Here is a 1,111,994-nt window from a genome sequence, read left to right on the forward strand (position 1 = left end):
GGCATTCCAGGGATCCTCTCTTCACTATGTCTTCTCTGTATCTGCCCTTCTCAGTGTACCCTTCTCTTCTGTGTCTCTGCCGCCTCGTCCTTATTTGTAGCCAAGGCCTCTTCTTCTGTACCCATTCTCTTCTGTGCCTTACCCCTCTATATATTCTCTGCGTCTTTCCTTCTCCGTGTACCCATTCTCTTCTGTGCCTTACCGCCTCTCTGTATTCTCTGTATCTTTCCTTCTCAGTGTACCTGTTCTCTGCTGTGCCTTACCCCTCTATGTATTCTCTGCGTCTTTCCTTCTCTGTGTACCCATTCTCTTCTGTGCCTTACCGCCTCTCTGTATTCTCTGTATCTTTCCTTCTCAGTGTACCTGTTCTCTGCTGTGCCTTACCCCTCTATGAATTCTCTGTATCTTTCCTTCTCCGTGTACCCATTCTCTTCTGTGCCTTACCGCCTCTATGTATTCTCTTTACCTGTCCTTCCCTGTGTACTCGTTCTCTTCTGTGCCTTGCCCCTCTCTGTGTTGTATGCAGTCATGCTCTCTTCCATCTGCACCCATTCTCTTCCATACCTCTGACCTTTCTTGTTTTCCCAGGGTCTGTCCTCTTCTGTGTACCCGTTGCCTTCTTTGTCTTCCCCTCTGTCTTCTGAGCCTCTGTCCTTTTTACACTCCATATCTGCCTTCTTCTGTGGACCTTCTGCCTATTACCAGAGCAAATCACACCTGGCATACCCTTGCTGTTACTTAGTGGGAAAGGCTGCGTTCGACTAACTCAGGGTGGGCCCAATCTAGAAGTGTGATTTCAGAGGAGAAGAGGTTCAAATATATATAATCTATTTGATTGTGGCCAAAACTATAGTCACTTATTTTAATTTTCCCGAAGAAGAAAGCATTGTGAAATGTTCTAGTATTGTACAGCAAACAGTGAGGCTACTACATTTGAAGTTTACCAGAAGGGCCAGGGTTTATTGTGCAACATATGACCCAAGCGATGTCATGGGAAGTGGCATCACGATGAGTGGCATGAAGAGGTGTCATGTGAAGTGGCATCAAGTGATGTTGTGGGAAGTGGCATCACAGTGAGTGGCATCAAGCGATGTCGTGGGAAGTGTCATCACGTTGAGTGTCATCAAGAGATGTTGTGGGAACTGGCATCATGGTGAGTGGCATCAAGCAATGTCATGGGAGGTGGTATCATGTTGAGTGGCGTCAAGTGATGTCGTGGGAAGTGGCATCACGGTGAGTGGTATCAACTGATGTAGGAAGTGGCATCACAGTGAGTGGCGTCAAGTGATGTCGTGGGAAGTGGCATCACGGTGAGTGGCATCAAGTGATATAGGAAGTGGCATCACAGTGAGTGGCGTCAAGTGATGTAGGAAGTGGCATCACAGTGAGTGGCATCAAGTGATGTAGTAAGTGGCATCACAGTGAGTGGTGTCAAGTGATGTCGTGGGAAGTGGCATCACGGTGAGTGGTATCAACTGATGTAGGAAGTGGCATCACAGTGAGTGGAGTCAAGTGATGTCGTGGGAAGTGGCATCACGGTGAGTGGCATCAAGTGATATAGGAAGTGGCATCACAGTGAGTGGCATCAAGTGATGTAGGAAGTGGCATCACAGTGAGTGGCATCAAGTGATGTAGTAAGTGGCATCACAGTGAGTGGTGTCAAGTGATGTCGTGGGAAGTGGCATCACGGTGAGTGGTATCAACTGATGTAGGAAGTGGCATCACAGTGAGTGGAGTCAAGTGATGTCGTGGGAAGTGGCATCACGGTGAGTGGCATCAAGTGATATAGGAAGTGGCATCACAGTGAGTGGCATCAACTGATGTAGGAAGTGGCATCACAGTGAGTGGCGTCAAGTGATGTCGTGGGAAGTGGCATCACGGTGAGTGGCATCAAGTGATATAGGAAGTGGCATCACAGTGAGTGGCATTAAGTGATGTAGGAAGTGGCATCACAGTGTGTGGCGTCAAGTGATGTAGGAATCGGCATCATGGTGAGTGGCATCAAGTGATGTAGCAAGGAGTAGGGATAGAGAGAGAAAATCAGATTTAGAGTAAAGCCCACCACCCCCCAGATGGGAAGTCAGCAAAGAAAGTGAAAAACCGTTTTTGGAGCAAAATGGCAGAATGGGATTTTGATTATTACTCACAACTGCTATGGGACAGAATTAAAGGAAATTCGTGTTGCTACACTGAAGGAGATAGGGAAGCTTTGAGACTACTATTCAGCACACCAGGGCAAGAATAGAAATAAAGTAGGAAAATTGTTTTTTGGAATTAAGCAAATGCAAAAGGAAAACCACAATGGCGAATGGAAATTCATTTTACACAGGATTCCAATGACAAGCAGGGAAGGGGTATAGGTCAGAATAGGAAAATCGGTTTCCATTGACATGGACAGAGACAGATAACAGATAGACTTGTAGGCAAAAGGGATTGCTCTCAATGGGACTACAGTTTGGGGTTTTAATAGGACAGATGCAAATAGGAATTTGTGGGGTAATGTACACAATACATGGGCAAATTCGGTTTTCAGTTACAAGGAGACTAATTCTTTTGAAGCAACACTTGAATGACTATAATTATTAAAGAAAGACACCAGGGACATGGTGGTTCATTTCGAATTAACCAACTTACACCGTGAATTTCAATGGGGGAATTCATTGATTTACTTAATAATATGCTAAGGATTTACACAGACACCGAGAGGTTTAACAAATGGAATATGCGAACATACACAGGCTAAACACAAATTCCTTTATGGGAAGGTGACTGAATTACACTAGCAACGTGGGATTTTCAATTGAGATTTCAATTAGGTTTTCAATGGGTGCAATGCTACATAAATTAACGGGCATATGCAATTTAGGGCTGTGGTTATTTGCTACTTAAAAAGTAAGCCTTGGTTTGGGATTCTGGACATCTAGGCATCTCAAAGATGTTATGGTTCAGCCTCCTCCTCTCCGTCCTCCTTCTCCTGTCTCCTCGGATGTCTTGTGTGTCCTCTGACTTAGTACTGTCCCCCTTATATAGCACACATGACATCACTCACTTTACAATCTAGGGGGTATAATCTATAATAACCCCTACCTCTCAGATAGGGCAGTCTACCATTCCTCTCTCCGCCCCCTTGCATGATTGGTTCAAGGGAAGAGAGAACCATCTGTCTATTTGCATTTATTACCCTTCTTTGTTCTCTTGGCCACTTTTTTGACAAAAAACAGTTATGTCTCATAACTTAATAATTCTACAAGCCCCTGACATATGCATTAGATGTGCGGTTTGAGGGGGTCATAGGAAATTAGGGAAGCCGATCACCAATTCTGTATGAGGTAGCTTGGCTCTTTGGCACAATTTTGTCATTTTCAGAAAATGTATAACAGTTATGACTAAGCAAATGATCAATCATTTTCCTAATTTCAACTTCCATTTATCCATAAAATCTCATAGTTGACACAGGTTCCGAGCAGGCAGAAACTAGTCTTAACTGGCCATTTCAGTCCACAAAGTCCTAGGAAAATGCACTTTAGTTCTTAAAAACGGCCTGGCAATTACATAAAGACATAGCATAAAATGAAATTATTTCCCATCCTTATTGCTGCGAAAATGCCTAAAAATGGAATCAGTCATTTAATGTCAATTGGGGGATCTGTCCTCCTCTGTGGGAGGGGTGCTTCATCCCCCACAGCCTGTGACCAGAAATGTACATTACCCCCTTTGAAGTTGTCAGTTTGTTCTTGGTAGTGGGTGCAGGAAGGAGCTCACAACTCCCAGTCAGATTTTAGCCACACTTGCTTTCCTTGAAATCCCTGAGTCCTGCCTGCAAGTCTGGCAGAGCAGGGAATTATAACTGCTTTAGTACATCACATGTCATTGCAGAATGATTCACTAGTAGGTGCGACTTCCAGTGGGAAGCAAGGCTTTCAATTGAGAAGTTTCCTGCCTGAGCCAAAAACTGTTTTTTCTGGTATTATGAGCCTCTTCCAAGGTGATTGAAAAGGCTTGTGGGTGGAAACATAATGTAAATTCTTAGTCAACACCCCCCCAGCATATTTACCCGACATTTTTGTGCAAGCTCAACTTTCCTTTCACGGTGGCTTTTTAAAGTCATTTTTCTTTTTCACATGTGTGCAAGACATTTTCCTTCCATTTGCAGTGTTTCAAGGGCTGCTGTTCAAATGAAATGGAAAGCAATTCACATGGCATGCCCCTCATGTGAATTAAAAGTAAAACAAGGCCATTTTTGGATGTAGTGCATAACTTTTTGTCATTCAGATGAAACACAAGCAACGCAGGGCCATTTTTGGGATGCAGTGCATAACTTCTTGTCATTCGGATCAAATAAAAGCACGCAGGGCATGTGTTTGGATGCAGTGTTCAATTCCATGTCATTCAGATGAAATAAAACAATGCAGGGACATTTTTTTTTGGGTTGCAGTATTCAAATGCTTGCTACTCATGTGACAGGGAAAGCAAAGCAGGGCCGTTTTTAAGGCATGCATAACTTTATGTCATTCAGATGAAACAAAAGCAATGCAGGGATGTTTTTGGGATGCAGTGCATAACTTCTTGCCAGTCATGTGAGCGGGAAAGCAAGGCACGGCCGTTTTTGGTGACAGGGATTTCTTTTTAGGGCCTGAAATGCACCCCACAGATCTCCTCCCACCTGCTCTTCCATGACATGTTGTTGGGGAAGAGTGGGGTTTCCTTCGGCAGAATTTTCCTTCCTCAGGAAGTGGGCACTCCAGTATGCTCTTCCATCTCTGGGTTGGGGGTGTGGGATGGCACCCCCTTTCCTTCCTTCTTTTGGGAGTGGGCAATCCTGTTTCCCCTTCTGTCTTTGGGTTGGAGAGTGTGGCACAGCACCCCCTTTCTTCCTTCCCTTCCAGGTCCCCAGGGTTTTCCTCTCCAGGCTGGAATTTAAGGATGTTAGTTCTCTAATGGAAGATTAAAAAAAACAACTAGTAAGAAGGTGGTTACTTTGTATCACTCATGCGCCAGTTAAGAAATATAAAGACACACTTAGTCAAGGTCTGGTTTTTGAAACTGAAAATTTATAGTAAGCAAGTGCCCTTTATGATGACATGTGTTTCAATGGACTCTGCCGTCTTTTTCAAATCAGGGCTAGTTAGTGAAAAATCATATATTCAAAACATAAACATTGGCATTCATTTGGTAATTAACAATTAGTGCAAAAAAAAAGAGTGTCATATGTATCACAGACATCAAGTGAGGGGTATTAGGGGATGATTGATATGGATAAACAGTGTTACATTTGAACCAAAGAGAGAATGAGAGTCATAAAAATCAAATCAAAACAATAACAATTGGAGAAAACAAGTTTCAGTACTTTTTATAGACATTTTTCCTGGAAGATTTACAAAGAATTTACAACGACAACAACTTGCAATTTTTATACGACATCAACTTTTCTTTTTATTTTTTTATTTTTATAATAACACCAAGTAAATTACTCCCTGTTTATATATATATATATATATATATATATATATATATATATATATATATATATATATATATATATATATATATTACACGGCCACTGTAGTTTCCATAGGAAGAACACTTTTTGGGCAGCTGGGCAGCTATAACTATGCTCTCCCTGGACGAATCCTCGCCAAACTTTGCAAAAAAAGTATATGGGCCATTCTGCAAAGTTTGGTGATGTTTGGTGCAGGGGGGGAAAAGTTATAGGGGGGGTCCCAAAACGTCTTTTTTTCCCATAGACTGAATAGGGGAAACATTTTGCGCATGCCTACAGGCGAAACCGCTGGATGGATTTTCACCAAATTTGCGGCAGGGTCTTGGTCCCGAAAGCGTGCTTTTGTAAATTTGGTGACAATCCTTCCAGTAGTTTCATTTAAAATGACCAAAAAGTATGTCTCAAAAAATTAGTGATATATATGTCCGCTCTGCGGTCACGCTTCCCTGTTCGCTCCGCAGACAAGAAATTGATTGGCTAATACGTAGCGTCATGTCCGCGGACCTGTGGCACTTTCACTGATTGGTTGTGGAACAGCGTGAAGTGCGTCAGATTTCTTTGGTGCCCCCGCCATCTTTTGTTCATGTTTTGGTGTACGCGGACATCGCTGGTAACACATACAAAACAAGACACCAATGCACTTGTTATACTTATGAAATACTGTTTCCGAAGATGAGCTTTAATTAGGCTGGGATGGGATGTCGCAGCACAAACTCAAAAAGTGGTGTTTTCTTGTCACCAAAGTCATACTGTCAAGGAGTTCCCCCCTTCTCACCTGAGTTCGATCTTTGCTGGATTTCTTGATCGATGCCTTCTTGCGTACTGATCGAGTCTTGAATAAGGCTGCACGAGTCTCTTCCGACTCCAGCGTACGTTCAAGTACTGGGATGCAGGGATCCAGGAATTCAGGAAATAACAGGGTGCGCAACTAGCACACGAGTCCAGGAATCAAGAAAGGAAGGAAAGGGTCTAGAATTGGGTTAGAGTGAAAGAAGCAAGGGAAACAATACAGCGAGCTATGGAGCACATGTCTGGTCGCTACTTCACAATAGCATTGAGACGCGCGGGGCCGCGGGGGCGTGGCATATTTATGGAACATACTACATCCGCCGTGAAGGCTGGTGCGAGGTGTGTCACGTGATATGGCCATGTTGGGAGAAACAATGAATGCAAGCCCCGCCGTGACAAGGACCAGGAAGTCCAGAAGGGGCGCGTTCTGCGGGTCATGACAGCATGCCTCCTCCGAAAACCTGTTCCACCAGGTTTGCCCGGGTGTATAAGGTGAAATCTTCTGAGTAGTCAAGGGGCCTTGAGATTAGGAAGTGGTTCCCAGGTTCTTTCACTAGGAGGATATCCTTTCCATTCAACCAGGTATTGAAGCTGACCCCGTTTATACCTAGAGTCACATATTCGAGATACTTCATATTCCAATTGGTTGTCGACCAGTAGAGGAGGAGGTCGGTAGGATTTCCGGGAGGATTGGTGGTAGGGTTTTAATAAGGATGTGTGGAATACTGGGTGAATTTTCTTACAAGACTCTGGTAGACTAATCTGGTATGAACTGGATTGATAATTTCCTTGATGGGAAATGGACCATAGTACCGAGGGGCCAACTTGTTTGGCCGTAGATGCCGGGGTAGTAATTTCGAGGACAACCAGACTTGATCACCGATTGCATAAGAAGGACCCGGTCTCCTTTTTAAATCTGCATACCTCTTAGTCTATGTTCTGGCCTTCTCTAAATTTTCTTTGGCCTCTTGGTGTACGTTGATGAGGGTTTCAATCCAGGAGTCGACAGTAGGCACTGGTGTAGGATGAGGGAGAACAGAGGGTAGAACTGATGGATGGAAACCTTGGCTACAATAGAAGGGGCTGGTCTTAATTGCTGAATGGTCAGAGTTGTTGTAGGCGAATTCAGCCACGGGTATCAGGAGCGACCAGTCATCCTGAACCTTGGTGGCGAAACATCGAAGATACTGTTCCAGGGTCTGATTAGCACGTTCTGTGGCCCCATTGGTCTGGGGATGATAACCAGATGAGAGGGTGCGTTGGATTCCCAAAATGCGACAGAGATGTTTCCAGAATTAAGAGACGTACTGAGGTCCTCGATCAGATATGATCTTGGAAGGGAGTCCATGTAAACTAAATATGTGTTCCAGGAAGATTCCAGCAAGTTCGGACGAGGATGGTAACTTACACAGGGGTGTAAAATGAGCCATATGAGTGAACAAATCTATGGTAACCCTGATGGTCGTGTACCCTCGGGCAGGTGGTAATTCCACAATGAAGTCTGTAGCAATGAATTCCCATGGCCTTGTTGGCAGCGATGGTTGCATTAGAAGACCCGCCGGTCTCTTGATATCATGTTTGTTTTGACTGCAGGCAGCCCAAGCTTTGATGTACTGCTGTACGTCGATCTTCATTCCAGGCCACCAAAACTGTCTTTGTATAAGACGGAGGGTGTTGGTTATGCCACGATGTCAGGAGTGAAGGGTATCATGACAGAGGTTTATCATTCTTTTTTGTAATTTCTGTGTAGGAATGACCAGTGCATTGTCCTTGAATAAGTATCCTTCCATAAGTCTTAGGTTCCATGGATTCTTCCTTGAAATATCCTTCCAGAGGTCAGAGGATTGGGTTTGCACTCAAATTTCTTCCAGGAGGTTGACTGCTTGAGCTACACAGATTGTGTGGGGAAACATCTTAGGATAGGCCTTGTCTTCAGTAGTTACACAGTCAGGACATCGAGATAAGGCGTCAGCAATCATGTTTTGTGATCCGGGAACATGAGTGATTTGGAATTGGTACTGGGCAAAGAAGTAGGCCCAATGCACCTGACGACTGTTCCTGCACTCCAATCATTGTAGAATTTGAAGATTCCGATGGTCCGTGCGGACCTGAACTGGATATCTAGCACCCAGAAGTAGATGTTGCCATTCAGTGAAGGCCTGGCGGATGGCTAACAGTTCCTTTTCCAGGACGGAATAGTGTGTCTCACTGGGAGTCAGGGTTCGTGAGAGGTAGGCAATGGGGTGTTCCAGTTTATCCTCAAGTTCCTGTTTCAAGACCGCTCCTATGGAGTAGTTAGAGGCATCCGTTTCCACTAGGAATGGGCGATTTATGTCTGGTTGGGCCAGGATGGGGGCTTGCGTGAACTCTGTCTTCAATCGTTGGAATGCTTTGTCTTGCGGTGTAGACCAGATAAAGGGAGTGTCTTTCTTCAAGAGAGCAACGAACGGCTGGACGATCTCGGAAAAGGTAGAAATGAACTTCCGGTAGAAGTTGGCAAGCCCCAGGAAGGATTGAACTTGTTTCACGGACATGGGAGCAGGCCATGCCAGTATGGCCTTTACCATTGAAGGGTCCATACCAATTCATTCTGGGCTAAGGATGAATCCAAGGTAGTGAACAGAAGTAAAGTGAAACAAGCATTTTTCGGGTTTGGCTAAAAGTTTGTGTTCACGGAGTCATTACAATACTGCCTTTACATGCTCTTCATGCTTTAAAGGATCCTTGGAAAAGATAAATATGTCATCCAGATAGACAATGGCCCTCATTACGACCCAGGCGGTAGGTATCGAACATTACCGCCATGGCGTAATTTACGTTTACGCCCTGGCCCCATGTCGTAAAGTGCGGCACATTCCGACCCATCGCGCACGAGCATTACGCCATGGCGGTAATGTCAAGTACGCAATGCCGTAAATTACCCAAAAACGGTCCCTACCGGCATTGTACGCCGCGCAAGGTGCACTTCCGCCACCCATCATAGCGGTCACCGCAATTAGCGGTGACCGTAAATAAGCGGAACCGGAAGTAGCGTCATCGCGGCGGAACGGGAAAGAGCACGGCGGCCATCTTTAAAAACACAATCCATTGCCATCCTCCCCAACCACTCCACATCCGACCCTGAGACCTGTCATAACCCATTACCCACCCATTTACCAACTTGAAAATGCCAAAAGCAGTCAAAAAAGCCTGCGATCGGCAGCGCCAGGACCGCTTCTCCCGTGAGGAACTCACCATACTTGCGGAGACCCTCCAGGACAATGCTGTGGTGGTCTTCTCCACGCAAATGACCAGGCCGGAAATTGCCAAGAAGAAGGCCATATGGGCCCTGGTGGCAGAGCGTGTCAGTGCGGTGGGAACTGTACCCCGCAACACACAGCAGTGTAGAAAGCGGTGGGACGACCTGAGGCTTCGCGTCAGGAGCATCCTCTCGGCAAATAGGAACCTGGCCACGGCAACCGGGGGAGGATCTGATTCACCCATCAAATTGCAAGCATGGGAGGAAATCTGTGCCTCCACTATTGGAATGGAGAGCATAGAGGGAGTAGGAGGGATGGAGAGAGGAGCCCCGACATCAGGAGATGCAGGTAGGTGGCTCAAATCAAGCCATGCAAAATTCACCAAAGTCCAATCATGTGAAGTACAATGTTGCCCCATAGTGCAAATGCAAAGCAGCAGCAGGAGACTGCCCACAGACACATCCGATCTCCACCCTGTACACATGCAGCATGCACACCCTAACTGCCGGCACCCACATACCTCCATGCTACTTCCACACAAAAGGCAGACAACCTGTATGCCCCTGCCTCAAATGTGCTGCATGTACTAACTGATAAGATGCCATTTGTCACAATGCAGGCCCAATGTCCGCTGACCCATCAATAACACTATCCCTCCTTTGCTCCACCACAGGCTCAGATTCAGACCCTCAGGATGAGGACACCACTGCCTCCACAGCCACCAAGAGGGCCAGGACAACTGGGCCGCAAGCCTCCACCTCTGCCGTCCCGATGAAAACACCACAGCAGCCACAATCCCTGCCAGGGAAAGAGGACAGGGCACTGACAGCCACCACAACTGTCACCACAGAATCAGCAGCAGCAGCGCACATTACACAAATCATGCCCACCGAAGGCTGCAAGCAGCAATCTTGGCGAAATCGCAGCCATTGCAGCCTCCTCCGATAGTGAAGCTGAGATCATTGAGGAGATTGAGGATGCAAGCCCCACTGCCCACCTACATTCCCCCTACATATCCCCAAGCAGCCTGCATGCGGATGCCACACAGGTGCAGTTAGGGGACGAGGATTGGCCAGCCACCCCATCCCCGCTGCCGGAGGTGAGCAGCCCAATGGGTATGCCAATGCCATCATCAGTCATGAGCCAGAGGAATGAACAGACCCTGGATGAGATAGTCACCCGGCAGCAGCAACTATCCTCGCTCCTCAATGAGCATGTTGCAGGAGCACGTTGCAGAGTGTGGGGGGGCAAAGGATGCAATGGAGAGATGTGCAGACAGAGTCACGGCTGCCATTGAGTCCTCCACGAAGGACATCTGCACAGAACTCGCCGCTGTGCGGCACGTAATCTCAGAACTGGTGCAGACCATTCGGGACATGCGTCCAAATGTGCATGCAGGAACCTCCTCGTCAACCAGCTCGGCACAGAGCAGCCCCATCCGACGATCAGGGAGGAACCTGCGCAGCACGGGCAGGGGTGCCCCGGGGGCCAGGGGAGGGGCCTGTAATTAGTGGCTGGACAGTGGAGAATTATTGCATCACACACTGCTGCACAGACTCACTCACACCTTCGTAGGGATTCCAGGGGGGAGGGGGGAGTGGGTGTGTTTGGGTGTTCAGGGGGGAGTGGGGAGGGGGAGTGGGTGTGTTGGGGTGTTCAGGGGGAGGGGAAGGGGGAGTGGGTGTGTAGGGGTGTTCAGGTGGGAGGGGGGAGGGGGGAGTGGGTGTGTCATACCTTTTCACAATCATAATACACTTTTTCGTTTAGCACAAATCAAATGTGTGGACATTGCTCATTGCGTATGTGTGCTTTATTGTTGTACAGTCCACAGTGTGCATGTCCCAGACACACACAGTGCCCTAAGTGCCGTCTCCATGTTACACGCACACGCTGTGTGTGCTAGAAGCATTGGTCAATGAGATTCTGACGCATTTCACACCCCTCCTGTGCATCGCTGCCTCCTTGAGTTGCTGCCCCATCCCCACCCTCATCATCCTCATTGTCAGGTGGTTGCAGTTCGGCGTCAGGGGGCAGGGGCACATTTCGTCTGACGCACATATTGTGTAGCATGACACATGCCATGACGATCTTTGCAACCTTCTCATGGCGGTACAGGAGTGCCCCGCCAGACCTGCTGAGGCAGCGGAAACGTGCCTTCAGTAGGCCGAATGCCTGCTCAATCACCACACGGGTACGTGCATGGGCACGGTTGAAGTCCTCCTCATGCTGGTTCTGTGGGTTCCGGACTGGTGTAAGGAGCCTCCTCTTCAGGGGATAGCCTGCATCACCTGTAAGTGGGCAACAATGTATGTGTCAGGGATGAGATTGATTTCTGTACATGACGTGCCACCATGCCTTGCATTCAACTGTTACTTTGCACCACTTTTAGTTGCGCTAATGGATTCACACTATGCAACCGGTATATGTTCATGGCTCTCGTGTACAGCTTTGCATGCCAAGACACAATGCAGGGGGGACAAGTGCCTTGTGAGTGCCCATCCACTGTGTCTGTTCAGGCCGTTTCTTTAGGTGACCTGGCACGTGTCCTGTGAGGTCAACGCTCACATGATTGCAACATTGCTGTCTGCCTCATTATGACCCCAGTGAACAATACTGATGTCAATAGGGACAGTTTGTGGGCCTTGCTGTCTGTGTTGTGGTGTATTGATGTTCCTGTCCGTCATGTGCCTCCTTTGTGCGCAGTTATGGGGGACAGGCCTTTCAGTTGATGGTGTTTGGTGACGTGCATGTAGGTGCTTTTCGTTGGAGTCACAGTGGTCACATTTTGTACAATGCACTTGCAGATGGTTGTGTCATGGTTGGGAGACACCTTCATTCCCATGTTAGGGCTGCTTAGGTCAGGCATCATGTATACAGTTGTCAGATGACGTAAGTGCTGCCTCAGGGTATGATATAGTCGCAGCCAGGTGAAGTATGCATCATCCCCCCCCCCTTTCTGCCAGGTGAAGTATGCATCATCCCCCCCCCTCTTTCTGCCAGGTGAAGTATGCATCACCCCCCCTTTCTGCCAGGTGAAGTATGCATCACCCCCCCCTTTCTGCCAGGTAAAGTATGCATCACCCAACCCCTTTCTGCCAGGTGAAGTATACATTGGTACGTCGATCACCTACCCACTTCACATTTCCATGCTCATGACATTAGACTCACCGAGTAACCAGGATCTTGGGCCTGCATGTCGCACCATGTAGCGTGGTATTGTGGAGTTCCTCAGGACCATTGAATCATGGGTTGATCCGGGGAATCGGGCACAACAATGTGTGAAGATCCTGTTGGAGTCACAGACCATTTGCACATTGATTGAGTGAAATAGTTTACGGATGCGGTACGCTACCTCCATGGCATGTGGGACCACCAATTCCAAATGGGTGCAGTCGATGGCACCAATGCAACCAGGTATGCCAGCTAGTGCATGGAAACCCACTTTGGTGTTAGCAATCTCCTGGGCAGACCGTGGCAATGAGATGTGGTCGTCTGCGTGCTTGAGGAGGGCATCGAGCACTTGGATCAGTGTACGTGAGAATAATGGTTGTGATATGCCATGCAACTGCCCCACTGTGTACTGGTAGGTGCCTGTGGCCAGGAAGTGGAGCACGGACACTACCTTCAGTAGGGGGGGGGGTGGCAGTGGGTGTTTCAATCATGCTGACGATGTCGTTGTGTATCATGTCCACAATGGTGGTGATGGTGTCCCGGTCCAGTCGGTACAGGGTGTGGATCTGCTCAGCGGTGAGGTTGAATGGACTGGCTCTGATGCGTGGGATTGGCGGCTGCCTGCGTGGTGCCACTGGCTGTGCTGGTGGGGCTTGCTAGCCCTGCCTTGCACTCCTTCTCCTCCTGCATCTCCTCTGTGCAGCCTGTTGTTGTTGTTGTTGTTGTTGTTGTTGTTGTTGTTGAAGTTGTTGTTGTTGTTGAAGTTGTAGCACTTGCATTGCTATCAGGCCCAACATTGCTAGTCCTATTGATATCATTGTGGAGTGTGACTGGGTCTGGGAAGGGGTAGGGTGTGCTCTTTTTCTACTTCCTGAGTCTGTATTTCCTACACCTGTGCTGATTCTGTGCACCTGTGGCAGCTGGATTCACTGCACAAGGCCCTTTACGGTTGGTTCGCGATGGCCTAATTAGCACCATGGCGGTAAGGTACTTAACGGGCTGGGTGATGGTGTTAGGTGCATGTCCGCTTGGGTCGGCATTCGCGTACCTTTGCGCCATGCCGGTAATTACGGTGTGGGAGGGTGCGTGCGCACGTCCTTGGTGCAGTTAGCGGCAGCGTTAACTACGATGCCGCTAATGGCATCGTAGTTAACGGTCACGGGTCAGGATCGGACCTAGCGGAAAACGATGGCGGTAACAATTTACCGCCATTGTTTTTCACTTAGCGCCAGGGTCGTAATGAGGGCCAATGACAAAAAGGAATAACATGCAAGAAAACACCCTATCCATAAAACATTGAAAAACTGTGGGGCATTAGCTAGTCCAAAGGGCATGACTAGATATTCATAGTGACCAAAGGGTGCTCTAAAGGCTGTTTTCCATTCGTCTCCTTCCCGGACACGGATCAAATGATAGGCACCCCGGAGATCCAACTTCGTGAATACTACGGCGCCTCTCACAGCTTCCAGGATATCCGAGATCTGGGGTAGTGGGTACCGATCTTTGAGGGTGCATTGATTTAAGCCACGATAGTCGAGGCAAGGTCTGAGTTCCTCAGTGTCCTTCTTGGGAACAAAGAACAATGAAGCACCCGCTGGAGATTTTTTTGAGGGTCTTATGGTGCCGTTTTCAAGGTTGGTATCCAGGTATTCTCTGAGGGCCTTTTTCTCAGGTTCGGAAAGAATGAACATTCTGCCAAAAGGAATCACTGCTGAGGGATCTGTATCTATGGCACAGTCTTCAGGTCTGTGAGGGGGTAAGGCCTGGACTATGGCAGTTGAAAATACATCAGCATATCCCTGATAGGCCTCTGGGACTTGTATGATATTAGAAACCATAAGTGGTGTTTTCAGGTCTCTTGGTGGTTCTTTAGGGGGTGTCGAGGAGGGATCCAGGATTAGACAGTGGGACATACAAAACTCTGAGCCTAGGAATAGTGATCCTGCTGTCCAATTGATATACAGATTGTGCTTCTGTAACCAGGGCATACCCAATAGCATGGGGTAATGGGCTGACTTAATGATGTCGAATGTAATCCGCTCTTGGTGATGGTTTATGGAAAGTTGGATCTCTTTTGTCTGCAGGGTTATGGGTCCTGAAGAGAAGGGTCTTCCGTCGATTGCTTCCACCGGCTGCATGGTGCTTCGTGTCTCGTATGGAATATGATGACTAACAACCCAGTCTTGATCAATGAAAATTCCCATAGCTCTGCAGTCCACCAAGGCCAGAATGGGATAGGTCTTATTCTTGGAGGGCAACAGGAAGGCTTGTAGTATCACCAAATTGTTTTGTCCAGGAGAGTTCAAGGATAGAACTGATGTGGAGCAAACATCTCTCTCCCGAAGCTCTGCTCCATCTAGGATCGGGAGCTGGTGTTTCCCGAACGCCGAGGAGGGGCCAGAGGACACTCCCTAACCAGGTGTTTGTCTGAGGCACAATACATGCACAACCCCGTGTGAATCCTTCTCATTCTTTCTTGCGGCGATATAGGTCCACGGAAGGCTCCTATCTGCATGGGTTCTGGTTCAGAGATTGAGCCTTGGTTTGTGTCCGCCTGGGTGGTACTCTCAAGGGACGGCTTCGGAGGATTAGCTTTGGATTTCTTCTTCTCTGCCTTCCTTTCCTGGATATGAAAATCTATTTGCATGGCAAGGTCCATTAGTGCCTGGAATGAGTTTGGGCAAGCCACTCTGGCCAACTCATCCTTAATCTCCTCATTCAGTCCTCTCCTGAAAAGGGTAAAACTCGCCTCTGGGGACCAATCAGCTTCCTTGACTAACTGCTTGAATCGGGTAACATAAGTGAGCATATCCTGGGATCCTTGCTGAAAGTCTAACAGGCAGTGTGTTCCTGGGCACTATAGACCTGTTCTCGGTGGTCAAACATGGTCTTAAGGGCTTGTATGAAGCCATCATAGTCATCTAGAAGAACATCGCCGGAATTAACGAGGGGCATGGCCCAGGTTAAGGCGTTTCCTGAAAAGTGGGAAATTATGAAGCCCACTTTAGCCCTGGGAGTTGAAAAGTAGTTGGGCTTAAAAGTATAGTGAACCAGACATGAATCCATGGATTTCTCAAAGGGTTTTTGGTGAGCAATCGTATTTGTCCACTATACCACCCAGCAATACACTTTCTTTTGTGGCCAAATCGCGGGATAGAACTAGTTGATTGAGAGCGGCATTTTCCACCTTTAGATTCTGCACCTCAGTTGATAGCTCTTGCATGCCACGCATCAAGTCCCGGATGGCCGCTTCCATGTCCATATCGGGTTTGGCCGGTTGGCATCTCAAACTGTCAAGGAGTTCCCCCTTTCTCACCTGAGTTCGATCTTTGCTGGATTTCTTGATCAATGCCTTCTTGCGTACTGATCGAGTCTTGAATAAGGCTGCACGAGTCTCTTCCGACTCCAGCGTGCATTCAAGTACCGGGATGCAGGGAACCAGGAATCCAGGAAATAACAGGGTGTTCAACTAGCACACGAGTCCAGGAATCAAGAAAGGAAGGAAAGGGACTAGAATTGGGTTAGAGTGGAACAAGCAAGGGAAACAATACTGCGAGCTACGGAGCACACGTCTGGTCGCTACTTCGCAATAGCATTGAGACGTGCGGGGCCGCGGGGCGTGGCATATTTATGGAACGTACTACATCTGCCGTGAAGGCTGGTACGAGGCGTGTCACGTGATACAGCCATGTTGGAAGAAACAATGAATGCAAGCCCCGCCGTGACAAGGACCAGGAAGTCCAGAAGGGGGCGCGTTCTGTGGGTCATGACACATACGGTAAAGTGGAAGTTGGTGCTCAATGTACGGCGAACAATTACTGCGTCTGTGTTACAATGTATTAAGATTAATATTGTAGTCAGACTGGCGTCCTACGTTTTGAAATCTGAGGCCACCACCTGGACTGTTTGATGGAAACAGCGGTTCTGGAGGCGTCTGGGAGTAGTGGTTCTCATGATTGGATTCTCATATGTTGTTGCAAAGTGAGAATGTGTTTGCCTTCTGAGTGAAGGACACTTGATTTGCTTTTTTGGTTGCGAGCTCAGTAGGCCCACGTATCCGAGTGAATACATAAGGGGCGATTGTTTATTGACTTTGAGTGAAAGGGAAACTTCAAAAGGAATTAAAGGAATGACTGGTTGGAAAAAATACCATTTGATAAGGTTATGTTTTTAAAACATTTGTACGAAACATGAAATATCAGTTCACGAAAAATTCATTGCTGGCGAACACATTGCTGTGTCACTTGGCCAAAAACAATGGAGCCAGTAAACATCATGTAAGTTTAACTTTGACGACTCTACACCAAACCGCATTTTAATTTTATATTACTGAAACACTAATTGTAACAATATAACTGAAGTATTATGTTTCTGCGCAGTTGTAATTTTCCTGCAATAACAGAGAGTGCAGATTCTCCGCATTTTCTGGGTATGACTAGAGTCACCCTTGTTGACCGTTAATATTTCCTCTTTGAAATGTTATGCTTGCCCACATAGCTTTGTGTATCACTTTGCATATTCTTTTGCTCTTGTTTAAAATCATGAGATGTAATTTTTTTCTTGCTTGTCCATTCATTTTGGCTCCATAACTGAATTACCATCACACTGTTGTTGACCATTAATATTTCCTCTTTGACATGTTATGCTTTCCCACATAGCTTTGTATATCACTTTGCATATTCTTTTGCTCTTGTTTAAAATCACGAGATGTAATTTTTTCTTGCTTGTCCATTCATTTTGGCTCCATAACTGAATTACCATCTCACTGTGTATTTTCTCTTACGTTTCCGCCTAGTTACATCTTGCCGTACTGTGCGTGCCATGGATTCCAGATGCAGAGTGACGGCTTCTTTGGATGCCAAATGCAACTGTTCGTGACCGGCTGCCTGTCCATTACAATGTTGTGGGATGACCGGCCAGGCCCCCTTTGTCCCTACGCTGAACTAGCTATAAGAAGTAACATAACATCATTTATGGTGGTGTAGGGCAAGGGTCATGGCGCCGTCTTAGAAATCACTGTGCAAACAAAGCGGGTGTTTTAACAAAAACGCATACTGTGCGTATGGGAAAATAATTATGTCTGCCTCACCATGAAAATTTTCAATGACGCCCTTAGAACCATTGTTACAATGTAATTGCAAATGGAATTAGTGTGATGGTCTCTGACTGTTGTTTGTTAAATAAAACTACTTTACAAATTCTAAAATGTTAACGTTTTCTTTTAAAATCCAGTATATCATTTAAAAATGTAAGGTACTACGTTGTACGTCGCTGTATGTTTATTTACAGGTTCTGCGTCACGGCACGTACTTTTGCTTTTTGCCGGCTGCCATGGAAAGCGAAGAGGGGCCATGTATGGAACAACCGCCTTCCCTTTCTATGGTGGCCATCTTGAAAAAGGATTTTGATTTGTAATCCGGCCCGCCGCATCTGGCCAGATTATAACTAGAAATCCTACTTTTCCCTAACACACGTTACTGCTTTGCAAATCTAGATTGTTAATGGCAAATCTTATTGCATCTATGTTCTTTACTGAGAAATATAAAGTAGATGGAGTGTATGCAACTTTTTTTAAAAAATATGTTTACACTGTGAAAGGTGGTTCTTAAAGGAACAATTACTTTTTTTACAGATGGCTTTTTTTTGGAAGGACAGCTAATAAGGAAATTTGCAAACGAAAATGAGGAAAGAGGCACCAAACAGTAATATGGGGGGTAGGTGGACGGGGGAAAATGTTGTGCGTTTGTTATTTGTAAGGTAGGGGCAGTGTTTTTCATGCTCCTTCATTACAGCAGTGGTGCTGTTTCTTGGGGAGGAGGCCTTAGCTCATGTCGTTTTCAGATAACTAGAACTTTTGCTAAAAGTATGTAATGGGTACTACATTGCTAATGGCTGACTACGAATAACTGTTGGAGCTGTGCAACGGAAATGTTGAAGGTGGACATTCTTACATCAATATACAATGTATTTCACACTGTCCACGGGGCATACATCTTATTGTTAAGTGTGTACGGATTCTCGGACACGTCACCGTGCTGTACGCCAGCATATGGGCATGAGGCATTCTCCGCAAAGTGTGCAATTAAGTCAGAAGTTACTTTACATTATGGTTACGTGCCACTACTACAAACCGATGACCTTTAGCAAAAAAACTTTGTTAAAGGGACGGTATGGTTAAGTTGCCCTACTAAAAACCTGTGAAATTCAGTAAAAAAACTTTGTTAAAGGGATGTTATGGTTAAATTGCACTACTAAAAACCTATGAAATTCACTAAAAAAACATTAACGGGATGTTATGGTTCGAAGTAAAACCGAAAACCCCCTGAAATTTGCCAGTTATGGTAAGCTAAGCAACCATAACTCGCGCCACCACCGTGCACTGCTAAGACTAACACCCAGGACATCAAAGATGACATCACAAATGTCATTGATGACATCACTGATGACATCACATGTGCATTTAGTTTTCATGGACAGCCTCCACAAGGGATTGTCATTATAATATTGGCAGAAAAGTGTATTCCAAATAGTTAATTAAGCAATGCATTGCTATAAATACCATTGCATTACTGAGTTCTTTCAGTACGTGAACGAACACATGAAGAAACGTAGGCATCGTCTGCTGCATACGCCATAGAGGTGTAATATTCGAAATCTTCCCATGTTGAACAGTAAAATGATAAATGCTTCCATTACATATTTTTGCATACTGTGCAACATAAGTTCCTATGAATGCTTCCCTTACTGCACAATTGTACTATTACACACAAAACATAAAGAGACCACAATGCATACAAATAGAAGCATATACAGGGAACGTAAAGTAAGCAAAGAAAACTGCAGAATTACCAGAAAGTGTTCATAACCAAACTATTTTACTTAATGCACAGAAATGATTCTTGTGTTTCAAGATTTCTTCTTCTCCTATGTATATGTGTCATATGATGTAACTGTACCCGAAGGATGTGTAGAAGTGTGAGGTCTACAAATATAGTACTTTTTATTTTTTTAATTCCTGATTGGCAGTGAAGAAAGCCACCTGGCTTAGATATGTCAGTAAAGGCAAAAAGAGAGAGCTACACATGTGATGTCATCAGTGGCAAATTTCAGGGGTTTTTCGGTTTTACTTCGAACCATAACGTCCCGTTAACACATTTTGTTTTAGTGGATTTCATAGGTTTTTAGTAGTGCAACTTAACCATAACGTCCCTTTAACAAAGTTTTTTTTACTATATATATATATGAATCTAAATGCTTCTGTCCGATTTTTTCTTCCTTCTTTTCCTTTCTCAGATGGTTCCTCTGCTCAACTTTCATGTGGCTCATCAATCAGTCGCAAAGCATGTCCAGGATGATAGCTTTTCAACTGATTGATGTGGACCCATTTTTCTTCTGTCTGTTCTCCTTTGGGGATGCAGACTTTATAGGCGACAGGTGAGATTGTGTCTACAATTTCAAAGAGGCCGCACCAGGAAGGTAGGAACTTCAGCTCCTTGGTCTGGCTGCTCTGAAAATTGTACAAGTAGACCCTGTCTCCTCCTTAATATTCTTTTTTAGTAGTCTTTGAATCGTAGTGGGTTCTCATCCCCTTTGCCGATTTTTCCAGATTCCGCTGAGCATACACAAAAGCATGCTGCAGGTGTTTTCTCAGATTCTCAATATATTTGTGTTTCCTGGATGCATTAAATAGTGTCCTTTCTTGTGTTCTGTAGAGCAGATGCTGGGGAAGCACTATTTTTCGTCCAGTTATTAGCTCGAATGGAGACAGTTTGGTTATCAGGACAAGTGGTAGTTGGATGTCCAAACTAGGCCCAGTTCCGCCACAAACTTCTTAAGAATGCGTACAATGGTTTTATTGTACCTCTCAACTCCCCCGCTAGAGGCTGGGTGGTAAGCAGTATTGAGTTTTCTCTTTACGCCAAGTATCGCCCACATCTTTGTCATCACCTCGCTGGTCAAGTGACTTCCTCGGTCCGACTCAATCCGTTGGGGAAGACCGAAATACAAGAAAATGTGGTTGATCATCAGGGCAGCTGCTGTTTCTGCCTTGCAATTTGGGGCCGGGAGACATTCCACCCATTTGGTAAACAAGCATGTTACTGTTAACATGTTCTTGTTTTCTTTACAGGAGCGAATAACGGACCCGATGAAATCTACTTGTAAATCTGACCAAGGCAGTGTCATCCCCCTTTTCTGGAGGGGAGCTCGGTTTGTGAGTGAACTTGGCTGAAATTGCGCACACACAAGACACCCCTTCCAATATTGGTCGAGGTCCTGACCCATGTGTGGCCAGTATGCAACCTGTCGCAAGATTTCCAAAGTAGTATGAAACCCCCAATGACCAGCTGTGGCCGCATTATGGGCATGACTTAGCATCAGGCTCCGGAATGAGGTAGGTACCACCCACTGGTCACATCCAGAGATGGAACCGTCTTGTATTCGGAACCTTTTGGGAAACTTCATCAACATCCGGAGATCCTCTTTCCGATGTAATCAGTTTCGCTCGGAGGAAAATTCACGGGGTCTTCAATGTGTTGATCAAATTTACCAATAATCAGATACCCTCTTTGTGCTATAATCAGATCAGCACCTGGGGTCTCCTTACTCCACTGGGCAGTTGGGAGTTCATTTTGGGCAAGTGTTTGGGACCCGGTGACAGCAGCGATCTGGATTTCCCCCAAGAGGGACTCAATCTCAATGAGATCCCGATGGATGGCTCCCGTTTTGGCCAACTGATCAGTCAGGTAATTCCCAGTTTTGTCTGGTCCCTCTATTCTGGAATGACAATTGATCTTCTTCCAGTAGATGGTCATCTCATTAGAGGTGACCGGATCATTAATGGATTTTATTAGTTTGCCATGCTTGAGTGGTTTATTGTTTGCACACAGCATGCGTCTGGTTTTCCAATTAATCAGGTGCTCCACAAACCCATTCTGGACATAATCTGAATCAATGATTATAACCAGCTCATGGAGTCGGTGTTGCACGGCAGTGAGGATGGCCTGATGAACCGCCATCAACTCCACCACCTGACTACTTTGAGGAATGATTTTATACCTGGCGGGGGGCTCCAGAGCATCATTCACCCAGGCATTCCCAACGCCGCCACCAGTTCCTTTTCCCTGTTGTTATCAACATGGTAGGAGCACCCAACCACATAAACTGTGGGCATCCCCTGGCACGTGTCCGCTTCATAGAACTTGTGTGAGGAATTTAGGTACGCCTCCATGTTGTCTTGTGTTTTGAGTCTTTCGTCCTCGAGACAGTTTTCTTGAGCACAAGCATGCAAGTCAGCCAAACCATGCGCGATGGGACTCTTCTTGTTTTGGCCATATCTGACCTCCACAGGAAAGCCTTGCATGGACAGAATCCAGGAAGTAATTCTAGAATTACTCACATTCCCTGCCCATATTCTGTCACTTTGGAGGTATTGCAAAGGCTAGTGAGTCTCAACACTGATGTGCTCCCCCTGGATGAATGAGCAGTCATTTTTCAATGCCCACACCGTTACCAGGAGTGCCTTCTCACAATCGTTGAATTTTTCCTCCACAGAGGATAAAGTCTTATTCGCATAGGAGATTACTTTATTGACCTTGTCATGCTTCTGGCAGCACCTATTGGAGAACCCTGTCTCCAAGAAGAATTCCTTGTTTTTGAAGGGGTAAGCTTGACAAAGTGCTTGTGAGAGTTGTTTCGCTGCCTCAGCTTGCTCTGGGCCCCACTCCCACTTGACTCTGGCCTTTCATAAATGGACCAGGGGTCTTGTGACCTCTACGTAATCCTCTATGAACTTTCTACTGTAATTAGTCAGTCGAAGAAGGCTCCTTAGTTCACGCAGAGTTGTGGGGTCTTTCAGTTTTAGCAGTGCTTCCACCTTTTTTACCTGGGCACAGGGACCCTGAGGGGTGATTTCCTGCCCTAAGATTTTCACGCTGGTCCTACACCACTGCACCTTTTGGAAGGACAGTTTCACTCCAGCTTCCTTCAACTGGGTCAGAACATAGCAGATTTCCGCTATGTGTTCCTCCACAGTTGAGCTTTTAATTAGGACATCATCCACATAGGCCAGGTTACCCTTTTCACCCAAGTTGGGCATGGCCTTGTGCAGAAAGATGTTAAATTCATTGCCAGAGTTTATATATCCAAAGGGAGTTTGGGTCCATGTCTACTGCTGCCCCCGAAGGTAAAGGCCATCTTATACTGGTCTTCCCTACTCACAGGTACTGTCCAGTATCCATTGGTCAGGTCAATGGCGGTATACACCTTTGACCCTTGGATCTGGGCCAGTCCATGGTAAATCTAGGGAAGAGGTTATCGGGACATGTGGACCCATTTGTTCAACTCCCTAAGGTCTGTGCTTAGTCTCCATTGGTCATTAGGTGTTAGTATCCCCAGCACCGGATTATTAAAGGTACTGTGGACTGGACAAATGATTCCATGGAACTCTAGATTCTTCATGATTTCTATGAGTGACTTCATAGACGCGAGAGGCAACCGATATTGCTTCATGAATACGAGAGTCATCCCAGGGCCCGTGGGTATGGATGCAGAATATATCTCAGTGCGAGTCCACCGAAAAGATCTCTTGAAAATCTAAAAACACCTGCTTCAGCTTTTGCTTTTGCTCCATGGTCTCACAGGCATCAGCAAGGTTGACGTATTCCTCAACCATCTGCCTGAAGCCTGGAAAGACCTTGGGATTTACAATCTCTGCTGTATCCTCATGCTGCATGGAGAGATCTCTGGTTACGATGTTTACCTGGACAGGAGGTTTCAGGGAGGAGAGGAAGTCACTGTGGACCTGGAATATCACTTCCTCCTTCCTGATGTCACAGGTCACCTCTTCCTCCCCGGAAGAGCAGGGAGAGTACACCAAGAAATTCCCTCCTTGGCAGGTAAAGATCTTTTCTGGCGGTATGCTATTGTCACAGTCGTAGCAGTCATTGTGGATCTGTCCCATGATTTAATTCCCTAAGTCAATGGAGAAATGTTGGTCATCTACCACCAGTCCAATAAAGGTGTCTATGCCCAAAGTGATACTCCTAGGGTCCCCGTTATCCACCAATATTGGAATGGTGTTGTGTTCAATGATTTAAATTTACATAAACATCTGGGTTTTGGAGTTTCTGTCCTCTCTTAATTTTTAGGGGGATTGGGAATTGTTGGATCTGCCCTGGGATGGTGACCTCCTCTCCAATTTGAATTTGAACTGCATACGGTAGCAATTGAGCTGACCGAAATGCCTTTTCAGGTTTGTCAAAGCCCACAGGGTTACCCCCCAGTTGGGACCAGGCTTTGTAATTAATGAGGTCCAAATTAATTGCGAACCGATTGAGAATGTCACAGACTAAGCAGAAGGCAGAGGGGACATATTGCACGATCCAACAATTATACTCTATACTTTTATCACCAATGGACATTTTTAGCATACGCCTGCTAGGCAGGAGATATTTGGAATTGGGAGTTTCCAGGCCCATTTCCCACTTATCCATCAATTTAAATGTGCGAATGGTCTGATCTTTTCGGGAGTTTCCTGAATAAAGCTTCGCTAATGAAGTTTTTTTAATAAATCAGGCAGACTCTGGCGAGAACAGCTCCCCCCCTCTTTTACTAGAATGGGGAGAAACAGCTATTAACGCTTTTTCTGAATATCGGCCAAGCTTTGAGCTGGTTTTTCATCATTTTCTATCATGGGATTTGGGTTTTCAAATTGTGGATCAGTATAACATTTCAGGGTATTTCCTTCCAGTGTGGAATGCCACCTAGAACTGAAAGTAAGGTTGATTTTCAGGAATGGAGAAGGGTTCACATCACCAGTGTGTTGTACTACAGCAATGACAGTGAGGTCAGGGACTTAACTGTTCCTAAACTGGATTTCAATTTTGTAAGACCGCTGCTCAACCATGTGGCATGTGCCATTTAGGCTTACATGGTTGGTGCTCTATTTTAATTTTATTGGCCAGTTAGTCTGGGTCCAGAGGACCTTGTTCACACAGTCTATTAGTGGTGAAAGCCTCTGAAGGAAGTCATTGCCTAAGGGACAGGGTGTTCCCTCTGGAGTAACGACTATAATCAGGTGTTTCACCTTGTGTCGCCCAATTTTGATCTCCAGATCCTCAGTCCCCTCAAAGGGAATGTCATTCTTGTTGAAGTTCTGGAGTTGTGCAGGAAGAGGGGTGACGGGAATTTGGTGACTCTCCCACCTCCCTGAATTGATTTGCTCAATTGCCTTTTTAGACAGGAAGGTGGCTTGGGATCCGGTATCCACCAGTGCCGGAAATGCACACTGCCCTTGCACCCGGACGGGGGCATAAAACCTACCTTTTTTCTCCTCCAAGGGGCAAAGGAAATGGCCATTTTGGGCCAGATGGGCAGTTAATTTCTTTATTTTGAAACCGACACCGTGGGATCTTGGGCACTTTTCTGTGTCGGAGTTGAGGAACCTGTAAATAAAATTTGGCATCCTGATATTTGGGGAATTTGTGAATACCCTTTTCCCCTTGATGCTGTGTTGTGCCCCTTCTCCCGAAGGCAGTCACTTGAACCGGTTTGGGGGGAGCATCCCTCATTCATTTCTGAATTCTCAGGATTACATTTCTGTGGTTCAGGGATAGGTGATTCTAGGTCTGTCCCCATACCTTGTCAGTCTGTTTTATGGTCTTTTCGGGCACATTTTTCTTTGGGAGGAATCCCTCCATCCTTGAAAGAGAAGACTTTCTTCCCAGAATCCTCCAGGGATTCTTCCCCTTCAAACTGGAGGATGCGTACTTCCTCCACAAAATGGGTCTTCTTTGTCCCTTGCTTTCTCCTACTTACCCCCTGTTTCCTAGGTTGCAGCTTTTCGGGGGTAGGAGATTTTGGTTCAGGTTCAGAGGTTTCTAGGGGCTTTTCACGGGGGAGGAAGGAAGCTTCCTCTAGGGCTTTGCAGCCCCCTTCCTCCCGAGCCTCCTCCTCTGGAACCTGTTGTCGGGGTTCTCCTCTTGTCATTGTTCTGGGGTGCCAGACCCTGGGTTTGAGCTGTTCTGAGTAGACATGTTCATCCGGGTGCTCGGCTGAGCCCTCAACATGCGACTCAGGTCTTGGGTCAAGCTCTGGACATGGCGTTCCAGTTGTGACACCCTCTCTGGCTGATATGGGGGTCTCGAGTCAAATCTTTGCTGCTCTCGGGAAGGGTAACTGTCCCTTCTCCCAGAGTAACTTTGATTCGGAAGGTTTCCCTGGTAGCCCTCCATTCTTGGTCTCCCTTCTCCCTGATTTGGTGGTCTAGACTCCTGAAAGCGGGGAGAAAAAGGAAGGTTGTTCTGTATGTTGAGGTTTGGAGGGTTTCTGGGGAAGAAACTTAAACTAGGGGTGGAAGATTACTGCCCTCCTGAGGGAAGTTTGGGAGGTAAGTTTCCTGGGATCATACTCACCTGATTGGATCCACCCCCTGAGCCGGGGGAGGCCATACGTGACCCAAGATGGGTCAGTTCCCCTTGTACCTCAGTTTTATGTATGTAGCAGAGTCAGGTGACACATTTGTTGGGTATCCTGTCTGATTACCACCTGCTTGGGACTGGTCAGAGGGTCTTCTTTGCCTCTGGTTTGGTTGGATTTATTTCTTCATATGAGTCTTCCTGGTCCGATACATTGGCCACAATACTTGTTAACCTAAACAGGGATGCACGCCCATCAATCTCTGATGGACGCTGGCCTGCTGGCTCAATCATGCTGGGCCTAATTGAGTCTGGCTGCCTCATGGTTCCCAGTTCTTGTGAACCTGTGGACATGAAGTTAGCAGCGCCTTGCACATATAGGGTGGTAAGTTGGCTTGAGGCCCTTGGTACAGATGGCATCACACTTAGATCAAGGTTTGCCCCGCCACTCTCTAACTGTTTGGGGTTCCTCAAGTCCTTATTAAATCTAGCACACTCTTTTTCTAACCTCTCAAATTTCTCTTTCTCAGACCCTATTTCTTGATAGTATGAAAAGGCCTGAGCTTTGTGCTCTGCTATAAGGGCTTGACTGACTTCTATGAACTTCCCTTGGGCTACTACTTGGCTCTGGAGTCCCCTGTTCTCATCACAAAGGTCCTCATTTTCTTTGTGTGCTTCTTGTATTGTATGTGGGAGGTGGCATCACAGTGAGTGGCATCAAGTGATGTCGTGGGAAGTGGCATCACATCAAGTGGCATCAAGCTATGTTGTGGGATGTGGCATCGCCGTGAGTGGCGTCAAGCGATGTTGTGGGAAGTGGCATCACGTCGAGGGGCATCAAGAGATGTTGTGGGAAGTGGCATCACAGTGAGTGGCATCACACGATGTCGGGGGAGGTGAGGCATCATGGTGAGTGGCATCAAACGATGTCGAGGGAAGTGGCATCACAGTGAGTGGCATCAAGTAATGTTGTGGGAAGGGGCATCACAGTGGGTGGCGTCAAGCGATATCATGGGAAGTGGCATCACAGTTAGTGGGATCAAGTGATGTCGTGGGGATTGGCATCACAGTGGGTGGCATCAAGCAATGTCATGGGAAGTGGCATCACGGTGGGTGGCATCAAGCAATGTCGTGGGACATGGCATCACGGTGAAAGGCATCAAGCAATGTCGTGGGAAGTGGCATCATGGTGGGTGGCATCAAGCAATGTCGTGGGACTTGACATCACGGTGAGTGGCATCAGGCAATGTCGTGGGAAGTGGCATCACAGCGAGTGGCATCACACGAAGGTCTAGCACAGGCACATACCTACGGAGACGCACTGGCTAAGCCTTGCTTTTTCACATGAGTCTCTGTCCGTCAAAACTAAAAAGTGGTGAAAGAAATTTTTAAATGAATCATAAAACTACTATTGCAGAGAGCAACCATGAATGCCATGTGTTGGTGGCATGTCCAAGACTTGTTTGCAATTGTCTGATCCCTTTCTGTAATGACAGGCTAAACATGATGGCACTGAAGGTTGCCCAGCACAATGTTTGTTTGCATCCATCACTTGTGTAGATCTAAGAGGCCACGCAAATGGCACAAGTAGCACAAACAAAACCCAGTAAAATTGCATTGCATTACTTTTAAATGTGACTCTGCTTTCACCTCCAGAAGCACATTTCTCATAAACCAACCATTATTTGTGCATTAAAACAGAACTTTTAGGAGTCCTAAGCCCTGGCGAGCATTCCAAAGTCCACCTGCCTCCTTAACCCACTAAGCATTGTAGTGCTTCATTGAATGCACTTTTCTATTAGGCGAGATGCATGGATCACACGTGGTGGCACTGTGAGCTAAGGAAGAATTCAGCCTGGGGTGAGCACTATGCTATTAATCATTATTATTATTCATTAATACCAAGCGAAGGTCAATGAGCTTATAAAAAGCAGGCTCATTGGCCCTCACCCAGGCCTTACCTGCCCGAGAAGGCTCCAAGCACCGCTGCGTCCCAGAGTCCTTTCCACGAAAGACCGTAATGGAAAGGGAGAAGGGACTATGTGTAGTCCCTATGTCCTTAGCATGGTGGCCATTTTGTTTGTTTACTTTTTTTTTAACAATCGTTTTAATGGTCACCATGGGGAGGGAGACGACTACGTGTTGTCCCTTCTCCCCAATCCCTGGTGTCTATTTCCTTTTGCTTTTTTTCTCAAGTCGAGAAACATTTGCAGTGCTGTTTCCCAACTTGAGAAAAATTGCTCTTAGTACCCCGTTACGACGTCCCGGGGTACTAATGGCAATATAACCATAGGAGGGGGGAATTACTGGTAGGCCCCGGGGACATGACCCTACCAGTAATGGCCCCCCTCCTCAGGTTATATTGCCTAAATATGGAGCAAACATTGTAGTATACTTAGCTGTGTGCAAGTGCAGCTTTTTGCATAGTTCACACTTTAAAAACTCACTTTTAGTTGATTCAAATTTAGGGAGCCAAAAAAAATAATAAGATCAATTTTGGTAGAGTGATATATTGCTCCATTTGGGAAGACTAGCTTTGACCCAGCTTTTCCGGTTGCACAGTACACATATGTGTATGTTCCACACATACGCATTTCTCCACTTGACTCTTTATCTGTGGGTTGAGATCTTGGGCAAGTTCTGACATTTTAGTTCATCTCATTCTGTAATTGTGCACAGTATTTGTATTTTCATGTTGTTTTTACATAAGACAAGACAACAAGAATCAAAATGCTATGTGATGAGAGGCAAACAGCCAGGGCTCGCTTACCATCTCACATTGGCTAATGGTGGTTTTAACACACATGTGTGATAACATCACCTGCTCTTAGACATTGTTTGAAATGGCAAGCATATTTTTGTTATGCATGATAGGCATACAAATTGCACCCCCCCACACCAAAAAAATAAAACACACAGTATGCTACAGAAATCAACTGGTGGTGTTCCGTTTTATTAATTGGTATTGCTTTGTAACAATCTGTTTTTAGAGAAGTTGGAATACTGTGTTATCAATTGAACAAATGCAGGTTGTTCTTTTTTCAGCAGAAAAGAACGCAGAATCTCCATAGAGGATACATTTGCATACACCTGTCAGCAGTGTGCTTAAGATAGCCGTGCGTGACAGCAGGTGGGAATTTCCCGCTGAAGTGTTAATGGGTCCATCACACCACTGGCGATCCTGCTGTGTCTGCTCCAGACAAAAGTAATCATTGCAAGCTATGGGCAGTGCAAAGATAGCAAAGGGGTGGGGGTATTCCCAGGTACTCATGCGTGTACTCCCTGGCTCATAGGTTGCTTAGCGGCGACAGATCCCTGGGCAGTGAAAGAGAAAATTTGGCACCCCGGCACACTCGACCCTGGTCAATAGGGGGGTGACACAGTATCTAACTCTCCGCTCCCGCGCTGGAGCAGGGAGGTAATCACATCAATCGGGTGCCAATGTGAAAGCATCAGCACCCTATTGTTATTAAATGCACCCCGCACGCACACTGGAAAGCCCGGTGCCAGCAGAAGAGTGGGGTGCATTTAATTTTCGCTAGGGCGTCTGCCGTGCTTTCTCCCACCCACCAGCTCCGGGGAGCCCTGGAAAGACCCTCCACACCCCCCGAGCTGGGTGTCTGCACCCTCCACCACTGGCCCACCCGTCTGCACCACTTAGATATCTGGCGTAAATCACGCTCCTAATGCTTAATAGTTGCTACCTAAGACATTATTTGAGTGTAAAGTATTATTATATCTGTAATAATAATTGAATGTAATGTTAGTGAAATGTAAATGTACTGAATTATGCCAAACTGTCTGTAACTACGCCGTGACACCCAAGGGTTTGGGCGTATAACAAATGCAATAAATAAATAAATAACTAGATATGGCGAGGGCTAATGGCTTTCCCGGGCGGTCGCGATCGCAGGGTTGTGGGGGTGAAAGGAGGGGGCTTAGTGTACTCTGATGCCCAGAGTGGATCTTTGAGCTCGTTTTTCGGTGGGTTCCGCGACACCAGGGCACCAGAGCACACTAATGCCTGTGGCAGGAAAAAAATAAAATATCAACAGTCCTATCAGACTGAGGGACTCGTGATGAGCAAATGCCTCCTGTTTTTAAAATGCGGCCTAATTCTGAGCTGGTATCACAGGGGATATTGACCAATTGTTTACACAGAACGTGCTTCCTATGTGTCAAGCGCAGTAAATATATACCCCGTGCAATCTCAACATATTATTCAGTGGTATTTTTGAAAAACAAGGTTTTTAAAATGCCACGTTTTTGCTGTTACCACCGTACTCAAAATGAGGTCCTAAAAGACAGTAGGAGTTAGTTGGGAGGGTAAAGCTGGACACTCTGCGGGCTCTCTATGGATGCAGCAGAAACACGCAGGCTAGATGGCGCTGGTGCTCCCTTTCTTGCCATCAATGTATTCAAATGCGTGTAAACAGAAGGCATATGAGTCAGGCCTATCTATCTGGTCTGCCTGCCCCCTCTTTGAAGCACGATTGCCACTCTACTTGCTGCACGATTGCCACTCTACTTGCTGCACGATCGCCACTCTGCTTACTGATTATGTCTGTCTTTTCTGAATTCCGCGGCCGTTTTTATAGTTCTGCGCACAGTGTCTCGGAGCGCTAGGAAGCATGCATAAAGCGACATGTTGGCACTATATCAACCAGATCAGGAAAAATACAAAAATATATAAAAACGTGCATTCAGACAATATTGAACAGAATCGAAAATTAAATTGAAATGGAAAATAGCAGACCTCTGGCAAAGAAGAAACACTGTTTGGTGGGATTAAATGTGTTTGTTAATTTCAGGCTTCAATTGGTGGCAAAGGATGTGTAGGCATCATATACAGAAAGAAAGGAAGTGAAGTGGCGGCTCTGGGTTACACGGACAGGACACTGGCTCTGCAAACAGGACCTCCAGCCTGGGTCCATATTTATTTATTTAATTGTTATTTCATAACGCCCCTAATACCGTACCTGAGTTCAGTTTCTAAACGCAGATCCGGGATTCGAACCACTGTTGCTTTCAAGACCAGAACATTGCCCTTGTGCTATCCTCTATTGACTTTGCGGTTAGGAAATTCTTAATGTGCTGCTCGTCGCCAAGGCATTTTATGGGCTGAAGTGCCCAACTCACCTGCACACCAACAGGAGGACTTGTATCATGTCCAGACCAATGCTTTGGATTCTGGGACTTGTACCTGCTTTAAGTGGGCCAGTCCTACCCGGTCCTTAGTACCTGCACTTCTTATTTTTGAGCATTTGAGTACCTGCACTTTTCATGGCCTGAAAGAGAGTACCTGTGCCCACCTATGTTGGGGGGGAGGGGTGGAATGAAAGCTTTTCATTTTACTTTATCGCAACTTAAAGGACTAATCTTCTGTAGCCTTTTTCTGGGGGCAGACACCTCCCGCAGTGCCCATAATGTCTCCTTCAGGCCCACCCTGCAGAGCAAAAGGAGGGACAAACATGCATCTACTGTGCTCTCAGCGCACTAGGAGCGGAAACACTGCTTCGTTAAGTGTGTTACGCCTGTTACCATTGGTGCCCTTTGATGGAGCAGGGATTGATTTGGAAAGCCTGAAAATTACTTTTTAAATATGTTTCTTTGTTATTACCAGTGCCTGTTATAATATGTAAATAATTGGAGTTGTATCGAACGTTTTCGACTGATAACTCGCACACTGATCCAGTTACCTGCCGAATTTCTTATTAGGCAATGAAAGCAAGCAATAATAAAACTTGCCTTCTAAGGTTTAGTTGACAGCTATGACATCTGCTAGTTTGATACGCAAAAAAGAAAGTCTCATTTAATATAGATATTCAAACTTTCTTAAAACAGTGCATAACAACAAACTGGAAGTTTGTGTGAAAGGATCTCAGTTACACTGCTTTGCCAAAGTGTGTGCTCCTTGGCACATAATTAAATTTCACTGGGAATGCCTGCAAACAACAAGGTGTGCCTAAAAGCGACCTGTGCCCAAGGTGCCGTGCCAAAACGGGAAGCGCTGAAAGCACTTGCGCCAAAATGTCCAGCTTGGTGAGTGCCTGCACTTCTTTTTTTCCATTTAAAGCACCGTTGTACCCAATATTGAGCAGCAGTGCAATGTCTGCATGCACGCTAGCCGTGCCAGTGTGCAACACTAATTGACAAGGTGAGCTGCAATTAATGCACATACGGTTACCAGGTCTAACCTGCAGAGCAGGCAGATCTGCACAACCCACTCTGCAGTTTTCTTTCTTAGACGTGCTTCTTGCACAACCACGCCCATGCTCTGGGCAAAAAAGGGAAAGCAGGTTGAGTCAGCATGCGCCCACGCAATGTAGAAGGAACAAAGCCTGTGGGCTTATACGTGTACATAGAAAAGACTGAAACTACAGGTACCAGAATGCAAAGTCCCATAGGCTGGAAAGCCTGTGCTGGATAAAGTGGATGCTGATGCTATGGGCCCAGTTGTCAATCACACAATGCGCACGTATATTGTGTACAATAAGGGCCTGATTCATGGAATTGTTTGCATGGTTCAAAATTACTTTGCACACTTCAGTGCACACTGCAGTGCAAAGTCAGTGCAAAGTTCATTTTGTACTGCAAAAATGACTTTGCACTGCAAAAATACACTTTGCAGAGTTCCATGAATCAGTCAGTGCAAAGTTCATTTTGAACTGCAAAAATGACTTTGCACTGCAAAAATACACTTTGCACAGTTGCATGAATCAGGGTTTGTGTCGACAGTGCAAAGTCACTTTGAACCGTGCAAAGACTTCCATGAATCGGGACCAGTGTCACAATACAATGGGTTCTGCGATCTCTGCAATTCTCAGTCAGTGTGTTTGTACCTCCTCTTTCTTTTTCTAGGAACCAATATATCCTTTATAGCTGAGCTAACATGAATGGCAGCTGCTGAGAGACATTGGCCGCGCTGCCCAAACAAGAAGTTGTATCAGTTTTCAGGTTGCGGTTTTGCGCTTGGTTATGGAGTAAGGATTTTTGACAGATGATATTAACCATACTTAGCACAGTCGCGTCAATGGAAAGGATTATTGTGCAGGGATGTTTATCTTGAGTATGAGTGCACTCATAGCCCGTGACAGCATGGGTTATTATGCGATAGTAGAAAAGAAAAGGTACGAGTAGTGCCGACATGTGTTTCGCCATAACATAATTCTTTATCAAGCGATTTTTTATAATAGGCATTAAACAAAAGCTAACTTTATGAAAGAAGACATTTGTCAATCAAAATAATATGAATTCTACTTAAAATTTGCCTCCATCAAGATTTCATGTTTTGGGGCTTAAATAAAGAGATGCAGCTTATTAGCTGATCGGATATTGCATCTCCAGGCAATATTGCATCTCCTTCTTCTTTAGTTTATACATTGGGCCTCATAACGAGTATGGCGGTAAGGCAACAACAGCGCCTGTATCGCTACCGGCACCGTTGCTACCGTACCGCCATAATAGGAGTTCCGCTGGTGGGTGGCCATGGAACCACCAGCTCTGACCTGGCACCCGCGAGAAACCGTACCGTTATTAACGGTACCGTTGTTACCACCCTACCCATTCCCATCGAGCCCTATGAAGCCACAAATGGGAATGCCGGTGAATGAGGCTCATTATCAACCAACCGGCATTGACTGAAGTCGAAGACATATGTGCTGCTCAAGGACACAGGAAGGTTGAGCATCAACGTGGCAGATGCATTCAATGCGTCTTTTCCTTGGTTGGCGCTATTTGGACACCTGAAACTGATTTTTAAAAGCTTCCTAAAATTTGGAAAATGGACCTGTTCCTTGATATGAGATTTTAAACAGCAGAAACCCAGTAGAACACTCACCCAATCAAGCATCAAGCTGAGGAGGTTTTTACTCGGATCCTGAAATCACAGAATGAAAATCTGGTACTTTGCCCTTACTTGCTCCAGCTAAGATGTGTGTTTTCAGTATCCAAGGGGGTTTGTTGGAGGGATCATTGTTCATTTGTGGAAGACTGTGTTGCAATTGCTAGTTTGGCTTTTTATTGTAATTGGTTATTTATAACGTGCTTACTACCCAGAGGTTTCTAAACGCGGACCCGGTGGATCGGACCTGTGTTGCTCTGTGTCATTTTGCTTCCAAGGCGAGCGCGTTGCCCCTGAGCTATCCTCCCAAGACACCATCACCACCGTGCACAATCCCTGCACTTCAACATCTCTTCCAGAGCGCTGAGCCTATACCAGCTTTCTTCAAACCTTTGCATCACAGGCTTTTCCAGGGAGTGGCCCCCAGGCGCCACCCCAGACATGTGTGTGTCCATGTGCACGCGCTCGTACTTCATGCCACCCCTGCGTAAATCAGTGCCCCACTTGGGCCACCCCAGTCAAAAGAGTCTGGACACGCCACTGATCTGCATCCCGAACCTCTTTGAAGCGAAAGACGATACAGCACTTGTGATCTTTTGAACTTTGTGGATTTGCTGCACGTGCCGACTCCCCTTGCAGAGTGTTGTCTATTCTCTCCACGCTGTATGACCTCAAACAGTCAAATGTTCTTTGCTAGCCTTTCACATGTGCTCAGTAAATGTAATACATTATTTTTAAATTGGATTCATCAGCCTAGAAATTAAATCTCATATCTTAAACTATATTTAAATTCAGAATAGAACAGGCTATTTTAATTAACAAGCAACACAGGCCACAGCCCCAATTAGTAGCCATTCCTGAAAGGGCACCTCCATTTCAGAGTCACACAGCCACACACTTTTGGTGTGCAGTCATTTAAAGAAATGCTAGCATGTTTGCTCCGTATGAGATGGATGATATTGGCTTATAGGCCAGTACTACATTGTACTTAGCTTTAGGAGCCCAAGTCTGTCACCACTACGAAAACAACACATATGTGTTGTGTACCCTCCATGGCGAGCATCAGTGCCAATTGGAGCCTTGGGGCATGTTGCCAAACAACATCAATATTGTGGTGGGTTTAAAATATGCAAGACAAAACCCTTCTAGCATATAATGTGAGAGTAAACTAAGCAATTTCAGATATGAAGCAGCACACATTACAGTGCCACCTTGTCACCATGTCCGGAAGTTTACCTCCACCTCAGAGCCGCCACGGAGCAAAGTACTGTGGGTATGAAGCTGTTTGAATAAATGCCTCCATTTTGCTCTATATAACATTAATGTTGTTGTCTTATGAGGCAGCAGAGTTTTATGACTAGCTTCTCAGTCCAAGGGCCTCATCACGAGTTAGGTGGTATCCTGGCGGTATTACCGCTGGGTCTAATAGCGTTACCGCCAAACCCCCGACGCTATTAGCATCGGATCACGGGTTTGGCAGAACAGGAATTCCCCATTGGCCATTGGGCCCAATGGGGAATTTTCAGCGCGGCTACCGTCGGCAGTATTATCACGCATTAATTGCGCCGAAAATCTGCAAATTCGCAGCAGATTTACCCCCAGCTCAGAGCTGGGAGGAAATCGTGCCAAACCCGTGATTTGGTGGACCCTTAAATACGGTGGTAATAGCCTTACCGCCACATTTGAGGGTTACCGCCGAACTCGTGATGGCTCTGCACGACTGACAGTACTCAAGAATGCAAAAACCACATACCCCTTTCACTCATTGGGGTTTTTCAGTGTGGTGTATGGACATCCTTGCAATTAAATGATGGTACAAGTTTACCAAATACAATACACGGTGGGTCTAATTAACGCAAGAAAATAACTTCTATCATACAGTGTCAGAGTAGAATACATGACTTCAGATAAGCAGCAGCAAGTGGTATAGCGCCACCTAGTAGCCACCACTGCACTGTGTAAAGCACTAAGGCCATGCAGCCATTGAAAGGCAGGCTTGGATTTCTGCTCCATGTGAGGTTTAGGTCACTATCCTATAGGGTAGAAATATTGCATACGTAACTTGTGTTTTACCCTCTTTGGGGGGCATAGTTGTGGCATATTGACACATGTGCAATTGGTGAAGGGGGGCATGTTTACCAAGACCATCAATATACTGAGGGGTTTGAAACATGCAAGATAAAAGCCCTTGTAGCATTTAATGTGAGAGTAGAATATACCATTTCAATTACGAAGCTACGCCTGCCGAAATGCCACCTAGTAGCCATCCCTGGAAGCCCACCTCCAGGTCACAGCCACAGAGAAAAACAACAGGGTGGGCAGTCAGTAAAAGAAATACTTGCACTTCTGCTCCCTGTGATATCAATGTAGCTTCCTGACGAGGATTTGGACCTCGCCAGATTTGGCTGTATATGAGATGCCTTGGTGCATGTGTTGTCTCTGGCAGGGTCCAAGTCTCTTGCATGGTTCCAATTTGTGAAAACAGAACTTTCTAAATGGAAACTCAATCAATACTGGAGAACACCTGAATTGTTGACTTGAGACTCGGGGCAACAGATCAAATGCGTGGGTGGTGCTCTCTCCCATTGTAGGGTTGAGGAGGAATGCACCACTCTTAGCACAGGCTTGCACTATCTATTGTACAAACCCAACTTGGATATGATCAGCCCGCGATATGTCCCGTCCTTATAGTGCAGTTTTGCCTTAACACCCTAAAAGTGGCATCTTTCACGCAGAATGGCCAAGGGTCAAGGGGCAACTTTTGCCGGGTTTGTGGGGCCAGCGAAGAATCCATTGTCCACTTCTTGCTTTTTTACGAGGGATACAAGGACCATTGTGTGAAATATCTGATCCCACTCCTTAGGACGGCTGAAATTCGCCACGTTCATGAGGCCGTATCTTGAGGACGGCTGAAATTCGCCACGTTCATGAGGCCGTATCTTGAGGACGGCTGAAATTCGCCACGTTCATGATGCCGTATCTTTAGGATGGCTGAAATTCGCCACGTTCATGAGGTTGTATCTTTAGGACGGCTGAAATTCGCCACGTTCATGATGCCGTTATCTTTAGGACGGCTGAAATTCGCCACGTTCATGAGGCCGTATCTTTAGGACGGCTGAAATTCGCCACGTTCATGAGGCCGTACCTTGAGGACGGCTGAAATTCGCCACGTTCATGAGGCCGTATCTTTAGGACGGCTGAAATTCGCCACGTTCATGATGCCGTTATCTTTAGGACGGCTGAAATTCGCCACGTTCATGATGCCGTATCTTTAGGACGGCTGAAATTCGCCACGTTCATGATGCCGTTATCTTTAGGACGGCTGAAATTCGCCACGTTCATGATGCCGTTATCTTTAGGACGGCTGAAATTCGCCACGTTCATGATGCCGTATCTTTAGGACGGCTGAAATTCGCCACGTTCATGATGCCGTTATCTTTAGGACGGCTGAAATTCGCCACGTTCATGATGCCGTTATCTTTAGGACGGCTGAAATTCGCCACGTTCATGATGCCGTATCTTTAGGACGGCTGAAATTCGCCACGTTCATGATGCCGTTATCTTTAGGACGGCTGAAATTCGCCACGTTCATGATGCCGTAGCTCATTGTAAGGATATCAGTAACTTGACAACTGTATACTTTGTATCCAAAAACAATCACAGGGCATGGCTAAGGAGAACCAAAATGGGTGATGCAATGATAGCGCCTTAATTAGATCTTGAGTCTGCATTGACTTGAATCCTGTTTAATGCCACTGCTACTTATTGCACATATTTTATTTGAATAATTGTATATTTGCTCGTTCTGTATTTTATTGATTTTATTCTTGAATGTGGAGTTTTTTTGAAATATTGCCGGTCATTTGACCTTTCTTGAATGTTAATATTCTATTTATTCGCTGCTATTCGGATAATGACATACATAATAAAGCTTGATGACTGGCTGATGCAACTTTCTTACAGAACTGCTATTTTATAAATATCTTCACAAAACCAAGATCCACATCTCTGAAGGGGTCAACAAATAAATGCACATGTTACCATCTTGGTGGAGCAGATATGTAGTGGAGTTGACATCCTTGCGATTGGAGCATTGGGGCATGTTTACCAGCCACCATCAACGTTATTGCCGATTTCAAAAATGCAAGAAAAAAACCTGTTCTGTGGGAGTAGAATTAGGTCATTGAGGATGAAACATGCAGGCAGTTTTTGCACCATTGGGAGCTTGAATGCCCTCAGAATTGCCCATAGGGAAAGGCTCATGGGAATCAGCCATTGCTCACTGAGACAGAGAGTATGTGTAATTTACCATGGTCTAGCCAAGACAAATAGATTAGATTAGATCACAGTCATAAATCCAAAGTAGGGAAATGTCTGGGGATGTAAGCCAAGATCTAAAGAACTGCAGGTCTTCACTGGCAAAACGTAAGAACTTTTGCGTATTGTTCTGATTGGACCAGGGATTTTCATGAAAGGTCTGCATGTAAGTTTACAATTATCTGCTGATAGTTACGTAAACGTACCTAAATCGGTATTACTCAATTTGATCGAATAATATTGATCAAATGGTACAATTTCGGCCAATACCATTCGATTGATAACATTCGATCAAATTAGGTAATAAATGCGGAACATGGCGAGCGTGGGGTTGCAGGGGTGTCCCCCGTTCCCCATGTTTGACATTTATGGCCTTAGGGGTTTGCAGGGGTGTCCCCCGCTTTATGAAGATTGGAGGCGGGAGACGATTAAAAAAAAAAGGAAAGGGGACCCTGTGGTGTCGGATCTGACCTGCGTTAGAGGGACGGAACTGACACCACAGGGTCAGGAGAGACAGTGAACCAGGAAAAGGAAGGTGGCGGGTGAAGGGGGTGTATTGAGGGATGAGGGGACAGAGATTTGCAGGGTTTGGCCGATGTAAAATTGCATTTACAAAAAAATTGACTACAGTCATTTCCACCGCAAACAATTTTGCCATGGCCAAACCATGTACTGTGCTCTCTTATGTGATATTTGCATAGCACATAACTGCCATTGTCATGGCCTTGAACTGCCAGAGAATACCTGGGAATTTGGTACACTGTAGTCTGAACATTGCATGATAAAGTGGACATTAGATTGCAGGCAAATAACAAGAGAAACTATGGTAACGTGTATTGTATTGAGGACTGTCGTAGATGGGGACAGGCGTACTGTCATGATTTACTTTTTAAAAAATCCTCCAATTATACACTCGCATGCACCTGTGGTCACCTATGTATTGCTTCTGTGTTATGTCTCAAGAGGTTTTCTTGAATATTATAGTAACTGTGAGGGTGGGGACACTATCTCAACTCTTGCTGGACGGGGAAGCAAAAGTGGCCCTGGACATGTTTTTCAAAATGGCCGCATATTCCTCCATGTGAGCAAGCACAAACCCTCCAAGTGGCGTTTGAGGGGCATTATCCTCCAAGACAATTTTGAAAAATTGGTCCAAATAGTGACTTTTGAATCACATTTGTCCCTATGTAGAGATTACATAACAGATAAACATAACTAAAACGGACATATTCATTTGTTAAGAGTCAGGATCAACATATTTGAAGCTTATAAACAATTCTTTACTTCGAAGGGTTGTGAGCGAGGAGGAGAGATTGAAAGAAGGTGGGCGCATCGGAGAGAGGGCAAAAGGATAAGAAAACCAGAGTGCCCACAAAAAAGACGCACGTTGTGCTGAGGCCCACCAGGAAATCTCCAGAGTTCCTTGTAGGCCTGTCCAGCACTGGGCTAGAGGGGGAGGGTCTGCATATGCACCCCACAGAGGAGACTGGCGATGGATACTGCAGATGAGAGCCTCCATGGTGGTGCAATGCAGACAGAAAGGGGGGAATTGTGTCTGTACAACCACTGCTCAATCAGGGCCCGCTTAAGTTGGGTTACATCTACCAGACCTGTAAGAAAAAAAGTAAAATAGAATACACAAACGCACAGCATTGTTCAATGATAGCTGAATGGGCGTACAATGTGTGAAAATGCTGGTGTTATGATTACTCAAGTGCTGGACTGTATATATAAGGGGAGACTCTGGAATATTGGTATAAGTAAGGGCACAATGGACGGGTCACCTCTGTAGTGACCAGGACAGTGGGGAAGCCTTATGCTGGGGTGAGGAAACAGAATGTGAGGGAAAGAAAAGTTAGGACAGTTGGGAGCAGGTGAGAGAGGAAGAGACGGGACACTGGATGATCAACTGGAGGTTGCAGCCTCAAGCAGCCCCCATTGCGCAAGGGGTCATGCAAGGAGAATTGGTGCCTGGCTTAGCAGGTGTCCTGGAGTGGCGATGTAGAGGAGGTTCCAGACATGGCCTGCACCCCTTCCTTCTCATTTCGAGGTACCAGGAGCGTACTCGCCAAGGTATGTGACGTAGGAAGAGCAAATGATCCTACAAAGAGCTGCACTGGGACTCTGCCCAGTATACATCAGAAGATCCATACCAGTTGAAGCACCCATAACCAGACAACCCTGGGCAGCACGGGTACCCTATCAGACAGCCAAACCAGCCGCTGATATGAAATGAGGAGTACCTACACACGGTCCACGAAGAGACCCCAAAAGCCTTAATGGAAGACCAGTGGAAATGACACAAGGGCCTGAAAAGACCCGTGAATGAACAAAAGCAGCTATCGAAGATAACACGCCAGTGCGAGTAACTACGAAAATGAATGGAATAGACACAGAGAGGAGACAATGTTACAACGTGAGGAAACAGTGCTACGAGACAAGATGGAAGCAACCGTCCTGTTAAACGTGTGTAAATAGGCTTGAAACGCAAGATGCTAAGAAATCGATACTGCTTGCAATGCTTAGTAGAAGATAGAGCGCCAAGCGACAACCATATATCTACCTCAATAAGGCACATTATACAAGTGCAACTCCATTTTGTAAAAGCAGAAATGTACCCAGGCGGCCAGAGGCCTGACAGGCCAAGTTTCGAAACCCAGCCAAAGGCAAGAGAAGGAGCGGAATCGAAATTCAACAAAGAGCGGCTCATTCCTAGGAAATCGAGGTCAACCAGAGAAGGGGAGGAGAGCGTCAACTCACAAGACTCCAACTTCAGAGCATACCAGCCTGCCTCATGAGGGTCAAGATAAAGGGGGTCCATGCAGGTGGCTAGGCTGACACAGAATTAAATGCACTAAAAGCTGGAAACTGAAGCAGATTCATGGTGAACTAACACGTGAGCAGCCAGGCGCGAAGAAGTACCATCACCTGATGTCATCCAGGACCAGAGGATGCCATAACTTTTCCCGATAAGAGACTACAGTTTCGAGGCCATCCTTAGCCAACTAATTGACACATTGCCCTAAAACACTGATTGATGGAAGGGAGGCAGGGTGAAACGTGGGACACCAGGCACATGGGTGTCCATTCTGCATGCTGCTAATTAAAAATGGAAATGTATGTCTAGTGGTGTAACCTGCCCAATCACAATGGACCGAGTTATCTGGAGTCCTATAGATAGTGTAACCAATAGGACGTCGTAGTTGTAGTGACGTCTATCACGCGTAATGTAGAGGGATGGGTGTAGACGCACACCCGATAAGAGTTATCCAATCTGCATGCCCTATCATCATATACAGATATAACACCTATACTTAAGTTACCTTTCCTAACCAATTATATTGCATGATGATTTTTTATAAAAATTAGACGTCAGTGATGACGATTTTTGCCTATAAGAATTGCTGTTCGACTGAAGTTCGAGGAAGTCGGAGCGAGACAGGTGATCACAATGCTGCTGATTTCCATTTGTTTCTCTGTTTGATGTAATTGTCATTAAATTCCCTTGCCAATTTACTGAGTCCTCATTATTGAGTCGTGTTGGAGTAAGGGAATCCTGGACCCCCTGTCCTCACATGGTGCAGCTATCTTGTCTTGCAAGTTCTGGAGGGTGAGCGCTGACCTATGGGCCCGTCAGTGATTTCCTCTTCCCCAGAACACTTGGTAGCAGAGGATGGTTTCGGCCATCGATTATTGATTATCGATTGATATAGTTATAAGACACCTTTAGACCGACGGCACGAAGTAACTCTAGGACTTTGGTAAGATCACAAGTCCTTCCGCCATTCCGGCTGAGTAGACTGAGAAGCTCCCTGTGGACAATGATAGAGTAAAACTTCAAAATTCTTCAGTGGGTCTGAACGAACCCGCCTTTCCAAGCATAACCCTTCTCATTCCCACGGGCAGCGGATCAGACGAAAACCTTAAAAGCAGGAAGAGGAAGGGGCGGTGATCCCGAAGTTCCAGAGAGGAAAAGATGCGATTGGTGAGTGAAACAACAATCTCGTTACTTTGGCAAATGTCTTGTAGGCATTAGAGTAAGTAAGGGAAAAGTAACGGAGGGTGGTGGAGAAAAAATAAAGTAGTTAGAAGTAGAGGAGACTATATATATATAAATATATATAGGGGGTAATGACTCGAGCATAAGAAATAAAGAGTGGATACCGGAGGGACACCCGACATAAAACGTAAGGATAACCAGGGGGGCACCAGAGACAAAACGTAAGGATTACCAGGGGGGCACCTGAGACAAAACGTAAGGATTCGCCTTATTCCTGCGCTTTAAAGAGTGGTCAGAAGGAACGTGAACCCATAGCCCACAGTGGGGGGACAATTTAGGCTACGGTGACGATTAAAGACGGCATCAAAGGGGTTCGTTCACATCCCATGATGGAGTATTGATTAGAAGGCAGGTATATGTATGACCAGCTGTTGTCGTCTAGTCTGTCAAATGTCTGTCATATATGTCCTGTTTATGTCAAATGTGAAATAACTGTATTGATGATTGATTGAAATGCATTATGGCTTTACGCGATTCTGTAACTAAGAGGGAATCGCCATTGAATTGATGGGTTTTGAGTAAATTGTTGGCACAAAATTTGGTGGGAAAAGATTGGATTGGAGCTTGTGTATGTGGTGCTCGCTCATACCATTGGAGGGTTAAAGAACTGTGTAAATACAGTTAGTGATGAAATTAAAAATGGAGGAAGTTACCCCGCTTGCGCATTTGTGCATCCAACTGCCCAAGCATGCACCCAAACTAAAGAAATAAAGCACGGAGTGGGTTAAGGGTACCGCCAATAAGATGTTTATGCCGTGGCCCCAGAACGGGTCACTCTCTAAGGCTGTTTTACAGCACATGACTACCTTCCTACACGCCACATATTCGAGCAAGAAGTTAGAGAAACGTCTTGCTGTTCTGGAGTTGTGGAAAATGTTTGAAGAAACGAAGGTGGAAGAACCACCCACAGACTGGATACTAAATGAATGTACAGAGGGGGGTGAGACGCCTACCGCGCCACCAGCCCCGCCTGAGCCAGTCATTGAAGGAAGCAAGTCAGAGGGTCTTTACCCACTAAGAGAACTTAAAGCAGCCACGGGGTATAGCAACCCTGCATATGAGTCGCCCACGTACAGTAGTGACGATAATAAGGGAAAGGAACAGGAAAACAATATCGCCTCCGCAGTCTCAAAGGACAAAGAGAGATGCGAAGATGAAGGGAAAGATTGGGCAAGGAGTTGTGCACCTCCAGATAAGGAGAAAGAGGGAAATAAACATAAAGGAAATGAAGGTAGAGGTGATGAGCTAGCAATTGCGAAAGACGAATGGATGGGAGGTCAAATATTACTGAAGTTAGATGGAAAAGGCAGTGATGATTTGAGGCCAAGGGAGAAGTCTGATGAGACGCAAAGGAGAGAGAAGGAGAAAGGGATGGAAGCAAGAGATGAAAGGACTAGAAAGAAAGATAGGCTAAGGCGAGAACAACTATATCGCAAAGAGCAAGGAATACCGCTCAGTCACACACAGTACGCAGCCTATTAAGGTTAGAGGAAGAAAGGAGAGTGCACGAAAGGAGAGTAAAAAAGCAGGAAGATGAGGAAAGTAGAAGGGCAAAAGAACGTAGAAATGAACGGATGAGGGAAGTAGATAAGGCTAGGGAAGAAGCAAAGAAGCAAAAGGAAATAGACGAGGAAATAGAACGCAAGCACAGACACAGGGCACGGGATCTTGAATATTTGGAGCGGGAAGTGATTAAACCCAATCCTACAGTAGAATGGGAAGACATAGAAGAATTATTTCCTGCAAGCGATGCGGTACCAGGTACAAGCGGGACAAATATTGAAGATGACTTCGACACCAGAAGCATCGGGGAAACGATCGATAAAATATATGATGAGATGGGGCTTCAGCAGATATCCGATGGGGGAAGGGAAGATGAGCGCTTAGAGAGCACCCAGCTATATGACACTGAGGATGTGACCCAAAGTAGTGGGAGCAGGGGACTGTCCCTAGACAGGCTGGAGATTGGGCAGAACGAAGAAGATGCTAGAAGTTGTGTAAACTGGGAGTATTCAGAATCTAACTTCGGCGGGGAAACGGAGGATGTGGCACATGAAGAAGGGAGTCGGTGCGAAAAACGGCTCCAAGGGGACCGAGGGGCACGATGGTCAGACGCTAGCGGGTCCACAAGTAGGGCACCGAAGTCTGCCGCGCAGTCCGGCCGACATGAAGGAACACCCCACTGTCAGAGGGGGGTGTCAGCACCTACTTATGCAGACAGATTAAGGGCATTGCCAGGTAGACGGCAAGGCGGGAATGCCACCCCGGCGACAGACCGGAGAGCTATGGTGAAAGAGAAGGAGGACTGTGCATTCCAATTCCCGTTGCTAGAAAAGGGGGAGCCAGACCACAGTATATTCCATGGCCACATATGGACCGAGAGAACCTTAAAAATAAGCTTCCAATGCTGACATCGGGAGCCGGAAAGTGGATACACGAGTTAGAGAAAATGACGGGGGTTGTCACCTTAGCTATAGGGGACAGTAAGGGCCTCCTAATTGTCATACTTAGTGAAAGAGCAGATGATGTCGGGAAACAGGCAGGCTATCCTAGGGTAACCCTAACTAACACCTCCCATGACGGAGCGCCATTTAATACCTGTAGGGCAGCAGTGTGGAAAGCGATGCAAACGCTATATCCAGACACTTCTGATATGGGGGCTATAATAAATCAGGGTAATGCAGGATTTTACCCAAGAGGAAGGGGTTTTGGAGGAAGAGGATGGCAGAGTAATCAAGGAGGGTTTGAGGTAACCAGGGAGGCTTTCAGAATAATCAAAATGGCTTTCAGAACGCACAGATGGGCGGTCCAGCTATGCCAGATGGACAGATGGCCCGACCACCGCCAGCGTGTTGGCTGTGTGGAATGACAGGACACGTGGCACCTATGTGCAGAAGCCAAGGCATGTGGCAAAACAGCCAAGGGATGGGGGCAGGCATGGTGAATCAGCCAGCCGTCCCGCAACAGGGCGGTGCACAACATTACACAGTGCAGCCGCAGGCGTCAGGCGTGCAGCAAGGTGCACAGCAAGTGGTTCAACCACCGAACATAGGGAACTTGCCACAGGGACAACCCCAGCAGGCACCGCCGCAAATGTCACAGGGCACTAGCTCCGGAGGGGGAGTTAACCCTGGGGATGGGGAAATCAACAAGTATACAGTAGGCCGAACTTATATATGAAATAGGACAGCTCACGGGGGACTCTGATGTGCTCTATCCTATCAGTGACACCAGACCCTAACAGGGAACCAAGGGTGAATGTCACCATAGGGGGGAAAGAATAGTCCTTCTTAGTTGACATGGATGCAACGCGCTCGTGCATACGAGAGGGTACATTTTCCTTGTCCGGCGAGGCTATAGATACTCAGAGTTTCACTGGAGCTCATAGTAGAGTTCCCTTTACAGACACACTCCCAGTCTCAGTGGGAGAGCACGATATGAATGTACCCCTATTGTATTCACGTCAGACCCCAGTAAATATTCTGGGCCGAGACCTGATGACTAAATTAAACATGACCATCTTGTTTACTGAGAATGGTATAGTGTGCTCCACTCCAGGAATGCATTATTCAAAAGTGTGCGAAATGATCAGACCACACTCAGGACTTACAGCCATGAGAGCTGTACCATTAGAGCCAGACGTCTTTGCATATGGTGTGCGGGTGCTTATGGCGGGACTGCCAGGCATCGCAGGCAAAACTATGAGAACCCCTGATGAGTTTCTGTTCAGACCAAGAATACCCATGCACGAAGAGGAGGGGCAAGTATTTCCCTTAATGATACAATCTGCTGCAGTGCGAGGGAAAGTGGTATTGGTCGAAGGATATGATGACGAAGGCAGACATCGAAGAAGGGTGTCGAGTGACTGACGTCACCGATGACGATCTGTTCGAAGAGCACCCTCACCTAGGGGAGACAAGAGTGGAAGTAAGTCTCACATTTTGGGTCAAAATGATCAGACGGGAATTGCCACAGAGAATGATGCTGGTGCTGGTACGTCCAGAATACTTTGAGGACGACATGGCCCAAGTGCCTGCCGTGGTATGGACTACAGGGCCCTATGATGTAGGCCTCCTGAAGGGGGCAGGTGAAGTGAAAATTAAACTGAAACCAGGAGCAATTTTACCACGAGCGCAACAATATCCCATGTCCAGAGAAGCAGATGAAGGGATCGCGAAGACAATTTCCACCATGATGGAGCAGGGCATCCTAGTGACGTCAGAATCACCTTGCAATACGGTGATTTACCCTGTCAAAAAATCAAAGGGAGGGTCCTGGCCTTTAATCCAAGATTTACGAGCATTAAACAAAATAGTTGAAGCCGAGTTCCCTCTAGTCCCCAATCAATCCACAATACTGTGTAATATACCCACTGAGGCAAAATATTTCACGGTGATTGATTTGAAAAACACATTTTTCTCAATTCTACTGCACCGTGACTCTCAGGACCTGCCGTCATTCACCTTCAGACAAATGCGCCTGAAAAGTATGAGGTTGCCACAGGGGTATTACGAGTCCCTGTCTATTTTCAACAGAGTCCTGCAAATGGACCTAGGCAATATTGTGGTGGACAGTGTTGTTGTGCAGTACATAGATGACATTCTGATCTGCAGCACCACTGAAGAGCAATGCAGGCGTGCCTCTGTCCATCTATTGACTATATTGGCTGAAAAGGTATACAAAGTTGATAAGGAAAAGCTGCAGTACTGTCAACAGGAGGTGTTGTACATAGGGCAACTAATCTCTCATGAGGGGAAAAAGGTAACCCCAGAAAGGGCTGAAGCTATCATGAACACAGCCAAACCGCGCACGATAAAACAAATGCAGAGCTTCCTAGGCCTGTGCAATTATGTCAGAGCATGGGTCTTCGACTACAGCTCGTATACCAAGCCCTTGCTTCAGGCTTTGAAGAAAGCCCAGGCAACAAAAGGAGAAACTGAATGGACTGAGGCAATGGTGAAAGGGTTTGCAGAACTCAAGGGGGTAATTTGTAAGGCCCCAGTTCTCGGGATTCCTAATTATGCAGAGGAATTCTACCTGATCTCACACTCTGATGGTGATTTTATGACGGCAGTGCACGCGCAGCGAACCTCGCTGGGGTACAAGCCCCTAGCATATTACAGCGGGAGTCTGGACCCGGTTATGAAGGGCCACTTTCATGTGCGAACAAAATCTAGCTGCTGCTGCATTCGCTATCGAAAAAGCATCAGCCATTGTGATGGGGTGCTCCATGACATTATATGTTGAACATTCGCTGTTCGCCATACTAGAGAAGCCAAAGGGCACACTGACATCTCAGAGAGCATCTGCCTATGAGGTGATTATCTCTAACCCATCGATCAAAATAGTTTGATGTAAAACTGTGAATCCTGCTACATTCATAGCTGAGCCAGTCACAAAGGGAGAACCTATACAGAACTGTGCAAACTATGAGGAATTCTATGATGAGATCCCCAGGGTAAAGGAAAATGCCCTGGCAAGTGGAGAGATCATCTTTATTGACGGTTCTTCGAGAATCGACCAAGAAGACGGACAAAGGTATACAGGCGTGGCCGTGATAAAACACCTAGCGAATGGAGAGTTTTGAGTACTCATCAGTGCGCAAATACCCTCTCATTATTCTGCGCAAGCTACAGAACTGCTGGCACTGATACTCGCCATTGAGAATCATGCAGACCAGGAAGTAACTGTGTACAGTGACTCAGCCTATGTGATGTCCACGGTACATGCAGGTCTAGCGTGCTGGAAAAGGAGGGGCTACCTCCGAGCAGACGGCACGCCAGTGCAACATGCAGCCTTATTGGACAGGCTGATAAAAGCACTACAGCTCCCAGTGGGCATAGCGGTCGTGAAATGCACCGCTCATACCAAGTGGACGGATTTCGTGTCACATGGAAATCATGAAGCGGACAAGGAAGCCAAGCGCATGGCATCCAAAACTGAAACAATCATGGACGTGGAGGTGGCACGTACCAATGAGAGGATGATGGTAGCGCGAGCCACACCAGAAGCCTATAGCAATGTGTGGCGGACTCAGCTAATGGAGCTCCAGGGGGAGGCACCTCAGGGGGAGAAAAATGTGTGGAAGCGTCGAGGGTGTTCTATAAACCCCTCTGATGGGTTGTGGAGGCAAGACAGCACTGGTAAACCAGCAATGCCTGTCACCCTTCTAAAAGTAGCGTTAGAGCAACTGCACTACCCCATCCATATGACAAAAGAAAATCTTGCTGCAACGCTCGCAGAAGACTGGTTCACGCCGAATTTAGCAGAGCATGTTGCATTTTTCATGGTGAACTGCATAATCTGCCAGCAATTCACTGCTGGGCACACATTAAAAGTAGTGAGAGGGATCATCCCCAGACCAAATGGACCATTCCAGCACTTGCATATCAACTATGCCGATATGATCCAAGTATGTAATGGGTACAGGTATTTAATAGTGGGGGTGTGTCCATTCTCTAGATGGATAGAAGCAGGGCCCTGCACACATCCCGACGCTACCTGTGCTGCCAAGTTCCTGGTGAGGGAAGTGTTCCCTAGATGGGGGGTGTGCGAGGTAATGAGATCAGACAACAGGGCTCACTTTGTTAACACAGTTTTTGAGCAGATCAGCTTGTTGCTTGGTATAAAGCACAAGTTCTCGTCGGCGTATCATCCTGAGGGGAACGGGATAGGTTAACAGATCAACGGCTTGCTTAAGGAAAGGATAGCCAAGTTGAAGCTCACACTAAAAAAGGGATGGTTGCACTGTCTACCACTGCCATTGTATGCACTTCGGAACCAACCAGGATCTGACCATCATCTCACGCCGTACGAAATAGTCACTGGCAGAAGGATGAGGACCCCTCTTACCCCCGATAGAGCTAGTTGTGATGCCCAGCCGACTAGAGAGGTTCTGGGAACAGAGATGCAAATGTACCTTGACTGTATACATCCAGCACCTCTGTCATTACAGGCCAGCTGCAGTGAGGGCGAAAAGGGGCGAGCACAGCACAAAACACAACAGGAAGTGCTGAAGCAGGCGCAGCTCAAATCCTTTGTGCGCCCCTCGTCTTCCCTGGTGATGCAGTATTGGTGAGAAACCACGCAAGAAAAAGGTGGGACGAGCCAAGATTTAATGGCCCCTTTATCGTAGAGGACTGCACCCCGTCCGCCGTTAAGCTCCAGGGCAGAAGAGCATGGATCTTTCTAAATTACATTAGACCCTATACAGGAGAGGGCCCTCCAGCTGCATCCAGCTGCGAAGAATCTACAGACAACGGGGAAGAACCTCAGCATGTGCAGACAAGATCCATGACGAGGAAGAAGGACACATGATCAGAAAAGACAAAACGAGAGAGCTCATTGTGTAAACTTGGCCTTACACTGAACATTCCATCTAAGCACTGAAAGCAATAAAAACCAATAAAACAAACACCTTGTGCAGGGTAAAGAAGATAATCGCACATCCAAAGCTGCAGTAACGCTATTCATATGAACGTTTAAAGCCACACAAAGCATTGGAAAAGCCCTACGACTTTGATAAGCAGAAAATAAGACATTTCTGAGAACCAAAACGATATCCTGAAGCAATCAGTATTGAGACTTTGTTCACAAAACTTTGTGAATGTGCTTTCCTGTTTTCGGCTAGTATTAGAGACATATCCATCACTTGTAGGGAGAGACACCAGCATCCCAGATTTTAATCAAAATCCAGCTAACAGGAAGATAATACGGCAACTACTGACGGTCCTCGCTGAGGCTTTTGCCGAAGTGCCAGGGTACTGGGAATAAAGATACAAATGCTTCCACCTCAAGTGATCATCGATGAACTGACATACACCTTGTTTTTCCGAATCATAGAGGAGTGCCCAGGACTTGTCGAGAGAACCACAGATACCCTAACCTTTATCAGAGATCCAAGAAAAAACTAATTCCTAAACCAAGTGTGGTCCAAACTGAATTACGTGGTCGCAATCCACGCAGCAGGAAAGTGTAAAAACTGTTCACGTCACAAGAAAGTCTTCTTCCACCTCATTGAGAACTTTCCAGAACTAGTGGGTAGACCCAACAATGTTGACGTACCCACATTCCTCAGAGACCCAGTGAAGACCGCACAATTAAACAAGCTCCTGAGAGCTATCATAACACAACTGAGAAGCAATTACAGACATCCACTGCTAAGGAGAGCCTTAGAAGGAGGCGATCCACAATAAAACTTTTCATCATCTTTCTGCCGTGGAGCAGATAGAGGAAAGAGACACTATTCTTCAACTTGTCACCGAGAGACCGAGTGAAGGGAGCGGACACAAGAACTTCACCATCTTATTTTCATTTTTCAGCATTTTTCTCATTTTTTCCTATTTTTTCATATGTTCACTTTTATTTTTACTTTTGTTTTTATTTTTACAACATTTTATTCTTGTGTGATTTTCAGAAGTTCCATCTTCTCCTTCTTTCGCATTGTGCAAGTTCCAGAATGTCCTCAGGATCAAGGCAAATTTGAGGCGTAATTGATACATATCATTGATACATATCATCGATATGTATAATGAATGTGATGTACCAAAGGTGGTAGCCTAACCCTTTTCCATAGTCTAGCACACGAACTGTACTGAGTACCCAGAGACTACCATCGTCACTCACGTGAGGGGGGACATTTGGAGAAGCACTCGTCCCTCTAATAGTAACGAACTCTCGAAATACGAGACCAGAGCAAATGAAGGAATAAATAATTGACTATGAACTCATTCGAAATGGTGGCCCAGAACAGTAACTTGGTTTTACCCCCAACAGAAGGGCTCCCCCACTTCCCTAGAATAAAATGCTGCAAATTGTTGTTCCGAACGATTGTGTGTATATGTATAGTTATTATTATTGTTTTTCTGTCATTAACAATCAGAACTGCTTGCTTTATTGGTGCGTGAAGTGCCCCAATCTCAGTGCACCCACCAGATAATGAACATCTGGGGCCTACGAAAGCACCCAGGCCCTATATAGTCATTCCAGTCCCAAGAAAACCTGATGATAAAAGTAACTCAATCTAAATGTAATGAGCAATGATTTAGACACATTTGAGGTAACACATGAAGAAAAAAGCTGGAGACAGGGTCAGCACGGAATTAATGAAAACGCTGCACTGACCAATGCACGCACCCACACACAGGATGCACACAGACAAGGGCAAGTGTCAATAGATGCAGGGCTTCCAACGAAAGCAGCAGAAAAGAGGAGACTGCATGCCGAACAATCTATTCCAGAAAACAGTGGAAGTACTCAAGAGGAGCCAAGTGAACCACTAGAGAGAGAGGGCATAGCAAAACCCCTCAAAAGAACAGAAGTAGACACAAAGGAATTCACAGAGAAAACACAAAACTGAAAGACTATTTGTTCCCATTCATAGTCAGAGCAAAGAAACTGCACGAGGAGCTGGAACATAGAACTGCAGAGACTATAACGACAAACACGCCAGCTTGAGCACTGCAAACAAGCACCAGATCTATAACTCAGCCTCATGCTGAGGAGATGATGAGCCAATGGCAGCCAGAGAACCACGATGAAAACCAACAAGAGGAGAGGAAGAGAAACACAAAACGTTCTCCTACCATAGCGAGGCAGCCTGCTCCACCGAGACACCCAGAGAGGAAAAGCAGCACAGACGAGCATTTAGAGACATAGGCCCTCATTACGACTTTGGTGGTAACCATGCCGCTATTTGCGACATGGCTGCCGGCAAAATCGCTTCGGGGTCCGGGTGCTCGGAATGAGGATTTACGGGCCATTCCGAGTTCGGAAGACCCGGTAAATCCTCCCTCCAAGGACTCGGACACAGTCCCGGACCCATTCCCATTTCAGCCCCCATAGGGCTGAATGGGAATGGGAGAGGGAGCAATCAACAGGCCATTACGAGATGGCCCGTTGTTTGCTCCCTCTTCCCCGCGCGGGACCCGGTAAGCACGCCTGGTTTTCCCAGGCGTTGCTTCCTGGGTCCTGCGAGGGGACCTCGTAATGCGGCGGTATGGAGTGAACGGCGCCGGCACCATTTACAGCGCTGTTCACTCTGTACCGCCAGGGTCGTAATGAGGCCCATAGTCATAGCAAACTACAGAAGAATGCTGAGAATCAAGAGAAGCCCACACAAAGACAACAATGAACGTAATGATTACCTGGACAGCAGAGCCCCTCTCGGAAACAACATATGGTACCAGCACATGAAGGAAGCAGGACGAAGGCAGTCGGAAGGAGAATGCTTCGTCTGTGCTCTCCTACCATACATCATGGGAAAATCCAAGATCTTTGTGGCTGTAGAAATTGATGTCTCTACAGCACACTGTATGTCACATGCAGCAATGTGCAACACCAGAGGAAACTTTATGGGAAGAAACGCCTCGTTGATATGGGCCAACGAAAAGGATTACCCGGATGAAGATGGCTACGTCCAGGACATTAAAACAAGAAACCGAGCGCACACCAGAAATCATGTGATCAGGTACGGGAACCCTGGCATCAAAGGATCAGGGATAAGATGGGACGTTAACCCGAGACTGAACGTTCAAGGGAAGACTGCAGAAGAGGCTCAAATCTGGAAGAACAGAGGCCAAATACAGCTCTGGGGGTCAGTGGTCTCCCCAGATGGATGGGAGGACGGAGTAGTAATCTGCCGAGCATGGATGGTCCTTGGAGCCTGCAAGGAAGCAATAGAGAATTTGCAGAGGTTATGCAAACCTCTGTGGCCAAAGCTAGTAGATTTACTAACAAGGGTCACAGATAGAGGGGGACCCCTGCAGATAGTGCCACTGGCGAGCCCGAAACTATGCTTCAGAAACAATGGCACAAGGAAGATGGGAGAGAATCAAAACTGCGGAAGAATCTTTGAAGCCCCAGGAATGACACAAGGAACCGCAGTTATTATGGACCATTACTGGGCGTGTGGATCCAAGGTATACATAAGGTTGCCGAAGAACTGGGGAGGCATATGCACACTAGTGAACGTCCACGTTCCCGCGTTAGTGATCCCTAAGAATGACCTAAAGTTGGACAGTTTCCCGAAAGCAGATGCTCATCTAAGAAGAAGGAGATCTGTGGAACTGGTATACAGGATGAAGAGGGAAAATTACTTTTCTCCCAAATCAGAAGAGGCATTCCATGCAATCCCGTACGAACACAGGCTGTTCAGCCTCACCTCAACAGTATTCACAACACTACTCCTGCCCCACATCCAAGTTGGAGTGAATACTAAATGGTTGCAGATAACCAGATGGGAGTTATTGCAGACCATCAATACCACTATAAAAGGATTCAACGGGATCAAAGAAGAGCTGAGAGCAATCAGACTGATGACCCTCCAAAACAGATATGTGCTTGACATGATCACTGCAATGGATGGAGGTGTTTGTGCAAAAATCAGAGAATCATGTTGCACATTTGTACCATCACACGATGAAGACAACGGAACCCTAACAGAGGCCATAAGCATGTTGACAAGCCTGAAAAACCAGATGATCGATGAAAGTGATGAACTGGACGATGACAACTGGTTTGGAGACCTATTCTCGTGGGTCCCACAATGGATGGCAGATATATTCAAGTTTCTGGGAGCTCTACTAGCAATGGTATTGCTAGGATTCTGTGTTATCAAGATAATCAGTACACAGTGCCAGCAAACTGCGAAGAAAACCATAGGAATGAAAATAATGGTTGATGTCGAGCCAGGATGGAAGCCCAGAGACCTGACTGATGAAGAAATAAGAGACTTTGTGAAAGCCAGCAAATTTGCGCGATAGGGAACAAAGTTCACATACCCTAAGAAACGAAGAAGGTATGAAGGAAAATGGATCTACTGCAGCCCAAATGGACAATGTCAGCTAATGACATGGAACAAAGACGAACATGTGAAAACAGCAGGGAGTTAGAAGGGAGTGATAAAAATATGGACTCCAAAGGCTCACACATTCACATCATCATGTGCCAACGCAGAGGACGATGAACATGACACCGAAGAATCAAAAGAAATGAATGCAAAGGAGGGTGCAGAAGTGGTCGATGAACCAACAAGGGGGGGGTGAGGAGGAGGTCCCAGACATGGCCTGCACCCCTTCCTCTCATTTCGAGGTACCAGGAGCGTACTCGCCAAGGTATGTGACGTATGAAGAGGAAATGAACCTACAAAGAGCTGCACTGGGACTCTGCCCAGTATATATCAGAAGATCCATACCGGTTGAAGCACCCATAACCAGACAACCCTGGGCAGCACAGTACCCTATCAGACCGCCAGACCAGCCGCTGATACGAAATGAGGAGTACCTACACACTGTCCACGAAGAGACCCCAAAAGCCTTAATGGAAGGCCAGTGGAAATGACACAAGGGCCTGAACAGACCCGTGAAGGAACAAAAGCAGCTATCGAAGATAACACGCCAGTGCGAGTAACTACGAAAATGAATGGAATAGACACAGAGAGGAGACAATGTTACAACGTGAGGAAACAGTGCGGCGAGACAAGATGGAAGCAATCGTCCTGTTAAACGTCTGTAAATAGGCTTGAAACGCAAGATGCTAAGAAATCGATACTGCTTGCAATGCTTAGTAGAAGATAGAGCGGCAAGCGCCAACCATATATCTACCTCAATAAGGCACATTATACAAGTGCGACTCCATTTTGTAAAAGCAGTAATGTACCCAGGCGGCCAGAGGCTGACAGGCCAAGTTTCGAAACACAGCCAAAGGCAAGAGAAGGAGCAGAATAAAAACTCAACAAAGAGCGGCTCATGCCTAGGAAATCGAGGTCAACCAGAGAAGGGGAGGAGAGCGTCAGCTTGCAAGACTCCAACTTCAGAGCATAGCATCCTGCCTCATGAAAGTCAAGATAAGGGGGGCCCATGCAGGTGGCTAGGCTGACACAGAATTAAATGCACTAAAAGCTTGAAACTGAAGCAGATTCATGGTGAACTAACATGTGACCAGCCAGGCGCGAAGAAGTACCATCGCCTGATGTCATCCAGGACCCGAGGATGCCCTAACTTGTCCCGATAAGAGACTACAGTTTCGAGGCCATCCTTAGCCAACTAACTGATACGTCGCCCTAAAACACTGATTAATGGAAGGGAGACAGGGTGAAACTTGGGACACCAGGCACAGGGGTGTCCATTCTGCATGCTGCTATTTAAAAGTGGACATTTATGTCTAGAGGTGTAACCTGCCCAATCACAACGGACCAAGTTATCTGGAGTCCTATAGATAGTGTAACCAATAGGATGTCGTAGTTGTAGTGACGTCTATCATGCGTAATGTAGATGGATGGGCGTAGATGGCCACCCGATAAGAGTTATCCAATCCGCATGCCCTATTATAATATACAGATATAACACCTATACTTAAGTTACCTTTCCTAACCAATTATATTGCATGATGATTTTTTATAGAAATTAGACGTCAGTGATGACGATTTTTGCCTATAAGAATTGCTGTTCGACCGAAGTACGAGGCAGTCAAAGCGAGACAGGTGATCGCAGTGCTGCTTATTTCCATTTGTTTCTCTGTTTGATGTAATTGTCATTAAACGGACTTCCCTTTGCCAACTTACTGAGTCCTCATTTTTGAGTCGTGTTGGAGTAAGTGAATCCTGCACCCCCTGTCCTCACATGGTGCAGCTACCTTGTTTTACAAGTTCTGGAGGCTGAGCGCTGACCTATGGGCCCGTCAGCGATTTCCTCTTCCCTAGAACAGCGAGATGAGGCACACATGTACATATATGCCTTATAAGATTCTTATAAGTAGCGTATAAGAACTTGAGAGAAACTAGTGGGATTTTTTCTGAACAATAATAAGAACGTATATGACACCTAGATACCTTTTGAATTCTTATAAATGTTTATACGTTTGAAGTAGAATTTATTTAAGATCTTATAAGATTCTGATAAGATCCTTATAAGAAATCAATATGAAATTGTTGTACGACAGTGATGCCCTGCAGCAGTGCCATATTCAGATCCTGGACCATGATGACACCAGAGAGGGCAGTGTGAGTGTATATGTGTATGTGTGTTAGGAAAGATTTGTCTTTACTGCACCGTTCCTTCCATTTCTATGGACCTCCAAGCTTTTTGCTTTTATTTTTGTATCTGCCCTGCTCTTTTTGCAGTGAAGCCTTAAGCTTGACTACACTGACTTTTTGCTCATCTGTCATGGGGAAACTGACATGTCCTTCAGGCTGTCAGTACTGAGAAACACTGTTTCCCTTAGTCCAGTTACTTTGTTACTACTTTTAGTAACTTGTTATAACGTGTACATTTTATCATTGTACAATGCATCTTACAACACAGTACAACGGGTTACACTATTTGTTTTGCCCTAGACTAACACTTGGGAGGATTTTTGGTTACTTTATGTGTGCTAAATGAACAAGCTCGTGGAAGCAGTTAGTTCTTGCTATTTTTTGGTACATTTTGTTTTAGCCTTACCGTGTTTACCGCATTTGGCTACTAACTGTGGCTAGTGGTCAAATATGGCCATGCCACTAGGTTTTTCTCTTGTCCTTGACCATCTTGTCTTTTAGCCTTCTGTCTGGCCTGTGAGCCCGGAGAAATCTGTATATGGACTTCATGCACCCGGGAAAGCAGAGGCTTTTGGTGGACTACTAGAGGGCTATGTGTGTTTGCTGCCAGGATGCGGGTGGGGACTGTCTGGTCCCAATCCACAAACTGGTTTCAGTGTGTCTGATGGTATGCATGAGGTTTGCCACTAGAGGGCCTGATTGGCGTGCTCTGGTGTGTGTGCCAGATCAGTCATTGGCTAGCGGGATTTTCTGCTCTTACCTGGCTTTTGGGATTAGAAGAGGACCCCTGCAACCACTCTAGAGAGGTCCTGGAATAAACTGAAGTAGCTAAGAATCCTATCCAGCTACAAGACTTCCGAGGAAAGCGTGGACCCGCCGGTATAAGTCCTGGCGACCAATTTCTGCTGCTACCCTGGTAGAGCCCTGACCTGTGGAAGATCTCCAGCAGTCCTGCGAAGGAACTGCGACCCATGGAGTGGAGTGAACATCCATTCTCGATGTCAGCTCAGAGTCCAGCAAAGAAGAGCCTTTGGAAGTGCCCCTGGACCGTCGAGTGGCTGACCAGCTCTGAGTTTAGGTGATTGTGCTGCAGACATTGCTGTTCTGAGTTGAGGCCTGGAACTTGGGGGATCTTTGGCATGTGCAACAAGGCTTACCCCTGCCTAATTTCGTGGCCCTAGCATTAAGGGGACCCGAGATAGGAGGTAAAGGTCTGACCGCAGCAAGTGAACCCCTTTGCGTGTCTGTGCATTGGTAGCCGTCATCCGAAACTGCTTACCTGTGTCCAGTCCTGTCCTGAAAGGGGTACTGCATCGAGTTCTGCTGCATTTTTCAACTAGAAGACCAGCATTAGACACTGACCGGAGAACTGCTTGAACCTGTAACCTCTGGGGATCAAGGGCTGAGGCTGATGGCGGGAAAAGAGACCTTGAACCCTCTTGAACAGACCTGCCAAGTCCTGTGAAGAATCGGAGTACAGGGGTGAGTTGTAGCGATACTTACCAGCACCCCTAACTCCCTTTTAAATGTTTTGGTAACTTTTAGAAACGTTTATATTACTTTGGTGTTGACATTGCTTGTTCACACAAGCACTCCAAAAGTTGGGAACACGTTTGTTAGTCAGATTAACGTGTTCCCTAACACTTGGAATTGTTCACTGGACCACAGAGACCCTATCTTCGTTTTTTTCCAGCTTCACAACGCTGTATGGAATTTTGCAGAACTTTTGGGCACAAGGCCCCATACATTTTATGGATGGATTTCTGAAGTTATGATTTAATTTATGTGGACCTGTAGTGCTAATACTAATCTGTACCTTCCTTTTCAGGGGTTTGATATGCATTTTTCCCTACCCTAGTTATTGTGTATATGTATCATATTATTAGTGTTGTGTGATATTATTACCTGTTTGTAGTCATGTTTCACTGTTATTTGGCCATAAGTAAAGAAGTATGTTTATTCCTGTTTGTCTAAGTGTGTTCCTTGACTGCTTCACTGTGTGTGCTCATTGTGGGCCTTTTACAAGCTCACCACCTCTCGAGACTTAGCCTAGACCGCTCACATTGCAACCTGGAACTGGTTTGTCTACAGCTCCCAGTGTTATCCCTGTCCCAATACTAGGTTGGCCTTATATACATCTGTTCACCAGGCCAGAGTATAGAAAATCAGTTTTAACAGTGTGTGTATGCGAGGCTGGGGCATGGGGAGGGGCATTGCAGCAGGACACATTTTTGAGAGGAGCATGACATGTTTTACTGCTGGTTTTGGGCAAAAGAAAACCACCTTGCGTGTTATTATGTGATGCTGGGGTTGGAGCGGGAGGAGGGGGTACTGGCCTGGATGGGTCTTACTGTGGCATGAAATGCACTTGCATTATGGGCAAAATCAACATGAGTGTGCTTACATGGGGAGGGCATGTTTCCTTAATTTGACTTTGCTTTCTTTTTTACTGGTGTTAGAAGGCAACATAAATGTTCTTACATGCTGGGGGGAATATAAAATGATGTGGGCAACATAAGTGTCCTTATTTTGGGGGATATGTGTAATGATAATATGCTATTTATATATCGCTTTCACCAAAGCGCTGTACCGAGAACATATTTACATTAAATGTATCACCTAACCGAAGTTTGCATTCCTTTATCGAGCTTTGAAGTATAAAAGGCTGGGTTGGCCTTGCCAGGATTTGAACCTGCGAATCACACACAGAATGCAATAGCAAGCGCTAAACCCACTGAGCTATCTTGCCGGCTAGTTAGCATGAGCATGTTTTCTTAATGTGGCATTGCAGTTTGTTAAGGCCAGAGGCAACCTAAGTGTTTTTACATTGGGGTGGGGGTATTTGTGCAGCTTGCAAGGCAATGATTTTTTACTGTGGCATGACATGTTTTACTGATGTTAGGGAGCAAATAAAACATGAGTGTTCTTATATAGGGAGTGGGGGGTTTGTGTAGCCAGCAAAGATATGTTTTCTTACTGTGGCATGGCTTTTTTACTGCCATTAAGGCAAAGCCAACAGGAGTATGTTCTTACATGGGGATACTGGGATGTGTTGGCAGAACCAGCATAAGCATGTTTTGTTCTAGTATCCTTGCTGGCATTATGGACAATGCAAACATGGGTATTTTACTATGTGGGAATAGTGGCATATCTAGGTGCACCAGAATGGACCTCTGTGGGCAAAATGGATATGGAAATGCTTTTAACACTTGCAGAGTACTGGCATATAGCGGTTGGTGATTTGGCATCTAGTAGACTTTCTCTGTATCACCCTACAAAACCGATTGTAAACTGTGTGGCTTTTTAACTAATTTATCGCCAAAAGTGTACTGTAAAATGCACCCTTTAACCCATTAGTTAACATCTTTTCTTAAGGGGGCAACCCCCCTTTTATTGGTTCGCCCTCCTCACTAGGCTCTGTCACTCCTGTGCATTTGGCTGGGGGCAGAACACGTCCCTACCTTCTTCAAGCTCTACTTAGTGCGGGCCCTGCTACATTAGATCCAGGCCCCACTTGTTACACAATCGTGGCTACGCCTCCGGTGAGTTGGGGTGAAAGATGCATCGAATGGGCCAAAGGAAGGCGTAATATCAACTCAGCCTCCTGGACTTGGGGAGTGGGGCAAGGCAGATGGATCCATAGCCCAATAGGTTTAATGCCCCATCTCACTAACAGTTTTCAATACTGCCATCCATCCCCCCAAAAATGTTGAGGCTGGCTCCGCCCCTGCGGCACCATCCCTTTCAACCTGACCCGCATCACCCCCTTACCCCCATTCCAAAGTATCTGCATACAGTTGCGCAGTTTTGTCGGTGGATGCAAGCACGTTAATAGCAAAGGAACTGTTGCTTGGTTTGACTTTACATGCCTTGCTACAGGAACTCTCAGCCGCTCTCTCTGGCACAAGCAGTAAATGCATTTGGGTGGTACATGGAAGGTGGGTGTTTCAATCGGTTTGAGTCTATTTGACCTAATCACATTTTGTCTAATTTATTTGACCTTTTATTGTTCTAAAATTCCCCCCGCACCTCCCCCCACTTCCCCTCAACCTAATCTATACCCTTACCCACCCCCATATATATATTTAATTAAATTTGACCGAAAAAAGATTTTAAATATTTTAGGTTAAATGTTTTTAGGTCAATTATGCCAATGTCGTGCAATCCCAACCTCAGGTTGAAAAATGGTGAAGATACTATGATAGCCGTTTAGTTAGCGATGCAGTTTTCGCCCTCCCTTTCCCTGCAAAACCAGGACACCTTGTCTCTCTAGCCGTGATAGAAGTCCTTAGCTATTCGGGTGGTCCATCAACCAGGGGATTCAAGTTGCATGTGCCCAATTCATTTTATTTACTTGCATTTTTAAAACGCTCACACAGCCCGGGGGCATTGAGGCGCTACTACAGGCATATGTCTTTGTTGCATATTTATAACGCACTTAATACCCAGAGGTTCCTACGTGCGAACCCGGGGATTGAACATGTTGTGTTGCTTCGTGTCGTCTTGTTTCCAAGGCGAGCACGTTGCCACTGAGCTATCCTCCCGGGACATTAGCAATGTGCAGTAAAGATGAAGGGTTATGCTCCGTATTGCGCCGCCCTGGTGTCCGCCCTAGGTGGTAGCATAATAAGCAGCACCCCAGGGCGCTGGTATGAATCCAAGCACCTGTACATTCGCACTTTCCATGGGGTGGGTGTGGGATGGTTCTGTAGGTGGTGCACTATGCCCCGTCCCGCCGCCCTGCCGCTATCAGAGGCCCCCTTTGCACGCGCTTTGAGAGGTGGGTGAAGAGTAGGACTGCAAGCGCCACGGCAGGTGGTGTGCTGTAATGCCAAGGCTGGGCAGTCGTTGTACTCTACTGTAGGGCCCACATCCCGAAGGGGCAGAAAACTCCTGCAGAGGCTTGGAGCCCAACTCCTGTTATTTACTTGAGTCTTTTATCGCAGGCTACCTAACATGATGTCCCTCCACTGCTGGCCTCAAGGAGGTGGGTTGTTACGGAATTCCCCATGCCCTAGCCACGTGGGCAAGGACTCGCACCAGCAGACCAGGTAGGGGTGTTGCTAGGTCTAGAAAAGACCCGGGGCTACGCTAATGTCAGAACTGTTGGGACTGGGGGCTAGCTAGCCTTTTGGTTGTAGCTCCTGAGATTCTATCCGGGGCTACAACCAAAAGACCAGGGGCTATAGCCCCCCCATAGCAACGCAACATTCACCTGGCCTACATTTGAACCTCACAGAAAGTGGGTGGGTGATCGTGGCAGTACCCAAGGGCGCAGAGTACGCGGGTGCTCCAGGGCCCGGGCACCCCCCGCAGAGGCATTGCTAGGTGGGGCTACAGCCCCGGGTCTTTTGGTTGTAGCCCCGGATAGAAGCTCAGGGAGTACAACGAAAAGGCTAGCTAGCCCCCAGTTCCGATAGCCTCGACATTAGCTTAGCCCCTGATCTTTTCCAGATCTAGCATCACCCCTGCCCCGGGAAACGCTATTTTCATTGAAAGTCCCTATTCTTAGAATGAGTCAGTGTCCCTGGCTGTACCCCACCGGCAGGGGGCATCAGAGTGGCAATGCTCACCTGTAAAAGGAGGCCACTAGCTAGAGCGCATAGGTAGAGGGTAGACCTGTGCATAGAGCATTGACAGAGGTGGGGGGAAGGGATGCAGGGGGAGCTGTAGTTCTATCGGTGCCCAGCAGCCGGGAAGTGGCACGGAGCGCAGACTGGGCGGATGACGCTCTTCCTGGAGTCTATACCCCTCACTGAGCAGGGGGTCCTGCTGCTGCTGCCCCGGACACAGAAGGGCTGGGGGTGGTTGTATAGCTGGGGAGCACAAGCCGTGTGGGACGGGGGGTTAGTGCTCTGCAGAAGCAGGTCGGGGCTGCCACTAGGTCCGAGTCTCTCAATGGGGTCTAAATGTCCGGCTAATCATGTTAAGAGGGGCGGGGGGAGGGGGATTCTTGAGGCTTTTCTTGCATAGCGGCATTGGCAGATGCTGGCTGTATGCCCGGTTCCTCTTAGCTCTGCATATGGTGGCCAGGGGGGCTGTAGGGAGGGGGGGGGGCGGACTGGATCCCAGACGGGCCACTCTTCCTTCCCCCGCCTCTGGAAGGACGCCGCCGCGTTCCCGGATCCTGCCTATGGATGAAAAAGGGGGCTGGCTGTGTACCCATATGCTTGACATGGGAGGGGGCGTGGAGGGGGGCGGTCCCACGGCAGGCGGAGTAAGAGGGCTGTCACTGTGTGCTCCACACAGGGGTGGTCTGAAGGCTCTCCTCCCCCCTGCCATGTCGAGTCAGGGGGCAGACTTGCTGCACACATGTGAGGGCGGGCTCCGTTGCTGCCCTACCTATGGAAGGAGGGGCGTGATGTTTAGGTGGCGTAATTGGAGGGGGGGTCTATACACGGGGGGGTATGGTGGGTCTGTGTCTCTAGTAGCGCAGGCTGTCTGTGGAAGCAAGCCCTGTTTCCGGGGGCGGCAAATCTCTCATGAATCCGTTCCCACATGGAGGGGAGGGGCTTTTCTCCGGCACCCCTCCACCCCCCATAGGAGGTGCTCTCGGCACAGGGGGCGTGCTGCTGAGCGCCAGGCGGTGTGCATATGTACACGCCCAGTAAATACACCCCTGGCTGAATCCGGCAGCGCGCGGGCCTCCTCAGACAGCTGGGAGAGCGCGTGCAACCAGAAGCTTCTCCTGGGCAGCAGAGCCAGCTGGGCACGGCCGGGAGAGGTTGGCAGCCCTGCCTGCTCCGTGTACAAGGGGATCGCGAGAGCAGAAAGGGCTAAGGGCTGGGGGGGCGTCTGCAGCAAGAGAACCTCGAGGATTGGGACCACCGCAGCAAGGAAGTGGCCATTGCAACAAGTGAAGAAAGTAACTTGTTCGGCAGGTGACCACTGGAGAAGAAGGCATCGCTGCACCAAGTGACCTTTGCAACATGTGACATTTGCGCCCACTGGCTATTCTGACAAGGCGCAGCTGCAGCATGTGAGCACCAGTGCAACACGTGACCAGTGCAACAAGTAGCGATTGATCAAAACAGATTGTTGCACCCAAAGGACATTGCAGCAAACGACCATTGCAGCAAGCGACACATTGCAGCAAGCGACACATTGCAGCACGTGCAGAGTGTCAAATGAGCTGAACAAGTCAACATTGCAGCAAGTGGACTTTTGGGCAAGGAATAGTTGCAGCCAGTGACAATTGGAATTGGGGCAATTAACTATTTCTGCGAGCCAACTTTGCTACAAGTGAAAATTGAGGCCAGGTGACTATTAGGAAATTGACAACTGCAGCAGGTGGTCATTGCAACAAGTGGCAATAGCAACCAGTTGCCATTGGGTGACTTTTGGACACAGTGGTCATCAGGGCAAGAGGTCATTGCAGCTGAGAGGGAGAAACAGCATTCAGCAGGCCCTCATTGCAGCTGTTGAACACTTGGCAAAGTGCCCATTGCAGCAGACGGCCTTTGTGTGAAACAAAAGGCGAAACTGGTTACTGAAGCAAGTGGTTACTGAGAAACTGGTTACTGCACAAAATGGATATTGCAGCCATTTCAGCACATGCCTAGAGGAGAAACAGGCCATTGTAGCAAGTGGTCGCCTGAAGCCCACAGCAGAAAGTGTTTACTATGAAACGTAGCCATAGCAGGAAGTGGACATTGGTGAAATAAACTACAACTACCGGGAGAAAACCCCCAAAGTTCAATTAGCTCCTCGTATGGGGGGCATAGACAATGACAGGATCAGGAAACTGTCTGCAGGAGAACCTGATTTCTGCCAATCAATTAAAATGAATGGTGGTAACCTAGGGTTCTGGAAACTGATCTACAATTGTGAGTGGTCTTGAGGAGGTCCACCCTCGGCATCCAGCACCACGTGCCTCGAAGGACCCCAGAAAGGGTCGCCCTTGTGTCCTGTCCTCATGTAAATGAACCCATTGGAATTTCTTCAAGTCCTTCCTTTTAGGAAATGTTCCAGGTGATTAAGAGATTATCGGTTCCTGAATTGCTCTGTTAGGTTGAGAAGCGATTGCTACAATGTTCGCGGTCAGTGTGCCAACTAATGCCCAGCAGGCCATGTCGCAGACTGAGGTGGACCTGGCTGGGTGCGGCATCTCCTTCAATCCTGTGCTTCAGCTGGAGGAGACCTCGGGCAGCATGTCTCCAAGCATGGCCGCCCTCAGGAAGCGGCGTCTCTCAGGGCCCAGGAGGAACTCCTATCAATTCAACCGCAGGAGCTCGGCCCAGCTTGAGCTGCTGGGCTACGACCCCCCAGGATCAATACCGCTGTGGTCACCGGAAGACCCCGCTAGCAGCCTGTTGGAGGCGGACGAGCAGCACTCCACTTCGCCTCTCCCTGTTCCCCCACTGCCCAGGGCGGAGGTGCAATGGGAAGGGGTGGCCTTGCCCACACCCTTGCCCAACATTGTGGACCTTAGCTCAGATTCAGAGGAGGAAAAGAGCCCCAAGACCCCGATCCTGCCACCCCCTCGATCGGCGCTAGTGGAGAGCAAGCGGGAACAGGAGGAGAATGAGGAGATCGAGACCAAAGCTGTGGCCACCTCGCCCGACGGGCGATACCTGAAGTTCAACATTGAGATCGGGAGAGGGTCCTTTAAAACCGTGTACAAGGGTCTGGACACAGAGACTACCGTGGAGGTGGCCTGGTGTGAGCTGCAGGTGAGTCCTTCAATCATTGCTAGCCTCTTGGCTTGACCAAAGGAGATTTGATCGACTGGCTAAACCGAAAACTTTGGTATCGGGAGAGCTGATTTCTAATCCCAGTTTCTTAATTTGGCACATTGTTTGAACCATACCTCTCTTTCTGAATACATTTCCATGTCTTCCCACATTCTGAGCACTTGCTCGTTCGCCCAAAGTGGATGTTTACATCAAGGGTGTACCGTTAGCAGGGTCTACGTTATAATACCGAAAATAAAACAACGAGCTTGAAAAAGCTGAATTTGTTTTAATCGAATTTCGATTTTTTCTTTCCATTTTGCTGCAATTGTTTTCGAGATTATATGTGGGGGGAGACCCCCTCAGCAACCCCTACCCCCTCACCTTAATTAATTTCCAAACTCAACCCCCCATTTATTTACTTTGACAAAATGTGCAAAACTACCGAAAAATTCGATTAAATAAATGCGGTGTTTTCAGCCTCGTTATTTTCCACTTCTTTGTTTGAGACGATACCCCATTAGCATATCTATTTAGAATCCCCCCTCCTTGTAGTCCTTTTACTGATGATTGTTCAAATCTCTCCTCTGCACTCTCAGGATCTTGTGAAGGTGTAACAGCTGCGTAAAGCGCTATGCAATCGGCCAACATAAAATGGTCCTGTTTACTTCTGTCTCCCTCGCACATGCTCGTGCTCGCCCTATTTCTCCGCCTACCCTCCTCTTTCTCCTCCACGCCACGAGCAGGTGGAAACAGTTTGCAGGGCTAAACCAGCAGCCAACATAACATTGCATTATGCTGTTTCCTTTCCTCTGTGCACAGTGCCCCCTTCTTCCACTCCATTCCGCCTCCAACTCCATTCCGTCTTCAACTTTGGCGCTTTGAGAGGTTCAGACAGCAGTAAACAACATGACAACATTATCATTTCTGCTTCTCCCTCCCACTCTTCCTCCTTCCACTTTCCTCTGCAGACTCAGTGCCTTGAGAAAGCTGTGACAAGGTGGAAAGCACTACACAATCAACCAACATAATATACCATTATGCTGTTTCCTTCTTCCTCCCCTCCTTCCTCTATCTCCTCCGGTTTCCCGCATAATATGCTTTCTCCTCTCTCCCTCTCCCCCCCCACAGCCAAAATAACATGGTTCCTCTTCCCTCCCTATCTCTTCCCACAGCCAACATTACATGCTTCCTCCTCTCTCCTTAAACCCTCCCACGGCCAGGTTCCACTTATCTCCCTATCCCCTCCCACAACCAACATAACATGCTTCCTCCTGCCTTGTTATTTTCCTCCCAGAACTAACATAATATGCTTCCTCCTCCCTTGTTTTTTCCTCCCACAGCCAACACAGCATGCTTTCTCTCCTCTCTCCTTCTCCCCTCCCACAGCCAAAATAACATGGTTCCTCTTCCCTCCCTTTCTCCTCCCACAGTCAACATAACATGCTTCCTCCTCTCTCCTTAAACCCTCCAACAGCCAGGTTCCTCTAATCTCCCTATCCCCTCCCACAGCCAACATAACATGCTTCCTCCTCTCTCCTTAAACCCTCCCACAGCCCGGTTGCACTTATATTCCTATCCCCTCCCACAGCCAACATAACATGTTTCCTCCTCTCTCCTCAAACCCTCCCACAGCCAGGTTCCTCTTATCTCCCTATCCCCTCCCATAGCCAACATAACATGATTCCTCCTCTCTCCTTAAATCCTCCCACAGCCAGGTTCCTCTTATCCCGATATCCCCTCCCACAGCCAACATAACATGCTTCCTCATCTCTCCTTAAACCCTCCCACAGCCATGTTGCACTTATATTCCTATCCCCTCCCACAGCCAACATAACATGCTTCCTCCTGCCTTGTTTTTCCCTGACACAACTAACATAATATGCTTCCTACTCCCTTGTTTTTTTTCCTCCCACAGCCAACACAGCATGCTTTCTCTCCTCTCTCCCTCTCCCCTCCCACAGCCAAAATAACATGGTTCCTCTTCCCTCCCTATCTCCTCCCACAGTCAACATAACATGTTTCCTCCTCTCTCCTTAAACCCTCCCACAGCCAGGTTCCTCTTATCTCCCTATCCCCTCCCATAGCCAACATAACATGATTCCTCATCTCTCCTTAAATCCTCCCACAGCCCTCTTATCTCGATATCCCCTCCCACAGCCAACATAACATTCTTCCTCCTGCCTTGTTTTTTTTTACTCCCACAACTAACACAATATGCTTCCTCCTCCCTTAATTTTTCGCTCCCACAGCCAACACAACATGCTTTCTCCTCTCTCCACATCTCCTCCCACTGTCAGTATGCCTTTTTCCCCCCTCCCTCCCTATCTCCTCCAGTGGCTCAAATAAAATGCTTCCTCCTCCACTCCTAACTCCTCCCACAGCCACATAGCATGCTTACTCCTCTCTCCCTATCTCCACCCATGGCCAACATAGCATGCTCCCTCCCCTCTCCTTTTCATCTTCCACAGCCAACATAACTTGCTTCCTCCTCCGTCCCTGTCTCCTCCCACATCCAGGACAACATGCTTACTCCTCTCTCCCTGGCCCCTCCCACAGCTAAAGCAGCATGCTTCCTTTTCTCTTCATGCTCCAACACCTAACATAACACGCTTCCTTCTCCCTTACTATCTTCCCCCAGGCCCATCGTAACATTGTTTCCCCACCCCCCTTCCATCCCGTTCACAGCCACATTAAGAGCAGGTTCCTCCCTTCCTACCTCCTCCCTTGGCCAACCTAGCATGCTTGCTGCGTTGTCCCTTCCTTCTCTCTCCCCTTCTCCCCCACAGCCAAAATAACATTCTTCCTCCTCTCTCCCTATCTCCTCCCACAGCCAACATAACATGTTTCCTCCTTTCTCCATATCTCCTCCAACAGCAACCAAAACATGCTACCTCCTCTCTCAGTGGCATCTCCTGCAGCCAATATAACATGCTTCTTCCCCTCTCCCTACCACCTGCTACAGCCAAAATAACATGCTTCCTCCCTATCTCCTCCCACAGCCAACACAACATGCTTCCTATCTCCTCCAACAGCCAACACAACATACTTCCTCCCTATCTCCTCCCACAGCCAACACAACATGCTTCCTCCCTATCTCCTCCCACAGCCAACACAACATGCTTTTCCCTCTCTTAGTATCTTCTCCCTCAGTCTCATAACATGCCTCCTCTCACTGTCTCCTCCCACAGCCAACATAACATGCGTCCTCCACTCTCTCTAGCTCCTTGTACAGCCAACATAAGATGCTGCCGCCTCCCTCCCTATCTCCTCCCGCAACCAATATAGCATGAATTCGCCCACCCTCTTCATCTTCTCTGACAGCCGACGTAACATGATTCCTCCTCGATCCCTATCTCCTCCCATAGCCAACATAATATTCTACCCTTCCCTCACCCTTTTTCTGCTCACACTCGCCCAAACACTATCATTGCTTTTAGACACCCTGACACTAAATCAAAGCTCCAGACATGCGAACAGTAAAACAAGTTATGTTTCAGGGGTAGGAATTAGGATTTGTTGACCAGGAACAAAAAGCAGTTCCTGGGTATCAGGCATCATCCTTTAGGCCAGAGGTAAGTCTGCGGACCCAGAGCTAGTACATCGTGCACAGCAAATCTAACTTGTGGGTAAAACAGGGGAGTTGCTAGGTCTGGAAAAGACCCGGGGCTACGCTGATGTCGGAACTGTTGGGACTGGGGGCTAGCTAGTCTTTTGGCTGTAGCTCCTGAGATTCTATATGGGGCTACAACCAAAAGATCAGGGGCTATAGCCCCCTTAGCCCCCCCTAGCAACACCCCTGGGGTAAAATGAACATTATAACTTGCTGTCCATTCTACATTATCCAATATGTTTAATGTCTCTTAGGTGTGTCCCTTATTCTCTTTTATACACATTCCCAAACCTACACAGTTAATATTACGTATCTATGTTTGTATGGCCCCACTTCACTGTGGAGTCACAAGTAGCTCCTAGAAGCAGCTCAGCTTTGCCTTCTCTATCGGTCCACGCTTCTCTACATCTGACGTGATTTGGGACTGCTTGACAAGCACTCTAAATTGCTATAGAAGTAGGCAACGTAACATGTAATCCAAGCATACGAAGCAGCCTGGAGTTAATACTCCTTGCGTTGCGGTGCTATATCTAAGCAGATCGTTCAATACTATCTGTGCACAGATAGGTCAGAAAAATTGTTAAAAAGCAGAATGCAGACCCCAACCCACTGGAAATCTATGGTGGAAATGTCATTAACACGTTTGAGCGCACTAGAGCACGGGTCTGCAACCTGTGGATCTCCAAATGTTTTGAAATACGACTCCCATGATTCCTCACCATTGACTATGCTGGCTACGGCGGATGAGAGTTGTACTCCAACACATCTGTAGTAGAGTATTCCACTTCATTCAGATGCTGATATGGTTTTATTTAGCACCATTTGGGGATTCATTGGAGAAATTGAAGTACATCTGAGTTGCAATTTGGAACTACTTGAGTCTATTTCACTTAGTGCCTTGGTTTTAACAAGTAGTTATTGTACCTGTTTTTTTTCCACTCGCCATAAAGTTATAGCGTTCTTTCATCGGCAGGTGTAATTTCGATATAAAGGTATAGCGTTCTTTCATCGGCGGGTGTAATTTCGATATAAAGGTATAGCGTTCTTTCATCGGCGGGTGTAATTTTGATATAAAGGTATAGCGTTCTTTCATCGGCGGGTGTAATTTCGATATAAAGGTATAGCGTTCTTTCATCGGCGGGTGTAATTTCGATATAAAGGTATAGCGTTCTTTCATCGGCGGGTGTAATTTCGATATAAAGGTATAGCGTTCCTTCATCGGCGGGTGGGGTTTCTTTCCTAGTACATTTTTCAGAAAAAAACGAATTGAAATATATGGGGGTTGGGGGGGTTGGAGAAAAGTATATATAAGGGGGGTCAGGAATAGGTAAAGAAAATGGGGGATGGGGGTCGGGGGGACCCCCAAAAATAAAAAATAAATCAATTTTGCTGAGTTTTTTCGGTAAAAAAATACTCGGGGGGGGGTGAGGGGGGACCATCGAAATGACACCCGTTGATGAAATGACATAGAACCGCCATAACTAGTCTAGTATTAAAAACCTATATGCTCAGCTGCACCTAGCAGTAACCACTTGCAGGTGGTGATGTGGGATTTCTATCCAGGCAGAGGCTTTAACACGCGTAACCAATTATTACTAACCTGCGGTGCCACTGTGCTGTTTGGCATGAACCTAGGAAAGCATGCTCCGTGAGCTGAATCGCCTCTAGGCGCTTGGGCTTTATTGCTCGTGAAAAGGGGCGGGTGGAGAGTCTCGTGATTGTCATGCTTCCATGACCTGATGGAATGGAAATCCGGGTTCCTGCCTGTTTCAGGTCACTTAGTCCTCAAGCTTTTCCATGATGCAGCACCTGTGCCTCGCGCCATGCCTCTCGGCACGTGCAGTCTGGAAGGCGCGGATGCTTGCGCACAGGTTGTGCCTGCATGCGCTTGCTAGTCAGTGACTGAGATTATAACTGTGTATTTTGCGATCTGCCCAGTTACAACTTCAGCCCCTTGACTGCGTTTACGCCTTCTCTGTGAACGGGGCCGTACCACCGATTACAAATTGGCTGCATAGTAGTGGGTGTACGGGTGCCCCCTGTCAAGACAGTAGACTACATGCCAACATGGCCGCTGCCATTTGGGGTTTGCTCACCCGGTCCTGATTTTTATCTGCATTCTGGGACTTGTCATTTTGCTTTCCTCATTATAAACCCAGACTACAAATCCCAGAATGCAAAGTTCCTAACAGGACTGGTTGAACATCTTCTGATTGTAGTGCAGGAAATGGAAAGACTGCACTCTAGGAAGCCACCTCCTGTGTGGTCTGAGCGATGGAGGCAGGGTAGTAGTGGCATCATAAGAGGCAAGAGATCGGCATGACAACATTATATATTTTTTTAAAGGGCTAAAACATGTCATTTTTATAGCGATGACTTGGAACGTGCACAAATCATACCATGAACGAATCTAACACTATATAAACCGTTACAGTAACATGTTACGCAAGGAGAGTATGCTCGTGGCATTATTTTCACCATCCTGAATGGGAGCCTACAATTCCCAGCATGCAAAGTAACGTAAGCCTAAAAAAATCCCCTCTGGGTTTTCAACTGAACTATCAAGATGGAAAGATTCCGAGTTAAAGAAAAGGCATGCTATGATCACCTGCTTGGTGTCAGCGTTTCCCACAGCATGCAATATTATGCAGCCATTGCAATGTAAATCAACTGGCATTTGCACCTCATCAGTGACATGACAAGCCATAGCCACTCCCCATTGCCCACGCACTGTTGTTTCTGCAGTCATCTAATATTAATTACACTTGTCGGCAGTGCGAAGTCTCTTTTCAGCAGTGCAAATTACCTTTGAACCGGGAAAACAGTCCATAAATCGGGCTCTTAATGTGCTTAAATGAAAAACCAAGAAATGCCTACTGTAGAAGCACTCTACCGAACTCAGAAGTTTGGCAACAGCTGATCACTGCTGGTGCAGCTTTGTGTGGTGGGCCAGGCATGGGATTATGATTTCTCTGTATTCTGTCTGAGATAATTTGTGCAGGATCGAGTATCCGGGGAATTCAGCACCAATTCATGCACTGCTTGAATGATGTGGGGGCATGTTGGCACGTATGCAGTAGCCCAAGAGAAGGTTGTTTGCCCTGTGCCCGCTCGGTTGAATGCGCCGTCTTCCAAATAGTGCTGGTGGCTTCTATACGACATTGGCCATAATGCCTGGCGCTGGCCTCAGAACTATTTTGGTGGTCATTTGGGAAACCTTACCCACCCCTCCCACACACAGCAGTCTTCGTTTCAGTGGTGCCCATGACCTTAAAAGAGCTTCATCCTTGACGAGTTACAACTGAAAACCACAAGGGCAAATCTACTGGTTACATAAAAACACCAACTCAAACCAGTAGAAACCACTAGACACCATCCACCAGTTCCAAAATGCAACTGAAATCAAAGGGAATGCTCTCAATAGCAGTCCATGAGCTCTGCAAAAAACATCTCGACGGGAATATTGGTGAATTGGGAGCTGGAATTTGCAACTGGATCAGGAGATCTCTCCTCATGGACCTGAAATTAGATGTCTGCAACCTGACGCTCTACGGTTGTTTTGGAGTTCGATTCTCTGTGAGGAATTCGACCATCCACCCGTTGTGTGTGCGCTCGCCTGGACTTTTAAAAATTTTTTTTAAATGAAATTGATTGATGATAGATGAGCCTCCACAAAATTTGTGGGGCTAATCCGCACACATTTTCCTATTCTCACTGCATGACATACACATAGACCCGTGCACTCTGGGTGGACACAGCTTACAGCCGCCGTCCCCCATGTCATATTAGTTGGGATATGACAGCCAAGAGTACCTCAAGGCATCTCAGAAGGGGGAGGGTAACATCTTCCTCGGCCATTGCCAACCTATTTAACTATCAAAGGCTCCATGGATCCGCCCTGTCCTTTTGTGTAAGCCTAGCTGCAGAGGTGAACAAAGAAGACATGAAACCCCAACAATCTTTGATATGCACTGTGTCAACCTGAAGCCAGCTCCCACTTCTCAGTATCAAGGGCAGTGACCTGTCATGTCTGGGACTATTTATTTACAGTAGTCATCCCCTCAGGGGGACCTCATTCAGAAGAGTATATGTTTTGGCGGTGACCAAAAGTCTGATTTGGCCAGAGCTTCAAGGGAGACCTATTACTTTAATCAGGAACCACAGAGAACACAATTAACTAGAGAGAACCTTTGATCTACAACAGGCAGGAAGATGGGTGGGACTTAGTTTTATATGCTTTCATCCATTTACCTTTTCTGTTGGAAAGCACTTTGGTTATGACCTCATGCATACAGGAGATTGTTGGTGGGGACCCAGGATTGGTTCATTAAGGTAGGCTTAGCCTACACCAATCACTGTGACTCATTTGGCTTTAAAAGAGGGCTGAGCCCCTCTTTTGGGCAGATCATCTGAAGACTTGTAAGGAGTAACAAGAAGGACTCATTTGGACACTGGCTGAAGGTACAGTCTGCCTTACAGCTTCCACCAGTGGAGGAAGGCCAGGATTTCCAAAGAGGGAAGCAAGATCCCACCCCTAAACATCTCCCAGGGAACAGTGGGAGATACCGAATCCAGAGGACCCTCCAGCAGTTGCAGAACCATTACCCAGCCAGCACACAGCATGCCCTGCTAGGCTCTGCAAGCAAGCTGCCTAGGTGGGAAGTGCCAGAGAGTCTCTGAACCAAACCCAGGACAAAGCCGGTGCCCGCAACACTCCTTGAGCTTTGGGCCGTCCAACCTAAAGGACGACACAAGCCCAGTGAAGAAGCTAGGAAGAGTGTCGACAAGCATCAACCAGCGCCCGCCTTACAGGACATTTTGAGCCAGTAGAGCCCCTCGAGCTGCAACTGACTGCACCACTGACTGTTGTCATGCCGCAGTCACTAATGTCATCTGAGATGCCTTGGCCAGTGCTTCAGACCCGCCAACCAGCCTCACTCACCGAACTGCCTGCCAGACAACAGTCCCTGACCCCGAGCCGCCGTGTAGGCCATGCTGCAGCCGTCCATCCAGCCTCACTCGCCGAACTGCCTGCCGCCTGATATCTGCAGTGTCTCCCGTAAGGAACTATGTCGCAGGAGCTGCAAAGCGCCCTGAAACCGACTCGGTCCTGTCGAGCACCAAGAACTTCAACAAGCACAAGGTACATTGTGGTTCTGCCCCATGGTCCTTCTCTGAAGAACCCTGGTGACATTTTACGATCCATTGCTCTCTTTGTGCGGAAACCAAGTATTCTTGAACTATTGCGATTCATTATTTTACTGACTACCCTACTGTCAGTATCCAGAGGTCATCCCTTTTCCTTCTTGAAACTGTCCTTTGCTTTCCTTTACAGGGTGGGTTGCATTTTGTAGTCTGCTAGAACTGTCTGTTGAATGTTGAATAATATTAAATTAGATATTTGTATATAACCTTGACTGGACACTCTCTTTTATCATTGGGTAATAATTGTACTTTTGCTGTGTTGCAACTAACCAACGATCCACGACCTTGCAGAGATAAGCCTGCCGTTCCGTCCACGTTACCAAAATTGGACAAGGAGGTATATAATTTGCTTGTATTTCCAACCCGTTTCGATCCTTTCTGGTGTACTAGAGGTGTGGGGCTGATTGGAAGGTTTAGAAACCGATATTCATCCCCCGACCATTGGTTCCCTGGAAGTTGATTCGTCACACTCCCATGACCCCGTTACCATTCACTAAACTGCGTGGGGTTGAAGGGAGTTGTAGTTCAAAAGATGTGGAGAGCCAAAGGTAGCCATCCCTGTGGATATTTTAACATATTTTTTCAGGAAATATGCATTGTAATTGTAAACTGTCGGGCTCTTTCTTTTCGATGTTGGACCTGTTAGACCTGATCGAACATGTCAATCGGCAACATCAAGAGCCAAGCAAAGTACTCATCTGAAGCACACATTGCCGTCACACTGGTACAGTCAATCATAATAATTTGTGATCTTATTAAGCTTTTCATGACAGCTCCCTCCCACCATTAAGCACTGTGATTACAGCTGTTATTAATACCGGATTTAATGGCATTCAATTAATCAATCTTGGGAGGAGGGAGTGTTGAGCTGGCGCTGCCACATGATTCGCAGCGGCAATGTTCACACGGATTCTTTGTTGTGTCTTGTCGATGTTGGGTCTTGGGTTGACCCCTCATTCTGTCTCTCTGGGACCTGTTTTTATCGCATATGCTCCTTCCAGGTTCTGACCCTTTGCGACTTCCGAATGAGCTGCTCTTGAGCGCGCCAATTCTTGGACTCTGCCGAACTCCAGTATTCCTAAAAGAGGCAGACCTGGTTCTTTGGGTATGTGTTTCCTCAACTGTGAGGCAAAACACATTCGTGTTATCTGGTCTCTTATGTCCCCTTCTTTTGCACTTGCACGATCTGAATGACACAAGGGCTAGTAAGATCGTTGTTTTGTCCTTCCTTTGTTTCCCCCTCCTTGTCTTGTCGCGCCTAGAAACACTTGTGTATAGGCGCGTTATAAATGCCATATCATATCATCCGTGAGCACACATGTACTCAGCCTTGTGTAGAAGGCAGCTAATGATTCTGTCGGGTTTTGCTGGGCTTGTCTTAGCTGAAAATGTCCATAATCCACATTGACCATTGGGGTCAAATAGTCGGCGGGGCTCCCATGCCCGCATAAGATCCATTTCCTTGCAGGAGTGTCTTGAATAACTTATGGTCTTTACTGCCAGGGTAGAAAAGGGGCATTGGGCACTTTGTGTCATAATCCCTCACACCAGCAGCAGCAAAGAAGATGTCCAACACCATAGCACCCACCAGGGGTTCCTGAGAAATCAAAATCAGGGCCTGGGCTGGCCAGCTATGCACAGTAGAATGCATCTGCGTGTCCGCTCACCTCTCTGGATTCCTAGAGGTGTGTTGCCCCTGTGTGGTGGATGAAGAGACTATATATTTCTCCTGTTCAGCACCAGCTTCGGCAATCCGGGGCCTGGACATGGTTACCTAGGGCCTTATGCACCTACCGCACGAGCCTCCCGATGGAGCGGAGTCGCCGACACTTGGCTAATGTCTCAATGCCACTCTCCCAGGCTAGGCATTTGCATGAGCAGTATTCAACTTTAGCTTTCCTTACCCTTGTTGTGTTGGGTGTGAATATCTCATATATATATATATATATTAGAGCGGGACACTCGTCACCCGTGCGAGCATGCCCCGAGTTTACGTGTGTGGCCCCACTCGGAGCACTCTGACAGGAGCGAGGATGTGGCAGCATAGACTCTCTTGTCTGGAAACTTCCCCCGCCATGGCTCACCGGCTGCCTAATCACTCACTGTGCACACCACACACCTCGTTGTGCCTGCTGCTTCCATTTCTGCGGCTTGCAGGCCATGCCACAGAGCTGGAGGAACACCACTTGCAGTGACGTCCTTTCATCAAAATGCCTGGGGTAGCGGGAAGTGACATAACACGACCCTTGACCTCTGATGACGTCACTTCCTGACCCCCAACACCGGAGTGATATCACGGAAGCTATGGAACACGACCTTTCATCCGTTAACAAAACAGGAAGTGGCATCACATAGCATTGTTACCAAGCACACTACGAAAATATGGTTACAATATCACTATAATGTTATATACATTTCATACAAGAATGGATCGCCATATCTATCATTAAGATCAGCGCGTATAGGCCCATATTGCCAAATTACTTTGAATGCAAGCAGACGTCCATGGCCAAATGATAATGATGTGTTATTATATAGCACTTACGCTTAAGCGCTTTAGATAGAACAAATATACCTACAATATCACCCAACCTGTGTTGGTACTCATTTATCAACCTCAGCAGGATGGAAGGCTGAGTTGAGGTGTTTTAGAACAGACTAAATCAGTGACTCACCCCCTGAAATGTGCCAAACCTTTAACGAGTCTAGCAATTATTGTAAAGAATTCTAGAAAGACAAATTATTTGTTATTCCCATTCTTTCTTATTTAGTGTCCCTGTTCAAAGTGTTAGACTTCTGGAACCCCTGTTCTTTTTTTTTTTTCTAAGAGGCCTGCACAAGAAAGCTAGCCACAGCAGACGCAAAGAGCCACATGGTGCCGGCCACAGCCCAGAACATTGCATTTAAAAAAAAAGTTTTTTTATGGGTGCAAGGGAGACCTCAGGGGTCACATTTGCGACCCCTTGTGAACCCCAAATGACTGCCGTAACCGCTAGAACTACTGACATGGCTGCTCAACTGGGATGCTGTGCACACCGCACATTCTGCTTGCCTAGGTGCCATGGCACAGTCCGTGGTGGCGGCATGACAGGGATGCTAGCCCTGTGGTAGTGGGCGCACCACCTTTGTCGCCAAATGTTGTAGTGCACAGCACGTTGGGCTGCACTAAATAATGAGACACACTCAGTGGTGTCCTGGGTGCAGGGACCCCACCTCTACATTCCTCTTTCTCGCTGCCAGAGATACCCGGGCACTATGTCTTTCGGAGGCCGAGGCTTTTGCCTCATTACTCCAATGCAGCAGGTTGAAGTTTTAAGTCGCGTTTAGGAATACATCTTGGTCTGCTTTACAACGCTACGCAGTGGGAACCCCACCTATGAGAAGGCAGGGGACTTTTATTGTACGGCCCATGCCACGTATGGCGCACGTTACATCACGTGACAGCTGGACGTAGCAACACTCAGGGGGTCATTACGACCCTGGCGGTAGGGGGTTAACGAGCCGGTAGAGGAGCCGGCCCTGTTAACCCCTTACAACCTCATTACGAGGTCCGCTCGTGGGACCCGCTAAGGACACCTGGTTTTACCAGACGTCCTTAGCGGGACCCGCGAGCGGCCCAGCATGCTAACAACGGGCCCGTCATTAATGGGCCGGTTGTTAGCATGCTCCCCCTTCCCATTGAGCCCTATGGGGGTACAAATGGGAATGGGGATGGTCCAGGTTCCCTGAATGGGGAAATACTGGGCCCTCCAAGGTCGGAATGGCCCGGTATTTCCCCATTCCGGGAATCCGGAATGGGGGTAGCCATGCCACAAAAAGCGTCATGGTTACCTCCTTCCTCGTAATGAGGCCCATAGAATATTTTTTTTTTCTGTTAGAACTTGATGTCTAAAGCTTTCTAACCTCCCGTGGCTCCTGTGACTTGTGATCTCTGGTGGACGCCGACTTGTTTTTGTTTGTATTTAGATACACGTGACGTGAATGGAATATTGCACCCCCAGGAAATACTGTCGCCTGCCCTGAAGCAGCAGGTTAACCCCAGGGCAACCCGTTTCCCCCTCAGGACTGGGCCTTCATTTCGTAACGCCGAGCGTTCTCGCTGCACCCCGTGTCTCTCTCTGCTGGTCTAATTTAAGACGCGTGTGTGTTTGGGATTTGCACAGCACACAATGGCCCTGCCGTGCTGAATCCCAGGCTCTGTCTCTAGAAACAAAATGGCTTTTTGAAATCATTCCATTTGTCGGGATTAGTGTTTTCTCAAGGGTTTGTCTTTTTTATCAAGTTATGGCCGCCCTGTGTTTAAAAACGCATGTCCTCTCTTGCAGAGGCGCCTGCCTAAGACCCCCTCCCCCTCCTGCAGAGGCTGTTTAAAGACATGCACACCAAGGGCACTGGAAGGAGGCGCCGTTCGCAGCTTGGGCCTGGGGGCAGACAGAGGGGGGAGGGGTGGGCCTGAGAGAGCCACCAAGCTCCCTGGCACTGGCCGTAGCGCAGGTGGGCAAATGGACTTTACTGGTGCGCAGTCAGGACTGTAAGTGGGCGGGCACTGGGCACCTGTATCCCCTCCTTCCAGACCCTTCTTACTGTGCCCTTAACAATCTCTCCTTCTACTTGTGCCCATATGAGTCTGCCCTGTTATAGGGCATTCAGTTGCTTCCAGATGCGGGTAGCTGGCAGGTTTCCCAGTTCCATGCGTGACCCCTTGAGCCAGTCCTGATTTTCCCCATAGCGGGGCCATCCCCTACTTTGCCCCCCCCTCCCTTTTCTCGACACAGTGGCAATGGTTACTTTTTCCAGTAATAACGACAGAGGCACTATATGCTTTTTGAAAACAAAGATCACATTTATTGGAGTCAAGCAAACAAATTGGGGGGCGGTCCGGTCTCCTTTAGCACAATGTCCTACAGCACCTTTTAAGGTAGCCCTTTTGATTTCCCAGGCTTGCAACAATATTTATTGTCCTCGGGTGACCTGTGTCACTTCCGGTTTGCAAAGTAGCGGACTTCCGTCTCTGAGGGTAACCCGTGTCGGATCTAAGTGATTTCTGCGACCACTTCACTGCGACCCCCGAAAATGTTGCCTTTTTTTTAGTTCATCCCCTTTTTCACCCCATGGATCTACAAGTCCCAGCATGCAATGGGAAAAACCAGGACTGGCTCAGGTGTCGTGCATGGAACTGGGAAACTTGAAAGCTGTGGATAGGTTTCGACTTTATTAAACCCAATACAGACATACATACCTGTTTGTCTGTTATTCAAGGTACACGCACTTCATTGGCCCCACACCACCCCCGATACTTTGCTTTTTATCTTAGTAGTACTGGCACTTCTCAGCATGAGTGCTAAAATGTCAGCGTGCCCCTGCCAGCACTTCTCTCCGGAACATATGGGCACTTCTGAGCAGGGCCCAATACATTTCATGAGACAGAGCTGCAGCACTTTTAAAGGGACGCTTTCTGCACTTCTGCGTAGGACAGCTGTGGTTTACTTTTAAAGAGATAGTGTGAGCACTACTTTACTTATATTAGGACAGTACCGACACTTCTTCATCAGTCTGTGGTGACATTTTTATTCATTGGTACTGGCACTTTTCGGGGGGAAGGGAGTTTGGGGGCCTTGCTCCAGAACAAAATGCCACAAAAAATGCAGCAAAATGGCCAATGTGACGAGGTGTCCCAGGTCCGGGGCAACCACACCCAGGGCTTTAAGTGTGCCGTGTCTAGCAGGGACAGAACCCCGGAAGGCTCAGAAATGTGTGCCCGAGGCGAGGCCCTGACGGGGCTCTCTAAGGTCCCCAGGTAACCACCGCACTCCAGGCTCATAGAAGCCAAATCTTTTTTTTTCTAAAGCCTGAAGCTCTCACGTGCAAGCGAGAGCTTCAGGCTTTAGAAAAAAAGCCTTTCCTTCTCATTGTGTCGCCGCACCAACCCCCTGCCAGACACTCCTTTCACTAGCGATGCAAGGGTGATGATCCTCTCCTCCCCGCCTCCCGGTACAGCTTTACCCCTCCTCTGACCCCTCTGTATCCTACCCCCGCTGTATATCTGATCTGTTGTACACCTCGGTAAAGCGCTCCCCTATGCATCTGTACTGGTGTATTCCTCTGTAAAGTGCTCGGCTGCTTCTCGAAGCTCGGTCCACGCTCAATGAATACCCTTATGATAATGATGGCAATGAAAAGCAGAGGCTTTTTAAAATAAAGTATGGGTCAGCACCGCAATTAAAAGATGAGGCAACAGTTACTTTACCTGTCTACTGCCTGCTCGGCCACGGCCGTGACCCTTTTGCAAAACCGTCCCTGGGCTTTGCTGGGGGCAGAGCCTACCAGGCAGCATTCAGCTAAGGTAATTGCTGCCTCATAATTGCGGCAGCGACCCCCTGCCAGGCCAGGCCCCCCAAGAGCTCCGGCTCGAATTTGAACGCCACTTGAACCACTGACTCCAGCCTTCTAGCTTCTGAGGTCAATAATTTAAATATCACTAAATTGTGCAATAATAATACCTATTATTACAGCGCTTAGAAGTCTGAAGAATTGGGCGTGAAGCACTAGATTAAGGCATGATGTTATGGCTCAAGGAGGTCTGACGCCACTGTCCAGGCCGTTTCCTGAGGAGAGACGATCTGCTGGGGACGGGAGGCTTTTAAATGAAATACCCAGTGCACTCAGCCAGCTGAGGACATCCGGTTTCCTCCCCGCAGCCAGCAGCCGGCCTGCTACCTCTACGCATTTAGCTTCCCCGGATATCTTGGCAGGTGGGAGCCGTCTCTGGCAGTCACTGGCTACAAGTAGCATCGAACCATATTGCCCCGCCACAAGTCCTTCGTCTATTTCTTAGCTCCTCGTCTCCCTTTCAGGCTAAAAGTCGTTGTCTGGGATGTGTCTTCAATTGCTTGGTAGAGAGGGTGCACTTCGGCGTTTACACTCGCAACTCTGCCATGCACCCCAAAAAGTGAGCTTCCAAGCATTGTGTACATCATCTACCAGATGCAGGACCAATAGTCAGGACCGCAGTGCGCCCAGCATTAGCGCTCTGAAGCGGCTGGCGGCTGCATGCGGCACTGTACAAAGCTCCCACACGAAAGGAATGAGCGCAGTTACGCCTTGGGAAACAGGGGTGCTCTCATTAGCAACCATGGGCGCATCGACAGTGCCTTGATGAGGACCTTCCAGAGCTGCACTTTCAGGGGACTAATGTGGAGCTTCCAACTTGAGATTTGATGCCACCATTGGCATTCCCAGTTAGCAAACAGTGTGATTTTGTTTGCAGAGCGTATGTGTGTGTGGACAGCCTTGTGTACGTACACCTTGTTGCTTTCCATAGAATCTGGGTTTGCTGATTTGTTTCTGTTGATTTGAACTTTCTAACACATTTGCTGATTGGCAAATTATCGCTTTTGCTACACACCTGTATTGTCCTTGCTCTTCTCCCACAGAGCACTGATTCCAGCTTTCTCTATGCACTATTGCTATTGTCAGTTCCCTTGCGCGCGACATCACTGCAGGGCATGTTCTCGTGTGGGAGCTCCACGAGGCGCCTCTCATTTCACATCATTATTGCCAGGTCCCTTCTCACGGCAGTCAGTTCATGATAACGATGCGTTATTTATATAGCGCCTCTATTCAAAGCGCTTTACAGAGCACATATTTACGTACAATATGACCTGCCCGAAATTGATACTCATGTATCGACCTCAGAAGGATGAAAGGCTGAGTTGGCCTTGCCGGGATTCGAACCTGCGACCTGCAGCAGCGAGCGCTCAACCCGCTGTGCTATCTTACCAGCTTAACACTGTGTGACACCACCATACCTGTCAAGGGACCCCATGTCGTGCGTTGTGATTTCAGGTAGTCCTGTTTTTTGCACATTGCATGCTGGTACATGTATTTGTATAACTCCCATTGAAAATAATGGCATACAAATGTCAGCATGCATTGTCCAAAAGAGGGCCTGTCTGAAGGTGCTACTCATGACAAGACCCTGGCCGTTGCTTCTGTGACATAACTTCCGGGTTATAACTCCAAGGACCAGCAGACTGGAGTGTATATGAATTACTGAAGTGAGTCCATGCCTTGGTAACAAATCATTCTTTTCGATTTACTATACTTTATTCCTTCATTGACTCAGAATTGCTTTTCAATTTCTCGTTTAATGTCAATTTCATGAAATGTCAATTTCATGAAAGCTTTTTACATGGTTCTATTCTCAACCAACACATGTTTCGCACCCGGGGAGCTTTCTCAAGGCTGCATTCATTTGATAAACATGACCGTTTCTCTGTTTGAGATGAGATGAGATGAGAGAATAATTTTGCTCTGGTCCCACGTGAAGAAAATAAAAGGCCAATGAGAATGATTAGGGCTTGAACCCCAAGCCAGGTATTGCCTGAGCTGTTTGTCTCTCGCTCAGCTTCTCGGAATGGAAACCCCGAAACTTGTTTTTGCGTATATATGTTCTGGTGTAGGAATTTTAAAACTCTTTGTTTGTATTGGAATGAGGTTCTGTGTTTTTATTATATTGTATTCTGATGAATGTACACTGTTGCACTTTATATAAGAATGTGTTTACACTGTTCTTATTGGATTTTTAATATTATCACAATGTATAGCGATGAAATAACTTTGGTCAATTTTAGATATGAATGTGTTTGTTATAATGTAGAAATTGATTGTATTTTTATTGCAAAGGTTGAATCTGTTAATTAAATAATTGGAAAAAAAACTTGCTTTTGTAGGCCTATGACACCATCAAACGTGGACGCAATCTTGCAGGACAGAGGGTTTAGGGGGATTTGCTCAAATACATTTCCTTGAAGGAGAGTTCATCTAATTTTTTTTGGAGAGGTTGTTTTTCCCCGCATGTATGGGGGGGGGGATTGCCGGCACCCCCACTCTTAAGGCTCATACATTGATTATTTTCATAAACCCACACCGCACATATATGTATGTGGCAAAAACCATTGTAAAAAACGCAACAAATTCTTCTTCGACGAAATGCATTGCGGCAAAAACTCGCATTCAGACGACAGAGACCAGTAGGCCCACAGCTGGCACTGGTCAGCTTGCATGACAAGGGCTCCACTCGCGCGCATCTCCATGCGCGCCCCAGTATTTACCCCGATCAAGCTCCAGAGAAGAGTCGCCCATCAGATGGCCACGCATCTGACGTAATCCCCAAAGCCAAGAACTTCAGGAATCAAGAATCAAGGAATGGGGGGGGTGTTTCTAAGTGCTCTCAAGTTTGCCCAGTCCATGTGTGAGAAGGGGTTCCTAGCTTGGTTTTCCTTTGCCTTCTGGGTCTTGTAGTCCTGGTTTTAGAATCAGAAAAGGGAAACGACACGTGCCAGATGGCAAAGGAGACTGAGCGAGGCAGGTGAAGCTACTAAACAGTGTTTTGGACTCCAGGTGGAACGGCTGCAAGAGGAACGAGCCATTCCGTTGTATGTTGGGGGCTGCAAACACACACTGGAACGAACACATGACCGATGGATGTTGCCAACTCTCTCATTTTAGGAAGGAAGTTACAGAAACAAGCAACACCATTCTAAGGACCGGCCTAGATTATACCTTCGAAACACTGATTCTGCTGATTCTAGAGGCGGAACTCACAAAAAGAGGCACGGGAAATGGTGGGTATTTAGAGCGCCCATGACAGCAAAACAAATGGATATTAGGGGGATGGAAGAGGGTAAAGCCCCAAAGAAGGCGGAGTGGGGGCCAGAAGCGCCCTGCATATGACTGGAAGAGAGGGCACTCTGCAGGAGAAGGGCACATTCACAGGTGTGAAGAGATTGGCTCGCGATTCCTCCAGAGGTTATTGTGGCCATTGGCATTTGTGCATGAGAATGAAGATTGCTTTGGGGGCGGGCGGGAGGGGGGGGGCGGAGAAGGGATTTGTACTTTGGGGGATCAGTACTGTATAATTGAATGCATTCGCCTGCCAACTTGTTTTATGTAAATAATATCATATATTTAAAAAAAAGTGGACCGGATGCCCTCCTCAGCCCTGACATGACATTTGTATCGCACTCATACACACGTGTTTCAGAGCACGGGGAGACTTGAGAGCTCTGGAGTGATAGGTCGCAGCAACCTGGTAATCTTTTTGGTTGGCACCTCATGGCTAGTCGCTAGGATCCCAATCCTCTCTGATTGCCCCATGCCAGGCTGGCAGGGGATGTGTGCCTTCCTTGCTTTCTGGTTACAATAGAACCCTCTAGTTCGGATGTCAGGAAAGCTCACCCAAGACCTGATTACATCTCAGAGGCTCACCCTCCACTCTGAGGAATTGCACGTGTAACCCCCCTTACGGAATCTTTGGTGCAGCAGAGTGCAGATTTTGCACCAGTGCAAAGAATGCATCCAAACCATACATATTGCTGTAGGTGCAGTTATTTTGCACTGGTGCAAAAATTGCACTGTGTCAGTAAAAAGTTGTATTACCGGCTTCTGACGGTTAATTTATATATATTTTTTATTGCATTTGATTAAAACACTGTAACCTTTACACAGTATTTATAAATCACACACGGTTCCAACAACAAAAGACAGCCTTTCTAAACACAACATGTACCCTAGTTTATTTATTTTTGCATTTATACAGCGCACACACGCTCCCTAGTTCGAGGCACTATTTACCTGCTATGTAAGGAAAATGGCCGTGCTCATGTTTGGTAGTATCCAGAATAGCAGGCCCCCATTGGGCATGTTTAAAGATATCACTACAGTCACCGGGTATTTCTTAGCCTTTGTGATGCAATCGTGTTCAGGTGCAGTTTGCCTTTTTTGCTTAGAGGCAGGTGAGTTCACCTTTCACAGAGGCTGGGATGACAAATAGCAGACCTGTGACCTTGAATGAAGCCGCAGGCCCTCTTCAGACTCTCTGCAACTTGCTCGACTGCTAACACCTGGCTAGTCCTGACCCCTGATCCATTACTTGCTCACAACTGGATTTTTTTCTCTTTGCAAAGGTCACTGTCTTTGACAGTCCACAGGAGTGAAACATCAGAGGGTTTGGGCCAAATGTTTGTGTTTTTACAGAAGATGATTGCCAGATGTGAGAATCTATTATTGCGGGTAAAAATAGCTCATTCAATTAAGCCCTTCTCTCGACATCTGTGTGTAACCTGCAGTCACGAGGTGCAATTCCAACAGGGCCATCGGATCCCCAAATCTTTCCGGGGCTCATTTTGGTGAGGGGCATAACGTACGGAAAGGCGTTAGACCCTGAATAAGGCACTTACTTCTAACATTAAAGTCACGCCCCACTTTTGTCTAGTTGTATGGCGGAGAGGAGGGGCAGAACGCAACTTGCAATTCTGCCACCTCCATTCTGAATTCACCAACCAAACGCCCCAGTATATGCGCCAGTGGGCATTTTCATGCTGGCGAAATGCTAGGGATCACTATGCATCCATTGTAAACGCTGCCTGTCATGGCAGGGAGCGTTTAATCCATTTGCACAGCGGTGCGCAAAGGCAATTTACATGCGTGTACGCCGCCGGTTACCCTACACATCTGCACTCCGCCGTGCAAATGAATTGAACTAAAGTGAATGAGGCTAGAAAACGGAATAGTGACCCAGACACCCATTGAGTGGGGCTTGATGTGTCTGAGTGCAAGAAGAAAGACTGAGCAGCAAGGGAACCAGACACCCAATGAGTGGGGCTTGATGTGTCTGAGTGCAAGAAGAAAGACTGAGCAGCAAGGGAACCAGACACCCAATGAGTGGGGCTTGATGTGTCTGAGTGCAAAAAGAAAGACTAAGCAGCAAGGGAACCAGACACCCAATGAGTAGGGCTTGATGTGTCTGAGTGCAGGAAGAAAGACTGAGCAGCAAGGGAACCAGACACCCAATGAGTGGGGCTTGATGTGTCTGAGTGCAAGAAGAAAGACTGAGCAGCAAGGGAACCAGACACCCAATGAGTGGGGCTTGATGTGTCTGAGTGCAAAAAGAAAGACTAAGCAGCAAGGGAACCAGACACCCAATGAGTGGGGCTTGATGTGTCTGAGTGCAAGAAGAAAGACTAAGCAGCAAGGGAACCAGACACCCAATGAGTAGGGCTTGATGTGTCTGAGTGCAGGAAGAAAGACTGAGCAGCAAGGGAACCAGACACCCAATGAGTGGGGCTTGATGTGTCTGAGTGCAAGAAGAAAGACTGAGCAGCAAGGGAACCAGACACCCAATGAGTGGGGCTTGATGTGTCTGAGTGCAAAAAGAAAGACTAAGCAGCAAGGGAACCAGACACCCAATGAGTGGGGCTTGATGTGTCTGAGTGCAAGAAGAAAGACTAAGCAGCAAGGGAACCAGACACCCAATGAGTGGGGCTTGATGTGTCTGAGTGCAAGAAGAAAGACTAAGCAGCAAGGGAACCAGACACCCAATGAGTAGGGCTTGATGTGTCTGAGTGCAGGAAGAAAGACTGAGCAGCAAGGGAATCTCGTTAGGCAGACCCTCAGGGGGACTCTGTTCGAAGGGAAGGAAAGCAGAGGAATGCAGAGCTTTTTCGAAGTAAGAGAACTGAAAGAAGGCGTTGGTAAATTCTTTTGTATAGCCTTGTGGACCTCTGGAGCCAGGCTCGGACTGGCCTATAAGGCAATACGGCAATGCGCGAACCAAAAACGCAAAATGCTAGTGCGGGACATTTTTTTTGGGTCAAATTGGACCACTTTTTTGGCCCAAGTGGGCCAGTTTAATAAATTACTTCACCATGCGACTAGCAGTTTTCACTAGTGTTACTGAATTCATATTCTTTAAAAGGCACAATTTGCATCACATTTGATCAAAAACCTCCCCTTTATGTACTACTAGAGCAGTCTGTCACAGAAGGAATGAATTGCCATTTGCAACTGTGGGCCACTTTTTCATTGGTGCTCCAGACAATTTTATGCCCCAGTCCGACCCTGCCAGGACAGGCAGCCAGTGGGGAGCTGAAACACTAAATGTCTGCTGAAAAGGTTTCAATTGCTCTTTGACAGTAGGGTGTTCATATCGGGGAAAGTGGTGTAAAAAGAAAGCAAGGTGAGAGGTGGCGGGCCCAAAGAGTGCTAGCATTTATTTATTTATTTATTATTACATTTGTATTGCACACCTAACCCTAAGGCATCTGGGCGTATAGGCAGCGAGATCATTTTATGCCCCAGTCGGAACCTGTTGGGGGTGGGTGGGACAAGTGTCATTACCGCAGGAAAATAACCTACCCCCAATTTATGGCCTGAGCCATGGCCGAGGGCCATAAGTTTGGAAGGGTCATTATCGCGAGGGATAATGACCCCTGCGGAGGGCCACAGGGCTGTTAGCACATAGTGGAAATAGCAATATAAGTCTTGCAGTTTTTTATTTTGTATTTATTTGCATTTGTATAGCGCACAGCGGCCCTGGGGCATTGTGGCACTGTTACAGAGTGCTTCACGCGGAACAGTAACAATAACATACCTGAATGTAAATCTTATATAGACAGTTCACAGAAGAGCATGCGTGTGTTGTGCTGATACTATGGTTACAGTTGAACAGCATGTTTACGCACATTGGCTAGGTATTCTAGTGGGGATGAAGTAAAAAAAGGTTGATTTAATAGAGTCAAGTGAATACTTGAGGGTAGTAAATTAAATGTGGTTTTACTTTGTAATAGGTCAATAACACCTGTGTTCATATAATGCAAGCATTTTAATTGCACGTCTGAATTGGAAGAGTTTTAGCGTGGGCATGCGGCCGTGTACGGTAAACGTGAACGTTCCTCTGTAGGAAGGAGAGTAAATGCACGCTTCCAGTTGGTTCTATGTCTCCTTCTCGAGCTAGAATGCTGGTGACGCAGTCAGTACTCGTTGTGATTGACTGTGTTCTGAGCATTCTGATTAGCTGAGGAGAGGTCAATAACGACCTGCGTGTGCTAGGGGGAGGAGTTACCTGGAGAGGGAAAGGAAGGAGGCTGTTTTAAAGTAAGGTTCGGACGACTTTGATGTCACTACTTAATAGCGCCTCGAAGAAGCCCTTCTGGGCACACGTGTGCCGTTCCCAGATACTGTTTTCACTCACCTTTCTGATTTGTAAGGATTGTCACTCAGGGGTTAGGTGCTTTGAAAAGTCATCAATGTGGTGTATTTTATAGGTTAAACAGTTTTTTTTTTTAACTAAAACAAATTTAGACCAATACACGTTCCAACAGACCCCTAATGTCTTTGTTTGCTGTACTTGTATAATGTGCGAAGAGCTGAAATAACTCGTGTTATTGACAAACCAACGGAGTTGAGCTCATTGTAATGACTTTGAATGACAAAAGCTGGAGTTGCCCAGCCAGCATTGAAACATGGAATCTACCCGGTACATGCATACGTTATAAGTGGATATTTTGCAGCAACTGTGAGAACCCATTACCCACTCTTGCTGTCTTTTTTTTGTTGGCCATTGGTTATTCGCATTGGGCTGCCGCCCCCGCTCCTAGGCTGGGGAGCACCCGGAGTTCCCGTAGCTGGTACCGGAAGTGGAGGACAGTAGTGCACCCCCTGCGTGCAGCCTCTTTGCTCCCAAGCATCCGCTTCTGCTTCGCGGGGCCTCCTCGTATTCCATCCTCCCGTTATACAGACAGAGAATAGAAGTAGAGGGGGTCCCGGCGGGGTACATAAAGAAAGGGGCGTGAGCAGGGCCAGCTAAAGCGGTGTAGGTGCTGGTGGGGGCCAATTTGAACATTATAATGGCCTCCTCCTTGATTTGGAGCTGAGATGCACCCGAAGGGTGCTTAAATTATAATGGAGTCAAAAGAATGCAGGAAGGTGTTTAGTAGCTGCAGATTTTCCTAGAGCACGGGCTCGGACTGGCCTGTAGGGCAAAGCCGAACCAACACACAATCCTAGAGTGGGCAGTTTTTTGGGTCAAAGTGAGCCACTTATTTGGCCCAAATAGGCCAATGTGATGTTACTTCACCCTGCGGGTAGTAGTGTTGACCAGTGTTACTGAATCTATATTCTTTAAAATACACAATTTGCATCACATTTTGTCAACCCCCCCCCCTTGGGTACTACTAAAACAGTCTGTCACAAAAGGAATGAAGGTGAGAAGAACCTTACGTGATACTGCAAGAGGGCGGTGGCGGGCCCACGAGTGCCAGCATAGGCCACCCGTAATGTGCCCACGAGTGCCAGCATAGGCCACCCGTAATGTGTCCGCGAGTGCCAGCATAGGCAGCCTGCAATGTCAAAGTGATGTTCACTTTCTGTATCATAAGACTGCCAACATCGGACGGCTCCTCGGGCCCCCGCAGGGCCTTAATCCATTTCAACCAAAAAACTTGAGACATCCTGACGCCATCCCTGAGCCATGGTTCTGCCTGAGGGCCAGGGCCTCTGGCCTGGCGACACTCACAGACATTACAGACATTGGTCTTGACCCTCTCGTGGGGCCTGGGGGATTTCGGGTCTGGCATCTGTCCTCCTCTTTGGTAATTGCAATTGGTTCATTATAACGCGCTTAATACCCATAGGTTTCTAAGTGCGAACCCAGGGATCGAACTTGTGTGGCTCTGCGTTGCCTTGCTTCCAAGCCGAGCGCATTGCCCCTGAGCTATCCTCCTGGGACGGGGAGGTGGGCAGCAGGCCCCACTCCATGTTATTGGCTGTCAGCCACTCCCAAACTCTAAAGGCAGAGAGGGTCACATGGTGGTTTTGGGTGATCTGTGTTTTTAAATAAGTATTTTGGGATTGTTAAAAATAAAACTGTCTGAAAGGCTTCTCAATGCTCAAGTGATTCACGGACCTCCTGATAGGAAAGTCCGCGGCGGCGGCCTGACCTTCGGGCGCCAGAGGCCGCAGAGGCTTTCAGTACTGGTGGAGCTTTCAATCAGGGCTCTACACATTCATCTGTGATCATTCCACGCCCCTATAGTTTAGACGTGTAATCATTAGCTCTGCTCGCCGTTCATTGTACACACACTTCCCATGGGGCTCTTTGTCCCAGTAACACGACCCCTCCCCACCACCGTAATAAACACGTGTATTCTTCGCAAAGGTTAGATGGGTTAAATTACCTGATCGAGCTCACATGCTCGTTATAAAATATATACGTTTAAAGCACGTGTTGTGCACTGATATGATATGAAATGAAATTGTAGGTTTTTTATAACGCGCTTAAGCACAGACCCGGGGATCGAACCGGTGTTGCTCCGTGTCATTTTGCTTCCAAGGCGAGCACGTTGCCACTGAGCTATCCTCCCAAGACACTGTTGAAATGTTTGCGGTTTCCCAGCCCTCTTTTATTGAAATAAGGAATAAGTTAATGATGGTATAAGTGCAGCACCTGATTGCAGTAGCAGTACCTCCAGGAGTCCAGGCACATCCAAGGGTGGACTGGGAACCAAAAGGGGGCCTGGGAATATGTTGCTTTGTGCAGGCAAGCGCAATGCATTTTTTTAGGTTTGGGGGTGGGGGGAGTATTTGTATTTTTTTATTTGTAAAGCGCAACCCAGCCCTGCGGCATCTGGGCGCTGACACTTACATGTTACACAAGCACAAGTGTGCAGACAATCTCAGGCAGTGACAATAAATGAGATAAATGGTACAGATAGCACAGGTGTAGATATACAAGCAATAAGAAATAATTGACGTATAAATGCAAGAATACAGGCGAAAAATACAGGCAGATATTATACAATTTTGAGACCTATATACATCCGGTAAAGACCCCAAAGTAGAGAGCAGCTGCATACCCTAAAGTAGCCAGCTTAGTGTTGTACAGATTATTTTATAAGTTGAGTTGCTTGTGGTCTTGCTAAATGAACCAATCTTGGACCTGGCTGCGGAATAGAGAGAAAGAGGGTTCCTCTCTTATGGATATGGGAAGAGCATTCAATTTTTTTGCGGCAAGGACTGGGAAGCTGACTCCACCAGCACGTTGTTGTTTAAATCGTGGGATGTCAATACAATGTGATTACTCCAAGTTCACTTGGAGTAAATGGGTCCAAATAGTCCATTTTAAAGCACCTGTGCCCCTATATATAGGCCAGAAAAGCAGTTAAGCGGTACATCAACTGGATATATAGCAGTTGATAAGAGTGGGCCTTAACAACCAATTAGTTGCATCAAAGGGATGCAGGGAATGAGAAGAGATGCAAGGGAAAGACTGGGTGCATGGGAGGGGGGTTAAGGGCTTTTATTGTTCCATGTGTATGTCATGGCTGGGGACCAGTTTTGGCTGCCAGGGCTCTTTCCTTGTACCCGGCCTTTCCAGTAGATTCCCAGTGCAGGACTTAGCACCTGTGCCGGGGTGTGAGTGGCGGCAGCCAATCTCTGCCTGCGGTTTTCTAGCATTCACTGTACATTCTGTAGGTATCAGGTAATAATGTCCCCAAACATAATGTCCCCATACATAATGTCGCCGGGAAAAGCCATTGGCAACATTATACACGGTGACATTATGTATGGGGACAGTTTGCAGGGATGTTCCCTGCTCCCATTTAAAAAAGAAAAAAAAACAGAGGTTGCGGGGGTGTCCACTGCATGTTCAATATAATAATGTCTGCAAAAAACTGACATTTTTTGTCAGGGGACATTTTTGCGGGGACATTATTACATGGAACCATTCTGTACTGTACATGGTGTGCTGTGGGCAAGGCCCTATGCTTGAGACATTCTCGCGTATATTTCACGCTGAGGAAGTTCAACTCTCCGTTCCAGGTCCTTTGAGTTCCACGTTCTTCCAATTGCCAGACGTTGGGCGGGTTCCCAGTGGGGAGCCAGAAAAAGCAATACAAAAGTGATCTGAGGAACCTCAGCAGGTCCTGTAAACAGAAGGAAAACCTTCAGCATTGCTCATGTGCTGAATGACTCATAGGGACGGGTTCAAAGGGAAGTCACTCTGACTTACTCCTGACATGCACAGAGTAAGTCAGGAGTAAGTTAGAGTGACTCAAAGTAAGCTCTTTCTGAATCTGCCACTGGTATCTACTAACAATCCTTGATTTGACAGCTTCCCTCTGGCTGCAGGGCCCATATTGGCATGGTCCGTATCTGCAGGGCCCATATCTGCAGGGCCCGTATCTACAGAGTACCGCGTTTCACAGAATTAGCATTTTAATATTGAAAATAACCTTTCCTACGACAGTGCTGGGACCTTTCAGGCTTCGGGGTCGTTCAAGCATGACCTCCAGTCTCACCCATTGTGCGTGAGTCTCACACCTCTCTGTACAGACTCACTCTTGGCCCAGCTCAATATCCCCTTTGCCTTTAAGGGTGTCTCTTCCCCCCACCCCCCATGAATCATCATAATCAATCTTTGAATAAAATCAGACCTTTTGGCTATTAACACCTCCTCCCCCCTTCACTCCTGCCAGCACCCAGGCAATGGGATTGCCAGACCTTGGGAAAGCCCTGGCCATAGCTAGACATTAGAGAGGCTGTGATGGAATCGGCGCTTGTAGCTACTGTTTGGTGGCCTCGTTTGCGCGTTATAAACAATAAAATATAATCTCATATAAGACAATCATTTCTCTGCAATTCCTGTACTCCACGGGCATTAGCATATTGACATATTTATTTATATAGATATACAAGGAGGAACAATGCTCTTTTGATCACAAAAGAATATACAATAGATAAGAAATCAGATTTGACAGGAAGCAGTGAGCTTCTTACAATGGGGTGAGTTTAAGGGACATTCTGAGCAGGTTTTGGGGAGGGGAAGTAAATGGACGAGTCACAGGGGACAATACCTAAGTGGACATACATAGATTATGGACAATGAACATTGGCTATGTTTACATTGGACCTATATTCTGAATTGACCTTGGATGGCCCTCCTAGTTGGCCTGGGTCCTCCGACTCCTTAGAACAGTGGTATTCAAACATTTAATGCTGAGGCCCCTCGAGTAAAGATATTGTTGCTGTGCCCCCACATTGAGCAACAATAATGTTGCAGTCACTGTGCTCAGTTTTTGAAGAGCCTCACCTCCCCCTGTGGACATCCTTCAGGCCCACAGAAGGGGGCCGGCCCCACAGTATGAAGACCACTGCCTTAGAACCCCCCTGAGCTTAAGGCCCAAGGAAAGAACAAAGCTCTCTTCAGCTACATGTGGAGGTCCTAGTTTGCGGATTAAATACCCCTAGACAATCCGTCTAGTTTCCTCACTTATTCAAAGGTTCCGCCGTCAATCTCGTGCCTAGGAACTCACTACCCCCCTTCAAAGATGCTTCTACCTCAGCCGTCCATACATGCCACAGCGAGCCACCCTACCAAGGATACCTCTGGCACGGGGCGACTATAGTGTCTGAGGGCAAATCTAGCCCTGGTTATGTGTCGGGTGCTGAATTCATCTCTGTGTTACCCCTTGTTGCTTTTTATGATACGAGTATTATAGGGGGAGATAACCCTTAGCGTGGATTTTGTAGGAAGTATCAATAGGTTTACTTTTAAGCCCAGAATAGCCTAATACAAAGTTTGTATTCCATCGTCAGTGTCATCTGAACGTCATGAAAGAGACTGCTCTCCAAATGTAGAGAAACTTCACCATGCTTGATGCAGCCTTACCGTACTCAGACGAGCAAGCGTCCATGGGAAGGCCTGCAGAGGTAGAAATAAAGAGTTGGCAAGCAGGATCTTCGAGTGTCCCTGGTGTATGAGACATCGCCGAGCCAGCAGGAGCTGCTTCTGGAGAACAAGAAAGCAGAAGTACAAACAGCCGAACTTCACCATGCTCGATGCAGCCATACTGTACTCAGACGAGCAAGCATCCACGGGGCGGCCTTCTGGGGCAGAAATAAAGAGTTGGCAAGCAGGATCTATGAGTGTCCCTGGTGTATGAGGCATCTCCCAACCAGCGGGAACTGCTTCTGGAGAACAAGAAAGCAGGAGTACAAACAGCGAGCAGCAAACCGAACTTCACCATGCTTGATGCAACCTTACCGTGCTCAGACGAGCAAGCGTCCATGGGAAGGCCTGCAGAGGCAGAAACAAAGAGTTGGCAAGCAGGATCTATCAGCACACCTGTTGTATGAGACATCTCCCAGGAAGCAGGAGCTGCTTCTGGAGAACAAGAAAGCTAGAGTACAAATAGCTGAACTTCACCGTGTTTGATGCAACCTTACCGTGCTCAGACAAGCAAGCATTCATGGGACGGCCTGCAGGGATAGAAATAAAGAGTTGGCAAGCAGGATCTACGAGTGTCCCTGGTGTATGAGACGTCTCCCGGCCAGCAGGAGCTGCTTCTGGAGAACAAGAAAGCAGGAGTACAAACAGCGAGCAGCAAATCGAACTTCACTGTGCTTGAGGCAGCCTTTCCATACTCAGACGAGCAAGCGTCCATGGGAAGGCCTGCAGAGGTAGAAATAAAGAGTTGGCAAGCAGGATCTACGAGTGTCCCTGGTGTATGAGACATCTCCCAGGCAGCAGGAGCTGCGTCTGGAGAACAAGAAAGCAGGAGTACAAACAGCCGAACTTCACCGTGCTCGATGCAGCCATACCATACTCAGACGAGCAAGTATCCATGGGACGGCCAGCAGGGGCGGAAATAAAGAGTTGGCAAGCAGGATCTAGGAGTGTCCCTGGTGTATGAGACATCTCCCAGCCAGCAGGTGCTGCTTCTGGAGAACAAGAAAGCTGGAATACAAACAGCTGAACTTCACCGTGCTTGATGCAACCTTACCGTGCTCAGACAAGCAAGCATTCATGGGACGGCCTGCAGGGATAGAAATAAAGAGTTGGCAAGCAGGATCTACGAGTGTCCCTGGTGTATGAGACGTCTCCCGGCCAGCAGGAGCTGCTTCTGGAGAACAAGAAAGCAGGAGTACAAACAGCGAGCAGCAAATCAAACTTCACTGTGCTTGAGGCAGCCTTTCCATACTCAGACGAGCAAGCGTCCATGGGAAGACCTGCAGAGGTAGAAATAAAGAGTTGGCAAGCAGGATCTACGAGTGTCCCTGGTGTATGAGACATCTCCCAGGCAGCAGGAGCTGCGTCTGGAGAACAAGAAAGCAGGAGTACAAACAGCCGAACTTCACCGTGCTCGATGCAGCCATACCATACTCAGACGAGCAAGTATCCATGGGACGGCCAGCAGGGGCGGAAATAAAGAGTTGGCAAGCAGGATCTAGGAGTGTCCCTGGTGTATGAGACATCTCCCAGCCAGCAGGAGCTGCTTCTGGAGAACAAGAAAGCTGGAGTACAAACAGCTGAACTTTACCGTGCTTGATGCAACCTTACCGTGCTCAGACAAGCAAGCATTCATGGGACGGCCTACAGGGATAGAAATAAAGAGTTGGCAAGCAGGATCTACAAGTGTCCCTGGTGTATGAGACGTCTCCCGGCCAGGAGGAGCTGCTTCTGGAGAACAAGAAAGCAGGAGTACAAACAGCGAGCAGCAAATCGAACTTCACTGTGCTTGAGGCAGCCTTTCCGTACTCAGACGAGCAAGCGTCCATGGGAAGGCCTGCAGAGGTAGAAATAAAGAGTTGGCAAGCAGGATCTACGAGTGTCCCTGGTGTATGAGACATCTCCCAGGCAGCAGGAGCTGCGTCTGGAGAAGAAGAAAGCAGGAGTACAAACAGCCGAACTTCACCGTGCTCGATGCAGCCATACCATACTCAGACGAGCAAGTATCCATGGGACGGCCAGAAGGGGCGGAAATAAAGAGTTGGCAAGCAGGATCTACGAGTGTCCCTGTTGTATGAGACATCTCCCAGCCAGCAGGAGCTGCTTCTGGAGAACAAGAAAGCTGGAGTACAAACAGCTGAACTTCACCGTGCTTGATGCAACCTTACCGTGCTCAGACAAGCAAGCATTCATGGGACGGCCTGCAGGGATAGAAATAAAGAGTTGGCAAGCAGGATCTACGAGTGTCCCTGGTGTATGAGACGTCTCCCGGCCAGCAGGAGCTGCTTCTGGAGAACAAGAAAGCAGGAGTACAAACAGCGAGCAGCAAATCGAACTTCACTGTGCTTGAGGCAGCCTTTCCGTACTCAGACGAGCAAGCGTCCATGGGAAGGCCTGCAGGGGCGGAAATAAAGAGTTGGCAAGCAGGATCTACGAGTGCCCGTGGTGTATGAGACATCGCCCAGCCAGCAGGAGCTGCTTCTGGAGAACAAGAAAGCAGGAATACAAACAGCCGAACTTCACTGTGCTTGAGGCAGCCTTTCTGTACTCAGACGAGCAAGCGTCCATGGGAAGGCCTGCAGGGGCGGAAATAAATAGTTGGCAAGCAGGATCTACGAGTGTCCGTGGTGTATGAGACATCGCCCACCCAGCAGGAGCTGCTTCTGGAGAACAAGAAAGCAGGAGTACAAACAGCGAGCAGCAAATCGAACTTCACTGTGCTTGAGGCAGCCTTTCCGTACTCAGACGAGCAAGCGTCCATGGGAAGGCCTGCAGAGGTAGAAATAAAGAGTTGGCAAGCAGGATCTACGAGTGTCCCTGGTGTATGAGACGTCTCCCGGCCAGCAGGAGCTGCTTCTGGAGAACAAGAAAGCAGAAGTACAAACAGCCGAACTTCACCGTGCTCGATGCAGCCATACCATACTCAGATGAGCAAGTATCCATGGGACGGCCAGCAGGGGCGGAAATAAAGAGTTGGCAAGCAGGATCTACGAGTGTCCCTGGTGTATGAGACATCTCCCACCCAGCCAGCAGGAGCTGCTTCTGGAGAACAAGAAAGCTGGAGTACAAACAGCTGAACTTCACCGTGCTTGATGCAACCTTACCGTGCTCAGACAAGCAAGCATTCATGGGACGGCCTGCAGGGATAGAAATAAAGAGTTGGCAAGCAGGATCTACGAGTGTCCCTGATGTATGAGACGTCTCCCGGCCAGCAGGAGCTGCTTCTGGAGAACAAGAAAGCAGGAGTACAAACAGCGAGCAGCAAATCGAACTTCACTGTGCTTGAGGCAGCCTTTTTGTACTCAGACGAGCAAGCGTCCATGGGAAGGCCTGCAGGGGCGGAAATAAATAGTTCGCAAGCAGGATCTACAAGTGTCCGTGGTGTATGAGACATCGCCCACCCAGCAGGAGCTGCTTCTGGAGAACAAGAAAGCAGGAGTACAAACAGCGAGCAGCAAATCGAACTTCACTGTGCTTGAGGCAGCCTTTCCGTACTCAGACAAGCAAGCGTCCATGGGAAGGCCTGCAGAGGTAAAAATAAAGAGTTGGCAAGCAGGATCTACGAGTGTCCCTGGTGTATGAGACGTCTCCCGGCCAGCAGGAGCTGCTTCTGGAGAACAAGAAAGCAGGAGTACAAACAGCCGAACTTCACCGTGCTCGATGCAGCCTTACCGTGCTCAGACAAGCAAGCATTCATGGGACGGCCAGCAGGGGCGGAAATAAAGAGTTGGCAAGCAGGATCTACGAGTGTCCCTGGTGTATGAGACGTCTCCCGGCCAGCAGGAGCTGCTTCTGGAGAACAAGAAAGCAGGAGTACAAACAGCGAGCAGCAAATCGAACTTCAGCATCAGATTCGAGCACGGTCTCCTTCTCCGTCTAGAATAATAAGAAAGTGATTGACGCCTTGAGTACAGTCCAGAGAATTCCAAAGGCAGGGGAAGCGCTCTATCGCCAAGCATGCTAAAACGAAGTGTATTGTTTTGCGTGTCTATATTTTAAAACAATTCGCAGAACTTTGAGTTGTGATACCTTTTGGTGGACTGACCCCCGATATTATTCTAAGATTGAATGAGTCAAGAGCTTTCGATGTCACACAGCCCTTTTTCCTCAGATGGTAAAAAGCAACGTGAGGGGACTGGATAATAATGAGAGGCTTAGCCCCCATCTACACCTGCAGAGCAGAACCGTCACCGCTGGGACACATGGCAGCTGGAGATGCGGCACTGCTTAAACATGCTCGCATTCAGAAAAACGATACTTATGAGACAGTTTGAATGTTTTTGTTTTTTCTGAATAAAATGTGTAAAAAGGTATGAAGACGTGATTTTTCATGATTATTGTATCCAGTTCTTAACATTGTGCAAAGTAGACAAATTGGTATCTGGCTCAGTACTGTTCCCAAGATCAACACAATGTAAATTCCAAAAAGTACACAAGGTGACTTGCTAATCATATTTAATCATTTAGCATAGTTTAGAGAAAAAAATCACAATTTGCTTGTGGCATCAGTTCCCGTGGAGGCAGAAGTGGTTCCAGGTAGTTGTAGTCTCTGTTAAGGTTACCAGGCTCTCCTAAATTACTGGCAAGTGTCAAATGGCTCCCAGTTATTTCCTCTCCGACCTGGATTGCAGCAATGCAAACCAGCAACAGTCAAATGGCTCCCAGTTATTTAATCTCTGACCTGGATTGCAGCAATGCAAACCGGCAAGAGTCAAATGGCTCCTCTCTGACCTGGATTGCAGCAATGCAAACCGGCAAGAGTCGAATGGCTCCCAGTTATTTAATCTCGGACCTGGGTTACAGCAAGGCAAACCGGCAAGAGTTGAATGGCTCCCAGTTATTTCATCTCCGACCTGGATTGCAGAAATGCAAACCGGCAAGAGTCAAATGGCTCCCATTTATTTAATCTCTGACCTGGTTACAGCAATGCAAACCAGCAAGAGTTGAATGGCTCCCAGTTAATTTATCACTGACCGGGGTTGCAGCAATGCAAACTGGCACAAGTCGAATGGCTCCCATTTATTTAAACTCTGACCTGGGTTACAGCAATTCAAACCGGCAAGAGTCGAATGGCTCCCAGTTATTTCATTTCCGACCTGGATTGCAGCAATGCAAACCGGCAAGAGTCGAATGGCTCCCAGTTATTTAAACTCCGACCTGGGATACAGCAATGCAAACCGGCAAGAGTCGAACGGCTCCCAGTTATTTCATCTCTGACCTGGATTGCAGCAATGCAAACCGGCAAGAGTCGAATGGCTCTCAGTTATTTAATGTCTGACCTGGTTACAGCAATGCAACCTGGCAAGAGTTGAATGGCTCCCAGTTAATTTATCACTGACCGGGGTTGCAGCAATGCAAACCGGCAAGAGTCAAATGGCTCCCAGCTATTTAATCTCTGACCTGGGTTACAGCAATACAAACCGGCAAGAGTCAAATGGCTCCCAGTTATTTAATCTCTGACCTGGTTACAGCAATGCAACCCGGCAAGAGTTGAATGGCTCCCAGTTAATTTATCACTGACTGGGGTTGCCGCAATGCAAACCGGCAACAGTCAAATTGTTCCCAGTTATTTAATCTCCGACCTGGGTTACAGCAATGCAAACCGGCAAGAGTCAAATGGCTCCCAGTTATTTCATCTCCGACCTGGATTGCAGCAATACTAACCAGCAAGAGTCAAATGGCTCCCAGTTTTTTAATCTCCGACCTGCTTTGCAACAATGCAAACAGGCAAGAGTCGAATGGCTCCCAGTTATTTCATCTCGGACCTGGATTGCAGCAATGCAAACTGGCAAGATTCGAATGGCTCCCAGTTTTTAAAACTTTGACCTGGGTTACAGCAATGCAAACCAGCAAGAGTCGAATGGCTCCCAGTTATTTAATCTCCGACCTGGGTTACAGCAATGCAAACCGGCAAGAGTCGAATGACTCCCAGTTATTTCATCTCCGACCTGGTTACAGAAATGCAAACCAGCAAGAGTCGAATGGCTACCAGTTAATTTATCACTGACCGGGGTTGCAGCAATGCAAACTGGCACAAGTCGAATGGCTCCCAGTCATTTAATCTCCGACCTGGGTTACAGCAATACAAACCAGAAAGAGTTGAATGGCTCCCAGTTATTTCATCTCCGACCTGGATTACAGCAATGCAAACCGGCAAGAGTCAAATGGCTCCCAGCTTTTTCATCTCCGACCTGGATTGCAGCAATGCAAACTGGCAAGAGTCGAATGGCTCCCAGTTATTTAATCTCCGACCTGGGTTACAGCAAGGCAAACCGGCAAGAGTTGAATGGCTCCCAGTTATTTCATCTCCGACCTGGATTGCAGAAATGCAAACCGGCAAGAGTCAAATGGCTCCCATTTATTTCATCTCTGACCTGGTTACAGCAATGCAAACCAGCAAGAGTTGAATGGCTCCCAGTTAATTTATCACTGACCGGGGTTGCAGCAATGCAAACTGGCACAAGTCGAATGGCTCACAGTTATTTAATCTCCTACCTGGGTTACAGCAATGCAAACCGGCAAGAGTCGAATGGCTCCCAGTTATTTAATCTGCAACCTGGATTGCAGCAATGCAAACTGGCAAGAGTCGAATGGCTCCCAGTTATTTAAACTCTGACCTGGGTTACAGCAATTCAAACCGGCAAGAGTCGAATGGCTCCCAGTTATTTCATTTCCGACCTGGATTGCAGCAATGCAAACCGGCAAGAGTCGAATGGCTCCCAGTTTTTTAAACTCCGACCTGGGATACAGCAATGCAAACCGGCAAGAGTCGAATGGCTCCCAGTTATTTCATCTCTGACCTGGATTGCAGCCATGCAAACCGACAAGAGTCGAATGGCTCTCAGTTATTTAATGTCTGACCTGTTTACAGCAATGCAACCTGGCAAGAGATGAATGGCTCCCAGTTAATTTATCACGGACCGGGGTTGCAGCAATGCAAACCGGCAAGAGTCAAATGGCTCCCAGTTATTTAATCTCTGACCTGGTTACAGCAATGCAACCCGGCAAGAGTTGAATGGCTCCCAGTTAATTTATCACTGACTGGGGTTGCCGCAATGCAAACCGGCAACAGTCAAATGGTTCCCAGTTATTTAATCTCCGACCTGGGTTACAGCAATGCAAACCGGCAAGAGTCAAATGGCTCCCAGTTATTTCATCTCCGACCTGGATTGCAGCAATACTAACCAGCAAGAGTCAAATGGCTCCCAGTTTTTTAATCTCCGACCTGCTTTGCAACAATGCAAACCGGCAAGAGTCGAATGGCTCCCAGTTATTTCATCTCCGACCTGGATTGCAGCAATGCAAACCGGCAAGAGTCGAATGGCTCCCAGTTATTTAATCTCCGACCTGGGTTACAGCAATGCAAACCGGCAAGAGTCGAATGGCTCCCAGTTATTTCATCTCTGACCGGTTTACAGCAATGCAAACCAGCAAGAGTTGAATGGCTCCCAGTTAATTTATCACTGACCGGGGTTGCAGCAATGCAAACTGGCACAAGTCGAATGGCTCACAGTTATTTAATCTCCGACCTGGGTTACAGCAATGCAAACCGACAAGAGTCAAATGGCTCATCTCTGACCTGTATTGCAGCAATGCAAACCGGCAAGAGTCAAATGGCTCCCAGTTATTTAATCTCCGACCTGGGTTACAGCAATGCAAACCAGCAAGAGTTGAATGGCTCCCAGTTATTTCATCTCCGACCTGGATTGCAGAAATGCAAACCGGCAAGAGTCGAATGGCTCCCATTTATTTCATCTCTGACCTGGTTACAGCAATGCAAACCAGCAAGAGTTGAATGGCTCCCAGTTAATTTATCACTGACCGGGGTTGCAGCAATGCAAACTGGCACAAGTCGAATGGCTCACAGTTATTTAATCTCCCACCTGGGTTACAGCAATGCAAACCGGCAAGAGTCGAATGGCTCCCAGTTATTTCATCTCCAACCTGGATTGCAGCAATGCAAACTGGCAAGAGTCAAATGGCTCCCAGTTATTTAAACTCTGACCTGGGTTACAGCAATGCAAACCGGCAAGAGTCGAATGGCTCCCAGTTATTTCATTTCGGAACTAGATTGCAGCAATGCAAACCGGCAAGAGTCGAATGGCTCCCAGTTATTTAAACTCCGACCTGGGTTATAGCAATGCAAACCGGGAAGAGTTGAATGGCTCCCAGTTATTTAATCTCTGACCTGGATTGCAGAAATGCAAACCGACAAGAGTCGAATGGCTCCCATTTATTTCATCTCTGACCTGGTTACAGCAATGCAAACCAGCAAGAGTTGAATCGCTCCCAGTTAATTTATCACTGACCGGGGTTGCAGCAATGCAAACCGGCAACAGTCAAATGGCTCCCAGTTATTTAATCTCCGACCTGGGTTACAGCAATGCAAACCAGCAAGAGTCAAATGGCTCCCAGTTATTTAATCTCTGACCTGGTTACAGCAATGCAACCCGGCAAGAGTTGAATGGCTCCCAGTTAATTTATCACTGACCGGGGTTGCAGCAATGCAAACTGGCAACAGTGAAATGGCTCCCAGTTATTTAATCTCCGACCTGGGTTACAGCAATGCAAACCGGCAAGAGTCAAATGGCTCCCAGTTATTTCATCTCCGACCTGGATTGCAGCAATACTAACCAGCAAGAGTCAAATGGCTCCCAGTTTTTTCATCTCTGACCTGGATTGCAACAATGCAAACCGGCAAGAGTCGAATGGCTCCCAGTTATTTCATCTCCCACCTGGATTGCAGCAATGCAAACCGGCAAGAGTCGAATGGCTCCCAGTTATTTAATCTCCGACCTGGGTTACAGCAATGCAAACCGGCAAGAGTCGAATGGCTCCCAGTTATTTCATCTCGGACCTGGTTACAGCAATGCAAACCAGCAAGAGTTGAATGGCTCCCAGTTAATTTATCACTGACCGGGGTTGCAGCAATGCAAACTGGCACAAGTCGAATGGCTCACAGTTATTTAATCTCCGACCTGGGTTACAGCAATGCAAACCAGCAAGAGTAGAATGGCTCCCAGTTATTTCATCTCCGACCTGGATTGCAGCAATGCAAACTGGCAAGATTCGAATGGCTCCCAGTTATTTAAACTTTGACCTGGGTTACAGCAATGCAAACTGGCAAGAGTCAAATGGCTCTCAGTTATTTCATTTCCGACCTGGATTGCAGCAATGCAAACCGGCAAGAGTCAAATGGCTCCCAGTTATTTAATCTCCGACCTGGGTTACAGCAATGCAAACCGGCAAGAGTTGAATGACTCCCAGTTATTTCATCTCCGACCTGGATTGCAGCAATGCAAACCGGCAAGAGTCGAATGGCTCCCAGTTATTTCATCTCTGACCTGGTTACAGCAATGCAAACCAGCAAGAGTTGAATGGCTCCCAGTTAATTTATCACTGGCCGTGGTTGCAGCAATGCAAACTGGCACAAGTCGAATGGCTCAAAGTTATTTAATCTCCGACCTGGGTTACAGCAATGAAAACCGGCAAGAGTTGAATGGCTCCCAGTTATTCCATCTCCGACCTGGATTGCAGCAATGCAAACTGGCAAGAGTTGAATGGCTCCCAGTTATATAAACTCTGACCTGGGTTACAGCAATGCAAACCGGCAAGAGTCGAATGGCTCCCAGTTATTTAATCTCCGACCTGGGTTACAACAATGCAAACTGGCAAGAGTCGAATGGCTCCCAGTTATTTCATCTCCGATCTGGATTGCAGCAATGCAAACCAGCAAGAGTCAAATGGCTCCCAGTTATTTCATCTCCGACTTGGATTGCAGCAATGCAAACCGGCAAGAGTCGAATGGCTCCCAGTTATTTAATCTCCGACCTGGTTACAGAAATGCAAACCAGCAAGTGTCGAATGGCTCCCAGTTAATTTATCACTGACCGGGGTTGCAGCAATGCAAACTGGCAAGAGTCAAATGGCTCCTCTCTGACCTGGATTGCAGCAATGCAAACCGGCAAGAGTCGAATGGCTCCCAGTTATTTAATCTCCGACCTGGGTTATAGCAATGCAAACCGGGAAGAGTTGAATGGCTCCCAGTTATTTCATCTCCGACCTGGATTGCAGAAATGCAAACCGACAAGAGTCGAATGGCTCCCATTTATTTCATCTCTGACCTGGTTACAGCAATGCAAACCAGCAAGAGTTGAATCGCTCCCAGTTAATTTATCACTGACCGGGGTTGCAGCAATGCAAACTGACACAAGTCGAATGGCTCACAGTTATTTAATCTCCGACATGGGTTAAAGCAATGCAAACCGGCAAGAGTCGAATGGCTCCCAGTTATTTAATCTCCGACCTGGATTGCAGCAATGCAAACTGGCAAAGTCGAATGGCTCCCAGTTATTTAAACTCTGACCTGGGTTACAGCAATGCAAACCGGCAAGAGTCGAATGGCTCCCAGTTATTTCATTTCCGACCTGGATTGCAGCAATGCAAACCGGCAAGAGTCGAATGGCTCCCAGTTATTTAAACTCCGACCTGGGATACAGCAATGCAAACCGGCAAGAGTCAAATGGCTCCCAGTTATTTCATCTCTGACCTGGATTGCAGCAATGCAAACCGGCAAGAGTTGAATGGCTCCCAGTTATTTAATCTTTGACCTGGTTACAGTAATGCAACCCGACAAGAGTCGAATGGCTCCCATTTATTTCATCTCTGACCTGGTTACAGCAATGCAAACCAGCAAGAGTTGAATCGCTCCCAGTTAATTTATCACTGACCGGGGTTGCAGCAATGCAAACCGGCAACAGTCAAATGGCTCCCAGTTATTTAATCTCCGACCTGGGTTACAGCAATGCAAACCAGCAAGAGTCAAATGGCTCCCAGTTATTTCATCTCCCACCTGGATTGCAGCAATGCAAACCGGCAAGAGTCGAATGGCTCCCAGTTATTTAATCTCCGACCTGGGTTACAGCAATGCAAACCGGCAAGAGTCGAATGGCTCCCAGTTATTTCATCTCGGACCTGGTTACAGCAATGCAAACCAGCAAGAGTTGAATGGCTCCCAGTTAATTTATCACTGACCGGGGTTGCAGCAATGCAAACTGGCACAAGTCGAATGGCTCACAGTTATTTAATCTCCGACCTGGGTTACAGCAATGCAAACCGGCAAGAGTAGAATGGCTCCCAGTTATTTCATCTCCGACCTGGATTGCAGCAATGCAAACTGGCAAGATTCGAATGGCTCCCAGTTATTTAAACTTTGACCTGGGTTACAGCAATGCAAACTGGCAAGAGTCAAATGGCTCTCAGTTATTTCATTTCCGACCTGGATTGCAGCAATGCAAACCGGCAAGAGTCAAATGGCTACCAGTTATTTAATCTCCGACCTGGGTTACAGCAATGCAAACCGGCAAGAGTTGAATGACTCCCAGTTATTTCATCTCCGACCTGGATTGCAGCAATGCAAACCGGCAAGAGTCGAATGGCTCCCAGTTATTTCATCTCTGACCTGGTTACAGCAATGCAAACCAGCAAGAGTTGAATGGCTCCCAGTTAATTTATCACTGGCCGTGGTTGCAGCAATGCAAACTGGCACAAGTCGAATGGCTCAAAGTTATTTAATCTCCGACCTGGGTTACAGCAATGAAAACCGGCAAGAGTTGAATGGCTCCCAGTTATTCCATCTCCGACCTGGATTGCAGCAATGCAAACTGGCAAGAGTTGAATGGCTCCCAGTTATATAAACTCTGACCTGGGTTACAGCAATGCAAACCGGCAAGAGTCGAATGGCTCCCAGTTATTTAATCTCCGACCTGGGTTACAACAATGCAAACTGGCAAGAGTCGAATGGCTCCCAGTTATTTCATCTCCGATCTGGATTGCAGCAATGCAAACCAGCAAGAGTCAAATGGCTCCCAGTTATTTCATCTCCGACTTGGATTGCAGCAATGCAAACCGGCAAGAGTCGAATGGCTCCCAGTTATTTAATCTCCGACCTGGTTACAGAAATGCAAACCAGCAAGTGTCGAATGGCTCCCAGTTAATTTATCACTGACCGGGGTTGCAGCAATGCAAACTGGCAAGAGTCAAATGGCTCCTCTCTGACCTGGATTGCAGCAATGCAAACCGGCAAGAGTCGAATGGCTCCCAGTTATTTAATCTCCGACCTGGGTTATAGCAATGCAAACCGGGAAGAGTTGAATGGCTCCCAGTTATTTCATCTCCGACCTGGATTGCAGAAATGCAAACCGACAAGAGTCGAATGGCTCCCATTTATTTCATCTCTGACCTGGTTACAGCAATGCAAACCAGCAAGAGTTGAATCGCTCCCAGTTAATTTATCACTGACCGGGGTTGCAGCAATGCAAACTGACACAAGTCGAATGGCTCACAGTTATTTAATCTCCGACATGGGTTAAAGCAATGCAAACCGGCAAGAGTCGAATGGCTCCCAGTTATTTAATCTCCGACCTGGATTGCAGCAATGCAAACTGGCAAAGTCGAATGGCTCCCAGTTATTTAAACTCTGACCTGGGTTACAGCAATGCAAACCGGCAAGAGTCGAATGGCTCCCAGTTATTTCATTTCCGACCTGGATTGCAGCAATGCAAACCGGCAAGAGTCGAATGGCTCCCAGTTATTTAAACTCCGACCTGGGATACAGCAATGCAAACCGGCAAGAGTCAAATGGCTCCCAGTTATTTCATCTCTGACCTGGATTGCAGCAATGCAAACCGGCAAGAGTTTAATGGCTCCCAGTTATTTAATCTTTGACCTGGTTACAGTAATGCAACCCGACAAGAGTCGAATGGCTCCCATTTATTTCATCTCTGACCTGGTTACAGCAATGCAAACCAGCAAGAGTTGAATCGCTCCCAGTTAATTTATCACTGACCGGGGTTGCAGCAATGCAAACCGGCAACAGTCAAATGGCTCCCAGTTATTTAATCTCCGACCTGGGTTACAGCAATGCAAACCAGCATGAGTCAAATGGCTCCCAGTTATTTAATCTCTGACCTGGTTACAGCAATGCAACCCGGCAAGAGTTGAATGGCTCCCAGCTAATTTATCACTGACCGGGGTTGCAGCAATGCAAACTGGCAACAGTGAAATGGCTCCCAGTTATTTAATCTCCGACCTGGGTTACAGCAATGCAAACCGGCAAGAGTCAAATGGCTCCCAGTTATTTCATCTCCGACCTGGATTGCAGCAATACTAACCAGCAAGAGTCAAATGGCTCCCAGTTTTTTCATCTCTGACCTGGATTGCAACAATGCAAACCGGCAAGAGTCGAATGGCTCCCAGTTATTTCATCTCCCACCTGGATTGCAGCAATGCAAACCGGCAAGAGTCGAATGGCTCCCAGTTATTTAATCTCCGACCTGGGTTACAGCAATGCAAACCGGCAAGAGTCGAATGGCTCCCAGTTATTTCATCTCGGACCTGGTTACAGCAATGCAAACCAGCAAGCGTTGAATGGCTCCCAGTTAATTTATCACTGACCGGGGTTGCAGCAATGCAAACTGGCACAAGTCGAATGGCTCACAGTTATTTAATCTCCGACCTGGGTTACAGCAATGCAAACCGGCAAGAGTAGAATGGCTCCCAGTTATTTCATCTCCGACCTGGATTGCAGCAATGCAAACTGGCAAGATTCGAATGGCTCCCAGTTATTTAAACTTTGACCTGGGTTACAGCAATGCAAACTGGCAAGAGTCAAATGGCTCTCAGTTATTTCATTTCCGACCTGGATTGCAGCAATGCAAACCGGCAAGAGTCAAATGGCTCCCAGTTATTTAATCTCCGACCTGGGTTACAGCAATGCAAACCGGCAAGAGTTGAATGACTCCCAGTTATTTCATCTCCGACCTGGATTGCAGCAATGCAAACCGGCAAGAGTCGAATGGCTCCCAGTTATTTCATCTCTGACCTGGTTACAGCAATGCAAACCAGCAAGAGTTGAATGGCTCCCAGTTAATTTATCACTGGCCGTGGTTGCAGCAATGCAAACTGGCACAAGTCGAATGGCTCAAAGTTATTTAATCTCCGACCTGGGTTACAGCAATGAAAACCGGCAAGAGTTGAATGGCTCCCAGTTATTCCATCTCCGACCTGGATTGCAGCAATGCAAACTGGCAAGAGTTGAATGGCTCCCAGTTATATAAACTCTGACCTGGGTTACAGCAATGCAAACCGGCAAGAGTCGAATGGCTCCCAGTTATTTAATCTCCGACCTGGGTTACAACAATGCAAACTGGCAAGAGTCGAATGGCTCCCAGTTATTTCATCTCCGATCTGGATTGCAGCAATGCAAACCAGCAAGAGTCAAATGGCTCCCAGTTATTTCATCTCCGACTTGGATTGCAGCAATGCAAACCGGCAAGAGTCGAATGGCTCCCAGTTATTTAATCTCCGACCTGGTTACAGAAATGCAAACCAGCAAGTGTCGAATGGCTCCCAGTTAATTTATCACTGACCGGGGTTGCAGCAATGCAAACTGGCAAGAGTCAAATGGCTCATCTCTGACCTGGATTGCAGCAATGCAAACCGGCAAGATTCGAATGGCTCCCAGTTATTTAATCTCCGACCTGGGTTATAGCAATGCAAACCGGGAAGAGTTGAATGGCTCCCAGTTATTTCATCTCCGACCTGGATTGCAGAAATGCAAACCGACAAGAGTCGAATGTCTCCCATTTATTTCATCTCTGACCTGGTTACAGCAATGCAAACCAGCAAGAGTTGAATCGCTCCCAGTTAATTTATCACTGACCGGGGTTGCAGCAAGGCAAACTGACACAAGTCGAATGGCTCACAGTTATTTAATCTCCGACATGGGTTAAAGCAATGCAAACCGGCAAGAGTCGAATGGCTCCCAGTTATTTAATCTCCGACCTGGATTGCAGCAATGCAAACTGGCAAAGTCGAATGGCTCCCAGTTATTTAAACTCTGACCTGGGTTACAGCAATGCAAACCGGCAAGAGTCGAATGGCTCCCAGTTATTTCATTTCCGACCTGGATTGCAGCAATGCAAACCGGCAAGAGTCGAATGGCTCCCAGTTATTTAAACTCCGACCTGGGATACAGCAATGCAAACCGGCAAGAGTCAAATGGCTCCCAGTTATTTCATCTCTGACCTGGATTGCAGCAATGCAAACCGGCAAGAGTTGAATGGCTCCCAGTTATTTAATCTTTGACCTGGTTACAGTAATGCAACCCGGCAAGAGTTGAATGGCTCCCAGTTAATTTATCACTGACCAGGGGTGCAGCAATGCAAACCGGCAACAGTCAAATGGCTCCCAGTTATTTAATTTCCGACCTGGGTTACAGCAATGCAAACCGGCAATAGTCAAATGGCTCCCAGTTATTTCATCTCCGATCTGGATTGCAGCAATGCAAACCGGCAAGAGTCGAATGGCTCCCAGTTATTTCATCTCCGACCTGGATTGCAGCAATGCAAACAGGCAAGAGTCGAATGGCTCCCAGTTATTTCATCTCCGACCTGGATTGCAGCAATGCAAACCGACAAGAGTCGAATGGCTCCCCGTTATTTAAACTCTGACCTGGATTACAGCAATGCAAACCGGCAAGCGTCGAATGGCTCCCAGTTATTTCATCTCCGACCTGGAACGCAGCAATGCAAACCGGCAAGAGTCGAATGGCTCCCAGTTATTTCATCTCCGACCTGGTTACAGCAACGCAAACCAGCAAGAGTCGAATGGCTCCCAGTTAATTTATCACTGACCGGGGTTGCAGCAATGCAAACTGGCAGGAGTCAAATGGCTCCCAGATCTCCGACCTGGGTTACAGCAATGCAAACCGGCAAGAGTCGAATGGCTCCCAGTTATTTCATCTCTGACCTGGATTGCAGCAATGCAAACCGGCAAGAGTCGAATGGCTCCCAGTTATTTAATCTCCGATATAGGTTACAGCAATGCAAACCAGCAATAGTCGAATGGCTCCCAGTTATTTCATTTCCGACCTGGATTGCAGCAATGCAAACCGGCAAGAGTCGAATGGCTCCCAGTTATTTATACTCCGAACTGGGAAACAGCAATGTAAACGGGCAAGAGTCAAATGGCTCCCAGTTATTTCATCTCTGACCTGGATTGCAGCAATGCAAACTGGCAAGATTCGAATGGCTCCCAGTTATTTAATCTCTGACCTGGTTACAGCAATGCACCCGGCAAGAGTTGAATGGCTCCCAGTTAATTTATCAGTGACCGGGGTTGCAGCAATGCAAACCAGCAGGAATCAAATGGCTCACAGTTATTTAATCTCCGACCTGGTTTACAGCAATAAAAAATGGCAAGAGTCGAATGGCTCCGAGTTATTTCATCTCCGACCTGGATTGCAGCAATACAAACCAGAAAGAGTCGAATGGCTCCCAGTTATTTCATCTCCGACCTGGATTACAGCAATGCAAACCGGCAAGAGTCAAATGGCTCCCAGTTATTTCATCTCCGACCTGGATTGCAGCAATGCAAACTGGCAAGAGTCGAATGGCTCCCAGTTATTTCATCTCCGACCTGGATTGCAGCAATGCAAACCGGCAAGAGTTGAATGGCTCCCAGTTATTTCATCTACGACCTGGATTGCAGCAATGCAAACTGGCAAGAGTTGAATGGCTCCCAGTTATATAAACTCTGACCTGGGTTACAGCAATGCAAACCGGCAAGAGTCGAATGGCTGCCAGTTATTTAATCTCCGACCTGGGTTACAGCAATGCAAACTGGCAAGAGTCGAATGGCTCCCAGTTATTTCATCTCCGATCTGGATTGCAGCAATGCAAACCAGCAAGAGTCAAATGGCTCCCAGTTATTTCATCTCCGACTTGGATTGCAGCAATGCAAACCGGCAAGAGTCGAATGGCTCCCAGTTATTTAATCTCCGACCTGGTTACAGAAATGCAAACCAGCAAGTGTCGAATGGCTCCCAGTTAATTTATCACTGACCGGGGTTGCAGCAATGCAAACTGGCACAAGTCGAATGGCTCCCAGTTATTTAATCTCCGACTTGGGTTACAGCAATGCAAACCGGCAAGAGTCAAATGGCTCCTCTCTGACCTGGATTGCAGCAATGCAAACCGGCAAGAGTCGAATGGCTCCCAGTTATTTAATCTCCGACCTGGGTTATAGCAATGCAAACCGGGAAGAGTTGAATGGCTCCCAGTTATTTCATCTCCGACCTGGATTGCAGAAATGCAAACCGACAAGAGTCGAATGGCTCCCATTTATTTCATCTCTGACCTGGTTACAGCAATGCAAACCAGCAAGAGTTGAATGGCTCCCAGTTAATTTATCACTGACCGGGGTTGCAGCAATGCAAACTGGCACAAGTCGAATGGCTCACAGTTATTTAATCTCCGACATGGGTTAAAGCAATGCAAACCGGCAAGAGTCGAATGGCTCCCAGTTATTTAATCTCCGACCTGGATTGCAGCAATGCAAACTGGCAAAGTAGAATGGCTCCCAGTTATTTAAACTCTGACCTGGGTTACAGCAATGCAAACCGGCAAGAGTCGAATGGCTCCCAGTTATTTAATTTCCGACCTGGATTGCAGCAATGCAAACCGGCAAGAGTCGAAAGGCTCCCAGTTATTTAAACTCCGACCTGGGATACAGCAATGCAAACCGGCAAGAGTCAAATGGCTCCCAGTTATTTCATTTCTGACCTGGATTGCAGCAATGCAAACCGGCAAGAGTCAAATGGCTCCCAGTTATTTAATCTCTGACCTGGTTACAGCAATGCAACACAGCAAGAGTTGAATGGCTCCCAGTTAATTTATCACTGACCGGGGTTGCAGCAATGCAAACCGGCAACAGTCAAATGGCTCCCAGTTATTTAATCTCCGACCTGGGTTACAGCAATGCAAACCGGCAAGAGTCAAATGGCTCCCAGTTATTTGATCTCCGACCTGGATTGCAGCAATACAAACCAGCAAGAGTCAAATGGCTCCCAGTTATTTAAACTCCGACCTGGGTTACAGCAATGCAAACCGGCAAGAGTCGAATGTCTCCCAGTTATTTCATCTCCAACCTGGATAGCAGCAATGCAAACCGGCAAGAGTCGAATGGCTCCCAGTTATTTCATCTCCGACCTGGTTACAGAATTGCAAAACAGCAAGAGTCGAATGGCTCCCAGTTAATTTATCACTGACTGGGGTTGCAGCAATGCAAACTGGCACAAATCGAATGGCTCCCAGTTATTTAATCTCCGACCTGGGTTACAGCAATGCAAACCGGCAAGAGTTGAATGGCTCCCAGTTATTTCATCTCCGACCTGGATTGCAGCAATGCAAACCGGCAAGAGTCGAATGGCTCCCAGTTATTTAAACTCTGACCTGGGTTACAGCAATGCAAACCAAGAGTCGAATGGCTCACAGTTATTTCATCTCTGACCTGGATTGCAGCAATGCAAACCGGCAAGAGTCGAATGGCTCCCAGTTATTTCATTTCCGACCTGAATTGCAGCAATGCAAACCGGCAAGAGTCGAATGGCTCCCAGTTATTTAAACTCCGACCTGGGATACAGCAATGCAAACCGGCAAGAGTCAAATGGCTCCCAGTTATTTCATCTCTGACCTGGATTGCAGCAATGCAAACCGGCAAGAGTCGAATGGCTCCCAGTTATTTAATCTCTGACATGGTTACAGCAATGCAACCCAGCAAGAGTTGAATGGCTCCCAGTCAATTTATCACTGACTGGGGTTGCAGCAATGCAAACCGGCAACAGTCAAATGGCTCTCAGTTGTTTCATCTCCGACCTGGATTGCCGCAATACAAACCAGCAAGAGTCAAATGGCTCCCAGTTTTTTCATCTCCGACCTGGATTGCAGCAATGCAAACCGGCAAGAGTCAAATAGCTCCAAGTTATTTCATCTCCGACCTGGATTGCAGCAATGCAAACCGGCAAGAGTCGAATGGCTCCTAGTTATTTAATCTCCGACCTGGGTTTCAGTAATGCAAACTGGCAAGAGTCGAATGTCTCCCAGATATTTCATCTCCAACCTGGATTGCAGAAATGCAACCCGGCAAGAGTCGAATGGCTCTCAGTTATTTCATCTCCGACCTTGTTACAGAATTGCAAACCAGCAAGAGTCGAATGGCTCCCAGTTAATTTATCACTGGCCGTGGTTGCAGCAATGCAAACTAGCAAGAGTCGAATGGCTCCCAGTTATTTCATCTCCAACCTGGATTGCAGCAATACAAACTAGCAAGAGTCAAATGGCTCCCAGTTTTTTCATCTCCGACCTGGATTGCAGCAATGCAAACCGGCAAGAGTCGAATGGCTCCCAGTTATTTCATCTCCGACCTGGATTGCAGCAATGCAAATCAGCAAGAGTCGAATGGCTCCCAGTTATTTAATCTCCGACCTGGGTTACAGCAACGCAAACCGGCAAGAGTCAAATGGCTCCCAGTTATTTCATCTCCAACCTGGATTGCAGCAATACAAACCAGCAAGAGTCAAATGGCTCCCAGTTTTTTCATCTCCGACCTGGATTGCAGCAATGCAAACCGGCAAGAGTCGAATGGCTCCCAGTTATTTCATCTCCGACCTGGATTGCAGCAATGCAAATCAGCAAGAGTCGAATGGCTCCCAGTTATTTAATCTCCGACCTGGGTTGCAGCAATGCAAACTGGCACAAGTCGAATGGCTCCCAGTTATTTCATCTCCGACCTCGATTGCAGCAATGCAAACCGGCAAGAGTCGAATGGCTCCCAGTTATTTTAACTCTGAACTGGGTTAAAGCAATGCAAACCGGCAACAGTCGAATGGCTCCCAGTTATTTCAGCTCCGACCTGGATTGCAGCAATGCAAACCAGCAAGAGTCGAATGGCTCCCAGTTATTTAATCTCCAACCTGGATTGCAGCAATGCAAACCGGCAAGAGTCGAATGGCTCCCAGTTATTTAATCTCCGATCTGGGTTACAGCAATGCAAACCGGCAAGAGTCGAATGGCTCCCAGTTATTTCATCTCCGACTTGGATTGCAGGAATGCAAACTGGCACAAATAGAATGGCTCACAGTTATTTAATCTCCGACCTGGGTTACAGCAATGCAAACCGGCAAGAGTCGAATGGCTCCCAGTTAATTTATCACTGACTGGGGTTGCAGCAATACAAACTGGCACAAGTCGAATGGCTCCCAGTTATTTAATCTCCGACCTGGGTTACAGCAATGCAAACTGGCAAGAGTCGAATGGCTCCCAGTTATTTAATCTCTGACCTGGATTGCAGCAATGCAAACCGGCAAGAGTCAAATGTCTCCTTTCTGACCTGGATTGCAGCAATGCAAACTGGCAAGAGTTGAATGGCACCCAGTTATTTCATCTCCGACCTGGATTGCAGCAATGTAAACCGACAAGAGTCGAATGGCTCCCAGTTATTTAAACTCTGACCTGGGTTACAGCAATGCAAACCGGCAAGAGTCAAATGGCTCCCAGTTATTTCATCTCCGACCTGGATTGCAGCAATGCAAACCAGCAAGAGTCGAATGGCTCCCAGTTATTTAATCTCCGACCTGAATTACAGCAATGCAAACCGGCAAGAGTCGAATGACTCCCAGTTAGTTCATCTCCGGCCTGGATTGCAGCAATGCAAACCGGCAAGAGTCGAATGGCTCCCAGTTATTTCATCTCCGACCTGGTTACAAAAATGCAAACCAGCAAGAGTCGAATGGCTCCCAGTTAATTTATCAGTGACCGGGTTTGCAGCAATGCCAACTCGCACAAATCGAATGGCTCCCAGTTATTTAATCTTCGACCTGGGTTACAGCAATGCAAACCGGCAAGAGTCAAATGGCTCCCAGTTATTTCATGTCCGACCTGGATTGCAGCAATGCAAACCGGCAAGAGTCGAATGGCTCCCAGTTATTTAAACTCTGACCTGGGTTACAGGAATGCAAACCGGCAAGAGTTGAATGGCTCCCAGTTATTTCATCTCCGACCTGGATTGCAGCAATGCAAACTGGCAAGAGTCGAATGGCTCCCAGTATTTCATCTCCGACCTGGTTACAGCAATACAAACCAGCAAGAGTCGAATGGCTCCCAGTTAATTTATCACTGACCGGGGTTGCAGCCATGCAAACCGGCAGGAGTCAAATGGCTCCCAGTTATTCAATCTCCGACCTGGGTTACAGCAATGTAAACCGGCAAGAGTCGAATGGCTCCCAGTTATTTCATCTCCGACATGGATTGCAGCAATGCAAACCGGCAAGAGTCGAGTGGCTCCCAGTTATCTCATCTCCGACCTGGATTGAAACAATGCAAACCGGCAAGAGTCAAATGGCTCCCAGTTATTTAATCTCCGACTTGGGTTACATCAATGCAAACCGGCAAGAGTCGAATGGCTCCCAGATATTTCATCTCCGACCTGGATTGCAGCAATGCAAACCGGCAAAAGTCGAATGGCTACCAGATATTTCATCTCCGACCTAGTTACAGCAATGCAAACCAGCAGGAGTCGAATGGCTCCCAGTTAATTTATCACTGACCGGAGTTGCAGCAATACAAACTGGCACAAGTCGAATGGCTCCCAGTTATTTAACCTCTGACCTGGGTTACAGCAATGCAAACCGGCAAGAGTCGAATGGCTCCCAGTTATTTATTCTCCGACCTGGATTGCAGCAATGCAAACCAGCAAGAGTCAAATGGCTCCTCTCTGACCTGGATTGCAGCAATGCAAACTGGCAAGAGTCGAATGGCTCCCAGTTATTTAATCTCCAACCTGGGTTACAGCAATGCAAACCGGCAAGAGTTGAATGGCTCCCAGTTATTTCATCTCTGACCTGGTTACAGCAATGGTACCAGCAAGAGTTGAATGGCTCCCAGTTAATTTATCACTGACTGGGGTTGCAGCAATGCAAACTGGCACAAGTCGAATGGCTCCCAGTTATTTAATCTCCGACCTGGGTTACAGCAATGCAAACCGGCAAGAGTCGAATGGCTCCCAGTTATTTCATCTCCGACCTGGATTGCAGCAATGCAAACTGGCAAGAGTCGAAAGGCTCCCAGTTATTTAAACTCTGACCTGTGTTACAGCAATGCAAACCGGCAAGAGTCGAATGGCTCCCAGTTATTTCATTTCCGACCTGGATTGCAGCAATGCAAACCGGCAAGAGTCAAATGGCTCCCAGTTATTTAAACTCCGACCTGGGTTACAGCAATGCAAACCGGCAAGAGTCGAATGGCTGCCAGTTATTTCATCTCTGACCTGGATTGCCTCAATGCAAACCGGCAAGAGTCAAATGGCTCCCAGTTATTTAATCTCTGACCTGGTTACAGCAATGCAACCCGGCAAGAGTCAAATGGCTCTCAATTAATTTATCACTGACTGGGGTTGCAGCGATGCAGCCGGCAAGAGTCGAATGGCTCCCAGTTATTTAATCTCCGACCTGGGTTACAGCAATGCAAACCGGCAAGAGTGGAATGGCCCCGAGTTATTTAATCTCCGACCTGAGTTACAGCAATGCAAACCGGCAAGAGTCGAATGGCTCCCGGTTATTTCATCTGTGACCTAGTTACAGCAATGCAAACCAGCAAGAGTTGAATGGCTCCCAGTTAATTTATCACTGACCAGGGTTGCAGCAATGCAAACTGGCACAAATCGAATGGCTACCAGTTATTTAATCTCCCACCTGGGTTACAGCAATGCAAACCGGCAAGAGTCGAATGGCTCCCAGTTATTTCATCTCCGACCTGAATTGCAGCAATGCAAACCGGCCATAGTCGAATGGCTCCCAGGTATTTAAACTCTGACCTGGGTTACAGCAATGCAAACCGGCAAGAGTCGAATGGCTCCCAGTTATTTCATTTCAGACCTGGATTGCAGCAATGCAAACTAGCAAGAGTCGAATGGCTCCCAGTTATTTAAACTCCGACCTGGGTTACAGCAATGCAAACCGGCAAGAGTCGAATGGCTCCCAGTTTTTTAGTCTCTGACCTGGATTGCAGCAATGCAAACCGGCAAGAGTCGAATGGCTTCCAGTTATTTAATCTCTGACCTGGTTACAGCAATGCAACCCGGCAAGAGTTGAATGGCTCCCAGTTAATTTATCACTGACCGGGGTTGCAGCAATGCAAACCGGCAGGAGTCAAATGGCTCCCAGTTATTTAATCTCCGACCTGTTTTACAGCAATGCAAACCGGCAAGAGTTGAATGGCTCCCAGTTATTTCATCTCCGACCTGGATTGCAACAATGCAAACTGGCAAGAGTCGAATGGCTCCCAGTTATTTAATCTCCGACTTGGGTTACAGCAATGCAAACCGGCCAGAGTCAAATGGCTCCCAGTTATTTCATCTCCGACATGGATTGCAGCAATGCAAACTGGCAAGAGTCGAATGGCTCCCAGTTATTTAATCTCCGACCTGGATTGCAGCAATGCAAACCGGCAAGAGTCAAATGGCTCCTCTCTGACCCGGATTGTAGCAATGCAAACTGGCACAAGTCGAATGGCTCCCAGTTATTTCATCTCCGACCTGGGTTACAGCAATGCAAACCGGCAAGAGTCGAATGGCTCCCAGTTATTTAAACTCCGACCTGGGTTACAGCAATGCAAACCGGCAAGAATCGAATGGCTCCCAGTTATTTCATCTCTGACCTGGATTGCAGCAATGCAAAACGGCAAGAGTCGAATGGCTCCCAGTTATTTAATCTCTGACCTGGTTACAGCAATGCAACCCGGCAAGAGTCAAATGGCTCCCAATTAATTTATCACTGACTGGGGTTGCATGTATGCAAGCCGGCAAGAGTCGAATGGCTCCCAATTATTTAATCTCCAACCTGGGTTGCAGCAATGCAAACCGGCAAGAGTTGAATGGCCCAGAGTTATTTAATCTCCGACCTGGGTTACAGCAATGCAAACCAGCAAGAGTCGAATGGCTACCAGTTATTTTATCACTGACCGGGTTGCGGCCATGCAAACCGGCAAGAGTCGAATGGCTCCCACTTTTTTCATCTCTGACTGGGTTGCAGCAATGCAACCCGGCAAGAGTCGAATGGCTCCCAGTTATTTTATCACTGACCGGGGTTGCAGCAATGCAACCCGGCAAGAGTCACATGGCTCCCAGTTATTTTATCACTGACTGGGGTTGCAGCAATGCAAACCGGCAAGAGTCGAATGGCTCCCAGTTATTTCATCTCTGACCTGGGACCAGCAGTGTAAGGCGAGAAAGTGAAAGCTGTAATACTAGAACTTTTGAGAGAATTGGTACCATGTGTATGGTGATCCATGATGGATGTCATACAAATGTTGGTTCTGGATGGTTTAAGGAGTGCAAATTGCTAATGCATAAAGTACCGGAAGTAACTCCATACCAGTTCACCTCTTCCGCAATGATAGAGTTGGTAATATGACTTGCTTCCATGTGTTTTTAAAAACCCTGCAGCAGAGACAGCAAAGAAACTAGTTATGACAAAGCCTTGAAGGCAAAGGGGCGAAACACATCAGCGGCCTTGCCGGCTTCTTCTCCGGGGCAAGACCCTATATTAATCTATTTACTAAGAAATAAAGAGCTTGATTTGTTAACTTGAGCACTGCCCCACCCATGTGCGGTCTAATTTCCTATACACTCTATTGTCCCTTACCGAGCACCATGGTTTCTGCTCCGATCGTAGAGTCAAAGGGGAGTATGTTATTTGGCACAATTCAGTTTATTCTCTGGCATGAGCATCAAACACAAAGAAGCTCCAGCTGTTTAGGTGGGGGAGTCCGGTATGTTTTAATAGTTTTTGTAATAATTATAAAATAACATTCCTGAAGGTTTGCTGAAGGGTGTGCGTACCATTCAGTTTTGTATGTTTATATCAAATTGGTTACAACAGACTGACACTTATACCAATCCCTCTCTTGTGTAGAGGAAGGAAAAAAATAAAGATGCACACTTTTATTCTTGCATTAATAAACCTGTTTGAGTAATAGTTTGTTGTTTATATTAAACACCAAACGTTTATTTTGAATGGCCAACACGTTTCAGCCTATGAAGCACTTCTTCAGGGCATTTAATGATATTGCTGATCAGGCAATCACATACATTGAACAAACACTCATTTGTACATTAAGCAGAAGGAAATGGAGTCTGTGCCCATAATGGCACAGGATACCTAGGCTGTAATTCTCAAAACACTATGAATTTTTGAAAAATGTGTTGAATTAGCAACATTATTATTTTGCTGTGAAGACATTTTCACAGTGTAAATGAATGTTGCTATTAAATACAGAATACAAAAATCATGTCTAGCCAGCACCAAAAAAGAATTGAAAAAAAAGTATAGGTCAATTAAATATAAACATTTGACATTGAATTTAAATATTTATGCATGCTCATCTCAGGAGAGGGTGTTGCAGAGCGTCATACTTTCGATACCCGGTAAGTTTAACTCACCCATTTTTTCTCCCGAGGATGATAAAATGAGTGCCACAAGATATCAATTATTACTGTGCGTGGAATCTGGAGGAATCCAGCATCAAGCTCTATACAATAAATCACAAAATTGTTTTTCAAAGAATCTGCATGCATGTCTTATTTCACTTATATACGCCAGTGAAGAGTTCATATGTGTGTGTGGGGATTTAAAGGGTGCATCGTGTAAAAACTATTCTCCGGCAGATTTGAGATTATTGTCTGGCACACACGCTAATTCTCTCTGGCACAGCTGGTCATGTTGTGTGACACAGTTCCTTTTTTTTGCCCGCCAAAACTGTCTGCATTTTCCCACAAAGTGTGACAAATTCATTGGCATAGTCGGGCATATTCTGCAAGGCAATTGGCAGGTTCTAGACAACACTGCAAAATAAATTCTATAGATTCACACCCACACGTGCTCTCATTTATGCACACACACCTATCCCTACCCATCACCTCCCAAGGCAAACCGTGTGCAATGCACATCTCTATGCTCACTCTCCACATGCACACATTGCCAGCCCCGTTTGCTTTATGCAGCCTAGAGTGCGCCCGCTGCACTGGAAGTACCAACGACGAGTATGCTCGTCCTTTTTGCATAGACTTGCACAATAGCCTGGCAGTTAAGGGGTTAAATAAACGATAGCCATCTCACTCGAGGGCGATCTCCATGCATTGCTGCCTTGCTGCATCCATAGGCAGGAATGTACACGCATATCGTCCGCATCACCAATGGGATACTTCCTATGACCCGCCACAGCCTCTTCACAGCATTAGGTATTTGTACCGATATTACCGACATCAGACGAGGGTTACCGGGTAGTTATGGTACCGGGAAGTTACCGGACAGTCATAGGCTTGCCATAGAACATTCCATGGATGTTTCCAAAACTTTCCAAAATGCTTTGTTTACAGACCTGCTCTCCACCATCTAGGTCAACGGTCTGCCACCCGCGGCTCTCCATTGGTTTTGGACTACAAATCCCATGATTATGCACTATAGAATATGCAGGTTAGAGCAGATGGTAGTTGCAGCCCAAAACATCGGGAAAGCCAAAGGTTGCAGACCCCTGATCTAGGTCAAGGCGGGTCTTACTGTCAGATGTAGCAGAGCGTCAATTCACTCAAGGAGTTTGCAGCAGACCGCCAGGACGCGCTCCTGCCACAATGAAACCAACCTCTAGGCCAGGCCCCTGCAACCTGTGACTCTCCAGGTGTTTTGGACTGCGACTCCCATGGTCCCTTGCGACTCATTATGCTTGCTAGGGGCTATGGGAGTTCTAGTCTGAAACATCTGGAAAGCCAAAGGTACAGCCCCCTGATGTAGCCAGTTGGCTGCATTATCTCTAGGCGGCTGGCTGCATTAAACCTAAGATAGTGGAATGCTGGATAGATGGGGCTTGAGATAGATGCAGGGTTCTGCAACCCATGGCTGTACAGATGGTTTGGACTAGGGATCCCCTGATCACTCACTGTTGACTATCCTGGCTATGGCTGATGAGAGTTGCAGTCCAAAGACAGCAGAACGCTGAGGTGCAGCCTGTTTTGGAGCATTGTTAACCCGTCCTAATGCCAAATTACATATAACCAAAGCCCCCACTCCCCAAATGGTCCCAATTCTCGTACATCCCTGATATTAGCTCACAGACACAATCTTGCAGCCGGTTGTCCGTTTCAGCTGGCCTTGCTAACGCACCTTGATATTCTTGAGCAAATTGCAGCCATGACCTCCCCACATTTTTAAAAGTAGCCCCCAAGCTTTCATTCTCCCTATCAAGAATAGCTGCAGCTTGTCCTTCACGAGCGTCAGTCCCAGCACTTGTCCAAAGTGCTGCCTTCAGAGTAGTAGCCATCTTGAGCGCTGGTCCCACATTAAGTCTATGGCCCTCCGTTTCCTCGACAACTTCCAAATTCAGGGCAAAGCAAGTCACACAACGTCTTCCGCAAAACCACCTGACCCCGCCCCTTAACAACAACATAACAATAGACACTACTTTAGTGCTGCATGTGGTCCCCAAATACAACACGACCTTTCTGGAGGATATCCTTTCTCTGATCACCCCCCCCCGAATGTCTGAAACGCTCTTGTCTTGCAGGTGGGGGCACCCATAACACCAGACTTGCAAAGCTTTTTTTCGCATGTGTAAATTACGCATGGCCAAAGTGTTACTTCTAGAGTGACCAGATTTTCTAAATAAAAAACGAGGAGAGACCACCTACATAGAAGTAGGACTACAGTTTCAGCGGCCATAAACAGCAAAAAAGTACTAAAAACACAAACAGGACTCCAATGAAACTCTAGTGCTGCTTCTATGTCAGTGGCCTGTCACAGCACAACTTGAAAACAAAGACTTCTGATTGGGCAGAGAGGGCATGGAGGAAGGGGGAGGGCATGTGCATACATGCCAACATTCCGACACTCCTGGGAGGGAGATTTCCCCAGCGAAATCGGGAGACGTGCATTTTCCCATAGGAATGCATTGGGGCTACTGTTATTTTAGGCGGGAGATCGTGAAAAATAGCTATATTTTTCTGTGAAAAATCAGGAGTCTCCCCCCTTAATCGCGAGGGTTGGCATGTATGCATGTGGATGATGGAAACTGAAGGAGGGGAGCAGTGGCGGGCTTGATGTCAGGATTTAAATATAGGATCTGTCAAAAAATGGAACATTGTCCAACCGTTCCTCAAATCCTCAACAGAGGTTTTTAGAGTGAAAACAGTTATGGGATGCCTGGACGGATGGGCAAATACCAGGACAGACCTGGCAGATACCACGATATCTGCTCAACCTAGTAACCTCGACTGGCTGCATTAATCCCAAGTAACCCCACCACTTTAAGGAGTATGTGTGCTTTCTTTGTGAGTAGGATCAATATCCTGGGCAGGTTCAGACCGGCGTAGGTTAAGCAGGTCTTCTGTAGGGTTCTTGTGACTAGCATGTACAGTCTTGAGTCACTGTTACAGGCTGGAGCCTGGACATTTTTTATAATGTACACATTTATCTGATGATATTTGAGAATCTGGCCCACAATTCTCTGCTGTCTATGGCTTTACACTGTATCTGGTCATTTCATCGATTGCAATACCATTAAATGCCTTTCCATCTAAAAAATTGCATTGAAAAAAAGCATTGAATGCATGTTTTCTGAAGGTAAATGGTTTAGTTTAATTTTAATGGGTTTTAAAGGGTAAAATAAGCGGGCTTGGCGGGACCCCCCCATTAAAAATTTTTTTTTAAAAAATGCATTTGATGCAATTCTTTTCGATGCATTTCTTTTCGATGGAATGGTCTGTCGATGGTAAGAATTTGATAGAATAACTATAAACCCTTTACACCAATCCCACAAACCACTAATCAGAAAACCCAGTCTTTAGTCATTTGGAGCTTGCCATAAAACTTGCGATTTTCAAATGTGCAGCAAAAATCCAGAAAGGCTGCACAAAAGGGTGCACAATTTGGAATTGTACTTGATTGGGACTACTGTCAAATCAGACATAAGCATTTGGGTCCCCGGAAAGCATCATTTTTTTAAGCAGCACCCTCAGAATCTATATGTTTTAATCGGCAGCACACAATCAAGACCTCTACAACAAGGGTATGGTAGTATCCCTTTAAACACATGGCGGCCAGCGGTGAACTCGGCCCTGGAAATGTAGCGGCAGTGCAACCCCTCTAAGTAAGGATCATGGGGGAGGAGAGGTTCTCCAAGCAAGAACACTTGGAAAATAGATCCAAATAGCAAGTTTTAAAACCAATTAGAGATTAACAAGTAGATACACGTGAGGGAAAAAATAGGCATAAAACATTTATTAGCATGTAATAACGTACTGTGATGAATCGCTGGATTACGTCACTTGTCCCAAGGGGGAGCCTTTCCCAGTGATGCTAGGCAGCTGAGCCTGCTATGCAATACCCTCCCTAGGGGTAGAGGAAAGCAGGACCTCACCGGCAGAGACTCCACCTCTGGGGACAAGGACTCCAGTTCTTATGAGGAACTCCCTAAGCAACACATAATTAAACCTCCTTCACCAACATCATGTGAAAAAAGAGATGAAGAACAAACTTGAATCTGTTATTGTCATGTAAATACACTATTGGTACCTGTGAAGGAAAACCTACATGGTACTGGGACGAAGAAAACCGCTGGAAGAATACAGAGTATGAGTCAGACAGAGAGGAAGGACTTTGACACTATTCTGTAGAAGTCCCACGGCAGCGTCATAAAACTTGGAGGGAAACCTTGAGAATGAGAGAGACTGGGAGTTTCAGATCACCTGGCCAAGGTATGTTGAGAGAAACTTGGACGCAGAGTGTCAGATGCTAGAAAGATATTTAATTGCCGCTCCCAGCGCATGGCGTGTGGAAAGAAAAGAGACGCAGGAGACTAAGGAGAATACCTGGTGTTTTGAGCCTGAACAGGAAACAAGTGGTGGCGTGACCACAGGCAGGGAGCGGTGGACCTGGAGGTCCATTAACAACTCTGATACCACTCCCATTGAGGTATCGCGGAACGAGCTGACTAAGGAAGGAACATAAAGACCTTTCTTAACGCTGCAGAAGAAACGAGAGGCCAACCTGTCAAGTGAAGGTCCCATCCTTATACATGTCCCGTGATGTTATCCCTGAATAAATGAGGTAACACGGAAAGCAGGAGACCAAGGAGGTGGACCAAAGATCTTTAATGGAACACTCATACTCGTCTCAGTCAGGACAAAGTGTTAAGAATACATGAAAAGAGCGAGAATCAGTACTGGACCGCTCATAGTCCTTCTAGTCAGGGCAAAGTGTTAGGAATACATAAAGAGAGTGAGAATCAGTTCTGGAACGTTCATACTCCTCCCAATCGAGACAAAGGGCCTCATTATAAGTATGTCAGTAAAGTAACAATAGTGCCAGTAGCGCTACCGGCACTGTTGCTACCATACCGCCATACTACGAGCTGTGCTCGCGGGTGCCTGTCAGCCCGCCAGGTCTGACCTGGTGGGCAGAGCAGCACCCGCGAGCACAGCAAGTGGGATGCACACCGGTGCATCCAATGTCCCAATTCCCATTGAGCCGTATGGGGCGCAAATGGGAATGGGGATGTACCGCTTACGGCATGCGCGAAAGGGCAATTACTGGATCCAACGGAATACCCCAGTAATTGCCCATTCGCGGGTACCAGTTCAGTTGCGAGTTTGGAGGTAGCCTTGCCGGTTTTACCGGCAAGGCTACCTCCAACCTCGTAATAAGGCCCAAGTGTCGAGACTACCTGAAGAGAGTGAAAATCATTACTGGAATGCTCTTACTTGTCCCAGTCGAGACAAATTCTCAAGCATACATAAAGAGAGTGAGAATCATTACTGGAACACTACTACTCGTCCCAGTCAAAACAAAGTACCAAGAGTATATGAGAAGAGTGAAAATCATTACTGGACCGCTCATACTCATGCTAGTCAAGACAAAGTATCTAGAATACCTGCAGAGAGTGGGAATCATTACTGGAATGATCATACTTGTCCTGGTCAAGACAAAGTATCTAGAATACCTGAAGATAGTGGGAATCATTACTGGAATGATCATACCTGTCCCGATGATCAAGACAAAGTATCTAGAATACCTGAAGATAGTGGGAATCATTACTGGAATGGTCATACTCATCCCAGTCAAGACAAAGCATCAAGAGTATATTAAAAGAGTGAAAATCTTTATTGGGAAGCTCATACTCATCCCAGTCAAGAGAAGGTGTCAAGAATACCTAAAAGAGTGAGAATCATTACTGGAACGATTATACTCGCCCAAACCGAGATAAGGTGTCAAGAATACAGGAAAAGAATGAGAACCAGCACTGGAACCCTCACATTTGTTCCCGTCAAGATAAAGAGTGGACATTAAAGAACGAAAGTGAAAAAACATACAAAAAAGCATATGTGACACCAAAAGAAATTTCTACAATGAGAAAATAAATGAAGACGGTAACTACACAAGCAAGTTGTTCGAAATACTAAAATCATTAGTAAAACCTAAGGCATTAGCTCCACCCTTTACTCCATGTAAGGTGGACTGTGGCAATGTACAATCAGCCTTCACTGCCAAAGTCAACAAAGCCAGGACCCTGCTTCAGGAGGCACAAAAACATCCATTATATCAAATAGATCACTCATTAGGAGCATCGATCACATGCCAGCAGGAACCTTTCCAATTTAAGAATCTAACCACAGAAGAAATACTGAGAACCCTAAATTCAATGTGACCTACCACATGAGCAGATAATGCCATTCCCCCAAAACTTATCTTGGAAAATGCCAACATCTTCTCTCCAGTCCTATCTAAAATGGTGAATGCATCCTTCCATGATGGACATGTCCCAGAAAGCATTGAATCTGTCACTGTCACACCTTTAGCAAAGAAACCGGACTCAGATCAAAGAGACCCCGGCAATCTGAGACTGATACAAAATTGCAATTTCTTGCTAAAAGTACTTGACAGGATAGCTACTATCCAACTTCAAGCGTACGTGGAATCCAATGATGTACTATATGGTCAACAATTCGGATTTCGCACAGCTCACAGTACTGAGACCGCAATGTTGGACCTGCAGTCAAACATGCTAAGCATCGTAGAAAAGGGGAACACTGGTCTCCTCATGCTGCTAGACATTAGCGCAGCTTTCGATCTCTTAGACCATAATCAACTCAAATTGGCTTTAGTGAAGGTCGCTAATTGCTCTCCTAAAGCAATTAGCTAGCTAGACTCCTTCCTGTCAAAGAGAAAATCCAGGGTTCATTGGGGTAACAACTTTTCATTCACAGAGACAATTGGCTGCAGCGTGCCTCACGGAGCCAGCCTGTCTCCACTACTCTTTAATCTGTACATAAGATTCTTATGTCTGGTCCTTGACAAATTGGGTGCCTTTTTCACCAACTACGCTGACACTCAGCTGGTGGTGGAACTGAGCAGGGACTACGAGCAGGATAGCACAAGAGTGGAAGAAGTCTACAAATCCATTGAGAACTGGATGAATAACAACTGGCTAAATGCAAATAAAACGGAGCTAATGGTCTTCGGCCCAAGCCATGCCAGAGCCAAACTTAACTGCTCATATCAATCCTTCTGCATAAACAACATCCAAATCAAGGAGTTAGGCAGAGTAAAAACATTAGGGATGTACATGGTTTAGTCCATGAGTGTCAAAGCCCATGTTCTTCAATTAAATAAGAACTGTGCATACCACCTTCGTCTCCTCAAGTCAATCTGCCCCTACCTAAGTGAAGACAATTGTTCAACAATAGCCAGAGCCACCATTCTATCAAGGCTAGATTACCGCAATGCCCTCATGCTCGGAACAAATAAGGGTCATATCGTCAAATGACAAACTATCCAAAATAATGCGATAAGGATTATAAAAGAGAAATCCAAATAGGAACACATAAGTGAGGATAGAAGGAATCTACACTGGTTAGCCGTTGAGGAAAGAATTGCATTTAAGGCTTTGACACTGACACACAGATGCATTCACGGGACTGCCCTGTCCTACCTGAAAAGCAAACAAACATTCCAAAACGGGCACTCAGATCGGACTCAAAAGGTCAAAGCGAAATTGCCAGATTCAAAAAGGCTAACAGACTCGGGAAAGCCTTCCATATTAAAGCAGCCATGATGTGGAACAACCTACCCATCTCTTTAAGACTAGAACAGAAATACACAGGTTTCCGGAGAAAGCTCAAGACACATTTATTCAAATGACAAACTGGTCCTAGGAAACTGATACCCCGAATGACTTACTGAGCGCCTTGTCCTGTGATTATATGTGTTTTTGTCCCTACGTCTTCATGTCAGCGCCCTGATGCTTGTGAGATGCTGGCGCTATATAAACAAATAAATAAATACAAATAAATAAACAAAAGGAAGATATTAAAGTAGAAGAAAGAGAAAGGAACACATTTATCATATGAAAGGAGAGGGGACACGTTAAGTAGAAAAGAACAAGAACATTATAAGAAGGAAACAAGGAATAATCAACTAAAAGAGTCACTTGAAACCTTGAAAAGGCCAGTATCCAAACTGTATGATTTGATGAAACGAGTTACTAAGGACTACCTACAGATACTTTATTGAACTGAACTTGGTGGAAATCACCTCACAGGAGAACAGAGTCATTCTCCTGTAATTTGTGTTGTTCACTTAGTGGTAGGGTTAAGATAGGTGAGTTTGGACAGTGGATTTATCTTGATTTGGACTCTCACTGACGACTGACGAGCACCTTAGCTTGATTAGGTAGGGAACACCCTCACTCTAGGGAAATATAGGAGTTCTCACCTTTCAGTTGATAAACAATAGCAGTGAGGTGAAAAGCCAGAGTCTGTGTTCTGCTTCTGACCCGCTGCAGCACTAACACTTGATATCAATTTCTTTGCTTCAGAGGGATGTGGGAATTAGGGAGAAATAGAAAGAAGGAGTTGGGGGTGACTGGGAGAAGGTACGAGAATCAGAAAACCAGGGTATCCAGAAAAATAGAAGCAATGGACCAGAGGCCCACCAGGAAATCTCCAGAGTTCCCTTTAGGCCGGTCCACCACCGATGGCAGCAAGAAAAAAAAAACACTGCAGATCAGAAATTGAAAGGTTTGTGGCAATTATGCTTAGATAAAATAGCATATTAAAGATTCTAATGTGCTGTTGGCTAAAGAGCTAAACATGGCAAAGTTGACTCCTGTGACAAGGGTCAAATTGGCAAGTCTTCCCCGATAAGCTTGACCATAGAGAAGTGTGATGCTTCCTGTGGATCCATCACTGATCCCCAGTTTAAGATCTCCTCCCATGTGTACAGAGGACGGCAGCCGCTACCTGATCCTGAACATGGGGGTGGTATTGTGAGGGAGGATCACATGAGAGGAGATGGCTGTCGGGGAGATGCAGTGACCCCAGCAGGAAAGACGCAGTATTCACTCCCTTCCAAATGAAGAAAACACTATAACATCTAAAATGCTAATGGCATGCTGTCAGTCTGAGCAGAATACCATTACACATAATGCTCACTTGACAGCTCCTGTCTCTGATGTTTGTGATTTAAACAACGTCCAAAACAATATAACTTTAAAAGATCTAAAATTCCTATGGACTCTGACTCCCATAAAGCCTCAAGTACTGCGACGAAGAAGAGGAAGAAGGAGTTAATGTGGATTGAAGGAAACACCAAGCTAAATGTGTGGACTAGTTGTCACAATGGAAATCAGCTGCGTGGGACATTTAAACCTGCTGACCACCTTCAATGGAGGAATGGAGAAGAGAGATGCAGAGCGGGCGGAGCAGGAAGCAGAAAGGAAGGCAGAAGCAGACGCATGGAGATGAACTCCGCTGTGAGAAACAGACGCTTAAAAGAAATCAGTTGTGAGCATACATTACCAGAAAGGCGTGAGATCGGGAGAAGTGCAGCGGTGCCCCAGAGGTAGAGAGACCGCTGAGAGACTGGCAGCAGCAAGCCTGTTGGCGATGCAGTCTTGTTAAGCAGACACAATTCAACTGGCAGATGAATGCGGAGCCGACGGGGAAACTGAATGAGCGTCTGCAAAGCAGGGGAAGCCTTCCCAGAGTTCAAACTTCACTGCAGCAATGTGCCACACTTCAGAAACGCCATACAACACTCGTGAGTCTGCCCATAGGTGTTGGGGAAGCTGGGGCAGGCCACAGGCATATGAACACTTGAAACACTTATTTGAAAACCGACCAAGCAAATTCGAAAGACAGAATTTAGACAAGTCCTCATATAAGAGAAGTTAATATGGGTAAAGTTGGAGTAAATATTATCACCAGCAGATGAACATTAATGAAGAAGTTGAAAGGCTAAATGTGTACACGTTTCCATATATGAGATGTCAATTTGGGGGAAATTGGAAGAAGTTTTGCCACAAGCAAATGAATATCAGTGAAGAAATTGACAGGCAGAACTTGAACAAGTCTCCATATATGAGATGTCGCTATCGAGGAGATTGTATCTAATGTATCTAAAGTCAATGAAGTATATACAGTGAACAAGTACAACTGTGTTATACTGGATAAGAGCATTGTAGGAAGTCATGGATAAAGAAGCACATCAGGCAGTGAGCCTTTTGGGAGAGAGATGCCTGGCCGGGGAGTATACCAGGGGATCTACAAAACCCAGAAAGGGATTGATGGAAGGGGATTATACCAGGTAATCCATTTAAAATAAGGTAAAGAGGACATTGTAAGAAGTACTGGTAAAAGAAGCACATCAGGAAGAGAACATTTGGGAGAAAGGACACCTGGCAAGAGAGTATTCCAGGGGTTCTACAAAGCTCGGAAGGATTCCTGGCAGGAGACCATCCTCAAAAAAGTGTTGGATGAAAGAGACATTAGTACAACCCTTGAGGAGTCATTATTTAAGAAAGTGTTATGTAAAAGAGGCATTTCTAATATTCTTAAGGAATCATTGTTTGAAAAAGACACTTTTGCCATCCTTAAAAATTTGTTGTGCAAAACAGACACTTTTGTTAGTCTTCAAAAATACCTCTTTTACCATCCTGCTCAAAGTGTTATGTGGAAGAGACATTTCTACCATTCTTGAGGAATCATTATTTGAAAAAAACAACTTTTGTCATCCTGAATAAAGTGTTATGTGGAAGAGAGATTTCTCCTACTCTTAAAGACTCCTTTTTTTTAAAAGGACCCTTTTGATATCCTACCTGAAATAGTCCAGGGGAAGGGAGCACCCTCTTGGATTCAAGGATTGTTTGTTAATTTTTCATATTTGTTTGTTTGTTTATTTTATTTATATCACGTACCTGACCCGGAGGTAATTGGGCGCTGGTAGGACAATAAAGGTTACTTGGCAAAGTATAGACAGTTGTATGCATGAAAGATGCAGTTTAAACAGTCAATGGTAGGATTACACTGGTGGATATATACATATTATACATAATATACAGTAAACATTAAGGTCATAGCAATAGTACAGGGCAATATATCTACAAATTAAGCAGTCCCACCAAAGACGGAGGTGTCTCAAACTGTGGCGTTTATGTTCTGTTGAGTAACTATGTGATAACATAGCTTCTGTATTTGTTGAATGCTTGAATCGTTTGAATGTTCTGAGGGAGGGTGTTCCATGGCTGGGCGGCTAATACAGGGAAGCTAGAGCCACCGACTCTTTTTAAATTGTATCTGGGCACCACCAGACATGGTATGTTGGATGATCTAGTGGTTCTGTTGGACACTTTCCATGTGAACTTATCTGTCAGATAGGGGGGTGCTTGGTGGTTTCGTGCTTTGGGAGTGAGGCAGATGGTTTTTAGGTCGATTTTATCATGTATAAAGAGCCACTTGTGTTGCTTTCTTGTTTCTGATATGTGCTCTCTTCTGGGAATATTTAACGCTGCTCTGAGCGCGTTATTTTGCATGATCTGCAGTTTAATTAGAATGGCTTTATTTGCACCTAGGTAGAGACTGTTACAGTAGTCCAATTTAGATTGTATGAGCGCTCTCGCCATTGTAAGACAGCTGGTGGGAGATAGTAAAGGTCTGCAGGCTCTAATCAACTTGCCAGTGTAGGCCGTGGTGGATGAGGTCATGTTTATCTGTTTAGTTAGGTTGGACTGGGCATCGAGGTAAAAACCTAAAGTTTTTACATGTTTGGCTACGGGTATATTATTTCCATCAATGAGGATGCTTGTATAGCGGGGGCTTAGCTTGAGCAGGTTTTTAGCTGAGCCAACTAGGAGTAACTCTGTCTTGTCATCATTCAGGCAGAGGCCATGTGTGGCCATCCATGCCTGAATGATAGTGTAGACTTCGTTGATCCGTGCGATCATCCGTGCGACATCTAAGTCATGAATTCCTGATAAGGGTAGGAGTATCTGGGTGTCATTTGTGTAGTTGACACCCAGACGGTCCAATTTGTCAAATAGTGGCTTTGTAAAAATGTTGTACAAAGTGGGCGAGACACATGATCCTTGGGGGACTCCGCAAGTGATGGGGATGGGATCAGCAGCTATTAGCGAGGAAAGATTGGATCCAGGATACTGCAGAGCTAGAGAAGTGAGCTGCTGATGATAGGTGGTCACAAAGTATAGAATGGTCTACCAGATCAAAAGCCGCTGAGAGGTCCAGAAGGAGTAGGATGGCCATCTTACCTTTGTCTTTCGATTCTTCGATCTGGCTCTTGAGGTCAACAAGGGCGGTTTCTGTGCCATGCTGAGGTCTGAAGCCAGATTGACGGATTCCGAGTAATTTGTGAGTTTCAAGTTAGTCTTGTATTTGCAAGTAGGCAATTCTGTCCAAGATTTTCAGTAAAAAGGGGACTGTCGTAATTGGTCTATAGTTAGTGGGTATAGCTGGGTCAAGGGTCTGTTTCTTTAGTAGCGGTAGAACCCAGGATTGTTTGAGGTTACTTGGGACGGTGTTGCTAGAGAAGGAAGAATTTATGATCTTAGTAATGAATGGGGCTAGGTCTCTAGCTGCATCTTTTATGATCTGGGCCGGGCAGCTGTCGCCCTTACAATAAGATGGTTTAAGAGATGCAATCATTTTTTGAACTACGGGTATGGTAACTTTTTTAAACATGAAACCTGAGTTAGTGTGTGAAGTGGAGGTTGGTACTGGAGTGTTGACAGTAAGTTGGGATCTTTTGTCGGCTATTTTGGTCTGAAGTCCTTTAATTTTATTGGAAAGGGCATTTTGTATACTGGTGCACCAGGCTTTATCCTTAGTGCAAGTGGCTGACAGGGGGTTGGGGTTCTCTAGTTCTCTTAGGATGTTAAATAGTTCTTGGAACTGGAACTAGCTTGGGCCATTCTGTCATTATAGGTTTCTTTTTGGACTGGATTATCTTATTTTTGTAAGTGGCAGTGATGATGGCGAGGTTAGTTTTGTTTTCAGGAGTGGGGGAGGATTTCCAACGTGATTCAATTTTTCTTTTTTCAGTACGGAGTATTTTTAGCTCTGGAGTGAACCACGAGTTGAGATGGGGTAAAGGTTTACTTTTGCACAATTTTAGCGGGGCAAAATCATCAATGGCTTTAGTCATGGTCTCATTATAGGTGGTAATGAAAGTGTTAGGATCATTGGTGTCTGGAAAGGCACTGAGTAGGGGAGCTACCAAAGGAACTGACAGGCCGATTCATGGAATAATTAGCGCGGCGCAAGTGGCCAAAAACGTGCAATTCGCAGTGGAATATCAAAAATCGCAGTGCAAGTGCGAAAATCGCACGAAAAGCAGCGCACATCGATTCATGGAAGGCCGTGCGCGAGAAAACCATCGGATGTGTGCTAAAAAAGTGCGCGGCGCACGTTGGCGCACAGGCCATCTAACGGCGTGCGCCAGGTCACAGCGAAAATCGCACAGGCCACAGCGAAAATCGCACATACGCGGCGCACACAACAAAAGTAGGCGTAACACGGGGCGTAACACTAGGAATGGGGAACAACTTGCCAAAATGTGGGCGTCACGGGGGAAGTACAGGGTGCAAGTGCGCGGAACGCCCACACGCTCGCCTACAACACGTATTCATGGAATCGAATAGGGCAAAAAAGCGCACGGTCAAACCAGCGCACAGGCACAAACACGACCGCCACAAGAAAGCAGGCGGTAGCGTCTCTGCGCCTGTAATAAATGTGCGACAAAAGGTGCGCCAACAAATAGCACCTTTATACAGCTATGATGAATGTCCTATACTGTGGCCCTCCAGGACAAATGACGTGCAAAGGGGTACCCACAAACACGGACACCCGCTGACTGAAAAATAAGGTGTGCGTGTATTGCGGGGTGCGCGGGAACTTTCACACGCGATTTGGCAGGGTACGTGGATTTCAGGGGTGCGTGGGAAGTTCCACACGCGATTTGGCCGGGTACGTGCGTGGGAATTTCCACACGCGACTTGGCTGGGTATGTGGATCTCAGGGGTGCGCGGGAAGTCTCACACGCGATTTGGCAGGGTACGTGGATTTCAGGGGTGCGCGGGAAGTTCCACACGCGATTTGGCCGTGTACGTGCATGGGAATTTCCACACGCGACTTGGCTGGGTACGTGGATCTCAGGGGTGCGCGGTAAGTCTCACACGCGATTTGGCAGGGTACGTGGATTTCAGGGGTGCGCGGGAAGTTCCACACGCGATTTGGCCGGGTACGTGCGCGGGAATTTCCACACGCGATTTGGCTGGGTACGTGGATCTCAGGGGTGCGCGGGAAGTCCCACACGCGATTTGGTAGGGTACGTGGATTTTAGGGGTGCGCGGGAAGTTGCACACGCGATTTGGCCGGGTACGTGCACGGGAATTTCCACACACGATTTGGCTGGGTATGTGGATCTCAGGGGTGCGCGGGAAGTCCCACACGCGATTTGGCAGGGTACGTGGATTTCAGGGGTGCGCGGGAAGTTGCACACGCGATTTGGCCGGGTACGTGCGCGGGAATTTCCACACGCAATTTGGCTGGGTACGTGGATCTCAGGGGTGCGCGGGAAGTCCCACACGCGATTTGGCAGGGTACGTGGATTTCAGGGGTGCGCGGGAAGTTGCACACGCGATTTGGCCGGGTACGTGCACGGGAATTTCCACACGCGATTTGGCTGGGTACGTGGATCTCAGGGGTGCGCGGGAAGTCTCACACGCGATTTGGCAGGGTACGTGGATTTCAGGGGTGCGCGGGAAGTTCCACACGCGATTTGGCCGGGTACGTGCGCGGGAATTTCCACACGCGACTTGGCTGGGTACGTGGATCTCAGCGGTGCGCGGGAAGTCCCACACGTGATTTGGCCGGGTACGTGCGCGGGAATTTCCACACGCGATTTGGCTGGGTACGTGTATTTCAGGGGTACGCGGGAAATTCTACACGCGATTTGGCTCTGTGCTCCCAGGTATTCCCTGTACACCCTCCACGGCCCCTGCAGGCAGCCGACACCACAGGGGACTATACTGCACACCTGCTCATGTCACCCAGCACCCCCACCCCCAGCAGTGTGGGGCACCCTCCACCAGGCCCCCACTCATGTCCCCTATCACCCCCACCCCCCAGCATCCAGGGGGCACCCTCCACCAGGCCCCCACTCATGGCCCCCTGCACCCCCACCCCCCAGCAGTGCAGGGCACCCTCCACCAGGCCCCCACTCATGTCCAACTCATGTCCCCCTGCACCCCCAGCCCCCAGCATCCAGGGCACCCTCCACCAGGCCCCCACTCATGTCCAACTCATGTCCCCCTGCACCCCCACCCCCCAGCATCCAGGGGCACCCTCCACCAGGCCCCCACTCATGTCTCCCACCCCCCCCACCCCCCAGCAGTGCAGGGCATCCTCCACCAGGCCCCCACTCATGTCCAACTCATGTCTCCCACCACCCCCACCCCTCAGCAGTGCAGGGGCACCCTCCACCAGGCCCCCACTCATGTCTCCCACCACCCCCACCCCCCAGCAGTGCAGGGCACCCTCCACCAGGCCCCCACTCATGTCCAACTCATGTCCCGCTGCACCCCCACCCCCCAGCATCCAGGGGCACCCTCCACCAGGCCCCCACTGATGTCTCCCACCACCCCCACCCCCCAGCAGTGCAGGGCACCCTCCACCAGGCCCCCACTCATGTCCAACTCACGTCTCCCACCACCCCCACCCCCCAGCATCCAGGGGCACCCTCCACCAGGCCCCCACTCATGTCTCCCACCACCCCCACCCCCCAGCAGTGCAGGGCACCCTCCACCAGGCCCCCACTCATGTCCAACTCATGTCCCCCTGCACCCCCACCCCCCAGCAGTGCAGGGCACCCTCCACCAGGCCCCCACTCATGTCCCCTATCACCCCCACCGCCCAGCATCCAGGGGCACCCTCCACCAGGCCCCCACTCATGTCCCCTATCACCCCCACCCCCCAGCATCCAGGGGCACCCTCCACCAGGCCCCCACTCATGTCCCCCTGCACCCCCACCCCCCAGCATCCAGGGGCACCCTCCACCAGGCCCCCACTCATGTCTCCCACCACCCCCACCCCCCAGCAGTGCAGGGCACCCTCCACCAGGCCCCCACTCATGTCCAACTCATGTCTCCCACCACCCCCACCCCCCAGCCACCATGGGCAGCCCCCACCAGGCCCCCACTCATGTCCCCCTGCACCCCCACCCCCCAGCATCTAGGGGCACCCTCCACCAGGCCCCCACTCATGTCTCCCACCACCCTCACCCCCCAGCAGTGCAGGACACCCTCCACCAGGCCCCCACTCATGTCCAACTCATGTCCCCCTGCACCCCCACCCCCCAGCATCCAGGGGCACCCTCCACCAGGCCCCCACTCATGTCTCCCACCACCCCCACCCCCCAGCATCCAGGGTCACCCTCCACCAGGCCCCCACTCATGTCTCCCACCACCCCCACCCCCCAGCATCCAGGGGCACCTTCCACCAGGCCCCCACTCATGTCCCCCTGCACCCTTGTCCTCACAATCCCCAATCATGTGCGTTATGGTCAGCCTCCACAGCCAAAAGGCCCTACCAAGTAACCCATTCACCCACATGGAAATGGAAATTACATGTTACACCCCCAATGTTCATAAAGCAAATGAACCCATGTCCGTCACACACAATGGTTGCAATTGAATGGGAAAACACCCAACATGACATGCATGAAACCAATGAGATGATACCACACAGTGAAGTATGAAAACAAAATTGTATTAAAAAAAATTGAATGCAAATGAAATGAAACAAACTACAGTGGCAATGAAAAAAAGATAAGCTGCATGTCCGTCCAAAAAAATCAAAACTACAAATCCAAATCCAAAAAAATGTTGTCCAAAGTCACATTAAAAATAAAATCAATCCGAGAGAGAAAAATAAATGCAAAGACCATTGCTCCATGGTGAATAAATAATAAAAAAAAAAAATAAAACAATCCAATGAAGAACTATGTACAAAACATCCAAGGGTCCATGAGCCCAACTGAACAAAGGAAACCTACAAAAAACCCTAACTAAAATGCAACTATATGCAAAAAGTGGAGCAGTGTCCGTCGACTCCAAATCATAAGAAGAAACAAAGGAAACCTAAAACTAAAGAACTATATACAAAGGCGGCGGGCAAGTCCAGCGGCTCACTCCGTGGTGTTCCGGGCCAGGGCATCATCAAACTCCTCGTGTATGTCCCGGAGGCGGTCCTGTTCCATGGCCCCGAGGGTCCGCAGGGACGACGCCATCTGCTCCTCCAACCCCCTGCGGATTGCCTCGAGGCACTCGGCTCGCCTCAGGGCCCTCCGCATGGAGTTCTCCGCCCTGACCATCGTGAGCCGCGCCTCTTCCGCCCGCCGCCGCTCCTCACCTATCTGCTGGCCCAACCGCAGCCACACGGAAGACACTTCCTGTCCTGGGCCCTCCTGCCCTCCGGCCGATGCCTGCCCCTCCGATGTTGATGGCCCCGAGCCATGATGCCTCCCACGTTGACTCTGCTGCTGCCTCCGACGCAACTGCCTCTGCCAGCACGACGGCATCCAGGCTGATGGAATCCACCGACGCCGTCGTGCACGTGCCCTGCCTGATGATGCCGGCACATCCTCCATCTGCTGGGGTACAGTTGCTGTGGTGTCCACCCCTGCTGGACCTCCGACTCCCGACGGTGGCAGGGATGGGATCCCCACCAAGTTGGGTGCATTGGTCAGGGCAGGTCCACAGGGGGCCCTGGTGGCATCTGGGCCGGAAGACGGCAAGGAGAATGACCGGCTTATAGCCTCCACAGAGGAGGAGAGGGCCGCCAGATTGGCCGACACGTGCAGGAAACCCCCCAACATGGAAGATCCCAATTGGGCCACGTCGGCACGGTGCTCTTCGTGGTGACATGCGTGCTCCTCCCAGGAAGCACGCACGTCATCACGAATTGCACCCGCGCGCATCGCAACCCCAATCAGGACCTTCTCCATACGGCCACGGGTCCCCTCGTCCACAGGTGGAGGGGAGTCAGGTGACATGGACATCCCCTCTACCTGCGGACGGGCCTGGGACGGGGCATCCCTGCTGGTGCATGGTGGTGCACTCACAGGGTCAGGGACAGCGACATGCACAGGCCCCTCCACGGTGACCTGTGCTGCCTCCTGCCCCTGCCCCTGGACTGCACCACTTGCACCAGCAGGGATGCCCCCACCAGGCCCCATGTGTGCCTCAGTGGCGGCCTCCTCCTCCTCTGTGGAAACCACCAACCTGGATGGCTCCTCACCGTCTTCCGCCGTAGCAGGCCCCTGTGGGGGCTCACCCACCCCTTCCGCTGCAGCCGTGGGGGCATCCCCGCCGCCTTGCTCCACAGCGCCGTCTCCGCCCTCTTCTAAACTAGCTGCTGCGTAGAGGGAGACATAGAACACAAGCATCAGGGTACTGTACAATGGTCCCCTAGACAGGAAGCAATAGCAGATGAGTACCACTGTCAAAGTACACTTCCATCATGTCCCTCCACAACACATGGGTCAGTCCAGGCAAAACACACACAGTAACAGGCATGGTGCATGCCATGGACATTTCCATACATGTTCAATGGACTCTTGAAACATACAATGATATGGAACTCACATGCATCATGGGTCATGCCTATCACATGCACACACTTCACCTCAGTCACATCCATCTGGCCTCATACACCCCAAACACAGCGGATACAAGGATAACTAGGCTGCATCAGTGAATCTGTGCATTGTCACACACATGTGTCATGCATCCATGGCATTCACAAGTCACAAACACGCAGGTCAGGCACAGAGACATGGCTACCATATATGTACCTGGCATCAGCACCCATCCCTCACCCCCACCCATGTCCAGGAACAGAGACTGGCATGCTCTCATGTGTAAAATCTGCATAGGGCTCCCCATGTCGCATTTAAACACATGCAACAACCATGTGGTTCACACATCACTGGTCGCACATGCATTACCATGATGTCCCTGCACACATACATGCATACATGGCCTATGTCACACATACAGGCAAGTATCAGACAACCAGCACACCGCAACATGCCCTGTCTCACACAGCAATGCTTGGCCACTTACTGCTCAACTCCAGACGGGTCTCCCTCTCAAGGATCTGGGCGTGGAGCACTGGGCGTACGCGTTCCAGGACCCTCATCTGGATGGAACTCATGTGGCCCCGGCCCCCCTCCACGAGGCGCCGGGCCTTCACGAGGGTCCTGGACCTCAAGTCCTCCCAGCGCTTCTTGATCTTCTGGACGTCGCGGGTTGCCACCCCCTCCGCGTTGATGGCAACCACACAGTCGGCCCAGATCCTCTCCCGTCCTTCCTTGCTGGCGCGGGACGATCCAAAGAGGGCATCATACTGCCCCAGGACATGCTCCACCAGGACACCAACATTGGTGGCAGTGAAGCTGGTGCCCCTCTGCCCCTCTGGCCTGGGGTTGCCACTGGTGCCAGATGTTGAAGTGCCCGACATGGCAACCCCAGAGGCAGGAGTGGGTGGGCAACTGGGTGCTGGTGCTGGGCTGTGGAGCGATGTTATCCCAGTCGGGAGTCTTCTGTTCCAGCAGGGGTGGACACAGCAACTGGACCCCTGCAGATGGCTGATGTGCAGGCACCAAATGGCAGGGCACGGTGGCAGCAGGCAGGCAGGCAGGCAGGCAGCAGCAGATGGCACGTGGGAGGCTGCTCGGGGCACTGGGGGGGAGTAATTCGGCCTTCTGGGCAGGAGCGTGGTCTTCCGTGTGTTTTCGCATGGCCAGCTTGATACGGAGTGATTTGGCACGTGAAAATCCTGCACGTCAGCGTGAAATTCGAGGAAAGGCCCTTAACGCGTAAGCGCATCAGCATGCATAAGCGATTCTATTGGACCAAAGGCCCTCAGCGCGTAAGCGCGTCAGCACGCATACGCGATTCTTTTGGGCCAAAGGCCCTCAGCGCGTAAGCGCGTCTGTGACGTGACCCGCACGGGTGTTTCCCTCATAGCACGTGATGCTGGAGCACACGTGGAAAGACTGCACGTCAGAGTGTCATCGCGTGTAATTGGACAAAAGTGCGCGTACACGCGATTGGCCTATGTACGTGTATTTCAGGGAGGCGCGGGCACTTACACACGCGAGTACATCAGCGCACGTGTATTCCGGGGTGCGCGGAAATTTCCACACGCTATTGGCCTGGGTACTGGATTTCAGGGGTGCGCGGGAAGTTTCACACGCTCGCCTACAACACGCGCAAAGAAACACGTACGCCAGTAGGAAGCAGGCATACGTCGACCCGCGACGCATAAATTTGCGCGCAAAAAACTAACAAACTCAGACGCCAGGACGAATATACCGTTCCTAGCAGCAGTGGCCGTGGGCTACCAAAGGAGGAGGAGGATAGTCAGGGCCAGAATTTTCACACCCAGAACCAGCCTTTTCGGGATGCCTGATGACCAGGTGTATGGGAGGTACAGGTTTCCACCACACATAATACTGGACCTGGTGAGTGAGTGGGAGGATGACCTCACATCACCCACCCTGTGCTCCCAAGCACTCAGCCCCCTGGAGAAGGTCCTCAATCTACTGCACTTCTTAGCCACTGGATCATTTCAGCGGACAAGTGCCATAGTGGGTGGGGTGTCACAGGCCACGCAGTCACGCTGCCTACACCAGGTCTTGAACATCATCACTGCACGCCGATCAGTCCGCATGGCACATATACCTGCCCAGAACACCTGCAGAAAGGCATGCAGCCGCCCTGGATTTTTACGGTGTGGCAAGATTCCCCAAAGTGCTAGGTGCCATCGACTGCACCCATGTGGCTCTACGTCCCCCCAGGGCATCTGAGCACATCTATAGGAACCGCAAGCACTGGCATTCCATCAACGTGCAGGTAGTATGTAATGCCAAGGGAATCATCACCTCAGTATATGCCAACTATCCCGGGTCCACCCACGACAGCTTCATTTACCGAATGTCCACCCTAAACCGGGACCTAGAAGCTGGGCGGCATGGCGATACATGGCTGCTTGGTGAGTATGAATGCCACTGCACATGCATGCATGTCAGATACTGAGCAAGGTCACAACCCCACCAATGATACCCATCACCACCTCCACAGGGGACAGTGCCTACCCTCACAGCCCCCACATGATGACGCCAATTCGGAACCCCACCACGCCACCCGAGGTAAGATATAACACAGCCCACATTGCAACCCGGGGCATAGTGGAGCGCACATTCAGAGTGCTTAAGTCACGCTTTCGCTCCCTTGACCGGTCTGGCGGGCAGCTGTTATACGCTCCCCCAGTAGTGTGCAGGATCATAGTGGCAGCATGTGTCCTGCACAACGTTGCAACATGCCGGGGCCTGGCCGTGGACATGGTGGTGCCCCCACATCCCCAACCACATGCACGCCCGCTGCGCATGGGAGGGGAAAGGGCACAGGGTGAGGCAGCCCGTACACAGCTAGTGGCTAATTACTTCACATAGAAATCACACCCCTGTGGAGTGCACACTGCCCTGGCACATACCATCTTACAATCAATGATGACTCAACCTGACACTGATCCTGAATGTCTGGAGAATCAACCGTCAAAACCATATCAGCCTGAGATTGTTCACCTGGAAGTGTTACAATGTGTGCATCCCTACCTACACAGACACCACCAATGCAGTTTCGTGAAAAAACACATTCATGCAGCTAAAATGAATACACACTTGCAAAATGCAACATGGGGACAGTGCCATGTCACCCAACCCATCCCCAGCACCGCCACATGACACACCGTGCCATGTCATGCTATGTGCAGGTAAACAAAGTAATCCCCACAACATGACACAAGTGTCACAAAGTACAGTGTCCCTAATTGAAACTCGCTACACCTGAAATGCTCACAGTAATGCAGGACCAACAACACACTTGAGCAGGTATTTAGCAATAACACTTATCAGCTACTGACCCTCAAAACTACCATTAACATGACATTACGAATGTAAGGAATCAGTAGTCTCACCACCTGGAAATGCCTGCACTCCCACCACTTCCAACTGTACAGTGTTGCCGCCATGTAGAGTTGTCGGTGCACTGCTGCCAACATGGACCCCATCTCCAAAGTAGAGGGCCTTGTGTAGACATGAGGAAAGGACCTGCAAATTAGGAGTTAGACATGGATGATGAGTTACACATCAATGCAACATGCAGTGTACAACACAACAGCAATATGCACTAGGAATGTATACACAGTATTGACTAGACTACCCACACATGTAGTGGGAGTCCAATGTCACCATGTACGTCAATGTCACTTGGGCACACCCTTTGCAAGCCCATGGAAACGGGAAGCAGGAGGGGTGTGTGTGACAAAAACCCAAGCATCTGAACCAAATACATGACAAGCCTGCATGTGCCCAGCCACAATGCAGCGTATGCCCACGGGAGCCACACAAGGCAACACACTGTCCCAAAAAAAAAAAAAAAAAAAAATCAAAAATGGCCATTAATGGGCCCGGGAGGGTTGGGGAGGCCACCCAGGAGGTCCGAGGACAGGGTGCACACCAAAACCCACCTGTGTGGATCTTGCGAAAAAAAACACCTCCATGGCCCACACGGCTACCCTATTGTGGGAGTATCACTGCTGTCGCTATTATCACCCCGTGCAGCTGCATCCGGAGGTGGTGGCACTATGGGAGGCAGCCCACGCAAGGCCTTAGTCTGTTCCTCCATGGCTGCAAGCATGCGGGTGTGGTAGGTCTCGTTCTGGAGGATGAGTGTGCGGAGGTCCCCATGCAACAACTCACGGGATGCCCGGACCTCCGCCCTAGTTGCCTGCATCTCAGCTGAGAGCGTACGGGTGAGACGCTCCAGCTGCTGTTCTGTCCTTCGGTTTGTTGAAGCCTCAAGCTCAACAAGAGTCGTCCTGAGGTGAAGGAGTTCCAGCCTCAGGGCTTCCCTGTGGCCCTGGGACTCTATGGAGATGGCTTCCTGCAGAGTCGCCAGTGCTGCCCGCCTGTCCCTGTTGGACGCCAACATGTCCTCCCTGTGTGACTGGCAGATGGAGTCGGTTGCCTGCTGTAGTCGCTCCATCAGCCTTTCGGGGGGGACAATGGAAGTGGCCACCCTATCCATGGCCTGAGCCATCATCTCTGATGATGCTGCCTGTTGGGTTGCCATACCGTAAATGGATTGCTCCCATGCGGTATTGCCAGGTGGCGTACGGCCACCACGTCGGCGGGCACCACACCTGTCTGGGGCAAGGTGAACTGCGCCTTGCTGTGCCGGCACTGCCTGAGGCTACAGGACTGCATTCCCCCTCTGATCTGCTGGCCCAGGAACAGGATCAGATGTCGCAGAGTGTGACCCTGCATCCGTAACCACCAAAGGCGTAGCTGCCAACACTGACATCCCCATTGAGGGTTCTGACCCTGGTGCAGGTGGGTGGGACAGAACAGAATCCCTCCCAGGAACACTCACCTGCGACGGCACGTAGGTCTCATCATCCGAATCAACACCTGAGTACAGCTCGGGGGAGGTGCAGCCAGAGACACCCCTTGAGAGCACGACCTGCGGCAGTTGTGGGTTCTCACCCACCACCACACCACGTCCCTCACTGGTGGTCGGTCAGCCCTCAGACCCCTCCTGGGTCTGCACCATCTCCACAACCCCAGCAGTATCGGGTGCGTCTTCCCCTGCAAAGACATAAAAGCAAACAAATGGAAACAGGCATTAGCACCATGGCACACAATGAGGGCTGAGAAGCAACAGAACCAGTACTCGATTGACACATGTCCCACATGACTAAAACCCTCCCATGCATGCACCCTCACTGCGTATGAAGGGTAGGCAAATGGCACACACTGATGACACCAAGATGGAAGATGAACACATTTTCTGCATGCTGCCTGGCAGTGGCATCACACATTGGCCTGTGATTGCCAGGTGAAATACACATGCCATCACACAGATGGCATGTACCATTGCTATTGAGTCAAGATGGAGAGGAGGGCAGCACTTATTCATTCAGTCCAGTTCCCTCATGTAATAGCTTTTCTAATTCAAACAGGTCTGATTTTTCACCTGGAGCTGCCAGTCCAAAATGGTCCGATTGCACAGGGACATGTCTAAACAAATGATATCCAGGTAACAAAGTCACTCCACTTTACCATAGCTATGTCAGACATGTGACTAGAGGACTGAGAAATGCCTAGTAAAAGTGGTGGAATGCAAACAATCTGCCTGAATGAACAGAGAAAAATAAGCAACAATGTTGTGGCAAGGTGACACTTCAAGGGCAACTGGCGTGCTGTTGGGCTACATGTCTACTGTTGGCAGATGGGATACTGCTATGGCCAAGTGCTCTAGCAAGGCTGAATGTGACCCCTGGGGAAAGATGAGGGGTCACGCAACGCACAGGAAGCCCAAAAAGGGAGATGATGTGTACGCAACCCCTCCTAGACCACGTGTGCAGAAAAAAAAACCTGCACTACGCTGTGGCACCCAGTAACACAAGAATGAACGTATGCGTGTCACACGCAGCCTAGATTGACCTCTGAAGGGGTAGGCTACACACGGGGCAAGCACAGATGTTAGATACGTGCATGACTCACCGTCTGCCAGGAAAAAGAGCGTGAAAAAGAAGCGCGTGTGCGCGTTGGCAACACCCCCGCCAAAAGAAGAATTGTACTCTGTCTGAGGAGACAGGACAACAGTAGAAGGGAACGCTGTTTGAGGGAACAGGCCCAGGAAAACCAGAAAAAGAGAAGAAAGAGAAAAATCTGTCAGAGGTAACAGGAAATACGAACTTGAAACGCCATGAAGTAAATCGCGTGTGAAATGACAAGAAGTACGGATTTCACCCACTCGCTCTCCACGAAAAGCACGTACAAGGAAATGGTGTTCTACACGTACCTTTTATGCAGGCCCACACGTCCAGCATCACTTCCGCGTGTACGCGCTAGGGCCATTTCCACCAATTACACGCTTTGTCACTTCCGCGTGTACGCGCTAGGGCCATTTCCACCAACTACACACTTTGTCACTTCCGCGTGTACGCGCTAGGGCCATTTCCACCAATTACACGCTTTGTCACTTCCGCATGTACGCGCTAAGGCCATTTCCACCAATTACACGCTTTGACAGTCGGACGTGTCTTTCATTTTTTTAACACGCAACATTTCAAACGTGTGCCATATTCAACGTGCACGTGACTTCATAGACGCGCACACGCTGGTGGCCTTTGGGCCAATTAATGTACAGACGTGTGCTGACGCGCTTACGCGCTAAGGGCCTTTCCTCGAATTACACGCAGACGTGCTGGATTTTCACGTGCAAATTCACTCCGTATCAAGCTGGCCACGCATTCACACACGGAAGACCACGCTCCTGCCCAGAAGGCCGAATTACTGCCCCCCAGAGCCCTGAGCACGCTCCCACCTGCCATCTGCTGTTGCCTGACTGCCTGCTGCCCACGCCCCCTGCCATTTGCTGCCTGCACATCAGCCAGGGGTGCTGTTGCTGTGACCACCCCTGCTGGAACCGAAGACTCCCGACTGATTTTCCATCGCCCCACAGCCCAGCCCCAAGACCCAGTTGCCCACCCACTCCTGCCTCTGGGGTTGCCATGTCGGGCACTGCAACATCTGGCACCAGTGGCAACCGCCGGCCAAGGAGGCAGAGGGGCACCAGCTTCACTGCCACCGAAGTTGGTGTCCTGGTGGAGCATGTCCTGGGGCAGTATGATGCCCTCTTCGGAAGGTTGTGCGCCGACAAGGAAGGACGGACTCGGATCTGGATGGACATCGTGACTGCCATCAACGCGGAGGAGGTGGCAGTCCGCGACTACGAACGTGTCAGGAAGCGCTGGGAGGACTTCAGGTCGAGGACGCTCAACAAGGCCCGGCGCCTCCTGAAGGCAGCGGATGCTAAGGGGCCACTTGTCGGAAGATCAGATGAGGGTCCTGGAACGCATATCCCCAGCGCTCCACGTCCAGGTCCTTGAGAGGCAGACCCGTCTGGAGTCGAGCGGTAAGTGTACATGCATACTGATTGTAAGCTGTGCGTGTGGTGTGCCAGGAGTGTGCAGGTTGAACATGTATTTTTATGTGGGCAAGTAGGGGGGGTGTACAGGGCCGTGAGGGTGACACATGCGAGGGGTCTCATGTGTGACACATGGATGGTGCTTGTGTGTGTGGGCTTGCATGGCACAGGATGTGGAGGAATGATTGTCAGGTGTGACATGGATGTCGATCGGAACACTGCGACAGTTGGTGGAGGTGTACACATGCATGCAAGTTTGGTGGTGTGTGTGCATGTGTAGTGTACTCCCTATGTTGCATGTGATGTGTGGATGACCTTTGGCTGCTCATGCTGTTGTATGTGAATGGATGGTGCTGGCTGTTGCAATATGGCTGTGGTATGGCTCATGTGTGCAGGTTGAAATGACATGTGTGTTGGGGATTGTGATGCCATGTCTGAGGTTTACCAATGCCACTCATGTATGACTGTCATGTGTGTATGAGTCCATTGGACAGTGCCCTAATGCCTGTGTTTTCTTTATCCCTGTCTGCAGCGTCAACTGATGAAGAGGGCGGAGAAGGTGCTGTGGAGCACAGCGGCAGGGGTCGCACCACCAGCCGGAGACGCAAGGCGGGATTTCTGGGACCCCACAGGGCCCAACGGAGGAAGATGGCACGGAGTCATCCAGGTTGGTGGGGGGTTTGGAAGAGGAGGAGGCCGTGCAAGCGACAGAGGCGGGGTCTGGAGGTGGGGATTCCACTGGTGCTAGTGGTGCAGTGCAGGATCTGGGACAGGAGGCAGCACAGGCCGCCGCGGAGGTGCCTGTGTGCAATCCTGTCCCTGCTCCTGTCACTGCATCATCTTGCACCAGCGGGGATGCCTACCTCCAGACCCGTTCTCAGGGAGGGGATTGGCTTACAACACCTGGCCTTCCTCTCCCTGCGGATGTGGCTATCCTGCACCAGGTTGAGCCTTTCCAGGGTGGGGTGGCGTTGCGTCAACGGGCCATGCGGGCTGACCTGCAGTCTTTTCATGATGAGTCTGCACGTCTTCTCGCATGGCTCGTTGACTGCTTTGACCCACTGGGACAGCTCACCAGGGCTGGATTCCTCCGTTTCCTGGACCTCGTTCCGACTCCTTCCTCCACGGAACCCCCTATGCCCCAGTCGTCCTCCATGCCATCTTCCCACCCATGTGTCACCTGGGTGCCCTGTGGAGCTGCCTCCGACCGTGCGGCCAGGCTGGTGGACAACACATCCCTGCCACAGTCGGGAGTCGGACGTCCAGCAGGGGTGGCCACATCAACGACTGCACCCCAGCTGGAGGAGGATGTGCAGGCACCATCGGACAGGGCACATGGACAGCAGCAGCTGCAGCAGCAGGAGGCTGTAGGTGGGAGCCACGATAGCTCGGGGCCTTCAACATCGGAGGGGCAGGCATCGGCCGGAGGGCAGGAGGACCCTGGATGGGAAGTGTCTTCCGTGTGGCAGCGGTTGGGCCACGCCATAGATGCGGAGCGGTGGCGGGCGGAAGAGGCGCGGCTCACGATGGTCAGGGCGGAGAACTCCATGCGGAGGGCCCTGAGGCGGGCCGAGTGCCTCGAGGCAATCCGCAGGGAGTTTGAGGTGAACATGTCGGCGTCCCTGCGGTCCCTCTGGGCCATGGAACAGGACCGCCTCCGGGACATAGACGAGGAGTTCGATGATGCCCTGGCCCGGAACACCACTAAATGAGCCGCTGGACTGGCCCGCCGCCATTGTATATAGTTATTTAGTGATAGGTTTCCTTTATAGTTTATTTTTATTTGGAGTCGACGGACACTGCTCCACCTTTTGTATATAGTCCCATTTTTTGGTAGGTTTCATTTCTTCTGTTGGGATGATGGACCCTGAAAACTTTGTACATAGTTGGACTTTGGATTTGGACATTATTTTTACTATGAATATTTTTTCCCATGGAGCAATGGTTTCCTATTTCTTTTTTCCCTTCATTTCCTTTTTATGGAGTTGAACTTTGGAAGTATTTTTTTGGGATTATCATTTATTGATTTTAATTTGAAAAGGGACAGCCAGCTTAATTTTTTTTTTTTACTTGTGTATTTTGTTTAATTTTGTTTGCCATTACTGTTGTTATTAATACATTATTTGGATTTTTTCATTCTTCAATGTGTGGTTTCATCTCATTGTTTTCATGCATGTCATGATATGGGTTTTCACGTTCACTTGCAACCATTGTGTGTGTGTGAGACACATGTGTTGATTTACATTGTTTCCATTGGAGTAGTATCATGGCGCGTGTAATACTTGGTTGTGTCTTTGGGCTGTGGTGGCTGGCCATGAGGCCCATGCTTGAGGATTGTCAGGGCCTGTGGGCAGGGGGACATGAGTGGGGGCCGGTGGGGGCTGCCCATGGTGGCTGGGGGTTGGGGGTGGGTGGGAGACATGGGTGGGGGCCTGGTGGGGGCTGCCCATGGTGGCTGGGGGGTGGGGGTTGTGGGAGACATGAGTGAGGGCCTGGTGGAGGCTGCCCATGGGGGCTGGGGGGTGGGGGTGGTGGACGACATGAGTGGGGGCCTGGTGGAGGCTGCCCCTGCACTGCTGGGGGGTGGGGGTGATAGGGGACATGGGTGGGAGCCAGGTGGGGGCTGCCCATGGTGGCTGGGGGGGTGGGTGGGAGACATGAGTGGGGGCCTGGTGGGGGCTGCCCATGGTGGCTGGGGGGTGGGGGTGATAGGGGACATGAGTGGGGGCCTGGTGGAGGGTGCCCCACACTGCTGGGGGGGTGGGGGTGGTGGGAGACATGAGTGGGAGCCTGGTGGAGGCTGCCCATGGTGGCTGGGGGGTGGGGTGGGTGGGAGACATGAGTGGGGGCCTGGTGGGGGCTGCCCATGGTGGCTGGGGGGTGGGGGTGATAGGGGACATGAGTGGGGGCCGGGTGGAGGCTGCCCATGGTGGCTGGGGGGTGGGGGTGGTGGGAGACATGAGTGGGGGCCTGGTGGAGGCTGCCCCTGCACTGCTGGGGTGTGGGGGTGATAGGGGACATGGGTGGGAGTCTGGTGGGGGCTGCCCATGGCGGCAGGGGGGGTGGGTGGGAGACATGAGTGGGGGCCTGGTGGGGGCTGCCCATGGTGGCTGGGGGGTGGGGGTGATAGGGGACATGAGTGGGGACCTGGTGGAGGGTGCCCCACACTGCTGGGGGGGTGGGGGTGGTGGCCGACATGAGTGGGGGCCTGGTGGAGGCTGCCCATGGTGGCTGGGGGGTGGGGGTGGGTGGGAGACATGAGTGGGGGCCTGGTGGGGGCTGCCCATGGTGGCTCGGGGGTGGGGGCGATAGGGGACATGAGTGGGGGCCTGGTGGAGGCTGCCCATGGTGGCTGGGGGGTGGGGGTGGTGGGAGACATGAGTGGGGGCCTGGTGGAGGCTGCCCCTGCACTGCTGGGGGGTGGGGGTGATAGGGGACATGGGTGGGAGCCTGGTGGGGGCTGCCCATGGTGGCTGGGGGGGGTGGGTGGGAGACATGAGTGGGGGCCTGGTGGGGGCTGCCCATGGTGGCTGGGGGGTGGGGGTGATAGGGGACATGAGTGGGGGCCTGGTGGGGCCTGCCCATGGTGGCTGGGGGGTGGGGTGGTGGGAGACATGAGTGGGGGCCTGGTGGTGGCTGCCCCTGCACTGCTGGGGGGTGGGGGTGATAGGGGACATGGGTGGGAGCCTGGTGGGGGCTGCCCATGGTGGCTGGGGGGGGGTGGGTGGGAGACATGAGTGGGGGCCTGGTGGGGGCTGCCCATGGTGGCTGGGGGGTGGGGGTGATAGGGGACATGAGTGGGGGTCTGGTGGAGGGTGCCCCACACTGCTGGGGGGGTGGGGGTGGTGGGAGACATGAGTGGGGGCCTGGTGGAGGCTGCCCATGGTGGCTGGGGGGGGTGGGGTGGGTGGGAGACATGAGTGGGGGCCTGGTGGGGGCTGCCCATGGTGGCTGGGGGGTGGGGGTGATAGGGGACATGAGTGGGGGCCTGGTGGAGGCTGCCCATGGTGGCTGGGGGGTGGGGCTGGTGGGAGACATGAGTGGGGGCCTGGTGGAGGCTGCCCATGGTGGCTGGGGGGTGGGGGTGGTGGGAGACATGAGTGGGGGCCTGGTGGAGGCTGCCCCTGCACTGCTGGGGGGTGGGGGTGATAGGGGACATGGGTGGGAGCCTGGTGGGGGCTGCCCATGGTGGCTAGGGGGGGTGGTTGGGAGACATGAGTGGGGGCCTGGTGGGGGCTGCCTATGGTGGCTGGGGGGTGGGGGTGGGTGGGAGACATGAGTGGGGGCCTGGTGGAGGGTGCCCCACACTGCTGGGGGGTGGGGGTGGTGGGAGACATGAGTGGGGGCCTGGTGGAGGCTGCCCATGGTGGCTGGGGTGTGGGGGTGGGTGGGAGACATGAGTGGGGGCCTGGTGGGGGCTTCCCATGGTGGCTGGGGGGTGGGGGTGGTGGGAGACATGAGTGGGGGCCTGGTGGAGGCTGCCCATGGTGGCTGGGGGTGGGGGTGGTGGGAGACATGAGTGGGGGCCTGGTGGAGGCTGCCCCTGCACTGCTGGGGGGTGGGGGTGATAGGGGACATGGGTGGGAGCCTGGTGGGGGCTGCCCATGGTGGCTGGGGCGGGGGGGTGGGTGGGAGACATGAGTGGGGGCCTGGTGGGGGCTGCCCATGGTGGCTGGGGGGTGGGGTGATAGGGGACATGAGTGGGGGCCTGGTGGAGGGTGCCCCACACTGCTGGGGGGGTGGGGGTGGTGGGAGACATGAGTGGGGGCCTGGTGGAGGCTGCCCATGGTGGCTGGGGGGTGGGGGTGATAGGGGACATGAGTGGGGGCCTGGTGGAGGGTGCCCCACACTGCTGGGGGGGTGGGGGTGGTGGGAGACATGAGTGGGGGCCTGGTGGAGGCTGCCCATGGTGGCTGGGGGGTGGGGGTGGGTTGGACGACATGAGTGGGGGCCTGGTGGGGGCTGCCCATAGTGGCTGGGGGGTGGGGGTGATAGGGGACATGAGTGGGGGCCTGGTGGAGGCTGCCCATGGTGGCTGGGGGTGGGGGTGGTGGGAGACATGAGTGGGGGCCTGGTGGAGGCTGCCCCTACACTGCTGGGGGGTGGGGGTGATAGGGGACATGGGTGGGAGCCTGGTGGGGGCTGCCCATGGTGGCTGGGGGGGTGGGTGGGAGACATGAGTGGGGGCCTGGTGGGGGCTGCCCATGGTGGCTGGGGGGTGGGGGTGATAGGGGACATGAGTGGGGGCCTGGTGGAGGCTGCCCATGGTGGCTGGGGGGAGGGGGTGGTGGGAGACATGAGTGTGGACCTGGTGGAGGCTGCCCATGGTGGCTGTGGGGTGGGGGTGGTGGGAGACATGGGTGGGAGCCTGGTGGGGGCTGCCCATGGTGGCTGGGGGGTGGGGGTGATAGGGGACATGAGTGGGGGCCTGGTGGGGCCTGCCCATGGTGGCTGGGGGGTGGGGTGGTGGGAGACATGAGTGGGGGCCTGGTGGTGGCTGCCCCTGCACTGCTGGGGGGTGGGGGTGATAGGGGACATGGGTGGGAGCCTGGTGGGGGCTGCCCATGGTGGCTGGGGGGGGGTGGGTGGGAGACATGAGTGGGGGCCTGGTGGGGGCTGCCCATGGTGGCTGGGGGGTGGGGGTGATAGGGGACATGAGTGGGGGTCTGGTGGAGGGTGCCCCACACTGCTGGGGGGGTGGGGGTGGTGGGAGACATGAGTGGGGGCCTGGTGGAGGCTGCCCATGGTGGCTGGGGGGGGTGGGGGTGGGTGGGAGACATGAGTGGGGGCCTGGTGGGGGCTACCCATGGTGGCTGGGGGGTGGGGGTGATAGGGGACATGAGTGGGGGCCTGGTGGAGGCTGCCCATGGTGGCTGGGGGGTGGGGCTGGTGGGAGACATGAGTGGGGGCCTGGTGGAGGCTGCCCATGGTGGCTGGGGGGTGGGGGTGGTGGGAGACATGAGTGGGGGCCTGGTGGAGGCTGCCCCTGCACTGCTGGGGGGTGGGGGTGATAGGGGACATGGGTGGGAGCCTGGTGGGGGCTGCCCATGGTGGCTAGGGGGTGGGGGTGGTGGGAGACATGGGTGGGAGCCTGGTGGGGGCTGCCCATGGTGGCTGGGGGGTGGGGGTGATAGGCCTGGTGGGGCCTGCCCATGGTGGCTGGGGGGTGGGGTGGTGGGAGACATGAGTGGGGGCCTGGTGGTGGCTGCCCCTGCACTGCTGGGGGGTGGGGGTGATAGGGGACATGGGTGGGAGCCTGGTGGGGGCTGCCCATGGTGGCTGTGGGGTGGGGGTGGTGGGAGACATGGGTGGGAGCCTGGTGGGGGCTGCCCATGGTGGCTGGGGGGTGGGGGTGATAGGGGACATGAGTGGGGGCCTGGTGGGGCCTGCCCATGGTGGCTGGGGGGTGGGGTGGTGGGAGACATGAGTGGGGGCCTGGTGGTGGCTGCCCCTGCACTGCTGGGGGGTGGGGGTGATAGGGGACATGGGTGGGAGCCTGGTGGGGGCTGCCCATGGTGGCTGGGGGGGGGTGGGTGGGAGACATGAGTGGGGGCCTGGTGGGGGCTGCCCATGGTGGCTGGGGGGTGGGGGTGATAGGGGACATGAGTGGGGGTCTGGTGGAGGGTGCCCCACACTGCTGGGGGGGTGGGGGTGGTGGGAGACATGAGTGGGGGCCTGGTGGAGGCTGCCCATGGTGGCTGGGGGGGGTGGGGGTGGGTGGGAGACATGAGTGGGGGCCTGGTGGGGGCTGCCCATGGTGGCTGGGGGGTGGGGGTGATAGGGGACATGAGTGGGGGCCTGGTGGAGGCTGCCCATGGTGGCTGGGGGGTGGGGCTGGTGGGAGACATGAGTGGGGGCCTGGTGGAGGCTGCCCATGGTGGCTGGGGGGTGGGGGTGGTGGGAGACATGAGTGGGGGCCTGGTGGAGGCTGCCCCTGCACTGCTGGGGGGTGGGGGTGATAGGGGACATGGGTGGGAGCCTGGTGGGGGCTGCCCATGGTGGCTAGGGGGGGTGGTTGGGAGACATGAGTGGGGGCCTGGTGGGGGCTGCCTATGGTGGCTGGGGGTTGGGGGTGGGTGGGAGACATGAGTGGGGGCCTGGTGGAGGGTGCCCCACACTGCTGGGGGGTGGGGGTGGTGGGAGACATGAGTGGGGGCCTGGTGGAGGGTGCCCCACACTGCTGGGGGGTGGGGGTGGTGGGAGACATGAGTGGGGGCCTGGTGGAGGCTGCCCATGGTGGCTGGGGTGTGGGGGTGGGTGGGAGACATGAGTGGGGGCCTGGTGGGGGCTGCCCATGGTGGCTGGGGGGTGGGGGTGGTGGGAGACATGAGTGGGGGCCTGGTGGAGGCTGCCCATGGTGGCTGGGGGTGGGGGTGGTGGGAGACATGAGTGGGGGCCTGGTTGAGGCTGCCCCTGCACTGCTGGGGGGTGGGGGTGATAGGGGACATGGGTGGGAGCCTGGTGGGGGCTGCCCATGGTGGCTGGGGCGGGGGGGTGGGTGGGAGACATGAGTGGGGGCCTGGTGGGGGCTGCCCATGGTGGCTGGGGGGTGGGGTGATAGGGGACATGAGTGGGGGCCTGGTGGAGGGTGCCCCACACTGCTGGGGGGGTGGGGGTGGTGGGAGACATGAGTGGGGGCCTGGTGGAGGCTGCCCATGGTGGCTGGGGGGTGGGGGTGATAGGGGACATGAGTGGGGGCCTGGTGGAGGGTGCCCCACACTGCTGGGGGGGTGGGGGTGGTGGGAGACATGAGTGGGGGCCTGGCGGAGGCTGCCCATGGTGGCTGGGGGGTGGGGGTGGGTGGGACGACATGAGTGGGGGCCTGGTGGGGGCTGCCCATAGTGGCTGGGGGGTGGGGGTGATAGGGGACATGAGTGGGGGCCTGGTGGAGGCTGCCCATGGTGGCTGGGGGTGGGGGTGGTGGGAGACATGAGTGGGGGCCTGGTGGAGGCTGCCCCTACACTGCTGGGGGGTGGGGGTGATAGGGGACATGGGTGGGAGCCTGGTGGGGGCTGCCCATGGTGGCTGGGGGGGGTGGGTGGGAGACATGAGTGGGGGCCTGGTGGGGGCTGCCCATGGTGGCTGGGGGGTGGGGGTGATAGGGGACATGAGTGGGGGCCTGGTGGAGGCTGCCCATGGTGGCTGGGGGGAGGGGGTGGTGGGAGACATGAGTGTGGACCTGGTGGAGGCTGCCCATGGTGGCTGTGGGGTGGGGGTGGTGGGAGACATGGGTGGGAGCCTGGTGGGGGCTGCCCATGGTGGCTGGGGGGTGGGGGTGGTGAGAGACATGAGTGGGGGCCTGGTGGAGGGTGCCCCACACTGCTGGGGGGGTGGGGGTGGTGGGAGACATGAGTGGGGGCCTGGTGGAGGCTGCCCATGGTGGCTGGGGGGTGGAGGTGGGTGGGAGACATGAGTGGGGGCCTGGAGGGGGCTGCCCATGGTGGCTGGGGCGTGGGGGTGGTGGGAGACATGAGTGGGGGCCTGGCGGAGGCTGCCCATGGTGGCTGGGGGGTGGGGGTGGGTGGGAGACATGAGTGGGGGCCTGGTGGGGGCTGCCCATGGTGGCTGGGGGGTGGGGGTGGTGGGAGACATGAGTGGGGGCCTGGTGGAGGCTGCCCATGGTGGCTGGGGGGTGGGGGTGGTGGGAGACATGAGTGGGGGCCTGGTGGAGGCTGCCCCTGCACTGCTGGGGGGTGGGGGTGATAGGGGACATGGGTGGGAGCCAGGTGGGGGCTGCCCATGGTGGCTGGGGGGGGTGGGTGGTCGACATGAGTGGGGGCCTGGTGGGGGCTGCCCATGGTGGCTGGGGGTGGGGGTGATAGGGGACATGAGTGGGGGCCTGGTGGAGGGTGCCCCCACACTGCTGGGGGGGTGGGGGTGGTGGGAGACATGAGTGGGGGCCTGGTGGAGGCTTCCCATGGTGGCTGGGGGGTGGGGGTGGGTGGGAGACATGAGTGGGGGCCTGGTGGGGGCTGCCCATGGTGGCTGGGGAGTGGGGTGATAGGGGACATGAGTGGGGGCCTGGTGGAGGCTGCCCATGGTGGCTGGGGGGTGGGGTGATAGGGGACATGAGTGGGGGCCTGGTGGGGGCTGCCCATGGTAGCTGGGGGGTGGGGTGATAGGGGACATGAGTGGGGGCCTGGTGGAGGCTGCCCCTGCACTGCTGGGGGGTGGGGGTGATAGGGGACATGGATGGGAGCCTGGCGGGGGCTGCCCATGGTGGCTGGGGAGGTGGGTTGGAGACATGAGTGGGGGCCTGGTGGGGGCTGCCCATGGTGGCTGGGGGGTGGGGGTGATAGGGGACATGAGTGGGGGCCTGGTGGAGGGTGCCCCACACTGCTGGGGGGGTGGGGGTGGTGGGAGACATGAGTGGGGGCCTGGTGGAGGCTGCCCATGGTGGCTGGGGGGTGGGGGTGGGTGGGAGACATGAGTGGGGGCCTGGTGGGGGCTGCCCATGGTGGCTGGGGGGTGGGGGTGGTGGGAGACATGAGTGGGGGCCTGGCGGAGGCTGCCCATGGTGGCTGGGGGGTGGGGGTGGGTGGGAGACATGAGTGGGGGCCTGGTGGGGGCTGCCCATGGTGGCTGGGGGGTGGGGGTGGTGGGAGACATGAGTGGGGGCCTGGTGGAGGCTGCCCATGGTGGCTGGGGGGTGGGGGTGGTGGGAGACATGAGTGGGGGCCTGGTGGAGGCTGCCCCTGCACTGCTGGGGGGTGGGGGTGATAGGGGACATGGGTGGGAGCCAGGTGGGGGCTGCCCATGGTGGCTGGGGGGGGGTGGTCGACATGAGTGGGGGCCTGGTGGGGGCTGCCCATGGTGGCTGGGGGTGGGGGTGATAGGGGACATGAGTGGGGGCCTGGTGGAGGGTGCCCCCACACTGCTGGGGGGGTGGGGGTGGTGGGAGACATGAGTGGGGCCTGGTGGAGGCTTCCCATGGTGGCTGGGGGGTGGGGGTGGGTGGGAGACATGAGTGGGGGCCTGGTGGGGGCTGCCCATGGTGGCTGGGGGGTGGGGTGATAGGGGACATGAGTGGGGGCCTGGTGGAGGCTGCCCATGGTGGCTGGGGGGTGGGGTGATAGGGGACATGAGTGGGGGCCTGGTGGGGGCTGCCCATGGTAGCTGGGGGGTGGGGTGATAGGGGACATGAGTGGGGGCCTGGTGGAGGCTGCCCCTGCACTGCTGGGGGGTGGGGGTGATAGGGGACATGGATGGGAGCCTGGCGGGGGCTGCCCATGGTGGCTGGGGAGGTGGGTTGGAGACATGAGTGGGGGCCTGGTGGGGGCTGCCCATGGTGGCTGGGGGGTGGGGGTGATAGGGGACATGAGTGGGGGCCTGGTGGAGGGTGCCCCACACTGCTGGGGGGGTGGGGGTGGTGGGAGACATGAGTGGGGGCCTGGTGGAGGCTGCCCATGGTGGCTGGGGGGTGGGGGTGGGTGTTAGACATGAGTGGGGGCCTGGTGGGGGCTGCCCATGGTGGCTGGGGGGTGGGGGTGATAGGGGACATGAGAGGGGGCCTGGTGGAGGCTGCCCATGGTGGCTGGGGGGTGGGGATGGTGGGAGACATGAGTGGGGGCCTGGTGGAGGCTGCCCATGGTGGCTGGGGGGGTGGGGGTGGTGGGAGACATGAGTGGGGGCCTGGTGGAGGCTGCCCTTGCACTGCTGGGGGGTGGGGGTGATAGGGGACATGGGTGGGAGCCTGGTGGGGCCTGCCCATGGTGGCTGGGGGGGGGGGGTGGGAGACATGAGTGGGGGCCTGGTGGGGGCTGCCCATGGTGGCTGGGGGGTGAGGGTGATAGGGGACATGATTGGGGGCCTGGTGGAGGGTGCCCCACACTGCTGGGGGGGTGGGGGTGGGTGGGAGACATGAGTGGGGGCCTGGTGGGGGCTGCCCATGGTGGCTGGGGGGTGGGGGTGGGTGGGAGACATGAGTGGGGGCCTGGTGGGGGCTGCCCATGGTGGCTGGGGGGTGGGGGTGGGTGGGAGACATGAGTGGGGGACTGGTGGGGGCTGCCCATGGTGGCTGGGGGGTGGGGGTGGTGGGAGACATGGGTGGGGGCCTGGTGGAGGGTGCCCCACACTGCCGGGGGGGGGGGTGGGGGGTGGGAGACATGAGCAGGTGTGCAGGGTAGTCCCCTGTTTTGTGGGCTGCCTGAGGGGCCGTGGAGGGTGTACAGGGAACACCTGTGAGGACCCACCCAGCCTAACCGCGTGTGATTATTCCCGCGCACCCCTGTAATACACTACCCAGCCAAATCGCGTGTGATAATTCCCGCGCACCCCCTGTAATACGCGTACCCAGCCAAATCGCGTGTGATTATTCCAGCACACCCCTGTAATACACGTACCCTGGCTAATCGCGTGTAAAACTTCACCCGTACTCCTGTCATACACGTACCCAGCCAAATTGTGTGTGAAAATTCCCGCGTACCCCTGTAATACACGTACCCTGGCTAATCGCGTGTTTAACTTCACGCGTACCCCTGTCATACACGTACCCTGGCTAATCGCATGTAAAACTTCCCGCGTACCCCTGATATGAAAGTTACCCGCTTTGCGTTCCTTGTTTGGCAGCCCTGTAAACTGGTCCAGGGTTAGCGCAGCCCTTTGCGATGATTTAGCGATTTTGATGGCTTTTCCTTGCGCGAGGGCGTTCTTGGGGGCGTTACTGGCGCTGCTGCAGGGTCGCTGCGATACTCTGCGCCACGGCTGGTTTGGGAGCCTGAAATCCATGAATACGCTGTACGCGGGAATCGGTTTTGGCGCACGCGCCTGGCGCAGACAATCGCACGCGGACACTCTGCGCCAGCCGCTTGCGACACTTTTCTGCGAAATTCTATGAAATACCCTGTAAGGCTTCTGCTATGATGTTGCATTTATTTCTTGTGAGACAGGGGGAGCAATAATGGGCTTTTTCTTTTCCAGATTGTTGATGTTCATTTCAAAGGTGATGAGGTAGTGGTCTGACCATACTAATGGAGTAGAATCTAATAGAGTGGTGTTACAGTTGAGAACTGCTACCCAATCAATTATCCTGCCCTTTTCATGGGTAGATTTGGAGCTAATTTGGGTATAGCCATGTTCTAATAGTGCAGAGGCTAGGGAGGTGGCGTTCGGGTCACCAGTGTCTTTATACCAAGGTTTAAGTCTCCTAGAATGATGTTTTGTGCCATAGATTTAGTGGTGTCAGTTGCTAGGGCTGTGATATCTTCTTTGAAGGATCCAGAAGGTCCTGGGGGCCTGTAAATGATGTGTAGTGTGATAGTGTTGTTTGGTGAGGTTTGGAACTTGACTGAAAGGAGTTCACATGATGCCAGCAATGTAGGGGTGGCAAGTCGTATATTGAGAGTGGCTTTAAAGATAATGGCTACTCCTCCTCTGCGAGCAGTGGGTCTGTCTGCACGGAGAATGGAATAATTATCTGGGACAGCTAGGGCAATAGAAGGGCCTGCTGCCTCGTGCAGCCAAGTTTCTGGCATTACAAGGAAATTGAGGTTATTGTTTACAATAATGTCAGTGATCGCTATTGTGTGAGCTACAAGGGACCTAACATTCAGTAATGCTCCTTTGGTGGGCTGCATCTGTGAGCCCTTCAATGGTGAGCAGGGGCTAATGTCATCTTGGTTATTTGGTGCGACTGTATGCCTTTTGTTTTTTCGCCTGAGATTATTGTAGGTGGATCCAGTTTTGAGCATGTGAACTTATGGGCGTGTTCTACTACTGGGTGCCTGATGGACGGTAGTTTGCTGGCTAGTCTCTCGTTACGCTTGGAAATGTCAAGAGGGGAGGCAGATGAGACTATAGGCAGGGGGGTTACCTTAACCTGTGTACTGCACGTGGTTGAGCCTGGATATAGTTCAGGTGTTGTTAATGTGGGAAAAGGGGGTAGTGTGGGGAGGAAAGGTGTAGGGCAGGGGATGGGGTGGTGGCGCGGACATCTCAGTCTCCCTAGCCCTTCATCAATCTTAATGTTGTTACACGTTTTGCTAAATCAAAAACAGAGACATTTACTTTACACCTTTAATTCATTTTTAGTGTGAGGGTCAGATACATTTTTGACGCAAAGACAGTTTGCATAATTTTGACCACGAGACACAGACTGATCTTTAATTTTAGTTTCATACACAGGGAAACTATCTTTAGGATAGGGACAGAAAGGCCTTTATCCAACCACTTTATTTTAACAAAGATGTCTGATGTTAAAAACATTAAAACTTTGTGTCCGCCTCTCATTTCTGACCCCTCACCGAAGCATCGGAAAACAATGTGCACTTTCAGTGAGCGGTTTATATAAAGAGCCATGTTCTACCATGCAGCTGCAAGTGTCCCGGAACTCTTCCACATTACTGATGTTTTCATCTGTAATTCAGCTTATTTTCCTAATATCTGTGTTTGGACTATTAATGTGTGTTTTCTGGTTGCTATCTGAAGTTTCCAAGAAATTCTTTCTGTATCAAATGCAGCATAAACTCAAATCTGAAGATAAACTGATGAACGCCCTGTTGTTACGAAGTGGCCTCATGTCACGTGTGAGGTCACAAGGGTTGCCACAGGTCTTCATGTCCTAGTACTGGGCTTACACTTCTCCATTAATTGTCTGCTGGGGGTTGTAGTGTTGGGTCCCTTCAATTGACTACAATGGGCTGAATCCAAACTAAGGTAAAAGCAAATCCCAGGAGTAGGGTAGTGTGGCCCTCATGACATGGAGTTATTTAACAATCCGAGATGCAACCAGCCCATCCACGCTTTTTAGCTTTTTTACCTGCTGGCATCTGTTGAATCATAGTTATAATGGAAAGATTGAAACTATAAGTCCCAGAAGGCAGAGTGGTATTGGCTGAACAGCCATGGCTGGTTGAAGATGTACCACATCACATAGACCTGCCTTTTAGCTTTGCAACCTGGTCTTCTCATCTCTCTTTCATTGTTATTGCTCGTTATTTCTGCTGCAAGGTTTTAGAGCGAGTACATGTTTTGTTTTCTTTTTTCATTTCCTTGCTATTTAAGAAGAGAATCAATGTATTCTTTACCCACAAAACAATGATCTAAAAAGAGGGGTGTCCAACTCCGATCCTTTAGGGTTGAATGCATCCCAGGATATCAGTCTATCTATTCCTGATGCATTTTCATGCAGTGAACCTAAATAAGCATTCATAATATGCTCTGCACCTTTTGCTAGTTACACCTTCTCTCCCCACCCCCTAAAATAAAAAGACAACCCGAGTCTCATGAGTAAAAATAGGCCACAGATTTGATCAACAATAAAAGGCTATACGTTTCAATTGCACATCTAAAAAAGGCACAAAAACACTTTTGGCCCTTAATGTGTTTCCTAGGGTGCTGTGCCCATTTGTTACCCATCTTTCCCGAGTTGCAACCCGCTGCATTGCCCTCTTCAGGCAGGAGCTTCTGTCTGTCTCGTGTGCTTCAAGGCCACCAGGTAAATCCTCTGCTGCGACAGAAGCACACATTAGTAGTCCCTACCTATCCGGTGTGGGTGGGTTGGTAAATGGTCATGTCCTGGTGCCAATAAGCTTCCTCCCCCACACGTCTTCCTTAAATAATGCAAGTAGACTCTTATCCTATGCGCCTGCCCCACTCAGACAACTGCCCCAAGTTCACACCGGGGCTGCTTTCTTCGCCCAATGTCCGGGCAGAAAGTTGCTGCAGTTGCACCCCTTTTTGCCTCAATCCCTCCCCTACTTTTAGGTTAGCCCTTGGGGCTAGTGAACCTGAAAACCTGACATAGCCTGTACACCTCAGGTTCAGAGCTGGACACAGCAACCTGACACGAGGAACAAGTGTTGCTTTATGTTATGTCATATGGGATTTGTATAGTGCCTACTGCAACTGGTATGGCTTCGAAGCGCTCTGGAGATGAACACCCTTCAGAAAACTGTAGTCCGAGATGTGAGAGGTGAAGAAATGATTTCTAAAATACGTGTGTGCATTTATTTGCCAGCATGAAGGTAGGTAGGGGGTGATTAGGTCCCTAACAGCAGCCCATCGTTATCGGGTGAAAGAACGGGTGCTGTGACAAATTGCCAAGGGAGTCCGAGAGTCCGAGAGAAATAGCTGGACTACATTTTGCATGGGACTCAGCTGTATTTTATTGGAGGTGGTGATGTGTGTTTGGGTGGGTGTAGTCGAGCAGTGTTTATTGCAAATGTTTGGAGGTGGATGCCTTGGCCCGGGCAGAATACAGCTATGTTCCATTGTGAGGAATGCTGGGCGCTCCAGTGAAGAAAGCTTAACACCTAGTTCGATGTGGTCTTGCAGAGCTTATCCTAAAGCCTCACTGAGATGCATACAATGGGTAGGGCTATGTCCCACCTTGTCGACCCTCAGGTGTCCTGCATTCTTGTTAGGGGTGGGTAATAGACAACCCAGGAAATGGACTAAGCCTGTGAGGCTGCTGAGGGGAAGAGCCGGGTTATGAGAGCCTTCCTGAAGGCGAGGTGGTCTTCTATGTGGTGGATGGTTAATAGGATTGAGTTGCAGATGGTGCGAGCTTGGACTGAGAAAGAGGAGCACCCTATTCTGGTTGAGTTTGTCACTGGAATGACGAGGAGAAGTGCTGCACCTGATCTGAGGTTTCTTTTAGGCCTGTAGCATGTACGTTTAAGATGCAGATATTCAGGTCCTATGTTGTGTCAGTGGGTGATGCACATTGCCTTGAAGCTGGATCATCACCCGACTAGAATCCAGTGAAGGAGACAGAGGTGGGACTGATGAGTTCTCTAGCACCTAGGACTAGGAGGAGCCTTGTGGCAGTGTTTTTTTACCCGTTGAAGTTTTCTTAGCATTGATGCGGGGGCCCCCCAGATATAGGGAGTTAGCATAGTCTAAGCGTGAAAGGATGATAGCCATGACAGCAGAGACTCTCTGAGGAAAGATCAGGTAAGGAAATAGGCGGCGGAAGATGCAAACGTGTAGGTAGAAGCTTCTTGTCACAGAGATGATGTGATGTGATAAGGTCAGGGCTGCGTCCATAATGCATCCAATGTTTTTACTGTGTTGGAGGTGGTGGGCGGTGGACCTAGAGGGAGTGGTCATGGGGCGGGTTGTGGAAGAGGGAGGTCTTCCCCCAGAGCATGATCCTGGTTTTTCCTGAGTTGATTAGGAGGTGGTTGGCCACCATCCAGTGTTCGATTTCTGAGAGACATTTTGTGAGATCCCATTTCCTTTCTTGCTGCCCTTGATCTTCCATGTCTGCCTGTTTTTATCACTAACTACTTGGCACAATTATTCTATCACTTTAAACGCCAAACTGCGACGATGACTGTAGAGTTGAAAAAGTAACGTGTAGGGAGTCATGTATAACGTGTGAAGGAGACGTGGAAGACTTGCCAAATTTTCTTCTTGCATGTCCAGCATATGATCTCTTAAGGTCGCAATGCATTCTCCCCTTTTAAGGAGGGAAGGTTTTTTAGATTACCCTAATGTCACTTTATCATCTTGGGGGATTTTGATAGGGTTATCACTAAATCAATCCATTGTTTTATATATGGGGCTCGGCACTACAGCGCAAAAAAGATTGGCAGCCTCTGAGCATAGGGCATCTGAGCATTCTGCCTACTGGGGCTGCTAGCGGGGATGATAAATGCAGTCATTCTCTTCTTTCACCTTGCGCTCGGCGTTTGTCAAGTAGCTTCTTTTGTGGATAGACAGGTCAGTGATTCCTCTGCTTGGTTTTAAGTGTGTTCTATATTTGATGCAATTTCTGTCTTAGTTATGGCGCTTTTGGGTTGCTGGTATTTATTGTGTTTTAACCTAATATTTTAATGGTTTGTCAATGTGTTTTGATCTGTACTGTTTTTAAATCTACCTAATATCATATTCAATTGTTGTGTTTTAATTTGTATTGTTTTTAACATGGGCCTCATTATGAGTTTGCCGGTGCGGTAATAACGTGCCGGTAATACCGCATACTGGCATGTTACCACACTGGCACACTTCAAGGTTGCTGGTAGGGTGGTGGTTATACCTCCATCACTGAGCTGGAGCTGGAGGTATATCTGCCACCGTACCGGCAAAAAACTGCCTGTATTACAGGCCTGGTAATAACGGTGCCGGTCATACAGGCAAATCCCCCCATGGAGTCCTACAGGACTCCATGGAATGGGGATTTACCATTGTTTCCGCCACTTGGATTCTGCCGGTAATTCCTCAGACCAAGTGCGGACCAAGCACATGGAGCAATGATGCAGATGGACATACACTATCTGGGCACTGCCATGGACTCGACCAGAAGGCAGAGTGAACACTTTCTATCTGGGGAACCTGCCATGGGCTATAGTGGACTGTGGACTAAAAGATGGAGCAATGATAGATGGACATACCCTATCCAGTGCATTTACTGTGCACTGTATTGCCCTCTGACTAGAAGATGGAGTGACAATAGACAATCTATATCTGGGGCATTTACCAAGGTCTACAGTGGACTCTATCTCAAAGGTTGGAGCAACGAGAGGTAAATAGACTAACTTGAGCATCAGCCATGGGCTAGAATGGTCTCTGTCTTAAATGTTGCAGCAGCGATAGACAGACAGACCCTATCTGGGCCATTGGCAATGGTCTTTAGGGTACTCTATCTTAAAGGATGGAGTGATGATAGACAAACAGACTATCTGGGGCATTGGCTGTCATGGGCTCTTTCCAAAAAGATGCAGCGACGATGGACAATCTCTATCTGGGGTATCCACCACGGTATATAGCGGACTCTATCCTAAATGATGGAGTGACGGTAGACAGACAGACTCGATCTGGGGCATTGGCCATGGTCTATAGAGTACTCTATCATAAAAGATGCAGCAACGATAGGCAATCTCTATCTGGGGCATCCACCACGGTCTATAGCGGACTCTATCCTAAACGATGGAGTGACGGTAGACAGACAGACTTGATCTGGGGCATTGGCCATGGTCTATAGAGTACTCTATCCTAAAAGATGCAGCGACGATAGGCAATCTCTATCTGGGGCATCCACCACGGTCTATAGCGGACTCTATCCTAAACGATGGAGTGACGGTAGACAGACAGACTCGATCTGGGGCATTGGCCATGGTCTATAGAGTACTCTATCCTTAAAGATGCAGCGACGATAGGCAATCTCTATCTGGGGCATCCAGCACTGTCTAAAGCGGACTCTATCCTAAACGATGGAGTGATGATAGACAGGCGGACTCTGCCTGTGGCATTGGCCAGGGTCTGTGGTGGACCCGATCCTAAAGGATGGAGCAACGATAGGCAAACATGCAGCCTCTACCTGCGGGGTCTGTAATGGGCTATAGTGGACTCTGGCATAAAAGATAGAGCGGTGCTAGATGGACAGACGCTCTCCGGGGCCTCTCCCAATGCACTGGAACATAGAGACGCCAAACCAAACAAAAACACGCTATTCCTGGGCCTAGACAGGTTCCTAAAAATAGGGCGCAAAGCCTCAGGAGTTTAAAATAAGACCTGCCAAAGAGAATGAGAAGAGGGAGAGAAAGTATTAGAGTTTATATTTTTATTGGAGTAAAATCGTGTCCCACTGAAGAAAACGTTACTGAAAGGCAGTGGGAGATTGGATGGGTTTGAGAAGGAAGGTCTATGAGAAAGAACACCATATACTGCGGCTAAACCTAGCCTAATAATACCACTAAACATTATGAAGTGTGCCACTATTCCTAGGTTGCTTTTACCCGAGGAGACAGCTGTGTACATTTTAAACTAATATGAAAAAGAAATGATGGGCCCAGCGTCCCTTAATTGAACGCGATAGAAGCAGGCACCATTTGAGAAATCCCTAGAAGTTGTGTGGGCCAGAAACAATCAAATAATGTAGAAAGGCTTTACAATAGATGTAAAGCATGTTATTAAAGAAGCAAGGGCAAAACTGGAGACCATGTAAACTCAGCCAGTCAAGGCAGGGAAAAAGACATATAGGAGAGGCCTAGTGCCAGTGTTGCTTGCTTGGCTGTCAGAATTGTTGTGCCTATCGCGGTGGCCACTGGAAATTGACAACTCATCTCATAGTAGCATTTGAACTAGCCATCGTGCATTAATGACAACAGGGTAGGACCAGCCTGGGTCAAAGCTTAAAGGCAAGTTAGCATGTCCCAAACGATTCTAATGTCTTGTTTTTATTAGTTTGGGCTACTAGCTGGTACTAAAGCACCACCGATAAACCAAAACTGTACCATTGCATTGGAGTACACCTAGGAGGGAAATGGAATGTATGGAGGGACACACAGATTGTGGGTGTTGTTTGGTTATTTACCCACCCCACTGACTGCCTATGGTAATGGTAATCCGTATGGTGATTCACATCCACTATCTGCCATTCCCTGTCCAGAACACATCCTCGTGGGGGCTCTTTGACTGGGTTTATTAAGCAGCAACATCACATTTTGGGCTTGCCAGTGTTATTTCTAAACACTCTTCTTAGTTGTAATGGCTTAATCGGAGCTGTGCATTAATTACTAGTGTAATACAAATCCAGTGTGCCTTCAGCCACTTCACTGATAAGCAATATATTTGTCTCACGTCTGCTCCTTGCACTGAAGGCCTGTTAAAAGAAACCACTTGGCGTGTGTACTGGTGTAAAATAGGCATTTGCCAGGCGCTGCCATTATAGCTCCAGGTGTTAACACCATTTTTCAACTGTGTTGCCATTTTATGGACCAGGTAGTAGCATTATGACAGTGCTTGGCAAATGGCTATCCCTTGCCTTCACAAAAGCGTATACGGTTGGCTTTGCCAATGCTTATTTCCCTTGCACCTTACTTACTATTTTGGAAATCCCCTTATCCTTTCTGAGTCTGGTTCTGTTCCCTATGGTCAACACGGTTTGCCTTCTTCCCTGGTAGCAAATGTTACTTATCCACGCTGGTTAGTGGCATCGCGAGTTCATGTTGATACTGCCCAAGACACTCGAGGTTAAGGCCACCCTTTCTTTCATTGCCTCGAGGTAAGAGGCATCCTATCTCACGTGTTGCCTATCGTGAATCCCAGAATGCTGTCGGCCATTTTGTTGCTGGTAACACGAGACTCCAACGCATCTCTTAAGAAAAGCAAAAGGTGATGAAAAATGCTCTAGGGAACTCTTTTCAGCTCGGACGGCTTTACACTGTGCGGCAGGTCCCTCCGCGCTAATGTATCCCTGCCTACTTGGAACCCAACCCCTGGATTAATCACAGTTTATTTAAACCAGGCTGCACCCTGTATACACGCTTGGAAGTGCACTGTGTTACTTTTCTTCTGTGCATTTCAGATGATCATTAGGAGGGAGGTGGCGCAGTAAAAAAAAATAGTGGAATTTCTGCCACTTTTACCACAGCGCCATAGATACAGGACCTGATTCGTGGAATATTTTGCACAGTGCAAAGTACTTTTCACCGGTGCAAAGTGACTTTGCACTGCCAACAAACACCCTGATTCATGGAACAGGGCAAAGTGTCTTTTTGCCGTACAAAGTTACTTTGCACAACAAAATACACTTTGCACTGTTCCATACATCAGGGTGGAGCAGTGCAAAGTGACTTTGCATGGTAAAAAGACACTTTGCACTGTTCCATGAATCAGCGTGTTTCCATGAATCAGCGTGTTTGTTGGTAGTGCAAAGTCACTTTGCACCAGTGAAAAGTATTTTGCTCCGTGCAAAATATTCCATGAATCAGGCCCTGTGTGTCTAGAGAAAGTGTAGGAAAATCCTCCAGCATTTTGGATGGAGGCTTTTCCTCTATTTTACCTCCAGAAACAAACGAGAAACTACCTCTGGTGGAATTACCAGCAGGGCAATTTCTCCAAACCGCAATGGAGTCCTATGGGATCTCATAATGGGGAATCTGGAGGATTTACCTCCATTTCCGGGGAGGAATTGCAGCTGCACCAATATTTCAGCATGGCGGAGTTACCGCAGGGTGATCCTTCAAACTCGTAATGTGGCTCGTCGTAACTACTTCCCGTGGAACAGGGTGATTATTGCTTCGGAGAAAAGCAGCTGACTGCTGTTCGTTTCCACACTTAATTAGATTAGTTATTGAATATACTATCCTGGGAACTATTCATGCTCCAATGCACTTACCTGGAAACGTTCTCTTTGATCATTGCTAGGCACAACATGCTTCAGTTGAGTCCTGTATCTGGCGTCTGGCTCTAACAAAACAAGCAAGCATGATGGTAGTACCTGGCCATAGGTTGGTAACAGTTGCAAAATGGTACGATTACCTGGGCATATGAAAGCAGTGCCTGACAAACACCTATCTAATACCGATACGTAATACAAAACTGTTGGCTTTGTCAATGCTTTTTCTTAACAGATTTCAGCGTAAGGAACCGATATAAATCAAGTGAATAAAGGCAAACTTAGTTAAGACATTTTTTAGTATACCAGTAGCGGATTTACATGATCAATTAAGGCATTAACTCTATTAGACCGCTTAGAAATCATACTGGCAGGGCCATAACGTGTCACATGTTTCATGCCATTCTTGGACCTTGCTGCACTGAAAGATCACTCTGTAGTGGTCTTATTCATTCCCCACCTTTCTGTCATGCTCTTTCATACATATTCTCTTATTTCGTAGGCTGCTTTCAAATGGGTAATTTCCCTTTTAACTTTCATCGGTTAATAGCTTTTTTCATTCAGTTTGGCATTCAATAGGTGTGATTTAACTTTGCTTCAAGTTTTCCTTTAGTTCAGTATTCTCTATGCATGAATTAACTGTGCTTCAAGTTGTCATTCAGTTCGGTATTCAATACCATTCATAGGTCACTTCATTACTTATGCATAGCCCCAAAAGCCTCCTAGCTTCGAGTGTCATTTCCCTGCACTCACCGGTTTTCAACGTTCCTCTCCAGCAGGCTTGCAGCTTCCTTTCTGTTTCGCCGGCTGGCGGCCGGTCTCAGCAAGCCCTGCTCGCACTCCAGGTGCTTGCTTGCACACATCAGCAGCTTTGCTCTTCTTCCCCAGACGCAGACAGCGTTCTTTCTTCTTTCTTCCTTGTTCGAGGCTCCAGCTGCTCTCTCCCACATTCGGAGACTCCCACACCTGTGGAAATCTAGCAGCCCAACTCGCCCTGGGATCCACAGGTGCTCTGGGACTTCTGCTGGCATGCTGGTTTCCTCTCAGGTCTCACCATGGCTGTCTCCTCACGTACAGTGCGCCCTGCTGGTTTCTCCCACATAGGCCTCCCTGTTGCGTATCTGGATGCTCTCTGGCTCTCCTCTTATACACCTGCAACCACTTGACAGGTTGCAGGTGTGACTTCTCCATTGGATTTGTCTGACTGTAGTTAGAGGGACATGCCTGACCTACACAAAACATTGCAGGCCTCTTCTTCGTCCCAGTACTAGAGTGGTGAAAGGAGTTACTAGTGTTCATTACTCCTAGTCACCTCTTCCTCATCCCAGTACTGCAGTAGGTTGAATGGGAAAATTGAGGCGAGTTGTAGCGAGGGTTAGGTTGGTTTTGAGGAGCAAAAGGGGACACCAGGTCTCACCTACTTTACCCTTGACCCCCAATCCCAAGGACCCTCTACCCAACTGATCCTCCCTCGCTTCTCCACACACAGGGTCAGGATCGAAAAACGAAGGCCTTTCCCTTGCCACCTGAGAAGAGGATTTAAGGGGAGTACATGTGAGAACTCCCTCAGTTTTCTCAAAACACCTTCTGTTTTCTTACCAATAATCCTGCCAAGTATTTTTTCTTACAGATGTATGATGGGATACAATAAAAGAACTAAACAATGTTTTTGTGGATACATTTTGTATATGTTTGTACCATACCTGTGTTTTGCATACTGTGGATTCATACATGTGTATATTTTTGTATGAATATTGGCTATGAAATCCCTATTTATACAGAGTTAGTGTGAGCAGGATTTTGGACAGGCACTCTGCAATAATAATATTCAACAAGTTAATGTTTTTGTAATGTAAATCCATATACAAAAGTAGAACTAACACAATACATGTAATTTTAACAATGTTTCTAATAATCCTTTGTATTTTCATCTACATCCTTTGGTTTCATTAACACAGCATTAGATTGGATGGCTTTTTGAATATATGTATTATTAAGTATGATTAGGTTGAGAGTGGTAGTTATGGTAGTTATCACCGAATTGTAAGACACCTATTTGTAATTGCAGATCTCAAGCGAAATATGTTATATTCCTGTCAGCAAGGTTGCAAAGTGAATGTTTCAGCAAATGTGCATGAACATAGTTTAGAATAATATAGCTAAAGATTGAGAAAAATAATGGTGGAAACTATACCAGCGTCCCATTGGAAGGGGTTTGGGGGAATGGACAACGCTTCAAGGCATACAGGGAAGTCAGCACTCTCCCTTCTGTTTTCAAGCTATTGAGCAGAATTCAAGACCGACGGCTGGCCTCTGAACGTCTAAGATGGTGCCAAGGAACCCTGAGAAGTTGAAACCCAAGTTGTACAAAGAAATCTAACTAGAGCAGATCTCGTCCATTCAATCAGAGCTCTCTTCTACCAAAGAACCAATTAACATTATAAGAACACACAAAACGTCTCTTGCCCACTGACAAGTGGTGTCAGAAGTGGGATTCATACCTCAGAGTCTGGATCCAACTTGGAGAACTCGTGAAAAGCTTTGGATCCAGTACTCTTAATACCAAGAGACAGTTGCACTCAAACCCAGACACTAATACAATTACAGGAAAGCACAGCATGTCTCTTTTTCTGGCACATTCCATTGTTTTCGTTCATCCGTGCATTTAGAGAAGGGAAATAGAATAGTATGCAAACTCATTCTTAGCACAGCTGCCAAAGGGAGCAGTTTACCCAAAGAGAGCAGTTTGCCTGAATTTCCTTCTACATGGAAACACAAGCAACCTACTGCCACATTTGGCCTTTCTGGGCATTAGTGAGGCACAATCTTATGTTTCTGGGATTTATATCGCTTATTGTCACTGCTGCCATTTGCTTGGTCCCCAGGGGCTCTGGTAGATCTGAAAGAGTGGGATGGATTAGGTTAGTGGGGAAAAGGGGAAAATGCGAGATGAGCGTATTACTGTGCTGGTGATGGGTGCTGTTCACCGCATGTTCTGTGTGCAATGAGGTAAAAACCCATTCCGAGCTTCCCGATTGGCTGGCAAAAATGCCCTTCCCCCTCTCACCAGGTGCTAATTGTATATACACATATTCTATGTGGGGAGCTCTGGTGAAAGTGCTTCATATATAACATATTATTGTTACTCCAACTTGAATCTTGTTAAGGATTTCCCATTTAAAACTAATAAGATGCAAAACATGGAAACACAACTGCTGCTTGGAAATCCATTAAGTTGGTCCTCCAATCACGCTAACCTGTCATGTAAGTTGAACTATATTAGCAAGAGACAGGGCTTAAGCCCTCACTTGGGGACTGATCTCTATCCCATGGACTTCTTTTTCTGAAGGTGCTTTGGTGATAAAATTAGAGTCTAACTGTCAGCCTTACCTGAGGTTGAAGGCCCCATGTTAGGCATTAAGGTCAGGGAGAGGTTTGTTCAACTGGTCCCTTTTTAGGTCTAGCTAGAGACAGCTTTAGCTCTCTGCCACAGCTCTTTAAGATACTTGTTTGAAAGGGGCCCCAGGATCCAGTCACCTTCTCCATGATGTAGAAAGAGCACATCCTGGTAAAAGATGTATAATAGCAGCACACATTTTGTAGGAGCTAGGGGAGCTGTCACAGTTGGGGAGAGATTTGTGAATAATGTTTTTAAAAGCATGCTTTGCTTCCCTGCTGCTTGGTACATGGATGTGTTTTTCACTGGTGTGCTGCATTTTATTGTTATTTGTGCTGTTCTGTTTCTAAACCTTTCCCTGCACAACAAGACAATGGGAATCTACGTTTACTAAACCAGACATATTGGCTTTCCCAATCATTGTTCTCCCAGAACTCTCCCTCAACGTTATGCCCAATGCCTTTACTCAGGGTGGTGGTGGAACTGGCATTCCTGATTGCTGCATTTGAAAGATTACATGATGCCCACATATTCCCATATGTGTTGGGTAACCAATCTTGATTTCTGGACCAGTAAGTTCCTACTGATCGTCCTGGCAGAGTGCCACCAAGGGATGCCATCTCTGTCTTGGCACTGTAAACGCTGCTGGGGTTTATCCGCAGAATGTACCAAGCAGGCCACTGAGGAGGGTTTCACTGGGGAGATGCCAGCCTCCCACTGGAAGGACTCCTCTGGCTCATGTGCTCTGGCTCATCCCCTACAGTGACATCCGAAAACATAGGCATGGTGTGTGATATCATTCCACAAGAGCTGGTACACCAGCGGAAGCATTTCAACTGGCTATAATGGAGGGGTTGGTTGTTGGGCAGAAGGAGCCATGTTTTGCCTTGTGTGCCATGGTTTTCACTCACTGAACCCGATGGAGCACCTACATGATGGTTAAAAGCTGGCTTCCATCTTGCATTTAATGGCCTGGAGTCCTCCCCCCGCCCGCTGTAGTTAGGCTTTAGTTTCTCGGTGGAGCGCTTCCGGGTAGTATTGCAGGTAACCGGTAAGGAGTGCAATACATCTGAAATATCCAGAGGTCCAGCAAGGAGAGCACTGGTTAATGGTCCACCAGCAAAGCGAACATTAATGTTGCTGTAGACTTTCCCTTGATGTTACATTGCCAAGAAGGAATTTACGTCATTAAAATCGCGTAATAATAATTTGCATTTATATAGCGCTACAAACCCTCAGGCATCTGAGCGTTGATTATTACCCATGGTGTGTGCTGCTCATTTATCGACCTCGTAAGGATGAAAGGCTGAGTTTGGTCCTGCCGGGATCCGGACCCGCATCGGCAGGATCTGCTCAGATGTCAAAGTGAGCGCTCTACTCGCTGTGCTATCTGACCGACTCCGAGCGTCCAACCATAAATCTTATTTGTGTGCATTTGGAAAGTCTTATTATCCTCAGTGACCTCATCACAGGAGCATGGACAGCACGTAAGGTTTTCCAGAGCAGCACTGAAAAAAAGGCGACGAGGAAAGCCAACAAGAAGAAATAGCATGGCAAAGCCATGCCTCCAGGGTGGGCGGGGCGGGGGAGAGGGCAGCACGGCAATCAGGCCCGGGCGAGGAAAGGCAGGAAGGATTTTGCACAAGGCAATTGTGTTAGAGAGGGGGAGCTGTGCTGATTCCCAAATGGATTTCTGACATCCGGGGTAGTGACACCTGGTACACTGGCATTGGCATGCTGGCAGTTCCATTATAGACAGTGCAATGGCAGAAGGAAACAATGTGCAAGGCCCCACGTTCTGGGGCAGGTTTGGCCTGGCGTGCCCTGCCAGCCTAAGCCATGGGGGGTACAAGTGAAGCGAGGGCCCCCACAAGGGCTTTTACCAGCCAAAAACACCCTAGAAGGTAGGGTTTAACGCTAATTGCACCCGGGTCATTGAACCAGGCGTTAAGAGTGTTTTTCTTTTTTTAAAAATGATTATTCCTTTGATGAGTGAGCGCATAGCGATGTGCCAATCCACCAAAGGGAAGCTCAACCTGACAAAAGTTGGCCTCCATAGTGACGTGAGAGGGACTCGGGAGCTAGTCCTTCCTCGCTTTCCTTGGCTGCATCTTCTGGAAATGTAAAGGAAGTGCGAGGCTAGCTAGAAGGTAAGTAGGGGCGGGGTGCACGGAAGAGGGAGTGTGCAGACGGGTGACCGGAGCAGGCAGGTGGTAAGACAAAGGTGCGGGGGTCAGCATGTGGGGGAGCAGTAATTTGCTGTCCTGCAACTCATGCTTATTTCGGTGGCAACAGCTTTGCGTTGCAGGACGCTGATTGTCTGGCACCACCCTGTGGGGAGTTAAGGGTTGGTGTAATTCTTCTATCCCAAAACCAAAAAAGTGATGGGTGGAAGGTTTCAAATTAATCTGAACCGCTGGCATTGCTCTGGGCAACCGTCCACACCACCATTTTTTAGCCCGTTTGTGCCATTGCAAAAGAGGTTCAGCCATATGCAAATCAGTCAGGCACTGCCACCAATGGGAGCAGCCCAGCCCGAACTGCTAGGCCAGGTTGCCCTTACACAGAAACACAAGCAACTGTCTATTTTTTTGTATTTGGGAGGAGTGACTGGCACAAGGGATTGTATCCTAGCCGCGTGGACTTGAGGGAAGGTGGGTGGGGGTGTAGATGTGTTTTAATGTTGTTGCACTGTGTTGAAGATTTGTCCTTGGTACAGCTGTATAACACTTTAAATAAATAAAAATATTAAAAATATAAAACCAAAAAAGTGATGGGTGGAAGGTTTTGAATTGATCTGAATCACTGGCATTGTTCTGGGCAACCTTCAACACCACCGTTTTTTAGCCCGTCAGCGACATTGCAAAAGGGGTCCAGCCATATGGATATCAGTCAGGTACTGCCACCAATGGGAACAGCCCTGCCCGAACTGCTAGGCCAGGTCCCAGCTACACAGAAACACAATCAACCCCAATCATGTTTCGGCCTTGTTGGCCCTCCTCAGTAAGGTGCAGCTTGGTTCCCTATGGCACAGCGAGCAAGGGACCCACGTCTGGGTATACCCTCTCTCACATTGGGAGACAAATTAAAATCAAAAAAGTGATGGGTGGAAGGTTTCAAATGAATCTGAATAACTGGCATTGCTCTGGACAACCGTCAACACCATCGTTTTTTGGCCCGCCTGCTGGGCCGAGAGTCCCAAGTTAGGATTAATTCCAAACCTTCCAGCAATCACCTATTTTTTTTGTGTAAGTCACCCCGAGTGGGACAAGTATGCCCAGACGTGGGTCCTGTTCCTGCTGGGCCTGGAGACCCAAACTACTCCTCACCGATGAGGCGTAACAAGGCCGAAACATGTTTGGGGATGCTTGTGGTGTCGTGCATAAGGGATGTTTCGGGCTCGACTGCCTCTTTTGGAGTGGGACCAAGCCTGATATGCATATGGTCTTTCCCGTTTTGTAATGGCCTGGCAGGTGAAGAACGATGGTCTGGAGGGTTGCCCAGAGCAATGCCAGAGGTTAGGATTCATTCCAAGCCTTCCAGCCATCACCTCTTTTGTTTTGCGTAAGTCACTCTGAGTGAGACAGGTATGCCCAGACATGGGTCCTGTGCCTGCTAGGCCTAGAAACCCAAGCTACTTCTCACTGATGAGGCCCAACAAGGCCGAAACATGTTTGGGGGTGCTTGTGGTCTCCTGCATAAGGGATGTGACCTAGCAGTTCAGGCTGGACAGCCCCTCTGGGGTGGGACCAAGCCTGATTTGCATATGGGCTTTCCTGTTTTGTAATGGCCTGGCAGGCGAAGAACAGTGGTCTGGAGGGTTGCCCAGAGCAATGCCAGAGGTCACCTCTTCTGTTTTGTGCAAGTCTTCTATCCCAGCATTTCAATGGTTCTGCTTCGTCTTTGTTTTAAACAGAGCATTCTACCATCAATGGATAGAATGTTCTAATAGCAATAGAAAGCCCCACCCCAGTGCTTCATTAACTGGAAACGTCACAAGGACTTCGTTAAAGGTCCCCCTTTTGCTCGGGCCTGTCGAATTGGGCCGAGGGCGTTAACCAGCTGTTAATGGTCCCCAGAATGCAGCATTGTTGCTTCAATGAATGTGCAGGCACCCGGTGCGCCGAAGCGCTGCTTAGAGAGATATCTGGCCGTCTGCTATAGTAAGCTGTCCACGCGGGCACCACGTTCCTGGGACAGAACAACTTTCTCTTTTTACTTGCATTTCTAATTTGATGCGCCACGGTGCCCAGAAGTGTACACAAGGGCTGTTGATGTGCCGGCTGAGGTCAGAGCCGTGCGGCGGAGCGGAGAGGCTGGAGCACAGTTGTTTACAGCAGGGCTGACTTCACCTTTTTATAGCAGTGTTAACGCTCCAGTCAGCCAGTGGTTGTGAGGTGTGCCTCAGTAGACGCTGCGCAGAACACTGGGGCCTTCCAGCACCTGACACTGGGCTCTGTGTATGTGAGACAGTGCGTAAAATCACGTGTTTATCTCACTACAATGCACAAGTGTGGGGCAATGTAGTAATTCTGAAATCCAGTCCCTCAGATACACTCTTCATGTAGCGTTGTGCAGTATAATTATTAGACATTCTTCATGAGTTTGTTTGCGGCTTCCTTTGAACATGACCATTAGGCAGTTGCTTCACTGCCATAAATGTCTTGGTGTCTTTAGGCGGTAACCAGAGTCTCTGTACTCTGCAGAGGTCCTACTCTCCACTCTCATGAGGAGCACCGGAAGCTGCTCCCTCCTCTGGCTGTACCGGATTCTGTCCCTGCTGAGCGTGCTTCAGTGAAGCACATCTCGCGAGAACTCGGTGCTGCCGAGTCTCGCGAGTATGCTCTACACGTTGGCATGTCACCTCCCTGCCACTTAGGGAGTTTGTACAACATTAAAATAATAATGTTTCCCATAAGCAAGAGCAACAATCGTGGGCGATTTACAGTGGTAGGAAGAGCATCCAGTCTTTACCCCACATTCTTTAGCAGATTTTTCCAGCAAAATGCAGTGGGTAGGTTAGGGTGCAGCAATGGTAGGGTGACCAGACGTCCCAGTTTTCCCAGGACTGTCCCAGTATTTGGTGCTCTGTCCCCCTTTCTCAAGATTATGTTCCCATTGAAAACTGCAGTGGTCCCGGTTTTTTGTAGTAGGTCTTTATAGCTGGCAGGCAGGAACGCACAGAAGAAATGCTGCATTTTACAACTTAAGATAGTGTTATTTTCAGACGAATTCATTATAATATGTGTTTCTTTGAACAGTAACACTTAAACCCCTTTCTCCACCAAACGCTAGTGAAGTGCAGTGCCTTGACAGCCACTTTCAAGAGTTAGTCCTACTTTTATGTTAGTCGCCCTGTCCCAGTTTTTTACTTTTTAAATCTGGTCACCCTAAGCAGTGGGGAAAGAATGAAGGGGAATAGGTTATGAGGTGATGCAGGGGGACACCCCCACATTTTGTGTGTAAAAAATGTGTGCTAAAAAATACACTGAAGAAATGTTCAGTTAAAACGTGGAGCCGGTAGGCAGCTGCAGGCCGGGGGAGTCTGTGTTCAGGGTTATTGCTGGGCAATCCTGTAAGTGTTTTGTTGAATGCCCATTTGAATGCAGCTTCATTCACTTGTTTGATGAAGTTGGTGGTTGGCTTGTGGTTTGACATTGGGGTCTCGATGGTGGTGCACTGTTGCACTCCTTTCACTCTAAGTGTTCCCCCTGAAATGGATCATTGTATTCCCACATAACAGGCAGAAGGGTTTTTTTCTTGCATGTTTCCACCCACCCTTAGAATGGTGCTACTTGGTCCCTTTCCTCTGTGATTGCATTGCTTCCGGTGAATTGCCTGGAAGCAGCCCGGGCAGAGGGTCACAGTGGAAGTGAAATGAGCTTCTGGTGTTAGTAGGTACCCAGCCAGGAGCATAGCTCAGGGCAAGCGGCTCACCTTGGGAACAGGACAGTGCCATGCAACAAAGCTTCGATCCCCGGTGGAGCGCTTAGAAGCTGGAGAAGTCTGGCACGAATCGCTTAACAGGTCACAGATAATATTAGTATAATGCACAGGGCCTAGAAGCCTCACACATGGCACAAAGTCAAATACCTGTTCTGCTAGGAAACGGTGCAGGCCTCATGTTATACAGATTGTGTTTTGTTACGGTTATGGCTTCTTTGGCAGCCTGCCTTTGCGTCATCTAAAGTTCAAAGAGCGGCTCCATGTCTCTTTTCAGGCCACATTAGAGGACAGGCGCTCTCGCCTCAACCTGTCTTTCCAACAGAAATAGTACTCTAATCTTGTTTCCATATTGCCTTTGCCTACTAGAAATGCATTAAACAAATTGGTACACCAGATATTATCGCTTGTCCAGCTAAATTATAAAAGGTTTTTAATAAACACTCAAGGTACATAAATCATAAACTTGCTGTATTAAATTAGGTCCAAAAAACAGAAAAACACAAAGCCTTGCCCTAGCCGACATGTGTTTCGACCAACATTGGTCTTTCGCAAGGCTGTTCTTTGGCATGAATCATTGTATTACAGAAATGTTGTTGAAATGGCAAATTCCTCATTAATTCAGTGAATCCACACTGACAACAATTGTCTTGGCAATGTAAGAAATCCCTGTTTTCAGAGAGCAAAGAAGAAGAAAGGATGAAAAAGAAAATTATAAAACAAATTAGTTGCGACATAATAAATCCTGAAATATTGAAAATATATATTCACAGTTCAAAATGGTGCAAAATCCTGTGAGTCCCTTCGTGAGTCCTCGAGGAGTGCAACACCTGCACTCCATTATAGTGATTAGCACTTATCTAGAAAAAATGGATGGCTTCCTGTTTCTTCCACATAACCAGTATAGTGATCCCTCACATTGTGACCTGATCTGATGTAAAGCACCAACCCCAGTGTCATAGTGTGGAAATCATTAAGCTTAGAATAATAATAATGTTGCCTACACTAGGCACATTATTTCAGGATTTGTTATTCTGTCGCAACTAATTTGTTTGATCATTTTCTTTTCCACCCTTTCTCCTTCTTTGCTCTCTGAACACAGGGATTCCTTACATTGCCAAGACAGTTGTTGTCTATGTGGATTCACTGAATTAATGAGCAATTTGCCATTTCAAGAATGTTGCTGTAATACAAGGATTCATGCCAATGAAGAGCCTTGAGAAAGACCAATGTTGGTCGAAACATATCTCGGCTAGGGCAAGGCTTTGTGTTTTTCTGTTTTGTGGACCTAATTAGATACGGGCAAGGTTATGATTTATGTACCACGAGTGTTTATTAAATAACTTTTTATGATTTAATTGGACAAGCGCTAATACCTGTTGTACCAATTTGTTTAATGGCTATTTTGGAATAGAAAACGGCACTACCTATGCACAGCCGCGTTTGGAGCTCTCCCTACTTGAAGCTGAGTGTATTCTTACATAACAACCTAAGCACACTTTATACCCGGATGGCCCTTTTTTTGTTTCTACTAGGAATGCGTTGGCTGGCCAATTACATGCTGCAGCCTACACCTAGCGCCAAACCCGCTCACCTCCTCTGTTATTTTGTTATGTAAGGGAATAGCCCCTTTCAAGAACTTTGCCTGCATGAAAATGTGATAGGGTGGGGGGATCTGATTCCTTTTGTTCGGAAAGTGATACCAATGAGTTTTTTAAAAATAATTGAGTTTTGGGCTTTGTTAATCCCAGCTTCAGCCTGGTACACACGTGTGCAGGAAAGAGGGGCAGCGAGTCTGGTGAGTTTTGTAATGTCATACAGGGTAAGGAGGAGGTTGAAAATGCAGGCTGTGTTTTAGGACATGTTATATTATAAGGCTGATCTACTGTGCCGAATCGCAGGGCTTGTCTGGAGGTTGGCGTGTTGTGCCCCCGCCTGGGTACCTTATTCTGCGGAGGAAAATGTGTAGGGAGAAGGTAAGGGTGCCAAAAGGAGAGGATGTAGTTTTGCTATTAATAATTCAGGAGAATGTTAGCAGTCGGGGGCCCGTGCAACTGCTCTAAGGGGTCCTACGGGGCAAACTGGGAAGAGAACATAATGCTTACCGGGACATTGCTAGAAGTCCTTCTGCCACAAGACGCACATTGAAAATGCAGCTCTTTTTCCTTTGCTTCCTCTCAAGTGGGTGATGCAGCTGTTCAGTAGAGTGAGCAATCAGCAGCAGAAAGAAACAGGTGGCCTGCTACCCTCCCTGCCCCTTCTACCCCCTCTATATTTCAATGAGTTTTTTCGATGCAATGTTTTCGGTAGAAATGACATCAGAAAAACTCCTGTTGGCTAAACGGCGGAATACGGTGGTCAGATGAAAAACAGAGAAACTACACGTGTTCGTACCTATCACCTTATGTATAGTGTCCGGGTGCTTCAGCCTCTAGCTATCCAGGTGGTTTATTCCATGACTCACATTTTCTCTCGCCAATCACTGTGTTGTTTATGGCTTATGGGAGTTGTAGTCCAAAACCTCTGGAGGAGTTCTGCTATATAATAAGGCTGCAAAAAGCCACCCAAGGAATCTGTGACCCAACAGTGCACAGGATGAACACATCATATGGCCAAAGCGGGTTACATATATTGTTGTATTGTAATTAATAGAAATCAGATCAGTCACATTTTGAAAAGTCTTATTACATCAATGTTTTTTAGCACGTTTTTTTAATACAGTTAATGTATGTACTTAAGTATTTCCAGCCTTTATTACCAACCTATTGTGGGCTCTTACCTTTGAATACCTGCAAGCTGGTCCTATAGCACCACGAACAGAGCGCTCCCTTTGACATCTGTGCAGAGCCTGCGGACGCAGCCAAACTCGGCCTTTCATCCTTCCGAGGTCGATAAATGAGCACCACACACCGTCGGTAATAATAAGCAGCGCTCAGATGCCTGAGGGTTCGTAGCGCTATATAAATAATAATATTTAATCTCCTCCGTTATGCCGGTTTAGCCACACCCTGGACTCTGATGCAGCCGTAGAGACCACAGCCTAGTCTTTTCAAAATACAATTATACTGAAGTCATGTTTTTGAGTTGTGTTTCAAACTCAAAATAGTGTTCCTACTTGAAAATAAACAGGCTGTGCTGTGGAAAAAGCAATTTTTGGAAGAAGTTTTAACATGCAGTTTTCAAACATATTCCCATTAAACTGCACTGGGAATCCCAGACACAGCCTGTTACAATGGGATGCACTAACATATGTTCCTTATTGTCATTATGAGAGTGGCAGATCGTGGGCATGGAAAGTGACAGGTATTAGGCTGTGTTTGGTTACAGTACCTTGATCTTCATGGAGGTCTTTCATAATGGCGCAATCCCATAGGAAAACGTTCCATGAATCAGGTCTGTTGGTATCCCAATCAGTTGGTACATATTGTTTATGCTGAGTTCTAAGTAAATGAAATCTGTAAAGTACATTTCTGCTGCCCGCCAAGGCCTCCTGTCAGAAGCTCTCCCGGTCACCTCAAGGGCACCCTGCTTCCACCCTGCCCACATATTCCAGTGGTAACATTCAGACTCCCGGTTGCGCTGGCACCCTAAACGCCAGTCATTAGCTCGATAGGTTGTTGTGTAAGGCAGTGGGACCGCCCTGGGCACCAATAGCAGAAATGTGTTTATCAAGCACTGAAGTGCTTTTAGTTTCATGTCCCCCTGGGGTGGTGTACCTGGCCTCCCGATTCTCGGAAGTCATTTTAGATTTAATGCAAACATTTCCAAGTCAGGATTCTAGGAAAGTCTGAAGCGCGGCACTGTGACTCTGTTGGGACACTGTTCCACTTCCCTCCTCTTTGCGGGCTCTGTGCGGCGGCCCGGGGCTGCCAGGGCTCTCTAAAGGGAAACAGAGATCCTCACTTACTCCTTGTGCATGCCAAGCAAAGCAAAGGAGAGCCTGGGCCTCTTGGCGCTGGCATTGGGTGATTTCACTGGGCATGCTGGCGCAGACCAAAAGGGTGAATGTCTTTGCACTTGGAAGCAGGATCGGACTGGGACAAAAAAATTAGGCCTGGGCACTGATTTAAAAAAAAAAGTGGCCGGTCATTTAAAATCAACTTTTCTTCTTGCAACAAACGGTAGTGCCTGTGGGGACATTTTTGGCAACATTTTGACCATTTTGATGCAGAGTGGGTCAATTATATCAGTCAAAACTAGCAGCTCTGCCGCGTACTAGCACATCCAACAGGCCCACACGTGCCACTGGCCTTTTCGGCATTACCGTAGGGGTCTGCAACTTGCGGCTCTCCAGATGATTGGAACTACGACTCCCATGATCCCTCACCATTGATTATGCTGTCTTGGACTGATAAGAGTTGTAGTCCAAAACATTTAAAGAGCCAATGGTTATCTTATAGGCCAGTCGGATCATGTTGATGACCCCCCCTAATGATAGAAGGCCAATGTTGAGAATTTTGAGGTCATCCTCTTGTGAAGAAGGATTCTCTGCGGGACTACATACTTTCTACACTACTTTTTGAGGCCGACTAAAAACAGATCAGCACCTTTAACTACTCTATTTACTCCTTTCTATGTATTCTCTTCAAGTGGCATGCCTTACACAGAACCCAATGTCTATGAGGTGATTTATCAGAAATTACATTTTTCACCAGAAGAATTTTTCAACATAACTGAGAAAGACAGCCATACTAGGCACTCTACACTTTCAACATGCTACAACCCCTGAAGAAAACCCCAGCAATCATACAGGGGATTGAAACATGTCGAGCAGCTTTATAGAATCTCCATCATACTTACCACTGTTGGAATTATACACTACAGATCCTGAAATATTTTAAAGAACTCAGATTCATGTGTAACGATTTTAGTGTATTTGGGTTTTTTGGTGCAAGGTTTACACAGGGTGTTTAATTGTGTAATATTCAGATTTCTTGATTATTGGTGACAAGTTTTTTATTTGTGACTGTTGTTGTATGTCTATAACAATTAATAATTTGTCAGATGTTATATATCTACATGTATATATTAAAATATGTTTTCAACCAGTAATATTGGGTAGCATTCCAATACTTCTATGTTCTAAGGTATACTTGTTTCTCCTAGGACATTTCTCTAAAGAAAGGGTAATCTACAGTAGGAGCTCTGTAATTACCAGGGTCATCTGTTCATGATATTCAAGGTCCACTGTCCACGAGCGCCAGAGGCAGGAACTTGGCACTGTATAAGAATTGCTATGAAGTCTCTGTACTTGATAAACAAAGATAACAGGTGTACAACTTAACACTACTTAAACCAATGGATTATGACAAATTAAACACGATAAATCACATCTGCCAACATCAGAGGAGCCAAAGTCACGGGAAGCAATACTGACGTTGCAGGAAAGGAACACAGGCAACCAGCAGGTGCCAACCTACAGGGAGAGCCAAGCAGCAAATACACAATGACTAAAGGGAAATGTCCTGGCCTGAGACTGGAATACCTCTTCAGTTGGCGTGCCAGTGCCCTGTGCTGGGGATGGAAATCATGTCCTGGGGGATCCAGCCAGGGACCGAGGGCAGTGAGGGAGCTCAAACCAATCTAGTGCAGTCCTCGGAGAGTGGAGGTGAGGGGTCTCTCCCTGAGAAAATGCTTCTGATAATGGGTGGAAATCTTGCACTTTTACAGCATGTTGTATGCCTAAAATTGGATAAACACTCCACAATGTGCAATTCGTTCTTTAGGGAAGCAGATGAGACAATCCAATATCACCATTAGTACACAACAGTATTTTAAAACACATTTTCGTGATGCCCCTATCCTCAAAATATACAGCACTGCCACTGTAAAATACATGCGTGTAATGCTTGTGCCCATAATATATGTCTTCATTGCCACTATAAATCACTTAAACTATGCTAGTGTTCATGGTATATTTCATGAATGCAAATTTATATCACATGTGTGACACTGGTAGCCCCAATATAGGTCCTCATTTTCACTTTAAAACCACTTTTTTGATGTTGATGCCACAAATGTATGTTAATATTGGCACTCAAAAACACTTTCATGATGCTAGTTTCCACACTATATTCACCAATGCCAATGTAAGAGGCTTTCATGATACTGCGTTCCAAAGTATATGCCCTCATTGCCACTTTAAATTGCATTCATGATTTTGTTGGCCAAATATATCATCATTGCTGCTCTAAAAAGCCATAATGCTAAGGCTCCCAAAATGTAATCTTTGCCACTTTAAATCACATTAATGAAACTGGCGTCATGAATAGAAGTCATCCTTACCACTTTAAACCACATTTATGATGCTGGTGCCCCCAATATATGTCATGATCACCACTTTAAAATGTGTTTGTGATACTGGTGCCCAAAGTAGAGGCCGCCATTGCTACTATAAAACACATTTGTGGTGCTTTTGTCCATGTCAACAATGCTACTTTAAAAGGCTTTCAAGAATGTGAATGCTCCCACTTTCATGCTGCTGATGCCCATACTATCTGTGATCATTGCCACTGTAAAATGATTTAATTACTCTGGTGCCCACAATATATGCCATCATTGCCACTTTAGTTCACGTTCATGATGCCAGTGCCCCCAATATGGTATCATGTTAATGGAACTGCTGCCACCAATAATTGTCACCGTTGTCACTTTAAAGCATGTTCACAATGCTAGTGCCCGCCGTATATGTCATAATTGCCACTTCAAATTGTGTTCATGAAGCTGGTGCCCCCACTATAGGTCATAATTGCCAATGTAAGACACTTTCATGATGATTCTGTTCACATTATATGACATTTTAAAAGGCTTTCAAGGTGTTTGATGCTCACTGTTTCATGATGCTGGTCTCCACACGATAGAACATCAATGCCACTGTAAGAGGTTTTCATTACATTGGTGCCCACAGTATGTATCATCATTTCCAATGTAAATCGTGTTCATGACACTAGTGCCCCCAATATGTCATCATTGCCACTTTAACTTAAAGTTATTGATGCTGGTGCTCATAAAACAAATAAATTGGCCTTGCACTGAGTCCCACCCCTATATACATCTACATAAGCACACACAAAGACACACATGCACACACACACACACACCCACCTGAATACACACACATACAAACTGAAAGACACCCCCACCTTCACCCTCAGGCTCACATCCTGACGCGTATAAACAAGTTCACAGACACTTTCACCATCTACCCCACTCTCAGGATCACTCACTCTTACATATAAAGGTTTTTAAAGGTACCTGACATTCAGCCCAGCCCCTCTATTGCTTGGCCTCCAGCAGGGATCCCACCACCACACAGGAACCAGGAAGTCACTTTTAAACGCCCCAAGCATGCAGCCAGCATGCATGTTGTGGCTCTGAAACATCAAGGATCAGATGCTAGCCAAATGAATAGCAGACGGCTGCGGGTGCAGTATTGCTTGATGGCTGGGGCTAGGGCTTTTAGTATGCCCAGATTTGAGCCCCGGCCAGACGACCTTTGCAGTATTCCCGATGAGAAATCCGGGCCCAATTCCAACACTAGTTCCTGAGATAAAGGTGTGACTTGGGTTTGTGTGGATGGGTGGATAGTATTTAAACAACCTTATTAAAAGAAAGCCCACGCTACCTACAGAATGCCCATAACACGTTAAATACCTTCCTTTTGATAAGACACTTTATTCCATGCTTAATTTGTAAACAAATAAGTGCAAGGGCCCAAATATTTTCTAAAACTCCTTCGGCACTGCAGGTGGGCAGTTCCTCACCACTGGTGCCACCACCTATAGTTGCTCTCCACAGTGTCGATATATTTGGTGTTACACTACAGATCACATATGCGCCCCATTGGCTACCCTATAAGCCACCACCACCCTTCAAATGGTGGCACTTTATGCTAACACTTCTTCTTTTCAGGCAGACTTTGTATCTCACTGCAAAACTGGTCATTTGTGGAGAGATTATGTCACTTGGTAGTCAGGATACGGTTTGCTTCAAAATGTCCCCTCTCTGGGAGCAAAAAACATTGACTTTTACTGGAGCAGGAACTTGTTGCTGTGAAGATCCTGCTTTTGCGTCCTGCTTTTTGTAGTTTCACAAACTTGCCAAAGCTCATTTGTTAACCAACTTTTCTGGCAGTGATGGTGTGTGGAGCTCTTGCGTCTGTGGGATGTTGCACTGATTGTGTTTTTACTTTGTTTTGTTGTATATTTTAGGGTTCTGTAATTTCCGTTGTATTTTTGCTTATGCAGTGCTCACATGCCGTGTTTGGCCTACTTTGCACTTTTTAAAGTGTTACTAAATAAAACAAATATGAAAATAAGGGTGCACACTTAAGCATGCTGAGCATGAAACTCTGCACAAGCAAACTCTGCACTTACCACTCAAGCGATTCACCCCTTATTTTTAGTTCCCCCAAATTTTCAAAAACATTATCAGCTCAATCCACAAATGCTGAACACTGCAGACAGTTGCCATTTAATTTTCCTTGCAAACCACCACAGACAGAGTAACACGCCAATTATGATGCAAGTGTTTGCACACGATGCATTTCGCTCACCTTGGCGGGCAATTATGAGTTTGGAATTGCAGTTGCCAACAGCACCAGGAAATTTAAGAAACACACCCATGAAACAGTAAAACCTCCCCTCACCGCTTTTTCTCAGTTGTGTGAGCTCACGGGCGTAGATTGGCCTTGTACCGAGAAGCAAACGCACCCAACCCTTTTCCAGCCTCAAGTCAGATTTGGCTTACCATGGGGCGATCGGCATGAAGGGCGAGCCTGGTATGTGCCCGGGGCTGGCTGCTTGCCCCTCCACAGGTACCACAGTGGAGATAACCAGGACAGTGCATCCCACCTGCTGCAAGAGCATCAGGAGGGCTCTGTGGGTTCTCATAAGTGTCTTGGAACTCCTCCAGGATGCCGCCTGGCCAGCAAAACCTTTTTTTTCACATGTGTATTTGTTTCCAGGAATGCATCTCTAATTGGTAGCAGTTTAATTGATGTGTCAGTGTGCATTATGCCTGCCAAGAAGATGCAACCATTTGTCAAACGGTGTCTACAAGAAGATGGGTGTATCACAAAGGCTCCTCTGGGGGTGTCTAGTTAGGACTATAGGACAGTTTGAAGGGGTATCAAGTTTTGCAATGTCACGTGTGAAATAATTTACCATTCTCGGTTTTGAGGCTCATAAAAACGTACATTTAAAAAGAAAATATATTTGCGCATACGTGTGTGTGTGTGTAGGTGTGTGTGGGTGGGGGGAACAAGGCACTGTTTCTGGATACTAAGAGCGACATGATGCAAAGCTGGGAGAAGTGTGGTCATATATTGAGACAGACTGCAGGCCCTGATTTGGGCACTAGCAGCATGAAAAGGGGGCAATACTGGCATATATTGTTGCAACAAGCCTCTTGTTTTCTTTGGGGACTAGCAGCATGAAAAGGCGGCAATACTGTCATATTTTGTTGCGACAAGCCTCTTGTTTTCTTTGGGGACTAGCAGCATGAAAAGGGGGCAATACTGGCATATATTTTTACGACAAGCCTCTTGTTTTCTTTGGGGACTTTCAAAATGAAAATGTGTTTTAAGTGGCAATGCTGCCATACTCTAACCAGACGTGTTCATTACTTCAGACACCACGCGCAAGAAAGGAGGACAGACCTTAGGATCTGATTTTTCCAGAACCTGCGGGAGGGTGAGAAAAAGCTGGCATATATTGTATAGACAGGCCTCATAATTTTCCTTTGGGGCAAATAGCTTCAACACACATTGCAAGATGCTCCTGTGTATTGTTGGTGACCTGGAATCTTTTGGAGCATTTCATGTGTTGCCCTGCAGAATCAAGTGTACATTCTATGGATGTCCAATTCTTCAGAAATGTGCGCAGAAATATGTACAATTTGAACCCATTATTTAACAAACGTTCCACGGTTAAGGTTAAGAACCGCCCACACCCTTCCCAGATTTGTTCAGGTGTGCTTGCTCGGGTCAATACAAGGAAAACATTTACTCCCCTCCACTGCCAATTCTGCTTTGCTAATGTTCTAGACTGGAGTGCTAATGTCAGAGCAGGGAACGGATGCCCCAGAAGATGGCTGGTCAGGTCTGTATGACTTCTTTGACCACATATTAGGAAAACCTTAATCATCCAGCAAACAAAACCTGGATTTTATCTAAAGTTTGTCCCCATTCCCGTCCCCCCGTCGGCGTGCCAAGTTGGCTACTATCATGAGCGAGTCAGACATGCCATTGAGGGTCAGTTTAAGCAATGTTGCTGCCCCAATGTGCTTGAAGGCACAGCCTTTGCTGGACATTCTGTTCCGTAGATATCCCCCAATTTTGCCTCCAGGTTCCACCCAGTTTGTCATTTAATGTCGCAAACTGCAATTTCTGAATATGGACCACTCCTTTGGTGGCTGGTACAGCCTGCCCCTGCCTGGCAGGAATGTGCGTGCATAGTGTTCCAAGAGGGAAGGAAGAGGTATCTGGGTATGCACAGGACTGTTTTCCTTTTTCGTGGGAGTTCCCCCTTAACGCTCCTCCACCTTCTTACACTGAATGGAGTTGCATGTTGCTTTTACACCTCCTTTTTACATAACCTGCAATTGCAATTAGACTCTTTTCTGTATAGGGTAGAGCTGCTCAGTTTTATAATTGCCTGACAAAATGTCCTATGTGGTCCTGAGACCTAGGCAGGGGTAGCTTGTCCATAATGGAGGAACCCCTACCCTTGCCCATTATGAAGGAGCCACACCTTACACTAGTTTCCCGTGAACAGTTTCTGTTCCCCAGCGTGCATGTCCAATGGATCAAGCAAGGCTGGGGGCATTTTCCTTCCTCATCCTTGAAAGGCCCATTGGGGATGCAGGCTGCGGAACTGTACCTCTGAATGTGCATAGGGGGCACTCCTGTGCCACCGCCCACATTCAGAAGGCCTGGGGATGTCCATCAGAAACACTCTAGCTCCTCCATGCTCTTTGCATCCTGGTTCTTTTTCGTACGGCAAGAGCTGGAAGGCTTTCAGGAAGGTGCCAGCGATGAGGAGCATCCGGACTGGGTCAGATGCTAAGATTAATACCTGCGCTTTTGCGAGCAGAACCTTCATTTAACCTATTTAAACATAACACGAAGTGTTGGCTTCACAACATGGACTCTATGACAGCCTAACTGCCTGATCCCAGCATGATCGACTGTCACTGGTACACTTTTGTAATTAATGTACTTATACTAGACTATGTATATATGCATTTGCATGACTAAGTTTGTACCCACCTGTAACTGCAATGTAACGGAACCCTTGTTGACTGCTTTCAATTGCAACTGTAACCAGATCTAACTTATGCGCCCGTATGCCCCTGGGCCTGGCCGCGCTTTATAAATAAAATAAATACAAATACAAATACAAATTACCCTTCAAGGTTATGTATGTGTATGTATACTTGTGTAATGAGTGGGTTTATGATGATGGGTGCTTGTGTGAATGAGCGAGTGGATGGTGAATTGGTGCGTATGTGAATGAGCGAGTGAATGCTGTGTGTGAATGAGCAAGGGAATGTGTGTGTGTGAGCTTGTTTTTGCTGGCCCGGGGCACTGATTTTGGTGGGAGAGAGGGAAGCCAGAGTGGGGAGGGTGCAGCTGTTTTTATTGAGCATCTATGCATGACAGATGTTATTAAGTGGCTATACTACCATTTTGGTGCTGCCAGTCCAACCATTTCTTACTGTGGCATGACATTTTTTTCTGGGCATCTATGATAAAGCAAGCATTATAAGGATTACTACATGGCTAGACTGGCATTTTGGTGCAAACAGACTAGCTATAATATCTTAGTGTGGCATGGCATTTGTTACTGGACATCTTTGATAAAGCGAACATGGTAAGTGTTATTTCATGTCTAGACTGTCCTACATTGGTGCTCCCAGCTTGGACATGTGTTCTTATTGTGGCATGGGATTTTTAATTGCAAAGGTAATATTTGTATTTTCTTACGTGTGGGGATATTGGCATATATAGACAGCGCCAACTTGGACATGTTTTCTTATAGTATCATTACTGGCATTACATGCAAAGCAAATAGGAATGTGTTCTTATATCGCAATACTGGCATATATTGGTGCAGCCAGCATGGAAGTGTAAGGGCAGAGCCAGCATGAAAATGTTCTTTTATACTGGCATATATTGTGGGGAAAAGCATGAAAATGCATTGTGAAATGCTTCTGTGCACTATTAGTGACTTGCATCTATTGGATTTTTTCATTACCTCCCTCCCCAGCCCTCCCCCACCACCCTACCTCTCACCCCCAACCACCCCCCCACCCCGGTTGGTTCAGGCTTGTTCACTGCACTGGCTCTCTTTTGAACATTTGTGTACAATAATTACACTCCTCCAAATAAAAAAATCACCAGTCACCACTGTACCTAGCAACTAGGAGTAAGCAGCCCTTAATTAACTCCCATCAAATCATTAAAATTGTGCCAGTTCATGGGGGTAGGTGGGTACACATCATTGATTAATTTGTGATTGGAATCAACATAGGCAGCTATTTGTTAGAATCAGATTGCATTAGTCTGAATCTTGATAAATGCGTCAAACCAAGAAATAATTAATTCAAGCTTAAAAAAACAAAATAAAAGTAAAATAAATCAGTGTTAATTTTATTGCAAACCAAGAAACCTGCCTCGAGTTCGACCCATGTGTATGAAATAGAGACTCCTACATCCTTCAGTAGCTTGAATCAGGGTTTGAATCAATTTAATTATCTTGAGTTTCCTCCTTAAATGGTTACAATCATTGGAGGCAATTTGAAACCCCTGAACCCTCCATTGTTTAGACAGGTTCACATCTGATTACCCACTTGAAATTCACCCCGTCATCCTTCTAGGGTGACAAATTGATTACCATGACGAATTGGGTATTAATCATTTATTACCTTGCCTAAAATTCAGAGGAATCTGGCATGAAGCGCTATACAAAAATGTGATATCATTCATGATTATAAGTATCTTTATTGTAATCATTGCTAGCAAACAAGCATGTGTTAACCTTAAACAGGGTATCATATTTAAAGGAACACTTCTTTTTAATGTATTTTTAACATGGTGCATGTTAAAATATGTATCCATTTACTACACCCACATGGGGTACTGGATTGGTCTTGCAAAATGTTTTCCCTGACATGTTCCCGAACAGGGCCCTGAAACGTGGTTCATTGCTATCCCTGCTGCCCAGAAGCTGCCTAGAAGCACATGTTGAATGAATGACCGGACATCGCCACGGTATTACTTCAGCTAAAATGACTTCCAGGGCAGCCCAAATAGTCCTTTTTTTAGGAAAGAATGCGGGTCTATGGCTGGCAAACCTGCTCCCTATTAAGGTAACGTGACTCTTGTTCTTTCTAAAAGCAGTACTTGCTTTCCATGTCATCAGTACCAGCTGCTTCGTTTTTTTGACCTCTAGGAATGTAAATATTTCCTATTAAATAGCCCAATCAACTGAGCATGGTGAGGGAGCCCCCAAACAATTATTGAGAGTCGCGGAGGGCAGGGTTCTCCCCTTGACTTATTTTAACAAAAGAAATGAGTAAAATGGTACATTACAAAGCACAACTTTTGTGAAACGTGGGGTAAGGAGTCACATATTTTATAATATGTTCTGTAGAGTGACACATGAAAAGAAACCAATAGATGTCAGTTCACCAACCCATCAGCATTTTCCAACACATTTTCACGGTGCCTTTGGCAAGACCAAAACCCAGTATTGCCACTGTAAGAGCACACTTATATTGGCTGATCCAATTTATCTCAGTATTCCCACTTTAAGAATACATTCATTGTTACTGTGTCTAACAATGCCAGTATTGCCAGTTTAAGAACACACTTGTGGTGGTTGTGCCTAATAATGCCAACATTGCCACTGTAAGTAGACACTTATGCTGGCTTTAAGAACACACTTACAGTGGTTGTGCCTAATATTGCCATTACTGCCACTGTAAGTAGGTACTTTTGGTGGCTGTTCCTAATAATTCCAGTGTTTCCAGTTTAAAAACAAATGTGTGGTGCCTGTGCTTAATAATGCCAGTATGTGAACACACTCTTTACAGTTGTGGCTAATAATAACAGTCTTGCTACTATAAGTACACACCTTGGTGGCTGACCTTTTAATTTTGTATTGTCAATGTAATAAGTCATTTTCATGCTGACTGTGAGGCTCTTTCTTATCTTTAACCGAAATCTGACAGGATTGCTATAAGAAATCTGCTGACATCAACACAAAGCCCTCCTCCCACCTTTCCTTTGCAGGACCTCCCTCCCCTTCTTCCACCACAAGCAATGTCCTCAGAGCCCATAAACACATGGAGTGACATGTGCATTTATATACACGCAAACACACATCTTGCATGCATGGAATTACACACACACACACACACGCACACACACACATAAACACAACACCTTTTTTGGCTTATTCGCTCTGCTTTTGCCCATCACAGGACTCCTAGCCCCACCACAGTGCCAGTATCCACAGTAAGATAAAGATGATGCCAGGCAGATAGCAGAGAGTGGTGCATATCACCATATCTCCCTGAGTCCTGCATCATGCAAATGCACTACAAACCTAATGACCATTCACCTTCACCTCCCAAATACTGTGATGCGTAGGGTTGCTCCAATATAAAAATAGCACTGCAGTTCCCCAGCCTGCACGACCAATGGCCAAGCAGAATACACTTAGCAACATGCACCAGGTTGAGGTATTGCATGGACATGGGGTTACAGCGTCTCCCAAATACTCTCTGGTGGTCCCTCTCCTGAATAAACCTTTACTTGATCGAGCAGCCGCTGCTAACTACTGTCCGATCTAGTTTATTGTGATTTTTAATGAAACTTCTCGAATCTCTGGTTGGTCCCCTGCTTAGCTCCTTTTTGGACAATTCTTCATTTTTCCATACAGCTCAAACTGGCTTTCGCCTTGGTCGGTGCACGGAAAGTGTGTTGGTCTCGGTGATCGATGATCTGGCCCTTCTGCACGATTAAGGCGGGCTGGAGCCTTGCTGCTCCTGTATCTCTACGGCGCTTTCGACACCGTTGACCATACGGTCCTATTAGATCGCCTCGCCAGTGCAGGCCTTTCAGGCACGGTTCTTTCCTAGTTCTCCTCATTCCTCTCAGACAGGACTCGATCTCTCTCTCTTCCTCCTTTCTGCTCCTCCCCCACTTTGTTTTTCGCAGTGTCCCTCAGGGATCTGCCCTCTCCCCTGTTTTGTTCAATGCCTACATCCAACCGCTTATTAAGTTTGTATTCTCCCCTGGTTTCAGCTGTTACTCTTACGCTGATGACACCCCAATCCTGGTGCATCTTTCCACCCAGGATACTGCAGCCAGATTCCATGGGTGTCTTGTAGCCGTGGGCAAATGGATGTCAGACAACTAGCTTAAACTCAATGGGGAGAAAAATGAGGTGTTGGTGGTGGGCCCTCCTTCTGTGGTGGCTTTTTGCTCGCCGGGTTTTTGGCCCTCTAGTCTTGGCCCTTGCCCTATCCCTGTCTCTTCAGTAAAGGACCTGGCTGTGAAAATATCGCCATCCCTGCAGCAGATATCTGTCAGAAAGGATACTTTCAGTTAAAGCTTTTGTGAAATATGTTGCCTTACCTCCCCACATCAATTTCAGGCTCCTGTGGTATTCAATTGACAATTTACTGTAACGCCCTTCTACTGGTGCAGCCTGCCTACCTGCTTCAGCGTTTGCAGGTGCTGCAGAATTCTGTAGCGCGAGTGGACACCTCCATGCCTATACTTGCCCATATCTCTCCAATGCTCTGTCATCTTCACTGGCTGCCGGTTGCGAAACGGGTGCAATTCAGATCTCTTTGCCTGGTCCACCAGGCTTTCTATTGGTGCAGAGCTGAATCTGTACAAGCAAAATTCTGTCCTTATATCCCGGCCCGGGCACTTCGCACTGTATATCCCGGCCCAGGCACTTCGCACCGCGGACATCCACTTGATCTCTGTACCTCGGATAGGGGCCGCTCTTTCTCAGTTTTAGCAGGCCGACTCTGGAACTCTATTCCTCTTTCATTGCGTATGATCGATTTTTGGTTTCGTCGATCACAAATACGTATCTTTTTTAGCCTCCTCCCCCCTTGTGCTGTAGTAGGGCTTTATAGCCGCCATGATGCCTTTCTTAGCGACTGCGCGCTTTATAAATAAAATATAGCATAACATAGCGTATGCACACAACACCAGCTCAGGGAAGTTCCCTTAGCTACTAGCAGAAGCTGGAGGAGGGCTCAGCGTTTACTAGGCCTGCCCTGCTCGATCTGGCTCGCAAATAATTGGCAGAAAGCCGCACCCTGTTGCCTGTGCATCTCAGCTTCAAGTGAAATGGCATGGGATCTGTTTACAAAGAACATTTGTTCTTTCGGTAGCATCTCGAGCACGGGGTTCTATGCATAGAGGAGCATGGCATATGGGATCCAGTTGAGACCGGATTGCATAAACCAGGATGTTGCAATTGGGGCAATTATAGACAGAACACTGTCAGCTGTTTTCTTTTTTCACATTTACATGTACACTGATAGGCAAAGGAAGATATCATTATTTGCCAAGCATCACACAATTATGTTGTCAATTGCAGAAACTGGCATTAGAATTCAGGTCTGCGGGTTCAACACCCATCAATGTAGCCAGTCCATCACAGCTTACTCTGGGGAGCAGGCCCACATTGCAGACCGCACTCAGGTGCTTTGGAAGCTTGCAAGCCTGAGTACCACCAAAGTGCAGGCTTCTAAGGTAAGTCCACTCCTGTCACATCTTAATTTGGGTCATACTCAGACACGCAGATAGGGCCGCTCTCCCCCACTTGCGCCCACATTGCAGACCACACTCACACCACTCTCAGGTGCCTTGTACTGTTACTATATTAACTACCCTAAAAGTGCAGGCTTTAAGCCTAAATCTACTCCTGGCACCTCTTATTTTTCCTACTCTGACACCACGATAGCGCCACTTTTCCCCACTCACGCATATACTGGCATATTACACTTGGGTGTCGGGAAAGTTGCAAGCCCTGGCAACACTAAGGGAACAGGCCCGCACCTGGCACACCTGCAACCCTCTTTCCTGCCACTCACTGGCCAGCCTCCCTTGGCCCTCTTCCTGCTCCCACCTGTGAGGCTAAGAACCTTGGGGTTATCTTTGACTCCACACTCTAAGAAGTCAAACTACCAACTGCACCTCCTCAGAGGTATTCTTCCTTTCCTCTCCTTCTCCCAGAAGCTCACTGCCTCCAGAGCTCTGGTTCTCTCTAGGCTGGACTACTGTAACAGCCTCTTTCTAAATCTGCCCGCCTCTACTCTCTGACCTCTGCAACTCATCCAGAACAGGACTGCGGGACTTGTCCTTGGCCTCAAGCCCTGGGATCGTATCTCTCCAGCACTGAAATCTCTCCATTGGCTCTGAGTTGCTGCAAGGACCCTTTGCATTGTCCACAAGGCTTTCTGGGGCCAAGATATCTCCAACTTTCTCTTCGGAAGTATCTTCCTACTCGAGCTCTTTGCTCTCCCACCTCCAAATCCTTGAGGGTCAGTCGCTTTTCCAAGCAACGAGTTGGGGGCAGATCTCTCTCTTTGGCAGGCGCCTCCCTCTGGAACAGCCTCACTGCCTCTCTGAAACTTGAGCAGAACCATCCCCGGTTACGGAAGCAGCTCAAGTCTTTCCTCTTTGCTTCTGCCTTCTCTCTTCCACTACCTTGCTGATCTCCTGTCTTATACTGCACTGGTCACCTGGCTACCCTCTGAACAACGGGCCCAGATCCCTGCCCATCCAGTTGCACACCTGCACTGCCTCCTGGCAACCCTGCAGTTGGGGCTGTATCTGCAACCCTACAATCCCCCTATCTGCACTTATTTAATACGTGTTGTCTGCACTTAACTCCTGCGCTGCCATCTTCTGGCCGTACTTCTTGTTTTTGGATTTCTTGCACTTCCTCCTCCTCCCCTCCCGCTGGCACTTTTCGCCTTCCCTCTCGCTGCACTTGCGCAATCTCAATGTCAGTTGGCCTAGTAAAATTGTTGTCTCCTCCCTTTGTTCCCCTCCCTTACCTCGTCGCCCTCGTGAAACACTTCTGTATAAGGTGCGTTATAAATGTCATATATCATATTTTATAGCACCAACCACACACACGCTATGGAAGAATGCAAAGTCGACTTATCCTTAGGTATCATTATTTGCAATAATGCACACCCAGGTATGGGGGAGGTGAAATCCTGGAGACCACCCCTAGGCTCCCACATGGAGCAGGTCGGAATCTCCCCCGCCATCGAGCAGTAGGCCGTGCGAAGAGTAAACGCTGCATAACATTATTAGCTGTCTTTTAAAGTGAGAAAGGACTGTTCATGCCATCCTGATGGGGGAACTCATTCTAAAAAGGCATTCTGTTTTCTCTGGAGCCTCACTTTTGGAAATAGCTCTCTTATGAGGGAGCAGCAGACTTCGGCCATAACAAGTGGCCGGGGTTGCTCCTTTGAAGTAAGGACTTCCTAATGGGCCGGCTGTTTCTTAGTACGGAGACTAATGCTGCCTCTGGGAGGCAGTAACAACAGGTGCAGATTGCTGTTTTGGCAGCTGACGCCTTCCTCTGAAGTGGGTTTTGGAGAGCGCGCTTGCGGAACAAGTTAATTTGGAAATCACACAACAAGAAGCAGGTAAATGTAGCTGAACCCTAACTGAACTCAAGACATTTGAGCATCCTTTTACTTCCCGGTTCACTGTACGGTGATGGATGGGAGGTTTTGAATCAATCATAACCATTGGCATTGCTCCAGGCAAACTTGGTTATTCAAGCCTGCTGGAAAATGGTGTGAGCACCCGGGCGGCAGTGCCTGGCAAATGCCTATCTAATGGCTATAAACGATCCAACGTTGTTGGCTTTGCTAAAACCTGTTTTTAAAACAAATTCGGTGCAAGGAACTGATGTCAGGACACACATATTGCTTATAAAGGAAGTGGCTACACATTATTATTACTCAAGGAGCTTATTGACAGCTGTGTTTAAGCCATTAGCGTTCAGAAGACTGCTTAGCAATAACTGTGATCCCATAAAAGCCCCCAGCTTGATGTTACTGCATGATAAAGCTAGCTCAAAGAGATCCTTGATCGATGGAGGATGTGGGCTTTTGGGCGGTAAGGAGGGCTGTGGTTGGAAATGGCCAAATGGATTAGCATGTTCATGGCTGTCAATGTGTGGATAAAAAGCCAAACAACACCCACAGGCTGTGTCCCTCCTCTCATCCCATCTCTTTTCTATCTATACCCCAGCGCCAATAGTGTAAGGGTTATAGGTGGGGAGCCAAGCACCACCTAAAAGCCCAAAACATGTTATTAGTATCATTCAGTTTATTGAAAAAAAACCGTCTTTATATATTATCAGGACATTCGTTTTCGCGGCTGCCTCATTATTATGCTAACTGTGAAAAGAGGTGTTGTTTTAAATACCTCTCATCTTTAAAATGCCACCTAATTATGAGTCGGGAGCATGTGATGTGTATGACAGGGGGTACAGAGAAAGTACTTCGTCGGTTAAATAATCCATAGATACCCCCATGCAGTTCTTTCTATTTACCCTGTGTCCAAAAATACCCCACGGGATATCCGCTCGTTGCCAGGTGGTATTTATGAGGCCTTCTGGTGCCCCTCGTAGACTAGAGTACCGCAGTAATGGTCAAGCTCGCCCGCTTCAGCCAATGGCCTTCCTTTTTAAAAGGACTCTTCTTCAGGTCAGGCCTGAAAGCCTCAATTCTTCAGATCCACGTTAAAATAACGAATTTAAAACTAGGCTGAAAATGCTGTATTTATTTCAATCGAATTTCGAACTTTAAAAAATGTTTTTTGCACTTTTTTCGATTTTGAATCTGGGGAAAACACCCACACCCCTCCACATCGCCAAGCCTTTTTTTTATTACCTTACCCGGCCCCCATGTCATTATTTAGAATAAAGGTGCAAACATATCGAAAAATTCGATCAAAACAGTTCGGCCTTTTCAGCCTCGCTATTTTGTGATTCGTTTTTTTGGGCGATACCAATTCTTCAGCTTTGTCCCGCTCGTGCTAATTATACATACATGCCTAGGAATGGTCTTCCACATTCGGCTTACTTCTTATTCATGATAGTGTACTGCCGCTACTTGGATACAGCACGTGGTGATCTGGAATGATACATTCCTTGGAAAAGTGGCATTGCCTTAACTTCCTCTGTATTCTCTGGGCTGTGTAATTTAATAGTAACAGTATCAGTGTACATGTCCTGGAGGCCTTTGGAACGGTAGTTATTGTTGAAACTTAGCTCGCTGGTTCTTCCTCTGCCAACCTCGAAAGAATGAAAGGAGGGGTCGGCCCGGCTAGAATCAAGCCCGTGAACAGGTCTCTGCAGCTTGCACGCAACCCGCGGAGCTGCTTTCACTAGGTGAGAGCCGAGTCCCGTCTATGCTATTGGATAAAGCTTCAGTCCTGCTGGATAGGTTGCAACTGAACGTGCTGCTTGGAGCCCCATCCAGTGATGGCAGCAGGTGTCAGCCCCTGGGTTTCTGGAAGAAACCCAAAAAGCCGGTCTCTCTCCTATGAGCCCAAATAGACAGCGGGAGTTTGTATTAGGCGAATGCTTTCTGAAATGTTTTGGCAACCACGAGCTCATAATATTTGTGCACAGTCAGGGTGAGGCCAGTCAGTGAGCGCCTTTCAGAAGTATAAATAGCCAGCAAGCAGAGATTGAGAATGCTATTGTGCGTACAATCCCTATTAATAATGGACACACTGATTGGGCCAACTGTTTCGTGTGGAGTTGTGAAGTGTTTATTGAACGCTTAAAGTGCAGGGGGATCTTGTCGCGTGTCATGAGTGACAGGGTGATGAGAAGAGGGACAGTAGGCTATTCAAGGGTGACTGTGAGGGTGAAATGTGGGTCAGATGTGATCAAGTGGTGGTTTGTTGTGGTTACGCGGTGATCTGTTGCAAGGGACACTCTCGGCTGTGTAGTGGTGTGTTGTGGGCTAAGCACACCGATGACCCCCAGATCCACCTTTGGCTGGAGAATGGTCGAGAGAGGTGATCATAACATTACTTAGTCATTACCCCACATTGACTTCTGGATAAAGTAAAATGACCTGTGTCTGGACATGGCCATGCCAGAGTTTCCTGCGACCAGGGATATTACCAGAAACTCCCTGCCTTTTCAGGGGTCCCCCTTTACTGGACATGGCCCTCTCTCCGGGGCACACAGAATAAAAAGGGCCATTCTCTCTGACCACTTCATCATCCCACGAATTGCTACCATGAGTAGGGGGTTACTCCTACGCGTATTTCTTAGAAAAGATATTGAAGTAATCACCCGTTGTACCTTAGAGAACAGCAATATCTAAATCAACTTAAAATATGGGTCCTGCAATTGCCTAATCTTTCCGACTTCCTGTTTTGTTTTCAAAACACAAAGATATGGCTGCAGGACTCTCCTTACACAGTGTGAGATAACACTACTGTAAAGACATTCTTCTACTCTGAAGTGCAGACATACAGCTCAGAGTGGAAGTCGAATACGGATGCTCCTTAACGAGAATACTAGGAACATAATTTTGTGCTTTTAAAACAAACCAGAGAGTTGGAAAACATAAAAATTAAAAATGGCCGCCGCTGAGGCAAATTGAAGAAATCATATTCATGTGTTGGATGTAGAAATATGTTTAATGTGGTGCTGTTCTCTAAGATACATCGGGTGGGCTCCCTTAAGGGGCCTAGCTTTCTAGTTAACATGCTGTGCGCTGTGTCCCACCTCCTTCAGTCCAACCTTTAGGTGGAACTGAGCCGAGCACTGGCTCTTTCCTGATTGGACCGTTATACAATCATCTCCACTGGCCTTCTGGAGAAGCAACTAGGGATGCTCCAATGAATCCTAAGCAGGCAGCCAGATGCTCCTTGAAAGTCAGGAAGCACGACTGCATTTCCCCGGCTATGACATTGCCAAACTCGCTCCCTATGAAAAAGAAGATATAAGGTGAGGACTTGTGCCCCAAGACCCCAGTATCTTGAACAACCGACACCTCACTCCATAAAAACCCATGGCCTACGTTGCAGGGAAACTGGTCATATTGAGCTGGGAAGGCACACTAGCACACATGTATGTGTCCAGCCAGGGTTAGTGTCCAATCTATGGAGATGTCTGAACACTGACCTCCAGCACTTCACAAACCTCCCCATCCTTAAGGCGATGTTCTACAGCAGTGATCTGCAAGCTTTGGCTCCCAAAACGTTCTGAACTACAGCTCCCATCAGCCCTAGCCAGCATAGTTAATGGTGAGGCATCATGGGAGTCGCAGTCTCTTCATCTTTTCGCCACTCTGATTCCTTTGTACTGAGGGACAGGACTCCTCCTGAAGAACAACTTTGGAAGCAGGGTGGTCCAAAGATTTATGCTGCCCCAAGCAAAGTGCTACTTTGCACCCCCCCTTACAGTGAGTTCAGATTTGCTGTGTGGGGGTAGGAAGCTATACAGTTTCCTGTGGCCATGCGGGAGCAGGACATCCACTCCTGTTTGTTTCTCCCCTTGGCTTCTGGAACTTTTAGATTTTTCTTTCCCATTTGAAATTTATGCAAAGCGCAACTCCTAGAATTCCAAGCAAAAACAGAAGTGGCCGGCCTTCTCTCACATGGACATAGAAAGCTTGAGAGCCCTCCCTGTCACCATTACTGCTGGTTCCGGCGGAGGGCACTCGGACGAGAAGCAGGTAGCAATATATCAAGATATCATTTATCTTGGTATTGTATATTTTGGCTTATATAGCCGCCAGTATTGACTGAATACTTTCTTTAAACAAATATATTTCGCGATTTTAAATTCAATACCTTAAAAAAGGAAGCCCATAAATTGAAAACATTCCCCATTCCAGTCGGCAGATGCTAATCCAGTCCTGGTTTTAACTGTGCATTCCCCGACTGTTAGTCCTGGTGCTTAGAATTGTGAAATTCGAGACAAGTTCCAGTGTGCAAAGTTAAAACCAGGACTGGATTTTCATCTCCCAAATGGAATGGGACATGTTGGAATGTATGGAAACCCCACCCCACACACACGGACATGAACGAGTTAACTTGATGGTTCATTGCACCCACACTGCAGGGATACAGCATCAAACAGGCTGTCAATATGATAAAGATAAAAGCGCGTGCTCATATCCCCTCCAGCACTCCTCTGTTTATATCATTGCGTATTCTTTATTTTTAAGAGATGGTAAAAAAAAGATTGTTGACCCTTGATCTTCTCTGATGTAAAATTGGCAAGTGGTGAATGCTTTAACTTGTTTCATGTCTGTTATCAGCGCAATGTTATTTCTGCTAAAAGCAGCTCCTATTGTTTCTGTACCAAAGCACATTCCTCGGTCGTCAACGCTGTTAGTATGAAAGGAAAGCAAAGAGGGACTTTTGTCAGGGCGTGGCTTAAAGTAAGAATAGAACAGTCCTGCTCATGGAGCCTCAGGGTAAATCGCAAAAAGGAAGAAGCATTATGGGATAGCGTGCATGTCAACATTATCCATTCAATTTGGGAGAAGCTAGTCCAGCCCTGGTTTCAACTATGCATCCATGAGATTTGTAGTTCTGGATATATAATAGGAAACTCCAGAACTACAAGTTCCAGAATGCAAAGTTAAACCAGGACTGGCCTAGCTTCTCCCAAATGTAATCAATAATGTTGTTATGTATGGGATAGGGGGTTTCAAGGTCATTCATGGGAGCCGAGTTCTCTGCCTAGTTCGCTGGGGTCGGGGGGCTGATCAAATGGTCCGGTTTTTTAGGTGGCTCTTTGGAATTTAGATAATTTGAAGGCAAGGACACACAGTTTGCTATAGTATCAAAGATGTTGCAATGATATGTTAGTATGAAAAGCTACCCATTCATATAGAGAACAGAAGTGCAGAATGCCCGGGGCAGAACAAGGCTTGAAGCCATCTGAGGTGTTGCTCGGGGGAGCTGAGGGGAACTATAGCCCCAGATCTTTTGGTTGTAGTCCAGGATAGAAGCTCAACCGAACAGTCCCGATATTAGCGTAGCCCCGGATCTTTTCCAGACCTAGCAACACCCCTGGAAACAGCATCAGCAAATCTATCGTTAGTGACTGCACGCAGAAGAAAATTGCCCGCCTTGTCATTGGAGTCAGGGGCATATGCAAGGGTGGCTGTGCATGCACGCAGTTATCTGCAGTGCGCATGAGTGGTAACACGCAAATGTGCACTGAGTTTCAATGGCGTCACAGCAAGGTTTGAAATTGCTTGGAGATCTTTAGCCTTGAAGAATCTGGTCATCTTGATACCAGCAGTCTACCAGGAGCTGCTTCTGACTGTCCAGGCCTTCTGATGCCATGCAAACGCTGTGCCCATCTGAAAATGTGTTTAAAGGCCGAATAGGGCACTCCTGGAAGAAATGTAAAGCCTAATGGGTTATATATAAAGGACACAATGTTGCAGTTTGAATCGCAGGTGGAAGTTTTATTTGGGGCACGCTGCCGATTAGATCGTCGTTCTCCAGAGAAAGACCCAGAACACTTTTTGATGGCGAATACCCAGATACTGTTTTTAGTTCCTGCTCACCAAATCTGTACTTCCATCCCTGTTACGGTCAGTGTTCTTTTGCACATCCGCTTCAGTGGGTGTCTGCTCGGTGGCTTGCGATGGGCCAATCATATAACACAGTTAATGATCTTTCCATCTAAAACTTTCCAACAAAAGTTTTGCATTGAAAATTATCCATTGAAATGTTTGTATCGAATGCATTTTTTAGTGTTTTTTTGTGGGGGTCCCACCCTAACCCCCCGTTTTTTACCCTTAAAACCTCACCCCAACGAAAATAAACCCTTTACCCCACACATATATGCATTAGATATATATTTTTTTGATGGATAAATTTCAATCAAAAAAGTTTAGTTGGAATTTTTTTTTGATGGAAAGATTGGATACCACATAAGACCATGCATGCCCATTCTACATAATTAAAACGCTGCCCAGCAATGCCATCCCTTCATCCCCCGATGCCGATGAGCATCCTTCTCCTGGGACTTGGTTGGGTGGGGGCGCTTCAGAGGCATTCTGCTGTAGCATCTGGTCAGCAGCAAAAAAGGCTCACAGAAGTCCACATTTAGTGCTTCTCATCACCCAGACAGCGCATGCCTCACTCCCTGCTCGTTGCCCATTGGGCCCACATATGAATATATGGGATGGTCCATCGAAAGTGATGCATAGCAATACATGTTATGGTCAATTCATGTATTGCGTTATTTATGCAGGTGGACCTTGGCTGCTACAGTGTTAAATGTATTTTAATAAGTGTAGTATATTTAAGCTAAAATGGCAAGAGCTTGTCCAGTTGTTAACGCAGGCCCTATCAAATGGACATGAAGCAGTGCTCAAGTTGAGGGTACACGCGAGTGAACAGAGACCCCCTACTTTTTTCAGAGTGAACCGTGATACGCTAATTTCTGGTGACGCTGCATTCAATTGGTATGTTAATGAGTCCCCAAACTTTTTCTTTTAGGACTTCACCTCTGGCCGGAAGTACACACATCTTACCAGGTCTTTCCACCAGACCACCATCCTCACAAACAGTTACCCACTCAAGCTCAGTTGGGTGAATCCAGCCACATAGTCCCCATCAGACAAAGGACATCAACACCCCCCTTACAATCATTATACAATGGAACCTTATCTAGCTAACTGACTCAATCCCTGATCTACTGGCACCTTAAACTGCATACGCAGACCCTACACACTGGACACCCTGAAACCCACCTACTAGGACGAAGAACCTTCACACAGCCACTCAGAGTTCATTGCACAGTCTGCAACCATCTTGAACCATAACAAACTTGCCTCCCACCCACCCCACCGGAACAGCACCTCTCCCGGAACCCCATTGATGTCGGCAACTAGATCTTGAGGTCTCCCCACCAGATAAACCATACAGCCAAGTGTCACTGCCACAATCCTTGTAGAATCATCCCACTGCACAAGGCTCAGGTGTGTGTGGCCTGCACTCACACAGGCAGCATAGGATTCGCAACTGCCTCTCCCTCTACTCCACATCCTGCGGAACTGTGTGCTATGAGGCTGCCAACACAGCTGAACTGCGCTATACGAGACCACTTTACAGTTTGCTCCCTTTACCCCTTTCCTGGGGAGCGGCTGGCATTTTCCTCTCTAGCTGCGGATCTAGAGTAAAATTAGTGGTGATATTTTTACCCTAAGGAAACAAGAGTGCATCGGCTGTCTGGGCGAAGAGGTGTGCCCTGTGTGGCTAGTGCAATTAAGTAATATCAAATAGACTGAATAGATTTCAATTACAATTGTAATACTTGGTTTGAGTAGTCAGGATCTCTACTCTCGTTAATGGGTTTCCAGGTTATGAGTCTTGTTGCTCAACGCCACTCTCTTTCTCCGACATATTAATCTTCATCCACAGATAACTATCCTCATCCAGTAATCCCTGGTGAAAATTCCAGTTTGCCAGTGCCAATGATTTTTGATGGATCCAGTTTCTAGACACCCGCTGCACTGCTATTGAGAACACTCCCACTGTTTTCCCTGGTATCTTGGCACTGGCTAGTGGCTATTGGTGTCAGTTGATTTCTGTTGGTATTTTTATTTAACCAGTAAAACCGCTATTGTATTTATTCGCCTGGATAAATATAGAGTCATCTAGAATGTTCACCAAGGGAGCTCCATCTCCTGCCCCTGTATCACTGTTGAAGTGTGATTGTGTGTGTGACCACGTGTGTGTATGTATGTCTGTGCGCCTTAGTTACCAAGGGAGGCTTCAAGAGAGGATTTGGACCAGACAGTTCATCCAAAGACAGGGGGACGAATGAAAACACCACCTTATTCGCCTGATTACATCTTTCAATTATCCAGACCTTTCAGTCTCCAGTCTACTCATTGTTTGATCTTGGTTAACATCCACAGCAGGAGTGTTGGAAAACTAATAACAGATATTTACACAGTGCGAGTGAGGAAATAGTCTTGCCTGATGCAGTGAAAGGATTTCTAAAATGCATTGCGGATCTAGGTGGACCCCAAACGCGCTAAGTCTTCCCTTCAGACAGGGAATAAGTGGGCATGTCATAAGTATGAATCCCGGCCGGGCTGTCTCAGCCCTTCCTCCTTCCAAGGTCGATATGAATACATTTGGCAAAAATAACATATCATTACTGCACTTCGAAGTGGGAGGAATACGGCATAAAGCGCTATATAAAAACAACATAATATTAAGTTACATTTTTGTAAAGAAAAAGAGCAGTTCATTTTGGTAGCTCTAAACAATGTAAATACAAAAGTGTAGAATTTTAGTGCAGATAATCACTACATCTACTGCCTTCACTGTCTTCTCTTAACAAACACAAACTTTAGTTTTACTCATAATTAGTAGTGTCAAGAAGCTACTCAAAATAAAATCCAGGCACATTTTCTGATTCTCCATCTTAATTGTCCATGTAGAAAACAGTGACGTTCAATGGAGATTATTTGCATACGCTCTTGGTAATTCTGAATGCTTACCTGGATTTCGGTATTTGGCCAGTGGAGAAGCCCAGGTCCTACTTATAGAAGTAGGTCTCCTGGTAAACGCTTATGACTTTGACTCGGGGCACAAGGTGAGGGTACTGGTGGATGGGTAGCATACACCTACTTTTGTCAGAGGGCGGACAGTGTCCTCCTTGTGTTTTTTTAGGCTGTGTGTCAAAATAAGGACATGTTTTGTGGGGTGTAATCAAAGGCCCCAAACCAATGGAACTGACGGGTCCACTGAAAGAAATGCCAGCATTTATAACAAAACCTTCATACTGAAAACAAGTCTTTTGAGGCAGACTGTGGGGTTTCTGCAAGTAACACAAGGAAGGGCTATGTGAAAAAGGCCTACCTGTCATTACAAAAGGAAAAGCAGCATTTTAATTCATAAGTGGCTGAAGCAATTCAAAGGACCCTTTCACATGAAAAACAGGAGTTTCAAACATTGACACCATAATGGCTTTGCATGTGGGTTTGCAGTTTTACAAGACATAAGATAAATGTTCCCCTGCCAACATAAAGATTTCAGGTAAAAGACATAGTGTGTGTTGGCAAAAAGTAATGTATATTATACTTCACATGCAAAATACCGGCAAACATTTGAAAAGAAAAGCCAACTTTGTTTCCATTAAAAGTTCATGTAGGCCTGAGGCAGACTATGCAGGTGTCTTTCTGCCATGGAAATCCAGAGAAAGCTAAAACAAAATGTAATCCAAGTGCAGATTGGAAGAGCCCATCACATTGCTGGCTGAGAAATAAATGCAGCATTTTCACTGCACCTACCACCCTTTAAAAGGTGATGTACTGTGACAATTCAGCCCACTTTTCAGCTGAAAAATAAAAAGCAGAGAATTAAAAGTGTATTTTATTAATGACTGAAAGCAACAAAAAGAAATGCACAAAAGCAAAGTGAACTCTGGCCAGTAAAACACACTGTATGTCAAAGAATCAAGGCTGATGTTACAAAATGCAATATGTGAGTTGCTTTCAGCCAAGGACAAATGGTGGGATTCTGGGAAAAAATCACAATGGACTCCCCCGCTGAAAGCCTGGCTTGCATCCCCACCATTTACAACTGCAATAAAATATGGCTTGCCTGAAGGGTGTCGAAAACCAAGTTTCCCTAGACCTGTTGTCTCTGAGGGCCAAACGTTGTAGTTAGTGCATGACCGGAATGTAGGGGAGAGGTGTGAAAACAGGGACTGCAATGAAGGGTGAACTCTGAATTCAAACAACAAAGAGACTAATAAAACAAACTCTGGTCACAGGTTGGCTAAGAGTGGCAAATGGCCTGGAGGAAGGCAAGAACATATTTGTACACATGAAGATTCCCTTTGTGTAAATGGACAAACACAATTGTTGCATTTTTCCAGAAACCACAAGTCACACTGATTACATGCACATTTCATTTTTTTAGATAATTTTCAGGTGATTTTATTGAAATATAATTCATCCACCTGTGATTTAGGGAATTGTAATGACCATCTAAAAGGTGTTTCTGGCTACTGTGAACATGTTCCGAATTTGAGAGTTGTGAACTGGTGGGGGGTAAAATTAGGATTGTGCGGCATAAATTGTATGTTCCTAACGATTATGCTTTTTGTAAAAATTGTGGATAATTGCCAAATGGCTATGCAACATGGTGCGGACCCGGCTGTTTTTAAATTCTACATGATTATCTGAAGCGGAATATATATATCTATATATATAGATATATATAGGCAGTTACTAATAAATCACAGCGATTTTATCACAAAACTAGATTTTTGCCAAAAATTGACATGAAAACAAAAGGGGATTGCAAATGGGAATTGCCATGTGTCTGTTCCAGACTCCTAAACCAATCCTTAGAGAGAGGCTGGACTTGAGGGTAGAGAGAAGGGTAGCTGTCCAATTCTGGCTGCGAGAATTCTTGCAGGGCATCGCCCAGTAGTGAAATCTTAATGGTGCCATCACTGGTACATAACGTGGATGCACTATGAGGAAAAGGAGAGAGCAACTGAAATATGCCAATTGACAGCCACAAGGAAACACCAACAGGAGATTTTTCTGAAATTGCATTGTGTGGAGTGGTGTATTGCTGGGAAGCCCTAAAAGCTGACTGGGTCCTATGGTGAAGAGCTGGGGACCATCCTTGAGAGTGGAGTGACCAGACCCCTGCCCTGTCCTCCCAGAGGGTCCAGAAATGCAGCTGGCTTTCCTGAATTTAAACAGAGGTTATAAATGTAAGTGGAATTTCACCATTTGAAACCAAAAGTTGGGGAGTCTGCTTGCCTTAAATCCTTTACCTTTATAGTGGGCGGGGGCAGGGGGACAAAACTGTGTAGATCCTTAGCCTATTTAACTAAAAATATGAATTGAATTAATATGAATTGAATTCATTCCTCTTGGCAGAACACTACGGGGTGAATTCTGTTAATTTTTGAAAGTAACAAAGCTCATTTCCAGTGTGCACTGAAAACTATAGACTGTAATTTAATTGGGTAATCCTATTTGTCCAGCTTCCCCAACACAGGCCTTTATGTGCAGGGGGGTCTGAAATCCCAAATTCTTAAATCATCCCAATTTTTACTTTCCAACTTCCCCAACAAAGACCTTTAAGTGAGGGGATCTGAAAACACAGCGCTAAATCTCCCTGTGTTTATTTTAAACCAAAAGCATCGGTGAAATCATAATTGCCATATGCATTTGTACCAATCTATAAGCCAAACTACTAGCCTTTTAAGTGCGCAGGAAAATCGAAATTGCACAGCACTACATCTGTGAATTGCTTCTATTCATTAACCAGTTTGATGTTTCCTTGAAGTGAAATCTCTATAAAGTATTGTTATTTGTGTTTTTCCCAACTAACTTGCATGATTTATTTGTATAACAGGAAGTTAAATTGTGAGCCACAAAGAAGGTGGCGTGTGTCGTTTTAGTGTGATTTCTATTACCTATCTTTCAAATGAATACAAATATATCTCCTATACCCTGGCCTGGTTATTGGCTCACTGTGGGCACAGGGGGGGGGAGATTTGTGTGACTCAATATGAGTCATCGGTAAGGCCAGCGCTAAAAAATGTAAGCAAGTATTGCAGGGCTCCTTGATTGGAGGTGGGAAGGAACTCCCCAGATTAAGGGTGGTCTAAATTTCATGCAACAATGTTCCCTTTAATTGAATGAATGATTTAGTACATGTTGGCGCTAGCAACAGCTGCATGCCTTGGGTCCACGCCAAGGTTGTGCAGCTCTCAGGCCAGATACCCACCACACCACATTGAAGGATGAGCAATTCCTGTGAAAAATACCCCATGTTGGTATTTTGCTCTGCAGGGAATAATTAAATGTAGATTTTTGTATTTATAAGATGGACATCTTTTACATTTTGCTAGCAAAGTTATACAACAACGATCTTGCTCGAGTTATTTGTCAGGAGTTGGTGATTAATTTCCTGAATGGCAAATGCTCATTTGCCCTGTGAACTTTGTTTGTTTGTTTATTTATTTAGTATTGCGCACCAAACCCGTAGGTAGCTGGGCACAGCAAGAAAGAATACTTTAAGCTTGGTTACAACATGGTATAGGTACAAAACAGGACATGATAATTACAATAATAACAACAAGACAAGGGTAAAGGTATGGGTACAAGTATTGGAATAAAAGAGAACAGTAGACTGGCAGTGGTTTCCTGAGTATAGAGGAGCTAGGTGGGTAGTCTGGAGGACGTTATCTGTCAATAGACCACAGCCAGATCAGTGACTTACTTCTAAAGCTGGTGTAAGATTGGTTCATTCTGAGATTCAAGGGAAGGGCATTCCAATATTGTGCAGTTTTGACTGGAAAACTGCTTCCTCCAGCTTAGGTAAGCTTGAACTATGGTATCTCTAGACAATGAGAGTTCCTGGCTCTAGATGGTCGCGTGGATGTTTTTCTAATTATTCTATTCACCAGGTATGGGGGAGCTGCGTCATTAAGGCATTTGTGGGTGAGTGATGTAGTTTTAAGTAGTATTATGTCACTAACCAGTGACCATATTTAACGAGTGATAATCTCTTCTAGTGTTTGAAATATGCTCTCTGTTGGGGAGGTTCAAGGCCGTTCTCAGAGCATTATTTTGCAGTATGTGCAATTTATGGAGGATGTAATTGTTAGTTCCTAAATAGAGCACATTACAGTAATCAAGCTTAGATAATATAAGGGCATTGGCCAGGGTGATACAACTTGCTTCAGATAGATACGGTTGGCATGCTCTGATGAGTTTGCCTGTGTAGGCCGTCGAAGAGGCTAGCGAGTTTACCTGCTTCCTTAAGGTTAAGGTAGAATCTAGATAGAATCCCAAAGTTTTTACCTCATTTACTGTTTTGATTGTGTTTCCATCTATGTTGAACGAAGCATAGTTTAGGGATAGTTTGTTTAAATTGGCTTTAGAGGCAAAGATCATGATCTCTGTTTTCTCATCATTCAAGCAGAGGCCATGGGCCACCATCCATGCCTGAATGAGAGTGTATATCTTGTTTACCAAGGCTGTATCATGGCCGAAATTGCCCAAAAGGGGAATGAGGATCTGGGTGTCATCTGCATAATTAGCGTAGGTGACACCCAGTCTGTCCAATTTGTCAAATAGCGGCTTGGTAAAGATATTATACATGGTGGGTGAGACACATGATCCTTGAGGGATGCCGCAGGTAGTATCGATCGGGTCCTCTGAGGCAGAAGGGGAAAATACTTGCATGGTTCTATTAGATAGAATTGATTGAACCCAAGCTATGGCGTCACTTGAGAAGTGAGCCGCTGTTGCTAAGTGTTGGCATAACACTGCGTGGTCCACCAGGTCGAAAGCGGCCGATAGGTCTAGGAACAGTAACATCGCCGTTTTACCCTAGTCTTTTAGCTCATCAATTTGTCATAAGGTCTATTAATGCTGTCTTAGTGAGTGCCGTGTTGGGTTCTAAAGCCTGGTTGTCGAGATGCTAGATGGTGGTTTGTTTCGAGGTAACCCTGGATCTGAAGGTATGCTACCCGGTCGATTATTTTGAGAAGAAATGGGACCATTGTAATGGGGCGGTAGTTCGTGGGGATAGATGGGTCCAGTGTCTGTTCTTCAAGAGAGGAAGAACACAAGATTCTTTTAAGCTCTCTGGGACACAGCTCATTTTGAAGGATGTATTTATAAGTTTGGTTATAAATGGAGCTAGATCTCTAGCTGCATCTTTGAATAGACTATTTGGGCAGGGCAATTGTCGCCTTTTCAATTGGACGGCTTCAGGGACAGTATAATTTTCTCTGTTTCCAGGATCGGCACTTTAGTGAAGCTAAACGGTGTTAGAGGGTTAGGAGCTTTGGGCGGTAGGGTGGTAGAGGTTACTATTGGTATCAATGACGCTTTCTTTTTCTCGCTTTTAGTTTGGAGGGAGGCTATTTTATTGGTCAGTACATTTTGGATGTCCGTGCACTATTGTTTGTCTTTCGGGATGTTGTCTACAGGAGGTATGGGTGATTCTAGCTCCCAAAGGATCACAAAGAGCTCCTTAGTGTTGGAGTTCGCTTTCGCAATTCTTTCGTTAAACACATTTTTTTTGGTATTGATTATTTCTTTCTTATATTTTTTAGCTAACAAATTTAGTTGTGATTTGTTATCCTCCGAAGGGATGTGCCGCAAAAATTGCTTGTAGCTTTCTTTTTTGGAGTCTTAGCCCTTTAAGTTGGGGAGTGAACTAGGTATTCAAGTGAGCCTTTGGTTTACTTTTTCAAAGATTGGCTGGCACGATAGTGTCTAGGGTTTTAGTCATGGAGTTATTATAGATCTTAACTAAGAGGTTAGTGTCGGCCTTCATGGGGGTAGAGTCCAGCGAGGGCAGGAGTAGCGGCAATAATTTGTCAATTGTGATATTTTTTTTAAATCTCGTATGTAATGGAGGTGACATAGCCATGGCTTTAGGCATAGATTTGTCTAAAGTTAGGGTGAAGTTTATCAAGTAGTGGTCTGTCGAAGATTGCTTGGTTAGGTTCAGAATAGTGGATGAGCAGTTTAAGCTGGCAACCCAGTCAAGGGTTCTGCCTTTGATATGGGTAAGGTCATGGATTTTTTGGGTAAAGCCATGCTCAGCTAGAATGGCTGCTATAGATTGTGCTTGTTTATCCTCAGGATCGTTAAAACCTAAGTTAAAGTCACCTAGCACTAGTATGTGCGATGAATCTTTCGTATTATTAGAAAGCAGAGTAGACACATTGTCTTCGAACCTACCTTCGTTTTAAGAAAAGTTCACATCCTGTGGCGTCACTTCCTATTGAACATGGTAATGAGTCCCCCGCTTTTATTTCCAGATTTGAATACCCTGCTTTGACCTAGAGTTACTGAGTCCTGGTGGAGTCAATTGTGTGTCGCAACATGTGAGCGGCCCGGGGCACATTTCTCGTTACCTTTGCAGGGCGCCATGTGAGCAGCTTGGAATGTGCGCTTTGCCCCTGGGTGCTTTTGGATTTGACATCTCTCATTATTCGGGCTGTTTGAATTCGCCTGAGTGCTTTACCTTTCGCTCTCTCTTTTGTTTGTTGCTATTTCTATTGAGTGCATTCATTCGTAGGGAGAGGTCTCCACTTGACGGGCCTGGGAACCGCACTCCCCAATTCCATGCACGCACACCCTCTGCCAAATGCACGGTATACCTGCTTCTTTTGAGACCTGCGGCAGCCACACGTGGGCTTGGAACAAAAAAGCAGTGGGCCGTGGCCTGCTACATGTAATATTCTAATATTAACAAAAGGTGCTTGGCAACAGTGAGCTAAAGCTCTTGCAAGCCGCACAGAAAATGTATATTCCCGGATGTTCACTGCTAGGCTCGTGAACCCACTAATACTCATACTAGAGGGAGTGGACGCTTTATAAATGCCTTGTAACCGCATGCATTTGAACACATTGCACGTGCAGTGTCAGACACGTGCCGAAATTCCATCACATTCGGATGTGCAAGGAAACGTTGCTAATGCATGGATTAGGCCTGCTGCTGACCTATGCAGCTGCACACCAGAGGTGTAACGGACGCAGCAGCTTCCGTGATTGTAACATTGTGGATCCCAACCGTGTGCATGCGTGCATTGCACAGATCACCCCTGTCTCGTAGCATGCACGAGAAGAAGGGCTCAGTATCTAGGTTAGTTTTTGAATGCAGTCCTGACTCACTGAGCCATCTCAACTAGGGACCTGCAAGTCTCCATATGTTTTGGACTATGCCTCATTTGTTTATGTACTAGCTAGGGCTGATGGGAGTTGTAGTCGAAACGTCTGGCAAGACAAAGGATGCAGAACCCTGCACTCAGCTAGGTACAGAGATGAATTTGAATGATCTTGGAAGGTCCTGACGTCAGAGAGCAGAGATTCTACTTTCTCATGGCTAGCGCATGGCAGAATGAATGTCTGAATAGTAAAAGCCAAACTGGCTTTCAGGCTACATACAGGGTACATACAGTGAAAAAGCACCAGCAAGTTCCCATTCATTTGACAATAAGCCCATTGGGTGATTAAATTGGAAGGGGTTGCTATTATCTAGATTGGTTACAGTGTGCTCTTCTGGTTAACGCAGTAGCACTGTGCGGTGGATTTGAAACAGGGCTACAGTAGAAAGCAATTGGTCTAAAACCCAAGTATAGTGTTCTGGTTAACCTTTGAAAGAAAAGCCTACAACCCTCCCAGCGCTCTCCCTATGAACCGCATGCTCAGTTTAGTGTTATTCAAAATGGTCAAGAAGAATCGCCGCCAGTCCAGTCCAGTCCAGAAATGTATGCCGGTCTTCACCCAAGGGAGGAATGCATGAGTAACTCCAAAGATGGAGTCGGAAAGCCATGCACTGGACAAGTGGATAAGGTGTCGGGAATCATGTGTCTCCACTACAGATTCGTGTATTGAGATTGCACTGTAAAGGCGTCTGCCATAAATTAGGAATCCGTAGAAAATTACTAAATGTCTTGCATATCAAAATTAGGCAATCCAGCAATTAAGTTCATGTAGTTCCATGGGTTGGTACAACATCGTTTCAATCAGTCATAGTCACAGTCAGCAAATGTGTGTAGTTTTAGGGCACTTACACAATTTGATATACACTCTACATCAGTGATGCTTAAACTTTGAAGTGTCTCATGTGCTCGATTTAATTACCAATAATGATCTCAGTCCCAAATAACCAGACAAACTCAAAGAATATGGCAAAGTACTACTTTATTGTCAGCTTGAATCTGGTGAACAACAAATTGTAGTCCGCACACTCACACTTCAATTTTGATTACACAAAGGTTTTATACCTCAATGTACGTCATTTATGACATCCTACGTGGCAAACTGTAAAACCTATTCAAGGGAGGGATTGGTTAAGGGAACATATGTACCTATATATCATATAAGTATTAGTAATATCACTGGATGCACCTTATCTAGTGGGCACACCTAAAACTACCTCTAAATATTTATAATACAGTTTGTAGCAGAATAAAAGCAGCGATTGGTCTTTGTAACAAAGTATAGCCTGTTGCTACATAGACCCTCTGATTGGTTGGCATTCTCTCCCAACCTTGGACTTTTGGCACGTTAGCAGCACGTAAGCAAAATGAAACTCAGGTGCAGAGAGGAACGTCGGACTAAGACCCACTTGCCCAATTAGTCCATCAGCTCTCATCAGTCATTCCCCAGCCGAGGCGTCTTCTTTATAGTTGACCTTGCAGCCTGTTCTCTGTTCTGGGATGTTCAAGGGAGTGTAGGTACACCATTATCTTTGTCTGGAGTTCAATGAATAGCCCCTGTTTTTTACTTCTGAATCACGTGTGACGAGACCATGATTTTGTCCATTTTGTCCTTCTATTTACTGCTATTTGATTTGATTAAGCTGGGTGTCGTTACTCTTACTGGCCTCTGGAGACTTGCTCACTCCATCTTACATAGGATTTTTCGCATTTTTGATTGTACAATTCTGGGTGCTTGCAGGTGTTTTCTTGTTTGCTTAATCTAAGAGAAATATGTCTTACATACATGGCTTATCCACTTGACTCCCCTTGTGCCCTGAAATTATTCCTTGATGTGGCATCCTTGATCCCAGGCCAATAGACTCCTCTGTGATCCTCACACGAAACTGTTTTTCCAGCACCTTGTGACTCTGCAGCCCTGATCTGTCTCTGAGGTATTTTGACTGGTTTCTACCCAAATCCGGCATCCATCTTTTTCTAACGGCTGCCTTAGCCACGTTATGTTTTCTTCTGCAGCAAGCTTCTATATGTCTCAACTACCTTGCATTTCTGTGTATATACATTCACTACATCTCACCTCACGTATTTCTTTAGTGCATATGATTTCTTAGTCTTCAATTACATGTTTCTCTTATTAGTTCAGTTGCATCTTTATTCTTTAAGTATTTGCACATCGTTTCAGTGTGTCTTCATGTCTTTCCCCCATGACGTCACTCTGCCTTCGTCAAATTTCACTTCTAGTTCTTCGATGTCTGATGGTGTGTGCAGACATCCTTCCACCCTTTCAATGCGGAGGCGCATTCAACGCAGTTGTCTGAGTGCATATCGTCTCTCATACACTCGATGTGGAATTGGGATAATATCTGGTGTCCCACATAGTGCTCTTCTCCTGCTGTTCCAATATAAGGGAGGTGAGGGGCGGGGGCTAGGGATGACATGTCCAGCTGCTCCTCTACAGTACTAAATGTGTGGCCCTCCAATTGTTTTGCATCACAATTTGCATGAGCCCTAGCCAGCATAGTCATTATTGAAGGATCATGGGAGTTGGAGTTTAAAACATGTAGATGGACCCATATTGAATGCCCATGCTTTAAATAACGCAACATATATTCACTCTCCTGCATTGCATTTGGGGATATAGCACTGATAACTTACAGTATTTGAGTCTCTAATACAGGTAGGTGGCCCTATCCTCCATTGCTTCTGTGCTTAGGTGATAGATGGGAGTGTGCGTAAAGAGCATGGACAACGAGTCGATAGATTATAAAAGTGTGGTGAATAGAATTGTTACAAGAGAGATTGTGTGGAAGAACTTTGAATCAGGCATTTACTTGGTACTAGGGTGGGGAATCAGATGTTTCTGCATATTTCTTGCACTGGCCTATCCCCAAAGAATAATGTAGAAAGAAATGTGCCCGATCTCGTGCAGGAATCTTATTCCAGATCAGGAATGATGCAGTTTGAGGAGGACAGAGTCTATTCAACAGACAGGACACACTAGTCCTTTTGATGAAAGTGGGAGCTTCTGTACTTTCCTACGGAGACTTCGAACTCAAATGATGCTTCTTCTTCTTGTTCTTTTTTAGCTTTATCTCGTGTAACAATGAGCTATAAAAGCACAAAATATAATGCATGTTACAAAATGTATACACACTTTTTAAAATCAAACGGCAAATGACAGTACAATCTAAAAACAATTAGATCAAAACATATAAGCAATTGAATCCATAATTAAGTGAAACATTAATAAAATACAAATAATGCTGTTGACTAAATATAATTAGAAATTAAATTTCGCCTATTGCTCAGGTTGACATACAGGCTGTAACCAGAGGAGTAGGTATATTGGTTTGCAAAGATCTTGTTGTTTTAGAAATGTGGCTTCCTGTCAACATGACCATATTGGTCTGGGAGGTGTGTATAAACAAAACTGTTCCATGAGATACTCTGCACCTTCAAGAAGATAGCAATCCGTAACCCTTATCAATGACCCGCCGCTGCCACCAACCAGCCAGACACAGAAGATTCTGAGGTCCACTGCCCCAAGGTCACCATGGGCCCCCGGCATCATAGCAGGAGCAGCATAGTCAAAGCAAAAGGACAGAGTGGGTAAGGATGTGGCTGCATGCGATAACACAATACTCCAAGATATGGTAACATTTTGAAAAGAGGATAGATTGATTGCAAGCCTTGCCAGCAAAAGGCAGGCTCCATGTTCTCTTCTCATAGAGAACTGGGGGTGCTCCATTGGGATCCAGTCCGTCTCACGAGCTCGTTGTGGAAAATGGTCATGTGAAAAAGTGGCATCCAGATGTGAAGAAGGGTGTGATGGATAGCTCAGGGAAGGGAAGGCCGGGTGGCTAAAGAACAGGACCGATTCAGTGGGAAAACCACAAAGGTGTAAGCAATAATCTGATTGAAAGTAATGTTCTTCAATAAATAATTCAGAATGGACTTACATTGAAATATCATGTCAATATTGTTAAACATAAAACCAAGTATATTACTGTGAAATTAAATTAGCTAATGCAAGCTAATTAGCTACCCCATAGAGGTGTTTCAGCCTTGTTGGGCCTCATCAGTGAGGTGAAGCTGAGCCACAGGGTGTTGTGGATTCCTCTTCCAATTCGATGTTATAATCTTATGCTTTTGTTGTGGCGTATGACTGGGACTTATATTCTTTTCCAATTAGTCTGACTTGGCCAGCTTCAAAGGAAATAACAAACAAAAATAATGAAAAGTAACTGTAAGAGGTGTATTCCCCATTCTAAAACTCAAAAGGCCACAGAAAGGATATTCTTGTCAAGATTAATCCAAAACCTAAAATCCGTAGCCCAAATTCTCTACCAACCTACCACATATATAGAAAAACACATTTCTCACTTGCTTCTCTCTTTCATCCCTTTTCCACGATATCTACACTCAGGGAAAGCGGACGAGTCCCTTACGTGACTCCTTCGCAATGGGCTCCCCCATTTTCACCTTTTGCCCTCCAGGGGTAGTCACGCTGCTTCTTCACTGGGGAACTTTAGGTTACCTAGCCTCTTCCACAGGCGAGTATTGATTGCCTTTCTTCCAGCTCCTCGATTAGAGAGTGCAGGCCTCTTCTCCTACGTCCCCCTCTGGGTTAACTCAGGTTTCCCTCTTCAGCATAAAAGGGTAGCTACCAGGCACAAAGCAGCCTTCCTTCCCCTTCAGGCTTCTTCTCCACTGATTTCCCAAGACTACAACTTGCAACTGGCTCTCCTTTTTATACAACCCTTTTTTCCCTAGCCAACTACTGATTGGCTGTCTGCAGTACATCATATCATCGCCTCTTGGTCAGTTTGAACAACAGTTGAGTCAATTAGGAGTTCCAATTAACTCTTCTAAATAAGTGCTCTGCTACATTTTATCTGGTTTGCTCCTCCTGGGTAGATGGTAGGCAGGGCTCTCTGTATTCCTTTATGAAAGAAGGTTTTATTTTTTTCACATGTGGTTTTGTAGATATTATTTCATTAATTTACATTGTTTACCCCCAGTCCTTAACAGGAATTGAACCCAGGTCTTTTTACAATGGAGGTAACAATTCTACCACTTTTGCTATTTCAGCTCTGCTGCTATTCAGTGGTGAGAGAGGCTGAAGCATTCTTCCTGCAGCTGAGAAGTGTTTTTACTCTCTCCATGATGGCAGCGCTGTTTACTGCATGTTGCTGGCTTAACCAGCCGTTCCTCTCCCTTTGCTGCCACAGGGATTCCGATATTATTTGTGTGAGTCGAGGACAAACCTTGATTCACCACATTGTGTAACACTTTAATTCAACAAAACATTTCAACTTTAAAACATTTAACGTTCTCCTTGGTTATATTTTCAATATATTTCAACAGAAAACACTGATTCATCTCTTAAAGCCCTGTCCATGGTGCTGAATGAAAAATTGCCTGCTCAGATCACTGTATACATGCAACCCATCTTGTCACTTATAAACACAATTATTTAGAAATCACTGTGTGAAATATCAGGACCTTATCTCTTTCTAATTAAACATCTTAGGTTGCTGGTACAATTTCATGGGCGTATAATAGAAGTATTTCCCCCATATTATTGAACTGATTCTTTTGAGTTATTTCTAATATAAAACAAAGAATTAAGTTTTTAGTTTTGTGTAATCACATTTATTAGAAGATGCATAAGAGTAATTTATATTTGAATATTTAAATATATATATGGATGTTTGTGTGAATTGGAATTAAAACATTAGCGAGGCCACAGCAGGCAGGAATCATTGTCCTTTCTATAAACAAGCCTCCAGTCTCTAATTTTTGTATGTACTATTTTAATTTAAACAGAATGTTCGAATTAAAAATAGCCTCTTTGTGTCCCTGATTTTGGTGTGCAGTTGTTGTGGAGGGGGGTATTAGGACAGGGATATTTCTTTGTGCAACAAATAATTAGAAAAGTAATTATATTCCATACATAGAAGTCGGCCTGGAAACTAGTATAACTGCTGTAATTATGTGTTCCACACACTTGTGATCTAACTTACCTTGCGGTTGGTACAAACCTGGAAATTAGCAAACTGAGATCCCTTGAGGGCAGGTTACACGTTACTTAGCATATACACATGATCATTGTTTGCGAGTGAATCTGTGGAGGGCAAGAAGCCTGTCTATTCACAGATGATGTTGTAGGGCTCATCGGTTCATCAAGGGTTCTCCTATTGTTCTCCATGATTGCCCCCGCTGCATGAATCGTTATTGCGGACTCATCCAATCTCTCCTTGGAGAAAGGTAGTCATGGCCCCCTCCTACTGGAACCCTCTGGGCTACCAAATGCAATCTACAGCCTGCCAACCGCCACCTCACTCTGAGTTTAGTTGTAGGCCCTTTTAGGGGACAATCCATCTCTATTTCATGATCTCTCTTCTGGACAGGTGCATACCTAACTGAAATTGCCCTACCATCACGACTTAATGCTGGGCTTAAGTGTGAATGGCTTAACTCCATTTGGGCTACATCGTCATACTCAGCCTGCAGGCAACATTTACGTAAGATAGAGGAGAGTACAGATCTCTAAGAGTAACTTCATCAAATCTGGGCATGTCTGAAGAAACGTTTCTGCTCCACCCAAGGGAAATTGACAATCACATGATGTCAAGAATGGCCACAAAGCCTACATCGACTGAAGTGGCTCAGCGTGGCTGTGAAGCTAACATTGTACAGCCAGATGCCAAGCAATCATAGATAATCAACTTTTATGTTGCATATTCCGAAAGTGAGATGTTTTTCTATGACTGCACCCGCCTATGGAATAGTCTGTGGACTTAGTCATCTTTTAGCCATTCAATCCATTAAGCACTTCTGCCCTTTTCAAAAGCCTCTAAACACGTATTTATTTTGCTAATTTTATACACTTTAGACTTACTTTTTCATATCTGGTGCTCTTTTACATCTAGATTCAGCTCATACAGCCTGGATGTAAATAAGCAATAGTAGCGTGTTCTGCTGGCTTCACAGGCTGGTAATGGCCCGGGGCCCAGGTTATAGGCCCGAGCGAAGCAAGGGTCTTAATGCCAGACGCCAGTGCCCGTACTGGGCCAGTGAAGCCTGCAGAACACGTTATTATTGCTCATAGCAGCCGAGGCAAACCCTCGAGGTGCTAATAGCAATTGCAGCCGAGGAGAATAAGGATTGCCATGGAAATGCTAGGTGGGGCTCCACTCGGAGCCCCTCTTCTATTTCCATTGCTTGTACAGGAAGCCAAGTGCATGGTGTGGCCCAGGCAGAGAAGCTCTTTTCACATAAGGAGAGAGGGGGTTGGGGGTGTTCAAGGGCTGAATTGTGGGTCGGGAGGCAGGGGAGGAGGAACTACAGCAGCCCCGGGTCTAAGTGGGGGGCGCAGAGCACTCTGGTTGCTCCGAACCTGGGCTTGCATCAGTTGCCCGGGTTTGGAACAACCTTATTGGCTGCCACACTCTGCAAGGGTGCTAATACAATGTGAGTGGTCTTTTATAGCACCCATCTGACGCTATTGGTGGCCTTACTGCACTTGGATCTATAAGAAAAAAAGAGGGGTGAGGTTCATTAGTGGGACAGTGGGAAAGAAAGAAATGCAAAACCTGTGGTCTTGATGGGGGCAGGTCGGACGTACCCGGTTCCTAAGTGCCAATCTGCTTCTACGGGTTTGGCGTAAGAGACTTGGGAGTATGTTATCCATAGAGAAGAACCCAATATTCTATAGACTACAGCACTTTGGGTCTGGTTAGCTGCTGATGTGGGAGAGTGTGACAGGGCTGAAGAGGAGAACTTAGTCGTGGCTTGGTTAGTGTTGATGTGCTAACGGCTAGGCCTGTAGTGGGCTTCAATAGGGGGGGGGTTGTGGGAGTAGTGTATGTGTGTAGTGTAAGTTGTTACTAGATCTTAGAGGGGAATCGGTTAGTCGGGGAAGGCAGGAGTAGGCCTTACAAGGTAAAACAACCTGCAACCCTGAACTCCTATCCCTGGCCATTTGCAGACTGGTCCCATTTCTGTAGCTCCCAATGCCTGTCTCTCTCTCTCTCTCTCTCTCTCTCTCCTTCTCTCTCTCTTTCTCTCTCTCTCTCTCTCTCTCTCTCTCTGAGATAGATACATTATATCCCATGAGAAACATAACAAGCATGTGCGAGTTGGCAGATGAGCGAAAGGGTCGGTGCGGAAACTCAAACATACCATAGCCTGCTAAGGTTCAGTGGAAGGGCAGCTTAACATTTGAAGACTGCAGTCCCCCATTTTACCTTCCTTAGTATGCTGGTTTGTAGGCTGAGACATGCATCAAACCTTTCTCCAGCATGCTAAGGTGCCATGCTCAGTGGCCTGCTAAGACTTCTGCCTGTCAAGGGCGGGGCTTGTAGAGGTAAGGCAAGGCTTTATCAGGCATTCGTCGGGGGGCTCATTTTACCGACTTCAGAGAGCTGAGACGGCCGCAGGATGGTGAAGAGCAGTATGTTTGCAGTGACAGACTGTAGTTTTGGGGGTAGGACATATGATGAACCTCCAAATAAGACTGCAATCATGCATTTGCAGTCTCTCTGGACCCTTGCTAGCTATGGGTCTCCTTCACACATGCACACATGCACACACCTACACACCTGCACACACACACACTTTTCCTACTGTTCCAGTCACCACCAAAATGACCTAAAAGTGCCTATTCAATGTGCCTCACGGCGCAGCATCCATGGGCAGAAAGACAGTGCAAACAAAGTACTGGGGCACCCTCAGATCTCTCACAGCGCATCACTTTCCACACTTACAGCATGTCATTTATTTATTTAATGTTCTCATTTATAAAGTGCACAAAACCCCAAGAGCATGGAGGCGCTGGTTACTGGTGCCAGTTACATTTGGTGATAGATAGATTGCAAAAACATAGGTATTACATGCATGCCTAGAGAATTCATCACATCTATAGGAGTCATGCAGGCCATAATCAGTAATAGTATACACATGCTTAGGCGCGCCAGAAAGGAATGAATCAATCAATTGGTTGGTGAATTGAATTTGATCCGCGTGCAGATAGAAAATATGGCAGTGAGCTCTAAGCTTTCCAAGAAAATGCCGCATGTCCCCAGGAGAGTCTTGCAATTTGTGTGGCGTCATGACGGATGTGCAGTCCATCAGAGAAAATGTCTCCCGGGTACAGTAGCGCTGTCAGGGGCAATGTGGACGTTCTAATATCACTGTAAAAACACTCCTGGTTTTGTTTCCATTTACTTTACCAGTAGCGTGTTGCTATGGCTATTAAGGCTCTTTTCTAGGACAGATTTTGGCCTGCCTGAACAAGTTAGCGGATAAACTTGTAATATCACACCAAGCCACATTTCATAAGCTCGACACTTTGCATTTCTCCTTCCGTGCTCTATCATTTCTTTATCACCTGGAGTGCTGTGAAATCCAGCCCAGAGGAGTTGAGGGCCTGAGAAGATTTATTTTACGCCAGTAATTTAGGGTTTGTCCAGTGGTCGAAGTGAGAGGGAGCGGTCGGGAGCAGTGCTCCCCTACTTTTTTAAATTATGTTTTACAGCTCCTATAATTTTATTTTAAAAAGAAACCGTTCCGGAATGGTTTAGTTTTAAAATAAAAGTGTAGGAAGACGTTGCAGCTTGCAATTTCAGTGCACTGCACTGAACATTCCCTTAAACAGCAGGTGCAAGTGTTTGGTGGATTGTATTGTGTGTGGTAGGGGTCTGCCAATGGGGTTTGTGGAGAGTGGGTGCAGGCACTTTTTGTACACTTCGACCACTGGGTGTGTCCCACTCCCGTACAACTTATTGTGTCGCCTGTTTGCCCCAGCACCAAGCAGAAAAAGCATATTCTAAGATACAGTCCTTTTACTATTTCTATTCCTAAGTGCGATATGGAAATGTGCACAGTGCGAGCAGGGGTAGCTTGACAATTCAATGCAAAATATGGGCTTGAATTTCGGACTGCAGGGCAGCTTCTGGACGGGGTGCCTTGCCTCCGGGTCCATTGCTCATTTGTAAACGGCAGCTTGGGTGATGTTGTCCCAGCCTGCTTTCTTTGCATCTCGTTGCGTGGCGCCTTGTCACAGAGTGATACGCAGTTGTATCTGCAGGGCTAGCCCCAGGGACGTCATTTCACCAAAACGCCAGGGGTAGCGGAAGTGACATCACAGTGTCACGCCCACAAGAGTGACATCACAGGAAGTGATGTCATTTGACCACACCCTCACTCGACATCACAGAAAGTGACGTCATTTGACCAAGCCCCACAGGAAGGGATGTCATTTGACCACGCCCTCCACATGACATCACATAAAGTGGCCTCATAAAGCATTATCCCCTCAGTACACTAAGAAATATATGGTTACGATATCAGTGTATTGTGACATTTCATACAAGAATGGATCATCATATGTAGCAGTGTCAAGGTCCATGTTGCCACGCGAAGTGTATGAACCCAAATACCCTCTTAATGTGGATCCGCCCTGTTAGTTCAACAGGACTACAGAGCGAAATCACATTCTGGGGGGACAGGGACGGATAGGCGGATATGGGGATAGGGGAAAGCCAGGATAAAAGGGGAGAGGGAGAATATTTCACCAGAAAACATGTATGGCATCCACAGTTTTTAATAATTCTTCTTCTTGTGTTATTTTGGCTGCCAAAAGATTAGTTCTAAATGTGTTCAAGGTATACAGTGCATTGCTGAGCGATGCCACCTTCAGTACCAAAAGCCTCATAAGTCATGTGCCCATATTTTACGGGGGAAAAAATCCTGGCTACATTTTGCATTACTCCCATACTTACCAACACTCTTTATATGCCTACGTTCCTGTTCCTACATGTTCATTGTCCTCCACACCCCTCACCTCTCCATAATGGTACACATTCCAACAATTAGTATTATTGTATAGATTTTGGGATAATGCCCAACCCTTCACTCTGATCATAAGACTTAAAATGTAGTTTCTTACCAGATTGAGCAGAACAGTGGCTTGACAGATGTGTCCGAGGCTGCTGTTTCAGTGGCATGTAAGGTGAAGATTCTGACACAGAAAGGAAGGAACTCCACATGAAGATGCAGGTCTGAAAATAAAAACAAATTATCAGAATGGAAGAATCATTTGTACAACAGCACACCAGATTATCATTTGTCATAGAGACAAGATACTGACTGAACGCACTGAGGGGTGTGCTTTACAGACTGCCATTAACTGCAGTGCCCTGCTTCTGACCTTGCAATCCGGCCACCCAGCAGCCTATTCCACCCTCCATTTCCCGGCATCCCTGGAGCCTGGGGTACCTCTCATCCCGGCACATCTAGCCTCCCCTCACTCACATGAGCACTTGGGGTGACGTGATATTATCGAATTATACTCCTGAAACTGAATACCCTACACCCAGTGACCCTAATGTGGCTGGGAAGAGGTGGATGGTGACGTCCCATAACCAGGTGAGGCCATACACTGGGAAACTGGGGTGTGCAGCGTAACCCCTCACTATTTACCCAGAGGCAGAACTGATTATTGTGGCAGATATTTATTGGCCCATTATTTTTATGATGATGATATTTTGAATGCACAGAGCTGGATTCCAGCGAGCACTGAGCAACTCAATATGATCTCTGCTGCTTAGGAGGCGTTTCAATGAAGATGCAGGAAGGACAGTTGTCTCAGGTAAGGAGCGATTGTGCTGCGAAGTGACTCTGTTGAAAAGTCTACATGTTGTCCCCTTTGTGTGAGGGACCAGCAGGGTTCCACGACTCCCACCACACTTGCCCAGTCAAGGAGGCGTGGAAGAAGGGAGGCCACAGAGATACAGTAAACCCTGCACTCCAGACACACCTCAACAGCATGGACCCAGGGGCCAGAGAAGCACCCCAGGCACAGGGGTCCCTTCCATATACCAGGGAGCGCACAGATCACACAGCTAGGGGGCCGAGAGCGCAGCCCGCACCCGATTTGGGCCAACCAAGCCCTGCAGCACTCCAGATACAGGCCCCCCACATCCCACAAACGCACACAAAGACTAGAGCAAGCAGACATTTGCATGCATGCACACCCCCACCCCGAAAGCAGAGCTCCCTGTCCTTGCCACAGGCACCCTGCCAGTGGAGTCTGCTGGGACCCCGATTACATTCTGCTTGAGGAATCAGATTTTAGGCTTTTAGCTCCAATTGTGTGTAAGTATTTGAGGTATTCAGATGTGTGCAGCGCACTTAGTTGCTGTATTGAATGCATGCTCCTTCGCCAATGAGGTAAATTCACAGAAACCCCAATTCTATGGAAAGAGGCAGAGAGAAGCTTCATCATTCTCCAATGGTACTGTGTTTCACTTTGTGTATAGGCGCGTTATAAATGCCATAGTATATCATATGTTGACATTCCTTGCCAAGGACATTTTAGAATATTGCAAGGCCGGGACACACATGATACTTTATAAATCGGGGTTCTAGGGACTCTAATGGGGAGAAACTGAGGTGGCTAAACCTGAGCAACTCAGTCCGTGGGGCAGATTCCTAGCTCAGGGGCAACTGGAAGCAAGACGACGTGGGAGCAACACAGGTTCGATCCCCAGGTCCACGCTTAGAAACCTCTGGGCATTAAGCAAGAGCCAATCATAATAATATAATAATAAAGAACCAATCATATCATAACAGCAGACCTACCTACATTATGTGGAAAGGTCCTGCTTTGATGCTGCTAGCATATTCCTGAGAACCAATAGAATGCTTCTAGCAGTCATTTTCTGGCTCCCATCTCCACAATTTAATCCAGTCCACTACAAAGATTTTGGAGACCCAGTTCGACAGATTTATGGCTAGCACTTGCAAATTCCACCCACCAAAATATATCCATGTGTACATTTGAGGGACCTGCTGACAGTTCTACCATTAGGCAAAAGTCAGACCTACGTACCCATACGGTAATTAGCGACAACGGTGCCGCACCCAGCAACGTCAAGTATGTTCTTGTGATTGAAAAACTAACCGGTCCTCGACTCCTCCACCGAAAGTTGAAATCACCCCCACCCCCGAAACAATATAAATGACCACCAATAAAATCACGGACGAAAACGAATGTCGGAAGAAAATCATCCGCTATGTAAAATAAGAATTTCCGGTGTCACCTTTCAGCAGAGCCACTGCCAGCGTAGATGTTAAGCCCAACCTGCACAATGCCGCATAGTTAGCCTAGAACACTGCGTATTTGATTTCCCTCCAGTAATGATCATTGGACCAGATTCTGGCAGCCATCTACTTGCAATGCTGCCTCTATGCCTTGCGTCCGACTGTGTCACTTTGCAAAGCAGTGTCTCCATTCGCCTTTTTCTGCACACTGCATATAGACAAATGGCCCTTTCTCACCTTCAACATCCTGATTTGAAAATAATGTTTAGATAGCAATCTGAAAAATGCGTTGATGAATTTGCTTCAAGCGCCCTTTGCATGTTGATGCTCCATTCACAATCGCCCTTAATAACAGCAGTAGATCCATCAGGCCTCAACGGCCGTGTTAAGGTCAGCGAGGTACATTTTTCTAGAAGGCATGAACCATAATGTTTGTCATCAGAGTTCCTGGAAAAAGCTTGCTGCACGATTACGCAAAGCAGCGGTAAAGATCAGCCCAAAATTTCGGGAGCGCAGGGTATTTTATTTTGCCGAGCACACACGCACGTGTAGCTGTTGTCGCCTGAGGTGCCAAGCTAGCCGCCTGCGGCCGCAGGCAAATAGTAGGCTAGCACAGCACACATGCAACCCAGGCTGCACCTGTTCCTAGCGGCCGCAGGGGCATACCACAAGAGCACACATCCGACCTCAGCCTGGGGCCTACGGCGACACACGCCAGCAACATTAATCCACCCAGCAGCTCACACACACCCGCTCGCCCCCGACCTCAGTCACACACACACGACATAGACTGACTCACCGCTGTGTGTTAGCTTGGAAGAAGTTAGTTGGCTTGGACTTGCTGGTACCAAGAGAAACCACAAAGCTGCTGCTTCACGCTGGCTTGGCTGCAGTGCTCACAAAATGGAGGACCACCAGCACGCTGCACCGCTTGAGCGGTGGCCACGCCCCCTCCTCCTCTGATTGGAGGAAATGCCAGAGGTCGCAAGAGAGTGACAGCGGTCGCTGGGCAATCGGCAGCGGTCGCTCTTGCGACCTCTGGCGACCCCCAAATGACGTCCCTGGCTAGCCCAGTGGCAGATTTAAGGCAAAGATCCCTGTGGGCAAAGATTACAGAGGGCCCCAAGTGGCCGGGTCATAGAGGCGGAGCCTGGAGTGGGAGGAGTTGCACAATAATGAACTTTAGGGATAAATGATTCATTTTTTAAAGTTGTGTTTTTTTTTAAGTTTTCTGTTTTTGGGGTGTTACTCTAGCTAGACACAGCTGGGCCTCCTCGTCAGGTTTTGCTGTCAACAGTGGTGACTGGTGCGCCAGCGCCGGAGCCTTTCACCGAGATCTTAATTATTATTGAGGGGTAACACGGATTTGTACCGCAAGTTCGAGCAAACACATGTCCCTTGAGCACTGCTCCCTAAAAACCCCAGTCAATGTACCGCCACTAGCAGCAGTGGACAGTAATGCATATCTGATTGTGTGTCTGCTTGAAAAATATGTATCGCTAACAGTAAAACGGCTTTTATGCAGGCCTAGAACTGTTTCACAAAATGAAGGCGACATAAAGAAATACAGATTAGGACACATTGATGCCTTCCATAGCCCACAGGAACTGATGTTAATAGTCTTGGCAAGTGTGCACCGTCAAATCATGGCATTCTTTCTTTCAAATTCTTGTTACTCCCTCTTCACCTTACTAACCCATCCCACCCTCTCATTTGCAGATCCGCCAGAGCGCCTGGGGACCAACTCCGTTGGTGACGGTGTGCGGTACAAATACCTTTAACATTTAACATTTTGATTGTGTGCATGAGACAGTGAATTCAGATTGAGATGGGCAAAAACACGTACCTTTGTGGTGGTCATACACCGATGGGGTGCTGAAATTCATGTCTGCCTAGTTCAGCGTTGTCAATGAATCCAAGCAAACGGCATGCCATCGCCTGGGTTTCTGGCGGGGCGTCCCAAACGTTGCGGTTAAAAGGGATATGATATGAGAGCACAGATCACTACCACACGGGAAGGACACACAGCCCACACCGCAGCCTGCTATAGAGGGAGGGACTGAGTCGAGCCAATGGCACCCTCCGCGCAGGGCCCCATGAGCGCCACCACCGGGCCCCCAAGTGCAGCCGCACATGCTGCACACCAGCGCCGAGCCTGTTCCAGCTCCGGATTAAAGTACAATCTGATGAGTGTGGGAAGGGAAGAGGCGAGGCAAGGCACAGGTGCCCACTCGCCATTTGTCTGCCTGGCGACTGTTAAATCCACCTCTGGTCTAGCCCACTAATTATGAAACAGGGGTTTGCAAGCAACCACTTCCCAGATTTCCTGGATCACCCTACTGCTTCCTCATGCCATGTGTGCCTCGCAAGAATCAAGGGTCTGGAACCTGCAACTCTTCACGTTTTGGACTACGACTGCTGCATCCTCTAACCATTGGCTAGCATGATGGGATATGAAGTCCAAAACATCTGGTGAGCCACACGTTGCAGATACCTGGATAAAGAGCATTACATTATTGAACCACAGCACCTTTTTTTCAAGCGACGAAGAGCAATTCGCTTTTTGGTGTGTGCTATATAAAATGGAAATATTGGTATACTATCATTATTGCAAATCTCCTGTTTTTTCTGCAAAAGCGTGCTTGATATTTTGCACCCAAACGCGTGCTTTTTGCAATGCCTTCTTGGTGGCAAGGATTGATTTTGGCTTGAATTCTTTTAGTTTGTAAATCACTGCATGTCACGAAAGAGGGCAGAATATTCCAGTGTAGTTTGTGTTTTCCTTTTGGGCTTTCATATAGATATTTGGCTGTGGGCGACTGATTGGAATAGGGCCATCCCCTTTTTTAGGCCGGCGCAAGCCCTGCTCACCCTCTCGTTCATTTTTGCCCATAGCTGCCGCTGACTGCACGCGCGGTGGCCGGGAGTAGACGCAAGCCTCCTTTTTGTCTCCAGGCAACCACTGGCGCCACCGGCCCGTCTAGGGTTCTGTCTGGGGCCATCGTCTGGAGGGTCCACGGTTTGCAGGGTTTGCATGGGTAGATGGCATATTACAGGGAATCTACAGCGGAATCCTGGCGGCTTTGCTCCTGTGGGGACCTGCCTGCCACTCCAGATTCAGCCATGTTTGCAATCTGACATTTCCTGTCACTCCGCCCTCATGCAGATTGCTTTCATGTGTTCAATTTTAGCACTACCACAAATTCTCCAGGATCACTGTCAGGGATTCTGATTTACTGCTCACACAGGGCCATAATGAGAACTTTTTAAAATTGTACTAAGGCATTTTGTGGGGTTTCAACTGGATTTTGTTCCATGGATTGAGGGTTTCCTGTCTGCAGAGGTTCTGGCTCACAGGCCTCTACCACCCTGTCCTTCTTCCTTGTCACGGCCCACTGGAAGCACTGCACCAAGGAACAGTGGGACTCCGTGTAATGAAAGCCACTGCTCCATACTCGGAGCATTACTGCATTGTCTTTCTTCTTCGCCACAGTCCTCTGGAAGCACTGCACCAAGGAACAGCGGGACTTAGGCCCTCATTACGACCCTGGCGGAGTGGGTTTACGCCAGCGGTATCCGTGGCGGACCCGTCCGCCCTACTACGAGTTCCCGTAGCGCCATGGAGCCTTTCTCCGCCTGTTTTTTCCGGGCGGAGAAATCCATGGCGCTACGGGACCTTGTTGTTAATTACGCCACCGTACTTTACGGTGGCGTAATTAACGCCTTCCCCACTCCCATTATACCCTATGGGGCAAAAATGGGAATGGGGAAGGGTAAAATGGGGATTGGGGATTTACCGCCCCGCCAAGGTCGGAATGGGGCGGAAAATCCGCCAACCCCCATGGCGGTATCGGCAGCTTTCCGCCGTGCTCCAAGGTGCATTTTGCACCGCGATTTCCGCCAGGGTCGTAATGAGGGCCTTAGTGTAATGAAAACCACTGGTCCATACTCGGAGCATTATCGCATTGTCCTTCTTTGTCACAGTACTCTGGAAGCACTGCACCAAGGAACAGTGGGACTCCTTGTAATGAAAACCACTGGTCCATACTAGGAACATTATCGCATTGTCCTTCTTCTTCGTCACAGTCCTCTGGAAGCACTGCACCAAGGAACAGTGGGACTCCTTGTAATGAAAACCACTGGTCCATACTAGGAACATTATCGCATTGTCCTTCTTCTTCGTCACAGTCCTCTGGAAGCACTGCACCAAGGAACAGTGGGACTGCGTGTAATGAAAACCACTGGTCCATACTCGAAGCATTATTGCATTGTCCTTCTTCCTCGTCTCAGTCCTCTGGAAGCACTGCAACAAGGAACAGTGGGACTCCGTGTAATGAAAACCACTGGTCCATACTCGAAGCATTACTGCATTGTCCTTCTTCCTCGTCTCAGTCCTCTGGAAGCACTGCAACAAGGAACAGTGGGACTCCGTGTAATGAAAACCACTGGTCCATACTCGAAGCATTACTGCATTGTCCTTCTTCCTCGTCTCAGTCCTCTGGAAGCACTGCAACAAGGAGCAGTGGGACTCCGTGTAATGAAAACCACTGGTCCATACTCGAAGCATTATTGCATTGTCCTTCTTCCTCGTCTCAGTCCTCTGGAAGCACTGCAACAAGGAACAGTGGGACTCCGTGTAATGAAAACCACTGGTCCATACTCAGAGCATTATCGCATTGTCCTTCTTGTTCGTCACAGTCCTCTGGAAGCACTGCAACAAGGAACAGTGGGACTCCGTGTAATGAAAACCACTGGTCCATACTCAGAGCATTATCGCATTGTCCTTCTTGTTCGTCACAGTCCTCTGGAAGCACTGCACCAAAGAACAGTGGGACTCATTGTAATGAAAACCACTGGTCCATACTAGGAGCATTATCACATTGTCCTTCTTCCTCGTCACAGTCCTCTGGAAGCACTGCACCAAAGAACAGTGGGACTCCGTGTAATGAAAACCACTGGTCCATACTCGAAGCATTATTGCATTGTCCTTCTTCCTCGTCTCAGTCCTCTGGAAGCACTGCAACAAGGAACAGTGGGACTCCGTGTAATGAAAACCACTGGTCCATACTTGCAGCATTATCTCATTGTCCTTCTTCCTCGTCACAGTCCTTACTCAGCACTCTGAAGATGGATGAGGAATGCAATTAAGGATAATGGAAATTGTTTCCCAGAACCCAGCTAATATTTCCATGAACTTTGCAAGGTTTTATCGGCCCAGGTCTTTGGTTAGGGGCAAATGGGCTCGCCATTACACAGGGTTTTCGTGTCCTGATGGTGCCTGTCGTAAAAATGTGATTTTTGTTTAGCTGGTAAAGCACCACATGCCGCTGAATACAACAGGACCAAGAAGGCCTACTCAACCTCTCATTCTTCTAATTTAAAAAATGCAATACCATCAAATTACGTGCTACTAGCACCTACTATTAATGTGCTTAGAAGCGTGAGAAATCTGACACGAAGCACTACATAATGATGAGATAACATTGTCGTTATTATGATTCGTTGTCTGATATTCCAAAGCAGTATTCTCAGCTTTTGTCAAAATACTTCAAGTGCTTCAAACCGCATGAGTAAATGACTTCTGCTTTTTGGGAAGAATCTCGTTCTGCTTTTGATGTCGGGAGAACAAAACTAAAGACAAGCTGGTTCTTGCATTTGGATCTGTAAGGTTCATGCCACAGGGCACACAGGGAGAGGACTACGGGAATACCTGTGAATACCTCTGGCCTTTGCAACTGGAAGCCACATTGTAAACCCACTTACCGAGCTGTGACCTCTGTGCTCCTCTTGCTAGAAGCGATCTGGACTCGATAATGGCCAAGCATTGGCGAGCTGGAGCGCTGCCTTGTGGCTGCGTGAAAGACTCCCAGGTGTTTCCAGGATTTCATTCATGGAGCATGTGCTTAGTGCACTTTCTACTTTGTATGTCACCCTGCACCGTGCATGTTGGCCAAGCTGCCATTTGATTGGATTTGGTGTTTCCAGGATTTCATTCATGGAGCATGTGCTTAGTGCACTTTCTACTTTGTATGTCACCCTGCACCGTGCATGTTGGCCAAGCTGCCATTTGATTGGATTTGGTGTTTCCAGGATTTCATTCATGGAGCATGTGCTTAGTGCACTTTCTACTTTGTATGTCACCCTGCACCGTGCATGTTGGCCAAGCTGCCATTTGATTGGATTTGGTGTTTCCAGGATTTCATTCATGGAGCATGTGCTTAGTGCACTTTCTACTTTGTATGTCACCCTGCACCGTGCATGTTGGCCAAGCTGCCATTTGATTGGATTTGGTGTTTCCAGGATTTCATTCATGGAGCATGTGCTTAGTGCACTTTCTACTTTGTATGTCACCCTGCACCGTGCATGTTGGCCAAGCTGCCATTTGATTGGATTTGGTGTTTCCAGGATTTCATTCATGGAGCATGTGCTTAGTGCACTTTCTACTTTGTATGTCACGCTGCACCGTGCATGTTGGCCAAGCTGCCATGTGATTGGATTTTTGCACCAACCCAAAAAGAAAAATGTATTGTGTTGTTTTGAAAGGGTGTGACTGGTGTTTTTGTGGATCTGCACTGTGGCTTTTGAAAAGTAACGTCAGTATTAAGGCTGTCATTACGAGTTGCTAATGTGCTATTTCAAATGCCAAAACTGAATCATATGATAGGTTCTGTATAACTCGTTTAATACCCAGAGGTTTCTAAGCGCAGACCCGGGGATCGAACCTGTGTTGCTCTGTGTCGTCTTGCTTCCAGGGCGAGCACGCTGCCTCTGAGCTATCCTCCCATCATACAGAATAGTGGTACCCGTACAACAAACAGAGGATCGGGAGCTAAACATAACTTACATGCACAAATATGCTGGTTTGGAAAGAGGTACCCATAAAAAAGAATGAATTGTTTTTACTGCAATTTACTACATTTTTCAATGCAACAGGGTAGATGGGGCGGTTGGGGTAAGTATGGTATATGCAAAGTGGGGTGCGGGTAGGTGAGGGGGCGTGCATGGTCTCACTCTGCTTTTTGCGGTACAAAAAACTAAAAAAAAATGTGCTGTTTTTACCTGCAACCAAAAATATTTGTTGTTCTAACCTGGAACCGGAAAAGATCATTCATGCAGCCATCCTATGGAGTTTCTAAATTCTGTAAGAGTTTTTACCCTACAGCCATCGATGGCATTTATTTAGCAATCCAAGCATAATAGTATAGAACTTTTATTATTTTACTTAATCAAAGCAACCGATTGGTAATGGGTGCCAACCATTTGAGTGCAGACACCTAAGATTGACATTGCCAATATCTTATGTCCTCGCCCATCTGGAGTTCTGGACAGTAGTGTCGCAGCACAGTTGGCATGAGGTGGTACTGGGAGGTTGTCCTCCGCTGCTATTGATGTGATTGTCTTGATAGTGTCTCATAAATGCTATATCTAGGTTCAGACCTCCGTGTTTAATATTGAACCTCTTCAAGAACGCGAGCTCTGACCCTCTTCTGTGTGTGGTATTTGAGAGGCCACCTTTCGATGACGTCACTGGCAGATTCTGTCCTGTGCACCCTTTCTGCGTGCAGCAGCTGCCCACTGGAATTTCTTTTTTGTGGTTCGAGATGGTGCATCTGTGTAGATTCATTCTTTCGCAAAGTTCCTTGTAAGACTCACGACCATGCTTCCCTTGTAGGTATTGCTTACATTTGCTGAGGTGCACACCATTGGATGATCTGCAGTTGCATGTCCTTGGTGTCTGTATTTTCTGGTTTTCTGGGGTAGGTGTGGCAGATTGTGCTCTGATGATCTGCAGTGGCATGTCCTTGGTGTCTGTATTTTCTGGTTTTCTGGGGTAGGTGTGGCAGATTGTGCTCTGATGATCTGCAGTTGCATGTCCTTGTTGTCTGTATTTTCTGGTTTTCTGGGGTAGGTGTGGCAGATTGTGCTCTGATGATCTGCAGTTGCATGTCCTTGGTGTCTGTTTTTTCTGGTTTTCTGGGGTAGGTGTGGCAGATTGTGCCCTGATGATCTGCAGTTGCATGTCCTTGGTGTCTGTATTTTCTGGTTTTCTGGGGTATGTGTGGCAGATTGTGCCCTGATGATCTGCAGTTGCATGTCCTTGGTGTCTGTATTTTCTGGTTTTCTGGGGTAGGTGTGGCAGATTGTGCCCTGGTGATCTGCAGTTGCATGTCCTTGGTGTCTGTTTTTTCTGGTTTTCTGGGGTAGGTGTGGCAGATTGTGCCCTGATGATCTGCAGTTGCATGCCCCAGTGTCTGTATTTTCTGGTTTTCTGGGGTAGGTGTGGCAGATTGTGCTCTGATAATCTGCAGTTGCATGTCCTTGGTGTCTGTTTTTTCTGGTTTTCTGGGGTAGGTGTGGCAGATTGTGCCCTGATGATCTGCAGTTGCATGTCCTTGGTGTCTGTATTTTTTGGTTTTCTGGGGTAGGTGTGGCAGATTGTGCCCTGATGATCTGCAGTTGCATGCCCCTGGTGTCTGTATTTTCTGGTTTTCTGGGGTAGGTGTGGCAGATTGTGCTCTGATAATCTGCAGTTGCATGTCCTTAGTGTCTGTTTTTTCTGGTTTTCTGGGGTAGGTGTGGCATATTGTGCCCTGATGATCTGCAGTTGCATGTCCTTGGTGCCTGTATTTTCTGTTTTTGTGGGGTCGGTGTGGCAGATTGTGCCCTGATGTGCTGGCACATTTTGCATCTCCTAACATTGCACAGGTATGTTCAAGGTCTTATTTGCATTTGATTTAGTGGCATGGCACTGCTGGTTGGGGACCATGCTAGATTTCCTGGTTGCTTGTATGGAATTAAAAGAGTTTCTTTTAAAATATCTCTAAGCTTTCTTGTAGAAAAATAAAAGAGTATTTTCACTGTAAACCTGCTTTGCTGTAACACGGGGTATACACTGAATGCAGGTCTGGGACAGCCACCGTACCTAAGAAGGCATACATCTGGCAGCAGCTTGATACCCCAAGCAAGTTATACACCAACATAATGCCACCACAGTTCTCATGGAATTAATACTCGCACACAGCAACTTCGTGCTCCAATGGGAGACACTTCTTCCCAAAAAGACGAAATTACAATGGACACAAAAATAGCACTTTGATATGCCAAACTTTTCATGGCAAACCCCAAGAGATCCTGCAGTAACCATCCTAGAACCCACCAACACACTGTTGATACCATGCTAGATATCTGTTTTAGGTCCTCTACGATTCGATGAAATCATGCTCGTGCTGGATGATAAGTGGCCGCCAGGGCAATCTCTTCTATTGTTCCTATGTCTCTACATTGTAGCGGGTTGTCTCTGGGTATTTTGTATGCACAATCACATTCCATTTCAAGGTGTGTGACTGAAAGATCCTTTTATAGGAACGATGTACCAAGTGTGGCGAGTTGGTTGATCCTGGTCTTTCAGTTGGCTCGTGTACGATGGTACGGAATGGCCTATCTGCGACAGAGTGATAGGTGGTTTGTGTGGCTTGGATGGAAATTTGTCCTGTGAAGATATTTGTTCCCGTTTATGGCTTTCTTGTTTAGAGCCGTCTCTAGTTACTTGTGAGTGAATGCTCCTTTTGGAGTATTTCATGGGGAACTTAATGCAGTAGTTGAAGCCATTTAGGGATTCATGGAACTAGCTAAGGTTTTCTTCACCTTCTGTCCAAATCAAGAAAATGTCATCAATGTATGGGAAGTACGTTAGTGATTGCTGTTGTAAGAACTCTTGTTCAAGGCGTGCAGTGAAAAGGTTGGAATACCCATGGTCGTTCGGGTCTTTTGTAGGTGGTGTTTTCCATTTAAGCAGAAATTGGTGTGTGTGTGTGCGGGATCTGCGATGGACAAAACTGTGTAGTCTATGTTTCTTGGGGTTTCACTGTGTACCGTCCCCTGCTGCCAGATGTGTGCTTCTTTAGATAGCATGGTTGTCCCTGGCGTGCCCTATGTCCATACGCTTGCTTCAGCCCGCATCATGCGAACGCTGCGCATACAAATGCCGAATCTCGACATCCCCTTTTCACCACATACATATGTGAAGGGATGGGTAAAGTAAATCATACATGTGGCGGGAGTGGGGGGAGGGGGCTGCACGGGTGTGCACAGCATACTTATGCTGTACAAAGGGGATGCAAACCAAAATTCAACATTTTCGAATGTGCAGTAAAAAATGTGCAGTATTTACATAGATCCCTTCATCCCACAACATTTAAAAAAATTAAAAAAAATAAAGGGGAAATGGTCCTTTTGTTTCTTTAAGAAAGAAAGGTCCAGGTGTGTTTTTGGGTTGCTCATTTCGCTTTGTGGCCATCATCTGATGAAGACGTGGTGGGATTTTGGCAGCTAACTCCTTGTATCATCTCAGCCCCAGGAGGATAGCTTGTCTCAGGAGGAGCAACGTGCTCGCCTTGGAAGCAAGACGACGTGGAGCAACACAGGTTTGATCCCTGGGTCTGCGCTTAGAAACCTCTGGGTATTAAGCACGTTATGAATAACCTATCATATCATCTCAGCGTATTTTTTTATTTAGTCCAATAAAATCCATGAATACTTTTGTATTTTGTGCGATTTTAAAACTACACTAACACATTGTCAAACATCTCTTGGCTTTATTGTGTGTCAATATATCCTGCTTTGGGATGAGGAGAAGATACAGCACCCCATCCTCTCTGCTGGTTGGAGAATAGGGCAGGGGGGCTTCTGGATATTGTGTATGGGAATTCTTGGCCATCTATAGAGATTTGTTTGGGAAGGTGAACAGGTGGATCTTGTTTTTTGGCGGGCGATTGGGGCGCTGTTCAGATTGGGGTGGCTTTTAAGGTCTTTCCAGAGTTTTTCTCTAGGTAGTTGAGGCCAGGTATTAGAACTGACCCCCACCAGAGGAGTTTGGAGGGAGGAGCTATTTGAAGTAAAAGCTGTATGCTGGAAGGTAGCTGTAGATACATGGTGCACCTGCCAACTTTACTCCCTAAAATCAGGCTGCACCTCCTGAGAAAATAAAATAGGGCATAACCATACAGATGTACCTGCCACCTGTACTTCTCCATTGATGTCCTGGGGCCAGAGGCATCTGCAGGACTGGCCGCCAAGGCAACCCTTAGGCCAGGTGTTTGCTGATGTAAAAGATGTCACTCTAGATGAAAATGCATCTATTCTTATGTAGGACTTCCTCAATTACAGGAAATCATGGACTACAACATTTTTTAAAATTAAAAATATATTTGAACTCGATTAAAGAATGAAAATGGCTTTTATACTTCCTGAAATTCTCTTTGACTGCCAATTTCCAAAAGAAGGAAGTAAAATGTGTCTGCCTCATACACCTATCTGCAGACGTGGTAAGTCTCCTTAGTGCCACCCTTGTTACACGCGATCCATCTATATACATGACTGAACCTGACCTTTGCTTGACCTGGGGTTGTTGCAGGCATCCCTGGGCAAGGATGATGTTGGCTTGTGTCTTCTTATGAGTGGCAACTTGGTCCACTGGCAATGTGCTAGCCTGGCACTGTAGCCCTCTCCCCCCTGCCCCTGCAAGTCTCACTTCTTTCTGGCAGGAGATACGATATAGCAATGTTGATAATCAAAATACCCCTGGAATCTGCTGCTTTACTACATGGGGTAGTCTGCTGCTTACCGATCCAATCACACCTGAGGTTGGTAGCCTCCTCTAAAGAGATTTCTATAGGCAAAAAGCTCTATACTGAAAAGAAACACGAAAAGAACTCAAACAACCCCTCAGCTTCTGCTCCCCCCTCCTGCACACTCCTACCCACCCCAGCTCCTCTACCCCCCCCCTGCGCTCTACTTGTAACCCCCTGGGTGTATCCTCCGTGTAAAGATCTGCACTGTTTCCCAGCTTTCTTCTTGCCTTTTCAATCCCATGCATAACTTGATCATTTTATAATCCGCACTAAGTGGAAACTTACATACTGTGCAGTCAGCCATTATTATTTACTAGCAGAAGTACCCGTTCTCTGAACGGTTTCTGTAGACAGACATGATAACACTGACCCTGTAGGTCGCTGTTCCGATTTGCTGAACGCTTGATGTGCTTTGCACCCAGAAGTAAACTGCACTGAGAATGGGCGCGTGTGACTTGCTGACATGCCGCGAAGCAGACTTTGGGGGCGCCGAGAGTTGGTGTGCTGCTGCATATTGGCACCTTCTGCGCTCTCTCCCCACCTGTCGCCTACTCCCTCGTGTGGTGCAGTTTGTTGCTGTGCATTGCGATGCAAATATCTTGGAAACCGTGCATCCTAGGACCTGGGACTCGAGTTTTTGTTCCTGATGTCGAGACCGGTCCCACATTGATGTTTCGATGATTTCAGGCAACTGTCTCATGTGTGAAGGTGCTGAAACCACGAGAAAAGGGTGGGGTGTCCAAATGTCATGTAGCCAGTAATGTCCGAAGGGTCTTAACAGGTAATTATGCAAAATGAGGTGCAGATTGGTGAAACAGTGTGGAATTGTATAATGAACAATGCTTCACCAAGTCTCAAACGCACAAACACATTTTGACTTGTACTGAAATCCGGGTAACAGGGTTGGGTGTCCAAATGCCATGTAGCCAGTAATGTCTGGAGGGTCCTAACAGGTAACTTTTTAAAATGTGGTACAGGTTGGTGAAACGATGCGGAATTGTATAAGGAATGCTTCACCAAGCCACAAACCCATTTTGACTTGTGCTGAAATCTTGGGAATGGGGTGGTGTGCCCAAATGTCATGTAGCCAGTCATGTCCGGAGGGTCCTACCAGGTAACTATATAAAATGTGGTGCAGCTTAGTGAAACGCTGTGGTATTATATAAGGAACAACGCTTTGCCACAAACCCACAAACCCATTTTGACTTTTGCTGAAATTCGGGGGAGAGGGGTGGGTGTCCACATGTCATGTAGCCAGTAATGTCCAGAGGGTCTTAACAGGCAACGATGCAAAATCTGGTGCAGATTGGTGAAACGGTGTGGAATTGTACAAGGAACAACACTTCACCACAAATCCTGCCACAAACAAACAAACACATTTTGACTTTTATAAATAGAGATATATTACAGAACAAAAAGAAGACAGCCCAAAACAGGGTGAGAAAGAAAAGGTAACAGAACAAAAGAAATGTTAACTGGAAGATACTTAACACATTTCTGCAGTAGCATCAAGTGTTTCTGAGCACTCTACAATCAAATCACACAACGGTGCCCAAAAAGATAAAATCGGATTAGAAAACAGGACCATACATAATGACTCATTAAAGGTTTGGCGATAATTACTGAATTACTGCCTAAATCGTTTACCGTCACCGCCACTCAGACCCATGAGCATACCACGGGATCAGGAGTGGTGACAGACAGGGCGGTGTAATTCCCTGTTTCATCTTGATGTGGATGTTGGCAGATTTATCACTAGGGTTAATTCTTCTGCAGTAAATCCGATGATTTTTGGAGTAAAAGTGGAGGATTTTCCTCCAGCAGAAAGCTTGAGGTCAATATTACACTTTTCCCCCAAACTCGGAATTCTGCGGTGCTATAAAAATGGCAGTAATTCCGTTAGCATCCCAAAAAGTGGCAGTAACAAAAGGATCACCGCTTTTCTACCACACTGCCAAACTCGGAATGAGGCCGATAATTCCTATTGAAGAACAAAATTGAGGTAACAGCAAACGATGGCAAAATGACAATGAAATAAGGAGCACCAATACTGAGAAAGTTTCAGACCAGAGGCACTAAACGCTTCGATTGATAGACTTCCCAGAAACCAACAAAGTAGCCACGTGTTTGGCTGTTTATTAAAACCCACTTGTTGAGATAGAATCCTCACTGCTACTGGTAACCGATTACCAGCGGAAGCAATCCAGGAGGATGTCATATTTGCGTGTCTTGTTTCATCTCGAAACGCAAAACATCTTAATTGCCAAAAGCCCACTGGGAGTGGTGGATTTTGAGCTGCAGAGGATGGCTGTTTTAGTCATCCAGCTATGTATCCATGGCACGTCACTTTGAACTGCATCTTGGGTGGCAGTGATGTGGTGCGGCACTCGTGCGATATGGTCCACGCTCAGCATGGTTTCCCCCAAACTCGACAGTCGCCGGGAGGATGGCGCAGAAGAAACGCGCTCGCCTTGGAAGCAAGGTGACGCAGCGCAACACAGGTTCAATCTCTGGGTCCGCACTTAGAAAACTCTGGGTATTAAGTGTGTTATAAACAACCAATTACAATACAATTACCAATCATCCAGTGGCGGAGGGGAATTCTCAGTGGTAGGTCCTGTACTCTGGAACCTCCTTATCCTCCGCATTGTATGATCTTGTCACAGGATCATCCAGTTCAGAATGGTGGTCAGGCCCTGGTCACACAAAGCTGCAGGCCTCTTTTGCGTCTTCTAAGGTCCAGCAAACTGTCATGAATGTTCAAATGTTTTGATTGTACTCTTTTTAAGCTGCAAGGACATTGGGTGCCCAGGCCATAAACCTACATGAGAAAATGGCCAGCTGGCCAGTGGCATGCTCTCCTCCAGGGATTGAAGATAACATCACAGCTGAGAAAGGCACCACTGCTGCCCAATTAACACCCCTCTGTTTCCTCAAATATTTCTTCATGGATTTCCCCCAATGCCCTCTTTTTCCCCTGTCTCACTACTACACTCTCGCCACACACTCTCTAACACAGTGGTATTCAAATGTTTTTATGCTGAACCCCCCCTTGAGTAGAAATATAGGTGCCATGCCCCCCCCCCGTGAGTACAAATATTCTAAACGGCCTTCCCAGATGCCACATTTGCTTATATTTTCAATCAAAAGCAGTCACTCTATTCCTTGTTTGTAGAACCTTGCGGGGCCTTTGACATGCTTCAGCCCCCCCCCCACCCAGGGGGGCCAGCCCCACAGTTTGACGACCCTACACCTTTCCTTGCACCCCCTCTGACTGTTCCTTTTTTCAGTAAGGTTCCGAAAACGAAATTCATTAACATCTAGCTATGCCACGCAGCACCCTGTGGCACCTGGTTTGCTCTGGCGTGGGGTGGTTTCATTTGCAGCGAGCGATCCACACAAACCCTAAAGCATACTAAATAAATAAGTAGGAGGAGATGAGGTCTAGAGCGTAACATAGGACCTGGCTGCCTGGGTTACAATCATCGCGTTGGCACGTGACCAAAACAAAATAATAATAATTGTGTGATTTTGGGCACATCAGTTCATCTCCAGGCATCCCAGATTGCAAGTATGTGTGATATCATTATTTATAAACGATATCTGAACAGTACAGTATCCCAGTTACTTGTCCCTGTTACTTTACACCGAGTCCTTGCATTAATATTATTATAATTATCACTACTAGGGTTTTTATTGAGCGCTGACCTAGCTTCAGCTAGCAAGATTCTGGTTTTTGGAACTGGTTCTCAATGTACCACACACACCACCATCATGTTCTAAGCAGAGCACTTTGTGTTCTCTTGGACGCGCTACCACTCTCCTTGAGAGGAGGCCTGCATTATATCAAATACCGGGAAACACTGGTCGCTCCAGTATTGCGTTATCACCCTGCGGTGCAGGCAGGAGGCCTGCGTCATCGCTCCAAGATGGATTCCTCAATGGTGGCAGGGGGCCTGTTTTCCATGGGAGGCCTTCAAGGCGAGCCCTAGAGGGCCCTCTAGGTTGTGAAACACCTGGCCTGGGTGACGCGCGGGCCGGGCGTGCAATGAACAGCGTTATTGTGTGCACAGCTGAGCAGAATAGGAACATGATCATGTCTCGCTTTATTACACAGACCTGGCAGAAGGTGTACAATCCAGACTAAGGAGACCTATGTTAGCCGGGGGAGTTGTGCAGGTTTCGGTCTCTGTATATGCACTGAATGTCCTCCTCTATAAACAGGCCGCACTGGCTGCTTTCTTTGCCTGTTTATCGCTCATTGCCTGAGCCAAGCACCCAAATAATATGAAAAGAAATGGCTCATGCAGAACACATGCTGTGACTAAACGACTTATTAAAAGATGTTATTTAAGCATTCAGAGGGCATTACTAGGTGGTAATGACGCTCTGTCAAATGTAAAGGCCCGAGCGAAACAAGGGCATTTGAGGAAGGGGGCAGTATTGTTATTAGAACATTTTACCCAATGAGGGTCGAATATTCTGTTTAAGTTAAGAGTTAGAATGGAGAAACTTTGAAAGGTTATCATCATGCTATCAGTCATTACTGCCCTCTGCCAGTGCATTGCCTGCAATGGCACTGCCAACATTCCTGTGTTCTAACTAAGCTTTCTAGTCTGCGGTTGCTCACAGTAAACAGGGAGCGTTGGTGTCAGGAGCCACTGGTAGGGGTGGCCGGCGAGCGGGAGCGTTGACACGGTGCTTCTCATCGGTTTGTCAATGGTGGCCATCACATATGGCACATCGTTGCTGGGTAGGTTTTGACGTGGCGTGTATTTGAACTGATGTTAACTGTTCCTACGGCCGGGTGCTGTGTTATGGCGTTGTTCCGCGTCGCATCTGTAATGGTGGCTGTGATTTTGGAGCTCAAAGGTTTGTGACGCACTGGGAAATCTGCAGGCTCTACCAGTTCTTAGAGCCCGCAGATTGACCCCTCGCTGGACTGCACTGAGCACGGGGCAGAATGCGAGTGGATTATCCAACCAATTGCATGATGCTCATTGTGGGCACATTGTAAGTTTGCCCTTTGCCATCAATTAAACTTGCAAGTTGCTCTCCGTCCAGCTCTCCAGCTGCTGAGCTATCATTCCAGTTTAACACACCAACCTGGTCTGGGGCAGGAACATTCAAATGAAATCTCACTCTAAATCCGGCCCATCTATTTCTTATTGGATGCAGAGCGGTCAACCCGTATACATGGCTTATAATGTTTCCTTCAGTTCAACACATGTGTAAAGGGCACCCACCTCAATCCAAAAGAGGCTTGTATTGATGTGTCATATCATCTTGTAGATTATATTTTCTAAGACCAGAGATGATAACGTATATATGCATAGGTGGGTAGATATCAACTGTGGGGATGTATTAGTATTATTAATAATAATAATAATAATAATAATAGATTATTTATTGAGCACAGATCTAGCTCCGCAAAGCAATGGAACATTTCATAATCATAGGGGGTAGAATGCGGCGAGGGAAGCAGAGAAGCAATGGAGCAGGGAGCTACCTACAAGGGACGGGGAGGGCAGGCCATTTGCTATCAAGGGATCTACAAGCAACCAGGGGAGGAAACAGTGGGGACCAGATCACACAGTCTCAGGTAGGATGGGGAGTGGAGGGAGTGTGGACATAGGTGTCAGGGAGGCGTCATTCCTTGAAGAGGAGGGTCTAGAGCTCCTCCCTGAACTTTAGAAGCGAGGGGGCGAGTCTGATGTTGATGGGGAGGTGGTTACAGAGTCTTGGGGCCTAGACAGAGAAGGTCTGCCTTCTGGTTCTTCCCTTGCTGCACAGGTGTAGTTCAAGTCTGCGCATGCCCTGACTTCTGGTGTGATGTAGGCCTCTGGAGACTCTGAGCTTCTCAGGGAGGTAGCTTGGGGCCTTGTAGATGATGCAGCAGGATTTGAAGATGATACGGGCTTGCAGCGGGAGCCAGTGCAGTTCAGTGAGGGTCGAGATGATATGGACGAATTTGCAGAGTCCTTTGATGAGTCATGCTGCAGCATGCAGGACACTTCTCAAGGGTGGGTGCCGATAGTTGCAAGAAGGACTTCCGAGTGGCATCTGATAGAAAATGAGTGCATTCCTTGAATTGTGGGATAGAAGATATGCCATTGTTGAAAGCACGTATAGCCTTGTGTTGCGTATGGACCCCCTTGGTCCCTTTACCAGCCAATGCTCTATCACCAGCATCTCAGGCAGTGGAGAGAGCAGGCATGAGGGTACCACATGAAACATAAGGAAGGACACTTTCCATATACTTCTGCCCCACAGCAACCCGAAAAGGGAATACAGTACCTGCCACAGACAATGCTGTAACCCCTGCCTTAATGTCAGGGCCATTGATAATGAATTCCATAATCATCTAAAGCAATGTCACAATGAGAGGACACAGCATTCAGAATGGCAAACAGGTACACTACACACTATCATTGCACTTAGCTACTATTGCTTGTTTTGTTTAAAGTGCAAATTCCCCCTCCCTAGATATTCAAGCACTGTACATAACAGGTTTTGTTTAACCCAATGGTATTTAATCAATAGACCAGGAAAGGTTGAGCCAGGCTTGCAGCGAGTGAAATTGGAGCCCAGGCGTTGCACACACAAACATGTTATGATAAGGGCATTGATCCACTGAGCCATGTGACCATTGTTAGTTTTGGTTGAAAGTTGGCAAAGTCAACTTGGACAAAATATTCCCATGAAGTGTGTGCTTTCAGATGTGTGTACAAATACAGCATGGTTTGGTTTGCTGTTTCCTTTCTGGAGAGCATGCATTCATTCATTCAGATTTTTCCATACCATTACATAAGAGTGTAAGGAACAACCTGATTGGATGACTCCTCCTGTCAGTCCATTCTTAACAATACATCTCCGCCCTTCTCCCTCTTCCAGCCCCGGCCCTTGCTCTTCCATACTAAGTAACCCTGGTTGCTGGATTGGGGTATTTTTTCATCTCATATTTGGTTTTGAAATTGAGTGCGGCTGGGAGCTATTTAACTCCTGCTTCTAGCATAGTAGAGCCTGGTTAGCTTAAAGCCAACAGCGACCAGGAGCTACATGTGGGTCCTCGGGCCGACGGGTGCCTTCCAAACATGTTAATGTGACATTTACTTTGAGAATTTGAGAACGTTAATGAAGAATTAGAGTACATCTAATACATATTTAAACACAATGGTTCATACAAAATGGACAAAAAGTTAAAGGAGCATCTCTGGTAGCTCCTGGTTCTGCTGTGATAGCTCCTGCCTACAGGATGAGGGCTGAAATTTCGAACCCTGGTCTATATTATGCAGATTTGAGCTATTCGGACTACATTTTACCATAGAGAGGATATACATGGTTACGCTAGCTTGGGCAGTGGAGGATGCGCAAAGGCATGCAGTGGGGTGTAGTTCCAGGGCAAGTTCAGTGGAAAGGGGTGAAATATACAAATTGGGTCATTAAATAAAGTGGGCAGTGCTGCAGCATCATGGCTTCTAGGGCCAACTTCTGCTCATTCAGGGCTCTGATCATGCATTACCATTAACTCGTGACAGAGCTATTTGATCAATGGGTGTGGATGATTTCTTTTCCTGGGGCATTGCTTCTCAGCTGAGAGGCGTTCACAGTGGTGTTTATGCAAGGGAATTTATTTATCTATTTATAAATATACAGTTGAAGCTGGAATGTGATCCTTTTCACAAATTGGGAATAAGGTGTTGCAAACACACAAACACTTGTCGCCTTGGATGCTTACTTACAGAGAGTACTGTGCATATGTCCTCCAAATGTTCTGTATCGGATGGATTGGCTCATTCAGTCATGGTTTATGCGTGTCATTATGGGATTTGTGGTTTGTTTTATTTATACTTGTCCCAGAGTGCAAATAGAGAAGCAAGAGTTGATGGGCTTTGTGAGAAATGAAAGGGTGTCTCACTTGCTAGTCCCCAGGGATCTCTCTCTCAGGTGGCTAGGGCACAGCCATCACCTTTGGATCCAGAGCCTGGGATGGACCAGTGCAGGAGGATCACCTGGGTTAGGGATCTTTGGGGAGAGGGAGTGGGGCAACCGATGATGAGATGCAGTATCCCCCTTTCCCGTGCCCAGACCCCATCCTATTTTGTAGGATTCTCCAATGTCCCAACCCCCCCTTTCTACACAATCACTGGACCGAGTAAGAGGGCGACTGAGAGTCAGGAGGCTAACACTTACATATCTCATTGGACATGTCCCGTTAATCAGGTCAGGCATAGTCAGGCACTTGACCTTAATTACATACATCCGATACCCATAAGCCCCCTCCCCACACGGATAAAAGGCGGAACATAGAGACAGACTCTGGGCAAGGTGAGACTCGACAAGGAGCAGATCTTAAGGGCCAAAGGTGAAACCACTCGAGCAGTACAACTGATCGAGGGACTAGAGCGAAGGGTAGGGAAACCCTGAAGATCCCTGCAGGAGGTTGTTGCCCCCGGGACACCGTGAAGGATAAGCAGAGAAAGCCAAATCCCAGACAAGAAGAAGCCTGCATTTTGTTTCAGGAATGTCAGCGACCCTCCCGGGTGTACGACAGAGTTGGGGAGGGCGAGGCCAAGTCTGTGATATTGACCTTGACTCGTGAATCAAACCCACAAAAACAAGAAAGGAAGTCACACAACCGTTGAGTTAGCGAACAACATGCAAGGCCGGTGTATGTTGAGGAATGATTGTAGCCGCAACAGTGTATCTCACAATTGAAGGTTGTGTGCATGCTGATGACACATGAAAGAAAGCAATTCCGCAGTGAACTTTTAGGTTATCGAGAACTGTGAAGCCAGTGGTACAGAGTAGCAATGTGGTCTGGTGAAATGGAGTAGCCTACTCGAGAGTCTCTACAAAATTCAGTGAAAGGTCTGAGCATGATGGAGGGAGACCAGAAACATGAATTAAGTTAGGGGAAGAGAACCCCTAATGAATGTGAATGAAGCTTGGGGAACGAAACCCCTGCAATTGCTATAATTACGAGGTCCAGGCCCGGCTGAGGGAGATCTATGTTGAATCAGGTACCTTTGGTTCAAAGGTCCGTGCCTGACAGAGGGAGACCTATGTGAACCTTTGTTGAACTGTGAAAGAACTTTTAGAAAGCTGGAATAAGTGACTTTAACGTGGAAGGCCAAGCGGGCCTCGACCCACGTTTTGTACTGCCTTTTTTTGATAACCTGAGCCAGAGTGTGTCATCCTGTTTAAGGGGGCCGCCATATTCCGTGCTGTCTAACATGGGGAGGAGAGCTGACTCAGCCACCTAGCTCCATTATGTTAAAACACTGATTTTCCTTTGCATACACATTCCCCTTTACACACTTGTGTATAAGAGATAGGGCAGGCATTAAGTTTTGTTAGTTTGGGCCATTTTGATTTGACATAGACTGACTAGAATTGTGTTTTCTTTTTCATTCGATGGTAGAGACTACTCGCATCATAGCCATAGGGCAACCTATGAGTTTTTCTAAACCACAAGAATGGAATAAAGGTTATGAAAACTTGTAACATTTTTATCAGTGTCATACTTGTGATACCATGCCTCCTTTGCAGCTTCCATCACCTGATGTGGGGCACCTGGAGAGCTCTGCACGTCATTTTTATGTGATTGTTTTAGGAATAAAATGGAGCTACATTTCTTTCTGAAATAAGCATGCCTTATATTTACTTTGGCTTCCGAGAAAAGACTTACTACATGTATGCTTCATACCTTTTATGTCATGTTTAAAAATGTGCAAGTGTACTACCAGAGTCCTCTTTTTGGAAACAATGCTGCACCCTTAAAGTTGGTGCTTGTTGAACATGCTTAAGAGTAGATTTGGGTCCACTTGGGCTATAAATGTGTTTCCATTTTTGGCAACACTGCAAGTGATTGTGCTGTTTAGTTAAGGATGCAATAACGGTAGGTAAAAGCAAATTAGTAATTTAAAGAACTCCTTTATATTGTCCCTTTAAAGCATACACATAGACAGGGTGTTTGTAGTCTACCATGCTAAGCCCATCGCCCCAATTCCTTTTTTCCGTTGTCCTCTTCCCTAACTCCGTCCTTGATCACATCACAGAATGGGTACAGTGGCGAAGGCAGGAAGGGGCAAGGAGAAGTCACCGCAATGGTCCCCTCCTTCATGTCCCAGTGTGCCCCCCATACTCCCACTTCTGAGTTTGACTTCAAAAAATTAAATAGGTGTTGGGCTCTTCTGTCTGAGCTGAGTGGCACCACGCAGGCTCTGCTCGCTGCAGCTCACACGTTGCTAGGTAACCAAATTCAGATCCCTGCTGGGACTGCATGTGTGTAATTACGTGTGCCAGCATGCCGCCTGTGCCAGGTTTCCAGAATGATGCTGCCAGAACAGGGGAGAAGGTTGATTGCTGCATCGAAGTGCATGCATGTGTGTTTGAAATATTATCCAGACAGAGAGAAAGAGACAGAGTGTGTGTGTGTGTTTGTGTGTGTAGGCGCGTGTGTGGATTTAATATTAGAAATGCAAAAATAAGCAAAAATAAAAAGCAAAAATAGAAAAAACAAACTGCAATTTGGTAATCAAAGGTAACATCATATATCATCCACGTACAGGCCAGAAGATATTCCTTAAAACTTTTGGTACCTGCGACAGTACCAACATTATATATAGCATCAAATGCCCATGTGGGAAATATTACGTGGGCCAATCCACCAGAACAGCCAAAACCCATTGGAACGAACATCGATCCAGTATTTGTAATGCTATCCCTAACTCTGCAGTAGCCCGCCACTTGGTTGAAAAAAGCCACAACTTGACACAAATTAGGTTTCTGATCCTAGAAGTTCTCCCCAGAAACAATCCACACGAAGATTTGAGTTTACGACTCAACAGGAGAGAAACCTTTTGGATCAATAAACTTAGTAGCCTGGCTCCGAACTATCATTGTTATATCTGAAATTTGATGTGTTTCCTGTCACATTTACTGTTTTGATCTATTATGCATCCCATCGCATCCCATCGCATGCGGATTTATTTCATATCCCACTGCCTTGACCTATTATGTATTTTTCATGTAGACCTATTCAATTTTATGTGTCTTTTAGTTGATTGCTTTATGTACGTTATTTTTAACATATCTTATGTTTCCCGAGATCTGTTTCTCTCCAGATACGATTTTTTACATAATATCACGTTATGCTCGTTTTTATTTTTTTTACTCACTACAATTTTGGTTATTTCATCAGTTGACCATAAAATTGATTACTTTGGTTTAATTCTATCTGTTGATTACACTAACAGTGTTCTACCCCCGCATCGCACCTTTTTCCAGACACGATGCGGTCACGTGTTATTTATGAGCATTGTTGCCTTAGCAACGGTTACACATTGCAGCCCCTGGCCGCATTCACGCGCCTGCGAGGAGCTGTCCCACTGACCACCCGTGTGTTACCAGGTACACTTTCACCATTGCTCCTATTACCTGGCTCCTGCAACTTAATTCTGCCACTGATCCTGAATTCCCTATTTGTTCCGCAGAACGGCATGATCCTTCCGCCCTATAGTGCACCGGGCAGCTATTTCGAACGCCGTACACCATTTTTGTACGGACAAAATTCTGCATCGCTTTTTATTTAGGCTGCACACATTATACAGGCAATAGATGTAACTTTTGAAGATGTTTTAATTTCGTTACCATGTATGCTATTGCCCCTCATACTTTGGCTTTTCCCCTTTTTTTGTATGTAAGCACTCATCTTTGAAACTATCCACAAACGGTATGTTTTATTTTACTTTATTTGTGCTAACATTTCTGTTTATTTTACCCTTCATGTTGATTTGTGACAAAATACATGGATGTTATTTATTCATATTTTACACCATAGACGAGCCCTGACGAAGGAGAAGATTCTCCGAAATGCATTGGCATGTTAAGTCTGTTCTATACAATAGATGTGTCAGCCGCTTCCTCACTAAGAGTTTATTAGTGATGCTCCTTGAAACTTTCTCTCTAAAAATCATTGTTGAAAAACAACGAAGACTCTTTTCTTTTGGAAACCTGCTCATCTAATTTTGAATAACTATTTTCATATTAAATATATACAGTTTTGAAGAACTCTTTAATTTCACTGCCCATGTTGGGTGCAATGGAGAGCAGCTGTGTGACTTGGTTTTTTACCTAGTCTCCTGCTTCACATTTAATATTAGAAATGCGGACATATATTGTGGGCACAAGCAGCATGACATGATGCAAAATGTTAATTTGTACTCTTGATGGCATGGCATCTATTAGATTATTTTATGTGTTATCCTACTAAACACATACAGCATCAACACGAGTTGGGCAGTATCCTGACTGGGATACCGCCCAACTGTATTTGCGTTACCGCCCACCTATCCAGCGCTATTAACGCTGTATCAAGGGATGGGCGATAATTGGTATTCCACCATTCCCAGGACCCAATGGGGAATTTTCAGCACAATTACCTCTGGCGTTATTACCGCACAGTAATTGCACCAAAAATTGCAATTTTTCTGGTGCATTTACCCAAGCTTAGAGCTGGGGGTAAATGCTGCCAACTCATGTTTGGGTGGACCCTTAAATGCGGTAGTAATAGCCTTACCGCCGCATCTAAGAGCTACCGGCCAACTCGTGATGAGGCCCATTGTAAATTAGATGGCTTTTTTTCCAGTTAATTGTCCTGTAAAGTGCACCATTCAACACAATAGTTTAAAAATATTTTTGGGGGTTCCACCCAAACCCTATATACATTACTTAGGCCTTTCTTGCTATGCTCAGTGATTCACACTAATTCGGGGAGAATATTAATGCCATGCCATGGAAAATGTTCACTGCCACCATAAACCTTGAATCATTTAGAAGGGCAATGCTCACTCAGGAGTATACAGTTACCCCAAAATCTGCCTCTGCCACTGTGTGGGTAGGACACAACAGTGTCAACTGCATACATTCTAGGACAAAGCTGTTGGTAGAGTGTGCACCCGAAGTGTACCTGTCATTCTTCCCACAAATTCATTCTGTAGGAACCGGTATGGCTGGCAGGCTGCTGCTGAAATACCTCCACACATCCTGTAGTGCTCTGCGCTTTCAATATGTTAGCTATATGCGGTCACTCTGGTACCATTGCAGGCAGTGCCACACATGCTCAAACTTCCAGACTGATGTACAGTAAATAGTGGGGCCACGGGCGCGACCGTGCTGTGAAAATCACGCTGCTGCACTCACACTTACACATTCACCCATCCTCCCATTCTCATTGATGCACCCATCCACACACTCATTGCCCATTCAGTAATCCATTCATGAGCTCTTAAAGTGTCATTCATGTATCCATCTTCAAATTCTTTCATTCATCCATCCAGCAGCATACCCTTGCCCATTCATCTCTCAGCATAATTAAAAATGTATCCACTCCTCTTGCACCCCTTCCCCACTCTTTATCTGCTTTCCCTTTGACTTGGCCCCATCTCACCAAGTTTCACTGTGTGCATGAACTCAGAAAATAATTTCAGATTTGGTTATCTAAACCATCATTCAGCCCCACACCTCTTGTACACCAGAAGCGATCCATACAGATTGGAGCACAAGTCAATTACAAACCTCCATATCCAATTTTGGTAACGTGGACGGAACGGCAGGCTTATCTCTGCAACGTCGTAGAATTTACTTGCAACACAGGGACAATACAATTATTACCCAATGATAAAAGGGACTATCCAATCAAGGTTGTATACAAATATCTACTTTATTATTACTACAACAGACAATTTTAGCACACTAGAAATACGACCCACCCTTTAAAGGAACACAGAGGACAGACAGTTTCCCGAAGGAAAGAGATGCACTCTGGATACTGACAGAAGGGTTGTTAGTAAAGTAATCAATTTCTTACTGTACAACGTTATTTGGTTTCAGCACCAAGGGGACAAAGGCTCGTAACTGTCTCTAGGTGCCTTCGGAGAAGGACCAGGGGGGCAGAACCACAATGTACATGGTGCTGAAGACGTTGATGGTGTTTGACAGCGTTGAGGCATTTCAAGGGCACTTGGAAGCCCTTGAGACAGAGTTAGTGGCGGGATACAGCTGCGGGTACCAGACGGCAGGTAGTTCGGCGAGTAAGGCTGGACGGACGTCTGCAGGCTGTCCGGCGCGGTGGCTCAGAGCCAAGAATTGTTGTCTCTGGGCTAGTTAGCAGATCTGGAATGCTCGTCGAGGTGTCTCGGATGGCTCTGGTGACTGCAGCGCGATAACAGTCAGTGGTGCAGCCGGTTGCTGTTCGACACACTCTACTGTCTCGAAAATGTACTGGAAAGATGGACGCTGGTTGATGCTTGTGTGGCACTCCTCCTAGCTTCCTCGCAGGGCTCGTGGCCTCCTTTCAAGGCGGATGGCTTCAAGCTTAGGAGAGTGTTTGCAGGCAGCAGCCTTGTCCTTAGTTCAGATACTCTCCGGCACTGCCCACCTAGGATGCTTGCTGTCGGAACCTAGCAGCCCACACTGTGTGCTGGCTGGGCACCGGTTCTATAGCTGTTTGATGATGGGTCCTCTGAGACGGTATCTCCCTCTGATCTGGGAGATGTTTAGGGGTAGGATCTTGCTTCCCTCTTGGAAATCCTGGCCTTGCTTTACTGGCAGAAGATGTAAGATAGACTGTAGGTCAAAGAATCGACAACCAAAGGGTCAAATGGTCAAAGGATCGACACCAAAGGACCGAAAACCAAAGGATTGAATTATTATTTATTTTTTTACATTTTCTTTTTTTGGGGGGGTCCCCCCCAACCCCTGTTTTTGTGGTCTCTCTGCTTAACTGAGCCCTCTGAGATATTGATTAAAGCGCAGGATTCCCTTGAAGTTTGTGCGGGGAGAGGACCTCCTGTCTCCCCCAAATCACATCCTTCGTCCCTCTGAAAGGGTTCTGCTCTGCACGGACACCTGCAGTATCTGTGTAATTGGCTGTCCATTCGGAAGGGAACACAGCAGAGAGCAGCACAGCTACAAGGACAATGCATGCTTTGAAAAGGACACTGAAAAAACAAAATAAAAACTTGTTAGTTAAAACTCCAGCTACTACATACATTTACGTTTTTCTATTCTCACTAGCAAAACGCTGCAACATGTCCTTACCTCTTTATGCATTTGCATCTACAGGATTTGCATCTGTAGACTGATACAAGGGGGTGTGTTGGGTTCCCTCTCGTTTTACTTAATAAAAAGATTAAAATGTGTAAATATATCAGTATGATACAATTAAAATAATGAAGTGGTTAAACTAAATAAAATGTTAGGTTGCATTATAATTACAAATAGGGTCTGTCCTTGCTGCAGCCTGTGGCCTCTTGGCACCTCAGAACCACAGCATTAACATGGGAAATGTGGAGTTTTATTGTGGAGAGAAGTATATACAGTGAGTTAAGGCAAGCACTCTTATATAGCCCCCTTCTGCAAGAAATGGTGGTGTTGCTGTGCATGGCTCTGTAAGAAGGACAGGTGGGGTAAGTCTCAATGGCGGTAAGTCAGTTGCGGAACAACTGTGGTGTTGATGGGTGCAGCTCAGAAATACCTGTCACATGTGTGCCAAGCGGTAAATGCTGTGTTCTTTGAGATGGGTATCGACGTGCAGTGGTTATCGCTTAGGGCAGTCCCCTGGTTGCGAAGCGTCGATTGAAAGTGGTTGTTGATAGAAGAAGGTTGCCTGCTAAGTGCGCTAGACCTGGGGGGTCATCTGTAGGGAATAAGTGAAGTGTAAGGTTGCAAGATTTTAATAATCAGGAGTTAGTTGAAGGATAAGCAGAGTGATCCTCGGTTGCTCGGATTTCATTAGGAAGAGACTTCCCTTGTTCACCTCCCAGAACAGGAGACAATCAACCCCCGGACCTTCCTTTCTCATATCTACAATAAGCAGTGCAGAGGAGGAACACAGCGCATGTGAGGTTGGTGTTCCCTAAAGTATCCTAGAAGGAACTGGTGTCATTGGTCAGGCATGCATCCCTTGACCATGCACATCAACATGAGCCTTGATTGGAAACCTAGGCAATGATTTGAACCGCATTTTGCACCCTCTGCAATTGATGAATGACATGTGTGTGTATGGTCAGGGAAACACTGTTTGGTTGCACCAGATTCAGGACCACCTGCACCTGGCAAGGAAAGGGTAAGAAAGGGAAAATGTGCCTAAGTATTTATAACTAAATGAGTGATCTAGGGGGCCATTGAAAACTCTGCATTAATGAACACCCCACAGCTTTTGAGGCAAGACAGAATGCTTGGGGTGAGCGCTCGGGTGTCAAGGCTAGACATTAGAGGACCAGGCCTTTGGGACTGCCTCCACTGACAAAATCCAGGTCTTAGTGGGGTTCATTTTAGGACGATTTTCCCACATCCAAGAATCTACCTCTCACAAAGAGCAACATGTTGTAAGGGGTGAAGATAGTCAGGGGTTTCCTTAGAAATCAGATGCGGATGTTTGGTGTAGTGGGGTTCTCTGTGATATGCCAGCGATTGAATGCCATCAGTTAAAATGCTGGCATTGACATGACCTTTTCTGTTTTTTATTTGCAGAGTGGCCCCCCCTGTAGTCCCTTCACCCCCCTGTAATCCCTTCATTAACCCACCATCGGAACCCCTGACCTTACCGCCCTGTATGGGGGTATACGGGTATGCCAGGGTGTTTGCCAAAGTCATTAAAATGGCAGCAAAGGGACCTAATACCTCTAATGATTAACTCCAAAGGTACATGTTAATTTAGCTTATGGAGACGCATGGCCATTGAAAAGAGGGGTGGGTGGGGGGGGGTGACAAGGAAAATCCTTACCGTAGCCCAACAGCGCATGGTTCCATGGCGACATTATGTGTGGGGACATTATGTATGGGGACATTATTACCTGATACCCAGTAAATCAAATGAGCTTGTGATATTTAAAGGCAGCATTGGAGATTTTCTCCAACTCCTCTGAAACAAAGGCGTCAATCCATTTGAGTGCGTGATCATGAATTCCAGTTGCGTGGAGGCGGGAGAGTAAGATGGCGTAGCTGATGATGTAGAAAGCTATTAGATATTACCACCGACTCTGCTGTGATCGTAAACCGATCCTGGGTATAGTCCAACAACTATTTCACAACTACAAAATGTTGAAGCTACTATATTATGATTATCACCAACAGTCTAGTGGGAACACGCAGATTGGAAATGGTTCCAAAATTGGACAAATGTAATGGGTAGACTAAAGACTTCCTAAGCATTGGTGTAATGTATGCCACGTGGAAAGCTCCACAGGCAATGGCGGAACATCTTTCAGTTTGCAAGCAGAGAAAAGGGCGCAGCTGGCTAATACTTTGAACATTTAGGAACATTACTAATAGGCAGGTATCATCATGGGTTTCAGATAATGGTATTAACCAGAGTAAGAAATTCGTAGTCATTAAGTTATTCAAAAGAGGCCCTAATAGTCAATAACCGAATGTCTGATGCTGTCAATGGTCGGAATGATCTTTGTGGGCTCTCTGTGGGTGTTTGTATGTACTTTAGGAGTTGTATCTATAAAAGAATCCACAATCATGCGGTGTAACTAGGAAGGAGTTATGCTGCTCTTTAATGACCTTGGGTTATAGAGACAATAGTGTTCTCTCTGAGGATTGTTCGAAGAAGATAGACAACCCTAATAGCACTTTTTTGCTTTAATTATCAGGTTTTGGTAGTGTCTAGCTTCAGCGTTAAGCAATCTACAACTTCCATGATCCCTCATCATTGACAATATTGCTGAGGGCGATTGGGAGATGTAGGCCAAAATATCTGTAAAGCTGCAGGTTTCCAACCCCTGGTCTAGTTCATCTGATTAAGTGGGCCTTTTCTTCCTGTGGATCATTTAAATGCCATCTTATCTTGTTTCTCTCTCAATCAAACCACGGCTGAATGTCTAATGATCGTTTTCTTTTGTTCAAACATTTTTTGTTCCATTTTTTTTAAAGAAAGTGGAGGAGAGCCTCGTCTCCTCACTACCACTACCTGCCCCCCCACATCTCAACAGTGCCTAACCCTTACTTACCATCTGCATTTTTCAGCCAAAGATCGAGCAGGAAAATTCTAACTAAAATAGTTAAACCAAAAATAATTTGACCAATAGACCCACTACCTAAAGGATTTATGTACAGGATTATAAGAAGTTGCTATTTATTTATTTATATAGCGCTCAAAGCTCGAAGGCATCTGGGCGCTTTTCTTGATAAATAACCCACAGGGCGAGTTGCAGTTGGTTACAGAGTTGCAATTGACGTAGTTGTAGTCTTGCAGTATAGTAAAATACTATGCAGTACATGAAGTGGTTACATAGTTGCCAGTGGCAGACAGTGCACTGTTGATACCATTTAGAAAGGCTCATACTAGGAGCAGAGATATTCCCATCATACCCGATTCTGAGCCAGTTAGGTAAGGCTTTGTATCTGATGTTCATATCAGGATCATGAAGTTGAGAAGGTTGTTTGACTGAAGAGATGAACTCTAAGAGAAGCGGGAAGAGGGAATGTGAACGGAGTTTCTTCCTGCGTCCACTTCTCACACTGCATTGGCTTTGGCCTCGTTGAGCGGATGAACATCATTTTGTCGAACTGGATAGCAAAGAGTTCCTGCCAAATAAGGATGATGGGCGGGTGCATATACTGGGAAAGGGGCTTCAAAAGAGGAAACCTGGAGCAACGTTTGAGCAGCTTTATGTGCTGGCCCAGATATACCCAATGCATAGTGGGTACTGTCGCTTCACTTTATGGCCATGTCTCCAGGCTCAAGCTGTGTGTGTGTCGTGCCCTAGGTGAGTTGTGAGGGACTCATGGCTGTAATTCGATGTTTTCTAAATCAAGTTCCCTCATAGACTGCGCCCCTGTGTTGTACGGTGGGATTTTGGGCCTGGGCTGGGACTGTCCCGTACAAAACTGTGGTTGAACTTTGCTCCCCTGGTGGGCTGGTGTTTACTCGTCTGTTGTTTTTTCCTCCTACTGCACCATGAGCTTCTAATAGACAACAGTCAGGCCATCATTACACCAATCGTTTACGCTGTTAGAGCTTTGATGTTTAAGTGCCGTCCCAAATTGCGATTGGACATCCTCAGAGTCCTCAGAAAGCCCCGCTGTGCACCTCTCTGCACTGCGCCCGCGGTCCGATTCTGATGGCGGCCTTGATATAGAAAAGAGTCTCAATGAGGAGCAGTGGCACTTTCGTATATTCCAACTAAGGGCCACGGTTCTTGGAATATTTGCCCGGTTCAATGTGACTTTGCACTGCTGAAAAGTGACTTTGCACTGCCGACACAAAGCCTGATTCGTGGAACTGTGCAAAGTGTATTTGTGCAGTGCAAAGTCTTTGCAAAGTGATTTTGTATTACAACAAGCTTATCGTTACTAAATACTAGCTGCACATTAGCTTATTGTTACTAGTTTCATGTTAAATAAATTAACATTTCAAGTTACCTGTATGTGCTCGTTTTTTCCCCACAAAAAATACAAACCTTAAATGCAGAATGCAGTCTTCAGATTAGCCAATCTGTGGGCTATATGAACCGCCACAGCCTTCAGATTGTTCATCGCGCCACATTTCAAACCTACCAATGCAGAGCATACCTGCAGCCAATTGCCACCAACCTCGGCACGGTTAGTATAGCTCAGTGGCAAAGCTTTCGTTGTGGAAACAAGACAGGCATAAGAACACAGGTTCGAATCCCAGGTCCGCACTGAAAAACCTCTGCGGTATAAACCACCAAGTGGATTTATGAACTAACCATTGCATAGCTGCACACAGTCAACTTCCTACTCTGACCTAGGCAGATTGACATCCTGTCCTCTCTCTCCTCTATCCCCCCTCCTCTGTCTGTACCCAGGCCACCCTTGGCCCCTACTCTTCTCCTTCTCACTCAAAGCACTGAATGAGATCACCAAGACAGTGTGCTCTGTTAAAGTCTCCTCCAACCAGGTGCTTCCCTGCTGCTCTAGAACTATCACGGACAACATAGACTCTCTCGCTCCCTGGCTGAGTTCTGTAACCACTCTTTTGCCACTGGCTCCTTCCCTTTACGCCCTAAGCACTCCCTTGTAACCCTCTGCTAAAAAAGCCACCTGCAGACCCTTCCTGCCCGGCTAACTACTGCCCTATCTCCACTACCCCCTTCTTGGGCAAACCCTTGGAGAAGCTGGTCATCTCCTACCTGATCCACCACACCGAATCTGTTGGTTGTCTCCATGACCATCAGTCTGGCTTCAGTGCAGCCAGAGGCACAGAAACTGTTCCCCTGAACACCTGTGAGGACTTGCTCTCAAACCTCGACTCCAATTCTCCTTCTGCTCTCATCCTCCTCGATCAGTCACGGTCAATCACTCCACCCTCATATATAGGCTCTGTGATACCCTCAGCATCATGGACCAGGCACTGGATTGGTTGACCTCTTTCCTTTCAAATCGGCCCTACCAAGTGCAACTGGGCCCTTTTCTCTCCTGTACCTCACTATCCACTTACGGCGTCCCTCAGGACTCTATCCTCTCACCGTGGATTTTAAACATTTACTTTGCCTCTCTTTCCCACTTCATCTCCACTATCTCTCCTCACTCTCAGTGCTATGCTGATGATACACAGCTCTCCATTAAGCTTCCCTCCTCTTCCTCCTCTTCTTCCTCTCTCATTCCGACTGTCTGACTGCTATTCTGGCATGGTGTGCTTCTAGTGATCTCTGCCTTAATGCCCTTAAAACGGAGATCCTTCTCATCTTTCCCGCTCCTTCCCTCCTAATCTCTGCCCCCCCTTCCTGGGCCCTCTACCCCCACCCTTGTATGAGGCTAAAAACCTGTGTGTCATCTTCATCTCCTCTCTCTCATTCGTTCCTTATATCTTTGACCTTGCCAAGAAGGCCCACTTAAAGCTTAGAGGCATTCTCCCTTTCCTCACCTTCACCCAGAAACACAATGTCTCCAGAGTTCTAGTTCTATCCAGGCTGGACTACTGCAATAGCCTCATCCTTAATCTGCCTCTTTCCTCCCTCTGTCCTCTTTAACTAATCCAGAATAGGACTGCAAGACTTATCCTTGGCCTCAAGCCCAGGGACTGCAATCTCTCCAGCCCTAAAATCTCTCCACTGGCTCCCGGTGGTTGCAAGGATCCAATTCAAGAACTCTGCATCATCAACAAGGCTTTCTGGGGCCTAAGACCTCGCTACATCCAACTCTCACTCCCTAAATACCTCCCTGATAGAGTCCTCTAGCTCCAACTCTCTGTAGGTCAGACATTTCTCCAAGCAGAGAGTTGGGGGTAGATCTAGCAGGAGCCACCATCTGGAATGGCTTCCCTGCCCCTCTCCAACTTAAGCCAGTTCTCCTTAAGTTACAGAAGCTTCTTAAGCCCTTCCTTTTCTCCTCCTTCTTTCCTCTCCCCCTCCCTTGCTAGTCTCCACCTGATGCTGCGACTGGTTGCCTGTGTCCTTATGAGCTTTAGTGGGGCCAGGCCCTCCCTCGACATGTCTCCCCACCCACCCTTTTACCAGCACTTGCCTTAGGGCACCCTTCCCTGACCAGCCTACTGAGTCTTGTCCACTCCTGTACTGCATTTGATGGCCTCGACCCCTGTTCCCCAGGCACTTGCCCTCCTTGGCTCCCCTTAGTACTTGCCCAGCCCCTGGGGCCCCACCCTCCTGCACTTCTCTCTTTCCCCCTCTCCTTATCCTACCCCTTTGCCCTGATCAGCCCCCTCCCCCAGCACTTCTAGTTACTGCACTTGCACAATCTGAATGTCACAAGGCCTAGTAGGACCATTATTGTTATCTTCCCCTCTGCACCCACCCCTCAAACCCCCGCCCCGCTTTTGTCTTGTGGCACCTAGAAACACATTTAGCTGTATAGGCGCCATACAAATGTTCAATAAATAAAAAGAAAAATATACCCTCCTTATACATGTCCTACATGCTGTAGCATGAATCATCAAAGGGCGCCGAAATGCAACCACATCACCCCTGACCCCCATCGAACTTCACTGGCTACCATGGCAAGCACATATCACCTCCAAATGCTACTACATCATCTACAAGGCTGCTGCCTTCCTACAATCCACTAGAAGCCAGGACATGTGTAGACTATAACTCCACCAGTGCAGAAAGGTTAGAGGCAGAGGACAGGCCTTCTCGGTCTACGCCCCGAGACTCTGGAACTTCTTCCCCATCATCACAAGACCCACCCCCTCACATCTATATTTTAGGAAGGAGATCAATTCCCTCATCTTCGGTGAATGGCTCCTTCTTAACACCTACGTCGACACCCCCCCCACTCCACACCTACCCTGAGGCTGGGCTGTTTCCTCAACTGGTTGTTTGTAGATCAAATTCCCTGGCCTCACCTCCCCCACTGTTAGGTCCCCTCGCCTTTGTACTGATTCTCTACAAAGTGCTTCTCTTGCCTTGAGCTTCCACCTATGACTTGTAAAGCGCTACTTTGCTTCCCGAAGATAGCTCCTCGCTCAATAAATACCATAATAAAAATAATAATATACTACCAACAAAACAATGCATAACCAGTTTCATGTAATCACCAAATACGGAGTGGATATTACACTAAGAGGTAGCAAATGCTGTTATAATCCTGTTATTTATGCATATAAAGCCATTACTTGCATCCACCATTTATTCTCTATTGTCTCCTTTTATTTTCTTTCTTGTTAAAGAGTGAGGGGGGGTTAACGATATATTTATTTACCCCGCTATTGTGCTGTACCGGGCATCACAGGCCATTAATACTGTTAAAAGCCCTTGCTGCATTCGTGCCTGTAACTCAGTCTTCTGGGCCCATAACTCCAGGTATGGCCCTCAGAGAGGACCTATAAAGTTTAAGCAGAACATTGGAATGTTGGCAGTCGAATTTGCCAACAATGCACTGGCCCAGGACAATAATGGCTGGTTCAAGCCTTTTTTTAACATTAAATGTGTTCTCCTTTGTCTTTCTTTATTTTAAGCAGACAAGTCTACCTCATTTGGGTGGAATGGTGCATAGCAATATTCCCGCCCCCCTCCTAGGGCCATTGCCAGCTGGTAACATTCTTTGTCCCATATTAAAGCCCCACACCTCTCTTCCTGCCCCCGCCCCCTCAGTATCCGCAAGAAAGGTGTAATGGTAAGAAGTGCCCCATAAGGAGTGCTGGCTCGGGGATCCCCTGTGATTTAATAGACTATACAAATTAAAAATAATTACTACCTCCCTGCTAAACAGCACTAGTGCTTCTCAGGAGAGTTGCACAACGTTGCTAGCACTTCCCTGCAGGCCTGCACACTTCACCAGCAATTGAAAACAGGAACGGTGTGCTTTTCCAGAACCCATCACTTCTGAATATGGCTTTAGTACTTTACCAGCACTTACCAATAGGACTGGATCCATTGACCAACACTTTCCAACTGGACTGCATTTCTCTATCATTACTTTCTAAATAGGCTGCAACACTTTGCCAGCACTTCTCTGCATACCTGTACTATTGTAACAGCACTTCATAGTAGGGGTGCAATACTGTGCCATGGTTGCTGTCGCTTGTGTTTTAAAGGACAATGAACAGTGCTGCAGTTGGATCAGAGATCCTCAGAGTTGGAATCTGGGAAAACCAAAAGCCCATGCACGAGCCACCATATAGCACTGCACCCGCAGCAGTTCCCAGTGGCCGCAGACTTAACTTTCGAGCTCAAAAGAGCTCTACTCTAATTTCTCTTTCTTTTTACACATAAGCACGGATGATATTATGTTGTGGCAGGCACAGCAGTGTGCAGGGTAACGGGGGTGGCTGTTGTGTGTGATGTGTCCCTTAATAGGTGTGTATGGTGGATGATTACAAAGGGGAGGGATCCATACATTAGAGCACTTTAGCAATGGCTTCAAGCAGGTGGCGTGCAGTGCATTTTCTTTTAATGTGTTTCTTTCAGTCCTGACAGTACAGTTGTAAAACAGTTTTTTTTAGGCTCACATTACTTCATATGCTAGCAAATGGAGGCTTCCGTTCAGGAGAGGCAACATTACGCTACAATTATAAATTTGCTGTTCGACATATTACAATAATTTGTATGTTATTAAGTTGGTTTATTATGTGATTTGGTTACATTTCAAATACTCTCTATAAAATTGAGTGCTCCAACTTTGTACAATCATTGCACTTGACTCCATCGCTAGCCCCGCCATCAACCCTCAGTGTCCCCCCTTCATCGCCCAAGTTGGAATTCCCTAGTAATCCCCAAGAAATATTTTCCATTTCCAGCCCTGTCAATGACCCTTTAACAGTATTAGGAAAACAAAAACTGGCGAGAATAGCATTGGCCACAGATGGTTAATCTGAGCTAGGGCCTGCTAGACTGCCAGCACCGGGAAGCCAGGTTGTGCAACACTGGGTTAAAAAATACCTAGTATAGATATACCTTTATTTTAAAGCAGAAGGAAAAGCCAAAATGGTGCAGGTGGCATAAACTTTCGAACTGGCCCTGCCATTGAGCCTCGTCTCCGAATGGGCTGTGGCCTGCATTCGGAGCCTGCAGAACACCTTCATCGACGTAAAAAATGGGAGAGATGTTTCTGTAATGAGAAAAAGGAAAATCGAAATAAATTCCAAAGTATCGTTTTCGATTAAAGCGACCAATGTAACAGGGACGTAATTTCACCAAAATGCCTGGGGTAGCGGATGTGACATCACACAACTCATGACCCCTGATGACATCACAGGAAGTGATGTCATTTGGCCCCACCCCAAAGTGATATTGCAGTCAGCGATGGAACACAACCTTTCACCCGTTGACAAAACAGGAAGTGGCATCACAAAGCATTGTACACTACTAAAAATATAGTTACGATATCACTATAATGTGATGTACATTTCATACAAGAATGGATCGCCAAATGTATCGTTAATATCAGTGTTTACAAGCCCATATTACCAAATTACTGTGAATGCAAGCAGACGTCCATGACCAAATGATAATGATGCATTATTATATAGCACTTACGCTTAAGCACTTTACATAGAAGAAATATGCACCCAATATCAGCCAACCTGTGTTGGTACTCATTTATCGACCTCAGAAGGATGAAAGGCTGAGTTGAGGCGTTTAAGAACAGACTAAATCAGTGACTCAGCCCCTGAAGTGTGCCTGAAATAAACCTTTAATGAGGCTAGCAATTATTGTATAGAATTCCAGAAAGACACATTTTTTGGCATTCCTATTCTTTCTTATTTAGGGTTAGTACTGAAAGTGTTAGACTTGTGGCACTCCTGTTCTTATTTTTCTTCTTTGTTTAAGGGGCCTGAACAAGAAAGCCAGCCACTGCAGAAGTAAAGAGCCACATGGTGCTGGCCACAGCCCAGGAGCTTGCATTGCAATGCAAAGCAAAAAAAAAACTTTTTTTTTAGAGGTCGCAAGGGAGACCACAGATGTCGCAAGGGAGACCTCACAGGTCGCACTTGCGACCTCTGGCGACCCCCAAATGACGTCCCTGCAACGTAAGAAGGGGGTGTCGAGATTAAACTGCGCAAAGGGAGCATGAGCCATGATTCAAGCAGACCCTTCCACTCTCTCCCTCTCAGCTACTGGATGCGATTTGTCTTTTGTCAAATCCATGTAGCTTAATGAGGCCTCCGGTTGGTCAGGGGTGAACCAAAATAGCAGTGGTGATGTGGTGCAGGGCTGAAGCACAGTGGCAGGCCAAGCCTGACTCTAGGTATGGCTGCTCCTAGCCTGGGCTGCCTGTGAGCCCCTACCCCCAACTCCCCTCCACCTGGTGCGCAACCGTCATTTCACTTCATTACTTGAGGGGGCACAGCAGGGAAACGGCCAGCTATCGGGCATCTGCTCCCACGGGCGATTCTATAGCTGCTAGGCAACATCTCTCCATCAAGACCATTTGCACACACCACAGACACTGAAGAGGCCATTATCATTGGGCGTACCATGCATTGTGGGCCCCATGCATCAGTCCAAATCAGCAATGCAGGGATGCATGATCAACATGCAATATAAGTAGGGCGACCGCCATTTATTCATGTATTTATTTATTTTTATGCTTATAAAGCACCAAAAGCCCGCAGGCATCAGGGCGCTGTACATAGAACATACAATGACAAACACAATACTAAACACACGCCCAAAAACTGAGCACAAGACAAACCATAAAGACAATCAAAATGACAGTAACAACAAAAAGCTGATTAAATAAGGCCAGAGGGCTACCCAGTGAAACAGAATAAGCAGCAGCAGAGCCAGAAAGTAGTAGTCTGCAACATTGACAATGTAATTCAGTACAGTTCTGAGGTTAGTGGCAGCGGGCATGTGCTGCGGAATTAGAGTTCTGTTTAGATACAAGGGTAAACTGCTAGAAACCAATCCCACAAGGATGCAATTAGTATTGATGCAATTAAAACAAATACACGAGACCGGCCATAGACATAGAAGTAGGACTACCACTCCCCTAACCTCCCCCATCACCCTCAGAATACCACCCCTTGAATAATTTGCATTTCCAATGTCCACCCCTGCTCCTGGACATACACTGTGTGGTTTGGCTGCGACTGCAAGCTTGTTAAAAACATAGGAGCTATTGCTCTGATTGCTCATGCAGGCCGTGTATGTGTCCATCTACCACCAGACTCTGTGGCACAATCAATGAATACAGTGTAGCAGTTATTGGAGAGGCTGGGTTCGAGACCATCCTGGGGATGGCAGACATTTGGCCTAAATGATAGTGTTAATTTAGCAAAGCCTCATAATGTTTATGTTGAATTGGGCCCGATTCGGGGCTGTGGCAAGAACTGGAGTGGAAAGCGAACAGTGAGTGGAAAACGAACAGTTTCCAGGGCCACGATTCTGAGGTGGAGTATCATAAACCATACATACTCATTTGGGTCTCTGTGAGCATGCCATTTCTCCAATGCATAGACAACCTTAGAACAATATATGTATGGTGCACAGTTACTTGCGTATTTATCCATGTAAACCAGTGACGGCACGCCCACAGGCTTTTGCAGAGGGGGTTTACATGGGGACAGCTTTGCATCTAGTGCTCCCATGTAAACACGTTTATTTTATTTTATTTACTTACGTTTATAAAGTGCACAAGTCGGTCCTTAGGCATTGTGGCGATGTTACAGTAGGCTTACTTAGTTGCGTGGAATACAGAATATGGATAATGACAATCAATCATGGTTAAGAACTTCAGTGACAAATTAAACATTACATGGTGTGGTTATTCTTATGTTCCTTGGTTACAATGGAACCCGATCTTAATAACCAACCATTGAAACGGGCAATTAAAAATATATCAAAACTGAATTTGAGCTTGATTAACAAATGGATCTGGTGATGGAGGAACAACAGGAAGGTATTAGTTGAAGAGTTTGGTCTTGAGAGCTTTACGGAAGACTGTGTATGGTGCTTCGTTTCTGAGTGGTGTGGGCAGGGCATTCCAGGTTTTTGGTGCTAGATGTTGGAAATGATGAGTAATTGACAATACCTTGATGAAGGAAGGTCGTCGAATGGGTAACACGGATGCCAACCATTCTTCTGGACCTGATGGAAGAATTGTGTTTTTTTGACATCGCCAGTTGCACCAAGGAACAGTTTGTTTATGTCCAACTGTGCCTATTGATTTCAATTGGCGCTTCCTTTTACACCGGTATAATTTCCCGTTTTCTTCTTTTTCCTTTGGACAGTTATAGTCCAGTGTCGAAGATTAATTGCTGATCCCAGAAGGAACTATTGTAACAGGCACACTGGAATTTCTTCCGAGCAGCCGGCGCTGTGTCAAAGTCTTTAGAGTTATTTGAAGGCCAATTTATGCGCATTTGGCTATCAGATGGTGCTGTAAGCACTGCCTAGTAGCTAAAACTATTGGCTGGAGAAGTGAATATCGGATTTGAGGCCGGATGCACAGCCTGTGGGTGTTAGACTGGGTCATAAAATTGTCTTGGGCACCAATGAAAAAGTGTCGCACAGTTGCAAATGGCTATTCATTCCTTTTGTGATACTGTTTGAATATTACCCAGGGGGAATTCTTTGATAAAAGGTGATGCAATTGTGCATTTTAAAGAATAATTTATTCAGGACACTGGTTATCCGCATAGTGAAGTAACTCGTCAAAGTGGCCCACATTGGCCAAAAAAGTGGCCCACTTTGACAAAAAATACTGGCCCACACCAGCATTTTGCGTTTTTGGTTAGGCCATGGGCCTATTGCCCTATAGGCCAGTCTGAGCCTGTCCCTGGCATCTCTTTGAGCCAGCTCTGTCATGTTTGGAGTATGTCAGTATTATTTCTTAGCAGTCTCCAGAAAGGCAATGGCTTAACTGCAGCTGTAAGCCAAAGCATGGTATAATGGAGCTCTCTGAGCAAGTGTGCTTCAGCCACTTCACTTGATTTATAAGCAATATGTGTGGCCTCACATCTGTTCTTTGCACTGTATTCCTGGTAAGAAAAAAAGAAGCAGTGGCAAAGCGAACGGTTTGGGCTTTTGTATAGTATCTAAATAGACATTTGACTGGTGCTTACATTAAATGTTCAGGCAGTAAAACCATTTGCCAACGGTTGCATCGGCAGGCAGTACCATTGTCGTTATTGCCTATCCTATGCCTGTACAAAATACAAAACGGTTGGGTCTGCCAATGCTTATTTTTGTTGACGTTGTAGTACAGAAATGTAAGTTTTCAACATGCAATTAAAGGGGGACGCAAGCCTTTATGAGCTGTGCGATAGGCAGAAAGGGAGCCAAGGAACCTTTTGTTTTGAGAAGGTTTTTTGATGAAGCCTTCCTTCTGTAAATAGCTAGGAGAGTGGGTGTACCCGTGCAGGGGGGTGCCAGCAACTGAGCAGGAAGAGTACAGCTAGAGACACAAGGAGGAAGGGTTGTGTTGAAGGAATACACACATTTACATCAAGTCGAGGCATCCAGGCACGTGGCTGTTCGCGCGGTACATGCATTTCGTGATGTTCCCACCATGGCCCCCTGCAGAGAGCAGCGTTTTTTTGGCAGCCATTTTACTCCCATTGCTTGGTCTGTAATTACACAGGAAGGATCAAGAAGCAGATTTTGGCGCACTTTGACTCTGCTGTGAACAGATTTGTGTTGCTGAAATGTTTTTTGGGACATATGTGGATGCAAATTCATGAGCATCCCGCTTGGAAGTTGCATTATTTACGATGATTTCATTTCCCAAAACATGCTGCTTTCCATGGCCTATGTCCCAGCAAGGGTATGTGTCACAGATTTCAGTCCGAGCCTAAGTTAACTTTTTTATTTTGAGTCCTTTATTTTATTTTATTTTTTATTTTGTTACATGCCCAGACCCTGAGGTATAACGGCGTGGTTACAGACAGCTTAGGCATTGGTCATATATTTGTACAAAGTACAGAAGTTATTTACAAACAGAGAAACATACCATACGTTAGTGAAGATTATTTACAAATTACAAAGATGGGCATTATACTAGTATCGGTTAGGTGACCGTTATACTAATATTGGTTAAATAACCAGGTTTTTAGCCATTTTTAAATCCGGGAAGGGATGTCTCTTGTTTGATGTTGAAGCAAAGAGAGTTCCAGTGTTTGGGGGCCAGGACATGGAAGCTACTGCCCCCCGCTCTGGTAGTTTTGTCGCGGGGTGCGATTAAGAGTTGATTGTCATTGGATCGCAGTGTCCTAGTCGATTCTTTCTTGAGAGAAGCAATGGAAATACGACAAAAGGGTTGTCAATAGTCCCGAAAAGCGATGTTGTCCTGCTTAATATGCAGCAGTGTAGTTAAGGTTGCATCACATGTTCCGTGGGAAAATGCTTTACCTGTAACTTTTGAACCTCTAGCTGGATCTTCACCAAGCATGGCATGCTACCGGCCCGCGTCTAGCCAAACACATGTGACTAATTTGGTAACAATCCATACTGTGCCTGACAAGATAGAAGAAGCTGAAAAAAACTCATTGTGTACTTTGTTAGGTTGCTGAGCTCAATAGGGGGAATTCATTTTCTGAGCAAGATTTCTCTAAATGTTCTGTTTCCAGAGTTTTGGCACACATGCACCCTTTACCTTGAAGTTGTGCCTGCTTAAACATTTTTAAATATAGCATCAGGGAAATTTGAGATGTTAACTTGTGTAAAAAAAAAATGGGAAGCTATCGAAATTTTTGACATGTGCACCACCAGAGCAAAGTGTTTGGTATCCAACATTAACCCATTACCGGCTGTGTGTCACTTATTGTGTATTCTTTAAGTGTAACTTGATATACGAGCATGCGGTTTGTGAGATTCTGTCTTTGCACAAAGAAATGCATGCACCTTTCTATGGTTGAACGTTAGAACTCCACAAGATTATGTGTATTTGTGAAGTGTTATGTTCGATACAAACAGTGGAGTAATGTTGGGGGGTGGAGGGGATGACACCTAAAGGAAAGGGGCCCCTGCCAAATGAGGTGGACAAAATGGTGTGCCACTAAGGATGGGGGGGGACAAACTGCCCCCCCTTAAATAACACCAATGGATACAAACATAACATTCCGTATGGTAGTACAAGCAGATTAGGTGTATTCCACATACAAATCATATCTGAGAGGCAGAGCCCTATAGTCATCTAAAGTTACTTGTACACAGATAATGTTGAATTGCAGGGCAGATCGCTTACTGTTCTGTGTTATATTTTTTTGTTTTCTCCGGTCTACTGTCACTTTCATGTAACTAAGCAAGCCCTAATTCAACAGCGCCACGATGTCCCCGGGCCGCCTTGTGCGCTTTACAAATGTAAAAAATAAATAAATACTAGGATAGGTTCTTGTGGCTCACAAGTGGGCTCAGACTGTCTGATTTAGAGCAAAGTGGGAGCCAACATTAACCCATTACATACATAGTCACAAGCAGACGATCAGACACCTAAAGGCAGAGAGACAGACTTGTGCAAAAATGTACAAAGTATGGGATTGTAAGAGGATTCAATTCAGCACTACAGCCAAGTTAACGCCTAGTCTAGAATACTGAATGAAAACCCTTATTGATATATCTTTAGGTCCAGTTCATGCGTTCTGGATGACTACCCTTGTATAACACCCCTCTCTTGGAATCCCCCTGACCCCACTGAGCCAAGAAGTAATTCTGTTTTGCAAGTTTAAAAGGTTTATTTGATAAATTAAAATATATATCACACTTTTTAATAAATTAATAATTGAATATCACACTTAATCTGATATGGTAAATATTAACAACGGAGAATCTGGCACTAGCACACTTCTTTAATCACTAATGAGTTGACATGAAATGGATAAGGTAGCACACTGGTAAATAGGAACAAAAGTATAATGTGGTAGAGGATGCTTTATGTAGGCTCAGGTGGATGCAATATTCAATGAATGCAGTACAGAAAATACGCAATATGATTTCAACCAAACAATGTAATCACTTTTCTCTGGCTACTCCCCTCCCCCCCTTGATGCAAGGCAAGGAAATGGAAGGAAAACACACAGTTCTCAGAAATGCAATCAACTGTAATTCAGTTCAATCCAGCAAGCTTAAACAGAAGTTTGAAAACACAGGCAAATGCTTTGATAGGTGCTAGCAATGAATGAGAAATATGCTGGAAACGCTTTTAATTCCCTTTTAGAGGTTCAGGATGAGTGGTATCTAGTTAATATTAGTCCAGGCTCACACTAGCAATGATGCAGGGATAGTTAGCAGGTTAAACGAATTTCTGGCAAATGAAATCAGGCAGCAGCAGTTTTTTTACATGTGAAGAAATTGCAAATCGCGGCAAAATTCGCGGATGCGCCGAGCGCTATTACAAAGGAACCGCAAGGACTATCTCTACCGTTTTGGGGTCCTAGGAAAGCCTGGGATCTCAGCTTCCAAATGAAAGTTATTGCAAGTCTCTAGCCCAAACGGTTGCGGAGATATGAGTAATTTAGTAAAGGTCGTTTTTGGTTTTGTAAATTTTAAACGCACACTTTTTCAAAATGACAAATTTTACTAGAAATGACAGGTGACAGATAGGAGGCAGTTCTACTTAGGTTAAATAGATTGAATTAGATGAATTTAAACTAAGAGATGTGTTCTGAGTTTTGCTAAGTACTCACAAGAGATTTTGAACAGGAAAGCGACTTGGTCACGATCTTCAGTCTGGTCAGGTCTTTCCGGATTCTGCTCACAGCGCCTGGTCTGGTCTCGGCTAGGCACAGCACTGCTTTCTCTCTGGTCTGGTCTCTGCTAGGCACAGCACTGCTTTCTCTCTGGTCTGGTCTCTGCTCTGGATAGATTGAAGTCTCTAGTTTGGCTTTCTGGAGTTTGATGGAGGTAAGTATGGATTTTTCCGGCAGGGCTTCCAGCGGCAGATGAAATTGAATGTCTCTATGTGTCCTGACTCTCTGCTTTTATCTGTTTCTTGAGAATGGGTGTGTGTGTTGCATCACTAGACTTGCCCCTCTCATTCGTCATTGGTCAGGCTTCCATTCCTCCGCTTGATTGGCAAACTGAACTGTGAGTCAGATTGATGTCATTTTATGATCTCTTGAAACAACCTCCCTTATCATCTGTGCACCCAAATATATATATGATCAAAATCCATACTTCAGAGTTACACAGTTGTTTGAAATTACATATACATGGTGTGGCTGAATTTAGCCATGTCTATGTCCAAATCTGCTCATTCTCGGAGCTTGCATTCAAAGAGTGTACATAATTGACTTTTTAACTGCTTTTTCAATTTCCGACATGGACCCAACTTTACATACATGTGTGCAGGGGGTAGGGACATTAACTGATGAAGTTTCAGATTTTTAACATGCACACATTTAGAGTAATATCCACTTTTCCGCTAAAACCCCCCTGAACATACCACCGGTTCCTACCACGTCTTAAACTGTGGGCAGAAAAATCACAAGAATTATGGTATCATTTATAAAATTTTCACATGTCCGCACTATGAATTATCCCCCTTTTTATAAAACCATATCCTTGCTGCTGGGGTGTGTCTTTTCAGGTCACATGGTACAGAAACCAGTCTTTCCAGTTTCTGCCAAGCCAGCTTGCTTCTCACAGGCAGTGCCCCTCCCAGCTTCTCCAGGAGGAAGCCACTTTTTACGACGTCTGTAATAAAAACCTTTGCCTGAGTGGAGAGGGCTTTGTTCACTCTCTGGCAGAGCACAGGAAATTCAATTATCAGATAGATGGCATATCCTTAGTGTGGGCAGCAAAAGGAACATTGGCCTGGGAACATAGTTGTGACTCAAGTTTCACTCCTGATGGGATCCGTTGCTAGGCAAAATCAAGTTCCTTAAGCCAGACCTTCAGCTAACTTTTTGTTGCTTTTAAAATAACTTGTAATTTTACACATGCAGCTAGAATGCTGATTCTAAGTGCAAAACTATGACATTTCAACAGTTACAAAGGCATGTGACACCAAACATAGGTCACTCATTTAATTTAACATTTTCGATTTTGGTGGTTTTAAATCCAGTTGCAGTTAGGCTTAAGCTGCTGACTCCATAGCATTTTTGTTATAAGCATTGTTTTTGGGCTCTTCATTTCCCAGATTTTGTAGGCACACAAAACTCCATTCTGCCAAATGTCTGCTGGTGTTCAGTGAATATTTTGCACATGTTGCAAGGTTTGAAATAGGCATTTTGCTTGCCTTCAGAAAAACACACAGTGGGTTTTAAAACGCCGGCTTTTGGATAGTGGTGAGTACTGGTACTGCACCCATTTTTGGGATTTTCTTGGATTAATGCATTCTAAACAGGAATGGTTCTTACATGGTAGTAAATCCTTGCTTAACATTGTTTTGATGGGGCTCCTTACAGTAAGATGGTTATGTGGAACCCCACAAAAAGGGTTGAATCTTTAAAGTGGTCCAATGAGTCACGATTTCAGCAACTTTTTGACATCAGTAAAAGTGGATTTTGTTAACAAAGACCTTTCTTTACCCTGGTGGGTGGCAAGTTAGGTAACCATTTTGGTGTGCGCACAACTGCGCAGCTTTCCTGGATTTCGGCGCACATGTGGGTTTTCCGCCATCTTGAATTTCCTAAGCCCACAGCACCAAATGTGGTAGCAGGGTAGCTTAAACGTGGGTCAGGACACCCTACAGGATATATGAACATAACAACGTTCTTGTTTCATCAAATCATCTAACAAGCATTGGCAACGCCAATAGTTTTTGCATCAGTAGTTCTTTGCTGACGATCATATGGTTACACGTTCTTATCACATGATATGAAGTGTAATATGTATATATTAACATACAACTGAAAACTCAGTGAACAAGCATTGCCAAAGCCAAGTTGTGTCATTTGCACATGATCAGGGCTTTGTATCCACTGGCTACAAGTTTAATATGAGATACAAACATACAATTGAAAAACTCGTCTAAAACGCATTAAAACAACGATAGTTTGGGCATTTGCTGTTGTTCACTGAGAACATTATGGCCCTCGTGTTTTAAAACACAAGTTAAGAGATTATGATACACAAACATGCAATTGAAAACTCGACAAGCATTTGCAAAGCCAATACATTAGGCATTTTGTAGTTGTTCATTGACAAATGCCCATACCTTCGTATCTCCTTTTGTAAAGTACAATTTTTCGATTCAATGGTGCAATACAAATAACAAGCATTGGCGATGCCAATCGTTTTGGCATTTGTAGTTCTTCAAGGACAAATAGTCGTATCTTTGAATCTCCTTGGGTAAACTGCAATATGATATACGAGCATGCCACTAAAAACTCATCTAACAAGCATTGCCAAAGCCAATAGTTGTGTCATATGCAGCTGTGTATTGACAACAAAATGGTTGTAACTTTGTATCTAGTTTCTAAAAGTGTTATCTGCTATACAAACATGTGGCCATGTGATGAAAAACACCAAAATCCCCACAACACTGCCATCCCGCCACTTGTAATTCAGCAGTAATTCCGCTGGACCAAGTGACGGTAACAGTAAATCCGTTCGGTGGTATCGCAGCCTATTTACCACCAAACTTGTAATGAGGGTCGAGGCCCAAAGTTTGTCCACTTCATGACCTGCAACGTTCTGCTGCCTCCTCCAAAGTGATGCCAGCGTCCGAACTTCCACAGATTCTTGATAACTTTATTTCGCCAGCGAAGTTGCACTGAGGTTTCAAGGTCGGCTGCTCTGGGGTGTAACCAGAATATATATGCTTGATATTAATGGCATGGAGTGAGGTGAGGACGGTGGAAAGGGTTCAAATGAGAATCCAACTTTGTTGTGTGTCACTGCTCCAGCATGCAGAGTCTCCGCGGTTCATGCCTTGGTTGTATAATGCATCACTGTGGCGAACTGAGTGCTATGATGCTCCCTTCTGTGTGGAGTAACTTTGCTGAAAATGTTGGGTGGTGGGACATGACATCTAAAGGAAAGGGACCCCTGCCAAATAATGGGGACAAAATGATGTGCCACAAATGTTGTGGGGACAAACACCCTTGTCCCTCCGAAAAATGACACCCATGCCTGGAGATGTGGGCTCGTAATGTTATTGAAAGTGCATACTGTTTCATCATAGTGTGCTGTTCTGCCATAGCTGTCTTTTTCCTTAAAAGTTAGTTCTTTCGTATCGCCTTTATGCCCTAAAATATTGGTACAGAAGTACAGAAAAGTATGGGTTCAGCAAAGAACTAAAATCCAGCTAATCGGACAATACCTGGGCACCGACTAAACTCCCGACCCCTAGAATACTGTGCAACTGTTACTCACAAGCCTAACGATTGCCTACACCAGTACTAGTGGTCCACTCTACAGAGCTCCACTGTTTCTGAGCCCTTTCCACACTGACAAATAAATACATATGATGGGGCTGCCACATCTAAGAAGTCTTCTGAAATGTAATGGCTTGATTGAAACTGCGAATTAGCCCCAACAGCAATAACAGTGTCTTAACGAAGTGTGCCTTCAACCCTTGGTTGTAAAGCAATGTGCGAGTAGTCACATCTGTTCTCTGCCTTGCATTCCTGTTAAAATCAATCCCTGTTAGTGCCACCACATTTGGCTCTTTTATAGGTATTAGGTGCCCAGGCACTAACACCATTTCCCAGCTGTTTCCATTTTATGGTTAGGTGGTGACATTACTGTGGTCTCCAGCAAATATCTAGCCATGCCTACACACAAGTCAAACTGTTTGCTTTGCCAATGTTTGTTTATCCTTCCTCACTCCTTGCACTGATCATGATCTGCTTGCTTCACTGTATATTACCTGTGATCACCTAGACAGGTGATATGCCCTGTCACACACTTTCTCGCAATATAGTGTGGTATAAAACCCATTCAATTAATGCATAGCACCCAGATGTTCAATTTGGGACTATTTCTGTCAATTCCACTAGTCCTCTGTTGGCAAGGTTGGTTGCATCCATGGTTCTGTTTGCTCAGCATCATCTGAGCCTAACACTTTGAGATGCCACCCCCGCATCCGTGTTTGGGTCTCCTGGAACAAACAGGACCACCTCAGGCTCTGGGTCGTGTCCCTCGCGGATCCCTGACTTGGGCGGGCACCGCCATTGTTATTAGAGATTAGAACAGATTCTGCTTAAAGAGAGTGGGCAGCCCTGGAAAGGGCACTGCTACCATTAATAAAGAAAGTGGCCTTCAGGTTGATATCTTGCTCGCCTATCATCTGATCCCGAAAGAGCCATCAATAGGTAAGATTCCGGGGAAGGTAGTCTTGCCCCAGCAGAAGAGGGTCTGGAAGAGGGTGGGGTTCTACAGCGTCATATCATCTGGCGTTAGAGCTGCTCATGGAACCGAGTCTGCTCAGGTCGGTGTAGCAAACAATCTTCTCAGGGTAATTGACACTATTTGCATTTCAGTCTTTGTCATAGTTGACCTGTGAACAATCTGCAATGCAACGTATCATAGGGTTCTACATACACAACACTCTGGCTCAAAAGGGTATCACCATTCTTTCCATGCACTCTATAAACTGTTGCCACAAATAAGAAAGAATCCTCCTTGCTCAAATAATGTGCTCTACTTGAGTCACTATATAAAGGGAGTTATATTTAAATACTCTTTTACCCCGGTTAAAAGATGCATCATACTCCCTGAGATGGTAAACCCTGCACTAAATTCTCCAAACAGATTATTAATTATATTATATTTAAAGTTGGAGACATGTATTTTTATTATATGGACACATGGACGAACACTAACAGAACTGTTATTTTTAAATAAAAAAATAAATCAATGCACCAAATAAATTGTGTTTTCTTTCCCACAGAGCATTAGCAATTAGATTTACCAGTCTATTTGAGATATCTCAACTTACCTTACATAAGGTCAGAGTCCAGTCCAATTTTTATGCCAAATCAGAGAGGGTTGAAACTATTATTTATTTAGACATACAATCAGCAATGCAAAGTACCCTAACAGATGAATGAGGACACAGGTATGCATGATGTGGTGTCACAGTGCGGACCTAGCGTCTCAACACGTATTCCTATCTGTAGGATCACAATGACTTGCAAGGTGAAGAGGTTCTTCAAACAAGATATACAGCACCGATATGTAGGTGTAAAATAAGAGTAGATGGACATAAACCCTGGATAATGTTGGAACAGTGCCATCCATATTAATATTGAAATGTGCTATCAGGCCTGCTATTCCCCCTTACTTTAAACTTAATTTATCATTTGTATTTCCTTACAGGGAATGTTTCAAGTTCATTATCATTGATGGTAAATTTATATTGTATGACACACATCATCATTGGCCCAGCCTTGATAAAGACCTATAGCATGGTCGAAACACGTGTTGGCATAAGGGCAACACCAATGGTACAGATGTTAATATATATATATATATATATATATATATATATATATATATATATATATATATATATATATATATATATATATATATATAAACCAATACATTGGGGCAACACCAATGTATTAGATATCAATATTGGATATATAATAACCACTCAGTGATATATTGAAACCCCAATGTATTATGGAAAATACAATATGGTATGGATGAATGTTTACTCAGAATACATATGTTAAGATTATGTTGTAAACCTATTGAGAGTGATACTATCTACATGTTGTAAACTTTTGTATTGGTACTAAAGCGGAGCTGGCACAGTTATTTATGGTTTAATGGCCCTATGGTTGGATTAGGACGGAGAGGAATTGATTGTATATCAATGTATCATACCGATTGAGAGTGATAATATCTGCATGCGACCGTACCACATTAAAAGCTATACTTTAGCACCTATAATCATCTGGTCAGAATAGACTCCTCTTTACATACTAATAACGATCTTAGCTATGCGCTAGGGAGTTGGTGTACAGTTCAACGCTATACGTTATCTGTTCTGGCCTGTTTCTTTTTTTTTATCTGGTCACCCTAGTGAATTGACATTTGCAACTGTGGGCCACTTTTTCATTGGTGCCCGAGACAATTTTATGCCCCAGTCGGACCATGCTGATATCCCATTGTTTCGCTGCAAGCGACCTTACTTGATGTGCTGTCTCGGTCATCCTTGACTCCAGCATGAACATAGGGGCTATTGGCAGAGTGGATGTTCTTAACAGAGGGCACCTTGGTGTCTGTGTCTTCCCTTCCTGATTCTGCACGTGCCTCTCCTGTTCCCTGCCTTTGCGGGAATGCCTCTCACCTGCTGAATGAAGGTATTCCCCCTGCCATGGATTTGCAGAAAGTATTTGCAGAAAGTGAAGGCATGCCCTCTGCCATATAACTGCAGAATATAGGTATTCCCTCTGCCATGTATTTGCAGAAAGTTAAGGCATGGCCTCTGCCATATAACTGCAGAATATAGGTATTCCCCCTGCCATGTATATGCAGAAAGTGGAGGCATGGCTTCTGCCATATAACTACAGAATATAGGTATTCCCCTGCTATGTATATGCAGAAAGTGGAGGCATGGCCTCTGCCACATAACTGCAGAATATAGGTATTCCCCTGCCATGTATATGCAGAAAGTGGAGGCATGACCTCTGCCAAATAACTGCAGAATATAGGTATTCCATTTCCATTATATTCGCAGAAAGGGGAGGGCATGCCCTCTTGCATATAACTGCAGAATAGAGGTATTCCCTCTGCATTATATTTGCAGAAAGGGGAGGGCATTCCCTCTGGCATATAACTGCAGAATGGAGGCATTCCCCCTGCCATGTATATGCAGAAAGTGGCGGCATGCCCTCTGCCATAATTCTGATGCAGAAACCTAGTTTGTGCTGCCTCCCTCTCCCTCTTACTTGGCAAGCTTATGGCTCTTATCCATGTTAATATCTGTCCCCTCTTTTCTTTAGCTCTTCCCTGTTTCTCCTCCCCACCACAGACGATGGACTGGAGACACATTGGGGGGTTGCAATATGCCCCTTTCCGCACAAGCCTAGGCGCTCTTAGACTACTAAACTTTTCAACAGGACGCTATCCAATCAGAGTTGTCGGAATGTGACATCCATTCAGAGCACAGCCGAACAGGTCAGTGGAACGTTCTGCACGACTTGCTTTCAATCCATTGGGTGGCTTGAACTCTTCATCAACTCTAATTGGCATTATTCCGGCCAATCCTGGCTCCTCCCGAACTCTCGCGGGCTTTGGAATGTTTAGAATTCTCCCTCAATGGATGGACAGGAATTCAGCAGAATGCCACACGTTTCCCACACTGCATGCAGTGTGCCCTTCCACCCCATCACCTCCTCTGCGACATGTACCTTATGACCAAAGGATTGGTGATACACCAGATATCACCAGTCCTTTGAAAGACGTCCATCTATTCAGACATGAATTTATTTTATTTATTTATGTATAGAAATCACAGGAAAGCAATGCGTTTTTGGCGCAAAAACACATATCCAACACTGTGTGGAGAGTAGATTTTGGGTGCCGCCCAAAGATACTGCACTCCTTTTTTTTAACCCCTTAAGTAAGCACCAGAACTTATTTCGGTCCTGGCGGACCTACCTTTTTCCTGTGTGACTTTTCTCCTGTGTGATGTTCTTAGAGGGGATCTTTTAATCCATAACGCTCATTTTTATTTGTTAAATTATTAGAAGTATTTTGATGCCATCTTTAGTGGTGATACTTTTTTACCTCCAGGATTAGGGGGTGGCAGACTTTGACTCTCCAGACGTGTTGCACTACAACTCCCATCACCCCAAGCCAGCATATCCAATGGTGAGAGATCATGGGAGTCGTAGTACAAAACACCTGGTGATCCACAGGTTGCAGAATCCCGTTAAAGTCAATTGTGATGAATGTTTTGATTACTTACCGGTAATCTTCATTACTCCGATTCCTACACTTCCTCGTCACCGTACTTACCTCATGAGGCACCCGCCTCCGACACAGGACCTTCTTCTATTTCTTCTTATTTCTATAACTCCTCCCCCACACCCACGTCACTTAGTTTCATATTACCAAGCCGTAGCATGGGACCTTCCCTGCAGGGATGGTGAGGAGGGTCGTCAGTACTGTGACTGTGGCGAGGAAGAGTAGGACTAGGAGTAATGAAGATTACAGGTAAGTAATCAGAACATTACCTCCACGTCCACTCTTCCTCGTCCCAGTACTTACCTCATGAGGTATACCAAAGCAACAAACGGGGGAAAAAGGTCCCAATGAGACACAGAGTTAAAACAGTGCAGAAACACACACCTTTAATAACTCCAATTTTACATCCCCACAGACAAACCTCCAACCCCGAAGGAACCAACCCCCGAGTGGGAGACATTCAACCTATAGTGGTTGATGAAGGTGCTCTGATCAGCCCAAGTGGCAGCTCTACATATCTACTGTAGAGAAAGCCCCCTAGCATCGGCCCATGAGGCCGCCAAACCTCTGGTGGACCGCCCCTGAACGTGCGCAGGCACGGGCAGGCCCGAAGCCACATAGGCCATGGAGACCACAAGACGGATCCATCGGCTAATGGACACTACAGATGCCTTACGCCCAGCCCCAGCCGGGCCAAAAGTAATCAGAAGACTGTCAGAGCGGCGGAAAGGGGCAGTTCTAGCCAAGTACTCCAACACCGCCCGTCGCACATCAATGTTATGCCAGGCCACGTCCTCTGGCGTTTGAGGATTTTGAAAAAAGGCAGGGAGAACCAGATCCTGAGAGGTGTGAAAACGAGAAACAACTTTAGGGAGAAACTTCGGCTCACACCTCAGCACCACCGAGTCTGGCAGAACCCTCAGGAAAGGGGGGTGACATAACAGAGCCCCAATCTCCCCAAGCCTACGGGCAGAAGTTATGGCAATCAGAAAAGCAGTCTTCAGCGTCAGATGTTTCATATCAATTTCGGAAATGGGCTCAAAGGGAGGCCCTTGAAGAAACTTGAAGACAAGAGGGAGATCCCAAGGAGGAAGCCCCTCATAAGTACAAGGACGGGAAGAAGAAAACCCCCTGAGCAACTTCCCCACCAACACCTCCCCATCCAAGTGCCCATCAGAGTTCCCCAAAAGGAATTTTATGGAGGCCCACTGAGAGCGAAGCGTGGAAACCGCCAGGCCCTTGTCAAACCCATCCCGGAGGAATTGAAGGATAGCGGGGAGGCCAAAACACAGGGGGGGGATCCCAGACCGCCCACACCAGTCCCGGAAATGGCTCCAATGTCTGCCGTAAGCCTTCAGAGTGGAGGGTCTAAGAGCATTCATTATGGAATCCACCACAGGACCAGAAAACCCCTGAGATATCAGCCTAGCCCGTGCAATATCCACACTGCCCATTGTATCTGGCGGACCCCCAACCGTAGCTCCCCCAGAAGGGGACAAGGCCACTTCGGAACCAGCCAAGGCTCCTGGCACCGAAGCTTCAACAAAGAGGGGAACCAACTCCGGCGGGGCCAGTACGGAGCGAACAACAAAACAGTCACCCTGGATATTCTGATGCGCTGAACCACCCGAGGCAGAAGAGGAATAGGTGGAAAAGCATAAAGGAGACCCTGAGGCCACTGCACAGAGAGGGCGTCCACCCCCCAGGCACCCTCTGTCTGAAAACGAGAGCAGAAGAGGGGAACTTTTGCTGAGGCTGGAGACGCAAACAGGTCCAGAATAGGGGTCCCGAACGTGACACAGATCTCTGCAAAAACCTGGGTCGAGAGGACCAGTTCCACCAAGGAGGGAAACCGGCGGCTGAGTAGATCCGCCCAAACATTGTCCACCCCCCTGATATGTGAAGCCACCAGGGACACCAGATGTGATTCCCCCCAAGCACCTATATGAGGTGCCAGGGCATTCAAGGAGCGGCCGGAACCCCCTTGGCGGTTGACGTAAGCCAAAGCTGTCGTATTGTCCGTCCAGACCAAAACTGCCCGGCCCATCAGCAACTTCCTGAAGTACACCAGAGCCCGGAGAATGGCACACAACTCTCGCCAATTGGATGTCCGATGGCTCTCTTCCGGATCCCACAACCCCTGAGCAGAGAGGACTCCCAACGTAGCTCCCCAGCCCCTTCCACTGGCGTCGGTAGTAAGTGTGGTTACAGGAGGAATGATCAGGGACACCCCAGCCCGTAGTTTCGGAACCCTCAACCACCACTGCAGGGAGACCCGCAGCGCCAGAGACACCAGAATCAAAGCCTCGAAAGCTTGAGATGAAGGGAGCCAGTGGGAGAGAAGGTAGGACACCAGGGGGCGTAGATGAAGACGGGCCCAGGGAACTAGAAACACGCAAGAAGCCATGTGCCCCTGCAATTTCAGCAATAGGCGGGCAAGGACATACTGCCTCCTGAGAACCCTGCCCAGAAAAGTCAGCAAGCGACAGACCCTCTCCAGGGACAGGAACACCTTCCCCATCCTGGTGCAAACCTGTGCACCAATGAAAACTAGATCCTGAGAAGCCTCCAGTTGGGACTTCTGCCAGTTCACAAGGAAACCCCAGTCCTGCAATGCCTGGCAGACCAATCGGAGATGAGAAATGACAGTCTGCCGGCAGGACGCTTTGATCAACCAATCGTCTAGGTAGGGAAATATCTGAATGCCCCGCAGATGTAAGTGCGCCACCAGGGGAGCCACCAGCTTGGTGAAAACTCTGGGGGCAGATCGCAGTCCGAACGGGAGCACCCTGAACTGAAAATGTCGGGATCCCACTGCAAAGCGGAAGAACTGCATGTGCCAGGGACAGAGAGCCACATGGTAATAAGCGTCCTGGAGATCCAGAGATGTCATCCAATCCCCCTTTAATAACATCGGAAGAATGTTCTGTAAAGTCTCCATCTTGAAGTGTTCCTTTTGGACGAAGCAGTTCAGGGCTTTGAGGTCCAGAATTAGACGGTACTTCCCCGAAGGTTTGGGGACCAGGAACACCCGTGAGTAGAACCCCTGACCCTGCACAGGGAGAGGAACGGGCATGATGGCCGCCTTCAACACTAATTCGGAGAGCGCGGCATCCATGGCCAACCTCTTGAGCCGAGACCTGGGAACCACAGTCCGAACCATGCAATGCTGGACAGGAGGAGACAGGAAATGCACTCGATACCCCCATTGTACTGTGTCCAGAACCCATGAGTCGGAACACCACCTTTCCCATACTGAAAAAAACTGCCGGAGCCGCCCGCCCACCGGCAATTCCAAACCGTCAGGACTTAGGTGCCGGCCCAGGACGTGAAGAGCGTGGAGGACCCCGACCCCCCCTAGCTCTCCGAAAAGAATGTGATGAGGAGCCAGGAAAAGACCTGCTGGTCACTGGACCAGCCCCAGAGGAAGATTTCTTGGCCGTTGAAGGAGGCTTGCGTCGAAGTTTGTCAGCATGTTTGTCCGCCCTAAAAACTTTGTGCACCTTATCCTCAAGGCAATCACCAAAAAGCCTGGACCCAGTGAAAGGAAGTTTCAGGGCAGCCCCTTTCTGAGACGCATCATTCTTCCAGTCCCTTAGGTGCAAATGCCTCCGGGCAGATACACCAGCCCCCATGGCCATGGCCTGAGCCACGCACCCCATCAAAAGCCAGATCAGCCAAAAGCTCAACCTGTCTCTGCATGTCTGTAAGCAAAGGGGCACAATCAGATCCTTCATTGACATCCTTTTTCAACCCCCTGAAAGCATTCAACACTGTTTCAGCTGTGTAGGAACCATAGATATTTGCTGGAAGGGCCAGATGCGCCCCTGCATGAACCTTCTTAAGGCCGGAATTAACTCGGCGGTCCACTGGATCCCGGACGGCCGCCTCCTCGGCCGACATAGAGGAGCGACCCACCAGGCTGGCGAGGATATCGTCAACCTCAACTAGATCAGACAGCAAAGTCTCGCCCTTCAAAGGGTAAAGTTTGGACATGAAGCGGGGCATTGCAATCTTCTCCGGGTCATGCCATTCCCAGAGGATTTTTTCCCGGATATCGGAAACCAATGGCAACCCCTTCCTAGGTGTATGGCTATATTTCTGGTCAGGGAAAAACGCTTAGCCTTCTTTCTCTTTCTGTGTAAATCAGGAGAAGAGGAAGACGAGGAAGAAGAGGACAGGACCAGATGCCTGCTCTTTGCAGAATGTTTTCCCATGTTGAGTAAGCTCAAAAACAGTGACCAAGGAAGCCTGCTTCACCAAAGACCCCTGTACACCGAATCAAGGCTCCACATACAAACAATTGCTAAAGTGCCTCTCCCACATTCAAATAGAGGCCAGAAAGAACAACAACCAATAGGAACAACATCAATTAATTCCTATGGCAACATGCCTGCAGCACCAGAGGAGGAGCCCACCCTCCTCCGGAGCATGTGGCTCAAACAAGAAAAAGGAGCCGCCAATCCGTGCACAGCCGCCCATGCAGCATGGCCATGCAACAGGAAAAACATGCCCCCCCTTCTCCTTACCTTAACCCGGGTCCGTTCTCCCAGAACCCGGGCCACGATGCCCTGCGCTGGCCAAAGCCCAGCAGGAACCAGGCAAGGCAGCCTGACTCAACCGGGTCCCAAGCCCCGCAGGGAACCCAGGAGTCTTGCCACGCCTGAAGGAGCCGAAGGCCCCGCCACACAGCCCCACCAGGGGGCCAGCATTCGGAGCTCCCCAGCGCCCCGCGCCGGGAACAAAAAACAAGCCCAACCTGCCAGAGGCAGGAAAAATTCAACTAAGTGACGTGGGTGTGGGGGAGGAGTTATAGAAATAAGAAGAAATAGAAGAAGGTCCTGTGTCGGAGGCGGGTGCCTCATGAGGTAAGTACTGGGACGAGGAAGAGTGGACGTGGAGGTAATGCCTTTTACAATGGTTTCGATGTTGACAAAATGGCCGAGAAGTTTTTTGAACTTCCAGAGGATCACCAGCAGGGAACCTCTTCTGAGCTTCATACATAAACATTGTTTAGGAAGATCAAGAAACACACATATTAGCATTTCCGGTTTTACTTTTCCGGCAGTGGATATTTGTATTCCTGATAGATTTTCTATCATCGAGCTGCCAACACGCACCAATCTCTTTCCTTGCGTTTGCCTAAGATGAGTGTCGGTCGATAGGAGGAGCGCTCAGAATGAATAAATTCATTCATATCAGCATGGATTGCACAGAGAGCAGCTTTGCTGTCAAGCTCCTGGGCACTAACCCACACCCTTGCAGCTGGGCAGTGCATGCTACCTAGGAGAAGGCTGGCAACCTGAAGGGGAGTCTCTGTGATGCTCTTTACCCCAGGGGCTCTAGGATGTGTATGGAGCGAAATACTCTTCATACCCTTAGGCATAATCATCAACATGGCTTTGGCTATTATATGTCATGGGTTGCTGGCATTAGAGGCCTCCTTGGGAATTACTGGCACTGGTCCATTGCAGAACAGGCCTCCATAGGAATCACTTGTCAGCGGTGCTTGCAGAAAAGGCCTCCCTAGGAAACTCTCCAGTCAGGCCTCCCTAGGAATCATTTTGTCTTCAGTCCTTTGTAGATCAGGCCTCCCTAGAAATCACTTGACAACAGTACTTTGTAGAACAGGCTTCCATAGGAATCACTTGTGTCAGTCCTTTGTAGAACAGGCCTCCCTAGGAATCCATGGTCTTCAGTCCTTTGGAGAACAGGCCTCCATAGGAAGGCCTGTTCACTTGTCATTGGTCCTTTCCAGAACAGGCCTCTCTAAGAATCACTTTGTCGTCAGTCATTTGCAAAACAGGACTCCCTAGGAATCCCTTGTCATCAGTCCTTTGCAGAACAGGCCTCCCTAGGAATCACTTGGCATCAGCCCTTTGCAGAACAGGCCAACATAGGAACCACTTTGTCATCTGTCCTGTGAAGAACATGCCTCCTTATGAATCACTTGTCATCAGCCCATTGCAGAACAGGCCTTCCTAGGAATCACTTGGCATCAGCCCTTTGCAGAAGAGGCCTACATAGGAATCACTTTGTCATCTGTCCTTTCGAGAGCATACCTCCTTATGAATCACTTGTGATCAGTCCTTTGCAGAATAGGCCTCCCTAGGAATCACTTGTCCACAGTACGTTGTAGAAAAGGCCTCCCTAGTAATCATTTGTCGCTGATCCCTTGCACAAAAGGTCATATTAGGAATTGCTTGTCACCGGTCATTTGAACGGCAGGCTTCCCTAGGAATTACTTGTCATCAGTCCCTAGACAACAGAACATTGTAGGAATCTCCTATCGCTGCTCGCTTGCCCAAAAGGCCGTCTTATGAATCAATTGTCAACAGTCCCTTATACAATAAACCTCCATAGAAAACGCTTGTCTTGATCCCTTCCACAACAGGCCTCCTTTGTATCACATATCATGGGTCCCCTGCATAACATCCTTCCCTTGAAACCACATGTCACCGGTCCCTTCCACAACAGGTAATCTTAGGAATCATTTGTCACCAGTCCCTTGCACAACAGGCCTCTTTAGGAATCACTTGTCACAGATTCCTTATACATTGGGCTTACCTACTAATCAATTGCCACAAGTCCTTTCCACATCAGTCCTCCTTAGGAATCCCTTGACACCACTCCTTTGCACAACAGGCCTCACTAGGAATCACTTATCACCACTCCCTTGCACAACAGGCCTCCCAAGGAATTACTTGTCACCAGTCCCTTCCACATTAGGAGGCCATTTTAGGAATCCCATATCACCAGTAACTTGCAGAAGAGGCCCCTACCTAGGAAACACCTTCACTTTTCTGTGGCAAAGCAGGCCTCTCTTGGACTCACCTGTCACCTGTCCTTTCACAATAGGTCGTTTTAGGAATCACGTGTCACCAGTCCCTTTCACGACAGACAGCTTTAGAAATTATGGATACTAAACTGGTCCCTTGCACAACAGGCCTCTGTAGGAATCACTTGTCACAGGTTCCTTGCACAAAAGCTTCCTTTGGGAATCACTTACCACAGGATCCTTGCACAATAGGCCTCCCTACTAATCAATTACCACCAGCACTTTCCATGTCAGTCCTCCTCGGAATCCTTTGTCGCCATTCCCTGGCACAGCAGGCCTCACTAGGAATCACTTTTCCTCAGTCCTTTGCACAACACATTATGTTAGGAATCTCTTGTCACAGGTCCCTTGCATGAGAGGCATCCCTAGAAATTCCCTTTCACCATTCCCTTGCACAACAGACCATTTTAGGAATCTCATATCACCAGTCCCTTGCACAAGAGACCTCCCTAGTAATCAGGAGAAACTCGTTCCTTGTAAATCAAGCCTCCTTAGGAATCACTAGTCCTTGGTCCCTACCACAACAGGCCTCCCTAGCATCACTAATTAACAGTCCTGTGCAAAACAGCCCCCCAAGAAAGCACTTGTCACCAGTCCCTTGAATAACAGGCCTTCATAGTTCTTAACTTGAACTGATCCCCAGCACCGCAATCCTCCTTAGAAATCACTTGTCGCCGACCCCTTGCAAAACAGCTTGTCTTAAAAATCTCTCGTCATCGATTCCTTGCACTACGTGCATCCTTAAGAATCACGCCAAGGGTCCCTTGCAATACAGGCCTCTTTAGGAATCCCTTGTCACTGATTCCTTGCAAAATATATCATCCAAACAATCCCTTGCCACTGGTCCCTTACACAACAGGCTTTCATAGGAATCACTTGTCACCAGTACCTTGCACAACAAGCGGTTTTAGGAATATTTCGTTATTAGTTCCTGGCACAGCAGGCCTCCTTTGAAGCACTTGTCACTTGCACAAAGGGCATCCTTAACTATCACTTATCATAGGCCTCGTACACAATAGGCTTCTTAGCCATCACTTATAATCGGTCCCTTGCACAACAGGTCCCCTTAGGAATGACGTGTCGCAGATTCCTTGCAAAAAAGGCCTCCACAGGAATTCCGTCTCACTGTTCCCTTGCTCAACCGTTCATCTCATAAAACTCTTGAGACTCGTACCTTGGCCTCTTTAGGAATCACTTACCACCAGCCCCTTACTGTGCACAACATGCCTCCTTAGCGGTCATTTGCCAACAGTCCCGTGCGCAGCAGGCCTACTTAGCCATCACCTATCACCCTTCAGTGCACAACAGCCCTCCTTAGACTTCCACTTGCTGACAGTAGCGTGGTGCATAACCAGCCTCCCGAGGAATCGCGTGTCGCCAGCCCCTTTGCGCACCAGGCCTTCTTAGACTTCACCTATCACCAGTCCTGTGCACAACAGACCTCCTTAGACTTCACCTATCGCCGGTCCCGTGCACAACAGACTTCCTTACCCGTCAGCCGTCACGTGCCAATAGTCCCGTGCACAGCAGGCCTCCCTATGAATCGCGTGTCACCAGCCCTTGCACACCGGGCCTCCTCGGCCCTCTTTGAGCTGTAGCGCCTGGAGTATCTTTTTAAAGGGCCTATGGCGCAGAAGCATTATCGAGTCATACTGACTATAGTTAAATCCCCGCTGCGAATCTGACCGGATTTCTGCGTGAGACACACGCCAAGACGCCAGGCCCTGCCAAGCTGCCGCCCCGATGATGGACCGGGCATCTTGCCCACTTCAGAGGCAGGGGTTCTCTTACTAAAGAGAGTCTTGGCCTCCTTTTAAAATACATGCCTGCATTTTTTTCAGAGTTTCCCTATCAACAATGGTCTTTCGACAGCGGAGGGCAACGTGAGGTGAGGCCATCTCAATCATTGGCAGTCAGAATGATGTTCTTTTTTAATTTAACAGGACTGCATGTCATGCTACGAAAATAGCTCAGCTTGATTTTTTTAAACTGATTTATTTATATTTTAAAAAAATACACAAAATGTCATTGTAACATCTCAATATCTAACGTGCATAAAGTGGAAACAAAATAACTAAGCACCAAAAAAAGCACATAAAATAATCAATTCAGCATATAACGTAAGGCATCCACCTAATGCCAAGTACTGCAATGTATGAAATGAACAATATCATTAAAATATCCATATAAATATATAAATGCAGACCTGTCTTAATTTTGGAGTTGTCTCTCGTCTAATTCATCTTCTAAAATAGCTCAGCTTGTTGAGCTCCTACTGTTGAAATCACAATGTGAACTCCAAGTTACTGGTTCCAAATATGTTAGCAAGTAATTTGAGTTTCTTTCCCCAAAATCTGTAGCTTAAGTACCACTGGCCTGGGTAATAATCACACCGGTTTTGTGCAAAGATTCGGGAGGGGGCGTTTCTGAAAGCACATCCTGAATCCCCAAACGGGATGCACTTTAAATGCGGGCCCAAATGATAACGATAATGATGTGTTATTTATATAGCGCCTTAATCCAAAGCGATTTACAGAGCACATATTTACATACAATATCACCCAATGGAAATTGGTACTCATTTACTGACATCGGGAGGATGAAAGGCAGAGTTGGCCTTGCCGGGATTTGAACCTGCGAGCTGCAGATCACGCTCCCGACACTCATGCATACAAAGGGGCCGGACAGCGCATCTTTGCGCAACTGTCCAGCCGCTCCTGAAATACACAGGTCACCTTTGACAGTTAAGGGGACTTGCGCAATTTCCAAAAATAGCGCAAATGAAACGGGCTCATTCTCTGTGCCCAGTGGAGCAACTTTGCATAAAATGTTGCGGGGGGGGGGGGGCAGGGGAGCAGAGGGGTGGGGCATGACATCTAAAGGAAAGGAGCCCCTCGCAAATGGGGGGACAAAATAGCGTGCCACGAAAGTTCAGACAGGGGGGACAAACATCCATGCTCCCCTAAAATGATGCCCATGTTTGCGCCCCTTTCATTTGTGCTATTTTTTGAGAATCTGCCCTTCAGTATGCCTAAGTAGTCCTCATACGCTTGGCAGAAAAGCCAAAGATCTGTGGTTATGGTTCACATATCACCATTGTTTCCCCCAAAAGTGAAGGCCATGGCCATACGCGTGCACGCCCTGATCCAGAGGCTGAACAAATTAGCCCTCATGCCAGCATCTAGCATTTCACCAGGTCTCTGGAATGTGTTTGACTATTATTCCAGTCTGACTACTGCACACACATGTGCATATGCCCCCAGTAGCGGAGGCAGCTAATGGGGCGCCTACAGGAGGCTGGGGGCTGCACTGGGAATGAGGGGGAACCAAGGGGAGGGTCACCCCCATGCCCCCTCACTGGCTTCACCACTGTATGCCACCCAAAGCATGCGCTGAAGCTGTCCCAAATAGTCTGCAACCAAGCCACTAGACTACGGTACGCCGTGTTTTGGTGCATCACTTTGGGTGCACAATGCTTCGGTGCAGTGCTTTTGGCGCAGGTTCCTTTTAGGCGTGCCCTGTAGGCTGTGGCCTGCAGGGCACAGGGACATGCACGCTGAGATATTTATGTCTTACTTAAATATATTGTCAACCAAAGCACAGGAAAATGCAGTGCAGAGCTTTGTATGACAGTATAATTAAGCAACAGTAGCCGCTCAGCACAAGGAGCTGCATTGTGAGTGCACGCTCCATGCAGAAATAGGTTGCTGTGTCCCACATGGTATTGCTTGCAGTACACAGGAACCTATTTCTGCATGGAGTGTGCACTCACTGCATTTTCCTGTGCTTTGGTTTTGGCTTACCCCTTCTGAGATGCCTTGTACTCTTGGCTGTCATATTCCAACTAAATACGACAAGAGGAACGGCACCTGTAGGCTGTGTCCACCCACAGTACACAAGTCTATGTGTATGTCGTGCGGTGAGAATAGGAAAATGTGTGCAGATTAGCCCCACCCATTTTCTGGAAGTTGATCTACCATCATTCAATTTCATTTAAAAGTTCAAAAAAAGGCTAGGCGAGCGCACACCCACTGTGCGGATGGTTAAATTCCTCACAGATATGCACACAGGCCCCAAGAAGTGAATGTGAATAGGAAGATCTGCACCATACCTTTGTCATTTCCTGGGACCTGTCCTAAAACAGCTGGAAGAGGAACTCATCTGAGGAAAATCAGAGCTCTGTTGCCGAAAGCTATAATCTGTGCACTCCAGATTTCACTCCACACAGCCAGAGGGAGCCACATCAGTGCTACCTTGCCATCACACAGCGGGCACAGTCGCATTGCCCACCAGCAAGAGTCTAGATTCAATTGATAGCACTACCTAGTGTCCAGGGTTGTCCAACTCCAGGCTTCGAGTGCCGGAAACCTGACAGATTTTCAGGATATGCCTCATTAATATTCATGAGAAAGAATTTACATACATTTAGAATCCTTGTATGCAGATTTATCTCATGAATATCAATGAGGGGGTGTCCTGAAAATCTGGCATGGATCCATCCCTCCAGGCCTGGAATTCGACAACCCTGCACGTTTTACCTTGTGGAAGGGGCCGACTCTTTTGCAATAGGTAGTGTCCAAGAGCTATGACTGCCCAAGACTTCATCTTGGCTTCTTTGGTCTGCTGGGTCTGCATCGCACTGGCCAAGGAGGCTACACTTTCGACTAACGGAGCAGCTTCACTGATCCCCAGTACAAGGTTCTCCTTTTTTAGCTCCAGCCATGTCATCTATAGTACCCCCTGTTCCCCCTTTTGGCTGGGGACCACTGCCTGGACTCCCTGTACTTTCAGACCTGAAACGCGGCATTGACTGCTCCTTTGCACACCACCTAAGTGCTTTCCACTGGTCTTTGTTATGTTGAACATCATTGGCCCTTAGGCAGGCATGGGTGCAAGGTAAGCACAGCCGTGCCTAGTGCTGCCTCTGCGAGTTCTGCCTAAGACATTGCATTCTGAACCAGCAAACTATTTTCTTGAACATGTATTGACTTCTGTGGATGTCATGGCCTGCAAGACAGTATTACCCAAATTGATTGAGCACAATTGACCGAATGACCTATTTGGGCAAATTTTAATTGGCCGAATTGACCTTTTAATTTTTATACTTTTATATATATATATATATATATATATATAGAGACAAAAAGAGGAAAGGATGAACCGCACCCTCCGCGGTCAATTGAAAGACCATAGTCAATGAAAAAATAGCACGGCTCACAACACAGTATGGGTCTGAAGGTATTTAATGTTACCAGAAAAGCAAAAAGTACAAAAATACGGCTGAAAAGCAGTGGCAAAAACAGAGGCAGGACGCCCGTGAGCACGACCCGCACACAACGCGTATCGCATTATAAATAATTCAAGGGGTTTGGGTATGGGGTTGTGGGTGGTTTTGAATTGGGTGGGAAGTTGCAGTGGGTTTCCCCCCGCATATATGTACTAATTGACCTTTAAAATTTGGTCAGTTGTGCAGAAGGTCAATTGTAATTTGGTCAATTCGTATACAACCTGCAAGACTGCATTCCCAAAAAGGTACGGATCTGAAACCTACTCCATTTCCAATTCTCCTGAAGCCTATAGAAGGAGTATATTCGAACATGTATACTTTGTGGACATTGACTCTTGCATGTAACCCTGTGCCTTTTAGCTCCCTGCTCTGACCTTGAAGGCATAGACCCCCCCAGGCTGCTTTGCTACATCTACTGATGAGAGAGTCGGACATGTACAGAGAAGCCCCACAATCAGGGCTGGACTGGCCTATAGGCAACTCTGGATATTTCCCGGTAGGTCTCTGCACACTGTGCCTCTTTTGTCTGGTAATCTATTTTATTTCCAAATGATCCTATAGGAAAAGCTTGGACTCGTTGAAAATGTGTAATATTGGGCCACTTTGAAAATTATTTCCAGGGCCTCTTTTGCTCTTTTGGTTCCCAGTTTACCCATGCATGCAATCTACGTCTGGATTGACATGAGGTCTAGAAAAATGCTACTAACAGGTGCTCCTCTTGCGGCAGCATAAATCCTTGCACTCTCTGCAAAGGTATTTATTTATTTATTTATAAAGCGCTGAAAGGTCGTGGGCATCGGGTGCTGGAAACAGAAACACAATAGACGGTCCATAAAACACAATACAAAGTTCAGGGGTTAGGCAGAGCAGGAGGGACGATGTCCTGAAAAGATGGGAGGAAATTAACTGTACAGATGATAACACGCAGGCTTGAGGGACAGAGGGCAATGTTCTAAATTCTGTGCATGACACACATAATGCTGCTAGACCCAGAATAACTGCTTTCTAAGCAGGGTTACCCTGCTGGCCCTCTGGAAACAGTCCTTTGCGGCAGGAAGCAGAAAAGCCACGGGGGAAAAAAACCTTAGGATCACTGACCTAAGGAGAGCCAGGGTCAATCTCAGGGACAAGGCATTGTCATGCATGAGAATCCCTGTAGAAACCACCTTGCTTTAAAAGGCATAGGTCCAGAGGTAGTGCTGCGGTAAAGCAACACAGGGCCAGCCCATGCTCTGAAAGGAGCCGACACCTGCACCCGCTCCCTCTCAAGGCACTAGAAACTATCTCACACGAGAAGCAGTCACGTGGGAACATTAAGAGGCGGATGTCCCACTTGTTTAAATATTTGCTGTATTAGTTCTGTCTACTTTCTTCCCTTGCCACAAATCCACTCTTGGAGCTCAGCGGCAGGCTCTGGGTGGCTTACGTCTCGTAGAAGATCAGCAATGACTATATGGTGTTTGATGTTCTCCTCTGCGGCAGCACACCTGTGCCGAGCTGCCATCACACATGATCGGTGAACATGGGAGATATCCCAGTTGTGCTTAAGCCTTTGGGCCACATTGCAGCGGCCACCTGCGAGCAAAATTAAAATACTAGATTCTCTCCTGGCTCCTGGATCTGCAACCATCTGAGGACATGGGAGAGCACACACATTCTCTGTTTCAGGCCTGCGTGCAGGGACGTTATTTCACCAAAATGCCTGGGGTAGCGGAAGGGACATCACACGACCCTTGAGCTCTGATGACATCTCGGAAGTGTTGCCATTTCACCCCACCCTGATGTGAAATCATGGGAAGCGATAGAACACAACCCTTCACCCCTTTAATGAGTCTAGCATTGTATAGAATTCCAGAAAGACATATTATGTGTTATTCCTATTCTTTCTTATTTAGGGCAACTGCTCAAAGTGCTACAATTGTGTGGAACCCCCTGATTTTTTTTAAGAGTCCTCAACAAAAATGCCAGCCAAGCCAGAAACAAAGAGCCACATGGCACTGGCCACAGCACAGGAGCTTCAATGTGAAAAAAAAAAATGTATGTACAATCTTTTTTTTCTTTTTCTTTTTTAGGGGTAGCAAGGGAGACATCAGGGGTCGCAGGTGCAACCCCCAAATGACGTCCCTGCCTGCGTGTTAGGACCGCTGCGCACCACCACGCCTTGTAGCAGCCACATGGTGGCAGGTAGCACTCCCCAAAAGACCGGAAAATTAACAAAAAGAAGAGTGGCAGTCCATTTGTGAAAAGGGTGACCAAGCACCCAAAGTAGATCTCATAAGCAGACTGTACACCTCCCTTTTGGCCTAAGATGCGCATACTTCTCTCTGTTGACAGGGCAATAGCAGCCCAGGCCGGGAATGATATACAAAGGTTGAATTATGCAGATTAACTCCCATAAGGGACTATTCTCAGCCTAAGTGGAGTCCTGCCTCACACTCCACTATAACCATCCCCATAAAGTTCCTAGCAGGCCTCAAGAACCTCCAAGAAGCCCAGTCCTGTGTTTTGCTCCCAGTGAGCTCTGGTACAAAACCCACACTCGTTTAAAGGGGCCCATATTTCCTTCCAGCTTTCTGGCCTATAGAACCTGGGCCTGAGGTGTACGTAGAAGGGCTAAGTCTGCCTAGTTTATTGGGCTTGGTTGCACATGCCCAGGCTCACAATGGTCCAGTGGCACTGTGCAAGGCTTAAAGGCCTGGCCCTTGGTTTGACAAATACTGTGTGGTTAGTGCTCTTAAACATGTTGCAGAAACGGTCCTGCCTTCTTCAGTCTACTGCAGTGGTGGTCTGGCACAGTATAAAAGCTTCATGCAATAAAGGAGGAAAACAGCATGGAGAACGTTGCTCATTCTTTAGGGAGTTCCCAGGTGTACAGGCCGCAGAGATCAACAATTTTCTTGCCAGTGAGTCTGTTTTGGAGTACATTCACTTTTATTGCATGCCCATTCCCTCCGCGTTGCTTGCTGGCTTTCTGGGGAGACCCTCACTGCTGATCTATGGGTGCCCTAGTGTTCACATTTCTGGCTTAAAACCTGAAGGGATTCCCCCCTGCCCCATGGTCCTGTGTGGTGACCTAATGATGCACAAAGTAATGTCCAAGCAACAAAGCAGGTTATAGCCCTATGGCGTCAGTCAAAAGCATAACATGACAGAATGTTGTCAGACAGTCACCAAATACAGAAAGACAGACATATGCCACTTCTCACCCTGCCTATCCTGTCTGTCCCACATCCACCTGCGCCTTCCACACACTCTAGTGAACTGCATAGCTAGCTCAGGCTATATCTTCTCTGTATACATGGCTATGTATTACTACTTAAACTAAAGATGGCGTTTTCACTACATTCAGCAGTGCAACACTACATTTGTATTCCATATAAAACATATCTACTGCATTAACTTCAATAGCTCAACAATATATACGAAATCTATAAAACAATTATTCCGCATTAATTGCATTGCAGTTGCAGGCAAGTAGACATGCATTGAATGTATCTTCGACATACTTGACAAAAGTGCATGTAATTTCCATGTCACCACATGTTATTCAGTATGCATGTAAAGTATAGCAGAGGCCTCACCTGTAGACGGTTTCCCCTGGGGTTAATAGACTAATTTATTATAGCTCATCCCCTTTAGCACTACGATCCTAGGAATACAGTGGAGTCGCACAAAAAATGTAATCCAGGCATCACACAGTCACTCACAGCAATCCTCACTGTGCCTAAACACCCTACATTGTACGGCTAGTAAAATGTCTTTAAACTAGTCATCTCTTCTAATAATTGAACAGTCGCCTCAATTGAGCAGGCCTCAAGAACCTCCAGGAAGCCCAATCCTGAGTTTTGCTAATGTTATAGAGAATGCACTTTTTTGGGGGGGAGAATGCACTTTTTTTGGGGGGCCCCAACCCCTATTTCCCAACCCCCGTTTCCCACCCCTAAAAACCCACCGACCGTTTCCAAGAAATATTTAACCCTTTACCCCACCCCTAAATGCATTCACTATAAATCTTTTGTTATAAAATATTCGATAAATGTTCATTCTATATAAAAGATTTGATATAAACACTGTATACCGCTCTTTTATTGTCATGTTTGTTCGAACTATGGTCTGCCGAAGGGACATTCACATCGCATTGCTTCAAGGCCATAACAACGGCAATAGGCGCTTTGCAAATATTAAGCAACATTTCATAACATAACAGCTTTGAAAATATTTAGCACTCATCATCAGCAGACTGCAGGCACAGATGCATATGGGTCGTAAAGACAACGCTCATGAGCCATGTGTGTTATGGGTCAGCAATTGAGGGGGAAGCTGATACCAGCTCTATGGTGCTGTATGCATTGGAGCACCCACATGAATGGGACACACATCTTTCTCTAGTAAGGCCTTGGAGTTCAATATTGGCTTAATCCTAAACTTAATTTAAGAGCCTAACTGTGGATCAAGCAGTAGAAATGTCCAGAAGATTCAAAGTATTTGCAACTACAGGTTATAGTTTGGGCCGGGGTCCGGATTTACCATTCTTCCAGTCTTAACACACACCCCGATGACCCACCCCGGTGTTAGAAGCAAAACCCCTGATGGGAGGAAACGGGACAAGAAAAAGACACCCCTGCTGGGAGGAGTTTAGGGTCTCATGGGAGAAGTGCTCTTCTTAGATTGCGCACGACAAACAGAATAATGAGCGTGCATCTGAGAGAGAACCACCCATGATGAGTGGCACTTGGCAAACCTTGCGTGGTATCTGAGGACATGTCCACCTGCAGGCATAGTGCAATGGTTTGCAAGATTTTTCCTGCTTTTGTGGTTGCTTCTCCCCCCTGTGTGCCTCGGCCCTATCTGGGTCGGGATGTAGTAGGTAAAACCAGAGGCGTCGCTAGGTCAGGATCTGGGAGTAGGGGGGCTATAGCTTTGGATCTTTTGGTTGTAGCACCGGCTAGAAGCTCAGGGGCTCCAACTAAAAGGCTAGCTAGCTGACATTAGCGTAGCCCCGGATCTTTTACAAACCTAGCAACACCCCTGGGCAAAACAATGACCAGTGCCAGCATGCTGCACCTGCACTATTAATGTTCCAGGAAAAGTGAGTAAAGAATTGCAATCTCATTGGTATGATTCGAGTTCTCCCAGAATGCACTTCTGCAAGGATTATTTTCCTGCTTCCTGATTATAAACAGCCAACCTGGTGCAGTTATGAATGCATAGAGAAGTTCAAGGCTGCTCATCAGGAGTGGCAGGAAAAGGGCAGATTCAAGCTCACCATACCATAAAGGGGAATCACGTGGCTCCCGTCTCACATTAGTGCACACTCTCTCTTATTAGCTTTTTGTTTATTTACGGCTTCCACCTTTCTTCACCTAAAGAAAATGCTGTATTATGCTTTCTGGAAACCCTAAAACCTGAGACCCGAATAAAACAGGAGGATATAGATCTAACCAAAGCCAACGGCAAAATGGGTTCCTATGGTGTAGATCTTTCCTTTGACATTAACAGAGCAGCTCAATCCTTTACGATCCACCACAGACTCATGGTAGTTCTGTTTTGGGGGCGTTGGCATTAGTGCCAGGTGTCGGTGGATTTCCAATACTGTGGGAAGTTCCTTGCAATCTGGGAAGACATGGACATATGCAAGACGGCAGACCGAGCTGACAGTGATGTTGGAGGTAGTGGCCTCTCGGTTCTGAATTCTGGGCAACATAATATATGCCCCCTCTATTAGTTCTCAATGTTGAAATGGTGCACCTAGATTCCATCTCAGTGGTGACGTCAGGCACATGAAAAATATATGAAGGTGGTCTTTAGAAACCTATATGTCCGGTTGACAGCACATTAATAGAGAGGACTGAGCTCCCTGATACTTCATCTTCAGCAAATTAGTACCCGGGGAGAGTCAATGAGCTTGTAACAAGCAATCTAATTGGCCCTTGCCGTGGCGTTACCTGGTCGACAAAGACTTACCAGCAGTGGTCGAAATGTACGAAAAGAAGTAGTGGAACTATGTCCCCTGCTGGTCTGCCTCGCTCCCCACAAAACCCATCCTTCCACCCCCTAACACACAAAATCCAAACCTCGAAAACACATCTGCTATTCATGGGAATGTGCATTGCAGTGCACTGAAGTGCAAGCTTCAACTTCTTCTTACACCTTTATTTTAAAATGAAACCATTCCAGAATGGTTTCTTTTTAAAATAAAAGTATAGGAACAGTAAAACTTAAATACAAAAAGTATGGGAGCACCACTCCCGCCCACTTCGACCAATGCTTACCTGATGTGCACCACGTCCCTCCAGTTCCTTTTCTTTTTCCCATCAGGCTGCCATGAAAAGGCTGAAGGGATTACGTGTAGTCCCTTCTCCCCTTGTCATGGTGGCCATTTTGTTTGTTTACTTCCCCACCCTCATTTTTAATGGCCACCATGGAAATGGAGAAGGGACTATTTGTATTCCCTTCTCCCTGATCCCTGGCAGCCATTTGGTTTTTTGCTTTTTTTTTCGGGTCAAGAAACGGTTGCAGCGTCGTTTCTCGACTCAAGAAAAATTACTATTAGTATGCCGGTATGACGTACTGCGGTACCAATAACAATAGAACCCTCAGAGGGGGGCATTACTGGTCAAGTAATGCCCCGGAGGCTACATTATAGCCCTTGCTTCTCTCGGTTTTCCAACTATCGCTGCATGAGCATTACCCCTACCGGAATTGCCCCCCCCCTCCTTGGGTTCTATTGCTTAAATAATTAACTGATGCTGTGTGAGACTACCATGCATGGAAGATAAATAGATAGAACTGTGTTGATTTTTGTAACCCATTACCACCTGAGGCTGCTGTTTCTGTAGCCTGAAACACGGGTTGCGGATCACATAATTAAATAGAGGATCAAGTAACCTAACAAAAAGAACTATTGTATCAAAAAGCTTTCTCTGCAAGTATTTTACAAGACAAATCTGGAAATTGTGTGCACCTGGAAACCTCAACTGTATCCCTCTAGATAAATGAAGTGGAAATGGACCAGACTGGAGACTCAGAGGTTTTCCTGTAGTAGAGAGCAGCATTGCTAAAAGCTGTTACTGTTATGAGTGAGCTTGAACCCCTCACTGAGCAGTCAATTGTAGTTAGAGTGTCAGAATGACCAAGCACATGTGCAAATAATCTACAGTGACATTGGAAATGCATTAGTTTCAGGCAATAGGGTTTTCTGTGGCGGGCCCTATCCAGTGTTAAGGACCTGCTGCACACGGTAGTAGGCCAGAGAAAAGCGAAGGCCTATAACACGGACGCCAGGCATTACCCATAGGTTTGTTGTGCATTTGAATGAATTATTGGCAGTTGCACCCCAAAATTATACCCACGGTGCAAATGGTATTTTGGTATAAAAAAAACATGATTGCATGATGTGCATCATCTTTTTTATATGTGAAGATAAATTCCTACATGATGGGCGCCATGGGCCTGCAAATGGAACACTCAAAATCCTCCCTTTTGAGTCACATGAAGAGCTCGTGGACAAGGGTGGGAGTGCACAGGGGCCTCGCAGGGGAGACATGGAAGTCACAAGTTCAACTTCGAGGTGGCAGTGGCGGGAGGCGGGAGGATTCCAGGGAGAGAGCCGGTGGAGCCACCAGCTGGATCGAAAAGCAGGCCAATACTCTAGGATTCAGCCCGTGTTCCCAGCAACCCGATTGGCCGGCTACTCACCATTTCCTGTATGATCATTACAGATTTCTTCTATGATTTCATTCTGAATGTCATGGACACCTGACTAAATAATATCACTTGGTGGCATGAGGAGCAGAAGAATACAGACTGATAGCAGAGACTAGGAGAACCCAGCCCTGGAGGGAGGGCTACCCACTGGTGCAGAGTGGCTGGCATGCAAGAGTTAGAACAATATGGCCTGGACAGATATCTGCAAGCCAATAAACGGTGCCTTCTTTTATTTGCAAGCACCGGGAAAGCCTTCTCACCTTGAGAGGTTCAAATAAGCTGCAGCCCTTTCAGCAAGCCCTGCTTCCCGGGCCCATGTATGAAGCAGGGAAAAAGACTTGACATACCGCGTCGCGAAGCACTGGTAAACGTGTCAAGCCAAGGGGATCTTCTATTTATAAACACGTCTGCGTATCGCTCTCATGTGCTAATGTATAGCAGTAAGTGGACCTGACAGCTTGCCAAGGATCTCGTTGGCACATCTTGGGGGGAGGAGTCCATGACGCTCCTCATCTTTGTCCATTCCTCCACAATTAAAACCACTCCTATTCAATCCGGATATTGTATGGGGGGCAGGGGGGTTCTACTCCTGCCCAGGTATTAGGACAGTGACTTTGAAAGGGTATTAACATTGTTGGAGATTGCTTTCCCTGGGGGTGCCCGTGCCCCGCAGTGTTCATGTTCCCAGCACACCTGGACATTGGTACCCAATATTTGCTAAGTATGGATTTCAACTGGCTGGAAGCCTAGAATATCAGCCTGATTAAGCATGACAATAATAATGTTAAATGACCAAAGCACAGCACGCTCATATTCAGCTTACATACACTTTGTGCCAACTGCAGCCTTTTGTATGTCTGAAAACGTCAGTCAAACACAAATATATATATTTACATTTTATTGGAGTTTTATAAGGTACCAACCACAGGCAGAGCCATTTTATAGAGCCCCAAAGGCCAGGGGGCAGGGGGTTGGGAATGTCATCTTTCACAAACTCAAGGAGCGTTCTGTCTGCTGAAATGCAAAGGGGGGGGGGGGGCAGAAGAGATGTGTGCATCAGTGGCGTGTCCAGGGAGTGGGTAACTGGAGGGACTGCTCAAAAACGTGGGAGGACTTATGAGCTACAGATCCTGCAAACAAAGGGGTGGCGTCCTACCACATATATTTAGTCGCTTTATATGCACATTTTCTGTAAAGTTTTAACCATTTGACATGCTTAGTATATGTAGAGCTGTGTTTCTTCGCTAACTCTCATATAGACAAGGTGAGCAAACAAACCCTTAGAGATGTCACTTTAGCTGTTTTATTTAGCCAGTGTTTAGAGAATGCAGACTTAGGTCCTGCATTGTGGTTACATTGCAATTACAGTATTACACTTGTATTCAAATAATATAGAAAAGAACATAAAATAATCAACAATTACGTGAGTAAGTATTCACAAACAAATATGTACAACCACGTGCAGAGCAATTTCAGAGCCGTGTAAACAATAGTGGTTAGCCTCAATGTACAGTATGTAAAAGAATCTTGAATTTTTCAAAGCGCAACCCATAAAATAATACAAAAACAGAAAATAATACAAACACAGTCAAAGTCAAAGGGCCATTCTTTCTGGCATTAAATGTTTTGAGGATGGCTGGTGGGAAAAGGACCTAGTCGTTGGTCTACGTCTGGAAGTAGATCGAGTGATGGTACGGGATGTAGGGTAGTTAGCCCACACGATGGAGTAGTCCTGTGATGTTTAGGCAAGGAAGCCTTCTTCATGGGCCTCAACCGGGTCTCCCTAAAGCGGGGAGCAGAACAAGGAAGAGGGACTCAATCATTGTTGAGCTCACCTTAGAAATGGGCCTATTGGCTCTGACATTGGCATGTATTAAAATAAAATAGAGACTGTGAAGCTGAACAGTGAACACGCACTGTTCAGTAGCTTGTGAGACCTGGACAAAAATCGAGTTTGGCATTTCTTCCAGTAGGGGAGAGGCGGAACGGTCAGAACCCATTAGGCTGGGGGCGATGACTCCTAGTAATTGGCTTGGTGGCTAGTGTTCTGGAAGCACTAGAGAGATAGGTATCTCTCTAGTGCTCACAAGCGACTGAACAGTGTGTGTTCACTGTTCAGCTTCACGGTCTCTATTTTGTTTTAATACATGCCAGTATCAGCTCATGAAGAAGGCTTCCTTGCCGAAACGTCACGGGACTACTCCATCGTGTGAGCTAACTACCCTACATCCCGTACCATCACTCAATCCTCTTCCAGACATAGACCAACGACTAGGTCCTTTTCCCACCAGCCAACCTCAAAACATTTAATGCCAGAAAGAATGGCCCTTTGACTTTGACTGTTTTTGTATTCTTTTTTTTTGTATTATTTAATGGGTTGCCCCAAGATACTTTTACATACTGTACATTGAGGCTAACCACTATTGTTTATGCGGCTCTGAAATTGCTCTGCACGTGGTTGTACATATTTGTTTGTGAATACTTACTCACGTAATTGTTGATTATTTTATGTTCTTTTCTATATTATTTGAATACAAGTGTAATACTGTAATTGCAATGTAACCACAATGCAGGACCTAAGTCTGCATTCTCTAAACACTGGCTAAATAAAACAGCTAAAGTGACATCTCTAAGGGTTTATTTGCTCACCTTGTCTATATGAGAGTTAGCTAAGAAACACAGCTCCACATATACTAAGCATGTCAAATGGTTAAAACCTTACAGAAAATGTGCATATAAAGCGACTAAATATATGTGGTAGGACGCCACCCCCTTGTGTCCATGGAGTGGCCTGGGGTGGCGCATGCTACTGCTGGAATCTGATTGGTCACCCCAGTTGCCACCCTATTATCCTAAACTATGAACATTATGTGTGTGTGTGTGTGTGCTCGTACTTCATGCCACCCCTGCATAGGTCAGTGCCCCACTTGGGCCACCCCAGTCCAGAGGGTCTGAACACACTACTGTTGTGCATTACATCTGTTTAAACAGTATGTCACAAGTGTGCTGTACATAATAAGAGCTTAGCACTTTACAAGTGCATAAAAGAGTGCATGACAAGTGCATGACACAGATAAGCAGGTAAGAGCAGGTAGAGACCAACTGAATCAGTAGTGGGGAAAAGAAGGTGATCCAGAGAAAAAAGTATCAGCAAGAAGACTCCATATCTGTGTTAGCTCAGCAGTGGGATCCATAGGATTTACTGAAGAGGAAAGAAATTCTTCACTCCTTTAAGGAAGTGGAGGTGGTTCTCTACTTCGCTGTCCCAGAGGCAGGGTCCTGCAGCCACTGGACTTCTACTTTCAAGTGTATTTGACCTAAAAGAAGCAATAACTAGTGTGTTGTCTATATGAGAGTTAGCTAAGAAACACAGCTCCACATATACTAAGCATGTCAAATGGTTAAAACCTTACAGAAAATGTGCATATAAAGCGACTAAATATATGTGGTAGGACGCCACCCCCTTGTGTCCAGGGAGCGGCCTGGGGTGGCGCATGCTACTGCTGGAATCTGATTGGTCACCCCAGTTGCCACCCTATTATCCTAAACTATGAACATTATGTGTGTGTGTGTGTGTGCGCTCGTGCCTGGGGTCCCAGGTGCCTTGCATTGAGGTCTTTTTTGCTTTAGGCCTAAGGTCCAGTGGCATTTGTTCCAATAAGCCCAGTGGATGAGGAAGGGGATTGTAATGATGATGCACGCGCTCTTAAGCTACTTGTTTGCAGACCTGAATTGCAGATTTCACCCTTTGTAAAGCCTGGCTATATATAACATGTAATATAAAAAATAACATCTAATGTGTGTCATGCGCTTGGGTAACACAGTCTGAGGGTTAATGTTCGAGAATATTACAAAACATTCAGCCTTTGGTCTCATTGTTTATCATATCACACACATCCCTCAACAGCATCATTTGGCCAAAGAAAACATTGTTGTCCATTATGAATCTGATTAATTCATTATATTAAAAGAATATAGGGATATTAAAGGGTGTTGCTTGATCAAATATATGAATCAGGTGTACAAGGTGGCATACAAAATCCTATATATGGTAATGGTTATTTAATGCCTTGTAATGTGCATTGTCCCTTGAATTCTTGGTGCCATGGTCCACTAACAAACAATATTTTTGGAATCCAGATATGGAAAAAAAAGAAAATGTTTGAAACATGTGATAAACTTTAAAAACCTAGATGTCAGATTTTAAATGTCTGCGACTGTGCAGATTTGAGTTCTCCTTCACGCACTGCAGAAGCAAAAGACACCTGAGCTAATGAGTTTTCAATGTTTCCCTTCCGCTTGGGACTCTGAAATTTCAGAGAAAGGTCTTAAAGCAGGGTTCGCAATTGAGGAGAGCCGGGGGCTATTTAGCTCCTGCTGGTTGCCTAGAAGAGCTTGGTTAGCTTGACGCCAACAGCTACCAGGAGCTACTTTTGGCTCCTCGCGCCAGCTGATGCCGAACAAGCACACCTACGTGAATTTAATTCTGTGTTTTTGAGACAATCAATAAACATTAGGACATACATATGACATCTAAAGCATAATGGGTAATAACTGGACAATTATAAGTTTGCCTCTTATGTGTAAGTTAGATTTGCAGTACGCTATGTACTAACTTCTAGTTTCCTAGTGTTCACTGTTTAATGCTGGATACCCAGGAGCTGTTTTTTGCTCCTGCTTATCCAATCTCAATTTAGATCCCTGTAAAAGGTACTTTATAAGAGCTTTATGCATTCAAAAAGTGTACAATCTACAGCATTATAATATATCTGGCCATTTCTGAAGTTACAACCAGAAAATATAGAACCATAATACACAGTTACCAGCTATGCATTATTTATGTTATGTTAAATACTTTTATACTTTGCAACGTTACCACCGTGGTAGTCTCAGAGTGCCTAGGCTTGCCTGTGGCGTTGTGATCTATTCCCCCTATTTTCCTACATAATTGGAGTGTCTGTATGTAATTGGAGGTCCCCTCCCCGCCAGCTGCACACCTGCACTGCCACCCTGGCATCCCTTGCACTCAGGGACTGTTTCTGTATCCCTACAGCCCCTACTAGCTCTTGACACTGATGTCTGCACTTAACCCTGCACTTGCCAGCAGCTGCCCGCACTTTTATTTATTATTTATGGTCTTATTTATTTTACTGTTATCCTATGTACTGCACTGCCCCCCATTCCTCCTGTACTTTCCCCCTTCCCCTGCCCTTGCACGATCTCAATGTCACCTGCCTAGTAGGGTCGCTGTCTCCCCTCTGTTTCCCCCCCTTGCTTTGTCACACCTTGAAACACTTGTGTTTAGGCACGTTATAAATGCCAGATCATATCATATCATATCATGCAAGTCCTGCTCTTCCTCTCAGTAGCCATGGAAAGACACTGTGCGCAAGGAGAAGCCATCTTTGCAACAGCTGATGAAAATTGAAACAAAATTCATCAAACTTTGATGAGTCTGGGTGTGGAAACTTTACTGCCTCAGACCATTGGAGGACTTTATGTGCCTCATTAAGGGCACAACAGAGTGTCATTAATAAAGAGGTGGACAGAGGCTGCGGATGGCCAAGACGTGTGCCGTGAAGCCTTGCTAGCCGCACGGCTGGCAGACGTGGCAGCCTTCTCCTCCGTGGTTTATTCGAAGGTCAGAAGTTTGGTGAAAAGGTACACGCTGTTCCCAATGTCTAGCGTTCCGCGGCTAGGAGTGGGATTCCTGCTTGGTGGGAGCGTGCTGTACTTGGCAGCTCTTTTCCGCTCATGCTGCACCCCTCTACCCCAGATGTGCCATCCCGCCGAGCAGTTGGCTAGATCGCAACTTGGCAATCAGTGGGCCACGCGCTGCCTGTGCCTTCTTCTTTATTTACTCAGTGGTCCAAGTGTGCGAAAGAAGCACTGGAACTATGTTCCCTGCTGACCTGCTCGCACTCCCCACAAACCCCATCACCACTCCCACTTCCACGAGCAATGCAACCCTCCCCCCCCAACAAACGCACCTGCTGTTGAAGGGATTGTTCAGTGCAGTGCACTGAAATGCAAGCTTCAACTTCTTCCTACACTTTTATCTTAAAACAAACCCATTCCGTAGGCCTTCTTTTTAAAAATAAAAGTATAGGAACAGTAAAACTTAATTTAAAAAAATAGACGACCACCGCTCCCAACCGCTCCCGACCATTTCGACCATTGTATTTACTGAGGTTTTATAACTCGCTTCCTGTGTAGCTGCTTCGGAACAGAAATGGGCGAAGGCCTATAAGTACATTTTCGTAATCAGATGTATCACTTCACAGATGTAACTCCTTGTGCTCGTTAATGACCTTCCAACAGCTCCAAGTGGAGCGTGGCCTAGAGTATGTGACGTGAGCGTGTAGTGAGAGTAGGTTCCTAAATTAGGCACTGGCAGCTGTCCATTCAAAGGCAAATGAGATGCAGAGTTTTGAAATGACCTCTAGGAGTTGCAGGATAGTCACTGGATACCCCACCCCTCTGCGTCTCATCCTCTGTAGGTAGAAAGCGAGAATAGGGTTACATTGAGTAATAATAACACCTGCTTGTGGCAGCTTCCTGCTGTTCAGTTTGTAGAGTACGCATTGTATGTGTACCTATTATTAATAAGTATCACATGGGCTGCCTTAGTGTGGGAACACAAAATCCAAGTTCATTTCTGGAGCGGGCAACTCCTTAAAATAAGCTGTTCATCTCCCAGGCTGCACATCTGCAACACATCTGGAGCCAAAGGTGTTTCATGCGTATCTTAGCGCCGGGACTGTATGCAAGGAAAGCGAAGAGTATTGTGAATGATTGTAAACCTCTTGGAACATACGGTGCATTCTGATTGGTGACAACCGCAGTTTTTGGTAGACGACTCTATTAGTCCAATAAAGTTCGAAAGATCAGTAAGTGGGGCAAGAGACTACACAAAGTGCCAAACTTTGTCCTTACTGTAACACAAAAACTTTATCTAGACTGTGGCATTTTGTATATGGTTTTCTCTGCTCTCCCTCCTAAGAATCTGTTTCGGTTCCATTATGCCCAACTGCCACTTTTCCGTAAGCCTGCTTTCCCAAAAGGCTTTTCTCATGCTCAGTCAATCCCCCATTTCCTTTTCCGCCGTGGCCTCCACAGTCCCCTTACCTTGCTTCCTCCATCATTTCACCTACATGCGGGGGAAAACCTTGCCACACCTCGCACCCTCACCCGAAAGCCCCCTTCCCTGAATCTCTCTTTCAGCCTACGCGTGGGAGACCACCAAAACCTCCCACGCCTCTTCTCCTACTCACTGTGTCTCACTACCCATCCACGCAGTAGAGACCACCCCAACCTCCCCGCCTCCTTCCCCTACTCACTGTGTCTCACTACCCATCCATGCAGTAGAGACCACCGCAACCTCCCCACCGCCTTCCCCTACTCACTGTGTCTCACTACCCATCCAAGCAGTAGAGACCACCGCAACCTCCCCGCCTCCTTCCCCTACTCACTGTGTCTCACTACCCATCCATGCAGTAGAGACCCCTGAAACCACCCCACCGCCTTCCCCTACTCACTGTGTCTCACTACCCATCCATGCAGTAGAGACCACCGCAACCTCCCCCGCCTCCTTCCCCTACTCACTGTGTCTCACTACCCATCCATGCAGTAGAGACCACTGCAACCTCCCCCGCCTCCTTCCCCTACTCACTGTGTCTCACTACCCATCCATGCAGTAGAGACCACTGCAACCTCCCCCGCCTCCTTCCCCTACTCACTGTGTCTCACTACCCATCCATGCAGTAGAGACCACCGCAACCTCCCCCGCCTCCTTCCCCTACTCACTGTGTCTCACTACCCATCCATGCAGTAGAGACCACTGCAACCTCCCCCGCCTCCTTCCCCTACTCACTGTGTCTCACTACCCATCCATGCAGTAGAGACCACTGCAACCTCCCCCGCCTCCTTCCCCTACTCACTGTGTCTCACTACCCATCCATGTAGTAGAGACTCCTGAAACCTCCCCACCGCCCTCCCTTACTCACTGTGTCTCACTACCCATCCATGCAGTAGAGACCACTGCAACCTCCCCCGCCTCCTTCCCCTACTCACTGTGTCTCACTACCCATCCATGCAGTAGAGACCACTGCAACCTCCCCCGCCTCTTTCCCCTACTCACTGTGTCTCACTACCCCTCCATGTAGTAGAGACTCCTGAAACCTCCCCACCGCCTTCCCCTACTCACTGTGTCTCACTACCCATCCATGCAGTAGAAACCACTGCAACCTCCCCGCCTCCTTCCCCTACTCACTGTGTCTCACTACCCATCCATGCAGTAGAGACCACTGCAACCTCCCCCGCCTCCTTCCCCTACTCACTGTGTCTCACTACCCATCCATGTAGTAGAGACTCCTGAAACCTCCCCACCGCCTTCCCCTACTCACTGTGTCTCACTACCCATCCATGCAGTAGAGACCACTGCAACCTCCCCCGCCTCCTTCCCCTACTCAATGTGTCTCACTACCCATCCATGCAGTAGAGGCCACTGCAACCTCCCCCGCCTCCTTCCCCTACTCACTGTGTCTCACTACCCATCCATGCAGTAGAGACCACTGCAACCTCCCCGCCTCCTTCCCCTACTCACTGTGTCTCACTACCCATCCATGCAGTAGAGACCACTGCAACCTCCCCCGCCTCCTTCCCCTACTCACTGTGTCTCACTACCCATCCATGCAGTAGAGACCACTGTAACCTCCCCCGCCTCCTTCCCCTACTCACTGTGTCTCACTACCATCCATGCAGTAGAGACCACCGCAACCTCCCAACCGCCTTCCCCTACTCACTATGTCTCACTACCCATCCATGCAGTAGAGACCACCGCAACCTCCCAACCGCCTTCCGCTACTCACTGTGTCTCACTACCCATCCATGCAGTAGAGATCCCCGAAACCTCCCCACCGCCTTACCCTACTCACTGTGTCTCACTACCCATCCATGCAGTAGAGACCACTGCAACCTCCCCCGCCTCCTTCCCCTACTCACTGTGTCTCACTACCCATCCATGCAGTAGAGACCACTGCAACCTCCCCCGCCTCCTTCCCCTACTCACTGTGTCTCACTACCCATCCATGTAGTAGAGACTCCTGAAATCTCCCCACCACCTTCCCCTACTCACTGTGTCTAACTACCCATCCATGCAGTAGAGACCACTGCAACCTCCCCTGCCTCCTTCCCCTACTCACTGTGTCTCACTACCCATCCATGCAGTAGAGACCACTGCAACCTCCCCCACCTCCTTCCCCTACTCACTGTGTCTCACTACCCATCCATGCAGTAGAGACCACTGCAACCTCCCAACCGCCTTCCCCTACTCACTGTGTCTCACTACCCATCCATGTAGTAGAGACTGCTGAAACCTCCCCACCGCCTTCCCCTACTCACTGTGTCTCACTACCCATCCATGCAGTAGAGATCCCCGAAACCTCCCCACCGCCTTCCCCTACTCACTGTGTCTCACTACCCATCCATGCAGTAGAGACCACTGCAACCTCCCCCGCCTCCTTCCCCTACTCACTGTGTCTCACTACCCATCCATGCAGTAGAGACCCCCGAAACCACCCCACCGCCTTCCTCTACTCACTGTATCTCACTACCCATCCATGCAGTAGAGACCACTGCAACCTCCCCGCCTCCTTCCCCTACTCACTGTGTCTCACTACCCATCCATGCAGTAGAGACCACTGCAACCTCCCCCGCCTCCTTCCCCTACTCACTGTGTCTCACTACCCATCCATGTAGTAGAGACTCCTGAAACCTCCCCACCGCCTTCCCCTACTCACTGTGTCTCACTACCCATCCATGCAGTAGAGACCACTGCAACCTCCACCCGCCTCCTTCCCCTACTCAATGTGTCTCACTACCCATCCATGCAGTAGAGACCACCGCAACCTCCCAACCGCCTTCCCGTACTCACTGTGTCTCACTACCCATCCATGCAGTAGAGATCCCCGAAACCTCCCCACCGCCTTCCCCTACTCACTGTGTCTCACTACCCATCCATGCAGTAGAGACCACTGCAACCTCCCCCGCCTCCTTCCCCTACTCACTGTGTCTCACTACCCATCCATGCAGTAGAGATCCCCGAAACCTCCCCACCGCCTTCCCCTACTCACTGTGTCTCACTACCCATCCATGCAGTAGAGACCACTGCAACCTCCCCCGCCTCCTTCCCCTACTCACTGTGTCTCACTACCCATCCATGCAGTAGAGATCCCCGAAACCTCCCCACCGCCTTCCCCTACTCACTGTGTCTCACTACCCATCCATGCAGTAGAGACCACTGCAACCTCCCCCGCCTCCTTCCCCTACTCACTGTGTCTCACTACCCATCCACGCAGTAGAGACCACTGCAACCTCCCCCACCGCCTTCCCCTACTCACTGTGTCTCACTACCCATCCATGCAGTAGAGACCCCCGAAACCACCCTACCGCCTTCCTCTACTCACTGTATCTCACTACCCATCCATGCAGTAGAGACCACTGCAATCTTCACTCCTCTCTCTCCCCTCCTCGCTCCTCTTTCTTTTTCTCTTTACCTGGCTTCGCCACCACCGTTGATCGACTTCCCCCCACAATGGACGCAGCCGAATACTTCACGTCCCTTGCTAACTTCCGCATACTCGCAGGAAAAGTGCTGTCTGCGGGCATTGCAAAAAAGAGGGATGGCCTTGTTCGCTGAAAGTGGTATTGCCTGAGACGCCTTACGGAAAATCAGTGCTGAACGTCCACTTCCGGCTCATAAAGTTTACAGAAATCACCCCTCTTTCTTACCTGTAACATCTCTAAAACCCAGTATGCAAAGTAGAGAGGGATACCTCATGGTATTATCTGCTTTCTGAGCCTTCTCACTAGCGGGAGGCCATCATCTTCCCTCCTGGACAGGTAAGCCCTCATTGCCTCTTGCCCTCTACCATTTGCGCCTCCGTCATGTAGGCACCTACCAACACTAAACCCCCCGGCCCCACTTCCCTGTTGTCACCTCGTCCCTCGTCGGCTCATTGGCCTTTGCGACAATGATCCCCATGAAAAGGGAGAAGAGACTACATGTACCTTCTCCCTCCGTCCATAGCGGCTATTTTGTTTTTGGATTTATTTTAAAGTTCACAAACAGCAACTGCACAGTTCTTAACTTTAGAAAAAGGCTATTCACACTCCAGAAAGAATGCCCGGTTGCTACTAGCCACAAACCCTTCGATGGGCGGGCCTTACCATCCTGCTAAGGGCCCAAGGCCCACATTAAGGCCTTCGCTTCACTTGGGGCTGTAACCCGGGCACCGGGCCATTACCTGACACCGTAATGCCAGCCCATCTAGGGGTTTATTGCTTAATTAATACCACTATTCCAAATATAGTGTTAATAGTGGGATTCAAAGAACTTGATCAAAGATTCTGGCTCCTCATCCAAAAACAAATTTGACTCAAGTGGAAACATTTGCATATCCATGGTTTACTTAGTGGACTTGGAAGTTAGGTGAAAGCGACTTGACCAATCATGTCAACTCTCTGAAATCACAACTAATTCTACCTGGATGGTGGCAGATGACCCCGGGAATGGCTGACATTTCTTGAAGCTGCCTGAAAGAAAAAAAGTGATTTGGGAAATAAAGGAGTTGGAACCCCTGGAATGGAAATGTAGAACAGCCCGAACTCCTTAAAAGCAACAATTCAGTGTTACTGAATTCTTTTTTGTGGTTAAGGCATGGGAGGACTATGATAGATAAATAGTAAAACTAGTAGTTGTTCAAACAGAAAAGGTTGTCAACTTGGAAGCCTATCTTGAAAATATCATGACACGATTTATAGTAATGGACATTTTTTTCCAAGAGACCATGCAGTGACTACAAGATTGAAAGAAGGCACTGCCTCAAAGGACTAACATCTGTTTGGACCTGCCAGTAAAGCCAAATGGGCTGCAATCTGAGATATGGGACCTCAACGATAGGCTGAATCATCCAACCTCTAAGAGCAAAAGCAGCAGTGCTGGAAATTGAATAAATTTAGTTGGGGAACTCCACTCCCTCCTTTCGCATGTGTCAGCGGTGGGGAACGGATTGTCAGTTGTGTGGGGGGGGGCTGAGAGGCAGAGCTAAGTGTAGAATGATGTGTGCGCCCTGAATATAGGATGCTGGCTGCTTTGCACAAAAACAAAGTGCATTTTGGGAACATAAGAAAGACCACCAATTTATCAAACATATCTGTACTAGTAATTCAAACATTCATTCCTTCCGAGGACACTGGGTATGGTGCTTATTACCTCTGTCAGAATAGTCACCCTGAGAGTAAAACTGTCTGAAACGCATGAGACATATGTACAATTTTGAGCAGTTACATTTTTTGAGTTTGGGTTGTTGAGCAAATGACGACTTTCAGATGCAGTTTCAACTGCAAACACTGTGTCTCAATGTGTGCATCTAATGAGTGTTGTAAACACCCCCAAGTTGAGCAAGGTCTCTGCCCCTGACTGCTGTGTTTAAGACATGGCGAGAGGTTCCTCAACAAGGGGTTTGTTGGGCATTGTGTGTATACGGAACGGTGCTCTGGCAAGACAACTTCTGCTGGGACACAGTTCTGTCTTGTTCCGGCCCAATTCCTCCCCTGGGAAACAGTACCTCTTTAGGAGGGAAAGAAGGACTGCATGTACTTTCCTTTAAACAACGGGAGTAAGATGTGTCAAAGATGTGTTAAAGTAAGACTTAAACCGAAAAAAAACTTTAGTGTGTAAAGTTACACATAAGACGCATCTCCTAGATGAAAAAACTCAGATAGAAGTCCCATCCAAAAGCTTGAGTTATAGTTTAGAAATTACTGGCATCAACTGCTAAATAGGGAATAGGAAACCTAGCTGAATTATTAAGAGTGGAATTGAAAGAACAATGCAAAACAATTAAATATTATAAGAGCAAAGTCTAACACAAGCCAGCTGGCAGAAATCAGGAGTCCAGTGTAGATCCTGTGGCAGCAAGAAACAGGAGCCCAGTACCACTAACTCAATAGAGACATCAGTGAGACCCAACAAGAAGCAGCCATTGTGTGGAATTATTTTTCCTTGCTTCAGAGCTGAAAACACAAACAGGATATTCTTCAACAGAGAATAAAATCCCAGAACTGTCAAAGAGACTTTTGAGCACCCTGGAAGACTTCACCACTCCATCCATAAGAAAAGATAACCCCATAAAATGGGTAATTACCTAGAGATCTGCATTTATTAAACGTTCTCAGCTCAAGATGTAGCAGCACCCCATGATGACTCCCAAAAACAGAGAGCAACTGAACGCCTCCAAGATGGCCGACCTAGTTTGTTTCACCTAACCTAGCTCTGACATATGACAAGGGCCAGTACATAGGTTTTAGTGGTGCTAACACTCCCACATGAACAGAATTCATAGAAAAGGAGAGGGATGCTCCCTATGCATCAGGGCTCTGGAGGAGGGGTATAAGAAACGCAACATTTCTGGATTGCAGTGAGTCTTGTCAGAAGCTGGAGGAGGAGGTATTGAACTGCGGCACAGAGAGGCTTATGTAGCCATTCTCCGGCTCCCAGTACTTGGCTGCCGCGCGGGGAGGGCGGATTCTTAAACAAGATCTCCTGAGACTGCTGAGAATCACTTAGTGCTTCGAACATGAGAGCAGTATTAAGAAGTTATAGAGGAGCCAAAGGGGGGCGCTGAGGCGGCTTGAAGCCATGTATGACATGAGTCTGGGGTTGAGCAGTTTTTGAAAGTATCTACAGCCTGAGAGGGGGCGCTAAGAAGTCAGAAAGGTGCCCAAAATCTGGCAGGAGCGTTACAGAGCTTAGAGCCTGAGAGACGCCCAGAAGAGCATGAATTTGAGACCGGCTTCGAATTCTGAAAGAGCTGGAAGGACCTTTGGAACCCAAATATGTACTGGCAATAACGAGAGAGGAGTAAAGAGGGGAAAGGACAGAGTGTGTGAGATGTGCGTAATCCTGACAGAGAGAGGAGGAACCTAACTGTACACGAGAACGCTGGTCTTATAGGGATGCATGGAGACAATTTAAAAATGTCTATTTTTTATCAATACCACGTTGCCAGAGTGCGCAACTGGGAACATAGTTTTTTTTTTTTCTTGTTTGTTTGTTTGACATATTTGGGGTCCTTGAGTGAGGATTTTTAGTGGGAGTACGGGAAACGGAAAGGCATGGTGTTACAAAGCGTCCCTGTGTTGCTATAGGTGTCAGTTGTGGTGTTTTATTTTCATATTTTTATCGTGCAAGTTTAACTTCCATTTTGTGATAATTCTAATGTAATCTGACAAAGCTGCTGTGACCGAAATTGTTACCAAACAAATTACCAATACGCAAATACATATATGTGTATATAAATATATATATATATATATATTCTATGCACATATTGTTTCACTGTTCGCATTAACATTTCAACAGTTTCACATCGAAGCTAAGCTATATTAGTTAAGTTTTCTGTGGACAACAGCTGCCTGTTCTGCTCTTTTCAATCACGTGTCCATTTTCCCTTAGCAACCCTCTTGATTATCCTGCTCCTGCCACAGCAAGTAGATTAGGGTGCATGGATGCAGAAAGCGGACTCACACAGTCCCCTTCTGTTTAGTCGAGGCGTGAAACTCTGCTGGCAGGCCGAGAGATCCCCGGCGGGGGCCGGGGCTGGCATATCTATCGGGCTGACTGTAAATGCATTACTCACTAGCATGGCCTTTGTAGGAGGAGTACGTGGTCCCCTGCACGCCACCATTATCTGACGGATGCCAATCACGCAGCTTCTACCGTACTTGCTGCCCGCCGAAAACTCCTTCCCGCCACTACAGGGGGTGGAGCGTGTGGCAATAAAGAGACTCCTGTTTGTTACCAGGCTTCCTCCCATCCAGGGATGCATTTTACATCACAGAAACGGCATACAGGCAGCCTGAGCTTTATTTATTTTTCTACGTGGTAGGAGGAGAGTTCAGAACTGTTGTGCGCTGTCTGGCATTGAACCCTTCAAGGCGCGTCTGACCGCTATGCTACGTCGTACCTGTAAATCCCTCCAAGCCAAACTCTATAATATCCAATAATTCCAGGAAAATATATATGCAGTCCACAATGTGGGGAATTGTTTGTACTTCTGTGTTGTTCTGCAGCTTCTCGTACCCAAGCTAGTGGTTAAGTTGCTGACTTTGGATGTCTGGGGTCTGATACTTGTGTCAGCACTTGACCCCAAAATGATGCTGTTCAATTGGTGTTAAGTGCGGCAGCCATCCCAGCTTTGAGCGTGGCCATTGTATTGGTGAATAACGGCCACTTTCATAACATTTTGATTGGCTAAGTGGGCCGCAGTAGGTGCTTATTGCTCTTGTGCACAATGGCTAACCCCACACACTAGCATGAGTGGGGGTTTACATTCTATTAAGAGACACAGAGGCGAGTATTATGCATTAAACTGGTTTACTGACAACCAGCAGAAAGATTTGAAAATGTTATCAAACACCAAAAAACATTTTAAAACAGTATATAACACAAGAGAAAACACAAAGACCTCAATCCAAGATGGCAGTCCTGGCATATCAGCCAATCAGGGTCTTTTCCCTCCTCTAAAGCTCCATGTAGCTTCAGCATCCACAAGTGTAGCAGGATTGTCTTCTTGGATGTGGCAAAAGCCTTTGCTTGAGTATGGCACAAAGGTCTTTTGCAGAAGATGATTCTCCTCAGATTCCCAAACTATTTGGTGAACGTTATTGCAAGTTACTTGGACGATTGATCCTTCCACCTGACCAAGAGGGCAGAGCTCTCAACAACACGCCCTATCCGAGCAGGCGTGCCACAGGGATCAAGCCGTGGACCATTACTTTTTAACATCTTCACCTACGACATCCCGACGGACCTTCAAAAAATGGACCTGGCATTGAATGTTGATGACTTTGCAGTCATCTCACAGTCTTTCAAGGAAAAGGAAGTGATGAAAAATCTACAAAAATCATTGGACAAGATGTGAACATTGTACAAAGACTGGCAGATTGAACTGAACACCAGCAAGACGACTGCTACGTTGTTCACGGAAAAGATCACCAGGGCGCAACCCACGTATTAGCCTGAGCAGAGAGAACATCAAGGGGGAGAGCAGCAGCCATTACCTGGGAGTGACTCTGGACAGCAAGCTCACCTGGAGGAGCCACGTAGAAAACACCCAACAGAAAGGTTCCGGCAAGCTTGCAGCACTGTACCCACTCTTGTAGTCAAGTTCCATGCCTATCTGGAGCAAAGTCAACATCTACAAGATGATTATTAAACCCACCCTGATTTATGCCTCTCTGGCATGCAGCACCTGTGCTGAAACCCACCAGAGGACTCTTCAAAAGGTTCAGAACAAAGCCCTGGGGATAGCGGCTGGAGCCCCACTTTTTACAAGAACAGCCGACCTGGACAGGGATCTGGGAATCGAGATGTTGTATGAACATCTAGTGAACCTAAACAGGAATTTCTGCCAAGTACTGGATCAGAACGCAAACCATCTGATCAAGAAACTTACTACGATTACTGCAAATCCTTTTGACCACTACCCGCGGCCTGTCACAGCTGCAACCCTGTGAAATCATCTCTAATGTGACAAGAACACAGATCAAGAAGCATTTCAAACCGCGACTATGCTCTCAACCAGAGAAATTGGAGTAATGAGGCACATCCTCTGTATCCAACATTCCCCACTGGCAGATCAAAACTGTCAGCAAGATAAAGTTCTCTCGTCATCCCTCATCCTCTTCTGAAGCTGCGAGAGGAAAGCAAACACAAAACCCCCATTCCAGACCAAAACCGGCAAACATCCAGAAATGGAATTCCACCAGAACCTTTGGTCCTCTTGCCTTTTCTGCTGAGGCACTGCTCTGACCTTGTCCTCAAACAACCAATGGAGGAAGAGAAACAAAGTGTCAATATGAGGAAGGGAAGGGTAATACTCACCTCTGTGTCTCTACATAGATTCTAAACCCCTACTCACGCTAGTGCGTCAGGTGAGCCATTCTATATCGAGACCGGAGGCTTCCGATTATGCAAGTTCAAAGCTCTTGCAAAACCACATTAGCTACATGCTGAACTTTCCTATGATAAAAATATTTAAACATAGACTCCTTAGACCAGTCAGCTGCTGGCAGGATATCCTCCAACCTCCCCACAAGCAATGCTGATTTAGAGGCCATGGCCCTCCTAGCCGAACGGGCCCCAAAGATCTGTCCCAGCCTTCCTCATTACCCAACGCACCAAGCAAACCAAGGTGGCAGGGGAATCTGCAGCAAAAGTCGTTCTGAAGGAGAAGAGCAACTGAGAGGTGGATGGAGCTCGTAGTGACCTTGATATAAGTATGAAAGCAATGAACCACACACGATTTCTGATCCTCCAGAAATTAAAGATAAGAAACTGAAGTCGACAAACCCTTTCTCCTAGATGGAATAAAGAAGGTTACCCCTCTGGGGAATACACATTAGTATCCAAGTGCAATGCATTGACATCAGAATCCCTTTTAATGCAAACACGGCATAACAACATAGTTAACTTTGCAGACAAGAAAGATTGTCATAGAATGGCCATGACTGGAACAAGGGGAAAACCACATTAACATCCCAGAAAACAGAATACTTAGCCTTAGGAGGGATCTTAATACTGATGGACTGCAAGGCTCTTCACACTAGAGAATGCCGACCAGGGGTGTTGCTAGGTCTGGAAAAGCCCCGGGGCTAAGCTAATGTTGGGACTGTCTGGACCGGGGGCTAGCTATCCTTTTGCTTGTAGCTCCTGAGATTCTATCCGGGGCTACAACCAAAAAACCAGGGGCTATAGCCCCCTTAGCCCCACCCTAGCAATGCCTCTGATGCCGACCCACCCATTCCCCATTGACTAAAGTATGTCCTGTAAAGGATCGAACAGAAATTGTTGATTGTCCTATATGCCTTCCCCTCCTTAAATAAGGAGAACAGGAAATTAACTACCTCTACTGGAGGAGCAGAAAGGGGATTGAGATCCCTCTCCACACACCAGTCCACCCAGCGTGACCACGCTGATGAATAGGAAACCCCGGTGGAACTAGCCCAAGAGTCCCTGATGACCTGACAAGCGCCTCCCGACTCGCAGAAATCTTCCACGCTGTTAGCAGTAGCTGCCCTTGCACAACCAACTCATGACAACTTCCCACAGGGTCTGTGATTATCTTTGAGAAAGATGGAAGGAGCCTTGGAATATCGACAGCGTGCTCCAGAAGGGTTGGGAACCATCCCTGAGTTGGCCAGAATGGGGTTTAGAGGACCAATGACACTACATGCCTGCGTACCTGAAGCAAGACTCTCAGAATGAGGGAGAACGGAGGGAACAATTACCCTGGAAGATGAATCCAGCCCTGAAGAAAGGCATCTACCGCCACTGTGCCCGGATCCGGACACCAGCTGAAGAAACGAGGGACCTTGCAGTTGAAGCGAGAGGCGAACAGATCCGTAAGAAATGGGCCCCAAACACCTCGCTGTTGAGCTTCCAATCGCTCTGTCTCGAAGGAACCTGGAATTCCAATCCACCACAGTGTTGCTCAGGTAAGGCAAATACTCCGCTTGCAGCATCATTCTGCAGAAGTCTTGTGCCCCTTGGACTGAGTGTCCCCCAGCTTGTTGATGTAACGGACCGCCAACACATTGTCCACTCACAGAAGAATACAATTCATCTTATCCTTGGCGAAACTCTTCACTGCAAAGGAACCCGCCAGGAGCTTGAAACAGTTGATATGAAGAGACTGTTCTAGAGTGGACCACTTTCCGCCCATAGAAAGCTCTTGCTTTCAGGTTCCCCAACCGGACAGACTGGCATCCGACTCTTAACACCATATCAGGAGCGAAGCCAAAGATACCTCGCCCGTTCCAAGTTTCCATGTGCTGCAGCCACCAATTAAGCTTGGCTGTTGCATCCTGAGACAGGAGCACCACCTGAGAATAAGGGGCCCCGGACTGTAGATGCTGAGTCTTCAGCCTCTGAAGAGCTCTGAAATGGAGTGGGGATGGAAACATTGCCTGAATGGACGCCGATAGCATGCCTATGACCCAGGCAAGAAGCTAAAGTGACAACGCCCCTTTTTTTAGGACAGACCTGATCTTGGACCGAATCCCCTGCATTCTCTTCCGGGGCAACACGAGCTGGCACAGCTGGGAATCTATAACGAAGCCCAGAAACTGAACACATTGTGTAGGAACGAGGACAGACTTTTCTAGGTTGAACACACACCCCAGATCCTGAAGCAGGGACACAGTCAGCCGAAGCTGGGCGAGCAGGAGACTCTCCTCCTGCACAAAGATGAGCCTGTTGTCCAGGTCAATGATGATCTCTACTCCCCTGGACCACAGGAAAGCCATCACCAGCCACAGCAGCTTGGTGAAACACAATGGAGCTGAGGAGAGACCGAACGGGAGGGGCACAAACTGCCAAAACTGACCATGCCACTGACACTGCAGGTATTTCTGATGAGTGGGAAAGACTGGGATCACCAAATACGCATCCTTCAAGTCTATCTTGCCCATCCAACCCCCCTGCAGGAGGGAGTCTCTCAATAGATGAATCCCCTCCATCTCGAAGTGGTGACACACCACTAAGGAACAGAGGGCCTTGAGGTTGATAACTGGCCTGAAAACCCCGTCCGGGATGGGTAGCAAAAATATGAAGCTAAGAAAGGGCGTATCCAACATCACTGTGGAACCACAAGCACCCTTCTGAATGAGATTACGCACCTCTGCATCGAGCCAAGCTTGCCTCTCCTGACTGAATACTAATGGATGAGGGCAAACTGCCTGAAAAGGGGGGACGCTAAACCCCTCAGGTGTCTGCAGGACCCAAGCGTCCGCTATGAGAAGAGACCAATTGTGACCAAATTGAGCTAACCTTCCCCCCAAGCTCTCCTTGGGAAGAAACACTTAAAAAAAAATGGTCACCTGAGGCGGTACGTCCCCGGCCAGCTCCTCTGTAAGAACGCCCCCCCACTGTGTCTCTTGCTGTGGAAAGAAAGTGTCAGAAACAACCCTGGAGCTGAATCCAGAGCACCCTCTTCTGGGTGCAAACTGTGTGGGACGGGAGGAGACCTGGAACGAGCAGCCAGAGGAGTGGGCTCTGCCTCTTCCTGCCTTGGCAAAAACACCTCGGGCAAGGGCTTTTTTAATGTTATTCTGCACCTTATCCAGGGCGGTAAATATATGCACAAATGGAGAGAGATATTTGACGAACCTCTCCCTGATCAGCAATCCCTGGGCTTTGCGACCCGCCTCCAGCAGGGCCATATCTGCCAGTTTAGGGTTAGGAGCATCAGCAATGCATTATGACACTTTGATGACAGAGCTGTATTTGCATTGCCGAGCCAGCAAACACAACATTGAACACAGCCTCTGAGCACTGTGGCACCGAGAGGGGTGTCGTATACCACAGTTTCCTCTAGCATATCAAAGACCTGTGTAAGGTGCCCCAGCACATCCAAGAGCTTGTCCTGAAAGGACCTCAGGACTTTATCACTTCCCTTCCTAGGGTCCTTACCCTTTTTTTGACAAAAAACGACCACAGAATGGTCAATCTCAGGGGTTGCTGCAACCTTGTCAGGAAGAGAAGGACGTGGGCACTCAGACCGTAGTTCATTACAGGCGTCCTTCTCCATGGGCTTTCTTACCCAATGCTGCATAAAAGAAGACACAGCTTCCAAGGGCCCCACTCAGCTGAATATCAGCAGGGTCAAAGAACGGCTCCCCCAAAATATCTCGAAGCACTTTCCTTCCCTCCTGGGACACCTCTTTTTTAACCCTCTTCCGGGAGGGGAATCCGAAATCCACAGAAGACAAGGAGGATTTCGAGGAAGAAGCAACAGGGGAACCCTTATCCTTGCTCCTAGGCCTTTTCCTGGACAGGGACCCCTTTTCTTCATGCTTAGTCTTGGCTGTACTTAAGCGGCCTAGGTCCTTCAGCCGGGGTCTCAGAAGGACCAGTAAGCCCTTTACCATGAAATTCAGCTATGCCTTTAACCAGAAGCTAAGGTATTGTTCAGGTCCCACCACGCCTCATTAACTGACTCGTGAACAACTCTACGCAGGTGTCTGTCACCCCCCTCCAACCTGTGCCCTGCAACCCCCTGCTCCACTGGGACCTCATTCCCCTCAGAGGAACTATCCTGACTAATAAGAATGCCCCCTTCATTTCCCTCTGCCTGAAGCTCCTCACCCCTAGGAGCTGACATGTTTTTTTTAAAAGCTATAATGGGTAACCCCAAAACTATGACAGAAAAGGGAAGGGACGAGGGTACTCGGGTGGGAAACACTGCCTAAAAGTGAACGTAGCTACTGTTGACATAAAGGCTACTGCGAGCAGAGGTTGCTCCTCACCCCAGCAGCCTTCCAGGCATCACACAGATGAGAGCAGATAAGAGGCCAATCAGGCCAAGATCCAGAAACACCCTACAGGAGCTTATACCACGCTCCTAAGCCAAGCAGGTTTTGTTATCAATATTTTTGTACAGTGCTTGAAGCACTGTAACAGTGGATAACTTTAGAGCTGTAGTGGCGTGGAAACTAGATGCTCTGTGATGTTTGAGAAACACTCAGTGGTAGGGTGGTGGGCACCTAGGATTGCTTCAAGATTTTTGGCCGGAGAGGCATAGTGGCAGGACCTTTCTTTGCAGTGGAGCTCTTGCTTATCCTAAACCCACATGGGCGGATTGGCAATCATTTCTAACTCCTAGTTGAAGTTATTGAAGGCGGGAGCTAGCAGACACGTGCAACCATTTAAGAAGGGCATGATGATAAATCTAAGTCGGGGGGTCTGCAACCTGGAGCTTGGCAGATGTTTTGGACTAAGACTCCTGCGATACATCACCATTGACTATAGAGGCTAGGTGTGCTATAGTCCAAAACATGCAGAAAGCCAAAGGTTTCAGACTGCTGATCTAAGTGTTGGAATGCAGAAGGAAACCCAAGTGGCGCAAAGGTTGGTCCGTTCAGACAAGGCAATAATGTGTCCCGGTATTCAGACTCGTAATCCCCATGGCTGATATGGATTACAATTTCCCATTGACTGCTATTGGAATTCCAAGTGGATTGAAGTCATTGTGGATTTTGATCTTCAGGGTGATCCAAACGTCAAATCCAAATCTCACTAGGTATTGGAGGCGCTCAAGCTATTTCTCCACGCCCTATGCATTTAACGGTGATAACTGACAGTGTTTTTAGCTACGGAACATTGAGCAAAGATGGATGTATCTCATTTTGGAGCGTACAGAGGATGTTCAAGGTCATCCTTCATGTGTGTGGGCTGCCCTGTGACTTCTTCAACGAGGCCAGTAAGATTATCCTCTCACCAGCAGCAAGCCCCTTGTGGTTTCTATCAGTGCAAACTTTTTGCTTCCTCTCCCTTTTTTGTCACCGAAATCAAAGGCATCGGGAACATGAGCTGCAAATGTGACTCTTTAGTCTTGCGGTTTGCCTTATCTTGGGCACACCACGCCAATCCGCTTATGATTTCTGTTGGCGCTGCCAGCCCGGGCCTCCAGGGCTGCTATCAGCAATACAGAAGTGGCTTTGCCAGCTCTAGGAATGGGATTGAAGAGCTCAAATGCAGCCAACTTCCATGGTATTAATTAAACGCTTATTCACTGCTTGACTGGCCGCTCTGGGCACAGCTTCAGAAATTGGAATTCACTTCTCCCTGGCCATTCGGGCTGGTGCAGAGACTCACTCCAGACATCTTTTCATGGCCAGGTTGTATCTTGTCTACTCTAGTCCCACACATCAGTTTATTCACATCTGGCCGACCTCAGAATTTAATCTCAGTCTTTGTTGATGATCTTTTAAAACCATTTTTAAGTTCTCTTGATGGCTTCTAGCCAATTTTGTAGTGAAAAGACAGCACCCAGTTCTCTCCACCCAATGCTTCAGACCCGGCAATCCCCAATACTGTGCATTGCAGAATGCCACATTTCAAATTGTATTCATATACCGTGGTTTGTGCCAGAGTACGGCATCTAAGCGCAGGATCGTGTTTTGAACCTGTTCTGCTCAGCATTGTTTTGTTTCCAAGACAAGAGCGTTGCCCCAGTGGTCCAGGGATGAATATCGGTTTTTAAACCATCAATTAACCCCACACCTCTAGTTCACCAGAAAGTATCTGAACAGATTGGAATGCAAGTAAATTATACGACCTGCATGTCCAATTTTGGTAACGTAGACGGAATGGCAGGCTTATCTCTGCAAGCTCGTGGATCGTTGGTTAGTTTCAACACAGCAAAAATACAATTATTACCCAATGATAAAAGGGACTGTCCAGTCAAGGTTGTATACCAATATCTACTTTATTATTACTACAACAGACAGTTCTAATACACTACAATTACAACCCACACTGTAAAGGAACACAGAAGACAGACAGTTTCACAAAGGAAAAGGATGCACTCTGGATACTGACAGGAGGGTAGTTGGACCACAATGTACCTGGTGCTGAAGAAGGTCCTGGTGCTCCAGAGCTTTGAGGCGGTTCCAGGGTGCTTTGCAGCCCGTGAGATAGAGTTAGTGGTGGCATACAGCTGCGGGTAGCAGGCGGCAGGCAGTTCGGCAAGCGAGGCTGGACGGACGTCTGCAGGCTGTCCGGTGCAGCGGCCTGGGGCCAAGACTCATTCTCTCTGAGCTGGTTGCCGGCCCTGGAATGCTGGTCGAGGTGTCTCGGGTGGCTCTGGTGACTGCGTCATGACAACAGTCAGCGTTGCAGCCGGATGCGGTTCAAGGACTCGAGTGTCTTGAAATTGTCCTAAAAAAGATGGACACTGGATGATACTTGTATGACACTCCTCCTTGCTTCTTCACAGGGTTGTGTCCTTTCAAGGTGGACGGGCCAAAGATCACGAGGTGTTAGCAGGCAACGGCCTTGTCCTTTGCCCAGAGATTCTCCGGCACTTCCCACATAGGAAGCTTGCTGTCAGAACCAGGGCACGCTGTGTGCTGGCTGGGTACCAGTTCTGGAGCTGCTGGACCGGTCCTCTGAGTCCAGTATCTCCCTCTGTTCCCTGGGAGATGTTTAGGGGAGGGATCTTGCTGCCCTCTTGCAACTCCTGGCATTCCTTCACTGGCAGAAGATGTAAGGTAGACTGTACCTTCAGCTCAAGTGCAAATGAGTCCTTCTTCTTACGCCTTGCAAAGTCTTGAGATGATCTGATCAGTGAGAGCATGGCCCTCTTTCAGAGCCAAATGGGCCCCAGTGATTGGTGTAGGCTAAACCCACCTTAATGAACCAATCCTGGGTCCCCACCAACAATCTTCAGTGATGCTTCAGATCAGCATCAAAGCGCTTGTCAACAGACAGGGGAAGGATGGCAACATATACTTTTAAGTTCCACCCATCGTCCTGTCTGCTGTACATCAAAGTGTCTCCCTAATTAACTGAGCCCTATGCAGCGCATGGTCACAACAGGGGCCTCCTTTGAAGTAGGGGGTTGTAGGCAGACCTTCATCTCCTACAATTCACATACTTCCATGCTCTGAAAGGAGTGGTTCCAGACAGGACATTCATTGCCCTTTCATACTAAGGAGGGGTGTTAGTACCAAGTTGACCCATTGCATTACAAAGAGGTGTTGGTCTCTTGTCGCCATTGTCACTTCCTGCACCCAGGCCTTCACTGAGGCCTGCTAATTAACATTCTTCAGTATTCGCCGCCACCATCAAGGCATAACAATGGAGATGCAAATTCATGGAGCCTTGAAATGCTAATCAAGCTGCCCACGGCCAGGGGCTTTTGATGTACCCATGGCTGTCAGGTGTCAGCTACACATGACAGGGGAGGGCGGCACTGGTAAGCTGTGTCCTCCCAGAGTACATGATTATTTTTTTCTGCTGTGCGGTAAGCGTAGACAATATGTGTGGGAATGGGCCCACATATTTTCCAGAGGTTGATCTCCCATCATTCAATCTTTTAAATAAACAAAAATCTAAAAGACCAAGCAAGCTCACTCTCCCTGTGCAGGTGGTCGAATTCCTCACAATCTTGCCTGGTGTAAGGTTTTGAATGAAAAAGCTCTTTGCACCCCTGTTCACGTGGAGGGTGCACCGCATGGGTTGCACCACTGTTGAAAGGAGCACACAGGCTGCATATAAGTTTAACAGGTGCAGCATAATTTCAAGAGAGAGGTAATTTTCCAATAGACGATGTAAGAATATAAAAACACTTCCGACAGCATTTGTGAGACCCAGGGCAAAAGACATACAGCACACCTTGATTTGCATATGCATTCCCCTCTCTGAAAATGGCATCACAGGTGTTGACATGACAATATGATAATCAATGGCATCATTATAAGTTACATTGCAAGAAATTGCCTAGAGTAATGCAAGATCCAAATTAATTATTTTGATGTGCAACGTGTGAATGCTCACTACCATTATATAATGAGCAACAGTGAAGTATATGAAAACATAAGTGACATAGGGCCTCATTACGACCCAGGCGGTAAGGGGTTTACGGCAGCGTTAACAGCGCCGACCCTTACCGCCTGAGTACGAGGTCCCTTAGCGCCATGGCGCTTTTAACACCTGCTTTTAGCAGGTGTTAAAATCCATGGCGCTAAGGGACCATGGAGTTAATTACGCCACCGTAATTTACGGTGGCGTAATTAACGCCTTCCCCACTCCCATTATGCCCTATGGGGCAAAAATGGGAATGGGGAAGGGTAAATGGGGATTGGGGACTTACCGCCCCCGCCAACCTCGGAATGGGGCGGTAAGTCCGCCAACCACCATGGCGTAAACGTAGTTTACGCCATGGTGGTAAAGTCACGGCCCAGGCGGTAATTTACCGCCTGGGTCGTAATGAGGCCCATAGTGGTGAGGATTGGGGTTGAGGCGAGGCTGCCATTTCCACACCTGATCACATATCTTCTACCGTCTAGAGGGCAGAGCTCTGTGTTAATGGTTGGCTTTAAAGGACTACCATAATACTCTTGTAAAGAGACGACTTAAAAAAAGTACACAGCTCATGTTACAAACTAACCTGACACATACATGCATCTTTGCAGGACCATGCTAACAAAAGATGACAGTGGGCCTCATTACGACTCAGGAGGAGGACCATGGTGCTATTAGCACCATGGTCCATGCCGGTGTCCGCCATGGCGGAATGGGGGATTACCACCCCATTCCGAGGTTGGTGGGGCGGTAATTCCCCATGCCGCCATGGCCCTTCCCCATTCCCATTTTTGCCCCATAGGGCTCAATGGGAATGGGGAAGGCGCTAATAACGGTACCGCAAATTGCGGTACCGTTATTAGCACCAAAGTCCCTTTGCGGGTCCCTACTTTAACGGCTGGAAAAACCAGCCGTTAAGGTCGGGTCCCACAAAGGGACCTCGTAATCGGGCGTTAAGGGTTTAACGGCACTGACACCTTTTACGGCGCCGCTAAACCCTTAATGCCAGGGTCGTAATGAGGCCCAGTGGCTTGATTTTTTTCCTTACTGAATAAAAGACTCCAAGTAACAGAATGCATAGTAATATCTGATAAAATAAAATCTCCTCTGTGTTTTGCAACTGTACTTTTAATAATGAACTGCATTTCAACAAGCAAAACATGGCGTGGCAAGGCGCATGCTTGTAGTTAATGGTTGGCACACACATGCAAGCTTGCATGATGTAAAGGTAATGTGAAGTGTAAAGCTTACCCTTTTTAGATGTTAAACTATCAGATATAATGGAGATAAACTAGGCAGCTTAAAAAGGTTTTTTTGTGAGTCACTTTAATTGCTATTGAAGGTGGTATAGTTTGTACTGTTACCCACAGCTGTGTATGTGTGGGGATGGTCTCAGACATAAATAAGTGTATGATAATGATATGATAAGGCATTTATAATGCAGCTACATACAAGTGTGCGCGACGAGGCAAGGGAGGGGGAACAGAGGGAAGACAGCCAACGATCCTACTAGGCCAGGTGTCATTCATGCAAGTGTAAGGGAAGCGGAAGTGGGAAAGTGCAAGGGGAAGGGGGAGGGGACAGTGCAGTACATGGGATAATAGAATAAATAACAATAAGTAAAAGTACGGCCAGCAGGTGGCAAGTGCAAGGGTAAGTGTAGACAACAGGCGTCAAGTGCTGGGAGTGGGACTGTAGGGATACAGAAACAGTCCCCAAGTGCAGGGGTTGCCAGGAAGGCAGTGCAGGTGTGCGCTGGGGGTGAGGGGACCTGGGCCCGAGATCAGAGGGTGGCCAGGGTACCAGTGCAGTTTCAGTTTCAGCCAGGAAGTCAGCAGGGAAGAGGAGGAGAAAAAGCAGAAGCAAAGAGGAAGGTCTTGAGGTGCTTCCGGAACCGGAGATGATTCTCCTCAAGTTTCCGGGAGGCAGGGAGGCTGTTCCAGAGGGAAGCCCCAGCAGAAGAAAGAGATTTACCACCAACTCGTTGCTTGGAGAAGCACCTGACCCTGAGGGAGTTGGAGGTGGATGAGCGAAGAGCTTGAGAAGGAAGATATTTAGGAAGAGAGAGTTGATGGTATTGAGGCCCCAGGCCCCAGAAGGCCTTGTGGACAATGCAGAGGGTTTTGAACTTTATCCTCGCCGCCACTGGGAGCCAGTGCAGAGATTTCAGAACTGGAGGGATACAATCCCTGGGCTTGAGGCCAAGGACAAGTCTCGCAGTCCTGTTCTGGATGAGTTGCAGACAGCGAAGAGTAGAATCAGGCAGATTTAGAAAGAGGCTGTTGCAGTAGACCAGCCTAGAGAGAACCAGAGATCTGGAGACAGTGAGCTTCTGGGGGAAGGAGAGGAAAGGAAGAATACCTCTGAGGAGGTGCAGCTGGTAGTGTGACTTCTCAGAGATGTCAGAGATGTGAGGAGAGAAGGAGTGTGTGGAGTTGAAGATGACCCCGAGTTTCTTAGCCTCACAGGTGGGAGCAGGAGGAGTGCCAAGAGAGGCCGTCCAGACAGTGGCAGGAAAGGAGGGAGCGGGTGTGTCGATGAGGAGAATCTCGGTTTTACTGGCATTAAGACAGAGATCATTGGTGGCACACCAATCCTGGATGGTGGACAGACAGTCAGAGATGAGAGAGGGAGAAGAGGTGGCTCAGGGTAGCCTGAAAATGAGCTTGAGTGTCCTCCACATAGCACTGGAAGTTGGGGCAGAGCGCGGCAATGCAGTGGGCAGGAAGTGCCAGGTATTGGTTGAACACCCAGGGAGAGAGGTTAGACCCCTGGGGAACACCACAGGTAGAGATAGAGATGGAGGAGAGTACGGACCCAAGTTAAACCTGGGAGGGTCAATCAGAGAGGAAAGAAGTCAGCCACGCCAGGGCCTGACCGGTGATAACCCAGGTTATCACAGAGATGGTTGAGCAGGATGGCATGGTTGACTGTGTCAAAGGCAGAAGAGAGATCAAGTAAGATGAGGACACAGGGGTTGTTGGAATCAAGGTTGGAGAGCAGGTCTTCACAGATGTTCATTAGAGCAGTTTCCATGCTTCTGGCAGCTCTGAAGCCAGACTGATGATAATGGAGACAACCAACAGATTCAGTGTGAAGATTGAGCTGTGAGATGGCCAGCCTTTCCAGGAGTCTGCCCAGGAAAGGAGTGATGGAGATTGGGTGATAGTTAGCCGGGCCTGGATGGTGGACAGACAGTCAGAGATGAGAGAGGGAGAAGAGGTGGCTCAGGGTAGCCTGAAAATGAGCTGAGTGTCCTCCACATAGCACTGGAAGTTGGGGCAGAGCGCGGCAATGCAGTGGGCAGGAAGTGCCAGGTATTGGTTGAACAGCCAGGGAGAGAGGTTAGACCCCTGGGGAACACCACAGGTAGAGATAGAGATGGAGGAGAGGAAGGACCCAAGTTCAACCTGGGAGAGTCAATCAGAGAGGAAAGAAGTCAGCCACGCCAGGGCCTGACCGGTGATACCCAGGTTATCACAGAGATGGTTGAGCAGGATGGCATGGTTGACTGTGTCAAAGGCAGAAGAGAGATCAAGTAAGATGAGGACACAGGGGTTGTTGGAATCAAGGTTGGAGAGCAGGTCTTCACAGATGTTCATTAGAGCAGTTTCCATGCTTCTAGCAGCTCTGAAGCCAGACTGATGATAATGGAGACAACCAACATATTCAGTGTGAAGATTGAGCTGTGAGATGGCCAGCCTTTCCAAGAGTCTGCCCAGGAAAGGAGTGATGGAGATTGGATGATAGTTAGCCGGGCAGGACGGGCCGGCAGAGGAATTCTTAAGAAGAGGATGCACAAGGGAGTGCTTCATGGGGGAAGGGAAGACTCCAGTGGCGAAGGAGTGGTTGCAGAAGTCGGCCAGAGCAGGAGTCAGGGAGTCAATGTGGTCCTTGGTGGTTTTGGAGGAACAGGGAAGAACCTGTTTTGATGAGACTTTCATAGATCAGACTTGTCTAGAAACCTCGTCTGGGCAGAACAGGGGAAACTCAGTGAAGGAGGGAGGAGAGGTGGCCGAAGAAGGGCCAGAGGAAGACCAGGGATTAGGGGGAGGAACGGGAGAGGAGGAGAGAGAGGAAAGGATATCCTGAGTTTTAGAGATGAAATGAGAAGCCAGTGCCGTGCAGAGGGCCTGGGAAGGGACAGCAGAGGTAGAAACTGCGGCAGGATTGGCTAGTTCCTTGCAGATTTTAAAGAGTTCAGCCAAGTTGTTAGATGCCGCAGAGACGCAGGCTTGGATGTGAGCTCTCTTCTTGGTGAGGACAGAGAGCCGGTATTGCCTTTGGAGCAGGTGGCAGGCCAGTTTGTCAGAGGATGTACATGTTGCACGCCATTTCCTCTCAGCCACCCTGCACTTGTGTTTAAGGGTGACGAAGTGTGAGTCGTACTAGGAGTTGCACTTGGCTTTGGGCTTCAGGCGGATCCTCATGACAGGGGTGAGAACATCGAGAATATCAGATATAGCAGAGTGGAGCTTGGAAAGGGCTGTGTCAGGGTGAGAGTCAGCCAAAGGGGGAGGGTGGGTGAGAAAGCGGCAGCAAAATTCTCAACTGACATGCGCTTCATGGGTCGGATGACCGAGAAGGTGGGTGGCGGTAATGGAGTTGGCTTGGCCTGAGGGGTAGAGAGGGTGAGCTGGGAGGAAAGGAGAAAGTGATCACTCCAGGAGAGAGGAGTAGTGAGGGGGATAGAAAGGGTAAGGTCTGTGGAAATCAGAACATCCAGAGTGTGCCCTGCAGAGTGAGTCGGGCCAGAGGGGAGAATAGAGAGTGAGAGAGAGTCGCAAATGTCGCAAAAGAGTCCAGAGGAAGGACAGGTAGCATCCAGGTGGATGTTGAAGTCCCCAAGAAGGAGGAGTGGAGTGGTCGAGACCAGGAGGGAAGAGGAGAGGTCCACCCTCTCAGAGAGGAAGGAGGGGGATCTGACCAGGTGGCCAGATACTTGTCATCCAAACTTATTATGGGGGCTTCTCACAGACAATGGTCGGTTCCATGTTCAGTGCTGCTCCTCATCCACTCCACCTACAAATTCCTATTGATATGTGCTGTTTAATGAAGAACTGTGTTCAAAATATATTTATGCGGACCCAATGCCAGGTCCTGCATACTGTGCTGGCAGGCAATGCTCAGGGCTCTGTATTATGGGCTTCCTTCTCATGAAAACTCTGGCGCCAATGAAGGTGTGCGAATGTTAGGAGATCCCAGGATCGCAGGGCCCCGTGCCTCTTGTGCAGACTGCCCATGATTTGCTCCGGCCAAGCTACCATGAACAAACGGAAATAGGAATGTTCGGATGAAAGATTGTCTGCAACGCAGATGCAAGAAGAGGCAAATCCACTGTGGCTCAAGTAGGGCCTTTCAGGAAGACACAGCCCCATCCATGGACATTTAAGGCACTAAGGCACAGCCGGTTGTATAATGAGCCAATTTTATAAAGATATCTACTGCACCATCTGCAGTGCTGCACTCTGAGGTGACATATTGTGGCGTTATGTACCTGTTCCATGGGCAACACCGGGGGGTAACGGGCCGCGGTCCCAGTTAATGGCATGAGCGAACATGGCTTCCATGGAAAGGGATGCAGAGCCCCTCTTCCCTTTCCATGGCAGCTGTGGAAAGCTGAGAGGAAGGTACGGCTGCCGCAGCTGAAACAACGTAAGTGGGGCTATTAAAGAAAAAATAACAGGGACGGAGGGTGGAGGGAAGATGGTGGCGGTGAGAGCCAGCCGTCAGGCGGCTTGGAACGCGGGCTTGTACCAGCGGTTCAAACCCACATTCCTAGCCACTTGATTGGCTGGCTCCCCCGCCCGGGGTGCGAATGACTGTAAACACATCAACTTAGGCCCCATTTAAAGGGAGGGGCCACAAAAAGGATGCTTAACTTGGGGCAGAATAAATCCTTGCATTGGCCAAAATGTAAGGCAGTGTCCAGACCATTTATGCCGAGTATGGACATATTTAGTTTTGTTTATTTGCAGACTTATACAGCATGGACCAGGCACAGGCCACTTTGTGAAGGCAATAGCACAGAAGTCTGCAACCTTTGGCTCTCCAGATGTTTTGGACTACAGCACCCATCGGCCCTAGTCAATGATGAGGGATGTTGCGATCTGCAGTCAGAAAAGAGTTCCAGGTGCCTACAATAGCAGAACCAACTGCACATGACCAATAGGTACATGTGAAATTCACATAGGTGGATCATACAAACATACAGCAGAAAAAGAGAAAGGTATGCTTATGTAAAGCCAGATAAAAGGGTCAGGCCAGAGTTTTCCAAAGAGACGCACAAAGTAGAGAGGTCTGACAGGGTGCATTAGAAACGCTTGGGATTGTCAGTGGTCCAAGAGAGTGGACTTAGGTTAAGTACCCTAGAGAGAGAGCTGCTTGGAACAGTAAGGTGTGCCATCCAGGACCCCAGGACCTTCCCTGTCCTATACTGCACATGGCCTCCTTGGTTGCCTTCTGCGGCTTCGAGAATATTCTGAGCTAATTTGCTGCTTCCAGCTAATTATCAATTCATCCACTTCAGATAGGCCCATCCGAGCACTCTAAAAGCACTGACAGTGCCTGGTAGGATGCGAGCAGTGTCTGCGAGGGGGACTATTCATGGGCTGGCAGACCCTACCCCTACATACATCAACATTGAAAAAATACAAAATCATTTCGGAATTAAATGTGCGAGCCATGCGCCACCTGGGTGCACTGGCGAGGGTCCGCCTGAGCACTAGATCTGATCACACGTGTGCATGCACACGTGTATGTATGTGTTGCCAATGGCCCTCATTACAAGTTAGCCGGTCCAGATATAACGGTGCCGGTAAAACCGTACTGGCACTGTTTTCTGGACCGGCTAACTACAAGTTCTGTGGCCGTGTGGTGTTAAACCCGCCCGGTCTGACCTGGCGGGCGTAACGCCACCGGCCGCAGCCAGACAGGGAAACATCGGCACCATTACCTCATGGTGCCGGTATTTCCACTTCCCCATTCCCGTGGAGTCCTATGGGACTATGGGACTCCACGGGAATGGGGATTTACAGTATGCCGGCTCTGGAATTACCGGATCACCTGGGCTGTAATGCCCCGGTAATTGCGGCAAGTCCGGAGCCGGTAAATCCCTACGGGTCTGGCGGCAGTCTGCTGGTTTTACCGGCACGGCTACTGCCGGACTCGTAATGAGGGCCAATGTCTCAATTGGCTGACAGTGGCTGGTCAACAATGATGTGCTTGGCAGGGATTCCGAACAACCTGTGGATGTGAGAGCAGGTCACAATGTCAGGCTGGCCTTCACCTGGGCCAAACTAAATGTGAGTCCCCTCACAAAAGAAATGTTAAAACACCCGTGCATGTAACATTCTAGCAAAATGACAAACTGACTTTCTTATAATCCTATGTTTTGTACCTTGTTTGTCTCCATTCACTAAGTTGTACCTACGCTATGATACTTACGGGTGTGGGTGCTGTCAATAAAATCAATAAATAAATAAATGGATTGTCTGTGTTTGCCTCGCTATGCTATATTTCATACAAAAATCCTTTAAACTTTAAGAGGGCTAGCAAGAAACTGCAGGGATGATCACAAAGAGTTGGTAAAACATAATGGTCCACATTACGGGTTTGAGGAATGAGCACTGAACTTGGTCACGTTTATGTGACAAGTGATGGGAATGCAGTGTTAATCCCCATTTTTGCAGTCCATAGGACGCCTTGGGGATTTAGGTGGATTTACTTCTAGTGGGGCAGAACATGAATGCCATTCACTTGGTAAACAGGAACAGTTAATATTTAGTTGTCATGAGACAATTCAGTTTGTAGCACTACAAATATTTACTGTGCACGACGAACATAAACGCCAGACAAAGATACAGCCTTTACTATGAACATGGTCAATATTACACCATATCGAGATTTTCAGGTCTCAGGAATGTGGCGTGACAAACTCTTGCCATAACATTTCTCTGCAGTCTGCACCAGGAAGGCCTATGGCATATTGAGCGTCAGCTTGCCTTATTTTTAACCACTATCTCGATACGTTCAACCATGCCAACCTGCTGAATCGTCTCTGCGAGAACCTTGGTATTACTGATCAGGCCCTGGCCTGGTTGACCTACTTTCTCACCGACCGACCCTCTCAGGTCCAACTGTAGTCTTTCCTCTCTTCCATCTCTCTACTTGTGGTGTTCCCAAGGGGTCTAACCTGTCTCCCTGGCTATTGCACCACTGCCTGACACCTCTTGCCCACTGCAACGCTACTTTATGCTCCGATTTTCAATGTTATGCGGATGACACGCCGCTCTCTTTCAGGCTCCCCTCAGCCACCGCTGCATCCTCTCTCATATCAGACTGTCTGGCCGCATTTCAGAAATGGTGTGCTGCCAATGTTCTCCGCCTTAATGCCAGTAAAACTGAGATCCTCCTCATTGGGACACCTGCTCCCTCCTTTCCTCTCTATCTCTTTGGCCGCCCACTCAAGCCCTCTTCCTGCTCCTTCCTGTGAGGCTAAGAACCTTGGTGTCATCTTCGACTCCACCCTCTCCTTTTTTCCTCACATCTTTGAAGTCTCTATGAAGTCAAACTATCAGCTGCACCGCCTTACAGGTATTCTTCCCTTTCTCACGTTCCCCCAGAAGTTCACTGTCTCCAGAGCTCTGGTCCTCTCTATGCTGGACTATTGCTACAGCCTCTTTCTAAATCGTCCTGCCTCTACTCCTTGACCTTTACAACTTATCCAGAACAGGACTGTGAGACTTGTCCTTGGCCTCAAGCCCAGGGATCTTATCTCTCCAGCTCTGAAATCTCTTCACTGGGTCCCCGTGGCTTTAAGGGTCCAGTTTAAGACCCTCTGCATCATCCACAAGGCTTTCTGGGGCCTGGCACCGCTCTACCTCCAACTTTCTCTTCCAAAACATCTTCCTTCTCAAGCTCTCCACTCATCCACCTCCAACTCTCTGAGAGTCAGATGTTCGTTAAAAAGAGAGTTGGGGGAAGAGCTATCTCCTCGGCTGGGGCATCACTCTGGAACAGCCTTGAGCTCAAACTTGAGCAGAACCACCTCCGGTTCCGGAAGCAACTCAAGACCTTCCTTTTTGCTTCCGCTTTCTCTCTTCCTCTCCCCTGCTGATGCACCTGACTGCTCCGTGCACTGGTCACCTGGTCACCCTCTGAACTCGTGCCCAGGCTCCTGCATATCCAGTTGCCCTTGCAATGCCTCCGGGCTCTCCAGCACTTAAGGGTCTGTATCTGCAACCCTACAGTCCCTTCTCTCTGCACTTATGAGCCACGCGCCAGCTGCACTTGTGAGTTAACTGCACTTCCCCCTTCTCCTCCCACCTGGCAACTTTTCCCCTTCCCTCTTCCCTGCCCTTGCGCGATCTGAACTATACAAGGCCTAGTAAGATCGTTATTTTGTCCTCCCTTTGTTACCCTCTCCTTGTCTTGTCCCGCCTAGAAACACTTGTGTACAGGCACGTTATAAATGCCACATCATATCATATGATTAAGAACACAGCGCTAAGACTAGCTTAAACATCCCAGGGAGCTATAATCTTGAAGCACAGTTCTCAAACTCTGAAATATTCCCAGGCTCCATACCTTTGTCTATTTGAGTCTGAAGCATCAGAACGAGCAGTGCATTAAGATGGTCGCTTGTCAGGCTGCTAAATCCAGAATGCTTGGAATGAGGCCTATACCAGAGATTATAGATTGCATTCTAGGCCAAGCAATCCAGGTGATAACAGAACTTTGTTGAAGTGCAAAGATACAATTCAAGTCCTTTGCAAGTTTCTGAGTGGTGGGATTCTCCGGAGCCTCCTAATACGCCTCTTGCTTGCTGATGGCATCATCTTCCCACCTGGCATGCAGGTGCATGTTCTTCATGGGCAGAGCGCTACCTCTTTTTTACGAGTCTTGTAAATGTGCATCGGGCGGTGCGATGCCTCTTGTCTGCTGCCCAGGAAGCAAGCTTCCCTTTCTGAGGTCATCCCTTCTTCTACATCTCCATCTGTCATTCCTTTGGTCCCTCGCTCTTCGGTTTAATTGCTCACTGGTTCTTCCTGTTGATAATGATTACCTTGTGCCAAATAAAATCTCCTTTCGCCTTGTAATTGTTTCCCATTGTTAATGAAGATGTCATTGATGGGTTGGGTCGGATGCTCTGAGTGCACACCCAGGGCCTGCAGCCTGAGCACACCAGAGCTGGGGTAGAATAATGCAGATGGGTTGATTCCGCTCGGAAGGCTACTCCTCCATTTTTTTATTCCACCCAGTATCCCAGCCGTATGATCCTCAGCACATCAGTCTGCACATCCGTCTAACTCTTCAAGTTTTAAGGGTGCTTCTTAGCATGTTGAACAATGTTGCAGAATATTAACCCATGCAATCTTTGATTATTGTACTTTCATTTCACCTGGCAAGCCGACACGTGGTTCACGCTGATTGATAAGGTACTTCAGGGCTCAGAATTCGGCAAATGAGATGCGTAAACCCTTACTTGTAGCAAGCGTATTTAAAGTCTGTAATTGCAAAACTGGCTGGTGGGCACATGGATCTGTGAGGAAACACTAGCTAATCCTGGTGATGTTTAGTGTCCCAGAGTGTTTTCGGCCTCAATGGGTTATGTACTGTTATTTGGAACCACGGTGTGGGATGTATCTCTCGTCTCCATGCTGCAAAAGACTGCCTTCTACCCATAATAGTTTTACCTTATATTGGTTCTAACAGGTATCATAGGGTAAGAACAGGTAAGTGTGGGCGCTGGGATTGGGGATTGGGATGTGTCCTAATGTTAGGGTATTCCAAACAGCTGCATATTATGGCACTGCTAGGCTAACCCTGCCTAGTACAATCACACAGTGAAACACAGTGTGCCAATATCTATGCACTTGTCCATGATGTGTCTTTGCTAACAAATATTGATATCAATGTTGTCACAGATTTTCTATTTATTAGTGGTGTATTCACACAAATTATTGAAACAGTTCTGCCTCTGCAAGATTATTGCCAACATGTGTTTCGACAGCTGTGGTCTTTTTCAAGGCAAAATGTAAGAATTAACAACCTATTCACTGATTCAATGTGACAGTAAATGTATCATGAGTCCAGAGGAACCAATATTGGTGTTCACATAGTATAAACCCATTATAGTGTTAACATATCAAAATAACACTGCACAAACATTGTGCCATAACCAAAGAAAATGGGGCAAAATGGGGAAAAGAGGGAAAGAAAAATGGGGAGGAGAGAAAATAATTGATCATTAGTTCATCCATTGTAGTATAGCGGCGATGAGATTAGTTCAAATTAGTTATTAATTAAGGAACCTTCCATGTATTCCTTGTATTAGGACTCAGTTGTAAAACATGCAGGATGATAGTCATCATTGCACTAGCTCAGCAGTGACTTGTTATAAAGGATGATAGTCATCATTGCACTAACTCAGCGGTGGCTTGTTATAAAGGATGATAGTCACCATTGCACTAGCTCAGCGGTGGCTTGTTATAAAGGATGATAGTCACCATTGCACTAGCTCAGCGGTGGCTTGTTATAAAGGATGATAGTCACCATTGCACTAGCTCAGCGGTGGCTTGTTATAAAGGATGATAGTCACCATTGCACTAGCTCAGCGGTGGCTTGTTATAAAGGATGATAGTCACCATTGCACTAGCTCAGCGGTGACTTGTTATAAAGGATGATAGTCATCAGTGCACTAGCTCAGCGGTGGCTTGTTATAAAGGATGATAGTCATCAGTGCACTAGCTCAGCCGTGGCTTGTTATAAAGGATGATAGTCATCATCGCACTACCTCAGCGGTGACTTGTTATAAAGGATGATAGTCATCATCGCACTAGCTCAGCGGTGACTTGTTATAAAGGATGATAGTCACCATCGCACTAGCTCAGCGGTGACTTGTTATAAAGGATGATAGTCACCATTGCACTAGCTCAGCGGTGGCTTGTTATAAAGGATGATAGTCACCATTGCACTAGCTCAGCGGTGGCTTGTTATAAAGGATGATAGTCACCATTGCACTAGCTCAGCGGTGGCTTGTTATAAAGGATGATAGTCACCATTGCACTAGCTCAGCGGTGGCTTGTTATAAAGGATGATAGTCACCATTGCACTAGCTCAGCGGTGGCTTGTTATAAAGGATGATAGTCATCAGTGCACTAGCTCAGCGGTGACTTGTTATAAAGGATGATAGTCATCAGTGCACTAGCTCAGCCGTGGCTTGTTATAAAGGATGATAGTCATCAGTGCACTAGCTCAGCCGTGGCTTGTTATAAAGGATGATAGTCATCATCGCACTACCTCAGCGGTGACTTGTTATAAAGGATGATAGTCATCATCGCACTAGCTCAGCGGTGACTTGTTATAAAGGATGATAGTCATCATTGCACTAGCTCAGCGGTGACTTGTTATAAAGGATGATAGTCATCATTGCACTAGCTCAGCGGTGACTTGTTATAAAGGATGATAGTCATCATTGCACTACCTCAGCGGTGACTTGTTATAAAGGATGATAGTCATCATTGCATTAGCTCAGCGGTGACTTGTTATAAAGGATGATAGTCATCATTGCACTAGCTCAGCGGTGACTTATTATAAAGGAGCCCTTGTCTAAACATCATAAGTCAAACTAGAATAACCAATCTTCATACCATTATTCAATCAATCAGAACAGTATTAATAGTCAATGGACCAAACGTAGACCAACTTGTACCCACCCGGTCTAAAAATGGGATATTTGTTTTAATCAGATAGTTTATAACTCCTGATTACTCACCCGGTTGGGGAGCTGCATTGCTAATTAGCAATATAGAGGCTGTGAACCACTTCGAAAAAGCTGACTGTTAGGCCTCCAAAGTAGAAAAACTGCAAGCAATGAGGTTAATTGGTATCGATTGTATTGCTTATATCTCTTAAATCAGACACATAACTGGAATTAGGGAATTAGACATGAGTATGGTACTCACCCTTTACAATGAGATTTGCTGTTTCAATGGCTAGTCTTCCATCTGTTGGTCAAATTCCCACTGAGCGATTGTCCACTATCTCTGTGTTATCTTCAAATGGATGTCCCTGCAAATAAAGTATTGGTTGTGATGGCTTGTAAAATGTTGGATTGTGCCGATTGTCGGGTTGGCACATAGAGCTCATTGTCATTGGAAACATCCCATTAAAATAATTAACTGATATCTGGTAGTATCTGCAGAATTGTGCCGGGTTCCTTCAAGTTGTGGACCCAGCCCCTGTCTGGCATCCGCGTGCAGTTGCTCGCGGGTGCCATTTTTCCCTTTGTTTATATTGGAGGCATGACATCATTTGTACGCTGTGTGCATCGCGACGCCATTCCTCACTGTAAACAATCTGGTATGAATGACGTGTTACTGACTAACAGCGTTCTACTAATCGTGCATTTTGGGTGTAATGGATGCTCTGAAGTATTGTGGCTGTTTGGGGTGTAATTAGAAAGTGAAATGACACGTCATGCGCCCAATGCTTGCATCATGTCCACATTGTATAACTATCAACATGCATAAATTATCTAGTTGACATATAATTAGATTATGAAATGATACGTCACGCACCCAATGCATGAGGCATGTCTGCAATGTATCACTAGCAACGCACATGTAACTGCAGGGTTTCCGTATCCTAGAGCAAACTCATTGTTAGGCGGCTTGATTCATCACAGAGGGTTATTCTTATCTTAGATGGGCCAGTAGTCAAGTACAAGTAATGGTTAGAGAAACTGGCTAATGACATTGGGGGCTCCACAGGCCCAAGCACGCTGCCACATGGTATTTACTGTTGTGGATGCAGGCAGTAGGTTGGTGGCCCTTTTCCTAATGCGTGTGTGGATGATAGGGCATATCACCAGCCAAACACATGGTTGTGAGGGATCCTGCCTTCAGATCAGAGTGTCAGTGGCTTGATTCATCTCAGAGCAGTATAGTTGTCTTAGATCTGCCAGTAGTCAAGTAATGGTTAGGGAAACTGGCTAATGACATTGCAGACTCAGTGTGTGATGAATGGTACAATTCAATCTCTTTCTCCCCTGCAAGCACAATCTCCTCACCTGAGCTGTCTGAGTTGTCAGTCTCTTGTAGGCGTCGTGCAAGGTAGTCTCTTCCCTTCTTATGATGAATGTGCTTTTCACGGAGGGAAGCCACAGTGCCTGCTGGATAAACGGCTGTCCCATGACTCCCTTTCCGGAACCAAGCCAGAAATCAGGGAAAAACCCAAAAGGGAAAAAACCCTGGGGTGTAGAGTTGACTCTTCCAGGACAATCGCTGATGAGAGCAGTGGAGCGAGGCGGATGGCAGAGTAGAAGATGTCCAACAGTCCAACCAAGGAGTAGCAGAGTCAGGGAAGTCGGAAGCTCCTAGTGGCAGTTCGATGATATGGCACTGGATCCTGGAAGAGGAAGAGGGTATGCAGCAAGCACAGCTCAGAGGAGCCCAGCAGAAAGAGAGTACGGGAAGAATCCCCTAAATCAAAAGAGAGAGAGAGAAACGGATGAAGCACACCAGAGTACCGCTCGGAGCAGCGGCAGGAAATGCAGCGAGGAGTAGCGTTCCGAGGAAAAAACAGGAACACACAGTGGACAGGGAAACCCTCTGGCAGATCCGAAAGGCGGACGGCAGAGGATCGGAGCGAGGAAACCCGGAAACAGGAAAGCATCCAAAGTGGGTTGCAACACAGCGTCTACTAGGTGGCGGGGAATTAAATACTCCCAGTGGCGTTGCGTCACGTAACTGGGGCTGGTAGCAAGAACACAGAGAAGGTACTAAAACACCCTACCTCTGTGTCTCCAGCTCCAACGCGGAAACATCCGCCAATTTCGGCTATGGCCGTGACAGCGAATGACACAGTGGGCCCAAGCGCGTTGCCATGTGGTATTTACTGTTGTGGATATGGGCAGTAGGTTTGTGGCCCTTTTCCTAATGTGTGTGTGGATGATAGGGCATATCACCAGCCAAACACGTGGTTGTGAGGGGTCCTGCCTTCAGATAAGAGTGTTGGTCATGTTGGTCTACAGCCTGTGGTTTATTTTATCAAAGATTGCATCCTTGTTTGTGCAACATAATCAAGCAATCCTATGATCATGTTTAAGTGAGAGACATTTCCTAATATCGAGGACCGTACATCGGCCTACTAGATGATATACTATCACATTGTTGTATGTTAGTACAGTTACATACAATTTCACAAAAGAAGGTGTAGGGAGATCAGTGACCGTAGGATGTAGGCACTTGCCAAAGTAATTCCTTCATAATGCTGCTGGTATTACAAGAAAAAGTTAAGTCCATTTTCCTTATTTAGGCCTTGAGTTGTGCATCAGAGTGTACAGATCATCCGTGATTTAAGTTGTCTCAGGCGGTGTCATTGGTCTCCACCTCTTTTGTTGCTATGTGCTTTTTGGATGCAAATATATTTGATGTCCGCCTTGTTTCCCATTCTGGTGTTGTTCTTGCCATTGAACCTCTAATTGCAGTTCTGTGTCTTGGCTACCTAGGCTGGACATATGTTCTCTAATACGCACACGTATTTCGTGAATGGTGCTACCAATGTAAACCTTTTTGCGTATACAGATGATTGCGTACACAATATATTTGGATCTGTAGTTAATAAAATCCTTGATTTCTATTTTCATCCCTCCATGGCATGTAAATGTGGTAGTGTCTGAGTGAGCATATTTACAAACACTGCATGACTCACATTTATGAAAACCTGTGTGTGTGTGAGCCTAAGCCAGTCACTCCCAGTCGTTCTGGCAGTGTCCGGTTTAAGAAACAAGGGACATAATTTGTTCTTGATTGTTAGTGTCTGAGTGAACACAAATTTAGGTTTAGCTTCAATATATTTGTTAAGATCAGAATCTAGTGACACAAATGTCAATGTTTCATTAACATTCCACACATCCGATTACTGTCTTTTGAGTATTTAGTAACAAGGTTAACTCCCGTTGTGCCAGAGTTTGAGCCCCTTCTTTTGGGTTGCAACATGTCCTGCCTCTGTATGGGTTCAGTCTTGTCATGGGCTCTTATCACCCAGCTCTGCAAATACCCTTGTTCCTAAAAGCTTCGACTTATCAGATCGCACTTCTGCTCATAGATCACATTGGTGCTGCAATTTCTTTTGGCTTTGAAGAACTCCCCCACTGGAATATTATCAATAGTGGACTTCTTGTCGCAACTGGTGGAAAATAGCGTAGAGTTATCTGCAGTGGGTTTTCTAAACGTTCTGGTTTCCAATTTGCCATTCTCTATGAATATTTTAAGATCTAAGAAATCAATAGACTGGGTGTCACTAACTCCCGTGAATTCTATGCCAAAGGTGTTGTCATTCAAGTAACTAACACATTTCTCAAAACTTTCCTTGGTGCCATTCCATATTAACAGGACGTCATCAATGTACCTCTTCCAAAGCTTAATCTCAGCAGTGTGTTCATTAGTGTTACAGACAAAGTTGGTTTCAAAGTACCCCATGAACAGATTGGCTAGTGATAGAGCGTATTTTGCCCCCGTCGCCACCCCTTTGTTCTGTACATAGTAGTTCTCATTGAATAGAAAATGGTTATGGTCCAACGTGAATTGTAAGAAGAATTAATTGTCTCCACATGCTCTCTATTGGATGCTGAGAAGTCGCAATAAACAAAATCTGAGGTCTGAATAGCCAATTTGTGTTCAATGGAAGTATATAATGCCTTCATGTCTAAGGTTGCTAGTAGGAACTGTGGTTCCAATTGAAGATCTTGCAAGATTAGCAAAGTCTGTGTAGAGTCCCTCAGATAGGACGTCAAAGAGGGAACCAGTTCTTTGTTGGCTTTATCACAATCACGTCCCCTTACATTGCCATTCCCCTTAGTCTACTTACCATTTGTTAATCGACTGAAGGCCTTCGGTATCAACTCCTACATCAATCCAACCACTTTGCATTCCGCCCACAGAGCGCCAGTGGAAACCGAGCAGGGAATTCTTCAAAGGGGGACTTGCCCACCGTCTCAGTTCTTCATGCAAGTTTATTTCTATTTGCCGCTCTCCACAGAAAACTCTGTGATCTTCCAGCTAATGCCGAAGGATGCCCGATCATCTGAAACTCTGGAGCAGAACTAGTTTGGATCTTTAAACCATCTGCACTGCTACCATGTGAGTTTAGGGTCCTTTCGGAACATGCATATGTAATGGATGGGATCACACAGAATAACCCCGAGTCCAAATAACCAAACCAACCCAGGAAGATGGCAAAGTACTGTTTTATTAACAATTATCTAAAACAGGGAGTTTACAACAAACATCAACTAACGTACGCTCAGTCTCTCAGCGATCTTCACACAAATCATAGCTTTTATATCAAAAATGTCACAGGTAATGTCATACTACGTGGCAATAATGAAAAACCTATCAAGGGTTGGGATTGGCTATGGGGAACATCTAAGTATACTTTCTATAGGAACTAGGATTGTGATTGGCTGCCCACTATCAGGTGGACAACATATGCCTACCTCTAAAACATGTAATCTTCAGAAACATTAGATACACAGTTTCTCATTGGTCTTCAAACTATAAGGTCCTTTGTTATATGGACTACTATAATTGGTTGGCATGCTTGTTCGAGTTTCTGGAGCATTCGGTTCACTTAGCAGCATGTGAGCCCAGACCCAGGGGCAAGAAGATGGGGTATGACACTACCTCCCCACCCAATTAGCCCAGCATCTCTTATAGCCAATTCCTTCTGCCATGAAGATTGTCTTTGAACTTGGCCTTGCAAAGTATCCTTGTCTTTAGAATACACAGGGTGTGAGCACTCACTATCGTGTTCTGGGACTCCAAGTTCGAACTCTATTTTCATCCTTGGCTCACATGACAGGAGACCACGATTTGGTCCATTTTGCAGTTTTTAAATGCTCTAAATTAATTAAACTTGGCACACTTGGGGCCTCATTACGAGTTTGGAGGCAGCCATGCCCTTCAAAGGGCATGGCTGCCTCTTAACTCGGGTCCGGGTCTGGGTTCCCTGAATGGGGAATTACCGGGCCATTCCGACCTAGGAGGGCCCGGTATTTCCCCGTTTGGGAACCCGGGCGATCCCCATTCCCAATCGAGCCACCATAGGGCTCAATAGGAATGGGGATGATGATAACAACGGGCCCGTTAGTAACAGGCCCATTGTTAGCATGCTGGTCCCCTCGCGGGACCCGCAAAGGACTTCTGGTCTTACCAGATTTCCAGAGTGGGTCCCGCGAGGGAACATCGTAATGAGGCGGTATGGGTTTAATGGTGCCGGCACCTTTACCAGCGCCGTTAAACCCATTCCGCCAGCGTCGTAATGAGGCCCTTGGTGTTCTTTCTTTGAACCTTAACAAGAGATGATTCCTTCTCTGCACGTTCGCTCATTTCCACAATAGATAGCCAGCCTTGGCTGCTTCAGTCTTGACTCCAGGCCAACCAGCCTCATCTTGCAGCTCCACGACTCTGCTTATTCTTGCCACGACACATTTTTCACTTCCCACTTCATGGGTTCTGGCTTAGTAAATTCATGAGACCAATGTCCAGCTTCTATTTAATGGCGGCTTTGCCGGCGTTCTATTCACTACGTATAGCCAGCTTCTATGATGACTTGGTCTACCTTACGTTTCAGCATCTGCACATTAATTGATTTTCTGCAGCATTTTGTGCATATATAATCTTCTGTTTCATATTTAAAAGTGTACTTGATTCTTTACTTCATCATTAGTTTCTTTGGGATCTATGCATCCTCTTCTGTCACTACCCCGGGACGTTGTACATACTTTTTGTGACATCACTAGCTCGTTTTCTTTGCTCTCTCTCATATTCCTTCAGGGAGTTGCTCCGTTAGGTTTTCATCACTTCGGGAATACATTCAGTAGGGTTGTCTGAACGGGTATCTTCTTTCGAACACACGCTGCAGTATTGGCACAACGGCTGGTGTCAAACACAGCACAGACTCATGTTTCCAACATATGGGAGGAAGTGGGATAGGGTTTCCTGCAGAGGTATGCAGCTGTTCCTCTACAAGCCTGCTTTCTACCCCGTCTCTCTGCCTTTCTGCCTACATTGTTCCAACAAACTTTCGAAAATGAACTCTTGCCAGCCACCCCTGCGGTCTCCACCCACAGCAGCACTGCTACCTTGCCACATGGGCCATGACGGAAATTGAAAAGGGGTTCTTGCTAGAGATGCTTTACCGACTTGCATGGTAGCCATACTGATTGTAGTTTTTATTTTTGTTGAAAAAAGCATTGCATGGAATACACCCTTCATTTTTTTCTGGGAAAACACAAGTTCCTAGCATTCTGGATCATGCTACTAACGGCTGTAAGGTCTTCGTGGTGGGCCATACGCTCTGAATAGTTGTTTTCAGACGTCTGAATGAAAACACTGGCACATACCTCTGAACTCACCCTATTGCAGAAAGTGTTGCATTCCTTGGGCTCATTTCCAAGCCAAATGCCTGCCAAAAAAGCTCAACATTTTCCCTTTTGCACCAAACATTTATCCCCTCTAAACATGTTTTTGATCTACGTTGACTTGTACGTGAATGACCCTTCAATCTGATATCTCCATGCAGAATTCAATCAGGATTGATAACACCCACTAGGACAAGAAGTCGTAGGCGATTATTTTCTCCATTATGCTACTTTAGGAGGTGGTGCTATTTTGGATCGTTTGGTTTCCATAAAACTTCCCTTTGATCTGATTAAGGGTCCTTTCCCATCAGTAATCCCTCTTGTAAGTTTATCTCAGTCGCCGTTCAATTCTAGAAAACATCCATTGTAGAGGCTTGGCCCCAAAGTGCAGTGAGGGCCCACGTCACCGAAGCCAGCCTTTGGACATGCCCAATGTCCTTCAGAAAGATGCACAGTCTCGGGAGGATAGCTCAGCGGCAACGTGCTTGCCTTGGAAGGAAGATGACAGGGAGCAACACAAGTTTGATCCCTGGTTTGTGCTTAGAAAGCTCTGGGTATTGAGTGTGTTGTAAATAACCTATCATATCATAAAGACCTGTTCATTTTTTTTCTTTTTCTTTTTCTTTTTCGTTTTCTTTTTTCATTTGCAGTTTTGATTCACTCAATATTAATCTAGGTCTACAGTTCCCAGAATGCAAAGATAACACTAGGGCTGTATAAGAATCTACCAAAATGGAGTATGGCATGCTCGCACATATACATGCGCGCCACATTGAAGATATGCAAGTGGAGCTGGAATGTCCTTTGTTTCTAAATACAATCCTTTTGGGGATTTTGTAGAACTGTACACACAGGAGGTGCTGCTCAGAAAATCAAGTGGCTTGGAACATGGGCTGTATGCAGTAGAGTAAGACTGCCATGCGAGAAAGCTGTTGGCTGCTCCTGCTCACACCCACCTCTGCCCACCTTCTGGCTCACATATGTCCTGCCCAAGCATTAAAAAAAAGTGCGACTTACCTGCCATCTTCTACCTACTTTCCTGTTCTTCCTCTTTAAATGGGGTCTGGTTCAGCTCCCTTTCAGATTTCATGGCGGCCATCTTGTCTTAATTTTATGTGTTGTTGTTTTTGGGCAAAAATTGGTATGAACGCACAAAACGTTTGATTTTTTTCACATGTTCTCTTCCTTTCCCTCTCTGCTCGCATCTGCATCTTTTGAATTTAACAAGTGCCACCTCAGCTATGGTATTACCATACATGCCAACCCTCCCGATTTAGGCGGGAGAATCCCGATTTTTCTGTGAAAAATATAGCTATTTTTCATGGTCTCCCGCCTAAAATAAATGTAGCCCCAATGCATTGCTATAGGAAAATGTTGGTCTCCCGATTTCCCTGATGAAATCTCCCTCCCAGGTGCGACCGAATGTTAGCATGTATGTATTACCCATACATAGCTATCCCCTCAACCCAATGAGACGTCTTTAAGTCCTGCAGAACTCAACAGCCTGACTTATTTTTCTTTAAGTATGCTCACTTATTTAAATTCACTGGCGTTCCTGGGTGTAATTCTAAACCACATACAGTTTTCTGCTGTCTCTTTGGGGAAGCCCGCTCTCTTTCTTTCTAAAATATTCATCCCTTGCTCTCCTTCGTTCGTCTAAGGATATGCCACTCAAAATTCCTAAATTCTGAACGTTCTCTCTCCACCTTAATATCCGCATATGTTCCTTCTACCCTGCCTCCCATCGAGAGCTTAAAGCTTGGCTCTTTGAACAAGCCTAACACCTGTTTAACTTACCTATTATTCCGCCTTCCTCCCCTTCGGCACAAAGAGCCAAGAAACGACCTTGTGGTATACAAGCGCTCCACGAATAGCCTAAATAGAAATATAACTCCCTCGATGCTGACCTGTGATGCTAATAGCAATAACGACCGGAATTAGGGCATTACCAGGAGCAACAGCCCGCTGCCTTTGTTAAAGGTCCTCCTAGCCCAGATCTGTCAACTTGAGAGGTGGATCGTTACTACCCACTGATGCCCTACACTCCAGGCATTAATGCCTAGAACAGTTTGTTTCAGCATTGGCCATACATTGGTCAACCAACAACTGACGGGCCGGGCCCTCACACAGCATTCAATAAAAAAGTCAGAGAGGTCTCCCCCAGTCCATTAAACTCATTCACTGTGCCATGCACCATGCCATGCACACCCAAATGTGGGCACATTTTCATCTATGTTCTCTTGCCCTAGCTTTTGACCTCTTAGCGTTCCGTAAGATAGTTTGGCGCACGTGCGCCTCTAGTGGACGTCCCACGCAGAGCTGCTCAGAGTGGAATAAACATGGGTTTCGACATGTCTGCCAGCTACCAAAGCAGGTCTGACACCACCGGGCACGAGGTGATCGGAGCTGGCATTGCTGTGTAGGCCTTTGCGCCCCATTGGTCTCGATTTGGATCCAACCCCATCTTCAAATTCTCCCATTAAATTAACCGAAGTGCCTGGAGGCGATTCAGTTCACTATGTGCGCTTTGTGAAAAAAAAACTATTCTCACGCAGCATAACATGAGGTCTGACAAAGCTGCAATGACATCCACACAGTTATGCACAGCAAACCGAGAGCGTCTGTTTTTTTGTTTTTGTTTTAATGTTATTGTTTTTTTCCGAAGGTGGCCACTAACCAATATAAGCTCAAACTCTCTGCATACTTATCTCACTCAAAAAACTCACACATACATCTCGCGCACAACAAGCTGCACTCACTTCACCACACCGGAACAACACATAAACCACACCAACAGCACACGCGGACTAGCACCGATCCAATACTCGCACCAAAGCTCAGCACCCAGTGTCTACCGAGTTGAAGCTGCCAACAGTACACCACTCCTCTCACTATCCTGCTCCCTCTTCACCTTACTAACCTATCCCACCTTCTCGTTTACAGATCCGCCAGAGCGCCTGTGGACCAATTCCGTTGGTGACGGTGCACGGTACAAATACCTTTAACATAACATAACATGTTTTGTTGAGCTCCCAAACCAAAGCAAAGAGAATGGGGGAGGGAATCCGATCTTTCCCAGGCTCGAGGAACATTTGGATCAGAAAAGTGCAAAAGGGGAGGAGTGGGGGCGAAGCGCTGAATATGTTGTGAGTGCTAGTGGTCCAAGTGGGGGTCCACGAATTGCTTGGATTACAGGGTGGGGGTGGCACAAGTTGCAGGAATAGCAGAGTGCAGGAATTCCAAGTAAACGCAACCAGGCAAAGCACAAAACTCGGCCCCCAAAGTCATAGGGCTTCTCAAAGAGGAAAGTTTTAATTTGTTTGCGGAAGTTCAGGTGTTTGTCAAATTCTTGGATGGTCATCAGTCAAGCGTTCCAGAGGGATGGCGCAGCTGCTGCAAGACGCTGTCTCCACGCTCTCTTCTTCTAAAGGACACCACTGCGGTGCGGGGTAAGATCGCATTACTGTGGAAGTCGGTGTGGCTCGGTAGGGCCACTTTCATGCCACGTGCATGATTGTTTCAATTGGAAACACTGCTTTTAATGGCCCTTCTTAAAATGTTTACACTGAGGAACTCATCTAACGATGTAGAATTTGCCATTCACAAAGGCCAGGCTTTTAAAATGGCGCCCGTCAGCAGCAGCATGGCCACGTATTGGCAAAGTTCACAAAACGCCTTAGAGGGACCCCGGGACTTGACTATTTAGGATCAGATAACTGGAGATAATATTCCTGAGGATTCGACATGCAACCTCATGAATGTTTCCTGCATTTGGAGACCACCCATCTCCATTTTAAAAGGACCACGCATTGCCCACCACCCGTTTCCCTTATGTTTTCACCCGCAGAATCTATGGGCCTCATTAAATGGAAGGCGGTAAGGGTTAACGGTCACTGGTAAGGGTACCGGTGACCTTTAACCCTTAACGCCTTACTACGAGGTCCCTTTGCGGGACCCGACCTTAACGCCTGGTGTAGACCAGCCGTTAAAGTTGGGTCCCGCAAAGGGATCTTGGTGCTAATTACGGTACCGCAATTTGCGGTACCGTAATTAGCTCCTTCGCCATTAGCATTATGCCCTATGGGGCAAAAATGGGAATGGGGAAAGGCCATGGAGAAAGGGGGAATTACCGCCCCGCCAACCTTGGAATGGGGTGGTAATTCCACTTTTCTCCATGGTGGTACCGGTATGGTACCGGTGGCAACCATGGTGCTGATAGCACCATGGTTTACCGCCTTCCGTGTAATGAGGCCCTATGAGTCTTATTTTCCTCTACCCTTTTTTTTATTGCCATCTCCCCAGTCACGTTTGTCATATCCTAGCTTATTCCATCCCCACCTTCCCCTACCCTGAGACCAAGGTCTGCTAACAGCTGTGGGGAGTGGGGGGGGCACAATACACTCAGGCCAGACCCAGTGGCCACTTAACCTGTGGGACCATGGGCCAATCAATAGCCAGCCCCCCACCTTACCAACAGAAGTGGCCATTGGGGCTGTCCTTTAGCAGGCCAAACAGCTACTGTACATCTATTATAGTTCTGTGGGCCACTGGACATGGTCTGTGGCCCTGTCCAGAGGCCGTTTTTCCTAGGCCATGGCCTATGGTCAAGCCATAGATCCCATCACCTTACATAGCATCGGGGCAGCCATGTAAACTGCAATATGGTCCTTTTTATGTGCAGGGGAGTTCAGGGACCTACCAGCGGGCCGCAAATATTGCAGTAAAATGTGTGATTGTTGTACTGTTTTCCGGGCCCATAACACTCCTCTGGGTCTCATGTTACCCCATCCAAGGTTGGGGGGGGGGATAATATGCACTAGAAACAGCAAAAAACCTGGGCAATTTTGGGACACAATTGTCTGACTTGGGAAAGGTCCCCAAACCACAATGGTGTTGTTTGGGAAAAATGTGCACACCCGCAAATAATCACATTACACATTTCCCAACTAGCCAATGCGTTTCCTGAAAAGTCTGTAGAGGAGCAGACGTACACGTCACTGATAGATCCCACCTCCTCAACTCCGACCTCTTGGATGAATAATAAGAAGACGCTGTATGACACCTGGTATAATTCCAATACTGCATCAGTTGTATGAGAGACCTTATGCACTCAGACAACCCTACCAAATGCTGTAAAGAGAACCTGACAAGTGCAAAGTGATGTCATAAGGAGAAGATACAATGACGCACTGAAACTATGTAAGAATACATCAAGAACGAAGATGTAATTGAAGAAACAAGAGTAAGCATACATACAAGGGAGAAGAAACCGTATATACAATGATGATAAGTAACCAGATGAGTAGTGAATGTATATACGCAGAAACAAGGTAGATGAGTTGTATAAAAGCTTGCTCCAGTAGAAAACATAACGTGGGTAAAGCAGCCATGTTGGAAAGGTGGACCCCGGCTCTCAATGATAGTAGGCGAAAGGCATGAAGGAGAAAGACCAGAGCTGCAGAGCTGACAGTGGCTGGAAATACACATTTGTGCACGAACAAAGAATAGCTGTTGGCCAGAGATCAAGGATGCCACAGCAAGAAGCTTCTGAAGAGTACAAGGGGAGTCAGCGAAGATAAGCAATGTACATAGGACATATTTCTCTTAGATTAAGTAACTGAGCAAACATTTGTGAATGCCAAGTATTGACGATTAAAGTTGCAGAAAAGCATGTGTGAGACGGAACAACCAAGTCTCCAGAGGCCGAAGAGGGTTATCAGGGCTCCAGGAGTCCAGGCGCAGGAGTGGCACGAACCAACCACCCCCTCCAAGGTCTTGGCGCCTGCAAGCGAAAGCCTACGCAGACATCCGCAACCCCAGCGGGGAAAGAGGGTTAGGGAACGCTGGTTGGATGGGTACGGGGAAGTAGGAACACCGGATTGAGGTTGCAGGAAATAGTATTGGATAGGACACGGGAAACATAGGGAAAAAATCATTCAAAACCAAATCATGACATTACATACATCCATGCATTGCCACACCCATTTGGGGAGTGACTCCAAATAAACAAAAACAATTGGGCACTTAGCTCTGGGTTGAGTGCTGGCCACCTGCCTGCGCACTCCAGGTCCAGTCGGTATCAGAAGCGATCGATCGCTGCAAAAAGAGCAAGAATTAGGCAATGCTCCCTATAGCTCTGAATTACAGCGACACAGCACCATTTTACTCATGCATGCACATTGTCCCTTTTTTCAGGACACGAAAGTTAGTGAGTAAGCCACGCGGGGCCCCTGCCGTGTCTTGGTTCCCCCCTGACTCTCACACCAGAATAGGGCTCATAAGGTTGAAGCGTCCTCACGCCTCAACGAGTACTGTTTTGAGCCGGCTATGTTTCCTGGTCCTCAACCCGTGCGTTTAAAAAGAACCGCACATGGTTAAAGACGCTCCGGCATTGTTTTGGGGTTCTGGGCGTGACATGCGGGAGCTGCACGTGGCCTACAATTAACCGCAAGCGCCGTTAGTTCCCACTGGTATGGGTTAATGTGCAAACTCAAAAGAAATAACGTTGCTTTCAGGATTAAATGTCATCCAGTGCAACTGTGCACAGAACTTAACTTAGCCGTACGCAGGGGGGCTTAAGAGTGTGGGCGTTAACCCCCTGCGCGTGATTCCCCATTAATTCTCTCTCCCACAGCTGGGCATGCATGCGTCACTTATCTGAGAGCCTCGAGGGGCCTGGCTGAAAGGTCCGTGGGGCGTGGCCCCTCGCGTAATCCCCTCAGGCTGGAGCTCCGGAAGATGCGACTGCTCGCGATGAAGTTCTGAGCACAAGCCCCGTGCTTGGAGCTTCGCGCATGCGCGCCGGCTCGCCACACCCCATGTGGCTTGCGAAGTGTAGTTCTTGCCGCCGGGTGTGCTGGGAAATGTGGTCCTGGAAGGCTTCTTCCTATGGAAAGGATGAAGAAGCCTTCTGTAGGGCAAAACACTATCCCCTCGCACGCTGGGCAGTCTGTACTGCTGCCTGGCACTTCTGGTACCCTGACAGTACTCCCCCCCCTTCCGAAGGGTTTGAGGATTGGCTTTCCCCGGATAAGCAGCATGAAAGAGTTTCACAAGTTTCGGAGCATGGACATTACAAGCTGGTTCCCAGGAGCGGTCTTCAGGCCCATACCCAACCCACTCTACCAAATAATACACCTGGCCATCCTTTCGCAGTCGTGAGTTCAAGATAGCTTGCACCTCATATTCGGGGTGACCTTGCACCAACACGGGTGGTGGTTTCTTAGTGCGAATAGTGGGTCTAGCTGGTTTGAGTAAAGACACATGAAACGTGGGATGGATTTTCATTTGAGTTGGCAAGGCTAAACGAACAGCCACCGGATTTATCATCTCTGTGATCGTAAAAGGCCCAAGATACCGGGGCTGTAATTTACGAGGACCCTGTAAACGTATATGCTGGGTGGACAACCATACCCGATCCCCCTGGTGGTAAACAGGACTAGGGCGCCTTTTCTTATCCGCATAAGATTTATAGGTCTCTTTGGCTTGTTGTAGGTTGTGCTGTATATCCCCCCATACTTGTTTCACGTGTGCATGCCGTCCTACAAGCGTGGGTAAATCTACTGAAGGGGCTATCGGCGACATGGGCATGGTCCGTGGATGATAACCGTACATGCCAAAAAACGGCGTATACTTTGTTGAGCTGTGCACAGAATTGTTGTAGGCAATCTCGGCCAACCAGACATATTGCACCCAGGAAGTTTCGGCAGTGGTGGCATAACAGCGCAAATATTGCTCTAGACCTTGGTTGACCTTCTCAGTCTGACCATCGGTCTCAGGATGGTACCCAGACGACAGACTGACTTCCATATTGATTAGCTTGCAGAACGCCCGCCAGAATCGGGATGTAAACTGAGGTCCCCTATCTGTAATAACACGAGAGGGAAGACCATGTAGACGTACTACATTACTAAGGAATAACTCAGCTACCTCCCCCGCAGTGGGCACGCCCTTGCAAGGGACAAAGTGACCCATCTTAGTGAGGGAATCTACAATGACTAGGATCGAAGTGTGTTTATCCACTGGTGGTAAATCCACAATTAGATCCATTGTTATGGTGTGCCATGGAGCTGATGGCGTGGGTAAGGGTTGCAGTAATCCTGCCGGTTTTTGATGGCCAGCCTTTTGTCGACTGCATGTGTCACAATCGGATACGTAAACTCGAGTATCTCGCAACATAGTGGGCCACCAAAAATGTCGCGCTACATTTCTTTGGGTTTTTGCTATACCTGGATGTCCAGCTAGTGTGGAATCATGACACCACTGCATTACCTCAGTCCGCAACTTTGACGTGGGCAAATACAAAGCCTTTTCATAATAGGGAAGGCCATTCACAATAGTATGTTTGGGCCCTCTAGTGCTCCATTCTTCTAACTCTGAAGCTGACATATTTTCTAGCACATCCTCAAAGATGTTAGGTCTACCCACCACTCCTATAATCTGGTGTGGGGGTATTATTGGTCGGGTCTCACTCGCTTGCTTCTCCTCAGGCTCGGGATACCGAGACAAGATATCAGCTTTACGATTGTCGGTCCCAGGCCGATACGTGATAAGGAAGTCGTAATCGGCAAAGAACAGAGCCCACCGTAATTGGCGGTGGCTGAGTGTCTTAGCGGTTTTTATAAACTGCAAATTGCGGTGGTCAGTCATGACGGTTATTTTCTGACGGGCCCCTAACAGATAATGCCTCCATTCTGCAAAGGCGGACTTCACTGCCAACAGTTCCCTGTCGGCTATGGTATAGTTTATTTCTGCCGAGAGCAGCTTCCTGGAATGGTAGGCTACTGGGTGTAGAAGGCCAGTTTTAGGATCACGCTGGGAGAGGATTGCTCCCAGAGCATAACTAGACGCGTCTGTTTCTATCACGAATGGTATTGACAGATCTGGATGCCTTAACACTGGTGCAGACGTGAATGCCGACTTGAGTTGTTGAAAGCCACGCTCGGCAGATTCGTCCCAACGAAATGCTCGACCCTTCCGTAATAGCGTAGTTATTGGGGTTACCAGTTCTGAGAAATTTTTAATGAACCGCCGATAGAAATTAGCAAAGCCAAGAAAGGCCTGCACTTCCTTCACGGAAGTGGGTGCTGGCCAATCCAAGATTGCTTGGACCTTTCTTTTGTCCATTTGTACTCCTGACGGGGTCAAAAAGTACCCAAGGAATTCAACCGTGGTGCAGTGAAATTCGCACTTTTCAAGCTTGGCGAACAAGTTGTACTCTCTAAGGCGTTGTAAAATTGCCTTCACATGCTGAACATGCTCTTGCATATTTCGTGAGTAAATTAAGATGTCGTCTATGTACACGACAGCGAACACATCAAGATACTCACGAAGTACTTCGTCAAGGAAGTGTTGGAAGGCTGCAGGGGCGTTACAGAGACCAAACGGCATTACTTGGTATTCGTATAAACCAAATTTTGTTCGAAAAGCCGTTTTCCACTCGTCCCCAGCTCTGACTCGCACCAAGTGGTAAGCCCCTCTTAGATCCAGTTTAGTGTAGACTGTGGCGTCTCGCACCTGATTTAATAGAACTGGTATTAGGGGTAGTGGGTATCGATTTTTTATTGTGATGCTGTTAACCCCGCGATAGTCGATACAAGTTCTTAATTCACCAGACTTTTTGGGGACAAAAAAGAGCGGTGACGAGACTGGCGAGTTGGAGTGCCTAATAAACCCACTGCGTAGGTTATCATCGATGTATTTTTTAAGGTGGGCCGTTTCCGCCTCGGTAAGGGCGTAAATACGGCTACACGGGAGTACTGCCCCGGGTTCCAGATCTATACGGCAATCGAAAGACCTATGTGGTGGTAATGTCTCAGCTGCTTGTTTGTCAAACACGTCCTTGAACCCATGGTATTCTGTGGGCAAACGCTGGAGGTCTTGCATCTCCGTCAGCATTACAATGGGCCGTAGAGGGGAGTCATGATCGTTCCGAGGAACTATACAACCTTTTTGACAATAGTCTGATGAAAAGGTAACTGTGCCTGTTGACCAGGACACCTGTGGGTCATGCCTCCTGAGCCAGGGAAGCCCCAAGATTAGGCGGAACTGTGGCGCAGCTATAAGGTCAAATTGCACCTTCTCGAGATGAGTTCCCGAGCAACGCAGTTCCAGCACTTGGGTTCTATGGGTTATGGGCCCGGAACTTAGGACTGTGCCATCTACTGCACGTACTGCCTCTGGATTTTCCCTTCGGCATACCGGTATGTTTAATTTGGCAGCATAAGCTATGTCTATGAAATTACCAGTTGCTCCTGAGTCCAGAAACAGCGTAACCTGGGTTTCTTGGTCTAGAAAACTCAAGCACCCTTGCAGAGAAATATGTGGTGTGTTACTTGTACTGTTGTTCCTTGGGGCCATTAAAACGTCCTGGCTCGACTGTATGACCCTTACTGTCGAGCTGACGCGTTTCCCTGCACCCTGGGTTTCGAGGGACATTCTCGGACAAAGTGTCCTGAGGTTCCGCAATACATGCAAAGACCCTCCTTTCGTCGGCGATCTCTTTCTTCCTTAACAAGGGGTCCCCGGGCAGCACCAATCTGCATGGGCTCTTCCCCACTCGCTTTCTCGGGTGTTCGAGTAGAGCGTGACTGATCTAGACGGGCGAACGGGCGTAAATCCCCGCGTCGCTTATCTCCCCGTCGCTCTGCCTGACGGTGATCCAACCGCAGAGCTAGATCGATCATAGCTGGGCAGCTAATGGGTTGTGGGTCCACCTGGGCGATTAAGTCCTTTAATTCATCCCGCAAACCCTGGTAAAAAAGAGACATCCTTTTTTCCCTAGGCCAATCAGCCTCAGCCACTAGACGATTGAACTGAGTCACGTACGTGATCAGCTCCCTGTTGCCTTGTCGTAAGGTTAATAGCTCTCGGTCCCTACACAATGCTGCAGCTCTTCGATCGAATATTTTTTCAAATTCAGCCAAAAACTCGTCCCAATCATATAGGACACCATCATCCCGTTGTATCAACGGATTTGCCCATGCCGCCGCATCACCACTAAGATAAGAAATCACGAAGGCTGTTCGTGCCTGTACAGAGCGAAAGGCGGCAGGCTTAGTGAGGAAATGTAGCCTACATTGTGTAATGAATGTCTGAAACTTATGGGGGTCTCCTGAATACCTCTCCGGAGGGGCCAAGGGAACCACAGATTCAGGAGTGACATGAACCTGCACTGGGGTCGGGGTTGGTATTCCTCCACTGGGCAGGGGGGCCGCCTGAGCACTAAGGCTGCGCACCTGAGCAGCCAAGGTAGCATAATCCTGTCTAGAGGCGGCTAACTCGGCCTGCAAATCCTGTAACACTTTAGTAAGCTCTTCCATAGTGGGGATGGGTCGTGCCACTCGGGCGCCTGCCACACGTGGGCTTGTGCTACTATCAGGGCTCCAGGAGTCCAGGCGCAGGAGTGGCACGAACCAACCACCCCCTCCAAGGTCTTGGCGCCTGCAAGCGAAAGCCTACGCAGACATCCGCAACCCCAGCGGGGAAAGAGGGTTAGGGAACGCTGGTTGGATGGGTACGGGGAAGTAGGAACACCGGATTGAGGTTGCAGGAAATAGTATTGGATAGGACACGGGAAACATAGGGAAAAAATCATTCAAAACCAAATCATGACATTACATACATCCATGCATTGCCACACCCATTTGGGGAGTGACTCCAAATAAACAAAAACAATTGGGCACTTAGCTCTGGGTTGAGTGCTGGCCACCTGCCTGCGCAATCCAGGTCCAGTCGGTATCAGAAGCGATCGATCGCTGCAAAAAGAGCAAGAATTAGGCAATGCTCCCTATAGCTCTGAATTACAGCGACACAGCACCATTTTACTCATGCATGCACATTGTCCCTTTTTTCAGGACACGAAAGTTAGTGAGTAAGCCACGCGGGGCCCCTGCCGTGTCTTGGTTCCCCCCTGACTCTCACACCAGAATAGGGCTCATAAGGTTGAAGCGTCCTCACGCCTCAACGAGTACTGTTTTGAGCCGGCTATGTTTCCTGGTCCTCAACCCGTGCGTTTAAAAAGAACCGCACATGGTTAAAGACGCTCCGGCATTGTTTTGGGGTTCTGGGCGTGACATGCGGGAGCCGCACGTGGCCTACAATTAACCGCAAGCGCCGTTAGTTCCCACTGGTATGGGTTAATGTGCAAACTCAAAAGAAATAACGTTGCTTTCAGGATTAAATGTCATCCAGTGCAACTGTGCACAGAACTTAACTTAGCCGTACGCAGGGGGGCTTAAGAGTGTGGGCGTTAACCCCCTGCGCGTGATTCCCCATTAATTCTCTCTCCCACAGCTGGGCATGCATGCGTCACTTATCTGAGAGCCTCGAGGGGCCTGGCTGAAAGGTCCGTGGGGCGTGGCCCCTCGCGTAATCCCCTCAGGCTGGAGCTCCGGAAGATGCGACTGCTCGCGATGAAGTTCTGAGCACAAGCCCCGTGCTTGGAGCTTCGCGCATGCGCGCCGGCTCGCCACACCCCATGTGGCTTGCGAAGTGTAGTTCTTGCCGCCGGGTGTGCTGGGAAATGTGGTCCTGGAAGGCTTCTTCCTATGGAAAGGATGAAGAAGCCTTCTGTAGGGCAAAACACTATCCCCTCGCACGCTGGGCAGTCTGTACTGCTGCCTGGCACTTCTGGTACCCTGACAAGGGTAATGACACGAAGAATAATTTAATCAAATGGCACTGAATAAAATGTGAAATTAACAAAATCGTGGTCTCATCACACGTGATTCAGGACTCGAAAACGAGACCTATTCATTAGGCTCCAACTGAAGATAGTGATGTACCTACACCTGCTTAAAGTTCCAGGAAAAGGAACATCCAGCAAGGTGAAGTACAAAGGAGAAGCCTTGGCTGATGAGAGATGGTAAACTAATTGGGCAAGTGGGCAGTAGTCTGACATTCTCTGCACCTGCGTTTCTATTTGCTTATGTGCTCCTAGAGAACCGAGTGTCCAAGGTTGGGAGAGAACGCCAACCAATCAAAGGGCCTACGCAATGGTGAGCATGCATTGTTGCAGAAGCCAATCCACTGTTGCTATGCTGCTATACTCTGTATCATACATAGTTAAGAGAAGTTCAAGGCATCCCTGCCAGATAAGGGGCATCCAATTATGTTACTAACACCTAAATGAGGTATAGATACATAACTTCCCCTAACCAATCCCTCCCATCAATAGGCTCTGTTATTTGTCACATAGGATGGCATAATAGCAAACACACTTAGTGGTATAAAGCCTTTGTATAGCCAAATAATTGTGTGTGTTGACTACGAATCGCTGTTCACCAGATTGCCCTACTTTATTGAACTGATAATAAAGTAGTACTTTGCCATATTCTTTGAGTCTTTCCGGTTATTTGGGTCCAAGAAATGTTTTAATGGTAATTCCATTCTGCGCTCCGACACGCCCAAAAAGTGCTACTGCACAAGTCTGAAACTGCGGACACCAGGCAGTAAGTCGAAGAACCAAACCCGACTAGCACTCATTCGTTTTTGGGCAGTCGTTTCCAGATTTAAAGGAAACTGCTGTATGGATTTGCATTTTGCACCACTCCTCGGTATGTGAAAGTTATCAGTTCTGACATCATATCTTCCAGAGCTCCATTAACACAGCCTGATCACCTCACAGCACCCCCACCCCACCCCCCCTGCTTCATTGACAGTCTTTGGTGGTCAGCATGGCTGGTAGTGAACGGCCAGCATACCTCGGATACATTGTGGTATAGAAATTATAAATAAAAAAAAAAGTAAACATTGGGCTTCAGTATTTCTGATTATAAAATCGACATTGAATTCTGTAAACTGCCATAGCCGTGGAAGGACTAAAATTACAGGATCACACATTGCCGGAGTGGAGAACCAGAGCCTGAATGTATAACACTTGAAATCGTGCCCACCCACAGCCACTCCGTCACACTGCCTCACTTGTATTCTGCGCCCTCAGTTTGCCTGATTGCCAGTGAGATCAAAGAATAAGGAAGCGGTAGCGTGCCCATGACCGTTGGAGTAACTGGCGTCGCTGCCGTCACCAAGCTGCCTCTGTTCTCAAGGGAAGAATCCTTGCGCACTTCCTGGGCGTGGCCACCAGCAGCGCGCCTGTAGCACTGATGCGATAAATCACGGTTCCTTGGACAAGGTGCAATCTTGTGTGGATGGCATTGCCAGGTTCCCTGGCTCTGATTTCACACACCTCACCGTTTCAGCTGCTGCTTCACGAACAGGAGCCAACCTTTGAAACCCGTGAACAATACACATGTTACGTTCTATGAAATCCCACAAAGCCACGAAAGCGGAATTTAAGTGGTTTGTAAATGGGATGCTTCAGGCTTTGCTTAGATCTTTGGATAAAGGGGGACTCGAGTTTATTTTAGTTTTTTTAAGGATAGCTGGCTGGGGCATTTGAAGAGTCGTTTGGAAAGTCGATTCCAGTGTCCTTGACAGGGATGTCATTTCACCAAAATGCCGGGGGTAGCGGAAGTGACATCACAAGACCCTTGACCTCTGATGACATCACAGCAAGTGATGTCATTCGATCCCACCCTGAAGTGACATCACAGGAAGCGATGGAACACAACCTTTCACCCCATGACAAAACAAGAAGTGGCATAAAAGCATTGTTTCTGAGTACACTACGAAAAATATGGTTATGATATCACTGTAAAGTGATATACGTTTCATACAAGAATGGATCACCATATGTATCATTTTTTTTTTTTTTTTTTAAACACTTTATTTTTAACTTTTTGCTGTATCAAATAGGCAGTGCTCCAACAGGGAGCTGCCTAATGCAAGCCCCAACAACAGTCCTCCCCCCCTCCGCCCCCAGCCCCGTGCCCACCATGACTTTGAATGTCGCTATCCAAACAGACAAATAGAAAGTCTTCCACGTTGCCCCTGTATATCTCCATCCTATGGTCTCTCGCTCTGGGAGCTTGGATTGTTCGAATCTGAAGCCTCGGCATTGTTCATCAGGTAAGTGATGTATGGGCCCCAGATGTCGGGGGGCGCGCATGTAATGGCAGGGTCCGGATGAATTCGGTGTCCATATCTTGGCAATATGTTATATCCTTTTCCCAGTGAGCTATCTTGGGGAGCGGGCCACGACCCCACCATATGTATCATTAATATCAGTGCGTATAGGCTCATATTACCAAATCACTGTGAATGCAAACAGACGTCCAAGGCCAAACGATAATAATGTGTTATTATATAGCACTTACGCTTAAGCGCTTAATATAGAACAAATATACATACAATATCACCGAACCTGTGTTGGTATTCATTTATCAAACTGAGCAGGATGACCTTGCTGGGAGTCGAACCTGCAACCTGTAAATCACACACACATTGCTGCAGCCAGCACTCAACCCACTGAGCTAGCTTACCGCTATAGCCATCAGAAAACCAGCCACACCAGCAACAAAGAGCCACATGCTGCTGGCCACAAACCATGACCCTCAATGTAAAAAAATATATATATACTTTATTTGGTTTGCATTTTTTTAAGGGTAGCAAGGGAGACCATAGGGGTAGCAAGGGAGACCTCGGGGGTCACAGCTGCAACCCCTGGTGACCCCTAAATGACATCCATGGTCCACGAACCTGGTGCCAGAAGATTTATACGTGGAATTGTCATGCGAGACAAAGGGCAGTGGATATGGTCAAAGAAGTGTGTACAAGATCACACAGTGAGTAATATGTGCCAAACAACATGCATCCCGGAACCAAGAAACAGGCATTCTTACCCCAGTAAGTGCAAGTTGAATATGATGCAAATGTATGAAAAGGGATGTGGTTTAATTACTCCTTATGATTATTAAGAAAGTCGGAAAGCTCCTCTCCCAAAATTGCTGTCAGTCGTCTCACAGAGAGCTGCAACACGCACCGACCGAGTGGAGAATCAGCCTAACCAGGTCAATAACCCAGCCCAGACATATACAGGGCGGACAACCCTTACCATGGCCTACACAGGAACCGAATAACCCATGAACCATTCAGGCACCAATTACCAATACAATAGCCGTGAAAAGGACCCTATAGGTTGAAACACGTGTGGCTGACCACACTAGGCTATATGTCTTCTTTATCTTAAATAAAAACCATTGGATTTCACTCAAACAATTGTGCGGATATTTATCCTTCTCTTAAAAATATGTGGGAAGTATCCGGGCCTCTGTCTATTACTCTTCACAAAAGGAGGTGAGGGCACCACCTCCACCAAGCAGTGACCTTGCAGCTAACTAACCAATTCATCTCAAAGCGAAGCGCTGGAAGTGTTCCAAACTGGGGACCACCACTTTCCTTGTATTCATACATAAGACTTCTGACCATGAAAATGGCTGCGGTGCCGGTTACATTTATAATAATATAACATAACAAGGGACAGGTCAGAATAGTGAGGACAACATAGGCATTCACACAGAAGGGTATCGGGTAATATTATCCTCACCAATAATATCGCTATATATATATGGTTGTGGGTTAAGGCCATAGGCCATATTATTAGTGGGGATAATATGTGGGGTTATTGGGACGGGGGGTTGCAGGGGTGTCCCCCGCAGGATCCATGGCTGAAAATCTCCGCAAAGATACGGCAATATTCTTGTATGGAGATATTTCTGCGGGGATTTTAACACATGGAACCCACATAAACTGGTTACAACAGCACACCACACCTAGCAATCAATAGGGTACAAAGAGAGACGTGCAAGGGAAAGCCAGGAACAGGCTCCAAGAGAAAGTAACGAAAACAAAATTACAAGTGTAAAGCCTCCCACCTCTGCACCCAGGGAAGGATGGGAACAGGGTTCAAAATAAGGAATTTCTCAATAGGGGTGTCTAAAAGATCAAGGTGCACAATATTTAAAACATATAGTCACTCTTTTATTCCAAAATATATGTTTACATGACCAATGCAGTAAAAACAGTATTGCTGCATACAGACAAAGATGCCCAAACTCAAAAGACATACACGCTCATCTCACATCTAATGACGATACACCATAAAGATTATATTTGTATTCACAGGAACAACAGCACATCAATTCAACTGGTTACACATTTGGGAGCCCTCACTCTCTCCAATTGACCCGTCCCATTTCACTTCAGGGGTCTATACTTAATATTTCTTATTACATACAAAGATTAGTCAAACGTCAACGTTATTTTCACAGAACAGCTGACACCCTTGTGTTTCGGCCACTACAAGCCAATGAAAGCTCCATATGAGATGAGTGTGTATGTTCCTTGAGTTTGTGTATCTTTGTCTGTATGCAGCAATAAGGTTTTAACTGCATTGATCATTTAAATATATGTTTTGGAACAAAAGAGTGAGTACATTTTTCAAATAGTGTGCTCTGAGGATTTCTAGTGTAATGAACGTGACAGTCTATCTGATGTAACGGTCCTCATCATTTTTTTATGAGCATTAAATATGTGAACCCTGGGAGATCAGGATTTGAACAATGTACCCTATAATATATGTGTAAAGGATCAAGGTTACACTGCAGAACCGGGCAAAGTCAAAGAAACAAAGAACACAGACAGACTGGGAAGCACAGAGAAAGGAAAGCACTGGAAGGTGGTGACTGCCAAACCGAGGAAGACAGCAAGGAAATCCAGGAAGCCGAACATACTTATAAGCACGCTCATTTCGAAATCCAGGGATCCAAGAAGAAGGAACTAGGAACTAAACACTAAGCATAAGAACCAGGAACTCGGGAGCAGTCACAAACAGGAACCCTGCAACAATGACCAGTGCTGGACTGAAGAAACTTGAGGCTTTCAAAGCTGGCTAACGAGCAAACGCCTCAGGTCTGCTGGTTGCTAGCACCTGCCATCCACAGGTGCTCCTTATCCTCCACCCAACCTTGTCCTGCAAGGGTGAAGATGAAGCAGTGGGCCAGGCATTCTGGGAAGCATAGTCGTTTGATTAAAGTAGCATACTGGCTGCCAAAAACCTGGAATGGATCCTGAAAGGGAAGTAGAAATGGGAAATATGGATTTAAAGCTCCTAAACCACCAGCACGCTGTCTCGTAAGGTTCGGAAGGAAAGTCCAATACGGTATAAAAACCCCAAAATTGGGCATCCAAGTAGCAGCAATGAGAGCAAAAGGAGCGACTCGTGACAGGAATGAGTATTTGGAGGGGCAAGTCTTGAAAGTATGGTCGGAACATTGTAGGCTGGGCTCATCTTGACGTGTTTTATTCTTAAACTCCAAGACGTTATCACCTCTACTGTTATGGCTCCTCCAAAACACCTACTTCCACCCACACTCCCCACATAACCTGTGACTGCGTGACCTGCTCTCCCTGTTCCTCCCCTTATTGCTAGTTGATCCCTCACTTCCAAACGGCCCGCCCTGCTCCGGCCCCGTTGTTAGCTTCGCTCCCTTATAGTTCTGTTTCCCTCACTGCGTGAAACATGAAATACATCACCACAGAGTTCTAAAAATAACCATCATAAAAATCCAATCATCATAATGATGATCTAAACAAATCCCTGATTGGAAGCAGAAGAGAGTTTTTGTTGACCTCTGGAGGGCGGACATGGTTTCAGGAAGAAGGCAGGCGTTTGTCAAGGAAGGAATTTATAGGGTTCATTTCAAGCTTTTGGCATGGCTGGGCACGAGGATTGGCAACGATAAAGAAAATGTGAAGTTCTTGATTCCCTCTGTGAAGAAGAAAGATCTCTGTAGGATTCCAAACTTGGTGATCCAGAACTGTGATTTCGCTTTCTTCGCTCCCCATCACACGCATTCAAGCCCACACATGTTCCTCCATTTTATATTTGTGTACACGGGCAGCTAGGGGCTGAAACAGTAATTTGGGGCTTCCATGTGGACGCCTTAGAAGGGATACAAAAAATGCCAGCAGTGAAGGCCTGAGAGCAGTGTTTGCCAGGGCTCGTCCCTGTCACTTATTTCTGAGCACTGGGACTTATGATCGCAGTCAGGTTGATTAAGCCATGGTGTTTTAGCTAGTTTATTATTTTAACTGTCTGTTTGTTGTCATGACACAACAAGATGTAACAGTGTGCACAAGGCCTATACTAGCTTGTTATGTTATTGTTTTTAATGTAAACCGCACACAGGCAGGCCATCCATCACCCCCAGTGAGCCGGTGGGAGTTGCAACCACAAATATGTTGGCACTGCGGGGAGAAGCCAATGGCGGGGTGGGAGGGATTTTCCTGCCCCGACATGGCACAGGAGGGCCAGCAAATATTTGAGCTCTCATACTTATTTTTTTTAAACAAATTAAGCACTGCCTGACAGGGTGGCTGCGGAGCTCTGCTCTTGCCACCTGCTGTCGGGAAATTCAATTAATTGGTAATTAGGGCTGGTTCAAGCTAACATAGCAGAATCGTAAGCACTGGGTCTCATTATGAGTTGGGAGTTTTGTTTTCTTCCCAGATTACCCAGTATTTACTATTACTGCATGCAGAAATCTGGTACATTTGCACCATTACAAAAATGCCAAAAGTACGGTGTCAAAGGATCCAGATGTCTTGCAATGCAGCATGCAGTATTTCAGAAAAGCTCCCTGCATGAGATATCTATATTCAGCCTTGTTTTGGGGATGGGACTGCATTTGATGCAGGAGTGGAACATGCTGCCCCTCTACCATTACTAAAAATGCACAGAAGTGCATTTTATTAAGCCACGTTAATGATTTTCTAAGTATTATTTATTAAATATGGTCAGAAAGTGGGAATCAGAGATGTCCATGTTTTCACCCGCTACCTGCATCGCAGCAACAAAAACACTTTTGAAACCTTTGGAGGGTGGAGGAGAGGATTAAAAACTTTCCTCCAACCGGGGGCTTTTTTGGGTTCTACGTTATTTCGTCAAAGTACTTTTCATCGTGGGACTTTTCTTCGCCACTTTTTCATCGACCAAAACTCTTTTTTTTATTTATTTTTTATTTCAGGGGGGGGTTCCCCCCAGAAACCCCCTTACTTATATAATCATACCCCAACCCCAAAAAAACACCCCCCAAAAAATATTTTTTTTAAAAAAGAGTTTTGGTCGATGAAAAAGTGGCGATGAAAAGTCCCACAATGAAAAGTACTTTGATGAAATGCGTGTATACCCTTTTTTGCAGGTATTTCACATCCTAATCAGGCGGTATTTACTTCGTTAAATATTTACCTTGTGCCATTTTGAAAAGCTCCCTGGATGTTACTATTCAGTCGGTCAACAAGTTCAACCTTCTCTTACGCCAACCGTTTAGGAGCCGCCATACTCTCCTCAATTATTCAAAACCAGTGGTCAAAGTGTACGAAAAGAAGAAGTGAAACTACGTTCTCTACTGCTCTGCCCCCCACCCCTCAAACACCATCGCCACGCCCACTCCCCCGCTGAATACAAAATTTTAACTAGGGCAGTTTTGGCCACGGCAAAATTGGCTTTGAGGCCGAATTGACCACAATCCATGCAGCCGCAAACAATTGTGCCACGGCCAAAACGTATACATCCATATTAACTACTCTATCCCAGTTTCTAGTTTTGTTTTGTATTAGGGCACAAGCATTCGGGCAGCCCTGCATCAAATCCAGCAATAGATTTATGTTCGCCAAATGGCTTAAAGCTGAGCTTTGCAGATCATGTAAAAATGGGTTAGTAGTCTCACCACAAGTGCTGAGCGATCAAGCCCGATAGAGTACTCCGTGTCAACATTCTGCAACTGAAGAACAAGTTTGCATCTTCGAGCGAGCCAAAAAGATCGACGGGAAGGTAGACCCAGATCAATTCAGTACTCAACACCTCCACAGGTACCATATTGGGAACGCCCAGCAATAAGCAAAGAATCTTCCCCACCAATGTCTCTGCAGCCACATCACATGGCATGTGGGCAGTGCCTCAAGACCATAGAGGCCCCCGGAAATAATGCTGGTGCGATAGACGGCCACGAGACCCTCTACATTAGAGCCACTCTTCTTAGTCACAACCCTTTTAATGGCAAGCCATTTTTTTTTTAGAATTTTGGGTTTAATATTCTCACCATAGAAGGTAAATGCAGGTCGATATTTAATTTAAGCACCCAAATATATATAAATATTAACCACCTCCAAGGAGGAATGGGCCAAGTTCCAATTAAAGATCGACTTGCTGGAAGCTCTGCCACCAATCACCATTATTTTAGTGTTTTTAGTATTTATTTCTATGTGGTTGTTGGCTGAGAATAGGTGGAGGGCATCAATAGAATGCTGCAGACCAATCGGCGTGCAGTCCAGCAACACAGTGTCATCTGCATAAGTTAACCATGGCGACTGTTCCCCTCCAATGTTGGGGGCGAAATTGCGTGCTGTGGAGATTTCCTTGTCAATATCGGAGACATATAGCTTAAATAGCAGGAGCGCAAGAACACACCCCTGTTTGAGACCCCGTTAGTCTCCATAGGTTAGCTTATCGCCCCCTCCTGGTTTAAACATATGACCACCGAGGTGTCTGAATGCATGGCTTTTACAAGATAGAGAAGAAGAGGGTCCATTCCCCAGCGTTTAAACTTAGACCGCAGCAATGGGCCTGAGACTGAGTCAAACACTTTAGTATAATCAAGATAAAGCCTCCTTTCTGGACATCGAACAATCTCTGCCATAAGGTAGTGCAGGGCACATATATTGTGTGAATTACTCTGCACCCTTCTTAAGTCTGTCTGAAATGTCTTTAGAATGCCCTCTTCAACCCAGCAAATTGTTTTGAACATGAATGAGGAGAATATTTTAGAGTCCGAGTCCAGTATGTCTAGCAACCTGTAGTTGGAGGGGTCATTCTGTCCACTTTTTTAAACACGAGGGCCAGGATGGACTCCCTCCAACTTGCCGGAATACTGCCATTAGTCATAATCCGGAGATATAAGCTATGTAGGATACCAGCCCAGAAGTTTGGATATGCCTTGGTGACCATATTTGCTATGGTTTTGGGACCTAGCACCCTAGATGGTTTTAGTCTCTTTCTGTTTTCGAGTATATCCTCAACCTCAGAGGCAATAATGTTTTCCACATCAGTGGTAAAGGTTTCCCCCACTGTCTCTACCAGGTTAGTATCAAAATAGAGCTCTGCTATTGCGGATACCCATGTACTCTCAGAGATAGAGTTGTGTTCCTGAGGGGCATTGCCAACAAGGAACTTTCTAGACGAGGCCCAGAACATTTTACTATCATTGCCCCTTAAAAGTCTAAACATGAATTTCCAGTTACCATTATCAGTTGAGTGGTTGTGATGCCGCAGTTATAGCGGGTCGCAAGTGCAGTAAGTTGGGCTAGTTCCATCACAACTTGTGATATAGTTGTTTTTCTTGACAGTAGCTCTTGCTTTGCGATGTAGCTTTTTGTGCGGATGAATTCCAATACCAATCAAGCCCCTATTGCTATCGTTGGCCTTATTTTGAAAAAGATTTAGGTGCAACCGCCCCACTAAGGACTCCATAGTAGAACGCACATCCCCATTATCAAGATAAAACCAATTCTCCAACATGAAGTGGTCAGTATGAATTAATTGATTAACTTTTCCTACATTACGATTGGACCATAGGACCCGATTTCTTTTTGTGCCATATTCATTACGTTTTGTTAAAATCTCTGTGGTTCATCCAATGATTGTGTCCAAATTAATGATGCATAATTACTTAATTTAGTTTGGAGAATGGTTAAAGCGCTGCAGCAGAGCCTTTGTGAATGGTCAATATAGATATAGTCAATACAGGAGGAAATGTTGCCATTAGTCCTGGTAGGGCCTGTGGTTATACCCTCTCGCAACTTACGTTCCAAACACGATGGACCTGGCCTATTAAGGAATTGCCCCATCCATGGTCCCCCGCTGTCTCTGCTAGGTATGGTTCCATGTAATTTTGTTGTTAAATCAAGTACCACAGAGGTTTTGGGGAGAGAACGTGTATTAAGGTCACCCACAAGGGAGGGAGTTTTAGTGTAGAGACACTTTATGAGTGCCTAGTTTACAGGGTTGTCATTTGTGTCTGGTAATTGTTGTATGTTGTGTTTTTTATCTTGTTACTGTGAAATGTATATTGAGCTATCATCCACTTTGGGCTTCTATGGGTGTTTTCATGAATTATTCATACTATGATTGAATTAATAAATTGAATCAATTTGGAAATTTGGTGTTGAGGAATACCATGTCTATTTTTTCAAGACGATTGGTACAAAGAGGGACTAAGGCACATCACACGCTACGAGAGAGTATTTTCAAATTTAAAAGTATCTATCTCTTTTCTTATATGTACACCCACAATTACCGCCATATTGCAAGAAAAAATATCATCCCCGCAGAATATGAGCCTCTCTACGGTCTCCTGAATGCTTTTTTAGACTTTACAACCCGGGAGCATGATATAAATTGATCACCAGAAGCTTGTTAGTGGTCGTTAGAGGGGCCTCCAAGATGGCTGCTAACACACACGGCGAGAAGGCTCCTGCAGATCATTCCTTCAAATTATATTGGTGCTTTTCTCCTATTGCTAGACCCATGTGGTACTCTGAGCCGATCTACAAAAATTAGTATATCCATCCAGACAAAAATCACCACCGACCCAAATCTCCTGCTACAAAGAGATATAGCGCTAGCAAAGCGATGCAAGAGGCCCATCGGGCTACATTGAAAGGAGCTAAAGCCGCGGGGGTTCCAGGAGAGCCAATGAAGACTCTCCAACGTTTGCGATTGTCAAAAGTCAATGACTTCAACAGAGTCTGGAATCCACTGACCCACTTCCCTTTGATTGTTAACATGTTCCACAGGTTTAGCAAAAGAAGCCAACAGGCTGGTTCTTTCTGTATTATGAACACGGGCGGGTGGGGGGGGGGCAAAATATTTGCAGTTGGAGTTTTAGCAAGAGACAGTTCTCCACCGGAAGAAATACAGGTGGTGCACTTGCGGCATGCAGTTAATTGGAACCCAAGAGCTTTCATTGCCACTTGACAAGAGCCAAGTACCGCTGTAGCCACAGGAGGAGTGAATTCAATTAAAGCCCAATTAATTGGGCTATCGATGTCGGGAAGCTTCATGTGTGTTATTTCAGCCGATCTGATATTTTTTTGCAATGGTATTCAGTGTCATAAGTCTAAGAGATGCTGCGATTCAAAACAGGACTAGCTGAGGTCGGTTTCAGTGGCTCAATGTTTGCCCATTTCCCCGTGGGCAAGGCATTACTGCTTGCAATTGAGACCCCTGTGATTATAAGCCCAGTGGCAACGCTCAGGGCAGCGCACTGAAACTGCCAGTTCCAACTTCTTTCTACAATTTCATTTAAAAACGAAACCATTACGTAACGGCTTCTTTTTAAAATAAAAGTATAGGAACAGTAAAACGCGTTTCTTTAAAGTAGAGGAGCACTGCTCGCAACCGCTCCCGCCCACTTGTACCACCTTCATTATTCTCATACACGTCACTAGGGCAGGCAGGAAAGGGGACTAACAGAATGAAGGAATACAGCGTATAGGGTGGCACTGGTTGGAGCACGCAGCAGCAGCCCATGCGAGGCATAGACGCCATGGCGCCCACTTCATAGGACTGGCATGCCACTCCTGGATTCACCTGAGCCCATCACCGATTTGGCATGAATCATTTTTGGTAATTTGTCATAACATGTTCTTTCTTTTGGCGCATTCATCATCAAAGACATTGAGATTTGCTGTCAGGCCCATCACACTTTTTGGCGCACTTTGGGTTCATATTGGCTGAGGCATGGATGAGGCAAGGTAGTGGTGGTTTGATGAAGGATGGAAAGCTCACGTGTTAAGTGGTTGCATCTGAAATGGGGCCAGGCTGCGCTTCTCAAGTTCGAATCCCGGGAGGGCTGACTAAACCCAGCATCCTTCGGAGGTCTATCATTTCAGAACCATTAAATGATGTGATCAACACAGCAATTATTACAGCCCTTAGAAGCTTGATGAATCTTCCATGAGGCGCTATGCATAAGCATGACTTTACTACTATTACTAAAATCGTCATTATTAAACGGTTCAATTAAATACGGATCAAAGTCACGTGAAGATATTACGATTTTAACACTAGCAACCCTCCTGGGAAAGATGCCCTTTATTGAAGTTTTGCTAATCCATTCAGGGCAGCCATTTTGCTTTCGGCAGCTACAGCGTTTTACACATTTTGTCAAAGCCCTTGATCAGCGCCACCCCCTAGAGAGAACCCAAAAAAGTACTCGTAAATCTTGTTCTCTGTTTTAATGTATTTTGGTTAAAACAAGTTCAACCTTAAAGTACAACAATAACAATGTTTTAGTAAAAACAACCAAGTTCATATCACAAGATAAGTAGTAAAAATCCAATCCAAAATAGAATGGAAATGCAATTCTTAAAATAATACAAAGCATAAATTGCAAGACTATTCCTAAGCAAAAATCAAATTCAGATCAAACCTCTTCAAGATTAAACTGTTAAGAAACCAATCACTGCCAACACCACCGAAGTCGAATGGCCATCCAGGCGTTTTAACCACACATTTTGACCCTCACTGCTACGCATACTGTTCAAGACACACTTAAAGGGCACAGAGTGTTTACCAATCAACTCATGATAGGAAATTAGTAGATGCCTCAGAGTATCTGGGACAGATAAATCCTTACCAAATCTGTAGAATACTTACTCGCAGGGTAAAACCTTTCGACTAGTCTATATCTCCCTAGTCGGATACAATTTCAATCTAAAGCGTAAAAATTCAGATTGTACAGATTGATTAGGAAATAGTCTTACATGGGGCGGACGAACAGCGAGACATTTGTGCTCGTGCTTAGGGAGTTTTCACCGCTTTAAAACCATGGAATTCATCCACAGTGCAGCACCAATCATGCTGATATGGAAGCTTTTTTATTGTCTGCGGATTCTCAAGTAAATCTCCACGGGAGAGATTAGAATCAGTCACGAAACAGAGAAAAAGAATTTAGCACTGCCTCTTTACCTAACTGCAGCAATACACCAATATCCTCATATAAGGAGTTTACTAATGGAAGCAGAAATGTGCGGTAGAATTGCAGGCCCTTCCATTTAACACGAACACTGATGCAGCTCGAACCCAGCTTGTTGTATCCAATCTCAGGTGTTGGAACTGCGTTAGGAATATGCAAGACGTTGCGGCAGATGGTTCCTTTCGATCTTCACGAGAAGTTCAAAAACCCATGGTTGCAAAATCTTCATACCATATATTAACTTGGGAATTGATTTGCTCTCATAAAATCTTAATGTGGGAGTTAATGAAAACCTGCAGTACTTGTACCTAACACTTATTATCAGACCCAACAGGACTTTGGCTGTGCAAAAGAGACGTTCCTCAATTCACTTTTTATCTGCTTTACCTGTAACTGGAAATTCCAAAGATATCTGATTATCTACTCTTTCCAAGGTATCTTGATTCAACTTCCAAGTAAAAGAAGCCGACTTTCTACTTGAGGTAATTTGCAACACATTTGTTTAATTTGGATCGGTGACCAATGACTTGGCTCCCGCATACTGAGCAAATGCAGCAATCAACTTCTGTAAACCTATGGGGGTTCGATCGAACAGCAAACAATCATTGGCGTATGAAATCCTGATTAACCTGCGAGGGACAAACTTTGGAAGCACAAATGAAGAATGCTCGATTGATGCATGCACATTGGACACATATAGATTGAAAAGGCTGGTGGCCAAAATGTACCCCTCCCTCAGGCCCTTTCCTGTGACACCCTCCCTGGTCAAGCCATACTTGGATGTTAGAGTGGCCATGTAATTCAACAATAAATGCAAGACGATCCATAGAAATTCCCCACTTACCAAGCTTTGCCCAGAGGTGTCTCAGATTGAACAAGTCTAATAGACGCCACAAATATGCCTGCATAATTCTTTGATCCTGCAAATACCTCAAGATGAAGCTGTTCAGATTATTGCCATATTCTTTGCTAAATCCTCTCTGTCTTTTTTTTTATCTGTCTACCTTTATTGCCCAGCTCTCCAAATGTGATAGCAGAATTGACACAAAAACCTAACTATCCGCATCAAGAATTGTGATGGGATGGTAGTTTTTCGGATCTGATTTTGCGCCCCTTTTGTATTATAGGTTATTTATAACGCACTTAATACCCAGAGGTTTCTAAGCGTAGACCCGGAGATCGAACCCGTGTTGCTGCATGTTGTCTTGCTTTCAAGGCGAGCACGCTGCCTCTGAGCTATTCTCCCGAGACAATACACAGGAATAATCTAGGTCGTCTGCCAAGAATTGGGGAATCGCTCCTTATCAACCTCTTCCTGAAGGAGAATGGTTAAAATTGTTGCCCAAACTCCAGGGTCACCCTTAAACAACCTGTTACAGAGTCTGCTAGGGCCAGGCACCCACAAAGCACTTGATCGCACAATGAGATCTTGCACCAGTCCCTGGTCAAAATGAATACCCTTTACTTCATCACATGTTAACTCTAGTGCGTCGAACTCTTAAATAGGAACGTACGGCGGCAGACCTCATTGATTTGCCCTATAAGCAAAAACATATCCATGTTTACACGGTGACAAAGATTAGTACCGCAATATATAGTATGTGCCACCTGCAGGAGTGTTTTCTTTTGCCACGTGTCTATGGAAGCGATATCTTTCAGCCTGAAAGCTGAGCTGCGTAACCTTAGATTGCAGTCTCCCAAAATGCAATCTGCAGTAGGACCTTCTACTCTCATGTCAGCTCCCACACAACAGCACAAGGGGCATCGGTGCTATGTGACCCCATGCCATGCCTCTTGGCTTCAGGCAGTGCAGTTATTGATAATTGCATGGTGGGACTTGTAGTTTTATTTCCCCATTCAGAAGATGGACCTACGGGTCCCAGCAAGCAATGTGCAGCCCCATGACTGGCCAAGGATATCGCACATGGCAACACAGTTCACGTAGCAGGTATGATGGAGGTAGGAAAATGCAGGCTACGTAAAAATGTGTAAGCATTATTAAAGAGTTATATCGTGCATCGTTAATTTCTAAAAACATTAAAGTGATCATCAGTGATAACTTAAAGAATATCAATAGATAACATGTGATTCTACAAATTAGCTTAAAAGTGATCCTTCCGAGAACCACCAGGGGGCGCAGAGATGCACTGACGCATCTGCACTGGTCTCCTCCAAAGGGCGCGTAAGAGAGACTTGAGCCCCCCCCCAGACCCCCAAGAGTACAGTGCCGACCCCTCCACGGATTGCTGTCGCAGCAGAGCCCCCACGGGCCCCAACTCCGATCTTCCGGCGCAGAGAATTCGCTGAGTTCAGGCCTTTGGAGAGAGGAGGAAGAGGGAGCTCCTCCTTCCCCCGCGCTGCGGCTCCGCAGGAACTAACGGAGAGCCGCGGAGGGGTTGGGGCCTGCGGCTTCCTGTGATCCCGTCGGCTGCTAGGGGCCAAAAGAAGAGCACGGAGGAGTGAAGCGACCGGTGCCTGTTCCCTGCGACACCACCAATCAGAAAGGCAGCCTGTGAGTACTTTAAAGTCGTTGTTGACTCCGTCGAGCGAGCAAGTCTCATTGCCTGCACCCCGGCCTAGAGATCGCTGGGGGTGCAGTGTCTGTAGAGAGACGTGAGGAGCCCGACACAGCGAGAGCGCAGGCAAGGCAGGCTGCGGCACCGGCGGTGTACGCAACCCGACAGGAAGAGCATTTTTTCCGGGTCTGCGCTGGCAAAGAGGGCCGAGATGCATGCTTTCGTTTCGGAGCCGCCGCGTGGAGAAGCAGACCAGCACCAACGTTCTAGGGCAGCTTGAGGAAAATACCCGAGAGTGTGCATTCACATGTTACCATGTCAGAAGTTTTAGCCGTCCACGGATAGTAATCCTCGATCCACAGGCCTCGATCTTCCTCGGCACAGTACTTTGCAGTGAGGTGAAGGTGACAATTGGAGAAATTAAGCAGTTCTGGAAGCTGAAAACAACAGAACAGGTGTAACTCTCATAAATAAGATCTGAAAGCGTTACAGAACAATTTCCTGTGCAATTTTCATTGAGTCAAGCAAGAGGGGCCTGCGGCAGTCCCTTCGTCCCTCCCTCGTCCGGCCTTCCCCGGACTCTGCTTTTCACAGGTGCGGTGTGACGAAAGTTTGGCGAGTCCCATGTGGCATGAGAGTGCCCCAAGTCAATCCTGACGATTTGCCTCGAGTAACCCCACGCCTCAACGGAGAGTGTAAAGTTAAGGCCATATACAGAGAAATCCCCCCGGTGCGTGCACTCCAGAGTTGTTGGGGGGCCCAGCTGCACAGCCCGCCTGGTCTGTGGAGTCTGGGGGGGGCCCTTGTGGAAATGGTTGGGGAGAGCCTATGACCTGTAAAAAGGACCTACAGAAATTTCGGTGCCTGCCCCCAAGATCACCAACCTGCCCTGAGATGGCGGCCCCGACGCACCTGGATATGTCTGATACTAGCACAGTCACCAAAGGTATGGCTGCCCTCCTGGAGGAAATAAGAGGCTTCAGAGCAGACAAAACGCTACGGTTGGACACCCTGGATAAAAAAGTGGACAATATAGACGACAGGGTCCAAACGCTTGAAAACAACACAGCCTCGAATGACGTTTACGAGACGCAATTCGACATGCGCTTATCGGAACTCGAGAGGAGAGAAGAGAAATGCTCCCTAAAGCTTGATGACTTAGAGAATAGAGAACGTCGCTGTAATCTTCGCTTTTTGGGCTTCCCGGAGCGGGAAGGTGAAACGCAAATGGACATAATCAAAGCTGTACATGCGGTGGTGGGATCTCTGTTTGAGGGGGCGAACACGAATGAACCCACTATTGATAGAGCTCACAGGGCGGGTGCGGTCAACGGGGTTCCCCAGGTCCATTCTCGTACGTTTCCACTACTTCGCGGAGAAGAAGAAAATTCTGGAACTGGCACGTAAGAAGGGCCCGGTGGACTGGGAGGGGGCCCGGATTTCGGTGTACCAGGATCTGTCCGCCTTCACCCTGGCAAGGCGTCGACTCTGCTCCCCGCTGACGAAAATGCTCCAAACCAAGGGGGTCTGATACAGATGGGGATACCCTTTTTCACTTTCCTTTGAACTGGAAGGGTACAAAAATGCCCTGGTCACGGAGGATGACATTCGTAGGGTGTCGGGAGAACTTCTCGGAGAACCAAACATGGATGTGGGAGAGCAAGAGCGCGGAAGAGAGCCGGTTGGCCCCGGGGGAATTAAGGCTTCACAGGAGAGACGTAAAGTCCGAGGCCACAGGAAGTTCAGAAGAGTGGCTCCGACATCCCCTGGTCAACCTGACACTTGAGGAACCCCAAGAAGTTTCACGGTCAAGTTTGTTCTTTATGCCAAAGGGGGGAGCACTGTAATTATTTGCAATCTGAACATGACAGGGGGGTGGAGGGGCTCAAGTTGTTGTTATTGAAGAGCTCAAGAGCCCGGAGTAGGGAGACAATGGTGGCCTGGCTCAGCGACAGGATGAAGCCGCTGGTCCACCAGGCGTTCAGGGGGGAGGAGGAAGGGGGGAGGGAAAAGTTGGGGTTTGTTCAAGAGGATTTTAGTTGGGTCAAGCCAAGTTTTCTGGTCTGTTCTGTAACTGCAGATTTGTTCTTTGACTATAGCGGGGGGCGGAAGTACTGCGGGAGCACTGGAATTAGCCGTCCCGAGAAGGGAGACACAAGCTTTTACTATTGCTATGATGGATGATTCCTTTCAATTTTTGACAGTGGGTTCGTTAAATGTGCGGGGGATCAACTCTCCCACTAAAAGGTTGTTGCTGGTGAGGGAATTTTCAAGGCTGCAGCTCCAATTCTTATTTGTACAAGAAACACATTGGGTTAGGGACAAGGAACCAAAGCTGAGAGCTAAAGCCATTGAACAAGTGTATGCAGCGTCCTTCCAGGCTAAGAAACAAGGAGTTGCCCTATTGGTCTCTCCCGGGGCACACTTCGTTCTCAAAGCTCAGAGGTCAGACCCGGAAGGACGATATATTATGGTTAAAGGGGAGGTGAGGGGTCGGCTGTTCACCCTGGTCTGTATATATGCTCCAAATGAGGCGCAAGATGGCTTCTGGATGGGGATGAGAGAGAAAATTATAGCATTTTCTGAGGGTACTTTACTGGTTGGGGGGATTTTAACATGGTTCTTTGCCCTGACAGAGACAGAAGCTCGCCCAACCCATGTCCTAATCAGCGCCTCCATAAAAAATTGGCTGAGGCTTTTCAAACAGTTAACGAAGATATGGGCTTGAGCGACACACACCACACTAAACAAGATCGTGATCCCGACTTCACATTTTTCTCGAAACCTCATGCTACATTTTCCCGTATTGATTACATCTTAGTCGACTCCACGCTCCGGGGCGAGGTCACGGAATCAGGGGTAGAGGTGGTTCCCTGGACGGACCATGACTTGGTTAGAATAAAAATGGGTATGCCCCCGGCCTCGCCACCTGGGTCCCTATGGAGGTGTAACGACCTCCTTCTGCACGACAAAGAGGTACGGCAATCCCTCCTGACAGCTATTACAGAATACTTCTCTATCAATGACAATGGGGAGGTCGGGGTTATGGGAGTCTGGGAGGCATTCAAGGCGACCATTAAGGGCATTCTCATCGAGACAGGTTCAAGAAAAAAGAGGGAGAGGGGCCAAGAGGAGAAATTATTGAGGGAAAAGATAGAGGCTATCCAACCGGGAGGGAAACTAAAAACGCAAATGTTCCCCGGAAAGTGGGAGGAGCTCCAAAGGTTGCGCTCAAGCTTGGCAGACCTCCAGGTGGGACAAACAGAAAAAAAGCTGTCCTTCCTGAAACAGAAGTACATGGAAAAAGGGGAAAAGGCAGATAAAATATTAGCTTGGAGGCTCCGTGAGCTCAGAAATAGTAGGAGGGTGAATTCCATCCGTCCACCGGGAGGGGAATCAACGGTAAGAGATAATAAAATAGCTGAACACTTTCGGCAGTATTATGAGCGCCTGTACTGCTCGGAATACGCAGGGGACGGAACCGAGATCGACAACTTCTTGGACTCCCTCCCGATTCCCGGCCTCTCACCCGAAAAGGCAAATATACTAGATCTCCCCGTAACCCCAGAGGAGATAATAGATACCATAACCTCCTTGAAGAGTGGAACAGCCCCAGGTGACGACGGGTTCACAGTCAAGTTTTATAAGACCTATCGGTCAACGCTAGCCCCGTTTATGGCCAAACTGTTTAACTCAGCACTTGATCAGGGCAGCCTCCCACCCTCGATGATGTCAGCATTGATAGTAGTAATCCCCAAAGAGGGGAAGGACCCTTCCCAGTGTCACTCATATCGCCCTATATCCCTTCTTAACGTGGAAGTTAAGATCCTGGCCAAACTTCTGGCGAACAGACTGGCGAAGCTCCTCCCCTCACTAATACATGGAGATCAGGTAGGGTTCATTCCGGGACGCCAGGGTTCGGATAATATACGGAAGACCCTAGGCCTCATGCATGAGGCTTCGAGGCAGGGGGTAGAGGGCTACTTGCTTGCTTTAGACTCTGAAAAGGCCTTCGACCGAGTCAAGTGGCCTTATATGGGTAGAGTTCTCCAGAAAATGGGCCTCGGGGAGAATTTTTGTAGGTGGGTCTCGACACTATACAATGGCCCCACGGCAAGAGTCTTGGTCAATGGTGGCACGTCGGAGCCCCTGGCCTTATCTAGAGGAACCCGGCAAGGCTGTCCTCTTTCTCCCCTTCTATACGCTCTGGCAATGGAGCCCCTGGCCATAGCGATCAGAGCGGACCAGGAAATTACAGGGATACGCTGTGGTGATTGCGACTTTAAACTTTCCCTGTTTGCCGACGATATTTTGGGTTATCTAACCAACCTCCAGGCCTCACTACCTAGATTATTCGATCTTATAAACTTCTATGGGGCCTTTTCGGGGCTTAAGATAAACGCGTCCAAGTCTAGTATTATGCCTATGGGTCCCAGGGACCAAGACATTGGGGATCGCTCCAAATGATTGGGAGTAAGAATAGAACGAGTGTCCACTAGGTATCTAGGCACCTCCGTTCCTAGGAACCTTTCGCTACTATATCAGTGTAACTTCCCGGAGATTTTGGTCAAGATTAGCAGCGATCTCAAACGCTGGGCGCCTCTTACATTCTCTTGGTTTGGGCGTATGGTTACGGTTAAAATGAACATTTTACCTCGCTTATTGTATCTTTTTGCAGCCCTCCCTGTGGTCATTCCTGAAGCCTTCTTCGAGGTTTTAGATGCCAGAGTCCTCCAGTTTATATGGGACGGGAGGAGAGCAAGAGTCAAATTCTCCACCTTGACCCTTCCGAAGTCTCACGGTGGATTCGGCCTTCCTGACTTTAGACTATGCTATAAAGCAGCTCAGCTCCGGGTGATGTTGGAGCACATGAGAGAGGATATGAGGACATATTGGACATACATTGAGGATATCCATACCCACCCGAAAAAAGTTAGAGATCTACTATGGGCCTCCCCTAAAACCCTCCCCTCCCATCTTAGAGCGCACCCCACATAAGCGGCCTTATGGGCAGTCTGGAAACCGAATAAAGATAACAAAATGCTGTCATCCTGGCCGTCCACTTTAACATCGTTATGGGGCCCCCCTATCAATCTAGACACCAGAGGCTTCCGTGACACTCAAGCATGGTCAGACATGGGTCTGGAGAGGGTTTCCCAACTCTCTCGCGAAGAGGGCTTCATAGATTACGAACAATTGACCGAAGCACTGGGTGACAAACCACCCTCGATCTTTGAGTATTTGCATTTGAAGGAAATTCTGTCTCACCCCCGGTGGGCTGACAACCTTAATCGCCCCCTCACTCCCTTTGAAGAGGTAATAGCTAAAAGTGTCTCTCGGAAGGGCTCTCTGTCCAAGTTTTATAGTACTCTGATAACGGCTAACTTGGAGGGTAGGCAACCTTTCAAACGAATTTGGGAAGAAAGGCTGGGCATGACGTTGGATGACCACACATGGAGGGCAATTTTCAAAACTATATTCACCGGTACTCTGTATACCGCAGCCATGGAGCACAGCTTCAAGATTCTCCATTCCTGGCATCGCCCCCCGGCCACCCTGTCCAGAATGTTTGTAGAAGTATCCCCCTACTGTCCTAGGTTATGTCACCAAAGGGGCACTTGGTTCTATATGTGGTGGGGATGTCCGGTTATTCAGGTGTACTGGTCGGAGCTTCTCAGCTGGATCAAGGATATAGAGGGGTTCAGTCCATCGCTACTCCCTCTAGAAATCCTCCTGGGTACCCCCATGCCGGAAGCGGAACAGAGTGCATTCCCGAGGGTCATCGGGGCCATGCTGAGGGCGGGGAGGCTATCAGTGGCCCAAAAATGGAAAAGCTCTCTAGCACCATCCAAGGAGGAATGGCTTTGTAAAGTAAGGTCAATTTTTACGTATGAAAAGCTTACAGCAGTGAAAAATGACAAAGTCTCGGAATTCACACTGGAATGGACCGCAGTTCTCCTCCATGACGAATGTGTTTCAATGCGTCTGTAAAAATATGCTTTATTATGTACCCTCTGGGCTTATCGCAGCACCGGCCCCAGAGCTGGAGATTGGCCCTCAATTTGCTCTGAATCACGCTGATCCCACGATGTCAAATTGTATAACAATGCATACTACGATGTTTGAAAGTTCTCTCTGCAGCTTCTATAACCCGCAAAACCTCAAAACTTGGTATGTTGCAAAGTTGGGGGGGTGGGGAATGGGATTAAAAGATAAAAATGTTGACATCCTTGTCTGTATGCCTATTGTATGGTCGGTGGGGATTGCCGTTGCACCCTACCTGGTATGTACAATGTCAATAAAAATATAGTTAAAAAAAAAAAAAGTGATCCTTCCTGTTCATTCCTGTGGGAAGTTGTAAGGAGCAATTTTACAACGAAACTTTGCAACTGCAGTAAAGGTTATTGAGGTGATACACACCGAGCCAGCAGGCCTACCCTGACGGGAAAGGTCTACCACCCAAGTTATGGACCGAGCAAAGCGGGGGTCCCTTAACGCAGGCGGTGGTGCCATTACCAGCAGGGGCAGCCCGCTGCTGAGGTGTTTATCACTATTAACCCCCGTGTAGTTCCCTAAATGGGTACTAGTGGAGTTTAAATTAGAAAAAAGGGAACTTACCTTGGTGCACGGTCCGGTGCTGCGCTGTGGTTTCTCGAGTCTGTTTTTAATGTTGATGACCGCGACGTCAGCAAGGTACATTTATTTTGTCATTTAAACACTGTTAGCACCCGCTTAGAAATGTACACAGTGCTAAGAGGTGGGGGAGGAGGGGAGAGGGAAAGAGAAGCGGGGAAGGGAAGAGGCTGCCCGGATCGCAGGCTTGTACCAGAGAATACGATCCACTTTCTGAGCTTCCCAATTGGCCAGTGCCCCCTTTCAGGGAGTTAATAAGCAATATGCCAATGGAGGACTGGAAGTCTGACATTCCTCGAGTGAGGTTTCATCCTGTTTAAAAGTCAGCATAAGGCCACAGTGTGTCAATGCACTACGCAGAAGCCAATATAACAGAAAAATAAATGTCTGTGTAGGTCTAGTTCTCTTTCGTTCTCGCTCTCTCTCGACGTGTCTGTGGAGGTGTAAACACGTGCACAGAAGTGTGTGAGTACACATTGGTATGTAGCTATTCAGAGCTGTTACACAATGCTACACAACTATTTTATTATCAAAGTTTCAATACACTGAGGATGGTAAGGTGAAAGGAAAAACAAGTTAAAGAAACACGACTGAAGAGTGTCCTGAGACCTCCTCTTAGCTCGAGGAATGACTCCTCTTCCTAAGGCCTTTCTGTCCCAGGTTAGATTCTTCTCCTCTTAGTGAATCCTACAGGCTTAACTAATAGCGAGGGGTCAGACTGGCATTCCTTTGAGATCAGTTCAAACCGACAGTGATTTGCATGTCATTTCCCCAGTGGGCTTCTCATCACTTAGTGGAAATAAGATTAAACAAATTAAAGGTCCTTAGAAATGCAAACAGGGCAAGTCTTTCTTCGTCCTGCAGAATAGAAACTGAAGAGTTCCCAGGCCTCTCTGTGCTGTAACTCACAGTCTATGGGCACATCATAGTTTCGTGGGCTGTGGAGGCCATTTGCTCTCTTTGGCGTTTTGTCTCTGGATCTCTTGGCCAAGCGTCGCGTGATCTCAGTGCCTCTGCTCTCTGGGACCTGATATCAACGTTGTGCAACCTTTCACAGCTTTGGCCCACCACGGAAGGTGGCTTGCTTTGTCAGTGGCCGGTTAGAGTCAGGCTGCTGCACTTTCTCTTGCCAATTTGTCCGCCCCAGGGATCTAGGCTAACCGGCCATACACCTGTCCTGACTGACGCTTGTCCTATCCAGGGAACCCTTCAATGCTCCTCTCCTGGGGCCCTAGGGCCCTGGATCTCTATGTCTCCCTCAGGCACCACATGCTCATACCTCGTCCCACCAGCCATATGCACACTTTCAGTGAAGGGCGCATGCTCTGTCCCTTTTGCTGCCTTTTCCTCTGCTCTTATTGTCTCTTCTAGTTCCTCAACGCTTCTATTCTCCAGCTCATCCAGTCCCTTTTCCTCGGATCCTTTCAACTCCTTTTGCTCCCCAGTTATTCTTTTCTCTGACAGATTCCCAGTTCCTCCACTCACCATCTCTTCAGATCTACTCCCTTTGTCCACTCTCCTGAACCAGACCCCCATGATCACCTCCTGATACCCCACCCCAACACGGTCATAGTCCATGCACAGGCATATGCAAAGGAGGGTGACCGTGTGTGTGGTTGGTGAGGTGTCTGAGTGAACCAACCTTGAGTTGTGCTAGCATATACATGTGGTTGTGTGAATGTGTGCAGTGATGTGGACACGCATGAGCTATGTACATGCAGAGGTGTGTGTGGAGATGTGCTCCCCTGGAGATGGGTGCAGACATTTGTGTGCACAGAGGTGCATGTACATGGAGATATCTGTTCAAGCATGCAGGGGTTTGTACAGGTGTGTGTGTGTGTGGAGGTGTAGATGTAGCTATGTGTGTGCATGTGTATGTGTGTGTGTGCACTGAGATGTGTGTGTGATGTATTTCCATGTGAATGGATGAGTGCGCTAACAGTTGTGTGTTTGCATGCAGGTTTTGTGTGCAAAGATGTGTTCATGCATGCAGAGGTGTGTGTGTAGGTGTACACATGAGCAAGTGTAATTGTACATGTGAATACGTGTGAGTGTGTATGTGTGTGTCAAGTTCTGTGTATGCTTTAAGGTGCACACACCTGTGTATAGATATAGGCGCACCCCCCATAGCAAACACATACCTGCAATCACAAACACACACCTTTATAAAGCGTCGATACACAGGTGTTTAAAAGCGCTCAAGAAGGGTGGGAAGAGGGGGAAAAACAGCAGTTTCTCAGATCCCTTGAAATTCTGATATGATAATAGTCTGCACAGGCAGAGTAAGTGCGTAAAATATATTTAACAGTTGGAGGATCAGCAATAGGCCTGATGGGGATTCTGCAGTCTTAACCAGTGCGATTAAGGGGTGAAGACAAGGGAGAACAGACAGACGATCTTCAGCACAGTGCGTACGGATTGTGCAAGTGCACAGATGGGGGGTTGGTCCAAGTGCACCCGTTCGGTGGAGACTGGGGTAAGTGCAGAGAGAGCCTCTCTCTAGGGTTAATTTTTCTAGTGCAGTGAGTGTGTGAGGAGTGTAGGGCCTAGGGGCAAGTGCGGTGGAGCACTGGCGGGGTGGCCGGAGACCTGTGAGACTCTGAGGTACACCTGGCGTCCAATCAGCAAGCAGTAAGGAAGATGAGGGAGAGAGGGAAAGAGCAGAGAACTAAGCAGGGTAGAGGGAGAGAGAAGGAAGAGGAGAAGAAGGTATTGAGGAGTTTCCTTAACTTAAGAAGATCAGGCTCAAGTAGGAGGGTTGCAGGGAGGCTATTCCAGAGAGAGGCACCTGCTGAGGATAAGGATCGCCCACCAAATCTCTACTTGGAGAACTGGCTCACTCGCAGAAAGTTGGAGGTAGACGAGCGGAGGGCTCGTGAGGAACAGTATTTAGGAAGGCAGTGTTGAAGGTGGGTAGGTCCCAGGCCCCAGAAAGCCTTGTGAACAATGCAGAGTGTCTTGAATTCGATCCATGCAGCCACAGGGAGCCAGTGATTTTAGCACCAGCAAGGGATTTTAGCACCAGAGAGATGCGGTCCCTGGGCTTGAGGCCAAGGATAACTCTTGCGGGTTCTGTTCTGGATGAGTTGCAGAGGGCACAGGGCAGAAGTAGGGAGGTTGAGGAAGAGGCTGTTGCAATAGTGCAGCCTGGAGGGAACCAGGGCTCTGGAACATGAGCCGCTGGGAGAAAGTGAGAATCGGTAGAGGAGGTGTAGCTGGTAGTTAGATTTTTTAAAGATATCCGAAATACGAGAGGAGAAGGAGAGAGTGGAGTCAAAAATGGCCCGGAGGTTTCTTGCCTCGCAGGTGGGTGCGGGTGCAGGGCCAAGGGAGGTAGGCCAAAGTGGAAGCGGGAAAGCGGGAGCAGGGGTCCCAATGAGAATGATCTCTGTCTTACTGACGTTGAGGCAGAGGTCCTTTGCAGCACACCATGACTGAACAGTGGACTGACAGTCAGACATGAGCAAAGAGGAGGGGGCACCTGAGGGTAGCCTGAAAGAAAGTTTCATGTCATCCGCGTAACACTGGAAGTTAGAGGTGAAAGTGACAATCACCCATGCTAAGGCAGCCATATAGATGACTACCACCTGGGATAGACCCCCTTCATGCACCTACACATCTACATAAACTTGTATACACTTACATGTGCACCCCTTTCTTCATGCTCTGGTGTGTGTTGCTGTTCATGTCTGCACACTGCTCCATGCCCACACACATAGCATAACACACCTATATATGTGCATGTTCCATAGCATGTGCACACACACACACAGCACACACCTCCACACATGAATACTAACCATATATGTAAAGGTGGTAGTGCACGCGCACAGAAGTGTGTGTGTGCGCACTTCTGCATGTAAACACTCAATCAGAACCTTGCATGCACACACCACTGCACAGTATGTTCACACATAACTGAGTGCCAGCTCACACACTTGCATGCACTCGGATACTGTCATGCATGTGTGCAATGATACAATATGGCCTATTTTAACTTTCAAAGAAAATGTAGCCTCAGCTAAATAATGTCAGATATTCAACCATCAGTCTATTCTTGTTAATTTGTAACATTTGCTGAAGAGTGGCAACATATTAATTCTAAAATGGCTCCCCACAGAGGTCAACTTGAGTTCTCATTTTGGGGTGTCAATTGCATATGTACACACACAGACACATATTCAAGACCCTTTATGCCACTATCAGTCTGTACCAATGGACTGTGGAAGAGGTGAGAGGGAAGGAAAATGTGCACCGACTTCAGCCCTCCCCGGCTTTTAACTCATCCAACAGCACTATACTTCTGGAAATTAAAGTTTTGGGTTCTCCATTGTAAATATTATTTATAATCGGTATTAATATATCACCACTCTCTCTCCCTCAAACTACCCAGGTATGATTACACAGAGTCTTAGAATTTAGAATTTTTAGAATCTTTGGAATTTATATATATCCTTGGTGCTAAACTGCATTTTTCTATTGAATTGTATTGTATTGTATTATGTTTTTGGGTTGCATTATATTTATATGTATCCATCTTATATCTATATTTTGTATTTTGCCCATATATATATATATATATATATATATATATATATATATATATATATATATATATATATATGGATATTAATGATTGTATTTAAATATGTGTTGTGTAAAATCCTTTTCTTGGATAATATCACAATAAAGTATTTATTATTATTATAAATAAGGGCCTGCAAGTCCTGGCAAGTTCTGGCATGCACAGTACTGTTGGCTAAAAAACAAGGACTGCCAATGCAACAATATCACTCATATCTAAAAGACATACAGGAGATACAATGAGCCCCATTATAAGTATGGCGGTAAGGCAACAACAGTGCTGGTAGCGCTACCAGCACCGTTGCTACCGTACCGCCATACTATGAGCTGTGCCTGTCAGCCCGCCAGGTCTGACTTGGCGGCCAGTGCGGCACCCGTGAGTACAGCAAGTCGGATGCACCGGCACCGTTGTAAACAGTTTGCGGTGCCGGACCCGGATGCGAGTTTGGAGGTCCTCCAACCTCGTAATGAGGCCCACTGAATTGCAATGGCTTAAAACAACAGGCTGGCCATACATGCTACAAGACAACTTTGGAAGAAGAGTACTGATTATAAATGCCACTGTGGGATTGAACAGTAAAGAGTCAATACATCACATCCACTACCAATGCACCTAGTATGTGGAAACATAACAAAAACTGGAACGGTGATCAGTTGACTGCCTTACATGTCAACATGTCCGAGGACATTTGAGTAGTCTTATTTGTTGTTTGCATTCTGGGACTTGTATTTCTACTTTTCCCATTACAAAATCCAGGGCTGCAAGCACCAGGATGGGGACCTAGATGAATATCTTTCAATTGACATGAGCCATGCTGGGCTGTATGAACTGCATGCCATCAGGACACCACTTTCTTGAATGCTCGGCTTGCCTTTCAGGTTCTTTCCACTTAATCCTTTATCCTATTGCAGCCTTCCCCCTTTGCCTAATTTCTTTATCAATTAATAAATTAGGCATGTTATACAAAAGCCACGAAATCCCATTGGCAAAGAAAATCTTGATAAAATTCTCATTCTTGAGGCAGTCTCAAAATATTGGTAAAATGCTCGTTCTTGAGCCAATCTCATGCAAATCCTGTTTTCACACATCATCCACTGATGTAACCCTTTGTATGCCCTCTCTCAATACCCTTCCAAGTATATCCTCAATGGGCTGCACTTCTAAGTGTTTCCGTATTGGTGGACCCTAGCACTGCATCTCTTGGTTGGGCAGAGCTCTGTTGCTTCACAGCTAGGTTTGCACTATATAACACCCAGCACATGCGTACACGCATGCCTCCTTCCTGGGATGTGTGTGGCTATCAGGCTTTCCATTGGCTTGGGAGACCTATTCCGCTGAGATGGGCCTGTAATGATGACAATGTTAATGACAGTGGCGTGGGAGAGAATTAGGGCTTCAGGGATCTTTTCGCTAAAACTCAGCAGCATTTGTTCAGATGAGGGACTGTGTAGCAGTTTTATTTTACTGCTTATAGCGCGAACCTAGCTTGAGAGCCCCCCTGAGCGCTTACACCGGAGAGATGGGGCTCTGGTGTCTGAGTCTTCTTTGTGATGTGTGCTTTGAATGAGAGAGCACAGCCAATGGCAAAGCTATACGAGATTTTGAAATGGCTGAGAGCTGAAGCATTAATCCCTCAATCTTCATTTCCGTCTGCCAACTCTAGGCTTGTCAATGCGTGGTGGGGTTTCTTTTGAGAATTCATGTGGTCTTTATTTGCCTGAGCTTCAGGTTGGCACTTGGCATCCAAACTTGGACGAGTAACAGGCAGTGCTTGAGTCGATGAATGTCATTGATCCAATCAATTGACCTCAAGCAGCTAAAGCTCTGTATCATCTGCTTATTGGTGTCTCTTGACGTTGGCGTTGGTGAGCCGTTCCCCTCGAGATTTCATGTACAGGTTGAAGATAAGAGGGGACAGGATGGAGCTTGGTACAACTATGAAGGATACTGCGTGGTCCTGGGATCTGTTTGAGCCCATCTGAAAGAGTTGGTGTTCATTAGAGAGGTAGGAGGTGAACAGCTGCAAGACTATGCCGTCAAAGGCCGAGAACGTAGTGAGGATACTGTGGGAGCTTCGTGGTCAGCACTCATCAGTAGTAAAGGTCCTCTTTATCCAGCATTTGGTGAGTGTTTTTGAAAATTGTACATTGTTGTTCTCTGTGATGCATTGTGGTCGGAATCCAAATTGGTCATTCTGAAGGAGATCATGCTGAGGGATTCTTTAATACAGCTACATAGTAACACAACATAACATAGCAGGTGTATTTGTAGAGTGCACATTCACCCGCAGAGCGGCATCTTGGCCCTCTTGGCCCTATTGACAGACAACAGATGTTTATTGTTACCCAACATAATTATACTAATTTATCAAGGTTAGAAGGGTGAGGAGCTGAATGGATCTGATGGGATACGAACCTGTGACCGTGAGGTCAAACACAGGCATCTGTAGTGGATACATTAGTCCACTGAGCCACAGACCCAGTGACAGTCACCTCAATCCCTTTGCTGAGGAGTGATCTTATCGGGTAGTCGGCCAGGTTGTTTGGTTTTATTGTAGAGTTCTTCAGCAAGAGGAGGAACAGTATAATTCTCAATGCGTTTGTGAAGGTGTCTTGTGTGAGGAGTGCATTGGTGATGTTGAGCATTGGTGTGAGTGCTTCTCCCTGGATGACCATCACAGTGGAGATGGGGGAGGATGTTGTCTTTGTAGGTGGAACGTTTGAGGGCTGTGAGTATACTGAGCATGTCTTGTACAGTATTTGTCTTGAATTTGGTCGGTCTTGATAGACGCCTGTGATGTGCCAGGAACTGACATTTGGTTGCCCGATATTTTCTGTGAAGAGGTTGTTGATGGTGTTGCATTTTCCTGTGGACTGCAGTATTGCAGGGTCTGGCAGGGGACTGATGCAGTGCTTCATGGCTTGGGAGAATGGAATGCAAGAAGTGCAGGAGGAGAAGACCAGAAAACAAGCCTTCTCCTGGGCTGCTCTCATTCTTTCTGTTAGAACATAAAACCCTGATCTTCAAAGAATACTTCACTGACACATGAGGACCATTGACTGACCATTGACTGACAAGACACCCCCTTCCGCCGAGGCCGACGCTGCTATCTACCACTCCCTTGACTCTGCAGGACTCGGCTGTTTTCCAGCCATGTATGCACAATATAAATTACCTACATATTGGAAAACGGTTCTGTGCTTATTGGATGCCTCCATGATCTGAGTATTGGAGTAATGCTGAATGGGTGGTTCCGAGGGTGATAATGTCTTCTTGTTAGTGGGATTTTCTCCAGAATTTTTCTTGTCTGAAGATGGCACACTTGCTGTCAATGAGTGTGTGTGCATACCAAGGAGTGGAGGCCTTATGTATGTTGTGTCGAAGTTTTAGTTGTGCATTAATGTTGTTAGTCAATCATTTGTTTTCTTATATAGTGCTTCAAGATGTATTACAAGCGCTATTACGAGATATTATCATTATCCATATTATTATCCATTTTAATGCTGAAGGCTTTGAACTTGAAAAGCACGAGGTGACCCCATGTCTGCTTAACTCCTGATCTGTCCACCCGGAGAAAGAAAAAGGTGTATGTTGAAGGGCGTGATGAGGGAAGTATGGCTCGGGCTTAAGCGCTAGGAACATGGTTCGAGATGGAGACAATCTCCTGCTGTATTGTGTCCGGGGGGAAGGGTACAGCTAACGAGTGAAATGTTCTCCTTTGACATGCAGCACCCTAGGCGTCGAAACCTTGAAGCCTGCGACAGGGCTGACTCAGACCTTTAACCTCCCAAAGTCGAAAATGTGAGCATCTTACATTCGGAAATAATATCACTTCTTAATCTAGCACTAAGAAGTAGGAGGAACCCAACACAATGCGCTATATAATATACATATTTAGGTATGTACAAAGTCCCAGGGACATCAGAGAATGTTGGGGAAGCAAATTAGATCATCAAGTTATGTCCCTGTATCAGGGTTGTTCTTTTATTGCGAGAACCTACGCGGCCCACTTTCACCAATATGAGCAATATTTAGTCAGAAGATGTTGTTCTGCAAAGCAGTTTTTCTACAAAACATGTGCGCCGTTTCCCCTTTAATTAAAAAGGACAATAAAGAAAGCATCCCTTGGAAATGTTGTAATTTGCTCAATTGAGCCAGCGGGCCCGGTGAAGGATTTTCCCCGTATGGAATGCTCACCTTTGCCCTCTCGCTTTGTGGGATTATTTTTCCTTGACCCCTGTTGTTCTTGACCGCGTAGAAAGCCTGCCGTGATGAAACGCGCCTTTCCGGGTGCACTGCCCGCGGGTGGCTCTCCTTCCGAGGAGAGTGAGAATGTTGCCTCAGCGTTTTAGTAATTGTTTGCAAGCATGCTTGAGCTTTCTCCTTATTTGCACACAGCCTGAAGCCTTTCTCTGAACCGGATCGTGTACTCATCGAAACCGCGGTTGACAGAAATCTGATGGGCTGCAGTGTAGGCAGTGAGAAGGGGGATGAGCTGTCATCGGTTCCTTTGCCCATCTATTTACTTACATGTTTTGTTAAGCGTGACACTTCGCCTACAGAGCCCTTGTCCCTCTGACTGACATAGAGATGGGACGTCGTCTGACTGACATAGAGATGGGACTTCACACCTGTAGTTGGGGAGACTTGGTGATTCTCATTTCCACTGATTGTTATATCACAGGGGGTCTTAGGGAGAGCAAACCTGTGACTCCAGGAGGCTTTGATCCTATCTGAAAAAAATGTACACATTAAATGGATACTCCTCCCTCAAATTACTTTTTTGTCAGGGCCAGCAGGGGCAGAGAGGAGTGGAGGCTGGGGGCCTCCCTATCCACGTTTATTAATACTCTAATTATTTGTAGTTGTCTCTGTTTTATTTCCGTTTAGCAACCCATACGCGGAAACTAGTGCATTGGAGTACAGACAGGTTGCAGATGACATGTGAGGAGGGAAACAGCCAGTCGGTGTTGTTTAATAATTTAAACACTCATTGACATCCCATGACTATGCAAATTCACATTACTATTCCAACCCACTACCTCCCCCTGCAGGATCTCTTTGAGATAACTCTATCATGCAGTAGCTTCAAACTTTCAGCTGTATAGGGCCGGCCATTGTCATTTCTATGTAGTCTTCTGATATGTATTGGCTTAATTGCTACTGTAAATGAGCTCCTGTTATAATAAAATGTTATACATTAGTCTGCCTTCATGATGTTTTATACTTAAGCAATGTATGTATCCTTGCATCTGTGCCATGCATGTTAAAAACAAGCATTGGCAAAGCCAACCGTTTTGGCTTCTATATAGGTACTACACAGGCACCTGACAGGCATTCACATCCTATGCCCAGGTGCATGCATACTTTTCCAGCTGTTGCCACCTTTTGAGCAGTTAGTACCATTGTAGTAGTACCTGGAAAATTCATAGCCTATGTCTACACAAAAGCCTCAACTGTTGGGTTTGTCATGAATTGTTTCATGTTCTCTTTGCATCCAAAATTGGACTTCCTATTGTAAACAAAGGTCCAAGGCCACGCTTAGTCACGGCCATGTCGGTCTCCATTATAATTATAATTGGTTATTTATAACGCGCTTATTACCCAGAGATTTCTGAGCGCGGACCCGGGGATCGAACCTGTGTTGCTCCATGTAGTCTTGCTTCCAAGGCGAGCGCGTGGCCCGAGACCAGATTGTGACGCCATAATATGAACTTGTCTCTTTATAGACTTGTCAATCCATTTCTGCAAAGGCCTATACATTAAAAAAAAAGTTTTCATGCATGCAGTGTAAATCCCGCTGCCCCTGCCCGTGCTTCTTACATTCTCAATGGAGATAGAAACTATTTGATTACATCATAAAAACGATCCAAGACTGGGGGTAGATTTCCGCCGAATTCTCAACAGTTTGATTAGTTAGTTGAATAGTTTATTTTTTAATGGCTAAAAGAGTATGCATTTATGTTCTGTTCTTACTCTTATTTTCATCTGCACCGCATATTAAACGTAACCAATAAAGTCGGAAAATAGCAAAACTATTCCTTAACACATGATCTGAGGTTGTAATTAATGCTGAACTTGGCTTGGTCCTTTCTATATGAATACTCTGATTAAAATCTCTGTATTAAGTGCTATGTAATCTGAAATAGACAGCGTTAATTGAGATGCGTACGACCTTAGGGACTCTGAATTTATATATGCAAATAAAACAATATTCTGCGAGTGGGACATTTCCAAATGTTAGCCACATTTGGCCAAACAATGAATAAAAGACTAACTTGATTGCACCCTATAAGCAATACCAGTCATGAGCCTTTCTCCCAGCGTCCTGCCAGGAGCTCGATCGAGAACGTGTTGATCTTTTTGCGCCACCATTTTGTTCTGCTCACATAGGCCCTCGCCATGCTGCCACAGATGGTGTTTGTTATTAGTCTGCAAGTCGTGCATATTGAATGGTGGCTGCACCGCTCACTGGCCCACCACTCTGTACCTTGGCCAGACTCTAAAGCATGGGTGCCAAATAAATGAATTACCCAGCAGCTGCGGTAGTTCTGTTGTACATGCCCGAAGTGATAAACGCCACAGAATCAAAGTGTATAAGGTAGGGGAATGTAAGTTGACTCCACTATGACCATGTAGTCTATGTGACGACTCAGGATGAAAACATTCTGGCATGAGCAACTCCATCTTCTCTTCACTCAGAGTCTGAAGCTGAGTCTGTCTTCTGTCCTCACTCAGCCTGAAGCTCTGCATGTCTTCTGCTCTTGCTCAGCCTGAAGCTCTGCACGTCCTCTGCTCTTGCTCAGCCTGAAGCTCTGTGTGTCTTCTGCTCTTGCTGAGCCTGAAGTTCTGCGTGTCTTCTGCTCTTGCTCAGCCTGAAGCTCTGAGTGTCTTCTGCTCTTGCTCAGCCTGAAGCTCTGTGTGTCTTCTGCTCTTGCTCAGCCTGAAGCTCTGCACGTCCTCTGCTCTTGCTCAACCTGAAGCTCTGCGCATCCTCTGCTCTTCCTCAGCCTGAAGCTCTGTGTGTCTTCTGCTCTTGCTCAGCCTGAAGCTCTGCGCCTCTTCTGTTCTCACTCAGCCTGAAGCTCTGTTCGTCTTCTGTTCTCACTCCACCTGAAGCTCTGTTTGTCTTCTGCTCTTGCTCAGCCTGAAGCTCTGTGTGTCTTCTGCTCTTGCTCAGCCTGAAGCTCTGCGCATCCTGTGCTCTTGCTCAGCCTGAAGCTCTGTGCGTCCTCTGCTCTTGCTCAGCCTGAAGCTCTGCGTGTCTTCTGCTCTTGCTCAGCCTGAAGCTCTGCGCCTCTTCTGTTCTCACTCAGCCTGAAGCTCTGTTCGTCTTCTGTTCTCACTCCACCTGAAGCTGTTTGTCTTCTGCTCTTGCTCAGCCTGAAGCTCTGTGTGTCTTCTGCTCTTGCTCAGCCTGAAGCTCTGCGCGTCCTGTGCTCTTGCTCAGCCTGAAGCTCTGTGCGTCCTCTGCTCTTGCTCAGCCTGAAGCTCTGCGTGTCTTCCTCTCTTGCTCAGCCTGAAGCTCTGCGCCTCTTCTGTTCTCACTCAGCCTGAAGCTCTGTTCGTCTTCTGTTCTCACTCCGCCTGAAGCTCTGCTTGTCTTCTGCTCTTGCTCAGCCTGAAGCTCTGCTTGTCTTCTGCTCTTGCTCAGCCTGAAGCTCTGTGTGTCTTCTGCTCTTGCTCAGCTTGAAGCTCTGTGCGTCTTCTGCGCTTGCTCAGCATGAAGGTCTGCGCGTCCTGTGCTCTTGCTCAGCCTGAAGCTCTGCGTGTCTTCTGCTCTTGCTCAGCCTGAAGCTCTGCGTGTCTTCTGCTCTTGCTCAGCCTGAAGCTCTGTGTGTCCTCTGTTCTCACTCAGCTGGAAGCTCTGAGTGTCTTCTGTTCACACTCAGCCTGAAGGTCTGTGTGTGTCTTCTGTTCATGCTCAGCCTGAAGGCGACTTTGTCTTCTGTTATCAATCAGCCTGAAGCTCTGCATATCTTTTTTCTCAGCCTGAAGCTTTGCATGTCTTCTGTTCACACTCAGCCTGAAGCTTTGTCTGTCTTCGGTTCTCACTCAGCCTGAAGCTCTGCGTGTCTTCTGTTCTCGCTTAGCATGAAGCTCTGCATGTCTTTTGTTTTCACTCAGTCTGAAGCTCTGCATGTCTTCTGTTCTCACTCAACTTGAAGTTCTGTGTGTCTTTTGTTCACACTCAGCCTGAATATTTGCGTCGCTTCTGTTCTCACTCAGCCTGAAGCTCTGTGTGTCTTCTGTTCTTACCCAGCCTGAAGCTCTGCGCATCTTCTGCTCTTGTTCAGCCTGTAGCTCTGCGTGTCTTCTGTTCTCACTCAGCCTGGACCTTTGTGCGTCTTCTGTTCTCACTCAGCCTGAAGCTCTGCTTGTCTTCTGCTCTTGCTCAGCCTGAAGCTCTGCGTGTCTTCTGTTCTCACTCAGCCTGAAGCTCTGTGTGTCTTCTGCTCTAGCTCAGCCTGAAGCTCTGGGTATCTTCTGTTCTCACTCAGCCTGAAGCTCTGAGTGTCTTCTGTTCACACTCCGCCTGAAGCTCTGCTTGTCTTCTGCTCTTGCTCAGCCTGAAGGTCTGTGTGTCTTCTGTTCATGCTCAGCCTGAAGGCGACTTTGTCTTCTGTTATCGATCAGCCTGAAGCTCTATGTGTCTTCTGTTCTCACTTACCCTGAAGCTCTGTGTATCTTTTTTCTCAGCCTGAAGCTCTGCGTGTCTTCTGCTCTTGCTCAGCCTGAAGCTCTGCGTGTCTTCTGCTCTTGCTCAGCCCGAAGCTCTCTGTGTCTTATGCTCTTGCTCAGCCTGACCCTATGCACATCAACTGTTCTCACTTAGTCGGAAGCTCTGCGTGTTTTCTGTTCATGCTCAGCTTGTAAGCCGAGTTTGTCTTCTGTTCTCACTTAGCCTGAAGCTCTGAATGTCTTCTGTTCTCACTCAGCGTGAAGTTCTGTGTGTCTTTTGTTCACACTCAGCCGGAATATTTGCATGTCTTCTGTTCTCACTCAGCCTGAAGCTCTGTAACTTTTATTCTCACTCAGCCTGAAGCTGTGCATGTCTTCTGCTTTCTTCCAGCCTGAAGCCCTGCCTGTCTTCTGTTCTCAATCCGCCTGAAGCTCCATGTGTCTTCTGTTCCTACTCAGCATGAAGCTCTGTATGTCTTCTGTTCTCATTCACCCTGAAACTCTTCATGTCTTCTGTTCTCACTCAACCTGAAGCTTTGTGTCTCTTCTCTTCTCACTTGGTCTGAAGCTCTGCTTGTCTTCTGTTCTCACTCAGCCTGAAGCTCTGCTTGTCTTCTGTTCTCACTCAGCCTGAATCTGTGTGTGTCTTCTGCTCTCGTCCAGCCTGAAGCTCTGCGTGTCTTCTGTTCTCACTCAGCCTGAAGCTCTGTGTGTCTTCTGCTCTGACTCTGCCTGAAGCTTTGTGTCTCTTCTCTTCTCACTCAGCTTGAAGCTCTGCTTGTCTTCTGTTCTCACTCAGCCTGAATCTGTGTGTGTCTTCTGTTCTCACTCAGCCTGAGGCTCTTTTTTTGTTTTCTTTTCTCACTCAGCCTGACGCTCTGCATGTCTTCTGTTCTCACTCAACCTGAAGCTTTGTGTCTCTTCTCTTCTCACTCAGCCTGAAGCTCTGCTTGTCTTCTGTTCTCACGCAGCCAGAAGCCAAGTGTGTATTCTGCTCTCGTCCAGCCTGAAGCACTGCCTGTCTTCTGTTCTCACTCAGCCTGAAGCTTTATGTGTCTTCTGCTCTAACTCTGCCTGAAGCTTTGTGTCTCCTCTCTTCTCACTCAGCCTGAAGCCCTGCCTGTCTTCTGTTCTCACTCAGCCTGAAGCTCTTTTTTTGTTTTCTTTTCTCACTCAGCCTACAGCTCTGCATTTCTTCTGTTCTCACTCAACTTGAAGCTTTGTGTCTGTTCCCTTCTCACTCAGCCTGAAGCTCTGTGTGCCTTCTGCTCTCGCTCAGCCTGAAGCTTTGGGTTTCTTCTGCTCTATCCCAGCCTAAGGGCGAGTGTGTCCTTTGTTGTAGAGAAGACGAGGTTGTGTGTCATCTTGTCCTATCTCCGCTTACTTTGTATGGCATGGGCTCTGCCTCAGGCCCACCATCCATCCAAAGGCGCGGACCTTCATGGAATTCATCCTATTACCCTATAGACCGATCAGTGAGATTTGAACGATTGAAGGTCTCCAAGATTGTGATTTGAGGGTTCTATGCCACTGATACTTGTAATCGATAAACTTTGATTTCCACAAAGGAGGTATCATAAGAGTCAACGTGGCCATTGGAAGTGGGCCACCTAGTACGTTTATTTAGATGCTTTGTTTAGTGCTTTGAGCCTCCTTGGGATCATTTCTAAGTGCTCATCCCCCTATTGGATGTGACCTCACCTCATATTCATTTGTGCTTTGATCATCCGAAGAATTTTTTCATTTGAAGCTGGCAGGAGAGTGCCCATCGGAGTGTCCTAGGAGCCCTTTCCATCTTAGGGGGAGAAACAGGGTTGTGCAGGGATGGGCCATGACAAGTAGATCTGAGTAAATATCCTCTGACTAAATCCAGCCTCTTTTTGAGGTCTGGAAAACTGAGTGGAACAAAGGCTTACTTTGGTCTTTGACCTTTGATCTAATGAGAGCCTTGCCCTGGACCAGGCTGCCTAGAAGTCCTTGAGGCCTGCTATGATCTAAATGGAAGGCCAACTCCCCTTGGACTGAGGCTGTGTACTACTGGGACATGTGTGGACAATCTAGCCCTTTCCACCTTTCTATCATCTCTTGTTGACAGGAGTTCTGTGTCAGCTTACCAGAGGTGAAAGAAGAGGTTGGTGTGACTGTTCCACTATGCAGGGGTCTGCAACCTGTGGCACCCCAGGTGGCTTGAACTACGACTCCCATTATCCATTACCATTGACTATTCTCGCAAGGGTTGATGGAAGTTGTAGTCGAAACATCAAAAGAGCCACAAGTTACAGACCTCTGCCTGTATATTCTGATGGACTGCTGGAAAGCACGGCAATGCCACTTTTTAAATGCGTGATATATTGTAGGTTTAATGGTTACCTTATTATGATCACAGACAAACTATGGTTACCTCTGGTTGGCTACGGTGTATGTTTGTCTATGTTTGAAGAACAGGGGGTGTCAATTTCGATCAGAAATGACTTGCAGTAACACATTTACAGACGTCAGATACATTTTGATGCAGAGCACCAGTACAGTAGCCAGAGGCGTTGCTAGTGGAAGGCTGGGGGGGTATATCCTTGGGTCTTTTGATTTTAACCCCGGATAGAAGCTCCGGGGCTACAACCAAAAGGCTAGCTAGCTAGCCCCGAGTCCCGTCATTCCCGAAATTGACATAGTCCTGGATGTCAAGACTAATGGAAGCTCCCCAGGGGTAAGAGGACAAGAAGTGCCCAACACTAAAACGAAAAGGAGGGATGGGAGGAGGCCTACTGGATTCATCTAGAATGATAACAAGGGGGGAGGGGTGGGAAACGTTGAACTCACCTATATGTTCTGTTGGTTATTATGAAAAATGCAAATAAAAAGTGATTTAAAAAAAACATGTTCCTGGATCTTTTCCAGACCAGCAACACCCTGACAGTAGCACAAGGATGAGAACAAGTGGTGAGCCATTTTGAAAAGAGTGTGACATAGGCCAGGTTTGTCCATGATACTTCCCACGGGTTTCCCGTGGTTGCTAGGCAGGTGGCGGTGAAAGGGGGCGCTGCTGCTTGAGAATGCACACAATGATGCACTACCATCCAATGGGAGGTGGAGGGGGCAGGCGATCCAGCTTTCACAAGCGACAAAATGTACCTTTTCTCGCAAATAAAACATATTTTTAGAACAGTCATGGGTCTCTTGACTCTGTCTTGGCTGTACTCAAAATGCTGCAGCCCAGAGCTGTGTAACGAGCCACTGACGCCAGATCACGCTGCGCAGAAATTAAATATTTAGACGTTATTCATCGGCACCTCGTCGTTTTCTGGATGCTTTCCATGCCTGTCCCCAAATGAACAGTTATGAAAATGGGCACTGCCCCTAAACACTAAATGGCATCTACTGTGTATTTATAGTCTGTCCCGCGCTGGACATGCACTTCTCAAACCACAAGCCATCAACACTGGCACAAAACGCACACTGTGCCCTTTGTTGTTCTACATTAAGCTGCACCATTGAGTTGACAACTGACCCTGCCAGGGACATCTTTATCAAGTCCAGGGTCTTTGATTTACAGCGTGTTGCATGCTGGTACTTGTAGTGTTTCGTTTTCCGTTACAAGTGCATGCTTACTCGTCTCATCATGAAAATGTTGTTTACAAAACTAGGACTGGAAGAAAATGTCCCTAATGACATGAAGGGGAATAAGCCATGGTGCTCTGCTATCCTAGGTGTATGGGCAACACACATCTGAAAGCAGGGGTGTTGCGAGGTCTGGAAAAGATTTGGGGCTACGCTAATGTGGGGACTTTCAGGACTCGGGTCTAGCTAGCCTTTTGGCTGTAGCCCCTGAGCTTCTATCCGGGGCTACAAACGAAAGACCCGGGGCTATAGCCCCGTAAGACCCCCCCCCCCCAGCAACGCCTCTGTCTGACAGTGCCCTGATAACCCCAAAACATTCTTTATATATCATCCTCATTGGATGTCTGTGAATTGGGAACTGAGCATGTGCACAGCCATCTTTACCCTGAAACCTGGCTACAATTCTGCACATGGAAAGGAGACACTTTACCACCACATGGCCTTTGCACCCCAGAGGGGTCATTAATGTCAAAGCCATTTTAACCTCCCACCCTATACCCAATGCAGTCTCTGTATGCTTTTAAGGTTAGGGTGAGTGTTGTGAACATTTAAATGAGCACAAAGCACAGTGTGCATTATTTGATGATATGCAAATCAGCTGGAACACTTCCTAGTGCTGTTTGTCACCTTCCTTTTTTCCATACATATGTTTCAAAGGAGTACAATAGGAGTGCATGATTTTCTATTAGACAATGATTGATATTTTTATCAGGTGTTGATAACGTGCTTTGCTATCTAAGAAAAGTGCCCAAGTTCTTTTTATGAATACAATATATACTGGAAGTGATTATTAAAAATGTGCACCCGGGGAAGGGCAGGCAGCCAATCAGGTTGCTGGAAAGGGAGGTGAGAACAGACACAGTGGATCTAATAGTGTCTTATTTTGTATGAGGTGCTGACACATTAAGGTTTGGGTTGAAGAGAAGGACTACTCTAATGGTTTTCCTATTGAACATGCAAACAGGGACCTAAGTCTGGCCTTTCGACGTTTTAATATTCCATTAAAGAGACAACAAGGCTTTTAAGATCCTGATGAAGGACTTTTAGTCCAAAATGCATTGGATACAGACTCCATGTTAGTCTCTTTAATAAAAACAGATTGTATGATGATACAAGGAGTATGACTATGTTTTATAATTACTATTTAAATTGATCATTATACGGATTATTGATCGTTGAAATATAAGTAGATTCGGCCTGCAAGAGACAAGGTGGCACCACAGGAAATTCCTATGGTCCTTGTTTGTATGATTACTGCCACTGGGTTGTGACAGTGAAGTATGCCACCATGTCCAAATACATATGCATAATTAAAAAATCTACTGTACAAATTGATATTATCTAAGGGTGGTGCCCGCCTCCCCAGTGCTACAGAGAACACACAGTCCACATTTAACCAGCCACCAGAGCTCTTCACTGGATACCGCCATCTTGATTTTGGGGGAAGGGTGAGTTAAGTCTTAGGGTTGAGGGGAGGGTGTGGCCATGAGGAGGCAACGCAATCCCTGTTGCCTCACCTCGTCCTCCCCTCACCGGCACTTTGTTCCGTCCTTGGCACCTACCTGCCATAAAAATGGGACACAATCCCTTTTCTATTTCTAAGGCCGGGCCATCTTGTTTCATTTCTTTTGGAGCCTATCTTCCATGAAAATAAAATACTATTTGCACACCGGGCGGAGTCCCAGATTGCGAATAGCAATCACCCCCTTGTCAGAGGCGTGAACACGGCCGGTAATGGGCCTACGACCGTGCCAAAGCTCGAGCAAAGGACGGCGGCTGTTATTGGACCTTTAAGCCTCATGACTTATTGTTGTAATAGCTGCAGTTCTAAAAAATACATAAAAAAAAAACACTGCAATCCTTTCCACTCTCAGTACTGGATGGGTCAGCTCTAGCAAACTTGACCCTAACATCTATCGCCCACGACAGAGAAATAGGGTGCGATGTATATATTATATGATTGGTTATTTATAACGCTCTTAATGTCCAGAGATTACTAAGCGTGGACCCGGGGATCATACCTGTGTTGCTCCATGTCATCTTGCTTCCAAGGTAAGCACGTTGCCCTGAGCTGTCCTCCAGAGACAGAGAGGGTGAGAGCGACAGAGAAAGAGGGCACAGCGGTATCAGCAAATAACGCACTAGGTACAGCGAGATAACCCAGATTAGGAAGTACCTAGGGACAGACCCTTAGAAGTATGTGGCGCTGAGAAGCACAAGTAACAAAGAAACCTTGACAATGATAGAGGCGAGACCTTTGTAACTAAAGGAGTGGCCTAGCCAACACAGTCTTAAGTGTTTCAATACCTCCAAACACTGAAGATTCAGCCCTGCCACAGCAAAAGCAGGAGAGCACAGCGGGCGAGGGGGGGTACTCTGTTCATGGGTCCTGGCACTGTCCTTTCTAAAACCCAAGCTTAAAACCGTGCTGGGGGAGGGAATGGATGACCAGAGCCCCGGCCCACTTAAAGCCATTATTTCCCCTTTTCCTTCTCAAAATACATGATACGGATCTTCAGGAAAACATCCGTGCTCCCGTGCTGGTGCATGGCTCGGGGACTGGGTACGAGATTTGCAAAGCAACACTGGAAATTAATTAATTCTCAGCTTGGAAAAGAAATTCTCTTTTTCCTCGACTTTAAAAAGTGTTCTAACTTTTTTATGATAGGTGATTTTACATTTCCTTTCTAGCCCGAACACAAACACAAACGTATGACACTCTCAGACACAAAAGTGTGCAAAAAGAGGAGTTGTGTTTGTCCGCAGTGATTAAACTTGTGCTTTCTTTCTCCTCTTCCGCTGCCTTCTCCCTCTGCACTACTACCCTGTCTTGCACCACTCCTCTGTCTTGCACCACTCCCTGTCTTGCACCATTCCTCTGTCTTGCACCACTCCCGTCTTGCACCAATCCTCTGTCTTCCACCACTCCCAACTTGCATCACTCCTCTCTCTTCCACCACTACTTCGACTTGCACCACTCCTCTGTCTTGCACCACTCCTCTGTCTTGCACGACTACTCTGACTTGCACCACTCCTCTGTATTGCACCACTCCTCTTTCTTGCACCGCTCCTTTGTCTTGCACCACTCCCCTGTCTTGCACCACTCCTGTCTTGTACCACTCCCCTGTCTTGCACCACTCCTCTGTCTTCCACCACTCCCGTCTTGCACCACTTCTGTCTTCCACTACTACTCCCACTTGCACCACTCCCCTGTCTTGCACCACTCCTCTGTCTTGCACCACTCCCCTGTCTTGCACCACTCCTCTGTCTTGCACCACTCCTCTGACTTGCGCCACTCCTCTGTCTTGCATCACTCCTCTGACTTGCGCCACTCCTCTGTCTTAGCACCCAGAAGCAACTATGTCCCACATGGGGCACCGTATGACGCTCCAATAAGCCAATCAAGTGATGGTCCAGCTATTTAGAAGGGAGCCTTTTCTCATCCTCCCTAAACTGCATTAGTTATTGGAGGGCACTGCCGTGTAGCGGGACATTGTTCCAGACCCTTGGCTCACAGTTTGAGAAGCCTAGCCTTCTCGCTTGTTATTGGCGGCATGGTGATGCCATGGCCTCCTCTGCTGCGTTGGCCTCTGGAGATGCGCCATTTTCCCGTTGTGGCGTCTGGTGCGCGTGTCTTCTGTGAAACCTCACTTCCGGCCGTCTGGGAGGAATGGTGGGAATAGCTATCACTCTTGCTAGTGCGCTAGTCTGTATTGCCTTAGACGTGATGTTGGGGACCTTGGTAGGGTCCAGGCCAGCCTGGTAGGGCAGCCGGGGAAGATTCAGGAGGATGGCGGGGGCCATTATAGCTGTCTCCAAAGCTGCCTTTTTAAAAGAATCATCATTCTGCCGATTGGGAATAAACAGAAGTTGAGCCTACAAACACCCAATGATTAAAAATGGAAGAAGCTAAATATATGCTAATAACAGCTGAGTGGGCAGGATGGTTCAATCAAAGACGTTATAAAACAGTCCCGGTGGGTGCCAGCAGCAAAATAGACCTTGCAATTGCTGCCACTACCTGCTCCCAAGCTATGCCCTTGAAAGAGGGCGATGGTGAGATATGTTTGAGGGCTTCATCGTTGGAGGTACAAAGGAGTGACGATAGCTCAGGGGCAACGCGCTCGCCTTCCAGCAAGATGACGCAGACCAACCCAAGTTCGATCCCCAGGTCTGCGCTAAGAAACCTCTGGGTATTAATGCGTTATAAATAAGAAAATTACAAAGTAATTACATCGTATTGCTCGAGTAGGGGTAAAACAGTGGCAAGCCAATGAGATTTCCAAAAGTATATGGAACCAACCAAGATCTGGGAATGACAACTTTGACGAGTGGAGCTCTTCTTTCCATAGGCCAGAGGCCACCACAAATAGATCAAAGCTACATTTTGAATGTGATCTGGCCTGCTCTTTCAGAAGCACCACGCAGTCCTAAAACCCCCTAATTTCACTGCTGTTGGATGCATAGATCAAGAGTTAAGACTTTGAGCATTTTGAATAAGACCTGGTTGGGTCCTCCTGTAGCACCATGCAATTCTAAAATCCCCTAATTTCTCTGCTATCAGATGCATAGCTCAAGAGTCAAGCATTCCCCACTGGCACTGAATAAGCCTGCACTTCTCGAGATCCTAAAAGGTCCGGTTGTGCCCATCATCCTTCCAAAGTGGATGCTTTGAGTTCTATTGGAGTGGGGAATAATATCAGATCTGATTAGAATGCCTAGAAGAGGAGGGCATCCGGCATGACGTGCTCTTGAAATGAACCCCTGTTGTTGTTAGTCGGCCATCCTACATATGGATCATCTGAAGCTCTTCCATAGAGAACCTGTCTCAAAGTCATGATCACTGATTCTACATGCAATGAGTGCAGTTTGGGAAAATCTCTTTTAGCGAGACTAATCAATGTTACCAAAAAATGTTACCAAAATTGGCCAAGGAGGTTTATAACTTGCTTGTTATTCCAATCTGTTCAGATCATTTCTGGTGTGTGAGAGGTGTGAGGCAGATTGTTGTTTAGAAACCAATATTCACCCCTGCCCTGTACCACTGGTACCCCAGAAAGTGATTCATCACAAGGGCCTTCTGAGTCTATCAATGGACCTCTTTCACCTACAGCAACCGCACTGGTGGTGCTGGTTTTGAATAGTTAGAGGGTAAGCACTCTGTGGGCTTGCACAATATCTACTATGCAGTGGAAGGTTTTGTGGAACAGCTTATTGCATAGAATGTTACTTTCTCACTAAGGGAGTTCTGCCTGGCTTCATTTGTAGATCATTTTACTTAGTAGCATGAATGAGTAACGTGGTTCTAACAAACAGGATACTGGTGCTAATGTTTTTGCATTAGCAGATTTAATTAATTGTCAGTCAACTAGCAAAATAATCATTGTTCTCTATTTACCATAATAGGGAGGCAGTATTTAGTTACAGTCTGAAATGCATCATGTGTTCAAGAGAAGCAACCGAAGAGAAATACATACACGGCTATTAGCTTCCCTTCACCTATGAAGACTGCCAGTGTTGGCAAAAATGAGCTCTTCTGAGCAGCTAACAGCAATTTCATTGTATACATGTTGGATCAAGATACATTACTTTTGTTAAACAAATGGTTACTGTATATTGATGTTTATTGTGAACATATCACATCATATTGTTGAGTAGAACACACTATAGGAATTTTGATTTGAAGACCACTCCGGTGGTGATAGCGCACGGTACAAATATCCTTTAACATTAACATTAACGTCTATTCTAATAAACACTATATACATTTTAAGTACCAAATCGCTTAATCCTGAAGTAATTCTTTGAAGGTCCATTTAGGGTGAGCCCTACAAGAATGCCTAGGCATCTCCTCGTTGTTCGAAGAGCTCTCTTTTAGTTGTCTTATGTGAGACAGGCATGGTATCAAGAGAAGCACAGAAACAAAGGTCTTAGTTTCAAAACCATTATTTACCAAGGTTCCTGGGTTGGTGTAATACCTAACTGGCCCTAACTCTAAAGAGATGGTTCCCTTAACTGATGTTTCTAAAGGCTGTCGATGTCTGGAAGTCCAAAATAAAAGTCTGTCTGTGTCTAAACCTATGATTGACCTCCTCCTTTACAAGAATGTGATAGGAAGTCTTTAAAAAGGAAAAACAGTGGTTCAAAAGAAAATAGGACACAAAGGTTGGTTCCCATGTGGTCTTCCCTCCAGGTGTAGTTTGGTCAATGTCACAAAAATGAGTTCAATCAAAAAGGGCTGTCTGTAAGACCTTCTCCACAGAGCCCTTGCAATATTCTCAAATACTTTAATTGTCTTTGGTTCCTTGGGGTTCCCGTCCCCAAGCTTCAACTTGTCCAAACACCACAAAAGTAATATAATCATTCCTTTTGAAACTTCTCAGGGTTCCCTCCCAAGCTTCAAGCCTTTCAACACTGCAAAACAATAAGCCTCCAACTTGGTTAGGCCTCTCAGGGTTCCCTTCCCCAAGCTCAGGCCCCTTTCAGTTTCCAAAACAAACTCAATTTTGTACTTTGCTTTTCCTTCAATATCATGAAATAATAGGTATTCCACTTTGTAAAGCCTCTCAGGATTCCCATCCCCAAGCTTAGGCCCCTCTTTGGTTTCAAACACAAGTTCAGCTTGTCAGGATGTACCTTTCCTTTTACATACAGTTCTGTCACACACACTTCACTTGTGGGGTACAATCAGAGACTTTTGAAACCACCTAGTTCTTTGCTCCTACTAGGCGTGACCACTCTGATCTATAACACCTCTCTTTATTCCTTGCTCTTCCTTTTAAACCTTTCACTTTCAGGTGCTACTGCACCCCTTCTTGTTCTTCTTTGCTTCTTCATCGTGCACTCTTGCACTTTCCTTTGCTTTCTTATCGTGCCTCTTTCACACCTCACATAATTTCTTTTCTCTTAACGTGCATCCTTGCACCTGTCCATTTCTTTCTCGTGCTTCGTGCACACTTTACACACTGTCCTCTATTTACTGTGCACGCTTTGCACTCTTTAAATGTCTTTATTTCACTTGTCCTTCTTTGAACACTTCAAATGCATTTCTTTCACTTTACTTTTCGTCCGCACTTCTAGCACAACTTCCTTCTTTCTGTTCCGTGCAACTAGCACAACTTCCTTCTTTCAATTGGTCTTATTCTAATTATTTCTTACACTTTCTGTCCTCACTTTCTGCTCCAAGCCGCTATAAAACTGTGTTTCTCCTGCACGTATTCAGTCAAACGCACGCTCCCAAGTTTGTCTTTCTCACTTACCGGGCAGCATCACGTTCACAAGTGGTCCTTCTAGAAATACTGGTTTGAGGTCAGAGTAGCACCACCTGCCGCAAGGGCACAAGCATTCTACCGGATGCCACCAGCAGGATACAGGGTGCCTTACTCTGGCTCCTTGGAGGCACGGTACCCTAGCCACACTACACCGCCTCACAAACACCAGGCCAGCATCTCGGCACATCATTCTCCTCCAGGCTTCAACTCCTGCTGCTCTCTGCTCCCTGCCTTATCTGGTTTCGGACAGAATCCCCAGCTTGCTCCCCTCCTTGTGAAAAACCACACCTTTTATAGTTAAAGAAAACAGTCAAGTGGTGTCAGGTGTGAGTGGTCATTATTAAATGCCCGACCCTGTCTGACTTTATTAGGGGGACAACTCGAGTTATTTCTATAGGAGGTTTCCCTTACTTTCCCCATGTTGTTTCTATGGGTAATCCTCATTGCTCCTGGTTGCCTCTTCCTCCTCCAAGTATTGGTTGGAAATGGGGAGGGGATGATAGAACGGTCTTGGAGGATAGATCTACTTCCTGCTACTCTATCAGGGAATCGAAAATTGACATAGGGAAATCCTCTAGGCTGGTTTTCCCTCAAGGGGATGGATTCCCCCATCCATACTCCTGATGGCTGATTATATAAACATGAGTCTTGATGGTATTCCCTGTGATCTAGATTGGTAGAGTATCAATGGATATTAATATCAGACTTCTGTCTTTGTTTTAGTTATTTTTTCTTCCTTCTCCACCTTGGGCAATTGACTCTTTCCTTCCTCCCACTTTGGTCTTTGATGACGGGATTGGAATTGGGGAAAATGAGACCTGGATTAGGGTGACGGGAATCAATTTATCCCATGAAGGCTTCTGGGACGTCCTCCTCCTCTCCAGCCGTCCAGTCGAAATACTGCACCTCACCTGCGGTACTCCCATGAGAACAACTCTGGGCTCCCCTACCCAGGTGATTCTCCCTCGCTCGTCCACCCCCAGGGTTGGGATCCAAGAGTTATGGTCCTCCCCAGGCCCCCTGAATAGAGGATTCCCAGGGTCTGCATGTGAGAATACCCCTAGGTTTCTCGCACTTGTTTCCCTAGCCAGGGACTTGGCCAGAGCACCATAAATTGCATAAGTGCTTAAATTGTGCCCATAAACATATTTTCCTAGTAGTGCCCCCTTCAATTTCTCTTTTTGTATTTTGTTCGGCGTTGCTTGTATTCCCATGCACATGGTATCCAGCTTAGCAGCTCAGACAAGACGGCGCTCATTGGTGGCAGGAACATGTGTAATTTGCATATGACTGGTTTACTTCTGTAATGGCACAGGCAGAATAGAAGCAAAACAAAAGAGGTGATGGTGGGAAGGTTTTGAATTAATCCGAACCTCTGGCATTGCTCTGGGAAACCCTCCAGACCATCGTTCTTCGCCTGAAAAGCAATTACAGAAAGAGGAAAGACCATATGCAAATCAGGTTTGCCCCAAAAGGGGCAGTCAAGCTTGAACTGCTTGGTCACATCCCTTCACAAGACCTCAAGACACCGCAGACATGTTATAACACAGATTCAGGGTATATTGCTGCAGGCCAGTTTTGCCAAAGGATATTTTCCCTGGCCTGGTTTTCCTGCTGTAGCAGTACTTCATGCTCCTGCTGTGAAATGCAAGTTCCGGATGCACCTCTACGGCCCTCACGCACCATGCCACCAGTTGCCATGTGTGTGGGGGGACCACAGCCACTACCCTTTGCTCGCCTTCCTGCCTCCTACCCCATAAGAGTGCAGGGGGCATACTCGCAATCCCTCTTACATCAGTGTCGGGCAAGGCTTCCAACTCCCTGCCCCACATCTATCCGTTCTCTGGGTTCCTTATTTTTTCGCTCAGGTTTCTGACGTCTGTCTCGCCATTTATTTTTTGTTTTTTTATCTAATTTAATTGTTCATTTATAACACACTTAATACCAGCATTGCGGTTTCTAAGCACGGATCTAGATTTGAACCTCTGTTGCACTGCGCTGTCTTGCTTGCTAGATAAACGCGTTGCCCCTAGGCTATCATTCCTTGTCCAGCCCCATAATTCTGTGAGTAGTACATGCATTAAAAATGACAGACTGCCTTATGGCCAATGGAACCTGTTGCTAATATTCTGCCACTGAAACGGGTCTAAACGCTACATAATGATGGCATGAAAGCTGTCCAAGGTGACTTCAGTGGTTAAGAATAATGAATAATTTACTAGTCATCCCTTTCAATCAGCTGAATCAGCTGGAATCTCTCAGATTGATTTATATGTGACCAGACTCCTGCTCGATTGGCACAATTTGAACTAATTTCCCTTTATATCAAAACAAGAGCAAAGATCTAGCAAACATAGAAAACCAACCTCCTTGGCCTTCCCTAAAGCCACGCCGAGCGACGGTCAAGTCAGTTTCTGGGAAAGTCTGCACAGCCGTGAGGGAGGTAATGGCCCAAAATGTCGCCCTCAGAATTCCGACTTCCGAAATTCTGACTTTTTTTTCAAACCCCCCCTTACACCACATATGTATGGTGGTGGGTTAGGGGATATAATAGTTATATGGGTGGGCGGCGGGGGGGTCTAAAAAAATTTATAAAATAAGTCTGCATTTTCGGCAATCGGAATTCTGGGGGTCATAGTAATCACATAGATCTGTGATATGATGGGTATGATGTGATAGGTTATTTATAACGTGCTTAATATCCAGAGGTTTCTAAGCGCGGACCTAGGGATCGAACATATGTTGCTCCGCGTCGTCTTGCTTTCAAGGCGAGCACGTTTCCCCTGAGCTATCCTCCCGAGGCTGCTTTTGAGATGCTATGTAAGGTATAGTGTACAAAGGTTATAGCATTTCCATTGCTCTGAATCTTATTAATAATAATAATAATAATAATAATAATAATAATAATAATAATAATAATAATAATAATAATAATAATGGTAATGGTACTTGCCCAATTCGTTGTTTTCCCGTTCAACCCTGGTGGAAACTCCAGTTATAAAAGGTTTCTACTGGACCCATAAATGCCATATGGTTTTGTACCTTACACCAAATATGTCCAGGAGAAAAAAAACACGGGGAATTTTAAACGTGTTAATTAAAAATAGCTGTTAGTCGAAGTGTACGAAAAGAAATAGTGGAACTATGTTCCCTACTGGCCTGCCGCTGCTCCCCACAAAACCCATCACCACGCCCACACACACCCACAATTCAAACCAGGGGTGGACTGGCCTATAGGGAACTCTGGAGATTTCCCGGTAGGCCTCTGTACCCTAGTCCCCTTTTGTGTGGTATTTCCACATTTTCCCATTGGAAAGGGTTGGGAATTGCTCAAAATTTATAATATGGGGCCACTTTGAAAATGATTTCCAGGGCCTCTTTTGGTTCCCAGTCCACCCCTGATTCAAACCCCCAAACACTTGCGCCTGCTGTTTAAGGGGATGTTAAGTGCAATGCACTGAAAGTGCAGGATTGAACTTCTTCCTACACATTTATTTTAAAATTAAATAATTCCAGAAGGTTCTTTTTCAAATAAAAGTATAGGAACAGTAAAACTTAATTTAAAAAAGTAGAGGAGCACCGCTCCCAACAGCTCCAGCCCACTTCGACCACTGATTCAACCAACACATTAACCGTGGGTCAAAATGTGCACTTGGTGAGCAAAAAATGGCGTGCTGTGTGTATATGTGTTTTCCGAGTGGCTATCTATGGCTAGCGAGTAGCTTGCAACTTGACATTCTTACCCCTGCTTCCAGAATCCCTTGGTCAGGAGCCTTATTCCTGCGCGTTCTATTTGAGTGTGGAGACAGTGGCGTTCTAGGCTGGCACCATGAGGAGTATGGGCTGAAGGCCCAATGCATTCTCCCTTTGCACTCTGTATGCAGGCAAATAAAAACAATCTGCTTGCATCAGGTGATCACTGTTCTCGTGTCCTTCTTCCGGGTCATGCAGATGAATTATGTGAAAGTGAAGCGCATCATGGCAAATGCCTGAGGTCAGGCCAACACATTCTTCCACTTTCTCAATTGTGGTGTGCACCTGGGCAGAACTGCTTCCCCTGCCACTCAAAAGCATCTCCCAGAGGCAATCACTGGACAACAGAGCATAGCAACAAGTCATAGATTCATTTATGTAGTCTATTAATAGTTCATTGCAGTTCTTTTAAGGTGTGCTGTAGTATGGCCCTGGCCAAAGAGGTTGGCAGCAGGAGTTTTGCATATGCACAGTAGGGTGTTTACGTTGGCCAGAAAAGGTTTATAAGAGTACATGAGGTGTTAGTAGATTGGAGGGTGGGGGGGATATAGTCGGGCAGGGAATTGTAAGGTCAAGAGGAGGGCTTTAGTTCATTTTAGTTCCAGAGGTTGGAAGCATAGACTAAGAAAGCTTGGCTGCTGTTTTTGCATCTCCAATAGCATTGCATTGGTACTCCAGATGATGCGTGATCGCATACTTGCCAACATGACCCATTCCAATCTGTAGGTGCTTATCCAGTCCTGGTTTTTCCCTTGCATTATGGTACTTGTAATCCGAGTTTTAAAATGGGAAAAGTGGAACTACAAGTACCAGAATGCAAAGTAAAATAGCAACAGGACCAGATAAGCACCTACAGATTGGAATGGGCCATGTTGGCAAGTATGTTGATCAACCAAATTAACATATTGTATCCTTCACTTTGGTCCGTTTGACCAATTGGTAAATTTTTGTAGAGGCACAGTAATTTGAAAAGTCTGCAGACCACCAAATCCAGCTCCTTGAGAGCAGGAGGTAATGGTGCCAAATTTGGGCTGACAGTAGATCAGGCATGCTGTAGCATGGAAGAATACTTTAAAGGGGGTGCTTGGGTGGAGTTAGTGAGACCAGTGGGGAGGGCACTGTTCACGCCAATATGACTGGGGACGACTACTTGCACTATGGATTCGAAATAGCCGGGAAGGAGAAAAGGTTTGCTCTTCTGAATGAAGCTAAGTTGGTCATACGATGTCTGCATTATTTTTGATGTGCTCTTTGAAGTCGAGGCTGGGGGTCTACCAAGAAGCCCAGACACTTGACAGCAGAGGCGTTGCTAGGGGGAGGGTCTGAGGTGGCTATAGCGACGGGTCTTTTGGTTCAACCAAAAGGCTAGCTAGCTCTGAGTCCCGACAGTCCGAACATTAGGGTAGCCCTGGATCTTTTCCAGACCTAGCAACACCCCTGCCTGACAGCAGAGGAAAGGATGAGGGGGAAGCCTTTGAGGGGCATTTTGAAGAGCCATTCCTCAATTAGGGACAGGAGTCATCCCCCACTGATGAGGATGAACTCTGGATTAAGAATAAGATAGACTATGGGCCTCCATGTTTGGTAGTATCCAAGCAACATCAAGCCCAATGAATGCCACCTAATGATGACAGAGTAACGTAAAGGAGGGTCTCAGCAGCACATTGATGGACTGTTATTTCTTGCCTAGACAGGAGGACTCCAAATATATTCCATATAAATATTGAACATTATGGGGCATAGGCGGGATCCCTGAGGAATTCCTCCTCGGGGAGTGGGTAGTGATCTGAATGACTTCCTGACTTCCTTTGGGCATACTATCGCCTGCTGGTGAGGAAAGAAGTTTAACTGTGGCATATCGTTTCAATAATGCCCACTGTAAGTGAATGCAGTGGCAAACAAAGTCTTTGTGATCAAGAATGCCACAGACAGATCGGGGTTACCTTTGTCAGTGATCACCGTGGTGTCGTTGACAACCTGGATGTTGGCGGTTTCAGTACTGCAGTGTGATCACAATCCAATCCTGGAGGATTGACTTTTCTGGAACTTTGGGGAAGAGTTGGTGGGTGACAGGGCAATAGTTTGGAAGGTTGCTAGGTTACAGGTGTTATTTTTCTGGGGGATTTGTGGGAGGTATAAATTGTGCTTCTGAAATAATAGTGGTAATTGTTTTAGAATTTAAGAGTATTCACATTATGAACCTTGTAAGAAGTGCAAGGCAAAGTTAACACTCCTGGGAGTCGAACCACTGATTTACGCACACATCGGTAGACACTTGGGTACAATGTGTGTGCCACGCACCGAGATATCTAGCCGACTTATTATCAATCATATGGTCCGAACATGGTTATCCTTGATGACCTTGTAGAAATCATGGATAACCCTAACGTGTCGATAACGATTAAATGGTTCGCACCATATAACCCAAGTGAGGAGGAATCTTGAAAAAGCATCACAAAGCCCAACCCCCAACCAGTGGCTACCATCGAAAATGTAAACATGGGCGTGGCCCTGGAAATCTGCAATGATGCAAACTGTGCATCATCAAGAAATCCAATCCTACTATTTCAATTAGGCAAACAATTGTTTTGATCCTTCCAAAGCCAGGCAAGATTTTCATTGTCGGGTTGACTACAGGGCCTCTTTGTGGCAACAGTGGCAGCCAGAGAGGAAAAAAACTGGGTCATAAACTTATGGCCTCAATTGCGAGATTCCTTTGAAGGCTGCGCACGTAAGCAGAACATGTTTGGCCGCAGGGTTCTTGCTAAATTCTCTCTACCCAAATGAGCGTGTGCAGTCTGATTATTTCATAAGACCTAGCCAAAGATAGGGGACAAGGCTGGCAGTGTGGGCAGCCATAATTACAGTACCATCGAGGTCGTGGCCATAGGGCAGTATCATGCCAGACATGTTTGTTTGGGTGTTTTATAGAGCACCAACATGCCAACCTATGGGACCTGTAAACCACTTTACATACATAGAGACAAAAGAGCTCAAAGTGAGATCTGAGCTAATACAGGGAGGTGCAGTATACAGAGTACGCCTTGTGTGTCAGGGGTATAAGCACGGTGACGGTGGATTCTAATGCTCTCCAGGTGTATCAAGACCCTTACAAAGCGATGGCAGAAACAGAGGCTTGCAACGATGATGTCTGCCTCTGTTGCAGCACCTGGGCCTAGTCCTTCGTCTCACATGTTACTCAGGATCGAGCGCACCTCTCACTGCCCTCAGTGAATTGTAGGTGCTTTAGAATTCTGTTCTTTTGCTGCCCACAATTTATATATAAACTTAATTTCCACATGCATGGATTGCGATTCCTGCCACGTATTTATTGATCCGCTCCAAGTGGCGTACACTTTAGGGCCCAGCGAGGTCTACATAGCCCTGCATCCAGTCAGTCATTTTAGTAAACAGCCTACAATCGGGCCTTCGGCAAGAGCCCTTTTTTTGACATTTTAGAATCTATAAAGAGCCAAATAACTTTTTTTTAAAATCGCCAGTAATTCATAGACGTTCATTACTAGAATGCATTGCGTTTAAAATAGGTTTTCCAGTTGTGGAAGGGCAGTACACGTTCTCAATACCTTCTATATTTACCCGGAACCTCTCCCTTTGGCCTTTCCTCCAGTTCCTGTGCCCAGAATGGGACTCGCGTTCACGTGGGACACACGTTGGCTACGTTCTCTTGAATTTTAAAAACACTTTCCCTGACTACTGACCTCCATTTCTTGTCTTGGAATTCTTTTGCTCCAAACATTTGCAACATGGATATGTCTAGTGGCTTCCCACAAAATGGAATTGCTTCCGAATGTTTAGGCAAGATATTGATCTGAATGACGTCCTCTCCCAAAAATAGGCCAATTGATGATCAATTGTCAATATAATTGCTAGTATGCGGGAAGTCTGCAAACCAGATTTGTTAAACAAGTAATACCATACCCTGTTTGCTTCTAGGCCTTTATAACAATCAGTAGTGGCCAAAAAACAAACAGGTTGTGAGGCTGCATACAGTGCAGGCGTGATACATGGCAGTGGATCAAGCATTCTAGCCACACTAACTGAAAAACTAAAACTGAAATGCGTTTTCAGTTTCATGAAACATTTTTTTGTAGGTTATTAGTAGCCAGTACCAGACAGTCCAATGTTGGCGCCTATTAAGTTTCCATTTCAGCCTTTGCTATTTTTGGTTTTGGCAAGCCAAAACGATTCATTAGGAGTACAGACAGGAGGGAGATGAATTGTGAGGAGGGACACACAGCTTGTAGGCAATTTACTCACTCATTGGCGGCCCATGATCATAGTAATCCATAAATCCTTTTACACCCACTAACTGCCCACCTCTGGCAAAAACACATCCTCCTGGGATATATTTGTGCCAGCTTTATCAAGCAGTGACATCAACGTTTGTTCAGTAAAGAGCTGTGCATGATATTTCAAAGCAGTCTACAGAGCGGTAAGGGCTTAATTACAGAAGTAAATGACAGGTTTAATAAAAATGTCTTAACTCATCCCTTAAGCCACTTGAGTTATAAGCATTGAAGTCTTGTTCAAAACAAGCACTGACAAAGCCAACAATGTTGGCTTGTGTATCTAGGCTCTGCTATTATATGTCCAGATACACACAACATTTTCCAACTGTTGCCATTTTATGGGCAGGTAGTACCGTTATGGCAGTGCCTGGCAAATGCCTATCCAAGAACAACACAAAAGCCAAAACTGTTTGCTTTTCCAGTGCTTGTTTCAACATACCGCATTAGCACCCCGAAGGTGATGCACACTGGAGCCTCAGCGAGTCAGAGAGCTCAGAATGCAAGCCTTACTTCCTGGTATGTGCCCACAAATTCATCCCCCAGATTAGCTTCTCGAGGCCATTTTTCTCGTGTGTTTGGCCACCCTCTCTGCCTGCCCCTATAACACTTCCACTCATTCCCTTCCTGCTGACCTTACCGGCCTACAGCTTATCATGGCCGTGTGCCCATTACAACTCCTGGGTCTACCGCCCTCATGGCATCTGCTGCCCGCCTTACCACGCTGTTGGCCACCATGGAAAAATCAGAAGGGACGACTGATAGTTTCCTTCTCCATGTACCGCTGCGTCCATCCTATTTGGTAGTTGATTTGGTGAAATGGCCGCAGTACCATTTCACAAATAAATAAAAAAAAGGAATTGGCAGCCCGATAACATGCTGGGGATCAAATTGATATAACCCCCTAAGTGGGTAGTGGGGACTTTGCTGCTCAGTTATGGTGTGGGGGACCACATTCAATACCCGGCAGTTATCAGACGATAATGACCCTGCCTCAGGAGTTATTGCTTAAATATGTCATTTTATAATAATGCTTGGTGTGTGATACATTAAGCCCTTTCATTATCCCTATTAGATTTGTTTCCCTCATATATTGTTTTTTGATCCTCATTATGTGTTGCTCAATATGCGTCCCCCTTTCAGGAATAAACGTCGTACTAAAAAAATACCAGCAAATCCCATTTAGATGCACTGTATTCAAATGTGTTTTATGTTGATTTCCTGAAAACATGGAATGGATTTCGCCTGTGCGGACCGGACTTGTAGACAGGCGGACTTTTGAATGAACCAATCGGCAGCCCTGCCTCTGTCTGCTTCAACATAACCGCCATTTTCTAAAACCACTGCAACCTCTTAGAGAACAGGGAAGCCACAGTTTACTGCGACTGGCTGCCTCACAGCAACGCTTGGCGTCCGTGTCCCGATACCGTACAAGGCACCTTTATTAAAGGCTAATCCTGGTACCCGAAAGAAAAGGCGGGGTGTTGGCTGTTCAATGAACAAGTGCTTTGTTCCCGCGCGCAGCCTTTGTCCCATTTGACGACGAATCAATGTTCTTCTCGTTCACCGGGTACAGAGTTAATTAAACTGCAAATAAATTCAGCACCTCGGTGACGTGACCTAAAACGGCTGTGAATGGGTTTGTTAAGCGCAAACGAGACAGGACGTTTCAGGCGTCCTCGCTTCCAGGTTTCCATGCTGTCAACAAAAGACAGAACTAGCAATGGGTAAGCCTGGGCACAAAGGGGCGGGCCAAATCTGCTTGTACCGTTCGACTTCATTCCCTGGCAAAAAATTCCACTTGGAATCAAAATGTGATGGAAGTAAGCTTTGCGTTCTTCCATGACATCATTTTTAGTTTGGGGTAAGCTGGCGCTTGCATCACCCTTAAGCCAAAACCATTGCATTAGAGCACAGATAGGGAGAAATGGCATATGAGGAGGGACACACAGCTTAAGGTGTTGTTTGGTTATTTGTCTACCTACTGATTGCCCATGGCCATGCTAATCCCTATGGCCATTCCCATCCAGTTCCTGCCTCTCCCCATCCAAACCACACCCTCATGGGAATTCTTTGAGCTTGCCATCAAAGTTTGCACTCAAAGTGCCTGCCAGTGTTTTTGCAAAGCAGTCTTTTGAGAGTTAATGACTTAATTGGAGCTGTAAACCAGCTACTGGTGTAATAAAAATGCCTGAACCAAGTCTGCCTTCAGCCACTCGATTTTTAAGCACTATGCACGTCTGTCACTGAAGTCCTGTTAAAAACAAGCATTGGCAAAGCCAACAGTTTTGGCTTGTGTATAAGTATTAGGCATTTGCCAGGCACTGCGATTATATGCCCAGGCTCTCACACCATTTTGTATCTGCTGGCATCAATGGCCAGTTAATACCAATATACCTGTGCCTGGCAAGTGCCGTTCCCACGCCTACACAAAAGCCCAAACTGTTGGCATTGCCAATGCTTGCTCAGCCTGCAGTCAAATTACAAATGGAGGCCAACATTCCAGCTGAGCATTCACCCATGGTTTCTGCTGGATTGATTTAATGGCTGCATCTTTGAACAGGTTATTGGTGTCCACTGGTTTTGTTTGTTTTTCATTGCTGTGGCATTTCTTGTGTTGAGGCGGGAGTCATACTTGGTTTCGTTGTTTGTGCTGACTCATCCATTTGGGGAACACGACCACCTTGAGTGTGGTTGGTCCACTTCTGCGATGGCTGCGCTGGACTAGAAACAGTGGACCGGAAATCTGCCCAGATGACTTTCCGATAATTTGATGCTTTCCTTTCATCACACTTTGGTGGTGACCAGTGGTCGAAGTGTATGGAAAAAAAGTAGTGGAACTATGTTCCCTGCTAGCCTGCCCCACTCTCCACACACCTCAAACACGCAATTCAAACCCCCAAACAAACACACCTGCTTTTTAAGGGAACGTTCGGTGCAGTGCACTGAAGTGGAAGCTTCAACTTCTTCCTACACTTTTATTTTAAAACTAAACCATTCCGGAACTGTTTCTTTTTATAATGAAAGTTAGAACAGTGAAACTTAAAAATAAAAAGTATGGGAGCACCTCTCCCGACCGCTCCCGCCCACTTCGACCCCTTTTGCGTTGTAGTTCCTGATGGGTTCACACTGCTCCCTGCTCCAATGCAAGAAGGTAACTGCCGCAGATGGAGAACGTTTGGGGTGAGTGGTATGTGTAGATATCAAGGAGACTACACAGCTCCACGAGTCCACTTTCTTAATCCCGCCACTTACACATCGAAGTCTACCCTTGAATCGGAGCATCTTCATGGCCATGCCGCAAACTCACCCAGACAACGGGGAGTTTGACCACTTTGGCCACCTTTGGGGCTTAGTGCCTGGGGCGGAGTACATACCTTTTGATGCGCTAATGCACACCCTAACTGCTGCTGTCTAAAACTTGCCTTTTCCTGGCATTGCAACAAGGTGCAGGGTCTCAAAGCACTTGGAAACACCCAGAAGTGCTCTTTACAGCTATATAGAAAACACTATATAGAAAAACAAAGCAAACAAACTATATCATAGAACAGAGGGCCGAGGCAGGGAGAGGGTGTAAATGTGGCACGGATGACTACCAAAGGGTAGGAAAATGTGTGAGATGGTCAGAATCTCGTTCTTAATTCAGAATCCTCATGATGCAAAAATCCCCAGTGTCCAAAAACGAACAATGCTTACTCTGGGTGAGTGTATCCCTGCATCCTACCATGACTTTTTTTAATGCCCCATCCTTATTCTCTTCGCTTCTCCATCCCCCTAACACCCACCAAATTGGAGTTCTTAGACGAAAGCCCCCCCACACTTTCCAGATGAGGCTGACGCTTGTTTGATACAGCTGTTGTAGTAAAAGCATAATGTCTGTACAGATTCTTTCAGCCGCCAAATGTTACAGAACCCTGTCCTAAACTGCCCTACACATCTTAATAAGTCCAAGACTTACACACATACACCCAGAAGAGCCTTTGTAATCAGCCCACCTGCTTGCAGTCATCATTTGACAAATGTATGCATCACTTACACAACCTCTGCACATCATACAAGCATCTACAACACTTCAGGAGAGCTGGGATTTTTTGAGAGGAACAAGCTACTGCTGTATTATTTGCCATGCCTGTTGGCAAAGGCAAAACTATGCCAAAACATCAGGGGGCGGGGAGCAGGCTAGCGTTTCAAATAGTGGCTTTGTCAATTGCTCGTCTATGCTGGATGTTCACCTGCATTTTATTATAACACTGTGTAAGTCTGAGTCGCCCACTTTGGTTACGCAATAAAGCCGGAATTTTAGCAGATTCTGCCATTTAGGCACTTGAACACACACTTTCTGAGATTTACTTGGTACATTTATGTGTATGTGTTTAAGGACTACAATAATGCTGTAGTAGAGAGGCAGTTGTACATGTCATCTATAGTGCTAGCCCCCTCACCTCTGTCATATTGGAAGAACAGCAATGAGAGACGTTATGCGCTCAGACAACCGTACCGCATGTACCCTCGAACTGAAAACGTAGACATGAATCTGCAGACACCACTGGACATAGAAGAACTATAAGTAAAGTCAGATCGAAGAGAAGTGACATCACAAAGGTAGACAATACATAGACACACTGAATCTGATGAATGGATGTCCAAAGAATGAAGGATGTAACTGAAGCAATGAAGTAAACATGGATGTAAATAAGAAGAAAACTATATGCACGTAAATGATAAGTGACAAGAGAGGTAGGAGATGTATATACGCAGAAACACAAGGTAGATAAGACAACATAGAAGCTTGCTAATGTAGGAAATATAACAAGAATAAAGCTGCCATGTTAAGAAAATGGACGTTGACATTGTATAATAGTAAGCAAGAATTCTCAAGCAGAGAGACCAAGGCTGCAGGGCTGACAGGCGGTGAAGTACAGCTTTGTACGAGAACAAAGGGTAGATCAAGGATGCCATGTATGTAAGACATATTTCTCTCAGATTAAGTAAAGGAGTGAACATTTGTGAGTGCTAAGTATTAAACAATCAAAGATGCCGAAAGTGCATGCAAGACGGAGCAACCAAGTCTCCAGAGGCCAAGAGGAGTAATGACACCCAATATAATTGAATTAAATAGCACTAAATAGAAGGACACAATGGCCAAAATCATGGTCTCCTAACACGTCATGCAAGACTGGAAAACAAGGCCTATTCATAAAGCTCCAGACGAAGATAGCCATGTAACTTCACACCCTTAAAAGTTCTGAAGAAGAGAAAAGCCAGCAAGGTCAACTACAAACAAGAATCCTTGGTTTAGGGCCTAACTGATGAGAGATGGCAGGCTAATTAACTAAGAAAGGCAGTTGTCTGATGTTGCTTCCCTGTACCTGGGTTTCGTTGCTTACGTGCTGCTAACGGGCCGAATGTCCAGGTTGGAATAGAGTGCCAACCAATCATGAGGGTCTAAGTAATAGCGTAATACACATAGTTGCAGAAGCCTATCCGCTGATGCCATTATGCTATTATCTGTATTTCACGTAGTTAGAGGGTGTTAAAGGCGTGCCTAGCAGATAAAGGGCAGCTAATGATGTTACTAACATATATACAGAATATATATAGGGCGTGTTGCCCTAACCAATCCCTCCACCTGATAGGTTTTATTATTTGCCACGTAGGATAATGTCATAGCTGATGTACATCGAGGTATAAAGCCTTTTGTGTAATGGAAATGCTCTGAGAGTGTGTGAGCTGCAATCTGTTTGTTTACCACGTTTCCCTACTTTATCAAACTGAGAATGATGTAGTTGTTGCCATATTCTTTGAGTCGGTCCGGTTATTTGGGCCTGAGATCATTTATTTGGTAATCCCATTCGGCACTTAGAACGCTCCAGGTGCTACAGCACTGTTTCATAGTGATTACTTATAAAATACACAAATCAGATATTAAAGCGTCCAGTCATATATAAATCCTTATAGAAAGAAGTTAAGGAAAAATAATATCATAGTGACTGTATTTCCACATTCTGAGTGGACAACTACAAGTACGAGAATGCAAAATAATACAAGTTCAAACATTTGCTGTTTCACACTGCTGTACTATTAGCACTTTGACACACACTTAAATAATGTGTGTAGTAAGGTCACCTGAAAATAGAGATGTTCACAAACTCCCAGCTTACTTGCACATAATGTTAAGAATATTTCACTATCCACATAAAAAGCAAAACATGTTTTGCATGTCAAGCTAGCAGACATAATGGATCTAAATTGATCTTTTAAAAAGAGCTTAATTGTGTTACTCAATTGAATTGTCTTGGTAGACACAGCTTTGTTATGTAACTGGTGTGTATGTGTGGGTCTTTTACTTGTTAATACCCCATCACACTGCCAAGTGACTAAACCCTCCTGCCTAATAAAAGCACTGGTAACAAAAGAAGTGTTTTACAGGAGTAATTGTGATGCCATTGTTAAGGCGCCTTTTCGCATCTGTATTTTTGTCCTCAAGTGAAGGTGAGTAAGCAAAGGCTCCTTAAAATAAATTGTTGCCCATTAGCTGGGCATTGGGAGAAACACAGACCAGTCTCAAAACTGTCGCCCTGGACACAGAAGATCAGCAGCCGGGCATTTTCTCCAGCTACAAGGCCCTCGTGACAGCCATCCAGTAGCTGGTAAAATATCCCTGCCTGCTCCAAAGTGTTCTGGGTGATGCGGCCCTGTGAGGGGAAAGCTGCCCACCCGCCCCTCGCGGCTGCATCCCCTCTTCCTTTGGCAGCTGAGTGGAATCATCAACTTTCTCCTCTGCCGGCTCGAGCCTCGCCATGGAAACGAAAGGTGCCTCTTTCTATTTTGAAGACGGCCTTTGTCTATTTCTGTGTCGGACGTGAGGTATTTTTCGAAAAGGGAAACGTGTTCACGCTGCGAGCTCTTAACGTTCGAAGCGCAGACATGGCTCAAGACCTTTTTAAAGTTGACTACGGTAGCCGTTAAAGCCATACGACCTTGAAGTCGAAGGCTCTCCGAAAATATTTAGGTAGATTTAAACACCAAATAAATCTCGGATATTATTAATAAATAGTGACTGGGCGCATGTGTCTTTGGATATCTGTACAATGGGAACTCGGCATGTGCACGCAGGCCCCATCACACACAACGGATGGCCTTGAGAACTAGTCAGGCCTAGCTAGGCCTAGCTGAAGGTATGTGGGGGGCAGGGGTGTAGACTTTTTGTTTTCCCAGTGGGATCGAGGGGGTGGAGGAGTGCGGGGCGACTGCTAAAAAAAACAAAAACGTCCCCTTTTAAGTATAGGCACTTTCATGAAAAAGCCTTTCCCAGGTGGTGCCCGGGCCCCGCAGCACCTGCATACTTGGTGCCCCTGGTGGGGGCCCATTTCAACATGATGGTTGAGGGAACCCCTTGCTTAGAGCGGAAAAAGGTCTGAGGCACCCATGGGGTGCATACATTATAATGGAGACCATTAAGCTTATTGCTTATTATGAGACATCCAGCAGAGAGGTGAAACACTAAATGCCCACTGAAAAGCTATAAACTCTTCTTTGCCAGTTAGTGGCTAATGTGGAGGAACTGGTGTTAACAGGGAATGAGGTGATTACACTTCTGTGTCCCACAAGAGTAGTGGCATCCTGAAGGGCTCCAGCTTGCCAGGCGAGTGCTGAAAAACTCAAATTTAAAGCCCGAGAACGAAAGTGATATATTGCTGTGAAAAGTCACAGTTTTTTGTGCCCGATGCAAGAGATATTCGCAATGCCATTTGGAGGACGAAAAAGGATTAAATGGAATCAGGCTGGGGAGAAGGAAAGAGGACACTGTGTGAAATTGGAGACTTGGAGGAGAGCTGGGGACCAAGTTCAGAGCTCCAATGTTTTCACATAACCAAGTTTTTTTTCATTTTCAAGGTTATATTTTTCATATTTGGGGGTTATTTTTGGTAGGGTGTCACATGTATAATAACTCAAATATTTTCGAAAATATTCAGGTTTTATTTGTAGTTCATTACTGATATAACCGCATTTATGGGAAGAGAGAGTTAAAAAGGTGAAATTAATACAAAAAAGTGGAATTTTACAGCTGCAGTGAGGTGTGAGGTAACCTATTGAGGCAACATATCCCCCTCTCCCTTGCAAGCACTTGCACGACCTGAATGTGTCAAGGCCTAGTAGGAACACTTTGTTTTGTTCCTCAGCCCTGCCCTCACCCCTTTGTCTTGATGCGGCTTGAAACATCATTTGCTCTATAGGCGCATTATAAATACCCAATAAATAAATAAAATAAATATGGCCCTGGGCAGTGAGCACGAAGGCCGTGCTCGCTGACCAGGGCCCATACGAAACACCATGCGGGTGTTTTAAATCTCATCTGCCATGATGTTAATGCAGAAGACTCAAGAACTTAGTCTTGAGGAATTTAAATAAAATTCAGCATTGGCTGTGATTTTCGCTAAATTGCTCCCCGAGTGCCGGGCCTTTGTTTTAGCGCTGGAGCTGCTGCAATTCATGTATTTTGTCATGGCTGTGCACATGCTGTTTTTTCTATGTATGTATATGTATAAATATATATATATAGTCAGAGAGAGAAAGAGCACTTGCTGCCACAGCTGCAGCTGTTAATCTTGATCCATTTCTCTTCTATTTACATCATTGCTACAATTCTAGAGCAAAGCATTACAAATAATAAAAATGAAAGATGCATACATTTGCTCATTTTGGTTTCGGCACATCTGGTCCCTTAACGTCACCTTGTGGCCAAAACAATGCTATGGAGAGAAGATAAGGGGGAAAGAGTCTAAAGAAGCAGAATATTTGGTTGGGGTGACAACTGGTTTGTTTTCTGTGTTCTCTTCGTGCACTGTTCACTATTAATCAAATTGAGTCAAGCGACTGTTCTCCCAGAGGGGATACTAGCCCACGTCATGGTGCTTTGTGCTAAGCTACCCGAGAGTACAGCAGTATTGGAGCACACATTGACCGGTGTCCTGGATAAATTAAATGTAGTAGTCGTTTACCAATGTAGTAGACGCCTGGCTCAGTTAAACTGCCAGTGGATATGATTAATTCAAAGCTTTTCCACCCATCAGTCTTGGGTGTTGCAAGTTCAAACAAGTTCATCATTAAATGGTTTCCCAAAGGGAATTTAAAACCTGTTTGCGCCAGAAATACGTTTCTACTGAAACACTTCACATATGTATTGCCCGTACTACAAAATGACCGACTGTATGGGCTATATGCGTGGCAAGAGTATGATTGCCTGATTAGTTCATGTTTGTGAGACATTTTTTCGGTTGCTTTTTGTACAGTTCCTGGATCGCTGAAAACATATCTATTTAAGACAGGTACTTTTTAGGTACTTTTAGTTTTCACCCTACTTGATTTTTTTTATATTTGAATTTTCAAATGGATCAATGCACCCTTTGTTTCTGTACTCTGCTGCTTATTGTGAGTTGGATTAATCGCTACACAAATACAAAAAATAAAATAATAAAATATAGATGGGGTTTGGGCCCATTAGAGTCGGAAGATTGGCCGTAGGGTCTGATGACCCCGTGAGTAATTTCTATCCCGGCTCTGCTTAGGTTGGTGCAACTGAAATTTCTTCATAGGGTTTGCTACGCCCTTTATATCCTTCTTAAATGCAGCCGTGCAACGTCCCCAGACTACCTGCGTTGTAGGGCTTTCCAGAGCACATTTTACCACTTGGTGCGGTAATGCCCCAGAATCCAGGTTTACTGGGACGCCATCTTTGAACGTCTATCCATGATATTTGACCAAGAGGCGACCGCTGATCCAACACTCTCTTTGTAGTGCATTTGGGGCGATTCTGCCTACTCTCGGTCCAAGACACTACTTCTGTGCACTGCGCGGGGCACAGCAAGATGCAATATTGCAATGGCATGGGGAGTCCCGCCACCTCTCACACTGTCCAAGGGGGAAAGAGGCATGGAGAACTGTAAGCTTCTGGAGGTATATAGGTGCCGGGGCTGAGAAATTATGGGACGAATGGGCTTCTAATGGGTGAGAGGTGTTTGTATTTATACTGGCTGAAAGTCAGGTGCTCATAATATCCCCGCAGGCTTAGACCTGCCTTGTGCAGGGAGTTGGGCAAGAGAACATGGTGGGGTCTAGCTCCCTTTAACTTTAGACTATAAGGTAGATGGCACTGCAAGCGCTGTCGAATGTGAAGATAGGAAAGAGATGGCATGTGAGGAAGCGCACAGCCTGTGGGTGTTGCTTGGCTTGTTATGCACCCATTGGCCGCCTATGGAAATGATAGTCAATATCATCATTCCCAACCACTACCTGCCCCTCCATACCTCTGGGATCTCTTTGAGCTTGCTCTGTGCTTTTAAGCAGGCGCAGATGTGACCTTAACACCCGATCCGGCGGGCCCGATAGGGTGTTAAGGTCATTAGCACCCCAGGTTACCAAAGCGGCAACCCGGGGTGCTAATAAAATGTTTTGCCTTCATACAACGGGACACTGCGCGCGTCCCGTGGAACGAAGGAAAATCCTTTCCCAAGATACCCACCATGGAATGGAAAGTCCCTCTTCCCCCCTACGGGGCCTCTCTTCCCTTTCCATGGCGTGGCGGCCAACCCGAGCCCTCTGGAAGCCTGGGAGCAGCTGCGGGCGACAGCCAGTACCGCCGCTGTCAAAATGTAAGTGGAGAGAGGAAGGAGGGGTTTAGGGAAATATTTGAAAAAAATGGCAGCCGGTGCGGGGAGGCAGCCTGTGGGTTCTGCAGAACGCGGGCTGAGATCGGAGATTTCAGACCACATTCTGCAAAATCTGATTGGCTCTGCCCCCTGCACCGGGTGCTAATGTTATTTGTAAGCAGTCTTCTGAAAGGTAATGGCTCAGTTGCAGCGGTAAACTAGCTCCTAGTGGAATTAAAATGTCTTAAACACGTGTCCCTTCAGCCACTTGATTTATAAGCAATGTGTGTGTGTGTCTATGTGTGTGTCCTTCCAGCTGATCCTGAAAAGTGCCATTCGCAATGCCTACCGAAAGACCAAAGCTGTTGCCTTCCCCAATGCTTGGCTTCCCTTTCTCAATCCGAACCCCTCAGCTCTGAAATTCCCTGCCTTCTGGACACCTTACAGCCCTGCATCATCTTAGCTTCGGGAAAGAGATAAACACGTGGTGGCTCGTTCCTGCCTGACCGTTCCTCAGCCTTCAACTTTGCAGCTCAGCCCCAAGAAACCCTTGTGTAAACGTTTGCTTTAAACAGTTCCAAACGTAAACAAAGTAATTGTATGTATATTTAGCAGAGGCATCCCTTCTGATTCTTGATTAGCAGATGGGCCTGTCTTGTGATGCTGGAACGGCTCTGGGCAATTGCTAAGGGTCACTGTTAGTGGTGTGCACTCACTGGACGTGGAGACTGAGGGTCTGATTTACACAAATACTTTCAATTGGACTTTCTCATGTTAAAACATGTTTGTAAATCAGGCCCTGGGTTATTATTAATGCTGGTCCCGCTCCACAGGAGGCAATATAGGGTCATTACTGCCCTCTCAAAAGCGCGGGACTAGGGGTCCTTGTTGTCAAGCCCTCTCTGGAGTAGGCGGCTGAGGGTGCTTACTGTTGCACAGTAAAGCGATGGGGTGATTGAGGGTCACCAATGTTAAGCATTTCCTGCCAAGGGCCGGCACCAGGCATAGGCTAACACTGCAGATTGCGCAAGGTTAGATGTTACTACATAAATACTTGAAGAGGTTTGGAGTAAGCATCTAGGAGCAACTTATGGTCACACTGAGGCTCAGCAAGTACCTCACGCGCAAATGTTTTTCCAGATACTGTATATATTCACAAATAGGACAAGCAATGCCGGTGTGTGTGCTATATACAACCTTTAGAGGTATCAAGGGAGGTAAAGTAAAGAAATACCAACAAGGCCCGGACCCATCACCTATAATGATAGTTATACCCATGGAGGCCACCGATCATACAGGAACAAAAATCTACTGTAACAACAAAGTGTGGATCACGTGGGTGGCGTAGGAGGCAGGCCCAGTGAGGGACACCAAACACAGATATTGGTTGGAAGGCGTAGGCCACATTTATTATTTTTTAATTACCAAAATACGACTCGACCATAAATGAATGACATCATATAAATTGTTACGTCATCAATCCTCACTTGTATGTGGGGGGAGTGGCCACAGCCATCACCCCCCCATGTTCCCAGGAACGGGCCAGGGGATAATAGGTGACCCTGGAAATCAACCAGACCCCCAGTTCTGTTCCTCCGTTGCCTGGACCGCTCAATGAGCGCCTGCATTGGCACCTCACCATTCCGCACCGCACCTTGCACCATAACCTACGTCAGCAATAACTCTCTTCCAGTGACCCCAATTGTTGATCCCATAGCTCAATTCAATGCAATGTGCCCCAACCCACCGCAACACAACCCCAGAACCCCTATCTACAGTGAGGCAGGGCGGGAAATTAGCAAACTAAGCTGCCTCTGCAGCTCTACTGTTCAGGACTCGGGTGGGGGCAAAAGAGAGGGAGCGCCTCACATGCTGTCACTCTTTACACCCTGCCTGAGACCCCTAGACCCCATGCTCATGGCACCAGGTGGCGACGCCAGAAAGTGACGTCCTTGCACTGCCCGGCACACAGTTGCCCCTCACAGCCCCCCCCCAGTCCTCCTCCTTTTAGCCCTCCACCCCACCACTCAAGTCGCAACCCTGTCTATGCACCCAGGCTGCCGTTGTAATACACAACTATGCCACATAAGGGGTGTACAAGTCAGCGTACAGATCCACACAGCAAACATGGGCATGTATGCTGCTGTAGGACAGCAAATGGAGCAGAACACCACACTCAATAACCAATGAAGAACCCAGGGAGCAGAACACCAGGAATAAACACCAGCCGGGGAAGGAAAGGGGCAACGTCCTAGACACAAACACCGACAACCTCTTTAGCCACAACAAGCTCAGGAAACATGGGAGGCACTGATCATTAGCGCTGAGCCTTGAGGGTCAATGGTGCTTTTCCCCTCTAGAGGAGCCAACCAGGGATAATTAATGTGGTGCCATCTCCCAAGGATGAGATGTAGCAATGACATACAAAAGCATTAGTTTGGCACCCCACCTGAGAAGGTGACCGAGTGTCATTGGTGTTTTGTCTTTGCCAGGGGTGGGCACTGAATACGATTCGTTTTGTGCAGAGAGTTGGAGGGAGATCCTTATCCTCAGCAGGTGCCTCCCTCTGGAATAGCCTCCCTGCCGACCTCTGTTTTGAGCCTGATCTTCTTAAGTTCCGGAAACTCCTCAAGACCTTCCTCTTCTCCTCTTCCTTCTCTCTCCCACTACCATGCTAACCTACCTCTCTGCTCTTTCCCTCTCCCCCTCCTTTTGCTCACAGCTGGCTGACTGGCCGTCTGGTGTACCTCGGAGCCTCACGGGTCCCGGGTACGCCCACCAGTCCTCTCCCGCACTTGCCTCAGGGCTCTGCACTTGCCCCACCCTCACTGCACTTGAGAAATGACCCATGAGAGTGGCTCTCTCTGTGCTTACCCCTGACTCCACCGACTGGATGCACTTGGACCTCCCCCTCCCTGTTTCCGTCTGTGCACTTGCACAATCCGAATACACTGTGCCGGAAGATCGTCTTTCTGTTCTCCCTTGTCATCACCCCTTAATTGCACTTGGTAAAACTGCTGAGTCGCTGCAAGGCCTATTTGCTGTGTCTCAACTGTAATTGTATTATATGCACTTACTCTGCCTGTGCAGACTATTATCGTCTTAGAATTTCAAGGGTTCTGATTCGACTGTTTTCCCATGTTCCCACCCTACTTGAGCGCTTTCAAACGCTTGCCTTGTGTATAGGCACTTTATAAATAAACATTACCATTACGATTTCTAGAGGGGTGGCATAGGGACATGAATTGTGTGCCATTCCCAGAGGGGGAAGCAGTAGTGGACTGGCCTACAGGGAACTCTGGAGATTTGCCGGTGGGCCTCTGCACCCTGAGCCTCTTTTGAGTGTGATGAAGTGAGTTTTAGTATATGTGAATATGGGACCACTTTGAAAAACATTTTCAGGGCCACTTTTGGGTCCCAGTCCATCGCAGGAGGGTTGAAGGAGATTCATGAGTTGAGTGCCTTCTCCGGTGGGGGTGTGGGGGGGTAGGGTACTGAGTAGTGTGCCCCTCCTCCTGCCCATAAGGTGTAGAGACTGGGCATGTGACACTCATGTGAGGGATGCAGGGCAGGGAATGCCCCAACTGTCAGGTGTTACATCCCCACAAAAGGTGAGGAAGGCATGTGAGGCCCCTTTGTGTCCCACCCCTGCCTCGAGGGGTCCGAGAATCAGGTGGGTCTCCCTTCTCTAATAACCACATCATTTCACTTTTAAGTGTTTTAAGCGGGCGTGTTTGGGCTGGCTTCAGGCCTGGCGCAACTGTGAGCCAAGATGAGGATACATGCATTTCCACCCCTTTACATAAACACCTGTCATTAATTCCCTTTCACGAGCCTATTCAAGCCTAGGTGGCACATTCAGCAGGAGTCGGCTTGGCGCGCGGTTCAGTCACTGCCCCTCGCCCGGAGTTGTGTGAGCTAAAACCCCACCAAGTTGTGAAGGCGGACTGGGCCTCGTCCCAGCACATCCGAGGCTTTGATCCGAAACTCCTTGTTGTGTCTTGTTTACCTTCCCTATGTGTCTTATGGATTTGCTGCAGGGACAATGCCGCTGTCATGCTTACCCTCCACGGATCGCGCAAGAACTGTGCTCAGGGGTGGACTTGGAACCAAAAGAGGCCCTGGAAAGAATGTTTTAAGTGGCCTCATAATACACATTTCCAGGGCCAGGGTGAAGAGGCCTCCCGGGAAATCTCCCGAGTTCGCTATAGGCCACTCCACGCTGATTGTGCTTCTTTCAGATTCTACGTTTCCCTAAGACACTAAATGAGTGCCGAGGTCCTGCGACATAAGAACATTGGCCCCCCTCAAACTTTAAAATGAAATTGACTCCTTTTTGGAGGGTGCAGCTAATGTTTCAGACTTCTAAATAGGGTGGGCATGGTACAGAAATCCATGCAGCCGGAAAAGGGGACCGGCAGTGTACAGAAGCCCACTCCCTAGATCGTACGTTGCTAAAAGGCCACTTAATTGCAAGGCAAGTCAGCTCAACTTGAGGCTCTGCCGTATAATCCAAGGGTGTCCTAACCAAGAAAACTGTGCAAAATTCATCCAAATTAGCCTCCACTCCCCCTTAAACAATTCAACCTTTCCTCTGTGACTGCTCGCCCCCTTCCAACCTCCCCAAAGTCCCCTTTAACATCTTGCTGACCAATAGGATCTCCTGTGAGGCAGGAAAAGGTTCCTGTTCACAAACCATGAAACTATGAGTGTAGTACGTCCATATATAATATATAATACAATAAATAATAGGAGTCAATTGATTGCATTGCTGCGAGAATTACAACAAAGATGAAGATACACAGAAAAGTCTTTCGGGATTAGTCCCTGGGCATATACTGGCCACCAACTGCCCATTACACAATAAGACCACGCCCAACACTCATTTACTGTCATTTGTTCTGTGCCGTATGTCAGGTTATGTTATTTCCTGTGATGTCATGAGGTTAGAGGTTAGGTGATGTCATTTCCTTTGATGTCATTATTAAGCTAATTACTATTTATGAACCTTCAAGAATCCTACAGATTTCTGGTCACAGAATGTTGGCAACTATGCACATCCCACTCAAAAAATGCTCTGCTAGACATGTATTACATTTTTGTGCATTTGTAAGGCGCTTATGCAACAAGTAAATTGTGTTTCAAAGCGCCCACAGGGCAACAAGGAGGGGACATGGGAATGAAAATCAAATATAACAATTAAAGATAAAAGTGGACCTAATAGCCCTTGTGAGCATTCTGAACGTGCAGAGAGAGAGAAAGGATGAGGGAGGTGGGGGGTAAGTACTAGGTGTATCGAAAGGGAAGTCCTAGGGAGTGAGCAGCTGCAAGTGCCTAGGTGGAGTGGCCGCCTGCCAATAAATAATTAAGTGCAGACCTGTGGTTGCATTGACAAGTGGGTGCCAAGGCAAGTGCTGTGAGTGGGAGGAGGTAGAAGGCGATTGGATGTGGGAGTCCAGGACCCAGGAGGACACATAAGGGCCCTGGTCACCATTCTCAGCAACTGTGGGGTTTAGCAGAGGAAGGAGCAAGGGAAGTAGGCAGTGAAAAGGAAAGTCTTGGAGAGCTTCAGGAATTTGAGGCGATCCGGTTCAAGATGAAGAGGGAGGGGGAGGCTGTTCTATAGGAAGGCGCCTGCTGAGGAAAGAGATCAGCCACTAGCTCGCTGTTTAGTGAAGTGCTTGACACACAGAGAGTTGGTGCCGGAGGAACGTAAATATCTAGAGGGAGAGTATTTAGTGAGAGCAAGTTGTAGGTAGCGTGGTCCACTGTCCCAGGCAGCCTTATGGATGATGCAGAGGGATTTGAATTTGATCCTTGCAGCAACCGGGAGCCAGTGGAGAGTGTTTAGGGCTAGACAGATGCAGTCCCTGGGCTTGAAGCCAAGGATAAGTCTTGCAGCCCTATTCTAGATTAGCTGGAGGGGTCATAGAGAAGAAGAGGGTAGATTAAGGAAAAGGCTTTTGCAGTAGTCTAGCCTAGAGAGAACAAGAGCTCTAGAGACATTGGCCCTCATTACGAGGTTGGAGGTAAACATGCCGCAATGAGGACTTACCAGGCCATCCCAACCTTGGAGGACCCGGTAACTCCTCATCCGAGGAACCCGGACCCGGTCCATCCCCATTCCCATTCAAGCCCCCATAGGGCTCAATGGGAATGGGGAAGGAGCTAACAACGGGCCCGTTGTTAGCTCCCTGGTCTCCTGAGGGACAAGGTAAGGACGCCTGGTTTTACCAGGCGCCCTTTGCGGGTCCCGCGAGGAGGCCTCGTATAGAGCGTAATGGGTTTACCGGCACCATTATCGGTGCCGGTAAACCCATTTCACCAACCTCGTAATGAGGGCCATTGAGTTTTTGGGGGAAAGTGAGGATAGGAAGAATTCCTTTGAGGCGGTGGAGTTGAAAGTTGGCCATTTTGGCAAGGTCCTGAATGTGAGGGAGGAAGGAAAGAGAGGAGTCGAAGATGACTCCAAGGTTTCTAGCTTCAGCTGAAGGTGAAGGGAGAGAGCACATAGAAGATGGCCAGAGTTAGGGGAAAAAAGAGGGAGAAGGAGTCCCAATAGGAAGGATCTCAGTCTTGCTGGCGTTGAGGCAGAGATCAATGGAAGTACACCAGGACTGGATGGCAATTAGGCCGTCAGGAATGAAGAAGGAAGTAAGGAGAGGGTCAGAGGGAAATTTGAAGAAGAGTTGTGTGTCATCTGCGTAACACTGGAAGTTAGGGGAGAAGGTGGAAATTAGGTGTGCAAGCAGAGCAAGATAGGTGTTAAAGAGCCAGGAAGACAGGTAGGAACCCTGGGGGACACTGCAGGTGGTTATAGAGGTGGGGGAGGAGAAAGAGCCCAGAATAACATGGGATGGACAGTCATTGAGGAAGGAGGTAAGCCAGTTCAGTGCCGGCTCCAAGATACCTAGCGTATCATGGAGCCATTTTATGAGGATGGAGTGGTAGACCGTATCAAATGCAGAGGAGAGATCAAGTAGAATGAGATCAGCTGGAGAGTTGGAATCAAGAGATGCAAGCAGGTGTGCAGAAGAGCAGTTCCCATGCCTCTGGATACTCAGAATCCCGATTGATGGTCATGGAAGCAACCAACAAGTTCAGTGTGCTGTGTTAGTTGGGGGAAGACCAGCTTCTCCAGGAGTTTCCCAAGGAAGGGAGTGATAGATATGGGGTGGTAGTTGGGTGGACAAGACGGGTCTGCAGAAGGTTTTTTCAGGAGGGGCGCAAAAGGGAGTGCTTGAGGGAGGAGGGGAAAGGTCCAGTAGCAAAAGAGTGGTTGCAGAAATCAGTGAGTGCAGGGGCAAGAGAGCCAATGTTGTTCTTAAAGATTCTGGTGGAGCAAGGGGAAACCTGTTTGGAGGAGACCTTCATGGAGCGGACAACTCTTGTGACCTCATCAGGTGTGCTAGGAGAAAAGGAGGAGAGAAAGGCAGAGGGAGGATGGGAGGACATAGGAGGCGGGGTGTGGGGAAAGGGGAGGGGGAGAGGGACGCAGGGGCACTCAGGATGTCCTGAGATTTTGCAGTGAAGTGTATAGCCAGTGCATCGCAGAGGGCCTGGGAGGGAAGAGGTAAGGAGGAGACTGCGGAAGAGTTGGCTAATTCCCTGCAGATTTTAAAGAGTTCAGCCGTGTTGTTGGGTGTACCAGAGACTCGAGCCTGGGTATGGGCCCTTTTCTTTGCACGGTTAGAGAGTATGTATTGCCTTTGGAGCAGGCCAGTTTGTCAGAGGATGAGCCTGTGGTCTGCCACTTTTGGTCCGGAGCTCTGCACTTGCGTTTCAGGGCTGCAAGTTTGGAGTTGTACTTGACTGGGACAAGAATGTCCAGGGTATTAGTAATGGCAAGATGGAGGTTACTGAGAGCAGAGTCAGAGCTAGAGTCTGTGGTGTGGGAAGGGTGGTGAAGGTAGATGCGAAGGCAGCAGCTGACACTCGTTCCATTAGACGGATGTTTGTGAACGAGGTTGGCAGGGCTGGGGGAGGTGCAGTCAGATGGCCGAGAGGACCCAGGTGAGAGGAGAGAGTGGTCTGACTAAGAGAGTGGGGTTATCAGTGGGGAGGAAAGTGAAAGATCAGTGCAGATGAAGGCATCAAGAGTGTGTCCAGCTGAGTGGGTAGGACCAGAAGGGAGAATGGAGAGGGAGAGCGAGGTGCAGAGGTCACGGAAGAGAGTGGATGCTGTGACTGAGGAGTCAAGGTGGATGTTCAAATCACCCACGAGAAGGAGTTTAGAGGTGTTTGTGAGGAGAGAGGAGGAGAAATCAGCCCATTCAGAGAGGAACAGGGCGGCAGAGCCAGGTAGCCTGTAGATAGTGGCAATGGTCAGAGAGGAGGTGGGAGAGATGACCAGCTTGCAAACCAGGCTCTCGAAGAAAGAGTAAGGCTGGGTGGGTATGAGGGAAGAAGGGACCCACTCAGGGAAGATCAGAGCAACCCCACCGCCATCAAAACTCAATGTCAGGAAAAATCCAAAATGTCTTTGATTGAGAGCCTGTTCCAATGCTGATGGAACCGTGCAGTAGCCTAGCTTCCCAGTGACTCTGGAAAGGAGCAGGACGCAGCCTGCTTGCAGAGAAGTTTGGCAGGGTAGTCAGAAACACTTTCACCACTGACCTTTTCAAAGTAACTCAGCCTTTACCCTCAACCAGTTTTATTAGCAGGTTGCTTGTGGCTTTCATTAGCAAATATTGATTAACATGTTGCTAGGCGAGTTTTTAGTAGGGAGCACTTAAGAAATAATAAAATGCAATGGCCTTGCATAGAGGGCGAAGAGGGATACGATATTGCTTCCCCCAACCAGTGCTGTAAATTGGATGAGGGGACTCTTAGAAAGGGGTGTGGCCTAAGTGTAGTAGTCTGTTCTTTCTTTTTTTTTCCAACTCCTTCTCTTTACCTCTCACCCTCTGCACTACATCCTGCCCCCCTTCCTGCTCTCTTCACCATCATCTCGGGGTCTCCCTCCTATCATTCTTCACCAGTGGCATATTAAGGGCAAAGGGCCCCGTAGGTAAGACTGACAGAGGGCCCTGGGTAGGTAGCACGTAGGGTGGGAAGAGCTAATAATGGCTATCACAAGTGTGACATTAATGCACTTTAGTGATGTTTCATGTATTGTAATATGATAATTTCACTAATCACCTCCTATTGTAAATGGTCTACTTGCCGAGCCTGTTAAAAGGATAAGATCTCAATGGGAGGCCCTGTGCAGCCCGAGTTTCTTGACTTTAAATACTTGTGATCCATGTGTCCAAGAAGAATGGCCCGTTTATTGACGGTAATTATGGGTGTTTCTTTGTGCATTGGAAGAATGTAGCAACCTCTGAGTTGGTGACCTCTGTGCATGTCCACAGAGGTCCTCTGGGGTGACCCTCAGCAGTGTACTCGTTGAGAAAGACTTAATCTGGATAATCAATTATACAATTTGCTGGAGCTAGTCAACAAATATAATTTAAGGCACTGGAAATGATAACGAGCCCAAGGGAAGCGAGGGCAACAGAAACATTCTGCAACAGCAAGGCCAGGCTAAAAAGAGCACAGGAAGACGCAAATTGAGTAGCAAGACCAGGTATAGAGTGCAGCAAGAGGGTTGGGGGGGGGCCTGAGTTGAGTAGCAAGACCAGGTATAGAGTGCAGCAAGCGGGCTGGGGGGCCTGAGTTGAGTAGCAAGACCAGGTATAGAGCGCAGCAAGAGGGCTGGGGGGCGCGAGTTGAGTAGCAAGACCAAGTATAGAGTGCAGCAAGAGGGCTAGGGGCGCAGGTTGAGTAGCAAGACCAGGTATAGAGTGCAGCAAGAGGGCTGGGGGCACGAGTTGAGTAGCAAGAGCAGATATAGAGTGCAGCAAGAGGGCTGGGGTCGCGAGTTGCGTAGCAAGACCAGGAATATAGTGCAGCAAGAGGGCTGGGGGCGCGAGTTGAGTAGCAAGACCAGGAATACTGTGCAGCAAAAGGGCTGGGGCGCGAGTTGAGTAGCAAGACCAGGTATAGAGTGCAGCAAGAAGGCTTGGGGTGCGAGTTGAGTAGCAAGACCAGGTATAGAGTGCAGTAAGAAGGCTTGGGGGTGCGAGTTGCGTAGCAAGACCAGGAATATAGTGCAGCAAGAGGGCTGGGGGCGCGAGTTGAGTAGCAAGACCAGGAATACTGTGCAGCAAAAGGGCTGGGGCGCGAGTTGAGTAGCAAGACCAGGTATAGAGTGCAGCAAGAAGGCTTGGGGTGCGAGTTGAGTAGCAAGACCAGGTATAGAGTGCAGTAAGAAGGCTTGGGGGTGCGAGTTGAGTAGCAAGACCAGGTATAGAGTGCAGCAAAAGGGCTGGGGCGCGAGTTGAGTAGCAAGACCAGGTATAGAGTGCAGCAAGAAGGCTTGGGGGTGCGAGTTGAGTAGCAAGACCAGGTATAGAGTGCAGCAAGAGGGCTGGGGTCGCGAGTTGCGTAGCAAGACCAGGAATATAGTGCAGCAAGAGAGCTGGGGGCGCGAGTTGAGTAGCAAGACCAGGAATACTGTGCAGCAAAAGGGCTGGGGCGCGAGTTGAGTAGCAAGACCAGGTATAGAGTGCAGCAAGAAGGCTTGGGGTGCGAGTTGAGTAGCAAGACCAGGTATAGAGTGCAGTAAGAAGGCTTGGGGGTGCGAGTTGCGTAGCAAGACCAGGAATATAGTGCAGCAAGAGGGCTGGGGGCGCGAGTTGAGTAGCAAGACCAGGAATACTGTGCAGCAAAAGGGCTGGGGCGCGAGTTGAGTAGCAAGACCAGGTATAGAGTGCAGCAAAAGGGCTGGGGCGCGAGTTGAGTAGCAAGACCAGGCATAGAGTGCAGCAAGAGGGCTGGGGGCGCGAGTTGCGTAGCAAGACCAGGAATATAGTGCAGCAAGAGGGCTGGGGGCGCGAGTTGAGTAGCAAGACCAGGTATAGAGTGCAGCAAGAAGGCTTGGGGGTGTGAGTTGAGTAGCAAGACCAGGTATAGAGTGCAGTAAGAAGGCTTGGGGGTGCGAGTTGAGTAGCAAGACCAGGTATAGAGTGCAGCAAAAGGGCTGGGGCGCGAGTTGAGTAGCAAGACCAGGTATAGAGTGCAGCAAGAAGGCTTGGGGGTGCGAGTTGAGTAGCAAGACCAGGTATAGAGTGCAGCAAGAAGGCTTGGGGGTGCGAGTTCAGTAGTCCTCGAGGTGCGGATGAGGATCTTAATCCCAACCTTGAAGTTGAGAGATTTGTTTCTGATTTCAGGCTGCAATCAGAAACTGACAACAGATGCATGGAGGGGAAAGGGGGACAGGGATAAGGGTGGGGAGTGGGTTCCCATTCCTGGGTGGAGAACCGAGACCATTTGACAAGAGAGCATGGCAGGCCCTCTGGTAGATAGAGCTGTTTAAGTGTAGCTGTAGTAGCACTGTATCCCCCCTCCCACCAAGTACTGAGGCTTTCAGCTGGTGTGGTGCTGCCCGAGGTGGCTGGAGGTGGGACTCTGCAAGACCTTGACCGGCATCAGCGGCGTCCTGCCGCTACCAAGCAGTTCATCCCTCATTAAGGAGGACTTTACGTTGAGTTAGATGTATTTGAGACCATGATCCGATTAATGCAAAGGGAGCTAAGCGATGGGGTCAGTTTATGATTCCGTAAGCTTGAAGAAATCAAAGGGCTCCACGCAGGGGTGTTGCTAGGTCTGAAAAAGATCTGGGGCTACGCTAATGTTGGGACTGTCAGGACTCAGGACTCGCTAGCCTTTTAGTTGTAGCCCCAGAGCTGCTATCCGGGGCTATAACCAAAAGACCCGGGGCTATAGCCCGCCCAGACTCCTCCTAGCAACGCCTCTGGCTCCACTCAAAGAGGTTTGGTCTTGGCCTCTTTCTGAACTTAGGGGTACAATCCAGTTTAACAAGTGGGATTTGAAAGGTGAACAGTGATGAAGGAATCTTATGTTATCAGGCCTATGCTCATTGAAAGTTATCCATAAATCGCGTAAGGTCATATATACTTGTGCCTCTGTGTGATTCACCTTTTTTCATAACATTTCTTGTGTTTCATTTTCTTAAACATATATTAACGAAGGTAATGTTGATTTTCAGTGATGTGTAATCTACACTGACTATTCAATGCCTTTCAAACTCTTTTTTTTAAATGTTGCGTTTAATAAGAGTTAAGCATGCATGCCATTGTCTGCATCCTTGAGCGCGGTTTGTGTGGGGTTGAAAAAAACTAAAATTGCACTGCCCTATACGACTTTCAGACAAAGACTATTTTCTCTGGAGCAAAGGGCTTGCGTTTGAGCTCATTTGCATACCCACAATGCATTCCTCATGTGCTTCTCAACAGAGGTGAACTTGCAAAGATGGCTATGGCTGGCACTGTGGCATGAGTGGTGGGGACTGTCCTCCCTAAGCTCAGGGCAATTTCATGTGGGCTTGTCAGTTGTGGTGACTGAAGATGCCACATGCCTGGTGGGAAAAGATCCTACATTACTGGAATGTTCTTTGCATCTAGTTCTTTCAGTTCTGCATTTACAATGAGTAAAGACGCATTTCCAGTAGCCAAATGTAAAAAAAAAAAAGGGGATTTCATGATGTACTCAGGCCTAACATGGGACAACTTGAAATGAGGGTGCTGATTGTTTGTAGGTCTTAGGTGTGTGGTGCTGATGACGTTTCTTTGCTTCTGCCTACTCAATAAGTGGCATATTGAAGGCTGCACCTCTGACATGGCGTCTTATTTGCTCCATAGACACGGAAGCTCACCAAGGCGGAGAGACAGCGCTTCAGTGAAGAGGTAGAGATGCTTAAAGGTCTGCAACATCCCAACATTGTGCGGTTCCACGACTCCTGGAAGTCCAACGTGAAGGGGCAGATCTGCATAGTGCTGGTGACAGAGCTTATGACCTCCGGCACCCTGAAAACGTAAGTACAGGTCTACCAGATGCCATGACTTCATCAGGACGCTCATGATTATTTTGAATGGAATGGATGACGGTGCATGATAGTCATGCTTATATGCAAGGCTATTCTAGTCTGGAGTCCCCTACAAAATATTATCCTGTTGAATGATGTTGAAGAATTCTTTAGTGAATCCCACTGTAAATAGTGAAGACTAGGTCTCAAAGATTATTGAAACCTATAGGAAGACACAAATCAGCTCTAGCCAGCACAGTCAATCCAGTGGTTGAATGGTCAACTTTTGAATTTCTGTGTACGAGCTATAATCCAACCTGCAACACTTGCACACTTTTCAGATTCTGGGATAATTACATAACCTCCTTGTACTTTAGTAAGCATTTTAGATACAAATATTAAGAACTACATAACAAACCAGACTTTTACAAGGGAGATTAATTTTGCAACTCCTTCTATGGCCACACATACTGTGGATATTAGCATGCATCACGTCTAGATAGAATTGTTAAAGACCAGCATATGTCACATCTAGACAGAATTGGGGAGATTAGCATGCATCACATCTAGACAGAATTGTGGAGATTAGCATACGTTACATCTAGATAGAATAGTTAAGGACTAGCATGCACCACATTTATGGGGGGTTTTATTTTGTGGGGTTTAACAGGGGTCAAATCTAGATAGCATTGTGCGGATTAGCATGCGTCGCACCTAGATAGAATAGTGAAGATAAACATGCATCACATCTAGACAGAATTGTAGAGATTAGCATGTGTCACACCTGGATAGTATTGTGGAGATTAGCATGTGTCACATCTCGACAGAATTATGGAGATTAGCATGCGTCACATCTAGACATTTGTGGAGATTAGCATGCGTCACATATAGACAGAATTGTGAAGATAAACATGCATCACATCTAGATAGAATTGTGGAGATAAACAGGCCTCACATCTAGATAGTAATGGGGAGATTAGCATGTGTCACATCTAGATAGAATTGTTAAAGACTAGCATGTGTCACATCTAGATAGTAGTGTGGAGATTAGCATGTGTCACATCTAGATAGACTTGTTAAAGACTAGCATGTGTCACATCTAGATAGTAGTGTGGAGATTAGCCTTGAGTCACATCTAGACACAATTGTGGAGATTAGCATGCGTCACATCTAGACTGAATTGTGAAGACAAACGTGTCACATCTAGATAGAATTGTGAAGATAAACATGCGTCACATTTAGATAGAACTGTGAAGATAAACATGCATCACATCTAGATAGTACTGTGGAGATTAGCATGCGTCACATATAGATAATATTGTGGAGATTAGCCTTGCATTACATCTAGATAAATTTGTGGAGATTAGCATGCATCACATCTAGATAGTATTGTGGAGATTAGTATGCGTCACATCTAGACAGAATTGTGAAGATAAAAATGCATCACATCTAGACAGAATTGTGGAGATTAGCATGCATCACATCTAGATAGTATTATGGAGATTAGCATGCGTCACATCTAGATAATATTGTGGAGATTAGCCTTGCATCCCATCTAGACAGAAGTGTGGAGATTAGCATGCATCACATCTAGATAGTATTGTGGAGATTATCATGCGTCACATCTAGATAATATTGTGGAGATGAGCCTTTTGTCACATCTAGACAGAATTGTGGAGATTAGCATGCATCACATCTAGACAGATTTGTGGAGATTATCATGTATCACATCTAGACAGAATTGTGAAGATAAACATGCATCACATCTAGATAGAATTGTGAAGATAAATATGTGTCACATTAAGATAGTATTGTGGAGATTAGCATGTGTCACATCTAGTTAATATTGTGGAGATGAGCCTTGCGTCACATCTAGACAGAATTGTGAAGATAAACATGTGTCACATCTAGACAGAATTGTGGAGATTAGCATGCATCACATCTAGATAGTATTATGGAGATTAGCATGCGTCACATCTAGATAATATTGTGGAGATTAGCCTTGCATCCCATCTAGACAGAAGTGTGGAGATTAGCATGCATCACATCTAGATAGTATTGTGGAGATTATCATGCGTCACATCTAGATAATATTGTGGAGATGAGCCTTTTGTCACATCTAGACAGAATTGTGGAGATTAGCATGCATCACATCTAGACAGATTTGTGGAGATTATCATGCATCACATCTAGATAGAATTGTGAAGATAAATATGTGTCACATTAAGATAGTATTGTGGAGATTAGCATGTGTCACATCTAGATAGAATTGTTAAAGACTAGCATGTGTCATATCTTTCCTTTCAGATCTGTCAGAGCGCCAGGGGACCACTCTGGTGGTGATAGTGCCCGGTATAAATATCCTTTAACATTAACATGCTGCTTTGATAACTTATACTTAAAGACCCGCTTCAAGAACATGGCAGTGCGTAATTCATCTCGTAGAGCGTTAGAAACCTTGCATCTCCAGTCGTATATGCAAAAAGGGCCATAAGGAAACAATACAGTATTTGTTCCTAAGGATGTGAGTGATTGTAAGTAGTTTGTAGCAGTGACACTTGGGCGTTTGTCTATCCAGAGGGGAGAGCCCAAAATCTGTTAGCCACCAGCACTGGAATATCAGGAGGTGGGCTGGAAAAAAGGGGGCTGGGGAAGTGCCCGTGGTCGAGGTGCTCCAGGGCCATTTAGAGGGGGCTCTTCAATGCACTGCGCTGGGTGGTGTGGTGGGGAATGTGCTAACGATCATTAGATTGCAGCGGCCATGAGAATGGTGGTAAGAGATTGAAAAGGTGAGTAGGTTAGTGTAGAGGGAAGAGAAGGCGACAACCCTCTACTGCTGGTAATGATTGGGATGGTGGGGTTCTCGCTGCAATTAGCTTTGTCTTTATAAGAATTGCTGGTGGGGGTTATTTAGGAGGGGACTGAAGAGTCCTTTGTTCTTGGTTGATGGGTTAGACTGTCCCAGTAGGATTTTGACAAGCAGGCAGGGAAGACATTGATTTTGCAATTGAAGGAGTGTTTTTCCAGAGGCGCCTTGGAGCAAAGCCACCCATAAAAGAGCGACATGCCTGGGCCAATGCACAATAGAGCATTGCGCTTCTTCCTGGCAGCCAGAGGGCAGGCATGGTGAGGGTTGGGCAAATGAGGCAAAAAGGAGACCTGGGGTGAGGGGCCTGGGGGCATGTCAGGGGCGTGCAGCAAAGTCCAATGTGTGTGGTGGGAACTCCTTTGAAAAATGGCCAGGGGGCTTAAGAAAGGGGGGTAGCGACCTTATGGGGGGACAGAGTGGCCTTTAGCTGGCGGTCCTCCACAATGTTATTCTTTTAAGGGTGACATTCAGACATAGATCCCAATGAAAAAGGGGGATTTAACACTTTTGTCCAATGTTGAAGGGGCATGGCTGTAACGGGGTGGGTTGTGGTAGTCCATGTGTCATCGTAGGCCTGTTCCTGCATACAGGTCGGTGTTGGTGTCCTGTGTCTTTCATGGGGTTAGTGTGAGGGAGACTGGGCTGAGTGAGTCTGGTCTGAAGTCCAAGCTTTTTTTGTGGGTTGTGTTGATGTTAGCCTTGGATTCATGATTCTGTAATGGTTAGTGATCATTGTAACTACTCGATTGGTACAGTTTTTGGAGGTTGTGTAGCCATGTTATTTTGCCTCATGTGGTCTTCAGCACACGCAGTTTTTAAGTGGTTTTGTGAAGGTCGGCTGGTCTTCCAGGGCACAGAGTCTTCTGCACGTGTTTTTTACTCGTCCATTGTAGGTTAATGGTAGGGCATCGGGTGATGACGTTACAGCCAGGAAGCAAGGCCTATTGTAAAAGCCATCTCATTGGCTCCCTATCAAGGAATAGGCCCCCGTACACGTCAGTGCGTTTCCCGTCCCACCTTTGTTTCAGATCTTATCCTTCAGTGGCCAAACCGCATTCTTTGCCCCTCCTCTGCCACACGATTGGTGATTCCATACAAGCATGTGACGCGTGGGAGGTAGATCCTTTTCATTTTTGGCTTCTCGTGTCTGGAGAACTCTTCGTGAGCATATCACAACTTGGTGATCTGGGAAATCTTCCACGGTATAGGAATACCCCTTTGCGCGGCAGTCAAATATGCAGATTCACTTAAATATTACATGCACAACCCCAGAAAAGGTGCATCTTTTATTTTATCCTCTTTTTCAAAATTCCTTTCCAAACTCGTTTTGAAGATGGAAGTGGACTGTGTACAGTAGCGTGTAATATGTTCTGACATTGTTACTCCTTCAAGTGATGGATTCTCTTTCTAGTGAAGGCAGCCGACAAAGGCTGCTACCTGACTGAGCCCATTGTCCTCTTCACTCGGCTCACTTAGGTTGGAGCAGGAGCACCCTCACCCCGAGCTGCAGGAGCAGCCCCATGCAGTCTGGAGTACTGCTGGCCCAAAGGTAAGCCTGGAGGCTACACCTTTTCATTTTAAGGCACTGCCCGCAAAATCGCCTAAAAATCGCATTTTCATTTCCTAAATAATGCACCTACCAAGCGATGCTCTGAGAATCTTCTAAAAAAACCCTGTGCCCGCGTGAAAGGAAACGAAGCATACTTCCATCTGAATTCGACTTAGTAGCAAGACGAGGTTTTTGCTACTCAAAGATGGCCGACGCCATCCCTACCATCTGAATCCTCTTTGCAGCAGAGGGCACAAGCCCACCTTGCCCTCCGATTGGTTGCCTGCATTCCCTTAGCCTATCGGCATGCACCGGCAGGCGAAGCCGGCTCGACGAAGGCAGCTACCTGACTGAGCTGACCGAGCTTGACCGTGCTCGAGTGCCACAGCTCCCTTAACACTTCTTCACAGGAGCTGCCTGCTTGTCATCCGCTGCTTATAGCGAGTCTGCCGGAACACCTTGATTCCCACTGCAGTCCTGCACACAGCGCCCAACCTACCCATTCACTCCCAGCCTACTAAGGTACTTTGCGCACAAACTATTGCAACGCCGCCATAACACTAACACTGCCAGCTACTATTCACGTGGTTAACAAAATGCTCATGTGAATGCATGATATATTGCACTTTACGTCGCTGTCTTACTTGTTATTAGGTATCCCACTGTATTTCAGCCACCCGCCCTAGCTTGACGGTAAATACCACCTTGCGCACTTTCAATTAAGCTGCTTCCTCCCACTACTTGTCACACATTAGCACGCTAATACCGCACTGCTAATGTGAGACTGCAAATGTGGATCTTCTAATGTGTACTTCCTTGCTGCCTACCTCAAATCCTGATACTTTCAATGCATTTTAGCCAAACTGCCTTATCTCACATCTAGCTGGCACTCTATGTACGGTAGCCATCTTGCCCTACCTCAAACCTAGGTGCTACGTACTGCCCCTTCAACCATACTGCCCTACCTCGAATTTAGATGCATAGCTGCAATTTAGTAGTTACTCAATGCCTTCTAGCCTAATTGCTATACTTGAATCAAGCTGCTGCTATATGTACTTTAGCCACTTTGCCCACCTGAACTTAGATGTATAGGTGTAACTTAGATGTATAGGTGTAATTTAATTGTCACTCAATGCATTTGAGCCTAACTGCTATACTTGAATCTAGCTGCTGCTATATGTACTTTAGCCACTTTGCCCACCTGAACTTAGATGTATAGGTGTAATCTAGTTGTTACTCAATGCATTTTAGCCTAATTGCTATACTTGAATCTAGCTGCTGCTATATGTACTTTAGCCATCTTGCCTTACCTCAAAACTAGGTTCATTATAGCAAAGTACACTGTCTAACTGGTGCTAACCAAGCCTATTCCCGGCCTCCCAACACCCTTGCCATCTCCACTTAGTATGTGCCCATTCACCACCAACCTGCTTGCATGCTTCTTGATCCTCTTAAACATTGCAGTACAGCTCAAGATGGCTCCATACCTACCCAACACGTCATCCCTACCTGGATTTAACAACCAGGAACCACACTTGGACACAAACATCCTTCAGCCACTGCCATCCATTAGTCTCCCTCGTGTCACCATAGACAGGAACCTAGGACTCAGGGCCAGACAAGCCAAAATGAGACAAGATCGCCCCAACTCCAGAGGAGGCGATGTCGCCATTATCCATAAGTGCAGTCTTACCTTGAGACTAGCAACTCCTTCCAATGTCCTCTCATGCGAAACACTATCAGTCAAAGTTCCACTTACCAATACCCAAACTCTCAATATCTATCTGATCTACCGCCCGCCAGGCCCCATTGGCACTTTTGATGAAGACCTTAACTCTATTCTATCCAGCAATCTTAAAAGCTCTACTCAAGTTCTCACCTTGGGAGACTTTAATCTAGGCTATAATGACCCGGAAGACCATATCGCCAGTACTATAGTTAACACTCTTACTGAATTAGGCTTCACGCAAAGATGCACAGCACCCACCCACTCAAAAGGTAGAACACTTCACTGGGTAGCCAATTATAACTGCCAAGCGAATATCACAAATATCTCACCCCTAGCCTGGACCGACCACCAGCTGGTATCGTTCATGCTTTCTACTGACAGACCCCCACCTCCGTCTACCAATAGGGCCCCACCGGCTCTCACTAGAAACAAGAGGAATATGACAGTAGAAAGACTCATCCCGAACCTACTTTCCACACTCAACACACTCTCTGACAACCTTGACCCTGACACCTTGGTTGAAGAATACAACAAGATTATGGCCACCTCGCTGGACCTTATCGCCCCCCTCAAACTCAGACCAAGCAAACCAAAAACCCACCTCAACAAATGGTACACACCATTCCTCAAAAACCTTAGGCAGCAGAAAAGAAATTGCGAGGCCACTTGGGAAAAATCCCCTTCAGTCGCGAACAAACTCAAACTTTCCAAACTAGCCGCACTCTACAAAAAAGAAATGTATATGGCTAAACGAACCTCCTTTGACTCTCGCATATCCCAAGCAAAATCCAACATGAAAGAACTCTTCTCTATCCTCAAAGAAGTAGAAACCCCCATAGTACCTCCTGACACCTGTAACAAAGATAAAAACTGGTGCTCAGAAATTCAAAGTGCCCTAGCGAATAAGATCGCGACTCTACAAAGCAAAATCTCCAGCAAAAAAGCTTCCCTTAATGTCACTCCCCCACAAAAAATCCTGGACAAACTCACGCCCACAGATATCACCCGCTTCAAGTTCTCCAAAGTCAATACACTTGAAGGTGAAAAAATCATCCTATCCCTGAAACCATCCAATTGCCAGGGAGATCTGTGCCCAGCACAGCTTATCAAAGACGCTGCCCGCGAACTCTCCCCTTTCATTACGAAACGGATCAGTGCCTCCTTCGCCACCGGCTCCATCCCCACCAATTTAAAACAATCTTGGGTACGGTCACTACTGAAAAAACCTACACTTGACCCAGCCACACCCACTAATTACCGACCCATAATAACTGTTCCCTTCCTACTGACAACTAAATGCCGCGCTACCCGCACACACTGTAACCACGTGTGCGTACCTGTTTACATGTATATAACGCCTGTCTGCCTCACTGCTGCTTTGTATATAACACTGGTTTACCTCATTGTCCTTATGTATATGCTATGATGACTGCAACTAAGCTTCGAAAATTCCTGTAAATGCTGCGCCCTGATACCTTTGGGTACGCTTGCGCATTATAAATAATAAAAACAAACAAACAAACAAACACATGTATAATACATATCAATACCACTGTAAGATGTAATATAATGCACAGACGAGCATAATTGAACCTTCTCTGCATTACATTGCCAAGGTAGCGAGTAGGTGCACATCTGAGGTGTTACTTTACCGCCCCTTTGGGGAGCCCTCTAAGGATTTTCTTTCCTTGGAGTTGACGGGATGGGGTAAGGATTGGAGGAAATGTGTTATGGAGTATTTCGGGCAGTGTTTATTAATCAGGTGGTAGTCATTGCTTCATGCTGCTCTCCTAACACTACTGCATGCGGTAAAGGCTACCCGGCCCACTATCGGCTGTGCAGGAAAAATGTTTCTGACAACCTCATAATGAGGCGCAAGTTCAACAAAAGAAAATAAGAGTAGTAGATCTCTGAAGAAATTACAATAAATGCCTGCTGATGATTTGACGCACGACTCAATTTACATTCAGGAACCTTCTAATATCACCTGAGACTTTATTTGAGTTGTCTATCTGCTGCCCCAAGATACCTGAAAGTGGCCATAGCGACACTTTATAAATAAATTGCAAATATATATATTGCTTCTACCCACAAGCTTGAGATCTCTATGAGAAGGAGCTGCTTAAGGACACCCTTTTGCTTGAGAGAGATTTTAGCAAGCAGATGTTGGAGTCGAAGGAGAAGAACTAGGATGAAGGAGGAGGAGTGTATCCAAAGAATATCACAAAGGAGAATGACTGGGATGAAGGAGAAGGAGTGTATTCAATGAATATCACAAAGGAGAATGACTGAGTTGAAGGAGAAGGAGTGTATCCAAGGAATATTACAGAGGAGAATGACTAGGATGAAGGAGTAGGAGTTTATCCAAGGAATATCACAAAGGCGAAGGACTAGGATAAAGGAGAAGGAGTGTATCCAAGGAATATTGCAAAGGGGAATGACTGGGATGAAAGACTAGGACACAAAGGAGAAGGACTATGCCAAAAAATGAAGAAGGATCAGGACAAGATAAAGGACTACAATGAGGGACAAAATCAAAGGACTATGCTGAAGCAGAAGGACTAGAATGATGGGCTACAAGAAGAAATGGTGGCTGGTAGGACACAAAAAATAACAATTTACATTGGCGCCATGCATGCCATTTGGATTGTGTGTTGACATGCTAACGATATATCCTGTCTCCCAACACCTTTTCTCTCTTCTCTGTAACATTGATTTGGCCACAAGGTGTTACTAAAGAGACACCATTTTTGCCACAATTTAAAACAGCAAGATTGGATGAATATACCAAGCTTGGATGCATGCACACCAGGAAGGAATCAGAGAAATGAATGACAAGGTATCTTAGCACCAATCAAAAGCCATATATACGATACAAAGAGGTAAAAAATGTTCAGGACTGATGAAGGATATAGACCTTCACCAATTGAAAAATGAGGAGGGTACGGACTCCAACAATATTCCATCATGGGAACGAGAAACCCAAGCTGCTGACTTGGACTACATTTTCGTGTCTTCTGAGCTACTTCAACTAATTAAATCCTACGCTGTTTTAAGGACTGCAAACAGTGATCCTAATCTTCTGGAATCAACTTTTGATCTTGTAACTACTGGCTGGGCAACTGTAATGACGACAGAGGTTGAAACAAATTACGCTGGTAACAGGCTGCTTTTGAAATCTGAAGATATATCTGCCACTAAAGCCTACATCTCCACAAGTGCGATGGGAAAAATATCTATAAAATCGATTGATTATACACCATTATTAGCCCCTTTCAGCTGTAGATTTTCTGGGTCTTATAAAAAAAACTGAAACACCACACATATGATCCTATTGTGGTAATGAAACGAAGATTGATGAGGCACCTAAAGAAGCAGGCGGCAAGATCAAACAACCTGGACCTAAAAGATAAAGCTGCTAAAGCTGTTAAGGAATATAAATCCTGGATAATCACCTACAGGCACAACCTATTACAACACGACGCAGAACAAATGTTAAGAGTTCTTCGCAGAAAAAAATCTAAACGTTCTGGTCTCTGATAAAACCATCTGTTAACTCCAGCAACGAGACACAACTTAATGGTGTGAGTGAATAAGCTTGGGTTTCCCATTTTGCCACTCTTTATAAATCACCTACAGGCACAACCTATTACAACCGGACGCAGAACAAATGTTAAGAGTTCTTCGCAGAAAATAATCTAAACGTTCTGGTCTCTGATAAAACCATCTCTTAACTCCAGCAACGAGACACAACTTAATGGTGTGAGTGAATAAGCTTGGATTTCCCATTTTGCCACTCTTTATAAAGATTTGCTGCAGACTTCATCACCTGAGACTAAGAATGAACCGGACCAACTATGGGCTTGTGAGTACAAGGCAACTGAGATCTTGGTAAAGATAAAAAACTAAATAGATCCAGGGCCCCTGGCCCCGACGGTTTGACCAATGTTATCCTGATGGACCACCCACATGAATGGTCTTTGTTTATACACGCAGTGTTCAGAGATATCTCCAAAGATTGGACAATACCGGACTCTTGGAAATTAGCAACAATTGTCCCCATTCATAAGAAAGGATATAAAAGTCCTGAAGAACTATAGACCTATACCGTTACTAGACGTTATAGGGAAAATCTTTGGGTCTTTCCTGCTGGAGAAATGTACAGCTTGGACACTGCGTGCAAACGCAATAGATCCATTCCAGACCAGCTTTGTCAAAACTGTGGGAACTTCTGTAAACATAATGCTCTTAAGCATATTGAAAGACAAGTCACACTCTAGCAGAGGCCAGATTTTCATAGCATTTGTGGACCTCGTCCAAGCTTTTGACAGAGTTGACCGTCAAATGCTATGGTCGAAGTTGGAAGATCGTGGATTTCCTGCAGAAATATTGGGTCCTCTAAAAGAGCTTCACACAGGAACTCAGATCAAAGTTTGGCTGAATCAAGCAGGGATCCTATCCTCTTCTATTCCAATTTACCGAGAGGTTAAGCAGGGGTGCCCTTTGGCCCCAGCGATTTACAACTTTTTTACCTCATATATCCAGCATTTCGACCCTACATTGAGATCGTTTCCGCCAACAATTGGAGGGGTAATGGTGACTCGTTTGGTATATGCGGATGATCCTATATTGATAGACCAAACAAAAATAGGTCTGCAAAGACAGCTTGACATCCTACAGAGATAAACCACCCTGAACCACTTGGAAATAAATGAATCAAAAACAAAAATAATGAGCTTCCATCAAGGAAATCAAAGGAAAGATCCTTTCGTATGGACTGTAGACTCAAACTCAATTGAAAAAGTTGAGACTTTTAAATACTTGGGAATCATTACGAATAACAGCCCAGTCGAGACCCCACTTCTTGAAGATCTACTGACGATAACCAAGCAGTTGGCGAGCCAAGCGAAAATTATGGATGCTAAATATGGTCACTTTTCATTAGTGGCAGTTCTAAACTACTATAAAGGAAAATTTCTCCCTTCTCTAACATATGGAGTGGAAGGTATCTTGGACATCCCTGTTGAAATTTGGGGAAGATTGCAATCTATTATCTGGAAAAAGGTTCTAAACCTGCCACGTTCAACCCAAATCGAAGTGATCCGCAGAGAATTAACTTTGACATCAATCCATGCAGTTGTCAATTGGAAAAGGCTTGCCCTGCTTCCGAAAATAATCACATCAAAGGACTCGATCCCACTGAGAATAATCAACTGTGAAATAAAGAATAAATCATCTTCGAGGTTTGTTAAATGGATAAATAACACCAAGGTTATCATGGACGAATTGGGTAACACAGCAGAGGACCTAATCGCTAACCCGATGGACGTGAAGAAAAAACTTTTTCGTTTTGACTGGATCAACGCCTCGAAACTGGTCAAAGACCTACCACTGATCCTCTTAAAGCTTAATGAGGTTCAAACTTACCTTTTAAAATTTCCTGACCGTTCATACAGGGCAACCTTTATGAGAATGCGCCTCAGTTTAATTCAAACCAATGAAATACTGGCAATAAGAGGGCTTAGTCAGTCGAACAGCTGCAGATTCTGTATGAACTCAACCGTGGAGGAATCCATCAAACATGTGGTGATAATCTGCCTTGGCCTGACTGATCTGCGTCAACAGCTACTAACACCTCTTTTCCACTCCCTACAGACCCTGGATGACAAACAAAGATGGTCAGCCCTGATGAGTGGACTGAAAACGTCCTGGGTCATTGCGTGTTTGTTACATTCATTAGGAAGGTGTATCCACCGACTTAATCAAGCACTTTAAACCCGAGGTTGAAATTTGAAATCACAGGGACCCCTGGATGTGATGATGGAAATGTTTGACTAAGGAAACTGATAACGGGAGTAGGTGATTGTATATACTGTTTTGTAAAAATTACAATGCAATTAAATCAAATAAAAATAAAAAAAGCCATATACAAAGGAATACCTTAGCAAGGTTGGTTACACCAAATTTCAGCCAAAAGTACAAAGGCTATTTTCATTTAAATAAATTAGTAAACTAAACATATTAAATTTGCATTTCAATGACATACATTACGATCACGAGATATAGCTCTGCATAGTTGCATCTCTGTGGATATGGCACAATATGAAGACCACATTATTATCATACATATGGACCCACCTGGTGAGAGACACACCTGCACAGTGAGAGATTTTATCATTCGATTTTAGTAAATGGTGGTCATGAACTGGAAATATAAATGGTTACATTGTTTTTTGTTAAAAAGCATGAAAAACTATTCATTCTCCAAAAACATTTGTGATTCATTTTCCCTTTTTATGTTTTTATGAAATGGCACTTAATAAAGTTATTTAAAAAATGTTGCATTTCTGTTATAAGAGCGAGAGTCTCCCACTTAAAGGAATAACAATGTCATATCTTATTACATGCTATGTGCATAGCACTTATGCTCCATAAGCCTGTTTCTAAATGCAGAAAATAAGTTATGACACTAAGGATGCAGGAGTGAAGCAACGTAATTGATTGGTTGCATTAAGATTGCTTTGTAATGCACTTGCATTGTCCCAAGGTGTCTTGAAGATACAGCACTGAGGAGTGATGCTGGTGGGGAGAACTGAGATGTAGAGGTGTGTGTGACCTTGTCTCCAGGACGGGTGCTGCGGTGGGTCAGTAGAAGGGCAGAGACTGATATCTTCAATTTCCAAGTATTTTATTGATACTCCCAACTCCCCTAAAGTATGGGTTTTCCCTGCCTAAAACAAAGCCAACTAGGGTTCTCGTCAGTCGTCAGTGAGTCCAAAAGGAAGCTCTGTCCTCTGTCCAAAGCTAATCTTACCTTTCCAAGCGACTATCTCATGTGGTCTGCTTTTCAGCACAGTCACTTTCGTAACTTATTCGCAGGTCGTTTTTAAGAACTACTTTTGCCAGTTCGTACAGTTCAGAAATAGGACTCTTTAGCTTCTCTTTCGTGTCCTTGAGATCTTGTTTTCCCCTTCTGAGGTTCTTCTTCTCTCTCGCTTGATTTATTAGATTTCTTACATTCTCATCACACAATGTCCACTCTTTTCCCTGCCTGGGCCAGTTAGAAACCCTCTCAAATGGATTCTCACTTCTCTCATTTTCTTCGGTTTTACTGGGACCAGTATGAATGTCCCTGTAGTGATTCTCATTTGTTTCCCACTTTTTACTCTTACTGGGATGAGTATGAATGTCCCAGTAGTGATTCTCACTTGTTTCCCACTTTTTACTCTTACTGGGACCAGTATGAATGTCCCTGTAGTGATTCTCACTTGTTTCCCACTTTTTACTCTTACTGAGACCAGTATGAATGTCCCTGTAGTGATTCTCACTTGTTTCCCACTTTTTACTCTTACTGGGATGAGTATGAATGTCCCAGTAGTGATTCTCACTTGTTTACCACTCTTTATTCTTACTGGGACAAGTATGAATGCTCCAGTAACAATTCCCTTGATTCTTTAGGGCTGTCTACTTATCGATACCTGTATCAGGGTTCAAATAGTAATTCTAAATCTTATACATTATTTTGTTTTCACTGAGATGAGCATGATGCATACACTCGTTATATCCGTTATCCCTCCCGGGTCTCCAGCTTTACCCATTACCTCTTTTCATTGGGGTTAGCGTCACCAGACGTGCACCCAAGACGGGAAGCTTCTCTCGTATCGTCAGGTTGACTTTAAGCTTCTCTGCTACCCTTTCTCTCTCTCTGTGTCTACTCTATGATGTGGGGAGGTCTGTGGTCTCAGCGTCGTTGCAGGATTTAACAATCCACCGACTCTTGGTCATGCCACCACTCAAGGATCAGTATCTTCATTGGGGTTCCCTTTCCCCAGCTCCTCCTGCTTCCAGCTCTTCGTGTGTCAGCTTCACATGTCAGCCTTATTCCAGGTTCAAACGCTGCATGACCCAGTCTCTCTCGGCTCTCACTGCACAGCTGACTTGAAACTCCTGTGCTTCTCTCCCCAATAGGACTCCTTCTGCTTTTGTAATGCATTTCTGGGTCTCCCCCATCAAAACCTCATAGTGCTTTCTCTTTGTTGCCTGGGTGTTGTGTATTACTCTGGCACTCTTCTTCTTCTCAGTATAAAAAATGTACTGCTCCTCATGATTGAGTGAATAACTTAGGGAGTTCCTCTTCAAAAAAGGAGTTCTTGTCCCCACAGGAGGATGGGAGGTCTCTCCCGGTGAGGTCCCACTTGCCTCTACCCCTAGGGAGGGTATCACATAGCAGGCTCACCCCGCCGAGATTCACAGGGAAAAGGTTCCTCCCTGGACAGAAGTGACTCATCACAATGCCCACTGCTGTCATTTACCCAAATTTGTTGGGGTAGCAGAAGTGACATCACGCTCCCCTTGTTCCTATAAGGACTTCAGGGAAATGGGCATTGCCTATCTTTTGATCTGTGTGACTTAAGAAATGAGGCCAATAACGGTAGGCTTGTGAGTTGCAAGAAGGAGAGCTGGATCACAGTTGTAATGTTTGGTATGTGATCTTGGAAGCCCAGGCAATCAGTTCTTTGCTGGTTGCTGCGGGAGATTGGCAATGCTATCCATGCCCACATGCCCCATTCCGTTCAGGAGCCGTACATCCAGTCCTGGGTTTTTATTTAAGTTCCTGGTCTTGGAGTCTTAGATTTATAATGGAAAAATCTAGCACTGGAAGACCCAGAATGCAACAATCAGACCTGGACTACCCCCTCCAATTGGAACGGGGCCGTTAGCATGTGTGTGGTGCACAGAAGAACCCTCAGCGGCTCTCTTGCCACACGGTAAGTCCACGAGGTGGATCACCTCAGAATCATCTGGGAATCAGGCGTTCCAGAAGTTGCAAGGGAAGTCCTAGGGGACTCCGTTCTCGCCCTAATTGATGTCCACGATGCAAGCTCCCACTTTTCAGGCTCATTTTGCACATAGGGTTCAGTTGAATCGCTGCTAAAATGCATTCCTGTGCTTTTCATGCCCACAGCTATCTCAAGAGGTTCAAGGAGATGAAGCTCAAGGTCCTGCAGCGCTGGAGCCGGCAGATCCTGAAGGGGCTGCACTTCCTGCACACCCGCTGTCCCCCCATCATCCATCGGGACCTCAAGTGTGACAACATCTTCATCACGGGACCCACCGGCTTTGTGAAGATCGGGGACCTCGGCCTGGCCACCCTGAAGAGTGCTTCGTTTGCAAAGAGTGTGATAGGTATTGTATTTGGAGGGAAAAAAAACAAATCACCATTAGCCATAGTTTAAGGCTGGGCGGTCTGGGGGAGAGTTAACATTCCCTCCACGTTTGTCTTCTATTGGCAACGCAGGAGGGCAACATGTTAGTGTTCTTCACACGCCCTCGGGAAACCATCTAGCGGGGGTTTGGGAGAGTGCTCCTTTATCGTTCTTTTCCTCTGTGTAACTCAGCCCAATCAGGCCGTTCCCCCTTAGGAGCTTAGGAGAGCATGTCCACTGGGCAGCAGTGTTTATCGGGGGTTTCAAATACCTTGACCCCAGTCTGTGTTTTCCCATAGGTCTAGAGGAGAAAGGGCAGATGGGGAGGGTGTGTTGGTCATTTTTTTTCACATGGGAATACCCCTGCAAGATTTACACCCGCAGCAATAAAAAACTATTGTCACTGAACTTCCTGATTAGGCATCCTTGGCCTTTCATGAATGACCTTAGACCTTTACCCTCCAAAATGGCTGCCTTGCTAAGGTCAGGTTTGTAATTAGGCAAAGCAGACAGACACATGGGAGGCAGCCTTTCCAGGATTGTTGAAAGACAAGACTAGCCGCATTTATATTTAAAATGGGGCCTCTCATTTGTTGTTTGTCTGTTTAATGTCAATGGGGGTCATTACGACCCTGGCGTTAAGGGTTTAACGGCGCCGTAAAAGGTGTCGGCGCCGTTAAACCCTTAACGCCTGATTACGAGGTCCCTTTGCGGCTCCCGACCTTAACGGCTGGTCTGGACCAGCCGTTAAAGTAGAGACCCGCAAAGGGACTTCCGGGGTAATTACAGTACCGCAATTTGCCGTACCGTAATTACCGCCTTCCCCAGTCCCATTGAGCCCTATGGGGCAAAAATGGGAATGGGGAACATGCCAATGGTAAATGGGGGAATTACCGCCCCGCCAACCTTGGAATGGGGCGGTATTTCCCCATTTACCATTGGCGGACTCCTTACAATACCGGCAGCAACCATGGTGCTAATAGCGCCATTGGTTACCGCCGGTGTTGTAATGAGGGCCAATGACTTCAACTGTTTTGTGCTATTTTCCTTTATTGTGTTCTCTTATGGGACTAGGTCACACAGAATATGATGACTGATAATTCCCAAAGGCCAGTCCATGGCTACTTATCACAGAGACCAGACCCTATGTGGTTTGCAATGGAGCCCTTGTTCGTGCTGTTGCGCTGCTCCCCTTTGTCCTCCCAAGACCCTATTTGGTGCATTGTCTCTTTTTGTTTCCACCACGACTGGTAAGAGACCGTTCCAACTCTATGCTACTATTACCCTGAAATAATATTTTCTAATATGGGTTCTGGTTCTTATCATGGCTTTTGGGAGGAGTCTCCTGCTCAAACCCCCCATAATCTGTGGTTCCCATAAGGCATTTGAATGAACCTACCATCTTTCTCTGTTCCCTTCCATTTATTCATCTTGATCTTCTAAAAATGTGGTGGTCTGAATGATGCATCATCGTATTTGATTGTTCCTTCTGCAAAGAGTGGTTTACAGAACAAGTCACAAAACTGATGAGGAAGCCGCATCAATGAGTTGTAATGTCGTAAAACCATGGGCAGGTAAAAAGATCAAAGCAGAATCCCTGTGGATTCCGCTGCGCCCACCGGAATGAATTCACAGCATTACGCATGCAGGATCATCAGATAAACATGGTCATCGTCTGCACACTGATTGGACAAGAAGTAGGAGGCTTCCGTCTAGTCACAGTACCGCGCCATTCTGCTGTCTATGACTGGATGAAACATTGCAACCACTCTGATTGGTCGAAACATTCGAACTTAATAGAGAGCAAGACATTTCATGCATAACGAGCCCACCAATCAACAGACTTACTGTCACGTGATTGGCTAGATTGTATTCCACCGCAAAAGAGCAGTGCTGGAAGAATTCACGCCATTTTGGAAGGTTTGCGCTACAAGATATTCCCCTGAACCTTAGTGATAACAACGACCCTCTTGTCCTTGTTTCAGCTTATTTTCCACTCCCTATGTACCCCAGTATTCCTCGGCCTGTTCCCTTAATTCTGCATCAATTAGCCACGATGAGGCCAGCAAATCTCTGGCAGACTCTTGACATGCATTCTTCTGTGACAAGATTACTACCATTCAAACTTCTATTGCTAGCCAATCAGGATCCTCCACAGCCCATCCTATATCTGATCAAAAGCACTTTTTCCCTTCTCCATGTCACATACGGTTGCCTCAACAAACAAAGTGAACGCCACGCATGAACAGGATTAAACATGCCCAGCTAAGACCATACAAGAGAACATTAGTATCGTTGCTCCATCCCTGGCGCAATTGATAAACAGCTCCCCCCGAAACTAGTATCTTCCAAGCCTCCTGAAAAAAGTTGGATCCCTCCTCGACTCAAAAAGGTCAACAATGTTTCATAACTTCTTTTCTACTGTGGACTGCTTTCAGACACACCCTTCATCAGAAAGGTATTGGGAAAAGTGGCAACTAACCAGCTCCAGGCATCCAGTGAAGACCAACATCGCCTTCACGACTGCCAATCTGGCTTCAGACCATCCGGGGGAACTGAAAATGCTCTCCTTTACATGTGCATTGAGCTCTAGAAATCCCTTGACAGCATCACTCCAGACATCCTCATTCTCCTTGACCACTTGCCAGGCTTTGATACCATTGATAAGCACATTGTGACGTCCAAAGTCCTCATTAGCGTTCAGGGCGCTGCTCTTAAATAGATCTCATCTTTCCTTTCCGACAGAGAACTTGATGTCCGATCTGCCCCCTTCCTTGCACCACCCACGCACATGCTCCTTCACTGTGCAGCGCCACAAGCAACCGTTCCAGCACCACGGATGCACACTGTATACCTCAATCCACCTCCACCTCATCTCTCCTGCCTCGCCCTCCTTTTAGGCCTATGCAGGTGGCATGCAGATTGCTTGCAGCCTCAGGGCCCCATCTGCTGATCTTCACCAAATCTCTTGATGCCTCCTGCACACACAGAGCGTGTCTCTGTCTGAACATGTCTAAAACTGCAATCATCTAGACTCCTCTATTGCTCCTGAACTTCCTGTTTCCTGTCATGCCTTCATAGGAGACTACTTTGCTCCACCCACTTGTGACCAATCTTCGACAGCTTGCTGTGCTTTGCACCAAAGGTAGAGGAGATCACAGAGAGATCACATTTCCAGAGTGAAGTACTGAACGGGATTCTCCCCTTCCCGGGTCTATAGCAAAGAGTTCTGGTCACAACAGCCATGGTGATCTCAAGATTTATTCATTGTAAAGCGTGTTTCTTTGGTTGCCCAAAAGATGAATTCATCAACGCCAGGTTATTTAGAGCAAGGTGGCCAGGCTGATGTTTTGTCTTAAGCCCTTTGTTCACATCACGACAGCCTAAACCTATCTCTGGTGGCTTCCATTAGCTGACCTCAGCAACTTCCAAGTTCTGTGTATCATCCAACATCTGTTCTGGGTCTCCGGCCCTTCTTAGCTAAATCGGGAATTCAACATCTACGGTCCCCTGAGGCCGCTTAGGTCCTCCTCTGCAAAAAAAAAAATGTTGTTGCCCCTGGAACTACCTCTGGCTGGACATAAGGATGGAGAAACATCACCTACTCATCTGGAAGAAACTTAAGGCGCTTCTCTTTAATAAATCATTTATCTGACCTCTTACGTGAACGCCTCTTCCTCTATCATGAATTCCCGTGCACTTGCCTTCTTCCTTTTACTCCTGTTTCAGCTCTCCCTCTCACTCCCCCGGACCTTCCTGGTTCTGGCACTTCCTTCCTTCTCTGGATTTCCACATGTTGCCCTTGATTACCTTTGCACTTGTTGTTCTCCTCAGACCCTTGCACTTGCTGATTTGAAATCTTCCAAGGGCAGTGCAAGATCAATTGTATGTTCCCTCTTTCCTGGGTTGGGGGCAAGCAGATGCAACCGCAGCTGCCACCACAAAAATCACCAATAAAGAAATATCCACGAATTTTGGTAATATTGGACTCGCGCCCCATGATTAGCAGGATGCCATTTTAACTTTTCTCTTAAGTCATCTGTAAGTAGGGATTTACATGTAGAGCGAAAACAAAAAGGAACCAATGAGTTTATTTTTAGTGGCCCAGTTGAATGGTACTGCAGAGTGAGGTCAATTTCCATTCCGTTAGCGGGATTCCTGAAAGTGGAGGGATACAGGAGGTAAACATCCAGCTGGACTGTTTAGAATACCTGTCCATTTCCACCCAAAGACCTCAAATAGAATAGAATCGGATGAGGTGTGCCAGATGAGGTGGCACCCTGCCTCAGTTCTCTTCCATGGGCTAATTAGGGTGTTGTAGTCTTATAATGCATACTCCTTGTTCAAGGTGATGGGCAGACCCTAACAGATATGCGGCTGGTTTCTCCCCTCCAGGAACGCCGGAGTTTATGGCGCCAGAGATGTACGAGGAGAAGTACGATGAGGCGGTGGATGTGTATGCCTTTGGGATGTGCATGCTGGAAATGGCCACTTCCGAGTACCCGTACTCCGAGTGTCAGAACGCAGCCCAGATCTACCGCAAGGTCACCTCTGTGAGTAACATGTCCACCGGGGGTGGGGGGGTGCATCATGACTTTGATTGACCTTTCAGAAACCCTCCCAGATTTCAGATCCTAAGAGCCACTTCTTCCTCCACATTGCCTGCTTCTCCTTAAGCATTGGTTGCGTCTTCCCACCACTTTATGCTTCTCAACGATATCATGAAAATTCTGTAACATGTTCAGTCTGGTTCTATGTGGTTTGACATGTAGGATAGTACATTTGAGTCAAGTCACACATTCGCTACCTAGTAGCCATCTCTGGAAGAACACCTCCAGTTCCGAGCCTCAACAGCAAGGCATTGTGGGTATGCGCATTAGCCAAATGCAAACCTTTTCTCCAGGAAATGGTCTTTGTCTTAGAGGGCAGTGCTACTCTTTACACATCTTAATCAACCCAAGACAGATATTTTGTGTAGAGAGAGAGAGAGATCTATTATCGTTGAACTACCAAAAATAGGTCCAATGTAATTATTGTGAGTGTATACCATTCCGTCCATATCTTCCAGGCAGCAGTTCTCAGATAATGCATATGCGCACATAAAAGGCAAGAAAAGTAAAAACATATATATCCCGCTTCTCCTGAGTATTTGTTGTTCCTTCTGTGTTGCATAGGCCACCGCTGTGTGTTGAATTTTGCTATGATTGATCTACTTTTAGGAAGTATTTTTTAAATATTTAAATAAAGTTCACTTTGACTCCTACACCAACTAGAAAATGCCTCTCCAACATCTAGGATTGTCTGCTAATTCATTACAGTTTAAAATAATCTAATTTTGATTGCCAGGGAGTAAGTAACCAGTGATTCAGCTCCTGGTATCCTTATGTATTTTGTATTATAAACTCAGACTTTCATTAAAGTTGAAAGCTGTTTTAAAAAAGACAAGCAATTCATACACTATTTGTTAATAGAAACATATATTTTCAGCATTGCGTATGTTTATAATATTTTATTTGCCCATAATATAATTGTGAGTACACAATCTAGCTGTGGATTATTAATACAATGTTTTAAAATCATTTGAATGTTCTATATAGCAAATTGTGTACTTTTAGGGGAAACTGGTTAGTAATCACATTAATGAATAAGAAAACATATCATAAGGTATATGTCATCCCACCTGCTTATCGGTGTGTCCAACCACTTTAGGCTTGTGATTTCCTGACACTGGGGAGGGGACGAACAGGGGCGTGGGGGGTGGGGGGGAGGGGCATAGGGGGAGGGGACGTGCGACAATGCCTCTAGCGGATGCCATTGAAAAGTCAGTTGCTAATGCCTTCTACTGGATCCAGCTGTGACACACGCCATGGAAGAATATTAGAAAATGTATCGTTCCCTGGACAGTGCCCAAATAATAGCGCGTTTCAGCTAACGATGTCAAAGTGTTAACTGCAAATGAGTCCAGGTGGTCCCTTGAGGCTTTGCATAAATCCACTCACACTGTTCTGTGCTTATCAGCCTTATGCAGGAACACGGCTTGTGCACGTAGCTCCACAAAGCAGAAACCTTGGAGCCGAAGAGGGGAAGTAGGGAAAATATATAGGTGGCCCTGAGTCGATCCAGGAACCTGAATGATAAAACCGAGAGAGGCAATCCCGGGAGTCAGGGTCGCACCCTGGGAGATCCCCGGCTGGCGGGGATATTTTGTGATCAGATAGTTGCCATGTCAGAGCCTGATTACTGATAGGCCCTCTTGCCAAAACTCTATGTTTTCAAGGCTGTGTGTCTTGGGAAATTCAAGCAGATGGCTCACCAAGTCATAGGGTGTGGAAAACCAGAATGTGATCAGTCTCCAGCAAACCGTTAATGCAATGACAGGGCTCCATAAAGGGAGGATACTTATTATATAGCTTTACTTGCAGAAAAAGGTCCCAGTCTAAATGCTGACCATCTTACTTTAATCAGGAAATGTCATCCATTTCATGGAGCAGCCCTCTTATTTTGCTAATCAGAAAATGGATGTTTCTTCTGCAACTGGCCACTGCTTCTAGAGCCTGTCTGACATCTTGTTTTTCTAACCAGGAGAAGTAGCTGCTGCATCTGAATCGGCCTTTTTATTTTGCCAGTTAGGAACTGGCAGTTGCTTCTGGAGCTGGCTTTTTTATTTTGCCAACTAGGAAGTGGCAGATACTTTTGAAGCCGGGCCTCTTATTTTTCTAGCCAGGAAGTGCCAATTGCTTCTGGAAACGACCATCTTATTTTTCTAACCAGGCAGCATTTGCTCCTGCAGGTGCCATCTTATTTGGTTCTGCAGGAAGTAACAGTTGCTTCAGTTGCCAGCCATCATATTTTGATAACCAGGAAGTGGCAGTTGCTTATGGATCTGGACAAATCTTTTCCTAACCAGAAAGTGTTCACTGCTTCTGGTGCCGGCCACCTTATTTTTCCCAACCAGGATGTGACTGTTGCTCCTGGAGAAGGCCATCTTATTTAGCTAACCAGGATGTAGCTATTACTTCTACAGTTAAACATCTTGTTTTGCCAACTAGGAAGTGGCAGATTCCTCAGTAGCCGGCCATCCTATTTTAATAACCAACATGTGGCATTTGCCTCCAGATCCAGATATCCTATTTTAATAACCAGGCAGTGGCAGTTGCTTCAGGAGCCGGCCATCTTATTTTACCGACCCAGGAGTGGCTGCTGCTTTAGGAACTATCCTTCCTGTTTTCCTAACCAGAAAGTGGCAGCTGCTTCTGGAGCAGACCATCTTGTTTTGCTAACCAGAAAGTAGCCACTGCTTCTAGAAGCAGATAGATGTCTTATTCTTATAACCAGAAAGTTGTAGATGCTTGTGTAGCCGGCCATCTTATTTTTCTAGCTGGAAGTGGCAGATTCTCCTGTAGCTGACCAGTTATTTTGCTAACCAAGAAGCATTCACAGCTTCTGGCGACAGCTATATTATTTTACCTACACGGAAGTGGCTGCTGCTTCTGGAGCTATGCTTCTTTTTTTTCTTCTAGCCTCTAAATGACAGATGCTTCAGTAGCTGCCGATCTTGTTTTCCTAACCAGATATTGGCAATTTCTTCTGGAGCCGGCCATCTCCTTTTGTTATTCAGGAAGTGGCCTCTGCTTCTAGAGCTGGCCATTCTATTTTCCTAACCCGAAAGTGGCAGTTGCTTCTGGAGCAGGCCATCCTTTTTTGCTTACCATGATGTGGCCACTGCTTCTAGAGCCAGGCATCTTATTTTGCTAACCGGGAAGTGGCAGACGCGTCAGTAGCCGGCCATCATATTTTGATAACCTGGAAGTGTCTGTTGTTTCTGGCACCAGCCATTTTAGTTTTACCAACTGAAAAGTGGCCACTGCTTCTGGAGCTGGGTAGGAAATGTGATGCACTTAGACAGATTCTTGGGGGTAGGAAATGTGTTGCACTTTGATGGATTTTTGGGGGTAGAAAATGTGATGAACTTAGATGGATTTTTGGGGTAGGAAATATGTTGCACTAAAATGGATTTTTGTGTCTGGGATGGGGTAGGAAATATATTGTACTTAGATGGATTGTTGGGTTAGGAAATGTGTCAAAACTAAATGGCTTGTTGCGAGTAGGAAATGTGTTGCACTTAGATGGATTTTAAGGCGGGGTAGGAAAGGTGTTGCACTCTTTTGTTAGCCTCTCCATTTACGTAGATGTTTATGATGATATCCTTTCCTCAGCACTCAGAAGATCTTAGGGAGAACTGGCCCAATGCACGTGAAGTCTTTGAGGACAGACTATTGCGCCTAGAAGATGTATTAGGATTGCCCCTTCGTCGTTTAAAGATCTGTCAGGATAGCTTGCCACTGCACCCAGCCTTGGTATTGAGCTTGGCACATTCTTGATGTTAGCCCACCTTTACGCTTACAATACCTGTGAGGACATCCATGGGCTTGCACTTAGATAAGCGGGTAGCCTGGTATTTCGACTAGCACATGTAGGTTAACACATGTGTTGTACTTTGAGGATTTTGTGTAAGTTAACACCTGTTCTGTACATGGAATAACTGTGAAGATAAGCACATGTTCTGCACTTGGTAGCTATTTGTAGGTCAGTACACTCATTGTGCTTAGAAATTCGTTGTGGGGTAGCACATTTACTGCTATTAGAAGAACTGCAAAGGTTAGCTGTTGTTTTACACTTGGAAGCAATTGTGTGGGGGAGAGAACATGCATTACACTTTTTTGGTATGTCTAGCACTTGTTTTGTACCTGAAGAACTGTGAAGGCTGGACATTGGGTTGCATCTAGAAGTAATTGTGTGGGCTGGTAACTCTATTGCACTTAGAAGGAATTAGGTAGGTTGTTGCATGCTTTGCACATGAAGAACTGGGGAGGCTAACACTTGTACTGCTCTTAAAGAATTGTGAAGGTCAGCACATGCACTGCATTTAGAAGAAATTATGTACATTTAGCGCACCTATTGCACTTGAAAGCTGGCACTTGGATTGCACTTAAAAGAACTGTATTAGTTGGACGGATTGGAGGGAAGGGCATTAGATAGATCTGAATGTGGACATTGTGTGTCATGCCTTATAGTGTTAGCACGCCCATTACGCTGAAAGGTGTATGTATGTTGATAAGTCTCAATTGTACTCATAGATCCTTAAGTTAGCCATTGTAATGCACGGTGGTTATTTGCAGGTATCCTTGATATCAAATTTAGTAGATTCCTGTGGTAGCATTTATAGAACCTGGAAGGTATTTAGTAAGATTATAAAGGTAACCTGTCTATTGCGGTTAGAGAATCCTATTATCCTAGATCCTATGGTAGCCTGTCTGTCTCGCCTAGAAGATGTTCTAGGACAGCCAGTCTATTGTGCTTAGTAGACTTGAGGGTAGCCTGTCCATAGTGCCTAGAAGAGTCTGCGAGGAGAGCTGTTTTTTCCCCACAGATGTTCAGATGACACAGCAACATCAAAGATAACCTTGATTGGCATTTAAGGTATGTATAAACGCACCACTTCGGTGGACATCTACCGCAAGCACGGCTATCCATCCACACACTTTAGGATGCAGCTACGACTAAGATGAATTCGGACTAGCTGGACACGTAACGACTTCACGCTTACACCAGATTTGCCTCAACACCTCTGCCATTAGAATACAGCAACAACCTATGACAATTTTTGGTCTAGCTGTTCACATATCGAGTCTCTTGCACTAACGCTCTGCAGTGACCACCAGCAGCATCCATCCATATGCCTGACTTCTTTGGTTGCGTACTGAAGCCTAGCCAGCCCACCTAATTCCTCATCTTGGCCAAATGCACACACACACTTTAACCCTTTTCTTAGAATGTTCCCATGCCTGGACTTATGTCCCTGAGGGCGTTCTACCACAAAGCGCGTTGAGGGCATACACATGCAAAAAGGCACTATATACATTTGGCAGCTACTACTACTACTAGAAGTATTGTTATGATTTTCATTGCATTGTATTTCTGCACTACAGCATTGATGACAACGTACAAAGACATCAGGCAGGGTCTAGTGCGGGGAGGTTCTGTTTAAGAGTCTTCCATCTGCCATCATCCTTTGTAGCTAATCAATCACTGATGCTTATTTCAACAAGTAGAAAGTCTGTTTGCATTTATGATATGATATGACATTTATAACGTGCCTCTACACAAGTGTTTCAAGGCGCAACTAGGCAAGGGAGGGGAAACAAAGGGAAGACAAAGACAGCAATCTTGCTAGGCCTGGTGACAATGAGATTGTGCAAGTACAGGGGATAGGGGAGGGGAAAAGTGCCAGGGGAAGGAGAGGAAGGCCAAGTGCAGGACACAGGATAAAAAAACAAGTAGTGCGGCCAGCAGGTGCCACTGCAAGAGTTAAGTAGAGACAAATATCTGATAAGTGCAGGTAAAGGAACTGTAGGGTTACAGATACAGACCCAAGTGCAAGGGTTCCTGTGGGGCAGTGCAGGTGTGCACCTGGGCGGGCGGGGACCTGGGCCTGAAGTTCAGAGGGTGTCCAGGTGACCAGCAGGGAAGAGAGAGAGAGAATGCAGAAGCAAAGAGGAAAGTCTTGAGATGCTTCCAGAACCGGAGATGGCTCTGCTCAAGTTTAAGAGGGACAGGGAGGATGTTCCATAGGGAGGCACCGGCAGAAGAGAGAAATCTGCCACCGACTCGTTGCTTGGAGAAGTGCCTGACACTCAAGGAGTTGGAGGTGGAGGATCGAAGAGCTCGAGAGAGAAGAGAGATTTGGAGGTATTGCATTCCCAGTCCTAAGAAGGCCTTGTGGACAATGCAAAGGGTCTTGAATTTGATCCTTGCAGCCACTGGGGGCCAATGGAGAGATTTAAGGGCTGGATAGATACAATCCCTGGGCTTGTGGCCAAGGATAAGTCTCACAGTCCTGTTCTGGATGAGTTGTAGAGGACGGAGAGTAGGGGCAGGCAGATTTCAAAAGAGGCTGTTGTCGTAATCAAGCTTAGAGAGAACCAGAGCTCTGGAGACAATGAGCTTCTGGGGGAAGGAGAGGAAAGGAAGAATACTTCTTAGGAGGTGTAGTTGGTAGTTTGATTTCTTAGAGACATCAGAAATGTGAGGAGAGAAGGCGAGTGTGGAGTCAAAGATGACCCAGAGCTTTTTAGCCTCACAGGTGGGAGCAGGTGGAGGGCCAAGGAATGCCGGCCAGAGAGTGGTGCAGGTTGGCCGATAAGGAGGATCTCTGTCTTACTGGCATTCAGGCAGAGATCATTGGTGGCACACCACTCCTGGATTGCAGACAGACAATCCAAGATGAGAGAAGGAGAAGAATCACCAGAGGGGAGCCTGAAAGTGAGCTGAGTGTCATCCACATAGCACTGAAAGTTGGAGCATAGAGCAGCAATGCAGTGGGCTAGTGGTGCCAGGTATTGGTTAAACAACCAGGGAGACAGGTTAGACCCCTGTGGAACACCACAAGTAGAGAGAGAGATAGAGGAGAGGATGAAGCCAAGTTGGACCTGGGAGGGTTGGTCAGAGAGGAAAGAAGTCAGCCAGGCCAGAGCCGGATCAGTGATACCCAGGTGATCACGGAGCCGGTTCAGCAGGATGACATGGTTGACCGTGTCAAAGGCAGAAGAGAGATCAAGTAAGATGAGGACAGAGGGAAGATTATCATCGACGTTAGAGAGCAGGTCTTCACGGATGTTCAGGAGAGAAGTTTCCATGCTTCTGGATGCTCTGAAGCCAGACTGATGGTCATGGAGACAACCAGCAGATTCAGTGTGAAGATTAAGCTGGAAGATGGCCAGCTTTTCCAGGAGTTTGCCCAGGAAAGGAGTGTTGAAGATCGGGTGATAGTTAGCCAGAGAGGAGGGGTCGGCTGGTTTTCATTTTTAGAAGAGGGCACACAAGAGAGTGCTTCAGGGGGGAAGGGAAATTTTCAGTGGTGAAAGAGTTTTTGCAGAAGTTGGCCAAGGCTGGAGCAATGGTGTGAATGTGGTGCTTAATGGTTTTAGAAGAACAGGGAAGAACCTGTTTTAACGAGGCTTTCATAGATCGGACTTCTCCCGAAGCCTCGTCGGGGGTGAAGAGAAGAAAGGCAGAGAAGGGAGGTGGGTGCAGGGGGGCCAGAGGAAGAGGAGAGTGTGGAGGGAGAGGCGGGAGAAGGGGAGAGGGTGGACAGGATGTCCTGGTCTTAGAGATGAAATGAGAAGCCAGGGCCGTACAGAGGGCCTGGGACGGGACAGGATAGGTAGAGACTGTGGCAGGATTGGCCTGCTCCTTGCATATTTTAAAGAGTTCAGCCGAGTTGTTAGAAGCCGCAGAGAGGCGGACTTGGATTTGAGCTCTCTTGTTGGTGCGAACAGAGAGGCGGTGTTGCCTTTGGTGCAGGCGGCAGGCCAGTTTGTCAGAGGATGTACAAGAAGGCAACCATTTCCTCTCAGCCACCCTACACTTGCATTTAAGGGTGAAGAGGTCTGAGCCGGGCCAGGAGTTGTACTTGGCTTTAGGCTTCATGCGGATCCTCATGACAGGGGCAAGAACATTGAGAGTATCAGAGATAGCAGAGTGGAGCTTGGAAAGGGCTGTGTCAGGATGAGAGTCAGCCAGAGGAGGAGGAGGAGAGAAAGTGCCAGTGAAAGCCTCAACTGACACACGCTTCATGGGCCAGATGACAGAGAAGGTGAGTGGCAGTGATGGAATTGGCTTGGCCTGTGGGTTAGAGAGGGAGAGATGGGAGGAAAGGAGAAAGTGATCACTCCAGGAGAGAAGAGTGGTGAGAGGGTTATAGAGGGGAAGGTCAGAGGAGATAAGAACATCCATAGTGTGCCCTGCAGAGTGGGTCAGGCCAGAGGGAAGAATAGAGAGTGAGAGAGAGTCGCAAAGGTCGCAAAAGAGTCCAGAGGAAGGACAGGTAGCATCCAGGTGGATGTTGAAGTCTCCAAGGAGGGGGGTGTTGAGTGCTCGAGGCCAGTAGGGATGAAGAGAGGTCTGCTCACTCAGAGAGAAAGGAGGTGATCTGACCAGGTGGCCGGTAAATAGTAGCCACTCTGTGTGAGTGGCTAGGAGAGAGAGAGAGCCTCTATGACAAGGCAATTCTAGGTTACCATTTGCTGCACCATGTGGGACCAGACTGGCCCTAAATGAAAAACCCCTAGTCACTTTGCGAGGGGAGGGCAGAGGGGAGGCTGAAATGGAACTTAGTCTAAGGCTGCATCAATCTTCAAACCAACTCTAGGAAATGCATATCAGGAACAGGGAACTTGGTGTTTTATTTTTTAGAGTATTGGTTCCTTGTTTATTTTTTGCCACTGTTTTATCTCAAAAAGAATGCAAATTAAATATGTACCCAATCATCTGCTCAGCATTGGGACATGCTGAGCTTGAACACTAAAATGGATTTTAAGGTGGAAATAATATACTATTCGTGGAGTTACACAGGCCCAGAGGTTTGCTAGGGGAGGGCTGCAGGGCTATAGCCCCCGATCTTTTGGTTGTAGCCCCGGATAGAAGCTCAGAGGCTACAGGCCGATTATCAGCAGCGGTCCTAAAAAACTCTGCATATGAGCCCTACGCAGGTCTTGTTCAAGGTTCCCACCCCAAATAGGACCAACCAAGGTCTGAGTTCTTCTTGTTTCTAAAGCTCTGGCACGTTCACATATGTTGTTCAAATGGAACCAAACTAAACACCCCTTATAATCATCAAATATTGCTATTATTAGACTGATATTTGGATCAACATATTCTAATATTTGTAATGAAGCTCATCCCCCAGTGGGCAACCTTTTTAAAGCTTGTCTTCAGAAGTCTGCAATGAATATGCTTCCACCAAACCATAAAGCAAGGAAGCGGCACATAGACAAGCCCGCGTAATTAGATTTTGTACCCAACACGGTTCAGGTAATATCATATGACCTGATTGTTTATTTATAACGTGCTTAATACCCAGAGGTTTCTAAGCGTGGACCCGGGGATCGAACCTGTGTTGCTCAGTGTCATCTTGCTTCCAAGGCGAGCATGTTGCCCGTGAGCTATCCTCCCGAGGTCCAGCTGACCAGCTGCTTCAATCTGGCTCATCTAGAAAGCAGTGTAGTATTCAAGCTGTTGAATCAGGTGACACTGTCTCGTTGCTAGAAAAGTGAGGAGTTCTTAATGACACCCCTACCAACTCCTGAGAGGAAAGTTGCACTAACCCTCCCTCGGTGGGGAAGCGGGGCACTCTCTTTGGCCCCAATGAAGATCCATGGATGCGCCCGCACTTATTCAAAATGTCGGGCACTCACACCAATTCGAAAACATGTTAGCTCTTGCAATGCGAGAAGAGGTTGGATCATGCCATCTGCGGCCCCATGTAGAGCTGGGAATAACACTCAAATCCGCACTCAGAAAATAGCAGTCATTGGCCTTCACTGAACCACTGAGAATGCAGGGCACACTCCCAACCAATGAAGATTCATGGTGACTTAAACAGGTCATGATATTCTTGCGTGGGTGGTATCCAGAACTGCTCTCATAACCAATGAGCATCCACTACTGCGCTCTCAACCTATGAGATTGCTCAACAAATGAGAATTCAGGGTTAACCTCGCATCCAATTAAGTTTCAGACTGAATATTCTCTGCTGATAACAAGCGAATCTCCATGATGGCTCTGCCAGCCTGATGGAATTCAGTAGCGCCCTCTGACCTGGGGAAATGTCAGTGACGAACACCCTCGCCAACACACTCCCGTGGCTTATGTCCAGGGTGCCTGGTAAAAGTGACTGGCCAAAGAAAAGAGGAATACAAAATAAATGGTTGCAACTTATGCTTCCTGAAAAAGACTAAGCTTAATATGAAGAAGGCAAAATTGAGATGGTATTATTTTAAAAACAAGCGTGTTGGAGCTCCTCTCCTGGGAACGAACATGGGTCAGATATCCTGTTCTATGGAAGTTCTTCCACTCGGGAGGGTCTACAACCACGTTTCAGCTCACGGCACCCTGCAAAGCAGAGAAATATCTATTTGCATATCAGTCTGGTCCCACCCACTTCTGCCGTCCAGCCCTTAGTGGGAGAAATTCCATAGAACAGGGTATTTGACCCGTGCTCGTTCTCAGTAGAGCGGCTCCCACACTCTTGTTTTATTTTAAAAACATATCCTCGCTGATATTAAATGAATAAAGTAGATGAAAACAAACACTTCTTGCAAAGACCAATCTATTTTAGAGCTTGTGAGGGGGGGCAAGGTGTTGGTTGGCTATCGCCCCCAATCCCCTCTCACCCCACGTTTTAAGATTATAGAAAGATAGATGGATATAAACAGGTAAGTGCAAGATAATGGGTGTGGAGCACAGCCAAAGGGGAATATGGAATGGGCCCTGCCCCATGTTTTAAGAGTAACTATAGATGGATATAAACAGGTAAGTGCAAGATAATGGGTGTGGAGCACAGCCAAAGGGGACTATGGAATGGGCCCCGCCCCATGTTTTAAGAGTATAGATGGATATAAACAGGTAAGTGCAAGATAATGGGTGTGGAGCACAGCCAAAGGGGAATATGGAATGGGCCCCGCCCCATGTTTTAAGAGTATAGATGGATATAAACAGGTAAGTGCAAGATAAAGGGTGTAGAGCACAGCCAAAGGGGAATATGGAATGGGCCCCGCCCAATGTTTTAAGAGTATAGATGGATATAAACAGGTAAGTGCAAGATAATGGGTGTGGAGCACAGCCAAAGGGGACTATGGAATGGGCCCCGCCCCATGTTTTAATATTATCAAAAGATAGATGGATACAGGTAAGTGCAAGATAATGGGTGTAGCCAAAGGTGAAAAGGGGAATATAGAATGGGAGCTCAGCCCCTCCCACTGTTTTAAGAGTATAGCTGGATATGAATAGTTGAATGCAAGATAATGGGTGTAGAGGGATCATGTGACTGAGGCCAGGCGGAAGCTTCATTGGCTTGCAGTGCCAGCCAGAATACAATTTAAAGCTCTCTCCTTGGCTCACAGATGTATCTACGGGTGCAGACCTTGTTACCTTAAGAAGGAAATGAAACCTTACGTCCCATCTAGATCCCTCCGATCCCGTTCTAAAGGAGAACTGGCTGTCCCAAGACACATAAGAACACACGGCCTTGGGCGCTCTTTCCCCGTCCTTGCAGCTCAGGCATGGAATGCTCTTCCAATAGAACTGCGATGAGAAAGCACGCTTTGTGTGTTTCCGTAAGCGTTTCAAGACCCTCCTATTCAAGCAACATCCTACTAGCGCGTGTATTGTATCTCTATTGATGTGCCGGAAACGACATTAGGTAGCTTAACTATTCCTCTTTGCTCCTGAGGTGTTTGTGATCTCCCGTTTATCTGAGTCCATTGTGTCTGTGTGTGCCATGATGCCTGCGGACATGAATAAATACATAAACAAATAGAGCACAGCCAAAGGGGAAGATGGAATGGGATCTCGCCCTCCCTCTGTTTTAAGAGTATAGATGGATGTGAATAGGTAAGGGCACAGCCAAAGGTAAAAAAGGGAATGTGAGATGGGGTCCCTCTTTCACCCCTCCTAGCAGTAACTCCATAACAAATCAATAACACATTTTTAAAACAAAACGCACATTTGGATATAAAGCTCTTTAAAAAGAAATTTAAAACAAGTACAGTAAATGTTGCATTTTCTTTATTGAAATTGGTTTCATTTTTGCTCTTTATATTGATTTCAATGTAAAACGTGTTCTTTTCTTAACGCCTTTACATTTGCATAGCAAATGTGGGTTATTCTTGATCGAGGTTTTTTTAACATATAATCTGTTTAGGGAAACCACGTTGCTATTCTTGGGCTTTTTTTCGGCAAATTAATGAATTTTTACAAGTTGTGGACATGATTGACATCAAATGGACCAGTTCGGATTTGAGCGGCTACTATCAATGGCCTGTCAAAGGAAAGCCTGGGACTGAAAGAATAGCGGCGGGGCTTTAAGTGGGGCAGGTCTAGCCGGGCAGAGTCCTGGCAGTCTCCCAAAAATGTAATTGAGGCAGGGCTCCCTCAGTCCCCCACGAGTGGTACCTGGTGTGATTTTAGTCAGGCACCTGTGAGCATGATAGGGGCTTGGAATTTAACGCAAACTGAGAAATTAACACAGCAAAAGCACATTTCACGTGACACACCTTTTAGTTTGAGAAGACTGCTGCCTCATGTTATTAGCTCTTACTTGCAGGGAATTAATACATACAGATTATCGTGGGACGGGCAGACAGCAGGGGAGCGAAATCCCTAAATGAGCACTTAAGAAGAGCTATTCTGCAGACTGGGCCTGGTTCATTTATTTGCAGAATGAAGGTGCTTTACTCGCTGATGTTATAGCTTCGAACCTGAGTCAGAAGGGGATTGATTGGCAGAAAGCAGTTGATTTGGAAACTGAACCAGAGGGAGTTTTATTTACAATATGCAAACTGGATGCAAACCAACTGGGGCCATTCTTGTTTGCAGGGCCTCTTGGTGTATTGATTGGGGCAGGTGTCCCTTACCTCGGTCACCTGCCCCTCCTCTAGGACAGAACAATTTGGCCATGGCCTCTTCCCAGAGCACTTCCCACCCCTCGATGTCCTATCCCACTTAAATCACTGGGTAGGGCTCTTGAGAGAGGGGGTCGCCTGCTCCCCCAGACTGCATTTCTGGTGCCAGGGCAGCTTGGCTGCGTGCCTCGCTGGGAGCTGGAGTCTGGTGCCATTGAGTGTGAGTGATCTCAGCAACTCTGACATCTCACGGATTAATGATGCAGCCACTGCTGCTCAAGCCTCTGCTGCTGGAACCTTGGCGACCCCGCATCCAAGGAACAGCTTGGAGGTGCACGACGGACCCCAGCCCATGAAAAAACACATTCACGCCCCTATATGTGTCATGCCATGCATGAAGTGGTGTGAAATGTTGGTTGGCTGTATGTTATGTTATGTTATATCACTTGGCATTTATATAGCACCTTATGTATCATTGGTATGATCTCAAAGCGTGTAGTGCCTAAACACCCCTGCAACAACGTCAGAGCACTGTATTACAGGTCCAGCTGAAGATAGGTGAGGCCCATTTCAACATGATTTTTGGGGGGCCCCTGGTTAGTGCAAAAACAGTCTGAGGCACCCATGGGGTGAATACATCATAACGGCGACAAAGATAAAGTGAATAGCAGCCGATTATCAGGAGACCGCCAGCCAGTAGGGATCTTAAACACTAAATGCTCAGTGCAGAGCTCTTGTCAGCCAGTGGCTGATGTGGAGGAAGCAGTGTTGGAAGGCAGTGAGGTGATAACACTTCTGCATATCCCGTGGGCTGAGAAAACGCAGCATGAAATACCAGCGCGGCAAGGCACACATTTTAAGTCACAGAACGAAAATAGAGAAATTAATATATTGCCATTTTACAAGCAGGGTCGTACTGGGGCATAAAATTGTCCCAGGCACCAATGAAAACGTGGCCCAGAGTTGCATATGGCAATTAATTCCTTTTGTGACAGACTGTTTGAATAGTACCCAAGGGGGAGTTGTTTGATAAAATGTGAATCAAATTGTGTAATTTACAGAATGCTGATTCAGCAACAATGGTCAAAACTACTAGCCGCATAGTGAAGTAACTCATCAAATTGCCCCACAGAGGCCAAAAAGTGGCCCACTTTGGCCCGAAAAAACGTGCCCATACTAGCATTCTGTGTTTTTTGGTTTGAGCATTACCCTGTTTGCCAGTCCGAGTCTGGTTACAAGCCTGCTGACTGGCAACATGGGGGCAGATGCTGGGGCCCCCCAGGAGCTCGAGGCCCCTTTCGTTTGAAAAGGGTGAAAGGCCCCGACGCCTTCACTGGATTATGAGAAGGACGTGATCAAGAAGTAAAAGGGAGGAAAATATCGAGTAGGACAACGAAGCAGGATTGTAGGTCGCTTACACACCCTTTAGGGCAGCTTCAACCCCTGAGTGTAAAGAAAAAATAGGGTGGGGGGTTAGGAGGAAGAGGAGGTGGAAGCAGAAGAGGGAAATACACATTTTGTATAGAGTTTACGCCACCCTGGAGGAGTTTCAAAGCACCATTGGTATATTGTGAAGCCGGAGATAGGAGAGCAGAGGACGCCGCATTGAGAATGAGGCAAACTTTCGTCGTTGTGGTTGCTTGTATAGTGCCAACCCCTGCCCTCGTGCGGCTTCAAAGAGCTAAGGGCGCAAGAGGAAACATCAGAGAGAATATGAGGTTTTGTGGGCGGCTTGAAAAGTGCCTCGCATGCCCAGGTGCAGCTTCAGGGCGCGGATACATGTGTGTGTGTGTGTTGTTTTGTTTACTGGACGCTTTCCATGTGAGATGTGTCACACTTTGCTCTGCATTGTTCAGATCGAGACTTCCACCTCGAATCTCTCAAAGCAGCAGAGAACATGGCAGTGCTCGTGGGCCAGCTGGCTGATTTGCACAAGCCATTTGACAAAGCTGGATTACTGTAAGAGTCTTTTCATCTCCCCCCGGACCCCCTGCTCTGAAATACATTTAAAAAAAAACAAGCCGGTGTGCCGAGCTGAGTGGCTCCGGGATTCAGCTGAGCAGCAGCTGGTGCCTGACGGGATCAGGAGCGAAGAATCATATCTCGGAAATATCTCTGCCGAGAAAGGGCCGCAAATGCAGGGAAGGCCCGGGCAGCAGCGGGAAGAGGTTAATAGCATGGCGGTACTACTGGAAATGCTGGGGAACGGTAGTGCTGGTAGAAAAGAGGGCTGTGCGTCGAGATCGGGCGGCTTCTGGGTCAGTATCTCCGATAGGTCCATAGGTAGGGCCGGTATAGGGTCAGTTAAACGCCATGTTCTTAGTAGCATGTGACTGACTCTGACCCGGCCCTGTGTGGCTTTCATAGTCACCAGCCTTTCTCCAAATCTCACTGGGCTGCCAGCTGAGTCCATGTCACTAGTGACACCCCACTCCAGTCCCTGCCTTTGCTTTAGTTTTACTTTAGCCCATTTGATTTATTTGAAGAGACTCACTACCAACTCCCAGAATGCAATCTATAGAGGACTGGGCCTTTGGTGCTCTCCTCCCTCTGCCCCCCCCCCCCCACCCCCGCGCCCCCGACGACCCTTGACATGAAATGATCTGGTAACCTTACCGGTCAGTTCGTTTCTGTTTGTTCGGTTGTCTTTTGTACCCTTATTTTCATAAACTCTAAAATGGGGTGACACTGTATTACTCTTAGTCACATGGACACTATATTTCCAGGCCATTGGTGGCGCCTGATTAAGTTACGATCTCTTCAATTGGCTTGAACGTGGGCTATAAACCCCAGCAGGCATTAGAAGCGGCTTTGCAGCGACGTGGGGTCATGTGTTCGCACTAGTCCCAAAGCGCTTTGTCTGCTGCTGGGCCGGAACAGGGCAGAGACTCTCCCAGTGCCCCCACCCCCGTCCCAGCTCATGCGTCCAACGCCCCCCCCCCCTCCCGCCCCCACATTAAGAGTGGGCAAAACGGCCTACTTTCGCTGTAAGGCAAACATGACACATTCCTCCAGAAAAGCCACCAGAATTTTCGGCAATTTTTCCAGCCGAAATGTTGCACTTCGGCCTTTTTGCCTTGGGTGACGAAATCTTAGTCACCTAGAGTCCTGTAAACAGGTGGAGGTGCCTGTGCCAATGACTCAACTCTCAACTCTCTGTGCCAAACACTAGGCAGGAACGTTGACCCCCTAGACTAGAGCGATGGGTCAAGATTGCAAGATACCCCCAAGAAAGCTATTACCACCAACTTTGGTCTGTGGCATTCATGACTGAGTGGCTCACTAATAGAAAGTCCTTGACTGACACTTTACACCGGGGGCTATAGATAAAGGATGCTGACAGCTCACACAATGTAAAGTGTCATGTAATTTACATTGTGTGAGCTGGGGACACCATTTATCTGCAGCGCCCATGTGCCACCACCCCTCGAGCCGGCCCTGCATGACTCCATCCCCACCCCCCACCAAATGTCACTGCCTTGTGAGGCGTGACGGGCCCGTAGGCACTGTGTCCCTCATGGCCTACCCAAACCTTCTGCGCACTGCTCAGGGTGATGCTGCCTCCCTCTCTGACCATGACCTTGAGGCGCCCCCCGCGAGTGTCCTCTTGCCGCATGCGTCTTATTGCGCCACGCTAACAGATTCCTTGGCTTTGGTGCAGAGTAATCTCAATTTGACAGCCTTTGGAGATGCTAAGCCGATAGGCACCATGTTAATAACACCCCTGGCACATCTCCAACTCTTTGCATCTTTTCATCTATTGTCGGTTGGGGACATCCTCCAAGGGCAATGTCATTTGCTTAGTGCACTTTTCCCTCCTCTCCCCCCTCCAGCAGGTCAACTTTATTCATAAAAAAAAGATCAGGCTATGGGCGATTTTTCGGGCCTGAAAGCCATTAAGTAAATGTGATGCGCTTGGTGACGAGAACCAAAGAAGCCATTTGATGTTCGTCCCAATAGGAGAACAGCTGAGAAACAGAGGGACCCACCCTAGCAGAAAAAAAAGCCCTTTCTAGGCCTCCCAGAGGGAGGATCAGAGCAGGAAATGATGGCCTGCTGATGCTTTCACAAACCACTTTATTTCACAGGTTGCTTGTTTTTCACAGTCTGGAGATGTGTGAAACAAAACAAAAAAAAAGAAAACAATTTTGTGCCACTGTCTTACTTGTAGGAGATCAAGCAATGTAAGGTCCATGGGTGGTTGTATTGATAATCAGCACCCGGTGGGTGGCGCCAACCAAAGAGTAGGCTAGGAATGCGGGCACGCCTGCATTCCATACCTCCCTCAGCCTTCAATCCCCCCAGCTGCCATTGTTTTTGCGGATATCCATGGTTCCCTCTTGCCCCCCCTTTTCATTGGCCCTGTCCAGCAATGCCCACCTTCCCCTCTCACCACCATCACCTCTCCTCTCATCTCACTCACTGTACCGACCCCCAGTGTTCTTCCTCGCTACCGGTCGTGCCACAGGGACTGAAAAGAGAAAAAAAGGACCACTCTCTCTTTATATATCCCCCCAACAAATAATGTGTCACTTTAATACGCATATACATTGTAAACGTCTTAGCTTCAGTATTCTTTTTTAAGAAATTACATTGTTAACTTGCTCCTCGGAAACAGGGTTCATGGATAAATCAAACTCCTGCATCGTCCAATCAGGAATATAGGAAATTGAATCCAATTGAATCCAATCAGATGTGCTATTGTTGGCAAAACACTTCTCAATCCGAGCTTTAAACACGGAACGTACAGAAAAGGAGAGGATATCAAGAGTCGGGTGATCCTGATAAATTATTATTGAATGAAAGTCATGACTATTTAATTAAATATTCTGGATTAATCGCTGATCTGGGGACTGTGAGATTTGCCTCACCCTGAAAAAATAGGCAAGTAGTGCCATTGGAGGTGGTGCTTACCATTTAGGCTCATCAGATAATGATAACCCTTGTGTCACTCAGAACTTTCCCAATGCTAAAGAAGTTTGAAGGAGAGCCGGTAAGAGGCACATTTGCAATATGGGAATGAGGAGAAAGCGTGAGGAGCATTGAAAAATAAACAGATGATCAAGATAAAATGAAATTGACCCCAATACGTGAGTCAAGATGAGACCCTAACCGTACTAATGGTGGAGGCAGAGGCAGTGGAGGCAGAGTTTGCAATGCTGCAGCCTGCACAGAACCTGATTTGGGGATCCATTCACCATGTTGGGTGATAGAGCATGAATAATTGTCTGGCCATCTCTCCCTGCATAGCAACACGGTTGGGGAGATATTGCAATGCCGCCACCCGCACTGTACCTGATTTGAGGATGTAGACATGATGATGATGGATGATAGAGCTTGAATACTTGTTCACCCCTCTCACAGCGGAGCATGGTTTGGTCTCATAGACAGGAAGTGGGGTGCAGCTTTCAAAGCTTCTGCCAATGTTCTACATGAATAAAGGTTAAGTAGATGAGGATGGACAATGGGGCTTGAATAATGGACAGGCCCTCTTTTCCGGGGCTGAGCAAGGTTCATCGTCACAGTCAACACAATGGGTGCTGTTGCCCATACTGAACCTGATCTGGGGACATACAGAGATGATGATGGACAATAGGACGATATAGCTTGAAAGACTGCACCATTCCTCTCTCCCTACAGAAACTGGTTCATGCTTACAAGCAACACTGTGGGGGCAGCTTGCAATGCTGCTGTCCATACTGTACCTGATTTGGATGCATACAGATGGTGATGGATGATAGCGCTTGAACAATGGACCAAACCACCTTCCCTACAAAGCATGGTACATCCTCACGGGCAGCCCAGTTGGCGGACTGGCAATGATGCTGCTCATTATATAGTGGCCTTTGGAATATAAGAAAGGACAGACCCTCTCTCCCTGTCAAAAACAAACATATTTTTTTATCAAAACCCTTAATACATCAAATTCAATTCGACAGTATAACCTACCCCTTCAAATACCTTACAGCCATTCTTAATAAAACAAAATAACAATCACTTTACTACAAATAATACAATTCATATTCAGTAAATAATTGATCAATCAAATAAAGCAATGCAGATATTAATTTATTTCAGTCCCGTATATGGGATCCCACAATCACAAGTTATGGGACTGAAATTGGTTCCTTTTGGATTGTATTAAGTTTAGTTTTTCGATCACATCCCAAACAATTGGAACTGCCTGGCCCTTGTATGTTGAGTTTCCGCTCAGGCATTTTTATCATAAATCGTCATTGGTTCTTTTGTAGAATTAACCATTACATTTCCCTAGGAGGCGAAAGAATATAAGGCTGCAAACATTGTAATTTCAGCAGAGCATTCAAATATTTTCATGCCATTCTCTTGCGTTCCAAACATGTACAGTCTTTTTAGATGGGCAAACATGGCCACGGACACATACGTAAATTGACCTTCCAACCTTCCCTGAATGTCCTTCGCCATAGTTTGACTTGGGAAACCGTGCAAACTATTACATTAATCCTTACTGGGGGCCAGTACCTGATGCAAGACCCCTAGGAGAAAGTTCTCCTGTGCAAACCTCAGTATAATGATGCATTGTTGCCAGTTTTGACAAGGCAGGCAACCCCAACTCCATTGGTAGCAACACTATTGGTGTCAGATGAACACAGGGCCTTATGCCATAGCTCCCCTTCAAGCTTGTTTAACCACGGTACATCCCAAAAGAGAGCTCCATCTTAACTGTATAGGGAGAGACTAGAGGTTGCAAGGAATAGCCACTATATCTTGGGAAGAGCACACATTAGATTGGCGTCAAGAGTCCATCCCTGTTCTCACCCTTTCTTAAAATATTTTCCATCCATACTTATCAAAGGAGAACCCTATACAATGAAAATCCTAATATTACGTTTGCTTTTTCCCCAATATACCAGTTGGTCGTCTTCCAACTTTTTTGTCAAAGCATATGATTTCTGAGTTAGAATGATTAAGCGTTAAGTGGGTTTCTCCACTCACAATATATTCCCATTGTAATCTAGTCTGGCTGGTTTCAAACAGGATGATATCAGCCTCATCGGCAAGAGGTTGAATATGAAAGAATCCTAGTTTAGGGAGAAAAGCATGCACTTTTGATAGTGCCTTAGGCAGATCCGCATGTAGACATAAAAAAAATTATTGATACCAATTTATAAATATTAAAAAATACATGGTGCCAATATTCAATCGTGCTTGAAGCCCCAGGACATCTTAATTTGTTGTTTGCCGTACACAGTCTGGTTCAAGTTAATTCATGGGGCAGTGGCCAGAGCATGTGATGATGCTGACCTTACTGTACCTGAGTTGACATATGTAGACGATGATGGACAATAAACGTTAGATATTGGACAGGCCAGTCCGCCCCTCACTTCAGGGCACAGTTCAGTCTCATAGGAAGGACAATGGACAGAGCTTGCAATAGTGCTGTGTATACTGGGGTTGTGACGGTCTTTAAATGGGGGCAGCATGACTTCCTCATTCATAGTGGGACACGCAAAGGAGGACATAGCCTATATTGACCTACAATCTCAACACAGCAGTTTTAAAAATTGAAAGAAGAAGAATTGTAACATTTGGTCTAAATTAGCATGTCTGATTACATGCATTATGTGTTTAATATGCAAACTACATTATCTGAACCTGCTACTCTAAAGAAAAGATTTTCTTGAGGACAGAGGGGATTGCATTCAATTAACAAGGGGTATGTTCCTAAGCAGAGTAGGCGCCTCTTTGATTGATGGACATTTTCTAATTATTAGATAAAACAAAAAAACATTGAAAATAAAAGTGGCTAATTATATTGACAAGGGTGTTATCCATCATAGAAAACAGAAACAAATATATGTGTTGTTTTTCAAATACAGGTGAAATGTGGATTGAGCAAGACATTGAAATGGGGGGAAAATATCAGAGGAGCTTGTTTTTGGTTTAGCGCCTCAAGGATCTTTTAGAGGTGCAAAGGGAACTCTACTTAATCCGCTTTCATAGCAGGAAAAGCCTAAGGGGGAATCGGGGATGAAGTCCCACCAGCCTTAACAATGCATTTTGAAGCTATGATCCCTTGAAACCTCACAAAAATCCCGCTTCAACTTTGGCATCAGCGAAATCCATGCGTGGAAACACTTCACTCTGGAGGTTCTCGTTCTGTGAAAAATAATTCCATTTCATAAGTTATGGTCTCTGAATCCCTCTATGGAATGTATTCATTTCAGCAGCAGATGTTCACCTACCAGGAGTTCTATTTTCCTTTGATAAGTACGTTTTTCTGCTTTAGCAGCACTCCAGTGTTTCCTAGACAGATTCACGCTATATAAACCCAAAAACAAATGGAAATCTACGCAATGTTCCTGATTTCTGGGATACGTAGACGAGGTTGGGAGATACAGCACCTCTCTCAGCACACACTACGTTTCAGCCTCAAAATCTCATCAGTCGGCGAGTAACCTGTACCATGGCCGCCTGGGCTTCTGCGTGTGCGGTGGAAAAACGGAGGACTGGACAGTGATTGTACACAGCTATTTCTCCCTTCGAAGTTGTGGGCCAGGAGATTGTATGTACTTGTGTCTAGGCAAGTGGAGTGAAGACATGACAGGGCAGAGAAGGCACCTAATACCCTTATCCTTCTTTTATAAGTTAGAAACATACTCTTTGATGACAGACGGTGAACCAGAGCCCATCAACAGCCCCATTGCCTGCCTACCCAGCAAGAAACGAAAAATGTGTCTTTTCCCAGGTTAACACAAACAATCCAGGCCATAAACTACCAGCCTAGCTTCAGTGGTTTGGGTCTATTTGACCTAAAACATTTGATAGAATTTATTTGACCTTTTTTGGTCTAAACTGTGGGGGGAGACTGAACCCGCAACCCCCCCCACTTCCCCTCAACCTAATCTATACCCTTACCCACCCCCAGATTTAATTACATTTGCCAGAAAAAAAGGTAAAAAAAATTAGATTAAATGTTTTACGTCAAATGTTTTTAGGTCAATTATGCCAATACCGCTTGAGTAGCCCCAGCGCCATGATGCCCTTTGTAGTGACCGCTTGCACTCACAAGCCCCCTTCCCTACCTACTAATGATTACAAGGTCTCCATGCTACACTTGTTAGCAAGCGCCTGGTTCTAGAATAATCAGGATACAGTAAACACATGTAGAATGCCCCAGTGCCCGGGGTGCATTAGGGGGATGGCGGGGTTGGTGGGAAGGCTTCAAAAGCTTATAATCATAAATAGGAGACAGAACAACCCAGTGCTGATTAATGTGTGCCTGAAGGTAGTGTGCTTGCGGGGGAGGAGAAGGGGGCGCTTGCTGCCCTGAATCTGAACGTGTTGTTTTTGGGCTCCACTTAAAGATACATAAACAGACGCCTCTATAATTTTATTTGCAGCAAAACAAAGCAGACTCCTCTGACGGGTGCACACAGCCAGGTATACACATGCCAAGGATCACACAAGTACAAGATGTGTAGCTTTGCACTCAGAGCTGCTCACAGTCACTTTTGCCCAACACACAATGGTTATGCGGCTGTGTATACACACATCTCTGCACCCTCGCAAACCAATCACCAATATGCAGGCACGCATGCCTAGCGGTAAGTGCACACACATGCGCCGACACACATTAATACATACCATAATAATTGTAGTGATAATAGGATGTTGTGCATGACAAGATGCACACACGCACCCTTCCACTACACTATATAGTGTGCAGCTAGTTACACAGAGGGCCTGATTCAGAGGTCAGTGCAAAAATAGAAATGTGTTGTTCCAAGCTGGAACACCACATTTCTGAACTGCACCATATTCTGTCAGGGAAAGGATGTGGTGCAGGGACATGAAAGCTTCGGCTTCTGCATGAGCCCAATTTATGGCTTGACAACAGCCCTAGCAAATATCAGGAATGCAGGGCTGCCACAGGGAGGGGAATCTCCTCCCAGCAGCACTGGTTTAGCACGTCAATAAAACAAGTTATAATATGACACCTCTCAGGTGCCGTTAACCTCCACTGCACACCTTTCCCTTTATAAACATAGCATTTCTTAAGAATGAATCACCACTTTTCTAGTTTAATGAAAGCTTAAAAAAACTTTCTTAAATCAGAAAAGTGGCAGTCTTTAAAGAAATGCTCATAATGCCACTGGAGCACGTTTCCTCCACAGCGGGAGATTTTAGCAGCTTTTGCTGCTGGAAAGCACATTTCCCTTCCAATATTTCCACCCACCTCAGAATGATGGTGCTGGAAACTGGAAGGGAGAATGTCGTATTTCCATGCACCTTTTATCACAAGCTCAGAATCAGGCCCAAAGCTGCACACCTTGACCTTCATGCACCAATCCACAGACCTATACCAGGTAGCCTGGCTTCAGGCCCGGCCATGGAACCGAAACTGCTCTACTCTACTGGACTTAAAAAAAATAGATTGATGACCTTAGGGACGCAGGCAAACCAGCTCTCCTCCTCGACCTAACAGCAGTATTTGACCTGGTGAACCATGAAACCCTCTGCAACCACCTCTCCTCTGCTGCCAATTTCTCTCCCAAAGCCACAGCCTGGGTCACATGATTTCTCCAGGAAAGATTGATGAAGGTCTTCTCAGACCAAGCCTTTGCGGATCCTATCTTCATAAGTGTGGGGTCCCTCAAGGGTCATGTATCTCACCCACCTTCTATAACCTACTCATGAGACCTCTGTTTAACTTCCTGGATGTGCGTGGCATCACATATACTAACTATGCTGATGACACGCAGATCTTCATCCCCCTTACGGGCGACTACAAAGCTGACAGTAACACTCTTAACTCCATCTACTCAGAGATTCAAACTTGGATGGCAGAAAATTGGTGGTGCCTCAACGGCGATAAAACAGACATCCTACTCATAGGTTCGCCAGGTACTCTTAAGAAACTTGACCTAAAGTACAACTCATTCTCGATTGATAAGACTCCCATCACGGTCTCTCATGCAGTGAAAACCCTTGGGGTCTATCTAGACTCGAACCTCTCAATGGATAGACAGGTCAACGCCATCTCATCTGCCACGGCCTACCATTCCAAACTGATCACAGCAACCAGGCCATTCCTAACAAAACAGAATTGCCTTACCATAGTCGGAGCAAAAATCGGGTCTAGGCTAGATTATTGCAATGCCCTCCTGGCTGTCACCTCAGCCAAGAATATCAGAAAGCTTCAGACGGTCCAAAACAATGCTCTCAGAACAGCCACTATATTGTGCTAAATTATCAAACTTAATCTCCAACTTTACAGACTTGCACATTGTTGGCACCTAGTCATTTCAAGAAAAGGGCTGGCTTCAAAGCACAATCAGTGCCCTTTGCTCAACAGGTATGCAGATATGAACTTCCGGGTAACAGGCAGGGTATTTCTTTTACCAGGGAGTGATACCAAATTCAAACCTTTTTAAATCTTGTGTGTAATTTATTTGTGTTGTCTCAAGCCAACAAAAAACCTGCATTGATAAAGCCAACCGTTTTTACTTTTGTGCAGGCATGGGATAGGCATTTGCCAGGCAATGCCATAATGCTACTACTTGCCCATAAAATGGCAACAGCTTGAGAACGGTGTATCTCCTCATATTATTGCATTGCCTATAAAATACCTACACATTGTAAAAATGTTGCCTTTGCCATTGCTTGCTTTTAACAGTACTTCACTACCAGGAACAGATACAAGGGCACACATATTGCTTATAAAACACGTGGCTGAATGCACACTTTGTTAAGACAGTTTTGTTACACAAGGAGCTCATTTACAGCAACAATTGAGCCAGTAACTCTCAGAAGACTCGTTAGAAATAACACTTACAGACCCTATAAAGCACAAAGCTTGATGGACCGAGCTAGCTCAAAGAGATCCCAGGAAGGTATGCTTTGGGTCGGGAGAGGCAGATAGTTGGGAATGGCGATAGCAATTTGCACGGCAATGTGTGGGTAAAAAAAACAACAATGCCCACAAGCTGTGGTTCCTTCCTCACATTCCGTTTCCTCCTCGCTGTACTCCAGTTCCATAGTTTTGGTTTATAGGTGGTGCTAAAGCACCACCTAATAGGCAAAACAAATAAAATAAAAGTCATAGGTGTATGTGTGTTTCTGGCTGCGTGTATTTATATACTATACATATTAATTTGGAAGGATGTTTGTGTATTGGGGACTGGGCATGCTCACACTGAGATCCAGCCATTCCTCGTCTAAATTTCTCATGAAACAAGAATCAAGACAGCTCTCGGGAATTAATGTCAGTTCTCGCAGCGAATGAAACAACGAATCCAAATCCTTAGTTGTATTAAGTATGTATGGTTCATGGTTACAAATATTTAGACGTTTGAGTGTTGTGAAAAATGAAACGGCTCCAAGCCCAGTGTTTCAAGCAGGCGAAACCTTTCTCACAGAGATAGTTGCCACATGGAAAGACACTCGCTCATTCTTATGTTTCCATCGAAGGTGCGCTCATTCAGATGCCCTTAGTGAATTGGACTGCTACGCTGGCGCATCTCCTCACTTGCACCAAAATACGTTTTGAGAATCTGTCCCAATCAGAGGTGGACTGGCCTATACGGAACTCTGGAGATTTCCCGGTGGGCCTCTTTTCTGTGGTATTTCCAAATTTTCTCATAGGAAAAGCATTGGGCTTGCTGAAAATGTGTCACATGGGGCCACTTTGAGCTTTATTTCCAGGGCCTCTTATGGTCCCCAGTAATTATTTCCAGGGCCTCTTTTAGTTCCCAGTCCAGCCCTGGTCCCAATGCATTTTGAGGTAATGCACATGCAGGATCTTTACCGCAGCACCGACACCCAGTAGTTCCTCCTCTCCTGTGCAATCACAAATCATACGTACAGTTTGTGACGCCCAATTCCACGGAAGTTGCTCCCCTGCTTCAGCCTTGCAAGTCCCTCACTTCAGGGACCACATTACTTTGTGCAGTAGTTTATTCAGCGCATGTGCTTGCCGCCACATGCTTCCATGAGGTTACTTGCATCACGTAATTTGGGTGTACCCCTCCTAGGTACACCAGCGTGTCTGTAAACCACCCTCTTTGCTCCAATGTGTGTTTACGTGGAATTGTGCACCCAGACATCAGTTTAGTCTAATTTACTATATTATTTTGTTTATACAGCGCTGCTTATGCCCCAAAGGGCACCTTGGCACTGTGGAATCATGCAGGTTTAATCATACTTCATGATGTTATGGGAAAGAGCCGACTAGTTTGGTTTTCGTTTTACTAATTCAGCTCATTCTATGTCCCAAAGTGCACCTTTGTACCAACAATGGGAGGTGCCATTAAGCGTGGACTGGGCCTTCACACATGTGCAGCCCTTGGAAACACGAGGTGGTGCTAGCACCAGTGATTATGTTTTAATGTTGCGGAACCTCGCGTTTATAATAATCCTGATCTAATCAGATTAATGGCCCGGGCAGCCTTGAAGGCACAGAAGCCCTGGAACGAGGGCCAGTCGAATCCAGCTGGTTTCTGCCTGGACTGGTCAGAGCCCTAGGAAATCAGAGCCTCCCTCTTCCATGAAATGCCTGCAAGTGACCCTCCGGGCCCTAAAATAACCCCAAACTCAAGGTGCTGGCCAAGGCAGGGGTATCCCTCTGCTGGCGGGGAGCACTTCATGTTGCTCGTGGAATGGCAGGATTGCTTTCTCTGCTTCTGTGTTATGAGCAGGTGGCATTACTGCGGGGTTCATGATAGTGCCCAGGTATTGCTTCCACCAGCAGTGCTGTTCTCCAGCAGTGGGGTACCTTTATGCTAATGCTGGGAACAGCCGTGCGCACGTTCAACCATGTAGACGCTTAAGGTCACCCTCAAAACAAGCTATTAGGGGTAGAGCAATAGAAGGGCTCGTTTCACCTCCCTCCATTAAGCCATCCCATAAAGCGTTGATTGCGTATCAAGGATCTGCATTTGGTTCTCCAGATGATTTGAACTACAATTTGTAGCTCTGGATTGTCACATCATAAATCCAGCACTGCGCGTCACAGAAGGTAAAGACAAAACGAGGCATGGGGCCTCATTACGAGGTTGCCGGTCGGGTAACAACGGTACCGGTATGCTTGCCGGTACCGTTGTTATTGGACTGGCAAACTCTGAGTTGTGCCGCAGGTGCCTTTCATTCCGCCAGGTCTGCCCGCCAGGTCTGCCCGCCAGGTCTGCCCTGGTGGAATGAAAGGCACCCGTGAGCACTGCATGCCTGTAGCACCGGCACCATTATGAACAGTGCCAGTGCTATAGGCATCCCCATTCCCATTGAGCCCTATAGGGTTGAAATGGGAATGGGGATATACCGGCACTGGCACCCGCGAAAGGGCAATTACCGGGTCCGGCAGGGCCAGAATACCACGGTAATTGTTCATTCGCGGGTGCCGGATTTCCATGCCGGTTTGGAGGTAGCTTTGCCGATTTTACCAGCAAAGCTACCTCCAACCTCCTAATGAGGCCCATGGCCTAGTATCTGCCGAACAGGACGAGTTGACATGTATTGAATATTCTGGCTAGGACTTCTTCTTCTTTCACTATTTCTTTGAAAAAAATTCTGGAAGGAAAAGCTCACTCTCAGCTCCCAACCTGTCTTGGCACACATTGGGCCTCATTACGAGGTTGGAGGTACCCTTGCCGGTAAAATTGACAAGGGTACCTCTATACCGGCATGGAAATCCTGCACCCGCGAATGGGCAATTACCGGGGTATTCCGGCCCCGCCGCACCCGGTAATTGCCCTTTCGCGTATCCGGTATATCCCCATTCCCATTTCAGCCTCATAGGGCTCAAAGGGAATGGGGATGCCTTTAGCACCGGCACTGTTCATAATGCTGCCGGTGCTACAGGCATGTAGTGCTCGTGGGTGCCTTTAATTCCGCCCGGGCAGTCCTGGCAGAATGAAAGGCACCCGCGGCACAACTCAGAGTTTGCTGGAACAGTAACAACGGTCCCGGCAAGCATACCGGTACCGTTGTTACCAGACCGGCAACCTCGTAATGAGACCCATTCTCTTCTCCCTTCTGGCCTCTTCACTCAACTGAAACGGCTCTTCTTCATGTGACTATTTCTCTTCTTTCTGCACGTCACACCACATCAGTGTTGGCACTCTCGGATCTCACTTGGCTTTCGAGATGGTGGATCATTCTATACTTCTGTCTACTCTTTCTTCGATGGGACTCTCTGATACCGTTATCCACTAGTTTTCCTCATACCTTTCGGACCAAACGTCTGTTTCTTGGGCCATAGAAACGTTTTTCCATCCACTTGGCTGTGGGGGGTGATATGATCCTTGTTTCTGAGGGTACCTACCTTTCCTGCTGCAGTCCTATTAGAAGTCTACCGCCCAGTGACTGGCCTAAAGCCTCCAGCCGCACTCATTATACCTCAATGATCAAACAGATTGAATACTCATTAATGACGTTTTTATGGAAATTTTGATTGTGCATGCACTATACTAGGACACGTCTAGGCGATAGCTGACCAGTTATGCGCTCACCTATGACTTGGCACAAGCTTGCACTTTGCAAATTAAAACAAGGTCGATTCTGCTCCTCAACCTTCTGAAGTTGATGAATTGAGTATTGTAAACGTGGGAAATATTAGAAAGCTATCATTTCAGAGCTTGTATTTTAAAAAAGCGGATATTGTTATAGCACATCACAATGAAGAAACTGGCTCTGGTAGCTCATTGGACAGTGCACTGCACTTGTGTTGTAACCCCAAATCCTGTAACTGGCCTGGCTTATGTGACTCCGGCCACATAATGTTATCTCTCTGCTGCCAGAAGGGCAAGAAGTCGATTTAGGTTGTAGCAAGTGCTACAAAAAATCTTCACTTCCTCCATCCCTATTAGAGTTGGCAGGATTCAATGACCTCCGACTGACACCTTTACTCCTGGCAAGTGAAGGCTGAACTCGCCCTGCTCCTGGCGCTTTCAAAGAGCAGAGGCTGAGTTGTCTTTAGACCAGGATCTCTGACCAAGACAACTAAAGTGAGACTGCTAATTTCTTACATGCTACATCACCTTGTTTCCACCTATGTTAGTGAAGGGCGTGCATTATACGGAAATTACGATATTGTCATATGTTTGAATGCAAACCCTCCGTGAATGTGTGTTTGGTCTTAATCCTAACTTTCAAAAAGAGATAGTTGAAAATAATTGAGACAGTAATACATCGAAATACCTCAAATTTACCATCTTATAAATTTGATCAGTTTATTAAGCTGAACCTGTTCCACTGTCGCTTTTTCCAAGTGGGGAAAGGCGGCTAAGGGCAGCAGGAATCCCCCTGCTTCTCCTGTTTTGATTAGATTTCCATTTTAATACCAGGCACCATGTACATTTCACTGATTATGTTGAGGATTGAGGAATAGTAAAAGGTGAACCTGCCCTTTCCTCTATTCAATACATTTTCCAAATGTGTTTAAATCTTCATGTAGGCACAATTTATTTTGTTTTTTAATGTTTCAAATGTTCTTAGCTTTTTGCGTGTGTGATATTTATACTGAGGATAACACTTTTAAGTTATAATTACATGGCATTTTATTGAGTGAGATTTCATGTTGGACGAGATTGGAAATGGTTGATTTGCAGGACCCAACATTTAGGTCAATTGGTCACGGTTTATTGGACAGTCACTTTCAAATCGGGGGGTTCCTTCGCCCCAGGTGTCGCAAAACAAAGCGCTTAACAGATTCTAAAACCACTCAAGTGATACCCCCTTTATCACCAATAAGCCAGGGACCAGGCCGGTGTAAAGAAATACTAGTATATATTTATTTATTTACATTTACAAAAATGATAGTAAATTCTCTACAATCACACAAACCACCAACTCCGCGGCACAACACAATAATCACTTGTGAAATTTGGTTGCATCAATGTGACCAACATGTATTTTTGAATAAACGTTCAATTACAACAACACCACATATCGAAATCCAAATCAGCACAATGGGCTATCTCTGCACTTTCACACATTAATAATGCACAATATTCACTTCATTGATCAACATGCTCTTTTCTCCCAACTCCCCACCTCACCTAGGCATCAGTCATTTGTGACACCCCTAAGTTCAAAGCCAAGGTTCAGGGAGTGGGAATGTGTCATGCGCCGCTTTCTCACCTGGCGTCTTTGGCCCCGCTGCCGCTTACGGACTTCCTGATTTCCGTCACGCTGACGCTACGTTCACTAAGCGGTCTAGTCTTTCTCCGCTAGGATACCGTAGCGTTATTTAACCACTCCTCTCCCTGGGTCCAGCGCGTTGCAACCTTCCACGGTCAGTTGCTTTTCCTCGCGGCCGCGGTCTTGCTACACGCTGTTTTCCTCTTGCTCCTCGAGCCTTTCCTCTTTCACCTCTCTTACTCTTCCCGGTCCTTCTCAGGTCCCCGCCTTCTGTTCTCTCCCTCCTTCCTACTTTCCCTCCTTCGTGCCCGGCTTTCTGCCTTTGGTTTTGTTTACTTTCGCTTCCGGTGTATGCTGGAGTGTACATATCCTACTGGGTCCTGTTGCTGCCTTCTCCCGTTGTTCATCTGCTTGCACGCCCAGCTACCATCAGGATACCTGCCGGTTCCAGGGGTTTTTTGCCTATTCTTGTTTTTTTCCCCCCTTTTTTGTCCCTCCCGGGAGTGGGACACGGTCAGGGCGCATTTACACGCTCTCACTGTGGCTTCCTCTTGTGGGAGACACGCTCAGCCTTGAAAAAAAAAAAAGGACTACACGGCACATCGAGCGCTCAGCCCAGTTGAGGAGGATTTCGACTCCACAGGTGAGGAGGTTGAAGAGATAAAAAAGGGTTCTACAACTGTATTAGAAGTTGGTGCTGACAGTTTGCAACGCCTACAAACAACAACCATGGCAACTCCTGAGCAAGTGCAGGAACTAATTGCTGCAGTACAAAGCCTCTCTCTAGAAATGCAAAATATAAAAATCGAAAACAACCTGCTAAAACAAATGGTAGCAGTGAGGGAGCCCCGCAACACAGACCTGCCTCCTATGCCTTTGTCTTCGGGGAAGTACGATGGTTCCCCCAAGACCCTAAAAGAATTTCTTGACGCTTGCAAGGTGTATTTTTCTTTCAGAACCCGCACCTACGCCTCTGATCATGCCAAGGTTGGATTCCTGGTGTCTAATATGACAGGGAACGCTCTTGCTTGGGCCACCCCTCTAGTAACCGGAAATGACCCTGTCCTGCAGAATTTCAATGCCTTTATTGATTATGTCAAACAAACCTTTGAAAGACCCGAGATCTCAATGGCAGCTGGTGAAGACTTGATGGACATTCGTCAAGGACAAGTTGATGTGCTGTCTTATATCTCCTCCTTTAAGAGATTGGCCATGGAGACGGGTTGGTCTGAGCAGTCCCAATTTATTCTGTTCCGCCGAGGTCTTAGGGAAGAATTAAAAGATGAAATGGCTCATTTTCCTCGGCCTACTTCCCTGCAGGATCTGATGACGGCCGCCCTTCAGATAGAGTTCAGGATGCAAGAAAGACGCCAAGAAAGAAGAAAGACGCGTACCTCCTTTTCAAGGACCTCCTCACCACCTTCAACAGCGCTCAAACCTCACGATGAGCCCATGCAAATCGGCACTACTCGCCGTTCTCTTTCGCCTGAAGAAAGAAGGAGGAGAAGGGAACAGGGCCTATGTGCCTATTGTGCCTCTGATCGCCACACGGTGCATAACTGTACTGAATTTACCAAGAAACCGGCGGAAAACGCAAACCCTCGAACCTAGTTGGGACGGGTTATCGAGGGCAGTCTTCCAGTCCCTACGTTACTATGTCTATTGATTCCTCGAACCCTTCAGAAGATTCCCGCCTGATGGTTATAACGGTTAAGGTTACTATCAATGGCAGCCCGGTAGAGACGCTGGCTCTCTTGGATTGCGGTGCCGCAGGGAACTTCGCTGACACCCTTTGGGTTCACAAAGTAGGTGCTTCACGGATAGATCGCGGACACGGCCAGAAAGTAGAAGGAGTAGACGGCACACCTTTGAGCTCAGGACTCATTGTTCAGACTACCGAACCCCTTCCTCTAACTATATTTCAGCATTCAGAAGTCATTACTTTTGACATCATTCGAGCAGCCCATTTTCCCTTAATCTTGGGGATTACCTGGCTGCGACAACATAATCCCCATGTCGACTGGAAGTCCAATAGTTTGCATTTTAATTCCAGTTATTGCCAGACACACTGCTTTCAAGAGGCACATTACCAGGAGGTAAAATATCTCCCACTGTTCTCCCCACGAGTATAGGGGTGCATTCCATTGACAAGATATTGGAAGAATACCCTATGGTGTTTGCTGAATCCGCCCCCATGGCATTACCACCTCACAGACCAGAAGACTGCTCCATTGAGCTGATACCCAATGCCCTGGTGCCATTTGGCCAAATGTTTGCCTTATCCAAGACTGAAAAGGACGCTTTACGAAAGTATTTGGATGACAACTTGTGCAACGGTCTCATCAGACCCTCTAAATACCCGGCGGGTGCTCCCTTATTTTTTATTCCAAAGAGGGATTCCAAGGACCTCAGGCCATGCATCGATTACAGGGGACTCAATAAGGTAACTTGCAAGGACAGATATCCCATGCCCCTCATTCCTGACATTTTGGAATCAGTACAGGGAGCGACAGTTTTCTCCAAATTGGATCTGCGCAATGCATATCACTTACTCAGAGTAAGTCCAGGAGATGAATGGAAGACGGCCTTCAGGACACCATTTGGTCTGTACGAATACTACGTTATGCCCTTCGGACTGGTCAATGCTCCAGCAATTTTTCAAAGGTTCATAGACCGAATATTCTCAGATTTATTGTTTATTTCAGTAGTAGTTTACCTTGACGACATACTTGTTTTTTCACAGTCTATGTCGGAGCATCTACTGCATCTCACAGAGGTCCTGGAGTGCCTTAAGAAACATCATTTATTGGCCAAACGTGAAAAATGTGTATTTGGGGCATCTTCGGTCCCTTACTTGGGGTTTATCCTCTCACCACAAGGAGTACAAATGGATCAAAAGAAGGTCGAGGCTATTCTCCATTGGCAGGCTCCTTCCTCAGTCAAAGAGGTTCAGAGATTCCTGGGCCTGGCTAATTTTTACAGGCGTTTCGTGCCAGGTTTTTCCAACACTGTTCTACCAATTACCAACTTGTTGAAGAAGACATCTGTGCCTTTCATCTGGAGCCCTCAGGCTGAAGAGAGCTTTCAACTCTTGAAGAAGAGCTTCTGCAGCACTCCCATCCTATGCCAGCCGGACCAAAACAAACCTTTTATCGTTGAGACAGATGCCTCTGCCGCAGCTATAAGAGCTGTTCTACTACAAGAGCATGACAACGCGGAACACCCAATAGCGTATCTGTCTAAGACTCTCACTACTAGTCAACAGAATTATTCCGTAATTGAACGTGAACTTCTGGCCATGAAAAGAGCCTGTGAAGTTTGGAGACACCTCCTACAGGGGTGCAGCCACCCTTTTGTAATCCGGACCGACCATAAGAATTTACAAGTTCTACAGTCTATGGAGTGCATCAATTCCAGACAAGCCCGATGGGCGCATTTTTTCTCACAATATGACTTTACCATCACTTATATTCCTGGAAGCCAAAATGCTTTGGCAGATGCCCTGTCCAGGAAGTCTTTCTCCTCCCAGGTTGCCCCATCCTGCCCGGAGAAGTTGTTTCCCAGGAACCGCATTGTTGCCACTAACTCCTCCTTGTTTCAACGGATAAAAGAAGCCGTCTCCTTACATCCAGAACCCCCCGGCATGATTCAAAAGGATGGTTTGTTCCTGAAGAATCAGAGGATCTGGGTACCATCCAAACTTCTTCAGAAAGACATATTGTCCTGGTGCCATGATCATCAGACGGCAGGCCATAGGGGACAGGTGAGTACCTTGGACTTGATCAGTAGAGCCTTTTACTGGCCAAGTTTGTCTGGAGATGTTAAGCGTTACGTCAGGTCCTGCAGAGTCTGCTGTCAAAGTAAAAACAACACAAAAAAACCCATAGGTTTGCTGCAGCAAGATTCCATCCCGGAGCGTCCGTGGAGTCATGTATCTACTGATTTCATTGTGGACTTACCTTTGTCTCAAGGATGTTCATGCATAATGGTGTCCATCGACTCCCTCACCTAGATGGCTCATTTCTCTCCACTCCCTGGTATACCAACTGCCGATGCTATGGCATTGGTTTTCATTAAAGATGTGTTTCGACTCCATGGTCTCCCAGACAAGATAGTATCAGACCGAGGGAGCCAATACGTCTCCAAATTTTGGAAGTCCTTATGTGCCGCTCTTAATATTCACCGCGCATTGTCATCAGGATATCATCCCCATACCACTGGGCAGACAGAGCGGTTAAACGCTACCTTGGAACAATATTTGCGCAGCTACACCAATCTGGAACAAGACAACTGGGTGGATATGCTGCCGACGGCGGAGTTCGCATATAATAATGCCAGTCATTCCGCAAGCAAGATGTCTCCCTTCTATTGCTCATATGGATTTCACCCCCGAGCCATCATTCCCCATTTTTCCTGCAAACCTGCACTTCCGGCGGTAGAGGAGGTACTAATCCGTATAAGGGACATCCAAGACAAAGCTAAGGTGAACCTCAGAGATAGCCTCCAGGCATACAAGAGACAAGCTGACCGGCACCGGCAGGTAGTACCTGATTGGGACGTTGGCTCCAAGGTGTGGTTATCCACCAAATACCTTCCTAGATGGTCTCGCCCGTCTAAGCTGTCCCCCAGGTTTATTGGTCACTATCCCATTACTGCCAAGATTAATCCAGTGGCCTTCCGCCTAAAGCTGCCACATTCTCTTAGGCGAATTCACCCAGTGTTTCACGCATCTCTTTTGAAGAGTGCCGAACAGTCACTAAGGGCTCGCCCTTTTCCCATTCTCTCTCACTCACCTGATACACCTGAGTATGAAGTATCCAGGTTGCTGGACTCCAGGTACCGCAAAGGGCGCCTGGAATACCTGGTGCATTGGAAGGGTTTTTCCCATGCTGAGGACTCTTGGGAACCAAATGCACACATCCATGCTCCTGTCCTTCTCCGGATGTTTCACCGTTTACATCCCGGTAATCTGGGTGGCCTGGGCCTTGGCGGGGGGCATGCTGTCATGCACCGCTTTCTCACCTGGCGTCTTTGGCCCCGCTGCCGCTTACGGACTTCCTGATTTCCGTCACGCTGACGCTACGTTCACTAAGCGGTCTAGTCTTTCTCCGCTAGGATACCATAGCGTTATTTAACCACTCCTCTCCCTGGGTCCAGCGCGTTGCAACCTTCCACGGTCAGCTGCTTTTACTCGCGGCCGCGGTCTTGCTACACGCTGTTTTCCTCTTGCTCCTCGAGCCTTCCCTCTTTCACCTCTCTTACTCTTCCCGGTCCTTCTCAGGTCCCCGCCTTCTGTTCTCTCCCTCCTTCCTACTTTCCCTCCTTCGTGCCCGGCTTTCTGCCTTTGGTTTTGTTTACTTTCGCTTTCGGTGTATGCTGGAGTGTACATATCCTACTGGGTCCTGTTGCTGCCTTCTCCCGTTGTTCATCTGCTTACACGCCCAGCTACCATCAGGATACCTGCCGGTTCCAGGGGTTTTTTGCCTATTCTGGCTTTTTTCCCCCTTTTTTGTCCCTCCCGGGAGTGGGACACGGTCAGGGCGCATTTACACGCTCTCACTGTGGCTTCCTCTTGTGGGAGACACGCTCAGCCTCGAAAAAAAGAAAAGGACTACACGGCACATCGAGCGCTCAGCCCAGTTGAGGAGGATTTCGACTCCACAGGTGAGGAGGTTGAAGAGATAAAAAAGGGTTCTACAACTGTATTAGAAGTTGGTGCTGACAGAATGGATTGGGATTTTCGTTTGGGCTTTTTATTCGAAAAGTCAGGGTTTGGGAAATAAACTCATGGGAACATTCGTTTTGGAACACCCTTTGGGATTCTGGATTGGGAATAAATGGGAAAATAGGGTCACCCAATTACTTTATCGATTATTGTGGCTGTAACACACTGGAAATTAGATTTGTTAGTTTCGAATTGTAACAAAACTCATCCGTGATCTTTTCTATATGGAAATTAATTGAATTAACATTAGTTAAATGTGCTAACGGTTTGCACAGTTTCATCTCCCCACCCACAATAAAATGGAAAGGATTAAGGCAGGTAGTTCCCAACCCAATGGATTGCTTTGGGGATATATCTACTTACATAGGAGGTCTCGATTCTCAGCTCAGGACGCCAGCCAGATCTAAGACCCTAATTAGGAAACGGGTAGGCAGCACACACCTCGGGCCTCTGTCCGCAGCAAGGCCCCACCTGCCACAGACCTCCCTCAGATAGGGCTCCCAGCTTTCCAAACAGAAGTCCCCAGCAAAAGTCCCAGAGTCTCCAGTCTGTCTCGGTTAGGCTTTTATCTGCCTTTTTTGGTTGTTCTTTCTCTCCTCCTTTTGGTCTCTCCTTGTCTCTCTTGCTAGTTGTCTCCCTTTCAGATTGGAAATTGATATTATATAGTGCAGATGACACATACACATTATGAATAGTACTGCGCTTCAGGTTAGACATCTCTCTTCCTCCCCCTCCCACCAATCCACCCACTGCCAGCCGATAGGACAATGAGTTTAGTAGGTCTGGATTATGGATAATGAGGGGAGGAGGGAAATGCATCCTTTTAAATTACATTTTTTACATATTTGGTTTTCTCAGAATGTTAATGCATGCTAACTATCTTCTCTTTTCAGGTAACTGCATAAACATATATATTTTTTAATTCTACAATTTATGAGGAATTGGGAAACACTAATTTTATTGTGGCACAACCTTCCTGGGAGGAGCTATAATTTTTCGTGCTTTATTCATGAGCTGAAATAGTTATAGATATCAAACTTCCCAAACATTTTTCTTTATATCAGCTCATCAAGGTTCAGAATTTTCTGATTTATAAGAGTATCACAAACCCATTTTAATCTCTAACTCAAATTACACACATGGCATATGGTTAAAATGACATGCTTTTGGTGATCTTTGAAATGAGCCCTGATTGAGCCCATCACGATGTACGATTCTCCTATTATTATTGAAAGGGTGCAGTTTCACATCTAACTCATCTCGATGAGTTTCATTTCTCCCAAGTCACATTACTTGACATCTGCTTATCAGTAATGCCTGTTTCTACACAGTCTTTGAAGATCCATTAGTTGCTCTGAGATGCAGTCTATTGCGGTCGAGACAGTCCTGAAAGGTCAGTTCTGTTGGCTGCTTTATCTGACCCTTCCACAATTTTGATCTAAAAATCTTTATATTTCTTTGGATTTAACAGAAACAGACCTGTTTTCCTGGTGGGCCCCAGCCAAAGTTCTTTGAGGTCAGTGTTCCAGGGACACAGGCTTTAGTTCAATGAGGAAAAACAAGCTACATACATAGGGCCTCATTACGAGTCCGGCGGTAACCGAGGCGGTAAAACCGCCTGGTTACCGCCGGACTCGTATTACCATTCCGCCTCCGTGACTCCCGGAAATACCAGGGCATTACGACCCTGGTGTCCCGGGAATTCCGGAGGCGGAATTCGGTTAATCCCCATTCCCATTGAGTCGAATAGGACTCAATGGGAATGGGGAAGTGGAAACACCGGCACCATCTCGTGATGGTGCTGGTGTTTCCACGTCCGCCTGCAGGCGGGCAGTGTTAAACCCGCCAGGTCAGACCTGGCGGGAACATCACCTCCCGCCTGCAGGAGTCGGGATCGGGCAGTCCGGAATTAACAGTGGCGGCGGGTTTACCGCCACTGTTATTTCCGGACCGCCGACCTGTAATGAGGCCCATAGTTCTGAAAGAATAGCATTTTAAATTGAAAAGATGTGTTTTACACACAAAATATTGTATTGCATTTGGGCTGGCTGTCCATGAGTAAAGTCTTTCTTTAATATAATAGTTGAAAAGACATGAGTATCCCTTTCTGCACTGTTCACACATAGGCCACCATTGACCATGGGAAACGAGTGTACACTTTTAAAACAAAGTAGGCATTTACTTTTGAATTATGCCATTTTGGATGTTGGAAAGTGTTTTTATTTGTGTCAAATGCAATATGCTCGCCTTCACTTAGATTCCTGGATCACAGTCTTCTGTTGCATAGAAGTTAATGTAACATGCTGCTATCGGTCTTTTCTAGTCAAATGGTGACTTTTCATAGTTTATGAAAACATTATTGCAGCAACACGTCTTTTGGAATGCATTGGGCAAATTCAGCATTTTTTAAGTTTTCAGGCTCACTTTCCTTCACTTGAGTGCCTGTCCACTTTGGTACAATTGAAAGAGGACCATTTTTTTTCATTCGGTTTCATTCACTAGGCCTTTTGTCGGAAATCAATGTTTTGAACATACCTGCATATTCCAATGGGTCTCAACATCAGCCAGCTTCACTCTCACAATAGGGGCCTTGCATGGCCTCTCAGTTTCTGTCGCTCTGGGGTTGTATTTTCAGGCCACAATTTCGAATTTAGGTCACAGGGGTCTGCCACCTGTGGCTCTCTAGATGACACAGGTCATATGAAATTGACAACTGATCCACTGACTTCACAGTGTACCTAGTATGAATGAAAAGTATGGCGGCAGGCTCAGTGGACGAAAGAATGCCCTCTGCAGAAAGGACCTCAGCAGCAGTCTCGCGTTGGATCTTTCACACTTGAGCTATCTCCCAAACTAACCTGTTAGCCAGCATTCCCAAAATCAGGCTCGAACATGCAGACCACAGTCAGAATGTTAGGGATGTTACTGTGCTTCTTTCTTCCCCTTGCAGTGGTCCTGAAAAAGATCAAGACATTCAGTCCCAGGAGAGATGGATCTCTCACTTGAATCACCATGGTGAATAAAACAAAATAGACCACATTGCTAGAAATGGTGGGTTCTGTGACCTCTTGTGTGCAACCATGGGCGGGATACTCAGGCTGTCTGAGGAAACTCCTGCAATGTCTCAAAAATAGTAGCAGATTCTGTACCTGGCTTCCTCAGCAAATCAAATAAGTTTGGCTCCTAGGTAACTTTTTAAACCACTATAAGCCACTATAAGATGTCTGCATCTGATTAAGGAGATTGTATGGTGGCAAAGGAGGATTTTAACAGACTGTATCATAAAAGGAAAAGGCTCAGGTTTACATATTGGTCACTAGTAAAGAACATGGCCACTTAACTTCCCAGTTATTCATTGTACATTAGTGGGGGGTAGACCTCTCTCCTCTGCAGGTGTCACTCTGGAATGGCCTCCCTGCCTCTCTCAAACTTGAGCAGGATCACCTGAAGTTCTGGAAGCAGCTTAAGACCTTAATTTTCTCCTCTGCTTTCTCTCTCACCTTCCCCCTGATGATCTACCTGTCTGCTGCACCGACTGGTTGCCTGGCTACCCTCAGATTCTCACTGGATATCAGGCTCTGCCAGGATCAGCCTCCCCCGCACTGCCTCTGGGCCCACCACATACCTAGGGGCTGTAACTGTAACCTCTACAGTCCCCTGCCTCCTTGCACTTATCCGGAGCCACACTGCCCTGGTTGCACTTACTCGGAGCATTGCTGCCCTGACTGCACTTCCCCTGCCCTCTACTTGGCACTACCACACTTGCACAATCTGAATGACACACGGCCTAGTAAGATCGTTAGTATTGTCCTCCCTGCCTTGTCTTGTCACGCCTAGAAACACTTGTGTACAGGCGCGTAATAAATTACATATCATATCATATCATTGCCACCTGTAAACTATTAGTTGTCAGCCATCGATACTTCCATTCACCTTCATGAGGTTTCCTTTTCTTTGTCCAGTTAGCTCATAAAGGATTCACCCTTGCAGTGGGATCTGAACAACGTTCGAGCCTTGTTGGGAAAAACCCTGCTGCAAAACCCAGGTAATCTGGGGCTAGAAGCAGGTTTGAACTGACCCACAGGACATTGCCCAAAGGGAGAATCCAAAATACCAGTAGGGGTTGGTTTTCATTGCCTATGTGCACCAATAATAACTTTGTAGTGTGCATCAAGTCCTTTAAAACTAATTCACTGTCAAAAAGGCACACTAAAATAGACAATTTTTAACAAATGTTCCAAAGGAAGGCCTTCCCAGATACTACTCAAGCTGTTTGTAGTAAAGCCTCGAATTGGGATACGGAATGTGGGCCAATTTTTAGGGTGCCTGGTTCTATTTTATGTACCAGTGTGACCATGACTAGTATTTTGTCATAGAGACAGTCGTTCTTCTTCAGATTCATTATCCAGGAGACTCTGTTTACACCTTTCTCTTTCTTCTTCTGATTTTTAAATGTCTTTTTACAGGGGCAATACCGTGTGTAATATCCAAACATATTTTCATCGTAGAGAGATTTCAGATTTCTATCTCAGCCAGGAACTAAGGTCTTCTTACACAGGCCTTCTTGCAGCAGGTTTGCTAATGCTCTGTTCTCTCTGGATTTGATCAGATTTCTGGAATTCCATATTACGGCATTAAGAAACTCTCATTCCCAGGCTGTACATTTCCTATAGCAAAGATGCCCCTGGAAGGGAGGCTGCTAACACTCACTAGGAACATCTCTCAATGCTACAGACTCTAAGGTGTACTTGCCCAGAGGATCACATTGGTGCCATGATAAAATCAAGCCCAAGACATAGAGACATTCAGAGCAGCCACCTGGTCTACTGCACATGCATTTGTTAAAAGGGGGAAGTGGGAGGCTCTGGAAATAGTAGATCACTGCGCTTTTCCACAGGGTTCACTATTGAGTCCTGCAGCAGGCGAGTAGTTCCAGAAAAGACGGGGCCCTGCCATTTTACGTGGGGCTCAATTAGGTTGGATGTGGGAACTGAACTCAAGCCATCTGCTGACACTTTGCTGAATCTGGGCTCATATATAAAATTAGAGCCAAGTCTTTCTTGCGTAGAGGGTAAATTCGAGGTGCTTTTATTAGCCACTTGTGCCGACATGTGTTTCGACACAACAGCGGTCTTTTTCAAGTTATATATCAATAGGCGGCGATTGTAATAATGAGCTCATTAGTCAGGGCTTGGCTGTTTAACCTGTTAGGCCAGTGTGGCCACTGGAGCAAGATGGGTGGTCACTGTGATCTTTCGAAAGATCACTGTGATTGCCCATCTTGCTCCATTCCAACCTACATGCATTTGTTAGGCTCAGTCCCTGGACATCAGTGCAGATGTACTTTCATGGTCACTTGCTAAATTTCCTAAAATCTAAATAAACTCTCCATTCATATAACAAGTTGAAGCTGCTCCAACAAGGTCAAAATATCATGAAACATTTGGAAAAAGGACTGGGTAAGTTACGGTGCATACATGCGCTGTCATCCGTAAGCCGTGCTGCTGCCAGAAGAATACATTGTAAAGCGAGACCCCAATGCAAGTGTAGCCGCCAGCAGATCTGGAATCAGAATAAACTCAGTTGGTAGCGCAACAGCTCACTCTCATGTAATCCACTGCAGCCCGTCAACACCCTCGGCCGCGGCAGCGAAGACATACTCAGCTGTTGTTTACCGTCATTCAGTACAGAACATCCACTAACTCCGGGCAAAAAGCTCTACTGTGAGAAGATAAATACCAATTTGTGAATATGGCTGGCACCCAGAGGCTGTTTTTGAGCATGATAGGTAAGAAAATAGCCCATCAACCCGCTAGGCAATCCCAAGCAACTGTCAACTCCACGCCCTAACATGTGGAAACCTGGCAGGGCACCAGTCCTAAGGCTATAGAGGACAGGTACCAATATGCCTGGATAACCCAGAACCATTCGCTTAATTATATAGCAGCGTTTGTGTCTTCTTTTTCACAGTCACCCAAATAAACTATCATAACATTGGTCATAAGAAAAATACTCTTCAAATTGGTGGAAATGTTTATCAAATGATAACCATTGGAATGCTGAGAAAGCATCTGTGTGGACCATCTCCAGGTTATGCAAACCAGTAGATGCAGAAGATGGTTCATGATGCTGCAGACAGTGTAGTACATAGCCACAGCCAATGAATGACCTGGGTGCGCCCAGGCAGTTTTCCGGCAAAGGCAGTGAATATGGCAAGGGAAGTGTGCAAAAGATCACACAGTAAATAGCTCTGAGTCAAACAACATGCATTCAGGAACCAAGACGCATGTACAATAAAACCCAGGATGTACACGTAGAGTGTGATAAGAATACAAATATATGAAAAGGGATGTGGGGTAAGCACTAAGAAGCTCTTTATGATTACAAAGAAAGTCAGGAAGCTCCTTGCCCACAATTGCTCTTCCAGCTACTGTCACCACAAAGACCACATACAGGACAAGCAATGGCAGGATCTGTGAGCTAACACTCTTGATGGTATTGGAATGGGGTAACTTAAAGACAATACTCATGAGGATGAGAAATACCACCTGAAATGTAAGCTAAGCCCACAAACCCTGTTGATCAAACATGAACCCAGAAAAGCTATAGAAGCAAATGGAGGATAACCTAATGCATCAGACTCCTGCCTAGGGCGAGTAGGAATAGTGATTACAGAATAGTGAGGAAAGCATAGGCAGTCACACATGAGCTGGCCACAACAGAACACTACACTTAACAATCAATAGGGAACAAAGGGAGAAGTGCAGGGGAAATCCTGAAACAGACTCCAAGGAACATGAGCAGGGAAAACAAAATTATAAGGGCAAAGCCACCCCCTCCCCAACCAGGGAAGGAAAGGCAAACTGGCACACAATACTAAATCTATAAATGAGGAGTGACTAAAGGATCAAGATTTTGCTGCTGAATACAGCAAAGTCAAAGGAATAAAGAACACAAGCAAAGTGGGCTGCACAGAAAATGGAAAGCACTGGAAACTGCTGACTGCAAAACAGAAGAAGACAGAAAGGGAATCCAGGAAGCAGAAATGACTAATGAGCACACTCAATTCGAAATCCAGGGGAAAGGTAACAAGAAATAAGAAGCTAGGTACTAGACACTAAGCTGAGGACCAGGAATAAGGGGCCAGTCACAACAGGAACACTGCATCAATGGCCAGCGCTGGACTGAAGCAAACTGACGCTTTTAAAGCTGGCTAATGAGCACCCGCCTCAAGTGTGTACTGCTTGCTGCATCTGCCAGCCAGAGGTGCTGCCTATCCTCCACCCAAACTTGTCCTGCAAAGGTGGAGATGAAGCAGCGGGAAGGGCATTCTGGGAAGCATAGTCTTTTGATTAAAGCAGCATACTGGCTGCAGAAATCCTAGAATGGATCCGGAAGGGAAGTGACATGGAAAATAAGAATTTAGTGCTCCCAAATCTCACAGCGCTGTCTCATAAGGTTTCAAAGGAATGTCCAATAGGGAATAAACCCCAAATCAGGCCCCTAAGTAGCGGGAACAGGAGCAAAGAGAGCGAATGGTGACAATATAAAGTTTAATGAGAACATGGATACTATCATAGACATCCTCTCAGCCAATCATAATGTTTGAAATGTTGTCTATAATCTCAGGTATAGACCTCGTTACAAACATTCTGTCTTGCAGAGCAGCCTGGCAAGCATCACTGAAACAACTGTCTCCAGCTGTGTTAAAGGCAGAGAGACGATTGCACAGTTACAATCCTCCAACTAGCAAAAACAATGAAGCACTAAATGTGTAACATCTATTATTTCTAGTTCCAAGTTCTTTAAATTAACATTTCGTATTACAGGTGAGTACTCTTTATTTGCCTCACAATGAAAACACTTGCCTTTTTAGTTGCACAACTCCGTAAGCTAATAGCTTAATAGACCTCGGGAGGGGTCATTATCACTTGGGATAGTGACCCTTCCCCAACTTAATCCACTCGGCTTTGCCTCGGGCAATTATTTGAGGATGGGCCATTATCCCACAATAATGAACTCTGTCTCAATGTGCAAGGCTTAATTAGAACATTAGATAGTTGACAGTTCCATAGCAGACAATTCAAGGCAATAATTACTTATATAGGTCTTCTGTCCCAATATTCCAGATGTTTTTCCGATGACTACTTGGCCAATGGGAATGAGTGCAGCTTTGCCGGGTCATGTATAAAATGGTATTGGTGTTGCTGCCATGCTGCAGAAGTGCAGTGCCCTGGAGAACCTGGAGGCATGATTTCAGGCGTCATCTCTTTCTAAAAGCAATGATTCTTTTGTAGCAAATGTTCAGCAAAAGACTGAAGAGTCCATTGTTACTGTGGGTTGAGAGCTATTAGCCTGGAAGGGAAAACCTTGCATGAGATGACAACTGTGCGGCTTGAATACTAGTTCAAAGGACGCAGAGTTTTCTACCTTATCCCACCTTAGAAGAGACTTGCTGGACTCCACCACAATCTTCAAACAATTTAAAAATATCAAGGGTTAGCACGTGATTCCTCCTGCTTCTGTGCACTGTAATAATAAATTATCTTTTATCCATTAGGTGTTATTATTGACCAATCTAGTGGACATTGTCAATTCTCTTTTTTGGTGGTTACGTACAGAATTTGTCAAGAGAGAACGAGGAAAGAGAGAGAGAAAGAGGAAAAGAGGAAAAAGAGAGAGAGCATGTTTTGCACGGTTTGAGTGGATGCTGGCTTAGTCAAAAGAGTTCCAAAAGGGGATCCTAGACGTCCCCCGTCCCATTTTTTACTATCGTGAAATGGCAAGGCTGAAAGGTTCACATAACCAACACCTCCTCCAGCAAAGCCACCAACTTTGTCCACGTCACTTTCTCCCTGCTCCAGCTTAGCGAGGAACTTGTCCTCTCTCCTTGCTGCTGATTCTGCTCCAGAAGCTGACACACTGAATGTGCTTTTACAGTCCCCTTTGTACTGCCTGTGTACTTGCCCTGTTTGTGTCAACTCTGCTGATTGGTCAGGCTTGTTAGAGGCTTGTTCCTTAATTCAGGATTGGTTGGTCAGAGTTTTGAATGTCTTCTTTAGAGCCAAATTCATTGAACCTGTGTGATCCGCTGTGCTATATCCCGCGGGCGCCGTCGCCGCCTCTTGGAATTTCTCCTGGCTGGGGTCGCCTACAGGTGGTGTTCTGCAGCTGTGGGAGGGTGTTAGGCAGGTTTAAGCGGTGTCCGTCGATGGCCATTAGCAGTTTCCTGACTCTCTCGTATCTAAGAGCAAATAAGTTTATGAAGTTGTGTCTTTTCTAGCTGCAAGTTCTGCATATGATTATTTTAAACACACGGCATTTACAATAGGACTTCAGCGGCTATATACCTTGGGAGGCTTTTCCCTGCTCACCTTGTTTCAAATAGCCGCAGTCCCATACCTGTACTATGTGGCACTGTAAGGATTCTGGTGGCACATTTGGAAGGACTTCAGAGGATGTCGTTTTCCTAGTCCCTACAACGACTTTCAAACACTCTTGAGGGTGAATAACTGCTGCTTGGTGGGGAAAGCAAGTCGGCAGGACCCCACTCCTTTCACCCTCTGAAAGGCACATCACCCCCTTACAGGATAAGATGTGGAAACAGCAGAAGATTTATCGTTTTCTAAAAGCACATTCCCTTATTCTTTGTGCAAATAATACTCTTAATATTTCTCTAGATTTTGAAAACAGCATTTTTTCTGTTTCCTGCGAATTATCGAGCAAATTGAGCTTAGAGTTTTTAACAGCTTGAACCTACACGTGTTTCGACCAACGCTCTTCCTCGGGATTCTTCTGACAATTTTCTAATTCATGTTTCTTCTTAATTAGACTGAATCCATTGTTATGTTATCTAAGATGATGTTTCTAGTCACTGTGTGTGATAGCACGGATTTGGTGGGTTTCCCTGCATCTTGTTAGGGAATGGTCCTCTGTACGGACGGCATTCAATGTGGAGTATATCCAACTCACCACACTAGCAAATCCATCACATCATTTGGCACTTACCACTGCTCCCGGGACACCTGGCTGAGTGAAACAAACACCCTTTGATATTTAGCAGGCATGGCATCTGAAACCCTGCCCTTCCCTTCCCATAGATGTTGGGCAAACGTAGGACAGCACAGAGTTTACCTACTTTGTGAAGAACAAGGAATGTTTTGTGGAAGGGCTTTGTTCTTGCCATAGGCTTTCTTGGCCAAGAAAGATGGCCCCCGTCATGCCCCAGGGTTGCAGGCACTCTCCTGAATGAGCAAGTGCTTGATCGTAGGCGCTAACGGTTTCGTCTTTTGGAGTCTTGTATTTATCCTGAACTCTTACGTAATCAGCAGGGTTGAGTATGTCCCTTTTAGTCCTCTACAGCGAGTTACAGAATTAGAAACTCCTTTCAGGGGTCAGGATTAGGGTGTGATATCTGGCATGAAAGAGCACATGCTGCCGCTTTGTAGCTCATACTCCAGTACCTTAGGTCAACCAATTTGGACATGAAAAAATAATATACAATTCCATCAATTCTTATGGAAGCAATGTGGTCTCTACCAGCAATGCTCCCCTGGAGATGACGTGCCACCAGTGGGCTGCTGTCGAGATCTGTTTCACTGGAGGCAACCATTCGATGCCGACTGCCCCTTCTGTCCTTCTGTCCCAGCAGAGCCCTGTCTCTCATCTTATTCTTAAACAGAGCAGCCGTTGTCCCCTTGAAAGGTCTAGGAAAGGGTCCAGCAGACACCCCTGGACCCACAATAATCCCCCTATTGCTGGAGACACTGTCCGGAGGGCCTGCCTTTTGGGACTGTGTGGCCCTTGATGGACTTGGGGCAAGCCACCATGGACCAAAGTCATCTAGGCAACCAAGAGGCGCCTCATGCTAGGAACGCAGACAACACTCTTGAAGCCTTCAGACTGCCCAGTGGGAGAGTGCTAGCATAGTCCTACTGCCTTGCGACCCAACACTGAACTCGAGAACCCTCAGACTCTTATGCGTTCCGTCACCGTATGACTCTACGTTGACACCCAGCAAAGATCTTGCATGTTGCATGTTTGGCACTCATCACGGTATCAGGTAATAATGTCCCCATGCATAATGTCGCCAGCAAAAGCCATTGGCGACATTATGTATGGTGACTTTATGTATGGGGAAGGGTTGCAGGGATGTCCTCTGCTCCCCTAGTAAACAATAGAAAAAAATTGGGGGTTGCGGGGGTGTCCCCCGGATGTTCAATGTAATAATGTCTCAGCAAAAAACGCTGACATTTTTATCAGGAGACATTTTTGCGGGGACATTATTACATGGGACCATCATCACATGATTCAGACTACTCTACTTGTAAAGTCTAGCAACCAATTAGTCATAAATTAAAGCCTCACCCCTCCCTTTCCTTCACATGACATGCTAACAAACCACTCTGAGATTTCACCCTTCAAGACAAGCGCATCACCATATGCCATTGTATGCGTAGACGCTTACCAGCAGCAAAACCTGCTTCCTTTGCCCTGCCTCACACCACCAATCTACCACACTTAATAGTGCTGGATGGAAGATTTGGAATCAATCATAACCACTTCCATTGCTCTGGGCCACACTCCAGATCATTGTTTTTCAGCCCACTGTGCTATTGCAGAAGGGAAAAGACCATATGCAAATCTTCTTGGCGCCCGTTCCGTAAAGGGCAGACCAGCCAAACGGTTGGGTCACATCCCTCCTGGAGCCCAATGGTAATCCCACGTATCGGGCATCATCAGTGAGGTGTAGCTTGGGACTCCAGGCAAAGCAACTTTGTGAACCATGTCTGGCCATAGCCCTTGCAACTGCAGCAATCAATCAATCAGCTTTACTTGGGTAAAAATGCCATAAAAGCACATACATGAAGCACATCATGAACAATAAACTGCAATACAATAAAGTACAAATACAAGAACCATGAGTGCACCATACCATGTATGAAATGCAATACAAAAATACTGTAAAAGCACATACAAAAACACATGATAAACAATGACATTCAAATACAAGAACCATAAATGCATCATGTATGGGATACAAGTGATCACTGTGCAAAATGGAAGACAAACTCCCAATCATGTAGGACCGCAACATAGACAATTGTAAGTGACAAGTCTCAAAACAATCTCTTGAATTAAAAGAAATTGCAGATAATACAACATCCCACCTTAAAAAGGTCACATATTCAAATCTACACATTTCTTAAAACATTAATTACCAACTCCACCAGAATGAAAACAGGCATCATTCGCATCAGCAGATGCCAAGAGAGCAAAGTAAGGGCGACCTTGAGGATGGGTGGCTTCCATATCATCCTATTCTAGGGTTAGCCATCCTCCTCCTCCACGCTCTTGACAGATAATATCATATGGAGTGGATCGCTCATCTATCAGATGGATCATGGGGAAATACACAAAAATGTGGCCTCCAGAACTCTGACTGCCAAACATTCCCCCCACGTAGGTATGTGGTGCAAAAGGGGTTGGAAAAAAAAGTCTGCATTTTCGGCTGTCGTTTTTCTGGGGCTCGCAGAAATGACAGATTCGGTCACAGCAATATGCAGCAAAAGCGAAGAGTGATTGGTGGAAGACGCGTGTGGATCTTGCGCCCCACATTGCCGCAGGTGGTAATTAACATCAACATGAGCGGAATTCTAGGGGCCTCTGCAAGTTTAAGGCTTACCCACACTACCAGTGCAAAAACTGTAGATTTCCGAAACTTTGCTTGCAATATCTTTTGTCAATTAACCTGGTTTGATTTTGGAGCTGTTTAAAAAGCAATTCCATTCATGTGTTCAGGGTGTCAATGGATTGGGTGCAGTAGCAGGTCATACTGCTAGCCCCTGTAAAAGGAGTAATGCTGCACAGAAGATTCAGCATCGACCCTTCTGTGCATTACATTGCAAAGGGCTAAGAAGGCGGTTTATCAGATGTACACTTTTCCAATCCCCCTTGCTGATGTGTGTCCCTTAAATTGGTGACATGTACTAACGGCACTTCGCATTACGCAAAATAACTTTTTTCGAGCGGTGGAAGGGGTTAACATTTTCGCCTTTACCTTTTGAGGTGAGGTAAATATTGGACTATGCTCCTGAATCTTATGATCATGTGCTGTGTTCTGCATGCATATTCCCCTGAAACAGCACCTGATGGGAAAACATCATGAGGTCAGGGCCATTCTTTGCATCAGGCAGTCCAGGCGGTTGCATTTAGGACCACCACCTGACAGCACAGTGGAGTGCATCCCTTCCATAGCATTGTGATTATAGCAACGCCCTGTGCTGAATAACAGAGCCAGCTTGGGAACGAGCGGCACGGCTGGGCTTGGGTGAGGTGCACAGCAACAACATGAACACACTGTATCAATTTCAGTCACGTGTTTCCAGTTGTGCGCGGTCCACTCTCCCACTCTGACAGTCAGCGAGAGAACAATGAGCCATGCCCTCCCGCCCTTTACCAGAATACCTTCCTGGCTGCACCTGGAGATCCTAATCCAATTGGTTGCGGATTGCTGTGGTAAATCAGATATAGGAGACGGTCAAGAAGACATAGCTGATCAAGTTTCATTAAAGAAAAAAAGGCACCTCTATCCCTTAGCTAAGATGCTGGGGTTCCCTAAGCTCAAAGAAAATTGTTAACTGGTGCTTGTCAGGATATCTCACAAATTAATCATTTGATCATCCTACATTTTTACACAACTAATTTTTCGAATTAACATTTTAAAACAAGGAGACAAATCCCAGCATTAAAATCAATATTCTATGTTTCCTACAGAACATGAATGCACAACCTGAAGTGTGTAGTCCAGTTATTATCATATCCCAGAAGGCATCAACAAGGGGCCCCGACCCAGGGTCAAAATTGCATTTGTTTTTCATTATTTGTCTTGCACTGGCAGCATCGTTGGGGCGTTGTCAGGTTCAAGCCCTGAAAAAACCTCCTTGAGGAACCTTATCAGAGAAAGCCCCATTGACACCCTCTCACCACACATAAGAACCGTCCAGCATTCATCAGTTGTAATAGTAGCCATTTCTTCAGAGTCTGCCCATATGATTTGTTAGCATGCAAGCCCCTGCAAAGCAGCACCAAGTGCTGCAATGTTTCTCTGGTGTCAATCATTTTGCAGAACCTGCCTGATAAATCCACACCCTTCCATTGCTTCCTAGATATTAACATTTCTTTGGTGGGATACAGGCTAAAGCGAAACCACAAGAATTGGGATTGGTAGAAACTACAAGGTATTTAGGGAGGATATTGTAAGGGTGACATTCAAACGAGGGCGTTAGTTATTTATTTATTTTTATTTATTTGTTTATTTGTATAGCGCCGACCGCTCGCAAGCATCGGGGCGCATATGTAGAGACAAAGACAGACGAAAAATGACGAAACAAGCGACAGGACGTGACAGTTGCAGAGGGATTCGGGACAAGCGGTGGTCACGAATATTACCAGTGCTTATTTAAAGAGCATAGTTTTAAGTTTTTTGCAAAAAGAGTAGAGGTTTGTTTCCAGCCGGAGACAGGTCGGAGGTTTGTTCCAGCTAGCTGCCACGCGGTTTGGGAAGACTCTCCCCAGTCCGAGTTCCTTTTTATGTTTCAGTGTTGTTATCAAGCCCTTAGCTTCTGATCTTAATGTCCTGGTGGGATTGTATGGTGTGAGTTTAGCCTTTAGATATGTAGGTGCTTTGCCATATAGACACTTATGTGTTAGGCATAAGGACTTGAATTGTATGCGGTCCTCCATTTTCAACCAGTGGAGGACATGTATGCTTCACCGATATGATCTTTCGTTGATTTTTGTTTAATTACCCTGATCGCATTATTTTGGATTAGTTGGAAATTGTGCATGCTTTGCTTGCTAGCACCTACAAGGAGTGCATTTCCATAATCTAGACGCAATAAATTGGTGGCTCTAGCAATAATGACGCAATTCTCTTCACTAAGTAGGGGTCTGATTGCTTTAAGAAGTCTAATGTAGTAATTACAATTTTTACTAACATACATGGCTTGAGCATCTGCTTAAGAGATGCTTCCAGGGTCATACCGAGTGTTTTGAACTTACCCACCACTTTGATACGGGATTCGTTGATTTGAAATGCCTGATAGTCGGCAGAGAGTTTGGCGCGCGCCCGAGTGGATCCGAAGACCATTAGCTCGGTTTTATTGCTGTTAAGACACATCCAATTGTTGTTCATCCACTCTTCAATGTTCTTGTAGAGGGTGTTCAATGTCATACTATCTTTTGCGTAGTCCCCGCTCAGTTCCAGGACCAGCTGGGTGTCATCAGCGTGGTTGGTAAAAAACACCTGGAGTTGTTCTAATAACTCACACAGGAAGCGTATGTATAAGTTAAAGAGCAGGGTGACAAGCTAGCTCCCTGTGGAACCCCACATAAGATGTTGTGTTCGGAGGAGAATTTGTCTCCCCAGGGGACTCATAATTTGTCTCCCCAGTTCTAACCTAAATTATGACGTTTGTTCTAAGGTTTCCAACCAATCCTTCCTCCACAGTTTCATCTTGACTACCACAGGGTTTGAGATTAACATCTCTTCTGCTCTATCCAGGTCAGCTATGATTTCACAACAAGCCACTTTCCACTCTTCCAGGATGGGTTCCATATGATTAAGCAAAGCTCCTTCCAGTAATTGGAACCCTCTTATAGCATTCTTGGCTATACATGTTCGGTACAATGAGAGTGATTTCCTTGTAACCATAGCTGCCAGAGCAATGAGTTCCAATTTGTGTCTTATTGCCTGAATAGGGGTCCCCTGGGAGGCTTGAGAACTGCCCTCTAAAAGAGGGCCTCCATAGTGGGCCATAGATTAAATGATGTGGCAAGAAATGTTTGTGCTCCATACACAAGTACTGCAACCACTTTTAGGCGGTAGAAAGACACCCCTGGAGTCAGTATAAATCTTCCATACCTTTTCAATGGGATTGTGCCCTGTGTAGCCAGACGTTTAACCTTTGCCCTTAGTTGTACCACCCTGGGCGCATCATTTATGCTGATATTCAACAACAAACCCAAGTATACAAACGACTTCACTGTTACCAAGGGCTCCTGGTTTAAGTACCGAATTCTGGTCTTTGCACTCCTGCCAGTGGCTGAGTTAAATGTTAAAACTTGTGATTAAGTCATGTTTTTCATTAACTTGTCACAGTCCACGTATGACTGCAGAGGGTCTAATTTATGCTGCAGTACTAGTGGTGTTTGATCGAGGACGAGATCGTCAGCATATAGTAAATGACCAATCACCCTTCCGTTAATTCTAGGCATAAAGCCTCGAGCCCTGCTCAGACTGTCGTCCATGTCTGAAATGAACAAGTTGAATAGGACCGGGCCAAGGGACCTTTCTGTTTCAGACCCATCATGGTCTCTATAGATCTTGATAAATGCCCTGCCCATCCAGTCTGATACTCAGGGTTGTATCCAAGTACAGTGATCTAATAGCTTGAGTCAGATCAGGTGGACAAACCAACCTTGCTAGCTTCTCCCATAGGAGATCCCTGTCCACTGAATCGAAAGCCCGAGCCAGGTCAATGAACGCAAGGTAGATCTTCTCTTTTTTCATGATGGAACGAGTTTTCAATGCGTTCAATAAAAACGTGTTAAGGCTTATGCCCACCTCCTTGACAAAGACGGACTGGAATAATCCAAAGCGTTCATACCTCGATACCCAACCAGACAATCTTTACAGGAGCAAGGAGGCAAACTGCTTTCCCACGACATCAAGAAAGGTGATAGGGCAGTAGTACGCAGGGTCCTCCTTAGCCTTGTCCTTGAAGATCGGGGCCACAATTGAAGTTTTCCATGATGAAGGAATGGTCATCAACTTCGCAAACTGAGTGAACAACACCAACAGAAAGTCTGCCCATGCTACAGGGTCCTCTTTCAACGTTATGTTTGTGATCCCATCAGGACCCAGGGCTCTCGAGTTGCTGGCTCTCTTAATCCGGGCAATAATATGGTCTTTGTCAAGGTCGAGTGACCACTCCCTCACCCCACGATCACCCTCCGGTTTCATACTCACATATGGTGTAGTGAAGAGGGTAGAGAAATGCTTCACTCACTTCTCCTCCGTCAATGCATTTAACTGCAACGACTGTTGAGGAGTCCCTATAGAGTTAATCAATTGCCAGATTTCTCCGTTATTTTTGCAGGCTTTCCCTAGCATGTTTTCTGCGTCTTGCTGAAGCATTTTCCCCTTGTATGACCTGACCCAGTTTTTATAGATCTGACAGAGACTTTTTATTAGACACTCTGTATCAGGGCCAGATGTGATCTTCATTTATTTGATATCCGCTCTCAACTGACATTTGGCTATAACCAATTCCTTATCATAAGAACGTTTGTGGTGTGAAGGCATCATGAAGTAAGACACAGACAACAGACTTAAAGTTCAAACAAAGAATCTTTATTAACTTAAATGTCAGGATGGTTGAAGGCCTAACTTGCCCTATGCTAAGGTGGGATTTAACTACCTGAGGAAAGTCTGAGTCAAAGGGTTCAACTTAATAGTCCATCTGTGTCCAAAACCTATTCTTGCCCTTGCAAGTAGAACAAACAAATGTTCAGGGATGTCCAAGTCAAAAGAAACAGTCTTTAACTCAAAGTTCTGAGCTCCTTTCAGCTCACAGCTTTCTCCCAGCTCCCCGTCCAAAAGCACAATAAAGTTTCATGAAAAAGAGTCTTGGGTTTTACCTTTCTCCAGTTCAAGGCAATATAGTTAAAAAACAATCCTGGGGTTCCCTTCCCCAATTTTTCAATAACACAAACGAAACAAAAGAGGGTCTTTAGACTGTGATTCCAAAACAACACATATTGATTAGCTAAGTCTTGTGGTACCCTTCTCCAAGACTTCAATGTCTCACATAGGTTCCTTGGTACTTGCTCCTGTGCTCCAAGTCACATTTATTTGGTTTCCTTAATTGGCTTCTGGGTTTAGGGTGTACTCTTGTGCTCCTTTGGTTTCTCCTTAGCCCCCTCTTGACTCATTCACCATGTATTACACACCCCTTTTCAAACAGTGGCCTTGTCATTCTGTATTCACTTATCTAAGGTTAGATGTATGGGTTTCCGTCTGCCTTTAATACATTCAGCTTCAAAGTTTGGATTCATTCCTTATGCAACATTCAATATTGTTAAATTGCAGTTCAGAGTTTAAAGACAGCCTTAGCTTGGTTAATTATGGTCAGATTCAAGATTTGTGTTTATTCATTGTGCCACATGCATTCAGTACTCAAAGTTTACTGGCTTGCTTCAATGTTAATTTTCCCTTAAATTCGGTAGTCAGTATGAAAGCGCTTGCTTTAAGTTTCACTTTTCGTTTTGTATTCAATATGCATTGGATTTCTCTCTATTCCCAGTTCACACGCTGTAAGTGTTTTACTTACATTAATTGGTTCAAAAGGAATGATTCAGAACATTCAGAGACTTTTGAAAACCTGCTTGTTCCTTAAACAAGGCACGCGACCACTCGGCTACATTGTATAATTTCTCTATCTGGGAAAATCACTGGCTCAATTTGAAGTCCGTTTCCATGTTGTGCTGGCCACAAACGTGGCGGCTTCCTTCTAGGGGTTCTTTCACCACCCCTCAGACACTCTCGCGCTCTGACAGCGCCACAGGAGAACAAAGAATAATTTTGATGGAATGAAGGACGACCCCTCATCTTGTCTCCTTTCTTTGTCTCACCTCTGCCCCACATAGTTTCTGGTCCCACTTTACATGCACCAGGATCAACAGCTGCTTCAGTCTTTAGTGGGAAAGTGTTGCAACTGCATGTTGGTGTGCATACCTCCTAGTCACCTCTTCCTCATCCCAGTACTGTCAAATGTTGCATGTGGAAAAATGAGGGGAGTTGGCTTATAATGGCTCATAAAGATTGGAGGAGAGTTAGGTTTGTCATCAATAGAAAAATGAGGGTACCATGTCTCACCCCAGGGGTCCCCACTCCCGATCCTCAAGCACCTTCGACCCAGGTGATCCTTCCACGCTGTTCCACCCCCAGGGGTAGGATGCAAGAGCAATGGCCTTTCCCTGGCCACCTGCACAGAAGATCCCTGGGGAGTAGGGATGAGAATAACCTCAGGTTTCTCACAGTGGGTAAAGTATTTCCTTTGACCTAAATTGACCGACTCCACAAACTCAGGCAATAATTGTAGGTATTCAATAGGAGAGGGATCATATGAACCCTGGGTGGCCTTTATTGCTGTAACCAGTTTTTCCCAGAGAGCAGCTATTTTTACAGAGTTCAGCCTCAGGTGATTTTGTCCCTTGCATCGTTTCAACCATAGTAGCGTATGACTCTCTTTGCGTGTTATTTAAGGAGAGCCAAGTCATTGTTAAGATGTTATGATCGCTACTCGTTGAAGAGATGACTTAAAAACATTTCACCCTGGGAAAAAAATTACCAGAGGCAAAGATGTAATCGATTGTGGAAGTCTGAGTACCTCTCTTCCAGGTTGGCCTTCCCAGGATATACCTGCATACAGGCCCATTTAAAAGATGGAAATCCCTGAGACCTGCTTCACGCAGCCACAAGGTCCCCCTTTTACCCCGTTAGCTCATTATAATGTCAGAATAACACACTAAGGAGCCTACTATCCAAATAAACAGGGTTTGCCTTGACAGTGAAGTATTAACACAAAAAATGGCTAACACATCTGCAAAGGTGCATTGCAACACGCTTCACACTCATCCAAGAGTTAAAGAGGAGGTAACCTAAAAATCCACACTCTTAAATAGACACAAGGATAGCGGGTATGGTCTCACTAATACTGCCTACTGCTGTTCTAATTGTAGGCTGCGCTGGTGTGGCGCTTATCTAAAAGTGGATAGAATAAGAACCAGAGAACGGAAAGGTATGTTATCTTCTATGTTCCTCAAGAATCACTATTCTTGATAACCTTATTCTCTTCCCCTCTTCAACCACTCTCTATCATTCATACCTAAAAAGAGAGCAACTATGGCAAAGTTCAGCTGTCTATTTTTAGTACAAATCAATGTATTAACCTTTAGACAAAATGAACATCTCCCTGGAATCTCTAAAATACAAAATAGTGTACACTGTAACAACCACTTTGTGTGTTGAAACAAAGACACTTTGTCTGATCTCTCTTCGGGCCCTTATAACTTATTGGCCCGTAAGAAGATCAGAACAAAACTGTGTACTTGGGTAAGGATGATGGTACCCCTATTACAGTGTCTGCTGTCTACCGGTTTCAGTTGTATGAGTTTGCTAAAACCACTTTCTTCAGGACAGTCTTCGATAAATAATACAGTGATATACTCACTAAGGTCTGGAGTTTGATAGATAAGTGCTATATTTCTTTCTGCACCGTCCTCGATTGCCATGTGTGAAGACTAAAGTCGTGTCCCTGTAGAAAAAAGGAATACACGATCACAACATTGTTGCAAAACTAAATAAATTAGGTTGGAGATAATACGTTTATTCGCGTTTCATAATTGCACAATTTATTCCAAAAACACAATTTATTTGTTGTTACAAAGCATGTTTGTTAGACAGATATTGCTGTTTAACCTCATAATTAACAGTACTGCATAAGTGACGTGTTCACGGTCGACATCTATCATTATGCGTGATTGAGAGAGGTCACTAACCTGAGTGACAGTCATCTGACTCTTGCACTGTTCAAACTAGGACTGCTGAGTCCAACGTTAAAGAAGCTGGCGCTGAGCTGTGTGTTATTCTGTGGCCCACTCTGTCCATCTATAATGCCGGAAAAACAAAAGGGAACAGGGGGTGAGGGAGCAATAAATGGCTCTGGTCAGTTATCCATGTGGTTCAGCATCTACATTGCGGCGATTAATGCTCTGCCGCCTGTATTCCCTTAGTGAGTGACTGTGGCCCATCCTTACCGTTTGGATTAGCCTCGCGTGTTTCTTAAAGAACGCTGTCAGTCAGTTATAATGTCACTCACGCATGTCATATTGAAATCTCCACAAATTATTATTAAACGATTCTGCAATATTTCAGTACAATTATCTAACGTGTCTCTGAGGGAGTCCATGAAGTCTTGGTCCCTAATTCCCTCCAGGTTCCAATATAAATTACACATTATGAACCAACATCCCTAATTCTTGACGGATGAAATCCCCCGGATCACTAACACCTGAATATATTAATTTGGATGGTAATCTGCCACCACTTCCATTCCCAGCCCGCTCTTCAAGGAAATCAATGAGCCCGAAACGGGCCTCCCCTTCTCTCCCTCTTTTGCCGGATTAAGGTGAACAGAGTAACGATGAAGGACATGGGTAAAGGGCAAGCATGTTTCTTGAAAGCATAGTATATTGCATGCCTCGAATTGGAAGTCTCCACTCACAAACAAGTGTATGAAGCCTCAAGTGTTCCAAGACCCCAGACTCCATACGTTTAGGTCTCCTTCGTCCCTAGTCTATCCTATACTGTATACCTACCACTATTAAATTAAACAACAAAAGCATATATATATATCTGCGTGGCCCTGCCTCTAGGCTCCTCCAGGGAGGGAGTTGACCCCATCCTCTGCGCTCCAGCACAGGCTTCTGCGTTTTGCCCTCAGGTTGGCTCTCTCCGTTTCTGCATGAGTCTCTGGCCTTTCGAGTTCCTTCCTGGAATGAGAGAGGAGACACCATTGGTCTCTTTCTTCAGGGGTGGCTGTCAACAGAACTAGGTCAGAAGCCAAGGCAGTCACCTTTAAAGGGCCCCGCACATTAGAGTATTGCACAACTCCCATATATCCAACAAAGATTTGGGACTCTGACTTAAAGGGAGCTATGGAAATGTCTTTACCTGGACTTCCCTTGTCCCCTAAGCCCCCCCTACATCCCCTCAGTGAGGTCCTGCTTGCACTGTATACAAGGAGGTGATAAGCTAAGCAGGCTCAGTGCCCTAGTCCCAAAGGGGGTGGCTCCCCTTTGAAGAGAAGGGACATATTTCCTTGATTTTTCACAGTGCCCTTAGAATTCCAGAAGGAGGAGACAGCATAGTGGGCCTCATTCCCAGTTTGCCAGTATCCTGGAGGATACTGGCAAATGAAGATACCAATTCCGACACGCAGTCCGGTGGCATTCACGCCAGATTCCGGGTGCCGGAATGACGGTTTAAATGCCCGCTCATGGAGTTCCATAGGACTCCATGAGGGGATTTGACGTCATTAGTGGCACCGGCAATGAGGGCTTTTATTATGGTACAGTGCCTGGCTTACCTCTGGATTTTAGCTGAAGGGAAGCCAGGTGCCCCACCAGCAAACCCGTAGTCGAGTGGTCGGGTAAAGTGCTGGTATTCACGAATACCGGCAGTTTTTTACCAGACCGCCCGACTTATAATGAGGGCCAGTCTTTGGTAGTAAATAGCCAGCAACGCACAGATCCATAAAGCTGCAGGGGCCAGATCCACTTCAAAGTTCATTTTGGCAGAGAAGCACAGTTATTTAAGTGTTACATTCGGTATTCAAACAAGAGGGCACGTGCTTCTTGCCGTCTGATCCCCCCTCGAGGTGGGGTGTGTCATGCTTATGCTAGTCCCTCCGCTTATTTGCTGGTAAGGCTGCACTTTTATTAGAAACAGTACACAGCAACGTTGCCCGACATTGGAAGACTATGGGTCATGTTTCACTTGTGTACTGTGCCATGTAATGTTCTGCCAGTGGATAGGTTCCGCATTATTTGTGAGTGCAAAGCACCGGTCTGCAACCTTTGGCACTCCATATGTTTTGGACTACAGCTCCCATTATTCCTATCCAGCATAGTCAGTGTGAGGGATCATGGGAGTTGTAGTCCAAAACATATGGAGAGCCACCGATTTCAGATCCCTGGTGTAAAGCAATCAATGGAATCACAGGTCTGATTTAGGCAATGCACTATATCACTAGATGACCATGAATCCCCTATGTCAAAGGTTGGCAACCATGGACCCCTAGAACGTCAGGAGTTAGGGGCGAGGAATCTGAGGCGAGCACTGCAGGAGACCACCCCTGTCTGGAACTTACCCTGAGAGCTCTCTGCGCACTGTCTGCAGCAGGGCTTCCCTGATACTGACCTCTGCACTACAAGAGGGCTGGAATGATACTCCAAGAAGGTTTCACTGGTACTGAACCCTGCACTGCAAAAGGCCTCCACTGGTCTGCAGGGAGTGGTGGAGGGCCACCTGGGCATCGAGCCCTCCACCAAGCCCCCAGGCATTAGCCGGAATCAAGGGATCCACACTGAATTCTTTAAAAGTTGAATGATGAGTTGTGAGGGAGAAAGATGCAAAGGTAGCTCAGCAGGTTAAGTGACCTTTGCTGTGATATGTGCGTAACCTGCAAGGCACTGCACCCGTTTTAATCCATGCAGAGATGACTCAGTCTATGATAAAGTGACTTATTCTTGTTTTGCCATTTCCGGGTTTGTATCAAGATTTATTACATTTTAAAATGGTTCCTCATGTAACGAGGTGGATTGCAAGGAAACGAAACCGTTAAATCTTCCTACTGAAGAAGGTGCAGAGTCAGGAGCGCACAAAAGAAGGTTTAAATACCAGCCCGGGGCAACTCAGCTCTTAGGCTCCCTAATATCATAAATTGAGGGCTGTGAAAAATTGCATAGTAATCAAACATATTATTAAAGTGCTTAGAAGCTGGATGAATCCAGCATAAGTCACTATGGGCCTCATCAGAAGTTGGGCGGTATCCCAGCGGTAAATGCACCGGGATAGCGCCCAATATAAATAGTGTTACCGCAAGATGGTCTGTTGCTATTAGCAGTGGATCCTGAGTTGAGGCAAGGCGGTAAATCCCCATTTGTATTGGGTCCAGTGGAGGGAATGGGGCATTTTCATGCGCAATTAGCGCACCGATTTAAATCTGCAGAGGATCGGCCAAAACTCGGGATTAGGTGGAACGGTAATGTGGCGAGAATAGCGTTATTGCTACATTTGTACCGCGCCGCCCCAACCCCTGATGAGATCCAATAGAGACATGGTTTTATCTGCTGCATTCGATCTCGTGCTGCCTCGTTAAGACTGCTAACTTCAGCCAGGCAAAGAGATCTTCATTTCTGCTGAAAATGCATATGCTGGCAAAGCCCATGGGCCACCTTTACATAAAACGCCCAAATATCAAATCGTAAAACATGGCTTTCTATTCAATGGGACAGGGAAACGTGCTGCTTCGGCCCTGATTTTCCTTCTTTTTTTTTTTTTTTTTTTTTTGTATATTTATAACTATTTACAATATAGAACAAACAGTATGAACAGTATGGTTTGAAAATCGAGGCAAATTGGAAAAAAAATCCTTCTTATTCATTAAACAGTATACACTAAATTCCCCGTGTACTTGTCAGGATCCATACATCTGCCCCAGATGTTCTCGTACAGATGATATTTATTTTGGCGCAAATACAAGACATTCAATCAAAGCTAGATTCATTAATCCAAACATCCAGCTTTGAAGGTTCCATAGATTTCCAACCCTTTAGAATCTGTTTTGTTGCTTCTATTGCAGCTGTAAACACCCACTTCTTCTCTGGGTTACTGAGATAATCCAAAAGAGCATCATCCCCTGATGTCAGGGTTTCAAAATCAAACATCCAATCCTGCCTCAGCACCTGCTACAATATCATACACAACTCACCCCAAAAGGTCCTCCCTCTAGCACAGTCCCACATCATGTGTTCCAATGTCCCTTCAAAGTGACCACATTCCCAACAGAGCTTTGAATCAACCATACCCAAGTCCTACATTCGACCAGGCATCCAGTATGTTCTATTTAGAATCTTAATTTGTCTTGCACGCTCTCCTCCATTCAGCGATACAAGAGAAACATTACTGCATATCCACTCCCACCTAGGGACATCCCTACCAAGAATCTGGTGTTGGGACCACCTCTGGATCAATTTGGAGTTCCCTTCTCTGGCTGCAACTGAAGATTATAAACCAAAGGGCCCAGATGTTCCTGTTTCGCTAGTTCTCAAATTGTGTCGCCTAAGTCACTTTCAGTAATACAACTGGCAGCACCCAGCACCCATTTTAGTTTGCGGTAATCCCCAGGCAGACCTCCTCCCAAATTATATTTAGTCTTCAATTTCAACAAATTCATCCATTGCCCATCCTCCATTAGGTCACCCAAACATCTTACACCACCTAGAATCCATGTCGACCAAAGAGTTTGCCCATTCATTTCTCCCTACTATTCAACCAGATTGAAGCCCTCAATGAGCTCAGTGCATGCAGGCCTAAAGTCTTAGATAATTCAAACCAACAAGTTCTTAGGAAGTCTGTAAGAGGTGAAACAGGCATGGTAGGATGCGTTTTGGGGGTCAGGACAGCCCTTGGTTCCAGTGGGCCCACGATACTTGCTTCGGACTTAGTACAGTTATCAGGGTCCCTTTCCAAGAAGGGCACCATTTGGTGCGCTTCAAATGCAAGTTGGTAAACCCCAAAGTTGGGTACATTCATTCCGCCCTTTTCCACAATTTCATCCTAGTCCTGTAGTCCTGTTCCCCCAAAGGTAGCTCTACAAAATCCTATCCAGGGTAATCCAAGTGCCTTTTTTAACATGGAGTGGGAGCATTTCTATAATATAATTAATCCTTGAACTTGCCAGTCTTCTGCATGGAAGCCTTCAAGTCAGGTTTCCTATGCAACTTTCCTGCATTCTTATCCGCCTGGAACACTTTGTGGACTTTCTCCTCCAAGGAGTCCCCAAAGAGAGTATGCCCCTCAAAAGGGATCTTCAAGGCGACTGCCTTCTGTTGGAACGGCAGCTAGTAACCACAGAACCCATGGACATGGCAGCAGCCTAACAAGAATTCCTGCTGCGAGAAGACCGTCTAAACGTGGGGCTGAGGGTCGGACCCCTCCTGCAGGACCTTCAAGACCGTCCGTAGACCCTCCAAAGTTGTTTCAGCAGTGTATGAGTAATACATAGAGCAGAGGCGTAGCCAGGATTGTCTAACAAGCGGGACCTGAATCTTATGTAGTAGGGCCTATACCAAGGGAGGGCATGCAGAGGAAAGGGAGTTTGTTCTGCCTACAGCCGAATGAGTAGAAGATGGGCTTGGGGGGGTTTGTCCCCTGAGAAAGTTTTTAAACATTGGATTAAAATTGTGCATTTTACATTGCACTTTCTGTGACAAATTAGAGAAAAAGCCACTCCTCCCAATATATGCCAATAATCTGCAAGTGTAGAAAACCTTTCATACTAATTGTACCCATACATGACCATGCAGGTGCATATATATATATATATATATATATATATATATATATATATATATGCCAGTATTCCCAAATAAGAACATACTCATGTTTGCTTTGCCCAATGTGACAGTTATGATACTTTAACAAAATATGTTCATGCTTTCTCAGCCAATATATGCCAGCACCTCCACATAAGAACATACTCCTGTTAGCCTAGCCCTAATGCCAGTAGAAAAACAAGCATTGGCAATGCCAACAGTTTGGGCATTGGTGTAGGCACAGGAAAGGCACTTGCCAGGCACAGCCGTAGTGGCATTAACTAGCCATATATGGTCGCAGGTGCAAAATGGTACATAGGCATCTAATAGCATTACCTGGCAAATACATAATACTTATACAGAAGCCAAAAACTATTGGCTTAGCCAATGCTTGCTTTAACAGGACTTCAGTGGAGGGCACACATAGTGCTTAGAAATCCATTTGCTAATGCCAGACATTTAAGAAATGTTATTACACCACTAGCGGGTATAGAACACCAATGAAGTAATTAACTCTAGAAGACTGCTTTGAAAAAACACTGGCAGGCACTTTGAGTGCAAGGTTTGATGGAAAGGCTTGATTAAAGCGAGCTCAACAAGTTCCCATGAGTAGGTGAACTGGGTGGGACTGGCCACAGGGATTAGCATGGCCATAGACAGTCAATGGGTGGGCCAATAACCAAACACCACATACAAGCTGTGTGTCCCTCTTCATATGCCATTTCTCCCTATCTATACTCTAATGCAATAGCCCCAACCAAGGAAAGCCATGCCGTATTAAGAAAACATGTCTTTGCTGGCTATGCAAATCTCCCCTCCCCCCATTTCTCCTGTTGTATTTGCACCCCCCAGTGGCAGTAAAACATGTTTTGCCACAGTAAGAAAACATTGCCTTGCGGGCTGAACAAATGCTCCCACATGTAAGAACACTCACCACCTTGCCTTTGGCCTTTACACCAATAAAAAAAAATGCCATCTCACAATAAGGAAACATGTCCTCACCTCTCCTGTGTAAGAGCACTCATTATGGTGCCTTTGGACTTGACACCAGTACAGAAAATGCCATGCCACGGTAAGGAAACATGCCTCCTCATATAAGAGCACGCACATGCTGCCTTTGCCCTTATTCCAAGTACATAATTCCATGCCACAGTAGTACCCAGCCAGCCCAATTGTGGTACCTTCCTCCAACGCAACTCCTCCTTCACGTAATAAGACTCAAGTTGGCTTTTCCCAAAAATGCCAGTAAAAGATTTCATGCCCCTGTCTCAAATGTTCATATGTGAATCCCCCCCTAAACCGGTCCCCCGGTCCCCAGCCTTGCATACAGACACACACACTCGCTCACAAGTCACACACCCACACAACTTCACGGCCATTCACATGTGCACGCAGAACATTCAAAAGGCATTCTCGTTCACACCCGTACTCGCACCCATCTACACCACACACACACGCACTGCATTCATTCATATGCATGCACTTACAGACACCTTTTCCACTACATACATGCGCACATCCCTTCACATGCATGGGGCTATGGCTACATTCCTACATACATATAACCCTCACACACATGCAAACACTAACACATTTGTTTTTCCTTACCTGTTTCCCATCAGACTCAGCACGATGCTGCCTCCTCAGCTGCTCCCTGCTCCATAGGCCTCCGGCTCCCCCGCAGGCACAGATAGGAATCAGGAAGCAGGGAGAGCTTCCCGGTTCCTGAAATGCACGAATGAGCCTGCAGAGAGACATGGTTAAATGTCCACACAGCGCCGCTGAGTGGGCATTTACACGTTTTGGGTGTGCCCTGCCCACTCAGGCCCTACTCTGTCTACGCCTCTGACGTAGCACAGCGCAAGGACAAGTACGCCCCATCATGAACCCTCTGCAAGGCGCCATCCACCTTCCTGTTAGTCCCACCTTAATGGCCTCATCTGGGGACATGGAAGAGCGACCCACCAGGTGGGAGAATATGATCAAACCTCATGGCCTGTGGCACGTGTTTCCCTTCACCCTGGAGAGGGTACAACTTGGACAAAAAACAGGGGATAGCAATCCGGTCTGGTTCCTTCCAAGCCGCTAAGACCTCCTCTTTGACGTCGGGCAGGAGAGGTAGGCCAGCTTTTAGGGCTCTCTCAAACTGAGGGAGAGGAACCCATAGAGCCCCGGTGCAGGGTCTGCAGACGGTTCTGGTGATGCAAAGCCCATCTAGTGCACCACTGGATGAGCACAGAAGTTCCTGCCTCCTTGTACAGATACTGCACCCGTAGATCCCCATCTCTGGAAGCCGGGGAGTCTAGAGAATCAGGCAAAAAAGAGGAGGAGGAAGGACTGGATGACAGGGAGCAAGCCCAACCCCTCCTCTTGCAGTATTTGGCTTTTTCAGCCGACAGAGCCTTCTGAAACACTTGCTGTTCCTCAGACCATGCAGATCTGCGCTTGGCAGGCCTCTCCAGAGAGGACTGAGACGAAGAACATGAAGGGGCAGGCACCAAGTGCTTCCTCTTTGACGTGTCCTTCCCTATGCTCAACAAGAAACCAACCATGAGACCCCCAGCACAGACCTGAGGGACAGCGACAGCAGGAACACCAACAACCCTCCCCAGCAGCAAGGGATCAAATCAATATACTCCCAATGCGTGAAAGCCAAGGAGGATCCCATGGAGATGGCCTTGGCTTTGCCCGTTGCCATGGGAACCCACCCGGAACTGCAGAGCGAGGGAGGAGTCCAGGTCCCCCTCACCCCTCCTCCTTTCCTTGGCCCCAGAACGACAGGGGCACGCCAGCGGCCAAGCACCCAGAAGTTGCTCCGCGCAGGGAAACCAGAGGGAAGGGCAGATGAGGGACATGAGGCCGGAGCTCTGCTGGGCTTCTGCGTCCCCAAGAAAAAGAGCAACACACCCAGAGCTGCACAGGGGACCCAGGGTGCCCACCTGGGGAGGATCTTGTCAAGCTTAGCATCAGGAGCCATCGCCTGTGCCAGAATGGAGCCCCCTGGAGCAAGGCAAGAGAAGGTAAGGAAAACCAATGAAGGCGAGTTCCTGCCCGAGGCAGGAAAAGATAGAACTGTGGCTGGTCGCTGCTGATATTCCTCGGCATGGGGGTGGGACTAACTGTAGGAGTTTAAAAATAGAAGAGGGATTCCGGGAGGAGGTGGTTCACCTCACACGTAAGTACTGGAATGAGGAAGAGGGACGTGGTGGCAATGAGAAGGAAAGATCTCTCACACCGGAGACAATTAATAATAATAATTTGGCATTTATGTAGCGCTACGAACCCTCAGGTATCTGAGCGCTGCTTATTATTACCCATGGTGTGTGGGTGGTGCTCATTTATCGACCTCGGAAGGATGAAAGGCTGAGTTTGGCCCTGCCGGAATTTGAACCTGCGTCAGCAGGCTCTGCACAGATGTCAAAGCGAGCGCTCTACTCTCTGTGCTATTGGACCGGCTTCAGAATTGACAACTGCCTTTTCAATTCTGAGAATGCTGGCATGGACAGCAGAAGGCAGGGCAGGTTGGGTGTGTTTCCTGCTCAGGAGTATTTCAAAATAAATGCTACTAAATCTTGGCACCAAATGTAGGAGCAGGTCAAAGACTTTGCAGTGCAAAGCAGATAGAAATTGACCTAAAGAAGAGCATTAAGACCCCCCATTATGAGGATGGCGGTAAGTGAACGAATTGCTGATATTGCAAATACCCTGTTTTTACAACCCATCTGATACTACCTCATGCAGGGCCAGTCACATACCTGCCAACTTTCCCAGTTCCATGCGGGTCTCTTCGAGCCAGTCCGTGTTTTTGCTTCCAATTTCATGCAGCAACTTGCAGTTTCGTTTTTCCCATTGTAAGTGTGGGCCTACAAGACCCAGCATGCACTGTGAAAAAAACCAGGACTGGCTCAAAGAGACCCGCATGGAACTGGGAAAGTTGGAAGTTATGCACTATTAGACCATATAGCACGCAAGGTTGGAAGTATCCTCGGGTGCCCTGTCCTTGATCGGTGTGGGGGTTAATGGGTGGCACCAGGGCTTTAAGTTGGCTGGGGGTAGCAGGGGATGAGCCCCAGCAGTCTCACAAAACTTTGATGGATCTGGGGCACCGCCGGGACTCTCTCGAACCCTTACGGTGACAAGCCAGTGTCACATCACACTGTGCTATTCCTGAGGTGCCGGATTTCTATTGTTTCATTCAATAGATTGCTTGACACGTACATCCGGTTACAGGCTTTGTGTCAAGCGGTCTATTGAATAAAACAAAAGCAAGTACTGGAACGAGGTAGAACGACGTTGAGGTAATGAGAAGGAAAGATATCGCACGCCGGAGACAATTATGAGAATGCTGGCATGGGCAGCGAAGGCAGGGCAGGTTGGGTGTGTTTCTTTCCCAAGACAATTTCAACATAAATGCTACTAAGTTTTGCCACCAAATGTAGGAGCAGGTCAAAGACATTCCATTACAAAGCAGATCAAATTCTACATCTCGGCTAGACTGACTAGAAAATCCTCTACTCACCATACCAGAGCCTCTATCCACTCCCTACTTGAAACCCCCAGATTTAGACTAACTAAAGCAGGCGGAGCTAGCTTCCCTGTTAGAGCGGCCTGCGCTTGGAATTCACTCCCCATGGCATTGAGAGCTAATCTACCCTACTCTAGTTTCAGGAGTAAGGCGAAAAGTTGGCTCTGGAGTAACGACAACTAACCCACTGAACCTGGCCCTATCATTGCGCATAACTACCTTTGACTCCCCCGATACCAGACCTATGAGAGGGATTCACATTCCTGTATTTCTTGTATATTTGTATATTGGTTTTGTATATATGTTAATAACTCATATAATGCATATTCTGTATGTATCCTTTGGTATGTACGCAACCTTAAGCCTAAGTATTCTTGTAACTGCTCCGCCCGGCTACCCCTGGGTTTTGGAGCGCATTAAAAAATAATAAACTAAACTAAACATACCCAGAAAAAGAGCATTAAGACCCCATCATTATAAGAATGGTGGTAACTGAACGAGTCAGCGATATTGCAAATACCCTGTTTTTACAACCCATCTGATTCCACCTCATGCAGGGCCAGTCTCATGCCTGCCAACTTTCCCATGCAGGTCTCTTTGAGCTGGTCCTGGTTTTTGCATCCAATTTCATGCTGGAACTTGTAGTTTCGTTTTTCCCATTGTAAGAGGGGCCTACAAGACGCAGCATGCAGTGCCAAAACAATCGAACAGGACTAGCTCGAAGAGGCCCGCGTGGAAGTGGAAATGTTGGGAGCTATACCCTGTTCAACCATATGGCACCCGATGTAGGAAGTATCCTGGGCGCCCCGCCCTTGATCGGTCTTGGGGTAAATGGGTGGGACATCTCATCACATCAACTGGTGATGACCCTTATTTTGAACTGTGTCCAAATAATGTGACTCTGACCTGGCAGACTGTTATAAACAAACTGCCTTTTATCCCACTCCTGGCTCCACTGAAGAGTGGGGTTGGAGTCATTTGGACGTCCGCATGACTGTGTTGGTTTACTTGGCTCGTTCCCAGGCTCTTTTCGGAAGGTGGACAACCTCTTTGTCACTTTTGGGGGCCGTAAACCGGGGCTTTTGGCCTCTGTTCCGACCATCAGTCACTGGGTCCAGGAGGCCATCCTTCTGGCTTACCAGTTTGTGGGGGTTCCTTCTCCTACGGGGGTGTAGGGCAGGTCCACAGGTCCATGGCTGCCTCTTGAGCGGAGGCACAGGGGGTCTCACTTGAGGAGATTTCTGCCGGTGGGCACCTGGCCATCGACCACTATCGTTTCAATTTGCACCGGATGGGCGCTGGGTCTTTTAATTCCAGCGTTCTGGGGGTCAGGGCCTTCTGACTCTCTGGTTGTGTTGTTCTGAATAAATGGCTGTGTCCTTTGTGCATCTCAATTGGCTGGTGTGTCTGGGTCTTGCCCATCAGCTTGCCGCCTTTGGGATACCTCACACATAAGTCCTGGAATGGGGAAAAGCACTGGCGCGAGAGTCTATCAATAATCCTGAAGTGACATTGACCCAACAGCCCTACCCGCGTAGACACAAATGCCCCAAATCCCCCTGAAATCCCTTGCAGTTGCTGAGGTGATAGATGCATTCTATGATCATTTCATTGTGTAAACGAGTAAGGGATTCCTTGACCTAAACTTTGGCTTCTAACTGGAATTTGCCAAAATGTTACCAGAATTCATATATTTGTATCCCGCCATTTAATTTCATGTCTAACCTATCCGAAGGACGCTGCTTACTTGCAAATATACCCCTTTCTTTAGAAAATGTTCTTTTACAAATTTACATTAAACTTTTCCTTATTGATAGCTGTTTTTTAAGGACTTTCATTTCACAAATTGTCCTGTTGGAAACAAGATCCCAAAACGAAGCCTGGGTGCAGAAGTCTCCTAGAGTGCTTTGATTGGTTTCTCAAAATCTGTACTAGGAAAGTCGTATCTTTTGTTTTTACATAAATAAGATTTTGCATTCGAAGAAATTTGGGACCAGCTATTTGGTATTCGCCAGAATACACATTTTCTTTTTTTTTATCCCAATGGCAATCCATCCCTCCAATTAGTGCTGCCTGCCCTGTTAAACATTGCTTTGCATGCAGTAGCACTGGCCGCTCCCTCTTTCTCAGAAGTGTTTGGCACAGAACTCAGCCTCTGATCTCTTCATCAAAGCACGGAGCCATCCCATTTAATGCCCTATCCTGCAATGCCAACGATGAGCACCCCTCGTGTGCCCTGGCAAGAGACCAAGACTTGGTTCGTTTGCTTGAGGAAAGCACAAGCCGTGACTTGAGCCGAGAAAGTCTTATTGGCCGCCAATCAACACTTGGCAATTTTCTTTTTACATGTGCGGAATGGATGTTTATTCAAAAGGAAACACTGTTAAAGATGTTGTTCGAAAGATTAGTGTCTCTTCGGCAAATGGGCGTTAGCTTTGTGTTGGGATATCTGTCGGTTATAAATAGGATGTATTCCTAGTATTCTTAAGAATATTGCTGTGGCTTCGTGACCCAAATAATGACATTTATTTTTTAGTTTTGGTTGGTCCAAATATTGGTTGCAACTTATTGGCCAATTATTGTTTACAGAGGTTTTTTGATGAGTAGTGAGTCGGTTGGGAACAGACCCACACATAGATGTCTGCAGTCATAATGCCCTTTGAGCAAGTTGTTAGCAAATCACAGAAATACGAGGGGTTCTATTGTTTCCCATTCGATAAGGTGGTCTTAAGTTGTTGAGTTGGTCAGTCAAACACTCTGAGGTTTGGCCACTGTCTTTGACATTGGCCACTGTCTTCCACATTTTTGAAGATCACTTCCATTACTCAGGGTCACAATATGCAACCTCATTTCGGCCAATGATTATTGATTGAATCGCAAATATGAGATATGCTGCAATGTCCATCAGAGTTCAGCTGCTCCTGAGTAACTCATTGATCCTAAAAGGCCGTACCCGTTGTCTTTTCAAACCAATAAGAATGCTGAGCATTCGCCCAACCTCTAAATATCCTACCCTCCAATTACAAAACAAAAAGCAAAAAGTGCAGTTAGCATTAGACTCAAAATCAAATTACATAATCAGAAATGTTAAATGTTGGCCCAAGATCACAATTATACGAAAAGGTTCTTGTATGGAACGCTGGTCATTCATTCGTAAACGAGACCTTTCCAATTCACCCTATGTAGGAGTGGGATGGGGTCAATAATGCCTGCCTTTATTTATTTACTTATTATTGATTTACAATATACCTACTGCAAAGCAATCTCTTTAAGGTCGAACTTCATATGAATGAGACTGTCCTGATTTTCATTGCATTCTCCCAAATGTAGGGTGTCTGTGCGGTTTCAATCCAACGCCAACACCTCGGGCTTGGGAGTGATGGGGAAGGAAGATCAGTATGAATAGTGGAAGGCATCCCGGGATGCACTCATAAGCAAATAACTAAGTGCCTTCTCTATCTAATTCCTGGGGATTGGAGGGGGGAGGGTTTACGTATAACAATAAAGATAGAGAAAATATTTTGACAGTTCATGAAAGATCAATACTACAAAACTAGTCAGTAAGCATATATAAATTTAAAGGTATTCAACCTAAAACTAACATAAAGATACATAACAAAAGTACCCATGTTGTAAAAATCAACATTTAACAATGTTGATAGTGACTATACTAAAGACACAAGAGCTTGTCTACTAATCCGAAACAATTATTTTTGTCGGGTCTGTTGGGTTACGAACTCGGCTAGCGGGTGGTGTTCTGTCCTCTAACTAACCTAACTTCTGTGCAATTATACAAAGGGTTTTGGTCTCAACATGTTTCTGTTCCACGTCTGTTTAGTAGCGAACATTCATCATGAGATTTCCACTTTGATGTCACACTTAGTAATGATTAATTGGATATCAACATAGATTAATACATTTTTCTTAATATTTCTTGATCTGAGAATGTCTGTGGGGGCGAGCAATACAAGGAGTTAATGTAGAGTAGACATTTTAGTAGTCTTACTTATTCCAAGCAATCTGGCACTGTTGCCACATTCACTCTCCCAGTTCCTCTAATCCGGTCTACGGAAAGACAAGGGGCCTCATTACGACTTTGGAGGTAGCCATGGCGCTATTGGCACCATGGCTGCCTCCAAAACCGTGTCCGGGTTCCCTGAATGGGGAAATACCGGGCCATTCCGAGTATGGAGGGCCCGGTATTTCCCCATTCAGGGAACCCGGACCCAGACCTTCCCCATTCCCATTCGAGCCCCCATAGGGCTCAATGGGAATGGGGAGGGAGCTAACAACGGGCCCATTACAAGAGGGCCCGTTGTTAGCTCCCTGGTCCCCTTGCGGGACCCGCTCTGGACGTCTGGATAAAGCAATAGTCCAGAGCGGGTCCCGCGAGGGGACCTCGTAATAGTGCAGAATGCGTTTAACGGCACCAGTAATGGTGAAACGCATTCTGCACAACTTGTAATGAGGCCCAAGGTCTCTTTTGATGCCTCGAGTTCTGCAGGGGTCTCCCCTGGGACTATGTCCAGTTGTAATAATACTTATGGGCGTGACTGATTATAGGTTGATGTCCATGATGTATGTGCTTTGATGTTCACGTCTGGGATATCGACGGCGTAGCTCGACAGTAGCTCGGCTGCGGTTTGCTGGATAATATCTCTACAGCCTCCATTTCCGACAAAGGTTTAGTACCGAAGTTTAATGCGCATACAGCATGTACGAAAGAAAGGAAGATCAGACCATAGCTCCCTAAAGTGAGGCCATTTTCAGTGTGGTAGCAAAAGTAACAAGCTGGGGGAGAGTGCTAAAATACACGTATGGGGGATTCTAGAAACCTAATTCCATGTACAGCAGTAAGGGTGCATACAGTATTAGGGGAGGAGACAGAGCTCCTTACTGGAAATGTGTGCCTAACTCTCCGATACACACCAGGCATATTGGGAGCCACTGCATGGGATCACATTCACCAGAAAACTCAAGGCACAAAACAGATGAAGGCACCGCAAGAAGCCAGGACCCATCCGACCAGCTCGTGTCCTATAGTGTCTCCTGCACACAACTGAAGACTAGCTAAACGCAGAGCTGCCAAGTGTCCCAATGCCATGTGTCAGTAGGGCATGCATACCTTGTTTGATTCTTAGTACACTGGCACCTGTCATTTCAAATTCAGGAATACAAATCCCAGAGTCCAAATAAAAAACAAGGACTGAGTGACTGAATGCCTGAGAAATCTGTTCTGCAGTCCATTGCCCCACCCTGTCTAGTCTATGTAAAAGCTACTCTTTTTGTTCATTACACGTGTCTCATTGCCTTGCAGATCGTTGTGCATTAGGAGTGTATTGTGTCTAAGAAGTACATTGTGCTTTAGGGTTAGTATGCAGACCTACAAAGGGCATGGCAATAAAAACGAGTACGAATTGTACATAGATGCACGGGGGCAGGAAGGGGTGCTTGCAGCACCACCTAGTCAACTCATCGGCAGAAATTAGGGCTCACACATATGGGCCTCATTACGAGATGGGCAGTTAGGGTTAAACGCGGCAGCATTAGTATGTACCAGCCGCATTATCGCACCGCCCAAATATGAGGTGGTGGAAAGTTGGAGGATTCAGCTCCAGCTGTGAGCTGAAGGTAAATCTGCCTACTTTTTGCCTATTTTGGCAGAATTACTGCCGCATAATTACCACCACAGTAATTCTGCAGAATATGCCCCATTGATTCCTATAGACTACAAAAGACATGGGGACTTACACTGCCACTTGTAATCCGGTGGTAATACCGCTGAACCAAGTGGCAGTCCCCAGATTTACCCTGACTGCACCTTTGTAAGTTGCAGGCACAGTTTTGGCTGCCCACTACATTTACAGAAACTGCATTTATTCACCACACTGTAGTTGTACTACCAGGTGGCGCCGCATGGTATTTATGCACCTCACTGTGAGTTTAGTCCTTGGTTGTGCCCCACTGTGGTTTAACTCCTAGCCTGTGCCACACTGTTTTGATGCTTCCCACTGGTATTTTATTCTTAGGGTGGCATCTTCCCAGCTTGCCCTATAATTTCTTGTTTTGGACTATCACTTCTATGCTCTTTCTCTCCTTTTCATCTTTTACACCCGATATTCATCATACTCTCACAACTTGCCGTTTTGCCATTAAATCCTGGATTACCTCTCATTTTCTTATTTTAAATGCCGGAAAGACTGAAGTCCTATTCTTTCCCGCTATTCCTCTCTTGCCACAGTCCCCTCCCTCTTCTATCTCCTTTCCTCCTGCCAGTCTATCCATCTCTCCTACTGATCGTAATCTTGGTCTTTACTTCGATTCTAATCTTTCCTTTGCCCATCACATTTCCCTTACATCTCGCGCCTGTCGTTTTCATCTCTACAATATTCGCAGTCTGCCCTTTTCTCACTTTTCATGCTACAAAACGTCTTATCTCTTCGTTAATTTTCTCTCGACTATTCTATTGCTCTGTCATGTTCTTTGGTCTTCCTCGTTCACGTCTTGCTCCTCTTAAATCAATCTACCATTCTTCTATTCGCTCACTCTGCCTTCTTTCTCATCGGGACTTGATCACTTCTTCTCTTGCCTCACTCGGCTGGCTGTCTGTCTACTCTCAGCTTAAATTTAACTTTCTTTACATAGTCTTTAAATTCCTTTATGGACTTGCCCCTCATTATCTTGCATCTCTCCTTTCATTTTGTTCTCTCTGTTCCTCCGGTTTTTCAGACTGAATGTTCCCCGTGTGCTCAACCCCGCTTCCGTTATTTCCAGCTCCTTGCTCCTCTTCATTGGAACATGCTCCCTCTGTCTCTTTGTCCCATTACTTCTTACTCCTTGTTCGGTTCCTCTTTAAAAACTCACCTGCTTCATTCCTCTGATTGATTGCGACCGGCAGTATCTGAACCCGATTTGCTTTGCTAATTTTAAGTACCGCTGATTTCTTATGTAAAGCGCTTTGGACAAAAGCACTATATAAAGCACAATAAAATTCAAATACAAATACAACCAACTCACACTTAAATCCCCTGACATTTTACACTTCACGCACGCATGCAGAGACCCTCTCACAAATGCCAACTTCATGCCTACCAGTACCTCACCAGTCTACATGGAGCTATGCCAAAGCTCACATCTTTAGCTCCATGACCCCCCCTAACACCAACCCAGCATTAGACCCGCGCTGAACAGCAAGGATTCTTGATCTAAGTCTATCTGTGGCAATTTTAGTCGACAAGTCTCCCTGCAACCATTGTCTCCCTCTTCTGAACTCTGAAGGCATTAAAGCACTAGTCAGACCTGCCAAAGAAATTTCTAGTGGGCCCTATCAAAGACATATGATATCCTTGGTTATATGCATATAACTTAAGAAGCTATTTTAATCCGTTTGGAGAGGGGTACATTTACAAAGTCAGGATAGTTAGATAGCTAAAGCATTATTGGATTCTCTTTAGCTGGTTTTTTGCTATTTTTACTTTTTTTAAGATTCAGTTGTGATCTTGTTTTAGCATTTCTGCTGTGTTGCTATGGTTTCATGTGGTCACGGTGAAGCTGACGCTGGGGTGTTGCTAGGTTTGTAAAAGATCCGAGGCTACGCTAATGTCTGGACTCGGGGCTAGCCTTTTGGTTGTAGCCCCTGAGCTTCTATCCTGTACTACAACCAAAAGACCCGGGGTTGTAGCCCCCTTACCCTCCCCAGGATCCCCCTATGGATGATTCTGGCTGACTCTGATCCCATAGGTTATATAAATGTTGACAAGCAAAAATAAAGCGTCCCTTAGAAGTGGCCAAAGCATATTTAACATAAACATCATCATCAACACTTTGCTGTTGTTCATCTTGGACCTGTGCCAAGAGGTCACTGCTGGAAAGTGCTATTTTATGTAAGAAAAAGAAGATACATTGGTATGAAGGAATTTGGGGGAGGTTTTTGGAGGTGGTGTGATCTCATTAGATCTGTGCTCTATACCTGACCTGTGTATTTGTCTGTGTTCTTTTATTACAACATTTTAATGAATATGTGAAAATCCACGTTATTGTTTAGCATATAGCCTTTACATATAAAAAGATAAACGTGATAGAAAAATCTAGCATCGCACAATCACATTCATTTTTAGCCGGGCGAATAGAGGAGTGGACAGAATCATTCCTAATGTTTGTTATTTGTTGGGGTGTATGTAGTGGATCTATTTGATTAGTTTCACTCGGGGAATAATGAATTATTTTTGTTATATTGGAGACACATACTCCCTATATTTTAGCAGGGGGCTTTGTCAGTCCCCCTTTATCTGTCCGATGTCCTACATCATCCTAAGCACAGTTACCCATTTCCTCTCTGTTGGGAGTTTTTTTTCTATTGATTTATGGAATACAACTTTGTAAATTTGGGTGATTTTGCTCTATTTCTAGTTTTTCTCATAATACCCTGTGCAGCTCCATTGTATCATTGTGTTTGCATCTTTTTTAATGCATTTTGCTCTGACACTAATTGGTAAATCGTTTCCCCAGTATTTTCAACATCAAATAAATCAATACAAGAAATAAGTCAATGGGCCTCATTACAAGGTTGGAGGTAGCCTTGCCGGTTTTATGTTTATTGTGTTTATATAGTGCTTTACACCAAAGCGCTTTACATTATAACAACAAGCATACAATAAAAACAGTAGAAGCAATTACAAAATATGAATCAAACCAGTAAAACAGTAAGTAGAACAATTTGCCAGTGAAGATAAACGAGAGAGGAGGGGGTGGAGAAGGGGAAGGAAGTGGGGAACAGGAAGAGGAATAGGCTGAGGATGAGAGAGGAGGAGAGGGGACGTAAGAGGAACGGAGCAGGCTACCTCCAAACTTGCATCCGGGCCAGGCACCCGCGAATGGACAATTACCGGGCTATTCTGGCCCAGCCGGACCCGGTAATTGCCCTTTCGCGGGTGCCGGGCCCGGTACATCTCCATTCCCATTTGAGCCCCATAGGGCTCAATGTGAATGGGAGGGTGGTAGCACCGGTACCGTTAATAATAGTACCGGTGCTACCATCATGTTCTGCTTGCGGGGGCCGGTAAGGCCACCAGGTCAGACCTGGTGCCTGCAAGGGCACTCGTGAACAGAACTCCTAGTATGGCAGTATGGTAGCAACGCTGCCGGTAGCGATACAGGTGCCGTTGTTGCCTTACCGCCATGCTTGTACTGAGGCCAAATGTGACCTAGAAAGGAGGACATTTTGAGATTGGGCCAACCTAAGATGTCTATATTCAGGCCGCAGAGGGACCCAATTTGAATGACTTTTCGACAAGACACGTTTATCTGTGGGTTCTCCGTGGTCAGCCGTGACGTCCATGATATTTACTATTGTTTCATTGATCAGGCTCAATCCTTCTGCCTGTGTTTCTCATTATGTTTGTCTTCATTCAAAATAACATCTTCGGATAATGTGAGTTTGGGACCTATTGAGACCTTTCCTATCAGTGCCGCTTCACATTCGCCCCACAAGTGAAAATGGTTTGCTTGCTGCTTCCTTCTGCTGGAATAGGAGATCCCAAAAAAAGGCGACTAGTTGCCTTTTTTGAGTTTCTTAAAAGAGAAGCAATTGCCCTCCACTTTTTCTTTTAACTACCTTTCATGTGCAATTTGGGATCACTTATTCTCCAATTGATACTGTAGATTTCACTGAATCCAATTTCACCTAATCAGAAATCTTTGAATTCCTTTTTCTTCTAATAGGTAAGTAGGTACATTTTAAAACATAGCTGGGGGTTGGGTAAGGGGATAGGATAAGGTGACAGAAGAGTGGGGACAGGGGTCTCCCCCCGCATGATAAAAAGAAAATCCAAGAAAAATAAAATCCAAGATTTCTCCTTTAGGTGAAGTGGATTCGGTGAAATCACAGACATCTTTCTCCAATTGCTGCGTCCTCCACTCGCCAAGTTAGGTAGGTTAAGATTACAGGAAACAAGCGCACAGCCTTCCTTATAATTTTCCTTTTGAGAATGAGGTGTGTTGAGTTAGAAATTCTATTCACTTCACCTCAACAGCACGGAACTCTGCTAGGATGGCTTCCAACAAAACTAGGCGTAGGACGCGTCCTTCCGCAGCACACGGCCCAATCTGATTTGATCTTTTACTATTTCTGTGCATTATTCCCCCCACCGCCTCCGATACCTGTATCTTTTGCTTATGTGTTTATGTTACATTTTGTAATAAGTGCACTTGACCCCCAATTGGCATGCAGGGCCAGTTAAAGATGACTGCCTAGCCAATCAGATGGCTTGGATTGAAGTCTATAACCCTCAATATGGACTGCATCCCATCCACCAGTGCTTGCCTCAGATTCCCTTCCATGCTACCCTCTATGCTGTTACCTCTCTGTTTTTGCAGCCCTCTCCATTGACCCTTTTCAGTTTTCTATTACCTATGCCAGCCTCAGATGAACAAGAGGAACTGGAGGAGAGCCGCCAACCCTTTCTCAAAGGGCATCTGCATGAGCACATCTTGGGTGTGCTCCATCAGGTGCCCTTTTTCACCCCTTTTGTGCATTAAAAAGTGCATTCCTGAACTCACAAGCAGGATGCTCTCTTAAATGCACAGCGATGTGGGGAACCCCACTGCGTCTGTGGGATCATGCGCGGGGAGCGGGGTGGGGGGGTCGACACAAATTTTGATTTTTTTTATTTTACTTGTGGGAACTGGAGTTTAAACTATTCGTGTTAAACTTGTAATTCTTTACCCCAAACAGGGATGGGCATGCTTTTTTTTCGAGCCTTTCACCTTTATGGGCCCGTGTCAGTGAAATGCTCTCCCAGCAATCACGTGCTTACTGGGAGCCTGTCCCATGTTAGTGTCAAGAGCACATTCTCCATACTAAGGGGGCTGGACAGCACGTCTTTCCGCCACTGTCCAGCCCCTCCTAATATGCAGAGTTCACCTTTGAGAATAAGGGAGCCTGAGCATTGCGGAAAGTCGCGCAAATGAAATGAGTGCATTCTCTGGGCTCCTTGCATTTGCGCAAATTTATGAGGATCTGGGGCCAGATTACAGAAACCTTGCACCGGTGAAAGTGCAACGTTGTACAGTATTAGCACTAGGGCAAAGTTTGCCCTATTTCTAAAAACAGTGTGACATATGAGAAAACCTCTGCATCATGACAAGTGCAGTTTGGCATAGTATAAGCACCCGGGCAAAAACTGCCCTAGTGCAAACTTTTTGATGCATTTTTGCACCAGGGCAAAGTTTGCAATAGTGCTAATACGGACTGGTATACCGTGCAACTTTGCACTTGCACCAGTGCATTTTCTGTAATCTGGCTCCTGGTCCTCTGTGTTCTTCGTTATGCAGAGCGCATAAAAAGAGAAAAATGAGGGTCAGCGGGCAGGTGCTTCCAGCCATATAGACTCGGGAATGGAGCATGATCACTTGGAATCATAACCTCCAAGCCATCTAAATCAGGACCTCCTGGGGTAGAGGTAGACAAATAGGACACAGAATAATAAGGGTCTTTAGTAGTAGGCAATACTGAAGAGTTGTAGTACTGATGTGTTATTTGACATACACTTTGGTATTCTTTCTTTAGGATTGGTGCTTCTGTGTAACTAAACATTTATTTGTATGTTGTGATTTGTCTTCTGTTCATTTGTTACTTATGAATGTAAAGTCATATGCATATGTCAGCACGTTTGCACTTTATTGGTCCAGGTACAATTTTCTAAATGTTTTCTAATCTATTTACTCAAATAAAGTAGTGAATTAAATTATTACCATCCAATGTCTTAGGGTATATTTGTTTTCCCAGGATACATTGTTAAAAATAAGGTGGCAGGCAATAGACACAAGATGGTTGTTTCGCCTGGGGAAATAACAGGACATTACCACGCGATCATGACCCCTCCCTTTGTCTAAAAGTCTTAACTAAGGATTCTTGATAATACAATCTGACCTACATTTTAAGTTGAAAATGAAGAGATGGAGGTATTTGGGGGAAGATTAAACTGTTTCCTACCACACAAGAATTGTAATGTATTTCTCCTTTTGCAACTAAGTGTAACTACAAGTAACAGCGCCATGATGCCCAGGGGCTGCCTGTGCGCTATACAAATGTAAAATAAATAAATAAAAAACTTTAGCAAAACAAAAGAGATATTCCTGCAAGGTTTTGCATGACTCACACCCTCTTGCAATCCTCTGGGCAACGCTCCAGATCATCGTTTTTTAAGCCTGCCAAGCCATCACCAAGTTATTCATCTTAACTATCAGCCTCTGATCGGATCTTTCGATCACAGAAACTCCCACACTCCCAAGGCAGAAGCCTACCTGTTCTTGTTGGGAACTATGGGTGTTATCAGGATTTCTTTTTTTAATAAAATTTTGGGTGGAAACAAAATCAACCTTTAATTAACATACAAAGATATACATCGATATACTTCATACAAAATTCAATTTTATATGAAGTTATTGTGATGTATTGAATGCAACCTCAATGGGATCATGGGGTCATAAAAACTCTGTGTAGTATGTTAAATGGAATTAAATTGAATCTTCATATTCCACTATACTGTCTTAACTTGCGAGCAAATCTTGGTCCATTCCATCTCTTCTAACATTCCCATTTCTCTTTCTACCCTGAGTTGTTGTAAAACTGTGATTTTTTTGCAATCACTTACATAACTTTTGGGATCATTCGGTAATAGGTAGCAATTTCCCATTCCCAAGCAGGCGCCTCATTAGCGAGCACCCCTCTCTTGCACATTTATTGTCTTCCACATCTTTGTTTACTGCAGCTAGCTTCCCACCTGCTCTTATGGGGTTATTGGGGCTGTAGACTTTGCGCAGATGTGTTTTGGCATATGTACGTTTCCACACCTGCTCTATTGTACAATATATGACATGCCTATAACCCCAATTGGCCTCCAGATCAGTTGCATCCCATTTCTGGGAAAACCTGCTCCAGTGGAGTGTTTGGAGCGGAATCAAGATTGGAAGGGAACAGCAAATTATTGTACCTCGAGACAGTTGACTATGGAGTTGAAGACTACCCTCTCAAGGATTCTAGAGCGTTATGGAAAGAAAGAGACAGGTTTATAGATTGTGGGATTGTTGGGGTTAGCAATTGATTTCTTTTTGAGAGGTAGCACTGTAGCTGTTTTGTAACAGTCTGGGAAAATACTAGTTGAACGAGAGAGGTTGAATAATGTGGAGAGGTGAGTGGAGGTGACAGGTGCAAGTGTTTCAACCATTGGGGGTGCAAAGGTGTCAACTGGCGTGCAGGATGGGTTGACAGAGCAATGGATGGTAGAGGTTCATTGGGGATGTGAGGGAGAAGCAAGATAGAGAGGCGAGAGAGTGGGGAATATCAGAGGAGTGGAGAATGAGGACGGGGGTGTGAGATGCTGAAGAGTGGACGTGTCCTGTATTTTGGTGATTTTAGGGAAGAAGTAGGATGCTAAGTCACCTGTGAAGAGTGAGGAGGCAATTAAGGGTCCTTAGTGGAAGAAAGCACGGCCTGGATAGTTTGCGAGTCTGTGAGTGAAGAGAGAAAAAACGAGAAATGTAATGAAAGCATTTGTATGTGTCGAGAGCTCTAATCCGGGTCAGAGGGTACTTGCAGGCAGTGAGAAGACTGGGTGATCGGTCTTAGCGTCAACGGCACAAACATCAATGCATTGTTGTCCTCAGCAGCTAGATGGCAGGGCCATGATTAAGGGGATGGACAGGAAGGGGTAAAGTGTGGGCAGGGTAGTGATTATTGAAGGGGATAGACGGTGCAGGGATGAATTTGGTAAAGGTGAATTCAATGGACTGAGCCAGTGTAGCAGAGAGAGCTTGGGGTGAGAGGTTGGCTTGGTCAAATTTATGTTTGGGGATAGATGAGGGAGGAGGGTGGGGGAGTTAGGGAGGAATAGAGAGGGTGAGGTAATGAGAAAGTGGTGGGAGGGGAAGAGCTCAATAGTAGGAGCAAAGGAGAGCAGGGTTCTGGTGAGTGGGGGATCCAACCACCAGACTCGGTTCGTTTGTGTTACTTGGGTATGGCCAAGAGAATGGAGGAAGGGGTGCCTCTGGACAATTCTGTCTGAGATGCATGAGTTTGTTGTCCAAAGAGCAAGGATTCCCAGAGTGTTTCCATGTGTGTCATGCACACGGTTTTATAAAATGAGAGAAGACTTTGATAGGGAGCTTGCAAAGGTGTTAGTAAGTAGGAGATATCCAGTGTCAACAACTGAGTGCTGGTAGTGCTCTAGCTTGTCTTCTTTGAATGGCTAGTGTAGTAAGCACAGTCACTGTTGGAGAGTACCAGGCATTCTCTGTAAGATCAATGACAAACCACTGGTATGGGCTGTTGCCCCATGGTCAGCCTAAGATGACCATGCTGTCTCCATATTATTTACCCACAGGTTCCCTCTGGTAGTCTTGGCAGTCTGCAAGGAGAGGTCTCACTTTACGGAGTCAACTGAGGGGGCTATGGCATGGGTTGTGTTTTCTTTTAATGTACCAATTGGAAGGGAGTTGGGGGTTGAATAGAAAAACAGTTTATAGAGTTATTTCTACAGAATGCTTGAAGGATGGATCATTTTAGTAGGGTGTGCTTGTTGTAGGAAATAGTTTGTTTTACACTGAATGAAAGACATGCATAGTATGGCACTGCAAATTGATTGCCTCAAGGTCCCTAGAGATGTCCTGTGCCTCATGTCACAAAGTGTTACTCATCTGGCCACTAGCCATTCTGCTTTTATTTTTTTTAATTTTCTTTTACAATTGTTCACCATATTGGTCAATTTTTGACACCTACCTCTTCATTTCATTTGTTCCTGTGTAAGAGGATGTACAATCCCTTGGTGGCTCATTTTGATCACATCATGCGTTCTTTCCCTGGGATCATGAAAACGTAGACCCCTGGTTTGATTTGTTTTACCAAGACCTCTTCAAATTGAAGTTCTTGCTCTGTTTTGTTAATAATCAGTGGAAAACATTGGAAATGATTATTCTGCAGCAGGCAACCGGTTTGAGATTTTGAAACAAAATATGACTTTTCCATGGAAAAATGTGATTCCGAGGTGTTAAATTCACTTAAAGCCACTTAGGCAAGCCAGAAGGGAGAGTGCATTCAGAAATCATTCCAAATTGCTACTATTGAGAAGGTGGCCAGCCCCTTAAACCTTCCTTGTTGCAGGAGACTTCCAGGTGCCACCCACTGTCTTTGAACTCCCCAACCTCTTCCCATAATCCAGGGCTTAGAGACCATGGGGTTTGGTCCACCTCGTCCACGTATGCTGCCACCTGTGGAATCCGGGGACCTGAATTGATCCTGGCTTCTTCCATTGACCAAATTGTGTGACCGTAAGCAAACCACCTTATGATCTGATTTGATTTAATTAGATGGATTTGTAACCTGCGCCAAGCAGACCCAGCAGCTTCTAGGTGCAGAGAGAACAGTTAAAACATACAAAGCAATGAAGTAAACACAAATGCGAATATGAAGAAAATCATATGCACGTAGAAGATAAGTGACAAGACATGTAGTAGATGTACATACGCAGAAATGCATGGTAGATAAGACAACGTAGAAGTTTGCTAAATAGGAATTATAACGCGAGGGAAGCAGCCATGTTAGGAAAATGGACGTTGGTATCATATAATAGTAAGCAAGAAATCTTCAGGGGAGAGACCACGGCTGCAGGGCTGACATGCGCTGGAGTACAGCTTCATGTGAGAACAAATGGTATTTGCTTGGATTAGGATCAAGGATGCCACAGCAGGAAGCAACTGCGAGGAATGAAAGGACTCGAAGAAGATAAGCCATGTGCGTAAGACATATTTCTCTTAGATTAAGTAAATGAGTGAATAATTACGAGTGCTAAGGATTGAGCAATTAAAGATTTAGAAAGTGCATGCAAGACGGAGCAACCAAGTCTCCAGAGGCCAAGAGGAGTAATAGCACCCAATATAAATTAATTAACTAGCACTAAATAAAAGGACAGAATGGACAAAATCATGGTCTCCTCACGCGTGGTAAAGCTCCAGATGAATATAGCAATGTGCCTTCACTCCCTTAAAAGTTCTGAAGAAGAGAACAGCCAGCAAGGACAACTACAAACAAGAAGCCTTGGCTTAGGGCCTAACTGATGAGAGATGGTAGGCTAATTAGCTAAGAAAGGCAGTTGTCTGACGTTGTTTAACTGCACCTGGGTTTCGTTGCTTACATGCTGCTAACAAGCCGAATGTCCAAGGTTGGAAGAGTGTGACAACCAATCGTGAGGGTCTAAGTGATGGTGTACTATACATGGTTGCAGAAGCCTATCCGCTGCTGGTATTATGCTATTATCGGTATCTTACATAGTTAGAGGGTGTTTAGGGCATGCCTACCAGATAAAGAGCTGCCAAAAATGTTACTTACACTTATATAGAATATAGGTATACATGTTCCCCTAACCAAGCCCTCCAACAAATAGGTTTTATTGTTTGCCACGTAGGATGATGTTATGACCGGCTCTTGGTCATAGGGTTCACTCCAAGGGACACTCAGGATACACAGGCCAGGTACGCATAGTGGTTACTTTATTAAGGTTCTTCTGTTACAAGGATCAGATGTCATCATAGTTATTAGGAGATAAAGAGGAAAGGGACAGGAGCCCACTGGCTCCCACCACCCAGGCTCACTTAATCTAACTGCCTGGGTTAGAACCCATTCAACTCCAAACATTCTAATCTCACACTCCAGACTCACAGCCTACATTCTGATGGTGACATCAATCTTGGCTCAGCACACATGCAAGTATAAGAGCCAACCCTAACAGATGACATCATAGCTGACGTGCATTGAGGTATAAAGTCTTTTGCGTAATGGAAATGTGATGAGAGTGTGTGAGCTACAATCTGTTTGTTCGCCAGGTTTCCCTACTTTATTGAGCTGATAATAAAGTAGCATTTTGTTCTTTGAGTCCATTTGGTTATTTGGGCCTGAGATCATTTATTTTGTCATCCCATTCGGCACTTGGAACGCTCCAGGTGCTATTGCACAGGATATAAGGTAGTACAGGAACCTATATAGAAAAACATGTTTCATGGCTGTTTTAGTGAGTAAAAGGTGGCACTGATTTTGCGACATCAGAATCTAGATATAGATTAATCATTTCAATGGTGTCATTCTCCGGTGTGTGGGGTGTAGTATTGATGATGTCAGCAAGATGGCCACCAATGCTGTAAAATAAATCTTACACTGAAGTCAATGGTGTCTCAGGAATGTCCAAAATGATAGTAGCGATATGTAATTACAGCATTTACAGTCACTAACTCAAAACCTCTATTGATAATCCTGCCATTTCAACCTCCCCGCCATTGAGAAAAGGAAAACTGACAAAGAGAGTATGTGTGCAGGTTGGGATGGGGCGTGGAAAAGGAATGGAATAAAAGGAGTAAGAAATGTATAAGGGGAGAAGGGGAGGGGTGATTTGCAGCAGCTATTTTTTAAAAAGGGAAAAATAAAGATAGTACCCAAATTGATTGTTTACAAACAATTGTATGGTAAATCTGGAGAATTCGGCCAGTACCATTCGATAGTTTGTAAACGATCAATTTGGGTAATCACTACCAAACATGGGGAGCGGGGGTTGCGGAGGTGTCCCCCGCTCCCCACATTTGGTAGTGATGGCCTTTAGGGGTAGCAGGGGTGTCCCCTGCTTCCAGAGATTTGGAGGCGGGGACGGGAAAAATAAAAGTTAAAGAAAAGAAAAGCAGACCCATCGGCTTCGGATCTGACCCGCGTAGGAGGGACGGATCCGACGCTGCAGGATCAAAAACAATGCGGACATGAAAAAGGTAAGTAGGGGGTGGGTGGGGGGTTGTTTTGGGGGAGGTGGGGGGTTTAAATTTGGCCCAATTTGGCCACAGCCAAATAGTATACATTCAAAATAAATTCTCAGTAAAAAGAAACGCTAAATAAAGAGCAAACATAACTGGTCTCATTCAAGGGCAATTGGAATTTATGACATATAACCAATTGCAGCACTTCTCTTATACGTTCAGTTCAAGTATTCATTTATTTTAAATAATTATTATATATTTCCTCTTCCATGTACAACCGTTTGAGTGAAGTTATGGAAGGTGTAATGCAGAAAGATTAACCACAATCATCCAAACACAAGCGCTCAAGTGATATAGAATGTCCTGTGTGTTTATTGTGTCAATGCCAACATAGGGAGAGTTTAGTTGAAAACTCAAAATCTACTAAAAACAATTGAAGCTGCAATAATTTGAGATGAGTGTGTAGACAGTGAATGTAGACAACTTTCATAACAATTGCAGAATAAATAAACCAATGCAATGCAAGATGGCATCTGTCTCGCCACACCCAGTGCACACACAAAGGTAATCTTGATAGACTACAGGCCAGAAACCAAAAACAACTGGCAGAACATGAAGATGCTGGTGAGAGCTCAGGGAGCAAGAAGGAGCTTCGCTGTGCAAGGCCCCAAAGTACTGGAACACAATTACAAAAGAAATGCCTGCTTCTTTTGCGATAGAGCTCAAGCTAGGACACATCCCTTGCACACTGTTCACACTGCAGATGCATATCAGAAGATGGACGATGCTGTTCAGTTGAGTGAAAATATCTGATGAAAACTGAAGTTGAGGGGCACATGAATCACAAGCTGCCCATGGATATGACGTAGAATATCACAATGAATGATATGCAAATAATGTGCACATGTGAACTGCAGATACATCACCTGAAACACCATCGAATGTGCCAGAAGGTGCTTGTCAGATAGAATTCATTGACTGTGTTCTTGACCGTGAAAATGTTCTGGAAGGTACCGTTGACACAGTGTCAGATGCTGAGCTACACCACAAGGGAACTGTGACTCAAAAGGTGTTAAAGCGGAAAGTATGATATATGGAAAATCCTTGAAAACATTTATAGAAAACAAATGTTGTTCACAATGGCGTAGAATTCAGCAATCCTGCTTCCAAGAACCAATCACAGCACATTTCCATGGAATTAGTGAACGATACTGTGCCTTCAAATGCAAGAGCAAGTTCCAACATAAATTCAAACATGAAGGCTTTACATTAGGCTTTTAAATTACTACAGAAAAACATTCCGGCCGCAGAGGAGTGTAAATTCACGAGTTGCATCACATGGGATAAGGTTGCAATCAATCAATACCCCCAGAAGCCCAGTTCTTTTTTTACGTGGAAATAAAAGTTTGCTTGCAGGTTGGACAGTCACATTTGAACCACAAGGCTTCCACTTTGTCACAAATTCTTATGTATGAGTGCGTGTCTTGGGTTCCTCAATCGGCTGTAATAAAGTCCTCTGGTTTGAGGCGGCTTTCGCTGAGGAAGATCTACACCTCATGGACGATAATGGGGGAATATGTGTAGTACTGAATGTTTGCAGTGTGCTACACTGGGCTGTAAATCCTTGGACTTCCCTGAGGACACACATGATGAAAAAGGGAACCCTTCATGCAACTGTGATGACTTCTTATCAAGAATATCCTGACAATGATAAATAACGTTCCATATCGTTGTGCGGCATAAGCATCCTGAATTGCGCAATACATAAACCACCCGCTACATAACAGACTTCACTTCCTACAAAGCTCTGAAAGCCAAAGAGTACCGTTTTTAAGGACTCTGGTTAACAGAAGAGCTAGGGGTTTTAAATCCTTTACAGAATAGGCTTAGCATATTTTCGGTGCAAAACTGGAAGTATTGTAAATTCTGCTACTTTGAATGGTGCGCACACAGAATCTGTAAGCAGGACGGATGAGGAGGTAGTGGTTACAGATTCCCAAAATGAAGCCAGGGAAACCATTTCTTACCCAGAGTCTGTTCAAAACTGAAATGTTTTCAATGCAACATTACAAAAAAGTGGTAAGGCAAATAAATTCTTCTGCCAATCAAATCAGCTAGCCCAAAAGATGGTTCAATTCAGTTGACTTTCTTGACATATCTGGACAATTTAAATGTGTTGAAATATTCGGTGTGGGTCTCTATCGTTCCATGCAGCATCTGATAATGTGTGATTTGGCTCACGGCCCAGTGAACTGCATATTAGTATCATATTACTTTATGTTGTTGGCTCTAATTGAGGGATCAGGTATTCCTGGATTGTCTGGAACAGTGAGAGCAGTGTGCAACAAATGGAGGACCGAATGCAAAGTACAAACGAACCACATACAAATGCTTACTTGCTGCATGGTCAGCCTTCTACCTGGAAGTGTTCTTCAAGAAGAAACATGTGCAGACATTCTTAATAAGATAGAATTGCCATCCAAATGCACGAATAGCTGCAATATTCAAGACCTGATGGCAACCATGGAGAAATGTATGCCTGAAAAAATGAAGGAGTTCGACATTGTTCAAGGACAGGGTTGCCCAATATTTAAAATTATGTAATAAGGTATGTTGGATGTGGTGACTGGAATACACACGGTTCATCAGTGGAGGCAATCATTGGGTATTTCTTTGCATTAACCTTTCATAATTACTTTGGAATGATAATATACTTTATTGCAGAAATTCGTGTTTTGAAAGAGTCAGTTCCTGCAATATACAGATAGTTTGAAAAAGGAAACTGGGTCCTTGGTAAAACTCGTATTTCATTCTACACTCTGGAAGCCGATGAAGCGCTTGAACATCAAAACAGACCTTTGAAGATCACTGGAGGTTTCGTGGGCTTAATACTACTCCTTAGGGCACGTGCAGCTATTTTTTTCAACAGCAGCAGTACTTGACTATATGTCTGAACAGTCATTGAGCATGGCAGGTGTACCACAGAAATCAGCATCACACAGACATCATCACGACTCTAAAGAAGCAGAAAACTGTGAGGCCACTGCCACACAAGCATGGCTTATTTAACTTAAACAGATTAGAAATCCATGTTCTTGTGATAGCTCTGGACGGGTCAGCATTGCATGCAAGACAATATGCAGTGAGGGAATTACAAAACATGTCTCCCAGCTCCATGCTCTTGGAATTAGATTGTATGATGAATGCAAAACACAGAGACTTGTCTCTGAAACTGGCACTATGAATATATTGCATCCAATGAAAAATACCAAACTAAATCTGTGCTCAAGCGAAGAAAACAAAAGTAAAAGTGGCTGGTACTGGTACAGAGTTAAGAGCAGACATATCGCTGTTTGCCTGAATACTTGTAAGCAGATCACAGAGCCAGATATATGTTTTTGTGACATTAGGGCTCTGAGAATTGCCTGCTGCACCATGATTGCTGTTTAATGATGATGGACCTACACCCTTTTGCCAGCAGAAAAGTAAACTCATCGGAATCTTGAAGTGAATCCCACCACCAACAACAACACTACCGCAAAGGAGCAACTCAAACAGCAAACAGGGTCACCAACAGTTAGCAACATTCCACATGAATTATCTAATCTAGAAAAACAGGGGTCGTGCTGTGCAGTGTGGCTCCTTGAAACAGAACCTCTGACCCTGGGCCTGACGAGATGGGCCCATGCCCAGCATCATCCTCCCTGGTAAGATCCCTCCGAACCACAAAGGATAGTATCCTCATGCTTGAACCACAAGTGAGAGCCATCGTCAGACGTTTTTCCGACTCAGTGCTCTATGATGCATAATTTCCTATCCACAGGACCATTGCTGTGACACCACTCTTCCTACAAATACTGGACTACGCAAACTACATATATCTCCAACTCCCAGAATAACTCTTGCAAAAACTAAAAGAAAACAAAGTGTGGCAGCCAGACTAGTCGGGGTGAAGAGATTCAGACATATCGCTCCTGCACTCTGCATGCTCAGCTACCTCCCCTCCAAGAAGCGCATACGTTTCAAAATCCTCTCTATCACCTACCACATTTGCCATGGAGAGTTGCGAGCTTCCATCACAAGGAAATTCCAGCATTACATACATTACAGGACACTAAGGTCAGTAATGCGGCTCTAGTCCTAGTTCCTAACTTCAACAGGAAATGACAAGGAGAATCCTCACTCTCCCTACTGGCTGCCAAACTATAGAACTACATAAGCATCGTCACATGGAGATGAACCAACTGACTCTCAGGAGACAGCTCAAGACACGGCTCGTCAATTAACTGAGCTGAATGAACAGCAATAAGCCAAGATTTACACTACAGAAAAAGCTGGTTCCTTATGTCTCGGCTCGTACAGGGACCGAGCACATAGATCACCAAACAACAACACTTTGCAATGGAGACTGGTCTGCTGGAACCGTTCAAGGACAATCAATCCTAATCTGGAGGCACCTCGTCTGGATGCCATTCTCCTCTCCTATGACACTCAACATCCGACCACAATCTGTGGAAGGACTCTATTGGCACACACAAAGAGGTCTCTGAGTGCTGGCCCCGCTACCCCTTTCCATGTTCTAATCTCCTTACCACTAAGCTCTTTCAACCTTGATCCATTCATTAGACAACCCATAAGGTCTAGCGTACTAAATACAGACTCCAGCCATGTCCAGTTACTATCAACATTCAATACGCCCATCACTACTCTTTCAACCCTGTGGCTCCTGTTATGGCTAACCAGCACCAGCCTATCTCCTCTCACCCTAATAATAGTAGAACCATACTGCTACGTAGGTAACGGGCGCTTCTGTCCTGCAATCCCCAACACTACAGGTTCCCACTCCTGTCTTCCCTACTATACCACTATCAGCCGGTATACAGTGTTAATAACGAAAAAAAATAACAAATTAATTTATAACAAAACATAAATATGAAAAACAATTAATTGTTTAAAGAAACTATGTGTGGGGCTGGAGTAAAGGGTTCAATCTTGTAGGGAGGGGGTTGGGGTGGGTTTTTAGCAAGGGGAAACTGGGGTTTGGGGGATCCCACCAAAAAAGAGGGAAAAGAAATGTTGTTATTTTTTCGTTATTTTTGTTATTATAAATTAATTCATTCTTTATTTATTCGTTAAAAAGACATGGAACCTATCAGTCCCTACACGACCACTCTCTTTACAGAGTCACGCACAGTGGGGCCGAAATTATTTGCAGAAGTGCTCTGTATAAAGCCAGTTATCTCACCATATCTGTTGCAGTTGTTGATGGCGTGACAGAGGTAAGAGCTTTAGCTAAGTCGAAAGTCATTCAGACATGTCAAAATATGGCAGGAACATTCATCAAAAAATTCAAAGAAGTACTTGGAGTATAATGAAATACACACAGTGTTTAACACAAGCAAAACACAATAAAGAGTAGGACACGCCAAGCAAGACTCCAAGGAATTGAGCCAACCCTCTACAAAATCATGGACAGAACAAGCACATCTAATGTAATTAGGAAGAAGCGATGAATTAACTGCTTGCCTAACTCAAAAAATGCTTCAGGATGCACGAATGACCAAAACATCTTTGTAATAATGTGGCATACAGAAGTGGCCACCACACATTTCTCTGTGGACTGCCATCTTTGCCACAGAAAGAGGTGCTACAACACCCTATAGATGTGTACAGGACAGAGATGTTTTCATTCTTGCTATTAGAAGGTCTCTGACATTCCCCCTTGAGTCCTACTCTAGGCCAGTTTCAAAACACAGTATTTCAACTGCAGATATATTCCTATAACTTGGCTCCTTGTATGACTTCTGTATTATCTGCATTTGACGTGTTGCCCGGATATCATTACACTGGTACTTTGTCAGGGTAAGGTCAAAGTTCATACTGCAAAGGATTCACTAGAGCAAATGAAGACTCCCTTTTGGCTCGTAATTCACTGGGATCGCAGGTACTGGATAAACTAGAAGCATTCATTTGCCAAGTCTATCAGCCCACAATCAGTATAGTTTAACTTGCACAGCTGCCTGGACTATGTTTTCTAAGAAAACAGGCAAACTGGGGACAGTTGCCACGTACATGAAGTGCTTTCATGCCTACAATGAAGAGAGTCAACTGACCAGGTCCTGATCTGGAACGAAGATGACCAATCACTGCTGATAATTCCAAACTCCCCTTGAACATGGATGGGACACGGTGGACCGAGAAATTGCTCCTGCTCTCTGTGAAATGCAATGTGATCATTTTGCAGCTGATAAGATGTTTGCGTTTCGAGAACAGATATGATATGATATGGCATTAATAACGCGCCCATACACAAGTGTTTCAAGATGCTGTCCACCATGTAAACGTTTAGCAAACAACGTGCATTGAACAGATATGTGTGAGTGTGAAGGAAACAATGGCCTCTTGGATAATGATTCTCACACTCTGCTGAACGCAGCTGATTTTGACAGTGAATATGATTTCAGCAAAGATGGTGTTGTTTACACACTTAGTGACCTATTAAAGGACACTACATGTTTAAGTTATCTCAAAGTTGGCCATTTCAACCTTTCTGTCCTAATACGTTATGTTATGATAGGAAGCTTTTATATATAATCATATTTCACAGGGGAACATAAAGCAGCAATTGCACAATTGACATATTAGTAGGTTTTATTTCCGGTGGCACATCAAATGAAAAGGACAAATGAGGTTTCACAACTTGAAAATTGAATGTTTTGAGAGTCCATTGACTTCAGAGAAAATGTTGCCAGGAACATTTGTGTGTCTGAAATTATATTTGCAAATGAGGCTTTAGAAATGAACATCCCTCCATAAATACAGAGATATTTGAAGGTTTTATGGACTGGGTTGGTGGTCATATTGATGCCATCACCATTCCTAAAAGCTAGGCAACATAGAGTGACACCGCAGAAATGATTCATCTAGTGCTCATTTTTGATAACACAGGACCAATCCACCTTTCCCTCAGTGGAACTATGACACACGTACCAATGCTCCCCTACTAAGATCCTCCAGCTACACCGCAAATGCACGATGGATCTTGACCACCTCCCGGTGACTCCGGATTTTATGCATGTCCACATAAGTGTTTGAAGCACCACCTCTTTCTCCACATAAATGGGCAATTCGGAGGAAGCAGAAAACCACCATATTATTATTATAATTGCTCTGTTATAACACATTAAATATCAATGAGTGGTCTCTAAGCATGGGATTCGAACCTGTGTTGTGCTCTGTTGTCTTCCATCCAAGACAAACGCGCTGCCCCTGGCCTATCCTTCCTCCCCATGGTTCTATCGATTATTTTGTTGTATGGCTTCCATTGTTGTGGGGCTTTGTTGGTTAATTCACAGTTTTATCTGAATTTCAAACTAGTCTCAGGAAATGTCTCTTGTGTTTTTCAGAATCCCTCATCAGACCTAGAGATAATTCTTCACAGTTTTGTAGTCAGGGAGGCTCACGAGTTGTATCTGGAGTTAGGGAAGAAGGTCAACCAGGCTCAACCTCACACATGGAAATCCACTTCTAAGCTCCAGTTGAGTGATTGTTTTCTGCACTACAGAACGCCACAGATATATTGGTGTTTCCCTCCAGAAGGAAGCCCTGCACTCAGGACAATGGACTCTTCGGGACTTTGCAGCCCCACATCTCACTTAATGTTATTTGTAAAACAGCCACATGGACTACTCTACATGTTTTCTATAAAAAGGAGTTGTGGATATAAATTCAAATTGAGATTCTCACTTTCACCTAGACATGCTAATGAATATTTGCAATGAAGCCATTGAGATTCTGTTTTTTGAGAATTCAATATGCTACAAAAGCTTCCCAAAAGTCTCGAGTAAGAGTAACTGAACATATGGTAACATGTCCATGTTAGTCCCTACTCCTCAGTCACACCCTCCAAACAGATCTTCTGATGGGCAGGCAGTTGGGCAGGGCCTGGCTCAAATACAGCGCATATGCCTTGCATTTAAAATGAGTGATTATGTTTGCTGGGGAAATATGCTCCCGACATCTCTACATAAACAATGGTGCACTGTCCCATATGGAAGAAAGAAAGTAACATTGAAAGCCTGCTAGAGCTAGGGTAGACGCAATCCCTCATCATGCCTCTAAAAGGTCAGTAGACAGGGGTTTATGTGGGACAGGGCTAGCCAGGTCAGAGCCCGGGCAGTGTTCAAAACCTTCTTCTGAGCCAGAACGCTTCCACTGCTCCCTCTGCACCCCCACTTATAAGCACCCAAGGCTGTTTTTAATATGTACATGTTGTGCTTCAGGAGACACTCAGGTTTCAGCTATTCATTGAGACGCTATAAATGCATTTAGGGAAATTAGACCTTGCCCACATCCAAAGTTGAGGCTCTCTGAAGGAGTATATGTGGCTCGTGGTTAAAAGCCACTTTACTGTTAGGGTGGGTGCACTGGCTGACAAATGAAATGCGCTTTGTGCTTTATATTCTCAAAGGGATTCAATTCTTAAACCAGTATCACAAAAATATTTCTCAAACATACAAATCTGTAGTCGTTCTTATGCTCCCAAAATGCCCTTCGATTTTATGCAAAGAGGCCAGGGCCTACCTCCTTTTTTACATGTTTTATTTATTTATAAAACAAGGTTGATTTACTCAATGACTGAATTGTGCTTATATACTGAGAGAGGGCTATTTATTTATAGACAGTACTTTATTTACACACCACGATAGAGGAGTCTTTACAATGCACAGACTGGATGCTTACAAGGCCACCATGGGCCATACTGAGCGACCCAAAATACATGTTTACAGGGTCTCTAGTGTGCTGTTTTGGGCAGGCACCCCTTTAATCCACATCATGCACAAAGTAGAACACACCCCTTTGTTAGAACACGCCCTCGGTTAGGCATCCCACTAAGCAATGACAGTAGATAGCATATTAAGTCAGAGGTCATGTGACATTCCCTTTCAACCTGTCAGAGGCTATGGCCCCTTTAGCTATATTTTTCCCTGTCGGCCAGTCCACCGCTGTCAGTAACTTGCTTTTTATGTTGTTGCTGGGAGCCATTACAGCTGCAAAGAGGGCATTGCTCGCTTACAATGTAAAGTTCTGTGTGTGTCCCTGTTCTCTGATGAAAGTACTCACTAAAGACCACTGTAACTGTTGTGGTGCCACGCAAAGGGTTCATGGCCAGGAACGGCATCAGGGCATGTCAACTCTAGTTGAAAGGGGCCTCGAGCCTCAGGCGGGGCCCAGCAATTGCCCTCATGTTGCCAGTCAGCAGTTTTATAACACGCCAATTTGTTCCTTTCTATATCACTTTCATTCTGGGGCTTAAAGTGTGTGCTTTGCAGCACTCGTACAAGCTGCATTTGCTGGAGTCCTTCACACCGTCACTTCCCTTGGAGTGTACAGAAGTGTTATCACCTTGTTGCCTTTTAACACGGGTTCCTTCACATCAGCCACTTGTTGACAAAGAAGGGTTTATAGCTTTTCAGCGGGCATTAAGTGTTTCATCTCCATGCTGGCTGGCCGTCTTGTGATAATCGGTGGCTATTAACCACAGGCTGAATTTCTTTGTCTCCATTTATAATGTACGCACCCCATGGGTGCCTCAGTCTTTTTTCCGCACTAAGCAAGGAGGCACCTAACCATCATGTTGAAATGGGGCCCACACATCTTCAGCCGGGCCTGTGTATGGCCAGCATATTTTATCCACTGTACATCACACTGGATGATCTTCCATATTGAGGACAAGTTGATTTAATATACGCACTGTATTTGGGTTTTTAAAATGTAAGCTGTTTTCAGGGGCCTATCAAGTCAACATATCAATTTGTACTGAGGTGAGAAACAGATAAACTGCTATCGAGTCAAGATGGAAACTCTGCCCTGTGCACCAGGGAGACATAACGTCTGGCTACGCAATGCATTTCCCTGGGCACCCCTGCACCTCGGCGAGGCGCCTGTGCTGCGCGCCCGGCCTTTTCCCGCGCTACGCTATGAAGTGTTGCATTGAGCCAGGAGGCACAAGCCGCGCATTCATATACCCCTTCACGATGCCAGGAAAAACAGTCCCTCATAGGCCGAGCGCAGGAACGAGAAAACACCCCCTTGGGCTGTTTACAAAATCGGTAATGTCTCTGGAGTGGCCCCTTCTTCGGAGGGGCTCACTAAACACATTACACGCACGTGCTCCAGTCGCACTTCCGCTTGGCAGCGTGCCCCTCCAGCCCAAACTGGAGCTAAAACAAACAGTGCTGCAATTGATAATTAAAAAAGACATTTTTTGAAGGTGGACCAAACTGCGAAGTACGTGTTTTATGATGTTTTCCTCATTTTACAAACGATCGACCTACAGTAAACTCAAGGTTTGACATTCTCGCCGACTCCTCGAGTCTCACTCTTTGGGTGTGTCTCACACCCTAGGCTGCACTTGCTCTACATGGCTTAATGGCCACATTGACTTCAATGGCATCTCACTGTCGTTTTGTTAAAGTTTGGTCAAAAAGCTGGCGTGCTGATAAAATGACGATGTTTTGTAACGTTCTAACTTGCGATGTAGAGTTAGCCTATTTTTGAGGACCTGTTTGTTTGAACATCAAGCTTCTATGAGAAGTGGATAGACTACAAGGGCAAGCCTCTGCCACACACTTACACTGCGCTGGAAGAGAGCATGCTCATTCAGTCCTTGGCCTCTCTACTGATCCCCACTAGAAACCGGAGAGTGAATGATTCATAGTAGGAAGGGACCCAGGCTCCTACCAAATAAGCTCATCGGGTTTCCTAAAAGACCCAACAGTCTGTACATAACCTCCACTGAAATGTGTTGCAGTGAATGAATGGTCATAATGTCACCAGGGTTCACAGGTAAGTCCGCTTTATTAATTCAGGTTACAGCTCAAGTAGGCCATTGTTATATATGGTAACCGGCACCCCCACCCAGGCTATATTCACTCTCACACTCTCTGCTTACAACGGACACCCTGGAGTGCAGGCACACAAACAAACCATCACATTCCACTTTGGACTCTCCTGACATCACCACCAGCATTCCACTTGGACTCTCCTGACATCACCACCAGCATTCCACTTGGACTCTCATGGCAACACCACTCACCCGGGTAGTGCCCTCTACAAAATTCATCAGATGTATACAGTTTTCTCATGCCTATTGTTTGCGGCTATTGTAACGGGTGGGACGCTGCTGTGCTCTCACCATGGTTCCTGTGATGATGTCAAGAAGGTAAGGACAGCTTGTCCCTGAAGCCACATTAGCTACTGAAAACGAACAGGACCCCAGGTAGCCCAGGGGACAGTGAGTCTCTGGGGAGAAAGCTCAGAGGCAAAATCCCTGGAGAAGCAGAAAGCTAAGGCTAGACACTGATCGAGCTGGATGACAACCAGAACATCCAGAACGCAGACCGGCTAGACAGGGCGGACATATGGTAATTTTTATTTATAAAGCGCCTACACACAAAGGCAAGTGTTTCAAAGCGCTCAAGGTGGGTAGGAACATGGGGAAAGACAACAGTCAAATCAGAGCCCTTGAAATCTGAGAATATAATAGCCTCACAGGCAGAGTAAGTGCATATAATACAATTACAGTTGAGACACAGCAAATAGGCCTAGCGGCGACTCTGCAGTTTTACCAAATGCAATTAAGGGATGCAGACAAGGGAGAGCAGACAGACGATCTTCCGGCACGGTGCATTCAGATCATGCAAGTGCACAGGCAGATACAGGGATGGGTAAGGTCCAAGTGCACCCATTCGGTGGAGCCAGGGGTAAGTGCAGAGAGAGCGACTCTCTTGGGTCATAACTCAGTGCAGTGAAGGTGGGGCGAGTGCAGGGCCCTGAGGCAAGTGCGGGAGAGAACTGGCAGGACCTGTGAGACTGAGGTACACAGTCAGTCAGCTGTGAGGAAAAGGAGGGGGGAGGGAAAGAGCAGAGACGTAGGTTAGCATGGTAGTGGGAGAGAGAAGGAAGAGGAGAAGAGGAAGGTCTTGAGAGTTTCCGGAACTTAAGAAGATCAGGTTCAAGACAGAGAGCGACAGGGAGGCTATTCCAGAGGGAGGCACCTGCTGAGGATAAGGATCTCCCTCCAAATCTCTGCTTGGAGAACCGGCCCACTCGCAGAAGGTTGGAGGTAGATGAGTGGAGGGCTCGGGTGGGACAGTATTTAGGTAGGCAATGTTGAAGATAGGTAGGTCCCCGGCCCCAGAAAGCCTTGTGAACAATGCAGAAGGTCTTGAACTTGATCGATCCTTGCAGCCACAGGGAGCCAGTGAAGGGATTTCAGCGCTGGAGAGATGCACTCCCTGGGCTTGAGGCCAAGGATAAGTCTTGCGGTTCTGTTCTGGATGAGTTGCAAAGGGCACAAGGCAGAAGCAGAGAGGTTGAGGAAGAGGCTGTTGCAGTAGTCCAGCCTAGAGAGAACTAGGGCTCTGGAGACAGTGAGCCGCTGAGGGAACGTGAGAAACGGTAGGATACCTCTGGGTAGGTGTAGCTGATAATTAGACCTTTTAGAGATGTCCAAAATGTGAGAGGAGAAGGAGAGAGTGGAGTCAAAGATGAGCCCAAGGTTTTTAGCCTTGCAGGTGGCTGTGGGCGCAGGACCAAGGGAGGCTGGCCAAAGGGAGAGTGGGAAGGCGGGAGCAGGGGTCCCAATGCGAACAGGCGTTAAGGCAGAGGTAATTTGCCGCACGCCATGACTGAGTAGCGGACAGACAATCAGATATGAGAGAGGAGGAGGAAGAGGCTGAGGGAAGCCTGAAAGATAGTTGTGTCTCAATTGCGTAACATTGGAAGTCAGAGGTGAAAATGGAAATCACACGTGCCAGAGTAGCCATATAGATGTTGAAGAACCATAGGTTGAGAGAGCGATAGTCGAGTGAAAGGCTCTGAGTTCCACCTGGGAAAGGGGGGTCGGAGAGAAAAGAGGTTAACCACTCCAGAGCCTGACCTGTTATTCCCAGGGTGTCACAGAGATGTGCAATTAGGATGCTGTGGTTAACCATGTCGAAGGCAGAGCAGAGGCCAAGGAAAATGAGAACAGAGGGAGTGTTAGTGTCAAGGTTATAGAGCAGGTCTTCATGGGTGTCAGAAGAGCATTTTCTGTGACTCTTGATGATCTTAAGCCAGACTGATGGTCATGGAAGCAACCAATAGAGTCAGTGTGGAGGGTTTGCTGAGAGATAGCCAACTTCTCTTAGGTTTTGCCCAGGAAAGGAGTGATAGAGCTTGGGCGGTAGTTTGCCGGAATGGATGGGTCAGCAGAGGGTTTCGTGAGCAGAGGGTGCACAAGGGAGTGTTTAAGAGCAGTTGGGAAAGTTCCAGTGGAAAAGGAGAGATTGCAGAGATCAGTCAAGGCTGGGGAGAGGGAGTCAATATTGTCCTTAATGTTTTTGGAGGGGTAGCAGTCCACCTGTTTGGATAAAGCCTTCACAGACTGGACTTGGACTTGTCTGGTGCCCTCATCAGGTGTGACGGGTGAGAGAGAAGAGAGAGGGAGTGGAGGGGAGCCAAGGGAGGCTCCGGTGTTGGTATGTGTTGTGGTGTGGAAGAGAGGAAAGGATGTCTTGGGTTTTTGTGATGAAGTGTGCAGCTAGGGCCGAGCAGAGGTAATGGGTGGGTGTGACAAAAGAAGAGGCTACTGAAGGATTGGCCAGTTCCTTACAGACTTTGAAACGTTCGGCCATGCTGCCTGATGCCACTGAGATGCAGGCTTGAATAAAGACTCCTTTTTTTTTTGGAGCAGATGCAGAGTCGATATTGCCTTTGAAGGAGACAGCAGGCCAGTTTGTCCGATGGTTCGCCTGACAAAATCCATTTCTCCGCAGCTGCCCTACATTTGCGTTTAAGGGCTGCCAGATCAGAGTCATACCAAGAGTTGCACTTTTTGGAAGGCTTCAGTCGGACCCTCATGACAGGGGCAAGAGTATCAAGAGTGTTGGTGATAGAAAGATTGAGAGGTTAGCGAGGGCTGTGTCAAGGTGGGAGTCAGCCGCAGGAATGGGTGGAGGAGAGTAGGTGGAGGCAAAGGAAACCACGATTACTTTTTTCATGGGTCTGGTGACTTTGAAGCCGAGTGGCTGTGCCGCTGCAAGAGGAGAGGAGAGCTTCAGGTGTGTTCAGAGAAGAGAGTGGTCAGTCCAAGAGAGGGGGGTAGTGAGAGGGATGTCAGTAGATACTAGAGCATCCAAAGTGTGGCCCGCAGTGTACGTGGAGCAAGAGGGTAGGATAGAGAGGGAGAGTCGCAAAGGTTGAGGAAAGGACCTGAGGAGTCAGGCGAGTCCGGATGGATGTTAAAATCAACCATCAGGTGGAGTTGGGAGGAGGAGGAAAGTAGATTGGAGGCCAGGCCAGCCCATTTGGAGAGGAAGAGAGTGGACTGTCCTGGTGGCCGATTGAAGGTGGCCATAAGGGGAGAAGATTTAGGAGAGAGTGAGAGTCTGCAAACTGGGCACTCCAAGGAGGAGTAGGCCTGAGTAGGGATGATGGACACAGGTATCCATTCTGGAGTCCAGATGGATGTTAAAATCAACCATCAGGTGGAGTTGAGAGGAGGAGGGAAGTAGATCGGAGGCCAGGTCAGCCCATTTGGAGAGGAAGAGAGTGGACTGCCCTGATGGCCGATTGAAGGTGGCCATAAGGAGAGAAGATTTAGGAGAGAGTGAGAGTCTGCAAACTAGGCACACGAAGGAGGACTAGGCCTGAGTAGGGATGATGGACACAATTGTCCATTCTTGGAAGATCAGCGCCACTCCCCCACTTGTCTTCTTTGGCCTGGGTGCAGAGAGGATTTTGTAGCCTTCAGGGAGGAGTGTGTCAAAGCTTGTGACCGAGCTATCCTTGAACCATGTCTTCGTGATGGCGAGCACATCAAGGTCCAAGAGTTTGAGGAGGTTGCAGATGTCAGACGAGTGTTTGACGGGTATCGGGTAACAAAATCGTGGCAAAATAAATTGTGGCAAAAATGCTGTGGTTTGACCCGGTAAAAGTGTACCCCATTATACCATTTAAGGGGAGCAAGGGTTGCAGGGGTGTCCCCCGCTCCCCTTAAATGGTATAATGGGTCCGTGGGGGTTGTAGGGGTGTACCCTGCATCCTTTACATGATTGTGGCAGCAAAACCACAGCCTTTTTGCAGCAATATATTATACACATGGCAATTTTTGCCGCGATTTTAAGACATGGAACTGTTTGACGGCGGAGAGTGGCAATGTGGAGCAGCTTGCCATCTTTGAGGGTCTTCCTCAGGGAGCACAGGGGACAGTGGAGGGTGAGAAGAGGGCGAGAGGGTTAGTGGGGGATGGTGCAGGTGCCAAGGCCGACAAGTGAGCCGGGGCAGTACGGCAAAGAAAGGGTGCCTGTGCAGAGGAGGAGGGAAACACAGTGGGTAGGGGAGCCTGTGCAGAGGAGGAGGAAGGCACAGTGGGCAAAGGAGATGGTGCAGAGGAAGAAGTAGGCACAGAAGGCAAGGTAGCCTGGCCGGAGGGAGAGATGAGGTTAGAGAGGCGAGGGAGGGGCCTGTCAAAGAGAAAAAGGTTGGGTTGAGAACCCTGAACCATAATGTTTCCATTGAAATAGACAATAATGATGACTCTGGAAATGGCAAAGAGGTCAAGGAGAACCTCCCAGCGAGTGCCACCATTAATGGGAGAAGAGGAGATAGGAGGGAGAAAGCTGACAATGTAGCGAGTCCATAGGTCAGGTGCGTTAACGAAGAAGAGGATGTCAGTGAGAGTCTCTCTGGCGGAAGCCGTGACATAGGTGTCAGCAATAGGAAGGCCTGGGTTTGAGCCCAATGTGTCCTTCTTAAGTTTCTTCTGGCCAGATTTAGTTATAGGAGAGGGATAGGAGATAGTGAAGCAGTTAGAGAAGATAGGAGAGATAGATAGCAACATAGTTGGATACAGTGGTGGTGGGGAGACCCTTACCAGCCTAAGGTACTGAGGTACACAGAAGAAGGAGGGTGGGGAGGGGGGCACAAGGGAGGTGAGGGAGACAGAGAGTAGAGCACGTAGCTAATGAAGACACCAAGCAGCCACTAGGCACATCGTAGACTCGAATTTAGCAGGACAAAATGAAAACACAATGCAGCCACTGGGCACAGCTAGATTTGATTTTAGCAGGACAAGATGAAAACACAATTCAGCCACTAGGCACAGCTAGATTTGAATGTAGAAGGACAAGATGAAAACACAATGCCGCCACTGGGCACAGCTAGTTTTGAATTTATCAGGAAAAGATGAAAACACAATGCAGCCACTGGGCACAGCTAAATTCGAATGTAGCAGGACAAGATGAAAACACAATGCAGCCACTGGGCACAGCTAGAATCGAATGTAGCAGAACAAGATGAAAACACAATGCAGCCACTGGGCACAGCTAGTTTTGATTTTAGCAGGAAAAGATGAAAACACAATGCAGCCACTGGACACAGCTAGATTCGAATGTAGCAGGACAAGATGAAAACACAATGCAGCCACTGGGCACAGCTAAATTTGAATTTAGCAGGACAAAATGAAAACACAATGCAGCCACTACGCACAGCTAGATTTGATTTTCTTTTAGGTATGTGGAGTGGGAGTCCAGATGAGATGGAGTGAGAGGTGGCATAGTTACAGGTGTAGAGGCAGAGGAAGGATGATTTTAGTTGAGGGAACTAACCTTCAGAGAAATTTTAAATGTTCCATTGATTTCACTGTGCCAGAAAGTGTGAAGATCTCCTCAGCTTCCATGTGCACTTGGGGGGTGTAGAGGAGGACCCCCAGGCCCGGCCAGGCAACGGACAGGGGAACAAACAGGGACTTAGAAAGTGGGCCTTTGAGGAGAGGAGGGGGCTTGCTAAAGCCTGCCGGTCCACAGTTGGCCACTTTGAGCTTCCAGATGGCCAATAGGTTTGCAGGGAGACAAGCTGGAAGGCACTGGGCAGCCTTTACAGCATGGCAAAGGCGGCAGCCATGTTGGAAATGCTGTGAGGATGGAAAGGAAGGGCACAGCAGATTAGGATCTTCTCCGCACTCGTGGCCACATAGAGATTGTTGGGCACAAGAAAGAGATGCCAGGCAGCACAGCAAATATCATGCAGTTACACAAGAGTTCGAACCAAATTAAAAAATGTGTTTCTTTTTTTCTTCTTTTAATATTAAAAAAGGTGATGAGATATTTCTTCCATCTCTGGTTACTCCTACCTCTGTGCAGGAGTGGTATGGCAGGCAGGCACGAGCTCCAGGCGTGCAGTCAGACTGGCAGGGAGGGAGCAGACATCCTCAAGCTCCAGTGATGAGGAGTAGACGATTCACAGTCACACATAGAAAGCTAAGGTCATACATTGACAAAACACAGAAACGTTGTGACACGCCAGTAAGAGTTGTTCCTCGTTCTTTTAAAGATTGGAGCATGAACGGAAAGATATCATCAAGGCGTCCAATAACATTCGCCATCTTGATGTGGTCACTGTGGGCGACCACATCTTGAGCGCGATGCTGTATATGACAGCAGCTGGCATGTTCTTCAGGCTCCATGACCCCTGTCGGAGCCTAACAGTATGCCCCCCTTCAAAGGCCCACAGCTGCAAATTTTGGCCATGTGTGTTCAGTGCAACTTCCTGAGTATTTGATGGGCATGACAGTTACCAGCCAGCTCCCAGGAACATTATGCTGTGCCATACCGTTTCAATGATATCAAACAGTACACATGACCATGTCACTGTTGCCTGCCACATAAGGCGCCAACTTCGCGCTCAGTTTGACCATGTACCAGGAGAAGCAGGGCTCAAGTCGACGGTACACGTGGGTGGACAGAATCCACCCACTTTTTTCAAAGGGTGGACTCAGTCCCCTCTCCCGCTAAAATGAGAAGCATTGAGTGCCCTCTATGAATGTATGAATTAAAGACGACCTCAGGGATCGAACTGCAGTCATCAGATTTGCAGGGCAGACACTGGCCATTGCACTACATAACCTGATGAAAAGTAACAAATAACTAAAGGTGACATTTCCATTTTCAGTACTGCAAGTTCCAGGGAAAGCATTTGAATTGGTTCTTGGAGTTTAAAACATGCACACCTTTTAACGTTTTCAAAAACACTATTAGGAGAAAATGTCCATTCTTGGTTTTGTGTGTGTTGATTTTATGAAAGGCAAATGCCATTCGTCCTATGCAATTTGGGTGGTTATGCAAAGCCAATTTAACGAAATATGCATATTTCATCTCAATCTGCAAATTTCTGGCGATGTCACATCCCGTTGCATTTGTTGAGGAATCCCCCCACTTTTAATGTTTAGGTCTTATCCAAGATGAGGTGTGTGGGCAGTACCGGATATAGCTGGGGATTTACAGGTTTCGGTCGGACGAACTTGCCATGACTGCGGCAGTTTCATCTGAACCACATTGGTTGAGAATCTTTTATATCTTGAAAAGGACGTAAAAACTGGGCCATAATTTGGTGGGCGTGCCCTTTGAAAGGTAGATAAGAGGTAGGCAGCCAAACCGTCTCACCATCCGTACAGGTGGGAGCCAGTGAACGTTTCCTGTTCGCAGACAAGATCAATTGTTCTTGTGTTTGTCATGGATTGTCCTGAAGAGTCATATGTTTCTCCTGTAGATCACATACTAACTTATCGGAGGCGGCGCCCCTTGTTCGATTAGAAGGTCAGGAAAGGCGCAAGGATGATATCCACATATAATGCAAATAAAGAAGAGTATTGGGTTCCCTTCTGGGCAACATTTCTCCGTGCAAACTCCGCTGTGGGCAACACACTCATCCTGGGTTGTGTTTTCGAAACTTTGTAAATCCTGTTGCAGTGCTTCATTTGCATGTTCAGTCAGGCCATTGGTTTCAGGGTGGTGTCAGGTTGAGAACTCCTTAGTAATTCCCATGCTTGCATAAATGCATAATGCAGAGCATACGTGGGATATTCTACTGCGCTCCCCAGTCCGAAGCAATTTTTAGGGGGGGAACATGTAAGCAGAATATATCACTTAGGCAGCTTTGGCCATGACGAGGCCATTTTGGTGAAGGCGTCAGCCGTAAACATGATAAGCATATCCCCACCTGGCTCGGGGAGATCTGTTGCAATAGACCTCCCTAGTTGGCATGCTTTGGGCAATGGCCACAGGAGTCTATGGCTCTCGGACAGTCTCTCTTTGCTTGCGCACTTGTACTACACGCTGTCACATATTTCTGCACATCAGCTCCATATGTAGGCCTCCAGAAATGAAGACTCAATGTTCCCAGAGTGCTCCCGATGCCACAAACGCCTGCATACGATGGATCACGGTGCAGTCACATGAGGAGTGACGGCAGGTCCTTAGAAGCAATGTGTACATTGTGTCCTTTTATATTATAGTCTTTCTAAGTATCACTTTAAGTGGCAAGTCTGGAACGTTGCATGTTTACTCTCCTATTCGCTCCCGGAAGTCTTGGAGCATGTGTACAAAATGGTCACAGGCAAACATGTGCGGAATCTTTTACCTAGTCAAGGAGGGACTTCTGTTTTGTCTTGAAAACGCATAGATTCATACATTTCGTAAACCAGGGATCGCTGTGACGTAGAAGGAATAGTGGGTAAAGAAATACGCCCAGCACTCTTGTCTGCTGTTTCTACATTGCATGGTTTCTAGGATACAGAGGTTCGTGTGGTCTGCGCAGACTTCAACAAGATAACAAACTCTGAGTAATAGGTGTACGAAGCCTACGCATGTGTCCCGAATAGCTAAAAGTTCTTTTTGATCACTGAATAGTTTTGTACGCTCTTGGTCAGGGTTCGAATCAAGTAATACCCTGGGTCTTCCCGCAAGTCATCATCTTGCAGTTGTAAGAGGGCTGCTCTGATAGCGTGATTGGAAGCATCTGCCTCAACTCTGAAGGGTTTTACGTTATTCGGTTGTTGGAGAATAGAAGCCAACGTAAAGGCCTATTTAGGGCTTGTCATGCCTCTTCGGCTGTGGAATCCCATGCAAAAGGTACGTCCTTCTTCAATAGTGTTGTGATATAGAGCGTCCTAGGTGAGTAATAGTTGCAGGAGCTGGGTTATGTGTCTGGGGTGCCCTTCAGAATTTGAATAGTCCAGGATGTCATCTAAATAGACCCCCACGAAAACACCCAGAATATCTGCTGCCACAGCATCGATCAACCGTTAAAAAACAGCAGGGGAATTAGGGGGGTCTCTCTCTCAAAATAAGGAGGAATACAAGTGTGTATTATGTGCTCAGAAGAGTTACAGGCTTGCATCAGACTCACTGGCATGTCACTATGTTCCCAAAATGCTCTTTTTTATTTTATGCAAAGCACCAAGTACTTTACGTTGGTGCTATTTTCCCTTCTCCCTTTTCTCACTTTGTCTCCTGGATGATTTCAGAGCCGACCGAAGATGTCAATGATAAGTTAACCCCTTGAGGTCTGTCTATAGGCAGTATAAGCACATTTAAAGTGACACAGCCTTTTAGTTTGAGAAGACTGGTGCCTCCATTGGTGATATGTGCATATATTAGCCCTTCCTGGTTGGTAATTAATAACTACAGATTACAGTGATCAGGGAGGCAGCAGGGAAGCTGAAACCCTAAATGAGCACTTAATAGCTATTAAGCACACTAGGTCAGGGTCATACATTTACAGAATCGTGATGTACCCGCGGATTGCATTTATTTATTTGCAATTTATATAGCACGCCCATGGCGCTGAGCTTTACATATGACGACTGTGCTTGCGTCAAAAGACAGTGTAACAGATATAGAAAATGCAGCACATATAGCATTACATACACTTGAAGACATTATATGAATAAAAAAAGAACTGTGTATCCAATATATCATATGCAGCAGATGTTGAGGGTAACATATAAACATTACAGTAATGGTATACCCCAACAGTGGTGGTAGGGCAAATCTATGGGGTGGTATATAGGTTGCTGAGAAGGTGGGGCGTGTTTGCGAGCAGGAGGCATACTGTACTTATTGGATTCCTGTAGAAAGAGGTATGTTTTCAGTTGATTTCTGAAGGTCCAGAAGGAGTCTTCCGACATTAGACTAGCTGGTAGTGTATTCCAATGTTTTGCAGCTATTGTGGGGAAGCTAGTACCTCTACATACTACCTAATAATTGCTTATATCCCCAGTCAGAATGGGATCTATTTACAGAGAGCAGTTTTCTAGGACACAGAAAGCAGACTGGATGCAGTCAAAACCAACTGAGGCCATGCTAGGTGTTGCAAAGTATATGTTTACAAGGCCTGATAATGAATTGTTTGATTGGGGTCTCTCGTTTAGACCATGCCCAGCAGAATTTGGTCATGCCCCCTTTCCAGAGCACACCCTCGATTTCCCATCACATTTCAAGCGCTGGGTGCAATGGCTTCCTTGGGGTAACCCACATGTTTAGATGCTAACTGCAAAGACCAAAAAGCTCCTTATCAATTGTTTGAGGAGAGTGACGTATGCGGTCTTAAAAGCTAGCTGAAAGAATTATGTGTTATTCATTATGTGGCCATCCAGATGTTTTGGACTAGAACGCCGATGATCCGTCCGCGCAGAAAATGCTGGTTAGGGATCATTTAAACAGAGACCATTTATCTCTAAGTCTTTATTTAAAGCTGTGAAATGCGCGCACTCCTGAACATTGCAGTTTCAGTGTTTGAAAAACCCTGCTTTTCATATAGCATCATAATGCTATCATAATAAATCATAATTTAACTTTTTCTTGGCCTTATCAACTACATGCAAGGCCCTTCTGGATCAGTGTCTTTCACTTGCTGTGCACCTCCAGTATTTTTAATGTGCCAGCTGCAACTGACAGGCTGCCCTTTTCTCATTCACAAGGTGTGTTTTCCCATTTGCCATATATTTCTTGGGCCTCATTACGAGTTTGGAGGCAGCCATGGAGCTGTTAGCTCCATGGCTGCCGCCAAACCGGGCTCCTTTACCGAGTTTCTGTAATCAGGAATAACCGGGTCATTCCGACATTGGAGGACCCAGTAATTCCTCCTGGCAGGAACCATTCCCCGTTCCCACTTGAGCGCCCATAGGGCTCAATGGGAATGGGGAGGGAGGTAACAACGGGCACATTACAAGTGTCCCTTTGTTACCTCCTCCTTCCCCTCGCGGGACCCGAAAAAGACATCTGGTTTTACCAGACGTATGATCCTGGTCCCGCAAAGGGAAACGCGTAATTGGTGCTCCCAGAATGAAGGGGGCCGGTCCCGTACCAGCCCCCTTCATTCCGGGAGTGCCAGGGTCGTAATAAGGCCCCTTGTGTCACTTTCAGCAAGACACACACTCTGCCACCACTAGGCCCCTTGGCTGTTGTTATGTCTTACCTATCCTGGTTCATTAGCTGTTTCCTAAGTATATGTGAGCCTGTGCCTGGAATGCTTGTATTATAGTGTTCCATCTAGAATGTTTTGGTGTGAGTGCCAAGGTTCTCCCTGTTCAGTTGGAAAATGAGCTGAACAGAGGGGGGACCGGTAGATGCTTTCCTCCCTTATGTACTTATCCTGCCTGTAACTTATTACCTGTGACTTATGTACCATGAACCCACTAAAGTCCCTTAACCCAACCTGGTCTCCTGCCTCATCATTTCAACCCCTCAACTTGCGTTGTAACACTGGCAACGAGGATTTTTGTTTCCAAGGAAAGGAACAGGCATCAGTAAAGAAAGGAAGGAGCAAGGAAGGAAAGAAAACAAGTAAGACCCAGGACATGCAGGACAAAAGGACCACAGATGACAACAGCAGCATTGAGTGGCCAGCAGGCAGAAGCAGGGACCTTGAAGCATCCACCGGTTCCCCCCACACCCTGGCCCCTCAAGGTGAGCGCGCCCCATGTCCTGCATGACTGATTAGTGAGGGACATTTATAGTGATTTTGGGGGGCAGCGCTGCTCACTTTCATTTGTTCTGCATCTGCCACAACAAGGGCTTCTTAATATATAAGGCATAGGCGCATTTTTAGTTTGGCGCTTCACAAGAAGTCAGTGGCGTGTTATTGGCAGAGCAAGGGCTCGGGGGAACAAAAGAGAGACTCTGCTTATCAGCAGGGCAAATGGCTCCAGCGAGAGAGCGCATAGAAGCAGCCGGGTATTTGACAGCACGCCCACCTTCATAAGACTTTTACAAGCTGCAAGTCATATAAACACTGAGTAGGAGTTAAAGGCGCAGCTGGATTGACTGTTCATTACCTTCGGCATTACTGGAACGTTACATGTACTGCAATGACTGGAGGATGCATTTCAAGGCTATCAAAATGAAAGCGGCAGGCATTTATTTTCTATTAGCATTTCCATTTTGTCTGATCGGATCTTCAGGAAAGTGTTTCTGACTTTCGATTTTCTTGTAAGTGTAATGTGCGAACTCAAAATGTTTTGCCTTATGTACATTGCAATTTATTTTTGTGACATTGCCATTTTATTGAGCTGATATTTAAGAGTTGAAAGCAACATGCAATGTACCCATGCAACGTTTCTTTATATTGTAAATGCAAAGGCCATCACATGCTAAAATGTTTGGAAAATGAAAATGAAGCCAATGCATCACTTTGGGAATGTGATATATGAAAACATGGGTCACATTTTGCAGGCATTGTGGTGTAGTTTTTATGGTTTGTTATATGGCATTCTATAACATGCTTCTGGGAAAGGCGTTTCCTGTTTTTTGTGCCAATAGCGTTGGCAGGAGTGTTGATTTACAGTGGCCATGTGCTGTGGGACTCTTTATTGGTGTGAATATAGTTATTGGTGTGTGCCAAACTGTAAGCATGAGTGTTACCCAAGGGTGGGCAATTGAATTATTTTTTGGAGCCATATGGTGGCTATGTGCCAATAAGCAGTGTTTTATTATGGTGCCAATGTGTTTTGTTTGGCAAGTGTTTTAGTAATTGCATTGGACCTAAAGTTATGGTGCCAATGTTGGTTATTTGCAAGTTTTAATTGGAAATGGCTATGGCACCAATGTTTTTAGCAGGTTTTACGTGGTAATGTAATGGAATTAATGCAGCCAAAAGAAATGGCAGGTAATAAAATGTATAGTGTAGTTTGCAGTAACTAACCCACAGTTACATATCAACAAAGACTCTGCAGGCATAACATTTTGAATTCTTATTGCGGCGCACCTAATTTTCGGATTATCAAAATTTGTTATGCTGAATTCGTCTTGTTGTTTTTGTGTGGATATTGTGAGTGCCATAAAACTACTGCATTTCTTTGATATGTTCACTTTGACAATGTTTTTATTAACCTAACAATTTTTCCACAGGTATATGTCAAAACTGAACTTTGCAAGCATGATTTTTGGGACTCGCTATGGTGGTGTAACTTAAAACGTTTTATATTCCCAAATTTTTCAAGCTGAATTCGTTCATTTGTTTATTTAACAAACTGTGTAGGTTATTAATAAGTCAGATGTGTGATTGTGGTTGTGTGAACGTCTGTTTGCCAGTATGAGAGCATGGTTTGCTCATTGTCTAGTAATAGGTTAGTTCCTTGACCTTTAAGCATGCCTATGTTTAATATGCTTAGTTGTGGCGAGCATTCTCTTGTTCAGGTAGTTAATTTACATAGGTTCAAATGTTAATGTGCTCAGTGGTGAGCATTGGGTTTTCAAGGTTAGTAGCTAGGTCACAGACCTGGTTTTATGTTGGCACATTTTTGTGTCAATGTGTTAGTTAGTCAATGATTGATCATTTGGTTGGGTATCAACATTGGTGCTATTTGTCACCGTTAATGTGGTTGGTGCTCAGCAGGATGTTATGTGGAGGCAATTTGTGTCTCTAAATGATATGCATTAGGCAGATAGAGGGTATTAACCCTGTAGTTTCTTTCAAGAAGCTTTTGATGTTGGAGAATGTTGTAACAGGGTTAATGATATGATGTAGGTGGTCAGGTTTGTTTATTAGATTGTGGGCTGGTTCCCTGTAGCTGAGTTCCATAAATGGCCATTATGGTTCTGGCAAGTGTCTTGCAGTGGATTAGCTATTTTTAGCTATATCATGGAATTGGAAGGGAATAACATATAACTATTAGTGGTTTGCTGGATGGGATATGGAAGGATAGTTTTTTTTAGATATATTGTCCATTTATGACTTTTCCTTCTGTTTCCTTCCTTCATTGTATTGTCATGTAAGGGGGAGATGTGTTATGTCTTACCTATCCTGGTTCATTAGCTGTTTCCTAAGTATATGTGAGCCTGTGCCTGGAATGCTTGTATTATAGTGTTCCATCTAGAATGTTTTGGTGTGAGTGCCAAGGTTCTCCCTGTTCAGTTGGAAAATGAGCTGAACAGAGGGGGGACCGGTGGATGCTTTCCTCCCTTATGTACTTATCCTGCCTGTAACTTATTACCTGTGACTTATGTACCATGAACCCACTAAAGTCCCTTAACCCAACCTGGTCTCCTGCCTCATCATTTCAACCCCTCAACTTGCGTTGTAACAGCTGTGTTATGGTTTTGGGGACGACATGTCATTTTTCCAGTTCGCCTTTTCCATCAGAAAAATGTATTTCGCATTAGAGGCCTAACCTGGGCTATCAGTTCATGCATGTCCGGTGCTGTCATTAAACCCCACAGTCCATATCAAATAGTGAGGGTCTCAGCCATAACACAACATTATCCACATCACTGGAGATATTGTTACATCCTAAAAGAAGCATACCCACTGGGCGCAAGGATACGAGTGAGCCAGAAACATAAATGTCACACTCTGTGAGACAATTCTTTTTATCTGCCCCAGTTCCAGTGCACTCAAGACCAAACACTGGACCTCGGGCACCGTGCAGCATTCTAGAACATGGAAATCTTGCTGTATGGTCCTGGGAGGCCGAGCTCTAGAGTCTCCCTGGCCCTTAGGCCCCTCGTCGCCTAGCCACGCCGCCACCACATCCTGACAGAGCCTGCCTGGAAAAGAGGTAAGAGGTCTGCAGAGCAGCACATGGCACAGTAATAGGCAGACTAGGTCTGGTACTTTCCTTCCACTCTCTGATCTCTCTTCCTTCCAACCCTGCCTTCTCTGCTTCCACTGCCCCTTTTGCCTTTAACCTCTCTGCAATGTGTTCTTCTCCACACACCTCTTTGCTTGAAAGAGGCACCCGAAGCCATAGACACCAAAAGGATGAGCAACATTGTCTTGGGGAAACCCTCAGGCGCTCTACTACCCTCTCCTGCTCCATCACACACCATCCATTCTTCATCCTAATCCAGCCTTGGGGGGTTATGGGACATGTAAAACAGAGGTCATCAAAGGGGTTAGTGTGTTATACTGCAGCTGGAAATCAACGCAGCACTGGACAAGGGTGTGGTTAATACAATCCTAGGGGGGTTTGGGAGGGGGGCTTACACCCTTCAACTAGGTGCTCTTCAAAGAATCTTTATTGCCATACTTAAGTGCAGGTCCAGGGAGTGGGGGTGGCAGCCTGATATATTGTCGATAGGTTAATCCAAAGGTCAAGTGCATAGCAGGAGAAAGTCAGTTTACCATCCGTTTCTTGCACTGCATTTCTTAGTTTCCTATCTGGCATTGCCATGGCTTCTGGTGCTGTGTTGCCCTCCAGAGAGTTGGACTTTGGTTGCCAGGTAGTCTGGTGCATTTGTTGCCATTACTTTGTGACAGGTGCAGGCTGTCTCGAAGAAGGTATTTGTTTGGAGAGGCAGCAAGTGAAGTTCCTCCTGCTTCACCCTCTCCCTACCTCATCGCCTCATCGCGCCCTGCTGTCGCTGGTGAATGGCAGGGGATGTATGAAGCCATTTACACTGATTACCTCGACCCCAGTTGCTTTGTGGTCTACTTGTTCAACTCTTGTAAGTCGTCTTTTTAATTCACTTGTTTTATATTGGTATGTATTTGTGTATGTGGTGTTGTGTGTGTGTAGGGGTAGTATGGGGAGGGGTTAAGGGGGCATGAAGGGGACATCCTCCTGTCATTTATAAAAAAAGAAAAAGTCGACTTACAAGAGTCGAGTTAGAAGACCACAAACTTACCTGTGGCCGATGTAATCACACAGAACCAAATTAGCATGAGACATTCAGATGAACATTTATACTGTCCTAGAAAACCTTCCTACCTTGATCGCTACCTCGCTATCCCTCTCCTCCCACCTCTCCATTCTCCCTCCACCCTTAGATAACACCGGTTATGAAGAAAGCAGAAAACATGACAATACGTCGTCACAAGGGCCTTTATCCACCATGCTTCTTTGCCCCCACCAACCACCCAACTCCCTAATGCTCCCTTATCTATTAGGCACTGAGTGATGTATAAGGCAGAAGATAGGGTACAAGTCCTAAAAATGAAAGTAGCGGGAATCATTAATGTACACAGTGGGAAGTGACATCACAGGAAGTGTACATATCAAAGTGAAATAAGCATATGTCATTCAGTAGCTCTTTTGAAGAACGCACACAGGACAAACTTCCACATTTCGGAAGATTAATCATGAACACCTGAAAAATATAACGTGCACACATTTTAAACGTAAAAGTCTGTGTCTAAATGTTCCCTGCATTTCAAGAGCCTTATATGAGTCAAGTCACCATTGTTTTGTCCGACTTCTATGTGGTCTAGTTATTACGCATTTGGTTTTCAACTCCCGACTTCGCACTGACCATTAGGGTTCAAATTCCAGCTTTGCACTGACCAGTAGGGTTCAAATCCCAGCTTTGCACTGACTAATAGGGCTCAAATCCCAACTTCACACTGACCAGTAGGGTTCAAATCCAAACTTCGCTCTCACCAGTAGGGTTCAAATCTCAACTTCACACTGACCAGTAGGGTTCAAACCCTAACTTCGCTCTGACCAGTAGAGTTCAAATCCCAGCATCGCACTGACCAGTAGGGTTCAAACCCCAACTTCACTCTGACCACTACGGTTCAAATCCCAACTTCACACTGACCAGTAGGGTTCAAATCCCAACTTTACACTAACCAGTAGGGTTCAAATACCAGCTTCACACTGACCAGTAAAGGGTTCAAATCCCAACTTCGCACTGACCAGTAGGGTTCAAATCCCAACTTGACGCTGAGCAGTAGGGTTCAAATCCCAACTTTGCACTGACAAGTATGTTCAAATCCCAACTTCGCACTAACCAGTAGGGTTCAAATACAAGCTTCGCACTGACCAGTAGGGTTCAAATCCCAACTTCGCACTGACCAGTAGGGTTCAAATCCCAAATTCTCAATGACCAGTAGGGTTCCAATCCCAACTTCAGCACGGTTTGTAACAGGCCTAATTATAAAATGTAAATGTGTTTTTCAATACCTCAAAAACACACAAGGGGGGCGGTGTCTGCTCTCTGTACGAAGTGGGCAGAGGCCGTCCAGCTGCGTGTTCCCTAAAATTGTGCCCTGGCCGAAGGCCCCAAAAATCAAGCGAAAGTGTACTCCTTCCCCTCTATTTTCCTATGCTCTCTTCCTGGCCACCTTCTGCTGAGATATGTTCTATTCTGCATGGTGCACTATTTCCTGATAATGCCCAGTACTGGTTCCACGATGCAGTTTGGTATGACTTACTGCGTGGCACAATTAATGAAAAATCAAATAAACCGTCTCCACACTTAAACTTCCGCCACCCATGGTAGATTAGACTGATGCTTTCTATTTAAGTTTAATTTATGTATTACATGTTTGCAATGAGAATGCATTAACTTGCATTTTAAATAGCATACAAGGTATAATCCTGCATCTATAATAAATACTGTCACTAGAACATATTGGGCAGTGCTGGACTGATGTTCTAGCCTGCAGTCAAGTTCTTGTTCGTGCTGTGGCAGATTGGGTCAAATGGCAATAAAATTGTTTTCTGGCGTTTTTTCTGATCCATCTTACACTGGTGCATTTGGAAGGTGCATTTGGGACAGACATACCATATCCCCTTCCATTTCCTGCTCCACCTTACAAATTAGGGTGCCTTACTGTCACCCTGTATTTTCATGCTGATGGTAATGCAATGGATTCCAAAGATATAGAGCTGAAATGATCACCTGGTAACAGCAGGCAGAGTTCAAAGATAATCCATTATGAAGGCCTCTCGCAATCGTTAAGTGCAGGGGGCAGTTACACTTTTTATTATTATTATTATTATTATTATTATTTGAAAATGTCTAGAGTGCGAACTAAGGCCCAAAGGCATCTAGGCGCTATATATATATATTTCACCAACAAATTTAAAAAGTGAAGAGTAAAGGCGGGAATCGCCTTTGTTTTACTGCATACTTTTCCAATATATAGTGGAAAATGAGGAAAATTACACAGAGGGGATCCTTGGAGCAAAAGTGGAAATGGAGGTGGTCCCTCCTGTCCAATCCGTGGAGAACCAACATGTCCCACATCTGCCCCCATGTGCCTGCCACGCTCTGCCATGCGGCCTCATTTGCTCAGAACACAGGGAGCTTGTTGCGCTTCATGCACTGCAGCAGTGATGGTGATTATTTTACAGGATGACTTATGAAAAAAGCTTGCCATTTACCCCTTTCAATATCCCAAAATTCGAACATGTCAGTCCTTAAGACATTTCATAGCATGGTGCAGTTCCCGCAGTCTCTGAGGTGTACCATGCTTCACAACTTGCAGAGTAATAGGGTCCTCAGACTAATGCCCCGCACACTGCCACGTCTATCCGCCTCGTGAGTGGTTATGAAATGGATGCCTGAGCGCTTTGGCGCTTTATAAACACATAGCTAGATAGATAGATAGATAGATAGATAGATAGATAGATAGATAGATAGATAGATAGATAGATAGATAGATATCCAGTTTGAATCCCTTAACTGGGCGGGGTCCGGTTATAGTGTGTCGCTTGTCCTCTGGTGCTATAGGGGAATGAGACTGACTCATATTCGAAGTCCCCGTGAATTACACGGAGAGGACCTGTTATGTTTGCAGGTAGGTGCAAACGGGTGCCCTCCAGGTAATTATCATTTGCACTTCTGAGCACAAGAGGGAGGTGTAAAGTGCAGGGAAAAGAGCCTTCACATCTCCCTTTTGCACTGTGCAATGGATTTTGAGTAAACAGAACTTGGCATTTACGCATGGCAGGCAGCTTTTACAATGGACTCCCATAGTATCGATCTGGTTTTTACTGATGTAAAAAGAAGGCGGATTCCGTAGGAATCCACAGAATTTATGCCCACAAGACAATGTGATGCTGTCGTGAATAGTGTTGTATTTGGACGTCGGAGAGGAAGGACAGGTGGAATCAGTAATTATAATCAGTACCCCTGCCCACCATACAAATGCATTAAAACAAGAAGGAGTCTCGGGAGGATAGCTCAGGGGCAATGTGCTCACCTGAATAGCCAGACGATGCAGAGGAACACAGGTTCGATCCCCGGGTCCGTGCTTAGAAACCTCTGGGTATCAGGTGTGTTATAAGTAACCAATTGTAATGTAATATTAATGCTTAAAAACATTTTGCATTCACTTTACACATTCATTTTACATTACTCCTCTTCGAACATGAGCCCCAAAGACTTTAACTCTCCATTTGTGCTCTCTCCGCAGTGCCAGAACTTTAGGAGATGAGTCCCCGGGTTTAGTGGTTTAGCCACACCCTGTGTACTGCAAATATTTAATCTCATTGCTTAAGCCCGGGAGCTCGGCGCTGCTGGCGCAGTGTGGGACGCAACTACGCGGCGATCAGGTGTCATGTCGCTCGTATTAAAACGCTCATATTTATCTTTTCAACCTAATGTCAAGCGTGGAGCTTTTACCGTATTTACACATGAATAAATGCGCGTAACGAGGTACTTTCTTTTGTCCTAAATACACCCTTTCAATATGCCAACAAATGCGCCTTCAGAGAACTTGGAACAGATTAAGGAGTTTAACGGAGTTCCATGTTAACGTGTGAGAAAATGGCGGAGAAAAGAAGGAACTTGATGCGCGTGGCACGTGACCTCTCTACATTCACAGTTTGGCATTTATCAACATTGCTTATATTTGCATTTAACCTTTTGTGTGCCGATCCTTACCCATGGGCCCAACACTTACTTCCCTGCCAATTAAAGGCATATCTGTACACCTTGTGTAAAAACGAAACGCTTTTTACGGCATATAACACGTGCTAAGGCCGGGCAAACTCCTGTATTGTTTCCTGCTGTAACAAAAGACGAAGGAGCTCGTTTTCTTGAGTGTTAATATCACAGAGGGGACGGGCAACATATGCTCTTGTGCACTTCAGTCCCAGCCAAGTTATTTTGGTGCTTTGCATTATGAAGAACAAAAAATATATGCACATCTGGGCGGACCTGGGGCCTGGGTTTGCCTGCATTGCAGAAGGCCTTTAACATGGATTCCTACCTACAGCTTTTAGCAGGTTCCAATTGACTGATTCTATAGGAATCCTATGCATTAATACCAGCATCAAAAACAGATACTGGCATTAATGCAATGGGCCTCGTTACAGATAAACAGTATTTATGTGATAAAACTGCTGAAATACCGCCAAATGGAATTACCGTTACCACCACTTGGTCCCATGGATATACCGCTGGATTAAAAGTGGTGGTAGGCAATGTAAATCGCCATTTTCTGGAGTTCATAGGACTCCATGAGGATTTTGGCAGAATTACAGCTGGCGGTAATCCTGCCAATTTTGTCATTTTTGGCAGTAAGGTACCACCAAAATTGTACAGTAATGCGGCAGAAATGCAGTGGAAACTGAGTTACCACTGCATTACCACCGTTTTTCCCAACACTGCCGAATTTGTAATGAGGCCAATTATTTTATGTCTGACTACCCTTAAATCTATGTTAAGTAAACAGGTTCAAATAATACACAGTAAACAGCTCTGCAGGTGGATTAGTGGCAATTATGACCGCACTGTGCCTTGCGCTACCTAGACCTCACAATGCAAACAAATGCAAGATGATACACTGCCCTTTCTAAATTTGGAAATAGCAAGAGGACTGTTGTCTGGGCGTCATCTTTTGCCAGTCATGCTCCTGCTTAGTTTCGGCTTCGTTGCCAAGTATCACAGTGTCCAACCGACCAAAGAAGCTGCCGGCATTCGGAAAGTGGACGAAGCACAGGACTCTTTCTTTCCTTGGTGTGTTCAGGGGCCGTTAAAGGAGACCTCAATGCTCCGTCAAATTTGGCAGGTTTTAAAAATGTTGACTAGGGGCCTGCTGCCTTGCGCCCCAGGCTGTACCGATCCTGTGTGCAGCTGTTGGCTAGTGAGGCCCGTCAGCAGTAATAACAGCCCAATCCCAGGCCCAGCAGACATGGACCTGAGCAACTATCTGGTTTAGCCCCCATTGGAATGGCCATATGCTCTCTACTATGACTCCCTTCCCAAGTCACGCTGGCTCTGATTCATTTATTTCCAGCTATAACCAAGGTTACCAACTAAAGAATGCTTGCCCTGCTTCCCTAACAAAAGTTTACAATATGCATTTTATACACAATGTATGGAAAATGAACAATCTCCATATGCTTCGCTTTCATTTGTAGTGGTAATACTACTTCTGCCAATACAAATAATGCGTGGTTTTTGTCCCATGCGCTGCCCCTTTCTATGCTCTTGGATAGTTGGTGCCATTATGACCCAACTTAATGGAATTGAATGCATCAGTGTCGAAAGGATGAAGGTCTGAATCAGCCATTGTGGGAATGCAATCCTGTGATGCATGGAGAGAGCAGAGAGAGAGCAGAGAGAGAGAGAGAGAGAGAGAGAGAGAGAGAGAGAGAGAGAGAGAGAGAGAGAGAGAGAGAGAGAGAGAGAGAGAGAGAGAGAGAGAGAGAGAGAGAGAGAGAGAGAGAGAGAGAGAGAGAGAGAGAGAGAGAGAGAGAGAGAGAGAGAGAGAGAGAGAGAGAGAGAGAGAGAGAGGTGTATTATGATGTGGTGTGTGCATGTGTGCATGGGTATGAGAGGCGTTTGTGTATGCATATTAATTTAGAGCATATTATTTATCCTTATACATATTTAGTGCATATTGCCTCTGCGTGTGCACCCCAAGGGGGGGAGCGGGGGTGGGTGTGTGTGTGTGTGTTTTTTTTTATCTATCTACCTATCTTTCTAATTATCTGTCTATCTTTGTCTGTGCAGGTCTTTCCATTTATATATTTATGTATCTCTGTCACATCTATCAATACATCTATTTGTCTATCCACCTATGTATCAGACTGTGGGCCTCATTACACGGTAGGCGGTGAGCCATGGCGCTTTAAGCGCCATGGCTCATACCGGTAAAATACCGGCACCGCCTTGGTGGAAAGGGGATTTACCGCCCCATTTCAAGGTTGGAGGGGCGGTAAATCCCCCTTCCACCATTGCCCTTCCCCATTCCCATTTCTGCCCCATAGGGCTCTATGGGAATGGGGAAGGCGCTAATTATGGCACCGCAATTTTGCGGTGCCGTAATTAGCTCTGAGGTCCCTTTGCGGGTTGGATTTTAACGCCTGCAAAAAGCAGGTGTTAAATCCCCCAACCCGCAAAGGGACCTCATAGTAAGGCGGTAAGGATTTACCGGTACAGGTATTTTACCGGTACCGGTAAATCCTTACTGCCATCCGTGTAATGAGGCCCTGTATCTGTCTGCTCGCTGTACTGCGTTCTGGTCTCTGGGGTATGGTCTGGTCACTGTGGTTTTGTGTCTGGTCTCTTGTCTGTGTCTGATCTGGTCCCTGGTTTCTAGGATCTGGTCTGGGTTGTGGGGACTGATATGGTCTCTGTGGTCTAATCTGGCCACTGGGGTATGCTCTGGTCTCTGTACTCTATGATTTACTTTCTAGGGCTTGGGGATATGGTGTTTATGGTCTGTTCTGGTATCTGTCGTCTAGTCTGGTCTTTTGGATCTGCTCTTTTCTCTAGAATATGGTCTGGTCTCATGTATCTGGTCCAGTCTCATTGATCTGTTCAGTTCTTTGGGTTCTGGTTCTGTTGTCTGTTTTTTTGTCTCGGGTCTGGTCTGATCACTGGTATCTTATACAGTCTCTGGTGTCTGGTGTCTGGTCTCTGCTATCCAGAGTTATGGTCTTTGCTCTGGGGTCTGGTCTCATTTAATCTGGGGTCTGGTCTCTGGTCCTATGGTATTGGGACTCTGGGATCTGGACAATAGTCATCTGGGTTCTGGAGTCTGATCTCTGTGTTTCTGTGGTCTGGACTCTCTGGCCAGCGGTCTGCTCTCTGGGGCAGTGGACTTTTCTCTGGGTGTCTAGATTGCTCTCTGGAGTCTGGTCTCTGTTGACTCAGTTCAGGTCTCTGGGGTTTAGTCTGGTCTGGTCTCTAGGGTTTGGGGTCTGGTCTAGTCTCTGGGGTCTTGTCTTATCTCTGGGGACTGGTCTGGTCTACTATGTGGTCTAGTCTCCCGGGCTGGCCTCTGGTCACATTTGGTCTCTGAGGCCTAGTCTTTAGAAACTAGTCTGGTCTTTGTGGACTTGTGGGATCTCTGAAGTCTGGTCTCTGGGATATGGGGTCTTCTGGTCCCTCTGGGTCTTGCCTGGTTTCCTGCAGTCTGATCTCTAGTACCCTGGTGTCTGGTCACTGGTCTCTGTGGTCTAATCCCTGGGGTTCTGGTCTCTGTATGCCTGGGGTCGAGTTTCTTTGAGTCTGGTATCTCAGAGTCAACTCTGGTCGCTGGTGGTCAGGTCTTTAATACCCAAGGTCTGGTCTCTAGGGTCTAGTTTCTTGTCTCTGTTTTCTGTAAAATGGGGCTGTGACAGATGACATGGAATAGTGATTCCAGACCTAATGGTAGGTTTATCCTTCTCTTATATCTGCTAGCAGACAGACAATGTGTGAAGATGTGTTGACATAATAATGGAATCAGACAATTTTAACATATGCAAAATGAAAGCATGTTTTTTTTAGTCTATCGAAAAAACCCAATCCAAAAAACACCTATTTGTACATTAAAATGTCCATGAAGCTTCAGCAAATTTGACATGAGCATTCAGATGTTCACAAATTTGGTGACCATACACGGACGAGGTGATGCGTTACCTAGAATATGTTTTCTTGTTTTCCTATGTAAGGTGACATGTAACTTTAACTATAAACCTAGAGGGATTGTGGTAGTTTGACATCCTAGTGGAATTATAAACCGAGTTGGAAACGGCCACGAACAAAGCAAGGAAAGTAACAACCTCAAATCGTCCTCTGCAACTCTAGTTGCCTAAATTATTCAAAAACAGAAACACCTAGGGTGAAATTCTGTAGAAACAACACACGCTCTTAACGAATTCCACCACAAGCCTGTGTGTTTACTGACGTGTTTGCGAACTTGATGCAGCCAGGCACATTTCTCTTATTTTGTTTTTGCTGCTTTAATGTCTTAATTGGTGGCGAGTGCAGAGCTAGCTGGCTATAGACGAGGGAGTGACTAGTGGCGAAAAATCACATCTTTAATACGGCTAGAGATGACAGTGGAGGGTCTAATCTATTAAGGCATTACCCGTTGGCCACTTCCTGACCTTACAACAAGCTGCATTGTGAAGCCAAACACAGAAAACTCAACTTATTTCCTCTCCCCCAAACCCATGACCGGTGCGTTAAACAAATGTGTCCAGAAAGCCCTAAGTGGGCCAGGGCTAGCAGGGCTCTGCCCTGGCATTCTCCAAATATTTTCCTTGAGCCAGGGCTCTCTGAATTTCTCTGAACTTCTCTACCAAATTTCTTGAAAAATATTATAGAGTAGCAGACGTACATATCCGTAGGAGATCCTACCCCCTACATCCCCTGTATTGGAGCTATGAGACTATGTCCTGTCTAACAATAGCTATTGTACCAATACTGCAGCAAGTATATGTTATACATTATCCTTTAAGACGACCATATCAAATGTAACCTCAAGCTGATGACAGCCTACAAGAGGAACTCCCTGAAGGAATATGAGAAAGAGCTAAGAAAATGGACTGATGACATCATAAGAAAGAGTGCACAATGCCCTGAAATACTGAATGAACATTATGTCTGGATCCTAGGGAAGAAATGACGAGGTAAAGAATCAAGTGAACCTTAAAGTGTAAAAGAAGAAGATTACACAATAGAAAGTGCTGCAGAAATCAGAAGTATAATGAATGTACAGACATTGAAATGTAAGATAGATCAAGTCATTGTATATGCTAGCTATACGTAGTAAATAGAATGCAGGCGGAGCAGTCATTGTACAGAAACTGGACATTGGTATTATGAAATAATAAACCAAAGAATCATGGAGAGAAAATGGAAGGCTGTGTCTCAGTAGAAAATCAGGTTATTGGAGCTGCGCTGGGAGGCTGTCTGGCCTGAAGTCAAGAACTGGGAAGTCAAGGTCAGCTATATACGCTCAAGAAGAACGTGTGTGCAGAGGAAGAATCCTCTCACGTTAATGTGCAAGAAAGAACACAAAGGATTCCAAGTCTTAATTAATTTAAACCATTTAAAAGCTTGCAGAATGAGCAGAATTGTGGTCTCTTGTCACATGAGTCAAGGATGGAAATATGGCTTGAACTTGGAGTTCCGAATACAATAGTGAATGCCTTCATTCTCGTTGCATTCCCAGGACGAGAATACTCTGCAAGGCCAAGTACAAAGAGAATTTCATGGCAGAAGGCATGGGTGATGAGAGATGTTGGGCTAATTGGGTGGTAGAGCAGCCTCATGTCCTATCTACTTGCACCTGGATCTTGGCTGACGTGCTGCTAATTGAACCGAATGTTCCAGACAAGCGTGCCAAACCAATTGTATTAGTTCATATAACGAAGCACCGTCTAGCTTAAGAAACCAATGAAACACTGTATGACTGATTTTTCTTAAATGACACGTATGAAGAGGTGTGCATAAATTGTCCACCTTATAGCGGACAGCCAATAAAAAAACTTGCTCCTATATGATAGCATATCTAGATGTGTCCCTTAACCAATCCCAGCCCTTGATAGGTTTTTTATTATTGCCGCGTAGCATGACGTCATTCGGATGCATACAGAAGTATATCATTGTATTTTTTGTGGAAAATCGCTGATAATGAGCAAACATCTGTTGATGTTTGTTGTAAACTCCCTGTTTTAGATAATTGCTAATAAAACAGCAACTTGCCATCTTCTTGAGTTTGGCGGGTTATTTGGACTCATAATTACTCTGGTCAAATCCCATCCAGTAACATATGTACGTTCCAAGGTTCACAAGCTCAATATGAACAGCAATACTGAGTTTTGCCAGGAAATGTCAACTACAGTAATGTCTAGATTCACAACATCAGTTAAAGAAATGTGAAATTAGGTACTTTTCAAACAGGAAAAGAAAATTATAAGAGAATAAATAGTTTGATATTTGCCACACATTGTATTAAAGTATTATCATGAGAATCCCTTTTATTAGTATGTACGAATATTGGATTTTTTCACAGGATCTGTATGATTGCATGATGTACTGACCCCTTTTGATTTGATCTGTTTCATATTTGAATATATTTTATTTTAGTCAAAATGTTTATACACACTAACCATATTTAAATACATATTTTAAACCATAATTGGTGCCCTTTCTTTGCACTTATGTAAACTTGATTTGCTCTGTTAGGTCACTCCTTTAATTACACAGGCCACTCCTCTTTGAAAGCTTTATTAGCTCCTTGGGAATTGAGGCTGCGCAAGACCCTTTTTAGGCCCCTTCCCTAAACATTGCATCATGACGCATTAGAGTTTACACCCTCAATTTCCTATCTCACTTAAAGCAATAAACCCTTGTGACATGAAACATAAATTAACAAGATCAGAGTGGTCTTTATGTTCTGGTAGACTCAGACAGATGATAGCTGGCATCAGGGTATGTCCACTTATGACCACTTAGTTTATCCTATCCATAACATTCCTTATGCACAACATACCTAAATAGGAGGGGCTTCTTGTATCTGCCCTAGTCATGTGTCGCAGTTTGCCATTCACTGTTTTAAGAACACTCCTTATCTGGCTGTGTCCAGTAAGGCCAATATTGTCAACTGTAAGAACGCATTTGCTGGCTGAAGACAGTACGGCCTGCATTTGCTATTGTAATAACCATTAATAAAAATGTTTTTTGCATACACTTGAAAAACACTGTTGCCCACAACTATCTTCTGCAGAAAATGTATAAAAACAGATAAATGCAGATATTTACAATTTAAACACTGAAAACGAGAAACCCTGCACATACCTTATGCCTACAGGTTGGGTATGGGGGGAGCAGGATTTAACATGTGGCAGGGAGCCATGGAGGCCAAACAGGAGTTTCCTAGACCCGAGAGGAAGAGAGGAGACAGGACCTGCAGGTGTAAGCAGAGATCTGGGCGATGGAGAAAGGAAGTGCGGATTGAGGACTTCATGATTAAGGGCCCTTTAGTGGTATTAGGATTATCACCTGGTCTTACCCGCAATACCCACGGTCAGTCTGGAGCGGCTCTCACACCGGCACTACATTGACCCCTGACCCTCTTTGTATGGATGTGCTGCACATTTCTAGATTTGACCCTAGGGATAAATAAATCTATGGTCCCTTTAATACAGGCCCCTGGTCCAAAAACATGTGCTATGATATTGAGAAAGCTAGTACAACAGGAGCAGGAACGCCGCAATTCAGAGGTCCAGGCCTACAAATAAATATTTCCCCCTTTCATAGCTCTCAAACACTCACACACTTTGAGCGGTTGCCACCCACATTGGAAATAGTTAAATCACTCGCCAAGCCTCCTACCCGCCCATATAATTCAATGGGCTCTCAACCGCCCAAAACAAAATTGCCTGCATGCACCTGCACTGGGGCCCTGTAAGGTTGGGGGGGTATGCCTTTTGCTAATGGCCAGAAGCTGTTGCGGTTGGAGAGGGGGAACCACCTCACGAAGTAACCCTAAGCAAAGTATTGCAGTGGCCCTTTCCCCTAAACGTTGGCTCTTTCTTCCATCGGGGAAATTAATCTTGTCTGAAACGCGGCCAGGTCCCCACTCACCTGCACAGTCCCGCCCAACAGTCCCCACCACGCACAGTGCGTCAGCTTTGCTGGAGTGCCCTGCCTCCTCCATGGAAAAAGCCGACTCTGACCTAGGCCCTTGAATGCACCCAGCTTGATGCCTTCTTTCCACAGTGGAAAATCACAGTTCCGCTTTTGCCTGTGTGCCCACAGCCAAGGTGACCCCCCGAGCCGCGCGTCCACGATGGAAAGGTTCCGGCCCACCTGGCTAATGCCGACGAGCGCGCGGTGTTTGTTTTTTTCCTTTTTTTAATCAAAGATGCGAGGTCTCACTCTGCCCCTCCTGTCCTTTACACAGGGCATGAAGCCAGACAGCTTCTACAAAGTCAAAGTGCCGGAGCTGAAAGAGATTATCGAGGGCTGCATTCGGATGAACAAAAACGAAAGGTACCATGAAATGTGATGCTGGGATTTTGGGGCGGGCTTTGGGGGGCTGAGGGGAGATTTGCCATGTCCAGCATTGACGTCCATTCAATTAACATGTGTTCCCCCTGCACAGGTCTACGATTGCTGCTGTAACATAGTTGAAAGTAGATTAAAAGCTCTTCCTTAGGGCACCCTTCCTAAAATCAAGAATTGATGGTATTGGGAAATATCCTACCCTAAAACCTCAGATTTGAGGGAAGGGGACTCAGAAGATCAATGCTATACATGCACTACATACCAATCTGCCCCAATCTGCAGGTGCCTATCTGCAAAGGTACATAGAAAGGTATCAGGTAATAAGGCCCCCATGCATAATGTCGCCGGGAAAAGCCATTGGCGACATTATATATGGTGACATTATGTATGGGGACGGGTTGCGGGGATGTCCCCGGCTCCCCTTGTAAAAAAAAAAAATCAGGAGTTGCGGGGGTATATAACCCCTGTATGTTCAATGTAATAATGTCACCGCAAAAAAACTGCAACTTTTTTGTCAGGAGTCATTTTTGCGGGGACATTATTACATGGAACCCATAGAAATTGATGTCAGATAATATCTGCCACAGCCATTTTGACCCTAACAGTGCACTGCCCACTGCAGTAACGCAATGCCTACTTAGAGTCTTGTTTGGGTTGCAGCACAATAGCTGTGAGATCTTGCGTGACTGATGCTGCAGCGGGTGGTCTGTCAGATGCCGGGCCCACTTCAATGCTTCTCCAGGCACAGGAGAGTTGAAATGAGGAATGATTGCGCCCATGCTGTGAAAACTGGTGCAATCAGCCTTATACTACATGCATGTCGCAATTCCTGGAGATCTTCTCTACGCGCGCATGCACCGCACAACTAGACAACGGCCTCGGCACCCGTCACAAAGTTGGCTGATATTGCAACAATAAGGGCTGACATCAATTGGTTTTGACTGATTGCATCTGATTTTTGCAGGGGGAAGATAACCGGACACATGCCAGCAAAGCCATCCAATTCTAGTGGAATTATCAATGCACATACTTTGCAGTGAGGAGTGTGTCCAGAATAGTGCAGAAATCCCACCCTCACCGGCCACACAACAAGCTGAGAAAAGATACATATGACCTCATTACGAGTCCTGGTGTCGTGTGAAGTCAGAAGTCACTGGCGCCGTTGCTAATGGTGCTGCTGCTTCCATGACACCGCTGCCTGCAGGGGCCGTTGCACCCGGCAGGGTCAGACCTGCCCAGCTGCAATTGCCCCTGCAGGCAGACTTGTAGTGTGGCGGCCCGGAAACAAGGGTGCCGTAAGCTTACAGGCACCATTGTTTCCAAACCACCACACTCGTAATGAGGCCAATAGTTTTGTTTTGCATTCATTTCCACACTCACACCAGACGTTGGAATGTGCCATTGGTGTCCAGCTCTGTCTTAACTTTTAAAGACCATCACAATGACTTCTAATTGTGACGGAGCTTAGCCGTGTGAAAGGATAAGTCGATCATGGATTTAGATTTAGCCTCTCAGCACCCAAAGGGAATAATTAAAAGCACATGCTGCCACAACGCCGAGCTGCCAATGAGCTAGTGTGGTAGACATATGATAGCTAGTACCAAGGTCTCCTCAAGCAGGGGCCTGTACTCTCCGACGCCAGCTCCCAGAATGCAGACCATTGGCCAGTCTACTTCAATACCTCTGAACCTTCTAGAGGAAATGTGTTGATTAGGGCTTTTGCAGGCTTATGGCTGTGTCCTGACTCACGTTGCGAAGAGCCGGTACTACAGAGGTACCAGTACTCTGATTGCATTACCTAGATTGTACTTTATCTACCCGTGGATCAAGCAAGAATGAGGATACTTGCCAAGGGGATTGGGTGGATCCAGATCAACTCCTTCAACAGTGGTCCCCCAGCAGGTTCAGATCGATTTCATTTCTGCAGAACCAAATAGGTGCGGTGCTCCCCCAGGTAGCAGAGACCTCGGACAAGTGCCTGTTTGAATACATCAGCAGGTACAGCAGAGACTGCCTTTGAACCCTGTGGAATAGTCTCAGGGAAACAGAGCACTCTTCCAATCCTGGGCTGGGAGTGTTCCTGTAAATATCAGTATTTATTTTAATTTGATTTATTTCTACATGGGAGGAACACTGCTCTTTTGATCACAAAATAATGTACAATAGATAAATCAGATTTGACGGGAAGCAGTGAGCTTCTTATGATGGAGTGAGTTTGAGGGACATTTTGACCAGGTTGTGGAGGGGAATAAATGGAACAGTCACCGGGGACAATACTTAAGTAGACATACATAGACATACAGTAGTGCCTATTACTGGGACAGTGACATTTTCATCCATATTACTTGCACCACAACGCCCACCAATGGGCAACTTACCTACCTCCGGTCTCTCGTTAAGTAGCTAGACTGCTCTCCTGTAAGTAACTAGAACATAACCAGCCACTTGTTCTCCCTAAAAGTAGGCAAACCGGCTGACATAACAAAAATAGGAGGTAAAAAGGCTCCCCACAAGGCGGATGCTTCCCTCTTTTTCCACCCATATGGCTCCAAAGATATGTTCAGAGCACTGGCATCAGCAGAGCTGTGCCAGGGGAAGGAGATCTGACATTATTACTTCCTGATCAGAAGAGGAACTTTAAGGTACAAATGCATTTTAATTTGCAGCGATTACTGGGTGCAAAGAAGCCGGGATGAAAAATATTGACCTTGTTTAGAGTTAAAATACACGTTTACTCTCCTGAAAAATGGTGCGTTAGGATTTACTCCGTAAATAATCCTTTCACTCCCAACTTCAAAAAACAGGGAAAAAAATACACCCATGTCAAAATCTCATCCGCAGCACCATTGCTGTGCTTTAAGTCGGGACCATGTGGTAGACGCGGGCAAGGGTTGGATGGCATAAAAAAATAGGATGGGCACAAGCAAAAGTGACTCACATTCACAATTCACAATTTATGACTTGTTCGAACAAACTTGGCAGAACCGGATCACATACTTTGGGAATTTGTTTTTGCATCTGAAGCAGTTCAAACATTGGGACAGTCACATTAGTCACAGCTACTAGGTGCGCAGGTCACTGACACCAAAAGGGCCCACATTGGCTAAGAACACTGGCCCACAGTCAACTGTTGGGTCGGTCCATTTGGGCATTGCCCTATGGCCTTTAGGCCAGCCCAAGCCTGGGATAGGCCCACGGTAGCATTCGAGAAAGTGAGAAGGTTTGCTGCTTGGATACAAACTTTAAGGGGAAATGCTTTATGCTCGGGTGTAGTCCATATAAAGCATGGTTGTCTCATTCCGGGCCTCGAATGCCGTAATCCTGACAGGTTTTCAGATATCCCTCATTAATATTCATGAGGAAAAAATGTGCATTTAGAATTGCATGCAAATTTATTTGATGAATATTAATGAGGGTTGCCCTGAAATCCCGGCATGGATCCCGCCCTCGAGGCCTGGAGTTGGACAACCCTGATATAGAGGGACTACCATACAGGTTAGGGGCCTGACTGCGTGGTAGGAACATTAATTTGGGGAAACAAGTTGTGTGCAATCTATGGTATTGGGCATGGCAAGGACAGTGAACAGGAACGGCGCGCATATTTCCATGAACCCTTTAGAGATATGTAAAGAGATTATGGTTCGGGAAGGTATCTCACACTCAAACCACAAAAACAATCTGTAGCCTTTCTTGTTACAAGTTCAATGTCACTCAGTATTAGTGAAAGCAATATTCGGTGTCATTCCAAAAGATGCATTTCAGTGATGATTCACAAAAAATATATTTAATTTCTCAAATTATGAACAGCCGACACGTGTTTCGACCACCAGTCGTTTTCAAGGCCCATAAGTAGTTCTCTATACCCTCTCAAATTTAGGTTTGGGTGTTGCAAAAATGTCACACGTGATCTCTCCTCTCTGAGTCACTGAACACTTCTGTGTCCACTCCTGTAAGGAGTATCCTGATATTACAATTCTTGGTGTAAGTATGAGATATGTTGATTGCACCAATGATTTGATATATTGGCATTCAAGTTCAAATAGCCAACCGTCACCTGGCCTTATATTAGGGCTGAATCCCTTTCGTCTCAGTCTCTAAGCAAATGCTCGAGCTGATTCCTCCTTTCGCTATGTCCTGCAATATATAAAAATATGTACACTTGCCATGCCTTCCGCTGAGCGACACACATTTCTCTGAATGCTAAGGTGTCAGACAATGGAGGGCTGCATGTTGTTTTCTAGTTGACTCCATTTTGGGTATTTTAATTGACCTAGTTTATTTCAGCTATAGTAGCTTGGACCTAATTCGACGGCTATAGGGGATCTGTGCGCAACAGAGTGCTTTACTTAACAAGGCAGGGTTTTGAGTTGAGCACCAGTGCCGATACTGTATTCTTAATGTGCCCGGTAGGTACACCATCCAAGACCTCCTGGAGCACTCCTTCTTCCAAGAGGACACCGGCGTCCACGTAGAGCTGGCCGAGGAGGACGATGGAGTCAAGTCCGGCCTGAAACTCTGGTTGCGCATGGACGACACCAAGAAGCTCCACGGCAGATACAAAGACAACAACGCCATTGAGTTTCTCTTTGAGCTCTACAAAGACATAGCTGAAGAGGTGGCCCAGGAAATGGTGAGTTGGTTTCCGGGTTAGGATTTGGGCCTACTTTTATTGGGAATTGTCATAAAAGCTTGGTACATTTTCTTGTGGGTGGGCAAGACACATGTAAGATAAAATGGATCATAGACTAAAGTAATTGAAAAGAGAGTCCGCGTACGACTTCTTTCCTCTTCAGCAGTCACTCTAGGAGTGTTCTTCCGGTGTCTGTTGCTGTTAGCCACACTCACATCTCATTTTCCCAGGTGGTTTTACTCATATCCGCTCACCCTACCAATTCTCTGATCTATTTGCCAATAGTCCTTGAGTTTTCCAGTTGAACGTAGAAATCAAACCGATTAAAGTCAAAGTTTCGTTGTGGGGTTGCACCTAGTGGTGCGCCCCGTATCTAGTGTGAGGGGATAGACAGAAGAGGCTGGTCCTAGATTCTTAATCCAGTCACCCTAGAGCGCAGCAAATGTATGGTACTAAATCATTTTAAAGTTAAGAACAACCTCTTGCAATACTCCAGAGGCTGAGCACAGAGCGGGCTAAAAAAATCCGAACTTTATTACGCCCTCTCATCTGCTCAAAGGCATGAATAATCAGGACAACCCAATTGGCAGGTAAAAAAAGGAATAAAAATGCTTGTGAGTGGGATGTGACCGATGACCGCTTGTGAGTGGGATGTGACCGCTTGTGAGTGGGATGTGACCAGTGACCTCGCTTGTGAGTGAGATGTGACCGGTGACCGCTTGTGAGTGCGATGTGACCGATGACCGCTTGTGAGTGCGATGTGACCGATGACCGCTTGTGAATGGGATGTCCAGGAATCATCAGGACACCCACACGCCTGAGTAATGGGCGTTCATTCCTTTTTTAACCTGCCAATTGGGTTGTCCTGATTATTCGTGCCTTTGAACAGGTGAGACAGCGTGATAAAGTTGGAATTTGTGTAGCCCCCTCCGTGCTCAGCCTCTGGTGCACTGCGAGAGGTTGTTTATAACTTAATTATTTTGTACCATACACTTGCTCTGTCCTAAGGTGACTGGATGGAGAATTCTGTCTCTGGCCTCACACTAGATAGACGGCGCACCCCCCGGGCCCCAGGTATAGGCATTTATAAGGGAAAGCTAATCTTCCTATGAGGGAAATGTGAGCTAGTTAAAAAGGTTGTAAAAGAACGAGCAGGCGAGCTGATCACAGTCCTCTTCTGTGTTATAAAGTTTGAGCTCTGGGTGTGGTGTGTCGGCTCATCAGGCCTTCTATGTAGTTTGACGCTTCCGCTTACTGGGCCTGATTCACAAAGATTTACACTGGAACAAACCAGGTGACGACAGTGAGCATCTCTGATGCGCACCTACTTTATTATCCCTTATTCAAAAAGCATAAGAATTGAGCAAATGTAGAGATGCTCTTGAGCACGTGTTTGTGAATAACATTTGCACGAGATCTCCAGATTTGCTCCAGTGTTTATGTTTGCGAATCAGTGAAGGGGCAGCAGATGCTCGTCAGAGATACCCACGGGCATCTCCTCATGTGCTGCAGTTCAAACCTCGGCGATCCTGGCCCCCTGTGCTGCCCACACGTGTGGAACACTTTAGCATGAATGTAAGTCCAGCCCCGGGATGTAAACACTGATGTGAGGCTAGCCCATCTTTTGAAATACATGGGACAACTGTGCCAAGTGGCCATAAACCAGGACTTTAAAGCAGTGGTGGAAGTGTCCTGAAAAAAGTTGTGGAACTGAGGTCTCGGCAGGGGAGCGGGTAGGCGTAAGCATAGTGACAAGGTGTTGCAGACGGGGCATTGCAATAGTGTGACTAGTAACTAAGACTCCTATTACAACTTTCAACTTGCACAGGGACATGAATGGACACATCCTCTGCATAGAATGGTGAATATGGTCGTAAAATTAGAGGAATGATAAACAGATCAAAATAAAAGTAGTGGAACACCGCTCCCGACGTTTCCCGCTCACTTCGATCACTGCTTTAAAGTAAGGTTACTGTTTCTAAATGACCCAGTTCGGTTTAGGCAGTAAAGCTTGTATTTTTACGTTTTTTTCCTGTTTTGTTTATACACGTCAATATACCTTCAGCGCTTGATGTTTTAAGTTGCCCTCCTCCATGGCACTTGCACATCTGCCTTTTACCATCCACTGCACTAGGTGTTCTTGTAAAGTGGCCCTTCACAATGTGTGCTTTGTCCATGCATCAGAATATCCAAATGATTCACTTCGGACAGGGGTAGAGAACATGCTGCTCTCCATATATGTTGGCCTACAAGTCCCATCATAGCCAATAATGTAAATTCTGAAGGGTCATGGGAGTCTTAGTCCAAAACATCTGGTGGGCTGCAAAATGCTTATGTATGTACGTATGGGATTTATAAAGTGAAAACCTAGCTGGAAAGTAACAGAGTACTGTACATAGAGGATGCACCCCTGGGGTAACAAGAAAGGTGTGGGGGCCGCAGAAGGGCAAGGATGAGTAGGGGGGGCAAGATTTGAGGGAGTTCTAGAAAGGCGTACCCCTGCCTTAAATATCAAAAAGAGTCTTTAAAGGGGTGCACAATTAAATAAACATATTTAGCACAATAGTGGTGATTTACATCAGCCATCTCATTGGTGGGAAGGTTGAAAGGCTGAGTCCACTGTGCCAGGATTAAAACCTGTTTTCTGCAAGATCACTTTTTTCACGTGCAATTGGTTCAAACTCAAATGTTACGAAGATGCACAAATTAGCTCTGTGGGGTCCAGAAAATCACGTGTTTGTGGCATAAAAGTTTACCTTTTCACATAACCTCCCCACAGGTCCGCTTAGCAGACAGCAGGTCTCCTTTGCAGACATCCATATGGCTGAGTAATCTTACTAATTGCTAATGTAAATGTCCAGCTATTTAAACATCAGTTAATACCACCCTTTGGCACACTTATAAGTGCTCCCAATTTTCGTGCTATTAAGATTATTAAAGCACTGTGTGATGAAGTGGTTTGCCCACTTGCACACTCACAGGGAGGCGCAGGGGGAAATAGAAGAATAGCGCGCATGTCCCCTCAAAACTGTCAACGTGCCAAGTAACTAATGAACTGGAAATATATATCAGTAGGCCTTATCATGAAAATCTATGAAGGCGAAAAGCAACAATGAAAAGTAACTCTATGGGGACCATCACTCATTCACCCATTGTATCCTAGTGGGATCTGATGGGATGTGCCAGATGGGGGGGGGGGGGGCAATGTTCCACTCCTGCCACTCACATAATCCAGAGATAGCTTGTACTCTAGGTTTGGCTATTTCCTGGTCTTCCAGTTTTTAGTATAACAATCGCTGAACACTTTGTTGAACTTTTGAGGATGTGGTTTAGGATCAGTTAAATCAGTCTAATAAGCCTATTATTACCCAGATCTTCCTCCATGCAGGGTAGCCAGTATGCTTCACCTGTCGCCATCCAGAATGTTTTTAATGGGAAGTACAGTAAGTGGAAGGTGTTCATTCACCCTATGTGTGCTATAACAAAATCCCCTGCTTCACACTGGGGACCAACAGTGGAGGGACGAAGAGGGCCGAGGACCTCCCCAAGCTACTGTGTTATTGCCCAAAGGGCGGTACGGAAATTATCCCTTGGTTACCCCTGCCTAGTCCACACCTCAGGGCAGGGGGTAGTCACATGGTGCCAACTAGAAACAGGGTCACTGCTGCTTCTCTACCCAGCCATCAGAAACCGTATGGGATCTTGGAGATCAGGCTCACCTCAACCCCAAATCACAGTGACACGCTTTCATTAAAGCTATTGACTCTCTAGCTATGGACCCAATAAGGGAATCAAGGAATGGCAAACAAGCAGTATCAGAATGCTCAGCTCCCTGCATGTGGGTTCAGACATTCCATCTAAATTAAAAACAAGAGAAGAGGGACCTTAGGGAGTGAAACTCTCCAGTCAACCAACCATCCATTGTACAAGCCCTCTTCTGTCATACATTAAGAACAGATAAGCTCAGCGAGTCCTCCCAGGAGCTAGGGTTAGGGCATGACAAAGAAAGAGCAGATCACCCAGGAGAAGGGGCTAGCCAGGCCCAGGTACCACATCAGCCACACTTAGGGGTGGTGCCCATTAGCCCATCACTACACCAGCTGCCTGAAGTGCCACACCTGCATTCCCTTTCCCAAGAGAGAGGCCGAAAGGGTGTGGCAGACAGAGGGAGGACCACCCAAGAAAAGGGATTAGCCAGCCCCAAGCCCCACATCAGAACTGGAAGCCATCCTATGCTGGGGATGGGCCCTCCTACACGCTAGATGGATGCCATCCACAGGGGTCCACCCACCAATACATACATCTCCTGCCTGAAAAGACCACCAGAGCTCCCTTTCCCGAGAGAGAGCCTGGAAGACAGGGTCAGGGTGTAGCAAGCAGAAAGAGGACCACCCAGGTGGAGGAACAATCCAATGTAAAGTCCTACATCAGGGCTGTAGGCCACCCCAAGGATCAGAGTCAGAGAGCCAATCCTCATCCCAGCTGACAGACCTGAGCCTCCCTTCACCAGATATAGGCTGGGACACTAGGCTAAAGCCCTAAAAACGCAGTGGCTGTGTCTGAAATTGGAAGTGGCTGGAGTAGGAGCTGGAAACTGAAGAAAGAAGACATGATTTATTTAGGAGAAGGCTGTCGGAGAGAGCAGGAAGTTCTGGGGTGGGTGCAGGATCTAGGAGGCTGAAAGAGAGGTGCAGAAAACTGTACCACACTGGAGCCTGTGAACGCAATGAGACCCAGGAGACCAGACTGGGGAACCTGCAGAGCTAGAGCCGGTGGTAAGCAGTGCGGCAGTTGTGGCCAAGGATAGGGGGGTGACCAGGGAGAGGGCTCTGTCCAAAGGATTGAAGAAGGTGATAGAGAGAAGGATCTACAAGTGGTGACAGTTGTGTCCAAAGGGGTGGAGATGGTGGTAGTGGGAGGGATTTGGAGAATGGGAAGGTTCTACCCGAAACGGCAAAGAATGTGATACAGAGAAAAGTCTCACAGGTGAAGGCGGTTGTGCTGAGAAGGGTTAAGGAGATTAGGAAAGTGGGTTTAGATGGTCCTTAGGTGCTGAACAAGGTGATCAGGAGAGTGGTAACTGACCTGTCCAAAAGGGCAAACAAGGCTAATAGGGCAATGGTGATACAGGGGCCCTAGTTGGTGGAGAGGGTGATAAGCAGACTACTGAAAGAAGTGCCCAAAGGAGTGAACAGAGTCATAAGAATAACAGAGAGTCAGCAGATGAGCCTTCACACCAGAGGGTGTTTCGGAATGAAAGAGCATTGGAGGACCAAGAGTTGGAGGACGATCTAATAGCAGACACAGAAGCAGTGAAGAGGGGAATATGAGCAGGCGAAGGAAAGCTAATCGAAGACTCTAGAAAAGGGATGAGGAGGCAGGAGCCTGGAGGGAATAGTGATAGAATTAACCCCTGGTAGAGTCTAGACAATGTACAATGGACTGGTGTCACATGAGGATTGATGGCCATACACCAATTTACAAAAACTCACAATGGGTAAGCCACTAGTTAGATTCCCAACCCACTAATGTAACCAGTCAAAGTTCATGGAGTCTGAAAAAACATACCACCAACTCATTCAGTAATCATTTTTGCATTTGTTCACTAGTTTCAAAACTCAATTTATAAATCTAAAGTGCATGTGTGCTGATAACATTGCAATTTCATTTACACCCTCATATTCACATATCACATCACAATCATTCAAACAAATTCAATCATACTATTAAGCACTCCTAAAAAAGTGGTAGTGCTGTGCTACAATATTGACAAATATAAAGCACAAAAATACATCAAAAATTGATTAAAACAGTATGTGGATTACTAATTTAATCCACATACATCGACCAGGGCATGTGGTCAATATCTCGCTCCACATGCGTTGATCCAAAATATAGTCAACTAGCAGAAGACATCAAATTTCATTGTCAAAATTCAATTGTCTATATACGCCTTCCCATGCTAGTTTCAACTTTATCAATGAGAACATCATTATACTTGACAGTCTTCTTCAGGACGCAACCTACGATGATTCAAATCTACATCACCAGCAATGACAAAAACAAAAAAAATACATGTCACTCATAAATGTCCACCATCACAGACTCCATGTCTAAGAGCGACTACAGGGAGAGGGGAGAAAGGAAATAAAAAGAACCATGTACATACCTCTGCGACCAAATCGTGCAGTACGTTTTCTTAAGGAATTGAATCACTCAATGTATCAATTGTTCAGGTCTGGTAAATCGCCTGGGAGACATAATATATGTGCAAATGCTCAAAGTGATTATATCTATGAGCATGCCCATCTCACAAAACCTATCCCCCGGATCCATGCAGCGTTACCTTCAAATCCTTGTGCACATCTGTATCTTACAAAAGGGGTGCATACATCTAGTATGTCCCATGTGCCCTGGAAGAGCATAGGGAAATGAGTTGGCCATGTTCCCTCCGGCAAGCTCCTCTGATCCACACCCCAAATTCACTCTGGGATGTGCCAAGCCCGATGCCCGCCACCCTTATTTCTTGGTTACTGGAAAGCGAGGAACCTAGGAAGGGGACTAGCCTCCACAAACAGACTGGAGAAATCGGCAATGATAATAACTAACAGAGGTCCTTCAAGAACGAGACCAAAAGGAAGGAGACAAGGAAAGGGGAGATGTGACCGCAGGACAGACATGCCTAAAACATCAAGGCCTCCTTAAGAAAGGTGAGCTCCAGCCAATGGGAAACTGAAAAGTCTTGGTATTAAGACTTTTGTTTGTGCAGAATATCCTCTTGTCTAGGTGAACCCGAACCTCCCAAGCGCTGTGACTTTGTGAACTTTAGGTTTTCCCTAAACTTTAGTTAGGGACCACTGGGATGTCCTGAGACCTTCCCTTTGTGCTGTATTTTTCCCTTTTTTTATTTTGCCCCTGTACGGTAACAATACCATAATAAATCCTGCAAAAATTAAATTCTTGAGTGTGTCTGGTTTGATGATCCCTAACACCTCTGTGACAGTGCCCAAGAAGTGGGAGTCTTTTTCGAGTAATATCCTCTCTTTGTGCAATTGCAGTCCTTGGTGAAGACAGAATCTGGGGGTTGATTGTGCAAAGCTTAAACAGTTTGGAAAAAGTAATTTGCTTGTCTTTGCATAGATTAATATTCTGCGAATCCCCAAAATACTGGCCCATGCACTGCTGTTGGCAGTGATATTTCCTAGGACACCTTGATCATCACTTATACTGGGTGGCCACCAAGGCTCTTTGCCTACTAGCGAATTGCCCCGTTACATTGACCCATGTTAGTATTGAGTGACCGCCTGTAAGGTCCATTTCAAATGGCTACAGATAATGACTCCCAGATACATTGCTATTTACTGATGATACTTTTTCACCAATAGTGTTCATCATTCCAAGGATCTAGGTTTTGCTCCTCAATGCATAATGCAAGATTTCAAGGGATTTATTTTAATTTATTAGGGAAGTTAAGCCCTTTTGTAAGTGGTATTATCTTGTACAGCACAAAAGTAAATGTGTCCCCAGAATACAAACCACAGGCATTGAACTACCATGGCAAAAGGTAATTTATTTATTTTTAAATAGTGGACTGTCTTAACAACCTGCAGGTTCACATATAAAATTGCATTTATTGAACTGAAAGATAAAGATTGACATGAACACTAGACCCAAAATGGCGGGCCCGTGGAGAGCTCTTGAGCAGCACCTCTTTATAAACCTATTGCTGACATGTTCTCCTGCAACTCCTTTCGAATGAGAGAGGCCAAGACCCAAAGTGATATTACAATTGTGATACCAGTGAAGACCATGTGCATTGGTAGAGGTGAGTACTCTGACGTGTGCAACCCATGGCACAAATGGGGCGCTTAAAGATAGGGGGTTATGGGAAAGTATATACATAAATGAATAAAGAAAGGCAAAACACACCAGAAGGAGGTTATTGAAAGCTTTATTAAATGCCTATGTGCTTTACATAGACTTACGGTTCCCCACCATGGGGGACACATGGAACACTGGGACAATACCCAATATACATGTCTCTCCTGCTGAAAAAAGGTGGACTGGGCTTAAGAAGCTCCAAAAGGCAATGCGAGAAAAAAGACAGCTGAAAAGTGACATTTGGAAGAAGGGACACAACAGGAAAGACAGAGAGAAATTAATGCACAGTAGAGAAAGGACATAAGGAGAGCAGGAAGGAAAAAGGTCTGCACTGCTTGGGGGTCGCAGCCTTGAGCAGCCCACCAGGGCTTTCTGAGTGGGCTGGGCTGCGTCTGCAGGTAGCAGCCCTGTGTAACGATAAGGCCCAGGCTGCATGCAGAGTGCGGCCTGGGTGAAGCAAAATGCCCACGCCCGGGGCCGCATGTGCGGGGCGGTCCCTGAGCGAGAGCATTGCTTGGGAGGCAGTGGCCCTCCCAGTGGCCAACCCGGGCGGGCCAGAATAAAAGGACGGGGAGAAGTGGGTAAACACTTACCTGGGAGCCCGGCCGCATCATGTCTGGTGCGGCTGAAGCTCAGTGCGGGCTGCCGGTGACTGGGAAGGCTCAGCCCGTGTGTGCAGTGCCTTGCCAGGGCCCAAATTTAATGAACCTCCCTGCCCAAATGCTTTAGCCCTGCCACAGAGGAAATATTAACTCTCTCATGGCCAGAATGCCAGTATGTGGTTATAAGCCCATAGACGCATTTGGGGCTGCCAAAGTCCCAACATAAATACAACCACCACCACGGAGTAAAATGGCTTCCAAAAGCCCCATATGGAGAATAACGTTTAAAAAAAAAAAAAAGAAAAGCGCCTATGAGGAAGTGAGGGCTCCTAAATCCCTATGGAGCTGAAACAAGTGTCCTCTGACAGCCATTCGCAGCAGAGCAGGATGGGGGGGGGGTTTGAAGTTTAATTTATTTATTTATTGTGCATTTATAAGGCACTTATACATCAAGAAATTGTGTTTCAAAGTGTCCACAGGGAAAAGGGGGAGGAAAGTGGGAACAAAGGCAAATATAATAAACTGATGGACAGGAAAGGGGCGTTCCTACTAGGCCTTGTGGGCATTCAGAACGTGCAAGTGCAGGTTTGGAAGGAACTCAAGCACTGGTGCTGCAACGAGCAACGAGAAGATACTGTACACTATATGTTATGTGATGTGACTGACTGACAAGAGGACTAAGATTTAAAGGAAGGTAATGGCAGTCTGCAGCTGTTGGCTAGAGAAGGGGAAGATGTACAAAATGACTATGAGGGGTGAATGGAAGGCCTGGGATGGATTTGTGTAAATAGGATCTTGGTTAAAGTTCATGTGTTGAGGGGCTGTTTTACATGGTATCTTCTACCTTGTCCTTTATACAGCGAGTGGAATGGGAAAATGAAAGGGGGCGTGTTCACATGGGTAAGGAAAGATGAAAGTTTTTATAGAAAAGCCACTGAGGGTACCAAAACTAACCCCCGCCCCCGTGTACTGTGCCTCATTCAAGATTTGAGCTCAGTATTGTGGACGATCTACTGAATAATCACCTTTTATTTGTAGGTTGCTCAGTGCCCCGCCAGAGCAGCTGCTCTGGGATGGTGGGGTGGCACCAGTGGCTCAGAGTGTTTATAATATTGTGCTCATCCGGGGCAGGAAAAAAAACAGGTGCTACACGTGGCTAAGGACAGTGGTTTCCAAGAACAGCTTTTCACAAGAAGTCAGTATTTAACCCATATTTAGCCCATTCTTAAGCATACTAGTTTAAGGAGTTTTTTTTATTTATTTTTTAGGATTTTAGGGTAAAATGATGGGCATTTTAGCAGGGGGCTGGAGAGCGTGGCCTGAACGTGGCTGACGAACAGTCCTCCCCCTTCAGCCTCCACACATGTTACCAGAATCCAGGTGGCAATAGTAGTACCCTTCACTGGTGCTACTTCCTATGTTGCCAAGACCTAGAAATATAATATTTTCTGGAATTTGCCTTGGGGCTCAATGTACAGCGACGCCTGATAAAACAAGCTATTAAACATCCAGGATTGCCCAAGCACACTCGTGTATCTAACATCACATGGTGTACTAACTTACAATTCTTTTTTTATTATTATTATTTTTTATTTGATGTAGCTGGTCGAAACCAACTTTTCAAATTACAATTAATTTCAATTTAAAACAATAATAGAAAAGTGATTACAAAACAATTTAAAATGTAGATCCTATACAAATGGAAATCACAAAAGACAGCATAAATCATAAAATCCTAAAACAGTCCGTCAGATTTGATACAAAATAGAAAGAGAAACAAAAATCAATTTAACAATTCTTAACGTAATGTTCAACATGATTTTTACAATTCTCCTTCCTTGGAAACACAGTACAATTAGTGCAACACTTAAGGATAACTTTTGCATAACCCTGCTCTACCTTACAGGACTGACACGTGCCCACGCCTTAACAGAACATTATTCCCGGATGCACCCCTCTCTTTCCCTGTGTTGGCAGCATTTATTTACTGCTTTCCCATTCTCTTATCTTCCCCTCGCTCATTTTCTTTCTTCCTGGAGGCTAAGGTCTGGATACTCTTGGCCGGGGCACAGTACACCAATGGTCTGACAAGCCTACATGCTCTGAAACAACTATGGTGGTGATTTGGTGCAGTATAAAAACATGTAAAGATACCATGGCATAATATAACATATCAAGAGTCAGAACAGCATTAACTTACACCAACGTCCCAACATTTTACACATTAATTGGGGGGGGGAACCACCTTATTTTAGGGTTCTGCCAAATTGGTGGTTGTAAGTTCGTGAGCATAATAATGCACCAAAAGGTTTAACACAACCACTGAGAACGGGGCTGACACCACGAGCGCCACATCACATGCTGAGTGTGACGACCAGCAGCAAGGGTCGGACTGGGCCATAACATTGGCTCGTGCCCCAATGAAAAAGTGGCCCACAGCTGCAAATGACAAATCATTACTTTTGCAACACTTTTTGAATTGTATGTGATGCAAATTGTGTGTTTTAAAGAATATTTACTCAGAACACTGGTCAAAACTACTAGCCGCATAGTGAAGTAACTCATCAAAGTGGCCAACATTGGACAAAAAAGTGTCCCACTTTGACCCAAAAAAGTGGCCCACACCAGCATTTTGTTTTATTTGGTTCGGCCATGGACCTATTGCACTATTGGCCAGTCCGAGCCTGATTGTGACCTGCGCATCTGAGGCTGGAAGGCTGTAACACAGCACCACTTCTTGTTGTGTCACTAGGGTGTAAGGTGAAATGCAGCACTATCCAAAGCTCTTTGCTTGCCATGCAGAGGGGAAATTAGATGACTGAACTCATTGACCAACCAGGTTTTGCCTTCTCAGAAGCTGAGGAGATGTGAAAGCTTGAGTCCCTGTGATGACCGAACCAGCTTGAGTCAGAATTGTTCCTGCCTAAACAATGGGGGTTCGAATGAACTCAAGTGAACCATTTTATCGCGGGCCATTTTTATGCCCCAGTGGTTAGAGCATTGGTTCTTAGTACCGTGGATTATTGTAACTCACTGTACTTCAGCCCACCACACTATCTGCTCAATCGGATTCAAATGCTCCAAAATGCTGCTGCTCACGCAATATTGCGCCCGCCAGCACGCTCGCACATGGCCCCCCTCCTGCGTCAGCTACACTGGCTCCCCATTGAACAACAGATCCATTTTAAATCTATGTGCCTTGTTCACCGGGCCTTCTATAAGGCTGGAGCTGAATACTTGCAGGAGACGTTTATCCACTATGTGCCTAATAGTCCTCTACTCTCCCAGACCGCGTTACTCCTTCTGGTTCCCCGCGTTAAAAGCACTCGAACGGGAGGCCGCACCTTCTCGGTGGTTCAGCCAAAGCATGGAACCAACTGTCCTTTGGCTCTCCGTGCTACTGCTAATCACCTGGCTTTCAGACATGCTCTGAAAACTCTTCTCTTTTAGTATTCTAAGAATCGTTTTTTCTCACCTGCTACCCCCTAGCGCCAAGATGCCTTTAGCGTATGTTGTGCTTTACAAATCTACATAGCATAACAAAACATAACAGCTCAAACTAAATATTATTCTAAAAATTCTGTAGATGAGTACATGTTTGTTCATCCCGGATCCCAGCTTGAACATTGGGCAGTATTTTCTACTTTCATGTAGTTGATTTCGATTTAGTTTTGTGTGTTTTTTCTGTTTCTATTTAATGTGATTCGCTTTTATTCCAATATTAAACTTCTATTCAGATTTAATCGATACATCCTGATTTAAACCAATAGGTGCCTGTGTTTCAAACTATTTTAAATCCATTTGAGCACGAACAGGGCACTAAGAGAATTTTAAGATCTGGTTCGAAGTCCCTCAAGAGTCGGCTCTATAAAGTTGGACTCATTCAATCTGACTCGAACCATTATTTAGTCATTGGAACCGTGATTAGAGTTAAGAACCTTAAGGCACGCCCACCCCTAGTGTCGATACATGAAAGTGCTACAGCAAATCAACCTGCCCCTGTCTGTTTTTCCCAGGTGGTGCTGAACTTTGTATGCGAGGCGGATTATAAGCTGGTGGCGAAAGCCATCAGAGACCGGGTGATCGCCATCAAGCGCAAGCGCGAGAAGCTGAAACGCGCCCGGGAGGAGCTGAAGAAGAAGGAGGATGAGAAGCAACAAGACATCATCAAAATTCTGGAGCAGCTGAAATCCCCCCAGGGGCAGACGTCGCCCTCAATGGAAGCTGCTTTGCTGACCCAGCCTTTGCCGGCTACCGTGGGTACCGTGCCCCTGGAGCCGGAAGAGCCGGAAGCGGACCAACACCAGCACTTCCTGGTCAGGAACACAGGCTACTCCTCAGCAACATGTAAGTTTTATCTGCCGCTGCCACCACAGCAGCAATATCAACTTGTTATACATATGTTTAATGTGGTGCTGATAAACCACCTGTTGTGGAGGTGAAAATTATTCTCCTGTATTTATTTGAATTTAATTTGATTCATACAACACCGTATGTAAGGAAAATTGACTTCAATGGGTGAGGGGGAGGGGAAACATGAACAAGAATGGACGCGTTTAGTACATCAGAATAGCCCCTTCCCCATTATTGCTAGGCAGCGGCCTTCCTGGGAATATTCCAACACGCAGAGGATCACACATACTTGATAATCACAGGCCGGATCAAGGCAGTGAGCAAGAGCTGTAGCAGACAGCGGGCATATCCCTGGATCAGCGGATCCAGAATACATTAGCCAAATGCTCGAGGTTTGCCATCTCCGCTCCCTTGAAGGATCTGTAACAATCCTGAAGTTTGAGTCTGCCTGGTAGATAGTCCCGCAACTGTCTGAAAAGAGCCATGATATTATGGGCTGAGATAACGGTTCGGGATTGTAGACTGTGAACAAAAGACCAGCGTTACAGAAGGTGGCCGTGAAGGCCGCTCTCCTCAAGGTCAGTTTGATTTGGTCCATCCCCCATCCTTGTCATTTCAGAGGGTCCCCCACACTCCAGACTCCCGCTGCGCAGCCCCTCCACCCCACTCCTCTTAACCCCACAACTTACCTTCTACCGGCCCCTGCTGCCTCCTCCGATAGTTTCCATGCCGCTAACCAGCAAACCCAGTGCACTCTGCGACGCACAAAGTGACGCGGCCTTTAGTGCATCTGTCATCCGCGGAAGCGCCCAAGAGACCACATCTGAAGACACATGGACTCCATTTGAGAATGGAATTAGGAGGTGACTGCATTGAGTATTTAAAGCAGCGGTGTTATCCTATTTCTTCGCCCTGCGCCCTTTCGATTTTCTTCCCTGTTTGATATTGTAGACGACCCATTACAAATGGTTCCTACTTGAACCGGTTGATGTACACAATACATGTCTAGTGGAAAACAAGGTGATTCCACGGGTTGAATGAAATTAATCACTTAAACCAATAGACTCCATGCAATAATTTAGATGCAACTGGATTCAATTGGATTGTTGACACTATCGCTACCATTGCCTGCCACTGGCTGCAGTGAGAGTAGTTTCTAACTGGTCAACTGGTATTTCCACCAAAGTTGCAAAAGCAAATCTTTTTTCCAGCCAAGAATGAAATGTGCAGCAGAAGTTGGGACTCCTTTATTTAGTCCCCACACCTGGTTTCCGGGGTTCAGTTGTTTCGTCGAAGTGAATTACTAATTCACTTCTATGCATTTACTTCATGGGGAAGTAGTTAATATGTGTGTTTTTGGGGGAAGTGGCATAAGGATGGTGTGGCACAGATAAGGGGTGGGTAGGCGGGCACCCCCCCATTATACATTTGAAAAAAGAATACAAAAAATGTGATGGAACTTCATCGAAGTGAATTACAACAAAGTCATTCTATTTTTTTTATTGTGCACTTAGAGCCTGATTCTTGGAATATTTGCCCGGTTCAAAGTGAATTTGCACCGCTGAAAAGTGACTTTAAAGTGCCTACACAAACCCTGATTCATGGAACTGTGCAAAGTGTATTTTTGCAGTGCAAAGTCTGTGCAAAGTCATTTTGTATTGCAAAAATGACTATGCGCTGACTTTGCCTGGACTTTGACTTATAATAAACTTGTGCACACATACATTAAAAAGCAGAAAAGAAGAAAAACAAAGACATTCACTACAATAGAACAATGTAGAGCCCCTCCCCTGCACCGCAGACTGAGCAGAGTATAGGGCCAGGCACCCGAAAAAGGTGGCCAGTAATATTGGGCAAACGCTCCCCGAGTAACTTTTTTTTCATAACATCAATTGATGGTATAATAGAATGATGCAGGTATTTGCCACTTGACAGCGTTGTTCTTCGGGTGTGCAAATTAGCTTACCGGGACCTGGTCCTATCACCAGTGGAAACAGGCCCGATGTCAAAACGGCTTCCCAGCTCTCCTCCAGGAAAACCGAGATCCCTCTGACACGGAAATGTGCAGACCTCCACATCCCCCGCCAACCCCCAAGGGACAGGCAACCTTTGAGTAATCGCCGAAAGCCACCACAAGACACGTAGGTCGCAGGAGGGCTGATCGCACAGTAACCGAGCCCGCCATTATCTCCCAGCAGCTGGGCTTGCTGTGCACGTCAGCTCTGCATCTTCCTTCCCATACACAAGCCGAACTATTTTGTTTGCGCAATTATAGGAGTAAAGGCTGCACGCAGGGAGACATAGAAACATTTCATTTGTTTCAACTTTCTCTTTCATTAACATACATGTATGTAGTAGCTCCAAGCCGGTGAAAACACTCGAGGATTAGGTAACTCACAGGGCTGTCTGTATTTGTTTGCACTTGAATTTCCTTACTAGCTACCTCGCGGTGAATCAGAATGGTTAGAATCCAGTCAATAGCTACTAGTAACACATGGCTGTCGTTATGGACCGGCTCTCGGCCAACCAGAATGCTCAGCGTGCATTCAATAACTACTGTTATTGACTTCATTCAGAACATTCTGACTTCAAAGGCAGACAGGGAAACAATAATGCGATTTTCAGGCATCTGCGCTCCTCGGCTTCTGCACTTTCCACTCTCCCCCTTCCATGCACTTTTTCCCTTTTCCCTTTCCCATGGACTTGCGCGTTCTCAATGTCACTGGGCTTAGTAAGATCGTTTTTATGTTGTGCTGTGTTCTCCCTTGTTCCCCTCCCTTGCCTAGTCGCGCTCTGAAACACTTGTGTACGAGCGCGATACAAATAAAATATCATATCATATCATATCATCATTTCTCACAACAAGACACTTCCTCTCTAGGAGGGCCTGTTTGTTCGCGTCGACATCGTATTTAACCTATCAAAGAAAAAGCTAAAACATGGAAAATGCTTTCTCTTTCTCATAGAGCAACCCTTTACTTTTGCACGCCCCCTAGTGCATGCTCACGCTAAACCCTCTCTAGTTTAACCAGTTCTGCTATTGAAATGCTTAACTTAGGAAGACAAACGTGATGTTTAGATACTACCAGATAAAACCACATTTCATTTACTGAGTTTGGCGATTTACTTTCTACTTTATAAAACTAATGACCAAAATCCAAAAACATGATTTGCTACCACCGCTATGTGCTAATAACCTTGTAGACCTTGGTCATTAACGTTTGGGATAATGCCTCTTCCCCAACTTATGGCTCTCACCTTTGCCTCGGACCATAACTTGGTGGTGGGCATTATCACGCAATACTGACACCTCACTCGGTCTATATCGCTATATTAGCACCCAGGGTGACATGTTGGAATTCTGTGAGCCAATCAGGATTCACGGTTTGGGGGCAGTCATCTCTGGTGAAGCCATGTACCCCGATGGCTCTTGGGATTCCCTCTGCCACAGCGGGTGCTGCCAGTGTCCCCACTTCCTCACCCCTCTTCCCTCTCATTTGTAGCTCCTTCACCTGGCCCGCTGCCGGATTCTGCTTGGGCCAAAATGCAATCCCATTGCGGCTCACTTCCATTGCACCCCTCACTTTTTCACTGTCCCCCGTTCTGAACAGAAGGGACTCCTGCTGCAAGTGCAAGGGCGATGAACAGTCGGTGCTCAATGGCTATGTTCAAATGACCTGTTCCTTTTTTGATTGAACTTTTTAGCCCCCAAATCTCAGGCTTTCCCTAGCTCCCATATTCCTTTATTGCCCAAACACATTGGGCAATACTTGATGGTTAGAGCCCTTGGCCCTTCTATGCGCCCGCGCTTGTGTCAGGCCCATTTGTCAGGCTTCCAGGCTCATAAAATCCAGTACTGCCTGGGGCTCCAGGTAATAATACTTAAGTATCACCTCATTTTACACATTCGTACTTCAGCATCGGACTGAAAAATAGCAGAGAGTTGCTTTTAAACAGATAGATATATTCACAACAATGGAAATAACCTTTTCTGAAGTAATTCTCTTCAGTAGATCTGGGATTCCCACAGAATATCAATGGCAGAACAATTCCCAACTGAGAGAAAACTAGGTCTCTCAAAATCGAAAATACTGAGACAAAAAAGACTTTCCACAAAAAGAGTCCTTTAGGGAGGCTTAATGACCTTGGGAGGGTCATTATCTCATGGGGTAATTTCCTACTCAACCAATGTGCCCATCAAGTGTGCCTTGAACCAAACTTGGGGTGAACAATGATTCTGTGATAACGACCCTTCCAAAGCCCATAAGACTTAATTAAATTAGGCTGGGTTCAGGGTCTACACTGGTGAGTCCATTTCGCTTTACCATGGGAATGGAGATGGCGAGTAGCCCAAAGCTAATGGCCACACACATGCTTCATGCGTTCTTAAAAGTGGCCATTGATAATCAATTAGGTAGGTAGAGAGAGAGAGAGAGAGAGAGAGATAGAGAGAGAGCACTAGATCAGCATGAGATGGAGAAAGAAAAAGTGCAGAGAGAGAGAGATAGCACTGGGTCAGCATATGATATAGCGAAATAAAGAGTGCAGAGAGAGAGAGTGAGCAATAGATTAACATGATATATAGAGAAAGAAAGAGTGCAAAGAGAGAGATAGCATTGGATCAGAGCATGATATGGTGAAAGAAAGAGTGCAGAGAGAGAGTGAGAAATACATTAGCATATGATATATAGAGAAAGAAAGAGTGCAGAAAGAGAGTGAGCACTAGATCAGAATATGAGATAGCGAAAGAAGGAGTGCATAGAAAGATAGCACTGGATCAGCCTTTGAGATAGAGAAATAAAGAGTTCTGAAAGAGAGTAAGCCCTAGCTCAGCATATTATAGAGAGGGAAAGAGTGCAGAGAGAGAGAGTGAGCAATAGATTACCACATGAAATAGAGAAAGAAAGAGTGCAGAGAGAGTGAGCACTACATCAGAATATGAGATAGAGAAAGAAAAAGTGCAGAGAGAGAGAGAGAGAGAGAGAGAGAGAGAGAGAGCGAGAGAGCTAGATCAGAATATAATAGAGAAAGAAACAGTGCAGAGAGAGAGTGAGCACTACATCAGAATATGAGATAGAGAAAGAAAAAGTGCAGAGTGAGAGAGAACTAGATCAGAATATAATAGAGAAATAAATGGCACAGAGAGATGGTGAGCACTAGATCAGCATATGATATAGAGAAAGAAAGTGCAGAGAGTGACAGTGAGCACTAGATCAGAATAGAAGATAGAGAAAGAAAGAGTGCAGAGAGAGAGCACTCGATCAGCATATGAGATAGAGAAGGAAAGAGTGCTGAGCGAGAGTGAGCACTAGATCAGCATATGATAAAGAGAACGAAAGAGTGCAGAGAGAAATAGCACTGTATCTGTATATGATATAGAGAAAGAAAGAGTGCAGAGAGAGTGAGCACCAGATCAGCATATGATATAGAGAAAGAAAGAGTGCAGAGAGAGGGATAGCACTGAATCAGCATATGATATTTAGAAAGAAAGAGTGCAGAGAGGTAGATAGCACTGGATCAGCACATGATATAGAGCAAGAAAGAGTGCAGAGATAGAGATAGCACGGGATCTGCATATGACATAGAGAAAGAAACGGCATAGAAAGAGAGTGAGCACTATAGAGAAAGAGAGAGCGAGAGTGAGCATTAGATCAGGATATGATATAGAGAACGAAAGAGTGCAGAGAGAGAGGGATAGCACTGGATCAGCATTTGATATAGAGAAAGAAAGAGTGCAGAGAGAGGGATAGCACTGAATCAGCATATGATATAGAGAAAGAAAGAGTGCAGAGAGGGAGATAGCACTGGATCAGCACATGATATAGAGAAAGAAAGAGTGCAGAGAGAGAGATAGCACTGGATCAGCACATGATATAGAGACAGAAAGAGTGCAGAGAGAGATAGCACTGGATCAGCATATGACATAGAGAAAGAAACGGCATAGAAAGAGAGTGAGCACTAGATAAGCATATGAGATAGAGAAAGAGAGAGCGAGAGTCAGCACTAGATCAGTATATTATATAGAGAAAGAAAGAGTGCAGAGAGAGAGATAGCACTGGATCAGCATTTGATATAGAGAAAGAAAGAGTGCAGAGAGAGGGATAGCACTGGATCAGCATATGACATAGAGAAAGAAACAGTATAGAAAGAGAGTGAGCACTAGATAAGCATATTAGATAGAGAAAGAGAGAGTGAGAGTGAGAGTGAGCACTAGATCAGCATATGATACAGGGAAAGAACAAGTTCAGAGAGAGTGAGCTCCAGACCAGATTATGATATATAGAAAAAAAGAGTGCAGAGAGAGGGATAGCACTGAATCAGCATATGATATAGAGAAAGAAAGAGTGCAGAGCGAGGGATAGCACTGGATCAGCATATGACATAGAGAAAGAAACGGCGTAGAAAGAGAGTGAGCACTAGATAAGCATATTAGATAGAGAAAGAGAGAGCGAGAGTGAGCATTAGATCAGTATATTATATAGAGAACGAAAGAGTGCAGAGATAGAGAGATAGCACTGGATCAGCATTTTGACATAGAGAAAGAAAGAGTGCAGAGAGAGGGATATCACTGAATCAACATATGATATAGAGAAAGAAAGAGTGCAGAGAGGGAGATAGCACTGGATCAGCACATGATATAGAGAAAGAAAGAGTGCAGAGAGAGAGATAGCACTGGATCAGCACATGATATAGAGACAGAAAGAGTGCAGAGAGAGATAGCACTGGATCAGCATATGACATAGAGAAAGAAACGGTAAAAAAAGAGAGTGAGCACTAGATAAGCATATGAGATAGAGAAAGAGAGAGCGAGAGTCAGCACTAGATCAGTATATGATATAGAGAAAGAAAGAGTGCAGAGAGAGAGATAGCACTGGATCAGCATTTGATATAGAGAAAGAAAGAGTGCAGAGAGAGGGATAGCACTGAATCAGCATATGATATAGAGAAAGAAAGAGTGCAGAGAGGGAGATAGCACTGGATCAGCACATGATATAGAGACAGAAAGAGTGCAGAGAGAGAGATAGCATTGGATCAGCATATGACATAGAGAAAGAAACGGCATAGAAAGAGAGTGAGCACTAGATAAGCATATGAGATAGAGAAAGAGAGAGCGAGAGTGAGCACTAGATCAGTATATGATACAGGGGAAGAAAGATTGCAGAGAGAGAGAGCACCAGACCAGCATATGATATAGAGAAGGAAAGAGTGCAGAGAGAGGAATAGCACTGAATCAGCATTTGATATAGAGAAAGAAAGAGTGCAGAGAGAGGGATAGCACTGAATCAGCATATGATATAGAGAAGGAAAGAGTGCAGAGAGGGCGATAGCACTGGATCAGCACATGATATAGGGACAGAAAGAGTGCAGAGAGAGAGATAGCACTGGATCAGCATATGACATAGAGAAAGAAACGTCATAGAAAGAGAGTGAGCACTAGATAAGCATATGAAATAGAGAAAGAGTGAGCACTAGATCAGTATATGATATAGATAAAGAAAGAGTGCAGAGAGAGGGATAGCACTGAATCAGCACACGATATAGAGAAAGAAAGAGTGCAGAGAGAGAGATAGCATTGGATCAGCATATGACATAGAGAAAGAAACAGCGTAGAAAGAGAGTGAGCACTGTTAGGAAAGATTTCGTAATTGTAGGTAATTTTCCTTCCATGTGGCAACCCGTAAACTTTTTGCTGTTGTTTTTCACCTTGTTCTTGACTTTGCCAGAGAAGTGCAGCCTTCTGCCGCACTCCTCTGGGCTTTCGCTCCTTTCTTACGGGGAAACTGACATGCCCTTAAGACAGTCAGTACCGGGGAACGCTGTTTCCTGTAGTTTCTTTTATCATGTTGCGGCTTTCGTGCAACATGACACAAGAGGGCTCTGTAAGCTAAGTTACAGCTCTCTTGGGTCTCTAGCCTTCTACAGGCCCTAGATACTCGTTTAGGATTGTATCTGATCGGTGCAAGTGATTCAGGGACAGGAATGGTGGCAGCGATCGTTTCTTGTGTTTTGAGCTCCTTTTGGCGTTCTAAGCGCGTTTTCCGCGCTTAACCCAAAATGGTGGCCTGGCTCCCAAAATGGCCAGACCACGAGGCTCCTTTGTCCTGTCCGCTGACCGTCTTGCTCCCTTCACCTTCCCCAGGTCGAGCCGACCCGGGGCCTTCCTTATTTGGGCATGTACTTTCCCGCGAAACACGGATGCTTTCGCGGGCTTCTACATGTCTTGTGTGTGCCTCCAGGATGTGGGCTGGGATGTCTGGTCCCAATACACATCCTGGGTGCCAGAGAGTCTAGGGTGGTGTGAATGCCTGGGACCACCGTGGTCCATGATTGGCCCACGAATGGTGTGAGTGTTGATGAGCGGATCTCCCATTGGGTCCCCTCCGTTTTGGCGCGAAGGGAACCGTGGATAAGAGGGGGCTGGAAACACCACTACCATGTCGATCTCCTGAGTTCTCACGAATGAAGGAATACAGGAGCCAAGTATCCTGCAACCAAGAGGCTGGACCGAGGAATCGCTGGTGACCCGCTGAAAGACTTCTCCTCTGCACTGCTGTCGCCTCGTGAAACCCTTTTCACCTTTGATCGAACCAGAAGGCCTGTACTGGTACTTCGACCCGTGGAATAGCGGGAACAGCTATTCTCGGCATCTTCACCATCTCCTGCCAGTAAGCCTTCGGAAGCGTCTCTGGGCCATCCAGCTGACTGACCAGCTTACACGGGAGTCTTGCTCTGTAACCGCCGCCAGGTTGTGTAGTATTTCGAGTCCTTGTCACTCTCACACGCTTCGTACACTTGGCGTTCCCAGGTCTGAAGTGAGTAGTGTACATTTGGCTCAGATACACACGGCCGCTCCGTTGCCCTGCTGTGGTAACAAACTGTGCGGGTTTCTTCGATTGGGACGTCTTTTTACTCAACACGACGACGAGGCGTTCCCTGCTCTTCTGAACCTGCCAGCTGCTGAAACTGACGCGGAGAAGCCTGGGTCTGCTTGCATCGGGGACCGGTGAGTAGCATAGCTAGGATCTGGTCGCCCTCCTGCAGGAGCCCATTGCTTTTCCCCGCTGTGTCAAACAGCACCCTTTTCCGTACTCGCGCTCTGCTTCTGCCCACTGTGGAGGCTGCGCTTGAGTCGTGGAACTTGTTCTTCTTCTTTTGTGCACTAAACGGAACTGCCGGATTCCCCTCGAAGAGCTTCTCCTTTTGCCCGTTGGCACCAGCGCGTGCAGGTACTTTTGAGCACAAGGCTCCACTCTTCGCAGGGCTCGGACTTCCATCTAGTTAGGTGCCTCTGAAGGCGAACTGGGTCTAAGCATTATTGCGCACTGCCTGTTTTCCCTCCCTTTTAGGTGGACTACACATTTCGTGCATATAACGCTTGAGACTTGTTGTATTTGTATATATATTGTGTTGATATGGTATGTGTTGGTTTACTATCGTTATATTGTGATTTTCTCCCTACGGTCATTGTTTTAAAGGCCTTGAAATAAATGTGTATATATTTTTAATATAACAACTGTTTGGAGTAGTTTGTAAGTGATCTTGCTTTGTGTGCTCATTACGGGCTTTCAGTCACCCTCACCCCTTTTGAGACCTAGTCTTGACCGCCGCGATCGCTACCTTGATTGGTCTGGCTCGTCCAGAGGTTACCCTGTTCCAAGTAATTAGCTTGGCCTTCTGAACTTCTGCGCCACCAGGACAGAGTTCATAAATCCGTCTCAACAAGCACTAGATAAGCATATGAGATAGAGAAAGAGAGAGTGAGAGTGAGCACTAGATCAGTATATGATACAGGGAAAGAAATATTGCAGAGAGAGTGAGCACCAGACCAGCATATGATATAGAGAAAGAAAGAGTGCAGAAAGAGGGCTAGCACTGAATCAGCATATGATAAAGAGAAAGAAAGAATGCAGAGAGAGAGACAGCACTGGATCAGCATATGACATAGAGAAAGAAACGGCATAGAAAGAGAGTGAGCACTAGATAAGCATATGAGATAGAGAAAGAAAGAGTGCAGAGAGAGAGATAGCACTGGATCAGCATATGACATAGAGAAAGAAACGGCGTAGAAAGAGAGTGAGCACCAGATAAGCATATGAGATAGAGAAAGAGAGAGCGAGAGTGAGCACTAGATCAGTATATGATACAGGGAAAGAACTAGTGCAGAGAGCGTGAGCTCCAGACCAGCATATGATATATAGAAAGAAAGAGTGCAGAGAGAGGGATAGCACTGAATCAGCATATGATATAGAGAAAGAAAGAGTGCAGAGAGAGAGACAGCACTGGATCAGCATATGACATAGAGAAAGAAACGGCATAGAAAGAGAGTGAGCACTAGATAAGCATATGAGATAGAGAAAGCGAGAGTGAGCACTAGATCAGTATATGATACAGGGAAAGAAAGATTGCAGAGATAGTGAGCACCAGATCAGCATATAATATAGAGAAAGAAAGAGTGCAGAGAGAGGGATAGCACTGAATCAGCATATGGTATAGAGAAAGAAAGAGTGCAGAGAGAGAGACAACACTGGATCAGCATATGACATAGAGAAAGAAACAGCATAGAAAGAGAGTGAGCACTAGATAAGCATATTAGATAGAGAAAGAGAGAGTGAGAGTGAGCACTAGATCAGCATATGATACAGGGAAAGAACAAGTTCAGAGAGAGTGAGCTCCAGACCAGCATATGATATATAGAAAGAAAGAGTGCAGAGAGACGGATAGCACTGAATCAGCATATGATATAGAGAAAGAAAGAGTGCAGAGCGAGAGAAAGCACTGGATCAGCATATGACATAGAGAAAGAAACGGCGTAGAAAGAGAGTGAGCACTAGATAAACATATGAGATAGAGAAAGCGAGAGTGAGCACTAGATCAGTATATGATACAGGGAAAGAAAGATTGCAGAGAGAGTGAGCACCAGATCAGCATATAATATAGAGAAAGAAAGAGTGCAGAGAGAGGGATAGCACTGAATCAGCATATGATATAGAGAAAGAAAGAGTGCAGAGAGAGAGACAACACTGGATCAGCATATGACATAGAGAAAGAAACGGCATAGAAAGAGAGTGAGCACTAGATAAGCATATTAGATAGAGAAAGAGAGAGTGAGAGTGAGCACTAGATCCGCATATGATACAGGGAAAGAACAAGTTCAGAGAGAATGAGCTCCAGACCAGCATATGATATAGAGAAAGAAAGAGTGCAGAGAGAGGGATAGCACTGAATCAGCATATGATATAGAGAAAGAAAGAGTGCAGAGAGGGAGATAGCACTGGATCAGCACAAGATATACGGAAAGAAAGAGTGCAGAGAGAGAGATAGCATTGGATCAGCATATGACATAGAGAAAGAAACGGCGTAGAAAGAGAGTGAGCACTAGATAAGCATATGAGATAGAGAAAGAGAGAGTGAGAGTGAGCACTAGATCAGTATATGATACAGGGAAAGAAATATTGCAGAGAGAGTGAGCACCAGACCAGCATATGATATAGAGAAAGAAAGAGTGCAGAGAGAGGGCTAGCACTGAATCAGCATATGATATAGAGAAAGAAACGGCATAGAAAGAGAGTGAGCACTAGATAAGCATATGAGATAGAGAAAGAAAGAGTGCAGAGAGAGAGATAGCACTGGATCAGCATATGACATAGAGAAAGAAATGGCGTAGAAAGAGAGTGAGCACCAGATAAGCATATGAGATAGAGAAAGAGAGAGCGAGAGTGAGCACTAGATCAGTATATGATACAGGGAAAGAACTAGTGCAGAGAGCGTGAGCTCCAGACCAGCATATGATATATAGAAAGAAAGAGTCCAGAGAGAGGGATAGCACTGAATCAGCATATGATATAGAGAAAGAAAGAGTGCAGAGAGAGAGACAGCACTGGATCAGCATATGACATAGAGAAAGAAACGGCATAGAAAGAGAGTGAGCACTAGATAAGCATATGAGATAGAGAAAGCGAGAGTGAGCACTAGATCAGTATATGATACAGGGAAAGAAAGATTGCAGTGAGAATGAGCACCAGATCAGCATATGATATAGAGAAAGAAAGAGTGCAGAGAGAGGGATAGCACTGAATCAGCATATGATATAGAGAAAGAAAGAGTGCAGAGAGAGAGACAACACTGGATCAGCACATGATATAGAGACAGAAAGAGTGCAGAGAGAGAGATAGCACTGGATCAGCATATGACATAGAGAAAGAAACGGCATAGAAAGAGAGTGAGCACTAGATAAGCATATGATATAGAGAAAGAAAGAGTGCAGAGAGAGGGATAGCACTGAATCAGCATATGATATAGAGAAAGAAAGAGTGCAGAGAGGGAGATAGCACTGGATCAGCACAAGATATACGGAAAGAAAGAGTGCAGAGAGAGAGAAAGCATTGGATCAGCATATGACATAGAGAAAGAAACGGCGTAGAAAGAGAGTGAGCACTAGATAAGCATATGAGATAGAGAAAGAGAGAGTGAGAGTGAGCACTAGATCAGTATATGATACAGGGAAAGAAATATTGCAGAGAGAGTGAGCACCAGACCAGCATATGATATAGAGAAAGAAAGAGTGCAGAGAGAGGGCTAGCACTGAATCAGCATATGATATAGAGAAAGAAACGGCATAGAAAGAGACTGAGCACTAGATAAGCATATGAGATAGAGAAAGAAAGAGTGCAGAGAGAGAGATAGCACTGGATCAGCATATGACATAGAGAAAGAAATGGCGTAGAAAGAGAGTGAGCACCAGATAAGCATATGAGATAGAGAAAGAGAGAGCGAGAGTGAGCACTAGATCAGTATATGATACAGGGAAAGAACTAGTGCAGAGAGCGTGAGCTCCAGACCAGCATATGATATATAGAAAGAAAGAGTCCAGAGAGAGGGATAGCACTGAATCAGCATATGATATAGAGTAAGAAAGAGTGCAGAGAGAGAGACAGCACTGGATCAGCATATGACATAGAGAAAGAAACGGCATAGAAAGAGAGTGAGCACTAGATAAGCATATGAGATAGAGAAAGCGAGAGTGAGCACTAGATCAGTATATGATACAGGGAAAGAAAGATTGCAGTGAGAATGAGCACCAGATCAGCATATGATATAGAGAAAGAAAGAGTGCAGAGAGAGGGATAGCACTGAATCAGAATATGATATAGAGAAAGAAAGAGTGCAGAGAGAGAGACAACACTGGATCAGCACATGATATAGAGACAGAAAGAGTGCAGAGAGAGAGATAGCACTGGATCAGCATATGACATAGAGAAAGAAACGGCATAGAAAGAGAGTGAGCACTAGATAAGCATATGATATAGAGAAAGAAAGAGTGCAGAGAGAGGGATAGCACTGAATCAGCATATGATATAGAGAAAGAAAGAGTGCAGAGAGGGAGATAGCACTGGATCAGCACAAGATATACGGAAAGAAAGAGTGCAGAGAGAGAGAAAGCATTGGATCAGCATATGACATAGAGAAAGAAACGGCGTAGAAAGAGAGTGAGCACTAGATAAGCATATGAGATAGAGAAAGAGAGAGTGAGAGTGAGCACTAGATCAGTATATGATACAGGGAAAGAAATATTGCAGAGAGAGTGAGCACCAGACCAGCATATGATATAGAGAAAGAAAGAGTGCAGAGAGAGGGCTAGCACTGAATCAGCATATGATATAGAGAAAGAAACGGCATAGAAAGAGAGTGAGCACTAGATAAGCATATGAGATAGAGAAAGAGAGAGCGAGAGTGAGCACTAGATCAGTATATGATACAGGGAAAGAACTAGTGCACACAGCGTGAGCTCCAGACCAGCATATGATATATAGAAAGAAAGAGTCCAGAGAGAGGGATAGCACTGAATCAGCATATGATATAGAGAAAGAAAGAGTGCAGAGAGAGGGATAGCACTGAATCAGCATATGATATAGAGAAGGAAAAAGTGCAGAGAGGGCGATAGCACTGAATCAGCATATGATATAGAGAAAGAAACGGCATAGAAAGAGACTGAGCACTAGATAAGCATATGAGATAGAGAAAGAAAGAGTGCAGAGAGAGAGATAGCACTGGATCAGCATATGACATAGAGAAAAAAATGGCGTAGAAAGAGAGTGAGCACCAGATAAGCATATGAGATAGAGAAAGAGAGAGCGAGAGTGAGCACTAGATCAGTATGTGATACAGCGAAAGAACTAGTGCACACAGCGTGAGCTCCAGACCAGCATATGATATATAGAAAGAAAGAGTCCAGAGAGAGGGATAGCACTGAATCAGCATATGATATAGAGAAAGAAAGAGTGCAGAGAGAGAGACAGCACTGGATCAGCATATGACATAGAAAAAGAAACGGCATAGAAAGAGAGTGAGCACTAGATAAGCATATGAGATAGAGAAAGCGAGAGTGAGCACTAGATCAGTATATGATACAGGGAAAGAAAGATTGCAGTGAGAATGAGCACCAGATCAGCATATGATATAGAGAAAGAAAGAGTGCAGAGAGAGGGATAGCACTGAATCAGCATATGATATAGAGAAAGAAAGAGTGCAGAGAGAGAGACAACACTGGATCAGCACATGATATAGAGACAGAAAGAGTGCAGAGAGAGAGATAGCACTGGATCAGCATATGACATAGAGAAAGAAACGGCATAGAAAGAGAGTGAGCACTAGATAAGCATATGATATAGAGAAAGAAAGAGTGCAGAGAGAGGGATAGCACTGAATCAGCATATGATATAGAGAAAGAAAGAGTGCAGAGAGGGAGATAGCACTGGATCAGCACAAGATATACGGAAAGAAAGAGTGCAGAGAGAGAGATAGCATTGGATCAGCATATGACATAGAAAAGAAACGGCGTAGAAAGAGAGTGAGCACTAGATAAGCATATGAGATAGAGAAAGAGAGAGTGCGAGTGAGCACTAGATCAGTATATGATACAGGGAAAGAAATATTGCAGAGAGAGTGAGCACCAGGCCAGCATATGATATAGAGAAAGAAAGAGTGCAGAGAGAGGGCTAGCCCTGAATCAGCATATGATATAGAGAAAGAAAGAGTGCAGAGAGAGAGACAGCACTGGATCAGCATATGACATAGAGAAAGAAACGGCATAGAAAGAGAGTGAGCACTAGATAAGCATATGAGATAGAGAAAGCGAGAGTGAGCACTAGATCAGCATATGATACAGGGAAAGAACAAGTTCAGAGAGAGTGAGCTCCAGACCAGCATATGATATATAGAAAGAAAGAGTGCAGAGAGAGGGATAGCACTGAATCAGCATATGATATAGACGATGAAAGAGTGCAGAAAGAGACAATTGACACTAGTACAATGTATGATCAATTGAATTTGTGTTTCTGTCAATTTCCAACAATCTGACCTTCCTAACTTCACTCTTAAGTCCCTGGGTGAGCATCAGCGAATCCTCCCGTGCCTCATCTGCTATGAGAGTGCAAGCAAAAGTGCCCTTCCTCTTTAATCCCCATCAGAAACCCCCAGAGGCATCCAATCATTGAGCAGCTTGTCACACCTTCATCAAGGCCCGTATTTACCGGCTTTAGATAAGCTCGGCATTCTCTTCGGGATTCCACACTTCTAATTATAGCCGCTTACCTCGGGTTGCAATGTCTCTGCTGTATAGCCTCATATACCATCTAATTACTTTCACTAGTCTGCACAAGTCATTGGTTACTGCCTCAAATTCAGTCAGGTATGCAACATGCGCAAACCATACACACAGGTATCAAGCACGCTACGCATTTGTAGTTGGTCAATAGCGCACAACGTGTAGTTACTGCATGCGTGACCATGTATTGTTGGTGGCAGCCTCAGGGCTTATTTATTAGTTAGAACACCTGTAGGCCATTGTACGTCTAAAACATGAACGACATTTCACGCCTATAGGGTTCAGTGCACATGGACAATTCCATTTTTGTTGTACATCTCCTTAGACAAAACTCAAGGGGCCCGATTCATGGAATTTTTTGCACGGTTCAAAAGTGTTCATGGAAGTGTGCAAAGTGTATTTTTGCAGCGCAAAGCCTGTGCAAAGTCATTTCGTACTGTAAAATGGCTATGCACTGACTTTGCACTGGACAAATACACTTTGCACAGTTCCATGAATCAGGGTTTGTGTTGTCAGTGCAAAGTCACTTTTCAGCCGTGCAATTTCACTTTGAACCATTCAAAAAAGTCCATGCATTGGGGCCAAAAGGTCACATACATCCAGACCCTCGGGCTGATTTATGGAATTTATTGCACAGTTCAAAGTGACTTTGCACTGCTGAAAAGTGACTCTGCACTGCCGACACAAACCCTGACTCATGGAACTGTGCAAAGTTTATTTTTGCAGTGCAAAGTCTGTGGAAAGTCAGTGCATTATCATTTTTGCAGCATGAAATGACTTTGCGCAGACTTTGCACAGCAAAAGTACACTTTGCACAGTTCCACGAATCAGGGTTTTTGTCGGCAGTGCAAAGTCACTTTTCAGCAGTGCAAAGTCACCTTGAACCGTGCAAAAATGTCCATGAATCGGGCCCTCAGTATACAATGCAACACCCACACTACAATACTTCTTCGGAAAAATGATCCACTATATACAGAATGCACTCCAATCTATGTTGGGCAAAAGCCATAACCGCCCCCACCTAAACCAAACAAGCACTCAAGTAGAGAAATCACCAGCCAGTATGCACCCAGAATCATGCATGACCATAACACATATTGCAAAAGGCACATTCATTAAAACCTCACACACAGCACCTACCAGAGGAACCCTCCCAGAGCAACCTGCACATGAACAAGACAGTCATGCTAAAAACAGACCTCTGCTCTCCTGCTCATGCACACCCTAGGTGTTTGGAAGGGTTGCAGACCTGGCATTCCTCCCCTCTCCCGCCAGGAAGTACCCCAACTGCAACCCTGGTCAGGTGGAACCTTAACGTCCAAGATTTCCATTCAGGTATACCTTGGGACACACCGTAAAGCTGCCAGCAGCAAGAGATTGTGCACATGCAGACGGTGTGCTTCACACATGTTGCATCGCTGAGCATGGCAGTGCCATTGGTTTTAGGGCAGTACCAATGTGTCTTTTCTTAGGCATGCCTACCATGGCAATTTATAAAAGGATGCCTGCTTAAGTTTGACTTGCTTGTGCTTCTGAAAATTTTCAGCTGATTGCGAGACGGATGGCTACCTGAGCTCCTCGGGATTCATGGACTCGCCCGACGTGTCCCTCCAGCATTCGAACAGCGTCTCACCGGAGGATCCCTACAGCCCACCGGGCACGCAGCCCGAAATCTGCTTCCCGTCCGTGAGTATACAGTACTTGATGTTCTTGGCTTCCCTAGGCACAACACTGCTGCCCTCCATGGGGATAGGTCTAGCCCATGGCTGCCCTACTCGGTTGGCTTGGGCACCACCAGCATTGGCACCAAATTTCTTCTAAAACCCAGGGCCCATGAGAAACGGTGTCCCGCAGGGCAACCGATTCCCTTCTGCTTCCTGAAATTGGACTCCATCTTGAAAAAAAGGAAATATGCAAAATGATGAAAGGCTGCAGGTCCAAGGGTCATTCATGGTGGGTGCTCTAACTTCTTGGTGTCTAACAGCGTCTGCTAGTGGGCAAGAATGTCCTGTTCATCAGCAAGCTGGTAAAAGGGGAAGCCCCTTGGAACCCCACCATAGAGGGTGAATGAAGGCTACATGGGTGCGTTTGCTGGGGAGGTCAGTGGTGGGCGTGCATTGGGAAGTGTTTTTTTTTATTTTTAGGTAGGAATTTTTACTTTTCTTTGTTGCACCCGTCCAGTCTCCAGTTGTTCCCAGCTGCTCATTTCACTCCCATCTAAACGTCCATATTTTATCTGTACTAAAGATTCCACACCAGATAATACACATTTAGACAAAGCATTTCCCTCCTTAGTTATACCAAAATATATGTAAGTGATATTGTAATGCCTTATTTAAATGGCATTGCATGCAAAGAAAAGTCACTGAGAAAGATTTCTGATTACATTCTATATTGTACTTCATATAGTCCTTTAGTATTGTTTATATATGTTCTTATTCTGATGTTCGCTTCAAATTTCTCATGGTGTAACCCCTGCTGATCCATTGGTTTAATAAAGGGATTATGTCCTGGACAACCCTGTCCATCTATCACTTTTATGAACCATTACTCCCATGTAACTGTCACCAGTACATTTTCCACCCAACCTTCCATGTTCCAGATTTTTCTATTCAAATTGAAAACATTGTGTTCTGTTCCATAGCTTGCCACTCCTGACCCTCACAGAATCACATAGCTTGCCACTCCTGACCCTCACAGAATCACATAGGTTGGCACTCCTGACCCTCACAGAATCACATAGCGTGCCACTCCTGACCCTCACAGAATCACATAGCTTGCCAGTCCTGACCCTCACAGAATGTACCTGCATCTCCTGTCACATATCTGTTCAGAATCCTTAGGTTTGCCTTTTACAACCTTTGTTTTCCTAATTTGCTTGCAACTAAACAAACTTATAGGTAATGAGTTGGAGTTGTTGCACCCTCTTATTTGTTACCACAATGTTAATGTTAAAAATTGGAAATTCCAATAGGTTTGCTACACACAACCTACTAGATCATGGGGTGTGTGTCTACTGATCAGGGTTTTTTCAGTCAAACTTTTTTAGTTTGTATTTTTTTGCTCAATTCTTTTACAGAAAGCAGGGGAAGACCCCCCCTTACCCTCCCCCACTACCCGTATATTCCCTCTAAACCCTCCCCCCACCAACATTGTCTAACCCCCAACTTACCTTCAACATTTTTGGGTCACAACACAAACAGAAAAATACAAACTGAATTAGTTCAACCAAAATAATTTGATCAATAGAACGACTTTGGATCATGGATCCTACCCGCAAAGATCCTGTAGCCTCTAAAACACTTACAAAGAAGTCTCATGACAAATTGGTGAGCAAAATGTATTTCTATTGATTTTAGGGACACCTGCATCCCTCTAAAGCCCACTAAATACACAGTACACATCAACAGTCCAGTCTATAAACTACCAGACGCACTCCAAGCCTTAAGAGTGTTCCATTACTCCAACCCGGCAATGGGATACCATTTACCCCGGACTCGCCTATCTCAGTATAGCTAGAAGACCTTATATTTAGCCCATCTAATGCACCTTTAGGTATGAGCACTGCCAGCAAATGACAAATAAAGATAAGCGGGGAGTCGCGGAATCGCATCTAGAAGATAATAAGACAAATGATCGATCACACCTGGAAAATTCACACCTTTTATTTGGAAGATGCAATATGATAGCTTGTCCATGATGCCTGGAAGACCAATTATGGTGATCCAGCTAGTGGGCCCAGAGGACTCCCTTTTACAGACCACAGCACCAACCACAAAGCTCCATCCGAGTCTCAAGGTACGTATAAACGCACCACTTCAGTGCACATCAGCCGTAGACATGGCTACCCGCACTCATGCACCAGAATGCAGCAACGACCAATAACAAATTCGATCCAGCTGGGCACATAACATTTCACCGACTTACACCTGATTAAGCCTCAACACCTCTGCCATTACAAATACAGTGACGACTGAACAACAAGAATTCCCTCCGGCTGGACACATAAGTTTCTCTTGAACTCACACACTCTCCAGACCACCCTCAGCACCCCACCACATGCCTGATCTCTGGAGTTGCTTACAGGAGGCCAGCCCACCTCATTCCTTATCTTGGCCAAAAGGCACGCATGCATTTGAAACCTCTATGAGAATTTTGTATACTCTGGACCATGGCCCCCCGAGGGCGTTCCCACCACAAGCACATTGAGGCTATAGTAACAGTAAAAGGCGCAATATAAATGACTACAATACAATATGAGTAACCAGGAAGTCTAAATAAAGAAGATGCCCTTCACCCTTAGGGCATCAGTCCGGGGTCTGCACTATAGAACTCTCTTTGTGTAAATACCATCCGTCTAGAGCCCTTCACACAGCTACCTTTAACTCTCTGTGGGTCAGACGCTTCTCCAAGCTCGGAGTGAGGTGGAGATCTCTCTCCTCTGCCGGTGCCTCCCTCTGGAACGGCCTCCCTGCCCCTTTCAGACTTGAGCCCGACCACCTGAAGTTCCAGAACCTGCTCAAGACCTTCCTTTTCTCCTCTGCGTTCTCTCTCCTACTTCCTTGCTACCCTACCTGTCTGCTACCCTGACTGGTTGCTTGGTACCCTCACAGCCTCACTGGATACCAGACTCCTCCTTGGCCAGTCTTTCTTGCTCTGCCTCCTGGCCTACCATGCACGTAGGGGCTGAATTTGCAACTCCGACAGTTCCCCTGCCTCCATGCACTTCCCTGAGCCGTGCTGCCCTGGCTGCACTTACTCAGAGCCGTGCTGCCCTGGCTGCACTTTTCCCCTTCCCTCTCCCATGCACTTCCCCCCTCTCCCTTCCCCCTGCACATCTGGTTGTCGCACTTGCATGATCCGAATGACACTAGGCCTAGTAGGATCATTTGGCTTGTCTTCCCTCTGTCTCCCCTCCTGTCTTGTGGCGCCTAGAACCACTTAGGTACAGGTGCATTATGAATACAAAATCATAGCAGATCATATCCTCCAATTCACTGCTCAATGAGTACGTGTAAAAACGAAAAGGTAGGGGTGCCAGCACACCCTGTGGCGAACGCCCTTTTCTACTTTGACTGCTCTTTTAAGCTCCCTTTTCCTTCCATAGCTGACATGTGTATGTGTGTCACCATGTACATCCAACTGGCCAAGAGTGGACATGGGATACCCATACCATGGAAGATCATCCATAGTGTTCCCAACATGGTCGAATGCCGATGTAGAGTCATCTGTGTGATCGGGCTTTCTATGTCTTCCTACTGATTGTGGTGGCGTGACTGTCAGAGATCAAAGCCTCAACAGGGTGAAGCGCCTGGTGATCGAGGAGACGCTGTTGAACCCGTAGTGCAGTGGTATATTCTTCCTACCAATGTAACACTCAGTTGTATATAAAAACAATCTGAGCGGTCAATTGGTTGAAAGATGTTTGAAGAATGAACAGGTCCTTCTGGAACTCCTGATGACTGCAAGTTTTTTCCCAATAACTGGGAATTCCACAAGACAGACTGAACACTCAGTGATTGTCAACAGGGTGAGGTACGGTACTTAATAGAGAAAGGAACTAAATAAGACAAGGAAAGGCAAAGAACCAATAACGGAAAATGAGCAGGAAATAAGGACTCTTACTTGTATATCCGGGAGACGCTGAATCAACAGTGAAGGTAGGATGATGGTGATCTCCCAGGATCCAGGAAGAGAGAGACCAGTCTCACGGAGTTGAAGGAATCCTCAGTCCGATGCAAGACCTATTCCCGCCGGCACGCGTACGCCTAGTGAATAATCCCAGGAGTGCTAAAGGCAGTCTCTAGTCCAGCACTCGAATCCTATACCCGCCGGCACGCGTACGCCTAGAGTGAATAGTCCCAGACGTGCTACAGGCAGTCTCTAGTCCAGCACGCGTAACCTATTCCCGCCGGCACGAGTACGCCTAGGAAGAAGAAATCCAAACGTTCCGGGTCAGAATCAGGTAATCAGACAAGACAAGGTATAAGGCAAGAATCGAAGTCAAAAGGAAATCCGGGTCGTAGCAGGGGTGCGTAGCTGAAGTTTGAAGCAGAAGTACCGAGGGCAAGACAAGAGCAAAATCCAAAAAACAGGCCAGAGGTCGAGAAGAGGCAAGATCAAAAATAGCAAGCGCCACTGTAGAATTCCAAAGAAAACAATCAGAAGCACCGAAACAGCGGACTGGCCGGACTTAAGATTGCGTGACCACAACGCGGGAGTCACGTGACCGGGAAGTCGGAGCAACACGTGACTGCAGACGTAGCAGTGGCCATCGTCGCCATGGCAATCCCCAATGCCTTCGAAACAAGCCTTTAGAGGAATAGAAGCGCTTATTGCTGTCCCTAGCTATATTGACTACCGTAAGCCTGTCAGGTAAGCGGGAACGTGTAGCAGGAATCGGTGTTCTGACAGTATCCTCCCCCAAAGGTCCCCCGAGACCTTGAGATGCGAGAAACTGGGACAACAGCACGGGTGCATGGATGTTGGACTCAGGTTCCCAAGTGCGATCCTCCGGACCGTAACCCTTCCAGTCCACCAAAAACAAACGCACACCACGTGATATTTTAGTATCCAAAATAGCATTAACCTCATACTCCTCCACCCCTTGTACCAACAGGGGGGGGGGACGGATAGGTAACCTCACCTGCTCAGAACATGGTTTGACCAAAGACACGTGGAAAACGGGATGTATCTTCCAAGTAGGAGGCAATTCCAATTTGACCACAAGGGGATTAATCACCTCCTTAACAATATAAGGACCCACAAAGCGAGGTAACAGGGTTTTACGACCTGGAATACTGAGATTCTTGGTAGACAGCCAAACACGCATACCTGTGGTATACTGCGGTGCCGGCTGGCGATGGCGATCGGCATACTTTTTAGCCTGTTCCTGCGCATGTATCAAGTGTTCCATAACGTTCTTACGCAACGATGTCAGATCTCTAAGGCAGGATTGGACAGCTGGACAATCCGAGGATATACAAGAATCCAAGGGTAGAGAGCGTGGATGTTGTCCATACATGGCATAGAAAGGAGAAACCCCCGTAGAAGAATGCTCAGAATTATTATAAGCGAACTCTGCCATAGGCAAAACGGAGAGCCAGGTTTCTTGGTGCTGTAGGATAAGACATCTCAAGTATTGTTCCATGGTGGCATTGAGTCGCTCGGTTTGACCATCGGTTTGTGGATGGTAGGCCGTAGAATACCTCTCGTCAATACCCATGGACTGTGTAAGGTGTTTCCAAAAACGAGAGGTAAACTGAGAACCCCTGTCAGTTATCACGATCTCAGGAAGACCAAAGAAGCGGAAGACATTGCGTAAAAACAGGTCCGCCAGAGTAGTAGCGGACGGAAGACCCCGACAAGGCACAAAAAGGGCCAACTTAGTAAAACTGTCGATTACCACCCAAATAGTGTCATATCCACCAATCAAGGGTAGTTCCACTACAAAGTCCATGGAAAGCATGGCCCAGGGTTTAGCAGGTACTGGCAGGGGTTGTAGAAGACCCATTGGTTTGGCCGGAACGGTTTTACATTGAGCGCAAACCGCGCAATTAGCGATGTATAGCACAATGTCTTTTGACATGAAAGGCCACCAGCACCAGCGCTTGAGTAATTCCAATGTCTTACGATGACCAGGGTGTGCGGCCAACATGGAGTCATGACACCAAGACATGGCAATCCTGCGGGTATACGAGTTAGGTATATAGATTTTGCCTTGGACGTATGGCAAGGACTGAATAATATCCAGATTAAGATCCTCCAATTCAGGATGTTTTTCTGAGACCCAATGTTGAATGGCTGTCCTCAGGGATGGTTGCAAAGTGCATCCACACACGACCTGGTTGGGCAAGAGTAGTCGACCCTCCTGTGGCCGATGCACTGGGTCTTCAAATAGTCTTGACAGGGCATCTGCCTTGGAGTGCAAGGTCCCAGGACGGTAGGTCAATACAAAGTTGTACATTGAGAAGAACTCATGCCAACGTGCATGACGCGCTGTCGTGCATTTCAATGATTGAAGGGCCAGTAGGTTTCTGTGATCAGTAAACACTTGAATCGGAGTCTCTGCTCCCAAGAGATGATGTCTCCAAACTGTAAGAGCCTCCCGGACAGATAGCAGCTCACGTTCGGTGATGGTGTAGTTTACCTCATACGGAGTAAGCTTGCGTGAATGATACGCGACAGGATGGAGGATCTCTGTGTCAGGACAAAACTGGGAGAGAACTGCCCCTACTGCCACGTCAGAAGCATCGGCCTCTACAACAAACGGTTGTTTGACATTGGGATGTTGAAGCACCGGAGCTGAAGTAAAGGCTTCCTTAAGAGTCTCAAACGCATTCTGTGCTTCGGGATTCCACTGAAACGGATGCTTATTGCTTGTTAAAGCAGTAAGTGGAGCCACAATGCTAGAGAAGTGCCTGATGAACCGCCGATAAAAGTTTGCGAACCCCAAAAAAGACTGCAAAGCTTTTAGTGTACCTGGGACGGGCCATTCTAATACAGCCTTGACCTTGGTTTGGCTCATCTGAACACCCAGGTTAGTAATGTCATAGCCCAGGAATTCAACTGAAGTAGTATGAAAAATGCACTTCTCTAGTTTTGCGTATAGTTTATTCTTACGCAGACGTTGTAGTACTTCAGTAACATGTTGAAGGTGTAGTTCAAGAGAAGGGGAATAAATCAAGATATCGTCTAAGTAGACGATCACAAATCGATCAATCATGTCCTGAAAAACATCATTAATGAAATGTTGAAATGTGGCAGGGGCATTACATAGCCCAAACGGCATGACCAAATATTCAAAAAGGCCGTGTCTGGTTTTGAATGCCGTCTTCCATTCGTCCCCCTCTCTTATCCTTACTAGATTATAGGCACCCCTGAGGTCCAATTTGGTGTATATCACTGAAGAGCCTAGCTGATCCAAAAGTACTGAAATCAGTGGTATGGGATATTGATTCCGTATTGTGACTGCATTCAATTCCCGATAATCTATACATGGTCTCAGGTCCCCCTCTTTTTTCGGGACAAAGAACAGGGGAGATGCAGCAGGAGAACGGGAGTGGCGTATAAAACCCGAAGCCAAAGCCTTGTCCAGATACTCCTTTAAAACTGCATCTTCCTTTAAAGTAAGAGAGTAGATCCTCCCAGAGGGGATCCTAGCTCCCTCCTTAAGGTCTATGGGACAGTCATAAATACGATGAGGCGGTAATTTTTCTGCCTCACCTTTGTCGAAGACATCTGCGAAAGACTTGTATTCCGGGGGTAAAACAGTCTTGACAACGCCACCTATCATTGAAACAGATTCCAATAAGGCTTGACAGGGGTTGTTCTTCACTTGAGTCGTTGGGCCACAATGTCTTGAACAATACGTTGAGGAAAACGAGACAGACCCAGCAGCCCAATCTACCAAGGGATTATGGAGCCGAAGCCAAGGTAGACCCAGAATAAGTCGGAATTGAGGTGCAGTAATGACATCGAACGAAATGACTTCGCTATGACAACCATCTATGAGCAAATCCAGGGGAACTGTCGACTCCGTTACCAACCCTGAGAGTAGTGTGGTACCATCAACTGCGTTGACCACCTCGGGTTGTTCCTTTGGTACCAGGGGAATGTTCCAGTCTTTCACATACTGGAGATCAACATAATTTCCAGTAGCCCCTGAATCCAAAACCGCTTCAGAGGACCAGGTTTCGCCGTCCGGAGAAGCAACAACTAACTTAATAGTGAAAGGAACCGAGAATTTGGAGCCCGGAAGATCAATGCTCGACATAGGGGCTCCCTCTATTGTCGGGCTTTGGAGTTTCCCGACTTCGCCGGTTTCTTGGGACATTGATTCAAAAAATGACCAGAAGAACCACAATAAAAACATAACTTGTTCCTTTTACGCTTCTCTCTTTCTTCGCTAGATAATGGTCCTCTTATCGCCCCTATTTGCATGGGTTCCCCATTGCCCGAAGCCGAACTTGTCGGACTAACAGGGACCGGAGGCAAAATCCTCTTTTCCGCCTTCCTTTCCGCTTTACGGGCATCGATCTGAAGAACTAGATCCAAAAAGTCAGGAAAGGAGACAGGGACCACAGGTACCGTAGCAATGACATCCTTGAGGGAATCCGACAAACCCTTATAAAATAAGGCTGCCTTCTTCTCGTCCGGCCAGTTGGTTTCAGCAACCAATTGGTTAAACTTAGCCAGATAAGTCAATAGAGTAGTATCGCCCTGCTGCAGATTCAATAACTCCAAGTCAGTTGCTTGAGATTTGTATCGAGTGTCAAAAACTCTGGTAAGCGCCTCTATGAGAGCGTCACAGTCAAATAACATATGACTGCCTTGCTCCAAGAGAGGATTCGCCCAGACGGCAGCCGTACCCCCTAGGTTAGACAATATAAAAGCGGCCTTAGTAGTTGCATCGGGAAACGATGCTGGTCTACAAAGAAAATGCAGTCTGCATTGATTGATGAACGTTCTAAAGGTTTTTTGATCGCCCAAGAAACGTTCAGGAGGAGCCAACGGGAATTGTGTCATAACTACCGGTACCGGGTCTGCCCTGGCCTGAGCACTGGCCGTACCAGACCCGGAAGCCACTGCGACTGAGGGAGGTTCAATGGCACTAGCCCTCAATCCCGCTTGAATATCATCAATACGGCGATGAGTAACATCATGGGCTGTTTGCATGTCAGCACGTAAATCAGCCACTAATTGAACCAAGGTAGCCAAAGGATCATTGGCTGTGTCCATTTTTAGGCTTCTGATTCTGTCAGAGATCAAAGCCTCAACAGGGTGAAGCGCCTGGTGATCGAGGAGACGCTGTTGAACCCGTAGTGCAGTGGTATATTCTTCCTACCAATGTAACACTCAGTTGTATATAAAAACAATCTGAGCGGTCAATTGGTTGAAAGATGTTTGAAGAATGAACAGGTCCTTCTGGAACTCCTGATGACTGCAAGTTTTTTCCCAATAACTGGGAATTCCACAAGACAGACTGAACATTCAGTGATTGTCAACAGGGTGAGGTACGGTACTTAATAGAGAAAGGAACTAAATAAGACAAGGAAAGGCAAAGAACCAATAACGGAAAATGACCAGGAAATAAGGACTCTTACTTGTATATCCGGGAGACGCTGAATCAACAGTGAAGGTAGGATGATGGTGATCTCCCAGGATCCAGGAAGAGAGAGACCAGTCTCACGGAGTTGAAGGAATCCTCAGTCCGATGCAAGACCTATTCCCGCCGGCACGCGTACGCCTAGTGAATAATCCCAGGAGTGCTAAAGGCAGTCTCTAGTCCAGCACTCGAATCCTATACCCGCCGGCACGCGTACGCCTAGAGTGAATAGTCCCAGACGTGCTACAGGCAGTCTCTAGTCCAGCACGCGTAACCTATTCCCGCCGGCACGAGTACGCCTAGGAAGAAGAAATCCAAACGTTCCGGGTCAGAATCAGGTAATCAGACAAGACAAGGTATAAGGCAAGAATCGAAGTCAAAAGGAAATCCGGGTCGTAGCAGGGGTTCGTAGCTGAAGTTTGAAGCAGAAGTACCGAGGGCAAGACAAGAGCAAAATCCAAAAAACAGGCCAGAGGTCGAGAAGAGGCAAGATCAAAAATAGCAAGCGCCACTGTAGAATTCCAAAGAAAACAATCAGAAGCACCGAAACAGCGGACTGGCCGGACTTAAGATTGCGTGACCACAACGCGGGAGTCACGTGACCGGGAAGTCGGAGCAACACGTGACTGCAGACGTAGCAGTGGCCATCGTCGCCATGGCAATCCCCAATGCCTTCGAAACAAGCCTTTAGAGGAATAGAAGCGCTTATTGCTGTCCCTAGCTATATTGACTACCGTAAGCCTGTCAGGTAAGCGGGAACGTGTAGCAGGAATCGGTGTTCTGACAGTGACGTCAGGCTGCCGCCTTTCTTCCTTCTCATCCTATGTGGCGTGTACCTCAATGCCCCACATGCCTCTCTGGTCATGTCCTTGCTGGGGTGCCACGCATGCATAGATAAGCCTGCGGAAGGCGGGCTTCTTGGCATGACTGGTGCATCTCATCAGGATGACTGGGATATTGCTGCGATCGGCCGGGATAGACTGGAAATGGCCAACACATGTTTTTTGAAAGTTTTATTGGCATAAATCCAGGCACTGCTCTCAGCCTAGATCCGAACTATTGCAGGAAATAGGTGGGTGTTCAAATACATACATGGACTCGAACACCTGCAGCTTCTGCATCGATTCTGGGTGAAACCCTAACTAAAATGCTGTAAGGCGGGCAAGTGCGATACAAGATGGCACATACAGGGTATTCAACTTCTGAAAGCATTCTCTTAAAACTTTACAAAGAGGTTGCAATGTCAAGTTCATTTGAGTCTAAGAGCATGGAATCATACCCTTTTATGACCCTACAGAGAGCATGGTGCGCAATGCAAAAATGCTGTGGGTGGAACAGCTCCTTGCGGCTTCATAATTAGCTGGTCCCACACCCACTGCTTCCCTGAGGAAATATCACCTGTCTGCCAACGCCGGGGTGAAGGGCAGCTATCACCACAGTACAATAACACTCTGCATTAGGCAGCCGCACCCATTCACTGGGTGGCCGTGTAACTTCACCTCACCTCAAAACCGGATTTCCTTCCTTGAGCCTTCTTTTTGCTGAGCATGCATATTGGGTGCCAAAGTAGTATTCATTCGACTGAAGGTAACCGGGGCTTGCATCCCTCAAAATGCACTGGCCTTTTAAATGAAAGCTGATAGCTGGAAAACTGGTGCCAAACGACATGTAGTTATCTGGCCATCCTACCCTTGACCATTCCCTGGAAATTGCTTGGGGTTCGCCATTTTTTTTTGGGTCTGGGGTGAGGCGGCATTCAGAACACTGCAGTCTTTATTTATGGGTCAAAATCACCACAGTCGCTAGTAAGGTGAGCATTTGGAGAGCAGGCCAGAAGTGCACGAGTTCTCAAAGCAATTTCTGGGTGGCTGTATACATTTACAGATAAACCTTCACGGCAGAAAATGGCCGCCATGCCCATCGCATCTGCCGGTTTCCAAGCCTGTGCTGCAACACCTGCTTTTAAAAACAGCCTTTCACCTAGAGGGCCGTCATGTCGAGTACTTAGACGGATATTCCCTCTAGTTTATTAAGAAATGGCGCCTGAGGACAAATCACCCTTCTCATAACTTCCCTCCTACAACCTGCTTGTGAAACCTTCATTGCGTGTGAATTACCCTGTGCTAGAGGGGGACACCTTGGAGGGGGGTGGGGGAGGGCTGGCCAGCTTGTATCCTATTCGTGCCACAGTTGGGTGGAAAACACTCAACATGCCAATAATCTATAGTGGTGTGCGGAGCTTTACATGGAATGCCGTGCATTCCCGTACTCCCTGCCCCAGAGAACCAAGAGTCTGCCAGAGAACTGCTGACCTGTCCATTTGTTAAGAGTGCCTGAAGGCCAAGACCTGAGGGTCCATACTGTCTCTAACCAAGACAGCAGTCCTGCCCACAAGCATACCTCTCGACCTTGTGAGTTGCCAGAGTGGGTCAAAACTGATAATTTGGGTTTTGGTGCGTGATAGCCCATTGAAGTCTATGGAACAGTACACAGCTTGGCGGGTGAGTTTACTGATTCTGTGGCGGGTGACACGCGCTAAACAAGTGTGAGTTGAGAGGTATGCCAGAAGGCTCCATATTTTCTCTAATAGTACCTTCAGTCCAGCCCAGAGGGCTGCATGTTGTCCTTGTTAGCATGTGCCATTGCGAAGCCAGCCAATCAGCTCCTTCCAATGACAGGCGAAATCTCCTGATGAACACCCTCCTTTCTACTATAAGTCCACGTTTCACTATAGCCGCTCACCCTCGCCACTACCCAGACTCCATCTTGTCTCTAGAACACCCCACACAGTTCTGTCCAGGCAGCCCTGTAAGTTCAATAAATGTTTGGTTCAATGTGTAGGATTTCGCAGTTGATGGGTCGAGCAAAAGGTGTTTTGAAAAAGAAGTCATCCATGGCCAGTCATTGAGAAACCAACTGTGTTTGGCAATGTTTTGTCAATGATCATAAAAAAAATGGAAGTAGCAAAACAAAAGCTTCTGATGCCTGTCTGAGTGGGTGGGTTGGTGGTTGTGCCTTATTGTTAAGCATGTCTGCTATTGTTCTGTCGAGATGGGGTTGTTGCTCGTGTTCTATTCCAGCTGGCATTGTCTCTCTTGTTCTTAGAGGCGTTTCCCTTAGTCGGTCCTAGGTGTTGTCTGTGCCATCATGTATTCTGTCAGCTTGTTCTTTGTAATTCCTGTTTGATTGTTTCAGTTGTTTCTGTCTGGTTCCGAGGTGTTGAAAAGCCAGGTTTAACATAATAACAAAGAGATGAGAGACAGCCTCATCGTGCTGAATCCTCATCACTGATAGGATGACAACCAACTCTAAATCGCCAAAGACACACAATAGCAGTGGGCATCTCTCCGAATTGCAAGGCTACGAACCACCCCACAAAACTTCTAAAAACCTCACCACTCCTCCCAAACCTCTCACACTCTAACAAAACACAATCACACCTCCCAAACCGCAGCAACCGCACGCACTTGACCAAACCGCAACAACAAACACACAACAGCACACGACGGATTCAGATCAGATACTACACCAAAAAGCTCAGCGAACGGTGATAACCGAACTGAAGCTGCCAACAGTACATCAAAGCTCCCTTGCTCCTCTCCAAACTTTGTCCCACTAACACGCCCCTAACCTATCCCCCTTCTCTTTCAGATCTGTCAGAGCGCCAGGGGGCCACTCCGGTGGTGATAGTGCGCGGTATAAATATCCTTTAACATTAACATGTGTGGATAATCAGCACCGCTGGTGTTAAGCACCAACTCCAATATTGGTGTAGGTGTGTGTAGAGAGGGTGTTTGCTGCCATGTTTTTGTATTCTCATATCCTCTGATGTGCACTGTAACAGGGAGAGTGCAGAAATGACAAAAGGGAGCTGTTCTTAGCGAGCAGTAAAATAATAATAAGAGCTTGTTATTCTATAGCGCTTGCTACTGGAGTGTTGCTGTTTCGTAGCACTCTCAAGATCAGAAGGATGATTGCCTGAGTCATCTGATCAGCAACCTGGTGTGTTAAAGTACCAACCCGCAGTGGTCTTTATGTAACCTGTTTTGTTGAAGGTCTGGATCGCAGCAGTGCCCTCTGTGTTCAGTCCCCCGGGATGGAGCACTGCATGAAGAACACTTTATTTGGTACTGGCGCGCTGAAACGAGTAAAGACAAGTGTAAGGCCCTCGTGTCTCTTCTTGTACGTCATTGATCTCTTGTCTTTCCCCTGTTCCCAGAGTATTGCTGTCAGTCTGGAGCCAGAACGCCTCTCCTCCACCGGGGGAGTTAGCGACCTCTCATCTCCAGTGGACAGGTAAGGACCGGTTTGGAACTTTTTTCTACGTCTATCCTATTGTCAATGTTTGTGAACTACAGTCTAGCTATGTTATAGAGCAAAGGTTGCATTCACACTGCGCGCAAATCACAAAAGTCCATGCGTAAGTTGCATGTATTTAATTGATTGTAGCTCAGCCTGACACGTGTTTCGAGCTATGTGCTCTTCGTCCGAGGCTTGTGTAGTCTTGGTGTCATTCAATTGTAGAGTAACCATGGGCGCACTTATTGTGCAAGCTGTCATCCATATACACCGCTGTTGCGTGATTCCTTTCAATGGGTAATGGTAATTACCAGCCTTTCGGCGTGTGATCCCTTCTGAAGCCTAGCTATGTACTCCGCATGCAATGAGCACCGTGGTTGAATTAAACTTGGGAAATACCTACATAACACAACTTAATGTATGGTGCATTATCTGCCTTAAGATGCTCTCAAGCAGGGCTGTCCAACTCCAGGCTTCAAGGACCGTATCCATGTCGGGGTTTTAGGATACCTCTCATTAATATTCATGAAATAAATGCGCATACAATGATTCTAAAAGTATGCACATTGTTCCTCATGAATATTAATGAGGGTTATCCTGAAAACCCGTCAGGATCCCAGCCCTCGAGGGCTGGAGTTGGACAACTCTGCTCTAAAGCACTATACTGCTTTGCAGCAAAGTGATCCTAATCAAGCAAGGACATAGAATACTTTGTCGTACAGTGTTTTTTAAAATGTTATTCTAGCACCCGGGAGGTGACATAGACAAGGCTTCTTGCTAATAAAGGTGCTCCGAATGCGGGCATTAACTCATGGTAACTGCCTGCCTTTCGAGCCGTCTAAAGCAGTGGATTGCCACTCACTATCTTGCCTTCCTACCTCAGGGCCAAAGCTGCCCTGCCACATTTCCGCTCACCTCCTCCCCGTGCCCCCCTGCGTACTCTTAACTTGTGAAAAGGCCACCACGCCATTTCAAAAGGTACACAAAATACTGTTGACTCCCTGGACAACAGGCCGGGATGCTAAAAGCTATAACCACCTCAATGGATAGCATTGCCACCTGATGATGGCACCGGGGCCCCTGTTAAGGTGCATGCCTATTGGGTCTCGGGTCATTAACTGGCATTAATGCCCCTACCTCGGTACTTATTGCTTAAATAAGCCACCTTTCTTAAGTGTAGTTAGGTTCATTCACTCTCTTAGGGCTACCTAATCTCCCAGAGTCTGATATGTCCCCTCTTTGCTTCCCTCTTGGCATTGCTAATCTCTATTTGGTCTCTCAATGTCTTTCGAAGACTTTCACAATTCTCAGACCCGTCGAGGTTCACATCCTTTCAGGATCCTCAGGACCGTTTTAAAGCTGTAGGCTTCTTGCAGAAACTCATGTAGCCTCCCTTCCAAAACGAGGCACCTTTTCAGACATCTTGCTGCCCCGCTCAGGCTCTAAGCACTATACAAAATGTCTGCACACCTAGTTCCGGTTCTAGGGTCTTTCCGACGGATTCACATGTTTTCATTGCAGCAGATTTTCGCCGCGGCTGTTTTCACCATGGTGCTATCACCATGGCCGTTTTGGGCAGTTTATTTATTTTTTATTAATGGGGGGGTCCCCACCAACCCCCCAACAATAGGCCATCCCACGACCTCACCGACTACTCTCAAAACCCCCACCCCGAAACATCTATATGTAAAAAAAAAATACGGCCGGAGGGTGGAGGGGGGGGGGGTTACCATGGTGAAAAATTGCTGCGATGAAAACACAGTGACCAGTTTCAGACTTCCCAGTACTTCTCTCAGGTTGCAGGTGCTTTCCCCTCTCGGCTTGTTCTAAAACTTCAATGCCCATTTCAGGCTGCAGGTGTCTTTTGAACTTCTTGTTGACCCTCTCAGGCTCCAGGCAGTATCTAAAGCTTCTCCACACACTCACTGGTTCTAAGCGCTTTTCAAGGTAGCCAGCACCTCTGGGATTCTAGGTGCTGTTCAGGGTTTTCAGATACTCTTAGGTGCCAGTTGCATTTCAGGTTTCTTAGTGTCCCTGAGACCCTAGATACATTTCAGTTTTCACCCCCCACCCCAGGTTCTAGGCACTTTTCAGGGTTCTCAGCACCATCAGGTTCTAGGCTCTTTTCAGGGTTCTTGGCACTGCCAGGTTCTAGGCACTTTTCCGGGTTCCCAGCACCCCAGGTTCTAGGCACTTTTTAGGGTTCTCAGCACCATCATGTTTCTAGGCACTTTTCAGGGTTCTTGGCACCGCCAGGTTCTAGGCACTTTTCAGGGTTCTTGGCACTGCCAGGTTCTAGGCACTTTTCCGGGTTCCTAGAACCCCAGGTTCTAGGCACTTTTCAGGGTTCTCAGCACCATCATGTTTCTAGGCACTTTTCAGGGTTCTTGGCACCGCCAGGTTCTAGGCACTTTTCAGGGTTCTCAGCACCCATAGGTTCTAGGCACTTTTCAGGGTTCTCAGCGCCATCAGGTTCTAGACACTTTTCAGGGTTCTTGGCACTGCCAGGTTCTAGGCACTTTTCAGGGTTCTCAGCACCATCAGGTTTCTAGGCACTTTTCAGGGTCCTTGGCACCGCCAGGTTCTAGGCACTTTTCAGGGTTCTCAGCACCCCGAGGTTCTAGGCACTTTTCAGGGTTCTCAGCACCATCAGGTTTCTAGGCACTTTTCAGGGTTCTCAGCACCCCCATGTCCTAGGCACTTTTCAGGGTACTCAGCACCATCAGGTTTCTAGGCACTTTTCAGGGTTCTCGGCACCCCCATGTTCTAGGCACTTTTCAGGGTTCTTGGCACTGCCAGGTTCTAGGCACTTTTCAGGGTTCTCAGCAACCCCAGGGTCTAGGCACTTTTCAGTGTTCTCAGCACCATCAGGTTTCTAGGCACTTTTCAGTGACTCTTCCCTCTTTTTTAGATGTTCTTCCTCCAATAGTTTTAGCTCCTCCACTTTTCTCACAATGCTCTGTTTTCTGCCCCATCACTTAACGGGGGGGGAACTTAGTTGGTACCAGGTCGGACATCTTGGAATGTTGTTAGTTATGTTTCGTTTGTGGAAGCCACCGCAGAGATGGCACATCGTGAAAGGAAAGTGTTGACGAAACAATGGTCTCCTGGCAACTAACCATTGTATTGTCTTGGCTAATGGGCACTTTGCCACACGTTGTGTGAATTGATGAATACAGTCTACGTATGCAGTGTGCTATCGAACAAATCATCTCTAGGCACTTGCAATGCCTGGTGCATGTCTGCCTTGGGGAAAGGGGGCTTGGGAACACAATTGGTAAAGGAAACCAAACAGACCTGCGTCAGAGCCAGGGCACAGATTGGGTACGCGTCCTTTCATTGCCTGGCTTTCTAACACCTGCATTTTAAACGTGGAAAGGATAATGAAAAAGGTCATCGATTTTTTTGGGGGGGTGGGAAAGAGCAAATAAGGTGTTGGGGGGTCGGAAATAGTTTAAAAAAAAGAGTGGCCGAGGGGGACTTTGGGTGGGGTCCCCCCCAAAAAAAACATTTAATGAACTTTTTCGTTAATCTTTCCACGTTTAAAAGACAGGTGTTAGAAAGCCTGGCGATGAAAGAACATAGAACCACAGATTGTGGTGTATGGACAAAGACAGAACTGAAAACGCTGCAGGATTGATCGTTGGCTTGGCTTTCTCCTGACCTCCACTCCAACCTCACTGACTTCCTGCCAATATCCCACTGAAACCCCTGCTAACCTGCATGCTTCCCTCTGCTGCCCATGCAATGCTCTTTAGTACTCTGGCAAGATCCAGTGAGATAGCTTGGCGAGTTAAATGCTTGCCAAAGACACCTGTGCTTTGCCCGCAGGACACAGGTTCACAGACCAGCGGGCTGGCCCAGAACCTCATCTTGCTGAGGTTCATTAATTGACTAACATTAAACTGGGTAGCAAACGCAGCCGTGATTACAGCACTTCAAGTGGCAGGAATCCAGCATGAAGTGTTATCTTAGATATCATTTTCTAAAGATGTCTGTTCACTGGGGACTAGACATCTTCTAAAATTCTGCAGGCCTCCCAATGCTCTCATATGGAAGAGGAAACATATCGGAAAGGACTGGCAGGACAAATGTCTCAGCCATTTTAACCTCACATTCAAATCCTGAGGCTGTCCAAATTAGGACACATGGTTCAGGGGTAGAGGCACTTTATTGTTAGGGTGAGTGCTGGGAAAAATGATATGAGCACCATGTGCAGTATGCATTATGTGCTTGGTGATTCAAAAACAATGTCCTTTTATCACAGCCACATTTGTCAAATATTAAGATCTGTGATCATTCCCATGTTCCCAAAATGGTCTTTGATTTTATGCAAAGCAGGATGAAATCCTCACTGGTGCTATTTGTCCCCTTTCGTTTCCTATATGAGTATTTCAAAAGTGTACAAGAGGAGTGTACAACCACACTGTCCATCTTGGATTGATAATCTTCTCCCAGAAAATAGTCTATCTGGTTATTTTGGGATTTGATAATGAGCTTTTCTCAGTAAGACAAGTCTAAGAGTGCTTGGTGGAAGCCGCGGCTTATTGAGTGATTGTGAATCAATCGCGTCCGAAGTGAGACATTTTGAAAGTCCTCTATCGGCCAGTCACAGTCTAAACACTGCAAACTATGCCAATGGGCAGTGCACATGGAGGTGTTCAGACAGTTTGGGGAGGTACGCGCAGGGAATTCTTCAGAGTTTCCCTAGGATCAATGGAGGAGAAAGGAGAGGGGCAGCTTATTCCTACTTGTGGTGCTGAGCAGGAGTGGACTGGGAACCAAAGGTTTTTGAAAGCAGCCCCATATTACATGGTGCGACCGAAAGCAGTGAGAAAAAGCAACCCCTATATGTCAGATTTGGGTGATTTTTCCCACCAAGAAAATTTGGAAAAATGTATCCAAATGGTGATTTTTAAAGCACATTTTCCACTAGATAAAGATTAGACAGTAGCTGACTATAACAACAAACTGATACATTGCATTTGTTGACTGTGAGGAATCGCATACTCGAAGCTTTAAAACAAACTCTTGATTTCAACTGGATGTAGGGGAGAAGGAGAAATGGTAGGAAGGGGGCCGTGTGGAGAGGGTAAGAGGAGCAGAAAAGCATAGCACCCACACATGAGGCTGAAGGTGCAGAGTTCCCTGTAGTCCAGTCCACCACTGTGGTTGGGTGATTTGCTGCAGCTACTGACGCTCTACTGCTCCTTCTATCTGCCTAATGGCAGAGCACGTGGGCATGCACGTCATAACACCATCAACCACTTATACAGGCTCAGCCTGTATCAAGAACTCCTGCCACTGCTGTGCATGTAAATCGGTAAGCACTGAGTGCTTCCTATGTTGAGTTTGGCGGAAGCGGCTGGGAAGAGGAAGAGGGTAACCCGCCGACGGACTCTCCAGACACTACCCACAGGTAATCCAGGCAGGAGTGAGGAAGGCAGTTGAAGGGGCAGCCCTAATTTCAACAGGTGCTTCTACTGAATCATTCAGTGCCGAGGTCACCGGGCGCTGAAGCTGGTGGGCACTGCCACACCTGGTAAATAGATAAACTGACAGCAGCAGATAGCTACCTGCAGGCTTTGGTAATCTGCACGGTTCCCTGCCTGAAGAAACGTATCAGCCTTTATCTATGTATGTTTGGTTGCGTATAGAGTGATTTACACTGTCCAAACAATGGTCCTGATTATGAGTTGGGCGGTATGGGTAAAATGCAGCGGGAATACCGTTACTGCTGAATTACCCCACTGGCTAACTATGAGTTGGGTGGAAAGTTGCAGGATTACCACTGCAGTAATTCTGCCGAAATCCCCCATGGAGTCCTATGGTGTCCAATTAAATGGGGACTAACGATACCACCAATACAGTGATTTACTGCCAAGATACCACCAAACTTGTAATGAGCTCCATTGTTTCAAACTACTAGAAGGGTAACGTATAAGAGTGTGTGGGAGAAAGGATCTGGGGGAGAGTAAAAGGAGTTGGTGTAATGCTGTATCAGTAGGTTAGGATGCTTGGATAAAAACAAAGTGATAATAATGTTAATAGCAATAATACACTACACTGATCTAGTTCTCTGTCCCTGTCACACTCTACATCTCTGTCTCTCTACCTCTCCCCTTGTGGATAAGAGACGTGTTGCCAGCTGTGCTTTTGAAAGAGCCAAGGCCATTAATGTTCATTCCCCATCACATGGCGGTAATATCCCGTAGGTGTGTTTGTATGGCGCGAGTTGGACTGAGTAGTCAATGGTCATTGTTGGTGTCAAGATAACCAGGCTCTTCTAGGCTACATGAGCCTGATAGCTTGCATACTAGATGTAAATCAATCAATACTTCTATGGCCAGGGTTGTCCATCCCCAGGCCTCGTTGTCAGGATCCATGTCGGAATTTTAGGATACACCTCATTAATATTCATGAGATACATTTGCATACAATGATTCTAAATGTATGCACATTTTTGCTGATGAATATTAATGAGGGATATCCTGAAAACCCGGCAGGTTTCCAGACCTCAAAGCCTGGAGTTGGACAACCCAGGTAGGCAAACCATGTTTTAATCTATCATGATGCCCAATGCTACAAAAGAGCGTGTGGGGTCAAGGGGCACCCGGGACCATGTCACAACACTCAGAAGTGCATACAAATTATTTAATGTATGTCTCAGTTGCCATCTTAAAGGGGACATGACATTTGATTACTTCCCAAACCGATGGTCTCTTCACCGCCTTATTTTTAACACCATACTGAGCCTTTTTCTTACTAAGGCTGTGCTTCATTTTATGAACTGCCTTTAACAGGTGAAACGGAAGTGACAGCAGAGGAGGTGAGGAAGCATAGTCTGCAGATGCATCATCACAGCAAAGAATCTATGAGTCCAAGTAACAGGATGCATTTCCTCTACTTTTCACCTGCACTTCCTCTACTTCCCACCATCAAGTTTCCAAATCTAGTAACACTGCTGCAGCAGTGGCATTGCTTCTAATACCAATAGCATCACTAGAGACAGCAGTGCATGCAGGAGTAGATGCAGTGCTAGTATTAGCGGTGATGCTCCAGAGAGCACATCACCCCAGTGGAAGTGACAGCAGTAGTATTGGTAGTAGAAGTGCTACTTCTACTACTCCTACTGGTAGTATTACTTATAGTGCTAGTTCTTATACTACTAGACCACTATTACTACTATGGCGGTGGAGGTTTTGGGGTGGCATAGAGGGGGGCATGAGGAGAGAACCAAGCAATTAAACAAATGGGTCGAAATGATATCGACTAAAAGTGCATGAATAAAGTGCACACATATAAAAAGGTCTCTAGGAAGAGACGCGGAACCTATTATGATATTACTACTTTTACTACTGATGCTACTACTGTTATGAGTCAGAGTATGGTAGTAAATAGTACCAGTACACTACTATTGAGAGCATACTACTATGGTGAGCAGGATTAATAGTAGTAGTGTCTTTAGTACTACTTGAAGCACTTGTATTACTAGTTATATTAACAATAATATTGCTAGTACCAATACTACTACTATTACAACTGCTGGCAGTAGGAGTGTAAGTAGTGTCATGACTAGTGATCTTTTAACTGGTGGTATTGCTAGTGCGACTTTTGAAACTACTTTTAGTACAACTGGTAGCTTTTCTACTAACACTACTGGTAATAAGGCTTATTTTGCTATTACTACTGCTGCTACTCTTGGGGTGGGATTACTTGATACTGGTAGCATTTCTACTAACACTACTGGTAATAAGACATCTATTGCTATTACTACTGCTGCTACTCTTGGGGCGGGATTACTTGATACTGGTAGCATTTCTACTAACACTACTGGTAATAAGACATCTATTGCTATTACTACTGCTGCTACTCTTGGGGTGGGATTACTTGATATAAAACAGAACATGCACCCTTTTATTTTGCATCTCTCTTTGGTGCTGTAATGGATCGGCAGACGTCATTTCCTCCCCTCCTCTGATATCACTTCCTGTTTTGGAGATTGAAATGGTGGACAATCTTAAATTAGAAACATTTTTACAAAATTCTTTAAAGAAAGGTGGGAACAGATTTCGGTTGGCAAATCGACAGAAGTCAAAAACAATTGTGAGGAACAAAATATTTAATTTTTGTAAAAGATTTTTGTAGTAAACGTGTGATGTGTAATGTGATGAATGGCGGTATTATATGTGAAAGTCTGGCAGTGCGTTTGTACCGCCTTATGCTTAGTAAAAACTTGATGTCATTTTAATATAAACTCCTAATAAACAGTTTACTAAGTCACTTCTATTTCAAAATGGACACACTGCATTTTAAAAGAATTTGCTGCTTCTGCAACCTTATGTGTCCAATATCTTTTCCCAATATCCACACCTTTAAAGGTGAGCACTCACCGCGTGTTACTGCTCAGATGAGCCTACCCTGGTCCAGGTGATCAAATAGCAGCAAGTGACAACGCCCAGCAGCACTGGATCGCAAAGGGCTAGTCTGTCTCTTACACCGTTGGCATCTCAATGACCCTAGAACTCCAATAATTTCCGTAGACTCCATGTCCCTCCATTTACTGCACCCTATGAGCTTCACTACAATTACCCGGCTATGCTTACCCGGTAATACTCCTCCATCTGCTTCCCAGTACCTTCAACTGGTTGCCTACCCATGGATACAGGCCAATGCAGGCCGCGGATAGAAGCTCCCTTCCACCACATAAACTGGTTGCGCTTCCTCGACTGGCTTCTGGCACAGTGCACCCAGCAAGCCTACAATGTAAAATAGTGCCCACCCCCTACATTATAGACTAATGGGGCGGTCCTGTAGAGTGTTCACAGTATAGAGTTGTAGGTAAGTACATTCTTGAGGGTGTGCTGACCTACATGCCTCTCTTCCCTTAGCTATGCCTCTGATGTGACTTCCGGGCTGAGTGATGGGTACGAAGGTCTGTCGGCTGGAGAACGAAGCATAAAGCAACCGGCTAAGCGAGCATCTGGGAAACTTCTCCGACGCAGAGGGCGGTCCCGACTCCGGATTATAAACGTAAGGACTTGATTGGCCTGGGTCTCAGCCATGTGTATTCCTTCCTTCGTGGCCCCCAGGTGCAGTGTTTCTCAAAAATGCGCTTTCCTGAGAATCAAGTCTGATTCCGTTCACGTATTGCACAAACACATATTCATGCAAATAACACATTTGAAAAAGCCAGTACTGTAACTGGCTTGATTATTTCTAATCGCAAAACCCGTTTTCTGAAACAAGACATCATCTATGGAACTGCTTTTCTTCAAAACTCATAACCTTCTTCCAAAATCCTAATTGTAGAGTAAGCCCTACCCACAATGCCCTTTGCTTTTCTGACATGTCCAGGATCTCATTTTCTAGCACACGGTCAGATAAACACATGCATTAAAAAAACTCAAAGCAAACTCATGAAACTGTCAACCATGGTACAGTAGGCGGGACTTCCTGTTTACATGATCTGTCGGTATATGTCTGCAACAAACAAGCCCATTCGGGTATCCAGTGATGTTACCGAAAATTCTCAAATGTTACTGAAAAAATAGCGAAAAAAAAATAGATGTGGGTGTGGGTAAGGGGTTAAAAGGGGTGAGGGGGGTTCAAGGTGCGGTTAAAAATGGAGGGAAACAAGGGGTCTGATGGGACCCCCCCAACCCCCAAATAAAAGAAAACCTGTATTTCTTTTTTTTTCGGTAACATTTGATTCGGTGACATGACATGGAACCGTCCATTCGATGATGCGGGGGCACGAGCTGATCGAGCATACATCCTCTCTGCAACACCTTTGTATAGTGCAATGGGGTTCACCCCAAATTGGTATCATCCAGACAGGAACCCTTTCCTCTCTGTGCCCAGAGAGACACTGCATCTCAGCCACACGTCACTAATGATGCACAAGGAAAAAACACTGGTATTGGTACCCGTTTTTTTCTCAGAAGCGGGGCCCTCACACATTTGGCCTTTACAACATACCCAGAAGTACTGGCTCCTAGGACATACTGTGCCACCTCTTGAAACAGGAAGTCCCGGGCTCATAACCAAGGTTCACAGCCACCAATGAGCTGCCGCCTCTTCACTATGGGGAGGGGTTGCACAACCGAGATCACGTGATTGATTCTTGAGATCCAAAGCATGATTTCCCTGTTGATGTCACACCACACCACAGATCTCTAGTAATTGTAATGCTGGTGGCGCAGCTGATGTGTCTGGCACTTACATGGACTGGGCAGTCCAGTAAATGGTGGCGTCCGGCTGTAAAGGTTTTCCAGCAATCGTGGTGTGACTCGGGGAGGTGGAGAGCGAACGATTTGACCCTGCAAGCTATTTTCCCTGACGCAGGTCCAATGGTTCACCTTCCTGGCCTTTATTCAAGGAAGTGTTGCAGCTCCTTCGACGCCATCAGCCAGAATGACTTGGTGTGAAGCGATTGCCATTGTTGCCCGTTACTGACGTCACTCCTCTGCTCAGATTTCAGATATGAGCGATAGGGTGGTAGAGTGCCAACTGCAAACCTACAACAACAAAATGGTGACTTTCAAGTTTGACCTGGACGGGGATAACCCTGAGGATATCGCTGCTGTGATGGTGAGTAATAGGAGTCACAAAGCGGTGGTGGGCAGGGGGCCAAGGTGCCTCAAAACTGATACCTTCTCTTAGGGAGAAAATGATGCTTGAGAATGAGGCCCTTACTTTTTAAAGTTTAACATAAAATGATGGATTTGTAGTTTTATTTCACAAAGACTAATGATCTGTTACATGAAACAAGGACCTTCCATGCAATTATTTAAATATTATTTATGTCAGTTGCCCGCATATTTTGGACAGAAGCAGGAAAAGCAAGCAGTGGGATCTCCCTGCATACAAGCAGGTAGCAGCAGAAGCTCCAGTTCCTTTTCAGTTATGTGGGGGGTTAGTAGCTTGCCACAGGCATTACGATGCAGCAATTGTTTACAGTTACCCAGGCAAAACGTTGGTGGGGCACACACACATTGCAAGGCCAATTGTAGTTAGATGGATCTGGTTAGGTTACAGTAGTAACAAGGCTCCCTGCGCCAACCTGGCAACAGCAGAGTCTCAGTGGTGCAGGAATTGCTGCTGTTTTCTAATGGGCGGCCACCATTGTAGAACAGGCACAGAACCAGTTTGACAGTATGTTTTACCCCGGATCTGTGTTTGGGTTTTATACAGTACAAACCTAGCTACAAAGCAACAGTTAGCTGTACATGTTGTTGAGGGTCACATATTAGGTAAGGCGTGGGTTACAATATGTGGCACAGGAGGTTCTGGTCATATGGGGAGGGTGGCAGGTGATGCCCAATGTATCATTTGAGCGGTGTCACTTCTCTGTAGGAGGATCGAATGTTTTGGGATAGTGGCAACTGGGCAGTCCTCTGTGTTTGTCTGTCCTTGTGCAGACCACATTGGGGTTCAGTACTAGTCCTTTTTTTGACCCACTATATGGGCCACATTCCATGTTTCGCAGCAAATCGGCTGTAAATGTCCCTGAGTGGCCAACAACCTCGTCTACCACAGGATTACGCGTGGTGGCAGGGCAGTGTAATTCTTAGTGTTTTAAGTTGTAAGACTCCACAGGGATTTTTAGCAGATTTACAAGTGGTAACAACACACATTAAATCCACCGATTTTTGAATCCTCCACTTTACCTCGAAACTCAGGATTTGGTGGTGCACTCAAAATAGCATTAATTCCGTTACCACCAAAAAAAGTGGCGGTGATAGAGTTACCGCCACCTTTTCACTCCACCTCCAAAATCTAATAAGGCCCAATGGGCCTCATTACGAGGTTGGCGGTAGCCGTGCCTGTAATAAAGGCACTGGTGTCGCCGGTATATTTTTTTTCCGGCGCCGAGGAATGGGCAATTACCGGGTCATTACAGCCTTGCCAGACCCGGTAATTGCCCATTCCTGGACGCCAGAAAATATTCTTCCCCATTCCCATTTAAGCGCCATAGGGTTCAACGGTGCCGGTGCATCCGACATGCTGTGCTCGCGGGTGCCAGTACGGCCGCCAGGTCAGACTTGGCAGCTGCAATGGCACCCACGAGCAGAACTCGTAGTGTGCCGGTCGGGGAACTACGGTACCAGCATGCTTACCGGTACCGTAGTTCCCGGACCGACAAACTTATAATGAGGCCCAATGACTTTTATACATAAATGTACTTTTGATAAGTTCTTAAGGTCCGCATAGTATACTTATTGCAATTAGCTGTAACGCTTTTTAAATCCAGGTAAATCTGTTTTCATTTTTCTGAGAAAAGCCAAGGCGGTCTGGTTTTCCAGTAAAGTGTATGCTATGATTGGAGAGGCCTTGGGAGGGAGGTGGGGGCGATGCAGACACGTGAATGGCTGGAGCAGAGGCAGTGACGCAGGTGCTGTGATTTGTACTTCCAGGTGAACAATGAGTTCATCATGCCGTCCGAGCAGGAGAGCTTCACCAACAGAATTCGGGACATCATTCACCGAGTGGAGACCCTGCTGCAGAAACATGCTCAGGGAGAGAGCGAGGCGAACGGGGGCGCGCCGGCGACCAGCTCCTCCAGCACCTCAGTGCCCAACCTGCAGGCAAGCGTTGTATCCGAATAAAAGACCATAGTGGGCACAGTCACTAGAGCCCTGCCACAGAGCGCTTCTGGGTACATGTAGTGAAACGCCAGGTGATAAGGAGAAGGACACGTATTCCGTTTTGGAACATGCATGCATGGGTTTGATGTTTGCGCGGGAAGTAGCATGACTATATCACATTATCGCATTTTCCACTAACTGGTTATCTTTCAGACGTGCCCTTTATTTATTTATTTATTTGTGTTGACGCATTTATATAGACCCTTTATGCAAAGTGGTGTACAGTACAATACACGGCACAACATTGTTTAACAATACATTTACATTAGGAGTACAACTAGGGAGCCATAGCAGATTTGGGATAGGTAGATTCCATCGCAGGTTTTCCCATTGAGGGAGAAATCATTGAATTATTTTCAATACATTTTACTGCAAATGTATGTGGGGTGGGTGAGTTAGGATAAGAGGAGGGTGGGGAAGCTGCAGGGGATCTCCCACCGCAAACATTTGTGGTAAAATGTCCTACAAAAAAAAATCTTGAGGAAATCATCTAGAACAGGCAGATTTCACTAAGAAAAATACAGCTGCCCAAGAACCAGCGCTAGAAAGAAAATGTTCCCTTAAATGAAATTCGAATTACTTTAATGAAGTAGATAAACAAAAATCTAGTGGAAAGAAGATATTCCAGAATTTGGGAGCCAATAGTTGAAACAAATAAACAAGGCACATAGGCCATTGAACCTGAAAGAAGCCGAGAGTCGAAGAATGTAATTATTGGGATGGTTGATACAAAGAAATGAAAAGAGAATGATAAACAGGCACAAGTCCGTGCATACATGTGAATCAGATGTGGACATGATGGGTAACACTGACTAGCAAGGTAGGATAAAACACGCGAAGACACACACACTCAGGATGAATAAAATCCAGAGAACAGAAGGAAGGACGGTTGTCAGAGAGAGGGAGCATTTTAAGGCAGAACGACAGATAAGGAACAACAATAATTTAGACAAGACAGGACCAACGTCGAAAATAAGGTTTTAGTTTAGTGATCTCATACAAAGTTGGATGCTAATTGTGCACATAAGAATTAACATTAGAGCCACTTTAATGCATGTTTTAAATGATGTGAGACGGATAGAGAACTAGAAACCATGGTACAGAAAATAGGTCTCTATGGGCCTCATTACACGGATGGCGGTGGACCAAGGTGCTAATAGCACCTTGGTCCATGCCGGTAAAATACCAGCACCGCCTTGGTGGAAAGGGGAATTACCGCCCTATTCCAAGGTTGGCGGGGCGGTAATTCCCCTTTCCCCCATTGCCCTTCCCCATTTTTGCCCCATAGGGCTCTATGGGAATGGGGAAGGCGCTAATTACGGTGCCGCAAATTGCGGTACCGTAATTAGCTCCCTGGTCCCTTTGCGCGTTGGTTTTTAACGCCTACAAAAAGCAGGCGTTAAATTCACCAACCCGCAAAGGGACCTCGTAGTAAGGCGGTAAGGGTTTACCGGTACCGGTAAACCCTTACCGCCTACTGTGTAATGAGGCCCTATGTCTTTTCCTGCCCTATCGTGGTCCTCCATTCCAGTAATGACTGGGTCAAGCATGGCATGGCCAAATCCCCAATGTCGGTCTGTTGGTAGGCTCGAAGTCTCGTAGCGCCAGTCAAGTCCAATCCGTTTAGTCCTGTTTGGGTTTCTTTACCTTTCTGGCATCTGAAAGGACTTGCCTTGACAGCCCTAAGAAGGAAAAAAAAGCATAATAAAAAACATAAGCATTGTGGATTAGTCTGAAGGCCCAAACGCCATCTGACTGAACCACAAAAACATCTGTGGTTGGGGCTAAGCCACTATCATTTGCGTGAGGCAAAAATCATACTTGGGGGATTCTTTGAGTGTTCCAACATCACTAATAATCAACTGAGAGTGTGATGGAGCCTCAATAACCATCTCTGGGCAGGGCAATAGGTGAATTGAATTAATGTCGGTGGGGTTAATACCCACAGAACAATCTGTAGGTGGCTCTATACCATAATTACCATCTCCAAATTACACTAAATCCTGAATGGCTGACTTTAGGAGAAGTTAATCCCTAATAAAATCTGGAAGTGATATTGATATTGATATCTTATTTGTATCGCACTCGTACACAAGTGTTTCAGAGTGTGACAAGGCAAGGGAGGGGCACAAGGGAGAACAAAACAACGATCTTACTAGGCCCAGTGACATTGAGAACTAAGAACTGAATGAAGGTATCTGCGTGGGGCTAAAATCTGAATATCCATGCATAGATACGGCTCAATCCCCAAAAACAATCAGCGTGAAGGATGAAGCTGAAACAAGCATCTAAACTGAATACATGCTTGTGGGTGGGACCAAGGTCTGAAAAGAAAGGTGTATGTGGGCAGGGCTAACGTCTAAATAGTTTTCTGTGGGTGTGGCTTAAATCCGAATGATGTCTTTGGGTGGGATTGAAACCCCAATGATACATCTTTACATGTTTCTCTGAGAGCCAGGCACCACACACTCACTGCTTTCTTTTCAGAAATGTAATGCTATAGTCATAGTACCTCGTTTTCAGCAATGCTGTTAAGTTGATGGATGCCGCTGGTGGGAAGTATTTGGTGAAAAAAGAAATAATGAAAGTGTTCTATTGCCTTAGTAGTTTGTATCTGCCAGTATGGACATTTATAAAGGTGACTACAAGGAGATTGTCCATTTAATGGGGTTCCTGAATTCAAATATTTTATATAGAAATTATAAGTAATGAACTTTGTTGATGCCCTACCAAATAACTCTCATTGTTTATATGTTTTAACATATACAAATTAATCTTTTAGTGTAGTATATGCAGGGGTGTGTAATCGGTTTACAAGAACTGAATTAAGGTACTTAAACCATGCTGTCATCAGAGATCTTCAGTTTCTGCAGATTTGTGTTTTTCACATAATTCCCTTGATTTTATTAGTCAATTGAAAATATAAACAACTGTTAACTCGTGATTTTCCCTTGACAGCACCTTTGTCATCTTGTCGTCTAAGTCTTAAATGGCCCCTAAATGGGCTGTAGAATGCCATTTATTTCCTGGGACAGGATTGAAAACTCTTTTCTCGTGTTTGTGAAACCTAGCAGGCTATGACCCCAAACAAGAGATGTGTTTAAATCCCACCCAGGGTCTAACTCACAATCTGTAGGTGGAATGGCACATAGCATATTCAATGTCCTGCAAAATTAGCTGTCTTTATTAATATCCCTGAATCTGCATCAATTTAGGATTATGATCATCTTTAGACAATGAGGTAGACAAAATGGAATCATACTAGGGAATCGACTAGATCACTGTGCCACCTGTGATCCCTGTCATTGTACAGGAGTAATACATGTGTGAAGCTTTCCATTTAAAAATGAAAGATGTGCAGCCTGTGATATTCAATTTCTTTATTGTTTTAATTTGCAGGCTGATTTGCAGTTGCAAGAGTTATCTCGCTCGTTCTCCTCCTCATCCTTGAGCGGATCCTTGAGCGGTAAGTACCTGGGTGGACTTTCTCTATGGCAGGAGTCTGCAACCTGTGGCTCTCTAGTTGTTTTGCACTGCAACTCCCAAGATCCTTCATCATAGACTATACTAGCTGCCTGCTGCTGACGTGATTTGTAGTCCAAGATATTTGGATTGTCAAAGCTAGCAGACCCCTGCTCTATGATGCCATTTGTATCAGGTTGCCTAACCGGGCAGGTGTTTTCCTGTAATCTAACAATAACCTCTAGTGCACAACTTTAAGCCAAGAGCCCTTGCCATTGTTTTGTATTTATTTTATATTTATTGTTAATTTTGTAACACACTTAATTCCAGCCAGTGGTTTCTAAGCACGGGATCAAGTCTCAAACCTGTGTTGTGCCGCGTTCTCTTGCTTCCAAGACAAACGCGTTGCCTCTGAGCAATCCTTCCTCCAAAGAATGCTCTGAGCGCGCTCACCCTCTGTAGGTTGTATGGTCACAACTCTTGGGTTTACAGATGTACCAGGGGTGCCTGATGCATCATTAGCTAGTGATTTATCTGAAAGCACAGCAATATCTAGTGCTTCCACACTTACTTTTACAGAAGCCTAAAAGTTAATGCGGGTTCCATATGTATTACACAGGAAGTTGTAGATGGACACCTTGCCCGACAAGAAGCAAGGTGTTGCCATGCATCACTGTGCAGTACATAGCATTGCATTTGGGCAACTGTGCACAGCAGGGATATAGTCCGCCTAGGTACTCCAGGTGGCATCTGATGCACAGAGTGAACGTCGAGTTGTCTATGAAGCCGCTCGGAATCTCAAGGCGAAATGGACCGCGTTGTTCAATTACACATCTACAAGTGTATGTTGTGTATGAGGATTTTGGCAGTTTGTGACACAAGAGTTAGGTTGAGGCGCTTAACCACAAACGTCTGTACTTAATTCATAAACGTCACCTTCTACGAAACCCTGACGTGGTACCAGAACGTCCAAGATCTACCCCATGTTTTAGCTGATGGACTTAAATAATATCCCTTTCTGGCTGTTTTATTCTGACCCTGAGTTCACCTCTTTCCTATGCTGTGGAAAGATTCCCTGCCTCCAAATGTAAACTCTTACCTAGAATATAGGTCTCTGGCTGGCATGTTCTGTTCACATCTCTTCTCCCTGTCCTTAGTAAAAAAAAAGAAACTCCCTCTTTCATCAAAGTAGGACTTCCTGGTTTACCTTTTGCTCTGTAACGTTATAAGAGTCCAACCTACCTCCATGATTACTCATTATGTCGCCCTCAAATGTTTTGGACTACAAGTTCGATGATCCTTCACCATGATGGTTGAGGATAATGGGAGATGAAGTCCAAAACATCGGGAGGGCCACATACTGAAAAACCATGAATGACTAAGTTGAGCAGGCGACTCTATGATGCAGAGTCACTAGTTCCCTAGCCCGGGCTTTCGTTTAGCATCTAGCGCAGTCAGCAAATTATAATCTTGCTTAACATCATCGGAAGAAATGTGGTTCCACTACCTGATTCCATGATTTGTAAATGGGAAGCACAAGACTAAACTAATCATACCATGATATGAATAGGTACAGTATCAATGGGCCTCATTCCGAGTAGGGCGGTAAGGGATACCGGGCACTGTTAAGGAGACCGGTGCTGGTAATCCCTTAACGCCCTACTACAAGGTCCCTTAGCGGGTCCCTCCTTTAACGCCTAGTCTGAGCAGCGTTATGGACGGGACCCGTTAAGGGACCTCGGAGCTAATAACGGTACCGCAAATTGCGGTACCGTTATTAGCTACTTCCCCATTCCCATTGAGCCCTATGGGGGCTCAAATGGGAATGGGTAAATGGATTTTTCAATGGGGATTTACCGGTCCCACACAGGTCGGACTACACCGGTAAGTCCCCATTGAACCAAGTCGGAGTCGGTACCGGTATGGGAGGTAGTCATGGCGCAAATAGCGCCATGACTACCACCATACTTGGAATGATGCCTAATGTCTCTAGCAGGTGGAGTTGGTACTAGTCCTATGCATCCTCGCAAGATTCTGGGCTTTCCCAAAAATTATGCCTTTCCATAAGGGAGACAAACCAGACTAGAAATCTCTGGTTCACATCTGTCAGGGGTGGTATTTAAAACACTCCTGTCAGAAAAACTAAAAAAAAAAAAACCTGTAACCAGTCCCCCAAACCTATGTATGCAACGCTTCACAGACATTCAGCCCAAAATGCCTGCAGGTTTTGGTGCATTACAAATACATACATTTTAAAAATCACCTGCTGCCACATCTCCGATGACTCACATTTGTTTCTAAAAGCTGCCTGGCACATAATTGCCCCTTTTGACTCAAACCACACCCTGATAAGGTTACTGGCCATCATTTTCTTCCATCAGACGCAGTATGGATCCCCCACAAAGCAGGCCAAATACTCAACTGAGTACACTCAGCTCAGTTTAATCGCTGCTAGAGGTTCAAACATGCATGCTCTAGACAGCCCACTTTTTCAAACCCCCTGGGAATTGTGAGTTGGGATGGCATGAAAGGCTTCCCTGTGGCATCCTGGACCAACTTCTGAGACAATTGGAACCTCCACTCTCCTGACAGAGGCACATTCCTTTGTACTGTCCGTCTCCATTCCTGACCTGTGATCTGCTTGCCACTCAGGGCAAAGTTGAGTATTTCTTATAATTTTTCATGTCTTTTTTTTAATTTAATTTTATTTATTTGTACAATTTACACAATAACAATAAGCAGACCATAAACGCAAATGAACAAATAACCAAAAGAAAGTAACAACATGCAGAATGCAATATACATATTTACAGATAAAGAACTAGTACAAATTCAGAAAATCATCCCACATCTTTGCATGTAATGACAATTTCCCTTGTCTCTTATAAATCATTCTTTCCATATTTGCAAGACTTGACATCCCTTCAATCCAGTCCGCAACAGTAGGTGCAATCCGAGATTTCCAGCCCCTCAATACCATCTTCTTTTCATGTCTTAAATGTAAAAGAGTGTTGCCAGGAAGGGCTCCTGGATTTGGGGGCTGGTTGGTGGGTCAAAAGGGGGCCAATGCCTATTTCGTACATGTGCATGGTCTGTCCCTGACTGGTTTGTTCCTTCTCTCTTTTGATCTGCAGATTTGAGGTGCACCAGTCCCAGCCAGTGCCTTCAATCCCCAGTTTTCCAGTCCCCAACTAACTCCATCCCGGAGAATGAGATTTTTGGTGCCTTTGAGCCGTCTTCGCTGTCGCTGACTTCAGGGTCCAGGCCTTACCTACCAGGAATGTCCACAGGTAATGGTGACAGTTTCCCTTTCAGTCCACTACCCTACTTCACACCCTGTGTGACCCTTGCCTCTCGATGCCTACTTTTAGGCGCTGGTTAAGCACAGCTCTAGACATCAAATGAGTCTTGTCATCGATAAACTGGTAACATAACTCAGCCGGTTGAGTGTTCACTGCTGAGATCTGTGTGTGATCTGCTGGCCACAGGCTTGAATCCTGGCAATGCCATCTCCGTGTTTCAACATTCTGAGTTCCATAAATGGTAATAACTTCAGCTGGTCTATGATATGATATCATAGGTTATTTATAATGTGCTTAATACCCAGAGGTTTCTAAAACCGGACCCGGGGATCAAACCTGTGTTTCTTAGTGTCGTCTTGCTTTCAAGGTGAGCACGTTGCTCCTGAGCTATCCTACCGAGACAATATAATAATTGTATATAAAAAATGTGGGTTCTACGTTGTTTCCTGGCCATTTATTTTTTTTGATGAGTTTGTGCCGAAAAATGTATTTCGACAAAACCCACTGAATTTTTTGTTTTTGGTTTTGGGGGGTTCCCTCCAAGACCCCCGCCCCCATTATTGATCAGTCCTTATTCCCCACCCACACTACCCCTTATGTCTCCTTACCCCCCACCCCCATATTTTTGTTTTCTGATGAGTTTTTTCATTGAAAATATTTCGTCAAAAAACTCATTAAAAAAATACTGATGATGAAACAGCATCATACCAAAAATGAGCTATGTACAAAAACGAATTATTATGAATACACGCGACTTTGTTGCGTAACCTGCAGTGCCAGTTTCCATGTCCTTCTACATAGAATAATGACTACAACATAAACCAAACAGGTAACTGATTTGAAATCTACAGAAATAAAGTTAATCAAGGAAAAACTAGACAAAAGTAGTAATATTTGACACACCAAATAAGCCTATTGATTAAATGAGTCGGATCCCTTCACAACTTTGCACAAAGCCCTGCATTTGGTCTGGCCGGGACTACGTCTCCCAGCATGCTCTTCATTTCAGGCCAGTCAGGCACTTAAGGCCAGCCTCACAGAACAGCCCATGCAATCCAAACAGATAAACATGGGTGAGCGCCCCCCTCAGCCCAGAAGGTTGTGTCTGCTGGACTACCTTACCATTCACTACGTTTCTGGAAAAGTGGAATTCACAATAGATTTCTATAGATCTTGCTAACCTTTAGCAGTTGCTCAAAAGTACAGCTGAATTCCCTACACATCCATTGGTTTTGCACCAGTGTGAAAATACATGCTGGGATTAAAGCCTGTGTGTTTTGAAGCAGAGCAGGGAAGCATGTCCGTTGAGTGTTTCCATTCCTCCACACAACGAGAATCCCGTGGACAGTTAAAAGGAGGTTTTAAGACAGGCCTAACACTCATACGCTTGTCTTGACACCTTCTTCGGTGAAACGTGGGACTTGCAAGATGAGCCCCTCGTGCTCCGACAAGAAACACTTGCATGGTTACACACAGTAGCCAGGGACTTACAAGGAGCGGGTGCATGACAACAGAATGCATACCGTGGGCAATGAACGGATGGTGGTAGGGCTGAGCTTGGGCAAGAACTGGCAAGAACACGTATAGAAAGAGCAGCCGGGAGGACGAGTGTATGCAGGGCGAGATGCACAGTGCCTAATCTGTCAGTCTCCGGCTTAAATCCCACCCCTTCTATTGCAACCTGGGTGCTTGTATTTCATGACATTTGAGTCTTTTGAAAGGGTATTGGTATTTGCGATACCAGTGACACTGACAGTTCCATGGCTGTATTTGTGGAAGTGTTTTACGTCAATGGTATCATACATGACATATTATGAGGCAGCAACTTCATAGTTAAAAATCAAACTTAGTTGCATACATAAACGTGCGCCCAATCCCTCTCTGTTTGTATAGTAGAATAGGACACTACAGCTAACAAGCCACCCAGCCCGTAGCGGCACCCATTTGCCATCCCAGGAAGTTCCCGTCCAGTTGAAACCACTGAGCAATGCATCGTGGGTATGCAAATTAGCTGAAAAGCATACATTTTTGCTATTGAAAACATTAAATGTCTTTTGTCTTATAGGGCAGCTCTATTTTATATATAGCTTTATTAACCTTAGAAAGATCGGTCTCAAGGATAACAACCAACCAAATGCACGTTCAGCCCCCAGTAGGGATCATTGTTGTAGTGCAGTCTGACACCCTGTGATTGGAGAATTGGGGAACATGTAGTGTGATAGATATTACATTCAGTATTCCCTGTAGATCTATGAAAGTAGTTCATTTCATATAAGCGCGTGTCAGTGATTGGTGTGTGCAGATATAATGTATGTTGAGCCGTGCTGAACCTACCTCTGTGGCACAGAGGGATCTGCACTGGCTGCCTGTATCAGCAAGGATCCAGTTCAAGTTGTTGACCATCTATCATAGATGTGTCTTCGGTAATGGCCCGACATACCTTAAGGATAGGTTGAACGTCTATCGCCCAAAAAGAAACCTTCAATCTGCCAAGGCATGCAGCCTTGAAGCTGATCGCATAAAAAGACCCTGTGGAAACGGCCGTGCCTTCCACGCACTGGCAGCACGAGCCTGGAACGCCTTACTGGAACTTCTGCGTAGGGATGAAAACCACCTGGTGTTCAGGAAATTGTTGAAGACCACTTTGTTTAAGTAATACTGGGAACCTGTCGGATCACTTTCTCTGTTAAGGGTGCCTGGATGCCTTCGGGCTTTGGCGCGATATAAATCCGTTAACATAACATAACATGTTGACAAGTCAGGACCCTCAGCGTCCAGTCAGCCTGAATATGCTGGTAATATTGACAGAGACTAAAAGACAATGGTATTATGGAAGGATGAATACCTGCTGCCACCAAGTAATAAGTATTCCCTCAACCAGCTTGTTCATATAAGTAAATAGCTGATACCAGCCCAGTTTAACTCTTTCCCGGATACAGTCGTTTTTCAGTCGGCTCTCATTGCCATTATTTTCAGGGCTGCAATCGGGTGGTCACATACTTGGTAAAGTGAAAAAAGTACTTTTCCACTGCCTGTCTCCTGGACAAGCCTCAGTGCTGGGAGACCTGTATGGATGTAAGTGGTGCAGGATAAATGCATAAGATATTATATTGCATTAGGTTTGGCTATAATGTTGTACACCCGTGCTTATCTTATGTCTTCTAAAGCTCTGACATCTATTTCACTTCCTCTTTCTCTTCTCTTCATATGATTAAGACGTCCCCCAGGCAATGTAAAGCCATCTACCTTTTAGAATGATCCCATTTTTTTTTATGGTGTCACCTTTATCCTTACCCATCGTTAACAGTGAGTCATTTCCAAATACCACATGTTTTTCCCGCTCCACACAGTGGAGGAAATTTAAGCCACAGAAAAGCATTACTACATGCAGTGTCAGGCAGGTGGTGTTACCACTTATCCCCAAAGGAGTTTTACGGGAACAACTGAAGGGGCCACATGACTCTAATCATGCAGAACCTTCCTGTAACCACATTTACCACAGTAAATTGATACAACCAAACCCATGTAAGTATAGGTTGCCACCCGTTCTACTCTTCCTAACAGGGTATTTACTGCCAAGGCATTATCTTTACAATCACTTTTCGTTTTGATTACATTAATTTGTAATCTGTTAACTTGATCATATTTACAAAAACTCAGGGTACTGCGTTGTAAGCCGACACATGTCTGGTCGAACAAAATGACATCATCTGCATAGGCCATCCATAGCACTTGTCGCTCACCCAGTTTCGGTGGAAGATTTCTTACCTCCATCAAGACTTCAGGCAAGTCTGCCAGGTAAATGAGTTTGGTGGTATTATCAGAGGTAATACCACCAAACTTGTAATCTGGCCCTAAGTGCTTAAACTGATTGACCCTCAATAGCAGCAGAATTTAGCTAGTAAGGTCCACAAACAACAACTCAGGATGCATGGTAGCCTACACACCTGCAAGATGGCAGCCAGGCTGACCCTCAACGTAAGGGCAAAATCATAACTGATGAACAATCAGCAATGTATAGAAAAGCAAAAAAATCAAGGCACTCAGATCTTTAGCGCTGTGAATTACCTCCTGAAACTGCAAACCTTAAAGGGGAAGTTCGCTCAGAAATGTTATTGGCCCAATCGATCAGGCTTGTATTTTTAAGTATACATTGATCGATCGTAAAACAAATTCTAGTGCATCTTACCTTAGTTTTTCTCACACTTAAACATGCAGAACTGATGGGTCAGGTAGAGCCATCTTGTGCTAAACTTAGCCGTCGATCCATCACCCTAAGTTTAAGTGCCCTTGCGTCAGCAACTCAGATCACCCACTCCTCAAGCTGACATCACTAGTCAAAACGATAAACTCCACCTATTCTCATGATGTTCGTGGACAGCATAGCCAAACGTACCCTGTCACCACCTATGTCATAACATCACTTAACGCAAAACCAGGAAGATCATCACACACATCCACGCACAGTGCGTAAGTTCTCTTTCTTGTCACAAAAAGGAGAAAATACTGTATGTTTTCAAGGAAATAGCAATAGTCGGGAATTAGTAGTAGTTATATTTTTAACATAACGCTCAAAATAGAAGATTACATCGACGAAAAAATTGAGAACTTTTGCCAATAGAAGTGATAACTAGAAAACATTGAATGCTTTGCATTTTTTCTATAACTGTCAACTCCCATCAAATATTGATGATTGCCTTGATCGATCGATTAATCCCTGCATTTGCATTGTGTAGTCAAACATCTGTGTGGTTAAACCTGGTGCGTTTCTGTTCCATCTCTGATGTTTGGATGCACATGGTGTTCTGTTAGTGAGAAGAAAGGATTTGTTTCACTTTGAAATGCAACACTTTTCGATCTGCACGTATTCATACCATGAACATGGGCATGTTGCTCCATGTAACTGCCACTGCATATGGACAAACTGGTGCCTGACGATCGTCCTAGAATATTGATATTACAGATGCGCTGTTGATGGTTATAGTCCAATTCTGGTTGAAAATCCAATCAATGGGAAGATTGTGTCCATGACAAATGCACATCCCCAGGATGTAGCTATGTACAATTGGGAATGCAAAAATACATTTCAGTACCCTTTTTAGACAATAATATACACCGTACATAAATATGTTAATGAACAATGTTTGGCTAAATTTACACGTATGAGGTCTCGTCTTAGCATCAAATTGAAATATAATCCGGCACATCATTAATCATCGAACATACAGCACACTTGCCAACTTTAGTCGCATAAATATTACGTAAAACTATGCTGACGTTATTTGTGATTTGCCATTGTCTCTATGTAAAGATTAGCAACCGCCTCCAACAACAGATCTCAGTAATACAAATGTTCCTTTTTATGTTCGCTTTCTTTATAGTGAATCTTATCAATTCTTTGTGGATATTCGACACATTATGTCCTTCAAATTGTTAGTACGGGGGATTAAAGGAAAAATAACAAAGACACCATTTATTGTGAGTTCTCGGCCTGGCAAAGGAAGGTTTCGTTTTCGGGAACAAATGCCACAAAAATGAACAATATTATTTTCTACTTTCAATTGCAAGCTGTGCATGGAAACTAATGAGATATTTTAATTATTCGACATACCAAAATATTGACTTCCATTTTGATGGTCTCAATGTGCCCTGTTCAACCCCGCTTTTGTCTGTTTCATCACATTTGACTAGGAGAGGTGCAGAACACGGACACCACGCATTGCTGTGTGCTCTCCCCCAGAACCAGTCATGTTCCTTGGGTATGCATGTATTCTTTGCTATAGATGCCCAGAAGGGAGGCCATCCTGAAGCATTGGGGGTGAGGTGCAGATCTGTCTGCCAAAATGGTTCAACTCGGGCTAGGTGGTGATTGCATTACTGTTGAAAGAGTTTTAAAAACACACGCCAGTCTTTCTTCAATGTAAAGGCAAGCAACCCCATCACAACAAAACCTAAGAGTATCGTGCCTGTACACATCCAAGCCATCTTCTCACTTTTCAAAAAACAGAATTCAAATACACGCCATGAAAACAGGCTTTTGCACCTCGAACCCAATACAACAACTTCTGAAATTCTGTCCATTGTATGCATCATTTCACCCATGGGACTTTGCCACCTATTGCAACATTACTCAATTAATCTACTTCCCAAAACCTGATAAGTATGTATTGCTGTTAGCTGAGTAGCTATTCACTACCCACCTTCAGTGCAGATCAAAAACGCACAAACTCATTTCACAAATAATCTTGGACATAGAGAGATGTTTACAGCGCAAAATACAGACGCATTAATATTGATGGATGAAAAGCATGGGGTAATACACAGAGACGGCACAGGCGGGCCAGGAATGGGGGTAAAGGGGTGATTGCCCACCAGACTGGCTGGACTGTTGCTCACAGAACTAGAGGTGCAAAGTGCAAAAAGAACAAAAAAAGAGAAAATCCTTAACATTCCAGCATGCCTAGAATAAGCTGAGTTTTGAAGGGCCTCCTGGGTTCTCTCTAGATCTAGTCAAGCAATCATCTTGATTTCTGCAATGATGCAGGGGCACCTAGCTGACCTCCACATGTGGGCCTCCACAGTGAGATGGAAATGAGCATAGGCCACAGATGCATGTTTATACTGCACATCAGAAAAGTATGCATTTAAATGACATATTCTGTCACCCGGGATGTCAAAGTTGGCCCATAAACCTTTGGCTCATTGCAATCCACAGCCACTTCAAGAAAAAGTAAGGTAAAAATACCGTACTTAAGACTGGTGCTCTCAGTTGACCTTAAATAAGGTTGCTCAATCATATATAGCTCTTGCGTAAAATAATTCAAATGTCAGACAAAATATATTTCCAAATGGTACAAAGTTTTTCCAAGAGAAATGTTTAATTCACATTTCCTGGTTTTATATCTTTCTTGATTAGTTCAGATATTGCGAGGCAACTCAAAATCGATAGGTCAATTATTAACAATAGTACATATGCCAATGCATTTCGGTCTGAGACCATCTTCAGGGCTGTACTGAAGTGAGTGTAGAATCTGCACCGTGTTAACATCAATTATTCATCAGAATACACATAAATATAATAGATAATTCAAAATAAAGCAAGGCACATACCCCAAATAGATCCAAATGGATGTTGTACATGTAAGAGAAAAATAAATATGAAAAATATGTCAACATACATTATATCGCTAACCATTCATAGTTGTTTTTCCTCTTTGTATTTTGTGTCCTGTACCTGCTAATTGTGAGTTGTCCTCTCCTGTGAATGCGTTCGTAGAACGTCTCCAGTGTTCCTGTTAATTGCCAGAGGGGAATATATATTACTATTATTCTAGCTATATCCAATTGAGAAGCTATTTCAACCTGAAAAGTTAAATGGGCTCTTACCTGCACTCGTATGATTCGCGCGCGGGACCGATCGCGCTCCCTGTGAGAGCGAAAGTGAACTGCGCGCGGCCAAAAAATGCTTTTAAGGGTAGTCATGGGAACCTAGGCGGGGCGTCGAGCAGCAGCAAAGTTGCTGTCGCACGTACGCCTCGGGACCCACCGCCCTACGGGAGCGCAGGGGGGCGGGACTGTTGCCATGACCCCAAGGTGTGTGTATGCTCTGTGTTACTGATGATGGAATTAACTCGAGTGAAAGGGAGGTGTGGATAAAGCCTAGGCAATTAGTGGAAACTATACACGTGACTTCGTTCTATATCTGTGTATATGTTCTATGAATGTCAACCAATGTAGGTGTCAAAATAAGGATAGATACTGGTTGTGTGGAGTGGATCATGCGATCCATACCCATTCATACACTCCTAAACATTTTAAACTGTTGCATGATGTGCAATTAATACATGTAAGTGCAAAAACACCAGAAAACAACACCAAGTTCAATCACACGTTTTCAATGTGTCCCCAGTTGTATCTGGATCTAAGTCCATTGCGCTTCTTCATCCACGAAGAATTCAAAGACTTATTCTTGAACCAACCGTGAATCTGGCTTTTTTAGAGAAAACACATATAATTGATCTCTTCATTGATTCCCTTCGGTGTAAGGGAACTTAGTCTGTCTATCCAAAACGTTTCTCGTTGATCAATTCTTTTTTGTAGATCCTCGTATCTTTCTCTTCTTTGGACTCTTTCCAGGACTACAAATTTAATCTGTGCCAGATTGTGTTGTTTACTCTGCCAGTGTCTTGCTACTGCAGAGCTTGCAGTCTTGTTCCTGATACAAGATCTGTGTTCGTTCCACCTGATCTTTGCTGTGCGCTGTGTTTGTCCGACGTAGTATAAACCACAAGGGCATTTAATTCCATATATGATTCCTGCCGTGTCACATGTGGCATAGCATTTCAATTTGATTTTTTCTCCAGTATATGGATGATTTATGGTTTGTCCTTTCATGATATATCCACAGTTGCTGCAGTTGAGGCATGGAAATGTACCTATGCGGTCCGTGCTTCTCTTCTTTTGTGGGGGTCTCGTGTGGACTAATCTGTCTTTCAAATTAGAACTTCTCTGGTAGGCAAATGTGGGGGTTTCTTTAAATAGGTGTTCTACCCTTTTATCACATGTAACAGTGTTCCAATTTTTCTTTATGATTGACTTAATCCGATTGCTTTGGCGTGAATATTTCGATACAAACACCAGTGGGGGAGAGATATCCTGTTTGTTGATTTTGGGTTTGAGTAATTCTTCTCTATCTTGTGTAGCCGTGCGTATTTCTGCTGATGTAACTTCCTCTGTTGAATAACCGCGGGCTAGAAATTTCTTGCCCATTTCTCTCACAGCTCTTTCGTATTCACTTTGGTTACTCACAATCCTTTTCACTCGAAGCAACTGACTGTAAGGTAAATTCTTGATCAGACTGGGTTGATGAAAACTGAGTCTATGTAGCAGACTGTTCCTATCTGTGCTTTTCCGATAGATAGTGGTTTGATATCCAGTTTCTGTGACGTTAATCTCAACGTCCAGAAAATGAATAGATTTACGTGAATATTCGTATGTGAACTGTATACGTGGGTCTATGTTGTTGATGTATCCAAAAAATTCTAGTAGGTGTGATTCTGTGCTCTTCCAGATGCCGAAAATATCATCTATGTACCGGATCCAGGTGATAAGTTCTTGATTCCATACGTTGTTTGTCAGAACATGTTCTGTTTCGATTTGATTTTATTAACCATACAAGAACTGGCCAAAGACCTTAAAGATCTGGGAGAGGAGATCTTAGAAATTGAGAAGTCTTTAGTGGCAACATTAAATAGAGAAGAAGTAGATTCCATCTTGGAAGACATCAATAAGAAATTATCTGGGTACAAGACGGAATTAGAAACCAAAAAAATCCGAAAATTCAAACGGGATACTTACGATTATCTCAAAGATGAAGTTTATACATGGATGGAAAAATATGGCCCTCCAATAAGGAAACCAAAACAAAACTTCACAAGCGAGACTTCTAGTTCTGGAACGGACACTGAGAGAGAAATACAGAATCAAGAAGAAGAAGCTACACCAGGAGCATCAAGTACAGCAGACCCAACTGAAACATCGAACAGAGAAAGAGAGCCTTTTTTAGGATTAGGAAGAAGAGAACAAGAAGGGGGAAAAGGAAGGCAAAAGACAAAACCGAATACGAGACAACAACAGAAGAGAACATAGTGATTAATTTGTCCTCTAGAAATCTAACCCTGTCTGAAATTAAAACATTACAAAAGGGACTCAGTTTTGTTCCTACATACGACAGCACCCTATTTGATTCTAAGATTGAACTATACAAACTGGTTCGTAAAATGAAATTGAAAGTTTTTTTCAGTGAACTAGAGGAAGAGAATCCTAGAAATACAGAAGATTCAGACTTCAAAGAATTCAGAGGAAAGAGCAATTTCATCCCACCAATAACAGTCCCCTCGGTGGATATCTTCCAGAAACAGGTTACAAGAGACCTTGAAAAGATCAAATTCAGGCATCCGAGAAATCAGAACATGAAACCTCATGAGTTGGAACTCATTAAGAACTTGTATGGAGATGACAGGATAACAATACGATCTGCAGATAAAGGAGGAGGCTTAGTTCTACTCAATACAAGCGATTATGAAGAAGAATGCTTTAGACAGCTTGGGGACATCAACACCTATGCATCACTAGACGCAGATCCAACAGAGGAGATTCGGGGTAACCTGGACAAACTTTTGGAAAGAGCAGAAGAATTAGAATGGATAAATCATAATACAAAGAAATTTCTGACGAATACATATCCAAAAGTTCCTCATTTCTATACTCTTCCGAAGATACATAAAGATACACAGAAACCTCCGGGAAGACCTATAGTAGCCGGAATTAACAGCATCCTCGAACCACTCGGAAAATACATTGACTATTTCTTGCAACCTTTGATTCAAAAGACAAGTACCTATATCAAAGATTCCACTCATTTCCTACAACACCTAAGAAGTGTTCCATTCAACAACGACAACATTTGTTTCACAGTAGACGTAAAAAGCTTATATACATCGATTCCCCATGACTTGGGCAGAGAAGCGGTGGAGTGGATGCTCCTGAGGGAAGGAGAAATACCTGCACAAAAAGAGTTCATTATGGGATTGTTGGAATTCATTAGTAACAATTCATACTTCCAATTTAAAGATAAATTTTACTTACAGGTTGCAGGCACGGCCATGGGGGCAACCATGGCCCCTTCATATGCAAACTCCTTCATGCACAAATTCGAAACAGAACATGTTCTGACAAACAACGTATGGAATCAAGAACTTATCACCTGGATCCGGTACATAGATGATATTTTCGGCATCTGGAAGAGCACAGAATCACACCTACTAGAATTTTTTGGATACATCAACAACATAGACCCACGTATACAGTTCACATACGAATATTCACGTAAATCTATTCATTTTCTGGACGTTGAGATTAACGTCACAGAAACTGGATATCAAACCACTATCTATCGGAAAAGCACAGATAGGAACAGTCTGCTACATAGACTCAGTTTTCATCAACCCAGTCTGATCAAGAATTTACCTTACAGTCAGTTGCTTCGAGTGAAAAGGATTGTGAGTAACCAAAGTGAATACGAAAGAGCTGTGAGAGAAATGGGCAAGAAATTTCTAGCCCGCGGTTATTCAACAGAGGAAGTTACATCAGCAGAAATACGCACGGCTACACAAGATAGAGAAGAATTACTCAAACCCAAAATCAACAAACAGGATATCTCTCCCCCACTGGTGTTTGTATCGAAATATTCACGCCAAAGCAATCGGATTAAGTCAATCATAAAGAAAAATTGGAACACTGTTACATGTGATAAAAGGGTAGAACACCTATTTAAAGAAACCCCCACATTTGCCTACCAGAGAAGTTCTAATTTGAAAGACAGATTAGTCCACACGAGACCCCCACAAAAGAAGAGAAGCACGGACCGCATAGGTACATTTCCATGCCTCAACTGCAGCAACTGTGGATATATCATGAAAGGACAAACCATAAATCATCCATATACTGGAGAAAAAATCAAATTGAAATGCTATGCCACATGTGACACGGCAGGAATCATATATGGAATTAAATGCCCTTGTGGTTTATACTACGTCGGACAAACACAGCGCACAGCAAAGATCAGGTGGAACGAACACAGATCTTGTATCAGGAACAAGACTGCAAGCTCTGCAGTAGCAAGACACTGGCAGAGTAAACAACACAATCTGGCACAGATTAAATTTGTAGTCCTGGAAAGAGTCCAAAGAAGAGAAAGATACGAGGATCTACAAAAAAGAATTGATCAACGAGAAACGTTTTGGATAGACAGACTAAGTTCCCTTACACCGAAGGGAATCAATGAAGAGATCAATTATATGTGTTTTCTCTAAAAAAGCCAGATTCACGGTTGGTTCAAGAATAAGTCTTTGAATTCTTCGTGGATGAAGAAGCGCAATGGACTTAGATCCAGATACAACTGGGGACACATTGAAAACGTGTGATTGAACTTGGTGTTGTTTTCTGGTGTTTTTGCACTTACATGTATTAATTGCACATCATGCAACAGTTTAAAATGTTTAGGAGTGTATGAATGGGTATGGATCGCATGATCCACTCCACACAACCAGTATCTATCCTTATTTTGACACCTACATTGGTTGACATTCATAGAACATATACACAGATATAGAACGAAGTCACGTGTATAGTTTCCACTAATTGCCTAGGCTTTATCCACACCTCCCTTTCACTCGAGTTAATTCCATCATCAGTAACACAGAGCATACACACACCTTGGGGTCATGGCAACAGTCCCGCCCCCCTGCGCTCCCGTAGGGCGGTGGGTCCCGAGGCGTACGTGCGACAGCAACTTTGCTGCTGCTCGACGCCCCGCCTAGGTTCCCATGACTACCCTTAAAAGCATTTTTTGGCCGCGCGCAGTTCACTTTCGCTCTCACAGGGAGCGCGATCGGTCCCGCGCGCGAATCATACGAGTGCAGGTAAGAGCCCATTTAACTTTTCAGGTTGAAATAGCTTCTCAATTGGATATAGCTAGAATAATAGTAATATATATTCCCCTCTGGCAATTAACAGGAACACTGGAGACGTTCTACGAACGCATTCACAGGAGAGGACAACTCACAATTAGCAGGTACAGGACACAAAATACAAAGAGGAAAAACAACTATGAATGGTTAGCGATATAATGTATGTTGACATATTTTTCATATTTATTTTTCTCTTACATGTACAACATCCATTTGGATCTATTTGGGGTATGTGCCTTGCTTTATTTTGAATTATCTATTATATTTATGTGTATTCTGATGAATAATTGATGTTAACACGGTGCAGATTCTACACTCACTTCAGTACAGCCCTGAAGATGGTCTCAGACCGAAATGCATTGGCATATGTACTATTGTTAATAATTGACCTATCGATTTTGAGTTGCCTCGCAATATCTGAACTAATCAAGAAAGATATAAAACCAGGAAATGTGAATTAAACATTTCTCTTGGAAAAACTTTGTACCATTTGGAAATATATTTTGTCTGACATTTGAATTATTTTACGCAAGAGCTATATATGATTGAGCAACCTTATTTAAGGTCAACTGAGAGCACCAGTCTTAAGTACGGTATTTTTACCTTACTTTTTCTTGGAATTCGTTTAGTGTGATCCGGATGCCACAGGATCAATCATAGACTGGCAGCTCCAGGTTAAAATATTACACAATTTTCCTAAATGAACTTTATCTATATTAAAGGACCTAACTTCTGTGGTGCCCACCTTCACATTGTATTTCAATCCACAGCCACTTACCACAAATCCTATTTGCCAAGGAAGTTAGATTCTATGGGCCTCATTACGAGGAAGGCAGTAGAGGGATAACGGTGCCGGTAGAGCTGCCGGCCCCGTTATCCCTCTACCGCCTCATTACGAGGTCTCCTCGCGAGTCCCGCAAAGGACGTCTGGTGAAACCAGGCGTCCTTAGCGGGACCCGCTAGCAGACCAGGATGCTAGAAACAGGCCTGTCATTATCGGGCCTGTTGTTAGCATCCTCCCCATTCCCATTCAGCCCTATGGGAGCTCAAATGGGAATGGGGATGTACCGGGTCCGGGTTCCAGGAAAGGGAATTACCGGGCCCTCCAAGGTCAGAATTGCCCGGTATTTCCCTATTTCTGGAACCTGGACCCGGTACCCGGTATGGGTGTAGCCATGCCGCTAAAAGCGGCATGGCTATCTCCATGCTCGTAATGAGGCCCTATATCTTATAAGAGTTTTACCTTGCTTTGATTTGGTATGACTGCTTCTCTGCTGTTCTGTTGAGATTCTTGAGCACTTGTGAGTTCATTACAAAAAAGAGTTTAATAGCACCGTGGATAATAACCTTGAACATTACAGGTGTGGTAGTTTGCGGTACACACTGTTGGGCACAGTTGAATAACAAGCACAGAAGGGTGTAACAGGTATTTCTTAGTAGTAGAATAATGCCATTACTGGTCATATTTTATGCACATAATAGTCAATAATGTCCCCTTTAAGCATTTCCTATAAAAGGCCATGTGAATGTGGGCATTCACCCCTTTCCATGGACCTTTCTTAAAACGTCAAGTGTTTTGAAGGAAAGCGCCTGTGCTTCCTTGAAAACACAAAGACATATAATAGGCCACTCTTACTCCCTCTTCATCACCATGTCCCATGATGACAACCCTCGCAATTCCCTTTGCTTCCATGAATTGAAATATGCATCAAACATTGCAAGAAAGTGCAGCATGTCAGCACAATAAATGCCAGGGCCACTCAGCATCTTTCGCTGTGTTGTCCATGTGCAGATCCCATAGCTAAAATTACATTCAAGTACCCAACCACAACCTCTTGCCATGTCTTGTAGAGGGTGAATGGCAAATAAATGTGATCTACTATGGGCAATAGAAGGGGGTGAGTTACAAGCAGTTAGTCAATGAGCAATGTGGGCAAAGGAAAGAGGTTGCATGCCAGGTAAGGGAAGGGAGTTGAGTAAGGTGTAAAGGGATGGAGCAAAAGAGTAAGAGAGGTATGAAAGTAAATTGTAAGGAAGTGGAGGATGAAGGGGCAGCAAGGATGTGGTGCAATGGAAGAACACCATAGAGGGATGTGTATGGAAAATGGGGTAAATGGGCCAGATGTATAAATCATGGAAAGCAGGTAATTAGATTGAGTGACTATTGCAAAAGATCTATGCCTGACTTGCAAGCCAATGCAACTCCTTGTGGAACTGGCTCAACTCTGTTCTTGTTCTAACAAGGTGATGCGTACTTGCATTAATAACATATGTTTCAAATAAGACTCGTCTTAATGACTCATCTTAATGCAATGCGACAGAGAAGTAATGGCCTTCAAAATTCCGAAGTAAATGCATATTTGTTGCATGCTAAAATCCATATATTGTCATCCTATTTGCTCAGCGTTATACACAGTCAGACAATAATCCAGTGTTGAAGTCTCAAAAAAAGTGGGAGAATTAATTAACATACCAATTGAATGATTTTTTACCAGAAATTAACATATGAAGGTGCCCTCTGAAAAAAGTGGGGGATTCCTGAAAACAGTGGGGCTACTCCGTCCACACTCATGTCCCCTAGACTTCAATCCTGTCATAATGCTTGATTACTATCAACCAAACAACTAATGGTTCTTTTCCTGTCAATCTATGTTCTGTCCACAAGATTAATTGTAACAAATGTAATGTTACATCTGGCATCTGTTTTACTGTAAAGATTACATTTTATCAATGCATTCCTTTATATCGATGTTCTATTTCTCATAATGAACATTTTACCATGACCTTTTGCAAAAAGAATTAAAATTAAAAAAACATATGTATATGGAATTTTAATCATAAAATCCTTTAAAATGATTTTTCAATAAAGGCGCAAACTTACAATAATCACATTTTCTTTTATTGTTGTAATATCAATCAATGATATTGAGGGGAAAATATAAAGATAAAGAAAAGGACAAGTAAAACAGAACTATATATTAATGCATATCTTCTAAGATTACATCACAAATAATAATTAAATAAAAATAAATTCTTCAACAATTACATTTCAAGTGTTATACAATTACATTTTTTTGTGTGATCTATACAGCTTCAAAACATTAGACAAACGATTGAATCTTGCTTTGGATAAAATTGTAAAGACAGCAACACATCAGTTGAATCTTGAAGTCAACCTTTCAACAAGTTTGAGTTTTGTTGGACAAACCACTTTTGCAATGGTCTGTGGTATTGTCGGGGCCCTAGGGACATAATCTGGTGCCATTCCGTGTGTATGCATGGCCAGCACAGTCAATGTCAGATCTTTTAACAAATTCAAAATTCATCTGCTGTAATATTGGCTTTGCCATCCATTGTTTCCTTCTTTTTGTAAACGCATGTTGTAACCAAGCATTCTGAAAGTTCCTGCACTGTGGGCTTATTCCCTACCAATGTTCTTGTTGTGTCCAAGAACAGCCAGTCTTGTTCTGGCCACCATACTGTCTATGCCGAAATGCAACCTTTTAGGCCTGTACTTAAGGCACATATTATGGAATAACTCAAAATCCTTTCATGTCTCTTGAAAGCGTTCTGTCGCACACAATCTTCTCGAGTGCTGTGTAAGGAGGGGAGTCTGGCATCAACCACTTTTTCTTACGCTCTTGTTCCTTACCCAAAGGTCAATGTGCACATTTGTGAAAATGTTTGGTTTCTTCCCAAGAGTGCATTTTTGAACAATGGTGCAGCATTGAACGCCACTTTTCAAGAAGAATATGTACAGGTCACTCACAGGTTTTTGAGCTCCACCAAAGATGGTTGCTGATAGACTGTGAGCAATTTAAAAAAAAATCTGTGCCCATTTTTTCCCAGCAGATGTTATTCTTTTAGATATTGATTTTGCGATGTGCCATATATTAAATTGATGCTTTATATATGGCAACTTCTCTCGCATGGTCTTTGCTATTCCAACATGCCTGTCAGTGGCTATCAGTTCTATTTGCATTCCCCTTGATTGCAGAGGTTCAATAGATTTAATGAAACCATGTTTCTCCATGACAACAGAAGATGTACATTCAGACACTTGCACAACGACTGAACTCACTATTGTTTTGCTTTCCATGTCTTGGAATGGGTAAGTGCAGTATTTAGCAGAAAAGCCAGGACTGTCGCGCTGTCCATCACCAGCAATCCTGAGCGTTTTGCCTGGGACAGCGTTGTCCATTAGTATCTGTTTGAGATTCCAGACATGGCTAATAGCGGGGAACAAGAAATGTCTCTGATATTTGTAGTATGCGGTTTTAGCAATGAACTCAAGTCCCACAAATGTACAGAAAACCTGACATTTTACTGAACGTTGATCCACTAAACAACAAAGCAAATGCACAAAGTAAATTTTCAGTATGCACTTTTCCAAGGATACATTGAGTGGACCATGAAAATGTGTCATGTTGGTGGACACAGCTACCCATGATCTTCAGGTTGGTGGCTTTCACTACACAAATAAACTTCACCAATGGCTCCCCACCAATCCTCCTACGTAATATATGATTGCATTTAAACATTTGGATCATCTCTAGCAGGCAGCTGTCGAATACACAGTATTTTGGCTTCCTTAATATCCAATCATCCTGTAGGACAGTGGTCTGTGATTTGATGATGATGGACAAGTCCTCCCCACTTGTAAGATTGAAGTCCAGATCATGAACACAGATTCTTCAGTTATTTAAATCTTTGATATTACATAATTATCAACATGTGTTGGGTAAACGGGAAACATTGTTTCTTTCCTTCATTGACATTTTTTAGAGGGTGTGGATATTGTGAGTATGTCTGCAAGTCATTCAGAAACATCTTCTGTGTTGTCTGTCTCTTCTGGGAGGCGTTGTATGCTGTAACAATGATCCATGGTTACTTTCCAAGGGTCACTTGTGACATTCAGTTCAAACTCCGGCCACTGAACAATATCTGCATCTTGACTCTGAATCTTGAGACAAGCATGCTGAGCCTTCAAATGTAGTTGCTCCCAGGTGACATTGCTTCGGAGAGCAACATCATTAGCTTGCGGTGTGGTTTGAGTCTTTCTGCTCCTCTTCTTTCTGCGTCTCTAATCGATTAAAAAAAAACATGCTTAATTTATAGCACACTCAGAATATATCAATTTCAACCTCAAAATGTAATATCAATTAAATACATTGTAAACAATTCCTTTAAAAAATGACATCCTGTTTGTTATTTACCCTTGTTTTTCTAGTGTGCCTTCATACAGTCAATCTTGATTTTCCGACTTCATCACCTGGCTGAAAAAGAGAATTTTTTAAATGTAGAAAGCAAGCATTTTACTTTTCCCTTTCAAGATACATTTGTACAATTCCAAATAGAACCTAATTTCCATATGAAAAACGATTATCACATAATACAAATTACATGAACAGAAACATTTATGATAACTGATCTTTTACAATATCATATGTATACCTCAGGTCCATGTGTCTCTTCAATCTCAACCGCTTCAGTAGCACACTCTTTGTACATAACAAATTCAACAAAAATAGTTTAATAGTTAAACAGCTTTTCGCTAAAATCTTTGATCTCAAAAAGTACATCTTGAGAATTTAGTTTTTATGATTGTCGGCTTTGCAACATCAATTATATATTGAAAACAGGCGGTAAATAGCTGGAAGACATTTTTTAGTGGACACTTTTATAAAACCTACATTTTTAATAAGATAAAGGCGAACACTGTGTACATGTAACATTTAAAAAAAAAGATATTCGAAATCTTACCTAGTGAACTTCCAAAATGTCACAGGGAGTTGGCGTGAGATCATCCTGTAAAACAAAGTGAATAAATTGTTGCTGCCAAGCATATGTTGTGTTATAATGGGTTTTTTGTACCTATTGAGCTTTAGGAATGCAGCGACAGTTTATTAACACATGCATAGACCATTCAGACAGTGAAAGAATACATATAATTCTTTAACAATCTAGGTTTTTGTGATGGATTACTGTCATTCTTGCATGTGTGTGGGTGATTGACACAACAAGGTTGTTAACTTAATGCTTTGCAACTTATCGAAATTAATTTAAAATCTGAATACATTATCACTTATCTTATTCATTTTAAATAAAATATAATTTATCAACAATTATTAATATCATTAATTAAATTCTCACAACCTTGTCCTCCAGACCGGCTGAAATAGAAGAATAGTATGTTCTTGAAGTTCCTGCATCCCCCTCTATCACAATAATTGTTCTTATAATAGTGATGTAAGATAAATATAGCAAGAAAATTAATATAATGAAAAAGATAGTCCATATTGTGAAACAATTCTACATGCCAGTTTATATCACTAGGTAATATTATAAATAACAGCGATCAATATGTTTAAAGTTGAACTTGACCATATAAATGAATTGTGTAGTTCCATCTGAATGAATAGTATGAAAAAAATTACTTGAAAGCAGAGTGAGGTTGATGTTGATTCGGGAATAGGAGTCGAAGTTGAATCTCGGTCCTTTTTTCAATGTATATATTCATAAAAGTGTTCAATAAAAACATTCATTTTTTAGACCATTTCATACACTCTAAAATACGTTTACGTGAATATTGGTTGGCCTCACCATTTGGATATTTTGTATGTCTGTTGTTTCCTCTGTGCTAACGGTCTGTACTTCCAACAGTGTGGTCTACAGAAAGGCAGCCATGGTAATCAACACATTTACCAAAATAACCAATTTTCAGAGAACGTTATTAATGTTTTTAGAAAGGCTCCCATTGCACCAAACTATTTGTGTATCTCTAAAGTAGGGATACAAAAAGTAGTCTGAAAGTGAAAAAGTGTAACACTAGTGTACATTTTGTCACAATGGATATTGTGCACTAAAATATGGTTACAAATCATCCCCAAAAACTCAAAACCTTTCATCATGTTAACTTTTGACACACTATTTCAATAGATTGTGATCATATAGATGACATATGTATGTACACCAATTGCGTATATATGAACATACATTCATATTTCAACTTTCACTACACATCAGAGTTAGCGTGTTCTGAAATTTAGTTGGAAGTGCATTGGGGAGTAATTTGCAAAGGAGTCTGGGGTGATGTTTTTTAGTGATGGTTCGTACATGTGCTCCGAGAAGTGCATGCTGCAGATGTGGAATCAATTGCTCTTCAGGTCCTCCAAGATATCCTTGGCTTTGCTTTCAATCTCGGACACTGGACAACCACAGTTCAACAACCATGTTCTTATTGATGTCCTATCCTTTGGGAAAACATGCATCACTGTAACAGGAATTTTGACACGGCTGATTTTAAGGCAACCATAAACGATACATGAAGGCATTGTTTGATTATCCAGAAAAGCTGATAAAAAATAAAGATTACATTTAATCTAGTATCACAGTGAGTAATTCAACCATCACATAGCTTTGAAAGTAAACTTTTTTTGATACATTTTGAAGAATGCCCTGTAACCTGGTCCAACCATCACAGCAATCAAATTAGTTACAACAAAATTGGTCTAACACAAGACGAAAAGTATTACTGGTACATTGAACAAACTTCAAGCCACCAAAAAAAATATGCAGTTAATACATTGATTATGAAACTTTACATTTCCAAACAATACACTGTCATGTGATGTGGTAATTCTAGAGAAAATAATACATAGAAAGGTTCATAATGTTGAAGTCTTTGAGATAAATTGAAATCAAAATATCATGTACATTGAGTAAAAAGCAATGGGAAAGTACCGAGCTGAAAACAATGACACTCGAGAAACTAGTAGTTGAATAACCGTTACTTGGAAAAATGGGGCGATTTAGCAACCAATGTAAAAATCCGATAGACGATGATATCCACTGTAGATTGCAGAGATGTTTTCTTGCTAACTTTCAAGGTGTTTATAAATGCAAAGTGTATGTGTATGTGAATGTTTGATGTGTTCGTTTCCACCTACCCAGCCCCTATGTGAAGTTTTGACGTGTTTGTTCCCACCCAGCCAGACCCCTTGCGGGTGCACGGTCACAGGTGTCAACTGCCATTGATACTGGAGGGAGGATGGATGTGGATAAGGGGAGCATAATAGGCCCGGAACATAGTCAAAGGACACACACATATGTTGATTGCAGGGACAGAGTCTTCAAAGGGGAGTCTGAAGACACTGGGTATGGGGTTGGTATGCAGCCAATGGTCCCCTTGTAAAAGAACCCTTTGAGGTGTACATGTTATTCGGCACCTTGTTCATTCCCACCCACCCAGCCCCCTTGCGAGCGCACGGTCACAGATGCAAACCGCCATTGATACCGGAAGGGGGATGGATGTGGATGAGGAGCGTAATAGGCCCGGAAGATACTCAAAGGACACATAAATATGTTGATTGCAGGGATTGGGTCTTCAAAGAGGAGTATGGAGACACCGCGTCTGGGGTGGTCAATAGTCCTCATGCGAAAGAACCCTTTCAGGTGCACATGGCATTCGCCACCTTGTTCATTTCCACCCGCCCAGTCCCCTTCCGAGCACATAGTCAGAGGTGCGAACTGCCATTGATACTGGAAGGGGGATGAATGTCGATGAGGCAAGCTCAATATGCCAGTAACCTTATGAAAGGACACTGATCCTCTTGTAATAGCATACATTTATGAATATTTGGTGTTTTAACGTGTTGGTGACTTACAATTTAGTTTTAATAACTTTTCATATTACATCATTTATTTTATTTAGTTTGGTAAGATTGATGACATTGACATACTACAAATTGTACTGCTGTGGTTGAGGTTCTGTTTGTATAAATCCCTTATATTGTCCGGAGTCACTGCACAATTTCTCACTAATGTCTCAAACCATACAGGCAGTTATTACTCATCAAACACGGAATCCCAATCTTTCATGAATCCACCATGTAAACTCTTGATTGGCCAAAAGCCTCTACCAGCTGTGTAATAGATACAGAAGTACTTTACTTGACTGAATACAATAATTACATGTATTTTGATAGCACTATCTTCAAAAGTATAAGGCATTGCTAGGGTTAAAAAAGTAACTTTTCGAACAAAGTACTGACAGTACTTTTGTTTTCAAGTATGGATGAATTCGAAATGTGAAGGCCCATGCCACAAAAAATGTTTGGTACATGGGGAAATATTGAGTTTAACTTTAAAGTGAAAGAAATTTAATTGTGTGGTCGTTAAATATAATGTTGAATCCTTTGGCTTGAGATTAGAACAAGACATTTCAAATATACGAAAAAGTCTATCGTCAGTGATCCATCGAAGTTAGAATGTTGAAGGAGAACAGCATAAAATGAGGTAGTCCCGGTTGTCAAACATACAACGTATAAAGAGCAAACTGTTGCTCGAAGTTCATGCATAAGAACCATCATCATTCGCAACACAGATCTTGTAAGGCAGGCTGCCCTGAAGTCATGCAGCTGGGTCACGCATAGTGGTGGTGTGTCTTCTTTGGCTATGTAGGCCAAGCAGGCAAAGGTTTCCCTGTAGCAGTTCTCCACCAAAGTTGGCATCACCTCACAACAATGGCAGGTGCAGCAGGTTTTCCATGCGACTGGGATCAGGCTCAGGTGATTGATTATCACCACTTTCATCAAATTCCCCATACTTTCAGCTTTTTATCTCTTTCAACCATTTCCTCTTCTGAATATTCGGGCTTGTACAGATGGGGCTGAATTGTTGACATCATTCCTGAATATTGAAGAAGTATAAAGGCAACAGAGGGAAAAATAAAAAAGTGTTTGTTTGTATACACTAATGGAATGAGGTATTACTTTAATAATGCAATGTGAAAGAAAACTCAGAGAAGAAATAGCCATCTTACAGAAACCATAGTGCAAAGACAAGACTAATAGCCACAAATTTTGAAATTTCGCATTGGCCCATGTAAAAAATAAGTTATGTAAATACAGAATTTTAATATGGTTTTGTAAAGACATTTGTACATCATATAGTTATTTCATTTGAGGTAGTGAAAGTACCTATTCTCAGTACTTTGTACTTGCTACATAGTTGAACAGATCAAAATGAAGTCATGGAGGCTCTGAAGTAAATAAACCTACACAAAGGAAAAAGAAGCTCCAATGTTGTCTGATCAGAAAGGGTTTGTTTATACTTATTGAGGAAAGAGGTGTCTTGACATTTCCATGGAGACACGTCAATTGATTGTTCACAGAGGACCTTGACATGAGACATGCATTGGCATTGTGAAAAGGGGCGTAGGACTCTAATAATGTCAGCTTGGGTGGCGGATGATATGAATTACTGTCGCAAGGGCACTTGAACGTAGGGCGATGGATCAATGGCTCAGTTTAGCACAAGATGGCGATACGTGAACCATAGGTTTCATATGTGTATATGTGAGAAAAACTAAGGAGAGATCCATTTTTTCTACGATTGATTGATGTTTACTAAAATATACATGCCCAATCGATTAAGCCAATAACATTTCTGAGCGAACTTACCCTTTAATAAACAAAAAGAATTGTGACAACAGTGAGGAGAATCATGGTAGTAAATACAAGCTATTGCAATATCCATTACCTCAATTCGTCCAAATACTGATCGTCTGACAGTAAAAAAATACATGCTCCGTAGATAACTTGAGAAATATTGTTCTACTGCTTGCTCTTCTGTGGGTGTCTCTGAACTTTACAGTAGCATGGTGCGAAGGGCTAGTTTCAGAACGCTCCACCTAATTACTCTATGCACCACTGAAATATGCTATGAAAATACTGCAGCTTCTATAGTAGCAGGTGTGAGGGAATGAGGCTCAGTGTTTTGGGCAGCAGCAATCACTAGCATTTAAAACTTTGAGAATGCTGCAGACTGAAGTCTGCTTGAACCTTCAATTGTTCACAAGAAAGGAGGTAGGCTGAATAAAGCCCATTTGGTGGCAGATCCTCGGCAGAGTAAGGCTAAGTGTTTTAGGCAGCAGCAATCACAGACATTTAAAACACTGAGAACGCTGCAGATTGGAGTCTGTTTACACCTTCTATTGTTGACAAGAAAGGAGGCAGGCTTATAAAAGCCCATTTGGGGGCAGAGCCTCGGTGGAGTGAGGCTGAGTGTTTTGGGCAGCAGCAATCACAGACATTTAAAACATTGAGAACGCTGCGGACTGGAGTCTGCTTTCACCTTCTATTGTTGACAAGAAAGGAGGTGGGCTGATAAACGCCTATTTCGTGGCAGAGCCTCGGCGGAGTGAGGCTTAGTGTTTTGGGCAGCAGCAATCACAGACATTTAAAACGCGGAGACACTGCAGACTGGAATGTGCTTTCCCCTTCTATTGTTGACAAAAAAGGAGGCGGGCTGAAAAAAGCCCCTTTGGTGGCGGAACCTCAGCAGAGTGAGACTGAGTGTTTTGGGCAGCAGCAATCACAGACTTTTAAAACTCTGAAAATGCTGCAGACTGAAGTCTACTTTCACCTTCTATTGCTGACAAAATAGGAGGCAGGCTGATACAAGCCCATTTGGTGGCAGAGCCTCGGCGGAGTGAGAATGAGTGTTTTGGGCAGCAGCTATCACAGATATTTAAAACATTGAGAACGCTGGAGACTGGTGTCTGCTTTCACCTTCTATTGTTGACAAAAAAAGAGGTGGGCTGATAAAAGCCCATTTGGTGGTGGAGCCTCAGCGGAGTGAAGTTGAGTGTTTTGGGCAGCAGAAATCACGGATATTTAAAATGTTGAGAACGCTGCAGACTGAAGTCTGTTTTCACCTTCTATTGTCGACAAGAAAGGAGGCAGGCTGATAAAAGCCCATTTGGTGGCAGAGCCTCTGCGGAGTGAGGATGAGTGTTTTGGGCAGCAGCTATCACAGACATTTAAAACATTGAGAATGCTGCAGACTGGTGCCTGCTTTCACCTTGTATTGTTGACAAGAAAAGAGGTGGGCTGATAAAAGCCCATTTGCTGGTGGATCCTCAGCAAAGTGAGGCTGAGTATTTTGGGCAGCAGCAATAACGGGCATTTAAAATGTTGAGAACGCTGCTGACTGGAGTCTGCTTTCACCTTCTATTATTGACAAGGAAGGAGGCGGGCTGAAAAAAGCCTACTTGATGGCGGAACCTCGGCAAAGTGAGACTGAGTGTTTTGGACAGCAGCAATCATAGACATTTAAAACGCTGAGAACGCTGCAGATTGGAGTCTTCTTTCACCTTCTATTGTTGACAAGAAAGGAGGTCGGCTGATAAAAGCCCAATTTCGTGGCGGAGCCTCGGCAGAGTGAGGCTTAGTGGTTTGGGCAGCAGCAATCACAGACATTTAAAACACTGAGAACGCCGCAAACTTGAGTCTGTTTTCACCTTCTATTGTTGACAAGAAAGGAGGGGGGCTGATAAAAGCCCATTTGGTGGCAGAGCCTCGGCGGAGTGAGGCTGAGTGTTTTGGGCAGCAGCAATCACAGACATTTAAAACTCTGAAAATGCTGCAGACTGGAGTCTGCTTTCACCTTCTATTGTTGACAAGAAAGGAGGTGGGCTGATGGCCGAGCCTCGACCGAGGGAGGCTTTGCGTTTTTGGCAGCAGCAATCACAGACATTTAAAACACTGAGAACGCTGCAGCTTGGAGTCTGCTTTCACCGTCTATTGTTGACAAGAAAGGAGGCAGGCTTATAAAAGCCCATTTGGGGGCAGACCCTCGGTGGAGTGAGGCTGAGTGTTTTGGGCAGCAGCAATCACAGACATTTAAAACACTGAGAACGCTGCAGTCTGGAGTCTGCTTTCACCTTCTGTTGTTGACAAGAAAGATGGCCGGGCTGATAAAAGCCCATTTGGTGGCAGAGCCTCAGCAGAGTGAGGTTGAGTGTTTTGGTGTTTGGGTGGTTGAGTGAATCTACTGGAAATGGCAGGCTGTTTTTCCTCAGCTAAGCTTGCTATCTATGGCCAGCTGTTGGTATACAGTAGTGCCTCTTCTATGTGCACCACCCACTATCACTGAGCTACCTCCCACTCCACCAATACAGAAAACTGGAATAAAGATCTGCTGCGGGGCTTGGAGGGGAACAAGCACTGTGCTGGTGAACCAGGGAAATGCAACAGAGAAAGCACGGACGAGTAGGACTCCAAAGTGAAAGAGCAAGATTAGGTAAGAGGACTCGCAGTCCCTCAAAACAGATAAATAAAGTCAAAACAGCCCTGAAGCAAAAAAAAAGGGCAGGCCTGAACCTCGGATTGCTGTGAGAAACACAGACCGAAGCCTGCACCCTGTCCCTGTATTTTTCATACCAAAAGTTCCACCTTCTTTGTTGGAGTCGGCTGCAAAGAGACTGAGCCTGGTGGGAATTACCCGCAGCAAAGTCACTATGAGCGACACGCTCCACTCATTTAACATTGACAATGATGGACAATGATGGATCCCTACTTAATTTGTGTAATAATTTGAAGCAAAAGTTAAATAAATATGGGCAATGTGGAATCGGGCATATCACGCAAACAAATCTATCTGCCAGTCCCAACTTGGTGGGTCTGGTTTCGGTTACTGAGAGCTCTACCTATGAATCAGAGCAGGAGATGCATGTCTCTACACTTACCCAAGCCTGATTTGGATACCCTATACTCAGTAATGATGTCTGCACTTGCAAACGTTTAAGCATTATTCCAGCTATGCTAATTTGACTGAGGAAGAACAAGGTATCAAACCTTTTTTGATTGGAGTGACGGACATTGTAGGAATGTTGGGGCTAACGAGCAATTAAACACTGATTATAATACAGCAATTAAAGACAGGGAAAAGGACTTAACTATTACACTTGTAATCCCCACCTACGAGTTGCAGAAAATGAAAAAGGTGACTGATTGTCCACAAGTAAACCTTCTGGTCACTATGACGAGCTATGCAAAAGATTCTGCGGTAAATATATGCCACTAACGAAAAGTATGCCATTGATGCTCTGTGTCATGAGATATCGATGACGGAGAACTCGTGGCACAAAAGCTTAGCCCAAAAATAAGGAAGAAATTAAGCTCCCCCCAATCTTGAATGTTACATCAAGTCTGAAAAGATTGGAATACACACAAAAAAGCCAGAGGATCGGGTACCTACTGTGCCCATAGAGATATGGGAAATGGGAAAATTAGACAGGTTGAGTTAAGAGGCCCCTTATACGTGTGGTTACTGAAGAACACTGGCTCAGACAGAACAGCGCAACCGATTGATGATATTATTCCCAGTACTACAAATTCCCAGCAAATCACTGAAAATCCTAAAGTCATGACACCTACCTCTGGAAGGACTATACCAGCTAACAAAATCCTCCCACAGCCTAGCCACAGAGAAAGCTATTATGTGGGCCAAACTGAGCACCTTGGCCAAACTTGAAGAAATCCATCCAACGGACGACAGACGATTTTTAAATCGATCCCAAATACTTACTCTATGGATCATGTTCCTTGTCTCACGACTATTACCAACAAAGACCCTGTAAGAGTTGAATTACCTAAATGGGAGAGCGCAACCAATTGGGAACTTATGGAACTTTCTTCCCCAGCTATTACTACTTTGCTGTGCTCCTGTTCAGATGCATTATTGGACTTGGGTTTCAATCTCATAATGAAATATAAAGAACCAATACCTGTGAGGAATCAACCTGTACACAAACCCCAGAGGTGGTCCGTAAAGCAATTGAATGGAATACATAAGTCTGTTCAAATCAGTTATTCTGACAGCAATGCTAATAAAGGCAGGATTGCTTCTGAAGTTAATTGACTTTATGCTAAAATGACGTCGATCAAATGGACATGTTGGAACACCAGAAGATATCATTCTTTCATAAAGTATTTTGAGGGCAATGGCCTTATTAGAACCAGTCATATTTTTGTTTTACAGGAAACCTGGGCGGTTAAAGATCTCAGTATTGATGGGTACAGTATTATTTGCCGCCACACAGTCACAGGCTCTCGTGGTAGGTCTATAGTGGGACTGGCGATTGGGGCACAAGCTTTCCTCTCTATTGTTCCATAGAGTCCTGAAGAAAGCACAGCACATGCATTATCATTAATGTTACAGGCCCAGGAATTGCAGAATTAAATTAATGTCTATTCCCCGCCAACCCCCGGGTAGGGAGGGGGGGGCAGAGATAATACCAACAATAGAAAACATAAAAAATGCCCCCAATCTGAACAAATATAATCACTCCCACCTTGACTCGTTAGAATTCACTGAAGAAGATTTGTGGACATTAAGTGCGAAAGAGCATGATGCAAAATGGGCACAGATATATAATATGTGGGATCTGTTCTGTCTAAACAAAAAGGGAGTTGATGCTGGCTCCAATGACAATACCTGGACAAATGGTACTAGCAAATCCATGTTGGATTATGTTTATGCTACCATGATTTGTAGAATAGATGTGCGCACTTACGATTACATTTAACATAATGAGTGATCACGTGACTTTGACATGGACCACCACATTATTGCAACCCTACCAGATAGAACATTACAACGAACAGATACAGATCAACACTGGGGGTAATTCTATTAGGTGGAGTGACAAAAATCTGGGAACAATTAACTCTTTCATACATGCAAATGGTAAGGAACTCTATTTATGGCTTGAATGAACCAGTGGAATTTAACTAAATTAATGATGCCATTGAAGGAATATCTGAATTTATACATTATATATGCCAAAGAGAAGAATATGCATGTTGGCTGCTTTGTTCACTTAAAATGCAGAACCATAAAGAAAGATGCTGCCTCACGTGGGAACACAAACGAATGTATAAAAGACAGGCTGCCACTCGGGACAAGAATTGGCTCAAAGCACATAAGTCATCGACTAATAACGCTAATTGGTGCTATATGCTCAAACTACTAGCAAAACGGAATAAAAAGAGGTTCTGCGCCATGATTAGATTAAATAGTAATTCACTGACAAAGATTCAGAACAACTCCATTAGTATGGAGGATTGGACCTATGCAGTGCACAAACTATATTATGTCCATGGTATTATGGGGAAAGAACCAACCAATTATTCTCCCACTAATGATTTTTTGGAGGGCTTTGCACAGGATGACATTATGACAGTGATTAGCTCCATTAATAACTCGCGGGCTCCTGGCCCGGACATGATGCCTACCATAGTATTAAAGGAGAATCCGGGCTTTTGGGCATGTATTCTGGAACAATTATTTGAAAAAACATTACGAGAGGGCACTATAGCGTGTAGATTTAAGCAGTCTATTATGGTCCCAGTTTTTAAAGGCAGCGACCAGTCTAAATCAACAAACTATAGATTGTTGGCGAGGATTGATGCTAGCCAAAAGGTTTTCGCAACTATACTACTCAGAAAATGTAATAAGTGGATCAATGAAAAAGCATTCCTCCCTCCGCTTCAAACAGGCTTTCGCTAAAATATGGGCACCCTTAACAACAACAGTCTACTACACTATTTCATTGCAGCTTGTCAACAAAAGGAAAAAGATTGGCTATATGTCTGTTTTATAGACTTTAGTAAGGCTTTAGGTACAGTATCGAGAGCACGGCTTTGAAACAAGCTTAAGAATTGGGAGATTGCACTTTATTATTGCACTCTATGCTGATACTACTGTTAAGATAAAGATTTATAACGAGGGAGCTCTTACACCGAATATCCATACCAATGTGGCCATTAAGCAGGGTTGCGTCCTAACCCCTACATTATAAACTTATATGCAAGTGATATGGGACATGGTATTAAAGCAGTTTGGAACGTTCCGCCTATCATTGGAGATGTTCGGGTTCCTTGGGTTGGATATGCAGACGACACCATTATCATGGGCCATACCCCTATTGGCCTACAAAGATCATTGACAGCACTAACGGAATATGCCCAAAGGAATCATTTGAAAATAAATGGACTGAAAACCAAAATAATGATCTTTGCCAAAAAAATCCAAATTCCTTTTGCTTCCTGGTATATCAATGGAACTAAATTTGAAGTGGTTGAGGTGTATAATAATCTGGGATGCCCAATGAAATATTTGCCATGTAAAGATTTTTATTTCCGTAGTTTCCAGTCAAAGGTGCTGAAAAATGGCTGCTTTTGAGAAAAATCATGCTTAGGCGAGGGGGAAATGAAGTGGAGGGACTGGTCAAGGTATATACCCAGAGTGTGTTTCCCATTATATTATATGGCTTGGCTACCTTCCAGAAAATGTGTTGGAGGGTATTGAAAAACTAGAAGCCAGAATTCTGCGATCCATTCTGAGAGTACCCCAAAGTGTGCCAGTGGTGGCCCTTCGCATTGAACTGGGTATTTCGACTATTAGATCCTTCAGATTGGTACAGAAATGTACTCTGTACTTTATGATTGTCTTAACTCTTCTGGATGACAATACTAAATATGGTTTCCTAGCGAGACAATATAACAATGGGATCCACAACTATTTTATGAGGAATCTTTATGATACTGTTGTTGAGTACATGGAGCAACTGAATATCAATCTGGATGATCTTTTGACGAATCCTAACCAAATTACTCTCCTTAAAAAGAAAGCAAGACACTGTGATCGCTCAGCTAACATTGACTATCTGTCTGGTTTAAAGATTTATTAAGAATGTGGCATGCAATGCGTTAGACAAAGAATGCCCTGTACCTATCTCAAAAAAATATGCTCTGCAAAAATCTGAAGATTTATCCTCTATCTTCACTACAACATAGTCCCAACGTTAAAGCATAAGGGGCGATGGATGAAGATCCCTTGGGAAAAACCATGATGTCGTCTTTGTGGGAGCGAGGTTGAAACGGCCCGGCCCTTTCTTACCCAGTGTACTGTACTGAAAGAGGAATATCTTAATTTTATTTATTTTATTTATTTATTCGCATTTGTATAGCGCACTTGCAACCCATGGACATCGAGGCGCTGGTTATAATAGTTATAATAACTTTTTATCACAAATGTTATATATTGAGTACAACCAATTTTGGGCAGCCATTAAGGGTGCAGAATCCATTGTCATGTCTGGAGCATTGTATCATGTGTGGAACAAGGCAAATGCCCTCTTTCAGCTATAGGACGTTTTAGTGGGAGCTCATTGTCATTATTTATTTGTTTGATCGATTTTAATAAAGTACATAGCAGCTATGACGAGACTAATTAGTTTTTAAAATTATTTTAGTAGATATGAATTGAAAAGTATCTGTTTTTAAGGGATTATGTGAAATGTATTGAATTTTATTTCTTCTCAATTGTTTTAAATGTGGATTTGTTTTTATTAGAGATTGTGTAAAAACATATTTTTTTAAATTATTGTGCAAAGGTTTGTGTTAACCAAAAACACAAATAAATACATTAAACAAAATAATAGGAGCATTCAAAGTTCTGCGACTCTACCCAGAGCCTTATCTGAAAGTCGCATCAAGTTTGAGCTTCAAAAATACTGTTGGTTTGCAAAACAAATGTGAATGGACATTAAAAAAATGTAAATTCCTAAACTCTACAAAATATAAAATATACTCGGGTATGTTTCACAACCAATGGAGGATGCCCCACTATGCAAGGTGGGCAAACATTCTCAGTAGCAAGACCCAAAGACCGGGATGCTCTCCGACTCACTATCTGATAGGTGCCTAACTGTGTCCACTTCAGAAACTATACTGCAATAGTATCTAATTCATACCTCACAAACCACCATCAATTGGTGGACTTCACCTGCCATTGACTCAGCCCTATATGCCTCCTTAGACTTCAATAGGCCCTTGCCTTAGATTTCATCCACCTTGAAGACTCAGCAGAATGTGAGGTAGGCCTACATTGTTCCCCATCAAAAACCATGCATACTGTAAGTCACAACACATAAACAACTCAGCTCATCCAACCACATCACGCAGGCCATGAATACTTTGCTTTGGCTGCTGGTGAAAGCATGGCTTCGCCGTAAGGTGCTCTGGAGGGCCCACAAGGACCTCCATGCCACTGTGCCAGAGTACCTCACCAAAGCATAATCGTTATATCAGCCAATCAGACATCTAAGGTTGGCACCCCAAAAACATGCTAGTCTACATGTCGGAATGTCCTCCTCCTATGCTCCACCCTCAGGTCACCAATACCATAGCGACTGAATGCGATACATTAAGAAACCTGGTCCCGTTTAATCCATGCAGAGAGAACTCTGCACTCCCCTCCAACCCTAGTCCAGTTCTCTCACAAGTCTTTCAATGTAAACCTCACAGTCCCCCCATCCTTGCCCCTCGCCCTAAGCGGACGGACAGGAGCACTTCCACATTACAAAAACTCTCAAGAACAACGCTAGTTATGGAGACAAGCCACTGAACACTTGTCTCATCTATCATAACTATTTCAGACACATTCTATTTTCTCAAAAATATGCAGAAACAGAGCTCTTAAGTCCTATTCTGTATATCCTGTCTTCTTTAGTGAATGCCATTTTGCTTTCCTATTATTTCTTGTTTTCCACATTCTAAATGCAGTACTACGGTCACATGTGTTTATAACGACAACCAAAATAACGACATACACTTTCAATGACACTTTAATAACAAAAAACGCTTTACATTTTTGGGGGTGTCTCCCCACCACCCCTCTGTTTTACAAACTTTTTACCCTCCCCCCAACTACGCCCACCCCTTGTAATCCCTTACCCCCCCAAATATACGTTAACTAAAAAAATCTACTTTTTATCGTTATTCAGGTGTCGCTGAATTTTTTTTCATTATTTTTTCTCATTATTAACACTGAATACCAGTACTACAAGTACCATAATGCAATATGATGTGAATCTGAAAGGCAGGACTGGTTGATTATTTCATGACTGACACAGGATAACTTGACATCTCAGTATACTGACCTACAGTTTGTACTGCTTTCAAAACGTAAAAGCACCCCATGGATGGCCTAGCCATTGGTTGACACAGGCATGCATCTTGTCATGCATGATGTGGACAAAATTTACATTCACAAATATGATCACATTACTTTCTGGGTAACCAAGCATTCACATAGGCTGTTAAGATAGCTGAACGAGTTGAGAACAAGCAATGGAAATGCCAACAGTTTGGGCTTCTCCCTAGGCACGGGAAAGGCACTTGCCAGGCACTGTCGCGGTGGTGTTAACTGACCATTGATCGTAGCAGGTGCAAATTGGCGTGGGGACCTGGGCATCTAATAGCAGAGCCTGTCAAATGTCTAATACTTATACGCAAGCCATAAATGAGGATGGCACAATTAGCCAGAAAAAGCGCTTATAGGAAAGGGGAAAAGTGCTAAAGAAATAGAAACTCATGCAGCCCATTCAAAATATTGGTTCCCATGTCCAGGGTGCAAAATTAATCCATTTAGCACCCCCCATTCCTTGAGTCTACTCACAACGGAGGTTGTGAAATTGATTATTTTTCGCTTGGTCCCCCGCCCACCTCCCGTTACTCTCCAACCTCTCCGAGACGCGCACCCTTGAACCCACCCCATTTGATTTTCCATACCCCAGCTCCCCACTTAAAATATATGAGGGACATCCGGCCACTCACCTGTCCCCTTTTCTTCCTTATTCCCCCTGCCTCCTCCGCTCCACAGTCTGCTCGCCCACCCTCCCCGATGCAGCCCTTCCCGCTCACCACCTCTCTCTCTCCCCCGCTGCTTGCCTTTCGGTGTCCACCCATTCTGAAGAGGGCATTTCTCACTGGATAACATGCAAAACCCCCTATGTGCAACGCATGGCATGCACCATATATAGTGCCTTAAAGAGCATCCGTTATAGAGGCTAGAAGAACTGTGGGAGACTCAGATTGGAAGCCAAAATGGGGAATTCTACTTATGCTTATTGAAGGTCTTGACTGTGCATTTCCTTTACAAGGGATGAGAACCAGAGGTGATAATTCTCCACATTTCTAGATGGGCTGGCTGACTGTCAGCTGTCCACCACTGGATGGGCAACAACTGGCTTCACCTTAATGGCAATAAAATGGAGGTCCTTGTTGTTGGCTCCCCTCTTGAGTCCTCTCTGTGGTCGTCGGCTTTCAGGTCTAGCGAGCTTGGTTCCCTGCCCCCACCCACTAATGTGGTGAAGAATGTGGGCGTCAAGCTTACCACCTCATTGTCTATGCAGGTCCAGGTTAGTGCAGTGTGCCAGTCTGTTCACTTTAAACTGTGCATCCTGCACCAAGTTCTACCCTTTGTCCAACCTTTGCTCCGTCCTTTGGTGGAATCTTCTTTGACTTCAGGATCTTTGGCTATCATAATTCTCTTTTTCTTGCTCAACGAGTTTCTCTTCTTCATCAACTTCGAATTCTTCAAAATTCTGCAGCCTGGCTTGCTACTGGTACTGCCTGCTACTCGTCTGCATCACCCATTCTCAATGCCTTGCATTGGTTGCCCGTGGCCAAACGGGTCAAGTTTAAGGTGCTTTGTATCGTCCACTAAGCTTTTCACAAAAGTGGGCCAGAGTATCTACAGGTCAAATTTTGACAGTATTTCCCTTCCCGTCCTTTGCGTTCCTCTACTGGCTTGTGTATTGTTATCCCTCGTTTCAAGTACTCTCGGGTGGGAGGTTGCGCTTTCACAGTGGTCGCTGTTATGGAATGCCACCCGCTGGCCCTTCGTGAGATCTCTGACCATCTGTCCTTTCAACACTCCCTGAAGAGTTTCCTTTGTTCATCCGGAGCCCAGCCTGTGTCTTTTTTTCTTCCTGCAATTCTCCTCTACAGCTTTCCCTCCTTAGTGCCATGATGCCCTTGCTGGTATAGACCGCGCTCTAGAAGTCCTCATAACATAACATAACATAAACGTAAGGACATCTGTAAATTCTTTGCCAGTGTAGAGACTCCTATATTTCCAGGTCGTATGAAGTGTTTTTGTCCACCCCTCTTGCTTCTTGGTACAGTCCATCCCACCCACCTGGCAGGAATGGCACCTCCTGTGTACATCACTGACTGACCCCAGCAACAATTCTGGGAGTTTGTTCTCACAACAAAAAAAAGAACACATTCACCAACAGCTGCAACAACACGACCTGCACCACCACGGGCTCACCTGCCCCCAAACAAAAAGCGATTCTCGGAAAAGCAACACCCTCTTGGCCAAGCCCCCGCACAGCTCCACAGTCGTGTCTTTTGGTTTGTTTGATTTAAATATGAGTTCCTCTTGAATGTGCGTTAAGGACAGGGCTTTAAGTGGGGTAAGAAATCGAGGGGGGGCCCTCATTTGGGGGCGTGGCCTAAAACGTACGCAAATCGTAAGGTATGCACACACATATATATGCATGTTATATATCTGTGTGCATACCTTACTATGGTTTGTGTACTTTGCAAGCCATCTTTTCTAAACATAGAAATATGTATTTCTATGTTTAGAAAAGATGGCTTGCAAAGTACACAAACCATAGTAAGGTACGCACACAGATATATAACATGCATATATATGTGTGTGTGCATACCTTACGGTTTGCCTACTTTTCAGGCCATTTTTTTTTTTAAACATTTCGGTTTTATAAAAGATGGCTTTGAAAGTACACAATTCAAGCCATCTTTTATAAAGCTTTGACTACGGACAAAATTGTCCGTCGGCAAAGCTTTACAAAAGATGGCTTGAATTGTGTACTTTTCAAGCCATCTTTCATAAACCTCCAAAAATGTCAAGGAATCCCCAGGTTCGCCGAGGGTTAAAGACGCCTCGGCGACCTGGGGAAACAAAGGGACAGTAACTGCCTCTGGTGACCCCTCGCGCGAGAGGTCACCAGAGGCAGTAACTATGATTTACAGAAGTGGCAGCCAGGCACAGCATAGCTGTGGTTGGCTGCCACTTCTGTCAGATCGCCTGACTTCATGGCAGGCGCATCTCCCGTCGCGGCTGCCGCCGCGACGGGATAATGCATCCCGCCAATGTTGCGTGTGGTGGGACGGGGGCCCCGGCAGGGCCCCGGCTCAGTCCCACTTTTTGGAGACTGCCGGGGCCCGGCCCCGCCAGGCCCCGGCCCACTTAAAGCCCTGGTTAAGGATAACTAACGGCTCCTGGTGGAATTTTCCACAATTTGTCCGCGTTCTCCTGAAGACTCCGTGTGGACAACCATTCGGCCCTGGTGCTAGCTGATCGAATCTCCCCTGATGATGGCACTCTCAGTCTAAAGTGATACCCTTGTTTGTCCTCACTTTTTGGAAGCACCCCTTTCCTTGTTTTGGACATTAATTTGACCCCCGCCCCCTCCCCTTTACATTTAAAACCCAGAAGTTCATAAAGTCCTTTTAACTGGTACATTGATTTTGTCGAATTGAAAACAATGAATTGAATTTTTAACAAACTGAAAACATCTAAAAAAATACTGAATTTGTTAAAACTATATATATGTAGTTGGCAATGGCAATAGTAGTTTTGACGGTGGGGGAAAAGTAGGAATACATTAAGGGGGGGTTGGAAGGGGAAACACCTGCAAAACCAACAAAAAATGCAGATTGACTCCACTTTGTCTCCACGTTTCCCTAGTCTTTCTTAGGAAATGTGTGGTCTTAGGGATAGGTGTGAATGTTTCCTTTCAGTGATTTCTTTCAATGGCAATTGTTAAACTAACCTTTGTGCTGGGCGTGTCTGGGCTGTGCCCTCGCCATGTTTGCTGTAGAGCTACAGGCGCAAGCTGCTCTGGGGCGGGCGGGGGGGGTTCAAGTGGGGGGGTGATGGATCCCAGACAGCACACGGCTGCGTTCGTATGTTCCTCACTGTGTGCTCTGATGGATTCAGCATCCTGCCCCTGGGCTGTGTAAAAGAGAGCCGCGAGATAGTGGTCGGATGCGAGGGGCTATTGACCAGACTGAGGAGGGCTAGGCAAGGCTCTGGGCAAGGTCTGAAAAAGAGGCAAATGGCGCTTTCCCTGTCCCCTTTTCAACATGGACACACATCACTGCACACTTTTTTCATCTATCATAACTATTTCAGGCATACTCCTTTTTCTAAAAAAAAAATACAGATGCAAATCTCCTAAATCCTATTATGTACATCCTATCCTCTTTGGTGAAAGCCATTGTGTTTCCCTATTATTTCTTGTTGCCCACATTCTAAATACAGGACCACAAGTGCCATAATGCAATATGGTGCGAGGGCTGGTTGATTATTTCATGACTCCCAAGAGATAACGTGACATCTCACTCTACTGCCCTGTAGTTTGCATTCCTTTCAACATATAAAAGCACCACATACATGGCCTAGCCATTGGCTGGCACAGGCACGCATCTTGTTATGCATGATGTGTATACAATGTACATTCACACAAATATGAGGAAGACATTACTTTCTGGTAACCAAGGATACACATAAGCTTGTAAGATAGCTCAGAGGGTTGAGCGCTTGCTGCTGTGAACTGCAGGTTGAAGGTTCAAACCCAAGCAGAGCATCTCGGCTGTTCATGCTTCTGAGGTTGATAAATGAGTATCAACTTTGGTTGGGTGATAAGTGAATGTAAAAAGTTCTGTATACAGCGCTTTGACAAAAGCGCTATACAAATAAAATCATTATCATTACTAGTCCCCTCCCAGTGAGCTGTGACTTGACTGAGAAACCCTTCCACAGGTGTGTCTGCTGTACCCTCCTAATGAAGAAAAGGCCAAATACATTGCTTAAAGGAGAAATGGGGAAAGGTGGCCTGGAGTCAGCAAAGCTATGCTAGGACACTTAACATCATTTTCCCAACGCCCTGCAGAAGACAAAAGAAGCAACACTTCAATAGGAAAGCATGATGGCAAATCGCATTGAATTGCACTTTAAAAGCCCCCCCCCTTCCACGTGTTGAAATATGCAAATGTGTTCTGCACAATACAGTAAGTGCCACCAGTCCATGTCCCAGGGGCCTGCAACCTTTGGCTCTCCCCATTTTTTGGACTACAGCTTCCCTCGCCAGAGCAAGGATAGCCAACAGCAAGGGGCCAACAGAGCCACAGTCCGACTTCCCGGTAACACCAGGGGATTACAACCCCGGCAGACCAGAAAGTCAGGCACCGATAAATTGTAAGTCCCTCTTCCGTGACAACTCTGCGGGGGGTTTCCGTTCCGCCCGGCAGGGCTGACCAGCCGGGCGGGACGGCCCGTGCCCGCAGAGTTGTAAATGCCGGTCCGGAAACAACAGTGCCGGTAAGCTTAACAGCACCGTTGTTTCCAGACCGGCATAGTTGTAATGAGGCCCATGGTCTCTCAGATCTAATGCTATATATGAACTTGGCGTGACTGCATATCTGTTTGTTGAGTTTATTAGTGTGTGATCATACATGCCAACATGGCTCAAGTCATTCACAATATGTTCACCCATTCCTGTTTTTTTCTTTTCATTTTGGGATTTGTAGGCCGGGATTTATAGGAAGAAATCAAAGCTTGTGATTGAAAAGGTGTCATGTTGACATGTGTTAACCATCATGCGGTCTCATCCCCCCACCCCCCACGGGCTTCCCGATGGTGTGTTTCATTTCATACTTTGGCTGGGTGTGTCCTGTGGGTATACAGCCCTTGAAGAAGCAGCCAAAATTGGGCTTTGCCGACTCCTCCATCCAAGTTAGTGCCAAGTGCCTCGACTCGCATAGCCTCCACGTTTGCTGAATATGCCAATTGAATACAGCCACAACTTCCCAACTTGCACTAAGGGAGGTTGGTGGGTAATATGAAATACATGGCGCACGCTGACGACCACGGTGCCCTAGTGATATGCCATCAGCCATTACAGGTGGGCTAAGTGCATGTTGGTGATGTCACAGCACAAGGCATGGCAAATTCCAAAACTTTAGCCGCACATCACCATACTTGCCAACATGCCTCATTCCGTTCAGGTGATGGTAGTCCAGTCCTCGCTTTAATTTTGCATTCTGGGACTTGTAGTCCTGGATTTCCCAACTTTAACCCAACCACTACAGGTCCCAGAATGCAAAGTTAGAACTAGGACGGGACCAGCATCTGGCGACTGGAATGGGGCGCGTACACATCAATGCATCACGTGGCATCAATGCCCGCCTTAGCGCTCAAGTGGCAGTGGGAGGATGCAAACCTGGTCTCCCCCAGCCCGACCACCCTCAAAGACTACTCTCTAATGGCCCACGCCCAGTGGAGAGGAGAAGGCTCGTGAGCAGGGGGGAGGGGTTGCACTGGAGCTCACTCATGCTTGGAGGTCCTATGTGACAGAATTATCAGAAGAAGCCAGCTTGGCAGCACAGAGTGGGAGGGTCTTGTGTTTTGCTGCAGTGGCTGGGAAGTCTTTGTTGTACTGACGCGCGTTGTTGATAGATTAGGCTGGTGCGGTATCCGCCCAATCAGAGAAGTGTATTTCCTGCCCTGCTTCCCCAGCCATTTCTTTGTACACTCCTTGGATAATAAATGTATGTATTTTGTAAATATTCCTTTGAAAGTGGTGGAAGTCTTACTCTGGCGATGGTCTCCTTCCTGGAGAAGCACATGCTGCAGAAGCGGTAGGTTTGGCCGCAAGGCAGGCAGGCGTTTCGGGATATGGGTAGTTTGACCTAAAAAACTTGACCTACTGCCCATTTAACCTAATTTTCTTTACCTATTTTTTTTTACCTACTGCAGTGGGAGATCCCATTTACCCCCCTAATGAGGGAGGAGACCCCCACATCCCCCTGACTTCCCCCACCTCAACCTATTCCTTTACCCCACCCTACAACTACTTTTAATTAAAGTGTACCATTTCCCCTACCGAATTAGGTCAAAAAGATGCTGTCAATGGCAGTAGTTCAAATTGGGCAATACCGGCGTTCGAGCTGTGGTTGTGATACATGTGATTTCAAAGAGAACCCTTGTGGGGATAGGCAGCCAGTGTAGGACATGCAAAATGGTGATTGGTCTAATTTCTTGGAACCTTTTATGAGGCGTGTTGCAGAGTGATGGATTCGGCCCACAGCTACTCGGCTGTGCCAGCACAGGTGGCACCCTTGATAAACACAGAAAGCAATACTACCCATCAGAGCCCATCCTGCCGCTTTGTGTGATTGTTGTCCAAGTATCATGAACTGGCGAGTTACAAAAGGATCTACGCCAAACAGCCCCAGCTATTTTTAGAACTAGATTAACGTAAACGCAGATGTGTGTTGTGATTGTGTACACACAGAGTGTGAGCATTGGGTCAAGCCAGAGAGATGTAGTTGCCTTTGCCTCTTGTTCTAGCCTTCCTCTCGTTGCACTTCACTGTACACAGACGCGTCACTAAATTCAGGTGAATACATATTCATAACCAATTACACACACACACGATAGAAGCATGCACAAAACATTTGAGACAAACAGTTGCATGCCTCTTTATCCAAATTAGAATCAAATGCTTAGTGCTACATTGTGAATGCAGGTACAGCGAGAACAGTGCATAGAACAGTGACCTGTACCGTGCGTATCACGTGCACGTGCGCCCTGCCTCTCCGTGCAACTGTCTATCTGTCTCCCTGACTGTCTGCTCTGTATTTGAGTGTTGTGTGCGCGCTTCCCACTTGGTGTCCTCTGGATCCCTCTCTCTGGGTTCTGTCTTTCTCTCGCTCTCTCTGCTCTGTCTGTCTCTGCGGAGTCTGTCTCTCTGTGCACTTATAGCTGCCCTGTCTCAGTCCCTGTGCTTTGTGCACTCCCTCTTTTCACTTTCTCTGTGTTCTCTATCGCTCTCTTTCTGTGATCTGTCTCTGTATGGTCAGTCTCTGTGTGCTCTATCTCTGTACACTCTGCCTGTCTGCTCTGTCTCTCTGTGCACTTTCTGAGCGCTTTGAGCACTCTGTCTCTATGTGGGCTTTGCCTGCTCTGTTTCTCCATCTCTTTCTAGCTGCCCCTCTCTCTGCCTCTCTCTCGCTCTTAATCTTTCTTCTCTCTATCTGTCTTTTTCTCTCTCTGTCTCCCTGTCCTTCTCTCTCCCTCCATCTGCTCTGTCTATCACTCTCCTCTCTCTCTCCGTCTCTTGCTGTCTCTCTCAATCTCTGTTTTTCGCTCTCTCTCTCTCCCCCTGTCTCTCTCTCTCTCTCTCTTCTGCCTCTGTCCCCCTCTCTGCCTCTCTTTCTCTCTATCTTAATCTCTGTATCTGTCTCTTTCTCTCTCTGTCTTTCTATCAGTTTCTCTCCTCTCTCTCTCTCTGTCTCTCACCCTCTCCTTCTCTCTCCCTCTATCTGCCTCGTCTATCCCTCTCCTCTCTTTCGTCGTCTCTTGCTGTCTCTCTCTATCTCGGTCTCTCGGCCTCTCTCTCCATCTGTCTCTCTTTCCCTCTCTCCTGTGTGTGTCTCACTCTCTTTCTCTATCCCCTGTTTTTGTCTCTCTCTCCCTGCTCTGTCCTTGTCCCTCACCTTCTCCCCCTACTAGTCAGGTATCAAATAGCATATTTAGCACCTGATTCACAGAAGTGCAGAAGTGTTTTATAATGGTGCAATCCCATTGAAAAATCCTCTGTGAATCAGGCCCTTAGTGTTTGTCCGAATACCGAATAGTTTGTCAAGTAGTCGTCCAAAGCAGCATATGAAGCCAAATCGTTTTTTCTTTTTAACATATCGGGTTCTAAACCTAATAAATAGACTTTTTAAATGTGTTCCTGTGTCTTGTTTATTCATCTTAATTTGAATCAACATTCCATCCTTATTTAATGCATATATGCCAGGAAATAACAGCATGGTGCAAAAGAAAAAACAGTGCTGCCCAAATGGCAGGCTTCACAAATGCAAAGTGCTAGGCTGCACTGAACAAAATGGATACTGTGCACTGAACAAAATGGATACTGCAGTGTGTAACTGCCATTGCAAATCGCAGACATTGCAGTCGCTCGTGTTTGCAAGGTAGATTGGGTGGACAGGGAATTTCAAACCTTCCTTCCTGGTCCAGCTCACCCAGAAATGTATAAAAGCTTCATGTCTGCTCATACAGGACACAAGTCAAAGGTACATGTGAGGTGAGGTACTCCATCTGCCTACTACTGTTAAGGAGGGGGCTCCCTCCCCCCAACACCAAACATGGCAGAGGACTCTCCCCGAGAGACCAATAGGGTTTGAGCATGGGTATGACGTGTCGAAATCTGCCCAAACCCTGCAAGCACTAAGAACGCACTTGCCTATGGGGCAACCACTCCTAATCCGTGCCCACCTTCCCCAGCTCCTTCCCACCACACAAGGCTCTATGGCTTTTTCTATGCCTCTCGCTCTTCAGCCCTCCATCCCGCCACACCAGTAGACACAGTGCTCTCCATCTGTCTGTGTCCACACGGACAGATGCCCTCGTCTTTCACACCATTCGTGCTGCGACAGACTGGCCTACAATGTCCCCCCACCGCACCGGGAACCTGTTCCCTAATAAAGCTGTGTTTGGCAATGCCTTCTGAGCTAGGTGATGTGGCTGGCATGACACCATTGCACAGACATCTTTAGTGTTTTATGTATTTAGGAGTGAGTGGGATGGCACTTCATAATTAGCAGCAGGATAGCTCAGAAAGTGAAGCGCTCGCCCTGGATATCTGTGTCCTGCCTGAACGAGACATGTTTGAGTGCCAGCAGGATCAATTCAGCCTTCCATTCTTCTGAAGACAACATAGTGAGACCCATTTAATTGGACAATAGCTGCTATTATTGCAGTAATTAAACGTAGAGGAATCAGGCATGAACTGCTATGTGAAAATTGATATTAGCATACACCAGGGATCAGTAAAACGGTACCTTCCATGGTGAATTAGTCTGGGAGACACTATTAGTGCTTTAGCCCATGGTGAATTAGTCTGGGAGACACTATTAGTGCTTTAGCCCATGGTGAATTAGTCTGGGAGACACTATTAGTGCTTTAGCCCATGGTGAATTAGTCTGGGAGACACTATTAGTGCTTCAGCCCCTAAAGTTAAATTATCACCATTTCACTAGTAGTTACTTTCCAGATACATTAAATATAGATGTCTAACAACATAGATGTGTTCATATGTTTGGGCTGGTGCAAAGTAAAGCAGTGGTCTTCTGCATGACATCAGTAAGTACCAATTCAATGGTTGCTGGTCATTGTCCAGCGTGTGGTAACCACCACTTATTTATAAGTATAATTCCAGATACATTGATATGATATGACATGTATAACACGCCTAGACACAAGTGTTTCAAGGCGCAAGTATATCTAGATGTCTAACAACACAGATTTGTTTACATGTTTTTTTGCTGATGCAAAGTAATGTATTGTTATGTTGCATGACATCAGTAATTACTAATTCAATGGTTGCTGGTCATTGTCCCTCATGTTGTAACCACCAATTCGTTGTAAGTGTAAGGCCAGTAAGCCCGGCAGCATGCCAGGGTGGCACTGTTAGATGGTGTGGGGACCGACCGAGGGAGAGAGGTGTAGGTGGAGGATCCGGCACCGAGCAGCGTGGTGACGTCATTATTGGGCGCTGCTGCCCGGTGCCAAAAGTCTTCAGACACGAGGGTCTCGGACACCGACCTATAAGAGGTTTAGTGAAGCTGGCTCCCCCGCTTTGTCTTGCGCAGCTGAGACCCAGTGTCACATTATGCTTATAATTGTTCTTTTATAACACGCTTAATACCGGAGACCTGTTTCTAAGCACGAGACCAGGATTCAAATCTGTGCTGTTATGCATTGGCTTGCTTCCAAGACAAACACGTTGCCCATGAGCAATCCTCCCGGCACAGCTCTGATCTCTGAGTATACCCACTCACACACCCTTAAGTCTGAGAAAGGACAGGTGTGGTTAGGGCTACGGAGCAAGCAGTAGGTTTAGCTCATTGCATTGAATTTATACTGGTCCCAAACATTTGGGGATATTGATAGAGAGATTTTCCCCAGTTGGGGGCCGAGGCGTGGTGCTTTAGGGTGAAGCAGTACAGGCGGGCGCTCACCAAATGTGACTTAACTGCTAGGCACAGAGGGAACAGAACTGGGGGTTTGGTCAGTTCGTGGGGGTCTCCTCATTCCCCCAGGACCATTCTTTTGGCTTGCAGAGGTAGGCAGAACAACTCCCCCACACGTTAGTGTGGGTTGGGATTAATATATTGAATATTTATTCATGACATGCATTCCATACTATTGCATTTTGTTAAAAAATGCGGCTAAATGCCTTCCAAATTGATTACTGTGTTGTGTCTCTCTCCTCGGCCTTATGGCCAGCATCGCCCATTCAATTAGGTTGCTTTTCAGTGATGTTTGACACAAATGTTCGCCTTAGAAAGCAGCAACAGCAAAACATCGTACCACGTCCGTTCATCGCCGGATTTTTCAAAGCCTGCCAATTCAACGTGCACTAATGTTCATCAAATTATTTCGGGTGGGGTGGGAAAGGGCAGATAAGGGTTTGGGGGGTTAGGGAATAGGTAAGGTAAAATAGGTGGCAGAAATGCAATGATATGTTATTTATAATGCGCTTAATACCCAGAGGTTTCTAAGCGCCGACCCGGGGTTCGAACCTGTGTTGCTCCGTGTCGTATTGTTTCCAAGGCAACCAAGTTGCTGCTGAGCTATCCTCCCGAGACAATGGAATTTACCTGTCTAGTTAGAGAGAGCAAGGAGTCCGGGTAGACCCCCAGAGTTTTTACTTCTTTGGAGACACGGATGGGGTTCCCGTCTATGATGAATGATTTGTAGTTGTCGATGAGTTTGTTTCGATATGTTTGAGTTCCCACTAGGAGTAAATCGTTTTTTCGTCCTTTCGCCCTAGTCCATGTTAAGCCATCCAGGCTTGGGTGATTTGATATATTTTGCCTAGTGCGTTAGCGTTAGACTTGTAGTTGCCAGAGACGGGAAGGAGGATCTGGATGTCATCCACATAATTAGTGTAGGAGACACCCAGCTCATCCAGACGGTCGAAGAGGGGCTTTGTAAAGACAGGTAATACTATTATGGCAGTGCCTGGAAAATGCCTATTCCATGCTTACCCAAAATACAAAAGGGTTGGCGTTTGCCAATGTTTGTTTTATTACAGGGGGTACCCCACCTGTACCCTCTTTGCCCTTCTCTCCCCCACCATCTAAACACTTTTCATTTAGCACCTCCACACCTGGTTTGTGGGGGCAGTAATCAAGAATTCTGCCGCTGGGGCCTTTTCGGCCAGCATTCTACTGCTGGCTGGAGACCCGGACTGCTTGGCAGGGCTGGCAGGACAAGGGTTACACAGGATGGCCAGGCACGCACTATCTGTTGTCAGATTGTATGTGTCTATGGGCATCCATGCCACAGAGGGAGAATCTAGCGGTGGGCTGCCACCAAAGCTAACATCTGGGGCACCCACGTTCATTAATCCAAAAGGAAGTTGCCCAAATACCAAAAACAGACTTCCAGCCTTTGCTCCATGCCCCCTGAGGGCTGGGTATTACCTCCGGATAATTAACATGCATTAATCATAGGACCACACATTTGGTACACAACACATTAGAACAGTGTGTAGGCGTTCTTAAAAAGACTTGTCTCCACGCCTGATCTCTTCGATTTCCTTTGATAATTGGATTTTCTTGGCTGTTGGGCTTTGGGTCATTACTTGATGCCAATAATGAGACGAAAACATCAGTGCTGTTGGCATTAGACACACACGCTCTGTAGCATGCCAGCTTAAATCTCAATAAAGTTTGCTTCTGCCCCACCTGTTTTGAGTCAGGTTCTTAAAACTTTGTGTGGATGGACCAGCGTCCCTAAAATGAGTTGAGGGGCTTCGGCAGAGGGCTCCAAATTCTGGTTGTTTCAACTGAAAACACATATTCATGATGTTTTATTCATGGTGTCTTTATCTAATGGTTTCAAGTCGGCCATCGCGATAGAGAGCGCCCCACAGTGGATGTTCCTGTGTTGGGCTTGCCTACATGGAGCAGCCGGGGCACAGGTATTCAGTGAAGGTGGCATTAGATGAGCTGAGGTGTTTCAAATGGGGGCAGTAGAAGGTGAGATGGCAGGAGGTAGATGGGATGGGGCACTTCTAGATGGCCGCCGTGGCACGCTAGGTGCGTGATGATCGGGCGGGTAGGGCACTGCATAGAAGCGGCAGTAGCAGGAGGTAGATGGGATGGGGCACCTCTAGATGGCCGCCGTGGCACGCTAGGTGCGTGATGATCGGGCGGGTAGGGCACTGCATAGAAGCGGCAGTAGCAGGAGGTAGATGGGATGGGGCACCTCTAGATGGCCGCCGTGGCACGCTAGGTGCGTGATGATCGGGCGGGTAGGGCACTGCATAGAAGCGGCAGTAGCAGGAGGTAGATGGGATGGGGCACCTCTAGATGGCCGCCGTGGCACGCTAGGTGCGTGATGATCGGGCGGGTAGGGCACTGCATAGAAGCGGCAGTAGCAGGAGGTAGATGGGATGGGGCACCTCTAGATGGCCGCCGTGGCACGCTAGGTGCGTGATGATCGGGCGGGTAGGGCACTGCATAGAAGCGGCAGTAGCAGGAGGTAGATGGGATGGGGCACCTCTAGATGGCCGCCGTGGCACGCTAGGTGCGTGATGATCGGGCGGGTAGGGCACTGCATAGAAGCGGCAGTAGCAGGAGGTAGATGGGATGGGGCACCTCTAGATGGCCGCCGTGGCACGCTAGGTGCGTGATGATCGGGCGGGTAGGGCACTGCATAGAAGCGGCAGTAGCAGGAGGTAGATGGGATGGGGCACCTCTAGATGGCCGCCGTGGCACGCTAGGTGCGTGATGATCGGGCGGGTAGGGCACTGCATAGAAGCGGCAGTAGCAGGAGGTAGATGGGATGGGGCACCTCTAGATGGCCGCCGTGGCACGCTAGGTGCGTGATGATCGGGCGGGTAGGGCACTGCATAGAAGCGGCAGTAGCAGGAGGTAGATGGGATGGGGCACCTCTAGATGGCCGCCGTGGCACGCTAGGTGCGTGATGATCGGGCGGGTAGGGCACTGCATAGAAGCGGCAGTAGCAGGAGAGTTGGAAGGGGCCACTGCTAGAAGGAAGAGGTGGAAGTAGAGGGGCGTGGCGGGAGGGCAGGTAGGGCAGGGAAGGAGGGCGTGAGGTCATGCAGAGGATTTTAAGATGTCGAATATGGCACTAGATGTTTACTGGTTTTTAGCCTCTTAGCTCCTTGATGCCGTTTGGCCGTAGTGCACTCTACAAATACTATACATACAAATATTCACAAGGGGGCAGAGGGCAGAGCAGATGGGGCACTGCTTGTAGGTTGAATGCATGCCCATGCTGCATGCAATGACCAACATTGATTCTCTGCGCTATGCGGCCCCGTGACAATCTGGGGAGAAAGAAAGAAGAAGGGGCGCGCGTGCCGTAAACACCTTCTTTTCTACCCTCCATTTTCATGGAACCAGTTCCCTCACCGGTTGCTTCCCTAGTTGCCCAACTTTCACAGCCTCGTTGAGTTCACCTGGCTTCCACTTGCCTCCAGTTGGCCTTCCGTAGGATCAGCCCTGGAAATGATCCAGGGCTAATCCAACGGAAGCAGCCAAGCTTCGCCAGGGTCTTTTTGGGAGGCAAGCATCCTTTTAATGTATTATTTTATAAGCGGTGCTTTCTGTATATTCAAGTGAAACTTATAATGATTACGCATGATCAAGAATGTTCTTGTCTAGGATCCAAATTAACATCGAAGAAAAGCCCTGCTCGGGTGCGCCGCTTCTGTGTATGATGATATAATGCACAAGTACAAGCGTGTGTGCCAAAAAGTGAACATGTCCTAAAAGCAGCTCGTTCGGTGGCTCATAGAGTGAACAGAACTGGCTTATAATGCTTAACTAGAGGCAGAACGATTAATAATAAAAAAAATGGCCAAGCTCTTTCAGAGAACTGAACGTTCATTCTTCATTACGGGGGGATAGTTCAGGGGCAATGTGCTCGCCTTGGAAGCAAGGCAACACAGGTTTGATCCCCATGTCCGGCTTAGAAATTTCTGGGCATTAAGCGCGTTATAAATAACCTATCATATAACATTATTGTACACAATGAAATGCTTGTTTGATATTCCTTTGAAGAGCGACCTTCGCAGCACACAGTCATGTTACCAAAACACGCCTTCAATCTCCCACACTTTCTTCCTGGCAGGAGGGGACTCTCTCGCTTTGGGTCATCCCTTGCCCCTTCCAGCTTTAGTTGGTTATATCTTAATTTTCTTTTGCTTGGCCATGTTCCACCAAGTCATGTTCCAAACTGAGCCACTGCCTGTGCGATTAGGCTAGGGGGCTACACTGTACACTACAGACGCGATATTATCCCTGAACACCCCACCCCCACCCCCCCCTCATCCTCCCTGCGATTACGTGGGTTTATTTTGCTTAAATCCCTAAAGGGGATTTCAAATCTGCTAAAACAGCTCATTCTAGGATGAGTACCAGTGCTATGCTGGGAAACGAATTGCACCAGAGTGTTTGTAGGAAAGAGAGGCAGGAGTAATAATTGTGTGAGACCGGCTTTGTTTGAAAAATAGGTTCTCAACACTGGAATCTGTATATCAGAGTCAATATGTATTTCGCATTTCTACCAATATGCTTCTTGAGGGATATATTTGCTCATAAGGACGTGGAAGTCAATACCGACTCCCCACAGCCAATCAGACAGTTCAGAATGCAGTCATTAACTATTGGGATTGACTATATTAGAGGCATTCTGACTTCAGAAGCACCTGGGAAACAACAGAAACATGTCCTACGTTCAGCAAACAGCCATGCAATTTCCCAGCAGGAGCTCGTTTGTCCTTCTCTTGGAAACTTTCACTGTGCCTTCAATGTGACAGGGAAATCCCTAATTTAAAAGTGAAAGCTAAAACATAAACAGTGCTTTCACCTTTATAAAGAAAAAGCCTTAACGTTGACAGTGCACCAAATACAAGGGCCCTCATTACGACCCTGGCGGAAAGTGACTGACCGGACCGCCACAGCGTAAATAGCGTTTCCGCCATTGCACGAAGGAGCAAAGTGCGGCCCATTCCGACCCATCGGGCACGAGCACCACGGCATGGCGGAAGTGCAAAGTCCGCGATGGCGGAAATGACCCCAAAACGGCCCACACCGCCGCCGTACGGCGCCCTAGGTGCAATACCGCCACCCATCACAGCGGACACCGCAGTGTGCGCCTACCGGAAAGTACGGTGACCGGAAATATACGGAAACGGAAGTTAAAACATGGGCCCGGAACGGGAAACATCCCGCCGTACACCTATAAAACCACTAAAACCACACAACCACTAAAAACACTACCCTGAGACACACCCCAACCCGTCATCCACCCTAGCGAAACCAAGAAAAATGGGAAAAGTAGCGAAGAAAGCGTGCGACCGCAAGCGGCAGGTCCACTTCTCCCGTGAGGAACTCACCGTGCTAACAGAGACCCTCCAGGAGAATGCTGCCGTCGTCTTCTGCACGCAAATGACCAGGACGGCACTTGCAAACAAGAAGGCCATATGGGCTCTGGTGGCACAGCGGGTAAGTGCGGTGGGGACCGCACCCCGCACCCCACAGCAATGCCGTAAGCGATGGGACGACCTGCGGATACGCGTCCGCAGCATACTCTCTGCCAACCGCAACATTGCCACAGCCACCGGGGGAGGTCCTGAATCACCCATCAAGTTGACCCCCTGGGAAGAAATCTGTGCCTCCACCATCGGAATGGAGAGCATAGAGGGAGTCGGAGGGATGGAGAAAGGAGTGCAGACATCCGAAGATTCAGGTAGGTGGGCCAAATCAAACAATGCCAAATCCACAAAGTCCATCCATGTGAAGTACCATGCGTCCACATAGTGCAACAGAAACACATGTCCAGGAGAACGTCCACACACATCGGCCTGATAGCGCACGTTAAAACCCACAATAAATACATAAATAATTAAAAACCCCTAAAACACGCACTACACGTGCAGCAGGCACACCCTAACTGCAGGCTGCCAAACAACTGCACCCTCACTCCACACACAAATGAAAGCACCTCCAAGGCCCCGACCCAAATCACCCTCAGGTACCACCCCAATGCATGTGATACAATGCCATTCCAATTCCCACAGACCCATCAATAACCCTCGCCCTCCTTTACTCCACCACAGGGTCCGATCCAAACGACGAGCTTCAGGACACCCCTACCAGCACACCTGCAAAGAGGGCCAAGACCAACGGCCAAAGACCCTCCACCTCAGCTGCACGCATCAAGACACGGCAGCAGCACAAATCAGGTGGCAGCACAGAGGAGGGAACATCAACAGGCACCCCAGCAGCCAGCATGCCCACAACACCACCACCACAGGTCCCCCCAACGGATGCCACAGAAGGCACTGCCTCTGGTGGCAGCAGCACCATAGGTGACACCCCATTGATGGCAGCATGCTCCGACACAGAAGACGTGGATGTCGAAGTCAGATCCATCCATGACCTGTCCCAATCCCCCTGTCTGTCCCATCCCGTACAACATGAGGATACCACGCAGGGGCACCCACAAGACGACGACTGGCCATCCCCCACAAGCCCTGTGGCAAGGCAACATGAGGACAACAGCCCCTCTGTGACACCCCCGCAAATGGCCATGGCCCAGCAGAGGCAACAGTCCCTCGACCAGTTAATCGTGCAACAGCAGCAACTGGCCACGCTCCTCAAGGACCATGCCGATGAATGTGGGGGCACTAAGGCAGACATAGAAACATCAACTGAGACACTTAGGGCAGAAATGGAGAGAGGTACAGAGACACTAAGGGCACAAATGGAGAGTAGCACCGAGAGCCTGGGAGTCCAAATGGAGAGATGCACCGAGAGCCTGAGGGGGGAACTGCATGCGACGTCCAAGGACGTATGTGCCGAACTTGCCGCAGTGCGCCGTGTGCTCACTGAGCTCTCGCAAACCCTTAGGGACATGCATGGACGTGAGCAGGCAGAGACATCATCCGTTGCAAGTTCCGTCCAGGGCAGCCCCCAACGTAGATCTGGGAGGAACCTGCGCTCCACAGGCAGGGGTGCCCCTGATACCCGCAGAGGGGGCTTGCAATAGCGACTGCCCGCTGACAATGAGCATCTTTGGACACTGGTGTTCGGGGGGGAGGTAGGAGGGTGGAGGGGCTGTGTTGGGCTCACTTGGGTGGCGGGTCGATAGGGTGTACAACATGATATCACATATGCCATAAACAGTGCACGATCAACCAATGAGATGTGTGGACATTGATCTTTGTGTACTAGGCCATCATAGGCGTACAGTCCATATTGTGCATGTCCCAGACACACACAGTGCCACGAGTCCCGTGTCCATGTATCAGCCACCAGGCGTGAGTGCTAGAAGCATACATCAATGAGATGCTGACGAATGTCACGGCCCTCCGGTGCCTCGCAGACTCAGGTGCCACATCCCCACCCTCATCATGACCATCATCAGGTGCTTGCAGTTCTGCGTCAGGGGGCATGGGCACATTTCTACGTACGCACATGTTGTGGAGCATGACACATGCCATCACCATCTTTGCAACCTTCTCATGGCGGTACAGGAGTGCCCCGCCAGACCTGCTGAGGCAGCGGAAACGACTCTTCAGTAGGCCGAATGCCTGTTCAATGACCACACGGGTACGTGAGTGGGCATGGTTGTAGTCCTCCTCATGCTGGTCCCGTGGGTTCCGGACTGGTGTGAGGAGCCATCTCTTCAGTGGATATCCAGCATCACCTGTATGTGGACGAGAAACGTATGATGTGGAATGCCATTGCTACGTACGCCCCCCCCCCTTCCTACCAGGTCATTGCCGAATCACATACCCCACATTATCATGCATGTAATGAGACTCACCGAGTAGCCAGGATCTGTTCCCTGCGTGTCGCTCCATGTAGCGTGGTATTGTAGAGTTCCTCAAGACCATAGAATCATGGGTTGATCCAGGGAATCTGGCACAACAATGTGTAATGATCCTGTTGGAGTCACACACCATTTGTACATTCAGAGAATGAAATTGTTTTCGGTTGCGGTACTGGGCCTCCATGGCATGTGGGACGACCAATTCCACATGGGTGCAGTCGATGGCACCAATGCAACCTGGTATGCCGGCAAGTGCATGGAATCCCACTTTTGTGTTGGTAATCTCCTGCTCCGAGCGTGGTAGGGAGATGTAGTCGTCTGCGTGCTGCAGGAGGGCATCGAGCACTTGCAATAGTGTCCGTGAGAACAGTGGCTGAGAAATGCCATGCAACTGTCCGACTGTGTGCTGGTAGGTGCCTGTGGCCAGGAAGTGGAGTACAGACACCACCTTCAGTAGGGGTGGGATGGCGGTTGGGCTATCTATCATGCTGACAAGGTCAGCCTGTGTCATGTCCACAATGGCGGCTATGGTGTCCCGGTCCAGACGGTAGAGGGTGTGGATCTGCTCATCAGTGAGGTTGAACGGATGTGCTCGGAGGCGTGGGATTGCGGGCTGCCTGCGTGGTGGTAGTGGCTGTGCTGGCGGCCCTTGCTGGCCCTGCCTTGGCCTCCTCCTCCTCCTGCGTCTCCTCCGTGCGGCCGGTTGTAGTTGGTGTTCGTCTTCTTCTTGGAGTTGGAGTACTTGCAGTGCTATCATGTCCCCCAGGGCCAACATCGCGAGTCCTGCCGGTAGCATTTCGGTGTGGTTGTGGGAGGAGACTGGCTGTGCAATTTATGTGTTTTCAGGCTGAATGGCCTCCACCTGTGGTGATTCATTCCACCTGTGCAAACTGCTCTCCCCTTTGGCCGAGCACGTCCCGCGCACAACGCTGCAATTCGTGGAATGGCATCTTGCTATTGCAATCATGTATTTGTACCCGATGGCCGTGTAACATTGGTTGATATGTTCATTCTGCTGTGGTCCCATTGTTTCACATACTATCTGTGCAGTCGCGAACAGAGTTGTGAAGGGTCAGTGGAACGTAGTACTCGAGTAACGGTGGGCCCTCATGCATCACTGTACCGAGTTGCAACGACGGGCGGGGCGTCCCATTCGTGGGTGAAGGCAGTTGCCATTTTCACACACAGCCGCACTCGATGGATTAATTAGTGTTTTCAAACGGCCACAGATGCCTCTTCGACGTGATGTTGCAAATGAGGAATTCGAAGGGCGGCGCTTTCGGTTTTCAGCTAGCGGCGAGGAAATGCCCACAGGTCTGACTGCAAATATAACGTACTATTGTTCAATGTCCTTGAGACAGGGGCCATGGCGAGAATGCAATGATTGATATGAATGGTTTGGGATGCGCAATAGCGACGTGGGCGATGAGGCCGGACGTTCCCAAATACATGTTACTTCACTACACTGGAATTACGGGCTGGGGCACTGTGGATTTTGCAGGCTGCATAACGCACAGACTCAATGGATATTTCTAATGTTATGTGAGTAAGTATTCAGGCGTTTTAATCCCGGGATGAGGGAATGATGAATGGATGCATGGGCAGGTGATTTGATACAGAGTTTGCCATGTACAGGGCTTCTTGGGATCTATCCGCCTCCCCTACGCTATGTGATGCAGGGCTGCCATAGTGGGGCCATCGTCTATCTGGCCTTGTTGAGCCCTCCCTGTCTCGACGCGCCTTCAGACACTTGTGTCCATGCACGTTACCAATCCCATCTGATGGATTCTGTTTTGACAGACGCATGCACAGGTACACTCGTTTGTGATGGTGTTTACACCTCGATATAGATAGTTATGAGTCGCAAGTGGTTTTTGGGTGGTGATGGACCTTTGGAGTGGGCTAGCATGCATATGGCTGTGGATTTAGTGTGATCATTGCAGTGAGTTGTTGGAATGTAGTACTGATGGCCATTCTGTTCTTTTTCTTTTCTTTTGGTTGACAGGTATCTCCTCCCCTTTTGCCACTGCCATCTGTATGCCACTCCTGCAGATGGGTTTTACTCCCGACACCTGCTGCTTCGTGTTAATCAGTGGAGCAGCATTACGATCTTATGGGACGATCGCCAATGGGCCACATGCCCTTACGCAGTACTGGTGGCTCGGAGCAACATTTCGGCCTTTCAGCTGGACTAGTGCCTCCCCATTGGGACGGCCCTGCGGTTCTGTGCGCTTCCATGTTGCCTTTTCGTACGTGAATGTGGCTCTGTGTACCATGAGGGAACAGGGCGTCACACAAGTAGTGGCTGGTCATTTCTTGCGGATGCAGCCCACAATGGTGAAATGTGTTTTGGAGTTCATGGCCTGATGGCTGTATGGGCTTGGTGATTTTGATGTGCATTAAATTTCTATTCTGATTTGGCCCGTGTAGCGTTCTTCTTTGCAAGTGATGTGGCATATGCCTATTTGGGGGGCGATGTATTGTGAGGAGATCTGCACTGGGTTCCAGCTTCGGAGTTTAGTTGCGTGGTACTGTACTGGGCGCATTTGCCTACGAAGCCCGTGAGGTCAGGGATGGGGGCTGCCAATATGACAGTTTGAATGTTGTCATGCTCAGGGGCGGGGATTGGGTTTTGTGTAACAGATGCCAGTCAGCCAGGTGGACTGGTGGAATGATGTGATTTTCGGAATATTGCTGGTCACAGGTGCCTGTGTTTGCGTGCGTTTCTTGGTGGGGGACTGTGGTCATGTCCATTGGGATGGCTTCTGTATTCGTGCCATCTGTGCCCTGCAGCTCCCATTGGCCCCTGTTGTGTTTCTTTTGTTCGTTGGCATGCATGGGTGACTTGTACATTTCACTGGTTGCATTGTGACTTCATTGCACCTACGGGGAGTTGTACTTTGTGGGCAGGGAGCGGTGTACAGGCACTCAGTGGGGCCGTTTACGGTTGATTCGCGATGCCGTACTTCTCACCATGGCGGAATGGTGCATTCCGCCATGCTTGATGGCGTTAGGTACATGTCCGCTAGGGTCGGAATTGGCGTACCCTTGCGCCATGGTGGTGTTTACGGTTTGGCATGGCGCGCGCGCGCGTGCTTGGTGCAGTTAGCGTTGGCGTTCACTACGGTGTCGCTAATGGCATCGTACTTTGCGGTGACGGGTCATAGTCGCACCGAGCGCTATTCGATGGCGGGATTGCATTTCCGCCATCGTTTTCCGAATTCCGCCAGGGTCGTAATGAGGGCCAAGGTCATGCTAAAACTGTTGAAGTTCAACCATGTTCATGTTAAACATTGAAATGCTTGCCTTATCACACACTAACCCATTTTGTATACTTTACTTGCAAATAAATTAACGTGTTTTTCCACAACTCGTAAAAACCTGTACTGCTATTTTCACTATGTGTTAATAGCCTTTAGGCCACTGGAGTTGCCATTATCTCTAGGAATAATGATTCTTCTCCAACTTATAGCACACTGCTTCACCTTGGGCCATAACTCTGGGGGGGGGTCATTATCTCCCGATAAGGACCCCCCCCCACAGTCCATAAGGCTATAATAAGTTACCTTTCTCTTTCCAGCTAAATGATGTCTGGCCCGTGTCTCTGATAGCAAACGTTACAGTGGCAATACCAATAGTAAGTGAACTCCCTGACTAGAGTTATCACTGCTGAATACCTCTGTCTAGCCTTCCTACTACACATTGAAATCCCAGCAGATCTCTCTCAGGCTTTCACTATGCAAAAATGAGCACCGCTGGTTTCCATGAGTGGGCAATGCTGTCCCCCTGGCAGGGAGCATCATAAAGGCACTGTGCCCTCCGGCATGGCTGAGCAAGCGTCCCTTGGCACAGGCAAAATCCAATGGCTAGTTAAAGCATGTCTCCAGAGGGTGCTTGTGTGTCAATTGTCTCGAGAGGATAACTCACGGGCAACGTGCTCGCCTTACAAACAAGACGACCAGAGCAACACCGGTTCGATCCCTGGGTCCGCTCTTAGGTATTTAGCGTGTTATAAATAACCAATTACAATTAACAATTTCAAATGCATGTGAAAGCCAAAGGGGAAATCCCCTTCATAATGTACAATTCTATATTCATTGATGAGAAATTCAAGCGCTCCGATTCAATATTCTAGGCACTTTACAGTATTTGAGAGTGGTTGGTGAGTAGAAGGTAGCCAGTGCAGGGCCATCACAGACTGACTGCATGTTATATGCATTATTCACAGTTAAATTAAATTAGGTTTTATATCAGCCCTCTAAGCGCGGGACCGGGTATTGAACCCGTGCTGTCTTGTTTTCACTGTGAGCAGATTGCGCCTGAGCTATCATCCCACCCTTTTCCTTACACTTAAGTGTCATGGTGGGCGAACTCTCTTTTAAGAGGAAAAATTGGGTACCCCTTCAAGACATTACAACATAAGAAGCCTCTCTTTGTTGAATTTGAATTGTGTGGGGGCCTTTTCTAACAGAGGAAATAAATGCTCTCCTTTGATGGGGAGATAACATCTATCTGAAGGGTGGGGGGGGGAGTGGCTGTGTGGATAAGAGGTCCAATTCCCATGAAGGATTTGGCTAAGGGGAGGGGGTTGGAAAAGATGTTACTTTTAATCTCGCTGCTGAAAATGTGAACGATTTTTTTAATTCAAGGATATTGTTTAGCAGTTTTTTCCCCCGCATGGATTACAAATTGTATTGTAAGGCCTACATTATTTTCCGGAAAAATTAACTCTGCCTTTTTTTAATAAACAAATTCGATTTGATCACCTCTGAAAAACACCTGCATCCTATCAAAGGTGCAACGTCCTATCATTGCAGGATGTTTTTCGTGGGGTTTTTTTACCGCAATTTTTTTTACTGTAAAATCCATCACATTTTTTGGGGGGGTTAGAAAATTATATATATATGTGGTGTGGGTGTTTGGGAATACATTAAAAAATAAAGGGAATGGAAGGCTTAGGGGACACACCCCCCCCAAAAATATTTTTTTAAAAATTCAATGGGTTTTTTCGTTAAAAAATGTGGTAAAAAACCCCACGAAAAAACATCCTGCGATGAAATGACATGGAACCCTGTCAAATGTCTTGCCATGGAAATCCTGCCAAGTGGACCGATTCACAAAGAAATCTATTTGCACGTGCAACGTGCATTAAGTGAAGGTTGCACCTGCGACCGCATGCAAACTGCACATGCATGGTGATTCACAAAGAATCGCGTATGTTCCAGATGCAACGTTAGAGCTAAGGCGCATTGCTACCGAGGCAGCGCCGTACCATCTCTGTTTGTAGGCGTGCCTTTCTTTTCTGGTGCCTGGCCACTGGCAGTGTTCCAGCCACGCCCATTTTGCATTTGCAAAGGGAGCGCTAATGATGGCATAGTCCCCTCCCACCTATTAAACCGCAATGTGATATTCGCATGCACAGGCATTGCGCATGCACGTAGCAATTTGCGCAGGCCCATATTTATATGCATCTGGACGCAAATGCCCAGATTCCCTGTTTGAGAATCAGCAGCAGAATGCGGCAGCTGCATCGGGTGCCTTATTCCATTGAAGGCTGCAACAATGCTTTGTGAATCGGGCCCAATGTGTCTTAGTCTGGCGATACATGGAGTGGCAATATGAATTTAAAGGACACGGTTGACGCCCCTGAGGAGCACTTGTTGCAAGTCAAGGTCCTTGGCGAATGAGGAGCGGCTTTATAATGGGTGAGGCGTTGCTAGGGGGTGGCCTAGGGGGCTATAGCCCCAGGTCTTTTGGTTGTAGCCCCTGATAGAAGCTCAAGGGCTAGCCCCAGTCCTGACAGTCCCGACATTAGCGTAGCCCTGGATCTTTTCCAGACCTAGCAACACCCCTGGGGTGGACGCTGTCCTAGGGGCCTTCAGTGACCACAAGTGCGTCTTTGATAGATACCCAGAAGCCCTTTTAGGCAGGTGGCACCCTACACATGTGATAAGCCATGGATTCACAGGGGCTAAATCAGTGCTGGGAATTGTCAAACTTGACTGGGGGAACGCGCCCCTTCCCTTCGGGCGCAGTGGGGCGGGGTTGTCAGTGGTGTGGGCAGGACTGAGGGGTGGAGCTAAGTGTTGAATGATCTGCGTGGTCGGAATATAGAATGCTGACTGCTTTGCATAAAATCAAAGTGCATTTTGGGAACATAAGAATAACTACCAATTTATCCAACATGTCTGTGCTAGTAATTCAAATGTGCCTTCCTTTTGAGCATGCAATGTACACTTGTTATGTTGCTCATTTTCTCTGTCAGAAGAGTCACATTGACAGCAAAATGTGTGCAAAGCATGAGACAAATATACAGCTTTGGACAGTTTCATTGTCTAAGTTTGGGCTGTTCAGCAAAGGACGGCTTTCAGAAGAAGTGCGACTTGGGCCTCGTTTCTACACAGAACGGCGCACCAGCAAGACAGTTATTGCCTGAGCTTGTTCAATCTCATTTCCTCCCCTGGGCTGAATGATATGATATGATAGGTTATTTATAACATGCTTAATAATGAGAGGTTTCTAAGCGCGGACTCGGAGATCGAACCTGTACTGCCCCGTGTCGTCTTGCTTCCAAGGCCAGCATGTTGCCCCTGAGCTATCCTCCCGAGAATGAATGGTTGGTTGGTTTCACTGAGAATTTGGGGTACAGTAAACATATTTTAAAAGTAGTGCTGGTAGCAGGTGCAGCGGCATTTTGAAGTTGACTCCTTTTTTTTTTTTTTTTTTATTTGCAGGATCCCCCGTGGCAGCGAGCAGGACGTGGCCTTCCTTCCAGGCATCTTCAGCTCCATTGCCTGCAATTCACGCAATGCCAACCTCCCAATCTTGCCCCCAGTCGGCTTTCAGCTCCCTTGGAGTGGGAAATGCCCCGCCTTCTCCTACGGCCAGAGGGTGTCCAACGGCTTCTCCTATCCACCCTGCCAGAGGAGGAAGTGGTGGTAATCCACAATGCCCACTCTTTCAAGGTCTCCACAGTCCACCGGCCATGCAGCAGAACCCTTTCCAACACATGATGAGGAGCAGCATGGGACCTCAGTCAATGAACGATGCCGTCTCGTCCATGGTGCCCACGTCGCCGCCAACCCCCGAGTGGTCAGCCACAACACCTCTCTTCTCTCTTGCAAACGTCTTCTCCTTGGCAATGAGTATGGCCCAGAGCTTTCTGCCCAGTGCATCAGCGGTCACCTCACAAACACCCGTAATCCAGTCGGGCAGCCCAATGTACTCCCATCATATGCCGGTCCACGGCCAGCCCCAACCAATGTACCAGAATAATTACTCACAGCATCAGTTGGGTGTGGGGAGTGAGATATCTGTCCAGGGGCAGTCTCAATATGTATGCCCAGATCCCGGTGGAACTCAGGAGGCCTCCATGCAACACTCGCCAATTTCGACTGTTGGTGCCAGCTTCACACAGCCTTTTCACGGACCTCAAGGATTCTCGCCCTTGGATCACGCCTTCAAACCCCAAATGGTGGCCTCATCACCTGGGTTTTCTGGGCCATCTGCACCACAATCTCCCATAGCATCTTCTTCACCTGTGTTTTCCCGGGTCTCGTCGCTAACTCTACAAATTCCAGGACAGTTAACCGATATGGAGGCAGCACATTCACCTCCAGGAGGTTTCGCCGTAGGCCCTGCTAAGCCAGCGTTGGACGAGGCCGAGAACAAGTCGGTAAGCAAGTCGTTGTCTATATACCCATATAATCTGTGTTAGAATGTATAGAAAACTATTGCAATTTGCAACAAAATTCAAAAAGGTTGATTTCCTGTAGCAATAGTTTCACGCAATATAGGGGTTTTCAGGTTTAGAACATATCTGGTAGTCTGGCAGTGGATCCAAGAAGATTTGATGTAAACCGTTATTGTATGTTAACGTTGTAATGAACAGGTTGCTGCCGAAAGCTGCCAAAATCTACATTTCTGGAATTACTTTGATAAAGAAAGTCAACCAGGTTCTCCATAGCTCTTTATGCACAACACCAGAGCCTTGCCAGGTGTGGGGATGACTCCATGCCATCAGAAGACTCATTTTCCAATTCCAGGCTTTCACTTTTGCAAATCAGTGGTCTTCAGTGCTTACACCCAATTTAAATTATCCCAGACTTCAACCCCCAGAATGCAGTAACTTCTATTTGCAATCCAAGGCTGGAACATTTGTGTATCAGTGGCATTGAGTCATCTAGTCACCCTAGTTGTGTTCTATTTTGTTAATGGCTTACTGTTTATTTATCTTCAGACATAATTGGATGCACATTTGAAAGGTTTCCGGTCGCCTATCTACACATGTGGTAACCCATAGATATCTCAGTGGGTTGTGCTCCTTCTACAGATTGCTTTACATAATGTGAGGTTAAACACCCTTATTAACTCGCCATTTCAATTTTTGGAATTTCTGGAATATCATTTAATTGTGCAACACGTTTGTGTTGCGCGCTACATACCTCATTAAAATGATTATTTACCTTGAGAAATGTGAAGCTGGCTTCCATGATAAGTGGTGAACCAGTGAAATGACCAGAAGGCCATCTGGGGAAAAAGATGCCCAATTCAGATAAACAATGTCGACATTAGCCATAGATAACTGGAGACGCTCAAAGGTTCTCCATCCATTGGCAAAGGTGCACCATAGCAAATGTTCACCCTTATTCCTCCAGTGTGACATCCCTCTGTAAAGTACTGGTATTATTAATAACCAAATGAAAATGATCGAGCCAACGCTTCCTATCCGCATGCTTTTGGACAGCGCATACTTTTACCTTCCTGTGCCTCTGGTTGCTCACATACAGGCAATGGATCACAAGAGAACCAGTTGTTCCAACTATAGGCAGCCACGGTGGTAGTTCCTGTCTGGAATCTAGACGACCCTCCCCCCCATCAGCATAGGCCACTTGGGAAGCCAGCTCCATAGTGCTGGAGCCTGATCTGAGAATACTGTGCCCCATTCTTTGAAAAGGCAGCCAACGTGTTATGCTGGTGTTTGGAGGAGTTCTTAAAGTTCAACTGTCCACTTTTCGTTTAGTAAAAGGAGGGCCTCGTGGACCCGACACAGACTTAGCATCAGATAGCCTGTGTAGCGCAGCAGCAGTCGGTCAAATGGGCTCGCGCAGCAGGCCCCAAATTGTGCGCTCACCACCAGCTATTGGCGAGCAATAATTGACTCTTGACAAGTAAGCAATGGTGTGCTGTACACACGTGGAGAACAGAGCGGGGGATTGACTTTGGATGCCTGGCTAGCAGGCTGTCATTTGAAATGCTTACCCCCTGTGCTAGTGCTTGATGCACTAAACACAAGATGTTGAACTTCGCACGCCTTCTGTTTGCCAATTTGGAGCGGAAATACCTGGTGGCATAAATGCTCTTGGGGCGCCTTTTTACAATGGCAGATGCAGCAATCCCACATAGTAAGGCTGTTTTTAGCCCAAAGTTGAGCATCTCCAAATAGGAAAGGGACAGTTTCTTAAGCTCTTTGAATTGGTAAACCTAAGAATTGGCCACCACATTGACCTGTGAGGTCATAAGAGCGAGTCCTGCCTCAGGCCCATATTTCTCACCCCCAATCCTTGAATAGGGTCACCGCTAGATGGCTGGCCACTGTGGTGGGTTCCAAAATCAGGACCTCTTTCTATGACCATGGTACCTGTCTTCCTGGTATTCACCTTGAACGCATTTGGCTTCATCCAGGGGTGCATTGCCGAGGACACATCATCTAAGGCTCGGATCAGCCAGGTTCATATCCCCAACCAGGCTCTGTGGCACTTGAGTATCCTCGCCGTGCACGCACACGCGAAACCTAAATCCTCACATCCTTTCTGCCAGAGGTGCGGCCGGGGCATAGAAAGGAAACAGAGTGGAGGGGAGTTCAATTGGGAATCGCCTGGTGAAAATGCCACCTACTTGGAACAATCATACCCAAATGATCACAGCCAGCCGAGGATGTGTCCTCCAGCCCAAACCATTCAGAGCCTTGGGCTCGAGTAATATTTGATGGTGGCAGGATTGAATGCTTCTACCTGGAGCAGTCTGCATGCACCGCCATCACAGGTCCGCTAGGGTTGAGGGGAGCACCATTTATGTACCCGTCTTAGGTTGGGATCCCGCTAGACGAGCATGCCGAACACCGACGGATTCAACACAGTGAGGAACTTGAGTAGCAACTAAGATTATGGCAATTAGTGTTAATCCGCAGATTGGTTGAAAACCAGATTGGGCTGAAAGATCCCTTGGGTTTTTTTAGCAGTGAAATATCCACCGCCCACCTTAGACTGGATGACACTACTCCCACCTGGCAGGAGCCATCGATCACAGACACAAGTGGTAGAGAGAAAACAGAAGTGATATCCTGAAAGTGTGTGTGTCGCCACATACGTATGGAGGGGAGTCTGCAAGACAAACTCCTGGGGCTAACACCATTGCAGCCTTTTCTTTGCGATTAAGTGAAGGGCTCAACACCACAAAAATTCCCCAAAGAAGTACATTGACTCAGCTGCCTTTAACCCACTGGGCCCTTGAAGTAGGATTCCATCCTTATGAAGCAAAGCCATGGACACGCAAACAATTGATGGAAGCGTCTCAGGAGGATAGCTCAGGGGCAACGCGCTCGGCTTGGACGCAAGACGACACGGAGCACCACACGTTCAATCCCCGCGTCTGCGATTAGAAACCTCTGGGTATTAAGTGAGTTATAAATAACCCATCATAATCAAGGGTGCCCCAAAGTCTAACAGCCGTAGCCCAAGCAGTTAAGCATCATTGACTCAAACATTTCTTTCATGCTGTTGTTCTCTGTTGAGCCTCCACCTGTAGGGAAAACAACTCATGCGCTTCCTTGTTGCTCACCGTTCCAAAAAGCTGCGCCTCACTGTCAAGGCCCAATGAGGCCGAAGCATTCCTTGCAGTCGTTAGTCATCTCGTGCAGAAAGGGAGAAGTTTGAGCTGGACGACCCCTTTTTTGATCAGGATACACTAACCTAAATAAGGCTCCCCACCTTCTGTAATGGAAGGCAAGAGCTAAGCCCTGAGAGCATAAAGGTAGAACCCAAGTTCTTACGAGCGCACGCAGGCTTGTTCATTTACATCACTATTTTGCTCTCCACCTTTCGCATGGGCCTAAACATTCCAAGATGCTTTCGAGAAAGTTTTCATAGTTAGGTCAGAACCCAGGATGTTGATAGAGGCATGTACCACTGGTTAAGGACTGCCAGTAGCTTTGTGATTCAGAAGTGCGAGGATGCAAGCTAATGTATAACTTGTAATAGAGACGGAATACTTTTTTTTTGCTCCAAGGGGCCCTCATCTCCTTCCAAAGCCAGCCCTCAACGCCTTGAACCTCCAACGATAAGCTCGCCACAAGCAGCGGTACCCCCGGATGCCAATGGTAAGTTGTCTTTTGCAGTGCTGGTGTTGAGTACACCTATCATGTCTCTTGGAACACAGCACAATGGGAGAATGCCGACTGAGGAAGATGGTGAAGCGGGCACCCATCTGGTGGTTTCTTGACAGCACAGGGATTTCACTTTGTGATGCAAGATGGGCAGGTGTGGTGCAGAGTATTGTTGGTGGGACATGCCAGGCGCGAGGGGCTTTATTAGGGAAGGGAGGAACAATTCTCTCACAGTTATAGCAATCGATGTTGCAAGGTGGAGGCTTTCCTCGCATTCTTACAATTATGCAATGTGTTTCCAACATGTGGGTGGGTTGGTAATGCCTGGATTACGTACTGGTAACCCGAATTACTCCAGGACTTAGTCTTCCTTATCACAGTCCTACCTCCACTCTTACTATTCCTTGTTTTTGTGTGGCTTAACACTACAGACGGATGGTCAAGGAAACCTCCTCTGTTTACAGGAAGCAAAGCAATGATAGTAGCAATGGAAGGAGGACTAAAACATATTTCAGAGGGGTGGTCCTTCTCTGTTGATCAATGGGTGGTAATATTTGCCTGTGTAGGGAGCATACTTCTTATTTCATAAGGACTGCGGTAAGCAAGACGGATGAGAGGGTCATGGCGAAAGCATGTGTGGCTGATGCATGGCATTGTACAAAATTACCTACTCCCAAAAGTTCGACCCCCAAAAGTTCGACCCCCAATTTTATGCATATATATATATATATATATATATATATATATATATATATATATATATATATATATATATATATATATATATATATATATATATATATATATATATATATATATATATATATATATATATATATATATATATATATATATATATATATATATATATATATATATATACACACATATATATATATGGGGTAAAGTGAATAAAAAATGTATAGGGGTAAGGTGGGAATGTATAGGGGTAAGGTGGGGTGGGGTTCTGGGGGTCTCCCCCCACATATATATTTGCAGAAAATTGAAGAAAAAAAGTTTGGGAGTCAAACTTTTTGGTTCGGTAAAATCACATAGATCCTGATGCACAGCATGTAGAAGACAGTCTTGCACTCGAGTAGGCGTTCGTATTGTTAGATCCAGACAGGCCAAACAGAGGAAGGCAACCATCAGCTCTTAAGATGTTCTGGCCTACGACTCCCATAATCCCTCACCGCTGGCTATTCCAGCCAGGACTGCAGGGAGGTGTAGGGAAAAACATCTCAAGGGGGGAGAGCCTACAACCAGAGGAGGGATATAGACAACCAGAAGCAGCATGACTTGCTAAGTCTGGATCAGCAGTTCGCTGCCAATCGAATGGGAATGTTTGTTTCCTTTTGGGGGCTTAGATTTCTGCTTCATTTTGGGTGATTGCTCAGGTTATCAGTCTCCTGTTGTCATCGATCTCTACGCGTAAAAGCAAATGGAAATCAATTGGTTTCCAAACAGAAACGGGAGTCCCTCGCTTGGTGCCCCATGCTGTTTGCAGGTCAGTGGCGGTGCAGACCGCCCACAGGAAGAACGTTAAATAAGGGTGTGGGCGTCATTATAGGGCGGTCTAAATAACTGCGGAGATGTGGCACAGGTCTGCTGCAATCACAGGAGCTGGCATTTGTTTCTAAGGTGAAAGCAGCTTCACTTCATACCCAAGTGCCAAGTGCTGCGTGTGCGCCATTATATGGACATCAAAGTGCTCACAGGGGCAACGCGCTGGTCTTGGAAGCAAGACCACACAGGGCAACAGAGGTCCGAATCCCGGATCCGCGCTTAGAAACCCAACTCGGGTAATAAACGCGTTATTAAAAAAAAAACAATTAAGTAAATAAATAATGTGAAATGTCTTTTTGAGTAAATGCGGAAAAATACTAGTTTTAATTAAAAATGTTTAGACAGTAGGCAAATTCATGGGTATACATTCCAATAAAAGGACGACAATTTAAATTGCCAAAAAAGAAAATACTATAAGATAGGGAGCCTTACATTCTCTAGGCTTCACTGTCAAGTGGCAGAGATCGTCCCGAGAATTGACTTTATCAATGTAACTTAATCCCAATCCCTCATCCCCAATGCGAAAGGGGCGAGACAAGAACCTGTCAAATGTTCCCGACTGTGAGAATTGAGTGTTCAAGTTTAAACAAGCACTAAAGAGTGGCAGAGGACAGACGCCTGCCCCGCCCGCCCACATGGATAAAGCCCACTGTGAGGAGCCCAAAGGTGCAACTGCTCTGCTCATCTCTTAGATGGTCAATACCTCCCACTCTCTAGCATCTGTTTGTAAAACCAAATAAGATCTAATTGGGTGGAGAATTAGTCTAATGGGCCAAAGGAAGATATCATTGGTATTCGGCCTCCCAGTCTTAGAGGGAGTTGAGGGGGGTGATAGAGCAATGGGTAAATGCCTCCACTGCATCCATGTATGTGTGATCTGCAGGCAACACAAGCAGTTCATGCTAAGATACTGATACAGACCTGGAGGCCCCTCACGTCACCCGAAGAAGGAGCCCCCGCTGTTTCCCAGCACAAGAGATTGATCAACTCTGACCCCTGGGCTTTACCTTTTCCCCTTATTTAGAACAGTTGAGCGCGTAGAGACAGCTTATGTCTGGGGGTTCCGAGGCCAGAGTGCACCAAGCAAAGGCACATCTGGTAGCCGGCAAGCAGGTACCAGGAGGGGCTTTTGGTAAACAAGCTGTGCCCCACTCGTGACCCGCTCAACCCTCTTTTTAAAGCCGTCCTCCATCCCCGATCCCAAAATGTTGAGGCTGCCTCAACCGCTGGTGCAGGAGGCGGGGGGGGCGGGTGACATTACTTAAAAGCAGGAGAAAATTTTCCACCAATAGTGGGAGAGGAAACAAAAAGTCACTTCAGTAAGGCCAGCAAAGAATCCTTCCACCAGCCCTGATCGGAAACTGCCACAAAGGTGCAGAAAAAGTATTTGCTCTAGAACAGGGGTCTACAACCTTTGTCTCTCCAGATATTTTGGCCTACAACTCCAATCTGCCCTAGCCAGCATATTTAATGGTGAGGGATCATGGGAGCCATAGTGCAAAACATTTGTCAAGCCACAAGTTACAAATCCCTGCTCTAGAAACCCGGGAAGCTGGATGAGGCGGGTGGGTATTCTGAGGTTCCTTGGTTTTTCCGTGGGAATGCAAGACCCCTTTATCCCCTCTATCCAAGCCTTGGACCTATATCCTGCAGGGCCTCCTTTTTGCCCTGCAGGGTTCACCTGTTTTGCCCAAAGGTGCAAACCCTGTCACTTGTGCAAAACCCTGCTTTATCTTTTTTCCCTACAACTCTCTGTTACCTGCCCTGTTTCGCTTGAACGGAAGCACCCGAGTCGTGTCACATGACCCACTTGAGTGGGGACCAAAAATAAAGAACCCTTAAAACTGTACGCGATGAACCCGGAAGCGATTTCGAAATGTGACTGAGGCAGTGTTTTAAATCGAATTCTTTAGGGTGTTACATTGGCTTATTCCCAAGCGCCCACAAATAACTGAAAAGGATGTTTTAAATCGCCTTCAGGCTCCTGTCAGCTGACCTCTTTTTGATAGTAAACAGCGTGGCACAGCGCGTGCATGACGCAGTAAGCTATCAGTGGCTAGAATGTATCACTTTGACAAGTTTATAGCTGCAAATAGCAAAGGATGGGCACGTTTTTTTTTCCTTGCAAAACATTTCTAAGGAACAGGCATTTTTTTTTTTTTGTGAGAAATGTCCTTAAAACAATACGACTAAATAAACCCAGGTACAAAAAGTACCGCACAAATGGCTCCTGGAAATGCGACAAGGATAAAAACAGCTTGCAGAAAGCCATTGCAACCGCGTGACACTTGTTTGTGCAGCCTTCAGGATCTATGACGTGTATAGCCTGTTGCATGCTGGGATTCTACTGGTGAAGTAGGCCACAGGGATGGAACCCTCTGAGGAGGAACCAATGCTAGGTTTATGAGGCTACAGAAAAGAAGATGTTATGCAATATACTCGTATGCCTTAGGGATTCTTCAAAGTGCTCTGGGGCAAGGTTGGTGGTTTGATTTTTGCTACCCTAGACACAAAAATGTCACGTTTACTATTTGTGCAGCCATTGTCAGGACTTTTGTTGTCCCAGCCTTGCACTGCCGTACAACTGGGCCTGCTGTGGGACAAGAAGAGCGGGGAGTGGGTGGAAAAGGGAAGGGGCATCACAATGTTATGTTGTTTACGTTCATTGTAGTAGAACCCACTGTGTCCCTAGATGTCTTAGTTGTTGTGTTTTTGTGCCGCAGTGGTCACGCCGACGCGCGTGGGACGATTCCAGGTATCCACATCCAAAGAGCCAACAGAAACCATTGTGGAGAATGGGAGTCCATGCGTCAGTGGCGACAACTGCCAAAACCACCAGGCACCGCGAAGCCCTGTCGAAGAATTGAAGGCTTCAGACCATACACTGTCCGTCTACGAGACAGCGTCTTCAGACACAGAGGACATGAGCACAGACCAAGAAAATGAGATAAGCAGCTCTTTGTACCACGAGGCCCCCACGCAGGCCAAGCCATGCAGCAATGGGGACATCTCCGGCGGTGACATGGTGGTCGACCAAGCTGGACCTTTCATTACCTTCACGCCTGAAGAGACGCTCGATGGTCGGAATGAGCAGGACACCAACTTCTCCAGCGATGACGACAGCCTGCAGAGTCCACAGCAGGTGTCGACTGTCCAGGTGTGGATGCACTACACGAGGGGCATCTCCTACCTGAGCAGCGATGACACGGACAGCGAGGACGATGACATTTTTGAGGAACTGGAAAATCTAAGGCAAAAGTAAGTGCCATTATTTTGGTTATTTAAAGATGAGACAAATGCCTATAGCTATGTATGTTTGGGGACATCATGCTAGTTTACGGCTGCTTGAGAGCCCTCTGTTTCGCTCAGAAATGCAAAGAATATAAACACTGGGCCTCATTCAGACCCTGCCATTCCGGAAACTAGGGTGCCGGTAAGCTCACAGCACCTTTGTTTCCGAACCGGCATATTACAGGTCTGCCTGCCGGAGCCACCGTACCTGACAGGTCTGACCCTGCAGGCACAGCGGCCCCGGTAGGCAGACCCCTCACTTTCCGGGCTGCCGGGGTTGTAATCCCCCAGTGGCACCGGGCAGTCAGGTGCCAGTAAATATTTACGGGTCCGGTGGCAACCCGCCGGCAACACCGGCATGGTTACCGCTGGACCCGTAATGAGCCCCATTGTCTGGTGTTGCCAGAATGCTGGCTGATTCTTAGTGCATGCATGGGTGTGCGGAGCCTATCCTGCACTTTTGGGCCTGGATTGTGGAGGCTACCGCTCCAGAAGGATAAGAAAAGAGATCAGAGTTTGGAGAAGAGCTACCACAATAATCTGGGAGCTGCAACACAAATCCTAGCAGGGGAATGCTGTTATGTCAAAGTGCAGCCTGTGCCATTTAGGCAACCTTGTGGTGCTGATGATCTCGTGTGATTGCTGAATTATGACCTGTGGTGGGAATTGAAAGTGAGCCTGATGAGTGTGTTTGAAGGGTGAGTAGCCGGGGTGTCCTGCTAGCGCATCAGAACACGAGCCGCCCTCCCCATCCCTTTCTAGGATGAGTTTGCGAGTGGATGGTCCCAACAAGGAGTCTGGAAGCCTACTGACCACCCATACATCAGTCCGTATGTGTGTGAATCTGTGTGATGCTTATCTGGTGGTCTCAGGTAAGGGCCACGAGTGTCTGAGGCACACGCTCCTTTTATCGTAGGAATGTGATGTGCTTTGTCAGAGGCAGGGTTCGAAATTGAGTGGAGCTGGGAACTATTTAGCTCCTGGGTGTAGCCCAGGAGAGCTTGGAGAACTTGACACCAACAGCTACCAGGCGCTACTGTTGGCTCCCGAAGGCAATTGGTGCCTTCCAAACATGCATCTGTGACATTGACTTTGAGTTTTTGAGAACGCTAATAAAGTCGAATTAGAACACATCTAGTACACATGTAAACATAACGGACAAAAGGTTAACATGTGCACCTTGTGTGGAAGTTAGATTTGCATTGCGCTGGGCACTTGCTCCACGCAGATGCTCCTGCCTACTTGGTGATGCCAGACACCCAGGAGCTGGTTTTAGCTCCTGCTCATCAAATCTCGATTTGGAACCCTGCAGAGGTGTCGGACTGTTGTATCAGGGGTTGTAGGTAACGTGGGGCTTCCCCATTATCGTCTGAGCGTCGGCTGTGGGTCCGAGTGCTCAGTGAATTGAGCCCTAGCAGGGTTCCTACTCCTGATGTGTATCTTAGGGGTGTGTATCCTAGGGGTAGGTGAGGGGAAAGGTCCCTAAAAAGGATTCTGAAATCGGATAGCCCTCCCAATCACAATTCAGGCATGTTCAGGTGCTTAAACGTGTGCATTAAGATGATTTAAAAAAAAGAAAGGCAAAAAGGGTATGAGACTAAAAAAAAAACATCTGCCCAAACAAAAAGAATGCACATAAAAGCATGTGATTTATATTGTCCTGATCCCATTTACCCCTCTTTATATGCCAGAACTCACACACCCCATTGCTTTCCATTTCTAATGCTATTTATGGAGGCCCTTTCCTATGCCCCTTCTTGCTCCGGCAACACCCTCTTCTGTGTCTAGAGATAACCCACACCAACCTTTTGATAACTACTTTTACAGCCAAACAACAAGTTATCCTAATATATGATGCCGATAACAACACTGTGGCATGACCGCACGACCCACACCTCACAGATCCACCCCAGCCGCTGCCTCGAAATGAGGAAGACGGACAACGTGGCGAAGCAGGAACATGCCTGCAGTGTCCAATCTCGGTACCTTACATCTCAGCTTTAGGCTTATATGAACCGGCATCTTGGATGTGCCTGGGAAGAAGTCCATCTATCCTCCGCAGTCAGACAGGACTCATCTCCTCCATCTTTTGCTAATATCTCTCATTACACAACCCCACCTCTTGGTTGCCACCTTTGTCTTCTTGAGACTCGCAGTCGGCCTTGTGACCTTCTGTTGCACACCCAGGGATCGAAGTGAGCGGGAACGGTCGAGAATGGTGTTCCACTACTTTTATTATTTTCTGTTTACCATGCCTCTACTATTGATGACCATATTCACAATTCTATGCAGAGGATTTGTCCATTCATGTCCCTGTGCAAGTGTAAAGTTGGAATCGGAGCCTGAGATACTAGTCACTTAAACTATCGCAATGCCCCGGCCACAACACCTTTCCAGATGTTGCACTAGGATTCCGCCCACCCTCTCCCATGCCAAGGCCACAGCTCCTATTTTGGTACACTTCTACTACTGTGCACAGCCCATAATACCTTCTCCCTCCTTCCCTCCCTTTATTGCCCCAGGACCTACCAACTGCCTTGCACCCCAGTTTGCCATAACCTGACTCTTGGGTGCGCAGTACGCTCGTGGTTCCTGCCAGTACTTTAATGTGGATGGGCCCTGTAACTCCCCCACAGGAAACTAGATAGTAGGCAAAAGACAGCAACTAGCAAGAAACATATGTACAACTATGGCATGCAATAATACACGAGCGAGAGGGCTGCTGCTCTCAGGGTTTGCCTCAGAAGCACCCGAGGCTCTGCTTCACCCCAATGAAATAAGCAGGGCATTGAATGGCCATGCCCGACATCAGCCAGAACCCTTTGCCGGAGGTGCCTGCGTGATCCCACCAGCACACACCCAATCTCGAACTTGGTGCTTCTGAATCGGCCACCTTTCGTGAGCTCAACTCCCCACTGTGCTCTAGCACCTTGAAGCATCTTGTGTGCTAAATGGAATTACCAATAGTGATTTCAGACCCAAATAACCGTACAGATTCAAAGAATATGGCAAAATACTACTTTATTATTAGCATAAAATAAAATAGGGCAATCTGGCGAACAACAAATTGTAGTCCACGCACTCACACTCAAATTTCATTATACAAAGGTTTTACACCTCGATATGCGTCATTTATAACGTCATCCTACGTGGCAAACTGTAAAACCTATTGAAGGGAGGGATTGGTTACGGGAACATATATACCTATATAGCATGTAAGTATCAGTAATATTAGTGAATGCCCCTTATCTAATGGGCATGCCTTGAACCACCTCCAAAGACTTATAAGTTTATAGCAGAATAACAGCAGCGGGTTGGCCTGTGCAACACTGTATAGCTTGTTGCTACATATACCTTCTGATTGGTTGGCATTCTCTCCCAACCTTGGACTTTCGGCTCATTAGCAGCACGTAAGCGAAACGAAAATCAGGTGCAGAGAACAACATCAAACTACTACCCACTTGCCCAATTAATCCATCATCTCTCATCAGTCAGGCCCCAAGCCAAGGCTTCTTCTTTATAGTTGACCTTGCAGCTTGTTGTCTGTTCTGGGACGTTCAAGAGACTGTAGATACACCATTATCTTTTTCAGGAGCTTAATGAATAGCCCTTATTTTCAACTTTTGAATCACTTGCGAGGAGACTATGATTTTGTCAATTTCGACCTTCTATTTACTGCTGTTTAATTCAATTGTGCAGGGTGTCATTACTCCTCTCGACGTCTAGAGACTTGCTAGCTCCACCTTGTATAGGCTTTTCGCATATTTAAATGTCCAATACTTGGCTCTTGCAGCTGTTTCCTCTTTACTTAATCTAAGAGAAATATGTCTTACATACATGGTTTATCCTTTCAACTCCCTCTGTGCCTTGCAATTATCTCTTGATGTGGCATCCTTGATCCCAGGCCAACAGACTCCTCTGTGATCCTCACACAAAACAGTTTTCCCAGCGTCTCCTGACTGCAGCACTACTCTATCTTTGAGGTAGCTTGATTGGTTTCAACATGCGTCCATCTTTCCATCATGGCCACCCTAGCCACATTATGTTTTCTTCTACAGCAAGCCTCTATATGTCTCGTCTTCTTGCGTTTCTGCATATATACACTTATTAGTCAGCAGGTTACTTTATCTTCTTTGCATATAAGATTTCTTTATATTTGATTACATGTTTCTCTTGTTACTCCAGATACATCTTCATTCTTTAAGTATGTTCATATTGTTTCAGTATGTCTCTGTATCTTTCCTTCATGACATCGCTCTGCTCTTGTCCGATTTTACTTATAGCTCTATGATGTCCAATGGTGGGTACAGACATCCTTCCACGCTCTCAGTGCGAGGGTACATTTGATACGGTTGTCTAAGTGCATATCGTCTCTCATACACTCAATGTGATGTCGGGATGATACCTGGTGTCCCACATAGGGCTCTTCTCCTGCTGTTCCAGTATGACAGAGGTGAGGGGGTGGGAGCTAGGGATGACGTATCCACCTGCTCCTGTACACCTCCCCCAAACTCTTCCAGGGGAATCTGCTGTACCCTCCCAACCATCCCCGGACCTTTTCCCCCATCACCAACAGCCCCAAGAATGAATAGCACACCCTCACGCACGCTGCCAACCGTGGGTATCGCTGCTAAGAGAGATGACCACTAAGATCTCTCCAGCTTTTTGGCACGAGCGCCAGCTGATTGGGCGATACACCCCTAAACTCTGCTCTCTGTTGAATGGTGCAATCCCCCCCTACCATCACTTGCACACACACCAAGGCGAGCCCCCTTCCAAGACATCTTTGCCCCCCATGAACTTCCTTCTGCACCTCCATGAACCTCTCCCCATCGCCCACATTCCTCGTCTGTTTTTTTCCCTCCAGTTGTGTCCCTGTTCTTCTTTACACTGCTGGTACCAAGATTTGTGTTTTTAGTATTAATTTGAATAAACCTTTACAGGTTTTTCAAACATTTGTAGGGATTGCTAAACCCCTTTCCACTTTGTCTGGTTGGTGGAGCAGCCACCACTTAAAAACTGATATTATGTACAGGTTGAAGGCGTAGGGACATCGAATGCACTGGGGGCCTCATCACGAGTTGGGCGGTATTCCGCTGGTAAATTCCTGGAATACCACCCAGTGGAATTACTGTTACCGCCATTTGGTCTGGAGGAATTACCACCGGATTACAAGTGGTGGTAGAGGAGTTAATCTGCAGCAGTCAAGGCATTGTTTCAATTTTTCTCCTTAATTTCTCAAAGGTAGCCAATGATATGAATGTAGTAGGCCAGTCCTTGGCAAATGATGACTTCCTGGCAAATGCATGTACACACATCAGAACTATTGTACTTTTTTTAATTTACCAAATTACCTACAAAATCTACTACAATTCCTAAAATAGATATTTCTTAAATTAAATTATATTTTTAAAAATATTAAAATTAAAAATAACTCAAATACGAGCATGTTAATGTTAAACGGGTTATAGTGAATGACGTTCTATTGAATCAGATTATTTCCCTTCATTTTTAATAAGTGAATACATGTAAATATGAGTGTTGTTACACTGTTTCTAGAATGTGCATCACATCTACATAGTTTCAAAAAGTGGAAACACCTATTCACATTGCTAGGATTTAGTGTAGTTGTATGTAACTTTTCACTATTTTTCGGAATATACTCTGCTCTTTATAATCACACAATATAAAATTAAAATTGTGCAATCCCGAACATAGGTACATAAACACATAACACAAGGCTGATTGGTACTTGGTCTGGACTAGTAGATGTTCATCCTTCTTCCACAGTCCAGCCATCCATACAAACTCTATGTGCATGAACATTTTTTGAAAATTGGAGAGCTCTTTATTTTTATTTATTTCATTTATTTATATAATGCTGAAAGCCCATGGGAGGGATCTTACCCCTTTAAGTCTGATGACAGAATGAGGGTCTCACTCTGGCAATACCAGGTGTTGTTCCTGATGTCACGTGTGGCAGGGCTAGGGAAATTTAAGGAAAGGACCTGTGCCACTTCGCTATCTTCACGTTCCTTTTACCACTGTGGCAGACTCTCCAGGATTCTAAGAGCAGGCTTAGCCCAATTAATAAGTGCTATTTCCTGTTCCTCTAGGCACCTGTCTGAAGTGCAGATGTTGCAGACGCTACAGAAGAAGGAGATTGAGGAGCTGTACTCCAAGATGGGAAAAGTGCCTCCCGCTGCTATTGTGTCCCCGGCCGCTATGCTGTCCAGCCGCCATCGACGCCTCTCCAAGGGGAATTACACTTCATCCCGCCGCAACAGCTTGCAGCGGCTGGAGCTCATGCCCCCTACAGGTACTCTTGAAATTTAAGGATGGTGGGCCTCCCAATCACACTTTCCAAAAAAACGTATTAATTTCGTGTTTTTTCGATTCTTCTCACATCGCTACTTTACCCCAAAACTGCTGTCCTCATCTCTTTAATATTCTTAAGGCCCATGGCTTTCTTTCCTTTCACACAACTAAACTTCTTATCTTCTGCCGTATATTGTCTCATCTTGACTATTGCTCTGCTCTCTCGGTTGCTCTTCCCATATGCCATCTCACCCCTGCCCCATTCGTTCTCTCTATAATTCTGCAGTTCGTCTTCTTTTCTCTCTTCCCACTTGTACATCCATTACCCCTACTCTTCTCGCTAATTCTCGTTTTCTTCTCAGTTCCCTCTGCTTTGTCCATACATGCCTTCATGGTGTTGCCCCCTCCTATCCCACTACCTTAATCTCCTCTATCAAGCCTCCTATTCTTTATGCTCCCGTGCCCTTATTTTCAGAGCTTTTTCCAATGGGGTTTTGCAATTATAAAACGCTTCTGTGAATTAGGCCCTCTGTCTCTTCATCTTCTTTCCTAAGCCTCACTGCGCCCGGTCGCATTTTTGTTGCTCTGCTCTTCTTACTCCAAAATGTCAGAACTTACTTCCACTTTCTGGCCCCTCGTCTGCTTGCCTTCATATTTTCTGTACTCGTCCTGAAACTTACTTGCTCTCTCTTCTCCCTAACTCGTAACCGCTACAACTTCCTTTCATCGACAGTCTTTTTTTCGATAATTTGTTTTACAAGACAAATTCAACGGAAAAACCCATCGAAAATATAGGGGTGGTGGGAAAGTGTATATAAGGGGTGGGGGATCTCGAGAATAGAGAAAAAACAATAGGGGTTGGGGGTTTGGGGGAGGAACCCCCCAAAAATAAAAATAACAATTTCGATTATTTTTGTTCATTCAAAAATATTCGTTAAAAAACCCATCGAAAATAAGACTGCCGATGAAATGACATAGCACCCTCCTAACCTCCTCCTATTATTTGTGAATCGTATTCAGCATGTTCTCATTTTGATTGTCCGTTTGTTTAAATTTGTAAATCACTTTCTAAGCCTCAAAAAATATAAATACCCATTTCAGGTAGGGTTTGCATGACAATGGCAGACCAGAAGGGCTTGCGAAGAATAATTTGCATAGCAGCTACTCACTCTTCCCCCCATTCCGATCCGATTTAGAGGCATGTCTATAATTCTGATGTATCTTAACCCATCCTGCTTATGGAAGTCTCCATATGAGGAGTCAGGCGTTCTTAAGACTATTCATTCTTGGTCCTTTCGTTCTTCCGTCCTTACGATTGGAATCCATCCAATTTTGCTAGGTATGTCATGTTGCCTCTGGAATTCCCTTTTACTTACTTTCACCGATTTCTAAAGAAACCATATTTCTGTTTCTGCAGACATGTCCCACTTGTCTGACTGGTACTTGACCAGGCTTCCGTCTTGCAACGATTCAGCCATATGTCATTAAACAACTTTCTGTTCACGCCTTTGTGTACTGTGACACAGTTGACTTACCAATTGGACACCTATTTATTTTTGGCAAGTTCCCCAGTGCCGTACTCTCTTCAACATTGTTGCACCTGTTTCTTTTCCTCCTATGTATTAATTTATCAAGAAGACTCTTGCTGTTTTTTCTTCCCTCCAGGCACCCGTCTTCCCTTTTAATTTCCCTTTTTTACCATTGTCCTAATAACTTGATCTGTTTCTTATAATTGACTGTCAGTGTGCAATGTTTTAATTTATATCATGTACACCACAGTTTGAGTGAACACTGTTATAGTTTCATGTAATAGATCCAATTGTAACACATCGCTTTCTGTACCCTGGGTTGTATATTGTTCAATGTATATTCAGCCTTGACAAAGACCCGGAATGGGTCGAAACACGCGTTGGCTGAACACACAACACATATCAACCAGCATTCTAACCTTTTGCCTACCTGAACCTTTGCTACTGATAATAAATTGCATACAGCCAGTGCAAGTTAGCATAGAGTCTTTGTGTTCTGCTATCGTGGAGACATGCCTCCCCCGGCCATGCTACCCGCCGCAGGTCTTCTGATCTCATATTCATTTTCAAGTGTAGATTGCTGTGCGCTGGTAGACTCACTTTACTTGTGCCCTACCTTTCTATTGGAATATATTGTACATGATGTCCAGGACTGGAGCACTGTGTTCCCAGTGACATTGAGGCATCTAGTATCCATACTGATAACATCCACTTGAGGAGATGTCTGACTGCTCCAGCCTCGATCCCCCGAGTTTCATATCTGCTTGTAGTAAATGGAGGTATTGCTACTTGTGGATGATAACTTTCGCCCCATGTTTCTCTCACTTCTCGCAGGAATTATAAGGAAGAACTCCTTCAGTGGAAGCAGCACAGGCTCCCAAGAGCAGCGTCCGAGTAAAGGGGTCACCTTTGCAGGAGACTTCAACAGAATGGTGAGGTGGCAACGCTTCCTGTTTCACTGTGCATTTTAAGTCCTGTAGTGCATCATCCTTCATTTATATTAAGAGTAAAGGTTTTCCACGATTGCAAAAATGTAAAAGAAATGTTCTAAGCAGATTCATTAATATGGATGAGGAAGGTATCTGTTAGATATCACACATTATTGGTAGTAAGTGTCTGTTTCAGCCACTAGTCATATCCTGCAGCAGTGTCTACTTGTCTCACCAGCTACATGTGTAGGGTTTTAAGTGGGCTGGGACTAGCTGTGGCAGAGTTCCGGCAGTTCCCAAAAAGTGCTTTTGAGATGAAGCTCTACTGGGGCTCCCCCCACTAGTTCTACTTCTAGTTCTACTTTCCACTCACGCCTTTGTGGGGAGTTTGAAGCTCAGGGTTGGAAAGGCGGGAGCATTGATATCATACCTTTTGCTTCACTGATCTTTCTTTTTGTTTCTTAAGATGGAGCACTGACCCCTGCAAGCTGCCCTTTCGAGATGCAGCAGCAGCCATCTCAGTTGGGTGCGGAGGGGTTGAGAGGGAGATGTTTGCAGTTGGGTAGTGAAGGCCTGCCTGAGGCAGACACAGCAAAGGAGCTATAACAATGGATCCGCCTCTCCAACTAAAGTCCCATTTTCATGCGAAGAAACGGCTCCCCTACCCATAGGTTCTTAGTCCATGCCCCATTGTTGCCTCCCCTCGATTGTACATCACCCCTAATGCACTGTACATATGAGTGCGTTGATCCTGCTGGTCAAAACATGGCATTCCATTACCTGAAGAAGTGTCTACCTGTCTTAGCAGCTACACGTGTGTGTTGTGTGTTCGTTCGGAGTGCAGTCGCTGTTTCATGGGTCATCATTCTGCGACCCCTTTTTCCACTCCCGCCACGGGCATTTACTGTTCAGGTGGGGTTGTTGCTTGGAGCTCCTCCCTCCAGTCGGTCTGTCGATATCTTTTATGCGCCCTGATACCTTTGGTGAAAGCTGCCCTATATAAATGATAGGTAGATAGAGATAGATAGATAGATAGATAGATAGATAGATAGATAGATAGATAGATAGATAGATAGATAGATAGATAGACGAATGGATGGATGGACGGATGGACGGATGGACGGATGGATGGACAGAGGGAGGGAGGGAGGGAGGGAGGGAGGGATGGATGGATGGATGGATGGATGGTGGCACGGGGGCTACACTGTGACCACTCTGATTATTTATTCATTTTTAAGTCAGGATGCAAACCACTTTACTATGGTAACATTTCTGCAGTAGAGTGTACTGTAGCAGTTCCTCCATCTGATCGTGACATACTATAGCAAATTCTTAAGAAGGGTCTATTAGTCTCTGCAGCTACATGTGTGGGTGTGTGTTTCAGCTGCTTGTCAAGTCTTGCCATTCCATAACCTAAACCTTTCTTCCCTGCATTTGTGTGGGATTCTGCTGCTCTGTCTGAATAGCTTCGTTTTAGTGTGTCTGGCTACTAGCCGGCATATGTCAGATTTGCTGCCACATTGTTATCAATAATTGACTCCTAGCTCCTCCTTTATGTTTGTCTTAGACACTTCTTCAAGCTGGTAAAAACAATTCTAAAGCGAAATATCCCATCTTTCACAGATTTCATTCAGAATTCCATAATTTTGCTTAAGACCAAACTATACTCTGGTTTAGGTTGAAATAAAAAATAAAATAAGAAGTGGCATTCACTCTACACTTGAAATACTTTACAACTGAAATATGTTAATTAAGCAATTATCCAACCCTAGCTGGAGGGTCATTACCGCTTCAGGTAATTCCCAGAAAAGGGCTTATTGCTATTAGTAGCCCGGCCTATTAGGCCAGAGTACTAATTGTTCATTTTTTCAGTTGTTAAACGCTTCGGCGTTTAGCAACTGAAAAAAGAAAAAAGGAATAAAAAGATGGCCACCATGGAACAGGATATGTAGTCGATTCTCCCTTTCCATGGCGGCCATTCATAAGTGTAGGATAAAAAAGTAAACAAAGAAGATGGCCGCCATGAAACCGGGAGAAGTGATTACATGTAGTCCCTTCTCCCTTTCCATAGCGGCAATTAGCAAATGTGCGGAATCGAAAGGCTTTGTGCAGCTTGGAATGACTCGGCGAGGGCCAATGGGACCTCTTGTTATAATCTCATTGTCCCTCGCTGGGTACTAATATTAAATATCAAGATTCCTCCATAAACAATGTAAAAAGTGGGTGTCCAGGCAAATAACTGAATTTACAGTCATTTTGTAAATCACCCATCCATAGGTGTTGTTTGAGTGTTGTTATTTTGCTAGAGCATTCCTTTAATGATTTTTTTAGTAATGCTTCAGCAAAAATAGACTTTACATAAAGGGGAAATTATCATTGTGGCCTCACAGACATAAGCAAGGGAGAGCACAGCCTATATGGAACTTGTTCTCGTCTTTCCTGGGCTATGACAGCATCTGATGGATACAGCGTCTGAGGGGACTGGACACTGGCAGACAGATAGAGTTCCTACTGGCCATCCTAACATCAGGCAGCAACACTTTGCTTGCGAACTCTGGAGTAGGCATCTCTTCCCCCAGCTCTTTAGTAAAATGTCCCAAGGCAATCAAGTGGCACAGTAGTGATTCATCTTTTATAGGAGTTCCCTCCCCCCAATTATGAGTATTCAAAATGATAAAAGCTACATCTCTGCATTACATACAGAAATCTTTGAATGGAATTTCAGAATGGGGCTCAACGGTGTTTTGGATGTTGGACTGGACTCAGGTTCGAATTCTGAGATCAGTCCCAAAAAATGAGTAGTTGAGGATAAACTCACAGCTCCTGGCGCTGGGGAGAAAAGGCAGATAGGAGGTTTCCCAGGGCAAATCATATCAGATTAAATTCAAATTAAGATGGATTTGTGCAGGAGCATTGAAATGGATTCAGATCAGAGATTGGCTGCCACAGATCTCTGCTGCATGACTGGTATTGCATAATCGCGTACAGGATCCTTCAGGTGAGGGGCCCAGTGCCACACGACTCTGCAGCATGACTGGTGTTGAGTATACACTTGCAGGATCCTTCAGCTGAGGGGCCCGGCACCAGAGGAGTCTACAGCATGACTAGTATCGGATATTCACCTACAGGATCCTTCGGCTTGAGTTGTCCGGCGCTACAGTACTCTGCAGCATGACTGGTGTTGAGTATACACTCGCAGGATCCTTCAGCTGAGGGGCCCGGCACCAGAAGGGTCTACAGCATGACCAGTATGGGATAATCACTTACAGTATCCTTCGGCTTGAGTTGTCTGGCGCTACAGTACTCTGCGGCATGACTGGTGTTGAGTAAACACCTGCAGGATCCTTCAGTTGAGGGGCCCGGCACCAGAAGAGTCTACAGCATGACCAGTATGGGATATTCACCTACAGGATCCTTCGGCTTGAGTGGTCCAGTGCCACAGGACTCTGCAGCGTGACTGGTGTTGAGTAAACACCTGCAGGATCGTTCAGTTGAGGGGCTCGGCACCAGAGGAGTTAACGGCATGACCGGTACAGGATAATTACCTACAGAATCCTTTGGATTGAGTGGTCCAGTGCCATAGGACTCTGCAGCATGACTGGTGTTGAGTAAACACCTGCAGGATCCTTCAACTGAGGGACCCGGCACCAGAGGAGTCTACAGCATGACCAGTATGGGATATTCACCTACAGGATCCTTTGGATTGAGTGGTCCGGTGGCATAGGACTCTTCAGCGTGACTGGTGTTGAGTAAACACCTGCAGGATCCTTCAGCTGAGGGGCCCGGCGCTACAGTACTCTGCGGCATGACTGGTGTTGAGTAAACACCTGCAGGATCCTTCAGTTGAGGGGCCCGGCACCAGAGGAGTCTACGGCATGACCAGTATGGAATAATCACCTACAGGATCCTTCGGCTTGAGTGGTCCGGTGCCACAGGACTCTGCAGGGCGACTGGTGTTGAGTAAACACCTGCAGGAACCTTCAGTTGAGGGGCCCGGCACCAGAGGTGTCAACGGCATGACCGGTACAGGATAATTACCTACAGGATCCTTTGGATTGAGTGGTCCAGTGCCATAGGACTCTTCAGCGTGACTGGTGTTGAGCAAGCACCTGCAGGATCCTTCAGCTGAGGGGCCCGGTGCTACTGTACTCTGTGGCCTGACTGGTGTTGAGTAAACACCTGCAGGATCCTTCAGTTGAGGGGCCTGGCACCTGAGGAGTCTACGGCATGACCAGTATGGGATAATCACCTACAGGATCCTTCGGCTTGAGTGGTCCGGTGCCAAAGGACTCTGTGGCATGACTGGTGTTGAGTAAACACCTCACCTTTCCTTCGACTCAGGGCTTCGGGAGCCACAGAGCTTTGCGGCATGACTAGTTCTGGGTCAACACCAATATGCACCTGCAACCATTGGACTTATCGGTGATGCCACTTTCCCAAAGCACCTTTTATCTCCAGGGTGATTGCACCACCATTGATATAATGAATTCACAAATGTATTCAAACTCCCAATAATGGGCTAAGCGTTAACATTTCTCTTCGGCCCGTGGGGAAAAAACAGAATAAGAGAAAAAGGGATGGGAAGCACAACAGTAGGTAAATGGTTCTTCTATAAGATCTGTGTGGAGTTGAAACTACTCCTTGTAATTATTTCAATAGATCAATTAATTATACTTCAGGTGCAGCAGGGTTAACCTTGCGGCCAATCGAGGTCCAAAACAGAAGAAACACAGAACATACATCGGGTGTTGCTACCCGATAGCCCTATGCTGCACTCCTCTTGGGACACAGTCCCAGGTATGCTTTTTCAAAAAACAATAGTGAAAAGGAGTCTCAAAATGGAATGAAACTCACAGCCCACTATGGTAAATTTCTACCTCTGAGTTATGCAAAAAAGATATACGTATAGAAATATATATATATATACATATATATATATATATATATATATTTATATATATATATATATATATATATATATATATATATATATACTGTTCTTTCTTATTCATTAAATGCACCTATGTTCAAACAAACTCAAACGATGTCCACCTGCCCTAATACAATCAAGAGCCACCAAGATCATATAGCATGTAGCATGTAGGTAGACAGCACGTATATTTGTGTAACAGAGGTTAAAAAGTAAACAGTAGGAATCAATCACACTGCAAAATCTCGGTGTGTAAAAAATAAATCAATGTAAATGTTACATACAATTGAAAAGAGCACCTTTAGGAGTGTTTAGGACAAAACATAGAGCAGAGAGGACTTTCACTGCTCAGCCTTTGATATACACATGATGTTGTTATAATTGTGAATTGACTGATTTGTGCAATGTTTAACTATAATTTAATGTTTTTGGAGTGTGCAAGAATATAACTCTGAGCTTTTTTCAATTGTATGTAACATTTACATTGATTTATTTTGTACACACCGAGATATTGCAGTGTGATTGATTCCTACTGTTTACTTTTTACCTCTGTTACACAAATATACGTGTTGTCTACCTACATGCTACATGCTACATGCTATATAGTCTTGGTGGCTCTTGATTGTATTAGGGCAGGTGGACATCGTTTGAAAATAACAAGCCAATTAATTAATTAATCCAAATACCTAGGTAACACCACCACACCCCTCTATGAAGTGGTCATCAAATGCCCAAAGGTTTCACCAATGTTCGCCACTAAGTCTTGTGTAAAATTCCTTTTGGGCAGAGAAAAGAGGCTCCAAATCCTTCAGGAAAGTACTATTGTTATTCCTAACCACCTTTTCACCTATGTAACAGGTCCAAGGAGCTTTAAAAAGCACAATTTGCCATTATATGCCAAAATAATTCGTAGGAGGTAGCCTCCAAAGGCCACAGTGAAGTGATCTTTAAAATCTTCATGTAATGGCCAGTATTAATCAATATGTGTTTAACCATATTTCCCCATTACGTTAGCAACATTTAAAACCATGTATCATATTTAATAAAATTCACATAGAACAAGCACAAAATAAAAAAGCAGCTTTAACGAATTCAAACAAGCTATATATAAAACCCTTATCATTACAATTAATTATATAAAACATAGCTCCCATGCAAGTCAACGCTTACGCAAAACAGAGAAACAATGGCAAATTAACATAAAATGAACCAAATCTTCATCGACTCCTACTTTGCAGGCACACTTTGCACTTCCTCCTGCAAACCTTAATTTATTGAGGAGTGGGTCAATTTAAAAGTACCATTAGCATCAGCCTCCTGCATTCTGGGGGTCTTATTTCACAGATTTCTCCGTGCCATCTTATATGTGTACTTAAGTCTGTATATAAAGCTAAACAGGGCAGCTTATGTATATTTCGGACATCTGCCTCTCTCCCAATCAGACGAGCACTTGCTTTAAGAGCTATTTTGACTTGACTTAATGTGTCAAATGTAGTCATGTCCCTGCCCCTATCCAAATGGGCATTGCCTTACAACCCCCCAGACCACAAGTATTTTTCTTTACCAGGGGTGGCTGCAACCGCACTTGCAATGAAATTCATTGTATGATTAGCAGAAAATCCCAGATGTGCTTTTAAAAAATAAGTAAATCATCTTAATTAGCCTGACACCTTCAAAATGAACACCACCAATTCAGCTCATAAGGTGCTACCAGGTGTATCTGCAGGGAGACCTCCTGTTTGGCACAGGAATTTATTTTGCAACCTCTCCAGCACATGGCAGTTTTAACCACCCTAGATTTTGCTGCCATAATGATCATGGAACAGACCTTTGCCTCTCCACTGGCTCCCAGTTGCAGCTAGGATCAGGTTCAAGGCACTCTGGATCATCCACAAGGCGTTCTGGGGCCTAGGAACCCACTACATCCAACCCTCTCTCCCTAAATACCTCCCTGCTAGAGACCTTCAGTCTTCTAGCTCCAACTCTCTGCAGGTCAGACGCTTCTCTAAGCAGAGGGTGGGGGTAGATTCTCCTCCTCCGCAGGAGCCTCCATCTGGAATGGCCTCCCTGCCACTCTGTGGCTTGAGCGGGATCTCCTTAAGTTCTGGAAGCTCCTCGCGACCCTCCTTTTCTCTTCTTCTTTCCATCTACACCCCCTCACTCCTGGCTAACACCCTCATCTGCCACAGTGACTGGCAGCTTGGTTCCCTCTGAGTGCTACAGTGCTACAGGGACCAGGCCACCCCTTCCAGTCCACCCCCCTCTTCGCACTTAGCATGTGGACCCTTACCACCTGCACACCATGCAGGTCCCTTGTGGTTACCCTCCTGACCTCCCCTTAGCACTCGCCCAGCCTCTTTTGCCGTTCCCCCTCCACAACCCCCTTCACTTGCACTCTCTCCTCTTTACCTTGCACTTCCATTCCCACCCTAGCACGCAGACTGGCACTTCCCTCCCCCGCCTGCTCCCTCGCACTTCTTGTTACTGCACTTGCACAATCCGAATGTCACAAGGCCTAGTAGGACAGTTAATGTTATCTTTCTCCCTTGCCCCCCCCAACTTTTTTGTCTTGTGGCGAACTGAAAAAACATTTGTTGTGTATGCGCCTTACAAATAACCAATAAATAATCATAAATAAAATAAATATACCTCCAGGCACTTTTCCAATCAGAAGGCCCCCAATCTGCAATAAAAATGTAAAAAGCCCTTTTATCCTTAATGATATCCTTTCAGCTGTCTTCTGAAAATGATTGGCCGAAGCACTGCGATTTGAGAAAAGTAGGCTCATATAAAAATTTGACTGCCCCCTCATCTCTACATTCATTTAAAAACTAGCTACAAGGTTTCGCCCTTTTCCCATACACCATCATTTTTGTTTTTATCATATTAAATGTTGAACTATAGTTCTCAAAATATTCATGTGTTTTGCATGCCCTGTTGGAGACCTGCCATGGCTAAGTCCAATACATGCTATAAAATGTACCCTTCACAGAGGGTGGATTAATGTCTGAATCGACGTCTGAAAGGAATAAATTGGGGTCAGCTGACATCCGTGCTTTCCACCTTTATTGGTGGGGAACACAATGTATAATTCCACAATCTTGTATATAGGACAGACGCTAAGATGTCTGCGTATCACAGTTGGATAAGATTTAATAAAACATTAGGGACCCCAATACAATTTAAATTACGGCACATTATGTTTCTATCAATCAAATCAAATGTTTTCTCAAAATCTGAAAAAAGCCAAAAAATGATCTCCCTCCCTTAACCTTACCATATTTCTCCATGATGCTGCTCAGAGTGAAGCAGTGGACCACTGTACTAAGCCCTCCCCTCAATCCTATTTCACAGGGCTTCAAGATATTGTTACTTTGGCTCCACTCCTCCAGTCTGAGCAACAAACATTTGGAGAATACCTTACTGGCAATGTCCATTGAGGGAATCGGCCTATAACCGTGTGGGGCTGATGGTCCAATGACTACTTGTCCAAAGAGATGGTAGAATGCCTGTCTCGACAATTGCATTAAACATAAAACAATTTGGTCTCCTTTGAAAAATGCTCTCATTGTTTCTCAATACTTTCATTCTTTGTCTTTTGGCAATTTTTATATGCAATTTTGAAACTATACATTTTCAAGATTTTACATACTGCATCGAACCATGGGGCATCCCTTTCTATAACCTGGACCTCCTGAACGTGGGGATGCTGTTTGCCAATAGCTATGTCACTGACAGATACAACCAAAGACTCCATCTGACACTTTCCTCTGTGACCTCTGAATTGTTTAACAGTTTTAAGAGAATATCTTAATCTCTTGTGATTTAGTAATTATTTCCAATACTTCTTTGTTGAGCTTTGGCATCACTAACCAGGCCCTCTGGCTTGCAGACATTTTCTTCATGGTGCCTACCCTGGCCATTGGCAAATTGACTCAAGAGGATAGTGTTCACTCTTTGTTCAAACAGAAATGCACAATTTCATAACATTTCTGAAGAAAAGAAAAATCCACAATACAGTAATCGATGACTGTGGGACGGTATTGTTGATCTTGTAAGCTTAGGAGTGCACCATTTGCGACTATAGATCCCAGAATATCCCCAGGTGAACCACAAAGTACACCTTAAATTCAGTACTCCATTTGTGACCAATCTTACTGTCCAAACATTTGCACTAAATTTCTTTAAAATATTTTGCTCCAGACCCTGAAACCCCTGGTAATGTTTATTAAGTCCTACTATATTTTTGAACAATTTGACAGGTTTTATGTGTCTAAAAATGTACTACTGACCACTCAATTTCCTCAACATTTCCTGTAAACAACAACTTAACGACTGAAGTTAAAGTCTTTGCATATTTCCTTTACTAGAATTGCACGTAGTCTAGTAACTATTTGTTACTGCAAATTATAATGTTCTATAAGCAGTCATACGTGTATTGTATTCCTATGTGGGATCATTTGTCCGCCAACTGAGCGCCAATATGTCCGGTAAATAAATTGATGTTGCTCACAATTTCTTTTGATATGCGCATTGTGCTCACTGCGTACAAAAGGTTGGGGACCCCTGACCTAGGGGTTAGGGTGGAGTAAGCATTAGGGTAAGTGTTAGAGTTGCAGTTAGGGTAAGGTTAAGATCAGGATTAGAGAAAGGGTGTAGGTTAAGGCAAGGGCTATGGAGTTTGTGGCAAGCTGGTGATGGGGTTGGAGTTACGTTCACTGTTCATTTTCTATTTATTTGGTGTTTTGGTTTGAGTCGCATGCAAATCAAATTCTTCAGTGCATTTTAGTTAAGGGTTCAGGGTATAAAAAGGACTGCAATTAGAGTTAGGGCAAGGGTTAAGAACGGAGTTATGGTGATTGTGGAAGTTTTATTAGAGGTCTGGGTTTGGCCATGTACTTTTATGCATTAAAAATAGCTTTTTGGTGGACCTTATTACTCGCAAGATTTTCACACTTTGCGTTGCTTGTATTGAATGACTTAATTTTTTAACACTTGTTTTTGCTGACTCCTTTTTTCATAAGACTTCGTTTTCCTGGAGATACAAGAGTGCCTTGAAATAGACAAAGCGCTTCTATTGAACACAATATCAAAATTGGATATTTACGTGTGCTTATAGGAGAAAATATATTTAATTTCTTACTTCAAACTCCCCAGAGCAACGACCCCATTGTTAAGAATGTGTGTATTGACTAGGATTTCTCTTCTTTCTTTTCTAGTGAACATGAGGCTTGCTGTTATGGAAGCCCAATGACAGACTTATGGTCTACCTCAACAATCATCCTCAATACTGATGTCCCTCGAGAGGTCGCAAGAAGCATTGCAAGGACAGAGCTATTGGAGGCGCGAGACAAAGTGCAGGGCTCAAGGTGTCCTGGGGATAATTGCACAGGACCCCTCTTCGTGGCCTTGCTCACATGAAACACTCAGTGCCATTGATAGCCAGGGGGATAAAGAGAAGTCAGGCTACTCTGGGTGCTGAGAAACCATGCTTCCATTGAAAGTGGGTCTATGGACTGAAGCACTCCTTTGCTTGCTTACAGTGTCCAGGGAGTAGCCTAGAAGGTGCAATAACACTCATCAACTGGTACGCGCATGGCGGAATGATTGTCACTCTGCTGGCTCCACCCATTTAAAGGGAAAGGAGGCCTTTGTAAACAATTTCCTTTTCTCTGTGAATAAAAAGGAGGCCGCTGCTTTTAAGAAGCCCGATGCTGCCATCATGGGAAAATAATTCTGTTGCTGGTAGTGTCAAATGAACTAGCGCTAAGCACAGCAAAGACCACGATGATCACAAAATGGAGGACGGCGATAGGTCTTTGGAAGTGCGTCGTATTCGAATTGATTGTACAATGTAAATATAAATATAGAAATCTATCTTCATTTTTATGAAGGGAGGGGCGTGGTGGAACTTCATTTTTATGAAGGGAGGGGCGGGCGGGATTCTGATATGTTCACCTTTGTGACTTTAATGCAGCAGCCTACAACAGCTGGTGTGTTCCTGTTCCCCACTGCCCTCAACTTGTGCCTCTGTACGTGCACAGCGCTGCTATGTAGCAATATAAAGCTAATGATAACGTCACAACGTGGTTGTGAAAAGTATATACATGTGGGTGTATTTCGTTCTGTACTCTGCTTTGTGTTCCAATTTGCTCCCCGTAAGGGCCCTATAGGGGAGGGCCAGAGCAGAAGTGAGGAAAAAGCACGCCCATAGGCAATAAATGTGAAATGAACGAAAAAGAAAGGCTGATTGATTGAATTATGACACCTGTATAAAGCATCCATATCCCAAGGGTTCTCGAAGCACTGGCAGATCAAAAACTGTTTATGCACTTAGTTTTGTTTATTTTTGATATACAGGCAGAAGCAATGCTCTTTTGATCACCAAAGAATGTACAAAAGATAAATCAGATTTGACGAGAAGCAGTGAGCTTCTTACAATGGGGCGAGTTTGCGTGATATTCTGACCAGGTTGTGGAGGGGAGTAAATGGAACAATCACCAGGGAGAGTACATGGGTGGATTTACATAGATTAAGGACAACCAACATTAGACATTTTAAGTGCAGGTAGGTTGTACGGCCAGCTGTGTAAGGGATGTGACCAAGATTCATCAAGTGCTAGAGTGGAGGTAAGGAAAGAGAGGGGCAGAGGCAGGTTATAGGCGAGGGAAAATGGTAGCTAGAACGCAGATGAGAGTTAGTTTAAGAGGGTAGCTCGGAGTTGAGAAAGTAGAGTTTTAGTTTGGTTTTGTACAAATCGGTGTGGACTGTTTCTCGGATGTCAGGGCGAAGAGAATTCCATGCAAGTTGAGCAAGTAGAGAGAAAGAGCAGAAGCGAAACAAAGCAAATTCTATTTGAGAATTACACGTAAGCAGGGAAAGCAGCAGAAAATTCCCAGTTTTGGTTGCCTCCACCGCAAAGCGCCAACCACCTTTAGAGGAAAGTCTAAAGGATGGACCAGTAACCAATGAAAGGTTTGAATTACGTAGAGTACGAGGTGGGCAATATTGGACTACTTTATCAATGATGTCTGTTTGCCTGTTATTTAGAAGGTTAATTCTCTGATGAAGATTATTTTCTGGGGAGTGCCAGGGTTATGATACATATGGACTGGTATTTCGAGAAAACAGTAGCATAGCAGAAGGTGTTACGGCTAAATTCCATGGGCGACTGCAGCCATTATGGGGATCAGTGTTTGACCTTGTGGACACAGGTTCAAATCCCTGTGCGTCAATTTGCCCATAACCCTACTGAGGTAAATAAAAGGAGTACCATTGAGTTAGGTAACAATAAACATCTGTTGAAGCTCTAGTTCGCCAGGAGGCACCCCTGTGGTGAATGTCTGCTCTTCAAATGCACCTGTTGTGTAATGCCCCAAGGATCTCTCAAGGAAAACACCATAACATTTCATGATATAGGGCCTGATCACGACCTCAGCGGTAACGCTAACGCTATTAGCGCGGGGGTTATTAGCGCGACCGCCATAGCCCCCGGCGCTAATAGCGCGGGATCACGAGTTGGGCGGACTTGGAAGTCCCCATTCCCCATTGAGTCCATTCGGGAATGCCCCATTCTCCATTGGGCTCAATGGGGAAAATTCACGCTCTTACCGCCGACGGATTTCCCGCCGGCGGTAATAGCGCAAATTTTCAGCGGATTTCCCCCCAGCCAAGAGCTGGGGCGAAATCCGCCAAAGCCCTGATTCGGCGGACCCTTAAATCCGGTCGTAATAGCGCTACTGCCGGATTTAAGGGTTACCGCCAAGGTCGTGATCAGGCCCATAGTCTGTTAATTTGGTCAGTATTGAAGCGTCCGTACTCAAGATCATACTAGGGTTTGTCGTTCCTTGTCCAAAATGAGTCCATTTCAAAACATTACTTTCGAAGAGTCCTTGTGCACAATGCGCAACCTCACCCTCTCCTTGCTCCTACTCTCGAAGATAGCTCGGGAAGATATTCTCGGGAAGATAGCTCAGGACCAACGTGCTCGCCTTGGAAGCAAGACGAGACAGAGCAACACAGGTGCGATCCCCAGCTCTGCGCTTAGAAACCTCTGGATATGAATAACCTATCATAGCATATCTGGACAACACACCCATATACCCTTGCTCCTACCTCCTCCAACTGACTCTTTGTGTTCCTAACCCCGAGCCCATCCCCGGAACCCAGGGAACTCCTGCAGTCCCCCCTCTCCCCAGTCCGGTCGCCCCAACCCCTTCCATTCATCTAACCTTCTCTACACGCCTGCCACACAGCCACACCAACCCCTACACTAAGCATGAATGGGAAAATGACATTTATGGATTAAGGGTAATGTCCTTTTTCTGCAAGGCTCACCGGTGGCCCTTACTAGGGCTCGTGACTTCCCATTAAGCTGGGTGCAAACCATCACTCAGAGAATGGCAAGCAAACTTGTTCTTGTCCCCACAGTTAATAACTTCAGGGTACAACACACAAAATGTGAACACATTTAGTTTGTGCGGAAATACAGCATTATCAATGTGTTGGAAGACAGATACACCAGACCTTTTTTGTGTTTTTAAGCTTTGAGCCTATACATTCGTTTTTTTTCTGAATTTTAACTAGACCGAAATTCCATTCGCGGGAAGTAGCACTCTGAGTCATGCACATAACCATCATGTTATCTAGGATTGGCAAATGTGGCCACCATCGTGTGCGCACCGTGACCCGCAACCACACACATGCTCAAAGTTTTGAGGAGCATTGTGTGGAAAGTGTTTAACAGTATTGATTGTTTAAGTTGTTTTAAGTTTGTGTCATGTTCCCTCATTTTACAAAACAAAAGTATCAGCTCATGTTGAAGACTGTTAGACACCCATATGAAGAGTATGTGATCAGCGAAAGGAGGGTAAAAGACAGAAAACAAAAAAAAGGGGGGGAGAACCGGAAGAAAGGATCAAAAAGCAGTGGTCGCAGTGTATGAAACGAAGTAGTGGAACTATGTTCCCTGCTGGCCTGCCCCGTTCCCTACAACCCCCATGGCCACGCCCCATCCCACGCACAATACAAACCCCCAAACAAATGTGGCTGCTGTTTAAGGGAACGTTCAGTGCATTGCACTCAAGTGCAAGTTTCAACAGCTTCCGAAAAAGACAGTCAGATAGCACAGCGCGTTCAGCACTCGTTCTGTCATCCTTGTGCAGCCTGCTGATGCAGGTTTGAATCCCGGCAGGGCCAACTCAGCCTTTCATCCTTCCAGTGTCGATAAATTGAGTACCACACAATGGGATAGTAATAACAACTGTTATTGCATTGCTTAGGTGCCTGCAGGTTTAAAAACGAGTTATTATTATTCCAGAATGGTTTCTTTTTAAAATGAAAGTATAGGAAGAGTAAACATTAAAAAAAAGTAGAGGAGCACTGCTCCCAACCGTTCCCGCCCTCTTCAACCCCTGTCAAAAAGGACCAACATCCTTTCCCTCTATTCATTTTTGCCAGATCACGTATTGCTTTGTACCTTACAAATGCTATTTTTGAAACATATTTTTTTGGGGAGTACGGGATTAAATGTAAACATACCATTCACCTTTATCCACAGCCTATTTTTGACTATTTCACTCTTGGCTCAGCCTTGGTAGTCACAGAGTTAACATCCTGGAGATGCCGGACAAATAAGCCACAAAACATCCAGAGTTTCCAAAGCACACAGTCGCGCCCTTAAGGCAGCCAGCATTCCATCGTGTACTAACTTACAGTTCTACAAATCTGCCTTGGAAACACCACCCAGTTACCACAAAGCGCTTGGATATGTTCACCACTGAACTTTTGCAGAACTATAGTCCACCTAAAATGACGGAAATGCGCCCATGATATCAAAGGGTATTACCCCCATTGACCTTTTACAATTGACCTTTGGTCCTAATTGACCTAATTATAGGGGTCCTAATTGACCTTCTGCACAATTGACCTTTATATTATTTTAGTTATTTTATATATGTATTGGGTTGGTTTTGGATTATAAATAATATAAAGGGATTGGCTGGGGATTTGTGGGGGGTTGTGGATTGTGTGGGGGGTTGCAGGGTTTTCCCCCCGCATGTATGTCTTAATTAACCTTTTAAATTAGGTGAATTCTCCCGAGGTCAATTCTCCCGAGGTCAATTGTGAAAAGGTCAATTAGTATACATGCTATCAAAGAACATTCTTCCCTCATTGCATCCCTCCCACGCTGTGATTGCAGCAGCCATTTTCTGGTGTTCCACCCTCTTGTCTTCCCCTTGTCGTTTCCCCTTGCTTGTTTGCTTTCCACCAACAGACTGAGATGTGGATACCTCCGGCCGGAGGAACCCTAGACACCCTGAAACACCCTCTATGGTAATTTGGCACATTATAAAAGTCTATTAACAGTACATTTTTAGAGCAAAGACTAATATGGCATTGAACTTTCTGAGAAGAGATGCAGAAAAAAGATAAGGGCAGAGTGGACAATATAGAAGTATTTTCCCAAAAAGTAGGGACTGCTCCTCGACAATCAGGACCAACAACAACCTAAGATCAGGAGCCTTGCAATAAAATATTGCGTTTCTTTTCACATGGCACTGCCTGGAGGTGATGCAAGAGGGATTGCAGATGGCAAAGGGCCAACTGGGGCGTATGCTGGCACCACTATAATGGTCAGAAATGGCAGCCATTTTATGATAGCCATGTCGGGGGAAATGTATCCCAAAAAATGAGTATGAGGCACATGCAAGAAGCAAGGTGATTCTGCTGTTTATTAAACAAAACGGCAGGGATGGGTCAAGGATCGTACGCGTCCGTCCTCACACTCTCTCTCCAATCGTGGGGCTCGCAGGCCCTTTTTACCTTAGTATGACGCGCTTCTTGCGTCACCTGGGAAAGTTAGCAAAAAACCTATCGCCACTCTGGATTGGTTCCTCGAGTGGTAGGGTTAGTATAGCATACGTATAGAGAGCGTTGTTAGTGGTGGAGGGTCAGTCAGGTGGTATACTTGGGTTGTCCCTTCAATTTGATACATGAAAATTGTTACATGAAGACCCCTGAGGATTGGCTAATGTTAATGGCGTCAGTGATAAGAGCCCCATGTTCTGATTGGTCCATTCGCGAGCCCCCCAGTCTGGGAACATCGATGTTCCCAGCTCGCGGTGCACCTGTTATTTGCAACAATGTATCACTATGGGTATGTGCAGACAATGTGAGGATTTGTTCATATGCTGGAAGGCAGACTACTCCCACCGCCGCAGATGTCCATTGAGTCGCTTAATTATATCTGCCTGTGTCTTGAAACGTGGGATCCAGGCGCCTCCCTCCTCCTGGGCCTGGCACCCTGTCAGGTTCGGCTTGGTCACGTGAGGTGAGACCGTGGTTGAGGCAGAATTCTGCACATTTAATATTGCATTTTCCACTGTGTGCCTGACTTAATTTGCAGGTGTGACCTTGGCGTCGGCTTGCGGCATGCGAGTTTGCAACATTGTGCCCTTGACTGTCTGCTCTCGCCGGGCTCATTCTGCAGGGTCAGCAACTGTACTCTTGCTCATTCAATGTTCATGGAAGCTCTTGCTTGCGGCCTACTTGGGCCTGGTGCATAGGTAGAGACGTTTGATGCACGGTGCTTTAGGTTATGGTATGATATTGCTTTATCCCCAGTATCATGTCTTCGTTATACTTCTTATTGCAATACATGGGTTTAGAAGAAGCGTGAGCAAGCATCTTAGATGAGTTCATTGTGCGTCTTGCGTTTCTGCATTTTGAAAAACCTATGTGAAAAATAATAAAGATGCGCGTCAGTGGGTGTGTCCGTCACCTACGTCATATCACTGAATATGTTCTTCGTGTGGATTGGTGTGGGAGTGTCCAGTGTGCATGTTTGCACGGGTGTGCTGACCGTTGGCTAGGTCATCATGGCATCTCTAACGATGTGTTCATTTACTGTTGAATGGTTCAGTCGAGTTCATCCATGCCGCAGGTGTCGGCATGGGCAGGGCAGGCTGGTGGGCAGGCTGGTGGGCAGGCTGGTGAGCACATCCGTATGTTCCTGTACCAGGGTATCTGGTCATCTGGTAGGTGGGCAAACTCTTCTCGTGGCGGGTGTCTGGGCCGCGATCCTCTAGGCCATGGGTGTGAGGGGATTGGTGGGAGCCTTTTGTTCCATTCTCCCACTTCAGTCCCCCCTCTGGTCGACTTGTCGACCACAAACATATCCTTTTCCTTATCTCCTCTCACTCTCCATATTTTAGTTACTCCTCCCAAATGACCATTGTGGTTGACATGGTCTTCAAATGACCAATACATTTATACACAGGTTCCTCCAGGTGTGCAGTATACCCATTTCCCTATGTAGCTCCTTGGGTTTCTTGGGTTTCGAGCTTCACAGATGGTGGGTCCAGGTGGTTGGTGTTGATCTGTTTGCGCAGTTTTTCTCTCTCTTTTATTATTGTGCCTGTGTGCTGGCCATCATCTGCCGGCATCAAGGGGTGCATACCAACTATTTCGATCATTTCATCTGTGGTGCGTGCCTTCCGGGCCTTCCAAAATCTAATTATGATCAGTGCAGCTCCAGCCAGTATTATGCATCCAACTATAATCTTCAGTCCGTCCGACAGCCAAGATATCATCCATGACCATAATAGCGAAAACCAGCTGTCATCCTTTTTCACACCTTTACTTTCATCCATCATTTTGGAGTGCATCTGGGCCAGTTGTGATACTGCTTCTGTCAGTGTACCATTGTCAGCATCGTTAGCAGGAATGAATGTGCAGCATGATTGTCCTATCTTTGTGCAAACTCCTCCTTCCATTGCTGTGAGGAGGTCCAGTACATATCTGTTCTGTAGTGCTACCATCCTCACTGCTCGCAGTTCCTCTTTTATTGCGTTGAATCCATTTACTGTAGAATTAATTGTCATCATTAGTTCCCATCGAGTTATCTGGAGCCATTTTGCGTTTGCGTAAGCTTGTAGTCCCGGATGTATTATTGAGGAGAAGAACATTGCTGCTCTGCTGAATAGTCTGTGTTCTGGTGGGATTGAAGTGAGTGCTGTTTCCGACCTTCCCCATAGGTAATTTCCTGTCAGAGGTTCTCCTTGTCTTTTCTTTCTATTCAGGACAGTGTTGTTGCTGTTGTTTGGTTCTCTGGCCCCTTCTGAGGTTGTACAGATCTCTTCTTCCTCTTGCTTCCTTCATCCATTTTAGGGAAGTTCGCCACGTTCGCCACGTTCGCATGTTTCTTGGGCACCACTAGTGATGGTACATTAACGTGTACCATTGTGCAAACACCATTCCACAGAGGGGCAGTGTGTGGTATGCCTTGTCTCCGCAGGCCCAGTAATGGTCCATTAATACTGCTGTTCCTGCTCCCCCCTCAGGTAACTCCATCACGCTTGCACAGTTGGTGTTGTATCCCACGTCCACTTCTCCTCTATGTTGGTAGCATACTTTAGGTGCAGACAACGGCAGTATTGTTATTGGGTCTTCATCCTTCTCTATCCACGTTAGCATGGGTACGTACTTGACCCAAGTCATCCAGCATCTGTCATTGTGTTCAGCAATAGTTGTAATAGTTTCTCTCGTTACCATGTTGCTGCCAACCACTCCTGTGTCCCATTTGTTGTCCAGGTACACCTTCCCTGTTATTGTTATCAGTGGTCTTTCCCAACATCCTTGTTTACCAGGAACTTCAGTGGCCTACCAATCACATGGTAGGTATTGTAGTGTTACTTTCTTTGTTTCTCCTTTTTCAGGGCCACTTGTCATGTATCTGAATGCTTCAGCATGCAAACTGGTTTTGTGGTAACTCAAATAAGTCTTGAGGAAGTTGTTTTCGTATGGATAGGTGTCTCATGTTTTCCATACCAGGTGCACCACCGTCCCTTGAAATCTCCCTCTCGTTTGGAACAGTGCCAAGTATACTATACATCGTGCTGTCTTTTCATCTATTTCCGTGGCAACGAAAGTTCGAGAAGCGCTCATGGCGTATGGGATCAATGAGCAGACGTAGCAGCTGTCTTCTGTTGTCTGCTTACCTATTTGGGTCATGTGTTGGTACCACATGTTGTTCGAGACATGTGCTGAATCTTGTATGTAGTTGTCAATACCTTTATTATCTGAGTATGTGCTGCGTTTGACTCTATTTCCCTTGTGTGAAAATTTGCTAGTACCACCTGACGTAACACCTGTTGCAGCCGTGGGTGGGGTATATTAGGTTTGGGTGCAGCCAAAATATTGATAGCATAACTTTTCTGCCATACAGAGGCAGCCAAAAACCCGGTGATCATCAAAATCCCTATCATCTTTATTACAGATGCTATTCTCACCGGCATTTTGCTCTTACCTTGCTGCAGTCCGGCAGCTTATTCTTGCGACGTTAAAGTTGCCCGCCTGAAAATTCTCAATATGCTTGTTATTAGTGTTAGTTGTTGTTTTCAAGCTCTCCCTATCAAGTAGTCGTTCAGTGCCCAGGCGAAGAGCTGTTCCCACGCCAATCTAAGCGATCTATCTCTTAGGGCAGGCAAGTGTTGGTGAAGATGGGGCATTGATTGTTCTATGGCCAAGAGAAATGCTGTGTAGTAGACACGCACCCTCCTTCTTTTCAGGTACTTTGGCCTTTTTATGTGGTAGACAAATTGGTGTGATAGCTCTTCAGGGTAGTTATCGTCTGGGGGTAGCATCTACTCCTGGGCAATGAACTTTGTTAGTTATCTGTTTTCTTTAGCAATACAATAATATGCGGTACCTGCATGTGCGAGAAAGAAAAAAGAGAACATTCAAGTGTTGGCATGTGTATATGTGCAAAACAATGTCCTTCAGTTGGGTGATGACTGCAGTGGGTAGGGTGTTGAAGTGCAGAGGGTTAGGGGCTCAACTGGCGGAAGTCTCTTTACTCTTTGATCATGTGACCATGGGGTGGGCGGTACGGAATTACCCCTTTCTATGTCAGTAGTTGTCTCTGGGGAATCTGGGGGGTGGTAGGGTATGGAGACACTTAGGTCATCAGCTGTGGTAGAAGTCTCTTCCTCCGTGGGTGACGCTGTTGCTGTTCTTCCAATGGCCCTGTCGGTGATGCTAGGGGGGGTCTGGAGTTTGCAGATCTTTACGTCGTGTAGGTGATTCCAAGCGTGTTTGTCCTGCAACTTTACTGCTCTCGTAGATACCTCCTCTACCAGGTGGGGGCCAGTGAAGCGTGGGCTGTTCCACTTTCTGTTGAAATTGCGGAGTAGCACGTGGTCACCTTTAGCAATTTTGCACAGTTTTTCCTTTTCCAATTGCTTATCCGCTTCTTCTGGTTGATCACTCTTAGACCCGCCCCGCGTGCGCTCGAGCTGTTGAGACACAAACACTACACTAGTAATCAAAGAAGACACATATTGGTACATTTCATCACCAAGAACAGTTGCAGTGTTTTCATAATCTGTTAATGCTCTTGATGTTGGCGTTAGAGGAAGGCGCATTTGACGTCCGGTCACCACCTCGTGAGGAGTGAGGTGGTGGTCGGAGCCTGGTCTATTCCTCAGCTCAAATAGAGCTAGCGGAAGGCAATACAACCAACTCTTCTTTGTAGTTTGCTGTATCTTTGCAATTGCCTCCTTCAGTAGGCCATTCAGGCGTTCGCATATTCCGTTGGCCTGCGGGTGATATGCACATGCAAATTTATGCTTGATGTTCAGTAAGGATGTGATGTGCTGGAACATTTCATTAGCGAAATGCGGGCCATTATCCGACCGCAGTACCTCGCACACTCCCCACCTGAGGAAAACCTCCCTCACTAGAAATTTAGCTGCTCTAAATGCATCTGGGTGTGAGCAGGGTCCTGCCTCAATCCACCTGGAGAATGGGCATACTACTACGATCATATACCTATTTCCTTGACATACGTTGATCATGTCAACATAGTCAATATGGATGTGCAGGACGGGTCCCTCTGGCCGGGGTATAGTACCTTTTATCACTTTCAGCGTGTGACCGGCCGTGAACTGTTGACATGTGAGGCAATTGCTGATGAAATTTGTCACATGGGAATTTAACTCGGGACAGAACCAATCTTCCCTAATTCGTGCTGCAATAACTTCCTTGCCTGTGTGGGCTGGGTGGTGGAGTTGGCTCAGGGCGATGTTCAATAGTGCCAATGGCATTACCATCTTTCCAGTGTTACCCTGGCGCCATAGTGCGTCAGTTGGTGACATTGTACATCCTCTTTTTACCCATATTTCTTTTTCTGCCATTGGTGCAGCCGCTTGTAACTCCATTATCTGTGTGGCTGGGAGATGGGTGTACCCCTCTCTTATCAACATCTCTTTAGCTATCCCCTCCCTCTCCCTCTCTCTAACTCTGGGGGGTTCCATATCTCACCAAAATATGCAGCATACTTTGCATGTGCGTCTGCTGCTGCATTTCCTTTTGAGATATGATCTTCTCCATTAGTGTGTGCGGTACATTTGACCAAAGCTAATTCTTGGGGGTCGTTTATTACTTCAATTAGTTCAGCTAATAAGAGAGCATGTTGCACTGGGGTGCCGTCAGCTCTCCTAAACCCTCTTCTCCTCCATTTGGACAATCCTGAGTGGACAGTAGACGTGACATATGCGCTGTCAGAATATATAGTCACTCTTTTGTCAAAGCTTTCCTTCAATGCCAAGATCAGTGCAACCAATTCAGCTGCTTAAGCGGAGTAATGCTGTGGTAATTGTACGCATTTCACCGCCACACACACCGGTTCCTCTGTCATTTTTACCACAGCTGCCCCAGTTCTCCTTATCCCATCACTTTGGTCTATTGTTGATGACCCATCAATGAACAAGAGCTCTCCTCCATCTAGTGCGTCCTCTTCAACTTTTCTAGTACATGAGTACATTTCGGTAGTCTGTGTACAATCATGTGCATAGTCTCCTTCCTCAATTACTTCTGCTATAAACCTTGCAGGATTAACTGTGCTGCATCTAACAATTGATAATTCTGGTCTAGATAAGATGATCTCATAACCCGACGCCCTCTGCGTGGTTAGTGTGGACTTAGGCTTGTTTAATATTGCAAATAGTGCATGTTCTACAAATAGCGTGGTTGGGCACCCCATCGTTATTGATGATGCTTTCTCTACCGCAAAGGCAGCTGCGGCGAGACCTTGTTCGCAAGGGAAGTGTCCTAACATCACAGGATCCAAGTGGCCACTGTAAAACGCAACTGGTTTGTAACCCATGCTTGTTTTTTGAGCCAACACTGCTTTCATTACTGCTGAGTCGCAATGTGAAAATATAAAGAATTGTCGTTCATAATCTGGGGTGGCCAGTACCGGAGCAGTTGATATTGCATCTTTCAGTTCATCAAAGGCCTCTTTCATTTCCATTGTCCACCCCAATGTTTTCTCCCCTTTGTTAGCTTCTTTTAATGCCTCAAGTAGGGGTCCTATGTATGAGCTGTAATCAAATACCCAAGCTCTACAGTAGTTGCACAGTCCCAGGAACTGCTGCAGTTCCCTCACTGTTTGGGGCAGCAGCGTTTTTGAAATGGCCTGTGCTCTTTGTGGTGCAATCTTTCTTCCGTATTGGGATATGAGCTGACCAATGTAAAGTACCTGTTCCTGACAGTACTGTAACTTTTCCTTGTCTACCTTGTAACCCTTTTCAGCCAATATTGTCAGCATCTTCAATGAGTCCTCTCTGCATCTTTTTTCGCTTGTGCTGCAAATTATTATGTCATCAACATACTGCAACACTGTGCTTTCCACTTCAATGTTACCCAAGTCCATCTGTATTACTCTGTTGAAAATTGAGGGTGACTCGCAGTATCCTTGTGGCAATCTGGTGTGTTTCCATTTTGTGTTTCTGTACGTGAAGCTCGTCAGATCTTGTGAGTCTGGGTGCAGGGGTATTGAGAAAAAGGCATTTTTAAGGTCTATCACTGTAAATCGTGATGCCTCTGCTGGAATGCCACACAATATTGTGGCCGGGTTTGCTGCTATGGGGTATTCTGCTTCCACTATGTTGTTCAAGGGCCTGAGGTCCTGGATGAAGCGCCAAGACCCCCCTTTTGCTTTGCGCACTGGGTATACAGCTGTGTTACATGGTGATTCTGATGGTACCAATATGCCATTATTTATAAGGGCCGTTATTGTTTCATAAATGCCCTCATCTGCCTCTTTTGATAGTGGGTACTGCTTCACTCTGGGGAGTATTGCACCTTTTTTCAATTTTATTCTTACTCCCCCTATACTTTTTATGCACCCCACGTCATAGGGACTAGTAGTCCATAATGATGTTGGTACCTTTGCCATATCCTCCTCAAAGAAGGGAACTGGGGTGGATGTGGGTGCTTCAAGTGCCATTGCCATTTTCTGTGCCACTTGTTTGTATGTCACTCTTAGCCATATTTCTACACTCATCATAAACACCATTTCACCTTCTTCCTTTTCTTCTGAGAAGAGCTCCTCGTCTGACACCTGGGTGAGCCTACATCCCTCTGCTAGGGCTATCACTGCCCTCCATGCTCTTCCTTCTCTGTCTTGGGCATGTACTGCGATGTAATCAGCAGTTGCTATAATGCTCTCTATGTTCACTGAAATCACCTTTCCTTCTTGTTCATTGGCTGGTGTTTCTGGTCTAAACAAATAGGCTGCTGGCCTCCTCCAGATCTTTCCTTCTATCCCTGGCATCCATGCAAATGCCATGTCTGTCCCGTACTGGAACAGTTCACCATCTACTGGCTCAGCCCTAACCACTGTCTGCCCACAGTATGCTTGCATAATTTTTCGTGCAGTGAGCATGTTTGTTCCTGGAGTGGAGCAAATTATGCCGTCCTCCGTAAAGGAGATCGTCATATTCAGCCTGCTCATTATGTCTCTCCCCAGTATGTTTACTGGTGAGGCCCTAGAATATAAAAGCGGGACTGACATGTCATAATCCCCTATTGATAAGGGAATGTTATCAGTAAAGGGAACCAACCCCCTAGCCCCAGAGAATCCTTGGGTGTTCATGGCTTCACCTGACATCTTAAATTTACCTTCCCTTATGCAAGACCGGGTCGCCCCGGAGTCAACAAGGAATGATAATTTTTTGTCACCTATCGTTACCTCTATGCGTGGTTCCTCCGCACTATTAGGTGTTACCGACAGGATGGGACACACCAAGGCCGTCTGTGGGCTGTCCTATCGTGGCTATAATGATTGACCACTTCCTGTGTAAGGGTTGTGTCCCAGGACCGTCACCCTTCCCAGTTGTGTTTGCTGCAGTTGTGTATTGGTAGAGGTTACGTTATGGTCTTGGATTTGGGCAGGTTGCTGTACTTGCTGTACTTGGGGTTGTTGTGTTATCGCTACCTGTTGTTGTGGCAGTGAATATGTCTATGGCTGTTGTTGTGTTACTAGTTGTTGCTGCCAATTTCCCTGTTGCAATGACTGCTGTTGCTGGATGCCCTGCTGTTCCTGTGTAGGCCCTTGTTGTCCCTGTTCTCCCCATGATGGTGTGCCTGGTCTCACTCTACACGTGCGTGACATGTGCCCTACTAATCCACAAATCCAACACACCGGTGGTTCCCTGTTCTGCCATGGAAAGCTTCCTGAGTTGTCCTGGTATACTGGTTGCCCGGTGGGGTAGAAATTTCTAAATCCTCCCCCTTGCTGTTGTGTGTTATATCCGTATCCCCTCCCCCTCATCATTCCTCCCCTTCCCCTGTTGTAATTATAATATCCAGCTCCTGGCGTTGAGTATCCTCCTCCCATGTTAGTCGTGTATGGTTGGAGTGGCGGCAGCTGTTGTGTTACAATCTGTGATGATTGTATTTGGGAGGGATCTTGTGCAGCCACTACTTGTGTGGGGTTTTGGGTCATTGTTGCAGGTGTAGTTATTAGTGCACCTTCCATCGTGTAATTAGTACGTTTTTTCTGTACCAATTTAGCCTCTTCCGCTTTTCTATCCTCTTCCTTTTGTTTCATCTTTTCTTGCCATGTCCTACAATGATGTACTATCGTCAGTTGTATTTCTGGCCATGCTTTTGCTTCCATCCCCACCACCTTCTTCAGTTGTTTCTGAACTGCTTCTGGGAGCCCTTGTATTAGTATATGATAGAATAGTGCTGGTGTTTTGTCCCATTGTTCTCTAGTTTCCATACGCCACTTCTCTTGAATTTCCTGGATATAATCAACAGGATCTTCATTCTCACGCATCTTGCGTGAGGTAATCGCTCCTATGTCTGATGTGTCTGGGTACTGTACTCTCAGCGCTTGCCATAATGCATGTCTGCAGTTTGCGAATGGTGCCCCATCGTGTGATGTGTTTGTTATTGTGACCCCAGGGAAGCCTGCTCTCTTCCAGATGTCTTCTGCTGCGTCCCCCAATATTGATATTAGAAGGCCCTTTACATCCCCCACTGCCAGTTTCTGTCCTGCGGTGTGTTTTTCCATTTCATATATCCATTTTCCCGCACCTCCACTTAATGATGGGAGCATGCACTTTATATTTTCCTTGTCTGCATGCTTCCAAGGGACGTATTGTGGTCTTACCCCTCCCCTCTCCAGAAGCGGCATTAAGTTGTGTCCTGTTTGACCCCCTGGGTTCCACAAGATCGAGTCTGTGCACCCCTCCTCTTCTTCCGCTTCTTCTACATCGTCAATTGGGTCCATATTTCCCCTGCTCGTAACTGTTTCTCCTCCATCCCTTCCCCTTCTCTTATCATTTCCTTTATTTAATGTGGGCGTGTGTATTCGTTCTCCCTGCCTGCATCCAGGGAGGTCTCTAAGCCTGCCTGCATAGGGTGTCAGTTTGTGGGGGAAGGGTGCTAGTTTAGGTGGGCATGTTGCACGTAATGAGCGTGAGGTGGTGGAGCATGTTGGACGGGGTGGTGAGGGTGTAGCTGCACGTGCCTGCCTTTCCTCCATTCCTTGCTCTTCCTCCTCACTTCCCTCCAGTCCTTCCTGTCTCCTGCAGATCCATGGTGATTCTCTATTTGTCCAGGGTGATGTTTAATTTATCTAAATTTTCCATTTCACTGTTTCTTCCTTCCTTCTCCATTCCCTCTTCTTCCTCACTGCAAAAGTCATTCAGGAATGGCAACCCCCAATCTGTCTTTTTCCCCTTAATCGTTACTGTTTTTAAGTCTATTAGATCCGTTCCTCCCTTTTCTCCTTTAGCAACTGGTCCCCTTTGTGCTGACGTTGTTGCTACTTCTGTGTCTCTGTATATATACCTCCTTACTTCACTCTCCCCTCTCCTATCTTCTCTTTCCCCTTCATTTTTCTCCGCTGTTTCTCTACTAATTTCCTCTCTTTTCTTTTTCAATTCCTCTATTACTTCACTATTCATCTTTTCCATTATCCTTTCTTCTTCTTTCTTCCTTTCCCATCTCGCTCTTTCCCGCTCTAATATACCCTCTATCATCCTCCCTTCTTCGTATTTCCTTGTCGTTTCTGATAGTTATCTCCTCTTCCATATTTCCATTTCCTTTTCTTTCTCTTCTTTCTCTCTTTTCTTGTCACGCAGTGCTGCTCTGGATACCCTTTCTGCTACTGCCTTGACCCTTTCTGCTTCTCTCTTTTGCTCCTCAGTCCGTTCCCTCATTTTTTCCAACTCGTTCTTGCTTTCTTTCCTTTCCCGTGCTCTCTCTCTTTCCTCTCTCTCGAGCTGCTTGATCAGTGCATTCTGCTCATCCCTTAATTCTGCTAATCGTTCCTCCAAAATCTCTTCCTTTTCTCTTAACAGCTCTCCCCCCCTTTCTTTTCTCCTCTTCCCCTTTCATTTCACTCTTCCTGGTATTATCCTCGTCCATTTTCCTTACTGCCTCCTTCTCTTCTCATGTTAATGAACCTCGTAATTTTAATAGTACCTGCGCAGCTACCCACTCATCATGCCCTATTTCTGCGACCTGCTCTTCGTCAGTCCTCCCCTCCCCTGTGGGCATCTTCATTCGAGCTGATCCCGTCGTACTAGTCTGCTCCCCTCCCGTGTGGCCACCTGTAGCTGTATATGGTGGCGGGCTGTATGCCGGGTTCGAGTACCCCTCGGCCGCCCTTAATTGTACTATTTCTCGTAGTTCTGTCAACGGATATAACCCCCCTTCCTCCTTTTTCACTACCTTCGCTAGGGGCATATCGTTACTCTGTTCCTTTTTTATTTCCTTTTCGTTTAGGTTGTTACTCTTTTCTCCTTCCTCTCGTCCGTTCCCCGTGTTCTGTGTGCCTTCACTCTCTTTTTCCCCATTCTCTCCTTCCTCCTTAATCTTCTCCTCTTCCGTTGCTTCCCCCATAATGAACATTCCGTTTGGTCCTGGTCGGGACCCTTGAAACATCCTCCACAAGTTAAACACCACCACGTGGTGTATCAGCTTCTTCCCCTTGTATGTGTTATGCAGATGAGTTAACAGTGAATGTTGGGTATATGGATCGAAACTGCCATTAGGCGGCCATGGTGTCGTCATTTTGTTGTCCGTCCCCTGTGTCCATTGTATGCTATATTTGATCAGTTTCTCCCTATGGGGTGACAGTGTTTTACATATGTGCTGTAGCGGGGTAGTGAGGGTGTTCCCCCACCCTCCTGATCCTGCCCCGTATGACATAGTATCACTTCACTTGTTATCCTACCCCTAATTGGCAGCGGTTATCTTGCTAACAGTGTACACTATACAATCTAAGATCTTTTACCTGGCCCCGTAATTTTGGGGATTTGCGATTGTCCGCTAGGGAAAAATAGAAGAATATAGCATTTGCATTTGTATACTCTTTTCTTTCTTTTCTTCCTTTACCAAACACCTTTACGGCCCCCTGCGGCCGAGGCGCATGTAGCCCCCTGCGGCTGCGTGCCCCATGTGACGTTCTTATACAGCCGTCCCACTTTCTTTTACCCCTCCTCCTCTTTCTCCACTTGCCGTGGCCGGCGTTCTCCGTGCGCAGCCACGTCCCCCTTTTCACCCTTCCCCGATCAACTCATTACCGTTTATCTCCGTCTCCACTCCCTTACCATAATTCTCTTCCCCACCACTCTCCGAAAGAAAAAAAAAATGCCTTGTGTTCAAGATATCCTATGAAAGCCCTACTGGTGACGTCACCGATCTCTTCAAAAACTACTGGTAAGTTCTTTACATGTTTTTAAAAGTACGAAATACGCTTGCAATCTACCCCCGTTAACCCCACAGCTGTCTTCCTGTCACGCCTGGAACAAGGTAATCAATAATATAATCGGACTGCGCACACTGCGTCGCCTCACGTGTGATACGCCCCTCGACAGGAGGGCTTAACCAGCCAATTATTTTCCGTATTAGGCAACCAGCTAGCTACCGCCTACAGGGAAACGTCATCTATCTATCGAGTTTCCTGCTCGATCAATAGGGATCCTCATCTACTCATTGATCAATAATCACCAAATCGTAGGAAGCTGCACACACACACACCCTTACACGTGGTCGCGACCTGGGCCAATCAGTGTCTAAGAGCGGCCGCACGTGATGTTTTCTTGCTCCGCCCCCTCCTCTTCTGTAACATAGCGGACTGCTCTCGCACTTGTCCAGCTACCATTCACTTCACCGTCAACACTAATTTTATCAACCTTCGCCGCGCACCTGTGTAACACCTCCCGCCTCCCGTATTCAATTCCTCCCCCCTCCCTCACAATTTCACATTGCTTGTTGTGCGTGGCATACTCACCACGTTCTCTTGATGCGGGCCGCTCGACTGCGTGCACCCCTCCAAGCGGCTCGCCACCTCCCCTCGTCTGGACCACGTCTGGACACTCGCCAACCGCGGGTGGGATACTTCTCAACCGGCTCCCAAAGGCCAATATCCGGATTGCACTGTCCGGTCTTCTCGCAGTTCCGCGATGGTCCTGTAGTCCTCAAAAGGGGGCAGCGGCAGAGGGGGCCGCGCCGCCGTGCCTCCTCGCAACGGGAGTACTCGGAAAGATAAAATAAAAGCGGACCTTAAACAGATCTCAGCAGTGCCTCCAACTTGTCGGGGGGAAATTCTCCCGGGGTCGGCTGGGCCGTCCTCGGACCCCCGGGCAGGGAGGCCCCAACTCCTCCCGTGTATCCCAAAAAATGAGTATGAGGCACACGCAAGAAGCAAGGTGATTCTGCTGTTTATTAAACAAAATGGCAGGGATGGGTCAAGGATCGTACGCGTCCGTCCTGACACTCTCTCTCCAATCGTGGGGCTCGCAGGCCCTTTTTACCTTAGTATGACACGCTACTTGCGTCACCTGGGAAAGTTAGCAAAAAACCTATCGCACTCTGGATTGGTTCCTCGAGTGGTAGGGTTAGTATAGCATACGTATAGAGAGCGTTGTTAGTGGTGGAGGGTCAGTCAGGTGGTATACTTGGGTTGTCCCTTCAATTTGATACATGAAAATTGTTACATGAAGACCCCTGAGGATTGGCTAATGTTAATGGCGTCAGTGATAAGAGCCCCATGTTCTGATTGGTCCATTCGCGAGCCCCCCAGTCTGGGACCATCGCTGTTCCCAGCTCGCGGTGCACCTGTCATTTGCAACAATGTATCACTATGGGTATGTGCAGACAATGTGAGGATTTGTTCATATGCTGGAAGGCAGACTACTCCCACCGCCGCAGATGTCCATTGAGTCGCTTAATTGTATCTGCTTGTGTCTTGAAACGTGGGATCCAGGCGCCTCCCTCCTCCTGGGCCTGGCACCCTGTCAGGTTTGGCTTGGTCACGTGAGGTGAGACCGTGGTTGAGGCAGAATTCTGCACATTTAATATTGCATTTTCCACTGTGTGCCTGGCTTAATTTGCAGGTGTGACCTTGGCGTCGGCTTGCGGCATGCGAGTTTGCAACATTGTGCCCTTGACTGTCTGCTCTCGCCGGGCTCATTCTGCAGGGTCAGCAACTGTACTCTTGCTCATTCAATGTTCATGGAAGCTCTTGCTTGCGGCCTACTTGGGCCTGGTGCATAGGTAGAGACGTTTGGTGCACGGCGCTTTAGGTTATGGTATGATATTGCTTTATCCCCAGTATCATGTCTTCGTTATACTTCTTATTGCAATGCATGGGTTTAGAAGAAGCGTGAGCAAGCATCTTAGATGAGTTCATTGTGCGTCTTGCGTTTCTGCATTTTGAAAAACCTATGTGAAAAATAATAAAGATGCGCGTCAGTGGGTGTGTCCGTCACCTACGTCATAGCACTGAATATGTTCTTCGTGTGGATTGGTGTGGGAGAGTCCAGTGTGCATGTTTGCACGGGTGTGCTGACCGTTGGCTAGGTCGTCATGGCATCTCTAACGATGTGTTCATTTACTGTTGAATGGTTCAGTCGAGTTCATCCATGCCGCAGGTGTCGGCATGGGCAGGGCAGGCTGGTGGGCAGGCTGGTGGGCACATCCGTATGTTCCTGTACCAGGGTATCTGGTCATCTGGTAGGTGGGCAAACTCTTCTCGTGGCGGGTGTCTGGGCCGCGATCCTCTAGGCCATGGGTGTGAGGGGATTGGTGGGAGCCTTTTGTTCCATTCTCCCACTTCAGCCATTTCCAGTGACATTTTATGTGGCAAAGGACAGCGACCAATAGTGTATTTCTTTCTAATGAACTGCAGCGGAGAGGGAGCAGTCAATGTTGTAACACGCATTGAAACCCACTGGGGTTGGAAGCACCCAAAATTACCACATTTTGTCGAGGTAGGTGGCAAAGTCTACCTGAAGGAGGAAGAGTATCTCTCAGCGTCCCTGAAGGAGCAGAGGCAGTGGCGGCTGGTGAATATTTGAACTGGTTGGGTGTAAATGAATGTGCCTAATATGCGTGAGCGACTGAGCGCAGCGAGGGACGCCAGACTAAAGCAGAGGAAGGTCAGGGGGTTCTCCACAAGCACATTATTCAAATAATGGGTTACAATTGTGCATTTTACAGCACCTGCGGTGAAACATTGGATAAAAAGTGACACAGTTTGCAATCAATTTTGTATGGTAGCACATGAAAAACCCAATAGATGTAAGTTACCAACAGTGCCCAGGACCATTTCCCCCATGCCTTTTCATTATGCCCTTGCCCACAACATATACTAGCATATAAAATATTTGAATGCTGACTGTACCAATACATGCCCATGCATGCTGCATCAATATATAATAGTATTACCATATAAGGACTCCTAGCCAGTTAAAAAATGCCAGGCCACAGAAAGAAAGTCAATCCAGCTGGAAATACTGGCCTACATTGGATGTAGGCCAGTGAAAACACTAGTCATGTTTGCTTTACCCCTGAGGCACTGTAACTGTGCCTCAAGGATAAAGCAAAGTCAAGTGTCATTATGTGGATTACCTGACCTACATTTAATATAGGCAGGAACGGTCTTCGCTCTGGTCTTAGCTCTGGCAATGCTCTTTGCTTTTATGCAAAATGTCAGGTCTGGCCTCAGCGCTCAGCCCCGCACTCCTTCTGCTCCAAGGAGATGGGGGAGTCCAGAGTATTCTTTTGGGGGCAATAGCACCTTATTTCAGTGAAAAGCTTCCTGCTCCAGCACTGGAGGGGGTGCTTGTCACCCAATTGTCTCGAAAGGATAGCTCAGGGGCAACGTGCTTGCCTTGGAAGCAAAACGACACAGAGCACCACAGGTTCGATCCCCAGGTCCGTGCTTAGAAACCCCTGGGTATTAAGTGGTTTATAAATAACATATCATATCGAAGAGGGCACCGCCTACATTATAACTCGGAGAAGCCTTTCAAAGGCTACCCCTTGCTGGTGTGGCAGTGGACCCCTATTAAAGGGAAAGGCTTCTGGCTCAAGCACTGAAGCAGGGAGCTTTTCACTTTAACAAGACGCCACCACCACGCCACCGTAGGGAAGTCTCTCAAAGGCTGCCCTGTGCTGGCGTGGCAGCAGTGCCTTTTTCAAATGAAAGCTCCCCATTCTCGTGCTGGTGCGCCTGGCACCAGCACGAGAGCAGGGTGCGTTTCTTTTAAATAAGGCAGCTCCATCACGCCAGCTCGGGGAAGCTTGTGAAAGACTCCCCCGATATCGCGTGGCAGCAACACCTTTTGTAATCGAAAAGCTGCTGCCCCAGGCTGGTGTGGCAGTGGTGCACATAGTACGTGGATAGCTCTTCCGACTGCAGCACCAGCATTGGGGAGACTTTTATTTTACATAGGGCTCCACGGCCACCGCCGCACCAGCACAAAGGAGCTTTTTAAAGGCTCCTACATGCTGACGTGGCAGAGGATATGACACCCTATGTACATTATGTTAATGTGGCACCCTGGGTGACTAACTAGGTCACCCACGCCCTGAATGTAGGCCAGTCTAGCCAAATCCGGTTTGCTTTACCCTTGATGGACAGTAGCTGTGCATCATGGGTAAAGCAAATATAAAGGTTAGTATGTGGATAGAGTGGCCTACATTAAATGTAGGCCAGTCTAGCCAAACCATGTTTGCCTTACTCATGATCGACTGTAAATGTGCATCATGGGTAAAGCAAAGATAAGTGTTATTATGTTGATAGACTGGCCCACATTTCAATTTAGTCCAGCCTATCCACGTAATAACACTTCACTTACCATTTTTGCTTTACCCTTGATGCACTGAAAACCGCTTGGAAGGCGTTATCGTTATTTTGCAAATGCATATTGGTGCCCTCTGCACTTCCATTCGCCCAACAGTTGGACGGGATGGAGCCTGGTATTTTGGTTCAATGGACAGACCACTGCAGAGCCCTATTAGAGTCACTGGGTTTGAGCATTGAACTTTTATTGATTAATCCCAGCAAAGTTAAAGGGAAAATCTGGGCACAAGACTGGATAAAAACCCTTGAGGACAGAAACCTCCATCGGTGGCAACTGGCACTGACTAAAGAAGCCGATGCATTTGGTACACGGCTCTGATACCTAAAGCTTTTACCATCCCCGTTGTACAGAAGCCAGTTCACGAGATTGAGATTTAATCTGCTTCCCACAAATGAAATCCTGAAGTGTTATGGCAAATCAAATGGAGACAAATGGAGATTTTTCCAACACGAAGATCAGGTGGAAACATTGCAGTCAATTCTGGTGGGTTGCAGGGGTTTGACTGAACTAAGAACCAAGTTCCTGGGAGAGTGTTTAAAAACAAGACAATATGTGGAGGCAGAAAGCTTCTGGACACACCTTTTGGGTGGTGAAGATTTCGGTTCAATCTTTGCTTCAATACCGCTTTTAAAGGAAGTGCTCCAGATCTAAAAAGAGGTGGATTTAACTGTGGAATGAATGTGTGTTGATTTGTGTTGAACTGTTTTCTTTGAGCATTATTTTGACATGTTTTAAAGGAATTGATATAAGTTTGTAAGAAATTATGTAATCAACAAAAATAAAAAATAAATTTAAAAAAGCACAAATGATTATTGTTACTAGCTGTACTAGGTGTATCATACTCTGATCTCTCTCTCTCTCTCTCTCCCCAACCCCTGTTTCTCTCTCTGTCTTACAGTCTCTCTCTGAGTGTCTCTCTTTGGGTACGAGCTGCCCTGCCAGGGTGCTATAATATGCCCTCACTGTCTTTGGCGGTGCAGTCTGTTTTTCTCTCTTTCTCTCTGTCAATGCAGTCTAGCTCTCTCAATCTTTCTTTCCCTCTCTTTCTCTCTCCCCGTCTTCCTCTGTTATTGTGGTTTTGCAGGTTCTGTTCTCTCTTCCTCTGTCAGTGCACTCTGGTACCTGGCCTCCCTGTATGATCTGTTTCTTTCTCTCCCTGCCCAACTTCTTTTCTCTCTCTCTTTCTCTCTCTCTCTCTCTCTCTCTCTCTCTCTCTCTCTCTCTCTGTCTCTTTCTCTCTCTCTCTTTTCATCTGTCTCCCTCCCTCACTGACCCTCTCTCACCCGGTCTCTCCCTCTATCACACCCTCTTCCTCTTTACGTGTTGTTCTCTTTACCTCTCTATTACTCCAGGCCCATCCCTAGAGCTCTGCCTCTTTCTTTCTCTCTGTGAGTCACTCAATTAAACATTGTGCTCCCCAAAAAAAAGAGATCATATGGGTGTCCCCCTTTTCAAGAAGTAAGGATATTTCAAGAGACAAAGGGATGTGCGTTCTCAACTAAAGAACATCTTGAACGAGGGAGATTATTTTATTGTACTAACTTTGTAAAGTGGCTGTTTTTAAAATTGTACAATATTAATTTCTAATGATCACTTCCATTACATATTGCAGTCATAATACGAATGCTGCACTTGTTCTACTGAGCAAAGTATATGATCAAACCTTAGAATAACCATATATGTTATTTCTTATCATTCTCTTGCAATATACCCCTCTGAGGAAGAGGACACATAGGACCAATTATAGTTCAAGGCTGCTTTGCATAAAATCAACGAGCATTCCTGAAACTTAAGAATGACCTCCGATGTTTACAATTCACCAATATGGCAGTGATAAAGGCGTAGTCCATAGACTTAAGGCACACTGGGCTTTGTACTCATTTCATTTTTCATCACACAAACCATAAAGTTAAGGTGTTTGTAACCATGCACCTTAAATATATAGTTATAAGTGTACAGGCCTGTGGACACGGACCAAAGTGCAGGTTTTTATTCACACAGTAGGACCACTATATATCCTAAGCCTACTGCTCCCTCTAGTGGCGACAACAGTAGAAGCTATGCCTATTGGACCACTGTATATCATAAGGCAACAACTCCCTTTAGCGGAGCACTCTGTATGTTCAAGCACTCTCTACTGCGCATGACGGCATTGGACAAGCATACATCTGGCCTTTAATTATTGTTAGATTCGATAACCTCAGCATTTATTTTTAAATGTACATTGTTCATTTCTAATGATACTTCCAGTAAATATGTTAGTCATAAAAAGACTGTTGGGCTTGGCTTACTGAGCAAAGCACATGATCAAATCCAAGAATAGCCATATATATTATTTTCTGATAGGTAAAGGAGATAAATAGGACCAATCAAGGTTCCTGGCTGCTTTGAATAAACCAAAGAGCTGTTTGGGAACACAAAAACACAGAAGTGTTTGTAACCTTCAACCATATATACTCCTTCAGACAGCCTTAGTTTTTGGATGTGAGGAGACAATGGCTGTGCAATAAGTGAATTTGGATAATCGAATGCGGCTGAGCTTTGGTATCAGTGCGGCTTGATTCTAGTGCGCAGCGTTGCTTTTTTTCTTGCGTGTCACGTGAGGCGTATCATGAGGCAAGGTTCCTTCCTCTAATCTCAACGAGGACTGGCAAGGACTGGTGACTGGCGAGGACCGCGGAGAACCGCTGAGATGGCAAGCGGTTAAGGCAAGCAGCTAAGGCGGCCAGGCACCTCCTCCCTCAGGCGTCCTACCGGCTACCTCCCGGTTACCGTAAGTGCAGCATCACGGGTGAAGAAGGCGCAGTGTGCTCACTCGCTGGAAGGGATAGGGGCTGCCCGCTCAAAACGCATTACTGCAGGGGGTGGAGAGCAGTATACAATAGTTTACTGGGTCATGACTACATAAAAGACCCCTGCTCAGATAAGCTTGCATAAGCCCGCATAGCCATTATTTATTCATTTATTGTCTCGCCGTGAAGTGCTCGTGGGACTTAACTGTGCTGCTTGACCGCCTCACCTGGGAGACTGTGGGCTTTGCCTTTGATCCTGGCCTAAGGCGCAACTTGTAATAGTGACAAGTAATTGAATTGTTAACCTGGTAGAATCAATACTGCGGCAAAAGCCGCCAGGAGCAAACAAATAGATACCAACTATTACTATTGGTTGGTCTCACGTTGGCCCTGGGATATACAATCCTTAATTGCTTGGAGAGACCTATTAGTAATTTAGTGCCTCCAATAGCTGTCCCTCCAAATCTGACTCAGAGGGATTGTCACATTGAGTGGTGGGGTTGCTGGAAGACCCATAATGCTCACAGTTAAGAAGTGCTCTGCGACAAGATATAATCTTCGTAATCAGAGGGCCAGGACCCCTAAGGCTAGCACTAATAGGGGAAAGGAAACCAAAATGGCACCTGTGGAAAAAGGCGCAATTACAGACTTTTTTCCGCTTCCTCGCACCCCCAGCATACCAATCATACCTCGGCCAGAGGAGAGAGAGACTGGCAGTCATAGTATGAATAACACCAACTATGGTTTAGGGCAAGGTTGTCCAACATACGGCCCGCGGGCCATAATGCGGCCCTCCAAGCCATTTCATGTGGCCCGCGAGGCTGTACAGAAAACATTGAACAAATAAAGAAATAAACCGGGCCGTGGCAGATGACTGTTACTGCCGGTTTATTTATTTATTTGCCCTATGTTTGTCGGGTCTGTGGACCCGATTAATTTATTTATTTCTGCAATGGTGCTCGAACCAACATTGCAGAAATAAATAAATAAACCGGGCCGTGGCAAAGGACTGTTACTGCCTCTGCCACGGCCCGGTTTATTTATTTATTTGTTCAATGTTTGTCAGGTCCGTGGACCCGATTATTTTATTTATTTCTGCAATGTTGGGTCCGACCAACATTGCAGAAATAAATAAATTAATCGGCTCCACGGACCCGACAAACATTGAACAAATAAATAAATAAATCAGGCCGTGGCCTGTAACTGCCTCTGACACCAGAGGCAGTTACAGGCCACGGCCCGGTTTCAGTGGCTCCGAGTACGCGGATGCTCCGGGCCCCCCCCAGGTCAGAGAGAAGAGAGACCCAGTATGGATGGCCCTTTGTTCCATCCATACTGTATCTCTCTCTGGCGGCCCGGGTAAAAAACGATGTTTAAAAATTGAGGGACGGATGCAAAGCAAGATGCTATTGTTTTCCATCTGTTCCTCAATTTCTAAAAATCGTTTTGGTTTGGATATACTTCTACATCTGTGTGCACGGATGTAGAAGTACACCCAACCCAAAACGATTTTTAGAAATCGAGGCACAGATGCAAAGAAAGTCTGTGCCTCAATTTCTAAAAATCTTTTTGGGTTGGATGTATTTGTACATCTGGGCACCCCTCTTGGCAAGAGGGGGTGCCCAGATGTAGAAGTGCACCCAACCCAAAACGATTTTTAGAAATCGAGGCACAGATGCAAAGCAAGTCTGTCCCTCAATTTCTAAAAATCTTTTTGGGTTGGATGTATTTGTACATCTGTGCACCCCTCCTGGCAAGAGGGGTGCACAGATGTAGAAGTGCACCCAACCCAACGGGGTGCACAGATGTAGAAGTGGATTCCCATGCACCCACATTGCGAGATTTGCACCAAATTAGTGAGATTGTGCTCCAAGGTAGGTGACACACTTACAGGATGGGATGGCATTTCGTTCTCCCATCCTAGTTGTGTTGCTCTGCCTTTTGAGGTCTACTACAACCTGGATGATGATAGAGGGCTGGAGTAGGGGCAGTATTGGCCTACTGGAATGCAACTAGAAGGCTTAAACCTCCTTCTTACTTGACGTTAGTATATGCAGCACATGCTAGCTAATGTTTCCACTGTTCTGCACCCCCCGCCTCCCTCGCACCAAGTTGGCGACTACGTGCCATATAACTGCTGGTGATGTCACTTCCTATATTTGGACACCCCCGGCAAATTCATAAGTCGGTTCCCCTGCCCGATTTAATCATTTGTTCAATGTTTGTCGGGTCCGTGGACACGATTAATGTATTTATTTCTGAAATGTTGGGTTCGACCAATAAACCGGGCCGTGGCAGAGGTCTTTTACTGCCTCAGGTGCCCCCTGGTATTGGATTATGCTTCTTTCATTACCACAGAAGTAATGAATGTGTATTACAGAGATAAGCTGGCATATGTATTGGGCACACTGCACATGCTCTGGCAGCATCAATCATGTTTTGTAGAGGATATGATATGGCATTTAAAACGCACCTATAAACAAGTGTTTCGAGGCGTGACGAGGCAAGGGAGGGGGAACAACGGGAAGACAGACAGCGATCTTACTAGGCCAGGTGTCATTCAGATCGCGCAAGTGCATGGGAAGGGGGAAAGGGAAAAGTGTGTGGGGGAAGGGAGAGGGGAAAGTGCAGTACAAGGGGTAGTAGAAAAAATAAGATAATAAACAGCCAGAGGTGGCAAGTGCAAGGTAAGTGCAGACATAAGTGCTGGTACGGGGACTGAAGGGATTCAGAAAACAGTTCCCAGGTTCAGGGGTTGCCAGGGAGGCAGTGCAGTTTCAGCCAGGAATTCAGCAGGGGAGAAGGGGAGAGAAATCAGAAGCAAAGAGGAAGGTTTTGAGGTGCTTCCGGAACCAGAGATGGTTCTCCTCAAGTTTCAGGGAGGTAGGAAGGCAGTTCCAGAGGGAGGCCCCTGCCGAAAGAGCGAGATCTACCGCCAACACGTTGCTTGGAGAAGTGACTGACCCTGAGGGAGTTGGAGGCGGATGAGGGAAGGGCTCGGGAAGGAAGGTATTTAGGAAGAGAGAGTTGAAGGTATTGCGGCCCCAGGCCCCAGAAGGCCTTGTGGACAATGCAGAGGGTTTTGAACTTAAATTTCAGTCCTGGAGAGATGCGATCCCTGGGCTTGAGGCAAAGGACAAGTCTTGCAGTCCTGTTCTGGATAAGTTGCAGAAGGCGGAGAGTAGAGGCAGGCAGACTTAGATAGGCTGTTACAATAGTCCAGCCTAAAGAGAACCAGGTCTCTGGAGACAGTGAGCTTCTGGGGGAAGGAGAGGAAAGGAAGAATACCTCTGAGGAGGTGCAGCTGGTAGTGTGACTTCTTAGAGACGTCAGAGATGTGAGGAGAGAAGGAGAGTTTGGAGTTGAAGATGACCCCGAGGTTTTTAGCCTCAAAGGTGGGAGCAGGAGGAAGGCCAAGAGAGGCCAGCTAGAGAGCTACAGGGAAGGAGGGAGCTGGTGTGCCAATGAGGAGAATCTCAGTCCTGCTGCTGGCATTAAGAAAGAGGACAGAGGTTAGACCCCTGGGGGACACCACAGGTAGAGTAGAAGACAAAGGAGAGTTGGACCTGGGAGGGTCGGTCAGAGAGGAAAGAGATCAGCCACGCCAGAGCCTGACCAGTGACATGGTTGACAGTATCAAAGGCAGAAGAGAGATCAAGCAGGATGAGGACGCAAGGGGTGTTAGAATCAAGGTTAGAGAGCAGGTCTTCACAGATGTCACGAGAGCAGTTCCCGTGCTTCTGGCAGCTCTGAAGCCAGAATGATGGTCATGAAGACAACCAACAGATTCAGTATGGAGATTCAGCTGGGAGATGGCCAGTTTCTCCAGGAGCTTGCCCAGGAAGGGAGTGATAGAGAATGGGCGATAGTTAGCCGGGCAAGTGGGGTGAGCAGAGGGTTTCTTAAGAAGGGGGTGCCCAAGGGAGTGCTTCAGGGGGGATGGGAAGACTCCAGTGGTGAAGGAGTGGTTGCAGAAATCAGCCAGGGCAGGAGCCAGGGAGTCGATGTGGTCCTTGATAGTTTTGGAAGAACAGGGGTAAACCTGTTTCGACGAGACTTTCATAGATCGGACTTTTCTAGAAACCTTGTCTGCGGAGAAAAGAGGAAAGGAAGAGAAGGAGGGAGGAGGGGTGGCGGCAGAAGGGCCAGAGGAGGAGCAGGGAGTAGGGGGAGGGAGAGGATAGGATGAGAGTGCAGACAGGATGTCCTGAGATTTTTAGATGAAATAAGAGGCCAGTGCCGCACAGAGGGCCTGGGAAGGAACAGGAGAGGTAGAGACTGCGGCAGGATTGGCCAGTTCCTTGCAGATTAGGACAATGCTGACCTAAATTGGGAACAGCCAGCATAGACATGTTGCTACAGAGGCACATTTTGGGCACAACCAGCATGCCAATGTGTTACATCAGTGACAGTGCTGTCTTACACTGTGGACACATTGATCATTAAAATGTGTTGTGTTCTACAATGTTCTTGTCTGCTGTTGGTGACATGGAATGTACATTTTCCCCTTTAGAACTGATTGTAAACTTGTGGCTTTTTGGTCACTTTTCCTGCTGTAAAACACACAATGTCGCCCCATTTTTGGAAAACAAATATTTGGGGGGGACCCCACCAAACCCTTCCTAGATCGTTATAGCTCCATCGCTAGGCCGGGTCGCCCCCACTATTTCAGAGAAATATCAAGACATACACACTGGAAGAAATCACAAGAAACTGACCTTTGATCACTGTCCCCGACACCAAAACCTATTTTTGGGACTGCATGGCTATGCCTGTGATGCTATTTTGTCAAAGGTCACACACCATCGCTTTTGAATATACTTCTTTGGGTGAGGGTGTTCACTTTTGGCTCTCTGGCCCACCGGGTGACAAAAAGTTAATGCTTCGGCCCCACATTCAAAAAGGTTGGACAGGCCTGGTTTAGGGGAAAGTGCAATTGACAATAATTCCTTACTGGATCTCTGCGTATCTATGCAGAGATGCATGGCCCCCCTATTAGGAAGCGGGGCCGGAAACCAGACTGGAGGCCTTCAACAGCCCGCTTTAGACTCACAACGAGAAATATATAATAGACTATCTGCCTCTCCCAATCTGGATGTACACCTGGAGTCAACTGAACCGGACAGTAGTGGAGACTAGGGGGAAAGTCGCACGACTCTGGTAGAACTGCAATCCTCCGTGGCATCGCTACAGTTTGCTCTAAATATTCTGTTAAAGATGTGTGGGTGGGGGGGGCGCTGTTGAGCAGCCAAGGAAAATGGCTGCTTAGCTGGTGAGCTCCGTCGTGGTCCACCAGAATCCTCTTCGCATCGGTGCTGATCCGGACTGCCAGCTACAGCCACTGTTACGATTCTGCTGCTTCACACGCACCCGCAATCCCGGGCTGAATCGGAGCCTGGAGACCGCGCGGCTGTCATCGGAGTGCGGCCACCCTCCGTGACCTCGCCGCTGCTGTTGCGACCACCGGCTCCGGGAGGCGTCCCGGCACCTGACTCCTGTATGCCGCCATCCGCGGCCGCCTGAGGCTTTCCTTGCTTCGGAGACCGTCCCCCGGAGCGCCTGTGGGCCAGTCGCTGGCCTGTGGCGGGGCGACTGACTCTGCGGGCCGCCTGCTGCCGTGACACTGCGACGTTACGGCCTGCCTGTGCGCCGCGGCCCGGAGACCCCTTGCCCCCCCCATACGGGCGCCGCCTTCCAGCCTGGTGCCTGTGGCCGGTGCGGGCTGTACCGCTGACCGTGTCTGCGGCCGCCCGTGACCCCGGGCAGAGAGGGGCGCCAGCGACGCCATCCGGGAGGCGCTTCTGGGGGAACCTCTACCGCCTCCCCGGGCCCACGAAGATCGCGCCGCCGGACGGCCGCCGCCTGCAGACCTGCACCCCTGCTACCTCCGGAGGACACAACGGTCTCGCCCCCCCTACGGGCTGGAAGGTGGGTGCTGGGTGATACGCTGGGGGCCCCCCCCTCTGCTTCCCTCGGGTGCGGGCCCCATTCCCTCAGCTGCTCGCATCTTAACTGTGCGCCTACGTCGCCCACTGTGGGGCTGCCTACACAGGAGCCGGGCTCTCTACGGCCCCCTATACCTCGCCTTGCCGCTGGAACGGCGCCCACCTCTACGCCCTAGCCACATCTCTCACTGCAAGTCGCCGCTCCGGGGCTCCAGCAGCTGGCTGGCAGACCTCGTGGCGCCGCCGGAGTGGACAGTGCCCCACTCACCTGATTGGCGGCGGGGCCAGCCCCGTGAGTGTCTGGGTGCCCGCGACCCCCACAGATCCATCTATCAACTGGGCCTGCTCTCCCACTTCTTCCACCTCGTCGCCTCCCGCTCAAGACTACGCCACCTCGCTGCCACCATAACCCGCCTTCTCCGCCCAGTCGCCGCACTACCAGGCTCTCTGATCCCACATCACCCATAGACTGCTGCCGCTGACCTGCTGCCACCCCCCTCGCAACGCCCCAGCCGCCGAACATCCTCATCTCTGCCGGGGTGAACGGGTTCCCCTACCTTGGCCATGTCCAGCAGAGCACGGGGTGCTAATAAAGTGGGCACCATGGACAAGTTTGCCAAAGCGGCGCTTAGGGCGGACCCGGCGTCCTCCTCTGCAACACAGGAAGATAGCGAGGCCCTCCCGGACCCCCCACACCCGGATCTGACCACCTTGATGGAGTCCATGGCGAAAAACTTCGCATCCTTCCATGAAAAGTTGGACGACATCAATGCTAATGTAGCCTCCCTACGAGCTAAGGTTGACCAACACAGGACCAGGATCACTGAAACGGAGCAGAGGATAGGGGCCAGCGAGGATCATATTCATACTCTCCAAAACACAGTTACTGAGCTCGTCCACGACATGAAACAGGTCAAGGCCAAGAATGATGACCTAGAATCTAGATCACGGCGGAACAACATTCGCATTGTGGGGGTTCCCGAGTCTGCACTGAAGGGTCGCATGGAGCTGGCGGTCGAACAGCTCATCAGGGATCTCCTTGGCAATCCCGAGTTTTCGCCATTCTTTACAGTCGAGAGAGCGCACCGCTCCCTGGCACCCCAGCCTAAGCCAGGCGACTTCCCCAGACCGATCATTGCAAAGCTACTGAGCTACAAAGACAGGGACCATATACTCCGACTGGCCAGAGAGAAGGGGGAGCTAAGGCTTGAATCACAAATCGTCAGGATCTTCCCTGACTTTTCGGTGGGAGTACAAATCGATTTGGCGGGGTGAAGAAGATGCTGAGAGAGAGAAAAATTGAATACTCTATGCTTTTCCCTGCTCGTATGAAATTCATCCACCGCAATAAAAGCTATTTCTTTACGGTCCCTGATGAGGCTGTTAAGTTTATCGAAGCACAGATTCCACTGCCAAATCCCCCGGAGGAGCTAATTGGAGACGACTGAAGCTGTAATTCCTGTGCTCCTTCGTGGACCTCAGGTGTTCGGGGCGACCGGGGACTGCCCATCTGCGAACTGTTGCTGGCCCCCCTCCGACTTCCTTCTGGTTGGCCTGCCTCGGCCTCATGGCCCCATATCTAGCATTTCATCTCCGGCGGGAGTTGTCTACCTGGAGGCTGTGAGCTGGGCCGCACTGTTACGCACTGTCCTTGCTGGCTCCAATTTCGTCCTTGCTATCTCGAACAATATGGTTTATCCTCCTTTTTGTAACCCCCACTTTACTGGTCGGGAAAAATTGAAAACTGTAACGATGCTTTACCATGCAAAGATCACACAATGGTGGACTAGACGGCAGCAGCAGCCCCCACTGCAGCTGCAATGCCACTTATGGCGAGGGTTGTGTTACCAAGCCCCGGTTGGGCTACGTTTTTGGCGTTGCCGAGTTGGGGATGGCCCGCAGGTTGTTTTAAGAGTGGGTGTCGAAGCACTGCTGGTCACTACTGGGCGGTGAGGGTGGGGGGAGGGACAGTTGGGGTTTGCTTTACACAAAAAGGCAGGATGGTCTTGACGGGTGCGGCAGGGTGGTGGATCTGCTTCATTCTAGCGCTCCTGGTGGTTATTGATGTGAGATTCTACATTTGGGATGTTCTGTAACTCTTTGGTATGGCTACTAGAGTGCTGACCTGGAATGTACGGGGTCTGACCAATTTCACTAAATCTCGTAGGATAACGGCGTACGCACAGAGACATGGGATCAAAGTGCTCCTATTGCAGGAGACTCACGCTCAGAAACTCCTGTCATCAAACCTCGCACAGACCTGGGGCCCTAACAGATACTACACTCAGTACTCCACCCAGTCCAGGGGGGTACATACCCTTATTCACAAGTCTGTTGGGTTCACACTTCATACATCCCACATCGACCCAGAAGGTAGATATGTGATTCTACACTGTACTTTAGCTAACGAAGAATGCCTGCTTGTGAATTTGTATGCCCCCAACATTGACTCCCCGGAGTTTATGGATACAATATCTGCCATTCTCATGAAATATGTCGATGTCCCCATCATATGGGGCGGAGACATGAACCTTATACTTGATGCGACCTTGGACAGAACGACCACTGCCCGTAGACCCATGTCCCGCGCTGCTAAACGGCTTCAAACTCATATGGGCTCCCTGAACTTGCACGATGCTTGGAGGACACTCCACCCCCAGGAGAGGGACTACACCTTTTACTCTACGGTACATGATAGCTCCTCGAGGATAGATCTATTCCTCCTGTCGGGGGACCGAATGGGCAGGGTCTCGGATGTCAGGATCCTTCCGCGTACGCTCTCCGATCACTCCCCCGTGCTGCTACAGATTCAACTTGGTAATGCCCCTGAGGCCCGTCCCGCATGGCGCTTCAAACCCGACGCCTTGTCAGATATAGTCTTTAGGGCTGAGATTCTTGCGGACATAGTCTTGTTCTTTGAAAATAACAACACCTACGACACGCCCGAGGGGACCCGGTGGGAGGCATTCAAAGTTTATATCAGGGGAATGTGTATCTCCAGGGAAGCAGGGGTCCTCAAGGCCGTAAGGCAGGCTCTGAATGACTCCGAAATTAAGCTTAAAAACCTAGAAAGAGAGTACGCCTCCAATCCAGCACCTGCAACCCTAGCGAAGATTAGAACAGAACTGGAACAATTTGAAATACATGCCCTGAGTGAAGTGAGGTACTATGCTCGCCCCGCGGCGGCCCGAAGGTATGGTGAAGGCGATAGTCCGGGCAGGACCCTGGCTAAACTGGTGCGATCTGAGGGAGGTAGGACCAGGATTGATAGTGTTATTGACGAGAAGGGCGTGAGACACTGGTCGGACCAGGCTATCCTCGACACTTTTGCCGGCTTTTACGCCAACCTATATGGTCCCCAGCCAGAGCACACAACACACGACCTTGATGACCTATTGGAGTCTATCCCTATGACCCTAATCTCCCAAAACACCAAAGAACTCCTTGACACCCCGTTCTCCCTAGAGGAGATAGTCCGGGTGATCTCAGATCTCCCAAAAGGCAAGGCCCCTGGTCCTGATGGGCTCACAGCTGAGTTCTACCAAGAGCATGTTGCCATATTAGTGCCCATACTACACGGGGTCTGGAGGGAATCACTCCGTTCACTCACCCTCCCTCCCTCTTTAAGAGAAGCATTAATCACCGTCCTCCCTAAGCCTGGAAAACCCCCAGACGAATGTGGTTCCTATAGACCTCTGTCGCTTATCAACACTGACACGAAGATTTTTGCCAAAGTAATTGCCAATAGGTTTCTCCCATCCATGCCCTACTTGGTCCATGCCGACCAAAGCGGATTCGTCCCTGGTCGCTCTACGGCACTCAACATCCGGCGCCTCTTTAATGTCCTGTCTAGAATTGATCCAAACGCTGACGCAGTGGCAGTCACATTAGATGCCCAAAAGGCGTTCGATATGGTTTCATGGCAATATTTATGGGCTGTGTTGGAGAAAATGGGGATAGGACCGAACATGATCTCCTATATAAAGCTGTTGTACACGAGACCGTCGGCTAGGGTGCTAATCAACTCCGTCCCCTCCTCCCCTTTCGAATTACACAGGGGTACCCGCCAGGGCTGCCCATTCTCCCCCATCCTCTTTGCGCTGTCCATCGAACCCATGGCCGATCACGTTAGGAACCAACATACTCGTAAGGGCGTACGCTTGCAGGATACACCAGAAATCATCTCCTTATATGCGGATGACGTACTCCTCTACGTCAGACAGCCTTTCACATACCTGGACCCTATCATTCGCGACATAACAAAAATAGGCACGTACTCGGGCTTTACCATAAATTACTCCAAATCCGAAATCTTCCCCCTAACTAAAACAACTCAGCAAGCGTCCTGTGAGTTCCCCCTGCGTTGGTCTCCGGGCGGAATTAAGTATCTCGGGGTGCAGGTGTCACTGGCTAAAGCTACCCTGCTGGCAGACAACTACGCAGCCACGGCTCAGCTCATCGAATCCAAGATGCTCAAGTGGCGCAACCTACCTCTATCCCTAGCGGGCAGACTCTCCCTAATTAAAATGATCGCGGTCCCCAAGCTTCTCTACATATTCGCCAACGTACCAGTGTGGCCAGGCAAGCTATATTTCAAGAGCCTTCACACAGCGTTTGCTCAATTTCTATGGCATTCCGGAGCAGTCCGCAAGAAGTGGCTACATATGGCCCTGCCTTACGAAAGAGGGGGCTTCACTGCCCCTGATCTAACTCTCTACTGGAACACCGCACAGGCCCAGCACGCCACCCACTGGTACACACACCCAAATCCGCCCCCACATGTCAAATTAGAGAAAATGGCTGGCGACGGCACCCACGCCATGACTTTACTACTACACTATACATACCGTGCGGATGCCCCATCGGACCCGGTGGCCGCCACGATTAGGGCATGGAATAATATCCTCTCCTCCACTCAGGAGCAGCACCCATATTATAAGTGGCTCCCCTTATGGCAATTTCCTGGCCTTCCACCTACACATGATCGACATCTCTCTCAGCGGTGGGAAGGCCTGGGATATCGGGCCCTAACAGATCTCTACCCTGATGGCACATTCATCACCCCCCAAACATGGCGCTCAGGACACCCCAGCTCTGCGCTCGACTTGTTGCAATACTACAGGCTGAGAGCAGCGGTACGGGCATTGTGGCCCTCCTTCCCGGATAAGCCTCCAGACTCCCCTGAACTCCAGTACATAGCTAACTCCTCAGGCTGTAGGGGCATAACATCCTCCCTGTATAAAATGCAGCTGGACAAACTTGGGAATATGTCCCCAGACACACGTCAAGCATGGGCTGAGGAACTAGACACGGAGATCTCCGACGAAATGTGGAGCGAAATGTGTGCACATACGCGCAAAGTCTCAATTAACTCCAGGTTCCGCTGCATGCAATACAAACTTCTCAATAGGCTTTATTACACGCCGCACAGAGTGGCAAAATTCACACCCAATTCGACACACACATGCCCGAAATGCAAATTGAATGAGGCAGATCATGGTCATATGTTCTGGTCCTGTGCTGCGCTGAACACGTTTTGGGTTGAGATTACAGAAGCGCTCTCGGAGATAATAGGCTCCCCAGTTGAGATGAACCCACTAGCCTTGCTGTTTGGTATTTGGTCGGGTGAGGATGAAAGAAAAATGTCAAAATTCTTAAATGTAAGTCCTATTGTTGCCAAAAAATGTATACTGCAATGCTGGAAGCGCCGTAACCCCCCCTCCTTCAACATGTGGCTGAGGGCCCTCACGTGGGTGCAAACATGTGAAGAGGAGTACATCGGATCCCTGCCCATCCCCTCCCGCCCCAGGAATGTTTGGTCGGAATTTCGCAGTTACCTAAACAATAAAGACGGGGTTGAGTGGACCTCCGCCCCCTCACCAGCTCAGCCGGACTCAACATGAGGCACGACCCATTCGAGCTATTCCACAATATCCCCCCCGCTGATATGTGTTGTTGATACTAGTTGTGATGTAATGCATATACGTGCTGTTATGCTGTTTGCTTTCCTACATGCTATCCGTGTTGTACCTGTCTTGATCTCCTGCCAATAAACAAAAGTTTAAAAAAAAAAAAAGATGTGTGGGTGGATATTGGAAGTCACCCTTACCCTACCGGTAGGTAATACAGCTAATAACGCCAATAACAGCAATCTGGCGCCAGTGCAGGAGGAAGAGATTGACACTCTACTTGAAAGCCTGGAGATAGCGGATTTGGAAACAAACACTACAAATAATTTGGACGTTTATTTCTCACTAAAGCAACGACTAATGGCCAGAAGAGCAATCACAAGGAAAAAGCCACACACAGTGACCATAACAGTACCGGACACAGCAGTGCCGGAGGTGGAAATTTCCAGACCCACTGAAGGGAGCACTCCAAAAAAGGGCCTGAGCAAAATGAAACAGAAAGCTGTGCATGCTCGCAAACGCACCTCAGGCAAAGAGGGTAAGCTGACTAGCTGGCTCATCCTTGACAAGGACCTCATTCCCAGTTGAAGAAGTGGATCTGGAGCCATGGCTTTACCTAAGTGAGCAGGAAGTGAACTCAGTTCTGCCTATTACAAACATTGAACCAACTTTACCACCTCAGCTAGACGTCGTACCTGTACCATCGTCTGAGGATAAAGTCGACATCAATCAGCCCCACTGTGGACAGACATGCATTATTAAGAACTTGTATCAAAACAGCAACCACGACTGGATCACTAGATCTGCTCTGATGACTAGGCTTCACTCAATCCCACAGATGAGAGTATTGAGATTGGAAGACTTTGAATTTGTTGAACCATTGAAAGTGACGAACTCTAACACATCGGCAATACATTGTAAGTTTTTAGCAACTGCAAATATGATATGCAACTTTTAAACCAACCTGCGGGAAGTTGATATTGAAGTGGACGCCGACCCGAATATGGCTGATCCTAAATGGCCATTTCCACCGTCATGTACTCACACTGAAGAAACTATGATACCACAGCTACCTAAAGAAAACTCTGTGCAAATGGCTGACATACAGAATGTCCTTAAGTGGCTCGCTGAGTCTCGCCCTGCTGTGACACTAAGACAATGAGATCATTCTTTGGTCTCATGGAATTGTCGGGGATTTAGCCATCTATAAGCCGCGGATGTTTCTAGCCCTCTGTTAGCAGGTCATACCTTTATTTGCCTTGGCTTACCTCTCGGGCCCTATAAAATGGATATACTATACACCAGGAATTAGCCAAAAAGGGCCCGAGGGGAAGGCCATATGGGGGTCTGCTCATTGGGATTCTACATTGATTAAAGTCTACTCGCATCCAGTCTAATATGGATGAGTTTGTGTTAGCGGTTGAGCTAGAACTCCCCGGGAAAGACACAGTAGACAAAATGCTATTGATTAGCCTCTACAATTCCCCTGGATCCTCCCACAGAGATCTTATACAGGAAGTTTGTCACGATCTGATGATTGATTGGATGATAGCTCCAGAAAATGAACTTGTAATAATTGTTGGTGACTTTCTCATTTAATGGGCTGTAGGGGTAGAAGTACCAATCCTTTGTTGAAGAGTAGAGGCAAACTGTGGCATTCAGGAGCTAATCCAGAGGGATTACTATGGTTCAACTTTTTCAAATCATGGGATCTTGAAATGTTAAATGGTAGAACCATTAGCGACTATCCGGGACAGCCTACATGGTGTAATGTAAAATCTAGAAGTGCACTTGATTATATCTTTGTTAGCCCTTCAATGGCCTCTTGGGTCACAGATATGAGGGTCAATAAGAATGATTGGAGTGATCATGCTATGCTTACATTGACATTCAACTTCTTGATACAGCATGCCAGACCTACTGGTGAATTGAGGACGAATCATGCCTCTTCGAATGTCCGCTGGTCCGACAATAATATCAAGAAAGCAATGGAAGCTACTGTAGGTATGACAAGCATGGGTTGTGAAGAGCTTCTTGCAATGTCCAGTAGCGAGATCGAAGAATGGATAGCATCCTTTTCATATAGGTATGCCACTATTAAAATAAGTATGCGAGCCCCAGAAGTCAAGCCATCTAACATCTTCGATATAGAAATTAGAGATGCCAAAAGAATAATAAGAGCAGAGCTTAAGAAGCTTCATAAAGAATGCACCTCATGGAATGGTTATCATAAATTAACCAGGAAGTATAGGAATGCCTTTAGATCATAGTTTAGGCGGAAGCATTACGCATCCAAGTTACTCAAATGGCAAAAGACGGTGCAAGTATTATGCACAGGGAATTCCCGGTCTATATGGGGACTGTTGGGCAAGGCAAGGGGTGACACTAGCAGTTCCCTCACCAACCCGATTGGTGCAGGCCAGTGGGAGGAATTCCTGAGAAGTCGTAATAGTCTTGCCCCTGTACAGACTCAGGAGATTGGAAACTGGAATCAGCCCTTACCTCCGTTTAAGGTGACAGCAGAGTCGCTGTCAGGATAAAAAAGCTCAAATCATCGAGAGCACCGGACTTAATGGCCTGGCAAATGTTATATTAAAAAGTAATCCAGAGCATTGGGCTGAAGTATTGAAAATATTGTTTGATAAGATTCTTGATGATGGGTGTATTCCGGAATCGTGGCAGACGTCAATTCTGGTCCCGATCTATAAAAAGGGGGACCGGGCAGATCCATCTAATTACCATCTACTATCCATGTTGGATTGCACGGGCAAATTATTTGCCACATATTTATTGCATTAACTACAGGCCTGGGTGGACAGAGAGAAGATATTGGATCAGTTTTAATGTGGCTTCAGGGGTGGATACTCCACAGTGCATAGCTTGGTGCTAATGGATATTCTTCGAAACAGGCCCAGATTAACTGACAATCCGCCATTATATGCATTATTTATTGACTTCAAGGCGGCCTGTGTGGTCTTAACTTGAGATCCTGGGCTGCCCTAAGTGGATACTTTATCATCTCAGATTATTGCACCACAACACCTTGGTTTCTCTGAAGCTAGACTCCAAGGGGAACGTGACTAGTAAGATTCGGCAAACTCGTGGTGTAAAACAAGGCTGTGTTACAGCACCACTATTATACAACCTGTTAATCCATGGGAAGCCATGGGCGGCCTTCTGTCTCTATTGCTGAGGTCATCTGTCCTCTGCCCACTCTGTATTCTAGAATAGAAGGGGCTGAAAGGGGGCGCTAGGTCTGAACAGACCTCCTTAGAAAATTGTATAGAGGATTCTTAATATTATTATTAATTATTTATTATTAATAATATCAATTGAATATAAATACATACTTGTAACCTAAGGACATCTTCTGATTTAAAAAATATATATTTTTATGTATAGAAAACATGAAAATATTTTTAGGTACAGATTTTGAGAAAAATGTGCCACTCATCAGTTCCAGGCGACCTCATCCGCCTACCTCTGAAAAGAGGCCTTACTTCTACTGAGCAGAATTCCAGAAGATTACTGTGTTCCAGCCAAACCAGCATCATCGCTTTAAGAGCACGGCTTACACTGGAAAAGTCACAGTAAACTGGGTTCTCACTTACGGTGAAAGCTCTGTGCTTTACGAAACACATGAAAAAACAAAAAACAGACTGCACAGCTTTTTTTTTGTAAAAACAGCATTTAAGAAAAGGATAGCAAAATCAGTGTTGATAGAGTAGACACCTCTCCACTGCGCCACGTGGCCTGCAGGATAGTCCTTCAACACACACTCCCCAGATCTGTTCATACTACTCCATTTTTTTATTTCTTTATTTCTGCTCTATTTTTTTTATTGGTTACCGGTAGGATTAATTTTGTAACACCTCTTTCATATCTAAAGGGGGTTAATATGGTTACTTTGCTTCAAAGTGATCTCTAGCTCACTGATTTCAACTGCACAGTATGTTCGCAGATTTGAGTGTTAATGGGCACCCTCTGCCTTGCTTTTCATAAAGTCGTTACTATAAAATGTGATAGGGCAGAGGTACAGCGGCCCTGCTGCGTATCAAGTATTCTGCATCTGGGCCTATGAAAAGAATGTTAGGTGCGTGGGTGCTCACGCCAACGCCCGCGCACTCGAGAACCCACACAGATTGGAGAGAGCCTTCCGAGAGGATAGACCAGGATTGGACGAGCCCGTTTGAGAGAAATAATAGGCTTACTTTTATGAGCATCCGATTGGTTGGTCAGAAAACTATGCTCTGGTGACTGTTGAGTTGTCACGTGTAAACAAAGTCATGGGAAGTCGCACAGGATTGATGCTAAGGCAATCCAGGCCCTTGAGCAGGACCGCACCTCTCAAACCAAGGAGGTGAAGTAGGGTAACCAGATTTTGAATCCAGTCCTACTTCTATGTGGGTGGCCTGTCCTGTGCTATGTTGAAGCATTATTGGGACCTGGAGGAAGGGTTGTGGGAAGGGGTGAAAATCGAGTGAGGAGAGAGCCCGGGGTCCAGAGATTATTTAAAGTTTTAAAACCCGTCTGGCATTTGCAGATCGGGTCGATACCATCCCGTTTTTTGGCCAAACAGAAGGAAAAATTAACAAATCAGGCCAAAAACCGGGATGGTATCCACCCGATCCTCAAATCCCAGGGCAGGGTTTTTAAACTTAAAAAACTCTTGGGACCCCGGAACAGAGGAACAAATACCCGGAGAGTTCCACAAAACCGGTACGTCTGGTCACCCTAAGGTGAAGTTTTCCCATGAACTGGTACCGCCGACAGGAACTTCCTAGGAGTCGGAGGCTGGGCAGCCAACAGATAAAGGGAGTCCTCGGGAGGACAGGCCAGACATCAGTAAGTTAGTGGGGCTGTCCAAACAATGAGACACTATTAGGGTTGAGTCAGAGAACAAGAACAGCCACTTCTTCCTTCCTGGGCCAGGAAGCACCCCTAAACCACAGCACATATCAGCATGGGCACTTCTGGCAAGCAGCAACATTAACTGTAAATGGAGCAAGGGTGCAGGCTGATGAGTCTTCCGGTTTGGGCATGGTTCCTTTCCAGAGTAGAACCCAGGGCACTGAGAGGAAAGGAACTGAAGCCACAGAAAAGAGACACAGAAAGTGCCTCCCTAGTGAGAGAACAACTGAGGTTCTAGGCTTCTTGCGCAGAATCATTTCATTCTCAATGCAACACTCAATAACTTTCTCCAGGGAAGCTTTCCTAGGTGCCCCAGGCCCACCCCAGCGCCTCCTAGTCAGTGTTACTCATAGACAAAGCTCCTGTTCCTCCTTCTCCAGGCTGCTCACTCTTTGCCTCTCTCGAGGTGGTTGCAGGTCCACGAGACCGTTCCACATCTCACAGTGAACGTTTCCTGATCTGGGTTTCGACAGTGGAAACTTTCCTTTGCTTCACTGGGCTTCCATGGCTGGAGCTCTCCTCTGATTGCCTCTTCTGCTGACCGTGTTCTCTGACATGGTGTTCTCTGTGTAGATGGCGTCTTGGACTTTTTCCTCCTCAGTCAAGACATCTTCAGCCTCCCACATTCTCTGGCCTATGTAGGCTTCCATCCCTGGCATAGTTGGATTGGGTGGTCTGATTCCAGACATCGTCAAGGCCGCACTTTGTCTCCACATGAATTCAAAGTTCCTGGCTCTGCACTACAAGCCCAATACCTCAGAAATGTCTTCATCTGAATCATTTCACCATTAGCATGGTCCGCGAGCTGGGTCATGTGATTAATGACAGGGAAGACAGACTCGGTTTGTGATTCTCCATGCCTGCAGTAAAAATAATTAATCACAGTGCATTGATGCACATATCAGGCAGCGCAACGACTTTTCTTTTACTACATATGGTCTTTGTATGCTTGCTAAACTGGAGCAGCCCCTACCTTTTTCTATATTAAAATATAGTTGATCTTTTAACCTAAGCAAACATAGTGTGTCACTATTTTGTGCATTAACATTTGGTCATCTCCAGTTAGCCAGTACTCATTGCACTGGCCAGTACGTATGTCGCGATGGGGCATTTATTTATTTTAATTCTTGTAACGCGGCACACGCCCACAGGCCTACCAATAGTGCTAGTTTTCTGTGTCATGCTGATCGCTGCATATCTGTGTGGGCGGCACACCCTACAATCCACCCTGTGGTTTAGATATCGTTAATGTTCGTTGTCGTTCTCTTCTTAATCCATTTTCTGAATCGCAAATTACGACGCTTGTTTTGTGTTTTATGTTAGCCAATAAATTATAACAACCGTAAGAAGGCTTTGAACGGAAATATGGTGACCTATATAATAATGGTGAATTGGATATACCATGTGTCAATTTGCACTAATAACAATCTGATTGTTTTGTAAACGCGGGGATGATGACTATCACACCACTTGGGAATGTGAAATCAGACCTGTTGATTGATTGGCTAAATCGATATGCTAGATACACGCCCTGAGGAAGGACTGTTAAGTCCGAAATGTATCAGTGATAGGTACATCTGCAGATACATATAATGAATAACTTCTAAGCCATTTATTGGCTAACTTAAAACACAAAACATGGGTCCGGAATTTGTGATTCCGAAAATGCATTAAGAAGAGGAGAACGACAACAAACATTAACAATGTCTAAACCACAGAGTGGATTGTAGGGTGTGCAGCGCACACTGAAGGCTAGTGAGCCTTGGTCCCTTTCTTTTCCATTAATGCACCTCTCACTTTACTACCTATGTCATCTCCAGTAATTTAAATAGGATGAGAACTCAAAGCGCGGTTCGAACAAGGGGTCTTGGCATAAGTGCTGGGCATGTCTTAAAGTCTGCTGGACGTGGCCTACAGGGTGGGAAGGATGCTTAGGCCAGCGCTGCCTGGCCCAAACAATACATTATGAGACCATGCAAATATCTACATCAGGCCATTAGCGTGGTCTCAGGTGTGCTTCTTTGGATTCAGCACACATGCGGGTTGCTTACCGCTTTGCATAAAATCAAAGAGCACTGTGGGAACATAAGGATCACCAAATATTTCTATATTTGACAAATATGTGTGTGATGAAGATTCAAGCACGCAACCCCTCTGGACATAATGCACACTGGGCTTGGTCTTCATTCCTTTTGTTACATTGCTCACTCTAACAGTAAAATGTTGTCAAGCCACAAACCATAAATACTGATTTGGGCAGTTGCATCGCTCAGCTGTGAAGTTTTGACTATCCCTTTTTAGCACAGAATTACTTTACATTTTCTCTGCCGTGAGATTCCTTATAGGTGCAAAGGCAAAATTACACTGCATGCTTTTTACTGCGAGACCAAAGGAGCCTCAACAGCGCCCCAGCTTCAAAGCAGTTATTGGGGACTTCTGGAGCTATGGCACAGCTAGCTATAATCCACTTAACGCCCTACTCTGTGCAATCTATAGACAGTACCACTTTGCAATTCCCGTTGCGAGGACCTCCTTACTTAATGCACTTTACACTATCTAGTCACTGCATATAAGCAATATGGATCCAAGGCACCAGCCATCTTGACACCGAACTCCCAGCTGTCAGAAACTTGCGCTTGGCAGGAAGTGCACTTTCTCACAAGGAACCAGCACTGCAAAGACCTACCAATGACGCCTCCCTCCACACACTACCCTGCCATGCAGGGACAGCCCTAGGATTTGTGACGCCCTGGCCGAAAAAAGATGTGTGAGGCCCCTTTATTTGCATCTCAGAAAATGATGTCACACAATTAGTCATTAGCATCCATAGGGATCAAATAAACTGACATTCAATATTTGAATTTTAACTTACCGGAAAAAAAAATAGCTAGAGGAGATTTCCCTAGAACACTGCTGCAAAATATTAAAAGGTGTGCACCCTTTTAACACAAAAATCTATATTGAAATATGTTATGGAAAGCTAAATATCAATACAAGACATGTGCTTTGAAGATACTTTCATGTGGTTTTGTGGGTTAGTGGATTCAAATCCTGGTCGGCAAATACTTCACTAAACAAGCTTTTTTGCCTGTTGGACTCAAAAACACCACAGGGGGATGTAGTCCGCACTGTAAAAAAAGTGGGCGGACCCTGTCAACCCACATGACAACCTGTTCCCTGAAAATCAGCACAGGACCAGGGAGAACATCTGTAGTCCAGCAAACCTCTCTTCCCACATCCATGGATCTGGTAAATCACCACAAGAAATGTGCCCTCTGATCCTTTCCCCTCCGCACCACAGCGTTTGGCTTTCAACAAATCAGACTTGAAATGTGCACACATCACAATTAAAGTACTCCAGCAATGTAGGAATCGTTATAGAAAAATGTTAAACAAAAACAGTACAAATGTTTCGTAATTATCACCCCATCTTGAAGACTACATTTACCAGAATACAATTCCACAAAAGTATACAAAATTATAAAAAAAAATGGCTTGTGGGCTGTGTTTCAAGACTGAATCATAACAAAAGATAATGTGAAATGAGATAATGTGAAATGGTAACCTTTTGACCAAGGCATGCTTCATATGATGCGAGTGAAATGTACATTCTTCCCCCCAAAAAGTATTTAACACACCAAATGCAAACATATGAATACTATCAAGATAGTTCACAACTCTTTTTTGTCAACATATTTTAATTGTCTTCAAAGAAGACCAATTTGCCTGCAACTAATTTTTTTTGTTTGTGCTTTCAGAATAAAATGCCCCTTTTCACCCCTTTGTCCAAAAAAAGGTTCTTAAATTAACCCTTACTGTAAACAAAGAGTGTGCTAAGCCCTTACTGTGAGGCCCCACGGGTCTGATGGGCTGCTGGGGAGGTGGGCGGGAGGTGTTTGTCTCTAGAAGCACATCACATGGGGTTTGGAAGTTGACAGCATGGCCTCGCTAAAACGGGCACAAAGAAAAGTCCAGGGGCTGGTAGCGGCCCGGTCCTCGTTACATCTTGTACTCATAGCAGCAGGTAGCTTTGGGGCCCCCAAGAGCGTGAGGCCCGGGAGACGGCACTTACCGCCCATGCCTCAGTCTGGCTCTGCTGCCATGTTTCCCCAACCCATTTCCACGCTGCTCTCTCCATGCCAGGGGGGTCCACCAATTGAATACCCCTTTCAACCCACCCACCAGCCTTACCCTACAGATTCCCTTGCCTCAATCCCGTTCCTTGCTCGTTTTAACCACACCAACAAAGGAGTGTGGGTGGCAGAAAAGGCCAATCCGTGTGCGTTTGCACAGAACATTTGATCCCTCTCTTGTTGAGGAACAGAGGTTTAAGGGGACCACGGTTCTCACTGCAGACATTATATTGAATCAGAACATTACTCTTCTGGAGAACCTGGGATCCACTGACGTTCCTTTCAATTGTACCCCTGCAGCCATTGCAAGAGACTGCGTGGCTCAGCCCCATAAACACCATTTGTACATTTGAAATGAAAAAGAAAATGGAACGTTTCTCATGCTAAGATAAAAAGCGACATGGAGAAAAAATACAAGAAATGCAATAGTGCTGTAATGTCAATTTTGTGTGGGTGGGTCCAGATTTTGACATATTCAGAAAACAGAATTTTATGAGAGGGGGAAAGGAAAACATAGGGAGGGGACGAGAGAACGGAGGTGGAGACAAAGAGGGTAGGGCCCCATTAAGGAACAACACAACAACACAAATCCCAAAAAGTGATTGAACAAAGGGACGTTTTGCTCTTTTTTCAGGGAGTCACAAAAAGACAAATGGGTCCTACTGACATACAACACAACAAACCATGTATGTCTTGAACGACATCATTTAGATTCATGTCTCACTGGACGCATCCGTGTGAGTTACAGAGTATTGTGTGATCGTGATCAATTTATTAAAAGTCGTCTACACACTCTTGCTTGCAAAATGCATATGCTCTTCGAGAAATGTTTAAATCAAATGTGCATGCCTGATATGTTGCATACCACAAGCAAATAAGTGATGGGTGTAAGGTTTTGTATACATGTGAACCACTGGCACTGCTCTGGGCAACCTTCCACACCACCGTTTTTTAGCCCTGTGCAAAAGGGGTCCAGCAATATACAAATCAGTCAGGTACTGCCACCAATGCTAACAGCCCAGCCCGAACTGCTAGGCCAGGTCCCCTCTGCACAGAAACACAAGCAACCCCAGACATGTTTCGGCCTTGTTGGGCCTCTTCAGTGCGGTGCAGCTTGTTTCCCCATGGCGCAGGGAGTAAGTAATATGTAAGTTTTGAATCTAAACGTACATCTTTTTTCAACACCTACCTTAAAATGCAAGGGGGGCCAGCACGCTTGCATCGTACCGCACATGCAACTCTGATGCCAAATAGCAGAAGGTAAGGATATTTCCATTGGTTGTATAGTGCGTGTCCTTCCTTGAAAGAGTTCCTGTGACAAGGTGGGAAGGCAGAAGGTGAAAGCCTGTCATTCCCCTCTCCAGTGGCGGACCAGAGCCTCGTGCTTTTGCTAAATACGTCAGCTATTTGGCAATCATCTGTAACGTCATGTCTTGCGTGTGTACTTGGTGTAGTTGCATGGAAGCAGACATTAATCAAGAAGGAGGGCACTCTGTTCCGGTATAAATTGTGGCAGTTTATTCTCCTCGGGTCCAGACTAGGACTTGACCAGGGTACCAAGACACAGGTACAGGTTACCAGGTAATACCAAGAAAAGATGTCAGAGTACCAGTGCCCACCACTGAGGCTTCTCCCACACCAGCTTCTTCTGTTAACTGTCACAGCTGGAACCCTCAATCCAAAGATGCACTGTAACATTCTATGAGTGACAGGAGACACTGCAACACTGCCATTGCCTAGCCACTACCATCCCGTTCTCCCCAAACCACCTATTGTTCTCAACCATTGAACGTCTGCCTGGGTAGGCTAATGGGTGGGACTAGGATGGCTGTAGAAGTCACTATTTCATCTTCAGTCTGCCAACCTTCCTTTTGAATGAGAAGGACTATGGTGAAGTAAACTGAGGGATTGTTAATTTCCCAAATTACAAGCAGGAGGAACTGGGCCTGAGGAAATCCCCTGCACTCAAAATCAGAAAAGTCCAAGAATGGGAAAAATGTTACTGTTTATTGAAAGCTTTCATAACAGGGATCAAGTTATGGACAATGCAGCATTCTCCAATACTTTCTCTGATTGGTTACATACGTGTCCTTGAGTTTTAATGCAGTGTGACATCACAAAATAATGATACATTGCAAAAACCTCAGGTGGAATAGGATTGGTTAGTGAGGTAGGCTACATATAGAACATATATGGGGTTAGTACCCTTATTGGTTGAACCATATCTGGTGGCTCCTCCTGTGACCACCTCCTAAATGTTGCAACTACAGGTATGTCATCTTAGTGAGCTGCCGTTGGGCCGTGCAACAAAGTGTGAGTTAGCGTGGAAGGTGAGTGGGAATTTGTCAGAGAGGGTCTTCTCAGTCTTGGCTCTTTCGAAAGTTACCAGCCCATATGCAACTATTCAAGGTGGTGAAACGGCTCTAAAGGAGCTGCATGTGCCCAGCAACTTACCATCTCTGATCCTCTTTGACTGAAAGAAACAGCCCTGCACTTTCAGCGCAAAAGCAAAGTGAACACTGATCAGTAAAACACACTGGGCCTCATTACGACCCTGGCGGAAATCGCGGTGCAAAATGCACCATGGAGCACGGCGGAAAGCTGCCGATAGCGCCATGGGGGTTGGCGGATTTTCCGCCCCATTCCGACCTTGGCGGGGCGGTAAATCCCCATCCCCCATTTTACCCTTCCCCATTCCCATTTTTGCCCCATAGGGTATAATGGGAGTGGGGAAGGCGTTAATTACGCCACCGTAAAATACGGTGGCGTAATTAACAACAAGGTCCCGTAGCGCCATGGATTTCTCCGGCCGGAAAAACCAGGCGGAAAACGCTCCATGGCGCTACGGGAACTCGTAGTAGGGCGGACGGGTCCGCCGCGAATAACGCTGGCGTAAACCCACTCCGCCAGGGTCGTAATGAGGCCCACTGTGTGTCAAAGAATAAAGGCTGATGTTAGAAAATGCAGTACGTGAGTTCCTGTCAGCCAAGGACAATGGGAAAAAATGGCAAATGGCTTCCCCCGCTGCCATCCTGGTTTGTGCATCCAAAATGTTTACAACTGCAATAAAATGTGGCCTGAAGGGTGTCAAAAAACTAGTTTCCCTAGACCTGCTGTCTCTGAAGGCAGTTCTGAGCAGGAAAATATTTTATCCAGTGCATGGCAGGAATGGGGGGAGGGGGATCTCTGTGTCGACCAGCAACCACCAACTTTAAACATCCAACTTCAAAAAACAAATGCACTCATAAAAACCATGGTCACAGGCTGGAAGATAGAGACAAATGACCTGGATGAAGCAGACCTCCCATTTGGTGAACATACATATTTACAATTATTTAAAAGGACTATTATAACGTTGGCCTTTTCCCAGGAACCACAAGATGTATTGGATTGATTTATGTGTCTTTTTCTAGTTGATCTGCAGGCAATTTTGTTGAAATAAAAATCATTCATCCGCGATTTAGTGAACTGCAGTGCACGGCTAAAACAGGTTTTTGTCTGATCTGAAAATGTCCTGGATTTTAGAGTTGGTGGACTGGTTGAAGCAGAGCTCCCATTTGCTGAACATAAAGATTTACAATTAATTTAAAAGGACTATAATAACCAAGGCCTTTTTCCCAGCAACCACAGGTCTTATTGCATTGATTTGTGTCCAATTTTTTTTTTTATACTTTCTAGGCGATTTGTTTAAATACAAATCCTACATCTGCAACTTAGGGAACTGTAATGGACAGCTAAAATGGCTTTTTGGCTGATCTGAACATGTCCCAGATGAGTCAGCAGACTGGTCGAGAGTAAAATTAGGAATGTGTGTAATAAATGACATGTTCCTAACTAGGATGCTTTTCGTAAAAACAGCAGAAAATTGCCAAACGGCCAAGCAAAATGGTGCAGACCTGGCTGTCATTTTATTTAATTGCCCATGATTAGCTGAATGAAAAAACATATATATTATGGCAGTAGCTAGTAAATCACAATGTTTTTGTTTTTGACACATAACTAGATTTTTGACTTGAAAACAAAAAGGCATTTCAAAGGGCAATTGCGTCATGTCTCTTCTAGACTTTTAAACCAATCCTTACAGAGTGGATGGAGTTGGGAGGAGAGAGACAGGTAACTGTCCAATACTATTTGCGAGAACTCTTGCAGGGTACTCCCAAGATTGTAAACTTGATTGTGTCATCACTGCTATATAAAGTGGATGCACTATGAGGAACAGGGAGAGCTCCTAAAATTACCATTGTGAACCAAGCTACTAAAACTGGCCATCTGACAGCCACAAGGAAACACCAAAAGGAGATTTTGCAGAGATTGCCTCTGGGTGGAGCAGTCTATTGCTGCTGTCTCTTACTGCGGAGGCCTAAAAGCAGACTGGATTCTATGGTGAAGATTGAAGTGACCAGACCCCTGCGGTAGAAATATAAAGTAAAAGTAAATGTAAAGTAAAATTAAAGTATCCTCCGGAGAGGGAGTGGAATGCAGATCGCTTTCCTGAACTTTAAACTTAGGCTTTCTATGTAAGTAGAACTGAGCCATGGGGAACCAAAAGGTGGGGTAATATGCTTGCCTTAAATAATTTCCCTTTATAGTGGGCAGGGGGCAAAACTGTGTAGATCCTAAGCCTATTTAACTAAAAATGTTAATTTAATTAATTCCCCTTGGCAGAACACTACAGGGCTGTTTTTGTTCAAATTCAAAATTAACAAAGCTCATTCCTGGTGTGTCCTGAAAACTATTGACTGTAATGTAATTGGATAATCCTATTTTGCCTGTCAACCCTGGCTTCGTTTAGGAAAGGTGGTGCCTTTGTTCCTAAACCAAAACAAAAAAAAATTCTTTCCATTTTACCATCCAGGTTTCCCAACAGAGGCCTTTAAGTAAGGGGTGAGGGGCTGAAATCCAGAATTCTTCAATCATCCCAATTTTTGCTGTCCAGCCTCCCCAATACATGCCTTTAAGTGGAGAGGGGTTTAAAATCCAAAATTCTCTAATCACCCAATTTTATTTCTGTCCAGCTTCCCCAACACAGGCCTTTAATTGGAAGCAGGTCTGAAATCCAAAATTCCCAAATCATTCCAATTTTTCTGTCTGACTTCTCCAACACAGACCAAAGTAGCGGGGAAGGATCCAAAGGGCATGACATGAGGCTGACATGGGCTGAATAAAAGAACTGACATTAACCGTTTACTGTGTGGCACTTAGCTTGGAGAGGGAAGGAATTCCCTGTGTTGATGGGGTTTCATGGCCAGGATTTGGCTGGCTATTTTGGACTAATGACAAGTGCATGGTGACAGACCATTCATTTTGATGTAAATGCATTAGAGTGGAGGGAAAGTCATGTTTGTTTTGTTAAAGTGCCATGAGGACTTGAACCCTAAGTTCCAGGGAGGTATATAGGTGACAAATTAAGATTGAGTAAGAAATGATTTGGATTTGGCATTGTGAGTGGAAATTAAGAGGGAACATTGTGAATTTTGCCCCTGCGCAAAGGAAATTCTACAAAAATTGCAAAAACGCCATTTATAAAAATGAATAAAATTGAATTCGATGATGCCAGGAGATACTTCCTTACTAAGCTATTCATTCGAGGTGGGCAGCCAGAGGTGGATGAAGGGAAGTAGCAAGCCAAAATGATGCAATATGTTACATCAGAAGGAATTGACCTTTGCTTTGATGGTGGGACATGGCACTTTTTTGCACTGCAAAGTGCACATTAGGAGTGTTTGAACAATTTGAAGACACTGTACCATAAGGTAAATGATCAGACTGTTTATAATAGAGGGCTGTTAGATTACATGATGGCCTTTCAATTACAAAGAAAGGAGTTGAAAAATGAAAACAATCAGTTAATTATAAAAGAGGTTGATTCCCATAATGACTTTGTTCAGATATATCAGAAGATACATACTTTAAAACAACAGAAAATGCAACTGGTGAAGGAAAAATACCTTTTGAACCAGGAGGTGCATCAGTTGAAAGGGGATACAGTAAAAAATCAGTCAGCATCTCAGGAACTGACCGGAAATATGCAAGAAAATGTAGAACTCATGGAGCAAGTGAGGCAAGCAGAAGCTGACCTGTTACAGGCAGTGCAGTGTAGAAACGCCAACGAGAAAGAGATTCATATTTTGAAAGCAAACCACTTTGCATATGCACACATAATGCAGGCCATACAAAACGAAAATGAGTCAAGTCAGAATGAAATCAGGGAATTAAAAGATTGATTAATGGCACAGAGTAAAGTGCTCGAGTCCAATCAGGCCCTGGTCTCAGAGTTAAAAAGTCAGCTCTCTGAACACCATCAGGAAATGAGGACAGAGAGAAACAGGTGTAAGAGTTTGGCAAATGAAATTGAAAAACACAAACAGGCATTGAGGTACCCTGACCAATCAGGATATGGGAAAGGGCCTTCAGGAACCTCATTACAGTTAACCACAACTTCTTATGAGCCAACTGCTACAGACTTCAAGCTTTCCACCTACCACTCCCAAGGAAACATGAGGCACCTAGACTTATCCAGGCCTAGCCAAACTGCTCCAGAAGGCCAGTCCTTATTAGAGACTGAGGATTACTCACCCCTACCACACAGAAGGGAAAGTGCCAGACCAGTGTGTCCTGGTAAGTAAGGAATAATACAGTGAGTACTTCAGACCATGAAAACTCCCTTGATGAGAAAATGAGTTAGTTGGACTTTAAAAAAATGAGATTGCAGAGAGACCACCTAGCTCGCATAGCTGGAGAAGAACATTTAATGCTTAAGCCCAGGAGGGGCAATCTAAAAACCTCTGTACATTCAGGGGAAGGGAGGAATTTCCCAGACTCCCTAAAAGGAGGGATGAGGAAACTGGGTTCTATCATGGGCCTAAAAGTAACTATAGGGAGAGTGACCCTGAGAGTTCACTTTTGACAAGGCGAGAGGAGTCCAGACCCCATGGTTCTGGGAGATATTCCCCGTCTCATGGAGATAGGGAGTGCCTAGAAGACAGGGAAGGGAGTACAAAGTAGCAGGTCTGAGTTAGAAGGTGAATGGACTCCGGTGCAGATGAAGAAAACGACAGGGAAACAGAGCAAGAATTTTGTGAAAGACCCAATAAGGCAAATCAAGACATAAAGAGCTTCCTGGCCCCATACCACAAGAATGCCACGTATTTGGCATGGGAGCACCTGGAACTTTAGGAGCAGATGATGGCATCATTCCAGATCAGAAATGATGTGAATTGTACAGAATTAGCTAAATGGACTTTCTCACCTGAGTACTCCAGTTCAGAATTGGAGGGCCAGGATCATTATGAATGGTGCACCTATAAGGCAGCCATTTTAAAACATTTCCCCTCACACAAAAACCCACAGGAGGCCCGTAAGGATGCACATAATTTGCAATGTGTGGAGGACCAGGTGACTAGGGTGTTTGTGCAGGAGTTGAAGCGGGCATTTGCTGAGACTTCCCTACGGGTGAACACAAATAGTAGGGAGTTCATAACTACATATTTCCATTCACTCCTCAAATACATAACTACTCAGTTGGTGTGTGATTTTCATGAGCACAGGACCCTGGATTGGGTGATTGAACAGGCCACTAGGATCTATTAGGTCTGTAGAGTAACCCCTGAACGCTCACACCAGAAAAAATACAACACACTAGGGAAAATGACCTAGCATACCTCTGGCAAGGAGAACAAGGTTTACTCTATAAAAAAAATAGAAATACGCGCCAGCATAGATCTCTGCTGCCAGGGACCATTCTCACCAAAACAGCATGAGCAATAGCCTTTAAGGTTACACAGCGTCACATCTGATGTACATCGCATAGGTTACAAATCCAGGTAGCTGGTTGGTGTGACCCTACACACATATAGCCTGCCCCATATGGGATGCCACGCAATTGGTCACAGCATCTTCTGTCCATCTTCTTCCACTTGGGGATCTTCTTCTGTCGTCATCCTGTGGAAAAAGCAGTAATTGGAAATAATTTGTTTTTACTTGGCCACGTGGAGGAACCTCAAACCTACGTCCCCCCAGACCCTCACAGAACAAGTTACTGAACTCAGACAGGCAAAGAATCACACTTAATATAGAAAAGAGAAAATGGTTATTCACACGTTATAAACACACAACATATATAGTCAATTACATAAAGACATAGAAAAAAGGCATCACTGTTAGACTGGTTACAGAAGACACCTTCATCTCGGCCACCACGACACTGCTTAGTCCCAGAGCAGGTAGGCAGAGAGATCACTCGTACTAACAGCGTCTGGAGCGGAATGTCCTCCCTCTCTGCGAGACTGCATCACCCGGGGGTCCAGTTCCATCTGAATTTCCTAAGAGGAATACCTCTTCTCTTTATGGGGAGTCCCCACCCTTCTAGGTTACCAGATTGCCCTCAGCCCAAAGAGCAGACAGTAAGCATGAGGAGCCAAGAGAGGAAAATTCCAGTTAGAAGTGAAAAAACCCAGCTTCGCTTCCTTGCCTTCTTTCCCAGTACCCCTTATCACTGCACCTGCAGAATGCTCTGACTCCCTTTCTAGATTGTTCTTCAGCAGACAATACAACAACTATTCCCCACAGTTAGTCAATCTGACATCAGTATGTCACCTTGACTCCGCTGCAGAAATGCACATTTACTTACTGAGCCCACGAAAACATAGGGATTCATTGCGGTGATGGAAGTCATTGTCCAAAATGGCTGCGCATCGGCGCCATGTAGTTTTAGCTGGTTTTTCGCACACGCGCTACACTCCACCCCTTATACAATCAACTACCATAACCCAATGGGCAAAAAGATGGTTCCCAAAGACAATGGAACATCCTTTACAAATGTTTAATACACGAAATACAACAACAACAAATCAAAACATCTAAAACCACAAAAATCCAAATAAAAATAGAATGCAATGCCTCGGAAATCCACACAAACAATTGGTCCCACCAATCCCCGTCCTGCTCTTGGGTGTCTCAGGCAACAAGATCTTTCAACCTACTAATATGTTTTTCAATGAAATGGGAATGGTCCTCCAAATTAATACAACGCATCCCTTCTATGGCATCTGAACCCAAATTATGCTTCAAAAACAAATAATCAATAGCAGCTCTATTCTGCAAAATAGCTTTTCTAAAATGTTTATTATCTAACAATAACTCTGTTAAAGCTTGAGAAGTCTCATTAAGCCCTTTCACTACCAAACAAGCTAATTTATTCATGTTCTTATATCCCCCAGCAGCCAAACCCCAAATCCCTATTAATGAAATGGCTAACGCCAAAACTTCATCATCAGACAACAAATGCACATCAGAATTATAATCAGGTGACTGGGCGGTTTAATGAGCAGCTTGCATTGACTGCCAAATAGCAGGCTGTAAGGGAAACATCATTAAGCCAGGACGTGTTAAAGCACAGAGGCCACCCAAACTATTAGCAGGAATATATGAATAGGTATAGTTCCCACGGGAGAATAACCAACCTGTAGGAAGTTTCACATGGTTCTGGTGACTGCCAGTTAAAACAATATGATTACACAATATGTTATTAGATACGTCAAAACACACACTTGTTGGTAGCGCACATAAGCACTGCTCAAAATCAGTTGCTCGCTCCTCATGATTCAAACGCAGTTGTTGATGTTCACCAATGAAGTCCGGGTTACAAGTCATTTGATAACAAACATCAGCAGGAGCAACAGAATAAGTGATATTGCGAGTCATGTTCTTCCATTTGCGGTCTGTGTCCGCACAGAACTCACAATACTCATAAATGGAAAAAGAACTCTGTACGTCGGAATCCTCTACCAAAGAATCTTTGTGCAACACTCTGAATAGATGATGCAATACCGGAGTAGGTGTTGGTATAGCCACAAGGCAGGTGGAAATCAGATTTGCAGAATCGTATTCATCGCCAGACAGAAATGTGAAATGTTTAACACTCCTCGTGCCAGGTAAACCCATATATATTCTCAGGTTGTCTGACAATGGCTGAATAGCCATGCTGCACAAAGGACATGGAAACTGCAGAAGGGAGCGCGGCATCTCGCTTGTGCCTTCGTTGTTTCCTTAGCGCATCACGCTATGCTGCAATGGATTGTTTAAAGATGTGAAGGCAGGCGCTCTGTTACCAGTCTTTAGCTTCTCCTCCTAACGCACGTTTTCATGACTTCATCAATCTTCAGGGAGGCTGAGTTTCTTTGTTTTTTCAGGCGGGTCTGCATTTCTGTTTCATCATTACATCCACCAAGACGGGCAGACCATTACGCTTTCCCACCCATACTTTGGCACCTGGAACCATTGCATCTGATGAGCCAAAACCCTTGTACGCACGTGTTTTCACTACCGTGGGTGGCTCCCCCTTCTTCTCCATGGACAATTTCACAGGTACCAGTATCAATTGTGCCATCCAATCCCCTTTATGGATGGGCCACATATTCTCTCCACTATTCATGAGGATTACTTTTATTTCACCATGATAGTCTGCATCCACAATCCCTCCCAACACCTGAATACCTCTCAGGGTTAAGCTAGATGTAGGGGCAATTCATCCCATATGCTCAGACAGAATTTGCACCCAAATCTCTGTTTCAATTACTGTAATGCTCCTGGGTTTAATTCGGATTTCTTCCCTTGCATCCAGATCACCCCAGCAGACTCAGGGGTGGCTTGGTAAGGAGCCAATGCCCCAAGGGACATTTCCCAGTACAAGAGGGTTTCCATAGCTCGGTTAGGCTTACATCGCAATTGCTGGTGTTAACATGCGCATGAATGGAGTCTCACTGTTCGCAATGGGACGGTTGTTAAAAATCAGAGTTACCTCCAGCACACGTTCTCGCCACTCTTTCAGGGTACCATCACCAGACCATCACCAGTTTGACGCAACTGTTTTTTTCAACAATCCATTCATTCTCTCAATTAACACCAGGGTGATATGGGACATGAACGATCCATTCGATACCTTTTTCCTGACAATAGTCCAAAACCAACTTCCACTTGAAGTGTGACCCATTGTCACTTTGAATCTGCAAGGAAACTCCATAATACACAGCCACTTGATGCAACAATGTAGTTGTGTTCAATTGGGGGGCTCTTTTACATGGCAGCACCATTAAATAGCCGGAATACGTGTCCACAATAGTACACGCATATTGACTAATGGGTAGTGGACCGATAAAATCGATCTGAAAAATATGTCCGGGAAATTTTATCCGTTTCAACGTGCCATGAATTATATGTGGGATAGATCTTTGTTTCTGATGTTGACATACAAACATTGTAAAATCACTGTTTTCACAATTTCTAATGGAAGGCTAATTCACCTGTCTTTTGCCCACCTGAAAGTAGCTTTTTCTCCGAGATGCCCACTGGTGGGCCCACTTAGCAATCCCCTCCAAATCAACTTCCTCAGCCCCGAAATCTTGGCATGTTCGTCTGCAACAGAATTGAACCATTATTCTATTGAATCTGTTGCACAATGTGCGTCTACATGATACACAGTTACTGCAGTATGCATCAGCATTTTAGCGATTTCTTGCCACAGTTCCTTTCCTCATACTTCTTTGGCATGAATCTTCCATCCATAATTTTGCTAGATAGGCAGCCACACAACCAACCCATTTGCAACAGACCATGAGTCTGTATAAATATGACAACACCCAGGAGTTTCTTGTTTCAAAGTCCGATACACAGCATACAATTCCACGAATTGGCTACTCTTCCCTTTTCCAGAGGTAGTGTTTGTGTCCTCCCCGTCTTACACGTGCAAATGAATAAAACAGACACACCCCCGGATGGGGTATAATGCAAAGAGAGCAGGCTGCGAGAGTTCAAGGCAAGGTTTATCTAATGAATGGCATTCAAAAGATCTCTGAGAGCGCTCTGACAAAATTAACGTTACAATACATTTTTATAAGTGAAGTGACACAACTAACATAGTATACTACGTTGGTCCCGGATTGGTCAGTTCGTGTGGTGCCTTAGGTGTGGGTGGCATCTCTTCCTCCGGGTTGGTTGCTTGGTTGGCGGGAGGATGGACGTCAGACATCTGTGCTCCGAATGGGTCAAGGTCAGGTCGTTGTGAAGCAGGGTGGTCACTATCTACACTAACCTAATATATTCTCAAAAATGCATGCACTTAATAAAAATTGTTTAAAGTCATTCAGTAGTTTATCATGTCTCTATAAAAATCACACGTATATCTATACTATCAATAACATTGGATTATACAGGCCATAGGTTAAGGGTCCTGACCACTATAATACACTGGTTGAAGTGTGGGTCTGTGCTCACAAGAATCTCTGGTATTTGGCATTTGTTAGTGGTAGGCAACAATATACTGCAGTAGGGGACTAATGTTAGTTGGGGATCTGCTGGGTGGGCATCATGGCGTGGTCAGTGGTCTGGCACATGAAAGGAATATCCTGCAGGGACAGAGGGTCACAATAGCAGTAAGTTTCCACTGGCGAGGATGCGGGGGCAAGGACACGTTTGTGGAGATGGACGAGCTATGTGCTTAGCTCATGCTGGTTCATATGCAAGACAGTGATCTCAGAGGAAGAGTGATGTGTTATTTATTAGTTGTTGCAAATGCCTCTGGCTTCAGTGTGAGAATGGAATTGCAGAGTTTTCCAGTCAGAGTGAGAACGAGGTTGGGGGCCACGTGCCCTGCGCGCCTGGCCGCTGCGAGAAAGGGAAGAGAAGCGTTTTTGTACTATCGCAGTGAGGCCTAGTCACCAAGATGGAGTCGAAAGGGGGTACAAAAATGGATGCCCTGTGTCCTGCTCAGTGGTCCCATCTACGTGAAAGTCAACCAAAGTTAACATTGCATAAGGGCAAGGGGCGAACCCACTACTGGAGGCACTTGGTCCGAGTTTTGTACTGAGAAGTAAAGGATGTGGAGGGGCCGATTGCCCCTCATTCCTACACATTCCCCCCTTTCGTTACATCTAAAATAACGAATTATGACACTTTATTCTTTTCATTCTCCCTTCGGTAGTACTCAGCTTTAGCAACTGCTTCTTCCCAGGCTGGGGTACCCTTTATTGGCATCCATGCTCTGCATACACTTCTCAAGCTATTCCCTCTTCTTGCATATTCATCTGGAGTGCATGTTAAATATATCCCACCATCCCCGTCCAGGTCTACCCATACCTCGTTATACCATTGCAATTCTGTTGGTTCCTTGAATGTGGTGTGGTATAAATTATCGACCCTGTCCCCATACTGCCTGTAGATGGCAGGCATCCTGTACTTTGGAGTGTTATGTTCCCCTGTTTGTATTTGTCCATCTATCATAGTTGCCACCGTTGTCGGTCTGCCCATTGTCACCATCATCATAGTTGAGGTAGGCATGCTTTTTGCACAACACCGGAGTCCTAATTGGCACACGCAGCAGAATAGGAGCACAAAGACGATGATGGGGACGAGTATTTTCATCATTACATTCACCCATGATGGTATCCAGCTGAACATGTCAAACCATGTGCTTTCTTCTGCTCCGCCCTCTGTTCTCATCTTCTCTCCTAGATTGTGGACTGCTGTTATCACATGTGAGAGTGTCCCGTTATCTGCATCTTCGGATGGCACGAATGTGCAACAGGCCTCCCCTATTTTTGAGCAAACACCACCGTTCATCGCCGTGAGGAGATCTAGAACATATCTGTTTTGCATTGTCATTAGGCGCAAGGCACAGAGCTCTATTTTTATTACGTTGAATCCTTCTTCAGTGTCGTTGGCCAGTTGGATTAGCTCCCAGCGCACTATTTGTAACCCTTTGACATTTGCTCGTGCTTGGAGCCCTGGTGCTAGGAGCGATGCGAACAATTTCTCTGCAGATGAGAAGAGCTTGTATTTTTGTGGGATCTCAGCAAGGAGTTTTGACGATTCAGACGAAATATAGTTGGATGATCTTTTGCTTCGTGACAACTTTGTTTTCAACTCGTATTCTGACAACCGTTCCTAAGCTGGAAGTTCTGTGTTTACTTTTTGGGGCGCTGTCGATGGATCAGCCGATTGCCCTGCTGCTGATTTGCCAGCCGAATCTCCTGCTGCCGATCTGCCAGCAATTCTCCTGCCGCTCCTTGGATATGGCTTTCTGGTATTACCATCAGGGCTGTATGGAGAGTGGCTAAAGCGCAATTACCTTTCCAGGATGCAGGTAGATGCAGGTAGGCTTGTTTGCCACAAACCCAGTACATGTCCATGAGGGCTGCAGTGCCTTTCTTCATGTCAGGTATTATTACTGTCTTGTTGCATCTCCTTGCTTCCCCCATGTTCACTTTTCCTTCCCCATGGAAGCACAGTTCATGCAGTATTTCCTTTTGTGTTTTTATAGGCTTTTCCAGTGCTGTAATCCATTTTAGATTAGTGACGTGCTGTGACCAGATGGGGGTGCACACTCCCTTTATCCATTGGAACGCATCCTCAGCTAGTCCCCGGAGTGCTTCCGCTTTGCATTCAATAGTTTCATCGTGCCATTTGTTTTCTGCATACCTCGTCACTTTTATGACAAGAAATGGCTCTCTGAGGCAGATTACTCCTTGACGCCGGCTCGTGCATGTTCTCTCACTCTCCAGTCTTTCTAGGCTGACGGTGTGTGCCTGGAAGGTGCTTTTTATCCTACATAGAACTAAATTAATTAAACATTGGTCCTCCAACAAGGGCACTTCCTTGGGTAACAACATTTTTGGTGTCCCTGATGCATGTGATATGAGTGAACAGACATAGCAGCTTTCATTTGTTGCTTGCTTTGCCGTGGCACTCATGTCTGAATACAATTTGTTAGATTGATCAGGGTGGCAGGGGTCTTCTATTTCATCTAACCCCAGGTCATGATAAATGTTGAATCTTTTCCCTTCCACCCCCGTTTTCCTTCTCCTTCTCCCTCCCTCCCTCCTTGTAGCTTCTCACTTTTTGGTAATGTATTGGGAACATTTCAGCCCAGGCAATGTCATTGCTGTTGAATATGGCATGTGTATACTCATTAGTAGCAGCAGCGTAATATGAGGTAGGTTCTGTGGCTGTCTGTGCATGCATACTTGTGTTGGCTAGTCGCCATCATATTCATTTGATTCATAATCATTACTCATATTTATGCCAGGATGTGACAAGGAGACAATTGTTGGACTTGCAGCGGCGTGTTCTGAAGGTTGCGTTACATTTGTACCGTTAATACCAATGTTATATGTTTCTCCCCACATTGTCTTTACTCCAGTCCATATTAGGTTGGAACCTTCTCGTATCATATTAGCCCCGCTCCTCTCTTTGTGTGTGTCATTAACCAGAGATAAGAGAGTATAGTACCAGGCCATGAAAAACAACATCACTGAAAACAAAACTGCAGCACATTTCAAAACGCATTCAACATTGCTAAACCTTTTAGCCCTAATGGCGTCCCTATTACTATCTAACATTAATGTATTCTCCGTGATTGCGCTTCGTTGGGCCATTTGTCACCTGGAGGGGCGATACAAATTTGTTAAGTCACCAGAATATGTACATATATATATATATATTTACATTTCATGTTTACTCATTACTTACGTTTACTATTGCTTGTTTTTTTTAATTTATTTTTTTGGTTTTTTTGTTTTGTTATACATTCGTTTCAATTATGTCCACTGTTTTAGGCATTTTATAGCAGGAGAGAGAGATATAGTGATGAAAAGAGAATGAAAGGAAGAAGGATACGGACATCGGGCATGGCAAATCAGAGGGTGCATCATTACTTTCGTGCCTTACAGTTTTTCTTCTTCTTTACATTAAATCACATTGTCATTGTTTCTCAGCCTCATCTGTAGTACCACTTGCACATTCCTGTTCGCTCAGAGGGGGTGCACTATCGCGTGCCCTCCTCACATCTGGAGGTGCACCCAATATTTCAGTCCCTTAACTTTCACTGCAGTGGGCATACTATAGATAACTTCGTAGGGGCCATGAAACCTCGTTGAATTCCATCTCCTCACAAAACTTTTCACGTATACCTGTGCCCCTGGCATCAGTGGCCCACTTGGGCTGTCTGCAGCCGGTGTGGTAGTGTCAGTTTCCACATTTTCAGTAAAAGACGGTGCTATTTGTCACGCTATGCTGCGTACTGCGCGCGTCAGCTGAGTTAAGTATTCCTTAAATTCTTCCCCCAGCACTGTGGCAGCCCTGTGTGCGTCTGATGCTCTCCTAATCATGGAGAGTGGTGTGTGTATTCGCCTCCCAGTAACAATTTCATGGGGGCTCAGATGGTGGTCCTTGCATGGTTGCGTTCTGAGTTGGAACAGTGCTAGGGGCAGGCAATATGCCCAGTATTTCTTTAATGTATTACACAACTTCGATAATTTACTCTTGAGCAGGCCGTTGATCTTTTCTACCACTCCATTAGCCATCAGATGATAAATGGAACACAGTTTGTGCTTTACCCCCAAGAGTGATGTCACTTCCTTGAAGAGGTCATTCACAAAGTGTGTGCTGTTGTCTGACCGTATCACATCACATATTCCCCACCCGGAAAACACTTCTCGCACTAGAAATTTCACCGCACACTTTGCGTTTGGGTGGGGACATGGACCCGCCTCCACCCACCTTGAAAAGGGACATACCAACATAATTAGATACCTTGCTCCATTACATCTCTCTCCCATGTCAGCGTAGTCTATGTGGAGTTCCCTGAATGGCCCTGCTGGTCGTGGCAAAGTCCCTCGCAATGTCCTCAATGTCATCCCTGAATTGTATGTTTGACATGTTGTACACTCTATGACAAATTTTGACAAGTGTTCCTGTAGGTTGGGGACAAACCAATGTTCCTGGATGTCTGCGGCAATGTGTTGTTTCGCTATATGGGCTGGGAAGTGCAGCTGTTGGAATGCTACTTCTAGTAATTCCACTGGCATCACTACCTTTCCCGTTGTCTCCTGTCTCCAAATGAGGTCTGTGGCTGATTGTTTGCACCCACGCTTGCTCCACAACTCTTGCTCCTCCGGTGGTGCTCTCCTCTGTAGCTCTATTAGCTGTGCTATGGGTGTGTTACTATAAGCTTCTTCTAGTGGCTCTGCAGGGGCTGCCTTTACAATGCATTCGGATGCTGGTGTTATATTGAAATACAAGGCCTCCTTCGCTGCCGTGTCGGCTGCCACGTTTCCCAATGAGATCGCATCTGTGTTGTTGGTATGGGCTTGGCATTTCACCACTGCCACTACCAATGGCTCCGCTAATGCGTCTATCAATTCATTCAATAGCGCGGCATGCTGTACTGGGGAGCCATGTGCTCTTCTGGACCCCCTTCTATGCCAGCGGGATAGTCCTGAATGGACTGTGGTAGTTGCATATGCTGAATCTGAATATATAGTCACTGTGCATTCTTTGGCTGTGCGTAATGCTTCAATCAATGCAGTTAGTTCAGCAGCTTGTGCGGAGTAATGGGACGGGAGGCACTTTTGGACAATTGTTTCATAGCTATCTTCCTCCATACGTACTACTGCCATCCCTACATGCTTCTCCCCTCTTTCTGGGTTTATTGATGCTGACCCATCTATGAAATATACTTCTCCTCCCTTCAGGGGGTTTTCACTTGCTTTGGTAATATCGTCGCCCTCCCCGTCATAGGTTGCACAGTCGTGTTCCTGCATGTCCTCCATTGTACATGGCTTTGTAATGAATGTTGCTGGGTTTACTGTTTTACACCTGACCACATGCACATTGGGGCTTGTTGCTCGCTATGTTGTTAATGTTGATTTTGACCGCTCAAGAATCGCAAATAATGAATGCTCTGCATATAACGTTACTGAACATCCCATCACAATTGTGGCACTCTTTTCAATGGCGAAGGCCACAGCTGCGAGGGCCGGTTCGCACGCGAAGTGACCTTGCATCACTGCATCTAGTGTTCCGCTGTAGTAGGCCAATGGTTTGTGGCCTAATGATGTTTTTTGTGTCGTTTTCCATCTTTTGATATTAACTGTCCGAGGTATACACTTTCGGCAAGGCAGTATTGTAGTTTCCCTTTATCCACCTTGTACCCCTTGGTAGCTAACACGTTTAATAGCGTTATGGAGTCTTCTCTGCATTTTTCCCCTGTTTTGCTGCAGACGAGTAAATCGTCTATGTATTGTATAATGGTGCTATCTACATCTATGTTTCCAATATCTTCACGTAGTACTCTGTTAAAAATGCTGGGGCTTTCGCAATACCCCTGTGGGAGTATGCGATGTTCATATATGTTGTTTCCCAGTGTGAATGCTGTAAGGTACTGCGATCCTGGGTCAAGTGGTATGGAGAAGAAAGCATTCTTCAAGTCAACCACAGTGAAACATGTAGATTCTTTGGGTATACTGCACAGTATTGATGCCGGGTTAAGCACTAATGGGAACTCTTTTTGAATGATGTCATTGAGTGGGCGGAGATCTTGGATCATCCTCCTTTTGCTTTTTTGATCGGGAAGATAGCCTTGTTACACAGGGAGTTTGATGGCACTATGATACCTTGGTTCAGGAGTGCATTTATTGTCTCCCTAATCCCTTCCTCTGCTTCTCTATTCTCTGGATATCGGGTATTGTTTCACTCTTGGCGGTATGGAACCTGGTTTGAGTTTTATCTTTATTGGTGTCACTTCATGTAGTAACCCTACATCATGGGGGCCTGTAGTCCAAATTTTCTGGTGCCACTTTTACCATGTCTTCCTCAAATATTGCCGGTGGGGCATTAACACTAGCCATAAGCGGGTTGTGGACCTCCCTGTACTGGATCATGATGTCACACGGTATGCTTATTTCCATTATTATCTCTCCATCGTCTTCGTTATCAGTGAATATTTCTTCGTCAGTTATGTCTCTTAGCATTATATTCGGATCTATGCATAACACAGTTCTCCACTCGCACCCATGCGTGTCCAAGCCTATGACCACAATACGTTTACTCGATACCTGAACTGCCTCGATGTCTAGGGACATTTAATGTACCTGGCACGACATCTGTGTTTGCAATTGGGCGGAATATAAAGTCTGATGGTGTCCCCCATTCTTTTCTCGTTATCTCAGGTACTACTCGGGCTAACACTTTGATGCCATAGATAAACATGTCTATGTCAATGGGTATCCCTCGCACTACAACTTCATTCATCATTGTACTAATCATCAACATTGCTCGTACTGGGCATACTCCTGGGGTGGAACACACTATTCCCCGCTCTGTAATTGAAATGGTCATGTTCAATTTACTTAGCAAATCTCTACCCAGCAAGTTGATTGGCCCGTCTTCGTGGTAGAGTAAGGGTGCGCGCACTGTTTTTCCCCCTACCGTTATATCAAGTTCTTTGGTGTAAGGGCCTTTAAAAATTGCCCCAGAGAACCCCTGTGTTTCCAAATTCCTGCCTGAGAGCAGAAACCGCCCTTCCATAAGACATGATTCTTCTGCTCCTGAGTCTACCATAAAGATAAACCGCTAGTTTCCTATCTCTGCCCCCACTAGTGGTTCCTCTTCTGCACGTAGGGTAGTGGATAGGACTGGACACGCAAGTGCTCCCTGTGGGCTGTCCTAATCTGCGTACCTTTCTTGTCCTGGCACTGAAAAGACATTGGGCCTCATTACACGGAAGGCGGTAATGGTTAATGGCCACCGTTAATGGTAACGGTGACCGTTAACCAGTACCGCCTTACTACGAGGTCCCTTAGCGGGTTGGTTCTTTAACGCCTGCTTTTTGCAGGCGTTAAAAACCAACCCGCTAAGGGACCTCGGAGCTAATTACGGCACCGCAAAATTGCGGTGCCGTAATTAGCGCCTTCCCCATTCCCATAGAGCCCTATGGGGCAGAAATGGGAATGGGGAAGGGCAATGGCGGAAGGGGGATTTACCGCCCCACCAACCTTGGAATGGGGCGGTAAATCCCCTTTCCGCCAAGGCGGTGCCGGTATTTTACCGGCATGAGCCATGGCGCTAATAGCGCCATGGCTCACCGCCTTCCGTGTAATGAGGCCCATTATCTCCAACAACTGTTACGCCACAGAATGGTGCAGGTGCACCATTTGCAGCTGTTGCAAAACTGTTATTGCTGGCGTTCCCGACAATGTTTTGTCTTGCCATGGGCTGTGATGCACTGTGATGTGGTTGTGGGGGTGGCTGTCTTTGTTGCATTTGGGGTTCGTTATAGCACTGGTCCTGTGGTCTTCCCCCTCCCATTGGTAATCCATAGGGGCTACCTGGGTGTGGGCATCCCCATACCTGTTCATTGTCCATGGGTGGTTGCCCTTGAAAATACCCTGAAGGCCGCATTCTGCAATTTCTTGAATAATGTCCCCACACCTCTTCCTCTCGCCGGTCTTTCTTGCCACTGTGGTCCTCTGTGTGGCTCTTCTCCGTTCCACGGTCCTTGTTCTCCTGCTGCCCACAGCGCTGCTATCCCAACTGGTCTGTTTCCCGCACTTTCACCCCCCTCATTCTCTCTATCAGCGGTTACGCTGGCGTTTATGGCGGCGACCTTCACTAATTTGTTCTGCACCAGTTTCGCTTCGTCTGCCAACCTTTTTTGTGCTATCTCCTTTTCTCTCTCTTTGATCCTCCTACAGTGGTGCACAATTATACTCTGAATTTCAGGCCAACCCTTGGCTTCTATCCCAGCTATTTTGTCCAAGGCCTTCTGTACCTCCTTCGGGAGCCCTTTCTTGATGATAAAATAGAACAAGGCAGTGGATTGGTTCCACGCCGTACCAGTTTCGCTTCTTCAAGTCTTGCACCCGCAATATGAATTGCGTAGGATCCTCGTTCTCCTCCATCGTACATTGCATTACTAAATGTAAATCTGGAATGTCTGGAAATGTGCGCCGCAATGCGTCCCATACTTGTGCTCGAACATTGTTGAAGGGCGATCCATCGTGGCGATCACAACTCATTGTCACTCCTGGGAACCTCGCCTTCTCCCACACTGCGTCTGTCTGGTCACCAACAGCGGACACTAGCAAGCTTTTACATCACCTATCGCTAGTGGTACTCCTGCCGTGTTCTTCTCGAATGCATGCATCTATTTCCACGCCCCTCCCGCTAGTGGGGGGAGGAGTTTCAACAAGTTGTTTTTATCCATCTGGGCCCACGGGATATAGTGTGGTCTGCCTGCTCCTTTATGTATTAATGGCATCTGCAACTTATGCTTCTTCCCTGTTTTCTTACTGTCCCTCTCTTCGTCTTACTTACCAGCATGCTCCCTTAATCTACCCTGCCATCGTGGGGGTGATCGTGGATCCATGTCATCGAAATGATGTGGCAGTGGGGATCCTACAGCTGCCACTCCTTCCTCGTATTCATCTAGATCGCTCCACACTTCCTCTACTTCCTCTTCTTGCTCGCCATTCTCCTCTTGTCCTTCTCCGCGCTGGCTTTCTGGGGTGGTTGGGCGTATAATTCTCACTGGTTTATCATTCAGATGGAACAGGAACTCTCCTGATCGCCATTTTTTTCTCACCCTTGTGATGTAGGTGTTCCCTGAGAAAGTACAGACTGTGCTGGCTCTGGCGTCGCTGGGGCTAATTCCCCTGTTGCACTTAGCGGGCGTGTGAGATCTGCTACGGACAACGGTGGTACTTCCCCCTCCCCCCGGTAACATTTGGCCTTGGTCGCACAGTGCCCTTAGCCGCGTTATTTCCATTTGTGCATGCGCTAGCTGGCCGTCTAAATCTCGGTTAATCGTGATAAATTTACAGTGGGCGCACTCGTTGGGCCATACAAGCCTCCTTTGTCATATGGCGGTGGCGCTGTGGCTATTGCTCCATTTGAGGGAGTGGGGGTGGGGCATGCCGGTATGTACAGAGGCTCGCTGTATCCTACTGCTGGTCTTGTCATTAAGGGGTATATTTTGGTTGTGTCATTCTCAGCTGTGGTCGGTGTGCACTCACCCTTTGGCGTTCTGCTTACCTCTTCCTGCGTTTTCTGTTTTTCGATTGTTTTTTCTGTACTTACCTCTGCTGTGGGGGCAACTTCCTCGAACATCCGCCATAAATCCAATACTTCTCTTCTGTTCTGCAACTGTTTTCTTTTATATTTTGCCAACAAGTGTGTGGACACTAAATCTAACACCCTTTTGTCAAACGACCCTCCCTCTGACCAAATTGGTGTCACGCTGACCCCTTTTATCTCCGTCACCCACTGATCGTGGTATTTTTGTATCCTATCACTATATAGTAGGAGGTGCAGGCAAACATGAGCTAACGGTGTTATTCCCCCATGACGATGTTTCTCCCCTCACTTGTATGTGCGCTTGCACCTGAGCCTCCCTCTAATCACACCCTCCAACCACCTGTCCCCTTGTATAGATCAACAATATGTCAAGCGTTTCTCAATTATTGGCAGTTATTGTGTATCAATATTCAATGTTACCTTTGTAATTATTGCATTTCCAATTTCAACAGTTCACTTTCGCATGTATACCCCTTACCAACAAATTACTTACAATATTTTGACATATGCGACAAGAAATGAACAAGAAGCAAAAAACATATAACACATAACATGCACATGCACTACCTGCGCGCCTTTATTTCCCCTTTGTTCCCGTTACCAAATCCTTTTACCCTTCCCCGTTTTACCTACTCTTTTCATTCACTCCCCACCTCTTACACCTTCTTACTCTTTCCCAAGAATTCTTGCTTACACGGAAAAAGAATATTCTAAATAATCTACTCCAAGTCTACTCAATATTCGAGACTCCTACTATTTTCTCTTTATGTTCACTTATTTATCTGCACTGGATGAGACAATTCTACGTGGCGCCGCCTTCTACCCCGTTCGGGCTAGGATACCTCTTCTCTTCTTCTTCTCACTTTTCACAAAACCTAATGGCCATATAAAGGACAGATCAGAAAAGCCTCAGCATCACTCACACAGTCCCTACTCTCTACTTTAACCCACTATCACCTGTTCCCTTGTTCCCTTATTTTCCCCATTACCTTTCCTTGGAAACCTTCGCAACCGGCACTCACGTGTTCAGTCCGGTAATCCGAGGGTCACCGTTCACAGTCTGACCCAAGTCAGGTCCGCACCCCAACCAAGCCGTGGCAGGCCTCGGCGAGCAGCTTTTTAGTTGGGTATTCGTCAACCGGGAACTCTTCACCCTTTCTTGTTGTGCGCACAGGCTGGTCGGCCGCGGATGCAATGGTTTTGCTGGGGGGCGTCCCGGATCTCGCCGCACGGTGCGGGCCTCAAGGCACCTCTCCAAATCACGTCGCAGGGGGTCACCAAATGTTTGTGCCCTCCCCGTTTTACACGTGCAAAAGAATAAAACACCCGGACGGGGAATAAGGCAAAGAGAGCAGGCTGCGAGAGTTCAAGGCAAGGTTTATCTAATGAATGGCATTAAAAAGATCTCTGAGAGCGCTCTGACAAAATTAACGTAACAATACATTTTTATAAGTGAAGTGACGCAACTAACATAGGATACTACATTGTTCCCGGATTGGTCAGTTCGTGTGGTGCCTTAGGTGTGGGTGGCATCTGTTCCTCCGGGTTGGTTGCTTGGTTGGCGGGAGGATGGACGTCAGACATCTGTGCTCTGAATGGGTGAAGGTCAGGTCGCTGTGAAGCAGGGTGGTCACTATCTACACTAACCTAATATATTCTCAAAAATGCATGCACTTAATAAAAATTGTTTAAAGTCATTCAGTAGTTTATCATGTCTCTATAAAAGTCACACGTATATCTATACTATCAATAACATTGGATTATACAGGCCATAGGTTAAGGGTCCTGACCACTATAATACACTGGTTGAAGTGTGGGTCTGTGCTCACAAGAATCTCTGGTATGTGGCATTTGTTAGTGGTAGGCAACGATATACTGCAGCAGGGGTCTAATGTTAGTTGGGGAACTGCTGGGTGGGCATCATGGCGTGGTCAGTGGTCTGGCCCATGAAAGGAATATCCTGCAGGGACACAGGGTCACAATAGCAGTAAGTTTCCACTGGCGAGGATGCGGGGGCAAGGACACGTTTGTGGAGGTGGACGAGCTATGTGCTTAGCTCATGCTGGTTCACATGCAGGACAGTGATCTCAGAGGAAGAGTGATGTGTTACATTTATTAGTTGTTGCAAATGCCTCTGGCTTCAGTGTGAAAATGGAACCGCAGCGTTTTCCAGTCAGAGTGAGAACGAGGGTGGGGGCCATGTGCCCTGCATGCCTGGCCGCTGCGAGAAAGGGAAGAGAAGCATTTTTGTAGTGTCGCAGTGAGGCCTAGTCACCAAGATGGAGTCGAAAGGGGGTACAAAAATTGTGTCCTGCTCAGTGGTCCCATCTACCCGAAAGTCAACCAAAGTTAACATCACATAAGGGCAAGTGGTGAACCCACTACTGGAGGCACTTGGTCCGAGTTTTGTACTGAGAAGTAAAGGATGTGGGGGGCCCGATGGCCCCTCGCTCCCACACAATAGTTAACACCTTTTTCAATGTAGGATTGTATAGAACAGATTTCCAGTGTCGCTCAATTCCCACATATTTAGCTGAACCATCAGTAAACCAAGCATGTTCAACTTATTCACTCATCAAATATCCATAGGGGATTCCCCATTTAACTGGGGATTCACAAATGTTCCTCCCTTCCTCAGGTTCCAGATCTGCTAGCGTAACCCCTGCCACTTGCTTGTGTAATTTCACCACTCTACCCTTTCCTGTCTTGGCACAATCTGAATGTACCATTTCCATTTGACGATACTGGCCTCTTGTGCATGCCCTATCCAATGTGTTTTGGGGGAGCTCAGTACCCACTGCATGATTGGTATTTCCGGTCGGATCAATACATCATGACCCACTGTCATTTGTTCTGTATTCAAGAGTGCCCAATAGCATGGTAACAATTGTTTCTCAAAGGGAGTATATCTGTCACCAGCATCGAGCAACTTCCGACTCCAAAATCCTAGAGGCGCCTGCTTCCTGTCCTGTTTTTGCCACAAACTCCAGTTCACATAGATATCCTGTACAAATATGTTTAGCTCCACCTCCCTGTCCCTCAACGGCCATAGATCAAGCACTTTCTGTATGGTGTCTTTGGCTAGTTGGAATGCCCTATCTTGCTCCTCACCCCATTCAAAATTGAATTTCTTGCGTGTCACTCTGTACATGGGTGCTAATGTCTGCCCCAAATGTGGTATATGTTGTCTCCTGAATCCAAACAACCCAATAGACTGCTGAGCTTGTCTCTTAGTTCCCAGAGTGGGAATCTCCATGATCTTTTGCTTAGCTTTGGTCACCATTTCACGATGACCATTATGCCACTGAATCCCCAGAAAAATCACGGTCTCTGCTGGATCCTGTGTCTTTGCTTCATTAATTTCCCACCCTTCCTTCCGTATTCCTTCCATGATGATATCTACATGCACTCGCACACTATGCTCATCTTTCCCCTGTATCAAAATGTTGTTAATGTAATGAAGAATCTGCACATCCGGTTTGCACAGAATTGTATCCAAATGTTTTGCCACCAGCCGGTGACAGATTGTTGGGCTATGCATGAATCCCATTGGCAGGCGTTGGAACGTATACTGTCTCCCTTTCCATAAGAATGCAAACTGCTCCTGACATTCATCAGCAATCGGTGAAGAAAGCATTAGCCAATTCTAGCGCTGCATACCAGCTTCCCTAAAATTTCTGTCAATTTTCTATCAAAGTCAGTGCATCAGGGACTGCGGGAATTAATGGAGGAGTGAATTTAGTCAACTCACGATAATCTACAGTCATACGATAACATCCGTCTGGGTTTTTAACAGGCCAGACCAGGAGAGACCCATTTGCAGCATCGTTTGGGGGCACGTAAGTACAGAAGGATTCTCCTATTTTCTTTTACAAATGCCCCCCTCTCTGGCTGTAAGCAGATCAAGCATATACCAGTTCTGCAATCTCATTAATCGTATGGCTCTCAGTTTGACCTTGATCATATTGAAGCTGTGTTCCGTGTCATTCACCATTTGTATCAGCTCCCACCAAATAATCAGCAACCATTTAGCGTTGGCCACTGCTTGTATCCCTGGCACTAATAGAGAAGCAAAAAATGTTTCTTCTTTATAGTACAGTCTGTATTGATCAGGTATTTCTTTGAGCAATTGAGCTGAGTTTGTCGATAGATAGTTAGTCCTCTTCTTCCTTTTTCGAAGTATGTTTTCCTTCTTCTCTGGTAAAATGTGAAAAACAGGGGGCTGCAGTGGTGATGCAGAGGAAGAACGCTCTGGTGGTGGCGTGGGGGTAACCAAGCTCCCTGGTCTCATGATTAGGTGTGCTTTAGGGATCATGAGAAGAGCTGTGTGCAGTGTTGTCAGCGAGCATACGCCCCTCCATGATGGTGGGATGTGCAGTGATGACTTCTGGTCGCAGAGACAGTAGGTACTCATCACTGCGGCTGTTCCTTTCTTGAGATCTGGAATGTTTATTGCCATATTGCACTTGTCATTGGTACCCACTGAGACATCTCCTGCATAATAGGAGCACAGTTGCACAGTTGATATTCTTCCTGTTTCTGCACCTTCACCGGCTTCTTTTGCTTCGATCCATGGTAACTTTGCCACATCCTTCCCACAGTATTCTTGACATACTTTGTTTACCCACTGAATCACTTTTTTTTCTGTCTTTTAAGTCCTCCTCCCATACAGCTCAGCACAGTCTATTCCGAACTATTGGCCTGAGCCTTACTCCTTCTAGCTGCATGTATGGTCTTTGCAAGCACTGTGGGCTTCTGGCGTTGTAGGCACACTGCTGTTCATCTGGATCCATCATCACAAGGCATGTTCTGTGCGCTTGGAATGTGCTTCACAATCTACTAGATGGACGAGACACTGAGCGTACAAAAAGAGGATCTTTTGTGGTATCAATACCTTGGATGCTCCCGACACGTGTGGCAATAAGGAGCAAATATACCAACTCCCATTTACCCCCTGTTTCCCAAACGCAGATCATGTCTGCGTACCAACTGTTACTCATCTCTGGATGGTGCTCATCCTCTATCATATCAAAGCCTAAACCTCTATACTCATCATATTTCTTCCTAGTTTGTCTTCTAAAACACTTTAATATTCTTGCAAATGACACATACGACTTTGCATCTGATAATACATTCATATTCATTGTTTGTGACATCACATTCTCTTTTAGTGGTGTGTTAGCGTGAATTCACAATATTGTGTTATTATTTCCATTCTGATATGTACACCCACCCCTGGCATACCTCCCACGGGTATCCCCAATTGTATATGTTCTAACCATATAAAATTACAAACTAAATACAGTGCTAACCTAAACATAAAAACACAAAATATTTTCAGTGTGATGTGCATGACACACATATACATGGACCAAAACATGGCCGTATGAGACCTTTCTTTGCTTTATACTGTACAGTAAAACTAGGCACGTTAATAAGCCAATGTATTAACATTCTAAAACAAAATAAATAAATAAATGAAAATTTGAAAAAACAAACTAAAAAAATAACAATTTACCCCAAACAGTAAAAGTATTCTAACACACTACCAAAAACATTCTTATCCCTTATGAAATTGTATTTGAAGTTCAGCATTTTATATATACATAGGGGGTCATTACGACCTGGGCGGTAGCCATGGAGCTATTAGCTCCATGGCTGCCTCCCATACCTTCCCGTGTCCGGTGTTGTGCAATGGGGACTTACCGGTCTAGTCTGACACTGGCGGGACCGGTAAGTCCCCATTGCACAAACCATTCCCCATTCCCATTTGAGCCCCCATAGGGCTCAATGGGAATGGGGGGGGGGTGCCAATAACAGGCTCGCGAATTGCAAGCCTGTTATTAGAGCCCTGGTCCCTTAGTGGGACCCGTAAGGGACGTGTGGTCAGACCACACGTTCCTTATGGTCCCCACCAAGGGACCTTGTAATAGGGCAGTAAGGGATTACCGGCACCAGTCTCCTTACCAGTGCCCAGTATCCCTTACCGCCCAGGTCGTAATGACCCCTATAGACTGTTAATCACTTTAAAAACATAAGTTCAGTTATAAAAGTCACTACTTATGAATTATTGTTGTGCTCGGTAGTGGGGGGTGTGGCATCGGGAGCCTTTCGAACATCAGAAAGGTGCATCCAATATCGCAGCTCCAGGACTGTGACTGCAAACGTAGTGGCATAGACAACCGAAAAAGGCCCACTGTATCTAGGCTCACGCCACCTGCGCATGAAGTTCCTTGCAAACACTCTGTTCCCTGGTGATAACTGAAGAGGCTGTGTAGTCGCTGCAATAGTTGCAGCGCTGGTTAATTCTTCAGACAGCTGTGGTGCTATCTGTTGAGAGATACATTTTATGGATTGTTTCAACACATTCAGATAGCCTTTAAATTCCTCACGCAGAAGGGACAATGCCCTGTGATCATCAGAGGCCCTCCTTACAGAAGATAGAGGCGTATGCATTCACCGGCCAGTTACCATCTCATGTGGTGATAAGTGATGATCCTTACAGTTCTGCGTAGATAAACTGAACATAGCAAGAAGGAGACAGTGCACCCAGTTTTGTTTAAGGGTGGTGCATATCTTAGAGAGTATTGCTTTCAGTAATCCATTGATCCTCTCCACAACACTGTTGGCCTGCGGTGATAGATTGTGCACATCCGATGTTTGATGCCTAGCAACGCGGTCACATCCTTAAAAAGCTAATTACAGAAATGCATGCCATTATCAGGCCACAGCACATCACAGAGACCCCAATTGGGAAAGACCTCTCTCACTAAAATCTAGAAGCAAATTCAGCATCCCGATGTGCAGAAGGACCTGCCTCAACCCACTGGGAGAATGGACATACCACAACTAATAAATAGCTAGACCCATTACACCTTCCACCATGTCAGTGTAATCAATGTGGAGCTCCCTAAATTGCCCAGTATGGCGAGGAAGTGTACCTCATATTTTTCTCAGTGTGTGACCAGTGCTGAATGTTTGGCATGTGATGCAACTTGTCACCAATTTAGTAAGAACTTCCTCGAGATTGGGAACAAACCAGGCCTCCTTTATATCAGCAGCAATATGTTGCTTCAACAAGTGAGATGGGTGATGCAACTGGTTGAAGGCGATCAGAAGCAGTTTGTGCGGCTTAACAATTTTACCAGTGCATTCTTGTTGCCATAACAAATCTGTAGGGGACTGTGTACATCCTCTTTACTGCCACAACTCTTTCTCCTCTTTTGGGGCCTGTCCTTGTAGTTCAATAATTTGTGCCATTGGAAGGGAAGTATATGAGGCTGGCAACTGCTCCAGTCTGTGTGCTACTGGGTACTGTGAAATAACAGGTGTGGGAAGATACACCACCTGTTTGACGGCCGGGTCTTCAGCAGCATTGCCAAGTGAAACTGATTCTGTGTCATTAGAAAAAGTACACAGTTATATTAGAAAAGTAGGGGGAGTTATTGTCTTGCACCTCACTATGTGGATGTTTGGGCTGCATAGAATAACTTCATATGTGGGTGCTCGCTGGGTGGTTAAAGTTGATTTGGACCGTTCAAGAATGGCAAACACTGCCTGCTCCACATACAATGTTACGGAACACCCCATGGTAATTGTGGAGCTTTTCCCAATTGTGAATGCAGCAGCGGCAATCGCTTGTTCGCAAGGGAACTGTCCCTGCATCACTGCATCTAACACTGCTGTAATAGGCCAATGGTTTATGACCCATGATGCTCTTCTGGGTAAGTACTGTCATCATCATCTGACCATTTGAATGAGAAAACAAATAGAACTCTTGAGTGCAGCCAGGGGTTACTAACACTGGGGCAGTAGAAATGACGTCTTTCAGTTTGTTAAAGCTCGTAAGCATGTCCTCTGTCCATGTTTTCTTGTTATCTGTTTTGTGTGCCTCTTTAAGGCCTTACAACAAGGGCCTGGTGGATGCAGCATAATCTAGGATCCACACCCTGCCGTAATTACAAAGTGCAAGAAACATCTGCTTCTCTTTGATAGTTTTTGTCTGGGGGGCACTGCGCATCGATGCAGCATGTCGTATTATTTTCTTTCCATGTACAGATATTAATTGTCCCAAATAAAGGAATTCCTGGAGGCAGTATTGTAATTTTGCTTTGTCTACCTTGTACCTTTATATGCTAACAACTGCAAAAACGTGACAGAGTACTGACAGAGTCCCTTCAGAATTGTTGTTCATCATCACTGCATACTAGCAAGTCGTTCACATATTGAATGATAGTGCTGGGTACCTGTATGTTCCCTAAATCTGCATGTAATATTCTGTTAACAATACTAGGCGATTCACAGTACACCTTTGGCAGTCTTGTATGTTCATACCTCTTTCCACAATGTGAAAACGCAGTGAGGTATTTAGAGTCTGGGTGCAAGAGTATGGAAAAGAAGTCCACAACAGTGAAATGTGTTGCTTCTTTTGGAATGCTACACAAAATGGTTGCAGGGTTAGGCGCTATCAGAAATTGTGCCTGTACAATGTCATTTAGGGGGTGGAGATCCTGGATCATTCTCCAACTTGACACCTTTGCCTTTTTTATTGGGTATATAGGCGTGCTGCATGGAGAGCTGGGGGCACAATAATCCCCTGATTTAGGAGAGCAGAGATGGTATCTCTTATCCTCTCCTGTGCTTCTTTAGACAATGGGTATGGTTTCACCCGGGGCAACACAGCACCTTACTTGAATGTGATTCGAACGGGTGCCACTCCCTGTAAAAGACCAACATCATGGGCACTGGTTGTCCATAACCTTTTAGGAATTTGTTCTAGATCGTTTTCAGTAAAAGAGGGTGATGTTACAAGGGCCATCAAAAAACACTGTACTCTACGATACTGCACAATTATCTTGCAGGTTATGCAAATAGCCAATACAATCTCTCAATCATCAAACCTGTCCTCAAACAATTCTGCATCTGTTACTTCTTTTGGGGGTACCGACAGTTCAATACACAATATGGTGCGCCACTCGCATTCATCAGAATCGGTCCCCACCACAACAATCATTTTCTCTGACACCGTCAACCCTTGATGTCCAGTAAGAGTATCATATCTGCCACAAGCTCTGGGATCACAACAGGTTGGAAGAGAAAATCAGATGGCACCCGCAAACATGCCTTACCTATTTGGGGCACTGCATCAAGTAAAACTGTAATCCCATACACAAACATATCGGGATCAACCAGAATACCTCGGACCACCACCTCCCCTCCTCTGGTCTGTATTATAACCATTGCTCTCATAGCACACATTCCTGGGGTAGCACATATTATTCCTCGATCTGTAAAGGAGATGGTCCTGTTTAACTTGCTTAGGACGTGGCACCTTAACAAATTTACTGGCGAGGTTTCTGAATATAATAGAGGTCCAGGCACCACCTTGCCTCCTATTTTGAGTACCACATCTTTTGTAAAAGAAACCATTGCCACAGCCCCAGAGAATCCCTATGTGTCAAGAGTTTCACCTGATAACGGGAAGTCTCCCTCACTGAGGCACGATTTAGTGGCACCCGTGTCAACCATAAAGATGAATTGCTAATTTCCTATCCCTGCGCCTGCAATGGGTTCCTCATCTGGGTGTGTAGTCACAGACAGGACTGGGCACGCAAGAGCTTTCGATGGGATGTCCTAGTCAGGATATATATTGGTACCTGGGAACGTGAAAGGATTGCCTCCCAGGCCACTCACTCCCTGATAATGTGTCACTGCCCCACTAGGGACAACATTACTTCTGGAAATTGGAGCGACATATGATTAGTTTGGTGGTGAAGCCTGTGTAGATGCTGCAGGTGGGGCAGGCAACTGTGGGTGAGGGGGTTGCGGTGGAAGCTGGATATACACTTGGTGTATCTCATAGTGTACGGACGTAGACATCAGAGTGAAGGAAAGTGCTACTGCTGTATTGAGCCTGTGGGATTGTATGAATTGTACCCCGCTCCCATCCTAATTCTGCACTCCCTCGCTAAATTACCTCTTTTTCCACATCCCCAACTCTGAACTGGTCCTGCTCCACCTCTTGGCCCCATTCTTCCAAACCCACCTCTGCTTCCCCTTCCTCCTTGAAACCCCTCTCTTCCCCACTGCTGAACTCCTAAGTACCAATCAGGGTATTGTAGCTCAGATCCACTGTACCACTGCCCTCAGCCTGGCCAAAACACTGCTATTCTTGCATACGTTCATGCTCGTGCCTGCTCTGCTGCATGCGTTTGAGTAACTGCCACTACCATCCCTTCAACTGCGATTTTTGCAATTTCTTTCTGTACCAGTTTCTCTTCCTCAGCCTACACCCTTTCTGCCATTTCCTTTTCTCTCTCTTTGATCCGCTTAAAGTGGTGTAAAATAATAGTCTGCATTTTGGCCCATCCTTTGGCTTCCATACCCACCATCATTTCAAGGGCTTTCTGTACCTCCTAAGGCAATCCCCTTTTGATAACAAAATAGAAAAGCGGAACTGATTGGTGTCATTGTTACCCCATCTGTGCCCTCCACATCTCCTGCACCTTCAAAATGTACTGAGCGGGGTCTTCATCATCCCCCATTGTGTACTGCAATATGGACTGCAAATACGGTGTATCGCGATATGCCTGTCAAAGTGCAGCCCACACCTGTGCCCTGATGTCATTAAAGTATGCTCCATCATGTACATCATCGTCTATTTTAACTCAGGATATCGAGCCTTAACCCAAACATCCCCTGCCTGATCTCCCACGATTGCTACAAGTGTAACGCTCACCTTGTATCCACGGGGACTCCTCTCGACTGGCCGGGATGCTCTTCGGTCCCTTCCCCTTCCATGGAGTTCGTGCAGTCGAGGATCGGCGCTAGAAGACAGGAGGTGAAGTTTAACTGCTGTTCCTTGCCTGGTAACCCACCTCCCGGGTTCCCGTTCCCCTTGCGGTTTCCCTGGGACGTCTCTCACCTTGATTTCTATAAGGATGCGCTCTCCATCCTGCCGCGCTAGGCAGGGGCGCGTCGTCAATGGCACCGTTCCGCCGAGTTTCTTCACTGGCGAGGGCCGGAGTCCAGACCGGCTGCGACTCCGTTTTTTCAGGTAAGTCTTTGAAGATGAAGATGAGAGCAATGTCTTTAGTGGTTTAAGCACAAATAACCTTCTCCCCTTTTCTTGCAGATGTTGGAGGCTTAGGTGGATGCTGAAGCTGGGTTTGAGAAGGTAAGATGAAATGCCAAGCGGCGCTGAGAGCGTCCTTGAAAATGGCTAACCTGTGCTATTGTTGTCTTGCAGGTCGAGAAGAATAGAAGATGAGTGGTTCTCCAGAACCCAAGGAGGCAGAAAATGTCTTGGAGAAGATGGCCTTCCTGACGGACTGGTAAAAAGATCACACGATGTCAGAGATGGTGCTGGAGGAAGATCGTGAACGTTGGGTGATTTCGGTTGCCGGAGGATGCCGCTGAACAGGTAAGGATGGCAATGCTTCTTGCCTTTTCTCGCCCTTGTAGGCCAGGATGCTGAGCAGGACCCGGTGAACGTCACGCTGCTAGAGCAGAATAACACGAAGCGCGTGCCTCTAATCGGGCGTGGTTTAAATAGCCATACGGTATCCCAGGTGCATTCGGGGCGAGCACCGCCCTGGATGCTAGACCACCGAATGCAGTTCCCCAATGTTCCACATGGGCAGGGCCATGCTTGTCCGTTGCACATTGAAACCCCGTCCTAGCATGTGCCTCTGATGCCAACAGCGCCAGGACTGGCTCCAAGAATTCCGAAGGGGACCGAATAGAGTCTTTAGGGCCCCGTGAACACTCGGTGGGGATAAGGTCGTGACACAAGCAGGCTTTTTATATCTCCCACTGCTAAAGGGATTCCAGCTGTTTGTTTTTCAAAAGTGTATATCCATTTCCCAGCACCGGCAGTGAGGGGCAGGAGTACTTTAATCAAGTTGTTTTTGTCCATTTGGGCCCAAGGGACATACTGCACCCTCCAAGGGCCTTTATGCAACAACGGTAGCTGTGTGCCCATTCCCCTCTTACCCTTCCTGGCGTCACTTGCCTTTTTCCTCCCACTGCTGCCCGCCCAAATCTGTTCCTCAACTGCAGACCTGTAGGGAAGGCATTGTATCAAACATTGAAGACAGACACAAGTGATCTCAGTTCAGTGGTGTTTATTGAACTTCAATGGGTTGGTTGAATGCCTATTTAACCTCAATCTAAGGATGGGAGCAAGCAACGACCATCAAATAATAATAATGCAGTCCTAGTCAAGTCTCTGTCAATATAAAAGAGCCTATACTAATAAACATATTGCCAATCCTTACTTCTTAATACAAAAGGGTGTGGGACAATAATGTATGTCACAAAGAAATGTGTTCAAGAAATAATATGTCAGGACGGTTGAGCAGTTGGCTTCAATTTCCACATTTTCAGCACAGAGCAAGGTGCCACGTTCCAGCTTCACACACACTCTGGCTTCTCTGCCACAAGGACACAGTTCAAAGCATAGACATCATGGCATTCTGCCAAAGTCGATTTTCCAATAACAGTCTCTTACTGTAGAGGGCCTGTTCTAACAAACAAATATCAAAGTTCCATTTCTATTAGAATCTTCACATTCACAAGTTCTCACTTCCAGTAATTATCATGGTTCTCCCTTCTTCGGGGTCAGACCCCTTTGTACCACAATGATTACTCATGGTCTCCCTCATTCAGGCTCGGACCATGGATCTACCTCGTTCGTGCTCAGATCTTCTTGCTATCAAATTCAAAGACTTTTGAATGAGCGATGGGTTTTGCTTGAACCATCGCAGGACCACTTTGATTCACTTCATACAATCTTCTCATCAATATTTTGGCTTTCGTTTCTCTCGGAGGGATACCTGACAGAGACCTTCGATTGAGCATGCTCACGGTGCCGGACCACTCTGTAAATGGTATTATATCTTTCCTTCTCAAGTTTAAACATTCATCAGCAGTTTAGCTTTACTTGCATCTTTCATCACATGCATTTAACAATGTTCGTTCCATCGCTCATTATACAATATTGCTGCTTCCAACCTTGACTCCAATACAGACCGGTCTTGCATCGGTCTCCCCAACTCACCAGCTTTGTTGATCTCTCTAATGCTTCTTTGTTCTTGGAGCCAAGGATGATAACCCGGCAGCTGGAGCTCCTCCCTACCTTGGTTGGTTATGCAGGGGAGGTCTTCGGTATCTCTGACACACCACGCAGGAGTCCTCAGTCTGGTTTCCTGGCCTTTCTGCTTTGAAGGTTTCTGGATAGTAACTGTTTCTTGCCAAAGAAGTCAAGGGTATTTCCCTCCTTGCAAACCCTTCTTGGTTTCCTGTCTTTCTCCCCTAGTTCAGCTGCCGACTCGAAACTGCTGTTTGTTTGTGTGCTTTGACTCGCCCCGAGTGTACTTTCATGCTCTGCCTTTTATCCGTGTGGGGAGGTTTAATGAAAGTCAGGTGTGAGTGATTGTCAGTAATTGCCTGACTTTGCCTGACCATAGCAGCGGACATGTCAGGTACACTGCTCAGGTGTAAGTCTATTCTCTCGCAGAGTGGGCTGTCCGTGTGGAAGTGTTTGCGAAGGGAAAGGGGGTAAAGTTTTACTGTATCCTACCAAGTAGGATGGGGTGAAAGTGTTAAAGGGGAGGGATACCGCATCTCGCCATCCGGTGTCCCACTCCCCGAAGACCCCTCACCCGGGTGATCCTCCCACACTGGTCCACCCCCGGAAACTGGATCCAAAAGTGATGGCCATGTCCTGACCACCTGGATGACAGAACCCCGGGGACTAGTGGGTGAGACACCTTCTGGTTTCTCACAGACACCACAAGCTCTCTACCCGTGGGGTAACTACTGGTGCCTCTTCTTCTTCCTCCAATTCATCCATTGTGTCCCACTCGTCCTCCCGTAACTCCCAGTTTGCATCTCCATCTGACCTCACTGTCCCATAATCTACACAAAAATGTCTCCAGCCCTCCATTCATCTAATCTAAATCCCCAATCTGCTCCCCTCCTCCAGGAGGGCCCTCAACCAATTCCATTTGCACTGCCTTTAAAACCTTTCTAGCTCCTTCTGTGGTTTCACATCCATCGATGCAGCAGTGTTAGCACTTGTTTGATATAGGGCGGTATCACAGATGGGGCAGTGCTGGGGCAGTGGGGGACACTTATGTTGGATTAGTATAGCCTGTGGCGGGACGGGTTGGGTAACATCCAACGGGGGGGCACAGGTGACTGTGTTTCCTCAGACGTTGCTGTTTTAACTACACTCTGGGCTAGGCCACTGTCATATTGGGATTTACACTCATCAATGTCCTCTATGTCCTCCACCATTTTCCATAATTTGAAAACCTCTTTCCTTCTTTGAAGCTTTTTACCTTTATATTTGGCAACCACAAATGTGTACATGTGTACATGTGTTCTAGTATCCCTCTATTATTTGTACCCTGCACTGGCCATGGGCGGAACATTCCTCCTTGTGTCTCCGCCACCCACTGCTTGTGATATTTCCCAATCTTATCATTATACAATGGTAATGCACATACACTCCAACAGTGTAGCTACCCTCATGTTGAAAGCCTAAATCCACAATTAATGTCACACCACATGTAAAATACAGTTTGTCTTACGTGTTCCTACCAGTCCTCGCTCCCACTCCCCTGTCACCCCCTTCTCTCTCAGTCACTCCATACACCCACACGCACACGCTTCCTACACACAGCACCCACACTACTTCTTGGCCCTCGCTCCCTGAACAATACAGGTTAAAACACCAAAACAACAAACTAAAACAATAAATTAAGACCCTCAGTGGGACAGGGTAAGTATGTAGACCGACGCAGAACAAGAAACTCTTCAACCCTTCAACCCCAAAAGGCGAGTCAGACAGAATTGAAACTGAGGGGGTGTCCTTTCTCCAAACAGGTTCTGAGAACTGTTGCCAGGTAATGGTGGACAGCCAAGGAACCAGGGGGAAAGGAGGATTCCCCAATGACTCCCATTGTTAGTTGCAAAATTGTATTTCCTGACACAGAAAATCGCCCAAGATCACACAGTGTCAGAGTTCAATATTAAGACGGGCGGGGGGAGTGCCACCAAATTCCCCTCACACCACTTCCCGGACAACTCCAAAATTTCAACGGCAATGATATTTCCATCGAAGCGACTGTGGATCTGGAAATAAAAATTGGACATCGGCTAAAGCATCAAGTTATGGTTGTGACTCCAGAAGGCACACCTTGTTTACTGGTCACCTCTGATCGACTGTGTAAACAAGGTCTTCTGGACTCAGACTAACTGGCCTATAAAATAAAAAATTAGTACCAATTATGTAAGCATGAGTGGTACATGTCATTTAATTGATCAACGTTCTGAGAATGTAGAATTCCATTTCAAGAATAACCAAGCCCCAGACATCACTGTCATCTCTGTACGAGAACAAACAGCTAATGAGAACCCTTCTCCATTCTTGAAAATCAACCTTCCTCCCAGTTTTAAGTGGAAATCCACACTGGAAGGGGACACTCTAAAATGGTACATCAGTCCAAATTAGAAGAAACATTGAGTCCTGTAAAACCAGGCAAGGAAGAACCTGCTCAAAGTCTGACAGACATTCAGTTAAAGGGCAAACAGTTCATTTTCCCCATTCAGTTAAATGAGAAGGAGGAACTGCTGATTGCCAGAGTATGCCTGAATAACAGAAAGAGCTTCATCAGCGATGGATTATTCCCAAAATATCAGAACATTCCCACATTTTAATTGATTTACTAATGGGAAGTAGGTCTGGAAACACCAAATTCCAATCATCTCCTGCCTGGCAAGTGCATGCTAAAAATGTCCATGGGCAACAAAAGCATAGAACAAAATGTTTGGGTTGAGAGAGATTTCCCTTCTGCCTTTTATTTAGGCTGTGACATTCTCAATTGATTCGCAATCAATATGGAGCTATTTAATAATAGAGCCTGGCCCCGACTTGGGTGTAACTCCTTGGGCTTTGACAACATTGAAAAGTATTCTGGTCCGCTCAATTGCTGCCTTATGCTGCTGAAGTTCAAGCGAGAAAAGAGGTTACCATCCCAGGACAGGTGTGACAATTCACTATTCCCCTCAAAATTAATTGAGGAAAGAACCTCAAACATCAGGACGCATATAAACATTTAAATTCCCATCTCCAACAAGGTTTGTATTTAAATCTGACAACTCTAATAGATGTAGCGCACAACACCATTTGAATATTGGTAGATAACAGAAACCCTCGAAGTATCACAAAGGGCGCAGACACCGTTATTGGAATGGCGGTTGATGACCAACATTATTCTATTGATTTAGGTAATGAAATCATGGGAACAATCCCAAACGACTGTTTCGACATCAGCAATGGTATTCCTCCAGAAAATATTTTTTACTAGATATGGGAGGATATCATGGTGTACTCTTCCTGCACCGATGGGGTGGAAGAGGTGACCAGTGACATTAGGATGGAGGGGGTAGTGCTCAGAGTCAAGGACCACTATCTCGACTCACTGGAACTTACTGGCCAGGTCAACACCATCAAAAGAGATCTCTCCACCCAAATGGAGGATGCCGCTGAAATTGCCAAGCCGAGGACTTTCCAGGTTTCAAGGAGATGGTCAAGGATAGGATCCATCTTGCTGATGCCTGTGACTGAGGAGCAAAGATAGAAGCTGAAGCAGGTCTTCCTGGAATTCCAAGATATCTTTTCAGTGGATGCATACGACTGTGGATGCACATACATTAATTCAACCACCATTCCCATGGACCCCGAGATGGCTCCAGTATTTGTGAAACAATACTGGTTACCTCTCGCATCCATGGAATCCCTCATGGAGTTTAAGAACTTAGAATCTTGTGGGATGATTTGTCCGATACAGAGAACCTTCATCAATCCGGTACCACTGTAGCCAGTGCCACATTTGGATACAGTTCAGAATATTGATAGGCGTCATATGTGGAAGGGATTGTGAATATCGGCCAGTGCCGGATCTAGATAGAAATGCAGAGATATTCATGCGCCACATCTAGAAAGAACGTGGAAATTTAGCACATTACTTCTAGATAGCGATGCCAATAACCAACCCACTAACAATTTCAACCCTCTGCATTCACTTCTCAAACTCTAACCAAACACAACAACAACCTTACAGCACAACAAACCGCACAAACTTCACTACACCGCAACAACAAAACAAAGCACACATAGACTCGCATAACAGCACACAGCAGCTACCGACAGGAAGACACCCCAAGCCCAGCAAATGGCGTTAACCGGGCTGAGGCTGCCAATGGCACATCACTGCTCTCTTGCACTTGTTCCGCTTGTTCCCACTAACTCACCCCCCTTCCCTTTTCAGAGCCACCAGAGCGCCAGGGGACCACTCCAGTGGTGATAGTGCGCAGTACAAATATTCTTTAACATTAACATACTGGGGATACTCAAACCAAAGGGCCAATGGAGACTATGTGCAGACCTGAGGGAGTTGAACAAACAGGTCCACATGTCAAGATGACCACTTCCGTACATCGATCAGGGACTAGCACAGATCCAAGGGTCAAAGGTGTACACCGCCATTGACCTGACCAAAAACTACTGGACAGTACCCGTGAGTAGGGAAGTCCAGTACAAGCTTGCCTTTACCTCCAGGTGTCAGCAATATACGTGGGCCTGAACCCCCTTTGAATTCATTAACTCCTGCAATGAGTTCAACATCTTTCTACATAAGGTAATGCCCAACTTGGGCAAAAGGGGAAACTTTGACTATGTAGATGATGTTCTGATCAAGAGCTCAACTGTGGAGGAACATATAGCAGAAATCCGCTATGTTCTGACCCAATTGCCGAAAGCTGGAGCAAAGCTGTCCTTTCAGAAGACACATTGTTGTAAGACCTGAGTGAATGTATTAGGGCATGAGATCAACCCTGACGGTCTTAATCTCCAGGCAAAGAAGGTGGAAGCCTTTTTTAAATTAAAAGACCCTACTACTCTGCAAGAATTAAGAAGCCTCCTTGGACTCACTAATTATAGTTGAAAATTCATTGAAGACTATGCACAAGTCACTCAACCCTTGGTCCATTTATTAAAGGCAAAGTCAATTGGGAGTGGGCTCTGGAAAAAGCTGAGGCAGTTAAACAATTGAAAAGAAGCCTTTCCCAGGCAGTCCTGGCAACGGAGTGGGTATTGAAAAATGACCGCCCTTCATCCGGGAGGAGACCATCATTGTTGAGACTCCTCATCAACCCTTGCAATATCTCCAAAGTGACTGAACCCGGACGGGGAAAATTAGCAATTCCAGAATTACTTCCTGGATTCTGTCCATGCAAGGCTTTCCTGCGGAGGTCAGATATGGCCAAAACAAGAAGAGTTCCCTAGTGCAAGAGTTGGTAGACTTATATGATTGTGTTCAAGAAAACTGTCTCGAGGACAAAAGTCTAATAACCAAAAACAACATGGAGGCATACTTAACTTCCTCACGCAAGGTCTATGAAGAAGACACGTGTCAGGGGATACCCACAGTTAATGTGGATGGGTGTTCCTACCATGTTGACAACAACGGGGAAAAATACCTAGTGGCTGGCATTGGGAATGCTTGGGTGAATGATACCCAGTAAACCCCTGCTGGTTATACAACAGGACCCCAAAGTGTCAATGAACTGGTCATAATCACTGACTCTTTCAGCAATGGGTTAGTGGAGCACCTGATTAACTGGAAGAAGCGAGGCATGCTTTTGGCCAACAATAAACCCTTAAAGCATGCCAAACTGATCCAATCAATCGACATCCTGGTGGCCTCCAATGAGATGACCATCTATTGGAATAAAATAATAGGTCATTCAAAAATAGAGATGCCAGATAAGACCTGGCTGACCATTTTGCTAAAACTGGAGCTCTTCAGGGGGATTTCATAGAAACCGAATCCCTGCTGAGGAAAATCCAGATTGCTCCTGTCAGCAGGTCACAAACTTGTGCAAATAGCGAACTCTTGACTGCCCAGTGGAGGAAAAAAAATACCCCAGACGCAGATTTGATCACTGCACAGAAAGAGGACACAATCATGGGGAAATGTTATCGACACATTGAAGACACTGTGAGTTTTCCTCTAACAGAGTCGGATTGCACTAGCAAAGAGGATCTCCGGATGTTGATGAAGTTTTCCAAGATGTTCTGTATCCAAGATGGTTTGTTGGTAAGGAGGGCTCTATCTGGCTGTGACCAGTGGGTGCTACTTACTTCATTTCGAAGCCTGATGTTGAACCACACCCCTCCCCCCAGCCACTGTCATAAGGTGTTTCAAATGACATTAGAAATCTTGCGTGAGGTTACCCACTAGCCACACATGACCCAGGACTTCGACACTTACCTAAAGGGGTGTCTTGTGTGTGTTCAATTTTAAACCAGTTCACTCAAACACAGAGCTCCCCTACAAAAAAGTGGAATGGCACCGCATTGGTCAGATTTGCAAGGTGATTTAATTGTGCCAGTGATTAGCTCCTCTAGAGGAAACAAGTACATGTTGACTGTGATATGCTTGTTTACAAAGTTGGTAGAATGTCTTCCAGCCCCAAACTGTAAGGCGGACACAGCTGCTGATTAATGATCCACCACATCTTCTCTCGTTTCGGCCTCCGGCAAAGGTTTGATTTGGACCGCCTTATAAATGCCATATCATATTATATCACACCGAGGAAGCCATTGTACCAGTGAGTTGATGGCCAAGATGTGGGAGATTCTAGGGGTAAAAAGAAAACTCAAAATTGTCTACCACCTGGCCTCCAGCCGGGGGGGCAGGGGGTGGAGTGATACAACAAAACAATTGTGAGTATCTTAAAGAAGTTTGTAGCAGACTCTGGACCCAGTTGGGGCATCCAATTACGGCTTGTCCTGATGGCTATTAGGTCTACACCATCTTATGCAACAAAGATGCCTCCATTTGAGCTCATGACCGAATGCAAAATGGAGTTACCTCAGCATCTGCTCTACAGAACTCAGGAGCGGACACTGATAAATGCGTCCACTACTCATGAGAACATTGACACTTTAAGGAAGTACCTCCAGCCCGCTTTTGCTTAGCGCAATTTTGAAAAGTCGTCTGAAGTAATGAAGACCTATTATGATCTAAAGACCACCAAGAAGGAGTATGAAGTATGGGACAAGGTTTACCGGTACAGTATTCAAAGGAATATATAAATATATATATATATATAAATATATATATATATGCATATATGTATACAAGGAGTCTGGCATCAGAGCTGTCAGAGGCATTGAAAAAGCTTCCCTCCTGAACACTTGTGAAGATCTGCTCTCTAACCTTGATTCCATCATTCCTTCTGTCCTCATCCTCCTTGATCTTTCCACGGCTTTTGACACAGTCAGCCATGCCATCCTGATCAATCGGCTCTGTGAGAACCTGGGCATCATGGATCAGGCCCTGGAGTGGCTGACCTCCTTCCTCTTGGACCGCCCCTCGCAGGTCCATCTTGGTCCCTTTCTCTCCGCCAACTCTCTCTCTACCCGTGGCGTTCCCCATGGCTCTATCCTCTGACCCTGGTTTATCAACCTCTAATTAGCCCCTTTGGCTCACCTGATCTCTATCTTCTCCTCCAACTCTCAGTGTTCTGCGGATGACACTCAACTTTCCTTCAGGCTCCCCTCAGCCTCCTCTCCTCTCTCGCTCATTCCTGACTGTCTATCTGTGATTTAGGATTGGTGCGCCTCCAACGATCTATGCCTTAATGCCAGTAAAACGGAAATCCTTCTCATTGGGACCTCTGGCCCTGCTTTCCCTCTCTCACTCTGGCCGTCCACCTTGGGCCCTCTTCCTTCGCCTTTCTGTGAGGCAAAAACTTTGGTGTCATGGTGTCATCTTCAACTCCACTCTCTCTTTCTCTCCTCACATCTTGGATGTTGCCAAGAAGTCCCATTACCAGCCACCTCCTCAAAGAGACTCTTCCCTTTATCACTTTCCCCCAGAGGCTCACTGTCTCCAGAGCCCTGGTTCTCTCTAGGCTGGACTATTGCAACAGCCTCTTTCTCAATCTGCCCTCCTCTTCTCTCCTCCCTCTGCAACTAATCGAGAACAGGACTGCAAGACTAACCCTTGGCCTCAAGCCCAGGGACCGTATCTCTACAGCCTGAAATCTCTCCACTGGCTCCCGGTGGCTGCAAGGATCAAGTTCAAAACACTTTGCATTGTCCACAAGCCTTTCTGGGGCCGAGGCCCGCACTACAATCCAACGCTCTCTTCCAAAATACCTTCCTTCTCGAGCCCTTCGCTCAGCTACCTCCAACTATCTAAGGGTTAGACGCTTCCCCAGGCAGAGAGCGGTGGTAGTTCTCTCTCTTCTTCAGGTGCCCTCCTCTGGAAAGCCTTCCTTCCCCTCTCAAACTTGAGCTGGACCACCTGAAGTTCTGGAAGCAGCTCAAAACTGTCCTCTTCTCCTCCGCTTTCTCTCTCTTCCTCCCCTGCTGACCTACTTGACCTACTGGTCTGCTGTACCGACTAGTTGCTTGGCTACCATAAGAGTCTCACTGGGTGCCAGGCTCTTTCTTGATCAGTCGATCTTGTACTGCCTCTAGGCCTACCACTCACTTAGGGGCTGTAACTGTAACCTTAGAGTCCCTTGTTCTCTCTGTACTAACCAGAGCCGTGCTGCCCTGGCTGCACTTACTCAGAGCATTCTGCCCTGTTTTCCCTTCCCCTCTCCCTTGCACTCCCCCTCCCTTTCCCCTTGCACTTCTCATTCTTGTACTTTCACGATCTGAATGACACAAGGCCTAGTAAGATCATTTATCTTATCCTCCCTCGGTCTTCCCTCCCTTGTCTTGTCGCGCCTAGAAACACTTGTGTACAGGTGCATTATACATGACTTATCATATCATATATGTATCTATATGTATCTATATATATACATATATATACAGGGAGTAATTTATTTAGTGCTCATTGTAAAGAGAAAGGAAATTAATAAATAAGGTTTTGTGAAATGGTAAAATGCTGTGTGTTATATTTGTATGCTGTTGTTGTTTTAGTCAATTCTGTGTCCATCTTCCGGGGAAAGATGGTGCGTAAAAAGTAATGAACCTCTTTTTTTTGTTTTTTTTGTATTGTTAGTTAACGAACTTCCTTAACTTCCAGCCTTGGGGCAATAGGGAAGTCCAGAGAGGACTCTAAGGACCCTGGAAGGAAGGAATAAAGGGGGTGCCGTGCTACACCCCACACCCAAAAATGGAAGGGGAGGCTGAAGTGCCCACTCCCTAATGAAGGAAATTGAGATGGACGGGCTCCAATGAAAACAAAAATATAAGAGAAAGAAAAGGGGACTTTGGATGAAACCAGTGGCGGTATATAAAGATGGTCTGGATGTGTTTTTCAAGAGCATCTACATGAATATTCCACGACTTTTAACCTGCATTCTTATATTAAGCACTGTTTTCTATAGGGCGAGTCTTCCCGCCAAGCCCCGAGCCTCCAAACCAGGACATGGTGCTTCCCTGGGTTGGACTGGGACATAAGGTAGCCCCGGGCATCAAGGAGGGAGTGGTCCGCAATTGCTAGTATCCTTAATGGTAGGAGCCACGCGAATTGGGTGCCCTAGACCTCTTTACTGTTCTTTGCTTCTTTCGGTATTATTACGATGAGCTAACTTGAGTTCATTCATATCATTTTTTCATTAAAAAAAATGCTAGTGCAACCACAGTAATATAAAGGAAACACTACACGAGAAACTCTGGTTTGGGTGCACACAACAATTTGCACGTTTTCAAACATTTCTTTTCATGCCATTTGTGGCTGCGAACAAAACTCATTTCAAAACTGACTTCCTAAATGAAGATATGCGTTATGAAGTCGCATAGGAAGCTGTTTTAATTCAAAATGAACACTGTTGAAACCAAATATCTGCCCCGAATCTAATTGAAATCTTTCAAAGAAAGAAAACCAGTCATTTGCCTACGTGCTTTTAGTGTTCACTGGGAAGCAATTGAAGTCATATCACAGTGTCATGTCATCTACAGATACAATTATACATATGGAATGTATTCAATGCCTCAGTGCGTTGCTCCGTAACAGTTTAATTCCCCAAACAATTCCAATTGGTTCCAGCACTGTATGCTTTTCTATCACGATAACCAAGCTGAGCAGTAGTCCAATTTTAACTCAATCAACAACAGAAGGTCACATAAAATAACACAGAAAGCTTTTATCATGTCACCTGGTATGTGACTGGCTTGCTCATTTCTTCCATTAAAAAAAAAACATCATTGTTTGACATACTATTTAAGTGTTAAATATTAACCTTCGCCTCAAATGGTTGTTTCTGCTACTTTGAAAATATTGTTCGTTCTTCTGGTAATACAATATTTTCAATGCACCCACATTAGTATTTCAGTCAGCGAACCCAGCAAAAGCTGGAAAATGCATACAGTTGGAATGTCAGATGGTAGAGGGGCATTTTGGATAACATGTAAGTTGTTCTGGGTGTTTACTTAATTATGTTTTCTATATATAAGGCAACACGTTTCGGTGGGGAGGGGGCTCACCCTTCCAATGTAGGGAGAGGAGGTAACTTTAGAGACTTTGTTGCAAGGGCAAACTTACTTGTGTGGGGGCATCTAACTTCTTTATCCATTCTAATAAGACTATTCTGGTGCAACTTCAATGTTACAAGCAGTTAACTCTCTCCTTCACGTCTGAAAGCAGACATGAAAGGACTGCTGTGAGAATGAATTGTCTCCTGTTCCCCACGCTTTTGAGGGGGGGAATAAAGCCCATTCTTCCCAATGACTGTTACACCACTGTGTATGGAGGATTCTGTTACTTAGTATGGCCCTGATGAAAACTCTGTGTTCTTAATCTCAATAGAAGAAATTAGAGGATTACGTTTGGCCAGCACAGCAGATAAGTGCAAAGGTCTCTTTAAGCCAGGTCATCTTCAGGTGCATTTTGAAAACTGAGAAGCTGGGCATGGTCCTCCGCCTGGACCCAGTGCGCCCCAGAGGATTGATTTTCCTCTGTGTTCTGTACAGTTGAATTTGACTTAGCTGATGAATCGGTGTATATAGCTTATGTAGCAGAATGGAAGGCAGAGCTATCTTCATGAGGTGCACTGATTAGTTACCCACTGTGATCTTGTATGTCACATAAACGAGATTTGACCGCTGTCCCTCGAGCAAGTTCACAGCACTGGCCGTACAATCTCATATTGTTAGTGTTACTGGACTGATAAAGCTCTGCAGCACCAACCTCTAACTTTCATGAGGAGTGTCTTTCACAGTGCTTCTTTCTTTGTGATCTCATGCACACTTTCAGGACCCCAGGTTACAAATGTTGGTATGATTGCAGATGTTATCTGTGGCTAGTACCGACAAATAATACTTCTGTGTCATGGAAGAGCATACCTTTGAACAATTACTGCATGATCCAATATAAAGGAATTTCTTTAAGCATGCAGCATAGTACCAGCGGCAGCTATTCTCAATACAAGCTACTGCAAAATACACCATCACACTTGCACACGTAAGAACAATGTACCACCATTAGTACGTAAAACCTAATGCTTTTCCGGTCATATTTGTGTGGGTTTGGGCAGTAAATTGCACATTTTGGAAGCCATTTTTCCACAATGTTCATGTGGGAGAACCCCCTGAACCCTACTTGATGTGGGTTGGGTTCGCTCACTACGCTCGCTCGTTCGCTTCAAAATTTGCATGAAGAAATGTATGCCCCACCACCTTTCAAAATCACCATCAGCTACTGGATGAAACCCCACTCTGCTATGCTCTTCCCCACCAAAGAATCCTGGAAGAAGGGAGGGGGGGGCATGTGTGGTGTAATCAAAGGCCCCAAACCAGCAGAACTGAAGCGCCATGTGAAAAAGGCCTACCTGTCATTACCAAAGGAAAAGCAGCAACAGGATTTTTTTAAACACTGAAACCAAAACAGCTTTGCATGTGTGTTTGCAAGTTAAAGCAAGACATGAGAAAAAAGTTCCTATGCCAACATAAAGATGTCAGGGAAAAGACATGTTGTGTGTGTTGACAAAAATGTACGTATATTATGCTTCACACGCAAAATACCAGAAAAGCATTTGAAAAAAAAAGCCCACTTTGTGTCATGAAAAGTTCCTGTAGGCCTTAGGCATACTATTTGGGTGTCTTTCTGCAGTGGAAATCCAGAGAAAGCTAAAACACAAATGTAATCCAAGTGCAGATTGGAAAAGCACATCACATTACTGGCTAAGAAATAAATGCAGCATTGTCACTGAAACTGCCAACCATCAAAAGGCGGTGCACTCTGACAATTCAGACCCAATTTTCAGAAGAAAAATGAACAGCAAATAATTGAAAGTGTATTTTATTAATGACTGAAAGAAAAAGCCCCGCACTTTCAGCGCAAAAGCAAAGTGAACTGTGTGTCGAGTAACAAAGGTTGATGTTAGAAAATGCAGTATGTGAGTTTCTGTCGGTCAAGGACAATGGGCAAAATTCACAAATGGCTTCCCCCACTGTCAGCCTGGTTTGTGCATCCTAACTGTTTACAACTGCAACAAAATGTGGCCTGAAGGGTGTCGAAAACCAGGTTTCTCTAGACATGCTGTCTCTGAAGGCAGTTCTGAGCAGGCAAATATTTTATCCACTGCATGGCAGGAATGTGAGGAGGGGGATCTCTGTATTGCCAAGGCCACAGGTTTTTACGACTGGCAATCACCAACTTCAAACAACCAACAAAGAGACTCATAAAAACTATGGCAACAGGCTGGGATAGAGACAAATGGCTGCAGAGCTCCCATTTGCTGAACATACAGATTTACAATTAATGTAAAATGACTATTGTAACGTAGGCCTTTTTCCCAGCAACCACAAGTCATATTGCATTGATTTATGTGTAATTTCTTAGCTACTTCTAGGCGATTTGTTTTAATAAAAATCCTCCATCTACAATTTAGGGAACTGTAATGGACAGCTAAAATGGTTTTTGGCTGATCTTAACATGTCCTAGATGTTAGAGCTGGTGGACAGGTGGAGGGTAACATTAGGAATGTGGCTAATACATTACATGTTCCTAACTATGATGCTTTTTGTAAAAAGGCAGAAAAATGCCAAACAGCTGTGCAAAATTGTGTGGGCCTGGCTGTCGTTTTATTTAATTCACCATGATTAGCTGAATTGGGAAACATATATATTATGGAAATTACTTGTAAACCACAAAGTTTTTGGCACATAACTGATTTATGACAAAAGTTGACTTGAAAACAAAAGGGGATTTCATAGTGAAGTTGCCATATGTCTGTTCCAGACTCTTAAACCAATCCTTATAGAGGGGATGGAGTTGGGAGGAGAGAGAAGGGTAACTGTGCAATACTATTTGCGAGAACTCTTGCAAGGTGCTCCCCATATTTGTAAACTTGATGGTGTCATCACTGCTATATAAAGTGGATGCACTATGAGGAGAATAGAGAGTCTCTAAAAGTACCATTGTGAACATAGCTGCTAAAATTGACCATATGACAGCCACAAAGAAAGACCAAAAGGAGATTTTGCAGAGAGTGACCCTGGGTGGGGGAGTCTGCTTGCCTTAAATCCCTTCCATTTATAGTGGGCATGGACCAAAACTGTGTAGCTCCTTAGCCTATTTGATTAAAAATATGAATATAATGAATTGCCCTTGGTGGAACACCCAAGGGTGATTTTTGTTAAAATTCGAAATTAACATAGCTCATTCCTGGTGTGGGCTGAAAACTATAGTCTGTAATTGAATTGGGTAATCCTATTTTGACTGTTAACCCCGATTTCGTTTAGGTAGAGGGGTGCCTTTGTTCCTAGACCAAAACTAAAAGAACATCCACCCCATTTTACCATCTAGCTTTCCCAAAACAGTCCTTTAAGTAGGGGTTTGGGGGGGCTCTGATATCCAAAATTCTGCAATCATCCCAGTTGTTGTTGTTCAACTTCCCCAACACATGCCTTTAAGTGGAGTTGGGGGAGGGGGGGGTCTGAAATCAAAAGTTCTCTAATCCTCACAATTGTTTCTACCCAGCTTCCCCAACACAGGCCTTTAAGTGGAGAGGGGTCTGAAATCCAAAATAACCAAATCATTCCAATTGTTCTGTCTGACTTCCCCAACACAGACCAAAGTAGGGGGAAGGATCCAATGAGCATGATATGAGGCTAGCTTTATGGAAATGCATCTTCCACTGAAACAATTAGGTTTGAATTTGCCAAACTTCTTCGACTATCATCTTGCGTTTAATACTAGACATCTGTGTCGGACTGTAGGATCTGAGCAGGATCTACTAGATGACAGCATGGCGGAGAGTAATAGTGTCTTCCAACTGCCACCTAAGGCCTTGCTGACGATGGTGATGAGACCTTCTCAAATACAGAACCCACTGACAGCCTTCATGCAAGAATGTTGTTGTAGCATGTCAGGTCATATGGGAACCAATCCGTTCCTGTTCCAAGACTCATCTATCTGGCTAAATCTGCAATTGACCTCCCACCACGGGAACGTACTCTTCTGGCCATCTTGATTCTTGGGAGGAATCAGATATATCAAAGATTTGATTGAAGATTGGAAATGGATCCCCTTTGCACATCTATGCTGTAATTTTGATTTTAATGAGTACAGTTATGTAAAATACAGCAAATTGAGGGGAATCATTGCTACCAGAACTGACCCAGCACAATTGACATTACAGAGTGCTGCATGGTCAGGATTGGAGCTTTGCAACCGTGCACTACACCCAACCGCCACAATGTATGGAGTACTCTGTTCCAATCGTAAAGGAGACCCTGAGTTAGCCAATATCTGGGCTGGAGAACTAGGTGAATCAATTGATCAGGGCTGCTGGCAGAGATGCTGCAGTAATGTTTGTCTGGTCAACATGGATTGGGGTCTAAGAGCATCTCAGACTAAACTCCTCTTTAGAACATATTGGACTCCAGAACGTATGTTCAAGAGGCACCTCTGGAGAATGCTGGAAGTGCAAAAAGATAAGGGGCACTTTGAGTCATTTGCTCTGGAATTGCCAAAGAACAAGAGACTTCTGAGAAGGGGACTGTGAAAGGTTGGGCTTGGTCTTAAGCTGCACTATTACAATGAATGCATCAATTTTAGTTCTTGGAGACATGTCTCCATTGGAGGACATGCCATTTTGTAGGAAAGTCTGGCAACTCTGTGCATGTATGGTTGCTAATAAAAATTATCCTGAGGGCATGGAAATCTTCTGCTTCCTTCTTTATTGATGGTTGGGTGGAAGAATTGTTAACCTTATCAACATATCAGAGGGCGATCTATAAGCAGTCTGGAGCTACTGATACATTTACAGACAAATTTGTATCTTTCCTAGATACTTTACTTATGTCTAATGTTTCCATTATGTAACCTATGTTATTTACTGTGCGCTTGACTCGGATGAACCCCAAACCCCCTTTCTTTTTTCTTTTTTTCTTTTTCTTCTCTTTCTCTGTATATCAATTGTCCACTTTGGTGTATACACATTGAGCTTATTATTTCTTGATTGTTCATGTGTACACCCGCATTGGGTGTGTGGATTTTAATACTGTTATGTACCATCTGTTGAGTTCCATGTTATTTGCTTTTGTGAGAATTTTTTTTTATATCTGAGGCTGATATGGGGCTGAATAAATGAACTGACATTAACTGTTTATTGTGTGACACTTAGCTTGGGGAGGAAAGGAACTCCCTGTGTTGAGGATGGCCTCTCAATAAACCGTTACAAGACCAATTGACTTTGCCAGTGGTTCTTTAATGGGTTGTCATTCCAATCCACACTATTGCTGATTTCCACTTTTCTAATCGTATTGTTCATTAGCACCCAGAAGCATGGGAGAAGCCAATCTGGGTGCCCTGTTTGCTGCCAAATCCTGTGGTAAAGACCTGTGTTACTGCTGATTCTCACGGTCTCCCCCGCACCTACTTCTCACTGCATCCCTTCAACCCGCATTCACCTCCCGCCACCACCTAGAACCCACATTTTAATATCTGCACTTACCTTGCTTCTCTCAATGATCCTATGTCCTGTACCCCTCAAGTCAATGGAAAGGGAAAGGGTACTCTGAAAGCTCCCTTTGCCACTTCCAGTGTCGGCCATCTTTCCTGTGGGTTATTTAACAAAGAAAATGGTGCACGTTCTCTCTGCAATCTCTTTTTTTGTTAAAAAAGCAATCAGCACTCCTGAAATTACCGCAGAGACCTAACAGCAATATCCCCCTCTGCAGTGGCGGGCTGTCCTGGGTAGTAACTGCCCTTGACCTACATTAAAGATACTCACTTTGATCAGCATTGGTAAATTAGAATGCGCCATTCCAACGGATATAACCCACTGCCAACAGCAATTGTTGCCAAAAAATGAATCCTGATCCCTTTTTTGTGTGCCCCAGGATTCCCCTTCCACAATCACCCGTTGGGGTGTGGAACACCTTCTAAGAACAGCGCCATACGTAATTCCGTGTGTACAGTGCGTTTTGCAAGCAGCTAACACACATGGTCTGACTGAACCAAACAGTAGGCTTGCAGGGGCACCAAAATAAAGTGACTCATATTCCCAAAAGCCAGCTTGTTACTTTTGACAACTTATTGAAAAGTACCCGAGGAGTCGTGGTTGTGGTCGGTGGCTGCAATGAGTAAAATAGAGGCCTCTCTTGGGGGTGGGATGCCAAGAAATGTTGAGTTATGGTGTCCTTCATTAAGTTTGTTCAATTGCATCATTATCTTTGCATTACAAGCCTCACGATTTGCAATCCTTCCCTTTAAAGTAACAGTACAATTTACAGCGAACTGTATATTCGTACAGGTATTAGTGGCCTACTCTGCAGCAGCAGTGCCTGGGAACTGGGTTTAGGGTTGGCCTGCGAGTTTGCTTGTCATTCAATGTTTCATGACGTTAGGAAAATGGACACGACTTGTGTTTAGGCGCTTTGTATTTGGAATGATGTTCCGATGTCCATGCATTGGTGGAAGTTAATATGTTTAATAAAGTGTGAATGGCCAAAAAAGAAAATACCTGAGGGAGCAGGGATTTGGGGGAAATGTGTGGGTGAAAAAATCATATTAGGCAGTGAACACAACTACTAACAGCACAGTGCACTAAGTCATCAAACTGGCCACAACAATGCTGGACCATACTGGCCAGCGGTCCATTTATTTATTTATTTTATTTATTTGGATTTACATAGCGCACATCAGCCCAGGGGCATTGTGGCGCTGTTACAGTAAGCTCACTTGGTGCAGCAATGCATTACAGCAGGTACGTTCATAACATTACATGCAGTCATAGGATATGGCAACGTGAGGAGGCGGGTTAGTTAAACAGAGTGGTCATCCTTTCAGTCATTGAGGTGCGACCAATCTGAACCTGCAAAAATAATTTCCTTCCTTCCTTCCCTCCTTCTCTTCCTTACTTCTAATGCCATCTTCCGTCTTTTGTTCACTGCGGCCCTTTGAAGTGGTCGAAGGGCATCATAAGCGCTATACAAGTAGCGAAGGTGCTTCTTTGATACCGCTCACTTATACCCTCTTAATGTCCCCTCCTTTCCTGCTCTGTTCTGCTCTCTCCTGAAGTGTGAATTGGCACAGAGGGGGCGAGGGGGCAGGAGGACTATAAAAGCACCTGCCATGTTGGAGTCGAATGTCTGAATGGAATTGTTCGAAAATGAGCACAACTCCCTGAAAACCAAAATAAGCAGTTTGGATTTGCACCTCCTACAAAATAAAAATTTCAGCAGACGGCAGAAATACTGAGCCAATCAGAACATTCATTGCTCTTAAGCAAGGCTGCAATCTAGCGGCAAATTTCTTTAATTTATATCTTTCTGACCTTTATAAGGAATGGGAACATAGCAATCTGTTCTCTGTTAAAATTGGCTGATTACGGATGGAATGGATTGCGTTTGCAGATGATATCATTGTCTTTGACCCTACGCCGGCCGGGTTGCAAACAAAGTTATTTCTTTTTGAGGAATTTGCAGTTGCACACAACCTGACTCCAAATCCTGCAAAAACGGCTATTTTGAAATTTGTCACTAAACAAAATAGTAAGGGATACCAATGGGAGATTGTGAAGACTCAAATCCCAAGCACTTCCAGTGCGATCTATTTGGGGTACAATCTCACTGCCCAAAATTCAATTAAATCATGGACAGACTTCATTAAAAATAAGTCACGCCCCCTATTGTCCCAACTAAAAAGGATCTATTCAAAATATTGCAAATTCTCATTAACACCTATGATTGATTTTTTGATGTTAAAAATAGAAAGTGTCATTTTGTATTCCTTGGATATGTGCCTATGTGACATGAGTGCAATCCTAGACTTCACACAGGGTTCATTGATAAAATCTGCTATGCACCTCCCAATGTCCATACCAAATGCAGTAATACGCCATGAGTTTGGGTTGGTTGCATTATCTGGACGCTGGAAATGGCGACAATTGTCTGGCTATGTAAAAATCCATTTCCCTCCAAAGAATTCATTATACGAAGATCTGAAAAGTATGTTGGACTCTTCCACTTCAGCTTCCTTTACCAGATACCATCTTAATATGCAACATCTTTCGAATTCTTTATGCATTACTGCTGAAGATGTCCAACAGCGTCCAGGTTTTGCCAAAAAGAAGCTCTTTGAACAGGATTGGCTGCTTACAATAGAAAGAATATCTACATACAAAATGTACAAAGAGTATGGTGCATTTCTCAAACAACGCATTCCGAGATGCGATCATGTTGTTTTATTTCCATGTAACCACACCAGACAAGCGTACATATGGTTCAGACTGAACTTATATCACACTAGGGAAAGAACTGTAAATTGGATCAACAAAGGAATCTAATGAAATTAAATGTCGGTCCCCCTCATGTAACGAGCCCATTGAGACCATGAAACACCTCATTCTTGAGTGTCCACACTTTAAATCAATGAGGACCAACCAACTCTTGAAATTTGTAAATATTGACTAGGAGGACAGTCTGCAATTTCTTTGGGTACGAATGATGAAAGGCACGCATAAACCCCTGGTATTTGAATTGGTTAGAATGTGCATGCATATTGAAAAAGAGCTTCTTAGTTTTAAGAATTAGAGATATAAAGTCTCAGATGTGATATCCTCTATCTTAAATTGTGTTATAATAGGATGTAAAGTTTATCCGTTGTAAATGTAAATGTAAATATTTTATTGTTCTTTTAAATGTTGTTTTGTAAATGTTCTACATTTTGTAACTGAATCATAAACAAATTAAAAAAAAATAAAAGCAGTTTGGATAAAAAAGAAAAATCAGATAGTTGAAGTGGTTAGCTATAGATGCAAAATAGGTATGTAAGAACAGAAAGAAATGGCAGATGCATAAAAGCAAAGAAAATGGGTAAATTGGTAAAAAGAAAATTGTAAAATTAAAATCAGTGTTCATATGTTTAGGGGGACAGAGGGTGGAAGTACAAGAATATGTCAGGGGACATACAAGCAAAGTGTGTGCGAACATTGTTAAGATGCATAAATACATTGGAGAAAACAAATTGAAAACAGACATATTTGGGAACCAAAGACATTGTTGTGCTCCTGCTATGACGTGGCATAAATGAAGTGGGTTCTGGGTGACAAGGCAGATTAACCAAAGCTGGCTGGCTCTGCTTGCTCTGTGGTCACAAAGATAAGGTTTTCATCCCGCAGGCAGTTATAGCTGTAATCCTGTTTCTTAAAATGCTCTCCGACTAAAACACCATTTCAGGCATGTTGTTGCCACACAAGACTGGAGGCTTCACGCTTTTCAGCTCACACGTTTTTTTTTCACTCCTTGTTAAAAGCACTCCTGTGTCCTCAGTTCCTGCGCTGTGAAAAAGTATCGCGCTTTCATGAAATGCATGTTCATGAGATTTATTTTGACAATTTTATGCATAAATTAGAAATAAAAACTGCAATGAGCTGCGGTGCTTGGAAAGTTATGAGAGTACAATGGGTAGGGATACCACCCATTATTAGAGCGCTTAGAGGAGTCTGCCATGAAGAGCTACAGAACAAGTGATATTATTGTTTTGATGCAAGGGGGAATTGGAATCCTAATGTGCTTGTTCTGACCCTTGTGCACATCGATAGGCGCCATTTCATGAGAGCTCTGATGCACAGGGGACTGATATAGGCAGTGGGCGGGGGCAAAGGTTAGATTTAGCCATCGCCCACAATCGCAAGTGTCAAGTAGTTACCTTTTGTGCTAAGCTGTTTGATTACTACCAAAAGGGGCGCCTTTGGTCACATTTTTTTTGCAAAAGATGCACGTTAAAGCACATTTGGTCAGTAACATTGGTCAAAGCTGCATAGGGCAGTAACTTATCCCAGTGGCCCTCTGCCAGTGATGTTTTCCTAAATACCTCTAGGGAGGGTTTCAGAAGAACAAGCCAGTAGTGTGTGCACACGATATCCAACACTCTCTCAGAGGCAGAGAAATGTCTCTTTAAACGTTAGAGGGGAGTGGACTGGTATTAAGGTGAAGTTAGGCCCAGGCAAGCACCCAATGAAGTACACCCTACAAGACAGGCTGAAACACAATTCCGATAAAGACTATGAGGCAAGTAAAAGACTAAGAGGCCGATTCATGGAATAATTAGCGCGGCGCAAGTGGGCAAAAACGTGCGATTCGCAGTGAAATAGCGAAAATCGCAGTGAACGTGCGAAAATCGCACGAAAAGCAGCGCACGTCGATTCATGGAAGGCCGTGCGCGAGAAAACCAGCGGATGTGCGAAAAAAAAGTGCGCGGCGCACGTTGGCGCACGTTGGCGCACAGGCCATCTAACAGCGTGCGCCAGGTCACAGCGAAAATCGCACAGGCCACAGCGAAATTCGCACATAGCGCGGCGCACGCAATAAAAGTAGGCGGAACACGGGCGTAACACTCGGAATGGGGAACAACTTGCCAAAACGTGGGCGTCACGGGGGAAGTACAGGGCACAAGTGCGCGGAACGCCCACACGCTCGCCTACAACACGTATTCATGGAATAGAATAGGGGAAAAAAGCGCACGCTCAAACCAGCGCACAGGCACAAACACGACCGCCACAAGAAAGGAGGCGGTAGCGTCTCTGCGGCTGTAAGAAATGTGCGCCAAAAGGTGCGCCAACAAATAGCACCTATATACTGCCATGATGAATGTCCCATACTGTGGCCCTCCAGGAAAAATGACGTGCAAAGGGGTACCCACAAACACGGACACCCGCTGACAAAAAATACGTGTGCATGTATACCGGGATGCGCGGGAAGTGTCACACGCGATTTGCAGGGTACGTGCATCACAGGGGTTCGCGTGAAGTTATTCACACGATCGGGCCTGGGGGAGCGGGCTACGTGTATTACAGGGGTTCGCGTGAAGTTCCTCACGCGATCGGGCCTGGGGGAGCGGGCTACGTGTATTACAGGGGTTCGCGTGAAGTTCCTCACGCGATCGGGCCTGGGGGAGCGGGCTACGTGTATTACAGGGGTTCGCGTGAAGTTCCTCACGCGATCGGGCCTGGGGGAGCGGGCTACGTGTATTACAGGGGTTCGCGTGAAGTTCCTCACGCGATCGGGCCTGGGGGAGCGGGCTACGTGTATTTCAGGGGTTCGCGTGAAGTTCCACACGCGATCGGGCCTGGGGGAGCGGGCTACGTGTATTACAGGGGTTCGCGTGAAGTTCCACACGCGATCGGGCCTGGGGGAGCGGGCTACGTGTATTTCAGGGGTTCGCGTGAAGTTCCACACGCGAATAGGCTGGGCGCGTGTATTTCAGGGGTGCGCGGGAAGTTCCACACGCGAATAGGCTGGGCGCGTGTATTTCAGGGGTGCGCGGGAAGTTCCACACGCGAATAGGCTGGGCGCGTGTATTTCAGGGGTTCGCGGGAAGTTCCACACGCGAATAGGCTGGGCGCGTGTATTTCAGGGGTGCGCGGGAAGTTCCACACGCGAATAGGCTGGGCGCGTGTATTTCAGGGGTGCGCGGGAAGTTCCACACGCGAATAGGCTGGGCGCGTGTATTTCAGGGGTTCGCGGGAAGTTCCACACGCGAATAGCCTGTGCGCGTGTATTTCAGGGGTGCGCGGGGAGTTCCACACGCGAATAGCCTGGGCCCGTGTATTTCAGGGGTGCGCGGGAAGTCCCACACGCGAATAGCCTGGGCGCGTGTATTTCAGGGGTGCGCGGGAAGTCCCACACGCGAATAGGCTGGGCGCGTGTATTTCAGGGGTTCGCGGGAAGTTCCACACGCGAATAGGCTGGGCGCGTGTATTTCAGGGGTTCGCGGGAAGTTCCACACGCGAATAGGCTGGGCGCGTGTATTTCAGGGGTTCGCGGGAAGTTCCACACGCGAATAGCCTGGGCCCGTGTATTTCAGGGGTGCGCGGGGAGTTCCACACGCGAATAGCCTGGGCCCGTGTATTTCAGGGGTGCGCGGGAAGTTTTACACGCGAATAGCCTGGGCGCGTGTATTTCAGGGGTGCGCGGGAAGTTTTACACGCGAATAGCCTGGGCGCGTGTATTTCAGGGGTGCGAGGGAAGTTTTACACGCGAATAGCCTGGGCGCGTGTATTTCAGGGGTGCGCGGGAAGTTTTACACGCGAATAGCCTGGGCGCGTGTATTTCAGGGGTGCGCGGGGAGTTCCACACGCGAATAGCCTGGGCCCGTGTATTTCAGGGGTGCGCGGGAAGTCCCACACGCGAATAGCCTGGGCGCGTGTATTTCAGGGGTGCGCGGGAAGTTTTACACGCGAATAGCCTGGGCGCGTGTATTCCAGGGGTGCGCGGGAAGTTTTACACGCGATTTCTGCACGGTACGTGTATTTCAGGGGTGCCGGGGAGTCCCACATGTGATTTGACAGTGTGGGTCCTCCCAGGTGTACCCTGTACACCCTCCACGGCCCCTGCAGGCAGCCCACACCACAGGGGACTACCCTGCATCCCTGGTCATGTCCCGCAGGCAGCCCACCCAACATGGGCATGCCCCCCAGCAAAGGCACATGTCTCCTTGAACTAATGAACACCAACACATGTCCCCTTGCACCCCCACCCCCCAGCACTGTGGGGCACATGCCAGCAGTCCCCCACCCATGTCCAACTCATGTCTCCCACCACCCCCACCCCCCAGCACTGTGGGGCACCTGCCAGCAGGCCCCCACCCATGTCCAACTCATGTCTCCCACCACCCCCACCCCCCAGCACTGTGGGGCACCTGCCAGCAGGCCCCCACCCATGTCCAACTCATGTCTCCCACCACCCCCACCCCCCAGCACTGTGGGGCACCTGCCAGCAGGCCCCCACCCATGTCCAACTCATGTCTCCCACCACCCCCACCCCCCAGCACTGTGGGGCACCTGCCAGCAGGCCCCCACCCATGTCCAACTCATGTCTCCCACCACCCCCACCCCCCAGCACTGTGGGGCACCTGCCAGCAGGCCCCCACCCATGTCCAACTCATGTCTCCCACCACCCCCACCCCCCAGCACTGTGGGGCACCTGCCAGCAGGCCCCCACCCATGTCCAACTCATGTCTCCCACCACCCCCACCCCCCAGCACTGTGGGGCACCTGCCAGCAGGCCCCCACCCATGTCCAACTCATGTCTCCCACCACCCCCACCCCCCAGCACTGTGGGGCACCTGCCAGCAGGCCCCCACCCATGTCCAACTCATGTCTCCCACCACCCCCACCCCCCAGCACTGTGGGGCACCTGCCAGCAGGCCCCCACCCATGTCCAACTCATGTCTCCCACCACCCCCACCCCCCAGCACTGTGGGGCACCTGCCAGCAGGCCCCCACCCATGTCCAATCCATGCCCCCCTGCACCTGGGTCCCAACATTCCCCAATCATGTCCGTAATGCCCATCCTCCCCTGCCAAAAGGCCCAACCAACTATCACACCCACCCACATATCAAAGGCAATTACATGTTACACCCCCAATGTAAATAATGCAATTTAACACATGTCTGTCACACACAATGGCTGCAAGTGAATGTCAAAACACCCAACATGACATGCCTGAAAGCAATGAGATGATACCACACATTGAAGATTAAAAAAATAATATGTATTGAACAGCAAATAAGAAAAAACACAAAGCAAATCAAACAAAACAAGATGAATGTCCATGAAAAAATTTTAAAAAAATAAAATAAGCCAATCAAGAAGATAATCCTGGGTCCATGAGCCCTACCAAATTAAACCTAACTGACTACTAACTAAAAAGGGAACTATATACAAAAAAGTGGTGCATTGTCCAATCGCAACCCAAAAAAAATTCAAAAAAACAAAGGAAACCTAACCCTAACTATACAACTATATACAAAGGCAGCGGGCTATTCGGACGGCTCACTGGTTGTTGTCATGGGCCAGGGCATCCTCGAACTCCTGCTCAATGGCTTGGAGGCGGGCATGTTCCCTGGCCCCGAGGTCCCGCAGGGATAACGCAGTGTCAAGCTCAAACTCCCTGCGAAGACCCTCGAGGCACTCAGCCCGCCTCAGCGCCCTCCGCATGGAGTCCTCCGCCCTGACCATCGTGAGCCGTTCCTCCTCTGCCCGCTGCCGCTCCGCACCTATCCGCTGGCACAACCTCTCCCACACGGAAGCCACTCCCATTCCAGGGTTCTCCTGCCCTCCGGCCGATGCCTGCACCCCTGATGTTGATGGCCCCGAGCCATGATGCCTCCCACGTTGAGCCTGCTGCTGCCTCCGACGCAACTGCCTGTGCCAGCACGACGGCATCCAGGCTGATGGAAACCACCGACGCCGTCGTGCACGTGCCCTGCCCGATGATGCCGTCACATCCTCCATCTGCTGGGGTCCAGTTGCTCTGGTGTCCACCCCTGCTGGATCTCTGACTCCCGACTGTGGCAGGGATGGGATCCCCACCGAGCTGGCTGCATTGGTCGGGGCAGGTCCACAGGGGGCCCTGGTGGCATCTGGGCTGGAAGACGGCAAGGAGAACGACTGGTGGATAGCCTGCACAGAGGAGGAGAGGGCCGCCACATTGGCCAACACATGCAGGAAACCCCCGAACATGGCCGATCCCAATTGGGCCACGTCGGCACGGTGCACTTCGTGATGACGTGCGTGCTCCTCCCGGGAAGCACGCACGGCATCACGAATCGCAGCCGTGCGCAACGCGACCCCAATCAGGACCTTCTCCGCACGGCCAGGGGTTCCCACGTCCGCAGGTGGAGGGGAGTCAGGTGACATGGACATCCCCTCTACCTGCGGACAGGCCTGGGACGGGGCATCCCTGCTGGTGCATGGTGGTGCACTCACAGGGTCAGGGACAGCGACATGCACAGGCCCCTCCACGGTGACCTGTGCTGCCTCCTGCCCCTGGCCCTGGACTGCACCACTTGCACCAGCAGGGATGCCCCCACCAGGCCCCATGTGTGCCCCAGTGGCGGCCTCCTCCTCCTCTGTGCAAACCACCAACCTGGATGGCTCCTCACCGTCTCCCAACGTAGCAGGCCCCTGTGGGGGCTCACCCACCCCTTCCGCTGCAGCCGTGGGGGCATCCCCGCCGCCTTGCTCCACAGCGCCGTCTCCGCCCTCTTCTTCACTAGCCGCTGCGTAGAGGGAGACAAAGAACACAAGCATCAGGGCACTGTACAATGGTCCCCTAGACAGGAAGTAATAGCAGATGAGCACCACTGTCAAAGTACACGTCCATCATGTCCCTCCACAACACATGGGCCAGTCCAGGCAAAACACACACAGTAACAGGCATGGTGCATGCCATGGACATTTCCATGCATGTCCAATGGACTCTTGAAACATTCAATGATATGTAACTCACATGCATCATGGCTCATGCCCATCACATGCACACACATCACCTCAGTCACATCCATCTGGCCCCAAACACACCAAACACAGCGGATACAAGGGTAATTTTGCTGCTTTACTGAATCTCTGCATTGTCACACACATGTGTCATGCATCCATGGCATGCACAAGTCACAGACACGCAGGTCAGGCACACAGACATGGCTACCATATATGTACCTGGCATCAGCACCCATCCCTCACCCCCACCCATGTTCAGGTACAGAGACTGGCATGCTCTCATGTTCATAATCTGATTAGGGCTCCCCATGCGGCATTTCAACACATGCAACAACCATGTGCATCACACATCACTGGTCGCACATGCATTACCATGATGTCCCTGCACACATACATGCATACATGGGCTATGGCACACATACAGGCAAGTATCATAGAACCAGCACACCGCAACATGCCCTGTCACACACAGTAATGCATGGACACTTACCGCTCAACTCCAGACGGGCCTCCCTCTCAAGGATCTGGGCGTGGAGCGCTGGGCGTACGCGTTCCAGGACCCTCATCTGGATGGTACTCATGCGGCCCCGGCCCCCCTCCACGAGGCGCCGGGCCTTCACAAGGGTCCTGGACCTCAAGTCCTCCCAGCGCTTCTTGATCTTCAGGACGTCGCGGGTTGCCACCCCCTCCGCGTTGATGGCAACCACACAGTCGGCCCAGATCCTCTGCCGTCCTTCCTTGCTGGCGCGGGACGATCCAAAGAGGGCATCATACTGCCCCAGGACATGCTCCACCAGGACACCAACTTCGGTGACAGTGAAGCTGGTGCCCCTCTGCCCCTCTGGCCTGGGGTTGCCACTGGTGCCAGATGTGGAAGTGCCCGACATGGCAACCCCAGAGGCAGGTGTGGGTGGGCAACTGGGTCCTGGGGCTGGGCTGTGGAGCGATGTAATACCAGTCGGGAGTCTTCAGTTCCAGCAGGGGTGGACACAGCAACTGGACCCCTGCAGATGGCTGATGTGCAGGCACCAAATGGCAGGGCACGGTGGCAGCAGGCAGGCAGGCAGCAGCAGATGGCACGTGGGAGGCTGCTCGGGGCACTGGGGGGCAGTAACTCGGCCTTCTGGGCAGGAGCGTGGGCTTCCGTGTGTTTTCGCGTGGCCAGCTTGATACGGAGTGATTTGGCACGTGAAAATCCTGCACGTCAGCGTGAAATCCGAGGAAAGGCCCTTAGCGCGTAAGCGCGTCAGCACGCATACGCGATTCTATTGGACCAGAGTCCCTCAGCGCGTAAGCGCGTCTGTGACGTGACCCGCACGGGTGTTCCCCACTCAGGACGTGATGACGGGGCACACGTGGAGATACTGCACGTCAGAGTGTCATCGCGTGTAATTGGACAAAAGTGCGCGTACACGCGATTGGCCTATGTACGTGTATTTAATGGGTGCGCGGCCACTTACACACGCAAGTACGTCAGCGAACCGGTATCCCGTGGTGCGTGTGAATTTCCACACGCTATTGGACTGGCAACAGGATTCCAGGGCTGCGCGGGTCACACGCTGTATCCCGTGGTGCGTGTGAATTTCCACACGCTATTGGACTGGCAACAGGATTCCAGGGCTGCGCGGGTCACACGCTCGCCTAGAACACGCGCTAAGCATAAATCGCGGACTTTAACAATAACAAGCTCAGACGCCAGGATGAACATACCGTTCCTAGCAGCAGTGGCAGTGGGCTACCAAAGGAGGAGGAGGATAGTCAGGGCCAGAATATTCACACCCAGAACCAGCCTTTTCGGGATGCCTGATGACCAGGTGTATGGGAGGTACAGGTTTCCACCACACATCATACTGGACCTGGTGACTGAGTGGGAGGATGACCTCACATCACCCACCCTGTGCTCCCAAGCACTCAGCCCCCTGGAGAAGGTCCTCAATGTACTGCACTTCTTAGCCACTGGATCATTTCAGCGGACAAGTGCCATAGTGGGTGGGGTGTCACAGGCCACCCAGTCACGCTGCCTACACCAGGTCTTGAACATCATGACTGCACGCCCATCAGTCCGCAGGCACATATACCTGCCCAGAACACCTGCAGAAAGGCATGCTGCCGCCCTGGATTTTTACGCAGTGGCACGATTCCCCAAAGTGCTAGGTGCCATCGACTGCACCCATGTGGCTCTACGTCCCCCCAGGGCATCTGAGCACATCTATAGGAACCGCAAGCACTGGCATTCCATCAACGTGCAGGTAGCATGTAATGCCAAGGGAATCATCACCTCAGTATATGCCAACTATCCCGGCTCCACCCACGACAGCTTCATTTACCGAATGTCCACCCTAAGCCGGGACCTAGAAGCTGGGCGGCATGGCGATACATGGCTGCTTGGTGAGTATGTATGCCACTGCACATGCATGCATGTTGGATACTGAGCAAGGTCACAACCTCACCAATGATACCAATCCCCACCTCCACAGGGGACAGTGCCTACCCTCTCAGCCCCCACATGATGACGCCAATTCGGAACCCCACCACGCCACCCCAGGTAAGATTTAACACAGCCCACATCACAACCAGGGGCATAGTGGAGCGCACATTCGGAGTGCTGAAGTCACGCTTTCGCTCCCTTGACCGTTCTGGCGGGCAGCTGTTATACGCTCCCCCAGTAGTGTGCAGGATCATAGTGGCAGCATGTGTCCTGCACAACGTTGCAACACGCCGGGGCCTGGCCGTGGACATGGTGGTGGCCCCACATCCCCAACCACATGCACAGCCGCTGCGCATGGGAGGGGAAAGGGCACGGGGGGAGGCAGCCCGTACACAGCTAGTGGCTAATTACTTCACATAGAAATCACACCCCTGTGGAGTGCACACTGCCCTGGCACATTCCATCTGACAATCAATGATGACTCAACCTGACACTGATCCTGAATGTGTGGAGAATGAACCGGGAATTCCATGTCAGCCTGAGATTGTTCACCTGGAAGTGTCACAATGTGTGCATCCCTACCCACACAGACACCACCAATGCAGTTTTGTGAAGTTACACATTGAAGCAGCTAAAATGAATACCCACTTGCAAAATGCAACAAGAGGACAGTGCCATGTCAGCCAACCCAACCCCAGCACTGCCACACGACACACCGTGCCATGACATGCTAATTGCAGGTAAACAAAGTAATCCACACAACATGACATCACTCTCACTATGTACAGTGGCACTATTAGAAACCTGCAACACCTGAAATGCTCACAGCAATGCCGGACCAACAACATACTTGAGCACGTAGTACCATTAACATGACATCAAAAATGTAACATATTAGTAGTCTCACCACCTGGAAATGCCTGCACTCCCACCACTACCAACTGTGCAGTGTTGGCGCCATGTAGAGTTGTAGGTGCACTGCTGCCAACATGGTCCCCATCGCCAGACTAGAGGTCCTTGTGTGGACTTGAGGAAGGGACCTGCAAATTGGGAGGTAGACACAGAAGAAGAGTTACACATCAATGCAACATGCAGTGTACAACACAACAGCAATATGCACTAGGAATGTATACACAGTATTGACTACAGACTGGCCACACAGTTAATGGGAGTCCAACGTCACTGTGTAATTCACTGTCACTTGGGCACACCCTTTGCAAGCCCATGGAAACGGGAAGCAGGAGGGGTGTGTGTGACTCAAACCCAAGCATCTGAACCAAATACATTACAAGCCTGCATGTGCCCAGCCACAATGCAGCGTATGCCCACAGGAACCACGGGAGCCAACAGATCGGAGCCAACAGATCGGAGCCAACAGATCGGAGCCAACAGATCGGAGCCAACAGATCGGAGCCAACAGATCGGAGCCAACAGATCGGAGCCAACAGATCGGAGCCAACAGATCGGAGCCAACAGATCGGAGCCAACAGATCGGAGCCAACAGATCCTCCCAAATAAATTGGGAATAAAAGAAATCAAAATAAAAATGAAAATAAGAAAAAATCAAAAATGGCCATTGATGGGCCCGGGGGGGTTGGGGAGGCCACCCAGGAGGTCCGAGGACAGGATGCACACCAGAACCCACCTGCGTGGATCCTGGGAAAATAAAACACCTCCATGGGCTCATGGCCCACACGGCTACCCTATTGTGGGAGTGTCACTGCTGTCGCTATTATCACCCTGTGCAGCTGCATCCGGAGGTGGTTGCACTATGGGAGGCAGCCCACGCAAGGCCCTAGTCTGCTCCTCCATGGCTGCAAGCATGCGGGTGTGGTAGGTCTGGTTCTGGAGGATGAGTGTGCGGAGGTCCCCATGCAACAACTCACGGGATGCCCGGACCTCCGCCCTCGTTGCCTGCATCTCAGCTGAGAGCGTACGGGTGAGACGCTCCAGCTGCTGTTCTGTCCTTTGGTGTGTGGAAGCCTCAAGCTCAACAAGAGTCGTCCTGAGGTGTAGGAGCTCCTGCCTCAGGGCTTCCCTGTGGCCCTGGGACTCAATGGAGATGGCCTCCTGCAGAGTCGCCAGTGCCGCCCGCCTGTCCCTGTTGGACCCCAACATGTCCTCCCTGTGTGACTGGCAGATGGAGTCAGTTGCCTGCTCTAGTCGCTCCATCAGCCTTTCTGGGGGGACAATGGAAGTGGCCACCCTATCCATGGCCTGAGCCATCATCTCGGATGATGCAGCCTGTTGGGTAGCCATACCGTAAATGGATTGCTCCCATGCGGTATTGCCAGGTGGCGTACGGCCACCACGTCGGCGGGCACCACACCTGTCTGGGGCAAGGCGAACTGCGCCTTGCTGTGCCGGCACTGCCTGAGGCTGCAGGACTGCATTCCCCCTCTGATCTGCTGGCCCAGGAACAGGATCAGATGTCGCGGAGTGTGACCCTGCATCCGTAACCACCAAAGGCGTAGCTGGCAACACTGACATCCCCATGGAGGGTACTGACCCTGGTGCAGGTGGGTGAGACAGAACAGAATCCCTCCCTGGAACACTCACCAGCGACGGCACGTAGGTCTCATCCGAATCAACACCTGAGTACAGCTCGGGGGAGGTGCAGCCAGAGACACCCCTTGAGAGCACGACCTGCAGCACTTGTGGGTTCTCCCCCACCACCACACCACGTCCCTCACTGGTGGTTGGTCGGCCCTGGGACACCTCCTGGGTCTGCACCATCTCCACAACCCCAGCAGTATCAGGTGCGTCTTCCCCTGCAAAGACATGAAAACAAAGTAATGGAAACAGGCATTAGCACCATGGCACACATTGAGGGCTGAGAAGCAAGAGAACCAGTACTTGATTGACATGTCCCACATGACTAAAACCCTCCCATGCATGCACCCTCACTGCGTATGAAGTGCAGGCAAACGGCACACACTGATGACACCAAGATGGAAGATGAACAAATTTTCTGCATGCTGCCTGGCAGTGGCATCACACATTGGCCTGTGATTGGCAGGTGAAACACACATGCCATCACACAGATGGCATGTACCATTGCTATTGAGTGAAGATGGAGAGGAGGGCAGCACCTATTCATTCAGTCCAGTTCCCGCATGTAATAGCTTTTCTGATTCTGACAGGTCAGATTTTTCACCTGGAGCTGCCAGTCTGTAATGGTCAAATTGCACAGGGACATGTGTGTACAAATGATATCCAGGTAACAAAGTCACTCCCCTTTACCATACCCATGTCAGACATGTGACTAGTGGACAGCGACATGCCTAGTGAAAGTGGTGGAATGCAAACAAACTGACTGAATGAACAGTGAAAAATAAGCAAATCTGTTGTGTCAAGGTGACACTTCAAGGGCAACTGGCGTGCAGTTGTGCTAGATGTCTACTGTTGGCAGAAGGGATACTGCTATGGCCAAATGCAGCTGCGCAGGAAGTATTGCATGAAGCACATGGCTGACCCATACGACTGAGGCGCACACACTCTCTCCTGGCACCCAAACAGAAGCCCTCACACACACACCATGCACATGTATGACACACACATGCATGTGCACTCACCGGACAATGCCTCGTAATCAGCCAGATCTCCCACGCCTTGGATCTGTTCCTCCGTGACGTAGGTCCCAGCGACTGACTCATGTGGAGTGAGTTCCATGTCTACTACTGGAGACCCACCTCCAGTCACTAGAGTTGCGGCATGACTTGAGGCCAGCTTACTCTTTGCCCTGCGCTTTAGGTCATTCCAGCGCTTATAGCAATCATTGGCTGTGCGCCTCACGATTCCAAGGGCACTTACGATGTCCGCAACGGTCTGCCAGTGTGCCTGGCGTTGTGCAGGTGTGGTCTTGGATCCTGCAACAATGACCATCTCGTTGTCATGTCCGGACACATACTCGACAAGTGCATTCAGTTCGTCATCCGTGAAGCTGGGCTTCCTGGACGGGCCGGACTGTGTAGCCGTGTCTGGGGCATCAGCCTGTGCCGGACGAGCACTCTTCCTCTTCCGCTTGGAAGGTGGTGGTGATCCTGAGTGTCCTGCGCCGCTCTGGACACTAGGGGCAGGAGCCCTGGTGGACTCTGTATCAGGAGTGTGGGATTGCACACTCAGCATGGGAGTTGGTGCAGGCATTGGCTCGAGTGTGATGGTGTCAGGGGGAATGTCAGCAGCATGGACTAGGACCGACACTGTCCTGGCTGGGTGTGTGAGGGCTGGGGTGGATGGAGCCGCAGCTGCCCCTGCAGCCACTCCGCCCTGCCTCCTTGGTGCAGTAGATGACCTTGCAGCCCCAGATCCACGTGGCATGATGGCATCAACGTGCACCAGCGCACGTGTCGTAGCCCTGCTGACCTGGAAGTCAGCCATGGAGTCAGCCAGGTCTGGTGCCACAATGGGCTGGTCCAACAAGGGCTGAGCATGGATGGTGTCAGCCACTTCAGCCTCAACGGGAGGGGGGGAGGGGGGGGAGGGGGGGGGATGATGGGTGCCCTTGACTGGTCCTCCACACATGGGGGGTCAGGCTCACCCTGCAAGTTACGACCACGTCCCCTACCGGATCCACCACGGCCACCACTTGTGGCTCTTCCACCTTTGCCACCCTTACGGAATCCTCGCCTCCCAGCCATGGCACTGATGTTAATGTGCGTATGGGAGTGGCTGTAGACAATTGTCCTGGGCAATTGGGGGTCAAAGGGGTTGGGTACCAGATGGTAATTGTACCCTAGTGCTCTAGCACGGCTGATTGTAACCCCTGGGGAAAGATGACGGGTCACGCAACGCACAGGAGGCCCAAAAAAGGGAGATGACGTGCACGCAACCCCTCCTAGACCACGTGTGCAGAAAGTAAAACCTGCACTACGCTGTGGCACCCAGTAACACAAGAATGAACGTATGCGTGTCACACGCAGCCTAGAATGACCTCTGAAGGGGTAGGCAACACACGGGGCAAGCACAGAAGTTGGATACGTGCGTGACTCACCGTCTGCCAGGTAAAAGAGCGTGAAGAATGAGCGCGTTTGGCTGGCTAAACCCCCGCCAAAAGAAGATGTGTGCGCTGTCTGAGAAGACAGGACAACAGTAGAAGGGGACACTGTTTGAGGGAACAGGCCCAGGTAAACCAGTAAAAGAGAAAAAGCTGTCAGAGGTAACAGGGAATACGAACTGGAAACGCCGTGAAGTAAATCGCGTGTGAAACGACAAGAAGTACAGATTTCACCCACTCGCTCTCCACGAAAAGCACGTACAAGGAAATGGTGTTCTACATGTACCTTATATACAGGCCCACACGTACAGCGTCACTTACGCGGCGTGTACGTTCACCAATCACACGCTTTGTCAGTCCTGCGTGTAGATCCATTTTCACCAATCACACGCTTTGTCACTTCTACGTGTACATCCATTTTCACCAATCACACGCTTTGACACTGGGACGTGTCACGCAACAATTTCCTGCACGTGCAGGTGACTATAGGCGCGCATATGCTGTTGACGGGTTTACGCGCTAAGGCCCTTTGCTGACGTGTGGGATTTCAATACCTATCAGGCTGTCCACGCGTTCACACACGAGAGACTACGCTCCTGGCCAGGAGGCGAAATTACTGCCCCCCAGAGCCCTGAGCACGCTCCCACCTGCCATCTGCTGCTGCCTGACTGCCTGCTGGCCACGTGCCCCACAGTGCTGGTGGGTGGGGGTGTTGGGAGACATGGGTGGGGGCCTGGTGGAGGGTGCCCCTGCACTGGTGGGGGTGGTGGGAGACATGGGTGGGGGCTTGGTGGAGAGTGCCCCTGGTGGCGGGGGGTGGTGGGAGACATGGGTGGGGGCCTGGTGGAGGCTGCCCCTGGTGGCGGGAGGGTGGGGGTGGTGGGAGACATGAGTGGGGGCCTGGTGGAGGCTGCCCCTGCACTGCTGGGGGGGTGGGGGTGCAGGGGGACATGAGCAGGTGTGCAGGGTAGTCCCCTGTTTTGTAGACTGCCTGCAGGGGCCGTGGAGGGTGTACAGGGAACACCTGTGAGGACCCACCCAGCCTAATCGCGTGTGATGATTCCCACGCACCCCTGTAATACACGTACCCTGGCTAATCGCGTGTATAACTTCCCGCGTACCCCTGTAATACACTTACCCTGGCCAATCGCGTGTTAAACTTCCCGCGTACCCCTGTAATACACGTACCCTGGCTAATTGCGTGTTGAACTTCCCGCGTACCCCTGTAATACACTTACCCTGGCTAATCGCGTGTTAAACTTCCCGCGTACCCCTGTAATACACTTACCCTGGCTAATCGCGTGTTGAACTTCCCGCGTACCCCTGTAATACACGTACCCTGGCCAATCGCGTGTTGAACTTCCCGCGTACCCCTGTAATACACGTACCCTGGCTAATCGCGTGTTGAACTTCCCGCGTACCCCTGTAATACACTTACCCTGGCCAATCGCGTGTTAAACTTCCCGCGTACCCCTGTAATACACGTACCCTGGCCAATCGCGTGTTGAACTTCCCGCGTACCCCTGTAATACACGTACCCTGGCTAATCGCGTGTTGAACTTCCCGCGTACCCCTGTAATACACTTACCCTGGTCAATCGCGTGTTAAACTTCCAGCGTACCCCTGTAATACACGTACCCTGGCTAATCGCGTGTTGAACTTCCCGCGTACCCCTGTAATACACTTACCCTGGCTAATCGCGTGTTGAACTTCCCGCGTACCCCTGTAATACACGTACCCTGGCCAATCGCGTGTTGAACTTCACGCGTACCCCTGTAATACACGTACCCTGGCTAATCGCGTGTTGAACTTCCCGCGTACCCCTGTAATACACGTACCCTGGCCAATCGCGTGTTGAACTTCCCGCGTACCCCTGTAATACACGGACCCTGGCTAATCGCGTGTTGAACTTCCCGCGTACCCCTGTAATACACTTACCCTGGCCAATCGCGTGTTAAACTTCCCGCGTACCCCTGTAATACACGTACCCTGGCCAATCGCGTGTTGAACTTCCCGCGTACCCCTGTAATACACGTACCCTGGCTAATCGCGTGTTGAACTTCCCGCGTACCCCTGTAATACACTTACCCTGGTCAATCGCGTGTTAAACTTCCAGCGTACCCCTGTAATACACGTACCCTGGCTAATCGCGTGTTGAACTTCCCGCGTACCCCTGTAATACACGTACCCTGGCTAATCGCGTGTATGACTTCACGTGTACCCCTGATATGCACGTTTCCCGCTTTGCGTTCCTTGTTTGGCAGCCCTGTAACTGGTCCAGGGTTAGCGCAGCCCTTTGCGATGATTTAGCGATTTTGATGGCTTTTCCTTGCGCAAGGGCGTTCTTGGGGGCGTTACTGGCGCTGCTGCAGGGTCGCTGCGATACTCTGCGCCACGGCTGGTTTGGGAGCATGAAATCCATGAATACGCTGTGCGCGGAAATCGGTTTTAGCGCACGTGCCTGGCGCAGTCAATCGCACGCGGACACTCTGCGCCAGCCGCTTGCGACACTTTTCAGCGAAATTCTATGAATTACCCTGTAAATACTCTGGGGGCTGGAGGGGCCTTTTAATAAAAGAGTTAATTACAAATAGGGGTCATCCAACGTAATCACGTACGTGCTGTTGGGTGCTGTTGGGGCCCCTGCATGCAATTTTAAACGTTCTCAAAACAGAGTGCAAAAGTAAAAAGTAAAAATACTGGCAAAATCGTGTTTATTCTTTACCCGCCGGTTTGTAAAAAATGTCTGCGATCCTGGTTTTCCAGAGACTAAATGGGAAGACGAAGCAACAAAGCTTCCTTCCGATGGAGGATTGGAAACGAGAGCCTGACACAAGTCTCCAACATGAGATACCTCGGTCTGGACATAAATCTGAGCGCAAATGATACACCGCGAATTGCCGAACTAAAGTCTAAAGCAAAACATGTTGCAATCCAAGGAACCATCCTCCACAGAACAATTTGAAGGTTTTCTCTGCTACCAACAGTCAGATTTTCCAAACAACAGGTCATTCCCGTATTGACTTACGGTGCTGAATCATCCCTATGCTTCCCGTGGGATGTATGGAGCACCAGAAGGTCTATTTTGGAAGAGGATATTACGACTACCGAGCTGTGTTCCTATAGCCATCATAAGGCACGCATTAGGCCTGATTCCTACTTATGCAGCTGCAGTATGGAAATCCTTGTCCTTGTTCAGGAAGCTGACCTTGGAAAACCAACCGATCCGATTTCATACACTCCACCTGAAAAACATCTCGAATCAAGATTGGGCTCTTAGCCAATGGGCAGACCATTGTCTAGCAGTGCTTGCAGAAGTGGACATAAAGTTGGACCTTTTACTTAACAACCCGGATGCAGCAAAAAAGAAAATATGGGGATGGGACTGGGTAAAAACAAAAGAAACTCATTCCAAATATTAGCTCCATGACGACATAATAAACGACATCAAAGCAAGGAATGTCCTTCCTAAATATCTCACTAAATTCCCAAGTCGCTACCACCGAAAGATATTATTGCGCATTAGATTGAATATTCTTCCAACTAACCAAATCCTCACATCAAGAAAAGAGGGATTTGGTGACACAGACGCTTGTAGGCTATGTAAACTGCACAAAGAAGCATTAATGCATCTGGTTCTTTGTTGCCCCATGCTAAGAGAACGAAGAACTACGTTTCTGGGCCTCTTTGTGAACGAGCTAAAAATCCTAGATGCTGAAGCCTGGCGGCTTTTACTGTGTCGAGGTGATAACCTCAGACTGACTTTTGCCTTGACGTCTTTTGTACATGAATTACTCAAAAGAGTCTTACTAAAGAAATTCGCAGGACTTCAGAATTAGATAATAAGACTACTGATAGACCCCATTTTAAATTTTTCTAATTGTCAATTGTTAATTGTTAATTAATTGTTACTTTTACATTGTAATGAACTGTTAAGATTTGTTTGAATTGGTAAAGGTTTGCATTTAAATAAATAAAAAAGTAAATACTACCTGATAATTACACTTTGCCGATGCGATTTACAATGGAAGCCTATGGAATCTGCTTGATTTTAGTAGGTGCTAAATGCAGGTAGATTCCACAGGAATCCATTCATTTTACACCTGCATGGAAATCTCATGAAGGTGTAAAACTGAGGGAACTTAGAAGACGCAGGCGGAAAGCAGGGCATAAATGTTGGTTCCGCTTAATGCCCTTGCTCCGCCTTCAAATGGAAGAAGTATGTCCTGGGATCGCTTGACGCCTTGATTGTACACCTTTGTTTACTGCTTCGACCGTGTTAAATCACCCCCTATAAGTAAAAAAGCAGTAACGTGTCTAAATCAGGACCCAACTCACTCCTAAAACCAAAGGAAAAGACAGTCACAGTGAAGTGACGTTCTACTTTGTAAGGTGATATAACTACACAAAAAACCTATTCAGACACAGCCAGGTAAAATACATTACATGCAGCGCTGGGCTCGTATTAACTGTAATAAGTTTCCAATACAAATTCTTCGAATATTATAGTTTAGGAGCACGTTTCAAACTATCGAGCCCACACAGTTGCAACTTGAATTCAACTGAAATAAAAATCACTGACCTGTTCTTCGATGCGATAAGGTGAATGGAAAGCTCACCTGAGTCTCTCTCGATATGCCTAGAATGACAGGCACAGAGAGAAAGACCCAGGGAAACCCTCGTGGGGGAAAACACCCTGTGTAGCTAGAGAGCGTTGTTACTGGTGTCCAGATTGAAGCTGGAGTGAAGATGGAGCGTGGAAGGACGCAGAGAGCGCTGACTCTGGAAATGGCAGGAGGCTGTTGGAGAGACACGACAGTTAGAGCAATAATTCACATAAGAGAGATGGGCCTTTAGATCAGAAGGCGTACCTCTTAAAGATCCTTGAAAACAGAAGGAAGGAGTAGAAGACCCACTCCGTCTGTTAAGTGAGTGGCCTTTGATAAAAGACAGAAGTATGAGAGATAAGTTAGGGGATGGTAGAAAGGAGAATGAGAAGGGAAAGGGTGCTGTTCTAAATGTACTGATATAACCCGGGAAACGAAGCTCTCTCTGGACAGCTGTGGAAGGCTCTTTGTGGAATTCACGGGGTGAATTGGGAACTGTAGTTCCGTGGCAAACGAATCAGTGGTTGGCTGCTGTAAGAGTAAAAGGTTACTTTCTGAATCACACCACGCTAAGCCGTCAGAAAGATACGTCATGATAGCAAAGCATAAATGAGAACAGATCCTTCGATAGCCTGAACTGATTTGCTTGGAGGAAACCTCCGCAGAGAATCCGAGAGGGAAGCGAGAGATCCTGAAATGGACAAGAGAAGTTGACAAGGAAGGTAAGGCTAGTAAAACTAGTAGTTTGTGAAAAGGAAACCTACGTCCGAACTTACGGAGCGTAGCTGCAATAAAAAGGAGCAACTCGCGGCGATGCAGGAGACAGAGTCTGAAGTACCTCTTCCGGGAAGGAAGGAGGAGTGTCTACCTCGGAATCAGCCTGGATACCTAGAGCGGTGTCGTGCTCTATCGGCGCCATCTTGAGTGAGGATAAAGCAACAGGAGAGCGACCCGCCACCGTTGCCATAGTGACCAGGTCCGCGACCCATAGCCACGACCGCTCGTAACAGGGCTATGAAGGACCCAGATTACTTCTAAATCAAGTATGAACAAATAGGCATATTAAATCTCTATTTAGCTGCTTTAGAAGGTACACTATTATGTTATGTCATGTTATGTTGATTTATACCACCCACTGATACCACCCAGGGGCAGTCTCCAGGCACATATTGCAGTGACTTACCACTATAAAATGCATATAATGTAACGAGTGTACTTTAAAAATACCAGGATTGCTCTGTAACCTCCAGGAACACAAGGGGTTCAAACTTACAATGATAGTGGCAGTTCAAGTAAAAGTCTGAGAAAGCTTGTCCGTAGGGTTTAACTGGACAAACTCAAGAGTTCCCTAACGATTATGGTGAAAATGGGAGTATATGCTACTTAGGTGCAAGGGAGGCAGAACTCATCAGGCTGAGGAGTCCGTGGGACCTTGCCAGAAGAGTTACAGAGTTAGGTTCCAGTACCAGAGGCCCAGAGAAGGAGGTTTGCAGAGTGGATCTTTGTAGGTTCAGTACAGTCATGGCCATCGGGGTACAGATACACTCTGCACCCAGTGCCAAGGGGCCCTGGAGTAGGACCAGTGACAATATCAGAGCTGATGGACCCAGGGATGTTGACACAAAGCACAGGTTATTAATTCATTCATTTTGTCATTTGTTCTAGAGCCTTTCACCATAATTATGGACCGAACGCATGATGGAAAATGGTTCAGGTTTGTAGTTGGGTTTGGCTATACCCTAGCTCAGGACTCTGAATAGCAGCCACAGAGATGCAGAAACAGGCAGGACTAGGACCACAGAACCATCAAGAGGGAAGTACCCTCTAAAGATGATTCATATTCAGGAGAGCACTGCAGCAGCATCAGGTGGCATAAAGAAGAGATAGATCAACTGGGCAATAGAAACAGTATTTTGAAGAAAAACAACAGCAGGAGGTGTTTGAAAGGATGCCATTTGGGTGAAAGTCCTGGCTTTTTAAAACATTTTATTAAACAATAAAAAGATGCTGTTAATCCTGTTTCTGAAAGGGAGGCCTGCTAAACAGACCCCATTTCCTAAATAATCCATGTCAAAAGCATAGTGCACACATGAGCCCCTGCGGCACTAATCTCCGGACAACTGCAGCACCTGCCCTTTAGTAGCACAGGGCATGTTCTCGTGTCCATTCGCGACAGCTGCTGTGGCCCAACCTTGGCAGCAGGCACGGTGTAAGGAGCTGCTTTGGTCTTTCTTCACTGTCTACGGATATTCCAGAGGAAGAGGAGGAAGGTTTACTTTAAAAACCTGTTGCCCATTGGGGGGTAAAAAGACAGCCCCAGAGTGACAGAGATGGAGAGGCCATGCTAGGCCCCTATTGTGAGAGTGAAGCTGGTTAATGTGGAGTTCCATTGAAATATAAAAGCCAGTACAAAACAGTGATTTCAACATAAGACCTAGTGAAATGGAAAGAAATGATGTAAAACTGCAGCAGTGCACGTGAAAAGAAAAGACACATTTGAAACACTGCACATTTGGAAGATAAAAATGGGGAATGATGCCTGACATTTAAGAAGTAAAGTTGGAGGGGGCGCTGTTGTGCGCAATGGCGATGGCTGCCTAAGAGCTGAGCTCCAGACAGAGGCGATTCGTTTTCAACTTTATTACCGACTTTTCACTATGAATCCTTCTTCTTGCACCTGAGGCCGATGGATTGATCCTCATTGTAGATACCTACTAAACTACTACAGCCGTAGTGCTGTGTTTTGGGACAATCGGTGGATCCCGTATCCGACGCGGGACCTTTCTATTTCTCCCTGCTCCTTCGTTCGGGGAGGTGCAGCTTGCCCTGCTGCTGGAGGCCAAGGCGCTGCGGCCTGCGGGGGGGGGGGGAGCGGCTCACCCTCCGCTGTGCGCCGCTCTGCCTGCATACTGCGAGCTGTGGCAAGGTGGATCTGCCTGCTCTGGGATTGCCTGCGGAGCCTTGGAGGCAGCTGTTGGACAGCCGCTTCCCCTATTTGCCTGCATTAATCTAGCCACCCACGAGTGTCCCGGCGGGTGTACACAGCCCCTCGGGGGCACCGCTGTTGTGATCGCGGCTCATGGAGGGGGCTGCGCTGATTCGTGCACTGTCCCTGTCCCCCCAGACGACGGAGGAGCCCCGCTCAGTTGTGGCCGTGGTAAGGAACTGAGGGACATGCCTACCAATGTGGGGGGTTGCCAGCGCGACTTGACTGTTACTGGCTACCACGATTCTGGGCCCTACACACGCTGCTGGAGTGGAACCCACCCCCTAGAGTCCAGACTTACTACTTGGTTGGGGGTGCCCCTTCCCCGCTGCCTTACACTAGCTGACCCCCTGGACAACTGCACTGGGGTCCAGCACACCTTCGTTCCATATTGGGGATCAGACCCCTGGCCCGGCACCCTGCGGTAGTCTGCCCCGGGCCTTGCCCCATCTTGAATTAACTGTCTATTCCGCGCCTGGGCAGGCGGTACTCCTCAACCCTCAGAACCTGGCAAGACCTGCGCTGCCGATAGCAGGTAGGCACGAAACCTGCTGCAGCATATTTACTACCCCCCTTCAGTGGTCGGAGGTGTGTGTTGCTTGAATAGACCCAAAGTGGGGCTCTTGGTAATCAGTACAGAGCGCTTCTGAACAGCCTACCATTATCAGTATAGCATTATAACATTGCTGTCTCCTTTCACTTGGACGTTCCCACATCTCCGTAGCCCCTGTCCTCTGACACCATGACCAAGGGAGGGGGAGCTGGGAAAAAACAAAGCCTGTTGAATATGTTCACGAGAACCCCAGCTAAATCAGCTGCTGAGGCGCAGGATGAAGCACCTACAATATCTGCCACCCAGGCCCCTGATGACTCGCAGAAGATGCTAGAGTACATTCGTGAAGGGTTTACCACCCTGCATACCAAACTTGATGACATAAATGGCACCATCTCATCTATTAAGGTGCATATCGAGAAGACGGATGGTCAGGTGGCAGAGATTGAAACAAGGGTGGGTGTCACCGAAGATGAACTGGGCTCTCTGCGTGCCACGGTATCCTCGCTTTCCACTAGGGTGTTGGCGGTTGAAAAAAAGAATGACGACCTAGAATCGCGCTCGCGACGCAACAACCTGCGCATAATTGGAGTTCCTGAGGATGATATCAACGAGCCCATGGAAGACTTTGTGGAACATATGTTGTTGACAGTGCTGGATTCACTGAAACTCTCTCCACAGTTCGCAGTTGAAAGAGCCCATTGCTCCCTGAGTGCAAAGCCTAGGCCTGGCGCACCCCCACGCCCCATCATTGCTAGAATCTTAAATTTCCGGGACCGCGACGCTCTACTTAGAGCGGCCAGAGTCAAGGGTGAGCTGCGCCTGGGTGCAGCCAGAATCCACCTTTATCCCGATTTCTCTGTGGCGGTGCAGCAGGAGCGCAAGGTCTTCTCATCAGTCAAAAAAAGGCTATGAGATCTGGGGATCAAATACTCCATGTTATTCCCCGCCAAGCTATGGATTGAACACTCAAACCAGACCTTCTTCTTTACAATCCCGGAGGAAGCTTCTAAATTTATTGACGAACACTTCCCTGGCTGATCTTCTCCCTCTACGCTGGAACCACTACGGCCTTATCATTCTCACTAAGTCCTCGTCCAAGATCAGGCCCCTAAAGGCCAGCATCGATAGACGTGGGAATGTCCCATGGGTTCTCATGAACAGTTTGATAATGTTCCCTTACTGAACGGTTGATCCTTCAATTACCGGTTTTGTTTAAATTATAAGTGTGTATTGTCTGGTGCTAGAAACCTCCTTGTCCTTGGCCTTGGTCTGGGGCAAAGCCGCCAAGCCAACTAACAGGCCCCCTGGCGTAGTTGCCAATGAGATGGTTGTTTTTATGGTTTAATTGGGCTATCATTCCTCTGTTTGGGGGAGGGATCTGGGTGGGGTCAGGGGGTATGGGTGTTATGTTAAAAGGGACTTGACAACCGCTGGGGAGGTATGTGCTAATCCTGGGCAGACTGCAGAACCAAGAGGTAGCTATGTTGAATATTTATGGCCCGAACATAGATGACCCGGAGTTTTACCTACATCTTGCCTCGTTACTGGAGATGTATCCCCTTATTCTGATTATATGGGGCGGAGACTTCAATACTATATTAAATACCAACCTGGATTGGTCTGGCTCCAGACCCCGCCGGCTCTCCAGTGCGGCCTACACTATCCTGAAAACTCTCCCTCGTTTCGGTATTGTTGATGCTTGGCGGCTCATGTACCCGACCTCCCGCACATACTCCTATTATTCCTCAGTACACGACTTGCACTCGAGAATAGATAGGTGGCTCATATCAGATATTTTGATCAGATGCCTCACTCATCTAGCGATCCTCTCTAGGACCCTATCTGACCATTCGCCGGTGACCATCTCCTTAAATTGGGGTCAATACTACAGGGGTGAAAGACAGTTGAGAATGAGGCCGCATGCACTACTTGACCAGGTGTTTGCATCTGACCTCGAATCCTCTATTGAGGAATTCTTTGAGGTCAACACCATATCTGCACCATCACAGGCCATTCTCTTGGAGTCCTTTAAGGCATACATAAGGGGCATCGCCATACCGAAAGGGTGCGGTATGCTGAAGGGCATCCGTTCGGACATTGCTGACAGCAAATCGACCCTGGCCACCCTTGAGAGCCAATATGCGCTTAATCAATCACTCGGTTAGGAAATATGGAGAGGGTAAGCAGCCGGGCCGCTTGTTAGCCAGGCTGATACGCCGAGAGTTTGGTGCCCACAACACACCGGCGATAGAGAGACCCGATGGAACACTGGAGACTTCTCCACAGACATCAATGCTGAATTCCTTGCATTTTATACGTCCCTATATTCAAAAACCGAGGGCGCCCAGATACCAGAAATAGATTCCTACTTAGAAAGCGTCCCCCTCTCAGTCCTCTCTACTGATACCAGCGTTACTCTTGAAAGGCCATTCCCCGCTGAAGAACTCACTGAGGCCTTGAATCATTGGCTTCGGGCAAGGCACCTGGCCCGGATGGGCTACCCATCGACTTTTATAAGCGGTACAAATCCCTCTTGGTCCCACATCTTCTAGCCCTATGGGAGGAGTACTGTGAGAGAGGCATACTCCCCCCTACACTTCGTGAGGCAATGATAACAGTCCTCCTGAAACCTGGCAAACCCCCCACTCAATGTAGCTCTTACTGCCCCCTGTCGCTAATCAACTGCAACGTTAAAATATATGCTAAGCTATTAGCTATTTGGCTATCCTCATTTATGCTGCACATCATCCACCCTGATCAAGCGGGATTTATCCCAGAAAGATCTACTTCTCTTAATCTTTGCAGACTCTTCAATGTGTTATGCAGAATCGACCCTGAGGTGCGGGCAGTGGCTGCCACCCTGGATATGCAGAAGGCATTTGACTCAGTGTCGTTGGAATACTTGTGGCGTGTCCTAGCCAAATGTAAATTTGGCCCCAACTTTCAAGCCTGGGTTAAGCTGCTCTATAGCGGACCTTCAGCCAGAGTTTACACGGAGGATAGGTGCTCCACTCCCTTTCAGATTGCTAGAGGAACAAGACAGGGCTGCCCTTTTTCCCCACTAATATTCACCCTAGCCATGGAGCCGACATGATGCACCAATTGCATTCCCATAGAGGCTTACGTACTGCAGGCCAATCTGACATCATCTCCCCATACGCCGACGATGCCCTTCTTTATATCCAGTCCCCCGAAAACAATTTAGCCCCGATCCTAGAGGATGTGCTTCGGGTTGGTCACATTTCTGGGTTTAGGGTAAACTTCTCTAAATCTATCCTATTTCCGCTTACAGACTGCACACCCCCCTCTGACCTAATGGGATTCACGTACCTGGGTGTGGTTGTTTCCCGACACACGGCGGAACTACGCAAGGACAACTATGGTAATTACCTCACATATCTGGCCATCAAAACTACTAGCTGGGCTAAACTCCCTACCTCCTTGGCTGGTCGGATTGGTATACTTAAAATGGTTGTTCTACCTCAACTCCTCTACCGTTTCACTAACTTACCGGTGTGGCCGGGCGAGGCGAGGATTTCTTCCGGTCACTCCGCCGGTCACTCCGCCGGTCACTCCGCCAAATAATAAATTCCTTCCTATGGCATTCCGATGCAGCTCGACTCAAATTGGCAACATTGTCCACTCCTACGGAATATGGTGGCTTTGGTGCTCCCCACTTCAACAAGTACTGGTTGGTGGCTCAGTCCCAATTTGCTTCCTACTGGTTCAATACCGCCGACCCTCCCGCCCACGTCCGCTTAGGGAAACTTACGGTCAGTGATCGAGTAATCGGCTCCCTTATTCTCAAGCCTGCCTTGACTGACCTTGACTCGGCAGACCCGGTTGCGAGCACATCCTTGGCTCTCTCCAGGATTTGGAAATTAGTAGGTATACGGTGCCTCCCGCTCTGGAACTTTTTCCCTGATGTCCCGCATATTACACAATCTACTGTGTCCCGTTGGGCCGATGCTGGCTTCTCGATGCTTCATGATATTTATGAACAGGGCAACTTCCTCGAGTGTGCTGATCTTCCTCCCCTCCTCAAGCCGAAATCGTCTGCATGGCTGCAATACTCCTGTCTTCAGAGAAACCTTAGAGGCAGATACCCTGACTTCCCTACAATTCCACCTGATGAGCCCATTATTACAGAGCTATGCTCCTTTGACTCCTTTAGGGGAAAGGTGTCTAGGCTTTACTTCAGGCTAGAATTGCCCCCCCTAGTACTGAGCTGAGACGTAGGTGGGACGAGGACCTCGGGGTTGAGATTACAGATGAACGCTGGTCCCGCATGTGTACCCGCACTCACAATGTGTCGTATAACTCTAGGTTTAAATTAATACAATTTAAGGTATTACACAGATTTCATCACACCCCAAGCAGACTTCATCATATGTTCAATGAACTCCCTTCCAGCTGCCCCAGATGTGGTGCAGATCAGGCCTCCTACATCCACAAGATCTGGAACTGTCCACGTCTGTCACAATTTTGGTTCGAAGTATGTTCCACTTTATCTGCTATACTAGATCATGTCACAGAGCCGTCTTGGCTCCTATGCCTCTTCCATGAGTTCCACCAGTTAGGTCCCAATTCAAGGAGGCTGGCTGGACTCTGTATGCTACTAGCAATACGATGCATCTTAATGAACTGGCTTCAGAACAGTCACATGGGCACATGATACTGAGGAAGCCTGGGGTGGTCTGCAGCATCCACACTCTAGACCGAGAGACATCCGGCGGAATTTTCGCAGCTACATGTCCGCCGGCATTTCAAACTCGGACACTGGATCCTCTGTCTCTTCCCCTCCCCCTCCAGTTGTTTCCCCATGATATGTGTAAATGGTGTCATGCTGCTAGATCACTGCCTGGACCCCACTTGTCCTTTCTGCACGCAAAAATGCCAAAGCTGAACTGTGTAGTATGCTTGTGTACAGTTATACCTTACTGTTACAATGTGAGTGTCTCTACTTATATGTGTGTTGGCAAGTCAAATAAATAAAGGTTTAAAAAAAAAAGAAGTAAAGTCAAGTGACAGTTTATGTTCATCAGGAATAAAGAGACTTCATTTTCATCATATAAAATCACAGCATGTAAAGGGAAGGCCTATGTTGTTTGATGTTAATTTGAACACTGGTTCCTTATGTAACTATGGCCTATCTGTCTAAATAATACCAAGAATGGACTTATTTCTGTTCAAGCATTCTGTATAGAAAGAGTTATTTCTTGCCGCCAAGCCTGGATGCAATTCAAAATGTCATGTGTAAATATGTTTCTTAAATTTAAATGCTATTCCTCAGAATTGTGCATGTAACTGAACTGATGGTAGGGGTCAAATCTCATGGACATGGTGGGGGGACATGGTGAAATTTAAAGGGTGTTGCCGGTGGCCACATTGGCAAACCTGGCTTTGATTGCACTTTATGGAAATATCTTCTGTCTACGGATCTAGAGATGAACAGGAGAATGGTTGAGGGTAGCTGTGCCAATCAGGAGGCAATGGAAGGGGTAGCTGCACCAATGTATCCTTAGGACAGCTGGTGGGCTTGATGCAAGAGTGTATGGTAGTGTGCATGTCAGCATTGCAGTTGGCAAGGTTTCAGTCTCTATTTGCTGCATTGTCTTTTCAGTAATGGTTGGTGCCTAAATAGTGCTGGAGTTGGGGGCGGGGGGCTGACAATGTTCAGTGTAAGGGCAGGATGCTGATGATCAGAACTAAAATTGTAAAATAGATCAAGGGAAAAAGGGCATTAGCATGTTGCTGGGTAGGTCTTGGTTTAGGAGAGTTTTCTGGCTTAGGGTGGTACAAAGATTCGTAGCGATCCTGCATTTTGGAATGGAGTTGGTTTTGTGGCGGGCACTTGAATAACATTATGAGTATCGTTTATTAAAATAATAATAATAAGGCCTTTCTTTCCCTTTTGCTAAAGGTGTTTCCCTGCATATATAAATAACTCATGGTGCTCGTCAGTCGTCAGGAAGTCCGAAATCAAAATGTCCTCCGTCCAATGCTAATTCTACCTGACCCTACCACTATCTTAACTAACTCAAATTACACTAGGATAATGCCTCCCCTTCTCTGGCTTCCTCTTGTGGCAATGTCTCTACTTAGTTTATAGTTCTCTTCAGCAAGTTATCTTCAAATACTCTATTGCCAGCTTCTGGACATGGTCCTGTAGTTATTTTATAATGTACTTAGGTTTGCTCTCCCCTTTTCTCACAGTTATTCCACAAGGCATTGTATTACTCCTTCTTATTTTTTGTTCCAGATGTATATGTCTTTCTCACACTCGTAATTCCAACGTCCCTAAATTGTTTATCCTTTTTAGTAATTTGTCCTTTCCCCTTTCCTGGGTTCCTCAGTATAACTACTTCTTCCTTTATCTGTTTCACTTGATTTCAGTTCCCATTCATATTTGGAAACTTCTCTTCCAGGCTCATTTGTTACTCTCGAGATCACATTAACACAGTTCCACTTTAATGACTTTATATCTAATGTCTCGTCAGTTTCACTGGGACAAGTTTATCTTGGTTCAGAGTCCTTAATGCCTTCTCTTGCAGGTTCATTTGTTACTCTCATGATTACATCCACACAGTTCTGCTTTAAATGCTTTATCTTAAGTATTCTGTCCATTGTACTGGGATGAGTTTCTGTTGCTTTATAGTGATACCCCGGCAGGTTCCCAGTATTCCCCTTCTCCCTGTTACCTCTGTATCTGCAGGGGAATGCTTTGTGGGTTCAGGACATGCTTGCATCCGCTTCTCCTGCGCCATATCTCATGCTTCTCCTTCTTTTAGGTGTCTCACACTCAGTCTTCTTTCTCGGGCTACAGCATCTGACTGTGGTTCGCAAGTCGTCTTGTGGATTCCCTATTCCCTTGTTGAGTGGTTTCGGCACTGTTCAACAGGTTGACTGCCAACCACGAAATCATTGTGGTCACGCCACCACCACGATAACACTTCCCTCCTTGTTTGGTTCTCATTTCTTGGAAATGCTTGGCTTCCGGTGTATCCCTGTACTGTTCAGGACTCCTACAAAAGTTGCAGATACTCAGGCTCTCCTGGCTTCACCGCCTCCAGGCGTCACCTAGTCAGGGGGCTTCCCCTGCTTATGTTCCTCTCCCTCTGGTCATGGTTCACCTCTCCTCAGTATGCTCTCACTCATCCCAGGGTTTTTGCTACCCTCTTCCAGCTTACTCATCTTGGTTAAATGTATGTCTCTTCTTAAAGAGACAGTTCCTCTTTCTTGTGCACATGGGGATATTTTAGACTTGTCTTCAGCCGGAAGCCCGATGGGTTTTCAGGATATCCCTCATAAAATATTCATGAGAACAAATGTACATAGATTTAGAATCATTGTATCGAAATATATCTCATTGATGAGGGGTAACCTGACAGTCTGGCATGTTTTGGCCCTTGGGGCCTGGAGTTGGACAGCCTTGCTCTTGTCCTTGTCCCCTAATGGGGAGTCTTTCCCAGTGCGGTCCCACTTTCCTAGACCCCTAGGGAAACTGCACTGATGATCCCTAATAAGGGTGAAACCAGGAATGTAGTTGTCATGACAGCCTTGCAAAATATCTGTGTTGGGTTGATTAAGCTATGTATAAAATAGCACTACCCTCATAGACGAAGACAATTTCCTGCGAAAATGTTTTGCATTTCAGTTCATTTGCATACCCACAATACATTGCTGTTATGGCTCAGAACTGGAGGCGAACTTCCAGCGATGGCTACTAGGTGGCATTGTGGAATGTGTGATGGTTCAAATTAAATTTCGTACTTTCACATTTCAGGTGAAAGGGTTTTTTCAAACCTTTTTAAACCCACCATAACTTTCTTGGTGTTGTGAATATATATATATATATATATATATATATATAATGTTATGGTTAAGTTGATGTTTCCATAAGAAGAGCACTTTTTGGGCAGCTTATAACTCGGCTCCCCCTGGACGAATCCTTACCAAAGTTTGCAAAAAACAGTATATGGGCCACTCTGAATTTATTTCCAAAGTTTGGTAAGGATTCGTCCAGGGGGGCGAAAGGTATAGGAAGGGTTCCCTAAACATTTTTTTTTCCCATAGACTGAATGGGGCAAAAGCTTTGTGCACGGCTACAGGCCAAACCACGGGACGGATTGTCATACATTTTGCGGCAGGGGCAGGGACTTGTTCCCCAAGGTGTGCTTTTGTAAATTTTGTGAGAAATCCTACTGTAGTTTCCTTTAAAACGATCAAAAAGTAGCACTCTAAGGATTACTGATATCTATGTCCGCTCCGCGGTCCCACTTCCCTGTTCGCTCAGTGGAGCATATTTCTATTGGCTAATCTATGGCATGCTGCACGGCAAGATTTTGTGCTTTCACCGATTGGTTCTGCCGCAGAGTCAAGTGCGTAGCATTCTTTTGATACAGCCGCCATGGTCATTTAGTTTTTGTGTTGTACGCCGAAATCCCCGCAAACAAACCCTTATGGAACGCTGTGTCGAAAGGTAAGCATTACTTATATGTGGCAGTAGAAAGTGAAACAGGGCTTTATTCTTGTTACCACTATCGTACCGTGCAGTGAAACTTGGTAGGCAATGTACGACAAGTCCTTACGTAAGAAGCCACCACCAAAAGTACTGCGGTTAGACTGGCGTCCTATATTTTGGGATCTGAGGCAGCCACCTGCACGGTTTCGTAAACACAGGGCGTCTGCACGTGGTCGGGAGTAACGGTTCTCATGATTGACTGCTGATATGTTGTTGCAAAATGAGAATATATTTGCGTCCGGAGTGAAGGTCAGTTCATTTTATTTCATTTTTTCAGTAGGCGCTCAGTATGGTCGCACATGTACCAAACCTCATAAGGGTCAATTGTTTTTCGACCTTGACGTACAGGGAACGGAGACTGAAAGAATGCAGGGAGTCACAGTTTGTGAAACCTTCCCTTTGATAAGTTATGCTTCAAAAAGGTTTGTTAAGCACATGAAATATCAGTTCCCGAGGACGTCTTCTTGCAAACAACTACTGTGTGACTGCGGAGGCCGAAATGGAGGTGGTGCTTATCATGTAAGCTTATTTTTCAGGCCTGTACACCAAACTGCCATTATTTACTTAGTCTGAAAAAATATATATATATTACTAGTAATGCATTTGGAAGTTTGTGTGCCGTTGAAATTTCAGATTGCACATTACCGCCGCCTGTACGATGTCACTACAATTGCCACTATTACGTACGAAATGTATGTGGCATTGATATTTTTTTACCTATTATGCAGATTGTACATTGTCGCCGTTTGTAGGGAGTTAGTACATTTCCCCATATAACATTAATTGTTTATAGAAATCTTATGTGTTACGCCTTACATTTCCACAAAGGCTTCGTATTGATAGATCTTTTTTGTAATTTTCCCCTCAGCTACTTCCTTCCATATTGCGAATGTCATGGATTGCAGCGTCTGAGTGACGGTTTCTTTAATCGTCATGTGCAGCTATTCGTCACCGGTTGTATGTGCGTCATCATTGAATGGGATGACCGCATCAGCCCTCTATGTCCGTACGCAGTTGTAGCAGTAAGAAGCAACATACCATCCTTTCTGGTGTCATAGTTCGCAGCCATTCACGTCGCCTTGTAAATCATTGTGACAGGAATACGCCTACTGTGTCAACAACGCCTAATTTCAGTGTGGTTAAACAACAATGTCACCATTGCCACTAACATTATAAGTAACATACCATACTTTCTGATGGACTACATCACAGCGATTGACGCCGTCTTGTCAATGAATGTGAGAGGAAACCGACTACTGTGTCGCCACTGCATACTGTGTGTGTGATAAAAACTGTGGCGCCAACGCATGGTGACTGTGTGGGAAAACATCAACGTGACCGTCAAAATTAACATTTTCATTGTGCAGCAGAGACACAAACTTCCAATTTCTTTGCAACTGAGAAAAGGGCGATGATTTAGCGCTGCACATTGTGAAATAAAAGTGCCTTACTACTTTTTACATGTTTTTTACCCTTTTCATGTTCCCATTCACAATCTGCCATGCTACGTTGCAGGTTGTAGTATGTTCTTTAATAGGTGCCGTATCACGGTACGTAAGTCTTTATGGAATCATTTGTTTACGCTGCCAAGGTACGTTATCCAGAACGCTATTGCATACCACTTGCTTTGGCAATGTAAGGCTCAGGGCCATCTATTATGCTTTCGTGCCATTAGGGTACTTTCTGTTACCCAGATGCCCCAATTACCAAGAGCAGTTCTGCATGAAGACGTTATGTTGTCATATTTGGTATCTTTCTAAAAGTGGAAAAATGAGATCAGGTGCAGTGAAAGTATTTACTGTACAGAAATGTTTCAAAAGCAATGCTTCCTTATACCTTCTCACTACACATTTCTACACCCATTTCACCTTGTGTCATTTACACAAAAATGTGAGCACAGGTCAGTGGTAATGGTGTTGCTTGCAATATTTCTGCCATTAGTGCACTTCACTTCACAGGGTTTGTTGTGATTTTGTCCATACATTAGAAGACTACTTCTTTGCCTTCTGTATGCACATTTTCGCCAAAGATATTCCCTGTATTTTCCACACATTTATGGAAAGGTCATTGCGCACGAACAAACACCTTTGTCTTTTACATGTGGTAGTGTTTTCATATTTCACAAGTTTTGTCATGTACATAAGAAATCAATGGTACGCCTTTAGTCTCTGAAGGGTACGCTGTAGGTATGCTTACTGACCACAATGTCGGGGAGGTAAATACTGCCATTTACTGGTTAGGACAAAACATTGCATTGCAGTCGCCACGTCCACCAGGCACTGGCTTTCTGTTAAAGGTGTTACTGATAACCACACATTTTAGAACAAATACAAATCTTCTTCGCCCACTACGGTCACACGTTCTCCTTTTTTACTTTCTGACAGCTGTAATGGAAAGCAGCAAAAGACTTTCTATGCCACGGCTGCCTTCCCTTTCCATGGTGGCCATCTTGGAAAAAGATTACTTTTCTTCAAACGGGAACGCCAGAGGCATTCCGGTTGAAGATAATAAATCCTTTTTTTTGGTGCAATGGGTTAGTGCCGTAAAATCTGTATCGGTAATGGCATTCAGCCCCCATTTTTTTAGGGTACAATGGGGTTTACTGATTCAAATACCTCTGTATGCACTCTTGCTTCTATTGTGGTGCAAACTTGCCCTGTCGAGTTGTGAACGGGAATTTTTTCAGTTACAAGTTCGTACAACAATATACAATGTCCTTCCGCAGTATCAACGACTCACCCATATTATTGTGAAGTGTGTTTGAGTTCTGCACCATGTGGACATGCTGTGCAACAGCATATGCTACTGTGCAATTCGTAGAAAGATGGGCAGTGAAGTCAAATGTTGCTTTACAGTATGCTTATATGTTACTATTGGAATCCTTCTAAATACTCAATAAAGATTTTGGTTAACTTATGTTATGAGTCACTTACAGTACTGCCAACCTATGCAAACCATTCAAAAAACATTTCTCAAAGGGACATTATGGTTACATTGCCCTACTAAAAACGTCCAAAATTCACTACAAAAAAAAACTTTGTTAAAGGGATGTTATGGTTAAATTGCCCTATTAAAAACCTATGCCATACTGTACAAAAACTTTGTAAAAAGTATGTTATGATTACAAGTAAAATCTAAAACCCCTGAAATTTAGGAGTTATGGTAGGCTAATCACCCATTTTTCCCATCAGCACTCTCCACTGCTATCACTATCACCCCGAACATAAAAGATGCCACCACACATGTCATTGATGCCATCACTGATGCCATCACATCTTTAACCCCTTTCTTTTATGTCAGCTAAGCAACCATAACTCGCACCACCACCGTGCACTGCGAAGGCTAACACCCAGGATATCAAAGGTGACATGACAAATGTCATTGATGACATCACTGATGACATCAAATGTCTGACTTACTTATATTGTGTCACTGAAAAATCTAGGCCAGGTGGTTTTCTTCACTAACAGTCATAATATAAAAACTGAAAAGGTGCTGTACATGAAAACGTTAACCTTCTCATATGTTCTTAAAGTACATGCCTTAGGGTTTGTTCTCAGATCATGGTACACATGCACGGGGCAATAGGAGGCATCCAACACAGAATGAATGTGCATACAGGAAGATAAACTTTAATGCCATTAACATTTTCTAATGATGCTGTTTCTTTCTTCCTTCATTTAGTTTCCCTGTGTGTGCCTCTAATCTGTATGCATTGTGGGTCTTCATATGTATTGTTTCTACTACCACAAGTGTATATGCATTCTTGCATTGTTAGTTAGTTATTGCATGTTTACCATTACATGTAACGCTCACCTGGCTCCCACGGAGGCGCTGGTCTGGTCTGGGTTGCTGTGGCCTCTTCAAGCGTGATGCGCAGAATTCGGACCACCGATTGAACAGGACCCCCAAATCTTGCTTGTCTGGCCCGTAGGAATATCCTTCTGCAGATGAGAAAGGGGATTAACTCTCTACTGAATAGTGTGCTTGCTCCCCCCTTTCCCCTTCGTTCTTCTCTGACTTCCTCCAAAACCCCCGGTTTAAGCTCACCTTATGGTTTGGAAGGATGAACTCTCCATCCTGCTTCTGGTGCAGGGGCGCGCGTTCGTCCAGTTACTTCACTGGTTTTCAGAATGGCGCTGGCACATCCACTTGACTTTTCTGAGCGATACGCCCTAATTATGAAGATGCAAAAGTTCAAGTGTAAGCCTCCTTTTATGTTGTTTTTTCTGTCCTTTATTTCAGGTGCAGAACAAAGGCGATGCGTTGAGGGGTTAAATTGCCGGTGGTAAAATCAGGTGAGTTAGTGATGAGGGCGACCCCTCTAAATGTCTTTATAGTTCCCCAGTAATGTCTTTTGTCCTTTCCCCATAGGGGCCGGGGTGCGATGCCTGCCAAAGATGCGGCGCCGACCCGAGATGTGGAATGGTTCACCAAGAAAAGCCGGTAAGTAATATGGCTGAAAATTCGGCTTTCCTCTTGTGTTCCCTTGCTCACCTTTTGTCTCTTCTTCTCTCCCCTAGGTGCAGAGATGTGGCGACCCGTGCTGAGAGCCGCGATGGAGCCGGGCGGCGTCTCGGGAACAGGTGAGTGAAGCGCGGCGCTGCAGCGAGCAACGCGGTGCTTTTAAATGGAAGTCTTCCTTCAGGAATGCTGGCGTGAAGATTCCGGATGCAGGTAAGAAGGATGAATATGTTCTTGGTTTTCACCTTTCTCTTCTCTTATTCCCTTACAGGTGTTCCAGGTTCGAGGCGGGTGTGGCTGAAGTCCAGGTGCAGGAGCAGACACGGTGAGCGTTGAGCTGCTGGGATGCAGAACAACGCGAAGCACGTGTGGCTGTCCGGGCGTGGCTTAAATAGCTTTGGAAGAAGTTCCAGGTGAGTATTCTTCCACAGCCCCACCCAAGTAACAAAATAGTTCCTTCAGAAAAATAGTCCCTCCTAAGCCTCATTTGGCTTGGTTCTTCATGCAGCATGGTCTGCATCAGGTGGGTGTGCAGCATGGTCTGCTTCAGGTAAGCGCACCAAACACTTCCCCTTATGAGCCTGGCGCCTAAGGCGCCAGGACTGATGTCCAACATGAGCCTGGCACCAACGGCGCCAGGACAGAGTCCAAAGAGCCCCTATAAAGAGCCGTTGGGCTTTTACCCGGGGGCGTGATGCCTGCTCCCGGGGGTGCTGGGCCTGGCCTGGTGCTCCGGGGGTAGGCATCATGACATTACATAACCACCCCTCACATCTTGCTACCAACATAATACTCACATCCCCTTGCAGGTAGGCATTTTTAATTGGCATTATTTTCACATGTGATGTCATCAGTGATGTCATCAATGGCATTTGTCATGTCATCTTTGATATCCTGGGTGTTAGTATTAGCAGTGCAAGGTGGTGGTGCGAGTTATGTTTGCTTGGCTGACATAAAAGAAAGGGGCTAAAGATGGGATGGCGTCAGTGATGGCATCAATGACATGAGTGGTAGCATCTTTTATGTTCGGGGTGGTAGTGGTAGCAGTGGAGAGTGCTGATGGGAAAAATGGGTGATTAGCCTACCATAACTCCCGAATTTCAGGGGTTTTTAGATTTTACTTGTAATCATAACGTCCTTTTTACAAAGTTTTTGCACAGAATGGCATAGGTTTTTAATAGGGCAACTTAACCATAACGACCCTTTAACAAAGTTATTTTTGTAGTATATATATATTACATAGAGGAAGGTAATGGGTTAAAAGAATTAAAATCAAGCAAAATTAAATGCTAAGGTCCGAGTTCACCCCTTGACAACATTAGAATTACAGTAATACAAATAGTAACAGTGTTCCCAATGTTATCCAAGTACAAAAGAGTGCACTGCAGTGATGTATTACTACATTCCTTAAAACAATCCCTGGTACCTTCTAAAGTCACAGTTTTGAGCAGAGAACTTCAGGTCCCCTAAGGGTGTCAGAGAAAAATTCCCAAATCCAGGCTATTTCAGCTAATGTTCAGGAGCTTAAAAGTTAGTAAATGTCCATCGGAAACAACCAAAGGCGGTTCATCCATAATGAGCAAGGGGGGAATGGATCCACCGGGTCTTCGCCCCCTCTCAGCCATTATGGAAGGGCCAGCCCAGTGAAACACTGAGCGCTCCCTCAGCTGTTTTGTTCAGCTAAGGGAGCGTTCTGAACTGTCAAAGGGAAACATTGTTTACCTTTGACAGTTACAGTTCCCCAGCCACGCGTGCTCAATGAACCAAGGCGTTTTGCTTCCACAGCCTTGCATAGTTCATTGGAAATTCTAATTGAGGAACTGCATGTCTGTATGTGCAAGGGGGTGCTCCTGCACCTCCTCGCACATATAGACAGAGCAAGCTGAAGTGTGGTGTGCAGGAACCAGGAAGCTTCCTGATTCTTGTTAATGCTAGCAGGGGCTGGTGCGTTGCAGAGGGAACTTCGGGACCCGGAGGCAGAAGGTCAGTTTGTTTATGTTCATGTATTTCTTTTTTAAATCATGTGTATGGGTGCGTGCATGCTTGTGTTAGGTGAATGTATGATGATGGATGCCCATGTGAATGAGAGAGTGCTTGCTGTGTGCATGTTGTGTAAATGTGTGTGTTTGTATGTTCATTTATTTATTATTTAAATATGTGTATGGATGCATATATGTTTGTGTTATGAGTGAGTGTATGATGATGGGTGCTTGTGTGAATTAAAAAGTGTGTGTGTGTGTGTGTGTGTGTGTGTGTGTGTGTGTGTGTGTGTGTGTGTGTGTGTGTGTGTGTGTGTGTGTGTGTGTGTGTGTGTGTGTGTGTGTGTGTGTGTGTGTGTGTGTGTGTGTGTGTGTGTGTGTGTGTGTGTGTGTGTGTGTGTGTGTGTGTGTGTGTGTGTGTGTGTGTGTGTGTGTGTGTGTGTGTGTGTGTGTGTGTGTGTGTGTGTGTGTGTGTGTGTGTGTGTGTGTGTGTCTGATTTTGGCAGATGGCGGTGGGTTGTACAACAAAGGTATTTTAAAAATGCCTTGTTTGCACAATCCCCCTTCCCACCAGCCAAAATCAACTCTCCTTCTGAGGTGCTGTTGGACTCAGGGGACAGGGATGGTATTGTTTTACTGGATATCTATGATAGATGTCTGGTATAAAATACCAGACCTGGCCTCTGTGCCCCCAGCACCTTACATACACACATAATCACATTGATTGTGTGTGTGTGTGTTAGGCGCTGTGGAGACCAGGGGACAGGCATGGTATTTATTATTGGACATCCATGATAGATTTCTAGTAAAAATACCATGCCGGCTCCCTGGGCACCTCAGATACACACATAATCACGTTGATTGTGTATGCGTGTTAGGCGCTGTGGAGTCCAGTGGCAAGTGTGGTATTTTACCCGACCTCTATGATAGAGGTCCAGTAAAAAATACCATGCCTGACCCCTGTGCCCCCCAGGACCTTGTATACACACATTTACATTCATCGTGTACATGTGAGGCAGTGGGGCCAAAGGGGCAGGCATGCCATTTTGTACTGGGTATGCCCAGTAAAGAATGCCAGCTTAGTCCACTGGGATACCTAGCACCTCACATGCAATGCCATGCCTGACCCCTAAACTGGGTGGGATTGGCCCCTCGGCCTTTCGGCCTGTGGCCGTGGCAAAATCGTCCCTGAGGAGTGGGGGCCGGTTTCTGGCCATGCCTGGGCTGGTTTGGAAGAAAAAAAAATAGATTTTTTTTTCTCAAAAAGCCTTTCATCCTTCTTGGGTCGATAAATGAGTACCACCACAGGTTGGGTGATATTGTATGCATATTCCTTCTATTAAAAAAAAAGAGCGTAAGTGCTATACAATAACATATTATCATTTGGCCTTGGACGTCTGCTTGGATTCACAGTAATTTAGTGTACTTAGGTACAATGATATTTGAGGCTACTTCCTGTTTTGTCAAGGGGTGAAAGGTTGTGTTTCATCGCTTCCCAGGATGTCACTATCGGGTCAAAGGACATCACTTCTGGTGATGTCATCAGAGGTCAAGGGTCGTGAGGCGAGGGGTGGGCCACTTTTTTGAGGCGAGGGGTGGGCCACTTTTTTTGGGTGACCAGGCCTATTTCTTGTCCCAGTCCGACCCTCCCCTTAAGCCCCCCAGCGCCTTGCATGTAACCATAATGGATTATCTGTGCATGTGAAGAACTTGAGGGCAATGGGGGAAGGAATACCATTTATAAATGGGCATATGATATATGCCCAGTAAAAAATACCATAACTGTGCCTCCCAGCACCTCACATGCACACAATTAATGTGTGCCTGTGAGGCACTCTGGGCCTCACGTGGCGGGCATGGCAGTTTTTACTGGGCATTTATGCCCAGTAAAAAATGTAATGTCTGAAACCTGGGACCCAAGCTCCTGACATGCATCTGCCCCGTGGGTCCCCCAGCACCTCGCACTCACACATAATCACATTAATTCACCCGTAAATACAGAAGAAAGATATAACCAAAGAAGATAACAACTAAAAGAAGAATATCTGCATCCCACCAGGCTATGCTCATGGGACACAGTCATCTATTTAACACAACAAATCCAAATCTCATAATGGCTGATATAATCTGCATCCAAGAATCATGGATAACGCAACAACCGATAGCAGATGGATACACCATACTAATGAATCTCGCAATCCAAAAGCAAAAAGGGAAGACCGTCTGCCGGCCTCTAACTTTAATCAAAAATGGACAAAACATCAAGATACTACAACACGAAAACTTAAATCCATGGACACAAATTACAATACTTAAGCACAAAACGGATAATAAAGAGAAAGAAGCTACATCCGAGAATCACAAGAAAGAACGTTTATGGGCTCTAATGAACCTATGTTGGAATCCAGCAGGAATAACGGATGAGAAATGTATAGACACAGTAACCTCAGCAATAGGCAACACCAAAGGAAAATACAACAAGATAGAATTTATATTATGCGGCGATCTAAACATCCATATATTCAATGATAAAGGAGAAGAACTAGAAAAATCTAACTTGTCACCCCGAGCCAAATGCTGGATCAATGAATTGCAATGCAGGAATATTAGAAGATCAGATAGCATCGACACAACTACTGGAAGGCAAAAGGAAACTTGGGCAAGAGGCAAGTCCACTGCCATAATCGATTACATATAGATGACCGAAAATATACACGAAAATTTGAGGGAATCCAGAAACATCAAAACAGAAGAAAGTGACCATTACATACTGGAAAAAACGTTGAACACTGGAAAAACGGCAAACAACATAGCTGACTCAACAAAAATTGAAATAAACAGCAGAAACAGATCAAGAATTGGGGGGAAAAGAATGGAAGAATTGCCAAAAATAATGAATAACTCAACACTAGACGAATTAGAAAAAATTAACTATGGATGGCTACTTTTACCATACAGATGCAATAATATACAAAATGGAAAGTTAATAACAAAGAAACACACTCATGCATACAACAACAAAATAACAATTAAGAAAAGAGAATTGAGAACAAAAACAAAACTACTAATGAAACAAAACTTACCGGACAAATATAAGGAAATCAAAACAGCAAAACACTACAGAAATTGGATAAAGAACAACAAAGCCATAATAATACAAGAGGATGCAGAGAAGATTCTCCTGACACTAAAGAATAGAAATACGAAACAACTATGGGTGCTACTACATGACCAAACCCATGCACAAAATAGCATGGACACTGACGTACCAGAGGTAAGATGGACGGAATATTTCACAGAGATCTACAGGAGCAAACACACAATGAAAGAACCAAACAATACACAGCAAAAAATATGGCAATGGGAATGGGACTACGAAGACATAAAAAAGGCGAGCAATACCCTAAACACCTCCAGAGCCCCAGGCCCGAACAGCCTTTCCAACACGATAATCAAGCAGAATGCAGCAGTGTTGACAGAGATATGCGAAAGCATCTTCAAGATGATACAAAACACACAAAAGATCCCAAACACATGGTTACAAGCTACCATAATACCCATATTCAAGCAGGGAGACACAAAAGACCCACAAAACTACCGACCTCTGGCACTCCTAGACCCGTTGGGTAGAATTTTTGCAAAAATACTACTAGAAAAACTAGACAGATGAGCAAAAAAAGAAAAGAAATATGCAACAAGACAAACTGGTTTCATTAAAACACTGGGTACGAACATCAACCTATTTATACTAAACATACTGAAACATGAAGCCATAAGAAACAAAATCCAAATCTACGCTGCATTCGTAGACTTACGGCTAGCTTTCAACTCTGTCAACAGAGACATTCTATGGGAAAAACTGACCGCATGGAAGTGCCCAACTGACATCATCGAACCGATTAAACTCGTATACGAGGACACCAGTGTTAGAGTTAGACTATAAAAAGAAGGCGCACTCATGGAACAAATCAGAACATTGAATGGACTAAAACAAGGATGCCCATTAGCAGTCACTCTATTTCACCTCTATATGGCAGACCTTGAATTAAACATCTATACACCTCAAACAAACCCACCAAAGATTAACAACACAGCGATACCTTGCATTATATACGCTGACGACATAGTGCTTCTGGCTAAAACTCCGAGAGGATTACAGATTGCACTTGGAAAATTAGAAACATACATGACAAAGAACAAACTGAAAATAAATACGAAAAAAACAAAAATCATGACTCTAAAAAAAAGAAAACATCAATCGCCAGCTCCACCCTTTCTAAATAGAAAAGGAAAAAATGGAAACAGTAAAAACCATAAAATACCTTGGAATATGGATATCCCAATCAACAACAGAAGAAGAATGGGCGGCCCACCTCAAAGAAAAAACCTTGTCCCTAGCCCGACAAGCAAAAATAATTCACCGAAAGTATGGAAAATTCTCTATGATCCCTGTAGCTACATTCTACAAACAAAAAGTTACGGCCATCTTAACATATGGAGCGGAATCCATGATTAACATCAACAACAACATCTGGGACAAACTAGAAGGGAACTTCTGGAAAAAAGTGCTAAACCTGCCAGTTTCTCTACCCACCATACGAATCCGAGCTGAACTTGCACTCCAATCGCTTGAATCCATTGTCTTATGGAAACAACTTGACTTATACAGGAAAATTATGACTAAAACCAACACCCCACCTTCGGAAATATTCAGAACAGAGAATAACTGCAACAAACATCATGCCCTAGAAAAATGGAAAATAGTGACAGAAGAGAAAAGAGAAGAGCAAGAAATATCGATGGAAATGCTAATAGAGAGACCACAAAAAGCGAAATCAAAACTAAAAGAGAATGACTGGATGAAAACCAATCAAGAGAAAAATAAATACTGGCACAATATACATAACCCATCTGACAACAGAAGACTCAATCAACTTCCTTCATACTTACAAATATTTCCATCGTCAAAAACAAGAGACACATTTATGAGACTACGGTTAAACATCCTCCCGACCCGAGAAATAATGGCAGCCAGAAAACAAATACCCAAATACAAACAATACTGCCAATTTTGCAAGAACCCCCAGATGACTGAGAGCTTACATCATATAATCATGATATGCCCGGCACTGAATGAAAAAAGACAACAATCTAGAGAATCGTTCATGAACACACAAACTGTCCTAACACCTGAAGATCGCTGGGCGAGAATGATTTCTGGAAACTGGTATTTGCCTTAATATCATTCTGGAATAACATCATGAACAATAAATGAACAGATTAACACATATACACGAGGGAACAAAACAAGAAGTAAGAAAAAGGACAAAACTCCAATAGCCTACAATGCAACTCGAGCAATAACAATAAGGAAAGCAAGATGAAAGGTTTAAGTGCAAACCAAACATTTAAACAAAAAAAAATAAAACAAAAAAATAATCACCTTAATGTGATTATGTCTCAGTGCAAGGTGCTGGAACACCATGGAGCAGGCATGGAATTTTCTACTGGGCATGGTTGATAAAGCATGCATGATAAGTGTTATTATGTAGCTCGACTGGCATTTTAGTGCAGCCAGTTTGGTCATGTTTTCATACTGTGGCAGGGCATTTTTAATGGTAAAGCCAACTGGAGTATGTTTTTACGATGGGATGTTGCCATATATTGGCCGAACAAACATGGACCTGTTTTCTTATAGTATTATTACTGGCAATATGCACAAAGCAAACATGGTATGTTCTTATCTGTGAATAATATGGTACAATGGTACAGTCAGCATGGAAATGTATGGGCACAGCAAGTTAGATAATGTTTTATACTGGCACATGTTGTGGCACAAGGCTTCATGAAAATGTTTTGGAGAAATACTCCTGTGCATTGTTGGTAACTTCCAGCTATTTGGATTTTTTCATGAATTACCCTACAAAACCAATTGCAAACTGTTAGGCTTTTTACCCAATTTTTCTAAAAAGTGTGCTCTAAAATGCACAATTTGAACCCATTATTTAAAAAACATTCTCGGGGAGAGCCCCCTCGGACCACCTGTGATTGGTCCTCCGTCGCTATACTCGGTCGCTGTGGCATATCTGGGACAAATATGTACGATCCTCCAGTTAAAAAATAAGCCAGTCAACACTGGAAACAACAGGACAAAATCCATTGAGTAAAGTATTTTTGTATTTTGTATTTATTTGGCATTTATAGAGACCTTCACTCCAACACACTGAACAAAAAGTTACAGTACAATAAAAATGAAGATTGATTCAATTACAAAACATTTCCAAGGAGAGAATTTAGACTGGAGAAGATCGTTTCTCAGAGAAGTACGGAATTAAGAGTAAGAAGTAGTAGAACATAGGGGTAAAGGGAGAGAGTTTGATTGGCACGGGGCAAAAAGAAAAAACAAACAGAATCGGGATTGGGCATGTGGGGAGCGAGGGCCAGATAATAGAAATTGACATTGAGAGCTAAGGGGGTAGTGGTGGCATAGAAAGAAAACAAAGATGACAAATAACTGGGAGCAAGACCATAGAGGGATTTGAACACAACGCATAGAACATTTTATTTGAGCCGAGACGAGAAGGTAATCCAGCCCAGCGAAGACAGAGATTGAGAAATGGAATCACAGGGGAATAGCTGGTACAGAAGGCAAATAGAAGCATTGAAGATGGACTTAAGTAGGGCCAATCAAGAGAGGAAGACCAAAGTGAATAGTAGAACAGTAAAAAAAGCAAGAAAAATTAAGAGATGAGATTAGGAGTTTGGTAGCAACAAAGGTCAGAAAAGAACAAGCTTTGTTAATATTTAAGAGATGGAAGTGACCAGAACGAGAGATAGTATAAATGTGATGGGAAAAGTATAGGTCTGTGTCAAGTTAGAGGCAGAGATTACGAGCAGTGCTAGAAAGAGATAAGGAAGAAGGTGGGAAAAGACGGAGGAGGGAGGGTAAGGAGGAGAATAGTGGTGGCAAGGAAGAACAGAACAGTTTTAGATGAGTTCAGGACAAGAAATTGGTCTGACCTCCAAGACTTGATTGCAAGCAATCAGGACATGAAATTATCGTGAATAGCTGGAGTAAACGAAGACAAGGAGAGAAAGAATTGTGTGCCATAGGCGTAAAAGTGGTGAGAAATCCCAAAGGACAAAATAATTGCAGCAAGAGGAGAAGTATAAAGAGAGAAGAAAAAGAGGCCATGAATAGAACCTTGGGGAACGCCATGAAGAGTAGGAAATGTTTCGGAGGAGGAACCAGCCCATGGGACAGAGTAAGTACGGTTAGAAAGATCAGAACAAAACCAAGCAAGAACAGAGGAGGCAAACCCCAAAGATGGCAGAGAAGATAAGAGTAAAGTGGGTTCAACAGTGTCAACTGCAGTGGACAAGTCCAAAGGCATAAGAAGAGAAGAATGTTTAAGGTAATGGACAGAGAGCAAGGAATCACAAACAGAGAGAAGAGCAGTTTCAGTTGAGTGGCAAGGGCGGAAGCCAGACTGGAGAGAAGGAAGGATGGGATTATCATCCACTTATAAACCTTAGGTATTCAACTGGAGGCCTAAAAAAATGACAAGTGTTGCAAAACGATGCAGTACGCATCATCAAGATAGTTCAAGACGTGAAAACATATCAAATCAGACACACAAACTCTATTGGCTCCCTATCCAGGATTGCATTAACGTTAAAGTAGGAACCCTGCTTCACAGAGGTGTCTGTGGACATGCTCCTGCTTAAATGTACAGGCTAGCAAGAGAGTGCTACACCATTTCTACCCCCCTAAAATCCATCAAGTGTGCCACATTTCCTCCCCCCCTCCCCCAAGGTCCATCTAAGTGTGTCATATTTACTACCCCCAAAATCCATCTAAGTTCAGCACATTTCCTACCCCCTAAATTCCATCTAAGTTCAGCACATTTCTTACTCCCAAAAATCCTTCTAAGTTCATCACATTTCCTACCCCCAAAAATCCATCTAGGTTCAGCACATTTCCTACCCCCTAAAATCCATCTAAGTTCAGCACATTTCCTACCCCCTAAAATCCATCTAAGTTCATCACATTTCCTACCTCCAAAAATCCATTTAAGTTCAGCACATTTCCTACCCCCTAAAATCCATCTAAGTTCATCACATTTCCTACCTCCAAAAATCCATCTAAGTTCAGCACATTTCCTACCCCCTAAAATCCATCTAAGTTCAGCACATTTCCTACCCCCTAAAATCCATCTAAGTTCATCACATTTCTTACCCCCAAAAATCCTTCTAAGTTCATCACATTTCCTACCCCCAAAATCCATCTTAGTTCATCACATTTCCTACCCCAAAATCTATCTTAGTGTGTCACGTTTCCTAACATCCAAATACATCTACGTTTCATCACATTTCCTACCATACAAAATACAAGTGAGACACATTTCCTACACCCAACAACCAGTTAAATGCAGCACATATCCTGCCCCTAACAAGCAGTTAAGTGCACCACATTTCCTGTGACCAACCATACATCACAGGGAGCAGAACCCAGCACAATACAGATGTTACACAATGCCCATCTAAAGGCTCAGCAGGGAGCATGTGGCTAACCTGTATAATTAGGCCAAATGCAGAACATGGCTAACTTTACACAAATAGACTAAGTGCCAGCAAGAGGCCAACCGTGCAAACAGGCCAAGAACAGAAAAAAGGCAATTAGGCTAAATGCAGGCAAGTATATGATAGTCGGTAATAAGAGTGGTGGGTTTTTACTTGAGTACAGTAATGACAGTCCTCCCCGCCCACACCACACATACCTTTTCTGTCGCTGTAGTTTTTCTGTGTCAGGCCGCCCGGGGAAAACATGGAGTGAACCTCCTTAGTAGGGGAGCTGCCCTTTGCATCTGGTCCTTAGCCGATGACTGCCCGGGCAAAACTACCCTGGCTGAGCCTCTGAAGAGGCAGAGTTCTGGTCACGTACAGGCAGTGCTTTAAGTGGGCCGGGGCCTGCCGGGGCCGGGCCCCGGCAGTCTCCAGAAAGTGGGGCTGAGCCGGGGCCCAGCCGGGGCCCCCCGTCCCACACAACATTGGCGGGATGCATTATCCCGCCGCGGCCGCAGCCGCGACGGGAGATGCGCCCGTCATTATGTCAGCCAAGCTGACAGAAGTGCCAGTCAGCCACAGCGACGCTGAGGCTGGCGGCACTTCTGTCAGTTAGTGTAACTCCCTCTGATGACCCCTCATCAGGGTCATCAGCGGAAGTTACTGTCCCTTTGTTTTCCCTCCCCAGGTCACTGACCCCCGCGGGCTCCGTGATCTAATATGCAGATTAAATCACGGAGCCCGCGGGTTCGCAGAGGGTGAAAGACGCCTCGGGCTCAGTGATCTATGTGCTCTGAGCAGATAGATGACAGAGCCCGAGGTGCCTTTCTCCGTCGGCAAAGCTTTATAAAAGATGCCTTGAACTGTGTACGTTTCAAGCCATCTTTTATAAAGGTAGAAATATTTCTATGTTTATAAAAGACGGCTTGAAACGTGCACAATTCAAGGCATCTTTTATAAAGCTTTGTCGACGGACAAAGCCACCTAGCGGTTTGTTTTGTCCGTCATCAACGCTTTATAAAAGATGCCTTGAATTGTTTACGTTTCAAGCCATCTTTTAGAAACATAGAAACATGTTACATATATCTATGTTTATAAAAGGTGGATTGAAAAGTACACAAACCATAGTAAGGTAAGCACACAAGTGTGCGTAACTTACTATGGTTTGTGCACTTTTCAAGCCACCTTTTATAAACATAGAAATATGTAACATTGCTATGTTTATAAAATATGGCTTGAAAAGTACACAAACCATAGTAGTACGCATACAAACATATAAATGCTCACATACATTTATATATTTGTTTGCGCACCTTACTATGATTTGTGCACTTTTAGGCCACGGCCACAATGAAAGCCACGCCCCCAAACGAGGGCCCCCCCTCAATTTCTTACCCCACTTAAAGCACTGCGTACAGGCGCACATAACCAATCAGGGCACACAGTGGATGGGAGGAGGGAGTAAGGAGGGTCAGGGAATGGGCTTGAGAGGTACTCATTGTGGCTGAGAGAAAACACACGAAGGAGAAATAAATAAATAAAGATTGGCAAAAGGTGGGGGGCCTACTGTGCAGATGGAGTGGCCCTGCAGGCCCAGTGCAAAAGAAGGCCTGGGTCAGCTGCAACAGAGGCGGCAGAGGGAGAACACAAGAAGGTCCATCCCAAATCAGCATTGCTGCCCCATCAGGACTATCAATGTTGCCGGCTCTAGGGTTCACATAGCAGAAATGTTTTAAACACTAGAGGGTTACTTCGTTCTCCCAAAGAAGGTGTCTCTAAAACGTCTGTATTGACTAAACTTACCCTGTAGGCACAGACTGTAGACTATAATGAGTTGTGTCACAGTAGTCCCTTTAAATAGCTGGAATAGCTTTTAATCACCTAAGATGGCTGCGAGTATAGCTCGGGGGCAACATGCACAAGGCAGAGCAATGCAAGTTACAATCTCTGTATTAAGCGCCTTATAAAAGATTAAGCATTTTTAAAATAATTAATCAGGCAGCTCAAAACTACGTATTACTAAACCAAATTCGCAGAGCAAGTGATTGTTAATAATGCGCTTTGCATAATTCACGGTTGGCTGATAATCTGCTTCCAAATGCGTCATAATCACTTCAAAACTCTATTTACACATGTTCAGCTAAACAAAAATTAGTCTAAATAAAAAAAAATGCAGCCTAAATAACCCACAGAGACAGGAAACAACCTAGTCGTCTGCAAATTGTTTTGTTCACGTATTTTCTCCATAATGACTGTTTTTGCTGCACCCGGCAGAGAAGACGATGATTTCTGATGTATGAGTCATCACACACCGTTGTTATTTTAGCAAAAGGTCTGTGGCGCAAAAGGCTCGCTTACGGTACCACGCGCTTATCAAAAGAGACGTGTCGTTCAAAATTGTATGGCAGACGTCTGTTTTCATTACATAATTAAGCGAAAGCCTAGTGTAAAATCAACATTGGTCACAAGGCGGAGGCGTTCTTTGGCAGGTAGAGTTGTTTTGTTTTCTGTCACGGGTTCCCTTGCCACAGCTTGCTGCAAAGCATTCTGGGAGTGTGAGCTCGCAGTGGTTGGGGGGAGGGGAGGAGCTGCTGTTACCTGTAATGGCTTCTGCTATATGTGTGTTTTAGGTGGGCAAAGCAGGCTGGCTGATACCAGAATACCCGAGGGCGTATCTCACTGTCACTGTGCAACCACGCCGTCGTGATCCTGGGCAAATGCTGCATATACATGTTTATGACATTTGTAATGTGTGTCCTCCCTCTCAGACATTATCAGTGGGTTCTGCTGCTATACAGCGAGCTGGCCGTCTTTGACACTTCCTTTAATATTTGATGCACAAAAGAAAATATCAGTAAAGTTCATATATGAACAAGACGTTCATGAAGCATGAACATGAAGCCTACAAATTGGATGAGAGGACTGTGTGGAGCGCACTGTCTGTCGTGAGACCTCTGGTCCGGAGGTGTGATCTCACGAGAGGAAGTGGAGAACGGGGCGAGGAGCGCAGAAAGCAGCAGACTGCGAGCGGAGGAGCACAGAGAGAGAAGTGACTTGGCTCCAAAATCAAAGGGCATTATAAGACAAGGGGGTCATTATGTGTTTGTTGGTATCCTGGTGGTATAACCACCAGGGAAAACAGTACTATCGTTAACAGCACCCGGTCCGACGGAAAGTCCACCATATTCCGAGTGTCGGTAACAGTGGTAAATTCCCATTCCATGGAGTCCATGGGCATAGCCCATATTACCGGCACCGGTAATACCAGTGCTGGTAATACCAGCTATTTTTTGCTGGTAAGCTGGCGGAATAAGCTCACGTGCAAACTTGTACTTGTCAGTGTTTTAACGTGCCAGTAAACAGAATTACTGGCAAGTTATTACCACACCGGCAAAGTTATAATGACCCCCAAAGCTTCCAGAGAGATTTAATGTGCAGAATTTGTATGATTATTAATAAACCGAGCGCAGCCTCTCAATGTTCTAGATTCTGTAGATCCTTCCTTTGAGTACCAGCTACCACTACATAATTGGCCACGATACGGGACGCTCCAGGCACAGAGGACATCAGCATAACAGTGCAACAGAGAAATGCAAGGTGCAGCACCTCCACCACCAATTTCACAGACTCAAATTAGGTCAGCAATTCCATGACCTCAATGGGAACCATTAATCGTCACGCCTGTGGATGCATTGGGTGGAGCAGAATATTCCCTCAAGGAGAAAAAAAAGCGGTGTTGCTCAATGCAGTGGGCTTAGAGGGACAAAGAACCTTTTGCAGGAATGGACCCAGAACCGGCAGAAAGTGCAGATGATGATGTATACAACAAGGAAAGCACTTGACAACATAGGATAAGATTTTATACAAGGTAACAAGAGCGTGCAGATCCTATAGATGAATGTCACCAGATTACGTGAGATGGCGGCTTTGTGTGAATTTGGAAACAATGCAGAAAACAGGATATGCAGCATGCTCGCTGTACACGTGAGCAGTAAAATAAATACAGGACAAATTTATATTAGAAAGGAACTGAACCTTGACAAAGCGATTCCAATTGGCAGAGCAGCAGAAGAAGAGACGCCAAGACAGAAAGAAATGGCGGGAAGTACGCAGAACAGCAAAGTAAATGCACTTCAATCTCAAAGAAGTCGGAAGATGACTAGAATGTCTAGCGACACTAGGGGAAGTGGAAAAGGAGGAGAGAACATCTACAGTGCCATAGATATGTTAGTACAAGACACTTACCCAATGAGATACAATGGCCAGCTAAAGGGAAAGAGTGCGCCAACTGCAAATGAACAGGACGTTTTTATACAGCATGCCGAATGAGATGACACAAAGTCATGACCGTAGAATCGAGAGGAGAAAAAGACTATCCCGCTGTCCGGGAACACATGGGAAAATACAAAAAAGAAAAAAACACAATGGGCCTCATTACGAGTCCGGCGGTAATCCTGTCGGTGCTACTCGTAATATTTTACTGGTGCCCGACTTCCAGGCGCCACCGGGAGATTACAACTCCTGCAGCCCGGGGAGTCAGGCGCCAGTAAAATGTAAGTCCCCATTCCCATAGAGTTCGATGCGAATGGGGACTTACATTTTCCCATGGACTCGGAAGGGCGGGCAGCGTTGTTAAAGGTGTCTGCGCTTCAGTGAAGAGTGTGCCCACCGTGGCCGTTGCACCTGGCAGGGTCAGACCGGTCGAACACAGTGGCCATAGCAGGCAGACTCAGAGTTTGCCAATCTGGAAACAAGGATGGCGGTAAGCTTACCAGCACCCTTGTTTCTGGACCGGCAAACTCATAATGAGGCCCATTGTGTGATAAAGGTAGATGGCAAGGAAACCAGAGTGATGGCTGGCTCACTCGCGAATCGACCTAACCATACCACCGATGCAAACGTATAAAGAAATGGTGGGAGAGAAGGAAGTTATATCTTAGAAACCAAACTACAACCAAGAGTGTTTGGAGCAGCTAGCATACAACTACTGGGATATATTAAAAGTTGTCTCGAAGTCAAAGTAAGAAGAACTAAAACTAGGCTGTACGTTGGGGCAAAAGGTCCAGCTAGTGCTGGGCTGGGCTGACAAGGCCACATTCGACATTAAACTAGACACAACTGCTTCTGATCAAATTCTATCAGTAAAACGTCACGAATCCAGCCTTTCAAACTGGAATTTCCCAAGTTATTCTCAGAAGCACAAGGCTGCGTAAAAACTATGTCTATAGGATAGAAATTAAGCCTGGAGTGATTCCATTGAAACACAAAGTTATACCAGTGCCCGCTGTGAGAAACCTGAAGATGTCTCCGACTAGTCCCTGGGGATCTGTCATCCAGGTGGCCAGGGCACAGCCATCGCAATTGGATCCAGTTCCTGGGGATAGACCAGTGAGGGAGGATCACCTGGATGGGGGTCCTCGGAGAGTGGAAGCTGGACACCGATGGGTGAGATGCGGTATCCCCCTTCTTATACCTTTCCCCATGCTACCCCATAGGATACTCAAACACTCTAACCCCCCCTTTTCCGACACAAACACTTTCACACATCGCGAAAGACAACAAACAAACACAAAAGTCATTTACCTGACATGTCTCGACGCCAGGGTCAAGCAAAGTCAGGCAATTGACCAGAATCACATACACATGACGGCCCTTTCCCTTCCCCACAGGGATAAAAAGTGGAGCCCGAGAACACAATACGAGCAAAGCAGACTGCACGACATGAGAGCTAACTCAAAACGGCAGTTTAAGAGGAGGAGAAAGATGGCGCAAACCAAGAGGGTGACAAGGAGAGAAGCAACCTTGCCCTTTCCGAGCCAGGCCCCTGAACCTCCACAGAAGGAATGGTAAGACAGCAAACAATAGCCAGCCTGTGTTGCAGCAGATGTCAACAGTACACAAGGCCCTCTTCCGCTGATAACCAAGCTGAGGGGAGATGCTTGCCACCGTGGTACTTTGAATCCAGAGGCAAGGAAAAGAAGCGCTTCATCACAGCCAGTGAGTCGAGGGGCGAGCCGATAAGAAACTGAACTGTGTTTGAACAAAAGTAGCAATACGGCTAATTGAACAAAGTACAAAGAACTGTTTGTTAAATACGAGACTAGAAAACCAGCTACAGAGGAGTCAGACGCCATGTGGGTGTTCACTTGAGAAACTCTGGCCGATTACCCTAAGGTTGAAACAACCATTAGCAGAAGGCCTTGGGAACGGTGCGAGAAGAGGGTCAAAGTGGTCATACGGGGGTATAGTAAAATCTGCCATACAGTCGAAAGTCTTTGACCAACAAATGAAGGTAAAGCTAAGGGAAGTGAATTCAACATCATGAGAACTGTGTGAATTACAAAAGTTGGCAAGAGTGAACCCGACTGAGGGATGCCGATGAATCCCACACTCTTTGTTTGTATTTAGCGTAAGGATTGGCAATAGGTTTTTCTTAGTGTAGGCCATTTTATTTTGACAAGACACCACTAGGACTCCTTTTTATTATTTGATGGTCGTAGCTTGCTCCCATCTTAGATTTAGGTTTAGATTAGGTGTTTTCCCAACCCGCATATACAGTTTAATAAACACCCTTGAACTGTGATCACTTGTGCCTGTCTTTACTTTTGCCACCATGAGTTCCTTACACCGCCACCACCAGAATGGTCTTGCAAAGACAACTGCAAACTGCAAAATGTTGAAGCAGGGTTCCATTGAACCTGTAGAATCATCGGAGTGGTTGAGCCGAGAGGTCTTAATTAAAAAAAACACAGTCAAAAGCTCTCAGAATATGCATAGTCCTGCATAATTTGAATCAAAAAGGAGTTACTAACAGTTATCCTGTTCCATGTATTAATGAACTTATACTGATGATGAAAGAAGCTAAATAGTTCTCAAGGCTAGACATGAGTGTTGCATATGACCAAATCAGATTATATAAATGGTCAAGGCCTCTTACGTCATAGGTAATGTGTCATATTTTTTTACTGACTGAGAGCCTACATGAATAGGCCTTAACACAACCGTCTACATAATTCTAATTAATATACATTATTTTAAATATATAAAACAATATAAATAAAAAAAAAGACGCAATCCATTCACAGACCCAATTTTCGTAAAAAGGATTACAAAGCAATTAATAATGATCTCGAAAAATGATCCAAATAAAAAAGCTCCCAAATAGAATCACAGGGACGCAATCTAATACCCTCAATGAAGTGGCCAAAAATGTAATTCCTGATAGAATTTAAACCTGAACATTCCCACACCACAACATTCACAGACCAAGGGGGTAATTCATAGAATTCAGCGCACAAGTGTGCGCGTGTGGCAGTCTGCGCCAGCCGTGTGCGCCAAAATCCATTTCCGCACACAGCATATTCATGGATTTCAATATCCATAACCAGCCGTGATGCAGAGTAGTGCAGCGACCCTGCAGCAGCACCAGTTACGCCCCCAAACCCTCCCCGTGCGCCATGAACAGCGCACAAATCCCGTACATGGCGCACAGGCCAGTGGACCAGCATACAGCCCCCCAACCACGAAAACATCTGTAAAACGCCCCGCGCACACCTCCGAATACACGTACCCCGCTGCGTGGGAAGTTTTACACCGATTGGCCTTGTGCGAGCGGGGTACGTGTATTTCTGGGATGCGCTGGAAGTTTCACACGCGATTAGCCCTGTGCAACCGGGGTACGTGTATTTCGGGGGTGCGCGTGAAGTTTCACACGCGATTGGCCCTGTGCGAGCGTGGTACGTGTATTTCTGGGGTGCGCGGGAACTTTCACACGCGATTGGTCTTGTGCAAGCGGGGTATGTGTATTTCGGGGGTGCGCAGGAAGTTTCACATGCGATTGGCCCAGTGCGAGCAGGGTATGTGTATTTCTGGGGTCCGCTGGAAGTTTCACACGCGATTGGCTTTGTGCGAGTGGGTGGTACGTGTATTATGGGTGTGCCCCAACGAATTGGCAGTGTGTGTCCTCCCAGGTGTGCCCTCTCCCCCCTCCCCAGGGCCTGCAGGCAGACCCCAACACAGGGGTACACAATGCACCCCTGGCCATGCCCCACAGGCAGCCCATCCACCCTGGCGAAGCCCCCCAGCCAGCCCACATGTCACCACGCACAAGTGAGCACTGATTCATGTCCCCCAGCACCGCCACCCCTCAGCATTGATGGGCACCTGCCAGAAGGCCCTGACTCATGTTCCCCAGCACCCCCATCCATCCAGCATTGAGGGTCACCTGCCAGCAGGCCCCGACTAATGTCCCCCAGCACCCCCATCCACCCAGCATTGAGGGTCACCTGCCAGCAGGCCCCGCCTCATGTCCTCCAGCACCCCCATCCACCCAGCAGTGAGGGGCACCTGCCAGCAGGCCCGACTCATGATCCCCAGCACCCCCATCCACCCAGCAGAGAGGGGCACTTGCCAGCAGGCCCTGACTCCTGTCCCCCAGCAGCCCCATCCACCCAGCATTGAGGGGCACCTGCCAGCAGGCCCCGACTCATGTTCCCCAGCACCCCCATCCACCCAGCAGTGAGGGGCACCTGCCAGCAGGCCCCGACTCATGTCCCCCAGAACCCCCATCCACCCAGCATTGAGTGGCACCTGCCAGCAGGCCCCGACTCATGTCCCCCAACACCCTCATCCACCCAGCAGTGAGGGGCACCTGCCAGCAGACCCCGACTCATGTTCCCCAGCACCCCATCTACCCAGCAGTGAGGTGCACCTGCCAGCAGGGCCCGACTCATGTCCCCCAGCACCCCCATCCACCCAGAATTGAGGGGCACCTGCCAGCAGGCCCCGACTCATGTCCCCCAGCACCCTCATCCACCCAGCATTGAGGGTCACCTGTCAGCAGGCCCGACTCATGTCCCCCAGTACCCCATCCACCCAGCAGTGAGGGGCACCTGCCAGCAGGCCCCGACTCATGTTCCCCAACACCCTCATCCACCCAGTAGTGAGGGGCACCTGGCAGCAGGCCCCGACTCATGTCCCCCAGCACCCCCATCCACCCAGAAGTGAGGGGCACCTGCCAGCAGGCCCCGACTCATGTCCCCAGCACCCCCATCCACCCAGCAGTGATGGGCACCTGCCAGCAGGCCCCGACTCATGTCCCCCAGCGCCCCCATCCACCTTGAGGGTCAGGCCCCAACTCATGTCCCCCAGCACCCCCATCCTACCAGCATTGAGGGTCAACTGCCAGCAGGCCCCGACTTATGTCCCCCAGCACCCCCATCCACCCAGCAGTGAGGGGCACCTGCCAGCAGGCCCCGACTCATATCCCCCAGCACCCCCATCCACCCAGCATTGAGGGGCACCTACCAGCAGGCCCCGACTCATGTCCCCCAGCACCCCCATCCACCCAGCAGTGAGGGGCACCTGCCAGCAGGCACTGACTCATGTCCCCCAGCACCCCATCCACCCAGCATTGAGGGGCACCTGCCAGCAGGCCCCTACTCATGTCCCCCAGCACCCCCATCCACCCAACAGTGAGGGGCACCTGCCAGCAGGCCCCGACTCATGTTCCCCAGCACCCCCATCCACCCAGCAGAGAGGGGCACCTGCCAGCAGGCCCCGACTCATGTCCCCCAGCACCCCATCCACCCAGCAGTGAGGGGCACCTGCCAGCAGGCCCCAACTCATGTCCCCCAGCACCCCCATCCACCCAGCATTGAGGGTCAGGCCCCGACTCATGTCCCCCTGCAACACGACAGGAAGCTGCACAATCATGGGCCTCATGTGAACCAAAATACCACAGCAGGCCACCCCAGTCTTGACATGCAATGATTTCACCACTCCACCCCACACCAACATGCCTATGTCAGGACACAAATCAAAAGTCAACCATGTACATCAGCACATGTCCCTCACACACACACACTGTCATAGATCGTGTAAACCCACATTTTGACATGCCATCAACCCAATGAGGGAATCCCACACATGGAATTAAAATATCAAAATGTATTATGAACTAAATCAATGTAATGAAATGACAGCCAAAAAAATAATACAAACATGAAATGAAATGCATGTCCAAAAATATGAAAAAGGAAATGTAGATCCATTCCAAAGAAATCCTAAAGAAAAATGGTCCAAACTCTCTGTCCACCAAAACAAATTCAAAGGAAACGTAAAAATCAAATTCCATTGCTCCATGGTGAAATCCAAAGAAAATGTACACATAAATCCAATGTCCAACTATGTACAAGCAATTTTCAAAGGGTCCATGAGCCCAACAAAAGAACTGAAACCTATCAAAGAAACTACCTAAGAAATAACTATATACAAAAGTGTGGGGCATAGTCCAATCACCCCAAAATAAAGCAAAACGAAACAATGGCGGCGGGCTAGTCCAACGGCTCACTTTCCGATGTCCCGGGCCGGGGCATCATCAAACTCCTGCTCAATGTCCTGGAGGTGGTCCTCTTCCATGGCCCCAGAGTTCGCAGGGATGATACCATGTTGGACTCCAACTCCCTACGAATAGCCTCGAGGCACTCGGCCTGTCTCAGTGCCCTCCGCATGGAGTTCTCCGGCCTGACCATTGTGAGCCGTGCCTCTTCCGCCCGCCGCCGCTCCGCACCTATGGCCTGGCCCAACCGCTGCCACACGAAAGACACTTCCAATCCTGGGTCCTCCTGCCCTGTGGCCGATGCCTGCCCCTGCGATGTGATGGCCCGAGCTATCATCGCTCCCACCTTGTTGCTGCTGCTGCTGCTGTGCCTGTGCCCTGGCTCTTGCTGCCTGCACATCCTCCTCCGGCTGGGGTGCAGTTGTCGTGGTGGCCACCCCTTCTGGACGTCTGATTCCCGACTGTGGCAGGGATGTGTCCTCCACCAGCCTGGTCGCTGGGTCAGAGCAGCTCCACAGGTTACCCAGGTGATACATGGGTGGGAAGATGGCATGGAGGACAACTGGCGCATAGGGGGTTCAGGTGAGGAGGGGGTTGGAATAAGGTCCAGCATACGGAGGAATCCAGCCCTGGTGACCCGTCCCAGTAGGTCAACGCAGTCAACGAAGCATCCGAGATGACGTGCAGTGTCTTCACGAAAACACTGCAGGTCACCTCGCATGCCCCGTTGACGCAACGCCATCCCAGCCAGGACAGGCTCAACCCGGTCCCGGATCACCACATCCGCAGGGAGAGGAAGGCCAGTTGTTGTACGCTCATCCCCTCCCTGAAAACAGGTCTGGACGTAGGCATCCCTGCTGGTGCAGTATGATGCAGTCACAGGATCGGGGACAGGATACACACAGGCACCTCCGCGGCGGCCTGTGCTGCCTCCTGTCCCTGCACTGCACCACTAGCACCAGTGGAATCCCCACCTCCAGACTCCGTGTGTGTCCCTTCCACGGCCTCCTCCTCCACCAAACCCCCCCACCAACCTGGATTACTCCATGCCATCTTCCTCTGTCAGACCCTGTGGGGTCTCAGCTTCCCCTTCTGCTGCCGAGGAGTCCACCTCTGACCTCCGCCTCTTGGACATACCCTCGGCAGCTGCAGCCTGGGATGCGGCACCAGACTCCTCACTCCCGACGAGATGACAACGTGGGAGGGGAGCCGGGCCTTGCGTCTCCGGCTGGTGGTGCGATCCCTGCCACTTTGCTCCACAGCACCCTCTCCGCCCTCTTCATAAGTTGTCGCTGCAGACAGGGAGAGATAGAACACAGGCATCAGGGCACTGTACAATGGACTGATACACACATGACAGTTGCACATGAGTGGCAGTGTAAAACTACAGACATGGCATCACACTCCCCAACACACATTTAATTTCAACTCACACACATGAGCAAATCAACAGGAATATTGCACCAGGCAGCACCATCCATACACAAACAACAGCAGGAGCAGCCGAGGTGAGCCTGACGTCACATGAAACACATGCAGACACGCCACCAGACTTACATGCATGTGTACATCTCCACCAACTGTCGCAGTGATGAGATCGCCATCCATATCACATCTCGCATTCAGCCTTCTACATGTCAGTGTCACATGCATCCATGTTGCATCACAGTTGCACACTTGTCAAATACATCCACATGCACATGTGAATAGTGCAGATACATGCAGCATGAACCAGCATCCATGTGTGACACCACAACCATGCCACAGTACATACTCATAATTCATTACATGTGTGCACCCACACATACATTTGCAGAGCATGCTTACTATCACATACACCATTGGGGGGCGTGGCTTGGCGCCGATGGCGAGCGGTAGCTGATCTGCCGAGCTCCGGCCGAGACGCCGTTTCCTGATCCTTTTTCTCCGGCTCACGTGCGGCCCCAGCCCTTGCAGAGGGATGTGCGGTTGGGGGAAGCGGTTCTGCATCTGAATAACTATTGGGCTCGCCGAATGGGACCCCCAGACGCAGCTGTGGCCCCAAAACGGCTCTTCCCCCTCCCGCTCTAGTCGGATCCAAGATGGCGCCTCGCATTGCATAGCGGAGCCTACGAGGGGTATCCCTCCCCCGACGGACTTCCAGGCCTGGTGGGAAGAAGCGGAAGCACGAGAAATTAAAACGACTCCCCACGGTGCCGCCTGTCTGGCAGGACTGTCCCGGCTCGGGTCACTCCACCGATCCAGCCCCACAATAAAAGGCGCGCGGCTTCCCGCCCACCCCTACTCTTCTGAAACTCGCCTCTGTGGGCCGCACAACCAGACACGGGGGCAAAACACAGCTCACGGCCCGAAATTCGGCTAAGCAGAGGGCTCCACTAGCAACTCCGCAAGCGATCTATCCTTTGAGGCCTAGGACATCCGCAACCATCACCTCAAGATGGCCGCCAAGAATAAGTCCAGAGCCGCCACCATGGACTCCTTTGTTTCCGCTAAGGTGAAGACCCCCGCTCTGGCCGGGGCCAGCTCCTCTGAAGCCGCACGGACGAGCGAGGGGGTGGCCGCCGATAACCACTCGCAGATACTTGATGCCATAGCCTCATTAAAAACGCACATTGACTCTAAGATCGACGAATTCAAAGTTGAAATTCAACTGATCCGCCAAGACGCTCGCAACTTAGCGGAGAGGGTTGCGACCGTCGAAAAGTCGATGGAGGAAACATCCACAGCCACCACAGCCATGAATTCAGAAGTTGCCCCACTGAAGAGGAAAGTTGCCTTCCTGGAGGAAAAGGCGGAGGAGGCCGAAGGTCGGGCCAGACGGAGCAACATCAGGATCCTGGGTGTCCCGGAGGGGAACGAGGGGGCAAATACCACATCCTTCGTTGAAACCCTTCTGCTGCAAGAAATAGGGGCCGGCAAACTGACCCAGGGATTCTCAGTCGAGAGGGCCCACAGATCCCTCCAGAGGCGCCCTCCCCCTGGATCGCACCCCAGACCTATAATCGCTAAGATACTGAACTTTCAGGACAGAGAAACTATCTTACGGCGATCCAGGGAGGGGGGCCCCATCGAGAGAGGGGAACTCCAAAATCTCTATCTACCCGGACTACACGCAGAAGGTTCAGAGAGAGCGGAATTCATTTGTCCCGATAAAAGCTAGGCTCCGACAACTGAACCTAAAATACAGATTGCTATATCCATCACGCCTCAGGGTCGTCTACAAAGAGCGGCTGGTATTCCTTGATAATCCAGAGGCAGCCACCATGTGGCTAGAGGATAATAACCTGGCGGATGGCAAGGACAACTCACGGAATGAGGCCTAACCCCCCCTGATCCCACAAGCGACCCCCAAGTAACAGTAAGAATCATCGTACATGACGCTGGACCACAGAAGGTAATCCAACTTCAGTTTTTCACTCGGAAACGGCCTCGCTCGGCTCTGCCGCCAGGCCCTCGCCCCACCCCCAGCGTAGAATTCACCCGGTCTAGGCACCCGCCTGACCTAGCTCGCGCCCGACTCCCGGATGGGCTCCGACGGCTCGAGAGCGCCTGAGCACCACGACAATGTTGTAGTCACTGGGCGCACCAGTTTGAATTCTGTTATTAGTTTTATTAGTTGTACAGTCTTCATGCTTCTTTCGCCAACAAAGACCGAGATGGGTCCAGGACGTGACCCCGACGACTGGAACTTAGTGTTGTTCCCCCCGCAGCCCACCTACGGAGGACTAAAGCAGAGCCGGACTCCGGAGACCGAGTCCCGCATTACATCCGAAACTCAGACCCGATGGCGGCACAGTTCACTGTGATGACATGGAATGTGAGGGGTATGGGCTCATACCTCAGACGCAATCGTATACAATCCTATCTCAAGAGGAAGAAAGTTTCGTTTGCACTCCTTCAAGAGACTCACCTCACGATGGAGGCCATGTCCAAGATTGCAGACCGATGGGCTGGGACTGTGAGAGGGTCCCCCTACTCCAAATATGCCAGAGGGGTGCTCATATGGATAAGCCCGGATGTGCCCTTCCAGATGGAGGGGAGTGAACAAGATAAAGAAGGGAGATACGTAGTGGTTTGGGGCACAATGGAACAGACCCCAGTCTGCCTGGTCAACTCCTACTTCCCACACCACGGAATACCGGCGTACCTCGCCACAATGATTACAAAGCTGATTCGGCACCGGGACCGCACCTTCATATGGGGAGGGGACTTCAATTGTGTTGCTGATGCAAGCGCGGACAGATCGCTGCCCCCCCCCACACCCGACCAACCTTGCTTCCCGTGCCCTGAGGGAAACTCTGGAGCAGCTCAATCTAGTGGACATCTGGAGGGAACATCATCCGGCTGACAGGATTTACTCCCACTACTCGGCCCCTCACGGAGTCCATACAAGAATTGACTACCTGTTCATCAACAAGGAGCTCGCCCCACATGCTGCAGCTACAGAGTACCTGGGGCGAACGATCTCCGACCACTCCCCACTGACCATGCTATGGCAGTTGAGGGGCCCCAGACCCCCGATCCCCATGTGGAGGATGCCGACTGCAGCACTTGAAGATCTCGAGTTCAGGGAAGACCTTGCCGAAAAATTGGAAGATTACCTGGAAATCAACATGGGGTCGGTATCCTCCTGGGGCACATTATGGGAAGCTATGAAGGTGGTGACCAGAGGTGAAATTATATCGAGAGCCGGTGGTACTCGCAGGCAATTGCAGAGAATGCTTGAAGCACGAGAAGCTGAGATCTCCCGGCTAGAATCTGCTCACGACAACTCCACAGAGGCCGAGAATAAATTGAAGGAAGCCCGCGCAGAATGTCAACAAGCATGGGAAAGACTAGAGAAATTTGATTTCACCACACACACCACCCGATCCCACAAAGAATCGGATAAACCAGGGAGATTACTGGCCTGGCTCTGCAAGCGGGAACACCCCAAACACCTCCCAGTGGAGATACGGGACGCAGATGGGACATCCCACACGACCCAGCTGGGGATCAATGAAGCCTTTGCCAAATTTTACACCGAACTGTATGCTCACAAGACGCAAATTCCTACTGAAGACATTATAGACACACTTGAGGAGATAGAAGTTCCCCGCATCTCACTCGAGCAGAGAGAGGAACTGGAGATGGAGATCACTCTTGAGGACGTACAAGGGGCGATCAGGTCCCTCTCTAACAACAAAGCCCCTGGCAGTGACGGCCTCCCACCTGAGTTTTACAAGGCTTATGAGTCCATCCTCACCCCAGTTCTCCACGAGGTCTACCAGGAGGCATACACGAATGGGATTCTCCCCAACACCATGAAAGAAACCATAATCGTCCCTATGCTCAAGCCGCACAAATCGCCCACTGATTGTGAGTCCTACCGTCCTCTGGCCATGCTAAATTACGATGCCAATATCCTCACATCCATATTGGCTCGCAAGCTGGCCAGAGTGGTGGGATCCATCGTCCATGAAGACCAGAACGGATTCGTGCCTGGGCGCAACACCACTGCTAACCTCAGGAGGCTACAGCATGTAATGGCTGCAACATACGAGAGGGACGAGGACCTGGCGGTGTTGTCGCTCGATGCTATCAAGGCCTTCGACTCCATATACTGGGAATGGATCAGGGAGGTCCTGAGAAGGTTTGGCTTCGGAGGGGGCTTCATCAGGTGGATCGAGGTCCTCTATAATTCCCCAATGGCGAGAGTGAAAACGGGAAGAACGGTATCAGCAGCCTGGGAAATACAAAGGGGAACGAGACAGGGGTGTCCGCTATCGCCCATGCTGTACATACTGGGCCTGGAACCGATTGCATTGTACTTCAGGCAGCAGCTTTTCGACGCTGGTATTAAGGTGGGCACTGTACACCACATAATATCTCTATACGCAGACGATGTCCTCCTCTACTTAAGCACTCCCGAGGTTAACGCACCGACAGCACTGGAGGTACTAGATAATTACGCGAAATACTCTGGGATCCGATTCAGCAGAAGGAAGTCCTCTGCCTTTCCCCTGGCGGGCCTTCGCAACATTCCAGAAAGCAAACTTCCAGAGATAGGAATAGGTTGGCAACTGGTCAAGTTCCGTTATCTGGGGATCAACGTAAGCCACATCCCACTACTCACGCACGAACACAATACGGAGGTCGCCATCATGAGTCTTCGACGCTCCATAAAATTCTGGTCTAAGCTCCCACTGGCCATGGTGGGCAGGGCAGCGATAGTCAAGATGATCGTACTCCCCCGATTCCTATATTTCTTCGTGAACATTTGCCATTACGTTCGACCGCCCTTCTTCAAGAAGCTGGAGGCTATCATCAGGGACTTCCTTTGGGGCCCTCACAGGCACAAACTGTCACTATCTGTTCTCTCCCTGCCACATAAAGAGGGTGGAATAAAGCTGCCGGATCTCCAGTTATACTACCTGGCCGCCCAGCTGAGTCACATAACGAAATGGCTCTCAGACGAATCTTCGGCTGAGACGGAACTACTGAGGCAATCCTCGAACAATGTGATCCCCAAGGAGACCCTGTGGCATCCTATACGGCAATCCCTGGTCACCTCACAACTGATTGACCTGGGAAGGAAGATATGGGCCAGGTCCTGCTACATCAGGAGAGTACAACACCCATATTCTCCAGATAACCCCATCTTAGCAGACACCTGCCGAACGGATGCAGACCTCTCCACGGCAAGGAGGTGGGAAGAAGCCGGCATATACACGTGGGGCGACATGTACGAGGAAGGGGAATTCAGGGACTTTGAATCTCTTAAGGCCGCCGAAGGAATACCCCCGGGCCAGTTCCTCTGGTACCACCGCCTTAAACAGACTGCCAAGAAACAGTGGACCGGCTGGCCGGAGGAACCCTCCCCCGACCCTCTACTTCAAGAAATGCATGACCTCTCGGATGGCTGGAGACCAGTCTCCAGGCTCTACAGCAGACTATGCGACAAACCTAACCCTAAAGGCAAAGATCTGAGAGCGAAATGGGAAGCGGATTTTGAGACCCCGATCACGGATAAAGAATGGGAGAGAGCGCTAATATTTCCCAAAAAAGTTTCCAGGAATACCAGATTTGGTCAGATTCAACTGAACGTCCTGTACAGGACATACATGACCCCTCATAGGGTCGCCTCCTTCAATAAGACATCCTCCCCTGCATGCCCATGGTGTGGGAACGATAAAGCGGACATGATCCACATGTTCTGGACTTGCACTAAGGCGATGACACTATGGTCCAAAGCCAAACAGACTGGCATGGACGCTGGAATGACGAGGTACGAATGGACCCCTGGCGAGTGCCTCCTGGGGAATTACCCCAGACCTGGCAAGTCCAAGCATGCTGTCAGACTAATGGACATCTCATGAATTCTGGCTAAGAGAACAATTGCAATGGCCTGGAAGACGCCGTCGGGCCCCAGGCATGAACGTTGGCTCAAAGAACTCGAGAGATGGACAGTAGCAGAAACCAGGGCCTGGCAAGAAGGAATCACTTCAAGCGGCGAAGCCGAATGCGGCACCCAGGAATCATGGAAGGCCCTCCTCAGAGACATACGCTTCAGCGCTGACTACAAACCCCCCTGAAATCTCGCTGCATCATACTGACACTATCCCCTGATGCCGGCACTGGAGGGACAGCCCTCATATGCGACCTCCCCTGCATCCTGAAACTCTGGGTCACAGGCCCTAACCCATCCATCCACTGTAAGTTCGCTGTAACATGAAGACTATTGTTGATTTGTTTGTTCCATCCCCCTCCCTTGTTCCCCTTGCACCGTCCCCTCCATTGTTTGAACCACCGCTTGATTTCTCGTTGTATCGCTTGGTTTTTTTCCACCAAAATCAATAAAATACGTTTTAAAAAAATCACATACACCATTGATGTGTCTCACACTGGATAGGAATCACATGTGGCAGGTTCACGTCCCTGTACATACGCAGCCATACATGTCCCTACAAAGGCATATGTGCAACCTGCACACTCCTGGCACACCACAACATGCACAGCGTCCGATCAGTATGCATGTACACTTACCGCTCGACTCCAGACGGGTCTGCCCCTCATGGACCTGGACGTGGAGCGCTGGGCGTATGCGTTCCAGGACCCTCATCTGGTTGTCGGTCAGGTGGACCCAGCACCCCTTGGCATCCGCTGCCTTCAAGAGGCGCCGGGCCTTGTTGAGGGTCCTGAACCTGAAGTCCTCCCAGCGCTTCTGGACATGTTTGATCTCGCGTACTGCCACCCCCTCCTCGTTGATGGCAGTCACGATGTCCATCCAGATCCTCTTCCGTCCTTCATTGTTGGCACGCAAACTTCCAAAGAGGGCATCATACTGCCCCCGGACTTGCTCCACCAGGACACCAACTTCCCTGGCACTGAAGCTGGTGGCCCTCTGCCTCTCTGCCTGGGGGTTGCCAGTGGTGCCAGATGGTGTAGTGTCTGACATGGCAATCCCAGAGGCAGGTGTGGGTGGGCAACTGGGTATTGGGCTGGGCTGTGGAGCGATGGTATCTCAGTCGGGAGTCTTCAGTTCTGGCAGGGGTGGCCTCAGCAACTGCACCCCTGGCTGACGTGCAGGCAGCAAATAGCAGGGCACGTAGGAAGCAGGCAGGCAGGCAGCAGCAGATGGCAGGTGGGAGCGTGCTCAGGGGCTCTTGGGGGCATGAATATGGCCTTCTGGGCAGGAGTGTGGTCTTCTGTGTGTTGTTGCATGGCCAGCTTGATACGGAGTGATTTGGCACGTGAAAAAATTGCACGTCAGCGTGTAATTTGAGGAAAGGCCCTTAGCGCGTAAGCGCGTCTGTGACGTAGCGCGCACAGGCATTTCCCTCAACACGGGTGCATAGTGAATCAGCACGTGAAAAAAACCACACGTCCTTGAGTGAATGTGTGTAATTCGAGGAAAGGGCCTAAGTGCGTAAGTGACGCGATGCGCGCAGGCGTTTCCCTCAGCACGGGTTAAAGGTGAGCGGGGCCAGCAGTTCGCTGTACGTGCCTTTCGTGGAGACCGACGTGTGTGTTGCTACTTCGTGTTGTTTCGCGCGCCATCACAACTTCACAGCGGATCAAGGACGTATCTCTTCTTTTAGCAGGGGTATTGGCTACGCGTGTTTTTCATCATCGCACTAGTCTGATAGTGAGTCGCACATGCTATTTTTCCCACTGCGGGTGCCCCTGTGTAACGCGTACTTGTTTTCGAGGTCATAGTAGCCTGCGTGTCCAACGCGTATGGATTTTTCGTGTTCCTGGGTGCCACTGCGTACTGCGGGAGGTTAATTCCACGCACGTAGGCTGCAGGGGTTACGTGCATGGTTTTACTGCAGTTTTGGGGTGCCTGAGCGTTGCGTGACCTGTCACTTCATCATCGGGGTCACATACAGCCTTGCAGGTGCAGGGGTGCTGTTAACATCTTGCATCCCACCCCCTTCACCCCAATTGCCCAGGACAATTGTGGTGTACACCTCCCATTGGCACTCCTCCATCTATGCTGGCACTACTCCATCTGTGCCATGGTTGGGAGGCCACCAAAGGTGAGGGACGCCTCAGCTGGGTGTACTCCTTGTGGCGGGCGTGGTCTGGGACGTGGCTGGGGTGACCAGGGAGTAGGGGGACTCCAGGGCGTCTAGGGTGGCCGCAGAGGGGGAGGGTGCACCACTTGGGCATGATGTTGTGCCATGTGTCAGTGCAGTCATACCACCACCCCTGTGGTTCTGGTAGGTGCAGTTCTTGCATCTGGCACTGGCGCCCGTGTGACCCAGCAGTCCGTTTCATCGACTGCCACGGGCCCAAGGGTAGTGGTAGCTGCAGTTGCAGCTGTGGACACCACCACCCAGGCTCAGGGTCTGCCAGCGCAGGCTGCGTTGACACTTGAAGAGTCACTGGAAGATTTCCAGCATGTCAGGAGGAACACCGTTGGTCAATGCAGGGCTGCCCTGACCGAGACACGTGTCCCTGGGGCAGCAATGTCATCTGCTGCCCCGACCAGCCGGGTGTTGGCAAGTGCAGGGGCAGATGCAGCCAACAACACCCCAGTTGTGAGTCTACCAACCAGGACATTCGCGGTCAATGACCCTGGCACAGTGGATGTTGCTGCGCAGGGTCCATTCCAGGGCACCCAGCAGCCACTGACGCAAGTCAGGCCTTCGGCCGTCCTTCAACCTGCCACTCCCTTGGTTCAATCCACCGGTCCAACTGGCCATACTGATCAGGGCGGCATTCGCCAGACAGGGTCCGCGCCACCATACAAGAGGAGGAAGGTTGCATCTGCAGCACAGGCTGGGACCCCAGACACAGTCACAGCCTCCTGCACATCAAGGAAGAAGCCTTTCTGCAAACAGGAACTGGACTCCCTTGTGGACTACGTGCAGGCCCACAGACGTGACATGCTAGTGGGGCCGAATTGTCAAACTACGGCTGCCCATCGGAATACCCACTGGAAGAGTGTCGCGTATAATGTGAGTGCATTCGGCCATGAGGTGCACACAGCTGCCGAGTGGAAGAAGCGTTGAAATGACCTCAAACACAGCGCTAAGGCCAAGCATGCCTCTAATTAAAGCATGACTCTGGTGACTCGCAGTGGGCCACCACCTGAGGAGGATCACCTCACTCTGCACAAGGCACTCATTACGGAGTTCATACCACAAGAATTGGTTGAAGGAGTGGGAGAGATGCAGGACTTTGATGCCCAGTCCAGTGAGTGTTGTTGCGTGTATGTCCAGCTCATGTGTGTTTTGCCTGTGTGATGTGTTGTGCTTGACTGCCACTACATGCTATGTGTACATGGTTTTCATGTGCTAGTCATGCAATGCTTCACTCATGTGTGCTTGCTGTGCAGGATGGTGGACATGTAGAGCAGACGGGGACTGTCCTCATCACCACACTTGCACCCTACTCACATGTTAGTCACCCAGATGCTCCTCCGGTCCATGTTCCTGCTCTCTGGCCCTTCTGCATGTAGCCAGGGGTGGTTTTCCTCTCAGCACTGGGACTATGTCATTGCATGACTGACATGCATGTGTCTTCTGCCTGCATGCGGGTACTCCACGTAGGCATGCCCCCTTGCCCCTCCCCCCCCTGCACTCCAATTACACCATTGCACTTTTGTGCATCATTTTGGCGTACTGCAATGGCCTACTCAAGCCTCCTGTGTACATGCTAACTTCCACCAGCCAACCTGCCAGACACATGCAATGGGGTACATCCGCTGCCCTTCATGCAAAGTGTATCACTTGGACTGTGCAGATGGCAGATGCTCCGCAGGCACATGAGTGCCCATTCATGCTCCATGTGCATTCCATGCATGCCCCTTTGTGTCCTTGCCTGGATGATCATTGTAGTACGTGTCTTGTATGAGCAACATTTCATGGGATTTCTACAGCCATCCCATGCCCACTCTGGCCCTGTCCTGTATCACACGCATGTTTAGGGTGTCACAGTCTGCGTGGGGCACAGTCCTCCCCCAGTTTCAGGCCCACTGACTCTGTCCAACTGGTGTAGTGGCTTTTGCACACTTGGGTGTACTACTGAGGGTTCATCATGTGTCCTGCTTACTGTCCCATCATCATCTGCTGTGTTGTCAGTTGACTCAGATGATGCCATTGATGCTAGTCAACACTGTCTGGCAATACACAGGTCTCTGTTCAGCCTTTTGCTACCAAGCAAGGCATCCCTGCATTTTCACTGAGGGTGGGGCTTTGCCTGTAGCCATGCAACCCATTGCATGCACATTGCACGTGATGCCTGAACTAGCCCTTCCACTGGCTTCAAGATTTGTGATACACATTATGAAGTACTTGTTCATGTAGATAGTGAGTAACGTACACATGTTCTGCACTGCATCAACCCGCTTCGGAGCCGTGTTACACCGTTCTACATGCATACTCACTGATGCAATGTCAAATTGACCAGGCATGCATGGCAGGTTCTGTTTTGTGTGTGACATGTCTGCTTCATGTGTTGGCTGACTGTGTGATGTCTATGTGTATGTGTGTCATGTGCTTCTGACATGTGTACTAATATTTTTTTCTCTCCACTTTTCAGGTGATGACGCAATGGAGCCAGAGGATGGTGTTGTCATGCCAGGCACAGGGTTGTCATCACAACCACAACCCGGCACAAGTGGGGGTCGTGGGGTGGTAGACCACGAGAACCCACGTGTGCTCCAGTCCATCTTGTCTTTGGCTGGCTATGAGTCCAGCACAGATGACCACTCTGACAGCCATGTTGAGTTGGATGTGCATCAGGTCCATACGTCAGGGGTGAGTGATTCTTATGTGGACACTTCTCTGTCCGTGACACCTGCACTGAGGGGCCAGACAGTGGTGGGACCTCCGCCTGTGGTGGATCGGGACGCAGGGTCATCCTCCACACCAGTTGGTGATGTGCCTGGGGCATCGCGTATATGGGGGCATGTAGTCGTGCAGCCGCAGGGGGTGCCAACCCAACGAGGACGCACGGTCCTTGGGTCCCGCAGGTGTCAAGCCCAGCGAACGCAGTGGCCGCAGCGCCACCGAGGATACTGAGTGGGAGCAAGACATGACTGCCAATTCAGAACGTCAGGGTGCAGCACTTGAAAACATCGCTGCGAGCATGGAACGTGTGGCCCAATCCGTGCCCCCCCCTGCTAGGCAGGTACTTCTCCAACGCAGGCGGCGCAGTCCACGGGCCGCTCGCTCAGGCTGGGCATGGCGGTCTCTGACAGCGCACGCCAGGCTGAAATGTTGTCTCTGCATCAAGCAATTACTGATCACGCAGAGGCCCACATAGCGGCCCTGAGGGCTGAGTCTCAGTCCCTCAGATCCACTCTGGATGCCCTCTTGACATCCCAGAGGGTGCAGTCAGAGGAGAGGTTTAAGCAGCTTGAGCGTACCATCTCGGCTGAGCTACATGCTTGCCGGGAGGTGCATCGGTTGTCCAGCCAGACCACGCAGGAAGAACTCTGTGCTACACGTGTTACCTTGCAAGAGGAAGCACGTGTATCACGGGAGGTTCTGCATGCAGACCTGCGTGTCATTGCCGCACAGAACCAAGCTCACCCATCCGGCAGACTTGCTGCCGATGAGGGGCAAGCTGCGCCTAGGCGTGGTCAGGCTCCTGTGCCACGTCGTCCTTTACAGGATGAGGCAGACTTGGACGACGGATTATCTTCCACACAGGTCGTGGTTAAGCCCATAGAAGTTTTTTTTGTCTCAACATCATCGCATGTGGGTGTTGAGGTGCACCCTGTACCTCCCCCCTCCTGGGTGCCTCCCCCCCGGGTCGTATGTGGCCATTTTCTATTTTTCCTTTTAGTTTAGTTAGTTAATATTAACTATTTGATAGTTATTTTAATTAGTTTATGTAGGTTGTTCATTGTTAGTTTAATTAGTTAATATAGTTTAATATTGTTTGTCTATTGTGCATTCAAGTGACGGTGTGGTGCTTTGTGGCTTTTGAAAGCATCCACTGTCTGTTCCAGCTGGGCCCTTCAAGCTTGTCTTGTGTATGTGTTTGCAGCTTGGGGTCCTGACTCACATAGGCCACTCCTGCTTCCCTTATCCATGGGCTCGCTAGGGTGGTTCGTTGTTACAAAATATTTCACAAGGCTTTGGACTTCCTTAATTACTGTGGTCTGTCTGCTGCTGTTCTACTTGTGTTAACATCCCTAGTGAGGATTGGTTGCGTTTCATCCACCCCATGTCTGTAATGAATTTGGGTGAGTATGTGATTGATTTCTCCATTAATTGATGTGGATTGTGATGTATGTTATTTTCTTGCCTGTATATGTGCTTGATGCACTTCATGCCGTAGACTGTAGCCTGCAACCTTGGCCTGTCAAAGTGACAATGATGGTGGGAGGAGTTTGGATGTAGCTCTGTAACCTGGCCCAGTGACAACCAGCATGTAGACACACACGCAGGGAACTGTCAAGCCTTATTAATTTATTTCATGCCCTTTCTGCAGGAAGATGAGCCTGCAGACTACCTTTGCCAACAGACACAGGGACGACTAATACAGAAAACTGGGCACATTCGGTGGTGCAGACATGTGGATGTGTGCACAAGCAGATGTACAGGGCTTGTGCTCAGACGTCCGTCAGAAGCAGGTGTGTTTCCAGGAGATCCTGGCAAGGTGAGCAACACAAGGGCCCACACCGCAGACTACCTTCCACCAGGCCACTTGCACATGGATGCTAAGTGGCACCAGTGCTGTGGAGCTTTGCCTGGCATGGTTGGAGAAGCACACAGTACAGCTGACATGCGTTGAGGGCCAAATGCAAAGTGCCTTTACTAGTTGTCAGGGGCACACGCAGGGGCCATCAAACATATCCTCGAGTACCCCCTGCTCCATTGAAGCAGAGTTATTAGGGTAGTAGCGTTCCTGGCCAGAAACTGATACAGCGCACAGGGACAACCAGTGAGGCTCAGACTTGTGGTGAGTGCATGTCATTTGCATGTGCAAATTGCCACGTGCACTACCTACTTAAATCTGCGGCAGCAAGAACGCAACTTGTACGGAAGTTGCACCTTGCTATACGCGTCTAGCAGCTCACCCAGGGACCATTGTATCATGTCTGATTCTTGATCCATTGGTCTTCCATTTCCCGCGCGGCCACATGCGCCAGCATTACTGCATTGACAGTGTATGTACCATCAGTGGCCCAAGCTAACGTATGGGTACATAGCAGCTGACACGGGAGTTTGTTTGTGGAGATGTCACTTACTTTGGGGCATGGATGGGGATCGGTGGGTGGGGGCGGGGGGGGGGAGGGTGTGTGTGTGTGTGTGTGTGTGTGTGTGTGTGTGTGTGTGTGTGTGTGTGTGTGTGTGTGTGTGTGTGTGTGTGTGTGTGTGTGTGTGTGTGTGTGTGTGTGTGTGTGTGTGTGTGTGTGTGTGTGTGTGTGTGTGTGTGTGTGTGTGTGTGTGTGTGTGTGTGTGTGTGTGTGTGTGTGTGTGTGTGTGTGTGTGTGTGTGTGTGTGTGTGTGTGTGTGTGTGTGTGTGTGTGTGTGTGTGTGTGTGTGTGTGTGTGTGTGTGTGTGTGTGTGTGTGTGTGTGTGTGTGTGTGTGGTAAACACACATTCAGATTAGTAACTCACGCTCTCTTTGCAGCATTGAAGTGCTCCTGTTACCGGACCTGAGAGTGTGCAGGCAGGAGGCCATCACTCACCCCAGAGATAAGTGTCTCTTTGGCTTTCATTTGACTGATTTGGTACAATGTGCATGATGAACATGTTTTCTCTGATTGAGTATGTGTTTTTGTGATTAGTTGTATTTTGCCTACTTTACCTTGCAAATCCACATCCACTCTCCTGCCCCTCTTTCCGGTTATCCTGAATACCAATGCCTGTCCATGCAACATATCCCTGACCCTCCTTCCCTGCCGGGGTCTCAGAGGCCTGTGTTAGTTTGACCTTGCAGGCACGCAGACCACGGAGGGGGAGGTTGGTTCGTGCCACTCCGGCACCTGGACACTGGAGCTGTGACAGTACCCATCAGTTGTTGCATGATCATTGTATGTTATGTACCGTGAATGGTACCCATCCTTTTGGACCATTGTTCAACTGTGCTACCTTGGTTGTTCTATCATTGTGCTTGTACATGTGCTTTGACATTTCCTGCTACCTCAAGTCATCTACTGGAGACTCTTCCAGGGTTTTTTTGGTGCCTACAGCCTTTTTCACTGGTTTGTGGGTTTGCCTACTTGGAGTTCTCTGCGATGTGGCATTTTTACCAGTCAAGGTGGCCTCTGAGCGGGCTGGACCCTATTTACACACAGGCTGGAACTTGGAGCCCAAGGAGTAGGGTGATCCTGCAGGCAGGTAGACTTGAAGGAAGAAGGCTACATACCCCAGAGACAGTTGTTCAGAAGGTCACAGTGGTGTGTAAGTGAGGGCCTTTTGTTGTTGGACAGTTGGCTTGGCCTACAGTGTTTTGGGCACTCTTACATTGTAATTGTGGGGTACTATGTGCATGATGTGTTGTGCTGCTCAATGCCTGTTCCTGTGTTGTCTTTACTTTTCAGGTGTCAGGGGATTGGTGTGGTTTGACATGCTGGGGTGTTCACATGGCCAATGTTCACATGTGATGTGTACAGGACACTGAGGGTCACTTGATTTCACATGCATATATTGAGTGCATGTCCCTAATGACACACACAGTTGTACAATGATCCACCACACGTACATCCACCCTTCCATGGCCACAGGTGCACACAGATTGCATTTTCAGGCCCGCGGTGTCCATGCAGCACATGATCTATTGCCATTTGGGTACCCTGTAAAGGCGTCATTTGGTTGTAGATTTCATTAGTTGTTTTCATGTGATGCTCAAGGTGTATCTGCAACACAATGGCTGCTCAAAGTGCTGTGTGCTGTGCAGTGTGTTGCAGGAGACACACACAGCACACGGGTTTGGGAGTTTGGATTTTGTCATGCCCAATGTGCATGTGAATGGGCATTCAGTGTTGTGTTCATGCTACGATTGTTGGAAAGCATTTGTGTCTGACTTTGTATGTGTGGGAGGTTGTTGGTCAGTCATTTCATCTGATTCCATGTGAGGCATCATTGTCTTATGCCAGTTTTCATTTATGACATATCTCTTTGTATATTATTGGTCATGTGTTTGTCTTTTGCTATTGCATGCATGTCATGGTGTAGCAGACAAGGGTGATGTGGTTTGGCAGGGTTTGGGTGACATACCAGGGATTGTGATGGACTATTTTGCAGGGGTGTGTGATACACACCTTGCATATGTTCCTTTTGGTCACACAGGATTGTTTATTTTTAAGTAACTAGGGATACACACAATGTGGCACTTCCGTGGGAACATTCTCAAGGTGGTAAGGTTGTGACAGTTGACTGTCTCTTTGTCATCATCGATTGTCACCTGGTATGTGCCAGGACGGTGTGCACTCCGCAGGGGTGGGAGTTTAGGTGAAAAATGTGGCGCCTGTGCTTGTGGTTGGGGATGTAGGGGCACCACCATGTCCACCGGTACCTCCCGCCGTGTTGCAACATTCTCATCACCACCCTGGACCCTGTCTCCTCCTAGGTGTTCCTCCTGCAGTACACCACCCCCAGGGTTGAGATCAGGCAGCGTCTGCCTTCCCCTGACCACCTGGGAGGAGACTTTAGGCAGGGTTTCAGTGTGGGATCCCTAGGATTCTTCACAATAATCACTGCCTTTTTCACGTCTTTATAATTGGCTTATGAATTAATAATTAGCAATGAACACAAATCACATTGTGTGGTTAGCCTCACAGCTTGAATACATGGAGGATAGGAAAATAATGGCTCCATTGAGTCAGCCAACTGATGCTTAGCTACCACCCAACAAACTCCCTCGCGGCCAACCAGACAAATTTGTCAGAGCCCTTTGCTTGCATACTACAAAGACCTCAATAACCATCTCGTCGGTCAGGAAGCACGCCTGTACCATAATCAGCTCAACATTACCAAGCTTATTAGTAGCATTTTCCTGACTGGAGATCTGATTAAGGCCCAGAGAGTTCCAGCAACAATAAAAATCCATTCTTTCGGAATGGGCCTCGAAAGCACTAATTTCTTGTGGTTCCGGGGCCCATACCCAATTACCGCTCCCCTTCATGTTGAGCTGTTCATTAGTGGGTCTTATACTGTGAAGGGCACTCCTACTCCCTGAACAGCCCCTGTCCTCCAAGGGGCGAAGGTCAGTGAAAGTCAGTGAAGCCATGCACAACAATGTCCCTCGCTCTTAAGTCAATGCGACAACAAGTGGTTCTGACCCACTCTATCACAGCCATGTCCAAATTATAGTCCAATATGAGCTCCACTCTCGAAATGTCCCTTTTACCAATTATTCGCAATGCCGAATAGCATGCATCAGGGCTACAAGATGGTAATGTGTCTTAGCTCCAAGATGATATCTTAGTGTATGCAGCAAATGAACAAACACATGGTAGAGTACTGAAAAAACTGCTGGTGTAACTACAAAGCGCAGAATGTACTGAGACATTAGAAGTGCAAAATTAGAATACATGAAGTCGAATATCTTGGATACGGGATATCGCCAACCAGCATCAAACCAAAAAAGAATCTAATGCAGGACGTAGTAGATGCCCCTGCTCCCCGCAACAAGGAGGAACTAAGATCATTCTTGGGACACACAGAATGTTATGCCAAGTTTGTACCACAGTTCTCAGAAATGTCTGCAAAAATGAAAACTCGACTAAAAGGAGGTGCCGACTATACACGGACTGATGCTCAGAAAAAGGAATTTAAGGGGTGAACAGAATGAGAATGGAAGCTCCATGTCTAAACTCTTTCATCTGCAGTGGAACACATATATCACCACGGATGCCAGTGAATACAGCATTGGGGCCACGTTAACGCAAAAGAGAGGTGAGGTTGAACATGTAGTTGAATTTGCATACAAAGCTCTGTCAGAGTTAGAAAAGGACTATTTGATCAGTGAGAAGGAAATATTTGTCTGGGCATTGGCTGTGGAATACTTTCAGATTTATGTGTGTGGAAACAAAGCCATGGCAAGTAACTGATCACAAACCATTGATACATCTGCTCACTCAGAACGGCACGAGAACTTCCATGCCATAACTGGTCCACATTGCAGCCAATCTGTTAGAATACACATTGAAAATATTACACACCTCAGGATGGAAAAGCTCAAGCAGACAGAATGTCCAGATTGCGTCTAATGGAGAAAGAAAGCACAAGGCTCTTAAATGATGAATGTGTAGTAGCACCAGTAGAAAGAAGAGAATTTCAAGAAAAAAGTTAACAGCATTGTCCCAAAGAAACAGCACAAGATGCTATTATGCCCAAAATGATACACTGGATAAGGAATGGATGGCCTGATGAGAGAGAGGTCCCTAAGAGTCTACATCCCTTTTGGAAAATATCAGATGAACTATAGCTTGAAAATGGACTGTTGTTCAGGAACAACAAAGTGGTACTCCCACTACCATTGAGATATATTTTAATAGAACAAACTCATCCAGGTCACCTAGGCACCAACACGACTAAAAGAAGAATAAGAGAGTAATACTGGTGGCCTGAATAGACAACAAAGTTGAGACCGCACTTGAGAGATGATATGAGTGTTTATATAGCGACACATGACTGAGTGAGGCAAGCTCCATAAACACCCACCAGAGTACAGGTATGGCATTGTAGTAGTGGATTACCTATCTAAATGGACAGAAGCCATATTTGTGCCAGACATAACAATTAAAACGGTAATCATTACATACGTTGTTTCAGAGGAACGTGTTGCCCAGAGAAATGGTAACTGACAATGTTATCCAACTTACCTCTGAAGAATTGACCAAATTGTTGGACATGCACAGTATCAAGCAAATAAAAGCAGCCTTATATCACCCACAAGCAAATGGATTGGTCGAGAGAACATAGAGATTTATTAAGGGAGCAATTCAACTAGCTACAGAGTCTGGTATGAACCCTCACAATACCGTAATGGAACCAAAGGGAGCACACAGATTAACCCGAAATTCCAGGACTGTGATATCGCCCTTTCACTTGTTGAGATGGAGGAGAGCAGCATCCACACTAGAACCTCCCTGGCTGTCCAGAATATGAGTGGACAAAGCATTAGACATAGAAAACATTGTATGGAGAATAAGGGCAAATAAAGATAGAATGAAGACATGGTACGATAAATACTAAGCATTACATAGCACCGAAATAGAAGCGGGAGACTCAATAAAAACAAAATGACCTCATAAGGATAGACTTGCATGGTCTGTGTTCAGTCTACCAATGAAAGTCATGAAGAAAGAAACAAATGGGTAGCTGTATATGCTAAGAAGTCTCCTAGTAGCCAAGATGAAGGAACTATGAGAGAGAGATTATGAACAAAACATAGAAGGAGAACAACCACTTATTTCCCATCAAGAAAATTGTGAACCAGCCAGCCGGAGGTTCGGAAGATGACTTGAGAGATGATCCTAAACCTTTCACCAGAAGCGCAAGAATATGTGAACATTGTGAGAAACCTGAGGGTATCCTCACAGCTACTCCCCTTGGATCCTCTTCTCATGTGGCCAGGGAAAGGTTATCGCTTTTTGATCCTGACCATGGGGGTGGCAAGGCAAGGGAGGATCACCTGGGTGGAGGGTCCTTGGGGATTGGGGAGAGGATATCCACAGACGAGACATAGTATTCCCTTTTCCAAAATGAGAACCAACCTCAACCACCTTCGGCCTTTGTGGGCTGTTGCAAACCATCTCTCCTCATTTCCCCCTCATTCAACCCACTATAGTACTGGGACGAGGAAGAGGCAACTAGGAGTTGTGAACATTAGTAAGACATTTCACTGAGACGATGAAGATGCCTGTAGAGTGTTATAAAGGTCAGGCATGTCCCAAGTGCTCCACTTATTATGACCTGGTAGTTACAAGTATGGACTCACACCTGCAACCTGTCAAGTGGTTGGAGGTGTATAAAAGGGAGATAGTCGAGCAGAAAAGAGAGTAGCAGAAGAGAGCAGAGGCTGATCACTGGGGGCCTGGAGGGAGAATCCTGCATACCAGGAGGCAGTGTGGTGGGTCCTGCAGGAGAGCCAGGATGCCGGCAGATGATCCTATGAAGCTGTGTAGGCAAGGGCCGAGTGGGCCGCGAAAAGGCCACAGGTGTGGGAGCCTCACTGGTCAGAGGTCAGCAGCCAGAGCTCCGGACACAGAAGAAAGGAGTAGAGTTACCAACAGCATCTGCGGGGAGAGCGCAGAGCTGCCGGCGAGATATGAAGAGAAGGTGAAGTGTGAGCGGGACTCACAGTCAAAAGAAAGCGTCTCGGCAGAGCAGAAGCCAAAAGCATTGCTGCCCAGAGGAGACGCAAGGGACCGGTGAGAAGGAAAGAGCACTCAAACCGGGAAATTCCTAGGGGATGTGGGGAAGCTAAAATAGATGCTGAATGAATGAAAAACCTTGCGCAAGATTAAATGAATCCAAAGCAATGGGTTGCGAGGAAATATGAGGACAATATAAAGTGCAAGCAGCAGATTAAAAGATCATAGTTATTGAATATATGATACGTCTGTGTAAAATTCAAGTACCGCCTAGGTAAAGCAATGCATGATCTGTATGAAAGGCAATGGAAAGCAAGTGTGAAAGGTTGCTAGAAAGTATGAAAGCAAGATGGTGAAGGAACAAAAACACCACGAAGTGAACGATATGCAAAACATGTGGCAAAGCTCAGAGACTGGCAAAGGAAATAATACATTGTGGCAAAGCCAAGAGGCTGACCATGAAAACCCAAGTGAGTGTGCACCATCACACAGGTACAAATACAGAGGAACCTTTGTGGGCTAAGCAGCCTAGGGTTCCTGGTTGTGCCACCTGTGATGGGTGGGCATTGTGGTCCGACAACTGCACCTAGACCGGGGAAACCCCAACTGTGAAAGCCAAAGAGGTTGCTTAAGTGAAATAGGAGAATGCAATCTGATTGAACAGTTCAGAAACCAGAAGGAGTATAAAGTTGGTTTGGAGTAGATTTTGACCATTGAAAGACTGAGAAGAAGTACAAGTTGGCAAGCTGAACTTCGGGAAGGGAACCCCAAGGCTTTGTGGAATTGTCTTGAAATTGGGGAAGGGAACTGCAAGATTTTTGTGGAACTGTCTTGAACCTGGTAAGGAGAGCTGAAAAGTAAGCTAGGAGCTCGATTAAGCTCAGAATGTTATTTGGAACACTATTTCGTTTATTGCTGACATCCCTACACATTGCTTAGCTTTAGTTGTGAGGGCAAGTTTGGACTTTCTGACTCTGACATTCCTTAGTTTCGTTCAGGTAGGGAAATCTCACTTTAGTATAGTGCAAGGTAGGTCTTCAACCATCCTGACATTTCTTTTTGAACTTTGAATCTGTTGTCTGTGTCTTGCTTCATGATGCCTTCACAACATGGATAACCGAACAAAGAAGAAACCATTAAAGTATGAAGATTTTGTGATGGGGTAATCTAGACCAATTCATTCAGGAAAAGGGGGTATGTGGAGCATGCATTCTCGCAAGGCCTTGTTCCCGAGAGGTGTGATATTGCAAGAGGACATGGAACATGGGGCAAGGCACACGGAGCATACCAGAATGCGAAGGGAGCACAGACAGATTGCTTGCTTTGCTCCACTCTCCCGAACATTATAAAACAAGGATTCCAAAGACATTCAATTAACAAGCTGAGCTTGTATGATATGATAGGTCATTTATGGCGCACCTGTACATAAGTGTTTCTAGACGTGACAAGACGGGAACAAAGGAAGACAAAACATTGATCTTACTAGGCCTGTGTCATTCAGACCATGCAAGTGCAAGGGGGAGAGGGAAAAGTTCCAGGGGGGAGGAGAGTGCAAGTAGCTCTAAGTGCTTCGGTTGGTGGCTCATAAGTGCAGAGAGTCAGGGGACTGTAGGGTTCCAGATAGAGTCACTTAAGAGGTTGGGAAGCCCGGAGGCAGTGCAAGGGCAACTGGTCATGCAGGGGCCTGGTCCCATAAATTCAGTAGGTGGCCAGGTAACCAGAGAGCGCAGCAGACAGGGCCATCAGCAAGGAAGCGGGAGAGAGAAAGCGGAAGTGAAAAGGAAGGTCTTGAGTTGCTTCAGGAACCTTAGATGGTCCTGCTCAAGTTTGAGAGAGGCAGCCAGGCTGTTCCAGATGGAGGCCCCAGCTGAAGAGAGAGAGGGATCTGCCCCCCACTCTCTGTCTAGAGAAGCGTCTGACCCTCAGAGAGTTGGAAGTGAATGAGTGGAGGGCTTGAGAAGGAAGATGTTTAGGAAGAGAAAGTTGGATGTAGTGTGGTCCCCAGCCCCAGAAAGCTTTGTGGACAATGCAGAGGGTCGTAAACTTGAGCCTTGCAGCCACAGGGAGCCAGTAGAGAGATTTCAGGGCTGGAGAGATGCGATCCCTGGGCCTGAGGCCAAGGAGAAGTCTTGCAGTCCTATTCCTGATAAGCTGTAATGGGCGAAGAGTAGAGACAGGCAGATTTAGAAAGAGGCTTTTGCTGTAGTCCATCCTAGAAAAGACCAGGTCTCTGGAGACAGTGAGCTTCTGGTTGAAAGTTAGAAAAGGAAGAATGCCTCTGAGGAGGTGCAGTTGAGAGTTTGACTTCTTAGCGATGTTGGAGATGTGAGGAGAGAAGGAGAGGGTGGAATCTAAGATGACCCCAAGGTTCTTACCCTCACAGGAAGGAGCAGGTAGAGGGCCCAGGGTGGGCAGCCAGAGGGATAGAGGGAAGGCGGGAGCAGGTGTCCCAATGATGAGGATCTCAGTCTTACTGGCATTAAGGCAGAGATCGTTGGAGGCACACCATTCCTGAATTGCGGACAGTCTGATATGAGAGAAGGAGCAGAAGAGGCTGTAGGGAGCCTGAAGGACAGCTGGGTGTCATCCGCATAACACTGAAAGTTAGAGCAGAAAGTGGAGATGTGGTGGGCCAGAGGTGCCTGGTAGTCGTTAAAAAGAGCCAGGGAGAGAGGTTAGACCCCTGGGTAACACCACAAATAGAGAGAGAGAAAGAAGAGAGGAAAGACCCAAGTTGGACCTGTGAGGGTCGATCAGTGAGAAAGGAGGTCAACCATGCAAAGGCCTGATCAGAGATGCCACGTTGTTGCAGCGATGATTGAGCAGGATGGAGTGGTTGACCGTGTCAAAAGGAGAGGATAGATCAAGAAGAATGAGGACAGAAGGAAGGTTAAAGTCAAGATTGGAGAGCAAGTCTTCACAAGTGTTCAGGAGAGCAGTTTCCGTGCTTATGGCTACTTATGGCTACTCTGAAGCCAGACTGGTGGTCCTAGAGAAAACCAACAGATTCAGTATGTAGATTAAGCTGGAAGATGGCCAGCTTTTCTAGGAGTTTGCCCAGGAAAGGAGTGATGGAGATCAGGCGATAGTTTCCCCGAGAGGAAGGATCGGCAGAGGGCTTCTTAAGAAGGGTGTACACAAGAGAGTGCTTGAGGGGGAAGGGAAGGTTCCAGTGGCAAAGGAGTGATTGCAGAAATCAGCCAAGGCTGCAGCAAGGGTGTTGTTGTAGTCCTTAATGGTTTTGGAGTAACAGGAGAGCACCTGCTTTGACAAGACTTTCATAGATCGGCCTTGTCTAGAAACATTGTCGGGAGTGAACAGGGGGAAAGAGGAGAAAGGCAGAGGAGAAACGGCCAGACAGGGGCCTGGAATGGTAGAGGGAGAGGAAGAGGAGGGAGAGGCAGAGAGAGTGGGCAGGATGTCCAGAGTTTTAGTGGTGAAATGAGATGCCAAAGCCGTGCAGAGGGCCTGGGAGGGAACAGTAGAGGTAGAGACAGCAGCAGGATTGGCCAGCTCCTTGCAGATTTTGAAAAGTTTGGCCGAGTTGTCAGAGGCCTCAGAGATGTGGGCTTAGATGTAAGCTCTCTTCTTAGAGAGGACAGAGTGTCTGTATTCCCTTTGGAGCAGGCAGCAAGCCAGTTTGTCAGAGGGTGTGCTTGATGCCCTCCATTTCCTCTCAGCCACCCAACTCCTGCGTTTAAGGGTGACGAGATCAGAATCGTACCAAGAGTAACACTTGGATGCAGGCTTCAAACGGATCCTCATGACAGGGGCAAGGACATGCAGAGTGTTAGTGACAGAAAGATGAAGGTTAGAGAGGGCTGTGTCAGAGTTTGAGTCAGCCAAAGGAGGAGGAGAGAAAGTAGCAGTTAAAGCCTCCACTGACACACACTTCATGGGCCGGATGACCGACAAGGTGGGTGGCAGTGCTGGAGTTGGCTTTACCTGAGGAACAGAGAGCGAAAAGGTGAGAGGAGAGAAGAAAGTGATCTATCCAAGAGAGAGGAGTTGTGAGAGGGTTGGAGAGGGGGAGGTCTGATGAGATCAAAACATCTAGGGTGTGCCCTGCAGAGTGAGTTGGGCCAGAGGGTAGAATAGATAGAGATAGAGAGACAGAGAGTGTCGCAGAGGTTGCGAAAGAGCCCAGAGGAGGGGCTAGTAGCATCCAAGTGGATGTTCAGGTCTCAGAGGAGAAGTTGAGAGGTAGCGGCAAGGAGTGAGGAGGAGAGTTCAGCCCATTCAGAGAGGAAGAGGGCGACCTGGCCAGGCGGCCTGTAGATGGTGGCCACAGTGAGAGAGAGGCCAGGAGAGATAAAGAGCCTGCAGATCAGGCATTCAAAGGAGCAGTAGGCCTGTGTTGGAATGACAGAAGCAGGGACCCAATCTGGAAGATCAGAGCTACTCCACCTCCGAGCGGGCTTTAAGTGTGGCCAGGTGAAGGAGGTCTCTGCCTTTAAAGGTTTTCCGAGAGGGTGTACAGTGGTGTGATACACCAGTCAGAGGTGGAGGAACAGAGGGTGGGCAGGTGAGGGAAGAAAGTTAATGAGGGATGGCAGGTGCCAGTGAAAGAGACAGAGGTTGGATTGCGGACCCTGAACCAGGATAGTGCCAGTGTGGTAGACATTAATGATGCAACGTGATGATGAGAAGCCCACCAAGAGGACTTCCCACTTGATGCCACCATTAATGGGAGAGGCTTTTGGCAGGCGCTTTGGGCAGGCACTTTGGGAAACCCCGAGCAAGGGGGTCAGGACAGAGCCCTAGGTGGAGCCTGGACCGGCCTGCGCCCAGCTCAAGTGTGTAACACATGATTTCATCTAGGTAATAGAGCTGGTTGTCATTCTTGAGAACCCTTATAGTGTGGATAATTGCTGCCATGGAATGTTCTCATTTAGGCCTAGGCCTATCACATCATTTTAAGTTTGAGCATCCAGTTCTGTTCTTTCTGTAGTAGTAAGTTGCCCATATTGCTACCCCTACGAGGTAGTTTTATTTGTTCAAATACTATCCAGTTAAAATATGTCTTTATAGTCTTTGTACAAATCCAGGATTTATGCTCTGTGATCTTGTAGCCATCAGGGAGGTGAGTGTCAAAACTCGTGACAGAGATGGCCATGAACCGAGTTTCGGTGAGACCGAGTACATTCAAATCAAGCTCTTCCAGGAGACGGCAGATGTCCGAGGAGTGTTTGACAGCAGAGCGAGAGTTAAGAGTAGTGACATGGAACAAATTGCTACCTTTGCAAGACTTCCATGGAGGAGTACAAGCATGGGATACGCCCTGTGGAAGAATTAGAGGTGCCCAAGAAGGGGCAAAGGAGTAAGGAGGAGAAGGCAGGCTAGTCAGAGAGGAGGAAAAGAGTGCCGGAGAGGTGGCAGAGGAAGGAGAAGGCAGAGTGGCCAGAGAATCAGCCAAAGGAGCCAGAGAGGTGGCAAAGGAAGGAGGCAGCAGAGCAGCCAAGGAAGCAGTGCAAGGTGCCAGAGAGGTGGTGGAGGAGGGAGTAGCCAGATGGGGGTAGATAGAAGTAGCAGGAGAAGAAAGGAAGTTGATGAAACGCAGGAAACATCTATTAAAAGGGAGGAGATTGGCCTGAGGGCCCTGGACCAAGACGATACCATTTAAGGAGACATTAATGATGGTCTTGGAGTAGTGGAAGGGGGCCAGGAGGGCGTCCCACCGGGTGCCATCATTAATGGGAGAGAAGGAAAAAGGAGAGAGAACAGAAACCATATGAGGGACCCATAGGCCTGGAGAGGGAACGACGAAGAGGATGTTGATGAGGGTCTGTCTGGAGGAAGCACTGGTGTAGGTATCAGCGTAGGGATGGCTGGTTTGGAGACCAGGATGTCCCTTTTGAACTTCTTCCTCACAGACTAAGTGAGAGGGATAGGATAGTCGCTAGAATAGCAGTTAGAGAAGATAGGAGAGACAGAGAGCACCAAAGAGGGTGCGGAGAGTGAGGGGGCATGGGGGATCAGCCCAAGCAGGAGGGGAGTCAAGGGGGAAGCCCAATCAGCACTGGGGAAAACAGGAGGGAGACATACCAGGAGGTCGCACAGCACAAGAGGGCAACAGGTACATACAAATAAAAGAGTACACAAATAAACAGATTTCAGCTTCTCCATGTTGAAGAGCGGGGGTGTGCAACCTGCAGCTCTCCTGATGTTTTGGATTATATAATATATTCATAAATTAATAAACAGAGTACAGCCTCTCCACGGTGAAGAGCAGGGGTGTGCAACCTGCAGCTCTCCAGATGTTTTGGGCTATGACTCGCATGATTCCTCATCATTGACCATGCTAGCAAAGTCTGCGTGGGAGTTGTAGTCCAAAACATCTGGAGAGCCAAAGGTTGCAGACCCCTGTTGTAGAGCCTTCAATTGAGTACCAGCTGCAACTACAGGCTATTCATAACAGGCACTCATGCCCACATAAATTACACAATCTTTGGACATAATACTAAATAAGCCATTCATAAAATAAACAAACATTGTACCATTGCAGAAAATGAATATCTATTCTGCAGCAGAAATCGTTAGGCAGTTTCATTAACTGGTGACGCTAGGCCGTGGATATCCACACCCTCAGCATCCCATAGGAAATGCTGAGGTAATGGACGGTCACCCCAGTTAAGAAAAGGTTTACCCTTAACCTAAGCTTTCCAGAAGTGGAAGATCTCCAAACTCTAAGGGTCCCTAAGCAGAGGTGGGCCTGAATCATAAAGCCCTGGGAGCCTGGACCAGTTTTGATATAACTACAGGCACATTTTGTGCAGTGACAATTTTGGACTGATCGTAAAGGACTGGCGGGAGCACCACTGTCGCTGAGTTTCCACTGCACCTCCAGTCTGCTGAGAGGTGGAGCCTTCACCCAATAATTAGCCCGATAGGATTACATCCAAGGTGAGGCAACCGTTCTGGGGAAAGTGGAGGCAAAGCCACCACGAGCACAGTTGGAGGTAACTATGCCTCTTATTTTGTCACGTCCATCAGGAGGCTTTGGCTTCCTTCCAGCAAACTCAAAATCAGGGCTATTAAGGCACAGATTTACACCTTTGTTCTCCAGATCTCCTAGATAAAGACCATTCAGCAGCATGTGCCATGAATCATCTTTTCTAAAGGGATCCACGTAAAATCTTAAGTGTATCCAGCAAGTAAATAGGTGTATTATTGTGAACCACTTTGCAGGAAAGGTCATTGTTAAAAGGATTCAGGACTCTGAAGAAAGCTGGTATAGTTGCTTCAGGGCAGGAGAGATCAGTGTGATAGTGGGAACCCATGCAGCCCCTGCTATACAATGGGCCCCACAAGCCCATGTCCAGGCGGTGCCCAACCTAAGCCCTCATCCTGACCAAAGTCAGGCTGAGGGCTGGGCTGGGGCCTCTGGCGGCTGGCTGGCATCGCAGGAAGGCAGTGCTCTGCCTCCGGCTCCCTTGCGCATATCAGCCAGGAACAAGGATATTCTCCTTGCATCCTGGTTCCTGTCTGCTTGGATCTTGGAAGACGGAGGCATGGAGATGGAGCAGCAAATCCAGTGGACTGAACGTGCAAAACAGGAACGAACAGGTTTTTTTAGTCTATCTGTAACATGTCTATCTGTGTAATGTGTGTATGATTCATGCATGTGTGTCGGATGTGTATGTAGATATATATATGCATGCATGCATGCATGTGAATGGTGTGTATGTATGTATGAGTGTCAGCATGCGTGTCGTCATATGAATGCGAATGCAGTGTGTGTGAATGTTCTTGGGTATGTGCGTGTGCGTGTGTGTGCGTGTGCATGTGGAGAATGCAGTATGAATGTTCTGGATGCTCATGAGTTAATGTGAGAGAAGGTATATGGGTGAGTGCCTGGGGTGAATGGTTATGTATGTGATTGTGTGTGAATGTTCTGTGTGGATGCGCATTTGGAGAAAGCTGTGTGAGTGAATGTGAGGGAAGGTTTATGGGTGGGTGAATGGTAGATGAATGGGTATGAATGTGAATGTGTGTTAATGTTCTGGGTGGGTGCACATGTGAAGAATCTCGTGGGAGTAAATGTGAGAGAAGGTGCATGGGTGAGTGACTGGTGGGTGAATGGGCATCAATGTGATTGTGTATGAATGTTCTGGGTGGGTGCCACTGGGTGTACATGTAAGTAATTGTGACAGAAGGTGTATGGGTGAGTACCTTTTGGGTTAATCAGTATAGACGTGATTATGTGTTCGTGCCAAGTCCTCGGGGGCCAAGGGAGCACTGGAGCACTGTTGACATTTCCTTTAAGTCTACCTAACACAGGTGGGGACCAGACTAGTGTCTCCCTATACCGGGATGAAAAGTCTATACAGGAAAGGCTCCTATGGGAGACACTTCAAAGTGAAACCGTCAATATATGTCATTCAGGCATACAGTCTCTCACTCCATTCACCAGCACTAAATCTTGCAGAAAAAGAAAACCCTTCCTTCAGTTCTAGAAAAATAAATGTTTAATTGTATCAAAGAATTGATTCAAAAAGAGCAATTCCATGACCACTCTGCGTGGATAAATTTACCAAAAACGTGTTGGGGGTTCGTAAAAATGTGACCCAAATATACAACAATTTTTTTTACAAACAGTATTGTTAAATACAAAACACTTTTCTAAGGCACAGTTTGGCATCTGGACAAAAGATCCTCTGATTTCAATTCTTCATGTGGCCATTCACAATTGCTAAGTAACCCTTTGGTGACTATCTATGGCCCAATCTGACTGGCATCACTGTGACACAATTATTTCACTGTCTCATGCTTTCTCTCAGACCCGCATTCTTGAACTCAATGCACTGTGTCTACATAAAACAGAGCAATGTTGACAATCATTTGTTTCGACCTTTCATTTGTTGGTTTTACCTCACCCACCCTACCATTTGATTATACCTTCATCAGGACAAACAAAATACTGCTCCCCATGGTTAAATTGCACTTTCTAGCACAGATGAACCCTTAAATTCATGTTCTTTTCATGCAAGACAACAAACTCTCATCATTTTCCACACTCCATCGCTCTCGTCAGTTCAAGTTTACATTCAAACGGTCAGAACAAACTTACTTAGGATTTAGGAACAGCATATACAGCCTTTGGATAGGACCCAAATCAGAGAGTCAGAGAGTCCTATCTGTGTGATTCACCTTGTTTCATGTTTCTTCATCATGGAATTAATCTAAAGAAAATATAGTAGTGGTAGTGTAGTTATGGTTAAATTGCTAATCCCATAAGAAGAGCACTTGGTGGGCGGTTTATAACTTCGCTCTCCCTGGACGAATCCTCACAAAACTTTGAAAAAGATGTATATGGCCCACCCTGAATTCTTTCGCAAAGTTTGGTGAGGTTTGGTGCAGGGGGGGCAAAGTTATAGGGGGGTGCAAAAGGATTTTCACCAAATTTACAGGTGAAAATCCGTCCAATCGTTTTTTAGAAAATGACCAAAAAGTAGCTCACAAAAAATGTGTGATATCTATGTCCGGTCCGCGGACACACTTCCATGTTCTCTCCGCGGACAGTGTCCTGATTGGCTAATTGGCTTGCGTCATGTCCGCGGACATGCAACGTGCTCGCTGATTGGATGGTGAGGAGCGTGAAGTGCGTCAGATTGTTAGAAACGTGGACATCGTGGTAAAAACATATGAAAAAACACAGCATTCCACTTGTCAAACTTATCAAATAATCTCTGGGGAGGTGAGGGGTGATGAGGATGGGATGGGATATGGCTGCAAGAAGCAAAAAGAACGGGTGTTTTTTGCTGCGAAAGTCCGCGAACAGTCCTGATGTTGGCGAACAGTCCTGTGAAAGTTTGCAAACACCTTAGCATTGGTGAAATGCAGTTCTTAGATGGCTTATAACTTTGGCGCCACTTAATGGAACTGCATTTGTCATGTCATATTTGATGTGATGGGTGTTAGTCTTAGCAGTGCACGGTGGTGGCGCAAGTTATGGTTGCTTAGCTTACCATAACTGGCGAATTTCAGGGGTTTTTCGGTTTTACTTGGAACCATAACGTCCGTTTAACAAAGTTTTTTCTTTGAATTTCATAGGTTTTTATTAGTCCAACTTAACCATAAAGTCCCTTTAAAAAAGTTTTTTTAGTGAATTTCAAAGGTTTTTATTAGTGCAACTTAACCAGTCCGACACCACCATGCACTGCTGAGAATAACAACCATGACGCAGACTCTTTCTGGATGTCTCTCACCAAATTCTGTCCCACTTTGTCATACCTGAAATGATAGACATGTGGGGAAAACTATGTTAATAGCTATCGGGCGCATTGTGTTGGCCCATTGTTATTGTAACTCGTGGTCGATTTTTTTACCCCCTCTAGTGCCTGTCCCGCAACAAATCAGAGGACCCCAGCCATAGTTGATCAACACGGGTGAACCCATGATATTGTCTAGTCAACCAGTCAAAGGAGCAACACACTCGGCAGGGCATACACTTGATGCAATGTTCGCAAATAAAGAACTCATTACCACGGCACCCCCAATTCAAATACTCTGGAGCGACCACCTCATCATTCCATTCATAATCACAATGGCCATTCCAATAATCAAGCAACAAGACAAACCACCAATTACCATGAAAAGAAACTGGAGAACCATCAAAAATTCCAACCTCACTGAACTCCTGGAACTCAGCAAACTACAAGCAAAAATTATGGAAGAAGCTGACCTGGACAAAAAAGTAGCTTTACTCCACACCTGGATTGTAACAACCCTAGACAACATCGCCAAACAAAAAAACCTGCATGTAAAAAAACAATGGCAAAATGGTTCACCCCACTACTCAGCGCCATGAAAATAAATAAATGAAAATTAGAGTCAAAACGGAGGATCAACAACTACGCTGCAGACACATTTTTTGCAAAAGATCCGCTCATACAAAAAAGAAATACAAAAAGTGAAGAGGAAACACTACGATAACAGAATCTTCAAAGCACCAAACACCCAAAAAGAACTCTTCAAAATCATAAATGAAATAAAAAACCCACCGGGATGCAACAACACGCCAATTCCATCAATGAAACTATGCAATGACCTAGGAGACAACTTAAAAAAAAACATCATTACCATCCAACAAACCATACTTAGCAAACCACGCGATCACACTACAGACGCCACCTTTCCTCACGAGGAACATCCAAACAAACTACGAAGCTTCCCTGAAATATCAGTGGAGACTTTCGTCAAACTGGTAAATCAAAGCAACACATCAGGCTCTCCTGAAGACCCCTGCGGCCCAGACATAGACAAATCTATTCTCAAACAAGGAACTGCCATGGAATACCATAGGAATGTCCTCAACCTTTCGATCTCAACAGGCAAAGTACCACAAGCCTTCAAATCAGCATACATCAGGCCGCTACTCAAAGACACAGCAGGAAACGTAGAGGAATCATCCAACTACAGACCCATCTCCAAATTCCCGTACATAGCTAAACTGCTAGAAACGCACGTTTACAAAACTACCCAAGAATTCATAGAAGAGCACTGCCTACTAAACCAGGCACAAGTTGGCTTCAGACCAATGAGAGGAACGGAATCAGCTCTCCTCTCAATATGGGATGACCTAAAAGCAAACGCAGACTCGGACAATAGTACTGCCTTGATACCTCTAGACCTATCCGCCACATTCAACACAGTCAACCACAACATCCTCATAACGAGATAAGAAGAACTGGGAATAACAGACACTGCCCTACTATGGATCAAATCCTTCCTAACAAACAGAACGGAAACCGTATGGATGAAACCTTTCAAGTCCAACCCAAGAGGCTCTACATGCGGAGTATCACAAGGATCAACATTCTCCCTGCTTTTATTCAACATCTACCTATATCTGTTAATCAAAATCATCAAAAGACACAGACTCACCTGCTACAACTACGCCGACGACACACAAATAATCTTCAAAATACAAGACACCCCAGAAGAAAACACAACACTAGAGAACTGCCTTTGTGATATATTCAATTGGATGAACCTGAACCACCTTAAAATGAACCCAGGCAAAACAGAGATAATGATTTTCACAAAAAAAGGAGGAGACTTTGACTACATTCCTTGGCCAAGAGAACTTGGTACGACCCCAGCTCCATTGTCGATTGTAAAAATCCTGGGGGTCCTGATGGACAACAATCTCACTCTAGAGCCACAAGTAAACGCTCTACTCAAGAAATGCTTCTTTCTCCTGCGAGCGGCAAAAAGAATCCTACCGTTCCTGTCATTCGCTAACAAAACACTTACCATAATCGCTCTGGTCCTATCCAGAGTAGATTATGCCAATAGCCTATACCTGGGTATGCCTGAACGACTTCTAAAATAGCTACAACGCATACAAAATGCAGCAGCCAGACTCCTCCTCAAACTCCTTCTCAAACTACCCCGAAGAGAACACATCACACCCACGCTAAAAATACTAGATTGGCTACCATTAAAGCAACAAATGAAATTCAAATCAATGTGCATCACACACAGAGCAATACACAACCAAGACGCAGAATTCCTGAGAGATAAATTACGCCTACACCAGCCGACAAGAACGCTCAGATCAAACAATGACATCTGCCTGGAATCGAAACCCTACAACAGAAGAAAACTCGGAGGATCCTCTTTCTCTCACCAGGCACCAAAAACTTGGAATGACCTACCAAAGAATATACGGAATACAAGAAACCACCTTGTATTCAGGAAACTGCTCAATGCCTGGCTCTTCACTGCACACCACTAAAAAAACGATGAATAAAGATAACGATCCCAGCACCCACCAAACAATTGAACACAAACAGAACCCAAGGAACGCACTCCATGACATACCATAAGACATAATGAGAGATAGCCACAAGAGGAGGACACTTAAGACCGAACACATAGACAGACCAAGATGGAAGCACTTTGAGGACTCACCCATAGTATCCCGGCCTGTACCACACCCGAAGTTCCAGCAGACAAATTCACACAGATAGTAGGGAAAGAAGACACCACAACTCCTGCTCCGACACCCTAGGAGGAGAATAGACACTCCAACCTCACTACACACAGTTCATTGGAATACAACAGAGAGTGCGCCACGCTAAAACCTCAATTGTTTTGTTAAGCGTGGGCTTCTCTCCCACTGTTCAGGTCTCTCAAATCTAGATGTGTTTTAGGATTGTACTGGACTATTCAATTATTTCTCAAATCCAGCTGCGCATGGTAGTATACTCAATGGTTCTGCTAGGCATGGGCCTCTCGCTTCACTACGCAGGACTCTCAAATCTAGCTGTTGCCGCACCATGCAGGATTCCCGAAATCTAGGCATTCAGCCATACTGTGAAGATTAGCTGCAAAACATACAACCCCCAACAAAAAACTCAAACTTTCTGCATACTTAAATCACTCAAAAACTCACACAACCACCTCTCGCACTGCAAGCCGCATGCACTTCACCACACCACAACAACACAGAAGCCTCACCAACAGCACACGAGGTCACATCACTCTGATACTCGCACCAAAGTTCAGCGCACGGTGTATACCGAGATGAAGCTGTCAACAGAACACCACTCCTCTCACTATCCTACTCCCTCTTCACCCTACTAACCCAACCGCCTTTTCGTTTGCAGATCCACCAGAGCCGGTGCGCGGTACAAATACCTTTAACATTTAACATTTAACATAAGTTGCTGGATACGGAATAATCCTTGTTTCTCCACTTCTTTTTCCTGTGCCTAATTTAGGTATGCACTGAAAATTTGAAAAAAACAGAATTTTTTGTAATGGGCGGCTAGAGTGTCTCTGTTTCTGCAGCACTCTTGTTTGTTCACTAGCGTCCTGCCGCTTGAAACGTACGGCTGTTACCTTGTCATCCCCCTACCTCGACCTCGCCGACGGGCTCCTCTCCCCTTCAAAGGTTCCTGCAAATGACTGAATCTTTCTCCTATCTGGCACATCTGTGCTTTAATTCCTCTCAAGTGCTTTGCGTGCATGACGCTCACGGGTTGCCTAGGCAACCTCTTCACACATGTCGTTCTATGCTCTCGTTCTACAGAGCGCTGCGGGGTGTGTACAGATCCCTGGTTGCTATTGGCCTGCTTCAACTCTCGGGACTGGTTGAACCAATGCAGTTCAACTATCAATGCATTTATTTAGCCCGTTCTGCACAGTATCAAATGTTATTGTCAGTCTTAGTAAGCTCCATCTTCTGCAGCATAATTTCTTGATCCCTTCCAAGAAGTAAATCAACCTCTCATTCCATTTTCCATTTCAGCAGCAGAAAAACTGCATCCTCCACAGTCGGTCACTCTAACCCAAGGGAGTCGCCACACGCATACCAGGTTGCTAGCATGGACCATGAGCTGCTGTTCTCGTTATGAGTCCCTAAACTGGATATACCAACAACAGTCCATCACTGATGGAATGTCCTATGTGGAAAATAATCCTGTGCTCAATCAATGTCGGCCCATTTCGCGCAACCCTGCTGAACCGATCATTATCATTTCGATCCAATTAAAGGGCCCCACTCAATGCATATATTTAACCCGTTCTGCACAGTATCAAATGTGTAGATCAGTCTTTGCTCCATCTTCTGCAACATACTTTCTTGATCCCTTCCATCTTCCGTTTCCATTTTTTCAAGTCACAAACCAAAAGATATCATTGACGCCATGGTCCTTTGTTTGATAGTGTTCAACTAGTAGTTTATCAGCCACCTTATTTTTGACACAAAACCGGTGTTCACAAATTCTTTGTCGAACCTCCCGTTTGGTCTTCCCTATCTATACAAGATTGCATGGACATTTGATGGCATAATTGACATACCTACTTTTACAATTGGAAAAAGACTTGCATTGCCAGATCGTCCCATTGATCTCTATGTTTTTAAGGTTTTGTGTTATGCTGCATACAGAACATTGACTGCATTTAAAATGCCCAACTACCGGTCACAGTCCCCAGAGAGGTTGTTGATCCCTCACATTTTTCTTCTTGTTATGTTCCACTTTGAATAATTTTTGTTTAATGTTACAGCTTTTCTTAAAGGCAAACATCGGTTTTTATAATGCAAATTCTGTCATTTGACGACCATTCCAGTTTTTCCTTACTTCCTTTCTGATGAGATTACTTAATGGGCTGTATGTGGTCAAGCACACCAGTTTATTATTGTTGTCATTTCCTTTAAGTGACATGGCTTGTTTTACTGGCATTGTTGGGCAAAGCCAACTTGATGAGTTTTATTACATGTCTAGACAAGCCTTTTGATGCAGCCAGTCTAGCCATTGCTTACTGTTACATGGCATTTTTACTGGGCCTTTACGATAAAGCAAGCATGAAAAGCACTATTACATGGCTAAGCTAGCAGTTTGGTCCAGCCGGTCTAGCCAATTCTTACCGTGGCATGACTTTTTTATTGGGCGGCTACGATAAAGCAAGCATGATAAGTGTTATTCCGCACCTAGACTGGCATTTTGGTGCAGCCAGCCTTTTCTTACTGTGTCATGACATTTTTTTCTGAGCATCTATGCTAAAGCCAGCATAAGAAGTGTTCTGACTTTTTCTTATTGGTGCATGGCATCTTTAATGGTATAACCAACAGGAGTATTTTCTTATGTGGGGATAGCTGGCATATTCTGGCAGAGCCAGCTTGGACATGCTTTCTTATAGTATCCTCACTGGCATTATGTGCAAACATGAGTATCTTGAAATACTGGCACAGATTGGTGCATCCAGAATGGAAATGTATAAGCACAGCCAGCATGATAATGTTTTTTATACTAGCATAACAATATATTGTGGGGAAAGGCATGGAAATGTGCTGGGAAATGCTTTTGAGAAAGGGGAAGGTTGGTTGACAGACCTTACAGCCGTGCTTATGCTAGTTTGTGACTTTGTTTTTGTTTTTTGTGTTTTTGCTGCTGCTAGATGCAGGGATGAGTAACACTCAACCATGTGTTACTTTGACAACAATTTGAGCTTTATAATGGTTCACCCCTATGCATGCGCTCGAATAATTGTGATATGGGGAGAACGTATTGGTGTAATGTTTAGTTTATTTAATACCATAAACCAAACCGGTTGCTTGTGATTTAAACAGCCACTTATATTATTTTCAGTGATATTGTTAGTAGGTGACTTATACAGATTTTATATCAACAGTTTGTTAGGATTGACTCCGGTTCTTGGCAATAAAAAGGAGCGTAATTGCCAACTGCGTGGCCAACAGTTTCGCCTGTCCGGGCTTTGTCAAGGCAAGTTTAACATGTATCAAACTGTGCATTTTTTTCTGGAGTCATTTATGTAAGTACATTCCTGTGTTAACTTAACATAGGTGACAGCAGATCATGCAGATTTCAGAAAAGCAGGATTGTTGACTACTTGGGGCCTGCCTCTCTCAAGGCAAAATCAGTCGGTTCCCTTCTCTTATCCCTCAGGTGACCTGTAGTGTGCCCCAAGGGTCACCCACATCTCCCTCTTCTTCAGCCTCTTTAGCAGGTAGGTCAACTCCAAGTCAGACCCGATTGAGTCCTTCACACCTGTTAGGAAAGATTTCGTAATTGTGGGTAATTTTCCTTCCATGTGGCAACCCCTAAACTTTTTGCTGTTGTTTTCACCATGATCTAGACTTTGCCAGAGAAGTGCAGCTTTCGGCCGCACTCCTCTGGGCTTTCGCTCCATTCTTACGGGGAAACTGACATGCCCTTAAGACAGTCAGTACCGGGAAACACTGTTTTCCGTAGTTTCTTTATTATGTTGCGGCTTTCGTGCAACATGACACAAGCGGGCCCTGTAAGCTAAGTTACTGCTCCCTTGGGTCTCTAGCCTTCTACAGGCCCTAGAAACTCTTTTTGGATTGTAACTGATCGGTGCAAGTGAATCACGGACAGGAATGGTGGCAGCGATCGTTTCTTGTGTTTTGAGCTCCTTTTGGCGTTTTAAACGTGTTTCTCACGCTTAGCCCAAAATGGTGGCCTGGCTCCCAAAATGGCCAGACCACGAGGCTCCTTTGTCCTGTCCGCTGACCGTCTTGCTCCCTTCACCTTCCCCAGGTCAAGCCGACCCAGGGCCTTCCTTATTTGGGCATGTACTTTCCCGCGAAACACAGACGCTTTCGCGGGCTTCTACAGGCCTTGTGTGTGCCTCAAGGATGTGGGCTGGGATGTCTGGTCCCAATACACATCCTGGGTGCCAGAGAGTCTAGGGTGGTGGAAATGCCTGGGACCACCGTGGTCCTTGATAGGTCCACGTATGGTGTGAGTGTTGAGGAGCGGATCTCCCATTGGGTCCCCTCCGTTTTGGCGCGAAGGGAACCGTGGATAAGAGGGGGCTGGAAACGCCACTACCATGTCGATCTCCTGAGTTCTCACGAATAAAGGAATACAGGAGCCAAGTATCCTGCAACCACAAGGCTGAACCGAGGAATCGCTGGTGACCCGCTGAAGGACTGCTCCTCTGCACTGCTGTCGCCTTGTGAAACCCTTTTTACCTCTGATCGAACCAGAAGGCCTGTACTGGTACTTCGACCCTTGGAATAGCGGGGACAGCTATTCTCGGCATCTTCACCATCTCCTGCACATAAGCCTTCGGAAGTGTCTCTGGGCCATCCAGAAGACTGACCAGCCTACCCAGGAGTTGTGCTCTGTAACCGCCGCCAGGTTGTGTTGTATTGTATTTCTAGTCCTTGTCACTCTCACACGATTCGTACACTTGGCATTCCCAGGTCTGAAGTGAGTAGTGTACATTTGGCTGAGAGATACACGGCCGCTCCGTTGCCCTGCTGTGGTAACAAACTGTGCGGGTTCACTTCGTTTGGGACATCTTCAACTCAACTCTGCTGCTGCAGAATCTACACGACGACGAGACGTCCCCTGCTCTCCTGAAACCTGCCAGCACTGAAACTGACGCGGAGAAGCCTGGGTCTGCTTGCATCGGGGACCGGTGAGTAGCATAGCTAGGAACTGGTCGCCCTCCTGCAGGAGCCCATAGCTTTTCCCCGCTGTGTCAAAACACCACGCCTTTCCGTACTTGCGCTCTGCTTCTGCCCACAGTGGAGGCTGCGCTTGAGTCGCGGAACTCTGTTCTTCTTCATTTGTGCACCAAACTGAACTGCCTGATTCCCTCGAAGAGACTCCCCTTTTTGCCCGTTGGCACCAGCGTATGCAGGTTCTTTTGAGCACAAGGCTCCACTCTTCGTAGGGCTTGGACTTCCTTTTAGTGAGGTGCCTCTGAAGGCGGACTAGGTCTAATCATTATTTTGCACTGCCTGTTTTCCTCCCCTTCTAGGTGGACTACACATTTCGTGGATCTAACGCTTTAGACTCGTTTGTATTTGTATATATATTGTATTGGTTTGGTATGTGTTGGTTTACTAGAGTTTTATTGTGATTTCTCGCTACGGTCATTATTGCAAAGGCCTTGGAATAAATGTGTATATATTTTTAATATAACACCTGTTTGGAGTAGTTTGTAAGTGTCCTTGCTTTGTGTGCTGATTGCGGGCTTTCAGTCACCCTCACCCCTCTTGAGACCTAGTCGCTACCCTGATTGGTCTGGCTTGTCCAGAGGTTACCCTGTTCCAAGTAATTAGGTTGGCCTTCTGAACTTCTGCGCCGCCAGGACAGAGTTCAGAAATCCGTCTTAACAACACCATCTTCCAGAAGTGTGTTAATGACTTTCAAATCACGCTTGTTCTCATTATTTGGCCCAGGGGAGTGGAAAATCGCCCCATCTTCGCATTCCTACAAAGACTACAAGTTTGGACACTATAACATTGGAATACTGGTGGGCCATTGTAAAACAATGGGTCAGCAGAGGGCCTTAACCACTGTTATAAAGTTTGATGTGGCTCACCCAATATTCCATATGAATATTCAGTGTCTGCCTTATTCAACACAGTTCCAAGTACTATCAAACGTTTTCTTTTGTTTCTAATGTATTGTCAACCCATTTCTGTGTTTTTACTGTATCATTATAGCAGTAAATCACTAATGGAGAGGGCTGTAGCAGTTGTTATTGGCCCTCAGCCTCGTTATGCACCCTCAGCTTTGCCTTAGGCCCATAACGTGATTGGTGGCTGATAACCATTGTTACAGCCCTCTCCACGGGCCATTTAATGCCTCACTAGAATATTGGAATGCTAACCGTTCCATTGTAGACAATTCAGTGGCATAGGGCAGTAATGAAGCATTGCAGCCCAGGGGAGATGGCTGTAGCAGGTTTTACTGGTCCAAACCCGAGTTATGGGCCCAGGGCGAAGCTGAGGGTCCATAACAAAGGTAAGCGATGATAACTATTATAGCGTGCTCGCCTGGGCTGTAATGCTATTATAATATGGCTAAATCATCAAGCAGGTTAAAAGCAGGTTAGAAACCAAAGGAAACAGTTGGAGACGTTCTTCGAACCTTGCAGCGAGCACTGTCATGGTGCAATGTTGGCTAATGAAGACACTGAGCATTGAGGTGGAATGTTGGGAGGGAAACATCAAGCACTGTAACAGTGTTTAAGGCCCTCTGCTGACCCATTATTCATAACGCTCCCACCAACAGTCCAATGTTAAAATGGATGGACACCTGATACAGACCATCACTGCTCTGTCCCTCCCAAATCTCTGTTCATATTACCCTGGTCTAACACTGACCACCAGCACCTATGTGGATTTCTCCCTTACAATATACCTGTGGGGCGGGGCATGGGCGCTCCCACGCAATACTGTAGCTCCTGCCACTTTGTATGTTTATTCTACCCAGGGATTTGTCTTCAAACACTCTCATGTGAATTGGATGGCCACATATGCCCCTATCACTGTTAACTCTTCTCACTGCTGCCTCTAAATGGTTGTGCTGCAATTTGGCATATTCTGGAGAATGCACGACAGAAATACAAAACTTGAAAGTAAGATGAATATAAAAAGAATTCAAGGTATTGAGACTGAAATGGCCACCCTGAAGGGAGGCAGCAGTCATGTACACTTCTTGGTGTCATCTATATTCTGGCACCCATTTCGCCCATCGGCGTTATCATCAGGTCAAACAAAATGGTTGACAGGGGCAACCATTGGAACACCTCAGAGGGAATAGAGTTGGGCAGATTGCAGTTTACCATACATACCATCAGAGAGCACCCAACCAAGACAGGAAGCCAGGTCAACACCTGTCCTCCCATGTCCCTACAATAGAGCTAGGACTTAAGGGGCACAGCATGGACAAACTTGTGCAGTGACGTTGAGCGATCCAGGTACACAAGGAGATACGCACTCTCACTGTCCAGCATGTGATGTCACATGGCGTGTAACGGCAGCATTCAGCTGTCACACGCAGTTGTAATAAAGTGGCCGGTCCTGCGCAGAGTTAGTGTGCGCAAGGAGCCCGACAAAGCATGACCTGTGCCTGTGCGTTCTTCCCAGGACAGAGGTGGGAAAGGCCTGCATACCGGGCCCTTGGGCTATGCATCTTTCAACACTGGCGACGAGGATGCACCTGGGTGGGTGGAAGGAGCTCCGATGTGCACTGGCATAACACGCGGCGGCTCCTTCTGATGCCCGTCAGATGCAAGAAGGATTGCGGTAAGAGGCAAACCGCCATTTTGTGTTTTCCAACTGTAGCGGCTTCACACGTGAAGTGCTTGTGTGCCGTGTGGACAATTTGTGGACCTTTCACAACATGCCCACCGAGCAAGGAACTTCTGGAAAAAAAAGAAAAGCAGAGGAACACATTTTTCTTTTCCCTTTCAACGCTGGGTGGTGTTCCCATCATACAACACTGGGGGAAGTGAGTGACATTGGTGCACCACCGCAGCCTGGTGATACCCGCTAGGCCCAGAGTGTGTAGACAAGTGAGAGTCATGGCCTCCACACCCACGGGAGGTGCCTGTGTGCACAGTCATACACGGCGACATGCAATCACAATTATGAGTGACGAGGAAGGAGATCATCAAGTAGGAGGACAAGATCCTGCGGCAAGAACCCCTCGGGTGAGAAATCCCTATGTCCTGATGCCATAATTTGGGATTTCTGGGAACCCATCCAGTCTGCGGCCCAAGTGGATTCTATTGATAGAAAAGCTGGACATGTATTTTAAAGCCACCGGAGAATCCGATGATGAGGCGAAAGTAGTCACTCTTATCTATTCCGCAGGTCCCGAAGTACAGAAAATGTTCAAGTCACTCACTCCAGTGGACAACTCGTATCAAGCGGCAACAAATTGCCTGAAAGAGCATTTCCTACCGCTGGCAAACCGGGACTATGAGAGGTTTGTCATGTGTGCTGCCAAACTGAAGGAGGAGGAATCCCTAGACAAATTCTACGGCAGGCTCAGGGACTTGGCGGGCATGTGTGCCTGGGAGAATGAAGAGGGAATGGTCAGGAACCAGCTGATACAAGGGTGTGCCTCAGGAAAACTGTGACGCCAGGTACTACGCAAGCCTGGACTCACGCTGGCACGCATATTAGAGATGGGAAGGTCATATGAACTAGCGGAAACCCGCGCCACCAAAATGGACGCTGCAGTTCAGTCGCTTAAACTGGATGACGTCTGTGCAGTGGGACGACAACAAGCCACCGGGTCAGGAAAGCCTTGATGGAATGCGAGAAGAGGGGAGACTTCGACACCCTGCCATAAATGCGGCTATGACCTCCCGCATGCGGGGGGAGTGCCCAGAAAAAGGGAGGGTATGTCACCGATGTGGGTGATGGGTCATTTTGCAAGAATGTGCAAAGCCCCCTCTCCAGTGACCATTTCCTGAGGGCCGAGTAGGATGACGAATGATACTCTGAGGCGACAGAGGCAAGTAGCAGTGGTGGAACAGGACGCAGCAGTACAAGAGCTGGAGGAGGAGGAGGAGGAGGAAGAAGTCTTCTTCATCGCCAGCATTGACTCTCTCAAAACAAAAAAGAGGAGACAACCCATGTGCACAGTGACTGTGGGGGGCAAGGACACCTGCATTGGTGGACACAGGGGCGGCAGTGTGTGTGATGGCAGCTTGTCACTATGAAGCTCTACCAGGACCCCCGACACTGTCCAAAGCATGGGCAAAGATCCTCACGTTTGGTGGCACCCAACCCATACCTCTCAAAGGTGTTTTCGTCATCAAGGTGGCTCACGAAGGCAAGGAAATCAAAGCTAAATTCTTTGTCACAGACATTAGCAGTCACTCACTACTGAGTTGTGCAGCGGCGGAAGCCCTGGGAATTTTTCATTTTGCCTAAGGGGTATACATTGAAGACATACAGGAGGTGCTCGAGAAGTTCAAACAGGTGTTAGAAGGCATTGGCAAGCTGCAAGGAGAACCAATCAAGCTGCACATTGAGGAATTGTTCCGCCCGACTGCCCTAAAACATCGCTGGATCCCTTCCACCTCAGAGATCAAGTGGAACTGGAACTACAAAATCTAGTGAAGTTGGACATTATTGAGAGGGGTGGAGATACCCCCTCCATGAGTCTCCTCCATCGTCGTTGCACACAAACCTAAACAACCAGGGTCAGTGCGGATATGTGTGGACATGAGACTTCCGAACCAAGCTATCAAGAGGGAGAGGCATACAACCCTGACCTTGGACGACGTGGTGGGTGAACTGCAAAGGGCTCGGGTATTTTCGAAGTTGGATCTTAGATCCGGGTATCACCAACTGGAGCTCCACCCGGACTTGCGCTACATCACAACCTTCATGACTCACCAGGGCCTCTACCAGAACAAACGCCTTGGTTTTGGGATATCTTCTGCAGCGGAGGTATTTCAAAATGTGATACGAGGGGCTCTGGCAGGATTGGAAGGGGTCATAAATCTGAGTGATGACATTCTGGTGTATGCTGCATCAGAAGCAGAATGTCCGGGATGACTTGAGAAGACTCTAGAGAGAATTCAACTCCTCGGTCTCACCCTACACAGTGAGAACTGTGAATTCTTAGAAAACTAAATAGAATTCTTCGGGTTCATGTTTCATGAAAACGGCATATCACCCGACCCGCAGAAGGTTCAAGACATTCAGGAAGCAAGCCCACCAGGAAGTATGTTGGAAATCAGAAGCTTCCTAGGGATGGTGACATACTGCGGGCGCTGCATCTCGAATTTAGCAACCATCTCTGAGCCCCTCAGGGTTCTCACAAGGAAAGACAAGGCGTGGGAGTGGACAACAAAAGAGTAAGATGCCTTGGAAGCCATCAAACAGGTGCTTACGGGGGTGGGGAACCATGGCTTTCTTTGACCCACAGAAGGACCCTGAGATTATTGTAGACGCTAGCCTCGTTGGACTGGGGGCAGTCCTGTCGCAACAAGACGCACAAGGACAGATGAGACTGGTTGCACATGAAAGCAAAGCACTAACAAATACAGAACAACGCTACTCCCAAATCGCTGGCAGTCTTATGGGGGTGCCGCTATCTTTACATCTACATTCTAGGCAAGCCAGTAATGGCGGTGACCGACCACAAGCCGCTACTGCCAATCATGGGGGGATCCTCGTCCAAGCCACCTGCGAGGATTGAGCAATGATGGAGTATGGCGTACGTCTAACATACAGGCCTGAGTCTCACAATCTCGCAGACTACCACTCGCGACGTCCAAGGGGCAATGTGGATGAGGAGGATAATGAACAACTCACAGTTGAGGAACATGTGCGGGTAGTTGTGGCAGTCGCCAAACCAGTAGCACTATCCAAGAGGTGACTGAAGCGTCAAACTATGACGGGTGTTTTGAGGTGATGAAGGAGGCCATGGCCAAAGGGGACTGGAAAACAGTTCTGTCTAACCCGCACCGAAGAAGCCAAGGAGCACAGTAGGGCCTGGAACAGTTGTGGTGGGTGCGACATGAACTGTCGTCAACCGAAGGACTCCTCTTAAGAGGGAGCAAGCTGGTGATTCCACGGACACTAGTAGAGAGAGTGATCTAACTAGCACACTGTGGTCATCAAGGAGCAGCCAAAACTAAATCAAGGCTACGTTTGAAAGTATGGTTCCCCAACCTTGAAACAAAAGTGGATGAGTTTATGGCAAATTGCGTCTGGTGTCAGGCAGTGGCCCCAGCCAACAAAGAACCCCAAATAGAATCAATGCCTCGCAGTGACCAGTCTTGGGACATTGTACACGCAGATTTTGGTTCCACTGGCCGCGGGATGCACTTTCTAGTAATGATAGACCAATGGTCACGGTTACTGGAGGTCGAGCTAGTGGAATCCACAGCCTTTGAACAAGTAGCACAGGTAATGGAGAAAATGTTTGCAACATATGGTTTCCCCAGAGTCATATGCTCTGACAATGGGCCCCCATTTCAGGGAGAATGTTTTGCAGAATTCTTGGAAAAGTGCAGAATCACCGACCGGAAAGTCAGGCCAGTCTGGCCACACGCCAATGGAGTGGTCGAACATTTTATGCAAACATTGAATAAAGTGTTCCGAATCGCCCAAGGCCAGGGTAACCCACTTAAGAGGACATTATATCAGTTTCTGCAAGAGTATCGGTCCACGTCCCACCATTCCACAGGAGGGGCACCAGCGGAAGCATTATTCCAGAGATGCCCGAGGGGCCTCATTCCAGAAATGGACAGTAGGCCCCCGGGGACCATCAATGACGAAAGAGCAATGGAAGATCGGAGAATTCACAATGAAAAGGAGAACCTACAAAGACACCTCAAACCACCGGACCTAGCGGTAGGATATACTGTACTGGTCAAAAATAGATGTCGCGAAGGGAAATTGGCTCTCACCTATGAACCTTGCCCCATGGTCGTCATCCAGGTCAAAGGATCGATAGTGACCGCATGGTTCCATGTGTTAAAATCGTGGCAAAAATGGCTGTGGACAAAATATTGCGGCACAAAGGCATGGTTTTGCCGCCGCAATCCATGTAAAGGATGCGTGGGACACTCTCGCAACCCCGGGACCCATTATACCATTTAAGGGGAGCGGGGGACACCCCTGCAACCCCTGCTCCCCTTAAATGGTGTAATGGGGTACACCTTTAACGGGTCAACCCACATCATTTTTGCTGCGTTTTTTTGTACAGGCGACATTTTGCTGCCATTTTATCACTGCATACCGACCGCAGCTGATCAAAGAGGGACGGTAAAGTGAAACTCCTGTTTTTTCCAAAAGGTGATTGAAAACGATGGAACAGACGACGGGGTCAACAGGACACCCCCCGAGCAGTAGCCCAGAGAGCGATGAGGAACCAGGAGACATGTGGGAGGGTGAGCTGCCTAACCCCAACCGGGTAAGTGACCATGCAACGGGAGGGGGAGGTGAAAGCAGATATCCCAGACGGGAGAATCAGAGGTGCCTGGCACGATTTCACGATTTAAGGACTACATAATGGGAGAGTGGCGACATGAAAAGGGGCCTGGGACAGAAAGCAATAAACCCTTCAGGACATGCTGGGGGGGGGGGTGGGGTGGGAGACATATGCCAAAGCCCTGGTGGAGTTCTGACCAGCATACTTTGGCCCTGTTGGGCCTGGACTAGTTGACAGTCTGTTTACAAATAAAGCTGTTTTATTACGGACAATTTGAATTGTTCCCTATGAAAAAGAAGAAATGTGGTGTTGTCACATGGCGTGCGACAGCAGCGTTTAGCCGTTGCACGCAGTTGTAATAAAGTGGGCAGTACTGTGCAGAGTTAGTGCGCGCGAGGAGCCCGACAAAGCATGACCTGTGCCTGTGCTTTCTTTCCAGGACAGGGGTGGGCAAGGCCTGCATACCGGGGCCCTTGGGCTATGCCACTTTCAGCACAACATATGGAAGACATTATCAGATAAAGCAGCCACAACACAGCCAATGCTACAGAGAGTGCGCTAGGGCAATACACTCTTGTTGACGTAACGTAGTTGTTTAACTCCCTAAAGGTAACTTGCTTTAATATCTTTCCCAAAAAAAAGGACAAAGCGAAAATGGGTCTGTAGATACTTAAACATTCTGAATCCAAGGTGGCCTGTTTTCAATAAGTGCTCCATCACCAACTTTCAAGTGTCAACAAAGGGCCCCCATTGTAGGAAAGAGGCATTGTGCCTCAGTTGCCTTATCTGAGAAAACCACTTGAGTGTTGAAGTGGGCGGAGCCTGCAATGATTTCTTATGGGACTTCAGGATGAACATACTCGCCCTTAGCACTTAATTCGAAACAAGTGTGCAGAGCTATTAAGCTACATAGTTGCTGGATATTTCAATCTGCATCTATTAAAAGTGTGCAGATTCCTGTGGAATTCAGAGCACACCAAGACACAGCCAGCACCAGATTGCTTTTTATTAGATTTCAGGAATAGTACAGAGAGAGCTAGTTGTTCCTCAGTGTGACGGTGCCCGCTGTGCCAAAGCTGGCATGGCATTCTAGGAAAGTGCTCATAAAAATAAGATGCACTTTATAACAGAATTCACCGACCTGCCAAACAGTAAAATCCAGTCCGGTAATCAGGATAACCCCAAGAATATGTGCGAGAATAATATAAAAATAGCTCATTTCAAGGGAGGCTGTTTGCATATGTTTGGAGCATGCTGCAAATCAAACTGGCCGGCCCTAATTAAAATAAAAGAAAAAAACACTAGAACTGTATTTTTTACAAACTTAAAATGCTGCATGCCAAAATGTCCCATGTCAGGAGTGAGCAGCTCACCTAGTCCTATTTTTATGTACTACAAGTACCAGAATGCAATAAAAATACTAGGACAGGATCATCCTTTCTCAGAATAACCCCTTTATGTGAATTTATTATCCAAAGACGTTGATCTCGCAATGAATTCTTGATCTTCTGAATTGATTCTTTTATACCGTAATAATTGACTACATGGTGTGCTTTCAATCGTTTGACGTGGAAAAGACAAGCAAAGACTATTCTGTTCTGTCAACTTATTGTACAATTTAGTTTCCAGTCTCCCAACTTTCACATATAGCTGTACATCCAAAACTTGAATTTGGGTAGTGCTCTGTTGTGTAGTGAACTTAATTCTAGATGCCAGATTATTCATAAATTCAAAGCATTCTTGCAAACCTTCAGACGTGCCACTTCACACTCCAAAAACATTGTCAATGAATCTGTACAGACATTGCAGGTGACTGTTCTATCTGATGTCATTGAGAACAAACTCTTCCTCAAGATAAGCCATGTAGGCCTTTGCGTAACTCGGCGCCATTGCTGCCCCCATTGATGTTCCAGAAATGTTGACATAATATTTATTATTAGGATGGATATCTCATGCCTAATGTGGAAACATGTGAGGGCCCTGAATATGCGCTGTTGTTTATTTAAACGATTGTTATGAAATTGTTACATAAATGCCAATCCGTTTTTATTTACCAATCACTTTAGAAGCAGCTGTGTTTCTAAGCTCTCTCAGCCAAGCTGATCAATCGGACAGTGCCCCTCTTTGGATTCACAGACATCTCCCGCAGGCAACACCATCGGGCCTATGAAAACGAATGGCATACTAATAAAGAATGACGGCTTATGGATTTTCAAGTGGTGCACTGTAAATGTTTTAACCCGAATTAGTGCAAACAAGCGTAGTGAGCAAGCGTGAAAGCACTCAGGGGGGTTGCTGCGGTTCCCCCACAAGACTCTTTTATAAATAGGTCGATGTGGTGCCTTTTAGCAGCAATTTGATAAAAAGTAATTGGACTTGTAGGGGATCACATTAACCGACGCAATATTTCACATTTCAAGCAGCAGGGAAGCATTGGGGCATTTTATTGGAGCAAATCATGGCTCGGCCCAATAGGAACAATGGATGCACAGTTCACAAATATTATAATGCTGTCCCACACAGTGGCTTTGCTAGGGCTGGTGGGCCCGTACCCCCACCTCTGAAATCCTGGGCCCTCCCTTGTGCCCCCCCTGCTTAAGGCGAGCAGTGACCGTGTTCTCCGTTCGTGGTATTATTTGTGACACTCATTAAGACAAATGTCTGCATATCACATGGCAAATACTCTCCTTTTGTCTCACAGCTAGCAGTGATCTTGGTATGCATTCTGGCATCGGTATGAACATGAGCACGAGCCACTTCTCAGGTGTTCCTGCCCAGCTTCTGCACAGCAACCTCCATAGTGTGCAGAGCAGCTTGCAGCCCCTTCCATCAAAATCTAGCACACGAAACTGCTAATGATGGGCCATTAGTCACTGTATGGTTTTGTGCCTGCATTCTGATGGGAGGGGAGGTGCATTGGGGTGTGGGTAGTTGATGTGCACAAAAGCCTCTCTGCAGGAGTAGAGCTTGTCACATCACACATTACCTTTCATAGGCGCCACCCCCACTTTTGTCTATGGCCCCACTACTTTTGTCTTTGGCCCCCTCTGTGCCCCTCCTAAATTTGATTCATGGCAACACCACTGGTCCCACACCGTACTAACTACTAACCACCCCTGCTCCTCGCTCCTCTCCAGCATACCTCCCACATACCCCACAGGCCCTAATGGGCCAGCCTTATCACATACAAAACACACAACCCACATATCCACCAAAAGAACAAACAACTGCAACCAAACCACACAGATGCTGGACGTTGCACCTCCGGAAACAATAACCACAGTGCACACAACCAAGCACACTCAGAAAACCAAAATGCACAGATGTCAGTTCCTCCTGGTTCTTCATGGTTCTGCAAGCAGCAACAGAAGGGCCCAACCTCTGGCCTATCTCTCTTCCCTCATTAACCAACCCGACCCAGTTTCTTACAGAGCCACGTGAGCGCCTGGAGACCATAAAAATGGTAGTGGGCAACCAATTAAGATGGCACTACCCAAAACAGTGGCAATTGGTCAATCACATGTCAATGGAAAGAGCAGCAGTTTAAAATAGCTAAGAGTTTGGATGTGCTGCATCTCAGGCTGCGGCTTTAATTTCATTGTGTCATGTAAGTTTAAGATTTGAGTTTTTCACGGAAGGTAACCTTCTTAAGCATTTGTTTCGATGATGAGGTACATAGAGGCAAGAGAGATGCACTTTAATGATAATTGTAGACTCATTTTCGAATAAATTACACATCATGAACCACCTCAAAAGATACTTTCACTATCCTGTAGTAAGTGAAATCAGTGTAATAACCGCCATGGATGTTACGCATAACAGACAATCACAGGGTGGCCTTACAAGGATAAAAACAAAACATAGCACTATCTATGTAGGCTGTAGTTATACCGCGCGATATTAAAACGCTATCCCTATAGCGGGCTTTTCTGGTGACGTCAAAATTCCTAGGACATGTGGGATGTGTTAGGTGCAGTGATGTCATGCATATGAAGTAAACATATGGTTAATGTGTAAGCATACCATGAGTTGCTTGAGATGACATATAAATCGTTTTATATCCTTAGTGGTGTCCAAGTTGTGTGAATAGAAGAAACAACATGATTAACTACAGCACGGAAGTGTACAGTGATGCCAACAGTGTACGGCAATCAAGAAATCCAAAGTATCAACTAGTAGAGGTATCGAGCTGTTAGGGAGCGCAGAGCAACACTGCATACCGGATTTAACATGACAAATCATCTTCTAACGAAGTCCAGAGACTCCCATCAGTCCTATATAAAGTTGCAGAAATGATCTGCACAGAGAGGTAACTATGATGCAGCCAAACTTGGAAAAGTTATTTTTTCAGTACCCAGCATGTGCACTTACCTTATCTAGATGGACTCGCGATTTAGTTGTCTACAACAGGAAGGCATCATATTGAATAGATTTCAAAAAAACGTTTTCAACACATTTTTTTACATTAGGTTACTTACGCAACTCGAGAAATGTCTTTGATTTACCTCAAACATTGAAGTATGCGGTTTAAATTGAATTCAATTTTGTGACTGGGGAAATAGATGAAGCGTAGTGGCTTTAACAATAACATTGTACCTTTGAGCGAATAATAACACATTGAGGAATCTTACATTCACTCAAGCCGATTCTGTCACCTAAGGGTTTGGTTGTGTTGAATAATACCTATTGGTGAACTAGGACAGGGTCCCGTCGAAAATGTCTTCTTTGATAACAGTTGTTCCGGTTGTAACTCAGATGACTGGATGCACATAGCAATGGAGTCACGTGATCAAAACAATAATAATTTAAGTTGTAAGTGCTGGTACAGGATGGGAGGCTGTTTTCACAGCCGTCTCCCTTCTCCTGTACCAAGCAGTATTGGAAGTAAGCGTGAGTGATTGAGTGGATTATAGATTATGTGCATTGGTTTTCCAAGTGCTGGTTTGATGGAACAACATGATTACAGAATATATATATTTCTCTTGTATTTTTTAGGCGAAGGCATTGTGATCAATTCGGATTCACGTTAGTTACTGGTTAAGACATTGGCGAATACAACCGTAGAAAATTCCTTTCAGTTGTTGTGAATTTGGATACTCAGGTTAGTGTGAGATTGAGGTATTAACTACACTGGGTGTTAACTGTGTATGTTTAAACTCGAAATATGTAGATAAACATTATTGTAAAAATTGACATTTTTTTCACTTGCCTAGATTATTCGGAAAGATAACAGTCACACATGGTGATGGGATATAAGAATATTCAAAGGAGAGACCATCTTCATTGAAGTTGGACTAGTTATATTAAAGATTGTTATCTGAGAGAGATAGATAACTGATACAGTGTTATCTGTTGGTATTAAGGTTTTTTTTCTAAAAACACAAACATGTGTCCTTCTTCCTTGATTTAAAAGGTTTTCTGGATCAAATGGATTATCATTATTATTTGGATTGTTTTTTAATGAAATTGAATTGTTGATTTTTACCAAACATCCTTTCTTTGCATTATAAACTTCATGTAGCTAATCTGCTATATTAAACTAAATATATCAAAAGTACATGTGGAATTGGTTTTCCAAGAGGGGTGACTAGGTATCTCATCAAGAGATGTGATGGGCTATTGTTAAACACTTATCTTTGCACCACACTATGCTATAACGTGTTTAATAGCAAAACAATCAGTTTTAAAGAGAAGTAATGTGTGGGTGAAAAAGTGAATATTCTAACAATAGATTCATCAATCTGTGCCCATAGCATCATAAGGTTGCTCGGACAATTCACACAATTGTGCACTCAGTCGCCTCATTCTGTACACTCTCAAAAAGCTTTAAGTCAAAAGAATTACAAGTTTGTCAGAATCATATAAGATGGCCTCAATAGCAGCAGTTTCTTGGTATACAATTCTTCTCAGCGCGGTTGGCTGTATGTCATTTTCCCTATGATTCTTGTTAAGAAAATGCTGTGTTAGTGCTGCTGAAAAAACCTTGTCATGTATGCAGCTGCATGTCCTTATTTTCCTCTTCGTCGTGCAAACGGCAAGAACAAAATATGGTGTGTATCACCATCAGGAATTTTTCTGTGTTTGTTAATAATTCTTTTAACTTGCCATGTTTGTGTTCTATAAGTACTCACAAACACCAGGGCCCGACTGTCCTCTCTCTTGATATTCCCTGCCGAGAGTGCTTCCCTCTTATTATTCAGTTCCCTTTTCCTCAATCAATTAATTACCTTTTCTGGCCATCCACATGAAAGTAGCTTTTCTGATAAGATGGCTACCTCCTTGTTCAAGTCCAGTCTATTTGTGAGGTTTCTATGGCAAATTGTTCTTAAGCCTTTGAAGATTGAATGAGTCAAATCTCAAAAGGGAGTTTCTGTCGATAGGTTTGTGATAAGGTTTGGCTCCAAACGCATCTGTCCTCTTATACATCGTGATCCCTAAAAATAAAAATTAAAGAAATATCGATCTCTGTACCATCAATGGTACTTGAGAATTATTTCAAATTAGTTTAAAAAAATGTACATATTCAATGACACTTCTTAGTCTCTCCAAAGATTACGTCCATAAAATGAAAATATTGTCCATGTACTGATTCCATATGCACTTGTGGCAAAAAGGGATTTATGTCATTGTAGATGTATTTGAATCAAAAATATTCAACGTATAAATTGGCCGTATTTGGTGCCAAGTTTGCCCCCATTGCTGGGATTCATTTTCATTTCAGATATTGAACAGTTTCAGGTGCGGCTTCCTGATAATATTATGTCCCAGGTACCAGTGATGTGTTGTGATGTGTTGTAAGGCATATTTGGGTATCTTGTTGAATTCAAAACATGTCTTTCTTTATAAATTATGTCAGTCTTTCGGGGTGACTGCAGAAAAATACCATTCAGAATTTGCTTAAAAGAAAACAGCAGTTTAATTGGAAGGTACCTGCTTAGATCTTACATTAATTAGAAATTATCCTTATTTTACTTGTGATGTGCTCTATCCAAGTCACTTCATCTCCCTAACAAGAAGGTCTCTAGTAACCCTTGATCGTGCATCTGTCTCTATTTTGTGATGATGTGCTGCCTATCTAGGAATGGGGATAGCAGGAAAGACTCACCCCATTATTTTATTTCTGTATAGCCATCCACTTTCACCAGATGAAGTAGTAGTCTTACAGAAGGGCTATCCTTTGTCCCGACAGCACAACATGACCCTTTCAAAACAAGGATCGAACTGTACAAACTGATGAGGAAGATTAGGTTGAAACTACACTTTGGAAACATCGATAATGAACAGACTAAAGAACTTACAGGATTACACAATCCATCTTCCTTTCAACCTGCACCATCTGGGATTTCAGCTGAGTCAATCACTACTGAGAGGGCACTATTTAAGAGTATAGAGAAGTTAGAAGCAACAATACGTGCACCCTTTAATAACCACAGAGGCCTACCACGATATGGCCTTCACATTGCTTAATGACAGATCAAGCTATACCCCTTGAGGGAGTGATCCCACACAGACATTACACAGTAGGATTAATCCTTTGATAGAAGAGGCATTAGCTGAGGGCTACATTAGTAAAAAAGAGGCTGAATTCTTAACATCACCACATACTAGGATTCCAGCATTCTATGTGTTGCCCAAGACTCATAAGGCCACCAATCCCCGATTATTTCAGGAATAGGTTTGATTCTAGAACCTCTCTCACAATTTGTAGACCTTGTTCCAAAGGGAGAGATGCAAAAAATGAGCTCATACATCACGCACTCCAGTGCTATACATAATTTACTCAAGTGCAGACCCTTTGACGAAACCTCTAAGTTACTGGTCACATTAGATAGAGTCTTTATATACACAAATCCCCCAGATGGAAATACTTCTTGTTGTCCAGGCGGTATTGGACAAGAAAACCACTGAAGTATGGATTCCTAGACAGTTCATCCTGCAGTTAACAGAACTAACACTGACCAAGAATAGTTTTTTATTTGAAGATCAGTCTTACAAACAAACATCTGGAACGGCTAGTGGCGGGACATTCGCACCACGCCTGAGGGACCTTTAAATGGCTGACTTAGAAAAAACATCCATTGGCGCAAATAATCCATTTACAGATGAAATCAGCCTATGGGTACGTTATACAGATGTTTTTGTCATTTTTCAAGGGAATGAGGAAGCCCTAGAGACTTGTTTCACCTAGCTCAATACACGAAACAGACATTTGAGGTTTACAAAGAATGTGAGCCCTACGATGATCAATTTTCTAGACTTGAAAATTGAGGCAAAATATGGCACAATACAAACTACAATATATCAGAAGGCCACAGACCGCAACAGTGTATTACACTATACGAGTTACCATCCAGGCACGTGAGAGACAACTTGCCCTTTACACAGTTTTTGCGGTTTCTGAGAAACTGTTCAACACATGAGTAATATGATAAACAATCTGAGTCGCTGAAAAAAAAATGGTATTCACAAGATTTCCCCACGGCAACTCCTCAGACAAGCCTACAAAAGGGCGAGAAATATTCTTAGAGAAGTTACGCTTCAGCAACATCCAAAACAGGCAGGACATGAGGATCAAATTACAGCAGTGCTCAGCTGCTCGACACTATGCTATAAAAGCAAGGAGATTAGATGCCTCTGTCCCATTTTGAATGTGGGCTCAATGCATCTTGATGTGCCCAGATTTGCAATTAAGAAAATACCAAATTTACGCGACACACTGGTGCACACCTTCTGAAAGAAAGACACTGAGAAATTGGAACAAACTACTTTGTGGTCTCTACTACGCGTAAAGGGACATTGCCCCAGCAGATCCAGCTCGATGTGTGACCAAACACAGAGAAGCACAAGTATAGACATTAGCTCGAAAACCACATGGATCCAGAATGCATTCACAAATGGTAATTCCAGCAATGTCATTTATTTGTTTCCTTGTAAATGCAGATTACGCTATATAGGCATAACACAAAGACCTGTAAAAAAACGCATCACAGAACAGAGGTCCTGTATTCGTACAGAGAAAATAAAGGCCCCTATGGTGGAACATTCTGTTTGATTACATCATACAGAAAAATATATTAACTGGATAGTACTGGAACAAATAAAACTACCCCGTAGGGATGGCAATATGGGCAACTTACTACTACAGAAAGAACAGAACTGGATCCTCAAACTTAAAACAGATATGATAGGCCTAGGCCTGGAACCTAAATGAGAACATTTCATGGCAGCAATTACCCACACTATAAGGTTTCTCAAGAATGAGAACCAGCTCTATCACCTAGACGAAATCATGCGTTATACTCTTCAGCTGGGCGAGCACGGCTGGGTTTGGGTCGGTCCGAGCCCCACCTAAGGCTCTGGCCTGACCCCCCTGCCTGGGCCTGGCCAAAGTGCCTGCTCAAAGCCTCTCCCATTAATAGTGGCACCAAATGGGAAGACCTCTTGGTGGGCTTCTCATCATCATGTTGCATCATTAAGGTCTACCACTCTGGCACTACCATGGTTCAGGATCCGCAACCCAATCTCTGTCTCTTTGACCGGCATCTGCCACCCCTCATTAACTTCCTTCCCTCACCTGCCTCCCCCCTCTTTCTGTTCCTCCCCCTCTCACTGGTGTACCAGACCCCTGTATTTCCCCTCGGAAAACCTTCAAAGGCAGGGACCTCCTTCACCTGGTCACGCTTATCGCCTGTCCCGTAGGTGGAGTAGCTCTGATCTTCCCAGAGTGTGTCCCTGCTTCTGTCATTCCTATGCAGGCCTACTCCTCCTTTGAATGCCTAGTCTGTAAGCTCTCTATCTCGCCGGGCCTCTTTCTGACTGTGGCCACCATCTACAGGCCATCTGGCCAGGTCCCCCTCTTCCTCTCAGAGTGGGCGGACCTCTCCTCTTCTTGCCCCTACCTCTCAACTTCTCCTCCTTGGAGACCTCAACATCCACCTGAATGGTTCTAATCCCTCCTTGGGGCGCTTCTACAACATCTGCAACACACTCTCTCTTTCCATTCTACCCTCTAGTCCAACACACTCTGCTGGGTATACCTTGGATTTTCTCATCTCCTCAGTCATCCCCATCTCAAACCCTCTCACCGCTCCTCTCTCTTGGGCTGATCACTTGCTGCTCTCCTCTGACCTGACACACTCTGTCTCCCAGGCGAAGCCCACCCCAGTACTGCCATCTACCTTCTCAGTCATTCGGCCCATGAAGTGTGTGTCAGTGGATGCCTTTGCTGCTACTTTTTCTGCTCCTCCTACGCCTGTGGCTGACTCACACTCTGACACAGCCATCTCTGAACTATATCTTTCTATCACCAAAACTCTGAACCTCCATGCCCCTGTCACGAGAATCCATCAGAAGCCTACCTCCAAGTGCAACTCTTGGTATGACTCCAACCTCGTTGACCTGACACGCAAGTGTAGGGTGGCTGAGAGGAAGTGGAGGGCATTGGGTGCATCACCTGACAAACTGGCCTGCCCCAGCTCCAAAGGCAATACAGACTCTCTGCCCTGTGCAAGAAGAGAGCCCACATCCAAGCCTGCATCTCTCCGGCCTATAACAACACGGCCGAACTCTTTAAAATCTGCAAGGAGCAGGCCAATCCTTCTGCAGTCTCCACATCTCCCGTTCCCTCCCAGGCCCTCTGTACGGCTCTAGCTTCTCACTTCACCACTAAAACTCAGGACATCCTGTCCTCTCTCTCCTCTTCCCTCCCTCCCTCTTCCTCTCTCAGCCCCCTTCTGGCCGCCTCCCCCTCTCCTCCTCCCTTCTCCTCTTTCTCTCCCACTACAACTGACAAGGTTTCTAGACAACTCTGATCTATAAATGTGCTGTATAAACATGTGCTCCCTTGCTCCTCCAGAACCATCAAGGGCCCCATTGAAACCCTTGCTCCACCCTTGGCCGATTTTTGCAATCACTCTTTTTCCACTGGAACTTTCCATTTTCTCTCCTCAAGCACTCCTTTGTGCACCGCTCCTTAAAAAGTCTTCTGCTGATCGTACCTGTCCGGAAAACTGTCGCCCGATCTCTATCACTACTTCCCTGGGCAAACTCCTGGAAAAGTTGGCCACCTCCCAGCTTACTCTCCACACTGAATCTGTTGATTGTCTCCACGACCATCATTATGTCTTCAGAGCAGCCAGAAGTAGAGAAACTGCTCTCCTGAACACCTGTGAATATCTGCTCACTAATCTCGATTCAAGTCTTACTTCTGTCCTCATCCTCCTTGACCTTTCCTCTGCTTTTGACACAATAAATCATGCCATCCTGATCAATCGACTCAGTGAGAACGTGGGCATCACGGATGAGGCCCTGGAGTGGTTGTCCTCCTTCCTCCTGGACCGGCTCCCCCAGGTCCAACTTGAGTCCTTTCTCTCCACCACCTCTCTCTCTCTCCACATGTGGTGTTCCCCGGGGCTCTAACCTCTCATCCTGGCACATCAATGTCTACTTGGCCCCTTTGGCTCACCTTATCTCTACCTCCTCCTCTAACTTTCTGTGTAACGTGGATAACACTCAGCTATCTTTCAGGCTCCGCTCCTCTCCTCTCTTGCTCATTCCTGACTGTCTATTCACAATTCAGGATTGGTGCGCCTCCAACGATCTCTCCCTTAATACCAGAAAGACTGAGATCCTTCTCATTGGGACCCTGCTCCCAGTTTCCCTCTCTCACTCTAGCCGCCCTACTTGGGCCCTCTTCCTTCACCTTCCTTTGAGGTGAAAAACCTCCTCACATCACATACCTTGCCAGGAAGCCCCAATACCAGCTGCACCTCCTCAGAGGTATTCTTCCTTTTCTCACTTTCCCCCAGAAGCTCACTGGCTCCAGAGCCCTGGTTCTCTAGGCTAGACTACTGCAACAGCCTCTTTCTCAATCTGACTTCCTCTGCTCTCCGCCCTCTGCAACTAATCCAGAACAGAACTGCGAGACTTGTCCTTGGCCTCAAGCCTAGGGACTGTATCTCCCCAGCCCTGAAATCTCTTCAATTCCTCCCAGTGGCTGCAACAATCAAGTTCAAGACCCTCTGCATCATACACAAGGCTTTCTTGGGCCGGGGCCTGAACTACATCCAACTCTGTCTTCCAAAACACCTTCCTTCTCAAGCCCTGCCCTCAGCCACCTCTAACTCTCTGAAGTTCAGACACTTCTCCAGGCAGAGAGTGGGGGGCAGATCCCTCTCCTCTGCAGGTACCCCCCTCTGGAATGGCCTCCCTGCCCCTCTCAAACTTGAGCCTGACCACCTGAAGTTTGAGGAAACAGCTCAAGACCCTCCTTTTCGCCTCTGCTTTCTCTCTTCCTCTCCCCACACCTGTCTGATGTACTGACTGGTGGCCTGGCAACCCTCAGAGTCTCACTGGGTACCAGGCTCCTCCACGACCAGTCACCCCTGCACTGCCTCTGGGCCTACCATGCACTTAAGGGCTGTAACTGTAACCCTACAGTCCCCTGCCTCCATGCACTTACCCAGAGCCGCGCTGCCCTGGCTGCACTTACTCAGAGCAATGCTGCCCTGAATGCACTTCCCCTTTCCCTCTCCCTGGCACTTCCTCCTTCTCCCTCTCCCCCCTCCCCGCCTTGCCTTATCACACTTGCACAATCTGAATGACACAAGGCCTAGTAAGATTGTTTTGTCCTCCCTGTCTTCCCTCCCTTGTCTTGTCGCGCCTAGAAACACTTGTGTACAGGTGTGTTATAAATGGCTTAGCATATCATATCATAAGGGGTAGTACAGGGTCCCAATAAGAATGTGTGACTTCACTAGAATTCACACTAGTCCAGGGGCGCAGGACTCCTGGGGAGGAGAAATGGATATTCAGGGACGCCCCTGGGGTAGTGGTAGTGGTTTTTCTGTAGAGCACCGGGAGTCTTGAGATTGGTGATCTCATGGAGGACAAGGCAGTATCTTTCGCTATAGATGGCTGTGTATTAATGCCACATGTTTGTATCCAATATAAAACATTTGTACTGCAGTAACCCGATGGTACAGACAAGAAGACATGCCATATCTGACAATTGTGTGTGTAATTTCATGTGACTGCATGTTATTCAGTGTGCATGTGTGCTGCAAGTAACATATAGCAGATCCCTCTACTGTAGACAGGTGCCCTATGAGTTGATAGACTATTTATAGTATCCATTCCACCTCTTCGACTGCAACCCATGGAATACAACTGAATCCCACAAAGAATGTGGTTGTGCCGTCACTGTCACAGTCACTGAAAAAGCCGTCATCTCTGTGCCTGAACACATCGCTCTGCATGATTTCTATGTTTTAAACTAGTAATCTCTGCTAGTAATAGAATAGTCACCTAATTCTAATTACTATTCACATGCAATGTAATGCTCTTTATTTTCATGTTTGCACAGAGTACCACCCTCCAACCCACAGCGCTTCAAGGCCATAGCAATGGCAGTAGGCACTTTACAAATATCAAATAATATAACATTTACAAATACTTGTGAAGTAAAGCATTTTTGAAACAATCATTTAGTGCTCACCATATAAACCATGATTGGCTCTTACTCTCAGACATGTCCACATTTAAAAATGAATTGTATTTCAACCCATGAAAAATGACGGCACCACGTCCATACTTTAGTAGCATTATCACCAGCTAATGAGTGCAGCTTCACAACAAGGCTTTCTCAATGCATGTTGTGGCGGGTCAGAAAGACACAGGCCTCATTATGAGTGTGGCAGTCCGGAAACAAGTGTGCCGTTAAGCTTAACGGCATCCTTGTTTCCAGACCGCCACACTTGGAGACTGCCTGTAGGGGCCGCTGCGCCCGACAGGTCTGACCCTGCCGGGCGCAGCGGCCCCGTTAGGCAGACTCATCACAGAAGCACCAGCACCGTTACTAACGTCCTGTGGGACTCCACGGGAATGGGGACTAACATTTTTCAGCACGTAGCTTCCCGGTCCGCTGGGACTTGTAATGTCCCAGTGGCACCGGGAAGCTAGGTGCTGGAAATGGTGTTACGAGGTCGGTGGCAACCACCGACCTCATAATGGGGCCCAGAGACTCTCAGAGGACATGTTTTACTCTTGTTTATTAAAATGAAAGGCCTAACTCTCCCTAGGACTATGGGTGGTCCCTGCCTATTTTAATAACTAAAATGGTTGTTTGTCATGAATGTCCAAAGAAACAAGTCAGCTGTCCAAAACTACCCTAAGTGACCCTACCACTATAAAATAATTATCTTAGGTCAGCTGAATGACCCCCATCTCATGAGAATTCTGCTAGCATCAGTCTTTAGTAAATTATTTGTAAATAGTCCCTCGTGACTTCCTGTATTAATCTCTTTAATTCTCCCAGAATGGTGTAAGCGCTACCTCAAACCCTAACTACATATATCACCTTTCAAACCAGATCCCTGGCTGACGATGCCTCTTTCTCTCCCCTTCTCTCTCCCCCTGGACTTTCCTTCATGATGGAACCTACTCAAATATGTCTACAATGTATGACTGAACCTACTTAAACATGTCTAACAATGTATGATGTATCTTCAACACACCAATCATCACTAAAAACCATGTACCTTGCACAATTGCTATATGTACCATGTCAAACCAATGTCACCTAAACACAAATTGTCACTACACTTGATTTTGAATATATGTATCAGCCTTGAGAAGCACCTACGGGTCAAAACACGCGTCAGCTGACTACTTGGGGACATAAGAGCCCTGTCTGCACTTACAAAAAAGGCATTTCAAATGGCAAAATAAACAAACCCCTTCACAACCAAGCACGAAAACGTACAAAGCTGCGTGGAAAATCAATTTCTTGAAAACTAATGAATGCAAGATATCCAGGTTAAACGCCCCCCCCCCTTCAAATTACAAAATGAATCTCAGAAAGGTCAGACTGGATGAGCCAAGAAGCCATGGTCTTATCAGGCTTGAGTGAGCAGACATTGGATACAAATCGTGTGAAAGAACAGAGCTCCTGTTCAGGAGGCATGAACAAAACAAGGAAGACGTCAGAGGTTAATTAGAAAATAGTATTTTTTAATACACGAGAGGCTCGATTTTGTGGTCTACAGTCACGTGGAAGGATGAAGTTGGACGAACATGATGGTCACACCTACACATGTGGGCAGAGCGTGCCTTCACTACCCTGAATTCTCCAGAGCAAAGATCACTCCAAAGGACAAGTTCAAAGCCCTAATTGACAGCAGACCACTGAGTTGATGATGGATGATTATGCTAATTGGAGGGAAGCTATGGTCAAAGACTAGCTCACCAGCACCTGGAAGCCCAGTCTGCGTGCTGTTAGATGTAGGTGTAAAAAGTACTGACGGAGGTTAGAGTGCCAACCAATGGTAGAGGACCGCATGATTAAGGGTTCTATAGTTTGTGTAGCCTATGGGACATCGTGTATTTAGTGACGTTCATAGTGACCTGTTTTAGGGGAGGGCTTAGTTGCCCCACCTGATGTTAAGAGACAAATCACTCTTTCACTGCCTTAGATTAATATGGATCGTATACTTAGAGATTCCCTTAGACCCTATCACACTTGCCATTAGGTTTTTGTAGTTTTCCACATAGGATGACGTTAGTAATATGTAGATTGACGTCACCTATGATGATTTTTTGCTATAAAAGAATTTTTTTTTTCAAGATGCATTGAGAGTTCTTACGCTGAGACGTCCGTTGATGTACTCCCGGTTTTAGATAATTGATATTAAAACAGTTATCCTTTTGCCAACTACTTGAGTCGTTTTTATTATTGCTGTTTGAGTAACTTCTGCATCCCCATCCATTTTAAGGGTATTGCTATGTCATCTTAAAGAGCTGGGAGACCCCAGTTCACCTGGTAGCAGAGATAGGATGGTTAGCTATCCATCATGATAAGTAAGCTTTGGGGTCCCAGAAATATCGCACGACCTCTGCCATTTGGCTGAAAGGACGTGAAGCTCCCTGAAGATAGTGGATATTAGTGTAACGTAAGTGCTGTACAAGCTAGGCTAGATGGGTCCCTTGTTTTCAGGCAGAAAGCCCTCCCGGCGTCTACAGGAAGCTGAATGGATGAAAAGTTGAAGCGCCTACTGAGGAGGCGTACGATCCCGAGAGTCAGAAGTTGAAAAATTGAATGGTGAATAAAACTGAGTGAGGTGGCAAAAGTGTGAATGGGCAGGCAGTGGGTGAAGGAAGTGATATGGGAAAAATGAGTAACGGAGGCTGGGATAAAGTAACTTGAGAACGATGAGTGTTGAATATTGAGTAAAATTGACTTGAGAGAGGCCAAGAAATTTAAGAGGTATCGTGAGAGAGGCCACGATAAAGGATACGGCCTAGATTACCTACGTTTTAAAGAATGGAACAGAAGCTATTCCACCTAGAGCCCTATTTACAGGTGACGTAGCAGACAAACTTGTTTAAAGACAGTTTAAGAGGTCAATTCACATCCCATGTCGGGATATTTTTAGAGGGTAGGACAGTCCTGGGGGAATACTGGATATATGTGGCCGGTCGAGTATGTCCGTTTGTCTGTTTGTTTTATGTGAATTGTATATGATGAAAAGGCAATAGAGGAATTGAAAGACGCGAAAAAGAGAACACGAGAATTGTGAATTCATTATTTATTTGTTGGTATTGAACTAATGGTGTTTAGTGAATACATAGATTAAGGTAAAAAACATGATATAGAGGGTTTGGCGCCTGCGACGATTGATGCACGCTCATATTGTGTTATTTTTCTGAAACATATTTTTTGAATTTTGCAAAGTGTAAAGGTGAATATTGACAGGTCAAGAGTGACGTGTCAAAATGGAAGATATTTACTCTGCTTATACACCTTTGTAAGCAACTACCCAAGCACGCAAGCAAGCTTAGACAGTACAGTGCAGAGTGGAGTGGATAAAGGGTACCGCAGATAAAATGATCATGCCATGGCCGCAAGTGGGATCACTATCTAAGGCAGTTCTGCAGCATATGATGACATATTTGCATTCTGCATATACGGGAAAAAGTTAGAAAAGTGACTAGCGAGCTTGGAGCTATAGAAGATGTTCCAGGAAGAGAAAAAGACTTGTGGACGCAGAGAGGGTGTTCTTTAAACCCATCTGAAGCATTGTGGCGACAAAACAGCACAGATAAACTGGTGATGCCTGAAGCCTTATTAAGGGTGGCGTTGGAACAGCTACACTACTCTGCGCACGTTACTAGAGAGAGCCTTGCCGCAACAATTGCAAAGGACTGGTTTATTCCAAATATAGTAGAATACGTTGCATTTTGTGTAGTAAAATTGTATCGTATGTCAAAAGTTTACTGCTGGGCACACAGTGCGTGCAATTAGAGGAGTTATTCCGAGACCTAATGGTCCCTTTCAGCATTTACATATCAACTATGTCGACAGGCTGCAAGTATGTAATGGATGCAGATATATGCTGGTGGTAATATGTCCCTTTTCGAGGTAGATTGAAGCTGGACGTGTACGCATCCAGACACCACCTGTGCAGCCAAAATTTTAGTATGAGAAGTGTTCCCTAGATGGGGACTATGTTAAGTATTGAGATCAGATAATGGCCCTCATTTTTTAAATGAAGTCTTTGAGCAAATAGGCTTGTTGCTTAGTAAAGCACACGTTTTCATTGGCGTATCACCCGCAAGTGAACGGTGTGTGTAAGAGACTCAACAACTTGCTTAGAGAGAGAGTAGCCACATCGAAATTGACCCTGAAGAAAGGATGGTTGCATTGGCTACCACTGGCATTGTATGTGTTGAGAAATCATCCAGGTTCAGATCACCATCTTAACCTCTATGAGATAGTGACAGGGAGGCGAAGGAGGACACCTCCCACAACTCTGTCTAGAACTAGAAGTGATGCCCAGCCAATAGCAGAATTGTTAGGAAAGGAGTTATGTGATATCTTACATGCATGACTTCAAGTATCTCTGTCATTTCAGATCAGCTCAAGCGGAAGGGGTGTGGAGCAACTCGGAACACAGAAGGAGATGTTACAGCAAATGGAGTTAAAGAGCTATGTCTGCCTAAACTTTGTCCCGGAAATGCAGTCCTAATCCGCAACTTCACTAGAAGGTGGCACGAGCTGCGTTTCAACGGCCCCTTCATAGTGGACGACGTTACACCGTCTGCAGTCAAAGTGCAAGGCAGACGCAATTGGATATTTCTCAGAGACGTGAAGATCTATGCTGGAGAACCCGCCTTCACCCCCATCAGAAGTATGCATCGGGGAACAACCACAGCATGTGCAGACTAGGTCTATGACGAGGGAGAAGGACGCAGAAGCTGTTGAATAAAGATAAAGGGGGTCATTACAATGTTGGCGGTAGGGGTTTAACGGGGCCGGTAGAGCTGCTGGCCCTGTTCCCGAGTCCCGCGAGCATACCAGGCTGCTAACAACGGGCGTGATATTAACAGAACAAAGTGGGGTCTGGGAATCTCTCTACTAGCACGAACACAGCCCAATGACCTGTTCTTGGGTGAATAACCCCTGGGAGAGACTCTACCAAGTCTTTAGCTCACTGTCCCTTTCACAGAGAAGAAATGTCCCCGCATATCAGCCTTTGTCCTGCCCAAGGGCAGTCCAGCGCCGAAATGCTAGGCAATTCTCCTCTGAACAAGAGTACCATCAGCAACCCCATACACGTGTTTCAGCCTTGTTGGGCATCATCAGTGAGGTGAAACTGTTGCCTCTCTAAGAACAGTGAGCAAGGGGTCCAGGTCTGGATCGCCCTGTTAACTTAGGGTGAAACCCAAAGTTAATTTATGCAAAACAAAGGGGGGGTCTGGCAATCTCTCTACTAGCACGAACACAGCCCAATGACCTGTTCTTGGGTGAATAACCCCTAGGAGAGACTCCACCAAGTCTTTAGCTCACTGTTCCTTTCACAGAGAAGAAATGTCCCCGCATATCAACCTTTGTCCTGCCCAGGGGCAGTCCAGCGCCAAAATGCTAGGCAATTCTCCTCTGAACAAGAGTACCATCAGTAGCCCCATACACGTGTTTCAGCCTTGTTGGGCATCATCAGTGAGGTGAAACTGTTGCCTCTCTAAGAACAGTGAGCAAGGCGTCCACGTCTGGATCGCCCTGTTAACTTAGGGTGAAACCCAAAATTAATTTATGCAAAACAAAGGGGGGTCTGGGACAAACACAGCCCAATGACCTGTTCTTGGGTGAATAACCCCTGGGAGAGACTCTACCAAGTCTTTAGCTCACTCTCCCTTTCACAGAGAAGAAATGTCCCCGCATATCAGCCTTTGTCCTGCCCAGGGGCAGTCCAGCGCCGAAATGCTAGGCAATTCTCCTCTGAACAAGAGTACCATCAGCAGCCCCATACACATGTTTCAGCCTTGTTGGGCATCATCAGTGAGGTGAAACTGTTGCCTCTCTAAGAACAGTGAGCAAGTGGTCCACGTCTGGATCGCCCTGTTAACTTAGGGTGAAACCCAAAGTTAATTTATGCAAAACAAAGGGGGTCTGGGATTCTCTCTACTAGCACAAACACAGCCCAATGACCTGTTCTTGGGTGAATAACCCCTGGGAGAGACTCTACCAAGTCTTTAGCTCACTGTTCCTTTCACAGAGAAGAAATGTCCCCGCATATCAGCCTTTGTCCTGCCCAGGGGCAGTCCAGCGCCAAAATGCTAGGCAATTCTCCTCTGAACAAGAGTACCATCAGTAACCCCATACACGTGTTTATGGACTGCTCTTGGGCAGGACAAAGGCTGATATGTGGGGAAATGTCTTCTCTGTGAAAGGAACAGTGAGCTAAAGACTTGGTAGAGTCTCTCCCAGGGGTTATTCACCCAAGAACAGGTCATTCGGCTGTGTTTGTGCTGGTAGAGAGATTCCCAGACCCCCCTTTGTTTTGCATAAATTAACTTTGGGTCTCACCCTAAGTTACCAGGGCGATCCAGACATGGACCTCTTGCTCACTGTTCTTAAAGAGGGACAGGAGGGCGGAGTTTGTTGTTGGTGCAGAGTCGGCTGCAAGCTGCGATAGTGTGTATGGAGGAGTGGTGTGGGAAATGGGGCTTTTCGGTCTCTGTGGATAAAAGTGTGAGTATGGTTTTCTCGAGGAAAAGGGTGCACAAGGAGTTGAACTTGGTTTTGAAAGGTGTGAGGGTGAAGAGCGTAGAGGAGTTTCGGTACTTGGGGGTGATTTTGGATATTAAGTTGAACTGGAATTTGCAGGTGGATGGTGTGGTGGATAAGTGTAAACGTAGGTTGAATTTGTTGCGGGCGGTGTCTGGGAAAGAGTGGGGTGTGCAGCAGAAGTGTTTACGAATGTTGTATAAGAGGTTGATTTTGAGTGTGATGGATTATGGATGTCAGGTGGCAGTGGGTTTCACAGTGAGTCAGAAGCTGCAGTTGGATAGGGTGCAGGCGAGGGCATTGAGGGTGTGTTCGGGTGTGATGAGGTCCTCTCCAGTGAATGCGGTGCAGGTGCTTGTGGGGGAGATGCCGTTGGGGTTGAAGAGGGATGCGTTGAATATGAGGTGGTGGGTGAAGTGCAGTGCGAAGAGTGTGGCTCATCCGGTGCGTGAATGTTTGAAGTATAATTGGAGGTTTGACTACTATGGGGACCGGTGGAGGAGGAAGGGGGGCACTTTGGGGTTTCACATGTGGGAGAAGGGGGTGCAGTGGTGTTTGGGCGAGTTGTTGGCTGTGACGGGTACGGATTTGGTGAGATGGCCGATGTAGATGATGGGGTCTCCAAAGTTGTGTTTAGAGTTGGCGAGTGTGGTGTCGAAGAAGCGGGGTTTGCAGGGGGAGATCAAGACTTTGGGTCAGGCGTATGTGGCAGGGAAGGAAGTATGTAAGGTGTTCACGGATGGTTCAAAAGATCCTATGTCTGGGAGAGTGGGAGAGTGGGTATGGCGTATTATCTGGAAAGCACTGGGGAGTATAAAGTGGGGCGACTGACGAATGATGTGTCTATTTGTACGGCTGAGTTGGTGGTGATTGCATTGGCGATTGATAGGGTGTGCGAGTTGGGGTATGAGAAGGTGGTGGTGTTCTCGGATTCATTGAGTGGGTTGCAGGCGATTGTGGCAGGGGATGGTGATAGGAAGGATGTGATTTAGTACATCAGGAGGGAGATTGATCGGTGTGTGCATGGGGGAATGGATTTGGAGTTGGCGTGGGTCCCCAGTCACAGTGGCATTTTGGGTAATGAGTCGGTGGATCTGGCGGCAGGTGAGAGTATGAGAAGGGAAGAAGTTGATTTGAGGTTGCCTTTGAGTGTGGATGAGGTGAAGGCTGTGGTGGTGAGACGGGTCATGGATGAGTAGCAGGAGAGGTGGGTGAGTGGGGTGAAGGGCAGGTGGATGTTTGGTGTTCGTGGGAAAGTGTCGGTGAAGGTGGATGCGGGGAGTCTGGAATGGAGGAGGGAGGAGGAGGTGATGCTGAATCGGTTGAGGATAGGGCATGTGGGGCTGAATTACTGTCTGTTTCGAGTGGGGAAGCGTGAGTCAAGGGACTGTGCGGTGTGTGGGGTGCCTGAGACTGTGGGACATTTTCTGCTTAAGTATGAGGGACATGTTGAGGAGAGAGAATTGATGAGGGTTCGGTTGTCTGCGCTGGGTGTGGCTGAGCTGAGTGGGAAGGCTTTGCTGGGAGGTGATGGGGTGAGAGGCAGGAGGAGGAGCAGTGTGCTGTTGGATTTTGTGAGGCAGACGGGGCGGTGGGAGGAGTTGTGAGTTTATGTGAGCTAAGTATTGATTGGCGGGTTTGGTGCACATCATCCTTTAGGATGGGGAAGCGCCTGCGTGGGTCCGCCCATGCATCCGATAATGAAGAAGAATAAAGAGGCACAGTTTCACCTCACTGATGATGCCCAACAAGGCTGAAACACGTGTATGGGGTTACTGTAGGTACTCTTGTTCAGAGGAGAATTGCCTAGCATTTCGGCGCTGGACTGCTCCTGGGTAGGACAAAGGCTGATATGTGGGGAAATTTCTTCTCTGTGAAAGGAACAGTGAGCTAAAGACTTGGTAGAGTCTCTCCCAGGGGTTATTCACCCAAGAACAGGTCATTGGGCTGTGTTTGTGCTGGTGGAGAGATTCCCAGACCCCCCCCTTTGTTTTGCTATTATTAACAGGCCCGTTGTTAGCACCCTCCCCATTCCCATTAAGCCCTATGGGGGGAAGGTAATGGGTACAGGTTCCTTGAATGAGGAATTACTGGGTCCTCCAAGGTGTTACGCTCACCTGGCTCCCACAGGGGTGTCGAGCGGAACTGGACAGCCATGGTCTCCACCAACGTGATGCGTAGTGCAGAGATGACTGACTGGACTGGCCCACCTAGCTTTGTCTGCTTGACCCGTAGAAGTAGTCTCCTAAAGACGGGGAAAGGGAATTAGCCACCCGTGGATTTGAGTATTAACACCTCACTGCGTCCCCACTTATCACTTCTGACATTCCCTTTCACAAAGCTCACCTTATAGTTTTGTATGATGAGCTCTCCATCCTGCGAAGAATGCAGGGGCGTGTTAATGGCCAGTTACTTCACTGGCTTGAGGATATTGGAAGAGTTCTGGACAAATCTTGGCACCAAACCTCCGGGCGAAAGGCCGTAAGTATATAGTTCTAATGAGTTCAAAATGTCCGATTAATCACTCTTGTCCAATTCCTTGTTTCTTTTGCAGCTTAGACCCAAAAGATGATCGTCTTGTGGCAGCTGAAAGCGTTCAGGTAAGAGTCTGCGTTTTGTAATACTGTCCGGTAAATGATGCCAAGGTTTAACTCGCTGCTTTCTCTTTTCTTGCAGGTGCAGCGTAGGAAGATTTGGCGTGCTGGTGGATAATACCTCCTGCAGTAAAATCAGGTAAGCATATGGTGGCAAGAGATTGTACTTGTTTGTTCCCTTGGCTCACCTTGTTGTTTTCTTGTCCCCCTTAGGCGCTGGAATGCGGCAACCAGGTGATGGAGACAGCACCGGGTCGTAGAGATGCTGCGAGGAACGGTGAGTATGGCGTGGCGCTGCTGCTGGCGATGCAGCACTTTTAAAATGAAGTCTGTTTCTGGTTCGAAGATGCGCTGAATCCGAAATCAGGTAAGAAATCCAGTAAAGTTCTTGTTCTAACCTTTCTTCTTCTTTCCCTTCTTTCTAGGCGCTCTGAACTCGAGGCGGGCGTGGCAGGATGCTGGATGCTGACTGCAGACACGGTGAGCGTTACGCTGCTGGATGCAGAATAACGCGAAGCATGTGCTGCTCTTCGGGCGTGGTTTAAATAGCCTTCAAAGTAGTCCCAGATAAGTATTCCTCCACAGCCACACCCGAGTAACAAAATAGTCCCTAAGATAAAATAGTCCCTTCAAGCCTTACATGGGCTTGGATGCTTGGACCCCTTGCACCATTGTCTGCATCAGGTAAGTTTTAACATATGAGCCTGGCGCCTATGGTGCCAGGACTGATGTCCCATATGAGCCTGACGCCATAAGCGCCAGGACTGTACCCAGATAGCCCCTAACAGGGGTTGCTGGGTTTGCTCCAGGTAACATGATGCCTGCTTCCGGGGTTGATGGACTAGGTCTGGATGCCCGGGGGTAGGCATCATGACAGCACTCCCCCCCACCCCCAAGGCCCCTCCTAAAGTCGTTCCTCCCCTTGGCCTTGGTTTGTCTGGGAAATTCCGGTGCAATCTTCTCACCAACCTAGGTGCATGAACGTGGTCACTAGGTTCCCATGACCGTTCTTGTGGTCCGTAACCTTTCCAGTCGATTAAATAAAAAAGTCTTGACTTAACCATTTTGGAGTCCAGGATACTTTTCATTTCAAATTCGGGGCCCCTGTCTATAAGGACGGGGTCAGGTGGCTTGGTTAGTCTTGTCCCAGGTCGTACTGGTTTCAGAAGTGACACATGGAAGATGGGGTGAATTCGCATACTAGCAGGTAATTCCAATTTGACGGCCACAGGGTTGATAATGGCCTTAATAAGGTAAGGTCCCAAATATCTAGGGTTAAAGGTCCGCTTTCCTTTTAGAGGTATGTGTTTTGTGGCCAACCAAACTTGATCCCAAATTTGGTATTGTGGAGCATCACTTCGATGCTGATCAGCGTTTTTCTTGTACTTTTCTTTCGCATGTTTCAAATGTTCAGTTGCTTCCTTAAAGGTTTGTGTAATAGTAGCGTGCAGATGGTTCACTGCAGGCATTTCTAAGTGTTGAGGCGAGTCAAGTTCTGAGGTTCGAGGGTGGTGCCCATATATGGTATAAAAGGGGCTTTGTCCAGTTCCAGAATGTACAGAGTTATTGTATGCATATTCGGAGATCCATAGAATGTCCTTCCAATTACTTTCAGTCTGGTGTAACATACAACGCAGGTACTGTTCAAGAGTCTGGTTGGTCCTCTCCGTTTGACCATCGGTCTGGGGATGGTGACTGGTCGATAACCTCACGTTGAGTTGCGCCAATTGACAAGATTTCTTCCAAAAATGTGAAATAAATTGACTACCTCGGTCAGAGACCAATACGGAGGGAAATCCGTGTATTCGAACAATGATTTCGAGAAACTCCTTGGCCAGAATTGAAGCAGAAGGTAATCCCTTTAAAGGAATAAAGTGGGCCATTTTGGAAAAAAGATCCACAATAACGAGAATGGTGTTAAATCCATTACATGGAGGTAGGTCTGTAATAAAGTCTAACGATAAGGTGTGCCATGGTGTAGGTGGAATATCCAAGGGTTGTAAAAGGCCAGCCGGTTTTTTCTTCTGACTTTTGTTTTGGGCGCAAATGCCACAGGACATTACAAATGACTTTATGTCTTTTCGCCAGGTGGGCCACCAGAATTGTCTGTTAATTTTAGCTTCAGTTTTTGCGATACCTGGGTGCCCTTCCATCAGGGTGTCATGATAATTGGAGATGACTAGTTCTTGTAGTTCCTTATGTGGTAGAAATAGACGCCCTTGATAATAAGGTAGGTCATTGATGACAGAGTAGTCTGAGCCTTTCTTTACCCAGTCCTGCAGTGCTGTTGGATCGAAGAGTTGTTGGATCTTTACCTGAATATCTTCTAGGGTTTGTAAAGTAGTTATGCCCAGAATTCTTTGTTCTGAAATTATAGGCACCGGCTCCGGGTTCGCATATGCTTCTTCCATTCCTATTCGGGATAAGGCATCTGCCTTCCCATTTTTACAGCCTGGTCGATAAGTGATCACGAAATCGAACTCGGCAAAGAACAATGCCCATCGAAGTTGGCGTGATGATTGGACTTTGGCTGTCTTTAAATACTGCAAGTTTCGGTGATCAGTGATTACATTAATGGTATGCCTGGCACCGAGAAGATAATGCCGCCAAGCCTTGAAGGCGGATTTGATAGCTAATAGCTCCTTATTGGTAACTGCATAGTTTAACTCGGGTGCCGAGAACTTTCTGGAGCAAAATGCTACTAGGTGAAGTTGACCGGTTTCAGGATCCTTCTGGGACAGGACAGCTCCCATGGCTAAACTGGATGCGTCGGTTTCAACTATGTATGGGCGTTCAGGACGAGGATGCTTTAATACAGGTGCAGACGTGAATTTCGCTTTCAGTTCTTGGAAGGTATTCTCAGCTTCTTCAGTCCACAGGAAGCGTTTGTTTTTTTGCAAGAGCGCTGTGATAGGGTGTACAACGTGCGAGAAATCCGGAATGAATCTGCGATAGAAATTAGCAAATCCGAGCATGCTTTGTACTCCTTTAACTGAACTGGGTGATGGCCATTTGAGAATTGCGTCCACCTTTCGAGAGTCCATTCAAACTCCTTTTGGAGTCAGGATAAATCCAAGAAATTCAACTTCTGTAGTATGGAAAACGCATTTTTCCAATTTTGCATATAACTTGTGCTGGCGTAGTTTCTCAAGGACTGCACGAACGTGCTTCACATGGTCAGATTCTGAAGAGGAGTACACTAGAATATCGTCTATGTATATGACAACACAGACGTCAATGAGTTCACGCAGGACATCGTTCATAAAATACTGGAAGCTGCTGGTGCATTGCTTAACCCCAAGGGCATCACCTGGTATTCAAAAAACCCGTACTTAGTGCGAAAAGCAGTCTTCCATTCGTCGCCTTTCTTTACACGTACTAGATGGTATGCCCCTCGGAGATCTAATTTAGTGTAGATGCAAGCGTCCTTTACTTGGTCTAGTAATTCTGGGATAAGAGGCAATGGGTATCGGTTCTTAACCGTGATCTGATTTAAGGCGCGGTAGTCTATGAACGTTCTGAGGTCACCTTCCTTTTTTGGCACGAAGAACAAAGCTGAAGATGCAGGGGACTTGGATGGACGAATGAAGCCATTGGCAAGGTATTGGTCCAAGTATTGTCGTAGGTGAAGGTTCTCGGGTTCCGTAAGTGCGTAGATCCTACTACATGGAGGTTGTGCACCAGGTCTGAGATCAATTTGACAATCGTATGATCTGTGAGGTGGTAAGGTATTTGCCTGTTCTTTTTGGAAAACATCCTGGAATTCTTGAGACTTGTGCGGTAACTGCACAACTGGAGTAGCGACTGTGGCCAGGTCCTTGTTCAAGGTTTTTATTGGGCAACAAGTATGTGCACAATCTGGGAAGGTTATTCTCTTCTCTCGCCAATCAATACAAGGATTATGTGTTTCCAACCAAGGTATCCCCAGTATTATTTGGAACTGTGGGGCTTTGATTAAATCAAACACAATAGTCTCTCGATGCCCATCCTGACCCAATAATGTCATCTCTGCGGTGGAATGAGTTACAGGCCCAGAGGCAATTTCAATTCCATCGACTGTGGTGATGACATCCGAAGTGGTCTTTCTGCAGAGAGGTAGATTCATCCTAGAAGCCAATTCGTGGTCCACATAGTTTTCTATGGCCCCGCTATCAATGTATGCCCTAACTGCGTGCAAACGTGATGGCTGCCTTGGATCTATAAGGACCATTGGTATGATAAAATGCGAGGTCTGAGTATCCTTCTTCAAGCTCGGCAAGCGGACCTCTACGCTTGTCGGGCGTGGTCGTTTCCCGAGTCAGGGTCCATATGGCTTTTATCAGCAGCTCCTACCACCTTCTTGGGTAGTTTTACAGGGCAATCCCGTAGAAAATGTCCCGAAGTTCCACAGTATAGACATAATTGCATTTGCCACCTTTTTTCTCTTTCCTTCTGTGTCAAGGGTCCTTTAACTCCTCCGATTTGCATGGGTTCTGAGGCATCTGTTCCTTTGGGGGTAGCGTTGGGTTTAACCAACACCCGGTTCTCGAACTTGGCTCGATCAGCCTTTCGATTCTGAAGTCTGTGATCTAACTGGACCACTAAGTCTATATATTCAGCAGAGTCTTGAGGTGGGTTCACAACTTGAGCCAAACATCTTTGAGTTCTCCTCGAAGTCCCCGATGAAACAACGTAATCCGTTTTTCCTCGGGCCATCCAGTTTCCACCACCAACCTATTAAAGGTTGCTATGTAGGTTAGAAAGTCTTGGTTACCCTGTCGTAGGGACAAAAGTTCGTTATCCAGGGCCTGTCTTTGAGAGTGCCGGGCAAATAGTCTTTCCATGCTCATTTGAAAACCCTGAAAATCCCGAAGAATAGGGTCATCCTGATTGACTAGTGGGATTGAACAATCCGCTGCACTGCCGCCGAGATATGATAATACAAAGGCTACTTTGGCTTGATCATTTGGAAAGGCTCCAGGTCTGCCTAAAAAAAGTGCAAACGGCATTGGTTCATGAACACAGCAAATCTTTTCGGGTCCCCCGCAAAGCGTTCTGGCGGGGCTAAAGGGATATTGCCTGGTAAAATCACTTGCACAGGGTTACTTGTTGAAACAGGGTTTGGAATCCCCCTGGGTCCCGGTAGGGGTGTTTGCCCCGCTTGGTTTTGCAGTAATTGTCTAGCAAGATTATCAGTGCATTCCTTCGAAACAATCAACTCTCTCCTGAGTGTATTAGTTTCTTGGTGAGCGGCATGTACTTCAGCCCTAAGTTCCCCTAATAATTGGGCCAGTTGGTCAGTTTCTGAGGTCTCCATGACACCCGGGTGAGAATTTGTAGGAAGGCTTTGCATTCTGTTACGCTCACCTGGCTCCCACAGGGGTGTCGAGCGGAACTGGACAGCCACGGTCTCCACCAACGTGATGCGTAGTGCAGAGATGATGGACTGGACTGGCCCACCTAGCTTTGTCTGCTTGACCCGTAGAAGTAGTCTCCTAAAGACGGGGAAAGGGAATTAGCCACCCGTGGATTTGAGTATTAACACCTCACTGCGTCCCCACTTATCACTTCTGACATTCCCTTTCACAAAGCTCACCTTATAGTTTTGTATGATGAGCTCTCCATCCTGCGAAGAATGCAGGGGCGCGTTGATGGATATTGGAAGAGTTCTGGATAAATCTTGGCTCCAAACCTCCGCGCGAAAGGCCGTAAGTATATAGTTCTAATGAGTTCAAAATGTCAGATTAATCACTCTTGTCTAATTCCTTGTTTCTTTTGCAGCTTAGACCCAAAAGATGATCGTCTTGTGGCAGCTGAAAGCGTTCAGGTAAGAGTCTGCGTTTTGTAATACTGTCCGGTAAATGATGCCAAGGTTTAACTCGCTGCTTTCTCTTTTCTTGCAGGTGCAGCGTAGGAAGATTTGGCGTGCTGGTGGAGAATACCTCCTGCGGTAAAATCAGGTAAGCATATGGTGGCAAGAGATTGTCCTTGTTTGTTCCCTTGGCTCACCTTGTTGTTTTCTTGTCCCCCTTAGGCGCTGGAATGCGGCAACCAGGTGATGGAGACAGCACCGGGTCGTAGAGATGCTGCGAGGAACGGTGAGTATGGCGCGGCGCTGCTGCTGGCAATGCGGCGCTTTTAAAATGAAGTCTGTTTCTGGTTCGAAGATGCGCTGAGTCCGAAATCAGGTAAGAAATCCAGTAAAGTTCTTGTTCTAATCTTTCTTCTTCTTTCCCTTCTTTCTAGGCGCTCTGGACTCGAGGCGGGCGTGGCAGGATGCTGGATGCTGACTGCAGACACGGTGAGCGTTACGCTGCTGGATGCAGAATAACACGAAGCATGTGCTGCTCTTCGGGCGTGGTTTAAATAGCCTTCAAAGTAGTCCCAGGTAAGTATTCCTCCACAGCCACACCCGAGTAACAAAATAGTCCCTATAGTCCCTTCAAGCCTCACATGGGCTTGGATGCTTGGATCCCTTGCAGCATGGTCTGGATCTGTCATGATGCCACCTCCAAGGAGCCGAGTCCGACCCGGCAACCCCAGAGGCAGGCATCATTCCGCCCAGGGAAGTGCCAGCGGGTCCAAGCTGGGGCCCTTTGGACACAGTCCTGGCGCCTTAGGCGCCAGGCTCATGTTGGACCCCTGTCCTGGCGCCTTAGGCGCCAGGCTCATAAAGCTAGACATGTGTTCAAGTGTTTCAATGTGCACTTACCTGATGCAGACCATGCTGCTACATCCAGGCCCTCTTGAGGCCTGAATGGAACTACTTTACCTGTGGGACTAATTTCCACCTGGGTGTGGTCGGGGAAGGATACATACCTGATCGGTGGAAGGATACATACCTGGAACTTCTACCAAAGCTATTTAAACCACACCCGATCAGCAACTCTTGCTTCGCGTTGTTCTGCTTCTCGCAGCTGGATGCTCACCGTGTCAGCTCTTGCATCTGGACTTCAGCCACGCCTGTCAGCATCCTGGGTCACCTACAAAGGGAGATAAGAGAGAATTGGAAAGAAAGAAGACCTTACCTGCTAAAGCTGTACCACAGAGACATTACACCGATGATCCTGAAAGGGAAGACATCATTTTTAAAAGCATTTCGTTTCGATCACTGCAGCGCTGCATTTCACTCACCTTTCCTGGGCACCTCCATCTTCAGCAGCGATCATCTAGATCCGCAGCCACTTCCCAGTGCCTAGAGAGAAAAAGACAAGAACACAAGGTGAGAGAAGGAAGTGAATAGGAAAAGCTCAGTTTCCTTCTAAGACTTACCAGTTGGGTCATTCCCATTTCATTTCGGGTCCTGCCGCTTCCTGGCATTCCGGACCCCGGCCCCTAAGGAGAAAAAGACATAAGCGTTAGCGCTTGCTGCAATAAGACTATGAACATTATTATTAAGCTAGAACTTTTGAACTTGCAACAGAACTCTTACAGCGCCTCACCTGAATAGTCAAGCTTATTTGAACTTCCATCAAACCTCAATCCAGTGAAGTAACTGGGTTTCAACGCGCCCCTGCATCAGAAGCAGGATGGAGAACTCATCCTTCCAGACCCTAAGGTGAGACTTCACGGGGAATCGTGGAAGGGTATCGTGGAGGGTTGGAAGGAAGTGGGAGGCTTGAGCATTATTCCGTCAGTAGGTAATACTCCCTTTTCACGCACAGGGGAATATTCCTACGAGCCAGAGAAGCCAGAGTAGAGGGGCCCTACCTGTCCATCTTCAGAGTCCTGCGCTTCACCATTGAAGGAGCATCAGCACTCGAAGCCAGACCTGCGCCTCCGTGGGAATCAGGTGAGCGTGACAGGATCAGGTAGGTTTTAACATATGAGCCTGGCGCCTATGGCGCCAGGGCTGATGTCCCATATGAGCCTGGCGCCATAGGCGCCAGGACTGTACCCAGATAGCCCCTAACAGGGGTTGCTGGGTTTGCTCCAGGTAACATGATGCCTGCTTCCGGGGTTGATGGACTAGGTCTGGATGCCCGGGGGTAGGCATCATGACACAAGGTTGGAATGGCCCGGTAATTCCTCATTTAAGGAACCCGGACCCGGTACCCAGTAAAGGGGTAGCCATGCCGCTAAAAGCGGCATGGCTACCTCCTACCTTGTAATGACCCCCAAAGAGTTAATTGGACTGTGGCTTGTTTCAGGACATTCTTTTCAGTCACTAAAAAGGAGTTAAGGGAAGCAATTTGTTCTTGAGCCACAGGAGTTTGTTGACATTGGACTGAGACATGCTTAAGTCTCGAGCAAAAAGGAGAGCATGCCAGATTTAGAGTTCCTTTTTGACGAATGGAAGAGGGAGCAGTTCACCGATTCATTTCCCACTGAAATACTTTTCATAGGGGCCTATGGTGGTGCACAATGACAACATTTCATGTGGCGTTTTTGCAGTTTTTCTGTTTATTTTGTGCACATACCCTGCACTTGTGGGGAGAACTACTAGCATTCATCTGTTCTTGCAAGATACTAAGAATGGTCCAATTGTGAGGAGATTGCTTGCAGCTATAATTGAGCAAATACTTCAGCTTCCTGAGTTCAGTGGGGAAAACACAAATGCCCCTATCACCAGCGAATGTGCAGGTTTTGTGTTTTACTACCTAATTGAGGAATGCCCGCATCTTGTTGGGAGACAAACTGATTTCAGAACCTTCCTGAGAGATCCGAGAAACAATGCAGCGCTCAATGAGATATTGAGAGACATCATAATACAAGTGAACGGGTACTCTGTGAGAACGCTGAGAACTGAATGAGACTTTCGAGGGAGAAGATCCAAAAGTCTACTGGTTGAGGAACTTTGGTTCATGCTGACAGAGAATCGTCATGCCGTCTGGTCAGAGGCCAATTCGTGGTATCCATTGGGAATTTGTGTTCATCATCGTACAGCTAGCTGCAGCTGATCAAGAGGAGCTTCCAGAAGTAGTGCATGATGTTGCCCCATTAAAGAGTGTTTTTCTTTCCATAAAAAGTAAAATGGGGGGCATCAATAGCAACTTTGTCATGGCAGATCACAAGAGACGTCCATGTTGTGCAAAAGGTTAATGCTGCAAGTGGTCCTTTCTATGTATAATTTACTGTTGCATTTTGTTAATAGTGATACCACTCTCATTTACAGTATGCAGTGCTTATTATATGGACACAAGTGGAGCAAGGATTCCTGTGTATCCTCCAGTACAAGAGAAGGGTACAGATGTGGTAACTACTAGGCAGGCGAGACCATACGTGATTGATCATACTCTAAATGTACATACGAGAGCCCCTGGTCCTGTGATAGACAACCCAAAGTTACCTTTTGAAGAGAGGACACAAATGGAGGTTATGGCTGATTTTATATGGCCATCATTTGCTGCTGCTAGAAAAAGGGGTTTGGATAGGAAAAGGCTTCTAGACCTTTCTCCTACACAGGTAGTACATGTAAAAGCACCCAGTCCACTGACAAATGTTCCTATGATTGGTTCAGTGAGAAGAAATTATGCTGACATAATTCCAGAGATGGTTAAAGAAGCTCATAAGAAGAGAATGAGATCTAACAGAAGTGCTAGGGAGGATGATCATGAGCTGAATGATTACCTGGACAGTACAGCACACTTGGGGAATAACATATGTATAACATATATATGCACTCCTGCCTTATAGCATGGGCAAGTCTAAGATCTTTATAGCTATTGAAATAGATGTCCAGACGGCACATTGTCTTTCACACATAGCACTCTGCCGTACAAGAGGCCAGTTCATGCGCTGAGATGCCTATCTGAAATGGGCAACTGAATGGACAGATCCAGATGAAGACGATTATATCCAAGACACGAAGACAAGAAATGGGAAGTATACAAAGAATCTTGTGATCAGATATGAAAATCCTGAAGTGAAAGGAGCTGAAATCAGATGAAAAGTAAACAAAAGACTGGAGAGTCCTGGAAAATCTGCAGAAGAAATTTGTAGATGGAAGTACAGAGGTTAAATGCAGATCTGGGAATCAGTGCTATCACCAGATGGCTGGGAAAAAGGAGTGGTTATTTGCAGAGAATGTGTGATCATTGGTTGTTATGAGCGAGTCGTTGACATTGTGCAAAATGTATGTAAACCATTATGGCCAAGACTTTCTAAACTACTGACCTGGGTCGAAGACAGAGGAGGGCCCTTGCCAATAGTGCCTTTGGAGAGTGCAAAACTGTGTTTCAGAAACAATGGCACAAGAAATGTTGGATAGAATCAGAACTGTGCTTGAATCTTTGATGTACCAGGAATGAAACTAACTTGGAACAGCAATGATCATGGTCACTATTGGCCATGCAGAGCCACCACTTATATGGGGTTACCCAATGATTGGGGTGGACGATGCTCACTGGTGAATGTTCATGTTCCAGCGTTGGTTATTCCTAAAAGTGATTTTAATCTTGACAGTTTCCCAAAAGCAGATGCTCACCTGAGAAAGAAGAGATCTGTGGAGCTGATTAGTCGAATAAAGAGGGAGAACGATTTCCCTGCCAAGTCAATAGAAGCCTTTGACTCTATCCCATATGAGCACAGACTGTTCAGTCAGACTTGGACAGTATTTACGTTGATCATCATGCAGAGAATCCAGGTTGGAGCAAATACCAAATGGCTGCAGATTACCAGATGGGAATTGCTACAGACGATCAACACAACCATAAAGGGATTCAATGCTATCAGGGAAGAGATGAGAGCCATAAGACTGATGACTCTTCAGAACAGATACGACTTGGACATGATCACTACTATGGATGGAGGTATTTGTACAAAATTCAGAGAATCATGTTGCACATTCATACCTTCTCACAATGATGAGAAGGTCACCTTGACAGAGGCTATAGAGATGCTAACGAAGCTACACGTCCAGATGATAGACAAAGTAGAAGACATTGCTGATGACAGTTGGTTTGGATCACTCTTTTCTTGGGTTGCACAATGGATGGCAGACTCAAGTTCCTTGGAGCCCTGATCGTGTTGGTGTTGCTTGGATTCTGTGTGATCAAGATAATAATCACACAATGCAAAAAAAGACAGCAAAGAAAGCCATATTAATGAAAACAATGATTGATTTTGAATCAGGATGGAAGGCCAGAGACTTAACAGATGAAAAAAAAAGAAAATTGTGAAGGCCAGTATCCATGCACCCGAGGGGACGAAATTCCTATATCCAAAGAACCATAAGAAATGTGTGGGAAGATGGATCAACTGCAGTCTAAGTGGACAGTGCATGCTCATGACTTGGAACAAGGATGAGCATATGAAATCAGCTGGATGCCTGAAGGGAGTCAAAGATATGGATCCCAAAGAAGCATTTCTTCAGACATGGATGTCTAGATGTGAAGGATGATGGGAGAGTGGTCGATGAATCGCCCATGGGGGGGGAGTGAAGAGAAGGAGCTATGTACCCCCACCACAATTACCTTGCCCATCTTGCCTATACTTTGGGAACCAGAGAGTGAGACACGTGTGGTACCAGTGAAAATACTGATACCAAGGAGAATCCTGGAGGCAAGGTTCCCATTGAGAATACCATACCTGCATACGAGACAGTATGATGGCCATTTGAATAAAATCCCGGAAGAAAGAAGCAAGAGCAAATGAATGACGAAGACAAATGGTGACGTTATACAGAGTTGAGCTGACGTACATAGAAGAGATGCAGAGACTAGATAATACGGATATTCTATAAGGCATCAAGAAAATATCAAAGATAAGGGGCATCTTGGGATGAACATGAAGAGGCTACAGAAATTCTGAAGATGTAAAGCTGTTTCACACGTGTACAGATGCAAAGAAACGCAAGAAGACAAAGTATTCTTTAGGCTCGCTAAGTAGTGAACAGAGTGCGGCATGCGCCAGCATATACATATATATGTATAAGCAAGTAAAGAATGGATGTTTCCACTACGTGTTATAGCAGAGCTGGGTTAAAAAAGGAAGGCCTCGTTTCCAGTGTGTCGCAGTTAGAACACAAGTGAATTACAAAATGAATTCTCAGAAAGGCGAGACTGGATGAGCCAAGAAGCCAAGGTCTTATCAGGCTAGATTGAGCAAACATTGGATACAATCATGTGAAAGAACAGAGCTCCTGTTCAGGAGCCATGAACAAAACAAGGAAGATGTCGGAGGTCTATTAGAAAATTGTATTTTTGAATACACGAGAGGTTCGATTTTTTGGTCTACAGTCACGTGGAAGGATGAAGTTGGACAAACATGATGGTCACACCTAAACATGAGGGCAGAGCGTGCCTTCACTACCCTGAATTCTCAAGAGCAAAGATCACTCAGTAGGACAAGTTCAAACCCCTAATTGACAGCACACCACTGAGGTGATGATGGATGATTATGCTAATTGGTGGGAAGCTATGGTCAAAGACTAGCTCACCAGCACCTGGAAGCCCAATCTGCGTGCTGCTAGACGTAGGTGGAAAAGTACTGACGGAGGTTAGAGTGCCAACCAAGTAGAGTACCGCATGATTAAGGGTCCTATAGTTTGTGTAGCCAATGGGACGTTGTGTATTTAGTGACGTTCATAGTGACCCGTTTTAGAGGAGGGCTTAGTTGCCCCACCTGATGTTCAGAGACAAATCACTTTCTTTCACTGCCTTAGATGAGTATGGATCGTATACTTATATATTCCCTTAGATCCTATCACACTTGCCATTAGGTTTTTGTAGTTTGCCACGTAGGATGACGTTAATAATATGTAGGTTGATGTGACCTATGATGATTCTTTGCTATAAAAGAATGTTTTTTTTCAAGGTGCATTGAGAGGTCTTACGCTGAGACGTCCGTTGATGTCCGTTGTAGTCCCTGTTTTAGATAATTGATATTAAAAACAGTTATCCTTTTGCCAACTACCTGAGTCATTTCGATTATTGATGTTTGAGTAACTTCTGCATCCCCATCCATCTCAAGGGTATTGCTACCTCATCTTAAAGGGCTGGGAGACCCCAGTTCAACAGGTTTGCTTCTGTGGTCTCACCACCACCTATGTTTGCTTTAGGAATTCTGCCCTGTCAGTTTCTCGCGTTGCGGGATTGCCATGTCTCTGGAGTCCCGGACTTCACCTGCATGCGAGTTTGAAACTCACAGGTTTCTTGCTCTCCACTCTTGACTGGTGTAGCGCAGCTTGGGGCCTCCCATAGCATGCAACTATAATCCTCTCTCTCATCGCTTGCTTGTCCCTTGTCCTGCTTCTCTCTGGATCCTCTTATGAAGCACATTGCTTAAAATACTCATCACAGTAAAGAGGATTTTTTCAATTAAAGGGAAACAACCTTTCCTCTGTTGATACCGATATCCCATAGGAGGTTCCTCATCACAGTATTGACAATTCTGATTTTGTTGAGTTTTAAAGCATCCCATGTAGGCCATGTTTACCCAGCCTGAAGGAGTTCCTCATGGGAGCGAGAGTCCTTGTGCCCTAAGGGGGAGACTCTCCCGGTGAGGTCCCACTTGTCTCTACCCCTAAGGAGGGAATTGCTGAGTGGGCTCACCTCCCTAGCCTCAGGAAGCATTTCCCCTTTGGGGAAAAGGGACACATTCCCTTGATTCACCACAATTTTCCCATCGGGAGGATAGCTCAGCGGAAAAGGGACACATTCTCTTGATTCGCCAAAATGTTCCCATCGGGAGGATAGCTCAGCGGCAATGTGCTCACCTTGGAAGCAAGACGACAGAACCGGATCCGCACTTACCTCTGGGTATTAAGCGCGTTATACATAAATTATCATATCATTGGAAGATCATGACATTTTATACAACAGCATTGCGGTTTACAGTGAAAGCACTTATTCAAATACAGCAATCCACAGATTATTTTCATTGTAACTAAATGTATGGTAAATGCACCCTGGGGGAATTCCTAATTCAAAACTACCCTGGGTGAAGGGAGTATCCTGCTGTTAAGGATCCACTAAATAATTCAATTTACAAACCAAAGACATCAATATATTTCCTAAGAACAGCTGAAAGTAAGGCACCTACACCATTGACAATCAACGGATAGTTCTTTACAATCCAAGTCTCGCACAGCAAGTCAATGTGCACATTAATGTGGAAGTGTGGATGCAAGATCGATGTAGGTAACCATGGAAACAGCTGCTAACTTATAAAGCAATTAAGTGGCATAATGCAATGTCCTAAGCAGCATCGTAGAAATGGAAACGGAGCACTACATGGGCATAGTGGAAAATGGCGATATGATGCAGCTCAGCAGAACGGTGACTGGGCGCAATGATGCAATAGCTCTCCACAATGGTGCAACAGCTGGCCTCAATGGAAACTGAAAGGATATTATGAACAAGGGTCAAGTCAGCAGAAACCAAAATATTAATTCATTTCAAGGACATCGTCCTACCGTTAAAGAAATAGAGACAGTACTACTGGTCATAAGTCGTCAATCAAATAGTAATAAAAGATAACATGTTTATTTAATTTCTTATAAATGTATTTCAATATATTAAAAAGAGATTAAATAGTCTACAATACTTGTGCAATACATGAAATTGTATCGTACAATTAAAGAAATAAAGTGCATACTGCGGTAAAGTGCTAGTGCCAATTGTGAACCTCGAGGAAATATCAACGGGAAATAAATTGATCGTAATAAATCCTGAATGTAAACACAAGGATGAGTAGAGGGTATCCCCAGATGAGTGAAGGGGATCACTCGACGGGGAAACCCACAGTGACCCAAAAATAATTGGAATGTGCAAATAGCAAATGTCTATTAATGGCACATTCCACACAATACAAAGAGTCAAAATCGAATCGATTATAATGATCACCAAACAAGAGGACCAATAGCTAGAAAAAACTCAATACCAGAGTAAAAACATACACATAGTAATACAAGTTAGGGATGCTATGTGTCAACTACTACGATGTCATGCAAAAGGTGGTTAGTAATAAAGAGCATGGCATCATTCAAGATTTGTAGTTTCGATGGAAGAAATACATCTTGCGGAAAAGTGCAGATGAAATCCATCTTCATCCGGACAAAGCATTCCCATAAACTGGATCTTTTCAGGGTCATTCATCATCATCTTAATGAACGTACTCAGATTAGGGTAAAAACATTCACAGATGTAATAGGACACGACGAAAAGTTGGTCCCTGTAGAAAAAGATATATATTAGAAAAAGAGAAAAATACCGTAAAGAACAAAGTTAAAATTGTTAAAAGTATGGTGATCCGAACAAATGAACAAGCAGGACTGTAACCATAAACCGTAGGTTAAGACATGTCGAGTGATATGAGGGGAGAAAAGGTAATTACCATAATCTCTACCCTGGAGGGGGCTGGTCCCAAAAGCCTGTCAATAAGTCCAGGAAATAATGGCTCAGCCACCCCAAGGGAAGATCTCATAAAAATCAGATCTGTAAGGCAAGGTGTCAAAACAAAACTTAAGTTGTGAATTGCCATATATCTAAATGGTCAAAACATGATTCCAGAGTTAACAAAAAATCCAATACTCTGAGAAGAGTCAATCTAACCAAAGAACGGAAAATTAGAGTTAAGGTTAAACCTATACGTACACATGAATATTAAAGCCTATAGACAAAGGTAAATAAGTAAATGAATGAATAAGTAAATGAATTGAACGTTCCTGCTTCAGAGAGTCAAGGAAGAAAAAAAGTGTTTGAAATGAAATCCCATTGGATAGTGGAGCACACAACTCACCTCTAAATATGGCCAGTCATACACATGATGGCGATTAACACTTAGAAGTATAACGTTAAGCAGCTTGCAGTGACAGAAGTCTCTGTCAGGAGTAGGGCTGCAATAGAGGCTGTGATTAGGTCAGTCCGTGTCGAACAGATGGACAACATCTCTGGAGTTCCCAAACATCTGCAGTACGACCTAATGCACACAAATAAATGGGACAAACAACAGCCCATGATGTATACACATGCAATGTGTGGTGCAAGTGTAACCAGACGGTTCTAGCAAGGACACGGCATACAAATAATGAATTAAAGAGTAAAGGAACTATATCAGAGCCACTAGCACGCCAGATGCTGCAAATGGGCACATCAGTGTAAAGCTAACAATAATGTGATGCACATGCGAACTAAACGCATGCATTAAGTACAGGCTAATAGTGGCCAGGGAACATGGTCCCAAAGTGACCAAACGAAACCCAATGTTGGACAACATAAATCCCAGGGTCGAAACTCCATTCGTGCCAAAAACCGCAACGGACAAAAAAATAGTATTCTGATAAGAATGGCCCCCGGCTTACCTGGTCATGCAGGAACAAACGCCGACCCGACTCGCGCACGAGAGAACCGGAAGTACCGCACTTGCGTCTGCGCAGTGATTCTCGCTCTAAATGTACGTTGTAGACATATAGCGCATGACGTAGCTACGACCAACCATCGAGCGAGGGAGGGACGATGGAGTGTCGCACCGCGCTGATCGATAGCTGTCTGCCAGAAGTGAATGCCAAAAACAGGCTAGAACAAGCTCAAGGACCAAAGCTACACAGACGGGCAAAGTTAACCGCCATGTTGGATAATGCTGGGAACCACGCGTACAGTGTTCCAGTGTCAGAAAACGAAAGAATGGAAAAGGAAAAAAGAGCAAAGAGAGACGGGAAACTACTGCAGATGAATGAAATATAGTGATAAACCGAGAAGAAATCTGAAAGTCTAAAAACTCTGGAATGAGAGACAGTAGGCATACTGGAAAGACAGACATGTCAATGTTAATGAAAATTAAAGAGAATAAAGCTAAAGGCAAAAAACAAAAACCACGAAACCTATAAGTGTAAATAACCAGCTCCGTAAATAATATAAAGGACATAGAAGGTGAATGAAAAAGAAGCTGTTAATTAAATACAGATTGCCATTCTTCTTGGACGTTCAAACCCAAGGTGTGGCTTTGGGTATTGTATATCCACCAGTGCTCCCGTGCAGCAAGTCTATTGGCTATGGCATATTGATCTGGGCCCACTACGCGTTCCAGGCACCACCATCGTAAATCCTCACAATTATGGGAAGGCTACGGGGATATCACATGATTTGCTTTATATTCAAATACAGCAATCCCCAAGATAGATGACATCGGGAGGATAGCTCAGTGGGGACGTGCTTGCCTTGGATGCAAGACGAGACGGAGCTAAACAGATTCGATTCCCGCGTCCGCCCTTAGAAAACTCTGGGTATTAAGCGCGTTGTAAATAACCTATCATATATCATATTCAAACAACCGATATTTTCTGGTCTGTATTGTTTAAATATGGATGCAATAACACTGCCAAGGCTTGTCTCCAATCAAGGAGCATTTATTTCCCATCTAAGCGTTATTGGTTTGATTGCATTTCACATGCAATAGTATTTGACCTCTGACGTAGGGCAGCAAGCCACTATTAATCATATGTATTAATGATAGACAAGATAGATATAAAAGCACCTGAAGAAGGCAACTGCCGGCTTCAGCGTAAGACGTCATCACGCCACCCATTGATATTACTGTCTTTGTTCAGTTTCCGAAAATACTACAACTTCCTAATGAAATGGAGCATCAAGTTTTCTTGACACTGTTGCATGTAAAGATCACTTCTCAAATGATTGCAGTCGTGATGGGAACCGTGTTTTCTCACGATTTAATGCCATGTTCTCTCACGGTGGACGCCATGTTCTCTCATGGTGGACGACATATTCTCCCGTGATGGACGCCATATACTCCCGTAATGGACGCCAAATTCACTTGTCATGCCTGAGTAACATGAAAGATAAAATACACTCAGGGTAGGTTCATGATTGAACAAGTATTTTCTATCTATGTCCAACCACATACCCATCAGCATCACACTTGTCCCCCCCTCGGCAATTCGGATAATGAATCAAGACCGTCCTTTTAAAGGATCTACGTGATCCGACCGCGGCCGATTTGCCCGCGGCCGGAAAGATCGCATGAGAAAGGTGCGAACCACCAAACGTTTGCACCTTTCTCACACGTACCTACCCACGCCCCCACCCACAACACACCCATGACACACCCCCCACCCACACGCTCAACACACCCCCACCTACACCCCTAACATAAACAAACCCGACTTACCTTTTTCTTCACACTGAGTCCCTGTGGCACCAGTTTCCTTTCACTTCCATGATCGGGAACCGGCGCTGCAGGGTCCTTTTCTTTTTTTCTTTTTCTTTTACGGGGGCTGCAGGGGTTTCCCCTCAACTCCCCGCTCACTATACTATCAAGTATAGTGAGCGGGGTGTTGTGGGGGACACCCCAGCAGCCCCCGTTTATTTATTTTTTCAGGGGGGTGGGCTGCAGGGGTGTCCCGCCCAACACCCCGCTCATTATACCACACAGTATAGTGAGCGGGGTGTTGCGGGGGATACCGGCGCAGCCTTTCTTTTTTTTTTTTTTTTCTTACCTGCAATGCTACCATCAAAGGTTCGAACTTTTGGTGGTAGCATTTTTAGACCTTTTTGTACGTGCGACCGTTTAGATACGGTCAAAACGTACAATACGCTTTTAAAAGACCACCATTTTCACACCGCTTACGAACCCCCCACCCCAGAGCACACCAAGTCTATTATCCGTCTTCATGATCACACTCTAGCACCCACCGCCTAGGCCTCCTCACCTCATCACAATATTGTGACAAGTTCCCCACTAACTGCAAATCCGAACCATGCCTGGCCACCCTGATTGGTATGCTGGAAATAAATGCTATGATTTAGGGACCGCTCCCATGGCAGCCATCTCATGTATTCCTATAAACCCTACCAATGAACAGCACGATGTTGTGTCCCAAAGCTCAGCTCGCGCTCCATAAATACCCACAAGTAAATGATAATGCAGCAAAAGAAAAAGCTCTATTTTTGCTCTTCTACTTGTAGGATATTTATGCTGCAGTTGGGAATTTCTTGCACTCCATTAGTGGAGCATAATCTCTGCTCCACCAGGAGGCGCCACCTAATATTTATTATAAACGCTGGTGTTATTTAGTGCATCTGGCTAAGTGATGAACGCTGCGTTGGCTTCAGTGGGATAGGAGAGCAGACAAGGATCTTACAGAGATAACATAACAGGGTGCAGCTCACTACCCAATGAGAGCAGCTCTTGTGGCAGACTTTAAAGAAGGAACCCCTATAAACCTACGAGGGAAGAAAGGTGGCTATGGACCAGCAATGCAGTGATAGCATGGGGTCCATTATGTCCATGGCGAACTTGCTCCAGGTACAGCCAGGCAGCTCAAAGGCTTTCATTGGTGGGACCTGGTGGTTAACACTTAGTAACGCCCTTCGCAGTGATAGGTTAAATAACTTGTTCCTCTCCACCTGTCCCATCTCATTTCCTCCATATTCAAAGGAGAGCTTAAAGCAGGAATCTGGGAGGGTGGTGGTCTCAGTAAGGGATGTTTCTGGGAACAGCTGGACACAGCTGGGAATCGGTCATGCGTGACAGTATAACGCCAGTGGTGCTAAGGGATGGATGTAGAATGGCACCAGCGTCCACAGACCACTGCCCACGGCGTGATGCTAGCCCTGCAGGCGGTCTATGGGTAGATCTCCAGTGTCCCCTTTCCCACCCATAGCCTCATGTCTGGTATTAGTACCAGGTTGTCAAGACACAGTAGAGACCCTGAACAGGTGTTTACTTTTGGCAGGTACATGGGGCAGGGAGCAGTAGTGGCTACAGTAGACCGACCTAATAATGGAGTCAAAGAATGTTCCCTCTTCTCCCAGCTGGGAAACTGGGGTGCTGATGGTACCTTGCCCCACAGCACGGCTGCTGCAACCACAGAGGACTGAGCTTGCTATTATGCAGACCTCAGACTGCAGAGCCCTCTATACACCATCAGCTTGCTTTTACTGAACCTTGGGTGAAGGGAGGCTTCACTCAAATGTTAAACATGGCTTGTTGTAATAGAATACTATCTCCACTTGGAGGGTCCAATGTTATGAAGTCCAGGACTTCACGTCAGCAGACATTTTGTCATGGAACTCTAGCCAACTAAGGCTGATCGTCCCCTACCTCATCCATACCCACAGAGGTAAATATAGGTCCATCCGGTATGAGTTAAAGCTATAACTTTAGGATCCCTCGGGATTAAGGGGGGAAGAAATCCCCAAATAATGGGGTTCTCCAGGATATGCTGGATGGCTCCAGAATCTGTCCGCTGTGTACCTTTTGTGGCCACTAAAAGAGTGGGGTGCACCTCCTTCACTAGGTCCAAGAAGTAGGATTTCATGGCCTGTATTGTCCTGAGACCTTGGAATTTGGAAAAGAACTGCAACTCCACAGAGGAGTGATAAGATGATGAGGTTCAGTGCTACAGGCAAACAAACGAGCTGGATCACGCCTCACAGATGTTGCGGCTCTGAACCCGGATCCCCTTGTTTCTGAGCATCACAGAGGGGTGGACATAGGCAGAATGGGTGATGGAATTCTAACTGAGGTATTAAGTGGCAAGTAAAGCCTTGGTGTGTAGGATGAGTCGTGAATGTCTTTCCATAACACAGATAAGAAAATGGAAGGTGATCCCTAGTCCGTCCAGAACCTTGTGTTTCTCTCTGTACCTGCCTAGAGTGTGGGTTCTGGAGGAACCTTTCATGGCCAGAGTCTTCCCCAGTCTCTCCCTCTCCGGGGTTGAGGGGCCAGGGATATCATTTGGGGGATGCTAGGGTCACGACTGCGACCCCTGGCACTGCCTTTGCGACCCCTGAGTGTAGTGCTGGTCGGATTGCAAAAAGAAATTTCTTTTTGCAATCACTGACTTCAAAACAAAAATATTTCCATTTCGATTTTGCCTAACGGGAATCATTTCTTTTTTAAGTCAATGCCAGTGACATCAAAAAGAAATTATTTTATTTTGAAACCCGAGCCAACCTCGCCCCAGGGCATGGAGGGCTCTGGCTACTGTGTGCTGCTGTGCATTACAGCAACCAGAGCTCGTTCCTTGTGTGTGTGCTGGAGCATGGCAGCCAGAGTCATGCCTGCAGAGGAGGAGCTGCAGCAGCGGATCCTGAAAGATGAGGACATATATTTCTATAAATGTAAAAGTGATGTGTGTGTGTGTGTGTGTGTGTTTGTGCGTGCGCGCGCACGCAAGGAGCAAGTGGTGTGTGAATGTGTATGCTCTTGTTAAATACCTAGATTACTTACCAGTAAGCTTTATTACTCCTAGTGCCACTCTTCCGCGTCCCAGTACTTGCCTATGAAGCACCTTGCCTCATACATAGGTACTGGGACAAGAAAGAGGGGCATTGAGGTCATACTGGGCAGATGAGTTGAATTTGGGGGTTGGAGGAGAATGGAAGGGAAAAGGAAGGTGTGGATGGTGTTGGGCAGGAGAGGGGTGTGCTAATACATAAATGTCATCAATGATAAAGCAGGTATGATATGTATTAGTGGCTTGACTGGCATTTTGGTACAGCCAGCCTAGTCATTTCGTACTGTGAAATGACATTTGTACTGGGCATCTATTATTAAAGTAATCATGATAAGTGTTATTACCTGTCTAGACAGGCATTTGGGTGCAGCCAGTATTGCCTTTTCTTACTGTGTCATGGCATATTTTCTGGGCATATATAATGAAATAAGCATCATACGTGTTATTACGTAGCTAGACTAACATTTTGGTGCAGCTAATCTAGCAATTTCTTACTGTGACTTCACATTGTGTACTGGGCATCTCTGATAAAGAAATCATTATTGTAATTACCTGGCTAGACTGGCATTTAGATGCAGCCAGTCTAGCCTTTCCTTATTGTAACCTGCTATATTTTTCTGGGCATCTATGATAAAGTAACCATGGTACGTGTTATTACGTGGTTAGATTGTCATTTGATGCAACCAATCAAGGTTTTTTACTGTACACCATCAAGGATACAGCAAGCATGAAAAGTGTTATTACCTGTCTAGCCTACATTGTTCAGCCAGTTTTGACATGTTTTCTTATTGTGGCATGCCACGATTCACCAAGCGAGTGAAGCCTTGGAGACAAGAGTCACTGATGTCTGACCACCTTACGTGACAAATAGTCTAAAAGGGTATTCGTACTTCGTTTGTTCTTTGAAGATGATATTGCAGAACTCTGCATCACAAGAGGAGTTTGAAATGAGAGCAGGAAGGCTGAAGTCTTGATTTAATGTGAACTCTGACCACCTCAGGCATAGCACAAAAGAGGCAGCTTTTAGGAGTCCAGCTTTAAGTCCACTGTTGGCCTGGGTGCAAATGTTGTGAGCCAGAACTGATAAAACGGTGTTAGCATCCCATTAAGTCTTAACAGGTGGAATAAAATGAAGTGACCTGTAAAAAAGTCTTTCAGTTGGTTATAAAGAGAATTATCTAACCCAGAGATTCTTAGTTAAACCAATATTCAGATATGGACTGATAGCCAATGGGTCAGTGCCACCAGGAATCTTAATGCTGGTTTGCGTGAAAGGAGAAATAAAAGATCGATGCCTTCAGTGGATTCATGGGGAATGAGCAGAAGCAAGTCAATTGGCTCTGGTATTTAGTCTATGTTGAAAGCTTCCTTGAATCACTAATATTATGCCGATGTTCTTCAGGAAGGATCTAGTGACCATAGACTAAGGTCCTCAGGATCTAAACTGCTAAGGAATGAGTAATGGTGAATAAATATCCCTCACTGTTGAGACAATAGATTGACCAGATGAGGCAGCCACCAAGTGGAGGAGATCGAAGAGTTATGAAAGAAATGATTTAAGAAATTCAAGCACAGGCCCCTTCAAAACCACCATGAGGTACCCACCATTAATATATACCAATGCCCTACGACAGATGCAACTACCACAAACATACTATTTAATTTTATTTATTGAATTTTTATAGCGCTTTCGCCAAAGCGCTGAACAGTAAAAACAACAGTAGGCTAAAATGGGAAAAGTTATGTATTACACAAAACAATATTTGTGACGCCAGCAGATGGTCTTTCAGAGGGGAGCAGAATGAAAATAGAGAAGGAGACGAACAGACAGCTAAAGGTGAGCAGGGGTGGACTGGCCTATCTGCCATTCTACCACCGGCCGAAGCAAAATGGACTTTGGATGGCCGTGGAGCCGATTTTATAAGCCACTCTGGGGCCGGTTTTATGAGCCACCGTAATATCAATGGAGATCTTTGTAACTGAAGTTGTTCTTGTTACGTTGTCTCACACAGCCTGCCGCCAGCTCGCCACATAGCAGCAAACAGATGTATTTATGATTAGAATGCACACAGTGTCAGTCGGAGAACATCAAAGAAAAGTGAACACCTAGTTAGTAAGTGTTCAATTTGCTTTGATGATACACTAATAGCATGAGTCGTGGGGCTGCCAGTGCCCCAGCCATCCACTGGCTTGGCGCCAGGCAGGCAGCTTCACATTCTCTTCGAGAACGCCAACAATTCCTGTCGTGGGGGGTGGGCTCTACATCAAGTTTGCTTTTGCCTGCCTTGGGCGGGGGGCAGGGCGGGACTGACCCGGGGATGACTCTTGAGCCTCAGCCCTCAGGGCATGGTCAGGGGGCCTGTTCATATGTAGCAGGCTGGCAGTGGCAGCCAATCATGCTCAATACGTGTGGGCCATCATGCACATTGGTGTGTTGCTGGGTGCCACACCCAGCACAATGCGCAGATATTTGAAAAGGAAGTGTTGATGACAGAGGAGGGAGCAGGCCTCAAGAAAGCACACCCAAAAACCACGAGGGACCTATTCGAGCTGCCTGGCCCAGCTATAACTGCAATGCAGAGTCTCTGGAAACAGAAATTGTGCACATGGGTTACACACAGTAAGTAAGAAAAACAAAAAATTGAATGGGCCAGCGGGGGTCGAGAGTCGGAGGCGAGGCAGTCATTCTGAACGAGAGCAGTCAAGTGAAGTGTTTGTAATTAATTGTTACTATCTCTGTTAGTCAAAAAAGGGCCAGAGCACTGCTACTCAGTCAGTGTGTGTCACGGCCGTGCAATCATTGTGTCAGCATGACTAACAACACCTGCAACTCAAACCATGTTTGAGCACAAACAAAAACAAATATGAAAAAATATCACATTTCCAATCAGTCTAAATGAGTGTCTTTTGAATGAAGATCAGGTTTTCTCAAACACCTGTTGCAGGCAGCAGCATCCCCCCATCCATGGCATATGGTGGTGGGAGCATGCAATGACTTAAACTCGATGCTGTTCCTGGCACTGTATCTGGAGGTGGTGTGGAATGGAGCCGTGTCGTGGTCTGAGTGGGTCATTGATTGCAACACCTGGCTCAATCTGGGCTAGACAACGGTGGAGGGCCAGCCTTTGTAGTCCTAGTCCTTACAAAAGTGCACCATGGTAGATGGGAACACTGAATCCTAACACGACCCGTTTGTGTGTACATAAATGTGTGCCAGCAGGATTGCCAATTTGAATGAATGCCAGAACAACACATTTAAAGTAGTATGGACTCGGCCCACATGGAAGAGCTTCCCTGGACAGACCGGGTGCAGGGAAAGGTGAAAGGCCCTGTCCTGGTGGCGCATGCAGGGCCTAGGTATCCTGGTTAATGTGAAGTTTTCGGAATTCGTATCATTGTGCAGTCTTTCATTCTAGTAATTGGAGCGTCTACCTGCTCCAAATTCCCATTCCCCTTCATCTTCCTGTTCCCACCCTCCATATTCTATCTAACCTGACCCCAAGTATTCAATTTAATCTGATTTCTCATAATGTGGGCCCAGAGGGTTTTAGGGACCTGGCTGTCCATGTTGCTGGTCTGTGCATAAGGCGTTTATGGTGCAACTCAGTTGGTTTGTTGGAGGCAGCCCCACTTATGCTCGCTAGTGGGCACTGGGTTTCTGGTCACAAGTCTGAGACAGACTGCGCTTGTCTATCCATTTTAAGATAGCCCTCACTTCTTTGGGGTGCTACTCGGTGGGAGGGCTGCACAAATGGAGGAGGCCTGACTACAGTTTAGGCGAATCAGGCAGGACTGGTTCTGAAGTGGTTATCTGCTGTGGCAAAGTCAGGACAGAGTTACCAAATGTGCAGCCTAATGTATAAAACATTAATGCTGCTCTGTGATGCTACTCAGCGAAAGAGATGTTTACGCTGCTGTCAAAAGTGCTACACTCCTGTCAGTGCTTCTTTGTGTTAAAGGCATGTGAATGTGATGGTGGTCTGTGGTGAAAACACTCAGTGCTGCCCAGTGGTAAAGGCATTTGAAGTTACTCAGTGTGCCAGTGTTAAAAAAGCATGGTCAAGGCGATTAATTGTAAAGATTTAAATGTGGGTGGGCCTGGTGATGATATTTAGGTGGCTCCAGTGCCGCAATAAATATGTGCAGGAAGCTCTCTGTTATGACCTGGGCTGATCTGGGTCTATGTTATCGTACCTGCTGGCTCCATCATGCAGTAAGATTGTATGTAGGTATGTCACCCTTACTAGGTCATGATCAAGCCTCTCTGAAAGCTCTCTAAGACTGAAGATGAACTTCATCCATGCCACATGTCTCTTTTTAACCCATGAGCGAAAGCGCTTATCTTCTAAAAATGTCTGAAATTTGACATGGACAAAACACTACAGGACAGGACAAAGCTTCATAATTTTAGTTTACAGAAATTGAAATTTCCCTTAAACTGCAGTAAATATTGCTGCATGTATGTGTATTTTGTGCATGCCCGTTGACTAGGAGTGTCCAATGCATAGTGCTTCTTGTAAGAGCTGATTTCCTAAGTTCCAGTATAAAATTATAGGACACCGACAGTCAATTGTACTTCTGCATTAGGTATAAAGTGTGGCAAGCACAAGTGTGCACTATAATTTGACATAATGTGGTCCTTTTGCTCTCAGTTCAAACTGTTGGCTTTGGAGCCTAGTGTTTGACCTTGCTTCCAAACTTTGCAGCATATGGCCGCCGTGTTCTGTAAGCCCTAGGATTGTATTTCAGAATGTAGTATATATCCAGAACATGTCGTTTAAGGCAATCAGCAAAACTAATTTAATTTTTTTAAAACTATTTCCCAGAATGCCTTGCACACTGCATCCTCTTTACCTTTGCTGGTCAAGGGAGGGTGAAATAAAAAGAACATTTGTGCTGGCAGACGGTTGCATTTGCTGATACATGAGGCGTACACTCATTATCCTCTCTTAAAAGCTCAGTTTTGTTTATTCCAACATTAGTCACTGTCTCTGGCATCTAAACACTGGCCCTTATTCCAAACAGCCTGCTTTAATATATATTGGGTGTATGATTAAATGTACAGATCCGACCTTTTATTGTGCCTGTCCACTTGCACAACTGAACCCCAATACACAAAATGATATGAAACAATGTTTTCTCCGTGCTTCATTATGCATTGGGAGTTTTATTACAGGCCCCTCAGTAAGGTACCTCTCAGAGGCTGTCTATGGATCAGCTTCAGTGGCTGCATTAAGGACCCTTTCTGAAGTTGCATCTAGGCCTGTTTTCTTGGGCCATGTGTGTGCCTGGGAGGGAGGCACAGGGACATAAGGTTTATTGCACCATGTTTCCTATGAATACATGTTTTCTGGTGAAGGGCATGTTTGCTCAGAGGTTTGAACAGAAAACAGGAAGTTGTGGAAAGGGAAAGCTTCTCACTTCACTAAAGTCTAAATACAGCAATCTAAAGCCAGGTTATCGCTAATGCCAGTTCTGCAGCGTGCTGTGTCATACTGGTATGAGCATCACGTGGGGTGCTGAGGACAGGATTTCCTAATTTTCCAGCCAGCAATTGCACCTCAGTAGTTTAGGTGAAATACCCAGATTTAACAATTAATGGTTCTCACGCCATAGAATTGGGGAGGTGGTAACCGTAGTGTGGCATTGATTTACATTGGGGATTATCTGAGCAGCATGAGGTGTGTGGTGGCACCATGGTTGTGGTGAATTGTGGCATTGTTAAGTCGTAGCTGAAACTGCATGCTGCGGACATCACCCTTTCCTGGCGGAAAGGAGGAAAACAGGGAAAAGAAAGGAAGATCTGGGTGTTGTTGGCATCGAAGTGGCAGGATAGACCAAAGGGGCCGTGTAGAGAAAGAAGAGAAGGGGCCCAAGGACTGAGCCTTTGGGAACACTGATATAGAGGAACACAGGAGGAAAGGTTACCAGCCCAGGATATAGAGAATGAGTGGTCAAAGAACCATTTTAGAAAAGAACCGGAAATATAAAAAGGAAGAGAGAGGTTAGAATGAGAGGATGATCCACTGTGTCAAAACCAGCCGACAGACCATGTAAAATGAGAGTAAATTGAAGTTTAGCTTGTCTTGCTGAGGTGAATGAGTAAGTGACAGCTAATAGAGCAGTCTCAGTAGAATGAAGCAGAGGAAACCCAGATTGGAAGGGGAATAGAAAAGATTGGTAATCTAGAAAAACAGAAATCTGTGAGTAAACAATCCATTCTTGAAATGTTTAAAGTTACGGAAGATATACAGATTGATGTTTAGCAGGAAACGAAGAGTCCCGTCAAGGTTTCTTGGGAATCAGAAGAATGACTGCATGTTTGAAAGAAGAAGAGAAAGAAGAAGTAGAGAGGGAGAGATTACAAAAGGGTAGTAAGACGGGTAAGCAGAAGGGGGCAGACCTTATTAAAGAGATAAGAAGGAATGACGTCCAAGGGGGAAGCAGATGGGTGTGCTCTAGCAATGAAATGAGCAATTTCGGTATCAAATAGTTGAGTGAAGGAGAAAAAAGTAGAGGGCAGAGTAGGATGGGGGGTAGTAGAAATAGTATTCTTCTCTTGAGACAGACCTAACAGGATAGCCTCCATGCGCCTATACTTCTCCAACACCTTAATCAACTGTATACAAGGAAGACTTACAATTCCCATCAAAATCCCCAATAGTCATGACCTAGATGCACAATCGGCCTTGGGTTTTATCCATTTATCCAGGGATATTCAAATTTATGTAAGCGCCTCCTGGTGTATAGTAAAAGTGAGGTCAGCGAGAAAAGGAAAAGGGGGAGGACGATATAAAGAATTCAGCGCAGAGGAAATTAGAGAGGAAATGAAGAAGGATCAGATTGAAGAGAAGAAAAGTAAGTGAGAGGAAGAGAAAATGGCCATGACAGGTGATAGAAAGAAGATGCATTAAACTGACAAAGGTCTAAACGCAGGAGGACGGAAGGGAGAGGACATTGGTAAAAGATGATCAGAGGATAGATAAGAAACACAGACAGAATAACCAGAAGGGTGAGCAGTAATAATAAGATCCAGAGATATGAGTAAGAGAAGTATGTAGTTGAAAGAAATAAAATTAGTCAATGATTGGGAGAAAGGAACAGAAGGAATGTGAGTAGAGCTGCAAGTCACCAAGAATAAAGCAAGGCAAGTCAGGAGGAAGAAAGGATGGCAAGGAATCATCAAAGGAGAGCGGTAGACTATGAGAAAAGGAAGGATATGGGGTTTGGAAAAGGAGGCAAGATGGTCTTCAACAGAAGGAAAGGTAGGAAGAGAAATTGGATGAGGCGAGAGATGCCAATAAGAATGAAGAAGAATGACAGGCCTGGCATGGAGGAGTGTGAGAGAAAGAGGTTGAGGAGGGAGTCAATGCAGTGGGATCACCAATGCCGGCATGGGGGGAGAATTAGAGAAAGAAGTAGATGAGGGAGTCAAAGCAGTGGGGTTGCCAGTGCCTGGCATAGGGGGAGAGAGATAGAAAGGCATAGAGGAGGGAGTCAAGGCAGTGTGATCACCAATGCTTGACATGGGGGGAGAATGAGAGAAAGATGCAAGGGAGTTAGCCAAGGCATTGGGATCACCAATTTATTTATTTATTGTGCATTTGTAGGGAGCTCATACTAAATTGTGTTTCAAAGTGCTCATGGAGCAACAGGGAGGGAACAGGGGATGAAAAGCAAATATAAGAATGAAAGATAGAGGCAGACCCACTAGGCCTTATGAGCATTCAAAACGTGCAGCTTCAGAGAGAGAAGGGATGAGGGAGTGGGGGGGGTAAGAGCTAGGTGTGCCAAAGAGCGAAGTAATAGGGAGTAAACAGCTGTTAAGTGACTAGGTGAGAGTGGTCAGCTGCTAATAAATACGTGCAGGCCTGTGGTGGCATAGGCCAGTAGGTTCCAAGGCAAGTGCCGGGAGTGAGCAGAGGCTGAAGGCGATTGAATGTGGGAGGCCAGGACCCAGAAGGACACAAAAGGGCCCTGGTCACCAATCTCAGCAACTGTGGGGTTTAGCAGAGATGGGAGGAAGGGAAAGAGGAGGTGAAAAGGAAAGTCTGGAGGAGCTTCTGGAATTTGAGGAGATCCGGCTCAAGACGAAGAGAAAGTGGGAGACTGTTAAATAGGAGGGAGCCTGCACAGGAAAGAGATTGGCCATCAGCTCAGTGTTTAGTGAAGCGCTTCACACACAGAGAGTTGGTGCCCGAGGATTTAGTGAGAGCCACTTGTAGATAGCGTGGTCCCCAGCCTCAGAAAGCATTATGGATGATGCAGAGGGATTTGAATTTGATCCTTGCCGCAACCGGGAGCCAGTGGAGCAAATTTAGGGCTGGAGAGATGCAGTCCCTGGGCTTGAGGACAAGGATAAATCTTGCCGCCCTATTCTGGATTAGCTGTAGGGGTCATAGAGAAGAAGAGGGTAGATTATGGAAAAGGCTACTGCATTAGTCAAGCCTAGAGAGAACCAGAGCTCTAGAGACATTGAGCTTCTGGGGGAAAGTGAGGAAAGGAAAAATTCCTTTGTAGAGGTGGAGTTGAAAGTGGGTCGTTTTGGCAAGGTCCTGAATGTGAGGGAGGAAGGAAAGAGGAGTTGAAGATGACTCCAAGGTTTCTCGCTTCAGATCAAGGAGGAGGGGAGAGCCCATAGAAGATGGCCAGAGTGAGGGGAAGAAAGAGGGAGCAGAAGTTCCAATAGGAAGGATCTCAGTCTTGATGGTGTTGAGGCAGAGATCATTGAAAGTACACCAGGACTGGATAGCAGATAGGCAGTCAGGAATGATGGAGGAAGTAAGGAGAGGATCAGCGGGAAGTTTGAAGAAGAGTTGTGTGTCATCTGCATAACACTGGAATTTGGGGGAGAAGGTGGAAATGAGGCGTGCAAGCGGTGCAAGATAGGTGTTAAAGAGCCACAGTGGGTTGTATTTTGTAGTGTGCTAGAACTGTCTGTTGTGATAATAATAAAGTAGATATTTTTATACAACCTTGATGGGACAGTCCCTTTTATCATTGGGTAATAGTTGTATTTTCACTGTGTTCACTAACCAACGATGCAGGACCTTGCAGAGCCTGCCGTTCCGTCCACATTACCAAAATTGGACAAGGAGGTTTATAATTTGCTTGCGTTTCCAATCTGTTCGGATCCCTTTTGTAGACTTTCCCTCTATGCCTGGCATAGGGGGAGAATGAGGGAAAGAAGTAGAGGAGCAAGACAAGGCAGTGGGATCACCAATGTGCAGTATAGGTGGAGAATGAGAGAAGAAAGTAGAGGATGGAATCAATTCAGTGGGATCACTAATGCCTGTCATAGGGGGAGAATCGTAGATAAGGAGAGGAGGTAGTCACGGTAGTGGGATTGGCTCAATTAGAAGAAGAGACCCAAGCTTCAATGAGAGAGAGAAATTGATGATGATGGCGCAGGAAGCGATCAAGAGTGGAGGAATCCTCGTTTCCAGAGGACACACATTCCAAAAAGCAAGTGAGACAGGAAGTGAAAGAATAAGAAACAGGGGATGGATAATATTACCAGTGTTTCGGCTATGAGAGTGCAATGGAAAGGGGTGAGGGGAACAGGAAAGAATGGGAACCAGTGGTCTCAGAGTAGAAGAGAAGAATGAATTAACACCAATATGAAAAATGAAAGAAAGAAAATCTAAAACTGGAACAAAGTAATAGCCTGACTGTGGCCAATGTCCGCGGGTGAAAGTACAGTGTGTACTTCAGACATGAGAGGCTCCAAATCAGCAGGCAGGCTGAGGATGGTAGAAAAAGACAGACTGAAAACCTACAAGGCAAAGGAGCAATCTCATGGTCAAAGGAAGTGAAAAGGAGGCCAGTCTACATGGGAAAGACGTCTATCATCTTATAGGGAAAGACTTCCAGAAGCAAGCAAATATTCTGATCTGACCTTAATGGTAAAGACTTCCAAAGGGGAGCAAATATTCTGCTCTGAGCTTAATGTTTCGGAGGTCCAGCAGCAAGTGAATACTGCTGGGGTAAGTACCAAGGGGGTGCTTATAATAGCAAGAGATGCTGATAAACTGAGGAAGAAGTCACTCATGGTGTCACAGGTGCTGAGACACCCAAGCCAAACCCTGAAGAGCCCATGCACGCCATTCCAGGACACCAAGATGACCAGTCATGAGGTCAGATGATCTATCGGAAGATGAGTGCCCAGAGGGGAGGGAGCATGAAGCTCATAGCACAAAGACGACATGTAGTGGTTACAGTGGCCTCAGTGCAAAGACCCCAGTGCTTGAGAGTGAGTCAAATGACACAATGGGCTACTGGATGGAAAAAGGGAATTTTATGAGAGTCCCAGAGTTTCTGCTACAAATAAAGCTAAGAAGCTCTTCCTAAACAATAAAAAGAGTTAACTAAGCATATACCAAGTACTCCAACAATCCTCCCTTTCCACGAGCTGGCAAACAAACAAAACATCTTCTCTCCAGACAAAGTGACTGAGATCAAGACTAAGAAACTCAACAGGACCATGAGCATCCATGACACGACAAAATCAATAAATCCCCAATCCTGTATTAGGCAGGCACCTTCAGTGAGTCTTTCATGAAAGACGCGAGTAGAGTCATATTAAAAGATGAAGGCTGCCACCTCCCACCCTGTGCCATGTCCAGCTGTCCTCATGAAAATGCACAAGTTGACATTATAACCAGCTATGTAATTTGCCCCTCCCTAACCCTATCATGCCAAACATATACCAACATTTCCATCAGATATCCTGCAGTGTCTGAGGCCAGTGAACAAACTAATGGTGGTCAAAGAGCAACACGGCGGTGCCAACATGGTCCCCAATTCAGGTGAAGCCAGGGTCAAGTGTCTAACCTCTTGTGCCATCTACATCACTACTGTATCTACAAGGTTCTTGGGCTATACTCATGGTCACAGAAAAGGCAATGGAGGCAGGGGAGGACCACATGGGGAGTAACAGGAAGAAGCAAGCAGTCCTGAGCTAGTCACATGGTCACACAAGAGCAATGGAGGACCGCCTAGTGAGTAAGAGGAGCAAGGAAGTAGTCACATGCTATTCTCATGGTCACTGAAGAGCGATGGAGGCAGGGCAATACCACCTGGTGAGTAACAGGAAGAAGCAGGCAGTATCAGGCTAATCTCGTGGTCACCGAAGAGCAATGGAGGGCCACCTGGTGAGTAACAGGAAGAAGTAAGCAGTCCTAGGCTACTCATGGACACAAGAGCAATGGAGGCAGGGGAGGACAACCTGGTGATTAACAGGAAGAAGCAAGCAGTCTGGGGCTAGTGTCATGGTCACAGAAGGGCAATGGGAGAACACATGTTAAGTAACAGGAAGAAACAAGCAGTCCGAGGCTAGTCTCATGGACACAGAAGAGCAATGGAAGCAGGGCAGTACTGCCCGGTAAATAGTTGCAAGGAGGAAGCAGTGGATTCCCGGGTTCTGGCTGAGGTGAAGCCGGCCATGTGGAAAGGTAACACCATGAGAAGGGAAGGATTGAAGGAGGCAGTAGAGTTGAGGGAGGAGGAACATAGGGTGGCTTCTGGAGAGCACAACCTCAAAATTCTTTCTTGCCATCGTAAACACCACATGGTCCTTGACTGAGGCACTCCGACGCCGGTTGTCACCAATGTGCCATCAGCAGACAGATGGTCAACAGCAACCTTGGGCATGTCCAGCTACATGCCACCTTCACTAGGCTGCTTGAGCGGCAAGGGCAGGTACTTGCTCTCCTTCTCATACACCATGATAGGGATAGAGATAGCAGCACCATCACCTCAGCTGCCCCATCCTACTCCCCATCCCAGCAGCAGCCCCCACTGTGACCTAGGAGACTCATTACACACTAGTCATGCAAGGACCCCCTCACAAAGGGCACAGACTGTGACTGAGGAGTTTTGTTTTGGGCAGTTTAGTGGGTGGGTATTTTGTTACTGGCATCTTGTTATTTTTTAGGGTGGAAGGTGTTTATTTATTCACATAGTGCTTAAAGACAAAGGTATCAAATCACTGGAAGACCACAGGAAATAGGAAAGGTCATAAGAAAGTGGAAATATCAACACAAAAAATAAAACTCCCTGTAATGTGGAAAGAAAATACAGGGCATTAAAAGATATGGTAGAGGGTGGCAATAAATGTCAAAGAAAACTATATATGATGCCGAGCAGCAGGAACATCCATTATATAAAAAAGGAATGTTTAATAAAACTACTAAAATAAATTTAAGACAATTCTAAGGAGAATCAGAATGGAGGTTTATGTTTTTATTGGAGGAACTAAGCAAAATTCCTCTCTCTGCAGCCTATCGGGATCCAGAAACTTATCGAGAATACCATAACCTTGGCCCTCCAAAGGGATTGGATATCCAAAAAGAAGTATGATTTTCTCGATCCCTCAGACAATAAAATTCTTAATTTCTATGCGCTTCCTAAAATGCATAAAGTTGGAACCAATCCTCCAGACAAAGACCTATCGTGGCAGGGTATAGGCCTATACTTGTGCCGATTTGCCAATTTGTCTATCACTTTCTAAAACCCATTAGCTACAAAACTAGATCCTTTGTCGAGGGCACTACATCTGTGATACCTACATTTGAAGGGATGAAGCTAATCCCTCCTGAGGACATGCTGGTAACAATGGACATTCAGTCATTGTACACCAGTATCCCTCAAGAGGAAGCCCTTCAGTGTGTTAGAAATGTTTTGGATTCTGAACTGAGAGACGACAAGGTTCCCCTACATTATCTTGTTGAACTCACCAGCATAATCCTGAAAAAAATGTTTCTCCAATTAAGTGGACAGCTTTATCTTCAAATAAAGGGGACAGCTATGGGTGCAACCTTCGCTCTTAGCCTAGCTGTACTATTTATGGCATTATTTGAAGAAAGTCACATCTTCACTGAGAATAACCCTTTCTCACAACATATAACTGCTTGGAAAAGATATATAGATGACATGCTGTTCATCTGGCATGGTGATTCAACCAGCCTAATGGCCTTTCACACCTGGCTCTCCAATTGTGATCCCCATATGCAGTTTATCCTAGAAGGGCACAGTACAAAAGTTAATTTCCTGGACCTTCAGTTACAGATCATTGAAAACACCATGATTTCTAACCCACATAGAGGAATACTGCCCTCCACTACACTAGCTGTAATCCTAGGAGTATCAGAGATAATCTCCTTTCGGGTAGTATTTGAGAATTAGATGCAATTGTAAGGACCTGAAGGATTGTAAGCATCATGCAGAGATCCTAGACAAGAGACTCAAGAGCAGAGGTTATCCAATAAAACTGCTATCCTAATCAAAAAAGAGAGCATGATATTTCCCCAGGGAACAACTCCTGGTGGAACACAATCATGATAAAAACAAAGACAGAAGGACTTGTGTTCTGACTCACTCTACTATGACATCAAATGTCAAAGCCATTATAAAAAAATACCGGCCTATTATAAAACTGGACCTGCCAACTGAAACTATCCCTATGTTTGCCCTCAAACGTGCAGCTAATTTACAGACGAGATCGGGTGCTTTCAGTGTGGTGTGGCCATAGGCAGCTAATTTAAAGGACAATTTAGTTCATTCCTAATTCGACAAGGAAGCTGTTAGAACACTATGCAGACATTGCGTGCACTCATAGGCCACCATCCTTGTGGCCAATGCTCAGAGTTTAGATTCACACAAAAAAAACTCTTTCATTTCAGTTTGGTCACAAGGAATAGAAACTCCTGGAGTTTAAAAATTGCAAGACAAAGAGAGCCATATACATGTCCATATCACTGTAGCACTTACCTGGTGCCTTGCAGGCACAGACAGCAACCTACCTGATCAGTGGAAGCGGAGGACCCTCAGGGTTGTGATGTGATGAGTAGCACCCAAACCTTTTGGTGGAGAAAACACGCATGGGGTCTTATAAGCACACCTGCCCTTTCATCCAAAGAGATAGGATTTTGTGGTTGTGGATGAGCTGATGGGCTGCTATGTGGATTGGTAACTCTCTTCTAGACTCCTGGATATTCACAGAAGGCTCTGTAGCAGGGAACAATTAGAGCACCCTAAGTATTTCATTAATCAAAATGTCCCCTCCTGCCTAACTATAAACTCTCCCAATTTAGCTGTTAAAGAGCTTACCAGAATTACTGCTGTGGGTGCACACTAACTTGGTGGGAAGATAGTGGCGAGGGAGCCCTTGTAGAGCTGGTTGATCTGCAAAGGACAATGCTCATGAATAGTTGTTCACTTATGACTTTCTATCTGTTCTAGCTTGAAAGTATTTGCATCCTTACTATTTTTAATCCTTTCTCCTTTTCCTTTCTTGCAGGGGAAAAGCTCAGTTGGAACCAGAGATTCTAGTGGCTCTTCCAGGTAAGCTTGACTGTGATGCTAATGTCCAGGATGTCTGTAATGCTTTGCCTGCAAGTTTATGGCTCTTATGCCTTTATACTTTACAGGCTAAAAACCACTGCTAAAACAGTGAACGGGATCACATGGATACCTGTGGTGATGCTGCGCAGCGTTTTACTGACCCGTTAATCTCACAAATCGAGTTCTCTTAACATGCGGTGTGCACATAACATGAGGGCTCAGGTGGGGTCTGAGGAGCTGCCGTGCAATAAGAGGCTGTCCATTCCTTCTTTGAGCCTTCTTAATGTCAATGAGCTTGCGCAGTGAGTGCATAATACCGGAGAGCAAATAAAGTGAAAACTACGCGTTTCTTGGCTTACTGTGGTTTCTCGTGTCTTTCTTCCACAGTGCGATGTGCTTCTGGGATCACTGTTATTTTCTTTTGTCTTTCTTCCTCAGATGTACTCGGACGTTTCAACGGGTAGCTGGAGCACGGTAAGCATTGTGCCAAGCAGGGGAACTTGCAAAACAACGCTAAGCATGAGCTGCTAGTTGGGTGGGACTTTTATAGAACAGGAAGGTTGCACTGCCTTTAGTGTTTCCTTGAGTGTCAGACTCTGATTCCATCTTGGTAGTCTTCCTGCAGCAAACCTGGCGGCCTTCTTGGTGTGGTGTCTGTGTACTAGGTTTGTCCATTTGTTTTGCAGTCTGGGTACTGGATTCACACCTACTTTGTGCAAAAGTGGTTTTGGTAGCGGGTTCATGGCAGTCACCTACGTTATGCATGTCAAACTTAGAGATTTTTTAACACCCGTATGTCAGAACACAGGTCCAGAATCAGATGTAGGGTCCTGACAGCCCCTATGGTACAACATTTTCTGCTTCAAAAACACTCACCTGATGATATCCTTTGGTGGGTGATTGACACCGTAACATCTCCCAATAATGCTGTAGACCAGCTATTGCAAAAGGAATCAAGATGGATATATAGAATGGGGACACACATTAATGGACTAAATGAACAACTTACTTTTTGCAATTGTTTTTTTCATAGTAACAGCTTATAACCTGAAATCTGTTTCCTTTTTTGAAAAACCGTGATAATAAAATATTGAACTAGATACAGCCATGTGTATATTATTACTTGTTCAACAAATAAATCTTAAAAATGTTGTAAATGCTTTATTTGTTTACCTTTGGTTTTGACTCAGCCAGCTTTGCAGAAAAAAAACACATTATTTTATTATAACTATCTCCTGTATGGTGTATCATGAATATCATGAATGGACAATAACTTTCCATACCTGTCTTTCACCAAAATATTATAAAAAATCAAAACCTTATTATAAAAATTCCAAAACCTAATATGCCATTTAGGAAACAAACGAAGAGACATAATTCTGAATGCCACTGATTAATAACATCTTCCTTAAGATTTCAATTACTTTATTTTGTAAAAAACGGAGTGAGTACAACCTTGTTTTTAAAAGAAATGACATGTACTTGATTTTTCATGTAAATTACATGAATACTGCGTTTTAACATAGCACCGTCCTTTGTATCTAGTTTACTGATCAATCTAGTTTACTGACTGGATTTTGAAACCATGAGGCCTTTTCTCAATACATTGTATCCTTTGAAATTTGTTAAGGAAACACTACTTTCCTTCTTCCTACCACGATGAACGTAGAAGCTAATAACTTTGTAGTCCTTCTTCCGTTGCTAGCACAGGCAATTATCTAGTTTCAAGGAAACGCTACTCTGCTTTTCTCCTCCACGTGTAACGCAGAAGCTAATAACATTATAGCCCTTCTTCCATTTCTATCACACACAATGATTTAGTACTCAGTAGCATGTGACATACACATCATCACGCCGTCACGTAACCGCTGTAATTTACAGCGCTGTTGCTAGTGGAAACGCAGATATATCCCACTGAACATTCATAGAGGTTGTCCTAACTTGACAACACGCCACCTGGAGTGGGTCATGCTAGCGATCCGGTCTTAAGAAGACCAACAAAAACTGTGCCGTGTCCTTTCCTGCCCAGACAAGCTTAATTAAGTAATTATATACTAACATGATGACCCGGTCCCACAGTGTCCTTAGCAACTATCATTGTAGTATAACAAAATCCTCCTCCCTCTTGTCTCTTTCTATAGATTTTGCCATCATAATGTCAACCCTAAATGAATAGATTTGGAAAACAAAAATATCTCTCTATATGCAACGCCACCAGGAGTGGCTCTACGTCTTGGCGCAAATCACCACTTGTAAGTTGAAAGATATATTTAAATATTGTTCTTATCAATGCACTTACTGGTAGACCATTTAATACAGGGCCTTTGTTTACACCCGCTGTGTTGTTCTATGCAAAAACTCCTAAAAAGACCCTTGTGTCTTTTTATATCCTTTTCTGTTACAGAAAACCACCCTTAGGGTGTTAATTGCATGCCACCTTGCATAGGTATTGGCCTATAGGCGCCTATGTGCCTTCAGGACATCTACATCCAAAATAATATCCGGTATGTGTGATACTTTTTTAATCAATCTCCTAAATTAGGATATTCTATGATAATAGCGACATATGCGCTTCACCTTCTTGCATATATAAGAGGGAGATCCCTCTATGCCCCAATCTCCCTTTAAACACATTTCTTTCTCTATTAATAATTTATAGAGGAAGTCATCTAAAAAATACCGGCTGGTTCATCAATTGTACGACTAGCTTCATCCGTACTGGGTCGCTTGGAACTCTAAGGAAACTTTTGAGATACTTAGTGCCTGTCACTTTCATATTGGGAATTTCTCGCTATCAGGTTACAGCCCAGTGTATAATAAATATTTTGCTGTCTCTTTTTCAACCCTTTCATTTACATCAGGGTTCTTGGTCTTGAAGAAGGCAGTACACCTAATTCCGCCGAAACGCAGTGTTCTGCGTCGACCTTGGACTATCTCACAATTAAGTTGTGTTGTTTTAGAACACCATAGTTAGATTGTCCATTATATAGAAAAAGGAATGTTTAATAAAACTACTAAAATAAATGTAAGACAATTCTAAGGAGAATCAGAATGGAGGTTTATGTTTTTATTTGAGGAACTCGTGTAAATTCCTCTCCCCGCAGCCTATAGGGATGGAGTCTAGAGTAGAATCCCATTCCGTAATATGAATCCTTCTCAGTGATTTAAAATCCTGACATAAAGTAGCCGAAGGCCCAGGTTTCCGTGTAAACCAGGCCAGTCTTGGAGTGACAGACCTAACAAGGTCAACGCTCAGAGTGATGAGGAACACTTGCAATGGCAATGGCGCTCCTCGTCTGAATACTATTGGCCAGCGTCTCTTATGACAGGCATCTCTCCTTCGGGTCCAATGACTCCAGGGGAGTGTAGGGCGTCCACGTTCAAGGTGTCAGATTTGACAATGGTGGGGTCTCACCTCAGGAGCTGAACCTTCTTTCTGGGGGACGGCCCTGGTAGGTACACTAGGGAGGGTGTCCAGACCAGATGACCCTCAGGCATCCACACCTTGGGTAAGAGATGGACAATGTGCCAATGTCTGAGGGAAGAGCACCTTTGACTGATGCTGGACAAGAGTGGATTTACATTTTTCGATGTCCTCTTCTCAACCAGTGCCAATCAGGCTGAATAAAAAGGTCAAGGGGAGGAGTTTGATAAATAGATGACAGTGTGAACCTGAGCAGCCGGAGTCAACGTGCAAAGGTGTTAATCATAGGAAGGTATTTACACAAAGCACATGGTGCATTATGCCTTCTCTGGCAATTACTCCATCAGAGTTGCCTTGCATGTCGTGGGAGGTGGTATCCAATGCCGCCCCCGCCCGTTCCGATAGCTATTGTGCCTAATATACAGCACAGCACCACCATGCGGCCTACTTAATCGTGTTTATATGGTTCGGGTCCCCTTGTCCTAGGGAGGTACTGGAAATGATTTCTAAAGACCCCCCCACAGCCTCGCTCTAGGGTGTGATCTCAATATGGGGTGTATTATATTATTATCATTTGATTTTTTTTATGGTTTTACAAAGAAAACCTTTACAAAAAATGTTTAAAAATTCAAGACAGAATAAAAAACAGATCACAATACAAAACTACATTTCTAGAACGACTAAGTAAAAACAAATCAACTTAAGATGCATGTATTTACAAATAAGTTTCAATTTCTAACGAAACATCAGAGAAGTATTTAATATGGGGTGTATTATATGGTTGCTCGGGTGTGTTGACCAGTTGACTCCATGACGTCAGCAGCCATGGTCCGCGAGGGGGTCCAGAATCCTCTGAAAATGGGCAAGAGGGAGCCTGCCCCAAAGTGATTTTCACCTAGAAGAAGCTGTAAATCTGTATCTTGATGTACCCCTTAAACTTGAAAAAAGAGTTTTAATGGCTGATTCACAGCACAGCCGACGCTCCTGTTCCATCTCATCGCCATTTCAAGTCAACCATGAGCGCTGCGAAACGTATTCTCGTTGGTGAACGATTGAGAAAAAGACAGAATTAGACCCAAAAAAATAATTGATGAAGAAAAAAAATATATAGTTAACATCTTAAGAGAGCCCGGTTCATGGAATTATCCGCGCGTAACACGCAGATTTGCGCGCCATTCTGCCCGAAAATCCCTGTTCGAGGTATGGGAATTTTCGGGCAGAATGGCACGCAAATCTGACTTTTACGCACAAATAATTCCATGAATCAGGGGCTGGTCTCGCTACGACTGACGGAAAATGACCGCATTTTATAGCCATTCTGCGTCTGCGCAGAGGTCACTATGAACAATATATGCAATTAACATTTCTTCCCTTCTTCCCATGGGCCTTTGCAGCTGCTGCCGTTGTAAAGGGTGTCCTAATTCTTGCAGAAAATGTTCTATATTAATAAGGATGACCTACTGTACAATACATGTTACAGCTCAGAACTGTTTAGTCGCTTGTCGACATTGTCTGTGTAGGTCAAAGACCCGGGACATACATGAATGCTCGGAGTGCAGCACAATCCTGGAAACTGTGCGAGTCACTGGACACAATCACACTCATAACTAAACCGAGGCACACTGTACCCAAACTCATAATTCAAATGAACATATGCCTTAATTGTTCCTATTAATATGATAAACCAGGCAAGGAGGTCAGCAGGGAATTGCAATTCAGAAGCCTTGAAAGAAAAGGAACTTTCAAGGAATATGGAATTTGTTTCACCTTTATGCGTGACTTTATACGTGACCGATTATTGATAAGAATAGTTATCGTGATATGTAGACTGATGAAAAAGCTAACCGTTTAACATGTGACCATGCTGCAAAGCTGCAAATGTGCCAGCAGGTGGCAGTGCAGCATCATTTTTCTCGTGCGTGTAAACTTTACGGGAAAGCACATGTTAGGTTTCCTTCTACCATATGGCTCATTGTTCAAGGAATGAAAGGAATGGTGCGGTCAGAAATATTATTGTCCCTATGGTTCGGCCATGTGTTTTTAACAATATTGATCGATCGTACAAAGATTTCCTACGCACCTTACCCGAGTTTTCATCTCCTGAACACAAGCGAAATCAGGCAGCAGGGCGAGGACATTTTGTGATAATCTTATCATTAAATGTCTTAGCTTATCTTATCAATCTTATGCCGCATCGCCCTTGGTGACCTGCCTTTGCAGCACTAAATCATAGCCCCCGCCCCTGAGCCTGACATCACTAGACGCGTACCGCCCATTTCACAATGCCAAAGCACGTCCCGTGTCAACATTCTCTGCGCTTCAGCTAATGTGTCGCCATGGAAACGTCAGGAAGCCTCTTTCCTCAATAAGTATAAACAGACCGTTTCACAACACACAACAGCAAATTTTCTTTTCCATTCCTCTGACTGTATTTCTTTGAGTGTTCTGTGACTCGTTTCTGTGCTCTGGTCTGCTACCTTCGTAGCTTGTAGCCCTTGTAAGCAGATACCAATACCATTGCTATAAATTATTTTCGTTTGTTTACCACACAATGGCATCAATAATGCCCTAGCAGTACGAGCCAGAGTATTCCGAGGAGGAATTACTGGAAAGAGAAAGATGCAGAAAAGATGGGGCTTCGGACGACAGTTGGGAGGACGATTCAACAGATGAAGAGCCTGGGCCTAGTCGCATGGATGGTGTTTCCACCTGGTGTACCTGCAATCGGTGCGTGCTAATGCCAACCGAGGAGGAGAACTGCTGCTGCTGAGAAAACTCTGGATGCTTGTCCTACATATCGGAAGACAAGACACGGCCGCAATGCGTTACCGAGCTGCCAGACTTCAGAGCAGCCTACCTCACACGGTCAGTGTTGAGGATTTTGATGGTGCTTATGCACAAACTTCGCGCAACAGTTCGCCCTCGTAATCCAAGTAACGAGTAAGTATACTCTGATTGTGATGTCAGTTATGCCACTACTATTTCATGGTTGTGTACTATATTCTCATAACTTCAATATACCATTGTCATATCAATGTAGTCTTGCAATTCGCTAGTAATAGTCGTATAAAAGTCGTTCAATATTGTACAGTGTCTAGTTAGCATTTGTTCTGGCCAAAATGCCATTGAATACAAGAATTGTCATTGACAACTACGATTTAATACACTTATCTTGTTCAGTTAAAAACAGTTTGTATCTTTCTCTTTCACAGGTGGTACCGGCTGGTAGACTATCGTTCTTTTACATGGTGGCTTAATGGGAGGCTTGGAAACCGCGTTCAACAAGTAATACCTGCCTGTGTCGTTGGTGCCATTAGAGAAACGTTCCCCAGTGACAGCGGTCAGTACAGGGGATTTTCCCTCGCTGAGCTGCAACCAGATGGTTACAATATGTAGTAGTTTTGTGCCATCAAAATAAGAAACAAAATGAAACACAACATATTTTTTATCAATGGTTGTTCAGTTTTTAAGTGAATCAAGTGTGTCTCCATTCAGCAGAGTTCCGGTGCCTTGTCTGCACGCCCCCGGCCCATCCATCCCCCCCTCCACTATCAAAGGCAGTTTGCACCAGTGGATGTGTGCTTCCGAGGGGTGCTGTCAGGGGCACGAACGGCCAAGGTGCTAAAGACCATGTACACTTCAAAGCTATCTGTCGCCCAGGGGTCATTGTTCACATGGCCTCCTCAGACCCTGTGTCTCCAGGCAGGCTCCCCTTGAAGCAGGCCAAGCCCCTGCAATACACATAAGTGTGTCTCCATTCAGCAGAGTTCCGGTGCCTTGTCTGCATGCCCCCGGCCCATCCATCCCCCCCTCCACTATCAAAGGCAGTTTGCACCAGTGAATGTGCGCTGCCAAGGGGTGCTGTCAGGGGTGCGAACGGCCAAGGTGCCAAAGACCATGTACACTTCAAAGCTATCTGTCGCCCAGGGGTCATTGTTCACATGGCCTCGTCAGACCCTGTGTCTCCAGGCAGGCTCCCCCTGAAGCAGGGCACGCCCCTACAATACACATAATACCATGACATATGCACATCATTCATTCACAAACACACCCCTTTTTGAAATTCTTTATAAACCACTTGATATTTATCATGAGAACATCTTCGAGCACTGCAAGTCAACTCGCGAACGTGCTACCTGAGAACCCCGGTGACCGATGCTAGCTCATTGTCGTGCTATCTGTGAACCTTTGTGACTGCTTCGAGTACAACAATGCCTGCATGTTCGATTTTCGGTTGCCCTTCGAAGACCCATGCCAAATCTGAAAGCACTACAATGCATGTATTCCCTAAGACTTTATATCGAATAAGAGAATGGGTCAGATATTGCGGATATCCACCTGAAGAGCTTGAAAGTAGAGTAAAAAAGTCTTGGAGGACAAGAGGGGTGATCGATATCGCATCTGCAGCCGGCACTTTACCCCGAATATGTACGACACATCCTCGTACACAAAGAAGAATCGACTGAGAACGACTCCAAAATTGCTCCCAAACGCTATTCCGACTTTATTCGTTCACATGCCGCCACAGGTGATTCACGCTTCCTGATTTAGCTTTGGGCCTAGCAGTAGTGTGCAGGTAACGAAATGGATTTGTTGGTATTTTAGGTGTAAATGTCACTTATAATACTTTCGATATTTATAAGATTGTATAGCTTTTTAATTAATGACAATTTTGCTAAACATCAGTCCTTGTTTTTGATTTATGGGCACAGACAACTATGCTATATTAGGCATTTACATAAGCATCATTTTCGGGTATTCAGTCTACTTACATGCCAACATTTAATATTAGCATTTCTAAATCAAATAATACTTTCCCTTTACAACTCCATGACAATCCACCGAATATGAAGCAATAAGATTCTACATCCATGTCTTGCCTGGGGTCATCAACCACTTTGAGTGCGTATCAGGTAATCTTACTTAGTATTCTGTTCCAGACTAGTTTTATGCATGGAAATTCGAGATAATGTAATCATATTTACGTATCGTGTAATTCTTTTACACAATGGTTGATTTGTGGTTTGCTATTTATATGTACCTTTGTTGTCTTTCTAAAAGTGTGTGTTCAATTTCCAATATTTTCATCCTTACTAATGCAAGTACTGTGTTTCAGGGAGATGCTGAAGCGTCCACACCAATTACAACATCCCTTGTTGTTGATCCGGAGCCAGTGGTATGGGTATTGACAGTTCCATCGAATGAGATACTATGATCATATTTAGATATCGTGTCATTCTTTTACACAATGGTGTTACACTCACCTGGTACCCACAGGGACGCCACCCAGCTGGGTTACTCGCTGGTATGCTTCTCAGCTTTGCCCTGATGTGGTCTGCGGGGAAGGTTCTGCCTGAAAATACAGGAGGACTGTGTTCAAGACTGACCGACTGGGGTAAGTATCCTCCCTCCACCCCCGTATGATTTCAGTCCCTCTGGCGCCCTCTCCTCACCTTGTGGTAGAATTAGGCGTGCTCTCCGTCCTGCCTTCTTTGCAGGGGTGCATTGTCTTTCATGGGCGAGTGCGGTCCAGTTACTTCACTGACGCCGGCCCGTTTGATATTGTTCAGGTAGGTCTTATTGCTGTTCTTTAGTTTTGTTGCTATCCTGCATGCCTTTCTTTGTTTAAAATGTCTCTTTTCTCCCTTAGGTATGCGGAGCTTCAGCGCGGCAAACTCGTTTGGTTGAACCCCGCTGGTAAATGATGGCGCATTAAGAGCGCTATGATGCAGTAAGTAAGCGCTATGCGCAGCGCTGCAAAGTCTTGCCTTTGCTAACCTGTGTTTTCCTTCCTTGCAGGTTGCAGTGTTCTTCAGCGCAAGTGGAATGACCAGAGTGGTGCCAGCCGAGAGGCGACCAGCCAGGTAAGCCTTTTGAGCAGTTCGTAATTGGTAAATGTCTCTACTGCTTTCTTTAATGTTGCCTCTATCTTCCTCTTTCAGGTCGTTATGTTCGGGAGGAGTGCAGATTCGATGAAGCGGTTCTCAGTAGCTGCGAGTGTTTAAAGATGAAGACTGCAGGTAAGATGCTGCTGCTAATAATGTTCCTTTTGTCTCCTTGCAGGTTCTGCTTCTCCGAGGTTCGAGGGAATAGCTGGACACGTTGAGCGTCACGTTGCAAGCTACAAAGTAACGCAAAGCGTGTTGTCTTGCTCAGGTGTGGTTTAAATAGCCCCAACAAAATAGTCCAGGTAAAGTAGTCCCTAGGCTATGTGGATGCCTCCATGTTGGCTGACAATACAATAAAGTAGTTCCCAAGCACATTGTTTTTCATGGTGTATGAGCCTGGCGCCATAGGCGCCAGGACTGGCCCCATGAGGGCTGTTGAAGAGGATGCCAGGCTCTAGAGGCCCGAGTCCTGACTCCACCTGGCCAATGGGTTTGCCAGAGGGGGTTTTGGGCGAGGGTCGTGACAGCACTCCCCCCTAAGGCCCCTCCCATGGTGTTCCTTTTTCTGGCCCAGGTTTGGTTCGGAAGTTCCGATGGAATTTCCTGGTTAGACGTGGTGCGTGGATATTCTCACTGGGCTCCCAGGATCTATCTTGTGGTCCAAATCCTTTCCAATCGATGAGATAATATAGCTTGATCCTAGAGTATTTAGAGTCCAAGATATCTTTGACTTCGAATTCTGGTTCTCCTTCAACAAGTATGGGCTTAGATCCTTGTGCAGGGTTGCATTGGTTTCAGGAGGGACACATGGAATACCGGGTGGATGTGTAGATTAGGTGGTAAATCCAGTTTCACGGCTGCTGGGTTGATAATTACCTTAATGGTATAGGGTCCTAAGAATCTGGGATGAAAGGTCCGGGTTCCCTTGATGTGTACGAATTTAGCGTCTAGCCAAACTTTGTCTCCTACTTGATAATCAGGAGCCTTTTTCCGGTGTTGGTCGGCGAATCTCCTTTGTTTTTCTTTGGCATGAATAAGGTGTTCCGTTGCCCTTTTGAAAGCCTGAATAATGGTTGTGTGTAGAGTCTTTACCGCTGGCATTTCCAAGCTTGCTGGAAGGTCTAGTTCAGAGGTACGTGGATGTCTGCCATAAAGGGTATAGAAGGGCATTTGTCCCGTGCTTGAATGCAAAGAATTGTTATATGCATATTCGGCTATCCATAGTAGGTCTTTCCAATTCCTTTGTTCGTGGTGCAGCATGCACCGTAAATATTGCTTGAGTGTCTGATTCGTTCTCTTGGTTTGGCCGTCCGTTTGGGGATAGTGATGGGTAGATAGTGGAATATCCAGAGTGGTGCCAGCCGAGAGGCGACCAGCCAGGTAAGCCTTTTGAGCAGTTCGTAATTTGTAAATGTCTCTACTGCTTTCTTTAATGTTGCCTCTACCTTCCTCTTTCAGGTCGTTCTGTCTGGGAGGCATGCAGATTCGAGGAAGCTGTTCTCAGTAGCTGCGACTGTTTAAAGATGAAGACTGCAGGTAAGATGCTGCTGCTAATGATGTTCCTTTAGTGTCCTTGCAGGTTCTGCTTCTCCGAGGTTCAAGGGAATAGCTGGACACGGCGAGCGTCCTGTTGCAAGCTCCAAAGACTTGCTCGGTTGTGGTTTAAATAGCCCCAACAAAATAGTCCAGGTAAAGTTGTCCCTAGGCTACCACACCCAAAACACTAGACCGCATAGCTTGGTTCTTAGGAACCAAGCTATGTGGATGCCTTCATGTTGGCTGACAATACAATAAAGTAGTTCCCAAGCACATTGTTTTTCATGGTGCATGAGCCTGGCGCCATAGGTGCCAGGACTGGCCCCATGAGGGCTTTTGAAGAGGATGCCAGGCTCTAGAGGCCCGAGTCCTGACTCCACCTGGCCAATGGGTTTGCCAGAGGGGGTTTTGGGCGAGGGTCGTGACAATGGTTGATTTGTGGTTGGCTATTTATATGTACCTTTGTCGTCTTTCTAAAAGTGTGTGTTCAATTTCCAATATTTTCATCCTTACTAATGCAAGTCGGTCTAATTTTTGGTGTAATGCAAATTACTTATTTTAAATGGATACACTTTTCTAGGGATGTACACAAGATCCGTATATTGAACGGGAGGCATGCAGATCCGAGTTGGTGCACCAGCTTGCTTATGGTGATGTCACAGTAAAGAAGGTTTCAAAGAAAAGAAAGAAAACTAAGGTTAGTTATAAACAGTTTATATTGTTAGCAATTGTTTTGTGCTGAGGCCTTCATTATATGTTTTTTTAATGTAAATTGTACGATACTGTATGTTGGATTTACACTGAACATCCTTTTGCCTATCTGTCCTGTAGTTGCCAGATGGAGTACGGACTATGCAGACACAGACAGCGACATAAATGAGAGATGCTGCTAGCCAAACTGTTTGCACCATGGAGGAACTATTAATTGAGGTGCGGCGTGTTGAGACTCAAGATACCTTTGTCCAATGGGCAGAAAATTAATTTAATGTGACCGGCGAATCCAGCAAAGTGTTTTTGGACCATTGCTACAATGCAACAGCTCCACATGACGAAGGTGAAACTGAATGTATAGAAGATAGTTTTACATTACTTACATTACTCACACAGCACTTGACACAATCGACACCCGCCAAAAAAATGCCACCCAAAAAGCAGTCGACATTGATGTTTTCTCCTATCCATGGTGAAGTAACAGATGTTGAAATGGTAGAGACTGAAGCATCAACGCTATTGACTGACGAACTAGACAAAGATATCAACTATAGTATGTCCAGTTTGGCTGATATGTCCACAACGGTTCAGTGTGAAACAACAGTGATGCAAGATGACAGTATAATAAAAGAGGCCAAATACATAGTATTCGACAGCAGCTTGATGGAGATTATAAAGATGCTGAAATGTGTGCATTCAGTAGAAGGGGAAGTATGTGGGAAGCCATTGGTGAATGTGACTCATCTAACACAAAGCAGTAACCTCAAAATACATGCCACGTGTGAAAAGTTACATTAAGCATTTTCATGGTCCGCTCAACCGATGCCAGCTAGCAATCTACTGTGTGCAGCAGCTTTACTTTTCAGTGGCTCTTGTTTCAGGAAGTTATCCAGTTTCTTTCAGTTTGTGGGAATCCATTTCATTTCTAAAACGCAGTACTACAAATACCAACGTGAATATCTATTCCCTGCCATTAGTGAAGATTGAACAATTGTCTATTCAAAGTATATTCTCCGACAAACGGTTCAGGCTAGCCGGCGATGGACTGTGTGACAGCCCCGGATTTTCTGCTAAGTACTGCACATACCATTTTCAGGTCATGGAAAGTAAGAAAATTGTAAGTTCGGTGGTCTTGCAGGTGTCCGAATGTAAATCCTTAGTGGCCATGGACAAACTTGGTTTTATAAAATCACTGGACTATCTGCAATCGAGGGGAATGCAAATCGACCTCATAGCCACGGACAGGCAGGTCTCAAAAGCCAAGACAATGAGAGAGCAGTTTCCAAATATTAAACATCAGTTTGATGTATGGCATGTTGCCAAATCAATCAATAAAAAAAACTCAGCTGCAGGGGAAAAAAAGGTTTGGAAAGTATTTCACAGTGGTCCCAGTCTTTAAGCAACCATCTTTGGTGGAACTCCAAAACATTTGATGGGTCTGTGGGAATTCTACTTGAAAAATGGCGGTCACTAATGCACCACTGTTCCAACGTTCACCACTGGACAGAAAACCAACATTTCCACCAATGTGAACATGGCCCTTTGTCCCCAGAGCAGGCACGGAAGAAGTGGTTGATTCCATCTTCACCTCCACACAGAGCCCTTGAGAAGATTGTGTTTGATAAAACTCTATCAAGAGATCTGAAGGGACTCACAGATTTCTGTCACACAGGAGATTTGGAGGTGTTCCACAATACATGCCTAAAGTACAGGCCAAAGAGATTGCATTTTGGCATCTGAGGCATGAAATATAGGACATTACTTGTCACGCCCCTTCGGAGGCGTTGGTCCTTTTGGCATCGTTGGACTCGAAGGTATGCAGCATCCATTTTTTCTCCTAAGGTGGCTGTTCATTCCGCTTGCTGCAGTTCAGTTGTCGACTTCCGAATGGCAGTTTGACTCCGCCCCCTACGCCGCGTACAGCATACCTGCCTCTCTCTCCAACAAGCAGATGCGTTGCTACTCTGCCAAAACAACGCTTCGTAAGTACGGACCTAGGCTTTGTCTTCCTGTCCTTCTTACAAACTCTATTCATGCTCACTTTCCGTTTCTGTTTTCTATTAATCAGCGTGATTTGACTTTCACCCGCGGATCTGAAAACTCAGCTCCAGAGCTCCTGGAACGAACGCTTGCACTTACACTGATTTCTCCTTCGCGTTCCAACTCCAATTTTTCCCCGGCTTCCTCTGAGGTACGAAGGGCAGTGCTAGCTTCTTAGTTCAGCTCAATCACTAGTTCTTCGCCGAACTCTGTAATCTTCTATATTTCAGTTCTCTCCTTACAGGAAGCAATATACAACATTTGATTCACAGCTAAAATACAATCCCGTTTCGCATATCAGGTACATACCAGTCGGTAGAAACCCAGTCACTGTTCCTCCTCACTATTCTTGTCTAACACTCATTTCTTTGGTAGTGAAGCCTTCCAAGGTTCAAGATGTTCGGTCTATGTGGCATTTCTCACCGCAGTCAACATTTAAAGGGGTGAATCTCGTCCGCTTCTCTCTCATTACTTACCTTACTGTATCTTTTATCTATTATTACTTACCATGTCAATCTCATCTTTTCTGAGTAGACACCACAGCTTTGAATCAGCGCCTGCCTAGAAGAAACACCCGAAGCAGACGATTTCCAGACGCACAGGGTTTTATTCCCCCGAGGGTTTCCCTGGAGTTCTTCTCTCCGTATGGGGCTTTTGTCACAGGGTGAGAGAGGGGTTTCAGGGGGATTCCTATAGCATCGGTTCTCCTAAGACGTGTTCAAGAATCCCACTCCGCTGGGGAGTCCATGATTGAGGATCCAGTCCTTGCTATATTCTGATATCACATGTGTATAAGTTATTCAGTCTTTTGGTCTCTCTAATGCCCCTGCCGTCTTCCAGTGCTTCATGGATCACATCTTCTCCGATCTCCTTCTTCACTCTGTAATCGTGTATCTGGATGATATCCTGGTCTGCTCTTCCTCCACGGTTGCACACATTCAACACGTCACAGAGGTACTCCAAAGACTGTCTGATAACCACCTATATTGTAAATTGGACAAATGTGAGTTTCACAAGGAAAGGGTGGCGTATCTGGGATACAACTTATCGGCCAAAGGAGTATCCATGGATCCACAAAAGGTTTCTGCAATTACCGAATGGACTGCTCCTGGCAGTGTTAAAGAACTTCAAAGGTTCATCGGTTTCGCTAATTTTTATTGGCATTTCATTCCCAATTATCCGGAAGAGATTTTATCGATTCTCAAGAAGGGAGAGGTTTTCTGTTGGTTAGATGCAGCTCAATCGTCATTTGAAAATCTCAAAAAATGCTTTGTATCCAGAACGATTCTTATAACCCATGATCAAACTAAAAGGTTTATTGTAGAGTCGGATGCATCTCACCATGTATTAGGAGCAGTCCTAATACAAGAGAATAACCAGGGAGTGGAATGTCCTGTGGCTTACATGTCCAAGACTCTTTCTCCTTCCAAACGGAATTACACCGTCCTCGAGAAAGAACGGCTTGCTATCAAACGGGCCTTCGAGGAATGGCAGCATCTGTTGTTGGGAGCTTGTCATGCTATCGAAGTTCGAACCGATCACAGTAACCTCCGTGCCCTACAATATGCCCAAACACGGAACAGTAGACAAGCCCGCTGGGCACATTTTCTTTCTCCTTACGAGATTATTTTTACTTTTATTCCTGGCAGAATCAATCTCAAGGCCGATGCTTTATCAAGAAAAGACACCACCTTTTCTAACCCTTTTCGGTCAGAACCCCTCTTTCCCACAGCCGTATTTCTACAGGTTGTAACTACGTTTTTGCAATCAGTCGCGGAAGCTACAAAACACCTTCTGGAAGCAGATCCTGCTGTTCTGGATAACCTGAAACTGGTATTGTCCCAAGGATGTGCCTACCATGAAAAACGTTTATTCGTTCCTTCAGAGAATCTCAGAAGAACTGTGATGCAATTTTGTCATGATTCACAGATGGCTGGACACAGAGGTATTGCCAACACTACCAAATTGGTTGAACAACATTTCTGGTGGCCTGATTTGGGCAGAGATATCCAGGATTACGTCTCAGCATGCTCTACCTGTTTACAAACCAAATCCCCACGTTCTGCCCCACTGGGCCTTCTTTCCACGATGCCCATTCCTGTTCGTCCTTGGCAACTTATTTCTACAGATTTTGTGGTGGATTTGCCCATTTCCGAGGGTTGTACGACAATCATGGTGGCCGTGGACTACTTTACAAAAATGGCTCATTTCATTCCGCTTCCACAGGTTCCCACTGCCGCTCAAATGGTGAGAATCTTCATTGCATGGATATTTTCACTGCACGGTCTCCCTGATGCCATTGTCTCGGATAGAGGGCCACAATATACCTCGCGATACTGGCGCCAGGTCTGCAAGAGTCTTCACATCAACAGGGCGCTGAGTTCTGGTTTCCATCCGCAAACCAATGGACAGACAGAGCGCCTAAATCAGACACTTGAAGGATCCTTACGTTGTTATATATTGGCCTCCCAGGACAACTGGTGCAAATTGTTGCCCATGAATTTACCTATAAGAACTCTAGACATTCTGCTCTGAACGCCAGTCCTTTCTTTTGCTCATGTGGTTTCCATCCTACCTGGTTTCCTGTGGGTCTCTCTTCCCAGTCAAAGTTTCCTGATGTGGACAGTTTACTATTGGACATTCGGGAGGACCAGCGGTCTGCTCGGAACTCTCTTCTGGCCGCTCAAGAACGTGTCAAACATTTTGCTGACAGACGCCGTCTTCCAGCCCCGCGGTTGGTTCCAGGCGATCATGTATGGTTGGCTTCTCGCTTTCTGCCCCGTCACTTGGTGCCTTCCAAGCTGTCTCCCAAGTACTTTGGTCCCTTCCCTATTCTACAGTGTGTGGGATCCGCTTCCTTTCGTCTCCGGCTCCCTCCCTCTTGGTCCCGGATTCACCCTGTTTTCCACATCTCCCAGCTGAAGAAAGATGTGGTGGACCGTTTTTCTAGACTAAAGGGTTCTCGTCCCCCTCCTGTTTCTACTCCTTCGGGCCCTAAATTTGAAGTGGCTGGCATCTGTGACGTGTTCAAGAATCCCACTCCGCTGGGGAGTCCATCATTGAGGATCCAGTCCTTGCTATATTCTGATATCACATGTGTATAAGTTATTCAGTGGTTTATAATTGTTACAATCTTACACTTAGCAACGCCCAATAAAAAGAAATATCGACTAGAGCAGGAACTGGGACCTTGGTAGTGGTCTCCGGCTGACTGTCGGTTCTTAAAATGGACCCAGCTCAGCAACAGCAATTGCTGACTGCTGTTGAGTCATTGACCGCCGAAGTACAGGCTTTAAAACAGGAAAATGGCATTCTACGCCAGCATATGGGAAGGGCTCCTAGTTGTTCTGAATTGCCTCCCGGTCCAATTCCTGGGGGTTTATATGATGGGGATCCTCATAAATTAAAAGCTTTCATAGAAGCTTGTACTGTCCAGTTTTCATTTAAATCCGCATTTTTTCACAGTGATCATGACAAAGTAGGGCACATGATTTCAAATCTAACTGGTCCCGCCTTAGCCTGGGCTACCCCAGTGGAACCGCCCAGTCCCACTGCCTAGCCATCCCTAGATTCAAACTGCAAAAAGCAGGGGGTTCAAGCTTCCCGGTCCTAGCGTCCAAGCTTTGGAATTCCCTCCCTGTTACAATTAGAGCGGAAAAGTCTTTTCACACTTTCAAAGCCAACACCAGATCCTGGCTCCTCAACCAGTCCTAAAACAGCGCCTCTGCCTTTACCTGCTCTTACCCTCTGACTGTTTTTTATTGTGAATACATTGTTTTTGTCCATATCCTGAAATGTCATGTCTCTGTAAACACTTGCACTGCTCTGCCTGTATCTATGCATCTCTGTACCTCTGCAACTACAAATTGCGCCCTGATGCCTCCGGGCCTGTGGGTGCGCGTTACAAATAAATAAAATACAAATACAAAATACAAATACCCCATTGGTTACCACTAATAATCCCTTGCTGGATTCTTACCAGGCCTTTTTTAATAGCCTGAGGACCATGTTTGGGAGGCAAGAGATCACAGTTTCAGCTCAAGAACAGCTTTTAGATTTCAAACAAGGGTCGCAAGACTTATCATCGTATATTACCAGGTTCAAACAGTTGGCTGCAGGCACTTCCTGGGCTGATGATGCTCTCATCACGCTATTTAGAAGAGGACTAAATGAGGAATTAAAGGATGAGGTATCTAGAGTGCCTCGCCCCCCTAATCTCGCAGAATTGATTTCCATTGTGATGCAAATGGATTACCGCTTACAAGAAAGGCATAGGGAAGGTCGTAAGACCAGAAACCCGCTATTTCTTCTGAACTTCACTTCTCCGCTACCACTAAAGCCTAAACAGACGAGCCTACGCAGATTGGGGTGACGCGCAGTTGCTTGACTCCAGATGAACGAAACAGACGTCGTCAACTAAAACTATGCATGCATTGTGGGGCGAAGGATCATGCTGTGCAGAATTGACCCATTGCTCCTGTTAGGGGGCAGGGAAACGCGCGCACCCTACCGTTAGGGGAACCACGGATAGGGAATTAATGAAGGGTTCCTCACCGGTACATGTGCATTCTCAGATTACAGAAGTGCCTGAGCTTTCCATGGTAGTTCTACGCATCACCCTCCTATGGAAAACAGCAGAACCTGTGGAGGTACCTGCCTTGATAGACTGTGAGGCTGCTGGTCATTTTATTGATTATCAATGGGCGAAACGGAAGGGAATACCTAGTTCATTAAAATCCCTAGCTATTCCGGTGGAGTCAGTAGACGGAAGTCCACTGGTGTCTGGGCCCATTACAGACAGACACAACCTGTTCTGATGAAGATAGCTTCTCATAGCGAAACCATCATACTGGATATCATTCGAACTGCCCATTATCCAATAATACTTGGATTACCCTGTCTTAGGATTCATAACCCATATATTAACTGGACGGCTGGTACCCTCTTTATGGGTTCAGAATACTGTATAGGAAAATGCCTTTCGAGTGGTGCCTTGGGTTTTCATCCTGTGTCTTCCTCCCAAGAACGCAAGCCTAACGCCACTGTACTTAATCATATACAGGATGTTCCTGACATCTATCAGACGTTTCATACAGTATTTTTTAATACAGAATATGCAGAACTCCCACCTCACCGGAGAGATGACTGTGCTCTTGACTTGGTGCCTGAAGCCCCTATTACATTCGGGCATATGTACGTTTTATCATCCAGAGAAAAAGAAGTTCTGAGAGAATACCGTCAAAAGAACTTAAGTCATGGTCTTATTGCAGAATCCACGTCACCTGCGGGGGCTTCTTTATTTTTTGTTCCTAAAAAGGACACTACGGAACTCAGACCATGCATTGACTACTGTGGGTTCAATAAGATCACTATCCCCGATTGATATCCCATGCCACTCATCCCTGACATTCTTGAGGCAGTAAAAGGGGCTGTAATCTTTACCAAACTGGATCTCCGTGGGGCTTAACACCTTATCCGCATTCGAGCTGGCGACGAAAGGGAGACGACTTTCCGTACACCTTTTGGGCATTATGAGTATCGAGTTATGCCTTTTGGTCTCTCTAATGCCCCTGCCGTCTTCCAGTGCTTCATGGATCACATCTTCTCCGATCTCCTTCTTCACTCTGTAATCGTGTATCTGGATGATATCCTGGTCTGCTCTTCCTCCACGGTTGCACACATTCAACACATCACAGAGGTACTCCAAAGACTGTCTGATAACCACCTATATTGTAAATTGGACACATGTGAGTTTCACAAGGAAAGGGTGGCGTATCTGGGATACAACTTATCGGCCAAAGGAGTATCCATGGATCCACAAAAGGTTTCTGCAATTACTGAATGGACTGCTCCTGGCAGTGTTAAAGAATTTCAAAGGTTCATCGGTTTCGCTAATTTTTATTGGCATTTCATTCCCAATTATCCAGAAGAGATTTTATCGATTCTCAGGAAGGGAGAGGTTTTCTGTTGGTTAGATGCAGCTCAATCGTCATTTGAAAATCTCAAAAAATGCTTTGTATCCAGAACGATTCTTATAACCCATGATCAAACTAAAAGGTTTATTGTAGAGTCGGATGCATCTCACCATGCATTAGGAGCAGTCCTACTACAAGAGAATAACCAGGGAGTGGAATGTCCTGTGGCTTACATGTCCAAGACTCTTTCTCCTTCCAAACGGAATTACACCGTCCTCGAGAAAGAACGGCTTGCTATCAAACGGGCCTTCGAGGAATGGCAGCATCTGTTGTTGGGAGCTTGTCATGCTATCGAAGTTCGAACCGATCACAGTAACCTCCGTGCCCTACAATATGCCCAAACACGGAACAGTAGACAAGCCCGCTGGGCACATTTTCTTTCTCCTTACAAGATTATTTTTACTTTTATTCCTGGCAGAATCAATCTCAAGGCCGATGCTTTATCAAGAAAAGACACCACCTTTTCTAACCCTTTTCGGTCAGAACCCCTCTTTCCCACAGCCGTATTTCTACAGGTTGTAACTACGTTTTTGCAATCAGTCGCGGAAGCTACAAAACACCTTCTGGAAGCAGATCCTGCTGTTCTGGATAACCTGAAACTGGTATTGTCCCAAGGATGTGCCTACCATGAAAAACGTTTATTCGTTCCTTCAGAGAATCTCAGAAGAACTGTGATGCAATTTTGTCATGATTCACAGATGGCTGGACACAGAGGTATTGCCAACACTACCAAATTGGTTGAACAACATTTCTGGTGGCCTGATTTGGGCAGAGATATCCAGGATTACGTCTCAGCGTGCTCTACCTGTTTACAAACCAAATCCCCACGTTCTGCCCCACTGGGCCTTCTTTCCACGATGCCCATTCCTGTTCGTCCTTGGCAACTTATTTCTACAGATTTTGTGGTGGATTTGCCCATTTCCGAGGGTTGTACGACAATCATGGTGGCCGTGGACTACTTTACAAAAATGGCTCATTTCATTCCGCTTCCACAGGTTCCCACTGCCGCTCAAATGGTGAGAATCTTCATTGCATGGATATTTTCACTGCACGGTCTCCCTGATGCCATTGTCTCGGAAAGAGGGCCACAATATACCTCGCGATACTGGCGCCAGGTCTGCAAGAGTCTTCACATCAACAGGGCGCTGAGTTCTGGTTTCCATCCGCAAACCAATGGACAGACAGAGCGCCTAAATCAGACACTTGAAGGATCCTTACGTTGTTATATATTGGCCTCCCAGGACAAATGGTGCAAATTGTTGCCCATGAATTTACCTATAAGAACTCTAGACATTCTGCTCTGAACGCCAGTCCTTTCTTTTGCTCATGTGGTTTCCATCCTACCTGGTTTCCTGTGGGTCTCTCTTCCCAGTCAAAGTTTCCTGATGTGGACAGTTTACTATTGGACATTCGGGAGGACCAGCGGTCTGCTCGGAACTCTCTTCTGGCCGCTCAAGAACGTGTCAAACATTTTGCTGACAGACGCCGTCTTCCAGCCCCGCGGTTGGTTCCAGGCGATCATGTATGGTTGGCTTCTCGCTTTCTGCCCCGTCACTTGGTGCCTTCCAAGCTGTCTCCCAAGTACTTTGGTCCCTTCCCTATTCTACAGTGTGTGGGATCCGCTTCCTTTCGTCTCCGGCTCCCTCCCTCTTGGTCCCGGATTCACCCTGTTTTCCACATCTCCCAGCTGAAGAAAGATGTGGTGGACCGTTTTTCTAGACTAAAGGGTTCTCGTCCCCCTCCTGTTTCTACTCCTTCGGGCCCTGAGTTTGAAGTGGCTGGCATCTGTGACTCCCGCTATTACCGGGGTCATCTTCAGTACCTGGTTGATTGGCGTGGTTATTCGCAAGGGGATCACTCGTGGGAACCCGCTTCTGCTGTCCATGCCCCCTTTTTGATTCGTCGCTTCTTTCATTGTCACCCCGGTAAACCGGGTTCCCCGAGCCTTCGGAGGGGGCATACTATCACGCCCCTTAGAAGGCGTTGGTCCCTTTGGCATCGTTGGACTCGAAGGTATGCGGCATCAATTTTTTCTCCTAAGATGGCGGTTCATTCCACTTGCTGCAGTCTAGTTGTTCGACTCCCGAATGGCAGTTTGACTCCGCCCCCTATGCCACGCACAGCATACCTGGCTCTCTCTCCAACAAGCAGATGCATTGCTACTCTATTATTATTATTATTATTATTATTATTATTATTATTATTAACGCTTCGTAAGTACGGACCTAGGCTTTGTCTTCCTGTCCTTCTTACGAACTCTACTCACTTTCCATTTCTGTTTTCTACTTATCAGCGCGATTTGACTTTCACCCGCGGATCTGATAACTCAGCTCCAGAACTCCCGGAACGAACGCTTGCACTTACACTGATTTCTCCTTTGCGTTCCAACTCCAATTTTTCCCCGGTTTCCTCTGAGGTATGAAGAGCAGTGCTAGCTTCTTAGTTCAGCTCAATCACTATTTCTTCCCCTAACTCTGTAATCTTCTATATTTCAGTCCTCTCCTTACAGGAAGAAATATACGACATTTGATTCACAGCTAACATACAATCACGTTTTGCATATCAGGTACATACCAGTTGGTAGAAACCCAGTCACTGTTTGTCCTCACTTTTCTTGTCTAACACTCATTTCTTTGGTAATGAAGCCTTCCAAGGTTCAAGATCTTCGGTCTATGTGGCATTTCTCACTGCAGTCAACATTTAAAGGGGTGAATCTCGTCCGCTTCTCTCTCATTACTTACCTTACTGTATCTTTTATCTATTTTTACTTACCATGTCACTCTCATCTTTTCTGAGTAGAAAGCAGACGATTTCCAGACGCACAGGGTTTTATTCCCCCCGAGGGTTTCCCTGGAGTTCTTCTCTCCATCTGGGGCTTTTGTCACTGGGTGAGAGAGGGGTTTCAGGGGGATTCCTATAGCATCGGTTCTCCTAATGTAACGCTCACCTGATTCCCGTAGAGGCGCCGGTCTTGACTGGGCGTATACCGTATCTGCAAAGGTGATGTGTAACACACGGCTGGCTCTTTGGGCTGGACCTCTGTGCACTGTATGTCTGACTTGAAGGGTAAGATGTCTGCAGATAGAAAATATGGGATTAAGGAACTGGGTTATTGAATGTCTCTCTCTTCTTCCCTTTCTCTTCTCCCGTAGAACCCCAAAGGTTAACGCTCTCACCTTAGGTAAGTGAACGCCGTGCTCTCCATCTGCCTCGGGGCAGGGTGCTGTAACCAGTTTCTTCACTGGATAAGGGGAGCAGGCCTCTTGACTTCAGAGGACTGCTGTCCGTCGTTTACTGCACGAACGGTAAGTTTCGAGTAATTCTAATGTCTTTAAAGTCTTTAGTAATGATGTTTCTTGTTTTGCAGGGTTCCGGCGATGGCGGATGACGGGCTGAAGTGAGTTGAAGATGGAGCCCGTGTGATGAATAGAAGCGCCTGGAAGCACGCAAGTAAGCGCTTGTTGCCTGCTTCACGATGCGCTCTAACTGTCTTTTTATTTTGCAGGTACAAGTTCGGAGCGGCTGCAGGGTGCCGGAATACCCACTGGGTTAGATGTGGAAAGGAGTAATGGCACGTGAGTATTAAAGTTCCCCAATGTCTTTAAACGCACCTTGTTTTGTCTTTCAGATGCCGGAATGCAGTGTGAAGACCTCCGGAGCGCACGAAGAGTAGGTAAGCCTTTGTCTTTCAGATGCCGGAATGCAGCGCGAGGCGTTGGTGACAGCCGATGGATCAGGTAAGTGAAGAGCTGTCACTGAAGACCGTAATGCTAACCTGTTCTTTCTTGTCTTTATAGGTGTTGCTGAAGACTGGATTCAGGATGGTAAGCCTTTTTCCTTAGGCCCAGGATCAGATGCAGAAGACACGATGAACGTTCTGCTGCAGAGGATGCAGAATAACGCAAAGCAAGATTCATCCATTGGGTGTGGTTTAAATAGCCTCCTGTAGTGCTTAGAAGTCTCCTTCCACAGCCACGCCTAGGTAAGAAAAGAGTTCCTGCTTTCCAGAAGAGTTCCAGTGTTCTGAATCTAGGGAGTGGCTCCTGCCCCACCCAACAGGAAAAGTAGTTCCAAACAGAAGAGGATCAGAGGCTCAACTGGCAGGCAAGTAAGCAGCATGGTCTGCTGCAGGTAAGTCCACCCAAGCATTATGAGCCCGGCGCTTCCAGCGCTGGGACTGGGCATATTTATGAGCCTGGTGCCACTGGCGCCAGGCCTGGGTCCAAAAGGTCCCAATTGGGACTGGTTGGCACTCGGAACCTGGGTTATGGATCTGCTTCCAAGGGAGTTGGGAAAACCCTGACCTTTTGGAAGCAGAGATCATGACACCTAAGCCACGGACACAGACGTGTTCAAGAATCCCACTCCGCTGGTGAGTCCATGATTAAGGCTCCAGTCCTTGCTATATTCTGAAATCACATGTGTATAAGTTATTCAGTGGTTTATAATTGTTACAATCTTACATTACTAGCGGTATCAGCGCATAACGAGAATGTAGGCAGTGAACAATCTAGGACTGCAGGAAACTTAGGGATGCTTCGCTACACTATGGCCTTTACGAAAAGAAGCAAAAAATGGGTGGTCAAACCAGTATATGAGGAATGGAATTCAATTTTGTGAAAGATCTTACAATTAATGCCGTAGAGATGCATACTCATGGAATTGCGCACAAATCTGTTCAGAGCACACATACATTGCCACAAAGCATTGCCAACGTGCCATGTCCACCCAAAGCAGAGCTCGTTGAAAAGTTCAAATCCCGGTACAAATGATTACCATCTGTTTTTATTTTTACCAAAAATGTTTTCATAAAGTGTCCAAATAAAGTGTGCAATCTTTCTTTTGAAATCTATCCTCTTAGCCCTTTTTGAAAAAAAAAAAAAAAAAAATAGTACAATTATTAGGATTGACATACAATGTAACACTGCTTTCACATTTCACAGTTTAGTGGAGCTACTGTGGGACCTTCATTTATCGTGTTAGTGCCCGATGGATAACAGTGTGTAAGAATCTTCGGGTTCTGTCAGTTGCCTTGCCATACAGTTCCTCAAACAGCTGAATATCTGCTCATCACACAAAAGAGATGAGACTTAGGCTACATAAGATACTAGGCACGCAAGAAGTACTGACTGTGAAAACATGCCATAGAGTAGGAGGCCGTGAGATAAGCAGAGGTGGGCCTATTACTAGACACACTTTGGCTAATTTTTTGTGTTTCATCGACTATAATTTTGGAGTAGGGCGCATTCTGTGATTGGCAAGTTTGCCCTACCGCTCAGCAGCGCCACGAACAGCGAGCAGTGACAGCCCACAATTTTTTCCTCCAGGGCCCCTGCTTTAAAATTCAAGTTCTCATGGATGCGTTGACATGGGATGTTGCAAACTAGGAATGTATGTTCATTGTGAGTGAAGGTCACCAGCTTTGAATTTTTGCTTGGGAGCTGGAGAGGCCCACGCGTTGCCTGCACAGTATAAGGTTATATTGTTTTTTTTACCTTGAGAGACAGGGACCATTCCGAAAGGGATTGAATTGAAGTAGGGGAGCAATAACATAAGATATGATAAGGTTGTCCATTCCGAAACTGGACCTAGTTACATGTAAGTTCAGTTTATGAAAAATCGTTGACACGAACGGAGTGTGCATTACAGTCTGCATTACGCCAAGAGAATGGAAATGCTGAATATAATGTAAGTTTCTCTTTAGATGATTTTATACCAGAACTAGTCCAAATACGAATAGCTGACCGTTATTGCTGGGTTACATTGTACTTGTTCGTTCTGTGTGGCATATTGCAATGAAGTGCTAGTACAACCTTTATATGCTGTTCTTTCTACAGGGCACCTCGGCAGTCCAGCATCGACACGCATGTAGACCACCACTCGTTTCCCCCTGGTTCAACGCTAATAAAAGATTACATTGTGTGTGCACCTCGAATTGTTGCCTCAGTTTACGCATTACGTTTAGAGCTGAATATACTCCATTGCACTATCCTCGGAAGTAAATAGCGGAGTACTTTGATATTACACATTGTATTCTCTCGGTTCACATTGCGTCACTTCTGCGCTAATAAATAAAATGATTGTAATATAGATCGGCTACTGAGACAAAGTTCTATTTTTATGTTTTGCAAACAGGTACATCATGCCATTTTGCGATTGTCATCTATTCCAGACCCCAACCGATGGATTCTTCAACCGCCAGCTGCAGCTACATGTCAATCACTGGATTTATTTGACTCTGTTTTGGGACGAACGACAAGGGCCGATATGCCCTTAAGCTGTACTAGTGATTAGGAGCAACATAACAACCTTTACAGTGGTCTAGTGCCAGGTTGATGACCAGCCTTGCAATTCACCGTGCGACCAAAGTGCTTCATTTACCCAAAACGAACACCCTGTGTACCAAAAAGGAACAGCGCGTGACTCATGATAAACATTTGCGGATTGAGAGCAAAGAAAAAAAAATCGGTTTTGATTGAATATGTCAGACGCCGAATGTTCTCGAAACATTTAATGTGAAATAAATGTACTTTACCAATTGTACAGTCGTGCTGTTTCCTTTTAAAGTACAGTTTCATATTCCGAATTGTGACGCGCTGTGTTGTGGGACCATGTGCGTTGTTTTCCGGGTTCTGCGTCAAGTCGGGTAGGTGACGACTGGGCGCGTTTGGCTACGCTGCTCAGTAACGTCACGGAGAGAGGTGGAAAATATCAATGATTTGGTGATGTCGGGCTCAGGGGCGGGGGCTATGATTTAGTGCCGCAAAGGCAGGTCACCCAGGGCGATGCGGCAAGTGATAAGATTATCACAAAATGGCCGTGCCCTGCTGCCTGATTTTGCTTGTGTTCAAGAGACGAAAACTCAGGTAAGGTGCATATGAAATGTTTGTACGATCGATCGACTTGTGGTTAAACACATGGCCGAACCATAGCGACAATAATATTTTCTGACCGCACCATTCCTTTAAAATGTTTCCCCAATAAATCTACACGTGGAATGGATTATTCCTTCCACATCACGAATAGGTGGCTCTTCCTTACGAGATTGCCAAATTAGCAATTTTAAATGATTCTTAATGTTAAGCATGTCTTTAATCAAAACGTAGATCTAACCTGCAGTGCATGAGGGTAGAATATCGACTGTAGAATGCCTTGAGAAAGGAGATGGGGGCCTCCCCAAAAACACATCAGCTAAGAGTATTTTTGCTGGGACAATAACATAAACCCGCAGAACACATATCAGGGGCTGTGTTAGAAAGTGTTTTATTTAAAATGTCCTTCTGCCCAATAAGAAAATACCGGCCATTGATCGACCAGGGTGACTCAGGCCCCCTAGTCCACTTGGCTGCATTAGACACAGTAGAGGAAAGGGGGCAGCTGGCTTTTCTCTGACCGTTCCAGGTACTACAGGGTATGAATAAACAATTGGTCAGAGCGACCCTGGTCAAAACAACAACAGGACACACTAACAATTCGACAGTGTTTCAAGTAAAAAATGCCATTTTGTGTATTAATATACACAAATTGATGAATTTAACATAACGGAGAAGCATAGTGAACCTAACACATTCGTAATGGAAAACAAAACTATGTGCTAAACAGATTGGTACACTTTTCAATCATCTGGTGAATTACCACATACAGACACTTGTATTTCCAAGGGGTTATAGTAGAACAATATAGAATTAAACATGAAATATGTTCTGCCTAATTGGCATACTGAGACATAGAGAGTCGACACATTGGGCCTCATTACGACCCTGGTGGTAATTTACGGACATTACCGGCATGGCGCAAATAACGTGTCCATGCTGCCCAAAATTACGCTAAAAGCAGCACATTATGACCTCTCGGGCACCAGCTTTGCGCCGTGCCGATAATGTAACAACCTCCATGGCGCAAAAGTACCAAAAACGCCACTTACCGGCATTGTATGCCGTGCAAATAGCGCGTCCGCCACCTCAGCCATCGATATTAACGATCACCGCCATTAGCGGTGGCTGCAAATAGCGGGAACCGCTATTAGCGGTGACCGCAAATAAGAAGAACCGGAAGTTGCGTCAACGCACAGGAATGGGAAAGAGCATGGCGGCCATTTTCAAAAACACAATCCATTGCCATCCGCCTCAGCCAGTGGACACCTGACCCCCACAACCTCTGCAAAGCTTCATCTACATTATTCCATCCGCACAATGCCAAAAGTTGTAAAAAAAACTGGAGAGCGGCTGCAGCAGGAGCGTTCTCTAAGGAGGAGCTTAACATGTTGACAGACACACTACAGGAACATGAATATACTCCATTGCACTATCCTCGGAAGTAAATAGCGGAGTACTTTGATATTACACATTGTATTCTCTCGGTTCACATTGCGTCACTTCTGCGCTAATAAATAAAATGATTGTAATATAGATCGGCTACTGAGACAAATTTCTATTTTTATGTTTTGCAAACAGGTACATCATGCCATTTTGCGATTGTCATCTATTCCAGACCCCAACCGATGGATTCTTCAACCGCCAGCTGCAGCTACATGTCAATCACTGGATTTATTTGACTCTGTTTTGGGACGAACGACAAGGGCCGATATGCCCTTAAGCTGTACTAGTGATTAGGAGCAACATAACAACCTTTACAGTGGTCTAGTGCCAGGTTGATGACCAGCCTTGCAATTCACCGTGCGACCAAAGTGCTTCATTTACCCAAAACGAACACCCTGTGTACCAAAAAGGAACAGCGCGTGACTCATGATAAACATTTGCGGATTGAGAGCAAAGAAAAAAAAATCGGTTTTGATTGAATATGTCAGATGCCGAATGTTCTCGAAACATTTAATGTGAAATAAATGTACTTTACCAATTGTACAGTCGTGCTGTTTCCTTTTAAAGTACAGTTTCATATTCCGAATTGTGACGCGCTGTGTTGTGGGACCATGTGCGTTGTTTTCCGGGTTCTGCGTCAAGTCGGGTAGGTGACGACTGGGCGCGTTTGGCTACGCTGCTCAGTAACGCACAGGAATGGGAAAGAGCATGGCGGCCATTTTCAAAAACACAATCCATTGCCATCCGCCTCAGCCAGTGGACACCTGACCCCCACAACCTCTGCAAAGCTTCATCTACATTATTCCATCCGCACAATGCCAAAAGTTGTAAAAAAAACTGGAGAGCGGCTGCAGCAGGAGCGTTCTCTAAGGAGGAGCTTAACATGTTGACAGACACACTACAGGAACATGCCGACGTGGTGTTTTCGAACAAAATGACAAGACCGGCAATAGCCCGTAAGAAGGCCATATGGGCCCTGGTCGCACAGAGGGTCAGTGCACTTGGCACTACACCCTGCAATGCACGACAGTGTAGGAAGAGGTGGGATGACCTACGGCTCCGCGTAAGGAGTATTCTTTCTGCCAACAGAAACCTGGCCATGGAAACTGGTGGAGGAGCACAGTCACCAATAAAATTGCAGCCGTGTGAGGAGACATGTGCCGCACTCATTGGCACCGAAAGCATCAAGGGGGTCGGAGACATGGAGAGGAGCCCCGACTTCATGTGACGCAGTTAGGTGCCTCTAATCCAGCCATGCCAAAGTCACTGAAGTCCAGATTGATGGGAATTGCAATGATGCCTGACAGGGTTAACACAACACATCTGCATAATACTGTCTACAGGCAGTTCTGACCTCCACCTTGTACACATGAAGTATGCACACCCTTTCCGTAGCCACCCACATGCCTCCATGCTTCTACCACCTAAAGGTATGTCACTGCCTCCAATGTGCAACATGTACCAATCAAAATGAATGCAGCCATCACGATGCCTCCTCAATGTCCACAGAGGTATCACTAACCCTTTCCCCCCTTTGCTCCACAACAGGCTCTCATTCGGACAGTGACGAGGAAGACACGGCCACCACACCTGCAAAGAAGGCCAGGCCCGATGTCCCCACACAACAACCCTCCACCTCTGCTGGAAAAACCAAAATCCCTCTGCAGCCGAAATCAACAACCACAATACAGGCCAGGGCACAGATGTGCACCAGGCCAAGCACTATGGTAGCACCAGCATCACACACCCAGCAAGTGTTGCCCACCGAAAGCACTGGGTCTGCCGGAAGCAGCACAATAGGCGAGACTGCTGCCACCGCAGGTTGCTCAGACAATGACGCAGGGAATGCAGATCTAGATGTAGGCCCCCCATTGGCCACCTTCTTTCCCCCTACCTGTCCCCATGCAGCCAGCATGGTGAAGGCATACAGGGGCAATTGCCTGATAACTCTTGGCCCGCCACCCCATCCCGAGTTGAAAACGTGCAGGAGGGGAGCAGCACATTCAACACGCCACTGGCATCATCGTCAACCCAGAAAAACCAGGAGTCATTGGAACAAATATTCCAGCGCCAACAACAACTGTCCTCACTAATGAACCAGCATGTGGCCGAATGTGGGAGTGCTAGGGCCGGAATGCAACAATGTGCAGAGACAGGGAAGGCAGCAATAGTATCCACATCCAAGGACATTTGTACAGAATTAGCCGCGGTGCGGCACGTGCTCGCAGACCTTGTTCAGGTTTTGAGGGACATGCGTACTCCTGAGGGGCCAAGTACCTCCTCGACTGCCAGTTTGGCCCCATCCGGCCCTGTCCGCAGATCGGCCAGGAACCTGCAGAGTACAGGCAGGGGTGCCTCGGGTGGAGGGAGAGGGGGGGCAAAAGAGTCCGCCCAGTGGGACAATCCCACATGATGCACTACACCACAGGCATCCACACACTTTTGTGGGAAGTTGAGGGGGGAGGGGGTATGGGGGTGTTGGGAAGTTGAGGGGGGGATGGGGTGTGTTGGGAAGTTGAGGGGGGAGGAGGGATGGGGTGTGTTGGGAAGTTGAGGGGGGAGGGGGTGTGTTCAGTCAAATCACCTAATCAATACAGTTTATGGTTATGCACAAATCACATGTGTGGACATTGATCATTGTGTACGTGTGCTTTATTTGTGAACGATCCACAGTGTGCATGTCCCAGACACACACAGTGCCCCAAGTGCCATCTCCATGTGACACCCACCGTCCATGTGTGCTAGAAGCATTGGTTAATTAGAGTCTGACGCATGGCAGGTCCTTCCTGTGCATTGCTTCCGCGTTAAGGTGCTGCACCATCCCCAACCTCCTCATCCTCATCGTCAGGTGGTTGCAGTTCAGCATCAGGGGGCAGGGGCACATTCCGTCTGATGCACATATTGTGTAGCATTACACATGCCATGACAATCTTTGCCACCTTCTCATGGCGGTACAGGAATGCCCCACCAGACCTGCTGAGGCAGCGAAACCGTGCCTTCAAGAGGCCAAATGTCTGCTCAATCACCACATGGGTACGGGTATGTGCACAATTAAATTCCTCCTCGTGCCGGTTCTGTGGGTTCCGGACTGGGGTAAGGAGCCACCTCTTCAAGGGATAGCTTGCATCACCTGTATGTGGGCAACAATGGGTGTGTCAATCATGACATCAGATTTCAAATCATGACGTAACACCATGGCATGCATTCATCTCTTCCTTTGAACCCCATTTCCATGCACGAATGCAGTCACAAGATGTGACCGCTATATGTGTATTCCTCTTATGGACTGTTTTGCATGCCTTCAACCACTGTATGCAGGGGGGTCCAGTACCTTATGAGTGCCCTTTCACTGTGTTGGTACATAGCGGTTGTTTTGGTGATCTGGCCAATGTCCATGTGTTATCAATGCTCTCATCATGGCGCCATTGCTGTCAGCCTCATGATGACTTCACTGAGCACTACAAATGTTGTCATGCAATTCATTTGGTATATACGGGAGGGAGTGCCCAAACCAGACTCAGGACTGAGGGCTAGTAACAAATGTGTACAAAGAGGGGGGTTTGTCCTGACTGGAGAAGTCTAAGCTAGCTGCAGTTTATTTATTGCAGTGTAAGTTTAGAGACAGTATACTATCTTTGGGTGTCACAATTTATATAGTTGCCAAAGATAGCAGTACATGAAAAACAACAGTAATCATCCACATGTGCTAGATCATTAGTTTATAAAAGAACAGCTTTTATTAAGTGACTGTCCTTATTTCTTTAAACATTTTATGAAGGAATTGTAACTATCATACAAAAGGGTGCACATATTTCACCCAAATCACACAACAAAATACAAAACAGTAAAGGTGCAAAGCATGAAACAAAAAATAAAGTCAGTTCATACAAGCATGTGCTGTGTGTTAACATTGATCCAAAACAAGACAGTAGTATAAAGGCATCATGTTGCCACTAATACACTCTGTTTTTATGTTTTTCTGATTGTAAGACGGTTTTACCCAATGGGTTAATACCAGGTTTACCCAATGCAACATGTAACTGGTGTAACCTTAATAATCCTCAAAAGGTATAAAGACCTTGGAAGGGTCTATCATAGCCAGGCTAAAGGGTGACCAAAAAGGTAGTTGATCCAAGGGATAGCTTGCATCACCGTATGTGGGCAAGTGTGTGTCAATCATGACATCAGATTTCAAATCATGACGTAACACCATGGCATGCATTCATCTCTTCCTTTGAACCCCATTTCCATGCACGAATGCAGTCACACGATGTGACCGCTATATGTATATTCCTCTTATGGACTGTTTTGCATGCCTTCAACCACTGTATGCAGGGGGGTCCAGTACCTTATGAGTGCCCTTTCACTGTGTTGGTACATAGCGGTTGTTTTGGTGATCTGGCCGATGTCCATGTGTTATCAATTCTCTCATCATGGCACCATTGCTGTCAGCCTCATGATGACCTCACTGAGCACTACAAATGTTGTCATGCAATTCATTTGGGCCTCTATCTCCATGTATTGGTGTTTTGATGTTCATGTACGTCATGTGGCTCCTTTGTGCGTAGTTATGGTGGACTGGCCTTTCAGTTGATGGTGTTTGGTGCCGTGTATTGGCTGAAGTCATTGAATGTAGGTGCATTTCTTTGAGCTGGATGCGGTCTGATTTTGTACAGTGCACATGCTTTTGGTTGGGTCATGGTTGGGACACATCTTCATTCACACGGTAGGGCTGCCTACATCTGGCATTATGTGGTCAGGTGTTAGCAAAAGTCTGCACTTCTTTAGGGTATGAGCTGGCTCCATTACCTCTGCTACTCGCAGCCAGATGAAGTATGTATCCCCCCCCCTGTCAGCCAGATGAAGTATGCATCCTCCCCCCCTGTCAGCCAGATGAAGTATGCATCCTCCCCCCCTGTCAGCCAGATGAAGTATGCATCCTCCCCCCTGTCAGCCAGATGAAAGATGAAGTATGCATCCGCCCCCCGTCAGCCAGATGATGTATGCATCCTCCCCCTCTGTCAGCCAGATGAAGTATGCATCCTCCCCACGTCACCCAGATGAAGTATGCATCCTCCCCCCCCCTGTCAGCCAGATGAAGTATGCATCCTCCCCCCCCCTGTCAGCCAGGTAAAGTATGCATTGGTACGTCAATCACCTATCCACTTCACAATTCCATGGCCATGACATGAGACTCACCAAGTAGCCAGGATCTCGGCCCTGCATGTCGCTCCATGTAGCGTGGTATTGGGGAGTTCCGCAGGACCATTGAATCATGGGTTGATCCGGGGTATCGGGCACAACAATGTGTGATGATCCTGTTTGAGTCACATACCGTTTGTACGTTGATTGAGTGGTATTGCTTACGGTTGCGGTACGCTACCTCCATGGCATGTGGGACCACCAATTCCACATGGGTGCAGTCGATGGCACCAATGCAACCAGGTATGCTGGCCAGTGCATGGAAACCCACTTTGGTGTTTGCGATCTCCTGGGCAGACCGTGGTAAGGAAATGTAGTCGTCTGTGTGCTTGAGGAGGGCATTGAGCACTTGGTTCAGCGTACGTGAGAATAATGGTTGTGAAATGCCATGCAAGCGCCCCACTGTGTGCTGGTAGGTGCCTGTGGCCAGGAAGTGGAGCACGGACACTACCTTCAGTAGGGGGGGGTGGCGGTGGGTGTTTCAATCATGCAGACAATGTCGTCGTGTATCATGTCCACAATGGTGGTGATGGTGTCCCGGTCCAAACGGTACAGGGTGTGGATCTACTCAGCGATGAGGTTGAATGGACTGGCTCTGATGTGTGGGATTGGGGGCTGCCTGCGTGGTAGCACTGGCTGTGCTGGTGGGGCTTGCTGGCCCTGCCTTGCCCTCCTTCTCCTCCTGCGTCTCCTCTGTGCTGCCTGTTGTTGTAGTAGTTGTTGTTGCTGTAGCGCTTCCATTGCAATCAGGTCCTCCAGCCCCAACATTGCTAGTCGTACTGGAATCATTGTGGAGTGTGACTGGGTGTGGGAAGGGGTGGGGTGTGCTCCTTTTGTACTTGGCCAGTCTGTATTACCTCCACCTGTGCTGATTGTGTGCACCTGTGACAGCTGGGAACACTGCACATGGCCATTTACGGTTGGTCCGCAATGGCGGTATTAGCACCATGGCGGTAAGGTACTTTACGGCCTTTGCAAGGGCGTTAAGAGCATGTCCGCTCGACTCGTCATGTTCCCCAATTTGTGCCATGCTGCTATTTCCGGCATGGGGGGTTGCGTGCCCGCGCCCTTAGTGCTGTTAACGGCACCGTTAACTACGGTGCCACTAATTGCAGTTACTCGGATCATAATAGGACCTAGCGGTAAGCGATGCCGGTAATCCTTTTCCGGCATCGTTTTTCAATTACCGCCAGGGTCGTAATGAGGGCCTATAGTGTTTCGGCCTATTTCATTTGGCCCTTTCATAAAAACAGTAGAGATGATGGGAGTAATCACTTTTCCCCCTCTATTTTTGCCCTGCATTTTTGGCAGGCACTTCCTGAATTCCAAGCAGTTCCATGTACCGACTTTGACAATGTTTTGGATATACCACCTGTTCGGTGGCATCATCAGACTTCCCGTGCTATGACATTAGAGCACGGTAATCTTTCTATCCTCCACAGTTTGTCAGAGGATGTACCAGAAGCATGCCATTTCCTCTCAGCCACCCTGCACTTGCGGTTAAGGGTGATAAGGTCTGAGTCATACCAGGAGCTACACTTGGCTTTGGGCTTCAAGCTGATCCTCATGACAGGAGCAAGAACATCAAGAGTATCGGATATAGCAGAGTGGAGCATGCAAAGGAGAAACTGATCACTCCAGGAGAGAGGAGTGGTGAGAGGGATAGAAAGGGGAAGGTCTGTAGGGATCAGAACATCCAGAGTGTGCCCTGCAGAATGAGTCGGGCCAGAGGGGAAGATAGAGAGTGAGAGAGAGTCACAGGGGTCATGAAAGAGTCCAGAGGAAAGACCGGAAGCATTCAGGTGGATGTTAAAGTCTCCAAGAAGGAGGAGGTCAGTTGTCGAGGCCAGGAGGGAGGAGGAGAGGTCTGCCCACTCAGAGAGGAAGGAGGAAGTCTGATAGATGGTAGCCACAGTAAGGGAATGGCCAGGAGAGAGAGAGCCTGCAGACAAGGCATTCGAAAGAGAAGTAGGCCTGCGTAGGAATGACGGAGGCAGGAATCCACTCAGAGAAGATTAGGGCTACACCCCCTCCGGTACGGTTGGACCTGGGCACGGAGACGATCTTGTAGCCATCAGGGAGGAGAGTGTCAAAGCTTGTGACAGAGCTTGCCATGAACCATGTCTAGGTGAGAAAGAGGACATTGAGGTCAAGTTCTTCCAGGAGGTGGCAGATGTCAGAGGAGTGTTTGACAGCGGAGCGAGAGTTGAAAGTGGCAATGTGGAGATGCTTGCCATCCTTGAAAGTAATCCGGGGAGGGGTACAAATCAGAGGTACACCCTGCAGAGGTGTAGAGGAAGCCCGAGGGGGGGACAGACGAGGAAGGAGGAGAGGGCAAGTAGCCAAGGAGGAGACAGCGGGGGGAGTCAGGAAGCCATGGAGGGAAGAGAGGGGACAGCAGGAGAAGACAGGAAATTGATGAGGCTTTGGAAGCATCTATCAAAGAGGAGAAGGTTGGTCTGAGGGCCTTGGACCAAGATAGTGCCATTCAGGTAAACATTAATGATGACCTTAGAGAAGTGGAAAGGGGCCAGGGGCGCCTCCCACCGGGTGCCACCATTAATGGGAGAAGAAGAGAAAGGAGAAAGCACAGAAAGCAAATGAAGAGTCTATAGGTCTGGCGAGGGAACGACAAAAAGGATGCGGTGAGGATTTGCCTAGAGGAAGCACTGGTATAGGTGTCAGCGATAGGGAGGCCTGGGTTGGAGACCAGGATGTCCTTTTTAAACTTCTTCCTACCAGATTTAGTGAGGAGAGCAGGATAGTTGATAGAGAAGTAGTTAGAAAAGATAGGAGAAACAGAGAGCACCATAGCATAGGTAGAGAGAGAAGAGATGAAGAGGGGGGTGGGAGGAGGCGACACAGTAGGGAAGGACACAGGGAGGGGTGCAAGCAGATGAGACAAAGAGGGACGAGACAATAGTAGACAATTTACCAGTATGACAAGAGCTCAGACAATAGTAGAACAGTTTGCTATGTGAACGATTTGCTAAGAGGACAAAACCAAAAACACCGAGAACAAAGTAGTAGGCAAATGAGAACCTGGAGGAAGTAACAGTGCAATGGAACAGCAGTACAATAAAGGACAGGGAAGTTTGTGAGGCGAATACCAAACCACAAAAAAACAAAACAGAATCGGTGAAAGCAGACCGAGATGAAGGAGGAATATAAAGGAGAAAATACAGGCAGTGTAAACAAAGCACAGTCATTAAGGGAAAAACCAACAGCAATGGTGCATACTTACCTGCTGTCTGAGCAGGGCTTCGGGTCCTGGGTCCTCCTGGTCTGAACAGGAACTGTACTTTTCTTCATCTGCCCTTCACTTCAGACGTCCGGGCGAGAGATGCCCTTGATCTAGGTGTTAAGAGCATAATGGAAGAGGCAGGGCTAAGAAGGTGGACGGGGCTTAGGCCAGGTGGCCTAGATCCACTTGCACCTGCATCTGCAAAGGAAAAGAGGCTGGAGGGCCCCTTAAGTGGGGAAAGAGCGGCAACCAGGAAGGCACCAGGTGGGTGGGGCTTAGGTCAGGTGACCTAGATCCACTTGCACCTGCTCCCCATCTGCGAAGGAAAAGAAGCTGGAGGGCTCCTTAAGTGGGGAAAAAGAGTGGCAACCAGGAAGGTGCCAGGTGGGCGGGGCTTAGGCCTCCTTAACTGGGGAGAAAAAGCAGCAACCAGGAAGGCACCATGTGGGCGGGGCTTAGGCCTCCTTAAGTGGGGAAAAAGAGCAGCAACCAGAAAGGCCCCAGGTGGCCGGGGCTTAGGCCAGGTGATCTAGATCCACTTGCACCTGCTCCCCATCTGCAAAGGAAAAGGGGTTGGAGGGCTCTTTGAGTGGGGAAAAAGAGCAGCAACCAGGAAGGCACCAGGTGGGAGGGCTTGGGCCAGGTGGCCTAGATGCACTTGCACCTGCTCCCCATCTGCAAAGGATGGGGAGTGCCCATGGGCAGTGTTGATGGAGCAGGCAGGGCAGAGTATCACAGATCATGGGCAGTGCTTATTGAGCAGGCAGGGTAGTATATCACAGAGAATGTGCAGTACTGATGGATCTTAAAGGGCAGAGTATCACAGTGCATGGGCAGTGCTGATGGAGTGGGCAGGGCAGGGGATCACAGAGCACGGGTAGTGCTGATGGAGCGGGCAGTGTTGATGGAGTGGGCAGGGGATCACAGAGCATGGGCAGTTCCAATGGAGTGGGCACAGTATCACAGAGCATGGGCAGTGCTGACGGAGCAGGCAGGGCAGAGTATAACAGAGCATGGGCAGTGCTGATTAAGCGGGCAGGGCAGTGTATCATAGTGCATGGACAGTGCTGATGGAGCGGGCAGAGTATCCCAGAGCATGGGCAGTGCTGGTGGGGAAGGCAGGGCAGAGCATGGGCAGTGCAAATGGGGAAGGCAGGACAGAGCATGGGCAGTGCTAATGGGGAAGGCAGGGCAGAGTATCACAGAGCATGGGCAGTGCTGATGGAGCGGGCAGGGCGTAGTATCACATATCATGGGCAGTGCTAATGGGGAAGGCAGGGCGTAGTATCACAAAGCATGGGCAGTGCCGATAGAGCGGGCAAAGTAGAAGATCACAGAGCATGGACAGTGATTATGAACAAGGTAGAGTATCACAGAGAAAAGGCAGTGCTGATGGAGCAGGCAATGCAGAGTATCACAGAAAATGGGCAGTACTTATTGAGCAGGCAGGGTAGAATATCACAGAGCATGGGCAGTGCTGATGGAGCGGGAAGAGCAGAGTATCACAGCGCATGGGCATTGCTGACGGATCAGGCAGTTCAGAGTATATTAATTTTATTTATTGCATTTGATTGTACGCCCAGACCCTGAGGTATCACGGTGTAGGTTACAGGAATACTTACAACTTACATGAGGTTCTTTTTTACAGGATTACTTACAACTTACATGAGATTTCTGTAACAAACAGGAACAACGAATAACAGGGTATACAGTGGACCTTACAGGGTTATTGGATGCATTAAGAATTTTCAAGATGAAGCATTTGTATGTTTATCATGGGCATAAGCAGGATCTAAGTCGAGGGTCAGGAGGGAAAGCTATGATAGCAGTGTGGCTATCAATATTGTTAGAATTTATTAAAGAGCCAGGTTTTCAGTATTATTTTTTAATTGTGGGAGGGAAGGTTCGTTGCACAAACTGGGAGGAAGTATGTTCCAAATTCTAGGGGCTGCTACAGTGAAGCTGGCGTTGCCTGTTCTGGTGGTCTTGAATCAAGGGATGTGAAGGTGAGTGTTTGCATTAGATCTGAGTGTTCTAGCTGTGGATTTGCGTGTGAGGCATTGGTTAAGATAGGCGGGTGCGTTGAGGGTGACACATTTGTGTGTGATGGTGAGTGTTTTATGTAGTATTCTGGCTTGGATAGGTAGCCAGTGTGCCCCTTTCCTGTGTTGTGAGATGTGATATCTTCTGTTGATACCTAGTGCTGTTCTGTAGTAATTTCAATTTGTTTATGTTTTTCTTTGACGTTCCTAAGAGGAGTACGTTGCAGTAATATAATTTAGCAAGTATAAGGGCTCTTGATAGAGTGATGCAGTTTTGGGGTGGGAGAAAAGGTCGGCTTAGGTTAATGAGTTTAGCTGTGTGAGCAGTGGAGGAGGCAAGCGCACTAATGTGTTTGCACATAGTGAGATTGGAGTGTAGTTATACACCTAGTGTTTTGACTTGGTTCGCGATGGTAATTGGGGTGACATCTATGACTATGGCAGTGTATTCTGGGGGTAGTTTGTTAAGGCGGGCAGGAGTGCCCACTATGAGAATCTCCATTTTTTCTACATTAAGGCAGAGGCTGTTTGTTCCCATCCAGTTCTAGATAAGTGAGTACTTATTGTTTATGCAGAGAGTGTCATTTTCCAGGTTACCTGTCATGGGGATAAGTATCTGAGTGTCATCAGCGAAGTTGGTGTATATAACTCCCATGGCGTCTAGGGCAACGAAGAGCAAGCACGATCCTTGAGGGACGCCGAATGGGACTGCTATGGGATTAGCAGCTTTGTTACCTATGGCTACTCTAGAAGTGTGGTCAGATAGGAATGATTTAATCCATGTGGTTGCTTCCTTTGAGAAATGGAAATTGTTTGCTAGTGTTAGGCATAGTTTGTTGTGATCCACTAAATCAAATGCCACGGATAGATTGAATAGAAGTAGGATGCATCGGTTACCAGAATCTGTGATGGCATCCATCTGGTCTTTTAGGTCCAGTAGAGCCATCTCAGTGCTATGTCTGGGGCGGAAGCCTGATTGTCTATCGCCTAGCAGGAGGTTATATTCGAAGTGGGATTGAACCTGTGTATAGGCAACTCTGTTGATAACTTTAAGCAGGAAGGGCACTGTGAGAACATCCAGCACGTCTCTCACTCTAAAGTCTACACCACTATGTCGTTTATCGACAAGTTCCCTGAAACGAAAGATGGTGGACTCTGTGCCTGTTGGTGGAGAAAAAAATTCTTGTGCTGGGGAAATACAAGACTTTTCTAAGCCTATGTGTCTGGCCTCTTTTGATGCAAAAGCTCCTGCCGTGTTGTGTACATTGCCAACGGACGGCTCCCCTGCTACAGTGTCTAAATGTATCTCTATCACTGACAATTATTAGAAGTCGAAGCATTGCCAAGTCTGCCAAGACAAAGTCACTAAGAACTGATGCCCCCGGAGGAACCGTGTGTCAGCAGTGAGGCAGCTGACAACAGCCTCCCTACCGTCACTCCAGTGCCTAATCTTGTGGGTGCCCCTGAAGAGTCAGTGCCCAACTGTGATGTAAATGTTTCAACTAATATACCTGCTGCTATTCCTGCTATATGTCCTGAGCACTGTAGTGTATGCATTTGTGACATCTCCATAATTGCTTCTTCTTCTTCGATAAGTGCTCATGACAACAGCCTATATCAATCCCCTAGCTTATTTGACAATTCTAGTAAAACAGACCATTTACCATTTGTGCCACCTTCTATGGTGGGTCAAATATCAAGAGGCCAAATCGACCCAATCACTCCGAGTCGATTCTCTATGAGGCCTCCATCTTCAAATTTGTATGAAATAACCATACAGGCCTTGAACATAACAATTAACACCTTGATGAAATTGTTTGAAACATTAGACTACAAAATATCAGCTCAAGCAAAACAGATTGATTTAATTATGAGCTGGATAAATGCTAATGTCGCACGAGACGTGAACCATTTAAGCAAAAACACATCAATGATATGTAACAAGGGTTGTGCAAAAGCCTATGGTGATCTTGTTCAAATGTCTATTGGAGTTGTGTCTGGAAATGAGGTAGACATCTCCAGGGATTGTGCTAAGTCAATGGATGCTAACTGAAATAACAACATGGCTGTCTCTGCTGATATTATGAATATGAATGTAAACAAGTCTGTCATTAACCTTGTAACGCAACCTGAAATGAGTCCTTGCTCCCAAATTGTGCCAGCTGACTATTCTGTGATCTGCCACGAACCTGATGGCTCAATTATGCATCAAACTCAGAAGCCACAGGTTGTTACAGAAGGGCAGACAGATAATAGTAAAAAGATACCTTATAGGCTTTTCCAAACCAAAACTGGTACGATGCGCAGAAGTGGGAATCTTAGGCCTAACAAAGAAAACGAAGAACCAGATGCTCCCCCTTTCGCGTTCAAGAGCTAACCTCAAACAACTGTTGAAACGTATAATACTGCAAGTGAACACTGGGCCGACAGTAAAAACAAATGCTCGTCTTAAAGTGCCCAGTCTACCTGCTAATAAAACACAGACTGTTTCCAAAGTTGTTGCAATTGAGGACTATCAACCGCTGAATGAACTCATCCTGTCAATCTCTGATCTCAAATCCACTGCCACTGGCACTCGGTAGCCACCAAAGCTAGCACCGTTAAGACTCCAGTTGCTATAAAAATTAGCCCTGTCGAGACTCCGACTGCTGCGTTGGTTAGCACTGCCGAAGTGGCTAAGGTTGTGGAAGTAGATACCTTGGGGTTTCAAGCTGGCTGCACATCTAATCTAATACAGAAGTGTGTGCCTCTGCCAAGTCAGGAAGGTAGCAACAGCTACAGATATTCGGCAGATATTCGGCAACAAATCGAATGTTCTATTCAGAAATACATTGATTTCCAACGCACACATCTAAACACAAAAAGTAAACAGTCTTCCATATCTGTGCTAAGTCAGGATCCCTATTCACTGGCTAAAACCAAACCAACAACAAATGGTGGGACTTTAGGTGATCCAGCTAACTTAATATCTGCGATTAGTCAGGCTTCTTGCTCCCTGGCCAAAAGCAGCCCCAAAACAAATGTTGACTCTTTAGGCGCTCCAACCTTTGCAGCCACCACAAATGAGGTGATTCCCTCTTCCGCGGTGCACTACAATCAGGAAGTTGATACTCCAATCCCAATGTATGCAGTGTTCCAAAAACAGGTGGCAAGAGAAGCATACAGACCTGTGGCTGACCTGCGCTTGTCACAAGCTGAGCACTAACAGGCAATTATGCCTCAGCAAGCAGAAGGAAGAGCATTCAAAACTTTGAAGCCCCCTCTTCACAAAGTCATGCCTCCATGCATGCAGATTGGGCTCCAAAGTCCACAGTTCACGAAAGTCAGCTTCATGAGGGTTACCATATTGAAAATCAAATTACTAAAGTGGTCCAAAATTATTTTGACCACAATCAACCTCGATTGAATCCTGTGTCTCAGGTCTCTTCATTGAAAAAAAAACAACTGCCCAACTGACCTTTAGCTCTAACTCTCCCTCCCAAAACGTCAGCTCTTCTCAAAGAGTCCCTCAGACGCCGAGAACGAGCACAAAACAAGTCAAAATCAATACTGCCAACAAGAAACGTGCCAACTTTTATCGTTTAATTCTTAAGTGCCGCCCTGCACCTTTCACTGCCTATACAATGAACAGAATGAGCATCCTAGCCATCTTTGACGAGATCAGTATGCTGAAAGGCATAACATCGGCAGACATTGATCAAGTTGATTTTGTTCAGAACAACGACAATTCGATTGCAAGAATTTGGTTGCAATCCCATTACATAAGAAATGCCCTATGACAGGCAAGGATGGAGATGTTTGCCCTGGGATTCGTCTTAGCAATCGATCCCTTTACATTAGACACTGGGGATAACTTAATCCTTCCAAGCTATGCCATAGGCGCTGAGTTCCATTCCAAAATAACATCTATAGAGTGAGCCAGCCAAATAATGAGAAATCACTTCAGTATTCCCTTACTGATAAGGCAAATCACAATCGAAAATCATAACCAAGAATTGTAGTAAACAAACATGAGATTCTAACAATTAGTTGGAACACATGTGGCAACGCACATCTCTTTGGGAAAAGTGCGGCCGTTTTATCCAAGTATGACATCATCTTACTACAAGAGACTTGGTTAAAGGAAAAACCAGTTTGGGACGATCACCCAATTGTGTTTCATCCCACTAAAACCTCAGCCCAGGTGCGCCCTTCATCTGGCATGTTAGTTGCAATTAACAACCATAGAAACTGGCATCTTGATTGGTGGGCTGCTCCAAATCCCTATTTACTACTCACTAAGCTCACCCTTCTGGGAGGGATAGTGGAAATCTTGAATATTTATCGCAATCCACTGGGACTATCGGACGATGATTTCTTTTGTGATTTGGAATCCCTATTAAATGACGTCGCCAAATCTCCTGATATTACCAACATCATTGTCATGGGTGACTTAAGTTTGCAAATTCTCCCAGAAAATAACTCAAAATTCAATCTGGTTTGCTTAGGATGACTTCTGATTGTAGAAAATAGAGGTTTACACATGTGTAATGGTGCATTACCTGGAGATATAATCCCACAAATCACATGGCAGAGAGGAGGATGCACATCGATTCTTGACTATGCCTTTGTCGACACAAGTACGTTTGAGGTGGCTACAAGCTTTAGAGTTGTACCCCAAACATTCAGCGACCACAACTGGCGTGGTTGGTTAACCTGGGCTCCTCTGATAATGTTAAATTTAGCTTTCCTCAGAAAATGATTGTCAACAATTCCCGAACACGTCTAAATTGGAACCCTCAATCTTTGTTGGCTTTTCATAACCAGGTGGTTAATTGTAATTATGATACCACAGAGACATAGGGCCTCATTATGACTTCGGCGGTAGCCATGCTGCTATTGGCGGCATGGCTGCCGCCGAAATCGGGTCAGAGTTCCCAGAATGGGGAATTACCGGGCCACTCCGAGTTCGGAGGGCCCGGTAATTCCTCCCTCCATGAACCCGGGCCCGGACCTTCCCCATTCCCATCTGATACCCCATAGGGCTCAATGGGAATGGGAGAGGGTGCAAACAACGGGCCGATTACGAGTGGCCCGTTGTTTGCTCCCTCTTCCCCTTGAGGGACCCGGTAAGGACACCTGGTTTGACCAGGCGTTACTTACCGGGTCCCGCGAGGGGAGCTTGTAATGAGGCGGAACGGGTTTAACGGGTCTGCCTCCTTTAGCGGAGCCCGTTAACCCGTTCCGCCTCAGTCGTAATGAGGCCCATACACTGATTATACCACCTACTTACATTGCTTTTGCGAGAGGGTAATCTCTCGTTCACAAGTGCAATTTCAACTGCGGTACAAATGTGATCCCATAGGGCAATTTAAGAATTACGCAAAAACAAAAAGCTTGTAGCCTCTTCCAACTGTGCAAATGAACATGAGCGGCTTCGCACTCTACAGTGTCAGTATCGCAATTGGATGCGCAGTCATCAAATACAGTTGTTACAAACCAATGGCGAAAATATGCTGAGAAGTGTTTTAGGCAAAAATGTTGCTAAAACCTGGGCAATGATAAATGCAGCAAACAACTTAACACACAAATCAGCGCAGATTAATGGCGTAAGCGAGTCAGATCGGATAGCACACTTTTCTACCCTTTATCAAAAGCCGACAGGATGGGAATCTGGTGTTCCCGTGGAGATCTCCAGCTATGATGGCCTCATTATTAATGAGGAGGATATTCTCAAAAAACTCAATAACTTGCGTGCCCCTGGCCCTGATGGGCTAAGCAATTATTTCTTTAAACAAAATGATGAACTGTGGGCAAAAATTCTTTAAAAAATCTTCAATCAGATTCTGGCTGTTAAAAAGATCCCTTCCTCCTTGCTATCCGCCATAATTGTGCCAATGTTTAAAAAGGAGGATCGGTCTGTAGCTAGCAACTACAGGCCCATCTCTCTTCTAGACGCTCCGGGCAAACTGTTTGCTAAATTCACCCTAAGAGACTTCAACAACTGGACCCATGCTGAAGGTATTAGAGACCCCTTCCAAACAGGTTTAATTTCTGGGATGGGCACGTCTGTCAATCTTCTAACTTTGGCATCTATCACTCAAAGTCACCATATCAGAAAACAAGCACTCTACATGGGGCTTTTATAGATTTAAAAGTGGCTTTCGACTCAATTTCCAGAGAACTGCTTATACATAAACGAATGCAACGAGGGAGTCCACAGTATATAATCTCCCTTATCAAAGATCTACATGACAACAACACGATGCAGGTTAGATTGTTGCTGATGGGAAACTCTCAGCACCAATCAACGTCCATCGTGGAGTAAGACAGGGTTGCACCCTTGCATCCGCCATCTTCAATTTTTGTAATTTCTGATTTATCCAAGGCTTTTCTAAACATTCTAATCGACTCAACAAAATGGCTCTGAATAAAAATTCCATTCTTAATGTATGCGGGTGACTTGGTCATAATATCCAAAACACCAAGTGGACTACAAAATCCACTGGATGCTCTTACTGTATACACCCAAGACAACTCGCTATCCATTAATCTTGATAAATCTAAGATCATGATATTTAATGTGTCTGGCAAGCGCGGTTCTAAGGGTAAAACGTGGACCATCATAGAGGAAAGCTTGCAAGTTGTTCGCCTCTATACCTATTTGGGTGTGCAAATAGCTAGCCAAGGGGCAACCGAAATCTAAAAACAGCTCTTGATTGATAAGGTTAATACAGCCAAGTATCAAACCAATACTATTCAAAGAAGATACGGCAAATTTTCAGCCTTGCCGGCATTGACGTATTATCAACAGAAAGCCCCACCTATTTTGTTATAAGCCACTGAAACTAGACCCATCATGACCAAGGAGTTCTGGTCCCTGTCAGAAGGCAAATATTGGCGAGGAGTACTTAACTTGCCAAATTCCATACCGCTCCCCTTAGTACAATACGAACTGGGTCTAATCTCCTTGTCCAGCAGATACACATGGCATGTAATTGCATTGTTCAGAAAGTGCATCATGGCCATTGAAATCAACCATGTACTGTGAATCTTGGCTGATTATGGGTTCACATCATCTGATTTGTTTATAAGCAAATGGACAGCCTATGTGGTTCAGGCCATGGCTGATATAGACGTATCTCTAACCCTACTTCTCCAAAACCCTATGCAAGTCAAAACCAGATTATATGCAATGGACTGGACCAACAATTGCGAGATGTGTGCAAAATATCATGACTGCAACCCAGATGCCTATTGGCAAAAAATACATAGTACACCTGAAGCATACTTAGTGCAATCTCTGTCTTCAGCTCATAGACAGGACTTTCTGCGATTAAGACTTAATCTATGGCCGACCAGACATGTCTTGATGTGCAGGAAGGCCATTAATGAAGCCACAAGCGTATGTCGTGTTTGCCTAGATGCCAGCAAAAGAGAAGATCTACAGCACTTATTGACTGAGTGTAAAGCACTCCTACCGCAGTGCCAACATCACTTCAAAGCAATTGTGGATCAATATGATGTTAAAACCTCCACCACTATGTGGCAGATGATCTATTGTGGCTATTCTGTCAAAGTGAGAATATGTGCCATAGCACTTTTGCATGAGCTTATGCTGTGAGAGAATACAGGGGCCTTAGGCATCGTGTCTTAAATTTGGCAACAAGGATTGTGTGCTCTGTATAAAAATGAATGTATCTTCTTTCATCTATTTTAGGTTCATGATTAGTTTTATATTATTTTGTATTCCTTCATATTCACAGGTATGCAATCTTATGCTGTGTTCTTCTTGATTTGAGTTCTTTTGTCATCGTTTTATTTGGAAATTTTTGAAAACCTTCAATGTTTTAAATGTTGTAAAGTTGATATTTTTCAGCTATAACAAAAAAAAAGTTTTGATTGGTCTGTAGTTGGTAGTGGTGGTGGGGTCTAGGGTAGGCTTTTTTAGGAGGGGAGTAACCCATGCTTATTTGATATTGGCAGGAATGGAGTTGGAGTTAAATGAGGGCAGAATATCACAGAGAACGGGCAGTGCTGATGAGCAGGCATTGCAGAGTATCACCGAGCATGGACAGTGCTGATGGAGTGGGCAGAGCAGAGTATCACTGAGCATGGGCAGTGCTGATGGAGTGGGCAGTGCAGAGTATCACTGAGCATGGGCAAAGCAAATGGAGTGGGCAGAGTATCACAGAACATGGGCAGTGCTGATGGAGCAGGCAGGGCAGAGTATCACATTGCATGGGCAGTGCTGATGGAGCGGGCAGGGCAGAGTATCACAGTGCATGGGCAGTGCTGATGGGAGTGGGCAGGGGATCACAGAGCACGGGCAGTGCTGATGGAGCAGGCAGTGCAGAGTACCACCAAGCATGGGCAGTGCCAATGGAGTGGGCAGAGTATCACAGAGCATGGGCAGTGCTGATGAAGTGGGCAGAGTATCACAGAGAATGGGCAGTGCTTATTGCGCAGGCAGGGTAGTATATCACAGAAAATGTGCAGTGCTGACGGATCTGAAAGTGCAGAGTCTCACAGTGCATGGACAGTGCTGATGGAGCGGGCAGAGTAGCCCAGTGCATGGGCAGTGCTGATGGAGCGAGCAGGGCAGAGTATGACAGAGCATGGGCAGTGCTAATGGGGAAGGCAGGGCAGAGCGGGTAGGGCAGAGTATTCCAGGATATGGGCAGTGCTGATGTGGCGCCTATGGCAGAGTATCACAGAACATGGGCAGTGCTGATGGGGCAGGCAGGGCAGAGCATCATAAAGCATGGGCAGTACTGGTGGAGTGGGCAGGGCAGAGTATCACAGAGCTTGGGCAGTGCTGATGGAGTGGGCAGTGTAGCAGCATTAGTTCCGGTGCTGGGTCAGGGGCTCCTCACTAATTTATGGAGAAGGTGCTTTAACCCCAGAGCAGAGCTGCTAGCGTTAGAGAGAAATCCTCACGAAGCTTTTCAGACCCCCACTTAAGACCAGAGACCCCAAATAATATAATGAAATCCAGAAAAGGGGCACTAGACAGAGAAGTGGGCAGCCCAGAGAGCGCCTCCTTCAGCGTCACCCCCCACCCAGCAATAATAGCAGGCAGCAGAGAAGGGGCTCTTGAAAGTCACACATTGAGAGTTTGGAAGAGTTTCCCTTCCCGACTAGCTCGTTTTTGGTGTGTTCACTGTTGTGTTTTATTGGTAAAGCGCTGCTTTGTCATTGGTGTTTCCTCGTAGCACTATGAGCTGTCATGCTCCACAGTTCTGGGCTTCAGATTGCCCACAAGCAAGTGCCCCCTCTCAAATAGCAGTACTCTGTCCTCCCACCCCGCCCGAACTCAAGACACTGCCCCATTTTACACACTGCCCCACCTACAGAACACGATGCATTGGAAAGAAACAAAAGGGACCTGCCCCCAATACTTGCAGCCCCCACGTCCCGAAGTGCACTCCTGACAACCCCTCCTACATGGCACGCTACCGAGTAACAAAGAAACAGAGGATACTGCCTCCACCTACCTACAATATCCTCCCAGTCTCTGCCCCCTTTTTACTTTCGGAGTCATTTGAATGGATTAGATGTAAAACGGTGTTTGCTACCAAAACTACAGCCCCCCACCACAGGTCCCCCACACACTAAGAGTCACAAGCCCCTTCCCGCAACCCCCAATAAACAGGACAGTGCAAACCCCCTCCCCACCTTTTACCTGGTGCCAACCTCTCAGTCCTGTTCTGTCTACGCCAGTCCACCACTCTCAACCCGTCCTTTCCCGGGAGGATTCGCAGCCGCCCTGTAGAGGAGGTCCCAAATAAAGCCTGCACTCCAGTCGCCCATTTTGAAGTACCAGGAACGTTCACACCAAAATATGTGACGTAAGATGAGCAAATAAACCAGCAGAGAGCCGCAGTAGGGCTGTGCCCAGTACCTATCAGAAGAGCAACACCTATTGAAGTACCAATACCCAGAAAACCATGAGCAGTAAGGTATCCATTGAAAAAACCCTACCAGTAAATGAGACGAAATGAAGATTGCCTAAGTACCGTCCGAGAAGAAACCAAAAAGGCCTTAATGAAAGACGAATGGTGATATCACAAGGACTCGGATGGACTCGCAGATAGAAGATATGACGACCCAAGGATGACACAAAGAGACGAAACGCCATGAATAAGGATATCGTGAACCTAGAAGAAGAGAACGATGTTGAAATACAAAGAAGCTTAAGCTGTAAGCAGGTTGACGATATTCAACCTGCTAACGCCTGTACATATGCCTGGAACCGCAAGAAAGCTAAGAAAACAGTACGGCTTGCTATGCTAAGTAGAGGAATAGCGCAGCAAGCGTCATTATACATAATCTACCTCAAAACCAAGCACAGTATTATAAGTGCGATTCCACTTTGCACTAAAAGCAGAATCAACTCAGGTTACTAGAGGCCAAACAAGATAAGATTCATATTCTAGCTAAACGAGAAGAGACAGCTGAATCGAAACTCAGCAGATGCAACTCATGCCAGGAGAGCCAAGGTCATACCAATAGAAGGAACGAACAGTAGCTGCATATAATTGAAGGTAAGACGAGAATATCCTGTCTTTTAAAGGTTGAGATAAGGAGGCGTAGGCAGGTGGCAAGCTAAATAAGAATAAAATGCACAAATTGAGAGAAACTCAGCAAATTCACAAGTTTTTTTTTTTTTTAACACCTACGCTTGGCATCTGCCCAGACAGAGATATCAGAACTTTTCCAGACAGAAGATGCAGTTTCGAGGCAACCACAGCAAAATAATTGACACATAGTTGCTGAAGCAATGATTGATTGTAACCTTGATTGGAGGAAAGCCGGGTAGCTGAGGGGCACACTGCACCTGGCTGACCGTTCTCCGTGCTGATAAGCAAAGTGGAAATGTATGCATGTTATGTTGACGCCAACCCATAAGACCAGAAAAAATGTCCAGAGAAATTTTACAAAATTATATCAAAATATATTTTTAATTGATACAAAAAATTGGAAAAAATGAATAAATCACAAATTATTAGACACTACACAATTTTTAGAAAACACAGCAGCGCAGCAACATCATTTTGCCTAAAAAGGCTAGTAAAAATCACACACACACTTTCCATTCATAGTGCAGTATTCCAACACACCTCAACAAAAAGTGACATTCATACAAATTGTTAAAAACCAGAAAAATAGAATTGTAAACATGAGAGGAACACAATTCATGATTTCTCACCGAGACAATATTTATAGTTTATACAAAAAACATTAGAAGTTACTAGACACAAATCTATTGAAAAGGTGGATCGCAGCAAAAGTACAGATCACATCTCTTTGAGTTTTTCTCAACCGGTTTCGATGTGGAATGTTAATTTATACGACATCTTCATCAGGAGGATGATGATGTACACATACTAGAAAAAACTAAAACATAACTATGGAATATTACAATTAAAACCCTAATCAACCATAAACTGCATGTACACTGCAAATAATTAAACTAAAAATGAAGAACAGTGATTAAAAGAATGTCAAATATACCATAAATATAGTGTCATCAAAACACACCAGAGTTGAAGCCCAGAGCTAGGGGCGAGTGAGACCCTGAGTGAACCCATGCTGAGTGCTGGCGGCAAAGTCCACCAACAGCAAGTCCGAGCAAGACACTCAAGGAGGAACCTTTAGGAAGCTAAAAACCATGCTGGAATGACTAACCTGGAGTACATATTGGTGCTGTATAAAATGAGTAAGCATGGAAGGATGTCCCATGGTCCTTGGACATGTGCCCTGATTGATCCCAAGGTCTACATAAGGGTAGAGTTAGTGAACAAAATCCTAATGAAACCACTATAAAGAAAATGGTTGGGGCACCGGCAAAGGCTCGCCTTAAGACATACCGACTTCTTGTAGGGGAAACAAGAGGCAGCTACTGCTTGATGGAAGCTAGATAGGCGTAGCCTGCTTGGGTAGTCAGGTGAAAAAGCTGAAAGTATAAAACACGTCCGAGAGTGTCAATTGGCAATAAAAACTGACAATTGTGAGGCTTTCACAGATGATTGTAAGATAAGGGTGGAATGTCGTTTAGAGTTTGAAATTAAACCAAATGCCAAAAGCGACCCGCCAGACAACGGTATTGCTGCCACTAGTCAGTGATATTAATTGCCAATCCATTGCCCGCATACATTGCCTAAGCTCTTTTGGCAACTAATTGCTATGCGGCTTTTAATGGCACTCAAACGAGATGCCGTAACTAAATCATGAAGGAAGAGTACAGAGGTCAAAACAGACACCTCCTGGAGCGCAGAGTCTCCAAACATTGAAACGCTTACCTCATTCACTGCGAAACTTCGGGTGGAAAGGAGGAAGTGATTAATCTTCCGCGCCATGGCAGAAAGGACTCCCGTAAACGCCACGCATACGCTTAACGGCCACAACCTACGGCTAGGTCTCCGGCTTTATAAATAGCTCAAAAAGGCCACGGTCGTCAATACGCAGTGTGTGTCTGTCCTTCACGTGACTGCAGGGCGATAGAAAAATACAAGGGGACAAGTTGGATGTACACATGACCACAAGGCGTTTGTAGCTAAGGAGCAGAGAATAACAGGAAATAACTAAGCCACCTCGGGCACAAGGAACGCACTGCTATTAGCATGTGTAGCGCTCACATGAACCGCGGCTTGGTTGAAAAGTAGAAAATAGAAAAACAACATTTATGGCACTCGCAACCCGCAAGAGTTTAAGAATTAAGGTGAAAAAACTAAGGGGGAAAGAAACCAAATTGGCCACTTTTATTACCAAAACGGGTACATATGTTGGAGACCCAAGTAGTGGAGAGATGGTAAATAACTACCATACATGTCCAAATAGTGCAATTAGGTATGCACATTATCAAGTTTGTGCTACATCAAGGCGAATACTAAAGTACTAAGGCTAGATAGCTCCAAGTTGTGTTATGCGACTTGTTTTTAATTCTTAAGGGACTAACTCACATTTAAATCCCACGATTCCAAAGTGTTCAAACCATTAAAGGATAGTTCCGGGACTTTTTTTTTATTGTCCCTACGGGTCGGCCATGTGTTTGTAAGCATAAATCGGTAGATCGTAGGAAACTTTCCTATGGACCTTACCCGACTTTTCGCCCATTATCGCACTCGAAATCAGCCTCCATTTTGTGATAATCCTATCATTTCGCCCCATCGACCTGGCTCACCTGCCTTTGCGGCACTAAATCAAATCCCCCGCCCCTGAAACAGACTTTATCAAAACATTCATATTCCCCGCCTCTATCCGTGACGTGACTGAGCTGCGTAGGCAAACGCGCCCAGGCGTCTTCTACGCGACTCCACACAGACCCCGGAAATCAACACAGATCAGCTCACAATACAGCGCACCACAATTCGGAATATGAAACTGTACTTTGAAATCAAACCGCAAGATTGTAAATGTGGTAAAGTACATTTATTTGACATCAAATGTTTAGAGAATATTCAGCGATTTGCATTTTTATTTGCTCATGTTCCAAAAAGTTCGTATTGAGGGAAGCGATGTTCGTGTGCAGTACACAGGGTGTTGGTTTACGATAAAAATAAGCTCTTCGGTCGCACTGATAATCGCATGGCTGTTCCAACAACGAGGCACTAGGCCACCACAACGGTAGGTATGTTGCATCTAACCGTTAGTACCGCGTAAGGGCATACTTGTACTTGGCGATCGTCCCATAAAATGGTCAGGGTGGTAACGTTGTTCACGCGGAGAAGCAACTGGCGGCTGTAGAAGCCGTCCGCCGGTGTCTGGTACTCGTGACACAGACAGTAGTGAATGATGTACCTAAAAACATAAAAAATGAAATTAGTCTCACCATCAGATCCTTATTAAAATTATTCATTTCATAGCGAGGACAGCGCTACTGGGTGTACACAAGTGTTTAAAGGCGTGGCGAGGCATGGAGGGGGGGGGAGTGGAGTACAAGGTAAGTAGCATAAAATAATAAATAAATAGGGACAGCTGGTGGCAAGTGCAAGGTAAGTGCAGAACAAGTGCTGGGAAGGGGGGGCTGTAGGTACTGAGACAGTCCCCCAGTGCAGGGGTTGACAGGGAGGCAGTGCAGGTGGAGAGTGGAAGGGCCCAGGACCGAGGTCGCAGACAGTGGACCAGTTGTAGCAGGGGAGAGGGAGAGAGAAAGCAGAAGCAAAGAGGAAGGTTTTGAGGTACTTCAGTAAAAGCAGATGTTTCTCCTCAAGATAGTGCGCGGTAGAAAACAATATGCCACATAGAACGAACAAGTACAACTGAACCCGTCTTTAAAGCCACTGTATAGTAATGAAATTGCGGTATAAACTCATCAAAAGTTACTTACATTATATTTGCATTTTCCATTGTGTCTCTGTGTAGGGCAGACCCGAAACACCACTCCTTCTTTGCCGACGTTACTTCTTCTAATGAACGTGGCTCATCGTTTCGTTTCTGAAATTTTATTCATTATCTTTTCTTAGTCTTTCGGGATGGTCCCGGCCTGTCAAGGTCAAATCACAATAGAACCTTATACTGGGTCGTGGGCCGTTCCGCCACCCGAGCAAAACATCAAAGCAGCTGACCTTCACTTTGAGCGAGCACACATTTCTAGTTTGGGCCTGCAACATGAGGAGACTCGAGAGAACAGACAATCAAATTACAATCATTTAAACCGTGATGTGTATTTCTCAATGAGCTCTGCTTTAGGTGGACATGGAACAGAGGCAATGTTGGGTGGCAATGCAGTTGTCCCCTGCATAGGTTCGTTCACCACTCCATGTATGTGCCTATCGAGGACATCTACGATAAGTCTCTCAATAAACTCATATTGCATATCCTCAAACACTGGTTTGATCACCCATTGTTTACTTCTTTTAGTGAAGGCCTTATTGTAGCGAAGCGTCCCTAAAGTTCCGGTCGTCCTACTTTGTTGACGGCCAACATTATGGTTATGTGCCAAGACCGCTAGAAGAGTCCGATTTTTCATGCCTTCCATGCCAAAATGCAATCTTTTGGGCCTGTACTTTAGGCACATATTGTGGAACACCTCCAAATCTCCTGTGTGGCAGAATTCCGTGAGTCCCCTCAAATCTCTTGTTATAGTTTTATCAAATACAATCTTTTCAATGGCCTTGTGAGTGGGTGATGAAGGAATCAACCACTTCTTCTTCCGTGCCTCCTCTGTGGACAAATGGCCATGTTCACATTTGTGGAAATGTTCATTTGTCGACCATCGATGTACGTTGCTACAGTGCAACATTACTGACCGCCATTTTTCCAGTAGAATTTCCAACGACCCTTCACATGTTTTTGAGCTCCACCAAAGATGGTTGCTGATTGACTTGGATCACTGTGAAATACCTTGCATATCTTTTTTTTTTCCTGCAGCCGACAATTTTTTATTGATTGTTTTTGCAAGATGCCATACGTCAAATTGGTGATTTATATTTTTGTACTCTTCTCTCATTGTCTTGGCAATTGAAACGTGTCTGTCCGTGGCTATCAGGTCGATCACCATTCCCCGCGATTGTAGTTCTTGCAATGATGCTACAAAGCCAACTTTCTCCATGGCCACTGAGGATGTACTTTGTGACACCTGCACGACCACCGAACTCACAATTTTCTTACTTTCCATGTCCTGAAAGTGGTAGGTGCAGTACTTGGCTGAAAATCCTGGGCTGTCACACTGTCCATCACCGGCTAGCCTGAAGCGTTTGCCCGCGAATGTACTTTCCATTGACATTTTTTCCATTCTCCAAGCTTCGCTGATGGCTGGAAATAGATAATCGGTTTGGTATTTGTAGAACTGAGTTTTCGCAATGAAATGGATTCCCACAAACTGAAAGAAATACTGTAACTTTTTAAAACTTGAACCACTAAAAAGTGCGGCCGCTGCACAAAGTAGATTGCCTGCTGGCAGTTGCCCCAGCATGGGTTGTGCAGACCATGCGAACGGATGATATTGTGTACAGGTGGCATGTATTTTAAGGTTAGTGCCTCGAATTGCACGAGTCACATTAATCAATGGCTCCCCACATACTTCCCCACCAACCCAATGCCCACATTTCATCATCATAATAATATCCATCAAACAGCTATCGAATACAATGAATTTGGCCTCTTTCCTTATACTGTCACTCTGCATCCCAGCTGGTTCGGCCTGTAACGTTGAGGACATGTCACTCGCATGAAAGGTACAATCTCTGATATCGTCTTCCGCTATGCTGAGTGATATTGATGGTGTTTCATTGTCGTCCATGTCATTCTCTTCCACTGCAACAACTGTTCCTTGTCCGGAGATGGGAGAAAAAAACAATGTCTTCAACTTTCGCGCGCTCTTATTTTTTGCGGGTGTGGATTCTGTGAATTGATCTCCGACTGCATCCAAACTACCAGGAGGACATTCACTATCAATGGCTGGTGGTGGTATAGCTCCGTTGTCAATCACTTCATATTCTTCCCATTGGCACGATGCATCTCCAGTCTCAAGTCCCTGCCAAAAGGTTTGACAAGCAACATCTCTCGTTCGCTTCACTGTCTGTGTAGATCTAGTTCTTACACCCACTCGCAACTAGAGGACAGATTAGAAAAGGGATGTTCAGTTTAAACACAACTTACAGTATTGAACTATTGACAGTGAAAGACAACATAATATAGTGAACAGGACACTAACCTTCTTTTGCTTTCTTTTCTTTGAAACTTTCTTGCCTCGAACTTCAACATCTGGACGCTGTTGCTCCGACTCGTGTGTGCATGTCTCCACTTCCTCTCGCGCTGCAACGACTATATTTTCATGATAAGCACATCCATCACTCACTGAGGCTCCATCGACTCCCTGAAACATAGAGCTTTCATTAGTATGTATAATAATATTGAAAACACAAAATGTACTTGGGGACCAATACCCATACGTACATCTCAATAGCAAAACACGAATGAACGCATTGTGTAGAACATTCAAACGACAATAGTTCACGCATTGTTGATCTAGTTAGATTGAACTGTCAAGATCCATACCTCGGGCTCCGCATAGACTTCCATTGATGATATTATTGAAGATGACGCTTCAGCAACTCCCTGAAACACAGTAATTGCATTAGTATGGTTTTCTATTTTGTTTAAAAGAACATAAACTTTCTGCAGGCGTCAACGGCTCATCTAAATAGACCTGCACAAATGATCAGTTGTCTAAAATAAATAATGGATATCTAAATATTATTCGATTTGCTCCATCGTTGGAAGTGTCACCACCCAGAGATCTGCATCAACTACTAGGGGTGATGTTCTTGTTGAAGAAGCTCTGTCAGCTCCCTGAAACATAGTACTTGCGTTAATAAAGAAGGAAGTATAGCGTATGTAATCACGTCATTTGATCTCGCATGATTGATCTGTCAGTATCCATACCTCGAAATGCATAAGAACATCAAGGGACGCTGTAACTGCGGTGCACACTTCTGCAAGCTGTTGCGCCGACCCGTAACTGCATGCTCCCCCTTCTTCTTGGACTAATGCTCCATCGACTCCCTGAAACATAGGACTTTCATTAGTAATGAACACAATATTGAAAAAAGAAGACACATAGGAGGGCGACGACAGAAGGACATACCAATGGCTAAAAACGAAAGAAACATTGTGTGTAACAATCACGCTACAAGAATGCAAGATCTGATGATCTCCATCGATGGAACTGTCCGGAAACGTACCTCGAGCATCTGAGTGACATCTACGGTTGTCGTCAATGCGTTGGACTCCTCAGCATCTCCCTGAAAGACAGTACTTGCATTATTTTGGATAACAATAATTATAACTGAAAACAAAGACTAGAGGACGAGTACTGTGGTGTACCATTAGGTAAAATAATTACACGATCAATTAAAACTATTGATTTACATGCCTAAAACAAGTCAGTGTCAGAATAGCTAAGTAAGATTAGCCGATAGGCGCTTGAAGTGGCTGATGACTGCAATAACGACACGGATGGAGAATCTTCCGCCTTCATATTGAGTGGATACATAAATGGGGAAATTATTGTTAGCTAATGCTACACACTACCGCAATGCCGAGAGATAAATACGTAAACTTGACTCACCAGTGGAGGGATGTGGACGAATAGAGTGGGAATAGCGGTTGAGAGCAATTTTCGCCTCGCTCGCGGTGTTTTCTTCTTTATTAGCAATGATGTGGAGTACATGTCTGGGCTAAAGTGCCTGCTGCAGATGCGGTATCGATCACCCCTCTTGTCCGCAAAGACTTCTAGGACTCTACTTTCTAGCTCAGAGGCTGGATATCCGCAATATCGGACCCATTCTCTTATCTGATCTATTGTCTTAGGGAAAACATGCATTATAGTACCTTCAGATTTGTTATGGGTCTTCGAAGGGCAACCGCCAATGGAACAGGCAGGCATTATGGAAAGTTCTGAAAAGTAAAGATCAACAATTCTCTATGAATACCAATGTGTTAAAACATTAAATGACACATAAAAGGTTCAATGCAAGGTCCGTTTTGGTTCTTGGAACTATACACGTTATTCACATGCGGATAAGTATTTCAATAACTTTCAAAAAATAGAAAAAGTAATTTGACTAAACTCAGAACATGTGACTAGTTCCTTGCATGTACTGTCGTGAACGAAAAGAAAACATGGATGCAATTTGATGACTACTAGCAAATAGATATAAATTAAAAAATTGGACGCAAAATGATTATGGTACATGGACTTACCTTGACGAACAAACAGTTAGATGCAGGGATCAGAGTAGTTTCTTGTCGTAGAACAGGGAGCAGTTCACAGGTTGCAAACTGATGAGTTTGCTCAAAGTGGTCACGGAAGTTCACAGAGACGAAGAGCAGATAACCAGCACCTTCACGGGTTGACTAGCAAAGCGCAAAGAAGTTCTCATTAGAAATATGAAGTGGGTTATAAAGAATTCGAAACAGGGGTGTGTTTGTGAATGAATGACGTGTATATGTCGTGGCATTATGCGGATTGCAGGGGGGCGTCCAGCGTGAGGGGGGATGCTTGGCAGGAGACACGGGGTCTGGAGGTAGACATGGGAACAACAACCCATGCTCTATAGACCACTTTGAAGTGTACATGGTCTTTGGCACCTCTTGGCCTTTATCGCTCCCTGACAGCTCCACTTGCCAGCAGCGCAAGTACCCTGGTGCGAACTGCCTTTGATAGGGCGGGGGGTGGATCGGGGCGGTGGTCGTGCAGACAAGACACAGGAAGACTCGTGAATGGAGACACACTTATGTGGATTGCAGGGGGGCGTCCAGCGTGAGGGGGGATGCTTGGCAGGAGACACCGGGTCTGGAGGTAGACATGGGAACAACAACCCATGCTCTATAGACCACTTTGAAGTGTACATGGTCTTTGGCACCTCTTGGCCTTTATCGCTCCCTGACAGCTCCACTTGCCAGCAGTGCAAGTACCCTGGTGCGAACTGCCTTTGATAGGGCGGGGGGTGGATCGGGGCGGTGGTCGTGCAGACAAGACACAGGAAGACTCGTGAATGGAGACACACTTATGTGGATTGCAGGGGGGCGTCCAGCGTGAGGGGGGATGCTTGGCAGGAGACACCGGGTCTGGAGGTAGACATGGGAACAACAACCCATGCTCTATAGACCACTTTGAAGTGTACATGGTCTTTGGCACCTCTTGGCCTTTATCGCTCCCTGACAGCTCCACTTGCCAGCAGCGCAAGTACCCTGGTGCGAACTGCCTTTGATAGGGCGGGGGGTGGATCGGGGCGGTGGTCGTGCAGACAAGACCCGTTTGCCGCAGGGCCTCACCAAGGAGAGGCCATCTAACTGAATGTAAGAGGATGGCTGCAGGATCTACTACATGGAAGGCAGGGGGGTGAGTTTATAAATACCTCACCCTCCCAGGAGAATATATGGGGGTCATCTCTGTACCCGGTGCCCAAAAAGAGGATTTATTATGATCAACCATATTTATTATTTACCTATAACCATGTTTTGTATCAATAAAATCCAACAGCTTTTTATTGCCAACGCTTGATGCCAACCCACAAAATAATATATGTATGACTGCTGCATATATGGGTTCAACGGTTATGTGGATTGAAGGTGTGCGGCCAGCGTGAGGGAGGATGCTGGCCGGAGACATGTGGTGTGACAAGACAAGGCACTGGAAGGCTATTCAACGGAGACACACTAGATTCATTTAAAAAATCAAAACAACCATTGTTAAAATATATGTTGGGCTTTATTTTAGATTTTAATTAAACATAAATAATAAACATTACACATTGTAAAGTTGAGGTTGCAGCACATCGAGGGAAAATCCGCGGTATTGTCCACTGTCACTGGGGAAATGTTGTCTAATGGCAAGTACCGCACAGGCAGGTATTACTCTCCGAACGCGGTGTCCGAGCCTCCCGTGAAGCCACCAAGTGAAGCAACGATAGGCCACCAGCCTGTACCACCTGTGAAAAAAAAAGATGCAAACTGTATTAAACTGACCAAACTTTCTTATCAATGTCGATTCAGGTAACACATGTCATTTTTCTTAGAAAAAAATTATATCTAGAAAATGCACTATATGGAACCAATTTACATGCGTTCGAATGATATGTAAATGTAATTTTATATGTGGGAGACGACCATGAAATAGTAGTGGCATCACTGACATCACAAACAGAGTATACTTACTCGTTACTCGGATTACGCGGACGAACAGTGCCACGAAGTTCGTGCATAAGCACCATCATCATCCTCAACACGGTCCGTGAGAGGCAGGCTTCCCTGAACTCTGGCAGCTCGGTGATGCATTGCGGACTTTGCTCGCTTTCCGAAATGTAGGCCAAGCACCCGGAATTTTCACGGCAGCAGCAGTTCTCCTCCTCAGTTGGCATTAGCTCGCACCGATTGCACGTGCACCAGGTGGAGACGCCGTCCATGCGACATGGTCCAGGCTCTTCATCCGTTGACTGGTCCTCCCAACTGCCGTCCGAATCCCCATCGTTTTCGCGTGCTTGCCTTTCCAGTAGTTCCTCCTCGGTGTACTCGGGCTCGTACATATACGGCATTATTGTGGCCATTGTGCAGTAAAGATAGTAAAATAATTTACAGAGATGGTACAGGTGTTCACACGGGCTACAAGCGGCGAAGGTAGCTGACCAGAGCACTGAAACGAGTCACAGAATACTCAAAGTAACACAGAGAGAGGAATGGAATCGAAAATCTGCTGCTGTATGTTGTGAAACGGTCTGTTTATACTTATTGGGGAAAGAGGCGTCCTGCCATTTCCATGGCAACACATCAATAGCTGAGGCGCAGCGATTGTTGACACGAGACGTGCTTGAAATGGGCAGTACGCGTCTGCTGATGTCAGGCTCAGGGGCGGGGGATTTGATTTAGTGCCGCAAAGGCAGGTGAGCCAGGTCGATGGGGCGAAATGATAGGATTATCACAAAATGGAGGCTGATTTCGAGTGCGATAATGGGCGAAAAGTCGGGTAAGGTCCATAGGAAAGTTTCCTACGATCTACCGATTTATGCTTACAAACACATGGCCGACCCGTAGGGACAATAAAAAAAAAGTCCCGGAACTATCCTTTAAGAAGTATTTTTAAACTAAAAATCCACATTTGTTCCTTGTATGACAAGTTATTGGCAATTTGGACTGGACCGTTGGCAAAGACTTTTTCAATGCAGAACCATGTGAGTGATTCTGCATCATGTCCCATTTCCACAAAATGAGTGACCAAAGGAGCCGAAAGGTTGCACGTTCTGATTTTGGAGCAATGTTCGTTGATTCGCAAGTGTACTTCTCTAGAAGTTTTACCAACATAATACAGTTGACACAGGGATTTTACAGGTGGTAAATGTGCGCAATTCCCAAGTCTTACCGTCATTAAAAAAATTCATAGTTTTTTTTAGAGAATTTGCAAGCTGCACATGAAGTGCATGGGTAATGGCCTTTGACTTGGTTAAGACAAGTGTCTCTAACCTGGTTCACTCGAAGAGGTAATCTACTAGCACGTGTAAGTTTCTGCCCCAAATTTTTGCTTTTTTAAAAAGCAAATAATGGTTTTGCAGCTTGAGGTCCGTAGAATTGAGAATCCGCCAATTCTTGAGAATGATACCTTTAATAGCCTCACTATGTTGGCAAAAGGTGGATACACAGACGAGTTGTTCTTTCTCTGTACTTTTTGATTTAACAGTAAGGCGTCTCGATTAGTAATATCGTACCCTTTTTCTACAATGTTTAATCAACCCAATCACAATGGATCAAATAATCTAGGGTCCTATAGTTAGTGGAACCAATGGGACGTCGTGCTTTTAGCGACGTCTACAGTAGTCATGTTTGAAGGGAGGGCTTAGAAGCCCACCTGACAGTGTTTACCCAATCCCCTCACTCTGTTACCATATACAGATAAAGTACCTATATTAAAGTTACCTTTTCTTAACCAATAGAATTGCATGTTAAAGTCTTGAGTGGTACACGTCGATTATGAGTATAAAAGTTATGTTTTATATGAAGTTCGTTGGGAGTTGAAGCGAGACAGACTATCGCATCACTGCTGATTTCCATGACTCCCCAATTTTTGTACTTGTCATTAAACGGACTCCCTTTGCCAAACCATGGAGTTGTCCTTATTGATTGGTGCTGGAGTAATAAGTCTGGACCCCCATCCATCTCAAAGGTGCAGCTATCTAATCTTAAAGTACTTTGGAGCAAACCTCAGCTCTATGGGCCGGCCGGGGGTCTCCGGAGTACACTTGGTAGCAGAGATTTGATGGCTATCGATTATCGATTATTGATTAAAGTAAGACACCTATTGACCGTCGACATAAAGTAACTCTAGGTCTTCGGCAATATCACAAGTCCTTTGACATTCGGCTGAGAAGACCGTAAAGCTCCCCGTAGAAAGTGGTAGTTTAGAAAAACCTGCAGAAAGGGCCTGAAGGGACCTGTGTTCCCCACACTTCCCTTCCGATTCCTACGGGCAGCTGAGCGGGTGAAAAGCTGAAGAAGGTGGTAACAAAGGCGGTGATCCCGAGGGTCCAGAGAGGAACCATGCGAACGGTGAGTGAAACAAAAAAATGTATGTTTTGGCAAATAGTGCAAATAGTGCATGCCTTAGAACAAGTAAAGGGAAAAGGTAACGGAGGGAGGAGGGAAAACAAAATATAGTACAAGTAGAGAAAACTGTATATATATATATATATATATAAGGGGATAATGACTTCAAAATAATTAAATAAATAAAGGTTACTGGGGAGGGCACCCGAGAAGTAAAAGGTTACTTGGGAAGACACCCAAGAAGTGAGAGGATTCGCCTTATTCCTACGCTTTAATATAGCAGCTAGAAGAAGCGTGTACCCAGAGTCCCAGCTAAAGGGGGAACGATTAGACTACCACGACGGTTAAAGACGTTGTGAAAGGGGTATGTTTAGACTCCATGAAGGGGTAATGATTAGAGGCAGAGATAACTGTGTCCAGCTGGTGTTCGTCCGGTCTGTTAAGCGTCTGTCTTGCATGTTTTTCTGTTATGACGTCATATATATTGAAATTTCTCCTAGAGAGTACTGATTTAAAATGTACACGATTCAACAGCTGAGATAAAATCGCATACAACATGATGTTTTTTGAGTAAATTAGAAGGTATAAAATTTTGTGAATAATTTGGTTTGGAGTTTGTAGTGTTTGGTGCTTGCTCATACTGCTAGAACTGTTTAAGGCACACGAAAGCATTGACCAGTGATATATAAAAGGAGAGGGGATAGATTAAAGCATGGAGGACATAACTCCATTGACACACTTATGAAAACAGTTGCCAAAACACGCACCCAAACTGAAGAAATATAGTACAGAGTGGGTTAAAGGAACTGCCCGCAAGATGTTTATGCCATGGCCACAAGGTGGGTCCTTATCTAAAGCCGTCTTGCAACATATGACGACATATTTGCATGCCACATACACGGGCAAAAAGCTAGAAAAACGTCTCGCTGTTCTGGAGCTTTGGAAAATGTATGAACAGGGAAAGGAGGAGGAGCCGCCAACAGATTGGATACCTAATGTATGCACAGAGGGGCGTGAGACGCCTACCGCGCCACCCGAAACGAAAGTTGAAGAAAGTAAGGACGAGGGATTATACCCGTTGAGGGAACTTAAAGCAGCCACGGGGTACAGCAATCCCGCATATGAGTCACCTACAGATAGTAGTGACGAAAATCTAGGGGATAAGAATATTACCTCCACCATCCCACGGGATAAGGGGAGACGTGATGACGAAAGAAGAGATCAGGCACAGACAAATGCATCTCTCGACAAGGAAAGAGAAGGGAAGAGATGGAAGGGAAACGAAGATAGAGCTGATGAGATAGCATTTGCAAAAGACGAATGGATGGGAGGACACATTTTATTAAAACTTGATGGCAAAGGCATTTTTCAAAACAGAAAGAAAGGATAGAGGATGTACAGGGAAAGGGAAAAGAGAAGGAATTAAGAGACGAAAGAATAAGAAGGAAAGACAGACAAGGGAGGGAACAGCTATATCGGGAAGAGCAAGAGAGACAGCTTGATCGCAACCCTAGAGCAGCCAACGATCAAGATGGACAGAAACAGCAGAGATTAGAGGAAGAGCAACGAATACAAGAGAAAAGAAGAAAGAGACGAAGAGATGAGGAAATTCGAAGGGCCGATGAATGAAGAAATGAAAAGAAAAAGGAAGAGGAAAGAGTAAGAGAAGAGGCGAGGAAGAACAAAGAATTTGATGATGACATAGAACATAAGCGGAGACAGAGAGCATGTGATCTTGAATATCTGGGAAGAGAGGTTAAAAAAACCTGATCCAGTAGTAGATTGGGAAGATATCGAAGAATTCTTTCCTGCGTACGATTCAGTACCAGGCACGTCTACGGCAAATATGGAAGATGACTTCGATACCAGAAGCATTGGAGAAACGATCCATAGAATATATGATGAAATGGGGCTGGAACAAACACCCCAAGGGGAGGGGGAAGATGAGTGCCTGGATAGCACCCAGCTCTACGATAAGGAGGATGTCACCCGAAGTAGCGGGAATAGGGAACTATCCCTGGATAGATTAGAAATCAGTAGAAACAATGAAGATACAAGAAGCTGCGTGAATTGGGGACAGACAATGTCCGACTCCGAAAGGGAGGAGCGCGAGGGAAATCAGGAAGGGAGGCGAAGTGAAAGATGACTCCCAAGGGAAAAGGAAATAAGATGGTCAGACACTAGGGAGTCTGCACCAGGAGCATCAGAATCAGCCACACAGTTAGATTGGCATGGAGCAGTATCTCACGGTCAGAGGGGGGTGTCTTCACCACCCTACGTAGACAGACTTCGATCCCTACCAGGCAGGTGACGATGCGGGAATATTACCCCTGCCTTAGATAGAAGAACCATGAGGGAGGAAAGAGAGTGCTATGCATCCCAGTTTCCGTTACTAGTGAAAGGGTGTGTAAGACCGCAATATATTTCATGGCCACATATCGATCGAGAAAATCTGAAAAATAAACTTCCAGTGCTGACGTCGGGAGCTGGCAAGTGGATACATGAGCTAGAAAAAATGACAGGAGGAAACACGCTAGCTATAGGGGACATTAAAGGTCTCCTGATCGCCATACTTGGTGAGAGAGCAGACAATGTGTGGCATGAGCAGGCTACCCTAGTGTAACCACAATTAATACCTTGCATGACAGAGCTCCATTTAACAATTGTAGAGCCGCAGTATGGAAAGCACTATGAGTGCTATAACCAGATACTTCCGATATGGGAGCTATAATGACTTGAAAAATGAAGGATTCTGAGGATCCGTTAATTTATATACAGAATTTGCAAGACGCTTGGGTGCTGGAGACTCATGAATCTTGGACAAAATCTATACCTGTGTTTTACCATATATTGTGCCAAGGGCTGCCAGAGCCGGTGCAGAAACAACTCAAGAAATTGGTGGGAATTGAGGCCAAGCCTTGGGCTGAAATATAGTTGACCATCGCACACTATTTTAGATTGCTGCAAGAAAAGAATCGTAAAAAGGAGGTTACACGTAAGGGTGAGGAAGCGAAATTGGTGCAAAAGAAACTGTCGAAATATGCTCTTGAGGGAGCCATGATAACTAGCGCAGCTGAATCGAGCATGCAGCAGGTGACGACTAATCCACAGCAGAATAATCAGGGCAATACAGGGTTTTACCCCAGGGGAAGAGGATTTAGGGGAAGAGGATGGCACAGTAATCAGGGAGGTTTCCAGAGTAAATCAAGGAGGTTTTCAAAATATGCAAAATGGTAACCAAGATATGTCAAACGGACAAATGATCCGACCACCGCCAGTATGTTGGTTGTGTGGAATGACAGGGCACTTGGCGCGTACATGCAGAAACCAAGGCATGATGCAGAACGGCCAAGGGACAGGAGCAGGCATGGCAAATCCACCTGTAGTGTTACAACAGGGTGTTGCACAGAATCACACAGTGCAACAACAAGCGCCAGGAGCGCAACAAGGCGTGCAACCTCAGAGCATGGACATTTTCCACAAGGACAATCCCAACAGGCGCCGTTGCAGTTATCACAGACGATGAGCACAGGGCAGACCCCAAACCGGGGAATAGGAAATAACCCTGGGAATGGAGGAAATCCACCTGTACATAATGGATGAAATTTGTAGATGGACTAGGACAGCTCACTGGGAACCCTGATGTGTTCTATCTTATCAGTGACACCAGACCCTCACAGGGAACCCAGGGTGGGTGTCGTGATAGGGGATAAAGAATATTCCTTCTTAGTTGACACGGGCGCAACACGCACGTGCATACGTGAAGGCAAGTTTTCCTTGTCCGGCGAGGCCATAAATACTCAGAGTTTAACAGGAGTGACCAGTCGTGTTCCCTTCACTAATGCACTTCCAGTCTCCATAGGAGAATGCGAGATGAGCGTGCCTTTACTATATTCACGTCAGACCCCAGTGAACATTTTGGGTCGAGATTTAATGACAAAGTTGAACATGACAATCTCGTTCATGGAGGAGGGCATAGTATGTTCCACTCCAGGAATGCACTACTCAAATGTATGCAAAATAATTAGGGCATACTCAGGACACATAGCCATGAGGGCCATACCATTAGAGCCAGAGGTTTTCGCGTATGGTATGCGAGTGCTTACGGCAGGATTGCCAGGCCTTGCAAACAAAATCATGAGAACCCCTGATGAGTTCTTATTCAGACCCAGAATACCGATGCACGAGTAGAAGGGACAAGTATTTCCCTTGATGATACACACAGCTGCAATATGAGGGAAAGTAGCCTTGGTTTATGGTTACGATGACGAGGGCAGACAATGGTGCACAATCATTGCCATTGAAGAAGGATATCGAGTGACTGATGTCACTGATGACGATCTATTTGAAGAACAAGCAGAGATGGGAGAGACAATGGTGGAAGTGAGTCTCACCTTTTGGGTAAAAATGATTAAGAGAGAGGTACCCCAGAGAATGATGTTGGCACAAAACCGTCCTGAATATTTTAATGACGACATGGCCCAGGTGCCTGTCTCAATATGGACTACAGGACCCTATGACGTAGGCCCCTTGAAGGGGGTTGGAGAAGAACTAAAATGAAACCAGGAGCCATTTCACCAAAGGCACGACAATATCCCATGTCCAGAGAGGCAGATGAGGGGACTTTTAAGAGAATTTCTGCCATGATGGACCAGGGCATCTTAGTGACGTCAGAGTCACCATGTAATACGTCAGAGTACCATGTGAAAAAAAAGTAAAGGGGGGGTCTTGGAGGCTAGTTTAAGACCTGAGGCCAATAAACGATATTGTTGAGGCCGAGTTCCCTCTAGTCCCTAACCCATCTACAATCCTATGTAATATACCCGTTGAGGCAAAATATTTCACGGTGATGGACTTGAAAGATGCATTTCTTCTCAATCCTGTTGCACCGTGACTCACAAGATCTGACGTCATTCACCTTCAGACAAATGTGTCTGAAAAGCACAAGGCTGCCACAGGGGTACTGTGAGTCTCCTTCTATTTTCAACAGAGTCTTGCAGATGGACTTGAGAAATATTGCATTAGAAAGTGTCGCCCTGCAATACGTGGATGACATCTTAATTTGCAGCACCAAAGAAGAGTAATGCAGGTATGATTCTGTTCAGCTGTTGACTATACTGGCTGATAAAGGATATAAAGTTGACAAAGAAAAGTTACAATATTGTCAACAAGAAGCGCTGTACATAGGCCGGCTGATCTCACACGAGGGAAAGAAGGTGACCCCAGAAAGGGCTGAAGCCATATTGAACACGGCTAAGCCACACACGATAAAGCAGATGCAGAGCTTTTTAGGCCTATGCAACTATGTTCGGACATGGGTCTTCGACTAAAGCTCTTACACTAAGCCTTTACGTCAGGCCCTAAAGAAGGCCCAAGTGACGAAAGAAAAGATTGAATGGTCTGAAACCATGAAGAAAGGGTTTGCTGAACTCAAAAGAGCTATTTGTACAGCTCTAGTTCTCGGGATTCCCAATTATGCAGAGGAATTTTACCTGTTTTCACACACGAATGGCAGCGTATGACAGCAGTACTCACACAAAGAACCACGTTGGGGTACAAGCCCCTGGCATACTATAGTGCGAATTTGGACCCAGTAATGAGAGGTAATTGCCTGTGCGAACAAAGTTAAGCTGCTGCAGCGTTCGCCGTAGAGAAGGCTACAACCATTGTAATGGGATGCTCCATGACGTTGCACGTCGAGCACTCACTATTTGCCATTCTAGAGAAACCAAAGGGCACACTGACATCTCAGAGAGTTTCTGCGTATGAAGTGATCATATCAAATCCATCCATTAAAATAGTTCGATGTAAGATATGTTTATAGCAGAACCAGTCACTGAAGGAGAGCCAATACATGACTGTGCAAACTATGAAGAATTCTATGATGAAATCCCCAGGGTGAAAGAAAATGCCTTGGCAGAAGGAGAGATCGTCTTTATTGACGGGTCTTCGAGGATCGACCAAAGTGATGGGCAAAGATACACAGGCATTGCTGTGATGAAGCACACAGCAAATGGAGAATTTTGAGTGCTTCTTAGTGCACGAATACCATCTCATTATTCAGCACAGGCTGCAGAATTATTGGCGTTGATACTCACCATCGAGAATCATGCAGACCAGGAAGTAACTGTGTATAGTGACTCCGCCTATGTGGCGTCGACAGTGCACGCAGGCCTAGCATGCTGGAAAAGGAGGGGCTACCTCCGAGCAGATGGCACACCAGTGCAGCACGCAGCCTTATTGGATAGGCTGATTAAGGCACTACAGCTCCCAGTGGGCATAGCGGTCGTGAAATGCGCCGCCCACACGGAAATCAAGCAGCACACACAGAAGCCAAGCGTATGACATCCAAACGTGAAACGATCATGGCAGTGTAAGTTATCCATGCCAACGAGAGAATGATGGTAACACGAACCACACCTGAGAGTTACAATAATCTGGGACAAACGCAGCTAATGGAACTCCAAGGGGAGGCACCACAGGAAGAGAAGAACCTGTGGAAAGGTCGAGGGTATTCTTTAAACTGCTCTGACAGCTTGTGGCGACAAGACAGCACTGGTAAACCAGTAATGCCTATGGCCCTGTTGAAAATAGCGCTGGAGCAGTTACATTACCCGGCGCATATGACAAAAGAGAATCTAGCAGCAACGCTCGCGGAAGACTGGTTCATACCAAATTTAGCGGAGCACGTTGCATTCTTTATGGAAACCTGTATAATATGCCAGCAATTCACAGCTGGGCACGCATTAAAAGTAATGAGAGGAGTCATCCCCAGGCCAAATGGGCCTTTTCAGCACTTGCATGTTGATTACATTGACATGATTCAAGTATGTAAGGGTACAGATACTTAATTGTTGTGGTGTGTCCATTCTCTTGATGGATTGAGCCAGGTCAATGTATACACCCAGACTCTACCTGTGTGGCCACATTTTTTGTGAGAGAAGTGTTCCTCAGGTGGGGTGTATGCGAAGTCATGAGATCAGATAATGCCCCTCACTTTGTTAATTCAATATTTGAGCAGATTAACTTGCTGCTTGGTATAAAGCACAAGTTCTCATTGGCTTATCATTCGCAAGGTAACGGGAGCTGTGAGAAGTTCAACAGCTTGTTAAAGGAAAGGATAGCCAAGTTGAAGCTTACTCTAAAGAAGGGATGGTTGCACTGCCTTCCACTGGCACTGTATGCACTTCGGAACCAACCCGGTTCCGACCATCATTTCATGCCACACAAAATAGCCACAGGAAGAAGAATGAGAACTCCTCTGACACCCCAAGATAGAGCCAGATGTGATGCCTAGTCAACAGGAGAAATTTTAGGGTCTGAAATGCAAAACTATCTTAACTGCATGACATCTTTCCTTACTGTAATTTCAGACCAGCTGCAGTGACGATGAAAGGGGTGCAGGGCAGCACGGAACACAGAAGGAGATGCTACAACAGACCCAGCTCAAGGATTTTGTCTACCACCCATCTTCCCTGGAGATGCCGTTCTTGTGAAGAATCATACAAGGAAAAGCCAAGATTCAACGGCCCTTTTACATTGGAGGACTGCACTCCATCCGCAGTGAAGCTACAAGGCAGGAGAGCTTGGATTTTTCTCTGTGATATCAAACCCTACATCAGAAAAGGCCCCCTGCCTGCACCCCAAGGAGAGGAATGGACGAGCGACGGGGAAGAACCACAGCACGTGCAGATGAGATCCATGACGAGGAAGAAGGACGCATGACCAGCAAAAAAAGGACAAATAACCTTTTGCAAGTTGTGGCTTAAATTGGACACTTTCTCTAAGCAAAAAAGACATACAAAAGGACACTCTGTGCATCCTAGTTGCAGGGTGAGGAAGAAAATTGCACGTATAAGCCACAACAGAGTCTGTTGACTGTGAACTTTGAATTAAGGCACAATTAAGCCTTAAAGAGAAAAGGATATGCCAAACATCGACCACGGACATTTACATTGGAAGGACATACAGTATCCCAATTCGTTTAATACTGAGACACTATTTGGAATCACTTATGGTGTCCCACAGTAGAGACATCACAAAGGACATAATAACCTATCTTGTTCTAGTGCTAAGATCATACCCATCATTGGTAGGGAGGCTCACCAGTGTCACAGACTTTCTTCAAGATCCTGAAAATGAGAAGACAATAAGACAACTGCTCACTGTCATTGCCGAACAATTTCTCCTACTCCCTGAGTACAGTGAGAAAGAATCAAATGTTCCCAACACAGGCGGAAATATTTGAGTTTATCAACACACTGTTCTTTCGTATAATCGAAGACTGTCCAACTCTTATCGGGAGAACAACAGATACACTCACGTTTCTTCAAGACCCAGCAAACACTGAATATTTAAGCCATCTTTTAAATAAGATCATAATTCTAGTTGCACTCCACGTGACCGGACAGTGCAGACATTGTTCACATTTAGGAGAAAACATATAATCCTGAACCTCAGCAAAGACAGGACAGATGTCCCTGTCACCAGAAGACAGCAGGTTGGCACACAACGTCCTTTTTTGTCTCGTCACTGACTTTCCAGAGCTAGTGGGGAGACCAATCCATGTTGACGTCCTCACGTTCATCAGAGATCCAGCTAATATTGCACAGATGGGAATGCTCCTGCATGGAATTGTGCTTCAAGTGGAATTTTCTAACCATCAGAGGAGCTATCTGAGGAGATTCTAAAAAGCCTTCCGCCGAGGGACAAATCAAGGAAGCAGTGTCAAGAATTTCACTTGTTATGCCTGTTGTTATTTTTTCCTATTTCTTCATATTGATCAGTGTCCAATATGTCCTCAGGACTGAAGCAAATCCGAGGAGTGGATTGGGAGCTTACCTACTTTGAACATGCCCCCATAGGGCTCAATGGGACTGGGGAAGGCGCTAAGTACGGTATTGCAAATTGCGGTACCGTAATTAGCACCGAGGTCCCTTTGCGGCACCCTACTTTAACGGCTGGTAAAACCAGCCGTTATGGTCGGGTCCCGCAAAGGGACCTCATAATCAGATGTTAAGGGTTTAACGGCACCGATACCTTTTACGGCACCGTTAAACCCTTAACGCCAGGGTCGTAATGACCCTCATGGACTCAAAAGAGACAATTCTTCAAGCCATCATGTACAGACCCAGAAGATGAAGAAGGAATGAACCCAGACGATGAAGTGAAGATGAATACAGAGGAATCAAGTAAGATGAATCCAAAGGAGGAAGTGAAAGTGGTCGATGAATCGCCCAGAGGGGGGAGTGTAGAGGAGGTCTCAAATAAAGCAGCACTCCAGTCGCCCATTTTAAAGTGCCAGGAACGTTCACACCAAAATATGTGAGGTATGTTGAGCAAATAAACCAGCAGAGAGCCGCAGTAGGGCTCTGCCCAGGACCTATCAGAAGAGCAACACCTATTGAAGTACCTATACCCAGAAAACCATGGGCAGTAAGGTATCCATTGAAAAAACCCTACCAGCAAATGAGACGAAATTAAGATTGGCCAAGTACCGTCCTGGAAGAAACCAAAAAGGCCTTAATGGAAGACGAATGGTGACGTCACAAGAACTCGGATGGACTCGCAGATAGAAGATTTGACGACCCAAGGATGACACAAAGAGAAGAAACGCCATGAATAAGGATATCGTGAACCTAGAAGAAGAGAATGATGTTGAAATACAAAGAAGCTTAAGCTGTAAGCAGGATGAAGATATTCAACCAGCTAACGCCTGTACTTATGCTTGGAACTGCAAGAAAGCTAAGAAAACAGTACGGCTTGCTATGCTAAGTAGAAGAATAGTGCGGCGCATTACACATAATCTACCTCAAAACGAAGCACAGTATTATAAGTGTGATTCCACTTTGCACTAAAAGCAGAATCAACTCAGGTTACTAGAGGCCAAACAAGACAGGATTCATATTCTAGCTAAAGGAGAAGAGACGGCTGAATCGAAACTCAGCAGATGCAACTCGTGCCAGGAGAGCCAAGGTCATACCAATAGAAGGAACGAACAGTAGCTACAGATAATTGAAAGTAAGAAAAGAATATCCTGTCTTTGAAAGGTCGAGATAAGGAGGCGTAAGCAGGTGGCAAGCTAAATAAGAATTAAATGCACAAATTGAGAGAAACTCTGCAAATTCACGGTCTGGGTAGCACGTGACCAGCCGAGCGAGAAGGAGCACGGGTTCACACCTATGCTTGGCATCCACCCAGACAGAGATATCAGAACTTTCCAGACAGAAGATGCTGTTTCGAGGCCAACCACAGTCAAATAATTGACACATAGTTGCTAAAGCAATGATTGATTGTAACCTTAATTGGAGGAAGGCCGGGTAGCTGAGGGGCACCCTGTACCTGGCTGACCATTCTGCATGCTGCTAAGCAAAGTGGAAATGTATGCATGGGGTTGACACCAACCCAATCACAATGGACCAAATTATCTAGGGTCCTATAGTTAGTAGAACCAATGGGACGTCGTACTTTTAGTGACGTCTACAGTAGTCATTTTTGAAGGGAGGGCTTAGACGCCCACCTGACAGTGTTTACCGAATCCCCTCACTCCGTTACCATATACAGATATAGTACCGATATTAAAGTTACCTTTTCTTAACCAATAGAATTGCATGTTAAACTCTTGAGTGTTACATATTGACTATGATGCGTTTTGAGTACAAAGGTTATGTTTTATATGAAGTTTGTTGGAGTTGAAGCGAGACGGACTATCGCATCAATGCTGATTTCCATGCCTCCCCGTTTTTTGTACTTGTCATTAAACAGACTCCCTTTGCCAAACCGTTGAGTTGTCCTTATTTATTGGTGTTGGAGTAATAAATCTGCACCCCCATCCATCTCAAAGGTGCAGCTATCTCATCTTAAAGTACTTCGGAGCAAACCTCGGCTCTATGGGCCGGCCGGGAGTCTCCGGAGTACAGCCCCTTAGAGCTCCATGTACCAAGGACATGTGCGAAGGAGGGAGCCCCGGAGAAGGAGAAGAGCCAAGCCCAGTCCTGCACATCGTACACCGGGAGCTGGCCCGCCTCATAGTCCAGGAAGAAGCCCAGGACCATGATGGGTGCACAGGGGTCAGGCGGGTGGGCGGGGCGCTGAGCCTTACCATCCCAGAGCCGCACTGTCCATAACCGGTGGACGCAAAGGTAAGCAGCTAAAACCCAATGTTCCCCCCATTTATCACACGAAACATTGATTGAGTGTTGCCAATAAAAATGCTGTGGGTTTTTATTGCACATCATTATGTGATAATAAACAAAACATAATCATAATAACCATAAACATAATGTGTACTTTTGGGCACGAGGTCCTGGGGTTGCATCCTCTGGCCCGTGCCGCCTTCTTGGTCGCACGACAATGTGGGCCCCGTACGGTGCCCTGTTCTTTCTTCTCCTTCTTCTCTCCCTTTTTCTTGGGTGGGAGGGTTATGGGAAAAGAAAAAGTATGCTGCGTAAGCAAGGTACTTGTTTGGGGCTCCATGCAGAGTCCCAAACTGATTTGTGTTTGTGTCATATGCTCACGGTCCTGGAGACTGTGGGACCGATGGAGCACGAGACACCATTGAAATGTGCCATCACGCTATGTCAAACTAGAAATTATATTGTGCCTCCTATTGCTATGAATATATGTATATTGGCCTACGCCAAGCTGCTAACAAGCTGCTTATAAACTACATGTGAATAAACTCGCATTGCAAGGTCCTGACCTTAGAAACCATGTAAACTGTCATTTTGAGTCAAGCTGCCATTTTAGGTTTTCTTGCTCTATAAAGTCACCATGTGAGCTAAAATGGTAGCCTATGTTATTCAGAACAGAACTCGATTGTCATGACCTCTGTACAGCTAATGTATAACTTGCCTACAGGCCACTTGTTAGGGTCATGAGCTGAGACCTTGTCCTTCTGCTGACCTGTGTGCAATGGATTACCCGTATCACCGAAACTGATCTATAATTGAATGAGAACACCTGCTTAACTATATTGTATAAATTAAGTCCCGCATTGTAATGTTAGGCCTAGAGCATACATTATTACCATTTCTTCTTGTTAATGTATAAACCTAAGATGAACTAGATTTGACTTGGCAAGGGACCCTAGAGCAGTAACTTATTTATGGAATGGTTAACCCAAAGGAGGGCTGAACAGCAGGCTTGAAATGTATAAAAGCCTGACTGTTTCAATGAATATTTGCACTCACTGAGCACACTGAACCACGCCGGAGTTCGCTGTGTTGTACTGAGGGTCGATAGCTATCTGAATTTTGTTCTGTTCTTTTGTAACTGGATTCAGTATAAAATAAAGTGCTTTGTATGTTCCTTTGTAACCTGTGTTTGGTGTGTTTCCTTTTTGGTTACCCTGCCTCATATTATTTCCTTGTTTTCACAGTTGGTGCCCGGAATAGGGACCCTCAAGATTGATGCCGGATTATTGAAGGTTGATGCACGCTATCGGACCGGGATCGGACGGTGTGACATAACGGGCCCGACTGAACGAGATGCGACACCTCAACAGCGCTGCACGATCCGTTCCCTGGACGATAGCCGTGTGGTCTGAGACGGCATCTTGACGAGGGTCAATTTTTTGAGGCGGGCAGATTTGCCGAAATCACCATACACAAGGTAAAATTCGTTAGGTAAGTCCTTTGTAAACCGATCGGTCCTCCTTAGGTTTGGTCAGGTGAGTCGTTACCCGACTCTTAATTCAACCCTGACAATTTGAATTTGGCGCATTGTATCTGCAGACACAATTATTGACCAGGTAACACCGAGTATTTGAGAAATGCCTGGAAATTGTCTAGCTGCTTTAGGGCATTATTCCGCAGCGATAGACAATCTTTGGAATTTAGCCGTCCGGCACCACAGGAGGGGTCACCGGCATGTACTATGTACTGTAAGCATGGCATTGGAAGTGTAGTATTTAATAAAATTTGGCACAGACAAACCAGACATGCCTCCGAACTTCAGTGGCCAGTCAATGGTAGTTTTGAGATCCCTCGTATTGAATATTTAGAGTCAGTCTTGTTAAAAAAGAAGACCAGACCTGCAGCTTTGATGTTTTGCAAAATTGGAAAAGAGAAGCGTTGCAGCAGCTTAAAAGTAGGGAAAAGCATGTGCGCCATCATAAAACAAATGCTGAAAAGGCGTTATATGATCAGGACAAACAGTCTGAGTCGGTTAGGAATATGGACAGGGCTTTCTCACTCGGTATTCAGAAAATCTATCCTTCTAAAGATCTTCATGCTTCTGATGAGTTTATCGACAAATTGTTAAATGAACGAAGGCCTGGTGCCTCTGCACCACCTCCGTATGTTCCTCTTCCTCCTGCTGTACCTCTTCCTGCTGTTATTCCTGCTCTTCCTGCTCAACCTATTGTTCCTATTCCTCCGGTTGTTGTTCCTCCACCTGCTCCTCTGCCTCTTCCCATTGCACCAGTAATAGTACCTCCATTGAATTTGCCTGCACCCTCACACCCAAGTAGTTCTGTACCGCCTGTAGTTGATCAGGGTGAGGGGTCGAGGATTGTTACTCATAATACTGTACCTATAGAAAAGAAACAGGATTTGTTTGCATGGGCTAAGTATTGTATGGAGTGAGATGATCGAGCTAATGTTCTTGCCACACTTTCTAATATGGATAATTTTCCTGAGAAAAATGTTTTCATTGAAGGTTTAGGGATTCATTTATGTGTAATGTGGGGTAAATTAAATAATGCAGACCTCCCACAAGGGTTGAGGGACCTGAATACTTTAGCGTTTTCAAGAGACACTGTGGAGAAGTAACATGAGCATGTTGAGAGGATATTTGAGTATAGAAAGGAGTTGGAAAGGTTACGGAATGAGGATGATGAAGAAGAAAGTATGTATGTACAGAAACAATTTCTTCCGTGTCGTAAATCGACATCTGAGGAGGCGCGAATTTGTACAAAAGATGCGATTAGATGGATTTCAGACATATCGATAACTCCAGTTGAGGTATATGACACATACAGTCAATATACGCTAGAAATGCAGAGGAAAGTGATACAGGTAATGGTAGAGTACCTGCAGGATGAATGTTTAAAGAGAAAGGTTAGTTGTCCCACAGAGTTATTGAGCATTTATGAGAGCTTTTTCACTTGACACTTCTTCAACTGCTTTAGCGCTCGACTTAGCTCTGTTGCTTAGTAAGCGTTCGGAGTTGCCTACATCTCAGTTGCCTATGAGAGAGGTTCCTCCGACATTTGTCCCAAAGGTTGAGATTCCTGCTAATGCTGCAGCAGGTACACCTGCTGTGGACATTCCTGCACATTATGTATCGCAGTTTGTTCACGTCCCGTTTTCACGACAGGAAGTGAATACTATTAGACAAACTATTCCTGACATTAGGAAAAATCCGACAGGGTTCTATAAAGAGATATAGTCCGTTTTGCAGTCCTCAGTGTTTACCCTAGGCGACATTGATTTGCTATTCCCTGTACTCCTGCCTGTAGATTTGTGGAAACAAGTTAGAACTATAGACGATGTACCAGGGTTGGGAGATACATGGGCTAACATAGTTAGGCTTGATGGGGAAAGGCCAGCTGGTGAGAGACCACCTCAAGTGATACTAACTTTGCCTGACAGAATCATTGCAAAACTGAAAACTATAATCCCCGAAAAGAGAATTATTTGGGACAAGCTTACGGCCTGTGTCCAAGGAAAATATGAGGGTGCTACCGAGTTCTTTAATGGGTTCGAACAGGTATTGTCGGATTTCAGTGGACAAGACTTAGGCACAGAGTATGGGAAAAGATTATTTGTGGACAAATTTGTACATGGATTGCTGCCTGACATCCAGTCACAAATTATGTCTTCTGAGAGCGCTTGGCAGGCGAAATCCCAATCAGAAGTACTGCACATGGCTTAGTACTACGAGAACCGTGTCAATAATGAAAAAGATAGAGTTGAGAAGAGAAAAGGTGATTTGAAGACTAAAGTATTGTTACAGCAAATTGTTAGAGGCCCCAGAGGGGGTAGTTCGCAGATTAGAGGTCAGTATGTTCCACAAGGGAATGTGCCCTTGGGTCCTGTGAATATTAACCAGTGTGCCTATTGTCGCCAGTAGGGTCATTGGCGTGCACAATGTCCCGTCCTTCGATAGAGGTCGAATAACACATTTGGAAATATGGGTAGACGATCCAGAGGTCGCCCGGGTGTAGGGGGCCCTGGTAGAGGTCAGTTTTCGCAGGATCCCCAACAACCTTTTTCACAGGATAATCAGACTTCGAGTGTGGATACTAGAAACATATTTGATCATCCTTCTGCTGCATATCTATCTGAAGAGCTTCCTTTTGATGATATTTTGTTTCGTTAGGATTGCCCGAAGCAGGGTTTGGAACCTACACCTATTCCCGTTAATCAGAAAGGTCCCTACGTTGAAATGGTAGTGGGAAATAGGAAACATCAATTTTTGATAGACACTGGAGCACAGAAGTGCTCCATTGATCATTCTCGGGTTCCAAACATTCCACTGTCAGGGCAAACCAATGTTTCTGTAGGGTTTTCTGGCACACCAGTTGTTTGTCCGGTTTCTTCACCGGTACCTATTTCTTTGGGTCCCTTTACGGACCACTGTCCATTTCTCTTGACTTCGAATTGTGGAGAGAATTTGCTGGGGTTGAATCTGTTGAAGGAATTAAATGCGGTAATTCATTGTTCTTCTGATGGAGTGCGTTTGACGATTTCACCACAGCAATGTTCTGTTTCGCAATTCTTGACTAGACCTTTGCCGCCAGAATTCAGTAATGTACCAGAGTGTTTGTGGGCAGTTGATGACAATGATGTCGGTGTTTTGCAGATTGAGCCTGTTAAAATAGTTTTGAAACATGGAATTAAGCTGCCCCGTATTCCACAGTATAAGATCTCAGTTGAAGGCGAGCGAGCTTTGAAGAGCATTGTTTCCGATTTTGTGCATCGTGGGGTGATTGAGGAAATTGCAGGAAGTTTGTGCAATAGTCCGATTTTACCCATGTACAAAAAAGGTGATAATGCAATTCCATTTCATTTTATAATTGATTTACGTGCCATTAATAAAGTAGTCGCTCCGCAATTTCCAATTGTGCCTGATGTGACGACAATATTAACCATGATTCCAGCTACGGCTACTCACTTCAGTGTTGTGGAACTAAAGAATGCTTTCTTCAGTATTCCTATACATGAGGATAGTAGATACTTGTTCGCGTTCACCTTAGGGGGACGCTCATTCACATTTACTCGTGCACCTCAAGGTTATACTGAGAGTCCTAGTATTATATAGTAGGGCTTTGAAAGAGCAGCTTGATACCCTTGGATTGCCCCCTACTTGTACGTTGCTTCAATATGTTGATGATTAGCTTTTAGCCGCTGACTCTGAGAGCTCTTGTAAAGAGGGCACTGTGTTGTTGCTCATCAATCTAGCTAAGCATGGTCACAAAGCTTTGCTTAAAAAGTTTCAATATTGTTGCCAGGAGGTCGCCTATTTAGGCTATCTCCTGTCAAAGGAGGGAAGAAGATTGACACCTGAAAGAATAAAACACATTTCTGGCATGTCTGTCCCAAATACACAAAAGGAAGTTAGAGCCTTGATAGGTATGGCTTCTTACTGTAGGTTATGGATCCCAAACTTCTCACTAGTGATAAAACCGATGTTGGCCTTGACGAAGAAGGGTATTTCTTCGCCATTGCCATGGAATACGGAGCATCAACATTCATTCGAGTTGCTCAAGACTGCATTATGTTCGGCGCCAGTTTTGGGCACACCGAACTATGAGAAGGCCTTTGTGTTGTTTGTGCATGAATGTGATGGATGTGCTTTGGCTGTATTAACGCAGGAACATGGAGGGAAGAATAGGCCATGCGTTTACTACTCTTCCGCCCTTGATCCTGTTGCATGCGCTTTGCCAAGATGTTTGCGTGCTGTCGCTGCTGCTGCTGCGTCTGTAAAACAGAGTGAGGGAATGGTCCTAGGCCATGATTTAACCCTGATGGTGCCTCACTCTGTAGATATTCTATTGAACAATACCCAAACGCAACACCTCACTTCCGCACGACTGACAAGATATGAATTAATCTGGTTTGCTCCCCACATTCAAATTAGGAGGTGCTGCGTTCTTAATCCGTCTGAACTCCTACCTTTCCCGCAAAATACTGTTTGCGGTGACGAAGAGTCACATGACTGCCTGTATACTACTGAACAAGATACAAAAGGCAGAGTTGATTTGAGGGACACTCCTTTGGATAACCCACAAGGGGAGCTGTTTTGTGATGGCTCCTGCTTCAAACTACTGGATGGTACATCCACAGCTGCTTATGCAGTCACTACATTGAGTACGGTTGTGGAGACCAAGAGAATTACGCATAACTCTGCGCAGGCCGCAGAGATTATAGCATTGACTCGAGCTTGTGAGCTTTCCGAAGGGCTAACAGTAAACATATATACTGATAGCCAGTATGCCTTTGGGGTGGCTCACAACTTTGGGAGACTTTGGTCAGAGAGAGGGTTTTTAACTTCGCATGGCACCAAGATCCAACATGGCTCCCTGATAGTACAATTGCTTTCAGCGCTTGCGCTCCCTAGTCAGTTAGCAATCATTAAGTGCGCAGCACATCGCAAGATTATAGATGATGTAGGGAAAGGGAATGCTTTCACTGATCAAATAGCTAGACAAACTGCCTCTGATCTCTTCACGGAGATGTATGTTTCAAGGGAGACTGTAGATGCCTATGCAATGGATGAGGGTGTCGGGTCTGTACTGGATATCCAAGCCAATGCCACATTAGAAGAATCCAAGAGGTGGGCTGAGGGCTTGGGGAAACTCGATGATGATGGGTGTTGGGTGGACATGGTTGAAGGGAAATGGTTGCTTCCTAATGCCTATATAGTAATGATGGTTACCATGGCACACGGTCCCACACATGTGTGCGCTCAACAGATCACGAGAATGTTAGAGAAAGTCTGGGTTAATGATAAGATTTCAAAAATCGCCCAGCATTATGTCCAAAATTGCATGATTTGCCTACAACACAATGTGGGAAAGGGGACAGCAACTCGAAGAGGTAGCTTTGGGCCTCCTTCTGTCCCGTTTGACGTGATTCACTTTGACTTTATTGAAATGGAGCGATGTAACAATCTAAAATATGTCCTTGTGGTCATTTGCGCCTTTAGTAAGTGGGTTGAGGCTTTCCCTGTTAAAGACGCTACAGCCATGACCACTGCAAAGACCATGTTAAAGGAATTCTTCCCACGGTTCGGTTTGCCGAGAGTTATCTGGTCGGATAATGGTCCGCATTTTATCGCTGCTGTAATTCTACAGATATGTACGGCAATGCAAATTGACAAACGATTCCATTCGGCCAGACATGCTCAGAGCGCCGGATTAGTGGAAAGACACAATGGTATCATAAAAAACAAGCTCGCTAAGACGTGTGCCGGCACCAAACTAAAATGGCCGGACGCCTTACCGATCGTGTTACTTTCAATGCAGACAACCCCTCAAACTAAGACTGGGCTCTCTCCCTTTGAGGTGGTAATGGGGAGACCTGCTAATATTTGGGGTTTGCCTAAAAGCTGCGCATTGCGCGATGTAGAAAATGTACTTCTCTCCGACTATTGTAACCAATTGACTAAAAACCTGTTTTCAATTTATCACCAGGTACGAGACGCTTTACCCGCGCGATACGAGGGCCCAGGCCACAGTATACAACCTGGAAGTTGGGTTTTGGTCAAATCCTTTGACCGATCGTCCTGCCTTGCACCTCGGTGGCGGGGCCCGTTCCAGGTCCTGCTGGTCACCCAAACAGCTGTGCGTGTCGCAGGCCGGAAGCATTGGATCCACGCGACGCATGTCAAGAAACTTCCTAACCCAGTGCCACACGTTACAGAAGAAACAGAACCCCTCGCTAACGCTGCAACCAATGATCCCAAAGCAGTGAGTAGCACTGAGAGTGCGTCGGAGAATATTTCTGAGCCCGTGAGGCTTGGGGAAGCTGCCATTTTGTCTCTGCACTCTCCGAAAATTTTGCTCCCGGAAATTACTGTTCCAACTTCACTTGCCTCTGATACGTTGCTTCCAACGGGAAGTGACGACATCTTGTTCTCGGATCAAACAATACCAGGCACAACAAGATATAACTTCCGGCCACGAAGATAGACATACGGCACGGTTTTGCTGTGCATCTGATAGACATACGGCACGGTTCGGCTGTGCATTCAAGGAAGGAAAGGATCGTCAAGGGCTTGCTTTTGCCCAAAAAGTTGAGGAAGGGGATTCTGTTGGCTAGGGGTTGTGGAAGGACTAAGAAGCCGCGCGACCGTAGTGTCGCCAGCAACGAACATTGGGGTCGTCAATTGAAAATCTACAATGCCTGCTACCGCCACCGCTGCTGCTCGTATTGGACTTATAAATAAGGGTGTGACCACCTCGGACAATGAACAATGTGCCTGGGCCCCGAAAACGTATTGCTGTGTTTTTACTGCATTCAGAGGAATGGCACTCGGTCAATGGGAGATTTTAAAGGTTGTGCCAACGTTGCAAATTTGACTGGGGAAGACAGACCTTTGTATGTAGGCGAACCTATCTATTTTGTTTGCGGTAATGTAGCATTTCCATGGTTGCCCAGGGATTGGCAGGGAACTTGTTATCTAGGAATTCTGTTACCTGGGGTGTTTATAGCAAGTACTGTAGAGGTTTCGAAGGCTCGTCCACGGCGGGACGAGAATGGCGACACTCCAGCACAGGTTTTAGGAGATGTAGCGAAATCATTCCTTCCATTCTTTGGGCAGATAGTGAATTCCGAGGATATCAGGAAACTAGCGAGAGTACTGGAGAGAACCATCAACCGGACCACAGATATACTCTATAATATGACTTTAGAGCAGAAAGTGATCAGATTGGTAGCGCTTCAGAACCGGATGGCATTAGATGTCATTCTGGCTGAACGTGGTGGAGTTTTTAAACTAGTGGGGTCCGCTTGCTATGTTTTCGCACCGGATTCCTCCTCAACTATTTTTAAGGCAATACAGAATCTGCACATTCTTAGTTCAGAAGTGCATGTTCCCGAGGGAAATTGGGATCTTAGCGCTTGGTTCTGGGACTTCTTGCGGTCTTGGGGTTGGAAAGTGCTTTCAGTTTTGCTGATTATTTTGGGAATTCTGCTATTTCTTTGTTGTTGTATCCAATGTCTACCAAGTATATGTTCAATGCTAGGGGGATGTTGCGCTCAGGCGATAGGTACAATAGGACATAAAGTGTATGTCCCGGATAAAACATCTAAGGAGTATGTACTGAAAGAGATCTTAGTAAAAGATCTAATGGCGATAGATATTTCTGACAGCTATTCAGGGTGTATGGACGATGACACATGGAGTTATTTGCAGGGAGATCAGAAGTAGTTTAGCACTTGGCATAGGCCAAAAGGAGGGTTTGTCAAACTAGAAATTATATCGTGCCTCCTATTGCTATGAATATATGTATATTGGCCTACGCCAAGCTGCTAACAAGCTGCTCATAAACTACATGTGAATAAACTTGCATTGCAAGGTCCTGACCTTAGAAACCATGTAAACTGTCATTTTGGGTCAAGTCGCCATTTTAGGTTTTCTTGCTCTATAAAGTCACCATGTGAGCTAAAATGGTAGCCTATGTTATTCAGAACAGAAATCGATTGTCAGGACCTCTGTACAGCTAATGTATAACTTGCCTGCAGGCCACTTGTTAGGGTCATGAGCTAAGACCTTGTCCTTCTGCTGACCTGTGTGCAATGGATTACCTGTATCACCGAAACTGATCTATAATTGAATGAGAACACCTGCTTAACTATATTGTATAAATTAAGTCCCGCATTGTAATGTTAGGCCTAGAGCATACATTATTACCATTTCTTCTTGTTAATGTATAAACCTAAGATGAACTAGATTTGACTTGGCAAGGGACCCTAGAGCAGTAACCTATTTATGGAATGGTTAACCCAAAGGAGGGCTGAACAGCAGGCTTGAAATGTATAAAAGCCTGACTGTTTCAATGAATATTTGCACTCACTGAGCACACTGAACCACGCCGGAGTTCGCTGTGTTGTACTGAGGGTCGATAGCTATCTGAATTTTGTTCTGTTCTTTTGTAACTGGATTCAGTATATAATAAAGTGCTTTGTATGTTCCTTTGTAACCTGTGTTTGGTGCGTTTCCTTTTTGGTTACCCTGCCTCATATTATTTCCTTGTTTTCACAGCTATTCCCCAGCACATTTGCCACGGTCTAGTGTATTTCCAACATGGCCACCGCCGGGCTGCATTTAGCTTTGCAATCCCCGGCGGTCGGCACGTTTCAACCCGTGAGTTTTTCCTCGCCCTTGGGTCACAACGCTGTCATCCTTGGCTCTGCTGAGCCCAGCCCCTGTCTTCTTTTCTGAGTCCCTCGCGACGTCCCCTTTTCTCCACCTGTCTCTGTCTCTGCTCGGCAGCTTTCCATTGCAGCGTTAGTTTAGCTGCCACTCTCCTGACTATTCGCTGTCTTTCTGATACGGCGCTCAGCTCCGCTTCACTTGTTCCTGTACTCGGATGTCCGCGGCCCGCTCTCTTTCTCTCTCTCGTTCCTTAGCCCCTCATTTCCTCCTTTCCGCTTTCTTGGATTCCTGCCTGGACTTCCTACCTTTTACAGTTTCTGTCAGCCTCCGCGCTGAGCTGCAGGCCTTATGGGACGGTCCTCTTTCTTGCAAATCCAGCTTGCATTCGTGGTTACTTCTTGGGATTCAAGTTATCTCTACACAACAATCTTGGGAAACTGCAAGATTCCATCCTGATCATTCAAGGGGTTTTTTGTGCCGATCCGGCTTTTTCCCCTACTAGGCTTCCCCGGGAGCTGGTCCACTGTGCTACTTGTTCATTAAGTAGCACAGTGGTGGCCTCCCGTGTTAGACCATACCTACATGATTGATTGATTGATATTTTATTTCTATCGCGCTCATACACAAGTGTTTCAGACACAAGAAGACTGACTTCCGACGGAAGAAGGCTCCAACCATCAGCTCTGGCAGTTCGTGTGAGGAGTCGGGGGAACTATCAGAAAGCGATCCTGACAGTTTGAAATGCTTAATACCCCCTGCCGAAAAGATGGCCACGGTGGAACCGTTGCAAGAAATAGTGGCCGCAGTGCAGAATTTAAACATGGAAGTACAGAATTTGAAGACCGAAAATACGGTCCTCCGACAATTGGTGGCAGCCAGAGACCAACCCCCGTCTGATCTGCCTCCCATGCCTCTTTCATCTGGGAAATACGATGGCTCTCCCAAAAAACGCAACAAGTTTTTAGAAGCCTGTACCATCCATTGTGCTTTTTGCTCCAGTACTTACACATCCGAGCATGCACGAATGGGGATTATGATCACTAATCTGGCAGGCAACGCCCTGGCCTGGGCTACCCCATTGGTAACTTGCAATGATCCCGTCTTACAGGACTATGAGGTGTTCCGTACTCTACTCAAACAGACCTTCGAACACCCCGAGATAAGCTTCAGTGCTTGTGAGGAATTACTGGACATCCAGCAAGGATCCACCGATCTGCTATCCTATACCACTCATTTCAAGAGCATAGCAGTAGAGGCCAGATGGCCCGAACAAGCCCAATAAATGATATTTCGGTGAGGGCTCAAGGAGGAGCTCAAGGGTGAACTAACCAAGATTCCTAGGTCGTTCTCATTCTCGGGCCTGCTTTCTACGGTCCTTCAAATAGATTACCGTCTGGGAGAACGAAAGACTGAAAAGAAGAAAAGCAGAGTTCCCTACACTCCTTCACCAACCTCGGTAGCCTCTCCCTCTCAGGTTGCTTCCCGCTCTGTTAAGGATGAGCCAATGCAGTTTGGAACTGCCAGAGCACCACTCACTCCAGAAGAGCGCAGATGGCGGAGGGACGGTGGATTATGTCTCTATTGTGGATCTTCAAGTCATCTATTAAGAGACTGTCCCGAGGTCCCACCAAGACGCAAGGGAAACAGAAGACCTCGCTCCTAGAGGGGACGGGATACCGAGGTGCAATCAACAGTCCCTATGTTTCAGTGGCAGTAACTACACCGGAACTGAGAGAAGACTCACGCCTCATGGTAGTAAGTGTGCAGATAATCCTAAAGAAACAAGCCATTGATACTCTTGCTCTCATTTGTGGTGCGGCAGGTAACTTTATAGATACCCATTGGGCCAACAAGGTTGGCATCCAGCGAGTGGAAAAGGAAGAAAACCAGAAGGTTGAGGGAGTAGATGGTACACCGCTCAGTTCTGGCCCGATAAACCATACCACTGAGTCTCTTCAAGTAAACATCTTGCAACACACTGAAAGGATGACATTCAACATCATCCGCGCAGCTCATTGCCCAGTAATACTGGGAATAGCGTGGTTGAGGAAGCATAATCCCACAATCAACTGGTCCAACAACATCTTGAGGTTTCACTCCTCTTTTTGTAGACAACACTGTCTTCCAGAGCCGGGATATTACGCAGTTCCCACAATGCCCAACTCTTCTACAGAATCCCGCACAGTACACTGCATTCCTGCAGAACTGAGGGACTTTCATGAGGTGGTCATAGATAAGGGAACCCTCGCCCTTCCTCCCCATTGGCCGGAAGACTGTTCCATCGACTTGGCACCGGACGCTCTGGTTCCATTCGGACAAATGTTCTCTTTGTCAATCACTGAAAAAAGGCATTACGGACCTTCCTTGACACTCATCTTGAAAACGGTCTCATCCGACCGTCCCAATCTCCAGCCGGAGCCTCATTGTTCTTTATACCTAAGAGGGATTCCACCGAGCTCCGGCTCTGCATTGACTATAGAGGGCTTAACAAGGTGACCATTGGGGAACGTTACCAATGCCTCTCATCTCTGACATACTCGAAGCAGTCTAGGGTTCCAACATCTTCACCAAATTGGACTTGCGCAGTGATTATCATCTGCTTCGCATCAAAAAAGGCGAGTGGAAAACAGCCTTTAGGATACCGTATGGCTATTTCGAGTATCGGGTGATGCCCTTCAGTCTAGTTAACGCACCAGCCATCTTTCAGTGTTTTATTGACCGTCTGTTCTCTGATATGCTTTTTCATACAGTTATTGTCTACTTGGACAACATTCTGGTCTTTTCTCCCTCAATTCAAGAACATACGCAAAACCTCCGATCAGTCTTGTCCCGCTTACAAACACATCCTCTTCTCATTAAACCTGAAAAGTGCATGTTCTGTGTATCTTCAGTCCCCTATCTGGGATTTATCCTTTCCAGCGAGGGCATCAGATTGGATAACTGGAAGGTACTTGCCATTCTGGACTGGCCATCTCTGTCTTCAGTAAAAGGGGTTCAGAAATTTCTGGGCTTTGCACATTTTTTTTCGCAAATTTATACCTCATTTCACCAACATAGTTTTGCCCGCTACTGGGCTACTTAAGAAGTCAGCTAACCCTTTCAAATGAACTGCAGAGGCAGAGACAGCTTTCCATCATCTCAAAGATCAGTTCTCATCTGCCCCGATTCTTCGTCAACCAGATCAAACTAAAGTTTTCATTATAGAGGCCGATGCATCAGCGAGGGCAATAGGAGTAGTCTTCCTCCAAGAGCATGAAGGAAAGGAACACCCTATTGGATACATATCCAAGACTCTTACAACGAGTGAATGCAGTTACTCGGTTATAGAGAGAGAACTGTTGGCCATGAAAAGAGCCTGTGAGGAATGGTGACATCTGCTCCAGGGGAGCACTTTCCAGTTTGTCATCAGACCGGATCACAAGAATTTGAAGACACTACAACGTATGGACTGCGTCAATTCACGACAGGCAAGATGGGTGCATTTTTATGCCCAGTATGACTTTGGGATAACATATCTACCAGGGAGTCAAAATATCCTAGCTGATGCGCTCTCTCGCCGGGACTCACCAGAAAACTCTTCTGAGAGGTCTCACAATGTTATTTTTCCCAGGAACTGAATCAATTCACTAGTCTCCTCCTTCATGAAAGACGTCAAAGAGGCTACCATGCAATCTAAGTCATCTATCCCTAAACAGTACCTTCCCTTCGCCGAGACCAAGGAGGGACTTCTCTTTATCAACAATAGACTATTTCTTCCTGACCCTACCTTACACCTCAAGGCCCTGTCTTGGTGTCATGATCATAAATCTGCAGGCTATTAAGGCTCGAAAGGTACACTCGACCTCCACTCTCGTTCATTCTTTTGGCCAGGAATGTCGGTCGACGTGAAGAAATATACAGTGAACTGTCTAGTGTGTGCAAGAAGTAAAACTTGTACTCGGAAACCCATTGGTTTACTGGAACAAGCCAAGCTCCCCACCAAACCTTGGAGTCACATTTCCACTGACTTTATTGTGGAACTTCCAGTGTCTGAAGGGTGTACGTGCATCATGGTGACAGTGGACTATTACACCAAATTAGCCCACTTTTCCCATCTTTCTGGTATTCCTTCAGCGTCTTCGATGGCAGAAGTCTTTATCCGAGACATCTACCGCTTACATGGTCTACCAGATAAAATTGTATCGGACAGCGGTAGCCAGTTCACATCAAGGTTCTGGAAGGCAATATGTTCTAGACTAGGAATAGAAAGGGCTCTGTCATCTGGTTTTCACCCGCAGATGAATGGACAGACCGAGCGACTCAATGGTACACTGGAGCAATACCTACGTTGGTACACAAACTCACAACAAGACAAATGGGTCTCCCTGTTGCCTACAGCAGAGTTCTCATATAATAATTCTATCCATACCGCCACAGGTATCACCCTCTTCTATTCCACCTATGGCTTACATCCTTGTGGCTTACTACCTGTGGACTCGCTTCCTACCAACATCCCATCTATTGAGGCCTCGTTAGCTGAGATCACCGAGGCACATCGCATCGCCAAGCACAACCTTCTTGACTCGCAACTCACAACTAAGGTACAGGCTGACCGCAAACGTTCCCCTGGACCTTTCTGGGAGGTAGGATCTAAAGTGTGCTATCTACCAAGTACCTCCCACGTTGGGTACGTCCCTCCAAGCTTTCCCCCAGATACTTGGGTCCTTATGAAATTCTCGCCCGGATCAACCCTGTGGCCTATCGCTTAAGATTACCAACCAGCCTCAGTCGCATTCATCCCGTCTTTCATTCCTCCCTACTTCGCCCTGGGGGAGTTGATGTTCATCCTCTTCCCATTCACAGGAAAACCTCCGGGCAGGACAACAACACGGAGGAATACGAAGTCTCTCAGATCTTGGACTCCAGATATCGCAAGGGCTGACTGGAATACCTGGTTCATTGGAAGGGCTACCCCAATTCCAAAGATTCTTGGGAACCCAGTACCTTTGTGCATGCCCCCGTACTTCTTCGCAAGTTCCATCGGGCCCGTCACGGAAACCTGGGACATCCAGGGGATAAGGGGGGCATACTGTCATGCGCTCACGGTCCTGGAGACTGTGGGACCGATGGAGCACGAGACGCAATGGAAATGTGCCATCACGCTATTCCCTGGCACGTTTGCCGCGGTCTAGTGTACTTCCAACATGGCCACCGCCGGGATGCATTTAGCTTTGCAATCCCCGGCGGTCGTGCGTTTCAACCCGTGAGTTTGTCCTCGCCCTTGGGTCACAACGCTGTCCTCCTTAGCTCTGCTGAGCCCAGCCCCTGTCTTCTTTTCTGAGTCCCTCACGACGCCCCCCTTCTCCTCCTGTCTCTGTCTCTGCTCGGCAGCTTTCCATTGCAGCGTTAGTTTAGCTGCCACTCTCCTGACTATTGGCTGTCTTCCTGATACAGTGCTCAGCTCCGCTTCACTTGTTCCTGTACTCTGGTGCCCGCGGCCCGCTCTCTTTCTCGTTCCTTAGCCCCTCATTTCCTCCTTTCTGCTTTCTTGGATTCCCGCCTGGACTTCTTGCCTTTTACAGTTTCTGTCAGCCTCCGCGCTGAGCTGCAGGCCTTATGGGACGGTCCTCTTTCTTGCAAATCTAGCTTGCATTCGTGGTTACTTCTTGGGATTCAAGTTATCTCTACACAACAATCTTGGGAAACTGCAAGATACCATCCTGATCATTCAAGGGGTTTTTTGTGTCGATCTGGCTTTTTCCCCTACTAAGCTACCCCAGGAGCTGGTCCACTGTACTACTTGTTCATTAAGTAAGCACAGTGGCGGCCTCCCGTGGTAGACCATACCTACACAAGAAGACTGACTTCCGATAGAAGAAGACTCCAACCATCAGCTCTGGCAGTTCAGGTGAGGAGTCGGGGAACTATCAGAAAGCGATCCTGACAGTTTGCTGCAAATGTAACTCATTATATTGTGCCATGGGCTGGCCCTGGGCTTTGCCTGTGTGGGGGCTGTGTCCAGCATTTTGCACCCTGAGGTGCTTCTTTTGTTGCTGGCTGATATTTCCTGCCTGCCTTGCCCTGGGGTGCTTAGCACTTCCTTGGTGGGCTGTCCAAGGTGTTGCTCCCACCTTGCCCCTCATCCTGCCAGGCTCCAGGAGTCTGAGGGGCAGGGGGGAGGAGAGAAGGAGCGGGGGGTGCATGTGCTTTCCCCTGACCTTGGCTGTGTTGTTGGCAGCCAACTGTCCTGTGACCCCTCTCCCTATCCTGCCTTCCATGGGGCACAGGATACTGTCCCTTGCTTTGGAGCTGCAGGGTTCCCCCTGCGCAGCGCTGGCTATAAACAGTGAACCCAAAGGTAGACAGCTAAAACCCAATGTTCTCCCCATATATCACACAAAACATTGATTGAGTGTTGCCAATAAAAAGGCTGTGGGTTTTTATTGCACATCATTATGTTATAATAAACAAAACAATCATAATAACCATAAACATAATGTGTACTTTTGGACACGGTCCTGAGATTACTTCCTCTAGCCCGTGCCACCACACCTGGAAGAGTTGCCGACCTTCCAGGTTCCCCTAAAAGTTGCTACCGACATCCCCTTGCTGCTATGTTGTACACTATTTCCCGGTGGAAATGCTCCATTCCTGTCACTGATAGATATGTCCCATCTTTGTAGAAAAGTTTCAGGTTGGCTAGGGAAATTGCATAGTGCTTGATGAAGCCAAAATCCCTGGTTGTGCAGAATTCTTCTATCCCTCTATTCGGTTTCTTTCTGGCAATGTCTATGGCTTTAAAAGAGTTTGCCCGCACCCATTTTTTCCTGGGAAGGATGGCTGAGTAAAAGATGTCTGTGTCTTTGCAGTTGTAAGCGATGCCTGCTAAAGAGACGCATGTGTCTTCCAAAACATTTCTCCTCCCAATTGTGACTAGGTCATTGCACCCTAGATGTACAATCAGGAATTCTGGGGGATCCCTGTATGCCACCAGGTCTAGGAAAACAAAAGATACAAATGAATAGGTCCAAGGATGCTAGGCTCAGAACAACACCTCCACATGTATTATCAAACTCTGCATTGCTAAGGAAGGAATCACTATTCAATAGTATGTTGTAGAGATAAATCTAATTTTTTTATATTAGAGTTGTGTGCAAAAAGACATAAATCCAACATTTAGAGAAAGTAAGACATCAAAATGGTTTGCTGAAACAGAACAATCAGACAAAAAAACAGAAAGATATTTACAACACACAGTGCCAAAAAAACATTTTTTGGGACAATCTCCAAATTGTGTGTGTGCAACAAACCCGACTCCTATTAGGATTTGTCAAGAAATTCACATATTACAGTGTACATATTCAAGTCAACATTTGTGGAAAACACATAGAACAATGGTGGGTACACAAAATTATTTTTCTTGCGTAAACAGCATTAATGTGCTGTAGTTTTGGGGGGAGTAGTGCGTCTACACCAGGTGTTTCAGCCGTTTCTAGGTGGGCTAGGTGTGCCTCATCTTTAACACGACCTTCATCAGGACGGAGTTCTGTGTAGATTGACGTCTGTGCTATGGGATAATAGATTTCACAGGCGCTAAATTTGAGATCTGCTAGCCGCATGGGCTGGTCTCTGTATGATCCTCTCGCTGGAGGTCGAAAAATGCTGATCCAGGGTGGTATCAGTGGGAAACAGACACGGCTTGCACAGCTGTGAGGGTTGCAGCATGGGCAGCCTGTCTGCAAAAAAGTACGAGCTGGAGCTCCTCAGGCTGCTGAGTCACAGATGAGACTGCAGGGGCCTGACTGCAAAGCGTTGGTTTACGGCGTCTACACTTCAGGCTGCTGAGTCACAGATGAGACTGCAGGGGCCTGACTGGTAAACCAACGCTTTGCAGTCAGGCCCCTGCAGTCTCATCTGTGACTCAGCAGCCTGAGGAGCTCCAGCTCGTACTTTTTTGCAGACAGGCTGCCCATGCTGCAACCCTCACAGCTGTGCAAGCCGTGTCTGTTTCCCACTGATACCACCCTGGATCAGCATTTTTCGACCTCCAGCGAGAGGATCATACAGAGACCAGCCCATGCGGCTAGCAGATCTCAAATTTAGCGCCTGTGAAATCTATTATCCCATAGCACAGACGTCAATCTACACAGAACTCCGTCCTGATGAAGGTCGTGTTAAAGATGAGGCACACCTAGCCCACCTAGAAACGGCTGAAACACCTGGTGTAGACGCACTACTCCCCCCAAAACTACAGCACATTAATGCTGTTTACACAAGAAAAATAATTTTGTGTACCCACCATTGTTCTATGTGTTTTCCACAAATGGTGACTTGAATATGTACACTGTAATATGTGAATTTCTTGACAAATCCTAATAGGAGTCGGGTTTGTTGCACACACACAATTTGGAGATTGTCCCAAAAAATGTTTTTTTGGCACTGTGTGTTGTAAATATCTTACTGTTTTTTTGTCTTACTGTTCTGTTTTAGCAAACCATTTTGATGTCTTAATTTCTCTAAATGTTGGATTTATGTCTTTTTGCACACAACTCTAATATAAAAAAATGAGATTTATCTCTACAACATACTATTGAAGAGTGATTCCTTCCTTAGCAATGCAGAGTTTGATAATACATGTGGAGGTGTTGTTCTGAGCCTAGCATCCTTGGACTTATTCATTTGTATCTTTTGTTTTCCTAGTTAACCCTCCTGGGTAGAATAGGTTCCACACCAGGAGCCCTATTTTTTTTATTCTGCCACCAGGTCTGCCAGTTTTTTGTTAATGTCTGGCCAAAGTAGCCCCCTGTAGCCCCACCATGAAGTGATGGTATTTTTACCAGATGTTGATGCTGTTCCCCTCTTTAGTCTCCTCAACCAATCTCCCTGTTCTGAACACAAACAGGTGCCCTATTATCCAGGCTGATTTGAGTGGGGCGTTGTGATCTGTTTGTGGGGAAAAACGATTTAGATTAGTTCCGGTTTTATGTACCTTTTGAAACATTCTGACTTCCAACCTCTTATGTTTTTTAGTTGCTGGACCCCCTAGCCTCCTTGCAATGCTGTTGTCGCCGCGCCAATTCTAAAGTATTGGGTCCCATATTCTTTAGGGTCCCACCCTGCCTTACCAATGACCTTCATTAGTATTCCTTTGAACTGAAAATAACTCAGGGCAGATGTGTCCCTGTGGATCAAAAACCGGCCTCCTACCAGTGGGCGCTGCATGCGATATTTGGTGGTGGTGCATTCTGGGCAGGTGTCAGAATCATCAATACAATATACATTTATTTCCCTTTTGTAGCCTGTTTTGGACTTCTGGACGTCGATGGTGATGCTGTCTGCCCTTACTCTTATGTCCACCATCCCTAGTCCATTTTTGGCTTTGGTGCTTGATGCTGTGAGCTCGCTTACTCTGAACGTCCCAAAATATGCTAAAGAGAATGCTGTTCTAAACAGCAAGGTTTTTGTGGGGGTCTGAGCAGATCTCCTCCAGTAAACCAGTCAATATGACTAGTTTCTGGAAATCCAGCGGGCGCCTCTTCTCTTTTTGTGGTCCTTCCACTCTCCCCCAGCCTTTTAAGGCGTTATGAAATTAAGAAACTCTTGTTGGGTTTGCGTCTCCTTGTAATTTGGAAAAATAAGCCATGGCTGTCAGATGCCTTTTTGCACATTCCCTCTTAACTCCCTGTCTGTAGGCCCAGCCTAAAAATGCATCGACATCTTTTGTTGTTAGCAACTCTACATGTGTTAAGCCCGACACATTTAATACTATTTTCAGACACTTACTGTATTGTGCTATGTTGTTGTCCACCAGGGCCATTTTGGCCAGGTCTAAAAGTAACCCTGTGTCAGGGTCTATCTTTTTCGTTGGCAGTATTTGTCTGCATTCACCCGTGCTTAAGGTGTTTGAAGCTGCTGGCTAAGCATCCCGGCCCGGGAGTTCGGCGTTGATGCTGCTCTTGCTACTTTTCCAGAATATCCCAGCAGTCCTTTGCAATAATCATCATCTCTTTTTGCGCATTTGGCGAAATTATGTCCACTGAAAACGAGATAATGCATCAGCAATGTTATTGTCTGTTCCTGCAATGTGTTTTGCTCTGACCACAATATTTTCAAACAGTGTAATTTTTGTGATGGGTCTTCAGCACTAGGTGGCACTTGGTTGTCCTTCTGTTTTTAATTCACACCACCGCCATGTTGTCTGACCATGCGGTTAGTTCTGTGTTTGCTAAGTGCCTGCCCCAGATATGTAATGCTAGCCAGATAGGGATGATGTCCAGGAGCGTTTTTAGTCCAGCCCGCTGGATGCCATGTGGCTGGCCATTCTCTGGTGACCCAGTTTGTCCTCAGGATGACCCCAAAGCCTCTGCTCCCTGCTGCATCGGTAATAGTACTATTTTGTCGCTTACATTCAATGGCGTGCGCCAAAGTGTTGAAATCTGTGAGGAACTCGTCCCATATTCTTAGATCTTTTTTCACCTCTTCCCCCACTCTGATGTGCAGATGTGGTTTGTTACAGCCTTTAGTCCTTAGCTCTATGCTCCCTGCGAATGCCTTGCCTTGAGGTATCACCCTGGCTGCAAAGTTCAAACTTTCTGCCAGTGATTGAATCTCCCTTAGCAAGCTTTTTTTCCCATTTTCTTGATTTTATCTAATAGTTCCGTCACCTTTAAGTTTGGCATTCTATAAACCCCTGCCTTGGTGTCTATTTCTATTCCTAAGAAAATTATGTTTGTTGCTGGTTTAGTTGTTTTGTACGCTGCCAGTGGTATACCCCATTGAACTGCCATTTCTATCATTTTTGTAAGCGCCCATTGGCACTCTCCTGATTCTGGCACCCTACCAACATAAAATCATCGAAGTAGTGGACTACGCGTGCTTCCGGTACCTGCTTTAGGAAAGCTCACTGAAAAAATGAACTGAATTGCTCAAATAGTGTGCAAGAAACTGCGCACCCCATTGGTAGGCACCTGTCCACATAAAACTTTTCTTCAAAAGTAAAACCTAATCAAGGCTATGCATTTGGGTGAACTGGTAACAGTCTGAATGGTGACTTTGTCCAATTTGGCCATCAGAGCCCCCTTTCTGCGTTTTCTGACTATTCGGAGTGCCTCCTGGAAATGGGTGTAGTCACTGCAGTTTCTGTTTCTGGGATTCCATCGTTCACGGACTGCCCTTTTGGGTGCGATAGATGATGTATCATTCTCATTTTCCCTGGTTCCTTCTTCGGTACTAGCCCCAAAGGAGAAACTATGTATTTTTTAAATGGCATTTGTTCCCATGCACCCCCCCCCCCCAATTCCAATTCTTTTTGCCCTAATTATTTCTGGGTTTTCTCTGTCTAAGTTTAGATTTTTGGGGATTTTGGGTGACCCTTCGCCCTGAAATGGGATGTGGAAGCCTTCCTTGAAACCCATTTCAATTTCTTGGCTGATATTTTTGTCTGGGTATGCAGCTAGTGCTGCTTTGAACCCTTCTATAATGATTGGGGATTTCCCTGGCTCCATTCTAATTTTGTGTCTTGCCTCATTGTTCTTTTTTGGGCCCTTTGCCTGGCAGGCGGGTGCAACTGCTGGTGGGATGTTTTCCTCCTGCATTTTGTGCAATTGTGCCTTTATCCGCACGCCTTGCCCCAGTTGTAATGCCCTTTCTCAAAATTCCAGCAAGTGGGGTTTTTGCTGCCGTTTTGGGTTTTATATTGGCTGTAGGTATTGGACTTAGCCCCCATGGCTGCTTCTTCAGAAAGGGCTGCTCCCCCTTTCTGTGCTTCTCAGGTTCAGTAACTTTATTGCTGCTTGCACATGTTGTCTTGTTATGGGACTGTGCCTTTCCCCCTCCTCCCCCGATGGTTTCCCATTCATTAGGTATAAATAATTTTGGACCTCATCCTACTCAATCTCTGGTCGCTCAGACATAGCCCTCCTGAACCTTTTCGTCATATGCAAGCCATGTGTCTCCCCCATAAACCCCCTTTATTTCTCTGATCTTGTCTATGTAGGACAATAATTTAAACCCATCCCCTGGAGTTTTCTCTAATATTATGGTTGCTAAAATAATGAACGCCTTCAACCAGTTGTCCCAGGTGCATTCTACCTGCACATTTATTTTTATAACTCTGTTTATTACGTTTTAAACAAAACAATAGTAAAATCAAACATGAAACATGAATCATAAGCATATAACAGATGCAGGCAATACGGCAGTATCAAAAGCGGACCGTGAGACAGTTGTGAAACAAGGCATGTAACCAATGTTAATAGTGGCACTGATCGACTTCGACTAGCGGATTTCAATGAGCATCCAGCCATTTGCCCCATATTTTTTCGAATTTGCAGGGGCAGCCCCGCGCCTTATAGATCCGGCGTTCTGAGGCTGCGCATCTGTCCAATTCGTTACTCCAACGGTTCAGGCACAGTGGATCGGCAGAGCACCATTTAGCGGCAATAAGTCTCTTGCCTGCCCCCAATGCAAGTGTCAGAAACATTTTCCCATATTCAGACAGTTCTACTTTCCCCCAGATGCCTAAGAGTACCATTTTGGGGTCTCTAGGGATTGGCGTCGCCAGGGCAGTAGAGATCATGTCAATACAGTTCTCCCAGAAGGTCTGTACCACCCGGCAGTTCCATATCATATGGTAAAAGGTAGCAGGTTCAGTGTTGCATCTAATGCATGTCTCGTCCTCTACCCGCCCCCCCACCAATCTGGCCATTGCGGTACGTGAATGATATGAGCGATGAAGGATTCTCAAGTGTATTAGTCTCAGTTTCGATTCTATACCGATTTCTCTAGGGGACATTAACGCCTCTACCCAGTCTTCTGGTTCCAGTTGGCCTACATCTTTTTCCCACTTTGCTTTGAGCCCATCTAGCTGCGTGGCCCTGAAGGAGTTAAGGGCCTGGTAAAGAGTGGAGGTAACTTTAGAAGGGATGCGTTGCGGGAGGATATTGGTCTCGATAGGAGAGCAGGGGGTATGTTTGTCGTATCAGGGAATTGGGTGCGAATGGCGTGGGCAAGCTGCGCATGTCGAAACTGGTCCATGGGTGCCAGGTCAAATTGCTTCTTGCATGGACTCAAAGTCCAGGAGGTGGCCCCCTTGTATCACATGTGCTAGTGTGTGTATTCCTTTTGTGAGCCAGTGACCAAAAGAGCCCATTTTCACTATTTCCGAGCGCGTTGTGCCATACGGGTTGGGATAGTGTCGGTTTTCCTTTCCAGCCGACTAGCTTGTGTGCATCCCGCCAGGCCCGACAGATATGATGGGTCATTTTGGGCAGTGTCGGGAGTTGGTTGTGGGTGGCGTACAGGGTCTGCAGCGGGGTTAACAGGGCCATGATCTCTAGTTCAATACGAATGTTTGGTAGTGTGGGGTCTGCGTGCATCCAGTCATTTACTACCCCAATCTGCGTCGCAAGATAATAGGTGCATATGCAGGGTAAACCGATGCCTCCCTCCCATACTGATCTCTGGAGCGTATCGAGAGCAATTCTGGATTGTTTCCCACCCCATAGCAGCATGCAGAGGTTTCTGTCAATAATTGCAAAGGTTTCTCGGGGGATAGTAAATGGCGCATTTTGGAGAACGTACAGCATTCTGGGGAGGGTCATTATCTTAAATGAAGCGGCTCTACCCATTAGCGATAGGGGGAGTGATTGCCAGTGGGAGGTATCTCTGTTGAATCGCTCAATTACTGGTTGTAGGTTAAGTTGGAGGAACCCTTCAAGTGTCGGGTCTAGCCGTATGCCCAGGTATTTGAATTCTCTAATAGAGACATGGTATGGGCAGGTCTCTGGGATCGCAAACTCACCACCCTGGATCGGGAAGTAAATGGTTTTGGCTTCATTCACCTTCAGGCCCGCAAACCGCTGATACTCCCTAAGGATGAGGGAGACAGCCGGGCATGAAGTGCTCGGGTTACTGAGGTATATGAGGAGGTCATCCGCATAGAGTGATAGGTGGTCCTCTCCTCCTCCCGGCCAAGCAAAACCGGTCCAGTTGGTGTTAGCCGAGTTCAATTCCAAGTGGTTCTATCGCCAGGAGGAAAAGAAGTGGGGACAATGGGCATCCCTGCCTTGTACCTCGACTTAGGGGAAATGATTTAGAGGACCTGCCGTTCACCCTCACTGAGGCCTCCGGGGATGCATAGAGGAGTTTGACCCATGATATAAATGTTTGCCCCAGGTTCATCCGGGCCATGATCTCCCACAATGCATCCCACCCTACAGAGTCGAATGCTTTTTCAAAGTCCACCGCCAGGAGGGCTAGTGGGGCTGGCATTTCTTTAGCTCTGCTCAACACCAGTTGGATTCTGCGTAGGTTAATGCGAGTGGATTTGTGGGGCATAAATCCACATTGGTCTGGGTGGACGAGAGTCTCTATTACCTGCAATAATCTGTTAACGAGTGTTTTGGCGAGGACCTTGGCTTCGCCGTTAATCAGGGACATAGGGCGATAGGAGGCACATTCCTCCGGAGGTTTCCCAGGTTTATGTATGACTATTATGCAAGCCTTCCTGAGGTCCGGGGGGAGAGCTCCTAGTTCTTTGCTGCATAGTAACATACGGTGCATATGGGTAAATAGTGTACCACCGAGGCATTTCCATGTCTCTCTGGGGAACCGATTGGGACCCGGAGTTTTCCCAGGTTGGAGCTGTGCAAGCACCTCCTGCACTTCGGTGTCGGTGATTTCAGCGTTCAAGAGGTCTGATTGGCGCTATGAGAGTTTCGGGATCTCAATCTGGTCAAGGTAGCGTGAAGGTTCGTATGGCGAGCTCTTGGCGGGTGGGGTATAAAGATTCCTTTAGTAGGCGGCAAATGCTTCAACAAGATCAGAGTCTTCGGTCAACAATGTCCCATCTGGAGATTTAATGGCCTGTACATGTCCCCTGCTATGTTCGCGTCTCTCCAACCAGGCCAGGGTCTTATTTGCTTTGTCGCCACGTTCATAAATTTGGCTCCCGACTAGTTGATGGGCAGTTCGTGCGTTATCTAGAGACAGGTTGCTGAGGGTATCCTGTGCCGTGAGCAGAGCCTCCTTTGCTTCTTGCGTTCTAGGACTCGTCGTTCACACTCCGAGACTCGTGCTTCTGCTTCTTTAATCCTCAGAACCTGTTGTTGTTGGTGGGCGGAAACCGCCGAGTTAGCTTACGCCTCCCAGATCGAGATATGACAGTCCACCGAGCCTTCGTTAATCTCGAAATATTCTGCTGCCTTTTTTTCCAGCTCCTCCGCAATTTCAGGGAGACGGAGGTGGTATGTGTTTAGGCGCCAGTTACGATCCGGACATCGGTTGGGATTCTTCATAGTTAGAAGGAGCGGGGAGTGGTCCGAAATTCCCCTTGTGAGGAATTCAGCGTCAAGGAGTCTATGATTTATGCTGCGGGGGATGAAGGCGTAATCAATCCTGGAGAGCGACTTGTGCACCCCAGAGAAGAAAGAAAAGCCAGCCTCTTCATTATGAAGTGAGCGCCATCTATCCACCAGTCCCAGGGCTTCAGCGAACACGGCAAGTGACGTGGAGGCGGGTCGGCTTCCAGCTCTCCTATGAGATCTATCGACTGCATTATCCAGCACCTCGTTGAAGTCCCCACCAATCACCCATATATCGGCCTCTTCTTCCAGGAGTAAGCTCCGCAGCTCGGCATGCAGTTCTTCCGTAAGCGTGGGGGGGGGCATAGATTGCTGCAAGGCCCCATTTCTCGCCCCAGATGTCGGCTAATACCATTACGTACCGCCCCCAGGGGTCAGTTTTGACCTTCCTTACCTGCAGGGGGACACGCTTATGGACGAGTATCATCGTGCCCCTGGCACCTTTCATGAATCCGGCATGGTAGGTGTGCGAGTAGTTGGATCTCCTGAAAATGTTGGTGCTCGAGCCTATCAAATGTGTTTCATTTAAGAGAGCGATGTCCGGCGAGTATCGGTTAAGGTACTGGAGCACCAGTCTTCGCTTTATCCTGGAGCCGAGGCCGTTGACGTTCCAGGACAGTATGGTTACTTTGTTGGAGTTCATTCTATCTGCAAGTATTTCTTGTTGGGGCCTCTGGGAGGATCAGTGGCGGCTGCGTATTTTCCGTAGATGTGTTGTGACGCTTTTCCCGGGGGAGACGTCCGGGGGTCGTCTCGTAGTATTGTGTGTGCAAACAGGATGACGGTGCTTGATTTCCTTGCCAACATTTGTCAGTGTCGCGTCTTCTTGTCCCGTACTTCTGTGTTGCGGTCGATGCCTGAGTGGTACGGGTGTCCTTGGCCCCACTCGTAGGCCGTGTTTGGTTCTTCTGCCAGCATATGTCGATGTCTTGCCTTCTCATCCTGTGAATCTGTTTAATTATATCCTTAAAACTAGCCCCCACCCTGTATTCCCTCCCCAACTGGGAGCACCTGTTGCCCAAACATTGGACTTATAACTTAGAAAACTTCCTCGGGATGACCCAAACTAGGGTAGTAACTTCTGCGGGGTCACCTGGACTGCGCTTGAGACTGCGGTGCCAGGACAGCGGCGGCCGAAGGAGTGTAGTTTCCGTGTTGTCACGTAGCGAGTTCGATTCTGTGATGCCTAGACCTCATCCGTTCTGTGGTATTTATGGTGGGGCGCTGTGGCGATCCGGTTTCTGGGTCCTCCTGAGTGAGGGGTGGCAAGCGTTGCCCGGGTCCGAGTTTTCGTGCGGACAGTCCGGAGGGCGAGCGTCGGGCCCATTGAGAATCTGTGTTTCGAGCCATTCCCATGCTTCTTTGGGGTTGCGGAATAGGTGGGTCGTGCCCTCGTGGTGGACCTTGAGCATCGCCGGGAAGAAGAGAGCGTATTTGATTGACACGGATTGAAGTTTCTTCTTGACAGAGTCAAACGATTGGCGGGCAACCATGTGAGGTACCGTTTTCATCGGGACACGTGTGGAACGCGGGAAGGTGGGCCATGTGTTGTTGGCGGTGCGTTTCGGTTGGTTGGTATGAAATGTAGGGAAATTGGGTTTTTTCCACCACATTTTGGACTTTGCCGGGCTTTCTGGGTAATAAATTTGGGGCCAATTTGCGCAAATCAGACCTCTGCGGATTCCCACGGGTGTCCTCTTTTCAGAAATGCATGGGGTTCCCCGTTTTCCTTGGTGGCTTGGACACCCTAGGCCCATATCTGTATGGTGCGCCCTTCTGAAAAAATCATGAAATTCAGCTGTCAGTAAAGACTTGGGGATAGCCGCGTTTTAGGCTTTCCCCTTGGCGCCCAGGTAAGTGCACCCACACATGGGAGGAGAGTAAATGGAAAAAGGGTAAAAAAAAGAATTTCTGTTCTAAACAGATTAAGAAGAAGAAAGTGTGAGGGCATTCATGAACGTGCAGCCAGCAGACAAGCAGGGATATTGTCGTGAATTGCTTCGGAAGAGGAAAAAGAAAGGAGGATCTGGATGTTGTTGGCATAGAAGTGGCACGATAGACCAAAGGGCTTAAGAATATCAACAAGAGGTGTAGAGAAAGAAGAGAAGGAGCCCAAGGACTGAGCCTTGGGGGAACACAGAGAAGCAGAAGAGGAAAGGTTGCCAGCCCAGGAGATAGAGAAGTAGATGTCAGAGATAGGAGCGGAAACAGTTTAGAACAGAACCAGAAATACCAAAAAGGAAGCGAGAGGTTAGAAGCAGAGGATAATCCACTGTCAAAGCCAGCGGAGAGATCAAGTAGAATGAAAATAAATGAAAGTTTAGCTTGTCTTGCTGAGATGAGTCAGTGACAGCTAATAGAGCAGTCTCAGTAGTATGAAGCACACGAAACCCAGATTGGAAGGGGAAGAGAAAAGATCTGTTATCTAAAAAAGTGGAAACCTGAGAAAAAACAATTCATTCTTGAACGTTTGAAAGATACAGAAGATAGACAGTTCGATGTTTAGCATGAGCTGAAGAGTCCATGTGAAGGTTTCTTGGGAATCAGAAGAATTACTGCATGTTTGAAGGAAGAAGAGGTAGAGAGGGAGTGATTAAGAGGAGCAGTGAGATAGGAAAACCGAAGGGGGCAGACCTTAGTAATGAGAGAAGAAGAGGGAATGGCATCCAAGGGGAAAGTAGCTGGGTGTGCTCTAGCAAAGAAATTAGTCATTTCGGTATCAAATAGTAGAGCAAAGGGTAAATGCGTAGAGTGAGGAGTAGCAGGGGGGAAGTAGTACAAATAGTATTCTTCTCTTGAGACAGACCCAACTAGATAGCCTCCATCCTATATTTCTCCAACAACTTACTCAACTGTATACAAGGGAGAGCAAGAATTCCCATCAAAATCCCCAATAGCTATGACCTGGATAGACAATCAGCCTTGGGATATTCCAGTTTATGTAAAGGCTTCCTGATGTTTTGTAAAAAGGAGGCCAGCGAGAAAAGTAAAAAGGGAAGGAAGTTAAAAAGAATTCAGCGCAGAGGAAATTAAAGAGGAAAGGAAGAAGGATCAGAATGAAGAGAAGAAAAGTCAGTGAGAGGAAGAGAAAAAAGGTCAGGACAAGAGAAAGAAAGAAGGTGCATCCAACTGACAAAGGTCCCCGCGCAGAAGGACGGAAGAGAGGACATTGGTAAAAGATGATCAAAGGATAGATAAGGAAACAAAGACACAGAAGAACCAGAAGGGCGAGCAGTAAAATAAGATCCAGAGGTAGGAGTAGGAGTAGATGTTGCAAGAAATAAATTAAATGAGTCAATGGTGGTGAGAAATGAACAGAAGGAATGTGAGTAGAGCTGCAAGTCACCGAGATGAAATGAAGGAAGGTCAGGGGGTAGAGATGGCAAGGAATTATCACAGTCGAGCGATAGACGAGAAAAGGAAGGATATGCAGTTTGGAAAAGGAGGCAAGATGGTCTTCAACAGAAGGAAAGGTAGGAAGAGAAATTGGATGAGGCAAGAGACCCCAATTAGAATCAAGAAGAATGGCAGTGGAAGTGTCAATTCCAGGCATAGTTGGAGAGTCACAGAAAGAAGTAGAGGAGGGAGTCAAGGCAGTGGGATCACCAATGCCTTGCATAGGTGGAGAATAAGAGAAAGTAGTAGAGGAGGGAGTCAAGGCAGTGGGATTACCCATACCTGGCATATGTGGAGAGTGAGAGAAAAAAGTAGGAGGTAGTCAAGGCAATGGGATCGCCAATGTCTGGCATAGGGGAGAATGAGAGAAAGGGGGAGAGGAGGGCGTCAAAGGCAGTGGGATCGCCAATGCCTGGCATAGGGGGTGAATGAGAGAAAGGAGCAGAGGAGGGAGTCAAGGCAGTGGCATCGCGAAAGTCTGGTATAGAGGGAGGATGTGGGTTCCATGTATGCCTTACTAGTTACTAATGATAGCCTGGGTATTATCACTGATCACAGAAAGACACTCCCTTCAACTTTTCACAGATTCCGAGCCCTCATGTGTTACCTTATATAGATGTTGAAATCCTTTCTCAGAACTTCACAGAAATAGAGGGCCAAACATTTCGGGCTCATGGCACTGGGAGGGTAATTTCAGACATTTCAAAGAAAAACTATTTGGTGGAATGAATAGTCTGCAGATCACACTAGCAGTCAATGATGGCCCCATAACCGATTGATTTGAAATGCATATCAGTAAGCTAAACTATTTTCAAAAAATAAATTGTAGGCCGCATTAATTTTACATCCCTAATGCAGGTTTTACAGATAAAGCGCATAGGTCACACACATTTTGCGAAAAATATTGCCACTACTTTATTTTGGATGCACAGTAGAATCCCTATATCTGCTCTAAAAGGCGTATGACAATTCACCAACTTACTATAGATTTTTTAACATTTGGTGGGAGCTTCACAGAGAGGGTGCTGCTCCAAATCAGGCTTGATGAAACGAATGTATAAGCATTCAAAGACGGCATGTAATAGCGAACAAATCACTCTTATTAGGTTTTACATTAGACTCCACAAAAATGAAAAGAACATTACACCAGTTTTTACATTCTCCATAGAAGATTTTACTCTTTCCCGGGGATTTGTTTTGCAGCCTCAGCACTATTACACAGAACACGCCCCACAAAGGCTCAAAAGTAGTATGAAAAAAAAAAAAGAGGGAAACTAAGAAGCAACTTGCTATGTGTACACATGGTGGGAAGGCTAAATGCGGGGAGTCGCGGGCTTGATTACACTACACAGGGGCACATCCATTTAAAATTCTTTAACCCCAAAATCCTCTGACAAAACAAAGGCCTAATGAAGATGGAGGCCAAAGCTTTCACACATGTTCATCCCATTACTTCACACCGTGTTTGGCAAGTATAGCCTCAAGGCTATACCATTTCCACATAGCTCAAGGAGTATGTTAATTGGGCGCATCCATCAGGTCACAGGTTTAGCCACTAAAATGGAGTGGAACGAAAAAAAGAATGGTATGACTTTCCAATCGGGGAGAAGCTCTGGAATCAAATATGGCTCTGGCAAAAAGAACACCCAATGCTCACAAACTTCTTCCCTTTCCAAATATTTTGAAAAACTCACATTTGTCAAATTCACACGAATATAAAGAAATTCAAAGTAGACAAAAATAGAGACATCCATTTATAGAGACATTCAATACCAACACATTGCACCAGAATCCTCTAGACTCGCACAAACTAACTTCAATAAATCAATTAAAAGATATAAATGAAGAGAGAACTCAAAGTGTCTGATAAATTCTTTACCCCTCGATTGACCAAATCTCATTAAAGAAGCCACTGCACAGCAGAGCAAAACATGAATGGGGCATTAAAGATACATTCCTCAATCTTGGACACAATCAGTGTATCAATTAATTTCCTAAACCAGGTGACAGTTCAACTCGGCGGCATCCGCAACAAGTTTCGAAGCAAAACGCAGAGCAGCTTGTGGCTTGGGCTTCAGTTCTTCTGGTGCTAGTTTGCAGATGTTTTGGCAAATTGTGCTCGGGCAACCTTGGCTTCCTCCTCCAACTCATCTAGGAACTTCTCTTGGGAAACCGAGTAGAAGGTGTACCCGTCTATATTGAACAGTTAAGGAATCAATAGAACATGAGAGGGCGAAACTAATAAATGTTTTTATGGCACAAACTAGGCTCATCTAATAAAGACAGAGTTGGATTATTTACTTTTAGACGCCTAGTCCTTTTATTGTCAATTCAACAGTGGTCATAAGAAATGAACAACCGCCCAATAGAAGCAAACTGCATGGAGAAAAGAGTTGCTGGAGCTTACGCAAAAGACACAAACTAATTGCAACATCCAACTTTTTCATTTTGTCAAACTCTTTGCACACAATTTACTCACTTTCAACTTCAAATTTGAAACTAGGATTGGACAATTAATAATAAGCAAAAAACAGGCACTACCCACACCTTTGTTCAATTATAAACTACATATTTTGTGTAAAAGTTGCACACAGGAAGCAGCAGCTATTTTGAATAAGCGTACGTGGTATTAAAAATGTGTTCTGAGGCGTGGCCAAGAGGAAGGCAGCGCAGGATCACTTCCCTTGAGCTCCGCAAACACTCAGCTGGAAGCTCTGCTCTCTGGAGACTTTCTGCTTCGTTGGCCCTTGTTGAGATGGTTTACAGCTCAGTGAGGTGAGAGACCACACAGAGAATCAGGTCACCATGTGGCGACCTGTAGCAATCCCGAACCGGAGCTGCGCACCACTCAGTCACCCTGCGTGGGAGTTAGAAGGGAAGGCCTTGGGAACTGCAGGGCAGATTGCGGTCTCCCCCTCAACTTTCCTTCTTGACAATCATGCGAGCATGTAGAGCAGCCAGCATTTATACTTGTGAACAATGCTTGCCATGAGCATATGGTAAGCAGCGTTCAGTTACAATTAAACGCTACCCGACATGCAAAAATGGCAGGCAGCATTTACAACATATCCCTTTGGGGGTGCCTGCTTTATGCTGGTGCATAAAGCCGGTGGACCCCATGAGGCTCTCTAGCATTTGCGTCATCATGAAACTCCATGCCGGCGAAAATGCTGCACCATTTGTAGGGTGGAGAGGAAGGAAGGTAGCAGAAACAAGTTTAATTTCGTCCCACCTCGCCGCCATTAAAATGATTGAAAATGTGGCGGGATGTTAATGGAAGGCGTTAAGATCTTACTCATGCCTTTTACGCTCCATTAACGTTATGCCCTCAATGAACATGAGCTCCTATTTCTTAAGATAGCTGCGCATTGAGAACTGAGCAATTGTATAGCCATCCTGACCCTTGGACACAGATACAATTCTGCACGTGGAAATGAAACATCAGACTGCGGATGGCCTTTGAACACCCCCCCCCCCGAAATCCCTCATGGAGGAGGGCAGATGTCGCAGCCATCCAATGCTCCCATGCAAATTCTAAGGATGTCCGAATCAGTTTATACAGTTCAAAGTTACAAGCATTTCAATGTCAGGGTGAGCGTGGTGAAAAATTCAATGAGCACCAAGCCCAGCGTGTATGAAGAACTTCATGACGGAAATATAAAGCTCCTATCACAGACATTTGTCAAACAAAGATTTGTGATTATTCTTACGTTCCCAAAATGCCCTTTGATTTTTTGCAAAGCAGGTTGGATTCATCACCGGCGTGTTTTTACCCATCCCCCTTTGTCATCAGAGTATTTGAAACGAGTAGACTAGGCGTGTGCTAGACTGCACATCTTGGATTGATAAAATATCACAAAATAATGCAGGGTGCACAATTTGTTGCATGCTAGCCCGTCATAACAAGTACCTTGCCACCTCAATTCTATACATGCAGACAACACACCATTTCTTACACGCCAAGAGTCAATGATCACTAGATAATGGCGAGCAAATATTTTGCGCCCTGAATAATGTATATGGTTATTCTACGTTTTGATAAGGTGGTTTGCTCAGTAAAACAAGTATAATGCTCCCATTATGGACTACGTAAACACAGGAAGAGATCATCAGAAATTAACATTATAAAAAAGATTTAAATGTTTACAATATTAGTTTTCAGTACAAATGTGCATGTTTTGATTTGTATTTTTTTGCAAAATCAAAACACAAACATGCATGGACCTCCTCCCTCCGAGAGAGTAAGGGAGCTGTTAGGCAAGATTGTATGTAGTAGCCCTGTGGGAGACTACACCAGCCTTGTCCTCTTGGCAATAGGTAACCCAACCTTTGGTATAGGCCTGTACTACACAAGTTGGTAGTGTGACTGAGCAGCCAGGCTTATCTCAAGAGGGGTCAATGTGAGCTGTAGGGTTGCAACAGAGTTTCACAGTGACAAGTATTCAAATAACGTATACTCAAGGTTTCTTGATGATTGACAAAATGGGCACCATGGGTGCTATACTGCAGCTGCGAACGCAGCCCTCGGTAAAAACACACAATGGTAGAAAAAAGCCACCAACCATTAATTGTAGAAAGGGTAACATAAAAATGTTATATGATAAGATAGACATCAGGGATACTAAGTAACCCCTCCAGCATCCCATTGGAAGATAGTGTGTGCTGGGTCTATAAAGAGGAACATTTAAGTAAAGTCAATTTCACTTTACTACTCTTGGAAATAGTTATCCAAGAGAAGGTATTTACACCTAGCAGAAATCCAAAGGATTTCTCTATGACTGCACTGGGGATGCTGTGTGTCACAATGTAAAAAGATTATGCCTATGGAGTTTGTCAGACTTCAAAACCAAAAGAAATAGTGTTCAAATCAAATAGAAAATGCATGAGAGGGTGGGATAAAGGCCTCACTCTCTCCAGAATAAAAATGAAAAGCCCTAAAGTCCAGCAAAAGAGAATTTTCCCTAACAGAAGCGATAGACAGACGATGTGCCAAGTACATATGGTTGTTAATGCTCCCTATGGGGATGGCAGTATCAATCTTTCTATCTATAGATGGGTCTACTACTCATCTGTCCAAGGCTGGGTTTGGTAGCTATGGCTGTGGTCTTGCTGTTTTCTCTTAACGTTTACCCAGATCGTTGAACTCATTACTAAAGTTGTGGGTTTACTAAGGATTTGACTTGTTCAAAACCTATTCAATGGTAACTCTCCGTTAAGAGTTAGCAGTAGTTGTCGAATGAGATATGTTGACTGGCGAATCTAAAAAGGGAAATGTGAGATTAGAAAATAATTTTAACAGCCTGTTATCCTGCACATCCCTGGCTACTTTATTTATTTATTTATTCGGATTTATTTAAAGCGCACGTCAGCCCGGGGGCATCGTGGCGCTGTTACATGAATACATACATAGTCTGGATACAATGGAAGGAAGATGGTTACAAAGCAATTTTCATTACAGGAAGCATTTCGTGTCGAACACTTTTCGTATCAGATGTGTGCGAGCTGAAGTGGGTGAAGGGAAGGTGGAGTTAGTTGAATAGCGTGGTTTTGAGGGATTTGCGAAAGAGATACAGAGATGGTTCTGCTCTGAGCGAGTTGGGGAGGGCATTGCAGAGCTTAGGTGCTATGTGAGGGAAGCCAATGCCGCCAGCTTTGGCTCTTTTTACAGTGGGTACTTGGAGTTGGTTGGCGAGATGACTTCTTCTGGGGCGGATGGAGGAGTTCTTGGTTATAGTTTCAGATAGGTAGGGGGGTGCTGTGTGGTTGATGCATTTGTGTGTGAGGGTGAGGATTTTAAAGTTGATCCTTTCCTTGACTGGGAGCCAGTGGACGCGTCTTCTGGCCTGTGAGATATGGTCAATTTTGGGAATGTGTAGTGCAGCACGGAGGGCATTGTTTTGCACTATTTGGAGCCTGTTTAGGTTTTTTGACGAGGTGCCTGCCAGGAGGGCGTTACAGTAGTCCAATCTGGCTCCTATAGTAGCTCTGGCTATGGAGAGACAGTTGGGCGTGGTGAGGTAGGGTTTTATGGCGTAGATGAGTTTGGTAGTCAGAGCAGAAGCTGAGGCAATGGCGCTGGTTTGTCTGGTCATTGAGAGTGTCGCGTCAATGTAGACTCCTAAGGTCTTGACGGCAGAGGAGACAGGAATGCTAATACTGTCGATGATCATGTGCGAATAATCGGGGCTGAGTTTGGTTAGAGTTTCGTTAGGGGCTAGGATGATGATTTTGGTTATGTCTCCGTTTAGGCAGAGACCATTGATAGCCATCCATGTTTGGATAGTCGAGTAGATTTTGAGGAGGGCTTCTGAGTCAAGGTCGTAGTCTCCAGAGAGGGGGAGGAGGACCTGCGTGTCATCAGCGTAGTTGGTGTACGCTATGTTGAGGGAGTCCAGTAAGTCAAAGAGGGGTTTGGTGAATAGGTTGTAGAGGGTCGGTGCGGTGCAGGACCCTTGTGGGACTCCACAATTGATAGTGGTGGGGGGGGCGCTATCCTGGTCAGAGTACACTTTCATGGCCCTGCCTTCAAGGAAGGATGTGATCCACGTGGTAGCCTTGTGCGAGAAGTGTGCAGCATTGGAGAGGTGCGATGTGAGAATGCTGTGGTCGACCAGATCGAATGCTGCAGAAAGGTCGAGTAGGAGGAGGAGGGCAGGTTTGCCTGTGTCCATTATTTTAGTAATTTGATTTTTTAAATCTAGAAGAGCAGATTCAGTCCCATGGCCTTTGCGGAAACCTGACTGTCTTTTGCCTAGGATGGTGTTGGTTTCCAGGTAGTGTTGGATTTGATTGTGTGCGGCTTTGTCTAGGATTTTAAGGAGAAAGGGGACGGTGGTGATGGGGCGATAGTTGTTAGGGGAGGAAGGATCGAGAGAGGGTTTTTTTAGGAGCGGGCGGACCCAGGCTTCTTTTAGGCATTGTGGTACACTTCCAGATGCAAAAGAGGCATTGATAAAAGCCGTGATGATGGGGGTGAGGTATTCTGCGCACTCTTTGATTACGGAGGGTGGGCAGATATCCCCTTTGCATGTGGAGGGTTTGATTTTTTTAAGGAGGTCCTTGACTTCCGTCTCTGAGACTTCTCTGAAGGCAAAAAGGGGTGTTTGTGAAGGAGAGTTGTAGGTGAGAGGTATGGGTGGGCAGGTGGGGGTGTTGAGAGCTTTGCGTTGGGAGGCTATTTTGTCTTGAAGTAATTTAACTTTGTTGAGGAGAGCAGCCTGGATGCCTGTACACCATGCTTCATCCTTGATGATTTCGTCTGGGCTGGAGGCTGGTGTGGTGAGTTCTTTGAATATGGAGAAAATTTCTCTTGATTTGGAACTGGCATTAGTGATTCTCTGGTTGTAGGATTCGGATTTAGCAAGGAATATGGCTTTTTTGTAGGTCAGAGAGATCTCTTTAAAGTCATTAAGCGAGGATTGGTTAGGGCTGCTTGCCACCTGGATAGGGCTTTGCGTTTCTTAGTGCGTAAGACGGATAGTTCTTCAGTGAACCAGGAATTGCAGTGTATTGATTTTTTCCCTTTTTTTTCTTCTAGCGGGGCAATGAAATCGATGGCTTGAGTGAGTGTGCTGGAGTAGATGTTGGCTAGAGATGTAGGGTCAAGAGGGAATGGATGCTTGAGTTGCGGGGTATCAAGGAGAGGGGCGAGGTTGGCAGCAGTGAGTTTTTTGGAGCTTCTTACTTTAGCGGGTGGGGCATGAGTTAAGGTTTTATGAGTGGGCGTGGTAGGAATGGTGAATTGGATGAGGTGATGGTCCGTCCATGGAAGGGCTGAGATGGAGGTAATTGCAGATGAGCAGTTGTGATCAGCTAGCCAGTCAATGGATCTGCCTTTGCTGTGAGTGGGTGCAGTAATTTTGTGTTCGAACCCCATGTTAGATAATTCTTTGGCTAAATTTGCGGCTGCTTTGTCCTTCGGGTCAGCTAAGCCAAGATTAATGTCCCCTAGAAGGATGCTTTTGGTGGTGCTTTTGAGGTTGTTGCCTATGTTTTGGAGGAGTTGCTTTTGGTAGTCAAAGGGAGATCCTAGTGGTCTGTAGGTGATAAAGAAGTTTATGGTGCAATTAGGTGAAAGGGCTAGTTTGGCAGTGAGGAGATCGGCGTTATTGTCCCATTGTTGATTACACATTCTTATGGAGAGGGTGTCCTTAAAGATGAGGGCGACGCCGCCACCAATTTTTAAGTTTTTACGGTCCTGTCTAAGGATGGATTAGTTTTCAGGAAGAGCGAGGTGAATGGAAGGACTGGAGGCTTCATGGAGCCAGGTTTCGGAAATGGCAAGTATGTCGAGATTGTGGGTGGTGATAAGGTCATTGATTTCAATGGCATGGGCATGGACAGAGCGCGCGTTGATGAGAGCGCATCTTAAGTTTGGATGTAGAGTGTGTGTGTTGGTGGTGCTGGGGGTGGGCGGTGTGAATTTGGGTGTGTGAGGCTTGGGCGTGGCACATGCAGTGTGATGCGAGCTAAGGTAGTGAGCGTGGTCAGGGAAGGAAGTCTGGGCGGCTGAAGTATGGGTGCGAGAGCTGAGTCTGTAGTTCCTAAGGAGTGTGGAGTGTGGAGTACTGCGGAGAGTAAGGAGGTGTTTGGTGCGAGTTCTTAGTCTACAGAGCCTGAGGTGGAGTGGGTGGTGTCCGACCGGATCGGTAGGGAGGTTGAATGTGGGATGGAGTGCATATGACGGTGTGTTGTGTATGAGATCAGATGGTGGGGTAGGGCAAAGGTGGGCATGTTGGTCTGGGTGCGCATGCAGCATGTTGCAGGTGGCCAGAAAGGAGGGGGATGTGAGAAAGATGGAAAAAGTGGAAGGGAGGTATGTAGGCGCTTTGGGGTGTGGGCTAGGGGGCTGCATTGGTAAACAAGAGATGTACAGGTAGGTGGGCAAAAACGCTGTTGGTCAGATCACAAAGTAAATCAGGGCAGTTTGGGGCAGTCAATATCACAAAAGAGCAATTTGACCAAGGGGCACAACACTACTGAAATGTGGTCTGTGGGCGACCATAGGGCACAATACAATTCTAAACTGGTCTGTAGGCGACCATGGGGCACAACACAACTGAAATGTGGTCTGTGGGCGACCATAGGGCACAATACAATTCTAAACTGGTCTGTAGGCGACCATGGGGCACAACACAACTGAAATGTGGTCTGTGGGCGACCATAGGGCACAATACAATTCTAAACTGGTCTGTAGGTGACCATGGGGCACAACACAATTGAAATGTGGTCTGTGGGCGACCATAGGGCACAATACAATTCTAAACTGGTCTGTAGGCGACCATGGGGCACAATTCACTTGTGGGTTACCGTGAGGCACAACACCAGGCATAGCATGAACCATATAACGATCAAAAAGCACAACATAGGACAATGGGTGTCTGATCCAGGGCATGGGGCATAGCACGTGGCAGGGGTAACAGGGGAGCACTACTGTAGCTAGTTATAGCATAGCAGTTTAACAGTAACAGTACTCACGTGGATTAATGTCCAGTATATATACGATCATCCGCGTTCAGTGCATTAAAAAAGTTTTTCCTTAATGCGGAGTTTGCCTGTGAACTTTGCGTGGGGAATCAGGGGTCTATCAGTAACAGTAGCTCCCCGGAGCGAACAGGGGCAAACAGGGCAGACGGCCTTATGTTGGCCTTGGGTGACCGCCGGCTTCCGCCTGCCGGCGGATGTGTGGGCTTAAAAGCAGCCTACACACCGTTGCTAGGCAACGTGTAATGCCAAGCCTCGCTTTACTTCGAACCATCTCCCATCCTTCATATATCCTTATCACTTATTTCCACTTGGTGTAGATTCATTGACAAGATAATCTGATGTCACCCCCCCCGCCACCCCTCCAATGCCCCCGACCCCTTCCACGACCATTTGCAGGCAAAGTGCTAATTGTCAGGCAGTTGGAGGGGCGGGGGTGGGTCCTTGTCTCCGAGCACACAGGGGAGATACATGGCCCAGAACAGTAGAAAGACCATTTTAACTGATAATGTAGGTGTGCACTTTTTCCATTCTCACATTGATTGAATCTTCTAACATACCTAGGGAGGCCTTCTTGCATGTCGGGGTAACCTAGGTGAGGCAGCCACAAGGTTGGTCTTTTCTCTCTTTCTACTGAGAGGTCATTTTGCCCTTGCATAATCCAATAACATTTACTGACACCTTAAGGACCTTACTGTGCCCTGAAATACAGATAATACAGCGATCGCCATACACTTCATGTCCCCAATGAAGGTACCATAGGCAAGAAAGCGGATGATCAACCTTACCCTTTACATGGCCTGAAGGCATCAGCTGGCCCTCAAACGTCTTATGAGTGCAACACAAAGCACCCCTTCTGTAGTTGGGAAATGTACTTCCTGTGAACTTGCACAAGGCAGGATTTCCCATAGTAATACAATACTCCTCCTCTCGGAATTAACATTAATCTCGCTTAATCTGCTTGCATGTGATATACGGGATACAACTGCCCTCAATCAGTGCTTCAAGTGATTAAAGTCCCTGGACTAGGCCACCATTTACATGGATTAGAAGAACGTTTGTGTTGGAGACACATAGATCGAAATAACTGGGAAGTACTAAGCTTCAACTTGTAGCTTAGAATAACTTTTAAAAGTACCATTCATATAGTGCACACGACAAACCGAACTCTAGCTTGGTGTTTCATAAGGTGTTTGCTCTGCATTGCAAAGGAACTTATACAGGCCTCCAGATAAGGTGCGTACCAGGCCTTTTTACGCATGAAAATCTTGCAAATACGACAGCTTTTTTATTTTCCTGCGTACATTTACACACAGGTTTAGAGCAGAGGGCAGTGCAAAGGTCAGGTTACTTGACAGAAACCAGAAGACTTTGATTTTTTTCTACATGGATGTAATTGCAAGCCACCTCTGAAACAGAATGTATTTCTCTGAAGCCGGCTAGGTTTTTGTGATTTCAACATTTAAATATATACAGGAGAGATCAAATGGCCAGACCTTAGAGAAATAATAAAAGGTGTATTCTGTCACAATGCAGAAAGCTGCCGTACGGTAAGGATTTACATACAGTTTGTGCATGCGTCGCTGGATGTCAAATACATTTTACTCTCTTGCAAAGGAGAAAAGTAATTTTTACTCTCTTAAAATCACATTTACTCTCAAAGTTTAAAAACAGGGAGTAAAATACTCCCACCTCAAAATCTTATCTGGAGCACTGAACTTATATAAACAAGCAATGGTATCTAATTTGCCACAGCACATACAAATCCGAATTTTACTGGTAGGTTCTCTGATGCCTGTTAAAAAGTGGGAGATGAAGGCCTTCAAATACAGGCAACATCATTTATGATGCGATACCATATCTTGTAATGTCATCAGAGGCCATAGAATACTGGACTTATCAAAGTCTCTTCCAGGTCACATGTCACTATGCTTCAGGTGAAATTAAACACTTGCAAACACAGTGAGCAATAACATCACTATGGCACACGAGCTATGCAATTACACTCCTGCGTCACAGTCAGTCCATGTAGTTCGACTTCAACATCATAAGCGTAGACTGGTGTAAACAACCTTCTACAATCAACACTATCCTGCGTAGTTACACTCTTCTAACACACAAACCTATCCAAAAATGTCACATGCAGCCATCTCTCACAACTGTTGTGTACGTTAACATAAGATCATCTCGAAGCTTAATCTCTAGAAGGTCTGAAGTGGCCACCAGGCATGGCTAGAATGCAGGACACAACAAACTGCATCTCGTGCATAATATATCCCAGGCACAACCTGCAGTGCAAACCTCACACCAGCATCCAACAAATCAAAATACCCAATACCAGAGAAGGGGTACACACAGCTCCAATCAATGCTTACATTACTCATCTTACTGCCTGCCACTGCACGATCTACTCCCGTAACTAGCTTGTGTTGCCAGTTAAAATTACCCCTCCAACCGCACCTTAAACCTCTTAGTCGCAACATAAAAAATAAGCATCCAAGTCACCACATTAGACTTCAGTCTATCATATACCTGAACAGTGCATCCACTGCACTTAGACAAGGATACTGATGTGATGTTGCCTCAAGAACCCCCGTCATGACAGGGTCACACTGGCACATGCGAGCATTGCGGCAGCGGAGCGCAGGGACCGGTCTCTGTGTGCTTTATTCTGCAGGCCCTGTGTGATCATAAGGCCCCCATAATGGCGACGAGGCGGTTGTAGTGGTTCCTGCCACTCGAGCCCAATGTGCTGCATCACACTTCCGTGACGGAGTGCGGCCCCCGCTACCGGTTTGCAGCCAGGGAAAGGTGCAACCGGCAGCGAGCTCCAGGTGGAAGAGTTGGCGTCGATGGGTGTCACATAACCATAGGTACACATGGAGTGCTGTGTGCCCTAGACACTTGCAGCAGTCGGCCTGCAAGAGAGGCAGTGCTCAGAACACTCTCCAGGGTTTGGCCCTCCCACTCACAAGACCACAGCATTTTAAGCAGGTGGTGTAGCTATTGGGGAAAACCGGACATGGGTGGGTGAGCACACAGCCATACACCGGCACTGCGCCAATACGTGGCACACCCAAGACAAGCAGCCTCACCAGAGCCTCCCACTGCGTCCCCATGGCGGATGAGGAGGTTGATGCACCAGAGCCTGGCAGAATGCCTCACCCGCAAGGTTCACCAGACCTGCTCATAGAATTTTACGTATCACGATCCACATAGAGTCTAAGCCCATGCTGGAATTTTTAGGTCGAGCTTCACGAAATGTACTTCGACACTCGGGGTGAACTGAACAACCACACAAAGAATTCCACGTGGTTGTATTCCACAGGCTCGGCTGTCCATAAAGTGTTCAAGGCCCTATGCTCCATAGATAATACATATGCCACTGCTGCGCTGAGAAATAGACACCCATGGTGAATATAGATAACGAACGATTCGTCATGAGATCAGAAAAGCAGACCCAGACACTGGACGCATTCCATGTGAGGTCAAGCCATGTTGAGCGCCCTGGGCAACGAAGAGGAGGCGGCGCGGCAACAGATCACCCAAGGATGCGGTTCAGTCAAGATACAGAGACGGATCCTGAGGGAGCCGGGATGTGCCGAACGCACGCAAACCTGCCCTCAATGCAGGTATGACCTACCACATAAATGTGACTGCCCAGCAAAAGCGCACACCTGCGGAAGATGCAAGATAAACCATTTCGCAAGGCCTCAACACCAAGCACCCCATCAAGAGGCCAGGCTAAGCCAAGACTGCATGCACAGCAACCTAAACAGGTGGTCTCCCAAGTGGAGGTAACAGAGAAAGGTAAAGATAAGACTGATGAGGAAGAAGGAGAGAATGAAGAGGATGTCTTCTTCATATCCAGTTGAATGGAAGTAGGAAAGCGGTTCAAGCGCCAGACAAAGAGCACTGTACGCATAACGGACAGACATTCCGGTATTGACACACACAGTGGCCTCTGTAAATTTAAGGGCATCCTCTCACTATGAGGGTTTGAGTAATACTGCCGTCCTATACTAGTCTGCAGCGCACATTTTCACATTTAGTGTCGAAACTCCATGAACCCTAGAAGGCATGCTTGTGACAGAAGTGCGCTACTACAACGAGAAAATAAAGGCACGCTTTTTTGTGACTAAAGTCAGCGAGGGGACAATGTTGGGGTGTGCCGCAGCGTAGGTCCTGTGCATAGTTAACGTCGCGTTCGGAGTATATGTCGAAGACGTACGATAGTTCATCAAGCGTTTCCATGATATCTTTGAAGGAATTGGACAAATGGAGTACACCTTGACATTGACGAGAAAGTCCAGCAAATTGTGCTAAAAAACAGACGCATCCCGTTCCATGTTCAGGACAAAGTCAGGCGTGAGCTGGAGAAACGTGTGGCACTAGACATCATAGAGCCTGTACAGGGGCCCAACCCTCCAGGTCTTGCCAATTATAGTGGCTTGAAAACCCAAACAACTCGACGCAGTGCCATTTGCGGCGACATGTGCCTCCCAAATAAGGCCATACGGAGGGAGCGCCACCTCACGCCGACTATTGATGACATTGTGGCGGACCTGAAGAGGGGTGCCCTGGCTGGCATCCCTGGATAGTCGCACGCTCGGAAGATGAGCATCTAGAGAAGGTGCCGTGATAAACCCACGGGTGTCTCACCACTTAGTTCCTTGGGATCTGTCATCCATGTGGCCAGGACACGGTCATCGCTTTTGCATCCAGTTCCTGGGGGTGGACCAGTGCAGGAGGATCACCTGGGTGGGGGGGGGTCCCTGGTGAGTAGAAGAGGGGCACCCGGAGGCAAGACGCAGTATCCCCACTCCTGATTCCCCATCATATTAAGTCGAAATGCCCCCCCTCCTTTTCACACATACACACTACTACAAGGACGGAGCGCTCTGGGAGGGTGAGGGGGGAGACAGACTCACACCCAGCCAGTATGTTTAACATGTGCTGACATCAGAGTCAGGCACTTGCCTACAACGACTCGCACCTGAATCCCATTATCCTTCCCCACTGGGATAAAAGGCGCAGCATGGGAGTACACAGCGAGCGAGGCAAAATGCACGGAGGAGCAAAACTTCCATGGTGCAAATTAGTGGTGGCAAACCCGAACGAGGCAGTGAGAGGCCCTTTACCCCGTTGTATCGTGATTAACTATCTCCAAATGGTAGGCAAACAGCAAAAGCAAAACCTAGCAGGAAAACTAAGCGAAGCTCAGAAATCTCTGCACGATATCCGGGGCCTTCCTGGAGGCAGAACGGCGTTACAGTCACCAGAGTATCACACTTGGCGTGAGGAACAAAGCCGCTGATAAAGCAGCCTTGTGTAACCGGTGAGTTGGAGGTAACCGAGATACCAGTGTGCTTTGAAGTGAAGGCTGCAAGCAGCAAGATTGTTACAACGTGAACGGCTTTTTGAAAGGGCCATACTGAGAGATGCGAGTGAAGGTTAAGCAGCAAGTTGGAGTTGCTGAGGTACAGAAAAAGCCTCAAGGATAAGCTACTGCGGATCTCCGGCACCTGGAGTGGTCCGCCACCTGGGGTGCCCAGTCAACGGTCTCCGACGGGGCGTCCTTGAGTGAAAGTGAAAGTGCAGAACTGAATTAACTGAATTCGAAGTGGTCATGCAAAGGTCACATCACAACCCCTTCGCACAATCGAAAGGCTTCGAATATGTAGTTGATTATTATGGAAAAGAGGCTTGCGCCCAATCGAGGGGAGCCTTTACTTGTGAGACATTTGTGAGAAAGTACATAGACTTGAGCCCGGCTGAGGAAGTCCACCTCAAAAGGAAAAGAGAACGGTCGGCCCCCGACTGAGGGGGGGGGCATGAAGTATTCGTTATTTGTAAAGTTAAAGAATGTGAACTGTACAGCAGGATATTTCCCAGTGGAGAGACCAGTGCTCCAGGTAAGATTTTGAGGTTGGAGTATTTTACGCATGATTTTTAAAATTGGAGAGTAAATGCAATTTCAAGAGAGTAAAACTTAACACATACACCCAATGCATACGTAAAATCAGACCCGTAGACCAAAAAGAGTGTTAAATCAAAGTTGTCTGGCTTGCGCAGAGCCCTTCACTACTGATGCAAACGGCACATCCTGTCCAAGCACATACTAACAGCAGATAACTCCACTTGATAATAGTATATATCCTCCCTGAAACATGCTAGCTACACATCTCCTCTTGACACATACTAACGAGTCCGACACATACAATGTGCACATGTTAAAGGCACATCTCCTTTCAGCATTTTCAGAGATGTGCTGTTAGCATTTTCAGAGCAAATCTATCATTTACATATGTAAATTGCACCTTTACACTGTGTGCATGCTAGCAGCACATCTCTATGCAAAGGGCAGACATTGATTTCACGTATTGATCGAACACGTTCTGTTTAGCAAGCCTGATATTTACACATGTTGACAGGACATATCTCTACCCATAGTGACCTCAAATCTCTTATCTGCTAACAGCGCATCTTCTCTACGTACATACTAGTGGGACAACTCTCTGTAGATGCGTGCTATGTGCATGTGCACAGAGAAGATGTGTATGCTAACTACACGCCTTCTCAACGCACACGCAAATGGGACATACCCTCTCTGCACATGCTAACTGCACATCCCATCCCTGCACGTGCTAACTGCACATCCTGTGCAGCGACGGGATGTGCAGTTAGCATGCGCAAACGCCACATCCTGTCTCTGTACATGGAAACGGCACATTTCGACTCTGCATGCTAATTGCACATCTGTTCCATACTAATGTCATCTCTTCTTGGCACATGCAAATGATACATCTTTACTAAGTACGTACTATGGGGATATTCCTTCTCTGCGAGTGCTAACGTAGCATCTCCTCTGCCCATGCTATAATGGCACATCTCCGCTCTGACAGCCTTAACAGCAGGGCTCCCTTCTGCACAGGCTAATGTTGGCAAAGCACATGCTAACGTTGCATTCAAAGAAAGGGTGGAAAGCTACCGGGCAGGAGGACGGCCTGCACTTCCCAACTTCCAATTACGTGGAGGGCTGATGCAGCCTTGATGGCTGTGGCGCAGAGGGAAGCCCGCAGAGTAGTCGCTTCTTTCTAACAAGAAATGCAATAATGAAGAATGACCGTTCACAGAAGTTACTATCAGTGCTGGAAATGGACAAAATGTACTGGGGCCAAATGTATCCGATTTACCCCCTCCCCTTTCCTTATTCAGCCAACTCAAAAACGTCATCGCCAGCCCCCACCACAATGCCCAACAGTGCTCCCTGGCATTCTGCTCAGTTTTGCTGTAATAAATCATTCTAAATGGGATAATAACTTACCACAGCGCTTAAAAGCTGAAGGAATTTGGCTAAAAGCACTATGTAAGAACAAATAATCCCTTTCCACATGTTATTGGCATAGCCTCCGTACACATTCAGCAGAACATCTCCTCTCTGCACATGCTAACTGAGCATCTCTTTTCGGCATGTGCCAGTGGCAAATGGCCTCCCTGCATGTGCTAATGGCAATTATATTCAGTTCCTGGGCTGCCCCGCATCTCTCGTGCAGGCTAATGGAACCGTTCATCCCTGCATGGGGTAACGGCCCATCCCTTCTGGTATAGCCCAACAGCAAGCGCATATCTTACTACAGCCAGCATTACTTTATAAATTATACATTACAGAGCAGGTTTGCAACGGCCCATGGTGCAGCAAGTAAGGGAAAAATTGCAGAAGTGTTGGCTCCCGCCCCTTTATTTCAGCACTGTGAGGGGAGAGATGGGGGAGGCTGGTGAGAGTGAGCCGACCTACCTGACCTCCCTCCCATGCAGGGGCGCAACAAAACCTACATTTCGGGGGGGATTGGAAGGGGGGAATTAAGTCATGATGGTAGGGGCAACTTCAGAAAATAGGCAGGGAAAACTGCACTGTTCTACCCACCTCCCCCCATGGTCTGGTGTAGGGACCAACTATCGAATAGTATATTTTAAAGCGCAATATGCAGAGAGGTGATGAAGACCTTCTTGAAAGTAACAGCTTTAAAGTTTTACTGCGTTTGTTCAAGCACATTTTTCTGAACAAACACAGTAAAAAACTTTAACACTGCCAGTTTCGGGGAAAGGCTTCCCTCACCTCTCTGCCTAACAAAATGCAAGTGCGCACATCCAGGGGTGCACCCATGGCTAGAATTTAGGTGGGGGATAACCCTTCAAATTCTGGGATAGGCACTAACTTCAGAGACTGTGGAGGAGTGGCAAACATACTTGTGTAGGGGCATCTATCTTCATTACTCATTGTAATAAGACTATTCTAGTGCAGCTTCAATGTTACAATCAAACTGCTCTCTCCTTTGAGTCTGAAACACCCACTTCTTGCAGATCCTGAAGGTCCTAGAAAGTGTGAAAATGGCAGATGCTGTGCAATGAAAGATTCAATATCATAGCATAACAGAATATTGCAGAGTGTGGGGGCAGTACTCTGGACGGCCCAAGCAACTTCAGTGGCTGGGAACAGCAGCGGAGAAAATGTAATGTTGGTTCTACCACAGCCTGCTATACTAGAATATCTGGTGCACTGGCTGGTGAGACTATGTATGCCTGTCAAATCCAGTGTTACAAGACTGGGGGAAGGCCAGTGCAGCAATAATGCAGTTCTATGCCCAGTATTGGAGCCACTAGCAGAGGAACACCAGGGTACACCAATGTGTCCCTACACTACTGTCCTGTTGTAAGGGCATAAACTTAATCATTTATAAGCACTCCATTTTTTCAATTGAAGTCAGGGTGAGATTACATTATTTGGCCAGGATCACACACTTACGCTAAACAGCGAAACATGGATTTTAACCCACTCTTTCAATTTGGGCACGGCCACCTTCTTCCACGCTTTACTTGGAACAAAAATGATGGGTGTCAATACCTACAATAATACTGTCCTATATAATTTACTTGCAAAATAAACAAATTGCATAGTAAAGCATCATGACAACATGTAAATCCTTATAGCAGCATGTTGGGCCAAAATAGTATTACTGTACCTTTATTTTCCACATCATGAATGGAAAACTATAAGATGAAAAAGGCAGAACATCCCGATTTACCCACTTTACTTTCAGCGCTTTAAAAAACACACAGAAAAATAAGTTGTGCCATAAACTCACTTAGGTTTGGAGATTCGTCACAAACCTCAAACATTCAACTAAGGACATCAAAGCAAACTTTACTGTTTAGCATATCAAGCTATTAGATGTTATCGGTATAAACACATTTTAAAAGGGTGCATGCTTTATTGTGTTGCTCGCTTAACTGTCATAGATTTGCAAAGGCACTCATGGTCTTTCAGTTGGAAATTCACCATCATGCATAAGAAAGGTTATGCTGCTGATGACAAACGAAACATTACAATGCCATCTAGTGGTGGAAAGTATGTTTTCAGGGCAACAGGGACGGAGTATGGGGAACGAAAGACAAATATAACAATGAAAGAGAGGCAGTGCTACTAGGCCTTGTGAGAAGAGCGTGCAAGTGCAGAGAGAGAGGGATGAGGGAGGAAAGTGCTAGGAATAACAAGGAGGGAAGTGCTAGGGAGTAAGTTACAAACTGTTAAGTTACTGGCAGAGATCACTTGGTGAGAGTGCTCAACTGCCAATACATAAATGCAGGCCTGTGGTAGCACAGGCCAGTGGGTACCTAGGGCAAGTGCTGGTAGTGGGCGGAGGCCGAAGGCGATTGGGGTTGGGAGGCCAGGACCCAGGAGGACACATAAGGGCCCTGGTCACCAATCTCAGTGACTGTGGGGTTTAGCAAAGGAGGGGTGGGGGAAGAAGGAGGTGAAAAGGAAAGTCTTAAGGAGCTTCCGGAATTTGAGGAGATCCAGTTCAAGACAGAGAGGAAGGAGGAGGCTGTTCCATAGGAAGGAGCCAGCTGAGTAAAGAGATTGTCCACCAACTTGCTGTTTAGCGAATCACTTGACATACAGAGAGTTGGTGCCGGATGAACATAAATATATGGAGGGAGTGTATTTAGTGTGAGCCAATTGTAGATTGCCTGGGGCCTGGGGCCGGGGACCACGCTGACTTATGGATGATGCAGAGGGATTTGAATTTGATCCTTGCAGCAACCGGCTGCGAGTGGAGTGTTTTTAGGGCTGGAGAGATGTGGTCCCTGGGCTTGAGGCCAAGGATAAGTCTTGCAGCCATATTCTGGATTAGCTGGAGGGGAGGTAGAGAAGACAAGAGTAGATTAAGGAAGAGGCTATTGCAGTAGTCGAACCCAGAGAGTACCAGAGCTCTAGAAACATTGAGCTTCTGGGGAAAAGTGAGGAAAGGAATGATCCCTTTGAGGAGGTGAAGTTGAAAGTGGGCTTTCTTGGCAAAGTCCTCAATGTGATGGAGGAAGGCAAGAGAAGGGTAGAAGATGACTCCAAGGTGTTTGACTTCATATGAATGGGAAGGGGGAGAACCCATAGAGGGAGCAGGAGTCCCAATGGAAAGGATCTCAGTCTTGTGGGCATTGAGGCAGAGATCATTGGAGGCACACGAGGATTGGGTGGCAGATAGGCAGACAGCAATGATGGAGGAGATAGAGGATCAGAGGGAAGTTTGAAGAAGAGTAGTGCGTCATCTGCATAACACTGAAAGTAGAGGGAGTAGATGGAGATTAGGTGTGCAGGCGGGGCAAGATAGATGTTAAAGAGCCAGGGAGAAAGGTTGGAGCACTGGGGGGACGCCACAGATGGAGATAGAGGTGGGAGAGGAGAAAGAGCCCAGGATAACCTGGGAGGGACAGTCATTGAGGAAGGAGGTCAGCCAGTTCAGTGCCCGCTCCGAAAAACCTAGGGTATTGTGGAGCCATTTTATGAGGATGGAGTGGTTGACCTAACTAAGCAGAATCAACACATCCAACTATTAAACGCGACTTCAAGAATACCAACAGCATAACCATAACAGGTACATTTTACAAATCATATACCCATATTCACAGTGGTTCCTCCTTGTGACCGGCAGTCCATGTGGAACCGCTAGCTCTGCCCCCTTTCAGCGTTGTATGGCGGCGAGGGCCTCTGCTCCGACACTGTTGCAGACCTCCCTGCCATACCTTATGTTGGGGGGGTGATCCCAGGAGGCACCCTACTCTTGTCTGGCACCTTCTGCCTCCTGCCCCCCACCTTCCCATCGGACCCTCCTGTCAGGCCAAAGCCATCCCAGTGAGAGGCAGACAGTGCCCACACCACTACACCCGTTATGTTATTGTTTTTTTTATAAAGCGCAAGTTGGCTAAAAGCATAATGTCGCTGAGAGCACATCAGAAGCAATGGACCTAGAACAGAAAGGTATTTAAGAGAAGGCGAAAGCCAAAATTGTCAGCAGTAGTCCGGATGGGCAATGGCAAGGCGTTCCATAGTTTGGCTGCTGCAACCGAAAAGGTGTGGGCGCCCATCCGAGCACGTCGAAACCAGGGAATGACCAGAAGTCTGGCATCCCCAGATCTTAATTAACAGCCAGGCTGATAATGTTGGAACTTCTCCTGGAGAAGTTCTGGTCCTACTCCTTAGAAGGTGCGCTGGACAATACAGAGGGATTAAAAATAATCTGCTTCTGAATATGATTTGGGAAATATGCACCCCAAAGGCAGTATTAGTAGCCACACTAGCTGCTGAATTTTCTAGCAGTTGGAGCCGATGGATGATATGAGCTGGTTGAGCCAGGAACAAGGAATTGCAATAATCAAGCCAGCTCAACACCAGAGAATACCACCAAGAGGCGAAGATTCTCAGGGAGAGAAGGCAGAACTTTAACACCCTAAGCTGGAAATAACCGGCTTGACATATCGAACTGACTTAAGCTGCAGCTGAAAGACTTAGAGAACAGAATCCCCAGGTTCCTGACTAAGGGAACAGGTAATGGGCAGGAACCAAGATCTGGAGGCCAACAAGCAGAAGACAAAAGTGATGAAGGTGGAGAAGAAAGAGAGGAAGCATGAGGAGAAGAAGGACCCACCGACTTTTCGCCATTCAGTTTCAACCAGTTGCTCCCCATCCAGTTACCCAAAGCCATCAGACATCCCCATAACCGAGACGCAGTGTTTGGCTTGGCAAGATCCAGCCAGACGATGATTTAGGTGTCATCAGTGTAGGAGTATGATCTGAAGCCGTGAGACCGGATGAGAAGCAAAAGAAGTTGAACATAGATATTAAAAAGTGCCGAGGACAAGGCCGAGCCTTGAAGGACACCACAAGACAGTTTATTAGGATGAGAGAGGTATGAGGAAATCAAGCAACCAGGAAAGCACCTGTCCAGAGAGGCCAGCCTGAGAGGGACAGAGCAGCAAGGTGGGGTTATCCACAGTATCGAAAGCTGCTTAGAGGTCCAACAGAATCAGGCCTCCTTGATCATCATCATCCATAACCGAGACGAGGACACTTTCTGTGCCTGTGCCAATCCAGAAAGTGTGAATAGTCCAGAAAAGATGTGAGAAGTGGAGAGATCAGAGATTCAAGAGGTTTCCTTAGGAATGGATGCAAGGAAATAGGACGAAAAGTAGCCAAAATAGAAGGATCGAGAGAAGGCTTTTTAAGTAGAGGAATAACCTGAGATTGCTTCACTTCTGATGGTATAGAACCAGTTGAACAAGATTGATTAATTGCTGTACATAGCCAAGGAGCAATGTGATCTATAATCTCCAGAAGAGTATCTAGAGGAATCACGTCTAATGGGGAAGCAGATTTTAGGCACTTGGTAGCCTTTGTAATCATGGTGGAGTAAAAAGTAGACAGATTTTCGATGTTATTTACGGCAGAAAACTGCAGGTCCTTGTCAAT

At 46.3% G+C, this 1,111,994-nt stretch overlaps 1 protein-coding gene across 1 annotated transcript; it reads left to right on the plus strand.

Moving 5' to 3' along the window:
- Positions 1-62,804: 62,804 nt before the first annotated feature.
- WNK4 (WNK lysine deficient protein kinase 4) lies at positions 62,805-729,127 on the plus strand. The gene is made up of 20 exons (XM_069634171.1): positions 62,805-65,038; positions 430,252-430,424; positions 445,528-445,748; positions 450,164-450,321; positions 573,795-573,883; positions 578,309-578,528; positions 591,028-591,358; positions 608,515-608,654; positions 622,295-622,371; positions 631,266-631,407; positions 632,851-632,967; positions 634,794-634,964; positions 638,424-638,490; positions 641,621-641,776; positions 699,672-700,612; positions 704,224-704,314; positions 708,610-709,144; positions 715,294-715,496; positions 717,859-717,956; positions 728,103-729,127. Exons 1-20 carry the CDS (start codon positions 64,397-64,399, stop codon positions 728,103-728,105), a joined length of 4,575 nt encoding a protein of 1,524 aa, XP_069490272.1. The 5' UTR covers positions 62,805-64,396; the 3' UTR covers positions 728,106-729,127.
- Positions 729,128-1,111,994: the final 382,867 nt, after the last annotated feature.

This window comes from Ambystoma mexicanum, chromosome 13, assembly GCF_040938575.1.
Source record: "Ambystoma mexicanum isolate Mex_15411 chromosome 13, UKY_AmexF1_1, whole genome shotgun sequence".
NCBI lineage: Eukaryota > Metazoa > Chordata > Amphibia > Caudata > Ambystomatidae > Ambystoma > Ambystoma mexicanum.

Excerpts from the sequence above, each read along its gene's own strand:
- WNK4 (XM_069634171.1), top strand. The coding sequence starts at position 64,397 with ATGTTCGCGGTCAGTGTGCCAACTAATGCCCAGCAGGCCATGTCGCAG. Across the intron at positions 632,968-634,793 it reads AGGATATCGCTGCTGTGATG|GTGAACAATGAGTTCATCAT; the intron begins GTGAGTAATAGG and ends TTGTACTTCCAG. Across the intron at positions 700,613-704,223 it reads ACGAGGCCGAGAACAAGTCG|GGGCCCTCATCTCCTTCCAA; the intron begins GTAAGCAAGTCG and ends TTTTGCTCCAAG.